Raw genomic sequence first — 1,041,465 nt, 5'->3', positions numbered from 1 at the left:
AGCCGGGGCGCAGTCCGGCTCCAGTGAATTAACTCCCTTTGCCTCTTCCCAAAGCCTGCTGCCTCCCAGCCCTCGCTCACCCTCCCTGTGCAACACATCCCGGGGATGGTTTTCTCCCCCCCCCCCCCCCCTTTTTTTTTTTCTTCTTTTGTTTATATAGGAGAAGCCTGGACCAGGCAGGGAGGGGGGGACAGTCTGGCAGCCCCCCAGCTGGAGGCGAGCCCCGCAGCATCCCACAGCGGGCAGCCTGGGAAGGCCAGGATGAGTTGCCTTTCTTTGTCAGAGCTGGTTCCCCCCCTCTTTTGCAGCACAGATCTGCGTCTATCAGATGGGACTGGTGCCTGCACCCGGGATGTTGAGGCAGTGGTGTGAGCGCTGCAGTCTCTGTGCCAGGGGCGGTCACAGGCTGCCGGGTTGTTTCTCGATTTGTTTTCGGCTGGCGAACAGCTGTGTCCTGAGGTTTGTGCTTACTCAGTTCGCCTGGCGCCCTGCCCGGTGCAGAGCCCACAGGTATTTTGAGCGTCGCCCGCTCCTCCTGCACCGGCCGGCCGAGGCTCTCCGGCACAGCCTGGGGCCATCCGCTGCCTGGTGCAAAGTGAAGCCCCTCGAACTTGCAGGACTCCTGAGCTGAGCCCCAGAGTGCAGCTGGGTCAGCCAAGCGCTGTGGGGGTGGCTGTGCCCCCCAAAACGAGTTTGTGCGACGGGAAGGCTTGGGCTTGCTTTGGCCGGTGCCCTTGGGTCCCGCCTCGGCAAGCTGTGCCTCTGCTTCGTGGGTACCCGGGGTACAGTGTGGGAACAGCTGTGAATGAAGAAGCTTCATCCTTTCCACTGTCACCGATTCCTCTCTTGCAGACCTCCTCTGCCACAGGGAGACAGAGCCGCTGGTTCCTGCCCCCCCCCCCAAGCTGCCCTCCCAGCCCTTTGGCACTGCTCCATCCCGTCCTGGTTCCCCTCGTGCAAAGACCCCGAGTGGCCCCAGAGGGAGGGCAGGGACCCAAAGCAGGCCGAGCTGATACAGCAGCAGGATTATTTCAGCAGCAAAAGCCGCGGTGTTCCCAGTGGCTGCCCACGCTCGGCCGGCCGAAACCTGGTGGCAGATGCCGAGGTTCCCCTCCGGGGTCTCCTGTGGGCATAGCTGCCTCATCCCCCCAGCTTTTGGTTCGCCGGGCTGCCCAGTACCAGGTCTGAATGAAGCCAAAGGGCTCGTCCAAGGTGGTGGATTTGCACGTCTTGGGTCTGAGGGGACCCTGACTTCTGCGGGGGGCTCAGGGGGGTGGGAGGAGGGAGGAGGCCACCGCAGGCCAGATCTGGCACTGCCCTGCCGCTGGCAGCCCAGGTGAAGCTGTCTGGTGGGGTTAGGGGTTTGGGTGCAGCTCCGTGGCCCCAGAGCGGTTGTCAGGACATGAATACCAGCCGGGTGATTCAGCAGCGTCTCTGCCCATTCCCAGAGTGGGGAGCAGCCATGCTGGCGGCTGTTTACCAGCTTGCAAGGTGCCGGGCAGCTGGTGCTGGGTACTGAACCCCCTGCGGCGGCATCTTCTTCCAGTCGGCCGGTTGGGAGGAGGCAGGCTGGGGCAGGGGACGAGATGCCTCGCGGCAGGGCTGGGCTTGGCGTGACGGAGTTTGCGGCGTGTGGCTGGTCTCCAGGCCCACGGACAGCACGTGCTGGCCCTGGCGAACAGGGAAACCCAGCTGGAGCGCGAGCTTTGTGCAAGCGTCTGTGGCTGGAAGTGTCCTCCGGTTTAGAAACACCCCCAGTCCCAAAGTCCCCATTTCTGCCTCAAGGCACTCACTGGCCTCGAGCGCTTGCTGTGAATGCGCGCACCTTGCTGCAAGCGCCTTGGCAATGGCAATGTGTGTGCAAGGTGCCAGCCCTGTGCTGACTGGCAAGGAGAAAATCCCTTCCCTTACCAGGAGCAAACGCAGTGCCTTGGCAAAGGGGCACAGGGGTGCTGGAGGTCTCGGGCCCGTGCTCCTGGAGGAATCAGGATGCTGTGGTTACTGGTGACTGCAGGAGACTGGAGAAGAGCCTCCCTGCTGGCATATGCTGCTGGGGACAGGATCTGGGGCAGGGGCAGGACCAGGCTGGCATGGAGGTGCCAGTCCCTGGGGAGGCCCAGAGCATCATGTTTAGCAAAGTTTTCCCCAAATCCGCTCTGAGCCCAGTTCCCCTTCACCCACCCAGCTTCAGGCTGTGCTGGCAGAGGTGGAGGGATTGGAAACCCAGCAGCATCCCTGGTGTGATGGAAACGGTCAGGGGAGCGGGAAGGAGTGTGGGGATCAGCCCTTACAAGCCAAGAGAGACTCCATGCAGCAGCAGCAGGGCTGGGCTGCTACCGCACTCCCCTCTGCCCCGCTTCTGGTGGGTCAGCTGCACGAATCACCCCAAGGATTGCCCCCGGGGCAGGTGTGTGCATGGCCGTTCTTCCTCCAGCTCCTCCCTACCACCCTGGGCCCCCACGAGAATAGACTGGGAGGAGGGAAGGTGCTCCCAGCACTGTGCTGGGCTGCAAAGGCATTGCCTACATTGTCCCTGTGCTGTGCCGCGGGCTGACAGGACCCATTTGGCATCAGACGCCAAGTGGTGAGGACGCTGGGTGAAAGCGAAGTGCTGGAGGTTTGAAAAAAAAGGTACACTTTCACACACAGAGTAGAAGTTTAGTGGTGGGGAGGTTTTATGTCAGTTTTCCTGCCTTCTAGCAAGAGACAGGGCAGGGGGAAATAGAGAAGGGGGAAAATGTAGGTGTGTGCAGGGCTGGGGGTGCTGGCACTGTGCCGGGACTGTGCGGGGCTTTCCCCTCCGTCCTGGCTGCTTTCCCTCCAGGTGCCCTAAGCCATAGCTGTATTGCTATTTAGTTAAATATTAAGAGGTCAAGTAATAGAGAACCAGAAACCTAATTGCATGCTGCTCTCCCTGGCATGGTGGTTTTCGGCAAAGCAAACACGGCCCCTCGCATTACAGGAGGGTTATGCTGCTCAAAGTGCCATAATCCAGCCAGTGAGCATCGGTGCTTGAGACACCGTGCAGGTGGGAGATACCACATTGCTGCACCATGAATGTCGGCAGTCCCCGGCTCCATGGTGCCCAGGTGCTGTGCCGGGGGGGGCCACAGCTGAGCTCAGTCCGTGGGGTCTGGGTGCCTCTGGGTACTCCTCCGTGTTCTTGAGCAACGGGAACCCCTGCTTTTGGCTGGAGCTGGGGCTGCCTGCACCTCCCCACAGCGCCTCACACATAGGACAGGGTCGGACAGCCCTGCGGCCTTACAAGGTGCTCACGTCCCCTCTGGAAGGGGCTGCATGTGTGCATGTGTACATGTATGCATGTGTGCATGCAAGCACGTAGGGGCATGCATATGTATGCATGTGCCGGCAGGCATAAATGCACCCCTGTGCTTTTGTGTGCATGCACACGCTTGTAAGTACATGTGTGTGCAGACACCCATGTGCATATGCCTGCACGTGCCGGCAGAAGTGTGTGCGCCTGCGTACCATGGGAGAGAAGCCTGGTGGGAGCTAAAACTGTAGGAACCTCCAAGCTGTTTCCTTCTTTTTCCCCAAAAGGAGCAGGCGGGGGTCCCACTGGCGGGGGCACACTGTCCTGGGATGGGGCAGGGGACGGCAGGGCTGGGGGAGCTCTCCCTGCCCCATGGTGGGCTCAGCTCCCAGCCCACATTGTGTTTGTTCTCCCTACTCTCAGTGGGGAAACTGAGGCACGGTCCAGCTAGGGTCACCTACCTGGGTTCACAGCCACCGGGCACAGCCTGGGCATCCCTAACCCTCAAACTGCCCACTGGTCACTTTTCTCCCCTTACCTGGCTGGGGTGGGCCCTTCTCCCCCCCACCAGCTATGCGGGTGGCTGGTCTCCATGGGTCATGGTTGTCTCTGGACAGGCTCCCAACCCCACATCCCTGGGAGTGCGAAGGGGCTGTTTGTGTTAGCACACAGCCTCCCAGCTCAGCCCAGTACTCACATGAAGTTGTGGGGCCACCATACATTTCAGGCACCCTCCCACCTCCCCCTGCCCTCCACCGCCTTCCCAAAAAATAGCTGGAGCCATGCTGCATTGGGAACAATTTTATCCAGACAATCCCGCATCCATGCAGCAGACGGGCATAGCCTCGATGGTCCCGTCCCACCCCATCCTACCGCTGCCCGGGATCTAGGGCTCATCCCCATCACGAGGCCGCTCGCCAGGCGTCCCTCAGCCTGGCCTTCACCTGAAACTTCTGCACCTGCAGCACGACACCAAACTTGCCCTCCAGCGAGGGCAGGGGCTGGTCTTGGGGGCACTCAAGCGTGAACCTCTGCAGTACCCAGGCCAGGAAGAGGAAGAGCTCCATCTTGGCCAGGACTTCGCCCAGGCAGACACGGATCCCCGCCCCGAAAGGCAGGTAGCTGGGTGAGGGCGAGTGGATGTGCTGGCCATGCTCATCCAGGAAGCGCCCTGCAAGGGGAAGGAGCACCAATGGCATTGTCAGGGATCCATCCTTTCTGTCCGAGACCTGCCCAAGTTCATCACACGTGTGTCCCTCCCATGAGCTGCAAGAGACGGTGCAAATGCCCCAGCCGGGGGGGAGCAGGATCTGACCTCCCACCACCTAGCCTGCCCTGGGCTCAGCCTCTCCTGCTGCACCCACCCTGCCGTCCTCTGCCCCTCGAGGAGGACAGGGAGCACCCAACCCACCAGGGTTGAACTCCTCAGGCTTGTCCCACTCCTTCTCATCGTGGTGCACGGACCAGAGGTTGATGACGACCCTGGCGCCCTTGGGGATGGAGTATTCCCCGATGCTGCAAGGTGAACGCAGAGTGAGACAGTCGCTCCCTCCCACTGTCTCTCTGCCCGCGTCCCAGCTGTGCCCTGTGGGGTCTCACCTGGTGTCAGCAAGGGACACGTGCGGGATGAGCAGAGGGGACACGGGCCGGATGCGCAGCACTTCGCTGATGGTGGCCTCCAGGTAGGGCAGCAGCGGGCGGTCGCTGAGGTGGGGGTGACGCGCCAGGCCGATCTTCTGGTCTATCTCCTCCTGGATCTTCCTCTGGACCTGGGAGGGGAGCAAGGGCTGGGGTGAGAGTAGGGCATACCCTGTGTGTGGGGGCTCCCCGTAGCGGTGGGGTACACCCAGCATCACCGGCATGTCCTGGCAGGTTGTGCAGGACAGAAGCAAAATGCCCACAACCTGATCCTGCTTATTTGCAAAGCCTGACATTTCTCTTGGCACCTGCCTTCCCCAAAGCCCCCACGATGTCCCTGGTGCCGGAGGGAGCCCAGGCCCCCCACTGCAGGGCACAGACCCTACCTCGGGGTAGTGGAGAAGGTAGATCACGGCCCATTTGAGCACAGTTGTGGTAGTCTCCACGCCGGCCCCAAAGATGTCCCCTACCGTCATGAGGAGGTGGTCATCAGTCAGCTCCAGCCCTGGCACTGAGGGGCTGCTGTTCTCAGCACTGAACCTTACTTGCAGGAGGGCGTCCATGAGGTCCCTCACGGCGTCCCTGCAGAAGGCTTCCTGCCAGGGAACACGCATCAGCCGGGCTGTGCTGGGCACGGTCCCCTCCACCCCAGCTCCAGCACCCTGCAGCTCCCAAGCATCTCCCTGTCCTGGCCCCCCTTGGCACCTTGTGTTCGGTGAACTTCTGCTGGAGCAGCTGGTCCCGGACCTTGAGGCATCTCTTCAGCAGGGCCAGGTCCTTGTTGGGGAAGATCTGGGGGAGAAAAGCCCCATTACAGCAAGGGGCTCCAGTTCAGCCCAGCCTCTGCAGGCCCCCAGGCAGTCGCTCCGTGCCCACCAGGTTACTGGCTCTTGTGGGATACTGGGGCAGGGACCTTCCTAACCCCGGGGTGCTCAGGTAGCCCCCTCCTGCAGGACACATCCCAGCTCCTTCCTCTCGTCCGAGATAAAGAGGAACAGGCAGCCCCCCTGTCCCTGCTCACCTGGAGCCAGGGGAAGATGTCCACCAAGCTCTCCTTGGCCACAGTATCCACGATACCCTGGCTGTACTCCAGCATGGCCTCGAACTCGGGGTCCCCGCGCCGGTATGAGGAGTTGAAGCAGAGGGAGCAAACTACATTGGTGACAGCCCGTGTGAGCTCGGGAGCCACGTCCAGGGCTGTATCCTGCGCAGCGCTGAGTGTCTCGCACAGGGACGCAGCCTCCCGGCAGACTGGGGTGGAGGGGAGAGGCAGGTGAGGAGGTGAAGCCAAGGGGGTGGAGGGGGCAGCTGGAGGCTGGAAGGAGGGGTCCCCCACTCATTCAGGGTGTGCAGGCTACAGAGAGCACCCCCCCAGCCAGGGCTGAGCCTCCAGGGGCTGGGACGGGCAGAAGGGATGATGCTGGGTGCTGGGGAGGAGCAGAGAGGATGGAGACGCACAGGGAAGTCTCCGTATGCAGCTTGATGCTCCTCCTGGGTGGAGTGGGGAGGCCAGGGGGCTGGGAGCTGGCTCCACGCCTCAGTTTCCCCAGCTGTGAGCGAGGGGAGCCAAAGCTCAGGGCAGAAAACACATGGGGAGAGGTGTCAGTAAAGGACTGGGGATGGAAGGAGAGGGACCGAGCCCCTGCTAGGCAAACTGAAGGGATGCTGGGGGGTTGGGCTGAGCCAATGAGTCTCCCCTTGGTTCCCAGGGGATCAGGGTATGAAGAAGGGAAAAGTCCCACCCAGATCAAGCACAGGAGGGAGACAGAGCGGGGAGGGAGCCTGGGGACTGGTGGGGGGCACTTACTGATCCTCTCCAGGGCGAGTGAGCCCTCCCCGAACATGGAGAGGGCAGCATGCACCAGCTTGCGCTGGAACTTCCAGAGGGGTCCGTAGCTGGCAAAGGCGATGTCCTTGCCCCCCCGGGACAGGAGATCCGTAGTCACCTGTGGGACAGGCAGCCCCGAGGTCACCCCAACGCAGGGCAGCCCTGCGGGAGCTGTGTGTCGGAGAGGGGTGATGCTGCAGGGGTGGATGATCATCTCATCTCATCTCATCTCATCCCAGGGATGGTCTGGGGCGGCTGGTGGTTAGCGCTGGTGGGCAAAGCCTGGGCCATGAGCTTTGCTTTTCCCCCACCCTGAGGACGATGGAGAGGTCTGTGCCTGGCACAGATGCCAGGGTTAGGGACTGGGGTGCCCAGGAAACTCAGGAGGTGCAGAGACCCTGGTGGTACCTGAACCCACATCCCCATGCCCCGAGACGCACCCAGCCCTGGGGAAGAACGGGCACCCTCGGGATGGAGGATGTGCAGGATTCGCCCTGGGGAACAGGGCAGAGAGGGGCCGCCCCTGCCATTGCCTTGCTGCAGGCAGGATGAGGAGAGGAGACGGACCCTGCTGGGTGCCAGCACCTTTCTTGGAAGCATCCCCCACCTTACCCCAAGCCACAGCGGGAGGGGGCCCCCCCGAAACCTGCTGCTGACTCACGGTGCGGGGCCGTCCGGCGAAAGCCTTCCCCTTCTTCAGCAGTACCTCCCTGGCGTGCTGGTAGCTGTTGACCACCACCACGTAGTGGGAGCCCATCCAGAGGGCGTAGAGGCTGCCATAGCGGCCCTGCAGGCGCCAGAGCCGCAGGTGGAGCTGGGGGTGCCCGGCCAGCTGCAGCAGGCTCCCCACCAGCGGCAGGGACGGCAGGCTTCGCGGTCGCCCCAAACCTGTCCCCATCCCCAAGGTGGCTCGCCGGCGTGCCAGCCCCCAGGCGCAGAGCAGGGCCAGGACCAGGAGCAGGGTGCCCAGCAGCGGCATGGTGGGGCCGGCTGCGGGGCTGCGGCAGCGCGGGGAGCCTTTATACCGGCTGCGGAGTCGTCGCCTTGACCCTGAGGCGGGCTCGCCTCCTTATCGGGGGGACGGGGAGAGGGGGAACCGGGCGCTGGGCCCACGGCCAGCTCTGCAGCTGGTCACCCGGCGGGGAGCAAGGGCAGCGGGGCCATGGCCGCACCGGGTGGCCGTGGGGGAGCCGTGTCCGGTGGGCTGCGGGCCAGGGGACGCCCAGGGCCGGATCCGTCCCGGGGGGGGGGTCTGTCCCCAGGGCCCTGTGGTGGGTGAGGGGTGCCGGGGTAGCTGAGCCCTCGGGGTCTCCCCTGGGTGCCACAAGCGCAGCTGCGGACCGATGGGGCATTGGGGTCTGTCCCCAGCCTGGGAGCCCCTCGACGTGCCCGGGAGGGGATGGGGGCACTGGGCAGCACTGGGCAAGCACGGGGGAGTGCTGAGAAGCCCTGGGCAAGCACTGGGCAGCCCTGGGAATGCTGAGAGGCCCTGGTCAGCACTGGGCAGCGCTGGGCAAGCACCGGGCAGCCTTGGAATGCTGAGAGGCCCTGGTCAGCCCCGATCGTCAGCCCTGGTCAGTGCTGGGCAGCCCTGGCGAGCACTGGGCAGCCCCGGGCAGCACTGGGCAGTCCTGGGCAAGCGCTGGGCAGTGCTGATCAGCCCTGGGCAGCCTCGGGCAGCACCGGTCAGCGCTGGGCAGCCTCGGGGTGTCCCTGCCCGGGGCGATGTCCGAGTCTGAGGTGTCCCGGCGGAGGCCACGGGGGGACAAGAGCCCCGAGGGCGCCGGCCCCGGGCAGAGGCGGCCCCTCCGCGGCCGTGCCCCCGCCCGCCGCGGGCCCTGCGCCTTCCCGACTCTTCTGGCCCCCGGCGCTCGCCGTAGCGGCGCCCGGCGGGGCGAGGCGGGGCGGGCAAGATGGCGGCGGGGGGCGCGGCGGACGCCCAGGCGCGCTTCGGCCACTCGGTGAAGGGGCTCCTGACCGAGAAGGTGACGAGCTGCGGCACCGACGTGATCGCCCTCACCAAGCAGGTGCTGAAGGGCTCCCGCAGCGCCGAGGTGAGCGGCGGGCGCCGTCGGACGGCCGACTACAGGGCCCGGCATGCAGCGCGGCCGGGAGGCCTGCGGGGAGGAGTCGGGGACGGCGGGCGATCTGGCCCGGCCCGGCCCGGCCCGGCCGCGTCCCTGGGCAGTGCCGAGCGGGGCCGCCGGGAGCGGCCGGCCGCCGCGGGGCTTGCTGGGAGCTGTAGTCCGGGGCGAAGCGGGAGGAGGCATCCCTGGGAGCGGGCTGCGGGCATGGCTGGGCCGGCGGGGCACCGCCGGTGGGCTCTTGGGCCGCGGGTGCCTGCACCCCCGGGCTCCGGGTGCCTCTGACAGCGCTGGGGAGGTGGTGGGAGGCGGGAGGCTGCCTTTCCCTCCTCACGTCTCTCCAGAGTGGCAGGCTGGAGCGGTGCCTGAGGCTCTCCCTGAGCCTGTGTGCTGAGGGGTGGGCACGGCACCGCCGCGCTCCCCACAAACCTCGCACCGTGTCGCCCGGAGTCCCCGAACTGTCGGCCTTGCGTGCAGGTCTGCTGAGCAGCCGTCACGAGTGTCTCGGGAAGCGCAGAGCTGCTGCCTCTCAGTCTGGTCTGTGCATTTGTCTTTTAGCTCCTGGGTCAAGCTGCTAGAAACATGGTGATGCAAGAAGATGCTATCCTGCACTCGGAAGATGTAAGCTGTGTTTATCTGCTAGGGCAACAGTGTTTCTAGTGGACAGGAGGAGAGGAGGGTTATAAGAACAGATACGCAGACGTGCTGCTGGAGCCCTGAAATGAAATGTGTGAGTTCAGGCAGCAGGGCTGGCGGCCAGAATAATTTAGGCCTTCTTCAAACCCACGTGTGGTGCTGGCCTTCCAACATCCTGCAGCCCAAGCCAGCCCTTAAGCTGTGTCATCTCTACCAGCAAGCTCGAGGGACCGTAGGTTGAAACGAAGCACTTAGTGTCAGTGCCTGTCATTGGGAAAGAAGAGGGGAGCGTGCCACTGCTGACAGATACGGGGCGGGGGGGCATGTTTTGGAGGCAGTGCAGTATTACAGTGATGGCCGTGCTGAAGGAAGAACCTGAGGCATTGGGACAGCTTGCCCTGTGTTTCTGCTGAACTGCTCCCATCAGACATTCATTCTTTGTTTTGTTCTCCACAGAGTTTAAGGAAAATGGCCATAATAACCACTCATCTACAGTACCAGTAAGTAGGGGACAGCACGTTCTTTCTGGGGAGCTGAATGGATCCCTTGATCCCTTTGTGTTCTACTTAAAGAGTTTGCATGAAGCCCGCTCAGACCGATCCCTCTTGCACGGCTCCTCAAAGCTGAGCAGACCCTGGAGCTGGGATCTTCCAGCCTTCTCCAGCTCTAATGCTATGGCTCAGGCTGTTTTGGGATGGGAGCTGAGATTTTTGCCTCCTGTTTGCCATGCACTGTGTCTCCTGTGAGAGTGTGTGATGCATCTAGGACTAAGGGGGAAAAGCCAGTGCCGCTGCTGCCCTCTCAGGACTTAATCCAGAAACACACTGGGGTTTTGGCCTCCTGAGCCCTTGATCAAGTCACTTTTCTTCAACAAAACATGAACCCTGTTGCTGAGTTTTTGTTTTTCTAATGCTCTTTTTGTCTCCTTTTCTCATCTAGGCAAGAAGCAATTCAGAAGAAGTGAGTACTTAGCTGAAGGAATGCCAGGAGGACCTGGGGGGCATGTGTGGGGGTTGATGGAAAGGGAGAAGCCATAGAGTAGGGTGGGGGAAAACGGAGCGAAAAGCTTTTTACAGCTGCCTTTGAAGCAGATGCGGGCCCAGCGGGACAGTGTTTCAGTATTGTGAAGAGATGGGAATTTGAGCGAAGGGATGATTTGTACCAAACCTTCCATTTGTTTTATTGACCTGATAGAGCTTGTGAGGTTGTTTGTGATAGGAGATGAGGGTGGTGTAGAGCAGAGCTGTCTGCTTATGGGTGCACAAAATGAGGTTTGCCTTGTGGGGACACGGAGGTGGGTTGGGGAACTGCAGGGTTTCTCTTCGCTGTAGTGTCAGCACTAGAGTGGTTCTGGTCCCTTGGGCACAGGCAGCACAGCGTAGTCTGGGGAGCAGATCTCACTGTGAACCTCTTTTTGTTTGGTCCCCAGCGTTGAGCAGTCATCAAACCTACAGGACCAGCTGAGTCACTTGCTGAAATGAAGCATAACCGAAGGCACGAGGACATGTCGACTAGCACTGAGGGCAGCAAAGCGTCCTTTCCCCTCCAGACCCCGGGGTTCAGACCTGTGTCTGGATGGTGCTGGATGTCAGCTGGGATGCGTGCAGTCTGTGTTTCTGGGCACGTGGGCCCCTCTCACATGCCTCCATCCGTGTCTCTGCTCCAGAATGCTCACCTGCTCACCAGCGCCTAACTGAAACAAACTTACCTGAACCTTCGCTCCCCCCAACGATTCCTGTGTCCGCTTACTTCCCATGTAGTGTGAGGTGCTCGGCCCACACCAGCACCCTTGGCAAGAAATGTGTAAAATTGAGCTGTGGGTTTTAAATACAGGCGCCTGCCGTTTGACACTGGTCTGTATTTAGACACAGAGATGGCACAGAGTGCAATTTATTTAGGGCGTGTTAATCAGTGGGAGCTGTAAGTGCCTGGGTGGGTGAGAGAGGTGCTTCAGTGCAGACTGAGGTGCCAGTTCCAGGCCAGAATTACTGAAAGCAGGAATCTGGGCACACACCTCTCTCACTGGTCCAGCTGGACATGGTTTGGCCAGCATCCTGCTTGGAGGTTATCTTCTTTTCCACTCTGCCAGAGTTTGGAACGTCATCTCCTTGTCAACCGGTCTGCACTGCCTTCGGCCTTCAACAGCATTCCTCTTCCTGGGCTGCTGCTCCAGCTCTTGGTGAAGCAACCTTGGCTGTGGTGTGTGTTTGTATCTGGTTGGGAAGGTATCCAAAGGCCCGGCCGGGAAGCAGGCAGGAGAACATCATGAGCCGGTGTGCTCAGTTCTGCACTGCTCTGTGTGGGAGGACTAGAGACCGGGCTCCTGTTCACATCCCGGGGAGCGACATCAGGCCCAGGCTATAAATACTGTGTCTTGTTTTTGGTAAGTCACTTATCTGGAGCACTTGGAGTGCACGGGAAGCACTTGTTTGCCCGAGTGTGCTTTTCATCAGCTGATAGGAGAAGGCAGGCTGAGAGTGGGCATCAGCCTGGCACTTTCCTGTTGGAGCACTGCTGGGCTTTGGCTCCTGTGCTGCAGAGCCTTCTGGGCTGGATTTCACCATCCCCTCCAGTGCCACTGCCTGTTTGGGTGTCACCTGGTGGCACCACAGCTCCCGCATCCCCGCGAAGCTGCCACTGTTAGCCCAGGGGCCATGGGGGGTATTTTTGCCTTGGGAGGGGTCCTGATCCCCGGCTTTGCAGATGCACTGTGGGAATGAGGGTTTTCCCTGAGCTGTTGGAGAAGCTGTGACTCACTTGCTGGAAATAAAAGCTGCCCTGAACACTACCAAACCGCAGCAGTCTGTGCTGGATGCCATCGCTGGCGGTCCCTGTCCAGGGGGGAGACTGGGACGGTGGGTCTCTGCCCCCTGGTGTCCACCATTGTGCTTCAACTCTGGGGGCTTCTTTGCAGATGCAGTGTGTCCTTGCTGCAGGTGGCTTGTCCCGTTCAAGGTCCTGTCCTCTGGAGGGCCGGAGCAGCCGTGCGGCATTAAACTGGGCTCCCTGCATTTGGGGTGAGGAGGGACAGTGCTTGGGCGGTGCAGAGCTTTTGGCGGGGGGAGACAGAAGGGTGGGGATTTGGGGCTGTGGGTGCAGGCACGGACTGTGGGTGACGGCAACGTGACCTCCATGGGAGCGGGGCCGGCTCCCTCCGCCGTGCCCGGAGACCTGCGGGGAGGCTACGGGGCCGTGTGCCCGGCGTCTGGGACAGGCGGGAGCCGATGCCGGGGCGGCGCGGGGTGCCGGGGCGGCGCGGGGTGCCGGGGCGGAGCGTGGCCCGGGCTGGGCAGAGTCCGGCCGAGTGGCTGCAGCTGGAGGCAGTAAGGAAGGCCGGGGCCCCTGCTGCGGGGTGCTGGGGCCTCCCTGGGGGTATCCTTGGGGCCGAGGTCTCTCTACCAAGCTGGGGGGTGGATTTGTCCTATGGGGAATTTTTGGGGGGCTCATCTCTCCAGGGCAGCTGGGACTGGGTGGGGTTTTTTTGGGGGGGGGATGTTGTCAGGTGCCCCCAGGAGCATCCCACTAGGCTGCAAGTTAAGGAGGGTGTCCCTGGGTACTGCTGGGGGAGGGGGGAGGGCAAAAAGTGCTCCTGTATTTGGAGGAAGAGGGGGGTTCAGGGCCTTCGGGAAGGCCTGGCGCAGTGCCCATCACCGTGGCGTCCGGCACCAGCCCCACGTTCCCGTTGCAGTGGCAACCCCCTGCGGAGAGCAGATCCACCGGGAGGTGCAGGTGAGGGGCGTGGGTGGGAGCTGGCAGGGGGGACGGGGCGGCTGGGCAGGGGGGGCCAAGGGCAGGCTGTGCCGGGATGCCTGCTGCGCTCGGAGGACAAAGCTTGTTTCGGGGCCCAGATAAAAACGTTAGGTGCGGTCGGCTGCTTTGCTCCCGTTTCCCGCAGGGAGGGGGGGCTGAGCAACCCCATGTTTCCCTGCCCTTGTTCCCCACACTCCTCCTGAGCTGGGGAAATGGTGCCTGCAGCCTGCAAAGTTACTGCAAGTGGGAATTAAATCCCTCGCTGCACAAACACATCTGTGCATGCAAGCAAGGGGAGACGGGGAGGATGAGGGCAAAGGGATGCCTGATGTTAGCCTAATTTTTAGCTGGGTGCAAATGAGAGTGCCAGAGGACACCGGGGGCACATACAAGCCATGTGCAGGCATGGCCCCCCACATTTTGGTGCATGGGGTGCTCCCAGGGCACGGTTTGCCATAGTTTGGTGTCCTCTGTCCTTCCCATCTCAGGATTACTATGGCAAAGAGCTGCAGAAGTCAGATGACCTGAAAACCAGTGCGTGTGTCACCTCGGCCAGGCCCCTTCCCAAGGCGGTGAGAGATGCTTTGGAGCGTGTCCATGAGGAGGTGGTAGCCAGGTAAACCCCAGGGTCTCCCCTCCACTGCTGCGTCCCCATGGGCTGCAGCCCCCCGGACCACCACGCCGTGGGGGCACCTCTGCCCAGCTCAGCTCAGCGTCCCCCCAGGTACTATGGCTGCGGTCTGGTGATCCCCGAGTACCTGGAGTCGTGCCGGATCCTGGATCTGGGCAGCGGCAGCGGCAGAGACTGCTACCTGCTGAGCCAGCTGGTTGGGGAGCGGGGCCACATCACCGGGATAGACATGACCGAAGGCCAGGTACGGCACGGAGCCGGGGCTTCCCCTTGTCCCGCCAGCATCCTCCCGCCATCATTCCCTTCCTCCTCCCAGGTTGAGGTGGCGAAGAAGCACATTGCCTACCACATGGACAAGTTTGGCTACCGAAAGCCGAACGTGGAGTTCCTCCAGGGCTACATGGAGAAGCTGCGTGATGCCGGGCTGGCCGATGACAACTACGATATTGTCATGTAGGTACCACGCAGGGCACTGCCACCCCCAGTCCTGCTGCTGCCCGGGGCCATGGGCTGGGGTCCGGGTCTGCATCCCACTGGGTCGCCTGCTTCAGGAGCACATGTTAGGAAAGGTAAAATCCCAAGGCAGAGTCTGGGCTAGAGCCTCCGAATATACAAACTGCCCTTTTCATGGTCAAACCGGCGTCTGCAAATCTTGCATGAAGCAATGGGACATGCAGCAGCCGGTGGGTGTGCAGCAGCCGGTGGTGCTGAGTGTGCAAGAGGGTGCAAATGAGCCTCGGTCTCCTCCTCCCCAGCTCCAACTGTGTGATCAACCTTGCCCCCGACAAGAGGGCTGTGCTGCGGGAGGCCTACCGCGTGCTGAAGGTAATGCTGGGGCCGGTGCGGGCAGCAGGAGCGGAGGGGAGTTGTTGGGTGCTGTTGGGGTGCCACTGGGATGCAGCAAACGGGATCCAGCAAGGCAGGGATGTGGGATGGGACCAGGGGAGGGCACCTCTGCAGAGGGTTCCAAGCAGGGTAGCGTTGGGGGGTGCCCAGTTCTCCCTGCCCCTTTTGTTCTTTTGCTTCTTGGGGATCTCCCTTCACTCCTTGCTGCCTTCCAGCCTGGGGGAGAGATGTACTTCAGTGATGTCTATGCCAGCCAGCGCCTGAGCGAGACCGTCAAGAAACACAGGGTGCTGTGGGGTGCGTAGGGCTCCAGGATGGGGGTGGCACGGGATGGGGGGACCAGACCTTTGCCTCGTCACCCGTGTGTGCGGTCTCGTGCCAGGGGAGTGCCTGGGGGGAGCTCTGTACTGGAGAGACCTGTACAGCATCGCTGAGGAGGTGGGGTTCAGCCCCCCGTGCCTGGTGACCGCCAGCCCCATCACCATCATTGACAAGGAGCTGGAGGGCATCATTGGTGAGCATCTGACCAGGGATCATTGGCTCCAGGCAGTTGTGGGGAGCTGTGCTGGGATCTCAGGCTCTGCCGGTTCTCAGCCTGGGTGCTGGGTGTCCAGCCCACCAACATCTACCTTGCAGGTGACTGCCGCTTTGTCTCCGCAACTTTCCGCCTGTTCAAGGTGCCGGGTAGCAGCCAGGCAGGGCCGGGACAGGTTATCTACAATGGTGGGATCATGGGGCATGAGCGAGAGCTGGTGTTTGACGCCAACTTCACCTTCAAGGTATGGGGAGACAGGCTGGGGCTCCCCAGGACACCAGGCAGTCCTGGTCTGTAGGGATGGGATAAAGCTGATGGAACAGTGCTACTCAGCAGCGTCCTCTGTGATTTTGGGGGTTAGCTTTGGTAGAGGGGGTGGTGGGCGGGAGCAAAGGGGCTGTATAAACCAGGAGAGGAGCAAACAGGGGTGGGAAAGGGAGCCGGACCCATGCATCATGTTGGGATGAAGGTAGGAGCAGGACATCCATGGTGGCTTCACAGGAGGGCTTGAAACCAGCTGCTTGGTCACTGTGGGTGTTTCTTAAGGTTTTGGGCCAGGCTGTGCCCCTGTTTCACTCTCCCCATCATCTGGCTGGGTGGCTCAGGTCCTCTGGGCCGCATATCCTAGACCCCAGCCCTGTGACTGTCCCTCTGCCCCCAGGAAGGAGAGGTGGTAGATGTGGATGCCGAGATGGCTGCGATCTTGGGGAGCTCCAGGTTTGCGGACAAGTTCCTGATCCAAGCTGGCAGGGCCAACGCTGCCGCACCGCAGGGCTGCTGTTTCAAGGGGGTGAAGGTTGGTAGCAGGCAGCTCCACGGCTGGGTTCAGGGGTGGGGACATGGGTGTCCCGTGCCATCAGAGTTGCCCTGGGGTATCAGAGGGGCTATGGCATGACACCAAGAGACCTGAGTCCTTCTCGGCCAGGCAGGAGCCCATGGGGCACCGGGAGTGGTGCCTGGTGCCTGAGTGTGGGCAACTACAGGCCAGCACAGGTTGGAGCCCTCCAAAGGGGGGGTCTGCTCTAAGCACCAGGAGTCATGCCCCTCCAACATGTCCATGGGGGCTGCTGAGCCTCACAGCTGGACTGCCTGAGGTCCCCCAAGGGGAGGCATCCTTCCAGCGGGGAGATGGCTGGAGACAGCCTGCCCTAGAGAGGTGATGGCCCATCCCTGCAGCTCCTTCCTATCCATCATTCTCCCAGCTGCTGATGTGAGCTTGGCCCTGGCTGCCAGCCCTGACCCTGCAGCACAAAGCACCTCTATCTGCTGGAAGCCTCCCTCCTCCTCTCTTTGGTGGTCCCTCCAGCCTGTAGATGGGCCAGGAGAGGCAAGGGAGATAAGGCCCTGCAGCTGTGCGTCCCTGAAACACAACCTTGTCCTTGGGAAGGGGGAGATGTTCTTGGGTCCCTGTCCAAGCAGGAGGCATTTCTCAGATAAAAGCAGAGCCAAAGTCCCAGAGGAGCTCTTGGCTTCCTCCCTGCAGCAGAGAAAAGCAGCTGGAGTGACCGGGGGCTGCCCCCACATTAGCTATGGAGGGTCTGCTTGGGCTGCCCCGCTGGCTGGGAGTGAGTCGGGGGTAAATGCTGCATTGTCGGTGTGCCTCTTGCTTCCCTCTGGCCTGATCCTGCCCCGGGTTGTTCTCTAACCTCCAGGAGAAGATCTGTGATCCCTTCCAGCTGCTGGAGCGGCTGGCGGCCCCAGGTCCTGCCTGCCGTCCCGGTGGCACCTGTGGTCCCCCAGGGTGCTGTTGAGCAGTGAGTGATGTCCCCGCACTGGTGAATGCCAGTGGGGCAGGAGGACGTGGCCCCAGCGGCATGCGGCTTCCACCAGAGAGCAAATAAATGGCCAAGCTCGAAGGCTGCGTGCTGGAGTCCGGCACCACAGGGCCCGTGGGGTGCTGTGCTTTCCTGTTGGGGCTGGTGGGGCAGGTCGTGCCTGGTTGCAGTGAGGACGGGCAGCTGTCCTGTGGCTCCCCTCACTATGGGGCTGGCAGTGGCTGCAGGGCTTGGACATGCAGGCAGGGAAAGGGGTTGTGGGTCACCGTGCGTGGGATGGCAACAGCTGTGTGCTGGTGTTGAGCCCACGGAGCAGAGCGGAGACGTTTGCAGAAGGCAGCTTGGCAGAGCGGCGTGCAAAAGGAGGCCCTGGTGCTGTGCAGGGCCTGTCCCTGTGTCATGCACCCCTCTGCGTGAGCCTGGCTCCAATCTGAGGTCTTGGGGAGCCTGCAGCCGAGACGCAAATGCTTCTGAGAAGCGAAAGCAGTAAGCAGCTCAGTTGCTTTTTTTCTTCTTTTGATCTCCCCACGCTAACCCTTCACACGCAGGGAGCTGCAGGCATCCACTAGGCATTGCCCATGCCAGCTCCCGGCAGCGGGGTGAGCGGCTCAATAACGTGGTTGCAAACGAGCATCTCGTGGTTGCAAACGAGCATCTCGCCAGGGCGGTGGGCGAGAAGCATTCGTCACCTCCTGGGGGCTCGGTTGGCCCTGCTTTTCCATGAAGAACTCAACATGGCACACAGGGTGCAGAGGGATGTCCCCCGTTATTTGCATTCAGGACGGGGGATGCCCCCAGCGCAGCTCCCCAAGCGTTGTCTCGCTTGCAGCCCCACAGCCCATTCCAGGAGACAGGAATTACTCTCCTTTTCCCTGTGCAGCACCGCTGAGGTTTCTATTTTCCCCCGCACTCCATCTAGCGGGAAAGCCCCGAGTCCCCTGCAAGCATCGCACCCGCAGAGTTTTGCAGGGAAATGCAGGTCCCGCAGTGGGCGAGGAGCGAGGGCTTGAGGCTGTGGTGGGAGGTGATGGGCTGCGTCCCTGCCGCCCTGTGCGAGTCCCGCATGCCCTGACCCGCAGAGGCTGTTTGGGAAAGACTGGGAGCTGCTGAACAGCAGCAGTGACGGAGCCCTTGGGTGAGCAGCGGAGCTTAGAAATGAGGGACTGTTTCCACCCCTCCTCAAACACTGATTTTTCCAGGAGGGACCAAATTTCCCCTCTCTGCCATTTAAAGAGCACCTTGCTGTGGCATGGGGGAAGATAAAAAGCAAACAATAAAATATTTGGGTTCAAAAAGAAACGCGGGCAAGTGCCAAGGATTCTCTGCAGTAGCAGTAGTGGCAGGTGAAGGCAGCCCAGGTGGTAAGGAGGCATTTCCAGAACATCTGGAATGAAAAGCGTGAGCAGTCAGGTAACACCTGGCTGTCACATGGTGATGGGAAATCCAGTAACAGGCATGACAGAGTGGAATGCTTAACCTGTCCTCTCCTGTCATCAAAATAGGGGAGCGATTAATTTGCAATTTAGAGATTAAACATATAAACAGTGCCCATAAATATGATTTCCTGGAAAGTTGCCTTGCAAGCCTGTCCTTTTGGCTTTGGATGAGACTCCGAGTCTGACCTACTGGGTATACAAAAATTTGTTAAGTTGTTGGGTTTAGAGCTACACCATGATTAAAAAAAAAAAATCCTTGGTGTTATCTGGAGTCAGCAGGGCATGTATGAGCTGGCTTCAGGTAGGGATCCCTGGCAGACCAGCCATGGGGGTGGCTGTGACCCGGGAGGCAAGAGGAGCTCTGAAATTGTGTGGAAGGACCATACTGGTGAGACCTTAGGAAGGACCTGCTGAAAACACAACCAAGATGCTATTTAATCCCTCTCCCACATAGCCCTTTTCTGCGATTACTTACAAAGACTTCCTGAAAGTCCCCAAACAGCCCATCCTGGGAGGTCTGTGGCAATTAGCTCCTGCTATCAAAGAAAGCCTTCCCAGCACGAACGGAAGAGCAGGTGGGGCAGGGGGTCCTACCTGCAAACCCCTTCATTAAAAAGGCATGAGTCCCCGCCGAGGCCTTTCAGCTTGCCTGGGGAGAGAGGCGCCTGCGGCAAGGTCCCCCCCTCACATGCATACGGAAAAAGGCCACAGCTAAATGCCACTGCATTTGCATAGCACTATTTTTTTTCCAAATTCTCAGCTTTTCTGGGAGGAAGCAACTAAGAGGACTTGACTTTAATTTTGAGCATTAGAGTAGGGGTCCTCACCAGGCTGTGGATGTGGGAGTGTCTTGCCTGCCTGGTTTTGTTTGTGCATGCACAGCCTTGGGGTTTTTAGCCCCCAAGCCATGAAAAGAGGAGGTCCTGCAGCCCCGTCCCATGTGAGGAACCCCAAAACAATCTGTCCAACACCCCGGTCTGGGTGTTTTGGTGGCTGTAGAGATGGGCCAAATCCCCTTCTCCCACTGCGAAGCTCTGCAGCATTGGTGTCCTTCCTCTGCAGGCAGGGAGGGTGCGGTGAGGGCAGGAGCCGTATGTAGGTTGTGGTGCTCTAATTCAGCCCAAGGTGAAGGGGAAGTGATTCCCGAGTCCTGGCTCACTGTGGTTAGCAGGGAGTCACTGTGGCTCAGGGGCATCGGTCACCTCCCCGGGGGAGCAGACCTGCAGAACTCCCCCAGGATAAGCTGAATGAGGTTTGGGACCAGGCAAGATTTGTGACTACAGCCCCCAGAGCACTGTGCTCTGCTCCCCGCCGTATTGGGCTGTCCTGCGCAATGCTCTACTCTTCCATTTCCCAAGCACTTAAGTGGAAAGGAGGCTGTTTTACCTCCCCTAAAGGGTCACCCTGAACCAAAAATGCGGTCTTGGCCACCATGAGCCATACCGGGTGCTCCCACAACTGTTCGTCTCTGGCTGTCTGGGATGCTAAACTGCGTCCCGCGCTTATATTGCTCATCACTAATGGAAAGTGGAGTGGCGATGGCTGGCCCGTGGGGCATTTTTTGCCCCAGCCGGGGCTGTGGCACAGCAGCTGAGGCCTCGGAAACAGCCCGGCTCTTGGGCGGTGGGACATAAACACACACTGAAATTACAGGTCTTTCCCTGAATCGGGGCCCGTCAGCCCTTCGTGCATCCACGTGCTAAGGACGAGTGGAGCGGAGTGGAGGGCCTGGGGAGGCTTCGACCGTCCCCAGTGGGAGCCCCAAAGCCCCGGCTGCACTCACGCTAAGTCTCGGCATGGGGTTCGCCTGACTTGAGGAGGCTGGGGGTGCCCCGGGGGGCTGAGCAAAAGGCGGCGATGAGAGAGAGGAGCGCGGCTCTGTGCTTAACGTTTAATTCTGCTCGCACGAACGACAAAGCCAAGGAACCGCCGGGGCGCGGGGCGGGGTGCCCGGCGGGGCGGAGGGTGCCCGGGGGCCGGAGTGCGACGGCTGAATCTGTAATCGTTGCACTGTACGGCACCGACGGCGGCTGGGGGCAGAGCGGGGAGCGGGCACGGCCGGACGGTGCCGGGAGAGCCGCCGCCGCCCCCGGCCGCCAGCAGACCCGGTGCCGAGCACGGGGCGGCCCCGAGGAGCCCCCCGGCCCGCTGCCGGGGGAGGCCTCGGGAGGGCGAGGGGATGCTCCCCGCCGGGCCGGGCCGGGCCGCGCCGCGCGGGGCCGCCAGGGGGCGCTGCGCGACCGCCGACCGCCGAAGCCGGCGGGGGACGCGGGGCGGCGCACCGGGACCGCTGCGGGGGGCGAGCGGCGCGGGTCCGTGGGCAGCGGCAGCTGCAGCGGGCCGGGCAGGGGCGGCGGGGGCAGCGGTCGCGTACGTTCCGTTCCGTCCCGTCCCGTCCCGTCCCGTCCCGACCGTCCCGACCGCCCCGTCCCCTGGCGCGGGGGCTCGCGAGCCGCCCCGCCGAGCGCCGCACGCGCCGTCCCCGTCCCGCCGGCCGCACCGCGCCCCCATTGGTCGCGCCCCTCCGAGGCTCCGCCCCGCCGGTCCCGAGCCCCGTCGCCATTGGCCGAGGCCGCGCGGCCGGCCCCGCCCCCGCCCGCCTGGCGTACACACCGGAGTCACGCGCCCCCCCCGGGCTGGGGAGGCGGTGGCGGGCGGCGGGGCGGGGTCGAGCCGCCCCTGGCGGAGGGGCGGGCGCTGATTGGCGGCGCGCGGCGCCGGCCCCGCCCCCGCGCGGCGGGCGGGGAGGGGCGGGGAGGGCAGCGGCTTGAGGCGGCGCTCGGCTCGGCCCGGCCCGGCAGTCGCCGCCTGTCGGGTCCCGCGGGCAGCCGTGCCCGCCGCCGCCTCGCCCGCCGCCGCCGCCGCCGCGCCGCCGCCACCGCCGCCGCCGGGGGAGCCGGGCACGCCGCAGGCGCCGCGCGGCGATGCGGGGCCGCGGCGGCGCCGAGCCCTGACTAAAGATGGCCGCGCTGCCCGGTGGGAACATGGCGGGGGGCGGCCGGGGGGCGCGGGTGGTGCTGCTGCTGCTGCTCGGCGGCTGCCTGGGCCGGCGGCCCCCGGCCGCCGCCGCCGCCGCGCCGCCCGCCGCCGTCGTCCCCCCGCCCTCGGCGGCGGCGGCGGCGGCGGAGGAGACGGTGATCATCGGCCTGCGGCTGGAGGACACGGACGACGTCTCCTTCATGGAGGGGGGCGCGCTGCGGGTGAGCGAGCGGACGCGGGTGAAGCTGCGGGTCTACGGGCAGAACATCAACAACGAGACCTGGTCGCGCATCGCCTTCACGGAGCACGAGCGGCGGCGGGGCGGGCGGGCGGCGGCGGGGGCGGCGGGGCGCGGCGGCGGCGGGGGCGGCGGCGGGGCGGCGGGCGGCGGCGGCGGCGCCCCGCAGCGCTGCGGCATCCGCACCTCGGACATCATCATCCTGCCGCACATCGTGCTCAACCGCCGCACCTCGGGCATCATCGAGATCGAGATCAAGCCCCTGCGCAAGACGGAGAAGAGCAAGTCCTACTACCTGTGCACCTCCGTCTCGGCCCCCGCCGCCGCCGCCCTGGGGCCCGGGGCCGCCGGGGGGCTGGCGGGCGCCGAGGGGCCGGCCGGGCCCCCGCCCTGGGGCGAGACCACCTGGATCTACCACGACGGCGAGGACACCAAGATGATCGTGGGCGAGGAGAAGAAGTTCCTGCTGCCCTTCTGGCTGCAGGTCATCTTCATCTCGCTCCTCCTCTGCCTCTCGGGCATGTTCAGCGGCCTCAACCTGGGCCTCATGGCCCTGGACCCCATGGAGCTGCGCATCGTGCAGAACTGCGGCACGGACAAAGAGAAGAACTACGCCAAGCGCATCGAGCCCGTGCGCCGCCAGGGCAACTACCTGCTCTGCTCCCTCCTGCTGGGCAACGTCCTGGTCAACACCACGCTTACCATCCTGCTGGACGACATCGCCGGCTCCGGGCTGGTGGCCGTGGTGGTCTCCACCATCGGTATCGTCATCTTCGGCGAGATCGTGCCGCAGGCCATTTGCTCTCGGCACGGCCTGGCCGTGGGCGCCAACACCATCTTCCTCACCAAGTTTTTCATGATGATGACCTTCCCGGCCTCCTACCCTGTCAGCAAACTGCTGGACTGTGTCCTGGGCCAGGAGATCGGCACGGTCTATAACCGTGAGAAGTTGCTGGAGATGCTGCGCGTCACCGACCCTTATAACGACCTAGTCAAGGAGGAGCTCAACATTATCCAGGGAGCCCTGGAGCTGCGCACCAAGACCGTGGAGGACGTGATGACTCCCCTCCGAGACTGCTTCATGATCGCTGCCGAGGCTGTGCTCGACTTCAACACTATGTCTGAGATCATGGAGAGCGGTTATACCCGCATCCCCGTTTTCGAGGGTGACCGCTCCAACATCGTGGACCTGCTCTTCGTTAAGGACCTGGCTTTTGTGGACCCCGATGACTGCACTCCGCTCAAGACCATCACCCGCTTCTACAACCATCCGCTGCACTTTGTCTTCAATGACACCAAGCTCGATGCCATGCTGGAGGAGTTCAAGAAAGGTGGGCTCTTGCCTGTGGTGGGGGCGCGGGCGTGGGAGGTGTTGCTTGGTTGTGGTCAGCGTCTACCTTCTTGAGGTGAGGGAGCTCTGCAGAGAGGCCCCTTGGGTTCCTGCTCGTGGAGGGGGTTTGGGAAGGTGCATTCGGGACAGAGAGGGACCAGTGTTTAGGCATCTGCCAGACCTGCCCGTTCCCTGGGCCAGAAAGCTGATACGCGGCTGGTATGTGCCCCCGGCCTCTTTTCCCCACTGCACTGGGATGTGTGTGTGGGCATGGTGCCAAGCAAGGTTGTTTTCTTTCTTGCTTTTTCCACTCATCTGTCCATTATAGTGAGAACCGCTGACGGGAATCCGCGCCCGTTACTTGGCTTCTTGTAACTTGCCCGTTACTTCTCCGTGCTTTTTCAGCTGGCCTGACAGTGAGGAGCGGGTGGGCTGCTTGGGTATCTTTCAGGCTTAGTGCGCGCACACGTGCTGAGATAAACAAGGCGTTTTAGCTCCATTCATAGGCTCAGCTGGCCGACCTCAGCTCTGTGCTCGTGTTCCAGTTATTTTGATTGACGCTTTGATCTTGTAACTCGTAAATAGTTTCAGGGTCTTAAAATGTATTCGAAAGCACCCATCGTTGCTGCACTTCGGAGTTACGGGTCTTTTTACCTAGGCTTCCCTCTGCCCCACCAGGACCACAAGCTCAGCAAAGACATGACCCCTTCTACTTCTACGGTGTAATGTGTGTATTAGTTGCATCAGAACGGGACTGAGGCTTTCCGGTCCCGTCTTAACTGTAGGAGGTGTTGACCTGACAAATGCATCTTAATTCCTCTTAAAAGCCTTTGCTTATGAGAGAAGAAAAAGCTTTTTTGGTTTTCCTTTTTAAATCTGTTCCTTTCTGCAGGTCAAATAATAATGCTATGTGGCCTGAGCAGGAGAGTGCTTTCAAAGAAAGTTAAGTGAAATTTCAAACGGATTGGAATGTGTGGACTCCCGTGCTGGAAAACTGAAGGCTGTTGGAGTGCCACAGAGCTGATCGTGCCCAGGGAGATCTGATCAAAGTACCCCTGAGCAGCTCAGTCCCTGGGAGATGACCTGGCTGAAAGAGGAGTTCTTTACAGTTGCACTGACCCCACAGTTAGGCTAATGGAGAATATTTGAGTTCACCTTTTATCAACTGCAAAAGTTACCTTGGAAAGAACTTTGTAAATTGGTGAATGGTCTTTCTAGGTGATAAATTTAAATTACCACTTAGATTTCAGGTGCTGTTTTGTCCACATGCTGAACTTTGACAGCATGGCATATGATCTCTTTCTTCCTGCTTAACTCAGTTTTGGGCTTTTGGAGGGTTACCCCATTGGTTTCCTCATCTTCATTTCATCTTCACGGATAGAAGGTGAACATACTCCTGCTTTTTACTGACCAGTGCAGCAGTGATTTTCTTTATCTCTTTCTGCCTCTGTGTAGTGATGGGGAAATCTTACTTGGGTTCGGAGCTGTTGAAGGAGAGATGAGGGAGAGCCTCCCCTGGCTGTGGTTTCTGTGCTGCGGGATCTGCAGCTCGGATCTGGAAAACGCAGTTAAGTCACTTAACTGTTGGCTGGTTAAAATGGATTTCACTGCATGTGTGGTCACACGGTGGTTCTTCCTCCCCCCCCCCCCCCCGGTTATTTGGACTCCAGATAGCATGGTGGGGTTCTTAATCTATAGTGAGACTTGTGTTTTTTCTAGTTTTGTTTCTAGTAATGTGTCTGAAGAAATGAATATTTTGTTGGTTGCTTTATTTCCCGTCTGAAAGAGATCAAATGCACTCCTGTGCGTTAACATAGGAGTCCTTTTATTTAATAGCTGGGAGAATTAGGTGCACATTTTAATCCTGCAAGTGTGGCTAAGCCAAATATGCCTCCTTACAGTTCCTGAAACTTGTGCTTAAAATAGGCTTCTTAAAAATTCTCCTGAGTAGCTTGGAAGATGCGGACCAGTCCTGATAGCCAGAGGACCTCCTTTGCCTGCACTAGGAAATGTCCCAGTAGCACAAGTTTAGGATGGCTTCCTAACATGTATGTTCCCTCTTGAGATCGCTGTGTCCGGGAATAGTCTCTGTAGCTGTGAATTAATTCAGGCTAGTTTGATCATACCTAAATGTTTACTCTAGAACAGCTATGCTGGTTGGTCTGTATGGACAAGCCCTGGTGTTAAGGACCAGCTCTGTCTTAACTGGTTTCTCTTTAAAAAGTGCAGATATGGTGGAAATAAATGGCTTCCTTTGTGTCCTTTGAAATGAATGTAAATAACTGATAGCTTGCTTGATCTGGCATAGCACGGTGTCTTTTGCAAGAGTTCTTCAAACTTTCTTCTTCAAAGCAACCTTGCCAAATTCCCGTGAGAATGTACAAATTAAGGGTGAGAATCAAATTGCATGTTACTCTCTGGTAGAGTGTCGAAAATAAATATGCTCACAGTTTTTAATCATTCCCTTCCTACTGCATTGACCTTCTGCTGCAGTAGGCTTGCTTCAAAACTCATGTGTATGCCTTTTTCCACCCAGGTCCCTGCAACCACTGTTCAGTGCAATGGGCAGCTCGTGTGACAGTCCTGTCAGTTGAATACTTTACTCAGTTTAAGGAGAGAGGCTTGTTTTTTTTGTTTGGTTGGGTTTTTTAAAGAAGTTTGGTAATTAGCTGCTTAGGTGGGGTTTTGAAGCTCACTTTTTTGGGTAGGATTAAAACATACTTAACCAAAGCGTAGAGTGAAGGCTTAGGAGGAGGAGTTTAAAAGCCAAGCACGGCAGGATATGTGTCCTTACGCTGTTGTGGAAGATGAAATGGGTAGTTCTGTACTTGTTCTGGTGCGTAGGCTGAACAGCTGGAGGATTTGGTGGTGGGCCTATTATTAATGTTCTTTGCCCACAATTGCAAAATAAGTATCTGTTTCACTTCCATGCTGCCAGGCAAGAAACTTAATTTTAAGAGAGAGCTGCAGCACATTCCAACTGCCTTGTTGCTCTAATCTCTTAAAGTGTGAATAAACATGATTCCTGAAGCAGTCTGCAAAAAAGCTTCTCTTCTAGAAAGCATTGTTTACTCACAAATAAATAAATAGCTTTAGAAAGAGGGGCAATTTTCTGTTCCCATCGACAGACCTTAAACCTGTACCAGCACTGTCAAATCTATTTGCCTACAGGTTGAGCAGACTGACTGCTTAACTTACTTGAATTCAATCATTCAAATTTAATGCAAGGAAGTGTAAGGTACCCTTTATATGGGCTTGAGAAATGACCCACCTGGCTTTGCTCAGCGCAAAGAAGTATCTCATTTGAAGTAAGTCCACGCACAGCTATTCTGATGTTGGCCATTGCTGTAAAGGGGGAGCAAGGTGTTACCTGTTCCAGGATTGATCTGTGTCCTGGCTCCTAAGCTGCAGCAGGGAGTGAATGAGCAACAAAGTCATTTTCGGAAAGAAGCTGGCAATCTGTCTCCACTGGTCTCCTTTTTCTTGTTGACAAGTGTGTGGGCTTGCCTTTTTTTTTTTTTTCTTTTTTTTTTTTTTTTTCCCTTTTTCCCCTTTTTGACAGTTTTCCTAGGTCTCTGCTGAAATGCTCCCTGGCACTTGCTCTTGGTGTTTTTCACAGGCAGATCTCTGCATGTGTGATCCTAAATCCAAAGCGTTCTATTTCTAGCTCCCTGCCTGCCAGAGCTACAAGAATTCAGCTTGAAAAGCCTCATGTTGTAATAGTAATATTTTAAGATTGGCCCACTTTCTACGAGCCATTGTATGGCTGCTTTCCTGGTGGCCTGGACAGCTTCAGAGGGCAGCAGTTTCTCAATTGGAGTCCTCCTTATCTGGGGACTTTGAGTCATATGTTTTGATCTTATTTATATCTGTCTCCACTATTATGTTATACTAAAGATCGGAGTTAATAACCTGTTACAAAGAAGTCACAGTAACTGTGTGCAGCAGTTCTGATCTCTTCTTTTCTGAATCACATGGCAGCCTTGAGAAAATTCCTAGATTCCTTATTAAAATCATTGCTAATTGGACCTTAAAAGATTTTTCTTTCCTAAAATCCTTGTCAGATTTAACTTGATGATCTTCTTTTCACGCTCTGTTGGTCTTGTATTGTCTGTTTTTAATACTGGTTATGTTTGGTGGCTCTATTTAGTGTGGACATAGGACCTGGAGGAAAACTTTGCACATTTCTTTTCTAGTTCCTCTTCCCCCTCCAAAGAAAACCAAGCCCCAGCAACCTGAAACCTAAACCCCTTACTTTTGAGGGAGCAGAGAAGGAACACCTAGACCTACTTACTCCTCTTTTGAGCACAGAGATCCTCTTTTTGGAAGCAGGTAGGACAGCAAGTGATTGGTAGCCCAGGGATCCAAAGTTCTGTATTATTGTTGTTGATCTGAGGTTCTTTTCTGTTATTAGGTCACTTACCTTTCTGGTACAGCTCTAACCCAGGCTTGTAGGTGGCTTCTTTCCTAGTCCCTTTCAGGTTTTATGGGTTCCCATCCTGATGAATCTGAGTCCAGACTTCCCATGAGTAACTTCTATTTAATGGATCTGAACGCTCACTTTATAGTTTATCTAACAGGTTGTCTGTCTCCTGAGCCATTTTTCTGTGTAAGCCTATGACTGCAACATTATGAGAAAATGGAAGAAACTACATAAATCCCTTCTGGGATTATGAAAGGCATGTAAAACTCCTTCTTGGAAAACAATATTGTTTTCAAGGCTGCTTGACTAATAAAAGGCACCTCCTCTGATCCTTCCAGGGAAATTCATATACAGGGAGAGGTGTTGAGGAGGTCCAGCGTGGAGACTTTTTTGTGTGAAGAGAGGAGGGGAGTGGTAGGTGGGAGGGAATTTGCCACCAAGATACAGAAGACTTAGCATGATATGCCTGCAGATTTGTTCCCTGAACAAAAATTGCATGTGGGGGTTGCCTCGTGACAAACTGTTTCTTGGCTGTCTGACACTGTAGCACCCGCAGGTACTGTGCTGCCAAGAGCTTTGCTGGCCTTGCAGAGCTCCTGGGGGATGCGTGCTCGTTCCACTGGAGAGAAGCAGATGTGGGTTACTGCAGGCAGCCCTCCTGCTGGTGTGCTGAGGGGGAGGCATTACGGGGAATGCATCAGAGACCAGCTCCAGTTCTTCCTGGGCTCCCTGAAGCTTTTTTAGGGACCAGGAGAAGAAGAGATGCTGTGCGAGAGCAGCAGTGCTGCTTCACCCTGGCCTCGGTGAGGAGCCCAGCTGGAGGCTCCGTTCTGCTGCTGAGAGTAGAAAGAAATGCGTGGTTCAGGTGGCTGGCAGGGAGAGGACTGATGAATTAAATGGCTTGAGCAGTAGAGCTTTTGAATCTGACACTCGTGCTGGGTATGATTCTTGGATTGCTTTTGAACTGATTGCTAGCAAGTCTTGTCATTCAACAAAGACAAGAAGTTGCCTTTTCCTCCCCTCAACTGTTTGCTAAGTTAGCAAACGCTTTCCTGCACTGAAGCTGATGGGAGTGAATTCCACCATGAGTGAACCACGTTCCTGTCTGCTTTCTCTGTGTCTGTAAAGGTTATCTGTAATGGGCACAGATGTAAACTTCAGGTCAGTCTGTGCAGCCAGCAGCATTTCATGGCTAATTCTGGAGTAGAATAGAAAGAAGAGGCAGAATGTCAACTTCTGAGCAAATTCAGTAGTGCAGGAAAATGATCAGGTAGTTTAACCACTGCAGTATTCTTCTAGGGCTGAGATTTTTTTGAGTTTCAATATTTCTCTGCCAACATGCGGTTCTGAGGAGCAGAAGACTCTCCTGGTGAACTTCAGTTGACTCTAAGGGTGTAAGAACAATGACAGTGAATCCTTTGCAGTAGTACGTGTCCGACAATGGCTATGGGTGCTTAGAGAAAGTATTAGAAAAGAGCAAATTTATTTTGTTCCCTTACTGATCTCATCAGGCTGCAATTCAAGAAGTTCTGGAACTAAAGATACTGTCTTTATTTAAATAGCCCTAGATGCTTATTTCTTCCTGTGAGTGTGTCTAATCAACACCGAACCTTTGTCGGCTCTTGGACATAGACAAACAGCAATAGTGGGGTATCTCCTGTCAGTAGCTTTGTAGTGCTAGTGGCAGAAAGCAGTAGATCTAAAGGTTGCATTTCTGATTGTGACTTCTGTATGAAGCCATCCAAAGGTAGCTTTTGTTTTGGCAGGCTGTGGTATCACTCTAGCTGGTAATTGAGGAAACGAGGAAGTTAGCCACCTCACGCTTCATACATGTGAGCCCCAGTCCCTCTGTTCCTTATTGAAGGAATCGTTAAAGTGAGTGGGCGGGGGGGGGGGGGGGGGGCATTACTTGGTCACTTAGCTTGGAGCATCAGTGCTACTAAACTGTAGAGAAAATCTGTATATCTTTCTGGTGTTGACTAGTGCCAGATTTTTGTCTTGCTCACTTGGAGGGCAGACATTCTAGTGCACAGGAATTAAGACCTGGAGAATTTGAAGCCTCACTACTTCACTTCTTCTAAACACTTTGCAATGTATGCTTAGTATTAAGAGTCATAAGTCAGTTTTACAGCTGCTTAGGCACCATGAAGTAGGCCTAGAATGAAAGGAGTGGCCGAATACTCTGTTGAATGGGTCTATATCTCATCCTGCCTTGCTTTTTCCATTGATACTTAACAAGACCTCACTTTTTCATTAGCTTATGTGCCTTTACAGAGCTGTGGTGCAGTTGCCAGTCTAGGTAGATGAATTGCACTTCTAGTATTGAGTCCCTCCCAATTTCACTAATGGAGCTTGTAAAACTAGCCCTTCACACAGAGTACTCCAGTACTCTGAACCATACCCTGGTGAGCATGACCTGGCACTCTTGTTAATTTGACAAGGTCCTGAAATACAGTGTACCAACTGCAAATAGGAGTGTAAATACTTGGTGCTAATGAGCTCTAGCCAACAGCACATGGCTAACAGTCCCAAATCAGGTGGTTCATCCAGCCTGGCTCCTGTCAAGGTCACTGAGTCATTTCAGGACTATCTAGTGATGGGCTTTTGTTTCACTTTTCAACAGTATATAATCATAGAAAAAGAGATGCATAAATCTGTCAGTAACCTTCTTCTGGTGGAATCCACCTTTTCCCTTGGCCTAGAAACCAGCATGGCCCAATAGTTGCTGGCAGAGGAAGCTATGGTGGGAATAAACTAGGGCTAAGTGTGATGGTGTACAAAGCGTCTGTGAGAATAGCATGAAAAGTAAAGCTGGTTAAGGAACTGTAAGGGGAAGAAATGACCTAGTCACCTCAGTGTAGGTCTTCTTACAGAGAGGTAGGTGTAGGGAAGAGAAAGGGATGGCCTGGAACAGGAAAGTTGAGAAGCCCCTGGGTGTTCTAAATGGCTTTTTGAACAACACAGAGTAATGAAGTTCTGATTCTTCAAAAGATATAGTTATGAGTTGAGGCAGAGAAGCTAAAGTCTGCTAAAAGATTTCCCATAGTTTCCTTAAAAAAACCAAAACAAACACCCAACAAAAAAACACCAAAACCCCCCACTAACGTTATGACTCCAGGACATGCCACCAGGACATGACTTTCACAAGGTGGACTTGGAGGAACCAGGTCCCTATTTGACACTCCAACTTGAAACAGGAAGTTGCAGTATCAGAAAGATAGGTGGCAGGGAGATCCATCATGCTTGGAGAGAAATTGGATGTTCTTTTGACTTGCCGCTGGAGCTGCATGTACCGGATCTGCTTAACACAGCGGCCGGCTCAGCTTATCTTTCCATTCCTGGTCCCCAAGAACAAAGAGGCTTTGATTCTTTCCAAACTTGTCTCCACTAACTCTTTCCTTTTTTGTCCTCCTTTACTCAAAAGTGCTCTCTTCCCTGGTTATGGGTCTGTCTGTAGTAGCTTTCCACTCTGGAGAGTCATGAGTAGGGGCCCTTGGAGACCTCTGAGCCATTGTTCTCATGTTTTGTGTTAAAATTGCGTGGGAGCCTTCCAGAATTTTGGTAGACAGCCAGTTTTCACTGAAGAGAAGAATGACTTTCAGGATTTGCTAGACTTCTGTGTTGTCTAGGGGACATCATATGGGCTGTCTGTCTTTGACAACAGTGTTGTGTTAGTACACAACCTGTAAATGCAAGAGGTGTTTCTTTGTCTGCGTTGGCTGGCATCTTGGAAATTAGGATTCTTACCTGGGTGTTTGTGGTTATTTTTCTGATTCAAAGACATGAGTCAATCTTGCTCTTTACCTACTGGTGATGGTATCTGTTTGAGAGGACTAGTGAAAGGATACTAGAAAAGCAACTTGTTTTGTAACCAACTCGTCTTAAAATACCCAAGCCCTGGATTGAACAGAAGCCCTAAAGCTAAGAAAGCTTGTGTGAATGGAACTTACTTGTTGTCTCTTTTGTATTGAAGCATTTTGCTTGTAAATTGTTTCGTATAGTAATTTCAGTGTTTAAATAAGAAGCAACAGCTGTTCTCATCAAGGAATTGTACTTTGAAGGGCAGAGTAAGTGTGATGCCTGTCAATCTGGGAACCGAAACCTGATGATTATTGAGGCCTCAAGAGTTATAAGTTAACACGATTCTGCTGCAGTTACTAATTAACTGAGCAAGAGCTTTGCTCCAGCCAAAGGAGCTGGGGCCAGGATGAGCACATACATTTAGTACAAAAGTTCTGTATAGTTTTTTTTTCTGTAATGCTTTCCGTTGGGATTGCACCATTCTTTTGCTGGCAGTCCTAAAAGGATCTGCTCTTCAAATGAGAGCGGTGTTGTAACATTGCTCTCTGTAGGGTGAACCATGCCATCAGACTGGGCTCCTACTTGCTTGAGATTATCTCCCACAGCAAGCATGAATGAAAGTTGGTGGTTTTTTTTTTTTATAGTGAGTTTTTTATGGTGGCATAATCTCTTACAGTGATATGATGGAGCCATCTGTGACTGTTGATCTTTGTGGAGGTGAACAACGCTTTATTTTCCCCACTTGTCCATGGGTAATGAGGGCAACAAAATGCTGACTCTGCCTTTGTTGGATACTCTGCTGCCAGCAAACAATTTTAAGAGGGATCTTGCCATTTCTGGTTTCCTTCCAGTACTCCACCTCCAGCTTTCAGAAGATTGTCCTGCCTGCCCTTTGCACTGGGGTGTTCAAAGTCCAGCCCTTAGCTGAAAGTGAGCCTGCAGGACCCTTTTCCATGCAACAGTTATGTGAGGATAGCAATGATCAGTTGCCCACTTTTATTGCTTGTGAATTGCTTGTCAGCAATTTCTAGACTCCTACAAAAGAGGAAGAAAATCTGCCGGTGTGAACTTGTTCTTGATAAAAATTTACAATCTGGCATCGAAAGTAGGTGTGGCTGTGGGTTTTAGGCAAGCTGCAGGTTTAGTTCTTCCTATCTAGCCTGGGACATCTTTCCACTGGAAGCAAGTACAGCTCTTACAGTTACAATTCCTGTACATAGCAAGTGCAGACAGGGGCCTTCAGTTGATATTATGGGGCATCTAGTAAGAGGCTTCAGTTAAATTTTGTACTAGTTAAGGTAGGCCTAAATTGTGAAATAGAGTAGCTCTAACTTCAACTCCAAGGGGCATCACTAAGTTTTTGCTTCAAGGTGGATAAATTAGAGTGATATGTTTTGCTATGTGAATTTGTGTGGGTTTTTTCCCCTGCTGTGTAACTGAGGTATGTGTACAGATAAAGCTTTTGGACTTTCAGCTTTTATTTTAGTGTCTTGATGTAGCATGTGGGGAGGAAGCATCTCTCAAGATATCAGTTATATGAAGACTTACTGCCTAGGTCTTGCTTTTCCTTCAGCAGAGGAGAGGAGTAAAGCCTCACAGGAGCTGGGGCTGTGGTCCTTTGAGTAGTTCGCTGTACGGACTATGTGGTTGTAGCAGGATGGGATTTATGTTGCTCTTCAAATGTGATCTGGTCTTTGTTCCATGCTGGTTCCCTGCCTTCATGGGGAATAAATTTATCTTTTCGCTGATAGTCTAGTTTGCCTGGAGCCTTTTGGAGTGGTTAGGCTTGAAAACACTGATAACTCCACAGCTCCATTCAAGAACTTTGCACTGCTCACTGGGAGTATTTTTTTTCTTCTCTTAGTGTTGAAGAATTGCTTGCGCTATGTGAATGGGATTTCTCCCAGAGAAATCAAAACCCCTATCAAAATCATTGTCTATTTGTCTCTTAATGAAAATCCTGTACAGTGTACTTTAGACTCAACATCAGCTAATAAAAATTTGAGTGCTCACTTGCAAGAGAAATGAGAGACTTTCTTGTATCACCTGTAGAGGAAAGCCTGCTTCCGTTCCTTCTATACTAGTGTGTGTGCGTTTTCCTGTGACCCTTACAGAGATCACAACGCGCTTAAAGCTTTATTCCCTTTCCATATGACGGAGCCTGCCTCTCTGTCATAATCAGGACTGACAGTTTTGTAGGTCTTGCTGTTCGGTTGACAAAGGCCCAGGGGGGATTACGATCACTAATGTGGAATTGCTTTGCCAGTAGTTTACTGGTTTAATCCAGCTTGTGTTGTATTGTCTGAAGGCTCCCAAGGAGAACCTGGAAATGGAGAAGTTGCACAGTTCACCCTGTGGGCAGTCTCGGTGGGGGGTGAAGCTTCCCAACGTGGGAATCCCCTGAGGTTAGAGCTTGAGGAAGGCAGCTGGGGCAGTGAAAAACTTAATTACCTACATAATGGATGCAGTCTCCAAGAACTACAGCAATCGATGCCAGTCACAGGGTTGAACCTGTGAGTGCACTTGTAGTGTGTGTAGCCAATGTGCAAGCAAATACAGTAGCTTTCTTTTTTCCTGCTTTCTCCAATGCTCCTGGGGTTAAGGGTGGGGGTGAAGGTTTCCCTGTACTGTGTGATGCACCACAGATGGGCATCCCAGTCTCTCCTCCTCTCTGCAGGGGCACACCTGCCATGCATAGGATGAGAGGTCTACCAGGAGAGCGCTGATGTTAATGGCTCTACTCTGTTAATGTGGTGGGTTTTTTTGCTTTCCAGAACAGCTGTTTTGAATTTTCCAGTTTTTTTCTGTAATCTTTGAACACGCTTTGTTTTTTTTGTGAGAGAGAGACTGGGGAAGGGTGTGGGGTGGAGGGAAGACACATGTGTATTTGAGTGTCAATGGCATTTTCACTTCTGATTCCTGGCCTGAAAACTGGGTTTAAGCTTGTTGCTTGCCTGCTGTTTGAACATGGTCCAGTGGTAAGAGGCTTTAATACGTTTCTTCTTTGCAAATCATCAACCTCACATCTTCCAGTAAAGGAAAGAATTTGGGAGTATAGCTTCCAAGAGTAATAGCCCTCTCAGCCCCATGCAATGCACAGGCTCCAACCAAAAAGTTCCAAGGAAAATATTCAGAAAGGGGGAAGTTGTCTAGCTGTATCCCTGATGGTTTTGCATTTAAACTATTGGGCTTTGCAGAGAGATCAGTATGCTCTTTTTTTCAGATAGACGTGCACCCATTCTGGAACTAATAACTATGCTGGAATCTCTTAATCCAAGCATAGAGTAGAGAAATTAACAAAATGTCTCATTTCCCAAATTTATATTGATGATGCTCTGTAGTTTGTAATTTTTCCTGCTATCCAATTAATCTCTAGCTGAAAACACACTTGGAAGTATTGGAGGCTGTATACAGGTGCCCTGCTTTCTGCTTGCACCTGCCTCCTGATCAGTAGAAAGAGCTGAGTGCCTTGAGAAGTGCTTGAAAGGCTTAAAGGAGGATGCTGAGGAAAAAGTCACCATGAGGAAGCTGGTAGGCTTGGGGACTTGGGTGGCATTTATGCTGAGTCTGTCTGGGTCTACATCCATTTCCTCTGAAAAGCACTAAACCAGAAGTGTCCTGCCAGTTTTTGGAGGAAGCTTCAACGCGAACATTCTCTCAGGAGGGAATGAAGTGCTTTAAACTCAAGAGATTCTTTTCAACAAATGAGGTTATCTTAAGGATCCTCTCCAGTGCTGGAGTTAATAGTTGTGACAAGGAATGAATGTGTACTGTGATTAAACATGTACTCCCACAGCTAGAGGCAGAATGCAGTTTCTGGGAGCAAGAACTCTTGCTGTGGTAATGCTCGTGAACAATTCTCCTAACAAAAGGAATTCTCATATCTCAGTGTTTTCTGTGGCTTTGAGGATGATTGGGACACAAAAAACCTGAAGATACGACTGGATGCAAAAGTTCTTGCAGATAGGAACAGATTATTTTTTTAATGTCATAAAACTGAGTTTAAAGCATACAGGAGATTTAATTTTCCTGTTCCTGTTTGTTTCCTCCAAAATGTAAAAATGACCTAAGGAAATCAAGGGCATGACTGCTTCAAGTGAGTTGAGAGTTGAGCAAGGATAAAGTTGAAGGTTTGATCTGTTGGATTTCCTAGTGCTGCCCAAAGTTGCGTATAGACTGTGATGCCTTCTCCTTGTGCTTCGGTTGCTTTGCTGTAGAACGAGGACTAATTTTTGTCCCCTTCCCTTGTATCAGATGAATGGTTTTGTGGGAGCCAGTATGTTTCAGCTTTTCTCCTGTGATTTAAGGTATATAATAGGAGTTTGGTTTAATCTTCATGTAATAGCTTCCTTGCATGATGATTGCAACTTTCTTTAGACTGACAGTCCCTCCAATGACTCAGATTTGGTTTATCTTGCCCTGAGGTCCTTGGCTGTCAATGTCTTTATTTAGTGTTTTCACCTTCCTTTCTGTATATCAATGTGTAGTTCTCCTGGCATTGTTTGTTGGTAGAAGGTGAGAAAAATCAGAGGAAAAACTAGGAGACAGTAGCAACAGATGAGATGAGGACATCCACTAGACAAGTGTGTGGACACACAGTTAAGGTGAATGCCCCAATGGTTAATGCTTTGTTCTGTATAGCTTTATGGGTACTAAAATTGCTGCTGTAAAGTTCATTGTCAGGTGCTTTCTAACCTTACTGACACAGGGGGTTTTAATCTGTTGTTTTTTTCCTTACTGTGTCAGAGGTGCCATTTATCCTATGCTGCTTGGCTTTTGTTTTTAAACAGTTTTAAAGTAATGTCCAGTTTAGGATTGATTATGAACTGAAAATTTTTCTGTTTTACTGATCTGAAAGCCTAGTAGGCAAGTCTTTAAGTGGCATGCCTCTTATTGCCTAAATTCCCAGTCTTGAGGGATATGCAAGTAGCTCTCCTTTTTTCTTGTCAGTGACAAGGTGGTATGATTAAAAACCTTGGCTCCCTCATGAGCCAGGAAGTCTTGAGCTCTCTTCGTGGTACAGCTGGAAAGTTGTTCTTGCACCATGGACAGGTTGGTTACACCAGAGGCTAACGCAACAGTGTTCCTCATTGCCGTCCCTTCCAAGGAGTCTTGAGCAAGCTGGGTAAGAGGGATGCAGTGACATAGATTCAAGTCTGTTCTCACTGCTGGTGAAATTTGGGATGAAAAGGGTGGCTTAGTTGGGTTTTTCCCCTTATTCCATGTGTGATGTTGTGATAACGGGGAAGTAGCAGCCCACCAACCTGCTATTCGTCAACAGTTAAGGGGTTGTGCAAGATCTGTCCTTTTGATAGTCCAGCCGTGCTCTAGGGTGGTGCAGGGTACCTCCTCTGTATGCCACTCACCCTGTCCTGCTTTTTCTGAGCATATTGGCAGAGACTGGATTCTGCCACTGCTTTGATGGTTGTGTTGGGCCCATGTGCACATCAGGGTCTAGGCTGGACTCGCCTCCATGACACAGAATTGAAAAAACCTGTGTCCTGTTGATACCATTATCACTATGTCTCTTCATGCTTCTGTTAATGACTAATGTCTGATTAAAGTGTCTGTTACTGCAGAAACTCGGTGTTGGACTCATAATCAAGCATACCATTGTGTTGCACTAGCATGAAGAGTTTTGCTGTGGTTGTGATCATAATTGATCTGTCTAGCTCCATCCTGGTTCTTTATTGTTTTCTTTGACATAGGAGGTAGGACCAAGATGGAGGAGCTGAGAATTTTGCTGCTTGTCCCATTCAGAAAATGGATGTGACTGGAACAGTGAAAACATCCATTTTCTCATCTCTCTCCCAGGGGGTAGGCTTGTGCAGGGAAGAGGTGGACAAGGACTAGTTCATCCTTCTTCCCTTGACTGACTAAAAGAAGAGGTGAGTAATGGTGTCCTCCAGTAAAGTGGGAATTCAGAAATCTCATTGGAAAAGTTGCTGCCAGAAGTGACAGAAATAGATTTTTCGTTTCAGAGAAAATTACTTTTCCTTAATTTTTAATCCCTTTGTGTTGGAACAGGGAGGCAAAGGGAGTGATGGTAGGACTAGGTGGGGCAGCCTTTGACAGCTATGCAAGGAAGAGATGGGAGTGTCACAACCTTTGAGTTGTTAACCTTTTGAAGTCGCATGGGGTAGATCTCTCATTAGCCTTGCCCCAACGCATGCATATTTTTACCTGTGGCATACCAAGCAAATTGCCTTCTGCCTCAGAGATGGCAAAGGGTTGTTAAACCTGTTTGGCTTCGAGGCAGTCATTCTGGGGATTCTCTTTATCTGCACGGGTGAGCGTCAGGAGGCCTGCAGAAGCCACCCTCCTCTTCCCATGTCTGATGTCCGCTCTGCAGGACCAGCACTTAAGGCAAAAACTCCTGTGTTGGACGAGGGGTTTTAGTAAGTGCTTACAAAAATAGTGATAGATCATCCCTCCAGGGTTAGGTAAGAGCTGCAATGCTTGTGGGGAAATCTGCAGCCACAATTGAACAAGCCAGTCACTTCTCACAATAGGGAGGGTGCTTGAGTACAATGTTTGAAGATCTTATTAGAGAAATTGAACGTTAAACTATGTTTGCAGTTTGATTTAAAATTTGATACTATATTCTTGAAGCCAATTGTCATGTATTTCTCATTTTCCCTATCAGAATAAGCTGTTTTTAACATAAGTGATTGACTGCATTAGTGCCTGTCAAAGTGCTGACTTCAGCATGAAGAAACAGTTTATCTGCATTGTGTACACATGGATGCATCTTGGCTGTGATTGTGTTTCTTGGTATATAGCATGTCTGTAGCAGGTGATGATAATACTGAACAAAGCCACGAGCATTTCTGTTTGCTTCTATTTTTTGTTCTCTTTTTTTTTTTTTTCTTCTAGCTATTGCAAACTCCTGTGAGATTGCTGAGACAAGCCTGGGTATGGGAGTGGTCAAGGAGAATCCAGAAGCTCTGGAAAGAGAGGGAAAGTGAGAGAACTGCAGTTGTTCAGTGCATTGGAGAAGATTAAAGCATAAAATACAGAAAACTAAAACTATCATAGAAAAATAGGAAAAAAAAAAGTAGAAAGAGTAAAACCTGCTGATGAGGATAATCACTGAAGTATCTGACCTCCCTCTGCTGCTTTTGTCACAGAGGCTCCTGACTTGCTGTTTGTGCTTGCCTGTGTTTTTGGTGTGTCTCAGTGATCCGCTTAATGTTACTAAAACAGGTGCCACATAGACATAGGCAAGTGAGCTTACTTCTTACTGTTCCGCCAAAGGATATGACTCATTGCTGAAGCGATGGTTCATTTAGCGGAACAGTTAAACTAAAAGTATGGAAGTTGTCAGGGTTTCCAGTGATAACTATTTCCTTTGGATATTTTTTGTGTTATGGACACAGCAAGGAAACTTTGGACTGTGGACATTGGTCTGTTAGGAATTGACCTGTAGTCATAAGTTTAAATTGTGAGCCTCATAACACAGGTAACTGATTGGTAGTGGAAGTTGAGCTAGATTTGAACCCATAGAAGATTATTGACTTGATCTTTTAATCTGTCAGCTCATTCTTTACTCCTGTTTTCTGTTTGGATGTTGTAGTTTTGAGATGTTTTTGGAAAGGGTACTGGGAAAACCTGCAAACATTTTTCAAACAAAAGATGGTTTGTCTTCATGGCTGGGAGGGTTCATTTGGACACTTGCTCTGAATTTTTTTTTTGTTTGGAAAACTGAAGTTCTTAGAAGTTAGATGGCCTTGGCTTTCTTTGTTCTTTCTTCTGTCTCAGACATCTGTATCAGCTCTCTCACCGAGCTCTTTATCTTACTTGGCTTTTCTGTGGATGCCTGGAGGCCTTGGCTCACATTCTCAAGAGTGTCCACTGGTTCAAGAAGCCATCACTGCTATCAAATTACCTTGACAGCTGTTGTCCCATTTCATATTTGCCATCCCCTCCCCCTGGCTCCCTTGTGATTTTTGGCAGAAGCTGTGGCTATTGAGCAATAAAACTTGGATCTGAGAATCCTGTTGCTGGTGGGAAAATGAGATGAGAGCATACTAGTTAATGCCTTGCAACTTGACTTCTTGCTGATGTATAATCAGTAGCATCTTTATTTAAAAACAAAACCTACCACTAGCTACTTTGTTTGTGGATTGAGTGGATGGTTCATTTACTGTTCATCTGGAGTTGTGTGATAGGTGCCGGTCTCTTAAAATAGCACACTCTATACCAAGATGTATATGACCAGACAAGCTCTTGATTTGGAGTCCTTGACAAATGCCTATGCATAAGGATGGCAGAACAGCTAGGATGCTCATGTTAATGAAAGTAATCCATAGGGCACGACTGACTTTGTCTTCATGTTAGTTTTACTGATGATCCTGTCCCTGTGTAACCTGGAATAGAGCTCCTGTAGTACTATTTAGTAGACATTAAAGATGACCCTATAAGAAGCAATTACTCTTGCATGGATTTGAATTAACAAAATTTAGAGAGAGCATTTGGGGGCTGCTCTTTTGTGTGTGTTTGGGGATTTCATTGCCATTCTTTTAAATGCAACCATAAAATACTTCTGACAACTGACGGAAATGGTGACGATCTTGGGAACAACCATCGTAAGAGAACTGCCATCTCTGTAAACCTCTCCTTTTAAGATGTTTTGTGTTTCCTTTGTCAGTTGTTTGAGAAGTTGGCTGATGCATGGCATGCTTTAATCTCTACTGATCATTCCTCTTGTCCCTGTTGGAACATGTCAGCAACTTAATTTTGTGTAACATACTGGAAAAAATAGGAAGGAAGGAGCAGATCTTAATTGGAAAGATGACTGACAGAAAACAATTAATGTATCCAGAACACTCAGTTCCGAGGAACACATATAGGAGAAGCATGTAAAAAAATTCTTTTGCTTGCAATGTATATGATTTACTAGCTGATAACATCAGTGTGAAATGTAAAGCTTGTAAAAGTCTGGCTCAGACCAGCCTTAATGCATGTCTTACAGCTCCGAAATTACTGTGCCAAAGTGGGAAGACTAGACTCCTACTGAAACATGTGCTGCAACTGTTTTGTACGTGTCTGCGGAGAAGGGTATTTTAAGCAGTTGCTGAATGGTTCTGGTGTGTGTGGAGTGAAATCATGACTTCAGTCAGTGGCTGTAAGTTTGAGGGCTGGTACCTTGGGGCTCCACCCTGGTAGGAACTGGTGGATTGTGGCACATTATGTGGTCTCAGCATCGCAGGTGCTGTGGAGTCCTCCTGGGTCGTGCTGAAGAAGAGCCGGGGATGTAGTGTGACCAGCCGTGAAGTCAAGGGGGGAACACTCAGAAAGCATAGGGTCAAAGAAGATGTCCTCTGACTTTGGAAAATCACAATTACATCAACATTACCTCCTGGAAAAGAAATAGAAGTAAAATAGAGAATGGATTACATCGAGGTGAAAAATGCATGAAGCGTCCCTCCCCTAGCTGTAACGTTTGAGTTGCAAGGTGGGATGCATGGGTTTTCTGTTGACATGTGGGGAAATAACTTTTTACTGACTTTTCTTTCCCCCCAAAGGAACACAAAAAACAATCATAAGGCCTCAATTTGGTGTACAACTTGATTAAAGTGTTTTTTGTTTTTGTTTGTTTTTTTTTTAAAAAGAAAAGAAGTGGCAATTTATCTTTCCTGCCCTGCATCCCTTGCTATCCCGGCATTTAACACGGGTTTAAACAAGGTGCTCCTTGGTCCGATCTCTCCATGGAGATCACAGAAAACGCTGGAAGGCTTGAGCTTCCTGCGATCCCTGGCACGTCTTCCGTTACGCAGCTACGGTTATTGTAGCAGTAGGGGACTTGTTAGTTTTCCAACTGCAGTTCCGAGCGAACGTGTCCGCTCTGCGGTGTAGACTCCTGCATGTTCAGTGTTAAAATAGTTCTATAGCTTTCAGGCATCTTGCATTTCAAATATGGGTGGAGAAACAAGTGTTGGCCTTTAAGGCAGGGGTTTCAAAGCTTTTTGATATCAAAGGCCATGTTGACAACTTGGCAGGCGCTTGTGGGCCTAAGTGCGTTAGATCTTTAGGATAGGAGCTGACTTGCTGCAGGCATTGGAAAGGATGTTTTGCATTGTTTAAATGTATTGTCAGGTGTGTTATGTCCTTTCTCTGCAGTGTGGCTGCTGAAATGTCTCCTCCTTTTGTGCTAGGCTTGGCTCACTTTCCCATCAGCCAGGGAAGGGGTTAATTTGCTGTTACAGTCTGCTCCAGATTGTGTCTTGCTGTCCAGTCTCTTCTGCTTAAACCCACTCCCGTGGGGAATCCCATCTCCTGACCCCTCTGCTGCAACAGCTTGCGCTATGGCTGCAGAGGGTGGAAGGGAGCTTTTGGGGAATGTGTTAAGCTCGGCCAGCAGCTTACAGGGTGGGAGGAAGCATCTCAGCTGGGAGTCCTTCGTAGCCCTCTCCCCTGTGTCGGAAGCGGGTAGGGTTCTGCAAACCCAGGAAAGCAGCCAGTTCTGGCAGGGCAGAGCTTGTCTATCCTGGTCAAGGTCTCAAAGGTCTTACCAGGTTACTTGCTTGTTGACTGTTTGAAATACCAGCATGTGTTGCTTCCGCTCTGTTCTTGTACTTTCCAGCCTTGCTGAACTGCCACTCTGCTTTCTTGCATTGGGTGCATTAGCTTCATTGGTTTGCTGTGGTATTTGAGCATCTTTGGATGATAGACGAACATCTTACCAGTACTTAATGAATTATGCTTACATCTATAAGAAGGTTTATTTCCATTTCCTATGTGAGGCAAGTGAAGTGCAGAGGTCAGTGCTACAACACAGTGCAGAAGGATAAATGCAATGCACAGAGATGTACCAAAACTTTTCTTAACACCAGCCCTGTTGCAACCAGTGTAGCTGTGACAGTGTGGAGTGCGACCAGGCTAATTGTTTGGATCCTTGTCTGGCTCATGGATAGAGCTTGTGACTCGCATTGAGCTCCGGCTGCACCGCTGGCTCAATTGCTGGAAGAAGCAAAGCTGGCATGGATGTTTCACCTTTTAAATGCAGTCACAGGTTTTGGTCTGAGGTGGAAGCGTACTTTGAGAGCTATGTTGTTTTGCACGAAAGACTAAAAGACAAATCTGTAGCAGTGCGGAGGAGAAGCCAGTTCTCCCCACTCCTGGTCATGTGCTTTCACCACAAAGACCCTGTTTCTTCTTTTACTTAACTGAAGAATTCCATTAGATCAAAAGCTAGTTAAGGAAAATAGAGCCCCATGTGGTCCTGTGTGGTTACTTAGGCAAGTGCTATTTTTAGGAATCCCGGTTGAGTAAGCCCTGGCTCTTGCTGCTGTTAAAATCCATGGAAGCAAAATTAAAACTTCTACCTTCATCTCAACTGCTTGTAGGCCACTTGGCTCTAGCCATCTGGGTTTTTTTTCTCACTTGTGCCTCCCCCAGCTTGTTCCCTGCCTTGCGGCGATTTTTGCCTTTCCAAGTGAGAGTTAATCAGTTCCTTGGGTGTGGGAGATTTGGATAAGGCAGGTAGGAAGTAACGAGTTGTTCCCATGTGAGGATCGTTATCAGAGTTGTTAATGAGCTCTTGCCCTCCAGTCCTAGGGTTCTGCCTAACTCTACTCAACTGCTTCTCCTCACTTTAGCTTCTGTGGCCCAGTTTCATTGATCTTAGAAGATGCTCCTTACCTGCTTCTCCCCTACCAAGAGCAGGGAGCCCAGGTTTGCAAAATCTGACTTGTTTGCAGCTCTTTTTCCTTGGTGCTGCTGAAGAAAACTTCTTGCTCACAAAGTTTTGTATACAGACCTGCTTGACCTGCCTTGTAGGAGCATGGGCGGGGGGCACGATGATGGAAGTAAGACAGTTTGGTCTTGAATTAACATATAAGAATCCACTTCCTTTTCTGGAAACAGTTGCCTGATGGTGACCAGATTCCTCCCCACAACTTCATGCCTGGGCTTGCAACATGTAGAGATTTCATTGGTTATTTTTGTGAGTATTTTTCTCTAAATCTGAGTGGAAAAGCAGCAGAAGGGTAAGGTGGAGGGCATGGCAGGAAAAGAGGCTAAGCCTGAGAAAGCTTTGTGAGTGTGGCTCCATGGAAAGCCTGCTGAACCTTTTTGAGCTGGCTGAAAATGTTGAGAACTGCAAGCAGTACTTTGTTTGATTCATACTCTTTGTACAAGTTTCTTCTCAGTAATTTTTTAATTAAAAAAAAAATATTGTGAGGAAATCACTCTGTCACAAGTCTAAGTAGAAGAATAAATTTGTACGGGCCTGGAGATTTAGCCAAAGGACTTGGTTCAGAAGTGAGGCGAACAGTGTTTTGAGTCTGAAGACCCTCTGTTGGCTCATAATTTTCTTCAGGTTCCATGATCTCTGCTTGAAGAACTCTTTGTCTAAAAACAGCAACAACCACCCCCACCCCCCGCCCCACTTCTGAAATCTTGTGTCAGGGCTAAAATTCACTGCATTACCAGGTGGTGTGGAGAAGGCATAGCAATATTCTGTGAAATATTTGAGGTCCTTTTAAATGCAGAACAAGTAACTGGTGACCTTTTAAGCTTGGTTGACATTAGCCATTTGCCTATGTTTCATATCAGTCTGAGGTGATGGGAAATTAGTCAGGGATGATATTTGTCTGTGCTGGTGTAAATGCAGTTAAATGGGCAAAGTTTTCATAATATTTCAGTTTTTTCCATTTAGAGACCTGGCTTGAGTTTGGCTGGCAAAACAGTGACCTTAGTGATACAAATTGCATGTCCCCTCAGACTTTGTGAGCCCTAGCTAGGAGTGACGTAGAGGAGCCACGGGTGACTTGAACTAAAGCAATGCCCTAAAACAGCATTAGGAAAGTATTAGTCTCGGGATAATTGTGAATCAAAACATCCTTGACTGTGCTCTAGAGTATGACACAGACGGTGCTACACTTGCTGTATCTTTGGTAGCATTGATGTGATTGTGTCAATAGACAAGGCTTGTAGATATTTAACAGATATATAAGGATCTGTTGGCTAAATGATTCCTCTTCCACATATATGTGTAGTCAGCTCTTTCCCCACCCACAGCTGCTATAGCTGTGACAGTAAATCAGTTCTGTAGAGCAAGAAGGTCTTCAGATCAGAATGTGAAATCCTCACATGTAGAGGAGTTGTTCTTGTGGCTATTGGGGATTGTACTTGTGCCCCCCTTCTGTTCTGGGAGCCTGCAGTCTGTCCCAGGACGTTGGCTTCCCACTGTTTCGCTTCGTGTCCTGTAATGCTTAACAGTTGGGATTTTGCTTGGAGCACTCGTGTCTGTAAAACTGTTCCACCTAAACTCAACTTTCTGCTGAGTATTTCTTCACAGACCCCCCAAAAGGAGGATGTGGTTATTGTTCCTCAGGGCTAGAATCGTTTTCTGTCTGGACAATTTGAAGGCTTTATGGCTTCCCATCACAGAATGGAAGCCCAAGTAAATAATCCCAAATTCTTTTAAAAATGTGGAATAGATAACACTTAGCTGCCCTTCACATGGACTCTGGGGATCAGAAACAGCATCAGTATGTGAACTGCTGCAAAGGTCAACTGTACAAACCCTATAGGACCGGGAGCCAGGAATTTTCATCATAAAGTATCGATCCCTTTCCTTGCGGAAAAGGAAATTGAGGTAATATCTTGTTACTGCAGAGTCTCCTTGCTGCAGCTTAACTAAAGAACAGGTCACAGAATGGAATTAGAGGGATGTAATGTTCTGTGGTGACAACCACTGAACTGACTGGTGACATGCGACATCAAGTAAACTGAACAAGCATAACATTTCTCACTTGTATCCTTCTAACTGGAGAAGAAAACATGTGTTGTGATGTTTTCAGTCTGTCAAACAAACTAGTTCTGTAAATGCGCTTCACCCCCCTGCCCCCAAACTCACGCTTTCTGGGTAGCACTGCAATAAGTGACTTTGCTAGCTAGCCTGCAGGTCAGCTTTTTCTGTTTTGTTTTGGTGTCCCGTCCCCCCCCCCCCCCCCCCCCCAATGTTTCCCTAATGGTATTTTCCAGTGATCTTTTTAAAATTATTCTTTGATATCCCAAAACTGTATTTTGTGTGTTAGCCTTGGGTGTGGTTTTCACCTTAAAGTCCTATTGGGATATAGGATGGTCTAGGTATCACCTGTAGGGTGTTTTTAGTTTTAAGAAAGGTCTTATTTTTAAGGTAGATATTTTGCAAGAGACAAGTGAGAACTGCATTTTCAGAGCTGTTAAATCCCAATGGTGTTTTTAATTGGTTTTTTCTGGTGGAAGTTTTTTGAAGAAACAGCTGTGGAGTATTGCAGTGTTGTGTTTCAGAGTGTTCAAAGCAGAATGCAAAAGGTAATGAATACAGATGCGCAAGAGCAGTGGGGTTCGTTCAGCATCGTATTTGACTTCAGCCGAAGTGAGTAGAGAGAGTTAGTCCCCAAAGAGTTGCCTTTAAACGGCTGATAGTACGGCTATTCTTACTTCGCTGTGGTCCCATGTTTCCCCTCTAAGGGGAGGGGGTGACTGTGATGCTTTTGAGAGTTGCAGGGAGTGGGAGAAGGCGTGCAAAAGAAGGGCACTGTAAGAAGCTGGCAATGAGCAGCAGTTCAGCAGCGGGGTTTTAACGCTTGCATAGCCACTTATTGGGTAAAGCACCTGCAGCTTTTATTCCCCAATAGAGGAAATAGTGAATATTAAGCAGAGAAGACTGTGTTGAGAATTACAACATTAAAAAAGATCGCTGTGCTTTGCTTCCTCTATCAGGCAGGCTGTGCGGAGGGAGAAGCTGACTCACGCCAACCTGTGTTACAGGCTGCTTTGGGTAGAGCAGTCAGAAAACTGTGTCACTTCAGCCCAAGAGGGCTGTAGGAACAGAAGTGTGGTAATATACTAAAATTACATCAAAGGCTCTGGGAGATTTTAATGAGATCAACCCCATATTTATTTTCATGGTTAGGAGCAGAAATAACTGAATAATGTCATGGAAATACTCTGGAATGAGGAGATGTAACAGCCAAGACTCTCTCTAAGCTGGTCAAAGGCTTTGTTAACTCCGGGTGGGCTGCTTCAATGTAGGGTATTGAGAGCTTGCAGGTAGAGGGTTTAGGCGGAGCAGAGATCTGGTGAAGGTCCCAAAGTGTGAAAATCAGCTGAGCATGGCGGAGCGCTCCTTGCCTTAGCTCTTTGCATCATCAGCAGGGCCAAGTCAGCGTTGCTTTGGGCTGTACCCTCTCTTTACCCTTATGACTCCCTTTTAGTGTGGACATTCCATTAAAATGGGCTGGAGCGGCTTCTGAGGGCGGTTGGGCCCCAGCTCCCTCTGCCAGGCTTGCCCCAGCTCACCGCAGCAGGACCCCGCTGCTCCCCAGGGCAGTTCTCGGCTCAGGTTCTTCTTCGCAGAGGGCCGGGTACTGCAGTGAGGTAGGACTGTCAGTCGTTTCAAGGCTTAAAGTTTTTAAGGGTGCCCCGTATTGCAGGGGAATTGCTGCTTTCTTTGTAGCCCCCTGAGGGTGTCGGGGACCAGCGCCAGCTCACCATCCTCTCCTGTCTTCCTTCCTTCCCCAAGCTCTTTCCAGCTGTCAGCAAAGTTCTGGTCCTCTTCATACACACATGCCTGTGGCGTGTTCAGGGTGCTGCAGAGGTCAGTCGCTGAGCTGAGGGTGTAGAGTTGTATGTGCCTGTGTCAGCAAACTATTCGTAATGGTTGGGTTTAAGAAGGTTTCTGCATATTCCCTTGCATTTCCGTACTCTCACGGGGCCACGTGTGCCATTGCTCGTGCTGCACGCACTGTGTATTTGTGCAGGCAGAAGCCTAAATATTTTCCCCAGGCTTTGCTGAAGGAAAGAGATATTTTTAAAAATGGCATGCATTTGTTTTATTCGCTTTGCCTAAAAGGAAGGGAAACATTACTCTGCTGGTCAGAGGTTTGTTGGAAGCAGGGCTGCTGCGTGTGGGTGGCTGTGCTAGGGATGAATGTATCTGACCTGGCAGTCGGTGTGCTGCAACTGTTAGGTTACTTTGCGGCTTGTGAAGATTATCTTTGTACAGTGTTTCATTGGCAGCGAAGGCCTTGGGTACTGGAGCTTGGGCCCTGCTCCTGTAGTTTTGGGGAAATGCATCAGCTCCCGTTGGAGTGGATGGTGGATACATCCCAGAAGGAGTAGGGAAGTCACAGACTGAATCAGCAATGAATGCATGTGGCGATACATTCACACCTCCCAAATTAGTATTGAGACAGTGGTGGCTTGCAAAGATGCAGGAGCTGGAGCAGTGTAGTCTGTTCCTATTTGGAAACAAGATGAGGGATATGAGAAATAGAGACCTTTCAAAGTGGGAACCAGTTTTCCATTCTAGGTGACTAAGCCAGGAAGTCTTCAGTAAGATTATTTCTTAAGAAGAATTTTTAAGGTCCTATTTGGAGGGGAAAAAAAAAAAGTTCAGTACTTTCTCTAGCATCATATTATTGTCATTCTACTGATTTTTAGACTTGAACCTCCACGGTACTTGAAAAAACTAAATCTCTTTTTCTGTACTTATCAGTAGCTAACAAAATCTCAGAAAATTTACTTGGTTTTCTTGCCTCAATCTCAAATGCTTTCCCTCTTGCCTTCAGCCACATAGCATCTGCTATACTAACATTGTTTGTGTTTTCTTCAGAGCGAATTATATTTGGAAACTTGAGAGGCACAGGGGAGTTGTGTGTAGTGAAAAGTCCTTTTATAAATTAATAGAGAATTTGCACTTAAACAGTCCTCAAGAACTTTGGTTTTTTTTAGATGCCAAGAAGATGCATATATTTTAATGTAGGAGGACAGAGTTCAGCACAGCCTTTCAAGAAGTTAAACAGTCAAAGAGAATGCAAAAACTTGTCTTTAGCCTTGCTTAAGTCAAAGGAGAAAATCTAAATCTTTTTTCTTTCTTTTTTTTTTTTTTTTCTTCTCCCTTCCTTTTGGACAAATTTCACCTTGAATAGGTGAATTCTAAAAGCCATGCAAAGAAATCCTGTCTCTCTTAAACTAGCTGTTCATGGAAGATTGCTACTTTTCTTTCAACAGCCAAATAGCTTGGAAAATTAAGTTAACCAGATACTAAAAATCAGTATTATTCCACAACTGAAATCGGCTAACAGTCAGGAATCCTTTAGGCTTGTGAAGGTGGCATCTATAAAAGTCTTCACTTTAAGAAGAATTATTTCTCCCACAATTGATTAACTTCTGGTAAAACTACCTAGACTTAGATAAAACCTGGGATCACTGCAAAAGCTTTTTGACTTGTGAACATCTTGCAGTGTGTGGGGACTGTCTTTGTGGGGACAAGACTGCTCAGTGCCTCTAGAGTCTGCATTTCAGTTCTGCGTCTCTAAACTGCTCCGTGGTCCTGGGCTCCCAGTCATCCTGCCACCAAATTTTATTGCAGGGTTTGACTTCCCTAGGAGAGATCCTGGGTTTTTGAAAGATGAGGGCACAGCCTAGGCTCTTCTCAGCATGGCCAGAGCATGTTCTGAGAGTCAGGCTCTGGGAGGGGTGGGATGGGTATGTCCTTGCCTCGCAGTGTAACCGCGATTGTCTGCATCCTCCATAAGATTATGAGAGAAAACTTGTAACTTAAGGTTCGGTCACCTTTAAGGTCTCAGTGGACTTAATCTTGTGTGTCTTTTACTGGTACTTTCCTTTCTTTGTGCGTATAGCATGTTAGGAAGGCATGAGACAATTCCCTTATCGCTTCCTCATGTCAGAAGTGATACCTGATGTTGCCCCCTGCTATGCTTTACAATGGCAAACATTATACTCTGAATTATACTCTGCTGGGTCTTACTGAGCTGCATCTCTGTATTGCCTAGTGGAGGGCCCGTGATACCTCTCTGCTGCCTATGGTAAAGCACTTAACGTTGGTGTAAAAAGAATAAACAACAGACACTCTGCCAGAGAATGAGCAAAGATGAGGAGGCAGGAAGCTCTCTGAAATGTTACTTGGCTCCAAACATGCAGAATCTTTAGGTACCTGATTCCCATGGACTTTGAAGGGAGCAGTGCATCCTGAAGTGGGTTTGCTACTAAGATGTTTTTGTGGTGTGGTGTTAGCCCAGGTCCTGGTCTTGTACATAGCCACAGAAGAGAATTCCCTCTGAGGACTGGATTGTCCTTACTTTGTCCTCTTCAAAAGCAAACACTGTTAGACATCATAGTCTGACCCTGAAATGTTACTTTAATCTGCCTTACATCAGAGGAGATGCTTTTCAATTTCCAAAATGCTTTAATTGCCTTCTATATTGTCCTTTCGTGGCTTAAATTGAACACTTAAACATATGACTACCAAAGAGTGAGTCTCCAGGCTCTTTAAAGTAGAGCATGAAGGTTTTCTTCATGCTGAAAATGCAGCATTACACTTTGATAGAGGATAATAAAATGTGACTGCCTGAGATGAGCAGTTGCTTCATCGTGCATGACAGAGCAAATCAATTTTCCTCCCATTGCTTTTCCTCTTGGGAGATAACATGCCAAAATAGTCAGTACACTGCACTATGAAGGTTCAGGGTTAGACAAATTGTGTGCTGAGGTTAGTGGGGTTTTTTCTTTCTTTTTTTTTTTTTTTTTCTTCCTCCACTAATGGCTCAAATAATTTTGCTTTTGGAAGTCCTAGCATAGGATTTCAGATGTCCTAAAAATACATTGTGAGTTTACTGCTTCACTAAAAGGTTTTTAGTGTTTTTTTTTTTTTCTCCTGTCATCCCAGACACTTCTTTAAATTTGGCCAGCAAATAAGAAATGTGGCTGTCTTAAAAGGTTTAAGGTGCTTGTGGAGAACGTTTGGCTCAGCTACGTATGTTCTGTTCATAGAGAATGTCTTCTGGAAAACACAAGTCTTTTGCTTGTTTTCTAATGTTAACAGTACAGGATTATACTGTTAGATGAATTATTAAAACTGTTGTTGTGAACTGGCAAACATACCATCCCTCAAGGAGAGGGAAACGAGATAGAAATCATTTTAATCTGTCAAATTTTGTGTTGTAGAAAGAGCAATGCAATCTAACAAGAGTCACTGTGAGTTGTAAACAGAGGTAATAGGAGTATGGAAGCAATCAGTGCACGTTTAAGAAACCAGGAAACGTACTGAGCATTGTGATTGTGTAGGACTATGGAGACCAGGGTTTTGACAAGTGATGCTTTTTTGTTGTCTCTGGTAGTCCAACACAGCAGTAAAGCTACTAGGTTTTCAGGAATTGCTTAGTACTTGGAGGACTAGCTCTCTGTGAGGGGTTGGTTTAAACAGCCAGGATAGCATCTGAAAAATATGAGCCACAGTACTAGAAGGGACTTTCTTGAAATCTGAGAAACTAACTTGGCCAGTGGTACAGCTACCTGCCTGTGTAACTCGGTTTGTTTGGTTTTTTGGGTGTTTTGTTTTTTCCTTCCCAAAATAGCCCTGCTACTGCTGTTTAAAAAGGATAAAATAAGAAATCCTCCTTACAACTTTTTGCTTTACCTGCGGTGGACAACAGTTTGACTGCAGCACAAAGTTACAGAAATGTCCTGAAGTTCTCGGGGGAAAAAAAGCATGATCAAGAATATTATTGCATAAAACTTTAGGTTATGAGAAGGTAGGAGCTAAAAGCAGGCAGTTTGAGTAACTGTCACATAGCTACTCATAAGAGCTCCTAATTACCAGTAACTTCTATAGATGGCCAGAATGCCATTGTTTACGCGTGTGGATGTCTGATTTGTAAAATGAGATTACAACAAAGTGTGTCACAGATGTTGGTACCTTGAAATAACACATTTAAGGCATTGTCTTGGATTCCTCTAGAAGATGTTTTGCACAACACAGAGGATGATTTATGAAACTGAAAATGGTGTACAGGAAGCGATGTACAAAGGCTTCCTTTTTGATGTGTCAGTCACTCTTGGCTTTGATGTACATTTGTAGCCAGGCCTTCAGCTGAAGGCAGACCCCCTAGTGGGCTGCAAGCACAAAACAGACTTGTGGTTAAGCTATGTTTAACCTGTCCTGGCTCTCTGGACCTGGTAGGCAACAGAACGCTGCTGATTCTCAGATGAAGCTCAGTTTCAAAGAAGGCTGGGAGACTCTGTGAAGGCTTCAGCCTGAATGATGCATGCTTAACAAAGAAGTTAAAACCAGCTGGACTTCAGGACCAGAATCTGGTGTGTCATAATGATTCTGTATATTGTGATATAATCACATCTATTGGAAAGGTGCGAAGTGAATCATGCAGGAGTCAGAATTTGAATTGTTTTAGAAAAAATCCATCTCTTGAAGACTGCCTTGTTGGTCTTTATATGGTAGACTTGCTAAATGTGTTAAGTGACATCATTTCAGCTGATAGTCACACAACTTTCTTCTTAGACTGAGGGAGAGGGGCAGGCATCACCTGGTTTTCTTGGTGCCTCAGGTTTCATATAGACTTTTTTGAGGTGAAAATGAAAACATGCCTAAGCATGAGATGGAAAGATGTTAAAGAATGTGATATCTATTTAGTGATCCCTTTGTGGTCAAAAGAGCAACAGCCAGCGATGCAGCAAAAGACAAGCTCTGCTACCTCCACTAAATTGAAGACTTGAGACATCAGTCAAGTGACTTGACTCAACATAAAGCCTACTTAAAAGAGCTTTCACTTTCCCCGATTATTGCCAAATGTCTGTTTTGAGGCATCTGAAGCCAGCATAACTGCTGAAATGGGCTGTGTACTCATTAGTCCATGAGCAGAAGACAACACGTGCGTGTGTGTATTGTCTATTAGGCTGATGGTGTTCTGGCCTGCTTTGGTGGTGCTTGGTCCTTCTAATCTGGAAGATCCCTGGTGGAAAGAGATCCTAGTGTGACTCCCAGTACCCTGTCTGTTCAGTTAGCTTATCTAAGTAATTTTTTTATGTTGCCTTCACCAGAGGGGGACCAACACAGCATGAAGATAAAAGCTGCTCTGCATCTGTTTTAGCTGCAGTCATTAATTAGAAACTGATGAAACAACTTCGGTTCAAGGCTGATTGATTCTTCTTCATAATTCAGGCATCCTGAATACAGAAGCACTGCTGCTGTATAGCCAAGTAGAGGACGCAGCTGCAACTAAGATAGCTGGGTTTGTTCACACAGTGATGGAGGATTTATACAAATTATTTAGATGCTGTGCGTCTGGTTGCTTGTGAACAGAAGCTCTTGCAGGGATTTTGAGAAACCATACTTTATGTGTTTGCATGCCTTAATCCTCCAAATGCCTGATGTTGTAACTGTGTGCTTAGAGCCTTGGCTCTTCTAAGTGACTTCTACAATTTGTTGCAAGTGACATTTCCTAAATCAAAATAATTTTGAATCCTGATAGTGAGGAGGAGATTAATACATCTCTGCAGTTGGTTTGGTTTGTGTCTTACTGAGGTATGTTGAGAAGACTGCTACTGAGCCTTTCTGGAGCATAAGGATGGAATTGAGTACATGTCTTTGTGTACTGGTATGCCTTTTCTAAGTAGAGTAGCCAGTCTTTGTGTTGAAGGTCTACCTTGTGTGTCTCCACAGATCAGTCATGGTAGAGATAACTTCATCACATGCTGTCTAATTACAGTGATGCATTCAATATTTTCCATCCCTTTGTAGCCACACAGAAGGGGAAGATAGACAGTCTGTCTGGAGGATAAAGGAATCTCAGGCTTGGTAGTCGGACATGGCATGATGTTCCTCTGGTGCACCTCCCTTCAGCCCTGACTTCTCTCTCACCGTCTGTCTTCTATCCTTGCACTCTGGATTTAGTTGATGAAAAGAATTTGCAGTGGAATGAGGCAGAAGTGTGGAATTACCTTCTGCGTCCCCAACGATGCCACTGATTTGTGGTCTGTATTCCCTTCCTGCAGTTTCTCTGGTCTGCAGAGGCATTTTTCTGTTTCTTCAGGTATTTACCAGAGTGGGACCTCTGGACTTCTGAGTTCAGCTAGACAGGAAGTGTGCTTTTTACTATTGGGTGTCAAAATTCTTCTGGAGAAGGCAGATTGGGAGAGATCAGGGGATATCCTATGAGGATGCAGGCACAATCGAGTTTGATAAGCCATTATCTAAAATAGACAGAACCTGTTGTCCTGGGGAACCTGTCTGTTTTTACAGGCTAGAGAATGGGTGCAGCTACTGAAAATGTGGGCTTTAAAGATAAGTAACTAGGCTTGATCCTTGCATGGGTTAGGTATTGGTTCTATTTCAGTTCCTTCACAGAGATACTCTCAACCTAGTGTTTCTTCCAGTTCTCACACCTAAGGTACTGTATAGCAATTTCTGACTTTAAATTCTTTGTGTCTATGAAAAATATAAAAGCAAAGCCAGGAATCATCTGGTTTCTTTAAGCTGGGGATAGTCCTCCAACAACAAAACCATTACTCTGAGCAATCGTGATCTTGCTGCTGCTTCTTGACCAGACTAGGAGCAAATATCCGCCTGCGTTGCTGTAGCATGCCACTTGCACAACACTCAGCAGCTCTTGATACCCCCTTGCACAATGCCTGCTTCAGCAGGGCTGTGTGATCTCCACCTGCCAGATGATGCGTGGATTGTCAAATGGGAAAAGTTGTTTTAATGTGTTCAGATCTCTTTTGAGAGAGCTGGATGTCTAGTTGTGCAAAGTTTCATGCAGCTGCCTAGGATTGCCAAAGGAGCGTTTGTGTTTGTGGCTTGCTGTGACTTATCAGACCACAAATGTTACAGTTATGAGAAGGTCAATGAAAATACATAAGGAAGGTTTATGCATGCCAGGCTGTTGTTTTCTACATAGTTTAAATGTCTGGAAATGCTGTTGTGGATTGTAATGCCAAATTGAACACAGCATTTAACCTAGGAGATCTAATCCGCTGTCTCTCACAACTCTGCCAAACCATGTCAAAAGTCGAGTGTGATCAGTCCAGTTGGGTAATTCATACTAGAAGAGTTTGAGTCAGATCAGGGTTCCTCAAGATGTCTGAAAGTGTCCCTACTTATGTTTCCTCTAATTTTTTTAAGTGACATTAAGAAGCTCTTGGAATAGGATTCTCACCTAATTCACTTCCCTGCCTCTTTCTAAGACTAGATAAGAAGGGAGCACAGAAACTGGCACGCTGTCTCCACCTTTGTTATTTAGCTGTGCTGATACTTTTAAAAGCATGCATTGGACATTTTTTTTTTACTTTTAATGGCCATTCAAGCTGTCCTAAGGGCTGCCAGTGTCCAGTGTGGTACCCGGTGCTCACAGATACCATGTCTGCTCTCTGCTGCTCTTAGTGCAGAGACATAGTCTGTGGGGACCACAGCTTGCAGGTGCACTTGCTGGTTCATGCAGAAATCCAAACTCATATGTTGTCCTTCAAGATACTTTCATAAAGGTGCTTTGCTGGGTAAGCAAAACATTTTTCTGAATAGGCACATATCCAGTAAGCACCCAAGGCCACAATACAAAGGATACTGTGCTGTGGTAAACAGTCCTGGAGGTCAAGGATGTCCTTCAGGTGGTCATGTTCACAGCTCTGAGCCTGCAGATTGAGCAACTGCAGTGAGTTCAGGTGGTTACCATAATGTGGCAGGAAAATTCAGCACAAAACCCAAACAAAACTTTTCTTGGGCTAGTATAGAAGAGCAATGTGATTTAAGTTGCAGTGAGGAAAGCTGCCTTTTCCTCTCGTTTATTTTAGTCTGTGCTGTTATTTTATCTGTGTGGTCTCAGTAGTGCAGAGGACAATTGAGGATTAGAGAAACTGTACACCAGTGGTTCCTTCTCCTGCTGAGAAGGAACTAAATCCTTCTAGGGTTGCTGGGCCAAGTAGCAACAGTGTGAGGAGATTGTCCTCTTCTTATTTCATGTTGGTTTCTAGCATAAGTTTAGTTGACCTTCCAGGGTGGATGGGAGATGTCATATCGTGTATCGTTTTGTGTCTTTGAGTTGAGAACTCCGTGGGAACTGGGGCTTGTTACACAGGAGGAAGACTAGTGGGAAGCTTCATTTGGTGCTCTTGATGTCACTCAGAGGGCAGGCTCCGTTGCTTGGCAGGAAGCATGTGTTTGACCTTTCACAAAGCTATGGTCTTCATGCTGGTGGTCATTAATTCCATTCCTTTTAAGGCAGTGGTGAGATTATCTTGATGTCTGAACCTTCCTTGGCTCCTGCCGGATAGCACTGACCTGGGTGTAGTCTGGAGCCTTTTCGTCTAAATGTAGCTATCTTCTCCTGGCAGTCCGTGGAGATCCGGTGTCCGTTCTTGTATTGTTTGTTCTTGTCAGCTGTCTGTGTAGTTGTCAGGTTGTGTTGACACACCTTTCCTCTTCGCTGTGGAGAGATCTAAGCAGCTGTGGCCTTGTGTGTCTTCATTCTTCTCTCTGGTGATCCCCACAGGCTAGTGTTGAGTAACTCTTCTGCTCTGAGACTGCCTGATGCCTTTGCCGTGGTACTGTTGTACCTGAAATAGAAAGAGGTGCGTAAACTAGACCTCTCATTGAACTGCTCCCTCTCCCCTATTTTGAGGAGGAGTGCTCTAAAATTCATTCCTCTTAAGCTCTGTTGAAAGCTTCTTCTGTGTTAGATGTATTGTATTCCTTGGTTTACTTGGCTAGCTGGCCATCTAGGGATGCTTAGCTGAAATTACCCTGTGGAGTGTGCTTCTCCTGTCCTGTATTGGAATGAGTCTTATGTGGAAACAGATCAAGCAAGTTGTGCATGTAGAGAAAATGGAAGTTGGTTTAAAGCCTGTTGTCAGGGTTAATAATTCTATCTTTTCCTCCAAGCCATTGGCATTCAACTGTCCGTTTCCCAGCAGCAGTCCCTGCACAGCTCTGACGTGGTCCTTTGTCCCCCCACATTGTGGGTCTGGTCAAAATGGTAGGAGGTCAAGCCTCAGGGTTTTGGTTGGCAGAGGTGACAAAAACTGGCACCAAGACGAGCCTGTTTTGTTTAAACTACATGCAGCAGTCCATTGAAATGGCCGTGATACTGAAGCATTTGTCACGGCGAGGGGGATCTCCTTTTGGTTTTTTCCTATTCGCAAGATTATCTCTTGGTATTTGGAATTTTTCCAGAGCTTCAGGTTATTGTGTTCTGTGTATAATTATGTGATAATGATACCAGTTAACACTGCTTCCTTAGAAACTGACCTCTGCAGGGTCTAAGTGAGGGCAAAAGTGCATTTTGCATGTTTGCATCCTGTACAGTGCAAGTAGTTTCTGATATGACTTAAACAACTGAGTGGCAAAGTGAAGGCTTAGAGTACAGCTTGCCTCTTTCATAGCAATTGATGCATGTGAGAAGTATTTAGAAATTACTTTGAACTTAAGTGAAAAGCTGCTGATGTGGAAGAAGACACCTGCCCCGCTGTAGTGGCAAATACTTGGAATCCTGTTCCTTTGGGATGATCAGTCTCTGACTGGTCATTGCTAGAAATTCTTTCGTGGCTATAAAATGGTGTAACATTGTAGGTGCCTTGGCTAAAGTTAGGAGGAAGCACCCCTATTAAATTGTTACCATGCTAGAAAGCAAGCATCTGGGCAATGTGCTTTGCAAGTACTGACCTTACTGACTCAACTGTCCTTATTTTGCAAGTTCAAAGCTGATAACATAGATGCTGACTCTGAGTTCCACAGAGATTACTCAGACATGATTTCTATAAATCATCAGATAAAATTGATATAGTGGCTGTAAATAAACATGAATATATTCCACTTAAAACAGAAGAATTCAAAGTTTGAATCCAATTGCTTATCTTGGAGCTTTGCCAATGTCCTAGGTAAGTCTAATTAGAAACGTTAATAAATATTGCAGGTTTAAATTCACCTTTAATCCTGGGTACAGGATGGAATATTGGGGGGGGGGGAAGCAAGTTGCAGGAGCTTGGGCATTACTTGGAAGACATCTGCTTATTGGGGAGGTGGAAAAATTACTATGGGAATATACAGCTTCTGTGCTGTAAACTGCATGCGTTGATTTGGTGATGAAATGCACTGAATTCAGGGCAGGGTAGGAAGGGGCCATCGTATCCTCAAGGGTTTTCATGGAATTGCATGTGCAAATAATCATCCCATCCATGGAAATGATGGGGCTTAATCCTGCCCGCAGACTTGCACAGCCAGTCAGACCTCCCATAGGTACAAAAGAAGGTGCTCTTGCTCTGCAGACTTCTTAATTGTCTTCAACTAAAGGAGTCTGAAGTATCTTTCTGCTCTAGGTTTTGCAGTCAGTCAGCTCCCTTTTCATCCTAAAAATAATGCAAAGAAGTAACTCACTTTTTCTCTTTTGTCTGGGAATAAAGTACAGCATGCAACTTACGTCTTAATTTTTGGTGGGTGTTGTTCAAAATCAGGTTTCTGCCAAGCAGTGTCCAAACTTTTTTCTTGCCAAATACACTGAACTCCATAGGCAGCCTTTGAGTAGCTCATCAGCCACTAACCTATTATAAAATATGCTGACTAGTGAAGCTAAGCTGAGGAAAAAATAAACTCTTAACTGGAATTGAATGTACTTAAGAATAATGAGGGACTTCTGTTGATTTGTTTTATCTGCGTTGTGTTATACAAGAACCGTATCATATCCATAGCAATGTCACCAAATTGTCAGACTATTGATCATCTGCTTCATGTGATTTCCTGCAAGCAGAGCAAGAAGTGACTGCAAGGTCGCTAAAAAGCAAAGCAGTCTTAAATTAAGTGATGACTTCTGCATAGTATATGATGTTAAGGAATGGGTTCATGTAATAATTACACTAGACTTCAGAATGGAAAAGGTCTGGCAGTCAACTCTGCAGGTTAAAGATGTATCTCCTTAACTTACAGCTTGACTATTGATGATAAGGGATAAGCAGGGAAAACTGACCCTCTTTAACTATTTATTCCTTCTCTTTATCCTATAAGATTTCTTTGTGGCTTCACTCTGGCCTTGTTGCACAGTGAAACACTGCCTGCAAACTTGTATTGAGTAGGAAGGTGGGAGAGGGTAAAACCTTGTGTTCTTCACTTGTTAGGATGTTCTCCAAATGATTTAAAAGCTTGTCTCCAGCAGCTCTTCCAAATTGCTCTGATGCTTCAATGGGCAGTTCAGTACTGAGGAGAGGAAAAGTGCTGAAGAAATATTGAGACTTGCATCTATTTGCAGCACTTTGGAATAAGGGAAGTTTCTCTGTGCTTCCAGTTTTCTGCTCTTTCAAACCACTTGGAAGGAGTTATGTCAGTCATGCACATGCGCTTGTTTTTAGGACTGGGCTGGAGTCATGATTGATCATGGTCATATTCTGTTGGGGCAACTTGCAAAATAACCCTGCTTTGATATCCCACATCAAATAAGAAGGCATATTTCATGCCTTTCTGGGCACAAGTACAGCAAATCTCCTCACCTTCTTTTCCAACAGGGCTGAAAATCTGCTGTGACAGAAGCCTGTCTCATAACAAAGTAGTTGTATTTCTAGCAGCTAGGAGACTGGCTCTTTTGGCCTCTCTTGCTTGGGAGCCTGGAGATGGTCTGAATTTTTGTTGGACTTGAAGGCAAAATCAATACTGATCTTATTTTAAGATTGTGCGCAAGAGAAAGGAGGTGATGAATCTCCCCCTTGATGCTTCTGGACCAGTTTCATTTCCAACATGTGGGTTCTAAATGCAGTTAGTGCGGGAACTGTGTCAAAATGCTCTGTTGCCTTCTGCTGCAGACATCCTCATTTGCTGAAAAGAGTTTGTTAATTTTACGCTTGTGAAATTCTTGTGCTCCTGAGAAATAAAAACAACACTTCTTTTTTCATTGGATAATGAGCAGTGGGCTTGTGTGAATACTTAAATGTTAAGCCTTACTCAGAAGGAAATGAATGTAACAATGCTATGTCTTAGGCAAGAGGTTCCACCTGCTCTTTTCCCTCCATTCCCACAAATTCCTCCTCTGGTCGAGAATTAAGTCTGGTCATAGTCATAGCCTGTTGTGCTAGGAGGCCTTTTAGTCATAACTGACATTGCTGTGGTGACAATTTCTGTCACGATTGTCCAAGCTTATGCCATTTTGACACCCCAACTCACAAAACACACTTACATGTGCATGTTCTGAAAAGCTTAAAGCAGCTTGTCTTCATGAAGCAATGGTTATTGGTTAAAAGAAAATGAAAAGAAGTCCTAATGTTTCAGTGGACAAGATTAACTTCTTAATTGTCAGAAATGGTTATTCTTCCGAAGGGGGGGATTTATCAAAGTCACTCAACCTATGTTGTGCTTGAGGACCTGTTTTTAAACAGAAATAGCTCCATGAACATGCACTACTTGCATCTGGTCTGTTGTCCCTGTTGTATGTCCAAACACAGCAGCTTGTTCTTCTGAATTGTTTGAATTTTGCAAAGAGTTATGGTTGATGTTATATCCTGACTCCTTTTCTTCACCCACCAAACACTCAGCAGCAGCGCTGAAGTACAAATCTGACCCCTCAGGAGCACTGTTGCTTTCCAGCTTGGCAATGATTGTACACAAGCCAGCAGGGAAATAAAGATGACCTTTGAGATTTGATGCTAATAGAGCATTGTCCTGACCTTGTAATTCCAAATTTCAGAACAAATACCTCTAGTCAGCCTCATCATTAATTGACACAATTGCTGTTGGTATGATCTAGCAGTAATAATAATCTCATGATGGGCTGGAACATCTCTGCTAACATAACTGCTAATTGATAACTCGGTTAAGCAGAGCGCTACCACGGGGATGTATGCTCAGTGAAGCATGTCCTGACACTGACAGCCATTCATGGTTGATAAGAATACTTTGCTATCCCTGTACATGAGTGTGTGCTCCCATTCACTTCTCCTGGTGCCAAAATTGCTTAAAAGGGGAGCCCAAGTGGGAGATGATCCTGAAGCTGTTGTATTTTCTCTTTGTAGATTGATTGCTCAGTAACATAAAGACAGCAGATACTAATCTCTGCAAACATTGCATTGAAACTCTTATCTGTACTGATCTTTATAAACCAAATTATGTTCTAGTTATGTATGCTGAGCTTCCAACAAGGCACACCACAGAGCTGGTTGGCTTATTAGTCCCAATCACAGCCTGAGAGAAGTAGACTTCCCTAGTGTACAGACAGCAGCTAAACTGTGCCACGTACCTGGGAAATGCAGCTGTCAAACCAGCTTGTCAGCCCTTCCTGGAAAAAGCAACATTTAGATCAAGTATATGTTCTGCACACCACATCTTGATGTGTCCTGCCTGATGTATTGTGGAGAGAGAAGCACATCTCACATGCCTTGTGCGTAGTGGGAGTGCTTGCTCAGCTCGCTGCTGCTGCGAGTCTGACCACAGGTGATGGCTGCACTGAAGTTCCCCAATGTCCCAGTGAGAAACCTGGGTGTGGGGGTTTTTTGTGTTTTGTTTCATTTTTCCTGCTTGGGCTGTCTCTTAGTCTTCCTTCTCATGTGTTGTGTTGGGGAGCAAGGTGTTCTAATTTTGTGGGGAAAGGAAAGGGGAAGAGGCAGAACTGTAGCTGGTTTGTCAAAAAGTACCCGGAGTGTTTAAGCTTTGCTCACCATTGCACTATTTGCTGTGCCTGGTTACATTCCCACAGCTTAACCGAGACTGTAGAGCTTTTATTAGTAATTAGCTCGTTGTGGCTTTAGGGCTTTCAGACACGAGTAGTTGTTTTCATTGGGGGTATTAATTATGAATCACAAACCTGTAAACAGCTATAGCCAAGAATGTGCACGTTTGCAGATACGACTGTTTTGCTGTTCAGCCCTGGGTTAGCTCTGCACTGCCCTCATTGTTGTTGCAGAGAAGTGTATGGAAAACATGTTTTTAACCTCCTAGATGCTATTGAGTTCTTGCATAGCAGTCTGTAAAACTGTGGTAAAAACAGCCCGCTCATTTGCTTTCTAAGCAATCTGGTTTAAATATGATGGTTTGAACGGGTTGAAACAAGGACTTTGAGAGCCCACTTTTCAAAAGGCCTTGCTTTTAAGATCTTATAAAATACACTTAAAAATTATTTGACTTGAATCTTTGGGGGGTGAGGGAAGTGTTTGCACAGGACAGACTTACCAGTTCAGCATCACTGGTGCTGGCTGTATTTCCAGTGTTGTTTTCCCTGATTTTGTGCAAGCAGCAGTACCTGACAAAGAAATCAAATTAAATTATCTTCCTATTGAATTTGATAGCAAATCTTCTCTTTAATTCAGTGGAGCTTAGTTTTTTCCTCTTTAATGTGGGACAAGCTTGCTCACCGCTCAAAGAAACAGGATCCTCATATACCCGGGGTTTTGGAAGGCTCCTAAGAGCCTCTTGTGGCTGTTGAGATTGAGGAAGGTAGAGTGGATAGCAGGGACTGAGGTTAGAGAGCTAGTAGAGATGACGGGATATCTGGATTTCTGCTGTGGAAACGGCATCTGACCATGTGGGATGAGTAGCTCTTGACCACTGGATTCATCAACGAAAAGGAGAGAGGAAAAAAAACCCCAAACAACCCAAAACAGGAAAACTACTTTTTATAATTCTCTGGTCATGAATTGTGAGAAAGCCAGAGCTATTTTAATGCATGAGCTGAGTTGTTGATGTCTGACAAAAAAATCTGCTGTTTGGGGAAGACTAGTACTACCCTTTGCTAGCTGTCCTTTTGTCATGAGAAAAGCTGTATCTTCCTCTCTTAAACCCTGCTTCATGTGCAGTCCATGAGAAACTCTGTTTGTGCTAGACTTGGGTTTTGAGGGAGACAAGAAGAGTAATTGGTGGTGCTGGGCTTGCTTTTTTTCCCAACAGGTTCCCTCCTCCCCTCCACTTGCTCTTCTTTTGATTTTTATAAAGAGCTCCCAGTACCTGTCTAACCACAAAAAAAACCCCAACCTTGACAAAGTAATTTTGTAGAGGTAATAAAAACTGAATCATAAGTTGGCTTTTCAGAAGTAATTTTCTTGGGCAAATTCTTGAGGCACTTTCATTATTGCTAATTTCCTTTCTTTATATGTGTTTTGTAGCGGGATATAGGAGGAAACACAGAAGGTGTATGTTAGATAATTTTCTTTTTATTGCAAGGTCTTTGTCCGCTGTAGATTTATGTAAAATGATGGGGGAAGGTGTTTTATCCAGTCTTGTCTCCTTCCCTTCCAAGTTAAGAAACAGATGGTCTGACCTGTGTAAGGCTTGAAGTGTTGGAATTGGCATCAGTGTCCTCTTAAGGATTATTATTAAAAAAACAAAACCCAGGAAGCATAGTCTCTTCGCTCAGTGTGAAAGCTGGTCTGTACAAAAATAGCAGGCTCACAATATGTGACTGAGATGATTCTCCTGACCTAAATAAGGAAAACAATTACCTGATGTTTGGAATGTAGCTTTGCTTCTAGTGTTTCCTCTTGCCATCATGCAGTACTCGTACCTACCTTCCCTTACCCCTGCCCATCAGCACGCACTTCTCAGCAGCGTTGCAGCTTCAAATATCTCGTAACCTAAGCACACCTAAGTCCTGACTATTACTTCAATGGCAGCTTGCAAGGTCGTTGTTTGAAATGAGGCTGGTTTGATAGTTATACATGCACCAGGGAGGAAACTGATGGAGTGTTGTTGATGGTGGAAGGTATCTGCCACATCTAATCTAGGTATAGATGGCTAACCATGATTTTAAATTAAGCCTAGATTTGTTTCTTTTTTAAGTTAACGTTTCCTGAAAATACAGGTAAGCTTATTGCTATTCTTGATTACAGGCAGTTAGATTAATAGTTCTTCACAATGTGATGGAGCCCAAGCCCAGCAGAGAATAGATTTTTATTGTCTTCTGTAATGAGTGTATTGATTTCGGAGAGTGAAATTGCTGACGAGGAAGAAATGATCAAAACTGAAATCTGTTTAACACCTGTTAGGTTTTACTGGTGTTTTCAGTTAATGAGATTCTGGTTTGGATTTCAGAATCAAATCAAGCCTTCTCAGTACAGCGTAGCTAAGGAGTATTTCTGTTGTAAAACTTGTGCATAACTACTGTGGTTAAGAGAAAGGAGTCCCATGAAAATATATCATAAAACAGTGTACTTTAATAAAAAATGAAGATGTCAGCCCTGCTTAGCAAATCCTCGTGGAATATCTTTGGAGTGGTCCTTGTTTGCATTTGTCATTATGCTTCTTGGTAGTCTTTATGGATGTGGTCATTGCTTTTACTGAATTAAATTATTGTAAGTCTTGCTTCTTATTTTTGCTAAACTTTTTTAACCTTGTTTAACCATTGCTGTCTACTTGGAGATGTTTGACCTGTATTGGCCAGTGGCTAGCCTACAACATACATTTTGAGCCTGCATTTGCTCTTACCACTTGCAGTACACTGCAAAAAGGAACAGGAGGAATTTTGTGGGCTGGGTTGTTCTATTAATAGTCAGACATCACCTTGGCCTATGAACTGAGCTGCTAGGGCTGGAGGAGCATCCTTGGGAAGGCTGCTGAGTGCTTGCTGTGTGCTCTTACTCCCTGGGCATCTGCTGTTGGCCCTGGAGAGAGAAGAGGTTCTGGGTTGGGGGATCTTTGATCTCACCTATTACAGCTATTTCTACAGAGAAACCACTCAGCCTTCCTTAAGCTGAAGCTGTAGGCATAACTCTGGCTTATTATTGTGGTTTAAAAGTGATGTTATGTGCTTGTTAAATAAGGCTGTGATGGCAGTGCAGGTGGAGAAGAGGAGTGGTTTGCTCATTATTGCTGCCTTTCTAGAGAACGTGGGAATTAAATAAAACTCCACAAATGGAGCAGTAATAGCTGCTTCCTGTCCTTTCTGATGCATCTTTAACCTACCGTAACCATCATGCTCTGTTATGACTGAGGTCTGTCATGCCACTTGTCATGTTTTTCTCTGTGCATGCCACCTGTGGACAATTATCTTGCCTGCAACTGCTTCATCTGTTGGCATTTCCTTAAACAAGAAAGTCTGTGGAAAAGTGTTCATTTTGTTGCTGCCTCCTTTGAAAAAGGAGTATCTGGCACATCTCTAACTGAAGCCAAACAGTTGTTGAACAGGATGAACATTGTTTGATTTTGCTTATGTTACCATATTTGCTACCCTGAGCTGTTACGCTAAGAGCAACATTGGCTTTTGATTCTACATGGCAGGCCTACGCAGGCAGCTAGAGTAGTGGATAAATAACATGCTAATTGCAACAGAGCTTGACCCTTCAGCAGAAGTGGAGCCGGCTGCCTTGTGTGTACAGCGAGGTAAGAGTTTCCATATAGGCAGTTACCGCAGAGGAGTTAATGAGCTGTGAATGCACACCTACCTAGCTTGTAGTTCAGTGCTTGTGTCACCACAACTCTTGTTGGTGTAGCATGCATCGTAACTTTCTCAACTCTCTGATCTTTTGGGTCACATCTGCGCCAGTATTCCACTTACATGACCATCTATATCATCACACTTGTTTGCAAGAAACACAAATGTTTGGTGTGACTGAAAGCCAGTCTTAATAATTTTTGGTTTATATATGAGAAGTCCCTCTTAGCCCCTCTTTGTCAAACAAGCAAACCCTTTTACCTGAACTTCAGTCGTGTTGCAGGTTTAATTTTGTTTTGTTCACCTTTACCTTAGGATAATAAGTCTTATTGAAACCGAAAATAACTTTCCTAAAGACTTTTAATGCAGATGTTTATCTGCTACTCCAGTTCAGAAATGGTGATGAAAAGTGCAATTCTCGCTCCTACCAGTTCATATGATTCTGGTTCCTAGCTGTAGAGGGACGTCCACAACCATGATGCATTAACTTTGGAAGGAGAGGTACAATTCAATGCAGTGTGTTTTCATCTAGAAGCATCTAGGACTGTTGGGGTGTATGCGGTGTTCATCCACAATGATGTCTGCTTGCATGTGTGGAGGCTTTCAGATTAGTGTCAGATCTATGCAGTATTTTGTAAGCCTACTTGTCCAGCTTTATAGATTATGTTCCTGTGTGCCGTTTTGCTGGGGGATTTGTATCTTTGGGGGTGTGGGGCTTTTGCATAGTTTTTTGGGGTTTTTTTGCAAGCAGGTTAGTAATGAGAGGATGCTTGTGGGGCTAGGGAGTAGCTTTCCCAGCAGAGCTAGTATGTTCTAATGAATCTTGTTCATGGGGTGTTCTTTAATCTCATCAGGCATAGCTAGCAGGTCTGGCTTGGCAAAATTAACTATTCTGCCAAGGTTTTGAAGTCACTAATGTGTTTTTCCCTCTCTTAACTAACCCCATTACATTTTCTGTAGTCTGATCGTGCATTTGGCCAGGCAGCAGTACAAATCTGAACAGGCAAGTAGTTCAGCCATTGAAGAAGAGCAGAACCCAGAGTCATCTAGAATCAGGAAAGACACAGAGTGTTGAAACCAAGAATGCTTAGGAAAAGTTGAAGGGTTTAGAAGCAGATCTGCTGTGGAAGGCTCACAAGGAGATAGAGCTTTTTGTGTTTGTGGCTTGAATTAAGCATATGACATTAACTTTCAAGGGACAATGAAAATGAGATGAAATTGAGAGGTCTTTCATTTTACAGTTGATGTGAGCTTTTCATTGAGTCTCTTGGAGGTGGGCCAAGGATGAACCATGAAATTCTTCAGCAGGGCAGGCTCAGCTATTTCTTCTGTTTTGAGGGAGAAATGGTTCTTATGTGCAAGGCTTCTGCTGCGGAAGTTCACAAAGCTTCCCTGTTGGAAAAGAGCTAAGAGCATCCCTGTCTAATTAGCCGAAACACTTTAATCCTTCTGCTAGACTACCTGCAGATATGCCGTCAAGCAAGGTACGTGTTAAACTTCAGCTATGAGTAGGGGTTTGGGAAAATTAAGAAAGTAAAGCAAGTATGATAGATTGTCCTAATATACAGAAACTGAGTCCCTTCCTCCCCTTCCCCTCCAGACCTTCAGTTTGACTCTTGCTTACTGTTTAAATTATGGTGTGTCCTTACAGAATTACTAATTAATTTCTGCTGCTGAATTTACACCACTGTGACTGTAAGTACTTTAATGGGAGCTACTGCTGACTCACCTCTGCAACAGAGGAAAGATCCCCCCCGCAAGTATTCGCTTTCTTTTTGGAGGGCATCACAACAACTGTTCAAATTTCAGTGGGAAGCTACAGTGCTACAATAGCTTCTACTTAATTTCCATAGTAGCTACTTTCTAATGCTAATTTCACGCTTGATAAATACAGTCCCTTGTTGCCTAGGCAACAACTTACGGCACAAATGTTCATTACTGCACTACTGGTTAATGAGTCTCTAGTGTTCTGAAAAAATTACAGCCAGAATTAAGTGGGTTTATTCACTTTAATCTTAAGTCACCCCCAACCTAAGAGACTAATCTGCAAATTGTTTCCAGTTAGAAGTGGTACCTGAGTGCACTAGCGGCAGAGTAACCAGAAGAACTTGCAGAAGCATTTGGTACAGCACTGCTATGGTAAATGCATGCATCTGTCTTGATTGTTCTTTTAAAGGTCTGCTGTTTTATGAGGATGACTTTGTTATGAACGGCAAAATATTTAAAAGTTTACAATTGAGATATTTAGAAATACACTTCTTGTCAACATTCATAATCTTTTAGTATTGTCTAGGTTGGCCAAACAAGCCTGACAGTCTCTAAGCAATTTTGGAGTCAAATTTTTGTGTGCTGACAGAGCTTTGCATCCTGTCGTCCCCAAATTTATTGTAAAACAAATGAGGGCATATTTGATTTGATGTCTTGAGGCAACAGTAATATTTTCCGATATGAACGTGTCAAGGGACCTCTTGCCAGTGCCTGGTTTTGCACCAAGCTCTCAGTTTCCTTTTTTTGTAGAAGGTCTCATTTGTAAAGATTTGTTCAACTTGATTCAGTTCACATGTAATTAAGGCAAGAATTCCTTGGTGCTCAGTTGGTTGAGAGGGGGCTCTGCTTGTTGACCTTTTCTTTGGTGACTCAGCATGGAGAACTCAACACTCCCCTGCCGGGCAGAGACCATTGTTACCTTCTATTCCATTATTATTTTTCATTTAAAAGCTAATTTACTCTTTTGCCTTCAATCCCTGTCATACGCATTATTCCAGCTGTTAAGTAATATGAAAGTTTGTCTTTGGCAGGCTGCACATGTCATCTTGCCTTGGGAAATCAAAAAGGAAGATTACATAACAGCTGACAGTAAATTTGGCTCCAGAATGTCATTAAACTAATGAATGTTGAGTTTTCTTTCCCAGTGACAATATTTTTGAGTTCAAAACTAAAAACTCTTTTTATGTGAAACCTAGAGTGCACATAGGTGAATGGCAGAACTTCAGGAGCTTTCTGATCCTACACTGTTAAACAGAATGTAGTCCTTGGTTTAAAAACTGAAAATGCTATCCAGACATACAGAATTCAGTTGTCCCTCAGTGAATATAGAATAATTTTTAAATTTTGCCTTTCTCTAAAGTTACTATTACAGTTCCCTAAATTTGATGTGGGTTGGTATTCACCCTCTGAAGGAATCCCAGACTGCCTATTTGAATACAGAAAAGCATTGTCTATCTTAATTTGTAAAAAGCTTTAAAGAAAAAAGGGAACCTTTTTCGGATTTGATTTTTTAAAAACCAATTCTATTTTGTTATTGTTGAAGGCTAAAGAATTCTAGGACATAAAATACCTAAGAAGAAATACCAAATTCCTAGTACAGCTGCTTATTTATTATATGCTTTTAAAAACTCAAAAAGGCCTTAGAATGAAATTCAGTTGCCGGTGCATGTGTCTTAACTGAAACACAAAGCTTTGGCCTAGAATTGCTAAATTTACCTTTTTATCATTGCAGCTGCTTAAAGGCTTCTGTAAGATGAGAGAAGGGGAAATGATCACTTTCATTTAGTTTAAAAGCATAGTTTTTTGTGAAGAAGCAGTTTACCACATCTCAGAACTCCCTCTTCCTTTGGTATTTATTGCAAGAATATATTTGGTTGCACATGGTGCTGGATTTGTGCTGTGGCTACAGTAACGTAGCTATGTTAAGCGTTTGCTGTGTTAGAAGCTATGTTGTAACTGCTGTAGTATCGATACAAGTCAGAATACATGTTTGTACAAAAAAAAAATTCTTTCAGTCCTGTGTTGACTCTTCACATGTTGGAAAATCTGCAGTGGACAGGGGTTTGGGCTTTTGTCCTGTGGGGTTTTTTAATTTTGTTTTGTTGTGTTTTTTTAAAAAAATCTCTTGTTTAGAGAGGCCTTTATTGGGCTACTGAGAAAACAGGTTTCCAAATCAGAGGAGAATATAGTAGGATGCATGGGTGCATGGCACTGCGGTAGGTGCATGGGACTGCTGTTCAGGATGCTGTTTGCTATAGTGCACTTGATTACTCCTTCTTAATAGGAGAAACTTGTTCAACTCATAAGTCATGTTGTAATTTTTGTTGCCATCTGTTATAAGAAACAGAATGCTAAGGCATTTAGGGACACCTTCCCTTTTTGAATATATTGGATCAAAATTGTGATTCTGGTGCTTAAAATGAGCCTGTTCTGAAGCAAGCCACATGCATGATATGAATAACGATGATGCCATGCAAGTAGTCCATTAAACTACCAGTTTGAGTAGTCTCTAATGTAGGTGATTTGGATCTTCACGTCTGTGCATTTTAACAACGCTCATATGAACAGAGTAACTTTGTTTGAAGTGGGGCCCTTTTTACTTAGCCCAGACTTAAGACTTTTCTTGCACAGCAGGGAAGTCTATTTTGCAAAACTAATCAGGATCCCAAGGCAGGTAAGATGCTTAAAACTCTTGTTACGTACTAACACATGTACTGGCTAATGTAGCCCAGATATCAAGAGCAGATGATGGAAAGCACCAAATAAAAAAGTGACATCAAGGATAGCTGGATTTGTTAAAAAATGGACATTTTAATGGATTGGTTAGTGTAATAAGCCTGATGCAAAAGTGGAGCCTATGTATGAGTCACAACCATTCTAAGAAGCAATGTATTCCTTTTTCAATTATAGGGTAATTTTCTTAAGAGCATGCCATTTTTTCTCTGAAAGCTGTGGCAAACTCTTCAGGGTTCCTGTGGCAGGGTTCCTGCTTGTTGATCTAATGGTACCTTCAGATTTGAATTGAGGCCCTTTCAGCAGAACTTGTCCCCATTCCTGTTTCTCCATCAAGAAACTGTTGTTTTGTGCAGGATCAAGGCAAGTGACTAATGTTCTCTCAAAATCTATTCAAGATCTGCTTAAAATTAAGAGCAAAATAAGCAGTACATGCTTCTTATGGATAACTTGATGCTTGCAATCTTGTGCTGGTGCTGCAAGTAGTACAGGTAGAGTGGGTCAAGCTGAGAACTGGAATTACAAGTGAGAAATATATGGTTCTATATATTTAAACCTGTAGGCAGATTTGATTTACTAGTTCTGCTTGCTTTGTATGCATAGCCTACCCTGCTCAGTATTCAGAGGCAAAAAGTGTATTAACACTCATATAAAATACTTCAGTCTGGACATAGTGTTCAAGGTGCTGGCCAAGTGTACAAAATGTTTTGTTAAATGTTCAGGCCCACTGCCTCAGGGAAAACTATTCCAAGTGTACTAAAGCAAGATGGTAAGCTCTGATGAGGGACGGGTGAAGAGTCAGCTGGCTAAGCGCTGGCACAAAGAAGGCTGGGGCAAGATCTTCAGTTACAGAATCTTCTGAAGGAGCAGAATTCCTCCATGGTCCCCACTTCACAAGGATGCCACCTTTTCCTAATAAAGTCCCTAAATGGCAGACATGTTCTGGGGTGTATCAGTAAGAGGTAAGACGTAGCAATCCCTCGGTGTTACCTCTTGACCACTGCTGCGAAGAGTGTGCTGGGCTAGGTGGACCTGTTTTGCTTTGACCTTGTCTGGCTGTTCGCCTGGGGAGCTCCTAGTGGAGTGTCGGGACTCGGGCCGGGCCACGGTTCCTCAAATGATCAAAATTGAAAGGCAAGGTGAGATGGTCCTGCCAGAGCCCCACCTTGTTCCTGCGGGATCCCACTTTGTCTGTTCTCACCCTCCACGAGTAAGTTCATGATACTAAACCCAGAGTAAGCTATTCACTTATTTCTGGGTTAGCTTTCTGCAAATCGGGTGTCCTGAGCCAGGAGAGGGGCTAGAAAATAACCAGAAGTGGCAACTTAAGGACAGTTAGTGACTTAGTGTCAACAGTGTCTGATAAGCACAGGAAAGGCCAACACTGTGCTGCTGCTTTGTGCAATAGCCCACAGACCTTCTGTCAATGTGTACATTAGCCTTTTTGATAGACTTACTAGAATGATGTAAGTAGCTTGAATCAAGTTTGAACCACTACCAGTCTCCCTGCAAGTTCCCAGCACAGTGTTATGTTAGCCTTTTATTTATTTATTTATTTATTAAATTCTGCTCCAGCCAATACACTTCTTGGTGTGCCTTACTGGTGGGCATTTCAAGATGCTGAGTTAACATGTGTGCTGTCACACCTGCTTCACAAGAGGAAGCTGCCACAACTTCTAACCCTGCAGTTATGCTGCATACTGTCTCTCAGGGAAGCTGTTATTGCTCTTTATACTGTGCTTTGGATGATGTGGGAGCACCCTGACATGACATGTTTCATGCCTGGTATAATTATTGGTGGCAGTTTCTTTACTGTATTACTTGATCATTGATATCTCCTCCTCTTTCCTTCCTTTACCATCGAAAATAAAAGCTGCCTTCAGCCATTTTCAACTTGTTAATTAAGTGCAACAGCTGGCAGAAAACCTGGTGATTGGGGCAGAGGTAGCTTTGCTGTTGTTGCTGCAATTGGAATGGCCGTACTCTGCATCGGGAGCTCTCGGTTTGCATCTGCCAGGCTCGGAGCACAGAGTTCAGTCTCGCTGATGAGTGAGATAAAACCCTCTGCTGGTGTTAAACTGTTCCTGTCGCTTCTTCGTAGTGAACTTCCGATGGCTCTAATTGTCTGACCTCTAGGAGAGCTGTGTTCTGTTGCAACCGCGACAGTTTTTCTTAAAAACAGTTGTTTTTAAGATGGAAGTCTACATTTGTCTTCTGTCAGCAGGCAAGGTTATATTATATCCTGTTCCTATTAAAGAGCAGTGACTCCTCAACTGACTGAAAGAGGTTTTCCCCTTTTTAAGTAGCACTGTTCTGTCTCCAGAGCTTTACATGCCTGTTTCTAGGAAGAATGCCTGTTGCAACACATATTTCTAATACCTGCCTTATTTAAGAACACGTGCTCATCATTTTCATGTGGGGACACAGACTGTTTCTTAAACCTGGTTAGGTATGATGGTAATTAACTCTGCATTGAGCTTGGAGTAACTGTCTGGGTTTTTTTTAATATGAGAATAGGCTGAAATCACATTTCCCGACCTTACTGGAAAGGATTTTCCAAACCAGGATGAAGGGTCTGGCAGTAATGAGGGAGGGGAGGATAGCAGTAGCTGGGGGATTGCAGTGTTTATTTGGATCTGGTTGAATGGCTGAGTGTGAACTCTCAGGTCCTGTTTCTAGTAGCACCTGAGAACAGAAGTCTTGAGAATAAAAGAGCAAGGTGTTTGTGTAGTAGTACATCCCCACTACACCTTCTCTACCTCCAGGCACCTGTGGCTGCAGGCTTTCCTGAAGCAGAAGCAGCATCCTTGTATTTAGCAGCCTTCAGCTCACTTCTTTTTCTTGAATCCATCCAGTTCATTCTTTTAACTCATTTATTTTTATCACCCACAGTATCCTGTGCCAAGACATTCTCATCCATAGCTTCAGTGCACGTGGCTACTTGCCTCCTTGATGTTTTGACCTTGCTATCAGTTCATATTCCTTATAATTTCTGCTGGAAAAGAGCATGAACAATGCTTTCTTTGCTACTTTTTCCATGTCGCTGGCTTTTCTAGACCTGCAGAAGCCAGCATGAATCTGGAAGTGCTTATTCATTCAAACTGCTTATCCTGATGGTATGGTGTGAGCATATGATCAGTGAGAAACTGAACCAGCAAAACTGTGACTCACCAGCTGACCACAGGAATTGGCTGCTTCTGTCAGGTTCTTGTTCCCTGTTCTTACCTGGTTTTTGTTTGTTTGTTTGTTTGTTCTCACTGTGTTAGGCTGTACTGTGAAGCTTGTTTGACAGTGCATAACAACACTGTGTCCAGGACAGAATAAGGAACAGAGTATAATGGAGTCCTGAAGCTGCAGAGGAAGCTTTAAATGACAGACTATACCCTGAAATAACCGTGCCAGAGGAACGGGGTGTCTATATTTTTCTTCCTGAGGCAGGCAGTAAAAGGCTTAAATGTCATCCATGAAGATTCAGGCTACATATTAGGGAAAAGTAATGATAGAGCAATGGAATAGGTTAATTAGGGAACTTTTGGACAGCTCTGGGAGTTGAGGACACTCAAGGGATGAGATCAGTGAGAAGATGGAAATGGTATCATGTTTGCCTGATTAGATCATTTCTCTCTGCCATTGTAGACCTCAGGTAGAGGCAGATATTAAAGGGGTGGGTTTTTTTCATAATAAGCTGCTCCCTTCTATTTGTCAGTGAGGCATATTTTCCCCCTGTGAGGAATGTGCCCTGAAAACTGTATCTCTCTATTTTCAGAGACAAACAAGGTTTGTTAACACCTTAATAAACTCAGAAAGTAGGAAGTGTTACATAGTTCAGAGAGTGCGAGCAGTTTACCTGATGATGCTCTGGTTAGATCGGCTTAATGCATTGCATCACAGATGTTTTCTCTGTAACCATAATTACAATATGCTTTACTTTAAAAACACCAGAGAAATAGGACTTTTAGAAAAGCATTTAGGAAGGCAGGATTTGGAGGTAATCTAAAGTGACAGAGCTGTCTTGGCTCAAGATAGGTTCAGCCTGCAGCTTGTATAGTGCCTGCTTCATTACACTTCTGTACTGGACAGCTAGATTCCCTTGTTAATCTGTGCTATTACCACTGAATGTGGGAAAAATGTTATTTCAGAAATAATTCTAAGCTGTGCTTTAAACAAATAGCCAAACACGAGTCGTTTCAGTATCTTAGGTAAACAGTACCCATTGTTGTACTTGATTCAGTCCACTTGTAGTTACATGACCACCCTGGCTTGTCTGGCTGAATTCCTCCTCACCTCCCCCACTTATTAAATTAACATTTCTTTTCTGAAAAGATAAGTACTATCTCCCTTTTTACTCATTTCCTTCCCCCTTCTTTTTCCCATGCCTTTTAATATCAGTGTTTGTTAATGGTGTGCATTAATTTAAAAATTCTTCTCCCTGCTTAGCCATGATTTCTTTTCATTGTCTTCCTGGAGGACTTCATTACTTGTCTTAAAACATATAGACCATGGACATAAGACCATAGATGAAGGGAGTATGACACAACTTATAACAAGGTTTAGCTATATATTGTTTGACAGAAGATGGGATATTTTTATACCAGCAGTTACAGAGGGAGCTGAGTTGACTTTCCTTGGGCTAATCTTAAAAAACCAAAATACAGGAGAGCCCAGTGCAGAGATTTTTCGTGACTGCCTTGGGCCTAAAGCTAGTACATCCAATCTACTTGTGTTAATCTGCTGCTGTACTTAGGCTAATAAGCTGCAGGGATTTGCAGATCTGTCCTGGGTTGAGTTGTCTCTGCTCTGTAGCCTGTTTTCTGCTTTAGACGTGCTCTTTGCATGTGCCTGATGCATACTTCCAGTCTGTATATAAGATCTGCGACTGGGAGTATGGTGTTGTAGGGCTTGTCTCTTGGCTGGAGGCAGGTGGTGATGATGATTTCCCTTCATTTCTTTCCCCCAAGACTTTGTGTCTCCATGTGGTTTTCTGATGAACTTCAAAGTGAGGGTTAAGTTCTGACAAGTTTTATAATTTATGGTTGTTTTTAGTCTCCAAAGGACCCTCTTCTACTTCCTGTCTTGAAGAGCTGGAAATAAACTCTCTGTGGGTGTTATCAGGTGTATTTGTCTCTTGCTTTGCCTGGCACCATCCTACATTTTTTGGGGTGATGTTTGATAGTTTTGAAACCAAAGCAAACTCCCACTGACTGTTTCTGCTGTGTATTTTTACCTAGGGTACATTATAGTCAGGGCAACGCAAATGATGTCTCCTCTTTCTATCTGAAGTATTGTTCTGGTGAAAGTTGACACTGACTGTTTTATCTAGGTTTTCTGAAGAAACAGTAGCCTATTCCTGTCCATTCTGGATGTCTGCATAATTTTTTTTTATTTTTTAAAAAAATCATACTATGTTCTTTGTGTTTTTATTGCTCACCTTCTCTAGCATTGTCCCTGAATGATATGGGCGATCCCTGGGTACTTTGACCTCTGTTGAGCAACCTTTGCCTTCTCCGGATTTTGAATGTGTTCTTTGTAGTAATTCTGCTGTTGGGATGTTATTTCATCCTCTGGCAGCTACTGCAACATTAAGTATGTAAACTTCTTTTAGTGTCAGAGGAACACAGGCGCTGGAAGCAGAACGGAGAGGTCTCAGATGCATGTAAGGGAAAGATGATGCTTGGCCTCTGCACAAGATAGGTTATGTTTCAGTGGTAAAACTTGCCTTGGACCAGATAAGTTCTGTTATCTCTCGAGCTGTTCCTGAGGCAGCATCAGACCACAGTACCTTTCCAGGCGTGTGGTGGTGTTCTTGGGCTATTGAGAGCTCCCCTGATTCGACGTGTGTACTTGTTCTGCTGCTGCTGGGTTCACTACCTGGCATCTGAGAGCCATACTGGAGGGACTGATCAAGTCAAGAGCCCAAGCCATCTGTGAGGGAACCTTTGCCATGTTTATTACAGCAGCATGGCTTGGTTACCCTAGAATAAGGTCTCATGCTGTAAAGGTACAGCACACAGGGTAATGACCTACCTTTGCTCCCCAGGGTACAGTCTCAGTGAGCTGGGGACAGGTCAGTAATATTTGACACCAGAGCTCTGAGGAGGCTTTTTGGAGCAATGGTTACCAAAATTAGGGATGGTGGAGGGCCACTGGAGAGTGGAGAAAGATTGATCACATGAGAAGAGAGCGCAGACAATCAAAGATGAGGACACTGTGTTCAATTAAAGTACAAGCAAAACTGTGAAGCTCTCTGAATTGCTGCTGCCTTCTGCCTCTCTCTGCTCCAGCTGCCCTCTGGCTCCACTTGGCTCCTCTCTGCAGTTGCTTGTGGCTGGGCGGAGGGAAGGTGTCAGGACAGCCTAGTGTCTTGTATGAGCCGTCAGGTGGTCTCACTTGTCCCGTTCAGAGTCCGATGATAGCTGGAGTGAGATGCATAGCAAGCTTCCTTCCCTCCTACACACCAGTGCAGGGTTGTCTGTGCATATGGCCTGTCTGGGCTAAATGTGCAGTGCAAGGGACACCTTTCAGTGCCAGCAAGCATCTCTGCTCTTACTCGTTTTGCATGCGGGGTCGTGTATATATAAACAAACTAGCCTCTGAACCTGAGGTGGCATCTAGCCTGACCTCACTGTGCCTCAAATCTTGCATGCATGATGTTTTGATGAGAATACTAGGCTTGAAAGATGTCTGGAGCAGACTGGCTTTAGTGACTAGCTTTGCAAAAAAAATATAGATTGGACTATGACCAAACTCCTCATTCTGGTCATTCCATTTCCAGGAGAAGTAGGTTAGAAGTAGGCTGGGATGAATGCATGCCTTGTCCAGTTCCTCCCCTCCTCTGCAGAGAGGAACTCTGCTTGAGGGGGAGGACATGGGATTGCTGGAGCTTGTTAACTTTATGGGGGGAGGAACTGACCTCATTGCTAGCTCATCATGGGAAAAAAAAATATCTCTAGCAAATTTAGTGGCTCTTTAGAAGGAATTTGGATTTGCTTTGTTGTCTAGAACTGTGCTGGGGGGTTGTGGCTCTGCCTCACTTCTGCCAAATAAGCCCAGGATAAGTAATGAACTCTTGAGGAGAAACCTGCCTGCAGGAGCTGCAGCAGCACTTCTTGAATTTTACTGTTAATATTAGATTGCTTTTTGCAGCCTTTCCCTTCCAGGGGCCTTGTTACCATCTCTATCCTGCCTAACTCCTCATACATCTTCCACTTTTCCTTGCATTTTTCTATTCTCTATACCCTTCCCTTTAATATACTCCTGTTTGGTGTTTTCCAGTTGGCCATCGCCTGCTTCTGTCTTCTTAACTTTTTCCTTTCTGCATCTTGCCTGTGTCTCTGTGCTTTTGTGCTATGCAGTACTGTTAACAGTGTGACAGGCAGAAAAACATGTGTTCTGAAGCTGTAACAGTGGTGGTTAAAAAGCTTGAGACCTCATATACTATCTATGGCACCCACTTCAGCCGCTCTGCCCAATGCAGCTGTGATCCAGCAGGTGAGCAAGGCTGTGTGATGCTGCAGGGGGAAGTCCTGCAGCATCTGTTGTGTGGCTAACTGCACAGAAGTATAGCTTGGTGGAGGAGAAAAAGCTGGAGATCTTAGAAGGATCACAGTCCTAAGTTAGGGACTGTAGGCATGTTCTACAGCACAAGAATTTAACAGTAATGACTAGAAATCCCTATAGTATATAATTTCTCCTATAATTGCTTGTGATACATCTAGCTCTTGATGAGTACCACCATTTGACAGCAGCTATTTTCCAAGGAGAAGGCCTGGCATTGTGTATTCAAGGAAGAAGCATCTCCTGCTGTGAGCTCTGTTCTGGATCATCTGAACCACCCAGGATTTCAATGTGCAAAATCTCCAAAAGAGTTTGTGCTGTCTGCGAGTGATCTGACTTGTGCTGGAGGAGCACAGGACACCTCGGGAGGTGGGGGAAGCATGGTGAGAGCAGCCAGGCTGTCTTGGGATGCTGCTCACTCCTCTTTCCTGCTGCCTTGGTGACACTGCAGTTAGCTATCAGGTATGTGCTGACACAGAACTAGTGGCCAAAAACTTCTTTCCCTTGCTCCTCTGTTAATCAGCTGTAGGTTGTGGCTGCAAACCACAGCCCCTGCTCTGGTTTGATTGGTGTGGAGCTTTCAGGGAGGGATTGCTGCAAGAGAAAAACAGTGTTACAGGGGGAGAGGAGTGGAAAGAAATTCCTGTGCTTCCTGTTGCCTTAAGGTTTGTGGCCGTCTGACCTGGACCCGCAAGCCACCGAATGCAAATGTTCCCAATCTGCTGAATCCCTTCTGGAGGGGAGCAAAAGAGGAAAGGGCTTCTTTCCATGGTGAATGGGCACCCATAGCTTGGGAGTGCTGCAATGTCCCAGAGGGTGCAAACCCAAGCGGTGCCCATCCAGGTTGCCTGCCTGCTGACTGTGGGAAGGGAGGGTGGTCTATGAATGGCATTGGAGTAAATTTACTGGAAAGAAGAGTTTGTTTTTTTTTTTTTTTTTTAAAGGCCACTTGTCTGTTAGTTTCCAACTAATGGCTTTCTATAGTATTGTGGTCGTTAGCTGAGAAAGGTTGGAATGGACTCCTGACTCTCTCCTCTAACTATCCTGGCCTGGAATTAGTTACATGGTTTTGGTGATGCAGTTCCTAAATTGCAAAATAGGATTTATCTTCACTGTCAAGGGTTCTGTATGTTATTGAGTGCCATTTGTTTTTGTCCTGCAAAAAAACCAAATCACTATTCAGCCTGAATGAGATACAGGAGATAAACAGTGCAGATAGAGACATAAGTCAGGTCTTGGACTAGCTGAAAAGGAAGGAAATTTTTAAATGTTACAGAGATGCAATTTGAAAAGTCTTCTTAACAAATAAATAAAAATCCCACTCGCCATTGACTTAGTGTGTCTGACCAAACACTGCTGATCAGAGAGTGAAAATGCTGGGGATCTGAAGGACATACTGATGTTGTGAGATTGAGGCTGGCTACTCTGTGATCCTCTTGTGCTCCGGTGTGTTGGGTGCCAAATCTGGACTCCTTGTTCTGTAGGGGAGAAGTTGCACTCTCTGGAGTGGCAAATCCTGGTGCTGAGATTTGCATGCAGGGAAAGATGAGCTGGAAGGATAGGCCAGGGCTTGTGTGTTTTACTGACTTTTTACCTTCACAATATGTGTTTGAGAGTTTAGAAGTGTCTTGAAAAGGCATGGAGGGCCATCAATGGCAACTGCGTGGGATGTGAAGAGGAGAGCATTGTGCTCGAGGCTTGATCTGGTGAATATCCAAATGAAACTGCCATTGTCCACCTCCCTGGAATAAATAATTTATGTGAACAGCACCTTATACTTTAAGGTTAGCAGTTTCCGTTTCTCTGTGGTGTTGAGTAGCTGTCCTGTGACAGTCTCTGTAACCATACAACGTGATAATGTGGCATCTTTTGAATTCCTACCTCATTAGGCTTGCTGTGTGCAAGAATGTATGTTTGAGTGGTCTGTGCCCTTCCCTGGATGTGGTGGGCCCTGTGGTTGTGCCCAGGGCTGGATTTGGCTGGCCTCTGGAGGAACAGCACAACCATATGCTTACTCCCTTGTTATGGGAATAGGAGTGTGTGCTGCAGGAGGAGGTGCTGATGCAGACACTTGAACTTCAGTTCTGCAGTACTCATGCTCTGTGAACCTTGTCCCTAATTATACCCTGAAAACCATAAGGTGAAAAGGTGGTGTAATCCAGCCATTTTGTCCTGGTCTGTGCCTTATAGACTGAAGTTAAGGCACTGGTACATGCGAAACATCCAGAAAACAGGGGGAATCTCTGCAGCTAGGTTCTGACCCTGTCTTCCATGGCTTTGGAGAAGATGCTTATACTCAATGTTTCTGGTTCTTTCTCTGAGCTTTCAGTAAGTTCAATATTGGAGGTGCCTTTAACACTTAAGATAAACTGTTGACTTAGGGGAAAAGCCTGCATGCTAATTGCATTTTCTGGATATGTCTCAGCAATAACTACATTAGAGGCTCTGCTCTCCCAGTCTAGAGAGCACAGAGCAGCCCCAAACTGCCTCCTTCAGCCTTGGTGACTCACGCAGAGGCAAAAGCTCTGCCAGTTCCTGAAATTTCAAACTCTGTTGATGTCCTTAGAAAGACGCTTAGGTCAGCGGTCACCCACTCAATCCACCAGCCAAATGAAAGTTGATTGCATTAAGAAAAGATTTTGTTGTTGAAAGGTCAACAGCAGACCGAGTGGGTTTTTTGGAAATGTGTTTCATACCTGTTCTGTTAGTAGCCTGTCTTTTTAGCCTTCTCAGGACCCTGCAGTTCAGGCCAAAAAAGGAGCACAGTGTTCCAAGAAAATTAAGGAAATTGGGCAATGCAGAATGCTGGTATATGCAACTGTCCCTCTGGAGATCTTTTTGATCATGTTAGCAAGGTAGGATTTTTTTTTTTAAGTCAGCTTTATTTCTCTCTAAATCTTCAGACTTAATTTTTTTTTTTCCTGCTAGTCTAGTTGCAAAAATAACAACAGCTGTTTTGAGAGATCCTGCATGATTCTTCTGCTCCAGGTAGTCTGAGGCTCTCTGATATTTTGAAAATACAATGAATATTTATAATTGGAGAATTGAAGAAATTCAGTGCATGAAATGACCATGGAAATGAGTCCATAGTGTGATAACTAGTGGCTCATTAGAGACGGCATAGAGAGCAGGCGATTGCCTACAGGAAATATGTGCTTGGATGGCATCCCAAAAAGATGCTAAACCTTTCCTGTGCAGGAAAGGCGTGGTGGCAGGGGGGTTATATATGTTGGCATAAGTAGGTTCAGTGAAATAATGAAGAGATTTTGATAAGGGCTAGAGGAACAGCCTGAAGGTGTTCTTGGTAGCTATTTTGGCTCATCACTTTTTGCTGGTTCACTGATCATGTAACCATTCACTCTTCTTCGCCATCTTACAAACAGCTTCTTATGTTTGTGAAATATTTCTACATCCCTGCATAGATGCCTTCCTACTGGTTCTTCACGTTTTGGTATTTGTCTTATCCACCTACTGCCATACCGTAACACAGAATTATTTTGAATAGCTTGCTACTCTAGATGGTGCATTTTCACCTCTTTCTTCAGTGATTGCAGCAAATTTTCCTGAATGCTCCCCTGTTTTTCTGATTTTACCCTCATTCTTTAGGGAATCTTTAAATGTGTGAGGCAAAAAAAAATTGCGCAAGAACAAATATCCATGACCTGTTCCTGACAGCTTTTATAATTTTCTTGTATGGACAGCTTCTCCTCTTAATAACAGCCTGTTCTGGTTAGTTTTGACAGGTTGGAGGCAAAAACTCGCTGTTCTTCTGGGAAGTCTCCTGGTAAGATGGGGCTGTTTGCTAGTGAACAGCACAGCTGGGCCACTGAGCTGTGACACGTGCTCTGCTGGCAGGAGTCAATGATGTTCATTTAACAGTGTTGAAGATCATTTTCCTTTACCAAATATCTCATACTGCTTCCGACTGTTGCATCTTTCAGGAGGAGGATGAAGCCCATTCTGCTCTGAAGGGCTAATGCATTTGAGCTGTGAATAGTAAATTCTGGAGATTAGTGGATGGGTTTAATCCCACTACTCAACCCAATCACCTCTAATCTTATTACAGTGCTCAGCTGATTAAAATGAGTGGTGATTCCGGTGGGGATACAGCTTTCCCTAACCCATTTGCAGGTCTTCATGGCCACAATTTTGTAAGCTGCCCTATGCTCCTGTGAGGTGCTGAGCAATTCACTCCTTTTTCTCTGTACCTTACACAGTTGAACCTTTCAAGAACTTAGTGTGTGAGCATCGCTAATAATAGTATTTAATTGACTGGAATTGACTGGCTTGGATTTAACCTTCCTACTTTCCTGTAATAAAATCCTTGTTAATCAGAATATGTTCCCATGGTCTGTCTTGTATGTTTAAAATCCTTAAAAAGGGAAAGAGGAAAGGAGTGTATTTGTCACGGGGGAGAAGCTCGCTGGCCTGACTGAAATCAATACATCTAGAAGATTAATATATTTGAATAGCAAAAGAAACACTGCCTGTGCTTACTTTCCTCTTCTATTACTAATGATCCTGAGATATAACTGATCCGACTGGTGCCACAGCTGTCAAGAGAGAGTCCCAGTGCTAAATATTGCAGTGCAGGTGACAACTTGTTAGTGTGAAGTGTGACAATGTTCATTCATTAGCCAAGTACAAATATTCCTTGGATAGGCTATAAGCTTGCAAGCACCTGTGTAAACTTAAGGCTTTTCTATTTTCTGGTACTTCTCTTGCAAACGCTGTTCAGTGAAGTTCTGTTCTAAGATAACTTGGTATTGGTGCATTGAACAGACAGAAGAACGTGGGTCTGGAGAAGAGGAGACTTACCCAGGATGATGATGAATCGGCTGTAAAGTGGGAACAGAGCTAGGATCCCCTGACTCCTGTCCTTCATTCTAATGGCTGGACCATCCCTTCTTCATTTTTTATGATTGCACATATGAACCCAGCTTTGAGTCACTTTAATCCTGTAGAGCTCATCTGTTTGGGAATTTTAACTATGACTGATATCCATCCCCCACTTCATTTCCAAAAAAGCTCATGGAATTACACATTCCAGTCTTTGTAGCCAGAGCTGTGCTTCCTGCAAGCAGCCTGGCTGCTGGGAACGTGGCTCTCTGTGCTGCCCAGCCCTCCAGGAGAGGGGAAGGGCTCTTCCCTGAGTCAGAGCTTCTCTGGGGTTGTGGAGAGGTTCAGTTCTCTGATTTGTAGTGACCATCCCTCCTGATGCAGGAAAAAAATTATATTTTTCAACAAAAAGACCCTGAAAATCTCCCAGGGGTCAGTACCATATCTCAGTATTGGGTATTGCCCCATTGCCATCATATTCATGGAATGCTCTGCCACCTTTTGGCCCCACCAACACTCTTCATTTCAGTCTTAAGAGTAGAGGCTAACAGAACAGGTATTAAACACACTTTCAAGATGGGCAAGGCTAAAGTTTAACCTTTTCTGTCCTTCCTTTTCACCCAGAGGAATCCAGCCTTCTCTGAGCAGTCAGACAAGTAAACATCTGCCCTGTTCCCTGAAACCTCTGCTAAAGAGAGACCGAGGGTGTTGAATGCCATCTTCTCATCTCTCCCTCAAAGTCAAATGCTTTCAGAGTGTTGTAAAATGCTACCACATTCTTCACGTCACCTTTGCCCATTACCTCTGTTCTCTTTTGGAAGTGGGCTGTAGATGTCTGTATGTCAGTCTGTGGGTAGCCATGCCTAATATCTCCTCTGCAGCGGAACTGAATGAGGCATGTTTGGGGTTTTTTTTTAACCTTTAATTTGTTGGATGGATTAAATTTAACCTTTAATCCAGATGGATGCTGTATCATATTGGTCATTGTGTGTGCCCAGCAGTTTTACCCATGTGTGTGTATGCACACACACAGTATGTGATCTTGCATGTACACTAAATATGTTTACGTGAAGGGTTAAAGGTTTCTTTAGTAAGTTAAAAATAAATTCAGTGCAAGAGTTATTGCTGTCTTTCACCTTGCATAGTCTAAACCACCCAGGCCTTGAGGAGCAAGTAGTTTTCTTCTGGCTGATAGAGAAGAATCAGTCTTCCAGTGAGATAGCTATCTGATGCCTTGCTCTGTGCAGTGATAGAGTTGTGGAGAAGCTTCTGGTGAAGTATGCTTTAGGGCAGTCGAAATTATGATAGGCAGGTGTAAAAGTGACCCCTCCCATACAGCTCAGATGATGTGTTTGAACTTGGATTTCCCAATTGCAAGGAGATACCTGTTGCAAGCCTTAGAGGAGCATCCTGGACAGCTCTACTATTTCCCTTGCACCTTAGAAGATTACATTAATCAAAGGATTTGGTGCCAGAACTGAGCTTTTTGCCAACTGCTAATTGCTGGGCGCTTTGGAGCCATGATTGCAGTGAGCTGTGGCCCACTGGTGTTTCACCATTGTTTCTCCAGGAGGCTGACGTAAAATTAACCAAGGGAATGAGAATGAGGGCAGCATACTTGGGAGAGAAGGGGGAATTATGCAAAAACCTGGCAGATTTTCTAGAGAAGAGGGATCAAACTAAGGAGCTTTACCAACACGCAGCAGTGTCAGGGTTGCTGACCTCCGCCAAGATATATGCCAAGTCTGTGGCTGGCTGCCTGCCTGTGGTATTGTTCTGATGGATTTTTCTATATAAAGCACTTTTTTATTAAAGAATGTTTGTATTGCATTCAGAGCAGGCTGCATAAATATCTATTATTAAAAAAAATTGAAACTCAAATCTTTCATGTTGTACTTAAGTAGGATTTTTGGTTGTGATCTAGCTTATTCAAATAGTGGTAGCTGTCTAATGAGACCTACATTCATTAAATAGTCCATGTATCCTGCTGAAGTTTTAAAGTCATCGACTGAATTTGTAGAGGTCACTGGCTGAGTGTTCAGAAACAGAATTTGTTTGAAGTGGTAAAGCAACTTTTGATGACCATAACATCATAGGTGGGTACAGAAAAGAATACAGAGAGGCTATTTCAATTTCTGAATTTTAATGACCAATTGAAATCAAGTTGGGAATTGGAAAAGCAGGGTAAAAAAGTAAAGTCAGTCCATCCATGAATAAAAGAGCAGAAGTGAGATGATGGCATCTGCTAGTTCTAAGAGCTGATTATCATATACTTCAGACAAGTTCACTTCCTTCCCTACAGATAAAACCTCCTCTTTGATGGAACAGTTTTAAAATGCAAATCATGTCCAGGTGAACTGAAACATTTAAAAACTATTTATCTGATATAGTTAAAACATGAGTTACTAAAATATCCTTAAATGCTGTCATCTTTTGCATGTAAATTCAAGTCTACTTTCTTTCTAGTTTGATACAAATTATATGTATGTTTAAAAAAAAACAAACCACCTAACACCCTTTTCTAACACAAGAAGAAATCAGGAGGAGTAAAGCGCGGTTATCTTGTTCCTTAAAGAGATGTGGTTTGTGTTATCACTGAAGCGGCATGCTCAAATGGCAGCGGCGGGACAGGAACCAGCCCAGCAGACAGGGACAGGGGGAGGGCTGCTCAGCCTGGCTGTCCCTGCTGCTAAATGGGAAGCCACAGCCAGAGGGTCTGCCAGTAGTTTTAAAGATCACGGGGTTTCTTCACGCCGCCCAGGATGGAAGCAAATACTATGCATCTATGGCAGAGTACCAAGTTTTCTACTGAAAAAATCGTATCTGTTGTTTCTTTAGCTCGAGGAAAATGGATGGGGTTCTTAATAGGAATTTTAATTCTAAGTTACATACCTTTATTTCCCTGTCTGAAGCCCAACCTGATTATAGTGGCTGATGCCTTGTGAACTGCTGAAGCCAGAAACCCCTGCTTTATAGTCTCTGAACGCAGCTCTGAAATCCCAGCTTTCAAATAGTATGAAGCATTAGTCTCAAATTGTAACAATTTACAAGGTGTCTGCTAAAATCATGGTCTGCTTGAACTGTGGAGCAGAAGGGGAACAAGATGCCATGTAACATGTCCTTATTTTAAGGTCTGATGCCTTTTTGTCATGACCTGAAGCACTTTAAATGATCTTGAAGGGCACCACTACTTTTCTAAGTGTTTGTCCTACATCTCTGAGGAGACCTCTCCAGACAACCTCTTCTGTTAACTTGTTCCTTTTTGCTGTTGGAAGAGCCCCTGTGGGAGGGTGCGCGTGGAAACCACAGTTTCAAACTGTGTTGTGCTTGCTTGCTGTGTGTTTTGGTTTTCAGTGAACTAGAGGAATGTTGGATAGTGATTGTAGAGCATGCAATTATTACGAGTGGGACTTGGAGGAATATTTTTGCTCTGTTAATGCACATTTACATCTTGTGGTGAGAGTTTCTAGCTTTTCTGGCTGTAAACATCCACATTTGACACTGAGGATTTGATACCTAGAAGACCCCAAACCAAAAAGCCATGCTAATGCTTTCAGGGATCCCTTCCATCTTTTTCATCTCCTTCGGGGTCTTGACTTACAAATTTGGGGTGTTTGGGCTTAGCATAATGTGTTGTAACTGAGGCACATGGTATCATGGTTATTCCACAGGAGCTAACATATAAGTAGAACCCTTTTTCTCCTCACTAGGCATTGAACAAATGATGCTGCTCGGTAGGAGGCCTGTAAGGACTGCAGCTTTGCTCTCATATGTGTTGTTCCTGACTTGCCTGTAAGAAACCTGTAGGTGCTTTTCTTTGCTCTTTAGCTGCTGCATCTCCATTCAAAATCATTTTGTCCACAAAAAGAAATTAATTGCCCAGAGGCAAAAGCACAAATGCTCTTGTATTCTTTTCTTTCCTGGTGGGACCCAAAGCAACTTGTCTGTGGGCTCAAGTCCTTTTCCTATGCCTTTTTCTGTGTGCTGTCAGACCCATAGTGCTCTGCTTTGTAACGGAGTAGGAATGTGTAGGGGTCAGTCACTGCATCCCAGCTGAGGAGCAGGCGACTTCCAGCTCTGGGAAAATAGCTTCCTTAGCAGCTGTAGCATGGTCCTTTGTAATCATCTCATTAAACTTAGTGAGAGCAAGTACCTGGTGGCATTTTGACACATAAGACTGATGTAACAAAATTGACAAATAAGTACCCGTTCCTGTGGTCAGTCACATATATTTAACTAGGCAAAGGATATTCTGTTAGCAGGAAAAAATTGGGTTTTGGAGTTGTAATACTGTTTCAAAGCTCTTTTGCAATGTCAGGACTTCCTCCCCGTTCTGACTTGGATGAAATTGTTTTACTGATAGCACACTGGAATTTTTTTTACTGAAATGGTTAAATCAAAAACATTGTCTGGGTTTGTGGGGAGTGCTTATGTTGTTTCAAACACATAGCTGTATGGTGAGTCATTACAGGTTTTGTGCAAAAATGGTCCCATGCTTATATCTTATTTTTAGTGAAACAAAGGCTGGTAAATGAAAGACCTGGGAACAACTTCCATGATTGAAGACGGCACAGAAAACCGTGCTGTTAAAGACTGCTTACTGCGGAAAGCCTGCGTTGTAGCACCAGATTAATTTCTCACTGATATCCCTCTATAGGTGTTTTGGAAATGCTGTAGAACTAATAACTCTGATGTAATCCAGTGATGAAAACCCTTTCTCCATTTCACAGAAAAATCTGCATCTCCAGCATCTCCAGACCCCAGCCATTCTGTTTAAATCTTCTATTTATCTGGAATAAATAGGGAGGGAAGTGGAAGGCGACTGCTTGCATAGGTTCCCCAAAAAATCTTTAATATTCCCCAGATGTATGAAAATGACAGATCCCATCAGTGGAATGAAAACGTTAGCCAATAAAATCGGATTAAAGTTAATTTACAACAGGACCCTGTAATTAGGAATTCCTGCAAAGTTGCATGAACTTGTCATTGTAACATCTTCAGGCTACAAGCATGGTTTGACAGCCCTGCTGGGACAGAATTTGAAGTTGTTAAGCTTCACTAAAACACTTGTTTTTCTGACAGCTCAACAAATTACATCTATAAAAGGCAGCATGTAAAGATAAATGTTCTGGACCATCCATGCCTGTTCTTGTTCTGCTTGGCACCATTTTGTTGACCACCTGTTATATGATCCCTGTTTGAAACTCCTTCCCCTCTAGGGATGGAAAGAGGTGGAGGGCAGTGCTTTTGTATTTCAAGGTGCCCTTTTGGATCTAAGGAGACAAACTATTAAGTGAGCAAAGTTGCTTGTCTGTTGGGAAGGACTGTTAGACTATTGTCCAGTTTCTTTCTCTGGGTGGAGTTGAAAGGATATCAAAGGAAAAGAGAAAAGTCAGGAGATGCAAACACCCTTCAGCAAATCTATTTTCATAAACCTCCTGCAGCTGAAATTAGAATGTACTCACCCGTAAATCCTTTTAGCAGACATAGTGCCATTAATTTATTCCTCCTCTCAATATTATTAGAAGAGTTCTTACAAAGAAATAAAAAGCCCAAGGTTAGTAATGATAAATTCTTCATTTAAAAAAAGAAGAGAAAAGAAACCTCAGTGATGTAAAATTATCTTTCAGAGCTGCTGTATGGCCCCCACTGTTAAAATGAAGGTCTTAATGCAGCTTTAGCGGAGCAGAAAGCATTCTCTAAGAGTGCTTTTGAGTAAGAAGATCAATGCCAAATGCATTATTGGACTTTATGAGCTGCTTGAGTCTTTTAAGGCGTTCTGGAAGGGAAAAGCATAATGCAAGGTTAGTTAAAATTATTTCAGAAAGTGCTGCCTTGCTGAAATGTGTTCATTATGTTCCTCAGCCTCCCTTTAAAACATTTGGTGCTGTACATTCTAAGGTATGCAATAGCTTGCATGGGTTTCTTTTTATGGGGTGCAGGGAAGGTGTGCTGAAAGTTACAACATGATTTGTAATAGGTTCAGACAAGTACATTTTGAATGTCCATACAAGGATATATCCTGTAATGGTGCCGTCAGCTTTTGGCACAGGAGGTCAGGGCTTGAGGCTGATGTGTGTAGTCAACATGCAAATAACTGCAGTGAGAATGGACTGGAGAGAAAGCAATTATAAACCCCACCAAGCTCCCTTTGTCTAGACTCTTTTGGGAAATAAAGATGCTGTTTTCAGTCTACTTCACCTACTGTTGGGGTAATCGACCATGACCCAAGTCTCATGCTTGGCCTCTGGAGATCCTGCCACCATCTGTTGGTGAGACACCTCTCGATGGCAAGAGTAACACAAGAAGCCTGCCCCAGTAGCCTGTATTTCTGTCTCCTTGGTTGTGCCAGTACCACTGTCTGTAGGGCTGTACCATGAACTGACTCAGGGAATGGAATTGGATTAAAAAAATCTTCCCTTCTAATGGTTATTTTTAAGTGCGATTCGTTCCCCATGTCTCCCCACAGTCCTCTGTACTGGTGCAGTGACGGGGGCTGTGCAAAGGCAGGTGCCTGTGGCAAGGGGCTGGGAGTGTGGAGGCCACCATGGAGGAACATCTCTACAACTACCATCTCAGCTCCTCTTGCCAGGAAAGCTGATGTGCAGAGCACTTACGTCTCATTAAATGACATAGCCTCTGTTGACACCTGTCGCTGCACGATCCTTCTGTTTTGAATTTTAAAGCGTAAATCCTTGCTGTCAGAGCTAAAGGATGAGGGCTGTTGGGTCAAAGATAGGAGCAAACTCTTACAGCTTCCGAAGAGATGCAGCCCTGTGGGAGACAATGAAGCTGTTGGTGTGCGTCATGCTGGCTCTTCAGTACTGGGCAGTGTCACTGTTGGACATCTTGGAAGAGCCGGGTTGGTCCGTCAGGTGGTGGTGGTTCATGCACGTGTGCTGTTCCCAGGTCCAGGCTTCTGGAAGTGATTATTTCTTCCCCCTACAGCTCCTTTTCCTTAGGTGACTTTCTCAAGGGGGAAACTGCAGTGTTAGAGTTGCCCCAGAGGCGGTTGTGAGAGTGGCTGTGACATGTTGGGGAAGGTGGAAGAGGCAGCAAGGACAGGGCACACAAGAGTAACAGCATATTTGTTACCCAGTGGTAGCTAAATGGGGTGGGGAAGATGCCATACGGGGGCGTGATTCTGAAAACTGTAAAACCTCCGGGAGATAAGAAACTAAAGACTGCACTACCTAGAACCATTGATGGATGGCGTGTGTCAGGGAGGCTTCACAGAGCTTTTGTGAAGGGAAGTCATGTCCTACAAACAACAGATTTTTAGTAGTAAGCGGCAGCAGGATGAAAGGGATTCCTTATATGGCAATGTAACTAGTTAAAGAATCAGAGGTAAAGACGAAATGATGGGTTTTCTCAACGAAGAGGAGTTATTAGTGAAGTTCCCTGTTTGCCTGAGATGAGAATATTACTTTAATGAAGAACATTGAAAACCAGGATCTGACAGAGGTGCAGAAAGACTTTGTGATAGTGAGTGATAAACTGTCAGGTTAAATTCATTGAGGAAAGATCCAGGGTAACCTGGTGATGGGCTCTGAGCTAGCTCTCACCATGCAGGAATGCAATGTGGGGATAATAGCATGCTCCAGTGTGTGCTATTCCCATTTCATCTGGCCACAGTAGAGCAGTCAGAAACCAAATAAATGTGGGATCTAAGTGCAGTGATGTATTGGAGGTAAGAGAGTTGAACTCTGAAGTTACTAGAAAGGTAGGTACAGTCTCTGGTGAGAGGGAATTAGGGTTGCAATACAGTAGGTACTTAGAGAAATCTTGAAAGCAGCCCAGTTTCTGAGGAGAGTTTAGGCTTAAATCTGGGGTGGTGCTGCTGTTCAGCAAATCCCAACACCAAGTGAACTGGGTGTAGAGGGGCACATACTTAGACTGTGGTCAGTGTATAGACACTGAAAAGCACATAGGTAAAGGGTACCCTTCCTATTGAATAAACTGATCTGCAGGTTTGGTATCTTCCTAAGAGTTTATTCAAGAAACAAGCTTTCTCCAGTTTTGCACTCAGTTGTAAATTGCATGGAGGTTGTCCTCTACTCACTCAGTGCCGAAAGAACATGCTTTCCATTAAAGAGCCACATTTTTTTTGCCATAAACTGAAATAACTTAGATTTAGGATTTGACAGTCCCTGAGAAGCAACTTTCAGGATCTGGGGGGGGAGCTCTAGAGTGCTACCCAGCTCCATCACTCCAGGGATCTGTTATTCATCTGTGACTCTCAGACAGCTGTAGCTGGTGATCCTGCCTGCCTCCGCTGGATTACCAGCATGACTCTGGGGATGGAGAGATGATCTCATCTGAAGGAATTTAAAAGCTTGACTTGTTTAGTCAAGCTAAACAAAGGATGAGAATCGATGTATTTGTTCTCTGTAATGAATAAGAAGGTTAAACCTCAGAAAAGACAAGAGCCACATAAGGTAAAGGACAATACTAGAGCAAGAATGAGCTGGTATAACGTGGCTATAGATGTATTTCTACTGGAAGTGGGGGGAAGGTTCCTTCACCATTACAGCAGTCAGGTCTAGACTGGTGTGCCAGTCAGTCATGGGAACAAGATCACACCAAGATGGTGCTTGATGGTGCTTATAAAAGGGGTTATAAAACAATTTGTCTTAGTAAATGCCACACAATAGCCTTTCCGGTCCCGCTACTCCGTGAGAAGGTAAGATAAAAGTTGTAAATAAATCCGTTTTTAGAGCAATGTTATCACTTTAGAAAATGGGGAGTAGGAAATCAATTCTTTTTACTTAAAGGGTGAGCTGCATACCCAGTTAAACCTCCCAGACAAACACAACCTCATTAGAGCTACGCTTGGCTGCTTATTCATTTATGGCATTTGTGATTAAACGCTTAGGAAGACAAGGCTCATTTAGTATTCCCTGGTGGGCATTTGGTTCAGGCATTATGATTTTGATTGAAAAGCAGCTGTTGACCAACATTGAATTTAGCTGTATTGGAAAAGGAAGAACTGATCACAAGCAATGGATAACAGTAGACTGAAGGAAGAGGGTAAGGTCCTATCGCTGCTACCAAGGAGGAGCTAGGAAATACTCTCACTTAGTCCTCCATTATTACTGGCTCATGAGTTCCTAGGTAGGAGCAAGCTCGCATTTTTAGCTGAGGCTCAGGATCCTGCCTAGGTGAATAGCCTGTTACCTGTAATTACCACTTAAAACCCTTCTGAGATGGATGCAAGAGCCTAGTAAAAGGTAGAGGTGCAATTACCTGCCCTTTAGCTATGCTGATCGCAATAATAGTTGATAAATACAACTCTGAGGTATTGGGTTCTTGAATTATTGTTTGCATTACCACTGTCTAACATTATTGGATATTCTGCTGGGGCAGATGAGCATCCATCCTGTTTTTTGACTCTTCATAGAGCTTTGTTCTTAGAGAGCCGTGCAACAGTGGCTTTCATTATATAATTGTTCATTGTCTGAAAAAATATTGCTTTTTTGTTTTCATAGGCTTTGAATTTACCTGATTTCTTTCTTCATCAGAGTGTTTAGTCTGATTTCCTGGAGAAAGGCACTCTGCTGTTCTCATCCCCTTCTCTCTCATCCTTTATCACCTTCAGTCCAATAACTTTTGAAACTCTCTGTTTTATCAAATTTGGTAGATGAAAAAAGGTCTAAAAAAATGTAAAATTCCTACAAGTTCTGGGAACCTTGAAGTGAGGAAGGTGATGGGGGGGGGGGGGGAACCGCAAGCCTCGTGTTCCCCTGCAGTGAAGGTGGCACCATCAACTTTGTCATGCATCTGTTCACTTTGTTCTGCTCATCTTACTGGCTGTTAGATCTGTGCCCACATTTCTGAGCCAGCCATGGCATGTGCTGTTCCTTGCCCAACTTTGGAGGATTTATGAAGAACCTGAAGACATTTATTGGGAATATAGATTGGAAAGTACTCGAAGGAAGCAGAGGGAGAGTGTGAAATAGAAAAGACCAGAGGCAAGCAGTGAGGGAAGGGGGAAACATGCCTGGTTTTCCATAGAATTGTGTTTCATTAGGTCTAGTAACTCTGGAATGACACATACTATGAGAGGGAAGTAGTAGTATCTATGTAGTACTCTGAAAAAGGGCTAAATTCCCTTTCAGCTAGTGAGGTGTATTCCTTTATATGAAAAGGATATATAATTAAGATCAATGCAATGTTTTGGCATTTTGTTTTGTGTTTGTTTGTTTGGGTTTGGGTTTCTTTTGGTTTTTTTATTGTTTGTTTGTTTTGTGGTTTTTTTTTTGGGGGGGGTGGTTTTTTTTCCTCCATAGAATCATAGAATGGGTTGGGTTGGAAGTGACCTCCAAAGATCATCTAGTCCAACACCCCTGCAATGAGCTGGGACATATTCAACTAGATCAGGTTGCTCAGAGCCCCATCCAACCTGACCTTGAATGTTTCCAGGGATGGAGCATCTACCACCTCTCTGAGCAGCCTGTTCCAGTGTTTTACCACCCTCATCATAAAAAATTTCTTAACTACTCTGAATCTACCCTCTTTTAGTTTAAAACCATTACCCCTTTTTGTTTGGTTGGGTTTTTTTTTGGGGGGGGGGGCATTGGGTTGTGTTTGGTTTGGGTTTGTTTTGTTTTGTTTTTTTACATTGGGGTGTGTAGGCATAAAACCACATCATATGCCAGTTCTGTGATCTGTAAGAATTGGGATGAAATTTGGGCAAACTGAAGGTGATTAGACATAACTGGGCAGGGTAGCCAGATGCTGCAAAATATTCTATTACAACGCCTTTTGGGAATTTAATTTGAATGGATTTTTGTATTTCATAACGTAAGTGCAGTATTGCTTAATTAAGTGCAGTGGCTATATGGCCACCGACCTGTGTTGCTAAAGCCTCTTGAAAGCAGTGATAGGCTGTAATGTTACTACCAGCATACCCATGGATGTAAATCTAGTTTTATACCACACTAGGTTGTGAAGTCTTTAGATTTTTAGAACTGAGCAGGGTTATTTCTGATCAAGAGTAATTTCAGAGCTTTAGAGGCAGAGTGGGCATTTTCCCCCTCATTTTACTCTGAGTACAGGATCAGAAGTTTAGCTAGTCCTGATGTTGCGGACACAATGCTGATAGAGGTCATCTTCCCTGGTGATTGAACCTGAAGTCCTGATTGTAATTTTTAGGCATTTCTGTTAATCCTAACCACATAGTAATTTCATTTTTATCCTCATTTTCTTCTGTAGTTTCAGTAGATAATATTCATATTTCCACTTCATAATAACCTGTTGCACAGCCTGGACAGGCACTGTTCAGGAAACTGCTGCTTTTTATGCAGATAGTAAGAGCAATACTAACAGCAGGAGTTATTTAAGTGGCTGTGATGCTCTGATATTCAGTGAGGTAGAGGTAACTCTAAGGGTCCCTCTAGTACTTTCTGAAATGTATCTTCCTTTAAAGGTCTTGAGCTCAACACTTAAAACCCTTGGCCGTAATTATTCTGTTTGGAAAGTTGCAGAAATTCTGTATGTGCATCTAAGGACAAAGTTTCACCCTTAACTAATGAGAATAGTGAATCAAAAGCAAAAAGATTTCAGTAGTTACGGGATGCGATGATGAAATGCTCATCACATAAATCTGTGCAGCTGAGAGGCAATGAAATTAAGAAGCAGCTGGTGAAACGCACCATAGATTGAATTTGCTGCTAATAATTATGAGCCTGTTTGAGCCAAGCACTTTTCCCCTTCACGCATGCCTTGGGAAGTGCCAAACCAATGAATTATTCTTCTTACCAAGAGCAAAGGGTAACTTCTACTACTGTATTTTCTATTCAGTGTGTTTTTATTGGATGTAAAACAGTCGCAGAGAAAGTAATAGAAATACCACACATGACTGAGGAAAAGGAATCTGCAGATTTTATTGCATTTATCCAATTACTGACATCGCAGCCCTGATAGTAAATCTTTGGACATACACTGGCTTCTTGTGAGGTTTCTCAGTTGCCTCTCATAGGAATTGCCAGACAAGGTCATAGCTGAGGTCTCTCCAACCCAACGTCCCATCTTCAACAGTGGCAGGGACCAAATGCTTCAGGGAAACATGGAGCAAGGATTTGTATGTATTAGGCCCCATCTTCCCACTAGAACCCATCCTAGTCTACAGTAGAGAAGGTTGGATGTACAAAGCCTTGTGCTTTCTCACTGTTTGATGCTGCTGTCCTTACTCAGCCTTCTGGATGAGAAAGCAGGAACCTTCCTGGTCACTTAGCTCCTCTTTGGTGGCTCAGCATGAATGTAAGTTGTTTTAAGCTTGTTTTTTCCTGAAGGGATATTTTGGATAGTGGTACAGTGCCATCTGTAGGGAAGTAGTTAAAGAAGCACAGAAGGGCGTAAACTGGAGTGACTGTGTAGGTATACGGATGGTAAAGAGTATGTCCCCCTGTTTCCCACTCAGCCATTGTATTACATCCACACTTGGATTTTAGTGGGGAAAAACCACGCTCATATCCTCGAGCAGTACTCGTTAGGCTCAGTGCTGCTCATTGGCCCCAGGATACCCTGTACGTCAAAGTCCAACAGCCAACCTGAACTAGAAGAAAAAGTGCAGGAGCTGTAGAGTTGATAAAGGAAGCTGAAAGTCCTAAGTACTTATAGTTTCACTAACAAATTTTTTGTGTAGATGATTTAAGTGAAGTGCTGATGTAGCAAAGATTTAACTTCTCTGCCTGGGTTCTAGTGTGAACTTAGCAAAAGCATGCAAGTCCTCTGGGAAGCCCCATATATGTGCTAGGCACAGACTGGCAAACAGGGTTACGTACTTAGTGTGCCCCACGTGGCCATGCAGCACTGGTGGTGCTGACTGTGGCATCGTTCTTATAGATGAGCCTGAACACAGCCCACACGTTTCTTTGATTCACCTTGCAGGTCCATGCTGAGTGGGCATCTGAGGGCTGTTTGTAGGTATTCGAGGGGTATAATACCAGGGAGTAAAGTTTCCAGTTGGTGCTCCTGGCACAAATATAGAAGATGCTAAATAGAGAGGAATGTAAGCTGAGATCATCTGCAACACAGGAAATAAAAATTGCTTTGCGACCATGGGTGACATATGGAATTTCTCTTTCAAGAATATCAACCATCTAAAGATCTTCCCTTCCCTTTTCCCCTCAAATATATAGGTATGTAGGAAGGTTAAGACCGTACTTCCCAAACAACATGCCCAATTTTTTCATTTGCCCAGATGCCAGCTTTCTGTCTTTTCCGGTTTATTGTCTTTGCATATGAGGTTCTGAAAACACATGTCAAATATTACCCATATCTCACAGATTTGTTGCTAGCAAGAAGTATACAGCTTTTCAGGCAAGCCCTCCAAACTTTTGATCAGGGCACATGAAGCGTTGATATAGAGACACACTAGCTTTAAGTTTAATGCCATTTAAAGTGTTCTGTTGGTCCCAGTGTGCTAAGCAGTGCATTAAATGCTCTCATCACTTTGAGAGGTAGGACTCTTAACGAGGCCTGGGAAATGACTGTTTCATTTTCAGTCTTTGTCTTACAGGGAATTTGTCTCTTATTTTGTGTACAGTTTGTAAGTGTAAAGAAGGCTGCAGAGTAGCCTCTGTGGTCTACAGTTAGAACCAAGGCGTTTCAGGTTGTGTGGCTGCTGATTAAATGCAATTGCTCTGAGTAGTGAAATGGCCTTTCTCATGCTGAGGATGGAGTTACGTACCTGGGCAGGTGCTGTCTGGACCCCAGGTTTCCTGGCTCTTTAATGTTTGATGTGTTGAAGAAGGCAATCCTTCCCCCTTGCCTGACTCCTGCTCTCTGTCCCCTGGACCTGTACTGAGCTGGCACATTTTGTCTTCATTAAATAAGATGTTATTGTGCCTGACATTCCTGGAGAATTGGAGGTGGCTTCAGACAAGTTCCTTTCTGAGCTCTTAAGGAATTTCCCCTGGACTCTGTGAGGTAATTGAGCATTTGTTTTTCCAGACCTCTGCAGGACCAGCTAGCTGAAGGTGATAGCTCTGGACTCCCTGCTTTTCCCTTTCAGCTCTCCTAAGGTCTGTGATAGCGGATGCTTCCAAGGGAGGAGTTTTGCACCTCGTGTAGCAGTGTCGACCCTTGTGCAGAGTCATGTTCTGAAGGACTGAGTTCTCGTGGATGTTGGAAAACTCCTGTGGAACGAAAAGCAGAAGCAGTTGGGGGAAATCCTCTACACCCTAAGTAAAGGTGACTAGACATTAGGTGGGAGCTCTTTGGGTGGGAATGGAGGGCTGTTTCTGTTGACAGAAGTCTGCTTATGCTTTGATTCAGTTTCTTCAGGAGAAAGAAAATGACTGTCAGCTTCCAGGAAAATAAAATAAAAATAATTTTCTAGCTATTCTTTTGACACTTGAGATTACCCCAAAGTACTGCTCTGGCAAGGGTACCTGTAATACTGTTTACTCAAAACTGTACCTTAGTGAAATCTTGGTATTGAGCAGTTGGTGGTAGGCAGGCATTGCCATGGTGTTTTGTTTTCCATCTTAGTTTAAAAAGGGCTTAGAAATACTGGTTTAAAACATCAGTGATTCTATGTTTTAATGACATTTCTCACAAAGTTGGGTCCAAATCCACAATTAGATATTTGAGCACACAGACTCTGTTTTTTGAAAGCCAGCTTTCAAATTAAGTTGGGATCTGCATGGGAAAGGGCTTTTTTACCAAGTCAGACCTACCAATTTCCCTGTAGATGGGATGTTTTATAAATTAGTGTTTTTTGGAAGACAGGGTCAGGAGAGGGTCAGCTTAGGTTTATGATGGAAACTCAGTGACATCTTGGCTCTAGAGTGACTGCCGTTCCTCCACAGTGAGACTCAAGGAGTATAGATTCCCTGACAGGTCAGGCTTTGTGGTCTCCTGTGCCTTGTGGCACAATGTCCCTCACCTGAGTATGGGCACAGGGCAGGCTGCAAAGGGAAGGCACACATGCGGACACCGTGCATGGGGTGGAGTCCTCTGGCTGGAAGGTCACGGACTTCTTCTAGGAGCCTGCGTGACCGCTGGGAGCAGAACGGCCCCAAGGTCTGAAGCCTCACTGCCTAAGGAGATGGGGAAAACAGGTAGCGCACCTTGACGCAAGCAGTGCAAGACTAAATGGCTGTGAATGGAACAACTTACCGGCAACATTTTCCATTTGTGGCTCCATGTTGAGGTAATTAGCCCAAATGAGCTCAAACTGCTGGAAAACTGCAAGAGCAATGGAAAATAAAAAGGTCACTGTGCATTGCAGGGGTTAAACAGCTGGACTTGAAAACCTGCAGCTCGCTCTGAATTAAAGGGAAAACTGCAGTTGTTCAATACGTCTAATAGCTCTCAAAAAGACGTCCAAGATGCTTATAACTTTTGCTTGTCTCTATTTCAGTGCTTGGATCAGAATTGTTTGCATTTAGCTTCATGGTTGATGAAAATTCATCAGGGAAGAGTTCAGTCTACCCCATAATTATGCATGTTAGGGCCTGGTTTCAACCTCCATGCCAAAAGTAACAAACAGCACGGTGCCCCCTCTTCAGCACCCCCTTCCCACCAGCCTCATGGCAAATAACTTCATTTTTAACATAGTTTAAAATATTAAAAAAAAAAAAAAAAAAAAAAAAAAAGAAAAAGCAGTATGTGTCCTCATGACAAGTTGAGATTTCCTGTCTGTTTTGTGCTTGGAGCTTGCTTGTTTAAAATACCAAAATTATGAGTTTTGGCCTTGAAAATTTGGTTTTGCTCTGTTAGAAGATCTGGTATTTAGCACTGGTAAGGTGAACAGGGGAGCTGGCGTAGATGGGTACGTCCTGAGGGTGTTTTTCTCTGCTATGAGCTCTAGAGTATTTCCCATGGAGGAGGCTAAGCTCACAGGTATCAGTTGATGCTGTTACTTTCTGAGGCTAAGAAGAGGATTAGAGTAAAGAGGCTTTCAGTAACTGAGCATAATTGCGCTAGAGCCCTTCATAGTAGAAATAGAAAACTGCTGATGAAAAGCTATGAGGGGATCGGAAGGGAAATTGGATTTGGAAAGCAAACTTACACGCACACGTACTCTTGCTTAAAATCTCTGTTACTCTCTAATTCTCCTAAAGGGAATGTGTGAGCGTCTGTGTTGGTTGATCTACTGTGCTGTTGCTCTCACGCAGACTAGAGGCTTTCTTTTGCTATCTCAATTTACCTGGGGGATGGGTTATTAATTGAGAAGAGGAGCTAGCTGAAAGAGCACCTGGTTTTGTTCATTTTTTCTTTCTCTCCTTTGTTTAATTTCTGTCTCTTCTCCTTTCCCCTTAATCCAGCGTGACTGTTTTTGTTACTTTAGACGTGTTCTTTACCATGAGCAGCTCTACAGTTCTTAGCCTGGCTATTGCCTACAGTAAAAGTGAAGAAGTGAGCTGCAAGCCCTCAAGTAGAGCCCCCTTCTCCTTTGTCTCCTCACCCCTCTTCAGTGAGTACTGCTGTTGCTGAGAGATGGAGTTTGCACCTCCTCTGTGCCTTGTTTTTTTCCCATGTGATAGGCTTGTGACAAGCAGTACTGACCATTTCCAATGAGGGATTATAAGGACAGGAAATTTATATGCAGCTCAAATTCCCCAAAACAGGGAGGAAAAAATCAGGAGCTGTATGTATTATCCTGTTAGAGACAAGTGAGCCACAGTTGATTTCTTATCAGCTCTTGAATGTTTCTAGAGCCCCAAATGGAGATTTATTCTCCCTGAAAATTTAGCAGAAAAACCAAGCCAAACCTAATGGTAGTGGATTGAATTGGATCTCCAAGGGGTTCTGTCTCAATAGCTTGGGTTTTCCCTCCAAAGGTCTTGCTCTAAATCACTGGTTCTGGCAGCTGCATGTACCCATAAGCCAGAGAGTCCTAAACATGCCCTAGTTGTTCCTTCAGCATGTTAGAGATCAAAGTCTTGCATCTTACTGCATACAACAGAGCAAAAGGTAACCACCTCTGGTACATGTCTGGTGCTCCCAGATACTAAAATAATACAGGAAGTTATTGGTAGTGGTTAACTGCAAGCTTACCACATGGCCTTCTTTGGAGGAACAGTAATGTAAAAGTAGCATCCAGTCCTGGTATGTGTAAAGAGAAGTCATTGATCTGAAATACAGCTGGTTTTAAGTATTTGTATGTGTACTTCTACCCTTGGGTCCTCCTCATATTTTTATGATTTAACTATCGAATTCGATTTTTGTTCTTTACGCCCCCCCATAGTACTTTTCCATACCTATTTTAACGGTGGGTCAAAACAGTGATCTTTTCCCCCCTATGATGCAGAATCTAAAACTTCTTTTGTTTTGGTTTTTCAGCACCTGAGAAATGTCATTTGTTGGGGTGGGGAAAAACGTGTTTCCATCTACTAACAAATGAGATGTGGAATTGAGTGAGTGAACATTCTTTTAGGGAAACAGTTGAATCTTATACTGACTTAGGTCTGATAACAGAGCTTATCTCTGCACACTTGAGAAGCAGCAGCAGGTCCAGCCACTACTCTTACCACACATTTGCATTGGTAGGGGGCTGTTCCATCACTCCACCTAAACAAAACCATCATGACTGACCAACACATCTTGTGAGATGGATCTGTGCACTTCTACCTTGGAGTTGATGCCCATGCTGTTACAAGTTGGGGTGATGAATGAATGATCATGCAGGGCACATGCCACACCAGACTGTAGTCTCTTTACCTCTGTGAATCTGTATCTGGGCAGGGAGTGAGACATCTCCGTTCAAGGACAGCAGTGTGGCTACAGTGCCGCGTATCATATCCTGGCATTCAAAAACTTCGCTGGTTAGAAAGCTGCAAAGAGAAATGTTGGAAAACTTAAAAAAACAAAAGGCATCTGTCTGCATCATTTGGGGTAAACTGTCTGATAAAAATGACTTGCCCAGGTGGGATTTTCTACCATTTTCTGTTTTGCCTGGTTTTAGTGTATGTGCCAAACTTTGGCTAGTCTAATGTGGATAAGAAAGAGGATCTGGTCCTCTTCCTCAGTAATCTGCTAGTGAAAGGTGAGTTGTTTGGTTTGCTAACCTAGTGATGTTAGACAGGACTTGCATTTCATAGAGCGAAAGCTGAACAGAGGGATTGTGCTGGGTCCTGCACTTGGGTCACAACAACCACATGCAGCGCTACAGGCTTGGGGAAGAGTGGCTGGAAAGCTGCCTGGCAGAGAAAGACCTGGGTGTGCTGGTTGACAGCTGCCTGAATATGAGCCAGCAGCATGCCCAGGTGTCCAAGAAGGCCAACAGCATCCTGGGCAGTATCAGAAATAGCGTGGCCAGCAGGAGCAGGGAGGTGGTTGTTCCCCTGTACTCGGCACTGGTGAGGCCGCACCTCGAGTACGGTGTTCAGTTTTGGGCCCCTCACTACAGGAAAGACATTGAGTTGCTGGAGCGTGTCCAGAGAAGGGCAACCGAGTTGGCGAGGGGCCTGGAGCACAAGTCTTATGAGGAGCGGCTGAGGGAGCTGGGGCTGTTCAGTCTAGAGAAGAGGAGGCTGACGGGAGACCTTATCGCTCTCTACAACTACCTGAAGGGGGGTTGTAGTGAGGTGGGTGCTGGTCTCTTCTGTCAGGTGGCTGGAGATAGGACGAAAGGAAATGGCCTCAAGTTGCGGCAAGGGAGATTTAGGTCAGATATTAGGAAAAATTTCTTTACTGAGAGGGTTGTCAGACATTGGAATAGGCTGCCCAGGGAAGTGGTTGAGTCACCACCCCTGGAGGTATTAAAAAAGCGAGTAGACGGGGTACTTCAGGACATGGTTTAGTGGGCATGGTTGATGGTTGGACTTGATGATCTTGAAGGTCTTTTCCAACCTAAATGATTCTATGATTCTATGATTGGTAGGCTGGGAGGATACCAGGGCTGGCCAGCTCGCAGTAAATAACACAGTTGTAATGCCCTCTCTCTCTCTTTGCCTGAAGACCCTAGCACGGGCTTTCGCTCCACGTATGAGCAATGTCTAGGAGCATGTTGAAGCAGGGTCCAAAGCAGAAGTCTGTCACTTGCCTTTCATTTTTGGCCACTGACTTCCCTTCTGTGTTGTCCTCAACAGGGTTAGCAGGCCAAACCCTTATGCTTGGGATGATGCTTGCCAAAACCACCAAACAGAATTCTTCCTTCCTGCAGATCCAGCTGCCTGGAGAGAATAGTCCCTTATCATAGAATTATAGAATAGTTTAGATTGGAAGAGACCTTTAAAAGTCACCTAGTCCAACCCTCCCTGCAATATATCTTCAACATAGCATCATAGAATAGCTTGGGTTGGAAGGGACCTTTAAAGGTCATCTAGTCCATGTGTCTAAAGAGCACAGCAAGCACCAAATCTCAGTGGCCAGTGTCTCACCTGCCAAGAAATGATCTCATACGTGGAGTTGGGACAGTTCACCGGAGAGCCCCACGTGCTGAGGCTTGGGCAGCTTTCAGCCTGGTACTCCATGTGCTGGGGCCTTCTCCCATCAGGAGCCACAGGTCACATTCCTCCCCAGCTCTTACTCTAAAGCAGGGGGCTTTGGTTGCCAAATAAGTCTTTTCAGGCAGGAAGGAATGTTTTGTGGAGGGGATTTACCTGTTAGTGGATTAGGCTATCCCAGAGTCAGTGGCCCTGCCAGCTCCACAAGAACCTGCCCACTGCTGCCTACTTGGAAAGCTGTTCCCTCTTGCAGCTCTTGCGACCAGGCTCTGCCTGACCCTGCTGCTATTTGGCAACTTGCTGGTTTCTCCCAAGTGTTGAGCAGGTAAGCCTAGGAAGGATGCTGGTCAGGGCCGCTGTTTTCAGGGATATTGTTACGTCTTTCAGATGGGAGATAGGAGCCTAAGTTCAACAAGACTTTACAGCATGTTGTTGATTCTTCATTTGTCCCAGGACCTCTGAATGACCAACCGTCAATTAACTCTGACCTCTTGTGGTTTCAAAATCTGGATCCAAATGCTGAGGTTTGACTCTCTCTGTCTCAAACCCCTGACCGCAGTTCCTATTTTTAAGCAGGGATGGAAGACCGTGATCTTCTGGAATTCATTAGCTTCCCCGCCCCCGCTGCTCTCCCCAGCTCCTTCGCCATCTATCAGAGACACTGTTGTTTTAGTGTTGCAGGCTCGTCCTGTTCATCACTGCAGTGGTACATCAGGGCCGCACCTTGAGATACCTACACTGCCTTGACGTTGTGCTGAAGCATCTTAGTACAGAAGTGGGCTTCGTTGACTTATGAAGCAACTTCCAAGCCCAAACTGCCTGGTCTTGGCTTTTTCTACCTTTGCCATGGCTCACCCTTCCTCTTCTGTTCATGTTTTTGTTTTTCTTGGGAACATCCAGTGGTGTGGTTGACCTCCTATGGGTCAGGGTAGAGCTACAGGCGTTCCTGCAGCTCCTCGCTCAGCTGTCCGGCTGCCCACACCACGCTTGTTTTCCCATGGCAGCCGGACCACCTGCTGATGTCCAGCTCAGCCTCTCCACCGGCCGGCCGCTCAGCAGAAACCCCAGGGGCTTTAGCTCTCCTCGCAAAGCGCTAACTCGATTATTGGACTTTGGATTAAAGTAAAGGCTCTGGGAGCAGAGCACAGATCGCAGCGTTAGTCCACCGAGACGTGTGCTTAGCAGCAGGGGTGTGTTTCCTTTGGGTTTCATATTTAGGTTAGAAATGCTTTCTTTTGGGGGCCAAGTTGTCATTCTCAGACACTGTAGTCAGTCTTACTATCAGCCCCATGAAGACTACATGTCTAAAGGAAGTGACAGAAATAGATACGTTTGTTTCCAAAACAAAACCCTTTGGTCCAGAGAAAAGATACCTGCCTCTTGGGAAAGAGGAGAAGGCTCCCATCTCTCCTACTTGTCTGAGCTCAAGGTCTCTTGTCCTTTGTCTTTGACTTGTTTCCCATCGCTTATCGTTTACTAGAAAAACATTCCAGCATATGTGTAATGCTAGACCACCAAAAAAGATGAAGAAGAGATGGATGCACTGCTGCTTCTCTATTTATAGGAAGAGAGAGACGAACCAAAAATGATATGGGAAAATTCAAATCTTTAAATACTCTGGGAGAGATGGATGGAAAAAGGGCTGCTTTCATTGTTCACAGGGTTGAGGAGACTTTCTCACGAACAGCTTAGTGTAACCCCCTGGGCAACTCACTCATACGACCGGGGGATTTCTGTGCACAAACTCCCCTCTTGTGTCTGGAGTATCTTACTTACTTCAGCAAATAACTGCTACAGCAGTCGTACCTTCTTGTCTTAACATGCTCTTGCCTTCTTCTTAGTACTGTCTTTGCCCATCCTCTGGTGTAACTCGCACACCGATATTGGCACTTTCTGATCATTTCACTTGTATTCATGCTATTCTTTCTACTTTGGGTTTGCACATTTTCATTCCAGTCACCATTTTATAATCTCTTAAACATTTGAAGATATTCCCTATCTCCTTTGAGAACAGTAGGCTGCTCTAAGATGTCTTTTTCTCCTGTCAGATCAGTGAAATCTCTTTCTCAAGCTATTTTCTTGCCATCTGTGTTTTCCCATGCCATTTTTTAACCTATTCCAGAAGCACCACCATCTTCTCTCAGACCTCCTCTGTTAATCAAGTTTCACTAGCCAATCAAGTTTCACTAGCCCTGGTGTTTGGAAAATACATCTTGCCCCATCTTTGATGAAGAAATTTCTATAATATTTGCTTGCAGATCAATGGTTGTTCTTGATTAAAGATTTGGACCTCACTTCAGAGGTTGGCTCGGACCCATTGCAAGGGGAGAAGGAACTGTTCTCAGTTTTGATTTTCGAAAGGGTGTTTCACAGCAGGGTGTTAAAGCGGGACGTGTGAGGGTAGAGTGTGATGCTGCCTCAAATGCAGTGAGGAATTTAAGGCACGTGACTGAGGGTGGGAACTGAGATCTCGCCATCGCAGGTGAGATGCAGGGCAAGAGCTTCCTATTTGTTCTTGTACCGTTTTAAATGTCTTGCCCCTGCACATCTAGAGCAGCGTCAACCTCAGCTGCGCTTTCTGCCACAAGCTTCACACTGCTCCTTTTGCCTGAAAAACGTTTCCTAACATTATCTGCAAAGCGTTCCCCTCAGATCACCTCTGTTGTGACACCTGCAGGGAACAGCCATTTCGCAATGGCCAGACCACCAGGCCAATGTGCCAATATTTATATCTAGTGAAGCGGTACATCTGATAAAACACATCAGTGCTTGAGACAGTCATCCTGTCTCTGCCATCATCTCCCCGGTCCTTCCACCTCCTCCCCCCTTGCCCCCAGTGAGGCTGAGGTACGCTGGCCTCTCTTATCCCTGCATTGCCATGGCTCCTGCTGTGGGTTACTGTACAGGAGCAGGCAAATTACTAGGTAGTCTAATGAGCTGGGGCAGAGATGGTGGTTTGAGCACTGATTCAAGTGCTACCACAGTGGAAATAACATGAATGTCATTTGCAATTCCCAGAGTTCCTCCCTTTCCTTCTCTTCCCCCTTCCCTATATTTTGTTTCTGTTGATAAGTCTCTAAATGCTGCCTTTAAAAAAACCACTGTCGCCAAACACTAATTTCAGCTTCAGCTTTCCTTAGAAATACACCCGTGTGGGATCCAGAGCTCAGGGTCCCTCCCAGGGTTGCATCTACTCTTGCTTTCTGCCCGGAGGAGCCCGGGGCACTCTCTTCGGTGATACACTACTCTGTACCCTCCCTCTGTCGTTTGACCACTTTACTATGTGGTGGTTGGTCTTCATATTTGTCATGTAAGCTCTTGCTAATGTCACTAGGAAGAATATCGTTGCTTTTCAGGGACCTGTAACAATTTGATTTCAGGCTTTTAAGTCTTGGTTATTGTATATGCTAAGGAAGATTGCTTAATATTTGGATGAAAAACTTCCAGAAAACAACGTGATCTGGTGATTTTTTTTTTTTTTTTTTTGCTTGTGCCAAGGACTATTTCTAACATCTCAATAAAAGGTATCTTAAAAACAATAAGCCTCTTGACAGTAGAGAGCTCAGCTGTACAGAGTTCTGCGTTCCCACTGAGCATTTTTAGCAGTCCACAAATTGAAAAAGGTTGAAGACTATTGTTGCAGTCAATTTGGCAAATAATTTCCTTTGAGTTGTTACACTACATAAATATTTTGCTGTCCTGCCAAGAGCTGTTGTTCTGCCAGATATGTCATCATCTCAATGAATAATAGATCTGAGCTCCTGATCACTTGTGGTTGTAAGAGAACTTGGTGTTCCTGTCAAGCTGGGTAGATTTGGAGTTCTCAGTCTCAGGATCTTGAACTAGTCTTGTTCTGTGGTCACAATGTGGTAACCACACTGTGATCCAGTCTTGTTCTAGATCAGAGGGTGGTACACTTCCCTTGTACCGTGAGGCTGAATCTATCGTATAGTTGCTAATTTTCAGCCAGCAAGAAGGTGATGATTTTGTGAAGTGGGACAGAGATGTGTAAAGTTTTTGTAAGAAAACTTTGAAATTTTATGCTTCAGTTCAGCAATTGAATTTATTCATCCTTGATCCCCTTTGCTTTTCTGGGTATTTGATGCAAGGAGTGATAGGGCAGGAGAGAAGACAGAGCTTAGCATCAACAGCTTCCAGTTGCCATGGAAGTAAGCAGGTGAGATGCCACCAGCCTTTAAAGATTGAGAGGAGGCAAATTCTGTTCCTGAGAGTAACTCATCTTCATTTCTGGAAAGCCATCTCCTGCTATACACAACTATCACATGAGGCTCTCCACTAAGCTCTACAGACAGTGCCTACTCCAACTTTTCCCCATTCAGACCCCTCTCTTGGTTGCTTTGTCTGATTGACTCCAGCACGTTACACAAAGTTGTAATCCTGAGACGCAGGGCTGGGTATGACGTTATTTCAGTAGCTTTATTGTATTCTTTCTTTATTGTAAGCTTTCAGTAGCTTTATTGTATTTTAGAAAAAACCTTGAGCTATTTACTGTCCAGGTCATCCAAGGGTTCTTTTTATTCATGGTAATTGTTGTGAAACTGCTACAAAAGTACCTGGCCTTTATTGCTGAAAACTCTCCTTTTCATGAAAACCAGGGTTCTGTACTCATCAAGGAAGACATTCAAGCAGGAGTGTTTGGCTGGATGTTAAAACAGGCTCCTGTGGCAGTTTTAAGTACTATACTATGAAGTGCTGTGAATGGAGACTCATGGTTTAGAATAGTGCTTGAACAGATGTGATCAGGTGGGATTGAGAGTTGTTTACTTAAAAAAAGGGGGGGGTATTCTTCATCCATTTTACTGATTCCCCTGAGGGCATGGAAAAAGTATTTAAATTTTATCTGTTAAAAAAAAAATGTGTCTCATATTTTCTGCTAGTTTTGTTTCCCTCAGCTTAAGCACTGAAACAGGTAAGTCAGTTTTACATTTATCTTTTGGTTAAATGCATGAAATGTGGTGTTTGGGATGCCAAACCATGGAGGAGTAATTAGAGAGTAAAATTCAAACCCCTCAGACTTGTGCAGATAAGTCTTATGAAGAACTTTTATCACCTTCATGTAATTATCAAAGTAGATTTCTTTCATATAGAAGGGACGTTATAGTGCGGAGCACTCTCACAAGGATAGCAGTTGTGGTACATATTTAAAATGTTTCCTCTAAAAGAGCTTTAAATGCCCAGGACCTTACTGAAGCTGAGGGACTTTTGTTCCCCAGGAGACGGGCTTTAGGCCCCAAGAAGACCTTTTTGCGCCTCTCTTGTGGTTGCTGACTGAGATTTTGCTGGAGTGGAGGAGAAAAAAAAAAAGATGCGGGCTAGATGTCTCTTCAGTGAGCCTCTTGGACTTGTCTCCTAGTTTGTTTATTTTGTTGTGTGTTTCTTGTGTCAGAGAAGTTCTCAAGGGAATTTACCATTCAGTGTTTCATACAGAGATTATCATAAATCCAAGAGGTTTTTTTCTGCTTTGTCTACTTTATGGCAAAGCTCACTGGAACTTTAATTCATTTTTTTGTGTGTGTGTGATTTGAGTTCCATGAACTAATATTAGTTATACAGTGAGGAGACATCTATATATAAACACAGAGTTTTGTATGTTTCCATATATACTCATGTTTCTATATATAAGCAAAATGCTTTCATAGGAGTATTTAAAAATATTTGTCACATTTTGTCGTGTATTTTATGGTGGGAAAGTGTAATCGGAAAAAATGCATTTAGATCTTGTGGGACAGTAAGGTAAAATAGCTACTTGTGTGAACTGGATCTTTTTTTAGATGCAGGCACTACAGAAATAGCCAAGTGATAGCCTCACTGTGAACTCAAAATGCATTTCCTTTTCGCCAGGGTTTGCTGGTCTGTTTGTCTAACCCTTGTAAGGACAGCAATGCAGTGTGCGTAGCCGGGCTCCCGGCTTCTGCAAGGCCTGGAAGGATGGGGACCTTCACATGTATTAACCTGATGTGCATAAAGATGCAGAGCAGTAGATGAAACATAGTCCATCTGATTTAGACTAAGTGTGTATTTGAGCTCTACTTGGAAATACATGGTGTTTCAAGTAAATAAATTGTGCGCAGTATAAAGTAGGGTTTTATATAATCACTTTTACTCATGGCTTTCTAGCAAATTTGTGGTTTTTTTCTTTACTTTGATGTGAAGAAATGACAACGCTTTTCCTACAAGGGGAAATTATGGTAATATCTTGAAGTTTGTTGTTTCCTGTCATTTGGGGGGCTGGCATAGGGTCTGCACTGTTACTGCGGTGGGGGAGGTTGCTTGGGGAGGGATTTGGTTTTTTATGTCTGGTTGTTTTCTTTGTTTGGTTGGCTTTTTTTGTTGTTGTTTTGGTTTTTGTCAGTTTGTTGTCTATTTTTTTCCTTACCTGTCCTAGTCCTCCATAGCTTTGAAAGTCATTGAGTTAGAAAAGTCAGAAATACCACGTTTAAGTTTCATAAAAACGTGGTGTGTGGGTAGGAGAGGAAATTTTTCCTATTGCTTTCTCTGAGGTAGAGAGCTCAGCCCTGACCTGTTCTGTGAAGGCAGCATCACCTGGCCAGTAGCTGCATTTGTGGAGGGACCTTTCCTGAACAGGCGGAAGGTGCAGGAAGAAGCCCAAGAGCATTGCAGGCCCCAAGAAACGGCTTGGGGGGAAAAGTAAGGCTATTGCAGTGCGGAAAGATACAAAATGTTAGACCCATCTGTTTAAAAAAAACCCAAACAACAAAAGCCCCATACGTGTGTGTGTATATATGTGTGTGCGTGTGTGTCTGTGAATCTTTAGCTTTTCCAAACTCTCTCATGCCCCAGTCCTTGGATATTCTCCTGTGAACCTCATACAGCGACCCACATCCGTTTTGCTATTGTTAATATGCTAGATAAATACTGTTGTTTATACTATAGATTTAAGGGCAAGTCCTCAGAGCCTAGTAGACTGGTTTTCTGGTTGGGGTTCATGTTGGTGTTTTCGTATGGACATACCCAGAATGTTTGGATTTACAAGCGGTCATGGAAAATAAGAGTGAAGTGTGCGTATGTATGTTGTGTGACCTAGTTGCCCATGTCTTTTCTAGCAGAAGTTAGAGGTGGTTTACTTTAGTGTTTATTGGGACGTAGAAGAATTCAGCCTAATCCTAGCTAAAACCAAACAAATGCAAGGCAGAAGTCGTGACAATAGGACGCCATTGGTTTGAGGCCACATCCATGGCCAGAGGGTTTTAGGGATGCAGGGATACTGGTATTGTGCACTGTCCGAGTGCTTTTAGTGTGGGCACAGATTTGTGGGCAAGGCTGTATGGATTGCTTGAATTTTAATTCACCCTCTGCACTCACAAGGGCAGCTAACTTGACCTGTGCCAGTGGGTTCAACCATGGTAGTTGAGGTTGTTTCCCTAGCTAGTGGAGTTGTGCTTTACTGTAACTCTCATCAGAGTGTTGCAGAAGGAGTTGGGTACATCAGGTCAGTGGATCGTAGCCATACATAGCAGATTATTCAGATAGAACCTTGTGAGCTCTTGCTGTCCTGAGATACCTTGATGCAATGCTATTACAAGGTGTTAGCAAAAAAGTATGGGAGCCTAGGCTTAGATAAAATCATAGAGCTCTCCAACACACACATTTACAAACAAGGTGAACAGTCTTAAAGAGACAATAGAGATCTGTCCCTTGCCAGAGGAGATTGAATGAAAAAAGTGTTCTGCTGAGATCAAAAGCAGTTCCTTATAAGAAGCTATGCCACAAAGCTTGTTCTGGAGTAAAATTGTCAAAATAAACAAAGTCCCAGAAGTCAGTGATATTAAAGCTAAGTACTTAGGTCATTTGAAAGTAAATACGTTCAGATTCATTTTGGATGGGGCTAAAATAATGATAGAGACTTCTGCAGAATACCAAAGAAAACAGGGCTGGCTCCACTACACCTTCCCTGAGTTAAACAGGCAGATCATGAAAGAAATACCATTCTGGCAGAATTCCTGTTACGTCACTAAAATATCACATCACTTTATGCTAAATATTTGACAAGAAGAATTTGAATAATATTGTAATGTAGGTGTGAGTCACATGTCATCCCCTGTCATCCACATCCAGCAGTTGGAAAGCTGTAGAGCTACCCTGATTTATGGGCCATCTTTGAAATCATTTTGGCCTGAATTTTAAAATAAAACAATGAGCAGCCATTCCACTAATTCTTCTTATTGTCATCTTGCTTCCTCAAATGCCATGCTTAATGTCTCTGTCATTGGGTTAGGAAAATTGTGATAAATACTGTAGCAAAATATTTTAGTAAAATCTGGGGACAGGTTCCCCTGGAATAAATGAAGGAGTCGCTTAAAAGAATAGTAAAGTAGACCTATGAAAGGCAGCTGCTGTTGGTTACTCATTATAGACTCTGGTCTCAGTTCCAGACTGATTTTCTTCATGATCTGGGTAGATCCTGTTGAACCCTAGTCTTCTGGAGTAAAGGAACTCTTCATCACAGCAAAACCAGTGGTGGCAAGTTCACAAACTCACAGGATCCTGCTTTAGACTCCTTTTCTCTTCTTCATTTTATCTCCAGTGTTTTGTTGCTCAAGGGGCAAAGCTACCTCTTCACCTTATCTCCAGTTTTCTCCAGTGGCTGTTGGTTTACTGTCTTATCTGGGGGGTTTGCTTCCTCCTTCAAGAGCTCTGGGCAAGCTCAGCCTACCAGAGGGCTATGCAGGGTGGCCCAAAGAAACACTAATTAGATGGTTGTTCACAAATGGAAACTTTAAAAAGTTGCTTTATAATGTCAGTAATTAAAAACATTCATAGTGTAATTGCCACAGAGATGGATCTTTGAAGTCTCCATTTCTAAAATCTGACCCAGTAGTACCATTTTTGGAAAATTAATCTTGCCTTGTGTGGGTGGAAAGATGATATTGTATTACTAGTTCACTTGAAAATCTTACATATATGTGTAATTGAAAACTCCTAGGAACAAAGCCAGTCATTCTACATTTTTTCTTCAATAATATTAAGAATGCATTCAAATATACCATCAGTATTGTCACTGTTTCAAACCAGGCAGTTTACTGTGATATTTCCTTTCCCTGGAGATGCTGGGTCAGCATTTTAACTAGTTCTTTTGGCCTCTTTACATGATAGGCTTTTAAAGTAACACGTCATCAAGGTAAAATCTACTTAAATCCTTAGCAAAATGCAAAATCATGGGGGTTTCCCCCCTCTATACATTATCGTATTAGTATTTTGCAAAAACCCCTGCAGTTTGCAGGCAGTTAGGTATCTGCAATGCCCAGTTCTGAAATCACAGGTGCTCTTCTGTCTGTTTGCTGTTGTGTCAGACAATTCAGCATGTTTTTGGGTGGTTTAAATGATTCCCCCCCCCCCCCCCCCCCGCCTCATATCCATAACTCTTGATCTGTATGTGTTCCTGATGAAGAGGCATGGGTCCAGGATTCCGCTCTGCTCTGTGCCGTTAGCTAAAATTGCACCGAAGCAAAGTGAAGATGCTGCTAGTGGCTTCAGAAGGTTGGAAACGGTCACTCCAGTTGAGGTTCTCTGATGTGGCTTTGGATCTGTCTTGGCACTTTGCTATGTTTAGATGTGCCATACCTTTAGTCTTTTTAAAAGAGTTGCTTTCAAGCCAGAGGATATTCCCCACTTCCCATTGAATTTGCTGACAGTGTGAAACACAGTTCTGCGGCAGCTGTTCTTGCATCATTACACCTCGTGGCACCTGACCCAAACAAAAAGCCAATGCGAGAAGAAGGTTGTGTTTCTTGTGCCTTCAAATTGCTGTGGTATCCTTTGTTTTCTGCTGAAGCGATTGGAAGTTGGTCTGTAATGGCAGCATCCCCAGCGTGGTGTGTGAATTGGTGTGCCTCACATTACATTTCGGAGAAACAAATGTGCAGCATCAGAGCAAAAGTGCTCACATAGCCCCAATCCTGTGCTCATGTGAAGTCAAGGTCACTGGTGCTAGTTGTGTTTACAGGCATGTTTATCCCGTGGCTTCCCTCGCTGTGAAAGCGCACACACATAAGTGGTTCTCAGGTTGTATAAAACCTGCTGGGTGAAGGATGTTGTCACCAATTTAGAAAGTTAACTCGTTAAGCTTCCCCTGGCTCCTGTTGCAATATAAATGAGAAAGCCTTGCGCTGAGCTTGAAAAATCTGATGGTGCCATTGACCAGCCGGGGTTTTGAGCTGCTGGAATTGCAAACTGCATGTGATACAAATGGCCTGAAGTAAAACAGGTCATTAAAATAGAATAGTAATGATCTAAGATGTTGCTAACACAAGAACCCTTTTAAATTTATGTCCTAAATAGTGAGCTAAAAGTAAACTACAGGAGCTGATGATGGTAATTAAAAAAAAAAAGAAAAAAGAGAATATATCCAGCCCCCAGTTACTTTCATGACCCCACAGTCCCAAGATGCTGCTCTTCGTTTTCAGCTCATACGCTTTGCTTTCAGCATGGTTTAGGTCCTTATGTAAGCACGCTGGCCTCAGCTAACCTCCTCCAAATGTCCAAACATGTTTCTGTTGTGCCTTCTAGTACTTTACCTTTGTCGGATTTAAAATCTCATGGTGGAGATGCCAAAATCTAGGAGCTCCCCAAATTAAACTCAGTTTGTTCTAGGAATTGAGGGAGGGAAGATTAGATCAGTAAGATTTTTGGCTGCGATGATACAGAACAAGGCTGTTGTTTCTGTTGGTGTTGTGTTTTGGTTATCTGAATATTACAGTCCTTCAAGTTCATTGTTGTTTTCGGTCAGCTTCTATTTTTGTTGCTCATAAACATCTCTTGATGTTCTTGTTTTTATTTACTGGATTAACTGTTGGTTAGCAGAAGCAACCTGTTACACAGGTGGAGTGATGGAGGAGGCTGATGAGGTGACAATTTCTCTCCTGCACCCTTATGAAGGGCTCAAGAAATTGTATCCCCCCAGGGTAGGGGAGAGGGAGGAAGGAAGGTGGGGTGGGCAGAAGTCATAGCAACAATGCAAAGCTATAGAAGGAGCCACTGAACAGGCCATGGCAGATGTTGGTCGTTGCTGTGGAGTCCCACGCTGAAGTATACATCTGTCAAAGGAGATCTGCCCGGCTTCAACAGCAGGCCAGCACCCAGACCCCACCGATGCCAGAATCCAGGACCTCTCCTCTCCATCTGCCTGCTGCTGGACTGAGGTCTGGGGAGGACCTGGAGCTTCGAGTTTAGCAAACCCAAGGTTTTGCGCTCCCTCTGCTGGCTGCATTTTTGCTGGCTGGTGCCCGCTCTTCATCCCTGAAGGAATGCTGAAATCAGTGGTGAACGATCTTGAACAAACAGGGAAGTAATAAAATTAGCATGGCTCCTTTTTAGGGTCCTTGAACACTAAGAAAAAAATCCTTGTTGACTGTGGGGTGGAGGTGCAAGTCAGTAAGGGGATGCATTTCTTCCACTTCTTTCCAAAAGGTCATTACTTGCCTTGGGAAGTGGAGGCACAGGGGAAATCACATCAGCGTAAGTCACACTTCAGTATCTTTCGAATCTAGTGTGGAAGACTTGAACCATTACCAAGAATGACTTCAGTATTCTGTTTGCTTGCCTTAAATTTTATCTGAAATTTTTGTTCTGCATTAGCCCAAATAGAGATAGGTCTCTCTCCAGACTCAATGTTTTCTCTTCTCATTGTTGCCACGTCTTCTATCAGCTTTGGTTTGCTGCCCTCCCTGAAGTGCTTCCTTGATTTGTTTTTTAAACCTCCAGCCTGTTTCTCATCTCAAGCCACAGTGTCCTGATATCACAACCTTGTACTCGGGTTAGAGCCTTCTAAGGGTGTCAGAAACGACTTTGCTTTCGGGAGAGTTCTCTCTCTCAAGCGTTGCATTTCCCATCTCTTCCTCTCCTACTTCGGATCCAGCAGATGCTTCTGTAGGGCATTAGCTTCCAGTTTTGGGAAGCAGCTTGTGTTTGACCATTTACCAGGCTGAAATCAGATGTTCTGGCCAACACTGAGAGCAGCCCAGCTAGTGGTGTGCATTTTACACCCCTGTGGACCCTGGTTATTGTCAGTCCCAGGCATATCCAGCCCAAATTCCCTACCGGATAAGGACTGCATGACTGGGAAGCATTGACACACTATCCATAGCAAGGGAATCATTACTAATGTTCAAGGAGTTTCTGAAACTTTTCCTCTCTGCTCTTTAGTTTCAGTCTTGCTGCCTTCTTACACCTGGTAATAGTTTTCCCTAACTGTTCTCACTTCTCTTGATTCTTCCCTAAGATTTCCACTTTGATAGCAGAGCTCTAAGTTGAAATGACCTTTGTCCTTACTCTCAAGTTATTTTTGGTTCTCAGCTAATTTATTTTACTCATGGACCCATGGTGACTCTCAGCTTCTGATCCGAGTTTGTTGCCAGGTTCAGTTCAGCTGCATCTAAAGCTGCAGCAGGTAGCAGCTTTCTAGAGCTACATTCTCACTCTTAGAACCAGCAGCAAAGTTAATTAAGTTTGACAACGTTCTTCTCACCAAGATCTGACTAGAATGGATTGAAGGGTAGGCAGCAACAGTTAAGTTGGAGCGCCTACACCAAGTGATAGGCTGCTGGAGATGGAAAATGCTAGCTCATTGCTTCTCTTCCATCTGCCACAGGGCAGTGGAGAATTATTGAGACCTTTCTAGCAGCTTCGTCCAGTCGAGTTTTCAAAGTTGCAAGTAACTGAGCTTCTGCCATTTCCCTTGGGAAAGTATTCCTTACAAATACAATTCACTGTCAGGAAGTCATTCTGAAACTCCCCCTAATTTTTCCTTTTTTTGGTGTCCTCCCACTAAAATGGGCTTTAACACAAAGAAGCTATTTAAAGTGCTACTTTTTTATTTTCCTGTGAAGGCTGATGTGGGTTCTAGTTAATGTTTTAATAAGACTGTAAGCTCTCTCGTTTAAAGGTGAAGAATCACTGTATTCCCTTTTGTTGCACTGATACTTTTCACTCATTTCCTTGAGGATCTGGTTGAGTTTCATGTGTCTGTATTAAATGAATGTTATTGGGTTCCCTTCCCAAATATGTATTAAAAAAAATGTGTGTTTTGCTGCTGAAAAGAGCAGTATCTAAAAAGCCTAGTCTAGTCTAAGTCTAGATTATGTTTGTGCAGAAGTTTTAGGTTTCTCTTGATTCTGTGAATGGTCTTGTGTTGTGAACCCAAAGGCAGCATACACCAGTTAGTGGTGGTGGGGGGAGAAAGTAGCAGTCTGATTTCCCCACTGAAAATAATCAAAATGCAAAAGCAAACAGCATGAATGCAAATTTCTGCTAATAGAAGAGAGATTTAATGTCCTTGAACTGTGCTGCAGAAAAGAAATTTAGGAAAACACTTGTTACTTAAGTATAATTGCTTGCAAGCCAGTGCTGTTCTAGAGGGAGTTGTTTTTAATTGTTAAATTATACAATGCATTTTAAAATTGATTGTTTTGCATAATGTATTGTTGAAGCTGTGAATCTCCCTGACAGACCAAATTGTTTACCTTTGTAGAAATCAGTCAAAACCAAAACAGTCGCATAAGAATAAACTGGGAGATTTTTCAGAAGCACAGATCGTTAGCAAATTCAAGGGCAGGTAAACACCTCCTGGGATTTTTCTCCATGTCATTGTAGGCATATTAAACAGGTTATAGCTTAATGTTCCAGGGCACTTGCCAACAGCAAATGGACTCAGATTACTGGTTTTAACAAAAATGGACTAGCCTGATTCTAGTTTAACCGCAAAATGACTTAACAGGAATCTTCTGTTTTACAAATGTCTACCATAGCTTTGATTTAGCACTGATTTTTTGTTAATAAAAGGAAACTGAGGGCCTTGAGTGAGATCTGCTTCTTGTGTGGGGGAAATAACACATACAAATCTTCCCAGTTACTAAGTTCATAAACCTCCTTCTGCAGAAGTAGAGGCATCTCTAGTTGGTTACTCATGGTATAAGCTTATACATGTCACACATAGCTTGTTGCTCACTGCTCAGAGCCCCTGAGTTACACCTCTGCTGTTGGACCACTTACTTCCTGAGATCCCTCTTTTGCTTTAAAGCTATGCCAGCAGTATTATAATTTTCAGCAGCGTAGTCTGGCTAGTAGCATCATTTTGCTATTACTTTTGGTTACATTCAAGGCCGTATTGTGGCATTCCAGATCAGTAAAACTTACGTGCTGTCTTTACATATTATCCTTACATACTGAAAATTTTGCAATTTTTTTAGGTTCCTAAGCAGAAATTCAGGAATGAAAAGTCAGAAATGAAGTTTGGGCTGGGATTTCAGTCAGGCCTCCCTTCAAAGTCTCTTAGAATCACAGGGTAATGTAGGAAGGGACTTCTGGAGGCCATCTGGTCAACCCTCTCTCTGGAGCAGGCTACCTTTGAAGTTGACTCAGGTCACTGATTTTTGAATACCTCCAAAGATGGAGATTTCACAGCCCCTCTGGGCCCCTGTTCCAGTGTTTGACCACCCTCATGAGGAACAAGTTTTTCTTACTTAAGGAGAGTTTAGATTTTTGAAACTTGTGTACGTTGCCTCTTGTCCCATCAGTATCTAGCTCCAAGAAGAATCTAGCTTTGTCTTCTCTGTAGCCTACTCTGAGGTACTTAAAGACTTTTAAGACCCCTCTTTTAGCCTTTTTGTTACAAGACTGAACCTATGCAGCTTCCTCTACTTTTTCTTGTGCATCGTGGTCTCCAGCCCCAGACTGTTTTAGCATCCATCAACTGGAACTGGTTTAGTTTGTCACTGTCTTTCCTGTACTGGAGAACGCCAAACCGGACACAAGTACTCCAGGTGTGGTCTCACAAGTGCCGAATAGAGGGGAATAATCCCTTCTCCTGACCTGCTAGCTGCACATGTACTAATGTAGTCAGTATGCAGCTAGCTTTCATTGCTGCAAGGACACACTGCTGACTTGTGTAGCTTGTTCACCAGGATCATGGAGTCCTTTTCTGCAGACCCAGCCAGTCAGTCCCCAGTACTAATGCATGGGGGTTATTTTGTACCAGGTTCATGACTTTTCATTTGCAGTCATTGAACTTCATAATGTTCCTGTCAGCCGATTTCTTCTGCCTGTGTATCTGTGGGGAAGTGGCATGTGAGAGTGGGGTGGGCACAGCTCCATTCATATGGCAAAACTCTTCATGTAGACAAGACCCCCGGTATTGACCAGAGCAGATGTTGAACTTGGTCAGATGTTTTCATCTCTAGTTTGAACTCCATGGCAATATTCTTGAGGTCCTTGCTCTAAACGTATAAATGCCCCAGTTAGGTCCAAAGGGTGAAAATTTTCTTTCCATATCTTTTTCAAGGAATGGTCAAGGTACTGTAAGAGAATCAGTATTTCAGGCATTTCCTCCAGTGCTGTTCTGCGTGGTCAGTCAATCACATGGGCTCCCAGGAGTTCATTCTGCGTTCACTGACTCATGCGGATTTCACTAAGCATCTTCATGTTTCTTAATTAGCTTAATAAATTAATCAGAAGTTGCGGTACAGAGCAAAATGCAAGCTGAGTGGCAAGACTTTCAGCAATGGGATGAGACTGGATTTGCTTTTAAGAAAACTCCTTGTCCTTTAGTTGCCCGTGAATGTAACTTGAAAGATTAGCATTTGTCACAACTTATGTCTCAAGCTGTGTACACGTATAAGCTCTGTAGGCTCTAGCTGATGTTACTGACTGTCACTGTAGATGGGGGAGGCTGAGGCAGAGAGCAAATGCTGCCTGCCTATGGCCACAGAGGAGTTGTGGGTCAGAGCAGTGCCCACAGTTCTCTCCTGGTGCTGCCTATTACACATCACTCAGGTCATTTCTGCTTTTGTTATCAGATCTGGCAGTGCTGCATAGCTGCCTGCTTGCTAAATCTCATTGTATCAACACTTAAAACAAGTGATTAGAGAAAGATTAATGTCATAGATGTAGTGTGGTTAGAGGCCGTGGTCAGAAAATCAGTGGAGTATAGAAATTATTTATATAATTGCCATGCACGCTTGCTCTCTCTGCTTAATTTGTGTTTTGCTCTCAGAGCCCTAGGAATACTATAGACAGTCCAGGTTTCCTTACCTGGACACTTACTTTATTCAGCTCCTTGTTGGATACATATTGTATGTACTTAGCGGTGGAAAATACAGTTGAAACCCTCTCTCAGTTGAATAAAACAGTATGACAAGTACCAGTGGCCTGATAAAAGTCTTTGAATAAAGCTGTAGCCAATTTCTATTTAAAACACTTGGAGGATTCATTATTTTACTCACAGGCCACTTTTAAAGTTGGGCACATGCTGTGTTGTGCTCTTCTACGACGTATAAAGAAGTCTTGGCGCTCCTCTGGCTTTTCCTTTAGCCTTTTGTGCCTTGATTACTTCCATACGTGGAGGGTATTTTGCAGTCATCTATGCAGCAGTCTGAGAGGGCAGCCAGTCCGGGAATGCATCTTCGTGACACCTCTGTCACCGGCACTGATGCTTGTTCCACTGTCTGATGATTTCTGGCAAATTATTGGATCTAGATCAAAATTAACTCGCAAAGACCCAAGAAATGTAATTTTTGGATCTAGTCTGTCTCATCAAGTGACTGCATGAGCACTGGAACAAATGCAAAGGAAGGAGAAGACTTTGGGAGCAAAAGGCAGCCTTTTAGAGGCAGCCCGATTAGATTGGCTTAAATTCATCTGACCCCAGCAAAGTGATGGGTTCATGAAAGTCAGGAATAGGAAAACTTGACAGTCAAGAGGGAAGAAAGGTTAGTGTCAGCCTGCGTTTGGATAATTTATGTATTTTCAACAGATAAACTCTCTGCAACATACAGTTTTAATAATGAAAGTAGAGCTGAACATCAATGCTACCCACCAGAAAGTCCAAAGACATTGGAAACTATGACAAATTTCAATGGTCTCGATACTTCGGGTGATAAATAAAAAAAACTAAAAATCAGAGATTATGGCAGAGCCAGAAAAAATGTTTCTGGCCTTCTTTTTCATTGTAGAAAGTGCAAAATGTCTGATACCCATCCAAAACAATTCCTTATCAGCTCACTTTGGATAGGAGGGCAGTAGCTGGTACAGATTTTGGTCACTTGTCTCACATTAGGTACATTAGGTCAGATCAGAGTGCTGTGGCTGCTGAAATGGGGAGAGTGTAACATACTTTAGTGATCCTAAATTCTTGGTGGGGACTACCCCGATGGAAAGGGCATGTAACTGGTTTTGTGCCTGAAAGTTGTGCACAACTTCCCATGGCATTACAGTCCCTCAGGTCCTTCCCCAATTCCATTTCCATAAATCTCTCCCATTGCTTGTAGATGAGTCTGGGACTCCACTGTTAGAGAAAAACTGTGCTTTTCAAAATGTAAAAATTTTATCACCTAGTTCAGCTTTATCATAGGCAGTACCGAAGTGAAGGAAAAGGCTGTAATTTGGTGATTCTGATCAAAGCTGAAACACTGAGTTGATAGCATTGTTCTTGTTTTTTTTTTTTCTTTTACCTACTTGTACAGATCCAAGCACTCTTAGTAATGTATGAGAATAGTGATCCTCAGGAATTAGCATGTGAATGAGCATGTGCAAATGAGCTGCTCTGGTCTGTGATAGAAATGGTTCTTGAAGGAGTCATGCCTTTTGACTTGAAAGCAGATATACTAATATCTGAGCAGGTGCTGGAAAATAAATTACAATATTTGGTTTGTCCATCTGACATTTTTTGTGCCACAGTTCTTGAACATTGTTACATTGAAAGGATATAATTGGAATAATATATTACAGGGCAACAGCAATGATAATAGTACTTAAGTCTTTCATGTTTTTATGAACTCACTTTTTTTTTTTTAATGCTGTTCATCGAGTGGTAAAAAGAGCTGGAAGTCTTGCAAGGAATGCAAGAAATAAAACCTGGCACAGTGAAAGACTTTCAGTACAATATGAATGTTGATCCTTTAAAATCACAAATCATCTTTCTATTAATTCACTGTAGAATAAGGTCTCCTCAAGATAAGACTCAGCAGTGCTGTGGAGTTGGTATTTAAAGTATGTCCATCTGCATCTAAACGAGTAGCTCCAAGACAATCAGATTATGCAGTAGTTACTTTGGTGAGAATATCGCCTAAGTGGAATGGAAACTTCATTTTGAGTCTAATATTAGACCCTGCTTTGGAAAATTCCTTTTAAATGATCACAAGCTGGGAATAGCAAAAGAATTTAACTTTCGACAGACAGCATTCACCAAGAATTTGTTTTTAACTGCTTATGTTGGGTCCCTGGGAAAGCAGATGTGAAAAACTTACCAAAGTGAATTGACTTGACCTGATGCAATGTTTATATCAGTAGTTGACAAGTTTTCCTCCCTTGTCTAATTTGTTTGGGATATTTTCATTCTTTAAGCATGAGTAAGTCTGGGTTGGAATTGTTTGAATGCTTGTTAGTCTAATAATCTGAATCTTAAAACATGCAGACATTATTGCCTATAAAGGGGTCTAAGCAAAGTTGAACTATTTTGGTTATCTTCCACAGATGGGGATGAGTATTATTTTTGAGATTACCAAAGAAGAATGTGAGACAATGTTGCTTACCTTCTGATAGTTCAGAAAGCATATTGATACCTGCTGTATTTATACTTCAAAATTTGAATTTGTATTTGGTGAACCCTTTGAATGCATGTTACTTTTTATGCAGCTTTACAAAGGACCGGCTTTCAATGGCAGCTAGGGAAACTGGCAACCAAGGATATCAAAGCGGATTCGAAGGGTCGTGATATTATTATTATTCCTGTGGCAGAAAGGACTTCAGGAATTATAGAATACACTGTGAATGATACACAGCTCAGGGTTCTTTAGAGCCACTAGTATATCTCATCCTAGCTTTTCTCTTTGTTGATCAGACACTGTCGCTTTGAATATTTTAATTCATTCATTCATTCCTAAATAAACACCCCCCTCTGTATGGAGCATGTCTAAATAAATTATTTTTGAGGGAGGGAGGAGAAAAAGAGAAACTCATGGATTGGGCTGACCTGTTCTCCCCAGCTCTACCCTGTCCACATGCTTCTGTGGTTTGGCTGTTGTTGCTGTTGTTTCCAAACTTGACGAAAACATCCACAGGAGCTTGCTGCAAAGGAGGGCTCCAGCCTGGCCTTCCTCTGCCAATGCATGAGACAAGAAGTGGAACAACCATCAACAAGATAATATAATGAATTCAATGCCAGGGTGACAGTTTCACTGAGAAAGACATCAGAAAGAGAACACTGATCTCTTTAGCTGTTTTCCTTTAGTGCATTAGGTGAATTTATGTGACCCAGGAATGCATTTCTCAGACAGAAATCAGATTATGATTTTAAGCATCTGTTAGACTTTGACTCTTTTTTCATGAAGCCTGACATCAACCTTTTTGTCTTTTTATTTATACCTGTGTGGCTATAATTCTGCTATAATTTCTGACCTTTCAGGAATTTCTAAAATGTCTAAATTGCTGATCTGTCTCCTTGCAGGCAAGTCTCACCTGGCTATAGTACAAAGAGTAAACAATGAAGGAGAAGGGGATCCTTTTTATGAAGTCCTGGGAATTGTCACTTTAGAAGATGTGATTGAAGAGATCATCAAGTCTGAAATTCTGGATGAAACAGATCTATACAGTGAGTAGAAATATTTGCACTTTGTTTATAGATGAGAGGGAAGACTCCATCCAGCAGCAGTTGCGTTTAATAGCCGTGTTTTGAGAGATGTTAAGTTGCTGATTTAAAATCTCAATGGTCAAATGACCTGCAGATCCCTTAGATGGTCAAAGTAATTTTTGTTTTCGCAGCATGGGCACCTCACCCCTTTGTGGTGTATTAATTCGGAAACAGGACAGGTTTCTTTACTTGACCCTTACATCAGGAAGGTTTACATCTGCAACTGTCTGGTCTCTCTTGCTAGCTGTTCTCCAACACACTGGACTTGTTAAACCTTTTTGTTACAGTGCTCATGACCTCCCACATTTTCCCCTAACCTCTCTCCACCTCAAGGGCCTGTAGTCTGTGTACTACCATACTTTAGCAAGAAGGCAGGCAAATACCATGCCTCAAGGAAGGGGAATGGAGTCTCTTTAGAGTCTCTCTCTGTCACTCATTCAGGAAACCTGAGAAAGGAAGGTCATCTTCAGTGCTGAAAACCAGCATGTCCTAAATGACTCCTCTTTTTATCACTCAGTACAGCTCCTTCCTTCCTTTCTGTTAATATATGTTGAGGGAGATGATGCTGCAGGTCAACCATTGCCTGGCACTTGAGAGATCTGGACTCTTTTCTTTACCAGTTTAGAGTTTGTCTGGTCTTTGGCCAGTTACCTAAAGTGTCTTTGCTTTTCTTCCCATCTGCACAATCTGGCCTGTGCATACAGGACTTCCCTTCTGTCATTCTTCATCTGTCTTATCTGTGCTTTGATCACTTGCTGGCAGATGCTGTTTTTTACTGTGTGTTCGTGTGTAGCACAAGGATGTCTGTAGATTCTATTGTAATAGAAATAATAGAAATAATAATTTTAAATATATTTAACACTGTTCAGCTGTCCTTTGGTTTCTTTTTCTTTCCTCATGAAAGGGATCTGAATATTTCTACAACATCTTTTTCAGGCCAGTGCAAGTGTCTTCTATCCTCCCTCCAAGCCAAATGCCATATGAGCACTTTACACTGTGGGATAGACATACCTCTACTTTTCCCAATAGATTGTTATTGCCTGAACTACTTTCTACAGCTGGTCAGTATTTTACCAGTATTTATGTGCCCAAAGGCTCATGTAAATCACAGTTGTGTTTTACGATATGCTAAACAGTCTAATTACTATGCAAATCACAGAAGTCCTGTTAGTATAGATTTCTTTTTGTACCTTCACAAATGAATTGTTGGGCTAATCAGTTACAACATAATGCTTTTACAGGGTGAATTCAGACTTTCTTTTATACTCCAAAAAGATCCTATCTTTGTCTCATCACCTTTGAGATATTTCTATGTTTCTACGAGTGAAAAGACATTGCATATGCTTTTCAATGTTTTTTTCCCCTTGTTTGTTAAGAGAAACCACATAGAACATGCTGTGTTATTCTTCAGGACAAAAAAAGCTTTGACCATTAATAGCATGTTAGAGGGCAAGGAAATGAGAATTTAATTTTACTATCTGAAGACTTCCTAGATCAACAAAATAGAGCTGGTGATCATGAGTTCATTTGAAACTCTCCTTCCTGGGAAGGTTTTACTATTGAAAATTCCTGTTGCAGAACAGGAGGGAAACTTCACTTCCCAGGCTTCCTGGAGGATGCAGGAAATTTTGGGGGGGTGACTCCTGCTATGTACCATGAAGATGAACTTCTGGTTTCTTTATGAAGCACTGGAGTTCATTCCGCTGTTTAGACTGAAGGACACTGTAACAGTAAGGGAGAGAGCAGAAATCCAGAGAAGCTGCAAGGATCACAGAACATGTGATAGGTTTTGGATTTGGGCAGATTGATGTGCTGTAACCACTTCCAATTGGTATAGTGATGGGAACATGCTTTGGGTTTACTGAAGGTACCTTATTGTCCACCATACATTAAGGCAGCTCGTTTTTGATGTTGATATCAGTGTGTCAGTGCTAGTAACCCCAACTAGTACTAGAGTCCTCTGATGCTGTTTGTTATAAGACCAAGCTGGTGTGCTCAGCTCAGCCTAAGCCAACTTGAAACCTTTGCACTGATTTGCTCTATGCTAGGTGTTTACTTAAAAGTAGACCTTATGAAAAATTTTGGCAGCCTTGTTACACCTTTGTTCTGAAGTTTTAAAAATATTTTGTTTTGCTTTGATGGAAACTTGAAATTTGATGACATGCCTGACCTTGGTGTTGAAACTGTGCCTTTCTGCTCTTTCCATGAAAATCCATTTGAACTGTGTTAGGGTAGAAGCAATTGCATATTTACAGTTTTTGCTGAAAGCTGCTCTCGCTGCTGAAGCTCTGCAGCTGAATTTCTCGAGGGTTGCATGCCCAATTTCTTCAGATTTCTCTAGTCTGCTATGTCTTATGGCTTGTAGAGATGTTGGGAGCAAGGAGAAGGAGATGGGAGCAAGAAAAATTGTTAAATATCTCTGACCTATCAACATCTAGATAGACTGAGTACTGAGCATGAGACTTTGTATTGGGGATGCTGATGGGCTGGGGAGAGGAGGTTTCTGTCGTGACACAAGTAGGATCTGACTACATTTCAGCCAGTGTCACAATGAAGAGCTGTCAGTGTGTTTAGTTCTTAGTACTGGAAAGTTGGAGCGTTTTTTTCATGGTTGACGCACTATAGGAATCTGTCCTGCACTCCCATGGCCCTAGCTATGGTGGGAGAGTATTTCTCAACCTTCTCAAAGGGCTGAAAGAGAAAGCTGTATGTTCTGTCTTGGCCTCAGACTGCAGTGCGCTTGAGAAACATGGAGTTCACTGTTCTGACCCGTGTTTGACTGGTGGCCTGTCTTATTTAGCTCTTTCTAATTGAAGACGAGTTTAATCATCGCCTTAGTGCAACTGGAATGCTACTGTTTTTCGCGCATAGAGTCAGAGAGGTTTTGCCGCACATAAAATCTGGGATTTTTCTACAAATGAAATACCTTAACGCACCTTTGTGCATGTGTTCTTCATGTTGCGGATAAGTATGCTGGTTGTAAGCATCAGCTTACATTGCAGTTTTACGTCCTCACCTGCGTGCTGTTCAGCAGTCTGTCTCAGCGAATACGACCCCTGGCAATCCCATGCTGCAGGGGCGTTCAGCGTTACGTTTGTTACAGAGCTGCCCTGCTGCACCTGCAGTAGCTTTCACCTAATGATTTTTTTTTAGCCTTGACAAGTCACTTCCCTGAGGGGAAGACCACATCTTACTTGAACATCCCTGCTTCCAAACAGCTGTCAAAACAGGTATGTTAAATATATGTCCTAGTAAACTCTGTATCACTTCTCCCATTTAAAGCACGGAGCTATCGGAATAAAAGTTGTTTGGCCTAATAAGTGTTTCCACTGTCATCCAATGAAAGTGTAGCAACATAGAAAAGGTTTTGCAACGCCAGTTTGTCGGGCAAGACCTACGGATACTGACATGGTGTACATCCGTATCCTATGCCAGGAGACCAGAGCCTTGTGTAGCTGGAATCTGATCTTTATATATAGCAAGGTGGTTGCCGTCCATTAGAAAATGATGCTTTTACCTTGTTGGCCATTAGGACTATGGACCCGCTAACCTTCTGCTGTCTAGCACCGTAGGTAGGCTGCAGGAGATGCATCCTTACAGGAAGCTATTCTAGGCTGTTCAAGAGCTTCAGGTTTAGTCCTGCTGACTTTCTGTCAGTTGCCAAAACATGCGTGATACACAGGGCAACCTGGTTTTCCTAGCTAGGGACAAAAAGAACTGGCAAAACTAACTTAGTTAATTCCTAAACCTTTCTTTTAAAATGAAACAAACCCACAGGCTTAAAAAGACCTGTGCAGTGTGTGGGACATAGGCTGTCAGCCTGGGTGTGTGCATCACTGGGGGATGAGGGAGAGGGGGACATGGGGTGTGTGCTGAGTGAGACTGGCATCCACCTCTGACTCTTGGACTGGGCATCCTGGTACTGAGTGTGGGCACAGGGTCAGTGAGTCTAGTCCTCTGGGAAATGTACTTTCTTTTCCTGGAGTATCTGATAGATGCACATCTCGAGCAGTGGCCTGTCTCTGTCCTTGTACAGTTCTTGTGTGCCAGACAGAACCACACTTCATTTGATAAAATATTTTTGTCCTTATTCTCTTGTCTGGAGCTCACTGCAGATGTCTACTCTGTCCTAAAGACAAAAGGACAAAAAGGAGCACAGGAGGAGAAGAACCACCTTTCCAGAACATTGTCTGGGTGCATTCGCAGCACCCATCAGCCTGCTGCCTGCCTGCCTGCCTGCCCAACTAAACGGGTTGTATGAGGTTTGAACTCTCTGTTCTGTAGCTGGCTCCAGTCCAAGCTGGCTCCTTCAAGGAAATTCATGTAATCATTTGTGGTGTTCTGCGTCAGGCCTGAAAGTTCAGGAATACTACAAGAGAGATAACAACCTTACTTGTGTTTGGATCCCTCCTCTTCTTGAGTTCTCTCCCTCAGCCCAGGAGCTCACAGTCAGCCTTGCTGCCTTTGATTTAAGGGAAAAGTCTAAATATTCCCAGAACCTACTGAAGATACTTGCAATATTTATTGAGATCTCACCCAAAAGTTATACTAAGAGTGTCCCTCATGCATCACGTTGTTCATGTTGCAGAACCAAACAGCATCACAGCACTCTGTAAGCAGAAATCGCTTCAGCATGCCAAGATCACTTCAGTGCCCAGGTCTCCATCTCACTTACTATGGGAGGGACAGACAGAAAATACCTGGTCCAGATTCAATTACTTCTGTCACCATCCAATCCTTGGTTCCTATGTCTTACAAGAAGCTCAGAAGTTGTTTGGATAGAGAAGAACAATTAAGACCATCCCTTACAAAAATAAGTCAAGATAATGGCGTTAAGCCATATGGCTCTGCTCTCACTGTGTAACATTTTTCTTGGGGGAAGGTTTCTGGACAAGCTGCCAAGGAAACAGTAGAAGGAGATGAAATCACCCATCATTTGTTTAAGAGCCTAGGTCTCTTACCTTGATGACTGATGCGGACAGAAAGATTTAAGGCATCCACCCATGGTGTGATGCTGGCCCTGTTTTTAGGTACCAGAAGTGCTGTGTGAAGCCTGCGGTGGTACAGCTCATTCACAGGAGGAATACAGAGATGCTTTACTGCCCCACTGAAGAGATGTTTCCCTGTCCCAGGGCCAAAACTTGTGATTTTTTTTACTCCCTGAAGAGAGCAATGACGGAGCTCCTTGTGAGAAAGCATCCTAGACACAGCATGGTGAAAAATAGCGTTTTCTGAGCTTTTTAGAAAAAGCACAGTTTCTATTCTTCTTACCTCTTAAAAGAGGTAGGACCTAGTGAGAGCTTCTGGGGGACTTTTCTCCTATTCACTTTCTATTGCTTTGGTATCCATCTTTCCTTTAACTGCAAGTGCAGATAAGGTCTGATTATATTCCTAAGGCAGAGATTGTTTTTAGTCTATAACCACTCCCTTGGGTGGTTTCTATTCCTGCTTTTGGAAGAGAAACTGCAGTCCCTGATGCAGTCCAGGTCCTGGGTAAAGTACTACTAGGGTAAGAGGCTTCTGGTTTCAAAGAAGAAAAAGGGCATGGATCATCATCATTCTTCTCCATGTACTTGGGAACAAGTATCTCAAATTTGCTGATTTGCACTGCTGACAGAATGAACTTTAGATATTTAGAGTAGATATGTTACTATCAGCACAGTATTGCTGTTGAGTCTTGTGATAGTCCTATAGTGGCGGCTTGTCTATGGTTGAGCATCTAAACGTATTCATATCTAAAAGTCTAGATGACTTGGGAAAATCTTTCTAGAAATCTCTTAATTACCAGTATTGTGGATTTCCAAGTCCCAAACTCAACCACTCTGAGCCTTACATAGTCGTAGCACGTATTTGGACGCATACAGAACTCCAGATCTCAGTGCCTTCCTTGCTATGGTACGTCAATTTAATCATCTTTGCATGTATAACCCAAAATCTGGCAACAGCTACTTGGGAGTATGCATGAGGTTTCACAGTGTTAGCTTGTCACCTACACCTCTTTGTGTGCTTGCCTGAATTCTCAGCAGTGAATTAATGTACCAGAACTGCCTGTGGTCTCTCAAAAGTCCAGTCATTTATAACCCATGACTAGGGGTCTGATAGACAAGTAGCTATAGTGTTTTCAATATCTTTCCCCACTAAGGCCCTAGAACCTGAGCCATGCCTCAAGTCTGGGGGACTCACAGTAGTTGCATCAAGACTTGGATTTCCTGCAATATACGGTGGAGGTCAGAGCTGCCTGACGGCATTCTGCTGCTTGTAACCAATGCCACCTTACGCACTGTGTCAGGAGAGAAGAGATGACCCTGCCATCTGAGCAGAGACCTCTTCTCCGTGGAGTAGATGTATACCGTACCCCAACATGCCTAGAGCTCTCTGCTTACCTGGTTTTCTAGACATTTTGGCAGATTAGCTCAGTGGGTAGATGATAATAGCTGGGTTGATTGTGCCTCTCAACTCCATCTTTCATGTTGTCTTTCACAAATGGGGATTCCCCACCACAGAACCTGTTTTAAGACACAGACAAATCAAGTGGCAAGTATTTAGCTGAATAAAGGACAGGAGTCCGGGATCACTAGCACATGAATTCCCTTATCTGAACTCCTGAAGCTGCTCTGTACTTCATTCTGGCTTCAGTGCCTGTAAAGTCACCAGAGATTCCCACCTTCAGGCTGTACACCTCTCTAGCCTTTGCTGAAGTTTGGACAGGAAGAAAGAAACTGCGTATGCTAGACTTTGGGAGTTACTTGGACCAAAGGCACACGGATTTTGCCAAAGCTCTGAAGAGTCAGTAAAGCCATGGTACATCATGATAAGTCATTGTGTATTTAGTCTACGTACTTGCTGGGAATTTTCTAAGGAATATATATGAAAAAATTAGATTTCTGCAATTAGATGTTTGAAAGTAGAGACTTTCCCCCCATTGAAGTGTCAGAGAAGTGACAGAGGCCTTGGGTGCCTGGCTCTGCAGGACAGGGGCTCATGGCCAGATGAACCCACAGCAGAGCTCGCTGGTTGTTTCTGGTTTGTGCTGCGGGCCGATGAGCAGGGCTTTGCATGTGCTGCAGAGGGCTCTGTCTGCACCCTGTGCTCTGGGTGGCCATCCTGGATGACTCCATCCAGCATGGTTCATCTTGGACCCCGTTCTAACAGAAATCGCTTCCTTCCTTTCTTTTCCCACCCTCCCTTCCCCAGCTGATAACAAGACGAAAAAGAAAGTAGCTCATCGGGACAGGAAGCAGGACTTCTCTGCCTTCAAGCAGACAGACAGCGAGATGAAGGTTAAAATATCACCGCAGCTCCTCCTGGCAATGCACCGGTTCCTGGCAACAGGCAAGTGCGGGTTATCTTTTTTTGCAATCGTGCCAGAGCCTCGGAGGCAGTTTGTCAGCAAAGGCTGGTGAGGTGGGTGGGACAGTGCAGGTGGGAAGGGAGGCTGGATTGTGGGGTGACAAATAATGCCACTGTTGTGTTTTTCTTTTTAAATTCTCTCCTCTCCTGTGTTCAGTGTCGGCATGAACCCTCTGAGACATTTACCAGGGGTGGACCAGTAACTTTAAATTGGTCTGAAAGGTAAGGATGAACGCCAAGTGCCGCACTGCATGTCTAGAGTCCATCAGATTAACGACTAGCAAGTACACCCCATTAGGAAGAGCTCAGGGAACAAACCAAAGAGGACTCAATACCACTGGCCAGCTGACTGTAATTGCACTCTGTCGCCTTCTCCAGAAAGAGATGCTGGACTTTTTGCAGGAGGGTCTAAACCTGTTCCATGAGGCTTTTTGACTCCAAGTGAAAACTCTCCCGACACATTTAATGCAGACTGCACAGGCGGTTGAACCGTACTTTTTAAAATGGATTTCTGGCTGGCTTGTGTGACCTCCGTTGATGACTTCAGGTTTCAGAGGACAGTTGTCTCCATCCCAGAACACCTTGATGTTTTAGCCCTTGGGTGGGCAGTCTGGCAGAGAGGCCAGGGCCTTGAATGGTTTCTTGCAGCTGATAATGCCTTTCATCGTAAAGTTGGTCCCTTCACCTCAGAGATGAGACCTGTTAACAGGAGAGCTTGTGGAAAACATACCTTCCTATTGCTCGTGCTGTCTCTCTTTGACATATAAAGACTTCTCAGATGCAGGCCTTTCAGATGGGCATCTTTCACTGCTATGTTCAACATATTCATGGGTTGAAAATCATAAAGTTGTTTTGTCTGAAGTTTGCCAGCTCCAGTTGGAAATTAGTACTTCCCCTCCTCTAAGATGCAGTAACTGCCTGCCTAGATGCTCCTAGTCTGCCTTCATGCTTTATTTTGCCTCTGTGACTTGAAAGAAACATGTACGTGATCGGTTATCACATCTCAGCTGAGGGGCAGTAATTCCTTAGAAGGCTTGGACTCCTACAGCTCATGTGCACGTGAGCATGTCCTTGGTGAATGGAAGCAGTTCAACAGGAAGATGCGGATTTAACAGCAAGCAAGGCGTTGTTCATGTAGTGGTACAAGACTTGATGGAGTTCCCTAAACACCTGCTCAACAGACATAGACTTACAGTGCTGCCTCTCTGCTTGTTTGGTGGATGAAAGGATTGTGTAGCTTAAATCCAGGTCTGTCTGTGAAGCCACTGCTAAATAAGATGAAAGCTACAGTTTTGGTTTCTCTGTTCTAAATTGAGAATAGTATCTTTAGCAGATGAAAGGCACTGGGTCATTAACGGTCCTGTTCTGAAATGAGGTGTTAGGAAGGCTTATCAATTTGCATGTGTAAATCTTGGCATCCCTGGCTTAACTCTCTCACATGAGGATGAGCTTTTCCGCTTCAAACAGCTCCTGTTGGGAACACTGAAGAGCAAGTGGATAGGGGATGTGTTCTGTGTGTCAGCCATTAATCCCACATGGTTTAAACTGACCTGCACTGTCTCTCACTTTGAGTAACTCTTCCCATATGAACTGTGGCAGCCCCAATTGTGTCTTTGATTTATGTTGAGCATCTATCTAGAGCAACTTTCTAGGCCCCCAACAGTGATTTTTTTTTTTTTTTGAAAGAGTGCAATAAATGCAGTAACTTTAATACCTTTCGAGGAAGGAAAAAACAAATTCAAAGGTTCTCTGTGCCCCAATTGTAAAGCTCTTCCATTTATACAACTCTCCAATGAGCCTATACAACTGTGACTCTGAACTCTCAAGAGGGCAAGACTGCCTTTTTCTTTTCCCTTTCAGATGAAGACATGGTTTTTGGTTGTTTTGAAAAATACTTCAGTAATGAAAATTGGGGTGTTCCTGTTTTTTTCCCCCCCTTACAAATCTAACAGTCTCAAAAGACAGCAAGCCTGCAATTCCATAATGGATCTCTCTGCATCTGTGTGTCTTTTATAGGCAAATGCTTATTAATGAGTTTTGCTAACTTCTTGCCAAGCTGAAGTGTAATGCCAAGTTGTATCTTGTGTTATAGAAGTAGAAGCATTTGGTCCATCCCAGATGTCAGAGAAGATCCTTCTCAGGCTGCTAAAACATCCCAACGTCATCCAGGAGCTGAAATACGACGAGAAGAACAAGAAAGCCCCAGAACACTACCTCTACCAGCGAAACAAGCCTGTCGACTACTTTGTTCTCATTTTACAGGTCAGACATGTGATTATGTAGATATGTGCAAAATCCTTAATCTCCTGACATACCCCTCTGTATACCTCTTCCAGTTGTTGGAGTTTGTCTTCTTTCAAAGATGGGAATGGAGCTATAGCTCCTGGGAACTGCTCCGGCCTCCTTAATGACCTTGCCAACCTTGAAGAGCTCACTCAGCTGCTTTCAGCCTCAGTTAAACCAGTTGCGAAGGGTAGACAGCACTTCCCACTTCCAGTCATCTGTTGGAAGTTACTTATGCTTTGCGTATCACTAGGATAGGCAATGCAAAGGAATCCCTGTGTACAGCTGGCATTGCTTGGAAAATATGGGTGCAAAAAATGGCATTTCATAGGAGTTTGGCCAGGATGCTTTCTCTAGTGTGTTTTTTCCTTTTGCAAAAGGAGGCATGGGGAGTTCGACGGTTTAGAGAAATGACGTTTTTCTGTGCAATTTGGAAGCCTGTACCTGTGGTGGTGTGGGAAGCGCAGGTTTCAGTGGGGGCATTGTGCCATCTACTGAACTGCTGCCACCTCCTGCCACAGCCCCTGCGGTTCCTGGGCACCCTGCCATCCGAGTGTTCGCCATACCCTGAGATCGCTGCATTTGGGTGGGTTTTCGATTGGAGCCCTAGGTGGTGTGGGAGGACTGTTTTCTGCTTGTTCCGTACAGGATTGCTTCCAGTGCTGGTATCTCCCATGTTTTGTTACTTAACAGGAATGCTTGAATGGCTCGATAAAGCTTTACACAGAAACTTAGCTTCCATCTAGCACTGTTTGAGCAGGAACAGTCCTTTAAGAGAGATTTTGCTGGAAAGGTGCTTATGTTTCTATCCTGCATAACTGAAATCAGTTTTGGTTATAAAAGCACAAGAATTGTAGCTAAAGTTGTAACACAGGGCTTGAAAACTTCCTTAACATGGCCTTAAAAAAAAAAAAAAAAAGAGAGAGGGAGGTTTAAACACTGTCAGTGATAAACAATTAAGAAAGCACTGGAATATGATATTGTGGATTCAATGTAATACTCTTTTTTTAAAAGGATCGGTTTTTTCAAGGGTTTGAGGAGTCACTGGTAGCTCTCTAACGGCTCTTTATGTGCTGAACTGTTGAAATCTGAAATATTCCAGAGGCAAGATAATGCTCCTGAATGAGGTAATGCTGCAAAGATGTAAATGGAGGACATGGGCAACACAAAAGAACAATCAGTTCTTTCTGAGCTATTCTGCAATCAATAGATATTTAGCAAACACGATGTGCTAGCTCTATAATGCATTTGGAAATGTGAGTCTTGCAGTAGGTACATACTGTAAAAATGGTAACAAGGTTGGTTCTACAAGGATCAAGAGGGGATAAATACTCTACTTTTGTTACTTAAAGGGACTTGGACTTACTCTCGTGTTTTGAGAGACCAAGAATACCTTCACAGTAAACACATGCCAGAACACAATTAAATGTATATTCTGTGCATTAGATTTACCAATTTAATCTGTGTAGAGTTACTGTTTTAGCTGGAATGTCACCTGTTTGCAACAGTTTTTCTCTCAGCTAATGGGAAGTTCTTCTGTAGCAGTTTGAGATTTTTGTCACTGTTTATTCAGAATTCCTGTTAGAACATTAAACAGTGGAAAACCAGGAACCACATATGCATGCATTTAAACAGGGCAAAACACATCTAATAGCATGCATGGGGAATTCTTAAGAGCTTTTCAGCTGCTGGGACTATGCCAAGCATGCCTGGTCTTCATATGGCCACCATGGGGAAGCTTGGAGGTGCTGCATGTGCTGATTCTTGGAACTGAAACTCAACTCTACTACTAATTACTAGTTTGTATTTAGCTACTAACTCCAGACTGACTGTATGTGAAGATCAAAGCCCAGCTGCGTATGTATTTTGGAGACCTGATCTTGGCTGGTGAATAACTACCAGCAGTAAGTAGGTTGAGAGCTCTGTTTATAACCAGTCTTTGCCTGGGTGATGAAATCTTACCTTTTGGAGGCTTATAATGAACAAATAAGCTACTTATTTGTGTTGTGGAGTGAAATTGGTTTTAAAAGGGATTATATGAAGTTGTTGCTTGTGATAGCAGGAAAGTGGATTTGTGAGCTAGGCACTCTCTTCCTGCTAGGTAGATTTTGTGTTTTTTCTCATCTGGGACAGTTAGACAAACTGACTTGGTATCAGGACTCATGCAGGTGGAGCTCATTTTCATGTTTTTCTGCCCCAGTACAGTACTGTATAGTTAAAGGCAGGATTATTTATTTTAAATGGTGCTTAATGAAATAAACACATAGAAATAAAATCTACATTTTGGACTAATTTTGACTCGATTGTGTCCAGTTGGTGTTCAGTCTGCTTAGTACACATGGGACAGGCAGTCTGTCTGCCCTTTCCAGCCTAGCCAGAGGGAAAGCATTACAGGTAATTATGTTGTTTGCCTGCAATCCCAACCTTTGTGTAGTTCAGCCTGAAAGCTGCATGAGATTTCTTCTGTCTGCAGTGGTATGCTGTAACTCTCAGTGCAGTACCAGTAAGGATGGATGGATGTGAAAACCAGGCCCCATTAAGAAGCCAACTATTTTTGGCTACTTGTATACCAAAGTAACTGGGATGTTTACAGCTATGTTTGTTATGGTGGGTTGTGTTCTAGAGTCCTTCGTAGGACATGACGTTAAACATTTGGTTCAGCCCACATCAGAAATGGGTGCGCTTGTGTGGTAGTGTGGTTTTGCACAGCTTGGGAAGAACTGAGTGTCCTTCTAGGCAAGACCCTGTTGAAAGAGCAGGATCTTAAGTTAAGGATGCTGGAATATGTAAACCTGCTAGAAACCAAGAAAACCAAAGTAGCCCCAAGACTGCTCCTGCAGGAATAAGGGCTTTGTTTCTGTGGGAATCTCATCGGTGAAGGCAGACAGCCTCCTTATGTGTTGTCTCCCATCTCCCTTTCCTATGTTTGTGTTAGAGGGGACTCTTTGTGTGAGTGTGAGCTGTGGCCCAAAATGACTAGGTGTCTCAAGACACCAGATGACTGTGCTACATATAAGCTTATTGTGAAACCGGGGGAGTATTTTTTCACTCTGCATTGAGGGAAAATGGCCTGGCAACACTTGGAGCAGGGCAGTAGTACCACCCAAAGCGCTGTGGTGATCCCGCTCCTCTGCAGGGACTTAGGCTGGCCATAGGTCACCAAAGACCAGGATAGCTCAGGGTACAAGAGCACGTTGCCCTCCAGGATCTGTCCCTGCTCAGGCACAGTTACAAACTGCAGGGACCATGACACTGCTTAGGTATGTCAGGCAAAACTAGCTTTCTTGTGCCTCAAGACCTACGGTCCCTTTTAATTGCAGCTCTCTCTCCTTTTCCTTAACAGGGGAAAGTGGAAGTGGAGGCTGGGAAAGAGGGGATGAAGTTTGAAGCTGGTGCTTTTTCCTACTATGGGGTGATGGCCCTCACAGCATCGCCAGGTACGTCCTCTTACGTTCCGCTTCTGGAATGCGCTCCTGCGCAAGCTTGCTCATCCTGCGAGTGCAGCGGGAGGAGGCTGCGCAGGGCATCCCCCCGTCTCGTCCGCGGGGCTGATGTAAACCATACGTCCTTGCAAGCGAAACCAGCTGTCTGGCATGGTGTCCCTGAGAGGGGGCCAGGCCGGTGGCGACGCTGGCGCTGACTCCGAAACCCGGCGGCTGGCAGCGGTTTGCCAGCTCCCAGAGAATGCGAGTGTTGGCCTTCGCGAGTGATGTGTTTGGTACTGGAGGACAGCTTTGTAGTTTTGCTCGGGGTAGGGTAACAGGGATTGAATTAACGGGAATAAATAATTAGTGGCGGAGGGACATCTAGTGGTGCAAAGTACAAGTGCCCTCTGAGTTCGGGGATGGTTCCCTTTACCAGTCTTGTTTCTAAAGCCGTCTTGAGGAAAAGGAGGGCAGCAGTGCAAGAAAAGCGATTGCTCCTGTCAGCTTGTGTGGAAATGGAACCAAGAAATCAGCAAGGGGGGAGAGCTGGTGTCAGAGGGCGAGGTGGGAGCCAATTCCTGGCACACAAGTGGTAGCTGCGCAAGCCACCACCTCATAGGCGCAGGTTGGGGGATTGTTTTATGATCCACCGAGAGTAGGCTTCAGTGCCGTATTTCAGCATTTGGTGATGTATTTTGGTGCCAGCAGTGTCACCACTAAGATCTCGACCTCAACTGGGGAATCCACAGCCCCACTGGGGAGAGCTGGGGTGCTGGTGCTGGTGTTGGCCATCTGCTGACCCAAAGCCGCTTGCTCAGCTTCAGGGAGAGACATTTCTCACGCTGAAATCGGGTCCTCCTGTCGCAGCAGGGTTTATGTTCCACTTGAAAGGCAGCTTGTTTTAATTGTACACAAATGTGCACTCCCTTTACATGTGTGTACCTATGTGTATGTACATCAGCGAATGGTGTTGGAATGAAAATGATTTTGTAAGTTATGAGTATAGCCTTATTAAACTCTACAGGCAACAGCAGTTCTCTTGGATGTGTGAGCTCACTTTTACAGGCAAGATTAATTCTTCCTTAATTATGTACACTTTGATCAGTCTAGCTTATACCGTTTGAGGCTTGACAGATTTGAAAGTGTGCAGAGCACTGAGTGGATTTTATCTGAGCAATAGCAGCAGTGTTCACGAGGAATCATGGCGCACATGTGTGTACAACTGCATCATACCTCAGCTTTGTAGCTCAGCTTTTGCAATATGGGCCAGGTACGGAGCTGGGTTAGTCATGATCACTCCTCCTACCAGACGTAAGCTTGGAAATCACTTCTGGCATTTCTGTTTTGCCAGCATTGTTCAGTTTGAATGTTTTCATGTGGGTGGTTTTTTTTTTTGGTTTTTTGTGTTTTTTTCTGTTGTTGCTAACCCTCCCCACAACCATGCCAGTTGCCCCAAGTCCTGTGAGGTCAAATGATCTCCTCTTCACATGTCCCAAAATCCATCTTGGATTTTGTCATGTCAAAGTTAAGGACATACACTATTTTAAATTAATCTTGGCCAACCTTGGATTTGTTTACCTTTGACTGGTTGGCTTTTACCAGTAGCAAACCCCTCATTTTGCTGGCTTTCCCTCCAGGTTTTAGAGAATTTGTTTTGTGATGTCTTGCAGCATCTTGAGATTTTGTTAGGTTGAGCTCATAAAAATAAATTCCTGTTGCTCTGTGTAGACGGGAAAGCTCAGTGAAAGTATAAGCCATTGCAGAACAAGAGAAAACTCCTACTCTTCTGTGTGCCCTAATTAGACTTCATGTGCCTGCTCTCGGTGCCTGGAATGTGAAGTCAGTAACAGGAGAGTAAAGCATTAAAAAACCACAAAAAAACAACCCCCCCTCCAAAAACAAACCAAAAACCCCAAACAAACAAAAAAACCCCCACAATAAGAGAGTGAAGCTTTTTTCTTTAACTACAGCTGGGGAGGGATTTGCAGTAACGATGAGCAGTACGGTACACATCCTGACAGGGATGAGCTTGGAGAATCACAACCTCGCTTGACATTTTACTGAAAACTTGAAGAACTATGAAGTGTCTTTTGGTTTTATTTCTATTTTTGTCTGACTCCCATGAGAAACAGCACCTGTGAAAGCTTTCTGGCTTGTTTTAACTCTTTGCCTTCCAGGCTGGAGTGGGCACCACTGCTCCTTTTGAACTATTTTAAAACTGAGTGTACCTTGATGAACTGTTCTGTGCTGGATAACCATTCAAATTAGCAAGTGAAAATTGTTCACTTCACTGTAATTCCATAGGCTTGTTTTTTGGTTTATTCCTAAAATTGTTTAATTGTCTTTTTTGGTTTTGCTTTTGTTTTAACTTTTTACTTTTTCACAGTTGATTTGCACTTTTGGTTTTAGTTCTTCAGTGTGTGAACTGGCTCCTTCCCCTGTCGAGTGTGGATAGCTGCCGCCTTTCTGGTCGTGATCTCATCCTTTTTCTCTCCCTCTTCTAGTTCCCTTGTCCCTGTCTCGTACCTTTGTTGTCAGCAGAACAGAGTTGTTAGCAGCAGGTTCTCCAGGTAAATCCGCATGCTTCTATTTTCACCATTCTTGTGACTGCCCTGATGCCATAAAAATTCAGCTGCAGTCTGTATTTATCTGACCCCTTTGCTCGTTAGGGAGAAGTCCAGCACAGAGTTATGCCTCACAGGTAGGTATCCTGAACTTTCATTTATGATAACTGGTAGCAACATGACAGCGTCATCAAAATGGGAAGAACTAAAAACATATTGAAGAAAATGTATTTGGTAATGTGTGCTTGTTCTTGTTTCTCATGTCTATGCTGGTGGAAAATTAGGAGGGGAGATTTTTTAAAAGAAGGTATTCTCCCCCCAAGCTGAGGCTTAAAAATTTCTGAAGAAAATGCATTTGGCAGAAGAGAATGTCTGCTGCTAAACTGCCATAAAAGGAAAACATCTTTAATGAACGAATTCTTATATTCTCATATGGGTAAATTCTATGGTTTGTATACAGTCTGGCCATTTCAATTCCTCAAAAGCTTTGAGCTTTCTTTCAGTGAGGTTAATGCTGTGGACCAGCACGTTGATGTACTGAGTGGTCAGATTTGCAATGGAATGTGCAATAAGGTTGTGGGACCTCCTGTGGGGTTTTCTGGTTCCCATTTTGCTTAAGACCTTTCCTTGATGAATAACTGGTTGACTGACACAGAAATCCCTTTGGACAGGAGAGACCAAGGAGGGAATAAATTGGGCCAAAAAGAGCTCTGAGATGTGGTTGAATGGTTGGAAATTGGGAAGGTTCAAGAACTGAGCTTTGCAGACACTGCATGCACAGAGTAGTTGATAAAAATGGAAACCCATCAAGAAAGTCTGTAGGAAGAACAGAATCCTAAAATAGTTTGGGCCACAGTGAACATATTTCTTCCTTTTGAAGTTTTCTTTTTCCGATGAAATGTCTTTCTGTGGACCTAAAAGCAAACAAGATAATGATATGCATATTTAAGTGAAACATCTCCTAAACTTTAATACATATCATGTGTTTCATAAACTTTCACCATCTGCTTTCTGTATTTTCTCCCTCTTCTTTTTTCACTTTTGAAAATGTATTTCACCATCGGTCCTTAAATTAGTCTCATGCACATTCCAAACAAACTACAGGTTGTTGCCCTGCAGGGGATTTTTTTTCCTGCCCTGTTAAAGTTTCCTGCTGCTAAACTTCAAAGAAGGTGGAGAAATTTAATCTTTCTTTAATTAAAGTACCTGATGGCTTTCTTTTAAGCTCAGTGGCTTTGATTGTCTTTTTTAGCTCGGTTCTTTTGTTTTGCCAGGTCGTCTTTTTCTTTTTTTTCTTTTTCTTCTCTTTCCTTTCTACAAATAAGTGTACACTTTGCACATGCAAGTTGTTTCCAATGTAAAAGCCAAGCATATTTTTGTAGCTTTTTTCCCCCAACTACAAAGAAAAAAAATCAATAATGGAAAATAATAATGGGAAGAATCTCCTTTGAAAGGAACTGATACGGTAAGCCTGGTCACTATGACAGTGTGGTACCAGTTTTGATGAAACTCGGACCTTCTGCTGGGTTCTTCTGAAGAGAATCCTGTTGTTTAACCCCAAATTCATAATAAACTTGTACTGATGTTTGTCTTGTGGTTTGTGCTCTTTATCCCCTGTATAGGAAGGTGAGGAGTATGGGAAAAGCTGGGTAGAAAAGATCTGTCCAGATCTGGGCTGGCCTGCTAGAGGGCTGGCAGGGCGCTGTTCTGCAAACATGGACCTGCCTGGTATTCTTCTGTCGGGTGCCCTTTCTGTATCCTTCCTTCCTCATTAACTTCTCTTCTCCCTCCCTGGCTTGTATGTGGTCCAGAAGTGATGTCCTTTCCCTCAGATTTTTAGTAATCATACTTTTTTGTTCTGTCCTTTCATTTCACCTGTCCCTTTTGTTTGTTTGTTTGTTTGGTTTTTAATATATGCTTTGTTGTGTTGCTCTCTGTCCTTCTTTGGTTTCTATTAGTAATGTACTATAAGACCCCTGGTGAAAAGAAAGGGCAGATACAATTCACACCAGTGTAAAGCTGTTCCAGATGGAAGCCTTTATCCCGAGCAGCAGTGATGCTGTTCTTGTCACACACAGGCACATTTTGTGTATGCAGGTGGGAAAGAGGACAAATTCACTCAGCCTTCACAGTTCCTTGTTCTCCAGTGGGAATTATGGCATCAAACCCTGTGCGCAGATAGCGGTTTGGCTCTTGGCAGCAGTTATTGCGGCCTGGTGTGGCTTTCAAGATGGCAAGTTGATATGGAGGAAAACCTTGCAGGGCTCCGAGTGCTTCTTCGTAAGCCTGTATTTGGTGTTGCCATAGGGACCTGCGCTAATTCCATAGTTGCAGAAATGGCAGAAAAATTGCCAAGTTGTCAGAACCTGTGTTTTTCTGTTCCCTTTTCTAAAATTGGAGGAAAGACAACATCAGAGGGATTTTAAGTGGGAAATAAAAACCAGGGCAATTCTGCTGTGTATCTAGAAGCACCTAAAGCGTTAGGTTTAGGAAAGGCTGGATGCAGAGCTGTAGAACAACAGGCTGTGTCATTTGAGCAGGGAGAGATTATATTTATAGTGATTAAGTGGCAGAGGTAGTGTTGAATTTTAGGGAGCTTTTTTTTTTTAGAAATAAGTTTATATACAGAAAAGTCTTCAAAAAAGAATTTGAAAAGCTTGCAAGGATACTGTTGCTGATTTGCTCAAAGAGGCTTTGTATCTTAAGATTATATGAAAATGATCTTTCAGCTGGGAATGGGGGTCACGTGGTGAGTAAGAAAGTTTACATCAAGTTTCAGCTTGGGCTGGCTGAATGAAATTTAACTGCACTAAGATCCAAAAATACACCAGTCCCAAAGACAGTCCTTTGATCAGTTATGTACTGTGTGTGCACCCAGGGAGAAGCCTGTCTGCAGGAGGGCTTGGGATGTCTCTTAGGATGCATTTCTGCCCTCCTGTCTTCTGGATCGCAGTGTGGGTGGAAGCTAGGGATGCAAAATGCCTGTGGCTTCCTGAAGGCACGTTTACTTGAGATAAACTGTGGACAGTCACATTCGCAGGTGACAGCTACGAGGTTTTCAAATGAAACCCTGCAGTGCTTAAATGCCAGTGATGGAAAATGATATCTCTAGTATACTCCTTTCCTGGACACAGCTTTTTGTCTGTAGCATGGACTGTTTTCCCTGTTTTGCTGGCTGGCATGTACCACATGGAGCTTGCTCTCCTTCATTGAGTTTTTGCCCCCTCAAGCACTGGGAGGTACTAAAGGAAACGTTGAAGTCATCATCACATGGACTGCACTCTGGTCCACTGAGGACTCTATCCCTCTTATGATTTTGAAGATGTCTGCTCTAACTCAGGGAACAAGGCATATGTAGGTACCAGGTGGAATAAAAGGGGGAAACGGTTAGCTGGGACTGACTGTGGATGAAAGGTCTGATATGGAGTTACGATTATAAATCATTAAGACAAAAAAAAAAGAAATCTGTTAAGCATGGTCTGACTATCAAGAGCTCCTGTAAGGGAGCCTTGGGAAGTTACCTTTCTCTGGTGGCTACCACTCATCAGCTGAAGCACTGTGACCAACTGTGCACAGGGCATGTCCATTGCAGCACAAACAAAACCAGGTTTGTTTAAGGCATACTCAGTGATGTCAGCTACCAGCTCTGGACTCAAATTGTACTCTTTTTCAGGGTAATTTGGTTGTTTAGCTGCATGTCTAGTTATGAGTGGATTAAGTATTTGCAGTTCTTTTGTGCTACATCATGATTTATTATGTCCCTTTGAAACTGGTGACTTTAAATGTTTTCTACTTGATTTAAGAAATCTCTCACTCTTGCCTGTTTCTCAGCCGAAAACAAGTCTCCACCTCGGCCCTGCGGCTTGAATCACTCAGACTCTTTAAACCGAAGTGATCGCATTGATGCAGTGACACCAACGTTAGGAAGCAGCAACAACCAGCTGAATGCATCTTTCCTCCAAGTGTATGTTCCGGACTACTCAGTGAAAGCACTCACAGACATTCAGTTTGTCAAGGTAGGAAAAAAGCTGGAAAGGCCCTGCTGGAAAGCTGGGCTTGGCTGGTAGGATGGAGAGCCTGGTGAAGGGAGGTCCCTCTAGTTTGCTCTGTGAATAAATAGGATTATGAAAGCAGCCGTTTAAAAATCACTTTAAATTACTTTTTCCCAATATCTGCTATCCATTGATTTGTCTTCACTGTTCCTCTCATTTAGGCTTGTAAGTAGATTGGTCACATAAGTTTCTGGATTTCAGGTCCCTTCAGGAAAGATTATAGAAAATAACCTTTCTCTGCTTTTAGTCATGAAAGACATATCCTTGTGAAGCCTTTGGAGCCATCTGAAATGGAGACCCTTCATTATCAGACAGTGGCCTTTTCTAAAGGATGAGATATTTTCTGTTGGTTGCCGTTTTTATTCACTTTTGATTTTGGTTTCAGTTTGGGGTTCTTGATCTTACTTTTCGACTTGTCATCCTTCTTCTGCTTGGAGAAGTCTTGGATATTTCTCTTTATCTTAACTTCACATGTTAGGCTCATGTCTCATACTACCAGTGAGTTGCTGCATGAATACAGCTCTGTCCCCCAGCATGGTGCATCCCACGCTGAAATGTGTGCGAGTCCTGTGGGATAGGAGATCTAGCTGAGCAGAGGAACAGCTAATGCTGGCAGCAATTTCAGCCCAGCTGGGAGTCCAGGGAAGCTGACGTCCCATGGCCAGAAGTTGACCCTCATGCTTTTCTTAAATTAAGTGCACGTTCACAGTTTCTTTGTATACAACTCAAACAATTTGTGAACTCAACTTCTGTCAAAGTTAATTCAATATTAAGAATGTGGAATAGAGTAGAAGTACTAGAACGTTTTAAATCAATTATTCCTTAGCCAAATTTTAAAAGGAGAGTACAGTCTTGCATTCAAAACTTGACAGATGCAAGTGTACTGCTGATGGTTCAAGTCTTCAAGGTTTAGATCAGTAAATGTTTATCACTGGGCAAGTGATTCTCACTACAGATTTGGATGGCTAATCTGCTGTAAAGAGCAGCTGCTCATCTTATGCTGGTTTATGTGGAGTCCTTCCAACTCTCACTGTGTTCATACTGAGGCTAATGAATGCTAAACTGTCTGGTGTCTCCGCAATAAGACTTGCACACCTCTTTTTGCATCACTCTGCTTTACACATAGGACAGAGTACTTAACATTAGTGTTTTCACTGTGCCATGTGGGCATTTGTTCAATTAATACCTTGTAAACCAGGGTTGTGACCTGCTCGTGCATGTTTGGATTTTGCTTTTGGAGTTGTGGCCTTGTCCATCTGACTCTCTCCATTTCCAGTCCCTCTCTTGGGTTGCTACTGAGACTTATGGTTTTCTAAAAGTCTTGTTTCACCTCTTCCACCTTCCTGCCTGCTGAGATAACCCACTGCTGTTGTAGCACACGGGGCTGCCAGTGCGCATGCATCCTGCTGCCTGTCCTGGCTGAGAAGGCTGATCCAGAGGAGTTCATGGGGCTGGTTGCTTGTGGCTCCAGGAGGAATTCTCCCCTCTACCACCATATGCAGATATATGGGGCTATAGGCTTCCTTGCCTCTGGGGCATTGTGGGCAGTGATACTCCGTGCTCTAGGCCAGCTCCCATCATGACTGTTCTGCTGAGTGCAGCCAGCTCTTGCAGAGAGCAGTGGAAGACTTCATGGGTTGCTAATTTGGACTCATCTCTATGGAGATCCCAGTCTTTTCTAGAATCGAACGTCCTTATGTATCAGAATAAGGCTGTAGCTCCTGCTGCATTTGCTGGCCTAGACAAGAGCAGTAATGCTTGTACCCTCTGGCTCTATAGGGACTCTTAGAGCCTCACCAGGAGCTCACTGAAGTTGGGAGAAAGACTTCACTGAACTCTGGTTCTGGCCTTAAAAATGTGCATGGTTAGAAGGAAATGGAGATCTGATTTTAAAATCTCTGCATAGGGATAAATCCCTGCCTTTGAACAGCATGGTGATCGCACAGCTCTGTGCTTCCACCCTGTCTGGAAATGTCACCATGCTGTGGTTTTGAGTTGGGATGCTCTAGACTTGCAAAGCGCAGGGATGTTTTACAGAAACAGGTAAACAGGGGTTGAAGTGTGATCATCTGGAAAGGGAGGGCACTTTATTTTCTCAGTGTGTCCCATGGGAGACACAAAAGCATGACTGGCTGTTTTTGTTCCTTCCTTCTGTTCTTGGAGCAGATCTCAAGACAGCAGTACCAAAATGCCCTGATGGCATCCCGGATGGACAAAACACCTCAGTCCTCGGACAGTGAAAACACTAAAATCGAACTGACTCTTACGGAGCTGCATGACGGTTTGCCGGACGAGACAGCAAACCTGCTGAACGAACAGAACTGTGTGACTCACAACAAGCCCAACCACAGTATGCACAGTGAAGGAGCCATCTAGGAGCTGACTCCCCACAACCCACCCATCCCATCTCCTCAGCAGGACCAGCCCTTGCTCCTTCCTGCCTCCTCCCCGAGTGTGAACACCGTTAATATGTGCTTGCAACACTGTGCTGCATCCAGTGTTCTGAGACCAAAGACTTTTGCGTCCGTTCTGGGAGCAGAAGAGGAAGAAACAGGAAGAAAGGAGCAAAGAGCAAGAGAGACTAAAGCCCCAAGCGTACTTTGGGAATGGTGAGCCACCCTTGAGAACGATGAAAATACTTCTTGCAAAGTAGAATCATGTTTATTTTTTATCTGTATTTTTGATCCTTGTTGGGTTTTTCCTCCTCAAACACATATGGAGAAGTTTTAAAGCTCCTCCAGTTATTTTTTCAAGAGAGATCATGTTTTTAAAAAGTATTTTGCAGAGTTTTAAATTGTTTCTGTCCCTCCCTAACCTCAAATGGGCTCTGTCGTGGTTTTGTGAATTTGGCTCCAATGTCCTTAGGCCTCTTTTCACCTCTCTCTGGTCCTTTTTGTTGCCCTGTTGAAGAAATCAGTAACTGGTACTTGTATGTTATTTGTGTCCTAAGAATGAGCAAGCTTCAAGGAACCTCTGGTTTCAGCCACCTGGAGGGCCAAGGGATGAGTATTATTACATTCTTCCAGTTAGTTTCAGGGAAGGTGTGGTTACTTTCATATTTAATGATCTCTCAAATTTCAGAAGGTTTCTTTGTAAAACAGGCAAAAGCATTGTTACACTTACAGTTTTGTAACCTCCAAAAACTTTGTGTATGTTGAAGATGATACTGGGGGGGAAGGAGTTAATTAGCACAACTGCAGTCTCGTGAGATGAAAGCCAGGTGTAATTTTCCCTGGTGAAGTAACTGGATGATTTTTCATTGATGTTCTTGACAATGGCATGGTGAAGTAATGTGCGCACCCCAAAATGACAAGCTCTTAAGCACTAATGTGCTGTAGCGGTCTGCACATCATTAGCTTGGCCAGAGCAGATGTGCAGTCTTTGCTAAATAACGGAGAACATCAGTCCCCGTCCCCCCCTTCAATCTCTAGTATTAACACAAAAGATGCTGCTACAATTACGCCCAAAGTACGTCCTCCAGGTGACAGTAAACCTCTGCCAGTGCAAGGATGGACTCCGCTGAGGAGCCGGGACCATCCTCTCCAAGAACAGACAAAACTTTCCGGACGCGAGTGTATTGCACTTCAGGGATTCGGAGAGGTTCGTTTCCATGCTGTTCCCAGCCACATTCCTTCCTTTGAGTGGATTTAGCGCGTTTACTTCTCTCTTGCCCCGTTTAACAGCCATTTTAGGGATTACCATGGTAGCTAAGCAGAGAGCCTCCCACCCAGCTGCCACTAGTGCAGGGCACCCTGTGTTGGGCAGCAGAAACCAATTCCTCCACCCCAAAAACCTGAATGCAGACTGGGTGCAAGCAAGAGGCACACAGTGGCAGTTGTGCATCACACATTTCCCCACTCCCACAGATGGAGTCTTAAGTCCTCAAATGAAAAAAAAGTCGTGTGTCCCCCCCTTCCCTGATCCTCTCTCCTTCCAGTGCTGTCTCAAACAAAATGTGAACGTTGCCCTCAGTATCTTGAGTGATTAATAAATCAGGCATTGCGGTTCTCTCTGTTTCAAGGTCCTTCCATGGCCCCTGGCTATGTAGCATTTCCCTTCCTTTCCTTACACCCAGATAATCTCATCTGACCCTCAGAGAAGCCCCCAGCCCCACATGCAGCTGCCAGAGCTCTCTGTGCCTGCATGCCTGCCCTGTCTCTCCTGCTCGCTGGCTGGGGAAGGCACTTGCCGCAAGTTCCCGCGGTCCGTCTTTGCGAATGGTGGCTGGAAAGGTGCAATATTTTGCTGCAGGATCTCCCTGCAAGAAATTGGAGTGTGTGGTGTCAGAGCCGATTGGGTCTGCGTGTATCTCCTCCTCTCTCTTTCGGCTTCAGAAAGCACCCCGAATTTTTGCTGTCCTCCCTGATGGGAAAGGTGCACTTTTTCCTTGGAGCAACCCATGAGGATGAAGTCCCCACAAGGGGGCATAGAAATTGCACAGTATCTAACTTGTGCAGCCAGGGAGGAGGAAACGGGGCCCCCAAAACCTTACTCTTACATTTAGCTTTTTATGAACTTTCTTTGAGTCCCATCTAAAAGCGTTTCCTTAGTCTCCATCCTCGCTCTGATGCGCACCAGCCCGCCACCACTGAGAGCACACGGCTCAGCATTGGCACAGGCTGACTTAAGCCCTGCTTGCTCCCGGAGAGCTGCCAATATTGCACCTTTCTCGCAAAGCAAAATGTTGAGATGTTACAGTGTTTGTCCTCGGCGAGGGACTCGCCTTGCCAGTTTTTATCTAGCGTTGCTGAATGTAAAAGTTTGTCGGAAGTGTTTGACACGGTGGTGAACTTGAGATGCAGTATCCGTTTTGTCAAACCTGCCGAAGGAGGGGAGGCTCAAGTCAAGGCAGCTCTCTCTCTGGGACGAGGTTGCTTGCTGGATCTGACTTCTGCTTCTTATGGCAGGTTATGGATTTGTTTGTGTCTGTTTCCCTTTTAAAAAAAAAAAAAAAAAAAAAAAAAGCAAAAAAAAAAAAAGCCAATTTTTCCAACCAAAGCCATGTGATCCCAAAGCAAATACCTCCTGCTTCTGCCCATGCTGCACTGTTCCAAAATTTCCAGGCGATTTTTTGCATGACTGTTTTTCATCACTTGTACAGATCCAATAATGGAAAGTGAAATAATTTCCATAAAAATAGTTGATTATAGATGTGTTTCATATGGAAAATATGTACCTGACCCAGAGGGGTTAGGAGCTGCTACTACTAATTAGCTTGAAGAACAAAGCATGGTCCTCTCCCCGGAGGGGAAGAAATCCAGTCTCCCTGTTCTCAGGGTATTTACAGTTTTACTGTTTAACAAATGCAAGGGGTTCCCAGCCTTCGTGGTGGGAACCATCACAAGCAGAGGAGCCCAGTGCCCAGCTCAGGATCACTTCTGAGCCTCTGGACAGCGTTTGCCGGCGCCGGGGCTTGGCTCTCCCAACTGCAGTGGAGATGCCATGGCGTCTGAGTCTGCCCTTGCAGCGAGTGTCCTGCCAGAGCAGGTCTGCTTTCTCTGCCTCGCTGGCTGCTCGCCTGCATTCAGGTGGGCCCAGATGCCAGGTGCCGTGCCGTCAGTGCCATAAGGACGTGTGGCGCGGGACACCAGCTGGTGGCTTTGGGAATCGTTGGACTTGACCTCAGACCTCGGCAAGGCTTTGACTCGTAGAAAGGATACTGCATCTTCCTATGTCAGCTCCTACTGCCGCCTTTGTTCCCCTCATCCATCTGCCTCTGGGTGCAGGCAGAGGGGTGGACGATGGCCTGTTGGCCAGGGGAGGCTGGGAGGGCATCTAGCCATGGTTTCTACTGTCAATACAATTTTGCACAAGAGTTCTTTGAAGTGAGGTTTTCAACACTAATATCTTAAATGCACAACTGTGAATTATAACTTTTACACTCCTGTTGGTTGAATTTCCTTTAAATGAAATGAACCTGAATCTGTTGTAACTATGATTTATTTTTTTTTTAATTCTGTGTATTGCCAAATCTTTGTAAAGAGTGAAGGTATGTTCTTGCTTTCCAATGAGAATCTTTCTCCAAACGAGACTGACTCTGGTGACGTGGAGATCATACGAAGCACGCTAGTTCTGAGTGGAGAGGGGCTCAGGGTGGGCTTAGCAACCAACCTCGGCCTCTCTGTAGACCCCAAGCTCAGACCCTCCAGAGTTTACAAAGCGCTTGTTGTTTTATTCCCAGCTTGTCCACTCCCTGAAATCCCTGTGCAGCTGATGGCGGCTGCCCCAGAGGAGCTCAGGACCGGGTATCCCGCAGAGGGATGAGGGATGCTGGCAGGGTGTCCAGGCTGGCCGGGGAGCAGGGGCCCCGAGGCTGGCGTGGCAGGACGAGGTGCTTCCCCCATCCAGTTGCACCTGCAGAGTGAGCTCCACGAGGCAGGTCCTTCCACTGCTCTCCACTTCTGCTCTGAACCTGTAGTCATGTGTCGTTCTCTCTTATGCTCTTTGTGCCCCCACGCATGCTCCTGCTCCAGACTGAGCAGGGACGGGATGATGCCGAGACCTGTGCGGGGCAGCTGGAGCTGGAGTTGACTGCTCAAGGCTTGCAGTTCTTGGGCCTCGTTGGAAGAGGGGTCAGCCACTCATTCACATTGTGCTCACTGTTCTGTTCCTCCTCTCTTCTCCTGGACTTACTCCCCTTTTCCTCACCACAGGGTTATTTTTTTTGGTTTTTGTTCTTCTTTTCTTTAAGTGCCTTTTTGTGCGGGTGGAGCTGGCAAGAGTAGGAGTCTCAGGATATGGCCCTTTGCACTCACCTCAGACCGAGAGAAAGCTCAGGGGGACCAGGGCGAGTTGCCCGTGATGGCCCACTGACATCGCCTATTGCTGCTTCTCAGTCTTTAGGGCCCAGCTCAGATGAGGATGGGATTTTGGCACCGGTGGTGTCAGGCTCTGGCTCAGATCAGCTCAAAGAAAACCAAAGAGGTTGCTTTGTGCGAGGGGCTGCTTGGGCAGCAGTGGTGCTTCCTGTGATCTCTGCAGAGCTCAGCCGAGGGCCGTGGGGGTGTGGATGGCAAAGAGCAGCACTGTCTCCTCACGAGCATCCCTGTGTAAGTATCCTGTGTGATGGAGAACACAGCCGCGTTCTCCAGGACCCCTTGGAACATACATCTTCCTTGTGCTGAAATACACTATCTATAGAAATCATTCCCACACGAAAGATGTACCATATTTTATATGCTATCTAATACACACGTCTGTGGTTTTAAAACTAGTACCTGTGTACCAGTTGTCAAGTTATCCAGTGTCTGGATTACCAGTAGTAAACTGGGGCTGGGGGGTGGGGAAGGATGCTGCAGAGAGTACCTCTTGTGATGCTAACTTGACGCTTCATCCCAAAGGTGTCTGACCAGCATTGAGGGATTCCTGCGTTCATGCTGTCATGTGCAAAGCTGGCACAAAGCAGAAAACCAGCATGTGCTGAAAGGCTCGGTGTGATACAGACCCAGGCTTGCTGCCCACCCTGCTGCCTGGCTCTACACTGGGGCTCTAAATAGACCCAAAGAAGTACTTGGTCCTTGGATACTGAGGGTTGGTTTGGCCCAACGGTGAAATGATGAGCTTAACTAACATGACTGAAAGCTGGGCATCTTTTCATGGCAGAGGAGAGAGCAGCCTTCATCCTGACTTGACCAGCAGAGAGGACAAGTTCTACACTACAAGCTGGGCTGGGAAGCCGCCCTCGTCCCTGCTCTGTTGTTATACTTGGTCCATCAGTTGCAGGTCTCTTGTCGGTGTGATCTCTGTGGCGATACTGGCCTCACTCCCATGCATCAGCAGCACAGGGGGCTTGGAGACATCCATGGCTTCCCGCAGAGCCCCCCAGACAGTCCTGCTCGGTGACTTGCTGTTGTCCTGGAGCCTGGCTTCAAGCTGGGTTGTGTTCCTCCGTGGTTAGTTTCACGGCTGCATCCTTGAGGCCGTGTCCAGGCAAGGGGATGCTGTTGCTGTGGGTCCAAGGCGGTACAGTTGAGCTTTTGGGTCTGATTGTGCGTATTTGTGTTTCTGTTTAGAAGCCGGATGCTGAGCCTGGGGAGGCCAGAGCATTCCCTAGGAGAAAGCCTGGGATGCCAGGTTATCCCAGGGCCCTTCCCTGAGCTGCAGGGATAGGAAGGGGGTGCTGGAAAGCTGCCTCCAGCCCGTGGCACGGTACAGGTGCTGGAGGGAGGCATTTCACAGATCGGTAGTGCTGAACTCCGTCAAAGTGACATCTTGTTGTTCTTGTTATCCTGAGGTCAGGCTCTGTAGTGGTTCTGCACCTTGGAAATACGGTACTGAAAGCTGCTGGTCTTCTGTCTCCAGCTGAAAAACATCTTTCTGCTCTCTCCTGAGGTTTCTCGTTTGGGCCCTGTTTTCCTCTGAGCGGGGCCGATCACTGGGATCCTGCAGAGGACGGTGCCCTGGCTGTTCTCACCCCTCCAGCGCAGATTTCTGGCTAATGAAGTGCTTGATGTTTAATCCTCCCCCGAGTAGGAGAGGTTTGGCCGTTCTTGACAGAAGCTGCCTGTCATAGAGCTGGGCTCAAGGTTTGCCAGCTGTTGTGAGCCAAACAAGTGCCTGAAACGTGCAAAGGCTGCAGGTGGCTCCGATGCTCCACAGGTGGATTTGATCTTTCTGTTGTCTTCTCCTCCTGGAAGCAGTGCGGCAGTCAGTTGATAGCAGGGTTTGTTGGGGAGGAAGGGCTTGTCCCAGTATTTAGTGCTTGGCGGAGCAGTCTAGCGTCCTATTTCAGCTGTTTGGAGACCGCAAAGCTTTATAAAAGGAGGTGTGTTTTTATCCTCTGGGCATCACTTTTGTACCAAATCCTTCCAAGTTGAAGTGAGAAACTTGTAAGTGTCAGATGAGATGAGTAGCCTGGATCATAGGCCTTTAGGTGGAAGTGCCAATACTGAATGCATGCCTTCTGGATTCGCCCAAATGTCAATGCGGGAGGGTGGAGGGGACTCCCGGTGAGCTCCTCTGTTCTCAGAAGTGACAGACTGGCCGGGCCTAGATCAGCTCTAGCATCATCCCTGCTTTAAAGTCTCAGGTCCCGGCAGGCTGGGCTGGGCTGGTTTGGCCGGCGGGTTTTTACCCAGGGTACGCGCTCTGTCCTTCTGCATCGTGCTGGCTTGAATTCAGCAATGTGGCTTTCTGCGGCTGCTGCTCTCGCGTCGGCCGTGGCTGTTCCTCTGCTCTTCTCGCTGCGGTTTGGTTGAGCGTTCAGGAAGGCGAGAGAAGGAGGTGCAGCAGTCAGGAGCCGGCGACGCTGTGGCCGTCCTGTCTTCATTCCTCACACTAAGGGTGGGAGGTGCTGCTCAAGGGACTCTGCCTTCCTCGCAGACCACGTGAAATTTGGAGAGTGGAAATCCACCAGGACCCCAGCACCAGTGCTCCGGTCCCATTTGATCCATGTTCTCACGAGCACAAGGGTGGCTTACGAGCAGTTCAGGGTCAGGCCCTGCTGAGGCACCTCAGAGCTCTTGGCGCGTGCTTTCTCCAGCACATGTAGCTGCAGAGCCAACCTCGACACCTGATCACAGGGCAGGTGCCCGGATGCCAAACTCATTGACTCTGAAAAGCCACATACTTGAGGAGGGTTCCTGGAAGCCGTGAGCGGCTGGTGCTCAGCAGCCGGAGGTCTCACACCAAACCTTTCTCCCGCAGTCGGGTCCTTCCTGGCTGCCCTGAGCCTCCTCCCGGCCGCCGCTGGCTCGGCCTGGATCCCCCCCTGCTCAGAAGCGTGGCGGCTCTCCCTCCGCAGTGCGTTTTCATGGCTATCTGAACCCGCTCAGCCACTCCGGCCGGCTCTTCCCTGTGTCTTATTTGCCATCATACATGGTCTTTGCGAATTGTATCATATTGTACATGACTTCGGGTTTCCAGAGTTGTAGTGTTCTGACTACAGTATTTCCATGTGTGTATATAAACCTGAATAAGCACAACTGAAATCCTGAATGAAGTGTATACGTTTCATATACTGATTGTCATACAAATGAATTTTATAATTATTCCAATTTTGTTGTAGATTTCCAATCTTTCCTATTTATTTTGTACCAGATTTATTTGTATATTTTGTGATTTTGTTTAAGAGCATTTTGTTTATTTCTATTCTTTTTAGATAAATGATGATTTTTTTTCTGTTGAACATTCCAGTTTATGCATTTTTCCCTCCTCCATGCTCCCCCTTCATTTCCAAGGGATGGATTTTGACATGTGGGTGGTGGGGCTGATGTTGGTGATCCTGGACCCAGATCTCTGCTATTGGCACATCAGCGGTCTTTAATCTCCACTTCAGCTGTCAAGAGCCATGGAGAGGCTGGATCCTGTTCCCCTTAGAGCCAGGTCTTGCTCTTCGCTGTGGTGGGTCTGGGCCCGTAAGTCCTCGAGCCGGGGAGGTCTGTGACCAGGAGCTGGGAAGCTGGTGGCAACGGCAAGCAGCTGACTTTCTGAAGTTCCCTCAAGGGTGAGGGCCTTTTTCTTCTGCTAATAAAAACCCCTTATTTACAACCTGTTCTCCATATATCATGTTTGTTTGTCCGGAAGCATAGATGCTGTCTGTCGGTCCATCCGTAGCGCGTTCCTGGAAGGCGATGCGTGGCCGGGGGCCGCCAGCGCGGGACGTGGCTGGTGGTGACAGCAGCTCCATCGGACGGGAGTCGCTGGTGGAGTGAGTCTGTCTGTCTGTCCCCCCGCATTAGGTGCCGCTTCCTGCCGCCCCGGTGTCGGGGCTTTGGCAGCAGAGTTGTGCGGAGCCTGCGGCAACAGAGACGTATTTCTGCGCAGGAGAGCGAGCCTGTGCTTCGTCCCCTGCCCGGTGTCGCTTCCAGCTCCGCGCTGGCGGAGGAATGGCCAACCCTTGCCTGCGTGCCAGATACAGCCGTGCCCTGCGCCCATTTCGCGCTGCTGCCATCCCTCAACCCCGTCCTCCTCGCGGCCATTTCACCCAGCTGCTCTCCCTGCACTGGGCTTTCTTCCTTGCTCAGCTCTTCAGCTGCGCCCTGGGGTAGCGAGTTGGGCGGCATCCGCTCAAGCCTTGCGGTGGGGTTTGCTGCACCGGGTGCAGCCTCTGTCCCTGTTCTGTGCTGCAGGGTGGCCCCATCCCCCCGGACCTCGCTCCCCAGCGTCCATCGGCAGGATGGGGGGGGTGGCAGGTCCCGTGAGGACTTCTGCTCCCCTGCGTGTGCCTGTCCCTGGCAGCGGGTGGAGGATGGTGGGCTGCTGCAAGCAGGATGTGAGTAGAACTAATGTGAAGGCAGACTTTGGGGCTGGCTCTGACGGTGAAGAGCAACGGCGAGGAGGAGCAGGGCGGGTGAGCCTGGGGCTCCTGGAAGGGAGGGCGCGAGAGGCCAGGTCCCTGCAGGGCGATGGGATGGGTGTTGGCTGCGCTGTGGGAGCAGGGCAGGAGCGGCGCCCGAAGCGAAGGCAGCTGCACCCGGAGCTCTGCGTCCTCGAAGCGCCGGCAGCACCCGGGCTGCGCTCTGCCCTCCCTGCGTGGCTGGGCCCCACGCCACTGCGACAGCGGGGACGGGACCCCCAGCGCCGAAGGCCAGTTCTCACATACCGCGTGAGTCGTGCTCAAGGTCACCTTTTGTACCTACAGGTTGTTAAGTCCCGGTAAACCACCCGCCCCCACCCCGCTGCTGCGTCGCTCTGCCTGTGCCCCCGCCGTCCCCGTGCCAGCCCTGCGCTCCTGCCGCACGCCCTGCAGCCCGGCGGGCCCCCGGGCTGTTCCGCTGGAGGTGAGCACCCTCGCGCAGGGCCAGGGTGGGCTGGTGGCTCTGCACCTACAAAATTGCCTCGTCAACGTGTGCCGCGGGTGGCCGGGGCTTCAGGCACCGAGGTGGCAATAGCTGCTGCTCAGGGACCGGCACAGGGCTTTGCATCCTCCACCGAGGTGAGGTGTACCCTGACACTGGGTTTGCGCTTCAGCTGCAGTGGGCCCTCTCCCTGCTGAGAGAGGAGATGGTGTAAAGGAAGAGGAGCTGGGAGCATCTCTAGTTACTTTGACCTATACAGAAGTACTTGCTGGCAGTGGCCAACACAAAATGGCTATAGCTAAGGGCAGAGTGAGCCTTGGGCTCCTGTCCTTGGTAGAGTTTGCTTAGTGCAGCCACTGTGAGCCCCCTCCGTCTCTGCAGAGCACTGAGGGTGGGTGGCTGGGTGGGTGGGTGGTGGTGGAGAAAGTGGGAGCAATCCATCAGGTCAGCGAGCGCTTTTGCCGCAGGAGAAGCCACCGGTGGGTAACAGCGTGCTCGTCCCTTGGCGGGGGGAACAGGCTGCGGGGAGAGCGGCAGCAGCCTCGCACCAGCTGCGGCTGACGCTGGCTTTTCCTGGGGGGGCTTCGCCGAGCCGGTCGGAGACACAGGTACTGCCAGGCCACTGGCTTCCTGGGAGCAGCAGCTGGCGCAGGCCAGAGGTGCGGGCAGCTGCTGCCAGAGGTGTGGGCTGGAACACCGGGCTGCTGCCATCTCCCCCGTGCCAGCCGGGGCAAGAAGCTGCACCCTGGCTCTTGCGCGGTGGGTTCTTACTGCAACGCCAGCACGCAGCCGGTGCGGGATGGGCAGAGTGGCGCAAGGCCGGGCAGCAAGCAGTGCCTCTATGTCTGTCAGGCTCTGCCCGCCGCTTTCCCACCATCAAGTGAGGGTCAAATACTTTCCATTGCTCCAGCCTTGAAGAGTCTTCTCCCCATCACAGTCAGAAATAGCCCTGGGCTGGGTGTGAGCTATTTGTGGCGACCGGTTAGGAAGGAAGAATGCACGGAGCTCCCCAGACCTCCCTTCCCGCAGCCACATGCCCTCCCCAGCTGCTGAGCTAAAGCTTAAAAAATTCAAGTGGCTATACTTGGAGAAATGAGGTTTAAACATAGCAAAGTCCAGCATGGCCTTTAGTGAAAGGGCTCGGGAACAGCTCCCTCAAACCCTTCCTGCAGCTGACCTCGCTGTGGGTACACATTAGCTGCTCTCCAGACCCCAAAATCAAGGGGTCAGGGACCCAGCACTGGGTCAGGGGCTTTTAGCAATGCCTGAAGTGTCAGCTGTTGATTGTTGGCCACCTTCTGCAGCCATTTAGTGTTGCTTTTCTGTTTGGCACTTAGGGCTCTGGGTACTGAATATCCTTCTGTGGTAGCTCTGATGGTGGGGCCTCATCTGGTCTGGTCTGGTCGATACGAGGGGGTTTGTTTATAGGCGAGGGCTGAGCTCAGCAGCGTGCTGTCCTCGGGGCTGTCCCTGTCTTGGCCGGGCACAGCATACATGCAGCCTTTAGCTAGGCCAGCCAGTGCTGTTGCTGTGGCCAGCACTGGCCTTCCCTGGTTATTTTTCTCAGTTTAACTAGGTTTGCAGCTCCTGGTGAGTGTGAGCCGTGCTGTGCCAGCCCGGGTATGGTCATGCATGGTGGGGAGCGGCCCTTGGTAATGCCTATGGGAAACAGCCCTGGAAAGACGCAATGCTGGAGGTAGCTGCAGGGTAGGGGTGTTGCCCTTCCCACCATGGGAAAGCCCCTCCTCGCTCTCTGAATCCAGGCCAAAATGTTTCTCTGCCTCCCCGTGCCTCCCGGCTGAAGCCAATGGGGATAACAAAAGCCTCATGTTCCCCCATCGCTTCCTGCCCACCTGCTCCCTGGAGAGCAGACAAGCCCTTAAAGCCAGATCCAAAGCCACTGCTTGGTAATGCTTCACACAACCACTTTCCGGAGATGCTTTCCCTCTTCCGCAGCCACCCATCCCGCTGGGACCCCCACAGACCAGTCCTGGCTCTCCCTGCCACCTCCAACACAGCCCTCATCATCTCAGCAACGTGCCACAAAGCGCCAGGCATTTCTTAGAAACATCATCAATTTATTGACTTTAACAACTGCCACTACAGCAGCAGTGTTTCCTGCTCAGATGTTGGTGGTGTGGTTTTTCTTTTTTTATTTTCTCCTAAGGTACTTTAAAATGGAAAAAGAAAAGGATTAAATGAGTTTATGGTACTGAAACAACAGTCAAATTCGTTACAAGAGGGCCCTTGTTGTAATCCCTTCACAGCGAACGGCACAGGCTGGAGTAAGAGAGGCTGCACCCATAACACAGAGGAAAACCGCAGGGCGCTGCTGCCCAGTTGCGCGCCGGCCCCGCGCCTTCCCCGGGCTGGCTTTCAGGCACAAGGACCGCTTGCCCATCACCGGGGGACACCCCCGGTCCCCGCACGGCAGCCTGCAGCCGCCACCCTCCTTGGCCAGGGACGCGGGCTTGCCCACCGCAACCTGCGATGAGGCTGGTGCTTGCTCTGTGCCAGGCCGAAGACAAGGGAAGCTGCCAGCTGGAGTGGAGTTTCCCAGCTCCCACCACAGGGCTGGCCCTGTGGCATGTGCCAGTTTCCTCCGCTAGGGCAGACACACGTGGCCCGCAGCACCCTGGAATAACAGGCCCTTTCACTCCAGATGGCAGCTGGGTTTGTCTTTGGGATGCTTCACTTTCTTAAAGCTGAGTGGACAGAAAGGTCAGTAATAGGCAGTAGGAAAACAAACCAACTAACGTAATGCTAAAGCAGTAGCTTCAAGCTCCTGGGTTAATATTTACTGCTGAAACTACAGGAGTTGAGAACACAGTGTACGGCTCAGCTGTTTGAGAAATGCGTTGGAAATCATGCATCACATGCCAATGATGAAAGACAGCTTTGAAACACTGGGAGAGGATAACAAGTATCTACAAGCCGAGATGTGTACAGCTGCAGATATGGAAGAGCTGGAATCCCACCGCCATCTGTGACAGCCGGAGTAATCGAACCACTTACTTACACAAACTCGCACCAAGCAGAGGGTAAACTGAGTGCTGGAAGCCACAGCAACACCCTGGCTAACACGGGGATGGGGGCAGTTTGTCACCCAGAAGCAGAGGGTTAAGGGCAGCAACCTCAACGGGCAGGAGGATTTGGATCATTTTGTCTCCTGCAGGGCCCAGCACATCCCTTCCTTCTCCACAGCGAATGTATCAAATGGCAAAAAACCGTTCACAGGACACTGTACAAATGAAAATCAGATGAAACACATCATGGGAAAGGAAGAAACATGCAGCATCCCTAAATGTAATGGGAGCAGCATGACAGCACAGGTGGGCACTCCAGTCTGAATGCACCACCCAGGCAGAATCCATCAGCTTTTTGAACCGTCTGCAAAACTGAAAACAAGGGTCTCCTCCTAATTAGTGTTAATTTGTTTGTTAAAAGTTTCCAGACACTTTCAAAATGTGCCTTTGCAAGAATCACACCCCCCCCAACCCATCACCCCAAGGGCCCCAACAAAGGAATCTGCTCCTGATCACTGCTAGAGTCACGGTTTGTCTTCAGAGATGCTTTGCTTTTTCCTTCTTATTCCTCTTCCTCTTCCTCTTCCTCCTCTTCTTCCTCCTCTTCCTCTTCCTCATCATCATCTTCATCGTGGCAATGTGTGATTTCCTGAGGTGCCTGGGGGAAGAGGTTGGGCGGTTTGATCTCACTGATGGAGCGGGTCAGTTGATGCCGCTTGTAGTCAGAATCTTTAAAATCCACTGAGGTGCGATTGCGCGTGGCCATCGGCGACTCCTTCTCATTGATGTCGACGTGTGTGTGCTCTACCGTGGACTCATGTGGCATCTACACATGTAAGAGAGAGAGGAGATGGCAAGGCGTGTCCCAGTCCCAGGGTATCTCCCTGAGACACATGGAGAACAAACCCCAGAACGTGACCCTTTGGCCCATGGTGCATCAAATGCCACCCAACCCTCCAAGGTGCCATTCCTGGTGCTTGCAGCTTGTGGGAGTGTTAATGAACACAAGCACCGGCACCTCTGAGACCCCTGCCCACCTCCCTGGGGTCTGCAACTCACCAGGACATGGGCGGCTCTGAAGAGGTAGCTGAAGGGGTAGTAGAGGAGGTTGATGAAGGAGGCTGCATAGAGATCAGCATAGCGCATCACCTGGCTGGCAAACAGGGTCTGCCGAGAGCCGCTGCGGAAGAGGCTCCCCATCATCCCGTAGCACATGTCCATGTCATGGGTCACTTTCTACAAGCAAAGGGCAGGTTAGATCCTGGGCCGGGCAGGCAGCAGTGCAGAGCCACGACAACACTGAAGTGGAGTGCACTGAGGGGTTACATGAGATCTGCAAGGATCTCCAGCAAGCCTTTCTGTGCTCGTATCCCACGGCATCAGAGCACAGCTGAGTCCCAGCTAACAGAGGGGAAGGCGTCAGCGGGCTCAGGGCCAGCACCTGCCCCAGGCTGGCACCCCAGGGCTGGCTGAACCAGAGGCTACAGCCCCGCCAAGCTTGTGTGTGCCAGCACCCCGTTCTGCAGCACTGAGCACCATCAGTCAGTGCTGCTGTGTGCATGAGGAAGGAGACCCTATTCCAGACCAGGCTGCCTTTCAGGAGTGCCAGTGACACCAGTGAGCTGAGAAGCTCCTCTGTTTGCGTCCACAAAGACAGAACGGCTTTGCCAAGCCTGCCGTGCCCACCCAAAGGAAGAGCAAAGCATTTCAGGGCTGATCAGTGGGGTTGTGTTGTCAAGCCCTTTGGGATCCAAAAGGATGAAAAGGGATTTTTATGATTGGTACCTTAATGCGTCTCTGGATGGAGCTGATGTCAGGGCGTTCATTGCTGCTACTGTCCAGATGCCTAGTTACAGGCGAGAAGGTAAATACATGGTGTGAAAAGCCTTTCAGAACCAGATGCTGTGGGATGGGGTCTCAGGGGAGGGAGGCTGGTCTGGAGGGGAAGGTTGGTCTCGTGGGCAGAGCCCAGGGCCGAGTTAAAGGTCCGGCAGCAGTGCTGCTAACCCAACCCCAAGGTTTTGTCAGAGCCACTCATTAACTATCGCCAGGCTGGGAGAGGCAGCCCAAAAGTTGTCACTGTTTGAACACTCACTTGTATAGCTCGGCCAAGAAAATGTCCAGACTCTGCAGCTCTTCAAAAAGGGCTGGAAAATCCAGAAAAGAAAGGGGAAAAAGGTAAGTTTAAACTGTTGAAATGAAAAGGTCTGAAAGCAAACCCACCATCCTGCCCGCTCCCCTTGCATGACGGTTGAAGGGTACTGCACCAAGCAGCATGGCATCTCATGGCCACTGTGTAGGGAGAGGGTTCAGTCATGCTCTGTGCCACTGGCAGAGCTTTGGGCTTGGTTTCTGGTTGTCCCTTTTGGTTTTGAGGCTGAACCTTCACAGCTCTCACCAAAACCTTCCAACCAGCCATGGGGCAACTTGCATAACCCCCAGACCTATTTACACACCAAAGGGCAAACCTGGGAGAAAGGCAGTAGCACTGGAGGATGGGGAACACACAGCACTTTGGCAGCGGAGCAGCAGAGGGAGCGGGAGGAAGGAGGAGGAAGCGGCTGGTGAGCAGGGACTCCCTGCAGATGGGAGAGCAGTCATGGCTCAGGCATTATAGGGAGAATAACCCAGGTGTCTTGTCAGATACTTTTTACTAGAGAAGCCACAGCTCCATATGGGCAGAGGGAGAGGAGTTTTTGGAGCAGAGTTATGGATGAGGAACAACTCAACCCCACCCAGCTGCAGCTTCTTCCCCGGCCAAGCCAGCGCTTGGCTGATTATGCACAAGCGGCCTGGGAAAGAGCACAGGGAAGGCCTGGGACCCTGAGGCCAGCCCACGGAGAGCTGCCTCAGCTCTTGCCACCAACACCCAGACCCAGGGAAAAAGGGTGGAAGGGAGAAGTGGCAAGCCAGGGTGAGCTCTCCCCTGCACCCCTATGCCCTGGCAATCGCAGGGGTGCAGCACCAGGCAAGCAAGAGCAAAGCCTGGCCTGGGGTTTGCCCGGCTGCTGACCGCTTTTGTCTGTCCAGACGTGCAGCTCCTGCGCCAGCTCCGGGATCACCAGGAAGGTCCTCCAGCCCTGGCGCTTCTTGGATTTGAGTATGTCTCCAAAGATATGGTCTCCGATGTACAAGATATCCTTCCCTTTGGCACCCAGCAGGTCACAGACTGTGTCCGAAGAGCCTGAGAGAAGAACGGCATGGCTCAGAACGGGGAGCCAAAAGGAAACGCGTGGCTCATTTCAGAGGGCCAGGGTTAGGGACAGAGCAGGTGCATTTTCCTCCCAGAAACCTCCACTACTAAACGTAGCACCCTTGCTTGGCCATGGCACAGGGCACTGCCTGCCCACCTGGGAGTCTACCCAGGGGCAGCTTTGCCCACACGCACATGAACGGCAGCAGCAGAGGGGCCGTGCTGCCTCCCACCCCATGTGAGAGTAATGGAGCCCTGGGCATCACAGACAGCCCTGTATATCCACCTGCTGCCGTTCCCTGGCTCAGGGGACCCTCCAAGGGTGGTCACACTGGTGACAGCACAGTAAGTACAGCTGGGAACGTTGCATTGGGCCAGCTGCAGCTTCCCCTCCACCACAAGCCCTGCAGTGGCATTTCCCAGACCCTCCCTGGCATGGAAGAAAAGGGCGTTTGAGGAGGAACAGGTCCATTTCTTCCCTGCGTTGGGCAGTAACTATGACGGAGAGTTTCTGGTGCAGTGTGCAGAGGGCACGGTACAATGTGCTTTGGGAAACACAACCTTGCCTAGCGCCTGGCATAAGACATCTCACAGCCGGAGTGGCTGAAGGCCACGAGGGCATGTCAGAGCCACTCCCCAGGACAAGAAGGGTTCTTGCCTCACCTCCTGAGTACACAATGCCATGCTGCAGCGGGCCAGTGTAGGTACCAATCTTCAGCTTCCCGGTCACCTGAGGAAGGAGACATTGCGTTAGTACACAACAGCTGATGGTCTGGCTCTTTTCTGTCCTACTGATACATCACTCATTGTCCCTCTCTCTCACTCCCAGGCAGCCTAGAGGTGGCTTTGCACATTCTTTTCCTGTTTCTACCCGTGGTACGTTAGGGAAGCCAGCAAAGCCTCAAGCTCTGCTGTGCCCCAGGTGATGGGGTTGCTCAGGAATCACTAAGAGTTGAAGTCAGCCCACCATCTCTAGGGCAGGTCCTGTCTAAACACTGTGTTGCCCCGTTGCCACAAGGAGACACCACACAGGAGTTGCACGAGCCCTTCCATCTGTAGAAGTACCCTCCATATGCCACTCACCGTGTCCACCTGCCGCAACACAGTGCCTTCGCCAAAGAAGAGGGGTTTTCGCGCATCCACCAGGATCAGGTCGAAGTAGGACTGCCATGGTCGATGGGCACTCCCAGGCTGCAAACGCAAAAACAAACCCCAGAATCAGGCACAACACAATCAACCACAGGGAGTTTAACTGGAGTGTCATTGTCCATAGCCATAACCTTGTGACATTGCTGGTCCACCAAAATCCCCTAGCTCATACCTCTTATGGTAGGATGCTGGGTTACCAGCACCCTCTCCTAAAAGCACTCCCCTTTTGCGGCAAGCCCATCCCAACCCAGCCTAGCAGTGAGGACTGAGGTGTGAGACAGGAGAACTGCACTGAACATCCATGTCACAGCACAGCTGATGTGTAAAGAGATGCTGTAAATGACATCGCTGCCACTGTTTCTGAAGAGGACATCCTGCGTAGATCCAGACGCATGCAACTTCATGGCTTCAGCCACGCTGGTACATTTGCCAAGAGTGGGAAAATGCCTGGACTCTATTCTACAGAGCACAGCTTTGAATCACAGCCCTGCCCAAAGGACACTGGGCATTCATGAGCCCTTTCTGCTCCATGCTTCCACTCTTTCTGAGATCAAGACCACAGCAAGGAGTTTTTTGAGCTATCAGTTGCAGTGATTTTCCATGTTCTGAATACTTCTCCCTTGGCCACCTTTTACCTTTAGAGCACAGTGTGAAAACGCATCTTTTGAGTGTGAGATAGCCTCCCACTGGGAGATTGAGAAAGCAGTATAAATTCACCTCATAAGCCTCTCTCCAAAAGTTGCAGGCCTGAGTTTTGACCTCAGAAAACCAGAAAAAGCATGACTAAAACTTTTGGAGTTACCATAGTCAAGGCACAGTCAGCCATAAATTTTTCTGCTGTTTTATAAAACTCTTTCCTTTCCATCAAGGTTTTTTTTTAACATCATCTAAAACATTGTACAAGATTTCTAAGAAACCTGGCTGCAAAATGCCACAGTTAAAATGTGTTATCACTAAAATAATGTTATCATTAACACAGATTATTGTTTGAGACCAGATGATGCCTCTTTTCTCTTTGTTATATTGTATTTGCTTTGATCCCATTCAAATAGGACATGAAACAGCAAGTGTATTTTAACCAGATTAAAGCAACTAATCCCATGCAGCCGATGAAGCAGGATTAAAATGCTTTCCAGCTACACAGATAATTAGGCACATCAGTTTCTATTGGAACTGCAGTCTAGAAATCACATACCTTTGGTCCATGTGGAAAGTCAAACAAGTAAGTCATGATTTTCTGAAAGACAGAAAGAAAGTATTCAAAGATGCGTTTTTAAACACACATTTGTGTAGTTTATAAAAGCATACTTTTCTGCTTTTATTTTTTCAGGTTACAGAACTTTATTTTCAGGATTTACATGAAAGTCAGCATAAGATTTGGAGACAAGATGAATGGATGGAATTTAAAGTGACAGGAATTAAACTAGTAATTTTTATAATCAAAGAACACATTTGCCTCAGAAATCTGCACACTGCTGTATCTTGCAATGCTTTAAAATGGCATATAAAACTTTGGATTAGCAGTGTTGCAACATCCTGACATTTACCTGGAGTTGATGTCACTGTGTTTATTCCTACAGCACAGCAGACAGCCATTTTTGGCTCTTGGACCTCTCTAGGGCCATGGCTTTGGTGATCTGTCTGTACTCAGACTATCTCACTTAAAAGGAAAGTTCTGCATTTTAAAGGATGCTGAAACCTAAAATGAGTATCACTTTCAGCCTTTTAATTGCTGAGAAACTGAATGAGGCACAGAGGGACTTAAGCCAGGCCCATACTGGGTCAGTAGCAGAACCAGGACTACAAAAGATGACTCAAGACCTAATCTGCATTCACCATTAAACCATCCTACACCTAGCTTACAAAACACCCGATTCTCCACCAGAAGATGTCTTACCAAACCCCATACAAATGAATGGCTGGCTTTTGCTTATTCCATTATATACCAACACAACAATTCAAACAGCACTTACGTCTGTGTATTTATAGTCGCTGTTTGTGACGAGAAACACCTTCCCAACTTCATTCATGCGGCTGAGCAGCAGTGGCAGCTTCCCCTGAAAGCCAAGGAACATACAAGTCACACACAAAAGTTACAGAGATTTATCATGGGCAAAACACTCTCAACTATGATCCCACCAGACAAAACAAAACAAATCAAACCATCAAGCAAGCTCATGTGTTTTGCACTGGCCAGTGCCAGGAAAGCTGCTGGTTCGTCGACATAACACCCCTCCAGAGCACAGCCCAGGGGAGGAACGCGAGGGGGAAGGGCTCAGCAGGGCTACGGTTCCTTTGCCACAGTGCCAAGCACCCTGTGCTGCTCTCACCGATCTGCTCCATGGCAGGCACACTGGAGCAGCTCCTCCAGCTCCAAGTCCATTCCTGAAATGGGCTCAGAGGCAGGTGAAATCTGAGCTCGCATGAGCCACAAGTTAGAGTGCATTATAATTCCAACCTCAAATTAGGGAGAATTTATTCCTGGGGCTATTTTTATTGAATCATAAATCTCAGTCCATTACCAGAGTTGCTGATTACCTCACAGAACCGTTTCCTAAGAATTTTGCAGGCATGTAACTAGAAACAAGGTTAACTGCCTTAAAGTGATACTCTACCACAGAGCTCATCTAAACTGAAGAATAATTATACTGTAAGTGGTCCAGAGGGGCCTTCAACACTGCAGAGGGCAAAAGTAAGGGAACCACTGGAGCTTGCTCAATTAGACGTGCTCAACACACATTTTGGGGCTATCAAGAGACTGGACATTAGTGAGTCTTTCAGGATCTTTCCCTCAGTCCCTCATGGTTAAATGCATGTAACATTTTTGTTGGATGGCTAAGAAATACTTCTGTCTAAAAAGATGCTCATCTGTTGCTTTTTAAAAAGAGGACTGCTTGGGCAGAGAAAACATGGGCAGGGAACACAGTTGCTTTCACCACCAAAAGAAACAACGAGCCTTCCCAGCATATTCACCTGTGTCCCGTGATAACATTTCCTCTGGCTTTTACATTTTACGTAAAAAACGTGCACGTGAATACGAAATCACGTGGATCACTGGCTCAGAATAAAGGCTGTGTCCGAACTTTCCACTTTGTCTTTGGTTATTACAATAGAAATCACAGCGTTATCTGTTTTGTGATTTAGTAAAGCTAATCAGCATGTTTATTTCTTGCCTGCTTACTCAGTACAGAATGTCACGTAGCACAAGTAAAGTAACTTCACACTTACATCTTTCACCACATACTTTTCCAGATTCTCAAGGGTCTTTTCCTTGAGTGATCCCTGAAATAGAAACAACAGAACCCAGTGAGGTAATGGAAACTTATGATGTAAGAGACATCAAAGTAATGCCAACTTTCACACTTTAAAATGCTGTGAAAGTACAAACCAGGGCGAATCTGAACCAGTGACTCTAGAGATGAGAGGCTTTGAGTAGCAGGGACCATCACAAACTCTGTGATCCATCGATTCCCTCACCATGGTAAATAATCCACTTCAACAGCATTTTAACCCTTTCAGAAGGGAATACAATAGAAACAAACAAAAAATAGATTTGCCATACCAAACAAGACAGTCAACGACCTGTCTCCAACACTGACCATAATGCTTTACTCAAAGGCCAACTCCAACATGTATCACACAACACTGCATAAGGAAAGAAAAATAGATTCCTGACTTCTGCATGGCTAAAAGAACCACCACAAGTACAACTGTGAGCAGAGTTTTCCTGTGATGGTTCTCCATCCCACCCCAACAGAACTCTTGAATGAGGAAGGACAAGAAAATCAGGTCTTTAACCAGATGTTAATGCTCACAAAATTATATTCTAAGTTTGTGAATAAGTGTGTGAAAAAGATGAACTGCCTCTCCTCTCTAGAGAAGAGTTTACGTATTTCTCTGTTTAATGTGGGTACTTTTCAGACAACGTAAGATAGTACCAATGTAAACCATTTACAGTAAAATGCTGTTTTATTAATTAGGACAATGTACAAGTTGTGGACTGTAAGTGCAAATACCCTCATCGCATCATGTTCTAAAACCTGTGAATTACAGTACAAAAATGGAATCTGGGCACAATAAAAAGGAATAAATAGGAAGCCAAGACAGATACATTCCAGTACTAGGAGGGCAGTCAAGATCTTGGCTTACTCACATACAACTGCAATTTATTATTTGCTCACTAGGCGGCAAAGCTCTTGCCCAAAAGGTGGAATTACACATCTTAACTCATGAGTTAAAAAACAGTCCCTCTAACTCAGTTACAACTACAGACGACCCAAGGAGTTCTTGCAATCACCTTGTAATGAACCCAGTCAACAGCATCTCTGACATCCTGGAACATACTCCTGAAGGACATGAAGAGGTCTCCATCTTTAAACCCCGTTTCACAGCTGTGAGGAGAAAGAAGAGAGACTGTAGCGGCCAATCGCAGCAGGTAAGAAACACGTCAAGGAGAGAGACAGTTCAAAATGTTGTTTGGAGCTTGTGTTTTCATCTTACCATAATGGTTTCTTATTTACTACTTTACCGTGGCTCAGACTTGAAAGAAGGCTTCAACCAGAGTTCAACAGGATCTGTGTGTTACCCAAGAACGTTTGTTTAAATTTTAGGATGCGAGTTCCTAACTACAGGCCTGTAGCTCCATAGCACTAATACAGCTTTCTGTGACTGCAACTCTTATTTCTCCCCCACAGTATTACAAGGAGGAAAAAAGACTGGACTGTGCAGTTTGCAGCATTTTGCAGATTAATGGCACTGAGAAAGTAAGCAGAGTGCTGTTCTTTCTCCCTCTTTCCAACACTAAAAAAGGGGGTGCCATGGAAATCAACTAAATGTAATACTCGCTGCTGAGAGGAGGAACTACTTCTGTGCTGAACAGTTAGAGTTAACATCACAAATTCCCTCTACAAGATACTGTGGAGGTATCTTTGAGACACCCATGAGAGTTTGCATCAGAAGAAATCAAGGAGGATTAAACAGAGCTGTGTTTATTATGACAGCAATCATCACGCCTGTCCTGAGAAAGGACACTTCACCTGATGGATTGTCGGCATAAACAGTTCCTCTGCTCCCAGGTAAAATCCCATTAAACCTTTGCCTTCCACTCATATAATATGCAGAGACGACCCATCACATGAGTCAGCAGCACAGCAACATTCACATTTGCCAGTTCAAACTGCAGCTTGCTTTTATGCTTATACCTATTTGAAAGCTAGGTAAATACTCATGCTGCACAAACAGCCTTTCACACCACACTATGCCTGAGCATTTTACCTTTAAGCGAACAAAGTCCTCAATTATGACATGAGGGACTTGTGGTAACTGTCTGAGGAAATTTAGCCTTTCAGTTACCAGTTCAAACATGGCTCCAATGGACAGGGGTTCAAAATGAGCTGTCTAGTGCCTGTAATCACCCTGTAATGACTGTTTGGTCTTAGAAGCTGGCCCAAATACCAGTATCAGTCAGTATGGTGATACTGATATACCCTGTGAAGAAAACCCTCATAACCAGTCTCTGCTGTACACACAGATCATCTCGTCACCACTAAATTCTCTTAACGTCGAAAGAATAAGAGGCCTGAACTTTTCCCCACCAAAACCACTTGAGGGGCCTCCATTGATATTAAGAACAGCTCCATCGGTGCTGTATTGCTCTTGGCAGTAACGATCTTACTGTACCATCAGCACCTCGAACCAGAGGGAAGACGTACCTAGTGTACCGGTCACAGTTAGTAAAGAAATCCACTAGGCAAGCCAATAGGTAGGTCTCTGCAAAGAAACAAAGCAAGATTTTAACACAAGGATAACATCATACAGCCAGCTAACTTTAGGCCCTGTGCCCAAAAGAAGAAAGTTCATGTAAAAAAGCAAAACCAAGTAGAGTATGACATTAGCAAAGCTTTACTGTCTTCAAAGGCACAGAAACAGGCCTGTGTTGGCTCACATTAGACTCACCTGGTAGATTGAATAACGTGTTCAGAATGTAAAACCTATCTGTGTCATCCCTCTGGATAAATTTATTTGGATATTGATCCCGTGTTTCAGGCCTGAGAATAGATAAAGTGGAGAAGAATGAAACCACAAAAAAAAAAAAAATGAAGATAAAATGTGCTGACCTGCAAAATATAGTTGTAGTGGGGTCCATTAACTAGAGTCTGTTGTGCTTTAATCAACACCCAGCTTTCCCATGTGCACTAGCGTCGCAAGGGCAAAACTGCATCCACTGGCGTTCCCTTCACCGCGCTGGCTCCAGCACAGGCAAGCACAAAGCCCTCATCGCTGAGTCAGCAAACTGAGCAGAGCCCACACAGGGAAACAGGGTGGTCAAGAGTCCACAACTCGACCTTAAGCCCCATGCTGCTGGCTATGAGGTTGCCTTAAATCATCTGCACTTTCATTGTTTGCTTATCTTAAACTTTCCCCCACTTTCCATGTGTTGCTTTACTCTCCCCCGAGCAGCTTTCAGCAGGGGAGAGCACGGCTGTGCTGCGGGAGGTTTGCCTGGGGCCCTCTGCAATTAATCAGCAGGGTGGCAATGACGAAAGTAATTTAATTATTCTGGTTTCCTTCATTTCTGGAGCTTCTGAAGATCACCTCTGCCTCAAAGAGAGACTTGAGTGCATATATAAGGGCTTTTCCTAAATTTTGGCTTCGTGATGCAAGGACTTACAGACCTGCAATGACAAGGCTTGTCACCTTGGGGGCCCTGAGCTGACCTGCGCTTGCCTTCCATCTGTCCACCCTCACAGCGGGGATACCAGGGGATTTGCTGGGACACATCAGGCACGTAACACTGCGGTCCCCTCTGCTTCCTAAAGCACCTTCTCTGGGGCAAAAGAAGCGCAAGCAGCCAGGGAAGGCTGCAGGAAACAGCACGCAATGCCTCACTTCTGACACCCTCAAAGGTCAGAAACACAAAGGGGTAGAGAAAGCTTGTTTCTTCCCCAAGCCAGCTCAGACCCTTGAACTTTCTTAGCAATGGCTGTGGAGTTAAGTGTCTCAAGGGCGCAGGCCCTCTCTGCTGCCAGCAGCCCTCACACAATGGCTTTGTCTTAACTGACAAGCTGCTGATGTTAAACTGTGCCAGGACAGGTGAACAGCCCCTGGATTATCCCATCAACCCCTCCCCACAGCACACTTTCTTCTATTCCTAGCACACTACGGATGTGCCTGTGCGGGCATGGACCTTTCCTCAATAAACACCATGGGCTGTTGCTGTGTCTGGGACGCTCAATGCATCCCCAGTCAATCCTGGAGCTGTAGGAACACCAATACAGCATCTGCTGTTAGTGGAGTCCCTGCGAATCCTTATACAATGGGTGCCCTGAGGATCAGCGACACAAAATTGCGTATTAAGTCAAAAAGAACAGCCAAGAGTCAACACTCACCCTCTGAGGAAATTAAAGCCATGTGCACACACTAGGAGGTTCCCATAGGCATCAACTTTCAACAGGTTTCCATAGTGGGTATCAAACACCAGGCCTCTGTTAAGAAAGTGATTTAAGATATGAAGAAGCAACTGTATTAAGCGGTGACTATTTTAATAGCAGTTCTTTCCAAATCAGCTCTAGAACAGCTTGCTCACTTGGCATGGGGCATCAGAACAGCGTTGCTGTTATTGTGCAGATGGGGTCCCTACTGTCCCTTCTACCTGGCTGCAGGTGAGCAACAAGAGCCCTGCATTGCCAGGTGAAAGGTACAGCTGATCTGCTCTCCATAGACTTGCAAACGGAACCGTTTAACCCGGCAGAGGCTTAGCTATGCACGTACCAGCGAAGACGTGGGCCTCTTCCACAGGGTCACAAATCTGACACCTGTGTTTGTGGTCCCCTGACAGCCCTCTGGGCTGCAAGGAAGAGCGAGGTGTGATAAAGGAATTTCTCCCCTCTTTTTCATCGCTCTGTCATAGACAGAGCCAGATGGGGCATGTAACTATTGCACAAAATGCTTTGGACATTCCCGGTTCCAACTCCAGCAAAACTGTCTCACTTATCTAGTAGCTTGCATCTGGAGAACGCAGCCTTCCCACAAAGACATGCCGTCTGTCCCCTCCCTGGGATGAAGGCAGTGGATTTAATGGAGTCTTCATCACAGGTTTGTGAAGGGCTACTGTCTTGTTAGGGGCATGGACGCACCCAGCAACAGTCTCAGTGTAAAACATGCTGAGGGGAGGGAAGGAAGGAGGCTGCCAGACTGAAAACTGGAACAACAAGCTAACAGACCCTCTGGTCCAGCCTTTTGTAAAGAAGCTCCAAAGGAGTCAAAAAAGCAAAATCCAGCAAAGGCACAAGTGGAAACAACTTAAAGGTGCAGAGTTAAATCAAAAGCCTTGTTTAAAACAAGCAATGTCCTTTTTACCTCTGCTATCAAAAGACAAAATGTAAGAATTCAGTAACTTTGCACCATTAACTTTGCTTTCAGCGTTTGATTCATCTGGACGAGTGAACTGGATTGGTCCCACTTTTATTGTTGTTTACTGTCAGCTTAATTTTCAGGATGTCTTATGCACCAGGACACTATTAATTAAAATCATTAAAGAAAAATGTTCTGAGACATTCTAGCAGCCTCATGGACAGTAACGGCTCCGTCTCTCCTTGATTTTGATTTAACTCTCCATCCAATTGTGTCTCTGCTGTCTTTGCTTTGAAAGGTTATTTTTGGACCATGTTTTTCAGCAGGCCTCTTTTCTTGCACACTCCCTCTTTGCTGGCATGGATTCATGTGTGCAAAGGCCCTCCACATACTGGAGCAGTCTGCTCCCTTCCCCATGATCTGTGGTCAACCACAGGCTTCACAGGCACAACTCTGAAAACCTGGCCTCACGTGTTGCCCATGAACTTTACAGAACAAATATTCAAGGCCTCAAGCAGGCTGGGTCAGTATCTGTTAGTCATTTACCTGGTAGGGAATGCAGGATCATACACAAAATTGAGCAGCTCATGAGGGTATCCAATGGAAACTAATCTTTCTACGGTCAGGTCAAATCCAAGAGATTCGTATTCAGGGGATTTATACACTGTACCAAGATGAGATTTCAGTTAGAAAATTTGAAAACAGCTAGGGGGTTAAACAAGAAGGCAGTTAAAAGTAATGTACCCGTTCGCCCTCCTCCCTCCTCCACATCACACGTTCCCTTCGCTCCTGCCCTTCGCTGCCTCGGGTCCCCCAGCCCGGAGCCACGGTGGAATTAGCTCATGCTCCAGGACTGCAGCTGAGCGGAGCCGCAGTTCAGGTTTCAGCAGCAGAGTGCACCAGATGAAATATCCATCAGTCTATCACAGCTCTCTGCATCAGGAAAAATGTATTTCAAACTGCAGCTCCTCTCCCTGCAGTCCTGTTAGGCAGATGCATGAACGCTCCCTGTTCCACCTGCTCGGATCAGGTTTTGGTTTGCCGTGTTTTCGCAAAGCTGATGAAGAAACCAATAAATTTTGGGAACACATGTATTCATGGTCTGAAAGCCTGAAATTCATCGCTGCTGTGCTACCGTTACTGCTCTGGATACAATCCCAAAGCTTAATATTGTCTCCAGATTTCATCTCAGGGGAATTTACGTTTGCTGCAGACTAAGGTAGCTTGGAGGTAGAGCTGTCAAGTTAACATACGATTTGTTTGTTAATAATACCACATGGTACTGTAAAAATCTGTTAGCTATTACCCTTGTGCATCAAAATGCTACCCTTTTAAGCAAGCTTACTGTTCTCACATTTCAGAGGAGCTGCTCGTTTGTGACACACACCTTAGCTCAATGCAAAAGAAATGGATTTGTTCAACCAAGTCATTCCTACCATCAGGCCTGTCTTCTACCTGCAGATGACCTTCCCATTTACTGGAAATGTTACTGCTTAATCAGATCATTAAATTAAAATTTGGAAGGAAATCACTGTGTTTCTATGACAGATAGAAATCACTGTGTTTCTCTGAAGGTTTGTTTACATTTGCTGCATGTCGCTGTCTTGAATTGGTCTTCAGATGTAACAAGGTCAAATACAACCCTTGACTACAATAAGGGTTACCATGGGTTCAGTGGGCCCAACTGTCTTAAACACCTGAATATTTCAAATTTAACTGAGTAAAATACAAAAATGTGAAAGTTAAACGGTAAGCTTGTTAGAAGACAGACTGCTTTTCCTGAGGGAGATCTCGCACATCTGTGGGCTTCACAATATATATTAATACACATTGTCTATATTGCCCAGGTAATCACCACCGAATATATACTGTGGAATACAGAAGCTTAATCTGAGAGGAGAAAATAAATATATAAAATACTAAAAAGGCAAGGACTACAGAAGAAACGAGACTGTCAAAAGACTCAGATCATAGTAACCATGACAGAGGGCTCCTGTATCTCTTAATAATCTAAAAAACACCAGAATCCTAAGAGTTAATTTTCCCCATTAAACTAACACCATTAAAAACGTAATAAGCAAACCTGTAATGTTCTGAAACAGATAACTAAAATCAATAAAAGAGTTGTCAAAATCTTCAAGCGTTATTATACCAATGGCAAACATCAACAACATGATATAACATTCAATGCACGTAGTCTTTTCTGTCCTTTAGGAAAGGAAGGGTTGATTGAGCTACAGATAGGAATAAGCAATCAAAAACCACAGCTAATGAAGAAAGCAGTGACTGACAAGGCAACTCTGGGGAGTGAGCTAGAGTTGGAGGGAGCAAAAGGCAGTTAGGTGATGAACAACATTGTGAGAGTGACACCAGAGCATCATCTGGAAAAAGGAATTCCCCTGATGCAGGACAGTAAAGGCACTTCCCAGGGAAAATGGTAATAAATACACCTGCACATACTCTCAGAAGGTGAAAGCGCTGCAAAGCTCCCCGTTATGTGAAGCAGTCTCCAGTCCTGCTCCCGCTCTGTCCATGAAGCTGCTGCATTCCTCCTCATTAGCCTCCTGGGAATTTGACCATGTTCCCAACTTATCCATAAAACATCACTCCCAAACAAAACATTTCTCCAAGGAAACCCTGCTCTTTCTGAACCCACCAACCATGGTGCCCAGACACAAAAAATCTCAAGGAGCACGTCGGCATCTCTGGACAAGCAGAAGTGGTTCATCAACAGCTTCAGCAGAACCTTTCCAGGGAAACTGTAGGGCTTTCTGTTAAACCTGTGCATCTTGTTAACACTCCACCAGAGAACAGCTGTGGTGGGACATGTGGCCAGCTGCTCACAAAATGCCCTGACTCAATTCCTTCCTTTCTGTATTTGTCTCTCTGTCTTAGATTTATCACTACAGACCTCCTTTTAACTCTCTGTGTCCAAGGAAACAAGCTGAAGCACCAGTAGGAAAAAGGCTGAAGAACAGTTATCAACCTCAGCCTTCATCATCCCAAGTCTCTGTTGAGGCAGTACTGCAACAGGATTAATCTCAGTGTTTCTTTTGGGGGGGCAGTTATTCCCCTGACCTCTCAAGCTCTAGATTTTGCTTCCTTGACGTCTCTTTGAATAAAACTAAACTACGAGCTCACTCATGCCTCAGATCCCTAACCTATTTTTCTACCACTCCACAATATCTGGAAAATGAGAGCCCTCTCCTTGATACATGAACTAAACAGAGACATGGGAAACTGGACTCCTGGAAACGGGAAAGGGGCAATAAACATTCTCCAATTACCATCATACTTATTGCTCGAGATAAACTTTCCTTTAATTAGACACACAGCTGGGAACAGACTGAGAGCTCACTGAGCCCACCTTGACAGCACCCTACACCACAGCACATGCTGCATCAACTGGTATGAGCCATAACCCACTGACATTTCTCGTAAGCTGTGCGAATGCCTGTTTCAGTAACATGAGCTTCCGGGCAAACAAATGATCCTCCTCCTTCAGATCAAGTATGAACAGGCTAACACTGCTGCCACTATGGCAGCCCATTCAGGGAAGATGCCCCAGTTATATGCATTACTAGATGAAAAATTGTATTTCAATATTGTACTCAGGGCTGGTCACTCTCTCTCTTATCTTGTTTACTTCAGGCATCCGTGGGGAAAAAGAGTAGAGAGGACAGATCAGTATTTTTTTCTGCAGCTGCATGATGAAAAATAGTTTTAAACTTTTCTGAAACAACCCCCTCCCTCACACCTGGTTGCTGAGACCACAACCGGAGATAATTTGTGTGCCATGGCGATGCCATGAATTCAGCTATTTGCCATGCAGTGTCTCCGTGCTCAGCTCTTTCACCCAGCTGAGAAGGGCCCAGTCTTCAAGCATCCCCAACTCTGTGACAGGTGAAGAGGCAGAGCCATGAACCCATTTTCAGAGCATCCTTGCCCAACGTACGTGGGACAACAGTAAAACCAAAGCACATGCTACAACTTATTCTGATTTCTTTTTCTCTTTCTTACTACTTGATGGCCATGTCTCTGCCACCATGCCAAGTCCCCGGCTCCAGAGGACCACACTATTTTAATAGTCCATGTTCCAACACAGGCAAATGCTTCAGCAGCGCAGGGCAATAAGCACCCAGCGCTCACGGATTATGCAACCGGGGTGGAAAGAAAACAACCAAAGGTTTAAAAACAGCAGAAGCCTGTTGACAGCATTTCAGCCTCCCCTTAACACCATCACTTGGCTTAACATTATACTATTGAAAGGTAAAAAGCAGCACCCCAGGAGTGAACATTGCAAGCCTTCAGGTCTGTGATGAGTGCGGGAGTCCCTTACACAGTACGTGCTAGGAGGGAAGCTGATCTGGAATGAGCAGGGGTTGTGCAACAACGTATGCAATTCTCATGCATTTGTGTGGTTGTTTTTACCTTTGCTGCCAAGACACATACAGTAACAATTTTATAGCCTTCCTGAAAAGGAAAAAAAGAAAAAAAAAAAAAAAAAAAAAATCTCTACAGAGGCTCCAGCTTATGCAAAATGCTGCTGCCAGGATTTTAACTCACATGAGGCAGATGCAGATTCAGAGTGTCACTCCAGTCTTGACGGAGTTACACTGGGCTCCCCTGTTAAAGAAAAAAATCAGACTGATTTTAAAACTGCAACAGCTCTGTGCCATGTGGGACTGTATCTGCTGGAGCTCTGTCCTCCGGTAAGCTCAGAAGCTGGCCTGGCAGCTATTCCAAATACACTTACAACTGATTTATAGAGGAGACACAGTTGGTAATCGTGCATCCTGCAGGCAAAATTCTGTCCTCATATCCACAAAGCAGTCTTAGATCATCAGCTCAGTGATAATTAGGAGGAAGAGGCTACAAGCACATTGCCCAAGTGACACAAACCCTTCAAGTTTCTCTCAGATGCAGAGCAACTGGTTCAAGAAAGGGTCTCGTGCTCTTTTTTGGGACTTTGCCATTATTGTCCATTCCTCAGTCGGTGGCAGATTACTCCTTTCAGTGCACTCACTTTCCTTCACACCACAAAACGCCTGCAAGTGTCAGCGCAGGAGACTCAGGAGACCGAGTCAGGAGCTACTCCGGGAATCTGAGAAGAGAATTTTGCCCTACATCTGAAGGCGCACCCAGCGAGAGCCTCGCACACTGGGTCAGTTTGACACAGCACGTCTAAATTCAGTTGTATACTTCAACACACTTACGCTTGGGCTTTTATGTGCAAAGCATTGTGGGATAAACTGGTACCAAACCTGCACATAGCGCTGGACCATATTGCAGTGCACTGGTTTGCAAGCACACACAGTAAGACCAGACCTATTCTGCAACTTACAGGTATGCACAGAGTAATCAGGAATAACTTTGGGATCCAATCTGCACTAAATACAAAGCTGAATGAATTGGAATGATGTTGCAACAAGGACCCACAGAAGTATGCAGACCTCCTGGAAGGCTTCTCTGAAAATAAAGTGTTAAAAGCTTGTTCTGTTTCAAAATTAATAGCTAGGGAAGGCTGTAGTGCATGTGATGGCTCTGTTTAAGCTATGGGGAGGAGAAAGCCCTTCAAGGGCTGCCCTTTTCTTTCCTTGTTCCTCCTCCACACACAGATTTCAAATTCAGGCAGGGCAGCTTCTCACTGAAGATGTAACACGGTTTCTTCCAAGGCTTGTTGACGCTTCTTAAAAACTAGTCATGGATCATAGGAGAGAAGCAGGAGCTGAAGTTACAATCACCACCCCTTTCTGCACTGCTTCAGCCACGTCACTTCTGTGAGGTGTATTTGCTGTCTCAAACTGCACACCTGCAAGCTAGTCCTGCCTAGCCATTTTATTTCCAACCACTACAGATTTAGTACTGGTAAAAGCCCTGAATTGAGAACAGTGGCAACACGCTGATTTCCCACACCACTGAGGCAGCTTTGAGGAAGCAGCTCCTCATCGCCAGCACCCTGGCTTAGGAAGGCAAAGATGAGCTTGGGAGGTTGCTGCAATAACAGAAGTCTACAGAGTGAGCAGCTCCTCTGGGGTGAGAGGCAGGGCGAGGACTACTAAATGATGACCTGATGAAATTCAACCCTGCCTGCGGTTTTTCCCCATCTGTCACTCTCTTTTGCCAGTGTGCTCTCCTATGACGTCCTAGCATCTCCTGAAGGAGTTCATCTCTTCCATCAGCCAACTCCTTACCTGCCTTCCCTCCCAGCTGGAAGCCGAGAGCAGCCCAGGGAAAGGTGCTCGCAGTGCCCCCAGAAGCACCCCCGCATTGGCAGGGGACTTCACGGGAGCAGCTGCTTTCTGCAGCCGGTGCATCGCCTGCTCTGATCCTTTTGGCACAGACCGGCTTGGGTCCTTCCCCACGCAGGTGGTGAGAGCACTGTCTGCGCCGTGGGCTTCCCCGTCCTTGGCCCTGGCCACTGAGAGTCTCTTGCGAATTGAAACGCCTTAGTCTCCCCGCACTGTTTTGGTTGGCAGATGAAACTAATTGGCTTTTGACTTTCAGGTGTTCAGATAAGATCAGTATTTCTCAAACTAGAGGTGATGACCTCCTCCAAAGGGTTGCAAAAAGCTTGAACTAACAATCATCAGAAATTTTACCCGCTATCTCGGTTCTCCAGAGGTCACACAAAGACAGATAAGCCAAAAGGTGGACAGATAATGCAAGGGGTTTAGCCTTTTCTCTGAAGCACAGGAAATGCAGCCCAATTACTTTGTGTTAAGTCTTGAAGAAATGAAAGTAAAATAACTATAAACAGGTTATTTCAGTTGTTGCTTATTCCCCAGTAAGTAAGGCATGCAAATCAGGCAGTTAGGGACATATATGGGCAGGTGGGTAGCTAGTATCCAGATTTATGTATGTCTCAGGCACAACATGCATAATTAAGCTTGCGCAAATACATTTCTGAAACTACACAAACCTGACTTAAAGAGCAGGATCAAAGTGCTGCAAATGTTGATCGTATTCTGAATTGCACCACAAATAAATAATGCAAGTACATATTAGAAATACATTATATCAATGTTGTGCTGATGAAAAGTGCTTAGTTAAAGCCTTGAGGACCAAGACCCCCTTTTACAACCCCATCCCCTGTAACAGTACAAGTATCTATGTATCTTGCCTCAACAATATCTATCAAATGAGATCCTAGACTAGTGTCCCAAAATAGGACAGATCTATCCCCATACCTCTCCATTCTGTCAACAACTCCTCTGCATGTAGCCCCAAAGCTGGGTATTTAGTGCCAGCTACCACCAGGATGTCTGTCACAGTCACCCCTCCATGACCAACCACACCGCTGACTATTTCACGCAAGCACCAAATATTTATTCCCTGGCACTTCTGATCAGCTGACTCGCAACTCTAGCTGAGAATCCCGAGGGAAACAGTGAGTGACCAGTCCTGGAGGTGTTTGGGACACTGGACTTAATTAAAAAATAAACCCCACTGAAGCAACAATACCAATTAAACATACTGGTACGTGTTGGGCAAGTATTTCACATACTGCCATAGTTTGAGGAAAGTTTGTCTCAGCTGTAGGGCCAGAGATCTGAGGATCCCCAGAAGTAACCAGGTAGCGAAGAATGCTATCTGACCTCTACACTGACCCCTCCTTTCAGGGTATCTATTATCTTCATAACCTGTGTCCTGGTTTCAGCTGGGATACAGTTAATTTTCTTTCTAGTAGCTGGTATAGTGTTATGTTTTGGATTTAGTATGAGAATAATGCTGATAACACACTGATGTTTTCAGTTGTTGCTAAGTAGTGTTTATACTAAGTCAAGGATTTTTCACCTTCTCATGCCCAGCCAGCAAGAAGGCTGGAGGAGCACAAGAAGTGGGGAGGGGACACAGCCAGGACAGCTGACCCAAGCTGGCCAAAGGGATATTCCATACCATGTGTCGTCATGCCTAGTATATAAACTGGGGGGGAGTTGGCCGGGGCGGGGGGCAGTTCACGCCTCAGGAACTAACTGGGCATCCATTAGCAAGTGGTGAGAAATTGCATTGGGCATCACTTGTTTTGTATATTCCAATTCTTTTATTATTATTATTATTATTATTATCATCATCATCATCACCATCTTCCTTTCTGTTCTATTAAACTGTCTTTATCTCAACCCATGAGTTTTACTTTTTTTCTGATTCTCTCCCCCATCCCATTGCAGTGGGGGGAGTGAGCGAGCGGCTACATGGTGCTTAGTTGCTGGCTGGCGTTAAACCACAACAACCTGTTACACAGCAATGCCAGTTTTCATATATAATTAGAAAAGAAGAGGATTTATGCTCTAGAATACTAATGACTTCAGCTTCTGTGTTACAGGGTCTTTTCTAACCAGGCGAGGTGTTGTCAGGCAGTCATTGAAACCTAACAAAAGGGAAATGGTAACGTTTCAACCTATGCTGTTCTCTATATTAAAATAATTCATTACTTACACAGGCAGGAATCTGAAATGTCATGTTTAAGTTTCACACTTGGGTGTTAGCTTCCTTTCGGTTTTGACAACGGAGTCAGACTGCTTAGCTCCGACGGGAGCCCAGACTCACTCCTGGCTGGCACACGCTGGCAGGGTGCTGCCATTTTGCACTGGAAACACGGCAGAGGATTTTCTTTTCCATGAGAACTGGAAACCCTGCAGAGGTACCTGTACATGTACCTGTACCACAGGAGCCTCCATACAAACACGCTTAGCTGGTTTGGCAATCCCAGGAGCGGGGTAAGCACCTCCAGCTCCCCTTGCCTTGCATTTCTCTTTCCAAAGACCCATCAAGTGTTACTTCAACTTCTGCCACGGCTGCTGCAGACATTTCACTTCACAGCATCGTCACCAGACACAAAGGGAAAAATGGACACTCCTGTTTAAAGCCCTGGTTGCGTACAGCACTGGTTTCAGTTCGTCTCTGCCTACGTAAACACGTGCCTGTTATGTGCCTCCCCGCATGCAGGGCAATGGAGTCCTGCACGTTTGTGCTGTGCCGACCTGGGAGCTCAGTGCCTGTAAACAAACTGACGAAGTGGTAAACGTGCCTAATTGTAACCGCAAGAAATCCCAAACGAAACCCATGGGACAACTCATATGTTTTCAATTAGGAACGTGATGAATCACTGACTTGCCACTTGTTTATGGACTCAGCTGAACTGTGACCATAAAGGATTTGTCTACAGTCAAAACAAGTTGAGAAACAGCCCGGAACAGACCCCAGTCCTCTTGACTCTTGGGTTTTGATTTTAACCACTAGACCATAAATAAAAATGCACTGTATTATGCAAAGCAGAATTGTAGTATTTCAGCCGATATTTAAATTGAGTTTTCATAGTACCAAACAAACAAAATGGGTAGCAACAGTATGTTTTGTTTCTTTGAATTCACTCAATTTTTCGGTCTGAAATGAGAAGAAACTGCTGCCATATTGATCATAATTTTCATTTACCCAAAGAAACCTTTTCAAACACAGAAGTGTTCTGTGCAGTAAGACAAAGCTGGCTTTAAGCACACTTCAGTATTTAATGTACCTTTTCTATTTCACTAGAAATTATGTATTTGTAGTGATCAGCAAACAAGCCCTTGACAAAACCTCCAGGTGTGTCCCAGGATACTTTGTATGCTTAACACAAGCTGCTCTGCTGTGTATAAACAGCTAGATCTTGCACTAAGCCTCTTGCGGCCACAGATGTTTCTGACAGTAAATCCGGTAACAGGAAGCAAGGCAAAAGTCACTAATCATCAGAGAGCTGAATCTTTTGGATCTGAGCTTCAGTGGCTCCCCAGCACCTTTTTCTGACAATGCCAAATACAGGGTTCTAGGTGGACACCAGCACACACCTATAGAGAAGCACAAAGGCTCTGCAGTCCCCAACTGCAGTAGTGCCCCTAAAGCAGCTATGCACCCACTCTGCAGCCTAAGAGCAATGGAAAATTCCTTACCTCTAATGCTCCTGCAAACATCCCCAAGTGCACAGCACAGCTTTCAGCTCTAAAACCTCTAACCTGGAACAGTATCAGCTCCTATTCTCCCACTCTGCATGCTAAAAGGATCTGTAAAGACAGGATTTGTTGTTGCTTCAAGAACTGACACAGTATTCTATGTTCAGCTCAGCTTAAATTGCTGGGTCTACACTTCAGGTTGTTTTCAGTGCTGCATTTCTACTTGTTTTAAAAACAAAAGTGTTGTCAAGTATCATCAGCTTTAACTCTTCCCAAAGCAGGCGTATTAGTGCTCCCATTGGTAAATTCCAGATATTTTTAGCTTGCTGCTGCTGCACTTTGTTTGCCTTCAATGTAACAAAGATTTGGGCTGTTTGGATATGCCTCAGAGGCTAGCAAAACAGACCTTAGTGTTGGAAAGATTTCTTCTGCTGAATAAAAATGCATGGCTTGAGGTAACAACAACAGCACTGAGGTCACATTTTGCATGCTGAGAGAAGCAATCCAGACAGACTCTGCATTTCAAGGAAACTTCAGTTTGTCTATTTTAATAGTTGGCATAACATTCCTTTGCACTGGAATAATATTTTAAAGATGACTACACAGTCACCTGTTCTTTTACGGGAATTTTTTATGGTTACCCTGACACAAGAGAATCTTTTTTTGTGCTTAACAAGTGGCCTTCACAATTTAACTCTCTCAGATACAGCCCACTGGGAGTCACAATCCCATACTGGAAATATCCCTGCATTTCCATGGAAACAAACTCCTGTGCCAAAATATGGGCTTAGTTCTTCAGTGAAGACTTCTGAACAGGGAAGAAATAGTTGCATGGGCTTCACATTCAAACATAATTTGCTAGCATCTAGAAATAAAAAGAAAATTACTTAAAGGTATAGTAGCCATTTAAACACTATATCTGAGGCATCATTCAGGTGTATCAGTGTCCAAACAGATCCAGCTTCTTATTTCTCTCCATATTCACTTAAGAGAGTGAGCCCCAAAAGCTACACATTTGTTTAATGGTGTGCACCTGGGCTTATATGTAGCACAAGTGCCCATGCTGTCAATAAGCCACATACATAAGTTTTTCTGTGGTGTGCTAAAATAAGGCATTCACAAAGCAACAGCACACATGTGATCTCAGAGTTAAAGCCTTCTGTACTCTCAGCTTTGGTTCCTCCTACAGAGTAAGCTGTTTGTGTCATCACAAGGGTATTTGCAACTTAATAGTACTTCTGTTGTGGTATTAAAATTACTAGATAAGGGGGTCTATTAGAGTGAAAAATACCTCCATATTTCCATCCATCTGGCAACAACAAGAACTGGCCATTGGTATACTAACAGCCTGCTGACCCTGCTTGGTGTTATTCTCATGTTTTTAAGAGCAAGAAAACAGAATATAGCAGCTTTTGAAACTTCCCTTACACTGTGAAGACTTGTTCTTTCAGCAGCTTCTGTCTAACACTGATTCTTCAAGAATCCACAGACAGCAGATTAGCAGTTTGTCAGTGGTGATTTATTGGGATGGAGCAAGCAACACATGCTTTCTCCACTTCTCATTCCCAATGCCAGCATGTGAGATCCCACAGCTCCAGACCTCGGTTTGCTTATTATACAGCTTTAAATGGTCAAACTCTGAAGATCAGCAACACAAAGAGAGCAGAGACAGTAGCCACTCGAGCACTGCACTGGTATTTGAAAAAACATCCAGCTCAAAGCATACTAGGAACAATTTAGCTTCTCCATCTGCCTTTAGCTTTAAAACACTAATGGCTAAACCAGCCTCTGAAATCTGCAAAATCTGCACCTGTTAAACTGGAAATGTGCAAATGTGAAAACGTAGACAGCAGGTGTGCAATAGCCAAGGCACTGCTCTTTTTTTGCTAGGACAGTCTGAAGGCTACTGTTGTCACACCTACCAATTCCTTTCTCTAGCCACCATACTATTTCTGTATGACACACAGAATTGTATTATCCAGAGAACTGGGAAAGAAGCAAAACTGCTTAGTATATCCCCAAAAGAGCCTCAAAGCCTGTAGTACTTACATCACGATGAAACTAAACACAAACCTTTAACCTAAGCAGGAGAGCCTCGTTAGAACATTTGTATTGGAGTCCAGTACCAATAAACAGATAATAACAGTATCTGAACAGAAGAACAAATATTTCTTTGTAGTTACTTACATTACAAGCTCGGCAGCTTTTTTAATTATTCAGTTCAATCTTTCACGAATAAAACTCCCACGATTATACTTTGTTTTTCATTTGTGCAATCCAGAAATTTTTTACACAAGGCACAAATTCATTAGTCCCATTTCTCAGTTGTGGAAACTGAAACACAGAAAGCTGATTCAACTCAGCTACAGTAAAAATACTAGATCGATTGAAGAACCAGTTCTCAATTCAGCTGCCATCTTTTCTCCCAGACCACACGCAGCAACATGCCAATTCTACCTTCTGGTTGAGTGCATCTTTTCCAGAGTCAACAGGTAAAGAAAAACATTTCAAAAATAAGATGTGGGTGTGAAAAATTTCCCTGTCCTCCAAACTGCAAGGATGGCTTGGACACAAAGGCCTACTTGAGAAAGGGGCAAAATCTGTTTACACATGTTGCATTTTGGAGTAAGTTTTGGACAGCATTAGTCTTTCCCATGTCTTTTCCCACATGATGAGAAGGAAAATGCTACAGCTGAAAGCATAAGCAATCAATTTTGCAATAAAATCTTTGCAGTGCACCAAATCTTGGCTTTAAGTTGGCAATGTTTCCAGGACACAAGCTATATTCCAATCAGATTACATTGTATTAATCATATTTACACACAATAAACCCAGTATTTTTCAAGGCTCATTTCCCTTTCTTTTTTATTGAAACAGTTTTCAGCAGCCAGTGATAATTTTATTATTGATTTCTGGAAAACATGGTAGCAGCAGTGATTTAAGTACAGGAAAAGCATTCGAAATTAAAGCATCCTGCCTACTACTGATACTACAACTTACCTACCTGAGATAGAAGATAAAACTTTCAACGAGGCCATAACTTTTGGAGAAGGAGGGTAGTCACAGAAGAATGTTTTCAAGCACAATTGAGTTCGTAATTCTTACTAATTCCTTCTCCATCTGCCAATGGCCCGGTGTAAAATTACAGCCAGTTTGAGAACCCCACTGCTTTAGCCCTGCTCCTGTCAAGGCACATCTATTCATCACCTCATTGTGCAACCTGTCCCATTTAAGACGTAGTAATGCCAAGGCCTCCTGCACTACTTGGATCCAGACCTACTCATTACAAGTGTAGCTCACACTGAGAAGGAAGCAGCCAAATAAAATGCTGTGTGAAACCAACCTCTCTCTGCTGCATTTCCAACAGGCCTCACCAACTCCTAGTCTCAGGTGAGTGTTGCAGTGAAGGCTCCCTACTGACATACCTTTATCTTTCTTCCTGCAGTTTGCAGTAAACACAAAACAGAGAAGGCTGTGAATCTTTTGGATTACACGCAACATTTTCCTTTGCCGAAGCATGGCCAGTTTTGACAGTACTAGTAAAACAGGAAGGCAGACGAGAATTGTTACTGACTACTGGTCTTCTAGCCAGTCAGGATGAATAAGCAGGGATGAATCACTCAGATAATAAAAGAAACTATGATTTAGCAAACAAAAATGCGCTACAAAAGGACGCTCAAATCTCTCTATCTCAAGGATTTAAACAGGAATTTTTCAAAAATTCTCAGTTCTGCCTTGACATCAAACACAGCCCTTCACGGGTATTTGCAGATCCTGGTGTAACGCTCTTGCTTTCCAAGGAGCAAGGGAACCCTGGGGAATCGGCACGGGCCTCACTCCTTGGCTGGCAGGCAGCAAGGTCAGCGGCAGAGAGCGAAGGGCCGCTGCGGTGACAGCTGCGTAACATCACAGAAACTTGTCCTAACCTCCGTTAACAGCAAGGGCTGAAATAGCTGATGACTCTTGCTTGTGTCAAGCCTTCCAAGATTTCAAGCAGCAGCTATTTAACTATGCACACAAACCACAGTCAAACCTGGCTGTTCTTCCTGCTCCTTCGACCTTCCTCCCAGTAACACCTAGCTTAAAAGAAACATTCTTTTATGTACTAAATGTGATTCACTAACACAAGCAAACCAAACAGAGTGAATAGGAAGGGGTCAGTCAGCCGCACGTACAACACAGACTTCTGAGCCTCTAGTATTAGGGTATCCAGCACATAAACCTAGGGAGACTTGAGAGTTTCCATACATGTAGGACATCTTATTCACCCCATGAGGATGCAACAGCAATCCTTGATGGGAAAACAAGGAATCTGAAACCTGTGAGAGTTATTCCAATTTGCTTTCATTTTATTTTGAGCTCCCAGCAGTCAAATTAATTCTAGCTGTAATCACAGTGGCTACAAATTCAGCAATTTAATGTCCATAATTTCTCAGAAGAGAAGGCTAAAACCTTCAGTCTCTTTTCTTCAAGACAAAAAGACTTTGTTTGCCCAACCCACCCATTAACAGTATTTCTCAACCCTATGCAAGGAAAGAGACAAACACAATGAGAGAACATGTAAGTTATGAACAAGAATTCAAAGTTTAACCTAATTTTGACTTGAAAGCAAACAAAATCACTGTGGCAATGCTGTATCAGACAGCCTTGATTTTTTTCAATTTTGAGTTAACTGGTCCTTTAATAAGGCTAAGAAATACTACCCTATAAAACAATGCATGAAATCGTATTTTATGTGCAATGTAACATGATGATACCAAAATTGCTGTCAGTTGGCAAGCTGACATTCTCAGTCATGCTAGTAGTAGAACACATGATCACTGCAGCATGCGTGCAGTAGCTGTTACAATATACTTTAAAATGGAAATGCCATGTCCCTACCAAAATTAGATTATTCTAGACAGAAAACAGTGTTATTGTAAGCAGGTTTGTGTCTTTAAACTCATAAAGTACAAGAACAAAACTGTCTCAAGCTTCTAAAGTTCAAAATAAGTCAAGTGATTCTTACTTCTCTGGTACTGAACCACCTCCTAAGCAGGACTTTTGGTGCTACCAGTAGCCACTGATTTGGGAAGAAGAAAGAAGAGTGAAAATGTGTTTTCTTTTACTGACACCACAGCCTTCTCTTCACAAGATGGGTAATTCAAGGTGTTCCAAAATAATCATTCTTCTTCTGAGATGTCAAAGTGTATGACTGTCATCTATGGGATGAATGTCATCAGTTTATTTCTGATGTGAAAGTGCATGACAGAGAGTGGGGAAAGGACGTCGCATATAGTTTTTGGCAGGGTCAATGGCTCTGACTGCCTTCAATCATTGAATAAGAACATTGTGCTTGGGATATTTTTAAACAACTTTTCTGTAAAGTGACTTAGCAATATCTGAAAGTACAAATGCAGAAAACTAGAAGAGGAGCTGATGACACTGGAGATGCTTCCGTTCTTCTTCCTTGGTCTATTTACATGTCTTGAATGGTCTCCAAAAGGCTTCTGCTCAGCATGCACCATCTGGTATGCAGATACCATTTCCAGATGTTAAATTACAGATAAACTAGCTTTTTACATTGTTTTTTCTTTTTTAATCTAGACAGTAGTACGTCCATGTGAAAGAGTGTTTAAGGGATAACGTGCTCAGACAGAAAACACGACAGGGTCTAATGAATGCACTACAACATACTAATACCATACTTCACTCACCCCACTTCTTCATTGTAATTTCCAATTAATTAATAATAATCATAATCATATTTTAACACTACACTTTTTAAAGCCCCTGCAATGAATAAGTAATTTTTCTTCTGTGTGACAGTTATATATAGCAAATAATGGTCAGATAACAAAAGCCCACACAGAGAAGAAAGGATGACTGAAACATAAGAAGACAAACAGGTAATTTTGTACGTTAATTTCCCAGTTTAGTGAAAAAAAGGGAAACAGTACTTACCAGGCATAATGCTTTTCATCTGCAAAGGCTTTCCAACCTAATTACATTCTCACAACTCCTTGTAAAATGATCTGCAACTATTATCGCTGTTGTACCATGGAAGAAGTCATAGAACAGCAGCTTACCGCAGAGCAGTCCAGATTTCCAGTTTTCTGCTCAGACCACATCCCATTTCTTTTTCTGTACCATACCCTGTCACTCAAGTCCCCTGAATGCACCGACTTTGCCTGCTTAACTGTAGCACTGTGATCTTCCAGCCTTGGAAGCCCCAGGTTTCCATGTTCCTGGGTACTGTTCTAGGATGCTTGAAACATTCACATTTTTTCCTTTCATCAAACCAAGCATCGTTTTGTGGATGACAACACATTTGCTCTGTGTTTACAGGAACAAGCAACACTTGAGTAAAATGAACAGTCGGAGAAGTGAGGATAGTGCTGAAGCTCTCCTTCTGTCATGATGAAAGTTAGCAACATGCTTCATGCTCCACGCCAGCCCCGCTGGGATCACCTGAGTCATTGGGAAATGCCGCCAGTTTGCAAAAGGCACAGAAGCTGTTTTTCTGTTACGGAAGTGAAACCCACAACTTTTTTTTTTTTAAGCATTTGTTCTTGAACAACTGTTTTGCACTCCTTAAAGGCACTGCCACAAGGCTGTCACAGCCGGGAAACATAAACACCAGAAGCACACGCCTGCAGTCAGATGCAGCACAGATTAACGACAACACGCTTCATGACTTAAAAAGTGGCAGGAACTTTAAACAGAGGTATAAATAAGGTGTTGAACAACCAAACCTTTTATATATAACTGCTGCCTCATGGATCACTGCTTAAAAGAACAAAAGCAAGTGATCTAAATATAAACTGCAATTACCTGCCACAGCCTCCAAAACTGCTCCTTGCAGCACTGTGTTGAACCATGAGCACATGGAAGCCTTCCTGCCCTTTGCTTAGCCACTGACCCCAGCTCCTGTGACCCTCACACTGTCTCTAGCCACATTACTCATCCCTCATGCCTTCTCAGCAGACACAGTAACTAGATGACCATAGCTGACATACTGCATTAGGTGACCCTGACACTCCACCTCACATTTTCTCAGTTTATATTCACAACAATTCTAAATTGAAATATCAAGGGTGATAGGAATTTTTATCCACAACCTTGGAAGTGGTAGTGAGAAAGAAGGCAGGATTGTACGTGACATCCTCAGTTACAGCCTGTGTGATATTATAGCCTAGGAAAGTGGAAGTGGGCTTTTTTTTATCTTCCTTCCTTAAAATACATAACATCATGCAAGTCTGATTATGCAGAAACCAGTAACTTTACCCTCGCTTCACCAAGTCTCAGAGAACTTGCCTGTCAAGTATTTGAAAGATGGAGAAGTCATGCAAAAAATTTTATGAAACTAAAAGGTCTTATGCAACCTCCCAAAGCCTATCTGCCATAAAGAATGGGCAGAGCTTTCTAAATCAACTTGTTCAGATGACACAAGACACTCCCCCTGCCTTGCCTCTTCTCAAAATGAGTCACTGATGTGGCCAACTGAGGAGTGGGAAAGAAGAAAACCTATTCAAAAATACCCTCGCAGGACACAGGAGAACCTGCTGGCTAAAGGTGTAACCCGCGATATGCACCAAGGATAAAAGAAATCAACTCGTTATTCAAAGCCAAGCTTGTTCCAGGGGCAGTATCAAAATATAGTGGAATCTAAGGAAGCGATTAGACTTATTAAGCTTTGGTTTCCTTGACACCCATAATCACTTGAAACTGTACTACAGCAACATGGCTTGTGACCAAATACAGCTTGCAGATAACAAATTTAAGGGAAACACCTAAAATGGAAGTGCAATGAACACTGAACAATATATTTGCTAATAGAAGAAGCACCTGCTAACTGGAGTAGCCCAACCAGTAACTGGTTTTTGCTCAACAAGAGGCAATATTCCAAACTAAGTCAATGACAAAAAAAATTAAGATACTCACCAGCAAGTGTATAATCCATATCAAAACCAAAACACTTTATCTTTTCCATGGCTAAACTTCTGTTTACAAAGACCCTGTAAAGAGACAAGAAATAAAGCCATACGTATGAGCATTTCCAAAATAATCATGTTTTAGGAAAAATACATTCTGCCAGCTGTCAGGATGTCTGGCTCTCTTAGGTCAAAATGAGAAAATATACCTGAAAACGGAGGCATGTTTCATTTTTTGCCATGAGTTCTCCTGAAGCAAAGCCATGACTTTGCAGGGTTATTCTAATTATTGGTATGCTGTCTAAAGACATACACGCATGCATGCACACACACACACGGCTTTGCATGTGACCTGCAAAAATTCCTAAGAATAGAAGTGCAAAGTCTCCTGAAGCAGAATTCAGAGCTCAAGTGAGAGGAAACTGGAAGCAGAGGATGGGAAGCAATACAATTTGCTTGATTAAAACAAATTATTACAAAGACGTAACAAGGCAAGAAGAAGAAAGCAACATTTCTGTGAATAAACTCACAGCACTTGATCCCTCTTTGGAACTATATCTGGAAATTCAAAGCAAACCTAACCAGATCCATTTCCACATTTACACCAATAGCGTTAAAAACATTTAATAAAGCTCTGAAAAACAGTGATTGAGATAAATTTTCATCCACAAGAATATGCTGTTTCTATTGTGAAAATTTGTCTTTCTATTTATTACTCCCCTGCAACTCCTTGACAAAACTGCTATTTTTTAAATTCCACTTTTACTATTAATGCTTATTGCAAAGAGAATCTAAGCTGAATACTTCCAGGTCCTTTTTGATGACAACATTTTAATACACCCTATTCAATTTAGTTCAAGTAAATAACATAGTAAAGAAATAGGTCAGAGAATACAACAAAAGCTTTTCTTGCTTCCTGTTCTAACTACTACAGTAACTAAGCTGCTTATATTCCCCCAGAACTTTGAACCATATAGCAGATCTGTAATTCAGCAGGACTTCTCTCCACTGTCTGTCTTATCTGAACTTTAAGAACAAGAGTCAGAACTCAGCTGCAGGATGGAAGCTGAGCTTCTCAACACTCATCTTGGACAGAAATCCCACGTACTGCTCAAGCTGTGATGCCGAGACAAAGTTCTCTGTTATGAGAAAAGTCCCAGAGCCTTCACCTGTACTCTGATTTCAGTATGTGAAATTCTCCAAATATTTAGTAAGTGCACTGCCCTCAGCAGAGTAATTATCCTCTTAGAAACTGAAATCGGCAGCACTGCCATGTAGGAGGAGTGGCGCAGGGACAGAGATACTGCAATGGAGACGGCAAGTGCAAAACCAAGCACTCGTATGTTCTGAAAAGCTGAAAGAAACCACTGGGAGATTCTCCTCCGCACGCATGTTCTGGGCAGGTGGCCCACATAACGTGCCCATTTAACTGCCCATGTCAATCCACCACAGCTCGAATTTTAACAGCAAACCGCTAACATCAAACTATCACACTTCTATGCAAGTCGTCTTACCTCATCTCTCACCGATGTGCTCCTTGTTTAGTTCGCAGCAGTCTGATTCATCTACTTGTCTGAATCATATTACACAATTCCTTTAAAGCTTCCCTAGTACCGATGCAATTTTGCTTGGATCTGATTTGACTTCAGAAGATCATTATGTCTGAACCAAGCCTTAAAGTACTGTATATCTTCTTGGACAGTGTTCTAGAAAACACATCTGTGGCTAATTTAACCAGTCACTGGATATCGTTGTTGTTCCACACAAATCCACTTGGAATACAGTTTCTCTGGCAATAGTATACTTTCCTCCTAACCTTGCACACTCTCTCTGGGAGTCACAGTTTCCTGGCAAAGTGCCTGCCTTTGACAATGGGGCTTGTCACTAAGGGGCCTCAGAGGTTATAGATGACGCTTTTTTCTGATAGATTTATGTATTACCTAAACAAGTCAAAGTGATGGGAAAAAAACTGGAAACTGGTAAAGAAATGCCTTTTGGAAATATGAGATGGGATCGTAAATCACTAAAATTCACTCCTGAAATAGCTGGCTTTTGAGTAGGTGGAGCAAATTACCCGAATCTGCAGTTTGAATCCATGTTTGTCTTTTAACATCGAGATAGCTCTGATTTACAAGAGGCCAATGCGAAATGCTATTTGGTACTAAACAGTCTTATACTTTGTATAATGAAGATGATTACGTTTTGTTGCTGCAGATGCCAGGAAGCATTATTTATTAGCTATTTCAAGCACATGATTTCTGATCTCATGTTTGTGCAGTTTGTTTCTGAAAGTGGAGAGCTTCAAGAAGGAATAACATACCTGTGGGAGACACTGCCAACGTTTTCTGTCCAATCTACAGAGTCCAATTTTGTTCTTGCCTTTAGGCTTAGCCCCCAGAGCATAGTTTTCCGTCCTTCTGAACAGGACAGGAATAAGAAGGGAAGTTTGAAGAAGCTCCCAAGAGCGTTTCAGAATTGCAACATTTGGGAACAGTTTCCCAAATGAGGACAAAAAACAAGCACTAAGACCGAGCTGAATGCGCTTGTAAAAAGGGTAATACAACAGTGCCTGTGAAAGGCAAAAACAAGGGAGCTGTGACCCAAGAGATCTCTCCCAGTCCAGCCTGCCTATGTTTAGATGATGACGACACCAAACTGACCAAAAACCGTGGAAAGATCTCTAAGCTTCTGATATTTTTTCATCGCTTGCTTTCGGAGTATTTACAAACTGAACCCCCGGACTGAAAAAAAAAACAACAAACATTAATACTGAAGATCTGGAAAAGTTTACTAAAGGCAATGAAACGAACAACATCTATTAGCATATTTTTGTTCCAAAGTAAGTCTTATGACTAAAACATGAAAATTACTATACCAGCCCCCTCTTGGTAACAGCTGGTGAAGATCTCTCTTTCTCCATCAACTTGTAAATATTGCCTATGACCTAGAAACCATATGTGGCAGAGTCTAGTCCTGCCCCAACAGGGCACGGGACCTAGCAGATTTCAAGGCATCCTACTGACTGATTTGACATGGTAATTACTTCACCCACCAGTGCTGGAGTGAAACAGAACAAATATTTTAAAAAGCCAAAGAAGGCTATTACACAACATGTTCAGGACAGGAAATGAGAACACTTTTAATCAATTTAAACTTGGATATGCCTTGGCAGATTAAATGGCAGACTAAACAGTGGCAAAAAAACCTGGAACCAATTTCACTTGTCTTGTGAAGGCCCAGCCAGATATTGGGGTTATTTTGTAGGCACTCAGGACCTCAAATTTAAATCCTGATAAACGAAGATGTCTCCCATGCACAGTGCCCCCAGAGACACAAGGGGCTAAGTAGAGACTTACAAATATTTACTCCCAGAAGCTGACCACCTTACTTACTACTCTGAGTAAATCCCCTGAATTATCTGCAGTATCCTAGAAACTAAAGATAAAAGTTGAGATTAAATCACCACAATAGTTTCTGGCAAGAGCCAGGTGCTTCTCAGAAGCTGCAGACTTAGCCCATTTCAAAGCTGTGCTTAGATCCTAATCAAAGGTACGCTCAGCCTGATTTCAAGAACACCACTCAAATGTGTCTGTTGGCTACAAAAATGTAATGTCCCCACAGAAGACACGGTATAGAGAAATGACAAGAGTTGTTTTTAATGACTATAAAGCAAAACCAATACTAAGACCCCAAGACCCCTAACTACCTGAGAGAAAAGATCCTCTGGTCTCTAAAGGAAAGGATGAGATTACAAGTTTTTTACAGCTTATCTAGATAAACAAAAATCAAAGAAGCTTCCAGATTACAAACAGTCGAGGTAAAGTCAGAATAAGAGGAAAACTAAAATCACCTAACATTTTCAGGCAAGGAAGTTTTAATCTAGAATAATTCTTCTACTTGCCAGAATCAGAAGAAAGCACACTTTCCCTCCTCCTGTTTTTGTTTTTTTTTCCATTCAGAAAATAACTAGCAGCACTGGAGTTAAAAATTAAGCTCATCTAAAAATTTAACAGCACTGGGCAGTAAGACAAATCAAACTGCAGGCATAGCATGAGAACACCCTCTCCATTCCTTGTGCTGAGAGGCAGAGGTGGTATTGCCTAAACCCACCTCCCCAGCTCCACACCTGTCTGCAACCAGAGCACCTCCTTAAACAGGACATTGCCTTTCTCTTGCCTTCATCTTTCCTTCCTGATGAAAACCCAAGCTTTATATTTCTGCTTTGAGGAATATCCCTGTGAATCTCCCACACTTTTGCACTCCCTGTGCAGTGTGGCTGGAGCAGCCCAAGGTGTTGGTGCTTGTGGGGAAGCTGGTTGAGGGACCATATCCAGCCCCATCGGCTCCCTGAGCCAGCACATGGCACAGTTGGGAGGGGGGAGGCAGCAGCCTGGACTTGCGATGGCTTAACCTGGCACAGATCCACACCTTTAGAAAAATTGACTTGAGGAGCTGTTTAAGGGAAACCATGAAGCACACTTCCTCCCTAATGAGTCCTTCCTCAAAGATTAAACCCTGCAGCTTGGCCACAGCAGAAGGCTCTCAATGATGACAGTATTTATTTTCTTTTTGAGCTCTACGAATTGTGCTGGATAAGAGAAAAATGTGTTGTATTGCAAGGAAGAAGGAACTGCTGAGCATGCATAAAGGGAGCCACAGAGCCCTGATGCCCTCAGCACTGCAATTCACAGTCCTTTGTATTTTTACAAGAGAACTGATCTCAGTTTTGTTACTGTTCTTGTCAATCGATTCCAAGGCAAGAACCTAAATCCCAACTGTTCTCGAGTAACACAGGAGAAGAGTGTATATAGAGGGAGAAAAGTTTTTATTTTATTTGTGCAAAATCTCAAAAGCATTCTGTGCCCTGACTGAAATCTGCATGTATAATATTCTTGTAATATGACCAACAAAATAAACAAGGAGGAACTTGGCACATGGCTCACAGCTCCTCATATCGAGAAAATGAAAATGAACAATGTGAGGCGAGTTTCTGGAACAGAGCACTTTTATACTGATTTTCCAAATGTGTCTAGAAATACCTTCCAGCAAGAAGCATTCTTTGTCAGGAGAGTATGTTTCACTGGAAATTAAATAAATACAAAGAAACTTGCAACAGTGCTGAGTGGAACAACAAATACAGTGGGAGCTGGCTAAGCATGACCTACACGTGTGTTTAAAAAAGGCTATGGTCGACAGTTGGGCTTGAGCCAGCCACGAAACAGGGACTAACAAGCTAGAAGGCTCGGATTCCTGCTTCCTCAAAGTTTAGGCACTTCGGTTAATCTTCACTTTATGGACAACTTCCATGTTTTAGTAAGCCAGAAGAGTTAAAAAGAAATAAGAGGGAACTAAATGGATTAGCTTTTAATAGCCTCCCATGTCCAAGTTCCCCACGGCCTCTTCAAAAAAGCTAATAATGAAAAAAAATCCCACTACTCTTATGACAACTGGATATTCTCAGTACTACTAGCTAGTCCCCAGATGTTGTGTGGTTGGGGGAGATGTCTCACTACATGACACAATAGTTCTGGTTACAGGTTACTTCCACCAACAGCAGTGAACTCTGATAAATCCCTCACCAACCGTACTTAGCTGGCACAAATCATGTGAGCAACTTTAAGAAGATACTAAGGTACATCAAAAAGTCTTGTCCTTGGGTGCTGGAAGCTTTGGTACCTGTCTTAGAAGGGTAAGAAATAAACTGCTTTAAACTACTAAAACCAATGTAATCATTCTTTTGCTGAGTCTTGCCTCTTCAGGCAGGTAATGACCATTCCATGTATTATTATTTATCATACCATTTTTTTTTTTTTTTTTTTTTTTTAACAATGTTTGATTTTCAGAGTTCCATTTTAGTCCTTCTTCAACCAAAAAGGAATATTCTGACAGATCAGTATGTTTGTAATTGTATTTAGAGATAGTGTTTGGGCTCCAGATAACTTTAGGCAGATGAAACAGTATCAGATAGGGGAGACAGAAGAAGGGCATCAAAATTTCCTGGCCATTTCTAGTAACATTTCCAACATAGTGCCCTGCAATTTCACAAGACTAACCGTCCTTGTGCAATTATAGTGACATAAAACTGGAAAATCAGGTTACGACTGGAACTTAAAAGTCTGATGAGGCTGTATCCAGAAACATGACTATGAGCACTTCCCTCTGAAATTCAGCAAGAATCAGATGGAAAGAGATAGCCTTGGCCACTTCTGTTTCCATTGTTTGGGTTTTCTTCCCAGGCAACAGCAAAGTGCCAAGAAGCTCACATATGGATTCCATCCCAAAATAACACCCGTCTGCTCTGTGAAACTATTAAAGCTAGGGATCATGGGACATTTTCTATGTAATTTCTTTATTATTAATTTGGCAAGTGTTCTGCTTTCTCATAAGCTTGCCCATTCTGTCACCTTAACACTCCCTCCCCCTCCTCTCTCCAGTGTCCAAAGCACTAAAGCAAAATAAATAGAGAGCCACATGCTTCCCTCTGCTACACACATGCCACCACATGAGTCCAGGGAGGCTGTACAAAGACATATGAGGACAGATCATAGCCAGCACTGCCTACAGAGCTACCTCATTTACAGTTACATGAAAATACCATACATCGCCTATCCGAATGTGTCTGATGAAAAGAGCATTTTCAGACTGGTAAAGATTTTTTTCTCATTTGCCATCTCAATGAACTGATCATTTTAAAGAGACTTTATATATAGCTATCCAAACAGATAAACAGTTTCAAGCCTCATAGCCTAGTTTATATAACATTTCCACCTGTGCGCAATCACTGATGATCCAGTACCAATAAAGTGAAGAAACAAGATTAGCAGAGAATAGCCCAGAATTTAGAAATTTGAACAAACTAAAATACATCTTTAACCCTAGAAATCAAAAAAACCAATTGGTATCCTTTTGCTTTGTCATTATTAAAGTATATACCATTTTTTTCACCCAGGATCTCAGCGTATATTAACAGCTTAAATCACTTAACTCATATTACCACCATAAGATGCTTTGAAAACAAACTGTAGCACACAACTATGAAGCAACCTATTCAATACTCTATGACCGATCAGTAGGAGAATTAGGATTAGCAATCACGATGCCACATCCCCTGCGCTAGCCAGTAAACAACAGAGCAAGAAAACAAAACTAAAACAAAACCAGAAACCCCATGTTCAGGATGAGAAGTCTCAAATTACTCTGATGCAAAATGGTAAAAGCATCCCAAAGTCTGTATGTTTAACAAAAAGGCCATCTCAGCCTTACCTCCCTGTTACGCCAAAACCACAAAATAAAAGTAAATGCAAATACCTGTTTCCTGGATCTTGGTAACTGTCAGTAACAAGAGTGGATGGAACACCAACTTTTTCCATTATTTGCTTTAACTAGATGTGGTTGCTATTTAAACCCTAAAGAGCTATGTGAGATAATCCAGAGGGTGCCTAGAAGTGCTCACTCCAAGTTAAAAAATAGACACCAGGGCAATTTGGTGGCTCAGAGTCAACCTAGTTCTTGCCTAATTACAATCACATTAAATGACAGTACTCCTCCAGAGCAAATGATCTAGTGATTATCCTCTACCCGGAAAAGTCAACAAGCAGTGCATGAGGGAGGTGGCCTCACAACCACACACACTAAGGAAAAGCCGCCTAACAGCTACACATCCATTTTATTTCCGAATTAAAATGTATGTTGCCAATAGCACAGTAATGCAGTATCCTCTTACCAGTGACCTCTGCTAGAGAATGAATAACATCTAGCTTGTATATTAATTCATCTTTAGACCTCACCTCCAACAGGCGCCAACAATGTTGTATAACGAGGTTTGTGGCTGATAGTAACACTAGCTAACTGAAAGTCTTTGTTAAAGTTGTTAGAAATAACCTGAAGATAAAACCCCACCACTTCTCCTCCCCTACAGATTTTTCTGATTCTTGATGGTGCTTTTACGGCCCTTGAACTCTACAGCATAACATACATGTTCATATATGCAAGCTTTGCTTACTCCATCAATAACCTCAATACTGTAATTTCTTAAGCAGGTATACAAACTGATGCAAACACCAAACAAAACTTTTGGGAGGAAAACTGCTACGAGAGGAAAACAGCTATAAATATTTGATTTTGAACATTCTTGCCTATGGCACTCAGACGTGATTATGATATAGTCATCATAATGAGTCAGTATGCATTACACCAGTTAAACCAGTCTCAACTGGGATTTCTGCCAACAATGTTCTATGTTGAACATCCATCCATCAAGTATGATACAATAAGAAGTGCAACACCTGAAAAAACCACATTCCTAGTATGAACGACCACAGTAAAATATGACTATCAGAGTTACATGTTCATTTTTTTACAAAGTTTTTTTAAAGTTTTGCGCCCATGAGAACATTATTTTTATTTTTTAAGGTAAATTATTTTGCTTGGATTGGAAACTTTTCCCCTTATTTTATGCTGCTTCAACATTTACAATTCAAGCATATCAAATTTGGCGTAGTTCATGAGAACCAGAAAGCTGAATCAATTGGTCCAGGTATCTCCACTGATACTTAAGTAAGCATGAAATAAACAAACAGTGAAACAAGTTTTTAAAATTTCACACTTCAGAAAACCAAGCATTACTAGCAGCATTTAGAAAATCCCAACAAATGACTTCAAGCCCAACTGGGCTTCCAACATTCATACCAAAAGCTAGCCCCAGTTAGGCCCATCTGTAAATGTGAGCCAGCTGCCAAGCTCCTCCAGCCTTCCAGATTAGGCCCATAAGATCACTGGGACCAGCTTTAAGGTAAGAAAATTAATAGTTTTAAATGCAATGTTCTTTTTTATTGTTTTTGTTTCTAAGTCACTTTAGATTCATGTTTTCAAGGTTTTTTTCTTGAGCTGCTAGAGTAAGAGAGACAAAGACTGAAAAAGAAAAAGAGAAAAAAAAATGAAGGAATAGAAAGAAAAGAATCTTGACAATGAATGCCTTGTCCTTTATATCTCTCTTTTTCATAAAATTGACAGTGCTTCAGCAATATCCAAGAGTCAGAGCATACTTGGACCTCACTGAAACAAATTTACAACCTAGAACTGATGGCTGTGACCGGCACACATATTCTACATCTGAACAATTATTAACATACTAAAAAATATAACATAAAACAAGGGGAAAAACATGATAAAGTAGGACTGAATTTAAAGTCTACACTTATCTTTTAAGTAACATCACATCTGTTAACACTAAGATCACAAAAAATACCAGAAATAGAAATCTGACAACACTACTTCTGGAATGAGGTTGTTTCAGATTCTTACAATACTGGATTATCAAAATAACTCCTATGAAACTGGTACACCAAAGCCATTAATAGCACAGATTTATACTACAGTCTTGGCATTAGGTTCTCTCATTCTCTCCTGTTCCCTCCCTCTCTCTCATTCCCTCCCCCCCTCTCTCTTTTCAAGAGAGGATAGTAATTTCAAAACAAAAATGTGCCTCCCCTTAATGTATTTCCAGTGTTGTGCTTTCCATGAAAATCTGAAGTGCTAGCAACATTTCTGTTCAGTATGTTTTGAATAAGACATTTCTAGATTCTAAAAAGGGGTACTTAAACTGTACCACAGACTAATTTTGGACTACCAGATCCCAGTTCCTAGTGGGGAACCCTCCTTTATGAGTTCACTCTCATCTTCCATAAGGAAATTCTTTCTGAAGGTAAAGATTTCTTACATGAGTAAGAGTAAACATGATGAGGACTTGAATGTGTGAGCTCTTAAGGACAAGTACTGCTTCCTTTGGATCTTGTACAACACTTAGCAGACTGTCAGCACCTAACCATAACAAATGTTGAGGAAATATTTAGAGAAAAAAAAAAATAGGCCTAACTTTGACTTCATTTCCATCCATTTAAATCAGGAGTAACACAACTAAAGTCATGTAAAATTATGACACAAAGGTAAACCCTGTCAATGACTTCAACAAGGTGAATATTTTTTGCCAGGGAATGGTATAAAACCCCTCTCTTTTTACATGCTATATATAGTTACATTCATTAGACATTTCCATATCTGACAAACCAGCTGACACAGAGAGACTCAAATAATGCCACCACTTAAGACATGTGCCCAAACATATTCACTGGAAATTGGAAAGCTTCAGAAATGCATCACAGGATCCATTACTTAGCCTTAGACATTGCAACTTGCACAACCTGGCCTATCATATGATGCTAAGGCGTTTTTCTCTAATTAGATTCCATTTGGAGAATCAAAAGATATCTAACACTTCCAAAACACACTTCCTCAGAAATACCACCATATATGAATCACAAATGCAACATGGCATTTAAGCCTGAGGTTGGGAAACTTGACTTCTTTTTCTGTTTCTATATCACACATACATCTCCCCAACTCCTGCTGAATATACTCTGATCATCATGCTGCATGACTTCTCAAATTAAACAAGCTAAACTTCAAAGATACACCTCCCACAGACAGAATACTGACAATTACTCGATGCTGTTGTTTTTAACTCTGTAACGGTCCAGACATCTGATAAGGATACAAACTGCATCCATCTTTTATGCTCTACGCCTGGAACCTTGGGAGCTGTGGGCTAAATTCTTGGCTCAACCAAACCTCCAATGTGATCTTGTGAAAACAATCTAGTGTCTGTACTTTGAATCCCAAACTATAAAGTGAGCGTAATAAAATTTCTTTTATTCTATACTCTATCTTGTTTATTTAGACTGTAATTGTTTTACAGCAAAGATGGTTTTAGGCACACCTACCACAGAAAAGGAGGCTGAGATCTTGCCTAGTGCTTCTACATGCTCCTGTGGTGCACACAATTAATCATGCTAGATATAATTCTCGAACACTTAATTTCTGATCCCATTTTATTTCCTCCTTATTTGTATTTATGCATTCCAGTGTCTAAGGCTATGCTCTCCCAGTGTGCACTGCAATAATTACTATAACACTTCTGCCACTGAGTATGTCTTGACTTGAAAGCTTCTATCCGAAAATCTAACTTTGATTAATATTTCAACTGCACTAAGAAAGCATACCCTCACTTGCTCTAGTACATGTATTTCAACTCTACTGTTTGTAAATTCCTGCAGGCCAATACTATGCTATCTTCTAAGTTCTCTTCTACTAACACTTCTGCAAGGCAGGTGAGAACGACCTTTCTGTTTCACCAAGTGAAAAACAAGAAATGTGGGGTTTATGCTTAGTTTATTTCCCTCTGTCTCAGCACTTTAGTTTTGGGGTTACATGAACGACTTACCGGTGATAGGCTTCCCGACGGTACTTTTTCAGAGCATGCCCATCCATGTTTGCAGGGAGATCTGCTGCATTCTGGAGTCGGTCGCTCCATGAGGTTGTCATCTTCAAATGCTTATTTATTTCTGAAAGAGACAGGTGAGAAAAGCTTGCTTAAGTTCATGGTTTGTTTCACCAGAAAGTTGCCTGTTTCCTGGTACGAAGAGATGCAATGCCACTCAGGAAGTCTTGCAAAGTACCCGGTGGCATGATCTGAGTTTGCAGGTCAAGTAAGATGCTTTCCTCGGAGATGTTTGATGAGATAGGGTGGTAAAACAGAGAACTAGGAAGGCTTTTCCACATGGCTGGAACTGCAAAGGCATTCCTATCTATTGTGGTGAAAATGCATTTAGAAATGGAGACCTTGCTTTCATTGCTGAAAAGAGGTATTTTTTGATCCTAGAGTTACTAATATGCACTAGCTATAAGTGATGCAAAACCTACCCTTTATACACAAGATAAATTAGGCAGGGCAAGCCCTACAAACACCAGTGGGACTGACCTTGCCACTTTTACCACACAGTAAAAATAAACAGCCTTGTCTCTGGCCATTTGATCTCTAAGCAAAGACAAAGCTTCAAACTGATGCTAAATTAGCAGAAATAATTGGAAGGAAAGTAGAAAGATGATCTTTTGTCCTCTGCAGGTCAGCCACATTCAGACAGAGCAAGAACAGACTGCAAACCTGTAACACTAGCAATGCAAATATTCACCAGCAGATCTTCACAAACATCTGCACCCCTTCACAAGTAGTGGTTGTCAAAACCAAACCACTGGACAGTCCTTCTCGTCAGGAAGGCCCTGCAGTGAGGAAACAGGGGTACCTTTCCTGGTTGTTACTAGCACACTGGGGCAATTCTGCTCACCCCCTCCTCCAGCCAGACACATGTCCTGCTGCATCCCTGGCACCAAGTGGGATGATGAAGCAGCCCCACAGTGAGTCAGTTCAGCTCACCAGTCCAAGTCCTCACCCATCAAAACTAACCAACCAAAAGCAAACAAAAATTGGGTAGTTCTCCACTGGTCGGCGGGCTGAACCCAGCTTAACCTGCCACAGCGGTGTCATTAGAGCAGGTGCAAAGAATGGGGTGGGAGACACATCCCACAGTTATACCAAATTAGGTATAACATGAAACCACAGTCTTGTGTAACCCACACAACTACTGGACCTCAAAGTTTGGCTTGTTTGCTCTTACTTAAAAGATACAAAACCACCCACAAGCTACATGGGTAATGATACAGCAACCATTTCTAGACACCTTTAAAATATGACTGCCCTCATTTTACAGAAGGGAAACTAGATTTTTTTCAGCAAAGTAGAGAGTAGAGCAAGTGTCCAAACCAGCGTTAGAAGTCACAGTGCTCTTGGCAGTCACATGCATGCTCGCTCTCCTGGAGGAAACCTGTATAATTTTTTAGTTTTAAATTTTATTAAAGAGCAACAGTTGCAATTGTCACAGCATTTGTTACATCTATTTACCTACTAGTTGCTGCTCATAAAAAAACAAACAGACGGCAAACAGCTTGCCTGTAAAAAATACGTTCCTCCCTCCTCCAGCATTCTCTGCTTGTCTCCCAGTTACTATAACCAAGGTTTACAAATGCATCTTCTGCCACATCCTAAAGGTCACCAAATTTAGGCTCTGGCAGGCAGCCCAAGGGACCGCATGCCAGAGCTGAGAGCTCTCCCCCCTCCCCGAATTCCCTGCAACACACCCAGGAGAGGAGGTCACCGCAGTGAGAGGGCGATGGGCCATTCTAGCCAGCCACAACTTCCACAACAGGGCATGCAGGGAGAAGCAGCTTCTAAAATAGCCCAGGCCCCAGCCACCAAGGGCTTATAAGTAATTACCAGCTATTTAAGCCGTGCCCAAAGGCAGATGGAAGGCAGCACAGGGCACGGAACTAAACAGCCCGCAAGCATCAACCTGTTCCACTTCAAAGGCAGGGCACTGCCCGCAGCAACACCCCTTAGAGGCAGCAAGGGCTGCAGCAGTCCTCGGGAGAGGAGCAGTGCCTGTGCAGGAGGGACAGACTCCAGGTCAGCAGCCGAGAGACAGGCAGCACAGCGAGGGATCTGGTACGACCCCACGACTGCAAACTACAGAAAGGGCTTGTGTCCCCAGAGGGTGGAAAAGCATCTACCCCATGGATATTTCAAGATGGTCCAGATCATCACCACCTTGGTCTTACCTGGAGCTATTTTAATGCTACTAACCTAGAGCTACAGATTCAGATCCAAAAGACATATACATCTAAGGCCTCTAAAAGGCATGTTAAATAGCTCTGAAAAAACTGTTGCATGGCAGGTCTTACGACTTTTAGACAGCTCTGGGTCTAGGTCTTCCAGCTGAAACAAGTCCAAATCCAAGCTTCCTGCCATTTAGAAGGGCTGCACTATTCTGCTAACCCAGCCAGACACATAGCAAGATTCAAAGATTTACACCCACAGCCAAAGCCAGAGACTCTTCCGTTCTGCCAGCCTCTTCTTCCCACTTCATCTGCTTCCCATCACCATCACACCACATCAGAGATGCTGACACGGCTACTAGGATAGGACTGCTCCCAAAGGCCATCCATGCCAGACATCTGACAGTTCACCAGTAGTATCCTACAAAATACCCTAAAATCCAGATGGCAGAAGAATTTTAGCAGGCTATCTTTAATAACATCCTTTCCAAAATGAGGAATCGGTGAAGCAGTTTGAGCTCCTATGTGATGAAACCCTCCTCTACAGGAGAAACCAGGCAGCATCATTTCGTGTGTGCTGGGATTCAAAAAGCTGAGACTTGAGGAAACCACAAAAATCTGAGTTTCCATAATTAAGCAAGAAAGGCCTGAATTATTTTAATGATCCAGCAGTATTTTTCTGTAGCTGTGATGAACAGAGTTCACAAGCAGGACAAGGTCTGTAGACAGAGGCAATATCTTTTATTAGACCAACTGGTACGGCTGGAAAAAATAGACAAGCTCTTGAGCACACAAGCTTGTCTAAGTTTTCAAACTCTATCGGTTGCTCTAATAAAAGATATTACAGCTAACTTCAGGCTTTGCCCTGATTTATTTATTAAAATCTTTCTTTTAATGTTCACTCAGCATAAAATAAAAACATCTTATGCTGAAGTTTTGTATTACATGAACTCAGAGGCACTCTTACAGCTTAGCAGACTCCATGGGCACTGTGACAATAGCTTACTGCTCTGAAATAAAACAGTAACAACAAAAGATACTGTGATGGATGTTCCCCACCCAAAAGTCTTACTCACACAAAAAGTCTCACGGACTTCAATGAAATTGTTCCGATGCTTCAAAGGTGTAAAAATCAGCCTACCTGCGTGGGTGAGAGACATGGGACCTGATCCCTGAATACAAATTCCTTCTTCCAAATAGAGAGAGAAAAATAAGAAGGACTGAATCACTCCATACACTTGTAAGCCACTGGAATAAACATCTAAGAGAGCAGGCAGCCAGCCAGGCAAAATTCTCGACTCTGAGCAACTGAAATACGATGCATCTTTCTTTAGTTACAAATCTATTTTTGAAATCAATAATCTATAAATAGGTTCACATAAAAATAGAAATCTTTACACAGATAAAGCATGTCAGAACACCTCCCCATAATTTACTGCAAACATGCTCCTTGCTAGTGCAGTCTTAATTAAGCATCTGATAGCATTTATGGTACAGGGTTCATTTTGAAAAAGTATTTAAAATCTCAGCTTCAAAGCTTTGATACAGAGCTATTATCTAGCACGTATGCTTTGATCCAAAAGAACATGAGATTTTTAGCACATATTTTGAAATAAGTCCATTTGCTTCTTTTGTCAGATTTTGGCTGATTTCAAGTATTATCCATAGTGTATTTTTTTTCAAGTACTTACACATATAAAATAACATGTCCAGAAGCATTCCCCTTCAAGTTTTACTGTTATTTTTCTTATCTTTTTTGGCCAACAGATAGTTAGAAATTTCTGCACCTGATGATACTTGATGTGTTCAGGTTAAATGCACTGCCTGTATTTTTTTCTGAGTTTGTTTTAACACTTCGATGATGCAATGCCAAATCAGAGGCACACACGCTAAAACATAGAGATGAACAAAATAGCAGTAACAATCCCACTTTTTCCAGGACATTCTCCGAGAGCTTGTATAGCAGAAAACAAAAGCATCACTAACCAATCCAAGGTTGTAGCGTACTCACACTGATTTGCCATGCACTACATCTGCCTCTTCTCACACATTCTGCTTCAAGAATCATTAATGCCTTGTCAGTGCGACCCACACACGTACATGCACAGTGGAAAGCGAATAGAGAGAAAAATCATCACACCTAACATTAGCTACTTAAAAGCTTTGCGTCTAGTCAGAGGCTGTGGGTGTACAGACAAGTCTTGTGGTGCCCTTGCCAAGGCTAGAGCAGTTCCTGGCTCCCTACTGCAATGCTGCTCCATCTCAAGGGGCTTTGTGGAGTCTCAGCAAGGGGGGAGTGAACCACGTTAAAATCCTGAGAGAGGGAAAAAGCAAAGGGAGCAGGATTGAGGTTGGCTTGTTCAAGACTCCTATCACATTCCTGGTCCAAGTCATGGCATGGCTTCACGAACAGGGCAGGGGAAAAGCAGTTTTTTCTGCAGCTGAGTGGACTGTCCATGTAAGGGTGGTTAAGAGAAGTGAGTGACTCACTTTCCAGGAGTGTCCGTCTCCCTCCACCGAGAGCAGAAGTAGCTTGCACCTAGTTTAGGCTAGACACTCGGACAGCTAGCATCAGAGGAGGTGAAATCCACTCAGGTTAGCATCATATGCTTTGATCCTCTGGAGCATCTGACATCCTGGGATGGACTGCAGAAGGTGGCCAGGACTGTGTCATCCCCCTCAATAGTATCTACTGCCACTGTGTGATCAGGAGCTGGGCACGCTCCCAGCCTCACCCAGAAGGGCAGTTCTTACACCTGTGATCCCAAAGCACTCCACCGACTCTCATTCACATAATACATTTAGGGGCAGCAAAAGGTGCTGTCCCTGTTTTGTCAGCTAAGGATAGCGGGGCACAGAGAAGGTAGTAACAGAGAGCAAGAGGGAACCAAATGCAGAAGTCCTAATTCCCCAGTCCCTGTGCTAAAAACCAGTCTGAGTTCCTACCGCTGTCAGGATGAATCACAGAGATGCAATGTATCTTCCTTGTGCGGTATACTTTAACACAAATTCAAATTTCAATACTTAGCATCAACTGGCAGACACTGAAAGGTCAGCTAAAAAGTATATTAAATATAATTTCATGCTTAACGTTGCCAGCTTCATGAACACAAGCATGCTCTGATATATGTGCCCTGCTTGAAACTGCACAGTAGGAATAATGCCTACACCGATACACCCTTAGCAAGCTCAAATCTCTACACATTTCTAAACATGCCTGACTTCTGTTCCCTGCAGGGGTCAAGCCCTGCGTTGACCCCTGGCTCTCCCATGTTGCACCCACATTCCCAGCCTATTTACTTGTTTGCCATGCAACTATTTCAGTCTTCTCTTCAAAACAACCATTTCAGTCTCCTCTTCAACACCGCCAGTCAGGCACTGTGCTTGATTGCACCCACCATGCCCACACTGAAGCTCTCTGCAAAGACAATGAATGAGTCTAGCGTATAAATACCAATCATTACTCCCCTTTCCCTTATGTGCCAGCCTTTCGATGGCTACCTCCCTGGAACAATCCTTTCTGTGCAGGCTCCCACCTCAGCCAAGGGGTGACTGAACTCAGCTGGGGACTAGCTGAGCAGCTGGAGGCCCCACCAGCAGTGTCCAGGAGGGAAGAACCCTCAAACACTCCACGAACCCAAACTGTGTGTCACAAACTCAGTGAAGGGATGTGACAGACGAGACAAAGATGAGACATCTTGGGACTGCTAGAAGGCAAGGTGACATAGAATTTCTAGAACCAAAAATGCCAACTAATGAGAAAAAGAGTCTGTTAAGTGGCATCTCTGAATCCCAGGAGAACTATTCATGTGAGCTAAATACCGAAATCTCTGCTCACGCCCTGCTTGGGAAGAACAGTGCAGAGAAAATGGGTGGGGGACTCCCCAGTCCACATTTTAATGTTCCTGATAACTCAGAACTACAGGTCCCAGATGTACAGAAGTCAGTATGACCACAGAATCCAGGAGTACCATCAAAACACACAGGAAAACAGGGCAAACTGCTCCTTGACCTCCTACCAGTACAATGTAAAAAAGAAAAAAAGTCTTGTGATACACGAACTTGCAAAATTTGGTGGAGGTCCCACTTCTGGAAAGCTAAGGACAATAAAAAGATTTTCTAAGAAATCCTTGCAAGAGAGCAGAGGCACTACTGAACAGAGATGAAGAACAATTCAGAAGGAGTAGAATTCTTCAAGAAATGTCTCTCATTTGCATTCAAAAAAAACGATGCTAGTCTGTTAAACCCTCGATGACAACAAAGCATATCCCACTCAATTTGCTACCAACGAGAATGTTAAACAATACACAGAGATGAACACCTTTAACCAGCCAGTCTGATGAAGTCTCCCCAGGAATCCTAAAATAATTAGCTGCATATATTTTAGGCTATGTCAGCTTTACCTGATGGCACAGCTAGGAAATGCACTGCAAATCACAACACTGAATTCAGTTAATGAAGAATTAGAAGACAAAAATATAGTAAGTCTTGGTGAAGGTATCAGTTATACTAGGTATCTAGATCATGTCTACAAATTCTTGAAGACTGAGAACTACCTGTACTTACGCATGACAAAAGCCCCAAAGCAGTAGGCTTCTGACTTGCTCCAAGCCACAGGGTGCCGAACGACGCTCCAGTTTTGTTCTGAATTGCAGCCTTACACACCAGCTCTGTTAGTTCACATAGTTCCCTCCCTCTCCCCCACAACCCTGGGATGACAATTCAAACCACTCTGTGTTTTACTGCCAACGCTTCTGCTTAATAGCCAATGGCAAATTGTTTCCGAAAGGTGTTTTCAATTAGTGACACTTTTGGAAAATTAGTATGTCCATGACTTGAGATCTCTGGCAACACTGGAAAGCCCACAGTTTCCAAATATAAGCAGTGAAGCTTGTAAATGATCTAAAGCAGAAAATTGACTTTTTTTTTTTTTCTTCTCCTTGTGCTAAAGTTAAGTTCTTCAGTTGAAGAACTTCTACTTCTGGGTGGCCACCTCTCTGACAGCAAGGTTTCAGGTTCATGATGGCAGGAAGGACAAAATACGCTCTTCCTATTAGAATATTAAATTACTTCCAAGAGACACTTCAAAGCTTACTCTCAGCTCATGATAATACTTGAGGTTGGCTTTAAGCAGGAAGATTCTGTATGCCCATTACAGGGTATTAAAGAGGTATAGACCTGCTGTTAAGAACCTGTTAAGATTAACCACAGACACATGTTTTGAGTTTACAGTAGATCCCACTTGCAGTACAAGGACTAATTGGATTAAATTAGATTGATAACACTCTTCTTGCTCCATGGATTGTACTAACCTCCCACCGCCAAGCTTGCAATCTCCAACACTGGCTTTGAGTCTTCCCGCAGGAAGGGGGTAGCTGTTTCTCTTGGGCACCACTGCAGTGCTGACATCAGTGAAGCTCCTTTTTCCAAAAGGGTGCTTTTAATGAAATTGGTAAAGCATTCCCAGTCATACCTTTATTTAAGTATAGTCTGACTGATAGATGATGGTAACCCATGGGTTATTTCTGAATGGGTAAGGTATAAGAAGGGAGAATGCTATTCATGTGGCTTACTACAGGATTTGATTTAATTTCAGGCTGAATCTTCTCTGTTGTAAAGCCAGATGCTAAAGTAATGGCTATATATCAAATAAGTTGTAAAATATATTTAACAAAACCCTGCTTATTTTAGATGGATTTTTTAATCAGACTATTTCTCCTGACAATCATATCCACAGAGTGGCTGCACAGTGCCTAGAGGTCCAGCAATAATCCAGCACCCAAATGCATTAGACGCACTAAAAACCACAGACACATAAATTTGGAGTTTCTTCGGGTGACCACCCATTTTCATCCAAGGAGTTCTATTCATTCAGGAACTCCAAAGAGCACTCTGTTATTTAAAACATTATTAAATGTTATTTAAAACATTTTAAGCATTATTTAATCATCATCAATTTTATGGATGGTTAGAAAGGAATTTGGAAAACTGAATTCCACAGTGCAACTCTGTGAAGAGCAAACCTCAAATCTGACCCTCTCTGAGTACCATGAGACCATCCATTCTCCTCATTTATCTGTAACTGAGTTTACTGCCTTGAAATGGGAACCACAAATTGTCCAGTGAGCTAATTAGCATATTTTCTAGTTTCCGTATAGCTCGTGCTTCTCAGTATTTCCTGCAGAATTACCATTTTAATGAAGTTGTTTCCAACATACTGTTTCTTACACAGTTTGTTAGAGGTAATGTTAGTTCTCCACTTCTCCAAGTCTAGTGTGCCCTGTATCATCCCACCGCTAGAAAAAAAGGACAACCATACTTAAGGAATGTGAGACTTGATCCAGAAGAGCAAGAGCTATGCCACAGAGAAGAATCAGTGAACATGAGCTCTCAAAGAAATGCTGTGACTGCAGGTCAAATATGATCCTGGGATGTACAAGACTACCAAGCAGGACTCCATGTGCCTATCTGTCACTGCTACAAACACTCCTGGAAAACTGTCTTCAGCCAGCTGTCCCCATTCAAGAATGATACTGATTATATTGAGGAAGGAATAAAGCTGTGAGAGGGAGTAAGGCTGGAGTGGAAGATTGCCAATTTACGGAGAGCAGCTCTGCAGGTGATTTGAAAATAGTCTAGAAGCATTTATGTACAGGAAAGCAGCATGACTGTGGAGGGCTCTTAGTCTAGCAATGACAGAACAAAAGCCCATGACTGGAAATTAAATAAATCTACACAAAAAATATTAACAGAGAGGACAGTTAATTATGAAACAACTTAACAAATTTCTACAGTAGTCTTTCCATCACCAGAGGGCTCTAAGTGAAGGGGGGTGGTGGTGGTGTGATGTTTCAATTAGCCTTTTTTTTCACAGAGTCAAGAATTAATGCAGAAAAGTCAGCCTGAGCTACACAGCAGGTCAGTCAAACATGAGTATCGTGCCTCAGGTGACTCTTCCTCACCTTATAAATCAATGTATCAGTGACTAAGAGGATGAGGCACAAGCAATATTGGAAAGAAACCTCCAGAGAGGTTTCACCCGGAGAGAAGGTGAATGGACAAACAAAGGCTCTTCGGAGCCAACACCAACATGAACTGTGCACCTTAATGGCCCTGGGAAACAAGCTTCCTTGGGAAAATGTCTTCAGCAGCCTGCAGCAACCTCTGCTGCAGAGGTTCCCAAACTGCTGTCCAACTGAACGCCTGCCAACAGCAAGCATGGACCTGGCTTAGATGATGTTCTCACTGCTTTTTGTTTCCAGCTGTTAAATTCCAGTAAGAAACATGTAAGATAATTAAAATATTTTACTCACTGTTTTTCCCGTAAGCAATTGCTCTAGTTGCACAGGGTCTTGAAAGATTAAAAACTAGAGATGAATTTGATCCCTCTACTGTAATACAGTCCACCCTAAAGAAAATATTTAAGAGTTCCCATGTATTTACTTTAGCTGAAAACTGGGAGGTAAGCTTTGATGCAAATGCCCACCACAATCGGAACTCAATGTTTGATGGATATCTGCAAATACTAGTATCATTGCTACGAAGATGAAGCATGACAGTGTGCTAGCCAAGCTGCAGGTAAACGTAAACAGCACGACAGGCAGAAATGTCAGCATGGAAGTGAACACACTGAATTCTGCAAATCAGAAAGGAAAGTCAAGATAAACTTTTCTGTTCCAACTCTGTTCCTTTACGTCAAAAATCTATAGCATCTTTAGCAACAAATAAACTTGCCGTCAAGAACAGACAAATATAACCCCTGGTACTCAGCAGCCAGAGCATTGCTCCCCATTCTCAAAGGAAACTGCCAGTTTCTTCTGTCCCCTTCAGCTTGTCACCCCTCAGTAACACCCTTGGTATTCAAACCTGTGCAAGGATCTATTATTACCAACTCAGGACAGCTGAACACCTCTGTGTGAGTTACAGTTCCCAAAGAGAGAGGACAAGATGAGACAAGCCATCCCCGGAGAGAGAACTAGAAAGCCATCCTTCCACATACCGATTTCAAACCAAGGAACAACTGCCACTCTAACCTGCTATTAAGGATTATACAACAGTAGCTCTTTTGGCAGCAGGTCACAGTGTTGCAAAACAATGATGCTTTTCATTAGATTCCACTGTGTTTCAGGAAGCAAATACAGACTTAACGGGCCTTTCCAGAAGCATGGTAGCAACTGACAAAGTATTTGAGATGCACAACTCTGATCAGTAGCATAGTCATTCTGAAAGCATGCGACTGGGTCAGCTTGGATAACGCAAACAGCCAAAAGTCCTCTTTATCTTCTAAACACTGAAGGTGAGGGAGGACATTTTATTGGCTTTCCTTACTGACTGTGCTTACTGGTAAAAAACTCTCTTGTCTCTGAAGATCACATCCCTGCTTCATTAATATTTTATAGAAAAAGCAAAGATACTGAGAGCTTATTCTGGCTTTTTTCTAATCTTTGAAGGTAAAGGGAAGAGTAAGGATGATTTTTTAGAGACACTTGAACCCTCTTCCATGCTGGATGGGCCCTCTCTACATGTTTATGGGCTACATAAACAGATGTGACAGCAGAATCAGCATCTGAACCATCTCTGCAGGCTGGAAACATGAGTTCACATCTCCCGCCAGCCTTGGCTGAAAGCGGTCCCTGCTCAGCCCAGGTGTGGATAGCCAGCTGGCTAGTCAGCATGAGTCCCAGGGCTCTGGACACAACACTTGCCAAGGGACGTGCTGCTGAGTAAAGAAGCTGGCATACTTGAACAGGGGAACACTGGCTCCTCCTTCAAAAAAAAAAGTTACTGAAAATAAACACTGAGATCAACAGCTGAAGACGATCCGGTAATTCTGAGAGCTGCTCTGTCAAAATCAGCGATGACTCTTTTTTTTCCTTGCTAAGAGTTTTCTTCTCCAGCACCACTCCCTTCTCCTCCCACCTTCTTTAAGGAGAAAGCTTACCAAATGCTTATTGGTCTCTCTTTCTTTTGAGATCTTACCCACTAATAACAGACAGATCACTGACAAATAAACCTATCTTTCCAAAAGAAGAAGGGTGAGTTGAGGACTGTGGAACTAAGGCAGACATAGGAGAGAAAGCCTTAATACCCAGCAAGGCCACAGACTTGATATGCAAAACCCAGCCAGTTTTCAACTTGCTGTTTGTCTGCAAAACACAAACAAGATAAAATAATGGTACTCCTCAGCCATATCGGGCACTGTGAAGATAAATACAGAAATAATTTAGTTAAGAGAATCTTGATTCTCAGTTATCCTAATATACAGGGCTCCAGACACATACTAGTCTACTACAGAATTCATGGCTTCCTACTTTTGTCCTTAATAATGGTTACCTATCCCTTTTCCAAGAAGCCTTCCCTGAGGCTGATCTAGCCTTTCAGGTGAGAACGGCAAGAGCCTTCTGCATCCAGGCTCAGCTCATCAAAATCGCTCCTGGGCTGGCTCTAACACTCTCCTGAAATGCTCACAAAGGCCAGAAGTACAACTATCTCCTTCTCTATGTTCCTCCTAGTTCAGTAACCACAGGTACCCCTCACCTGAGCCACACATAAATCCTTTCTCCCCAAACCAGATGTTGGACATGTGCTTACCACTCATCGCAGAGATCAGAAAGGTGCATACCCAGCCTTTCCTGCACTCTGTTCTTAGCAAGCAGCCCCACATAGCAGCTCCTTGCCAGTGAGAATAAAGATACACAGACCCACCAACCGAGCAAGCACAAAGGTGAAAAAACAGGGAACGTCAAGTCTGTAGGTGTTTTGAAGTGCTCTTACAGTGTGAAGTTCCCCTCCACATAAAGAGTACAACCCATTCCTTTTCTGACCTGTTTTTTTAATCAGAGCCAAACATAGTAATTATAGTCTGCCTGATTACAAAAGAAATTACAAATCTGTCCTTAGGGCACAATAGTGTCCCCATGTAGATGTTATCAGCCCCCAAATCTCATTTAATCTTGACAGATGTGTAGTACCGAGGAAACTCTATAAGTAAATTAATTTTATGAATACCTTCTCTGCAGTACTCCCATGCTCTTCCAAAAGACTGCTAATTCATACAGTATTTCTTAGGCAACCTATGTAACTTAATTCATCAGTAAAATAACTGAACATCTAGGATGACTTTGAACTTCTGCTAAGTCTCTGGCTTCTCTTTGATAACCTAACTGTCTCAGGTTTATCAAGTGATACCAAAGGCCTAGATTATACCATTTTCCAACTGTACCAACTCCTTTTCTTCGGAAACTTCTTACTACTTCGTCCAAGCAAAACACAAACCACTAAGTTTATTTGGGGAAAACAAAGTCATCTTTCCATGGTCCCTTCAGTTCACTGTTTTTTAATATGTTAAATCAATCCTGCTGACATAGGAGACTGTTCCCCAGCAGGAGCTGAGGAGGACACACATAGTGCTCTCTCTGTACTTGTCTCAGCATATATGGTACTCAGAAGGAACATGCATGAAGTGACAGACAGTCATCAGCTGTAACCTCGAAGAAACCTGTCAGCCTGAAGGGTGAGAGAACATTAACAAACAACTATGAAGGCATCGTCAGCAGGTCCCTGTTATCCCAAGACCAGAGCCGAGAGTTCCCAACACTGAAACTTCCCTCTGGCTGGGACCTCTCTCTTCAGGGAATCTCAAGTATCTTGGCGGTGTAGACTTGAAGACTCATTCAACAGCGCAGTCTTGTGCTCCTGCTGCAGATGAGTGAACAGCTTGAATCCCCTAGGTTCTGAGACACCTTTAAAAACGTTTGTCCCAAGCAGAGTAATACGACAGCCCTGATTCAGAGAAGGACTTCTTTCTCAGCATGTTACCTGACCTACAGTAGCCGCTAAAAAAATAGCTGACCACGTGCCCAGCCAGCACAAAGCCTCCTGTGCAGCCACAGAAATGCCTCCTTCTAATTGCTTTCAAAACAGCAACTGAAAAAAATCCCAGCCTGGCTCTGAGCGTCACAACACGGGAAGACAGTTCTCTACATGTCCTAACCTTTCCAATATTTGTTCTTGACCCCACCAGCACACATTGATTTATGAGGACTGAAAGTGCTTTTTATTATTGTCTTTGTTAATGTCTACTCACTACATGTCTGTGAGGAAAAATGAGTGGTAGATGAGTAAAACATTGTTAGTTTTTCATCATCTGTTCCCTCCTGATTGCTCAAGTTTAGCAAGCAGAGTTTTTTGGCCTTGGCTCATAAAACTGCCAGTGCAATATTGCAAGAGAAGTTAAAATACATGTAAAACAAGAGGTTAGGAATTTCCCTAACCTATTATCACATGAAAAAAAAATAGGAGAGGTTAGATTACAAATGTGTTTTTAACAAACTCTTAGAAAGACTACAGCGTTATTTCTCTGGATCAGAAGTGAAAAAGTCCCCAAATTATTGATGGATATTTCATCCCAGATCACAGCAAGTAAAGCTCTTTCCAATTTGTATAAAATTTGCTCATAAAATATCACACACATCTCTGCTGATGATTCCAGCAATGACATTTTTTAACATACTCTCTATAAAATCATCCCATTTCAACACCGCTATAAGGAGGGCACTAATAAACACCAGAACACGTGCAAGACACATTCTGCTCACGATGTCCGCAGTCACCAAGTGGTTAATGGTACGGGCAAGCTAATGCCTTCTAGAGGCTCAATTCGTATTATTAACTAAAAAGGACTTAGCAGAAGATCGTCTGGTATGCTAGTCACTGCTTAGCAGCGACACTTTTGAGTAGAGCAAGCGTTTTGAAGAACAGAGAAAAGGGGGTTTGTGTCTACTTACTTGAACCACTTACAGCTTTATGTAGCAAATGCTCATTTTTATCATTCTTCCCTAGCAGAGCTCTATCCAGCCCTGTCAGCTGCAGCCCTGCTTTTGATTACAGGTGGAAAAGGTCTGCTGAACACTTCTCCCTTCAGAGAGACCCTGTTCACATGTTTGTATTTCCCTTTAGGCAATGTTTTATTTTCCTTTTTTTAACAAAGGAAAGCGATGTGGAAATGCAGCATGCCAAAACACCAAAAGACTCAAAACAGGTGCTGCCTTGCTGACCTGTCCTTAAACATCACCGGTGCACCAACTGATGCTTGCGACATGAAGTGGAAAATGAAATCTGACTCCTGCCTCAGTTTCCAGACAGCAGAACTAACAGATGATTTACCAGTCTGGCTTGCTTCTATGTTAAATTCCTCTTTCCAGCTTCACTCGGCCACTTGTATTCAATGATGGGAAAGCTACAGGAACTGAACAGGAAGAGCAGTTTCCGGTGTCAGCCTCAAGCTAACTGGTGCTCAGAGCACCTGCAATTTTTGTTCAACTGATCAGTTTTTTCTGTAGGGAATGAGCTCATCCCAACCTAAAGGCACACAGAGAATAACATTATAAAAGTAGAACTGAACAAGCAATGAAAAAGAAACAACTATGCAGCTATTATGGGTACCTGTTCTTAAAAGGTCTCAGTGAATACTGCATAGGATGGCAGAAACTACATGATTTAACCAGGACACTCGGGACCAAATCTTGCAGCCCTTTCCTGTGACTTCAAAGGCCACATATGTCTTTGCATAGTCTTGAAATGGAATTGCTTTGTAATATCCAAAAAGGTGACTTGAAAAGATCTGAAAGAAATATTTGAAATACCTTTGCCAACATGTTTAGCTCTTCCTTTGGGGGAAAAAAAGGTATCTTGGAGAAAGCAAAGGAACTCAACAATTAAAAAGATTATTTATTTTTAATTGCAACTGGTTCTATTTATTCACTTCCAAAATTACCTAAGCAGCCTGCTGTTTACTAGCACTTACTTTGAGACGTTATTATTGGTAATTGCTGCGTTATGATTACAAAGCACTGGCATAAATCTCACCCAGCACCTCTTTGGGTTTCTGAGGGCAGAACATTCACATGCTCTTCTCTGACCCCATGTTCCTAATTATTCACCATGCATGCCTACGTGCAACTCATCACCAACTGAACCAACCCAAACACCAGCTAAATTCAGCTGGTCTAGAGATTTTAGTATGCTTTATGCTAAACCATCGGTCTTCTCTCTTTCGAATTTACCTTCCTTCCTTGGTTATTTTAGAAGCCAATTAGAAAGTTTCTCTTGTTATATGCCATGGCCAGATGCACTACATCTGATGCAAATGCCAAGAGGAGCACAGTCCAAGTGGTAAAGTATGAGTTGATTCCCACCCACAGCTACCATTCTCCGAAGGAGATAAGGAATACTGATTTCAGCAGCAAACACTGCCTGAACAGCTAAACGCTTCCTCCTGAGCCTAGCGCACACAGCTGGGATGCAGCTGTTGCTACTGCAGCAGTGCAGGCAGCAGCTACTGCCAGGGGAAAGACAGCAGCTCGCACAAGGGGCAACCCACCCAGAAGGTCCCACAATCCAGACCTGGCCACCACCAACTGTCAAAGCTGGACCACCCCCGTTGGAAAGTATTTTGGGGAAGTGTACCTTCCTGGAGGGTTCAGCAAGAATTTGCTTCCTGAAAATCTAGCAAGAATGTATCTTAAGTGTTTTATATATTATGCCAATGTTAACAGGGAGAACTACAAGGCCTGGGTCAAAGCCAGCTAATCCAAAGGCCTGTTCTTAAGTAAACAGTGGAAAACCACTCTACTTCAGAGCCTCGCACAGAAACCCGTACAGGAAATCTCTGTTTTACCCTTTCCTCTGAACCAATTGTGCCAAGCTAGGTTAAATGATCATCTTGTAGTAAGCATATATGCAAAATAGTAAGTCGTTGTTCGAAAATATGTGGAAGGCAGCTGGGAGCTGTGAAAACTCTGTAACTAAATTAAGCTAAGTTTGGAACGCATAATGACTTCAAGGAACCTTTGTTTCTAAATAAATCACTTGTGGTGAAAAGAGCCGGAATGGTAGTTTTGGAGACCGAAACTGCCTTCTTATTTACAGGATGGATACAATACAAGCAGTACTAGAGTACACTGTTCCCACACATCTGTTTCTACTAACTTATTTCACTTTGGAGCCACCTTCAAATCTCAGAAGAGTCACATCTCCTTGGGCCACCCTTTCTTCTTCCATCCACCTACAGAAGCTGTGCCCACACGTCCTTTAATTTCAAAAGGGAAACCAACAGGTTGCTCACGTCCCAGCATCATTTCTATAGGTATCTCATTACTGTGACTCCTGCTCTCCGCATTGAATGGGCTCACACCTTTGCAGAATTTAAAGCAGTTTTAGCTGGAATGACGCACAGGGTAAGAACCCACTTGTTTTCTTGCTTATGTGTTAAGAGAAGGTAGCATGCAGATAATCACAATGGGGTTTCCAACCGCCCCAGTTCAGTCAGAACTTTCTCTCTAATGAAACTACCAAAAAAGGGCTGGCTGTGCTGGTAAATCCCGCAGCAGGTATTCATGCCCAGAGGATGATAAGCTAAAGTCACCAGCAAGCAACAAGTTTAGCCTCTACCATTCTGTACCAGACCTGAAAACGTGATAGGACTGAGAGGGCTGGCACACAGCCATTCACTACTCCTACATTTGGGGACCCAACTGTCCGGGAAGTAAGAGCAAATCTGCTTTTGACCTTATAGTAAGGTGCATATACTGTTACACACTCAGGTAGTAGTAAGATTCAACATAGACTGCTGTGGGGTGTTTTGGGCTGAATTACTCAGGGACCCTTCTTGATCTCATGCTGTCATATAAAAAATGTATTTCTCCCAATATGGCTTCATACAGGCAGGTGCCCCAAGAACCTTTTTAGCCCTGCTAACACGTGCATGGGACTTAATGCCTATGCTTATGTAGGTGGGTTTAGATTATCAATTGCTTACAGTGGCTACTTTAAATACCTACGCAATTTTTTCCAGATGTTGCTTAAGGTCTATTTACCCTACATTAAGTTCTATTTATTGTACATGCTGGATTCTCTCTGTGGTTGTGTTAAGAAAGCAGACCCATGTATACATGCTCTCTATGTAGAGTACACAGTCCAAGGTTTTAGGAACCATTCCAGTTAAGGAGACATAATGATTAAAAAGCAAAATACAGCTCATTGCTATGAGCATCATAACCATGACACATAATAATAATTTCTTTAGTAGCATAAACCAGATGTTTTACAACAGGAAATATTTATATGAATGTGCACTTTGAAGATACTCAAAGAATAAGATATGCTTCAGTACAGAATAGCCAACTTTTGAAGACTCAGATTACGGCCATTTCAAATATAATTTCAAATTATATTTGTGCCGCTGACACTATAAATAAAATTTTAAAAGTAGATACAGTACAGACAATAAATGAAGAATTCCCATGCGCTGACTTGGTAAGATATCTCATCCCAAACACATCCCAAAGAGCGAGACAAGGCTTCCATTCCCGGGCACATTCTGTTCAGTTTTCTGTCCTATTATTCTCACTGCTAAAAAAGCCACAGCTGTTTTATATCAGGACACCCAGCATTCGTGAGCCACCCCGAGGCAAGGACACGGCGCAGAGCAGGCACTGCGAACTCATCCCAAGGTGCATCACTCAGGCTGTCCTCTGCTGACTTATAGTGCTGTCCTCAGTTTCCCCTGGGGTAGAGCATAAGTGCCTTGCTCTCTTCATGGGTTTACGCTGGATGGCATATGAGCACTCCTTATCCTGAGGTGATTAGTTACTGAGGTGTTCTTTTAAAGGAGTGAAGACAAGGCACAGCCCTGCCAAACAGCAAGCCAGTTCCTATGACAACTTTCCACTGCAGCCTGGCTGGAGACCATTAATCCACCTTCCCCAGGCCAAGCAGCTTCGACATGGTAACGTTACTTTGGGTCATCACAGACCTCTGTAGGATTTTCACCAGTGGCTGAGCAACAGCAGGTTGCATGATACTGAACCATCCAGATCCCAAAGCACTCCCTAATTTCAAATTCCTACAAAAGAATGGGTTCACTCAGTGCGACTGCATGACCTCGCTTCTGTCTGCTGCCCAAGATTTTCAGGGCAGAGCTGCAGCCAACCCTTATTCCTGCACCTCCTTGTGAGTCAATATCTACAATTTCTGTAGGATTCAAAGGTTGCAGATCAGCTCAGTTTGTCCTGGAGCACTGCAAACCTACTCTGCAGCCAGCCTGGGGCCATCCCCAGGTAACAGCTCATGCTACAAGCTAAGCATCCATCTATCAGTTTCTAACTGAAGCATTATTTTATTAAGCTGAACTGCAAATAACAGGTATGATGTGAGCAAATAAACCTACATGCATTTTCAATAAGCATCAGTTAAAAACTGTATTTTAGTAGCTTGCTTCCCTTTTACTTTAGATGCAAAAATAATATACTTGGATATTTTCAAAGGAAATAAAACACTCCTTTCAATGTTTCCCCAAAGAGTACCATACTGCAGTGTTTACCAGTAAACACCACACTAAGGTTTCTGTTTTCTAAAAAACAAACATTCCCCTGGAAGTTAAAAAAGTCTAGGATAAATATTTCTAGTGATTTTAGGAAGGGTCTATTAAGTTTCAATTCGAGCTGTATTAGCAATCAAATATGACAAGGAGTAGCAAATCAAGAGGGTGTGTGTGTTACTATTATTATTGTTATTAAAAATTGCCTACAAACTGGAAACTTGCCTGGGAAAATTCTGGCTTGCATCTGATTTTTGCTAGTGTATATCCTAGAAACAACATATAACACTAATGCTACCGATGCAAATATACTAACAGGCTGTTAATTTCAAACCTCAGCTGAAAACATTTCTCCCATTCTTACAATTTTTCTCCCCATTTATCTCTGCGATTGTACTTAATTCAATGGAGCATTTTAAATGTAATTCGGTGGTGCATTTTGCCATACAATTTGTTTGAATAACGCTATACAGAGTAAAGGTTGTATTGTACTATATAATGAAACTACGTCTATGCTTGAACAAACTCCAACTGCTGTTAATCAAACCAGCAAGTTCCTGAATGATCTTTTGGACTCCGGACTAATGGCAATAGATTATTTTAAATAGCAGTTCTACTCTAAAATATGTTTAGGCTGACATGGGCTGACAAGGACTGTGACAGACTTCCACAGCTAAGCTGATTGGTTCACAAGTAAAACACCAGGGTTTTTCCTCACTGCTAGAACTACAAATTCAGCACATGATCAAAATGTAGTTTTGAGTTTTGTTTCTGGTTTTCAATAAAACCACATAGCACCTGAGAGGACCTGAAAATGTTCATATTTTCGATTTACGCACTAGTGACAAACAGGTATATGGATCAATACAATATATTTCAGATAGTGACAAAATGTTATTCTAAACTGACGCAGAGGATCATTTGGACGGGTAAGAGGGGGACGCTTCTAAGTGACTACTTAGAAAGCATTTTGCAACCTTTGAGGTTCAAATGGTAAATCTTCCAGAGCTAAAAAAAAATCTTTTAAAACATGAGTGATTATGCCTTGGGAGGAATGTTCTCAAGACCACGTCAGAGAGGATCCTTGGTATCCAGCTTGGCAGCCTTTAGAAACACTAGCAAGGGAATAAACTTGAGGGTTTCATAATCTCAGTGGTTCCAGGAATTTTTAAAACTGCCTGTGCTACAAGAAACAGTACTGCCCTATTAAGTCATCTAGTCTATCAGAAACCAGTGTAGGTTTGTTTCCGCCATACATTTTGCAACATTATTTTTGGCACAAAAGGAGGGATTAAAAAAAAAAAAGCATAAGCAAAATGCAAGCAAAGCAGTTTTGCGTTGTCTTTATTTATTTATTTATTTGGTGCCTCGCTCCCGGCTTTAGGTTATCAGCTCAAGCCTGATGCGGCCGGATTGCCAAGAGCCACTCAAACGCAACAGAGCAGTGACAATGAACCCTCCTCGCCCTGATGCAAGGCTGTCCGGGAAGCGTTCTGCCCAGCGCCGGGATCAGGCTTTCTTTCCTCAGCGAAGAGGATCGCCTCTAACCACCTCCCCAGCCGGGCTGGCGGCTACCCCGGGGGGGAAGCTGCGGGCTGGGAGGTGCCGCCGGGACCCCTCCGGTCCACGTGGGACGGAAGGCGGAAAAGAACACACCGGGTGGGTGCTGGCCCCAAACCTCAGAAACGCCTTCCCGAGGGCTCCTTCTCCTCACGCCGCGCCTCGGACGGCGAAGAGGCGGGAGAGCGCTCCCCGCGCCGGAGCGGCAGGCAAACAGCCACCCTGCCCCGGGGAGAGGGGGGCAGCTCCGGGGCGCACCCCGCCGGCCACCGGGCCGGGCCAGCTCGGGGCCCGGTGGGGACGGGAAGGGCTCGGGGGTTCACCCCGCCCCGGGGACGGGAGAGGGGGCCCGTACGGCATGAGCCGAGGGAACCCGGCGGCCGCCCTGCTTGGGACGGGATGGGGAGGCAACAGGGGCTCCCGGGGCACAGCGGCCGGGCAGGGGAAGGGGGGCCGGCCGGGCCCCGGGGAAGCGGCGGAGCCGGCGGGCGCTGCCTCCGAGGGGATCCCCTCACCGGCAGAAGGGGAAATGTCGCCGGCGGGCACCCGCGCTCCGCTCACTGCCCCTCCCCTCCCCTCCTCTCCTCTCCTCAGCCCCGGCCGCGACGGCGGACAGACGCCCCCCACCCCCCTCCGCGGGGTGCGCGCCTGAGGGGAGCGGGGAGGGGGCGCTCCCCGCCGCCGCCCCCCCCACACACACACCACCGCCGCCCCCCAACGGTCCCCGCCGCGCGCCCGGCGAGCGCACGCGCACCCGCACGCGCGCACTGCCCCCGCGCGCCCGGGCCGCTCTCACCTCCTGCCGCGCTCGGAAGAACTACCCCGCACAACTGCCGCAGCGCCCAGGCGGCTGCATTGCGCAGGCGCGCCCCGCGCCCCGCCCCTCCCGGCGGCAGGGACCGGGGAGAGTGTGCGAGCCCGGCGCTCAGCCGGAGAGGAGCGGCGGCAGGGAGCGGCGGCAATGTGCCAACCCGAGAAACAGCCGCACGGCCTCCCCCCAACAGCCCCCCCCCCCCCCCCCCGCCCAGGGCCTGGCATCGCTCCGGCCAAAATCTCTGGGGCTGCACCCCCGGCCCTGCACCCCCCCGGCCTGCCTGAGCCCCCACAGTTCTCTCAGTCGGCCTCAGTGTCGCGTGCCACGAAGGCTGAAGGAGCCACAGCTTCCGTTAAAATAAAGCGATTAATTATTGATTTGGGGGGGGGGGGGTAGTGTGTCTGCAGCGCAGGCTGGGGCGAGGGGGGCCGGGGTGCGCCCCGTACGCTGTGGGAAGGGTGGCGAGGAGGAGGTCCCGGGGAGCGGCTGCGGGTGGCACGGGGGCTTGGGGGACACTGGCCACAGCGGCTGGAGGAGGGGGTCCTGCCCGCCTGCCCCAAGCAAGGGTCCGCTGCCACCAGTGAGCACGGGCCTGCGTCCGTCACACCTGCGGGCATGGTGGTCCGGGCTGGAAAGGCTCAGGGAATGGTTGTGCAGAGCAAAAACTACCCCCTGGTCCGTTCCCAGTTGTACCACCCTGGGCCGGCACGGCCACAAAATGCGCCAGACAAAAAAACCTCCCCGGCAAAACAAGCCTCTCTTTTTCTGCCTGTTTTTCCTGGCCCTGGTGGCCTGGAAAAGGGCACAGCCCCAGCGGGGTCCTGGGTACCTTTGGGTGGTCCCCGACAGCGACAAGGGTGACGACAGCCACCCACCTGCCCCAGCTCGTGCTGGGCCCATGCGGCTCTGCCAAACTGCTGGCACCCGGGTCCGGTCTCCCTTCCCGTGCCTCGGGTGGCAGCCGGAATGCCTCCCCTCCTCCAGCAGTGGCTTTTCCAGCCCCGCCACCACAGTGCTCCCTTTATCTCCCCAAGGATGCTCCCCTCGGCTTTCCCTATCGCCCTCTCTGTGCGATAAGGCACTGCCACCACCCTCCGCGGCTCAGGGACACGCTGCCGGGCAGGGTTTTGCTGCCTCGGGCACGCTTGGCCCATCGTGGCTCTCTGGGCTCTGCCAGACTCGCTCCACCGCCTCGCCAAGGGGAAGCACCCAATGGCACCAGCCTTTAACACGTGCTGTTAGTTTTGGCTAAAGCAAAGCCGGTTTTCGGCACCGAGCCCACGGCGGGGTGGCATTACCTGCCTGGGAAGCTCAGCCTGCACCTCCCAATGCCCTGGGACGTCTCATGGCACCTGCACCGGGCATCCAATGAGGGGTTTCACTTGGAGATGCGTCCACCTGTATTTGGGAGCTCATTTCCACACATCCTCATGGCAGGGCCCATCCTGGAGTGCATGTCTGTCTGTCTGTCTGTCTGCCAGTCTGTGTGTCTGCGCATCTTTCCAACACACATCCCCAGGAGATGCACTGAGGCCAACAAGGTTGAGTAAAAGCGTGAAGGGAAATTAAACAGATGAAAATCCTTCAGCCTAGGAAAGAGACTGAGGTCTGCAAAATCCTGCACAGGGAGATGGGTGGGAAGGAACTGTGTCCCAGCTCTTCCACTGTGTCCCACAAGCCAGGGGCATGGAATGAAATTAGCTGGCAGTGACTCTGAAGTGCAAACAAAGGTGACGTTTTTTCATACAGCACATTATCAAACTGTGGATTACAGAGCATGGTGGCATCCAGGACGTGAACTTGCACTGATTAGATAAGGGCCAGCAAACACAGGGATGTGGCTGCTGCCTGGGGAGCCCCAGAGCCGCAAACAGCCAGAACCGGAGAAGTTATACCAGGGAAGCATACATCTGCCACTGTCAGAAACAAACTCCTGAGTTAGAATGACCCAGTATGGCCATTTTCCTATTTTTATTAGTGGTTTTGTGTGTGTGCAATTCAGCAAATACATCCTTCTTTCTTACATATGTGTTTATCACTTACATATGTTTTCTCCCTGATTTTGTTACCCTTACCTACAGAGCTCTCCCTCCCGCAGGGGGTCAGACCTGCCTGTGTCATGGGACATCTGGCAGCAGTCTCCTGGGATACACTTGGATCTGCCTTTTTCCCACCGCCAGGAAGCATTTCCCTCTCATGCGGCTTCTGCGGTGAAGCTGGGTGGTGAAACACCTACCCAGCGCATTAGTTTAATGGACTGTGCTGGAAACTGGCGGGAAGGTGTGCATCCCATCGCTCTGTGTGCACAGCACAGAGGACGGCTTTTTCCTCTGAATCACAAGCCCAGGCAGATTGCAGCTCAGGAGATAAATTGTTTAACGAGCCCCGTCAGCAGGCAGCTGCTGTGTGGAGAGGATTGTGGCGTTTTAAGGAGTCTTCATGCTGTTTCACACGCAAGACTTGTTTTTTTTTAAGCAACTGGGAAGTATGGAGTAGCCTTGGGCAATTTAATTCCTAATACAACACACCGGGTTTCAGTAGTGTACAATTCTTAGTCATGGGACTGTTTCTCTTTGGTTTTCTGTCTGTTTTCTAGCCTTATGAAGTTCCCCCTGATGCCATGTGTGTGTGTCCCAACAGAGATCCATGTGTTACTCGGGTGTCAAGGTTTCCTGAGGCTGAACACAGCCCAGGCACTGCCCTGGTTTCAGTTTGTGCCCACTTCCAGCTTGCCATCTCATTTCAGGTCTGACACGCTGGTGTTCAGCTTGTCTCCAGCCTCCAGCCTTAGAATTGAATAGAATGGAATGGAATGGAATTTGGGGGATTTGGGTCTGGGTCTTTCAAGGACTTCCTTCTGGTCTGCTGGGACATGGCTCCTTCTCCAGGATGTGACCACACTGCAGCTCTCACTCGCACTGGGAGGCCTGTACAGCTCCCAGGTTTGTTGGCCAAGTCAGCCCCCGAGAGCTGGGTCAGGGGCTCAAGGGACTCACAAGGGAATTGCATTTGGGTGTCAACCACCTGGGATGGGTGTCCTGCTGCAGCTGCGTGGAACACAGGAGCACCCCCAGAACTGGCAGCTCATGCTGAGGTGGAATCCCAAGGTCTCGGCCACCTTTTACTCCTAGGTAAGAAGCAGCTTGTTCGGCAGGACAGCAGCGCTTACTATCGTTTATTTATCATTTATTGACTCCAACTCCTTGTGCTCATTCAGCTATGAGGTCCCAGTCGTTACGCTCCTTCCCTCTGTGTAGAAAGACTCCAGAACACCTCAACCCATTGGGAGGCAAAGGGTCTTTACCATGAATGTCAGCAGTCCCTGCAGAGACCCTTGCATTTCTTCTGCTGGAGGAGACCGTGACACTCCTAATTCCGCTGTTAGACTACATAGGTATGGCAGTGCTAAAACTGCACAAGTGAGGAGGCCAGGATAAGCTGCGTTCCACTTTTCCAAGACAGAAGAGAACCACAGAAGCCTCTATCATCAGTAATAAGCATCAGAGCAAAGTCATCAAAACAATGCCATACACATAACTAAGCAGAGCTGGAAACTTCTCAGTCATCTGATCAGTTACTCCCAGTAGCAGAAACCTGACTTAGGATATTGTAATGCAAAGCAAAAAATGTCAAGGAAGTGGTAAAACGCACTTGTGTGTGAGGACTATGTGAAAGACCTGAAAAAAAAAACAGACCAAGGAGAGGATTTCTGCATTAGCAGTGTGAGCCAGGCAGCCCGGGCCAGGCGTCGCGCTGAGGGCCAGGACGGCCGGCAGTCCCCAGCCGGCGGTGAGGCTCTCTGCCCAGCCTGCTCTGCCACCAAAACCTAAGCTACTCGGACAATCCAAGTGTTGTAGCCTCACTGTCACTGACCTAAAATGGGCTTCAGAAAAACAGTCCTGCCAGGAAAACTACCTGTGAGCAGATTTGAGTCCTAGAAAATCAAGGCACAAGCCAGGTCTCTCACCCAAGTGTCTGCATAGCTCCTGTCTCTTTCCTTTTCTCCACTTGTCTTTCCTTTGTCTCCACTGACTGACACTCCCCATTCCTCCTATGCCCTATGGGACAGATATATGGGGCTAAGGCGGGGTGTCTACATGTGTGTGTTGATCCTATCGCCAATCCCTGGCTGCAGATCTAGAACCAGCCTGCTGCCGCAGCAGGGCAGTGCTCCACCTTGGGCTGGGCTCACCTCGCTCCCAAGTGAAAGGGATGTTTTCCCTGTGGGGTTTCTGCCCCAGGCAATGCCCTTCTAAGCACGGCTGCAGGGACGTGGGCTCCTGTGGACTCCAGCCAGGGTTGCCTCCATGCTTGCAGGGCCTCCTCTGTAGCCACTGTTATCATTAACTTCTGATTCCAAGGAGATGTGAATCCCAGCACCATCTCTCCCCATTTGGCTGGTCCCTTTGAAACAGCGACAGCTCTTTTGGAAGTCACTGCTCTCTCCAGTGCCAGCCCTGGCTTGCTTGTCCTTCCCGCTCATCTGCTGAACCTCCCTCATGCTGTCCCCTGGTCACCTGTGAGGAGAAACAGGGACAAGCGGAGTAGAGGAACTGGGCATCAGTGCAGAGCTCAGTGGCACAGAGATATACAGCAGGAGACAGGATCGTGTTGCACATTTCACTGCATTCCTCACACCTGGATCACAGTTATTTTAAGCTGTTTTTCCATCTCACAGCTACATTTTGTGCTGCTGCTCCCAGAGATCAGACACTTCCCACTGGTCTCTTGGCAGGTCCTGCCCTGGGCTGCCGTGTTCCCGGGCAGGGCGCTTGGCCTGGAGGTGGGGTGTGTGCATCCCCCTTCCCATCAGCTCTGCAGCCCTGGGTACTCCCAGCAAACCCCTGCCAGCGGGAAGACCCAGCCCGCTTGCGTGGACAGGAGAGAAACTTTCAGTTCCTGGCAAACAACCCAAAGGCAAAATCCTCCCCCGACTGTCCCCTGCAGCATGGCTGGACCGGCGATGAGTCTCTGTCCTGGGCACCCCCTCCTCCAGGCACGTCCCCCCCTCTGCACCCTCCCTGCACTCCAACCGCCTGCTGCCCCATCCTGTGGAGACCCCACGCTGCCGTAGGCACCCCAGTTCCCACTGGAGGAGAGGGGCTGGGAGCAATCCCCGGGGACACCTTCACCCCAGGCACAGGCGCACAGAACAGTTTCCCCTGAGCACAGCACGGTGGGGACACCCCAGCAGGGGTGATACATGTGTGTGCGTGCGTGTGTGTCTGCCTGCCTTTTTGGCCCGTTTCTGCCTGCCTCCTTCCGTGTTTCTGCCTCTCCTTGCCTGTGCATCTGCGCGTGCATCTGTGTGTCTCTCTGCACGTCTGCTTGTCCCTTTGTCTGTCTGGCTCTCGGCGTGTGCATGCGTGCGCCTTACTGTGAATGCGCTTGTCGCTTTTCGCGTGCCCGTGCGTCCGTCTGTCTCTTTGGGGTGTGCGTGTGACCTTGTCCATCTGCCCGAGTATGTCTGTGTCCTCCTTCTGCGTCCGTGTGCCTGTGTCCGTCCATCCCTACGCACATACGTCCATCTGTCCCGCACCGTGCCCCGCCCGCCGCCACGGCCCTTCAGCACCGCGGCGCACGGACAGCTCCCGCCGCCTCTCACCGCGGCGGCCTCGGGGACGCTCCGCGCACCGCACCGCGCACCGCGCACCGCACCGCGCACCGCACCGCACCGCACCGCCCCGCGCCCCCTCCCCGCCGGAGCGCCCCGCCCCGCGCCCCGCTCCGCACCGCGCCGCGCCCCGCCCCGCCGTACATAAGCGCCGCCGCCGCCGCCGGTCCTGCTCGGCCGCCATGAGCTACAGCGCGGAGCCGGCGGCGCTGGCCGCCTCCTACCGCCACCTCTTCGCGGAGGCCCCGCGGCGGCCCGAGGGGGCGGCGGGCCGGCGGGCGCGCCCGGGCGCGGCTCCGCGCCCGGGGCGGGAGCGCAGCGCCGAGCCGCGGCGGGCGCGGGCCAGCGAGAAGGAGCAGCTGCAGGGCCTCAACGAGCGCTTCGCCGGCTACATCGAGCGGGTGCGGGCGCTGGAGGAGCGGAACCGGGCGCTGGCGGCCGAGCTGGCGGCGCTGCGGCAGCGCTCGGCCGAGCCGCGCCGGCTGGGCCAGCTGCTGGGCGGGGAGCTGCGCGCCCTGCGCGCCCGCCTGGAGGAGGCGCACGGGGAGCGGGCGCAGGCGGCGCTGGAGCGGGCGCGCCTGGCCGAGGAGACGCAGCGGCTGCGGGCGCGCTGCGAGGAGGAGGCGCGGGGCCGCGCCGAGGCGGAGCAGGCCCTGCGCTCCCGGCAGCAGGCGGCCGAGGGGGCCGCCCGCGCCCGCGCCGACCTGGAGCGGCGGGCGGCGGCGCTGCGGGAGGAGCTGGCGGCGCTGCGCAGCGCCCACGCCGAGCAGCTGGCCCAGCTGGGCGCCGCGCTCCGCGCCGCCGCGCCCGCGGCCCCGGCCCCGGCCCCCGGCCCGGCGGGGCGTCCCGACCTGGCGGCGGCGCTGCGGGAGCTGCGCGCCCAGTACGAGGCGCTGGCGGCCCGCAACCTGCAGGCGGCCGAGGACTGGTACCGCGCCCGCTGCGCCCGCCTCCACGAGCGGGCGGCCCGCAGCCAGGAGGCCGTCCGGGCCAGCCGCCGGGAGGCCGGCGAGTGCCGCCGCCAGCTGCAGGCCCGCCTCGCCGAGATGGAGAGCCTGCGCGGCGCCCACCAGTCCCTGGAGAGGCAGCTGCAGGAGCTGGAGGAGCGGCACAGCGCCGAGGCCGCCGGCCTGCAGGTGAGCCGGGCGGCGCCGGGAACCGTCCCCGGGAACCGTCCCCTCCCCGCGCTGGCGGTGCCCCTGCGGCACCCGGCATCCTCCTCCCGTGCGGTCTTGCCCCAGCGCTCGGCAGCTCCATCCCACTCGCCCAGCACCGCGTGGCACCGGGCCTCTTCATCCCACGCAATCCCCCCTGCGCTGTGCGGCACCCAGCGCCTGTCCGCCACGCAGCACCGGCGCCTCCGACCCAGCGCTCCCCCTCCCCTGGTGCTGGGCAGCCCCGAGCATCTCCACTGCGTGCAAAATCCCGCAGCGCAGCTCCATCCTCTGCAGCAGCCCCTCCCGCAGTTCTGGGTAGCGCTGGACACCTCGGCCCAATGCGGTGTGTCCCCCCCACCCCGCACCGTGCAGCACCCGGCGCCCACTCTATCCCGTGCTGTGCTGCACTGCATGCAACACCCCCCCGCTCCAGCACTATACAGCACCAACCCCCGCTTGCCTTGTGCAGCGCCCACCCACGCAGGGGCAGTGCCCCCGCAGCACTGCGCAGCACCAGGCATCCCTGCAGCCTTCCTCCCGCCCTGGCTTAGGGCCTCTCTGCCCTGCACAACAGATCCTGCTTCACCAGGGCATCGCCTGCTGGCTTCAGCCTTTATCCGTAGGCAGGACCCCAGAGGGCAGGTTTCGGGGGGACAGGCAGGGCCACGACACTCCCTCCAACACCCCCTTTCCGCAGGGGACGTCCCTGCACGCGGCAGCGCTGTGTGGGGCATCGCCCCGTCCCTGCCCTGTCCCTTAAGGGTCAGCTCCAAAATTGCCCGCACGTTCCCCGTCGTTGTGGCTAATTCCTCGAAGCCGTCTGCCCAGGCTTGGCCCCTCGCCCTGTGGCCTGGCTCTTGGCACCTGCACTGCAGAAATCGGAGCTCTGCAAACGTTAAGGCTGAATCTGCAGCCAGATCCCAGCATCTCTTATGTCTGTGTGAAGACTCACATGGGGCAGACACTGAGCGCTCCATATCTCTTATGCCATTACTGCAGTATTACCACATTTTCTTGCTACAGGGATATGTTCATGATTTATAATAAAATAAATCCTGAGATTGTTCTATTACACGGCTATTAAATGATCTGTGGTTTCTAAATCAGGCTCTTTCCTTCTAAATAGTGAAACAACTGCCTTACGTCATACCTGAAGGATGTTGTTATTTCACACCCAAGTAATGCCTTGTCATTTTCAAGGCCGAATTTTGCAAGGCTCTCTACAATTCATGACTGCAGCTCCAAGCTGCTTGTAATCTTCCTGAATAGTTGAGGTGGTCTTCAACAAATATTGTGGAAACAGACAATATACAATATTTCCTGTAGTGGGTGAAAGGATTACACACAGTAATCTTCTTAAATAGTCTTCATGCCATGTAAAAAGAGGGATTCCAGGAACAGCCTATCAAATAGGGAAAAAAAAAAATAACGCAACTGGATTAAACAGCACCATAATTGAAATTGCTTTAGTGACAGCACAGCAGCATTTTCCTACACGACCCTCAGGATCTGCTTTAACTGTGGTAATACTTAGGAGTCTTTTCAGCAATATGCATGCGTAGCGGGTAAATAATTTCCCTGGCTGCAACCAGTGGAAGAGGATGGAAGTCTGTCTTAAAAGAATATTCCTATTGTTTGAGCTTTTAAAATGTTCCTATAGACTGCTAAAGCAGGGGCATATCTTTGCCTTTGTAGGCTATCCAGTCAAATCCAAACGAATACGCGAGAGCTTTCTGTTAGGGGACAGGTTTGCAGTGATGTGGGGAGGGGGTTTCATTCAACCAGCTGGTGGAGCTGGGGTGTGGAAGAGAGGTACAGACAGGGTAATAACAAGGATAACCCATTTTTAAAGAGCATTTTGTTCATGCAGACTGCAGGCAGAGGGAAGGGGGCTGAAGGCACGGAGAGTCAGAGCAGCAAGAGCGAGGCTGTCCCGGGGTAGGGTCACCCCGAATCTCTCCTTCCTGTCATGGCTCGGTGCAGCAGCAGTCTGGCTGCATCAGAGCAGAGATTTTAATCTGTACTGCAGTGGCATCCATGCACGTCCTGGGGCTTTTCAGTTGGTGCCCCAATGGTCTCCTTGAACCCTCTCCCATTGCCCAGTTCTACCTCAGAGGCACAGCTCCATGCAGTTCTCTTGCTGTGGGAGGTGGTCAGGGCAGCACAGGACCAGGCAGAGACCCCAAGGATAGCCCATAAATGTCCCACAGCGTGGGATGTGTTCAGCTAACTTGGCTGTGAGATGCCTTGTGCTGCATTCAGGATGGGCTGGCGCTGCTTCTCCAAGGGGCTCAGAGTGGGCTCGCTGTGTCAGGCTCAGCGCAGCTCCCTGCTCCTTGGGCAGCTCCACGTCTCGTGGCTGTCTCTGCACTGTGCACAAGGAAGGTTATGCAGGACACGAAGGAAGGGACAAGATGGGAATGAGGACAGGGACAGGATGGGGATGAGGACAGAGACAGGATAGGGATGGCGTGGCAGGACAAAGCTCGTTTGCTGGAACAGAGGAACTGGAAGCAATTGCAAAGGCCCAGCTGTGGGAGGGGGGTGCGGGAGAGCAGATGTTGGCAGTGGCCATTGGTGGGCTTTGCAGGCAGGGCTGCGCTGTCACTTAAATGCAAACTGCTTACTCATTCTTGCTCCAAATCATGCTCCTCCAGTGGCATAGTGGGGCAGCTGGCAGCGGGAAACCATCTGATTGGGAAGATCCCTATAGGAGTGGGCTGCTGCTTAGATACCTGGATGCATGTGGGAGAAAACCAGGCTACTTGTTTTCTGACAAAAAAAAATAGAAAAAAGATTAGTCCTCTTTGTTAGCAGGATATCTGGCCTTGGACTCTTCCACATCGCAGGTAGAACTCGATGTAGCAGCCATGGCAGGGCAAAGCTGATGGGAAGGATGCTAGAAGGACATCGTTGTCCATCTGAGCACCCTGGCTCTTACAGGGCAGGCCCCTGACTCTGTAACTGCCCCAGATCCCTGCGTTCAGAGCCCCCCCACCCTGGGGCCCTGAGGCGTTTTCTGGGGAAGGCATCAGACTTCCCCTCCTGGCGCCAGCTCTTCCCTCCTACCCTGGCAACACCACCTCTCCTTCCACCACCCGGCCCCGTGTCCCAGTGCAGACTGCAGCCCTTCTCCAAGCACCTGCTCCAGCCGTGGGCTGCTGCAGTGCTGGGTGCTCTTGCTTGTCCCGCTAAGCCACTGCCCCTGCTTTGATGATGTTTAAGCCCAAAACTTCCTCTCCCTCCCCAGCAGCTCTTCCCTTCCCTCTGCAGCATCCTGCCTCGTCCCCGACGGGACTGGGGGCTCCACCACTGTGCGCCCCCCCCATCTCACAGACCCTGCTGCAGATGGGAAACTATATAAATCTATCAAGATTTAAAACCCACCACCATGCACACTCACAAGCCATGGCTGGTGCACTGCATGCTGCTTCATCCCTGTTAACATGAGATTTCTTGGTCCCAAGCTCCTGGTGGGATGTGCCATCATGGACCAACTGCCCATTGCCGCTTCCCTGTCTCTGCGATGGGCAGAGCAGAAAAGCTGTGGGAGAGGTCCCTGCTCTGAAACATGGCCCTGAGCACCCTTGCCTTTGCAGGACACCATTGGGCAGCTGGAGGACGACCTGCGAAACACCAAAAACGAGATGGCTCGGCACTTGAGGGAGTACCAAGACCTGCTTAATGTCAAGATGGCCCTTGATATCGAGATAGCTGCCTACAGGTAAGGCTGCTCTGACCCTGCTCTGCCTGGCCACTTCCCAAGCCCAATCTCCTGACCCCACCAGGCTGGGATATTTTAAGAGCCTGGAAAATATCAGTGCACACTCAAGAAGCAACACCATCATGTTGCTCATCTCCCCTGCCTGGACCTGCCGTGCTTCTGCCTGGGGAGCAGCCATGGCTCCCTGTCATGCCTCAATCTAGCAGCCATGAATGCCCCCAGCCATACAGAAGCAGTGTTTTCTAATGGGGACTGTTGGGGTTGGAAACTTGTCTGTCTTGCAAAGTCAAAGTAGATGCAAAAGGCAGAGTCCCTCTCTTTCAGGGTTTTATTTTCCTGGCGTTTCTGGAGGGAGCTGGTCTCATGTACCCCATATTGCAAGTGGTCCAAAAATGATTGACCGAAGTATATGATTTTGAATCAGTCTCATCGTGCAGTGGGACCTAAGCCAGCATTCACTGCAGGCTGGGGTGATGGCCTGGAGTACTCGGACTTTCTTGCAGGTCACAGCGCACCTTCAAGCTTTGCAGATGTTTCACGTGAGATGTCCTCAGACTAACTTCTTCCTTTGTGATGTGCTTGCAGGAAGCTGCTGGAGGGAGAGGAGAACCTCTTCAGCATGGGAAGCGTCGGCGTTTCAGCGCTCAATCCCCTCCCCAACCCTACTTACTCCTTCCAGCCAAGAGGCTTTAGTTCCTCTACTCTGTCCTTCAAGGAGGAGGAGAAAGGAGAGGTTATTAAAGTGACCTCTAAAATATCATGCAGCAGGGCTGAGATGATTGAGGGGACCATAACCTCTGCCAAGAAAAGAGGGAGATTAAACCTGCATGAAGGAATTGTTGCGAATGCAAAAATGTAACCGTCAGGACCCCCTCCATTTTGCATTTGGGAGGGAACAGTCTCCACTCGGCCTTTAAATTGCCCCTCCAGGCACAAAGCCACGCTGGGCTCGCGGGAAGCCCCCCTTAGAAACACGTAACTCCCCGGGAACACTGACCCGGGGCTGGCTTCCTCGCGGGTCCCGCCACGCGGAGGCCGAGCTTGGCACATTGCTCCCTTTTAAATGGGGAAGAGGCACGGGCAGGTAGCTAGATGCATGTTGGTCATTGTTGTGGTGGCACAGTGGACTCGTAGCACCCACCATCCCTCCCTCCCTCCCTCCTCCCGTGGTGGGCGAGAGGGAGCCGGCTGCGCAGCTGGCTCTCCAGGGAGGGGGGGCAAGGGAGACAACGTGTTTACTATAACTAGTTTCAAGGCTACACACCTTCATCTACTATCCAAATCCACATACAGCTAAACTCTTCCCTGCTCCTCAAGCTGTAGCCGTCCACTTTTAATCCCAGAAGCACAGAAATAGCCATACTGGACTGTAACCACACCTGACATCTGGTCTATGAGCCACTTACGTTTTAAACTATAAGGAACGATCTATTTTTTTTTTTTTTTTTTTTTTTTGTCCAGACAACTCTGTCTGGTTTTCAGCAGTGTTAGTCCAGCCAGGCATGCGGGGTTTGCTAGCAGCAGGTGCAGGGCAAGGAACCAGTGCATCGGAGGTGAAGGCACCACCACACCGGCAGGCACAGTGCCTTCTCTGGTGTCGCTGGCTCCGAAATGTCAGGGTCTGCAGGGCCCCTTGTTTGGCTGCACAGTCGTCACAAGAAAACCCCGCGCTCACATTAGCATCATGCCCCAGCCAGCGCTGGGAAGCTGCAGGACTCCCGAACACCAGCCTGCAAAGCATCCTCGTCTCCGCTCTAACTGTTCCAACGTGTGCCAAATTTGATATAGGATTTACAACCATAGGTTTCCTTCAATGCCTTAAAATTGCCAGCGATCGCTTTTGCAAGAGCCGGAGACTCCGCGTGTGCGTGTGTTGCGTGTCAGTGCCCTGGCAAGGTTATCATCACAAGACCTCACTGCCCTCGCGGTGGTGCCAGAGTAGTTCCTGGAACCAGCAAATCGTTTTGCTTGCACTCTTTCCTCTTCTATTGTAAGGCACAAGTTAATAATTAAAAAGAAAGAAGTAGTTATGTGGATCAAAACCAGCTGTTTTGTCTTCTTTGCTGCTGCTTCACCTTGGGAGCACACCTCAGTGTCTGGCCCGTACCCGGTTCGGTCCCCAGCAGTCCCTCCGGTCCCCTGCAAAGAGCTTGGTGTTGGGATGTGGCCGCCCAACTTTGCTGCTGGGGCTGCAAGGCAAGGCTGGTCCCACCGATGGCAGTGGGGCATGTCTGGGTCTCACCCCCAGGTGCCTGTCATGGTGGCCCTGTTTTGTAGAAGAGTTCGTAGCTGGCTGGCCAAGGGAACAAGGTCTCCCATGGCCGAACGCACCCTCATTTGCCCTGAAAATGGACTCTCAGGCTTTGATTTGCATCACACCCCTGACAGTTTGGTCCCAAGATACCTGCCATTTCTCCTCCACCCTGCCTGCATGCTCAGGGGTTAAAAATAGCCTCTTTGTTTGCCTTCACAAGTGAAGATAAAGCGATTTACACAATAGCAGATGGAAGAAGTGAGGGTGCACCCACCTCCCAAGTAGACCCAGCAGTCAAAGGTGCCCGCAGAGCTGGCATGACTAGTGCTGGCTTATATTCGGAAGATGTCCATGCTCTGCCTCAGATGTGCCTGTAGAGGGGCACGTGGGAGGGCAGTGGGGCACAGAAAGAGCACGGGCAGTCTTCCCTCTGCGTGGCCCTGCCAGCAGCACACTGTCGTATGGCTTTCCCATTCCTGCCTTGTCATGCCACGTCATGGCAATCTGCACCAGAGCCCTGGAGACACGGTGTGACAGTCACAGGCTTCTCCACTAGCACTGCAGGCCAGGAGCAGCGCGGCCACTTCCCTTGACCCTGCCACACCGATAACCTCGGGGATGATGCCCTGACGAGGCCACTCACCGTGGGGTGACGCAGCCCCAGGGAGGACAGCCCTGCGGGCAGGCGAAGCGAGGTGCACCTTTTGGAGGCTGGGGAGGAGGTTCAGGGCATGGCTGGGGCAGCACATCCCACCAACAGTCCCCAGCAAAATAGTGCAGAGCAACCTGGGGTGCCCAGGCAGAGCGGGGTGCGGGGGGGCAGTACCTGCAGAGTTAAGTCCAGGACCAACCAACCTCCAAATATCTCCTGGCTCATCTGTCAGTTAGGAAATGCAAACACACAGCATTTCTCCCAAATCATAGGGGGAATAAAAGGCAGATGTCACTGTGCAGCTAATGAAATATATTCTGAACCTCAAATACCCTCCAGCACCGCTTTCTTTCTGTCCCTTGAGTATAAGCAGCCTGACCTGTCTTTTATTCTCAGCAGAAGCCTCCATCAGGATTCCTGCTTGCTCAGCTGGCTGGATGCTAGCAACAAAGCTGAGAATTTTACTTTGGTGATACCAGTGTGAAGGGGCTGCAGTTGTGGAGGAGGGCAAAGGAGCCAGGGGGAGGACAAGGCGCTGTTTTGGAAAACCGCTGCTTTGCAAGGGCTGGCTCCAGAGACTTCCTGCATTTCTGGAGCTCTGCAGCATTTTGGTGCTTTCTCATGGCGTTAAGCTCCAGAGGTGGTAGAGGAGCAGCAGGCAGGGAAAGGACTTGGGAGTTTAGGATACACTAGAAAGGACCAGACCGGATTTTAGGTTACCTTATGGTTTTGACAGCCCCTCTGCTGGGCTCCGTCCCCGTGATCTTACAGGATCTGAGGTGCCAAGCTTTAATTACCCTGATGGCAGCAAGTGATCGACCAACCCTACAAACGCTCTCCCAGGACTGAGAGTGAGCGAGAGCCCTTGCAGGAGCGGGACACACCGCTTTCCTGAAGGACAGAGCCCAGCCACAGGTGCTGTGCAGCAAGGGAAGAGCTCCCAAGGGGGACCAGAGCTGCACCCAGCTCTGCAGCAGCCTCCCAGCTACCCGTGTCCAGCCTCTGGCCGCAATGCCTGTGCTGTGGGACAGCTCGCTCCGGGCGTTTCCTGGGGCTCAGCCCATTTTGGCTGCAGGATCAGAGAAGGCACTGCTTAATGCCCAACTGAGGCACACTGAGCCCCATCTGCCCAACTCCTGCAGGCCCCAGGTGGCTGCTGCCATCGGGTGAGAAGGCTGAGCTCCTCATGGAACATGTGGTGACATGTGGCCCCTTCTAACCCTAAGGGAGGCCCATGCCCACACTCTCCTCATCTTTAGGAGAACAATGACAGCAGAGAGGGACAAGCCTGGCTCAGCATGTTACCAACAACTGACCTCCAGCTATCTCCATCCAGGCCTCCTTTTCTATCACTGCTGCCCTTCTGGGTGACTCCTTTCATCTGCCTGCTTATGCGCACCAGAAAGCTTCTACAGTGGAGCACTAAGCTGGAACAGGACAGTAAATCCCCCTTTGTGGTCCCATCTTTCTTACTGGGTTAAACACCAAGGCTGCCAGAGGAAAGGAGTGAGTCACACTGCAGATGCTTAAAGATTTATACCTCTGCAGAACCTCAACCTCTCAGATAAAAGGTAGCTGTGGACACAGACTGCACCATCAGCTTGGGAAGAAGCAGAAAGTGGCCATTTCTCCATGACGCTGCATTGCCTTCATCCTTATGCTGGGGAGAACGCCAGCCTCCACACAGGGGTGCAAACTCCCACCACAGGGCTGACCGTTTTGTTTTTTTTTTTTTTTTTTTTTTTTTTTTTTTTTTTTTTTTTTTTTTTTTTTTTTTCCCCCCTGGATGGAGATGCTGGCCCATGCACCAGACAGCTGTGCTTCAGGGCTGCTCAACTCTGCTCGTTTTGTTGTCACGTAGGTGAGATGGGACAGTCTGTGCAGCCTGGCATGTCGGTTGAGGTGGGCCTAGGTCACGCTCCTGCTGCTCCAGTGATGGAGGAGCCTTGTTCCCATGGTGATCCTGGAACCATAGGTCCTTCAGCTCCACTGCAGGTTCCTGCAACAACTGTGCTGAGATGTACAACTGCTTAAAAACCAGAGAGAGTCACTGCACACAGAGCAGCTTTGCTAATGATGCTTGTCCAGATGCTGGAATTCATTAAAGAGTAAGCCAAAGAAAAAGCAGCCAAAAAAACCCCAACCCCAAACATTTTCCTTTGGGAGGAATGCAAACATCTCCTTTTCCAGAGTGGGGAAGTACCCTGTCATTCAGCAAGAAGGAATCAATAGGCGATTCAGAGCAAAGTCTCTTCCAGCACCTTTGGCTGGATCCATCCAGCTCTTTCCTTGCCAGCTCTTAGCAGGGACGTCCTCAAGGAGAAGAGCTTCTTCCCCCAGTGAGTGACCCACGCAGAGCCCTAACGCCAGCAGCCAAACAGATGCATCTGAATGATCTAATGTCCACACTGAATGATTTAATGTCTGACACTTTAAAGCAAAGTTTTTATCAAAATAGCATAAGGAATGCCAGCTCATTCATGCAAGTCTTGGCAGGCATAAGGGAGTAAGGATCACTCGGCAAATGCAGCGTAACATGCAAACAGGACATTGCTTGGGGTGGGGTAAAAGAATGCTTATTGATCCTGTCCTGTCCCAGCAGATTCCAGCTGAACCAGAAGGGCTGCAGAGTTGGGGTCTGCAATTATGGGGACGGGGGATGTGCTCCTACAGCTAGTGCAGGGGTCTTCATCCAAAATCTGACTAAACCAGAGAGGAACCTGCAACTCTGCGACAAACGGTTGTATCCTTGTTAAAGCAGGATGTACCACAAAGACACTCTGCTGCCCAAAACTGACCGCTCTGTTGGACCTCGGCCGTGTCCACTGTAACACGAAGAAGGAGCAGTGTTCATGCTAAACACAGACATACCTGCTTAGATGGAAGGGAAATACACAGAAAATTTCAGAGTGCAATTCCAGAGCCCCAGGCACACATCCACTTGCTGCTTGTAGATGGGAGCAAAGCTCTTGGGGGGCCATGAACATCAGTTCTGAAACAACAGAGGCACCGGAGCCTGTTCCTATTGCAGCAGGGCCAGCTCAGCTCCTTTGCCTTTGAGTAGAGAGGCAGCTGCTGGCTGCCTGTGTCCCAGAGAGCACAGGAGACGCGAGCTCCTGGCTCCCCTATGCCCAGAGCAGCCTTGTAAACGCTCCGATACACACGTAGTCATTCTCTGAGATGGCGTACATGCACAGACCCGAGTGTGGTCTGTAAGAACAAGCTGTTTGGAAATGTCATTCGGAAAAGCTGAGGTCAGACTGAAAAACACAGTTTGCACTGAGGCTCAGAACATCATTAAGTTTAAGCAAATTTTCAATGGGAATACAAAAAAACCCCAAGCCCCAGACACAAGGCACCTCATTAGCAAATTCCTTGTCTAGCAAAGAGAGCTGTATGAATAAGAATGCCTAGCAATACTTGAAGCAAGCCAAAATGTTTCAGCAAGCCAAAATATTCAGGCTAGATTCTTAAGAAAGCAAGGATTACAGGATCATACTGTGACTGAATGTCCCCTTTACACCCAGTAATTTTTCATGCTCATCAGCTCAACTTCAGCCACATTTGAGAGAACTGAAGATCTCAAAGGTACCGAACTCCAAGTTTCACTCTAGCAGGTGCATAGGTGAAATACGGCCATTGACTGAAAGGTTGAGTTTCCCTTATTAGACACCAGAAAACCCATTCAGAGGGCAGAGTTTATGAATGCCTCAACACCAAGGCAAGCTTCATTGTAAGCTCATTTGCAACCGAAAGGCAAAGCTGTAAAAGGAAAAGAAAAAGCCACCCCAGAATGAAACAAGCTTTTTTAAAATTTTTTTTTAAACTGTTCACCAACTACTTGTTTCTTAAAACCAGCCAAATCCTTTTGGCTGAACTTCTCCATAGATAACTAAATCAATCCACTTGCAGCTGGAACAACCTGCAACATGAATTCAGCCCAGATGTTTATCACTCCTTTAAAGAAGTAGAAGTAAAGTCTTCAAAAGAAACACGCTTGGTTGCTTTGGTAACAGTTACTGTTACCAGTCCTGTTATACCTGCATTCATGAAGGGGATCTCAATAGTATTCTGTTAATTGCCTGCCCTCACATACCAGCAAGTAGCCTGGAGTTTCCACACAGAGCACTTTATAGAAATTATTGCTCTAGATGGACAGAGCTGAGAAGGAAGAACTCAGCTCAAGGTCATACAGCAAGTCAGGGACAGAGCTGAAAAAGAGAATGCATTCAGCTTACCTGCTCACGAAGAGGAAGACCACCACACTCCTGTTCTGTATGTTGTGGCACACAAATCATCTGTTTTATTGCCACCAATAGGTGAAATGTTTTCCCGTGTCCCGTGAGGAAGAAAAAGGAGATTGGAGGTTCTTGTGAAGGGTGTTGGGCTTCTCATCTGACGAGCTCTTACCTTTCAGTTCCAGGTATATGCAAGAAAGGACACACTGGTCCATCATTTAACATAACCACTGTCACCACGAACTACAGAAAAGCATGCTGCAAGCAGTGTGCTCTGAGCACATCGTGGTATCTTGGAACGACTGGTTGCCTCCCACCACCCCATGAGAAGGGCTCCAAACCAGCTCTCCCAGGAACACACTATTTTTCTCAATCTTTGCCAAGTCCTCACCACTGACTTTTCTACTGTTAATGTCTCCCTTGGAAGAAAACAGACATTTTAAGATTTCATTTCCAAATAGACTATTTTACCACGCAATTAGAAAATACAAGCTCTCTTTTCCACTTTGGGAAATATTTCTTTTGCAGATCACTGCTGCTTTGACACAAATATATTGTTGTTACAATAAATCAAAACCCAGTAAAGATGGCGATACAGCTCCAGCAAGAATTTTGCAGCTGCAGGGCAGCCAATCAATATTGCATTTCACTTCAGATGGGATTACCATTTATCTCTCAAAACCAATAAAATTTGACCTGTTCAGTGATTAAACCTGTATCTATGGCAACTTCCTGAAACCTCAGCAAATGCAAATATCCGTTGGCTCATTCAGCAAGGGTCTCTTAAAAGATGACATGAGTAAAATTCAACTTACGATCACCTTGCTGCTTTTCTTCGTGCTGAACTAGTTAGGGTTACAGAAGAAAAGGAGGTAGAAAAAACAAATAAAAAGCAAAAGTGATGAGAATGCACCATTTGCAACATTCTCTCTATCTCTCAGCAAGTATCCATCACAGCAGAACAAGTATATCTTAAAGTACCTAAAAGTTCAGGCTGGCACCTGGTACACTCTATTGAGCATGCAGCATATTAGAAGATTGATGTGGACAACTTGACCATCTCCCTTTAAAAGAAAGGGATGTAATACATAAAAACTCCTATGTCTGTTAATATGCTCACTCTCAACTGCTGGAGTGAATCCTCCCCCCCTCCATTTGTATGGAGAACAAATTTCTTAATAATGATACTCCATGCTGAAGAAAAGTGAACATGCGTTAACATAAATCATTGCACATAAATGCCTGATGAGTCCCTGAAAAGAAATTCAACGCAGACTAGTATTAGACAAGCTTGAATGATTTTTCAGTAAAACTCATTGGTTGTTTCACATCTATGGAAATAAGCGTGAAGGGTTCTCCTGGCTCATTCTGGTGGCAATGCAGATCAAGGCTGGGTGCAATATCGGTGTCCAGAACATAAATGATAGTTATACACTGCCATCGCAGTACCCCTCCATTTAGAGGGCTCAGCTGCACATTTCACTAGTCTCTTGAACCTTATCTTCTTATTACACTAAATATGTATTAAATACAAAGAAAACAGACAGAACGTAACCGACATGACTCAATGCTCATGACTTGCTTGTAGCTTGATTCTGCATTTATAAGAACTCCTGACACTAGGGCTCACTGTCTCCTCTTGCTGGGAATTAGCAGACCTGTAAAGCAACTCAGAATTATGCTGCAGTACAAGTAGTATTTAATTAGGATCTGTGTTAGCCATGACACTGCTAAGCAGGTAACTAGAAAATAAAACCAGAATTATTTCATCAAGTGAAGAAACAATAGTGTCCATAAAATAATGAACGAGTCCAAGCACACCTTCCCTCACTTCCAGAGCATGAAGCTGGCTCATCTCCCATGAGGGCAGAGATGCCATCCCATAGACGGCCTGTTGTTACAGAAGCTCTTCTATCATCAGAACCAAAAGTGACTGGAGGAAAGCCAAGGTTAAAAGGAGACCAACAGAAATAAAACAGCAGCAAGAGAGCTGAAAGAAGATTGGCACATTTTAAAGCAAGCAGACTGATTATCTTTATGCAGGAAACCACACAGCCCACAGATCAGCCTTGGCAATAGCCAAAGGTCACCTCCGCTGCACACTGCTGTGCCCCAGGGGGTACCGCAGGCGCTGGAGAGCGGATAAAACATCAGTGCCTTCAGGGTATGCTTTAAGGTGAAAGAAAGCAGGATGTTCAGCCAGGGAAATGAAGCTAAGAATACGCTTTCTGAAGGCAGGTGAGGAAGAAATAAGGAGAGAAACAGACAAATGGAAGTAAGAGATCACTAAGCATTCATACCAAAATATCACAGGCAACAGATCTTCAATCCTCCTCATTAAGCCACTGAAAGAATGAAGTAGGAAGTCTTGGCCTTCTGCATTTTAGCTTAGCTGGTATGTGATTTACCTTACAGAAAATCTCTGTTTAAAGATATCCAGACCACCCCTTTTGTTATTAAAAAAAAAAAAAAAAAAAAAAAAAAAAAACAAAACCCAGAAACTGACAGTGACATTACAGCCAGTGGCAGTATAGTCATCTTGAGGCTATGCAAGTCAGCAGTATTTGAATTAACTATCAGCTTCTATATAGCTGTTAAACTTTGCAAATAAACCCTTCTGTAGACATGGAGTTCAAGCCTGGATTAGGGGAGAATTTGCAATGTAAAACATGATTATACTGCTAACTTTTTTTTTTAAGCATAGAGCTCTACATCAAAAACAAAACCACGAGTGATAATGAAACAGGAGGTAGCAGTATAAAGTATACGAGCCAGATGCTTTGCATAAAGCCAGGACAATCAGAGCAGCAGAGAAAGATCCAGTTCACAGGGGACGTGATAGCAGCAGCCATAAACATGAATGAAAATAATCTAGAGGTGGCTTTGACAAAAAGATGTATGTATTGACAGAAAAAGTGGTCTTGTAACTACATAGGATTATTTCTCTTGTATCTGTGTTGAAAAATCATCCTGACATCTTTACTGAGCTATTTCTCACCAAAATCCTCATTAAAAGTAAAGTCCCAGAAATTCCATTTTACTCCAACTAACAATATCGCAGTTAGCTCCAAGGGAAATTCTGGTATCAAACCACCCTTCACCATTCAACCTCCTAACTGAAATTTGTCATGCTAATAACCCCAGAGCACATCCAGCAGTTTCAGTATCAACTGCTATAATTTTGAGGCTGACTTAAGGAGCATGGCATGGAAATATGAGAGCTCAATTTTAAATTGGCTAAAATAAAGTTTATTTTACTGTTACAATATATAATCTCTTATCAACACAACTCACAAAGTGTTTACAAAATAATCTCATTTTCTGCTGCATTTTAAACACTACTTTTATCAAACTTTAAAGGTAAAATAGGAATTTGTAGCTAGAAATGTTTTTGTTACATTTTTTAAAAGCATCACAAGAATTACTTCAAACAAGACATTTTTTCTTCCCCCTATGGTGTCATCTTCACAGAAAAAACTAAACATATATTGTAAAGACCTGAGGAAGGATTCATGAAAGCTTTCTTTAGACAAAGGATGCCAGTCCTCTTAGGCTGACAGTGAGCAAGTGCATTTGAGCTAACTTAGGTGTTCTGAAACACCTTACAAAGGAATCTCCTCCCTTTCCCTGCACTGACTATGGGGAAGGGAGGGAGCCTGGTGCATAACAGTAGCTTTCATGAATCCCCAACGTGATGAACTAGTATGCAGCAAGACCGTAACACACAAAGCTCTGGTCCTTAATGCTGCACAAGAAACCGTGGAAATCTTAAACAGAACAAAATTTAAGTATTACAGTTGTCACAAAACCTATTATTTTAACACGTTAAAATTAAAGTTACCTAATGTCCTCTGTGAATCTGGTAGTAACAGGCAAGTATTACATTACTCAACCCTGGTGTCCACTACAATGCAGTAATACACATTAGAAAGAGTGGAAAAAGCTACCATTTTCACAGCTGCTAGAAAGATATGTGCTAAAGTGAAAGGATTTACGCTCCTGCCAGTCAAATCAGTTGACAGATTTTAAAGGACAGCAGAATTAGGCTGACAGTGATTATTTTACATACAGCAAGCACGTAGAAAGAGGTGCTACTTTTTTATTTCATGCATAGTTTAACCAGCTTACAGCCAGCTCATCTCCATTAAGACTAGAGATGCACAATCCACCATTTGGTATAAGCCAAACTACCAGCAAATGTATTTCCAGTGCAAACAAAATTGTCTTTCTTCAAGAAAAACAACTAAATTTAATGCTACTTCTCAAAAACCAATGCTTATGATGCGTCATTTTCTACCTATTTTGGTCTGCGTTTCTGAAGTTCCCTTCTCCCTAAATCACATCCAAAGACAGATGATCACAGAGCACTTTTTTTTTTTTTTTTAGGCAAATGACTGTCTCCTCCCCAGAATACTGCCCACTGAAGATCATCCCTGAGAGCACTGTTCTAGCTAGACATTTAGAAAGCAAGCAATATCTCATAGCTTAGAGGAAGAAAAGGCTGTTCACCCCATGAGATCTTGTGGTTTTAGAAAATAAGAAAATGCAGCTACTGTTGAGCATTTAAATTCCCTGAGTGAAGTTTGAAGACAGTAATTTGTAACACAAAGCATAGCAACATCTATAGCTGTACTTACAGAAGCTGTAATTTTTTACAGTGGTAAAGTCAGACATTAAATTACAAGCATACAGCAGTTAGTGGTGGTTCCTTTTACTTGCTTCCTGTCACAGAAAATACGACGGCCTTCTTTGGTGAAAAACAGCAGTGAAGAAGCTTGATGACTTCAGATTCTTTTGCCTTCTGATATTCTAGCAATCTTTAAGTTACAGTTAGTGGAGATACTACCAGGCCATAGTGCAGTACAAGTAAACCATCCTAGAGAGAAGAGAAAGAAACTGTACCATCATACTGCCTCAGCTTCTCCATGAGGCATTTCCATCACCATCTGGTATGACGGTCACTGCATGGCAGAACCTCAGCTTCAATCTCACTCACCATTTTATACCATGACCCTTCCATATGGCGCATGCAAGTTTTGAAATATCAAGGCAAATAATTACATTCCCTTCTCCTCTTTGGCGACAGAGAAGGGTGTTAAAAAAAGTAAAATCTGGTACTTTGCTTTTATTTTAAAGTTATAATGGAATTATATCATCTTCATACAATAGGGTCTCATTTACAACTCATGCTGCTTTCCCCGTGATACTGTGGGGCAGAAAGAAAACAAGTAATCAATTAAGTAGTTCTAGAAGGTGCTGCCAAAAGCTGTACTAGAAGAGCCCAGACTACTACTACAGATTTATTAAGTAATGAATACAAGGGATAAAAAAAAAAAATTAAAATCCACTAGTTTATTAAGTCATGTTTCTCCTCTTCTGAGACTGCTCCACATAATAAAAAAACCTTTCACCTGTGAAACAGGACACTTCCTGAATCATTAGTCTTACTTATGTCACTGAATTCACACACAGCTGGTGAAAGGCCTAGCACTTAGTCTGCTTCCACCATTAATCCACTGGGAATCTGACTTGTTGCATTAGACCTATGTATATGGACAGGCTTTAATAAAAGTTTTCTTTTGAAGAGAGAACTACATTAATCACAACTGACATGCTAGAACTTCTACCATATTTTGCTTCTGATGTTTTTGTCTATTAACATACAGGACTAAGACAACATATGTTCCAGAGAAGTTACACAGTTCTGTGTGAGGGGGTATACCAGCAAAAAAAAAAAAAAAAAAAAAAAAAAAAAATCTTTAATTAAAAAGTTATTTTAAAAAAAATAGTAACAAGACTGTCGCCACTTTACAGATGCTGTACTATAATACAGTAACAGTACAAAGTCCTATATTAGTCTAAACACAGTGTTTTGAAAGAACTTTTTTTTTTTAAACAATAATTTGTTATCTATGTAAAAATGATTTTGACTGGTTGGTGTAGCCTCAACTACTCATACAAAAAAAATCTCTTTGAGCCATTTTGCATTGGAGGAAATTTAAGATTAAAAAAATTGATCTCAAAAAGACTCAAGAGGACAGAATGTGCTTTTCCACGCCTGCATGACATGTTCTTTTGCTTCCCTTGGGAATTCTTTTCAGACAGTGCCTATCAACACCTCTATGTTCTGTCTGGAAGATGACCTCTTATTAGAAAAATAGCCTTGTTTTGCCTCTAGTGCCACAAAACTCTTTCAGCAGAAAACCACCCTAATTGCTGCTGTGTGTAACTATTTTACTCTCTCTTCTACCAGTAGCTTCTACCAGAAAGTTAAACTTTCTCTGGCAGCTAAATGGTGCCACTGGAAACAAAGCTACTGTTCTGGGGGAAAAAAGTGCAGCATGTTATTTTCAAGGGGAAAAAAAGTAGAAGAGCTATTGGAGTTTTCAAATGTGATGGTGAAAGAAAACAGATTCATAACAAAGGAGAACAGATCTGCAACAGCAATACTTTGATCAATTTAGCCGATATGCTCATTTAACAAGACCTGAAACCTGGCTCCTGGCTATAAATTTTGTCATTGTTATAAAGAGGAGATTAATATTCTAAGTCAGGAAAAAAGGCACCAAAAAAGGACCCAATTAAAAAAAAAAAAAAAACTAAATCGTAAGGTCCTAAGAATGGCCATACCAGGGCAGACCAAAAGGCTACGTAGCCCCATGGTGAAAGCCTAGATAAAAATACATGAAAAGGGCAAGTATGCTACCTCCCTATATAACTTGCCAATTTCAAAAGCCTTTCTCAGAAAGTTCCTGAGCCTTAAGTCAAAGTAGCGTTGTATCAATGTCTTCTGATGACTTTTCTTCTATGAACTTGGTCTGTCACTTTTGAATCTACAAACTTCTGGCATCCGCAAGTCAAATCTAAGGGAAATCAAATCCAAATGCTTTGCATCACTGAACATGGTGATGTCAGTCATAAGGTGAAGACTGAAGATCTGAAAAAAGGGATTAAAATGCAGGCACTGAGAAAAGTGGATCAAAGTATTCTTTTATAAGAACCATCAAAACCAACCAGAAGGGTCATATTGGAAAAGAGGGACAACACGTTAAAACACCTATAGAAGAGACTATGTTCAGGCTACAGGAAATACATGTTCCCTAGCTCTACAGCTACAGGTGATACAAACAGCTTCACAGCAACAGCAAATGTGCTCTGTGAGTCTCGTGCAGATTTACTTTTGTTTAAAAGGATGCCTATGATGACAAATGAGTGCCTAGTGTAGGGTAGATGCCAATCAACCTTAACTTCAGTGGACAGAAATGAAAAAAAACCTATTTTATTCCTGTATTACTAGTGACAGCTCACTAACTTTCCTTCATCTTCTCATCCTGCTAATAACCAGAAATCCATTGCTAAGTCCTAAAAGGATACAGGAGGAGACAGAAGCTTTAACTCACTTACTCAGTGCCTAGCATTAAGTGGGATGACTGCGTTGCAATATGAAGATAGAATCCTGATTGTCCTCATGTTGTGTTAGGTAGAACAGCTACTATGAAGTTATTTATGAACCTCTTGGCAAATAGTATGTTGTTAAACGTTCACAAAGACATACCTAGTCCTTGTGCCTGTTAGCTACCTCAACAGAGAAAATAAGACACATTCAAGCTTCCTTTTTTGGAGAAGCGTGGTCAAAACCAGTTTTTCCTCTATGACAGAGTTTCTTAAAGAAAATAAAAATTTATACAAGCACAATATGCTACAATGTATTTTTTGATGAATGAGTCTTCAAATGTTATATCTGGCAGTAGGACATTTAAAGAAATTATCTGTCTACATAGGAAATAACCCTGTTAAACCAAAGGCCAAACCCACTGCAATTTCTTCCGTACAAAGAGAAGCTGAGAATTAACCCAGTACTGGCACTGCTTACTCTGTAATTATTCACTCTTTCAGTATTACACGTTTTTATACATGTTCAGCTGCTTTCTCTAGATACTGTTCTTAAAAGGAAATCCAAACAGAGAATGAGCTCTCACTGCTTACTACAAATCTCAAATCAGGCTAACTCAGACATGCTCAAAAGAAAAGCAAAACTCTCCAGTGTTCTTTGCCACATATCTGTGAACCTGACCTAAAACAACTGAAAGGATCCCACCTGTTACACCCAACTATAAACTTTAGAGTGGAACTGACAGACCAAAACATCATAGTATATACACCTTCTGATGTTGTAAGAGCAGCAGCAACAAAAATTGCCCTGTGTTCCAAATTCAATATCCCCACAGCAAGGAGTAAAATACTTCCATAGCAGATGTATGCTAGAGGGTCACAGTAATTAAATTAGATCACAGCTCTTACTGCCTAGCTCAGGAGACCAAAAAAATACAGTAGCATTAGGTTACAAAAAGGTGAGAGTAACAAAAAGACCATTATAATCTGCAAGACTTCTGTGCCAAGGGCCAAGGACATAAAGGAAGCTACTCTTTTTAGCTTTTCCCATGTGTGAGCTCATTATATCCATCAGTGGTGCAGATCTCTGAGAAGGCCAGTTTCACACAAGTGAAAATAACTAGCAGCTTGGATCATGTTGCATTTGTGCAGCAAAGGGGAGGAAGGTAATACAGGGAAGAAATTATATTCCCATATAGTTAACAAAAAGCTTCCTGAGCTACTTGATGAAACTCTTAATTACAGGCAGATGTCAATGCTTGGTAACAAAATAGAGCCTTTTAAAAATTTCTGTCAGTGTCTTTGATCTCTCCTTGCAGTAAGTTCCACAAGTTTTACACTGTTTTAAAAATTAAGCAAAAGTTGCTTCTTTTTATGTAAATTCTTTGCAGCAAATTTTTTTGTTTTTTTTTTTTCCCCCCAAACAGAGCTAAAAATCCTATTTCCAGCTAATTAGAAAGATTCAACCAACCACCCAATTTCAGAAATGTTAAAATATCTCGAGATCTACATGATTAAACAAGATTTACTCCCAATTTTTTTTTTTAGCCTTCTATTAAACTACTCAGAAACTAACATGTTAATTGTTTACATTCAACCCCTAAAATTAGTTGCCTATTTACTCCAATTAAAACAACCCAAACAGGTTACTATGGGTCCAGTATCAGGAATATTTATTTTACCATCAGATCACACTTGATCTTCCCACACTTGTTGGAAAGGCACACAGTTATTCAGAACAGCTAAAATCCTGCTAGCTTGCACCTATAGGAGACTTCAATTTACTGAGCCTCTAACATATTACTACACATTGTTACTCAGCAGGAAAAAAAACCCTAACGCCCCAAATCTTCACAAAACAATCTTGAGCATTTAAGAACCATTCTAGAGGAGTAAAAGCCCTTAAAAAAAAAAATCACAGTGATTATGGTCCAGAAAAATCACACACAACATGTTATGCTGCACTGCATTGGAAGAAACTTCCAATGTAAATGCTGCCAAAGAATGCATGTTAAAATTAATGCCTTTGGCAGAGAAACTTATCTGCATTTTTAAAGTCACTTTTCTCAGCAAAAAGAATAACTGCTGACATGAACGAACTTGCAAGTGGAAAATGCGATTCTAAAAAGCAGTTATTTTTCTTCCCTAACAGTGACTGTACTCATCTAGATAAAAACCCCAATGTTTATTCCTTTAAATGACTTTGTATTGCATAAGTAGCTACTGAAGCTATTTTCTTAGCATGAAGCATCTACAATGAACCTCAGAAACTGGTAAATGACAACAACAGTTTTGAAGAGTGTTTCAGCATCCTAGTGAGAGCTGTTCAGGGCATTGCAAGCTCCAACACTGCTTTGGAAACACTGGAAGGTTATGATGGCACAAGACACCCTTGGAGCTTAATGCAAAATCCATCAAATGTTCCTCTGTAGTTGTAGTCTCACTGGGCCAGGACAATCATGCCCCTCATTGAATTTCAGGTCTTGGTGAAAAAGAAACAACCCTTACCATTTTTAGACTTGACCTATCCATTTTTTTTTTTCTGGATAATTATCTATCTAAAAACATTTTCCAAGGTTTTTTAATCCTAGAAATGCATCCTCTTGATTTCTGAAAAATAATGTAATGTGAGACTATAAAACATGAAAATGTCACAATTATTTCAATATTAAAAAGAAGCAACTGTGGTTTATTTGCAACATTCCTACTGTAACTATTTGGCATCCTAAGGTTTCGTAACAAAATGAAGAAAAGTAAGGATGAACCTGATCTTTCAAATTTCCTGGCAAAAGTGACTATGAAAGCACAAGACTTCAAAAAAAGCAAAGATCTTTTTCCGTTTGCCCAACAGAGCAAGCAGGCTTGCAAGAATTCATCACTAGCATACTGATTTTGTAATAATGAGACTTGAAACGTCACTGGAGAACATATCCCAAGACAACTGTTCTCTTTGTGGAGCTGCTGACTGGTACTTAGCCACTAAACATCAATCAGGAAGACCCAATTCTGACAAGAAATGAAAGACACTAAACTTCAGCTAGGCAGATCCATGTCTGACAAGAAATGAAATCGATGCAGTTTTCCTTAAAGTGCTTCCCCAAGAGTATTTTTCATACATGAAAAACTTTTGTGCTAAGATGAAGTCTAAAAGCATGTACATTTGACTGTACCCCTGGACTGAGAAATAAATCATCCCCCTGCTATTTACTGAAGCTTTTAGTAGAGGGCACTTCCATCACTATGTGTTGATTGCTATATTTACTTACAATGAACTCATTACACTAGAAGCAAGTTTGTTACCAGTGCCAGCTTCCTCCTGGTTTCTATCCCCTGCTCCCCAAAGCAGGTTAGGTTACATTTTAATTTTTGCTTCATATTATTATATAAACAGCTACAGCATCAAGTATGGCATTTATTCCCTTTGACTGCAGAAACCGAGGTACACACCACAAGCCTCAAAGATTTTTAATGCCTGCCAACACTAGCATGAGCCACATAAGTGTCCCCTGACTCTGGGATCCCTCCTAATTATGCAAATCAGGTACAGGTGATGCAATGTCCAAGGTACCTCAAAATCTGCTTTGCACTTCTTGCCCCTGACACAGAAGCCCTCTTGTAGCATGAAAGGGCTTAGCAGGAAATTTAAACGTAACAGATTGTGCCTGTGTGCACAAACAAGTCAAGGAACTGAATTTGCTACTATTTTAGCCCTTCTGCCATCTGCTTAGATCACTTTTCCAAGTAAAATTCCAATCTAAATCCTCTTTCTTCCCACTGTATTAAACATCAACTTCTCAGACTTCAAAGTTTAGATTAATACAAAGTTCACCATACATTGCAATTTTACATCTATAGCTTACTATGCACTAGGCACACTACTACATTGTTTTTGCTGCACTTCTAAAATGGTGTGACCCTTCCCATTATAAAGATGCTTGAAAAGATTCCCAAGGAATAAAAAAAATGCTTTCTTATTTGCAGAGCCAGTAGCACTTAAGACAGTAAGTTATCAACAAGAAATAGTTGGCTAAACACTCATGCTGTGACCAGGACCGGTATAATATGTATCAAGCATATTAATTGCATTCATTACTCTGTATCTTTGGTTTGTGCTTTTATGAGCAAGTTTATTCCCCTGACCCAGTCACAAGGCTAGCCTTATTTGGGATGCTTCAGTCCCTTGATTTCTTGCAGAGATGCTATCACCAGGGAGGAAAACAAGGAATGTTAATTGAAAGAAAAGCTGGTATAATTTATCACTGATAAGATAGCAACTTGTTTTGGAATAAGAAAAAAAAACACCCACAAAACCCTCATATCAAGAGCATCATCAAACCATCAAGAACGCTCTTAGCACATGGTATACTTCTCAACTCTATTTACACTATACAAAACATTTTGTATAAGCTGGAGAGATTTTCTAAGTGACTTCTTCAGAGAAGCTGGTGCTACCTAATAGCTTAAGAAACAAGTCTTCTATTCTAAAATAGAAAACCTGGAACAAAGGCCCAGCTGCCACACGTACCTGTACTGCACTCTCTCCTATGGCTTGACGAATTTCCCTCAGTGTCTGGTAGTGTTCTAGCAGGTGATCACCACATATTATGTCCACCTGTGAAAGAATACAAACATGGTCAAGTTCAACCTACCTTTGGACTAGCAAAATAGTATCTAAGTCCTTTAAATTTGATTAGAAGAATTCAATTCTAGCACGTTAGACCATCTTTGTTGTCCAAATGGATTTAGCATGCAAAGCACTATTGCACTGGCCTAATGCCTCCCACCCCACACCCCTGACCGGGGGCTGACTTCTGGAATAGAGAGGACAGTTTATTGTTTCACTGTTTGGTGCGTTCACTGAAAAAAAGCTGTTTAGTAATAGTTGTGATAAATTTAATGGAAATTTAGATAATGTATTAAAATGATCCCACAAACATCTAGACTCATTCATCAGTTGCAAAAGAGGGCAAGTTGTTGTCAGTGCCACTGATGGAAAGTGAGCCATTGCTATCCTCATTCTTACCTTGAGTGAGAAAACATGAATAAGTCTGCTTAATATGACTGGAAGAAGTGTTTTAATAGAAAAGAACAGCTCACTGTATGCCACTGTCAGCAATTATGTCACACAGTCCTCCTTCAAAATGCAATCAATACTTCTGTGATGCAAGTGAAGGGCATACTCAGCAATTCTAAGCAATGTCCTCTACTGCAGCTAAACTATGTCAATGATGTCTACAAATCCAGAGGAGGCACTTTTGTTAAGTAACTGCCCACAAAAAACAGTGATTTGGGGAAAAAAAAGAAATCATAATGAGGTATTCTGAATCGCTTGCCTTGACTATTATGAAAAATAAGCTTCTTTGTAAAGTTACTACAAATTTACTGCACATAATGTAAATCCAGTCTCTAACATTGCAAATTAGAGCAGCTAACACAGCACTGTTTCACTCTCTACTGCAGCTTGGTTACACTTTCCTTAAGAGCAATTTCTAGATATGGAAATGAGGGCTCTCATCTGTGAATTACAATGATGAAACCTCAAAATTAAAGTTAAGAGCATTGACAATGAGCTTTCTGCAAGGAAAACATCTAAGCTCTGCCACTGCAGTAGTCAGGGAGCATACTGCAGTATCATTACGTATTCTCTTATATGGCCACTTTTCACTACAAAATGCACTCTGTGCTTCAGCTATTCAATTCCCCTGGATTTATGCTTTTCTGCATGCTGACCCACTATCTCTCTTGTTCTTCATGAAAACATTTAGGAAGATTTATGCCTCATGCTGGCAGACCGCCTTGTTCTGAGAATTGGGAACACAGGAATTCTACTCCTTAGAGGCTCAAAAAGGGCTAATTTACTTCACCATCTGTAGAGTATAAGAACAATCTAGAATACTCCATTCATGTTAGGTTGAATCTTAATGTGTGGAAGATGTAAACTGCTTAGTACTACTTCTGCTTTTGGTTTCTAGAAGGAAATGAGCAAGTAAAAACTAATCTGGATGTAACATTAAATATTGATTAGATATTGACCCATATATACACACACATGTATGTCTTTAACATCAACATTTGATGTATTTAACACTGAACCTGAAAGAAATATATTTCTCTTTCTTTTTGAAAGCTGGTTACAGTTATTTCTGGTGTTTCCCATGCATTCTAGCCTCTAAAGCTATTACCGCAGGAAGATAGATATGTCTGTTTTGCTTTCCAGTGATATATGAGTTTAATTACATCTGCTTTATAGGCTTACTTTTATAATTTTTATACCATAAGGCACTGAAAACTCAATCCCATTCCCACTGAAACATATATACATACACATTTTATATATTCTACAGAAGTAGAAAATGTAATGTTTGCCCAATAAAGAATGCAAACAGATACAGTGACAACTGCTGACAATCTTTCAAAACAGAATCAGAATGCTTGCCTGAAAATATTCTACTGTTGATCCTGCTGCTCCAGTTTCAAATGGTAGTCATTAAAGATCCAGTATCTTCTAATAAATTGAGAAGAGTATGTCACATTTACTGTGTCAAGGGTGCTCTGAATACCAAATGCCTAATCTCCTTATTCCAGCACCAAAGCCTGAATTTCTGCCTGCTAATTGTTATGCTAGGATTCATTCTATAAGGACAAGATAATAAAACATACAATGAAAAAAAATCCCAGTTCAGTGTGAAAATCAGTTGCAGAATGTGTCTCTCGGGAATCCTTGTGACATACAGGAATTAATATATTCCATTACAAAAAGAGACACTAGCAACACAAATGCTATGAATTTACTGCAATTTTAACTACCTGGTAAAATTGAAGCCAGCTAGTACTGATAGCTAGTGAGACAGCAGTAAATATAGTCTGACCTTTTGCTGAAAGGAAACATGAAGGTGTAGCTGCTGAATACTCACTCAGTCACTTCTGTTAAAATTCTTATTGAAATAAGGTAGCCTTTCCATTGTGCCATTTATTTTCTTTAGGTGGCATGTTTGCTATTGGAGCTATTTCTCTAAAAGCCACAATAACAGACAATTATAAATTAATACTCACCAAGTAAGACAGAGATAAAAATGGAAAACTTTCATGTAAGGGACATTTGACGTAAGATTCAATCCAAGGCTGAATTTGGCCCAGAAAGCAGTAGACCTCAATCAATAGTTTCTATGCCAACCCATACTATCCAGGGAAGGACAAGGAAAACACAAAGTTTTAGAGATTGACATGAGTATTTGGGCTAGTTATTCAAAAAGCTTGCAAAGCTTTCCACTTCCTCTAGCTGCTATTTACTTTTCAAAGGTACCATATACTTCTATTCCAGGGCCTAAGACTGGCATAAAGAAATTACATCAACAACTATGCTGTGTGAGCACAGACTTTCTTCCGATCTTTGCCCAGGCTGCAGTTTATGTACACACACTTTCAGGAACACACATCTGATTATGGAACATTTCCATTCCATAAGCTACATTAATACATCCAGACCAGCCAAGCTGCAAGTCTTTCAGCAGTCTCTCTTGTCCTTACAGAATGAAAGGCAAGAAGGGATAATGCTGCTGCAGGATGACCTCAAAGGAAATAACATTTTAAAGAAAACTTCTCATTTTCTTTCCACTCTTCAGCAGAATACTAACTATACAGCTGTGCATCAGATGTTGAAGCCAAGTACCTAAAGGATTCCAAACACCATAGCCTGTATTTAGCTCAAATTAAATGTTACCTACTTAGCTATTACTAGCAATGCCAGTTGCTCAAAAATTATTTTCACAATCCCCCCAACAAATTCCAGCAAGAATATTCAAGAGAGACCTTGTAATTAGAAATTTAAACACATACAGAAAATTAATCATTGCCCAAAGCATAGAGATCAAAACAAAGCACCAGAAAGAGTAAACTACAGTCTGTCAGCTCAAATGGTAGATAAAAATAAACCAAGCCTTAACCTTTCAGATAAACTAGGAAATTTGAATCATAATCCATTTGCAAACTCAAATACAGAAGTCTGAAAATAATTTGAGGCCTCAGACTAGGAAAAAAAGAACAAAGGCAGTGCCTTCAAAACTGCTTTTTAGACTTGTATATATACTGTCACGAGTCGGCTTATTTCACATTTTCATTAACCTCAATCCAGTCCACTTGTGCAGGTCAATGAAGAAGGGCAAATATTAGCTAATATTCCAGGTGAACAAATTAAGTCAAAGAGGTCCAAGTACAGTCAGTAGTTCAGGAGAATGGGTAACATACTTTCTATCACTTGGTCACTGAATCAGCTCTAACAGTGAACAAGTAAAACATTCTCAAATAATACTTTTGCAGACTGTCAAACTAAGATGATATTCAGTAGGAACTGACTGCATTCATAAAATAACCACACCTAGCATCCTTACTAGAAGTTTCAACAATGAAATCAAGAATGTAATTGAAATACTGAGGAGAGAAAGGAGGAAAGACTCTGTGCCCTCCTTACAGTCAAAGCTTTTCAATCCCAGGTAAGGCACAATTAAACACTGTGGCAGTAAGTTTTCTGTAGATAAATGTGGGGAAAAAATACTGTGAATGCAATGCATTTTAGCTCAATAGGGCCTGAAACGCATGCTTCTGAAAGAAATTTCCTAGCTTCCCAAGGGAATCTAGTTCTTGGACTTTAGTCGCAAGCTGAGCGCACCAAACTCATGACATCTTATATAAAAATTGATTATTTTAGGTAATGAAGAACTGGAGAGAGTTAGAAATCGAGACTAAAGAAGTAATACTAAAAAGAGAAGCTTGTTGTCCTAAGCTAGTATCTATTTCTTCTTTAACATACTTTGGGGAAACCTACAGGAAATGAACCACTGCAGTCTTCAACTCTCTTTCAAATTTCTACAGCAAACTGAAAAAACAGCCAAGCACTCTCTACATTTATATTCTTTGCACATATGATTTGCAACCCATTTCCCTAAATTCTTCTGCCTGTGCTAATTTATATTCAGGTTCTCCCTAATTTTGTTTTACAGTTTCTGTTTTATTAGCCATCCTGGGAAGTTGGAGTAAGACATGATTCATTAGGCTTCATCATCTTCAATGACATATCTGACATCCCTTTTGCTTTCTGCATGTTTACCAACAAACCATCAGCTTCAGTTCGGCATGCTACAATGAGAAGATGAGAGCTCGGTACATATACTCCTTTAATCTTAAGTCCCATAGGACAAAGAAATGATCACAGGATAGGAAAAATAATTCCTGCTTAATTTCCCTAATCCTTTAAAAACAATCCTGAACATCTTCAAGAAATCAGTCATGATTTGTGGCATGAAAATTGATTACAGGTTCCCAGTGACCAAAAAAATACTCGCTGAAAAAAACCAATGGGTGCAGATCAGTTAAGAGGGGAAAAAAAGGCAGCCAAAAGATCTGACTGTAGAAGAAAGCAGATTTAACATTTCCTCCAGACAGGCATGGCTTGCACAGAAGAGACCAAGAGATTAAAACTAGCCAATGATTGTGCCTTACTCCAAAATGGCAAACTGGATACTAGCAGAGATAAAAGTTACTGGGTCAGCATCAAGCAACATCTTGAGAAAGGAACTCTATGAAATCATCAGCTTTTGAGACACAGTAACATTTACCAACAGTGGATCATACCCTGTCTAGTGAAGTCCAAGCAGGAAGTAACTCATCGGGGAAAAATTCTCGAGTTATGTCTATTAGATGATCTCAAGATTGCAAAATCTGACAGACATCTAACACACAGGCCTAGCTTGATTTTGAAAGATGGGTAACTGCAGTTTCCATTATGGATGCTCAATGTTCCTCAAAATTGAGATTCTGAAGTACTACTTAAGAAAACCCAAACAAACAAAACAATTCCTTCTCCTCAAATAAACAACAACTCAATTAATGCAAGAAGTTTCTCTAGCCCCATTTTGAGGATACTTTTACTTGATACAGAGTATTAAGTCACCACCATCTGAAAGCTACAAAGACTCTCACTGAGAAAACCAGCAAATGAAAATACATTACTTCCTCAGAATGATGAATAATTTATATCTGATTTGCTTTGTCACCACTGAAAAGGTAAGCAGCATGAATAAGTACTCATTACTGAGGCACACAGTCATGCTGTATTGTCTCAGACAGTTACTGCTATATGATAACACAGCCTTAACTCCAAAGCCAGCACTTCCACCATTTGCCTATTCACATCAGAATCAGCTTGATTTACCAGTAATTGACAGCTTTAAGAATCGTTCACACATTACAGAACCCCTACACCTTCTCAGCTGAATGGTTGCTGAAATACGTTGAAGAATTGGAAACTGGTTTTGACACGCAATTCCTATCAACATGGTTGAGAAAGATGAAGTTACCATATTCTGCTCCTTTGAATTCTTATTTGGAGGCACAGGCCTACATTTGCATTCATACCTTTCAACACATCCATCCACAGTATCATTCTTTCTTAGCCCTTGTTTGCTCCTTTAACATTCAGTTAAATTTTACTGTTACTCAGCTCCTACCCGTCTCTGCGTTCATATCCTCCCACACTCACACACCTTCCTGTCTATATACTCAGTTTTATCTTTGAAACAGCAGTATCTTTTGGTTTTGAATTTCATCTGCTGAAATCTTACATGGCACTTGAGAAACTCTGTACAAATAATAAAGTATTATAATGAAAATTTACACATGTTGCAAATGAGTTGGGAGAGTTGTTCCTTGTGGATCACAACATTTCAAATATTTCATTTTTTAATCCTTACTGCATTAAAAAAAACCTAACATTACTTCTAGACCCTAATGAACAATGGAAACGTTCTCTCTGCAGCGCAGGCATCACATTTATACAGTGAACTTTTAAGTGCCACTACAAGTGGCATACCTGACAAGTAGGGTCCAGATCCATTTTTCTTCTGAGGAATTTCTCCACATGTCCAATTGTTGCCTCCCCTGAAACACGCACAAACTTCTTTTCCAAAGGCTGCAAAGAATAAATGTAAGATTAAGACAATGTACATTTTCAGCCATCATCTCTCGTAAACCCCAAACCCAATAACACAAGGAGACAGCTTAAATTTTTGGACCCTTTTCTGATCTATTTCCAGATTACCTCATAGGGAAAGGACTAGACTAAACACGTATTAAGACTCCAACTTCAAACTTTCAGCTGTTTAAAACAACATTTAAAAATAACCAGCTACTGACTTCAGTCCTATTTCACTACTGAAGTACCGGAGTTCCTTAAGTTTTCCCCAAATCAGGCTTGCGTACCAAACACGATTCAGATAATTAAACCATGTCATTTTATAATGCAAGGAGCTTAAGTCCTTTAGCATTCTAGAAGTATTATGGCTTCGTCTGCAATCAACTTAATAGTCCATGAAATTCCAGAATCAATTAAAATATACTACTATGCAGAACACAAGGGCAAGACTGGTCTGAAATCTTTTTGTATCATTTCTAAATACTTTCACAGCAAGGACTGCAACGACAAGACATTTGTTACGCCAGCCTCAAAAATTTTAATGGGTTTCTCTTCAACAGATAAAATTTTAAACAGCTGACTGGTGATATGGACAGCTAAGCAAAGAGGCACAAAGGCAGAGCAGATGACTGCATTCAGTGTGATAAATGGATTACCTTTTGTGTCAATTAATTGGATTTTTATGTTGACTTCTGAACAGCTGTGATTTACTATCCAGGTTCATCATATTCCTTCAATTTGAAAGAAGGGTCAGAGGGTCATGGACTGCCCTTGAATTCAATCATGAATTTAAATATGTATCCATGATAACTGTGGTTTTGGAACAATAGTTTGATTTATTCAGGTACCAGAGCTAGAAATGACAGTCAGACCTGATCTAGGGAACCATGCTGCTGCAAGCTTGACGATGCTGAATTTATGCTTGCTGCATGTATAAATCACAGTTTATAGCCACAGACCTTGTAACCTGTTCTCCCCCCACCATCCCCACTTAAAAAAAAAAAAAAAAAAAAAAAAAAAAAGGCTGAAAACCCTTCATATATGAAGTTCAACATCCAGTTCAGAAAAAATAAGACAGAAAACCAAGTAACTGCAGACAGAGCAATGCTAAAAATGGATCAGGGTATGTTTTCTGAGACGTGGACATGAAAGAGGATTCTGAAGGTTGATGAGTAAACCTCTTGGTCATGAAGTGGAATAAAAAAAAGCATGAAGATATAAAGTGTAGTGAAGAAAATAAGTATAGAAAGGAAGAAGAGATAGAGTGAAACAGGGGGTTAACATACAGCAAGGAATTTGAAAATGCTGTAGAAAAATACCAGTTAAAAGATGTGGTGTTTCTTAAAACTCACATAGATAATATAGAAGTCTAAATATGCACATAAGCTGAGTGGCACTTTAGTCTATGGATAGTAGGATTATTTACAGCATAGAACTGTTCACTGTGAGTAATGGTGGGCAGCCTTTCATCTTCAACATCCTCAGAACACTAGAGTTAAAGTGAGCAGGAATATTTATGGTTTAAAAGGGGGAAAAAAAAACCAAACCCCCCAAAACACACACAAAAAAACCCCTTTCCTGAATCACAAACACTCCTTAACGATGTTTGAGCCAAGTATCTTTTTTAAAAGGCAAAACTATTTGCACTGGAATGGCATGTTTCAGATGAAATAAGTGTCTGATACAAATTTTAGTATTACAACACATTCGTTAATAAAATGGTTGAACTGCCCTACAGTCATTCTTATGTGGCCCAAGATGAACAGGATAAAAAACAAAGCAGAAAGAAGGGCAAATATGAGACAGGAAGGATGGGAGGTGATACAAGGGCAAGAAGATGAAAAAATAGCATGAAATGTAAGGGTAAAAAGAAGAAAAAACGCTGGGTAAGTGTGGGGATGTATCAGATGAAGAAAATTGACTGCAGACATTCTCAGGAACATTGCCCCCCTTCTACAGATTAACTTGAAACTATACTCACATTTCAACTCTGAAAATTCTTATTTCTGTATTTGAAAGTTTGAAATTGCCTCCTAAGCTCTGCCATAACAAATATAATGACTATTAAAAATAGTAGGAATAACTGCAATCAAAACTAACAGTTCAGATTTGTGCCTGAAAATATATTGATTAGAAATCAACTCAGCTGAAAACATGAAGGAAATTAAATTAGTAAAAGGGTACAACCAGGACAATTCATATTTAAGCTAATAACAAGCTTTTTTCTCAAATTCTTCAACAGTAAAATCTTCCTGCTAACTGTACCAGTTAGGTGTCTCATATTTTATTATTCTGTGCCATTCCATCTTTTGAGTCCTACAATTCCAATACAATGAAAGATTAAATGCAACATGTACAGATTAAATGCAACATGTACCAAGTAATTTTAAATTACATCTCCTTCTTGCCCTTGAATAGAGTCTTGTTTTCTAAATGTTTAGCCAAAATAGTGGAATGACACACTCTAAGCATCTCTAACTGCAGCATATGAGATTGTGAAGGCAACAAACAATATGCAGTTCCTCTATGAATTTGTACTGAAGCAGCTCACTAAGAAGATCTGTATTGGAAGGGCAGCCAAATTCTTTAGCAAGGATCGGGAACACTATTTCTTGTTTAGCAGAACAGCCACCGTTCAGACAACAAACACTGTTCGTGAAGGGATGGAGAAAAGAATAAGCTTTCTGCTGGCTAAGGAAGTGTATTGTGCTGTCTAGACAATTTGTATTTTTGTTTTGTTATATGTTTAAGCACATAGCAATTTATTATACTATTGTTATACCTCAGGCTATGCTTCCTGTGAATAACCTATGCAAGCTTTCCACTACAGTTAGAGAATCTTCTTCAAAAAACAGTATTTTAGACAATGTCTACTCCTTTGTTTAGGATTCTAGTAAAAGCCATAGTAGTGCACCCTTTGGAGAGAGATGCAAGAATAACAAGCTGGAGTCACCTAGGTGAAATTTCATCAGTATCATTCCCATACTCCCACGAAAACTTTAATTATGTAGCCTCTGAAGCATTCTTTTCCTATGCTGTGACGCTATACAATAATAGGTTTGAAAGTACACTGTGATCCAAGGTTGGTTATTACTATGCTGATGAAAGTTCAGGCTGCACTCAGTGCAAGAAAAACAAACTAAATTAAATACATTCAGGTTATACATATTTCTAAAGTAAAACATAAGAGAAAAATTCAAATCACATTTGTACCTTAAAATTCCCTGTGCCTTCGTTAGCTCTGAAAAACAAGAGAAGAGTAAACACAGTCTATATTGCTAAGGTTAACAGTTATTAACACCCTCAAGCTCTTTATTATAATAGTGATGTATTGATTTAGTAGTCTAGCATGTCAAGCTTATTTTCCAAATGAGGCTCTTCCTCCCATTAAACTCTAATACATGAAATAATATTAGACTGAATTTATGTATCTTCTTCTCCTACCCTTTATTTGGTACACCATTTTTCTTGTGAATTCAGCTATTTATGACTTTAAGGTTTATCTACATGAAATGGAAAAAAAAAACCCACAGCCTAAAGCCATTTTTAAACACAACGTAATATTCATTTTCATAGGAGTAGGCTGTAATATTAATGCTGCTTAAACATCCATACTTCATTATCCTTGATACTTAGAACTTTAACGGACAGTACCTAAGAAGTTGCTAACAGAACATGCCTAACCACCAACAGGCTTTCGGGGCTGGCTGTAGGCTTTCCAGACTATTTATATCACAGGATTAATGCTGATGCTATGTAGAAACTCAGGAAAGCAGCAGGTATTTCTCTGGAAGGTGGAATACACACAAAGGTGGCAAGTGACCAAATTCTCAGCTGGCTTCAACAGAGGTTCATTGATTTGCACAGTCTAGGCATGTGATCTACTACTGATCACCTATACTCCACATCTCCATCTTTTAGTGCAATGTATAAATTTCTCAATTAATTCAGCCCAATTCATGATATTTCACTACTCCTGCATTGCATTAGCAAGTATGCACATATGAGAGTTAAAAATGCACTATTTCATTGCACTGGAGAGAGTAAAAATCAAACCACTGTAAATCGACTATACTTCTACTGACCATTTGATATAGCAAACAAATGTATTTGTAATGTTTGTGCAGACCACACATCAGCATGGCACTTCAGGTTACCATAATTGAGTATCTCCACCTCTAAATATGTACCAGCTCTCAGACAGACTATCATCAAATTCTGCCACTGAAATGAAATTTAAATTTACTAAGAATAGAAAAACTTTTCTACTACAGCTGTCATTTTCTTTGATACAGTTCCACAGCAACAGGCAACTAGAGAACACACTCTAAAGACACAATATAGACACTCAGACTTTCAAAGTAACAATTTCTGCTGGCTGGTCCAATCTATTCTAAGTTTTCTTTATCCAAAATGCTTTCTTAATCTCTCATGACCAAGACAAACTCTTTTGATTTTGAGTGTTGAAGAGGAAAACATATTAACCTTTAAACGTATAAAGTATAAAGGAAGATGAAAGGTTAAAAAATTCACTAAAATAAAATGCAAAGATGATGCTGTTAGGGCATCATAGTTTTTTTGTTAGAAACATTTTGTGCTTCCCTCCATGTAAGTAACAAAACCACAGTGGACAGTTTCACATAGTATAGATGGTATTTGCACAATATTACCTGCTTTGCTGCCAACACTGGAATGGAAGCTTGAAATAAAACTACCAGAAAAACAAATACAACAACACAGACTCAAAAGTCATCTTGTTTCACAGACAGGCAGATACACATTTACTAGTTTTGAGGTCTAAGTTGCCTGACATCATCATCTTGCTTTGAAAAAACAAAAACATACGTGCTGAGAATCACAGGAGTGGGAAAGTAACCAGGAGACTTTCACAGTGGAGGTCTAAACCGAAGTACTTTCACTACAGTGAGTTCAAACTGTATCTAATCCGGCAGTCAAGACAATCTAAGGAAGCTTTCCTACAGAGTCACCAAGTATTCCAACCTGAAAGGAACATCCTTGGAACTAAAATCTAATTGCCTTTTTTAAAAGTCATTTTACAGTGAAATTATCATTGAGAAAGATACAGGGCTGTTGGTATAAAAGCATGCGCCTATGCCCCTTCACTCCATATGCTCCCTCTGCCACCTGCTGGGCCAGCAGAGCAGTGGCTGGTACCCGTCATGGGTCCCAGAATGGGGCATCCTTCACACTCATACCTAGATGGTAACTTAATAAGATACAGTCACAGCCAAGGCAATAAAGTAACAGCATATAAATTCCTAACCCAACAGAATGTACGGTAAATAGCTTTAGATTTACTCTTTTCTACTGGATTTTAGTCGAAGCATTTTACCTTATGTCTGTATATATCCATTTAATCACATTTTACCCAATGGGGTATAAAGCATGCCTGAGCACCCAGTCACTGGGACCCTGTACCAATTACATCATGTGTTTTATACCACATTCATTAAAGGGAAAAAGCCTTTCTAAGTACAATTAAAAACTATATTTAAATTAAGTTTCAAGTGTACAATACACAAAGGTCACACGCTGAACAGCCATATAGTCTTTGCTTCCCTCCCCTGTTCAACACACAGCTCTTGGCTTTACTTATGACAATCCTGTTCTTAATGTAAAAGCATTAATTTCCTCAGTCTCATTTCTTTAACACATGAATGTATTTCCATACCATTCTACTCAGCAGAATGGCAGTATAACACCTTGTTTAAATAGAAGAACCTGAGACAGACTCTGCTGAAAGGTATCCAAGAACTTCAAGTGCCAAATTTGAGATATCCAAGATTGGGTTTGTCTGCGGAACACTTGATACTACAGTTTTAGTCATGACTCCCCCTCCTTTCAGCTGTGCTTGCAAGCATTCAGCACTTCTGCAAGTCAGGCATAAAGAAAATGAACACTGAAATTAGGTTAGGTATGCGGATTCACGAGGACATTCTATAGCACAGTCAGGCATTGCTCCCTAGAGGTTTAGCTCTAAGACCTTCTCTTTTCTTCCTGCAGTCCCACTCCTCATCCATTTAAAGAAATAAAGCAGCCACATGATAGGTAACAAAGATAAAGCCAACAAAACAAAAAACCACACACCACCTCCCACCTGACCAAAATTTACCCATGGAGGAAATTTGTTCTGTACTCTGAATAAAGTGAGATGCAGTGAAGACACTGGACATAACATAAAAAGACTAGGACGTGATATCTACAAAGAGTGAGGTTGAATCAAGATGGTATGCTTTGCTGCTAGAATTTCCCAATTTCTGAGGGCTTGGTTTTACATCATGGTGTACTAGTTTGCTATGATTACATATCAGAGTTCTCTGAACATTTTGTTCAGACAAAGTCAGGCCAAAAGCAGGCACAATCTGGGTAGAGGGGTAAGAGCTGCACAAAGGTCAAGCTGCTTCCCATGCACAATTGATGTTCTGCACTGTGTGGTGCTAGCAGAGTAGTTACAGCTTTCAATCCTTTCTCAATTACCCTCTCTCAATCACTAACATATAAAACTCTATATGGTCAAAGCAATACAGTTTCTCCTTGTGTTTCTGAAAACAGCTCAAGTGTTTGGGCTGGATTTCTGCCCTCCCCAATTCATGGCTAAAGGTGACTCCTCATACAAAAGCTTCAGCATCATTCATTCAAGTCTGGGAAACTGTCAGGCAAACTTAATAGTAGACCACATTATTACCCCCACCTATAACCTTTAGAGGAACACTGCTCTTGTTGCCCAGGTTGCAGCTGCAGTCCCCAAGTTACATGAGCAAGTCCTAGTATTAATGGTACTGTCACCTACAGGGATTAAGGAAGTGTAAGAGACAGGTATTTCATTCAGTTTCCTGAGACTACACTACTTTGTTAAAAATAAAATAAACACATGTAAATTATAAAACTACAGTTTTTAGGAAGTTATCCTCATAGGAAGACACCTTACACATGTAATTATCTGCATCATCTAGCTACGCATAGTTGGCTGTCACTATTGCACTGTAAGTTAAAACCAGCTCCCCATTGCTATTCGAGGTGGAGGAAATGCACATTCAGTGAAAACTAAGAGCCAGTTAGCAGTGCAACACGCACAGTCAGCACCCTCACATCAGCCACTTGCTCTTATATTTGCCCACAACTCACCCAATGAACTCCAGAAGTATGGAGATGTCAAGTTCTGGTGGGATCCGGAACACAGAGCCCAGAACTTTTCGAGGTCTTCCTCTGCTCACTGGAACTGGCTGTGGGACAGCTAAAATATTCAAATAGCCAAAACGCAAACACAACTTGAAATAAAAGCAGCATACGATGCTAAGATGCGCCAAGCAAAACAGATGAGCTCATAAGGAAAAAGAACCCATGCAATTAATTCTATTTTTTTTTTTTAATTACTAAATCGTCTCTTTACATATTTCATGCTGTGTATCTGACCCAGCATTTTATTAGCTTTTAGCATGGCACTTCTCCAAAGAGCTGGTTATTTGATAGTAAGACAATAATTAGAATAACCCCTCATCTTTCAAAAGACTTGGAAGTTCTTATTTTTACTCCTTTGTAATTTCTATTTTTTATTAAGGGCCAGAAAATAAAATTAATGCACATTTTATATATATTTCCGGTTGTAGGCAAAATATAATGTTTAAAAAAAAATCCAGCCATGGTCTGCATTTAAGTGCTTCCAGTTCCATCTATTTTTGTAACCTGAAAACTGTGACAAGTTACAGTAATCAGACAACCAAGAATCCCGTATTTCCAGTACTACGTATCTTTTCAAGTTGTGAGCTAATATTTCAAGGGAAGTCCTTAAGAATAAATAGTATAGTAAATATTTCCTTAACAGTGTCCTCTAAAGTGACTACAGCTCACCTGGTTTGGGCACTTCTAATCCTCTTTCTTTATAGAAGTCATGCATTTGTTTTTTCTCTCCTGAAAAAAAACCACAATACAGAACAGACTGGAACGTTATTTCAGATGCAGAGAATACCCATATAGTTTCCAATGGTCAGAGCAGTAAAAACTTTCCAAGTTCTTACAGACCTTCGCCATCATTAGTATTCCATATGAGGCTGGGACACTTAAGATACCCAGACTAAGAGTTTGTTAGTAAAAACTGGGAGGAAATTAGAGAAACTGGCCATAAATCATACTGAAATAGCTGCAAAAACTAGTATCCTTCTGGCTGTCACAACTCTGTTTTTATACCATCTATAGTCCACATATATGCACTAGATGTGTATATTTCCCTCAGTTCACCCAGGTGGACTGTGCAGATTCATTGGCTGCCGAAGTTCAAGGTAAATGACATGAGACAGCAAACACATCTAAAATCAGAAAAATAAATGTGGCAGTGAGGAAAAAATAAAAGCATTTGAGAGAATCAGTCTTGGCAACTTTTTTTTCAACAGAGCCAGGTGAAGTCATTAGGTGGAATGATATTTTCCGTACTTACACAAAAATATGAGGCATGACTATGAAATATTATCTGGATGTTTATCTGGATACAGTGACACCTGTGTTTCAGGAGACAGGGTACATACCACATCCATAATAGCATTTAGCAGCCAGAAAGATGCCAGTTGTCACAGCTAATTCATTAAGATTCATAACCAAATATTAAAAACTATTTTAAAGTGTCCAGAGTAGAAAAGGGGCTTTGAATTACTCTGTTTTCTGTTCAGTCTTTTCAATCTCTAGACAGTAATGAAATAAAGAAAGAGACTTACTTTCCTCCAAATTGACAACTAATTTATAGACTATGTCTTGCAGTTGTCGGTCCAGTCTATTAACGAAAAAAAAAAAAGCATCTTTGGTGCAATACAGAATGGTTTTCATTAAATTGTAACAGAGATGCCAAATACACCACTGAAATGTGACATACATAAAGAGAAGAGTGACAGAGCAGCAACTCCATATCTGTCTAAATTCATGTCTTGACACCAGAGCTCCAACAGAAGAAACCAAGTAAAGTTAAAGGCACCACCCTTCAAGAATTCATGAAGAGTTTGAGAAACTAAAACTCAATTTTCAGAGTTAGTAAGTATACCATGCCAAGAAAGCTTTGTCTAAAAGGAAATCAATTAAGATCTCCACCTGTAACACTGAGCAAATGCATAAAAATACTCAGCGTGGGGGGTAACAAACCGTAGAAAGGAATACAAACTAGACAAAACAAGAAATTGAGTATTTTTATCTTCACTATCGAGATGAAACTTATATAAACAAAGAACACAATGCGTTTCTTGTTTGTGTTCCTTCATTTGAAATAGGAAAGCACTCCAAGTCTGTAAAACAAAACATTTAAAAGCAAGCAGCTAAACTCGAAAAAAATTATACCTATAAAAATGGCATGAACTTATTACCTGATATTATAAAGGGGCTGTGTCTGGTGTACAACAATATTGCATTTTGGACATCTGTTGCTATAGTAGAAGTGCCTCACTATGCAGCTTTTACAAACTGTAAAGAAAAGAAACCCCATAAAAGTCACATCAATTTTACAATACCATCTGCTTAAGCAAGAAGAGCAATTACACACAGACCTCTCAAAATTTGTCAGAGACAAAATGAAGCAACTTGTTCAACTTTCAAACTCAAGTAAACGGCAGCTCTCTGCCTGTACAGGATACAACACTCCTGAATATTCAATTAGGATTATTCCTAATCTCTTCCTACCAATAATCCTAATCCAACTGATGCAAAAGTAGGTGTTCAATGTTGCAACTGTGTTACCCAGAACAAGAGTAGAGCTAAGACAACGGAATACTGTTGACTGCTGCAGACAAAAGGTTTTCTGAAAAGCACCCTACAAACAGTTTCAGTAGAACCATCAAGGTAAGAAATTACAATTCTGCCATTTTCATTGTATTTTACAAGTACTTTAAAAATATGGAAGAAAAGCTAATGAGTGGAAATGTCTAGAATAAATAACCTACTAACTGTTGAATCAGCTCCCTATCAGCCTGAACGCATCAAACGTTTCCACAACATTTACCAGGAAACTTCTAAGAGACCACCACAGTTGCACTTGCAACATTATGCTGTCTGTACTAACAGTTGTGCATTTTCCTAAATTACAAACTGCACTGAATATTACATGGTATATATCAAACTACTAAGCAGTGCCCCATAAAAGGAAAAAAAAGAGGAAAAAAAGGGTTTTCCTTCTCTGTGGTGTTAGCAGCTGGAAGGACTAGGAAGCTGAGATTCTTGGATTCAGGTAGAAACAGGGGTGTGGCTGAAAGAGCTTCATTGAAAGGGTTTTTAATAGCTTTGAGGAAAATAGTTCCGTTAGCAACGGAAAAACTGTTAACACAACACGAGGATTGAGGGGAAAAATAACATGACAAGAGCACTGAAATCAGTTTTTTATTATCCATCTATTGCTCAGATTATAGACTAACTGTCCCATGGGTGCATACAACTGTTTCTGTATCTGAACTGGTGCTTCCACACAGCTGCTTACCGAGTTTTGGTATGAGCTTGTAAATTCACAACGACAGTTTAGGAAACTCTCTAGTCCATTTGAGCAGAGCCACTCAACTTTCTTTTCCCAGTTATATACTCAAATTCCTAGAGCCTACTTTCAGAAAGTAATTTAAAAAAAAAAAAAAAGTATGTAGTAGCTCTATTTTTGTCTTAGTTGGACTTCATCTTTCTCTACATCTTCTTCCCTCTTAACCTGGGAAACTAAGCTGACTTCATGATTGATTGATTTCATAATTTTCTGATGCTTAAAATATCGACAGATATATTTTCCCTAAGGAACAGAATAAACACAACACACATTCACTTCAAACAGAGAATTATCTTTGTGAAGCCAGAACATCTCAACAGCTGATTTTTGTTTGAATTTACAAATAAGATCTTAGAAGGACAGCACTGATACTTACAGGTGTGCAGACATTCTGTAATAGTTGTAGCATCAATAAAGTAACCTTTGCAGATGGAACACAGGATGTAAGGGGTCAACTCTGCGAGGTTTATCATACGCTACAAACAAAGACAGTTTGTAAGAGTTTGAATACACAGGCTAAGCCGTGAAATTTCTTGATTGCAGCTTCCAAAATATCACAGCCTTAAACCACAAAAAAAAAAATCTGGATCAACACGCTACAGAAATGGGTTTTCCTTAGAGGTCAATCATTCCTCATATACAGCTCTTTTCGAAAGAGTTTCATCTAGCCTTCCGAACTGACCTTTTTGTGAATGGCAATCCAATTTGTTTCATGAATCATATTTGAAAAGCAAACTATATCAATCCTTTTGGGAAAAGTTCTTTTGGATAAACTCTTTAACAGAATATCACATAATCAGCAAGCTTGAAGTGGATACTAGTAGCAAATAGTATAATTATTTGAAAACGCTCAGCAACCATGTTGGGGCCCCCAATCAAGGTATGTAACTAGTGCTGCCTCTTGTTTCTACACACAGTTAGGGATTATACAAACACTTATTGAAGCAAAGGCTGAAATTTCACTGCTTTGAATTCTGGTTATGAAGTACATTTATCAGGAACGCATATGAGTAGTTTTACAACAATCTTCCTATCAGAAGTCTACTATTCAAAAAAAAGAACAAAGTTCTTCTATAGCAGTGATCTGAGATCTGTCTGAAAAGGTAGCACACTGGATTTTTACATCCCATTTCCTCTAGTCTCAAAGCCAGACTAAGGGTCTTTCTTTCCCTCAACGACACCATTCATTTTGCCCACATGCCACCGTTTACCACCCTCTCAACTACGCCAAGAGTTTGTAAGGGCTTCATTTAAACGAGATAAAATGAACTTGGGTAATAATAAAAAGCCTATTACCATACGGCTTACGTTGCCTAAGCAGGGGTCCAGATTAGCACCTGGAAGTTTTCAGAAGCCCCCGAAAGCGTGTAAGTTCACGTCCACTGCTTACAGGACCTGCCCGAAAACCGCGGACTTCTGCAGACGCCAGGCCTCACCTCGGGGCGTCGCGTTTCTCACCCAGCAGCCTCCCCACAGCGGGGCAGGCTGCCCGCCCCGCCACCTCGTGCCCTCCTCACGCTCGCACTCCCGCCCTCACCTCACAGCTGCCCCCGCGGCGCCCTGCTCCGGTCGGGGCCGCTCCGGTCGCCATCCCGGCCCCGCCACAGGCCCCGACCGCCCCGCCATTGCGGCGGCAGGGCGCGCGCGCCCCCACCCCCTCGAGCCGCACGCCCACCCCGGCGGCGCGGGGCACGCCGGGAGCGGGGCCTGGCGCGCGGCGGAGCCGGTGCCCGCCCTCGCCTCGGAGGACGTTCCCCCCCCCCCGCCGCTCTTACCTCCCGGTCGTCGTCCGAGTCGAGCTCCCCGTCGTCCGTCCCGAACCGAGCCCCGGGGTCCCCCTCGAGCTCCTCTTCCTCCATCTCCTCCTCCTCCTCGTCTTCGTCGTCGTCCTCATCGCCGCTGGACTCCGAGCGGCTCCGCTCGAACTCGAAGGGGAGGGAGCGCGACCCCGAGCAGCTGGGAGTCCCCTCCATCTCCTGGTCCTCATCGGCCGGGCCCGCGCCTGCTCCATCCCCGCCCGACAGCCCCGAGACCACAGAGCCGGCGTCCACCTCCATGTCCATGGCTCGGGGTGGGGAGCGGGGGCCGGGGCAAACGCGGGACCGTCTGCTGGCCGCCCGCGGGGGACGGCAGGAGCGGCAGTCCGCCCGGAGAGCCCCCCAGGGCGCGTGCGCGGGGACGGCGCGGGGCACGCCGGGAACTGTAGTTTTGGCGGACACCGGCCCGCACCACCGCGCATGCGCCGAGAGTCGACCGGCTGGTACGTTTCATAGCCTACAGCTTTCCTTTCCTAGTTTTTTTTACACTTGTCGCTCCTCCAGGTAAGAGCTAAGTGACTCGCTAATGAAGCGCAGGCAAACGTCTAATTTATCAGGAAAGCGTGCCAATCACAAGATAGCAGTTTAGTTCAAAAAAAGGTTTTAATTCTGTAGTATCAACGAATCCGTACTTACCAAACACGAATACAAGAAGCAGTGTTAGAAATACCTGGAAAACCCAGTAACCCAGCCGTCATTAATTTCATTCGGAGCGAGGCCCGCAAGGGCACACAGTCCCAAGGCCGGGAGGGCACCGGTAGCGGCTTATTAACGCCACACCAATCCATTTCTGAACGAGGTTTCTCGTATACGCTCACCGCAAGCACCGCCGAGCTCCGTGAGTCACATCCGCACCGTCACTGCACAAAACTACACTCACTTAGTGCCAGGACGCCCGCGGCGCAGGAGCCGCCTCACAACCGCTCCTCCGCACTCATGCCAACCCCGCTGCCATAAAGCGCTGCTGGCGGCGTCGCAAAACGAAGCCGTGAGCGCCTGCGTAGGCAGCGGCAGCAGTACTCGTCCTTTGCCCTGACTGTCGCAAGAGCGTCCGCGCCTGGCGGCGGCCGCCCGCTGCCGGTGAATGGAGGGCGATGCAAGATGGCGGCGCTACCTGAGGAGCCGGCGGAGGTGGTGGCGGTAAAGCCGGACCCCGAGGCGGGGACGCCGCCGCAGCCCCCCGCTGCTCCTCCAGCCGCCGCCGCCGCCGCTCCCGCCGCTCCTCCGGCCGCGGCGGTGGAGGTGGAGGCGGCGGGGAACGGTGGGGAGGCGGCACCCCCTAAGCAGGCGGCACCGGGCCCGGCCGCTTCCCCGGCGGCGCTGGACCGGCAGACGCTCGTGGCCGTGCTGCAGTTTCTGCGGCGCAGCAACCTCCGCGAGTCCGAGGAGATCCTGCGCCGCGAAGCCCGCCTTCTCGGCGACGACCTCGGTGCCGCTGCCCTCAGCCCCGCCGGCGCCGGGCTTCTGGGAGCCCCGGGCGGCGATGCGGACTCCGCCGGCGGCGAGGCGCTGCTCAGCCGGGTCACCGCCGCTGCCACCATCGCGATAGGAGGCAGCGTCGCCACTGTCGCGTCTTCCAGCCCCGGGGTGGCGGCGGTCGCCGCCGTGCCGCCGGGGAAAGGTGGGGCCCGCGCGGGGACTGCGGGGTCGCTGCCCGGGGCGGGAGGCAGCCCCCTCCAGGCGGGACCCGTGGGTGCTGGGGGGCCCTTGTGCCTCTCGCAGGCGTGGGGCCTCTCCGTGATGCTGGGGCACAAGGGAGGGTATCGGGTCGTGCCTCCCTTGGGGTGGCCCTCCCTGGGGCGGGAGGTGAGAGTGTACCCTGCGCTTTTGGGGGGAGCGATGGGTGTGTCATTCCCCCGTACAACTTGAGAAGAGATCGGCATCTCCTGGGGGTGCTCCTCCCCAGAGCAAGGGAACAAAGGTAGGGTTTCTGTCACGCTTGCAGGGAGCACTGTCAAAGTGAGAGGTGCTTCCCCTTGTCTTTGTGTTCCATCTTGACCAACATTGTAACAGGAGGCTAAAGGTTTTCTCTGTAGTTAGACGTGATGGTCCGAGATGTGGCTGCAGGGATGAGAATGGAGGCCTGATGTACAGGGTGCATTTTGAGGAAAGAGCCATAGGATACTTGTAGAGGAGGCTTTATACATTTCTCGATCAAGTTGCTGGATACTTAAGATGTCCTTTGGATAATTCAAGTCTTAAGTATTTTTAATCAAGGTGTTCTGTGGGGCAGCTTTACAGAATAGTGTCGTGGAATTTCAGGAATGTCTTGAGTTCCGCTGAATGTATAGTATAAAGTCAGCTTGTTCGTGTTATCACCTGATAGAATTGTTTTTATATAGAAGACAAAGCAATGAAAATGTTTAATGACTGCTACGTAGAACAGAGCTCTCGGAGCATTAGCAGGTGACAAAAAGTCACTGCCCTATAATGGTTGTGTAGTGGTCTTGGTGAATTGTTCACTTGATAAACTTAATTTGCTTGTTTACTGGAAGCAAAATAATTATAGTCAGTATATCTTACAGGCTTGGAAAGATTCTGCTCCTCATTTGAGAGTTTCTAGCCTTAGCAGTAAAGATAACTTATTTTGGTGATGTTAGTGGCTTCTTCCTTTACACTTATAATCCTAGCTGAATTAGGCACTATGTTGAATACCTTATAGGCAACTGTTGGCTGGGAAGGCACAAAAAATGGCTGAAGGTGCTAGGAGAATTGACTGCTGGACTATAATGTGCTACCATCCTCTCACTTGTATTGCTTAGACTTAGTGCTGAAAAAGCACAAGACTTGGTATCATGTTTTGCTCAGAGTGCCTCACTTTACCAGTGGAGTTGTTAGCGACTGTATATTTGCTAGCTCTTTCAGGCTGTCTTACAAGCTCTTGTTACATGGTAATGCTTTTGCAGTTGGAGGAGGCATTGTTGTGGAAGATCAGCCAGATGTGAGTGCAGTATTGTCTGCCTACAATCAACAGGGGGACCCGACGCTGTATGAGGAATACTACAGTGGATTAAAACACTTCATTGAGTGTTCCCTGGACTGTCATCGAGCAGAATTGTCTCAGCTGTTTTATCCTCTCTTTGTGCACATGTACTTGGAATTGGTCTACAATCAACATGAGAGTGAAGCAAAGTCTTTTTTTGAAAGGTAATTTATTTTCATTTTTGCATTTACATTGTTTTGTGTCTGCTACTTTCATTAAATCTGTAAGCTATAGTAGCATAGGTTTATATGTATATAGAGGTATGTATTATTTTTCTTTGATGTTGAAGAGATTTGGAATCTGAAGTAATGGTGCCATGGATTACAGTAACTGTTCTTGAATCCTTTTCCAAACTCCTATATTAGAAGGATGTTCAAACTACATGCTTTTGAACTGTCCATGGGCAGGTTTTGACCCATCTTTTTGGTAAGCTGATGGTCTCTTTGCTGCAAAAGTATCAATGAAGAGATTATGCTTCTTTAGGGAAGGATAATGGGGTCATTTTTTAGCACTGGAAAATTGCACTGAGATGCCAGAGTAATGTATGCTATAAGTATTTGCTAATGTCATAGAATGTATACTGAAATTCAGATGAGATTAGAGGAATTAATTTATGGCTAATCCATAATTTTCTGTGCTCTTACTATGTTTCACTTCCTTATCACTTGAGAAGAAAATTAAATTTAATTTGTTTTCTGGATTCAGCCCAATTATGAAATATTTCAATCCAAAGGATAACTTTGTCTCTCTCCAATATGGTTAGCAAAAATGGTCCTGTAAATAGTTAAAATGTTGCTGTAAATAGTTAAAACGTTCCCTGCCGCAACTATTTTATAACATGGTTTGAGTAAAAATGGAAAACTCTAGACATATGTTAGCTATTAGATAATGCAAGTGGAGAGTGAGAAACATAGACACTGTGAAATGTGCCTATTCATATAATGAATCAGATATAAATATATCCAAGTAGTCTTGTGTAATAAAAAATGCCCTGTATTTTATGATACCACAAATTAGGGTTTCATTTCTGTAAATAAACATGTTAGTGTAACTATTTACTTCAGGCAAGAACCCTTTATGTGTATGAAATTCTGTGAGGTTCCATTGTGTGTTCGTTCCATCTTGTTTTTTAACTGTTGAATGCTCTTACTGTAAACAGCAAGTCACTGGCGTATCTTCCCCAGGGTATTTTTCAGCAGAAAAATAATCCCGTATGTAGTCAGTAGCTTCCAAAAGGTCTTTACATAGATGCTTCATGTTAAAGTAATGTAAATAGGTGTGCACTTATGAGATAATGTTTTTGCAATAAGTCTTTTATGGTATCTTAAATTGTTTCAATAGATTTCATGGGGATCAGGAGTGCTATTACCAGGATGACCTGCGTGTATTATCTAGCTTAACCAAAAAAGAACATATGAAAGGTAATGAGACCATGCTGGATTTCCGAACAAGCAAGTTTGTGCTGCGTATTTCCCGTGACTCTTACCAACTCTTGAAGAGGCATCTTCAGGAAAAGCAGAACAACCAGATCTGGAACATTGTTCAGGAACATCTTTACATTGATATCTTTGATGGAATGCCTCGCAGTAAACAACAGATAGATGCTATGGTTGGAAGCTTGGCTGGGGAGGCAAAACGAGAAGCTAATAAAGCAAAGGTAGGAGGCAAAGATTGTTGCACTTTTGTAATTGAACAATTCTTCCTAGTTTTTCAGGGAGATACCTTAGTATAGACTGACAGTTGTCACTTGAGATCTTAAAGGACAGCATGAACAGAGCAAAGCAAGAGAACTGTACAAATAGTTGTTGGCAGGAGTAGAGAGATCAAGGTGTGTCACTGTCTGGTAGAAGAAACTGTTGAACCCCCTTGAGAGACAGCCTTGTATTCAGCCCACTGAACTAAATTTAAACTAACTCCTGAATTACTCTGTTGTTTTAGAACGGACACCTGACTGTTTGGCTTCCTCTTTTGTACAACAGATGGAATTCTTTCTTACTGCCAGTTGTTACTGCAAGGGCTGTTTGTGTAGATCCTGACACTGTAGTACCACAGTACTATACAGATAAATTATGTAAGCTGTAGGGATTCTGCTTTAAGGAAGTGCTAAGAGATGGTGGGAGAACTTACAGTTGTCCAGGTCAGTTGCTGGGCAAAACAGCAGCATATGTACTACCTTTGTTATGGACTAACCAGTAATGTATGCAGTAATATTAAACATGGCAGTTTTAAAGGGGCAGCTGTATTGCTTGGCCTATTATGTTGAAAAGTTTCCATTAAAAAAATTAGTTTTCAGTAAGAACAGCAATTACTGTTTTGTCTCGTGTGTGTTTTATTGACTTGCAGGTTTTCTTTGGCTTATTGAAAGAACCAGAGTTTGATGTGCCTTTGGATGATGAAGATGAAGAAGGGGAAAATGAGGAAGGAAAGCCAAAGAAGAAAAAACCTAAAAAAGATAGTGTAGGGTCAAAAAGTAAAAAACAAGACCCTAATGCTCCTCCCCAAAACAGGTACCAAGGGAAAAATGTGTAGAGAAGTCTTGTTAAATCCAGTCTTGTCATGCCAAATCTGCATCGCTGTTCACGTGACATTTTTAGCATTTTGGCCATTTCAGCTGTACACAGCTTTAGCCGTAAGACTTCTAAGGGAGGTGATGGAAAGCTTAGCATATAACCCTCTGTCTTTGCCTTTCAAGTCAATCTAGATTTCCCTTGATAAAATTTTACTCAGTTACCCACTAATCTTTTCAGGTCATACTCAGTTATTTTTCTTGTTCCACTGCCTGTCTGAAATTCTTAAAGCTGGCTTTTTTTTTTCTCATCAGTTAATCCACATAGTCTTTCATTTTTTTTTCTAATTCTTGTTTTGTATTTGAAGTGTAGGGTTGTATGCAAAGGTTTCACTTTCTTTGTCTAGATTAACGACATGGAAAGTGCTTTTAGATTGTAAAAATCTGTGCTTCTTGTAGAATTCCTCTGCCTGAACTGAAAGACTCTGACAAGCTGGATAAAGTAATGAATATGAAGGAAGCTGCAAGGCGTGTGCGTCTTGGCCCAGAGTGCCTGCCCTCCATCTGTTTCTACACGTTCCTTAATGCTTACCAGGTTGGTAAAAGAAGAGTTTGGGTAATATGGAAAAGGGAATCAAAATTATAAACATCACTCTTAATAAGGAAAGAAGGCTTAACAGCATTGGCAAGGGTTATTGGAGTATTTTGAATAAGTGTTGCAACGTTTATGTTAAAAAATGTTCAAAAGTCTCTTTAAAGACTCCTTAAACTGTATAATTTCCATGTTCCTTGGTTTTGCTCTGATTTTGCCATAATTTCTTCTTTTGTTTTTCCTCTGGGGCCCTAAGTGTATTCTACAGAATGCAGTAGATTTTTTTTGCACCAAAATACTGGAAAACAGTACTGTTCTGTCACTATTGACTGCGCTTCATTCATATAGCTTTATTTTTAATGGAGCAAGAATTGATGTGTGTTTATGTCTATCCTAGAATAATTCCCTTTTATTTTTCTAAGTCAGTCAAATTAATTTGCTTACTAGTACTTAGGATTTTGTAATATTTGAAATGCATCATGAAAGATACAAACAATATAAATGGATATTTTGTGTCTAGGGTCTGACTGCAGTGGATATTACAGATGACTCTAGTATGATTGTAGGAGGCTTTGCTGACTCTACTGTCAGAGTGTGGTCCGTGACTCCAAAAAAGCTACGTAGTGTGAAAACAGCAGCAGGTAATTAAGACAATAACACTTAATATGAGCATGTTACTTGTCAGCTGTGTTTTGCATGAACAGAGAAAGATGTCTGTGGCAGGAGAGGTGTCTTCAGCAGTTAGATGCTTTCACTTTGAAGAAACAATACATGCACAGATGTATGATTGCATCTTATATACTACCATTAGAAACATTTTTAAAGGAATGAGAAATATGTTTGTGTACATCTGCTGTGAGGTGGTCAGTGCACGGAACTTGGAACTAGCCATAACTTGCGTGGAACTAGCCATCTTGCTTCTTAACTGGATGGTAACTACAGGGTGTAGTAGACAGTTGGGTTTAGGTGATCTGGGGGAGAGACTAGAGGTACCCTGGGGGAAATTATAGGATTGAACTCTAGAAGGATGGAGGAGAATGTCCTGTGGCTCAACACTCATGCAAATTCATGGAAACCAGGCTTCTTTAATTCTGCTGTTTATGTAACAATGTGTTGTGGTTGAAGCTAGATACCATGCAAACATTTCTTAGTCTTGATATTTAACTGAGACGTCATGATGTTCAGCAAACAGTAGCCTACAGACTAAAAGTTATTTTAAGTTGTGTGTAGTGTGCAGCCATCAAAATATGTGTGTAAAATGTGTTTGTGGCATATTAACTTCCTGGGAAAAGGCATGAAAATTTGGCATCTCTATCAAGGAGATGTTATTGTGTTTGGAGGCTGAACAATATATATATGAAAAATAACACACATCAGGATTAATTTATCTTAGCTCAGTGAAGACTTAAAGAGTGACTCTTTATGTAAAGCACTATTTTCACCTTTTACAATGGTAAAAAATATTTTAAATAGCATTGTATATTTCAAACTTATCAATTCCTAGGTACTTTGTCATGTTCACATCATACTTGCCTCTTTTAGAGAGAATATTATTGGTTTTCCTGTTCGTGCCATTTATCTTCGAACTTCTAACAGTTATTATGATACATGAACTTTGAAATATTGCAGACCTCAGTCTCATCGACAAAGAATCAGATGATGTATTGGAGAGGATCATGGATGAGAAAACAGCAAGTGAGTTGAAGATTTTATATGGTCACAGTGGACCTGTCTATGGCACCAGCTTCAGTCCTGATAGGTAAAATAAGTTTACAAGCTAACTAGCTTGCTTGTCTTGAGTTCTAATTGCATGCTACTGAATGCAAACGTGTTCTTAATGCAGCTTTTTCCAGAAGGTTAAAGCAATTGTTTATGCAGCTTATAAGAAACTGTGTGCGAGCATAAATGCTCCTTATGCTCAGGTTGTTGGGCACTGTCAGCTATTACTGAAATCAACTGGAGCTGAGGATGCCAGCGGCTTTTTTGAGGTTCAGGACTTAGGTAGCAAAATAGGCCATTTTTTTTTTTTTTGCAAACTGTAGTTTAAACTGGGTTTTAACTGAATTGTAGAGAGGAAACTACTGCAGCATTGATTTCACTGATAGTACTGCAAAACATAAAACCAGACTGAGTAGCATATCATTGCACTCCTTCAAGTTTCTCATATTCTACTGAGACTTTATTTTGAAAATGTGTGGAATAGTCTCTTTAAAATAAGAGATTTAAAACCATTATGTAATTATGAGAGTCTGGACAGTAGAAAGGAGGTTTAAATGACTAATGTTTTGCTTTTGTATGTGTCTAGTTAGGAAACAACCATCACAGAAACACAGCTGAGAAGTAAACTTTGTGTGGAACGTGAATATAGATTATGGATTGAGAATGTGAACATGATATGAATTCTCTTTCAGGGAATCCTGACATTTCGTTTAGACATATTAAAAGATTTTTTTTTTTTTTTGAAGTAACATAGCATAGCAATTTATTAGTAATTTTTTCCTGTAACTGGAATTCCTGAGTAAAGACCAGCTCTGTGGGATTTTTTTGTGTGTTGCGGTTTTTTTCCCCTTGGTATTGCTGTAGGTATCATCAGAATTAGTCATCAACATGCAATTGTCTCCCTTTTCCATAAGGGCCTGGGACTGGATTCTGCTTGAATTGGTTATTCTTGCTTACCCCACCAAAATGCTGATTTATATGTGACATGCTAAACAGATGCCGTTCAGTGGACAGTTTTTCTTACCATAGACATCTCACAGTATTTATGCAATGGTTATACAGTCTGTGTGTAAGTTTGATATGTAATATGCTACACTTTCTCCTGTGACAGGAACTATCTGTTGTCCTGTTCTGAGGATGGCACTGTCAGATTGTGGAGTCTCCAAACATTCACATGTTTGGTGGGATATAAAGGACACAACTATCCAGTATGGGATACACAATTCTCACCTTATGGTTATTACTTCGTGTCAGGGGGACATGACAGAGTGGCTCGGTAAGAAACTGGATGGGTTTTTTACTTGTCTGGGTCAGTTTGTAGTGGATTAACCCTGAAAGTGATTAGCTGATGGACTCTAGCCTACCCTATTACTGGAAATAAATGTTATTTCATGTCAATTAAAATACTGAACAAATGTTTTAATTAGTTTTTTTTTTTCCTTTTCAACACACATCAGATTATCTGACAACTAAAGAGATGGTGTCCTCTTATGTGATTATCTGATTGGCAGTATTCTTTTCCAGTTGTTTCACAACTTGACAGAACAGTCTTTATTTCTTCCTTCTGAAAAATATACTCTTCCAAAACAGATCCTGTTAATTCAATAAACTGGCCAGTAAGAAACCACTGCATAATTACTTCCTTTTATTCCTCATGGTGCAACAGATCATAGAATCACAGAATGGTTTGGGTTGGAAGGGACCTCCAAAGATCATCTAGTCCAACCCCGCTGCAATGAGCAGGGACATCTTCAACTAGATCAGGTTGCTCAGAGCCCCATCCAACCTGACCTTGAATGTTTCCAGGGATGGGGCATCTACCACCTCTCTGGGGAACCTGTTCCAGTGTTTCACCACCCTCATTGTAAAAAAATTTCCTCTCTATATCCAGTCTAAACCTACCCTCTTTTAAAAGTTTAAAACCTTTTCCCCTTGTCCTATCGCAACAGGCCCTGCTAAAAAGTTTGTCACTGTCTTTCTTATAAGCCCCCTTTAAGTACTGAACGGCTGCAGTAAGGACTCCCTAGAGCCTTCTCTTGTCCAGGCTGAACAACACCAACTCTCTCAGCCTTTCTTCATAGGAGGGGTGTTCCATCCCTCAGGTGATTTTTGTGCCCCTCCTCTGGACCTGCTCCAACAGGTACAGATACTGAACTTCATTTGGGTTCTTTTTATTAATAAAGCTTTTCTTTTCAGTCTGTGGGCAACAGATCACTACCAGCCTTTACGGATATTTGCTGGCCATCTTGCTGATGTGACATGTACCCGATTTCATCCAAACTCCAACTATATTGCCACGGGCTCGGCAGACAGGACTATACGGCTCTGGGATGTTTTGAATGGGAATTGTGTAAGAATATTCACTGGACATAAGGTAAAGGCATATCACTCATGGTGTGAAAGTGGTTTTATTTCTGCGATGAGATTCTGAAGAGTAGTGTTCAGAACGAATACGGCTTGACTGATTGCATGCCAGTAGACTTAATTAACTTGTTTGGTCCTCCCCAAATGTCTGTTTTAGGGACCAATTCATTCATTGGCATTTTCTCCTAATGGACGATTCCTGGCTACTGGAGCAACAGATGGAAGAGTTCTACTGTGGGATATTGGACATGGCTTGATGGTTGGAGAATTGAAAGGGCACACTGACACTATCTACGCACTCAGATTCAGTAGAGATGGGGAAATTTTAGCATCAGGTAAAATTCACTGGAAACAGTGAAATTTCTGTTGTGTTCCATAAGTCTGAAGAGGAACGATATAATTGGTTCCTTAAACTGAGGAAGACAAAGTAGAATCACTTGCTTAGCAAAAGCAGCAACTTATAACTGTGAATACTTCACTGTGAGTACTTCACTGGACTGTGAAGTGTGACCCCTCACTCTTCCAGGAACTGAAGGAAAGGTTTTATGCAGTTAGATAATAGCGAAGGCTGGGATCTGTGTTGAATCTGAAGTTAGAAATAACTCTAGGGCAGACAGGAAGTGACTGGACTAGAGAGGTGCAGGATACTGGAATGGGAGTGGGAAATGCAGGAGGACTAAAAAGAAGAGACAGGAAGGGACAGAAAGGAAGATGAGTTATCCACACCCTTACTATTTCTTCATGGTAGATTTTTGATATAGAATAACCATCTGGTCTATGAGCAGCAGAACTTGTGAAGCCTGCTTGTTTTTCCTGCCTGTCCACATGGATTCTCTGGAATACACATGGATACAGCAGAGCTCATTTGCCAGTTTTCCCTTCATGGAGGCACAAAGTTTTGTCTCTCCATGTTTAGTGAACTGTTTTCTTAAAATGTATAGGAATTTAATTAATTTGAAACTTGTTCTGTTCTGTCAAATGGTTGAAATTAGCCAATAAGTTCAAGTTACTGACAGAAGGAACGATGGACACTGTAATTGCATCAGGGTAATTTCCTCATGAAACCTGGCTAGGAATGTTCTAGATTTATTTAGTAGCATGTTCCTAAATGCAGTGCAGTGAGAATCCTCAGTAAACCACTACTGCAGGAGTGAAAGCTAACAGACAGGGTACAGGTTTGATCCATCCTGCTTGGTGGTTACTTCAATTTGTCTACCAATGCTCCAGTGAAAGCACAGGCCACTGGGCCTGCAAAATTCTCCTGTCTTCCCTGTATCAAACAAACTGTTATTATGTGACTTAGAATCATAAACATTTCCTGAAATTGGCATCTAGCCCACAGGATGGTCCTGATTTTTCAGTGCTAGGTGATATAATCCAAACCCAAGTGTTTCAAGAGAGTAGTTCGTTGTGCTTTATGTACAGGGCATTCAGGTTAGGTTACAGGAAAGCTGAAATCCCGCTAACTTTTATGAGTGCATTCAGTATGTTAGAGGCTTGTTGAAGTCAGTTTCCTTGCAGGATGAGGGCATAAGTCTACAGTTACGAGCAAACCTGCTTTTTGAGCTTTAATTTCTGTTAACTTGCTCCCCAATAACTTTTTTATATACCTTTTTTATTAACAAAAGACTTTAAAATGTTGTTCTTTTTAGGTTCAATGGATAACACAGTTCGTCTGTGGGATGCTGTGAAGGCATTTGAAGACTTAGAAACCGATGACTTTACTACAGCCACTGGGCATATAAACTTGCCTGAAAACTCACAGGACTTGTTACTAGGTACATACATGACCAAATCAACCCCGGTTGTACACCTCCATTTTACACGCAGAAACTTGCTGCTGGCTGCAGGAGCCTACAGTTCACAGTAAATCAGGAAGCTGTAAGACTGACTGCGCCAAGTCATTGCAGTAGTGACCTCATATGTGAGATGAGAAGGAGAGTCTTGTACAGGTGGATCCCACTAGTCTGTTGCAGGAAAAATGAAACTATGTAAACTAATGCAAGCAGCGTTTTTCAGTTCTGCTATTTCATGTTTATCCACAGTTTGAAAATGCTGGAGATTGACAAGACATCGTGGCTGTAAAAGAAGGAATTGTTCATGGTGCTTTTGATAAAAATATATATATGTATATGAAAATGGCTGTCTCTTCTCAGAGATGGTATTGAGCTCTGCTGAAACTTGTGGAAAGTTAACAGCCTTGGTATGTGTTCTCAAATGATTTTTTTTTTTAAAGCACTTAATTTATGGTTAGCAAATGTTTAATCAATCTCAAACACAAGCAAAAACTGGTCAGTTTCAGAAAAGAATGTAGTTTAATTCACTATAGCCTGGGCTGGGCAACAGGCATGGTGAGAGTATCACAGCAACAAACAGGGCATTGAAAGAATAGGTCCAACAGGCAGAGGCTTGTGGGGAACTGCCACAAAGTTGTGTGTGGGGGTTTTATGCATCCAAGTACTAAGTCCTGAAAAGATTTCAAACTCCTATGCTCTTCTGAGGTACTGGAAATGCAGATCTTGTTACTCTGTTTTCACAGGTAGCCAATGCTGTAAGTGTGATAAGCAACCAGAAGTGCAATGTGAACTTTATTTACTTTCATACTTTATTGTATGAAGAAAAAAAAAGGGACTGAGGCACAACTGAAATACCTGTTATTAAAAAAGTGGACTTAAAGCCTTTTATGTTGTATTAGATCTAGAAGAACTTTAAAAACCTGCATCCTTTGTGCATAAGGTTTAATGTATCAAAATGTAAAACTAGCCAAGAAATTGAAATACTATTGCAGAGTAAAAGGATTATTCAGTCCTAACTGTATTATCAGTTTGCTTTTGAAAGGCCAGCTTGTCTGCTGAAGTGACAATTTCTACCCATAAAAACATTGTACCCTAGTAAGTCCTCCTGGACAACCAGTAAAGCTCAGTGCTTTATTTCTAATGAAGAGCAAAACACGCAAAACACTGTGAAGTATAACTTCTTTCTGGGTCTTTGAACAGAAAACACCACCACCAAAGGACAGGCCCAGTTCAGTGTGGTTTTGGGTTTGTTTTTGTTTTGTTTTTTTTTTTTTGGGGGGGGGTTGTCTTTTTTTTTTTTTTTTTGGTTGTACGTGGGGTTTTTTTGGTTTGTTTTTGGTTTTTTCCCAAATCTCTTACAAGTTGTATACAGGGAAATCTGTTTTGTGTTCCTCGTTACTTTCCAGTAAGGGCTTGGACACTTGAACAATCTGCTGGCTCTCTAGTGAAAATAAAAACAAGACTTGACATTTCTAAGGTAAAGTAAATAGAGAACTACCTCCCCTCTCATCCCTTCTCTGACTCTAAGTCTTGGAGTAAAGGTATATTACAAGCATTATACATCAAAATAAAGGGTGGAAAAGTCATTAGGAAGCTTACCTGGAAATTTTCTTTAAGAAAAAAGGTTAAAACTACATTATGCATTTTTTTTGTGTAATGGTACCTCAACAAAATTTCCTAGCTCTCAGTGTGACCAGTTGGATTTAAGTACAGTTATGGTGAATCAAACAAGTTACCTAAAACAAAGCATGTACAGCTTAAAGAAAACACTGCCACATTCTGCCTTTGTATTTTGTACAGTTTTATACTTTTGATATTATAATAAATACTAAAACCACACAGCTTGTGTTCCTATGTTACAAGAAGGTATTTTCTTCCCTTGATGGCTGCAATGAAAACAAGACCAGTGCTTGTAGCTGTGACCACTCTGCTAAGAGAAACAAAGTAATTCAGAAATGGTTAAGTTGATGACCAGCCCTTTCATGTAAATGTTGTTCTAACAGTAGGGAATGGGTTCTAGCTAATTAGATCTATTACACTGTTACAACAACCATTATTCATCTGGAAAGTTGTATACAGCAGAGGCCATTTATGCAAACAAACTCATAGGAGAGGAAGACGACTAGGTTTATTCAGAAGGGCCAGCATGTACAAATGGCTTGAAGAATACATAGGCTACAGTAAGAGAGCACAAAGACCCTGTAATTTCTCTCTCCTTTTTTTACAGCAGCCATGCCTACCTCCTGCTGCCCTCTGTTTGGGAAGTATATTTGCATGCATTGGCATCAGAAGTCCCAGGTTCAACCCCTGCTGCTGGCACCCTTCTAAGCAGCACTGTGCCATATAATCACATTCACACATCAGCACTAATGCGATGTTTTTAAGGAGGGTACTGAATTTTAACTGAGATATAGAAAGAGACTGTGAAGGATGTGATAGACAAGTTTTAGCATTGGGCAGGGAGGGAGCTGCATGTATCTAATTGTGGTAGGAACACCTAATTTATTAAGAGGCTATGTCCAGGAAAAATAAGCACTGAACTACTTAAGTCACTGTTTATGAACATGCAGAGTTTTAAGAACTTAACATCAGCAAAGTAAGCCATTTTCTTTCTGGCAGTTACCTCTGCAAGAGAGGCCAGTAACAGAAAGAGCTCAAATACCATAATTTGATCAGTCTATTTTGGGAGGTTTTCCATCAAAACCAAACACGTTCTTTGCAAAATATGGACAACAGAAGCAGAAGTTATAATCTGCATTGTATTAATAATAGTGAAGAAGTCACTGTTTCCATGTAAGTTACTAGCTTGGAATGCAAAAAACAGGAGCAACTGTGTAATTACAAACCATGTAAGCTTACTGTTTCCCACTATGACATGGAAGCGTGGAGATGCTTTGATCAGCTGTAAGCTCTGTGCCAGTATTATTGTCATGCTGCTGCGGACTTTCCTAGGTTACTACCAGGTGCGCAGAACACTTTAGGATGTGTTAGAAGAGAAGAGTTTAGTTAAGATAGTAATGACAGGAATCAGCTACTCCCATCTCCACTACAAATAACTATTTCTGACAGAGAAAAAAAAAGCCAAGTCCAACATTTATGCTGTTTTGCACCATTTCATATTTCCAATAAAACAAGTAATTATTTATATTTTATTAGCCACAACAGGTCATCAGCTTGCATTACACTGACACAGACTGGAGGTTTGGACATGCCAGCAACCTGCCAAGAGAAGAGAGATCAAACATAGCAAGTCTTGCACAGTGGTACTAGTAACTGAGCATCCCCCTTCCCCAAACAGTTTTAGTTATGAGGAGGCACATTTCAGTACACCCAGGAAGAAATGACTGATGTCCCTTTAACACACAACAATGCTCAAGCTTTTTGTTTTCTACCCCTTTTTGCAGACTATGAGGACAGACCATAGTTTTTTTCAAAATGCCACTTCAGTTGAAATTTTGTATTTGAAAGTGACTTGAGAGTTTTGTAACACTTGGTTGTTGCTACACAAGAACAAGTCCAATCACTCCTATATGGACCTTGCATAATCAGGGGTACAATATATACAGTTCCACTGTATGGTGCTCCTTTACTCTGTTCAAAGGAAGGTTTTAACAGACTGCATTGATCTGTGCTTGGAATTCTCCAATACAACTAAGTACTACTTTATTATTTCAATAACCTGCAAAGCAACAGTTATCCCTATTTTACAGCAAAAGGGCAGACCAGAGGCACCTAATAGTTGTAGGCAAAGTTTGATGAACCTAGCTGCAACATCCTTCCACTCCTCCCTCCTTGCTTACTCTTCCTCCCTGCATGCTGTCCCTAGTCCCATTTACCACGTCAGAAGAACAAACAGAATACCAGTATCCCATACATTCTGCAACCTGCTTTAACAACCTACTTCATTCAGAATGCCCCCAAATAAGCTGATGCTATAGTTTAGTTGAGATTTCAAATGATAAATACAAAGTTCACATGCCTGCATTTCTCTCTCTCTAATTACATTGTATTATTAGCCACTTGCCCTTTGTCACTCTTTCTTCCTGGGCTGGCATTGAAGCATTTTGGTCCCAGAAGAACACGAGCCACTTACCATTTACTTATCTGCCACAGCAGGAGTTTTCTTTTTAGGTCTAAGCTTGAAATACAAGATGAGCATTGCAATACTGGTGTATGTTGCTATTACATACTGGAAAACATAAAAGTTAAGTTTAGTTTCAGTCTAAAACCCAGAAAACACCATTATACTAGACTACAAAAGTTAAAATACGTAATACATACATTCCTTCTGCCTGTGATGGTATAGGAATTGAAGTACTTCTGAAATCCAGTGAACTGGTGTTGAGATCCTGAGTCATGGCCAGCCATGGCTGCTTGTCCTAACGAGCAATACAGGACAGTTAACAAATTTAAAGTCAGCTGGACAGGATCAATAGAAAAATCAAACTAATGTCTACACTGAACTTAATTCCATTGTCAGCTATTAAATCTGCTTGCAGCACATTCAACAGACAGTTGGACATTCAACATAAGGAAGGAGCAGACGCATTCAGAGCACTCTATCTTAACGTACAAAACAGGTGACAACAGCAGATAAGCAAATGAGGGGTTCTGAAGGGAAAAACATTTACGATTTTCAAAGTTCATTCAACTCAGTTTAAACACAAAAAAAAAAAAAAAATCAGGATTATGATGATAATAAAAGGGAAAATTCCTCAAAGCACTTAAAAAGAACAGACCTGCCAGTCCTGCCTACACAACCTTTCAACACAGGCAAATTTATACTAATTGTTCAGGAATCTGCAATACCTAATTAAGATAAATCTTCACTAGTTCAGCTAAGAAGCAGCTTCAATTACATACTCAAAAACTTGGTGACAAGATTCAGACTAGACTACTACTCTGTTTTGTGATTCAAAATGCTGCTTTACAACTTTTATACCATATTAGAGTGCAAGTTGTTAACAAGAACTGCCCTGTTCTCAGCTGCACGTTTCTATTGCATCTTACTTGCCCACCCTAGTATTCACAGGTCTAGAAAAAAGATACTTTTCCCCCCCCCCCCACTTATTTTTCAGCTAGATCACCAAGTTACTTGAGCCAGCTACAAAGCCTCAGTGCTTTCACAAGAACAACAAAAACACTAAGTACACGAGGGCACACTTTTGTATTTTGTCTGTGTCTGGACCAAAGTTTCAGATCTACTGTAAGAAGTTCATTAACGCAAAAGCCTGGCATGGCTACAGTAGCATACTTGCAGATTCCCTGAATGGTTCAGTTTGGCACCTCTGGAGATTGCATAGTCCAACCCCAACCTGCTCAAAGCAGGGGCAGCTACAGCAGGTCACTCAGGAACATGTCCAGTCAGCTTTTTAGTATCTTCAGAGAGGGAGACTCCACAACTGCTCTGGGGAGCCTGTTCCAGTATTTGATCACCCTTACAATAAAAAGGGTTTTCTTTTTAACGTTTAGAGATATCTTTTTCTTATGTTTAAGAGGGTTTTATGTTTAGGACAAACATTTGTTGTTTATCTTGTAACTCACCCCAGAAGAGGCACACATGCCATACGGTTACCTACCAAACCAGGCAGATGCTGTAGCCACCAGCACCCCAGAAGAGGAGGGATACAGGAAACTGCTACAGCAGGTGCTATGTTCACTAACACAGCTCTTATACAAACCCAATCCAGTAACGTACCTCTCCAGTGTATAATCAAGTAGGCGTGCCTGTAATGGATTGACTATGCAATAGTTAAAAACCTTAACGAAACAAACCCCCTGAACATCTGCCGTACGCGACTTGGAAAGCCAAGGTCGCCTTTTCTCATGCCTGACCGATGCAAAAGCCTGGAGAAGAGTCACTGCGTCCTTCCGAAGACGGCTCAGAGCCCAGAGACCACAACACAAGTTTTCTTTTTCGGAACAGCCCGGTGCCCTTGCCAGGCGCGGCCCGGCCCGCCGGCTACCCTGACACCAGGCACCGCCGGCTGCCGCGCTCGCCCCAGCCCCGCGCAGAAGCCGGGTCCATCTCGCCGGCGCAGACAGCCGCGACCCCGGCGCTCCCTCGCCTCAGCTTGCGTCGGGCCGGGGGAAGGGACGCGGCGGCGCCTGGTACTCAGAGGGGAGCGACGCCGCGGCTGAAGGTCGCGGGCGCCCCAGGGGACAGACGCGGCTCGGCGCCGCAGAGAGCCGCTCTCCCGCCCGGCGGCGCAGCCCTACACGAGGAGGCACGGGCAAGGGTCCGCGGCCGGGGCAGGCACCCTCCGCCGCGGGCGCCCAGGCTTACCTCAGCCGCTACCGCCGCCGCCGCCCCGCCGTCGCGCTCTGCCCTTCGCCAGCGCCCTCCCACAAAATGGCGGCCGCCGAGCGCCGCGCGCAGCCACCGCGGGCCGCGCGGATTGGCTGCACGCCCCCCAGCGAGCGGGTTCTCTCCGCCCCCGAGCTTCTGGTTGGCTGAGAAGCAGGCCCGCCGCTTCCGCTTGCCTGTTCCCCTTTGCCCGCCGTACTGCTTCCGGCCGGCTCGACGTGCTGCACGCGTGCGGTTCCCGGTCCCGCTCCCCCGTCCCGGGCTCCCCCCGGCAGCGGCCCGGGGCCCGGCGGCAGCCAGAGAGGGGCTGCGGGGGCCAGAGCGACAGCGGCCGGGGGAGGTAAGGCCCCTGCGGGCAGAGCTCCCGCCTTGCCCGGCGCAGGCGTGGCCGGTGCAGCCGGCTCAGTTACCGGCCGTGGAAGGCGTCTCTTGCTCAGCGAGCCCTTTGACGAAGCGTGCCTTGATGAACTTTAATCTTATGACGCGCTTTCACATTTAAAGGAGTTTTGTATGTCTAACGGACTGCTTTAAATTTGACAACATAGCGTTTCAGTGCTAATTTCTGTAGAAGGACCGTTGACTAAAGTCATAAATAGCATGTGAATCGTGACCTAATAAGTAAGGTGGTGTTTACTGATTGAAACGTAGTAATGTTAAACGTATCTATTAAATATATGTAGAGAGGTACGGCTTACACAAAGATGTATCAAATTATGTTAACCTTTAAGGGTGGTGTCCAAAAAGTAAACATGCAGACCAAGCTTACTTAGCGTTTCACTCACAACTTTCTCCTTGATGACTGAAGCTGGTAATTTCAGCTTGTCCACTGAATATAATAAAGATCTATTCAGGTAACTTATGGTTAAAGCAGTTTTATGAGTATCTATGTGGTGCTTCTGAATCCCTTAAAAAAATTATTACTCTAGTAGAATTGGGCAATAGTAAAAAGTGTTAGGGATGCACATATTTAGATGTACCATTGCAACGCTTCAGTGTAGTCAAATGTTAAGTACGTTTGGACGTGAGTTTTTGTTTTGTCACTGACTGTAAAGTAGCCATCTGAACGATTTCGTAGTTTGGGGGTAGTTCACTCTTACTTCTCTTCAGTGTTTGTGAGGAACAAGTGTAACAACTGCACATTTAATCTCTGTTTCGTCATTTGTCCTATAGAAGTGCAAGTATGGCATCCCTGGAAGAAAACTTTCCTCGAGGGGGCATCCAGAAAAAACCCACAGAGGGAAAAACACCCAACACAAAGTTAGAGCGGGACAACTTGTTTGATGTATGTTGTTTGCGTATTCTTGATTAATTCTTCTCAGGGTTCTCCCACTGTCAGAATATGACCTGCAATCCTTCCTATCCCTTACTTCTACAGTAAACTGTAGAAGGGACTTCCAGAAAGAGGTAACTGCTGACATCCACCTTCATCCTGATCTCTTAAAGGTCCCTGATATCTGATGCATGTTGCATGTGATGACGGAAAAAGTTCAATCAAAATTATCGATCAGGCTTTAGCTTTTAAACTTCCCACAAGCATCTTATTCCCGAGGTGCTCGTGTAGTGAGGCTGGTGTTAGTGGATACAGACTAAGTTTGATCTTTCTTTTTCTGTTAGTAGAATGTGGTGCAAATCACTTGCGCCATTCTTTTCCATTCGCAAGATTCACAGTTTTATAAATTATCAGCCTCAGCCCAAAGGAGATATTTTCGAAGACTTGCATGTAGACATATAGCCGTTAGCAAGGTTGTTCTCTTTTTTTCTCTGATCCTAGTATTTTCTTCTAATTTTATTTCTGGCAACAGAGTTCTGCCTTAGTGCAAAGTTCATCTCTTTTTCCACTTTTATTTTTTACCTTCTCTGCTTATCATCTGCTTTAGGTTCACCATGAAGAACAATCCCAGAAAAGAAAAAGGAGCCAGAGTGTTCAAGGAAAGCAGAAAAAGTTCAAGGCAGACAACATAGCCACTGCTAAAGACAGTGTTGTGAATATTGAACCACTGACAATTGAGGTTTGTGGATAAATGTTTTGATTTTGTGTGCCCCTCTCTTCTGGGCTATGTAAAAATGGCATGTTCTTCCTCGCTAAACCTGTAAAATACATCAGTGATTTGGGACAAAAATGTGTTTACCACTGTTATCACTGACTTGCCAAGATATCCATGGTATGCTATTCTTCCTGCTTTCCCAGGCGCTCTGTGAGGGGATGCTGCTCCTTGGTTGTATAAAAGAGGTCAGTGACTACGAGCTAGTCATCAGCTTGCCCAATGGACTTTCAGGATTTGTGCCGGTCACACAGATCAGCGATGCCTACAGCAAACTGCTGAGCAAAGAGGTGGCCCAAGGAGAACTCCTGGAGGTGAGACCTTGGACTGAGGCTGTGATTTGTGCCTGGAAGCTAGGGGGTGTTCATAATACCTCAGAACCACCCCTGAGGTCTTGCTTAGGAGCCTGGTTTCTAGTGTATTGCAGCTGACTTGAATTTGATCACCTGCAATGCCTTAGCTTTGGCTGAATAGTCCTTGAACTTCGTAGACAGCCTGTTGAACATGAAGAGATTTGTGTTGCCTATTTGCTGCTGAAGCTAAATACTTATTCCTGGCTGTAGGCAACGATGGCAGGAAGTTAGGGAAATGGTTGGAAAATGTTGTGAGCGTGCAAGTGTTTTTCAGGGGCATGGGGAGTAGCACAGTCCTTGCAGTTTAATTGTGTGTTGACACATGCAACATGCTACTGCGTAGTGCTAATGTAGACTGACGTTGGTTTGGAACTGGCTTTTCGAAGCAAACTTTGCAATTTCCTGATAATGCTGATTGCTAGAAAGAAAGAGGATGGAGTAACCTGTTACCCTGTCTCTCTGGTGTCAGCACTCCAAAAGTTTTCCCAAGGTGGTGTGGAGTGTGGACCTGCCAAGTACAGTAGCCTTTTGGTGGTGGTGTTTTTCTCTGTTAATGAGGGAGGTGAGGTTAGGGTCATTGTTGGCTCTGTACATGTTTCCTCAGCTGCAACCTCCTGACTCCAGCCCACACAGTATTCCTTTTTAAGCAAAGCGTACCAGTCTTGCTAACATTGCATAGTGTCATCCTGCCTCTGTATTGAGATCGTGGTGTTTGTGGCATTTCCTGTCTCTTATTGTAGGGTTGACAGAGAAACAAGACTTTACTATGGGATTTTGATTTCAAAAGCTACTTCAGTAACAAATTCTGGCCTCCTTATATTATTTAATATTGTAAAATTTGTATGTTTCTCTCTTGATCATCTTGCTGGGCAGGACTTGAATTCGCTCTCGGACATGTATTCTCCAGGGATGCTTGTCAGGTGCATCGTGACCAGCGTTGAGAAAAGTGCTGATGGACGTCGGAGTATCAAATTATCAATTGACCCCAAGAAGGTCAATAAGGGTCTGAACGCTTCAGCACTAGCATCGGGCATGGTACGTGTTCTGGGTCTGTCACAGCCTCTGTAGGCTTTGGAGGTGCCTCTTGCACAGTGCATGGGAGAACATTTCAGTTTGTCCTTGCATGGGATCAGACCAGAATGTGGAGCTGCTCCCACCATGGAAGAGACCTGGGAGGAGAGGGCAGTATTGGGTCTTGGCTCCAGGCTGTCACTCATGAAATCAATTTGCCCGATTCTGTTTTGATATGGACAAGTTATTTAATGCTTTCTTTCTGGGTAGGTTTTTTTGTTATTTATGCAGAGAATAGTATTTAACATGCCTTGCAGAGGTGCTTAGTTGTTTAGTTTTCGTGTTTCCAGCTGTATGATTGTAGGCACGTGCCTGCAATTAGACCACCTACTATTTTTTGAGCATCCCAATTTTTTTTCCCTACCCGTTTCTGAACTCCATACATGCATAGTTGGATAAGGGTAGAGTTGAGACCTCACTGCCAGATGAGCTGTGTAATAAGAAAGAATGTAGTGTTCTTTCTGCTGCTCTGGAAAACTTGGTGCTCTGTCCTTATGAAACAAGTGAGTACTTGGGTGGGGAATCTTACCAGATGTGCATTCTTTGAAGACCCAGCAGTTTCATTGCATTACTGAATTGCAGTGCTTCCCTCCCAACAGCTGCTCTCTGGCTTTGTGTCTAGTGTGGAGGACCATGGCTACCTCATTGATATTGGAGTCAGTGGGACTCATGCTTTCCTGCCCCGTCAGAAAGCCCAAAATTACATCAAAGCAGTCAAGAGAGGTAAGAAGTAGTGCAGGAGGAGCTGCTGGGGTTAAAATGGAGGTGGAGAATGAGAGAGGTTAAAGCTTGTTGTATCTGTGGTGGTAGTGCACCTCAATGAGATTGGGTCAAAGTGGAGTCTTTGTGAGTTGCTGAAAACAGCAGTTTTGTGGCTGGTCTGCAGCAAGCCGTTGGATTTCAGCCTGCTTTCTGTAAAAGTTTTGGAAAGATCAGAAGGGAATCCCTGAGTGTTCCTGGTGGAGGTTTTATGCTGTGACTTGTCTTTGTAGGGCCTGACTTGAAAATAGGCCAGAACCTGAACTGTATCATTGTGGAAGTAAAGAATGAGGGAAGAGTGGTCCGTTTGTCTGTTGATCGATCAGAGGTTGCTGCATCCCTTGCAACAGAGCGACAGAACTGGACGCTCTCCAATTTATTGCCAGGGCTGGTGGTGAAAGCTCGAGTGCAGAAGGTAAGCTCTAGTTTGGGTTTGTTTTGTTGGTGGGTTTTTGTTTTTTTTTTTTTTTTTTGAGCCTTGCTGAAGGCAGGGAGACAGGTGAAGTAGAGGTGGAGGTTTATGCACTGGAAAATTTTGTGCTTGGGCTCAACTACTTTACAGTAGCAAACACTGTTACCTGCTAGACACTCCCTCCACTTCATTCACCTAAAGTCTGATCTCTGTCCTGGTTGTAATGCCACAAGTATAAAGGCTTCAGCCTGAAGTTGGTCTTGAAGCTCGAAGCAGAACAGGATCCATTTTGTGCTTCTCTGGCCTTTACCTAGATAAAGTATTCAACAGGTTAGCAGTAGTTTTCAGAGTATGCACAGCATTATCAAAAAACTAAAGGATTATTTTTGCAAAACAATGTAGAAAGCAGAATTGTTAGTGGTTTTGCTGTCTCTTGTGATGCGCTTGTTGATCAGCACTGACATTTTGTGAAATGTGTGAGTTGCTCTCTGAGCTGCATGAAAACTGAGTGCAAATTTTTTCTGGCATCTTTTCCTTCCGCTTCCTAGGTGGTCCCACTTGGGATGAAACTGAGCTTTCTGTCTTCCTTCACTGGCATTGTAGATTTCATGCACATGGACCCAGAGAAATCCATGAACTATTCTCCAGATCAAGTGGTAAGGAGAGTGAAGGATGGCTGGAGTTGGCATGTCGCTTACAGCATCTCTTATCTTCTCCAATGTTTCCATGGAATAATCTCTGAAATCTTACTGACGATAGCTGTCTTTCTCATCTTTTTTTTGAATTATTATCATGGCTGCTTTAGAGCTGTAAAGAGCAAAGCCGTTCCTGGGGTAATGGAAGACTTATTTGGGAAGCATGAGAGACTTGCAAGGGATAGAAAAATGACTTGCGCAGTCATGTTCTCCTCACTGTATTGGTACTAGTCTAGTCTGTAAACAACAGACAAAAGCAAAAATCCCTCATCTTTGAAGCTGTTAGAACTGAAGTGATGTCTTAGTAGTAATATTGGAAAGTGCTTGTACATGGACAAAGAGTTCAGATACCAAGCATAATGTCTAAAAACATGAGTAATGTGCCTTTCTCCTCTTTTGTTTACAAACTTGCGTTTAATGACCATACTGTCTTCTCCCAGATGAAAGCATGCATCCTCTCTATCCACCCCACCTCCAAGGTGGTGCGGCTTACTCTACGGCAGGCCTTCCTCCACCCTGGGGGATCACCAAACCAGCTCTCCAATGATCGCATGGGGGCAGTGGTGGAGGAGTCGACAGTGAAAGCTTTCTACAAGCAGTTTGGTGCTGTCTTTGAGCTTGATGATGGCACTCTTGCATTTGCACGGGTGAGTACCAGGGTGGTGAGGCAAGTCCTCCATAGCTATCTTAGCCTCCTGGGGAAGAAGGCTAGGAGGCGGTTTTATTTTCTACCTTTATGCTCTTTGTGAGACAAATACAACAAAATTAAGAGAATGTGGAAGGTGTTTGCCAAATCATACATACCCTTGTTCAGGTTGGAATGTAGGAGGGTTGTTGTGGAAGAACTGGTGAAACCTGCTGCACAGAGAGAGTATGTTAGAGGAACAATTTTGTCAGATGCTACCACTCCAACCTAGGGTCTATATCAGTGCTTCCATTTTCCAAACACTAAATTTTAATTTGTTTTTTTCTAGTTGAAACATCTTTCAAAAACCAGAAAATCCTTTAAACCTGGGGCATTTAAGACAGGATGCAAACATAAATGTCGGATCATTGACTACAGCCTGATGGATGAGATGTGTATTGTATCTCTGAAATAGTAAGTTTCATAGACTCTTCCAGAAAATTGATTGAAGGATTAGAAGGGTGTGGTTGAGAGTGGAAAACGCTACATTGCTTTGCTGGACTGGAACTTGCCATTTTGGGTTTTTGGCTTGTATCTCTGTTGTGTCACATCAGGTTGTCTGGGCATCTTGCACATCCTCCCCATCCTATAGGGAATTGGGACACGGTCTATATAGTTGGTGAGCTGAGGCACAGGGAAGCTAAATTACTTCTGCCGAGGTCATGTCAGAAGACTGTGGCTGAACAGGAAGTTGAACCTTAATATTCCAAGTCCCAGCCATTTTGCTCCTCCCTCTTAGTATTTCCATCTATGTGGCTTTAAGCAATACAGATGATGGGTTCCCCTGTCATGGAGCCATGGCTGGTGGCCATAACTGTGTGGCTGTCACCTGGAATGGAGCCTGGTGAACCTCCCTGAACTTTATGTCCAGAGAGCTGTTTTGGGAGATGGGTCTGTTGGAGTAAAACACAGAACTCTGGAGTTGTAGAGTACTGGTGGGTGTGTGGGGGATAATGGATATTTGGGAAAGGCAAAGAGGGGACTGTCTCCTCTTATCCTGGATTTCCTTCAAGTTGACTGATTGGTCATCTCTTGCTGTGTCTCTTTCCTAGTCAGATTATTGAAGCACGGTTTCTGCAATACCAAGATATCCACACAGGGGATGTGGTGCAGGTGAGCTTCTGAAGGACTTGTGCAGTCCTGTGTGGCCGTTATACTAAGAACAATGGTCTAGCTAATGTGCATTTCCTGTGCCTAATACGTATGTTCAACTTCTGATCCAGACTAGTGAGATGAAAGTGAGGAGAAAAACTTCTCCTTGCAAGACTCGATTAATGGAATGCAATACTTTTCTTTCCCCATTTTGTTCAAGTTTTTATTCATGATGCTGCCAAGGCAATAAAATTTTAGCCACGGTCAGTAATTTATTTATGACCATGAATACATTTTTAGAAAGACTCGAGTAAAAGAAATTAAAACTCACCTTGCACTCTTTACACTGAAAGTAAAAGTTCATGTATGGACCATCACAATCCGCTGATGGGATGAAAGTTACTCAGTTATGATCATTCTTATGTCTGAGTCATGACTGTATTGGATATGTCTCTGGAAACAATTCTAAGTTGCCAGAGTCAATAGGGATCTTGCAGAAGTAGCCTGTGCTTAAGGAAAAGAAGTTGTAAAATAACCTTATGGAATGTATAAAAGTTAATGGGTCAGATTGGTTGGGTGGAGTGTGGGTTGGACTAAGATTTTTTTTTTTTTGGAGGGTGATTAGATTTGGTGATAATAGGTCATGGCTGTTTCCTACTTGTGCACGGTCTGCTTTCCATGCTGAATTTACTGATCCTTTTCCCTATTTTGGCTTCTAGGGCAAAGTTTTTGCTCTGAAACCCATTGGGATGCAGGTGAAAGTGACTGATGGGATTAAAGGGCTTGTGCCATCCATGCATCTCGCTGATGTGATCCTGAAGCAGCCTGAGAAGAAGTACAACATAGGAGATGAAGTCAGGTGTCGGGTGAGAGCTGCCAGACAGGGTCTTTAGCTGCTTTGCAATCTTTTATTCTGAGAATTTAGCAGCTGGATTGGTCAGGCAATGGCAGACATGCTTTTTGAACCTTCTTGTACTTCATTCTTGTAGGTGCTAGAGTGCAATCCTGCAGGAAGGAAGCTGATCCTTACTCTGAAGAAAAGTCTTATCCAGTCAAAGCTTCCAGTCCTCTCCAATTATGAAGATGCAAAAGCAGGTCTGATCACACATGGCTTTGTGGTGTGTGCAAGGGAGTTTGGCTGCATTGTGAAGTTCTACAATGATGTTAAAGGTCTGGTACCCAAGAATGAGCTGAGCTCAGAACCCATATCTTCTCCAGATAAAGTCTTCCATGAAGGCCAGGTAATCAATGTACCTATGCCATGCCTTGTGTTTGAATGCAAAAGAGAAATCGGCAGTTGAGTTGGCTCCAATGTGGGTTTTCCCCTGGAGGAACCAGCTACACCAAGAGATTTTTATGTCCTTTCACAAGCCTGTCGTTGTTTCTAGGCTCTCTATGTTCTGGTGTGCAGGAGGTACCATGGTATGTGACATAGGGACTACAGTTGGTTGAGTTACTGAGAACTTAGTAGAAGCTTGGGGTTCTAGGCTGCAGTTTCTTCTAAGGAAGTTAAAACTCTTACCTACAGAATCAGAAGGATGAGGTTTTCTGCCTCTGCATTATTCTGGTTTTCCTGTTTGTTTCAAATCCTGCACATCTTAAACCAGGCACTCTGGGAACCATGCTGTTCACCAAGTTCTGGTCTTTGTTGTGGGCAAGCTTATAGAGATCTCAGCCCTCTTCATTATTTTTTCTGGTGCTTTTGTTTGTCTTTAATCCTGCTGTTTGTTGGCTAGCTAAGGAGGAGGTAATTTTCTAGTCAAGATTTCTGACTGCAAATCTGGAGAACTGAATTTTATTCTCAACTCTGCTACAGACCTGCTACATACTTCTAGCAAGTCATTTAATGATTATGTATTTCCATTTTCCATCTGTGTGATCAGAAGGACATTTGGCTCTGTTTGAGCCTGTTAAGTTATAGTCACTGGCCTGCTATCCTTAGGCGTGAGAGTAAAGTGTACTGTGTATGCATTTCCCTGTCTCATTTTGTAGGTGGTAGCACACTGAGGAGGATGGTCAGCTGAATTAAACTTTTGTTTTATCTTTTTTGGCTGCAGGTTGTTAAAGTAACGGTCTTAAAATGTGACCCCCAGCAGGAAAGACTCTTGTTGTCCTTCAGGTTATCAAGCAAACCTGCCCCGGAGGACAAAAAGGAATGTACTCCAGAGAAGAAACAGGAAGTGAAATATCAAATAGGAGAGGTATTGAATTCAGTGACTTCTCTCTTTTTTGCCTTTTCCTATGTGTTTTCCAAATGATTTGGTATTGCTTTGAACAACCTTGCTTCAAGAAAAGCTGTTGGTGGTCAGGAACTAGCATTAAATGTGCATTTCTTACTGTGTGGCTGGCCTCCTGGATCAAAACCAGGATCTCTCTTGTCAGAGGTCAGGATAAAGGAGTCCCAGGACAGTCTTCTGGAGGTACCAATTAGTGCTCCTACTCCTAGGTGGAGTCCTCTTTCTTCTGGATGCTGCTAATGTTCTCACTCCAAAAGCAGCTGCTTTTGCTCCCTGGAAAAAGGCAATTTAGGAGAAATGTTTTGAAATGCTTCCCTTTTCCCTTGTCTTTGGAATGAACAGTTTCCAACACCCTGCAGATACTGCCAATGCAGGAACAGGACAGTTCTAATCTTGTTTAAATTATTCCCTTTGGCCTTCAAACAAAAAGTCACAACCAAGAGAATGTTTCTAGCTCTTGATTTCTCTGGGAGCTGAGAATTACTTTTTATTTTACTACCAATGTTGGCATGCTTTTCAGGCTCAGCCTAGTTGATGTTTTTCTCATACAGAGCTGGGAGGCAATGTCAGAGCCCCTGCAGCACAGCATTTGGTACCCTATGCATCAAAAGGGATGACTTCAAAGACACTTGGGATTTTATATCACTGTATTTGTTCTCCTTTCAGATGGTTGATGTGAAAGTCTTGAAGAAGAAAGATAGTGGGCTAGAGGTTTCTATCTTAGAAGATGAAGGCAATGTGATAGCCTCAATTCCCACAGTGCACCTCTCTGACTTCGTTGCTACCTGCAAGCTCCTGTGGCATTGTCTTCAAGAGGGAGATGTCCTGCCCAGAGTTATGTGCCTAAGTGACAAGGGAGACCATATCGTATCCTTTGCCACCTCAACCACTCAAACAAAGTGGGGGGAAGGAGATATCTGTCAGGAATCCAGAGTATCTGCAACAAGCAGAAGATATACTAGTTAGCGTGTTAAAGTGGAAGTGCCTGTCAAGCTAGCGATGCTTCAAAGAATCATTATAACTTGCTTGTGTTAAAAGTGAGGCTCAGCTGCTGCTAGAATCCCATCGGAACTAGGACTTGGTTGTGAAAGGACTGAAGTTCCCAACCAGCTTCTGGACTGTTAATCATATCACAACCTTAGCAAAAATGTTGCTGTTTTTATACCAAAAATCAGAACAGAAATGTTAGGAGGTTGACATTTCTGCTAGGGTGAAGCATGCATCTTTAATGCTGAGCAGCTTAAGAGACATTGGTTCCTAAATTTTAGTGTAGAGAGATCAAGACAGAAATTGGAATTGTGGGATTTTGAGCTCCTGTACTGCCTAATCTGCAAAAAGTGCTCTAGCTGAATGGTTAGCAGCACCAATAGATTTACTTGGCATCGAGCTCCTTTCATTCATCTTTTCCCATTTTTCCTAACTGGTTGTTCAGATCTTGAGCAGGAAGTCTGCAGTGATTTCTGCTGTACAAGAGGAGCAAATTGTGAGAAGTTTCTCTGAAATCCAGCCTGGGATGCTGTTGACTGGTTATGTGAGGAATGTGATGCCCTTTGGAGTGTTTGTGGAGTTCCCTTTTGGTGTGACAGGACTGGCGCCCAAAGTGGTAAGCAATGCATTCACTTCAGTAAACAGCATGTGTGTAATCAGGCATGCTTGAAACATGGCTTTTTAGCAAAGGTACAATAACAAGGACGGAACAATAGGGCTGTGAATCCTGTATTTGCACAGTTTCCTCCAGTAGGGTGAAAGCTGCTTTTAGGTTTGTGTTTAAATTCACTTCCAAAATGAAACAAAAGATTTTATTCAAGTGAGCTTAAGCTTCAACAAGGATTTCATGTGACTTCAGTAATTCATTTTAATTGATGGCTTTTCGTTAGTCTTTGTTAATTTCTCTTATGCATTTTCATGAAGTCTTAACTCAAACCCTTCTGAACAGCACTGCAGGTGGTTGATAGTTAGCAGCTGTGCTTAGTAACCCTTGCCCCTTTGTTTCCTTTGCACAGAGCATGAGTGACAAGTTTGTGACTGACACCAAGGACCACTTTGTGGTGGGACAGACTGTGATTGCGAAGGTGATGAGCATTGATGAGGAGAAGCAGCGTGTGCTCCTCAATCTGAAGGTGTCAGAGTGCAGCTCGGGTGATTCTGCTGCAGAGAGCTTTGCCCTGCTGAACCAATATTTCAAGGAGATGAAAGAAATCAGGAACTTGTTGAGAAGAAGAGGTAAAAGTTTGCACATGTTCTGCTAAAGGGGATCATATCACAGAAAAGGGGATCCAGAGGAACAAAAAGGGAAAAACCATTTTCTTTGAAGTGAAAGAAAGGTCAGTTCAAGCAAAGACTTGGCTTCTGAAAGGAGCTTGTTAGAAGAAGGATGTGTGTGCAGTGTCTGCCATTGACAAAAAGGCTTTTTGGAGCTACAGCTGGAACAAGCCAAAGAAGCTGCTCTTTTCACTGAAATCTACTGGGCCCCTTACATTGATTTCAGGTTGAAGCTTAGAGAATTAAAAATAAGGGGATAAATAGACGAACTGTGAGGTCCATATACCAATAGAGGAAGGGAGATACAATGGTACAAAAGGATGGGTTCTTTGAAGGGCCTGTGAAAGTGAAAATAAGAAAGGCCAGGGTTAGACTGGATGTTCTGTGGACCAAAGCTTTTCTCCAGCCTTGGAGACGCTTTTTTTGGTGTGAATATTTGTAATTGCTTTATGAACCAATCTAAAAGTTAATCAACTGAGACATATGGCAGTAGTTTCACCGTTTAATTATGTGTCACGTGAAGCATTGTCTCTGTTTATTTTGAATCTGGCAATGGTTAATTTTTAGTACTCTATGCTCTTGTATTTTAAGAGCCTTAGTCTGTAGACCTGATTTCTCTGTTCAGTAAACAGATGTTAAACTCCAAAGAGCTTACAGATATAAGGGATATAGGTTTCACAGCTTGGCCCAATCTAATGTGCCAACAGAGGTGTAGGAATATGTTTTTTCTCGTTTGTTTGGGTTTTTTTTTAAGTGGAAGAATGACTCATGGAAGTCCAGAAGGAGTTTATTTCTGTGTGCCTGAGTGAATTGCCACAAAGCACCAGTGAAGCAAAACAGGCTGCCCAAAGCCCAAACCTGAATTTCCCCAAATGCCTGAAAAGGGAATGGTGATAAGCAATATGGGAGGCTCTCATTGCGTGCAAACTCATGTATTGGAAACAGGCACTTAAGACGTACCCCTGCTAGTTAGTCAGTTTAGGAAAAACAGCACCGGTGCCTGGATAGTAGGGTGATAGGCACATAAGAATCAGAATGGACATCATGTCAATTTTCTGTACTCAAAAGTGATGGAGGAGCAGAACACAACTGGAGTTGGCCTGAGTCAGTGCATCAACGTCACTTACTGTGATTTTAGAAAGGTTGGGCAAGTTAGCTGTCTGATGGTAAAGCCATGATCTTTTTTCCCCTGGTGCTTTTTGAAGAATGGTACATCTGTTTAAAGTGAATGATGCTTTTGGAGGGTTAAAATAATAGAGGAGAAGGCTTTGATTTAAGAAGAATTTCCTTATTTGCCTATTATAGTCTGCAGGCAGCAGGTGCTTTTACTGTGTTTAAGCAAATAGGACTAGCTTTGTCCATCAAAATAAAGAGGAATCGTTGACAAGAGTAATTGTGTATTATTTGTATGCATACTGTATTTGCTGGTAACTCATAACTGATGAGAAATTACCATTTCTACCTTCATCTAACAGTGCTTTTTTTCACTATGACAGTGAAGGACACTAGCATTGTTTTTTACAGGCAGTCGAGAACTGCTCCTACTATTCTTATAGTACAGAAATCTGCATCTGTGCATGCTGTGGTCATCAAGTTGTTTTTTATTGTTGATATTTGCGCATGGGATGCTTGACTTTCACAGAGGGATTTTCCAACCCCCCTGAGCCATAGCCAGGATCTGCTTAACTAGAAAGTACAAGGATATTTATGCTGGCACTCAAGTTCTTGTGATAACCCAAAACTAGTGCTCACATGAGGATGAGTTTCTACAAATAGATTTGCCTACTTGTATTACAGGTTTGCTGAATGAGTCCTCCAGCAAAGGTTTTCTCACATGCTGTTTTTCTAGTGTTAGGAATACTGGATGTATTGCAGTTGATTTTTATCAAATTCTAACTTTGCCTTTTTAGGTTCTTTTTATATCCAGTAGTGTTTAATGTTTTGTTTCCTATAATTGTGAAGTGACAGGTCTGCTTTGTGGTTTTAGTATTAATCTATTTTGCTTTCACCTTCTTCTATATGCAATGTGGTGTGCCAGTGTTTCTATAAGATTGGAAAATGTTCTCTCCAAAGTTATCAGATCCTTAATGCCACAAAAGTGTTTCTACTTTGATTAACTCTTAGAATTTACTTTGTATTTCTACAGATTCAGGAGCCTAAACTTTGTTTTCTGTTATGAAGGTGGATATAAATGCTTGTTTGTGCACTCTTGAGCAAATGTGAAGGCTGTCTTTGTTTGCAAAGAAACAACATAGGTAAAACTGACTTCCCACTTCTTCTTCTCTTTATTTAGGGGAGCCCAGCATGGCCCAAGGCCTTTGTGAGTTGGTGCCTGGGAAGGAACTGCAGCTGGTCGTGCAGGATGTGAAGGAGGATGGCTCAGCACTGTTCAGCGGCAGCTGTGTCACAGGCTTGACTGTAACAGCCACTCGCTACCATTTGGGAGGTGAGGGTCTTGTCTTTGCTTGGTTTGGTTTTCACTCTTGTACTTTGAAACCTCTGTTCTGAAATGAATTCTGCTGCTGAGGAACTAACATGGGAGGAGCCTGACCAGAGTAAGAATGGGCTTGAAGAGTAGTTTAGTTTCCTAATGTGTTGCCGACCCATTTGCATGATTGGGAACATATCATTTAAACCTATTTGTGCCTCTGTTATGCCATCTGTAAACCAGACCTAATCCTGCCTCATATCTTGGGCCTCTTGTAAGGTCTAGTTTGTGCTCCGAGATCCTTGGTTGAAGCATACTGTATATAGACAAAGTATTAATACAAGCTCCAGCTTTCTCAATTTTTTTTCTTCTTACTTTAAAAATATGTTCCTTGGAGTATGCTCTACCTGAAATTGCTGTTAATTTTTCTTTTAAATCAACATGACTTTAGAACAGGACTGCAATTTCAGTACTTTGCAATTCAAAAATTAAAGCAGAAAAGTGCCATATTATGCAGAACCAAACAAGTACATGCTGAGATATTGAATAAACCAATGAAACCAATATAAACTGCTAACTTCAGCAGGAGTAATACCCCAGCACTTCTGTGTTCAGAAGAGTTTCTTTGTTTCCTCAGCAACAGATAGACTGATGATGGTTTTGTGCAAATGTTAGCATAATCTTTTTTAAAATCTATATTACCTTGCCTTTGTGTTTAGTCAGCCTTGTCTGCATTATTTAAGAGTTGCAACTTCATAAAATCAATATAGTTCTTCCATGAAAGCATCAGACTCTTTTTCCAAATAAAAAAGCCCCCTTTTTTTTTCCTCCTTGCCATTAATGTTGGAGGAATCTGTTCTTTTCTTAAAGAGACTTATTATATGTTTGGTACTAAGTTGACTTTGTTACAGTAACTTAGTTACAATAAGTAATTAAGCAGTCTTTTTATCACTATGGTCTTCAGGAATTAAACTGAACTATGGGCAACACTTCCTCTCTGTCATGTTCCACTAGCTCAGTTGGTCAAAATTCTTCACTGACATCAGGCAATAATCTCCTTATTCTCATTTGTAGACAAAAATATTGTTCCTGGTGAGAAAACCAAGGCATTGGTTCTCCATGTGGATGCCCTCACCTCCAAGGTGTATGTTTCTCTTCGGGAAGAACTGTTAAAACAAAGAGCCAAGCAAGTATGTGTTCAGTTTTTGGATTTGTGTGTTTCTGTTTGTCTAGCAAACTCTAGGCAATTAATGAATTTTGAGGGAGGGGCTGTTTCCTCTTTTAGAATTGTGGGAGGTAGAGTGGAAGGAATCAAAATCTCAGCAGGAGAAGTCACTATCTCCATTTCTGTCTAGCGGCTCACAGAGAACTCCCAGCACTCCGCCATTGTGCAGCACATAGCAGAAGACTTTGCCATTGTGTCTTTGTTGGAGACAGGCCAGCTGGCAGCTATCCCCATAGCATCTCACTTCAATGACACCTTCCGCTTTGACTCAGAAAAACTGAAGGTGGGACAAACAATCTTTGCAACCTTAAAAGTAGTGAAGGTGAATGACCACGGAGTCTTGTTAGCAGTACAAGACCCAGCAAAGAAGAAAGTTTTTGTAAGGGTCCGGAGCGAATCTGAGACAGCATTAGAAGAGATGCTTCCTGCTGTGAAACACTCGCTTTCCCTGGGGGATACTGTTACTGGTACTGTTAAATCCGTCAAACCAACCCATGTCACAGTTGCTATTGATGACAAGCTGACAGGTTCAATCCATGCATCCCGGATTCTGGATGAAGTGCCCATAGGCTCTTTTCCAACGTATACTCTGAAAGCTGGACAGAAGGTGACTGCTCGAGTCATTGGAGGCAGAGATGTGAATACTCACAGGTGGGAAAACATGCACATAATAGTACTTCTTGGGCAATGCAAGGGGTGAAACAGTAACTCATTTCAGATGGTCTAGGCTGTTCCCTCTGTCACCAGCTGCTGTTACAGCTACCCTTGCTGGGGTAGCTGAGGCCTGAGGAGATATGCTATTATATTCTATCCCAGATCCAGGTTTCAGTGAATTAGTTCTCTACCTGTGTCACTGTATTTGTCTTGAGTGTAGATTGCAAGAAAAAAAGATGTCTAAACTCTTAAGGTCCAGTGGAAGCCATAAATACAAGCAGGATTTGGCCCCAGGGGCTAAATTTGCTGGAGTATTTTGGGTACCTAAATTGCCACTGAAATAGTAGTAGGAAGAACTGGAACTGGAAGGTTTTGGTAGTTTTAGAGGGCTTACACCTGGGGTTTTTTTTTTTTTTTTTTTGCCAGTGCAGAGGGATTACAGGTGGGTGACTGGGGCCTGGGGAGATCATGAGAAACTTTGATCCTTTTCCTGTTCTTTAGGTACCTGCCTATCACCCATCCGCACTTCACACGGTCCATTCCAGAGCTCAGCATTCGACCAAGGTAATTGTTGGCGTATGTGCTGTGTGCAGATGCTTCACAGACCTTGTATCCTTGTAGGTTCCCTCCCTTGTTCCTCTCATTTGTGAAGGAGCTGGCCATGAGCAAGGTCACACCTGTATGCGGTATGGCAAGGCCTCTTACTCTCTCTTTCACACTAACTTGGGTCTGGGAGCTGTGTTAAACCTCACAGTGCTCTCCTAGCACGTGATTTCCTTTGAACGTCCTTTTGGCTTCAGGTTCTGCCAGTCTGGACTCTGGCATGTCCATTCATGTCAGAAGGACTCCCTCTTAAGCCCAGGGAAGAATTAATTCCTTGCAGAAGGATGCAGCTGGGGAGGGGATGGGGATGAATGTCACAAAGGCATTGTCACAGTAGTACTGGCTCACCATAATCTCCTGGGTTTCTAACTCCTATCTTCACCATTAGGACCAAAGCCGTCCTACTGATGTCCTCTTTCTTTGTTTGCAAACAGTGAAATAGAAGGGAAGGTCACAGCAATGCTGAACTTTAAAGAAGACAGTGCCCTCAAGAAACTTGGACTCTACAATGTTGGACAGACAGTCACCTGTTTTGTGAAAAAGGTGAGGTCAGAGTCTTCCTAAGAAGTGTGCTGGGGGATGCAGCAAGTGGGGGTGACCTCAAGGGCCTTAATTCAGACCTAAACACTGACACTACTGTGGTCTTCATTAACTGTGAGAGTGACCCATGCAAAGTGCAGTGTCTTACGGGGAGAGTAGGAGAAGGAAGTCACATTTTCTATACTTGACAGAGTCGAGCTGACTCATCCTCTCTGACATGCCTGTTTGTTGCCAGCAGATGCTTCCCACCCTGCGCTCTAGCAAAATGGCCTTTGAGAAATTGTGTATGCCATCAGCACAAAGTACGCTCACTGCTGATCCCGTGTGCACTTGCCTGTGAACTACAGCAGTGTTATGCTTGTAAGAGTAGAAGCCAAATCACCATTTTTGCTTGGTGCAAGAGCCAAGGCTGGAGTAGTTCTTTCTAGCCTTAAAAATCAGTGAATCCACCAGGGAAGGGTTTTTTTTCCCAAGGTCTCATGCTGTCTTCTCTGGTTATTTGGTGTCTTCTCAGTATAACATCCTCAAAAATTGGCTGGAGGTAGAAGTCGCCCCTGACATTCGAGGAAGAGTTCCTCATCTGCTGCTGTCTCTGAACACCAAGGTAAGAGGCCATTACAGATAAGCTATAAAAATTTTTTTTCTGTGCACATGGCTGCAAGTAATGACTGCAGACACTTCTGACATCCATGTGAACTCATAATCCAGTCCTCTGCCCTTTAGGTGTCACTGCCTCACTGAGAAGCAAGTACTATGCCTGTAGCTAGTTTGGCTGAGGATAGCAGAACCATTGAAGCGATGCTGAGCTATCAGTCAAGTATACACATCAAAGATGTGTATAGAAAGTATAAGGCTTCGTAGGAGAATCACCAGTCAGAGTTGTGCAAAGCTCCTTTTCTGGTAATAAGTGGAAATCTGTCTTTTCTTTCAGGTCTTAAAACATCCGGAAAAGAGCTTCAAAAATGGCCAGGCAGTATCAGCTACAGTGACTGGAACAGATGTCACAGAAACAAACCTCTGCTTGTCACTCACAGGTATAGTGGAGCTTTAACAGTAGGACCCCACTGCATATGATGCTTTACTTAGAGGTAGGCCTACACTGACCCCTCAGGTGAAGATGTTACACTCCAGAGCCAAGCTGTACTTCCCTGTAGGACAGAACTAATCTTTGGGAGCCTGACCCAGATGTAGCAGCATGCAAGGCAAGAGAGGTCAGACCTATAGACTAAAGAATCACTTCCCTGCTGTCTCAGACTGAAGCCTTCCCTGACCCCTTAGGAATGTATTCCCTTCTGATCTCAGACATGAGATGGTACATTTGCCAGCATTTGTCTGTCATTATGGATCCTGGATCCTGGAACTGTGCAACTAAGGGGACCTTGTCTGGGCTACCAAGACAAACGTTGCTGTGAACGTGAGAGAGTGTATAGACTGCACCTTAACAAAAGTTGGTGGGCTTGATATGTGACTAGGCAACTAAAATCGGCTTCACTGACTCATTACCCCTGTTGCTTTGATTGCATGCTTTTGGAGTATTATGAAGCTTTCTCCCTCCTTCACTTTTACCAGGAATTCAGTCACTGGAGCAGGGCACCATCACTGTAGGCTTGGTAACAAAGGTGACTCCACACGTTGGTTTGACCATTGCGCTGCCAGGTGGGAAGACTGGCAAAGTCAGCATCTTTCACCTGAATGATACTTACACGGAGAATCCTCTGGGTGACTTCAAAGTTGGCAAGATTGTCAGGTCAGTAATTCTTTTTCTTGTTCCCTCCAGCTGCAAGGCTTAGAAATATCCCCCTTTGGTGACAGGCTTTTCACTGCCATAAGATGATGCCAGACCTGTAAGCTTCAGTCTATAGCTAACAAGTAATGCTGACTTATGACCTTATATGCCTTTGGGTGAAAGTCTTTTATTTTCCATGTGTGAAGAAGCCCCTTTTCAGCTGTTGTCTTGGACTGTTTTGAGAGTAGCTACTCTCTTAGCTAAGGTGCTGATGGGACTGAGGGAAGCCACTTATCCCAGCTCTGCTGTGGTTCTGTGGGCTGTTTGGCAAGTCAGTTGTCCTTACATTTATAATGCACAAGTAATTGCATTTCCCTACTTCACAGACTTGTTGGGAATGCTGGAGAGTGCAACAGGCCAAGTGACTGAGCTGTAACAATCTAAGTCTTTTGTACTAGCAATAGAGACTGGATAAAGGAAGTAGATATGTTTCAAAAAGCCCTTTAGCAGTTTTCATGAACTGTTGTGTAATGCTGGTTTGTGTTAGACAGCAAGTGCTCTGAGGGACAGAGTGGTTTGTTTCCTCTAGAGCTTCATTCTGCTAGTGAAAATATCTATTTTCTGCCTATGGCTTTTTTAACAGGTAAAAAAGCTTTCTGTTTTCTTCCCTTACTCTGCCATGCAGGTGTTGCATCCTCTCCAATGAGAACGGCAAAATCCAGTTATCTCTCCGGCAATCCCGGTATGTGTCATCCCTCCAGTCTGTTGATCTACTAGTGAAGAAGAGGACAGTGAAATACAGTAACTGTTGGTTTGGGCAGATCAGTGCGAAGTGTTAAAAGGACAAGGACTAAATTTTTTTTTTTTTTTTTTTTTTTGAGGGATGAGTTTTGTCCCTACTTCAGAAAGATTTTCCTGTGTATCGGCAAATGTGGAGATGTCTGACAATGTAGAGCTGATAGAGTGGGTTCAGATTTAATTTCTGTTCATCATAGTTTCTAGATCTAACTTAACTTTTTTGTTTATTTGGAAAGAAAGGGAAAGTTCCACCATTAAATTTGCAATACAAACACATTATTTTTCAATGTTCAGCTGCATTTTAATGATTTTGATTAAATAGCACACTTAGTCCTAAATGTCTCTTAAAACTGAGCCTCTTGCTTTGTCTTCTCTATGGAACAAAAATGCATAAACCATGTGGAATGAAGTATCTTAGAAATACGCGGGGAAAAAAACCCAAGCCAATGCTGTGCAGAGTTTCAGACAGCATTTTACTTCCTCGTTTTCTTAGTGTCAGAGGAAGCCAGGCTGATCTGTTTTGCTTGGCTTTGTTTACAGCAGCGTGTCTATTCCCTAATGCTACGTATAGCTTCGCAGAAATGCAGGTAGTCCATTAGTACATTTGAATAAACTGAAGGGTGTCTCTGATCTGGTATGTTTCCCAGAAGGTACTAGCTGTTGTTAACACAGATTTCTTTTTTTGATATCCAGAGCACAATGTGGATTATTCAGACGAGTGCTTTAACTTCTAACCTCTCTCTTCTTTTAGGCTAAACCCAAAGAGAAACAGCAAAGTGGAGGATGTTGAAATAACATGTATTAAGGATGTTAAAAAAGGCCAGCTAGTGAGAGGCTATGTCAAATCAATCAGTCCATCAGGTGTATTCTTTGGGTAAGTAGCATAAGAAAATTATTCTGGGAAATGAGGGGTCTTGGAGAACTTGTTTTGAATGTATGATTCTGGAATCTTGTTTGAGGGCAGTCTCTGGCATAATGCAGTGTCGCAAAATGAATTTCCTCCTGGGAATCACGATGTCATTGCTGCTTTCTTGAGCCTATGAAATTAAAGTAGCGAAAGTTTGTGTGACACAATATAGAACTGGTGGTGCTACAGATACAGTCACTGCACTTTTTTATTTTTCTTTTCCCCCACTATGGAATACTTATTTTTGTTTTCCTCCTCTTCTCAGCTTGTCCACTTCTCTTCTGGGCCGAATCCTGTTCCAGAATGTTTCCCCTTACTTTGTACAGAAACACTCCTTATATGAAAAGCACCTGCCTGAAGGAAAGCTGCTCACTGCCAAGGTGCTTGGGTAGGTCCAACGTTCTTTAAAATGGGCCATGTATTAGTGGAAAGGAGATGGTGGAGGAGGAGAGGATGGAAAGAGGGAGGATAAAAGCCAGGAAGATTTGAAAGAAGTTCATAGCCTTGCAGTCATTGCAAATGCTCTGATTTTTTTTTTCCCCCCACCTTTTCTCTCCTGCTACTCCTGGCAATGCACCACAGTGTAAATGGGAAAGAAAAACATATTGAGCTCTCTCTCCTGCCCGAGGACACTGGGATGCCAAGCGTCTTGCCTGAATCCCTAGGCCTGCCACGATATGATGCAGAGGAAGAGAAAAGAGAGGCAGATGACAGGGAAAAGAGAGAAGAGCTTAAGCTGAAGGCAAAACGCACAAGAGAAAACTCTGAAAGTGAGCAGGTATGGATGTGATTGCACAGGACATGCTAAAGGACTGGTTGGCCCAAATACTGAAGGGACTAGGAAGATCCACTAGGATCAGGCTGAGGAATTATACAGAGTAGGAAAAAAAGATTAAATTGCATTAGAGATCAGCAAAGATCAAAAACTATTCCATTTGGGCGGGAGCTAACTGAATTAGCAGCCCAACTGTGTTGCTTGTGTGGCCCGTCCTGTTGGTCTTGGCACCACATGTAGGTGAGCATGGGTTTATTCCCTGTTGTCTCTGTTATGTGAGAGGATAGTGGGGGATGCTGTGCCAGGGCACCACCCTCTCTCTGCTGTCAGGCTCTTTACTTTGTGATCAGAATTGCCTTTAAGATTCATCCCAGTTATTGCCATCCAACATCCACTCATTTCCCCTTGTTGCAGGAGGCGAAGCCAAAAAAAAGAAAGGTCTGCCCAGCAGATGAAAATGACAGTGGAATTGAGATATATTACCGGGAGGAGGATGATGATGACCAGGAGGAAGAGGCAGCTAAAAAGAAATCTAAGGTGAGAAGTTTGGAGGAGAACCTGAGCCTGAAATGACTTTCCAGTCCTGTTGAGATGTCAGTTTTGACTTGGATGACTAAATATCATTGCTGCAGATAGGAGCGACACAGACTGGTGTTTGTGTCATCTGAAAATGGCTTGAGGTGGATTGAGTTTAAATTACAGCAAAGGTGGCCAGAGTTTAATGTTTTTGCTGGTAGGCTGCTTGCAAGTGTGAGAAGTCAGTAGTACTGGCCAGAGAGAAGCCACAAGCAAACAGCAGTTGTCTGATCTCAGTATAAGAACTTCAGATTAAAACCCAGGGCATTCCCTGTCTTCCTCCAAACAGATAAAGAAACCTGATGAAGCTCCCAGGCTGCAGGTTTCCATGGGCTTCACCTGGGATGACGACATGAATGCAATGGATATACCTGTGCTGAATCAGAAGGAAGAGAGCTCAGAGAGCGAGGAGGAGGAGGATCTACAGTCAAAGGTACTGTGCACTAGTGTTGTCTGCACAGGAGACACCACATGGTGGTGGTGTTTCAGTATTTGCAGGTCTGTCTGCCCCATAGCAAAGCCTTTTAACCCAAGGGGACATCTCTGACAGCTAGTACAGAACTTCCTTAACTACTCTGAGCACTGGGCGTAGCAGCAGATATCTCTGAAGCAGAGGAGAAGAGGCCCTATTTTTACCATGGCTGCATGAGAATAGGGCTTCTTATGTTGACATGCTAAAAAAGATAATTATTTAGGGTCAAACAAACATTTTCATGAAAGCAAAATTTTTGTGTTTGATGTCAGCTCTGTTTTTTACTTTTCTGAGTTGTAAATTTACAGGAAAACCTGGAGATGAAAACCCTTTTCAAATTACAGTCCTCTTACTTAGAAAAACACCAAAAAATTATTCTTTTATGTTGTAATTTTTTAGAAGAGTTTTTCAGTGTGAGCAGTTCAGCAAAATCGGAAACAAGCTCACAAATTGCTTTCATGTTTGCTCTTCAGGATTTCCCCCATCCCCTCTGTAAAGGCCGTGCATGGCTGATGCTTTGTTGCCCAAGGTATAGCTGCATTGTGCAGAGGGCTATGGCACCATCAGTTCCCAGTTTAGACCCGAGTCACCCTAGTGATCCAGCAACATACCCCAGTCTTGCACAATTTCTCCCCATGTATCCTGGATTTTTATAGAGTGGAGGGTGGTGGTGAGCACTGGCCCAGAGGGTAAAGATGGAAGAATGAGAGGGAGGGGTGAAGCGTGAATCCTGCAGTTGGGGTGCAAGACTAGCAAAATATTTGGTCCCTCAATGTATTTCATGAAAAGTAATGAGATTTCATGTACTGCTGCTCTTCTTGGAGGTGTGAACTGTGTGTGAAGGGGTGGGGGGTGTGTACCATTTTCCTCCTCTCTTAAACAATTGGCTTTACCTCTTCCTGTGAAAACCACCAAGCCTTGGACATATTGAGGTCTGGCTGTGCTGTAGCTGGGCCTGCCTATGAAGTGCCTGCTTTTCCCCAGTCCTCCTTTTTTGCTCTTTCAGCTGAAGAAACAAACAAAGAAGGAGAAGGAGCTAGAGAAGCAGAAGAAGGAGAAGGAGCTCTGCAAATTAGAGGCAGCTTTGATGGACCCGAGTCGACAGCCCCAGTCAGCAGATGACTTTGACCGCCTGGTGCTGAGCAGTCCCAACAGCTCCATCCTCTGGCTACAGTACATGGCTTTCCACCTCCAGGCTACCGAGATTGAGAAGGCCAGAGCTGTGGCAGAGAGAGCGCTTAAAACAATCTGCTTCAGGTAATAATGGGGCTCTGCCTTTCTATGCCCCAAAGAATAAATCATTGTGGGGTAGTTGTGGTGGGAGAAGAGCATTGGTTGCATCATCAGTGTGTGTGCATGTGTGTGTGGAGTGGCAGAGTCTGTTTCAGTGATCTCAAAAGGATTAAATGGTAGCAATTGTCAGCTGGCCCTTTGAAGGTCTGGCCTGAGTCACCACAGTTGGCCTGCAGCTGACTTGCAGCTGATGAGTGCAGTAACTCCCCAAGATATCACTGAGTGCACGGACATACTTCTGAGCAGTTAGAAGGGTTTGGAAGAGCATTATTCTGTCAGTGATGTTGTCCTTAAATCAAAACATGAAACAAACTGTGAAACTCTTGGGGCTGCACCCTTGTGTATTAAACCATCTCTACAGCATGATTAAGTATATTGTGCTTTCTTGAATCATCCTTGTGGTTTTTAATTACAAACAACAGTGATCCAAAGTTGTAGTGTGAGACAACTGCTGTGCTCTATTCCAAAAGTGGTGTTTCAGTGAGCAGTATGCCCCCTTCCTTTGTCCTGGAGGCAGGCTACGAGTCAGTGAGTCTTTGTAGGGTGGTTTGCAAAAAGCTGATGAAGACTGGTAAAGGGCTAAATATTCTTGTTCACATCTGCTTTAAGGGAAGAACAGGAGAAGCTGAATGTCTGGGTAGCTCTGCTGAACTTGGAGAACATGTATGGTACTGAGGAGACACTGATGAAGGTCTTTGAGAGAGCTGTTCAATACAATGAACCTCTGAAAGTCTTCCAGCATCTGTGTGACATCTATGCCAATTCTGAGAAGTACAAGGTAAGATAGTGCAAGCAGGTCCCAGGCACCTATCCCATTCAGTCATGCCAGTAAACTACCAATGCTGGCTGTATAAGCTTCCAGCTGTCAGGTGTTAGGTCTATCCTGTTCCTAACTGGGATTAATAATTATGATTGACAGCAGACAAGGAACTAGTGATACTTGCTTTTCTGTCATAAGTGTTTGGAGATACCTGGGCCATGAGTAAGAGTTTTAAAGCTACAAGGCTTTATTATGAATCTGTGTGATCTAACGCAACTCTGCCCTTCCAGCAAGCAGAAGAATTGTACCACACAATGCTGAAGCGTTTCCGTCAGGAGAAATCTGTGTGGCTGAAATACGCCTCTTTCCTCCTGAAGCAAGGCCAGACTGAGGCTACACACAGGCTTTTGGAGCGTGCTCTCAAGGCTTTGCCCACCAAAGAACGTAAGCACACTCTTCGCCATCCTTAATGTGGACCATGTGTTAACAGGTTTCCAGTAGATGGACTGCTCTCTGGTATCTCTGCCTGTGACACTGTTTGTAATAAGTGAAAAGTGCAACCAGTTGGTGCTGAATGTGCTGCCCTTGACTCTCAGGGGAAGAGAAATTTCAACCTGGATATCAATGCTACATACTCCCGTAATAGAATTTGCTGTGATGGGCAAAAGCAAAGCACCCAAAGCAAAGACAACTTTGAGTCTTACAGCCCTGTAGAAAAGTTCAGTTGGTCTAGTCCCAGGTTTGTCGGGCTGCCCGTGGATGCTGCAAGATACATTTTGAACATAAGAATAAACTTCTGTCTCCTGCAGAGAGCTGAAATGGGAAGTGAACTGTGGGATCAGAGTGGGAGAGAGAAGGGTCACCTTGGTACAGAACCACTTTACAATAGAGCCTTTTGTCTCTGGGTAGAGATGGTGCTGTCTCTGTGCCTGCCTCTGTTCTGTGTAATTATCACTTGTGTTTGCTCATAGGGAAGGGAGCTGCTGTGGTACCCTAACATGTCATTACTTGTTCCAGATGTGGATGTCATTTCGAGGTTTGCACAGCTGGAGTTCCGTTTTGGGGACCCAGAACATGCCAAAGCCCTATTTGAGAGCACCCTCAGCAGCTATCCCAAGCGGACAGACATCTGGTCCATCTACATGGACATCATGATCAAACATGGCAGCCAGAAGGAAGTGCGGTGAGTTGTGCTACAGCAGGCTGGGAAGGGGCAGAGTACAGTGCTTGGAGCAACACCTGAAAAGATCAGAGGTACCCTGCAGCATGAGGTTGTATAGGGCTTCCCAGAGCAGAGCAGAAGAAAATTATTATCACCTAGAGAAAGAAAACTGGGGTGTGTGGAAGTGTTTATCCTTGCCAGGACTGAAGAGACTCCAAGGAGATCCATAGGGCAGAAGGGGGCTGATTTTGTAAGTAGTGGCCTGCATGACAGAAACCAGAGGACTTGCACTGAGGTTCTGCTGTCCCTCTGGAGGGATTGCCTTGTTGTATCTGAAGGTTGAGATCAAGGCCTTGTGCATCTTGTAACATAAAAATGGAGAAACTTTTTTTTTCCTTTTCTTTTTATTTTCTGAGAGTTGACAAAAGGAAGTCCAGCTTCCCACACTATGGATCCAGCCACATCCACTTAATGAATGCAGGATCAAATACAGTGGCTGGATCTTAGCTTAAGTTGACCAGCAGCCTTAGAGTTCTGCAAGCAAATAGAAGGCTTCTACTTCAGGGTTTTGGCCAGTTGTCAGGAATCTCTGTCTTTGAGCACCAGCACTTTGCAGCAGGTTGAATGTCTCCCCTGACTTTCTGCTCTTTGTTCAAAGACAGGATACAGGGCTTATATTGAGTGCTGTCACCAACACAGCGATCTGAATCACTTTGGTTTCTTGCAGGGACATCTTTGAGAGGGTCATACACCTGAGCTTGGCACCAAAGAAGATGAAGTTCTTCTTTAAACGCTACCTGGATTATGAGAAGAAATTTGGTACAGCAGAAAGTGTCCTTGCTGTCAAAAGAGCAGCACTTGAGTATGTGGAGACCAAGAGTTCCCTTGCTGATCCCTAAATACAGCACAAGTAAAAGCAGAGAGACTCAGCTGTCCATGCAGTATCAGAACTGAGAGGTGTGGAGTTCTGCCATGAGTGTCCATGGGCAGTTGAGTTTCTGGAGAGTTTTGGTCTATGACCAAACCAAACTGGAAAGAACAAGCAATCAAAGGAAAAGATTTGATAAATGTTTACAGCTTTGGCCAGATGTTACAAATAATCCTAGTCTGTTGATGACTTTGAAGACATGTTTTTAAATATAGACGGTTTTATAATCAATACAAACATCAGCCATACCTGTCCTACTTTCCTGGGGAAATCATGCAGTTATGACCACTATTTTTTAAGTACAATGATGTCTTATAAATTGATTTCTCTCTCTGTCAAGATGGCAGAGAAGATTCTTGCCTTTTGGCTGAATTAACACTTTGAAAGATTTATCTCAAGCGCCTTTGTGCTCCTAGAAATTGGCAGAGCAATACAGAATTGTGGCATAGTTGAGGTTGGAAGGGACCTCTGGAGATCATCTGGTTCAAACCCCTGCTTTGAGCAGGGGTCAGCTAGACTAGGTTGCTTAGGACCATGTCCAGTTCGGTTTTGATTTCTCCAAGGATGGAGACTCCACAACCTCTCTGGGCAACCTGTTCCAGTGTTTGACCACGTTCACAGTAAAAAAAGTGTTTTCTTATATTTAAATGGAATTTCTTGTATTTCAATTTGTGCCCATTTCCTCTTGTCCTGTCACTGAGCACCACTAAGAAGAGTCTCATTCCACTTTTTTTACATCCTCATGTCAGGTGTTTATACATGTGGATAAGATCCACCTTGAGCTTTCTCCTCAGGCTGAGCAGCTGCAGCTCTCAGCCTCTCCTTGTATGATGGATACTCCAGTCCCATAATCATTTTCCTGTCCCTCTACTGGACTTGCTCCAGTAAGCCCATATCTCTCCTGTACTGGGGAGCCCAGTATTTGACACATGACCCCGGATGTCTCACCACTGCAGAGTAGAGGGGAAGGATGTCCTCCCTTGACCTACTGGTAATACTCTTCCTAATGCAGCCCAGGATGCTCTTGTCCTCTTCGGCTGAAAGGGCATATGCCTTTAAAACCCACAGCATCCAATTACAATGGATCCCCTGATCGCAACCACCTGTTGTAACAAGTTGCCAGGCATAGATAACAGAAAAAATAGTGATTTTTGGTAGTTGTCTCTTAAGAGAAATCAGTGAAGTCAAAGAAAAAAGTGTGTTTTCTGTGCTGAAAAAAAGTCATCCCAATCTAACCTTCTGCTTGGAAAAAGCCAGTTATCTTGGGTACTTAGATAGGCTCTATGACTGGTGTTGGTGCCTTATGATCCATATTTTTGTAACTCTCCAGTAACATGTGGATGTGATCATCCACATGTTTTACAGATGAAGAAATGAAGGGAAGGGGAAGGGCAGGGTATGCAAACAGGTGTGATTATCCAATGTAGACACTAGCAAGTGGGTGCCCAGCTTTGAAATACCAAACGTGAGGAGTCTTGCTCATTGTAGGTCTCTGAACTCAAAACCAGAGCTCTGCAGGACCCAGCTCTTCTGCCTCTGTGATTGCCCAGTGTTGGCAAGGCTGAGTGATTCCGCATTTAATTCATTCCCAAGTCCGTTGGGATCCAGAAACAAGTCATTTGACTTCTTACCCCCAGGGAGTGCAGGGTACTGTACTCAGATTTTGCTTAATGCTCTGCTAGAGGAAGAGGCTGTTTGCAACATCCAGTAGCAGCTGCTGCTTTTTTTAAGAACACAGCTGCAGCAATGGTGGCTTTTTCTTCTGGATTAATTAGTTACATAATAGAATCCGTAAATAAGCGTTGCAGTAGAAACCAAGATCCCTTTGAGGTATTGTTTCTTCTTGACTACTGGGGTTATTACAGCCTCTACAGTAATCAGCAGGGAAAATGAAAGACCTATGTGTAATTCTCCATACTGGAGGAGCCTGGTGTGAACCCATCTTGCTGCTGGGAAGTGTGCCCTAACTGGCAACCTGTAGGCTGCTTTGCGGTGGGGTTGTTTTCAGCCTCCGGAGGAAAAGCAGAGAGAGTGTGAGCTCGCAGCCTGCGTGATCTGGCACGCCAGGAAGACAGGCAGCTCGATTTCCCTCTTGGCGTTTCAGCGAGAAGCCTAGCCTGGTTGCTTGTGCTGGTGTGTAGAGCCACGTGGGTTAATGTTCCTCACCTCAGCATCATAACTGGGGGACAATGAGCGACAGGGACAGCAGGGATTTTCATGAGGGTATGGGTGGGCTACAAGGGCCAGAAGCACAGGGCTGTCTCAGCAGGGGCCATGCTCAGGGCAGCAAAGGAGAGGAGGAAAAAAAAAATCCCTACAATTGCAAACAAGTATTTCTGAGTGCTGTGGCTTGCTCCACTCCTCGCTGTCAGCTGTCCACTCAAATGTGCCTCTCCAACAAGAGGGAGGGAAAATGGACAAGCTGGACAAGACCCTAGCCCATCCCAGCACAGGAAAAGTGGCTGGAATTAATGGAGAAGGGAGGTAAACACAGCAAGAGCTGGTTTGTGCTCATGGTTTATTCTTAGGATAAACAAATCTATTCCCAAGCATTATGTGTTTTGCCCCTTTCCTTCAAAGGAGGGAAGGGGAGGAGAAGGAACTGGAGTGGAGGTGGTTCAAAGGAACAACTAGGACTATCAAGGGGGAAGGCTAGGGAAGTAAAGGAAGTAAAACGAACGCTGCTTTGTTTCAGCAAGTTACCTTGCATCTGCTGACCTGTGTGTGGGGGCGGCATGCGTGTCTGCATGTTCGCGCTGGAGGGCCAATGAGAAGGAATGCAAATGAACTCTCTTTCATCTCAAGTTAATGTATTTTCATTTCACTTGCATCTGATGATTCCTGCAGATTAGTTAATGGTGAGGCTGGGAGCCAAGCCTTCCCACAAATGCAAGGCAGATCTGTAGAGAAGCTGAACAGGGATCCTGGGATGCCTCGCCCATTAAGCGGTGTTTCAGCCTCTTTATGTGAGGGAATACCCTTCAGCTCGTTATTGCAAGGGGGCATATTTGTAAAAAGGTTTCTATCCTTTCCTGCAGTTGTGTATCCTGATGTACAAGATTTGTGCTACTCACTGCAAGAATAACTAAAAACCAGTGTTACTAACTTGTAATATGTGGTAATACTTTAAAACTTCACATTCTGGTGTCGTCTGGATAGGAGAGGATCTGAACGTTTAGTAGGAAGAAAAAATAAGTTCCCAGTCCTTGAGTTCAAAGAGAATGTTAAATTATGCCTTTTGTGCCCCCCTGAAAAAAAACTCAGAAGGCAATGAAAAATAACTCTAATTTAATAATTTATTTCAAATCTCCTTGTGTGTAAGACCTTCTGAGTTCTGTGGGTTTAAGTCATTTTTTTAACAACTTAAGGCTTTTTGGTAAATGGCATAGTGTAAAAGGAAGTTGTACCTATAAAGAAACAGTACAAATAGGAAAAACAAACTTCATTGTCCTGCCAGCTCTTGAAACAGTGTTGGGTATGAAGGGCTGACCCTTGGGAGAAAAGGGACTGTGCAGTGCCTTGAAGCCATAGTCAGCACAGTGTCATGGTGAAGGCACTAATTTTACACCTTTCTGGCTTTACTTTCTCAGGGTATGGCCAAGTCCATAAAAGAGACCAGTGGAAAGAGCTTAAGAAAATTCAGTGGTAGAAGGATAGGGAGAGGGCTGCTCCCCTCATCCCGTTCCTACTGTCCCTCATCACTCCAGGGCTGCAGTCCCAGTGCAGCAGATGGGTGCATGTAATGTGGTCTTTCGGCTGGCAACTTCCTCATCTCCTTTCCCTTGAAGAAAGATGCTCCATTAATACAGCTAACTAACTACAATTACATAGTATCTACACTATATATATATATGCATGTGTGTATATATACATATATGTAAATCTAATTCTGCTTAAGGTCTTGCTGCAACTCGCAACCCAAACAAGCAGGGCTCTTATCCAGTGGTTGGTTGAGAGATGCAATGAGCTGCAGACAGAGGACTGCTTCCTCTCAGCCTCCACTGAGCCACCTTGCCCAAAAGCTATTCTGCTGCTGGTGCCATCTTCTGGGTTTATAAACTTATGGCTGCAGCCACTTGGGCTCATTAGAGGTTGCCAGGCACTGCAGTAAGAACAAAAGGAGTTTGGTGTCCTACCCAAATTCCAACTTGGTAATTACAGAGTCTCTTTCTGAATACTGGGAATATTGGTGATTCCTCCTGCCTTAGTCTCTCAGTTATTCAGCGTGTTGCTGTATTACTGACCCATTCCTTCCCAGGTGCTGTTGCATCCCCCTTGCCACAGGAATTTACCCACTGCTTCCCTCTTTTCCCTGCGCTGTAAAGTCTGTAAAGTGCTCTGAGACCTGCCTGCATAACAGGCGCTGCACAACTGCGCTAAGAAGATACCAATGCCAATAAAACAAGAAGGTGTGTGGGATGGCTGGGGCTGACCCTGCCATGGGAGAGACACGTGGGACTGCAGGAGTCACAGTTAGAAATGTCGTGCCCACCTCTTGCTCCCCAAGGCTTCTGATGGTGCATTTAGACAGCAGGGTACACTGGCAGCCTGGAGGTAAGGTGTGCACCTGCTCTTTGCTTCCCCTTGTGTCTCTGGGAGCAGCAACGAGACGCTTGTCTGCAAGGGAGGGGTTCCCCAGCTCAGTGTATTGCTTATCAGCCTCTACCTTGAGGCTGTTGATCCCTATTTACCTGCTGAGAGAAGTAATCCTGCTGGGAGGAATATTCCCAGTGAATCCCTTGGCCATGCACTGATACTGGTGGGCCTGCCAGGTGGGTCTGGGGAACCGCTGCCAGCGCCCGTCTGTCTTAGGAAGCCAAAAAGAGCATTTCGTGGCCTTCTGGGCTTGGCCCATTCCCTTCCACCCCTTTGGCCCATTTGTGGAGCCGGCTGTAGAGGGGGAAGCCCTTGTTCTCCCGGTAGATGTAGACACCCGTGATGGCATTCCACTGGGGACTCGGCTGGACGCCCTCCACCGGGAACTCCTGCACCAGCTCTTTCTCCTCCTTGTCCAGCGCCACAAAGCCAAAGAATTGCTTCACGTTCGTGGCTGCCAGGATCCTGGAGTGGACCTCGGCCGTGCGTCGGAAGAGCTTGTCCTCGTTGGAGCGATATTGGGCCCAATAAGCCTCCTGCCGGTAGCTCAGCGGCGAGCAGCAGTGCTTCAGGCACTTGGTGAGGAAAACCAGGACCGCGACAATGCCAATGAGCAGCCAGCCGAAGAGCTGAGAGAGAAGAGAGACGCTGCATTAGGACACGGCAAGGCGGTCTTACCCACTCTGTGTGGCTTTCTCCCCAGCGTGCCTACCTGGGACTCATATCTCAGCCTCCGCGTCACCTCATCCCTGAACTTGGTGAGGTTCGCCGGCACGTCTTTACAGGGGAACCTGGCCAGCACCTCAGCCCCATACTCGGCTGGGAACTTGTCCAGGGAGGACGGCCTGACAAACTCGCTGAGGGCGCAGATGTAAGCCTCTCCGCGCAGCAGCGAGATGACTGACCAGGTGACGGGCGCCACGGCCGCCCGGCCCATGATGGAGCCGAAGAGGAGGAAGGTGGCGGCGGCAGAGAAGTTCTTGGTGCCGCGCTTGTGGCACTCGGCCACCAGGTTCCAGGTGTGGTTGTTCCAGATGACGCCGATGAGGAAGAGGGCCAGGGCCGGGACGCCGATGGCGGCCAGCCCGTAGATGTAGTTGCGGGCAGGGGAGCAGGGGCAGTTGAAGGCAACAACTGAGAAGAGCTCCTCACTCCCCACCGTGCCCAGGGCCACCAACCCATTGAAGATCATCACATCTTTGCTCTTGAAGAACAAGGAGAGGAAGCGGAAGTTCTCAGCGATGAGGGCGGCCATCTCGTCCCGGGAGCAAGAGGAGGCACGTACTGCAGTGGGGGGCCGTGCTGGCCCACCTTCCAGCACCGAGGGACACGCCAATGGAGGGTGAAACGGCCTTGGGCTGGCTGACGTGCAAGACGCTGCTCCAGGAGCACGACACCTTCGCTGCTGTCCCTTCCTCCTGCCCGGTGTCCCAGCCTCCGGAGCTGGTTGCTGATACCAGGGGTACTTCAAAAGGGGCCGAAGAGGGATTCAGCCTAAGCAATGTGTGAAACCTCAGTCATTTCAGTTTCCCACTAAGCTCTCCAAAACATCTCTACAGTGAAGATTACCAACGGGACAGCTGTTTCTGCCCCTGTCATTTGCACATTCGTCGTCTTTCCTTCTCTTTGGTTTTAGTCACCTCCCGCAGAGGCGATTACTGTCAGCGTCACTGCCGGACACTCGATGATCTCCCAAGCCTACAACGAAGGAGGACGCCGTGTTACTGGGAAAACTGGATCACAGCACTGGTACTAGGATGTGTCCCCCAGCCCTGCCACTGACTCACACTAGCCCAGGCGCGTGCGGCATGTGCATGCTGGTGCCGCGCTGCCTTGAAGGTGCTGTGTGTGGCTTTTACCTCCCTCTTTAGACGTGATGAGTTAATATTTAGTAATAGGCAAAGGTATGTCAGGGAGGCAGCAAGAGGTGCTGCAAGACGGCCCAGCAGGTTTGGGTGCAGAGAGATGTGGCATGGGAGGACCAGGCAGGAGCAGCCTCCCCAGGCAGGGGTGAGGGGGTGCTCAGGAGCCGTTGCTACCCGCAAGAGAAGTTACGTTCTGGGAGAAAGCTTATCTTGATGATCCAGGATACAAACACCAAATGCCAATAGAGCTGGCTCAGCAATTATGTAGGAGTTTTTGCTAGGATTAGGTGTGGCAGGATGATCTTCTCTCCCACAGTTGGTTGACATAACCGTACTCCCTGTGCTGGCCCGTAGTCCTGGCTCAGCCTCTAACTGCTGGCCTGAAATCGAGCCCCTCGACCTGCACGCCTCAGTGCCAGAGATGCACTGCACTGCCCTTCGCCTCTGCGGCTTCCCCCAGCCCCTTTTCACAGTACAACGCTGGTTACACGGGATGCCCACCCCACCAACAGGGCTGGGCTGCGTGGACTGCAGGCACTCAGGACCAAGCAGGGGAAAGCATGTACCCTGATTTTTTTGAAGGATGGGGAAATAATGGGGAAATCCATGCCCTCTGCGGTGATGCCCATTCCCCCATGCCACTTGCAAGCTGCATTTAATTAATTTCTTAGTTGACTTTCTGTCTCCGCTGCATCCCCACAGGGTTTCATCTCAGGAAGCCCCAAGCACCTTGCTAGGTCTGGGAACCCTCACCCATGTGACGAAACCCGCTGGCCTCAGGGGAACTGCTGTCACTGGGGTTTGCTGGAGACAGGAAGGACCCTGGCACCCAATTAACTGTCTCTGGCAGCTTGCACAGTGCCAGCAGCATTGGTACATATCTGGGGCTCCTGGGGAGCCCTGACCCACAGCAGGGCTGCCCGAAATCTGCCCTGATGCCGGCATCTGCCAGTTGGCATGTACGGAGCAAGGCTTCCCTGGGCCAGCCCCAGCTGCGGGGAAAAGGCTGCAGGGACATCCGTGCAGAGGAGGCAAAGGCACCTTATTCCTTGTGGTCTCTTGTACAGGGCTTGCTCATGCACTGTGCTTTAAATCACTACTGTGCTGCGGTTCATCTGCTGCCCCAGCAAATCCTCTTTTACCCCCTTTTCCATGGGGTAGCAGAGGGGAATGGGGGCAGAAATTTAGCCTCAGCTCCCAGCTGTGTCTAACCCACGGCAATCCCTTTAAAATCACACTGTGATATTGCTGAGTTCAAACACAAGCAGCCCTTAATGTCTTCCTGTATCTTCCCAGTTTTCTGTATGCAAAAATCCCTCAGCAGAGGAGACAGACCAGCTGAAAACTGCAGCCATGTGACAGGGAGCCAGGCCTCCATCTCCAGCTGCCGCGCTTTGTGGTACACCACGTTTGCAGCCAGATGCTAAAACTGCAAACTTGTTCTAGTGCAGGGGGTTCAAAACCCTGTTGTTAGAGTTATCAGCAAATAGCCCTGATAAACAAGGCCCCGTGACCTTCCTGACGGTGTCTGGCAACCGGCAAAGCAAAACTAAAAGGAGCTGGCAAAGGGGAGTATGCCGTTTTGGGGGGGGTTACCCTTCCTCTGCTTGGTGGTTATGGTGCCTGTCTGGGAGAGAGAGGGGTGGATAGGAGGGGAGGGGAAAAGTTTGCAGCAGATAATTTTTTAGCAGCTTCTGTTAGTCTTTCCCTGAAACGTGCATGAAAGCAAGCAAAAAATGAAGTCACTTACTTGAAAAGTTGATGAAACCAGTTCTGGAGCCTTTTCAGCTCCTTGTGTGGTTTTTGCTCGGGCTCTGGCTGTGGGGGGTTCCCAGCAGTGCGTGGGGCTGTGCAGAAGTGGGGATGCAGCTGAGGCCGGCCTGATGGGTGAAGCGAAAGCTGATGAAAACAGCCTTAAGAGGGCTGTCGGCTTTTGGGAGGAGGAAGGAGGTTGTTCTCGGGCCCTGTGCTTGGGTGGGGCGGAGAGCAGGCGCTTGGCTTCTGCTGGCTGCAAGGCTGAGGTTGTGCCTTTAAAAATTTAAAAAAAAAAAAAAAGGAAAGGAAAGGCTGAGAATGAGTCACTGGAAAAAGCACATCTTCCTTTTTCAAACCCGCGATGCAGCTGTGCAAAGGCTGGCTGGCTGGGACGGGCCGGAGTTTGCCTGGAGGACGGGAGAGATGGGGCACCTTGCTGGGGTGCAAAGGGGAAATGCTGGAGCCCCCCAGCCTGGGGGGTGGATGTACCCATGGTGCCCAGAGGATGCGGTCATGCTGGTGGGACCCAGCTCAACCGAGGGTGGCACCCGAGCTGCACAACACAGGAGCCTGGAGCCACCCTAAGCAGGCAGGGGCAGCGTGGGAGAAGCCCTTGGTCCCACAGGAAGGGGCAGAAACTGCTGCTTTTGCGCACGGGAGCCGGCTGAGCCAGCAGGGAAGATGCCAGCCAGGCTGGGTTTTCGGGAGAAGCAGGAACCCGCCGTCACGAGCTCTGCAGGGTGGCCAGGTCTTGCTCCCCACCGCCCGGGAGCGAGCAGCGAGGCTGCTGCGGGGGGCGGTGGGGGCTGAGGGGGCCAGGGGAGCCACGCGTGTGGGGCTGGGCACAGCCTGCGATTTGGCGAGCACGGTGCATTCCTGCCTGGCTCAGCTTTTCCGCTTGCTGCTTCCTCTGCAGAGCGATGCCTGCGAGGCAGCCGAGGACGCCTCACTTTCTCCTTGCGTGGCTCCCTCCTCTCCGCCATCTGTCCCTCAGCTCCAGCTCCCGCCCAGCCTGTTGCAGAGGCCGGAGGCCCCCGTCCTCCTTCCCCAGCTTCCTCGTCGCTGTGTCCCCAGGGTTACACTCAGCCCTCCCCAGAGGATGTCTTCAGCACAGGCAAATCTTCAGCGACACCCACGTTCCCCTCTGCTCGGAGCAAAGCTAGGCTCAGCACAGCGTCAGCAGTTCAGCTGGGATTTTTGGACCGAGTCCTTACCCCCAGGTCTGGGGTCCCCGGGCAGGTTTTTGCAGCTCCCAGGTGCTTGGGGCAGTCCCACACCTCCATGCCCGCCCGGCGCCTGCCAGCTCAGCTGGGGGCCCTGGGGCTTGCTCCGCACTCGGGGCACTGCTGCTAACCAGGCTCAGCACCGGGACCGCAGCCGGGCTGAAATCCCAGGGGCCGTGTCAGCTTCCCTATTGAAGGGTCTCCTCCCAAAGGCGATGAACGATGTCCCCAAAATCCAGCACAGAGAGGACAACCTGCCTGCTCTTTGGGGACTCTCTGCGACTGCTGAAAGTGCTGCACGGGGGCAGAGGTCTGATCCTAAAAATCTGAATTAAAAGTCCAAAAGCTTCTCTTTGCAAATGCGTGCTATTTTTTTGGTATCTCAATGGCTCTGCCATGGAGCCCGCCAGTCCTGCAGGCTGCTCACCACTGTGGGGACTCTGAGCCTGCCTTTCTTGGTGAGCCATTAACAGTGCTGAACTGCAAATAATAGGAGTGGAAACCGCCTTTATCTTTTAATCTCCTTTCCTTTGTAAATCAGGTTTTGTGCCTATTAATTTCTGGGCAGGTGCCTTAATTAAAGTTTGGGGTGTGAAGATTAATGATAAATCTTTGTCACACTCCTTTCTCCTGGGAGTCAGCCAGGTTCAGCCTGTCCTTGACTACGGGCTTGCTAAGGCTCTCTCACAGCAGCTCGGAGAATTTCCTCGTCATTTTGGTCCTTTGTTCTCCTCTCCCCACAGCCTCTGTGGAGTTATACACCGATAATTAAGGTTTATGCAAATGACAGTCACCTCAGTTACCAGCCAGTCATAATAAGTTGCTTTGAACAAGAACACGGCAGCAGAAATTTCAAGGGGATGAGCATTTTGAAAGGGACGCAGCAGGGGTAAAACTCGTCTCTCAAAAGGGGTTTTCCTTCTGCATATTGGTAATAAAATCAGGGCCACCAGGGAACGCTCTTCCGGGCTGCGATTTCCATAGTCACCTCGAGGGCCTGCATCCCATCATCCTCAGTTTCTATGGAAATGGGCAGCCACCTGGTATTGCGTAGGGTTGGCTGTGTCTCCCCGGCTTCTCCTCCGAGGGCCAGGGCTGGCTCGCCACTGGCTGCCGCACACCGGCAAAACACCCTGACTCAAGTGGCCTCAGCATCCCGGGCTTGGCCCAAAAGCCCCCCCAGTCCTTTTCATTGCATTCAAATAAACACCAATGGCTTTTGTAAATAGCTTTTATAAATCTTTGTGCCTGAGCACAGAGCTTGAACAGTAAGCCTGAATTACCTATTTGGCTCCTTAAACAAACACCCAGGCAGGTTTTTAACATCAGTCATTGTGTCAGGGAGGAATCCAGGTAAAACTGCAAGAACAAACTGTCCTGCAACAAATTTGTGGCAGGGGGTTGGCCTGGCCCCCACACTCCATGTGCTGCTGAATGATAGCTGCTCTCCTTGTCTAGACACTCCCTTCAAGGAGCATCTCTGTGGGCTCCTTGTTGAATAGTACCTGTGACACCAACCACGCCATTCCCGTCACGCGCAATGCAATACGGGATGTCCCTTCACTAGCTCATTGCTTGGGTCAAATTTATTTTAAAGCTTTTCTTGGCCTGGAAGCCATGTGTGTCTGTGGGGATGTAGTGTGTGGAGGGGCAATGGGGAGAATCTTGGGGTTTCACAGCTTGGCATGCGAAAGGGGCAACCCTAGTTTGTTTCTCCACCAGAGGATTCCTAATACTGCCTAAACCCACATGCGCTGCCACTGCTGAGCACGTGATAAAAGAAAGGAAGTTTTGCACATCTGGTAGCGTGTGCCTTGGCAACCGTCACAACACAAATGTGGTGCTTGGTGGTGTGAGACGCATGGCATGTCTGTCCGGCTGCCACATCGTGCCCTTCAGCATCCCCGGGGCTTATCCATCACAACCTTGAGTAGCTGTCCCACTCAGCACAAAACTCCTTGCCTGAATTACCGACGCTATAGGATTGGATGTGAGAGCAGATGGGATCACACCAGCACCGCTGAACCCTTTGGGTGCCCGTCCCCCTGCAGCCCCCCGTGGCACTGGCCCTCGCCTCTGCCCGGCTCGGATGCCCACCTGTCCTCCCTCCCTGCAGCCCCTCTCCCAAAAGTGCGGTTCTGCTTCTGCATAGCCCTGCGCCCCCTCACACCCCACTGTAGTAGGCAGCCATCTCTCTTCGGGGCACAGGGGGGTGCACGGGTGGCTGCTCTTCCCCTGCCCAGCCATTGCCGCTGGGGAGGGCAGGCGGGTGGAGGTGCAGCGGGGGCTTGCATCTGTGCCAGCTCTTCAGGGCTGTGTTCATGGTGCCCTGGTCAATGATGCCCAGGAGCTTCTCCGTGGCTTCCCCCGCATCTGCAGGGGCTTTCCTGGGTGGGTGGCAACGAGCAGCTGCCAGGTCCGTGCTCATGCCCTCGAAGAACTGCTGGATGCAGACCTTGGCAAAGCTCCTGGCGTGTTCCGCACACGTCTCGTCAAACAGCTTGCGCTCGATGTCGATGTAGTGGGACCAGTACCTGCTCTTCAGGAAGGCGGCTTGGGTGAAGCAGGGCCGGAGGGATCTGACCAAGAAAGCCAGCATGGTCATCAGCAGCACAAAGCACCAGCCCAGAGCCTGCAGGGATGAGGGGGGAACCGGACCTGTCACAGGCAGGCAGAACACGCGTCCGGCACTTCCCCCCAGCTGGCAGGACCCCCCCGGGCTGTGAACGAGCCTGGCTTCACTTTGGGCTGTTTGACATTTGGCTGTTTGACATTTGGCTGCATTTACATTGCAAAGCTGGACGAGGAGACTCTATGATGTACCATGTCAGTGCATCTGCGCTGAAATTTTGTTCGATGCACCTACATAGGCAGCACCTCTCCCCTTCTCACCTTGTGTAGCATCAGCAGGCAATGACCATAAATAACACCAGACTGAATCCTGCACCCAGCCCTCCGATACAACCGTGCCTCACCTGGGTCTAGAATAGTCTGTGTCCTCTGACTCGCAGCCAACATCACTCCAAATGCTCCCTGGGTTTATGCAGCTGTCTAACCCTTTTCCTCAGCTGTTGGACTTAGTAACATCTATCGTGGGTGAGTAGTGGTGACAGGCTCCCCTGTTAATGGGGTCTGACAGGAAGAGTGAAATGAGGGCAGAGCCAGGACCAGCCTGTCTTGTTCACCATCAGTCTCAGCTCAGGCTGCCTCTGGGCTGTGCAGACAGAGCTCACGAGGGTGAACCCCACTGTAAATGCACCACCTAAAAGAGCACCTGGGGGGGGTATCTAGGTGGCACCTCTTGTTTTGCAGCTCCCAGTGCTTCCCAGCAGCTGGTAATTGGGGTCTACCCAGGAAAAACTGCTTTGAGTCTTTGGAGAAGTCCCTGTGCATCTATTTCTCTTAAAGTGGGGATAATAATTCCTGTCTGCCCTAGGGAGGCCAGGGAAGGGAGCTGCTTTTAAACAGGAATACATGAATGACCAGAGTGGGTCAGACCATCCTGTCTCCAATGTGGGCAGAAGCAGAGGGCTTGAGAGAAATTAAGCACAGGACAAGCAGTTAGTGGCACTTCTTCATTTGTGGTTCTCCGAGATGGTTAATAAACACATGCTGGCTGTTTGCATGCAAGCGGCAGATGCAAGTGGCATAGAAGGTTATCAGCCCATAATTTACACATGTTATAATAAGCAGCAAGAGCAACTGTGGGCAACTGGTGTGTTACGGGAGGGGGTGACAGCCTACCAGCCACTGAGTAACATCCATGTCTGCCCCTTCTGAGCTTGCTCTAAATAAATCTCTGCATACAGCTTGGCTGTGTATCGCTGCCCTGCAGCCCCAGACTGCCCAGGCAGAAACGGGGACCAAATCATCAGGACGACCTACAGCTTCAGTCTCTGCACCACACTGGAGGCATAACTCCCCGGAGCTGTGTCTGAACACCTTGTACCCCTGTGAAATTACCAGTCTCTCCTCCTGCCGCTTGATTCCAACAAGGAGATTCCCTCGAGGGAAGAGCTAAGGCTAGCAGTGCCTAACCCTAAACTACCAGCGAGGGCACAGCCATGATGCCTCTTACCTGTGAGATGCAGCGCAGGTACCTGATGGCCACTTCATTGGCGATGAGCTCCTGTCCATCATAGATCTCCTTGCAGGGGATGCGGGCGAGGACCCGCTTCATCTCCCCTTGGGAGAGGCCGGGGTGGCTGGCATTGCCCAGGGTCTCCACGGGCACCGAGGTGCAGAAGGCGCAGGTGATGCACTTGCCATCCAGCAGCGTCACTGAGACCCAGACCGCTGGGGCGATCATGGCCCGCTGTGCCATGGAGCAGAACATGTAGCGCAGGACAGCCGGGTCCTTCCCTCGCTGGCCCCGGGGCCGCCTCCACTCCTCTGCCAGCACGGAGACGTTGTTGTTCAGCACGAAGCCCAGCAGCAATAAGATGAAGGGGGGCACCAGGAGGATGCCCAGCCCGTAGGCCAGGTTGTAGCGTGGCAGGCAGGGGCAGTTGAAATCAAAGGCAGAGTACATCTGGGCGCTGGCGAGGGCCATGATCCCACAGATGCCGTTCATGAAGGACTCCTGGTTGGACTGGAGAAACTGGAAGATCATCCGAAACTTGTCCATCTTCCCTTGATGTGATTGCTCCCCTCACTGGGGTCCAAGATGTGGCCTTGGTTTACTGCATTCTTTCAGCTCCCCTCTTCAAAGATGGGCACCAACAAGTCTCTGTGATTCATTCACGCACTCTTACAGCCCCAATAGTTAAAGCAGAAAATTAAAACTTTTTTTTCTTCTGATTTTGCTGCTTGCAAAAGTTCAGAATTTGCTTCCTCCTGCTCTTCTTTGGGTCTGTGGGACCTGGGTTGTTTCTGGTTTCCTAAAACCTGGCTTTGCTCTTCTCCACATCCCTATTTCTGCAGTCTCCCAGCCACCAGTCCCCTTGGCTGGAGGGTGCAGGTGTTACCAGGGCTGTGCCCTCCCCAGAGCGATCTGTGCCCTGGGCAGGAAGGGGAGTTGGCTGGTTTGTTGTCCTAAAAGCGGATTTGTTACCTGGTGTGCAATAGACCAATCTCACACACTCAGGAGAGATATTGCTTTATTCTGCGCAGGGTGCTTGGTCGACTTTCCACGAATCAAGCACACCAGATTCATCAGGTGTGTCGCTTTTATACAGTAACAACTGCATCTAATTTATCAAACTACTCCTACCTAATAAATATTCAAACTATCTAATGCATATGCATAGGATTATGTAACCATGACATGTCAGATGCCTTCTCCACATGTGCGGGGGTCTTGGGTGGTCTTCGGCGGTTGCTTGAGGAGGTATCCCCTCCTCACTTTGACCGCTAAGTCACTCTGTATTGGGTCAGTGGTTCATTTTCCTGCCAAGAGGGTGCACCATCAATCAGGAAGAATAGAAAGGATCAGAATTGGTGCTCCAGCTGAGGCACCATTAAACAGGAAGAACAGAAAAGACCAGAATGATCTTGGCTAACTAACTTAATTTAAAACAGGACTTTCTAATCTACCAGAGGATTTTCTGTATCTGACATCAGGTTGGCCTCTGTGAACCTGTTTGCAAATGCAGGAGGTGGGTGCTCTTCCCAGGACTGAATGGGACACCCCACCTCAGTGCCGGCACACACGGAAAAGCGGGATGCCAGAATTCCACCCCTCCCTCCATGTTTGCATTGCCCCAGCAGCATCTAATGCAAGCACCTTGCAGGTCTGCCAGCCCCCTCCTCTGTACCTGCTTCACTGGGAAATACCTTTTCTGTTTTATTCTGCACAGGGAAGGGAAGGGAAGGGAAGGGAAGGGAAGGGAAGGGAAGGGAAGGGAAGGGAAGGGAAGGGAAGGGAAGGGAAGGGAAAGGGAAAGGCAGAGGAGGAGGAATAAAGCTCTTGGTGCTCTGGGATGTTGTATCTGTATTGCCAAGGTCTGTTAGTGGCTCCCCTCTGTCCTGCAAATGTCTACATTTCAGCCAGATAAGATGACACTTGTAGCTCCTTGGTTTTCACAGCCCTGTGCCCTCAGGACTTGCTAAAATATCCTTCAGACCCTGGCTCGCATAGTCTGGCAACATCCAGAGGCACATAGTGCTTTTCCTGGCTTTGGGGCTAGAGAAAAACAGGCATAGAAAAGAGAGAGGGCTGCAGGGACAGGGGTGCAGAGGACGCACCCTGCTCTGCAGGTGGGTCCTGCTGAAAGCATCACAGCCCTGGGTACCTCTGCTTTCTCAGGAGAGGCTCCCTGCCCAGCAGAGCTCTGAGATTCAGGTTTTTCCCCGAGATTTCTCCTTTTCACCCACTTTCAATGAGCATTTCTGAAGGGCTTGAATGCACTTTGCTCTGAATGGTAGTGATGGAGGCTGAACGATTTTCTTGCAGCCACCTTTTGTGGGTATAATCCCAACCCCTCGATGAATTTGGGATGTGCAGGAATTGGGAATACAAGGAGGATGTGTAAATCCTGCCAGTGATCTCCCTGGCCCAAGGGCAGCTGCTAACCCCTGAGGGACCGTGTTTCCCAGCGGTACCAGATCACCTGCAGGCATGGACTGTGCAGAACCCTTCGGGCCCATCAGGCCAGTGGGTACCAGCAGCTCCAGGGGCTGAAGGGTGCAGTGGAGCTGCTGCTCCTCTGAAGATCACTCGAGTCCTGCAGGGAAGGGCAGAGCAAGGACTACCTGAGCCAGCAATGTGCATCCATTTAGCAGGAGGGGCTGGGGTTGGGGCTGGGGCTGGGATTTGGCTATATGCCTTGACCTGAGGCTAAGGTATCTAAGGGCATGTTTCCCATGCAACCAGTGCATGGTGCAGGGAGGACCTTAGCTAGCTGGGTGCTGGGCTGGCTGGTCCGTACAGCACGGGATTGCTGACAGTTTAGCCATGCCACTTTACCTGGGCTTATTAATTCAGTAGCACACCAGGCGATCTTGACCCAAGTGGACCTGAATAGCTGCATTGCCCTCCTTGCTCTTTGTGCACCAGGAGCAACCTGGGCAGAGCCAGCTAAGGTCTGTGGTGGACACGTCCCACGTGTTGATACTGGGGTGCAAAGCTTCCCCATCAGTTCCATCCCTCTCCCCTTTCACAAGGGCACGGCTCAGTTCAGCTCGTTGCTGTCAGCTCTGCAGACCTGGGGGCTTTCCGATGCAGAGATCCTGTGCGCATTTGCCAGCACAGAGCTGACCAGACAGACTCCTCCCCAGCTTGTCAGAACTGAGACAAACACTAATGAGATGTGATAGCTACGGTTGGGCCAGGCTTAGCTCCTACAGCACGAATCTAAAAGAAGTGGATTGTGTTGCTGGTGTTCTCCTGCATCTCTTCTTCACAAAGCCTCATCTTCACAAAGCAGCTTTGACACACTAGCTCACTCCCTCAAGCTGGCCAAAGGATGGGGGAATATTGGGACTACAAATGGGCATAAACCAGATGGTTGCAGTGTTGACTACCAGCAAGGTCTTCAGTCTCTCCAGTCCAGGCACCACCTGTGCTATTGACATTAGTATGAAGATACATCCGACTGTCTGGGCACCAGCGTGGCTGCATTGGTGGCTGTGAGATATGTCACCAAGGCAAGCTGCACATAGGTGGGTGGCATGTGGGAGATACTTTTCCCCAAGGTTTTGCAGTGCGTCAGTACAGAGGTAGGAAGCCAAACCAGGTGTTTTGACCATTAGTCAGTCCTGCAGTTTCTGACGTTTCCCCCCACACCAGCCCTGGGGCTCAGTTGATAATGCCAAGTTCACCCTGAGATGCCACCACAGCGGTGAGCACAAAGCACGTGGGTAATACCTGGGCAGTCTTAGCTCTGCCTGCTGTGGAGAGGTTAATTGCATGATCTCATCAAACGGGAAGAGATTTGACTGCATGAATATAGATGAGGCTTATTGTATTGCTAGCTAAGAGCTCAGGCTGGCTTCCCTGTTCACCTGGTGAGTGGCTTTTTGAAGGGCAGTTCACGTCAAAGCCTGCATGAATCAACCTCATAAAAAGCAGAGAGCTTTTTGATCTCCAGGAAAACTCTACCTTTCATTAAACATGAATGAGGGGTCTGAGCCTGCTTGGTGTACAGCACCGGCAGTTATCACTGAAGCCAACAATAAGTCAGTGGGATTCAAAACAGAGCCCGTAGAAGCCAATTTCTGGGTCTTTCCTTCTGTGTTGCCTTGTCAGGGAGGACCTTGTTTTTGTGAGCTTGCTAAAGAAAGTTCACTCCAACGGATTCACAAGAGAGGGCAGAGCTGGTGCTTCCCTCCATGATCCCAGCCTGCTCGTGCTTTGGAAACCAGGTCCTGGGAGAGATACTACATGCCCAAGTCCCTCCCAGCGTGGGGTCCTGCACCTGGATGCCAAGACAGACACCAAGCCAGGGACTCAGGGAGGGCTTTACATGTCCCAGTCAATGTAGGATATAGAGAGGAGGGACATGAAAACGGTCACAATTCCCATCAGGAGAGTTTGGGAAGAGATTGGGGAAGTTGTCTTTGCAGTCAGCCCTGCTGTTTCACACGTTCTTGGCAGGTGAGGATCCCTGAGCACGTCAGACATGTCTGTAGGTCAGGCACCAGACCAGCCCTAAGAGACAGAGAGCTCCTAAAGTTTGTGAACTACCCTCTCTGCTCACACTTCCACAGGAGGGTACACACTCCTAGCAGAGCTTCTGGGAAGGGACATCTGGAGATTGTCTGGTCCATGCCCCCTGCTCAAAGCATGCTCAGGGACACATCTAATAGGGTTGTGAATATCTCCATGGATGGAGGTGCCACAATCTCTCTGGGCAGACTGTTCCATCACCCTTAAAGTAAGTAAGGGTTTTCTTCTGTTTAAAAGGAATTTCCTGCATTTGGGGTTTGTGCCTGTTGCCTCTTGTCCCATCATGGGGTGCCAGATACCATTTTCCACAATGGAAAAGAGTTCTCTGGCTTCAAAGGGGAACACAGCACGGAACTTGGAGAGGCTGGGAGGGATGAACACCCATGGCCCTGTCCAACTGGAGCTACTCATGACAAGACTGACCCTCCCAGCAGCGTGTGAGCCTTTGTAGACCTGCAAAAGTCTATGGCAGCGCCCTTAAATCCTCTGGTTTTCTTCCTCCCGATAGAGATAACAAAGCTGTTCCACTTCCCCCTTTTTGCATTTCATATTTTGTGGCCACTCTGAGATGACTTAAAACCCGAGAACATGAAAAGCAGGATGCAAAGGGGAGCTGCGGACTTCTGCTCTGAGCTGCTTAGGAAAATAGCCGATTTGACTAGTGTGGAGTGGTGAGTCCAAACTGAGTCTCAGGCTGAGATTTGTGATGTCGTGTCTGATAGAAGTAAACCAGAGATGAAATTCAAAGTGCAATGCTGATTTCAAAAGAGAGCTCAGAATCTCCCTGGACCTAAAGAGCTCCTGGTGGGAAGACTGCTGTGTTATTCCCAACCAGCATAGGCCACCGTTGGCTTTGTGCCCTCTCTGGCCATGTCCAGGGGAGCTCAGGGATTCAGCCAGAGCTGATTTTGCTATGCAAATAAGAAAAGCTCTGCAGCCCATCCCTCTGCACCCTGCAGCTCCTGGCCATGCCTCGGCTGGCAGAGGGTGCAGCTGCCCACGGGTGGGCCATGGAGTTATTTGGCCTCCCTGTGCTTTGCCAAGCATCTCCTCCCTCCCTGACCCCATGCACACAAACATCCTGGGGAGCAGGTGATGCACCTCCCAGCAGCTCGATAAGTTAATTTGGGGGATTAATATATGTTTTCAATTTGACCCCTCATTTTGGATTTAGTCACAAGGTGGTGGCAGGTTTCTTTGTCTCTTTCCCACCCTTTTCTTTCCTCCTGGAGGACCTGCTTGCCCCATGTATCCATGCACGGCCAAGGAGACATTTCTTCTTCACCCCCCCTCCTCACAGCCCCTCCACTTTGCACCCCTCACTCCCAGGGACAAAGTAGGCATCAGTGTGAGCCTCAGCCTGGAGGAATATATGTGTCTGTACTGGGTTAGTCTGCAGTAGTTTAATGCATCCAAGCAGCAATGCTGGGCAGAAATAGTCAAACTGGCACCATGGTTTGCACCATCTACAACAAGGGCTGGAAAAAGACAGATAACAAAGTAATTAGCATTAAAGGCTCAGAGATAAGGTTACGTTCAAACAGTTTTGAAACTAAGGATGGAAATGCCCAACTAGGTGATGCAAGGATGATCCTCTGGATAGATCAGTTTGTACTAAAATGTAGCAGGGGAGTGTTTAAAATCTGTGTTCAGACTTCTCAGGCAGAGTCAGTGTGTCCTTTCCATGGCCCAAAGCCAGTGCTTAGAGCAGCCACCTGAACTCCAGCACAGTCCCGTGGCTCTGGATACGTAACGCAAAGCCTCCATCTCCTTTTCCTTCTGCAAATTCAACCCAATCCAGGGACACTTATCCAGAGGTAACTTCAGTTAAATGTATGCTGCTCCATGAATTTTAGTGCGTTGCCATATTTTGTTTTGAAAATGCATGGAAGTATTGATGGGTTGTTAGAGGGAGACTGAACAGTTTGGCAGCTGGGCTGGGGGCAGCCAGAGCTCTTGGCAGATGGGAAGACGTAGGAGGTGATTTTGCCTTTTTGAGTAAACATGTTGGTGTGGTACTAAAAGAGTTGCCAATTAAATCATTTCAGTGTCAGCACTGCTAACTCTCTGAACCAGGTTTCGCTGAAATGGGCAGGAGCTCCTCACACCTCTGTGAAGCTCCTGCTCCAGTCAGTTTGCGTACGCAGCCAGATGTTGCTGCCTTGGTTAAATCCTTCCTTGAGCCAGAAGGGTTTTATCACAGCTGTAAGGAGCTGCAGACTCTTTAATATGACAAAAGTGCTACGCAGAGTCCTTGGTTGAGAAATGTCATTAACAGTGACTGAGTCTGGGACCTTTGGATCTTCAGAGGTTGTTTATTTTGGAGGTTTTGCTAGGCATGCCCTGGAGCCTTTGGGGTTGGGGTTTTGGAGGAAGATGTGAGCACCACTGTCTTCTACCTGCTGGTCCTTGCTTTGTGCAGAGGTATGGCAGTGCCTCTTCAGCGTCTGCAAAGCAAAGCCCCCTTTACACGTCAGTGTGCTGGAGGAATTTGGACGGGGTACTGGGACTGTCTGCCCAGGGCAGAGAGGATCTCTCTCGCTCCAGAGGGTGCCTCTGGGTCACCCGGCTGATATCCAGGGGAGGTTTCTCATAGTACCACATTTTCAGAAGTTTATTCACCTGGTCCTGATCTGTGATGCCCCGGAGAAGATCCTCCCCTCCTTCAGCCCCCTCTCCCTGCCTAGGCAAGCTGAAGCTGTGCAGTTTGATCTCTTGCCGCATGCTTTTGAAGAAATGGAGGATGCATTTGTGAGCAAAGAGCCGGCTGTGCTCACAGCAGGTTTCCTCAAAAATCTTTTGCTCGATGTCAATGTAGTTGCTCCAGTGACGTGCCTGCAGGAGGGTGGCCTGGTTGAAGCAAGGTCTGAGCCAGCGGGCGAGGAAAACTGCTACAATAAGGATCAACAAAATGCTCCAGCCAAGTGCCTGGGTGATAAGAAATAAGCAGCGGAACAGGAGTAAGACAAGTACAAGGACAGGCACGAGCTGCTTGCCTGTATCACAGAGACAGGGAATTTGTGTGGCTGGAGGGGAGATGTGGCATATCTGGACTCCCGTCCTTGATCTGTCCCTGAAGTCCAGCACCCCCAAACTGCACTCAGAGGATTGGTGTAATCTCCTCCCAGTGAATATAGGACATTTATCTGTGCATCAATAGTTTAGTAGGATAACTGTTTGCAAAGTTAGCCTGGAGCAGCCAGGCATTTGCTTTGAGCACGGGAGCGTCCCAGGGGAAGGGGACTTCAGTGCTCTCCTTTGGTGGTCCCTTATCTCCAGTGAGATCTTCCTCTGCCACCTACACTGGCTCCAGGGCCCAGGAGTCCTGGTAGCAGGGTGAAGACAGCCCAGACTACATGCAGCTCCCTTTGGTAAGAAGGAAGGGCTTGTTTTCAATGCCTTTCCACGGGTCCTCATTTCTGAGCTGCACTCCTGTACCAAAAGCAGGGGCCGGGCAGGGCTCCACTCCCCATCGTGTCCTTTCTCCTTTCATTTCTGAGCAAGCTGCTTTAGTCTGTCTCAGCTTGCGCTGCTCTTAAAACAGCAGGTCCTATCTGGAAGGTTAGCAGTTAGAAAGGTCTTCTGACACTGGACAGGGCCTTAGGAGACACCTATATGCCTTGCAACCTGCTTTTTATTATCTGGGATTAGAAGCTGCTGGTTCTTCTAGAAACAAAGTTCTTTTAATTAAACCATCCTTTATTTCCTTCCTTTTCCCTACCTGAGTGACTCTGGAGATTATCACTGAGGGTTGCAACATTTGGGGGCGTAAAGAACCAAAGAGCAGTCTTGCTCCCAGCCTGACCATGGTGAAGCTATGAAAAATCAAGGAAGAGCGGGAGCAGATGACACGTGCCCCAGGCACCTCACTGACAACGGGGGGCTCTGCTGGCAGTGACCTACCTGGGACCAGCAGCGCAGGTACCTGGACACTGCCTTGCGGGACGTGTTATTCCTCATGAGCTCGTCGTCCTTGCAAGGCACCTTGGCCAGCAGCTGCTGCACCTGCACCGGACCGATGTTGGCGAAGCCCACAAACTTCTCGGGATCCACAGAGCTGCTGAAAGCGCAGATCAGGCATTTGCCATCCAGGAGGGTGACTACAATCCAGACGACAGGGGCGACCATGGCTCGCTGCATGATGGAGAAACACATGTACCTGGGGCAGAAGAGAAAGAAATGAGTGGGTAAATGCTGGGAGCTTTCTCCTCATCCACAGCCTTGATGGGTGCAGGCTGCCCTATGCCCAGCAGCCCTCCCAGAGCCAGGGAGCTGACTCCCAGGACTGTCCCCAGCATTGTTCCAGCTAATGCCTCTTCTGCTCTGGGATCAATTTGTTGGTGCTGCCTCCCAGTGAAATCTGTACAGGTGCTCGGCAGTGCTCTGCGTGCTGCCTGCATTCAATGCAGTGCATGGTCCTCTCATTACATGCTTGCTGCAATTGTATACTTATGTCTCCCATGCACAAATCCTTGTCAGCTCTCCCTTGTCTTCTGCATTCACTCTTTCTTTTCTCATCAGCTCGGTTTCTACCTGGAAAATCACTTTTCTCTGCACTGTTTCTTGCCCTACTCTTTGCCAATCTGTGCACTGGGTAAAACTTTGTATGTAACAGATCGAATGTGATTCTCCCCTCCTTTCCATAGTGTCAGTAAAAACTCAACTGAAGGGAGGGAAGCCACAAGGCTATCGATAAAGAATGACCGCGATGGAAATGCCCGTCTTTCTGCACATTTAAGTGGAAATGCTTCATCTTTTTGCACATGTAAGCCCCAGGAGAAACCCTGCGCACACACAACAGGGCAGGCAGCAATGCACTTTCCCAGGGTGGCAGCATAAATCCAGCCATTGGTGTTGAGGCACTCCTGCCCTGCTTTGCTGGGATGGGATGAAGCTCTGCCTTCATTTCTGCTGTTGTAAATGCATTTACCGTGCCCCTGCCCCTCCAGGCTCATGGGGAAAGGTCTCGGGAGCTGAGCATAGAAGAAAATTATTTACCGGGACGATCAAAGCTATGGAGGTGAGACAGCTAAGCGGGAGGTGAAAGGAGGGACACCATTCCTGGTGCAAACCCCACCTGATGACAGCTAGGTCCTTCTTTCTGTGCCCCTGTGGTCGCCTCCACTCCTCCAGCATCACCAGGGACTGTCTGTTGAGGATGAGGCCGCAGATGAAAAGGGTGATGGGCGGTACGAACATGATCCCCAAGCCATATGCCATGTTGTACCAGGGCAGACAGGGGCAGCTGAAGTCAAAGCAAGTATATATCTTTACGCTAGCCAGGGCTAACAGCCCACAGATCCCATTCATTACAGACTCCGAGTTGGACTGGAAGTACTGGAAGATCATCCGGAAACGGTCCATCATGTTCTTTTGGCCAGGGGTGCTCCTCCTGGGAAATCCTTGGGCTGTTTGGCACAGCCTGTCTCCCTTTGTCTCCCCTTCTGCTGTCGTGGGGTGGAGGACGCAGGTCAGCCCCCACTTGGTCAGGGAAGGAGAGTGGGGATGGAAGAGAGCTGCTGTGGCAGTGGGAAAACCCTGTGCTGGGGCTTCCCCACTGGCACACGGCTTTCGCAGGTCTGTCTCTCACCCACTGCTTATCTTCTGGGGCAGTTGGTAGCTTTTCTAGGTGAGCAGATGGATACAGCCTCCAGCAGCTGTTTTTTCCACCCTGTTTTTCATTTTCAGGGCTGTCCCATGTGCCAACCAGCGACAGCCTCCGGTAGTGCTGGGTCCCTCCCTCCTGGAGATGCTACCTCCCAATGGAGAGCCATCAGTGGATACCTGTGAGCTGCCCTCTCCACTGATTGAAGGCTGTTGAGCGATTCATTGGCCAGGAGAAACCAGGCGAGTGAAATGAGCTCATCTGTGTTACTGCTGCCGCCCTCTTTCTTTTTGGTGAAGCAGGTCCCCAGCCCTGAGCAGGGCATGGGGGAGCACGCCTGGCTTCGAGCATGCCACATAACTGTGAGCTCAGGTTTCCCTATGAAAATGGGCTGAAAGGACCAACCCTTCAGTCAGGAGGCTGTGAGAATCGATAGCTTTCAAAGCCTGGAATGGCACTTCAGGGCAAAGGCTGCTCTTGGCTACTTGTTATACACATCCCGTGACATTTGTACCATACCTACATCCACATCCAAGGCCCTTGCACTGGGGCTCCTTCTTGCTCCCTGTCAGAGGGCATGGTGCAATCAGAGCAGCTGGCTCATTTGTCCCATGGGACTGGACTATCATCTTCTGTCCATTTTAAATATCCCAGAGGCAATTCCTCTTTTCCTCTCAAAAGTTTTTTTTACATATGAATACAGCTCATGGCCACACAAGGACGCTCAGGTTTTTTCTGATGTATTCAACATCATTTTCCTCTCCCCAGCTCTCAACTGAAAACATTTTCAGATTTCTTCTCAGCTCAGGTTTCCACACACATTCAGGAAATGGGAAAAAAAAGTGTGTTACGTTTACCTATTTTGTTAAAAAAGAGAGGAACCGTCTCCACCGACGTACATTTGCTGCCAGCACTGAGGTTTCTGCCCATGCTGGCTCCCATTGCAGGGCTGGTTGCCTTGATGGGATCACACTGAAAGGGAGCAGCGGGGAGGGGTACCTATAGTTGCTCACAGGCACATACAGCATATGCGCGACACACGCTGACTCACAGGGCCGCAATGTCATCTCCTCCGATCTAAACAGCAGCTCTCACTATTACTTTAATGAAATACAATTGCACCACCCATAATATTTATCCGTTACCTGCGAGTGGAAAAGATTGTTAATGTTCATCCTTCAGCAATAAAAACCCACGGCTAATCAGCTAATGTTTCCATTTTGCCATTATAGGACATCAGGACCCCCACCCCCACCCCATTGTGCTGTTACAGGGCATCAGGACCCCTGGCTGAACTCCACAGGTGATTTCTCTCCAGGGTGCAGCCTGTCTTGGCTCCTAACTGCTTTAATGCTCATTGTGTTTCTCACTTAACAGCTTGCATTTATGTGTTGACTCAGGTTCAGAAAGTGTTGTGCACTCTCTGTAGAACAATTACTTTAGAGAAATCATTTTGCCTTTCCATCTCTCCTGGGCAAAAACATAGTAAAAGCTAAATAGTTCCTCACAGCTCAGGAAAATAAGATGTAAAAAGAGTAGGAAGCATCCTCTGGACAGCATAAGCTACAGGGGAATTTTACTTCTCCCAAATGCAATCGTCTGGCCTGGATGTTAGAGGTCTGTAAAGGATGCCTCAGGGTAATCACTGCATTCTGTTGTGATCTGGGATATCACCAGTAAGTCAGAGCTGAGACATGGAGTTGTTGAATCATAGAAGAAAGGGAATATTCCTTAATTTGCAGCAAAAGACATTGGGAGCTTCCTGGGGAGAGAGAGAGAGGACCCTTGAGGTAAGTAAATTGCTAGATATGGGCAAATGTTCAAAATTATTCTCAAAAGTAAGCACATTTGAATACTCAGGTCTTAGGGTGAAACAAAGAGGAAACAAGGACTAAAATTATCTGTCTCATCCAGCAAGGGGACCTGCCCCATGTCCCCAGCGTAGTCACCCTTCCGAGCCTGCTGCGAGGCTGCCTGCAGCTCTCCAGGGCTGTTGGACAGGGGCACCGTCCTCAGAGGAAGGTAGCTGCTCCTTGGCAGCAAATCTCCAAAACCACGCTGGAAGCTGGTGTTCCTCAGCACATCTTTTGGACATCCATGTTGGACAACCCTTTGCTTTTGCCTCAGCACTGCGGAACACAGGGATAGGGAGGGGGACACCCCTCTCTGCTCCTTTAGGGGAGTAAAATCCTAGCTGTAGGCTTTTTGCTTGGGATGATGGAGAGGGTGGTGGGTACAGGTGCGGGAAACCCTCACCCTATAGGTGAGAGCCCTTTTGGTGCAGCACAGCCATCAGTCCCTCTTGCTATGGGGAAAAGGATGATTTCATCACCAAAATTTGAGTTGGTCATTTAAAGTAGGACGAATTCGGCAGAACCGTATGGTCACCTTTGTGCGTGAGCCTGTGGTGCTGCAGCAGCCCTGATGCTGTGCACGCAGCATGCATACCTTCGGGCTGTGTACATATCCAAAGCAAGCCCTTATACGTATATTTAGGTGGGGAGCAGAGAGCCAGCAGCACAGGTCCAGTGTGTCTGGGGCTGCGCCCTTGGTCTGTGCCACCAGCTCCACGCTCACTGTTGGCTCAGGTATGAGTTGCTTTGTCACACTTTGGTCTCCCTTTTCTATGCTGGGACTGGACCCTCTTTCCCCAGGAAAGCCGGTGTCCAGGAGCAGACGTTTCACCCATCCCGAAGCTTGCTCTGCTGGAAACAGGCCATTGCCACAAGCACTTGTCCCGGCAGCGGGGAAGGGCCCACAGGGCTCCGGCGGGAGAGCTCCTGGCCCATGGTGTGGGAGATGATGGGCTACCTCATTAGGAGCTGTTTGCAGTTGTTTATAACTTTGACAAATTATTTAATTACCCAGACTGAAATTTCTTCTGCCCTGAATGTCTGCCTCAGGCAAAATATTTTTAGAAAACTGTTACATGGGTGGTCAGCTGCTCCTGAGATGATGTAAGGGCACAAAAAAAAGGACTTCTTTTCCCCTGTTAAAAAAGGGGGGCTGTGCAATTGATCTGCAAAGGCACAGCAACTCTGACACCTGTCTCGAGGTCACAGTGGTGACTGTCCCACTCTGAGTGGGTGCTGCAGTCAGGGTCCCCCCACCAGCACCACAGGAGGCTGAGTTATTGCCCCACTCCTTTTTGTGCCTCTGTTGCCAGCCGTGAAGATACCCTGGGACAAACTGGGATGCAGAACTAGCCCAGCACGTTCTCGGACTGCAGGAGATGGCTATGAAATTAATTTAGCTCTGAATGTCTCTTCCTTCCTAATTTCTTGGCTCATTAATTGCCACACAGGGATGCCACTTCCACATAGTGTTTGGTTAAAACAAGCACTGTATGGCCACAAGGAGCAGGTACAGAGGAACATGTGTTCCTCACCTCAGTTCCCCTTTATGGGGTTAAGTGTGGATCCACATGGATTCCCACACCGGGTGCTGGGAGGATGAGTGAAACACTGCATCCGTGTGGCATGAGAGCAGCTACGTTCTCCAAGGTCACCACGGGGGGACTGTGGTCCAGTTTCTGTTTTCAGCACCTCTCAGCTGGTGAATCAGAAAACCCCTTCCACCTGGCCATGTTTATTCAGAGGACAAGGGTTCATGCTTTTTCAAGGCTTAGAGGAAATATGTCATCTTGTGTTTAAGTGAAGGCCATTAACACTATAAATCACCTTTACCAACATCAGTGCCTGCAGACCAATATCTTGTTCCTCTGTACTTCAGGTGGGCCGGTTGCTAACCCTTGGGCACACAGGTAGACACCCCTGAGAGCCTGTCTATACTTGACCAGCAGGTTGCAACTGAGCTTTATTTTCTACTACCTTTTTTAGACAGTTTGGGGACCAGTCTCCCACTGGTATCTGAGGACAGCAGAGCAGCATCATTGCCTTCTTTCTCTGCAAAGCCGGCAGAGGATTTTACCCCTCACTGCCTAGAAATCTTTCAGCATCTTCAATTTATCACAGCAGAAGTCACCTTCCATTTCAACTGCCCGTGAAGAAGGACATAAGCAGTATTTCCTCCCTCCAAACACTACACAAACTCCTGATGGCCACTAGCAGCAGAGACAAATTAAACCACTGTTGGCTCCGTGGGGCAGGGACCACCTGAATCTGAGTATTTTTGCACAGCTGAGTACAATGCCCACACTGAGAAATTAATGAGTAATGACCATTAAATGATTAATGAGATGCTAGCAAAAATAATGGCAGCATTGTGAAATGTAGTTTGTCCTCACTAATAATGTTCTCTGAAGATTAGATACTCCTGTGTTCTGCCTTGTAACTTCATTAAAGCACCAACATGCAGCTGACTGCCAGTGAGGAAATATATGGCTTAGATATGTGTTGTTCTTCTTAAGAGCTCATTATATATTGCTTTCCTGGCCATTAGTACTTAGCTTTTTGGCTTATGTGGAAGGCCTGTTTCCTGATCTCTGCATTATCCCAACCTTGACCTAATTCACACCATTTCTGACTGAGAGAGATTTTTGCAAGGCCATTTATCTGCTTGGCTTGGAGCTGATGCTGTAGTGAGATCATGTGCGATAGAGTCTCTTCTCATCTTGAGAGTGAATTAGGGAATAAGGTGGAGAATTAGGGAATCAGGCTGATCTCTTAATATCCTGGCTCAGTGATTTTCAGACTTTCTCTGATTTGCTAACGCCTGCATATCTTCCAGCAGAGGTGCAGGTCCCAGATAGCAGATTTAAAGGCTGCTGACATTTAACTAGCTTTTCTTGTTACTTTTCTCAGACTCTTAAAATCCAGCTCCAGCCCTGGGGAGTCCGCAGTTCACAGGCTGAAAATTGCTGATAACAAACTTTTCTTCTGAGATCAGTTTGTCTTAGTTTGCAGAGATGTCATAGAAACTATTTAGGTGTTTAAAAGGAAATGAGGTTGAGTGATGAAGCACATCTCAGTGGTGTCACCCTGGGCCTCTGCAGCCACTGGGGTTCGGGGCTGACACAGTCCTTGTCCGGCGTGACTATTCCAGGAAGCACACCAAGTCCTTCAATAGCTGGATTCATGGCTTTTAAGCCAAAACTTCTGTCTGTACTGTGTTGCTAATTCACCAAAGACCCTCAGGTAAGTCACAGCTAAAAGCTGATTCTGCCACCTATTTTTTGCCACTGTCCAGAGATGCTCTTGGTTAGCAGGTGCACGAGCACTTGACTTGCAGATGTTGGTTGCCAGTGCTCAAATCCCATGCACAGGTTGGTTTACTGTCACTCTTCTGGCTATCATGTTGAAATGACCATAAGATAATAAAATCTTGTTTGATATAACCATAGGAAATGCGGCTTTATAAAATAACCTCCTGATTCTGTCTCCATATCTCATTACAAGTTGTTCCATGTTGAAAGTCAACAACACATCATATATGAAGTCAATTTTCTGTTGACTTTTACTAGCAATTTAGGCAGTAACCATTTGGGGTACTAGATAAGGACTCTTGAATTTTCAAGATGTAACCCATAGCACAGATTTCTTAAAACACTACAGATACATTGTTATATAACACGAATCTACCTGTAGTGACCGTGATCGTGGTTGAATTTAGTACTTCTGGAATGCACAGACAATGATGTGTGAGTTCCATAGAGGCAAACTGATTAATGCCACAGATCTTTTGTATGGAGTGATCCTGTATTTCTCTAATTTGCATGTCAGGAAGGGAAGAAGTTTGTAAAGGTAGAAAGAGAAATTTAGTAGGAAATTTCACAATTTTTTTCCCCAGAAATTTTTTTTTTTACTTGAGGCTTTAAGCAAAAATGACTGCGTTTTTGAGTCAGGCATAGAGTTATGAAGAAGCATCACCGTGTCACACTCCGGTGCAGTAGAGCAGGGGCTTTAAAAACGGGGAGCTAGGGCTGTTTGCACCCAGAGGGACGAGAGCTGGGGGGAGGGAAGGGAGCAGCAGAGCAAAGCCCCTAAACGGTGCGGAAACGCCTTTTCTTGGGGCAACACAAGGTGATGCACAGGCTGCATTTAAAAAGAGCTAGCTTGCGTGCTTGTGCTTAACTTGCAGAGGGACCCGTCACCACGGAGCGGTGCTGCGGCTCCTGCGCTCCCGCCTGCTCCCAGCCGCTTCTCCCTGCACCGCCCGCGCTGGAAGGGCTGTCCGTCCGTCCGTCCTTCCGTCCGTCCGATCATACTCAGAAGCAAGAGGGAGATTTTTCAGGAGTGCTGAGCATCCCTGGAAGTGGTGCCGGGCAAATCAGCGCTGCCAGCCCTGCTGTGGTGTTGCTCAGTGATAGAGTTTTCAGGACTTCTGCAGCACTGATGTCGTGCTGGAGGTTGAAGCACAAGCCCGGTTGTCATTCAGGACGCTTGGGCTCATCTCGTGTATGTATCTCAACTACAAATCTTCATAATGTTTTAAGAGACATCAGGCATTTTCTGGGCTAAAAGTGTGGTAGAGCAATGTTAACTCTTTCTTATGCACTGCAAATAAACTGCAGAGGTTGTACTGGTAACTGAGAGTGAAGCAATCCACCGGCAGGGCTGGGTGGTGGTAAGGGTCCGCTCCTCTGTGCTGTAAACCATGAAGCAGAGTTTCCTGAGAAAAGTGAGGTATGCGTCAAAACATCATAACCAAAACACTACAGATGTTTTCTTATTACAAGAAAACCCAATCTCTCTCCATAGGGGTTAAAATTCATCTTGTCTCTACATTTCTTGGTGCTGCGAGGTGGGAGATTTATTCTCCCAGTGCCTTGTGTACTTATTTACTTTCGTGTAACATGATGGTTAAAAAGCCCTGCCTCTGTGAGAGGAGGATGTGCAAGCAGCAAGGCATGATGTCTTCTCTGCAAAGGTGTACACCATCACACAGAGCAGTATTTAATCCGGTCGGGGTTCGGGTTTGTCTCAGGTTTCCTTCAGGCACCACTGCTGACTCGAAACTTGTCTCAGAGTGAGTAACAGAAAACTCAGCTCATTTCTCCGTGGCATTTCTCTGCAGAGAAAAAAACCAAAAAAACCCAACAGCAGCTCTTGCTCATCAGAAGCCTTTAGTCACATCCTTTGGCAGCCCCCTTTGCCAACCACCCTGGCCCCCAGCGGCGCAGTCACAGGGATGAAGCCTCAGCCGCTCCTCATCCGAGCAGACAGGGCCCTGCGCGGGCGGCAGCTGCAGCCACCGCAGCCGCTGTCACCCGGGATGGAGCCCGCGCGGGAGGTGCTGAGTGCCTCTGACAGCTCCCTACCCCTAGCTGCTGCTGCTTTTCTAAAAGCCTTTTCTTCCAGATAAAAATCTGTCTTGTTTTACGGACTCCCCTGGTTCAGAGCAGCTCGGCTGGAGAACGGCTATCTTTTTAAGGCAGTTCGTTCAAGAGTAGCGACGACAGGATTGTTTAGGAACTGTGAAGAGGACATCTTAATCATCCAGGCAAAATTTTCTCTCCTAGCTCTTAGCTGCTGCAAAGAAGGAGCTTTTCCAAGTATCTGGGGCTCACATAACAGCTTAAATATTATGGAAGTTGTGAGAGCTTATTACCCAGTATGTGTGTATACACACACATTGCTGCCTGATCATCAGTTCCTCTGCAGATTAATAGGGAACCTCTGATCCTAAGTAAAATCCATGTTGTGATATGAAAACACTGTTTCATTCTCCTACTGGTGCTAGGGCCACCTGACCTAAAACACAATCCCTGAAGCATTTAAAACTTGGTGCTTCACAGTAGCTGCAATTCATTTTCCAGCAAAATTAGAGTCCTGTTTCACAAGGTTGTCTTGTCATCTAGCTCTTGACTTTATCTGCGTGTATGACCCACCTCCTCACATTGTTAATCTTCTCCGTGTATATTTATGATATCTATATGGTGTTGGGTGTCTCCAGAATGCTGTAAACACAAATGCAGTTATCTGATTGTGGCAATTCTGTCTTTCTCCCAGGAAAATACCGGCCTGCCTTAATCTTCTCTGGGAGGTCTCTTCCTTTCACCAGCAGCAGATATTCTCTGTGATGACGAGTGACTTGTGAATGATCCCTGTGGCAGATTTTGTCAATGCTTGACCATGATAAACAGGAAACCAACAAATCCTAGGAATCTCAGGATGTTGAGACTTGAAGGTACAGTTTTCCTTTCTCTGCCCAACTCTTATTTCTCCTCTCTCACACGTTCTGACTTTGGAGCTTGTCTCTGAGCTTAAAAGCTTCAGAACTTGAGCCCTAACACCTTATCAGAGGGAAGATGGGAGGAAGAGGTGGCTGCAGGTTGCTGTGGGTTTATTGCTGCATTGCTGGTCTCTGGCATGTTCCTGCTCGCTGTCCCCAGGTGCATAATAATGAGGAGTAATTCATGCATGTTTTAGAAGACACAATCCCAAGAAAGCAATTAACTTCATCCAAAGCAGCAGGTAGTCTTACAGAAACTATATGCTAAAACCAACTAACCATCCCAGAATCCCCCCCCCCCCCCCAAGCTCTTGTAGACAGTTAAGGACAAAAACATGCGATCATCAGAGACAGATGGTTCTTCACAAAACAGACTCTGCACTCTCAGTCCTGGTCCTCAGTGCAGAGCACAAAATACCTTTGGAAGACAATATTATGGACTGCAATTTATAACTTTACTTAATACTAACAATCATGGACTCAGCAGAAATGGTCTTTTAAGACACATTGCAATTTTCCGTATTCTCTGTCCCAAGCTAAATCCTTGTGGTCCTACAGGCAGTAATTATCTACTGTGTCCTGCAGAGGATAATCACCTTCTCACTGCCTTTGCTAACATCCCGTCTCTGTCTAACCACTCCTGCCTTTCCAAAGCAAAAAGCTAGAATCACATCGTGTGGGTTGATAGGATCCTGTGGTGTCGTAATAGCCACGCCTCTGCTCCTTTAGGTTTTGACTGCAGTAACAAGGCTCTGAATGCCCCTGAACTGTTCTGCGTTAAACCTCCTGGGGAACTTGGTTGTCTTGACTTTGGTAGCACATGCAGCATTAAATGTGCTGTTGTAAATTACTCCCTGTCCCTTCATCAAGACCTTTCACAGACAGACCCCCTTGTCCCCCTCCACCTCTTCCCCTCCCTTCTCTATAATGGGAACATGTCCCTTTGAGTCATTTCTTGTCTTTAAACCTCATTAAATTTTCCCTTTTGTGTAGCTGATGGCAGTCCATCTATGCAAAATAACGTGCTGTAGTGACTCTGAGGGGCACTGCAGAAAATATTTGAGGTCCACATCAGAAAAAATGATGGAGTGACAGCATAGGTGAGTGAGGAGGGTCAGGAGAACTGATCCCTTCATGGCTTGGTCTCAGCCAGGGTCCCCAGCAGTTAATGGCTGAGTAGGTTTCTTGCTAATTCCCCAGCCTTGAAGCAGCACCTTCAGCTCAGCTTGGTGCCTCTACACCATTTCTGGTATTCACCTCCACTTTCCCAGCCCTCTGCTTTTCATCTGGCCTCCCCTGATTCATTGCCAAGAACTACCCTTGCTCATTAGGAGTAAATAATCTCTGTGTGATTGAAGCTGATTTTGGGGGGAACCAAGCCAGCACACAGTGGCCACAAAACAACCACAAACCGGCTTTGCTGCTGCGGGTTACAAGCAGCGCCCGGAGCTGGCTTCACTCGGATGTTTGTTGGCTTCCAGCCATGGCTTTCCGACCTGAGCAGCGGATCAGAACGATTAAGCCATATAAGTGCAAGGCAGGGATTGTATTTTGGGTTATTTCAGATTATCAAATTCTCAATCTCTGCATCTGGCATAATCATTGTTTTATTGCCTGTGTCCTCTTTTAGCTAGAAGCGTGCTCTGGAAGTGGACAGAAGCATTGCAAACCCAGCTCTCGCTATTGAATTCCTTCCCAAAATGAGGCTAGATTCCACCCTAAAGGCTTTTGACTACCGCAAAGGTGAAGAGGGTTGCATTGGGCTTGTGTGGTGGGGTTTTGGTGGCAGGGGAGGGGCTGCAGGGGTGGCTCCTGTGAGAAGCTGCTAGAAGCTTCCCTGGCTCAAAGTTGGACCAGTCTCTGGCCAAGGCCGAGCCCATCGGCGATGGTGGTAGTGCCTCTGGGATAACAGATTTAAGAGGGTGAACCTGCAGTGAGTAGGGGGATTGGAATGTGAGAGGACACCAATGCAGACACCGAGGTCAGTGAGGGAGGAGGGGAGGAGGGGTTGCCCCTGCAGCCTGTGGTGAGATGGCAGGCTGTCCCCCCCAGGCCCATGGAGGCGGGTGGGGGAGCAGATTCCCACTTGCAGCCCAGGGAGGAGCCCATGCCGGAGCAGGTGGATGCCCCTGAAGGTGGCCATGACTCCATGGGAGAGCCTGTGCTGGGGCAGTCTGTTCCTGAAGGACTGTAGCCCGCAGAGAGGACCCATGCTGGAGCAGTTTGTGAAGAACTGCAGCCCGTGGGAAGGACTCGTGTTGGAGAAGTTCGTGGAGGACTGTCTCCTGTGGGAAGGACCCCACGCTGGAGCAGGGGAAGAGTAGAGGAGTTCTCCTCCTGAGGAGGAAGGAGCAGCAGAGACGATGTGTGATGAACTGACCACAACACCCATTCCCTGTCCCCCTCAACCGCTGCAGGGAAGGAGGCAGAGAAAATCGGGAGTGGAGTTGATCTGGGAAGAAGGAAGGGGTGGGGGGAAGGTGTTTCTAAGATTTGGTTTTATTTCTCATTCTCCTGCTCTGATTTGATTGGTAACAAATTAAACTGATTTTGTTTCTTCCCCAAGCTGAGTCTGTTTTTTGCCCATGACCGTAATTGGTGAGTGATGCCTCCCTGTCCTTGTCTCAACCCACGAGCTTTTCTTTATAATTTCTCCTCCCCATCCCACCGGGGGGGAGGAGTGAGCAAGTGGCCTCGTGGTGCTTTGTTGCTGGCTGGGCTTAATCCACAGCAAGGCTGAAGATAAGAACTGTAAGAATTATATAAAAGCAAAACCCCTGCCTTGGCAATTGGCCTTAACTACTAGTAAGGCTGTAACTAGGGCCTTGACCTGTTCAATTTGTGGAAAAGAAGGTTGAATGATGGAACCACAATTCATAAGTATCTACTTTGCCTGTTGGATCAAACAGAAAAACATCTAACTAGCTCCGCTGACATGGAACTTGCAAGTCAGCAAATTCAGACTGGAAGGGAGCTGCAAGTTTTTAACAGACAGTCATTTAAACACTGCAAAAATTAGCCTAATAGTGTAGTAGCTTCTTCTTTGCTTGCAATTTTAAAATTAAAGGGGAATTTGTTTTCTAAATGTCTTGGAGACACTGAAACTCTCGTCATTAATGCATAGGCAGAGAAGCAAAATTTCCTTTTGAATCCAGTAGGCATAAATCATGCAGAAGCTTTTAGAAGAGATAATAATGTCAGGAATATGTTAGACAGTAAATGAGAGCTGAAAAATCTATATCTGTTGGTGAAGTGAGTAATGATGGGTGATGCTCAGTTACTAGGCTCTAATGCCGCCTGCAGGATTTTAGTGACAGCATGAACAATACGAGTGGTGCAGTTTGAATTGGAGTATTTATTCATACGGGAAGGGAGTGTTTAGTCCTTATGTTCACATTTATCAGAGCCCAGTGACAGTATCTGATTTCATATTGTGATCTGTTGTGCAGACTGGAAATTTTGAGAAAAGAACAGATCTGTCAGCAAGATTATTCAAATAAGCCCTGTCGAGGACTTGTGCTCTCCTCTGTTCCTCCCTGGTTTAGTTGTGCATTTCAAGAGTACAGTTTTGAAATGCATGCTGGCTGATCCTGGCTGTTAAGCCAAAATTAAGTCTGGTATTTGCCTGTGGGGTTAGTCCTCACTTCTGGGACAGGACTGTACTCTTGGAAAAAGAAATAGTTGCACCTGTTTTGCTGAATTCATCAGTCCCTGATATTCTCCTGGTGAGAAGTGCTTCCCATCATGAATGCACTACAAATTGTCTTTGAAAATCAATGGGGCTTTATGATACTAAACTTGACATTTCTGAGTTTCTGGCTGGCTCCCACCATTTGAGTCAAAGAGCAAAGAGAAATGGTGACTTCAGATGCTACCAGCAGGCTGCATATCCAGTGCCACCAGCAGCGATCTGTAGACTGGGAAGAGAAGGTTATTCCTGCTGTTTCCAGGTCATCTTTTTGAGATTCAGCCAAATTCAGTGCAATCTGCTTGGGACTCCTCACAGAGACCAGGAGGGAATTAATGAGCAACCTGGTCAGCCTGTCTGGGGACCTCTGAAGGTGGTGTTCAGCTTCAGGAACTACACAGGCGTTGGCCAGCTTGGATGGGAACTTGTCAGGAGGGCAAGTACTGGACGTGTCCTGTTTCTACAACCAGTCTAAGGTTGAATCTGTCTTGGTTGACTGGCTGTTCAGTACTGCTTTTGTCATTCTGCAAGGTGTTGTTGGGGGCTGTTTGCTGTCTGGGGGCTCTGCAGGCTGTGGAAGACTGGGAACTCAAAACCCAGACTTTTCTTATTGCTTTAAGTTCATTTGGAGTTTGTAAACCTTGGAGGCTGTGAAGCTGCACTGCTGTCCTGGAACCAGATAGGGAAAGGTTGAGGGGTCTGGATAGGAATAGGATTAGGTCAGACCATTACCACGCTAGCAGTGGGGCCAGAGGCTGTCAGCAGCCCTTCCAGTGAGGAATGTGTTGAGTGGGAAAAGGAGCTGGACTAAAAAGGTGTTAAAACATCACCAGTCCTCATGTGCAATATGGTTGGGAAACAGTACCGCAAAATAATTCCACCTGCAGGTAAAACAACATGTAGGGTCAAGACGTGCTTAATGCCTTGACACTTGACTACTGACTAGTATACCAAAGCTGTTGGGTGCCTTCCCTTTGATAATCTCAACCACCATTTTAGGTACGGAGGATGTCAAACGTATTTAGAGGTACAGACTAATCACCCTTAACACACTTCCCCTTTCTCTAACTGACCACGTTTAGTAAAAGTTTGGGTTTTTTCCCAGTATTCCTTGAGGTTGCTGCTTCTCAGCATGATGTAAAGTTGGCTTGTGATGACCCAGTTAGAAATCTGGGCACCTCCACTGTTAATTTGGGCAGTAAATTTAATTAAAAGCAAATATTTGGATGCAGAAATAGGATATGAGGTTGGCACTGGCATCTGTCATCAAAGTCTTGATTTGTCCCTGCTTTAACAGAAACCCATTTAGATCTGCAAAGAATGTAGGATCTTCTTTAGAAGGCAAATATCTCTCAGGCTCTATGTTCTGCCACAATGGTCTGCCTGCCACCTCAGTAGAAATATTCACCATCTTGACAGACACGTGAAAGTGAGACTGAAGAGAAGGTCCATTGTCCAAGAAAACGTTTCAAGGGAGAAATTACCCAAAAGTAAAGTGAATGGGAGCAAAAAACCCTGCAACACTGGTCAGTCTAGTAATGTGCTAGAGAGGAATCTCTGGCTCATATTGCTGGAAGTAGGGGTTCAGGCTGGCTGACAGACAGTGAAACTCCAAAGGGAAGATCAAAGGCTTGACTACTAGCTGTGCTAAATTCCTGTTAGATTTCTCTTGTAGATCAAAGGACCCTTTAAATAGGGAGGAGCTGATTCTCCTGGAAATATCCTCTGCTCAGTTCTGGTCCTTTGTGTAAGCCCCAGCTTAGTGGTGAGATCTGGGCCTGTGGGATACAGCACAAATGTGCCCCTTGAAGCTTTCTGCTGCGGAAGGAGGCAGCCTTGGTGTTGCCTTAACATACAGCTGGGGCTCAGCAGGCCCCACCGAGTTCTCCAGTGTGGTACCACAATAGGCTTGAATTAAAAGGGACTTAAACCCTCATCACCTAAATATTGCAAGAGTATAACTGATATTTGCATGCCAGAGCTCAACAAATGTGACCAGTATGTGTGGGAGAAATTGGTATTTTCTAACCACCCTATTTATTCTCCCCTTTTAATAACTGTTTTCATATTATTGACTTTGAGCATAGTTCATAATGAATACATAAGTAGCACTTTGCAAAATGGCTGCTAAAAAATGTAAAAACTATCTAGCTTCTGCTTGTCAGTACAGAGGGTCAGACCCTTACTATAACCTCTTTTGCAGATAAACAGACTGACTTTGTTCATTAAAATGGAACTTCCCAAAGGAATCGATTAGCCAAAGGAAGCGATTCTCTTACTTTTGCTCTTTTTCTTGCTCTTTCATATAGTACAGTTATTGGATTTGTATGTATTTCACACAAGCAGCTTCAGAGAGAATGTAGCAACCAAGTGAAAGAAATGGGAAGTCAAAAGGTTATAATATAAAGGCATGTCTACAGCTGGATCTGGTTCTGGAAAACCTGTGAGAGGACAGGACTCCTTCATCTGTCAGATGAAGACGTTACATGATGCAAGACATGGAGGTTCAAGTTAGCAAACTTACAGCAGGACAGTATGCACACATTTTTAACTGTGAGGTCAATTGTTGCATTAAGTTCTCTTGAGTATGAGATCTCTGCTATTGCATGGTGCTTTCAAGTTGGGGTGAACATCTTCCCGAAAATGCTGCTGCGGGTGAGCCCCAGACTGTTACTGCTGTGGCAGGAATCATGGTGTGGAATTTTGTGCTCCCTGTTGCACCAGAACGAGATGCTGTTGGGATGTTGGATGTCGTAGTCAGTGGTGGTCTCTGCACAGGCACACTGGCTGCTGGGGAAGGCTCACAGGGCACTGCAGTAGAGGAGTTTGTTAAATTTTAAGGCAGATAAATGAAATGGCTTTGCTTACTTTTACGGAAAGTGTCTTCTAAACAGGAAGGGCAGCATGGGCAGCATGAAGCTGCTTGATGGAAAATTTAATAAGTGGTTGATACAGGGCGAGATCTCAACCTAGCAACTGTAGAGCATGAGAGGGAGGAATGTAGGAGGACTGGAGGAATAAGAAACCCTAAGAAAAGTCCATGCAGTCTTTCTGCACCTTTCTTCCTCTTCCGAAAGTTTTCCCTTTCTGGCAAATGTGAAATAAAACGTTGACTTTGAACGACCGATAGGGATGAGAGCCAAGCAGGGCTAGGACAGGCTTTGCCAGAGCTTGTGGGGCAAGAAAGAGTACGAATTGCATACCGTGGGTGCAGGGTTGGAAATAGGCCAGAGGTTCAGGGTATATGAGTGGGCTGGATGGAGTGTGTGCATGAGCATGGGCTAATTTCTACAGAAAAGGAGAAGGGGGCACAATGACAGGCTGATGGATGCTGGAAGTCAGGGTTAACTAAGGACGGGAGTCAACCCTGTTGTCCTGCAGGATGCAGCTGGGGCTCTGAAAAGCTTAGAAAAGCAAGCCTAGTAGCTTGACGCCATCAGGAAGAGGAACTTGCTGGGCTGCACAAGCATCAGTCCAGGAGAACAGGATGGATGTCTGTGTATATACAAGACGCCAAAGTGCCATGTAAGTTCTACTGTTGTTCTGCCTTGAAGGTCAGACAGCAGCTTCTGCTCTTGTGCAGATTCTGTGCTGATGAATGGGAGAACTGCTAATATAAAGGTCAGAAAATAAACAGAATTAATCTGAAGCATCAAGCTGGCTGTACAAAACATGTTTTCAGAGTCTGCACACTGTAGAGCCAGTGTGTTGTGAAAGATGGACCCTTCTTTCCTATCCCACTCGTAGAAAACAAGTATCTACATTTCTTACAAAAGAGGTGACCTAGGATTTAGCTTTCTCAGGGAAGGAACACCAAATTGGATGATCACCTGTCATGATGACTTTTTGTTGACTGCTGTCTGAGACTAAGCATTTTATAAATGTTGATGAGGCTTTACATCTACAGATCTGTTCGCCTTCTTCACTTTAAGCTAATAGTTCTAGAAGTATCTTCACAGACTGTGCTGGCTGCTGCTGTGAAATCTGTTGTCCTGTTAGAAACCCACAGGCAAGAAGTTGTTCGCCTATGACTGAGAGCAAACTCTCGTCATCCTGTCCTATTTTAATTCATAATACTGAATTTGCTTCTGTCCCACCTGAGTCTTACATCCAACTCCGCATCGGTTTCAGAGGTGACAGCAATGGGGGCAAACCTTCCTGATGTAGCAGCTGCAGGGCATTTCATTTTGGAGTGATGCATGCTACATCAAGAATGCCATTGGCCAACTGTCATTCATGCAATTAAAAATACATAAATTAGGAGATTAGCCCAACAATTAGGTATGGTGAGTATCTCCCAAGTGATCTTTTCTCCCTGCAGCGTGCATTTCATGGATAGGTGTGGCTTTTTCTTCCACATATGTTGAAGTCCTGATGCCAGCCATTTAATTACAGCAAATCAATCAAGAGCTGATTTCTTTTGCAGATCCTTCTTCAATATATAAGGCAAAGAATTAGATTAATGGGTGCATGAAATCAGCAGGGTTCAGTGTTCCAAATCTTGCTCTGGAAGGGACGTATGGCATATCCCCATCCTCAGCCCCTTTGCTGCTTTAAGTGCCACATATGCCAAATCAGCTTGTTGCCTCAGTTTCTCCATCTGGAGATGGAGGAAAACAGGAAGAATGAGGAAAGCATTCACTCCTTTGGATTATTGTTGAGATTAAAGTTTCCAATGTGTGTAAGCCACAGTATGGTCAAGCCATAGTATGTCCAATTTCTTAGCACCCCCACTCACATGTGTGCCAGTGAGTTGTCCAGGCTGCTGGACCCCATGAATTTCAAAGTCAAAAGGACCTGGGCAGTATCCACTCACTGCTCTGTGTTTTATTCTGTGACACTCATTCCCTGTGTCACGCCTCCTACTCTGAGCATCCTCTCAGGGTGTAAATTCTGACATGTTTGCCCAAGGCTCTGGCAATGGTGGCTCAGGCTTCATGTGTACTGCTGTTCTTGTGATTCTTCATAATTACACCTTGTTTGTGGTTGCCTGGTTTCTTGTGTAACCCCTTGAGGGATGATGTACCCAGAAGGCACAAACGCAGGCTTTGCAAAGGGAATTTTTAACTGTGTTTGCTTCACTGCTGCACAGCACTTCAGAGTTAGAGATCTTTGCAAAATACCCAGAGTCCTTAGACGCAAATGCACTCATCTGATCTTGCCCCCTTCACAGCATGAAAGCATCCCTGTGTACAAAATCTAGCAGTCTGTCCAGCCATCCTTCTCCAGTGAGCTCTTTTTGCATGTAGATGCTACCTTCCAGCCGTCTCACGAATCCTCCTCCACATCCTGACTCTCTCCTCTTTCACATGTGCCTGAGCTGAACAGCTGGAGCTCATCCTTGCACCCGGCTTTCGGATAGAGAATTCATGGCTGTTGTTGAGACTTAAGGCAGTAGACGTTGTTCCGTGAGCAGATGTGACTGTGCAGTGCCTTCCTCCTTGTGTTTGTTCATAATGATAGTCATGATGTGAGCACCTTTCCCGGAGCTGATGCACATTTCAGATGAAGATGGACTGACTGCACTGTCTCCATCGACTTCTAAGCACAAATTACAAATTGGTGGTCAGCTGCCCACGCACAAATACAGAAGGTGGAGAGGAATTATAATTCAGTGCAAACTCATCTTGCTCTATCACGCAGCACGCTTTCTTCACCAGACCCCCACTTCCTGACAGGATTGATACCAAGAAACTGCGTGTCCCTAATTAGCCAATTCAATTGATATCACTAATACTAAGAAACAAGGAATGTCCTGACTTATTGGCATGAAAGCCCTGCAGTTTTGGCAAGCTGTTTCAGTGCTCCCTGTTGCTACAGCACAAGAAAAAGGCAAAAACCCAGAATCAGTGTGATTCTGTTTTGTCTGTCAAGAGCCCCTGTGATCACAGAGCATATTTCTCACCCTGCTCAACATTTTCTGCGGGAAAAGCTGACATAAGTTGGCAAGGACAGCAAGCAGCCCCTCCTTCTCACTCCTTCTCCAACCAGTGTCAGGAGCAAATTCAAAGACTCTTTAATAAAGTGAACCAAGATAGGATCACAGCAAAACCCTGGTGCTGTTTTGCATTCCTCCCCATGGTGTTCACTGCAGGCCGCGGTGTCAAGCAAAGCGAAGCCCATCCCTCACAGAAGCTGAACATGTTGCTAAGGCAGATCTATACGGCTTCCTCCTTTCACTGATGTAACTATGCTTTACCTCAGTTCTCCAAGGTGAAAAGGGAGCTCGCTGAGCACATAATCTATCAGCTGTGCGGGGTATAGTTTAATATTCATACTATGGTACCAAGATTAAATTGGTGCCTGGTGTCTAAAACTCAGAGTGGATTTGGTGGAAGCAGAAAGCACTTGGTCCTTCTGGGAGCGGGTCTACCACACCGTGAGGTATCTCACAAGGCATCATTAGCAGCATGCACGATGCACGCGTGAGTGCCTGTAATTTAATGGATGACTGCACAGAAGTGTTCCCTGTGCTATTATATGTCTGTCCCCTATGCCTCCAGTCCAAAACTCTGGTACTTTTCCTTTTTCAAGATCTCTTTTATACAATGGAAAGATGCCTCTTTCCATTATCATTTGCCTTATGCTGACACCTCTTTCTGCCACATAAAACATGAAGCTTCCCAGAAAAGCGGCAGTCCTTATTCAAGACCTCTTACAATTCAAAGGCAGGCACAGAGAGAAATTAGAAAAAAGGAATTGAGAAAGAATAGGGATTTTTTTGTTTTGTTGGTTGCAGACAATTAGGTTCAGCGGGATGGAAGGTATTGTATGATGAGGAGCTGGAGTTGCCCACCTAAGGGCCATTCCAGTCCCATGTTTCTTCGTGGGCTCACTGTAATGAGCTGGCTCGAAATACAATGTTCACAAAAGATATAAATAAAGATGTGACTCAGTCTCACTCAATCTCTGTCCCACCTCTGCTCACAAGCTTCCTGCCTGTGGAGGCAGCTGGAGGACTTACCATGGGGCCAGAGCAGGACCCAATATACTGGCAGCACCAAACATAGAGAGGCTTGTGTTTGAGCAGGAGTTCAAGCCCTGCACTACCATGGCAGCACTCTGACTGGCATGGTCATCCCTTTCAGCTTCTGAGAGAATGAGAAAGGATGCAAAATCATGGTGCATATCTCACCCATATTGCCATCTAAGGCTGGGCAGGATGGTAATGGTTCCTCAGCCTGGCCTCCTGCATCACACAGCCCAAAAGAAATCCTCATCCTGATTGCAGCATCAGATTTTGGTAGAGATTTTTGATGTTTCTTATCAAGCCTTATTTAACCTCAGAAGGCTTCCCCTTCTCTGAAAGTTATCTACTTGAGTGGTTTCAGAGAACAGCGGGTCTTTTGGCTCTCTGGGTGGGGAAATCATGGCAGTAACTGTTTTCAAGGTGAAAATGTTCATGTGTGGTTGCTGACCAGAAAGGGCTTTTCTTACATTTACTAGGAGGAGGGAGAGAGGAGGGTGGAGGTGGATGGACAGAGGGACAAGACCACCTTTTGGAAGGAAGCTGAACATTAAATTTTTGTTCAACGGAAGGAAGGAAAAAGACATTTTACAGCCATGACAGAGCTGAACTGGAGCTGCCCTCAGTCTTCAGCATTCACTGAAACTGCAGATGAAGCTTTGCAAATATGTGTGTCTCCAGAACCTACCGTCCTCTTTAAAGAAAAAGGTAATGTAAACATGCAGTAGACCAGCATCAGCTGTGGATTTATTTTAATATGGTACCAACTGAACTCCTCCAGGTCCTGGGTTGTGCTCATCACAGTAGAAATCCCCATATGGCCGAGGTGCTGCCGGAGTGAGGACAAGGGGAACCTCACCACCCCGTATGGTCCTGGCTGCTTTCCTGGAGCAGCTCACTGGCGCGGGTGGCTCCAGAGTGGCCAAGGCGGAGAGGAGCCCCACGTCTGGTGGTGGACAGGCATTGTATTAACACAGGACCTTCTCCCTCACGGCAAGAGAGAGAGCCTTGTGGACATGGCTTGTGCAGGTATGGGTCAGTTTTTGTACAGCACGGATGCTCATGAATATGCAGCTGTGCAGAGGCTCATCTCTGCACAGGGGGCTCCAACCACACTGGGTAGTCCCAGTTTGTGTGGGACGTGGTTATACTGCAGCAGCTTTCAGAAGCCACACGTGCGGGCAGTGCCCCACGCCAGCACTTCACCAGTACAAGCTCCTGACCCTTCGTAGGAGACCTGCCAGCGAAGTGTTTCCCTTCACCCCATTTCTACTCTACCCCACTTCCCTGAGCTTGGCTGGAGCTCCTCACTGCTTTGAGCCGCCAGGGCAAGTAAAGCGGTGGGCATAGGCAACGACACACCTTGCTGAGTCGGTTAGGGACCAGTAAGGGACCTACTCACCCCCTGACTATCTGCCTTCTTGTCCACCTGCCCCAGGGCTGGAGAAGGAGCTGCTTACCCATCTGCTTCGCCTTCCCCTGAGTGCTGCTCTGACGTACTTGCATTCATGAGAATCCTCGCTGCTTTAGGAAGGTTGCATCCCAGCGCAGCATGTCTGCCTGGGTGGATGTTCATGCATGATGCAGCTTCTTTGAGGGGCCTGGATTCTGGGGTCAGCCGCAAATTTCCTTGCTGGGAGGGCGCTGGGCCGGCCCTGGGGAAGCGGGTTTCGGCCCGCGGGTGTGAGGGAGGTCCAGCCTAGCGTCCTCCCAGGGAGGTGGCGGTGCGCCGCTCCACGAGGTGCTTTCCTCGTGGGCTGGGGAGGGGAATAATGCCCCTGACCCTGCGGCTGCCCCTCGGCGTGTGTCGTCCCGGGCACCCGCGGGGTTTAAGGGGAAGCCCGAGCTGCACGGTGCTCGGGGCGGGGGGAGGCTGGCCGTGTTTGCTGCCGAGGCCCCGGGGAGCCGGGGCCGGCCGGTGTCGCCGCCCTCCCCGCGGGGCCCCGGTCCGTGTGCCCGGGACCGAGCTGGGGGGGGGGGGGGGGGCGGGAGAGGGTCCCGGGTGCCCCCACCTGTCGCGCCAGCGGTGGCACATCTGGGCGGCGCGAGGCGCCCCCCCCCTCCCCGGGGCGGAACAACTGTCTCCATGGCGACGGGGCGCGGCGGCGGGGGGGGGGGGGGCCGCGGTGCCGCCGCCCCGCCCCGCCGTACCGAGCCGCGGCGGAGGCGAGCGGAGCCGGCGCGGCCCCGCGGAGGGCGACGGTACCGCGGGGCATGGGGCCCGGCGGGCGGCGGGCAGGAGCGGGGCTCTCGGCGTCAGAGTGAGCGCGGGAGGCGCCGGCGGAGCGCTGCCCGTCCCCCCGTCGTCCCCCCCCCCCCCGCCGCCGCCGCCGCCACAGCCCCCGGGGAGAGACCTTGCGCGGTGCCGCCCGGCCCGGCCCGGCTCGGATGCCGCCATGGGGAGCCGCTTCTCCAGCATCCCGGCGCTGCCCCGCGGCGGCCAGGGCCGCCTGCACCGCGCCCGCCACCACCACCTCAAAGGTACGGCTCGGCCGGCACCCCCGGCGGGACGGGCACCCCCGGCGGGACGGGGCTCCCGAAGCACACGTGTAGCCCGGAGCGGGATGGGTGCTGAGGGCACCCCGAGGTGGGATGGGCACCCAGGCAGGACACGGACCTTGGGCACCCCGGGGACCCCAAATTGGGATGAGATCCCTAGGCACGCATAGCAGCCTGAGCGGCCCCCGCCGGACAGGCGTCCCGGGCACCTTGGGACAGGCTGGGCTGCCTGGGCACCCCGGCGTGGGATGGCTCCATGCCTGGCCCCCCATGCCCTCTGGCGGTGTGGGCCCCCTGCCCTGCTCCCAGCCCTGCCGCTTCTTCCCCAGCAGTGCCCCATGGGTGGCTGATCGGTGCACAGGTCTCCCCGGGCAGAGGCACCCCGGGAAAGCAAGGGACAACGTGCTGGAGGAGTTGGACCACCAAAGAGTCCCCAGGTGTTTCTCGGTGAACGAAAGCTTTGCTTTGGCGTCTTTTCTGGGTGCTTCAGGAATGCGTCTGTGTGCGTGGGACTGTCAGTCCTGTCCGGAGGAGGGCAGGGGGTATTTGGGGCTCCTTGTCCAGCTTACGTGGTTATTCTGTTCCTCATAAGGATGAAATCCCTTTTCTGAAATCCTGGGGCAGTGTTGGGACCAAATCGGATGGGGATGACTTCTGTAAGGCGAGGAGTGACTGCCCAAGGTGTCCCTCTGTCCCTGCCCTTTTTTGCCCCCTTTCGCTGTAAGCTGGGAGGGTGGTAGTGGAAAATAACCTGTCATTCTTGAAAGAGATTTTCTTGGGCAGCAGTACACACCATATTCAACGCTGCCGGGGTACATCTTCACTAAGCATTTTCACAGCCAAAGCTCTGAATGATGGGGGTAGAAGATGTCAGACATCTCTCTGTAAGCAGGGAATGAGGGAAGGTGCTGCTTCCACAGCCATTTCAGATGATCAAAACTTGTTGCAGCTTCTCCAGTGTGTTGCAGAATTTGCAGCCACCAGCATGGAAAATAGGAACATTGCTGTTCACCCTCATTTTTACTGAGCTTTCGGATACTTCTTTGGCATGGTCTAGGGGAGTGGCAATGGTTAATGATGAGCTGGGCAACTGGTTGTTATACTGAAGGATTTTCTGATACTTGCATTATTCTTCTGTTACACCTCTCTGCTCCCTTCCTCTGTACTTGGATATCCGCGTCAGAACAGCTGTGTGAACTGAGGGTGATTATATCATGGCTTTTTTAATGGCCATGCAAGGAGACATTATGAATGCTTACTGCTCTGTCATGGACAAAGTCAGTCAGAAACAGCCCAGACAGTGGCTGTGCTTAAAATTAGACTCACAAGGAGGGGGATGCTGAACCCTAAATGGTGAACCATCATCCTCTATCAGTGCAAACATGAAGGCACATGCGATGCTGTAGTAGTTGGTATGCAATTGCAAACTGCCAGGGAGGATTTGTCTCTTAAGAATCATGCTGTCAGCTGGAAATCTTTCTGGAGCAACCTTAAGCAGATAAGAATTTATAAACTGGAGCCAGAAGGGACACTGCCACTTAATCCATTATCAGTGGCTTATGTGAGATTTTGAAGATGCTCTGTATGAATCGCCTGATTTTGGGGGGGTGTGGGGTATGTGTTAATGGCACTTTGTTTCTTTCTTTCTTCCTTTAATTTCCATTTTAATTAAACTTCTACCTGTGCTGAGGCAGCAAGCAGAAATGTTCTCAAGTCTGTAATTTAGCAGAGCACTGAAATAATTTTGGAGTAAAGAGTTAACAAGGCATTGTCTTTGTTGTAAAAACCAAGCAACTGCCAGAGACAATATGTGCCTCTTCTGTCTTTTTTGAAACCAGACTGCCTCAGGTCCTACATTTAAATGCAGAATAAACAAGTCTGATTGCATCTGACAGGTTCCTGTAAAATGGTCTGGAGGCATAGCAGCAAAAGTATGAATGTCACACAGTTTTGTTACATATCTGCCATTTAACATTTTGTAAAGCGTATTTTAATTGAAGGTCCCCAGTTGTTCTTCCCTCAGTGTCTGGCTCAGTGTTAGGGATACTGAACTTTGATATATCAATTTGGCCACCATCTAGTACTTTCCTTTTGCGACGACTTCTTCCTAACCTGGTGCCAGGGTGATTTAGGCTCGTTCTTGCTAAAGAAGAAGCTATGATGGCATTAAGTTTCCCAAGGTGGTCTGGGGACTCTGAAGTCAGTCCCTGAACCTTACAAGTTCATCTCCGCTTTATAAGAAATAAGACCTGTGTACATAGTAGAGATGTTGCCCACATGTACTGAAAATTTTTATACCCTTCTGTTAGTCCTGCTAAAAATGGTCATTTTAGTTAAATAAATCTTCTGAAGACTATGTGATGCTTTTGGTGGTATTGAAGGCATAACACAGAAATATCATTAAAGACTGGCATGGCTGGCAGAATACTTGCTTTGCTTTTGATGGTTGTGCATAAAAAGGAAAGCACCCAACTTGATTCTCAGACTTCAGCTGCAGTTTTAAAACCAGGTAGCTGATATAGGCAGGTCCTTACTGAAGTTGCCTGCAACAGTAAACCTGGAATCCTGGGCTTTAGAGTTGCTTTCAGAGTAGGACAGTACCTTAAAATCTAGTATGTCCAGCCCTTTATAAAAGGACTTCACATTGCTGTTCACTAGAAACTGCTAGACACGAGCACCTTGGAATTACCTATTCCAAAGCATTATGTCATGCCTGGATTGTTAATCCAGATTTTGGTGACACAGTTGTGCCTGCAGGCTTTGACTGGTTTGGAGACAGGGAAAACTAAACTCAGTGGAAACCGAAGTCCTCCAGGACCACGGCTGATCAGATGCCACGGTCCTGATGTGGCTGTTAATCTTAAAGCCATGGCCAGTGGTTGGATGGAGGTTGTCACTTGGTGATATTATGATAGGGAGGTTGAAGTGAGATTATTTTCAGCATTCCTGTGAGTATTTCCCTTCCCATAACCCAGACGTGTCTGTTTTTTCTGGGGTGACGGAAGGTGATCCATTGTGTACTTCCCTAAAGCTGAGCAAAAGATTATGATTATCTGCTAACAATCTCCATAATGATGCAGCCAGATAAACTCCAGGAAATTTTTGCTGTCCAACCTCTCTGAAATATGGTTTGTGATAACTATCAAACAAGGTGTGTATGGGCTGTTTGGAGCGGAACCGAGTGGGAAAAGTCCAGCCATATCTAATCTCCTGGATTCTGTGATGAAAAAGATCAACCTTTGCATCGGTGGCTTTGTGTACTGTTCATTTACTAGTGCCAGGGCAGTCTGGCTTGAACTGTTCCAACCAAGGAGATTTCTATTATTTCTCAAGACACACATCCCCAGTTCAACCCATCTTTCTGCCCCAGGGTTCTTCCAAGATATTCTATTCAATCTCCTCTCTTAATTGTCCTTTTTAATCCTGGTGTAGCTCAGTAAATTACCCTCCTTGCCTAGTGTTACATCTTCCAAATGTCTGTGGCTGTTGCATTCCTTCCTTAGCTACTGCTCAGCCTTGCTGAATATGTTTAACTCTTCCTACTGTGATGTGTGGGCCGTGTACCCTGTTAGGGCTGTTGTGTAGTTCCCAGATTTGCTGGTCTGGGATGCTAGAAATGCAGTTTTTGCTAGCCCTTAGTTCAGAGGTGAGGCACAGGATCTGAATGCCATCTCCTGTGCTCTGTGGGCAAGCAGCTCTTTATTCTCACTTGCCCCAATGTCCTCAGCTTCAAGAAGGCTTAGCCATTTTTGTGGACAGCAGATCAATATTACATTGTAAAAGCTGGGAAGTATTTCTGTCTCCTCTCTTAAATCCTTTCCTCCAGCCTCCTACTCAGGTTTGCTGCTCTTTCCTGAGCCTCCTCTTGCCTCGGAAGGTAGCTTTCCATGGTAAGTGACAAGTGAGCAGGATTTCTTCCGGCTGGTTTTCTCACGGGTTAATGCACCTATGATATTTATGCAAAAGAATGCATGCGCTATGTTACAGAGACAGCCTGAGCTAGTCAGAGATCCTCTTTTCAGCAGTGGCTGATTACTCATGGGTTATTCTTTATTATTTGTATTACAGTGGCATCTGGAGGCTCCCATTGAGGTCTGAGTCATGTTGTGCTGGGTGCTTCCATGGTCCCCTGTACTTACTGCTCATTCTTACAGATAGCTCTTGCTCATGTGTCTGGGTGATCTCTGTGGGATGATTTGGCGTTTGTATCTCCAGAGTATCTCATGAAGCAGGCTGGCACCTTGGCAGGACAGTTCTTCTTAGTCCCTTCTTTTGCTAGGAAACCTGCAGTCAGTCAGCAGCGGTTTGCTGAAGGGTATGACTGCCTTTCTGGCTGCAAGCCCCCAGAAACACAGCCTGTTGCGCAGCACTTCACCAAGGAGGCAGGGGCTTTGCTGCTTTTCCTGGCCCACGGGGGATTATACAGTCTTTGCCTGCATTGTTGCAGTTGCTGTTCCAAACTTTATATCCCACTGACACATAAATACGTGGGACTTTTTTCTCCTCTCACTGGTATTTTATGAGCTTCTGAAATACATGCAGAAGATAGTAATCTGCCTGGTGTAGGCATTTCAATAATTGTATGTTGTTGATAGGAAAGACTATCCTGCTGCCAGCTCCATTTTGTGCAGTCTCTAGATAAAACTAAGTGGGGAGTAAAAGGGTGTCAGCAGCTGATGATCATGGGGATTAGAAGTTGGGGTGCAAGCAGTGCACTGGGAGGGGTGCCAATAGTGATGCTGTGAGATAACCTCAGCTCCCATTGTTGTCATAATTGGTTCTTCTTTGAAGTACTATTTAATTTTCTTCCAGCCTTAGAGAGTCAGAAGTTTCATCACTCAAGGCTTTGAAGGATGCCTCCTGCTTCCTGACCTCCTGCTTTCATTCTGTCTTCGGTTGTGCTTGTTGCCCTCTGACCTGTCAGTGTGCCTGGGTTCTAGGTATAAAGCTTTTCCCTGCCTGAGGTTCTCAGGTTTATATGACCTTCTCCCAAGCACTAGATTTTTCCCAAGCTACTGAACTTTGATTTATTGCATTTAAACTGCCTAAAATTGCTCAGTGTTCCAAACACAGCAATTTATCGATCTTATGTTCCCTTTCCCATTGTCCTTTTCATAAAGCGCTGAAGCCTGTTGGTGGAGCTGGTAATGCTGCAGCTTGTCAGAAATTTCCCAGGATATCATGTGGTGGTTTGCCCACAGGTGATGCTCTGTATTTCTCAAGGACAAGAAAGGCTACTTTTGAAAACCAGTAGGAACAAAAACATCAGTGGGGTGATTGAGCTGAAAATGTTAGTGCAAGGCTCAGTAGCAGTTAAAAAAACCAAATGAAATACTAGAAATTATAAGGGAAGCCAAACAGAAGAAAAAAGAGGCCATGACTAGATTGTTGTATAAATCTGAATATTGTGTGTAGTTCTGGTTCTTCGCCTTCCATCATCTTAAAAAAAGATACAGGAGAACTGAAAAAGGTTCAGAGGAGGGCAACAGGGACAGTCAGAAGTCTGGATTAATTTTATATAAGGAATGAGTGAATAAACTAGGACTCTTACCTCTGGAAAAAAGGACAACTAGGATGGGAGATGACTGGCATGTAGAGAAGGGGCAGAGCTGCACTCTTCACTGTCTCTTCCATTACAAGAATTAGGAGGACATCAAATGAAGCTGGTAGATTCCAGCTCCTTTGGAACAAAAGGAGGCTGTAGCCATCTGCAGTGGCTAGTAGCTCTGTAGAGCTCATTAATAGTGGATGTTATGGATGCTAAAATGGGTCCAGTTTTACGGGAGATTGGAGGAGGTCATGAAAGAGGAATCCTTTGAAGTTTGCTACATATAAAGACCACACAGTCACCCTGCTCATATGTACTTCCCAAGGGCGTCTTCCTAAGGCTACCTGTGTTTAGCTGATAAGGATAATGCTGAAATGAGAACTTAAAACTTCTCCAAACCAGTTAAAGCTGGAGCTGGGTTGTTCAGACATTGCAGTGGTAGGTCGAGGGATAAAGCCTGCTCTGGTGTTGGCTGGTCTCTAGATGGATCCATCCTCTTTTTCATGAATGTCCCTGCCTGGGTGTTTACAGAGTGGTTCATTGCCGTGGCAGCCTTGAAGTCATGCACAGACCGTCCAGGCTTTATGTGGGACACAGTAGGGATTGTGACAGGTCCGTGTGCAAGCTTTCTTGGATGAGGCCATGTCTCCTGCACTCTGATTTTGACAAATAAAGGTGCTTTTGCATTTGTGGGCTCTTTTGGAGTAAGAGAAGGCAGGTTCTCTTTGCTTACATTGACCTCCTGCATGACAGAGGCCTAAGTAGCACCCGCTTCATTTTGTTTCCTAGACTGTTGAAATAGCAGCTTTTGTGGATATCCCCATATCTGGGAAGATTTCTAATACAGAGGCTTGGAAGATTTCAGATTTGGCAGCTGTTCTTACCTACTGCTGCTAGGATAATTGCAGGAACCAGCTACTTCTGCATCGCTGAAATTGTTGCCCGTGGCAAGTACATAAGTACATGTTGTTTTACTTACGGTGCATACCTTCGTGGTGGCTACTTACTTCAAGCTGGGGATCCACACATGCTCTGACTTGGTCTGCCTTGAAATTTTAGGACATCTGAGTAATCCAGTTCTGAACTGTCCCGGGGAGTGGGTCTGCAACGCCTGTGTTTTGGGATTGTCTCCACCCAGAAATGGTTGATCTAAGATTAACCTTAATCACAGCACTGTGCAGGTGCTCAGCACTGTGCTGTGAACTGCCGAATCCCAAAGTAGTTTCTTACTTTAATCACAGCACTGTGCAGCTGCTCAGTTCTGTGCCACAAATCGACAAATCCCGAAGTAGTTTTGGGGACAAGAGCTGAATTTTGACTGAAACTTAAGGTCTGGCAATGGTTAAAGTTTCTGCTGTGACTGCGACATGTATACATGAGCCTGAACTACCTTTTAACCTAGCTAACTAGGGTATTGCTAGGTGTGTAGCTGGGGAGGAGGGCAGGCACTTGGATACTTACCCATACTAAGGTCTGGGTTGAAGCAGCTATGTGGTTAAAATTGAGGTGGAGTAGATTTTAATCTTCACTCATTCTTGGGGATCTCTAGCTGATAAAAGCATGTTGTATATAAGATTCTAGTTCATGTTTATACTACTGGTTATTTGGCCTTCCAGTTACAGTATTAAAATAGGATTGTGTTTTAAAATTATGGGGCGGAGGATGCCATGGTGGTATTATGTTTATACAATTCTCCATTAGTCCACCTCAGTTCAACTCTTTGCTGAAGCATTGGAAGGATTCTCAGCTCTCAGAAAACTGTCAGGTTAAACCTCAGGGCTATTTTATGCAAAGCTCTGGAAAGTAAACATTAATAGTTCTCAGCCAGCCTCAGAGATAAAATACCATGCAGGTTTTTTAGTTTAAAAAAAAACCACTTAATGTAAACATTTTTTTTAAAAAACAGTAATAAAATTTTAGACAAAATAAATTCTTAAGTACTGGCATTGCTTGCAAAATCTCCTTCCTCTCTTTCTTCCTTCATATTCAGTATTTGGGTTTCACACTGGTAACACCAACACTTCTGCATGTTCCTGCATGTGTGGGCTTACACACATGTGCATGGATATATGCAGGGATCCCCTATTGACTGTTGATCTGATTGTTTTTATGATATGGCCAGAACACATCCTATGTCTAGCATCAGGACTTAAGAAGATCGATTCAGCAAAGCAATGGCTAGGGAGCTCTGTAACTAGCTAGTGCCAGTGTAAATAACTAGCCAGTGCCAGTGTCAGTAACTAGCCAGTGGGGTAGCAAAGAAGGAGCCTGGCTTCTGGAGAGACAAGGGACCATGGGATGCTAAGCAAAGCTGGAAATCTGGGATCCTTTTTCCCAGTGGAATTAATCAGGGGCACTTTTGGGGCATTGGTTTCTTACTTGGGGAGCTGAATGGGACCATGAAAGTCTTTGCGAGCAGCCCCTGTCTGGACATTGCTCTGGCTTCACCCTACTTCAGAGCTGTAGCTCGCACCCTGACCCAGTCGGAAGAAACGTGATCATGTTATGCTTGATTCATTCTAATTTACATTGACTTCCCATATGTCAACATACGATTTAAAAACCCCACTGATCATCTTTTATCCTCTGTTAGGCATAAGCTCTGCTTGATTTCCCTTTAACTGCTACTTGGATGGAGACGTGACTGTGTTTTGTGCTCTGCTGCTCATCAACACCATCTAATGTAAAGCTTAGTGTTAGAGTCTTAACTTGCTACTGGAGAGGCATTTGCCAGATAAGCCAAGCACCTGTAGATCCAGAGCTTATTTACCATCCAGATTCCAACTCTTCATCAGAAGGTTAGCTCAAATCTCCTCCTTAAGGGATACCTGTTTAATACAGCATTTAATTGTATTGGTATTACTCAGGATTTCTTTGATTTGAGCAACTGGTGCCATTGCGTTTTTAAGTATGTATGTATCTATCTATCTTGCAGGATCATTTTTGTCCATGATGATGCCTGTTTTTTGTACTTAACAAGTATTTACTAGGTAAGAAGAGATGGTTTCCCATAGAAATATTCAGTCACTGTAGAAGACAGGATACAAATTACTGTAAATGTTGCAAAGAGAATCGGTGTATTATGTGAGTGAGTCGCTTGAATAGATGTGATAGAAAATGGAAAAGAGGAAATGTGCCTCACTAATTATGTTGCAGCATTTCAGCAAATACAGAAAGAGGAGTAGTTGAAATAATTTACTTTATTAAAAAATGCAGCGAACACATTATAAGGGATGTGGGTAACCTCTGACGTTAGTACTGGATTTCTACATTCCCACTCCCATCTCTGTATATAATTTAGTGTACCTGTTTTAACAGTACAACCCTTCAACAATTACATTCCTCAACAGGCATAAAATAAAATAAAGGTGCAAAAAGTTGTCCCTATTTAAATCCGTGAATACCTTTTGTTTTTAAACGTTTAGAGTTAAGATGCCAAGTGATAAGTACTGGCAGCTGAGAGCTTTGCTCCTCCGCTTGAAATCTGCCCTGCGTTAGTTGTGGCAGAAAGTTCTCACCATCTGCTGGGTGCCTCATGGCCTGTGGAGATCATCTGGTGTTCAGTGCATTTCCTTTGGACAGTTGTTCTCAGACCCTATTGGCATGCAATGGAGGACTTAGCAGAGATTAAAAAGCAGCTTGAGGTTTCAACCAGAGAAGTCCTGCAGGTGGGACCTGTAGCAGTGAGTGGAGCGAGCTCTGGTCACTCTTGCCCACGCAATCTGTGTTTGGTGGCTCAGCAGATATTGTCAGTCTCCGGTTGTCAGTCCAACACGAAGCCAAGGAGGACAAATTACCAAGCGATGGGTGGGAACAGAGACTGAGGGTAAACTCCCAATTTGGAAATGTTAGTGCTACATCCATTATTAATGACCCCACTGTGAAAGAAAAAATGCTTTGCTGCAAATGAAGCTGTGACACAGGGAAGTGGCAGGCAAAATTAAAATTTCATACTTGCCGTGGTCTTACAATAAAGGTTTTGTGATCCACACCCAGCAATGCAGCTATAAATAGTCTTGTTATCTAATCTTCCAACTCGGAATATGACAGAAGATTACAAGTAGGAAAACAGTTCAGCGTAGCTTTTAGCTATTTTCCCACTGCTTCCCTTGCTTCTGCTGGAGCATTATGGCTGTGCCCCTTGTAGTTTATATGGAGACAACATTATTCAGAAGTACACACTGTCACTAGGAGGAGGAGAGTTCAGATAAAACCCAGAAGATTTATGACATAGTTTAGATAAGGCCATGTAGGAACTGAGACGAGGGACATAATGATAATTTGCAGCCCAGCGGTGTTTCTTAGGGTGTGGTGAGAACTTCTTCATGCCAACTCCATTGGGTCAGATAGGGAGCGGGACATGTTTTAATAAGGTGCTCTACATGGTTGATTGCAGAGGGATCCCTTTTGCTAATAAATAATCCAGACGCATCATACAGTATGGGCTCTGTCGACACAGGTCTACAACCTGATCCAAACCCAACAGAAAGTCCTTAGAAAATTTCACAGAGGCATAGCTAGCACAGAGAAAACCTCTTTTTCCTTTTGATCTTATTTCCCATGGGAGAAGGAGTTGGCTGGTGGCAAGGATGATACCTCCTCTCCACCCCTCTCTTTCTGCCTTGCTGGTGATGCAAATCCTAATTTCTGACCCTTCCTTGGAGCCCTCCCCAGCCCGTTTCACATGGGGCACCTGAAGTCAGTGAGGAGGGCTGAGCCCTGGGAAGGCTCCCCTGGAGCAGGGGCAGCTAAAAACGACCTTCTGCAGCCTTTGTGTGTGGACAGGAATAACCCTTTCCCACAGAGGACTGCAGATCGCTTTCTAAGCTTTTGTACAGTTTTCTTGCGGCAGCCATGGGAGGAGGTGTGAGGGAGTATGGCTGTTGTAGATCTGGAGCCCCACGAGACTTGAACCCTCCTCTTTTGCTGTATGAGGGGAGTTAGGAAGACTTTGAGTGTTTGTTCAAACCCTCGCACTGCTCACCTGCTGCAGGGTGGCTTCCCCACCACCTGGCTTGGAGGAGGCTCTCTTATCATCAGCACCGTGTCGGCACGTGTCCAGGCAGCTCCGTGGAGCGTGGTGGTGGGCACACACATGTTCTCCAGCCATGATCAACTACAGAAATCCTCTTCTGTGCCTTTATCACACCTTCTTGTGGAGGAGATAAAGCAATGACAAAACTTGAGGAATTAAGCCTCACTGCAGCTGTTGCAGGGAGGCAGGAAAGAGCTTGTGCCATCCCCTCATCCTAAAATAGGCTGATGTCTAGGGAGGTAAAATGATTTATTTATATTTTGCACAACAATTCAGCAGGAGGAAGACACTCAATTCATCTGTTGAACACAGTAGTCCTACACCCATCAAATCCCATAGAGTTCATGTGATCCAGACTCAGGATCCAGTTTTGCCTCCTAGGGAAATGCTGGGACTTGAGGGCTTCCCCCTGTATTCCCAGTCCATCAACGCAGCTGAGCAGGCGTTCACCTCCATCTACCCACGTCACCCCCTCTCTCTTTGACAAAGCATCGGCAGCATCCTGAGAGGAGTCGATGGCGTTCAGCTACCGCTGACTCAGCTGGGCACTTCTGTCTCTTGCAGCCCTCTGAAAAGCGTCCTGAAATGTTAAAAGCACAAGAGCCAAAGGATGTACCTGCCTGGCTGAACTGGGGCCTGATACTGCTAGCAAATTCTTTACCAGCCCAGATTCTGGTAATTCAGCTTAAATTCCCGGGCATAAGCAATTACAAGTGCTGGGCTTTCTCATGCTGTAGCCCATTCAGCAGGAAGGAGAACTACCTTCTCGTGATTAGATTCTGCAGGCAGATCAAATTTGCTGTTGGAACAGAGGTTTTATATATAGTAAAATGCTCCCAGGTGTGCTTTTTAGTAGTGCTTCTGGGCTAAAGCAAGGATTTATTAATAAGAGGCACCCAAACTATATTATGCATTGAAGCAGAGCTGGAACAGGGTACTTTTGCTCTGATTCAGGGAGCTGTTTGAATTCAGTGACAGATGCCAAGTGTTTATGTCCTTGCCTGAGTTTATCTGTTAAATTTGAAAGTGTTAAAAGCAGGAGTTATTTTTGGAATAAATATATTAAATAGTGATGGAGAGTTCCAGCTAGGTAATGGTAGGATGGTATTTTATTATTATGTGGTGTTGTCCAAAGTGTCCTGCTCAGACCGTCAGAATAGAAAGCTGCGGGGGTAATACATTGCTCTAGATTCGCACCAGACTACTTGAGCTGAGTTCAGACAGCCTCGTGTCTTTGCTTGTGACATTGCTTGGTATCATGAAGAATACAGTTAAATTATATTTGTTGTATATGTACAACTGCGTATAATATATTGTTAAACAATTGTAATATTTGCTGTAAAGTTCCTGACAGTTGTCCATATTTCTACATTAACATGGGGGGGGGGGCATATTTTAAGTATGTTTTTTAGCATGTTGACAAATGTCCGAACTCTAGAGAAGCTGTTACTTGTCTTGGAAACCACGGCAAACACACCTCTTGGTTCCTTTTGCTCACTCTCCCTCCTACCAGTAGTCTTTTGTGCATCTTTGTTTAATTTATTCTGTAACTTCACCTAAAATAGCCCCTGGCCTTTATTTTTGTTTATAGCTTGTTTATAGTTCTTAATAGTCTTAAATTCTTTTGATTTTATTATCACCTCCTTAATTACTATTTTACCCTATTAGTCATTATTTAGCCTTTTAATCTTTCCATGGGCCATCCTGAAGCCCTTGAATGGCGACTCTTTACAGCTGAACAAAGACTCGGGGTGAGGATGAACAGTTGACCCATAAACTTCAGGCAAGTTGTCGCATTTCCAGTGCCTCTGAGCCATCTTGTGCCTCAAAAATTAATGCTACTTACAAATTGCCTTCTGCCATGCTCCACCAAATACTAAGATGCTGTAATTATTTATGACAGTTAAAATCTCCTGATGTATTCAAATAAAAGCCAAACGTATAGGGAAGACATGTCCTGTGGAGGAAGGTTATAGTATGAAAGAAAAGATGGCTTGCTTTGTCTGCAGGTCACATTGACAGGAAAGCTAGAAATACATGTAAGAGATGGAGACCTAGATGTGCTAGATTTAAGGGGGAACTCCATAGCTGCTGCCATTGGACTATTTTCAGGTGTTTGGATGAGTGAATGACCCAAATATAGTTTAAGCCTGTGACTATTTCATTTTAATAGCAATGCAAATACAGTAGGTGAAGGCTAAGAGCGCTGCATCTAATTTAGCAGTGTTGCTTTAGCAACATCGTGCAGGATGCAAATAGTCTCCTTGGTAACACTTCCTAAGTGTCATTAGATAAGCGATGGTTATAAACACGGAAGCAGATCAGAATGAGACATGCTCTTGTGCTGTGCCTTTTTATAGCCCCAGACATCACGATTAGCAGGATGGCAAAAGGAGAGAGGAAAGCTGTTTTGAGGATCATAGCGCTTGTTAGCGTTTTGTATATTGTGCTTTGGAAAACCACAGCAGTGGTGGCAGGGTTTTCTGACTTGGTTTAAATAAGGTTTTAAATAAAGGGAGAGTGTTGTCCCTGCCCACTGATGGCATTTGTCAGAGACATACAGTAAGTGTCCTCCTGCCTGCCCGGGGGATGCAGATTGCAGATATTAACCCTTCTGCCCTCTATCCTAATGGCATGCTCATGTCTTGTGAGTTTTGAATCTACAGATTAAGAAGGGGAGAGGAGAGGAGACCCCAGAGCTCTGTGTGAGTGTGACCCTCCCATCTTCACCCTGGAGAGGATGTGGAGGTTGGGGTGGTGGTGGAGGATCTGCTTCTGGGCTGGGATCAAGTACAGGATCTGCTCCCCTTCTGCTAGGCTTCCCCTGCCCCAGTATCACTTACCTCTCAAGAACCAGATTTGGGTTTCTCTGTTGAATTCTGATGACCCTTTCCTAGGGATCAGCAACACAGTAGGGATGAAGGTGAGAAATGGGGTTACTTAGTGCTTGGAAACAGGGCAGTTGTTTCTGCTATTGGCATTTCATATAGAAGAGTCATGAATTGAGGCAGCTTTTCTAGCTCTAATGATAACTGATTTTTTTCCTAAAGCCTCAGCTGCTGGACTGAAGGGATTACACGAGAATCCTAGCTTTTGTTTAACCCCCCCTCAATTTTATATACTTCTCTGTTACAGAGAAAAGCTGCAAGGTATAAAAGAAATATGACCTAATGGCTCAAAAACCAGAAAGTGTAGAAAAGAACCACCAATGCTTTTGTTTTCAACTGATCTTTAGTTTAATCCCACTGGTCGATGCCCGAGGGTCTCATCCAAGGAATCTGAATGCCTGATAATGTCAACTGGAGCACATGAAAGACAGTGGAAACAGCCAAGTCCCCAAGAGCATCAAAATAAGCTTATTCTGGTTTGGGATGAAAGTCTGAAAGAGCAGGTAGTTTTATTTTAGCATGGGCTTGACCCTGCTTCAGTAGAGGCAGACAATTGGTGGACTTTTGCATTTTTTTGGAAATCCTCTGAACCAAAGCTAAGGCAGACCTTTTCAGCAAAACATCTCCTGATCTGTGACCTTCAGGTCCACACACAAGTCCAGTGACTGGAGACTGACCAGTCCAAGGGTCCCTTTTTCATTTCAGCAGTGTGCAGCACCTTGCAAATTAGATACCTGGCAAAAGACAGACTGCAATTTTTCCTATTCTAATGCAAAAGGGGGTTCAAATGTCAATAATCTCTCTTTACAAGGAAAACTCAGAATAAAAAAAAAAAACAACCGTCCCCCACAGCCCTTTTTTGCTACCAGATCCTCTTGGAATTCATCCATCTTCATATCGCTCATATCTCATGACCTCCGTTGTAAATGTCAGTGCTAATTAATGAGACCTTGGCCCTCCGTGTAGTTAAGATGAGTAACAATCCAATGTTTGTTTGTGAGATGGGTGCCCTTACATCTCCCCTTCCCAGGGGAAAGCACTGGGGCTGTTAGCCTTGTGTGTGACAAGCTGCAAGAGGCAAAGTCCGAAACACTGCTCTACCTCTGTAGTGTCAAAAGCGTGCAGGTGAACCTCTCCTGTGCTGGGTGAGAGAAGCATTTCGTAAACCTTTTAGAGATTAAAACGGAATGTCTGGGGTCCCCTTACTGAATTGCCCCCCATCCCATCCCATCCCTGTAGTGGGCTCCTGGGAGCCCACTGGAAGGCACTGGTGAGTTTTCTGCTTTGTGAAGGAGACACTGGGGTCACTGGGCCATGGGGATGCAATTCCAGCCCTAAGGCAAAATGTTGCTACTTTTCCTGTGCGGCGTGACGGCCTTCATGCCGTGGGTCTTGGGTTTGATTTGAAGGTGAAGTTTGTCTCTGCATCCAAATTGTTCTGCAGTAGAGGGAACTGAGCAGCTGTTCCTCACCACCATGGCCCGTGGCTTAGTAGGACATGGGAATTTGGACAAATGACTCAGCTAAATGGGAGCTCAGCCCTCAAGCTGCCCTTCCTTCTGCTGTATGCGGAATAGAGCATTTCTCTCTAGGACAGCCAAGTTGCTGTCTTTCTGCCACATGTCATTTGGATACTGAGTTCTTAAACATTTGTAGGCATCATTTTTTAAACCAGCTTGGGATAGGAAAATGATCTTTCTCCCCAATATTCCTGGCATGTTTCTGCTGCAGAGAGATGGGGTGAAGCTCGTGCTTCCTGGAGAGAATCAAAGGGCAGGAGGGGTAAGTGAAGTTTTTCTGCATGCCCTCTCATGGCACTTTGGGGTCTCCAAGTAAAAATGTATGGGTGGCAAGAACAGACCTAAATCCTCTCCTTGTCATTGCTTAACAGACATGTCTCTGTGGCTCTTCACTGAGCTCTGATTTTGCAAAACCAAATGTGAAACTATCCGGGATGGTTTAGACCTGATTCTGACTTGGTCTAGCTGAAGAGCTGGCTGTCATTTTGTTCCCACAAACATCACGAAATGCAAAGCACTGTCATATGTGACATTAGCAGACTTTCTCATTGGTCACAGCCCAGGGTGGAGTTCAGCCTGAGACTCAGTGTCCATGACAAGTAGGACCACGCCAGCTCATCCTAATGCGTGCAATCCTCTTTTCACCTGTGGGGATTTCAGGGGGGTACCCTGCCCCCCCCCCGGGGTGGTTGATGCAGCTGCGCTGCAGCCTTGACCTGAGCCAGCTCAGGCGTTTCTGCACTTGCACCGCAGTCTCATCCTGAATAGCACCTCTGCACGACGCCGGTTCATTGCCTGTTCAGCAGAAAGAGCAATGCTTTTGTATTCCCAGCCCTGCTTCCTGCAGCACCTGGGTTTTCCTTGGAGATCTCGCATTCACACATGGAGCCAGCCCCGCTTCTCGGGGCTGACGGGAGCGCAGGGCCCCACGGTGAAGCTGTGAGCCAGAAATTCCCCCAACCTTACCTCGCGCACCTGGGACCAGAGGGCTCTTGCCGTTGTGCAGTTGCAAACTCCCTTTAAATCAGTGTTTCAATTCAAGCAAGGCAGCTCTGGCCTTTCTGAGACCTTGTGTTATTTTTTTGTCCATAATGGGAATCAGGAGTTTCACACCCCATTGCGGCTTCCTAACCCACAAGGAAATCCCTTCTTCTCTCTCTTGATCAGGTGATGCTGCGGTTTTGCAATGCACACTCAGTTAGAGGCGGGAGAGCAGTGCGCGATCGCTGGCGAGAGATGCTCTGTCCGGTCCGGGGCAGTGACAGATGTTGCTCCGCAGCTCCTAATCTGCACCGCTCCCATCCCCTGTGCACTGGCCGCTCCGTATCTGCCAGCCAGGCTCCCCCTGCCAGCCACCCAGCGCCAGCTTCTGCCCCTCACCCATCTCCCGGCAATCGGGGTGGTCTACAGATGGGGACTGAAGTGTGTCACCACTATAGGAAGGCACCCCAGTGCCCAATCCAGCACATGAGACTCCTCTCTCTAACCTCCCCATCCTGACCTCCAGTTCTCCCTTTGCTGCCTGTTTCTGTGAATACGCTCCTTTTTGCATGCCTTCACAGAAAAATAGAAGAGAGCGCAGCCAAAAATCCTTCCTAAGCAGCTGGGGCAGCCGTGGAGCAACTCTCCCTTTGACACAGAAGTCCCTCATTCAGTATTCACCTCTGACAACAGATGACTTTTGGCCAGTCTCTTCTTGCTGAGATGCGGGCGTTAGCTCTCACTCGCTGGGCGCTTCCTCTGCAGCTGGGAGCCGCTTTCACGCTCGTGCAGTCATCTGCTGTGTCTCGGACTGGCACCCCTCTCTGTTATTTTTATATTTTTAGTGGCCTTCCTTGTGCAATAACATGAATTATCTTTTTTTTGATAAGCATCTTCTTAGCAGAATATTAATATATATAATTAAGATAGTATTTGGCTCTTGAATCGCACTGTTCATCCCAAAATTGGCTTAATTACACAGCTGCTCCTCTAGAATGAGGCTGTGTTTGTTTAAAAGCTTAAATATGGAGATAGGGGCAAAATTTCTTCCTCCAAGGAGAAAACCTCCATTTCAGACTTCTAGCCATGTTGTAAACAGTGGCTTCTCTGTTTTAAGGAGGGGAAGAAGTCAAGGGAATGGTACTGCTGATTTTTCTTTTAATCCTCTACATAGGGAGTGAGCCACAAACCCCCTTGATTTATTTTAGGTTTTTTTCCTACATTATTGAAGGTAAAAAGCTTGAAGATCTTGCATTCTTTGGATTGGTTCACATGCGATTCCTTTGATTTTCCTCTCTCTCTGACATCTTGAAACTCAGGCGTCCCTTACAGCCAGACAAAATCTGTTGGATAAGGCACCTGCTTTTCACCAGCTTCCAGTTTGCAAACCAGAAGAATAGCTTTAACAGCAGCCTTAACCTCTTGGTGTTACAACACCATGGAAGAAAAATGCCTCCAGACAAGTCTGCGGGATTACTTCAGCTTTCTGCAAGGCAGCTGAGAAGTTATGTTCAATTTTGCTGTCAATTCTTCTGCTTTAAACATTGCTGCTGTAAACTATCAGCCCCTCCTGTGAGTACGTTTGTGCTTGGAACTATGCAGTAAATCAGATTATGGCTGCCCTTTATTAACTCTGATGCACAGGATTTCAGCAGTAGAGGTTTGATTCAGAGAAAATGAATGAGGATAGTTAAAGTCAAATATAAATAGAGCTCATTAAAAAACAAACAAACCAGCCTCTGTTTCATTATGTGACTCTTAACTGCACCACGAGAATAGAAGTAGCTCTCATTAAAGTCCCCTGGCAGCCTCGTTCTCTTCATCTTCTTCTGCAAACTCGCTCACGAGCTCCTAGGAGCTCTTGGGGACATGAACCCAATCTGCACCTTGGAATGGGAGAGAGAGGGAGAAAGCAAACAGAAGCCTGCGTGCACGTGCACACAATAAAATGAGCACAGCCCTGCCAGCACATCTGCATCCCACCCGAGCTCCTAACTGCGGCTGTGCAGAGTACCACCGCTCCCGTGCACCTAAGAGCCCTCTCCTATGCTCTCAGCAGCACCCTGCCCTCACTTGGCAGGGTTAAACCAGAGGAGCCCCCCGATTTCTCCTCCACTGCCCAGTGCCTCAGTTGGGTTTGTGCTGCGGGTGCTGGTGCTGCTGGGGAGCCAGCTCTGCGTTCCCCCCCCCCAGGTACCGCTGCAGCCGGCTGGTACCTGGGGACAGGCTGTGCGGTGGGGTCAGGATTGCTCACCGGCTGGGGGGGAGAGACCATCTCCTCTGTGCCCCCCTGACCACCACAGCAAAGCCCAGCATTGCCCGTCAAATGAGAATAAGCTCCTTATTCCTGAGGACAGTCTGTGGGGAGCCGCTGCCCTTTCATCACCACAGCCGCAAGAAGAGCTCGGAGTCTGATTTACACACTCACCGTCCCTGTGTAGGTGGGTTTGTTCATTTCTGGTGGGTTTTTAAGTACATATGTTTTGGGGGAAGGGAGAAAGTAAAAAAGCAGTGATGTAGTCAGAGCGTGGAAAAAATCCAGCTACGGTAACAAAATATAGTGTATAGCAGTCTGTGCTGAAGAAGGAAAGCTTGCAGAATGGTACCCAAAGCTTCCAATTCACTAATATACAACCAACAATTCACTTTAACAAGGCTTCAGCTCTTGCCTTAATGAATAGGACATGCTTACCTTCATGAGGTCCTGAGTATGCAGGTACTGCGAATGGGAGAAGGGTCCTGGAAGGGATATGGGACAGTGTTTGAAAGAAAGACCTGTAGTTCTGGAAAAAGAAGCTACTTTTAAAGCAGAGTTAAAACATATTTTCTTTTAAAAGGGGTCTACTAAAGAAAAGACCACGTGAGTCTCATTACTGCTAGTGCAATAGCACAAGTGGGAGATCAATATTCTGCTTAAGGGAATAAAACTGCAATATCTCTTGAGCAAATCTATTCCTACATGGACAAGAGAGCACAAAAGCAAATAGCAGCTTTATGCTATTTATGATTGCACTCCTGGAACACATGTGGAGCCTGCAAGGGCTGTACCAGTTGCACTTTTCTCATGGTTTCCCCCTGTTACAAGCACCAGTTCAATCCTTCTGTTACCACCAGTTCAATCCCAGCATTAGTAGCACTGGGAACACGAGGTCACGGAGTCCTTGGTATTTTAAAGCAATGCATCATCTGCTCCTGCTCCCTGCAAGCTTAACTGGCGTGATGCCTGAGTGCCCGCCACAAGGGCTCCCACCATTCCAACTTTATGTGGAAAACCATTCCAAAGTTTTAATTAATTTTAATTGATGATTGCAGAGCAATTTGATGTGTGCAGATGGAAATCAGGAGAGAAGTGTTAGTTCATTCTGCTTTAGTATTTTTTATGTATATATACGTTTTACAAAAAGAGTTGCAGCTTACTCAGAACCTGGACTGGACTGTGCCTGACTATTTAGTTACTGTTCACACAGAAGTAATTTGCAAAGTGTTAATTTCCAAAATCAATGCACTCTAGTACAATAAATATTTAATGCTTCCATCTGCCATTTTTAGGTTAGTTACCAACCCTGCTAGATGAAGTCTATGAAACAGTTGTCTGCTGTTGACATAAAGAAGGGTTTTGAGATCCAGCTTGCATGGAAACCAAGAAAAAAGCAGTTTTCCTGAACCCTTTATTATATTATATTCTCTTTTCTAGATTAAATATGGATAGAGAGAACATTGCATGTGGAGACAGGTTTATGGCAGGCAGGCCCGTGTAAAATTACATCTTCATTTCATGAGGGGAAATACATCGAGTCTTCCCTAGTGAGACTACGACTGCAGATCCTAGGTCTGTCTGAATTTTGGGAGGAATCTAGCTGGAGTGTGCAGCATCTTTTCCGGTGGGAAAAGCCTAATAAAGCAAAGGGCACAGTGGCCATTTCAGAGAGCAAAGAGGAGGTGGAGAAGCCCCCTGCCCACGCAGGCAGAAGGGAGTACGTGGGGCTGTGCAGGCAGCTGGGGCTCCTGCGGGTCGTGGCGGGATGTCGACCTCGCTTTCTGCAAAACCACGGGCAGCAAAACTTGCCTCTCTCCGGCTGCGCTGCAGACTATTTAATTACTGATATTCATGGAGGATTTGGAGCTCTCCGGATGGGAATGCCCTGTGCCAATGCAAATGTCACTGCTCGCACTACAACACGGGGGCCTCGATGATTAGTTCTGTTTTACTGTTTTTCTAGTATAATTATGTTTAATTCATGTGTTGTTTCATCAAAGTGTCTGTCACTCAGGGCTTGGCCTCATCTTAAATAGCTGGATATAAAATTACAATGTGTTCTTCCAGTGAGACCATATTTCTAGAACATCATGACAGCTTTATTATGACACAGGGCTTTCTGTTTAGCTGAACTGATACACTGAATTATCCTTTTAAAAAATCAAAATCTCTTGTGGTTGGATCATTAGACTCGTGCCATATTCCGTACAGGGTTACCCTAAATCAACATAATAGGGATCTTGTGCGGTGGCCTTTAAGCTTTCTTCCTGGGTCAGGGTGGGCCAGTAGTTATGTGGGAGGCAAACTGCAAAGCACAAAGCAAAGCAGGGCTGATTTTCCAGCAGATGTTCTCTCTTTGAGTCCATCACAAGCCTAGTGGAAGCTTCCAGGGATTATTCAGAAAGTAGTGAACTAGGGGGAATGACCCTCGTGTCCCTGCGGTGCCTAAAGCTCCTGTAGGAACCTGGAGGAGCTTTGCTGCCAGTACCACCATGCTTTAAATACCAGACTCTAAACTGACGGTGTGGGCTGCTGCGAGGTGGGTGGAAGCCTGTGCCTGTAAATATGAATCTGTAGTTTAGATAATGGTTTTAGCAATGCATTCAAATTATTACCCAAAGCTATTCCCCACTATGCCCTTGCATGTAAAAAGACCAACCTGTCTAAGCCTAACTGGACCCTAATGAAATTGTTTCCTGTAGCTTTATGCTGTGCAGCTGGATGCAATAACTCCAGCTACTGCACCAGGCACATGCAACAGCAAAGTTCTCAATGCACTTGATGAAGTTGCTGCTGTAGTGAATGGAGGGCTTTTGGGATGGGTAAATGTGTCAATCAATCCATAATGAGTCTTCTGGATTAAAAACTTTTGCTGGATTAGGGAATAAGCTTTTGAATTGCTACTGTGATGGGCTACCCTTGTGTAACCAGGTACTACAGTCTCTTTTTGGCTTTCACGTGGGTGGTGATGTGCCAGAAAGAGAGAAAAAAAGAGAAGCATTGGAAATTGTGTTGGAAGCATAATTTGCAGTATTGCTTTGCTGCAAGTCCCTAATTTTTTTTAAGAAGGCTTTTAAACTTTGTGGGGCAGGTGCTGAATGGCTGCTCTATGGCTTGATTAACCAGCATCTAACCTCAGGAAATCCCCAGTGGCTGGAAACAAATATTAAATTAAGCAGTCCTTTTGGCTAATGGATTTGCGTCCACTGCCAGTAAAATGGTGTCCTGGGCAGTTTTCTTGCTGCTTTTACCTGATTTCCTGAGGGAGCCAGGACCACTGCAGTTAGGTAAAGTGCAGAGGCACAGGAACCGTCTCACTGTTTCTTACTCTTGTTTTGGACATGTGTGTGGTGGTGGGGCAGTCCTAAAGAGCACGAGGCACCTTCTGTCCCCATCGTCTCCTTCGCAGCAATCTCTGCAGGAGAACAGAACCTGAACACTGCAGAAATCTGCTTGTTAATGTAAGACAGCATGGTCTACTAGTCACAGCAGGGCTTAGTGGAGATAAATCCCTCTACTTGATGTTCCCAGCTCTCCCATGCAGATACCAAGGCGTTTCACCTCAGAGTGCCTGTGCGTAGGGATAAAGGAAGGAGAGATGTAGAGTTGCATTATTAGTCTAATTCTAACCAGAACCGAGTGGCAGGAAAGAGCTGGCAGTTGTCGGTTCCTGCTGTCGTCATTTAGACCCAAATTAGTGACTCAGTGTGAGTTCAAAGGAGGTTGGAGCTGATCAGTGTTGGGTCTGCTGCAGGCCCCCATTTCCTCCCCCACCACTGGTGGCTACATGAGAGAATCCATTTCTTTTGGCCAAAACACAACTTTTCTTCTCCCTACCTCTTATTTTGAATGGTTAGTTTTTGGCTGGGTCAGCTCCCCATGTGGGCTTGCTGTGCCATGCGATGTGTCCTGAGGCAAGGTATGGGGCAGGGTGATCTGGCCAGGGAGAGAAGCCAAGTTATCCCTCTGGAAGGATCATCTCATGTGGCTTTGCTGAAAATTGAACTTCATTGGAGGGGTTCTACTGAAGACTGAAGGCATGTTTGAACTCAGGGTGTGGGTTGTCATTTGACCAGCTTGTTGTCTTGATTTGATGAGCTTTTGTGTAATTTAGTGTAATTTTGTGTAATTTACTCTTCCTGCTGACACCTCTTCTACTCTCTGTGACAGCCCTGTGCAAGCAGGACCTTCCTGGAGATGACTGTATGCAGACTGATTTGCGAGGCTGTCCCTTGCAACCTCCTGAAGGCAAGTTTCCCAGGGCTGTGATTTTCATGTTTTTGTGAACCAAGAGTCCAACTGTGCATCACGAATTCAGCAGATGAAGCCAATGAGGCAGCCTTGTCATACTGTTTCCATGCATGTGTCCTCCACCACAGGAACCAATCTTCTGTCTTGCACAGAGGCCAGGCAAGACCACTTGGTTTGTGCAAGAGTGGGCCTCTTGCAAGACACAGTACTTTGCCTCTTCATCATCTCACTACAGAGGCCTGATTGTGCTGCCTCTATAAGCTTCAATCGAGGAACTTGCTTCCAAAGACCGTATTAGTATTCTGCAAAGAAAACGTGAGTGCTTTCTTCATTGAGTCAGCTCAAAGGACTAGTGTGTGTCAGCTGTTGTAGGAAATAAAATGGCTGCTGGAAAAAATAAGCATTTTTTTTAAACTTATGTTCTGCATTGGCTTATTTATGTTCAAAAAATAAGTTGATTTAAAAGGATGGGGGCTGGTTCAGGAGAGCAGTGCTGTGAGAGCCAGCAGCCCCCCAAGCCTGCTGGGTGAGACCCCCGGGTACAACTTGACTTCTGTAGTCTCCTGCAGGGCAGCCAGCACAGAAAGAGTCTTGTGAAAGAGATAAGCAAAAGCAAGCTGGGGAATAACAGCGCTTCCATAATACTGCATTTCCTGGGTATTAGAGTAATTCTATGATACAGGAATTTAGTAGTACAAATCTGGCTGATAACCATTTTGGTAAATAATAACAAAAGAGCTGTGACAGTTCAGCTCTAGCCTGACTAATGTAGTGATAGTATCTATCGTGAAGAGAAAAATGAAATAGCACAGAAAGTTCCTTTCTGCCATTTGTCAGGTTTGCAGATGTCATTGGGTGACATTCAGGCCTGTGCAAGGGACCAGCACACACTTATACACCTTTGCGTCTGTTTTAAGCATTCTTAAAAAACCCTGTTTCTATGTCCTGAACCTTTGTGCTTGATGCATTTCACCCATTGTATGGAAAACAGCAGCCTCTTTCCCACATTTAATGTGGGAATCGCTTCTCTCTAACAGGCAGGAAAGAGTGAGATAGCAACCCAGGCAATCTGTTTCTCCTTTACTACATTGATAGCATTCGCTAGTGTTAAGAGAACTCTGCAGCCCTGGGCAGCAGTATGGGTTGTGTGTTTTTCTTATTCAACAACCAAGCAGAGCCAGAGATAGGTGATAAACCTGGCTAAACATCAAGTGCTGAATGAAAGGGCTTGCATCTGACCAGGTGGGAAGTGGCAGGTTCGTTGCTGTGCCTTCCTGTACTTCCCCAGGCATACCTTATGGCATTAAAAGCTTGGAATTCTTTTGCTTTGGGTGGAATTAATTGGAATTAATTGGAATGGGCTGCTGAGTCATCTCCTCCAATCTGCATATTAATGCCACCTCATGTCCTTCTTCTCTTCCTGTCCAGTCTGAAGGCAGAGGGACGAGAAGACTGTCTGGCAGTGCTGGTGTGGCAGAGGGGGCTGTTGGAGGTCTGAGACCTGGCGCCCCTCAGCTGTGCGGTAACTGCTGGGAAATGCTGCCTTCCACTAATGCGTACGCTTTGCATTTGCCTCTTCTGGTTGCAGCCAAGGTACCCTACATCTTTCTTTCCCAGATAGACACTGATGTTCTTGTGTGACTGACTAGCTCAGGAGAGGTCTGCACTGAGCAACAAGGAGATGTTGGGAACTCTGCTTTTCACTGCAAGCGTGCAGTTCCTAATCTGTAGCCCTGATGAATTGTCAGCTGTACTTTCATATAAATAATGCTTCTTAGGACAAAGAATAGAACATAGAGGCTAACCGTGTTCTCATTTACTTGGATGGGAACAGGCTCTGGCTTTCAAAGTGGTAATAACCAGTGTTGTTGGAGCTTATTTTATGGTAAGCCAGAAGCCCTGTCTAGGATTATGGTCCATGTGCTCTGGTGCAGTAAGAAATACGCAGGCTTGGCCTCAGAGAATGTGCACCCTTCTTAAAATGGTCTCCTATAGATCTGTATAACTTGCCTGTCAAGCTTTAGTTAGCTCTGTGTCAAAAGAAACAGTTTTAAGTGCTTGTTTTTAAAGCATAACTAAATTAATTAAAATGGCCACTTAAGTAAGGTAATGTTATTTCCAGCTTTCTAAGAAAGTGTTGGAAAGGGAAAGTGCAAATGTTTGCTAGGTTTGGCAGCTTCCTTGGAAACTCTAACCCTGTGCGAGAGTGCATTAAAAATAATGCTCTCTGGCAGCTCTTTTGGAGCCTGGAAGCTAAAAGGTAGTAACCAACTCTGTGTCACAGACTTCTTACATCTTCATTAAATCAGAAATCATTAATATCTCAGACTTACTACTCAAACTCATGGAGAGGAAAGCAGCTGGTCACACTTAATTTTAATGACATTTCAGTATTACATTATTCTTTCTCTTTCCTCAAGCCCTGTGATGAGGTTTGTGCTTTCATATGGTAAGGCAGGATGAACCTCACTGACTCTCTGATGGCCAATTCTTGTGTGTAGGTTTGTTTGGAGCTTCTCTGCTGATGCCTGCTGCTATATTGTCTCTTCAGCTGGGACTTCATCCAAGTTTGTAAGCAGAGACGAGGCTCAGCCTCTGAGTTTGGACCTAGCGCTGGAGTTTTCTTGGAGTGCCAACTGGCCGAGTGTTGGGTACCAACTGTACCAACTCTGCTAATAAATCACACTGTCTCAGGTGATAAAAATCAGTTTCTAAATCTAGGATACCAAAGAAAGTGGTAGCTGTTATTCAGTGGGGAAATAGATATCCTCCCCCCCCCCCCGTTGTTACTAATTGGAGATGTGTGATGCTGGAAACATCATCTTTATTTTTTTAATGTCTCTTTCCCTTATTGCATAAAGAATTATCCATTCAACACTTACCACAGTGCAAGAGTATTAGTAAACACAAGCTTGTTGATATTTGGCATTGTGATGCTCGACTGGAGGGAAGATCTACAACTTAAAAGCAGGTTGGAATAATAAAACCCCAAGTGTAACCTATGCTTGGGAAATAACAATGGTTGATGTTAGCCCTGAGGGTGTTGGGTTTTTCACTTAGCAGTGAAATGAGATCCTTGAATGAGAACTGTATAATTGTGCCGGAGCTTTGTGTCTGGGGTTGTGGCTCTCCCGTTCATCTTCAGTGTGATGTGTGACCTGAAGAATTGCTTTGCTAAGGACACTGAGAGTTGGTGATTTTACAGCTGTCTTTAGCTATGAGGTATCTCTCTGATTCCCCTAAGTATAAGAAGTGGTTTCTTTACTGCTCTGCTGCAGGCAGGGTAATTTGTCGTCTTTTTTTTTTTTTTTTAATTCTTTGTTATCTTAACTAACAATGATAAATGTTCAACAGAAGCATCCCTTGAGGGGCATGCTGTACCTCAAAAAATAGATCCTTTTCTCACTTTGCACAAATGTTTTAAATTAAGGAGAGCTGGATGTGTGACTCTGGAGACGAAGATGAAGGCACAAAGGCTGGTTTGACAAGATCATGCATGCAGTGGTTTAGTGACATGCACCCTACTTTCTCACGTTCATTATCCTACAACTGTTTCAGCTCTCTGGCACATGGCTTGGGTCCTCAGCACATCCTTTATTTCTAGCACAATGATTTGATGCTCTTTTGCAATTGACTGCATTTAGTCTCTTGCATCAATTCTGGCACCTGGTTACTGGAAAGACTAACAAGCAATTCAGAAAAAAATAAGTATATGGTTATCAATTGGACTGAAAAAGATGGATTTTAAGAGCAAAGATTAAAAGAGCTGAATGTGAATAGCTTTGCCAAGTAACAACTAAATAAGTAGATATGTTTTTACTGTACTTGATGGGTGCAAACATGAGAGAATCATTTAAAGTCTTCACTGGACACAGCAAGGATGAAATGAGAGGGGAAGACTTAATGTGATTAGCACGTAAACTTTGAGACATTACTGTGCTATAGAAGCCACAGGCCTTGTAACATCCGACTTACTGATTCAGCTCTTGGGTAATAAATTCAGTCTAGGAACAATCCTTCTCTAGTAGAGAAAATTAATAGATTTGGATCTGTAGGAGTTATTCTGATCTGGTCCCTGCTACAGTAAGTCTCCTCCACCCTGAGTGCTCAGTGATGGTGTGCAGCCAGGGGACAATGCTAGCCTAGCAGGGAGTGGCGTTTTCCTGGATAATGGGGTGAAAAGCTCTGAGATCTGTAGCAGAAAAGCACTGTATAATTGTCCAAGGAGGTTGATGTGTGCTGCTCTGCCTTTAGCATGTCCCCTGTTACAAACAGCTTTCTTGGCTGTTGTTGGTGCGGAAGGTGGTGTGGCACCTCCTCTCACTCTCTTGTGTGTTCCCAGCCTCAACAGATAGGCAGCTGGGAAGACCAGGTCTTCAGATGTTGATCCTCTTGGGATCTTCACAAGGGTTTAATGTTGCTCTCGTTTTCCCTGAGCTCTTGCCCAGCCATCTTGCTTTGCTGTCAGTGCTTTCAGCTTGAACCCCTTTCTCTGCCCTTTGTGTCAATGGAGGAATGAAAGTGCTTTGTGCAGCAGAAAACATCCTAACCTCCTGAGGGATGGCACCATCATCTTTTCGCCTTCTCCTCCAACTCAGCTGTATGCGTACAATGGTGTTAGTGCTCTCTTTTCCCACCCTCCGTCACCCAACTGCCTGGTTGGGCTACAGCCCCAGTGAATCGGTGACTCACTGCAGAGCCTCTCATAATTAAAAAAAGCCAAAACCAAACACAAAACCAACCTGCAAAATAATCTTTCTTTTCCACCATTTTTCTAATTTTTATTTCTAGGGCTCTGGCTTTGCTTGCCCCTCGGTCGGGACACCCGGGGCCAGCCTGCATGGAGCAGAGCTGTCGTGTTGCCTTTGCTTCAGCAGCCTCTAGTGGGGAGAGTAATACCGTCAAAGCCGGGGCAGGATTCCTCCTGTAGTCTAACGCTGCTGACTTCGTAGACCAGCCAGAGGAGCGAGTTAGTGTCTGGAGTCTGAGATGAACTCTCTTTTAATCTGTGTTGTAAGCAAAGGCTGATGCGTAGAAGAAAAGGCTATTTTTTTTTTTTCCAAGAGGCCAATGTGGGGGATTTTTTTTTTTTTTTTTTTTTTTAATTTCAAATGTGGGGGAAATAAAACTATCTGGAGTTGAATGAGTCACTTTCATGAGTCACCAATAGTGGGAAGAGGGGATTTAATATTTGTGAATCAGAAGCAAAAAGTACAGTCTGTTCCCTGCTTGGTGTGAGAGAAAATAATGGACAATTTGAAAAAGCTATTTTCTCCCCAGAAGAGGAATAAGAATCAGGTTTTAGACTCTTCAGCATCTCGGGGTGAACGGCTGCCACTACTCCTGGCACTGTGGTCCTGCTGTTCCCTTGGCCAGCGGGACCCAAAGGTGCTTGTTGCCTTTTGGGTTTTTCCAGACTTCGGGACTTCTGTCCCACGCTGCCTGCGGCTTTCTTGGTGTGACCTTGCGCATGCTTCCCCACCACTTGTTACTCACTTTCTCCTCTCTAACATGAGGCCATTGCCAGTAATTTAAAATTTTTTGAAGAGCCAGATTTTGTGCCTTCAGCAAATGCAGGCGAGTGCTGCAGGCAGCGGGAAGAGGGTGGCAAGCAAACTGCGAGGCGGCAAATCGTGCCCTGGCTATGCTGGTGACTCTTTCAAATGCCTGGCTGGTGCTGCGTAAGAGCGTAACCACCCAAAATCTCATCAGAGGGAGGGTGTACGGCCCTGGCGATAAAAGCACCAGGGCGAGAGGGCTGGGAGGGCTCAGTCCCGGGTGCTTGCTGCTCAAAGGGTGCAGGGCCCCGTGCGCGCAGCCGATGGTCTGTGGCCCCTGTCTGCAGGGCGTGTGGGTTTTGCTAGGCTCGGGTTCAGAGGAGGCTGTGTGGGGCTTTCCCCCCGTGTCCGCCAGCTGTCACTGTTGCTGCACACTGCCGGGGCGGCCGGTGCATTTTGTCTGGCTGGGATTTCCAGCTGAGCCTTTCAGCACCCGCACCCTCCAGGCTGGGCCGGGGCCCCTTGGGACAGACACCGCGAAATGCCTGAGGTGATGTTTGCTGCCCCGAAAGAGTGAGGGTGTTTGGCTCGTCCGCGGTGTAAGTGAGAGTATTTAGCCTCATCTTAACAACCCGTTCCTGAAGCTGCAGCTTTATTGCCTATTAAAAGGCTCTGTAAGAGCTCCGGAGATAATTTTAGTGCATACACATTTCCCCATTTTGGGCGTAACCTTTTTAGAGATTTTTTTTGTTTGTTTTTTTGAGGGGTTGTTACAGAACTAAAACCCCCTCAAACCGCTTCTCCGATTAAACAATGGTTTGTAAAACTGAGGGGGAAAAAGTAATAGTAAATTAGGAGTAGTGGTCACAGCAGGATATGGCAGGCTTTGGCAGTGTGCGTACACACACAGCTATCCACATACCTATCTCTGTGTGCATAGGCACTCAACTTCTTCCACGTTGTGTTCTGTGTGAATTTCCCTGGTTTAGTTGAATTAATGAGAACTGCTTGTGCTTGTAAAGCGAAGGGGATGGAGTTTTGCCTCCCCAGTGGGAAACGGCTCAGAAATGGAGGCATTCTTGTGTGTGCTTGCTGAGGGGTACTCCAAAGCTACTTGTAGAAGCAGTTAGCATCTCTTCAAGGTATTGTACTTTTACCATCTGAGCTGACAAACACAAAATTCAATTGCTAGTCCTCAACCTAAGACAAGAGTTGTCTGAAATTAGCCTGACACTCACCTTGTGGTTTAAGAGACCATATACCTATATTGTAATTGAGTTTTGCTTGAGTTCAGATATCCCAGAACTGAGGACTGTGTCAGCATAGTGTTAGTTGAATTAACTATTGAGGTACTCTGTGGAGATTATGCAGCAGCAAAAAACCCCACCACGCCATGTTTTACATGTAACCTTGTTTTGCATTTGAGGTCCCGATACTTACTGAACCAGATTCTGCTGTGAGAGGTATACAGATGTAATCTGGAAGTCACGCCATCCCTCAGCGGTGCTGCTCTAGACTTGCAGCAAAGAGCAGCATCTGACCTTTAAAATTTAATTCCGGTAAAAGCAAGCACCAGTCTACTTCTCCATTTAGATTAGATCCTGCCTCGTACAAACACAATTCAGAGGAGAAAGTGAGCTCCTGGCAGAGACAGATGGATAATCCCAGCCCCTGCCTTGTGTTCACGCACTTGCTATTGTGTCCTTTCAAACCTGTGTTTTCTTGTTGGTTGTCTCTCTTGAAGCTAAGTATTGAGGGCAGCAAAGTGATGTTTTTCAGTAGTTTTCTCAATTCCTGATGGGATTAGAATCACTGACTACAAAGGGGAAGAATTTGTGAGAAAAGTGGCCATGCACAGCCAGAGCTGCGTGGGGAGTCTCCTGGGAAGAGCTCGGTTGAGTTTAAAATGGTTTTCTTCTTTTGCATCTGCACTACCGATGTCAGTCAGACCCCTTCTGTGCTAGGTGGCTGTGTGGCTAGGGGGTAAAGGCATCTTTCCCATCTGCATTTCTGCTTTTAACTTGGCAGCGCAGAGGCCTGATTTGCCGCCAGGTGAGTAGCTGTGCTCGCAGCTGTGCCTGCGCTGTCCGCATCGCTGTGTGTCTGTACCATGGGCTTGGGAATGCAGCAGAGGCGAGTTATGATCAAAAAGGCCATTTGTTTCTCTAATAAGGTATTTACATGTGCAGTTCAAATAAACACAACCAGAAATGAGGCGTCCTGGTGCGTGCTTTGAAAACATTGCTGGACCTGGGGATGTGGAAGGAGGCTGATAAAGAGTTTGGTCCTTTCCGAGCTCTCTTGCTGCCTCTCCTTGCCTGCAGCTGGGTGCTGCTGCTCAGCACTCCTCCAGACTATTTTAATTGCTTTCTACTGATGTGGTGACTTCTGTCTGGATCTGCAGGGAGCCAGCAGTAACACAGGCTCGTGGTCGTGCTGCCTGCACAGCAGTAACAGCGGAGTCAGTCAGCTGGGATGCCTCCTCCTTGCTTTTCTGGCTACAACAGTCCTCTGCCTGCTGCAGCCCCTGTGTTTCCCATGTGGGGTGGGGAGCTGGCACCCCACTGCACTGGCTTTTGGGAAGAACAAGGCTTCTCAATAGCTTAATTATGGGGCAATAACATATTCATGGGATTGATGGGACTTAGTCTTGATTTATGCAAGAGGAGCTGGGGATGGGTTTCCTCTAAGTGTTGGTGAATGATGGGGTTTGTGCCCTTTTTGACTTGAAGGACCTTCCTTGTTTCTCTTCTGTCTCTCTCCCTCTTGGTGCAACCACAAGAGAAAATCTCTCCTCCCCCTTCTCTCTCTCCCTCTTTAACCACAAGCACTGTATTGAAATTCTGTTGCTGAATAAATGTCACATCCCGGGCAGTATTTGTCTTTGTTTTCCATATTTCTTTGGCACATTGAGGCTTATCTTGTTCATCAGGTTTGAGTAAACAGCCTGTGGTTGTGTAGAGATGGGGAAAAGGAAAGGAAGGGTTAACCAGGCAATACCCAGATACTGCCAGCTGGGATGTGAGCATATGCCCATGTGTCAGACAGAGGCGAATTCAGTTTGCCTAGGCTGAACCTGAGTAAATAAGCTCTGCTGAGAGGTGGTAATATTAGGTTGAGCTCAGCACTGCACAAAGTGGTCATACAGCTTCCACGTGGCTTGGGGGACAGAGTAAGGCTGCATCTGTTCAAGGAGTGCAGCCTAAAAATACCTAGTTCAAGTATTACTCTACTAAATAGCAGTCCTGATAGAAAGACAACGTAAACAGTTTAAACAACATGAGGGAAATAAAATGACCTGCTTCTATTTACATTCATGACAGCAGTTAACAGATACAGGCTATGTAGTGTAAGTTTGCTGCAAAGCAGTGAAACTTCCCCTGATCTGACGTTTAATAGACAAGCTTAAAAAAAAAAAAAAATCTGACTTCTGCACTGGCAAAAATAATGGGGAAATACAATAGAAAAACTGTCATGGGGCCACAATTTAAGCCTGGTCCACGTAGGGAGAAAACTGGAGGGAGATGGTGTGGTTGCACCAGTGTAACTTGGGGCTTGCACGTGTTTACTCCTCACTGAATCTGTCCCAAAGACTCTTAAGAAAAAAGAGATAACCTGGTGCCGGGTTCACTGTGGTGTGGTTTCCAAAAGAGGCCGCTGGCTGCAGGACTCTCCTTCATCTGTACTCTGGAAACAAACAACCAATTTTTCATTTTTAGTGGTTAATTCTGAAAATATGAAGGTCTGTTTAGTCTTGTCTCCCTAACATAAACCAGCCAGAACAAGGCAGCTTGAGGGGAGTTTGCAACAAGTTCCCTTATTTGGAATAATAGTCACTGTTGCAATGTGGCAGCCGTGGGACTCTCCCACCCCGGTGGGGCTCGGGGGGTCAGGCTGGTCTTGCGATGCGTCGCAGGGCTGTGTCGGGGAACCGCGGCGGTGATGGACATGTTTGAGGAAGCACGACGGGCTGGATTCTGTCCTGTTGGTTGCACCGCATTTGTAGGAGCAGGTTGTGATGTGAATGGGGCCTGGAAGAATGAAATACGGAAGAAAGTAAAATTTGTGTGGAGCCAAACTTTTTCATGTAACTTCCGTGGCTGTGATTTTCTGCTTTCCTTCTACAGGGCGTAACACCGTCCTACAAGCTCTCCTAGGAAGAGCTCCTGTCCCTTGCCAGTCAGGTACTTGTGGGTAGGTGCCACCTTTGCAGGATCCTTGTGTCATGGCCGTGAACAGGCTGGTGCAGTGGCTGGATGGCTGTGGACCTGCCAGCACCTCCCTATTGGTGCCCTCCTTCCTCCTCCTCTCTGTAGCTGTCCTCACCCCGCTGCTCACAGTGATTTTGATCCTGCAGAAAGGACCACAGAATGGCCCTTTTGCACGTTACATTGTCCTTATTTCGCTCTCTTTTTCTCTACAAGCATCAGATTTTCAGTAACTTGCTAATGGTGTGAACTTGCAAGCCTTTCAAATTTACAACTTTCTGTGGTCTGAAATGACATCCCTTCATCCTCAGCAAAAGGGGGACTGAGTTCTCTGAGCTCCTGCTGAAGGTGTGCTGGGAATTAGGGTTTGGTGAGCGGGACTCCACTTGAACTGTGGCATATTCTCTATGTTGAGGTCTGGTTACTATTTACCTTTGACAAAAGCAGAAGAAAAATTAAACATGCATTTCATTCCTATATGTGGCTTTTAAGTTAAATTATTGTCCCTTATGCTGAACTATTTATTTACACTTTCCTCTAATGCTGTCTTTCTTCCTGCACTGGTGGTATAAGTCTTCTGTTGCTCAGCTGCTGGTGGTGCTCATTATTTCTTCCACGTCTTCCACTGTTAAAATACCTTTATTTGTTCTCTTTGTTGGAACAGCATTGCAGGCTAATATTGTATGGCAGATGCTAAGCACACTTAGAATACGATGATGCTTGGGTATGCATTCATCACTGAAAGAGCCTGTTTTTTTTATTTGTTCAGTAAAGCACTAACAACAAGTTCACATCCCAGACAAATTCTGTGTCCTCCCAAGAGTTTTTGCAGTATCAATAAACTTGGTTTTAATGCAGCTGTCTTTATTAAATTTGTTTATAAATTTGGAAGCTAAGTATGCTTATATAGGTAGATATTTATCATTTCATAGTCTTCTAACCAAATTTCCATAAATGGAGTTTTAAGCACTGTCTAAATTATTTCCATGCCATCTCAAATGTTTCACAGACTGTTTTCACGTCCTAATGATGATTCTAAGACAATGGAAATCTGCATTGCCATGAAGAAATGCTTCCTTTTCACACAGCATTTTTTTTTTGAGTCACTATAATCACTTGTATTCCTGCTCAAGGTGCTTTATAAATTCTGGATCTAGTTCAGCAATCCATCCCTATTTAAGAAAGCATTTAAGCGCATGTTTGAATTATACCTGCTACAAGAGAATAAGTCCAAGTTCACATGTCAGGAACAGGAGAAGACCCAGAAGAACTTACTCCCTGGCCCCTGAACTAACTAGGGGATCTCAAGGGATTACTGTGAATGCTGCAGCTGCCTGTCCAGGGTTTCAGCCACATTGCCACTCCAGGATTTCTTTCTGAATGAATTAAGATGGGCTGGGGGGAGCCAGAGCTCATCTGAGACAGTCCCTCTGTTCAGCACTTGTTAAATCAGTGAGTTTTGTCAGAATTGCTGCAATTAGCTCATGTTCTGTGCTTGGAGGATGGAGCAACGTGGGAGCTGTCCTGGCTCTGGGGACGGGGGCAGCGGGCATTCCTAGGAGCTTCCCAGTCCTGTTCAGACTGCATGGTCCCACCCCATTTTGGAGCAGCCAAGCTCTTTACTGTTGCCTGCTTACTCAGATGGGTGGGATGAGCTTTTGTAACTTTGCTCATTTTTAATCTTTCCATTGCTAACACTTGCTCTTAATTGACAGTAAGAACCACAAGAGTTTATTCCCCCTTTCCACCCACCTTTCCCTTTAAAACTCCCACTTCCAGAGCAAGCAATAATTACAGATGCCTTCAGATTGCTTTGCTCTCTCTGTAAACACAGAGCCTGACATCTGGCATATTTGGAAGTTACTTTATTGAATCTTGATTGTTCCTGTAAATAGACTACGTGTGTGTCATACCTCAGTGGCAGTAAATAGATGTATCTCTTCCTGCACAGACTGAATGGGAGATACTCTTCCAGGCAACCCTATGGTGGCCACAAGCTGGAGAACTGATGCCCCCAGGGCTGAACATGTGAAATAGGGACTGTTTCCACAAGAGTGGGAGGGCGTACACACGCTCATGACTACATTGGTGTTAGAATACTGGTAGGAATGGATTGTAAGATGGATAAATAGTATAGATGGAAGAGATAAAATGCTGTTAGTTTAGGATTGAGTCAGTTTTGGGGGAAGCCTTGTTTTGATTAGACTCAGATGTGGATAGCTCAAAGTATCTTTTCCAGATTTAAAAGCTTTAATTTCTTTTTTTTTTCTTCTGTAAACAGAAGTTCCTTGCTAGGGTAGTGTGAAATTCTATAGTTTCCAGTATGAGCCAGGCGTTAAAGTAGGTTTTATTTTTACAAATTGGGAGATACTCTGCAGAGCTCCCCACATTGCTGTATAGTTGAAAAAACCAAAAGCTTCTAGCATGATGCTGCAGAAATCCTATATGTATAGCGTGAAATTCAAAGACAGCCAATGGCATAAGAACCAGGAGAATGAACATGGTTTTTAATGCAAAGGTGAAGTCAACTTCTTACTCCACATAGCAATCTGGCTAATTGGTGCTGTTGGGTTTAAGATAGTGTTTCCTGCCTCCCTATAGCTAAATGTGGCCCTAAAAATCATTAACAGAGGCTATTTTCACGGCTTTCTGCTGAGGTGAAAGTGTTCCTAACTTAAAGGTTGGGGAAGAGGCAGAAGAAGGTGAAATGATTTGTCAGGGATCATAGAGGAAGGTTAGTAGGGTCAGGAATTGATCCCAGGTACCCTAAGATCTCTTCCGACTTTTCAGCTGTGTTGGCGGAAGCAAATCTTCTGCACTTACTACAGGAACTGAAAGAGGAAAAAATGGTTTTGTAAGTTACATTTGGTATAAACACAATTTCTTTTCAATACTTCATGTTCGTGCATGTCTTGTGACAAAGACAGACTGAAATATGTTATGAAGGGCTATAGTTCTTGCACATCAGAGGGGCAGGGATGAAATATTTCACTTAATCTCTATAGCATATTCCTATTTTCCTTGCTTTGGTTACGTTTTTGTGAGGCGAACTATGAATTCCCTCGCCTATTATTAATTTATTGTTACTGGAACATAATAGCACAGAACACAGTTTGTCCAGGAAAAAGCTTCAGCAGGGAATGAGTCATTGATGGTAATAAACTTCCGTCCCTCTCAATAGACCATAGGACCATTTAGAAAAATGTTTTTGCCATGATTCCTGAATTGCTTGTGCTTCGTACAGCAGCTGGTAGAGATAAAACTGAAGGGAGCTGGGCAGACTCCCTGTCTCCCCTCTATTACTATAGCATGTTTCTGAATCATACACAAAAAATGTTTTTGGTATGTAAAAGTGACTTCAGAAAAGCAACTCTGACTAGAAAACAGCCAGCGCTGCAGTGAGGATACATTCTCAGAGCATGATATTGAGTGTGATATCTACCATATATATAGTGCTCAGGGAGTTAGCAATGCATTGACGTGCAGAGCTGAGCTCTCTAGCGTTACCCTTCCATGAGATGTGTTATCTCCTAGGAGCCCTGGGGCCTTCAGGAGGCGAATCTGAACTGAATCAGATAGTGTTTCGCAGCTGCTCGGGTTAGGATGCAGCTTTGCACGTTGCTGTCTGTAACCTCCATCTTGTTTGGTGTGCAAGATCTCAGTTGCAAAAGGCTGGTCTTGTGTTTGAGCTGTGTTGCATGTTCCCTGCTCTGCCAGATCCAGGTACCCAGGAGCAAGTGCGCCATTCGGGTCCAGGAGGGTCAAATGTATTCTTGGCCATGATCTTTTGCTCTCCCCATGAACGGGCAGTATGGTTAGTGGCCGGATGGATAATAAACACCTTTTGAGGATGTTGGATCTATTAAAAATAGCATTGCTGGGGCATGAAGAGCATAAGCATTCCCCAGAGAATGTCAAAGAACAGTTTCTGTGGCATGGGTCTTCAATATGTGGTGGGCAGTGTTAAATGCTTTTAATATCTTTTCCAGCCTTCTTCCATCAGAGTCCTTTCAAGCCTCCTGGTCCTCCAAGATGCTACTGCATCTATGGGGGGGGGGGGGGGGTGCACGGTGGCATTGCTTTCCAGAGTATTTGGGGAGCTGTGTTGCTATCAAGAACTGAGCATATAACTGTGAGGGCCAGATTCTGTACAGCTCAGTAGATGGTGTCTTATGTGTCTGTGCAGCAAGCTGCCCCCCTCACGTTAACAGGCCAAATCACATAAACATCCTGACTGAAGGTTTTGCAACCCAGCCCTAAGTGAATGGGAAGGAGTCGGTGTAGCTGTTGTGAACTGTAGAGCTATGGCTGGACAGCCACTTTTAAAGCAGCTCAGTGCAAATGGGAAGCTGTATTCCATAAACAGTAAATGAACCCAGCTTTGCCTGAATAATGCTTTTATTTCTGGTTTATCATATGATGGCTTTAGCTGACAGATTTTATGATTCTAGCAAGCGCAATTGCTGTTATCCTTCAGGGCATGTTTTCATTGTAAAGCCTGCAGTTGGGTGACTTTTCTTGAGTGCTGCGGTGTTATCTGTTACACTGCCTATTGGAGTGCTAATACAAGCTTTTTTCCTTTTTTTTTTTTTCAGTAGAGTAACAAGCCATATTTTTTTTTTCAGGAGATAATAAGGTATTGTGAACTATTTCATCATTTTTATCAGTGCTTAACAGATTTCCAAATCTTTCTTCATTAGAAGCTTTGGTATTTTCACATATTTGCAAAAATATTTCACTTCCTCCCAAGTGTAGCACTGCTTCTGGAGTGGTGCACAGCAGCAGCACCGCGGGTAGGCGCACACAGCCCCCCGCAGGTAAACGGCGCACAGAGTCAGGCTGTGCAGGTTCCTGGGTTGTCATCATCTCTCCTACAGAAAAGCTGAAGGGCTATCCTGCTCAAGTATCTTTGGGTTTATATCTCCTCTGCCAAAAGAAAGAAGATTTTTTGGAAATGCTATGACACTATCATGAGAGTGGTGAAGCCTCACGAAAAGAACCACTTCCTTCCCACCTTCAGCAAACACAGGCTTTTCAGTATTATATATAAAGCTCCTAGTCTACTGTTCGGACTTTGAACATCCTGCAGATACCCATGTACCTACCTTCCTGTTATTTACTAGAAGACACAGTCTGTATATCAGCATCTCATGCAGGTCAAGGTTGCAGGCAGACTTCTTGCCTCTCATTCCAGAAGGTACCCTCCTAAATATTTGACGCTGCCCACTTGCTAGGGTTTCAGGCTCCCTCATGCCTCCTGTGCTCTCCATCCTTGTTCTCTCCATTAGTATATGCAGGAAAGCAAATTGCACATACATAAAAAAAGAGGTATTTGCATTCACAAAATGGATGTTTGTGTGCACCATGGCCTGTCCTCTTAAGTGCTTCCTCAGTTGTGGAAACGCTTGATACATCTCCACAAAACTGTGCTCGGATGTATCACTGTCTGTTGAGGAGATCCTCAGACATGGAAATCCCACCTCCAGTGCAGAGCTGGGCATCCCGGCATTTTCTTTATGCAAACTCCAACAGGTGAAGACTTGGAGGTGACGAGTCTTGTGCTGTGCTACTGTAAGGGACCTTGTCAACCCATTGGAGCAGATGGGGCTGATGAGGAGGTTGTGGCGGTCAGAGCAGAGCTGGAGCAGATTGGCCCTGAAGCACCCAGCATCAGCCCAGTGCAGTGCTGCCTACTGGGGGAGAGTGATGTTTCTTGCTGCTGCTGCTCACTGAAATAGGTATCGCTTTGGAACTGCTCTGCACCTTGCATACGGCCCATCAGGCTGCCTGCTTTTCCTCTCTTGCTGTGACCTGGAGCGTCACTTGTGTGATGCTGTCTTGTCTAAGCCAAGCAGCGGGGCACTGGCATCCTCCTGGGCTGTCTCCGTTTCTTGAGTCTTCTTCGCTCAGTGGGTGCCTGACTGATGCCTGCCTAACATTCCATTGACTTCTGTGGAGTAATCCTGATTTGGTTTTGCATAAGCAAGATTGAAATTGGGCTGCAGCGCAGAGATTTTGAGATCGCAAGTGAAATACATTGTTCACTCTGTCTGGAAATCTTAAATGTTGTAGGTACTTAACGTTGGACAGCCAAGGGGGTGGTGGTGACTAGAGACCCGACCGTCAGGGGCTCTGAGCTCTTGGCCCTCTGCTGAAAGAAAATGGGAGCTGCACAATCACAGCACGTTTAACAGCCAGGGACATGCGTTTTAGGTGCACAGATACTGTGGTTTTGACCAGCACCCAGAAGGTGTTTATTCCCTGGCTAGGACTGGCTTCATTTGTTTTATCATTAATTGTTTTATTTCTATGCTGGGACAGGCCAGCACAGTATAAACAGAAGAATAATCCGAGTCACTGCAATTGTATTTAAACTGGTTGGAGTTCATAAAGGAGAAGAAGAATTATTATGTGTAATCCTGTTTTACGCTTACCTAATGAACTCATTGAGTGGCAGGAGAGGAGCTCGCAGTGAGATGCGGGATGGACTGTGTGCGCTCTGTGGTGGTGCTGACATACAGTTGTGTGGTTGGTAAGGTATTCTTCAAAGCTCACATTTAACCATGAGACAACCAGGCTGAAGTCAAGGGAAGGAAAGGGCAGAAGGTAAAAGAAGACAGAAGATACATTTTTTGGACACCTGGATAACTGCTGCATTGATTTGCAGAAAGCATTGTGCTGTGGTTAGAGGGCATCCAGTGTAAAAGTGTGAGTTGCAAGTGCAGGGATACCCTCTTTCCCCCGGGTACATGCTGCATCTGCAGGCAGTCTTGTTGCAGGGGTTATCACAGACTCCTGACCAGCTGCAACAGGTTTGCAGAAAGCCCAGGAAATTTGGTGCCAGTTCTGGATAGGCTAATGAATCTTAAAAGCTGTTTGGGGAATCTCTAAAGAAAATAAATGTGGCATGCTGCAGGGAAGAATGGCTGGATGCTGGCTGTCTGCCATCCCCAGGTCTTGCTGGCTGCCGTGTTCAGCTGCCCTTGTAACCCATCAATCATCCCTGTTCCTGTGGGATGTTCTCTTTCCCTGGTCCCTGCTGACCACGCTTGCAGGTTTCTCTCTTTTCCCAACCTGTGCAATCTCTCGTGACCTCTTCTTGGTCACCCAAGTTCAGCACACAGCACTGCTGCCATGTAATAGTGAAACTCAGCAGTGCCACATCTAACAGCTGTTGCATTGCTTGAGAGATACAAAAGTCCAAGGTCCGTCTAGAAATGTGTTTTGCCAATGCTGTGAATATACTGGGGAGCTTTTGCTAAAGTTGTGTTGCTCATGCTATGTTGAAGGAGCAGTCCATGCTCTCTCTGGTTGGGCTCCTCTGCTCCAGTCCCACAGCATGGGAAGATCTACTCCTGGTCTTGTACAAATCAGTGGAAGTCTTGTCACTGAATTCAGCCAGGACAGGGCTCAGCTGTGAAGTTCCTTCTCTGCAGGGAAAAAGGGGTTTGCTAGGTAGACATCACTAATTTTTGTAATCAGATCAAAATGTTTCATTTCTGCATTCCACTAAATGTAAGGAAAATGAGTGCTGTCCTAATTAAATCTAGATTTTAGGTAATATGGGTGTGTGCTGCCTGGCTTTGTTTTTTGTCTGTGTAATTATTGGACATCTGGGCCATAAGCCACACTGGACATCTTTCCCAACCTAAAATTAGCAGAAAAGAAACTTTCTCCTAAATTTTGTGTATTGCTAATTTAAGCCCAATGTGTTTGCTTCCCTACAGAAATGGGATGCCTTTCTGATACAGGAGGGGCCTTTCTGATACAGGAGTTACTTATGTTGATTCTTATCTAAACAGATATTTTGCGGCACTTTTCTCTCTTCAGTGACTAGTATGGCTTTGCTATAAGCTTTTTTTTCCTGTTTTGTTTCCTACTTCTATGATTATCTGATGGCTGCAGCATGCAGTGGTCTGACTATCTGCAGTTGGTTCCCGTTCTTGTATGTATTTTTATCCTTTTGAGCTAACACAGCAGCTTCTGTCATTTTCACTGAAAATTAAGCATACAAGTAGCCATCGTCACTTGTTCTCATTTTCTGCCTATTCTTCAGAATAATGGCAGATGCTGAGATATAGTCAGTGCTCAACACTGAACTCAATCATGACGAAGTGGAGAATGCTCATAGTCTGTGAAAGGAGTTTGTGTTCCCAACAGCTTCCTAGTGGATGTGTCTCTGGAGTTTACCTACGTGACCTCAAGTTGTGCTGTAGGTTCAGGATAGCAGGCGTTCACTTAAAAGGCAGAGAAGTGATCTGTGACATTTCATCCCAGAGCTCTGCTCCTTCAATCAAGGGTGGGTCACATAGGATGAGTGAATAGTGGGAAGTTTGTGTAGATAATTTGGAGAAGAGCTTCTTTTGGGTATCTCAGTTTGTCTGCATTCAAAGTAAAGGTGTTTTAGCAGATCTGTGAATAGTAGATGTTGCTCAGTTAACATGGCGTGTTTGGTTGGCACTGTGTTCATTACATTAAACCTTAAAGAGGAGATAAAGCAAAGTTACTGCTTACTAGCAAAAGCTGGGTTTCCTCCTGTGGCAGGCACCTCTCTCGAACACTTTAGAATCATTGCTTGGTTGTAATATTTTACTGTCTGAATACACTTTAAAAGGCTGTTAATATTTAAATCTGCACCCTGAAATGTTTTCTGCATGGCAATTAGAGTGCAGTCAGAGAACGGCGCTTCAGCTTAATGGCTTGTGAATTCAAATTGTAGCAATGCTGTATTCTAGCAAGTGTTTCTGCAATTTTCAAGAGCGAAGACCAGTGAAAAGCTAAAATATTCACCATGTTGGAAAATATCTGTCTTTAATCTGACTGTGGAATCTGAAGTATGATGCTTGACCCAACAGGACTTTATCTTCGGTGGGAGATCGTTAGCTGGATGATATAGATTTAGCCTACCTCAGTTGACTTCAGAAATAATTCTACTTATTAAATAAATGTTCTTACAGATCTTCCACTCGTAAGAATGGACTGGACTGGAAATTGCTGTATTGAGCATATAGTATTTCAGGTGTAATCATCATATATCATACATGATCATAGAGACTGTAATCATCCAAATCATCATATAATCATCCCAGTCCTCTGTAATGACTCAGTTTTTCATGCTGGTGTCTTTCACACCTGTATCAAATTTACTTTTCATTAGTGCTTGTCAATATTCTTCAAATGGGCAGGTTTCCCTTCCCCATGGAATTTATTTATTAGGGGCTATTTTCTTCAGGGTGTACCAAGTTTGTATCCTTGGAGTCTGCTCTCCCTGTGCTATCATCTGCCAGCCTTCCCAGTCCCTCTTGCTTATTTATTAATTCTTCCTAGTGATTACATTTCCTGATTAGTGTGTTCTCTCCTTTCACTTAATGCGCTATGGCTATCTTCAGGTGATGGGACTGGACGTGCATCTGTCCATCAAGTGACCCTATGCATACCTTGGCTAACTTGCTTCCGAATACAGAGGCATCTGTTCTGTAGAGTGTAATTACTGGAAAACGTCGTGAATATCCTCACGGCTGCTGGTTTCTTCCTGTCAGCTCAGCTACTTGCATCTATTAATGGACTTGACTGATGGAATGTGCATTATTCTCAATCAGCTTTTACAACAATTCCTGACTATTAAATTATTTAATAATTCCTTTCACCCACTTTTTCATATAATTTTGGATTTTAGCTGATTTCATTTATTTTATGAAACAAGTCTTTTTTTTTTCTATAATTGTCACTTTTCTGACATCTGGTAAAATATCTCCATCATCAGTCATATTTTTCCATTAGTTCTCTTTCCCAGCTAATTTTGCTTGTAATTGCTTTCATTTTCGTGAGTTGGGTCTTTTTATTATATGCATTATTCTGTAATTACTGTTTTGAACTTACTATATTTCACATGCCAAATGCAATCAAGTTGAGGAACTGGAAGCACCTGGCTGCTACTATTTTTGTTCTTTAACTCTTCTTTCTGTGTGAAGATGAGATCTGATGTGGCGTTTCTCCCCTTACTGGAGATCTCAGAAGGTGAATGTTCAAATTACAGCTTAGCTTCAATTAAACACTTGGGTTTTACGAGACGTGGACAGGACCTTGTTGCTGATGGCATTGCTGGGTCAGGCACTCGCTGCTATGGCTCTGCGTTCCCAAAGCAGCTGCCTGCTGGGCACCCATCCCCAGTGGGGCCCTCCCCGTTGTCCTTACTGGAACTTCTCCTGCAAAAGTATTTGCTCTGTCTTCTCCCCAGATGACTTCCCAGGCTGACAGCATTCGAGATCCTCACTGCGGATTTGAGGAGCCAAGCACTCGGCTTGTGCTTTCCTCGCCGCTGCACCAGGAGTGCAAAACCCACAGTGCTGCATCTGACAGCATCAGGGTAGCTCTGAAATAGCTGGTAAGAAGAAATAGCCAGTAAGCTCCTTTATGTTTTGCCTCTTCTCCTGGAGAGTCTTAAAATATTTGAGTTATTTGGTGAAGTAGCCTACTTGTCACGATCTCTCTGTATTGATTATCCTTTGTGTGATAACTCAGACGCCACTTAGGGCAGGCTCTTGATGCGGTGACACTTCTGAAATGAATATTGCTAACAAACCTTCCCTCAGGAGTAGATTCACCTCTGTGATGAGAGAAGCTATAGCATTTTACTGCATGTTTCAGCATGCTGAAAGCTTGGACATCACCAATTAGTGTGGCTCACTTGCTGTGGGGTAATTAGTTAAGTAACTGGTTATGTGCCCATGTCTTCAATCCTTTAACTGGATCAATGACTTAACCTAGCACAGCAATTCTTAATTCCTTTATGAAACTTTGCTGAGATCCTGGACTCCCTCCAGTCCGAGAGGCTGCTGCTTTTTCATTAGTGGTTATCTAGGAAAGCAGCTAAGAGCAGTCTTTAGAATTGGTGTCAAGAATGACGTTACAGGAATATTTGTTCTTATTTGAGGTGCAATAAATCATTTCAAAAGCAATGAATTGGTCCGGGAAAAATCTCTCCATCGATCAAGTGCCTGCAGCACCCCTCTGCCTATGATATTGATCTCGCCCTGAACAGCTAAGCTCTAAAACAAAGATATGAGGTATGACTGCTGGAGATTTCAATGAGGTGATTTTTTGGGAACCTGATTTTTTTAAGTGACCTTAAAAACTGATAATTAACAACTGTATCAATAGCTATATGTGGAAAGAAGATTATCTGAAAAATGCCTGCTGCGTGGTTTTTTTTAGTGGCTTAATGTCTGAGGCAGGATTAAGTTCATACAGTTGTTTGAAGGGAATAATTTCATTTGAGTGAAATCTGCAGAAAGGTAAGTGCAGTATCTGTTAATACCAGCAGACCAGACCTGGAAGCACTTTACTCGCTTGAAACTGAAAACAATCTTGATGATAAAATTTGAGAAGTAATTTGGAATTGGCAGATGCGACTCAATAAAGACAACAGCACAGTGCTGTTCTTGGACAGAAGAATTTGTGGGTGCAGATAAATATTAGTGCAGTGGGGATCTGGGAGGCAAACTCAGTGAGAAGTGGTGTAATTCTGCTGCAAAAGAATTAAATTTTATTCTCAGGGGAATTGGCAGAAGCCCCAGTGCTGGGCTGGGGCAGTTGTTCCCCTCAGTGACGGGGGCTGTGCTAGGATAACATGTCCAGTTTTGGCCAGCATGCTTCAAGAAAGATGTGGAAACACTTAGTAGAGCCCAGAGGAGACGAACAAGAACAATGAGGCAGAGGGAGCTGTTTCCAATGAGAAAACTGTAGAAAGAAGTGGATTAATTTCCTTTGAGGAGGTGAACGGAGGTGAAATCTTCCTTGGAGAAGGCCGTGAGAAAGCACAGAGCAATCCCCTGTCCTTCAGCAGCAGGGAAGGGGCAACCAACTTCAGTGGAATATTTTAGTCAAATCTTTGGGGAAAAACTTCTGGAGGTAAGGATAGATAAGCACTAGGACTGGTTACTGCAGGAGAAACCTGTTTCACAGGAGGTTTTAGTAACAAGTCAGACAACATCCACCAGGTCCAGCTCCTCACCATGCCTTGTGCCCTATGCGTGCTGCAGCTCGCTCTGTCCCCAATTCCTCGCATCCATCCCCACACGCACTGTACATCCAGGCTGGTCCTACTGATGATCACAGGCTGAGTCCTGGCAGAGGAAGTCCATCCCTAATCCATACAACAGGTATACTGCAGTGCCACCAGTGGGATGAGAAAGAGTACAGTGGTTTAATCCTGACATGGTGGGACCACCTCGGGAGTGAAAGGGTGCTCAATCCTGTGGAAGAGTATTATATTATAGGATTAGGATTGATTTGCTTAGGGGTCAAATGAACAATCCTGGATTTCTTTTACGAAGCCATAGCTGAAATCTAAATTGCAACTCTAGTTATAAAATCTAAAAAGTAAAAAAGTCCCTATTTGTAAAATCCATAAAAGCAATTTATAGACACCTTGCTGATCTTATCTCGTGCCAATGGAAAGGAGGAAAAATCAAGCGGGCTGGTCTGCATGTATCTTAGTGTTCAAGAAGCTAAGAAAAGTAGGCAGGTTTCAGGTCTTGCCTTAGTGAATTTGCTTTCCTTTCCTCTTCCTTTTAGATGTACAAGCTTGGTACCATTTTATACCTCTGTATGTCTGACACAATGAAGATTTTTCTGTCTTTGATATAGGAAGTATATTGGGAATATCACTTGAGAGTTGAGCTTTAAGGTTTAACTAATTTAAACTGCTAAATAATTGGTCAAATTTTGAACACACTGCAGTCCTCTTAAATTCTCTCTGAAGCCTCAGGAGTTTGACTGCTCAGTGATATCCAGCCTGCTGTGAATACCCAGACTCTGAAAATCAGGCCTATTTGTTTATTTGCTCTGAGTGGTGCTGCTTAAAGCATTGCGTGATGGATGAAGCTAATTGTCAACCTCTCCAAATACACCTGATCCGGTGCTCACCCTCCACCCGTATCCAACCCCCTGTTCTTTGCGAGCATCTGCATTATGTGACAGGATCCCATAATATGAGAAGAAGTCAGGACTGAGCAGAAATGAGCTTTGTGAGAGCAGATAAGAGCGACTTGCGCTGGAGCAGCAGATGTGACTGTTGTTTTCTACAAGTAGATGATTCCCTAATCCTCTTAAGGATAGCCTGGGTAAAATCCCCTTTGTGACATTAGGCGCAGCTCTGGGCCAGGTGGCCTCAGCTTCTGTCACTGCCTTCATGAGCAGCTTTGCTCCGAGGAAACTCTCCATGCTGCTGCTGAAAAGCCACCCTAAAAACAGCCGAGCTGCCAGGTGTGCAGGAAGAGCCCTGGGTAACAGCCAGCATCGTGGTACAGCGAGACCTTTTGCTGAGTACAGCTAGCAGTTCTGTATGTAAGAAGGTAGTAAAATATTGGGCAAAAATAAAAAGGGATGGCAGTGTGAGGTGAGGAATGAATGAGGTAGTATGGGAAAAGCTTAATGGTGTGAGCTGAGCTGGCACAAGGAATATCTTGCAGCTCCCTCTGCCTTTCTCCAGGGAAACCCACTCCTTTCACTGATGTGTCTGGCCTGTGCAGTTGCAGAGGAAGGCTTTCCCACGTGGTTGGATTGTGAATAGCGTGGTGAAGGAGAGTGGTCAGGAGGTGGGACGGTGGTCTGACACCTGCCATCATTTCCCTGGTATGTCCTAGACTTTCTATGTGACCTTGGACAAAATATTTTGTCCTGGAACGTGGAAGGGACCCCAACTCTGTAAACAGTCTGAAACAAGGACTTGGAAACTGGGACATCTCTCCTACTTGCCTTAGTTGATATTCCTTGTACAAGCCAGTAGTGACGCTTTAGAAAGTGTTATTGTCCAATTGTTTTATGCTTAATAAAACATACACTCATCAGAAGTCAAAACCCAAGCTCCATCCCATCGCTTTCCTTCTTCAGTGCCCTTCAGCACCCTCTTCCCTCCCCCATCTCCTTGCACCATACTCAACCACCAAAATCTGCATCTTCAACATTCCTCCCTCTTATTCAGTGCTGCAAGGAGTGAAGAAGACCCTGTATGAATGCCATATGCCACCTTCATATTTGTAGCAATAACACTGAAATTACTGTAAAGACAAATGGCTTTGAGATTGTTGTTTTCCTTTCAGTTTGGTAGACACCACTATTTTTGTCCTTGCTTTAACTAGCCAAAGAATTTTGGTAAGCCAAAATTCATCTTCGGAATGATGCAAAATGCATTGTGGGAGCACATCAAGGCTGTTAAGTTCTCTGGGTTTTGGTGAAGATAATTTTGGAGGGTGCAATCCTGAGGTTTTTACTTGGGCAAATCTCCCGCTGACTCATCCAAGACTACCATGTTAAAGTGATCAAGAGGACATTATGAAAGGGTCTGAGACTGTATGTGGTATGTTTCTGTAATACATTTTGTGTGTGTCCAAAGCGACTGGTATTAGCTTTATTTCCATGTTTTCTGGTTTATTTTTAATTCCTTCACCACTCTTGCTCATCTGTTGTAAAAAGACCCTTCCTGACATGAGAAAGGAGGCAAAAATTTCTGGCCTTTCTTCCTTTGTAAGAGATGGTGATGGCAGGGTCTAGGGTTGCTGGTAGTAACAACTTCAAGGGGGAGAAGGTAACGTTTTAGTCCAATTAAACACAGCAGCTTTTCTGCGGTTGCATGCACCACGCTCACTTAGTCCTTGTGCCTCAGGATTCAATTGATAAAGCAGCTGGGACATTGGAAGCATTTCTAGGCCGGAAAATGTTCAACATCTTGATGTTGGTCAACTACTGACTCTCTCCTACAGTTTCTATATGAATAATGTGTAACATGTAACAACTTTCAGATACAGATTGTGATTTTCTTGCTCTTTTGTGAGTTTAAAGAAACTTAGCATTTCAAAAGAGCTTCCTTCTTAACTGTGTCCTAACAGCTTGCTGGGAGTCCAATGTCTGCCACAGAAGTCCAGCTCTGTGGTTCAATCATTCAAGCAGGAGCAAACTGCCCTCTGAAGGTATTTTTCTCTGTTCAGTATCTTTCCTCAGTGAAACTACTGTTTACAAAAGGAGACTACATGAAGGAAAGGAGTCTGGGGTCAAAGCTTTCAGATGTTGAAACAAGCAGTTGTCTTGAAGTTTGGTCACCCCAGGACCTGTTCCTGGCTCAGCCCCTGCCTTTGAGGAGCTTCAATCTTCCTGGGCTTGGGTGCATTTCATGAATAGGTAAAAAGTTTATTAAGGAAACAATTAAGGCAGTGTTTGCATCAAATTAGCTTTTAACAGGCTGTAAGGCATGGTCCTGTTGCAGCATTACATACTTCTTGGCTTCAGTGGAGCTACTCTGCATTTCCACTGATGTAAAGAAGATCTGAATCTGTCCTCTTGGCTGCTCCACTTCAGCAATTGATTCTAAATCAGCCTCGCTATCCAAACATGTAGAATTAAAGATTTGTTACTAATTATGTAGCTGCAATTCCTGACTATTTTTCTTCCTAGTTTAGTCAAAATCTTTCTGACATTTAGCAGATTGACATTCTCTTAGCATCTCCACAACAATCTGTCCAGTTTGTTTAAGAAGGCAACATTTTTGGAAGAAACTGCGGCATCTCTGCTGGAAACTCAAGTACCTGGCAAGAGACGCTTGAGATACTTGTTGAGCTGGCCAAGTTCTGCTGCTATGCTTAGTGATTGCAATGGGCAGTTGTGTGACTTCATGTGTCTTTGACTGTCTAGGGTTCACCTTTTGTTTTCTGCCAGAAGGCTTGGGAAAAAGCAACGTGGAGTTACAGACCACAGCAAGAGCCCTGTTGCCCTGGACGGTTCATTCTCTGCAGTGCTGACAGCTCTCTTTGGTGAGAGGTGATTGATGCCAGCATGACACATGGTCATATTTCTAGTGTGTTTGCACATTTCCTCATTCCCGTGGTGGGGATAATGACTGCTTGCTGGTCAGATGTTGTCATCAACACTCAGTGAGTATTTGACTCACCTCAGGGAAGGTATGAAGTTCTGGATGATGGTTCCTGTTCCCAGAAGTCTGGAGAAGACTGGGGCAGTGGGAAAGTTCTCCATATTAAAGTTGTCATTTTATGACTATATTTTAAGGGCCTACCTAGTTAAGAAGTAAACCTGTCCTAGGGTAAGGACACAGGACCTGTGTCCTCTGAAACCAAATAACTACTGAAAGGCAGTCATTGCTCTGAAAATAAACATGATGGTCAAACAATTTACCCCCTACCTGGGGGCTCCCAACTCCACCTGCGGACTGCATTTTTCCAACCACTCAGGCTGCTCTCTCCACTGCTGTCTAAAAGGGCTCCAAGAGCCTCCTTGCATTCTTCCTTGTGATACCTGAATAGCTTTGCTCTGCGTTTGATTTTTATTTCCACCAGTTAGTGGTGAAGTGGTCTGTCAAAGAGCCGTAACAACTGCAAAAACACTTTGAAGGGTATAAAAATGCCTTAAAGAGTCATTCTATATTGTTTACTGTTGTGGGCAGCGCTCTTCCAGGTGTTTACACCTGATGCATTTCACATTTCAAAGTGACCATGCTGACCTCTGCTGATGCCTGTGCAGCTCAAGATAGGAATGAACACACGATGCATGCTGAGAGTGCGGCTCAGCTTTTTTTGTTCATTTGTTTGTTCTTTATTGCAGTAGTTCAGTGGCTGCAGGCTTTGTTCCATCTTGTCGGGCAAATCAGTTATCTTGCAGGATCAGCCGTGCTCATCATAGGCAGAAGTGGATTGCATGTCTGTTTTTTACATAATTTACTACACAGCAACAATGGTTTTCTGTTGTAGATGATGGCAGGTACTGAATTCCCGGTTAGCCATACTGAAGTATGCACTATTTTTGCTACAGTCCTTTTTGGCCATTAGTGAAACATAGTGATGACTTTGGGTGTTACCAACTGATTCAACAAGGGTTACTTAGAGTTCAGCCTTTTAGCAGATACTTAGCTTATCTGTACTTGTCCCTGTTGGAAGATCACTGTTTATTCTCATTTTGAGCTCCATGATTTGGATAGCTTTTTACACGTTGCTCATTATAAATTATATTTAGTGTGTTTCCATTTGGCCTGGATTCCTCTCTCTTTAAAAGCTTATTCCAGGATTTGTTCACTATCTGTGTTTCATATTCAAGTGGCCCTTTTATAACCTCGTTGAGAATTTACATGTAATTTAAAGCCTTGTGTCCAGTTTCAGTTTACAGCCCCTTTTCATTTATGGCACAAGTGCACACTTCGTTCTGCTGTAGATACAGCAGTTAAATCAGTGTTGTCGAAAAGTGGTGAAGACTTGGTTGTAGAGACAACTTACTGGCAAACTGGTCACTGTCTTAATTTGAGAATGGCAGCAGAGAAAATATGAGGGCTGTGCTAAGCCCGAGCATCAGTGATAACACAGTAGCAATCAATACCTCTCAAGAGAGTATTTACTGATGGATCCCATGTGTCAAAACTTTGGGGTAAAAAAGGCTGGAATAGATAAAGAGGTCCTTTCCCTCTTGCCCAGGGCTCTTTGACTTCATCTAAAAGATCAGTTCTCCTTTGTTCTTGGTTGAAGAGGCTGTATGACTTGCGTAGGCATTGCTTACTCTGCTTGCTGCTTTGCTAAGAGGCCATCTATTAAGTAGTACACTGGCAGAAATGTATACTCTTTTATATAGCACTTGTCATTTGAAGATCTCCAAATCTGTCCAAAGTGGAGGAAATTTATCATCATCTCTATTTTGTAAATTTAGAAACTAGAAACAGACACTCAAGGTCAGAAAACCATTGCCAGCACTGGAAATAGAACCCAGCTTTTTTGAGTCATGGTTTCTGATCTTGCTAAAATCTAGATTGCAAGTGGGGAAAGGAAAACGGTTCTTAAAACCACAATTATTAATTTACTTCTGAACCTATCTTCTGTTGCAGTTAAGTTGCTAGGCTGCCATGGTCTATTGTTTACCCATGCAAGATAACAATATAAAGCTGTTTGCACAGTGTAACCCCAAACATTGCTTTACATGCAGTGGCACTAAACTATTGCATAGCTTAGGAGTGCCCGTGTATGCTCTGGGAAGGGTTGGGTCCTGTGGGCCAGCGTTGTCCTGTAATGCAGCTTCAGCTATAGAGCTGGATCCAAAGGAATGGGAATTGTCTACCCATAACTATGTACAGAGCCTGGCAAAATGATGCCTTCATCCTGCTTTGACCCAAGATGTTGCTGAAATGTAAATAGTATAATAATATATTTTTAGATGCAAAAGCAGTGAACTTGTAAGAAGCAAATGGCAAATCCTCAAGTGTTGCAGCATCCAGTGAACCTGCTATGTTTTCTTGCTTCCTCAAGTCATTCACACATACTGTTTCACTCACTGTTAGGAAGTAGGGAAGCACTTGCAAACCTAATTTGGAACCAAGTACAAGAGAAAAATAGTTCTTTGTGCAGAAGAGCTGCAGAGACTTTGTCTTCTGTATGCAACTGACTTGGAGAACATTACTGCCACTTTTCAAAATACCAGATGCTGGCTTGCTGTGCGAGGCAGCATCTCCCTGGGAAAGACACTCTCCTAAATTCCACCAGTCCATTACTGGAGACAAGGGAGTTAATTTTTCATCCTTGTCTCTGGTGGAGTCATCTCTCTTCTGTGAATCACAACTCATCTCTGCTAGAGGTGGCTGGAGCCTCGACATAATGAAAAGATTTCAGTTGTATCTATGTTCTTAAATTGGTCCCCATCACTGCATTCAAACATCTGCTCCCTGGGGAAGACCATTTGCTTCAGTATTTTGATTTGGAAATTGTACTGACATAAATAGACAGCAACATCAGATTCAGCATCTTGAATGTACTTTCCAGTCTCTGCATATCTTCAGGCTATCTACTAGGAAAAAAAAATTGAAAGTATTTCCAGTGAATTCACTTAGATGCTAAGTCATTTAAATTCTCAGCCTTTTTAGCCATTGTTGTTACCAGACGTTTGTATAATGGCACAAAGAAGTAGTGTTCACTGCCTCCCCCTCCACGATCACCCCAGTGCATAGTCTGGTGGGCTTGGGGACAGCAACTTAATGGGATCCTTTGTTAAAATGGGCAAGTCATCTCTGAAATGGAGGGCACCTTGATCTGATTGGAGATGGTGGGTTTTGTTTTTATGGAATAATGAAACGAAATGCTCCTGTGTCACATTGATATAATAGGCAACTTTAAAGATCCTTGGCTTGAAGATCCATCAGGAGGCTGGTGCATCCAGCCACTCTAAGAGTGGCTGGGAGTCTGAAAGAGAGCCTACCTCTTGCTTTTTCTCTGTGACAATGCAGGGAATATATTTTTCTAATTCTGAAATGGGAACTAATTGAATGCTGAAGACCATTTGTGCAAGCTGCTGCTGAAATGAGGTGATAAAAATTTCTGAAAGGTCTGTTAGTCCTAAAGCAAAGTGAAGGTGTCTGCTGTGCTTTGCTGCAAGATGTCCCAGCAGACTTGTTGTGTTAAAGATAGCTTGCAGAAGGGCTGGCCATCCTATTGTGTTGTCTTTTCTGTTTTATGGCACGTAGCCTAAAAGTCTTTCTTTCAGGTTCTCTTGGTTTTTTTTTTTAAGTTTGGGGTTTTTTTTCCCCTTTTCTTTCAGTTTTGCCTGCTCAGGAAAAGTACTGATACAGGACACAGTAAAAGTGAAATCGTGATCTGATGGGATAAAGGATTTTTAAGTAGAATGCTTTGAAACTTTCTTCAATTAATACTTGCGTCCAAAATCCAATGGGCAGTTTAGATTCCTGATCTAGAGGTTAAACACTTCTTGAATTCACTTGAATTCCCATCCTCATTATGAACAGGCCTGGTGATGTTGTTCTAGCAGCACAACCAGCAATAGCCAGATTTCATACTCCTGTCTTAAAGCTGGAAACCAAAGCAAGCCATTCTGTATTGTCCAGACTGTTGAAAGCCTTTAGGATGATCAGACTGTTGAAAGCCTTTAGGATGATCAAGAACCGATGCTGTTCATGGTCCCGCCTTTAGTGAGTGTTTTACAACTTATCAGCAGAATCTCTTTGAAGAAGTTTATTGCTCATGTCCTGCTCAGGGTCTCAGCTCACCTGATAGATGTGCAGGTATCTTGAAGGCTTTGAAGGATTTTGAAGGACTGATATAACATGGGAAAAATCACATTCTGCTTGGGCTGGATCATATAGTCTCTTGTATATTTATATCTAGTTTCTCTTCTGCAGACCTGCTTCTCTCAGGGTAGATGCTGTATGCAGTAGTGAACAAATCTAGGATGAAGCTAAGCCAAAACTGTACATTTGGTGCTATAACTGTAGATTTTTGTCTTAATTACTTCCAACTGCGGAAGCATGTATATATTTGTAAGGTACTGAGTACCTTGGTCTCTTAAGCTGTAAAACATTTAGCGCCTGTGGGATTTAACAAAACACATGGCTGTTTTTCTCTCTGGCACATGTTCTTCTCAGTTGTATGAAAGTGTGAGAAATAGTGCATGGTTCAGAGGATGGCCTAGGTCTATTGTAGTTGTAGAAATAGAGCAAGTGTTTTCCATTGGTGCCGTATCTCTCTGTTCTGTCCCTCTAACTTCTCACTACTCATTTCCCAAATGAAGCTGCTGGACTAGAGGCTCTGGGGCTATCTGTGATGAGGTACCCACTGCAGAGGCGCAAGGAGTAACATCCTTGAGATCAGCCACTAAACTCACTCACCTTAAAAACAAAGTAAAAATGCTCTTTGTGGTTTTTTTGTTTGGTTTTTTTTTTCCCCCTGCAATGAGCTTTTAAACGTCTCATCTAAATGCACTGCTTGGTAGGATTCGGCACCCACAGGATTCAATGCAGAAGGAGAGGCTGGTCTCCTGGACACACCAGGGTATCACCCTACAGCCTCCCCTCCACCCCAAGTCCTCCCATGCTATTTCTGTAGTTACTTAGTTTCCCCAATAAAACCGCTGCTGGCAGCATGACCACCTCTTAAAGGCAATAGAAGGAAGCCCAGCTTATGTGTTTTCATCACCTTCGGTCAGATCCGTTTATGAATAATATCACTAAACTCCCTACCCTGTTTGCAGGGAGAAAGGACCCAAGCCCGGGGTGTACGTCTGGAAGCAGGCCTAGTGTGGTGCGCTGCTGTTTTACGGTGTCATCCAGGGGCTGTTTAAAACAAGAATTACTCATGTGGTTTTATGCTAGTGTATATTTAGGAAACTTCAACTAGACCACGTGAGAGATGTTCCAGCTAGGTAGAATATCGCTGGGCTGGGCAGTGCTGAGGGTAGGAGACATGATCGTGCTGGACTTACTGCATCCTCCACTTCAGCAACTGGATATTTCCTGCGGTCTCTGCTTGCAAATGCTCCCCTCTGCTTGGCAGGCTGCATGGTGAAAGCTTGCTGTCTCTCCGGCTCCTTCCAAAGGTCTGAGGTGTCAGATTGCAGCAATGCTAACAGTGAAAGGAAGATGTTACTCATGCTAATACCGACTCGATCTTTATGTTTACATACCAGAGTGTTGCACATTTTGTCTCTGTAGACCAAATGCATTGCGTATTATTTATGTGTCTATATTCTTCCCACCATTTCATCCTGTATTTTGGAAGCTCCCTGCATCCCTGGCTTAACACAAGGATTATGGGGACTTCGGAACAACATTTCCCTTCCTCTCCTTGCTCAGGGCTCTGCGTATCCCACGTGCCATTTCCCACAAGTCAATGGTTTGTGTGGCCCCTTTTCTCTCTCTGTGGGAGAAGTCATGTAACTTGTGATTTTCCTATAAACTTTCTAGGGATAGGGGACAGAAGTGAGATGAAGAGTTGTCTTGGCCACCACTACCTGTTCATTTCATCTGCACATAATTACAGAAGCAGCAGCTGTAACATCTGCAAGTTGGATGCAAACAGATCTATGTTGCCCCTTTTTTTTTCCTTCTGATTTTTTTCTTTTCCCTAATGATCCCCTCCAAAATTGATAGCTTTCTGCCTCGTGGTGCCTGGAAGACTTCCTTGCATTTTGCAAGGGATCCGGCGGGGTGTTGCAAAGTTGTTGTGCTCAAAGAGAGCAAATGGATTGCTTGTGATCTGAGCAGAATAACTTGCTATTCTCACCATTTTGAGCCAGGAAAGCTTACCTATGGGTTGTCCTAAGCATCTCTGACAGGCATGAGCCCTTGGGAGATGCTCTAGTGCAGTTTACAGCAATCTCCTTCTATTGACAGGCAGCTGAACAAGGGATCTGTTTTGCTATTACTTATTTATCGAGCCGTGGCAGAGTGCTGCCTATGAGCACAGAGTGGACTGTGGCATTGAGCAATGCAACTCACACCCACCCTGGACAGGACAGTTTAGAAGTGCATTTAGTTTCCCTGTCTCTTTTTTTATATGACTTAGCAAACAGCGCTCTGCTCCACAAATGGGAAGAGTCAGTTATCTCAGAAGAGGGAATGTCTAAGAAGCAGCAAGTGCTGTGGTGGCAGTTGCTGCCCCACTGCCACCCATCCTCATGTTTGGAGGAGAAAGTCCTTCTCTCCACGGCTTTTCCTTGGCTCCCATTTGGATAGAGCAGTGGTAGGGATGACCTTGTGCAACCCGGTCCCACCCTCAGAGCCACAGAGGGGGTGAGCAAAGGCTGGTTTGGGGATGGGAGGAAGGTGGGCATGCGAGAGGACTCTGCTCCACATGGAGAGAGGAGTCATGAGATCCCAGTCTCCATCCACAGCCTTGGTCTGACTGGCAACCACCAGAGCAGGTTCTGTCCTGTAAGAGACGTTTTGTTCTTAAGCCTCAAAGCAAGAAAGTGCATTAGTCATGTTTTGCCAACAGCTGATGGTGTAAACACAGTGAAATGAGTGATCTGCAGTTCAAGAGGGTGCCGTGGTCATGTTATCCTCTGTAGACTGGGCATGGAGCAAACCCTGTAACTCTTACCAAGGGTTACAGCTGTGGTTTTTTTTCAAGATTTCATTGCTGTTGACAGACAGTCATCCTCCAGAGTCCCTCTGGATGCTGAAGATAACATATGCTGACTAAAGTTGCTGTGGGGGTGACCTCTGGGAAAAGAGGGTTTGCTTTTGATCCAGTCCCATTTTCACATTAGAGGCGAGAAAAATCACCCTTGAAATTGCTGCTTTGCTGAGAGCATGAGCAGAGAAGCCCAGGATGGTGGTGGTTGCACAGAAGATTACCCATAGAAGGTGGCCTGGGAACTGCAGGAGGGGTCTCTGTGGGCTGCAGCGGCACCTCAGACTGGGTGCACTGTGTGCAGTGAACAGTTTGAGTTGTCCCATTCCCTGTTAGTTAATTGCCTTTGGTAAAACTGGGATGTTTACGTGTGTGTTTGTTATCTAAAGTTTGTCTGCTCCTGGTTGAACAATTAATTGCTTCTGACCTGTTAATAATGAGTTTTCATTCACTGCTCACCTCACTGGCATGTCACAGATCTCTTCGTGATAGTGCCTCTACTTACTAGTTGGGTGATTGTAGCTGTCTGGTTTGGGATGGGAAATATTCTTTCTCCAAACGTTCCTATTAGTACTGTTTCACTTGTTTGCGCATGTATCAGTGGTGAAAACAGCTTATTTCCATGTATGGTGGGTTTGTATTTGCCATTAGTGTTTCAGAGCATTGCCAACATCTAGGGTCCAGTTGAGGGAGAACTGTGGTATCGTGGCCGTGTTGTTCATGCTGTTTGATTTTTGCATCTTTTAACTTTGAAGTAGGTTTAAAACAATTTTTTAAAATTGAATGCTATAAATACTATTTGAATATGAAGAAATAGCAAAAGAACTTGCTCCAGCAGGGAAGCTTCCTGCACACAAACAGTAATCAGAAAAGATGCTGAACTTAAACCACATGAGATTTGCAATGATTGCCATTTTTCTGGGGCTGGTAATGAGGAACTTGCCAAGTGTCACAGCTGGTCCATCACCAGCGACAGTCCATTAAAACGTTGTTCACTGCTTGGCTTGTGTCCCTGGTTGGAAGAGGGGCAGAGGAGTGGGCAGTTCTTGAGCGCTGTGGTCCTGGTTCTGTGCATCTGGCGCTGGTTGCCTCTCCCATCTCATCTGGGGTCTGACCCACTGCTGGTCGGGGGTGGCAGTCTGAGGTCCTCTAAGGACTCGGGATCTGAGCCATCTGTGACATCCCTGGCTCTTGCTGGCCATGTTTAGATGTCAGCATTCATTCAGCATTACTCTTCCTCCTCCACACCTTGCCTGGTGTCAGAGCTCTCTGTCTCCGTGGTGCCTCTTCATATTACTCTTTGCTTATTTAAAAAGGGGGAAGAAATCCAGGTGGTGTCAGGCTCCACCGTGTGTGCTGCCAATTCACCCTCTTACAGCCCTACTCTATAGTTTTTCATATGTGACTAAAGGGGAATCATTCCACTTAGTGCTCCAAATTTTTTTTCAGAAATTTCTAACAAGGTTTTGCAGGAGTGTAGAGAATAACATAAGGACCCCTGCATTTTCTTCTTTTGAAGATGAAACCTCCACATTTTATTCTTTCAACTAAAAAACATGAACACCTGACTTATTAGGTAAAAAACAGATGGCAAAAGCTTGAGGGATAGTGCACACACACAAAACATCTGCTATGCAGAGAGTATTTAGAAATTATGATATCAGAGCCTGTTGCATTCTGAGGGCTGTAAATTGTGGAAATGGCTCTAACAAACACAGTTCCCAGAGCAGGACCTAACCCTGGATTTGACTGCCCTGAAATGCTAGACCTGGATCTAGTTGTGGTGGCTTGATAATGCTCTGCTACTTACCCAAAGGTTAGTTATTTAGAGTTAGTGGGAGATGATCCAGCTGAAGAACCTGCAGCCTTGAAGACCTTGGCCAATCTATACGTTAGGGGCACCTGCAAGGACAGTGTGTGAGTAGCAGTAGGGGTCTGTCAAACAAGAATTTTAATCGTTCAGTTGTGGACAAATTAGCAGTGTAATTAGGTTTTTGTGGTTCGTTCAATCTTGATGACTCTGTAGGGGCTCAGCTGTGATGGAGCTGTGATGGTGTAACCGCCATGTGGATAAAGGCCAGCTGGTGGCATTTTATTGGCAGCTTCTGAACAAGTGACTTTTGGGGGGAAAGGCGACACATCTTTCTGACTGTCCTGATCTGTCAATATCTGTCTTTACTATGGGAATCTTGGAAAATATTTTCTTTGTTTTGAAGGTTGTCTTCCTCCTCCTGGCTGGGGGATCCGTTGTCCTTGCTATCAGCAGAGACTGGTCAGCAGCTGCCTCCCTCTTGCAGATGCCCAGGAGAGGAGCTGTAGGGCAGACCCCATGCTCCTGGCTGAGACTGGAGCTTCATTTACCGATATTCATTACTGGTGGTGATATGCTGAGTTTGTGCTGGGCACAGGAGGATTTCTTCACATCTCAGCAGTGTGGCCTTTTTCCATGAGGTTACCACTACACGGTAATGTTTGGGTCAGCCTCCATGCTAAGTGCAAGTGTTGCCTGTCTGGCTTCTAGCTTCAGCTAAACCCCTTGGTAAATGGAATGTTACCAAAGATATAGCAGATAATTTTTAAGGATATCAGCCAATGTACAGCCTCGCAATTCTCAGTTTCGAAATGCTTCTACATCAAACTATGAATACTGAAAAAATAGGTACGTTTAATGACTAGCGCACTGCTGAGTATCTTCTTGTCTCTGTCTCTGGGGGCTGCTAAAATACCTGATGGTGAGAGAGATAAGGATTTCTACAGGTGCTTTCCTTCTGCAGTCATTAGGTGTTTCCAATGCATCTGCAACACTGCAGCCCTTGGAGTGATGCATGTGACACTTTCTGTGTCCTGGAGCTTGGTCTGTGCATGTGCCAGACGGACCGCCGTTGCTGCCACCCATGAGATGTGAAAGGCTGGAAAAACCCACATGAGGTACAGACTAGCTCACACTCAGGTTGTTTTACAATAAAAATGCACAAAGCTTTGCTCAGTAGGAATCTGTGTGCCTAAAATACATTGAGCAAAATCTCCGCTTTTTAAAGTGGTGGGAATGGCACATGGAGGGCCACGTTTCCAAGCATCTGCCATGCTGTCAAGGGTTTAATATTTGCAAGTCTGGCTGGGAAAAAGATTGATGCCCCTCTTGCTGAGCTCTTTATAAAATATGACCTCCTTGTTTGCCAACTCGATGGGAGCTGAGAGCTTTCTGAAACGTGTCATCCCTCGCACCCCCTTTATTTCTTCTTTTATTTCTTGTTTCTCTTCTTGCTTTTGGCCTGCTGTGTAGGTTGCTCTCCAGTTCCTCACGCTGTTCTTCTGCTGTCTCCCAGTGCGGGTCTGCTGCCCGCACGACTAATCCACTGAGTATCCCTGGGTTTTGATGTGATAGTCCAAGTCCTGTTTCTCTGTTCTGCCTTGTTATCTTCATTATATGTTCTTTGCCCAGAGAGATATTAATTTCTGAATACCATGCTTTCCACAGTGACTGCTCAGCGGTCATCTCATTATGATCTTAAAGATACAAGGCCAGATGCTTTCATTTGTGCTGGATAAGGAGTTGGCCTTATATGAGGCTTATATGATCAGTTCCCAAACATTAATAATTTACAGAAATACTTTGCCTTTTACGTTCCAAGAACTTAAGTTTATGAGGGCTACTTCAGCAATAAATTATTTACAACAAATTTTATCCAAATTCTTTTCTATTCTTGAGCATACATCTTAATCTTTATGTTGTATTTTTATCTTTTTTCCTCTCACGTGTTCTTTTGTTTGGTGTCTTTATAGATTTAGCATGACTATCCAAATGGAAAATCTCTTTCTAAATATGACTCAGCATAGGCAGCCTTTACAAGCTTCAAAACTCTGCAGATCATGACACCTTCATACTGTGAAAATGAAAGTTTAAAATCATCCACTGCGTATGGTATATTATTTATCCATCTCATAAATTATTAACTACAGCAATTTGTATGAGTCTAACATAGCAAATGTCAGATGTTGTTTCCATTTCTGCTTTTGTTTTGCTTCACTGGCAAAATTCTTATTGATTTCAGTGGTGGCAGATTAAGCCCTGCATATGTTTCATTTTCATGAGCCAGCAAAAATGTCTTTCCTCTTCATTGTGCCCATCTCCTTTAAATATTTCTGTTCATCTTTACACAACTCTCCCACTCAAATTTCAATGTCTTCCAAGTTTCCTTCCTCAGCTCAAGTTGTCTAAGTCCCAAAAAGCATTGGCTCAGACTGTGGTCTTATCCAGATAAGTGTCCATCCCAGCTATGTGGTAGAGACACTGCTGCTGTTTGCTAGAAGGTGAAATAAGGTATTTAATAAAGATGCTTCTCTGATGTCGCCTGAGTTTTAAAGTCAGACTGTTAGGTGTTTTACAGACTTGCAAAGCAGCGGATAGCTAAATGGCATCAGCAATATACAGTAGGTTGTGTGAAAAGAAGTACAAGCTACTGATCTTTAGGTTTGCCTGAACAGTATCCAGAAGGAATGACCAGCAAGGAAACTCTGGTCTCTGAGCTTCCAGGGACAGACAGCTCCCTGCCCACCTCAACAACAGCAGCCGATTTGTAGGGGAGTTGCTAGGGTCACTGTGGTATGGGTTGCCCACATCTCATATATATTCTTTTAAATAAACCTCTGCCTTGACAGGTGGTACTGGGGTTTGTCTTGAATCAAAAACTTATGTCTGGGAAGATCACAAACTCCTAAGACATGGATCTTGAATAGACTTCTAACTGTTAAAAAGACCATCATCTGAAATAGTATCACGTCCGTATAATGTACAGACCTGTCCTGCTAACACTGAGCATGCAGAGATATTAATCTTTTCATGCCCATGTCTAATGTTCCTATCTTAATCTAGATGGACAGAAAAAGATTTATACTTCTAAGCTACTCTATAGTAATGAAAAACATCATCTCTCCTGTCCTCCAAACACATTCTGCAGCTGCAGGGGAAATAAATAGTTTCTGAAGTGGGAGTGAGACCACGGTCAGACCTTGAATGAGGTCTTGGAAATGTCAGTGGACTGAGTACACTGTATGTGAATTAGCAGTGAGTCACAGTGTGATTTGATGAAGATCTAGTTGAAGTTGGGGAGCACTGAGTGTCAACTGTGTGTGTTTTCTCCTTGAACATGAAGGCTGGGTGAGAGTCAAGTGGGGATTCCCCTGGGAAGAGCAACAGTCTCCTATGGGCAAGGACATCCCGCTGCCCCCAAAGCCTTGGTATTGGCTGCTGAAGTTACAAGGTAGGAGGAGATGTGTGAAAATGTCCACTTCTGCCCTGACAGGTCAGAAACATTGGCAAAGAGTGTGGTGGCTGATCCACTTCCAGAGACACACATGAAAATTTGCTTTCAACAGAGCAGTCTAGCTGGATACTTAGTGTAAGCCTGGTTAAAGGCCGCATCTGCATTATGAAGTCTCTGTTGCTACAACTGTGTTGATAAAGCCATTGAAGATGGGCATTTTGTCTGTGTGGCTACAAAAAGCTAAAGTGACAAACGTCATCATAATTGACACGTAGCTGCATGGGTAAAAATGCTTTTGTGCAGATAAAACCTCTCCAGGACATAAGAATAGCTGAGTTAAGATGACCTGATAGGGAGGGAAAGACGCTCTGTTTGGGCTGATGTTGTAAATGATGTCATTGCTGATTTATACCAGCCTGGGGTGTGGCTTACAGGTCACCTTAAGAAACCAAATAGCTGCACAGAATAGCATAGAGTTTTTGAGTCATCCTGTGGAACATACACTTTGGTCCTAATGAACAACATTTATACCTCATTGAAACTCAACTTCTTTGGTTCTAATTCTGTGTAGGAATCACAAACATTAGTTTTAGACCCTCATGCTGAACAGAGTTCAGATGTATTTTATCTGCTCAGTGGCCAGTTGTGCTGGGGTCAGATTCTGCCTATTATTAGCAATATGTGAATTTAATAAAAGCTCGTGTTTATACCTAGGTTAATCATTTTTTTTGTTTCTCAAATAGGTGTGATTTAACCTATAATGTTCCTGTATTAAAGATGTTTTCATGTGTTCCACCAAAACCAAATAATAGTTTGGGAGAGTGAGAGAAAGAAGGGTGGGAAGAAGCAGACATCTAAGTAAAACATATGTTGAATGGGAAAAAAATCAGTCATCCTGGGTTCTGGGCCTGTGATTATTTCCACATGCCTGGACTGTATTGCTGTGCTGTGTGCCATTAATGTCATTAGATGCTTTATGCCAGAGTGGATTTTTTGCATATGCTGATGAGATTGCAGGATTGGGACCTTGATGGGTAAACGCTGCCAGCGCCGTGTCGGCACTGCAGGGGTGCGTGCCGCACGTGGAGGTCTGCACCCTTCCAAAGCCCTGTCTTGTGCTGCGTGTGTGGGCGCGTGCCCAGCCAGCCCAGCAGTCCCCGAAGCGCCGATAACCGCCCGGCTGGTTAACTAGCCTCCAGGCAGCAGAGTTTGTCCTCAGCCCTTTTTAAGAAAAGCAAACAACAAAACTGGCTAATCAAACCCCACCTTGTAAAAATGGATATTTTTAACCGGTGCTTGGTGCTGGAAGAAGGCATGGTTAAAAACAAGCTTCATGTTCCTGTTCAAAGGTGCCTGTGTGTCGAGAAGAAATGCCAGCCTTTCCCCCTCGTTTTTGTCGGGGCTGATTTGTGAGAATGTGAGGAGGCATCGCCATTCCCTTTGGTTCCTGGTGAAAGGAAAAGAGATTTGATTGCTCCCTCCAGATAAAAATACAGAGGAGTCTTCGAGGCCAGAAAACAACAACTTTTTTTTTTTTTCTTTCCTTTTTTTGTTGTTATTTGAGCATGCCAGATTGGTCTGCTCTCTGCTCTCCAAGTGTGTGGGCGGCACAGAAGAGGATGCTGAGACAAAGAATGGGGGAGGGAGGAAAGAGAAGTGAAAAAGACCTTTGGATTGGAGGCATGGTGTATGGGAGGAAGAGAACGCAATGGCAGAGGCAGCGTTGTTTTGGTTTGCAAAAGTTTGCAGCAGATCAGAAGAAACTGTGGTAGGTCAGAGACACTCAGTCTAGATGCTGTAGTGGTGAACATATTAGCATGGTTTAGATCCTAGGCATACAGACATTTTTCTGCGTTTGGTAATTTTATGAAGTTCACGTCCTACTGATCTCTGATCCCTCCTCCTGGAAATGGGGTTGTTGGATGGAGGGGTGGCTGGAGGGGAACATGACCATTGCTCTACTCAGTACAGTATTTGCATTTTATATTCATCTGCTTTGTGTTTTGATAAAGGAGGTCCAAAACAAGTGGTGTTTTGTGAAGGTAAAGCTCTGATTTTTGTACTGATTAAATCCTGTTTTCCTGAGCTGAAGAACCAAAACTCATTTCTCATTCCAGTAATAGCTGCCCCCAGTCCACCGCATCTGGCTTGTGATCTTTCATGATACTTTTGTGAGACTGAGTTACATGCAAAATGTCTTTTAATTTGAGTAATAGAAGAAAGGAGTTAAAAGATATAACAAGGGAGGAAGGGTAGATTTCAGATAAAACTTGAAGAGCCACAGAGAGCCTAGGATGGGGCGCTACAGGACAGCAGTATCTGGTGAGGGAGAGCAGGAGACCGGAGAAGGGTGAGCAACAGATGAACAAAGGGAGTGGAGAAGGGCAATGCATATAACAGTCATACATGATTTGTTTTGTATTTACACCTGCAAGATTCATCTCACCTGGGCTGGAAAATTCACCCTTGCTGTGCGTTTTGCCCTTGGAGTATTTGACCTCCAGCTCCTTTGGTTCCTTGAAGCCTAATGTAAAAGAGCTTGCAAAAGCAGCTGTGTAAGGGCAAGTTTTGTAAATAAATCTCATTTCCTATAGGATGACCCTGTAGCAGGAAGCAGGGAATTTTTGGGGTGAGAAGGGGTGCGTGGGGCCCCAGTCCTGGGAGAGGACTGGGGACTTTGATCTGCGACCCCAGGAGCCTTTCCAAGCCCAGGCTGAAACTTCGTGCAGGCACACGTGGTGGGGGACGTTGTCTCGCGAATGTGTGGTGTGGTCTTGCCTGCCCGTCTTGCCAGCCCAGAAGGTTTCTTTTGGACCCCACTGCCCTTCACCGCCCTCTCTGAAGGACTTTCAACAGGGTAATAAAAAGGTGTTTCTCTGCTGGGCTAATATTTACATCACAAACATACGGTGCCTTTGCTTGGTTACAAACGTCAGCGTGTGCAAGTGAGAGGCCTTTCTCAGAAAGGGTGGGATGGGAAATACAGAGGTTATTCTCTCCTGTAACTGTACTGGCTAAGAAAAATCTTCAGAAATTACACCTCTGTGCCAAGGGAACATTATTGAGATTACAAAGTCAAGCTCTCAAAAGCTTGCACATGCTGGAGTGGAAGTTGTCTGTCTAACCTTCATTTGTACCCTGGTGCCGGTGCTCTCTGATTACCTTATTTACTTCTTTGGTTTCACAGAGCTCCTGCCTGTGCTCTTTCCAGAGGGCATTCAATGAAGATTGTTAGAGCTAATTAACCTGTTGCTCGTAAGATCCTCGTTTAACTTTTTGCAAAAACTCAAAATACGCTTCTCTAGCTCAGGCAGAGAGGCGTCACCTCGTTCCTACAGGAATATTGTGAAAACAAATGTGGTGTTTGCCCAACAGTCACATGTTAAAGGCCAAATGCCATAAAAATGCTGATGATTCCAGCTGGTAATTTCATTTTTCAGTGCAGAGTTTGGATGTTGCCTATGATAAAGTGTGAATGAGCTACTTATATTATATAAAAAGTATATATATTGTACAAGTATTCTCTGTACCTCTGTGTGGAAAAAATACTATGCTTTTGTCGCTAAAGGCTGACTTAGTGCCTTATCACATGGGATGATACTGTTCGAAGTTCCCAAACATTTAATAGCCACAGAACTGGGCTTGAAATAACAGATTTCTCAGTCCTGCCGTGCTGTTGTGCTGTGCCTCCAGTCAGAGTAAAAATACTCACATGAGACTAACGAAAATCTTTGCTTGAAGATTGAAACTTTAGTTTTCTTTCTGGTTCTTATGCTTGTTCTGAAAGCAAAAGTCAGCTTCATTAGGTGAGTGTTATAAATCAGCATTTCTTTGTTTTTTTTAAATTACAATGTTTCTTCTAGAGAGATGCTTTTATCTTAATTTTCCATTACGTTTTGATAGGCCTAAGATTCTTTTGAATTGTGATGTGCTTGAAGAGTTACTCTGAAATGGCAGTGAGAGGCTATGCTATTAATGTTAATTTAGCATATAAATGAAGGTGAGGACTGGAGTCATTTGAAGGCGTAGTAGATGTTGTGCACAGCATCATACTTTCCCTTGGGAATGGGCTTTTGGCAGATTCCAGGGGATGTTGCCCCAAAGCAGGCACAGGTTTTCTGTATCATCTAAAAGCTACTTTTCAGAAACACTGGTTAGCCCAATGCAATGCTTTATTGCAAGGCACGTTACATTGAATTCTGTCATTTCCAGTCTCTGCTACCTTGTACTGTCCGACAGGGTTTCCTCAATATATTATCCCAAAAGCATTCAAGGAGGAGGGGGCACTCTTGGCATTAATTTCTTTCCTGACACCTTCATGCACTGAGTCACCGTCTTTGAAGATAAACCCAGCATCCAGTGGGGGCTTGTGAGCGTTTGCATGCTGATGGAAAAATGTGCAACTTGGCCTGAGGTCAGTTCGGTTCCTTGCCTTGGAAATCCCTCTCCTTGCTCAGCCTCCTGCCCCTCTCCAGCACTGCTGGTCCCCTCTTCCACTCCTGCAGACAGTTGCACAGGGAGGTTACGATAAAACGCCGAGCGCTGGCAGGGTCAGAGTTAAGCCTGGGATGTTCATGACAGCTTCAGCTTTTCGTGAGCAGGGGTCGCAGCCCCTGAGCAGTGACATGAGACCTCGGGCTCTCCTGTCGCTGCTGTGTCTCCTTCACTGAATCAATCCGCATCCTGGACATCTATTACAACACCTCGCCGATGTCTTCATTGACCTACCCAGAGACAGCCTTTACCACTGCGCTGCTGCGGCTCCTGTCACCAAAGCAAACGCAACTGATGTCTCATTTACGCTGAGTGCAAATGTGAGGTGGATATTCAGCCTAAAGATTTTCCCTGTCCTTAAATTCCCCTTCCTGCTGTGCCTGCAGAGAATTGTACCGGGATAATTGAGCACCTGGGCTAGCGGTCGTGGTGGTGTATTTTGTAGGTATGAGTGGTGATTTTGATTTTAAGAATTTCAGCCAGAATTTTCAATTTCCTTTGACTTACACATTGAGATTTGGCTTTCATCCAGAGCTGCAGCTTTATAATAATGCTTAATAATGACATAACTCATTATATTCTCAAATGGCTGTATAAACGTCAACTAATCAGCATACCCTTTGCTAGGGCAGTATCTGTATCTTTGCATTATAGATGAAGAATCGAAAGCAGAGACACATCTTTCATCTAAGTCCCCTCCTTTAATGGCAATAAATTAGTGTTAAAGGATACATAGAATGCAAGATTTCCTAGCTCTGGTCCCTGTTTCTTGTGCACTAGCACATGCTGGTGAGACTTTTTCTCTTGGATGCTTTCCTATTGAGAACATCGTTTTTCCTCTGGAGTTACAGTGGCAGAGGTTCCTGCAGGAAATCTGTTTTCTGTACAGGTGAAGTTTCCCCCCTTAATAGCAGTCAGACACTCATGCCGAAAAAAGACCTGAGAATGTGTTCCCCTAAATTCTCCCATCTTCCTAGATGATCTCCAGCTGTTTGCTGAGAGCTACCGTATTGAGTGAAAAAGGACAATTTCTAGTCAATCTGTTTGTTACCATAAAGTCAAATGGAAGTGGTAATAGAGAAATTGATGCCACCTTTTTAAACATAAAAGTCATTAAGAGAGGATTCCCTGTCCCTGGCAAATATCAGATGGATTTCCACAGTTCCCTCATACTGATATTTGAGGAAACTTTTTGGACCATTTCTTGGCAGGATGTCTCTACCTGCAGCACCATTAAAGTGGGTGAAATCCCCATCAAGAGAGGTTTTATTGCTTGTTTTGTCTTGCTTATGAAGAGTAAACTCCAGTTCTCCATAGAGCCAAATCCAGTCCCAAAAGAGTATTAGCTGCATGAGGCTCACATGAACTGGAATTTCATTTTCCTGTCCCGGGTTGTGCATATGTACAATCTTATCCTTGATCTCCATGAGATGGATTTTTCATCCTCTCCTTCTTCTCTGTCTCTTTGTACCTTTTTCTGTGTCTCCTCCTGCGCAAGGCAGGTCTCTTCAGAGCTGGCTTTCCCTGCTGTGGTTCCCTGCAGGTATCTCTGCTGCTTTCCATCAGTTGGGCTGGAATGGGCTGTTTGGCCCTGTTTGGATGTCTTTTCCCAGACTATGGTGGGTCTCCAGCATCCTCCTTGCTGACTGCTAGCCTTCTGACCAGGACACCAGGGAAACAATGCAGACACTCATGACCCCTCAACTTCATACCCAAACCCGCTGCCCAGTGCCCAAGGCTGGGCGTTTTATCCCAGGAGGGGTGGGAGAGGTGCCCCATTGTCTGCTCAAGGCCGCTTGGAAAGATCCAAGCTTTTAGTCTAATACACAGCCTAATGACTGTGAATCTATCTACAGAAGTCCTCTGCAGCCTCAGCATCCTACTCTTGCAGTTAAGTATATTTAGCAAGATCAGACACTGCCTCAAAATACTCCTGCAGCAGATTCCTCCTGGCTTGGACAGCAGCGCTGCCGCTTGGCCGGAGTTTGCTGGATGCTGTTCACAGATGGGAATGGATTTAGGGGCTGAGTTTCTGCTGGGTCCAGCCTAATACCTCTGTCAGTGATTTAGAAGGGAGCACAAATGGTGATGATATTGATTTTTATACTTGATGCCAAAATGGGAGGCCTTGCCCGTATTGGCACAGGCAAAGAAATATCCCAAGGGGACCTAGAGGGTATCGGCAGAGAGAATTGTAAAATAGGAACAGGGTGGTAGATAGGTTTTCTCTATATCTAGAGAAGAATCAGAAGCACGAAAGGCTGAAGAGGAATTTGGAAAAGGGCAAGGTCTGAAATGGACTTGGAGGTGATAAGAACAAATCAGGAATAAGTTCCAGCGCGACATGGCTGTGAAGCAAGGATTTGCCATATGGCAAATAATCCTTGAAGAATTATCATGGAACAGGGCAGACAGGCAGTTTGACTACCATGGATGGCTCTGTGGGGCTGTGTCCCCAGGAGCTGCTCTACAGCAGTGGGGGAAGTTCATGAGGGGGATTGCCGGACTTTTTCTGAAAAAAATGAAATTTTAAAATCAATTGAAATTGTTTATCATTTTCTGCCAAACGGGATGACTCATTCTGGCAGTCTGCCCTCTCCACACACCCCCCAGACAAACAAACAAAGCCAATAAGTTGCAAAACCCAAAATAATCTGAAAAGATAACAATTCAAAATTTTCCTTTTGGTATATTCAAAACAAAGGGCTTAATGGTTTTTTTAAGACATCATTTCAGAGCTGGATTCAATGACCATAACTTGAAAAAATGAGGTAAAAATAACTCCGAAAATAAAATGCTTCATTTTGAGCTAAAGAAACATTTTGTTCAGCGAGACGCACAAACCATTAGGTTTTGGGCCAACATGAAATGATTTTTTTTTCTAGCAATCTCTTGGTTGAGGCAGTGAACCAAGAAGTCAATTATTCACAGAGCTGTAGCAAGATTAAGGTAAGGATGGAAAGCAGAGCCGAAATGAGAAACTGAGGGAGAAAATTTGGGGTTGAATGTCCAAGTCAATCTTCATTCCTCCGAGTGAAACGTGGTAGTTGATGGCGTAAGCACGCGGACCCTTTGCTGTCAGCCCGAGCGGGTGGGCTGCCCGCCGGGAGACAAAACCGGCAATGTCCTTGTGGCGTCCACGGGTCCCCAGCGGTGTGGGAGCAGAGCGGGGTGCTGTGATGGGTTGGTGTGATCCAAGAGATGCCCTGCACCCACCGGGATGCAGGGGCCATGCTGCGGTGCTCCTGGGGACGCATCCTCACCCTGCACAGCTGATGCTGTAAATGCAGCATCGTCGGGGAGGGAAGGGGAAAAAAAAATAGAAGGGAAAAAAAAAAAAAAGCTTCTTCTGCCAAGAAGCTGCCGTAAGCTCTGCAGAGTGTGACTTTGGGCAGGGAGGAGCGGAGTGCTGCCTGTGCGCTGCTCAGCTAGGGGAGAGCTGCTGCTTGGCTCTGGGGTCCGGGTGTGAGTCTCCTCGGCTGGGCAGACAGGAGCCAGTGGGTGAGCCGGCGGTGGTGCCTGGCTGCTGCTGGGGGGCTCGGGAGAGGCTCCTCTCGCAGGTTGGAAATGCTGGGCACAGCTTTCCTCACGCACGCAGCGTTAGTGCAAACACCCTGACTGTGCTTTTTGGCTTGGGCTTTTTTTGCACCGCTTTTTTTTTTCCAGAAGTGCTGAGACCTCAGCACCCAGCCATCCTAAGCAATAATCCTTACAACACAGGCAAGAGAAAATCTTATTTCCCATTTTTCTGGTGGCAGAGTCGAGGCAGTGGGATGGCAGGATTTGCCCAGCACCATGGTAAGAGTTGGGAGGCAGAGCTGCACGCGCGGCTGCATAAGTTTGACTCCCGCTCCTTTGCAGAGTGAAGAGCAACTGCGGCGTAGCGTAAGATGCATGAGCTAGTTTTAAATGAGCCAACTGGGATATACCCATGGCCGGCTGTGGCAGCTCGGTGCCTGCTGTGTTAATCTACCCTTAGAGCAGTGGACAGGAGAGATGCAGGGAGACGTGCGTGTGGGCAGGGGCGTGCGGTGCTGGAGATGGAGAGGAGGGAACGAGCAAGCTCCTGCGCGAACCGCGGGGTGCAGAGAGCAACCGAGGGACCAACCCTGGCTGTGGTACCCTGCGTACCTCCCCGCACCATCCCTGCATCCCCCTGCTTTTAATAACGCTGGCCATTATCCATCAGCAGAGGTAATGAGCCGGAGAGCAGGAAGCACTGTAGCTGGGCTGAGCATGCGAGCCTCGCACAAAAGAGTTTACAGGGGGTAATGTTTTTATTATTACAGTCCGTGGTGAACCATTCTGCATTTCAAGCACTTCTTTGCTATTAAATAATTAATGAACCAGCAGAGGCCGTTTGAAGACTCTGGTGCAGTGATGTCTGGTAATAATTTTTAACTTTTTTTTTCCTTCCGTTCTAATTCATTCCAGGGCTTTGCGCTAGGATACCAAACCACCGGGTAGCGAAAGTTTCAAATGGCCAAAGTCGTTTGATTTTATAAACGAGTTCTTAAATTTTTTTTTTCCCGTGGAGTTGGCAGTGCCTCCCGCTTTGTTCTTAGCGTTGCCGGGGAGCCCGGGCGCCGCCGGCTTTTCGGCCGGGCCGGCAGCCCCCTCCGGCAGCTCCCCGGCCACGGTGGCATCGCGCGTGGACGCCTTTGCCCGCTGCGTTCCGCACCGCGGGACCGCGTGTGTGCGCGGAGCGGGGCGGGGTGGGACGGACCACGACCCACGGGGACACACGAGGCCGACGGCACGCTGCACGGATGAAAGGCCGGCGGCAGCTATTTCAGGAAGCCGCGAAGTCTCCTCCTTCTTATGTAAATAAACATGACAGCTCCTAGCGCCGGTGCCGCGGCGGGAGGCGCGGAGTGGGTGGAGGCTGCCGGCGCGGGGCAGCCGGCTCCCGCCTGGGCCGGGGGCTGCGGGCGCGGAGCGGGGGCCGGCCGCGGCCCCGCCGGGCTGCGCCGCCATGGGGGGCCAGGTGACGAGGAGCCTGCTCTACGGTAAGGACAGACCCGCCGCCACCCCTCCGCCGCCGGGGGGAGCGGGAGGCGGCTGGGAAAGGTGAGGCGGGTGCCGCGGCGGTGGGGGGGGGGGGGGCGGGCTCTGCCCGGCTCGTCCTCCCGGAGCATCCCGCTGCCGGAGAGGGGCCGGCCCGAGGGGACGCCCGGGCCGGGGGTGGGCTCGTCTCGCCGAATTGCCGGGGATGAGGGACAAATAGGTGCCCGAGCGGCGCTGACGGGCGCGCTGAGAGGTGTCGGGGCGACAAGAAAGTGCCGGCGCCCGCGTGTGCGCTGTGTGACGGCTCCCGCCGGCGGAGAACCGGCGGGCGGTGGTGGAGGTCACTGCGAGGCAGCCTGCCAGGCGCTCCAAAGTCCCCTTGTTTTTCCTTTCCACCGGCAGCTGCCGCTTCCCGTAAATTCTCGTTTATTTCGCTTTAAATTGATACGGTTCGGAGCGGACGCTGGCGTGAATGGGCCGATTTTAGACGAAGCTAGAGCCGTTAAGCGCAGCACGCTGCCTGGCTCTGCTGGGTAAGGTAAAGCCGGGGAGAGGGGGGAGCTGGAAAGGGACAGGAATATCCTGCACAGGCCCACGGTAAACCAGAATTTGAATCTACGGACAGCGTGCGATACTAGGCATGTCCCTGTCTGCGCAAATCTCATGCCGCGAATACTTCTGTGAGAATATCGCGCTCCTTAACGTTAAACTTGCCTATTGCTCTGAAATGTTCTAACTTCGGACGGAGTAAATGTGCTGCATGTTCAGTGCGGTATGAATGTATTTTCAGAGACACTTCCTTGTTACAGGAGTAAATATGGCTATGAAAGACGCAGGTAAAGCATCATGTGGGCTTGGAGTATCTCATATCCTTTCTTTGAATAGAGATGCACGAGGTATATATGCTTAGGCTGTGAATATTCACGTTACGAGTCTTGATTCTTCTCATGTTTTCCACCAAGTCCAAACCCTATAGTTTAAGGAACAAATGGACACAGTTAGGAAGTAGGTGACTTTCTCCCTAAAGATGTTTAGCAAGCACGTCTCAATAGAGATTTTTATTTGTTCGTCGTTTGCGTTCTGAGGTTTCCGTGGCCTGACCTTATTTCTTCTCTTATCTCGTGATATACACGCAATATGCAGAAAAACAGTACTGTCGGGTCAACATAAAAAAAGAGCTCTGGCTGTTGTCTTGTGATTGTAAGTGCCTTTTCCCCTTTGAAGCATTATTTGAATGAATTTGAAAAAAAACGGCTGGGAAAGAATAATAGCTATATACGTTTCCTGTGTGTGCCAGGGACTTGGCATTCCTGCTGGGGCTTTCTCCTGCCTGCAGCCAGCAGCGCACTGCACAGTAATCCTGCAACTTCTGCCTGTCAGCGGTTCTTCTCCAGCGAGCGTGCTTGTCTTTAATTTTATTTTGTTGGGAGAGGGAGACTAATGAGGAGATGTGGGTAATTAACTCAAATTTCCCTCTTCATACAGAGGGGCTACAGGCTGTGTTATATTCAGAGGTGATGCACTGCTGTGTTTAGCACAGCAATCCTTTAAAGAAAAAAAAAAAGGACGTGAATTATATTTTAAAAAAATAAATAATAAAAAGTCATGCAACAAGCACATTTAACAAAAATAGACTGCATCTGCACTTGTGGTTTGTCTGTGGCTACCGTTCCTCTTTCTGTTAAATATTTCTGTTTCAGATGTGTCTCAAAATAGCTGGGGAAAGAGTACTGAAACCTTATCCATTTCTCTAAAGGATAATTGAAAATGAATGTAATGATACTGAAAGGAGTTGTATTGACAGCCCTAGGGGCTGACATCCGTTGTTTTTAGAAAGCACAGGTAAAGCAGAAATTCATGTCCTCTGGACATTTCTGGTGACCTCTCCGTGTTGCAAGGATGGGCTGGGATTTTCACAAGCACTTAAGTAATTTAACTTTGCTGAAAATTAGCTCGGATGGGGAGATACTGCATGGGCTGGCTGCTTGTGTCTCTGCTGAGCTGGTTGTGGGGAGGCAGCCGGTTTCCCCGGGATGTGTGCCCAGAGTGGTGCGCTGGGTCCCTGCCTCCTCCAGAGCCCACCCTGACCTTGGCAGAGTCGGAAAAGGAAATTGAGATAAAATCTCCTGAAGAAGATCACGAGGGAGGCACCCTTTCAAAAAAGCATAAAATCAGGGTGGTGATTTTTAAAAGCTCTGGGTGCCCTGAGGTAAGGACAGAAGTTTATGGTAGTCAGGTGCAACCATACACAGACTGTCATGGTGAGGAACACTTGGCATCATTTTACCCTCTTTCACCCACAAGTCTACTTTCAAGCAGCGAAGTAAAGCCATGCAGCATTCCTGCTGGGCAGAGGAGTTTCAGCATCCTTTGGCATGAGGAAAGCCATAGGTGGGCGACACGTCATGCTCGGGTATGTGTGGGCGGTGGTGGTGACGCTGGCTGTCCCTGGACCTGTGCTGCTGCTCGGGTCTATTGTGTGAAGCCCTGCAAGCTGGTGCTGTGCCGATCCTATTTGAGCCATACGGTGAGGTACATGCATGCTCACATGGACGGGCATCTCTGAGTGAAAACACTGCTTTCCCAGTGATGTGGTGGCAGTGCAAGAGAGCCACGCTAGTGTGTCCTACTGACGGAGCTGGTGGGTGCTGAATGGGCCCTGAGTCACGTGAAAGAAAGTTTCCCACCTGATGGGACTGGGAGGAAAAATAAACTTTGAACTAGAGTCACTGAAGCATCAGTTGTCTGAGCTTCCCAGGAGAGACCCACCTCTGGCTTCATTCCTCCCTAGCAAACAAACCCCAATGGGTTTCTGCCATGAAAGGCAGCACCTTTGTTTTTGAAAGGAGACATCTGATGGCTTGACATGTTGGGACATGGGAGCTGGTCACTCTTCTTCTCTGTGAAATGAGGCGCAGTGCTGAAGTGCACTCATGCAGTCTCCATCTATGTCCCTGTGCTTGGCACCGTGATGGTCTCTGCTCCTCTTCCCCATTCCCTCTCCCTTTCCCACCGCCATCCACAGAAGTCCTTGGGGTGCTTTCCAGAGCTCTCTATGTAAAGAGAAGGAAAGTCAAAATAGGAAGTTCAACGGTAACACAACCTTGATGGACAGGATGTTTACTTGCTATTTAAAAAGTAATATCTATACATGCAGTGTTTATGTTACAATATTTTAAACAGGAAATGTTAATATCATTGCTTGTGGTTCATCTGAGGCTGGTTTCTTCAAGAATGATTGTACAATGTTATTCCTATAACATAGGTAGAGTTTACTAAATATTTATATTAAACTACTTGCTAGCTAATGATGCTTGAAACATACCTGTAATAGATGCATATGTCATAATACGTATGTTTTTGTTATGCATTTGATTCAAATGTCACCTGCTGCAGTAGTTTTTAATTCCTCCTTACGGCTATGAGTGAGGTGCTATTTGCAGAAAATCCTGTTCTTAATTTCAGGGGGCCAAATCCAGGTGTTTCTGTCTGAGAAAAAAACCACCTGAGTATTTTTTATTTCTTTCACTCAGAACCAAACTAACACAAAGTGATGGTTTAGCCAAGGACGCTGCTGCACTGTGCTGGGAGACGGATTCAGTGTATGTAGACGTGCAGAGGTTAGCGATTAACATGTGCACATCTCTTCAGAGGGCTTTTGACTAGCTAGAGTGTACACAGTGGATTAATTCATGTGGAGGGGATATGTGAGTCTGTGCGTACCTGCACATTTGCTCAATAACCTTCCCTCCTACAAGTCGTAATTACTAATAAGTCCCTCATTGCAGGGCTTTGTTTTATTTTTGCTTTAATTACTCACATGTCACAGGCAGTCATCAGTGTTTTACAGTGGAATAATTTTTACAAGGAGCAGGGAAAAAGGTATCTTGTGCCACATTTTCCAAACTGTAATTGCATGGCACCGATGTAATTGCAAAGAAGTCCCTAGTGAGAGCGCATCGGCTTTTTAGCCTGGGAAGCGGTGCTGATTGACAGATGTGATTTTCAGTTTGAACGGCTGAGTTTTTAAGCTGCTTGCAGATGATGCTCCGAAAGTTGTGGATACAGTATATGTAATGGCTCGTGTGTCTTTGTCTGGTGTATGTAGAGGCCCACATAGGTATTATGCATGGCCAGATTTTTGCCTTACCACGTGTATACAGGCCTGCTGAGCAATGCAGACACAGTTGTGTGGTTGTGCCGCAAAAAGGGAGGAGGAAGCAGGAGTTAACGGTGTAGCAGGACTCCATCCACACTGCATGGCACTAGGCTTTTGGGTGGCTGTCTGGATTCATTTCCCATTTCATCTGGATCTTATTTTCCATAGACTTTCCTGCACCTGGCTGGTCATTTATTCCTGTGCAAAAGAGGTGTGAAGCGCTGGCATTGTCCCTCCTCCTCGTTTTGTTCTCCCGGACAACAATTTCAGGGTCTCGCTCACACGTGTTGGTGGGAGGTGCGGGATGTTCGGGTGCTGTGCGGAAGCCTTCAGCCCCAGCGAGAGCTGCTGAGCTGCTGCTGTAGGGCTTTGGGGAACAGCAGAGGGCGGAGGCTATTTCCCTAGTGTAAAATAGCTACTGTATGCAACTTCGTTTACTCTTACTTTGCACAATAGAGCTCTATTTTTAGCTTTCTCTTAATTCCTTATAGCATAGTGAATGGTATATCTATATGCAAGTGCTGTAATCAGCCCCACGCTTTGTTTCTCACGCTGTATATTCATTGCCAATGAATATGTCACTGCAATAACCATTCCAAATGCCACATTTCACCCTTGCAGTTAATATCACTAAACAGCATTGCACTTCAGTGCACACTGCTGTATACACCTTCGAATTTAATAATTTCCATCTTCTTATACCTAATTAAAACTGCAAATATCCCCAAAGAAATAAGAACCAACAATAGCAAAAAAATGAAGACCTGACAACATCAATCATTAGTGAGATTTCTTTGCAAATTAGTATTACTTTGTATTCTTGTCATCTCTAAGTTACTGCCTAGACTTTGGGGTAACTTCTCATTTAATGGAGTGACTGGTGATTGGATCAGCCTCACTAGGGGGTTAACATCTCCCATATTCTGCAGAGAGTTGCTTGTTGAGAACTAACACAGGACTGGCGAGAAAAAGCCCTTTCTAAACTTACTCTGCTTTCAGCACGATTGGTATATAGCCCTGAAAGCAAATGAGTGTGTGTGTGTGTGTGTGTGTGTGTATGAGAAATTAATCCTGCTCAGGGTTGGATTAACTGGTGCAGAAGACCCTGGGCAGGGTGCCAAAGCAGTGTTGGCATTTGCTAGAAGTGGGGCTCCCAGAGGTTATTTCGGTTCATGCCGCTGACCTGTGGGTCATCTGCCAATGTCTGAAGGTGGCTGATAGTAAAGCGTATTGACTGCTGACAACACTTCTGAAAATGAAGCGTATGGTATGTCTGTATATAGCGATTTTATGGGTGACCATGTTTATACTTGAAAACTATTCTATTTACTGTGAAAAGCAAATGAATTTTTCATTTGTTATGGCAGTATTTGACTGTAGGGGTCTCGCTACAAGTGGTGAGAACAAAGGGCATCCCCGTTCTCATTTTGTCCTTTGCTTTCATGGCATTGCCCTGTTAAGTTTTCTGTATTGAGTTGATGCTCTGTTCTGGTGGGACCTAAGGACTGAATGTTGTTTGTCAGATTTTGTTGTTTTATTTGCCTCCTCTCTGACTGATCCTTTCCCTCCTTGATGTGCAAGCATTCTTACCCCTGATCCTTCTTTACCTCTTCCTTACTTAACTCCGGTTTTCTTAAGAATTATGGGTGATACGTTTAGCTATCATTCAATTAATCCAGAGGTAGCAGGTGTCTCTTCAAGGTTTGTAGGATCCCCTGACATGTCCTAGGGAATCATCTGCATGCTTAATCTAAACAAGTACTCCTGCAGCCAGAGGATCCATATTGTTAATAGTAGAAAATAAATTTGCTAAACAAATACAATTACCATTGCTGACATCTAGCAGGAATTAAGAAGAGGCAGCCTCTAGACATATAATCTCAAAATTGATAGGGCTGCTTTCTTTTTATTAAGGAATTTTACATTAATGATATCCATACATGCAGAGGGTTGCATTAAGATCAATCTGAAAAAAGGATTAATCCTAAAAGAAAGGGAGTTTCCTGGAAAGCAAAAGCAATGCAAAGAATTGATCCCGATCACTTGCCCTCGGGAATCGGCAGGGATTACTGATGGCACAGCAGGGTACGGAGCTGGAGGTCAGGAGAGATCTTGCCTCCCAGAGGCTCAATAAGAGTGTAGCTGCCAAGACACAAGCCTCGTGGTGTGAGTGCCCGTGGTCAGCGCATATGCTGCAGCCCTGCGTTTCGCTGTGCTTTGCTCTAGGGTTGGTCCCTATTAGCGTTGTTGTCTGCTCATTTTTCTCCCCATCTATCCCCCTCTAAATCAGTGTTGCGCTTTGAAAATCTATTTATCTGACTGAAGCTGGTCCAAAATGAGTCAGAGCCGCCTTCTCTGTAGCTCTTGTCAAGTTAGTCTCACTGGTATTTCTGTTCCTTAAGTCTGTCCTTGATCATCTCATGAAGGGACACTGTAATTCGTTGGCATTAAAAATAACATTCAAGATGACTGCAGTTGATGGAGCTGGGGAGAGGAGTCCTTTGGTTTACCTGAGATTTACCATGAGTCCAACAGCAGAGCAAAGGGGGTGGGCTCAGAGAGAGCCGTGATAATTTATCAGATGCATGAACGTATTTTTCCCATTAGAAATGTTGATAGCACTTTTATTTTAAAGAAAAAGGGAAAATAGTAAAAAGGGGATATAATAAAAGCCATATACATTAATGAACATGATACAGAATCTAAACAGTGTGCTCCTGGTTGCCTCCCCCCCAACAGCCGGTGTCAGCAGAAATCTGGAGTTCTCGCCCTCTCCATCAAGTTAAAATCACTTTTTTACGAGAAGCTTTTGCAATAAACTAAGGCCCCTTGCTGTGAAAATCAGCTCCTTTTTGTGGTTCAGTTTACATCCTTCTCTGCCTATACTAGTAAACACATCCTAATACAGAGGGGAAGCCTGGGGGGGTCAAGTAACACTACGTACCTGTGGTCTGAATTTGTCCTGTCACGTTGGCCCTGAGTATGGCCGTTCTGCCAGGGGCTGTACGAGGCTGGTCCGCACAAGGTGACCTACCCAGACGTGCTGGTTTAGCCCCCAAGGCTCAAGAAGTTACTCGCAGCAGGCTTTGTCGATGAAGTCTGGAGAACAGAAGAAGACCCAACACTTGTCCCAAGCCAAGCAGGGTGGATGTGCAGTGACCGCTCTATAAAATTTGCCTGGATAGCTGAGGCTGTTCCTGTCTTTGACTGCCTTTGGAGAGAAATCCTTATGGATCGGAGCACACAGAGCACTAATGAGAAAGTGCCCACAGCTGACTTGCAGATGGCTCAGTGTGGCTCTGAAAACGCTGTTTTAGTCTCTCTGCAGGTAAAGTCGTTGGGTTGCTTGCTGCGATTTCACAAACCTTTCTCTGGCTGACACCGCCGTATTTTCTCTGCGATAGACCTTGCTGTGCAGCCACGTGGCACCGCGTGGATACAGCATTGGCACTTTTTGGCCAACAGACTTGTCAGTGAAAGCAGGACCTGCTGTGAGATACCAGGGCAGGACTGAAAACGTGTTTTTACAGGAACTGTGAGGCTTGTGGCCTGGCCTAAGCAGAGCTCAGGCAGGCATTGAGGCTGCAGCCTCAAAAGCAGCGCCCGTTGAACCGGGAGGCGGTTTGAAGGAAGCATGCGCCTGTGTTTGAGCTGCACCTCGGCGGGTCTGGAGGTTGGTGTTTTTTTGAGTCGGGCTCCTGCGAGAGCCTGTTCTTCTTCTGTTCCCTGTGGTGCTTCCTAGCAACCTAGCCCTTTGCTTGCTTTACGAAGTTAAAGTGCTCCTCAGGCTACTCAAGCCCCAGACCTGTGGTATCAGGCAGAGGGAAGCTGCGTAGCCTCAAGGAGGGTGGATGGGCTTGAGCCTGGGAGAGCTCTCCCGCCTGCGCTGAGGAGGTTTCCACCTGCAAAGCAAGGATGGGCAAGGTGCTGTGCAGAGCCCCGGTGTGATGCTACCCGCTGGTTGCGAGCACAGGGGGGGAATTGAGCCATAAACTACACCGTGGCACACAAAGAAGCCATTTTAATTTCAGGCTCTGCTGGAAGCAGTACATGGAAAAGAAAATGTGATCAGTATAAAAAGAAATGTTTATGTTTCTAGGAGCAGAGACCTCCCAAATAATTAACATCACTTGACAAACTGCTGTTTAAAATGCAAGTGGTTTAAGTGCTGCAGCTCAACAGGCATTCGTCACAGCTCTGGCGTAAATGCAATACGCACTGTGGGTTGGTTGCTGCTTTAAAGTAAAGAAGATTTCCGACACACATCTTCTGCTTAAGTAAAATGTCTCCATGATTTTACTTTTTCTTGCTTGGAAAAGCTAAATGTTAAAAAACTGGACAAATGGCAGCTTGGTGGCAAGGGCGTTGGGGATATGGTTTTGGAATGAAATAAATCCTGGATTCTCGTTTCTGTTGCACAGATCAGGCTTTCCGTCAGAAGAAAGACAGACAGAAATGTTTCATTGGCTTTAACTTTTGGGAGGAGGAGAGAGAGGGGCAAGGGCTTTTGAGGAGAGAGTTTTGGAAGCTACAACTTCAGCTCTGATCTGTCTATCTCTAACATTCACTGACTCAATTAAAAGTACTTTAAATAAAACCTTACTTTCCTCTAGGGGTGTTGGGAGACTGACTGGAGACATAAGGATTGTTAAGAATTGGTATTTTTCAAAGGTTAAAAAATAGCATCTTACAAAGAGACTGAGATTAAAAAAAAAGTTAAAAGAAAAAAGTCTCTCTGGAAGATAGAAATATATGGGTGCCTGTAATGTGCTGAAGCATCCCAGATCAAAATGACTTCTGTCTTTGCGCACCAAATAGAATCAGATTATCAAATATAAAATAGAGCCTTAAGAATCTAATTCCTTTTACAAAGGCATTATTGATGCTGTGAATTTCTTGCAACTTGGAAAAGGAAAATTGCTCAATTTATTTTCTGGTTATCCTAAACTAGTTCAATGCCACCCTCTGATTATCCATCTCCAAAGGGAAAGAGATTATCACTCCTGCTGCCTTCTTGTTTTCCTATTCTGAGTGAAGTTATGTATTTATAAGGAATGCAAGTTCGGGTGTCCTGATGGGTGCTGGTCCATCTCACATGGAGCTGGAGCTGCAGCATGGTAGCATGGTAGGAGTTGCTGCTGTTCTACTCTTAATCCTTCTGTCCATCAGTGGCTTTGCAAAATTGGCTGAAGAGACCTTGATCAAGAGGCATGGCTGTGACAAGGTTCCTGGACAGCCCATCTCCTTTCTGTCCCACCCAAGGCTCTATTGCTTGAGCAAGGGTGGGTGATTCAATATCTAGATATTATGCCTCTGTATCTCATCACTTGGATTTTGGATGGTTGCTGACTGTAAAATGATCTTACTCTCCTTGGCCTATGCTATTCTGTGCGTGGCTTCTAGCAGTCAGGCTTAGGTGGGAAAGTGGGCAAGGCTGTCTTTGGGATGCAGCAGAAGATCTTGCACCATGTTAGACATTAATTCCTAAAATGGAGGTGCGGTGATTACAGCTCCCTGTATCCTTCCTAGGCAGATGTGCAATGGCATTTATCATACAAAGGATAAAACGTTCAGGCTACCTGTTCGCATGGTAGAAAGGATAAAATGCAGAGAAATATCCTTCAAATGTTCTACAAATAGATTTGCAAGAGTGCTAAAGTCATTCAGCATGTTTGCAAGAGGTGACTGCAGTTCTTACAATGCTCTTTACCAGAGATTCAGTAACCTCAGCCATTTTGCTGGATGATGTTTTTATCCCATTACCTGTAAAGTGACTACCTGAGCTCTCTTCACCCACCTGCGAGTTATCCCACACAGACCTTTCTGCTCGGAACCCTCATACAGCAAAGCTGCTCACTGGGGACTCCAGGTCATGCCTCATCCCAAGCGGACTGCAGCTTCAGACTGACCAGTGTACAGGCAATTGCTTGAAGGAGATAGATAGAGAAGTTCTTTAGCATATGATAGCTGGAGTCTTTTGAGATTCATTCACTATATATACACGACAATGCACACTTTCCATCTTCCCTTAATCCTGTGCTTTTGGAAATCTGTGCTTGAACCCTCGTGGACAGACTTTATCCATTTTGTCTTTACTGTGTGGCAGAAGCAGTAGTTTCATGACTCATACGTGCCTGGTACTGCTGGCTCAGTTGATGCAGGAGGAGGTGTGTAGTATTGAGTGGGCAGCTGTAATAAAGTGTAAATATGGGCAAGTTACCTTAAATAACTTCAGTACTGCAGAGAAGTGATTTTGCAGTGTACCCTCTGGGAAAAAATAAAGATGGTAGCAGCTTTGGATTTGTGCAACCTCAGTTTGATGACAAATATTTTGTGTTTTTCCTCTACGTCCTGTGTTTACAGCAGTAGGTTCAGATTATGCATTGAGATCTGCTTCTGAGTGCAGAAAACTAATCAGGGAAATGCTTCATGGCCCAGAGGTCTGGATTTGCAGACTCCAGTTCAACAGCTGCACCTCTCTGTGCTGGCAGGAAGGAGCATCTGTCAGGGATGCAGTGTGGTCCTTATTAAATTATAATTTAGAGCTGTGGCTTAGAGAAACAGGTGCAATTATATCCTAAAAAAAAAAAAGTCAGTGGTCTTTGTTATCAGAAGAAATGCCCCTTAGCTGGACAAAGACGAAAGGATTTTCCACAGTTTTTCAAGCTACAAAGAGCAAGGAAAATGGATGAATGAATTGGCCTCCACACTTAATTGCTCCTTGCTCTTCTGAAAGAGTGTAGGTGTCTTTCTACCAAGAGAATAAAGCCCCTTGAGCCCTTTAGGCTTGTTTCCTATTCACACATGACCTTCAAGGCAGTCACGCCATGAATGTGGCTACATCAGGAACAATGCTCTGAATCGTGTGACATCGAATTTCTTCCTCTTTCTACTCCTATCAATATCCCAATATGCAAAAATGCCCTTTTGCATGAATTTTAAAACAGCGTGTTGTTCCTATTCCAAGCTGGCTTGCCTTTCTAGCACATCTCTCTTCCTTCAGCTATTTAGAAATGCAGTCATTTTTTTTCTCTTCATGCTGTTCCTCCCGAGTCACCTGCTATATGTTACCCAACTTCAGTAAATGGTAACTGGTCATCTGAGTCAGGAAAGGTCATGTGAGTAAGTCTGCAGCAGTATAAAATTGCTGAAGACTGAATCATTGGGAAGTTTTCTTCTGCATAGCTTGTACACATTGATGTTAACACAATTTCCAAGCTAGGGGTGGTGAAGCTTCCTTGGCACCCTCTCATAAGAAACATCGGGGTAGCCTCCTCTATGAAACAACTTGAGGGGTTGACTCTGTTACCCAAGTCATAAGAAAATAATCATGAAATTTTAAGGGAGTTCTGTGAGGGCTTATAATGAAAGGTCTTTGAGCTTCTAGTTTGAAGTGTATTTTTCCTATGCAAATCAGAGAGAACTGGAGCTCTTTTGTTATGGTGTCAGAGGAAGTATGGAGTCACCTCTTGCTGTCCTCTGGTGCAAGGAATTGCATTGGCCCTGGGTTTTGAACAGCATATGTTCTGATAGATTCATTCAAATCAACTGAAATTCAGATAAAATGTACTATCGCTTACAAAGTTACCTTCCTCTTACTCCCATTTATTTGCTGTTTCTTTTCTTATATGCAGACTGTAAACAGTTCAGGGCAAGACCTGTCTCTTCTTTCTATCTTTGTGAAATTCAGCATGAGGGGGTGGCTAGCAGGTAGGATCACTTTTAAAGAAATAAAACATCTCTACATGCTCTTGTCCTCAGGCAATAAGGATTCAACACCCTTGGTCTTTTACTGGCTGACCTGTTGCAGCAGATGCTAAGAAAAACAAGTTCCTGTATGGACTACTCCAGCAGCTATTTATAGCAAAATGTTAAGTAATAACTTCATGGGTCTGGCATGGGAATTGGTAGGAAGGATGATGGAATAGTATTCATGCTGCTTCTTTAGAATAAGTGCCAGGGATGCTGTTTATCTTTGTTAAAATAAACCGTAACTTTATGCCCTGACTGGCTGTTGAAGTTTGATGTTTTAATTCAATGGTCCAGGTTCAGATGCTGGTCTGCTGAAGAAACAGGGTTAATTACTGGTAGATGGTGTTTAAACTGGTGCAAGCAATGTGCTGCAGAGCCAGATCAGAGCGGGAAAGTCAGTAATTTAGATTCCACTTGTGACTGTGGTACAGAAGGTGCAGATTAATGATGGAATGCGTGCATGGATGGCCAAATTCTTGCGTAAAGGGAGAAATGTTGCCCTTTCTCCTGGTTTTGCCTCAGCAGTACTTAAGTTATTTGCCTGGAAATAAATAATATTTTAATCCTGTAGTGGTTAACACTTCTAGTGATACTGGAGACCTCTCTGGTCTGGGCAAAAGTTCTTGGTTATAAGTTCTATTTGTGCAGCAAGAAGTTGCTGGAGAGCAGGGCTGGTGCCCTGCACTGGTTTGGCAGCTTTACTTCTGTGCCCTTGTGCCAGCTCTGCCAGGTAGGCTGGAAGTTTTACAGCTTGATGGTGGGAGAGAGGTGTGGAGCTCCCGTGCTTTAATCCCAGCAATGCACCTGAAAAAATGCCATTTTGATGACAAACTCTGTAACTCCACTTAGTACCCAGTGCAAGTTACTTTGCAGGAATACATTACAGATTAACTAGTGGGTGCTGCCAAAATAAATCCCTCTGATTATAACTTTGTGAGATGGGGGAGCCTCAGTTAATCACTAGGACCTGTTATGTTTCAGGAGAGGGATGATTGTTTTTTTTTTTTTAAATGAGAAGGTACAAAGCATGTCTGTCTTGAGGAGAACAAATCGGGAGAGTGCAAGAGATTAAAAGAAAAAAAAGGAGTAAACCTAAGTGAGAGAGAAATGTGCTGGATAAGGTGAGGCCAGGGAAGGAGGTGGAAGACTTGAAAGAGGGAAGTGGCTGAGAAACTTTAATACTTGTGACAAGGGAGGTGGAGGAGGAGGAGGAGGAGGAAGATGTTTTGGAGGGGAAGGGATGGCAAAGCAAGCAGAGGGAAGGTTGTGTGTTCTGTGAGTTTTCCTCAAGAAGGAATGGGCAGAGGGAGAGATGAGAGAGAGGAGAGGAGGATTTGAATAGAGAAATGGTAGAGGAGGAATTCAAGGAAGTACATGGCTCCTGTAATCCTGAAACATTTAAGAAGATGTTAAATGTGGCCAAACAGTAAAGGCAATAGTAAATTTTCACCTGCCTGTTAAGTTGCTAGCTCTAATAACCCCATACTTTAAGGATTTATTTGCTGCCAAACGTAGTCAGGAAAAAAGCCACTGGAATCAATATCTTTTGGGCCTAGTCAGTGCGTAGCAAGACTAGAATTTCAGGTGCATTTTTTCTTTGTAAGCAAAGAAATTTCATATTCCATTTCACAACGGCATAAACCCTGCAGCCAGGAGACCATCAGCAGGATATGTTTAAAGGACTTCCTTTTAGGATTGCTTTTGGACTTTATATTGAATGAAAATCTTTGATATTTGGGTAACTGGTGTGGATGGAAATAGTTTGGAGACTGTACCGACTAACAACAAAGTGAGCAGTGCAATTTTCTTGTGCTGAAAAAGAGAATTTTCAGTTGATCAGACAGAAATTAAAACAGGCAAAAAAAGACTTAGAGAAGACTTACTGGGTGACAGTATATTTACAGCCACCAACCTGCAGAAAGGAAAAAGCAATGACCTGAGTATAAGGACATCAACACCAGAAGGTTTTTGCAAAAGATTCAGAGGTCTGCTCACGCAGCTAAACGACATTGTCCTTAGAGAGACAGGACTAGGTGCTCGCTCAGCCGGCTCCTGGGGTAGCACGGGCTGACCCTCAGCCCTGGTTGACGAGAGCGATGCGGCTGCAGAACGGACACCATGGTGGTCTGGAAATTCTTGGTGTCTCCGTTGAGGGGTGGAAGATCTCCATCACAGGAGCATCTGTAGCTGGACACTGTCCTTCAGCCATGGCGTCACCTGGGGGTGTCCCCTGGGGGTGTCCCTGGCTGCTCCGCAGGAAGGGGAGTGCTGGCTCTTGGGTTCGGAAGCAGGCTGTTTCACACGCGCTTGCGGGCAGACATCAGCGGAGGAGGCGTGCTTAAACCACTTAAAGGAGGGAATGGGAGCCTTTGGGCAAAGCACCGTTTGGGGTCCAGAAAAATAATCACTGCATCTCAGAAGTGCTCGTTAAGTTTGAAATACGGATGGGGTAAGGAGCTGCTTCTGGCAGGCATGCTTTCAAGAGACCCTGCAAGGAACAATAGCAGGAAACTTCAGGAGGAAGAGTGTGAAACAAGTATGACTTGAGCAGTGTGTTTTTAAACAAGACTACACACAAAATGACCCAACTTTACAGTACCTCAAAGTGACTCTAAATGGATGGTTTATATTAGGAAAAAAAGGCACACTCCAAGTGTAAATGTCATGTATGATAGAAGAAAAAACTGCTTCCTGAGATTTTTTGGAGACGGCATTATGGCATAAAACTTCATGGTATGTGGTACTGAATGATAAACATAATCTACACTGTCCAGCCAGCTAAGAGGAGAAGTAGAACAGGCTCTGGGATATGTATCCTGACCCATCCAGATACTAAATTAAAGTGGGGGCATACACGTGTGACATTCACAATAAATTCAAGCAGCAAAATGCAGAAGAGGCAGTGAAGCCACTGGAGATTTCACAACTGCAGTCCAAAGTTGTCAGCAATGTTTCTGAACTGAAAGGAATGTTATGCCTTACTAACATGCTCTCCGGTAAGGCATGAGGACATCAGGGCTCTGCAGGGCTACTTGTGCTGTGCACAGAGATAGGTATTTGGGAAGGCACAAAGCGTGTTTGGATGCTGAATCCCCAGCATGGCTGAGCCCATGAGCTCTTGAGGAAGGAGCTCATTGCCGTTTGCTGTGATCTAAGCTCACCTAGCATGTTGGCCTCTAAACCTTTTGTGGCTTTGAGGAACCGATGGTATTTGACGGTTAAATTGCTATAATCTCAGGGATATTTCAGTTAGTGCAACTCCAGAGTTTGCTGTGAGATGAATGGTGCTGTCCCTGTCTTGGAGTGTTTTCCAGGCTCTTTCTAGAGGCATCCCTCCAGCAGTCTCTGTTCTCTGCCCCGGAGCTACGAATATGAGCCCAGCACCCATACCACCTTCTTGCAAATGCTGTCTCTGCAGAGATGTTCCTGCTTTCTGTTCTATGTTGGGGAGCCTGCGCTATTCCAAGGTCTTACTGTTCACCTCCCTTATTCCAGGGACACTTGGCAGAGCCAAAATTTTTGGAGAGAGCAAGGGAGGATAGTGTCTCCAGCCTCGGACTTTTGTCTTTCTTGATGAGAGGTGGTCTCTGATTAGGGAGCTGTGCTAAACAAGACACTTAGGATATGGGAGGTCAGAAACAACAGGAGATTTTTAGCCACTGTGTTCTGCATGCCTAATGTGTAGTCTCATGCACTGGGATGAACGGTAGAGCAGTGGGAGAGCATCCTCCAGTTGATGATCTAGATGAGAAGCATAATTCAGAGATGCTCTTCATTAGTCTCTTAAGACCCTATCTCTTTCCACTGGTGATAGAGGGAGTATAATGAACAGCATCCCAATTTAGCTCATTATATTGTAAATACGCAGTGTGAGTAGCGTGCTGTGGACCCAATTCAGCATCTTGAGTCTAGAGGCACATCTTTGATTTTACACAGGTGTAACTCAAAGCTAATTCAAGGGCTTCAGTTCAGAACCACAGCTTCTCTAACTTTCATTTTCTTTGCACGGCTTTGTCAGTAGGCTACACCATTTTCTACCATCTCTTGGATTTTGGTTCTATAGGTCCATTTGCTTGTCTCTACCACTCTTGCGTTTGCTTTTTTCCTGCTCTCCATTGCTCCCACCTTCCTTCTTGTCCTGACAAATATCTGAAGTTTAACCTTGACAGGTTACTTCTGTTTCTGGTGAACTCTCAGTACTCAGACTTCCAAGCTATTACACTGTACATGGAAAATGTGCCCAGGATAGACTTTCCATTAAACTGTATTTAAATTGGAAAGAAGAATGCTGGCACCTCTACAAGTATTCCAGAATTAGATCCCAAAATACTGAGGCTAGTTAATCTTTTGGAAGAACAAAACCTCTTACTGATTTATATTTAGCAGAGGGAATGTATTTAAAAAACACAGTCTATATGAGGCCCCTTGAAGAAAACATCTTTTACATTGATTTGTAGTGCATGGAAATACTACGTGGCCATAAAATACTTGCAGTCAGGCTCTGCTTTTACATAGCTACTTTTTTGCAGTGTGGACTGTCACGAGCCTGGTATTGCAGGAGGGGAAGGGAAAAAGCAGCGTGCAGTTATCACTACAGTAGAAACACGAGGCTTGTGAGGATGAGGCTTTGGTTCAAAACCAATGCAAGGTTTGTACTTGTACCGTACCCCGGCACCTGTCTAGCCCAGGTGCCTGCCTCTGGCAGGGGTGAGGGGATATGCTGTTTGGGGAGAGTACATGCAGAGCCTCAGGAGAACATGGGTGAGAGCAGAAGCTGAACTTGCCCTCTCTGTGTGCTCGCACGAGGTTAAAGAGAGGGGCGGAGGTGCTGTTGGCCCCAATCTCAGCAGCACTGCTCTTAGTTAAATGTCTACAATAACTACTTAGGCTTAGTTTACATGATTATAAATTAGGAGGAACTCTGCAATGTTAATAGAGGTGTAAAATGTTCGTGCATGGTTTTGATCTATACTAAGAAAATGGGTAACTGGAATTATGGTAGGTGGGAGGGTTCACTGACTTGTCCCAAGTAGACAGTTTCTGGAAAAGGAGCTATGGCAGGGAACCGGTTCATTAATGCAGTGGGTCAGAGAAGCAAACATAACTTATTTTATAAAGTATACATAATTTTATGGCCAACAGTGTATCTGCTTATCTTTGCGAAGATAAGGATTAGCAATAGGAGGTAGCATGGAAAGTTTTGGGGTTTTCTTCTTCCTTCTGTCCCACCATTTGCAGCACAGACAGATCAGCCATCACCCTGGGCAAGCTGTTCCTCCTCCTCCTGAAGCATCTGATATTAGCAAAGGAGAAGATTCCCAAACTGCACATTTGCAAGAGAAGGATAAACAGAATTTTTAAAACATCCCTAAATCTTAAACTGAACTGGACTTAATCTTGCTTTCTTTTGTTAGAAGACATAAATATGTTTTTACATTTCTCATTAGACTGCTGACAGACCCAACCTGATCACAGCAGAGCAAACCCACTCTAAATCAAGAAAGAGATCTTGGATGCTTCCAGAGCACCATTTTTTACTTTTATATTCTCATTTCCTACTCACAACATCTAGCTTACGATGCCTTAGTAATAATAATAAAGATGCAAAATCACCAAGATGCAGAGAATAAGGTCAGAAGTGCCTTGCTGCTCTCAAAAGTAAATAATTATATGGCAAATGCAAGTCGCTCCTGCTTGTGGGTCAGAGGAGCTGCTAGAAGATAGTGTGGGCAGAAGCGGCTGCTGCTGATAGAGGGATCTCAGTGTCCTCTCCATGGACCTGGCTGGACCCCGGGAGATGCAGCTCCCGAGGCAATTCATCCTGCCGCTGCCCAGCGTCTTTCTGGGGGGCTGCTCACCCCCTCTCTCCTTATCCAGCAGACGGGAGCATATGGCTGCTTACTTATGCTCTTGCCGTTCTTATGTGCTTAGTGGGCTTATGGTCCGCAGGGGCTCAGGGGGATTTGCACAGGGAGAGGGCGAGGAGGGAGCCTGCGAAGGGTGGGCTGCACCCGCGGCAAGCGGAGCAGTGCTGGGGGTCTCGCAGCCGTCCTCCGTGGTGGGCCACATCGGTGACTGAATCGCTGTGAATGACTGTGAGAGGTGCTGAGTAAAGAGTGTCTAATTAGGGACCAGGAGATGGTTAACGATTACACGGCATCATTACTGAAGATGTGAAGTTTAAAAATTAATTTATAAGGGGAAGGGGTTTCTTCTTGGCAGCCTTACGTGCATATAGAAATACTTACATATTCACACACCTCTCTTCTGATACCATCTTTTCTTCATGAAAAAGAGGGCATGATCAGCCACCTTTGTGGTGCTTGGTATTTTTAAGTGCTTCGAGTGCCATCAGCTGGATTGTTCCTCCCGGAGATGGTGTGTGTGAGGGTTTGCCTCCCCAGCTCAGTCCAGCCCTGCTGTCCTCTCCTTCTGCCTCTCCTGCATTTCGAGGGTCTTCCTCAGCTTCCTTCCCGTATCTGGCAGAGTCTTCTCTAGACTTTGCCCAGAACCATCTTCTTATCTCTCTCTGGGTAATTTCAACCACAAACATTAGTTCAGCCATATCCTTCATACAGTTGATTAACAGATTCACCTCTTCTCTGTAGTACTTAAATCTCCTTTGGCCTGCCTAAATTTTTGCTCTGGATTTTTTTTGCTTTTTTAATAAAGTGTTACAGACAACTCAGGCTTAATACAACTGAAGCAGAGCTCTTATTTTCCTGTCACTCCTCAGCTCTTTTACCTTCTTTTTTCAAGCTTCATAGAAATTGCCACCCTCCTGATTCTTACCAATACTCATAGCCTCAGCATTGTCTTCAAGCAAGCCTTTGTAAAGCCTCACATCAGAGTTGTAACCAGGGACTTGTAAGTTGATGGGTTCACCTGGTGTTGCTAAAAAAGCCTCATGCCCAGGTAATTGCCTGGCACTCCTGCAGAGGTTATTGTCTCCGCATGAGGAGTGACTGTTGAACAGGACACATCTCTGCTCCTCAGCTAGTGCAGTTGCATGTGATGGAGGGCAAATGCACATCCCAGCTGAGCAGACAGGCAGAGGAAATGGCAGTCTCTGTTTCAGCCCATCGTCCTAAATCCGCTTGAACACGTCAGTGTCCTGAGTCTTGCTGATTCTGCCTGCATCTGTCCCATCTTCACGACACAGCCTTCCCCCTTTCCTTTCCTTTCTGCAAGCCTCAAAGTCTTCTCTCTTCTGCCACTGATAAAGTCTTGCCACACTTGTATTTATTCCAAATTTATGTTGTTGTACCTTTCTGCCCTCTGTCCTTACTGTCACTTTTTGCATCTTTTTCACTAATTTTATTTTTCTCTATGAAATGAAAAATCAGCTTCTTCACTTTGAAGGCTCCTTACAAACTAACCACTCCCTACCACCCATCAGTCAGGTTTGAAAGATGGATCCATTGTGGATCATCCTGCAATCAACTCCAACTTCTATTGCCCACTTTTTATATTGGGGGTGAGGGACTTCTCATAGATGTCTGTAAAACAACCCTTGGTGTCTTTCAAATCTGTTACTTTAAACACAGCTTTGCTTTTTGGTCTTAAAAAAACCAAAAAAACCCCAAGCACAACTCCAAGCCCCACCCTGACTGGTATTATCTCCTTTCATGTACATGTGGTCTGTCTGCACCTGCCTCTTGTCTCGTAGTTTGCAATTTAAATGGAAAATCTTACACTATGTGCAAACCTAGTCTTGATACATCTCGTCACTGCTAAAATAGCACAGATGAAAATAAGTTATGTTTTGGCTTTGACTTGTTTTAGAGTCTTGGATAGGAGTGCTAGATCTGACCTGCTGGCTGAGATCCACCTTGTAGAGATGTCCCTAATTCACTAAAGTTTAACCCAAGATGCTCCATAATTTCAGGTGTTCTGGATTTAAAGCTCCAGAATTAACCCTTTGCATTTCTATCATTGAATGCCCCAACACCTACAAAGCTATAGTCTGTCTTTATGGAAGAGCAAAGCTTTGCTTTGGCTTCCTGGTCATCTTGTAATGCCAAGATGAGGAGTTGACCATGGTGACAGCAATCTGACAGGGTCATTATCATCGTAACAGGCGCAGGGAGAGCTGGATATAGACTGGAGATACATGATTACTTATTCCTTCAAGAACAGCAAACGTGTTTTTAAAGGCAGTGAAGAAACCCTTGTTTTAATTTGCATTAATTTATGGTTCTCTTTCTTCTGTGCACATTCCGTGGGTCAGGCTGCGTGTGAGAAAACAAGGTTTGCAACCTATTTTCAGTTTCCACTGGTGTTAAGCTAATATTTATTTTTAGTAAACTGTATCTTGAAGTGTGCTTTTAATAATCCATTTGCAAAGCCTAGCACAATGACTTCGTTATGGTTTTCTCCTTTTGAACTTTATTAACAAATGTAAAGAATCAGTGTAACTAGTTACACTGTATTTCACTGATAATTCTCAAAAGTATGGGACCACCTCAAAAAGCGGTAAGGCTTATAAGCATTCATCTCATAATTAATATTTTCTCCCTGTGCTCTAGTAACCATCCAGCTTTGGAAAAACTGTGCAGGTAATCTTTCAGAACTAGGGCTTTTCTGCTGCACCACGCATGCGTCCCTGGGGCAGGGCTTACCTTGTGTTCCCACACCTACACATGGTTTTCTTTTCTTCCTTCTCAACAATCCTTCCTTTTAAATGCTTATACAGTGAGGCTACCTGCCAGATAAAGCACTGTCTGTCAGCCTCTTTTGATAATGTAATAATTTTGAAACACTTTTCTCCCTTTGTAGTGTGGTGTTTTGTCCTGTCCACTCTTTCCACTGTCACTAGCCTGCAGGACAGGTCACCTCTGTCACCACCCCCAGACCTCTCCTCTCCTCCTCCCCAGGTGGAGAGGGATTTGTCATTCCTACTTGCTACTGCATGTCAGTCCCTGGGCTCTGTTTTGAAGTTGTCTTTTCTGATTCTTTCAATTCTGAATGTCACTTATTTCACATGCTATAAGAAGTTTATCTTAAATACCTTGCAGTTAGTTTTCCATCTGAAATGAGTTTTGACAGTGTTCTGATAGGTGCCTATCGAGATCTTTTCAACTGGAAAAAATTTATTTTAAAAAAAATTAAATCCAGTCATTTCTTGCAGCTTTTAAGAAATCCCAAGCCTTTAAGATTATGTCTAATGTTTGCAGAGCATGAACGCTTCTGGTGAAAACCCCTAACAGGCTTTGGGATGCATTTTGCTAAGCTGAGAACATCCAGTGCTGCCTTTTATATAGCGTGTGGAAGTTGCTCAGGCCTTGAGATCCAGGAGACCAGGGACATCTAACACACGTGGAGGGAACCTTTGGGGCAATATTCTGCTTTCTCAAACAGGCCTCTGAAAAGGATGCGCGTAGGAGTGGGACACTGAAGGCAGAGCGGTTCAGACTGCTTCACGTTGCTGTTCATGTTAACATCTCCTTCACCTTGGCTTACTAAAGGTTTCAGGTGATCCAGCCTACGTGCTTGTGGCTCAGGTGAGCAAGTGGTACATTATCACCTTTGCTGCTCTCTTGGCAGGGCTCATGGTATTAGGGCCAGGTTGTGTTCAGGGTTCAAACCCAGTGCTGAGTGAAATGGTTCAAACAGCGTCTATTATTGGGCACAAACTGAAAACAGAAGTCTATCCAATCTTTAAAACCATATGAGTGAGCAGATGCTGTTCTTTGTGACCCTCCGTGTGAAACCTGGAAAGCTGTACGAGGGTCCATGGTGCGTCTCTAGATTTGTAGCCCTTTGACACAGAGGCTGTTTTCAGACAGGCATGATTTTGCTCTTGTGGCTTTTGTCACAAGATACCAGTTTGTGTAGTCCTGGCATGTTGTTACAACTCCTGCTTGTCAGGGGGAAGTTGTGTTACGTTGTGGAATGGGAAACTTGCAAAGCCCCTGAACGCGCTTTCATATTTCAGCCTTCTTTCAAATACTTACTTGTTTTCAATTTTTATTTCAGGCAATTACTTCACTTCGCCCTTGTTAGGTGACTGATAAGTCGGGTTGTGGCAGAGGAGGGGTCTGGGTCAGACTCAGTTAATGGAGTCTTGCATGGTTGCTGTGAAATCAGGAGGACTTTTGCCTGTTTTGCCTGCTGAAACTCTGGGTTTGTGAGTTTCACTCAATTCTTTTACATAAAGAAAAAAAGTTTGAAACCCTACTGCAAGGGCCCCAGCTGTATTGTACCAGTATTGCTGGTAGCAAAGGCTGAAGATGTCAAAATGTGTAGTAGTTTTAACAAGGGGATGGGAGAAGGCTGGAGTTCCAGGTCCAGCCCAGTGAGAACAAAAACTTTAAGCAGATGATTTACTTTATTTTTAGCCAGCCAAGCAAGGACAGCAATGTATCTCACCAGCTTGTGTTGGTAAAGTGTCCCTTTCCTTGTCTAAGTCCATTTGTGGTGGGTTGACCGTGGCTGGATGCCAGGTGCCCACCAAAGCCGCTCTATCACTCCCCTCCTCAGCTGGACAGGGGGGGACAAAATACAATGAAAGGCTTGTGGGTCGAGATAAGGGCAGGGAGAGATCACTCACCAATTACTGGGCAAAACAGACTCAACTTGGGGAAAATTAATTTAATTTATTACCAATCAAATCAGAGTAGGATAATGAGAAAAAAAAAACCTAAATCTTAAGACACCTTCCCCCCACCCCTCCCTTCTTCTCGGGCTCAACTCCACTCCCCATTTTCTCTACCTCCTCCCCTCCAGCAGCGCAGGGGGATGGGGAATGGGGGTTGGAGTCAGTTCATCACACATTGTCTCTGCCGCTCCTTCCTCCTCAGGGGGATAACTCCTCACTCTTCCCCTGCTCCAGCATGAGGTCCCTCCCACGGGAGACAGTTCTCCATGAACTTCTCCAACGTAGGTCCTTCCCACAGGCTGCAGTTCTTCAGGAACTGCTCCAGCGTGGGTCCCTTCCATGGGCTGCAGTCCTTCAGGCACAGACTGCTCCAGCGTGGGTCCCCCGTGGGGCACAGGTCCTACCAGGAGCCTGCTCCAGCGCAGGCTTCCCATGGGGTCACAGCCTCCTTCGGGCACACACCTGCTCTGGCGTGGGGTCCTCCACAGGCTGCAGGTGAGTACCTGCTCCACCGTGGACCTCCATGGGCTGCAGGGGGACAGCCTGCCTCACCATGGTCTTCCTCACAGGCTGCAGGGGAATCTCTGCTCCGGCACCTGGAGCATCTCCTCCCCTCCTTCTTCACTGACCTGGGGATCTGCAGGGCTGTTCCTCTTACATGTTGTCACTCCTGTCTCCAGCTGCAGTTGCACAGGTTTGGGGTTTTTTTTTTTTTCCTCTTAAATATGTTATCCCAGAGGCACTACCACTGTCAGTGATTGGCTTGGCCTTGACCAGCGGTGGTCCGTTTTGGAGCTGGCTGGCATTGGCTCCATTAGACATAGGGGAGGCTTCTAGCAGTTTTTCACAGATGCCACCCCTGTAGCCCCCCCTGCTACCAAAACCTTGCCACGCAGACCCAATACACCCGTCTTAGGTGTTTGTGTTGCCATCTGAAGCTGCATGGTGTTTCTTTCTTTTGGAGTGGACATGCTGCCCTGAAGAAGTTGAGCAAAGGCCTTTGTATTTGACCCATTGCTTTGTAACTTCTCCAAGTATTTGTAAGGTGCAAACCCCCATTATTAAATAGTTTTACTTTTTAAAAATTAAGACCTTTTCTGGTCCTTACACCTGAGCATGTTCATCATGCAGGAGTCACTGCTGTGTAAGAGCATTTGGGAGAAAGAAGAGGGTCTCCTCCCCATTTGCATTATCTATCTATGGAAGCTGATACTGGGGTGGTTTCTTCTGTTCCCGTAGAGCATGGTTGCCCTGTGTTTCAGCTGTCTGCGTGGGGGGCACTTGTCCTGCAGGCATTGGTCACGACACATGGGTTTGACCCATTCTCACATAGCGGTGCCAGACTATCAAAGCAAATAAGCATTTCTCTGACATAGTTCCTGTGGGGTCAGGCAGGTCTCTCTGGCTCCAGAATGCTGCTCCAGCAGATGCTCTGGACATATGCGGTGTTGTTATCAGAGCCTGTTTTGAAAGCTGTGGGCAGTTTTGGCGACTCCATTACCGCATTTTAAAAAGGCGCGATGTTCTATGGAGAGGTGCGGCAGCTACTATCGCAGCCAAGTTATCCAGTAAAATTGGAGCACTGAGATATACAAACAGGTTAACATGGGTGTGCCTTTGCACTGCACAAGTTTGTTTTGGTGAGTGACTACTAGCAAAAAGTTTGAGCTACAAAATTCAGATCTGGATGCAAAAATGGCATGAATTGAATGTGTATTCACTGGTAGCTTCTTCTCTTTCACCCCTAGAAACTATCAAAGAGGTGTTGAAAAAAACAAGACTGGAAATGAGCAGAAAAAGAGTTTTTTCATATTTTTCTATGGATCTCTTGACTCTAAAATATCTCAAACAATTGATTATATCCCTCAATATATGTCTTGTTTCAGAAATGACTGTGACTTTGTGTCAGGAATGGAAGTTTTTACACTGGATGTTTATTTTTAGTTAGTCTACGTAGAAAAAGGGATATAGCAGAAGCAGAGAGGCAGCCAGGAGATGCGCAATGAGGAGATCCAGCGGCCTGAAAAATTTCTGCCAAAAGAGAGGCTGGGATGGTTTGCTTTGACCATCTGTCAACGGTCTTGTCCCTGCAGACCAGCGTGACCCACCTGGGGAGTTGGAGTGGAGCAAGGTTAAGTCGGCCACTTTTGCTGGCTCTGGCTCATAACCATTTGTGATGGTGAACAGCTTCATGTTTGCAGTGATAAAGGAAATACTTCTTTGCAAAATACCGTTAAGCCTGAGGAACTCAGCAGCAAGGTATCACTAAAGCTGAGGGCTTAACAGGGTTCCAGAGGGGTGATAACAGAGAACATATCTGGTTTGGAAAAAAGCTAGTGATACTGGAAGGGATTCAACCTCCTGTTCTTTGGGGCATAAGACAGCCTCTAACTAAACTGGTCTTAGGAGGTAACCTCAGAAGGTTCTCCCAGCGGGGCTGCTGCAACTTGTGTTGTCTTCTGACCATCCAGTCTGGGCTGTGGGGAGAGGCAGGGTGCACTGCCCCGGGGCAGTAGCGTGCCCAAAGGGAAAAGGTCAGGCTGATGTGAGCTGCTGCTTCCTGACCTTCCCCATGTCAAGCTCCCCCTTCCATGCAGTCTGTTCCTCCTGACGGTTTCCCTCTCCTACCTGCCTGCTCAGGTGAATCTCTACTTTTTCTTGGTACTCTGCACCTTATTTCTCCTCCTCCATGTGTGAGGAACAGGCGAAGGAAGATGACTTATATTCCACATAATTTTTAGCATCAAATAACTCCCAGTTGGTTCATCTCTCCCTTAAAGCATTAATGAAAGTGTTTAGAGGTAACAACCCTGTTTGTCTGGCCTCCCTGCTCTGTTCTGAAGGGATAGCACTGCTGCTGAAAACAGGAGAAAAAACCAGCAAAGAGATGAGGGGAGAAGGCCGGAGTGACTGATGCTGAAGTTGAATTAAAATGTTCTCATCAGAAGCCAGGATTTTAAGTTGTGTTGGTAGTTACTCAAGCTCACCCTGATGATGTGCCATTACAGCTTCAGGTAGCTACAACCTAAAGTTACCCCAAAGTCTAGGAGGAATAGGGTCCAGGCTTTTTATTACAAAGCCAAGAGTTATGTTAGAGGTGTAAGCATTATTTTATAGCAGCTATATAAAGACATAACTGTCAGCAATTAATTTGGATGAAGAATGTAAGTGATTAGTTTGTATAGTTTGCGTGTTTGAGGAATAGAGTTTTTAATCATATTGTTTAGTCATGCATCTTTACAGCACAAACTGGCACATTTTTAAGGTCATATTTGCTTTTGTTGCATCCCTGAGTCTATCACGGAATAGTCCTTTATTCTGTTGATACCCTGTTTCCAAATCTACGAGTATCTCTTCCCAAACATATGTGCATAATGTAGTGTGTATGTGCACACAAGGAAAAGGAAGCAGATGACTTGTGTTCAGTATAATGATTGTTTTGTGCTTGAACTGCTGCAGGCTCCTTGTTGAAAAGAAACTCATGCATCCGTACATTCATGAACAAAGCTGCTGTTGTGACTGTGTTGATCGTGCGTTGACTCTTTGTGTAGGGCCTTGGTTAGCGAAAGATGTCATCTCCTCCCTGCTTCATAGCCTCTCTCCCTCTTTGCTTTCCTCACTGTAATCACAACATGCTGATCAATGCCTCCGTGACAAGTGGGATCTCAGCTGAGGTTCCAATCAGTAAAGAAGAGAGGAGAATGGATGATGGTTAGTGGAGGAGCCTAGGTGGGTTATTGCTGAGTGGTGCTTGAGTATAAATTAGGAATGTGTGTGTCTGATCTGGCGCTTAGCGCAGGTGGATAGGACAGCATCCAAAGACACATGGAGGCAAGGATCAATGGAGTTGCTGTTGCAAAGGAGGAGTCAGAGAAATGGTCAACTTGTGTGGGAGTCCTCTGGAAGTGGAAAATTTTTCCCTAAGTGTGACAGCTTTGATACAGCAACTTCACACGTGCTTTGCTCCAGTTTTGGAACCAATTCTTGCCTTCTCTTCTGATGTGTGGTCTCAAGATGGCCTGTGACTTCAGTGCTGAGCTGTGGTCTCCATGTCACGCTCTGTACTATCAGACTGTCCAGATGGGAGCCTTCAGTATCCTCGTAGCCTTTTATTGTTCAAGATGCTCTAGAAACCCTTAGTGATTTACAGAGTGGGGATTTGACTAAATTTTATTTTGATCTATAGTTCCTCTCTGAAGTGCCCCTGCTTTTTTTTTCATTTAAAGTTTTTTACTTATTACTCACAGCAGATCTGAAGCCCTTTTTTCCCCATTCTGCTTTCAGATTCCATAGGTGGGTCGTTTTCGGCTTCCTCCCACCGATGCCACCACAAGCAGAAGCACTGTCTCCCCATCCCACAGTGTGGAGCTCTGTCCATCAGCCCTCTGCTTTTCCATCCTCACACGAAGGGATCCCAGATCATCATGGACACGACACAGAAGGCAGTGAAGCGCCAGGCTAGTTTCTGCAATGCCATTACCTTCAGCAACAGGCCCATTGTTATTTATGAACAAGTCAGGCTTAAGGTGAGTAAACGATACCTTCCCTCATTGCCATGGGAGCTGCTGTGAATGAATGTTGGGGTGTACCAGGCTTTGGTGCTTGTATCAGATCTTTAGCCCTTCCTTGAAAAGCACAGTAGTGAGATCTTGTCCTTAAAGATCCACGATCTTTGTTGGTACTTCTGCTTTTGTCACTGTAGTTCTTGGAACCATTGGTACAGACCAGTGTAGAAACTGGGAACAAAAGGGAAATCCACACTCCAAAAGAGCTTATATTGATGTTAGACAAGGAATAACAGATTAAGCTGAGATTGCTTGGAAAACAGCAAGAAAAAAGGGCTGTATTGATCAGTCCAAAAGGCAGCAGCCTCAGTATCTCTCTACGCAATGTGTCCTCTAGGCTTGGCATGCATCCTGCAAAGGATTTTTACTGGGCGGGCTGAGGGAGGATGAGGAGTTACATTAACACGTTCACACGTCCACAAGGAGCACTTTTCTTCCTGTAAACAAGGCAGCAATGAGGGCTGGTCTCATGGAGGTTGGAGTCAGCCTTTCCACAGCCAACAGATAAGAGGTGAAAAGAACCTGGAAGTGAAGGTGCTTGCTTGTGTTCTTGGCAGGGAAGAAATATGGGTAGGATGAAAGGAGCAGTCAGTGTGGTCACAGTTGCCATCTAAGAAAATGATCTTTCTGGCAGTCTGCTGACTGCTTTGTTGAATCAGCCGCCTGATAGCATTAAGGTCAGAGGAGAGAACATTGCAGGCATCACATTTTTCTTGCTGGCAGAGGCTGATTTCACTTCCTTTGTGTCTGTGGTAGCCCGAAGGATGGAGTTGGTACCCCTTGTGCTGCAGCTGGCGTGGGAAGTTCAGCTCCTCTAAGACAGTCGCATGCCTCCATGTGCACTGGGAGCTGGATCCTGATGAAGAAATTAATCAGTTCCCTTAGGAACTGAAGCACTTTTTAGGCTCTCAGTACCTCGAAGGAGCTTGGGGCCCTTCAAATTTCATCCACAGGTATTTTCTGATCTTTATGCCCTCTAGTTTGTGGGACTGCATTTTTCTGTTCTTAGCTGATTTTATGCCTTTCATTGGCACAAAGTAGGTCATCTTCTTTGGCAACTTTAGTTCATGACACACATGAAAGATCTGCCTGCAAATCCTTCATTTATGCACAAGGAGTTTTCCAGGAGGTTTATCTGCATATAGCTGCTGAGTCTGAATGATCCTGCTGTTGCTCATTGCTACAGGTTCCAGACTGGGACCTACAGCAATGTATCAGCCTTCCCTGCCTCTTCCTTTACAGCCAGCAAAGGAGCAAGAAATGAGGACATGCTTCCTTTTGAAAATACAGAGAGATTTCAGTGATTGCAGGCTCAGGTCCATACGTAGAAAGTCCCTTTTACAGGTTTGTTATGTTTCCTGTGGAGCTCTTACTGCTTCCATTCAGGCTAGAAACCCAGCAGGACTCACTCATGTTGCCTAATGGGATTTTTTTTCCACATTGGCCAGCAGTTTGGACAAACAACTGCGAAAAATGATTTGGGAGGAGATGAAAGCAGCATTTCATTTCTGAAAACACCATCAAAGATTTGAGTGGGTTTAGTGGTTTAGGCAAAGGTTCTGGGTTATTTCTTCCTCATTCTGAAACAATGTAGCTATCTCTGGAAATTCACACTTGTTTATCACTGTATAGTTTAGGATTTTAGCTTGCATAACATGTGTGAAGAATATGCATGCAAATCTGCACAAGGGATTTACAAGCAGAGCTCCTGCTGAGTGCAGTGGCAAGGTCTCATGGGAGTAATCAACAGGCTTCAGCAGAACTTGTACTCTAGGGATGGATGGAAATGTGAAAACATCTTTGCTTTTCTGGTAAGTCCATCCTGCAATTGCCTTGTTGTTGTGTGTGCCTGTGGAAAATGGCATCTTAAACCTTCTTACCAGCTAAAGACTAACCATGAACCCAATCATTCAGGTCCTATAAAGTCTAAACTCCCTTTGGAAAACTAGAGGAAAGAAGCCAGGAGATTTCGTTCTGTTTATTAGGTATTGTATCTTGGGTTTTATTCTGAGATTTCTTTGCAGCTTTGGGAATGCCATCAAGCAGCCAGATTTCCTCTTTATTTGCCTCCGAGATATATGTCCCAGCATGGTTTCTTCCATGTCATTCAGGACACTGCTCAGGAGTGGAGTGAGGTTGTCAAGGGTTACACAAGGCACTAGGCAGTAAAGAGCAGGAGCCTGAATCTGTGGAAGCAGCCATGGCTTAGCAGTTTGGATGTAGATCATTGTATCTTCTCCTCCCCTTCTGGTACCCAGCAGACCTCCCAAGCTTTTCTGCTCACAGTGGCTGCTGAAGAGAGAATTTGGTCCATCATGAACCATTGCCTTTTTTAGCAAAACTGTGTACCCTTTGTCCAGCTGTGTCTAATTCTTGGCAGGCTTTATACTAGATTTTAATTTGGATATTAGTTTGCCTGTGGTCGGACTGTATTGAGAACTGTTTAGAGGTGCTGATTAATACATGGAACATGTGCAGCCTGGATTACCATATGAATATTTGCTTCATGCGGCCTGTGATTGCTGTGAAGTATTGGCAAGAGACTGTGAAAGAGCAAATTGTACAAATAACAATGAGGCCATATTTATCTCAGACCGAAAAGCTTTTAGGGCTTGCAGTAAATTTGCTGCCATAAATAATCCAGGCTTCTTCTTGGAGTGTGCTTATATTCCCCGTTTTGTCATGTGCATGCCCCATCCACCCTCCTTCCACTGGGGACATGCATGATCCCATCCCATCCTGGCCAGGCATATAAAAGAGCAAATCTGCTGCAGTCCTTTTTAGTGCCACCCGAGTATCCATCCCGCAAGCAGGAGCTTCCCATAGTTCCTGGGACTGAGGTCAGTGCTCAAGTACTTCATTTAAACAGTTTAGATGGTTGGCTCGACTGAGTAGGGCTAAAGAGCAACACTCGCTTAACTGAGGAACTGTCTGTTGATAACTTTTTTCTGAAGCTCTGAATTATTTTCTCAGATACTTTAATTATAAAACAGAAATCTCTAGGCTTTGAACAATGTCTCTGTTGTGAGATTGTTGTTCCCCTGAGGACACACGTTCCAGATTTGCCTTGGAGAGGGACATGTGAAAGAAAAATGCAATATTTACAAATGTGATTAGAAGAGAATTCAGAAGTCCAAAGAAAACATCTTGGAGAATCCCTTGGTGAAAATCCTGTGCTTCCAAGCTGGGACACAAGGGGCTGCTGCCAGGCTTTTGAGGACAAAGTCCTGCAGTCCTGGACAGTTCAGTCTCTGGCATTGCCACTCATCTGAGCCATTAGCACTTTGGCAGAGCGAGAAATTACAGTAAGGTAGCAAGTTTTGTGTGACATCTGGTAGGTGGTACCTGTCCATGTTTCTGCTCCTGTCCTGCAGCCAAGAGTGAAATTGCTTGAGGCTGCCAGGGCTTTGATGGAAGAGGGCTATCTCAAGTGCTCTCATGTTTGCTGCAGGTTCAGTGCATGAACAGAAACACCCGTTATGTGTCAGCTGGCATGCAGGAACTGTCCTGGCCCCACATCAGGGTTGGATCCAGCATCCTTAGGTCTTTCATTTTTCAGTCTGGCTGCTGACAGGCTGAATCCCTTTGAGAGGAACAATTTCCAGAGGGTTCATAATCCAACAAAAAGAGGGAGAAAATTCCCCAAGGGCATCATCTCCATTTGGGGACCATACTAACCTTGGAAGACTCCCTGCTTCCATGGGAAGAAAGAGACCTTGTAACTGGGTGGTGTTTTGGATGTGCTGCACATGTTTAGGACCCACTGCCTGTTCCCCTCAGATCCTCTTCAGTCCAGGGCTCAGTTCATGTGAGAAGAAGCCGATGTCTCTGGAGGCATCTGTGATCCTTTGTCCTGCTGTCTCTCAGGTGCAGACGGGTGGATATGACACATGCACCATCCCCAAAACTATAGCAGATCTTCCTGACCCCAGGCACACTGAGTAACCACATACTGACAGCTGGGGTGTAGATGGGCACAACATATCTTGAAAATATCACCACTCACAGCTGAAATAAATAGGTTTTCCCCAATCATAACACAACATCTATCATTGCCTCCTAATTGTGTATTTAATACAGTTAAATACTCTAAATTGTGCTTTCCCCCCCACAAGTTCTCTGCTGCAAGGCTGTGATTTCATCTAATCTGACAAGCTAAACAAGGGTAAGACTGTCTTCTACTTGGCTGGGAAACCCAGAAAACCCTATGGTGATGACTGTGATTCTGGAGCCAATGCTTTTCCCCGAGGTCATGAGAGACCCCATCATCCGAGCACCACAGGGGAAGAGCTCTGCTGCTGCAGGTGCTGAGATAAAAGCTCTTATGGCCATTTTTGGCACATTTTGCGAGAGGATGATTCTTAGGCCAAAAGGAATTACCCTAGAAATAAAAGTGAGTCATCGTGCAGCTGTAATTACATTTCACCTCTCTGCATAGACTTAATTTGATTTTATTTTTTTTTAAATATGTGCATTGTATCCTAACTGTGCAGCTGAAAAGGGTACAGCAGTATTTGTTGGGTAAAATGTTTCCTAAATCTAGTGGGGTCATCTGCATGGTGGCCATTGGTGCTCGATGGCCTAGAGCCTGTAATGTGTAAGTAGATGTTCAAGTGCCAATCACTGTTATTGCTGCTGTTATCTTTGCAGATCACTAAAAAGCAGTGTTGCTGGAGTGGGGCTCTTCGACTCGGGTTTACTTCCAAGGATCCATCGAGGATTAACCCCGACACTCTGCCGAAGTACGCGTGCCCCGACTTGGTTTCCCAGAGCGGTTTTTGGGCCAAGGCTCTGCCAGAAGAGTTTGCGAATGAGGGAAACATCATAGCCTTCTGGGTGGACAAGAAGGGACGGGTTTTCTATCGGGTGAACGACTCTGCTGCGATGCTCTTCTTCAGCGGCGTGAGGACGGCAGAGCCCCTCTGGGCTTTGATCGACGTCTACGGACTCACCCGCGGAGTGCAGCTCTTAGGTGAGTACCTGGCTCCAAGCGTGCAGGGATGATGCTGTGCCATCCCCAACGAAGGGCCAGCCTGACGCTGCCTGTCCTCTCACTGTGCTGGGACAAGCACAGGGAAACAGCCGTTGTTCTTCCCCAGAGCATCTCACGACCTCAGCCTGGATCAGTCGGTGTTTGAAACTTAGCACGTAAATATAACATGAGTGGGAGGTGGGAAACAACCACTACAGTATAGCACTAGAAGCCATCTGTAAGTAAGTGGATTTCTGCTCAGAGGTGTTGCTCTACCAGAGCATAGACTGGAGTGTGGTATATACCTTGTAAAACTTTCTTTTTACCTCATCTGCTGTTTTTCCCATGCCGAAATGGGGAAATACATTTTATGTGTTACAGATAAAACCTTCCTGGATGGCACTTTTATGATTTTCTGGCTGGTTTAATGGGCAGATTTGAAACATGGATATCTTCCAAATTACCTGGGAGAAGCTGCAGCTGGTTTTGCCAGGATGTTGCTTTTGCAGAGGAGTTTGATTTGTCCTCTGGAGCCTGAAGTTTGGATATACAGTTGGGGTTGGAGGACGAGGAGTGCTGAGTGCCTGTGTCTTCTGCCATCCTCCGCTGAAAGGGAGATAGTTTGGCATTCATGAGGACTCTAATCTAGCCTCAAGTATGCAGGCTGTCGAGGTTTGGGCTATTTGAGTTTATACATCTTAGAAGAACTGAAAAGAGTCTCCAAGGACCCACCTTAAGGGCAGCTAGGTTGCTGGGGGACCAGAGGTGTCAGCATGCAGCCTTAGAGTTGGCTTTGCATTGTCACTGGGGGGCAAATCAGAGCATTTCTCCACGTAACAGCAGTTTCATGGGTCTTGTTTTCACCATGGAAAAGGTTAGATGGTACCTGGTGACCATCATCAGCTGGAGTTCCTTTGGAAGATGAGATGATCTTGCTAGGCTGAGAGAGATCCTGGCTTTTTCCTGTCATGCAGCCTGGTAACCTCTGCTAAAATGACATCTTCATGCCATATGTCAAAAACTTTAATGAAGCTTCTTTCTGACAGTTCTGCCTCCTTTCTGCACTGCTTGCTGTATTAAAAAATATGGTGGCAGGACTGCCTGTAGCAACCTACACAGCAGGGAAGAGGGATATGGGTTCAGGAGGTGAAGAAATGGGAAATACTGCAAAAACTACTGGCCCAAGATTGCACAAGGCAGATGAATTAAAGAATTTCTCGGCAGCTTTTTGCTCTGTTTTAGGAGCAGAAAGATTTATCTTTGTTGTGAATCAGCTTGAATCGGAGCCACTAGGCAACTGTTCATATGCCAAGGTGGTGATATTTGAATTTGGCTCTAGAATTTGGGCAAATGTCATGCCAAGGATTCAGTTAGGAAGAGCTTACGAGTGACTCCAAGTCCTCTGGCCGTTCTTGCGAGATTTGGCACCTCAGGACTCCTCTGCCTGATTAATGAGGGCCCATAACTCTGGATTATGTGTTTCCTTTTAAAACACCTAAGAAATCATTTCCTATCCGTAATCTGCTCCTGCGTTGTCCTAGCATCTTCCACATCCCCTTTCACAAGCAAAATGTGACTCTTGCCAGCCACTGACTTACCTCTAGTCTAACAGGCTCCGAACTCTCTGGTGGGTATAAAGTCCCTGAATGAAACAGTCAGCTTCTGAGTTTACACAGTTGGCCTGGAACTCAGATACGTATTTATAGCTCGTTCCAGCAGCCTTCAGCAGGCTTTAAGCCTAGCAACTGTGCCGAAAAGTCTTCAACTTGAGTCCTCTCTATCTCCATTCATTATTACACAGCACTAAAAGTCAGAGCAGGGAAATCATCAGCTATGTTGCCTCTGGATCCTATAGACATATCCACTGCAATGCTCTGCATGCCTGTTTTAGTGTAGCAGACCACACATATAGTACAGGACAACTTGCCAAAAACTCCTGGGACTTGACAAATGAATTTCATAGCTTAGCTACAAACATATGGTCGAATTCAGCCTGGTATGGCATGCAGGGCATCTGATGGAGGCTGGGGATGCTGGAGTGGTATGTTGAACAGAAGAGCCTAGCATTTCAGATTCCAGTTCAGTGATTTATTCCCCCTTCAAACCCCAAACATGTTCCTTGTTCTTGAGCCTCACCATTTTCCCAATGCCTGTAGGGTTGCAGGGTCATACTGCACCTCTGCACTGCCTCCATTTGCTTTTATGTGTATTTCACCCAAGAATCTGACAAAAAGCTTTATCGTTTCTGGTGGCTGTCTTTCTGTTTATCACAGAATTATTCCCTCCCCACTCCCAATAATGTAACTTCACGACCAAAATCAGACTTGCCTAAAGGAAAGACATGCAGTGGTAAGTCTTGCGTCACTGCAGGATCCCAGCTCTGCAGGGGAATGCACAGCGTGCATTTATGTCCCCCAAAGTCACAACTTCCAAAACTTCACATTCTTGTTTTGCTTATCTGCATTACGGTAGCAGTTCCAGCCAAAATAAGGAACCTGGTAAAGCAGGGCAATGACCAAGTCTGGTGACACTGTTCCTGTCTTACAGATTTAATAAAGAGAGACTTGAACAAAATGGGGCCCAAAGGCTGGGAGAGTTAAATAATTTGCCAGAGGTTATACAGCAGTGTCACCAGTTTCAGGGATGCCATCAGCCTTGTTGCCCAGCTCAGTCCTGCCTCCCTCTCTGTCAGCATCGCAGGCATTGCACAACACTCTGGCATCACTAAATTGCCCCTGTGGATGAAAGAGGAACAGCTGGTTTGTACCTTAATTTTTCATTTCCTTCTGGTTATGGCTTTACCCATAGCATCAGCCTTACTGATAATTACCCACATGTTATTACTGCTGTCAACGCACAGGTTTATGTGGCTGTCGCAGATGTTGCAGGGTCTGACTGCCCTTGCTGTATGTTCAGAAGCAGAGCCCTTCAAGCAGCTTCTTTGCCTGCTTGATTTTGTTCTGAAAAAGGTAAAAAGGGGCTTGCAGGGTCCACTGCGTCTCAGCCGAGGGGAGGTCAGGAACTGAGTTTGGACCACGTCTTGTCTGTCACTGCTGGAGTGAGTCAAAATGAGAGACTGGCTTAAATCCACCTTGCAGGTGGCTTCAGCGATGAGGTTCGCAGTGCTCACGCTCGGTCACAGGTGAGAGGCTACTCCTTGCTCTCCTTGCCTCTACCCACATTACAGAGATGAAGAGGCTTAAATTCACCCAGGAATCTGGTCTCCTCTGACCACAAGGTCTCAGCTGGTTTCCTGCCACAATGTAAAGGCCCGCATAGGGGAGGTTGTTGCAATCGAGTGGATGCACGTTCTGTGTTTTAGGGCATGAGTTTCAGCGTAGATGCAGGCTTACGTGACCTGTAAACATGCCCTTATACAGTGACTCTCTTGCCAACACGCTCAACTTGCAGGCAGGATGGCTTACAGCTCTGCTTCCCTTTTTGGGCAGCTAGTTTTGCACAAGTGCACTTTTACATTCCAGGATAATTTAAAGCAATATTTACTAGAAATGTGGCTTAGCCTTATGTTATCACTTCAACATACACACATGCTCATTCACACTTCAAAAAGAGTCCGAGAAAAATGGAATATAAGCAATCTGCTGCCTCGCTGCTATAATAAAGCATCAAAAAGAAAAGGAAAGGAACAGCTGTTTAAATCCTGGGGTCTTCAGAGCCCTGGAGGAAGGATGGCAGCTCAGGGGAACCAAACGGTGTTGTCTCACATTAGCCTGCTTCTTTCAAGCACTTCGCTCGTGAGCCTGGTATAGGACTAAGAAACGTTCATGTACACTTTCTGTGGACTCACTGCAGGACAGCAAGGGTGGCAGCTTTCCTCAGTGATGTGTACATTAAAGCATAATGTGTGTTTTCAGCATTTTCCCATACCTTTTAGTGGGGAATTCCAGGTTTACCTGCTGTGTGGTGCCTTTTCGAAAATTGCCCCATTTTTATTGGCAGTGTCATTGTAGCACAGGAGTGCAGAATGGTTAAGATTGGAAAGGATCTATGAAGATCATCTAGCCCTACCATCTAGTGTCTTTTCTTTCAAAGCACAACACGTGCTCTAAAAGTGTGGAAAAATGGGACTGCAAAGAAATTATGATTTCAGCATACCCCTCTACCCACCCTGTATTTCCAGTGGGGTAATGTGAGGCACAGTCTGTTCATTTTCCTTAGTCCCATTCATTAATAGTATGGTCAGCAGCCAAACCCATTTACCGTTTATTACTCTGTTCACGCTCTTCTCCCATCCATCTGTATTTTCATTCATGCAGTATTTCAAAGTAAGTAGTCTTGGTCTTTTACCAGCACAGTCTTGGAAAACCAAGGATAATTTTATTTAGATTGGCACACTGAGAGGCACCTGTTGAAAGCAAAGCTTCACCACCTCTTGTAAATTTAAAATATGTGAAAAACTAGTAAGACCTTGCAAAGTGGGAAAATTTTAAATGCAGATGTATTAAATGTGCATGTATTAGATTTACCTGAAGTAGAAACAGTATAAATATATACTTCAGTCATAAATACATATACAGATCCTAGTAGAATTAACTGGCAGTGCTGTATATTATATCAGATATTTGGGAAATCTTTTCTATCTCCAGATACCCTTCCTAGCTTCTTATTGCTTCATGTTTCCAAAGTATCAAAAGTCAAAATGTGAACTGATCATGGATGGAAGTGTACACATCTTGGCACTCAAGCTAGTGTATATTTGACAAGGAAGTTGCACATTTTGTAGGGAAAGAAGGAAACGTTTTTCTTTCTTCACCCCTGTCAGTTCTTAATTGAATCTCTAGCTCCAGGGCACCTTTAGAAGAAACATTAAATAAGCCTCAAATGAGGTGGATTTATGGGCAAATTTCAGGTGTGAATGGTATAAGACTGATGATAAATCTAATTTATCGTATGCATCTGCAGTTTTACCATGTGGTTATTACTATTTTATTTTCCAAGTGCAAAACTTATTTTCCATTGCCCATGGGGATCCATTTCTGTTGCTATTCTGACACATGCAAATAAGCAGACTGATCTGCCGAGAGTGCTTCGCACTAAACACAATTGGATAATCAAATATGACTGCAGTGTATTTTTATAGTGTATTGTTGAAAGTGGAAGCTATAAACTATTTACTCTCTCTGTGGAAGTCTGTGACTATCTGATGAAAAAGAGTAATATGTGTTTAAACAGAGTCCTACTTAATGAAGGCAAGATATACACGACCTGCAAACAGTCAGTTGTCATTGTTTTTCCACATCTCCTAAGGGGAGAGGGAATTTAAATTGCCCATAAAGTTTTATTGTCTGTAGTTGTTGTCTCTATGGCAGCTGCAGGAAGCCCTCTAACACGGCTAAAAATGTGAAAACAGTTTAATAAATAACTCATCTCTTGCCATTTTAATTAATCCCTGCTTTGCCTTAGCACCTCTGGAGGGACGTATTTTTCCAGATGTGATGGGTACCTGAAAGTTAGCCCACAGCCCAAAGGCAGCTCCTTGTGCTTGAAGGTCTGTCTGTCCTCCAGGTCTGTCTGTCTGTCTTGCTTGATATGCTAATGCTGCCGGGCACAGCACTTTCAAGCAAGCCAGAGCTCACCTTGGCCGCGTGAAGTCAATGCCTTTTTTTTCTCCTCTTTGCGTTCGGTTGTGAACAGCGGCGAATTTGTGCCCGTGAGCCTGGGCTGGCCGGCGGGGGAAGGCAGCATCTCCCCAGCCCTGCCCTGCCCTCCCGCTGCCTGCGCTGGCAGCACTGGGCGGTTCAGGCTGTGCAGTTGAATGGCAAATACCAAGTAAGTCAGAACAGCCAGATGCCAAGTAAAAAAAGGTCTCTGAGGGATCGGCATTTCAGGCTTCACCGGGTCTCGATGAGGTGCTGAATTACGAAATCGCACAGAAGCTGTGTGCATTACGTACATTTTATCAGCATTGCTCGCCGGTGAACCTGTTGCTTTCAGCTGAACGACCTTTGCCTTCGCAGGGCTGCTCGTGGAGCTAAGGCGTTGGTACAGGTGAACGGAAGGGACAAAATCTGGTGCATAATGTGCTCTTGGGCACATTATATCCACAAAATATCCACATCAGCGTCAGGAGAGCCTGCAAGTGAACCTGGGTAGGAATAAATTTAAGAGGGATTAGTCTGGCTATTATTGCCTAGACTGAGAAAAATGAAGACTGTATCAAGCCAGAATGACCAGTGGAAAAATAAATTCTGTGCTTTATAAAGTTCCTTTTGTTCTGGTAAGCTGAAATATCGTTCCTAACACAGGCAAGAAGGCCTATATAATAATATTTTCCATGTTACCCCTAAAAGCCCAAGGAAATACAAAACCTCTGACAATTGTAAGTGGTGTTTACATTATGGGTATGTATACACTGTAGTTCAGATGCTGACACTGCAAAGATAGGGCCCTGTGTTAAAAAAAGTGATGTCTTCACATTAATTATCTGTTGTGATGATTGATTTGGCTGTTGCTTTAAGAAGGTAAATATTGATGGTTTACACTAAGAAATTTATCTTGCCTTTGCTAAGTGTTGCTATTTTTTAGCAGAAGTGTGGAACCTTTAGTCTGGAAACAGTGATTCCAATTAAAAGGGCTTTGACCTTCTTTTACTTCTACTAAAGGTATAAACTACTGGAGTAATTGAATATATACTGAATTTATTACACAGCTATAGTTATTTACAGAAGTTTCTAGTATAGACAGGGCCTTAGAGAATAATAACACACCACTAATGGAGCAGTGTATTCGTTTGAGAAACATTTTGAAGAATTCCTTATGTTAGCGAAGATTTTGGCATTTTTATTTAAACCATTAGGATAAGCTATCTATGCTGTTTTTTTAAACAATACATTCTCTTAACTGATACTTAATGCTACATATAATTGTATTTTCCTTAGTTTGTCTAATGTGATTCCTGTTGTAATTCTGTAAGTAATAACTGTCTTTAAAAAGAAAGATGGAGAGAATATGTTGGTACAAGGAATTAATCTTTACAGCTTTCTTAATACTTTTCTCCAAAATATCCAGCAAAATAGTTTAAACTGTACAAACCTTGGGCTGTAATGCTGAAAGCTAATTCCTCTTCATTCATAAAGCTATAGCTTGACAAAAAGAGTGCATTTACTCTGGTGTAAGACAGTTGGAGCTGGAGGTAAGTTTTGGATGTGAATTGAGTAGATGATCTGGTAAAAGTATAACAATTGTGCTAATCTTGCAATTCCAGCTGTTCCAGCTGTGGAGGCCATTTCCCCTAAGCCTGTATGACAGATGATGACTAAACATTGCTTATATGATAAAACTAAACACTGGCTCTGTACAGTATGTCTTTGCTGGCGTGAGATAGCACTTTGTCATTTCAACGTCTAATTCGCATCACAGCTGCTGAATATGCAATTTACCATACAGAGGATATGATTTTGTTATCCCTGTAGGTGTCTGGGTTATTAAAAAAGTTTGACACCTTTAATAAAATTAAATTAGCTTTTCCATCCATATCAGCAACAGAGCTAAAAGTGAGATTTCTTTGTACTCCAAAGTCTCAATTTTTTTTTCCAAACTGTATAAGCGGGACTGTTGTTCTTGGGCTCAGTCTGGAAATCCTTACTGATAGCCCAACTCTGCTCCCAGTTTTACCAGCCTAAACTTGCAGCCACCTCTGGAATCATTCTGGTTTCACACTGTGAGCGGAATCTAGCCCCAGTTTTTTGCTCATTCATCACTTCTCCTTGGCCAAACACTGAGCAGCAGAAGCTCCTCTAGACCTTGCCTGGCTTGTCCTGAAGAAAAAAAACATTTTGACTCAGGGAACCTGTGCTGATTCAAGCCAGGACCTCTCCTTCCATGTACCCTTGTCCAGGCCAGGAGAAATGAGCCTCTCGGGGTCTGTGTAACTGTAACTGTTCACAGGTGGCTGAAAGATGGCAAAAATGCAGGTGGTGTCATCTGCTTGTGCAGACTCAGAAGAATTTTTGTTAGCAACTCAGGTCTGCACTTACTGAAAGCTGCTCTCCCAGCACTGATGGACTGGTGCAGCAATGCCCTGCCCAGTCAAGTGTGCAGTGCCGCCTGCCCCAGCATTAAACTCTCACCAACCCATGCTATCAATTTAACTGTTGATAAATTGTGGTGCATTTTTGCATCAAAAAGTTACTGTCCTTGTGTGATGCGTAAGAGTGTGTCTGATACCTGCTACCAGTAGCTGCCCTTAGACACCAAGTTTCACACTAAATCATGATGCTAATACATGGGCTAGAATGACTCGTTTGTTCATTTATGCCAAAGATATTAATTAGTTGGGATTTCATAGGCAGAAAGAGCCTCTCTGTTCATCAGCTGTACGTGACTCTTTTCTGATGTGTACGAAATGCAGTTCACGTGACTGCGTGTCTGTACAAACAATACAGTGCAATTTGGGGGGTGTCTAAAGGATGTATTGAGGCAAATGAAAGAATTTCTTAAAAAGTAAAATTTTCAGTGGTGCTTCCAGGGCAGGCAAATGCAAAGGCATCGCTGGTGCTCTGGGGCAGGGGTTAGGGAGAATGGGAGCGTGCATGGAGGAGGGATCCCTGTGCTGTCCCACATGTGTGTGCGCTCTTCCCTCCAAATCTGCTTCACCCCGTGCTGGAGGTAGAGCCTGAGGCTGAGTGGGTCCTTCGTCTTGCACCACTCTTCTTCTGTCCTCAGCTTGCTGCAGTCTTGTTCCAAGTCCTGGCCTTAGCTTGGGACACGCACACTGGGTCACTGAAGGTCCACTGAATCCAGTGACCTATCTCTGACAATGCCAGCATCTCTAGGTCCTCCTTGGAGAAAAATTCTGCAAATGCAGGTGTTATTTTCTCCTGCCTTTCATCTTTAGTCATGCTGAGCTACTACTTCTGTTCTCCAAGATACACTACCCGCATTGAATCGACTCCCAATTTTGATGCAGACGTTACATCAGCTCTGCTTATAATGCAGCTGATCCTGCAAGGTGCTGTGCTCAGTGAGATGCTGGGCTCCTCTCTCCTGCTCAGACATTTAGAAAAATCTGCATCTTGCATTCTTCTATCACACTCTTTTAATCACATTTTCATTATATGTTCTTCTGACAGTATTACATGTTTCCCTTATGTTGTGGCATTTGCTGAAAATATCATCCCTTGTACTGACATGTGCTAGGTAAGTGCTTCTCCCTATCGTCATGGGAATTCTAGCAGGGTACTGTTCGCAGAACTCTGCAAAATTTATAAAAAGCATTTCCATGTATATAGGCTAGAACAGTATGTCCAGTCACTTACAAGTTCTGATTCTCATGCATTAGCATCATTTTGATGTTAAAGGCCTTTACAGAAATATTTCAAAAGAAATTTCCATTCCATCTGATCCTATTAGATTTTGAAATTAAGCTTATTTGGAATTGGTAAATTTTCAGTCTGTAGCTAGGGATAAAAGATTGATAAATCAGATTGCTGGCCACTGAATCAAATATTGTGCTAATGGCTATGGCTGGTGTGTTTAAGAAGATGGAAATCTCTTGTGATGTATCTGGCCACCAGTGTGACCCTTCACAGACAATTAATTTTCTTCAGGAAAAAAAAAAAGTTTAATTGCTCTATCTTCTTTTAAGGGGATAAAGACCACTCCAGGGAAAAAGCCTTTAGAATCCAATAATCCTATTCTGGCACTGGTACCATGCCAATAAATACTGCACCACTTGCATGAAAAGATCTGAAGCCTCCAAAATCTTTAATGCAGTGTTCCCTCTTTCTCTGCATGCCCAAGTCCAGAGGACCCCAGCACTTCAGAGCCATGTAAGTGTTTACTTGAACCAGGAGACTGATGACGGTTTGTTCCATGTGTTTCCATAGACATCTGCATTTCCTCCTCATTCTGCAGTGGTGTTTTCCTGGTTGATTTTCTTTGCCGTCTTTGCTGTCTGTAGGCAGCAGCCATCACCCTCCTGAGCCTTTTACAGGCATCAGTGGATGGCTCTGTTATCTGTTGTGTGAAAGCATCTTTTTGACAAAAACACTGGCCCTGTTGGTTTCTGCTCCTGTTTCTAGGCCTGGCTGGTTCTAGCTGGACCTGAATCAATGACTCTGTACACTGGAGTATGCTCACGTCTGAGGTGAGCCTCGGTGTTGCCTGCATTTGTCAAGACGCTTTTTTATTGCTTCGTTCCTAACACGGTAGAGTCTGCAGATCTTGACTGTAACGCTGCTTGGCCAGGTGGAAGGAAATTGGCCTCATGCTGAAGGTCAGTGCTAGAAACACTTGGAAAGAAAACTGAACTGATGGAGAATTTCACTGCAGAGCTGCAGGGACTGGCAATTTCAACTCAGCCTAATTGGCTCACTCAAGACAAATACATAAATAATTTGGTCTTAGGCCATAATCACTATTATGACTATTTGTATGATGATTTCTAATGCTTCAGTTTTGGATGTGAGACCTAAAAGACCAGGTAAGCTCCAAAGAGTCAAAGCAATGATCTAATAGTGAGGCAGAGGGTGCTCAATGTTGGCAGGCTAAGGGATGCAAGCTGATGGAGGAAAAATTCAAGGGGGTAGTAAAATACCATTTTAGAAGTGTGTTGTTTCCAACTGGACAGATTACCCATTCTCAGTTGCTCAGAAAAGAAGACTGTATAGGCTGCAGGGCCTGAATTCAACAGGATGGTTAACTACTTACCCACCTCTTATGCATACGTAGTTGTATCTGGTATGCCAGAAATCAGGTATATGCTTGAGTAAGTATGTTAATTCACATTCCTAAAGATAGCCATGTGCTTAAGTGCTTTGCTGAATCTTTTTCTTTGCCATCTGCTTGTTAGTGGGTTCTGTGCAGGGCTTGCTAGGTCAAAACCAGTGGTCTGTGGTTAATCAGTAATCAGTGGTTATGCAGGGATTAGGCTCTGTGCTTAATGGTTTTTCTGAGAAGCAGAGTCTTTTAGAAGAAGGAGGAGGAGAGATATGAGCATGAGCAGGGGAGGCTGGAATGCACTGCTGAGGTTGGAGGGAGGTAGAGAAGTTGCCTCCCAGCAATGCTTGCTTTTCTTGGAAAACATGCTAGTTTCTGTGCAGGAAGGTTTAAGAAGGGGTCCAGAAGCATGAGGGGAGCAGGAAGACGAAAGCATGGAAACAGGGTGAACTGCTGTCTGAAAGCAATGGAAGAAGGACAGGTTTGGCAAAGAGAGATCAGGTTATATTGATGGGGAAGGCAAGAACAACCCAGTGACCAAGATACCACCCCTTTCTTGCCTGGTTTCTTCACTTACGTAAGGTTCAATTTACACTTGTAAATCACTGGCTTATTTTGACTTTGTGTTGATAATTCATAACCCAAAGGCTTTGGTTTCCTTTTTTTTTTTCCCTTTATCTGGACAGCACAGGGTGTTAGGTGTGTTTGAACTGTTTTGCATGGGTCACTGTGGATGCCTGGCATGTTCCTTGAAGATAAGTGAGCTCTTTTATCAGGTCAAGTACATACTACTGACACTCTCTCTATCAAAGGGATCATGAAGATACAGGAGAAAAACAACGCATGGGGAAATATCTGAGTCTGATGAGTTTCTTATGTCCCAAATTAGATTGGTGCCTTTTTGTTCTGCTCTTGATAACACCTATTCCTCTTTGTGCAGTGGCTCTTTTTATCCTGTAGTTAACTTATTATAGAAGTCTTCTGCTAATAACAAACATTGACAGATCTGTCAAAGGGGTGTTTCGGATGAAGGTGAGCAGACTCTGTGAGGAGAGAGGAGATACTCTTGTTTGTTAGTGCTTTGCAGTGGGGGTTTCACGCTCCTCAGCCTGTGTCGGTGGAATTTGCTGCCAGATAAACTCCTGTCCATTGAGTTGCACTTTAGAGTCTAATCTTCCACTTAGTAGCATCAGTAGCTTGCTTGGCTGAGAAAAAAAAAAACCAACCCTCTTTAAAATATGTACTGAGTGCAGTATTTTCCTGCAGAGGGTTTAGTTACAATGGACAACCTAGAAGATTAATGCGAATTAATTGCAAACATGGCTTTTAAAAAGGACTAGTTATGCTAACCTGAATAATTTCTATGGGCAAGCATTTAGAATTGAAATAGCCTGACTTTGGTTTAGCTAGATTCAGAGTGAGCTCAGCTGACATTTGATTTACTTTAAGAGTTTTGCTGGCACCCACAAAAGTGAGAAAAAGCATCTTAACCCCTCTCTGAGACAGGCACAAGGGTAAATGGCGGCCACTGGAGAAACCCAGGCAGCCATCTCTTCCTGGCTTTAGGAGAAGGGTGAAAACCAGCAGTGAATGACAGGAGCTTCTCAAACTGTTCTGGGTAGACCTAAAGATAACTTCACCATCACTCCTGGAGGTGTGTCACTGTTGGTTATTCTGGCATAAGCGTCGTCCAGGGCATATTCGCAGCCAGCAGTCCCAGATGCTTACAACTTCTGTCCCCTCCTCAGGATGTTCCTATTGGCAGCTATTTGACTAAGCTATTATTTTATGGTATATTTAGTTCTTTTTTATCTTTCCTCACTGTCAGTCTCTCCAGCCCAATAATCATGTTTTCTTCTTTACCACAGCCTCCATATCCTGCTGTCATTCTAAAAATGCTTCTGTGATGTTAAATCTTTTCCAGTTACATGATGAGAATTAATTCATTCTGACACAGCCATGAAAATCTGATTCAATTCCTTTTTTTGGTATCTCAGTCACAGTCCTTGATCACAAATCAGCATGAGTCAGAATTTCCCAGGTTATTATTTCCTCAGAAAGGCTGATTGCAACCCTGTCTCCATATTTAATATCCTTTTTCCGAGTGCAGTGGACCCAAGCAGTCGAGGCTGCAGTGATTTTGTTTGGAGACCTGTCTGTTTTTCTGGCATTTCATGCCACAGGTGGAAAAGGTGACACCAAAGAATGTCCCAGACCAGTTTTAGGGTTGCAGTTTCCCATCATCAGGTAGTTGAGTCCATGCTAGCTCTACTGGCATTCTTCTGGCATGAAGATGACTACAGAAACGAGCAGGATTTATTTCTCTGGAAACTAAGAAGTCCTGGGTCATAGGTGGGGACGGAACACAGTGGCTTTATCAGCTTGTGCCAGGACATGAGAATTTAGTAACAACAGGTTTTCAAACTGGCCATACTGTGCTGAGATCTTCTGCCAAAACGGACTGTTCTGAAATGTTTCAGATAGGTAGGTTTTGAGTCCTTTTGGGTTCAACGGGTTAAATGAGTAGCTTATCTGGAGTTACTAAAAGTAGACCAGAATGAAAAATAAGTGGGAAATACTCTCTTTGGGCCCTTATCATTCATTTATTCTCTCCGATACGTGTTTGTCTCTCAAGTTTTATGTCTGGAAGCCAGGACCACGTTGACTGCCCATTGAAAGAGTGGAGTGCCATCAGTCTGTTCTTCTGCGTTGGGCTGTGCTGTGGCCAGGAGGGCTTTGGAGGCACAAGAAGGCTTCACTTTCCTTACACAGAGCTCTGGCTCTGGAAACAAACACAGGAGGAAATCCTGCTTCCACATCGCCATTGTACCTCTCCTTATTCCGAAGGATGTGCTGTCGGCTGAGCAGCAGCTGAAGGGGCTGCAGGAAGGAGCAGGCGTTGCTTCGTGCGGGTCACAGGAGGCAGGCGAGATCCCTGAGCCTGCCCCAGGGGGTTTGTCACCGCACAAATTCAATGTCCAGCTTGAGGACTAAGGAACCGTTTCCATGTTTTCTATTGATTGCTGCAGCTTCCTTTTGTGGTTCTCTTGGGTTCTTCAAATAGGGCAATAGTAGCTTTAATACCCACTTGGGTTTTTTGCTTGCTTGTTTGTTTCCTACCAAGCTCTAGGAATATTTTTATTTCTTCACACGAGAAGAAAAAAAAAGGTCCAGACAGAGATTGGTCCATTATTTTTATGAGGGAAGAATATTTATCAGGGTTTAATTGTGCAGGAAAAGCAACCAAGCACTGCCTTCAGGGGAAAGCCTTTATACACTGATGTGAGTACGTCAGATCAACAACTAATGGTTAACAGGAAGGGACAAAAAGCCATCCTTAATTTTAGTGGTAAAGGATTCAGCTCCTGATTCAGGCTCAGATTTCTCATCTTCCCGAGACAAATCACACAAGTGCCTGATTTCTGCAGGACGGAGATACTGCTTTTCTTCCTGACAGGGGACTGTGGGTTTCAACTCCTCTGAGTTGTTGGACTCCTCATGTGCTAAAGTGGGCAAGCCAAGCTACCGGTCCAACAGAAGTGCCTTGTCTTTGTTTAACTTGCGTGCCTTGTGAGTGTGTTTTGGGCAGAGACACGAGTTACTGTTTCATGATTCGATTTTCTATTGTGTTGCATATGCCAAAGGCTGTGCAGTGATGCTCCTACCCTGTAGACACGATGGTTATTAAAGCTTAGGTGAGTGAACTCAATTTCTCCTAAAATTTCCAAACAATTCCAGGCATTATTGGTGAGGATAATTAGGATAAGATGCTGGTACGCTGAGCAGAGTGGGTGGCCTTTGTGAGGCTCATTCATTATTAATCAGTCATGTAATTGCCTTTAAGTGACAAGGTGCGATTGCTTTTTTTTAGGCCCAATTGCATCTTTATGCTATGAGCAGAGATGAGATCCTCTCGCCTGCATTGTTGTGAATTACCCATTTGGGAAATGAGGATGCTGTAGGTTGGAGATACTGCCTGGGAGCTCACTCGTGACACAGAGAGACAATCAGATGCTGAATAAGCAAGAAATTAATTCTTCCTTCCCTTTCTCCTTTCCACATAAGAGACGGGTTTGTTTTTGCTGGAGTTTTGCCTGTGTAAAGGCTGCAGTATGGAGCCAGTGTGTGCCGTCGCACTTAACCTTTGGCGTGTCAGAAACCAGCTAATGGTGGGGGCAAAAAGCCCTCTCTGACAGCAGTATCTGCTGAGCGTGCCTCCAGTGTGGCGGGGGCCTGGGGGGAGCCGGGTGCAGGGGTACCAGCCATACATTGAAACATTGGAAAACTAACTCCTCACAGATGAAACAAACTCTGATTTAATACAACCTAATAGCTGTGCTTCAAATGTCTTATAATGAAGACAAAATCAGTATAGTCTTCATTAAAAACAGAGTGATAACATAATAAACATAACCTTATTGAACTCAAGGAAGCATAAATCAATTGTAATTCAAAAGCATTATAAAAAATAATTATGATTCACTGCTGAACTCTGTTTTACAGTCTGTGAAAACTTTTTATGTTTTGCTTGCAAAAAGGCATTTCTCTTAATCAAAGTTGTTGCAATTAGAGGGAGTGGTAATGATCCAGAAGATAGCTGAGTGATGTTGCCTTTTGAGGATCTCTACGGCTGCCATTTTCATAGCATGAACAGTGATGCTTGGTGTTGGCAGAGAAGCTCCCGCGATCAGAGCTCCAGCAATTGGAAATGTTGTGTTTTGCAATACACCCCCATTCCCCCAAACCTACCATGATGTTGAATTCCATCCACTTAAAACAGAGCCTATGTTTAACAATAATTTAAATCATTATCCTGCCTGTCAGCTCGGAGTTAAGGGGCTATGGAACTGCGATTCTCTGTTTAGAAACTGCCTGGAATAATAACTTTCAGATGTCTCAAATATGCACCACTTATCTATAACATCTAAATACAAATGTCTCCCCGCTGAGCAAGCCCGACACTGTTTACCTATCGTGTCCAAACCATTCCAGAGGGTTTGCTTGGCGTGGAGCGGAAGGCCCTATATCCGCAGCTCCGACAGCGCTGTCAGTGTAATGTTTTTCAACTCCTCCTCACCTTTAGGTGACTGCAAAGAAAGAAACAGCCTAAGCCTGGGGGGTGACAAGTGAAGAATGTCCCTGCGTGTGCATTCCCCCGCTCCCACCCCCACGCCAAGGGTAAAAGTGCATTGCGAGCAGCCCCGCGCTCTTGCAGATGGGATGATGCTCGCGCCGCTGGGTCCCTGCCAGCCTGCTGCGAGATGATCCAAATGCTGAATCCCGCATGCCCCGCGCGCGCTGGGGCTGGGCAGAGTCGAGGCGCTGTCACCGGCTTGGGGGCCCCGGGCTCTTTCTCCGCGTGCAGACCTTAGCGGGACCTGTCAACTCTCATTGAACGTCAGGCTCCGCAGTTGGCTTGCGCCGTATGCTGCCCCCAGCTACGGCGTGCCAAAGCCGTGTGCCGCGCAGCCGGATCGCTGCCGCCCAGGGAGCTGCCGTGCTGGATGCAGGCACTCGGCATGTCCCTCAAGGGGCTGCGGGGGTGATGGGCTGTGGTGCGGGGCTGCCCCTGCAGCGCGTCCGTGAATAATCAGAGCAGGGAGAGCTGAAAAAACCCTCCTTGCTTTGCTACGGCTGACCTGTGGCTTATTGTGGGGGAGCCCCTGTGACTTTTGGGGGCTCTCCCAAAGGCATGGAGTGTCTCCTACCACGCACACCTTGAAAAAGAGGAGCTCCATCCCCGTAGCTGGCGTTGGGTACCACAGGCCTCTGCACAGTGCTCTGCAACCTAATGGGATATGCTCCATAGCCTCCAAATTTCATAGTGCATCCTGGGGAGCCCCACGCAGTGCTTGGGCTTTGCTTCCCCTGGGCACACAGAACACCTTTAGCTGGTGTGGACTGTCCTGATGCAGCCAGCAAAGGTTAAATAAGGAGAAGTGAGAAGCATTTAACGCACCTTTGCATCATCTTTGGTCCCTAGGTGAAGTCTGAGTCACAGCTCTTACGCTGTATACCAGATCTATGCAAATGTTATTGACATTCTTCCTGGGGCTCTTATCCCTTTGCTTTCAGTTAACTCCTGGATTACCTGTTGTCCAGCCCCTGCAGTGCTGCTGCTGTCCTCATATTACACAACAGCAGGTTGTCTGAAATGTATGTGTTCTGGGCATTGAAAATTGCTGTTATTTTATTCATTTTTATAGAAAGTGTGAAAGTTAAACTGTTAGCAGGGGCCAGATGTGGTACCAATTGTTTTACAAGGCTATGGTTATGGAAGCAAGCCTTCCCCCTTGTCCAGTTTGGACAGCAGTTAGCATGCATGTCCCTTCCGCAGCCACCCAGGGCTGCCACAAAGGAGCACTGCTGATCTGCTGCCTCTGCGGCCGGGTTGAGCCCATGATAGTGTTTTTCAGAATACCTGCAGTTAGTGAAGTATGCATAGCATTAGCTGAGCTCAGAACATGGCTGCTTCTTCCTTTTTCTTTATTTAATGTAGGCTTCCTTGTAGGAATGTGGCTTGGAGAAGAGTCCTTTATATAGCTTGCTCTCAGCCTGCTCAGGAACCCAGATCAGTGAGGCTCAGTATCTGATGGCTTGCTTCATGCAGCATGCCTGCCTCCATGCACATGAGTATACGGTCCAATTTACTTGCTTGAAATGCCCAAATTGTTTTTCTGTTCTTCATGAAATATTCATCTGCTTGGATGTAGTAAGCCAGGTTTTTCTGGTGGTGGTGTTTCTGGACAGAAGCATGCACAGGCATGTGGCTCCAGTGCCCGCTCAGCTTGCTGGAGCTGCCTGTCCCACCTACCGCTCCAACATGGTGGTGCTCGGGGAGAAGCTCTGCCTGGGGAGCCGCACAGCTCTCCCACGCTCAGGAAATGAGCTGCTCTGAGGCCACCTTCCCTCCATTCATCCTCCCGCTTTGTATGATCGGGGGCTCCAGCTTTATGGGCCTGTCTTCACACATGCCAGTATCAGAGTGGTTGGGGTTGGAGTGAGAGCAGCATGCAGGACCCGTGGGCTCTCCGTCCTCAAGTTGGCTCCTCCTGTATGCTCTTACACCAGTTACTTTATCAGCATCTTGTCACCTCCTCAGCAGCTCTTCACTGACTTTCCCACCATCACCCATGCCAGAGGGCCTGGAGCAAGTTAGCACAGCAGAAAGATTTCATACATTTAACCTGTTTATCCATCACTTGTGTGTGACAGTTAAAAGCTACCTATATCACTTTTACACAGAATATCGTATTTACCAGGTGTTTTCGGATAATGGTTTGCAGCTTGGCCATGCATGCAGGAAAATAATTTGCAGCTACTGGAGTTGCCTTCATGCTGTTTGTTGCTCTAAATTTGTACTGGGTGTTTGCTGCCCAGACGGAAAGAAGGCTGCAATCCTGGGTGCTGGCATCTCAGATGTCTTCAGCGAGAGATGACCAGTGACGTGTTTCTTCCCAAGTGGCATCCCGAGGTTACATGACAGAATGACAGACAGATGGTGCTATGTTGCACAAGAAGCACTGCTGGCCAAAACGGTATAAGCAGCTAGTGTGAACCCGTGTGGTCAGGTCCAGCCAGTCTCCATAAGGAGCTGGGGCTAGTTTCATTTACTGGGGGTGGGAATTGTTTCCTACAATAAACCAAAGGTTCAAAGCTGAATTGAATCTCAGCTCCTCCAAAACCCCCAGCGCTCTCCGATCTGGTGTTTTGATTACCTGAGCCCATTTTAAATGCTAGCTCAAGCATCAAGCCCTCACATTTCCATTTAGCTGTTCAAGGAAAACAATTTTAATAGCTACCCAGCTATTCATCAGGATTAGGCCCTGCTGGACTAGTTTGGATAACACTCAAGCTAAGCGCAGTGCGGTCCGAGCTTAACTTGGAACATCCAGAGGCACCAAAAACCATTTGCTTCCGCAACTCAAGCGTGTTCCTCAGCCCCCGCTCTTCATGCCGCTGGCCGTGGCCAGTACCAGGAGAGGAGGGGCTGGGGGAGAGCCCGGTCTCCTGTTATTCCTGGCCCCGATGGAAACAGGGAGAAGCAGAAATGTCAGCAGGAAGCGTGCATTTTTGGAGGTCCCACCCCCAAGCTGACGTGGATGCAGAGGAGAAAAGCATCCACATACTTGGGCGCTTACCCAGCCGCCCGCCGTGGCAGCAGCACCTCTGCCCGTTGCTCACCGTGTGCATCCCTGCGTGCCCCGGTGTTGCAGCATGGAGCACAGCAGCCCCCCGCAAGCACCTCTGGGATTCCAGTGGAGCAGGAGAAGTTAATTTGTTCTGTATTTATTGTCTACGGTTAGATAGCTAGTATACTGCTCTGCCAAGTGTTGAGGGAAGAGTTCGTTGTTCCACCTTATATCTTGGAGTGGCCCGTGCTGAACTGAAAATCCCCAGCCAGCCAGCACTGAGCTAGGTTTCACATTGGTGCTGAAGACACTGATTTGCTGATGGCTTCAAGACTTGGAGGTGTACATGGGTTTCCTCTCTTGTCCACGTATCTTCACGCAGATATCAAGAAGTTTTGCTTACTTAACCTCCAGTATTTAGTGGGAAAATGCTAGAAAATGTTCTTTTTTAAAAAAAAGAATTAGTAGAAGTTGAATAGATTACAGTTGTTTTCATGCTGTTGCTGCTGGCTGGCTTTTCCCTATCCAGACTTCACTGGAAAACATTGGAGGATTCCTGTGAGAGGCTCAGGCTCCCAAACAGATTTGGACATCTAATTGCTGCAGTGGTGGGGACTTGTCAAGGGTGATGCTGGCTGCCTTCTGTGTAATCGCTGAGATCTGGAAGTGGGAGCTGGAAATCCCATAAGAATCTGGTTTCTTTAAGTACTTTGACCCTTCGGATTGGCTGTGGAGGCTCCTGGGACAGCAGAATTTATGTAAGACATTTTGCAGTGTCATCTTTTTTTCAGTTTTAGGAAATGTTGAGGCTGGATGGAGTTCAGCAGGGTAAAAGGGACAGTTCTCTTGCTTTTAATAACTGCTGCCACTTGTTTCTGAGGCACGTTGGTTGTTTTACAAGGGGAGGCAAGATAGTATCTGCTTTCTATCTGGTAGGACAGCAACCATTTTATTCACAGAATGGTCTGAATAAAGATAAATTACTGAATCTTGTAGAAATCTTGATGGTGAGGCAAAGCCCTCTTACTAACTGAAAATAATAATGGCTTTTTGAAGGTCTCTATATAAATATTTACAGCTCTCTCTCTCTATGTATGTATAAAACCAACCAACCATCTACCCCCCCCCCCCTGCAACCAAACACTGCATAAAGACCAGAAATCTTCATCATTTTCATGAAGAGCAAGGGGATAATAATACATTAAATTGTTCACACTTTTTTCAGTTGTCTAGACAGTGCTATACTGAAATAACCCAGTGTGTCTAGCTGAAAAGGGAATTCACTGAGGACTGTGGATCCCATGCGGACAGCAAGGAGGAATTGTTGAAAAGCTTTGGAGAACGGTGAAAGCAAGCTGTCCGCTGTCCACCTGGGCGTTATATCTTGGAAGAGGTGCTGCAGCTGAAAGTGGCTGTCAGCTGTCCCTACCACTCAGTGCCATCCTTGGCACCACATCCGTGGGAGCGAGGAGGAGTTCAGCTGGGACCTTCAGCACTTCCAGAAAATAGAAATGATGCAGGAGAATGGGCCTTGTCTCTGCTTCTCTGAAAAAGAGAGACTTACCCATGTTGAAAGTAAAGTAAAACTGCAAAGGAAGGAGTTTAGCTCTTATAGGTCATGTATTCACAATACTTTAAGGGTCTGAAAAAAGGAGAAGAGTGAATTTGTTGTTGCTTCTGTTGTCATGGGACTGTTCTCCTGGCCCTGTGCTTCCCTGTGTTGCACAACAAGCACAAGATGCAACTTCTGTGGAGGGGGAAGTGTGGCAATTCCCTTCAACACTTAAATACCTCTTGATTCCTCCCATTGGACGTGGAGCAGCATGCTCTTGTTGTTCTTTCCGTCCTTCCCCCTTGCCTCCCCAGGCAGGGAGACACCTGGCGCTTCCCAGTGAGCCTGGGCAGAGCTGGAGCCATGCAGAAACATTCAGGCTCTCCCACCTGGGTGGCTCTTACAGCAGGAGCAAGTGTGAAGACAAATGTCTTCTTAGAGACTATGATGTCCTCTCTTTACCCTGCTTACTGCAGGCATGGGATGAGACCTTTTCAGTTGAACACATGCAAGGCAGGGAGTAAAAATCAGAGCAGGATGTGACGTGTTTGAATTTTAGGCATCGTAGAGTTTTGCAGATCATAGCTACTCCATTTATTTTTAATGTGGGCAGAAGATTCAGCACCATAACTCTGCCTACGAGCATGAAGCCCATCGCTTATTTCAAAACGATCTACCAGGAGAACACTCAAGTATGACCAGGCTAGACCCGCATGTTGGGAAGCACATTTGCAGTATAGGATGAGAGATGCGCTCAGTGAGGAAGCACTTAAAAGCTATGCCAAGTGTCTCCTCTCTGTCAGCATCATCTTACCTGAGCAGCAATGCATTTAAGCCAGTGCTTTGTGTTTCTCTTTGGGGAGTTAGGAGATACCTCTGTGTGTACCTGCTAAAAGCAGACACTCAGATCTGAGCATTTGAGTCATCAGACATAAAGTCTCTGATGATTTTACTTAGATACTGGATGGTGACGACAAATTTGACCACTGTGGAAACTTCAAAGTAGAGAGCTGGCTGGGGAGGGAGAGCTGATCCCAGGAGTTCCTCCAAAAGTAAGGAGTAAGAGTTGCCTGCAGCCCTGGGAAGGCTCACAGGTATGTTGAAAGCACTTCATGCTCAGCCACAAGAAGGCTGCTGAAACAGCAAGGACTGGCTGGATTGTAAGCGACTGCCTCTGGTTACTATGCAGTCTACAGTAGATTTATTTAAAGTTTTTTAGGCCATGTTTCCCACTTAAAACTGCACAGATTTCCAGGAGAAGTTCAGCTGCTGACCATCTGCTCCCCAGAGAAACACTTAAAAGGGCTCTTTGTCCCTTTTTAACACCTAAAACATTTCCACATTTAACAAGGCGAGCATAGGATCTCTCACTAAGGGCTCCAGGACCTCGCTCCCTGCAGACACCTGGGGGATGTTCAGAACATTAGGAGCTGCTTGCAGGAGGAGGACTTGAGTCACAGATCACAGAGATGAAATGACCTCCCAAAAGCTCTGTGGGGAGGACAAAGGACAGGAATAGAAACCGTGGAGCCTGACTTTCCACCTCTTATTCTCAAGCACAATTAAAGCACAGCCTGTTCACATGGTGAAGCTGGTGACTACAGATGTGGTGGGAAAGCAGTGGGAGGGAAGCTTTGGGCAGAGGTAGGATCAGGAGGAGTGAGTGACGGGAGAATGGGATGAGACAGAGGCAGATGGTTGTGCATATGGAGAGAAGGGAACCTTAATGGCAAAAGCAGAGGTAGAAACCCCACCAAAAGGGTCATTACAGAAAATACTAATTTTGCTCATTTTGGAGAATCCATAAATTATTTTAGAGCACGCTCACGGGACAACCTGTCCAGTGTTTCTAATCTGAAATCCTGTTGTCTAACACGTTTTTGGCTGTTAACATTTTCCAATCTATTGTGTAAATAGATTCTATTTTAACATTTTGGCAAACGGCTTCCTGGGAAAAGCCTGATTCCTCCACCACTCCTCCAGGGTCCTATTGTCCGGGGTCTTATTTTTCCTTCCTGTTTTGTATGAATGTGAAGACCTTTGACAATTGCACTTTGTAGTCTTGAAATGTGAATGCCTTCCAAGGCTGGAAGGAGTCTCTCGGTTTCTGAGAGTGACCTTTGATTTCCAGTGACAGCCAGGATGGATTTCTGCAATTTTTCATGTTGCCCAGGGCCTGACATTGACTAATAGGACTAGATATTCAGCAGGAATGGCAGGAAGCCCTCGGTGATGAGATTTATTCATGCTGTCCATGCATAGTTTCAAAACTGTAGGGCTAAGTTCCTGTTTGGGGTGAGTGGAGCAGTGTTACAACAGGGGTGAACTTAGACCATTGCTCCTGAAGGCACAGAGCAGCTCTTTCATTCAACCTCCCCGTTGATCTGTCCGATCAACAGCAAGCAGTCTGTGCTGCTTCAAGTATTGCAATAATGTCATGCAAAATCACATGGTTTTCTGCTGAAAACCAGCAGCGATCCCATTGCATTTGCCTTTTGTTTATCTTTCTAAAGAAAAACAGTGGATTCTGCCTAGTTTTACTGGAATAGTCCCTTGCTGGCTGGAAATTACTAGCTATACAAAAAAAATGTGACAAGACGTAGCTCACTGTGTTTGAGAAACCTTTCTGCAGAGCTTCTGCACTGACCAAACAGAGGGACGCATGGGGGAGACAGCTCACAGGAACCAGGGTGCATCTGGAGAAGCTATTTTGCATTCTGCTTATGTTTTTATGGCCAACTGGGGTTGCTACCAGCATCCTTGTGACCTGCTCCCTTCTCCCCTGGATGCCTGGGAAGACATCAGAGACCATCATGGCTGTGCTACAGGGACAGCTTCTTCAGGGCACCTGGGGGGTTGGCTGTGCCACCAAAAAGGAAGGGTGCCAAGCGCCCATGCCGTGCATGGTGGGGGACTCCACATGGTCCAGCTTCATCTTGGTGCAGCTTCATCTTTCCCAATGGAGCAGATGGGGGCTGCAGGGGAGAAGAAGGAGCTTTTTTGCTCTGCAGTAACTCTGAGATCTCTGGAGCCATTTGCAATTGTAGATAAATGGGGTAAATAGACCCTCACACGGAGCTTGTCAGCAGAGCACTGGTGTTATAGTGGGACCTGGTTACATTGGGGCTCCTCTTTCAAAATTCTTCATTCAGATCTCTAGCTGTCCATGAGTATAACCTCACATGATTAAAACAAAACTGATTTTAATAATTGATTCATTCTTCCCTCTCTTCCGTGTCTGGGACAGGGAGAGTGAATGAAACATTTTTTTTTCTCCTGTTTGCTAGTTAACCTTTTCATCTAACCAGCACTGGCTGAAATTAAGGGAGAGTTTGATTTTTATTTTTATGTAAGTGAAGCAGTATGTGAAAACAGTCCTCTTTTACCTTAGGTTTTGTAAAAGGCTATTGCTATTTTTTACAAAACAAATTTTGGACCAACTTTGATCTGACAATATTATTTTCAGTCTAGGATTGCTCTGAACCAGCCACTCATCCCCCTTTGTCCTCAAGGGCACAGTGGTGGATTTCATGGAAGTTGAAAATCACGTTTCCACCACCATGTTTAAATACTCTCAGCATCCATTAGGGGCCCTAACATGGCTCATCCCTTGCACAGCAGCCAAAGGGATGCGTGGGATACTTGTTTTCCTTTCTCCCTCCTCTGTATCACCTGGCAGGCAGTGGCTGGGCTGTGGGTGCAGAGCCAGGAGGGAGGATGTTCTGACTGGCCCTCTGCAGTACAATCCGAAGGCAGCGCTAGCACAGCACGGCATTTTGCACCTCGTTGTAATGCTGCACAACCTTCTCCTTTCTTCATGGGCTCTGGCACTGGGCATCCTCCTGGCCTGGAGAGCATCCCCACCCTGGGAACCAGCCCAGAGGCTCAGCAGTCCCTCCCAGGAAAGTCACTACTAAAGGATCAGCAGTCATTTACTTGGCTTTTTAAGCGCCCCTTTCAGCCCCTTAGATCAGAATTTGACCCCAGTTCAGGCAAAACAAGAACAAGCAGCCGCTTCTCCATCATTCAAAGCAATGCGAGAATTTTAAACCGATTTCAAAATAAAGATGTTCGGCTGACAATTCATTTGGGCATAAACATACACTCACCAAAGAAAGATCCTCAGAGAAATTCAGCTGCTGAATCCTTGACCTCCAAAGGACCCCTAAATATAGTATTGTATGCAATGTGCCTCTTTTTGTGGGTGAGATATTAAGAGCTTATTTATTTATTAGAAAGTGGTTTACAATGTAAGTAAATTAGTGAGTTCCAAGGCCCTCTCCCAGCTGCCAGATGCTGGGAGGATGTTTATGGCCACTGTAAATAATTCATAGCTTAATACAAATACATTTTTAGAAATCAAGGGCTGATGGATGCATGTTTACGGTGCAGTTGAGGATTTATCAATTCCTCTAGAATATGAGAAAGAAAACAAACAGTATTTCAGATATTTTAAAAATTCATAGGAAAGAAAAAGCCCGAAGATGTTCTTCATTCCCAGTGCTGTGGGCTCAAGTCTGCATTGCTTTGGCTGAGATCTCCCAAGTCTTATCAAGTCAGTGAGATCAGAAAATGCTCAGCATCCTTCAGTACCCAGCCCGTGTGTTTTGGAGACTGTGAAGGCTGGGGCTTTAATGCTACAGACAGGTTTCCCCTGCACAGGATATGTATTTGCAGATCACTTTGCTGCTGCTGAATGACCTTTGCCAAGGTCAGCTTTAAATGACAGAAATCAGATCCTTCATAGTCAGCAGGGCAGCAAGGTGGATCAGCACAAGGGATTTGCTTTATGTTGTGGCTAAAAGGTAATAAGGACCGAGCAGCACCTGTGGGTACCAGCAGAAGGTGGCTCTGGAGGGAAACCTGCTTTCCAGACAAAAATAGGACATAGAATGAAAATGGGGCTGGAAGGAATTTCCTTTTCGAGGCATGTGTGCAGTGAGGAATTAGAAATCAGTGAGGTGACGTCAGAGCGTATGTGGGATGCTTGATATGATTTTTGTGAAAAGTCTCAGTGCCTTGGGGATGGATGGACAGAAATGAAGTATTACGGACGCTTCATTTGAGCTTTAGGTCTGTTTTCAGCCTTTGTGTATATGGCAGTGGAGAGCCTGCAAGTATCAGCAGAAGCTGTGGTCTGCTTCTCCTGTGGTGCATTGTGGTGGCTGCACATTCCTGTGCTGCGCTCTCCATAGCAACATATTTTCAATGTAAAACCACAGCTGAATAGTTATGAGCATTTACACTCTCATGTGCACAGGGGAAAAATGATGATGCTGAGCTGCTGCGAGGCAGAAATGATCTTTGCTTTAAGCTGCAGCCTAAGCTGAGCTTTCGATCTGGAGCTGAAATGCAGTTTGATGATGGGAGGTGCTCAGACACATGCACTCACAGATGCCTTGTTCTTTTTTGGGAAAAAGCAACCCTTTTTTTATTACCCAAGAAGCCCACCAAGAAGCACCTTGTTTTGGGGGCAGGAGGCTGCCCCGGGTCTACAGCAAGCCAGAGTTAGATGGCTTGTCACAACAAGGTTTGCCCAGGCTAATGGTGCCAGTGCTAACTACAACTGATTTAGGGCAAAATAACTTTTTTTTGCAATTTTGAGATAGCAGTGAATCCCATTGCAACCCTGCCCCAGATCCAGCAGGCTGAGATTTGGGTACTCTCATTGCAGCAGGGCATTTTTTGCAGCGAGTGTTGTCTGGTGCCTTCCTGATCCTTTCCCTTGATGGTGTTGGATTGCCCGGCCTTGAATTTACCTGCAGAGGCTGCAAGCTCCAGCGAAGCGGAGGCAGCTGTGCAGCGCAGACAGGCAGGCAATGCACGGCCACGGGCATGGCACCGAGATGGCCAGGGAGGTAAAGGGAAGGAGCCCGTGGGGCTCAGTGGCTAATCCTGCCCATGCCTGGCTTGCTTCTGTCTGTCCCTTGAATCATTCCCCTCCTGCCAGTTTCTGGGAATGGCGATATGTGTGCTGGTGATAGCTTTGAGGTGGTTTGGCAGGTACTACAGCAGCAGAGCATCCTCCAAGTGAGTGCGCAGCCATTGTCAAAGGAGCCGGCTCCTGTGGCTCTGCCTCCAGCCGCCTGTGGAGCAGGCATTCTCGGCAGGATGGCAAAGGCACAGACAGTGAAAGCGTTCGACACGCCTTTGCTGAATGACTGGAAGTGCTAGGGAGCAAGGCTGCTGACCTGGAAAACAAGCCAAGATTAAGAAATGTCAAATTTCTGGGGAGAAGAGGGTTTCCCGGAGGGCTGAGAGGTGGAGAAAGTAGACTCTGGAGGTTACTTGGGATGGCTGATTTCAAACGGACCATGAACCCTGTCGTAGCACTGGTGCCTCTGGGAAGGGCCACCCTGACACCCTAAGCTAGGATTCACCTCCCAAAAGTGGGCGCTGGGGCATGGGTGGCAATCGGCAGGAGGACATAAGTGTAGAGGTGACTGTGTCCTCCTGGGGACAGAGCTGGAGGATGATGCCTTCTAATTAGCAGCCTTTGGGGAGCTTCTTGCAGGTTTGATGTAGCAGTGGACAGCACGAAGTGGGCACATGAGCCATACTGTCCCTTGTGACTTGCACCCATAGGTGCTGCAGCTAGCTGGGGCCCAGGCAAAGCCGCCCTGTGGCAATAACTGGCAGCCTCAGCTCTGCAGCAGCTTCACCTACAGTTAAAAATCCTGCTAACCCCATAGATGTTTTGATTGTAGTAGATGTAAAAGTGAACCCAGCAGCCATCCTGTTACTTGTTTCCTTATTAAATTCTGTTTGCTTCATTTTGCCCATAAATATGAGTTTTCAAAGTGCTACAAACCTCACTTGGGAAGGAATTTGCATTGCCTGAGCCTGGGAGAGCATGGGTGACCAAGGCAGCTTTAACAGACCTGAGTGAAATGCTTCTGGCAGGACGAAGCAGTGAAATGCAGTGCATAGCAAAGTTGTGATTTATCACCACTCCTGCAGATCTGTGCCACGGTGGCAATCTCTGTTCATTTCTCTGCAGACAGGGCTGTTTTTCTGCTGCGGGCAGCTCTCCCAGCTGCAAGGTAGCCGTCGTGGCAGAGCTGGCAAGGCAGAGGCGGCAGCGCGGGTTGGGTGAACCTCACTTCTCCCCAGAGGGATGCGGGGGCTCGGGATGCGCCCTGCCGGCTGTCGACAAGCCAGCAGACGGAGATAATTTCTGTTCTCGGTGCTGTCAGCCTGGGCCCCCTGCTAGTAAAGTTTGTGTGGTGCGTTGGGCATAGGGAGGAGGCTGTAGTAACTCGGAGTCTACGTAATTCGGGTTTCTCTTCGCTGTTAAGTCCTGTTGCTCTCAGGACAAGTTCCTGCCGACTCCAGCAGTCCTTAGGAGGCCCCTGATTTCGCCATGCCTGTTCGGGGACGAAATGCTGCCCCCGTTTCCCCCTGGGTGCCAGCCCTGTTGGCAGCGGTAGGTCTGCAGGCAGCCGCCCGTTCTCCGTGCCTGCCGTGGGGCAGCGCGGGGCGGGGGGACGCGGCGCGGTGCCTGCGCACCACTGCGACCTAGTGGAGGGAGCGGCGCCTGGCCGGGGCCGGGGGGGCTCCCCGGGAGGGCTCCCCGGGAGGGCCGTGTAGCTCCAGTGTTACGGGCTCAGCTTTGCCTGGAGAGGCCGTGGAGCCCGTCCCAGCCGAGGCTCTGTCATCACCGAGTGGCTGCGGCCTAACAGACCGGCAGGACGCTTGCAAAAATGCGCGGGGATGCAGAGCCCTTACGGTGTTTAACGGGAAGAATAGAAGAGCGGAGAGGGCGTATATACGCAGCATCTCACCATCTCGCCGTGACCCTCTCTTCCCTGTGTTTATCGTACCCTCTCGCTGGGTTATGTCTCATTCGGGCCATAAGCTCCGCTGGGATGGGACTCGCCATTTTTAACTGCCAGGCGCAAGGCACACCTAAGCCACCTTATAAATAATATTTCTGTGCGGAGGGAAACCTGACCCTGGGACATGACGGGGTGGCTATGGCAACAGCTGTCCGGGTGCTTCGAGCGTGTACAGCTCCGTGGGGCCCTTTCTGCACATATCCACTGGCTTCCTCCTGAGCATAAGTCATCTACGCTCCTCTTTTGGATTCCCCCCCTTGCTTACTTTGATATGAAAAAGAGTTACAGAACAGAAATACAGCCAGTAGTAACCCTTTCTTCTCTGTTTTAGATATTAGGATAATTTGAGCACATCATCTGCTTTTTATTCTCATCTGGCTTACAGAAGTGCATGTTTTTTTAGCTATGCGCCTTCCCAGTACCATCCTGTGGTGGGCAAGAATGAATGCTAATGTGAATTATCCAGGCTTTTCCTCTGATGACTAGACTACATCTGTGCTTGGAAACAAAGAATATTTTCCCAGTTGTAAATAAAAAAATAAAGCATACATTTTTAAAGTCAAAGCTGCTATAGTACCAGGAACAGTGGGACTGTACTGAGCACAGTGGAGAGAGGGACCATTTTTCTCTGATAACCAGGTCCTAGGCAGACGTGGGATTGGTCCCAGATTCCTTAGCCTGAGCAAGACATCACTGGTGCTGGTGGTAACATTTCGGTTGATGTAAGCCCAGCAATTTTTATTATTATGTAACAAGGGTTTGATAGTTCCTTACAGTAGTTCAGAGTATGTGCAGAAAGGTTCACAATAACATTCTCACCAAATATTGCTTTAAACTGATGCTGAAGGAGCCAGAAGCTGAAAAGAAATGAGTCTATTAATGGGATGAGAAATCCTTGAGTTTAGGAGAGTCACCCCTATATTGGTTACCATCTTTCTAGTACATATAGAGATCAGCAAGGGTCTTGCCTACAATGTTGCTGTATTGGCTCTTTTTGTTGCTGATTATACCCGATTCAGTCTAATCTCCAAAACTAAGCTTGTTCACAACACTCTGGAGCTAACTTAACCTTTTGCAAACCATCGAAGAGTAGAGGGTCGCTTAGCTGTTTCCCAAACCAGAGAGGTATAGCATCAAGGGCTCCGGGAAATAGAGGGTAAAAATAAAGGCATGGGAGTTTAACAGATTGAAACTGGACAAGTGGATGAATGAACACTGGTACCCATTCCTAGCCAAACTGGTGCAAACCCAAGACATTACCGGCAGGGAAGGAAGAGGTTTAGATCATGTGTCAGTCAGAGAGAGCAACCTTCGGCATAAGCTGAAGTGTTAAATCCTAGTGAAAATGCATTGACAGTACAACAGGGCATCATGTGCCAAAAGGAAGCTGCTGAGAAATGGCAGACATCTGTCATGGGAGTTTAATGAGAGGTCAAAGAAGAAAAGGAAAATCACCCTGCATAAAGTGAAGAGAGCCAAAAAACTCACTGCATTTTAGGTGCCTGTGTGTTACCCACCTCCTGACCCCTCCTTGAAAGGGCTCAGGGATCAGTAATAGCACAAACCAGTTGCAAAGTCAGGCATCTCTCCAGTGCTGTGCTTATAGCTGCCACTTCACCGGTGCAGTGTTTTTGCTGGGGAAGCTGTGAGATGGTCAGTGCCTGACTCCCATCAGACAGTCCAGCTTTGTCCACCACAGGGCTTGTGTCCCAGTTTTAGGATCCAGTTACCCTGAAAGACCATCCTCCATCTCACCCCCAGGATCCCAGCAGGACCAAGCTTGCTCATGCTTATCAGGTGAGAAAGGGAGAAAGAAGAGGAGGAAGAGGAAGAAAAGCAGTCCTGTGGGAAGATGGGATGTGGGGAGAGCAGGAACCTTTGGGAACCGAAGCTCCCCTCAGGGGGCTGAGGAAAGTTTGGCTACTGGGGCTGCAGCTGCATTTAGCATCTGGCAGCGTACGCTGGACCTTGCTCTCCATGTGAATCCTGAATCAGCAAGGTTACGCTGCCCTGACTGGCAGCCAGACTGTGGCCCTCTGGCTGATTCTTGTTTATACTTTCAATATGCAGCTTCAGAAGAGCCTCCTGTCTTTCTGTCTAAACCTTTCGAGGCCACATCCTATGATCTGTGCATTTAAATTAGCTTTACTGATAGCCAAGGTGTTGAAGCTTTCCCTTGGGGTAAGTGAGAGCGGAATTTGTCTTTTTGCTTGTTAAGGAGTTAGCTGAAGCTCTGGTAACAAGATTCAGCTCTTTAGTTCCTTTAGTTCAGGGTATCAAAATAATTTGTAAAGAAATTATGTTTAACATAAAAAAAAAATGTTTAAAGGTGTTTAACATCTTTGTCAGTGACATGGACAGTGGGACTGAGTGCACCCTCAGCAAGTTTGCTGATGACACCGAGCTGTGTGGTGCGGTCGACGTGCTGGAGGGAAGGGATGCCATCCAGAGGGACCTTGACAGGCTTGAGAGGTGGGCCTGTGTGAACCTCATGAAGTTCAAGAAGGCCAAGGGCAAGGTCCTGCATGTGGGTCAGGGCAATCCCAAGCACAAATACAGGCTGGGCGATGATGGATTGAGAGCAGCCCCGTGGAGAAGGGCTTGGGCGTATTAGTGGATGAAAAACTGAATATGAGCCAGCAATGTGCGCTCACAGCCCAGAAAGCCGATCGCATTCTGGGCTGCATCAAAAGAAGTGTGGCCAGCAGGTCGAGGGAGGTGATTCTGCCCCTCTACTCTGCTCTTGTGAGACCTCACCTATTGCACTGTGTTCAGTTCTGGGGCCCCCAACATAAGAAGGACATGGACCTGTTGGAGCGGGTCCAGAGGAACGCCACGAAGATGATCAGAGGGTTGGAGCACCTCCCTTATGAGGACAGGCTGAGAAAGTTGGGGTTGTTCAGCCTGGAGAAGAGAAGGCTCAGGGGAGACAGTATTGAGGCCTTCCAGTAATTAAAGGATGCCTACAGGAAAGATGGGGAGAGACTCTGTAACAGGGACTGTAGTGATAGGATGAGGGGTAATGGTTTTAAACTGAAAGAGGGTAGATTTACATTAGATATTAGGAAAAAAGTCTTTACTGTGAGGGTGGTGAGACACTGGAACAGGTTGCCCAGAGAAGTTGTGGCTGGCCCATCCCTGGAAGTGTTCAAGGCCAGGTTGGCTGGGGCTTTGAGCAACCTGGTATAAGTGGAAGGTGTCCCTGCCCATGGCAAGGGTCTTGGAACTAGGTGATCTTTAAGGTCCCTTCCAACCCATACCATTCTATGATTCTATGATTCTAAATCACAAGCCTAATGGGCATTTGCCATGACAGAATATATGAACAATTTATTGAAGAGATGAACTTTTCAGTTACATACCTTAGCAGAAGTGGGCATTGACTCTGTCTTTGATTCCTCCCTAATTTTGTCCAGCCATGACAGCTAGACTGACTGATTTAGGGTTACTGTTTCAGGAAATCTCCATTGCTGTTCACTCCAGTGGCATGATGCAATGGGACAGTGATGGAAAGTGGAGTTTAGCATAAGAACTTTTTTTTTTTGACGTGGAATGTAGTTTTTAAACCTTATCCTGTGTCCCTGATTTGGGACTACTGATATGCTCATGTGTGTGTCCTGTTGCCTTCAGTGCGATATAAATTCTTGTTTAGGTGAAGTGGATGTTTAAGTGCTGTCATGAAACAGAACAGACCTAAACATGTGCTGAACTCTTCTGAATTGGTGCAGACTGCAATAATTGTGCTATTTTAAAACAAATTCATCAAACAAAGCCTTGATTTACTGTTTCCATGCATAACGGGGAGAGCACATCTTGCAGTCTGCACCACCTCTGGAACGGGAGTGGGGTGGATGGAGTGTAATGGCTGCACTGTCATTTTGTACATGTGGAAAGTAAGTCAGAAATTTTTTGAGAGCTTCTTCATGCTGGATTCTGGTGTGGAAATTCTCCAAGAAAGAGATATTAAAAGGAATTAAAGAAAAAATTCTGGACAAATAGCATATGTGCATTCTTTCAGAAGTATAGTTGTTGGATCTTTAGGTGAGGAACCATCTTGGAGAAGCAGAGACAATCTGTAAACTTAATTAGTCATGGCTGAAAAATGGAAACACTTTTGGCAAATTCTAGCTGTTTTCTTTCACTATTTTCAAAATGATACGTTTCAATACTGAGTCTTGAAATAACATTTTGATCTTTAAAATGGCAACAGTGATTTCCAAACCAGCTCCAGAAATCAACTGGAGAAGCTCTTTGTCCAGTATTCATTTGCTTTTATAAAAGGAAGTAAGATAAACTGAGCACTTTGTTTCAGGTTAGCCTGAAATACTGTATCTTTCCAATTTTTTTAATTTTTTCTTCAGGCAGTTGACTGAAATATTACATATTTTCACTGTCCTTCACAGGTTGTGTTTTCACAGAAAATGTTGTGCTCTTAGCTCTGGTTAGTGAGGTAGCTGTGGGGCACCAAAATCCTTGTGGTGTCCAGGCAATTTATCATTTAGCAGTGCCTTTGGGCATCTCTGCCAAACCAAACAGGACTGCAGCGAGCCCAGGAAGGTGATTGCCAGCAGTGTTTCTTGCTTTCCTAAGGAAAAGGGGGAAGACCCAATGGCGTTAGTTCAGTTCAATAAGCTATGGTGCTGGGTAAGATGCTGGACCTTGGGGAGACCTTGGCAGGGACAAGGTGGTTGTTGGTGGGTTGAATTCTCCCTGAGCAGCTAGCTGTAGAACTGTCAGTGATGGCAGAGCGTTTCAAGGGGAAATATGGGGAGAAGTTGGAGAAGGAGTTGTCATCTCCACGCCTGCATGAAGACACAGCAGTAAATGAAAGCAAGTGAAAAAGGATAAATGCAGGATGCATAAGTACCACAGGAGGGAGGATGATCGATGGGAAGGAGGAAGAAAGTACTTCTTTTGAAGAAAATTGCTGTCAGATGATTCAGGGGATGAAAGGATGTGTCTGATGTAGCTTCGGAACTGGCTGTGAGCACTGAGATGCTATGGAAACACTTGCACAGTAACGTAAGGAGGATTGGAAATAGAGTTGTTGGAGGGCCCATAGCAATCTCCAACACAGTACATGAAGGTAAGGTTGTGGGGTTAGCACTGCATGCAATGGTGAACTACTGTCTTACCTGAATAGGTGAGATAAGAGGGTCGAAATTTCTAGGAGGAAGGGAGGGTAAAAGGGATGATAGTGCCAGGAGTAAGCAATGGAGTCACTGGGTATGAGAAGAGGGCTCTATAAAGTTATTAGGCAACCAGGAATTGCAATTATTGCCTTAATTTCCCATGAAGAAGGAAAAAAAAAGAACTTTTCTACAGAGAAATTTACATCTTAAAGATCAGAAAGCATCAGGTAAAGTGACAAGTGACAGTTTCCAGAGAATTAGGTCTTGCACAGGTAATTAAAACAAGTAATAAAAGACTTGCCAGCTGCAGAAAGAATGAGAGGAAGTGGAAAGAAAAGGTGGGGCACTCTACAGAGAGAGGCAGGACTGAGATTAAAATAATGTCAGTATGGTCCTAAAAGTGATGATTGTTTTGCTGTGATTTTCAAGAGGGATAAAAATAGCTGATAGAAGGATAGTCTAGGAGGCCTGGGGCAATGGAGGTGGAAATCATTGCAACAGGGTGGGAGTAAAGTTCAGAGACTTCATGTGCATGAGTGGGAGAGAGATTAAGGAGTGAATAACAGGGATTAGGTGATCTCCACAAAATCCAAGGTACATGATTTCTGCTCAAACCATATTTCTCCGACTTCATGGGGAGTTAGAAAACATCAAATGGAAACCCATGAACACAATAAAGGGAATCAGACAAGGAGGTGCCAACATCCAGAGGTGGCTGTGGCAGTGGTTAAGTACATCTTCAACCTGAAGGACATTTGTCAGTCTTCAGGACTGCTGGCTGGGGAGGATGAGTTTACCCTGAATGAAAAGCCTTTCTGAACAAAACCCAAAATGTGTTGTTTGTAACACAGATGTTGCCAGCACCCTGCAGACTCTCTCTGAGCATCAGCTTTTGTGGAAAACAAATCCACAACTGTAACACGCATATGGAAGTTTGTTCTTCATAATCTACTGTCAGACTCTTTCAGAACATTCATGTTTGCTAAGGAAAACAGTAATTTATTTCAATTTTATGAGGCTAGTTATGCTCTTTGTGCCGTTTCGTATGTGCAAATCAATTTGACATGCTTACAGATGTTAGGCAGAATTGTATGAATGTTTGTTATGAACCAGACTGGTTCGGAGCACTTTATTAGATAGCACATGTCCCCAGACTACAATTTATCAGTCAGTACTCAACCTTCGTACCTTCAGCTGTAGTCTTATTTGTGTATGAGATTGTATGCTTTCATTCCTTAGATTTTATTGAATAATATGCAGATGATCAATTCAATTACTAAGCTGGCCTGGAAACCGCAGTTGTTCACTCTGGCTTAAAAACAGCTGCAATTCCCTAAAGCTCAGGGGTTTGTATTTTTTCTTTCTGAATATTTCAACTTGGAGGTTGGCAGTACATGAGCTCACATTCTTCTAGAATCTGGATTTTTGTTTGTTTGTTTGTTTCTGTTTTGGTTTGCTGTGATATTTTATCTGTACTATTGATACAGCATTGACAATCCATGACAAGAAATCCCTGATAATCCCAGTAAGCCAAGACAAGAGGATATTTATGTCCTTAGAAAAGTATTCTGAACAGATCCTAAGGGTTTCCTGAGATTCACCTGGCAGGACGCCAGCTGCTCTGTGCCTAATGGTACAAAGGCACCATTGCCTCAAAGCAGGATTTGGTGCTAAATGGCCACAGGAAGCCATCAGATTTGCACAGTAAATTTATCAAACACCTAGCAGCTGATAACAACTAAAAGGCTAAGTTTATTCTTTTCCATCTCATTTTTTATTACCTCTCCAAAACTGAATCATGCAAACCAAACAGCTTTCGTGCTCAGTCCCTCCCAAAATGACTGGAAAGAAATGCTGATTTTTATCCAAGCAAATGCAAACACAAAGCAAAGACGAGTCCAGTGAGATGCTCGTTATGCACTATTGATTTCCACTAATTTCTGTTTAAGTGGCAGGTGTTTGTAGCCTTGCAATCGGTTCCACAGAGTCAATGGTCTGCCTTCTTTTGTAACCCAGCTTTAAAATCTGGTAGACAATTTTTAGTGTAAACATGAATGATTTCTCCCACAGACGAACTCCAGCTTTGGGCTCTTTGAAACCCTTGGCTTGGACTTTGACTTCTCCTTCTTGGTTATAGCAGAAATTCTCTCAAGTGCTCTCAGCAATATTGGAAAAACACCTGAGTATCTTGTCAGAAAGCTAATTTGGACTGTGTTGGTCACAGGCAAACAAATGCACTCAGTTGATTTAAATATGTGCCAGTCCTGCGATGAAAATGGCTGTTATGAAATATCAGTTAGCTTGCCTTCCAGATTGCAAGGAGCAGGAAGCCAAAATTTGCATGTAGCCATTAACTCATGCTTTAATGATGTGAATGCACATGAAATGTATGTTTGCCTTCCATTGACTGTGTGGTGATACCAAGCCGGTGTGTTGGTGAAGGAGGAATTCTTAAACAGTGGTTTCCATACTGACCATTGAGATCCCATAATGGATGAGGAGTCCCAAGTAGGTTGAGTTTTGACGTAAGAGGAGCAATCTGCACATGGAAGCAGAGGAGCAGCAGGTAGATAATAAGGCACTGAATGGAGAGTTAGGGAATGAGAGGGTGCACTGTGGAATACGGAGTGGTTTTGTTGTGCACTGGGCTAAACCCCAACGGGTTTCACTTAAGAGCTCTACCAGAGTCGTCATCTATCCCCTTGGACAGCTTACTCCATCCCACGGTCTCCAGTCTATAAAATAAGAACATTAATTCTTCCTGCCTCCCACTCACCATTTATATATCGTTTCTGTTTACATGGTGAGGAGTGTCTTCTGCTGCAGAGCCCAGCAGCTGAGTCCTGATCTCAGATGCTGTTTGCCCCAGAGTAGATTTTACTGTCTCTTAAAGAGAAGCCTGGGCATCTTATGTATATAGCTGGTACAAGTGACATTGTCTGTTGTCTGTAGTTTTGCATATATTCCTGTAAGTGTGTGCAAAAAGAGAGGAGCCAGAGCAGTGAGAGCAGAAGGAAGCAGCTTTATTTGAAATGGGCTATTTATACTGTCAATGAAATAGAAACATTCACATATGCAGGTATTGTATAAGTAGGTATTTACTTAACTGATGTCCTTGATTTGATGTGGGTGTTTTCAAGGAGAAGGAATGGTTGATCTGAGGCAATAACTCAGGCAGTTTGATTTCTCGGTTGTTCATAAAGGGAAATGTACTTTGTAGAAGTGAATTCCTAAGTATATGGCAAAGGAGGTTTTTAGTCTGAATCATTCCTTTGAGGGATTTTAAACATTTGCCTCCCACATGCTGCAATAATGTTCTGAAAGTGGCTTCGCTGTATGATCTGAGAAGCTGCATTCTGGCGCCTGATGGTTTATGAGAAATAAATGCAATGGAGTGGTCCCAGATCATATAAATTCAAGATTTAACAGTAACAAGCAGGGAGGGGAGGGGGAGACCTGTGTGCAGCATTAGAGCAGAAGCATCCGTCCGGGAGCGTGGGTCTCTGCAGCATTACGCTGAGCGTGGCAGAGCCCAGTCTCCTCTCCAGACCTCACATGGAGAGTACAAGTTTACAGAAAAACAAATAGTTTTACAAGTGTCTGCTCAGACACATCGCCAGCAGGCAAGAGCACTTTGGACATGCTCTGTGAGTGGAGCTTTGCCTCTTAATGACTGCGAGCATGGCCTCGGCTTTCTTCACTTCTCAATTTTTCTCCTGTGTTTATTTTAAGTAAGGGTGATTTTCACTCTCCTGTTTGCTTAGCTCCTCCTGGTACAATAAAACATTTATGATACATGGGGCAGAGACTGAGACAGCCTAGAGCAGAGCATCCCACGGTGGTGAGGACATCTTTAACACCATGAGTGCAGCAGGTGCATGAAGATCTGCTTCCAGTTGCCCTTTAATTTGGGAGGATTTTGAACCCAGGGCCACACAGCGGTCCTTCTCCTCCCAGTCCCAGTCCCAGCTGCTCTTCTTTCCAGTGGAGGTGATTCTGTGGACTGGGTGCCACACATACATCAGGCAAGCTGGTAACCAAAGGGTTTGGGAACAGGTATCGCTCCTTGCCCCCAGTCACAGTGATATTCATCCTTATTTTAGGAGGGATAAATGAGAATATAAATTGAATTTTCAATCCTCACTCACCTTAAAGTACATAATAAATTGAGCTATAAACAACATATAGAAATTGTTCTGGCTACTTCTGTGCTGAAGCGTGGCAGTTCCCCGGCAGTATACATCAGCTTGCTAGGACTGAGTCAGCAAGGGAGCAAAGATTGCCACAGCACGACACGGACAGGGTTCACAAGGCTGGCAGCTGAGCTGGGATTAATACCTGCACTCGCACGATGGGGTGTACGAGGCTGTGAGTGACAGAAGGTTTCCAGAAGCACAGGTTTATTTCTTGTCTTATGACTGGTTGCTTTTCCCAATTGCCTTTTGAGTGTGATGTTATTTTATGGCGTGGTACATCTGCCTCATATTTCAAACACGTCTCCCTGCAATGTCAAAGTCTTGCCAAATGGACTCTTAGCTGCATAAGTCTACTGTAGACAATGGAGGAGATAGTGCAAGATTCCAGGTGTTGGAAGGCCAGCTGTCCTCCCTGCATAACCCCTTGTGACAGGTAGCACTGATGGTGGGAAAAGAAGCCTTCGTCTGCATTCCTGAGTAGGAATGGAGCCCCTCCAGCATGGTGGAAATAAGACAGTATACATCTTTTTGCAGCTGTAATTTACATAGAATATTCTTGTAGGGGCCACTGTCTTCAGTATGTCTTTTGGTAGCTTAGCACCTCTGAGGTTCCTTAGTCGCGGGAATTATACAATGAGCAGCAGTACTCACTAAAAATACTATTACCCAGTGAAGTGAGGGATTAAGAGAAGAAAAATGCACTTGTGAAGAAGTAAAGCAAAGAACAGAAGCAAGGACAAACACGAGGCTTTGCATGGGAAGGGAGGGAGCATGCCAGCAAAGTTCTGACCTTACCAGGTTTTTACTCTTTGCTCAGTAGCTGAGGATAGAAATGTTCAACACATGCAAGGAATCACTAGGTTGTTCCTTGACTTCTCAACGTTTCTCTCTCCTGGGAAGGAAGATCATTAGAAATGGGATAGGTTCTTAGGCTATCAGTCTGATTCACCAAATTTTAAGTTATTTTTTGTGGTAGTAATTCTCAAGATGATTGGTTTATTTATACTACATCTTCCATAGCTCATTCTGGAGGGTGGTTGCAGCCTTCATACTCTGAAGAAATACAGTTCATGTGAGGCCATAGTATTGCACCAATCTCAGAAAACTCATCAAGAGAGCTGTGTCCCTGGAACTTGCAGTTAAATACTGGACTCTGCAAGTTACCAGCATGTGTGTGCATGCGTGCTGAGTTTGCTCTGCTTTCTCAGATCCTTTACAGGTGTGTGAGTACTGGCTGCTCATGACCTTGGAAAGTCAAGCCTGCAGGCACTAACAGACAGTACTGAAAAAGAAAAAGAGGAAGGAAATAATGATTTGACAGTCTTGACAGCAACACATCCCCTTCGGGTTTGTGTGGGGCTGAGATGATCTGTGTATGCTGGTGGTTAGAAATGCATTTGTGTTTGGATGTGCATGTAGCTATATTAAATGCACATGTATGTGATATCTATAATAAATACGCATTACACATATTCTACATGTGTAAGGAAATAGATGATTTAAGAAGACAACATTTGGCAGTGGTTCAAAAAAAAGGTGGTAGTGAAATATTTCTGATCTGGATGCAGTGATCACAGCTTTATCTGGCTGCTCACCAGCTCCTTGTAAATGCTGGTTTAAAGTGTTACTGCAGACGCATTGAGCCTGCATGAAGCGGGAGGCTCTTCCATGCCCTCTGAGCAGGAAAATGGAGAGCTTTGAAGCCTCTGGTCCGAGGAAGATACTTCAAGTTAATTTTCTGTGTAAGGAATCAGCTGCTGAGGATCTAATTTTTGTGGATAAACCCCACTAAAGAACAGGAGAAAACAGAAGATAGCTGAACTGTTCAAGTGCCCTTCATTTCTACTTTGCTAAATGAATTACTCCTGCTTACTTTTTTTTTAAACAAAGCCAGAAAAAAGATATAAAGGGATTTGTGAAGTTAGGTATCCTTTACAAAAATTCAGTGTCTCAGATCCTCCAGCTGAGGAGCAGAAAATTTATATTTAGTAGAAATCCTTTCCACTTTGGCTATGTCTATATTGCTACCAGAAACTTTTAAGTCTCTAAATCCAGCATTAACATCATAACTGCACTGATGCAGAGCTCAGCAAAACCTCTCTGGAAAGTTACTTGGGCAGCCAGCGTCCGTCAAGCCGCCGTGGTCATGGCCAGCTTGTTGGTGGTACCCCAACCATCTGGGTTAAAGCTTCCTCTGGTGGCTCAGTGAGAGCTGTGGTCTTCACTCACAAGTCCATCTATTCTTATCCAAGGAGGTCTCTCACCAGTTGACTTTTCCCAAAGAAACACTTCCAACTGCCTTGTACAGGACATTTTATAACCTTGAATATTTAATAAGAAGGGATGATTTCTAAATTCTTCAGGCTGAAGCTGGATGATGTTCTTGGTAACGGGCGATTGGACCCGTTTTGTATTTTACAGTCTTGTCACATGAAGTCATTCTGTCTTTTTGGTGTGTCCTCCACGTTTGCCTCTGCAAATATAAATGTGCCTGAACACTCCTACATGGAGAGTCCTTCCTTTGTAGGCATTAAAGGTCAGTTGTAAATGTTCTGCAGGAGTAAGGCTGTGTTACAGACCACTCCAGCATGAACAGCTTGGTCTGTGTTTAAAAAGTGACAACTGAAGCTTTAGTGGAAGAAAACAACTCGTTCCTGGGCATCTTCTGGTGAGAGAAACTGCTCAAAGTCATCTTATTTGTTTCACATCTCACCACAATTGTTCTTTCATAGCCCTTGGCTGTTATCAGTTATTCTGGATAAATGGCATTCCACATCTCTTCCAACCACCCCAAAAGATGAATCCCACTTTGTTTTACTTTATATTCAATGGTATTTTTTTTTTCTTCTTTGGCTGGGTATTTTGTGATTTATAAAAACATAGAGCCCTGGAGCAGGCCAGCATATCTTAGAGACTCATCCCTCTAAATTTTCACAAACCCACTTCAGATATCAGTAAACTGCAAGCCTTTCTTCCATGGGTATTTGCAAATATTAATGAAGTAAGTCTCACAGTCAATCGCATATGCTTGAGACATCTTAGCTTTTAAGTGGCTAGACATCTGAGCTACCGATGGATTTAAGTAAAACAGTTGGATGTGTAACCCTGGTTTGCTATCACTGCCATGTGTCTTGTCTGCAGAAGAACTCCATCTCTCTTAACCTCTTTTCAGATGGAAAAAGAGATTTTGTCCAGCAGCCAAAGGGAAATGCAAGCATCCTGGTGGAAAACAAGCTGTTTCAAAACCCTGGCTGCAAGCTACCCACACATCACGGTTGTCAGCCAGGCTGCACATGCATAGTTACAGGGAATAAAATAGAGAGGACCTTCTGTTCCTATTCAGAAAGGTCTCTACCCATTCACCTACACCAGAGGATCGTCGTCAGCTGCCAGTATTAATTTGTTCTCCTATGTAGTTTTCCAGCCAAAGGAGGGTAAAATAAGTCTAATGCTATCCAGCAGGAACACTTGCAATGCAAATGCTAGCCCATATATTACAAAGCATTAATGCGACCCACTTCTAGATTACTTGGGGTAATTTCTGATTTTATTTATTCCTCCTTTTCTTTAATTAACTTCTGGGAAGAGAAGCTGAAATATCAGTATGGGGAAAATCAAATATGAGAAACAAAGCCCATTTTTATTTTGAGACTGTGCTTCCCTTGCAATAGCAGTTTATTTAAAGAGGAGCCTGGAATAATCCAGTTTAAGCAAAGCAAAGAGCTCTACTGAAGCCAAACTGTGTGTGGGTGTGCTCTTGTCAGGGCTCCCAGAAGAGGAGGGCAGGAAAAGCTGTTAGTCAGACCTCAGATATTGCAGGAGATGTTGGTTATTCAGTAGCTGGCATTTTTCCCTGGCATACCAGTACAGAGCCACTACTCTGGTGTACTGGAAGAGGGTGCATCCCATTGGAAGAATCCTCAGATAACCTGAGGTCCTGCTCCTTTGTTATTGTAAAAGAAAATCCCAAGGACACGTGGCTGGAAGAGGTGTCCGCTGCAAGGGCCTAGGAGGTGGGTTAGGAATGAGTCTCTGCTCCTCTGCATTTTCTTGTTGTTCCACCTTGTGCTGTGTTTGCGGCAGGTCCCAGGCTGGGGTCTGGTGGTGCTGCTCTGTGCCACCTGTGAGGGATTGTGTGGTGTGGGGTGGTCCCACCTCATACCATTTGGACCCAGGCTTGTAGCCACAGCAGTCTTCAGGCATAGTTCCCGCAGAGCAACAGTCAGTATGGGTCATAGCTTATCACAACATTTGCAGAGAATTACCCACATACTCAGTTTTCTCACAGTGAATAGTCTCTTGATGCTGTGGGCTTCTCAGAGTTCAGAAAGTCAGGCATAAGCATAAATCTTTGCATTATCTCAGCTTACTTTTATAATCTGTTTAAATAATTTTTTTTTCTCAGTATATTGCTCTTTAAAAAGTTCTATGGCAACAGTGTAGCTAAGGATATGTTAAATAAAAGTAATTTAGGCATTAGAGGCAGGTGATTATGTTCCTTAGAAAAAGAATTAAATAAATTGATGATTAGCTCTTGAAACAGCAGGTGAGACTAACAAAGAGGATAAGGTGCAATTCTGTTGCCACTGGTGGATTTGAATGTGTAAGAATCATCTTTCTTTGTTATATATCCGTGGATTTGATTTTTAATTATTTGGCTTGGAGGTAATAAATGATTGTATGTTATTTATAGAAAACTGCATATTCCCAAGTTCTGCACTGTGAAATCCATATCTGTACTGGTTTGCAGTGGGCACCAGCACACTAATGATTAATTATATACAGAAATATTAATTAAATTTCATATAATGATAAATAAATTAGAACTGAACATAGCATTGTTTTTTAAATTTAAAAACGTGTAGTTAGATATTTATTTCCTAGATCTATGAGAATTACTGTAGTCAATAAAGAGGGCATGAAGACTTGGAGCCTGTATAGATATCGATTGGTATGTTCAGGGTGTATTTCAGATATTTACCCTCTGCTTCCCCTCTCCAAGGAGAGCCTCCCCTGTTCAATTCTTTCCATCGATTTTGAGTCTGCCTGCTCAAGAAGCTGAAAATGTTGATGCTGGTGGAGAAAGTACAAGAACAGCAATTGATGGGAAATACATTTTATGATACTCTGCTTCCATATTTTAAAGGGGAAAATTTATTAATGGCGGCAGGTCTCTGATTTTCTCTTTTAAACATATCAATCAAACTGATGGCGATTTGCAAACTCCCGGACATTTTCATTTTCTCTGAAGTGACCCCTTTTTTGTTTTCTCTCTCTCCGCAGACAGTGAAATCATTCCTCCCGACTGCCTGCGGCCCCGCTCCTTCACAGCCATCCGTCGGCCCTCGCTGCGGCGGGACACGGAGGACACGCGCCTCTCGGTCAGCCTGTGCGACCTCAACCTGCAAGAGGAGACCTTCCATGTGACGGCTACCACGTGTCCCATCCCGCAGAACTCCCTCAACTCCCAGCACTCCCACCTCCTCCCCTCCCAGCTGGAGAGCGACCTCCGCTTCCACCACCTCCGGGGACCCCACGTCAAAATCCTTGATGACCAAACCGTGGCCCGCCTGGAGCACGCCCGGGAGGAGAGGACTTTGGTTTTCACCAGCAGACCCCTTCGGATCAACGAAACCATTTTTGTCAAAATCAACAAGTCCAACGCTGTGCGCACAGGGACGCTGGCCTACGGGGTGACGTCCTGCGACCCCAGCACCTTGCGCCCCAGCGACCTCCCCTATAACCCTGAGTCCTTGGTCGACCGAAAGGAGTTCTGGGCCATCTGCCGAGTCGTGGTGCCTCTCCAGAGCGGAGACATCCTGGGATTTATGGTGAATTCGGATGGTGAGCTGCACTTGAGTCACAACGGTGCTGGCACTGGCATGCAGGTCTGCGTGGACTGTTCCCAGCCCCTCTGGATGTTCTTCGTTTTACACGGCGCGGTCATGCAAGTTCGATTGTTGGGTATGTTGGACCCCCTTTTTCCGAACCTCATGCACAAGAAAGCGAGGGGGGATATATCACAGGGGAAGGGTGGAGGGAATAATGGCTCCCTCCCTGCTGTAGGACTGGGTACAAATTTTGTTTTTGTAAAAGGGAAAAAAAAAATACAAAGGCACATACATAGCACGTGGCTATGAGTTACAAGACTTACCTCTTTGCACTTCTCTAACATCCTTCACCTGATGGTCTCAAAGCTCTTTTCAGATAGTGAATTAAGCCTCAGAGACCTCCATTAAAGTACAGATGAGTCACAACTGACCTAGGAGAAGCAAGGAAGGGAGAGGAGAGGTGCTTTGAGCTGTGCTAATGTAGGGCATAGCCAGCAGGAACAATGAGATCTGATGCCCTTTTCTGCGTGTTAGCTATCATCTGGCATGACCGATTCCCAAAAAGAGTGGTCCCCTTGCTTTCCCCAGGCTTATATGTGAGAGGCAGGCTAGCAAGCAGAGAGGGAGCCCTGTGCTTCATGATCCTGGTGGTGCACAGAGCATGACACTGACCAGCTCAATAGGAGAGGGGTTCCCTTGTCCTCCAGCCCTATTTAAGGCAGTGTAGCTCATACAGGTTGATGGACCTCTGAAGAGCTGGCCTCTTCCTCTTGGTATTTTTGCTCTGGTTTTAAGCTCTGTTAACTGAAGTACTTCATTTAGATGCTGAAATTCATGTTTTGAAGGTGTGGAGGGGAAAGCCTTGAAATAGCATTTGCTCAGGATCAAATTTACTTTTTCTGTGTGTGTGTATCGGACACAAGTGTAGGATGTGTTTGGCCATGAATTTGGACCATATCATGGTTCTGCTGGTGTCAGTGTCAGAAAGTAAATGATCAATTCTGAGAACATGATGTAATTCCTGGTACTCCTCTAACTGGAGATGATTTAAAAATGCTCCTTTCTTGTTTATACTGTTATATTCATATAACTTTAAAGATACCTAAATTCCTTTTTGCTTCAAATCCTCAGTATTAAAATGCCCCTCTTACCCAACAGGAAAAAAAAAAAACCAAACCCAAAAGCCAACCAACACCTCCTTTTTTAGGATTTATAGACAGTCTTTGAAGATAAAATGTGGTGAACACACACATCTGTCTGCAGGGTCCAGTTCACCTTAATCACAGTATGAAGTGCCCTATATAATTTGCTTAAAGCTGACCATAGGCCTATGCTGTGAGTGTTTTGTGGCTGTTAAAGGATCACAGATGACAAATGTAATACTGCAATTTATTTCCAGGAGCGCAAGACTCAATCCCTGATAATTCAGCCTGATTACATTTGTTGTGGGTACTGCACGTAATCCGCAGCTAGCTCTGCTCTCCACCAACATGTCATTGTGATAATAGTAGGTGAAGCCAAACAGATCCCAGTAAAGTAGGAGATTAAATGCTCCTGTATACGTTAGAAGGAAAACATCCTCTGGTCATTGAGCTGCTGGTAAAACTAAGTCATCAACCAGTGCTTCCTTTCATATGAGCTCACTAATTCTGGCAGTTTTGCACAGAGCAAATAGCCTACTTGCAATGGGTCCTGAAACAGGGCAGCAAGGATGTGTTTCACCAGAGGGACAGAACCATGTCCTCATACAGAATTCAACCGAGCACGAACTTAAACACAGGCCTCCTGCATTCTAGGCAAACCTCCTGCTGTGCATACCCCGTGTATGTCCCCCCTACCTGCTCACAAGTTCAGCCCAAACCAGTACGCTCCCAGTGCATGTTTTAGATAAATCTGCATTTGGATCCATGAAATGAAATTTGCTGAGTTGGAAAACGCCTCACTACCCATATTTGTGACCACATAACAGACTTTCCAGGACTCAGTCACTGGAAGAGAAGCTGAAAATGGGCTATTGTTCTTAAGTGAGATGTAAGTGGAAAGAACCAGACTTGCTGACCTTGCCTCCCTCAAGGAAAGGGTAGGACCCTGCTGAGTGTACAGTTTTATCCACATCAGCTTGGGCAGCAAGCTTCTATCTCCCAGTTAAAAGCTACAAAATTGGAGCTTGCCTATAATCTTTAACAGGTGTTAAAGTAAAAATAGAGCTTTTCAGACCTATGTTTCCGGTATAACAATGCTGGGAGCAGCACGGTCCCCATATCAGTATAATATCAGTACAGTAAACTGCCCAGAGAGGAGCACTGACGCTGTCCCAACACTGCACATCTCTGCAACTGCAGTAATTATATGGATCAGCAATATCCCAACAGAAGGCAAAGAAAATAATGAGCTCCCATCTCTAGCTTTTGCAATGTTATTAGGGAGGTGATGTGCACTGTTTGTATTGCAGTGGAACAGATTATGGTGCTTGCCATAATATCTGTCATTATAATATTAGAAAATGTAAGAAGAATATAAAGTGTTCATCTTTCTAATGACAAGCTCCATCTTCAGAATGCAAACAAGAGTAATTTTGTGTGATCTGTCTTTTGTAGTTAGAGCTTTATATCACAGAAGAAGACATGTTTATAGTCATATTTTTTCTAGTTTTAATAGAAAAAGTGAAGTTCCGTATCCTTGAAAGAAATGGGACACAAGTACTGCAAGAGGCATAATTGTACCAAAACTATCTTAAATAGCAGATGTCATTCTATTTCTGGGGGCATATAATTATTAGATTAATCAAAGCAATGTTACGCAGTGTTAAAGGAACATCAGCACTACAGCAGACTATAAAATGAAATTAAAGTTGCTGGTTTTGCTGCTTCTCCAGCTTTTCTGTTTTGTTTGGAGGATGGAGAAGGTGGAGAGCAGCAATGACACTCTTGCACCTAGAAAAGGTTTATTTTTGACTCAGTGAACAAGATGGCTCGGGGTGTTGATCACTGGATACTACATTTCACGCCTTGAGATTAGTTATTTGGTCCTGACCCAGAGCAGGACCAAGCTCAGGTCTCTCTTGGCTTATGGCTTTACCATAGAAGCTGACATTTGCTGACGGCAGTTATTCCACAGTGTTGGGGATACAACATTTATTTCCTAACCTGAATATCAGGGGAGGCCATCTCTACCCAGGCTGATGGTCTTAGAGAACTCTTTACGAGAGGAGGGCAGTGTCGGGTTGGTTTGATAGTAAAGAATTCTGACTTCTGTTTCCATCTTATCAATCTGGCATCATATACTGGCAATATATTTGATGTAGGAGAAATAAAAAAGCAGAAAATAAAGATGAGGTTGGAAACACTGTTTTTCTTTATGTCACCCCAGCAAAGGGAAAATAAATTAAACCCAAGCACCACTATATCACGGTGAGAGGCCACAGTCATCTGTAGTGGCAGGTGGAATGATGTCAGTTTGTTGCAAAGAAAAGGTTAAAAGGCAACTTGACCAGCATGGAGGGAAGATAAATGAAAGAGGAGGGCACTTTAATGTAGCTGATAATAGCATAAAAAGTATCGAGCTGCTGGAAAATGAAGGGACACAAATTTATATTAAACATAAGTGAGGGTAATTAACTACAGGAACCAGCTATAGAGGGGGGCAATAGATCTTTTTGTCAGGTTTGGAAGCCCTTCTAAATATTTTGTATGTAAAGTGCTGGTCTTAATTCAGAAATTCTGTGGGTTATGCACATAAAGACAACCAAACAGAAACCCAGATCATTAGGCATGTAGAAATGAAACAGTCTTTGCATATCCTTTAGGAATTGCATTAGTTCAGGCTTGGTTTGATTTTTTTTTTTTTCAGGCATCATTCCTGTACAGTCGACAAACCAGCCTATTAAATTTGATTTACTGCTTTCAGCTTTTGCTGGTACGCATTTCAGCTCACACACAGTTTTATCGACAGCTCTGAAAGGTTGAAGTGAGCCGGTCTGGATACATTGGTCTGGTTTTGGTCTGGTTTTGGTGGTGTAATTCATTTATGAAGTTAAATTGATTGACCCCATAAGGTTTAAAATGTATGACTCATGTCTGGAGGAGCTATCACAGCAATAAGTTTATATATTTAGTATTTGGGGATCCAAATGGTTGGGGATATGCTTTCATTTTCTTTTGTCTCAGAGTGAATCACCAATGTGTAAAACATCTTCCTTCATCTCCTTTTTTTTTTTTTTTTTTGGTGTGGTTTCCCTTGTGAATTTCATCCTTTCCAGTAATATTGAAGTTTTCTTTTGAGCAATGAAATAGCATGTTCCAACAACAGTCATACTAATGAAGCTGAGTTGCCAGTTTATCTGTGTCCTTTCTATCCATGCACTTCAATAACTCCAGCCCCACCAGAACAGCTGCACAATATTGCAGCTCTCTGGATGTATCCTAATGCTGGCCAAGAGCAGCATTAGACCTGAAAAAACCCACCCAAGAGCTAGCATTCGGTGTGGGTAAGTCTGTGTTCACATCCGTGCTGGATAAATGCAGAGTGTGTGGGCTAAACTCTCCTGCCTCCTTTACCGTGGTTATATGAGTTGGGGCTCCTACTTAGCTGCCCATTGCAAAATATGTAGAAATCAGTTGTTGCTGAGGTTTCCATTCTTCTTTCAGACTTTCTTGACATTGGTCAAAGGGCTCAAAACTGGAGAAGGGAGGAAAGAGCTGACCAGGGACTTGCAGACAGAACAACTATGAATCCTTGGTTCCCCGAGATTTCTGACAACAGCAGTTGGCAAAGGACCAAATTGGGGATTAGTTCACCAGAGTACTGTGGGACAAAAGGTGCTGGCAAAGGGCTCTTTAAGTCAACAGTGAAATTTGATCTGAAGTGGCCTCAGTGCCAGTGTGTAGAGGCAAACTGCAGTCAATCCCATTACAGGCAGGTTTACTCTAAGCTGTGCCCATTAGGACTCTCGCTGGTGGTCAAGCTTAGCAGCCCTGGTACCACTGTCCATGTTGCAACAGAGCCCTTATCCCAGGGAACCAACTGGAAAGAGTTGCAGTTTCATGGGTGAACAGAGTAGTGTCTTAGGTGCTTAGGTGACACAGAGCAATGGTTTAACCAGGGGGAATTACTTTGCCTCCTGTGATGTTAATCACACTGCCCTCTTTGGTTTTCTTTGACTTTAGCTCCATCACAGGTGAGTGACCAGCTCTCCACGGACCACTAGTGATTCAGAGGCCATATCTGAGCCTCAAAGACCACCCTCTCCTTTCTAACCAGGATTATTCCTCTGAATCCCAGGATTCCTCACTTACCTTGCTGATACAGTTCCTGCAACTCCTGTCTCCAGATTATCTCCAGGGGAGACCTTCTCCTCTTTTTCTCTGGTCTCTGCTGTGGCACTTGTCTGGCCTGATCCTCCTAAGAATCTGTAGGGCTTTTTGGGAGCTGATCCCGTCTTGCCCCCTCTCTTCCCAGGCTTTCGTCCCTTCCTATGTAAACAATTATCTTAGCCTGTGGTTGCACCTTGACTGTCCCAGGACCCCAGCATCCCATGGCAGAGTATCTGTCCCTTCCAAAAACCTATTCCTGAGTGAAGTTACATACTTTGCACATGCAATTACTGCAGCAAGCATGCAAAATATTTAAAAGGTAATTGGTATGCACAGTTATACACACTGCCCATGGTGCAGACAGTAGGTACAGTTTGTAGAAAAGTATCTCACACAGGCAAGGAGATCTTGGTTCTCCAGCTCTGAATTTGTAAGCTTCTCCTGTTTGAGAGAATATAGTTCTTTGCAGCAGTGAATCACACACCCTCATCTCTGATCTCAGAGGTGGCTGGTACTTTACCCACTTGGGAACTTGATGCTTCTCCATCTTGGTTCATTCCCATGATGTAGAAATTGCCAAGTTAAACACAGCACAAGAGAAGCCTGATAAATGCATAACATTGTTGCACAGAAATGCATGTAATCAATCTCTTCTTTTAACACGCATTCAATTAGAAGTGCCCCAGAGTTTTATCGTCCATGCTTTTTTTTATTTTGGAAACATTTCCCACTTGTATGGAGAATGGCCTCATTAAGCTGATTGGGATCTGACAGGCCTGTGTTGTGTGGCACTTAACTGCCTGGAGTTCCTATGCATTGTAGGCTATGTGGTATTTTATGGTTTTAGAGTCTAGGAGGGAAGGAAGAGAGTTAATATTCAGTGCCTCTTGGAAAGAAATCCACTTGTATTAATTGATGCCTCTTCATAAACCCTCCTATCATGCATGGTTTTATCTTTTACTGCAAGTGAAGCACACATTACTGATGTTAAGTTGCAAGAGCTGCACAAGAGCATTACAGTGTCTGTAACTTCTGGGCTTGATTCTAGCACTGCATGGGGCTCTTCATTCACATCCTGTTTTATATTCATCGTTTTAAAGGAGATTTAGTACAAAATGAAGCTGTTGCGTTAGAGAGGACAAGTTGCTTTATAACTTGTGCCTTGGAAAACTGCACAGTCATATAGAGTTGGATGCAGTCAAATGCTTGTCCCTTGTGGTCAGTGTCAGCAATGATGTCAGAACTAATACCTGCTCATGGCACCTTTGTACCATCCCTCTAAAGATCTCATCACACATGACATAATTAACCCACACTTGCCATGGGTAAGTCAGTGAGCGTTAGCCTGTGTACTGAGGTATCAACCAGCATCTGGGTAAAGGCTGGGTAAAGCAAGTGGACTTCATCTAAACAACAGCCACAGGGTTTGCAAATGTCTCGTCCTCTGCACGCTCTCCTCCACAAGAGCAGAAATTATCATCATCACTAGGATAATAAACTATCCCCGGCTGCAGTTCATAGTAAGTGATGTATAGATCTCCCTTATCTCATAACACCTTTGCCTGCCTACAGTGAATGTACAGGATATGGGATCATATACCAGCCTCTTTGAGTTGCAACTTGTCAGAACTGACAAAATCTGCCTATTCTTTGAACTAACACTGGCATGAGTTAGTTATTCTGGCTACTGTGAGAATGACATAGCAGACTAAACTCTTTCTTTTCCCTCTTTGTCAGATGCCTTTTCATCCAGCAGAGTGTCCCATAGAAATTCAGAGCAGTGCTGGCTAAGACAAGTGAAAGTGTTTGTTTCCTGTATGCATCTACCACCCTATGCATACATGTTGCTCCTAGAGAAGCACAGAGCTTGGAGGTGCTGGGTTAGGCAGCCATTTTCCTTTTGCTCACACAACTACTTTTGCTGTGATCTCCCAAATACTCTGAGCCAAATGGCCCTTTTGAGATGGATTTAGAAAAGGTGCTGTTTATGAACAGAAACATTTTTGGCCAGGGTAACTAATACCTGTGATCTTTTAGAGGGCTTTTTGTTTTGTTTTTCTTAAATGGGATGAAAGCTCCAACTCTCATTTTTCACATGGTTCAGCTACTGTTGCGGTTTAACCCCAGCCAGCAGCTAAGCACCATGCAGCTGCTTGCTCACTCCCCCCCACCCAGTGGGACAGGGGAGAGAATTGGAAAAAAGTAAAACTCATGGGTTGAGATAAGAACAGTTTAAGAGGACGGAAAGGAAGATAATAATAATAATAATAATAATAATAATAATAATAATAATAATAATAATTGGAATATACAAAACAAGTGATGTACAATGCAATTGCTCACCACTTGCTGACCGATGCCCAGTTAGTCCGCGAGCAGGGATCTGCCCCCTCGGCCAACTCCCCCCAGTTTATATACTGGGTATATGGAATACCCCTTTGGCCGGTTTGGGTCAGCTGTCCTGGCTGTGTCCCCTCCCAACTGCTTGTGCCCCTCCAGCCTTCTTGCTGGCTGGGCATGAGAAGCTGAAAAAACCTTGACTTAGTATAAACACTACTTAGCAACAACTAAAAACATCAGTGTGTTATCAGCATTATTCTCATACTAAATCCAAAACATAACACTACACCAGCTACTGGAAAGAAAATTAACTCTATCCCAGCTGAAACCAGGACAGCTACTTAATCCAGGCTTCTTTTTTTACCTCTTCTTGATCTAAGCATCTGTCTGGGTGCTTGCTTTGTCTAGTATTTCTCAGGTTGAGAGATGGAGCCCCATTAGAGGCTCTTTCACTTCAGTTCAGCTAGATGTTCATTGCGTGGTGTCCACGGCCTCAGGATTTTGCAGGATGAAGTGCTGACTAACTGCTGAACTTCACCTGTCAGGTCAGGAAAGATACCCTGTAAGTTTACTGTGTGTTCTTTGCTTTCAGACACCACATTGGGCTTGGGCTGTAAGAGTTGCTGAATCAAAAGCTTCTGTGGTGTCTGGAGCTTCCAGGTTTCTCCTACTTAGCTGGAGTGTGCATATGACTGCAGGAGAGTAATAGATGTGCTGGTGCCCTGCTGCCCGTCTGGACACAGCAGACAGCAATGCTCCCGTGAAGCCATAAATTACACTCCGTTTCTGATTCACGTGAAAGTCTGAACTGTTGTTCTCCATGTGGTTTGGATCTAGCTTTTACTTCCCTGAACAGTGGTTGTCTGACACCCATCTGCAAACACAGGCCTTACGGTTTTCCATGCAAAATCTGCCAGGCTGCTTTTTTGACCTATTTCTGGACATTTCTGTAGCACAATGCAAAATCCCTTATGTTTTCATGGGCTTGTAAAGAACAAAATGTAATATTGTTCTATTCGGAACAGCTTTTAAATCCTCCAGGAAATACTTGAATGCAAAAAACCCCCTGGATCATCAACTGATGTCGGTCACCTGAGAGGCAGAGATGAGCTGCAGCACAGAGGCTGGGCTCTGAGGGCATGGTTGGCCAAAAAACATTGAGCCCAAGGGGAAGGAAGCTCTGGTTTCTGGTCAATGTAGTATTGTTCCCATCACCGTGGGAACATAACAAATGGCTGTGTAAATACATGTATTTTATAGCATTCAGAAGTGATGTATATGCTTACATCCTTCCCTAACATTATTGTTGATCTTTAACTACCATGTGCCCAGGCAGCAACAGGTGCTTTGTTCCTTTGTTTTAGCATGATGGATTCAAAATTGTTGGGCAAGACCTGAGTGGCCCTGGGGGACAGAATAGCTCTCCTGCAGCCTTGGCTGGAGGCAAGAAAATGTGATAATGTGCGGAAAAGTATATGGCTGCTCTTCAGAGCAGAGAGCGTGCTGGGGTGGGGGCTGTCATTTTAGCATTGAGACTATCTTGCTGAAACCGTGTTTGGTATTTGCAGCTCTCTCTACATCTGGTGGAACATTTGCATTAGTGAAAACCATTTACTGAAATAAAACATGGAAGGATTTAGCTCTTGCAAAACTTGTCTTGATAAGACCCACCTTTTAGTGGATGTGCCACTCGTGGAATACCAGGGTTCCTAGTGTCAGTGTCAAGGGAGAGGTGTTAGTCTGACATCTGCCTGGGGAACATCCAAAGAGAGAAACTTTGTCTTTCTGGTATAAGACAGAGGAAAGAACCCAGGAGTTCTCAGTACAGTGTGTCTTGCCGCTAGATTACAAGGTCAAGAGAATAGAATCATAGAATCACAGAATGGTATGGGTTGGAAGGGACCTTAAAGATCACCTAGTTCCAACCCCCCACCATGGGCAGGGACACCTTCCACTAGACCAGGTTGCTCAAAGCCCCAGCCAACCTGGCCTTGAACACTTCCAGGGATGGGCCAGCTACAACTTCTCTGGGCAACCTGTTCCAGTGTCTCACCACCCTCGCAGTAAGGACTTTTTTCCTAATATCTAATGTAAATCTACCCTCTTTCAGTTTAAAACCATTACCCCTCATCCTATCACGACAGTCCCTGTTACAGAGTCTCTCCCCATCTTTCCTGTAGGCATCCTTTAATTATTGGAAGGCCTCAATACTGTCTCCCCTCCAGCCTTCTCTTCTCCAGGCTGAACAACCCCAACTTTCTCAGCCTGTCCTCATAAGGGAGGTGCTCCAGCCCCCTGATCACCTTCGTGGCGTTCCTCTGGACCCACTCGAGCATGTCCATACACATTTAGTGTACTGTTCTAGGTTCCCCACTGCATGTTCAATATTGGCTTTTGTTCTTGTAATATGCAAAAGAGCTGTGTAATTCCACCAGTCTGCATTCTCTAATAGTTAAAAGTATATCTCTACCCTTTTCTGAAATGGGTGGATGAATGGAGAAAAAAATAAAGTGGGAAAGTTGTACACAAGCTACATCCATGAGCAGAGAAAAAAAAAAGCCTTATATAAAAGATTTTTCAGTAAAAAAAAGTAAGGTCCAAAATTGAGGTCCCAGTCCTACCAGTCTTGCACATGGTTATTTATCAAGGATGTTCACATTCTAGTGGTCACTATAAAGCCAAAGATCTGTAGCACATTAGATTATGCAAAGATATGACTCTTACAGGGTTAAGTTGCTCTAGTATCCTGTCCCAGTAACATCACAGCCCACTCACACTGCAGAAGCTGATGTGTTATGGGACAGACCTCCTTATGCAGATGTTCACATGAGCTCAGTACCCACAATTGTGCCAGATTTTTGAAAGAACCTTGATCCTATTTAGATAACAAAACCAGTGGCCCCAGTACAGTGAGAGTGTTAAATGTGAGAATGGATATTGAGCAGTTTTTGAGATAGGGGAATTATTTTAGCTGACAGGCTTAAAAATCTGGCTCCTAACAAAGGGAAATCAAGTTGAGAGTTTTGAAAGGCATCTAAATGACTATGACTGTCAGATGCCCAGTGCTCACTGGACTAAAATGTTTGAGAAGTGCACAGCTCTCTTCAGCATCCTTAAATATGCCAGCTGAAGGCTGCAACTGGATTTCAGAAGCTGTTCTAATCTTTTTCACTGTGTGCTGGAAGCTCTGGGACCTGCGGATGGATGGAACAACACTGAAAATCTGTGGTTACTATTGGTAATTACCTGATCTTTATTAGCTGTCCTATATAAAAGAAGGGGCTGTCAGTGTGCTCCACATGATAGTCAGCATATGGGCAAGTCAGTATGTTGCATAAGACTTTATCTTCCTTAGAAACTATGGCAGGAGGCTCCCATGTTTTGTCTTTTAGGTACAATGTTTAGTTAAGATCCTGGTGTAGTCCTTAAGATGGGTATGAGTAAGAAAAGCCCATTTAAAAAGGCGAAGATGATCAAACTATGTGAACTGTGAGTCGGACAGTAGTGGTCATTTACTGACAGCATGCTAAAAGCCAGGAAAAACAGAGTTTTTGGATGGGTCCCAAGGGGAAAAAAAGGATAGCTCTGGAGGGCAGACGGAGTGGTTATGGATTATTTTTATAACGCTTGTGAAATGGTCATTAAGAGCCTAGACAGGTAATGCAAATAACAGAAGGTGAGTGTGATACCTGAGGTGGTGTTTGGCATTGCCAGAAAGCATTCTGGGGGCACAAATCATGATATTCATTCCTGTTTGCAGCCAGCAAACACTGGGTATTGCTCATTTGTTTCTTTTCTACCTTGAAAGCAAAGTCTCCAGACTATGCAGTACCACATTTCCACTTCAAAGCAGCAGACATTTTCAGCCTGTGGAGCCTGGTTTCTGCAAGACTTCCACAAGCACAGTCTCAGTGGTCTGACAGGAACATTGTGCTTGCAGGCCTTTTGGGTTAAGATCTGAAAAAGTGCAATGGGACTATAAAATGTTGAATTTAATTATGAGGGGGAAAAGGATAAGAGAGGGAGACAGAGATTTAGTAAAATGGGTTGAGTCTTGCTTTTGTCTCCTTTTGAACATGAACACTCCTCCCCATACTGGGACAGTATGAGGAATACCTTGATCAAATCCCAAGATGTTACTGGGTACCTTTCACTGGCTGATGGATGTTTTTCATAATCTGATGGAGTTCAGCCTGTTGTCGTTATTTAAGTCCCAGGAATGGCCCTGCCCCTCTATCACCTCTTTCAGGAATAGATACCAGATTAAGACATGAGTTATGAACACCTTACCCTGCCAGTTTCCCAACCTTCAGTGATCCAAAGTCAACAGTAATAAGGAAGCAACATGCTCTTTGGCATTACTCTACTTTTCTCTCCATCTCAGCTGTAGTTTGAATCTGGAAGTATTAATATACTGCTTGCTAGCAATGGGTTGAGAATAGCTGCAGAACAGATTCGTGGCAGCTACTCCCTGCTCTGGGCCACAGAGATGCCCTGGGGATTTACTTGCATCATAGCAAATGCCCGTAAGCATATTCAGAAGGAGAATGCAGACAGCACAGTGCTCTTCCCACCTGGTTTTGTTGTTGTGGTTGTTTTCCAGTTCTCTCTCTAGGGCTTATGCAGTAATAAGCAGGTCAACATAATCACATTGTTATGAGAAAGAAATGTAGACATAATATTTTTATAAATTAATTAAGGGGGAGAGTTAATTGAAAATTTTATTTATTTTTAGGGAGTATTGACTTTGTATCTGGCTTTCTTACCAACGTAAATCCTTCAGCGGTACAGCTTTCCCCAGACAGCTGCCATTGAGAGAGATGCTTAGAAGTTGGGACAGCCTCAGACGATATCCCCTGAGAGTGGATTGCAATGTGCTGGGAAACCACCCTGTTCACCACAATAAATACAGAGAGCCAAGAGCGTCTCTGACAGCCACAGCTGCTGTATTTTGGCCACAGTTAGGACATTCTATAAAAGGGCAATTATGGATACAGATAACCACTCTCATAAAAATCATAAATGCTGGATAGTATCCCAAGAGACTACCTACTTCAAAGAGCTCTAATCATAGAGATGCCGTAGTCTTTCTAGGAAGCCCGATTGCTTTACAGTGCTTCACTTTCTACATAAGGTCTAATCTGAATACCTTAGGAGTCTGAACCCATGATTTCATGCCTTATCCAGAAGTTTCACGAAGAACAGATTGTTTCTTCTCTCCTTTTAGCAGCCTGTGAAAAATGCTGCCATCTAAAAATCGTAGAATCATACAACATTTTAGGTCGGAAGGCACCCCTGGGAATTATCTAATCCAACCTCCTGCTCAAAGCAGGGCTAACTTCCAAGTTAGTACAAGACCATGTCCAGTCAAGTTTTGAGTATTTCCAGGGACAAAGATACCACAGTGCCTCCAGGCTCCTGCTCCAGTCCCTAACCAGCCTCATATGACCCTGGATTGGTGCAACCTTTTCATAACAGAACGGCATTGTTGATTTATGATCAGCTGGTGACCTCCAGCAATCCCCAGGCCTTTTTCTGTAGGACAGCTGTATTTCTAATTGAATGGACTAATTCCCTGTCCTGTGTTTGGGTAGCTGATTATCTCTGCTTAAGTGCTGCATTTTGCATTTGATCGTATTGAATACCATCCCATTTATTTCTGATCCTATTTCCAGTTTGGCAAGACCATTTTGAATTACAAACCTTTAGCATACTAGCAGCCTTTCCTGGCATGTTGTCTGTACATTCCATGGTAATGCTCTCTTCTACTGAAAATATAATATTCTTTTTCCTTTTGTGGGTGGATATATAGGTTCATTTGTTTGCATCTCTCCCAGAGCGATGACAGAAGTGCAGAGAAAGAGTCAGTCTGCATTGGATTTTGGTAATAATTGGACTTTGCAAAGATAAAACAGCAAACGAATTGATTCAAAATCCACTTAAAGGTGATTCCAATGTGTTCAGCATATTTGAGAACAAGCATGAGACAAGTTAGCAGCAGAAACAATTTATCTGGGGCCTTTAGAGAGAGGAAGAATGTTTAAATTTATTTATTTAGGATTATTTAATTTTTTAAAATCATGGTTTGAAAGCTAGCTCTTGGTGGGAGCTCTGTGCACACAATGAGCGTGTTTGGCCTTGAGCACATGTATCTGGTTTTAGTTAAGCCAAGCTGGCCACACTCATTCCACCCTGCACATGATCTCATTCCATGCTGTCATGGTATCTGCACACCATCCAGCAATATATTAACAGCGTGAGTAACGTGTCTTATGTTGATTATTCTGTCACCAAGGGAGAAGTGTGTCTTGTCTGGTAGGAAACTCAGTTTGTTTTAAACAAAGCTCTATACTTACGCTGGAGAAAAGTCAAGAGCTGTGCCTTGTGTTAGGAGAAAGAATTGGGAAGGTGCGTGCTGGCCCTTGGGTCTTGGGTAAGGCCATTTTGGGACTCAGACCAGCTACAACCAGAGAAGATTGCAGCTCCTGCACTGACAAGCTCTCCTTGCACTGCAGCAAGGCCATTTGCACTGCTGCCATCATGCTTCATCAGTTCATACTCTGTGACACTTGGGGCACCTCCAAATTCTATTAGTCCAGGAAGAAAAATGCTCCTAGTAGCTTTTATTTTGCATTTAATGAAATGACCAGGTTGGTGTTAGAAATGCAGTGTGCTGTGTGTCAGCCGAATGGAAGAAATGTCTCCAGGCTGCAGGGAGGAGAGGGAAGGCTTGAAAAACTTGTTCAGCTGCTCAGTGTTCATATTTGTTCTGTGTGCAGTGAACGAGCTGAAATCTGTGCCCCTGCTGGGCCTGTTTACAGTGTGTGTTACCCACAGGGCAAGTTTTCTGCTACGGTCATCTGTCAGATTGGAGGGGAAGGGCCATTGCTAGTGGCTGTCATTAGAGGCTGCATCATTCTCTTTGCATATTTACTGAGCTAAACTCCAGCCTCAGCTCCCATCTGTGTGATAAAGGAGGTGCCTCTCTACAGCATCTCAAGTGTGAGAGCCCCAAAGCCCTTTATAATATAGAGGCTAATTCAACTTCAGATTGTGCCTGGGAGCAAAGCACTCCTCATTTGAAAAGGGGTAAAACTGAGGGACTGAAGGCTGAAGTTAATTGCTTCTCCCATACGCAGTCCTCAGAACAGATTTCAACGCATACATGACGCCCCCTCCATCCCTGTGCTACACTTAAACTGGTCGGTCTTGTTCTGCTAAAAAGGGCAGGAGAAGCTGGCACTAGCTGCTGTTGTGCTTTTTCTTTTTTTGCACAAACCACTGTTGGCACTTGGAGTCCCCGCTTCCCAGGTTTGGTCCTCCTTGTCTTGGTAGCCTCCCTGCAAATAGAACTGAAGGACCTTTCTGGCGCACAGGGTTTTCCTGGCCTCCTACTGCTGCTTTTTCTCTGGAGAGTAGCCTCCGACTCATCGAGGACACTGCAGATCCAAACCCTCTGTGTCTCTTGGCTCCTTATATGGTAACATGAAGAAGTCTTAGCATTTTAGTTCTGATTTGGAGTTACCCTGGTTGTCTTCTCAGCTGGGGAACTAGAAACTTTAAAACCACAGGCAAACTAGTTCTTACCACCAAGAAACTATACCTTGGTTCATGCATGTGTATGCCACTGTCTCACCACTGTCTCACTGAAGACCAGGCTGCATTGTTAACAATGATATTCCCCCTACAAAACCTTTGCAGCAGCTAGAGTTTTAAGCATTCCCATTTTTTTCCCTTCTGGAAAGGGCTTTAAGATACTTGTTTTAACAGCAAAAGAAAGAGGCTGAGATGGAGGGAGCATGCCCAGCAGGCTGTGGGGCAGAGCTGGCTTTTCTGGCAGAGAGCACACTAACACAGAGGTGATGGTGGGCAGTGAGAGCAGGAGGTAATGGAGCTGCGGACACCTAGAAGGGACTTGAAGGGGCTCTGCACTCTTGAGCCATCACATCCAGACATGCAGGGAGTGGAGAAAACATTCCTGAATGGGGGCAGAGGTGTCCTTGTTCATCCCAGAGCCAAATGCATTTTGGTGACTTATCCCCACCTCTGACAGAAGCCATCCTACAAAAGAGGCAGAGCAGTGAGCAGAGCTAAGTTTTCCTGATTGCCAAACCCTTGTGTTTGTCTCTAGGAAGTCCTTGAGTGACTTTGATGAATTTGTGAGAGCCTGGAATGATGCAGTTTTGCACTGGGTTAGTGAAGAGTGCTTTGACAAGGTGATATGTTCTTGTGCTGGAGTCCAGCCCACCCTACTGCAGGCTGTCCCCTCTACTGGCTACAAGCCCATCGCTGGATATAGTGCTGAGGGTGCATATGAGCATGAAACCGTAAGGAAAGTAACAGCACTTAATGACTTGAGACACATTTAAGGGCAGAAACAAAGCGTTATGATGGCTGAAGGAGCTCCAGCAAATTTCAGGGGCTGTGGGAGCTCAATGTCTCTTCAGGGCCAGCTGCTAGCATTTAAAAAGGCATATGAGGTTTTTTTTCCTTTATCTCTTCCCTAGATTTTATGCTGATGAGACACAAATCCTGACAAGCACTGAGAGCTGCACCCCCTGCCACACATCCCCAATGTGTCATCAGCCCCAATTTTTAAAAGTAACTGTAGGTTTCTTTTCTCATGTTGCAGGTTCCACCATATTAGCTGAGCGGCTGGGACTGTCCACACCAAGCTCGCCCACATCGACACCCAATTCCCCCACCGTCCTCTGCAGCGGCGTCTCTGACCCCATATTGTCTACATGTGGCTCTGGCCCCCTCTGCAGCTCTATCAGTGGTAAGTGTGGTGGGATCCCCGGCTGCCTTGCCTTTGCCTCCCCCTGCCCGCTCCTGCACTGCTTCCCTTCACGGTCTCACACTTGTCTCCCAGAAGGACTCTAAAACCCCAACGATCAACGGAGTCTCCTGACAACTCCCCTGGCGGGGGAAGGGAGAGCCTCTGCAAAGGCTATTTTCAGTCTGTTTTACGTGGAAGCTGCTTAGATGCCTAGACAGCAATATTTCTCCAACCCTTTTCATCATGAACGGTCCCAAGGGAGGAAGCAGGGTTTCTGTTATGTGCATGGCCCTGTGATGCACAGCTCCTTCTGGAGAGCTTTGTGGCAGTGACATGTTGCATGCTAGCTTAGACTGGAGCTACAGATATTCCCCCTTTTCCCTCTCCACACACCTTCAGTACCCTCTGCAGAAAAAGGCAGCATTGATATTTCTAGTATGCCGATAAATTCCAGTGATATTTAGATAAATGTACATGCAGTAGTAAATGATAGGCTGTTCCACAGCATTTTTTAAAACCCCAGGCACCTGCATGATCCCAAGGCATTGATGGTGGGATATATAACTTACCAAATCCTTGTCATTGTTGTCCAAACCAAGGGTGTTTTTCACTGAAGGTACCTACCAGTCTCAAGTCTAGTAACTGGTGACAGCAAACATTCAGATTTTTAATGGGTTTTGAGGGAAAAAAATAGAAATTTTCTCATTATCTTGCTACCTCATCTGGCTTCATTGATGAGGCCTCATTACAGATGTGCTGTGAGCATTATTACTGCAGCCCATCACAGCTCTTGAAGCAATGACCTACTATGAGCTAGATGCTGTCCATGGGGGTACCACCCCCACCCCTGTCCTGAAGAATCCACACAGGGTGATCTGTAGCTAGGCATTGTGGTCTCACATCCCTGGATCAGCCCTAGAGATGAAGCACTGCTTGTCTTGGGAGCTGCTGCCACCATGTGCCACCCAGTCTCTCCCTTTTCAAAGCAGATGGCTTGATCTGCCCCTCCTGGTTTTTCCTCCCTTGTTAAAGTTTAGACAGTAGTTTGAAAACGTGAAACTGCTCTTTGTCCCTGCTGCGTGGGAACAGCTTTCTCTTGGTTTGCTCTGTGTGGGCAGCAGCTCCCAGAAGGTGCCGCTTTTCTGCTGTCCTAAGCCTTGGCATGTGAACCAGGGCTCAGCAAGTGGGACAGTAGGTCACAGGAAGGCCCTGTGATCCTGGAGCATCCATTTCTGCTAGGGCATGGTTCCTCCCTCTGTAGCTAACTTCAGGGCAGAAATTACCCTGGGATGTCAGGAAGCATTTTAAGCGGCATGGTGACCCTGTTCTTTGTGTTTCAGGGACAGCTCCCAACTCTCCAATCAGCTTGCCTGAGTCACCCATCTCCCCGTCTGTCTCAGGGCCCTGGGGAGATGAATGCACCATCTGCTACGAGAACATGGTAGACACGGTCATTTACTCCTGTGGACACATGTGTCTCTGCTATTCGTGTGGGCTGAAGCTCAAGAAGATGGCCAACGCTTGCTGCCCCATTTGCAGACGGGCCATCAAAGATATCATCAAAACATACCGCAGCACTTAGAGCAGCAGATGCTGTGGTGGGGACTGGGCAGGTGGGGAGAAGGCTGTGAAACCACATAGGTCTTGGCCTCTATTCATTATTCAGGAGATTCAGAAACCATCACCACCCACCACCCACCACCCTGATCCCCTCTTCCATGGACAACAGATGAGATAAGCTTAGATGCTGCTCTTCTACCCTCCAAGCAAGCCCTGGGGCTGAACTCCAGTGTGTCAGGGAAGTTGCGATGGACTAATCTCCCTTGTGGATTTTAAACTTTATCTCAAAAAACCCCCAGCTGGTGCGATCATCCCTTTTCTACACCATGCACAGCAGAGGGGAGTCTCCAACATTTAGCAGGGGCAGCAAGTGGTAAAAGGTTCAGTGCTACACATCTCCTTCCAGAGACACCCCATGTGCAGAGGACAGCTTAGCAGAAGAGGAGAAACAAGCGACATGTTTCCATGTACAGCCAGCCTGACTGTGGGAAGCCCCTTAGAAAGGACAGAGCGAGGCAAGCTTTGACCCAGCGAGGGAGGTGCAGTGAGCACATTCACAGCAGAAAGGCTGGGGCCAGTGCAGAAAAGGACCCAGGATTTGCAAAGCAACACCTGCCCCATGTCCGCAGGCAGAAGAGCGGCCCCGTGGCAGCCCCCTGAGGGCTGTCCTCCGCTCCTCCCTCGCTGTTCCCTGGCAGAGGCATTCATGGCGAGTTTGGCAGCCAACAGTGGCACGGGCCTTGCCCCCTCGCAGTGGCATCCAGCCGTCTCCTGTTGCCATCCCGTTGCATGACGGGCGGCTCTCAAACCCCACCACTACCGACTTGCGTGTGGTCTCCGCGCAGCACAAGGGATTCAGCAGCATGTCTGCCCCCACGGGCCTGTGGGAGAGGGAGATGTGTCTCCCTCACCTTTCCTCCCCCTACCATCCTGACAGCACTTGTGAGGAAAAAAATAAAAGAAAAAAAAGAAACAAAACCCCCAACCCCAGTGGGGAAGAATGTATAAACCCACATGTCTGCGGGTTTCATTTACTGGTAACTTTATCACTGTGCTTTAAGACAAGACCAGCCAGGTGGTACTGAGCCCTTCACAGCCAGCCCGCCGGCAGGACGTGGCTGTCCTTACATGTTAGGAAGAAAGGAAAGAAAAAAAAATTAGCTTGAGGCGTTTAGTTTGCTTTGGTTTATTTAAATAAATCCCCTTCCCTCCAGCCCCAGTTGGGAACCCTGCCGCCCCCATGGTGGGTGCCTGCAATGGCCGCCCCTGCGGTTGCCGTGACAGCCGCCACTCGCCATGGCCCCTGGCCTGTCCAGGGCTGCCGGCCCCTGGGCCCCGGCACGGTGGCTCCGCAGCAGCAGGAGCTGTCGGTCTGCCCCGCAGCCTGCTGCCTTTCAGGGCTGTGCGGGAGGTAGAGATGGTGCCTGGGCCCCGAGGGGTGATCAGGGCTGCAGTGCAGCAGCAGTGGCATTCACCCTGCCATGCTGCCCACCAGGCCAGGCCCGGGAAGGCCATGAAGTCGCACCCCTCCTGCCGAGCCTTTTCCTGCACCCCAGCATATGGCCGCTGATAGGACGCAGGGGAACAGCATGGCGTAGGGATAAAGGCATTTAATATACACAGCCGCTCGCTGCAGGGGTTACCGTACCCCCCCAGGCAGCAGGTGGGTGAAGAAGCACTTGCAGAGGCTGCTCCCAAGAGCACCTGGAAAACATGTCCTCGCCCTGTCCTCTCGAGGAAATGAAAAAAGAGGCTGCTAGTTGGAGACCGCATTGTAGAGCCTTTCTCTAAAGGCACCACCATCACTGCAGCCTACCACGGGGGTCTGCGGCTACCCCCGGCCCGCCCCGCTGGGCAGTACTAACTTGAACGCTGATATTCTGGTTACAGGGATTTACGTTGTTTCTTTGCATACCTCTCGTGTATACCCCTAACCCAGCCCTGCCCTGCCCCGCACTCCAGGCTGGCTGTTGAAAGCCCCGGAGCATCATGGCTCCCGTGCCCAGACGTCCTCACCGCGGAGTGGGAGGAGGCCGGGTTGGCACGAGTCTGGGGGAGGTCACAGCAGCCATGCCAGAAGCATGGCCGGTCCGCGGGCATGCAGCCAGCCTCCAGCTTGCCTGAGGACAGAGCCGGGACCGGCAGACGCGGGGAGCCTGTTTCAGTAGTTAGACAAACTCCAGTGCAAAGAACTCCAAGGGGTAGGAAGGTGTCAATAAAATAGTGGATGTGGGGAAACGTGCAATAAGCAGCCTCCCGAGCCTTCACCACACCAGTGGGACCGGTTCCCCTCCATGCAGGGCAAGCCAAGGGGTACATTTTATTTTTCAAGAAATTCCATCCATGGGTACCAGTGCAGTGGTGTGAATTCCCTCTTCACCTTTTAAATTCAGAGTGTTTTAATATATAACTGTGTTTGTTTTACTGTGGACCAAACTCTAAGAGTTAGCAGAAGCTGAAAGCTCCCCCAGCATCCGAGCTCAAAAATTGGGGTTAAGTCCTGCTCCTGGCATCAGCTGGCCTCCAGCTGTGAACAGGGAGGAGGAGAACAAGGGTCTCTTCAGGGAGAAAAAAAAAAAAAAAACAAAACAGCAAAAGCAGTAACAGTAACAACAATCCTAACCTTTTGTTTTGTTTGGTGTAGGTTCCCACGTACCTCTGTGTTCTTGTGTCATTTGCATTTCATTGCTTTACTTTAAGATGTTTTGTGTTCTGTTTAAAGAGAAGAATAACTCATTGTGAAAAATTGGATAACTGTGATTGTGAATAAAGTTAATTTAGCTATCCTGCAGCAGCATGGGCAACTGAGTATTTACCACTTCCACAAGCATGGCAAAACATGATGGGCGTTGCAGTGGCATGAGGCTGAGGTAAGAGCAACAGTGGCATGAGAGCCTCTTCCCTGGGGGGAGCTGGGTGGAGAGAGCTCAGGCTTTCCTTCAGTGCTTGAGGATGGGGGGGTGTTGAGAGCTGGATAACGAATAGCCCCCTGATGGACCCCATACACACGTAAGGAATAAAGGAAGCCACAAAAGTAAAAGAAAGGGCTAACCACATTCCTGCAAACTTAAGCCCCATGCTCCTGAGCCTCTTTACACCCTCCCAAGAGAGAAGCCACAGCTTCTTTACTCTCATTGCCTTGTTTGCACCGACTCTCCTGAGTGCCTGTAACAGCAAAAAAAGCCATCCGCCAGCACAAGAAAGAGAAAACGTGCTGTGAGGAAACCCAGGACCATGCTGCTCATCCTGGTAGGGGCCAGGTAAGGTGGCTGCAGAGGAGGCAGAGCAGTAACAAAATAGCCTTCTATCCCCACCCAAGCTCTGCAGAGATATGACAGTCCAACACCTGACAGGAGTATCCCAGCCCTGAACTGAGCAACATGTTGACAAGGCTCACTGACAAGCCGTGGTCTGGCCAAGGGAGATGCTGAGGCAAGATGCAGATGCTTCCTCAGCATGTAGCAAGGGACACAGGGACCCAACGGGGCTTTGGATTCTCTAGAGTGATGCCAATTCCCCCAAAACCCAATAGCTCTTCTGCTGCAGCGATCTGTTCAGGAGCACACCTACAACACAGCTGTGTGAGATTTCCTCCTCATCCTTTTGTTTAGCTATTCAGCAAATGAGAGACCGGGTGGATCACTGTCTCTTATCACAGGACATACTTGAATTGGCATCTTCTCCCTCAGTGTGGGTGCTCCATCTGCCAAGGGACAGGGACATCCCAGAAGAGGTGTCCTCAGCCTCTCCAGCTGAAGCTATTCCACTCTAACAGCTCCCCAGTGGCTTAACACTTTCCAGGCTGGGTAAAGCGAAACCACTTCTACAACCCAGCTTTCTCCAACACAACCCTGAGGAGCTCTTAGCTGTTGGGACAAGGCAAGTCTGCACACGCCTGTGCAGCACTCCAAGAGCTGTGCCCAACTCCTGCTTTCCCAGGGACAGGAGAACCTTTAGCAGGCCTGAAAGCCCTCTGTGGCCACAGGCCAGCCATGGGAAGCCTCCCTGTCCCCTCAGGAGCAAGGGACAGAGCTGCTCAACATAGACTGCTCCTAAAACTGGGGACACTGACCTGCCAGACAGCTGCTTCCAAACGTGCTAAGCCCAAGCACTGCCACATATTAGGACAAGTGAAGTGCTAATGCTCTGGGCCAAACTCAGATTATCCCCTCCCCTGGCATCAGCAAGAGGGACCAGGGCAGGTACCCCTGTGTGTCCCCTCTGACAGCCCCAGCCTGTTCATTCCCTCCTGCAGCTGCCATGTGCAATAGCCCCAGTGAGCTCTGCATCCTCATCTGCTAAGCATTGCTGGAGTCACCCTGCTCTGAGCTGCCTCCCCAGGCCATCACCATCATCAGGTCACCAAATCCAAACCAGATCTCAGCATCGCTCCCAAGCTATTCTCCACCAAGACCAACCATGGCTCAGCACAGACCTTCCCCAGCGATAAGGCATCCCACCGCCGCAGCCCTCCGGCTGCTTCAGGCAGGACCATCCCCCGAGTTTCCCCGGCCGGCGGCCGGCTGCGGCACAGCCCGCGGGGCCCGAGCCCACGGACCGCGCCGGGCCGGGGGCGAGGAGGAGCTGGAGGAAGGAGGATGCTCCGAAAGTGGTCCAGGAGCGGCAGAGCTGGTCCAGCATCGCCACCTGGTGCTCTACACCCGGCACGGCACACAGCCTCTTCCCCCCGCCCCGCTTCTCCTAAGGTTGATTTTACTCCTTTACAAACGCTGCAAATACCCATCAGGAGGACCAGAAATATTTAGTCCGAGTGCAGCGCAGCTCTCTGAGAAAAATGGGGAATGAAGGGAGCAATTAACAGTGGGTTACAATATACAAGGGGATACATTATATAGTGATTGCACCAGTCCAGAAAAACCCTTTCAGCCTTAGGCTGGCTGGCTCACTCTTACTCTGTGTGTAGAGGAGGCACAGTTCCCAGGCACACTTGTCACTAAGTTTGTGTCTTAAAATGCCCAGGACTGTGTGCTGTCTCAGATCTAATTCCTGGCATCCTTCAGGCAGCTGGGGTGCCCAAACATGACTCCTCGTGCACCGTCTACCTACGTGCCAGCATGGCGGAACATCTCATGGGCGCTGCTAGCCGACGCTGTACCTCCGATGACAGCTGGCTCACCTCAGGGCCTGGGTGAGACTCATTTCTCCACAGGATGTTTGCGAAGTGCTACAGCACATGGTGAAGGCATAGCCCCATGCTAAAATGCGGGATGCATTCATGCAAGGTCATTCTCTGCTGCAGGAACAAAAAGTTGGGGAGGGCCAACACCACTCTGCAGTCCTGCTTTCCAAGGTGGCAGCCAGGCAGTAGGCATGACCCCTTTTACCTACAGATTTGCAAACTGCTAACAGACAATGAGGAAGTGGACAACACTTTGTAGAGGGCTCCTATAGCCAAGTTGGGAACTGAAGTGCTAGAAAACAACTTGTTTGCCATTGCATCCTCTATTACAACCCACTCCCCCATTATATCCCCTAATGTACTCCCTTCTGCATCCCCAAGAGATGTCCTGAATAAGGAGGGGGGGGATACATTAGGAGAAACTCTTCAGTTTTATCTGTCTGCTGCTTCACACAGCAACTTCTACTTGTTGAGCTATCTGGGGCCTCCAACCTTCAAAGCCGGGTAAGAGAAGTCAGCAGGGCCTAGCAACCTTACAGGATCAGATCATAATATCCCGTGTTCAAGCACTGCCTGCTCTGCAGCCTGCAGGCAGGGGTGTTAAGGGCTCATCCCAACTTGCAGAACAATCCTTTTATCACAGAACCAAAGGGCCACTCATGTAAAAGGATGCTTTTCTTCTTATTTTGAATCCGATGCCACATCCCTCTCCAAAAAACATCCTGACAGAGTATTTTAAACCTTAAAACCTTGCTCAGCACAGACTTCACATTTGAGGGCAGAGGTGAGCAGTCCATAAAACTTTGTTGATTAGTAAAGAGACAAAAATACAGCATACAATAACAACTCAGGGCTAGGGGACAAGAGAAGCTCCTTTATCCATTTAAGCCTAAGCTGAAATTTGCAATTGCATGTACAAATAAGTTGTAAGTTTTTCTGGGAAGGCTAAATTCAGTGGTTTACAAACACAAGTGGAATTAAAACAGTACTGAAAAATTGAAAAAAAATCCAAAATAACCAACTGGATCACAATTAAAAAGGTCAAAAATTTATTTTTTCATTAGGGCATAAGAGGCAATGTAAACAAAATACCAACAAACAAACAAACAAAAAAAATCACAAGTCAATTCTTACAGTCTGCAAGCATTTGAAGATAGAGTACCCTTTTCCCACCTCCCCCCAGAACACTGCAAGCCTGCTCAAATGTTAACAAGCAACAATTCTGGACCTTGAAGGTCCAGTGAGTTTTGCTATGTCCCAAGCCGGGACTAAATTTCTCATATAAGAAGGACACTGCATCTGTTTTATCAAACACTTAAAAAAAAAAAAGTCCAACAAAATATAAATATTACAAAGATCAGATTTAGCACCACCTTTGGTCCAAGCAATCAATGAACTGGGAGATGACAGGTACAGTCTCTTTAGCAAGTCCTTTCTGCCTGAGTCTTTGAAAACATTAGAGGTTCACATCGCAAGAATTTGTAATAACTCTGAGAAAACAGCCCTCAAACTCTGGCAGTCCCTCACAACCTCCCCAGGTCTTGCGCACATGGAGAGCAGAGCATCATCGCTGTGCAGCAGTGCACAGTGCCAGAGAACATCACTCAAAGCACTTGGCAGAGCTGAGCTCAGCCCTGTGGGACACAGCAAACACCGTGCCAAGGGTCTGATCCAGCTTTGGCCAGGCAGAGCTCTGCCTTCGGGCAGGACTGAAGAACAGGAAGGGCAGTGACAGTGTGCTTCCTGAATTTCCCTTTCCACTATCATTTGCCACCCTCCAAAACCTGGCAGACTGCAGCGCCTGCATGCTGTCAGGGTGTGTGATGGGAGATGCCTGGAAGGACCTGAAGTTGCCTAAATGAAAGTTCTTTCAGCATATCTGGAACACGCAAAACAGGAGCTCTTTTATCAAGTGGATCTTACTCCAGGCCCTTTTTAGGCTCATCTTTTCCAATATACACGTGCCCATCACAGATGCATGGCTGTGAAGTTTTGCAGAGAAGTGTCACCACCCAGTTGCTGTGCCATAGCACTAGTGTGGGCCAGGATACAGTCACAAAGATCTGTGACAATCCTAGGAGAAAAATTAAGTTCATAAAGCATCTGGCAATATTTTACATTTATTGCAACTCCCTCCTCTACAAGTGTCCAGAACTCAGTTTGTCTTGTCTTTTCCTCCAGGAATTTTTGAGCAGTCTTAATTAACCACTATTAAATGCTGTTCAATGCCAAGATAACACCAGCTCTAATAAATGCCTAAAGAGAAATGCTGAGATCTACTTTTAGGCACAGCAATCCGAAGTTTTTGCTCTGCATCTTCACATGCACAATTGCGCAAGACCATTTGTGTTTCTCATTCCCTGTTGAGAGACCTATGCAGAATTTTCACCTTTACAGGTGCAGACATGATTAAAATCCCCCAAACAAATGTTTGGTTTTACTTCACTGCTTTAGAATGTGCTGCTCTAGGGAAAACCCCCACACTTCAGTTGCTTTACACTGTTTTGCACTTCTCCGAGCAAGCGCTTGGGCACGGCACATGGCCGTTTGGCAGTCACAGAGAAGAGGGCAGCCCCCCATGTGCCGCCCCTGTCCCACCCAGGGCAGCAAAACCCTGACCTAGCCACCCACACCTGTGGCATGAGCAGACACAGGCTGATCTGGTGACATTCAACCCCGCATTTACTGCACTTGGCCTATGACATAACCATGAGGACAGCTCTGAAACCAGTTCTGGACTGGGCACTAAAGTCTGCAAGTCTGGATTAGGGGAAGATAATGCTTTGCGCAACTGTTTCCCACCACCACTGTCACATCCAGAGCAAACGAAAACATTGTGCTATGATAATTTCATTAATTCTCACTGGGACAGAGACGCACTTCTATTGTCCCAGTCACAGAACCAGGCCCACAGTACCGTATGTATCAGCTAAATCATCACAGGTCCCCAGCTGTTCTGTGCTAAAACTTGAGGGACATTTCTACAGGGTCACTTGGTAAAAAGGAGAGCTGTGTTTTCCCCACTGATAATGCATCTTGTGTGTTGGCCCAAAGAGAAGTTACTCATCTTTGTTAACTAGTACTCTATACTGCATCAAATCTACCTTGTTTACATGCAGACTCAAGGGCCATTCACAAAAAGGTCTTCTATTTTATGCCAGTTCAGATTGAGGCATCTGACCCCTCATTAATGATAACTCTTGCCATCAATAGCAAAAGATACTGTTAAGTGCAAAAAATGCGATTTTTCTGGGTTTCAGTTTTACTGGGGTGACTGAGAAAGGCAAAATTTTCTTTCATGCACATTATTTCCTTTCCTAGGAAAGCATCTCAGAGACCCAAGCACATCTGGACCCTTGCAGGAGCTGTTCACTGTACAAACAGTTTTATCTAACTGATCATCATCTCAAGTTCATTAAACAAAAAATTGGGCAATGCACGAAGCTGCACTTATTATTTCTGTCTCTAGCTCACATTTGCTATAGGTACATTAAGGAGTGATGCCATGAATATCAAAATACCTGTCAGCTCTGAAAGAATTAATACTTGGCCAAAAGCTCCAGCATCTGCACGATGAACAATATTCACTCCACTACCTTCAGTGGAGCTGTATCAGAGGCCACAAGAAAATATGGTCCAAAGCTGTTACCATGAAAAAGGGTTTCCCCAGACTCATTTTCTTCCTCTCTTGGCTTACCTTGCAACCCAAACCAAACTGAATGGACTCCTGCCCATAAACTCTCTTAAAAAGGAAAAAAAAAAAAAAAAAAAAAAAGCTCTCGTATTCCTTCTGCAACAGAAACCACACCAACTTCTAGACCTTTTCCCAAGCAGAACAGACAGAATGGTTCCCATGTTAAAAAGAAAACAAACAAACAAAAAAAGACAAAAAAAGTGTCACCAACTTGACCACACACACTAAGACCAGCCACACATTTCTCTATCTCTGGTCACCGACATACTCTCCCAAGCTCCCATCAGGTACATTCCCACCACCTAACCACCAGAAAACGGAGCGCTACACCAACACAGAAATGACAACTGCATCTAATATTCAAGGTCACATTAAGAACATCAACCACCCAGGAAACCCACTGCAAAATCTCACTTAGACCAGGCCTAGACTGATTTTATTTTATTTTTTTTCCAAATACAAATCTAGGACAGGAAAACCCATATGAGTTTCCAGTCCAGACACGTGCAGTTGCTCTGCTACTGGAGGGGAGCACAACTGCTCAAACAGATTTCAGCCTTCATTCGACAACAGGTTTAGGCTCCCAATAATTGACTACCTATCACTTCCAGAGACAATTTTGGCTAATTAACAGCTCTGGAAACAGCTACAGATGTACACATCCAGCTGAGCTGCTTTCAACGCCCACCTTCAGTTATCTGCATCTGAACTTCAGCCTAAGCAGCAATCAATCAAATTGCTGGCAAGACTTCTCCTGACATGGAATTTGATATTGACTCTTAACTGAGGAGGCTCATCTGCTTGCTTCTCCCCAAACATTGCAAGCAGAGTAACAAGTGCTGCTGTCTGCAATTAAATCTGCAATAAAGGAATAGCACTGATGTAATGTGAAGTTAGCCAGACAGCAGAAATGCACCTACTCTGTACACTATTGACCCCACAATTCTCAGTTTGGACCCCCAGTACAAAAAAGTCATTGTAACACTACACACACTTTGCTTTTGCAATACTCTAGGTTTGAACTCATCATGAGTAATGAGCAAGACTTTTCAGCAAGCCTATTCAGCATGCTGCAGAAAAATTCCTCCTAGAGACTGGAAACAATTATAACTCCCCCCTCTCCAACCCAAGACAGGAAATAGTTAAGTCAGCTATTCACTGAAATATTTCATTTTTTTAAAACGTTTATTTTTAATTCCTTTTTTATTTGTTCCAGTTTACTAATTGTTACAGGCTAAGTTCCAGTGTCTGCACTATTCTATTCTGTCCTGCTTCTAGGGGATAGAAACAAACTGAATCTGGATGCTCAGGGAGACCCAGAGTCAGAACAGAATTTGATGCCCCCCCCCCAGTCCAAACCCCAAGGGTGATGATGGGATTTTGTTTATTACTGCTTCCCTGGTGACCCAGAAGCAGTTAAAGAACAAGCTCTCAAGCCATAAAAGAACTGTTTGCACAGAGAAAGCTGCCATGTTGCTTAAATTTCAGACATCAGATACAGTCACTAACACAGCTTTGAAGGGGAATATCTGGAGAAGCCTGAAATATTTGTTTTAATACTAAATGTTATATTTTAAAAATTCTCCCTACAGTGCCAAGTGATTCTCCCTCCCCTCTGTTTTTCTCCTCCACCAAGCAGGGACCAAGACAGACAGGTACCATTGTAATCAAATAACCCTGAGCATCAGGGAAAGATCACTAAGCCCGACACTTTCCCCGAAGTGCCACTAGCACAGGGTTGTTTCACAGAGGGCCGACACAGGCAGACCTGGAACAGCCACTCTTGCCTGCTCCCTCAGCCGAACCTTGGTGTATGCAAACTCCCAGACACACAAACTGCCTCAACTACAACAAACACATAACCCATGTTTTTCTTCCTTTGGTGGATCATTGGCTTCAGGATACAGATTGTCATAGTGTATCACAGAGTGAAAAAACTCAACTTTTGTCAATAATAAAAAAACCTAACACAGAGCAGTGATGTCTTAAAACCATCTATACAGAGAAAGCACCTGCAGTGTCAGACCCAATAATTTATGGCCTTATTAGAAACATCTTTTCCCTCATATCTTATCTATCTCTCCCCTGCCAATATAGTGCCTCTCATTTCTTTCCAAATTATCAACATAATTCCCATTATTTTGATTCAGTAACAAACAGGAGTCTCAACTCAGGACAGTAGTGGCTTATGCTGACAAGAACAGGTCTGTAAAACGCCAGTGTGAAGCTTTAAACCAAATTTATTTATTAAAAAAAAAAAAACAAACACAAAACAAAAAAAATTGCACTCTCCAACTAGAATCAATGCTACCTTGATGCAAGAACAAATGAAGAACATTGTTGATGGGACCAGCCCAGCCCTGATATTATAAAATGGGAGAAACTAATTTGTTCTGCCTACACCAGTCAGGTCCGCACGCGGTGCGGCACAGCTTTTGCTCCAGGAATCGCTGCAGAGCCCTAGCCCTGATATGAGGGCATCCAAGAAAAAAGATCCCCTCGTTCCACCCTTGGCAATGCATGCACACCCCACAAAACTGATACACCAAACTAGAGTTATGGGTGACTTTTTACAGACGTCTGTGCTTTGCTCCAAGGTGGGTCTAAGATGGAGGGAGGAAAAGCAGCAACAGCAATCTACATCCCAACCCAAAGTCAACTGACTGTGGGGGCTTCTGATCCAGCCCTACATACAGTACTTTATTTGAAAATTACAGACACACACAACAGACATGACTACTAAGCAGCACAGAGGGAGAGAAAGAGAAATACAAACACTGGGCAGAGCTAGCAGAGGCCATCAAACAGTTCAAGTGTGCAGACACATTCCCCACGCATTGCCACATTGGTGGTCCCTGCTTCCACCAAGCAACTAGAAGCAAATGAAAATAAAATAACTTACACAAACATTTGCTCTCAGACCATCATATTGGTACTGTTGGCAGCTATCAAACACTGCATTTATACACAGCACTCTGCTACGAGGCTAAGTAGCATCTGAAGTTGCCAGAGAAGGAGCCGCTGGTGATGGGAAGCCACCAGCAAATAGCAGCAAAGCTCCAGTTGTTTTTAAAAAGCTGTGAGACCTGCAGAGAAGTGGATCATGGCATGGCAGCACTGAGGCTCAGCAGTCCTGTGCACCCTTTGGAGGTGTAGGAACTGAGTGCACGGTGCTTGCTTTTGCTGAGAATGGTCCACACTGGGCGCCCACAAAGCGCTTTGCTCCACTGCGGGTCTTCTGTCAGTGTAACTCTACTGATGCTCATGGACTTGCCAGTTTAGACAAGAGCATGTGAAAGAATTAAGTTGGCTCCTCAAAACCAGATTCATTTGTAATGTATTAAAGGTTTTCCAAAATCATGTAATTGATACTATTTCAGTACAGCTGCAGAATTCAGCTTTTCTGTTTGAATGCAAAGGTCTCTGGTAATATTAAGGCTTTTTGACAAACTTAAGAACAGCAGGACAAAAATTAAGCAGAAAGCTGAGGTACACCCCCTCTCCAGGGACATGAACTAGAGCCACAGGAGATGTACTTCCCAGAGCTCAGAGAATCAAATGCTCTGGCTTTCACATTTCTCTTGCATCTTACAGAAACAGTCCAGTTTTTCAAAGGTAGTAGATTTTGCTGCTACCTGGAAGGTCACATTATTTTGGACAGATGGAAGTTCTCCTTCCATTCAAATAGAATCTGAGACAAAACCTCTTTGAAGAGCAAAGTTTCTGCCCAACTTCATTTTGGACCTGAGAGATCAACCTTTGCAAGCCAAGAAATATGAAATCAATACCCAAATCAGCTGTGAAATTCTGCAAGTGAGAACTAACCCAGATAAAATGGGGACTTTTTTTCTTAGGTTAACAATAAGGAAAGAAAAGAAATAAGGACCTGTGAAAATATTCCCATAGCTCTCACAATAAATACAAGTAACAATACAGTATCAAAACTTGGGACTGCACCAGCAGAATTATCTTCCTTTCTGAAGTTATCATTGATTCTGAAGCGTAACAGAGGACGCAACCAGCAGAGACATACCAGAAGACAGTATCATGCATAGATGACATATAGAGTGTTTCAAGCATAGCTCAGAAGTCCTATACATAATCCTGGCAACATGCTGCATAATCCTTATACTTTCAGTAACAGGTGATGCTTTTTTATGAAAAGCAGCCATTCCCACCCCAAACCACCCCAGCTATCAGTCCCTACCTACCCAAGGGTCCTATTTTCATCCAGCTGCCCCCTCCCCTGCATTCCCCCTTCCCCTAAGAGTGCATGAATAGAGAATTGCAAACATTTCACACTGCACGTTCCACTCCAAGTCCTGGATGAGGGGCCTGTTTATTCTATGAATATTGCACTTATCCACTCATTGGATTTGTTTTTTCTCAAGAATGCAGAGTATTTGGGAAAAAATAGAAAAAAATAGTAGGATACAACACAGGAAAATATGAGTTATTAACAAGCTAGCTATGAAGACCTAAAATTAAATAGTACTAGTTCTATTCTGTTAATACTAGTAATATGAAAATAATGAATGCTTTATCAAATTCCCTTGTTTTTCATATACGATAAAAGCAGTAACTTTCTTTTTAACTGAGGAAAGCAATGAATATATATTACAATAAAATACGATTCATTAAGATCTGAAAGTGATGAAAACAATTATATAATGCCTTCGTCAAACTTTATAGCATCATAATGGAAGGAGTCTTTGGGGTATGTATCCACAAGGGCCAAATCAATTTTTTGGCTATACCCGTGCAGACATGAAATTCCTTTTTCAAGAGTCTAACTGTGAGCCTATTTCAATCCTTCATTATTGTCTGTTTGCTATTTTTGTACACCTCGATTTAAAAACTTCCTGTTTAGACACATCAGTTAAGTATCCCGACACACACCCATCGTATCTTTTATCTTGAAAAGTTTGGCTTGAAAAGGACTGGTAGGTATGACTACATCCACCCATCGCAAGGCGTGAGAGCTGAAACAATTAACAGGAATTGCCTCCCACGGGGAAGGGCTGCTAACAGAAACGTATTACTCTTGCTCTTATGAGAAAGTGTTTTGAAAGGGGAGACAAGGGAAACCAGCAATTAAAATTTTCAGGCATTATATAAACCTCAATAACGAACTCAGAAGTGCTCATTATTATTAAAGTTGCAGTATACAGTAAGACACAATTTTCACATTCTTAAATTTTGTTCTCTGGCATTGGAGTTAGGATTTTCTGCTGGTCCAAATTCAAGACTTTTTGGAAAGCACGGACAGCGGGTGAGAGCAATGCGGTGACAGCAGCCGCCTCTCCCCCCGGAGGAGGGCCCCCTTCAGCTGCAAATGGCTTTGCCCAAGCCTTGCAGAGCTCTTCCTCTTAATCTGGTTCAAGAATAAACCAGAAAAAGAGAAATTTAAACAGTACTATTGATTTCTGCATTGAGTGTTCACTGAGGTGTACGTTACATTTAAGTATTGCTCTTGATCCAGTGTCAGTTCTGACAAATTTAGTAAATAAAGCTTAAGGCAACATTAACATTTTAGAAAAGAGCTAAAACACTTCTAGCACTACACTGTCCTCTGAGGCACCCTGCCAGGTTTTCCTGCCCTGCAGTCAGCTTTTCTGATTTAGCTTAAGGCCTTTCGCTCTGTTTCATGGCTAACAGTGGAAAGGGCTTGCTATTTCAGGTATCAGTGGAGCTGACCAAAACTAGCTGCTCGCCGATGGAAAAAATACTTCTTTTCCCAGTATCTCTCAGTTGAAAGAATCAAAAAAGAGATCAGTGAGAGATGCTGTGACAATGGTAAGATGGGAGGGGGGAAACCTGCATTGGGGGCTATTTGCTTTAAAACTGCCCTTTTAAACACAAGCAGTCAAAACAGCCACCAAATAAAGGGAAGCCCAAATCAAAGCTTTCCCACCAGGCGGGAAGCCCAGCATCCCAGGCAGTGGCCCACATTCATTTCTAGCATCAAGTAGGTCATTTGCACCCCACCCTTTCTGCTGGTGCAGGTAGGGGCAGAGGGAGGAGCGAGGCCATGAGCCTGGCTTTGCAGCCGAGCTATGGGCTCTGGCCTCTCCTCAGAGGGCCATGAAGCCTTCAAGATGGGATAAAGGAGCAACTGAGCCATGAGACACTGGGCTGCTGCTTGAGGAAACCCTGGAAGTGCTGCAGGCACCTTCACTCTGTGTCATCCCCTGCACCGCTTGGAGCTCGGCAAACCATCTCCCTGCAAAAACTAGAGCTGGAGAAGTGAGCCAGCAAGGTGGAAAGGGAGCTGTGGGACAGACCGACGTCTGTTACAGAGCTGGTCCGTGTTTCACAGGCAGATTCTGAAGCCCTCACGCTAGCCGGAGCCTTGCAGCGAGCCCGCATCCACCGGGGACCAGCCTCGTGCAAGGCACACGGCAGCCAGGTGCCACAATCGTCTGCCAAAAATAGCTTTGCCACCCCAAACCCTGCAAGGACTCCTGCAGTTCAGAGGTGCTCTGGGCTCGGCTTTGCTGGATGGAAGTGAGAATATTTATAGTAGTCTGGGCTCTCCCATCTGCGTGCTGCTTTCCTCTCCCTGGGTAGGGGCTCACGTCATGCCACACCATACTCTGAGAATTCAGTGGCTCAATGCAGAAGATCTGGGAGCTGTGCTTTTACATCCCCCCAAAGAGATGACCTAGTGGGAATGTCTTTAAACAAAACTTTAGAATATTTTAAATAATAAGTTAATTCTTAATAAATATGTGCTTCAAGAAAATGATAATTATATACTGCACCTTTAAATAATGCACTTAGTTCTCTGCATTGGCTTCCATTTTGGTTTCTTTTATTGTTAAAGTGCATTAATTCAAAATAATGAACCACTTCCGCATCATTATTGTTAAAATAAATCATAACAACATTAATACGAGTCACTAAGTCACTACTATTAGTACTGCAATCTAGCAGATAACTCTATGTATTGCTCTATTTAATACTGTCCAGCAGAAGAATATAATACTTCTATTATAATCTCACAACAGCTCCAGCAGTCTTTTATGGCTGCTACCATATTAGTACAACTAAAAATGGGGAGAAGTATGAGAGACAGGGCCACAATGCCTCAGAAACACATCCAGTAAGATGTAGCTAACTGGATATATACATATATATTATATGGTAACACGTTAAGGTACAAAGAGGACCCCATACACTGTGATATGAGCTGTTGTGCAGATACACCTCCTCCTGCCACCACAATTTAAAGGGATCCCAATCAAACACCCTTCCTCCCCACTTGGATGCAGAGAGCTGCTTGAACCACAGCACTGTTCATAGCCAGTTGTGGCACCTGGATGTTGTTTCAGCTACGAAAAGGACATCAGTCAGGTTAGCTGTAGGCAACTCTCTTAATGTTACCATGGAAATTAATAAAACCCCCAAACCACACCAAAAAAAAAAAAAAAAAAAAAATAAAGACAAGAACAACATATAAATTGTGTAATTTTTTTTTGGCAGAGAAACATCCCCAGTAACACATGATATTGTTGTGCTATTTTACTCAGCCCCTTGATCCCAGCTATTTTAAAGTCTTTATAACCTTCACCTTCCAAGCCAAATCGGTATGAAACTGGTGGAAAAAAGGGCATGTATCATCTTGTGTAAACCAGTAGTGAAACTGTCTGCTCCCTCTCCCTTAAAACAGATTTACAATGCTGCCTATTATTTAAAGGAAGTAGGTATTGATCTTGAGTGATTAACAAGCCCATTTAAAAAAAAAAAAAAAAAAAAAGGCATGACTTCCTCAAGTACAGTAGGGATTTAGCCAATGATGTTTACAGTACAAGAGGTGGCTACCTCACAAATAACTCCACATTCCTAGCCTTTTCCAATGGATGTCTCTTCCATTTCCCACCACACTAGCCCCACTGTGTGCCACGTTTCAAAGCACGAGTTAAGAAAGGCAAACAGAAATGGAACTAGAAGAGGCAGCTTCCTGGTTAAACGCATTGTAGACCTAATTGCTTTGATATTAAATCTCTGAGCCTGAGAAGCCCAGGTGCACTTTCCAGTACAAATGTACTTTCTGGATTCAAGTGGGAACAGAAACACATATTTGGCTCCTACTTCAGTTTTAAGTCTCTTCTGCTAAAACAAGACAAAAAAAAAAAAGTAAACCCAGAACACACAAACACAAAAACAACACACAAAAACAATTCCCCAAAAATATACAAATTAAGGATGTGCAGACTGAGTTTGATGGCTTCCCCCCCCATTGTAAACACTGATGTTGCAGAAGGTTACGGCTATTTCTAATACCTTCGTGAGCCCCGCCAGCAGTCAGCACGCTTGGATTCAGACCAGATCACAAAAACAGAAGTAACACATTTGACAGCTTTGTCTTTAGTGTCTTAGGGGACTTTTGTACATTTTGATATTGACAAGTTTTGAGAAACCCAACTCTGGGAAGAGAATCAACCAGGATCACCTGGCAGGAGTCAGGCACAGAACTAAATATGGAGCCTACAAAGTAATCAACGCGCTTAAGCATGGGGTTTGTAGGTTTGTTTTTACAAGCACCAGTAGGCATTGCTGCCCTTGAACACCTGAAATCCCAACTCAAAGAACAAGACAGAATGAAAGGAAATAAAAAGCCCCCAACCAACACCACCTGATTGCCTTTTCCGGTGAGTTAGCAGTAACAACAAAACACAGCTGAAGTCAGAGACCAAATCTCTCTGCAATGAAAAGGCTCCAACTCTGGACCAACCAACTGTTGACAATAGTTAAAAAAAAAAAAGTGAACATCTCCAAAGAATTAGAGTCCCTCTGTGTTTCAGAAACTTCCATTCGCTTCTCACTGTAAGTTGTGGAAACGCATCCAAAACTCTTGGGTATTCCACGTACGGACAAGAACGAGGAGAAAGGGAGCCAAGATTGTAAAACAGTTTGGCACAAAACTCCCCGAGTAGATGCATGTGTATTTCTCTCTCACAAAAGGCACACATTTGGTTTCCTATCAATAACGGGAAAGATGGGATGTCATACCCTGTTACACATACAAGATTATTAACAACTTCACAAAAAGGCATTTGACTATGCTGCATCTTCCTCATGGTTGCTTACAACACGTTAACCCCACAAACCTCTCCAGAACATGGCAGATTTGTCCTCAGCATAGACTCCTTTGTCCCTTTGTACAAACTGGAGCACAGGGAAACGTCTTTTTGTGTAGCAATTGTTTTTTCCACATGTACACAGCAGGAACAGTATAAATTAGGGAGGTTAAAGATATTGCAGTATTAGTTCTTTTTCTCCAAGTAATTTGAGGGCACCCAGCCTTTGAATGGCTTCACACCATTCATGATCTGGCAGTACCACCAGCCATTTGGGTTCCTTTCGAGGACCTCCATGCAGACACCTTCCTGAAACCCTGCAGTCTCCTCATCCCCTTCGTAGTCTGCAATGGAAACATAGATGTCCTTGAGGTTGTTGTGGATGAACTGGGATTTCTCAATGGGCTTTGGCCTAACTGTGGACACAGGAATCCCATTCCTCTGGGCAGGGAGGTTGGAGGTGGTCTCCGACCCCTCTGTACCTGACCGCTCAGGCTGCTTTCCCTTTGCGTCACCGGGCTGTGACCATGCGTTGCTGAAGGAAGAATTCCGACGGACGGTCCTAAGATGATCTGTAGTTGTTAAAGACTCATTTCTGCGCAAGGAGCATGACAGATTGTTATCCTTTGGTGGTGGAGACACAAACACTGACTGCGGCCGGACGGCAAGTTGCCTCACACCATTCCTCATTTTGACTGGCCCTGATGGTTTTGAAAACCCACCAGGAGGTTTGTTTGGGATGGGTGGTGTTGCGCGTTTGCTCTGATTGATAGTGTTCAAAGCCTGAACCCTCTTCTCTATCTTCTCTAAACTGTTTGACTTGTTTTCATTTTTCCTGTTCCTGGCAAATGAAGCATCAGTCTCTCCTGACGTTGTTTCTTGCTGGTTATCAGGGAGAGCCAAATAATGGGAAGGAGCCCAGCCTTCCATGTCTCCGTATTTCAGGTACCACCATCCACTGGCTTGCTTTTCCAGCACTTCCACTTCTACGCCTGCTGGGAAGCAAATTTCAGAATCCTGTACTTTTTGGTATGAGTCAATGGTCACATAGAAACATCTGGAGTCATTTTCTTGCTCAGTTTTGGCTGGTTGGCTAGAGCAGAAAATGCCACGGGAAGGAGCTGTAATGAGATCAGCCGAGCTCCTCCTAACAGGATCATCTTGGTTCTCAGAAGCTGTGTGGGGGGGGCTCTCGGACTCTTCACTTCTTGAACCTTTAAGTCCACCTCTGAGTTGCCCAGTTGGTCTCAGCTGACGCCTTAAAGTGCTGATATCCATCTTTTCTTGGCTCTGAGAGTCTGCCTTGTTCAGGAAGGGTTTGGGCCTAACGATTGGCTTTGCTCTAATGGAAGGACTCTGCCCAGGCTCTTTCTTCATGCCCGTTCTTGGCATGCTACGTAAGCCAACATCTGAAGCTGACCTTGGTTTCGTCTCCTCGCTCCTGGAATAGTGACATTTTCCAAGATCGGGCTGGACGTTTTTGTCCATCTTGAGCTTCACAAGTGATGATTTAGGAGAGCTGGAACATGGAGAATTCCTTCGGATCAAGGAGAGGGAGGAGCTTTTCTGAGAATCGGAGTCTCCACTGGATTCCTTATTGGACAAAGCATCTTCCACATAACGCCTGAATCCCTCATTCTCATAGATGGTCTCTTCTTCGTGAGCAACATCTTCTGAAGACTCTCCTACTTTGAACTTTGCTTTCTGAAGTGATGACACGGGAGAGGGCTTGAGGGGCTGAAACAGTCGTTTTTCAGGAGTGCCCTCTTCTCGATGACTTTCACTCACTTCACATTCCGAGTCAAAGCCAAAGGCAGGCACATCATACTCAGGTTCTTCATATTTCAGCTTGTGGGGAGAGTCCTGGTTATCTCCTGAAGAAACCGTTCCAGGAGTTGTTCCTTCTTCAGAGTCTTTTGGTTTACTGGGAGGTGCTGGGGGAGGAACTTTTGGGCGGGTTAAAGTACTGGTTCTTCTGTTTAAATTTGGCTTCTTCCTCTTGTCAATGTAAGATGCTGGAGCCCATCCTTCCTTCTCTCCAATCTGCACATACCACCAGCCACCAGAATTCTTTTCTATAACCTAGGAGATGACAAGGAATATGTTACTTAGACAAAAATCTCAACCAATTGCTTTCCACTCCTCCCTTTCAATCCAATCCCCTGCAATAGCCAAATATTACAGTTTTTCCAGCGGCACTGTTAAGGCTCACCTCTGCTTTCTGTCCTCCACGAAAGCTTATGCCATCAGAGATACATGACTGGAACTCTGCAATGGTGTAGTATTCCACTTCCACGGAGGGTGGCTCTGGTGGTTTGGGCAACTGAAAACCCTAAGGCAAATAGGAAGTTTTGTTCAATTAAACCAAAGAAACAGCGGGCTGAACAGCAGTACGAAAAAATATTTGCCTTTATTCACTAAAACTCTTCCTTCTTCCTGTGCTACTTCCTAACGATAACTTCCCAGTTCTCCAGAGTGGAAGCTGATGTATTGAGATGGGCCACAAGAGAGAAGCCTTTCAAAATACGCACTGTTCATGCCACCTTCACCAGCTATTAAAACTGTGATAATCTTTACCTGAACAGTAAAACATTTTACTGATGGGCCATAAAGCATGAGCTGCCATTCCCGTCACAGTAACAACAGCCCATTTACTCTGAGATTTTGTCCAGAAAGATTCAGTTCTGGATGGCTTGCCACAACTGCAGAAAATTGCATTGCAATAGGCCTGTAATAACTTCTGCCTATCATCAAATATACTACCTTAAAATGTAACCCTAAAAAATTATTGCTCTTAATCTGCTGCTGGATTTTTAAACAGTCTGAAATAGTCAGTGATATGAGCTAATGGGCATCTGTTGTAGCAAGATACAAGGATAATATCATAGACCCCTATGAAGAGCTTTGCTCAAATGAAGTTATAGGAGAAAGGAAGTACTTTACTACAGGATCAAAAGATTCCAGTTCCTCCCTGTAACAGAGACCCAGAAATTCTACTCAATCCCAACATAATCTGCATTTAAATTTCATAGAGGCTCCATGAGAAGCAGGACACTGCTATTTACAGCCATTCTGGCAGCACACCAGACTCCTCTAAAAGCGAAGTGCCTTCACGTTAAGCTGCCACAGTTTAGAGTTCGTTACAATTATTTTTAAGGTGATAAATGGGATAAGAGTCCCTTCAAGAATTTCAGCATTGAAAGCTTTTCAGATTAGCCATTGCTCATCCACAGAACAACTAGATGATGGTGAAGCTTCACAGCTTCTGCACTTCACTGCTTATGGTTCTAACACAAGAACTGCAGTATGTCAGGATCTCTTGAACACAGGTCAGACCTGCCACAGACAGATACAGGACAGCCAAAGACACAGAATGATCCTAAGCCATTAAAGGGAGAAAGGCAAATTGCATACTGTGCTTTATTCACACGCTCCTCCATTTCTAAGATATCCTCATAACTAACAATCCATGTTTCATCACGCACAGCATGTGGCATTTCACAGAGAATGCATCACTGCACCTTAGGAACCGTGTCTAACAATGTTATAATTGGATGTTTCTGCACTATAAATGCTGAAATACAGCAGAAGTGCAGCATAATAAAATGCCTTCAGATAATAGGATGGTTTGGATTAAATGAAGATAATTGGAAACAGCAGACATCTTCAGGGTTTCACATATATTATCACTGTTATTTTTAGCATGGGATTAAGTGTAATAGTCTTGCCAAAATAAAGTCTAATTGAAACTAATGCAAAGAGAAATAGGAAGAAAATGCTAATATGCTATTCATCTAGTTTGTTAAGAGGCATCTGAGCTGACACAGAAAAATTACAAGTCACATACTGCTCATAAAGAGTACAGCAAAGATTAAACACTATGTATTGCCTAGTTATAAACAAGTTATTAGGATGACTTCTGTGCAACAGACTACTGAGTAGTTCCTATCTGAAGATGACAGTCCTAATCTCAAAATTCCAGAATTCTAGCTTTGAGGATAAACAGTCATAGTAGGTCTCATTCCTGTAGCACACATCTTTCCATAAGATCCCAAGTCACTTTAAACATACATAAAAGTGAAGCTTAGCCACCTCAAATACGGTAGCGATGGAAGGAGGGGAGACGTTCCCAGTTGTTAAGAGAAGGTCAAAAGATCTAGTCTGGGCTAAAGACACCCACAGGAGCTTTAAACCTTCTGAGTCAGACAAACGGCCTTTAATGCTCAGGCACAGAACCTAGTAGCTTTAGGATGTTCCCCCTTCAGTTCAATACCTGCTTAGCTGGGGCAACATTTTGAAAAACAGAAATCCCCAATTAACATCAGGATGCCCAGAGGTCTGCTCAATACTTAAACAATAAAATGAACAGGCATGCAAATAAAGCATCTCTCAGATATACTCCACACCTTGTACAGCTGTAGAAAGTATCAGAAAGCACCCACACACCTACCCCACTGCTAACATATACCATAAACCAATACAAACCAGACTGGATTCTCTTCGTGGGGGTGGCCTTGTTCTTAGATTTGGAGAACCTGAGCAGGAAAGGGAAAAGGGAGAGTTTATTTAACTTTGTAAGTACCGCTAAACACATTTTTCAGCAGCTCTCTGCTGTTACACAGTTTGAGAATATTAGAAATCAATATTTGCAATATTTAAGGCATCTCTATGAAACAAGATAGGAAACTATGAGGGTATATTAGAAATACCAAGGTGGCTTAGCTATTCATCTCAGCTAAGCCAGCAAATTTAAGAGGAAATCACTGCCAGAAAGTAGTGGATTGTATTTTCTGCTGGAACTGACCAGCTCCATTGGAGATTGGCCAGCAAAGAATTGGCCTAATACCTAGTTTTCCCCCCAGCAGTAAAAATAATCCACTAAATTAATAACACTCACACTGTCCTCTATCATAGTATCTTGCCAGTCCTTGCACAGTCTAGCGTTAGCATCTGCATTTTGCAAATGAAGTAGTAAAAACATTATAGCAACTTGCCCCCAGGAAAACGGCAGAACAAACGCAAGAGAAGACACAGGTGGTCTGCTTGACTTTAACACACCATCACATCATCTGCATTACTGGGGGTGGGGGGCACATTTTAGAGTGTCTAAAATGAAAAAATCTTCTCTGGGAAAAAGAGAAAAAGTAAAAACATACTGGCTAAGATAAAGAACAACCAGCCAGCCCTTGTATAAAGTGAAGTTAAATTTTATCACTACTTATGAAGGACAATGTCCTGGACTCCCTGCAGATCTACAGTCAATGCAAAGATCTGCTTGTGTGGACTCAGCTATAAGGCCAAGACACATGGGACCTTAGCTGACAGGCAATGCCAGTCCTGAAAGGCAGAAAACAAGAATTCATTGCAAGCCAGTGGAAACCCAGACTACTTTACTGCCTTACTTATTTGAGCTCTTTGTGGTGCTATCCTTGCTATGGCTGGGGATCCCTGGGCCAGTTTGGAAGCCTGCTTGTCTGGGGTCATCATGGCATTGCCATTAGAGTCATTGCACAGGATGGGCAAACTGATTTCCTTCTTGGTGATATGGGTTTCTGCATTCTCATTTTCTGCTTGAGTTTCCTTGTCAGTGGATGATTTCTTGTTCAGCAGGTTACTGATCTCCATGATGTTTCCTATGATTTCCACTGGCCCAGTTAAGTTCTTTTTCCTAGATGGGAGATCATCTTTAGCCTTCTTCAGATAGGAAGCTGGGGCCCAGCCCTCTTTGCCTAGATACCTGCAGATGCAAAAGGACACATCATCACATCAAACACAGCCTTCTCACGCATTTCAGGTGTAATAGCTAAGGCAAAAGTGATGGATGATAACAAAACCCAAAATTTGCGGTTCTTGGATAAGCTTTTGTGGTCTCCATTTATTACCTATTGATTACACATCTCAAAGTCAGCTGAGCTAGCAGTGAACTGTGGAGTGCTGCTAAAAGGCACTTCTCATCCTAAGGAAGGAGTCTCTCTGGATAAGAAATAGTTACTCACAAGGCAAAGGGCACCACCAGTTTGTTTTATGCCACGCTTAGACAGTACTAGGCAAACTCAGTATTTTCCCATACAGCAAAACAGCAAATGTGTAAAATATTTTTATAGTTTTAATACTTCCTAGTGGCAACTCAAAACGAAAAAGGGCTAAAATAAGGGTGTACAGAGCCCAGTACGGAGCCCCTACATCTGCAGTTTATAAGGTCCTTATGCAAGCCTCCCCCCTCGCAATTAGAACAAACACTGCCCCTCCTCCCCTAACTCCCAGTCCTGTATGATCAGCTTCTCTTATGGAGAATATGGGACTCAAACTACTGCAGCTTCCTCTAGCACTGCAAAGTCGAGAAACAATTCGACTAAGGAAAAATGGCTTTGATGGAGACTCATTTTCCTAAACAAGCTAGGGGCTATTTGAAGAAATAAACTGGGAAATCTGAACAGACATCTGAATCCTGTACATGTTCCCGGAGCACCAGCCTGATCTGCTCATGCTACACTTCAAACTGAAGTCATTCTTTCACAACTGGGCTTTTGGGAAGATGGTTTTTCTAACTCCTGCCATTCCTAACACCTCAGCAGGGATTTCAGATTACAATCAGACTCCAGGGAGGACCACGTGGATGAACTCTGCTTTCCCTAATGAAACCCTAACTTGCTACAGAGTGAGTCACTGAAACCTTTCTCCCTTTAATCTCTCAAGATACCCAAAGCAGGCGCTTGAACTGTAAGTGGGAAAGTAGGCACCATTAAAATCCTGGTGCTCAGGAAATCTGCAGGAAATACAAAGGTTAAAACAGTAGGACTCTAAGGCTCTTTAATGAAAATGGAGACTCATTAGACAGCAGAGGAAGGAGCTGGGGCAGGGGGAATATCAGCAAATCATTCCCTGGCAGATGAGCAACTTTGTCGTGCCGACACTTGGATTCTGAGGTTTGTGCTGAGATTTCTGCACCAGGACACACCCTGGGCTCATTCACCACATCCAGACACTCAAGAGTGGCACTGGGACTTTATGGGGAGAACAGGAAAATGCACTGTAGATTTGCTTCCCTAGACTTCTTCATTACTATTCCTGTACAAAAGCAAATACAATTGCTGTACTTCTAGCAATGACCACAAGGACCTTTCTGTCCAAAATTTTGCCTTTTCCTCCCCTTCCATCTAGATCAGCCAGGATACTAGAGATGCTGCTTCTCCCTACATACCTGCCTTCTGTCACACATGAAGGCAAAGATATGGGATCTCCCCTGCTCAGAGAGTTTAGTGACAAGTTTTTCCAAAGATTCTGGGGTCAAAGGAAAGCATCCCAACAGCTCTGAACTTTGTTTGCCACATGAAGACTAACAAGAAGTAGCAAAATGGTAATGAATTGATTTGACTTTGAGCAGATACACAGCATCCAGCCATTGATACTATATCAAGATGCAATTTAGATCTATTCGATCCTGTCCCCTTTGAGGCTTTTCTGATAAGCCTCAAACCAAGCCCAAAAAAGAAAAGAAAAAAGGCCTTAATGTGTGCCACATCCCCTAGCGTGGCAAGGCATCTCTCAGTGCCATTTTCGAGCCATGAAGACTTTTGGCTTCATCCCCTTTTGCGACTGATGGCCCTTTTGCAGAGCTACTGACCAATGCTTTCTGCTGCCTGTGCATCAGGGAAGTTTTTTTAAAAGGACATTTATAACTTTACATGATCTGGAGATGTAAAGGTTTTTGTCTGTGAGAAAGCCACATTGGTCAATGCACTGAGCACTCCAGTTCCAAAAGTTACTTTCAACAGAGCTTGATTGTGCAAAATCAGCAAGAAAAAACAGTTTACATCCGTCTTAGTTTGTGGGAGACTTAACATGTTTAAGATCAGAAAGGCAGCCACAGGCAGGTTCTGTACTGGCTCGTTAGTTCTCCTGCCAACTGTACGTATTTGGATCAGCCCATATAACCCCGCTGCTTCAGACACCTCTGATCTCACATAGTTTCTCCCAATGAATAGTAGCAGCAATAGCTGGACAGTCAATAACTCTGGGCAACATATCTTCAGTAGAGAGGTTGTGCTGGTTATTTCTTCTGTGAGTCAGTAAATTCAACCTGAAGTTACTACTGAGCAGTAGCTGCCAGCAACTGCCGGTTTATTTGCGCAACTTCACAAATAAAAGGTGTGTATGCAAGTCAAATAGGCTTACATTTTTCACCTTAGTCCTTGAACTTGGCAATCTCAAAGCCCTTTGCAAACATCACCTTAGAAGACTACTTGATGTCCCCATTTTATAGGTGAAAGAACTAAGGCAACAGAGAAGTCCTGAAGCAGTAATGATCTTCATTTCACATCTAAGAGTTGAATCACAAATATTCTTCATTTATATTCACAACCTCATCCTAGATTCCTCATTTCAGTGCCACTACCACCACCCAATTGCACTTCATTCACATGGGCTGAGGCTCAGAATGAACCACAAAATGAAGATGCAGGCAAATAGCAAAAGCTTTACTTAACATATTGCTACTTACTTGGCCTGCAATCCACTTGGGCACCAGGAGATTACCTCCAGGTGACAGTAACTGATACAAAGCAAGATCTAAATAATGGATGCTAATGCCAGCTATGATCATAAGGGGAAGCACATAGATCCACTGAACTTAGTAGAACAGTAATAAGGATCCCAGGTCAGAGCCTTCCTTTCACTTCTCCAGAGTCCCAATGATTTTTTTTTTGAAAAAAAGTCATAATGCACACAGGGTGAAATAAAGGAAGACGCCAATATTACCTCTAGCTTCTACAGCATTCAGTTGGGAGGATGGCAGAATTAGGTGCAGTGATTTGGTTCCTTGGTGATTCCACCCCCCCTCCCCATTTATATTACATGAAGGAAAAAGTGGATTCAAACCATAGGAATGTTAAAAAAAAAGTCAGAAGTGCCTCTGTGAGTCTGACTGAGAGTCACATCTGCTTTCCAGCTCCAGAGCACTGGAATTACTCCAGAGGGAAGCAAACTAGGGGGAAAAAAAAAAGAAAAGAGAAAAAAAAAAAGAAAAAGAAGGACAGGAAATGAGGATCAGCACATGGCCAGGAATTTGGGGAAATTACATATTTAAGGTGGAACAAGCTAATGTCTTTAAGGTGGATTCCATTTGCAAGCTGCTGGATTTGTTTTTATTTCTACGCACTGATGTGTGTGGTGTCTGTTACCTAGCTGAGCAGACAACAAAGCAGCAGGATTCAACTGCAGTCTCTTCCTGCTCCCTCTCCCCTCACACTCACTGCAGGAGAAGGAGGTGCTCCTTTTAAGGCACTGAACACTCAGAAACTGTATTGCTACAGAAGAGGAATCCTTTTCTGAGTGGTACCTAACAGTATTCAGAGCAGTGTAAGTCTAATAAACAGCACAAGACAGTTGGAGATCAGCTACCCAGGCTGCAAAGTAGCAGCCTGCAGGGATGGATTACTGCATCAACATTTCCAAAAGTGTTGCCTATGGCAAAAAACCCTGTTTCTAAGTGCAGCTTAATCCTCCAGCAAGACTGCAGCATAGTGTTCCAGAGCAGCAGAGAGGATGATGGCTGACCCCCACTACACTTGTCACACACATATGGGGAACACCTAACCCACCTTTTAACAAGAAGAGGGGTTGCTCAGCTCAAAATGCCTCTTACAAAAAAGCCAAGGGCATTCTGCATTCTCCAACTACCATGGGGTGCCTGGGACATCCGCTATCCTTCCAGTAGATCACCATGAAGGAGCCACTTAAGACACTGCAGCAAGTGTCACTGTCACCAGAATACACTTCTGCTATACAGGAAAATACGTGTTTTGGATTGGCCCAAAGGAGTGTGTGAACAAAAGGGGGAAAAAAAGAAATTCTGCTTATTATAGAACTGTTAGTATGGCAAAGGGGAACCAGCAGTAGTAATAAGGCTGCATTTCAGAAGGAGAATACCAAAGTAAACTGAAGATGTCTTGCAATGTTTCTCCCCTCGGAAAACCTATGTGCTCTTGATTCCTCAATCTGCAATTTTGGATTCCACTTCTGTGAATGATTAAAGGAGAAAAAAAAAGTGACCTGACCAAACCCAGGCATTTTTGAGTTCCTCCTATCTAGAGTGCCTTCCTGGCTCCACTGCTATCTTTATTAGCCTACTCCCTCTATGGGAGCATTAGATAGGAAATAAAAAAATAAAATAATAATAATAAAAAAAATCAGTTTTCTAAGTAAAGGACATCAAGAAAAACAACAACATTGCTTCAGTTAGCATTTTCATAGTCCTCATTCACAGCTGATAAATCAAGCAGAATTCAAACAAAAGCAAGTTAGAGCTTGGGGAGGGAAAGGGGAAGAAATAATGACTATAATTACAGGCTGAATGGAAAAAGATGACTAGATGAGATGTTTTGCACCAGTTGAGAGATAAACCTCCTTTTTTAAGCTACCTGTTGTATCGCACCTTGTTTAAAGAGAAATGGAATGTCACAGCACTGCCAGATTCATACATAGATACAAACCAAGGGGCAGAATCATGAAAGAGCACTAAAACTTAAGTGCTGTGTGAACCGAGATGGAGAAAGGTCTCATTAAGTACTCATCCTGACACCTTATATCACTGAGACACATCTAACCTACATTATCCCAATAAGCATTTAAAAAGGGGATTCCTAAGTCACAAGTCTCCTCTATGACTGCTGTTTCAAATACGTAAAGTTTGATACATGATGATAACTCCGCCTGCCCTTGGCATCCAGTCCCTCTACGTTAGGAGTATCTAACGTAGATAAGCAGAAATCAGGCTAATTAGTTGAAGTCATCAACAAGTTGGAAAAGGGCTACAACCAGCATGATATCTTATGTCCCTGAAAATAGCACTACCTGCCCCAAACAGCTCAAGAGATCACTATCAGCCTTTCAGCATTGCTATAAATAGATTTAGAAGTGTTGCAGAATAACTCTTATACTGGAAACACATTGAAATTACACACAACAGAAAGCTTTGTTAGGTCTCACAGATCTTAACCCAGATATGGGCTTTTAACTTGAAGGAAGGAAAAAAAATAAATCTACAAGTTCAGGAATTTCCCCACTAGAATGGTCCACAGCTTTTGCAGACACTGTAATGTTACCTTAATCACCATTGTATCGTCTTAGCCTTTTCTTTACATTTCTTCAAGAGGCATTATGAATGATTTGGGTTTCTTTGCCCAGCTACAGAATTATTTAAATGCTAACATTAAGTGAATGATCAGAAAAGCTCATTGTCACAGATTCTGCAGCAATCTGGCTGCAGAGCTTCTTTACCTTATGTACCACCATCCTTCCAGGTTCTTTTGGATGACCTCCACGGTGACCCCTTTTTCGAACCCAATCTCATCCTTCCCCTGGCTGGCGTATGGCTGGATAGTGACATATTTCTCTTCTAGTGAAGGGAGAAAAGGCAACATCGGTTAGGGTCAGAATTAGTCCAGCTGTTTTTCTGTTCTGCTTGCTTTTAAACTGTTATGCAGTGATTACGTGGAGCCATTACAAAAGGCGGAGCCCTGCTCAGGGGCCCACTGATTATTTGTGCTGACGACATGATAGATAATCAGCCCCTTGCCACTATCCTGCTGCTGATAATCACAAAGTGTTTCCATGCCAATAATGACAAAAAGTCCCCAGAGAGCTTCCCCCCTTCTTCCCGCCCCCCTCCAAGTTCCTCAAGCGGGTAAGGGAGAGGATTTGAAGCTGGACTTAACTCCCATACTGTAACTTGACAGAATCAGCCCTGCTGCCAAATCAGCCAAGCGTCACTGCAGGAACTCCAGCCAGTTGGCTCTTTTGAACATGCACATGGCTGCACAAAGCATTGTGTTACTGAAACCCAAGCCCTGCATCCCGAGAGGGACTGATCCTCCCCAACTCAGAGGGGCTGGCCCATCACACTGCTCTCCTTGGACCTCTTGAACAGCATAGGTCTACAGCAATGAGCTTAAAACAGTTATAAAAAAAAGTGACAAAAGAATATAAGGGGTTTGCATTTGACAGGAGACCATACAGCATCTTGCATTCATGGGTTGTGAAGTGTTTTGCAAACATACTTTTGGTGTACCTCACTCCAGAGAAGTACACCGGTGGCAGTGGTAAAGGAGGACCAGAACCAAGACACATGCTTCAAAAGCACAGCTAGATTTCAAGTATGGCGTTTGAGCCAAAAACTTAGCATCCCTATTCATCTCCAGCACCTATCCCCTTCCCAGCTGGGCAGACTTGATGAGAACAAGCCAATGAGCAGAGCAGAACAGACACTTTCTCAGCATCTTCCTCCACCCACCAGGAGTCATTTACTGCAGCATTTCCATCACGCTCAAGGTCAACCTTTTCCTCTGTTAGCTTAAAAAATTACAGCTGGCATTGAAAATGTGTACTACCAGCCTTGCTCTACAGCGGCAGACATGGAAAGTGTTACCAAACCCCTCTCCTGAACCCAGGCTACAGTGCATGTAACAGCATGAGTTTCTGTAGCTAGATCAAAGGCAGGGAAGGCAAGCAATAAAGCGCACCCCAACCGGCTTTCCTAGCACTTTCTACTGGCAGTTGCAACAAGGCACGGCCAGGAACAAATAGAGGGTTGTCAGTGCACTGGAACGGGCAGGAAATTAAGTGAATCCAGAGCTCCTGATCACTGCAGAACAAAGGAGCTATGAAAAGGTTGCAGCAGCTTGAGGCAAACACTCTTTTGGAGAGAGCGAAGCAGACCCAACCATCTGTTTGGTTTTGTGGCTCAACTGCATTTTGTTGCTGGGCAAAGCATGGAAACTTTAAGGAAAAAAAAAAAAAACCACCCAAACCCTTACTGAGACAAAGTAAGAAATAATACCTCAGAAAGCAGAAAAAAAAATGTTGGCAGAACATCTGATGGCAGAAAATTCAGCAAAGCTACATCTCTGAAGTCAACTTCCCTCAATGGGTCGCTTTTGGATCCTTCTCATTCTGACGGGGTAAAACCTGTCAAAACCTTTGCCTCCAAGAGGAAAATACTCTCTCCTGCTCTCCCCTAGCAGGGCTGCTTTAACTATTTTATCACTGGTAAGGAATTCCAGCTAGTTTGTAATTAGCACCATCAGGATACGACACCTTCCCCACAGAAATACTCTACAAGATGGGGCCTGATGAATGAAACCCAGCTAATGAAACCCTGCTTCAAAGTCACAGGACAGCTTTCCTAGCTGGGTTTCTGCTCTGCACAGTAAAGGTGGACTCATTTTTCTTCTATTTCAAGTGACAGCTGCTGAAGGAGTTACATGCCTGGTTTCCACTGCATGCAAAGCCCCAAGCACTAAACTGAACTGCAGAAGACCCCAGGCAGCTAATTTCGTCCCTGAGAGGAGAGAGCCAAGGGAAAGTTCAGGTGCACAGAGCTGCACTGTCCAGATACACATTGCTTCCGACACTTCCAGGGATGTTTCTAGGAGAGCAATAAAGAGCTAAGCCATGTGTTTGCTGGGCGTTGGAAGAAGGCCCTGGTTTGTATCTCCCCCATACCAAAGCCGCTTTATAACCCAAGCTATCAGAGTTCACCCTTGCCACTACAGCTACAACAGAGGTTTCTCTGTTTATCTTATTTTTTCCTCCACATAAACAGCAATCCCTGCTGCAGCTAAAGCGAGCTATTCAGCTCCTCTTGCTGGGCAGAGTGGTCTCACTCTTCAGGGATGTGACCTCCCTTCTTCTACAGAGGACAGGGTAGGAGGCCACAAGTGAGGTGCTCACTCCTAGAATTCAACACAGCTTTCCAAACTCCTGCTGCAGCAGGACTTCTCCTGTGTGAGGAATTGAGACAGTGGTCACCCATCAACCCCAACAGCATTTGAGTCTGATCATTCAAGGATGCCCTGGTTTCAGCTGGGATAGGGTTACTTTTCCTTCTAGTAGCTGGTATAGTGCTATGTTTTGGATTCAGTATGAGAATAATGCTGATGACACACTGATGTTTTCAGTTGTTGCTAAGCAGTGTTTATACTAAGTTAAAGATTTTTCAGCTTCTCATGCCCAGCCAGCAAGAAGGCTGGAGGGGCACAAGCAGTTGGGAGGGGACACAGCCAGGACAGCTGACCCAAAGTGGCCAAAGGGGTATTCCATACCATATGATGTCATGCCCAGTATACCAAACTGGGGGAAGTTGGCCGGGGGGTGGGGGGCACGGATCACTGCTCAGGGACTAACTGGGCATCCATCGGTGAGTCATCAGCAACTGCAGTGTGCATCACTTGTTTTGTATATTCCAATTCCTTTTTTATTATTCTCATTTTATTATTATTATTATCATCATTATAATTATTTTCTTCATTTCTGTCCTATTAAACTGTCTTTATCTCAACCCACGAGTTTTTCTTTTTTTCAGTTCTCTCCCCCATCCCACTGGGTGCGGGGGGAGTGAGTGAGCAGCTGTGTGGTGCTTAGTTGCTGGCTGGGGTTAAACCACGACAAAAGGAAATCAAAGTTTGAGGTGAGGGTACTTTGCAAACTAGGATGCAACCACCTTCCAAACATTAGATCCCTTCCTCCCCCACACAAATCCACTCTCTCCACTCCAAATATGGATGAGTGGCTTGCCAGTGAAAAAGACAACAGATCCATGCAAGCTACTACAATAGCCAGCAACTTCTGCAAACACAACTTTTGGGTCTGCAACTCTACAGGTGGGCACACATCACTGCTCTACCTGTTAATTACTGCCTGTCTTCCTCCCACCCACTGACTCCTGGACTTCCCTTCCAGTTTGTTTCAAGGTAAGGCAGAAGAGCAGAAACATCCTCCAACTCCTCTCATTCTGGCTGAAAACAGGCCAGGAAGGACTGACCATGCTGTTGAGGTGGCACATTGAAAAAGCGGCTGCCAGTTGCATGGGGAAGCCACATACCCAGCTGGGAGAGCTGCAGCCTCTTTCCTGAGCTTTTCACCATTGCTTAGGTTTACTGGGGAGAGACTGCACTCTTGAGGAGCACTCTACCGTCAGTATTGAGATTACTGCTTTGCCTGTTGCTGCTCTCACCCTGCTGCCTTGCACACACCATACTCAATGCCGCCCATCAGTGGCTCTGCATGACCAGAAGACACTGGCCCACTCTATAAAATGAAATACTGAGTTGCTAAGGAGGATGGAACCCCATCCAAGTACCATGACACTGGGATGCACAGGTAAGGCTTTTCTGAATTGCCACTCTCTTATACTGTCCATGAACACCTCCACCACTTACATCTGCAGTCCTGTGGCTTTCAACTCAAGACTACAGCTCTTTGAGGGGAAAGCCCTTCAGGTGACTCGTCCCTATACGAAGGAAGGGGAAAAATGAGACTGCATGGAAGTAGGGAGAGAAGAGAGAGGAAGAAGTTCCCCCATGAAGCAAGACAATCAAAAGTGTTAAAAATCTGCTTAGAAAAGAGGGTCCTACAATGTTTTTGTTTAGCAGTCCTATTTTTAAGCCTACAGATCAAGAACAGGAAGCCACCATTACAATTTCCCTTTGCGAAGTGCTTTCACAGCAAAAATTACAGCCGTTTCCAAGATTACACACGTTTGGTTTCTTTCAGTGGTGCAGGGGATACCACAAACATACATGAGGTTTATAACTTAAACAGTATTCTGGAGATACAGGCCCCCTTGCAACCAAAGTGTAATCCTGTTTTGTTTCTCCAAGACTATCTCTAGCCAGTGGATGTTTTGTATAAACGAAGATTTGCTGAAGGGAGCAGTGGAGCTTTCAGTGGATGTGTCACTTAAGAGGACTGATGTAGCATTCAAAATTTCAGATTACTATTCAAAAGTCTTTAAGAGAAGATATTTGACACTTCATGACTGATACATAAGGTTACTGGAAAGACTTAACACAAATAAATGGCTTCATGAGAGAATCAGCAGAGCATCAGCCAGTAGAAAGACACTGCACCGAGTTACACTGACAAATCTGAAATATGTTGGTTTCATTCAAATACTATGACAGGCAATGGTATAAAATACAAGTCGGTGAACCAGCCCAGATCTACCATCAAGGCTGTATGCCCAGATCTACAGAGAATACTAGTGTTTAATTTTGATTCATTAAGTTTTGACTTAACAATTAACAGCAAAAAAAATGCCAACAAAAGTATAATTTGTATTCCCCAGCTGCAGCTTCCATTACATCAACTTCAGCTGAGGTCAAGTGGGCAGAATAAATCTTACTACATGCTACAAAGCACATACATCAGCTAAAAGGCTGCACTTTGGAAATAATGGGATGGGAGTCCTACTCCCCTTCAAGATGAAAATGGCATAAAGGCACCTCTGTTCTTAGTGTGTGACACCCAGAGATCTGTTAATAGTTCAATTAGCCAACTTCACTTATATTTCTTTACCTCTAATTTGCAGGTCAAAGATAACCTTCCCCAGCTGAACTGAAGGACATACCTCTATTGGAAATTCAGCTGCCCTAGTAAATCTGAACAAAACATGCATGCAGAAGCAAAGCCTGTTTGGCAAAGAGCTACGATACAAGTCTGTCACATCACGCATTACCCAACTGCAACCCACTTAGCTTGGAAGGAAAGGATTAGTATGTGTCATTCTCTCTCCTCCCCAGACACAGACACTATTTAAAACATGCACAAGAATTTCTGCGCTGTTTGGACTACCCAACTCATACCACCCACTTGTAGCTGTGCTCTGCCCAGCCCTCCCAGACACCCTGGCAGCCCAGTGCTCAGTCCACTAGTTATTCCAAAGCCTCACTTCCCTATCAATCTTTCTCCTCCTTCCTTTTCTGCTCCCCAAAGAAAGGCAGGCTTCTGTTTTACTCTGGTTCTACCTAAAGTCTCCTGAAGAAAGACAGTAGAGGCTTGGGGCCAAAATATAGAGACAGGTCCTGGTGGATCACTGGGAAAACAGTGTGGACAGCAGAGGACAGTTCCCATGGCCTTGTAACAGCCCACAATACTACAGAGAGGGCTTTTTCTAGCAACTGACATTTCCCCCCAGTAAGCGTAGCACAGACTGCTGCAGTCCAGCTGGGAAGTGTGCGTATATAGAGGACAAAGCATTTGAGCCGCACAATGCCCTGCATTACAGCTATGTATAGTATGTGTTTTGTACAGATGTGTACAACCACGTTATTTTCAACAGAGCAGGCACAAGGAAGCCAGTGGTATTTGAGAGTTACGGGTCACTCCTTCACAAGCCACAGACATCTAATGCCCTTCCGTGGCTGTTAGAAGAGAAAAAAAGAAACCAAACCAACAACACAACCATTTTGCATCCCTCCAGCAACATAAGTGTTCTGCCAAGCTGAGGCCTTTCCTATACACAAATAGGAATAGCTTTAACATTAAAAAGCTGCTTTACAAAGAGTTTTTGAATGCATGCCTAGTGCTGCAGTAGCCGAGACTGTTCCCTTTTCCCTCCTCCAACCTGCGTTGCACCTGCCACCTCTCCTTGCACAGTTTGCGACTCTGCCATGAGATGGACCTGAAGCCAATCTGGCCAAGGAAAAGTTAGTATGACCCTAAGTCTGGTTTGGTTCATTGCGGATCTGCACGAGCATAAAGGAGAAGGGAAGATGCTGGGGAAGGTGAGACTGTTACTTTTAGTGGTGGCACCACAAACTCTGTTTAAAACTGTTCTCTGTACTAAACCAGGCTAGTTTCAATGCAGCTTCATTTAATTTTGAGGAAAGAAGCCTATTTCTGAGACTGCTGGAAGCAGAGTCCAGGCAACCTATATGGAAAAATCTAAAACCAGGCTAGGATAGTTTAAGAGTGCCCACATGTCTTCTCCCACCCATTTTAAGATGGAGCTTAAAGAAGTGCAACTTTTTGCATAAATAGGATTTATAATACAGCTCTTAAACCATCATATGATTTACAGCAGAGCAAGATGACCTGTAGGCACCTTGGCTATGCTCATCAAGTAGTAAAAGGTCACCTTTGCAGCCATAGTGTAGCGGGGACTGAACGATTTCTTTTGTCTCACCCAGCCTGCTCAATGGCTATGATACAACATACTGGTTGCAGAAAAACTAGGGATGCTACATTTAACTTGTTAAGTTCCAGGAAGACTTAATGTCAACAACATTTATTTTTGTATAATGGTAGACCATGACAACAGTACTTTGTATTTTTTCCTTTTGTGTAGGATTGCAGCTTGTAATTAAACAGCCAGCAGACGCATCCATTCCATCACACTCCCTTTAAACAGCATATACCCAAATAGGTTTTCTTTTGTTTCATCTGCTGTATTTCTGTCTGCTAGTAGAAGGGGAATCTGAAAGAATTTTTAGGCATTGGGCATGGCATTTTCCACATCAGGTGACCTGTTAGGACATCTCTCCCACAGGAAAAGCCTCAGAACAGCTAGGATGAAGCTCCATCCGCTCCTGAAGAAACCATACCTAATTATCTGACGGAGCAAGACACTGAATTTGACAGCCTGTGGGGCTCCTCCAATCCCATCTATCAAACCAGAATTTCAGATTTTACACGTGCACTCACGCACACATATACTACACATTAAAGTTATGAGGTGTCTTGAGAAGGCAACTTAGTCCCTCCTCTGGCTGTCTGGATTTATACTTACTGTCAGGTCAAGGAAAGCAGACCTATGGTTTTACTGCTCAAGTTGTAATGTAGAGCTTCAGTAGCGCTTTCCAAATCTTCCTTATTCAATCTTCCCGATTTGCTTGGCACTGGTTATTTCAGATTCCTCCTAGTCTATCACCAAGGTAACAGTTCCTTTCCCCAACATCTTCAAAATCCTCTATCACTGCTGCTCCTCACTGCTAGAGCCCTGATCTGGCCCTTCAACCTCTTTTGCACAACCATTACAGCCACCTCCTGCTTCCTTTGCTCCCTTCCCAGCCTTTCAGCACACTACTCTTGCTGAAGGCTCTTGGCACAGCAGCACTCTGGTACTTCAGCCAGACTTCAGCCAGACTCCAACCAAGAGTACACCAAATTCAGTTGTCCCATCTTGAATTTTCAAGCCTGTGTGCTGTGCCTTGCTTTAATATTCTAATACACACTCTCACGTGTTCTGCTCCCTTAAGATTTCCCACTCCTTCAAATCCTTTCATCTTTTCCCACTCAGCCCCATGCCTTTCTTATGATGTCTCATCAACCTGAATAGGCTCCCTCCTCCATGGTATCAAATAACCTGAAACTCTCAAATCCTTCCTAAAATAAGCCTTACCTACCCTGACTTCCTGCCTTGCCAAATGAGCTTAGTTTTAGTCCTTCTTTAAAAGCTTTCAAAAATACCAAATAAATATCACTTTCCACTGTGAAAAACCTTTTGGTTGTAATAAGATGCATGCCAAATTGCCAGTTGCCCAGGTTCCTTTGATGCACAGATCTCCTCTTTGTTTAGGCTGTAAACTATTTGGGACAGGAACCTTGCCTTTAAGCAGCTAAAATACCACGCACGTTTCCAGCCCTGCATAATCAGTCTCATCTCTCCCAGGCAAATGGCCAGTGCTCATACGTTTCTGCTTCCAAGTTCTGAGCGCCCCGTTTTGCATACCTCTCCTTCACCTATATTTTATAAGTTTGCTCTTTTCTGCCTCCATAAATAAGTGTGGAAGTTATCTGCAGCACTTCAGGAGCCAACCAAGTAAGGTTGTAATTTCCTTTGCTCAGCTGGTGTTTGTACATGCCCCCAGCTTTCTGTGACCCCATCCTTGTTGATATGCCAGTAGGGGTGGGGACAGGGGGGAATTGGGCTAGAAATTAGCCAATTAACGATTTCTCAGCAAAATGCAACAGCCCCAACTCTACATCTTCCAAACCACAGAAGAATTTTCTTTCAAAATACTTTCCCCTCAGTCAGCAGTCTGCACTCGCCCTCCCCCACTCCTCCACTCCACCCCCCCTTTGTCAGACCTGCTTCTGGAAAAAGTCTCGCTGTTCCAGAACACGATGCATTAATTCAACATGGACTTTGTTTTACTTGTCTAAATATTCAGCAGAGAAAATAACCGTCGAGAGTTATCAAATGTGTTCATCTGCAGACAGGAGCTCTTCAGCCTTTGTCCCTCTCCCCCCGCCCCCCTTTTTTTTAAATAACAGAAAACCTCATGCCAACAGATAGAATAGAAAAATAATGACATTTCTTTTAAACAGTTCTGTACTGCACATGCTCTTTCTTCAACCAGCAAGGGGCAATAAACATTTACTACTTTCCTTGGAGCACAGAGGAGAAAAAAAAAAAGAAAAGAAAGAGCAAACAAAGTCTGAAGCTGCACTGTGCTGGTTTGATTTAGCTCAGCAAAGCAGCCTTGTGCTGTGAGTGACAAACATTTCACCAGCATCAAGGACAAGCAGGGAAAAAGAGTGAAAACAAAGGGAGAAGCCCTGCGAGTAATGAAACGGCTGCCAAAGAGGGCAAAGCGGCTCTTGTGGGATGCGGGAAAGGGTAAGAGTACATGAGCACACCAGCCAAGCTCAATTACCAGTACTGATGACGAGCTCTTTCCACAGTTAGAAAACTGGCTGCAGAACAACCCACCCAGGCTAGGAGATGGCATTCAAGTATCAAGACCACTGGGTTACACGGCTGCCTTCCCTCTACACCCCGTCCATCTCTTCCCATCAAGCTCGCTCTCTCCGTAAGTTAGGCAAGCAGTAGGAAGACCTATGGTTTCCAAGTTCTAACTTGACCTTTTTCATTGAATAGCTTATTTCTTGTGCTAGTGGCTACTCTTAAATAATAGGCTCATTTGGCAGAAATTCAGCCCATATGTCACTATATTGTTGATATGAATAACTTAAAAGTACTTTCCTGCATTGTAACGGCTCTAGTTGAAAGTGTTGGGCACAAAACCAAAGTAGCAATAACTTATGTCAGATATCTGGCATATAAAACAGGCATGTAAACCCCCACTTTTCCCAATCAAACTTTAATAGCACAAATGACTTCTCATTAAATTAGCCTGTAAACAATCCTAAGTCCTCTTCCAGGGGAAGTTCCAAATAAATGCATGTGTAGAATTAGCATTTTACCTGCTACAAGAAAACATGAACCCTGCAGCTTGCAGGTCTAACAAGTGTCAGGAGTGAGGAAAACTACAAACGTTCACGCTTTTCCTCACAATCCATATTTGTATTATTGGAGTTTCGTAATGTATAGACAAAAGTTTAGAAAATGTACCACATTTAAAAACATTTAACATTTTAAAAAAACAAGCTCTGCAGCTACGTAAGAAACATAAACCAGTGTAATCTCTTAGATCTGGGCACACCACGGACCATTTTAAAGAGAAAAGTTCAGCAACAAATGTCATCTGTTTCTCTTTGTAAAAACAGACTACAGCTGTTCTCTTTACAGATTTTTTTCAGCTTTAAAAAAGGAGCACTACCATGATATTCAATTTGTCTTTCATGTTTCTTATTCACAGACCCAGTAACATTGCTCCCAAATATCTGAAGTTCAGGGATGCTTAGCCTCTTCAAATGGCTTTGGAAAGGGTAGAAATAAGCCATATGTTACCCCTGATAATTCTCCCCCAGTAGGCAGTCTGTAACAGGGAAGCAAACACTCTTCCCTTCTGCACTCAGACCTTCCCCGTGTTTTTAATATCCAAGTCACTTACAAAATCCTGGCCTTCAGAAACAATGTTTAATTCCTTCAGTTCTGGCTTTTAAGTGATTCTATCATAGTCCTATGATTTTGGTAAAAAATGCTTATTAGTGGTACCCAAGCATAAATATAAAGGGAAGCATCCTTTACAGCTTGCTTTTAAACTCCAGTGAACTCTCAGAGCTAACCCTTCCGACAGCAGGGACTATCTCAAGCAGAGTATCGCTGGGTGGGAAGAATTTCAGCCAAAATGTTTAATTGAATTTATTTCCAAGAAAGAGGCCAAGTGGGGGAGGGGAAGCTGTTCTGCCTGCATTAAACAATTCTGGCAACCTCCTGTTTGAGCAGCTCTAGTTCTTCTGTGCTTTGGAGCAGGGACTTCAAGGTTGGCAGGGGGGTACATGTGTACACTTCATGCACTCTGTCATTTCAGTGCAAACCCACCCAAATTTGGCTTTGTTAGAAGTCTTTTGGGCTGGGATGGGAGGGAAAGAAGGGAGTAAGAATCTCTCCTGACCTCACATAAACTGTGATCTGTTAGAGAACAGCAGGCTGGACATCCAGAGACTCGTACTTTGAACAACTGCAGTTTGGAAGGCATAGATGTCTGTACAGGCTACAGCTATGCCAGATGATGAAGCCACTGTCTCCAACCTGTCCCCAAGCATTCAAATAATTTTCTTTACTTCCAATGAGCCTGCTCTTGTAAGAGCTCCCTAACCTACTATTTGAGATGACATTAAACAGCTTATTTTTAGCCAGCCTGGCTAGCTGTGGCTGAAATGCATTGGAAAGAGCTTATTGAAGCAGCTCAGCCACGGAGGGTGCCCCAAACCTTGAGATACTGCAGTCTGTGCCAAGTTCAAGTGCCGAGATTTAGTTTGAGATAAAGCACATATTCTCCAACACACTCAAAAACCCAGCGTTGTTTAGGCCTAATAGGGAATAAGCTGTTATGGAGCAAGAAAAAGGCAGGAATGGAAGAGACTAGGAGAGCCTGTGGTGGGGAAGACTGCCAGGGAAGACACTGTGACACTGGTCAGAGGGCAGGTCTGGAGAAGATGCACCCAGATGGTGGGCATAAGACTGCAAGGGGGAAGACCTGGGAATGCAGCTTAGGTCCTTGAGTCTTACCAGTCGACTACACTAAGGGACTGATCATGCAGTCTTAACATTTTGTTTGCAATATTGTATGAATATGAAAGGATGTATTTGTTTAAACTAGTAAACAAATTGTTTGAAAAACTGATTCCCAGAAATTCTCCTAGTTAAATTGCCAGGAAGTATCTGGCAGAGTTTGACAATGCAAAATAAGTAGCTCCCAAACTCTGGGGGTACAGAAATAAGCACAAGTTCTTTTTCACAAGCCAGCATGTGTGCTTAGGAGTCGGGGGGGGGGGGGGTGTGCCTTCAGGATGTATTTAGTGGCTGAGAAGCAAGACCTTGTCTTTGGAGGATAGTTCCAGTTGCTGCAGGGCCAAGCTACAGTAGGAAGAACACCCTTCTTGCTATTTTGGTTTCCTCAGTAATACTTTGAGGCAAAGGTAAAAGGCCACTGAAAAGTTGTATGCGCTTGACACCCACGTGAGTCTGCCCATAGAACAACCACCAAATCCAGGAGAAGGTAAATTTGCTACTTTAAAAGTACATTCTCTCCTTAGTAGGAAAAAGCACCTTTTCCTCAACTGACAAGCTTCTCTTGTGCTTATGTTTGGTTCCATCCCCTCAGTAAAGTTGTCTGAAAGTTACACAGAGGTGCAAATGGTGCTTCCGCCCACCTTCTTCCTTTTTAAAAGGCAAGGAATACCACATCTGGACAATCTTTCAAGAAGGGGACAAGGGGAGAGAAAGGGGTACCTTTACTCTGGGAAAGACGATTCACATCCACTAGCGAAATGCTTGGTTCGGAAGATTCCTCAGACTTTACCCAAACACGGCTTCAGAATACAAAGTGTTCCCTCCCACCCCACCATGCTCCCTGTCAGACCAAAAAAGCTTAAAAAAAAAAAAAAATATATATATATATATATACACATCTATATACCTATGCTGCTACTGGTGGTATTTTAAACACCTAAGACTGACACCAAAAGCTCCCAAGAGTTCTGAAGAAGTCTGTCTTTACCAAGCACTGCTTGCAAGGAAGAGAGGGGACTGAAACTGGAATGATTCTCATCTTTCCACATCAAGCACTTTTCCAGCGCGCACATCTCTGACCATGGCTTTTTGGCATTCTTCTCATTTTAATAGCCCTGAAAGTATCACTTGTCCTTCCTGAGGTAGGAAAGACTGAGTACAAATATGCCCGAAGTTAAAACACAACAGATGTGAGCTTCCCCAAACAGCACGAGGAGCCAGACTGCAAAGCTACCCTTGGTTATTAGCCTCCAGCTCTTGGGGTACCTAACCCTGGTTCCAAGACACCCTCAAGCTGTCATGTACAAAATGCACATCTGAACTCTGGAGCTTCGGCCTCTCTCTACCAGAGTGCTGAAGATGCAGACCCTGGCACACAACAGCCGAAGCTGCAGCATGGCTTTTGGTGCACCCTTAGGGGCTGGTGCCATAGGAAGCTATTAATTCACCTCGACTCTGCTGCCTGTTGACTATCCCACCCAGCGTCCATCGCCGGTCCAGGCGTCTCAGGTGAGCCTTGCGTCTCTTAGAAACTAGTTTGGAACATGGATGGAAACAAAAAAAAAAAGACAAAAAAAAGAAAACAAAAATCATGGGAGGGTGAGGAATAAAAACAAAACATGGCATTTACAAGCACTGGTCTTGTTAGCAGGAATGGGTTAGGTGGGATGCATTTTGTTTTAGTTTATATAGTACAGTGGAACAAGTTAGCTTCTTGAGCCTGAGCAACATGAGCCACCTAGAACTGTTACAAATTGCCACCCTTGCTACTGGCTTTCCTTAAAAGAACCAAAAACATACACAAGCTGCACAAATGAAGACAGCTTGTCCAAGGAGGCTGCAGTGGCAGGACAGATCAACATCATTACTGTTGCGTCTCCTAGTTAGGCTACAGGATCTTTGGAAAATACAGTCTATTGCATATGGCATCAAACCCAATAGGGCTCTAACCCTGTCTAAGCAAATTATCACACTGTAAACAAAACGCAGGGTGGGGGGGAAGGCAGCTTCTCTTATGCAAGTTCACTTGTAAAAGCAGCACTCAGGAACAGAACCCAAGTGAAAAGTGTCTCATGTCTCTCCTTGCTTGCAACACATGACTCACAATCATTGTCACAGCTAATTATCATGATCCAAATTTCTAACATACTGATTACAAATATAAGGAAAAACCTAACCTTGCAATTATTGAGCAGGCTCAAGAAGCTAACAAGCCATAACTGAGAATTAGTTACACACTGAAACAATAATTTATGCTTAAAATATAAACAAAGACAAGACACCTATGGAAATGGCATTGTGAAAGCAGCTGTGCACAGAGGACACCACTTGTTTTCTGGATTGCACATGTAGAACTGTACTCAGCTCCTTCTTCTGCTTGTGAAGGTATGAACGACACAGGAACCATTGGACTGGCACAGAAACACAGATAAACATTTCCCTTTTTCCATTCAAGGGCTTCCATGCTAGTTTGGCAACTACTGCAACGGTACTTGGTGCTGCCACAAAGCAATGCAAAATACTACACTTCAGCTATCGCTACAGTGCAAACACAACTGTTTTGCTAGTGATGCTGGGAAACTGTCCATAAATTAATAATCACTCAGTTCTGCTTATGTGCACTCATTTGGGGAAGATACCCTTATGAGAGCAGACACCATCATCTCCTAGAATTACGTTCTGTAGACAATCAGGCACAGCAAAATTATTTGATTGGGGAACGATTAGCTGGATAAGTAAAAAAATTAGTAACTTCCCCCAAAAGCGGCTTTTGCCTTTTTGCCCTTTCTATCTGTCAGGGGCTTAGACCAGACTTCTGCACCTAGCTCATTCTTCCTCAGTTTCTCCTTTGCTGTAAGGCCTAAACCTTCCCTAGTCACCCTAAGTGGAGGTGTGGTAAGTGGTGTTGAACAGACATAATATCTAGTTTGTGGTACTCTGTACTTCCCCTTTGATGCCACGTGGGTCAAAGAACCACCACAAATTTTCCGAGGAGCTGGATTTCAAGTTTATAGATTGCTGTGGTTTTGGCTAACAGAAATCAGTGAAGCCCATGGTGGCACAGAAGATGAGCTGCATTCACTCCTTGCTGGTGGTGTTTTTCTTACCAATTGTTTTAACCTGGTGGCTTTCTCCAAATCAACAGGACATTAGACTGCCAGTTACACGCACGCTACGCAAGAGGCAACACAGGACGCCTCACTAGACATACAGATTATAGCAGAGAGAGAAGCTAAAGCTAAATTGACAGTAAGGCTGCCTGCATTAGGAGGTTTCTATACAAGACGGGAGGAAATGAAAGGTGTTGAACTTAAAGGCTTGCAGGAAGGAAGAGTGTGGAAGGGGTAGAAATTTGCTTCAGGTGTCAACACAGAGCAGTTACCCACAGCTCCTTGCTTGCACCAGGAGTTTGGAGGATTCAGCCATCCAGGAGCAACGCTTGAACACAGTGGGTCACACAGATCCACCACACTGTGTCCTCCTCACAACATATGACTATCCCCAGTGATAGCCCTTTTATATCACAATGATGCTTTGTATAAGTCAGGTTTTTTTCTCCTCAACAATATTGAATTTTGCCATTTGATCCTAGACTTGGACTTGGTTGGTCATGCCACAGTTAATCACCAGCAAGGTTATTTATCAACAAGTGTCTAAACCTTTCCAGAGACCATTTTAGGATGTTTACTTTAACAGCTCCTGTGGCTGTGAATGTTTCTTTAGATCGCTTTCTGAATGTTTTCCAAGCCTTTTAAGATGGTGTTGGTCTAAACACAGGCCCAGGTAGCAGTCGACTGTCTACCCTCGTCCTGACAAAAGATGTTGTGCAGGCTCAGACGCAGGGAGGAAACACTTTTGTCTTTCTCAGGGAACAGACTATTTAAACAGAGACACATGGAAATATTACTGCTATGTACAAGCAGCATTATTAGCAAGTTGCATTCAGCACCTCCTTATCTTTACAAGGGCCTGCCACAGCAGAGCAGACCTCTGAGTTTGCCTGGCTTGTGGACTTGTTCCAGGTCCACTGCAAATGGAGAGGGCCAAGAGGCTGATACAGAAAGCTCTCTACATTAGTGTTTCTACCCTTTCAAAGTAGGCAGAGCACAGATTGCACAGTTGCAGGAAGTCAACATCTCCAGAAGTCAATCTGAAACTTGTATGAACTCTAAATCCAGGTGCTAGGGCACGTAATCCACTTAAAGTGCCTTCCTCCTCAGTTATATCGGACCCCTTTCTCCTGCCTCCTGAGAGAGAGTTGGCAAGTTTTCTGTGTAAATATGTTCACTTTTACACACTTGTCTTTAAGAGAGTGAATCTGAGTTGTTCTTTCCTCTCTTATGGAATAACTATTAGGAGAAGAATAGCCCAAGTAAAGAAGAACTGGAGGGGGCAAAAATGAAGAACAAAGGAAGTCTCAGCTCATGCAGTTAATAACATAAAACAAAGTTACTGAAAAGCAAGTGAAAGCTGGGGCACATCAAAGCAGCTGCAGAGGTAATGCAATTAGATTTGTCACTGAGATGGAACTGAACAGAAAGGGAAGAACAGTCTCGGGTTTCAGCGTATCTGGATATGGAGTATGGCAGGGAGCATGACTGCTGACCATAGCTGAGGAGAGCAGTGTAATGGATTAAGGGGGACCGACAGGAAAAAGATAAGGAACATTTGATGGATTTTCCATTACCCAGGAAAGACTGCTGTGTGGCAACAGCCCTGTGCAGAGTACACTCCAGAGGGCAACATGAAAGGCGGAGGAGAGCTTGAAATGAAAGCAGTTTAAGCAGTAAGGCTGTCAAGCATGCACCATATTTAAGAGTCAGGAAAAGGGAGGAAGCTACAGACCAACAGACAAGGCATTCTTCAACTCTTTCAGAAAAGAGCAGTAAGTTTTTCTTCTTTACTAACAGGGAAACTTTACTAACTGCTTTTGCATCTGCTAAGATGTTGCATCATACCAGACTGGTTCCCGTCCTACCAGTCTACAGCCAGTCTGTCTCTAAACCCTAAGTGACCCAGGATATGGGTAGCTTTGAGCAGGGAAAAATTAGTTACAGAGCCAAAGATTTCAATAAGCCACAGATGACACCCTTGGGGCCCAGCATAAAGTTATGTTTTGCCTGTGTGCTATCTTAATGGGCAGATGGTCATCCCACCACATCTCTAAGCTTCCTGCCTGTGCTAAGGAAAGGTCAGCTGAGTTTCCACATACGTTTTACATAAGTGTCACGTCAAGAGCACCTAGAAATTTAGCAAGACGTTCATTAGAATGGAGCAAATCATAATAAAAGTGTCCTTTGTACACAGTTGCTACATGAGAAGTCCATTAAGATGTGGTTAGTCTTTCATAATGGAACAGAGGAACATGTGAGGTTTTACTATTCCATTTCTGGAACCTGAATTAAGCATCTTTAGCCAAAAAACAGCGCAGCTAAATACATATACATGACAAATGGCATCTCAGTTTTAGTAGAATGAGACCACACCAAATAAAATTACCTTTCCACACAATCATAGACCACAGCAAACAGCAGTGAAACTAGTTTCAAGGATTAATTAAAAAAAATTGTAATGAGAAGCAAATTGTAATGAGAAGCAACCATTAAAGTTAAATCTCACTCCTTTTAATGGCCTGTGGCTCGAACAAGCATCTTCTTCCAATTAAAAGCTCTCACTTGTGTAATTTCTGCAAACAAGCCATGCAAGTTCTCTCCTTCCATGGACATGAGAGTCCAAGACCTCTACCAGAATATACTGCTTGGACTTGCACATAAGTTGTTTGTATGCTTTTTAAGGGTATTAAAAGGAGCATCATTTTCAGCTTTTGAACCTTTTGTCACACTGACAGCCCAAGCTGGTCGCAAAGAGATTACAGGCATGGTAATTGACTCCAGTTTCTTCTGCAACAATTTATTTACTGATACAAGATGGGAGAAGAGGTTACTGCACTGGATTAACAGCCACAAGTGGCACCAAGAGTTTTCAAAGTTTTCCTGTGGGGTGTGGGGGGGAACCATAAAGTAAGTGAATACCAGTTTCCCCTTGATAACAAAAAAGCTTTTCATACCTTCCCCAAGTTTGGATGTGTTGATGTCAGAGTCATCTCTGGTTCCATTTTGGGATTCCAAGTACGTAGCAGGGACCCAGCCTTGCTCCTCTGCTGTGCTCACAAACCACCAGCCTACAAAAAGAAGTAAAAGAAGTTGCTCAGTCAACATTAAGAGGAGCAAGAATAGCAAGATGCTACTGAGAAGGCAGCACAGCATCAGCAGCTTTGGTGCAGGTTTGAGTTATCCAGCAGCCTCCTAGAAGGAGAGGGGGTTTAGTCCTATTATACCATTTCTATCAGATACTCTCACAGTGGTAAACAAGTATGCAGGCAGGCCTCATGTAAAAAAGGTTGCAATGGAACAAGCATCAGTTTATTTTAAGAAACCTGAAGTCTATCCATGACAGCTCTGATTTGAGTTCTCCAATTCAGTTTCTCAAAACAAGTCTTGCAACATGTACATCTACAGTATCAAAACACTTTGTATGTGTATATATGCATATGTGAATGTATGGGAAATAGCACAAACATTTCCCAAATCCTACTACGAGGTATCACGGAAATCAAAAGATGGAAATAGGAAAGACTTTAGTAGAAGGGCACAGATTTCAGAACAGGACACAAAATAGTAATTGCTTCAATTGCACTTGTCACCACAGCCGGTATTTAACAAACATGACCTGAATTCAATGCCCTGGGAAGCTGGAAGGTACTGCATAGAACAGAAATAAGAGAGAAAAGCTAACTGAAATGTGACTTCAGGCCATAGGCACCAGTTATTTGCCTTCCCGCCTGAACATCCAAGTTTCTACCACTATCTACAAAAGCGTTGAGTATTCACCAACTATAGGTATATAACTTCAGGGCACATCCATGGATGGATGAATAAAATTATAGGTGAGCCATCTCATGGTTAAATACATCCCAACCGTAACTATCCTTGCCTCTTTTCTTGCTTGGCTACATTGATCCTCCACTGGTTTTGATGTAGAATCACTCACCCAAGAGCTTGCTGCTCTTGGTTATGAGCACAACTAGATTCTGCTCCATTCAGGTAAGGTCAGAGTTAAGATACAGGACAATAAAAAGCCAAGCAGGTAAAACAGTTCTGTTGCTTTCTACAATCTCCCAGTCTCCCCCCAAAATGCAAGTTGCTTTCTCAAGACAATGTGAACTATTGTTCAACCCCAGTCTTTCAGCCTCCCCCAAAGGGAGTTGAGAAAATAGCTATTTCTGTACATGCACCTCAAAACAGTTTACAGACTTTAACGGCTGTCATAAACCCAACTGATTTCACAGGAGACTCCCAAGCCTGCCTGTGATGAGCAAAGGCAGGTATGAGCCAGCTTGGTCTGTAAATAGACAGGGCACAAAGACTAGTTAATTTATGGTGGGGCAAAGCCCTAAGTTGTGTGACGGCCACACAGCCGTCCCATAGCTGGGAGGCCGCAGCCCTGGGCCTGGCAAGGGGAAGGGAGTCTTCACTGGGCTCTGCCATCATGCAACACGCAACTTTCTTTAAAGAAAAACAAAGAAACCAGCTGAAACAATGCTCAAGTGTTTATGCTAAAAGTCACCCAAGTTTGTTCCAAATCCTGTCACGGAAGATTTTACAAGAGGACAGTAGTTACAAACCCTCGTTTTCCTCCCTTGGGCCTGTGGCTGGGAGACAATGTGCCCCAGGGGACAAACCCCTCACTTGCCACTGCACAGCTGCTAGGTAGCTCTATTTATTTACTCTCAAAACTCAGACATGGCTTTCCATTTTCTGGCCCAGCAGAGGTTTGGAAACTTTGCTTCACAAGGCTCATGGTTGGAAAGTTTAAATTTAGTTATTCCCCCTCAGCAGGAGGTGAATTCTCCTGCCACGAAGCCCACAGCAGCAAACACGCAGGATCTGCCAGACCGTTTCAAAAAAACATCATAGAACCATTTAGGTTGGAAAAGACCTTTAAGATCATCAAGTCCAACCGTTAACCTAACACTGCCAAGTCCATCTTCATGGTTGTTCCTTATTTTACTAGCAACATATCGACATGGGTAGCAAACGCTGTTTAACATACACTTATAATTAGGCACAAAATGTCAGAAGCTGGCTTTCAGCTGCTATCAATTAGACTGGAATAGTTTATGCAAACTCTTCCTCAGAAAGAAATTAAACAGAATTGCACAAAAAGGACTTGCCTACACTTAAAAATGTGTGCTTGGGCCAAATTCAAACCATGGTAAAGCCTGGTCTTTGGAGGGCTGGATCACACAGCCTTGACGCCGACCCAGTGCTAGCCCATTTCACAATACAGCTCCTCCGGTTTGGCTCACTGAGCTGCATCGTGGCCTTTGAGCTCAGTTCAACGTCTTGTGTTTGGTGTCATAGGGTAGCTGAGCCTCCATCCATCTAAACAGGGCTCCCTGCTAAAAGGCAACCCCTCACCCCACGGCAGGGGTGCATACACATGCATCCCCCATACCACCGTGCCTCCTTACTGCCATTCCCAGCTCCTGAAAGGCCTCAGCAGGGAAACCTCACGACTCACTGATCTTATGAACAGGCTCCCACATACCAGTTGGAGGTCAAGTCACATTTGAGGTAGGTTACAGTCAAGTAACTCAACCAAATCCATTGCAACATGCAGACAGGGCATATAACAGCCTAAGTGAGGTTTTAAGCTGCTTTGATTCTTCAAGCCATCACTAAGGTTAAAGCTCCTAATCACCACAGAGCTCATAAAAGTTATAATTTCTTTCTAAAGATTTCCTTTATAAACTATGTGCAAGGGTAAAGCATAAACGAGAAACCTCCACAACTACTGAGAAATCAGCAGTATCTGTCCAGCTTCAGAGAAAACCAGCCCCCGCGGCGAAATTCTCTTCTCCCATTTCAAGCTTGCTTCTCAGAAGGACAAAAGAAGGGCTTTAATGCAGCTCATTGGAGTAGCATGTCCACAGAAAAAAAAGTATGTTTTACTTAAACAGCCTGAACAACTGAGAAGCCTGAGAAACTTCCAAGCAGCACCCCCCGGCAGCACAGAAGTCAAAAACGGATGCTCACAAGCAAGATGTGCAGGGTGTTAGAGTGGCTGAGCAGACATTGCAGAGGCAACTCGCTCCTTGTGAGGCGAAAATCTGAATTATGATGGCACATCTAAGCCATAACCCTACAGAAAGGAAATTACAGCATAGTGCAAGAATTGACAAACTCCTAGCAGAAAATGGCTGAAGCACAGACAAGTTCCACAACGCTGTCCATGCATGACAGCCCAGAACTGCAGAACTCTGCCCAGCTGATCGTGAAGTACTTGCTCTGCACCATCCCATCATTAGAAGCATTAGGGCAGCTGCCATTTGGTCCTACCACCCTTTTCCCCCCACCCCCAGGTTAATGGGGGTTCATGGTTTGCAGACAAATTAGCCAGACTGGCCTTTGTTTGCAGAAAGTCAGGGCTGTAATGGTGCAAACCATCTCTTGTCCCCTCCCCTGCCATCTTTCCCAACCCAGAGCATCACAGAAACGTTGTTAGAAAACTTGCTTTTGAAACACGGAACAAAACATTGCATTTATTTTGAGTTCTCCCTCTATGCTGGAGTCGAGCTCGACTTCACGATTCATTATTAAAACCATTCTGCAGCAACATCTGCAGGGAATTATGTAAAGTTATCTCTGTGCACTGCCAAGCCAGTCTGAGGTTCGCTCTTGCACTCACACCATCTGTAAAAATTAGGCAGTGCTTTACAGCTTGAGTTAACCCTTACAGATGCCCCTATCTCTCAGGCATCAAAACACAACTCTAAAGCTGATGTGGCATGGATGTCTAGACTGAGACTCATCTATCCTCATCCCTGACGAGGATTCAAAGGGAGTTTAAGCCTCACAGAAGGCTCACAGGGAGTTGTAGCCACTGCAACCAGACCAAGCTCAGCTTGAGCTTTGCTGCATTACTCCAAATCCTGCCTTAATACTAATCCAGGAATATGAATTTTTAAGGTAGGAGTGCAATTTTCTCCTCACATCTGTTGACCCTTTGGTTGGCATCTGTCAGCATCCCTAGCTGCAATAGCCAAGATGACTCTACACTCGCAGAGTCCATCTAGGCTCTGATAACTCTCAGGCATTTTCAGCATGGAGCTACAACAGTTACCAAGAGATGAAAGGTTCCACTTGCCACGCATACATACACACTGCAAGATGATGACTGCAAAATAGATTGGTCACACTGGAGAGTGAATAAATGACAAAAATACTGTGATTCTAAAGATCGTGTTCTTGCTTTTAATTGTATTCCCAGTCCTCTCCCAGAAAGGCTTTGAAAAAGCAAAAGAATTAAGCTAAGTGTTACCCACAACCCACACCATGGGAAACTACTAGAACATAGTTAAAGGACTACCTTTTATGCAAGTTTTGCTAATGTATACATGCGTCCTCACCCATCCATGCTTCAATGTCGTCCCTTTCTCCACACCACCAGGAAAAATTAGCTATTCCTGTTGAAGTCTGCCTAATCATAAGATGCTACAAATCACTTTTAAAAAAAAAATAAAAAAATTGGAGGATCATGCTGAACATTGGTTTCTAATTCTCCCTTAAGCCATTAACTTCTCTTTAGACTTGATTGTCAATTTATGAGCTTAACTAAAGTAAACAAGAAGGACAGCACCACTGTAAAAGGGAATGGGAATCTCTCCTGCATGAGTAGACTACACATTCTTCTAAACAAATACTTAAATAACACTCCACCTCTCAAGAGTTTTGGAAAAATCCCACTCAAGCAGCAGTCTGGTACATCTGACATGCGCGTTTTGGGCTTCAGAGAGCTGCTCCCTTTTAAGTCCTTTTGCCTTGGAACTCTCTCTTGAGGGTTTTTTTCTGATCCAGCAACTTAAATTGTCCTACAAAGCGGTACTAGATGCAATCAGGTCACTTCCAGACCTGACACACAGACCTTTTCGTGCCAACAGCTGATTACTTTCTTTCAAAGATGTGATCTGATCATTAAAAAACAGCTAAGGTAAGAGTATTGCTGTGCAGATGAACGTGCTTGCTTTTTTCACCCCTCTAGAGCTCTTGCCACACGGTACATGTATATTTGATACATAGGGAAGTCAGTCATAATTGCCTCAGACAGACCTCCAAAGAAGATGCAGAAGCAGAAATGTAAAGGCACCAGAAGCAGCATTTTGCAAGAGGGATTCTCTGCAGTAAGCATGTTCTTACACCCACTTCCTAAAAATTCACTACAGTGCCTGTACGCTGTTAGACGCTATCACTGTACACGCTGGCTCTCCTCTCTGTAATAGGCTCCTTCAGTCCCACACGCTTGGCAAAGGCGCTGGGTTGAAAGCACTGAATTCATATGAAGGCCAGTGACTGATTTCTGCGTGTTTTGTCCTTAACAATTCACAGAAGAGGCATCTTTCTTTTAAATACAGAGATACATGCAAGAGGTCTTCCTAGCATGGCGCTGACTATAGTTTGGGGTACAGAAGTCTGTGTGTGAGTCACTGCACAGCAGACTAAGGCTGTTTTCTCAGGATGAATTATTAAAGTTGGTGAAATATTAAAGGCAGCTTTCATCTTTAAACACATAACGTTTCCCAGCCTGTGTGCACTGCAGACTTCACTACAGCCACCACTCAACCACAAAGCAATGTTTGTCTCGTTATAAAGATGGAAGTGGGGCTCAGAGGCATGCTCAAGGAAGACAGATGTGCTTGTGGCAGACATCCTACTTGAACACAATTAAGATGCACAGCACAGGTTCACAGCCCTTCACATGCCATACCCAAAGCAGATTGGGCCACACATTAGGATTCCAGCTCAGCCACGTGTCATGATCCTTCCAGTCAGTTAATGTCCTAGAGCTACATGCTAGGAGCATGGTTCGCATGGGCAACCCCACTTTCCACAGGAGCCTCATTTTGCAAAGTGTTGCAACCCTAAACGTCTGTGCCTGACTGCTCTCACAGGCAAGAGCGAAGGTTGTTACCTTGCTTGCAGCTACAGTGGTTGCACTCTAGGTACCAAGTACTGCCAATACTTAGGACTCAGCAGCAGCACAAGGAGTTGCATTCCTTGCACTGCTTTAAGTGTTACGTTACTGAGTTCAAGGAAAATAGAAGTGAATCCCAGAGTCTGGGTGCTGTAACATATGAGGGAGAGAATAGAGTTCTTTCCTGCAATAACTGGCTATTAAGGTAACCAGTTGTTTCAACTCTATATGGTTATGGATTTGCTATCCTAATCCTTCCAGTCTGTCTTGTTCCTCCAACCTCTACTACTAATCTTGTGGCATTGGTAGATGGAGACTTCTCAGCTGTGCTGTCGGCATATCCCTTTGCTGCTGTACTCCACTTCCTATGGTTGCAAAGCTGGCTGGCACAGAGGGCCTACTACATGTGAATAAATATCCTAGTTATTGCTGCCACAGGTTTTTTCCTGGACCAAAGGCAGCTGACTAGGTGTGTACATAAGTGCTCGATACAGAGTCCCAATGTGCGTCTCAGATTCTGGCTTAAACATCTAGCTTGCTTGGATTGGTTTCACATCACATTATATGCACAAACACACACGCATATACGTGGAAATTCACACCCTGACCTCTGCATTCAAATACATATTACCCATGTCTTCTAGTGGGATTGGAACCATGTTTCCTCATACTTCTGGAAAAAGTAGAAGTGTTCAGAACATGGGAAAAGTTCATGGGAAAAGAGAAAACTGGATAATATACAACTCAGCTCTAATACTTTATGGGTTACATCACTAGCAGAGACGATGGATATTCAGAGTATTAGACAACTAGGAAATACCACAGTACTGGATTTCTTCAAATCTTATAAGCTAGTAGGTGACAAGCCTTCCAGAGGTGCACATTTGGCAAAACGCTTATGTATTTGTCTCTTACTACCATTGTGACTTTTTGTGTGTGTGTGTGCGCACACGCCATGTGCATGGAGTTAAGTAAAGCACACTTTATCTTTGGGTTCTGATAATACAAACTGGTAGTTACAAACTCTAAGTGCTCTATCTGCAGCTATTTGCTATGGCCCAATTGTTACCCAGGGGCTTCCCCTCCCTGTTTAAAAAAAGGACCTCAGATTTGTGTATTGACACAGCTGGAATGAAGGAATCTGCCAAACACGTTTTCAAGAATTGGCATGTACATCCACAAAGCCATCATATAATCCAGTACAAATTACACAAGTTGTGTCCTTAAAGCAAGGGAGTAAATGCACTACCTATTACATTAACAGCTATGGAAAAGTCTTGGACATTGCCTGTAAATCCCAGATCAAGTCCCATCACACTCCAGGTCACCAGCTTCCCCTAAACTGTCAAGTACCCTGGGATCCCCAAGACAGCAGCAGAGGAAAGCACCACTTGCTGAGCCTGCCCATGGCCAACTCCAAAACACACACAGCCAACAAGCCCAAGGTGTTGCCCAGCATCCCCAGACCACTGAAATTAGGGGATCCACAAAGCAATGAAGTCAGCCGGTTCTACAGGCCAGTCAGCACCCAAGAAGTTGCAAAAAAAGGTTTGCCAAGGCTCAAACATCCTAATGCCTTCTAAAAATAAATTTAAAATAATCTTTCCCTTCCTGCTTTACTTGATTTCAAGAATACCTAATGGTGAAACTGTCTCTGCAATGTGAGCTGCATTCCACATAGCCCAACATGTTTGCGGCTCGCAGCCTTTGTTCAGTATAGGAACAAAAGAAACTAAGAGAGGGAGTGCTTTACTCATAGGAAATATCTCATCAATCACGACAAGGAACAAAGCTATCTTTAGGTGGGCACATTATATTGTGCAAGCAGCCTGGCTGCAGCTGCTAGCCTGTGAATGCCGAGTACTGTACAATAATTGGAGTAGAACAAGGTCCACCCATAGTCCACTGGCTTTCAAGAGGTTACTGACTTGCACTGGTATACTGGCCAACGTAGTCGTGCCATCCAAGCCACAGTACCAACTCAGTTATTACAGAAAAAACCTGTTTACTGATCACACGTTTTCTTTTTTTCATCTGATCTGTTTGGAAACAGGATTTCCTATCTGACCTCAAGTTCTGATTGCACTACATAACAATTTTCATGTTTTCTTGCAATTTTTTTTTCTCTTGGAAAGTGATAGATTTATGGGCAACAAGTGGTACTGGACAGTATCTTCCTTTCTTCTTTCCCTTCCACCAAAGTTTTCTTTACTTCAGTAGGTCCCAGAAGTTGACCAGTGAGGATACTGACTGCTGCTAGTGTCTTTCAGTACAGCTTCCCTGATCATGGAAGTTCAAGGGGCACTTTCCTTCCTCCATGTTCAGTTACAGCCCAGAGTCTTTCATCGACTTCCAAAAGGCCTTCTGTCCTCTATCTCCTTTAGTGTTTCTACTGTTAGGAAGATGTAGCTCAAGTAGGAAAGTTAAGGAATAAATCTATCTCCAACCCTCCTTAAAGCCTGCCCCCCCCCCCCCTCCTCTCCAGCAGCCCATCATTTAAAGGTTGAAATCTATAGATCTGAGGTTTTAATGAACTTGTCAAAGTGATACTATAGGTACCATGTTTACATAAATCAGTATTTACAGGAGCTCCCAACCACAAGTGGGTTTGGCTGGGGCATGGACTCCAGCACACAGCGCAGAACGTACAGAAATCAGGTGGGCAAACCCAGCCCGTGGCAGCAGATGAGTAATCCACTGCCTTCAGAAAGGCTACGCCAGCGCAGCCAGTTCCTGCAGCAGATTTTCCAGAGCCATGAACAACTGACTATAGTAAAGGCATGCAAACAGATGGCTTTATGCCCCACGGGGCATGGAGAGCTCAGCCCTAGGAGCCAACTGAGACTCTCTATTAGTCATTACCAGTTGTGGGGTTGTGTTTTCTGCGGTCAGCCAACAGGGTGCAACAGTCAAGCTCACAAGTAATTTCCTTTACATTCACAGGACTTAATCTTAAAGCAAACACATTTTGTGTCCAAGCTTTCTTTAGGAAAACATGAATAAGCTTTCAAATGGGCCTCATGGTAATCTTGTCCAAAGATTACAAATTACTTCCTAGTGGTTTAAAGAAGTTACAGACCCCCAGCCCCAGCTGATAGGAAACGGCCTTCAGAGGCAGCAGAGAATAACCAATATTTACTTCCTGCACAGATTGACAAAAGTCGCTTTTGTTTTAATTTCTTATTCTGAAGTCTGTAGAGAACGTGGTGTCAGTTGCTTACTGGGAAATCCTCAAAACCACACAGAATCAGGAAAAAGAGACTCCATGGACTAGGAACAATCCTAGCAGAGTACCAAACAGCACTCCAGGTGCTAAAGTCAAAGTCATACAGGAATCCCATATTTCAGTCAAAAATACATCTGCTACCTCTGAGGCAGTCTTCAGTTACCTCAGGACAGAACACAGCAACATTGGACAAGAGCTTGAAGCAAGGAACAAAGGCTGCACTATATCCATGAGAAATCAGAGGATAAAGCAACCAAACAGTGATATTAGTTCAGTTTGAAGCACAGCTGAGTCACCAGATTAAAAATGCTGCCTTTTACAAACAGCTTTTATGGGATCCTTCTGAACCACGATACTCCTGCTAAAGGAACTGAGACACCTTGGTTTGCCAGTGCCCAGCACAGTGTGCAGACCAGCACCACTCTGCAGCGCTCAGATAACTGTCTCACAAATTTCCATTTCCATATCCTGCCTGTTCCTTGAAGCTCTGCCGTCCAAATACAACTTCTATCCAGCTCTATTTATTAGCTAGATCTGGCAAGATTGTAGCCCAGATGGTACGTTATCACAAATACTGATGTAAGCCAAACCGAACACTCTGCTCTCCCTCTGACACGGCTTCATTGCTTTTCTCCTGAGCTCCATTCAAGCCACGTTTCTGCAGTGACCCTGGGAGCTAAGCCTCAAAGAGCTGCCTGCACAAGGCTGCAGGAAATGACAGCTTCGGAAATGAGTACCAGAGTGATGAATAGCAGGCTACAAGAGCAGCCGGTGCGTTAGCAGGCTGCCAATTAATGAACTACATTGTATTGAACAAGGACATACATGGACAAGTAGTATCATCGACACTCCCCAGAAGAGATTACAAACCCAATTCAGTATTTTCTGAAGGGTTTTTCCAGGCTTCTCTAAAATTTAGAAGCTTACAGACTTGTTACTATATTTTGTTCAGCAGGAAGCTGAGCTGGCCCTATTTTGAGCAGATTATAGAAAACTAAAAGAAGAAGGGGAAAAAAAAAAAAAAAAAAGGGAAAAGATTTGCCTTTTACCTTTATCCATCATGAAGACCCAGACAGTGAGAATTGCCTGTGCAGGTGGAAACAGAAGGGGACATTCACCTTTAGGAAGGGGGAAACTGAGCTCATCCACATAGACTTCAAAAAAGCAAAACTGGGACTTAGCAGGCTATCTGGTTCCATCCAGCTCTAACAAAAAGGTGCATCAGCATCATAAGAAGAGAAGATAAATATAAGAAAGTTACTGAGGCAAAAACCTCTGTTAAGATGCTTATTTTCCCCCCTCAACAAAAAAAAGCACTCCTCTTACATTACAAAAAATACTCTGCACACGGCCAGGTAACTAAGCACTTTTTTCTACTCATTCTGGCTTAGCCTCTGGATAAGAAGGCTACACACTTTGCTCAAGCATCTTTGCAGGGTTTTTGCTACATGGTAGTAAGCATGTGATTTCCCTGCAGCTATGGGAACATCAACAGCAAAATTCCTATTAACACCTTCTTCACAGAGAAAGGCTGGGTTGCCGGCAGCCTCAGTTGCCAGTCTGCATCCAGGAAGGCACCATTAAATGTGCAGTAAGTCAAAGTCCCAATATTTAAACATTTTCATCTTCTGACTCTGTTCTGTCTCTTCAAGCTTAATCAAACAAAGCCAGAGCAAGCAGTAAAGCACAGATTTGCTGGCAATAATCAGTGAGACTGATCTTCTGATGCTAAAGGTTAGCAAGGCAAATTAATGATGTGAGATACAGAAGAGCTGTCTATCTCCACGCATTTCACAGAGCTGAGACAAGACAAATATACCATTGTGAGGCTTATTCCTTTCCATTAGGAATAAATCAACCATGAAACAAGGGCAAGAGTAATGCTGTCCTTGGGCGAAAAGCTGAGATTTGCAGACCCTCCATTACAAACACACATGCATTACACAATACAGCACCATTTAAAATAAATAAGCAGCACAGTAAGGGATTACCTAAACCTGTTAGACAGATGATATAGAGGCGTAGTGTTTATCTTTTCAACAAGTAGTCACTAAAGCTTACCCTACGAGTGCATGCAAGATTAAACCCTTCCCTCTCCCCAATACAAGGCTACCAAAAGAGGACACGCTGGACTGCCTGTAACCACCCCTGGCCAGACCCTGCTGCAAGTGCTATACTTTCCATATATCTCCTTCTTTCTTTGCACAGGCAACTGCTAATCCCCAATCACTGTGATGGGGAACATCATAGATGCTAACATCATAGAAAACCTTGAATTCAGGCATTTTGCAACCTTGCACTTTTCAGGATCTCACACTTGGCAGATTGGTGGCCTTTTTTTTTTTTTTTTTTTTTTCCCCTTCTTCCCCCAAAATGCATTGGTTTTCCCTTCTTATTTTGGGAAAGGTCAGTGATGGAGCACAGAGGCTGCATGTTCACCGCAAGATGGTCCTGCTGCTGGGGAGCTGGCCTAGCTTTGGGGAGTTCTCTGTAAGAGAACCGAGAACCAGACCCATTCTTTTTGTGGGAGGAGTTTTTCCCTCCCCAATTTCCAAGTCTTAGTTACTTCCCTCCCCCCCCCCCCCCCCCCCCAAATCCAAACAGTGTTTCCTTTGTCTGTCCCTCATGTAGACATCCATTCTCTGGAGACAAGGCCTAGATGTCTGGCACAACAGGACCCTGATCTCAGCTGGGCCTTAGGCACTGCCATAAAAAACAAACAGAGATCACAGAAGCATGGTTCTTGCAATGTAAAACAGTCTGAATAGCAAATAAGTCTTTGGATAGGTCTGTCAGCTGACATACTAATTACTATGTCCGAACGCTACAGTTTAACAAAAGCTTATATGGCCTGAAAATTTATTCCAAAACATCCCATTTAGTGACTATGTGTGCACATTTGGAAGGGTAAGTTGGGAGTTCACCGCAATACTAATGTGAAGTACGTACACCTCCAGCAAGACCAACCGGACTACTAGCACATTTTAGCATGACTAATGAATTGAAGTTTCCTCAGCATGTTTTCCTCCCAAGGGCTGCAGGCAACAATTACAGAGTGGAAAGACCCAAACCTGGGTAGAAAGAAAAGTACCTATTCCTGTATCTAAATCCCTACTTGGGAAAGAGATTTCCCATTGCATTTCGGAGAGATCTACCCCCCCCCCCCCCCGCCGTTGTTTGCATGGGCTCTTCAACACACACACAGATACGTGCCCCCCCCCCCCCCCCAAATTCTCAGACTCCAGCTCAGTGAAGCATTGTGCAATGCAAGCTGCAGAAAACAACCAAGACTACACATTTTTGGGAAGGACAAACATCACTTCCAAATCCCCTTCTAACTTACACAGAGACCCTCAACACCAGGCATGAGGGGAGCCACCTCTAAGGCACACCAGTGCCTTGATTAATTTCTTGGTCAATCTTCTGGCTAGTAACTGACACCTCCTGAAGGTTCAAAACTGCCTCCTGATGTTCCTCAATCCAATGGTAAGATATAACACAGCTCTTTTGTGCTTACAAGCCATTTTCACAGAAGATCGTGCTTTCTTCGACTGACCTATTTGTCACCAGTTGCTAATATAAGTCAGTGAGTGTGGTTGCCTGATACCAACACATATAGTATAGGCTGGGAGCACAAAACAAGCTTTTTAATGTGTTTATTTTGGGAATGGCCACACACCATACTTGCAGTAGTTCATATTAATTATTGGTGTCATGGTTTAACCCCAGCTGGCAACTAAGCACCATGCATCTCAGTGGGATGGGGGAGAGAATCAGAAGAGTAGAAGTGAGAAAACTCATGGGTTGAGATAAAGACAGTTTAATAGGTAAAGCAAAAGCCACACACACAAGCAAAGCAAGACAAGGAATTCATTCACCACCTCCCATCAGCAGGCAGGTGTTCAGCTATCTCCAGGAAAGCAGGGCTCCATCACACCTAATGGCTACTTAAGAAGACAAACGCCATCACCCCAAACATCCCCACCTTCCTCCTTCCCCCAGCTTTATATGCTGAGTATGACGTCATATGGTCTGGAATATCCCTTTGGTCAGTTGGGCTCAGCTGTCCCAGCTGTGTCCCCTCCCAACTCCTTGTGCCCCCTCAGCATACTTGCTGATGGGGTGGGGTGAGAAGCAGAAAAGGCCTTGACTCTGTGTAAGCACTGCTCAGCAGTAACAAAAACATCCCTGAATTATCAACACTGTTTTCAGCACAAATCCAAGACATAGCCCCATAGTAGCAACTATGAAGAACATTAACTCTATCCCAGCCAAAACCAGCACAGATAGTATTAATTACACAGCATTAACTTGTTAATTTTATTTCTAAAAAAAAAAAAAAAAGTCTCCCCAATCTGCCCTGCTAATGAACAAGTTCATCCAGATGCCAAACAATAAGAGGAATTGGTTTAATAAAATTTGGAAGTCAGCTTTATATGGTGCTAAAATTAAGGGCTTAATTCTCTGTTCTACAAAAGGTTAGATTTGTTGGTCATCTGCCAGCATGTACTATGTCCCTACTTGCTAGTCCACACCTGAAGTTGAAGCAAAATGAAGATTCAAAGGAGATTTAACATCTGGTCTGCACTCTTGCATCTCACCGGCCATTAATGCTACATCACCTGGCTCACCAATGCTGTGCCTAATAACCTTTACCGGACTACTCATTCTGAGGGACACAGCTTTTTTCCATAGCTGAAGTTACAGTACAGAGGCTATTCCAGAAACACAGGCACCAGCCACCAATATCTGAGGAATTATCACACAGACATCTAACCTGCTTCCCAAGTTACCTGAAGATTTAAGTGACAGGAAGGTGAAAATATTCAACCTTGCAACATTTGTCTAGTTAAATTTTGTTTTTCCGATTTTTCCCTGCCACTTCAGCTTCTGCAGTTACTTTGGCAACACCTTCCAGGAGTCCCAGAAAAACTCAAGCATGATCCAGACAAAAATCTCAGATTTTTCTGTCAGCCTATCACACAAGCAGGTGAGGTCAGATGTACCAAGCCAAAGCTTTGAGCATCACAACCACTGAAATTTCAGAGTACGGTTTGACTTCATGACCTGTTTTCTAGTTTGAGCAAAATGCAAATCTGTATTTTCATATTCTTCTAAAGCCTGTGAGAGGATGTTATTTGCTTCTACTTGGATGCAACAAATGACATGTGAGAGAGGGAGGGGATTGCAAGAGCACCTTCCCATTGCAAGAAACAGTTAGTCAATTTTGCTCACATTTGTTTAAGTCCTGGGGATTTCTCATCTGCTGCTTAAAGGCACCATTCCTTTGATGAAATGTTGATAATCCTATCCAGTTGCAAAGTTAGCAAGCAGCAATAGAAGTCAAGAATAAAGGATACCAACAGCCCTGCCTTCAAGCACTGCTAGCATACCTTAGGATATATGTTTCATAGCTGTACAGTTAAGTGTCGTACTGAGTCTTAAGACTATTTTTGGTCTTTAGCTTCTGAGAAGTATTCCTAGGGCAGGCTGCTTCAGTGATTTATATTTACTTATTTTTAAAACATAAATAAATATGTAGAAGAGTGAGCGAAGTGTGACCCCAGATCATGGTTTCTCTGCCTGTAGCTATACCATTTAAAACAAGATCAATAGAAAGCCCTACTTTGCAAGCAAGATGCCTGTCTTTAACCAGAGCCAGAAGTCTCATGAGCATGACATTTCATTCAGATATAGCAAAAGACTTCTTACGACAGAGATGAGGTATTGATTAAAAAAAAAAAAACAAAAACACACACAACAAAAAAACCAACAAAAAGAAAAGCAGCTGACGCACCCCCTACCCACTCAAGCAAACTGTAGGTTTGAAGAAAAAGAACAAAATGAACTTTGGTTTGACTCCTCTGTGCTCGGAATTACTCTGCGACAATGATTCCCTGCTGCCAACACACACTCCGGCTCCGAGAGTGGGGGTGACTACGTCCAAGCCAAACACAAGTGTGGCTGGAGAGACTCGCAGCAGATTAGACAGCTCTTCTTTGTACCGATACACGAAATACAACTGGGGCACCCCGGATATATTAAGGGCACATTCCTTGGCTAGGCTGATGCTTGCTGAGCAGCGCTGCAGGCACCAGTGATGCTCATCTCTGGAGCACTGATACAGCACTTCCAGCAGCTCCCCAAGCTGGCAGATGGAGATCCCTTGGAATGAGACTTGTGAAACACCCCTGAAGGGTTGATATTCTCACTCAGATTATCTAAATCCCAAAGTGGAAAACACACCAAAAGCATCCTTACTCTGAATCACAGTGAAATGCTCAGTAAGAGGCTGGATTTACAGAAAGCCAGCTGCAAACAAAGGCAGCCCTTGGTCATCAGTGTCACAAGCATCTTGAGGAGTCTACTCGGATGTACAGATAAAACTGTATGTCCAAGTGAAGTTCCTACCTCAAAGTCCAATACTTCAATCATGCTGTGCATCTGGAATCAAGCTGTTGCCACTCCAGACACAGTACCTCTCTAGAGAGTCTGTATCCTCCAGAGACACAGGGCTGCAAATGACCCCATTTCTCAAGGGGTTTTTTTGTGGTTTTAAATTTGTTTTTAGGAGTTTTTGTAAAAGGGAACAGAAATATTAGAAACTACCATTACAGTGATGGTATCATCTAATAAGAAAATAAAAAAATAGAATATGGAGTTCCCTTATTATCCATTTCATGAAATATCAACACTCTTGTAGCCACTTTATAACTGGCCCATCAAGAAAGTATGAAAATTTACACTGAATCAGTTTAAGGGCCAAAACCAAACCAAGTGTACCAGGCCTCTTTTGGGCTTATACGCCATGGCTTTCTCAGGGATTTAGCAGTAAAACTTTCAACTGTATAATATGAATGTCCAGTTTAACATTACTAAGTACTAGTAACATCACTGCTCATTTAAATCAGAGATTATCTGATCGGGCACCAGAAGATTTAGGAAGAGAACAGACATCTCTACCAGCCGTGAGCTCTTGCCCATGCAGCACAGCCTGGGCCAACAAGAACTCCAACACCTTCCAGTCCTCCTTGTGCTAGTCTCACCACAATGTTCACACTTTGCAGTGGTTTCAAGTTTCTAAATCAGAAGCTTTGCTGGATTTCCAATTTCTAGATATCCCCATGCCAGCGAAAAAAAGAAAGAAAGAAAGAAGATTCTGAAGAATTTTAATTTTTCCAGACTGCATACTAGGCTTAATTCCTTATTCTCTGTTACTATTGTCTACGAGTTCACTTGACAATTTTCAGCTCTTCAGATTTACAGCCATTCCTAGCAAAGTATTTCATCCACAAATAAACGCAACCATCCTTTTTCTGAAGGCAAGGGGAAAATATATAGAAAGCACACAGATGTTTGGCAAGTACATCAAAGCTAGGCTAGTCAGTACAAAAACCCTCCCCAAAACCCCTGACATTCTCAGTGCTTTAACAATACAATCAGATTTTAAATATGAACAGAGGGGGATTCCAAATGGGTACATAACATCTACAATAATAAATTAATTGTAAGTGCACAGAAACCTGGACTACAGAAAGCCGTACACTGTATTAAACATCTTCGTGTGCCACTTCATTCTGTGAGGCCAGTCACACTGAGTCTGAGCAAATCTTTGTTTTTCACATTACCTAGTCTCATCTAATTTCATATTAGTGATATCAACTCCTGGCCAGTAGGTATCAACTTACTGTCTTTGGCAAACTTGTGCTTGTGTTCTCTGCACAGTTGGAGAATATGGTATTTGGCTCTTCAAACCCTGCGATTTGCTGCGGACCCATGTACATTCACTTAGATGCTCTTGGATCTTTGGAGAGCAGAGAGCACTTTCCCCTCCGACAATATTTCATAACTTCAGCACGTAATACCTTTTCCAAAGGAGGACAGATGTGCAGGAGTAGTTTCAGTCTTCCAAGAAGTTTTCCATTAGGATCTTGATTTTTCTCTGGCTGTGTAGTCCAACAGCATAACCATGGCCCCTGCAAGGCTGGAGACGGGAGGTTGCTGCTCAAGCAATACTTGCTGCAAGCAGACCATCCAGCTGAGGTACTGCCCATTCGCTCTCCGGGTTCAGAGATGCCGCTGTGAGGAGGCCTGCCAGCACACAGCTACTCACCCTTTTCTGGGGAGCTTTGAAGAGGGCATCATAGAAGAATAGCTTAAGCCCAGCTTGTCTTACAAAGGGAATTTCAGCCAGAAGCCATTACATCAAACATTCAGGCTTTTGAGGGGTAGAGAGGTATCATATGGGATGGGTGGGGGCAAATGGCTCTATTTTGTTTTCAGAATACTGTATATCCTAGTTACAGGAAAGAAGCCAGCAATAATGCCTATCCCACTCCTAGTTCAGGGTTTGTTGTTGTTGTTGTTGTTTTGGGGTTGGTTTTTTTAGTTTTTCAGGCTTTGAAGAGGAGAGGGAGGAAGAGGAAGATCCTGAGCTCCAAGAATTTCACTCTTGGCATGCCAAAGCCATCAGCAGAAATGCCCAGATTTTCCACAATGGCTTGGATACATGCCACAGTAAAAGAAGCCACTTCATAGTAAGCTGCCGTCCATGAGGAGACACACTTCACATCACGCAGCTTCAGGGAGAAGGGTCTACTTCCCTTCGCTACAGGGAGAGCTGATCTGTATGTGAACTGCTCCTGCGCAAACAGCCATCAGGCTGTTCGGTCAGCCTGGGGGACTAAGGACACAAGCAAGTCTGTTGTCATATTCAGGAAGGCATCAAATCCATGATGATGTTCAAGGTGGATTACTATGGGCTAAAGTAGTAGAAACCCTGCAAAAAGCAGAAGGGGGAGTTGATGGGAAAGAGGACGGTTGTATCCCTAAAACTTCAAGGGGAAGTCAGGTTTTCAGCAGGGATTTGGAAGCTGGAAGCAGAAAGACAGCCACAAGTTAACTTTGATATCTGCATGCACATTAGGAAACATTATTTGTTTCTGCACATTCCTATTAGGATGCATTAGTTTTTGCTTACTCTCCTTTTTTTTTTTTTGCCAGGAAACCCTGATACTGCTGTCACATGATTAAGAAGTTGCTCACTAATTCAGCAGAAACCTGACACTCCAGTGTCTCTGGCTGTAGCCACTGTACAAAGAGCATTTGGGATCCTGTGGCATCTGACAGCTCTCCTCTCCTCCAAGACTGACATTAACCAAAAGCCTCCTATCCAAAAAAAAAAAAAAAAAAAAAAAAAAAAAAAAAGCTAGACGGAATACAACCCACATTCCTCCTATTTTGGGAAAGTCTGGATTGGAAACCTAATTTCTCATCTTGAACCCATGTGTAGCTGTTTAAGTGTAGTTCAGGAGCCATGTGACATTTACAGCTTATTCCTGTGAATGCTATAGAAAACTAATAAAAGAGTAAGAATTATCAGGAAAATGTACTACAAAATGCAACGCAGACTAAACTGGAGCAAACGCTGATCATATTCATACCACTGCTGCCCACCAAGGGCCTTCTGCTGCACAGAAGGGATGTGGTGTTGGGAAAAGGCAATTTAGTGACAAGTTGAGAGCTTGAAAACTCTGAGGCTGGACACTCAGTTCCCACTTCGCCCCAAGCCTGCTCCTCACTTCCATGAGAAATTGCATTTGGATTTTCCAGAGTCTCTGCCACCTATTCAGAAACCAGTCTTGAGCAGAAATGGCAAGTTTGCACTGCTGCCAGTTCTTCAGCCCTTACTTGGTCACACCGTAAAGTCTTCTGCCTCTTGATTCCCTTCTACCAACCTTCAAACGGTAATTTCTGAACACTTTTGGGCAAAATTCCACCTACAACATACTACTGGCTTTGAAACAGAAGAGGACAGACAAACATCCAAATACAAATTGAAAGCACTTGCTCAAAAGCCTCCACTAGTGTCTCAACAGTTCTTGACTAGTCAACACCTTACATTTTTATTTTTAAAATATAATTCTGCCATGGTTCTTGGACCCCTTAAATCAACATCAAATTCCACTATGGATTTAGACTTCACAACGTGACTTTGGTTCTCCAAGCACAGAGTAAGAGTCTTGTGAGAAGGTATCACTTCTGCCAACGTCCACTTCCAAGTTCTCCAGCCCCGGATAGCAGAGAAACAAAACAGGATAGCTGCGTAACAGCAGTCAGCCTCCTACACTCTCAGGAGCTTCCTGGCTACCACTACATTATGAATTTCATGAGCTGTCAAACGGAGCTGGGTCCACCTGTGTGCCCACTGGTTTGAACTGCATGGCTTGGGGCACCACATGCCATGCCAATGCAATATCCTGTCACTAGCATGTGACAGGAGGCACAGCTCTATCATTTCAGGGAATATTATGAAGCTGTACACATCCAGCAAAACAAAAACCTGGTATGGCCCACACTGAGAGATGGAAAAGTGCACACAAATATCAAGCCCAGCTGGGCACCCAGTTATAAGAACTAGGATGATCAGGAACTAGTTGCTGACTTGAGCAAAGCTTTCACATCCATTCACTGGCAAAACTGTACAAGTCCAGTCAATCACTACCTCAGCGTTGGCATCCCTGAATGTAAAGCAGCAAAAGGGCAGAGAAAGATAGATAGGAAACATGACGAGTTACGTGACTCATTTTCCTCCTCCATACTGGAAGTTGGCACAGACACCAGAGAGCACAGGAGGCAAAAATTAAGTAATAGGGAAAGTGGTGCATGACAGACGGATACATTTGAGTAGCAGATGTCAAGAAAGAAGCCAACTTTAACATTCCTTTGCCTTTCAGGCCACAAGGCACCTCCCGTAACTAATGCACCTGGAGCGTTTTCAAGGATGCTGGCCACATACTGCTCACAAACTTCATGGGATTAACAGTACAGCCTGTGGGATGAATCACTCCTATATCTTTCTTTTTTTATCCCACATTAAAATCTCAGAAGGAAGAAAACAGTGGCTTGCTCATAACAGATTCTCTCTCCTACTCTCCAAAAACATGCAAAGGACTTGTTACAAATTGGATGCTGCTGAGGCTACAGATAAATTCCAGAGGAGTGTGTACCTCCAAAATAAAAGCACCCGAGTTACTTCACATTGTTAGCCGTACTGTCTTCTGCCATTTTTCTGTGGTTATTTGTTATATCGCTGATGGAAGTGGTCTGTCTGAAGTGCGAGTTGGCCATAGGCAAACATTTAGTGGAACTTTGCTGTCTCTAGGAACTAGCCTTTACAAGTCCACTTTCTCCCAGAAAGAGTTACTGTTCAGCCTCAGAAGCCAAAGATAAGCGGTTCTGACCTCTGTCATGGCTCCAGTTGAACAGGGGTGACTATAGTTGTGAAATTTGCTTTCTTAAGTGAGGGCTGCTTTTACCAATCTAGGTCAGGCTCAACTACAGCAATCAAGGCTCCTTCCTGCCAACTCACTTGCAAGAAAAACACTAAGTACCAATGGACAGTCTGACTCCAGAGTTCTACCTTATAAGTGCAATTCTAGTCCATCCACCAAGACCTGATGAAGGCACAGCTCTGAGACAGCTACAGAAAAATGCCTCAGCTTCACATTGTCGAGGTTAAGGCAAAACCTCAGTCCCACAGAAACACAGGATTTTGATTTCCTTAAACTGAGGAACATGCTGTGTTACATTTCCTTAGATCAGAATGTACTCCTGACAGGCAAAATTAGCAGAGGATTTAGCTATCACAAAAGATCAAAAAGCATTAATCACATGGGATTCTCCACAGAAGGTATAGGAGATCAGTGGAAAGGAACAAGAAACACGGCAGAATAAATGATACCCAGGAAGGAGGTTGCTAATCCCCACCTGCACTCAGTTATTCTCATTTGAGGCCTCCCCTCCTGCATGCTCTTAAGTTTCTACCAAATTTACCTGGGGACAGTCAGATGGTCTACTCATGAGTCTGCTTAAAGAAGAGGCAAAGAAGAAATAGAAGGAAGATTATATTATTTGGGGATATGGAGAAGAATTACTAGTTTAGGCAAGTTTCAGCTAAAGCAGATGGCATTCCTGATGTACCAATGACCTAGCACTGTTATTTTACAGAAACCAGAGTAGCTCACCTGGCAGCCTGCAGCCTTTGCTAAAGTGCAGATGAGTTTGGCCCAGTTGCTATTTCTATTCCTGTTGCAGCATTGCCCCCAAGACATACTTGCCAAGGGCAAGTGCATGCCCAGGCACTCATCCTCTGCCATGTCTGCACATAAGCAGTGGAAAAAAGGTCCTTGTGTGACTCAAGGACACCATGCAAGGAGGCCTCAACACTGGCATCTGTTACAGCATTACAAAGGGTCGCAACATCTCATCTGTAATGGAAGTTTCCCTGAAACCACCAGCATTTTCCCTCAAATGCCACTACACAACAATTCCTGGTAGCCTGAGCCAAATTTAAACCAGTGTCAGCAAGCATCTTGCAAGCCATCCCCAAAACCATTCATTCCTTGAGTTCCCACATTCTGTGCATTCTGCAGACAGCGTCCTCATTTGGGGATATTGGTTTCTGCTTAGGATTGTTTGCAAGGAAAACTCTGGGGTGGCATAGGGAAAGTAACACCCTTTCAAGTGGCTGGCTCTGAAACCTGGATACTTCTGCAAAAGAGATACTTAACTTCCCAGTTGAGTGGAAGGGTTCACGTGCCAACCCCCAGAGGCTCACTTCTTATTTTAAAACCAACAGGCTAACAGCCCAGGAAGCATATAGTCAGCTCCAAAAATACACCAAAGACATCTGGAATGACCAAGTGTGTAATTTAACTTGTAGCTGGTAGAGGAACCAGTTCTGCTTGCTGTACTCAGGAGGAGCAAAAGAGACATTTTCTATAGGGCTCAGTTATCCCATTTGCCTGGCAATGGAAATAGCATCCTATTTCTGGTCATTCTACTTTTATTCAAGGACATTTTGGTCACAGAAGGTCTACTTGAAGCAAGGGAATAATTTGCAAGCTCACCCTCAGCATACAGCCATCCCCTAATTTTGGTTCTTCATCCTCTACAGAGAGTTTCCTTCTCAGTAACAGTAAGGAATTTTAGATAGGATTAAGAACAAAACCTCAAAGAAACTGTTTCTCAGATTCCTGATCCTGTTTTTGGGCAAACAAGCAAGCAAGCTTCACCTTCTCTCCCATGAGTCAGTGTGTGTAGTCTTCCCCCTGCCCACACCCAGAAATGCAGAATCTTCAAAGTGGTTTCCAGGGCACTGAATAAATTGGCCTTGAGTTTAATCCTAGGGTTTCAAATGGTCAGTGATGGATCTTCCCAGGTTCACATTACCCATCCCAAATCTCCAGCTATACTCAGTTACAACAAATGGGTCAAGTATCTCCAAGCAACTCAGGTTTTTCCTCATGGAGGGAGGCCTCCAATAACATCCAAATGCTATAAAAGCCCATGTGGGAGATTAAAGTGCTATTTATGAGCTTCCCAATGTTCAAGCCAATGATTCAGGTTTAATATTAGATGCTGTTCTTCCAATCCTAGGGTCACTAATGCATGGAGATTTACCCTGCACCCCTCCATCACCTCCATCATGTTTGAGTAGGGACTGTGTTCAGGGCTTCCTTAACTTCATTTCGGTTTCAGCACACTGAAATTGTTATTCGATTGCCAGGTTTTGTATGCAGTCACCTAGACTCCCTAAGAGCTATTGTCCTTTAAGAAGGATACATTTCACCTGCACATATGGTCACCATTTGAAAGTCAGCACAGTGCCTCAAGACCTGGACATCAAATCATGAAGGTGTTATCTTACACTTGTCAGACAGCGCAGACGTGTGCCTGCCAGCACTAGTCTAGCTAGTCAAGCTGCTGCTAATCATGAAAAAGCAACAACTTACTTTTTCTTTTATCCAAGTATCAAACCAGTCTGGGATTCTTAAGCAAACATATGGCAGCTGTATTAATATAGAAGCAAAGTGAAGCTAGGTCTGTGGCATGACTGCACCCAGCATTGCCCTTACCCTCCAACCACTGGGAGATATGCTTGCATTAAAGCCCATCCCACCAGCACGCTTACCAGAAAGGGTGTGCGCACGCGATGGGAGAGAGGAAAAGATCAGCAGGAGGCAGTTCTGTGAACAGAATTAAAACAACTTTTCAAGCGAGGGCTTTCCAGCACGCATTTGCATTGCGGGGGAGAAATAGGAGATACGGACTCAAGCAAGGTCTGGGAAATACTTCACATTATCACCAAGCTGAAGTTTGACTATGTTGCCAGTATAACTGCAGTCCAGTTTCTTTTGAAATAAAGTGATGTCCCATTGCATGTGAAACTTTCAGATGAAGTCACACAGTATCAAGATACAAAAAACCAAACCGGCCAATAAAAATAGTAAAAAGAAGCCAGCCAGTAAAATAGAGATCCAAGAGAGCCCATCTCATCCCTTGCATCTTCCAGAACTGCTTCAGTTAATCCAGCCATGAGCCAACATCTTTCTACCACAAAAATAATTGAAGTCTCCATCAAGAATGCTGGAAAGTCTCATGTCCCAGCCCGAGGGGTGGATGGGAAGAGCCAACCTACAGCCCTCTGTAAAGCCACCCCCTAAATCTGATTGTATTATGAAACTCCTAAGAAAGACAATTACTTCTGTAGGTTTTGCTTAATCTGAAGATGGACAAGAAATTGGTTTGTGGGGAAACTGAACTCTTTTTAACATGAAAACCAAAAGTAACAAGTTATGCTACTAGTCGTCACTGAAACGCGTCTGCTAATGATTACAGCTTCCATTTCACTGCCAAAGTATTATTAGAACTGCTTATTTGCTGTGCAGCTTGGGGAAAAAAAAAAATCTCTTCCATCCTTTATTAATCTTGTCCTCATCTGACACAACAAAAATGCACCATCAGTCTTTTGCTTACTTGGGAAAATGGGCCTGAAAGTCACCACAAGAGCCAAAGTCTTTGTGTACAATTGCTTTCTTGATTAACTAGAACAAAGGGCAGAAGATGTCAGTCACTATGCATTAAGTTTAGTATTTTCGGGGCTTATTTAAAGCCATTTCAATGACTTGCTTTCTTAAAAGAAACTTTGACATAACAAAAACCTATGAAAAAAATGCTTTTTTAATTTTTTTTTTTTTTTTTTTTTAAAAAGGCAGTCACATCCCAAGGAACATAGCCCACAAGGTACCTACAGGACTCATTGGAAGGCCTCAGTAATATCCTTGTATTTTCTTGGCCTCAGGTAGTTTCTTGCTGCAGTGCTGAGCTGGTGACCTATTTGGCTGATATAGGAAACCCAATCATTAGAAAGTTTATGTATTCTAATACGAAAAGCAGATTTTCCTTGGAAACATTTTCTTGGGGCGGGTTTCAGGGTCTTGAAACTGGCAGTGACTGCATAAACAGAGGAGGTAATGAGTAAAGGCTCCAACCAGGGATGCTGTGTAAAATTTTTTCCTTTCCAGCCTGCCATCCTGGGCTCCAAACAGGGTATGCAGTGGAAACAGAGAGAATTTAACTATCTGCCCGAGTATAAAGTCTCAGCACAGCAGGATTAGATGAGAAGGGAAAGAGGAGGAACTTGCAGTCAGCTGGAAATTTCAGAATTGAAGTTTTCAGGGGCCTCAGAGAGTCTACTTACTATTCAGGAGTTGTACAGCAAACTTAAAGGTAGTATTTCTTGCTATCTTGGCTTCTCCACACTTACTGATGCGCCCCGTTCCTCTGAGGCTAAGTTGCCTTTATAGACAACTAAGTCTTCAAGTCCGTGGTTTCAGTGGTCACCTCCCACTCTCTCCCCAGCAACCAGACTAACAGGGCAGTCTCAGAAGTCCTGAGCAGACTTCATGCCCACAGCTACCAAACATGAAGTCCAGACAGGCTTCTTCCCTCTCCTGCTCCTAGAGTGGGGCTTAAGGGTCTCAGCTCCTTAGATATGGGGAAGTCAAAACAGCTGCAGATAACAAACAATCTTTGCAAGGGCTGACACTGACTTTTTCCCGCTTTGAACTACACTTCTTGTGGTTTGGAGACAAGAAAAGTCTTCGTGCATGCTGACCTGGCAACCTTGTGGGACCTCTTTCACTCCTGCCTGTGTGAAGGCTTTCTTGCTCTGCTGGGTCTTGCAAGGCAGGGGAACTCCTCTCCCTGGGTCCCATTCCCATTTCTTGAGAGATTAGAGAACTGTAGAACTAAACAGGTAGTATTTTGTTCCACATCAAGCCAGGTGGAGGGAAGTTTAAAAGGGAACCTGTTTACTTCAGTGGGATGCTTAGAGGACAGGAGATGGGGGAAAAACCCAGCCCTGGAGATGCATATTTAATGTATCTGGAGACTTCCTATTCACAGCAATAACCCTTCCCCCAGCTTAGAGAAATTTGAGGGTGTGGGAGAGTTGTCCCACAAAGACATGACATCAGCTAAAGAAAAGGTAAATGAATGCAGAAATCAAAGTAGTTGGACTTCAGATGTCTCCATAAAAAGGGGGAAAAAAAACCCCAATTCCACATAACTGAACTATCCCTGTCAGAACAGCAGTTGGCCAAGATTAAGTCAAACAATGGGAATGGGACTGAAAAATGAATATAAACCACACACTATAGCCCAAAGCATTTGAGAAAATATGCTCTAGAGGGATGATTTCAAACTGGAAGTTCAGTCTTACGGTGTCTCTATCTGGAGTCATGTTCCTTTAAAACAATTTAAAAGCAAACACTACATAGAGGGAATCTGATAGGTACTATTAAAGAGGAGAATGCTTTAGAAGAATATGACCCCCATGACACCTCTTATGTCCCTATTACTTGTTAATCATTCTTTTCCCTCTATGAGAGAATGAAATGAGGCAGCATTGCTTGGAAAATAGTAATTAATTTCTTACTACACTGAAAGCTTCCATGATGAACCTGACAGAACAACACTACTAGTTAACTTTAGCAAGGCTTTATGAATGCACTGAAGGTCACTTTAGTAAGACATTCAGCTGTTCCCAACTCAAGTGGGACTCAAATAATACAAGCCACCAATCAACTCCTTCATCCCAACAAGCAAAACATCCCTACTAGCAGTGCTCCAGAGCAGTTTGGAGATGTCCCAGGAAAGCTTCAGCAGAATTAGGCATTGCAAAGGGCATAGTGTTACCAGACAGCCATATTTCAAGTGTTCATAATGAGCTTGTCACCAAGAAGTCAGAGCAAGCATACACTGCGATTCAAAGTTGGGCAAAGGAAAACCAAGCAAGGATGTCTATGAAATGCCAAAGGGCTTCCCAGAAGAGATGGAAATGTCACAGCACAATTAAAGGGACAATCTCTCCTTATCACAGGCCTGGAACGAGTATTCCCAGCAGAAAAGCAGGAGCCCACCTCAATCCCTTTGCCCAGTCACAAAACCACAGGTATTTTGGAGGTGGCAATGGAGAACAATGTAATTTTCCACAGTGACAGAGGACAACTACAAACACCAGAGCAGTAACAACCCTGCTTTGATTCCAGAATAGTTGCCTTCCCAGCTCTTAAACACAGAAATAAACGTCACTTGCCATGTAAGTTACTAAGTGGGGGAGAGGAAAGGCATTTAGACATCACAAGATAGCAGCACAAATATTACAACGCATTCATAATTCAAGTGTTTTGTTTTATGCAGCAACCTCCCAACCTCAGCTGAGATGATGGTGTGGTGATGCTCAAGCAGTAGGCAGGTCTAGAAATGTCAGTCTCAAATAGCTTATCGTTCAAGCGTAAGTACGGGGCAGCCTTGAACTGCAGCTCAGAGGTAACCGCTTTAGAAATGTTGCAGCATGCTTCCATTCTGGGCACAGTAAATCTAAGTTAAATTCGTGAAACTCAAATGAGGGCTTCAGCCATACCAACATCCTTTGCCTGATGAAAGTTGTACAGTCAGAAGAAGAAAGCAGCCACCACCCCCCTACCCTTGCAGAGGCACACATTTAAAAATCCAATAAGATTAGAAAAAAGGCAAGAAAAAAAAAAGGGGTCAGAAAATAGCTTACAAAACAGAATCACCAGAGAGGTCAGGGTAGGCTGTCAAGGGCTGCTTCCAGCATAGTACAGCTGCTAAAGTCATTAGACAGTGTCACCCCACCCTTGGGCTCCCAGGGGCAAAAGCAGAGGAAGGAGAGCTCCTCCTCATCTCCTGCTGACCCGGCTGTTTCTGGTGTGAGTGTAAATACTCTCCATCCATGCAACATTTTGCAAACAGGCCATTGGAAGAGGGAGTGCCTGTTTGAAGTGTTTGCAGGGTTGGTCAGGCACTGTATTCCCAGAAAGGAGCTGATCTCCAGTGAGAACTTGGCTAGAGCAAGCCATCACATCCAGTTTTACCTCTCTGCTCTAAGCTTGTCTCAGGCTTCCCCCGGAGCCAGCACAGAGCCTGGACTAGTCTAAATGTTCCTGTTCGTCCTATCAATACTCCATTGACCCCATTTCCATTGACTACTTTAAAACAAGGCACCCAGGCTCCCTCCATAGACACCAGCTTCCAGACAGTGAAACTTTAAAATAAAACCCACCCTTTGCAAACAGACACACAAACAGGATGCTTTGCTTACACTGTTGCAAAACAAAGCGAGAACAACCAACCTTAGTCACTACCTCCAAAAAGCCTGAAGACAAAGACACTGCTGCAGTGAGACAAGCAAGTGCCATTGAACACCCTTACCCTCACCACAGATGACTCTGAAACTCTGACTGCACAGAGAAGCCCTTTTCCAGCCCCTGAGATGCAAGCATTTGAAGGAGAAAAGCGTCTCTGCTTTGCCAGCATTGTCCCTGTTTGGAGGGACTTATACAAACACTGTTTTTTAGGACATTAAACAACTGTCCGGTAACTCCTAGCCAAAAATTCCTAATCACCCACCCTGCCTTCTCAGATGGCCTGTGTTTGTCCGCTTTAGTACATACACTGGGCAGAAAACTGCAGCAGGACAGGAACTGATTCATAAGTGGATCAAGTATCCTCTGCTGCAGGGCTGGTGACAGGCCCAGAAAGGCAGGATGCACAGCAAGGCAGCACTGTGTTCAGAATAGGGCACTTAAGTCTACAGAACTTTGTTTTTGAAGAAGGGGTTTAGGGTGGTCCTTCCTTGAACTCAGCTCTGCTTGTTAGAGAATTATGAACACTGGTGCACAGAGGAGTAGTTACACAAGCTATCCCAGGTATTTAGTGGTGGCCACTCACCTAAACCTGTCCTCTGGGATGAAGCCACCAGTGCTAGAGGAAAGGTGTTCGACCTACATAAGTGTTTGTTTTTCCTCCTCAAATTCCAGGCACAGCTCAAGGGCTAATGATGAGAAGGGGCTGCTGTATGAGGGAGTATTTACTTTTTATATCACGACCATGGTCTCTTACAAGGTTTAAAATTCAAATACACAGCCATGCTGTGAAGGAATGGAAATGCAGAGAACCGAAATAGCTTTCTCAGAGCAAACAGCAGGGCAGGGCTGGATGTACAACAGAAACCAAGTCCTGCATCACATCTGATGGACCACATTCTCTTGAAATGCTTTGTAAGGAAAAAGAGCTTTCCAGGGAAAGCCAGCACGCACAATTGCACCTGAAATAAAGCATGATGTTGGCAATTAGGCATACCATGTCTGGTAACACATCTGACCAGTGGATTTAAAGCTATTGTCAATTCATAAGCAAACATGGTAACTGCATTTTCAATTTGGTGTAGACCTACAACCACATTTTTGAAGCCTAGGAAACTGCTAGCTAGCTAACTTACCTGTTCGAATAAATGGATGTGTACTGGGTTTTGGCCAGCTTTTGCAAGATAATACTAATGCTGAGAGACATCTGCTAGCAGTGCATACAGTGCTATGCTCCCCCCATGTACAAAGGAGGGATCATGAAGACAACATCCTAGAGAAAGGGGTAGAGCAGCAGAAAGCAGGTGCAAGACAGGAACAGTGGTCTTTAAAGAATTTAAAGCAAAAAACCCACCATCACTAAAGAAAGGGGACCAAAAATCAGTGCTACTTGCAAAAACAGGCATGGCAGAGGGGATATAGGGATGAAAGATTGATCCATGAGTTGCAAAAACCCCATGTTTCTCTGTTTCTACCTGGAACACTTTAAGGGTGTACCTTTAGCCAAGATGCAGTAGTTAACCATGAAAGTAATCTTGGTCCAATTTGGTACCAAGTAAAACCACTTACTTAACCCTGGAAAGCAACACCTTCAAATCAAGGGTGCTGTGTTCCCCGTGAAGAGGCAGAAGCCTAACTCAAGAAGCCCTCAACCTAAGAGGAGGGATTTTGCAATAGGGAAGCCACTACACCCCTAGGAGTCACTCTCAAGAAAGCTGTGGTCTCTCTATGTCCCTCTCCTAGATCACAATTGCAGCACAAGTGAAACCAAACGGTGGAGCAGAGCACATTGCCAGACACACGCTAGTCTCCTGACACTGTGCAGACAACCGGCAAGTCCCAAGACCCCTAAGCCAGGGCACCCAGATGAGCAGAGACATTCCTTATGGTGATACTTCAGTGACATATCCCACACCCCAGCTAAGGGGAGAAGAGCAGCCTCCCTTCCCAGAGATCTCTTTGGGTCCCAATAAAGTTACACTAGCCATAATAGCTTTGTTTTACGTATTGCGTGTAATATAATATTGGAAATTGGTCTGCAGTTATATAATTGCAAAGGAAATGGCTACGATCCTTCTCAGCCCAGCTGAAAATGCCATCCCATGTCTGCCTCTGCTGCAGACACAGCTCCTGGGGGCCACAAGGGAAGAGCACCCATCCTGCCTGCGAGTAGAGCAGCAGCGGAGGCAGAGGTGCTTGGGAGGACGCTTATACTTCACTGCCTGTCAGGTTTTCCATTGCAAACACTGCTGCCACAGTTTATAGCTTGACCATTTCAAGCCACATCCACGCAAAACTTGGCAGACAGGGAGCTGCTCTGGCCCAGTCCCTCCCCCTTCTACCTTAAAGAAATCTCTGTCGGATTCCTGCTTTAAAGTCACAACATTTCTTTTCTGCAGCAGAGATACATTTTTAAGTCATTCCACAAGGCTTTTTCAGTTAAGGTTTAAAAGAAGCCTAGGTACTTGACAGACAAGACTTGAGTCAACTATTCACATTGTTATTCTGAAACAGCTCAGAATTGTTTAGATAGCGTTGGACAGTGCAGGCTGGTTACACAGTGCCTTTAAACAAATCACAGTCACTTCTAGCAAGGAACACAAGCCCTGGAACTACAGCCTGTTCCCAGACACCATCTGTAGAGACTGTAAACCTCCGTTCTTCTCCTGATGCATCTGTGACCATTGCTACATGCAGATTTTCCTCCTCAGCTAAGGAAAAAAGAAAGAGATAAATATCCATCAGATACATCAGGCACACTGTGGGTTTTCTGCTCATGCAACTAGAATTAAGGTCAAAGGACAATTTTTGTTGTTTTGTTTGTTGAGCCAAGATAGGCATTTGCTGCAAAAACCAAGCGTCGAAGTCTGAGAGCTGGTACATTACTAAATAATTTGTTCTGAAGTATAGAAATCCTACAGATTTCTTTCAGTCCAGAAAGGTTTGCTTCCATGGCAATTGCAGCAACAGTTGGGTGACAGTGACCCGTGGGCTTCATAACCGAGATGAAGGGTTTCAAGAATTATTCACCACATATGCTACACTGACCTTGCTTTTAAGTCATAATACTGAACAGAAGTCTCAACTTCAAATGATGTCCAAATCATAACTTCCATTGGCACAATAATGAAGACAACCTTATCCAACTCTTACTGAAAAAGAAAACTAAGTATGAGACAAGGCTCTACCGAATGGGCTTGTGCGTATCTGCCTGCGAGATGCCTTAAATACCATCTGTGGGAAAAGTAACACTGAATAATACTATACAGTAAATGCAACACACTTACTTAACATGAAGTTAATGTAGCTTGATGATAACCAGGTAAGACTTCAATAAATCAGACACCAGATTTTCCTTCCCTTCTACCTCTGCCCTATATACACTGGCCTTTGAAAGCAGAGCTTACTTCCTTTCAGGGGGGTACACAATTTGCAGGCAAACATCAGAGGAGACTGTGATGCTTGCTCAGGCCCTAGAAGTGTTCAGAAGAAAAAATCCAGCAGGACATGAAACAGGCACCATTGTTCAGAAACTAGTTTTGAGCTTCCTTGTGTAAAAAGCATAGGGCCACTTGACCAGTAAAGAGAAGGTGTTTCTTCCCTACAAAGCCATGCAACAGAGCCAAGTTAAGGTTCTTCCCACTCCAGGAAACAAAAGAACCATTTAAGTGTCCCTAGGCATTAGCAAGCAACCCTATTCAGGCAAGGTTTTAAAATCAAGCAGTCACCTGTGCCTTTTCATGTCTAGCTTCCCCAAAGTACAGTTAAAAAAAACCCAAACCAGACATATGATATACGGATGTATAGACACAAGGAAGTTTGAGATACTGGCCCAGCAGTGCATCCAACGCACACTGTCCAGTCTGATGGGACTTCTCAGCCACACAGCTAACAAGCTACCTAGCCATACTTCCTTCCTTTCATTGAAGAAACTGTCCCTGCTGCAGGTGACATCCGTAATACTTTACATCACCTTTGTCTGTCTGGATCAGGAGAACAAGTTTAATTTATACTATTGCAGCTATCGTTTCACAACACTTAGGAAGCCAACATAACCATACAGTCAGATGAATTACTACACATGTGCATAGTCCAATAATCTTGTTTTCTTGAAAAGTGTATCCCCATGTTCTTAGAAGTCATAACTGCATCTACTAGGCTTGCTTGCTTGCCTACACTGAAATTCAAACAATAACTCATGAGTTTTAAAAGTTGGCACTTCAGAAACTTTTGCTAGTTTCATTACACGCCATTCATAGGTTCAGCTACAGCTGAAGAGACAAGAAGTCATAGTGTTAAAGTCATTCCTGTGGTATCCCTAACCTAGGGGCGAGAAAGAGTGTATGTGTGGAGCCCCGTTCTTGGAACAACTAAAACATGATTTCACTGCCAGAACAGTTTAGACAAGCATCCAAAGCAAATGATGCTCTCTCCATCACCAATCTGTGACTTAAGGTTTTTTTAAAATATATCTCTCTTATACATACATACATACATACATATATATATATATAAATATATAGGGCAAGATCATAGCATGGAGTTCGTGGCTTCAGACCTCCTTCCTTGTTTACATGGACATTAAGAAATCTGGCTGCTAAGCATCAGAATATGGTCTTAAGAACCGTAATCCAAATTCAAGGATGTTTCCTAAGAAGAGTCACATTTCTAGACCCACTAATTAAATTCAAACCCTGACACTCTCCATTTATATCTCCACAGACTATATGGTTCAATACAATATGATGTGAACCATGCAAAGCAGAGGCCACACTAAAAGTAAACACAAAGGAACTGTAATTTGGAATTCATACACTTCTTGCATTATTTAACAGGCAAATTCCCTTGGCTCCATAAGCCATTATCCAAGACAGGGATATCATCGGATATGAATGTAAGTTGCCACAATAACCAGGCTTGTTCCGACAGCAGCAACACCTACTGTTGACAATGAGGAGCCATCAAGCTTGGAAGGGAGGATGCTTGTCCACTAGCCCAGACACAGTTTAAAAAGTGAAGACATTTTCCCCCTTCAATCATAATGATTGCTTTAAAGTGGGGCAGATGAGCATTTTGGCCTCTACTAGTTTTGCAAGTGATACAGTCAGTACCCAGGAGACAGGCATTTCTGTTCACACTAGCCAGTGCATTTCCACACACTATCCTTTTGGACACCACGCTAAATCACCGGCCAGAAACTAACTGCATCGCTTTGAGCCAAACAAGCATCAGGCTTTCATACAGCAGAGAAATTACCACTCCATTAAAAGAACCAAAAAAAAAAAAAAAAAAAATTTACAATGTATGGTCAGCATTGTGGATAACATGACTCAGAGCTCTGGAAGATGGATTTGAGTCCCAGATCAGGGTGCCCTGGTTCCCCCAAGCTCCGGCATGCCCAGCACACACTCCAGAGCCAGCCAGTTGTGACAGCCCTGCACATGGTGCTACCACGACACGAGCTTTTGCTTGAATGACTCCAAATGCCAGCAGTTCCTCTGGATGAGGACACACAAGTCACGAGTGGGCTGGAAACTAGTCCTGGACAACAGCTCTGGATTCATACAGAGGGAGTGCTGGAGGGGAGGAGGGGGAGCTGCTGAAGACAGGCAGTTACTCAAACCAGCTGCTAACCTGCTCCAACCACGCACATGCACACAGTCTCCTGCATTTGTTCAGCCTGACTGAAAGCTACCAGGCATCCAAGAGTTAACGTACAAAAAAGACATCTATACAAACACTTGCCAAAAGTCTCATTTTCCAAGTGGAAGCTGGTTGTTCCACGGATGGCAGAAGGAATTTCATCTTGCTTTTACATGACAGCCTCTGCCTCCTTGCCTCAAAATTCCCCAATTAACACTCCTGCAAGAAGTTTTGAAACTGCATGGCCACGTATTTATCTACGCATATTCTCTCCCTTCCCTACTGAGCTGTGGGCCACGGGCTCAGCTGTCAAGCCAAGTTTCATCCCAAGCAATTTTTAAACACTCATCCTATAAATCCTCCAAAAAGGGAGTTAGTAATGGAAATGCTGACAGAGACTTGAAGAGACAGCAGGGCAACTATATCAGTCTACTATACATTAGCTTCATTAGCTGCAGATCCTTCTCTGCCTTCACCTTCATTTTCCATTAGTGTACTTTGGCTAATTAACGCACAAAACCTATGAAACATTCTTACAGTAGAAGGCAACATTTGGCCCCCAGCCCAAATCAACATTGAGAAACTTCAACATCCTCAGCCAGACATAGTAACTGTACCAGATGGAGCTAACGTACAGCTACAAGTAGTGATGAGGAAACTGAAAGAAGAGGAACACATGCAAAAATTGGACCATTGGAAGAGGGAAAAGCAGCAAACGTGTCTTACCGCTTTCATTTTTCTCTATGACATCCACGACCTCTCCAGCCTGGAGGCTGATCTCAGAGTTCTCCTGCTTCTCATAGTTGGACACCACCACATATTGCTCCAGGATCATGGGTTCAGAGCTAGCATCAGCACCTGGGGAAGGGAAAAAGCAAGCCGTAAGCCAGCTTCCAGCCATGGCTCCTTGAGAGCGACCTCCGTCCATCCGATTCACGACAGGCCAACTTGTCACCAGAGCCAAGCGAATCAGCAAACAACCTTGGCTCGCAGCATATCCCCAAATGGCTGGCCATATAGAAACAGCCTCCTCTGGCCCACAACCCAGCAGCACAGAGGGACATCGGAGAGAAGAAAAAGAAAAAAGGGAGGAAAAAAATACGAAAAGAAGCTGAAAACAGTGAATTAGTTGCAAAGTTTCATGATGGATTCTGAAAATAAACCTCTTCCCAACATGGTTTCCACAATCCTTGCTCCCATTCAGAGAGAAAAATCCTGGGCAGAAGCAGCATAAATCCACAGCTGAGCCATCCCCCCAGTAAACCCAAAGGAAAAAAAAAACAGCTCTCCCCTTGGCGGCTCAGCTCCTTCTCCACTCTAAAGGCTCGAGCTGAAAGTCAAGAGGGGGCTGTAGATGCCAATCATATTCGTCCGCACTGCAGCCCTTAAATAGAAACACATGAGCAGGATTGAAAGAGAGGGAGGTGGGGTGGAGGGAGAGAAGGGAGGGCGGGGAAGAGTGTTTACTTGAAACAGAAGAAGAAAAAAAAAGTTATAGCGCCAGATCCTTGCTCAAACACGGCCACCCCCCGCCTGCCCCCCGCCAGCTCCGCAGTTCCGCATTCCCCGCGGCAGAGCAGCCCCGAGCGGGACCAGGGCACAGCGTGCGCCGGCTTCCCCCTCTCCGTCGCCCTTCGGTGCCTTTTTGGAGCCCTTGGAGCCAACCTCTCCAGTTGTTCAGTTTCTCTTTGTACCGCGGGCTTTCGGCTATCAGAGCCATTTATGAACGAGAGTAGGCTCTCACACATAGAGGGGCGGAAAAAAGGTGCAAAATAACCGTTCTCCTCCCTTCCCCCACACTCCTGGAGTTTCTTCTTGGGTTCTTTTGATTTCTGACTTCTCTACCCCCAACCCGAAATTGCGCATTTTGGGGTGGAGCCGCGAGGCAGGCACACCGCTGTGCCAGCGTGGAGGGAGACCTCCTTGCGCTGCTGCTCGCCGTATGAGATGCATCTCGGCTCTCCGGTGCAACATAAACAGTGCAGATGGGGGCCTCTGCACTTCCAAGCCCAGGCACAAACCGACTGTGCTCTGCCTGGAAACTGCCTTGAAAAGTCATGAAAACCTTTAGGACATCAGGGTCTCTTAATTTGCCCTTATTCATATACTCTTCAAAGCGTCAGAGCAGAGCAAAAAGCACCTACAACTTCTGTCTAAGAGCCAACACACCCTAATGCAAAATTATTTTACAGGTTTCCTGAATTACAGCAGCGTGTATTAGGGCAGAGTGGTTGGGCCAACAGCATTATTATACATTTTACATATTAAGAGGCAGTTCCTGTCTCTCTAGATTAAGACGCAGATGGAAAGCGGAGACAGAAGCAGATGTATGACTTGCTGAAAGTCCCATTTCACGTGACGGGGGCAGAGCCAGGAGCAGACTCCAGGTCTCCTGAATCTCTGAAGACAAATTGGCTACAAGAGATGGGAAGGAAGCAGCATGGTCTGAAACTCCACCAGACAAGTCAGGGGACTGACAGCCAAGCACAGGATGCTCAGCACTGTGTTTCTAAACGCAGCATGTTCATATGCGTTTAGGCTGAAGATGCAAAGTGATTCTACAGACAAATAATTAGCATCCCTGCCAAGAGAAAGGTAAAGAATGCATCAGCCATTAAAACAGCATCCTGTGAAATGAAAATCCTAGAACAAAAAGCAATTAATTCAACCATTTCCTGAAAGGAAACACTATCACAATACCTCCCTTTGGACCAGATTTAAGAAATCCAGAAAATTAGAAGACTTCCTTGCTCCCTAAGCGTGCCTCTGACTCTCCTCAGGTTACGTAGGTTAATTTTCTTTAAAGAGGAGTCATCTCCTCTAGAAGTTTGTGTTTAAGAGATTTAGCTTTTCTATAGATAGTTGAATCACAGCCAGTAGCAGGAATAGGGGGAGAAGACCATGAACTGACAACATTGAAATTTATAATAAAAATTTTCAGGATAGCTGTGCATTCCAAGTAAGCATCATGTTTCTGTTCACAATGAATCAACTTGACTTGTGTGTTCTGCTTTAAACCAGTGCTAATTGGGTTATCTAGACTGTGATGAGATGCCTTCCCGTTTCACACTGCTTCCCACACAGTCCCTTCTCCAGTCCAGAATAGGGCAGCATTATCATCTTCCCCCAATGTATTTATGCTAGTAACACCTACAACCCCTACTTCATTTTAGTCTTCTTAAGATAAATGCCAGTTCTCTAACCAGAAACAAAAGCCTTTTATGCATGTACATCAGCAGAGAATTAGGTGTGTGGAAAGGCAAAAGGAGGGACCTAACAGTGGCAGAGGGAGCAGGGGACATGCAGGAAGCTACCTGCTAAATAGACATCCCAACCATCTTACTTCCTCTAATCTCCTAGACAGTTTTCATGGGAGTAGAGCAAGGAAAACCCAAAACAGCACTGGCTTGGTGGCAGGAGCAGTGCTCCTGTGATACACTGTGATTCCCTGCTGGGAACAAGGAGAGGACCAGGCTGGAGCGCAGGCTGGCAAACACCCCACCATCAGCCACCGAGGCCGAACCAGGGACCATGTGCCAGTGGAGCGCCCTTGCCAGGAAACCCAGAGAAGCAGCAGTTCAAATCCACCTCCGCAGCTCTGGCTCCAAAAAAAGTGGGTTTACAACAGTCTGGCAAGTTAGGTTATATCTGCACTCACATATCTGAAACCCAGCAGGACTTTAGGATGCTGTTTACTCTGTGCTGCCTTGGAAAAGGTACTTGCTGCAGGAAGATTTGTCACTACAGTGGCTGGTGCAACATATACAATTAAGAGACTGTTTTAACAGAAGCTTGTATAAATGTTAGAGGGTTCCTATTAAGACAAAAAAAGTAGAGTGATAAATTCCTTGGTCTAGGAAGTAACCAAGGTCAAACAAACTTCTTCATTTACAGCTACAGCAGATCATGCCTAGATGATATCCCCTTTGGAGTGGTGTGGTCCCTGTGGCTCCCAGAGCAATGCTCACCCAGGGTTAAGCACTGCACAGTGGGGAAGACTTCAGTAACAGTAAAGGAGGAAAGAAAGAGGAAGGAGAGGAAGAAAGAAGACAGAGAAACAACTCCTCCCGGCAATCAAAAGCCTTAAACATTTTCTGGGTAGGCTGGTTTAGGTTGTTACTGTATTCCCTTCAGTTACAGTCAGTAGGGTAAAAAATTTTAACCCTCCTCAGCCTTCCATCCCCCACAAGCATCTTTAGATGAATTACTCCTCAATGACACTCAGGATGCCTACAACATTGCTGGTATGTTACGTCAGACTGCAGGTTTTCCCCGCAAAGGGGATTCAAAAAGAACAAGATGGGCAACACTACAGAGAGCACAGCACCGATTACACATGCTGCCGTGGGCACTTCCGCATCCCTGCCAATTAGCTCAGGTCTAATTTGTAACACAGGACGCAGCAACTCATTGAAGAGTAACAGCCTGCTCAGTGTGAAGCACGCCAGAGAAGAGGGATGCAGAGTGGCAGAAGTTCCCCAGCAAGCTCATATGCACACTGCAATGCCCCCCTGACATTACAGCCCCACTTTCTTAAAAGCCTCTTCAGCCCAGGCAGGAGAAACGGAGAGCAGAGGACAGGATAAGGCTCATGTGCCAGGTAGAGTTCCCCCCTCCTCTCCCCCAAAAAAGCAGAATTAGTGTTTTGGTTTAGCTCCAACTTGCAAGCCCTCCCCAGAGCAGAGCACACGATAGATCGCTGGCTGAAATAAGAGTTTGCTTGCCTCTCCGTTTCTTTTTGCCTCGAGTCCGTTTCCTGGTTAAAGTCTTGAGGATACCCCTCCTCCTCTCCATAGGGCTCCACTTTACAATCCTCCTGCTCCTCACCTCAACGATTCCCTTCCTGGGGCTGGGCAGAAATGTCATCGGAGCTTGTCCATGCCCCTCACAGCTGGCACTATTAAGTGACACAGTTGCGCCCTGTCCCCCTCACCAGGCAGCGAGGAGGGAGCATCATTCCTCCCACTGTACTCAGAGACCAGCAACTACTGTGAAAGCCTCCTAAATAAGAGCGCAGAGCACCCGTTCCAAGCAACGTCTTCCTCCTCCTCCTCCTATGTTGCAACAGCTAAGACCTACGATGGTTTTGCAATAGCCAAAAATTAAAACCACCAACTGGACTCCAAAAATAAAATCATCTGGATATGGAAATCTGAGACTCCTGATCTTTGCCAGAATACTCTGTTGTTATCAGGCTATAAACATGTCTGCTCTTTTAATCCATACAGCGCACAGGCTTTTATATTGCCCTTTTATGATTATCAATCAAGTGTTTACAGATTCAGACTAAATGAATTAGTACTGGGCTGGTCAGTGGAAGTTTTGCAGAAGAAGCCAAAACCACAGAAACGGTCAGTGAACGCCATAAGGATGATTCACAGTTGAACAACCAACTGGCAGGTAGTCCAGCTCTTCCGACCTGGGCACAACTCCTGAGGACACGTGCAGGGTCTGCACGCAGGGGTGTCTGGCAGAAAGCATCCCCGAGTGTCACAGCTTTCCATACGATAAAGTCAGAGCTTCACACTTTTCTGCACGTAGGGAGGAGTAACTGTGGTAGCTTGGATCTAGACCTGTGGTTTCTTGTTAAAGCCAATTCTTCAAGGGTAAGCCTTTATGTATCTCTGGAAAACTCCTTTTGGGGAAGGAGAAAAAAAAAAGAAAAAAAGAAAAAAGAATACCCAGAATAGCAGCAAGCCTACTTAAAATCCTCAAATCAGTCTATCCCTTCACAACATATACCCAGCTCTAAACACAGGGATTTTCCTCCCCTAAAAACTCTACCTCTTTTCTTTCTTATCAGAAGGACCATGTCACTCTGATAAATAAACATATTGAAACTGCATGTTTTCTTTCTGCCTTCCACCAGTGATCTATCCCCAAGTATTTTAAGATAGAGAGCTTAGGTCTGCCTAAAAATTGGGTTAAGTGTCTACTACACACAAGATGAAAAACAGACTTTACCACGTAAAGCACACGAGATTACACAAGAGCTGCACGATCTCACAGGGGTCTCAGAAAAGCAGTTCCTAAAATAACCAGTTCCTAGAGTAAGCAGTGGGATGAGACTGATGAAGCCCCCTACAAATCTCCTTGGGGACAATACAGATTCAGATCAAAACCATGTTTCTAAGCCTAGGATCTCTCTTCTATTCAGTGAGGGTTTTTTGCTTTGTTTTGGATTTTTGTTTGTTTGTTCTTTTTGGTTTTTGTTCTTAATATGCCCTAAACAATCAGGCCTTTGACTCATCTCCTGGATACTCCTGCACTCCAGCCTTTCACTCTTCAGCCTCCTTCCCACTTAACAAAATTCAGGCTATATTTGCATCAATTATTCTTGGAGGTTAAAAGCCACTCACAGCTTGTGGCAATAGGAAAGGGGATACATCTCCATCCCTTCTGCCAGACAGGAATCCCCCCAGTCCTAGCAGTGTTTAACTTCAGAGATCAACAGCTCTAGGTGTAGCAATCCTGAGCCACAGAGCTTTAGGGACGGAGATGGAAGTTCAGCACCACCCATAGTAACTGAAGGAATTCAGTACAAGTCCAGTCCAGTCTCCAGGTCTTAGCAATAAAACAGCACTGGCAAAAATCCCTTTGCCTCATTATAGATAAATATTTGCGTAAGTCTATCAAATGGGTTATTAACACACTATCATTTCTGTAGTTCTTTCCTGAGCTCGGCCAGGTAGCCCTTTTACAAAGAACAAAGCAATTCTGTTGCATTTTCAGAAACGAGTTTCAGAAGCAGGTGACACCCTGCTATTAAGCAGATACAGGATTAAAAGCAGAAAAGGAAGGGTTTGGATCTGACCGCTTAAGTAATTCAGAAGAGTCAAAGCCAGAGAAGTTTGGCCTAAAACCTTGTCCACGTACCAAAGAATGCCTGCAAATAAAATAAGGTTGAGCACCATGCAACCAGTAATGGCCAGGTCAGCATGCAAACCCTCTCACCCCAGGTTAGCAGCCACGATTAATATACAAGAAGTTTCTCCATAAGGGAGCATCCATACATATACCTTCCTCAACTCCACAGAGCTCGTGTGCTCTACAAGCCTTTCAGTACATGGGGCAATAGCTTCCTTGCAGAGTAGCTAAAACTCTAGTCTTTATCATTCTTCTGACTATACATGCAGAGACCTGGTATAGATGGTAACTCCATGAACTGCATTAACTCCCTCCTAGCCCCCTGGGTTGCTGCTACAAACAGCTACAGGGAGCCCAAGCCAACAGCATGCATTGCCACCAAGAAGGGAATATGACCAGCAATCATAGCAGCAGAAAATTAACCCGATGCCTGGATTCATTTCCCAGCATAAGGCACACGTAGTATTTTCTAGCACTTCTAAGAACCAAGATCTGGATAAACCTTCAAGAGTTTGGGACAAGTGGCAGCTTTAGGGTAGACTGCGGCTTCCAGCACTGGAGTACGTGTCTAACACACAGCTAAAAGCAGCAGCAAAACACAGCCCCCACAGGGAGCGTGTCAGGAACAAGCTTGGCCCATGGTAAATGGCAGGCGCTCTCTCAAGCGAGTGCTCCAGTTCAGTTCTTCCTTCTTTACAGTCCTCAGCAGCATTTCCAACAAAATCCTGACAAATGGAGAAATTCAGTACTGACCTTTGCCAAGTGGAGCTTGTTAGTCTCAGGATTTTTAGTTTTTATTTTTGATCTGCTAGGTTTCAAGACAGAGCCAAGAAAAATTAGAGGCAGGAGGGTGAAAGGAAAAAAAAAAAAAGTTGAGTCGTCTTTCCACTCCTTCTTGGAAAGTTGGCTCTCTGAACAGCTATTCCAACCAACTAGGTTACAGGTAGCAACAGTTAAGAATACTTAAGTATTTTGCACACAAATCTGTTAAACTGCTTGGAGATTTTCACACAGCTGCTAGACAGGGTCTTCCACTAGGCTGAAGTCACCTATATACTCTGGCATCTTCCCTAGTCCTGCTCACCGGTGCAATGCATTGACATTACTCCACATGGCACAAAGCAGACTAGCCAAGGAATTTAACAGCAGTTGGGGTGACCCAAACTAGTGCCCCACCACAGCACCTCTCAGAATATGGCTGCATGGCACCTGTCTTTTTCCAAAGTAGGAAATTAAACCACTTGCAATCCTTGGTTAGAGTCTCCACTGTGTGGAGCAGGTTCACGCCCTCAGCTGGAGCTCGGGCAGCACAAAACTGACTTCTGTTCTAATCTCCAACCCCCAGCCCAGGGCACAGGTATGTACTACATGGGTAAAGATCAAATTCAAATTCAAGTCTGCTCCGTCAGCCTGCCACATTAGGATACAGCCCATGGCAGGTCTGGACTGAAGAGTAACTGTGTTGGAAATTGGGGAGTCATTTGGATGAGCAGCAAACTGAAAGGCCACGTGAACTGGAACAGCATGGAGACTAAGAAACTGCCAGATGTACCAGAAGACTTCTGAGCAGGACTGTGTATCGACATTCACCTTCTTGAGCACCACGCCATGCAATTAATCACTTATATGTGCCCCATCATCACGCACAGATTTTTTTGAAGCCAAACTAGCAAGATGCGTTTAGCTAAAAGCAGTCAGCCGAAGGGAAGAAATTTGTATCTAGTGAAGATTTCACTTCCTTGCCCTTCAAGAAGGATGAAAGCCTTGGCATTCAATTTGTCATTTTACATATAGCAACATGAAACAGTCACAACAGATGTAGAGAGTCAGAGAAACCCAGCCTCATCCCCCAGCCAGGTAATCTGAGGGCTTCTTGTCATTCTTCCCAAGTGACACCACCCCTTCTGTCTTCCCCTCAACACGCTTCTCTCCCGCTCAGTCTCGTTCTGTTTCTCTGTCTGAACTCCCTGGTGACCTATCAATCACCAGGCTCCTGTGACTGAATACTTCAGATACTTCTGCACTTTTATATCCAACTACCACCCTGAAATTAGACCTCCTCTGCTAAGATCAGGAAGAACCCCACAGGGATATATTCAACTTCTGTCAAGGATAGTATTTCTGAAATCACAGCAGTCTTGCTTACTAAAAACCTCAGACAAGCAAGCACTCATCCATTGAGGATGGCGGGATTTTGTTCACATACTTTGAACAGGGCATGAACTTGAATATTTACCAAATCTGGTATGGAAAGCAGCAGGAGTGTTTCCATCTTTCCTTGCCTCGAGACCCATGTGTGGCCTGAACCACCTGGGTGACCAGGCCAGCATCCTGTACAGACACAGGGTCTACGGCTCATGATCATTTTTCCTAAGTTTGAATGAAGAAAAGACCTCTTCTGCGGTATTCCACATCAGGTGACAAATGTTTGCAGAAGAAATCCACTTGTTACTCAAGAGAAGTCCTGATACCTTATATTATAAAGCTTAGGTTTTGCCTTGTATTGGACTGCTTCTCCCCAGACCCTAACCCCTCACTTAAAAGTTGTTTCCCCTCTCCCTCCTCCTTCCCAACTCCTTGTGACAAGGAGTCTGATGCTCCCATGAAAATTTTGCATCTTCCTCATAGCCCCATGTTTTCCACATAAAACCCTCTCCACTTACTGTGGAAAAGAAAAACAGCAGTTCAGAAGAACAAGGAGCATATAGTCATGTTTCTCTCTACCTTGACCCACAAGATTTTTCACTTTAGCTCCTTTTCTCTCCTCCATCCCACATCGGACAGTGAGAGAGCAGCTGTGCAGGCACTTAACTGTGGCCAGGGTCAACCCACACAAGAAGGAAGCTGCTTTGGACTGTGGCTTTGAGTTGGGCAAGGAAGATATAACACAGCAAACTACTATCCACTGCTAGCAGAAACATCAAGGTGAGGCAGCAGTCAGAAAAGCAAAGCTTTTCCTTATCAGAAGTCATGCATCATGAAAAACCAGTACACAAGTAGGCAACAGATCCTGGATATCCACTGTCAGAGACTCACATTCAAGACAACTCCAAAACCACACACAGTTTGAGCTACAGACTTCTCTTTTTAATAGCATGCAGAACACCAAGATAAAAGAATTTACCTGGAGCGACACTCTTTTTTGGAGTCTCAGACAAACTGGACATCCAAACTTGAAATCCAAGAAGAGGGCAGCCATGAAAAGAGAAAGTAATTAGAGAAACAAGAGAACAGTTGTATCAGAAAGTTTGGAAGTTAGTCAAGACAGCTTTGAAAGAAACGTTAAGTTTTTCTTAAGAGTGGTGTTGGCATGATGGGGACTTAGTTAAAGGTCAAGTGATAAGAACTACTGAGTTAATTTTTATGTTTTAGGGGACTTGCAGAACTTATGAAACTGATCTGCAGTGATCCGATTTTGAGATCTCAGAGTAAGATATGCTCTGAGCTTATTCCCAATAGGATGGAGAATATATACCAAGAGACAGTTTGACTTTTTAAGCCTCAGACCTGCAAAAGTATTTAGCTTTGCAGCTGTTAATGATCCCCAAAAGACCAACAGGCAACTCACAGAGACTAAGCTTAGCAAACACATGCAAGTTTCCACAAGCATTTTGTTACCCTGGAATAGTATTAAGGAAAATAACAACAGACAAATAATACTCCATAGAAAAGAGTACAAAGCTCCAATAAAGGTACATTCAAAGTATAACTACAAATGCAATTTTTTAACCAATGAATGAGGCAGAAATGGTTAAGGAGAAAGCTAATAGAGATGCTACCAACAAGGTCAAAAGATTTCCCTCCCCCTCCATGAAATGAGGTGTAAATACTTGGCTTGGGATTCTGGGAATAATCTTCAAATATTAAGCAGTGGGGGTTTTTTGTTTGAATACACTGGAAGCATATTTTAAGAGTTAGTAGGTTTGCCCCCATTTCAAAATAAGAACCAGCAAACATTCCCCTTCTGTGGGATAAGGGAGATAAAGACAGCTGTTACTCTCACGTTGCCTGGGAGAAGAGACAAGGAGAGGTGTTTATACGATCAGCTAAGAATTTCCTAAATTCTGACAAACAATTCCAAAATGCAATTTTAAAAACTCATTTGTAATGGGGAAACCAGTTCTGGACCCATCAGTTTAAGAGCAGAGAAGATGGCTCTTCAATCACTTGGAGAGAGGGGCAAGCTCTACTGGTGGCCTTGTCTATTTGACTTGTTATTGTCTTTTGACCTGCAGAATATTATCAAGACAGTCAAAAAATCAGTCACGTATTCCTAGTATGTATGTAACTGAGAAATTGCTAGCATGATACAAAGCTTAAGAAACAGCTTTCAAACTTTCCCACTGGAAACCAGAGGTCCAAGAAACACATTGCTGCGTTTCCTTGGCACTAAGGGAATCGTGAGGTTTTGAAATCCTTTCCTTAAATCAGGCACAAAATTTTCATTGCGTTGGCGCAAAACTGCAATTCAGGTGGATTTGGTGTTTTGCTTACTTTTCAGTAAGTTCTCAATAGTGGCAGTCTGGAGAAAAACCTGAAGTCTACCAACCATCTAACTCCCAAACCCATGCACTGCACTATCACAATACAGTACAAAATACACTGTGGTAAATTACAGTAATTTACTTTGGATTACCATTTAAGAAAAAAGAAAAATGCTCTGCATTGGTAGAGTACAACAGGAAATCATCTGGCAGAGTAGCTTGTGCTCTAGCTTATGGAGGGAATATACAGCATGTTTCTATTACAGACTCGGGGCACGCACGGGAAAGGGTGTGAAGGAGTTGTTGTCAGCAACTTGTCTATTAGCTTTTGAATAGACTTCCACTGCCTTCAGGAACAGGATTATGGACATCAGTCAGCTGTCAGATCTTTTTCCAGACAGAAGAACCTGAATGTGGCAGCAATAAATAAAGCAGAAGATGGACTGCAGGAACAACTGGGAAGACTTCAAACAGTTTGCCCCAATCCAAGCTGGCAGCAAAAGGCTGAAACAGCCAACAATTAAAGATAGGGGGAATAAGCTGTGCTTAACAGCAGCTTAGGGCTACCCTGGATCTGTCTGCCCAAGAAGAGAGGGAGTTTAAACCTAGATCCACAGTAACCATATCTACAAACACCCTGTGTGAGATCTCAAGGAACCAAACTCACCATAAAACCCAATTCTGTTCGCTACTATCAATTTTCTTTTTAATTTCTTTTTAAACAAAGTATTTTTTCTCCTTGTCAAAAGCATTGGTCTAAGCCAGAATAAAAGGGCAATCTAAGCATTAACTGGTAAACAATCCCATAGGTCCCCAATGTGGGCTCCCAAGCCCAAGCAGCAGCATAAAAGCAGCAGCACTTCTCAGCTGCCCCAGCCTGACAGCAGCTAGATGTGGATGAGGTTGCTTCTGAAGCAGAAGACAGCTAGCATATTTCAGCTGCTCCTGCACATCTGCTTAGCATTAAACTTCCTTCTTGGGGATTTTTTTTTTTTTTTTATTCCAAGACGTTTAAGCTCTAATTGCTACCAGCTTCTAAGAGTTCCCCCTACAAATAATAAAAATATCAGACATTAGTGATGGATTCCACTTCAGAGAGCTCAAACGAAGAGCTGCGGAGGGAGCCAGGGTATGGGGAGGAGGTCAAAGGCCCCAGAAGCACGCTGTGCCCAAGCCAACAAAACACAAGCTTTGAACAGCCCCGGGTTTCCCCTTTAGGACAGAGTTTTACTGGAATTCTACATGGGGCTTGGAGCCGTTTTCCAATGGGATTGGTAACGGTAAATGAACAAACTCTTGCTTCCTGCCTCTCCTCTCCCCTGTCGCCGCAACAGCCGAGCGCCGGCTGGTCTCAGATGACTTGGAGGTGGGGGGGGGGGGAAATCTCAGTATTTGGAAGGGAAATTAAAGTTGCCTGCTCAAAGCAAGCCACTCCTAAAGCAACAGCATCCCAATTCTGCTCCTAACACCAACCCCCACAGCCCTTGCTGCCGGCTTTAGCTGGAGCCAGAACAAACCCCTCTGATTGGAATTATTTTTAAAAGCTCAAAGGAAACACAGGTCCATAAATTACAGCTAAGCCACGGGGCCGAGGCGGTTGTGAAGAACGCAGAGGAGGCTCCCCATTGGAGCCACGCTGCACAAAAATAGCAGTGGAGCAGGCGTGTCACTGGAAGCGGCCACTGAACCCCATCCCATCCAAGCTGCCACCACAGAGGTGGGCAACACTGAGATGCGTCAGCTGGGCTTCTCAGGTGGGGAAGGAAAGGAAGGAGGTGGGGGCGCAAAGTCTTTAAAGACTTTTGCTGTGGTGAACGAAACACACGAAACTGATGATTTCAGATTTCACCAGAAGCTTTTCTGCTGCCAGTAAGACTGGTTTGCTTGCTGCTCCTCCCACCACTGGCAAAAGAACACGCACCAGACTGCTGGGGACCAATGCTTTATGCTTGCGGTACAGCCCCACTCATCTCATTTTAGCAGCAGACTATTTGTCTTGTGTGCAGTTAGAGCAGAGCAAGCTTCAAGGAAAACCTACAAAAGCTAGCGTCAGTCTAGAGTTGAAAGCATGAGCTCAATTCTACCAAAATCCGGGAGATGCCACATTCATGGTTCACATCAGTACTGCTCATCCAGCTGGGTCCCTGGTCCAGCAGGTGCAGAGAAACTCCTCCTCTCCACGGGCATTTTAGCAGTAGCTACTGATGCAGGTTTCTTTTTGTTAGTAACATTGCTTAAAATGTTCGGTTCAATGTTGAGTCCGGCATGCATTATTTAATACTGCTGTAAAGGCCAGAAGGAGCACCCTCCTGAAGATTCACAGGTTGCATATCGCTAGGGCTGTCAGAGACCTTTATAACAAACTTTTTTTTAAACTAGTGTCTGTATAGCTCTCTAGCCTGTTAAGCTATATATTTCCCAACAATATTCCTGCAGTAATTCTGGGGAATTGGATCATACTGGTCATGAGTCTCAGCATGGTTGTAGTTCTGGCCACATAGCCCTTGCCCCAAATGATTTCTGTGCATAGCTGAGAAGTTAGCATAGGCCAAAGACAAGTCCCAACAAGTGATCTGGATGTGACTACCTTGCTTTGGAGGGTAAAGAGAGTTTAGTTATACAAGCATGACCTGTCCTATGGATGTTGCCTTCCATAGGAGATAACAGTCCTAGGTCCATTTAATCAATAAAACCCTTGTTGTCATGAAGCCCTACGTTAAATATCACCTGGGAACACTGAAATCTCCCTGCAGCTGTTTAGGTGCACCTTAAAATACTGAGAAAAGGATTATGAGTGGCCATGCCAGAATGATGCTAATATCTGAAAGACTGCCCCTTTCCAACGGTGATCAATTCTGTAGGTCATTAGTCCTCTCCATGATGAGGTACTACTGGCTCAGTTATTCAAGGACCACAGCAGTGAGTGCAGCTGAGCATTTTGCAGATTCATTTCCCAGACATACACCCTTCCTGTCTTAATTGGAAGGGTGAAAAGACACTAAGCAGTACAATCTTAGAGTAAACTGAAACTATACTGGCTTCCCGGGAAGGCAACAATCAGTGCTCCACTCCACTTCAGAGAACTTCACTGGTGGTCCAGTAACTGGCAGTGATTCCTCAGACTGGAGCTGGGGGAAGTAAATGCTTCTTCTACTCATCACTTTTCAAACAAAAGGCATTACAAGAAGAATGGGGGTGTTCTCATCCCAACAGTGGTATTTGATAAGTCAGCAAGAAGTGGGCTGACCAGGCTGTTCCTTAGAAGTGTCCATTTCACAGAAGTGGCCTAGAGCCTTGTTCACTGTGATGTTCATCACATATGGCAGAACAGAAAACAGAAATTAAGCTTTTATTTCAATCTAGATTTTGGAGGTCAAGTTTGCCTCGTGAGCCATCTCCAAACCCTTCATCCCCCAGACCCACTGACCACCCCCTTGTCAGCCTGTCTTCAGGTTTCTCTCCTCTAGCCCCTTCCCCTTCAGCCGGGGCTTGACACTTTGGTTAAATGGGAAGGCAGTAAGACGCAATAGTACTGGGGCAGGGGGAAGAAGAGAGAAATATTTGGTGTTGCTAACGTCCTCCAGAGATGGAAGTAGTTACTTTTAACAGAGAGTTACCCTGACACAGAGTCTACATGTAGCTCTAGAAGACGGCTGTAAAACAGCCTGGAAAGAGGAAAAATGCAGATAAGCATTAATCTGAATTGGAACCATTTTCACACATTCCTGGCTCACACAATTAACTCATTCAATTAGGCACAGAACAACAAATAGCCAGAGAAAGGGGAGGATGGTACAGAAAGGTTGCAAGTGTTTTGATGTATTTCAAGCACTACTGCTCAAGGCACCCTGTTGAACTGCACCACTGATGTTTCTCCCTCCAGGCGGGCCTAAACAAAAGCAACATTTGTGCCCGGTGCCTGACCCAGGGTGGGCCTGGTCAGCCATTACACTTCCTAGGTACCACAATGACAGATTTATTTGCTACTATGATTGCTGGGCAAGCAGCAGCCACCCCTGTCCCTGACCAGAGCAGCTTAAATAAGCTTTCCTTGGTCTTAAATCTGTGGGATGCTGATGCATCATGTTTAAAGCAAGTGTTTTAAGATAGTCCTTGAAGGAATACAGAGATCTAGTCCATCTTTTTTCCCCACTGGGAGACTGCATTTTAAAGTAAACCTCTCATCCCTGCAGAGATATCTCCTCTTCTATATACTTGGAGCAGATCATCACCTCGACTCCCCATGCCATCTGTTCAAGAGGTAGCATCTTAAAGAGCTACATCTTGAAAAAATATTTGACTGGTAGATTATCAAACATGCAAATCCAGCTAAAGTCATGAGTAAGAGGATTGGCAGCAGGCATTAAATAAGGCCTTTAATTTTAGTCCTATTCACTAAGTTCAGCCCCATCACGAACAGCCTGTGCAAGGCTTGTACTTGGGAAGAAGAGCTGCATTTGTGCAGGGGGTGGGGGCACAGGGGCCGAGCTGCAGTGACGAGCCCAGTGAGCACCTTCCCCCTGGCAGAAGTGGCTGCTCCAGGAGCTGCCGGGGCTTCTCACCTCCCCGGCACCACGCTGCAGACCAATCTCAGACCACTTCCACTTGCCACGTAAGCAGAGCTGCCTGGCGTACGCTAGACCCACACACACTGCTTGGAAAATGTTCACATCTGGCATTCACGTGACTTGAGCGTGCCTCAGAAATTCATCATCTGGATAACTCGCTCCTGCAGGGGAGAAATCCATAACCAGAGAGCCCTTTCCCGAGTCAGAAAGGAGCAGCAGGCCGAGAGGATCATGTGCTCAACAAACTGCACAGCGACACACTCGCCAGCTACATTTTTGCAGCCTCATACAGTCCTTCATCCTTTCTAGAAGTACAAACCTAAAGAAAACTTAGTTCCCCATTTTCTACTCTGTTTACATGTGCAAAAGCCCATCCTAAGCCCATTTACAGACCCACAAGTATCCAGGACTGTTTAGTTTTTTCTGGCAGCCATAGCTCACATTAACTCTTCCTACATAGAAAGCAAGGACTGCTTCCCATATGATCACTGTGGTATGGCCCCTGCACATAGTTTTGTAGCAGTTCCCAGTTTTGCTGGGAAGTGCCTAGAATATCTGAACGCTAATCCACATCTACAGCTGTACAAACTGAGAGCATCACCCCTCCAAGGAAAAAACTAGCCTCCAAAACTGCTGAGGAGGAGGGCAGAAAAGCCCCAGCTGTCGCACTTGGAAAGTCACAGGTACGTATACACTGTAGGATTCATGCATGCCCCCCCCCCCCCCCAAAGGGGGGGGCGCAAAAGGCAAGAGTCAAATCCTAACTGCAAAGAAATCACGCTGATAAGCACGGAAAATGTACCGCAGCATCAGCATGTCCAGGCAGCCGGTTTCAGCTGGCAGCAGACTCAGCTGGCGAACTGATGCATACGTTACAACTCCTTCTGCACACCTTTATAAGTAATACTTCCAGCCATCTCTGGTTAGATGAGCCTCTCCATCCAGAGCAGACCGGTGAGGATTTTGCCTGTCACACAGCCAGGACGCAGGCCAGCCAGAATGTGACAGGTATAAAACCATGCACAAAGCTGGAGGCACTTAGGGAGTGCTATTTCAGAGGTGAGTGCTCTCAATAGCCTAAGGACACACCCTCTGCCATCCAGGTTTCCTTCTCACAAGAGAGATTCAAGTTTCAGGTGCTCACCAGCCTGAGACTAAGTTATCTAAAACACCCAGGTAAGAGGTCTGCTCCTCTCAGCCAGCCAGACCTGTCTGCGCTGCGTACAGATTCCTGCAACGGCTGAGGATCATCACCCTCCACTCCAGCTCCCAAGTGCATTTCTCACCTGCCTTATCTAACATGCCAAAATCACAATCCGATACCACACAGTTCTCTCTGTGCAAGAGAGGAAAAACCCACGCAGGCAGTGTTAATACCATCTGCCGCTGACAGAGGAGGAAAGCAGAACAGGAGCAGATGGAGAATAGAGAACTCCTTAAAACCATACGAAATGCCACTACATCCCCTAAGGTACCAAGTGCTTTCTCGGCACTCAGCTGAAGGCTGAGGCATTTGCAAGGGTGCTTGCTGTTCTGCCAGGGCTGTGCTTGAGCCACACCTCATACTTGCAGTCCCTCCCTGCCCGCCCAGCCTCCCTGCCCTCTCTGCCTGACGCGGGGCTCCGCGCAGCATCGATGCTGAACTGGGAACAGCGAAGAGCACAAACACATTCCTTTCCCTAATCCTGTACCCTGTCCCCACACTTCAGTTTAAAAGCCAAGGAGCAAAACAAAAAAAACACACAACACACAAACAACTCTTCCTCTCTTATCCCGTCTTCCTCCCAACCCAGCACATGGGCCACCCAGAAGACGACAGCGATCCTATACATCTAACGGGCCACATGTCAGCAGAAAACCGAAGCAGCGCAGAATAAAGTCTCCTATCTGCTCTTCTCTTCAGTAGCCTCAGGCAGAAGTCCAAAGCATTTCAGTTTAAACACTGACTTTAAAAATATGGTGTATAAGGAGAAGTGTGAGATCGGTTTCCTTCTGCCAGAATACCACAGGCTGGATTTGGAGTGTGGGATTGGAGTGGACAGATTCACATCTTGACTGAAGATGCAGAATTGGGTCACACGCTCACAGATGCTGCAAGGAGATGAAGTCTGCCTAATTTAGCTGAAGCTCTTCCTCAAATCCCGCTCTGTGCCTGCAAACCTGAGCACAGAGCAATAGCCCTGCTTTGGAAGAAACACAGAGCGGATGTTTCTTCAATTATATGAAGAACTTGGTAAAAAATAAAAAATACACTTACAGGCTTGTTAAAAAAGAATCAGGAAAGAAAATGAGCTGTTTGGGGAATTACTGCATCAGGCAAAAGCCAATAAATTGAACAGGAGTTAGAGTTTAGCAAATTCACTAGTTGAGGAAGAATAATTCTCCATCATGAGAAGAGGAAGCTCTGTCATCAAGGACTGAATTGAGGATGCACATTGAGATCATTAACTACTAACTCCTTCCAGAACCAGGCCCAAGATGTACATCCCCAGTAATTATATGCTAAGGTTTGTTTGGTCCTTGGTTGCTATGCTTCTGCCTACTCTACCCTTCTTTTATTACTAAATCCTTTATCTTCCTGTTAAAAAAAAAAAAAAAAAAAAAAAAGCTATGTGTGAACCAAAATGTTCTGCCAGAATCTTCTGTTTTTAAATTCCATGCAGTAATTAGTACATACAGCCAAGAAGGTTAATCGTATGATGGGGGAACAGATCCTGATTTCTGATCAAGAGCAATCCTGTCAGTACATGCTTGTGAAGTTACAAAATAGAGGCTGGCTAACTACCTTGTCCAGCCATCCTCATCAACAGGCCAAATGGCACCAAGGAGGCAGTTTCTGCACTAATTGTGGAAAACAATGCAAGGAACAGAGCACGCACGTGTGATTCATCAGGACACAAACAAGAGCACATGGCTCAGTCTGCAGGGATCATGTCGTACCACAGATTTCTTGCAAGGATTAAGACACCAAGCCCAAACTACGTGGTTTAAGATGTTCCTGGGACCTTGCCATGGGCTTGGACATACTTAGATCCCCATTCACCACCTTAAAAAAAAAAAAAAAAATTAACCTTCCAAGCTAAAGCTTTCCTTTCAGATGGAGTACAGGGAGACAGACTTCAGAGACAAACACCATGAGAGCAGAATGACTCAAACTAACATTTGAGTTAAAAAACACATTCTAGCTTTGCCGCTGTCACCTGGGCTCAGATTCATTAAGCAATAACCAACTGCCTACTTCATTATTCACACACTCAACGCAGGTAGCCCCAAGACATCTGCTGCAGTCACCACCCTGACAGAAGATGCATTGCCTCATGCTGGGATTCACCATGTTAGTTAATTTGGTTTTTTCAACATCTTTAGTAACACACTCTTAGATTTGGGCCCTTTGAGAACCCATTTAAAAGGTTCAGGCTTTGCTCTGGCTGAGAGAGGAAAACTGAGACAGATTTAATAGTCAACTGAGTAAGTTAAGGCATGCCCACGGCACACTTGTAGTTGCATTCACAGCTCTTCTAGTATTATATTAAAAGGGCATCCACCACTCCAGATGACATCCCATCAATACTGCAACAACCTTAAGGCAAAGGAAGGGCAGCACCGTGCCTCTCTTGGAGCAGTCCTTCCTTCTCCCTCCACTGCAGCCATCTCCCACAAATATCATAAAATATCTGCCAGGGCTGGAGGCTGTATGTTCCCTCCTCTCCCTGTACCCACGTACAGCTAAATGCCTGCTGGCAGAGAGCTCCATACTCAGTTGCACCAACAAAGCTTTGCCCCTAGGGTCAGCATCTCAGTCCTGCAACAGGTAGAGACAGCTCTAGCCATGCAGCCTTGCTGGTCCAGCTAATGGCTCACACATTTGTGACCCTGTTGAATGATTAAGAACAGAAGGGCTAGCACACACCATTCATTTTCTCTGCATCACCTCAAAGGAGGCAGTTCAACTGAAGTTAAGAAAATAAAGCTCATTTATAAAAATTAAAAAAAAAAAAAAAAAAAAAAAAAAAAAAGAGACATGCCATGGAGCTGTAAGTGCAGGCTAGACGCATGCAGTGTGACAGGACCAGAAAGGTTAAGCTCTGAAGTGATGACCATAGCTCAGCCAGCTGTAAAGACAGCAAAAGCCTAAAGTTAAGCCATTTCTTTTCGTAATTACAAAGGAAGCAGAAAAAAAACCTATCCAATAACTCAAAGAGCATCAATTAAGGCATCTCCCCAAAGCTGACAGAGCACGCATCCTCAGCGTGCAAGGGCGAGGAAGAGGGTTTCCTTAGTAATGAAGAATTAGGCTAAAGAAACAACTCTTGCTGTCAGCTCCACCCATAAGCCCAAGGCAGCAATCCCACAAAGCGATCAGCCATGAGGGCCCTCGGTGTTGTTACAATGATCTGCTTGTTTCTCATTTGGAGGCCCGACTTCCATCACTGTTGCAACTCTCAACTCTACTTAATTTCCCTGTGGAGGGAAAAAGAGACCATTACAGAAGTTTCTATAAAAAGTTTGAGAAGTAGCTTCCAACGGACTGACGGTTTTATTTACTTGCCAGTGGACACATCCTTCCTAGTTTTAGGTTACAGGAGGGAAAGGAAGCAGAGATTGTTGTCTGGGTGCTGCCATATTCCACTAGTCCAAAAATTGGACGTGGGAACCAAGTTGAAGCATAGTTCTCTCTGCTGAGGAAGCCAAGCCTCATCAGCATCCTCAGTGAGGCAACACCGGCTTGGACCAAATTGTTAAGTTAATATTCTAAGTGCTCAATTACAGGGGTTATTTAAGTAGACTTCAGCTGGCAGATTCAGCTAAAGTACAGCCAGCTTCATGCAGGCAGGATCTGATCAACTAGAGAAAGGAGACACTGCAGTACTTATGCAGCCATAAACTTTTTTTTTATTCCCCCTCACTTGGAGGAGCATCCTACTGCGTAGCGACAAGGTGCCAGAGAAAGCCACTGAGCAGCAGCTTGAAGCCAGCTGTGCCCCCAGCAGCAAGCAGGGCAGTCAGAGCAGTGGGAGTGAGCAAGCAGTGGGGGTTTTTTGTTATCATTTCAGAAGGGGGTGGCCACCAGTGCTCCTGCTAGTGCACACTGAAAGCAACAAGCACAAGGGCTTGGCTGCCTACAAGGCAGGTGGCAGAGATCCATGCCTTAGCTTTGAAAGCAAATGTGAAGCAGCATCTCTTCTGCCAGGTCTGACCCCACCATTAGCAAGGAGAATCTCAGTAATTGAGGAGCACTGAGACTAAGTGTAGAAAAAGCTGTGGGGCCCACACCAACTCTCTGTGGCCACCAAACACCAGGTCCCAGATGCTTGCTTCAGCTTCACAACTGGGGATCTGACAACAACTTCAGGATGAAGCCAGCCAAGAAAGATTCTCAGCAAGGGAAGGGGACAAGATCACCTTGCTCCAGGAGACTGAAACTTGCTCTAGCCAGCAAGGAGTGGGTGTTTGGGGGACGTCTTTGCGGAGAAACATACTCCAACTGGTTTTACAAGCCACATCAGGATTAGCAGATGTCTCAAGGGTTAATTAGTTCACCATGCACAGATGGTAGCTGGTAGGGTTTGCAGAGTGGATTAACCTAATTTGTGGTTTGTAATGTACCATGCAAATATCCATTACTAGACTTGCAGCAATTCTGCCCTTATTTTGATTTGAGGAGAAAAAAACCCACACAATGGATGCTTGCATAGAAGTAATGCCTATTTTGAGTGACAAATGAGCTGCTGTTCACTTGGTTAATGCAATCAACAAACTGGAGTCTGAAAAGTAATTCCTTCCCTTTTTGCTACAGAATGTCTTTGGAGAGACGTAGACGAGACCATTTGTTGTGAGTGTACAGAATATGCCCATGGTAACCACTCCTTACAGTTGTACTGAGGTCTCTTTAGCACTGACAGATGGTCATAGAGCAACAATTCAATTGCCTGGAAATATGAAGGCAGCTTTCTGAAGCAGCTCTGCAGCGTGTCAAGTAAAGCCCCACAAATCCAAGGTAACAGCACATGTGGCAGTTCAGGCCACAGCAAATGCCCATGCCTCCGCAGAGCCTCAGTTGCTTCAGTGAAGCTCCAGGTCTCTGAGCTGACTGCAGGTTAAAGCATTTATAATTAGATCATATCCAAGTAAAGGGCTGCATGTTTATATAGCACTTTACACAAGAGGAAGCCTGGCTCAGGGCTGGCATTCACAGATGCCCCAGATCAGTGCAAGACTCCCTTCTATTTAGCTAAGGACATGTCACACTATTGCATTTGGTTCAGAAGGTCTCAAATGTTTACAACCAGTATCAGCTGTAGTGATAAATGTTTCCATAACTCCTATTAAACTCTGAACTTACCCAATTTCTCCCTGGTCTAAGGGGCAAGCACAAGACTAGCTCGACACACACTCTAGCAAGGCAGAGGTCAGGGTAGAGGTGACATTGGCTGTCAGAGGCATTCCCCAAATGTTTCTGCAATCAGCCACGCTCATGTCATGCCTGCACATGCCTGAGACATGGCAGCTGTGGGATTCCTGCCGGACAGTGTGGGACAGCCGTGCTCGCACCCAAAAGTCTCCTGCCAGCACATCTTCGGTCAGGACGGAAAACATGTTCACGGATCTGATTTGTTGGGAGGTGCTTGCATTTAGAAGTGCCTATTTGTTTCTTGTTTAAAGACAGAGTAGTATCTGCACCTATGGAGGAAGCTACATTTGAAAGCTATTTGTTATCTTAAAAGACTCTCACAGCACACCCTGGAAATCTGTGCTTATTTACCCCATCACTTGTTCAAGTGTCATAAAGCTGGTCTTTGTTAGAGGCTGTAACTACCAACTTCCTTGGCATATTCCTTTGCTCGTTGTGTGCACACTCCCACAATATCCAGCTCCAAACAGAAGAAAGCATTCCTCCGCCGCTCTAAAATCAGGCAAGAAGATGACTGAGAACAGAGCCCCTTTATGCAGCTCACTTTGGTCAGAGAGCTGCTTCACATTCCTCTTCGTACAGGGTAAGTGCAGAAAGAGCGTCCCTAAACCCCACTGTTTCCAAGCCCTAGCTGTGTGAGCAGCCAAGCACCAAGAAGCAGAGAAAAAGAAACAGTCCCAAAAGGAGACCTGGCAGCAATGTGGAGGTGGGACAGCCAAGGGAGAGAGCCAGACCTGAGCATCCATCCCTTGCAGGGATGGATGGTCACATCACTTGGGATGCTCAGGGCAGGACGCCAACAAAGAGCACATCAGGACAGCATCCACAAATGGCATCTCAGCTACACCGACTCACCTTAATCCCTCTTCCCCCAATGTCACAGCAGATCAGCTCCAACCTCCCCCCAGAACCACAGGGATGGAAGAGCAACAGTTTCCTCACACTCCCAAAGCAATTCCTCACATCTCTTGCAAGAGTATTGTAACTCCTGTGCATGTCAACTGGTACACTGAGCCCAAAGCTCTCCTGGTTTCCTAATGCTGTTCTAGGTCAGTGCTAAATCAGGTTGCCCCAGAGACTTCAGCAACGTTTTTCAAAGGTCTTTACATGGCCCGAAAGCCCCCAGTGCTCAGGAAGTGGCACTAAGCCAGCAGCTCCCACACTCAGCTCTGATTTCTACTGACTCACTTGGACCTTTATGGTCAGCCCCTCTAGAGAAAGTGCTGTTGCCAATTTAATTCATGGGCCATTGTGAACAAACACTTCAATTTATTATATTTAGGGAGCCCTAGAAGCGCAACCCAGACAGAAACTCTGTAGGAGATTAGGAAGATGAAGCGTGCTCTAGTTTATCGTCAGCACCTTGTACCATGCTTGCCTCTTCATTACCACAACCCAGCTCAGAGAAATGGTACCAAAAGTGCTGGCCTGCAAAGGCAACAGCCATTTGATGCACAGGATGTCAGGGTCAAGCAACAGCTTCGCTTTAGTGCATCACTTAGCTTATTACAGGACTGCAGCTCAAAAGCTCTCATAATTAACCAACAAATCAATCTAGGCAGCGACATTCATTGGAGTCCAGTATGTTACATTCATCTTCCCTTCCTTCCCAGAGACTAAGCCATTGCAGTGTTTCTTCATCATCTTAAAAAGCAAGAAGAAAAAAATCCTCCCCTCCCCTGCACACAGGCCAGAGTTTTCCAGGAGTTGCTATTGGTTTGAAAGGCCTCTCTTTGGATGCCCTGAATGCAATTTGGAGCACCCGAGACTCCAAACAAAGTCAATGAGAGTTGCAGGTGCTCAACGCTGCTGGGGTGGGGGGGGGGGGGAGGGGGAAGAGAAAGCCCCGACACATCCAGCTCAGAGCAGCCAAACCCAAAGGCCCATAATTACATGTCCCTATTGAAAACACATCTGTAAAAATCACTAAGAGCTACAAGGGGAGGGGAAAAATTGGATTTATATAGTTTCAAATCAGGGTTTTATAGGATCTTAAAAACAAAACACTGAACGAGAGCCTTTGAGGCAGCCCAAACCCAGACACAGGCACTGAGAACATTTTGCATCAGAAGACTCACGAGAGCCTTTTGGAAAGGCAAAAAAAAAAAAAAAAGATTCAGACCAGACCAGAAAAGCATTCCCTCCCCCTCCGAAAAAAGAACCCCAACTCTCAGGCTGCATTTTGACTGTTTGCTCAGGTAAAGATTGACTTAAGGAAAAAAAAAAAAAATGAAAGAGAGAAATTTAATACAATTATCCTCTCAGACTGAAGAAGGAGCTGTATGAATACAGTCAGAGGAGAGCAGTCATTTTAACTGCAATGCTATATAAGGTGGGTTTCTTCTCCTCTCCAATGCAAAGGAAGAAACTGATGCCTGCCTCCAGCAGGCTTCAGCAATAAAAAGTTAAACTGCTACACAATTTCATGCAACACAAGATAAAGGGAAGGTTAAAAAAGGCAGGGGGGAGAGGGAAAGGTCCTCTCCGTAATCATGCGGTACGTAAAAAGCCTGGTATCTTACCTGATTTTCTCTTTGAAGATCCATAGTCCCTGAAAAAAAGACAACAACAAATAGACATGGTTAGAGCTGGAAACGGTGATGAGCAAATGGGTGCCTCCCAAATTCCACCCATATGCTCAAGAGCTCATCCTGCGTGCTCCCTCCTTTAAAGAGGAGGTCAGGACTGCAAGGCATTGACAGGCAGGGGCCGGGACGGATCCTGAGCAGCACCGGCTCATCAGCAGCAGCAGCTGGGGCTTCTGCAGCACCAGGGGCTCCGGGAGCATGTGATCAACGAGACAGAGCAAACCATCCACCAGCAGCAAGGCAGGGGAGAAGGGTGTCATTTTTTCCCCTTTAAATTGAGCTATTAAATGCACAGCTACTGAATTAACCCCTGACGTTCCCCTGGAGAGGAAAGGGAGTATTAACTGTTTGCTGCAGGGGTGCGGCTGCTACAGGCTTATCTGGCATTGCTTGCAGTCCTCTCCTTTCAGGGGCTAATTAATTTGTGAATAACCTCCAGACCTCTCCTAGTTATCTCTGACAAGCACTTGTATTCCGCAAGGAAAAAAAAAAAAAGCAAACCCCAAACTTTGTCCTTTCTTCGAGGATGGGGAATGCACCCTTACTTTTCTATAGTGATCTAAGGGGTGCTGGCACCTTTGCTTGTGGCAGAACAGCTGAAAGCTCAGACAGCTGCTGCAGAAGTGGGAAGAAATTACAGAAGGGAGCTGCGAGAACCGATTCAGGATAAGCAGAACCGAGGACAGAAATGCTTCGCTATGGCTGTGCTTCCTCCCAGCGCTCTCCGGAGCCTCTCCGACCCAGCTCTGAAACGCTCTGCACAGGCAGGAGCCTGGGCAATGACAGATCGGGCAGAGACAGCACTGCTGTGCGGGCACAGCGCCCGCAGCACGGTCACACGCCGCACCCGGCGGCATTAATGTTGGGAAAATCACCCAATGAACCCACTGTAGAGGCAGGCTGTGTTTGCAGGAGTCCCACCAGAGGGGCAGGCAGCAGCGTCTAAATTTTTGGGGGCCAGGCTGTCAGGAGTGGGGCTTTGTCCTTGCAGCATGCTGTGTACTCCAGAGGGATCAGAGAAGGATTATCCCAAACTATTTACTTAATTTCAAGAGAGTTTGGGGGATCATCTGAAGAAACGACATGTGTCTTGAGGGCAGAAGTATGCCTACCCATAAATTCTGTTTCTCCCAGCACTTTGCATGCATCCCATGCCTTACATGTCTAGGATTTCCTTCCAACGAGTGATAACTATTTGGGAGTTTTTTGCACCCTCTTTGAATTTTCCAGTGTCATTTCTACTTCAATTAAATGGTTGTTTTCTCAGCCACGTCTGCAGTTGTATTTGATGTGAAGATGCTACTGCTCATGAATAGGCTGCTTCTTCTACAGAAGTGATATCATATGCAAATATAATGCTTGCTATATGGTGCCCGAAACAGAGATCCCTCAGAACGAGCCAGGGAAGGCACAATCCCCAAAATGTAGTCCTCTGCCCCAGCTCTGCTCCCACGCCAGCCTGGAGCTTTGTGGTTCCTGTCAGTACAGCTCTCTTGGCATGTGAAAGTCTGTGTTTGGTCCTGCCCTGAACTGCCTCTCTTCTGACAGCGCTAAAATGGCGAGAAGGTGAAACCCTGCTGAGATCCGCACGTGTAATTTGCTTTAACCTAGTATCTCCACTGTGCACATGCTTGATGATCACTTCAATCCCTTCTGCCTGTCCTGGCTTTCTGCAGCAAAGCTCCTGGACCTTCTCAGTACCACAGCTCGGAGCTGGGTTCAGCTGGCATTTCCCTCTGCAGCATGTTGTGTCCCCACCTCCCTCGGTGTTGTGCAGAAAGGCTGCACCCAGCTCTTGCAAATGTTAGCACCCAGAGGTTGAGCTATGCACAACCCCTAGAAGAGAAACACAACCACCCTTCCAGGCTTTGCCAGGAGGCCCTCAGCACACGTTTCCAGGGCAATCTCCTGCCAGCCAGCCATGCTGGGGACACCTCGCAAGCACCCTAAGAGAGGTCCTAGGTGAACAGAGCACGCACAAAAGGGTGAAGACAAGCGGCATTAGATAGAGGCGAAAGACCCTTCAGCCTGATTGAAGTTGCAAAAGAAAACCCAACTCCTTTTTGCCACTTAAAAAAAAAATCACCCAATTTACACAATTAGAAATGGGGCATTGATGGATTGGTATGGTTAATAAGCAACCAAAAATGGATAAAGATGTTGCTGAATGTCTTTGCCCACCAGATCAGGCCCAAGTTGGTACCCAAGTTTGGAAAGTACAGTAGAAGATGATTTGGCTGTGCTCTTGCTGTGCAATGGCAGCAAATGCCACAAAAGGCTCAGAATTCAATCTTCCATCCTGGCTGCTCTCCCACATCTTTCAGCCCAATCTCTAGCTGGTTTTAGGGCTTCTGTGAGTGACTGCAGTAAGGTTTTAAATGAGGCTTGTTCTTTTAAAGCATGACTCATCCATGCAATTTAAAGAAGGCAGAGATTAAAAAAAAGGCAAATTTTTGAAACTTTTTTCTTTCTACATGCAGATCATGGGATGACAAGAGATATTACTCCATAAAGAACTTTTTCACTTTTATTTTTCTGTTCAGTTCTGCATCTGGCTGGCATTTCTTCCACAGCAAATGCACATCATTTATGGAAGTGTACTTGCCTTTAAGTTTCCTCACACAAGCCCTGCAGTGGGCAGACATGTTCCACATCACACCACTAATGCAAGCACAGAGCACTGTCCTCGATATAATGTGGCAAGCCACATTTCTGGTCAACAGCAAACATGGTGCCAACAGAGGCAGGAACCATTCATGTGGGCCAGGAGCTCTGGTCCAGCGAACCCCATCATTGCTTCTCTCATGGCTTGCGCATGGTGAAAACAAACCTTTAGGTTAGTTTGAAGAGGGAAAAAGCCCCTCACTGTCACTGCAAAGTGTACAGCTGAGCAATTTAGGGTCAGCTACAAGAGAATGAAGCAGCAAGTAGCTCTCAGTGATGTCCCTTTGAGATCAGGAGGGTAAATAGCATCATCAGAGGATCCAGAGTGTATTCAAACTCTTGAAGGCAACTGAACCTACAACTTCTGATCTTAGTTTCTACTCTTAAGATCATCCTTACAGAAAAAATTAAATTATTATTACAGAATATTTATTTGAATCACCACCACTCCCAACTCATGAGGCTCGCTCAAAAAAAAAAAAAAAAAAAAAGCCAACAATCAACCTCTTGGGCAAGTTTTCATCTTTTCATTTATTCTTTCTGTAAGTTTTAAAGTAAAGTTTTATCAGGTTCTGATTCTGGAGTTCCTGAAGTCCATGTACCCCATGTCTCCCTGTCTTGTCACTCTTTTGTACACCTACATTTCACTCATAAAATCAGGACAAAGCAGTATCAAATAAAATTGAGCCTGAAATAAAATCCTCATCTCCCCAATGACACGCTGAAAGCCAAAACTTGTTTCTCCCAGCAAGGCTGGGGAAAAAAATGACTGCTGAAACAGAAAGCAAAGAAGGTATAGCAAATAATCTCTCTGGCTGTGTGAAGTGCTCTTTGTATACATACTCTTCTCCTATTTTCTGCTAATGAACAATGCCTGTGTTGCTGCTTTGCAATAGCAGCAGCAAGGAGCCCTGCCTGACTCCATGTTTATTTTTTATGTCCTATTATTCTACATGTAATTCACTGATGTCTTTTCCCTCTCCCAAGTGATGATCTATAAGGTGAATACCTTTCAGCCTCACTATTTTCAGAGGAGCGTTATTAGTGTGAGCCCGAAGTATTGGATTATGTCTCCAAAACAATAAAGGAAATTATTTAATGGTTTCTCTTAACTGTAACAACTTCCAAGGAGAAACTCTGATCTTCTGCAATACAGACTGCACCTGGCACACTGCTAACCATTAAATCAGACAAGAAACCTGGCCTTGCAGAGGAAAAACCCTTCCAAGGAAAGGTACAATGAATGTCACATCTGCAGCTACACGGGGAAGATCACTTTCTCTTCAGCTCTTGCTCTTTTTATCTTTTTATCTTTATATACACACACATTTCCATTCTTCTTCCATTTCTGTATGAGAACAGACACCACCATCCTAATTTCCCTTCCAGCCATAGCTACAAGAATAGCAGTGAAACCAGCGGGTGGAACTAAAAATAGCTCTGGCAGGTCCCTTCTTCATTAGCCAGGATCACTCAATACTGAACAAATGCCTTTCACAAAAATAGCATATTTCTAGCCTTTTTTGTATTAGAATATAGAAATTTTGTCTAAAGTCTTCCTGTGGGGCACCACCTTTAGCTGACACTGAACGTCACTACTGGCAGGGAAAGTATTTCCTGCTGCTAACAATATTAAAATATCATTGGTGCCAAGCACGTCACACAAGCTGGACACACTCTTCTTTAATGACAAAGGAGAGGGAGGCTGGATTTCCTTTCTCATCAGCATTACACCAGGATAACATTACTCATTTGAAATCTAGCAATGAATGTGAAAGGAAGATCACGAGCACTGCTATAGAGCTGATTGCCTTGTTATCACATTAAGCTATCCGCAGTCAGTCTGGAAATTTGTGAAAGATAAAAATATCTTATGTCATTGAATTTATATGTCACTTGCAATCTAATTTAATTATGAAGGTTATATTAACGATGTTATGGAAAAATTTTTATGGCACATCCTTTCTTTAGGGACTGAATTTGCTGCTGTGTTCAGTGAGAGTTAATAAACATTGATGTGTGCATTTGTGTGTTTTCAACTATCTAAATACATACAGATATACACAAACAAGCAGTGGCACAACAAATGCAAGTATCCTGACATTTGTTCAATATAGCCTAAGAAACGTTCCAAGCGGAGGAGAAGACTGGAAGTGACTAGGTGCATCTGCGATAGACTGTGCCTATCTCTTTAGCCATACTTCTAATTCAGTTTCATTTGTATCTGGCTCAGAGGGTTTCTTCTGCATCTTCCATGGAGATCCGGCAAGTCAGCAGAAGCCTCCTGCAGGAACCAGGAGAGTTTGCAGAGCAACACTGCATCAACCGAGGGGCTGCAAGGCTGCAACTTGGCTCCTGCACAGCTCCCCCTCAGAGGCGATCTATTCAGTCGGGGGACCTCATCCCTGCGGTACCTGTGATGCAAATGCTCTTTTTAAAGCTTCTCCCCTTTGCCACGGGACAGCAGACCCAGCAAGCTCACTCTGTGGGATTCCTCCCTCCTCAGATACGTCACCTTTTAGCCCAGGGCCTCTGCCTGCCAGTAAAGCAAGGCTCGGCTTCGTCTCATTTAGCAAAGATTTCAGACAACCGTGAGTTTCAACAGTGAGAGCAAACAGCGCCTGCAAAGCATGAGGAGCTGTCAGACCCATGGAGGAGCACGGCCAGGGGAGCTGCACAGCAGACATTTCATCAGACGAGACAGAAGCTAAAGGGAGAGTAAATCATCTTTCTGTCTGTTTCTCAGTGTTTGCTGTCCAAAGGAGATGAGACAGTGACAAACCCTGAGTAATGGAAGCTAATCTGTATCCTCTAGAGTATTTTAATACATAAATTAAAATTGTTCCGTATTTGTTGGCTTTTGCTAATTCATGTTTAAATACATTGTAGGCGTTTATGTTCCCACGCTCCTTAATTCCTAAAAGTCTCTAGTGGTGTGGGCAGGCTGCGGTGGAGATGTATGACATTTCAAACAAACAACTCAAGATTATCATTTAATCGCCAATGATTTGCCAGGCAGATTAAAAGCACAGAAATGTTTTAACAAGAAAGTCCACTCTCCCCTTCCCAACACTCATACGGTTTGCAGTCAGTAACAAAGACTGCTTTTTCACAAACTATTTTTCTTAGCGCTGCTATCAGATTCTGTGACAGTGTTTTTAAAGTAAACCAATACAAAAATACTTTGCTACTGCTCTTTACACATACAGAAACCTGAGCCCTGAGAATATATTTGCATCTTGAAACTCTCCTAACTGATTTTCCTCAACAGCCAGACTGACATTTTCTACTTGAGACAAGGCACAAAATCAAGCGTGACCAAGAACTGTCACTAGGTGCCTGCCTGTCACCAAGGCCTATAGCTGAAGGAGCACCCAAACACCTTAATACTATACAAACACACAGGAGCTATATGGAGAGTGCAGGGTTAAAATCCACATTCATGGTACTCAAAGTGCAAAAGTTTAACCATGTGCATGAAGGTACCTCCATTCCCACTGAGCTCTGAGACCCATATGACACGTTAAGCAAAATTAACTCTATATGTTATGCATCAGGAACACAAACATATGGATGCATACAGCTATACATTTTCCCCCTCCAGCACTCCATCCTCTGAAATCATAAAAGCACAGCTGATCTCTTCCCTGAGCCAAATAAACAGATGAAGACTTTTTTCCTTCATCTTCCTTTTTTTTTTTTTTTCTTTTTTTTTTTAGAAAATATTCTGCTCATTTCCTGATATAAATCGTTGCATTGTGGAACCCTCTCGAACATGAATCTGTCCTTTCTGAGTAGAGGTCGAGCTTTCCAGCCCTGTCAGAAAGAGCCCCATTGTGGCAGTCCCAAGACTCCAGAATTCCTTGCCGTGAGCAAAATGGACTTGAGGGGCACAAGAAAATCTGGCAACCTGACTTCAAACCCAGGCATTTCTTGCTGGCTGGAAGCGGTCTCTGCTTGCTGCTAAGAAGGGTAAGCCACTGTTGTGCAACCAGCTCCTTAAGAGAACAGAGACAACACAAAAGAGAGAATTTTGCCTTCCTGCCACCTTTCTGCTGTCTTCACAGCATGGCTGGAATGCTGGCATAGAGCAAACAGCACAGCTTTATATTCTACGTACTTCTGGTTAGGCTGCAGTGATGTTCTCTGCATCACATAACAACAGTGGCCCCGTTTGGCTCACCAGGACCTAGCTGGAGGTCCTGATTTAGTGCTGACTTCTGACAGCTCCCTTGAACCCACCAAAGTAAAAGTGAACCCAAGTTCTCCCTGAGAAACTCCAAGCACAATACCAGAAACTCATCTATAAGTGCAGAAGAGATCTTCCCCACACCAGTAACTTTAGCTTGCACAGAAAAGCTGAGGTTGGAAGGAGATGGACACTGCCTCCTCTCCAGCAGTGCTTCCTGCACCTGAATCCATGGATTTGTACCATAAAGGGGAGGTGCAGGACAAGGAAAACCAGTGTCCTCTGCTCTGCACTTGGAGAATCCTGGAGATTAGCCCTGCACAGCACAATCTGAGCTCTGCCACCAGGTCCAAGGTGCAGGGGATGCAAACAGCTCCAAGATAAACGACATCCCCGTGGACCATCTCAGCCTCATGCAGACCCAGAGTGTTTGGGGGCAGCTGTCACCATTTCTTTTTTTGCATAAAAAGGGTGTAGAAGGACAAGAGATGGGTTCGAGGCATCCCGCCCCTTCCCTAAATGATTGGGGAATATCACAGATTTCTGTCCCAAGATTCCTCAGTGGTGAAGTTGATCACTTGGCTCCAGAGTGCAACTTCAGTATTTGGCTCGGGCTGAAGCAATGCAGAATTAGCCTCTTGAATTTTTTACAATTGTATTTTTTTATGATGAAATTATCCTCCTGGATGAAGACAGGGCTTTGGAATCGCACATTCAGCGTTTCACCAGGCTGTGAGATACAGGGCAGGGCGATCTGACAGCAAAGCCCGGCCTCTCCGGCACCAGGGAGAGACAGCTCGGCACAACCTGGAAGCTGCAGGACACTGGGGCAATGAGCTAACGCCATGTGATCCTCCCCTGCAAGGTTTCAGCGGCCTTGAAAAAGACAACACAAATGTTTATAGCAAGCTTTTTCCTGGAAAGAAGTATAAAAACAAAATCTTGCCTAAGAGTCACATCCTCATCTGTTTTTGGTTTACCGTGTTTATTCCTTCAGATGGCAAATTTCTCCACAGGACAGAAAAATGTATTTACCTTAGCAAGAACACTGGGTGGAGGTGCTCTTCACCTCCTCTAAATGACCTTGCTTGTCCCTTGTGGGGAGCCCAAATTTATCTCTGTCTTACAATGACCAAGCATGTGTCACTTTATTATAGCCTTTATAGCATAAATGCTGAGTGATAAAAACAAGGTAATAAAAATTAATCATTCTCATGTGCAGCTTTTCCAGTTGTGCTCTTCACTTTGGGGTTTTATTACACACATCTACACACAGATACAATATATGTTTAAAAGATGCATCTAGTCATAGTTACAAATTAAGTACTGAATATCAGAATCGTAAATTCAAATGCACCTTATAAACTAGTCGGGCTAATGAGCTTGCCTATGTATCATACGAATCTGATTAAAAGCTTAAAAAGGCAGCACAGGCTTTGAATCGTTACTTCATTTTTTTTGAGCCCTGCCTGATTTGAGGGTGGGCCCCTCAAATTCTAGTTTCCATAGATTTGGGTCCAACCTCTGGTTGGTAACCACACGGTCCATCTGGGTTTCTAAATTGCAGCCTGAATGGTGATTATAAGAAAAGGCAAAGTCCCTTTGCTGTCCCTCTCCTTCAGGTGTTTCAGACTAACTTTGCCTGGAGCTACACGTATGGTGCACGGCCACTGTCTCCTCCATCCGCCGGTGACTGTCCCCCTACGGATAAACCCCCGAAAGGAGACATTGCCCACTGTCTGCCAACTCGTGCCTGCTCACGGGAGGCAGGATACCACCACCTTCGCCAGAGCGTGCATGGAGACCAACAGTGTCACCCCCAAAACTCTCATCCCAGAGAGTCCTTGGAAAAGGAGAGAGGGAAGGAAGAGGAAAAAACTTATAAGTTACAGATTTCCAAGCCTCAACCCCAGGTCCAGACATAGCTTGTCCAAAAAGGCTTTTGCCACTGAATTACTGCACTGGGAAGAATAGTTGGAGCACAGCAGTTTAAATCTAACTAAGAGAATGGCTTCTGCATGCAACGCAGCTGAATCATGGTACTCACTGGTGTTAGACGTTGTAATCACCAAAACTAGGCATGGGTTCAAAAGCAATGAGATAAATTCATGAAGCAAGGATAAATGGTGGCTTTTGTACTCCATGCTCTGGATGCTTTGACCCAAGAAGTCCCATAACTGCTGAATGCCAGAAGCAGAGAGGATACACAAGGGAAGCTCACTCTGTATTTGCTTTGTTTCTTCTATTGGCTGTAAGCCACTGTTGGAGACAGGAGGCCAGATGGGGCCCTGGTCTCACCTAATTGTGGCCTTATAATATATTCTCCTGTAAAAGATCAGACTGGATTAGGATAAATTACATCCAAATCACACTGCATTACTCAGCACATTAAATTGTCCCTAATCACATACTTTGATGGTCTAGATTCCTGCTTAAATTTACCTCCTGTGCATATTTCTGTGCCTATTCTGTTGAAACCACTGCTGAATTTCAACTATACACAACCAGGCTCTAATGAAAAGCCAGTAAGGCTCTTTGATCAAGCTTTAATAGGACTCATCATGGGGACATACTCTGCTGTGGCAAAACGGTTTCCTCATCCTGTCTCTTTCAGAAATGTTTTGTGAGCCTTTAAAAGCAATTTAGCCCTGATTTATGTTAGCTAAGTGATTTCTGTTGCACATGTGAGTTACAAGAAAAGGGCTCTCATCTCGATTTGCTACACTGTTCAGGAAATCAGTTATAAATGCTGCAGTGCCTTCAGTGTCTCTGACTTCAATGCAGCGGAAACTAGCAATTTGAGTAAATACTTCATCATTCCCAATTCTCCCATATGCCACATCCAGTACTTGACAAAAGACAACCTATAGGATTTTTTTGTTTTGGTAAAGGGTACTGAGCTTCCCCTGTCTAAGCTGTTTACCTAAGCTGTTTCCAGAAGATATTCAAGGAAAGACACATGCAATTCTTTAATAGAGAGCATATGAAACATGTTGATGACTATCTAATAAAATCGAGCATGCATTCAATAGGAGTGAGTCACCTCATCACAAGTTTAGAGATGAGGGATGTAGAAATGGTGACTAAGCAAGCTCATGCAGTAAGCCAGGGGTGCAAGAGTTTTGATGACCTAAAAAAGTTTTGATGACCTAACCTGACCTGCCAGTGGCATCCAACAAGCCCCGGGCATAGGTTAGAGCAGGTCTCTTCACACCAGGGGATGGATGCCAGCAGAAGGACAGGAACCATTGCAAAGTGCCTATGGCCAGGAGGTGTATTGCCAGTGGTAGTTAGTGCTACAGCCACTGCTGCTGCTTTGCTTATGGTGTTGCTGAGCAAAGAAACACCCCAAAACCGACGAATCCCTGAAGTAAAGGATCTCAAAACAGCGTATTGACTCTTCTGCCACATTTCCATATGCCAAAGAGAATAATGATGGTAACTACTAGGGAAATAAGGAACCATTTTCTGTGAAGTTTCTTCTATTATCCAGTTTGAATCTCCCACACCAGTTTTTGGCCACTGTTCCTGTTTGTATTGTTTGCCACTACCAGCAAGAGTTTGATTCCAACATCCTTGTAACTCTCCTTCAAGAAGCTGTAGGTTGCTATTAGATCACCCCTTTACCTCCGCTTTGCCAAACAAGTAACAGAAACACAACAAAAACATCTGACTATTTTTTCTCCCATGTCTTCTTGCTCCTCATCTTGGGACCCGAGAAAGGAGCAGAGACCCAAACGACAGTGGTCCGGGCTGCCTTCCTCCTGCTCTCCCCTCCTGGTTGCGGGAAAGCCCTCGGCACAAGCAATCCCCCTCAACCCACATACCCTCGTCGGCCACATCGCACCTGTGAGCACGGTTCCCCATGACGAATCTGCAGGGGCTGGTGACGCTGAGCCCTGGGGGGCCCCACAGGAACAGGACCCTGGAGGGAGCCCACTGGGAAGGCAAAGCAGGAGAGCCTCCTGTCTGCCCTTCTCCTTTTGACTGCTGCGAGGACACCCACTCACAGCCTCCCCCGAACGCTCTCCTTTGCCCCATACCAGCCTCAAAACCACCCCATGGTGGGCGCTGGGTCTCAGCGGCACTCCCCGGGATTCCCTGCAGCCCGTCCCAGTGCACGGTGCAAGCGCTGGCACCAGCCCATATCTTGAAGGCTCGCACAGGGAATTCCCAGGCTGCCACTGGCATTTTTGACATTTTAAAGGCTCTAAATTAGCAAAGTAAGGAATGAGTTACAGGCATTTCCAGTCATGGGCCAGGCCCGGCTAGACCTCCGAGTTCCCAGTGTAAAGCAGAGCGTGCCAGATGCTTGGTGTTATACTATTTTGCATTCCTTTCTGGTGCTGTTCTTATGGTGTCTAGCACCTCTGCGTACTCATGTGGCTTTTTAGCAACATGCTGCTTGGACCTCTCTGTCTTGCTGCTCCTGCTACGTGTCCAAGGGCAGTAGGACCTGAAAGATTAAGACCGCAGCGTGCATAGACAGCAGATGGCTATTGCATCTGTACTCACTCTGCACTGCTAAATACCCTATTGCCCTAGCTAGTTTTACATCCCCTTTTAGTGGCAGATCTCTCTCCTGACTTTTTAAAATCATCTGTTGTACATATGGCCCTAAGAATGGCAAATACTTTTTCCAGGAGAGGCAAAAACTTACAATGCACATGGGAAGACAAGATCAAGTCCACAGTATGAACTTCGACTTCTTCATCTGGTGACTGTAGTCTTTCCTTCCCTCATTAAACTTCCTTCAGTTAGAACAGCAAGATTAAAACACGGCTGCTTCCCAAATCTGCCTCAGCAGCATGTCCTCAGTTAACTGTCTTGCAACATCAAATGTCTTTCCACCATACTAAAAAGTAATGTAGTTCTCTATAAGACACCAATTTTATATACCTTGGAATTGTTTTCTGCCTGTTTCTACAACGTGCCACATAGAAAGATCTTTCAAGTCATCGGGTTCTTTAATTTACGAGTCAGAGATATAAATCACGGCATGTAAGATCTACTATGAGTTCATGAACTCTAAGAAATTCTTCTAATCACTGTCTTTTGAACTGAACTTTTTCAGAAACTGTAAAACTCCAAAACATATCTAGTAAATGCATCTAGTAAATTTTGCTGGATTGGCAACTACTAAAAGCAGACTTGTCTTCCCTGATTACCTACCAGCACCAGCCAGTCTTAAAACATCCTCTGTGATTCTAACACTAAAACATAAAAGAAAAAAGAAGTCTTGAACTTGTCTTGCCCAATATAACTGTTGGGATTCATTAAATGATTCCAAATTATCAGTGACAGGCACCAATTAAGCCAGAAAAATAGAGACAACTTCCTAAAGATAAAACCTTTCAAATACTAGGGTTACTTTTCAAGGTAATTGCCATAACTCCTTTCAAATACCCAACTCTGATAACAGGTCCCACTCTTCTCTGATCCCCAAAAGGTTAAAGAGCTAAATTATGTGGCATCTGCAAAGAAGCATCACAAAGTTTCCTGAGTACTCTACCCTTGGAAGTATCAGACCCTCTGAAGAAGGACTTATTGAGCACCCCATAAGCAAATGGTGATGCTGTTTCTCATATGTGGGTATGAAATAATTAAAAAAAAAAAGCCCTATACTTCAAGATGGTGTAAGAGATTGTTTCAGTCTCAGCGCTCAGTTCATTTTGGGAAGGAAACAAAGAAAATAGCACAGCTATTTCAGCCTGGACCAGTATAAGATTCCTGAGACTAGAGATGGACCAATATACCCTAAGTTTTACAGACCCATACCCCAAATTATCAAAACTTCTAGTAAATTTTGCTTGGTTGGTATTTGATCACACACTTATAGATTATAAAACTGAATTTAAAACTCAGTTTGCAGAGGCAGAAGATGTTTTTGCTAGTACATGTACAGATCCATACTAATACTTTCTTTTGAGCCTTACTCAATTAAAAGCGCAAATCAAAAAAATCACGTTGACCTCCAATATATGCCTATATACTTGCCCCAAAACACCTCAAATCATGTCAACCGACTTTCTAAGGTGACCAGCATTAAATAACTCTGAAAAGTATAAGAAGATATAATCTTTTTATATGCATTTAAACTGTAGGCAGATCGTAGGCATCAAGGCACAGAAGTGCCATCACACACCATGAAACAGTGCTACGTCTGAATAGACCAAAAATTTTGCAGTCCAGTTCAGATACAAATTTGGATGTTTTTCAGACCTGCTCATGCAGAACACAGTCAATTTCTCCTTGTTCCTTTTATGTAACTCCTGCCCAATTCTCAATCCAGACATTAACTTTTAATTCACCTCATACATCTCCAAAGGGTGTGTGTGTGTGGTATTTCCAATATCTTTTTCCATGTTCTAGGTTCATAAAAGTGAAGAGGCATAATGAATGAATTTAATTATTTCCATCCATTCAGCTGGTTATAGAAGACATTTAATTCAGCTAAAAGAGAAATTACTTGTTCCTTCAAAATGAATGCTGATTCAGGCGGTATTTCTGGCCTGCAACATGAAGGATCTCTATGTTTTCAAAGCTAAATGGCCATTGGCAGTTTATTACTGCTGTAAATGTTCACGTTATCTGATATATAGATATCACATGTGGGCAAAGGGAAAATGTCATCAATTGTCAGGAATTACACCACCACCCCCCCCCCCCCCTTTTAGGCTGTTGATCTCACTCATTCAGTAATTCACAAGCTCAGAATATCAACGAGGTTCTGCAAATGTCGCGCCCTGCAATCAGCTTTTGTGCACTTTTTCTCCCTTTGTTACCTGAAATGCCAGAAGCTGGACGTTAAGAAACCACACTCTCAGCAGGAACATTGCCTCTCCTATCAGGGGCATGCCATGCTGTGCCTGGCGGTGAGTTCCTCCCCACAGAGCTGCACCTACCACAGGATGACAAGAGCATCCCTCAAGTCCTGGGGAGGTTTGTGTATCCTGAAGTCCACACTGCGGTGTCCAGCCAAGCAGATACACTGGATATCATACTATACTGCAATCATGCTGCATAAAACCAACTGTAAATGTGAAATGCAAAGGTCTGCATTGCTCTTAGCTCCCAGTACCAAGTCTGAATTCAGTGCTATTTTGAATAATCTCTCATCACTGTAAAATACTGCAAGATTCAAAACTAGGATCTGGGTGCACCAGCCACAAGATGCAGCAGTAGGGATTATGAATCAGAGCATGAAACGGAGTATCCTGCTGCCAATAACCTACTTATTAATAATTTCTTCCCCAGTTATCCTCTGGGACCGAAGCTAACTCCCGGAACCTTCTGTTTTGCCTCCGCTCCCTCTCCAGCACCAGCTACCCACCCGTCCTTGCCTTGCCACTTCTGGCCTCGACCTGTTGTCCCCTCTGCTGCTGATTGCCTCCCTCCCCTCCTTATAACACACACCTCACCGTAATGCAAAATCGCTCTGATCACTACACGAACATCCCGGGCTGTGCACAAAACCCAACTCTGACCTACCTAGCAGTAGTGTGTGAAACACCAGAAACTCAGCTCTCTCTCTTACCCAGCTAGAATAAAAAACCTTCAAGCTCTGCTGTGCATCCCATCCATTAGTGGTGCCTGGGGAGCTGTACAGAGACCTACCTCATGATTACATAAAAGCTTTTCCTTCTAAATCACTGTCCAGAAGAAACCAAGGGTCTGGAAGAGTGAACTCCACACACATTAGAGGCTGGGCACATCCACTATGCTGGTTATTTATGTCTTTGTTTTACACTGAAGAAAGCAAGGTTTTGTGGTAGGGAATAAGTTGCTTCATTTATTTCCCCCTGATAACGATACCAAGACCCTTTTCTCAGTAAAGACACAGAAAAGGGAAAAGTGCTCTGGTTTTACCCAAGAAGAAACATTCTTTAAATGATGTTGTGAAAATCTCAGAGCCCTGTGTGTACCAAAACAAATCTGGGATGGTGATGAGAAGGAAGGTCAGAGATTTTTGGCCACCTCTCTGCCCCCACTCCCCCAGCATCTGCAGGCCACCTCATGCCCAACAGGTCCCAGAACTGCTCTAACCAGTGGAGAAACAGTCCAAAATGCAAACATTATACTCTGTCCCTGATCCCTCCTTCACCTGCCTTGAGGATCTTCGAAGGGCAGGCGAGGAAGCTGTGAGAGCAGCCGACCTCGCGGAGCACACGGCACGAGGACGTGCACAGAGATGGGTCGCACCATGTGCATGCCCTGGGACCATGGCTCAGCTCCAGCTCCAAAGAAAGTCTGTCTCCCAAAGAGGACTTGAAAAAATAACAGCAATGATGACAACAAAGCCACAAATGTGCCTCCAGGTGCAGTTTTGCTCAACGCTTAAAGAAGTCAGGAACATCTCAGGAGGAAAACCGCAGTTCAGGCTGGGAACAGACCCTACTTGAAAGACCTCAGAGCACCCAGTCGCTAATGCAATTGTGGCCATGTTATCTTCACAACTGAGCACCCAGAAACTTGGGTGGATCTCTCTCCTCAGAAGCAGGGACAAGATGCCACAGCATTTCACAGGAAGAAAGCTGAGCAAAGAGCTCCTGGCTCAAAGTTGCAAAGGAAGAGTGAAGGCTGGAGTTTAATTTCTCGGTCCCTCAAAGACTCAGACTCAGTTGGGCCAACCTTCATCTCATGCCATAGTGTGAGTTTAAAAATACACCGCTCCTTTTAAAAATGTGTCACAGATCTTAGAAGCAAGAAAATCAGGTTGTGGGTGGGAGTAACTGCACAGTATATATATATATATGTGTATATATATATATATATATATATATATATATATATACACTTCTGAGCAACAGTCTTTTAAATTCCACTTTACAAAAAGCAGACTTTTTAGCACTTCAGGAGTCGAACACACAGTCATTATCAGAGGCTGGAAGAAGAACTGTTTTAAGAGGTAGGGGTCACTTTCTATTCTTTTTTTTAGGAAATATACTTTTTTTTGCTGCTCTATTTTTTAAAAAAATAATTATTTTATGCTCAGTCACAGCTTTTCACTGGTAACGTCACGCCCAATTTAGAAGATATGAGCAGCGAATGATTTGGCACGGGGATATACTCAAACAAAGGAAAAGAAACTGCTTACAATTTATAATACGCTTTGATAGCTGTGATTTAAAAATGCCAGTGTTTCATTCCAGCAAATGTTACAATAACAAGCACAAGACTAATGACCTGATGCCTTGTCAGAGATGTTCACAGGTCAGATAAAACCACCACATTATACCTGCAGGAACCAGCATTTCAAAGACAGCCCTGTTTGAGCTTCTCCAGGGCTTTGATCCCCACAAGCTGTACGTCAGCACTATCCTCCCAATAGCTGGCCTCACGCTGAGGGTTTTTCTGCTGACACACTTTCAAACCTCTGAAATACATCTAGGCTGTCCCACCTCCCATCCGCGGCCATCTGAACCACCCGAACAGTTTCCTGCATTATGAGGAAGCAGCGCGAGAGGAGAGAAGAAAACGTTCAGCCCACATCAGGCTTTGCCAAACAGCTGGCAAAGAATAACCTTAGAAAAACTGATATTTAAGCAACTGTGGAGAATATTTGTCAATTTAAGAGGAGCAGCGTGAGATCATCCACTGCTTTCTGTTGCCTTTTGGCTGAAGGCGGCCAATGGACAGCTGGATGGCCCCCGATCCTGCACTTAAACACAGTCGCAGAAATATTTGCATTTCATCATCATGTTGCATTTTTCTCTTCTTCTCACAGGCCTTCCCTTGGCTCGCTCCAAGGTTTCCAAGTCTGTGTCACATCCCGTCACACCTGCTGCGGTCTGTTCACATTTAACGTTGAGCAGAGCATGTGAGCAGTAACAAATACTTTTCTCAGCATATTTAGTATCTCCTTTGTTCAATAAAATTTGCAATTTTTTCAGAGTTCCCCATCACTTAAAATTATTAGCTACATAATCTGGGGAAACAACACTGGATTGTCCATAGGTAGGACGCTCTGAAGATGCGATCGCAGGAGCTCAGAGGTGTGGTGTGGTAGAAAACTGTACTAACACGTTGCACCGCAGACTTGGGCTGGCAATGCTGCTCATGGATCAGGACACGCAGGCAGGATTTCAGCAGCACCTGCAATTTTCAGTCACTTAATTTGCTATGGAAAAAGGCTTAATTTCCTGGAGAATCTTGCAGCACTCGGACTCCCTCATGCTGCCAGCCTGGGCTACCCTTGAAAAGGCTGCACAAGGACTGTGCAGGCAGCCCTGTGTAATGTGAAGGGAATTGCTGCAGTTACTTAAAATAAACTGTCAGAGAAATGACTTTTTGCTGGCACTCTTTCACCTGTCTTTGCATGGGCATGGTTGAAATTCCAGAGGGGCAGCAGCACTCTTTCCAGCCCTTGGGGTGAACTGCAACCGTATCTTGGGCTTAGGCAAATTCAGTTTCACCCTTTACATCTGACACTTCTCCCTCCAAAAGAGAGAGATACATGTACATGGTGCATTCACGTGTAAATATTACACTGTGATATGTTAGGTACCAGCACACATGGTCTTTCCAAGGCCCACATGCTTGCAAGAACAACCTTCGATATACATAGAATCATAGAATCATTGAGGTTGGAAAGGACCTTTAAGATCATTGAGTCCAACTGTTAACCTAACACTGCCAAGTCCACCACTAAACCATGTCTCTAAGCACCACATCTACACATCTTTTAAATACCCCCAGGGATGGTGACTCCACCACTTCCCTGGGCAGCCTGTTCCAATACTTGACAATGCTTGACAACCCTTTCGGTGAAGAAATTTTTCCTAATATCCAATCTAAACCTCCCCTGCTGCAACTTGAAGCCATTTCCTCTTGTCCTATCACTTGTCACTTGGGAGAAAAGACTGACCCCCACCTCGTTACAACCTCCTTTCAGGTAGTTGTAGAGATCAATAAGGTCTCCCCTCAGCCTCGTTTCTCCAGGCTAAACAACCCCAGTTCCCTCAGCCGCTCCTCATAGGACTTGTGCTCTAGACCCTTCACCAACTTTGTTGCCCTTCTCTGGACACGCTCCAGCACCTCAATGTCTTTCTCATAGTGAGGGGCCCAAAACTGAACACAGCATTTGAGGTGCAGCCTCACCAGTGCCGAGTACAGGAGGATGATCACTTCTCTAGTCCTGCTGGCCACACTATTTCTGATACGGGCCAGGATGCTACTGGGCACACTGCTAGCTCATAGTCAGCCGGCTGTCAACCAATACTCCCAGGTCCTTTTCTGCCAGGCAGCTTTCCAGCCACTCTTCCCCAAGCCTGTAGCGTTGCATAGGGTTGCTGTGACCCAAGTGCAGGACCAGAGCTGAGCTCCCCTCCCTTCTGCTTTTGCAGAAGATATAATTCAAGGCCAGATGCATCTTTATTTTATAAAGCATTTTACAGATCAGTTTGCCAATCCAGATGGATTTTCTGATCAGCTTTAGCTATGAAGTGATTTAACAGAGTTTGCCTTACAATATGTGATTGGGAGAAGACTATAGACTAATGAGATTAAATGGAGGTATCAGAAGAAGTTAAGCCACTGAGTTTACTGAGCAACTTTTATTGCCACACATAGTTCATCCCTCCCTACTGGGACCCACGTCTGCACCCTCTCCCTGGAACCACTGCACAGTCATGTCAAGTCTGTCAAGAGATAAATGCCCAGAGACACAGCTATGCTCATCTTCCCTTCCTTCTGCAAGATGCTAAAAAGCAGCTGATGCCTTGACAAAAGCAGGCTGCTTAGGGCTGATTTTACACCCAACCTTCACCAAACGGGGCTGCCCCCTCCTTCGTATTACTAAGAACATTTGCAAGAAGATTTAGCGCTTCATTTCATTATGGTCCATCTGCTCCTCGTGGCTCATTTCCTGTTGTCTGGTCAATACTTCAGCACGACTTGCAAACGATTGCAAAATGAAGGACAGGGAGTCAGATGAAAGCTGTGCAACCCTCAAAATAGGACAGTAATCCTATTTTCCTACACGTGTCCCTCGGAGCAAGGGACACAAGGAGAGGCAGACAGAAAACAGACAGCTGAGGTGTAAGGTGGGCTCTGAGGTCCCCAAGGAGCTGGGGCCGAGCACGGCGCATGACGCTGCTGCCTGACGAGGTTGGGGCACGATTGCTATTTCTGCCCGAACACTACAGCTATGTCTGCTGCCACATTTTCAGCTGTTTGACAACTGGTGACACGCATCCCCACTCCCGGCAATAGATTAAATTTTCCCTGCTGTGATACATGGGCTTTTTAACTATGCATGGCCAACTCCTGCTATGACCGGCTTGCTTTGATCGATAGGTAGTAAACGCGCTTTATCCCTGTCCCCGGCCATAGCCCCTGAGTCCCTGTCGTGTGTCAAGGGCACTGACCTTCGCTCTCTGCCCACTGAGTCCTACCAGGGCTCATCTGGTGCCGGTTTCTGCTCGATTTCAGGCTCTTATTTGACACACTGCTCCACACCTCCTTGTCTCTCCATGTGTTAATTGCTTTGGATCAGCAGAGCTGCAGCAGCGTGAGGGTTGGTGTTAACTCCAGTGAGTGCTCTTAAGCTGGCTATCCTTGGTTTACAGACCAGATATCACTTTTCAGGCAGGTTATGGCTCACGATGAAGTCCTGGCAGCACCCAGCCGTCACGGGACAGGGGCTCAGACACATCATCATCTCCTGCATCCTTTTCCCTCTCCAACTGGAGTCAGCCACAATGTCGACAGGCCCAAACCAGTCCTATGGGGACACCAAGCTTGGGTTCAAGCCCAGACATTGAGGCTCTGCTTTATCTCTGCCTCAGAACGGAGCACAGCAAAAAGCAACTCTTGGGACACTGCAGTGACCCATTAAAATTAATGGGGTTAAATCATCCTGATGTAAGCCACCAACTTCAAAAGAATTACACAAGGGATGAATCTGCATCCATTCTTTTTCTTCTTTGTGCCTTTCAGAAAGATGATCTACTTTCCAGACTGCTATGCTCGGCCAGTCTTTCTAACTAAACTAACTACCCTCTTGTTGATCTCTTACTCCATGCTCTCGTCTACTGTCCAAGCAATTCCAAGAACTGCTCACCTGTTCTGGTTTTCCCCACACAAAACAGCCCTCATATACTTCCAACTGGCCTAACTGATTTCTTCTTTCAGGGGCAAATAAAAAAGAATACCAAAAAAAAGAAGAAAAACTAACTCCCAAAGCAAAATTTCATTAGAGGAACGAGGACGGTTGCGTACCCACATGGCACATTTCTTCTCTACCCTAGGTTGCAGCATCAGGTAAAGGAGCAGGTACAAGTGCAACACTTGAACCACCCCCTCTCCCCCTTAAAACTACAGTGTACAAAACCCGACCATGACTGATGTATGTCACATACACTTTTCTGTAATTGGAAGCACTTGTTTGAGCTAAGGAACTGCAGGACACCAACGCATCAGGCGGAGAAACCTCACATGTAAAAGATACAACCTCCCAGCTACTCTCTGATCTGGAAGCCAGTCTTGCTCCTGAGGTGGCTCATTCAGTAACAGCGCCAGTGGAGATGGCCTTCAACTCTTTCAGCAAAGAGCTCAGTAACCTTAAAAAGCATAAATCAAAACTGTTAAAACTGGCAGATGATTTGATAGGAAGAAATTGCCTTTGGGGGACTGCTTTTTGTCTGCCAAATTCACCCAGACGCAGATCCACATATGGATTTCTAACCTATCCAGGTTTCAGTGGTGATTACAGCAGCGATTGTGGTATGAACCATGCTAGACATATTATTTTGGGAGAGCTGATGTATGAGAGGTAGACAATGAAATGCTCAGAGTGTATTTGGTGCGTGAGTTAACCCACCTCCATAGTTCCCAGGTATTCAGCTCTGGGGGTTTTGGCACAGGAAAAGTAGACTTGAAATTCATCTCCTGAACTGGTTTCAAACTTTGCTGAAAGTCCGGAGGTGTTCGGATCTGGGATTTTGACTAGTAACTCCCAAAAGAGGCTGCTAATTTCTCAGGGTGAGGCAGCAGAGGATGGGAGGAACTAGTGTTATTTCACTTTGCTCTAAATGCAGTGCAACCGTCTGTGCAGCCGCTAAACCACGGAGCCTTGAAGGAACTACAAAATAGTCTGACTGTAAAGTCAGTCACCGAGAAACAGTCACTGCTGGGCTGACACAGCCTGCTGGTACTCCTCAAACCCCTGGAAGAAATGCTGCCTGACAGCTGCTTTCTATCTCCCATGCTTTGGCCCCACCATGTCCCCACTAGCGTCTTTTACAGCCATGGTTAGACATATACCAATGATGTATCAAGATGAGTAACGGACTAAAAACAAAAATACAGAGCGGTCAGGAGCTCCACAAAGCTGCTTGTAAATCTACTAAAAGTGGCATGTTTCCATAATAAACAATCCGTTATCGCATTGCTCTGTTCCCACTTAGCAGTCTGCCGAAAGAAGGGAAGAAAGAGGCCAGTTTGCAGGGCACTGCATTTAATAGGAGACAAATAGACAGTGTGCAATGGTCCACACTCCCTCTGCCGGCTGCATCTGCTGCACCCAGCATCCTCCGGGCGCTCTCGGAGGCGATGCTTCACGCTCTGATGGAGGCCAGGCACGATTAATTCCTACTTGCACTGTGGCAACTTCTGTGCAGGCACCGTCCCGTCAGTGAAGTGAGACCCGCTCTGTCAGGATTTACACAGATAAAGAATAAAAGCGACAGCACCTATGTGAAAGATGCTGGGCTGTGGCTGGCACAGGGCTGTGAAGAAACACTCTCCAGCTGGGACCGAGAAGTCCCTGCTGTTGCCTCTGTGAGATACGATCCATCACCATGCACAAAGCATGCACAAAGCACGTTGGGTTTAGTGGGAACCAAACGGTTTGCAATTCTGTTACAGGCAACGCTTTCATCTCCCTTGCCCTGACAACCTCTTTTGCCAATAGCCCTGGACAAGCAGGGCTCCGTAACCGCAAAACCCATCTGCCTTCCAAAAGGTCTGTTGGTGAAATGTATTTGGCTCAATATGCTTGATCATGCCACAGAAAAACTGGCAATACTAGAAAATGCAAAAGTATATAGATACATGCAGCTGGCAGGATCAGGGATGGAGCATGCACATATGTCCATGTATTTCATGTTCGTAAAATATGTATTTCCAAAGCACAGACTTGATGACATTACTCTGTCACCAGCAGGACTTTGGAAAGTCTGAATCAGAGAGCACAGAATCGCTGTGTTACCCATCAGCCACAGGTATCCTCTACCGGGAGTTGGCCTGAGATCTAAAATACAGACTAAGCCACGCAGAGGGAGACGAAGCAGCTCCTGTAAAGCAAATCTGCAGCAGAGAGAGAATCTGAATTCAGGACTTCTTAACCCTTTCCTCCCACTCATCCCATGAGTCCTGCCACAGCCCCATCCGACAAGGCTCCCACCATGCTGGCTATGCAGAGCGCCTGCCCACCCAATGGCGACGGCAGGCGCAGGGCACCTCAAACCTCCATCAAACAGCCTGCTTCCTGCTAATTACATCTTGAAGGCTAATGAGCTTTAAAAGTCTAATTCCAGACTTATTTTTCCTATGTCACTTTTGATATAATGGGGGCAAAACAGCTCACATCATAGTTTTTAAGGTATCAGGCAATTTAATTTCTTGCTTCTCTGCTGATCTCTGAGCAGACATAACCCTTTTGATGTCCTGCCCCATGTTTTAAAAGGACGTGGCAATCACGGCAGTTTAGAAATGTGCATACAATTATGAATGCTAATTAACAGTGAAAGACTCATACTTGGATCACAAACCCAGCTCTCTTCCAACTCAAGCCCTCCTCACAGGCTTCCAAGTAAATGGGTCAGACAGCAGTACAAAACTCCAGATAAAGAAAGTAATGCTTATATGGAAAAAAAGACCAATAAAATTCTTCAAAAAGCCCTGACTAGGCACTGTCAGAGAGATTAAAGACGGGAGTAGCTCCCTAGCTATTAGATGGCAGGGTTAAATTTAATGCAGGGTAACTTGAGGCAGAGTTACCCTGGGGATGCGAAGGATTTCGATCAGCAGTGAACTACAAGTGGGTTTTACCCATGGGCTGAGTGCAGCTTCAGGACTAGTGCCTGTACCCCCTGCAAGGCATGCACACACACACACATGCATACAGAGCAAATGATGAAAAATGCGTATCAAGTTTATCACAAAACTCCCACCGAGGATCAAAGCTGCCGCCCCCAGCAACACTCACTGGCCCCAGCCAGCTTCACATGCTGCCTTTTTGAATTTTCTAACATGGGAAAATACATCAAAAGCCTTGACAGAGAAAAAGCGCATCTCCAGGGAACAGCACCTTAAGCAGGTAGGCAGTATTGCGAAGGAAGGGGGGTTTGTCAGCACTCTGCAAATACCATGAGCACAAAACCAGCCAGTTTCCCAGAAGAGAAAGGAAACTCCATTTGGCCAAATCCAGAAACAATTAGCCCAGGCACATCCCATTTGAAGCTGGCACTGCAACAAGGGGAGCCCCTGCCACAGCTGGGAATGCTCGGCACTTCTGAGAACAAACCAGTGAGTACAAATTTAATGGATTCACATAACTGGACTGAGACTGGTGCCTCTTCTCAGAAGCTTCGAGGAAATTTCACTTCTGAGGCGCAGGGGACCACAGGCAGCTGGCTCAAACCAGAGCCTGGTCAGCCCTTAGCACCGCAGGCTGGGTCAGCATCTCCACTGCTGGGGGCTGTTCCCGGCTTCTCTTCCCTTCCCAGGTCACTGACCCACCTGCGCGGGGTAAGGACGCCCCTTGCCCAGGACCTGCAGCCCCAGCTCCTCTCCTGTGAGGAGGCACCCTGTGGCCAAGGCAGGGGGCTCGGCCGGGAACTGCTCTGGGTGCTGCTGACCGGTGGGAGGCCTTGAGAAGGGCAGAGACCCCAACTGTCCCAACAGCAGCTAGACGTGGCTCTAAAACCTCAAGAACTGTTGCTCAGGTTTTTCAGTTCATAATTGCAAATGTATTTTCCTCTTAAGACCATTTTACCAACAGTTCATAACTCTGTGGCTTGCAAATTGCCCAGCTCTGGGTCAGACGGTTGCTTGCAATTGTAAAACATCAGAAGTTGCTTGATTAAATCAGGTTAAAGAGGTCCCAGGCCCCTCTCCCCTTTCCCCAGGAGCAGTCATTCTTTCCTTTACTTGATCACTTAAATCTTTATTCTGCACCACTGCTGCCCTTGCACTGAGTCTTCCATTTCACCCGCAAATGAAGAGCAATTTTCCTTCAGAGCAGCATTTGGAGGGCTTTGATTGGAAATTTGTCCTTGTTCCATCATTTTTCAAAGGCTTTGTGGTTCCAACCTGCTCCCTGCTACGGGTTAAAAGGAGCAACGTGGACAGCTGTTCGTCTTACTGCAAGGCAGGAGCAGGGCCTGGCAGGGAATAACTCAGCCTAGCTAAGAGGTTATCAGCTGCTGCCTGCCAGATTCCTGTAAGAACTGTATGCAGTCTGCAGATACCACTGTGCTGGGGAGGGATGGATGGATGAATGGATGGACAGATGGATGGATGGATGGGAAGCATACAGGACAAGCAGGAGCAGTCCCTGCCAGCTAGGGAAGAGCTGTGCCTGTGAAGCTGTGGAGGGAAAGACCTTCTCTGAGCTTTGCTAAGGAGCATCAGTGTGATTAAGCAGCAGCCCAAGGGAGCCTCAGCAGATGTGGGGTGGGGTTTAATCCTTCCTGGGTCAAGCAAGCAAGCCAAAACCTGGATTAATGTACAGTGTGTCAGGCTGCACATGCAATGCACTGGCAATACTATTTGGACGACAGCAAACACCCAGATTAGGTGCTGAGAACTCCCCTAACAGGATCATGCACAAAATCTGGCCATAAGAAGAGCTGTCGCTTTGACTTTCACAGCCAAAAACACGAACAAGTCAGTGACACCTTCCACACTGAAACCCCGCCGAGTGCCCCGGCACAGCCAAAGCTGGGGATGAGAAAGGTTTCCCTTTCCAAGTCGGCTCTCTAGCTTAGTGGAGCGGGAGCAAGGAGACCCTGGTGATCAGCACAGCTTCCCAGGCCCGGGGAGATGATTCAGTCCAGTACTGAGTATTAAAGAGACAATTAGATAATCTTCAATCTCTTCCATATGCTTACAAATGTCTGATCCAGGTGTGGTTCTGGGGTTGTTAGTATTAATGTCCAAGACTGCAAGTCTGCTTCTTTCCCATTCCCTCGTCAAGTCTTAGATGCAATATTATTAAATACAAAAAAATTACTATCATAAGACCAACGGAAAAAGATAGGGCTGTAACACCTAATAAGAAGCCAGGTGGAAAAGCTATTTCATATCTGTTCATAGCAACATGTCACAGCGCTCCCACTTCTGTCTAGAGGAATTCCTACTCTCTAAGATGCAAGAGCCAAGAGAAAGTCAGCTTCGCCAGATGACCATGGCAAGGGGGTGAGGCAGGGCACATCCCTGGAGAGAGCAGAACACACGCCACCGTGTCCAATATCCACACAAACCAAAGACTTTTTTTTCCGGCTCAGCCTGTGCCTTTTGCTGCACGGTAAATGCATGTAAAGCATCATCTCCCCACGACGTGGCAGTAGCTGCCTGCAGAGCCCGTAACACAGGGCCTTCCCATGCCCAACCCCTTGTCGTCAAGTGGAGCTATTTATACAGGCTGCAACAAGCTATGCAACAAATATGGCTTTGCAAGGGTGGAAGAGTTCTGCAAAATAGACCAAGTGCAAACCTTAAAAATTTTAAGTTTGCATGTCTTGTTGGTGGGGTTTTTTGCCAGGCTGATCTGCAGGTTGCCCATGAAGTGCGAGCATTGCCATTCATTTTTAAATAGAAAGTCAGATATAAGATGGTGAGCTACGGCTGTGGTGGAAGGACTGTACGTATCTACACTTACATACACATGCACACAAGAGCAAAATATTATTCCCTGCATCAGTTAGCTTTTGACACATAAAGGACTTTCAGATAAGTTTTGTGTGAAAACCAGCCAGAAATCTCTGCCCTCCAGGGCAATGTTGAAGACGGAGCATTTTGTGGACAGAGGGCGGACGTGCCCGTTAACGTCCCTGGCTGCCTTCCAGCACAATGAAGCGTGCTGAGAAGTCCCTCTCCTGGCTTTCTGGGAAGGGAAGGACACGGGGCAGGTGAAGTCCTGCCAGCCCCACTGGGAGCTTGGTTTGCTGTGCCAGCCCGTGCTAGTGAAGAACAGGATGTCAGAGTGAAGTGGCCTCTCCCAGGGGAAGCTCTTTGAAAAACAGATGCCAGAGATGGGAGGGAGACACTAGACACCAACTCAATTTCACCACAGTCTCAAAGTGGTCTGCAAGAATGAAGGACAGGACACACTGAAAGAGCTTGTGCAAGGTTGGGAAAGGAAGCTGTTCCCTCCCTATTGGTGAGTCCTCCTGCCAGCATAAAGGGTCCAATTCGTCCCCTGGCACCCGGTCTCCAAGAACACAGCCTTCACCCTCTTGATCTTCATGCTGCTCTCCTCACGAGTCCTCCCTGCAGCAGCGCTCCTGAGATCAGCCCTGTCCTGACACTGCTCCTGGAGGACACCTTGGCCCACCCACACCTCAGGCTGATAAGCAGTGCCCATGGGTGGTCCTACATTGGATCTGATGGGAGACCAAATGAGTTGTGTCACCACTGACAAGAATAACTGTTGGAATGAGAGGACAATAAAAAAAAGGCAACAGAAGAGACAAGGTGTTCACCAAGGAGCGACGCAGCGGCAGCAGCCAAGTCACATTAGATATCATGGCATTTGCCTTCAAGTGGGATTAGTTCAGTAAATGTTACAGACCTTGGATTCAAGAGCCATCTTCAGCCAGCAAGGTTCAGAGGAGAAGACCTATGGACAACCCATTGCTTTAGAGCTAAGGCGGCTTTTGGGGGTCCATCCCTAGACTAGCAACACAGGACCAAGCAATGCAGGAACTGCTCTGTCTTCAGTGGGACCTTCCAGCCCAGCCCAGCCCAGCCCAGCCCAATTTGCTTCCCAGCTCCTGTGTAACCTGCCCCTGAGGCAGGGGGAATGAAAGGACACATGCATACTCTCCCATCCTCTTCCACCTCACAGTGGAGACATGAATGAGGACTGAAATGTGTTGAGACAAAATTTGGATAGGGTCAGCCCTATACGCCTTGGCCTCTGGTTTTCAGCGGAGAGCAGGGTCCTGCCCAAGAAGCTGCCACGAGCCGAAACCTGGCCACTGCACAGCGGATGGAGCCCATGCAGGAGGCAAAGCTCCTCACCATAGCACACGCAGCTCAACGAGCTCCCCAGTGGGCACGGCTCAGCTTTCCCAACACAATACCTGCAGCAGCGGGAGCCACTCCACAGGCAGCCACACTCCCAGGCAACCCGGTGCTAACTTGCCTCTCCCTCTCGTGGCTTGGATGGCATTTCCCTCAGCGCTGCCAAGCCGTGAGCCCTTGTCTTTCTGGGATGCGTGGGTATCTGCAGGCAAAGTTGGCAGGGCCGCATGCTGGAGTCAGCGAGGCTTCTGTGCTGCGGGTGAGCTGCAGGGCGAGCAGGGCAGGGGGCTCGGGAAAGCGGGACGGGCTCCTCTCCGGTTGCCCCCATCAGGGCTGTTGTCTTGTGATAACTACCAGCCCTCACGCTCGGTTCCGCTGCAGGAAGTTTGTTCCTGTCACCCCATTTCCCACCTCCCTCCCCTCTCCCTGCAGGTTGGAGAGGTTGCAGCCTGAGACGTGCAGACGAAGGAGGCACGCAGGAACAGGCCACCCCTGCCACCCTCTCCCCAGTTGGCCCCGGACACCTGCGGCAGGACCAGCCAGCAAAGCGCTTACAGGAAGGAAAGCCTAAGAGCAGCTCTGGTGGTTTGGTTTGCCTTGCGAGCACAAGCCTGCAGCAGGCTGTTTGCAAACAAACCAACCATCCCCACTATAAATCCTTTATTTGTTGCCTTTCCCCACCCTTCTGCCAGAGGGTTTGTCCCCTGAGCTGCATGGGGCCACACAAACAGCTGATTCAACATCCAGCGCGAGAGGGGAAGAGGTGGGAGCCCCGGAGCCACCCGCGCTTTACACAGAAGGACTCTGCTGGCAAAAACAGCTTCTCTCCACTTCAAGAGCTCCTCTCCAAGCACACCTCCTTGCAAAGTGGATCTTCTGCATCTCCTGCTGCTCCCTCCTGTCCTCTCCGCACTGCAGAGCAGAAAATTAACATTTCCATTCCTTCTCATGTGGGCAGCCGGCGGAGAAACCCCAGTGAGGAGGAGGAAGAAGCGGGCAGAAACAAGTGGCTGGGGATGAACCTCTTCAAATGATAACAAAAGGATACATGACTTTAAGCAGCCCAAGAGCAACTGGAAACAGCTTAAGGGAACACACTACATGCTCGCATTCAGACCCTCTGCCCTCGCTCCTGCCTTCACGCGGGACTGATGGGAACCCAAGGGGCTGAAACAGCAGCACGTCCCTCCCGGCTTCAGGTTTCAGCATCACACACCGAGGCTGTTTGATGAAGGGGCAGAGGAAGGGAAGCTGGTGGGTTATTCCAGCAAAAAGCCCTCTCTGTGCCCCTTCTCCACCACCTACTCCCCTACTCTCAGACACGCTCGAGACATAAGTACGGTGCCTACTCGGCAGCACTGATGATCGGCATGGACGCATATTGCAGGTGAAAGGAAGTTGCCAACAAACCGTATGACAATAATGGCCCTTTCCACACATTCGGCACTTCCCCTGCCAGAACCTCCAAGCCCTGAGGGAGCCAAATAGCTAGGTGGGCTCCCAGTAAAGCCCATTATTTTCAGGAAAGTTGGATGAATTTAGCCAATTCCCTTATTTTTACAGATAGGCAAGTCCCAGATATTTAAAATACTGAATTTGTTCAAGGTGTCCCCCAGCTCTGTGTGCTGTCACACACCCCGGGCTCTATTCAGGCCTTACATCCTGAAGCGAAGAAACCCTGGGTAGCATTTCCCATTAGCAACACACTTTTAAACACCTTCGTATAGTAGTTGATCAAGTGGCTGCAACACTCCAGGACTCTGGGATTTGCTCTCCATTTTTAAAACTACTGTCTCTCCAAACCTGGGAACAGTCAATCCAATAAATGGGTCTCCCTAAAACCTGTTTTCAAATATCAGCTCCGGTGGCAAAACCTGCTGCTGCGATCCCACATCCTGAGCCCATCTCAGATTCAGATAACGTTCACCTCAGTCTCTCTGCTCACGGTCACCATTATTTTTTCCCTTCCAGAAAAAGCAGGGTCAACCACAGGTTTTGGGGAGCAGCTGCACACGGAGATGGAAGTAGCATCATGGCTTTTAATGGGAACAGCCTCCTGAGGAGTCACGGGGCTGAGCAAGGGGAGGGAGGAGGTTTCTGAGCTGCCGAGTCAGCACTTTGCAACGCCTCTGTTTCTGTGAGCTCTGCACAGGCAGGTTCAAACCCTTCCTGCAGGTCAAAGCAGTACCACCAACAACAGAAGTGCAGCAGCGGAAAGCAGGATGTGCGACGCAGCATGGTGAAAAGCTGAGTAATAAACTGCCCCACCTCATACCTCCAAAAAAACCTAAGGACTGATGTATCCCCAGGGTAACTCAGCTGACATCAACAGCGTTACCACACGTGGTGTCTGCCCTATAATGTTATACAACCCCTAAGAGGTTGCTCGCTGTGCCAAACACCACATGGCCGCCCTTGCAGCAAGAACCAAGAGTTTGTTGCAGGATCTTCCCCGAGTGCTGGACTTTGCTGGCGCCCTGTGGGAAGGTGGTTCACAGTCTCTCCCTCACTGCAGCCTGAGAAAAGTCCTTGCAGCATGGCACAGGGAGAATTTCAGGTGCACGCTGGGTTTGGCAAGCCATTTGCATGCCAGAATTATTATTTCCTATTATTTCCTATTATTATTTCCCCAATTCAACTAGCCAGGGCAAAGTGAAGCTGTCGGTATCTTGCAAGCTGTAGCCCATCACAACCAGAGGGTTAATGCTACCCATTGTTTCCATTTATCCTTTCCCTGTGTCTGTTTGACCCAAGAGATGTTAATAGCCTCAAGGTCAAAGAGAGGAGAGTGCAGCAGAAGAGATTTCTTCCATAAATGACCTTGCAGCAAATGTATTCATGTTTTAGAGGACATAGGAAAAACCTCTATCTGGAGAAAAATGGTTCAAAAGTTTCTGTCAAGCCCAACAGATGCCCTCTTTCCTTCCTCTGCTTCTTTTAGGTGTCAAAACACTGTGATATCATTCAGTGTCCCCATGCTCCTGAGGATCAGGGTCTAAAACATTAACACTTCCACAACCAAGTGGGTTGCAGTACGCGCTGTCACTCCTTCCCCCCCCCAACACAGCATCCAACATCAGGTGCCTAGCAAAAGGAATTCTCTAAATGTAGTCGCAGTAGTTACCTGAGGTTTTGCTCCTATCTCAGCATAGCCAGCAGTAACCCACATTTTAATCCACAGCCTGATGCAACAGGGAAGGAAGAGAAAACCATCCATTTCTAGTCAGGAGCACTGTAGCTCTGGCTGCAAATGCACATTTTCTCCACTTCTTTCTTTTTTAGCTATTTTTCCACTGGTGCAACATTTGAGCTGACACAGAGAGGGTATCTGAATTTTAGTCTCAATAAAAAAAACCCTAAGAAATAAAAAGCAATCAGAACAGATTTTGCAGTGTCAAATTCAGCTCTCCAGAGGCAAAGGACCGGCTCAGATTCCCAGTGCTTCTGGCCCTCCACCCCTTCCTCTCGGTCCCATCTCCATCTGCCTCCTCCATCCCTCTCCCGTGCCTCTGTGAAGCCTCCGCTGTTTCAGCATGTCCCCCAGCAGAGAGCAATTATTGATGGTATATGTTACATTGGCCCTAATGGCCAACCCAAACGGGGCCTGTATGTCTGCTGAAGAAACACAAACCTGCTTGTTTCTACCCCAAAACTTGCAATCTGAATAGCGAGACAGGGCAGGGGCGAGGGAGCAGAAAGCCCAAGCTGAAGAAAGCCAGTGTTGGCAGCAAGCTCAGCTGCAAGCCCATATTTTTCTGGGGCCAGTGTGGTTAGTGGTGGAAGTGAAGTGACAGTGCTAGAAGGAGAGCTTGGAGCAGAAGGCCAACTGGCCAAGTGAAGGAAAGCCCATAGCTGAACTGCAGGACATTCTCTGAAGGTCCCAAGCTCTTGGCTTGGCTGCTTTTACAGCTGTTAGGGCTGGCTACAGCCTGACTGGTTTTTCTCTGCAGTTGGGACAGAAGAGAGCAAGGATGCGAAGCAGCAGCGCCGCAGCACTCTCCCAGCGGCATACACGCTCCTTGCATGCTGCTGGGGCTATGACACAAGAGGGAGAGGTTGCCTGGGCCAGGTACCACTTTCACACCGCCGTCCCTCAAACACAAGTCCTGTATACGCCTGTTTCTGCCCCTGCTCCCACCAGCTGGAGTCTGGCTGGCTCAGTCTGGCTGGCTCATGTTTGATCTCCAGGATCAAAGAGGAGCTGTAGGCTCGGAGGGGCAGGGAGTATCCTTTTTGCCATCTGTCTGAAGGAGCAATGCAGCCTTGGTTCTTAGCTGGAGTCTGTAGGTGTTTCCTCACTTAGAGCAATGCGGGTGACTTTTGCCCTGCTATGCATCCACTAATTCCTTAAAGACTTCTCCTCAGTCCCACTGGCATCAGAGCAGACCTTGCCACAGCAGCAGCACAGAGGGAAAACTACATGCAAAATCTAGTCCTTTTTATTAGAGTTTCAGCAAGGGGAGATTTGCTGCAAGAATCCTGGACTGAATCCAAGAAATTGCAACTCTTTGCTTCTTATTTCCACCCCTGTGACCTCAGATCAAGTGGCATTTAAAACCCAACAGAACAGGGCTGAAGCCACAAACCCTGGAAAGCTCAACCAAGAAACTCATCTCCAAATGCTGGCAATGGCTGCCCCCACTCTAATGATCCACTTGGAGGCTCTTCTGCATCTCAGCTAAGCACAGTAATACTGCGTTACGTTTATTCAGACCATATGTAATACGCACAAGAGCCCATAAAAGCTTAAACAGCACAATAAACATTTGGAAAAGCACAGTGACCAGATTTACGGGGTTTGGATACCTGCCAGCATAACCCACCAGAATCAGATCCTTAAGTTTTTGTGTAAGCCCAAGACATACACACAACACAAACATGAATGCGCTGTTATCCTTGGAAAAAAGATGAACAGCCCCCAAAGCCCATCCCCAGCACTGGAATATGACAGCCTTCCACTGTGTTTGATTGGACTTAGTTTAAATCAAGGCCATAAAGAAGGTCTTGGCAAGGAGAAATAAATGTAGCACGACAAAATTTCACCCCAGAGCACACAGTAAAACTGAGAAAGAGGGAAAGACGCAAAGATTTAGACACTTAATTTCCATTGAAGGGGAGATGAGCCCTGCTGCAGAGAGAGCGCTGTGCTTTGCCAAATTCCAAGATACTTCTGTGCTAATTTTCCTCCACAGGGATGATATAGTATCTCCTGTGCCACCTACCAGGCTGGAGGAGGGGGCGTGATGGCTCGACAGAAGAGAAGAGGTGTGAAATGATGACGGATCCCAGGAGGTGCAAAACATTTTGACCCAAGAATCCGCAAAAACCTTGAGCTTTCATTTGTACAAAGTACTTTGGAATAGTGGGACATCAAGGCACTGGTGGGATGTAAAAGTTCCTCTGTTTCCCAAGGTGAAGAACAGTTCAAAGAATTCCAGTTTCCTGGTTTCTTGGGCATTTTGTGACACATTTTTTGTCCTCCTCTACATTTAATAACATTTATGGCTAAACACAGTATTTCACATACCTACAGCCCCTTCCAGATCACAGAGACACTGCACAAGCAGGATTTAGTACAGCCATGAGCATCCAGTGCTCAAGACAGAAGCCAGGAGTCCTGGCTCCACGTTTTGTGCTCTAAGACGCATCCAGGGCAGAACTCCCATCTCCAGACTTAAAGCAAAAAGAAAAGAGATAAAAGAAAAGCACAAGATACTGCTTTTGAGAAACCTGCCTCATTTGTTATGATAAAGGAGAGTATTATGGATTAGCTGGCAATACATGGAAGGAGCTGCCCACCTCCCACGCATAATTTCCCAGAAAATGTTTTTACAAGTTTAAGACGAGCTGTTACATAAAGTTATACAAAAGAAAGACTAAAGCGTGACGACAGATTTACTTACATGAGGCTCAGGACTTGAAGATGCCCTTGCTGGTAAGGAACCGGCTCAGAAGCACTGCTCCGCTTTGCTTATTAAACCGCAGAAAAAGGCTGTTTGTGTTTATCTGCTGCTCCGGGAGGTGGGTTGTGCACTGAGAACAAAAGCTACATGCAAGGGCGCATTCTCTCACCCACTGGCACGGGCACGCTCAGGGACAGCTTTGCATAGGACAAGGTCTATCTTCAGCACCAGTGGCCACAGTGGAGGACAGAGCAGCGGGCCTCCAGTCAGATTGCAGCACAGTACGAATTGCTGCAAAGACCACACATTTGGTGACCGCAAAATCTAGTGAGGAGGCACAGAGTAGTAAAGGGTCCTGCGGGAGGAAAAGATGCATTGAAGCAAGGGCCAGGATGGCGTGGGTAACGGAGCACACGCCAATGGAAAGTCTTAGTAGCTCCTGAGGGGGAGGTCAGGCAGTTAAAGGTCTGTCCAAGGCAGATGTGCTCGTGTTAGCTCACAAGTCAACAGGCACAAGAGTTAGGGATGAGAAACACAGGACGGGACAGGCAGGGAGAGAACAAAGCCAGTGGGAAGGGCAATGCACTTTTGACACGTCCCTTTTCCACACGCTTGGGAAGGTAACTCGGACCAGGAAAGCTCTGCTCAAGTTCCAAACTACACAGCTGCCTGACTGCTCGAATGGCCCCAGCCAAACCTCCCTGCACAAACAGCCCCATGGGGCTGGGGGCATCTCCAACACAAGCTACCATCAGCAAGCGCCACAGTAAAGGACACGGAGGACAAACGGTGGAGGAGGCAGCCAAAGCGGCAAGCAGAGGACATCAAGAGACACCCAGGGCTGACTCTGGACAAGGACTTGCAGATGGAATAATCTGGCCAAGTGTCACAGGGATCTGAGCCTGCAGCCCCAAATGGACTGATGTGCCAGGAGCTGAAACAGAGCGTAGGCTCCTGAGCAATTCATTCTTCTACAGCAGACTGTGCTCCCAGTACTCACGGAGATTTGATCGAGGAAGAAGAGGAGACCCAGGAAACCGTCCGCCCTCCTCCCTTCCTCCATGCTCACACTGACCCTTTCCAGAACTGCCATAGGGCAGAGTCTGTGCATGAAAGCGGCTGCTTCATCCACATCATGGCTACAGCCCACCCTGCTCTCCATGCTGTCCCAGAGTATGAAGAAGCGTGGACTGGTCTTTGCATCTCTTCTGCACAGGTATCTGCTGTTCATCTCAGAAGAGTGACTTCAGATGAGGTAATTCACCACAGTTTGGGGTAGGAAGACAACAGGGTGAGGTCGATCTTGAGCTAAAGATCCCCCCTCACATGCTTACAAGCAAGGGATGAGTGTGTGTTCCTTTGGAGGACTGGGGGGCCAGTGGTTGAAGCTGAGAATTTAAGGGCATCCTGAATCCTAGACCCACTGTAACCTAGGGCAAACCAGTTCAATGTTTCTTTGCAGCATTTTCCTCAAATATAGCATTTTCCAAAAATTGATATGGAAGTTGACCCACTCCTGCAGATCTGGGGAGTTGTATATCAGCGAGACAAACTGTTGGTGTGCTAGTGGTGTTCGCAAATGCAAATAACGGAATGTATGCTGAGTCACAACATGAAGCTACAATTCAGACCTTCTGGCTCCTGTTCCAGCCTTGGTGACTTTCAAAACCACTTTTGTACTTTTGCTTCCCTGGTTCTAAAATAAAACCTGTATTTCACAGTCAAGCTGAGAGCAGGTTTATGTTTGGGCTGTACCTCGAGGTCTATGGTGAGGTAGCTCTACAGAAGGGCAATGCAGTACTATTGCCATTACTACTACTGTACGATTCACATGATGCTTTCTTTTCAGTATTATTCTTAGGAACAATCCCTGGGAAGATTTTGGTTTCACTAAAAAAAGAAAAAAGATAGATTATGGGCAGCTAGGGACAAAAATAATCTCATTCCCCTGTGGTTTGTGCTATTTAAAGGGACATAATACCCATTTTTGAAAAGACCAGTTTCAGAAGACAAACAACTGACATCTGTCAGCACAAAGAAATTTGGAAAAATAGACATAATATCATTTTCCAAAAGCTTCAGGTGTACCTGAGATGACCCAGAGTATGGGAGCAGGGGTGGAAGAGCCATCTCTCCAGCAGAACATGAGCAGGGATTAGTTTTTCTAACCAATTTTTAGAGGAGGATCTTGGTTTCGAGCCAGGAGTTTGAAGAGTGAACAGCAGCACAGGACCGGGCGCACAGGAAGAGTATTTTGTCCCACGTTCCCACATTTTTGTTCACTGTCCTGGCTACGGTCAGGTGGGGAAAAAAACGTGATGCCATGTATTCAGCATGAATTACAATTCCACACAATGGTTCGAGTTCTCATCTGCTGAAGTATCTGGTGGTTGGACAGAAGCCACTGAGCTAACAACAACTGTGTCTCGCAAGGAACAACAGTTGGAGGCACCAAGGAACTAGCAGATGGTAGGAATTTGCCCCAGACAGCACTGGATAAAGCAGGAAAGTCTTATTCCTCCTGCATTCCCACTGCATCCTCCATGCCCGTCTGCTGGGGAAAGCTGTTGGCCGGGATCCAGAGGTGCAAGGATGGGCTGAGGTGAGTGCTGGAGCTGAAGGATGTGAGCAGACAGAGCAGGGATGCAGAAGGAGCAGGTGGACACAGCTGGGAGTACTGGGATTTCACAACACGGAAACCAGCTCAGGATCACTTTTGGTACTGGACGCCCTGACCCTCATGCAACTGCTGTGAAGCATTAACCTTGTCCTGGACTACAGCCTGGAGGTAATTTATACATGTCCGCAACGTGGAACATCCCAAGCCACGGACTCTAGAGTTAGTTCGGGTGCATTTAGATCTACATCTTCTTCTCTGGGACCATCTCAAACTCCAGCAAAAACGTTGGGTAAGGAACGAGCTGAGAGAAGGACTACATTCAATTTGTGCTGGTGCTGCCCATACTGTCACTAACAACTGGTGGGAAATCAGTGAGAGATGTCTCAGACACAGCATCTTCAGAGGGAGACGGTCAGCGCATCATCCACTGCTGTCTCATTCATTCTGAAGACTTAAAACAAAAGGTTTGGGGCAACTGCAGATTGGACAAGGCTGAACACAGAAAAGTAAACTTGCTTTTGTTTGTCTATAATATTAATAGGCGCATTATGTAATTTCCTTGGCTTACTGATGCAGCAACTCTGGTTACAAGATGGGATGGGATTTCCTTGAGGTCATTCCCCCAAACTGTGTGAGTTGTTATTTTCCTGGCTCACCCACAAACAGAGCGGTTTGCTCTTCTGAAACACTAATGTCCGACTGTTGAAAGGTTTTGCCAATCAAAACATTGTGGCCATACCCCATTTTAATAATCTAAGGCATCAATCTCCCCCTTAGTATTTGTTTGAAGTGTTCTGCACCCTGCTGAAATATCCCCTCCAGACCTCCCTGATCTCAGGCTCTGATTGAAGAGAGATGCCATGCATCAGGCCTGCAGCTTTCTCTCTGAAACATTTAGCAGGGGATGGTGGTAAAATGTATTTATTTTCATGTATTGAGGAAAGACCATATATTCCAGCCTCTTTTTTTTCCATCACTCAGAGATGGGCTTGAGGCCAAAACGGTGCTGCTAAGCTTGTTTTCTATTTAAAACCTTCATTTTTATTAATAACCCTTTACAGCCTACACACCAGCACTGCGGGAGTTGCATTTCCGTGTTATGTCATCGTGAACCGTTATGTATTTAATTCCTGTACCCACAAACCCATATGGACATCATTAAACACGCACTGTACAGTATTAAAACTGTGTTCCATAAAGTGTGATTTAGAAAAAAAAAAAAAAGACCTATGAAGTGTGGATTTTTTTTTTTTCCTAAGGTCATGGGAAAATGAAGAAGTAGGGGAGAGAGAAAAGGTTCAGCAGTGCTGCGGGTTAGCTCATAGCTCTCCATGCCTGCAGACCGAAAAACCCAGCCTGCCTTATCCACCATAGAAGATTAATTACCCAGTAACTTCAGGCCAGAGATGACGAATTTCTGTTTGGCAGACCACAGAGACAACTTCTACAAAAATTACAGGTTACAAAGCAGCACAAGACCTTGATGATTTTACTTCTGCCAAATTAGGTTGCCATCACTTCTCCTGAAAGGAGTTGCCTTTAGTGGGGCAAAAGAGCAGGTTTCTCCATACTGCTGAGGGTTAGTTATCAAGGCCACTAACACAGGTGAGGGTAGACCCTTGTCCCAGGCACGACACATGTGTGGCACACGGTTTACTCCCAGTTTCTGTTATGGCGCCAGACTGGCTTGTCCTGGCTGTAGTCTACGCTAGCAGCATATCCAGCAACCAGGTAACTTCTGCAAGGCAGCGAGGGCACGCTTATCCTCGGCCTCAGGTTCTCGCCTGTGTTTGGGACACTCCTATCATCCCTCTGTTATCTCTTATGTGGGATTGGGGATGAAAAGATATGGGAAGGAGAGAAAGTGATGAAAGAAATACATCAGAGAGCAAATAAACCCAACATACAGAGTACCAGTGGGACAAATAGAAATGAGTGTAGCAATGCTGGGGGAAGCAGGACAGAATATACTGAGAAGGAAGAGAACAATATCCAAGGGATGTAAGGATAATGAAAAAACCCAGAGACAGTTAAAAAATGACACAAGAAAAAATATGTCAATATGAGGCAGAGAAGCTGATGCAGTCAGGGATGGTAAGAGAGCGAAAAGAAAGCAAGAGATAAGAACAAAGCACAATTTTAAAATGTCCAGTAAAAGATTTATGTATGTATGTAAAATAGGAGACAATAAGTCAATTGCCTACAACACACACTAGACAACTTACAATGACCTAGCCCTTTATACTGGAGTAAGACCTGCCAAACCCTGTTTGATGGGTGAATTCCCTCTGATCACGGAGCAAGCGCTAGCTGAAGTGAAACAAACCACAGTGAAAATGGTATCTGACAGGATTTTACAGCAACTACAGCTACAGAAAGGTATTCTGCATAGCCTTGTTGTTTTGCTTACTGCTTTGTCTCAGAGCAGCTGCATTCCCTTGTGGAGACTGTATTGGTGCTCCATTGATTTTACAGCTACACAATTAAAAGGTCCTCTCAAAGACACAGATGAAGATACATACCTAATTGCTTTCAAGCCCTTTTTGGTTTTCTTTATGAAACATTAGTAAAAATAAATGCATAAAAAGAGCATTCAGGGCACACACAAATTATCTGCTATATAAAACCTCTAAATGTTCAGGTCAGTTGAGCCTCTCTGCTGGTTTTGCTGTGTGATGTCTGTGTTTAGGAGTCTCCCAGAATAGGTATTACCTACCCTCATCCCTTGAAAGCTGGTGAGTTAATTCAGGTTAAATTTGTTGTGTTGGCCCCAAAGCCTGTGTGCACGTACTCCATACATGTCCATCTCCAGGCAAGACAGAAGAATTAACATGATTTGCAGAGGGGGTTACTGATGAATGAACCTCCTTTATATCCCAGCCCTCTCCAGATTTTTTCATTCCCATCAAACAAACATACACATTAATACACACACAAATAACTTTGGGTGCATGTGTGCTCCTGTTGAATTCAATACAGTATTCACTGTGTAGAAAACTACCCACGTGCATAAATGTTTGGAGGAGGAGGGCCACTCTCGGAATGAGGCTGACATCAAGTTTAATGTTATCTAGCTGCATTACTCTGGAGGTGAAATGTTTTTGACATGTGTCTCTGTAGGGCTGTGTCCTACTTAATTCAAAATCAGGAATTTGCTTTGATGTTTTGAAAATAAAGCCTTAAAAGAAGAAGCAGACACAACTGGCAAAACTTCTTCAGGAAGTTTGCAAAGGACCATTAGAGCCCCAAGCTGTTAAATGGTCTATTCTGGGTCAGTGCTCTCTTAAACTGATAGTCACATCTACTTATACAGTTCCCTGGCATGTGAGTATATCTGAACTGAACGTATCTGAAATGGAGATAAGATTGGAGATTTTCTGAGCGCGTATTAGGGTAGACAAAATCATGGCAGAAAGCAACATTTGTTTGTTAAAGTAAAAAATTCTCTGTTTGCTGATATTAATTCAATCTTCTCTCACAAACATTATTTGTCCTGCCAAAGATCAGGACTTACTGGGCAGTAAACCGGGGCTCAGTACTTTATACGCCTGTCAACAAAAAAATTAAATGTAAGACACTTGTCATAAGTCTGCACGGACAAAATTTTCTGATTTATGACGATGCTGAATGATTGAGGCAAGAATGTATTTTTAAAAAAGCCTTAAAGGAAAGCAGACAAAAAAGGAAGGAAAAAAGGCAGTAATTATATAATGCACTGGAGACCGGCCTTCCATAAGAAGAGGGGGAAAGGCACTCCTCTTACGATGCCCAATTCACCCCTTGCCTAATAATCCAAAAGCACCTAACTTTCAAAGTACTGTGTTTTTTCACAGGCTGGAAGCACCACAAAGCACCCTTCATCAGCCTGGCCTTTTGGCAGTTCTCCTTCTCCAAATGCAAATGCTACATCTGGAAAAGGCAGGAATCCTCTCTCCTGCCTGAAAGCCTCCTTTTATCTCCGTCCTCTGCAGAACTCCTACTTCTTGCAACTACTCACTCCAACATACTACTTTATTGAAGGGATTCAAGGCTTTCTCCTCATCTGCTCAACGTCTGCCCCTTCTTAAAGTCCCAGCTCACCTTCGGAGCCCGCTTGCTAGCTAGGGCCATCCCTCAGCCAAGCATCCACGAAACAACCCCCTCCCAAACAGAGAGATGAGCATGAGAACGATAACAATGAAGATTAACAGAAGCTTATTTGTCAGGCCTGGCAAGAAGAGCATCTCATTAACTGGTATGGCCTGTGCAATTCAGCCGCCGGGGGTTCCTCCTCCCCCCAGGGGATGACACCGATGCATCATGAACATTAATAACATTGTTAGTGCGTGTCCAACAGAGCCCTGCTTTGTGCATTGAGACGACCCAGCAAACAATAAGATACTTCTCCACTGACTTCTTGCTGGAAGAGTTTAAAGCTGTTTGCAGGGATGTGAACGACTCTTGCAGCTTTCTCTAGCTGCCCCTGGCCCTTAGCTTCACTGTAAAGATATGTATGGAGGTGAAGAAACTAATCCAGACCCAGCAAGACGCCTTGGCACCCAGGTTACCGGCTACAGGGACTGCAGAGGTTATGAGGAAGCTGAAGAACCTTATTATTGGGACCACAGAAAGGAAAGTGCTCAGTTTTGTTACCCACATGCCTCCCCAAATCTGGGAGCTCTATTGCTAAAATGTCCCATCCTGCAGGAAGAAATGTAGAACGTTGGCAACATGTACTGGTCCCCGCTACAGAGTAAAAGCTACCCCAGTTACTCAGTCTGCATACTTTATTTGCATTTGCCTGTATTTAAGGGGGTTGATGACAGCTTTACACCCCACCTTCTGGTCCTAAGTTCAGAATAGCTGAAATCATTCTCCTCACCTGGGGTGAAAATTCACTGTGCCCTTGCTGGTGTCATACCGCTGTGGATGGGCTTTTTCACAGTGAAACCCTCCCTGCTCCTCTTTTATTTAGCAAAATTCATAATGCCCCAAACAAGTGTTGCACCAGGGCTTGCTCTTTAATGTGTTTTTGAGCCCCTTCTTTGCTCGCCAGATGCTGGCAGGGGATCAGCCACGTGACTGACACTTTCCCAGAGCTGCCCGCTGGAAGAGTGAGGCATTAAGTAGGCAGGACCAGACACACCGCAGCATGGCGAACGGCAGATCAAGTCCCAACCATGCAGAGACCTGAACGCCACTGCAGAAGGGGTCACCTGCAAAGCCGTCTGTCAGATGTCTCTGTACATGTCTGTTCACTCTACAGCCATCCTGCTGCTCAGTAGGGATGATGAAAACTATCCAAATTCTGGCTTTTGGGACCATGTTTCAACAGGAACCAAGAGGTTCATTTTTGGTACAACGTCTTCCTGAAAAGAAAGCTCCTCTTTTAGCCAGATTTAGAGGATAATCAGTATCTCCACAAAATACTGCATTTTGATGGAAATAAGATTAATTTAATCTTAACATCCTCAAGAACTCTACAGCTCCCCTAGCAAGAGAGAACAACATTGGTGAGGTTCTAATCATTAGGAAAAGAACTGAGACCAGCAACCTATCCAACAGGGAGCAGCAAACATGGCAACATTGCCAATTCACTAGTGAACCAGGACAGCTTCAACTCTCTGATGAACGCTGTCTCTGGTATGAGTCATTCACACTTCATTCCCAGCATGCTTGGATGGGAAAGGAAAAGGTTTATCTGTTAGATATGGTGCCCCTGCCATCCTAACCCCACAGCTGTTGCAATGGGTCTCTTCTCATAAAGCAAACCAGACATTTTTTGGCCCCTATTTTCTTCTTCTTTTATAGTTTCAAGCACTAGGTATCTCAGGTTACTAGTGATTTTTTGCGGTGGTTCCCAAATGAGCCTGAACTGCTCTGATTTTTCAAACCCACAAGACTGTAATTGAAAGCAAATGTAATCAGACATATACAATGTTCTGAGGTTCACCACAGTGCACTGCAGTCAGCATTACTGGAGTGGCTATTAAAACTCCTTGGAGCTGGGAAGCAAATACAGCTTGCAAAAATCCAGCAAATAACCAGCATTTATTAGATTAGACTAAAGGATTGCAAAGCCACAGTCAATCCTCTATTCAGAATATATCTGAGGTCTGTTTAAACGAACATCTTTCCTGAGCTTAGGCCAATTGTTTTAAGAGATGCGAATGGAAACAAGGAAAGAATTCTACTTTTAACACAACAAATTCTGCAATCCTTACATCAGTGTAAATCCTGAATAGTCCATTACTGTCAGCAGGGTCGTTCCAATCAAATTCTGGCATAACTGGAAAAAGAAAGTCGCCCAAAGACAAAGGGTTTCTTTGAACCTAGACACACATCTCTAGCTAAAGATAAGCAGTAGCAAATCCCTTCCATAAACCTCCCAAACAAAATGCAAGCATTAAAAGGCAGGGGGAGGGTTTTAATTGAATTCCCACTGGCACTTGAGTCTGCACTTAAAAGCAGGTCTAGGGTTATCTGTGAAATTTCAATTAAATCAAAAGCTTTGATAACATGATAAGTCACTCCAGAGTTTGGAGTCAAAACATGTTGTTATTTGATCCTCTGCTTGTGTTTCTGGGAACAGCATGCATGAAAGACAGTCAGCTGCAGACTGGTCAAGAAGACGGAAAGGGTGGAAATGAATCTACCAATAGATCATTGTGTCACCTATAGCCAGACCCACTTGAGTTCTGGTATTTTTTATATATCCTAAGTCCTGAAGAAGGCACCCCATCCCTCAAGAGACAGAAGGACAGAGCAAAACATATCATCTTGGACGCGTGCAGCGCTCCAGGGGACAGTTCCCTACTGCCACAAATGGTTTTTCTTTCCAGGCTTGCTACAAGCAAGATTTTAAACAGCAACAGCATTGGGAGCTGAATGCAAAACTCTGTGGACACGAAACACCAAGCCCTGTGTATGTAATGAAATGAATTTCCAGCATAAATCCTTTGGTGGCATGGGGTGAACGGGTGAAGCCAGGCGCACCAAACAGTAATTGTCTAACATGGTGTTATGATACAGTCAAGCCAGAAAGGAAGCCCAGCTCTCCTCCTAATTCAAAGCAGGAGGCGGTGGCTCTCCAGAAAGACCTGACTTGCTTTACCTGTTCTTCAACACTCTGATTGCTAAAGCTTACTCCTCTCTCTTCAGTGGCAATTGCTGCATGCTAAAGGCAGTACCAGAGACTCTTGGAGTTCAAAGTCCTGTTTACCGAGGAAATATCACCCCTACTTCCCAGTGTTTAGACAGAAATGCTCCACCTTAAATAAATGTGAGATGTCAACTCCACCTGGCCTGTAGTCAACACCATTAAAACACATTTTAAGCAATGCCTTCTCTTGTAACATATAGTACAGCCTGATAAAACCCTATCAAATGTAATGGGATGTCTTACATTGCCCGCAACCAGTTCAGAATAGCATATAGGGTTGCACTAGGCACATGTACATGAGAAAAAAGCTCTTCTTATAAGCAGTGAGGCTACTGATCCTCAACAGCATTAAAAATAAAGGGACTCTCCAGATAAGCAATGTCAAAATTACACAGCGATCAACAATAGGAAGCGCAGAGCACTGAAAAGTCCCATCTGACCCCAGGCGCCACTGGGGGATAATTTATCACTCTGGCAGCAAACACCCCATTGAGCACGTCTGTCCCTAGTGCCCTCCTCTTCAGAGTGGAAAAAGATCTTCATTAAACAATAGTGCAACCATATTAAATATAGACATGGCAATGACAAGCTGGATTCTTCTCCATGATACAATTATATTTGTAACATAAGCTGCCTATTCTTGTTTTTCAGAGACGTGACACACAGAGGACAAGACAGGCTATATTCAATTCTGTCATGTTAGTGAAAAGAAAACTCCACCCCATCTCCTCCTGCCTGGCAGGTCATGAGTCAACGGTGACAGATACCTCAGTGCATTCAATTAACCTGCTAGCAGGGGCTCAGGAGAACAAGAAATCCAGATAAGAAGAGGAAGTCCCCATCCCTCTTTCTCTCCTCAGTTCCAGGCTTATCCACAAAGCACAGCAGGACCAGACGCTTCTCTTCCGCGTGGACCTAAAGATCTCTTTTGTGTTTAACAGCATGGGTGATTCAACCCTATGAGTTGCCCCTACTCTGGGGCATCAAATCAAGCATCACCAGTCTTTAAACTGAGACTTTCAGAAGATCTTGTGGCACTGAGCCAAACATTTCTAGAAGGGAAGGCTCAAGGATAAGAGGTGCCCCAAATCCTTCACATCAAGCTTGATAACCTCTGAATCCGGTTATTTTGGTCCTGCTCCAATCCTGCCTCATTAGCCCAGGTTTCCCCCCATGCCAGATGAATAAATTTGTTCTTTTGGCTCCCTAATGGGTTTTGCATATAGAAGCACCAGCAGAACAGGCTTTCCTGACAGATTTTGGAAGAAATGTTTCTTCCAACATTGACTGAAGGAAGGAATTTTATGGGTTAAGTTAAACATTAAGCTAACTATCACTTTCTAATCTACAAAATAGGCATTGGCAAATTATCAGCAGTGATTGTTCCTTTAGGATATGAACAAAAATTACTGGACAGGAAAAAGGCCCTCGAGCCAACAGGCCTGGCATTTAGCTTTTCTAAAGCCAACATCTCTTCATTTCAAAACACCTCTTCGGTCCCAACTCTTCTACAGAGAAAGAAAAGAAAAATTGTCTTGAATTTGTGCTCATAAACAGTAAACTTTTACTAGCACTGACATTACCGTTGTGTTTGGCCCCAGCAAGGCAGTGTCCAGGGCCACTGCTGAAGCAGCAGCGTGTCGGCAAGGCTCTGATCTTGGTCACATTCTGATGGAATTTGGATAAGTCTGGTTATTCTTAATCCATCCTGTGCCTGTGACAGCATGCCACTTTTAAACCCTGCAGCACGCTCATAACCAATCCAGGCAAAAGCTATTTCTGTGCACTTGGCCGCCAATGCCAAGCGTCAGTACATTAAACTATCTTTGCTCCTCTTGGCCCTGTGTCCTTTCACAGTTAGACCTATAAAGCACAAGCAAACCCAAATGTGATATTCAAGGCAAGGAATAAAAGCTTTTGCTCTACAGTAACAGCAGTAACGTGTGCTGTTCCAACTGCCATTCTTCTACATCTTTTTTTTGTGGTTGCTGAGCCTATTTCATTTAATGTGGTTTCTGTTTTCCCCCAGGTTTATTGTTTGGTATTTATCTACATATAATTTCTTTTTTCATTTTCTGGATAAGTAGCAAAAAGATTCAAATTTTCTCTCAGGATGGCTGAGTTATTTGCTGGTATCACCAATGTTGCAGCCAGTAGCAAATTTCAATATCCTCCATTTGATATTCCAGCCCAAATCATTTATATGTTGCAAACAAAAGGGAAAGTCCCATGTGTAACTAAAGAAGAGGACGAGTAACGCATCTGTTATTTCCTTTTTTTCCATTCCTAGAGACTCCTTCATCCCTCCATTGGCTTAGTTTATTTAAGATAACAATCTCCAAGCAAGACCTTCCCAAAGATCATGATAATAGGCATTGCTGAAAGGCAGCATACACTGTTGGGGTATCTAGAGCCCCATCTGAAAAACAGCCAGGTCCCAGAGACTGAGCTCCCGCTCTCCCGGTCAGAGGGAGCACAACTGGGAATCAGCCACACTTCACTCCTCTATTTCTGGGGCACAAGGCTGCCTGACCTTTCAGCCACAGATTTATGGCAGTCCCACACTATGGGCAGGATACTGTAAAGCACATCTGTGACTTAGAAGCCGAAAAACCATTTTCACCATTTCAAATTTAGGTGCTGAGGCCAAATATTTCTAGTAAATACAGCCCTAAACCAGGCACGTTTGAAAAACTAAACACAGGTGCTCTACTACACTAATTCCCACTGAAATCAGTGAGAGCTGGATGACTAATTAGGAGTAGCCAAGCAAGGCTCTTGGCAAACTCAGCCCTAACAGGTTATTGCATCCTTAGCTACTTAAATCTCAGTGAAGGTGATTAAGTCATTCTTTGAAAATATTAACTTTTTTTCCCCTTCAGAACAGTGGGTCTTAACTGCCTTATCCTGCCACCATCTTTATTCAGAGCTTTTCCTGCTCTGTGTTTTAGAATTTACTTCCCAGCTGATAAATCACATAAAAATAAAACTTCCATCTTTTTTCTGATTTTGCATTTCTTAGGGAAATAAATTTCCATTCTGCACCTCTCAAGTGGAATGAATTTCCTTAATATTGAGCAGTCACAATACCACTGCCAAGTGCAGACTGTAACACCGACTGTCATAAAATGGTGCTGACCACATTCCTAAACAATGTGAAAATTACCTATACTGTAATTCCTGTAAGAAACTGCAACCACAAAATGCCATGTCCTCATAGCACATCTGCTCAGAGAGTCAACTATCAAATGTGTTGGGAAACACAGTTCTAAAGGGATGAAATATAAGAGAAATATAAGGGAAGAAACATAAGGGATGAAATAGAAGAGAAAATATTTTTATAATATCAAACAAATCAGAATAAATATAGATATATTACAGATGAAAAATTTTCCTTCTCTACCAATAGGTAATTGAATTGTTATCGCAGGGCAGATTAGAGTACACTTGGGAAACAGAAATAGTCATATGTAAACACAGTCATGCTTATGGATAGAAAGAAGCATATTAAGGAACTCTACTTTAGCACTGGTAGGCTCATAAACTAAAGCATGCTTCCTTAACATGATCACTGCATTACCCTGGCAACTTCTTTCCAGTTTCCTTATCAGAAATTTGTAACACATGAAGAATAAAGGGAGAATCCAGCCTCCGTTTTACAGTGGCTGCCTGGCATCTGAGTATCTGAGTGTTATACCAATATTTATGTGAGAGATACAATCAGTAAAGCCCATAGCTACAGACCACAATAAAGCATTTCTATTCTTCAGTAAAGGCACCTTCACCATTAAGTCCATTTTCTGCATCAACCCTCATAATATTATGTCATAAACCTAATAAGTTCCCTAGTTTTCCCAGATCTGCATATTGTTTGAAAACCACTTTATGATTCTTACAGGAAAAATATTCTCAGATACTGAACACTGTTTTAAATTCAGCTGTTAGTATTATTAGTGGTGGTTTAAACAGAAGTCTCATTTGAGTCTGCATGCATTTCTGCAGGGGGAGTATTGGAGAACTGAATCATTGGCTCTTGATCTGCTTTTTAGACTGGATCCAGACCCAGAAAGAAAAAGCGAACTCACACATGAGTGGTCTGGCTGCGATACTTTGAACGTACCTGCAAAAAAGCCCTAAAAGCAGTGGACCATCTGCAATGTCTAACTGATTAATCCTACTCTTTGGGTATTTCTGTTATTTCTAGTAAAAAAAGAATCATTAAAAAAATGGTTTCTGAGATTTTGTTTGTTGACTATGAGCCCTGGCCTGACCTCAGCCTTGAATTTAAATCCCCAGTAGAAGTCTGAAATTAATCCACCTCTGGCTTAGTTATCAGTAATTATAATTATTAACAGAAGTATCCAGTAAATGAATGGCTTTCAGTGACATGGTATTTTAACTTAGAATAATGGATAAATAAAAATGCCCTTCCTTCTTACCTTACAGTATCTTTTCCCATAGCAATGCAGGATCTGGTCCTTACATGGGCATGGTAAAAGACACAAGCCCAGCCATTTGCCTATATACATACACATTTGCTCAAACACTAAAATTCCACATATTACAGACCTAAGCGGTTGAAAACTGGCTGCCCTGGGAACACTGGCACTGGAGCTCCAAACCCTGCCTTGCACACCAGTGCTCCCAATGTGTGCCAGCTCCCTTACAAAGGCCATGCTTCCACCACGTGAAACAGTCTGAGAGAGCTCCCAGACTATCCCGCGGAGGGACTGAGTGTCCTCCTATGGTCTCTCCCATGCAGCATGAAGGAAACCTGTTGCTGGGAGCTATCTGACCTGGAGCCAGCTCCACCAGCAGGAGCAGATTCAAAGGAGACTGTCAGCTGGTTCAAACGCTGTGATTTCTTGAGACATCTCTCCAGCTATCTGCCTGTAAGCTGCTGTACTCGGAAGAGGTTTAATGGGGCTGAAAGGAATACCTTCTGCCTATTGTCACAGGACTCGAAAGCCTGGACCGTCACCAAAACAGGAAACAGAAAACCTAAGCTGCGAATCCAACTGAACAAATCGGCCAGATTGGAACAGTGTTGGGAAAGCCCAACTTTTATTATAGCTGGATTGCAGGCTGCTCAGCACTGCGGGCAATCAGAGCACAGCAGCAGTAGGAAATGACCCTGTAGGGAGCAGCCTGCAAGCCAAACACAGCATAACCCGGACAGGACAGTACACAGAAGCAGGGAGGAGGCAAGGGTAGGGCAGATGAAGAGTTATAAGGAAGAAGCCAGGAACACATTTGTAAAAGTGCCTAAGGGACTACAGGGAGATGTTGGTTTCTTTTAGGACAATAGGAACAGAAGTGAAGGGCACAGCTTCGCAGCCAAATTACTGCAGTAATCCATAAATTACTGCACACGCTTCACCGCGAGTCATGGCTCAAAAATTAAGGGCATGGATACCTCTCCGCGCATCCCAGCTGCCAGGTAAACCAGACTTTTTTGTGCGTCCTCCCTCAAAGTTAAAGCTTCCATGTTTTTCTGGCTGGGAGCACGTGCTCAGTCACTGCTCTACAGACAGGTAATAACTCAGTGGACTCTCTGGGCTCAACAACCCAAAAGCCCGTAGGATTAAGGCTACATTCCTGAAAATTAGTTAATTAAACTCTAGGTCAGGCTTTGTCTTATGAGGCTGAGCTGCTGCAGAAAAACAGAGCAGGTGATCATGAAACTAAAGACCATTTCATTGTGCAGAGAGGAGACATGAAGGCGGCACAAGCAACTCTGTTCTGCCATCCCTTGGTGGCTGAGTCCCTCGCTGGGCAATATATGTTCTCCTTTAATCCAGCCAGTTGAATGCCATGTTTATGCTGGTATATCAATATATGAACCACCTCTGCACTGAGGGCTAAAAGAAGCAGCTGAAGAAATAGATAAAATAATTAGGGTAGTCTAGATGCTGCCCCCAGGCCACACCCCTACCACCCCCAGTGAGATGAAGGATGGACCATGAGGTCCAGGGAAGACTGAATTCATAGGGCTTGGGCACCACTGGCTCACTGCTTCTGGAGGGGCTTGGCAGAGTAGCAAAATGAGGGAATAAATTGGGGATTTCTGTGGCTGACCGTGCTCCTTCCTGCAGTGACTGCTGAGGCTGAGAATCGCCCTGGAGGTGTCCTTCCCCCGGACCCTACACAGTGGTCCAGTGAGCCCAGATCTCCTCCTTTCCCCCTCAGTTCACAGAAGAAAAACACTAAGATGTTTCCGTTGGCTTTTACATCATCTTTTTGTAGAGACTAATCTTCAGTTTCAACAATACATCTTTTGTGAAGCGCTCCCAGCAGAAACCTTAGACACCTTCCCTAAGATCTGTTTGCTTACAGAAGACGAGGTAGGATTTGTTTAAACCCAGCTAGATTAATGTCTTGCAGACATTAGTGAAGTGAGATTTAATCAGGTTATTGCTCTACATTTGCCAGGGAAATAAATCACACATATTACTAGGTTGGAACAAGATGCAAGGCTTGGGCTGAGAACATTTAGCCTTTTTTGTTTTTCCGGGGGGGGGGAGCAAATGGATAACTTGAAAATTGCTGCAAGGCTGTTCAACAGGGAGCTCAGCAAACGTCCCTCAACAACTTGTAGGAGGGAAAAGAGAACGAAAGCCATAATGGCTAGTGCCAGCCCAGGGGTGGGCCTCGGTCCCCATTCCCTGCCTTGCGGTGGTCCAGTCCTGACCCTATTTTACTCAGGCCTAATGCTCTAGGGTCCATATCAGTACAGAAAGCAGACAGAAGTGTTAAACAGCATTTAAAGCAGACTCCTGAGGTCCATTTGAGATCCTCCAGGTGAACTCTCCCATAACCCTGCGGACCTCACTCCTCTTCTGGGTGTCTGTTTCTGCCTGGGACATGGGGATGCCTCCTTGCATCAGAGGGGTGTTGTGGGATCAAGGAACATTTGCAAACCTTCTTACAATGGATGGAACCTTCTTACTAAATGGAAACTGTGATGGTCAGCAAGTCTCGAGTATAGGTATATCCTGCTGCAATGGTTTCTAAGTTTGCAATATGTGTTTAGCAATGAACATGCAACTGTATTCACCGCAGACATTTTTCTAAACCAAAGCTGGCTAGAAAAAAAAAAAAAACCCACAACAGAAAACCAGCTCTTTTTTCAGACCTTTGATTTAAAAACTGCTCTTTCTCTCATTCAAAAAAGACTTCACTCTCTGCTATGCTACCAGTGTTTTCTTTAATACAACTGCTAATACATCCCCTTGTATAAAACCATGTATGTGCAAGAGACAAAGTTGGGGAAATCAAACTGCAAAGGTCCTCTCCTCTATAGGAGCATGGGAACAGATAGCTGAAGCCAATACAAATCTTTCCACTAACTACAGGTTTGTGTGCGCTGAAGTTCCCAAAACCCAAAAGCTTTACATGCATTTCCCCTTACCTAATGGGCTGTGCAAACACTGGAGAAAGCAAATTACGGTAACACAGCCTGCAATCAAGTTTCAAATCATGCAACAAAGAAGCACAAAACACAATGGGACCAAGTCAAAATCTTATTGCGGAGCACAGCAAAATACATCCTGTTCGGTATGAAGGAGTAAAGGAAATATGAGGCGAGGCAGCACAGTTGCTTGTAAATACCCTCCTGCCAACGCTTTCCCTGGATAAATTAGTCCTCTGAACCCTGACTGCATCAGCATGAATCAGCCTGTCTGCTCCAAGGTAAAGGCTACAATTCTGTTTCGTATTCAATGGGAACTCTTTTCCCAGCCTTTTTCTTGGCTTCCTGCTTAGAAAGAATAGACTCTCCAGAGACAATTTTGGATCTGGACCACAATCTTGCTCCCTTCAGATAACTAAGTATCTCTGGGCAGGAGTACATTTAAAGAAGCAGCTGGTAATTATGAGCCAAGTGCTTACTGGCAGGATTTCCCCCTGCTGCTGAGCCAATGCTCTTGGGAACTAAATGACTCTTTGGTGATAATTATCATGTAAAACCCACAAGCCAGGGGAGGTTCTCTCATTAGAACCATTAGCAAGAAACAATGCAAAGGTGGGCGGAGGATGGCTGAAAATTGTGTCTGAGGGTTGCTTGACTCCCCTGTCCTCCACACACCCAACGTGGTTCTACGTAATTGCTGGGCATTTTCTAGGTAGTGCTTGAAAGCTACAAAATCTTTTCCCACACCTATAGCAGTAATAAAACCAAATGACCTTTTCCTTCCCGCTAATCAAAATGAACTGAGCAGCACTGGAAATCCATCACAGCACTTACTCTTTTGGAGGGTTAAGGTCTTCTGGGCGAGCCTCAAAGAACCTGAAGACTTCATCGCACTGTGAAATGTGAGGAGGAAGCCGAACCAGAGCCTGCAAAACGAAACAGGGAGGGAGAAGCACTTAGAAAAGTCAAGTTCAAAACATGGCCTCAAACATCTAAACTACCAAGCAAGAGGAGACAAAACAGTCCTGGTAGGGGGAAGGGAATACAAAAGGAAAGCATCATGCCTGGCTACTTACCTGAGAAGAATGGAAATAGCATGTCTTGACTGCAAATGTCAAGTAGGATGCACTGAACTGAGACAAGCAATGGTTCTTAGAGTCAGCCAATGTAACTTTTTTGCCATGTGTACAAGAGCAGAATTTGTTCCACCTGTGCAAAACCATAACACTGAGTAGATAAGTGTTGTGTGGCTGGGACAGTCTCCATGATATGTGCTCGCACAGCACCTCAAACAGTGCTTAGGGTTTACACGCTTTATGCCAATGCATGCAAATTCAAGCAGTGAAAATCTACAGACTCAACACCCACTAATACAACAGACGAATATGCTCCATAAAGCTTTCCATTAAGCACTGTCAACAGAAAAAGCAGTTTGCTAAAAAAAAACCCCAACAAACCAAACAACAATTTGCTCCTAAATTAACAGGAAAGGAAGTTTGATTAAGTGACTGGAAAAAAAAAAAGGCAGAGAGGCTATTTCTGCATGAAGAAGGCTTCACATCACATCGTGGCTAACAATGTCCATGCACTCTGCAAGGCGCAGGTACGCAGCACTAACGCATTCAGCAATAGTTAAGTACCATTTGGGAAGCAACCACATTATGTTGCAGTGTTCTGGAAAGCGAGACTTCAAACCAATGAGAGAAGCACACAAGGCAGAAACGTGCTATGAATTTGCTGTTCAGAATCTAGAGCTTTATGGTGCCAAAAGAGGCCAAAGAGCTGTCCTCAGCCCACAGAGATGGGACAGCAGCTCTAAGTGACGTGACTCTGAGATTGCCTCCAGAAATGACCAGCAGGAGAGGAAAAGAGGCTGGCGTTCTCCTCCTGTGCTAAGTTACATTGAAAATAGGCCACAGGTTAAATATAGACCAAGCTTCTTAGAGGTGCTGTAAACCTGTTTGACAAAATGAGATTGTCTGGCTCTTCTGCTACTTGAAAGTAGGACAAACAATCTTGAAAGATGGATGAAAAACTGCACCAGAGCTAAATGAAGGTGCACTAGGGCGAACTGGTTATACTAACCCATGAGACATCTGATTGATCTTGGTCAGACACACCAGAAGGCCCAGCCAAAGCATGAAGGCAGGATAGGGCAGTTGGTTACCCTCACAGCTGTTTCTAACCAGGCTTTCGAAGTCACCAGATTTGTTTCCAAGACCACTCCTACTTGGGGATGTGAAGCGAAAGAGCTGAAAAATGAAAAAATCCTGCTCTGAAACTGCAGGTCTCCAGTATTAGATGATGAGGTCTTGTTTTGAGGTGGCCTGAAATTCAGAGCCAAGTGCTTCCACACCTACAGCTCTCCTTTCCCTGGTGGAGGCATGTTATAAAAACACAAGGAAAATCCATTCGATATAAGCAGGCCTGTGAAGAATGAGGCCCTGGCCTTTGGTCACATGCAACTGCACTATAGAGCAGAAAGAGATACCTCGCAATAAGGAAGCAGTATCAGATGCAGAAGCCGGGCAACAGCCTGGCAGGTCCAAGTGCTGGGGCATGTGTACAGAGCACGGCTGGTTGCTGCACTACCACAGGATGAAACGTAACAGGTGGAAAACTCAAGTGCTTTAATTTGAATGAAGGATGCCCTGGTCCCCACTGCTATCCACTCAATCTTGCCTAAAAGCAAAACAAAGGTGTGAGCTCTCTGCCCTTATTCCACATGTGCATAAATGCATGCATCCAGCTGGCAAATCAGGACTAACACTGGGAAGTTAGGAACTGCCCGGGAATAGTAACAGTCACAGCATGTTGAAAGACAAAGAGTAATGCCTCACCAGCACAGGCTAACAAGGACACAGACAACATTAAAAGCATGTTTTGTTCATCTGCATCTCAAGCAGGAGACAGAATTACACAGAGAAGCAATGCTGTCTAACCAACAGTGGATGGAGCTGAGATTTAGTGATGGCTCTATTACTAACGCCCTTCTCAGTTCGGGCAGGTTACTTAACCTCCTTCCATCAAATTCAGCAGGGATACATCTTCAGTTACCCATTTACAATGCTGAGCAATAACACTTACCTAATCCGCAGAAAGGTTATGAGGCTCAGATATTTAATATCTACAGTGTGTTTTGAAATCTCAAAGGGCTTGATCTTGTGCAGTCAATGAGGCAAGAGCAAGCACTGCAAACGATATGTATCTTTACTAGGTAAACACAAATACCCAAGTTATACCTATCGCAGGGGGTCCTGGACATCAGACACCTTCTCAAAGAGTCACCACTTCCCTACAGGTCGCAGGTGTTCACCCTTCCCAAAAACCAGGCTACAGATGTCAATACTGAGCTGGAGCACAGAGTAGGTTTTCAGTGATGGAGGAGCACAAATCCTACCAAGCTGCCATGGAGATTTGTGTTTCTAAATCTTTAGAAGCCTTAGGAAATCTGACCCCCCTGAATCAGTGGTTCCCTGCCTGGAATTATCCAGGAGCACTGTGGTCCTGCCAGGCCGGGGAGGGGTAATTGAAAAGCACATCCCTGACTCCAGGCTTTCACAGGCAGTGGATAAAAATCAGCCGAAGCCATTTCCACACCCAGCCATCCACCTTCCCACCCTACGGACATGGCAGCCCAGGGGCAGGGCAGGCTCTCCTGCTTCTGAATCACCTCCCAAAGTACTGCAATTTTCAGCCCAGTGCACAGAGGTGAAATGAAATCCACTCGGTAGTAACTTGCCATTGCATGTTTTTTGGGGAACTCAGGTGTAAGTCTGCAGCTAGTCAATTTTTCCTTGTTTTGATTAAGGAACAAAGCTTTAAGAAGGGGTAAGAAATGCTAAGAAAGTGCAAACAAGGGAGTAAAACCAGGCAGAGTCGGTCTATTGATTTTGGACAGTGGCAGGGACCAGTAAAGCTTTTTTGAGAAACAAACGTCTCTTCAGTAAACACGCAACATCCACCCAGGAGCAAGCCAAGTCCAACGCAATTCCAGCAAGCGAACAGAAAGTGCATTGAGGAGATGAGGGACACCACTGTCACTCTGCAAGGGGAAAAGTTTCTGGCATTTCCAGCAAGACAGTTCCAGGGCAGAGCTGCAACAGCCTGAAGGAAAGACTGCAGGGTCAAAGAAAGAAGGGTAAAGAAAAAGAGGAAAACAGATGGTGAAAGGATGGAAAGGATAGGGAAGTGACATTATTCCTGGGAAGTGGAAACCAGAAGTAAATGCACACAGCTACAAACAGTAAGCATCCAGAAACAGCAAGGAATTTGCACAGGAAAGGTGAGAGATAAAAAGTGCCAGCAAGCAGAATTCAGCCTTGCACAACCACCAAGTATTATCAGTAATAGCATGTTGCCTTACTCGGCATGCAAAGGCGGACGTGCGCTGCTCAGACCTCACACGTTCCTTAGCAGGTATGCCTTTATGTGTTATTTCAGCCTGTGACGATGTCTGTCTCTGTATTACAGGTTTCAGACAGTCTTGCAGAGTGGATGATTCGAAAGGCTATTAGAAAAGCTGTAACACCAGCCAGGGTGTGAGCAAGCAGCCCTCGGCACTGGGGACGGCTGGCTACTCACACAGCACCAGCTCATCTGCAGGCAGGCTGCTGCACGCCGCTCACAGCATTCGAATCAGAGCACCAGGCACAGGCAGGGGTTCATCGCTTGGGCTCACGTGAACTGCAGACAGCCCCGTGGGACTACGTTACAGCTCAAAGGCTCCACAAAATACATGCACATGGGTACAAAACCATGCAGGTACGTGTAAGGATGCACTGAGTGCTCTGTGTTGCACTTATGCAGATACATTTATAAAAAACAGGCACACAGACATGTATATGTAGAGCTATACAGCGTGCGTGTAGGCATGTGATATTCACCCCACTGAACATGTCTAAAATGGGAGACGGGTCACACTGGTCTATCAACCTGTACAATCGCTAGAGAAAGACCAGCACCTTCAGGGGCTGCTCTGCCTATCCCACCACATATGTCTAGCTCTGGGTGGGGTGAATCATTGACTGTCTCTCCCCGCAGCCCATTGAGGGAGTTCAGATATAGCGCTCTTGGATCCCTAATGTTCAGTGAAGTTAATCCCAGCTCTGCACACAAATACACAGAGACAGCTGACCGTACCGCATAGTTGTGACTCCCTGACTTTTCATATTAAGTATCCTGTTCTCAATTGTTTATCATTTCAATTAACATTAATCATTAGTGCCAGACATTTGGGAATGGCAATGAGTCCAGCAAGGGGCAAGGTGCAATTAAAATAGTTTATCTCAGAAGAGAGAAATAAATTGTTTCACCTAAGTGAAAACCCTTTCCATTTCTGTTTTGTTGAGAGCCTCAAGTAACTCTAAGCTTGAACCCAAAGCACTGAAGTGTGGAGGTTGGATGGCAAACACTGAGTGTCAGACAGAGACATGGATGAAGAGTAGTACATGGTGGTGACTCAGACTGAAGAAGAAGTGGGGAGATGTAGGAATAAGTAAAGAGCTGAGGGAAGGAAAAAAAGAGGGTGCAGAGTTTTGGAAGTAACTGGGACAGTTCTGGGCCTCTGGCATGGAAGGACCATAAGGCAATGGAAAGCGAGGCTCTACTCCAGGTGCCGAGGGGCACTGCAAACAATTAATTCTCATTACTGCAGCTGGTCTAAACACATCAAGATTCTGAAATGTAGATTAAAAAATGACAGATAAAGTTTGAAAGTTTTTCATTTAAACTCTCATTCTTGACTACGACTAACTATTACTCCATCTTCAGTCAGCACCAGCTTAGTTGTACAATGGATAGAGACAGAAACGTCTGCGTATCTGTCTTGACAGGTTCAAGGATTAAACCTTGAAAGAGAGGCAGGACTGAGAGACCAAGAGGCAGGTAATTATGTTTTTGAAGTGTGGTCTCTCACACTGTGGACATTAATAAAAGAATGACCAATATTTCCTGGCACTGGTGTGACTTGCTCATCTAATTCTTATTTAGGTGGCGTGCATTTGGGTACTCAAGCCACACTACAGAAAAGCCTGTAAGCTTCTACTTAAATCCACCTCCAGTTGGGACAGCATGAAGGCATGTGACAAATTCAGGTAAGTCTTTATGACAATGGGACTTCACATCTTAACAGCTTCCCTGCACAAAGATGCTTCCCTCAATTAGGACCAACACACACAAAGATGCAAGTCTGCAAATGCTGGCCTGAGTCTTCCCAGAGGGCTGCGTAAGGAGAGAGCAGTGGTTTTGTGAACCACCGACCTCAGAGGTCCTTCTTGAACACAGGATGGTACATACTGGACAAGCACACACCAGAGGTGTGTTTGAGAGATCAAAAGCTTAATAAATAAAATGCCCCTGGCAAGGCAAGGCTATGAAGTTGCTCTTTCTTTCACATTGGCAAAAACTCCTAAACAAATTAAGAAAACCAGGCCCAATGAGCCCAGAAGACCTTAAATCACACTAAACTAATTCCAAGCCTACAGTTAAGAGGGAAATCATCCAGAGATACCAATTCCAGTGGGCGGCACACATTTACTGGTAAAACACAGTTTGTTCGGTAGTTCACTCAGGTTACCAGTAAGGACATCCAGACCCTGCACTTTCATGTTTACAGATAAGAAAAGTCCTGGATATCTTCCCCTGTGTGTCCCACTCCTCTGTTTTTCATTGCAACTTCAAAGTTTCTTGCGGCCTTAGCAAAACCACTGGCCTAATTACCTCTGTGATGGCATTTCTCTAAGCTGGTACAATGCAATGAAGAATCACCCAGGAGTGAGGGGTCGGGAGGCCCATGCTGTAGGGTCCGGAGGGCTGATGCCCCTGAAACAGAACATTCTGCAGACCTCCCCTTACTGCCAAGTATCCCCACAAACTCTCAGACAGCCTCTGCCTGTCATGCTCCTATGCCCAGTGCCGGAACAACACCACATCCAAACAGCAGAAGTCAGACCTGCTTCTCAGCCATGCAAATCACCACGCTCTGTCAGAGACAGTCTGCAAAAAGAAAACAACAAATGGTCGAACATTTGCACTGCTCATTTGCCAGGGCCCATCTGCGCTTTTTCTTTCCAGGGCAGGTGAAATGGATGGAGAACCCTCATCTGGCAAAAAAATTACCACTAACTTTGCATCCAAACCTGCCTCCCTCCTCTGCTTCCTCAGAGATTCCAGTGGACAAAGGTCTATTGACTCATTTATTCATTTTATTATCCCATGTCAGATTTTCTCCACCAACTTCACCCACATCATTCCAGCATAATTCTCTAAATTTTTCAAAATTAAGCATGTTGTCTGCCTACTCATTTTAGGGCTAGCATGGGCCGTAAGCTTTGCACTCTTCTTTTATAGCAGCAGGACTGAACTTGTCAAAATGATGCTCTTGCTCTACAGTTCTATACAACTCTCTAAAGAGTCAAAACATCCACTGGACAGGGGAAGAAATGCAGAAAACAGCTCACACCTCCAAAGAGGTGGGCATGATCCCACTCTCAAGTCACGCACATGCACCAGTAGCTGTTACAGAGTAGGAAACAGTAGTGAGTAAGATTAATTTACTAGTGGGGGGGGGAGGGGGAGGGGAAATTCCCTTCTTATACCAAGAGAGTATTCATTGCATTTCACTTCAGCTTTCTAGAAGTTAGCATCGGAGCTAAGCAAGTCACTCAGGTTCCCTCTGTAGTTACAGCTGAAAGGAGAGAGACCCTGCGTCTGGTTTAGGCTGGTGAAATGAGGCCACTCTGGTTCAGACTCACCACCTAACTTTCTGTTCCCAATTCACAGCTTTCTGTCATTCCTACTTAACTTCATATTGGGATGGAAAGATTACAGTAAGATTATGAAAGTCATGTTCCCAGAAACGTTATAAGTGGTGACCTTCAGTGAAGGTAGAAAGAAAGCATTTCCGAATTTTAAGCCTCTTCTAAGCCCCAGAGATAAAATCCTGTCCCTGCTGAAGGTCAGTAACAGAACTACCACTGACTTCACTGTACCAAGCAGCTCCCATTCTACAAGCTGTTTCCCTAAATACTTTGTACCTTTGAAGTTCAGTGCCTGATTTTCATCATTATTTTCAGTCTTGTGGACTTTCACATCCTGGGCCAGGTTTGGAAGAGCAATAACATAAGACAATCATTCTTTGAATAAATGCAAATTGGATGAACCATAAATGTTCAAAAGAAAAACTTATTCTCACAAAATGTGCAGACTTAGAAAGGTTGGGAGAGGTATGAGTTGCAACTCTCAGGTCCCTCTGTTTATTTACACAGGTTACCAACTGTGTGCTGTGGGATTTAAGAATGACTGGGTACGTCCTGTGCCAGGCAATGGTGTGCCCAACTACCATCTTCATTTACTCTCTGTAATTAGGAGGAAGCTGTAGCAGAAGGCAAAGAAATCAGCCCATTACTGGATCTGGTGAAAGGCAGGACATCATAGCTACTTCTATACTGTTTTTGAAGAGTGGGCACAAGCTTGCCTACCATCCACACTGGGGACAAATTAATGTCTGGGCATGGATTTGGAGTCAAATGCAGGGGATGGAAAAAAAGTTTGGCATTCCTTTACTTGCCAGTACTGGCCGAAGCACTCACCTACCTGCAGCCCAGACTGTTCAGGCACAACCATGGTCATACGTGCTCCAACAAGATACATCCCAGGGGGATGGATGAGTTAGCTAGGGCCTTCTTTCCTTAAAGACCTGACACCCCATGCAGAAAGACACTAAGGAGGATGAAGCCCTCCTGAAGCACACACAGACACAAGATGCAATGCCTGCTCTCAAGCTTTTCAGTGACTATAAGCCTCGCTCTCCAGTGCCATACAGATTTAAACATCTTCTACTGTGAAGGACAGAGGCAATTTAAAGACAAATTACAGTAAACTGCAAATGAAATAAAAAGACACTACACCAGGCACAGATGAGCCAGAGATGACTGGAAGCTGGGGTAATATTCTGGAGAAGTCACAATAGGTTTGTCATAGTCATTGCTGGGCACCACTGTGGCTGCTGCTGGAGACAGGAAACACTGGGCTGGGGAAAACTGGGCTAACCCAACATGGCTGGGTCTGTGCTCGTAAAAGCAGTGTCTATTAATAAATAGGTTAAGTAAACAGCTTGGCTTTGGGGAAGCATCCAGCCATGTCTCCGAGATGAGAAGCAGCAGCAGATCTGCCCTGTAGCATCTGAACCAGAGTGAACTGAGCCAGACTTCTCCAGGAGAGAAAAAAGGAAGCGAGAAGGAGGGCAGCAATCACAGCGCCGCAGTGTCAATGAACGTGCCAGCGGCCGACGCCACGACATATCCCTCGGCTGTGACCGGCAGGGCACCAGCGGGCCCAGCTGGGTCAGGTCGGGTCTGTCTGGGGCGCGGACAAAGGGGTCCCAGAGAAGCAGCTGCCCCCTGGCATAAGTCACTGCTTTCTCCTCTGCGCATCTGCTGGGCGAACCCTGACATCAGCCCTCACCACTCCTGTCGCCGGCAGTTCCTGTCTGAAGGAGGGCCGCTGGGGACGCAGTGAGACCCTACATATTTTAAAGAGACCCATTCGGCCACAGGCAGGAAGACAGTGCATTAACTGTCGCACAAGAAAGACTGATCTCATGAGATAAAACTTTAATCGCAGCTTCCTCGCCCAGGGGGGTGCAGATGGCATGGGTTTCACACACACACCACCACCCCCCCCACTCCCCAGCATGCCTCAGGCACTTCAGCGATCTGCTCCCAATTTTGGATGAGCAAATGTCTGACTGGAGAAGTTCTTTGGTATGTATTTTTTCCCCTCCACCTGCTCTTCTGGCTTTCTAAAAACGGAAAGAAAACCCCATGGGAAATAAGAGAGGAAGTCTGGGGTTTAAATTATGCGCTGACGCGCTCAATACCTCTACAAAAACTGGGTATCCACCCTGCTTAGAAATGACTTTTAATCTACTGTCAGAGGATTAGTTATCATCAAATCATAAACTCTAAGCTAGAAAGGAAAGATTAGGTGACTTAACCTTCTTCTCAACACAGCTGTGCTTTTCTGTCCTGCAATAAATTTCCAGGCTTTCACTCATCTGGAGAAGCACTCCTGGAAGCCACCGGTCCACCCCAGTGCTGCACCAGCTCGCACTGTCCCTCGTGTGGCACGGGGGGACAGATGGGCAGGTAACAGAAGAAAATGCCATCTTAGTTGTGCCTCTCTGCCTGCTCAACTCTTGCATTTATAGAGGCTGAAGTAGAAATAAAATCCACATTTCGGCCAGATGAGGCTTATGGCCTTTACTGAATAAATGAGGTACCAATCCGGTGCATAAAGTTTGCAGGCTAAAATGCCGCAAGGACCCTGGGAGCAAACAGCAGCCTGTTTTCATCTGCCCTGGTAGTCCTAGCGGTGTTTGGGAAGGACCATCCTTACGAGGGACACAACACAAATGAAGCTCTTAGTAGTATCCCGCAGGGAAAGCCCAGTGTTGGTGGTGGCTATGGGCGCCCAGGCAGCAGGGCTGCCAGGCGCTTCCCCGGAGCTCTTACCCTGCAGTACTCGTCGATGGGCTTCAGCCTCTTCACAGCTACGTCTCGGACATGGCTCCTCCGGAACAGGATCTTGCCTGAGGAGGGAACAGATGAAAGGGGAGGGTTAGGGGCATCGCCTGCCATGCCGGGCAGTGCAACAGCACCGAGCAGAAAGGTCAGCAGACGGGGTTCCATCCCCGGCTCCAACCACAGCTGTCGGCAGTGCCGGTGGCTGAGCTCTGCAACCCCATTATGTCCCCAGTGGAGGAGTTCCAGCACTGGAGGGGTTCGCACAGCAGCAGCGTTGTGTGACTGCGGTCCCCCATCGCTACAAGACAGACAGGACGGCACGCTCGGAGGAGGTGTGAGGGGCAGATCCGCTCCTGCCCTCGGAGCAAACTGCACAGAAACAAACACACTGCGGGGCAGGCAGCAGAGGGACACGGGGCAAAAGCTATTACAGGAGCGTGCATGGCACCTCGTGCAGCTGGATGCTGCTGGTCTTAAGTTTGCACAGGAGATGCAGCACACGGCCAACAACTACCACAGGCACAGCAACTCTCTGAAACCTCAGTGACTGCCACCAAAGTCCCGCTTGTGTGAGCTACCGAAAGGGGACCACAGTGACTCAGGGGGCAGAGGGAGTTTTTCTGATTTCATCCTACAGATAACGCAAGAAGTTTTGGTTCCCCTTCAGTGGTGGCATTATCCTGGAACGGACCAACGCTATGTTATGACTCTTTTCTACTTTGCAGCCGCTTTGGCATGTCCGTGCTGGCAGCGCAGGGAGCATTGCTGGGGTGGGATGCGGGCTCCATCTACGCCCCATGCCTGCCCACTCAGCTGCTTCCCACTGTGGATGCTCCTGCCCTTGCAGGCAGACAAACCACACAGCCAGCTCAAGAGCAAATACAAGGCTGTTGGTGACAGAGCCCTTATAAATCTACAGAGGGAAACCAAATAATAGAAGAAAAATAAACAAACTCTCTTTTTTTGAAAGTAAAAAAAAATAATAACCTCAGTGTCCTTACTGGATGACATATCTGCAAGCAGTTAAGATTAAATAAACAGCTCAGTTTTGTGTGAAACTGATTGTAACAAAGTTTATCAAAATAATCTAGGAGCTGAGTTTCCCCACACACAAGGATGTCATAGAGTTGGTATTTTTTTGGCTAGAAGGGATTATATCTTCATAGCCTTTTTTGGTGGTTTTCTTCCCTTTTTCTTTTGTCCTGTATTTCTTTTAATGTAATGAGACAAAAAAAAATTATACGTTCTCCTTGTGGTGGAAGAAAACAGTATCTGCCAGCGTTATTTAGTCCATGAAATGCCTACGTAAAAAAGCCACTGACATATATACCACCCCTGCTCCAAACTTCTTCTGCCAACAGGCAAATAAGATAGGGATCCATAGAACATGGGATAAGAAAATGGACTAGGAAATGAAATCAGATCCAAAATCTGAATATGTGGCTTTGATTTTGTCAAGATTACACAAGCTGAGAGGTTAATGAAATGGCAGCCTTTAACAGTCCAGTAGCAGAGGCTCTAAACCCTCCCAGATTCTGCCCCTTTTGGTTCCCTTCTCCTCCACAGCTGCTAATCTGGAAGGTGTTAAAGCCTTTTGTTTCAGACAGGAGAAAGTGGTTTATCTCCATCCCCAATTCTGGCAACAAAACAGTTTGCCCTGTGAGGTAAAGCCATTTCCTAGTGCCATAAATTTATCTCTCTGGGTTCCCTATGGTTATCTCATTACAAAGCTGGTGCTGAGCCATCCCTGTAGGATGCAATGGCATGCAGTCGCAGAGCACGGGGAAAATCTTCAATAGGTGTCCGAGATGTTCATCTGAGCTTTAGCGATTTAGCCAAAGGCTGCTGCAGAAGGAAGGTGGCACTTCCATCTCCCTGCACTGACTGACTTTGGACACACCAAAACCTTGCTGCGTTCCTGCTTCTCTGTCCGGTAAATGGGGAGAACTACCTGCATTTCAAAACATTTCTTATTATTTCTGATAGCCTCTAGGATCACACTGTACTTGTACTGCATAACTGCAGTAAGCTGCTTTTTGGGGGGAAAGAGGTGTGGGGGTAGCTGTAGAGAAAAGACTACTTCCTTTCCCAGTGCTCCAGAAATGCTAGTGCGGGAGATCTTGGTATTTATTTGCAACTTTTATAAATATACTGCAAAGAGAAAGCAACATTTTGGAAACATTCTCACTTTCTGGCTTTCCTGTTTTCAGTTCAAGCCGTGAGTCAAAAGTCGAACCGGTGTCCATATAAAAACATAAAGGAACCAAAGACTTAAACACATTAAAGATCTCCTGTAAATGCAATTCAGCTTTCCTAAAAGGACAGTTTACAGGGAGGCCCAGTCTTCAAAGTAACATAACAAATGAAAGACTCAAACATAAGAAACAAGATAAATATAATAAAGAATGTTATATTAAACACAGAGTACAAAAAAGACCCCAGGATATGATGAGTCTTAATTCAGTCCTTAAATGGAGATGGAAAATATCAGGATGACTATGGTGTTAGGACAAAGCAAAGCCCAAAAGGTGCTTCCATTTTTATCCTTTCAGAAAAAGGAAGATTTTCCCTCTGATACTGGAAGCTGGAAAAGGCTCAATGAGGGCTGTGGGGAAGATCTGTAGTTGCGCAGTCCAGTATGGCACTCAAAACTGAGATCTGGAGAAGGCTAAGTAGTTTAGAGCACCATAGAATAGCAATCAACAAAGAAAAAAGCAAGAAGAAAAACAAGGACACTCTGCAAGCACATTAAGTTCTGGTGGGAAGCAAGGAGGGATGCCCTTACAAATCCTGGGGGTCCTCAGGCAGAGAAGTCTCATTGCCCAGGGTACTGAAGCACCTCTTAGGAGGGACAACTTCCCAAATGCCCAGCTTCTCCCCTTTTCTGGGAAGACAGACTGTGCTGACAGAAGCTCGGCCAAAGCCATCATGACCAACCAGCAGGAACCACTGCAGATCCAGTACAAGTTACTATTGCTTTCTCCAGTTCCCCCATTTCCACTGGTCTTCCTCTGAAAGCAAGGGAGGTCCCATGGGACTGGAAAAGGAAGGTAACCTGAGAGACCCATGCTGCACACTCTTTACACTCTCCAAGTGGGTGCACTGGACACAGGCCCCATTAATGGAAATCTTTGCCTAACGAGGTAGTTAGGGTCACCATAAAGAAATAAAGAGCAGGCAGACAGCCGAACAGCGGGGCCATGTAAGAGCCAGTGAGGAGCCCTCAGGACGGCAGTGGAAAGGAGCATTTCATGCAGCGCTAACATGAAGCAGGGAAGTCCCGGGGTGGCCGGTAAATGCAGAACAGCCCAGGCAATTTCCTTGCGAGGGTGGAGTACTGGTTTAAGCGCTGCTTGGCTTTTCCTCTGGGTAGTTTCCACATCTCTAAGGAAGGGATCTACTTCTACGTGAGTACATACAGTGCTGCTTCCTCTCTCCTGAATTTTACTGCAGCTCTTTTAATCCTCCTCAGGCACTACACCCCCCTTTTACAGAAGGACGAGCAGCTTTTTAACCATGCTACAGCCCAGCTAGGAAGTGAACGGGAAGTCTGTCTTAGACTCAGATGTGAAGCTATAGGCTATGCAGGACGGCGCTGCCTCTTGCAAATACTTCCTTCACCAATGTGCCAGGCTTGGACCAGGCCAAGGGAGGTCTGGCACATGTTAGGAAGGACTCCGAGGACTGCAGCACTGGGAAAGAGAGATGTGGGGAAGACACAGGGCTCCAGCCCTGCTGCTAATGCAGGATAACAATATTTATTTTTATCCTTTTTTCTTTAAAGAAAATATTATTCCTAGGAAATTAATGTGGATAAGAGGCAAAGTATCAGGTTTAGCATTGTAGGGGCATCTTAAGTCATCCCTTCATCTCCCTGTGTATATATATATATAGAGATGTAGTCTTTAATTCCGCGACCACACACCTCTTCTCCCACAAGACCTCAGTTTCCTCCTGTATACACAGCGGGTGCACGAAGTGGGAATAATAAAGCTATGCAGGAGACTGTCTATCTGGCAGCTGCTGATTCTGCAAGCTTAAAGGTATCCTCTGAATATCACTTTACTGCTGCATAACCTCATACTTGGAGTAGTATAGATTTTAACAAGTGCCATGGACCCCAAGAACAAACAGCCCTAAAAGCACCCCAACACTCTGGTCCTCCCATTAGCCTACAGGTCTGGGCTGAACACACTCCAGAAGGGTCCATAGCCTAATGCTTTGTAATGGTCAAGGACATAGTTCGTGCCGGGAAGAAGCCCAGGTCCCAGTGGGCTTGGTGACACTGTGGAGCACAGTCTGGAGGCAGGACGGCACCAAGCATCACTAAGCAGAGAAGCACTATAAGTCCCCAAGGGGATGCCTAGCAGGAGAATCCAGTCTTTCCTTTTCAAGGGAGGGGGACGTGAGCTATACAGTCCCTACAATCACAGCAATTGCCAGCTGTCACAGCAGCTACTGACCTAGACCGGTGATTTGTAAGCTCTAAGACAGCCTCTGAAACAAATCTCCTTAACACACCTTTCATTGCCAAGGGGAGGTGCTGCCTATCTAGGCCTCAAGACCTTCTAGAGAATCATGTCTTCATGATCTTCCCACCACTGTGCCAGTGGCTCAGCCCTGAGCCGCCAGCTTTGCTGCTCTTAGGAGCCAGGCAGTGAGTGGGAGCTGCAGCAGGGGCAACAGGGAGGCAGGGAAATTGCTGTTTAGCTCCTTTCCAAATCTACCAGAGAACAGATCCACCTCTTGCTCTTACTCTCTGATTGCTGAGCTTGAGTTTCCTTTCAAGGGACATCTAGATGACGGATTGGTCTAAGGACACCAGTTGTTTCATGCAAGGAGTGTCTGTCAGAGGTCAGGAAGAGCCCAAACCCACTGTCAAAGGGACAATGGACAAATGCATATTCACATTTAATCTTCTACTTCAAGTACCATCACCACACTTCAGAGGGCAATACGTGAAGCTAGCCATATGACAAATATTCAACAGCAGACAGCCTGAAGACTAATGGGTGCATTAAAAATACTGTAATGTCTCATCTGATTAAAGAGACATGTGCTGCCTCTGACTACAGAAGCTCCACCTGTGGAGGCTCTGTCAGTCAGCTGTCTCCTAAGAGCAGGGAAAAGCTCCTGTTTCTGCCTCTTCATGTTGTTCTTGTTACTGTGCTATTGGTTCTCTCCTCTTTTTATCCGAGAACCTGGGAGGTACCAGATCTGTATATGTATATTGCCAAGCAATGTGTTCCACCTAAGGTCAACTTCTGAGAGACAGAGTTTGTTTATGAGATGAGGTCAGACTCTTTTTGCAGTTACACTGGGGTTGCATCGGTAAAAAAGAGTAAAGAATTTAGCCCTCATGCAGTTACAGGTTCTCCTTTTGGCCTAAGCAGCTTCCTCCAGTGTAACTAAAACCATTTTGCTGCTCAAGTATTTTTATGAAGGCTTCTACTCCTTACACATAGCTGTTATTATTTTTATACACTGAAGAAGCACAGATGTGCAATCAGATATGACACAAATTCCCCTTAACCCATTCAAGCTGTGACATCCACCTCAGGGTCCTGCCCAAAACTCTCAGGCACCTGTCACACAATGTAACTCCCAAATGGAGCATTTAAATAGGCACTGCCGTCTTGCAATATAAAATAGGTAATTCAACAGCACAACACTATGGGAGAGAAGAACAATTTTATGTTTCTCATGGAAGTACGTGTGATTGTCAACCAGATGGCAATCTAACAGTGGCCAAAACATAGGTGTGTTCCTTACAAAATAATGTCTTACTTTTACATGGGGATCCCAGTTTCCATGGATTGTTTCATCCATGATTTCCTGCAGTCAGAAAGCCAATGCCAGGGTCCTAACACTGATGGCATTTGCTCCTGACAAAGAAAGGGGAGGGAAATGATTCATAGTGTTTCCACCGGTGGGAGAGGGAAGGACTTTTTTAATAAGTAGAAACTCGTGACAGAGTCAGAACTGTTGGCTGAACTTGGCTGCCAAAGAGCCTCAGTTGATAAGGGCCTTTGCTAATCAGCAGGAATTACTATGGAAGGTGACAAGAGGTGATGGAGACAGATGGGGCAGCCAGGAAAGCCAACACAAGCAATAATAATATTGCCCTGAGATATGGGGGATGGTGGGGAGGGTGTCCTTCTGCACTTGGATCCTGTTTTTAATGTGCATAAGCTGCAATGTTAAAGAAAATCACCGAGAAGCAATAAAGCATGGGAAATAACATGGCTTGTATAAAAGAATATCACCAGGAAGAGGAATTAGAAGTGATAAGCAGAATATGCCTTATGTGAATAATTACAAGGGGAAACCAAAGACAGGCAAGAGGCGAGGCTAGATTCCCCACCACCAAAGAGCTCCTAACTCTGAACCTGGCTGCCTTCCACTGTCCGTAGGGGTGGCTAGTATCCTCCAGGGACAACAGCATCAGCTCTAGAACAGCTTTGCTAGGACAGACTTTGGGAATTCAAGCACCAGGCACAGCTGGAAGGAGGAGAAAAGCCACGAAGCACTGATGCTGAAATTCAGGAGTGACAGATGGGGGCCACAGGGTGCAAATCTCAAGCTAACAGCTCTGTTACTGTTTGTACAATGTTTTGCATAAGCCAAGAACTACTTCATGTTGCTCTATGTCCTGCTGCTCTCACCCAAACAACCCATTGCTCCTGCAATCTCCTCTTCAGCTGCCCCAGCTGCAAATCTCCCACCTCTCCAAAGCAAGGCAGGAATCATGGTGCAGGAACATCAGGCAGTGTTTGGTCTGGAAAGTGCTACAAAATTATCCTTTCAATTTTCTCACTGTGGGGCAGCTCTCTGTGCATTGGTCTGTATGCACTAGCAAACCTGAAGAGATCCATCACCTTGCTTAAACCAACTTTACCACCAGAGTACAGCAAAGTAAAGCATCTACCCCACACAAGAGGATCCCAGTGTTGAGGCAGTGAGTGAAGTCTTCAATTTCCGCAGTGAAATCGGTGCCTCCTTGAACTACACAGCTCAGCTTCCCCAAGGTGGAAAGTGAACTCATTTGTAATTACTGGTTGCAACCGGTACATTAGCCTGCAAACAGCCAACTGCTTTTAATTGCAGAAAGCAGTCAGTTTGTCCGAGGGGAGAGGGAGAATGGTATTTATACCTGCAGCCCACAACACCGGCAACTGGCACACCCTCACCCAGAGGAGCTGACCTGATGATAATTCCGAGTCTCAAAGATGAGAAGCCAAAAGAGGGTCACGTTTTCAAAACATCCGAGAAACACCGCCTTAGGAAACAGCACGGCTTCCTCACACGGAGGATGCAGGAGCGTCCCCCTCTTTGCATACAGTCTTTGCTACGCTGGGAGCAGAAGGCACAGAAAAACAGGAAAGCCTATGCAGATCCAAAGCATCACCCTTGCCTATACATACTTCTTCCCTAAGATAAGAATCTGCACACTTACAGATCCACTGCTCCCTGCATTTTGTTGAAGGTTCTCCAAAAAGATCTGTTTCCAAATTTCTAGGACCAAGTCATCTAACATGCAGAAACATCAGGGCTTAAATAACGATCAAACTATCTAGACCCTATACCAAACTGATCAGAGAAATGTCAACCACTACATCTCATCGCTGAAACACTTGGTTTGCCTCCTCTATCAGCTGACGCCAGTGTCCTGCTTTCACCTAGGCAGTTAGTGGCTCCTAACCTGTAATCTCCAAATCACTAGTGGTCCACAGACAGTCTGCAGAGCTATGGTCAAGAGTAACTTTCACTACATGGCCAGTGTAGAAATGATGTGGATCACTGTATGTTGGTCCAACGAGTTTGGGAACCAGCAGCCCCTGTTTATATTACGTATTTGCTGGTGAACATGCTTGTATCATATGAGCTACTCCAGCTCCTGACCCCAGAGTGGGAAAAGGCAAGAGCCTCTCAAATGCCTTTGTGCCACCCTAACCATGAAAAATGCTCTTCCTGCAGGGCAAGACCATGCCCCTGTAGCTACACCAACTAAACTCTTCCTGTGCTCTTTCCAAAAACACATCAAGTACCACCTTGCTTACTGGAATCTGCCGAAATCAATAGAAGTCTTTCTACTGACACTTGGTGGTATGGACCCTCAGGGAAGGACCATATGGTCCCACCTCAATCGTTTAAAGCAGAAGCCTTAACGAATTGAGCCTATTAAAACACTTGCACTGTCTTACAAGCTCTTACGAGACTTGTCATTAATGCACGCACTAGTGTGACACTAAGCCCCAGACCCTAGCTCACAGACCCTGGGCCAGTGCCAGCCTTGCCGACAGGGAGCCTTTGAGCTACACCCACTGGGGTCGAAGACCTTGCAGCAAGGTCACTGGAGAGAGATGGATTTGCACTGCACCCTTGCCAAACTACACTAGAAAAGCACAGTAACATGCTAGCCACATCCTTTGGCCTGACTGGCAATAACACTGCTTGGGAGACTCCACCCTTAAGCTGGTTGAGAACAGGAGCTGTGAATAAAATAGTATTTGCACTCACACCACATAGATCAAAGTTATTATTACTAGGAGATAGGTCACGCAATAACGCAGTGCTACGACATATACTCTTACAGAAACATTGCATGTAGAAATTGAGGGGTAGGGATGCGAAGGTGGCTTCACAAGGTCACAAAATGAGCACACACTAATGAAAGCAGTGTGTCAGTCCCTAGATCCCTCTGCTGATCTCATGCAGAATGAAAATACATCTACCTTGGCATCTGGGGCCAGAAAATCTTTCTGTTCAAACATTTATTCTAATCAAAAACAAATCCTCGATTTTTGCCACAAATGAGGCAAAATTCTCTCCTGTGGAAGACCTTGATTAAGTCAGCTGCCAGGTACACATGTCCCACATTACAGGAGGTGAAATTCAGCAGTCAGATTGGCAGGGACAGTGCTCCTCAGAGCAGCTGTGGTATTTGGAAGGCACCAATTAACACAGAAATTGAACAAACAAATAACGTGGCGGCAAACATAACTAGGTGTCTGTGCTTCTCAGAGGCTGGAACTCACCAGCTAAGGTTTCAGAGAGCAGTATTCAGAAACGAAATCCCCTGTGCTTTGCAAAACAGAGCACTGTTCTCTGTTTCCAAATGGAAGTGCTCTCCTGGAGTCCTCCAAGCGAAAACTGACTAGTTTTAAGCTGAATTTTCAGTAGACAACGACAGGCACAGAAGCAAGGCGTTGAACAACAACCAGACCAAAACCAGCCGGCCTCCAAGTCAGGAAGCTCATCTGCAGACCAGGACACCATCTCAAACCACAGGCATCATTCTCTGGTTCCAGACACATCTTTTTAGTACGTGTTACCTTTTTGTGTCGTTAAGACAATCTCTGGTAGGGATTTCCTCTCTGCCTGCTTTGATCCCTGATAAAGCTACTGTTGATTTCAAAGGCTCATGAGTGTGTGCTTTAAGGCAGGGATGGCTCATTTCTGTGTATTACAGAAGAAGAGAGATGGGCACTTTTATTTCCAGCACATGTTGGGGGTCTGACCGGTGAAGTCACGTTTGCACCTCCCTGCACTGACTCTGAAGCCAGACCTGCACCCCTTCCCCTACCTCCTCTGAGCTCGCAGTGCAATAACCCAGCTGGGACATGCAATCTGCCCACATCACCTGACAAAACGGCCTTTGGGTCAGGTCTGTGGCCAGGCCACCCAGCAGCACCTCCTCTTTAACTCTTGACCATGAAGCCACCCCTATTGCCCCTTCCTAGCCGATGGGTGCACAGCTAACCCGCTCCTTTGGTAGGCAGCGGACACGGTGATCCATGTGGGCACACGCAGCCTGCACCAACACGAGCCAGCGTCCAGTCGCTCAGCCTCCCAGGGACAGCAAAGCGCATTCAGATCACTCTACCTTGGCTGCAAGACTAAGAGCACTCACACCAGCAGTTACCACAGCTCAGCTGATGCACAGGAACAGGGAAATGATTTTATAATTACTTATCAGATAACCAGCCTCCTTCACACCCAGCTCCTCCGTCTGTGAGCTCAGGCCACTTAATCCAAACCATGCTCACATGCGACTTGGCACCAGCAGTGCCTGCTGACGCCAGAAGACAGCTGAGGACAATCTCCCTGAACAATTCCTCTCGGTTCCTCCACATGCAACTAAATGCAGCATTAAGGGTGCGAGGGCACCCCAGAGGACAGAGCTGCTGCCCTGGAGCTCAGGGTGGAGGGTGCCGAGCATCCCCAGCTTTGCAGGGCCACCTTCTCCTAGGTTCAGCAAGGTGCCTATGTCCGATCAAAGCGGGAAATGGCACTGTCAGATGTCAACAGCTTCGCCCACTGCAGAATAAAAAGCCTCTTTCAGGGATTAATGCTCTAAGCAATTACTCGCCCCATGAAAGGAAAAGTGCCTTCAGCCAAGGTGACAGCAGGACCCTAGGACTATGCATGCTTTTGTTTTCCTTTCACAGTTAATATGGCCTTTTCATTTCCCAGGGAGAAGGAAAAAAGGTGGACTGGAAACTAATGTTTTGTTATTTTTTATTTTTAATAAGGATCGCTGTGCCAGCAGCATAAAAACATGAAAATGACCCCAACTTTATTGCTAAATTAAAGAAAAAACAGTAACATGAATAGGCACAGAAATCTGAATTAGGAATGTGAGCTGATAATTACCCTTTCGGGCCCTGATTAATTGCATTTGAAGCCACGGAGACACTGAGCAGCCAAACGGGACTGACTGCTAACAAAATCCACACCACCAAACAAACTGGTCTTTCTCTCCCTGTGCCACCACACAGGAATGGCAGCTCCCCAAATGCTGTTTGCCTTTGTGTCCTGGTGTGCAGTGCTACGCAGGGCCAGCCAGAGGTACAAAGTCCCACTATTGGGTACCTCAGATAACCCCTCTGAGGTGGTCCAGCCTGCAGACCTGTGGTCTCCAAGTAGAAGGTCAAGAATGGACAGATGCCATCTCCTCCAATGCAGCTTCACTGGTAGTTGTAACACACTAAAAAGGGACAGAAGATTTAGTCCACTTTGTTGCAGTGATGTGAGAGTGTTGCATTTGGTTCAAAGATCTCTGTAGTCCAGCTCCCTGTCTACAAGACTGGCCAGTAAAAGATACGCAAGAAATTCAAGAACAGGACGCATGTAATGGGATCCTTCTCCTGATACACACTCCCCATTCCTGCACACCAGTGGTTAGCCTTTTTCGGAATTAGAAAACAATTTCTAGCAACCAGTGTTGGCTCCATCCTACAGAAACTCCTCTAGTACATTTTTGAACCCACAGATATTGTGGTCCCCATAGAGTCCTCTGGAAATGAATTTCATAATTTAATCACATGGCATGTGATTACATACTTCCTTTTGTTCACTTTAAGCTTGCTTTCCAAATTTCACAGGCTGCACATGGTTTTTGCATTCTGAGAAATAAAAATAATCACGTCCTCCACATTCTCTCAAATTCTTCGTGATCTCACAAACTTCTACTCTATCCCAACCACCACCTTTGTTCCAGACTGAAGACTTTTAGTCTATTTATTCCCCTCATACAGAAGCCAATTCACCTCTGTAATCACCTCTGTCATGCTTCTCAGCACCTTACTTTATTATATACCCTTTCTGAGAGGCAATGACCAGACCTGCACACAGTATTCACGACATGGGGAAATCGTGGATTTCCGCAGCTGAAGCTCTGGGTTTTGTTCCCCATTCTTTGCCTAATTCCTTCTAACGCCATGTTTGTCTTTCTGACTGCTGCTGACTGTTGAGCTGCAGTTTTCATGGAAACATCCTCAGAACTACTGAAATCTCCTTCCTAGATTGCAGCAGTTCTTTTTTCCCCCTCCACAGCACTGCTTTGTGCTTACCAACACTGAATTGCCTTTTTACCATCAATATCATGAGATCCTCCTCCAACTTTTTGCAGTCCGCTCCAAATTTGAGTATCCTAAGTAAATTTTGTGATCAGCTAAGTTAGTTATATGACTAACACTCTCTTTTGCAGATCCTGGGTTGAACAGCACAAGATTCTAGAACAGATCCTTCAAGAATCCTTGCTGGTAAAACTATGTTTCTTTTGGGATATGAAACTTTTAAGCCTTCATCTAGAGAGGATGCATTGCTTTAAACTGTGGGTATATTTTTCACCTATCGGCTTTCAATCCCCTATTTTAAAAACTTTCCTGGAACATTTTTAATTTCAAACATCAGAAACCAAGGATTATTGTTAATGTCCACAAATGCCAAAGCATCCATCCTTAAATGAAGGCTCCAATCTGGCAGAAAATAAGCTTACAGCCTATGTCAGTCATACATCAAATAACAAGAAAGGCTGTTAATATAATTATCTTCTTACTGCTATTTTGGGAGGCACAGTAGGTTTTGATGGAGCTTGTAGTAATAGGATCTTTTATGCCATAATTTACGAGCACGTCTGTCTTGAACAATTTTCCACATGGGAAATTAATCACATTCTGCCTAATGGGAGGAAAAATATCCCTTTGCAGTTTGAATTGGATTTGCCATGGTCAATTGGACGTGGGCTTCTTCTTTATCCCTCCCTACTCATAATCTGAGGTGTAGTGTTGCCATCCAAAATTCACTGTGTTAGACTCCAAAGATGGAGATATTTCACTGACGGGTGATACTTTTATGCAGTGCCCACAATGAAATAAGTCAAATATACCAGCATGGCACAGTCACAAAATTGGATTGTGGCATATGTCAGGTATTGTAGATAATTATTGCAGAAAGCACCTCCCAGTAAATTTCAATTGCAGCTTCTGTATAGTCCAGTAACTTTGGTGTTACTTCTGTGAAAAAGAAATACTCAGGCCAGATTTAGGAAGCAGGCAACACATATCTCCCCACCACTGGACCTACACAGATCACCTGGAGCCAGGCCAGGATGAAACGGTTGATCTGGCTTTGCTCAGGACTGCGCTTGGCAATGCAGCTCAAGCCACCATTTCGTGGACTCACATTCTGATTTGAAGGTGTGAAACAAGTTCCTGGGTTGCACAACTACCTAGAACATTCACGGTCCTCCCTCTGATGTGTACCTGTATCTCAGTGGTACAACAGGAGTGAATTTATCTAAGGCAAGGGCTTGCATACTTGAAATCACAACATCAGCAGCTCCACTTGGTACAGGAGTACAAGACCTCTCATCAGAGCCATTGCCCATCCAGAGACACACCACTGGGCATGAGGTCCTCGGAGATGTGACTGGATGCTGAAGGTCACTAAACACTGGGGCCATGCTGCAGTTCTGAATGACACAGAACAAGGTATCAATGACAGCTCAAGGACTCACAGGTCTCGTTCAGGTGTACAACACAGACATTTATTCCTGCAGGCAAACTCCTGCAAGAGACCACAAGGAATTGAACTGAAGGTTCCCCATGTGCCAGGCTAATGACTCATCTGGAGGCTGGCTGTTCTTTATATCTCCACAGGCACTCAAAAATGAACTGTCCAGAAATTGGGGCTGGCCTTCCCTAAGGTTTTTACTGAGATAAGTTGCCAAATTTCAGTTCAGGTTCAGATTTTAATCCCTTCCTCTCTCGTCACCAAATACCCAATGTGCAGAGTGAATGTCCTGGTGCCGATTCATCTCCATTGCATATCTCAGAGACACACTTCTGCTTGAAAAATCCCAATTTTGTTTTTGGTTCCAGTGGAAAAGGGGAAAGAAAGAGAGACTCAGAAAGGGTGAGGGAAAACAAACCAGAAAACTAACACTTCAGCTGGCACCTGAGATAAAGAAGGTGTTTCCAGGTAGCAGGAAAGGAAGCCAAAAAGATCCGCGTCTCTGGGATCCCTTGACTTTGCCATTAAGAAGCAGAACACAAAGTTACCCAATGTTTCTTTAAGGCTGAAAGACTAAAGGAAAACAGGATGGCTTAAAGTAAAAAGGAGTAATCGTATGACTGGAAACTATGAGTGCCCCTAGCCAAGCACCCAAAGGAACTGAGTAATGTTCATTAGTCAGTGACTTTATTGGTACTTGGGACTTTCAACTGCTGAGCAAGATTTAGACCAAAAAGATATTTTGGGGCATGCTACTCTATTTATGTTTGGACGGAATTCAGCCTCACCCCGCATAATATTTTTCCGTGCTGGTTTGAGCAGAACGAGCCCTCACTTTTTCCCTGGGCAGGCTAAGAGTGGGTCCTTTCTCGGGATCAGCACAGTGGAAATGTCACTTCGCAACCAGCAGTGTGAGGGCAGAGGGAGATGGCTGGAGAGGAGCGGTCCTTCTGCAAGGAACCTGAAGATATCTTCCAAAATATTTATTCCCAGAGCAGAAACCCACCGCCCCAGACACTGTACAAACACAAGACAGTCCCTGAGATTAATTTGCTCACAATCAAAATGCTCAGTTCCACTGTGGCTTTTGAACAAGTTAACACATAGCAGAGAGGTGCTGAGCACCTGAATTAACACTGGGCACTTGTGCAAAACAAACCCCAAGGTCATGCCTCAAAACTACCCAACTGCAAGAAATACGCAACATTAAAGGCTTCCTGTTCAGGAGCTTGGTGGTGCTGCACTTGCCACAGCAATGTTGGGTAAGATTCAACCACTGGCAAGGTCCTGTGTATGAAGGGATTGGGATGGGGAGAGATGGGAAGCGGGACCACTGGAGCGCAGCAGAGAAATTCCTCAGGCACCCAACAGCCCACACCATGCAGCAGAGCCTTCCACTGCACTCATTTGCAAGATGCATAAGAGAGTATTATTACCTGCTGTATTACATAAAACTATGTTGTTGCAAATGGATTTGAAAGATTGGGCTTTTTCCTTATAGAGAAGAGAAGAGAAGAGAAGAGAAGAGAAGAGAAGAGAAGAGAAGAGAAGAGAAAAGGCAGAAGAGAGAAAAGGGAGAAGAGAACAAGGGGGAAATAAAAAGTATTTCTTGTAACTGCTACAATGATTGCTCTGTGACATGAGACCTTCTGAATGCAATATTCATATGCATACACTTCAAAGAGCACATTCAACCGAGGGACTGGTGTTGTGGTGACAAGAATTATACTGGTACCACTTACAAATCAGAGGGGTGTTGTCCAGAAATCATGGGGTTTGGATTAAAAACCTGGAGTAGTTTAGGAGGACATCAGATCTTGAGAAGTTTCTACTGCTGGGTAGACTAAAATTCTTCCTTTTGAGGCTGAGATCTTACAACCACAAACTACTGACCTTTCATGTCCAATTGCTACACACTCTCAATTAATCTTCACAATCTTTTCACAGTATGGCTCCGAATAACCAAATCACAGAACTACGGCACTGGAAGGGAGCTCAAGAGACCAGCAAATCCATCACCCTGATTCATGGCACAATCAACTCTACCTATGGCACTACTGAAGAAGTCTGTTTAACGTGTAGTTATAGACCTCCAGAGATGGAGACTCCTCACCTCCTCAGGCAGTCCAAAACCAAAATCACCTCTCCAATGCACTACAACAAATAAGGAGGAGGCACATGCAGTATATTTCGGACATGAAGAAAAGTTTAGGTCTGATTCACCACTGTGTTTCCCCCTTTCATCTGGTCTAAGTCCGTGGTTTCAGTAAATCTACCTTAGCACACACTCAAGTAATGACCAGTTCCAGTGACTTTGCTCTCCAAGGTGAACCTGATATGGTGAGGATGGGACACAGTGAGGAGAAGACAAGACCCACAAGGGGCAAAGGACTATGTGCAGTGAGCCCAATCACTTGTTAAAGACCTTATCCAGAGCGCAGGGGAATTAAAAGGACTTCTTCCTTTCACTCACTGATACTGTGTCAAGCCTTAGCTTACACACACACATCTTGAGCATTTCTAAGCATGCACTTTCCAGTCTTCTTATTTTCCCTTCTCTGAAAGGAGAGCCATCTGAATCCCAAGCAGATCCTTAAATCACTCTGAGTCAATACACAAATCTTGTTTCAAATACCTTCTTTTTCATGTTATTTATCCAGAAAAAGTACCAGATGAGTCTTTTTCACAGGTGTTTCTTTTGGTTGTTTTTTTTTTTAATTTTTCTTTGGATGACACTGTTTTCCACATTGTTTATTTTAAATTGCATTTTATTAATTTTGTTCATGTGCCAAGGGGGCAAGACAGGTGCATTTCAGATATTGTATTGGAGTTTAATTAAATAACTATTACTTGAAAAAGCGGGCACTGAAATGACCTTTTTGAACATATTCACAAAACAAAGACCCTAACTTATTTCTGATATTTTTGAAGGCATACAGAACATTTCATTTTTAATGACAAGCAGATCAGTCCCCTGCAGTCAACTCTTCAGACAGCTCAGCTGCCTGGGAATGATTCAGGAGGGTCACTTCTGAGTCAGCTCAACAAGTCAGGTTGCTTTAGATCATCTTATAACCCCCAGGAAATGTGCATTAGTAACAAACCACAGAATAAACCCAGAGCCCCCGAGGAACTCCAGCCATCACAAATGGTGAAAAGAAAAATTCTTTCTTGGCCCTTTCTAGGCACTGCAATAGGGAAACGCTGCAGAAAGGGAAGCGCACATTTCCAAATGAAAAAGCCATTAATGAGAGCAGAGTCTGGCCCTGGGACTAGCACGATCAGAACCAAACCGAGCGACGTCGAGGCGATGTCTCATTGCTACAAGTGAGAACCCAGCCCAGCTACGCCACAAGATTAGAAACATATGCAGCATCAGTGAGCCTCTCGGGGACAGCAAACCGTTTCAGGCTATAGATGACAGAAGAAAAAGAGGAGCATGTGGGGAACAGTCCCTTCATCGTGTGCTGGCATTGATATGGACCCAAAGGACTTCAGAAAGGGACACAAACACCCGTGCTGGCTACTCTGCAGCGCTACAAGGACCTACGTGTGGCTCATGGGGCTGAGGAAGCCAAGAGAAGCCGCATCCTTGTGCCAGAAACAAGTAATGCGCAAGAAGGACAGAAGCGAGACAGCAGTTAACAAGACTGAAGAGGATTATCCCCTCTCCCCAAGGACCTATGGGTAAATACAGGTTTTCCTGCAAGCACACTGATGCTCTTGACACTCAGGGTAATAGCTTTCCTTCCATTGTATTAAAATAGCTAACCAATTTGAAACAGAAGTCAAATTTCCAAACACACACACAAACACACGCCAGGAACACACTGACACTTTAGAAAACAGGAGCTGGGGTCAGATGACACTTGGGCTCTTCTGAAAATTTCCTGCTGGAGCCTTTCACGCTGTAAAACTACCCTGAAATAATTCGAACACTCCAGGCGGAAAAGCCAGCTGCTTCCCTAGGTCAGCCTGAGACCTGCTCTTGAGATCCTTCACTTGCTCACCCAAAAACAGTCACATTCTTGGGAAGGAGGCTTTTACTGCCTTCCCCAAGATCCAGAAAAAGCCCAGTTTGTGATCCCCATATGCCAATAGGAGGTTCTGTTTGCATGAGGCTGTGTTTTATGAGCCCGAGAGCGTTGCTTTGAAGAAGGACAAAATGGGAGTGAGAGACTGTAAATCGCCTGGGAAGAGCAGTACTTCGCTCTCCCTGATGCTCTCAGCCCTACACCCACGCTCTTTCAGTGTGGTACCAACATCAAGAGAAACTGTGCCTTGGGCAGCCTAATCTGAACCAGACTCTTGTGGGAAACAGCCAGGCACTGCCAGGAGGAGACCGGGCTCCCACCACCACCTCCCTCCCGCCGTACTGCAAAAGCCACAGATCACCCCATGTCGCCCCAACCACCACCCTCCTGTCCTCTGAGGATGCAGCGGTGAACCGTCCGCCCTTAGTTACGCTATTAGCATATGGCAGCAGTCAAGAAACAGTTTTTCCTTTGCAAAGAAATCACTTCACCATAATGTAGTAATTTTACTCCGCGGTAATTAAAAAGCTTAAGCTCCAACTCACACTTCCAAACATTTGCTCAGAAGGGAGGAAAACTAACAAAAACATTCATAGCCATCACCAGAACCACCCCTGTGAAAGGCCTAATTCCCTATATTGCTTTAATTAAAAGCGGATGAATAGCAGTCTCCCAGCCTAGAAACCTTTAAGAGAAATAAAGTCAATCTATAGGCTTAGGAAAATAGGAGGAGGGAAACAAACACAAAAATCCTGCCAGTTAGGGCTTACCAGAGGATTATAACATCTGGACTCTCAAGGGGAAGTGAACCAGGGAATGGACAGTATGGAGAGGACACAACCACCTCTCAGAGAGACCATCATGCGTGGGGAGCTGGCGATGGGTGAAGAGGAGCAGAAAGCCACACAGAGAGGCAACACCCTTGCCTGCATGTTTTTGTCTTCACGGCTTCCTGGAGGAACACTCCTATCTGGTGACACCGCAGAACAAAGGATGTGGTTTAATTGCAAAGAAAAAAGAAAGGGGGGGGAGCTGGGAGAGAAAATCCTGACAGACGATGAGTATAGCTGACCTCCAGTGAAACAGAGAACAACTTGGTGAGGAATAATCTAATCCATAAGAGCAAAGTATTTATCATCACTGTTACAGCAAGAGACCACCCTGCTCCAGAGGACATCTGCAAACAGATGTGAACATGGAGGCTTTAAGCACGGCAATAAAGGCACCAGTTGGGCATGGGTAAATACAGAAGGACTTTAACGCTGCAGTATTTGACTCTACACAATGTTTTATGGGTTTATTCTTTTAACGCCACGGGGAGATATGGCAATTCTAGTTTGTTTCTCTTTCTCCCCAATAAAAGAAGTGCAGAGAGTCTGGGGGTAGATTTAGACCCTCTAAACCCCACCTGAGTGCCCAGATCCTCTGCTTCCTATTTCTAAAGCACCTCCGGCAGTGTGGAAAACTAGGGACAAGTCTTGGGAAGAATTAATGACTAAACATGGGCTTAACTAATGATTTCCAAGATCGCACCCTATGGTTGGGGGACAGAAATAAATTGAAACCGAGCCCCCTAAGTGGGCTCCAGCCCCCTGCCAGCCCCCCTCACCTGTTCCCACATGCCCAGGGTAAGCCCACACATGGTGGCGGGTGCGGGATGTCATCTCCGGGGCTTCATGAGAGCAGTATCGACACAGGCCCAGCATGCATGCACAGAATGAACCACACTCAACTGTTTTTCCACTTGGGCCAGAGAAAATTAAAACCTTGTGAAAGTCGCTTTGTCTTAGAAAGAAAGCAAATTTACTTTGCTTAGCTTTATTACATCTTAGCCTTCTTATCAGTTTGATTTCATTCTTAAGTCATTTTAAACCCTAGTGTCATATAATCTGGCAGCTACAGTGATGGGCTTTACACAGAAAAACATAGGGAAAGGGTTTTCAAAAGCACTCAGACCCACTGTGACTGCTCCTGCTCAAGTCAACAGTAAATCCAATGATACCACCAGGAGCAGAGGTCAAGGCTGAGTAGGCTTGACGCTACAGAAACTTACGGGTGGGATTTTCATTCTCTTCAAAAACGATTACTAATAAGAAAGTATATTAAAAATAAAGAGCTAAGTTGTGACCCTGAAAATATTTACATATGTGCCTAGCTCACAGCTTGTAAGTAATTATGGGGGGGCCTGATTTCTCTCACTTTCTCTAATGTAAGCCAGGAATAAGGGTCCAGATGCATGTGGAAAACGTTGGCTCACAGGGAGGGTCAACTACAGTGATTTTGGTGGAATTACTCATGCTCTGCAGAGCTTTCGAGCACAGCCATGCACACAGCAAGGCTCCTTAGAAACACCAGCATCTTCCTAAACCCACAGCCACACTGACATGTAAATACACCAAATGGGAGATGGGATTTTTCTGGCTGCGATGGTGCTGGATATCTGCAGAAACAGCATTAAAATCCACTCACTTCTAATAGGCCATAAGAAAACCTGGATCAGAAAATGAGGGCTAGTTAAGAAAAACTGGGGGCAGGGTTGGGGGGGGAAGTTTTATTATTTGTGTGGATCTGACACTGTGACATGAATTAACCTAACTTCAAAGGATGAAACATGATTATTACAAAGCATTGCATCGACTATAACTATTTCCAGGCTATTATGCAAACCCAACTGAAATAATATTATGGGTGCAGGATTATTCTAGTTCCCTATTAATCCCAAGAGGAAGAGGGATGTGACTTATTTTCTCATCCTGACAAATCATCTCAAGACGCTGCTGAATCAGAGGTGCTTGCAGCTTAAGAGGAAGTAAGTAAAAATGTTCAGCTTTTATTACTAAGTTTGAGGATTGATTAACAAGAATGTAAAACTAAACCTCATTTAAATCCCCTCATTGTTCATGATATAAATCCTTAGATTGTGTAGTTACTCTGGAATGGAGAAAGGAAAGAACTAGAGAAGGTCACCTCCCCAGCTATTCATTTCCAGGCAGCTTCAGTCCCAGGTTCCGGCACAATACAGCAGTCTTCACTGCAAACGTTTCAGGGGAAATGCTTTACTTGCATAAAGGCTGCAACTGTTCCCACTGCACTGAAGCCATAAAACTATTGCAATTGAACCAAAACTTGATAACAGCTTAATGGCATAAAGCAATATTTGGACTAAATTGAACCTGATCATATCACTCTAAAGTTCTTTTCCAAGTTAAAGGGCTTTTATTTATAGTCTGTACTTACACCCAAGAGACTTTGACATATTTTAACTAACCTGCCTTCCTTGTCTTCTTAACCTTGGTCCCTTTCCAAGAAAAAACATGTCACCTGACCACGGATGGGGTTTGATTTCCAGCAGCAGAATTAACCCACAACACAAATCCCTTGTGTTTATTCACTGAGTGATGGTGCATGTCCTGGGGAGTGAGCTTAGCCAACATTTCCTTGATGAAAGGGGTGGAGGGGAACAGGCTGGAGGTACCTCTGTTACCACCTCAACCACTTGCATGAAACAAATCTCTGAATCCCACCTATACCAACTCTTCTGGTTTCATGGACACCAGCAGGAGAGCAGAATACGCTGAGACCCACCAGTGGATCAGTGTCGCTATTACTGGGACTCACTGAATCTCCTTACATACAGCTCACCCCATGTTGACATAACTGTTGCAGACTGCCATACTGCAGAAACATGGCTTAGACAGTACAATCCTGGCTACAAACACAGACTGACTGGACCTCAGGCAAAGCACACCGCAGCCTTCCTTCCACCCGCTGCGTACACACTGGAGGGACTTTGGAGCCGCCCCGGCAGTCAGATACTGTGTCAAATGTACACAGCATCTGCATGGCACTGCACCAGCCACCCCAGCTGAGGAGGGCTAATGAAAGGACAACTGAGCAGCATTTATAGATGAGAGTGCGTCAATTCACCCTCTCTTTGACAGGGCTGGAAAAAATAACATTTTTGTCTAGGGTGAGGAAAAGAAATTGAAAACTAGGATTATATCAGGTTGAACAATGTCATGCTCAAAAGAAAATCTTTTCCCCATCTCTGAGGGTCTTTTTCAATCAAGTCTAGCAAGCGCCTCCTCTGCACACAACGTGGCTCATGTCCACTCCAGACCTGGCTGGCTGTGGGCATGTGACGTGCTGGTGGCATCACACAAGATGCCGCAGTCCCCAGATCCTGGACACCTCATCTGCCTGCAGCAGCGCTACCCTGAAAGCTTCGTGCCTTCATTTCCCCAACCCCCTTCCCAAGGCCGCTCTCTGGGAAGGAGCAGGTATATACCTCACTAGCTTGGCTTTGCTAGAGCAAGCCCAAGGACCAGGAAGAGAGGCCCAGGCAGGTGGTTCAAGCAAGCTCTCGGTGGTCCAGCAGCACATCCCTGGCTGACGGACGCAGCAGGGAGCAGGGGGGTCAAGCAGGACAGTAGCACGCTCCAGCAGAGCGGCTTTTGCTTGGTGGACAGCATGCCCCTTCCAGCTGCGGGCAACCCACTGGTGGCCCTCCCATCCCCTGTCACCACGTACCGGAGCCAGCAGCAAGCAACCCCTTCTTCTCCCAACCCCAGGGAGAAGCGGGTGGCTGGGACATTGTGCAAAAGTAAATATTTACGTAGCTGGGGCCTTCCTTCCCCTGCCCTGTATTTTCTCCCTCTTCTTAAAATGTCACAGATCAGCTGTTTTCATAATTGTGCAGGAAATTAGTTCCCTGCTGGCTGGCAGCTTAACACCCGCGTGTGCTGGGTCTGCTGTGGCTGCACTGCTCATCTCTGCTGCCGGCTCCTGCATCCATCTGGGATCTTCAGAAGATGGATTTGGCCATAGGGGAGACAGGACAGTCAGGAACGTAGGCACAGAGCTGCATGACTATGGTAGTCTCTCTCGTAGCTGCAGCTTAGGGGAACCCCTATCCTCTGGTCCACAGGTCAGACCAGGATCCCGGGAGACCCGACACTCTGTTTATGCCACTTCAGAGCAAACATCCAAACCAGACTAACACAGCTTCCTGCCTGCACGCAGCGGTGAGCGCACTCAGGAAATTCAGGCGTATTTCAAGCTTGCGACTTTTTCTTTGTTCTTTGGACAAAGCCTCGTTCACTGGAGATGTTACTAAAAGGATTATTATCTATAGGAGACTTCTCTTCCCAAGAGGAAATCTGCTAAACACACAATTCTGCATTTGCTCTGTTTTGTAGGAGCCAGGATTAAGATAGGAATATTTTCCCTTCTGCTCTCCGCATCTAATGATTTAAATAGACCAGTGCTGACGACACTGCCTAGTGGGAATAGGCACAAATGCCTTTACCCTGTACTCTGGTCTGATGGTTTTACTGCTTGCCTGAGAGGGTACCAAGTTATCCTCCATTTGGTGGAAAGAGCTGGAAGAAGAGTTGGAAGAATTTGGTGGGAATCACATCTAACGGTGCACTCAGTGAAAAAGTGAAGTCTGCCCACCAGCCCAAACACCTCCAATAAAACCCCATCAAAGACCAAACCAGACTGCAAATGTTTTCCTTATTCTGGGTCAGCCCTGTGCTGTTCAGAGCCCTGAATACGAGAAGGAACCTGCAAGTCTGAACTTGCCAATGCTTAGGATGTAAAAGCAGGAGGAATGTAATTTTTTGCTCTTTATTTAGAGGTGGCAAAACCCTGATAGAAAATTACATGGTGAAAGTGCTTAACTTCAGACCCAAGGAAATTTGAGAGCAAACATTAATTACCTCCATCCTGAGTACAAGCCTGGGGCCTGTATTAGCACCTCTCTGAATGGGAGAAGCTCAAGAGGATTGAATTTCCCACTTCTAGGACTTAGTTTCTTTTCCTCATCTACCTACCCTTGGTTTCCTCTTTCTAATTCCCATGTTATTTCCTTCTCTTCACCCCAGCTCTCCCATTAAACAGGACTACAACTCTCAAAAAAAAAAATCACAGGGGGGCAGACACTGCCATAGATTATTTCATTATAGTGGAAATAGATTCAGTTTGGCAAATCCCTGCCCACAGCCTCCCCTCACTGTGCTCCTGAGTATAAAGATCCCCTTATGAGTAAGGACAAATGTGTTCACAAGAGCCTGAAAATAGCTGCATTGTGGAGCAGGGAGGTCTGCAAACACACCACACTTAAGAACATCAGCACCCAAAAAGCTTAATAGATAGAGAAAATAAAATAGGAGAAATTACTTGCGATTAAGCAGCAAATTCCCAGGTTCATTATTTCCAATCCACAGGAAAAAAAAAATCACAACCTATTTTAAGCATGTGAGTATATAAATAAATCAGCTGGCCCAGCCAAAAGGCAAAGTGGGCTGAAAACAGATTCAAACAGAGGTCTAGACTATTACTTAGTTGTGAATCTCAGCTGAGCTCTGCTCTCCTCTATTGCCCAGGCAGCTTAAGTCTGAATACAACAGAGACAATATCAGGCAGAGAAGTAACATCCAGAGGGAATATCTAGAGCCTGTGGGGCTGCAAAGCCATCCGAGTCCCTGGCAAGCTTGACTCCCGTGTTAAAAAGCACTTTCATTATATGGGCCATTTGTTGATGGATTGTGGGAAAAAGTCAGATTTCAACCCAGAAATGAAGACAAGCAAACCCTTATATAAAGCCACCCTCTCACCAGCCTGTGGGTTGAATGCAGAATGCTCTCAGACTTGCTACATACCACCCACTTTAGATTACAGACTTGCAGAGTTATTTTTAAAAAGTAATTATAGTAGTAGAGGGCACACTCATCTGGAACGGCTGCCTGAGGAAACGACGAGCCCGATGCAGCTCAAACTGCTTTTCAAGTCTATAATCGTGTTTATTTATTGCCTTTAAAAACAAGAATCAAAATCCAACTAATTTCTGAGTAAAAATGTCGATGTATTTCCCCAAGGAGTCCAAGCAGCTGTACTGCACTGAAAACCCATGCTGGCCTTTTTGGTCTAGCATCCAGCGCTGAAAAAAAAAAAAATAATCCCCATTAGCTCTGGCTTCAAGCAAACACAAACCAAAACCCCTTTCCATTCTTTGTTTTCCCTTGAAACTGTGGCTTGATCATTACAAAACTCTCATCAAGAGACTCAAATGGTCTAATGAGAGGCAGATCATGTTCTGCATATGCTGATTTCTGCCCAGAGGTGGTTTCTGGTTGAGCAAAATATCAGCTCTTAACCTGTTTGAGAGGAGCAGGTACAAGCCCCAGAAGAATATTCTGTAGGTTTTTCCTATTCCAGCCCCTCGTTTCAGCTGCCAGCCAGCTGATTTTGGATCTGTACGCTGAGAAAGGACTCAGAAGAGACTGAAAGAGAGCGAAGAGGACCAGGTACTTGGGCAGATGCCAGCATTGTTTTTTTCTTTTCCCTTTTTCTTCCTTTTGTAATTAAATCAGGCCTTTGGCTCATGCCATATTAATGCTTGAAGACCTCCAGAAGGCCTGACGATGCCTGTGAAACAGGCTCAGCATGCAAAGCCAAAAGCCCCCCTGCGCTCCATTACGTGGGGCTCATTACAGCCCCTTCCTCGGCAGGCAGCTCTGAAAGACGGCGGTCGCTGGTGGCTGCCTTTTCCGCAGCTTCTTCAATAGGAAGCAGCCTAAGGGCATCCTATGACCTCACACTTCACGACTTTGTCTTTCAACCAGAAAAGACTTAAACCCTAAAAATATCTCCACAGAGCACATAGAAAATAATACGCCTGCCTGCCCCCCTCAAAATCATCAATCCTCCCACCGCCCGGCCGAGGAACAGCCGCTTCCTCCCGGCAGCCCCTGCTTTCCCTTCAAGCCCGGAGCCGACAGGAAATCCATTCTCCTCTTGTGAGAGACAGGAGATGAATTTTCCGCAATAGGTCTCCTAGCAAGGCAGAAAATAGAAAGAAACAATAGAAACTGCTTTCTCAAACAATAGGAGCTGCTAAAGAGCAGCTCACCAGAAGCTCGGCATCACCCAAGTCTTAAATAAGCTGGAGTGGAAGCAAGCCAAGGACCTGTTAGCTGTCTTGCTAACACACTACCCTGGCTCAAATATAAGTTCATTTTAAACCTGGAGGCACTCTCCCCTTTCAAAGAACAGGCAGGAAAACTGAAAATATGTATATTAAAAGGAAATTACATTGCATTATGGAGTGGCCCCCAAAAAGCTCTCCAGAGCTGTTCAAGCACTCATCATCCCATGCCGCAGTGTCATGGGTCACCTCCCCACACCCCAGCAGCTCCTCCGAGGTGAGGACAGGGGACTGCGACGCTGATTTACTGCAGGTGGGTGGAAGGGGATGGGGGGGGGAAGAGCCCCTCTTTCTCCAGCTGAGAAAGTTTGCTGCCTCATATTCAGGAAAGCACAGCAAAGTATCTTGGTTATTTGTGTTACACAGATAAGACTTGGCAAACGAGACATCTGAGACTCTTCTCTGTGTGTGTGTGTGTGTGTGTGTATGTGTACGCCTATCACGCCTGCAAGACTACCCCTGCATATTAAAGGAACACTATTTAGGATAACTTAATTCATATTTTAATCTAAAAAGTAAGATATGACTGGGTCTAAGATAAAGAGAATTTTATCTGATCTCTTTTTTTTTTTTTTTTAACCTTTAAGGTACTTTTTGCCTGGCTCTGAACCGCTGCAACACTGTTCATTTCTGTGTAGGTCAGGAATTCAAAATGACTCCAAAGAAAAGTTTAAATCACTTACTAACACCTCGTTGCCCTGGCTCAGAGCACTGCAGGAGAGGTTAATCAAAAATGGAAAACAAGTCTGAAATTAAACATATTTTTGCACATAAAATCCAGCTAAGAATTAGGACAGGGAATGCATTTCTTTTCAAATGCCTGGTTAGCAACCACCTCTCCAAAGGAGAAGATAGCCTACAATAAGAATATCTCTGAGATTTCTAAGGGTCCTCCTCAGCCAGTGTGCTCCTTACAGTCACCGTGCCCTCTGCCTCCCGAGGTGGGCAGAATAAACGTTGAAAATGCCTTCCACGCACTGACCACCACTGAAATGCAGCACCTTTGACAAAATTACACACGGCCACATCCTAATTTTGCTGATCCTAGTCTCAATTTACACAGGCGGAACATGAACCGCTGGATCTGAGGGTCACCACAGTGCTGGTTGTTAGGATGAGCCCGTCATCTCTGCCCCAGCACAAGAATAACCACCCAAGATCTCTGAACAAAACGCTGTTTCTCCTCCAGCCCGGAGCAAAACAAAAGGAGCAAAGCTGGAACATACACAACCGAAAGGAAAAAAAGCTGCTCTCATCACCATGGATGAAATCCTGCTGTTGCAAACCTGCTCGAGCCTTTCTCCTCAGCCTCCTCTTCCCCAAAGACAGCATTGGAAAGGGGAGGGGAAAAAAACCACCACCCCAACACACCGAACTGAAACTGAAAAGCAGACATATCCACCTGGGATGCAGTTCATCAGCAGATCTCCTTCCCCGCCGCAGCCTGCGAGCGGCAGAAACAGAGGCAAGGAAGGTCCTGGCCGGCGTTGGCGAGAGGTTATTCCCCATCCTCCTGCATTGTGCAAAATGGGGACGCTCCCGCCCGCCGCCAGCGCTCCCCGCCTGCTGGCACCCCTCGCCAGCCCCAGGTATCTGGGCGGTGCTGGGATGGCCTCCCGCGCCCTCCACGACCGCACCTCTCCCTTCCCGCAGCCCTCCTGACTCACCCGTGGGACTAGGCTTGGCTGGGGATCACACCCCCACCTCCTGCTGTGCTGGGGGAACAGCCCCCAGCAAACCTCGGGCCGGGGGAGGAGGAGAGGCTGGGGCTGCTCTTGGGGAACCGGGAGCCTTGCCCAGAGATCAAGCAGTTGGGAGAAGCCCTCCCGGCACGGACCAGCTCACCCCACTCCCCACCCACCGTCGCTGGCACGAGCCATGTGCCGCAGCTCAGGAGCAAAAAACGGAGCCAAACCTGCACTACATGCAGGGATCTTCCTGCCGCCCGTATTTGCCGCCTGTCCTTAAAACGCCTCAGCAGGCGCGCCGCGTGTTCCTGCTGCCTCGGGGCCGAGGAAGGAGAAATCCCCAGAGACCCCTTTGACATGGTGCCAGGGCATTTGTCCTCTCAGGGGGAAGGCAGGTCATCAGGGCACAGCGGGGCCAGGCTACGGCTGGTGACAATCCACCACACCGGCATCCCTCCCGGCGCCCCAGGACGCAGCCACCAAGCTCCGCTGGCAGCACGTGCCCCGAAAAGGATGGTTTCGTCTTTCCTCACCCTAATCAAGGGAGGAGGAAAATCTGAGTGGGAAAGAAAGGAAGAGAGAAGGTGCCTCTCTGGCAGAGTATCCCAAGCGCTGGAGGCAGGGACTGGAGCCGGGCCGGGGTGTCGCTTCTGCAGCTGCCTGACCAAGCTGGTAGGGCAGCCTGCACCAACCACCCGGTCCACTGGGATAGGACTGGGCTTCCCAGGGGTAAGGAAAATCAGGCAAACAAAGCAGTCTCCTCGAGCGGGATGTCTCCCTCTCCAGGCAGCACGGAAGCTGCAGAGTAGGCATCCTGCGAGGATTTTCCCCTTCCAGCACAGCCTATGCAAAAACCTCCTGTTTTATCAGCAGGGCTCAAAACTGGTTTGAAGTCCAGGTAGGAACCAAGCTGGAATCTGGGTAGAAAGTGCAAGGGGCTGCCATCATCAATGCCCAGCCCTCCATGCCATGGAAAGCCCAAGCTTCTCTCCACAGCAGGGATCTGCAGCCCAGTAGCCAGCGTGATGGGATGATTTCATGCTGTGCAGTGCATTTTCCCCAAGGCTGTGCTTTGGAAGACATGGTGGAGCAAGAAGAGCTGACATCCCTCCAACTTCAGCTTTGTCTCCAGATGGCTCTTCCACATAGTGCCAAGAGAAATGAAAAACAATGCAAGCCCTGGAATCTTGGGTCAACCACTGCAAAACTGCTAATCCCAGAGTTGCATGGCCCTGTCTTTGCCATTTGTTTTTGCCACCGTGCTCTCCAGAAGCTCAGCAGACCAGTCTTCTCCTTCCAGCTGAAGTTCCTTCATTAACTACCTCAAGACCCCTGAAACAGGGAGCCCAAATCCATAACCTCTTCTCTCTGCTGATGCAGATATAGAAGTACCTGACAGGGAGGGAGCAGAGCTTCGAGTCCACACTCCAAAGATTGCTCTTCAGATATGCAGCAAGAGAGGTGATGGAGAAATCAGTGCACTGCAAATGGGCTCAACCAACAGCCACACTGGTACAGCCAAACAGTGCTTTTCATCTTTGTCTTCTTACTGTGACAAACCGCCTTTGGTCTAGAAACGTGTTTTTGCAGCAAATTTTATTCTAATTCTTCCACAGTCTCCCTCCATCCTCCCAAACAAAAATTTCATACCACCAACTACAAAAATGCTCTCTGGCCACCCCACAAACAGGGTTTCTTATGTGGTTTTCTTCTGCCTCACCTCCCCTGATGCAGACTTTTCCAACAGTAAAAAGGGAAATCGGAAATAAGGAAGAGAACACTCATGGGAAGAAGATAAAATGGGGGAAGGGGAGGGAAAACAACAGTTTTGCCCTCTCGGAATGGTAAAGAAAAAAAAGAAACCTCACAGAAAAACTGAAGGCAGGGGAGTGACTCTCAAAAAGTAAAACAAAACTACAAAGTTACCCACAGGACATCTTTTACAGGACTACCTAACACTGCTTATTATTTCGTTGCTCCTCTTCATGGCACTGAAAGCTGTAGAGTCCTCACTTGTGTAAGAGGGAAGTGGGGGAAAAATATATATGAAGAAAGAAATTGATAAATATAAGATAAAGGCATCTAGAGGAAAGAAAAACTGCACTTCCCTGCTGTTGAACCCAGTATAGTCTCTCCTTGGAGGGCAAGGCTCTGAACTCTGTTACACCTTCCTTGGTTTTTATAGGTAACAGGGTTCCCGCACAGTCAAATACTAAAGCTTGATTGTCCCAACAGGGAGCCACCTTGCCCAGTAATTTGCAACCATACAACCACCCCAAACCAGCAGCAGTTGAGTGCAAAGGGGGCTATCATCTGTGCGTAAAGCAAAAATCACAGCCAGCATGTAAGAGGTCAGCAAAGCAGTAGCCATCTGCACCCAGGTGGGGACGAAACCTGCAGTGAAACGCTTTCTAGTACCTAGGGAATTTTCAATCCGTGCAGACAGTGGGACAGAGAGAGACGTACAGCTGGAACTGAACAGGGCCGTGGGACACCTTTTGCTTCCCTCATAAATCAGGATCATGCACTACCACCCCTGCTTTGTGTGGGGTAAGCTGAAACATAGCATGACTGTGCCCAAGCAACAGGACCTGGACTGTCCAGCCTCTTGCTCCAGAAGCACAGCCGACCAGTGCTCCGGATCCTACTGGGGTAACAGCTGAGCACACATTAGCCCTTTTGCTGTGGGAAGGAGGTGCAGGAGCTTGCTTTCACCCAGAGAGACCCTCTGCATGCCCTGTCTGCCATCCAGATGATCGTGGATAGACAAGAAGGGTGTCCCAAAGGCCATTCATCTCTTGGTTTAGACCTCTTCTCCTCCCCATTCCAGAAACAGACCCAGCGGCCTGGATCCCCCAACCTCTGCTATGACTGCTAAACAGTCAAGGTATAGAAAGGGAGAGATTGCACTCCTCCTTCAGGACACCCACCACAGGCCACCACCAGGGCTCGGTGGCCCTTTGGCCCGACCTGCTGTGCTCATCCTTCAGTTCTTCCTTTCCAGCCCTTCACTGCAGCAGGAGATTTTTGGGTACCACCACCACCCACTTCTGCCTGTGCAGCAGTGGCTGCACAGGCTACTGCTGCAGCTCCACCATGCTACAGGTGACCTGCCAGCCAGTCCCGTACGCACCCTCTGCCATGGCAAAGTGACCTGCAAAGGTGGCTTCTCAATTCCCGGGCTCAGATCACACCTTTATTTTAGGAGAGCACCACAGCATTGCTGACAGGCGGGAGTCATAGGCTGGCATATGTCAACTTCCTAAACCTGACCTGATGGGGGGAAGTTGCTCAAGCCTGCAAAGTGGCACAGGCAAACCCTGGGCACTCAGAACCCAGCAGGCAGAGGCACTTCAGCTTGGCTGAATCAGGCCCATAATAAGCAAGCAAGATCATAACATCTTCATAAAAGTAGGATTTAAGTACAAACATCTGTCCTGCTGTTTTTTAATTAAGACAGTTTATAGCTAGGTATTCGTTTCAGTAATCCACGGCTCTGGCTGCAGAAATGCCTTGCGTATTCTAATTATGGCAGCTAGTTTATTTAACAGGGTTTGACATTTAGCTGAGTCACCTTGTTCCCGGGTAAAGCAACAAGGGCTTTTCAGCAGTTCAACAAGAAAGAGACAGAGATTTGATATCAAAAGTAGAATGTATATCACAGAAATTTTAAATTAAATACAGCTGAGGTCTATATTCTATTCTGGCAGCTTCTCTCTTTGGGACACTAAGTCAACCCAAATGTTTTCCAGATATAACTCCACCCCTTGAGGACACGCAGCAGTACCATCTCCATCGTGCTCTTGGACGGTGGGAAGGGTAGGAAGTGCTGTAATGGGCATATGGGATGTATCTCACCCTCTGCAAATATCACCCACCCATACATCAGGACATCCGTCACTAAGAACTGCATACAGGCTGAGCATCAGGCACCTGCATTCAGCCAACATTTTTCTAGGACAAAGTAAAAGAAATGGGCCATTGACGGTCAATACAGGAGGAACAACTGTTACCTGCAGACAGAAATTTTCCTATGGCACCTCACCTACAGCCATTTGCGCCCCTGTACGGTGCTCTTCAAGGATCTCAAAATGCTTTCCAGCAAGAAAGGCAGGCCAGCAGTATCCATCCTCATCGTACAGAGGTTTCACAAAGTGACTTGTCTATGAGTTGGTTGGTGGCACAGCTGGAAAGAGAGCCCACACTTGGACTCCTCTCCTCATCCCAGGTTGGAAACGGAGGGCAACACCACCTCCCCCTGGCTGCAGATCATCTGGATGCAGCAGAGAGCAAACCCCAATCCTGGGGCTGCCTTCCAGAAGGTCCGTGGAGGCTGCCAGGCTGCCATGCTGCCCTACAGCTGCTCTGATGCTTGCGTCACGTATTTGTGCTGCTTGTTTCCAAGTCCCTGCTTCCCTGCTAGCCCTGGAGCAGTGCTCACTGCACATCTGGAGCAGCTGCTCTGCCTGCAAACAGCATCGGGGACTGCAGCATGCTCCTGGAGAGGACTAAGCCCTCCCATCCCAGCTTCTCTTTACAGACCTTTGGGGAAGAGCTGGGATCTCCTTTTTATAGTTAAAGACAGACGGACCTTTTAACAGGCTGAAAATACTCCATTTATTCTGGCAGGCAGTGCAGCAAGCCAAACTTTAAACCAACAGCCAGAATCGTGCAGTCAGACAATAGAGAGCTGGCCTGAGCGTGCATTTCCAAGGGCACGCTGCGGTCTGGCTCATCTCCCCTATGCCATCCCTGCAGTCGCTGCTGGAAGAAGCTGCGTGGAAGTGTGTGCCATTACTCTGAGGAGAGGATATCCATCATGTCCAGGCCCTTTCTGAAAGCTGTCAGAAGGACAGTGGCTCAGGCCAAAAAGATGTTTGCTTATCTTTTTGGCCAGCGTTGCAGAAATCCCTGTTTGAATTTAACCTTCCCTCAGTTTCCTTTATATCCCACTGGCAACTCTAATTATTCACTCCTTATTGTACAGTAACAGTGTCTGCAGAGCCACAGCATCCAGAAGCAAAGAAGACTCTGTCTCTGGTGTTCCGTGGCCTCCCAACTGGCGGCCCAAGCTCAGGCTGTCTGGTTGCACCCCGCATCCCACAGGCACAGCCCCCCAGAAGCTGTCGAATCCCTTTGTGTGGCAGCACACGAGCCAACCTGAACCTGAACAACTGATGCAAGATCCTCTGGGAGCCCTAAACACCATGCCAGTTATTTTAGGAGGAGGTAGAGGTCTGGTATCACAGGACTGGATGTACGAGTTCCCAGGGAAAAGGCATTTGTAAGAGTGGTGACAAGAAGTAATAGAGACGGTGGTTGGGGAACTGCAGTCCCCAACCGCTCTAACCCATCTTATTTAGGGCTTTTCCCACAGCATTACCTGGTAGAAAAGGGATGATTCTTTGCTTGGGGTCTTTCTGGCCTCCTTCAATAGGGAACTTGTCCAGAAGCTGCATCTGCAAAGGAAACAGAACAAACATCTTAGGGGGAAAACATGGACTGGCCACGTAGGGACCAGGGGATCTCTTGGTCTGTGTGTGGTTTAGAAGAGGATTAGAAAAGCAAAGCAATTGCAGGAATTACTCTGCCTCATTGCAGGGGAGTCTGTACATAAAAAGGTACAATACAGTTCACTCCAAGGAAGGGAGGGCAAGTTTCTGGCAGCACAGAAGAGCTGGGACAGGGCCCAGGCAGACATCTGAGCCTGGCCTTGCCACTGCTCTAAAATTAGGCTATTATTCTTTGTTACAAAACACACGCCTTGTCTCTAATCCACAGCCTGCCCACATTGGTGGAGACACTGTTTTTACCTGTCCGAATGACAGACCACCCGCCTGGCTAAAAATGCTGTTCAAGCAACCGGATTAAAGCATATTTAATAAAACACCCACTCTGCCTTCTTGCTGGCAAGGCACTGCCCACTGCCCTGGTCCAGTAAGAGCACTCCTGCTTTCCCAGGGAGAGATGGGTTTGGGGGGAGTATCTTCCACTGCAGTCCCTACATGGGAGAAAGGGAAGCAGGGAGGGAGGCATCGGAGAGCAGAGCATCCCAGAGAACACCACCACCACGAATGGCCAGAAAGCACAGCTCAAGGTGAGTGTGCTCTCAGCCTGTGACAAGCACCCTTTAGCACATGGTTATGGACCACCTGAGCCAGAGTTTCACCCACACCAGCTAAGATCTTGCCCCACCAGCTCCTAAACCCTACCCAGCATGACCACCTGTTTCTAAGACACTCCTAAGGGCCGATCAGGCTCAGGATCCTGTTGTATGCAAAGTCACAACCAGCCTTCAACCTGAGGAGCTCAAAGGGGTATTGATAACTATGGCCAGCTTGCACGGTGGAGCAGACTGCTGACCACCAGTGACTTTCTATGGAAGCAAGCCTAGGAAAGCAGTACGCTGACCTGATGTTCCTAAATGACCCTGGACGGACCAATGCCACTGAGGCTGAACGCCAGCCGAAAGCCCATGTGCAACCTCAGCCAGAAAGGAAAGAAGCACCTGCTCCAGCAGCACCTTCATGGACATGCCCAAGAGAGACCATCCCCAGCCCTGGAAACTGCCAGAGCCTCTCACCCTTCCCATTCACCCTCTGCACCCCTTCACTGTCATTCAGCCCATGGTGCTACCAAGATAAATATCCAAATCTTTGTATTCTGTTTCATCTTCTCCCACGTTTCAGATGTACAATGCAATGCTCTATGTCCCTGTTGATCATACACAGAAGCCCCAGCTCCCTTGGGCTGGGGGAACACCAAAGCTCCTGCCAGCCCAGTGACCTGTTTCCAACAGACCAGGAGAGATGTCTTTCAACCCACGGTCCACAGGCCCTGTGGCCTCTGAGGAAGGTAAGGAAGGAAAGCAAGCGGTCCTGTTATTTGACCTTGCAGGACCCCTACCTTCTCACCTGAACTGGATCTACAGCTCAATAAAAATACCTAAAGTGGCAGCAAAAGCTGCATGGCGGGGTGGGGGCGGTCATCAATCATCATTTAGTCTCATCAATGCTACGTGTCCAACAGTGAGGGTGTGTGAGTTAACAGCAGTTTTGCTACCTCAACAGATTTCCTTTAAAAAATATTTTTTTGCTAACATGGGAAAAAAAAACAGTCAGAATTTATTGGTTTTTACCGTTTTTGTTTTAAGCACACAGAATCCTTCTCCTCATCCGTGGCACACAACATCTCCAGCATTTTCACCGTATGCTACAGCAAACCAAAGATCAAGAGGAAACACAGGAGTAGAAGGAACATCTGTGCAGGAGAAAAAGTTAAAAGATCCCACATGTTTCCCCATCAGGGAGTCGGCCTGGTAAATAAATAGACCATAGCTTTGTGGATTGTTAGCTAACTCACTTTTCTGCCTACAGAGACATGGTTTTTATTGAAAATGGGAAATTTTGTTTTCTTGTAGGTAGAGCTCTGGGTGTCTGAGGTCAGGCATGGGCAGGAGTTTTGTTCAAAGGGAAAAAAAAAAAAAAAAAAATAGGGGGAGGGAATCCCCACTGATTGACTTGAAGTTTCACTGTTGCTACACTTTTAGCCAGGAAGGCAATTCTCACTTTACTACACGGTGACTGATTCAAGCTGGAACCGATACAGTCAAATTCCCATGGTTATTCTTGGAGTTAGATTAGCTTGGCTAATACAAGCCTTTTTAACCACATCAAGAGAGTCACAACGTGTATAACTTAGCGCTATTTATCTAAAGGGTGGATATCAGCAAAACAGATACAATAAACTGCAGCTGGAAGAGTTTGGCTAAACTTTCCTAGACTACACTTTCCGCCCTGGCTCTTGCCTCCGCTGGGAGGGTCTGGATGGCAGGGAGCTGGGGGGAGGCAGAGGCACTCGGGAGGCCACTGCTGCGATTCATGGGGACACAACCTGTCCCAAAGCAAAGTCCCTGGGAAGCATGGAAGATTTCTCATCTTCTTCAACATATGAGACAATATGCCAACAGGCAATATGCACATTTGTGCAAAACTGAAGACAAGGAGTTAAGTTGCTGCTCCTCTAAAAGGCCATACAAGGTTGGGCACCCATGAAGGAGTGCGACAGTCCCTCTCCAAGCCCCTGACCCCAGACGACACTTGCCGCTGGCTTGTGGATCGGCCCCTGGACCAACAAGTTGGGTCTGGCATTTGTGCTGCCCCAGCAAGAGAGACAGGCTGGTGTTCGGCAGCTGTGCAGGAGATTCAGGAGGAAACTACTGGCTGAATCTCAGGCATGACACAGGAAACCCAACAGACCTAAAAAGGATCTGAGCAAGGATATAATCACAGCCCAGCAACTACGCCCCTGCCTCTATGCCCAGCTGTTCTCATTAACACCTAAAAGAGCACTCCCAGCGTGACAATATCTGTACGGATGAGTACTAATGGCACAGAGAACCTGCAACACAGCCTGGAAGGTAATGACTGCCCTTCAGCTCTGCAGTGCAGGAAACCCTTCAGGATGTTAAAGCCAAACAGAGAGCAGCAGAAGCACAGAGCCTTTCTCAGCACTTCCCTGAACCCAGTTCTGCCATTCAAAGCCAGTGCAAGTTAGATCTAAAATCCTAGAAAAGCAGCATTCTGTATCCTCCCACCCATGGAGAAGGATGCAAAGCAGAAGACGAGGAAGAGATGGATGCAGGGGAAAAAATCCAGCAATGGGCCTGAATGAAACATTCCAAATCTCCCAGAGGTGATGGGATATCCTGAGCCAATGCCTAACAGCCCCACTCAGCCTGGCTCCGATAAAAGGAGACACCAACCATGGAGATAATTGGAGCAGCCGGGAATGGAGGGAGCTAAGGGCTAAACCACAGAAATTCCTCCTGGTAGTCAGAGCATTTTCCCCACGTGGATGATTAGCAGCCAAGGATCAATACACAGATTTCCAGTTCACTTAATTAGATGTCTGCAGAGCATCTGAAAGTCAAAAACTCTTTAGTCTGTGACAAATGTTCTTCCATTAAAGGAAATTATTGCTGTCACTATTGCAAATATACATATGATTGATGAAAAAAAATCCTTCACTTAATGCCCCAGGTTATTCTGCTCAGACACGGGCAGTCTCCACAAGTTGTTGCTCGCATTTTTGATATATGACATTTAACTTAGGGACAAGATTTGCTGAATGAGAAAGTCATCCTGTCACCTAGAGTAAAAGCATCCCAGCATGAAGGAAAAGAAGGGAAGTCTGGATGCAGAGTCTCGAAGGATGGAGTTAGGGCTGTAGCTGGCTTTGGGCAGGCAAGAAAACACAAAAGGGCAATGAATTTTGGCAAGCCTGGGGGAGCTCATACTCAGTTCATCTGCTTACAAGCATTAGTATGTGAATCCCACCACGGGGGAGCCTCCAATTGTATGACCGGTGCGATGAGCAGAAAGAAATCTGTTACCGTGTCACTGTGTCACAGGGTGGGGGATCCATTTGGAAACAGGGAGGGTATATGGAAACCAGGAAGCAAGCTTCCCACCCATTCGGGCAGCATGTCTGCAGTCAGGCTGAACAAACACATCCCACTCCTGCTTCTTACACAACAGATGCACATCCACAAATAACTCACCACCAAAATCACCTCCCCAGGCTTTGTCTCTGCAAACTGCTCTGTATTTGCCAACAGCTTTCCTACATAAGTCCCACACAGAGTCCTGCCTTCTGCTCTGAGCAGCTTCCTTCTTGCTTCTGTGCTGAACTAATTTATAAGATCTGCTATAAACCTTGTGATCCAGATTATGACTTTCTTACAGTGGTCAGCAAGTGATCATGCAATTAATCCCATTAAAAATCAAGGGAATTACTCATGTGAGTTGCTGCTCATTAAAATGAGAGCAGGCTCAGAGCACCGGCCCACTCCACTCCTTACTAAGTCCACATAACCATGAAATCACTTGACTTGCAAGAATGGAATAGGGAGATTTCAGTGGTATCAACTCTCACAATAACTGGCCTTTTTGTTGAAGTCCCAGCTCTCTGGAAGTGAGCAATTGTTTGAAAATTAGCATTCGCTGTAAAATCCAACCAAACAAAAACTACTCTGGCTTTTATGGTGCAAAGCATAAATTTGAAAACATGACCCAAATTCATCCTTCAAGGTCCAGAAACTGAAAGGCAAATAATATAGAGACTCCACACTTTTGATATAAATGTACGGAGCTCTTGAAGCTGCCTCACACATGTATATGGACAATAAGAGGTGTAGTCAGTGTCCTCACTTACAGCTAAGCTGTTACTTCATAGAATCACAGAATCATTTAGGTTGGAAAGGACCTTTAAGATCACTGAGTCCAACCATTAACCCAAGACTGCCATGTCCACCACTAAACCATGTACCTAAGCACCACATCTACATGTCTTTTAAATACCTCCAGGGATGGTGACTCAACCACTTCCCTGGGCATCTTTCTTCTCATCTCTTCTGCTTCAGGCCACCTTTACCTAAGAACGCAAATATGTCATGAAGAAGGATATGCTCCTGCACACAAGGACCGTTTGGGCTCAGCAATCACCAGCTGATGGCATCTGCGGTCATTTCACATCAGTTCTGCTGTGAACATAAGATTCAGTCCCTGCCTGCCTTGCAATGGTACCACCTGATTAGAAATCTTAAAAAAGAAAAACAAGTGCCCCTTGAGATGTAGCATCTCTGGGTACAAGAAGCCAAGCATCTTCGTGATACTCATTTACTTACTGCATTTTATTTATCCTGGTTAGATTTTCATAAAACAACATTTCTTTCTGTTTTACATATAAGGACGTACAGCACCTGAGACCAAGGAATGACTTCTCTTTTGCAAGAGAGGCTTTTACTCTGCTGTAAGCCAACCAATGCAGGGGTACGAACAGATAAACATTTTTATTCATATTCAATGGCCTGATCCTGTTGCATTTGCCAGTGGGAACTGTGCTCCTGATTTGGTCTCAAGGTTTTGGAAGTTTGTGACCAAATCTAACTCCCTGAAATTAATCCACTGAGACAGTTACCTGACCTCCACCTATGCCTTACACCACAGAATCTAGCTGGAGCTTCCTGCTGGGCTGTTAGTTCCTCCCCTTCCTTCCTCACAGCAGTTTTAACTCTCCCCCAGTCAGAACAGTGAAGTTCTCCACACCTCTTAAAATGAGCAAATTATGACACCCACATAATCTCTTATCAGCATGTATATCTTGCTGGTTCTTTTTCAAGTGGATGTAGGTTTGTCATGTGCACAGATAAAATCAAAGCCCTACAGGAGGTCAGCACTGCAATCATGGGAGATTTATTTTAACACACAAAGGCCTTGAGGATGACTTTCATCCAAACCCCTTACTTTGGCAAGCGAAACAACATCCACTGCAGCAAAGGGACCCAGGACTTCGACCTTCTGCAGAGAGAGGTGAGGCCTCGCTCCCTTTCTGCAGTGTCTAACTTACTTATGTCCCAGAGAAATAGCGGATGAAAATCAAACCACAACCAAGAGACCAAGAGCAGCAGATTTTTGCCAAGGTGCCCACAGAAACCCTAGCAAGTTTGCCACCTTACTCTCGGTCACTCAAGTGGTCCCAAGGCTACAACTCTTCCTACACTGAATGCCAAGAGGCATATTAGATTCACATTTTCCAAGTGCTCATTAGAAAATGCATTTTTCATTAAAAATGAGGCAAGCCAACAATTACTTTAATTTAGCCACTGCTGGACTTTACCTTTCAAGTACCTGAGGACAGTTAGGCATCAGGCACATGGTGATCCCAGCTCTCGGTGATCCCTTCTCACGAGGCTGATCTGAGCTCAGAATCCCAAGGGAGAAAGAGGGGCTACAGCCAACGGAGAGATGGGGCAGAGGAGAGCAGGCATCTGTACGTGTATTGGGTTGTGTGCACACTTCTAAGACAGAGCTGCCAAAGAAACTGGAAGAAAAGCAAAGGTGCTACCAAGGATCTGAAACTAGTGATGATGAACTCACACCCTCAGCAGGAGGGGTTCAGGGCATCTGCAAATCAGAAAAGGTTGAAAGTCCCCGATGTAGATAAAGCTTAGATGAGAAGGGGAGGTAAGATACCAGAATAGAAGAAGGGTTATTAATTAAAACCCTGAGGAGCAGCAGCAATTTCCTTTCATTTTGAAGTTGAAAACCAGCTGTGCTGCTCACTGATATGACTGATGGTTACAGCATCATCAGCTATATTGTGAGTTATAAACCGTGTGATCTGCAAGAAAGGGCCGGAACTGGGTTGCATTCTGTCATCTGCTGAGTTTTCCCATGGATAAACCTTTCCGGTCCTGTCTCTGCTTTTGAATCTGCAGAATGTGAGACAGATCTCAGGAAGGTGCCATGAGATTTAATCAAGAGCCATCAAACACTCTGAGCCTTACGCTGCAGAGCAGGAGTCAGAAACTGAATTCAGAGGAACTGTGCTCATCTAAAATCACCAGGACAGAAGCAAATGGAAGAAGTATTATCCGTGGTTTTCAGATATGCTTATCCTCCCATTTGTGGGCTTGTCCATCTGTAGCATATTCCAAATCCTGGTTAACCAGAGCATCCAAGGGGGTCTTTCACTTAAGGAAGATGGTTAGCCACCATTTCCAGCAAATGGATCTCATGCTATTAGGTAACATATCAGCACTTAAATGTCAGCAGGTGAAAACAAGCAAGAGAGTGGAGAACATAAGAGCCCATCTCCACAGATTCACCTTCTACATGCCGGTCTAGAGAAGATCACTTCTTCAATGGTTTGATTTCAGGACAGGTTTTCTGCTAAGGTTCATCAGTGGAGCATCCATGACGTAAGTGGACGGACTTGATTTACTCCAGCTCAGGACCACACTTGCTAAGAGCAATGACAGAAAGGCATGCATGACGGGGAACAAAACTCCTGCCCTTGGGGCAGATCCCTCCGCAGGATACAGCTGTTGGAGAATTTTCTCTAGATGTGGGTCACACTGAGCTTCTTATTATTCCTCCTCTGCTTCACCCTCTCACAGGCACAAGACAGCAGAAGGTCTGCCTAACTCCAACCCCTTCAAAATTAGCCGGAACAGAGCTGTTCCTGAGCATAATATCAATTAGCAAAAGTTTGCAAAAGACTTGGAGATCTGCGGGTGAGTGCATGAAACAGACTGAGCACAGCACAGCCCATCTGTTAGCTGCTCACACAAGTAACTGACATCTTACACGGCAGAAGGAGGTGAAACCCCATCTCTTCCTAAAGCAGTAACCAGTTCCACAATGCAGCAGGAATAATTATATCAGGCAGCCAGTGACACTGGCTCTCTCGTGGTGTTACATGATGCCACAGCATGCACGAGAAGTGCATTAATTCAATCCCTGAGAAGCAGCAGCAACTGGCTTTCTTTTTATTTTGAAAGAAAAAAAAAAAAATTAAAGCAAAAACCATCCGGATAACCGGCTGACATGCCTGCCGATTACAGCATTATAGGATATGTTCTGAATTAAATGTAGTGCAATCTGTGAGAAAGTCAAACAAAAGCAGGAAAATGCATATAAAATAAAGAGAACAGACATTTACAGCATGGTGTAATCCCCAAAGGAAAAATGCCTTTCTCAGGTCTGCAAATTTCCACCAGAAATCTTGGAAATCTTACAAACCTCTCAGTATCCAACTAAAATAGCCAGGGGAGGAGAAGGGGGGGAGCAGAGACTGGGGGTCTTTCCCCAACATGATCCATCAGAAGAGGGAATGCTGTTTCCCAGCTGAGACTTTTGGTATTTTTCATACAGAAATGCAGCTTTCTCTAAAGGCTCCACAGAATGAGCCCAGCATTTGTGGCTAACACAGACTGGCAAAACATTCGGAGGTGCTGGTTTGGGATGACAGAGGCACTTGGTGCATCTCTGAAGAGCTTCTCAGAAAGCCCACACTGTCCTTTCACAGAGCAGCTATTGATGTCTCCTGCCAGAGGATTTTCCTTCCCCGGTGCTAAATTAGACTGGCCTCATGTGACTTAACCACACTGGAAGATGCTCAGACAACGGCTACTTCATATTTTTCCATCTATCCATGGTGATTATACGTCCCTTGTTACTCTGGTATCTACAGTGGATTTGTCCTGATGGCATCCCTGGGAAGTAAGGCCATACCATAATGCCTGTTTTAGAGAGGTGCGGAGAGATGAATCCTGCCATTATGTGACACAGCAGGGTCGTGCAGAGATGTCAGAGCCATGCTGATGCCATGTGCCATCAGGTCAATTAGCTTCTGAGGAAGGCTGATAATTTTGTGATGGGGTGCAAGCATTCTGGCTTTTTTCTGGAGGTGGCACATCCAGAGCCAGCCCAGGTGCTCAGGCTGCACAACCTGGACATGTCCTAAAAGGCTCGCTGCAGGTCACAGTGAAAATCCTGGCTGGGGAGAAGAGTTGACCACAACAGAAGAACATCTTTCCTTACCTCCTGCAAGTTTTTACCCTTACAAAAATCACAGGCCTTAACGTGTTCCTTCAGACTGCACATAAGCAGCAAGAGACCAACATGCTCCAGTGACAGACACTGCAGTAATAGTGACAATTGCCCTTGGACTTTAAGGGGAGCAGGACCAAGCTCTCCCATAACACTGGCCTCCAGACAGCAACAGAACTACATCTGACAGCACTGTCAGAGCAAAGGTCCCATTTTTAAATACGACGGCAACTCTAAGAGCTTCACTGAAAGGGAGCAAAGCACCAAGGTCACTTCCATTAATCACCACTTCCTACATCCTCTGGGAATTTAAAAAAATATTTACCTTTCATCCCTTTCAAGGCAATGACTGAAATACAGCATAGCCCCACTGAGCTTTTTGGGTTTATCAGTGGATTAACCTTACTGAGCCACTCCAAAGGCCTCACAATGTAAAAACTGCAAGTGCCTAAATCCTGCCCAGGAGAGACCGTTTGTGCAGGCAGGAGCAGCTTGGCCCAGCACAAAGGCTGGACGGGTCAGCGGGAGGCTGCAGGGCTTTAAACCCTCTGCTCCTTAGGAAACCCCTGGCAGCAGTGGTGAATGTTGCATTGCAGCTGCAAGCAAGGTACTGGAGGGTGCATCCTAAAAGCAGCACAGAGCCATTAGCAGAGTGCTGCTATTAATTACATACTTGCTGTTAGCAAAAATACGCACCAAATATTAAGGTCAGCATGATTTGCAGGCTGGTTTGGTTTTGCCCGTCTGTTTTGTCCAGTGCTGTCAGATTATCCCGGGAACAAAACTACTGACCTGCTCCACAACATCACAGATTTAGGATGGCATCTTGCAGAGGGGGCTGGTTCTTCATTTAAGGGTCCCCTCCTGTGTCAGTGTGACTCCTCCTGGATTCAGCTGGTCCCCCAAAGCAACAGGGGTGTCAAGGGCTGGAGTATCACATTTGTCGTGCAATGCCCTCCTCTACCCTTCCTTACTCCTCTCTCAAAGATATAACTGCTGATTTCATCGGTGGTTTAGGCAGGGACTACCCAGCCAGCCAGACCCCATCTTCGCAAACTGATTTTGTTTGAACCGGTGCAAAGGCTGGCACAGGAACGCTCTGAAACCTGATTTATACATCAGATTGTCATTCATCTTGCACCCACAGGTTCCATCCTTAGAGAGATCTCTGCTGGTCACACAGTGGTGACCACAGTTTTAACTAAACCTGCTTAGAAACACACCCTTAGTTAAATTGGTAGAGTTTTGTGAGCATGCAAGACTACTCCCCTGCTTATACTACTATGAGAGAGATGAGGCTTTAGCTACAAATGTATGAAACTTAATCCCTCTGTTTTCATAATCTACATCATCTCTACAGCCTGTTAGCTCTGCTTGATATATTGTCCCCTGGAAACCACAAGTAACTTCAATATTGAAAACAGAAACAATAGCTCCAAACACAATGGCACATTTTACTTCAGAAACTCCATCTGAAATGGTATCTACTCATCTCCATAGGACACTGCTTGTAGCTCTGGGGAGACGGGGGAGAGCGACCGCCCAGCTCAGTACAATGAAGAAACTGTGCCAAGCACAACATAACCACAGGTTTCAACTCCACGCTGGGAGGAGACTCCTTTGTCTTCTTTTCTCCCTCTCTCCCTACCTCCAAACCCCGAGATGTTTTGCCTGCGTATCTGGTTCCAAACACATGTGTCTCCCGTCTTTGGGGGGATTTAGAAAGGAGTACAGACAACAAATCCCACCGCCCGAGTGGGCAGATGGAGCTGCACGTGTAACAGATACCTTGCTCTGGGCCTCGAGGGAGGTAAGCAAGCAGCCAGCAAGCCAGGCAGTTTCCAACAGCTCAGAGCCAGCTGCCAGCCTTTACGCTCCCAGCCCCAGCGTGGGCCCTGCACTGCCCGGCCCCGGGTGCTGGCATCTCCCCAGGATGCTCATCTGGCACGTAGGGACAGCAAAGGTGTTCAGTGCGCACGAAGGACAGACTCCAAGCCATGGTCGCCCACTTGGGCTTGCAATGGAGGGAGGGAAGGATTTACGTGCTAGAATATAAGAACAAACCTAGGCTTGCAACAACCTGTCCTTACCAGTGCCTGTTGCAATGGCATCTCATGGATTGGTTTCTCTCTGCAGATTTATTTCTGGGCAGGGGAAACAAAATCCACAGGTATCAGAAAAGCCGTTTTAAAGAGACCTCCCGTGGCTAGCACAACCACACAACACAGGCACCTTAGCTGGACTCTCAGACCCATGCCAGCTCCTTCCAATCACTGCCCTGACGTGCAGCATGGACACTGTTCTCTCCTTGAAAAAGAAAAGGGGGATTTGGGTAACATTCAAGTCCTTAAAGCCCATGCCCAGAAGAAGGATCCCAGGTGACCTGCACAGCCATCTCAAAGGACCTGGCAGATGACCAGACCATGATGCAAGACTGCACTGGAAGGACGGACAGCACATCCTGCAGGACAAACCTGACCCAGCCCCCTAAGAAGGGAGACTGTGACTGAAACCTTATTTTTCTAAGTACAAGTCTGCCGGAGGAGCTTTGTTAATTTAATTGAGAATTAAAGCAAACCCTGGGAAAGTGGATGGGTTTGGATGGCGGCCATGGCGGCTGCACGTGTGCTGCTCAGAGCAGGGTGGGCATACCGAGCGTTTATGGGGCCTCTGCGTTACGCTCTGCATGCTCGTGCATTACTCCAGGATTTTCACTCAGATAATAATCATCCAGCCCTGGACGTGCCGCTTGTGGACCAGATGGTATTCTGTGTATTGTACCAACTAATCACATGTAATATTTGGCAGGGTATTAAAAGCATCGATGGAGGTCTTTGACAACGGTGGGTGTTTTTTTGGTCTTTTCTAATCTCAGTAGTTTTCAAGTGGCGCAGGCACATTGTCAAGATATACTGTCAGGGCTGTGACTTTTCCAGACTTGCAGATGATAAAACTGCTACAAGTTGTGAGGGACAAACAGCACACGGAGGCAAACGCCTGCATCTGGGAGGAGAGGGACTCCTTCCAGCTCCATCATCCCCTCAGGAGGTTTCCAGACTGTATCCCTGCCTGGTGGCATTTGCAAGACCTGATGGTGGGACTGCGGATGGTAGGACCGTGGTCGGTGGGACCGCAGTCAGCAGGACCAGGCACAGGAGGTACCCGGTATGCTGCTACCTGCCACAGGCAGCACGGTGCTGCCTTGAAAGCCAGAGCTGTTGCACCCACGCAGGGAGATGCCTCTCCCATCCCGGTCAGGGCAGTGGCTTCCTGAGCTTTAAGCAAAGAGTGGCCGCAGAGCCACACGGGCTGCACACCAGCACCCCTTGCTTCATACGCAGCTGGCTACTTGTCCACCTTGCCAGTGAGCTCTCGTGCCTGCTCTCCTCTGGCAGATGCTCTTCCAATGACACGTGGAAAGGCGCATCATCAGGGACCGTTTGTACATAACTGGGCACGTACTCTGTTGTAAAATGAAAACATACATTTTCTCCAGCCTGTCTGGCCACATATGTAATTCACTGTGGCCAGGTGAAGGATACACACTGATTATATGATGGAGGTGTGTTTGGGTGATGCAAGGAAAGGGTCCTGGGGAGAGCAACCTGCAGGGAATAGGCAGCCACAACAACTCATCCCATCCAGCAGCTCCTTCCCAAACATTTCTGAGGGGCTCTCTGAAGGCAAGAAGGTGACCTACGAGCTGCTTTGGTGGCCAGGCTGATGTCCATCCAGGACAAGACCAGTGAGGATGCAGATTTCTATGCCTTTCCATGTCTTGTGACCAGCTTTAGAAGCTGGATGGGGCAGAGACAGGCAAGCCAAACAAGCATGACAGTTAACTTGCATTGACCCTGCTAGGCACTGTGCAGGCTATTTCTCATCCTCCCTGTGGCTTTGGACTTGTCTGTTCTGTCCTCCTCCCCATCACACAAAGCCACAATAGAGAGACATCAGAAGGATGCCCAGATTGTGGAAACATCCTCACAGATGTGTTGGAAAGTCCAAGTCTAACCAACAAGCTGCAGGTACCACACAGCCCTCTTCTGCCCTAGCCCCTGGCTCAGGCAGGGAATTAACATTTCACAGAACCCTCCCAAAATTACATGATGATGCTTTGTCACAGAAAGCATCCAGGAACGTGGTAACTTGCATCAAAGAGATTCACGCCGCATCCAGGCTCTGTAATTCCCTTACGAGCAGCAGCCAACCTGCCTGATGGCACTACAGTATCTAGACCTGGCTGCTGGTTTTGAGAGCCCACGTGATCCTCATGTGCTCCATAGGGTTATTTATTGAATTAGCTTTTAGTGCCTCAGCATTATGGCTGTAAGGGATCAGGGTACAGCTTCTCTAGGGAATTGCCACTTCAGCCATCTGCAGAACCTAGCCCTAAAACTTCAATTTAAAAAAAAAAAAGATCCCAAGAAAGAAGAGAAGTGGGGAGGAGGTGGGAGTAGGAATGACACATCAGTTGCTTTCTACCAGGACACAAAGCAACTTCAAAAATTAGGTTCCACGTATGTACCCTGCTGAGAGTAAGACAGACTATTTCAGAGCACAGAATGACCCATTTTCCATCAGAAGGCATGACACTAGCCTCATCAAAGCACAGCTACTGCTAACCTCCCTTCATTATCAAACAGGGACAGAAAAGGGCATGGGAGGGCAGCAACTACACACCTGTGGCCAGCACGCATACAGGCACAGTGAGCTGCTCTTTGCCAGCAACCCAGATGCAAAGTTATCTCACTTAATTAGGGCTTCCTTTGGGGGGAAACCTTGGCTCGAGTAACTGAACAAATAAATTACACTACCAGGCACACAAGCATACACACAAATAACCCATTTTGCTCAGCCAGGTGCAGACAATTGTTTCTAGCCCGTCATCTGAGGCTGGTGCATGTCTCTCCATGAGGTCAGATGCAGGAGAACATCGTGCTGGCCAGCAAAGGAGAAAAACCTGAGAGCAGCTTAAGAAAAACAGAAACAAAACTCAGAAGAAATTTTCCCTGCTCTAACAGGTGCAGAGATGCAATTATACGTGCTTCAACACACGGGCTTTCAACATGGCCTGAGCATCACACTGCAGATCTAACACGGTTAAGAAGGCTTTGAAATCTCACCCCTGCTTTGAACCTTGCAGATTAGTATCAACATAGAGAAGGATTTGAAGCTGGAGGAAGATGCTCATATTTCGAAAGCAAGCACCAGCAGGTGAAGGGGCATGCAAAGGGGCTGTTCTCCATTACAAGCAGCAAGAGCAGCCTGGGCAGGCAATCCCCTTGCCTGGATGTGGGACTGAACAGCATTAAACAGTGCAAAAACAACAGAGCCTTGAAAACAAAAACAAATTTCCCTTCTTAGCCATATTGAGGCATGCAACAAGGCAAACCACCAGACAGCTTCACTTGCCTTTCTGTTAAAACAGAGCAGAAGTATATGATTCAAACATCAATGCTTCCAGTGACAGATGGGCTGACACTTTAATAGTATCTCATCTACTTAAAAGCATCTCTCAAATGTCAAAGCTGGAAAAAGAACTCCAAATTTTATATCCTGAATTTTAATGTGTCCCTCGAGGTACTGCTTCCAGATTTGATCCACACAGAAAGAACCTATTTCTAACATCACATAGGAATATAGAGAAAGGAGAAAAAACTAAAGAGGATGAAGAGATACTGCTGGGGGGGTATGGGGTTGATGCTCAGCATAACGCTGACTCGCAAGAGTCTGCCAGGTCCACAAGATGTGCAGGTGCTCTGTATGCCTGCAAGCAGATGAAAAAACAATGAAACTACTCAGAAAAGCAAGAGGAAGAGCCAATTTCTGCAAAATCAATGATTTCTAGGTTGCAGAAGGACCACTTTTCCATGCTTCAGCACTTCATGCAAAGCTGATTCTTTTTTCCACGATGCCACTGGATTTTCAGGTACAATCAAATTCCCCTCCCAGGGAAACCTGTCTTACATTTGCCTTCCCAACTGGGAAGTCTCCAGGAGCTATTACAGTGCCACTGACAGCAGTGAGCACACAAGGATTGTGTAGGCAATGAATAACTACAAACTGGCTTATATTCTTTACCGACAGGGTGGTCAAACACTGGAACAGGATTCCTAGAGAGGTGATTGATGCCCCAAGCCTGTCAGTGTTTAAGAGGCATTTGGACAATGCCCTTAATAACATGCTTCAACTTTTGGTCAGCCCTGAAGTGGTCAGGCAGCTGGACTAGATGACCATTGTAGGTCCCTTCCAACTGAAACACTCTATTCTGTTCTAATACTGAAGGCCTATAGGATGGACACAGAGCAAGAATTTCTGTATTTCTGGTGTTCAAGATTATGACAATCTCACAAGATGAGAATTTTCTGTGAACTTTTACTGTCCTTGGACCAGAACTCAATACCCAGGACTGAATTTAAAACTCCACACGAGAACAAAACGATCAGTCTGACTTTTTATCATGACCCCAGTCACAGCTGCATCTGGGCACCTGATGGCCACGAATGAATTTATCCTCTCAAAACCCACAGGAGATAAAAGCTCTTGCAGAACAGGGAATTCAAAGCCCAAATCTCTAAAACCCAGCTTTTTTGCTTTAGTCGGGGCAGGGCAAAAGAAAAAAAAATACAGTGGTCTTCCTTGCAGCCCTTGTGGTGCTTTAACCACCCTAAGAAAATAAGACAGAAGGCCAATACACCTTATGTGTCTTTAGACTGTGAATTACAGTTTGCACCAGATGTAGCAGTATGAGAGATCACTGTTAAACTTGCCACCCCCATGGAGAAAAACAGCCCCCAATGCTGGTGGGCTGGAGCACATGGAAGCTGCACTGTAACCTTCCCTGCACCAAGCTGTGGTTGCTGATCTCCCAAGGGCAGGGGCAAGCCTTGCCCCAGTTGTCCCCATCTCCCTTCCCTGCACTGGTAAAATGCTGCTAGCAATGTAATGCTTTTATCTCAACAGAGAGCTCCCAAGCTTAATTAATCATGGTGAAAAAAGGGATTATTTCTTTCAACTAATATTCATCAGGGTGTGCGGCCCCTCATGCATTTTCCAGCCCCTAACACCAGAGAGACCTACTTCTGCTCAGAGCTGGTATGTGCTACTGAAATACAAATAAATTAACAGGTCACCATGAGGGAAGGAAAGAGTTAGTTTTCCATTCTGAAGACTGACTTACTTGAGAGCCTGACGTATCTGAAATCAATTTTTAAAAATATATTTAAAGGGCTCCCTTTTATAGAGGGACTTTGTTATGACGTGGAAAATTCACAGCTCCTAACATCAAGCCATGGGTGGAGGGAGTCTGGAGTATGAATTAAAAATAATGTGGCTGTTTGCAGAAATTAGCGGCACCGATTTAAATCCACACCCCCCTCTCTCCTCAAATAATCACCCTGTGAACGGAGGTGGTTTATGGAGCTCTCTGGAAAATGTTCCTCATGGCCTCCATTCCGAACCCAAAATAAAATACATCACATCGCAGCAAATACTTCACCAGGGTGCTGCTCTCTCTTCCCCCCCAACCTATGCCTCCCATTTGTTGCTAATTAAATGAAACAGCAGGTGCTTAGACCACAAGGACAGCAGGGCTGCAGCAAGCACAGTGATTAAACCCCCCTGGAATGTCTTCTTGGAGAGCCGCATCTTTCCAGGGACCAGACTCAAAGGGGAAACATGAGATTAGAGGCAAGGGCTGGGTCGGCCTTTGGCTGCGAGCTCCACGATCAGAGGGCGCTTTCGAAGGACAGGTCACTGGAAACGTCAGGTTTCTGGGGAAGGTGCTGGCTCCTCTCTGCCTTGCCAAGGCACCTTCCCAGAATCCTTGCTACAGGGTGCATGCAACATAGTGTGCTCTGCCTCTAGGTTGGAGACATCTCCTTTCTCACCCAGTTGAGACCCATCATCCCAATGCAAAGCAGCCTCCCACACGCCAAGGCATACATTGGCAACTCAAATCTTCAGTCAATGATCAGCAACGCAGTCCCTGAGGCAGAAGCCATCCCAGCCTAACCCTGGGCGAGGCCAGGGAACGGATGCATAAGGAGCCGGGGTGTCATTGCTGTCCCGGAAGGTTATCAGCCATGTCTGAGCACATGACACATCAGGCCACACTAATGAGGTGTTCCTAGTTGCCACCCAGAGCAAATGGGTGCAAGCCCAGAGAACAATTTTGTAACAGCAGCTCACTCTTTGGGACGTGTCCTCACAGCACGACTCCTGATGCACCCGTTTACCTGCTTGCCTCCATGCTGCGATCCCATCCACAGGTACTCTGGGGACACAGCGTGGACTGAACCCGCCCCATTTCCTTCATATGGAAGGAAATGACCCTTGCTTCCACCAACACCATCACCAAGCCTTACCTCCTGACACCAGAAATCAAGCAAATCAAAAGGCAAATGCTACTCTGTTATCGATAGGGGATAGGCAATGCTGTAGGAAATGGATAGGCATGGAGCAAGGGGTACTTATGGGCAGCCAGAGCTGAGCGCCCCGTCAAACCAGCTCAGCCCTGCATCCTGCTCTGGGACCTCCTTGTTTCGCCCAGCGAAGTCTTCCCCCTGCTCGCCATGCACCCCATCAACAGCCATGGCTCCCTCCCATCCCAGCATGCCAGTCTTGCTATGATGACTTCCCATTGAAACAAGCTGGGATGACTTTAATCACCCAAAGGGCACCAGTGAGTACTAACACAAGGGGACCCTAAACCAGTTACCAACTGGGATAACATGGTACAAGCCTGGAAATAAACTCCTCATCCCTTCTACAAATTCCACTCCTGGCAGCAAAAGTCCATGGGACCAGGACATAATCCCAAGACAGAAAAGCACTATTTATATTTCTGCTGAGCAGTTCACTTCTCTTTGGTCACTCTGCTGATGTTTCACTTCTTCACCAAACCCTCTTAGAAATGGCTGGGGGCTTGGGGGTAGGAAAAGGAACATGGTCATTAAGGTCTGGCTTAGCTACTGTAATATAACTAACATTTGGCTCTATTAAAAAGACTCCCAGCCGAAGACTTCAAAGCATTTTACAAACATCAATGAATAGACTTTCTCCAGGAGGGCTGATTATAGCCCCCATTTTATGGGTGGATATTTCCAGATAACCTTCCTGCCACACCAGCAGTTCCCCACTCCTTGTTCCACACCACAGACTTCCAGCTCCTAATTACACCAAAAACATCTCCACACTAAGGCGATGAAATATATTTTGACCTAAGAGTGGAACAGGATTCGACGTGAGGTTTCTTAACAGCAACAGGCAGGAACCTACAGCCCTAGTGCTCCTGCAGCCCACAGCACACCCCTGCTCAGCTTTATAATCCAGGGCTGTCCCACACCCAGAGCGAACCTGAAACTTTGCAGGGCTTCTCTCCACCTTAGAAACACTTTTTGCAAACTTCTCCCTTTGCATAAGGATAGCCAGGGACTACCTTCATGGAACACACCACCTTTTACTGCTCCATCTGCCTTATTCCCAGATCAAACAAATCTCTGCCACCTCCTGAAACATCAAATGCTAAATCCTACCCTTACATGCAAGTGAGATGTGTCGGAGACTGGCACCCTCTAACCCTCAGCACAGTAACACAACGAGCATTGCAGATGGCTACAGAGGTTTTTGCAAAGCTGCACGAACAGCCACCAATGCACCAAAAACTACAAGACAACCTGGACTTGTTACACGGACGTAGGTGTTCACAGTGTGCCATCCCACAACATATTTTCTTCACCAAGAAGACACACACACTAGTTTTGCTCAAGCAGCAGCAGCATATCACTGCAGTGACCAGGACAAGCCTGGACTTGGGATTTCAAAGCTTCCCAGACCACAGAAAGGCCAGTCCCAGCTCACTGGGCTGCCGAGAGCCAGAGATTACGCAGATAAAAAGAAAAGCCTGTGAAATATTTTTTGCTCTAGGTGGATAAGATATACTCCCTGTAAGACAAAACTTTGATCATTACACTCACCTTAGTCCTTTGAAAGAATTTTTTCCCTGTTATCATTTTACTTAGTCCTTTTCTGGTTTGCTTTCTAATTCCTTCCCAGTTGCCATTTTCCTCACTCACAGTGTTTTCATGGTTTGTCCTTCACCTCTCTCAAAACACCTGGCTGAAGGTAGCAGCTCAGCAAGTCCCACTGGTTTTCTTAGCACACCCTTAATAAAACAAATGCATCAAGACCCAGGCGCACAGCTGCGATGTTAACTCAGTTTGCAAAAACACTGCTAAATCGATTAGGATCTGCCCTTGACTGCACCTGGTGAATCAGAGACATGTCTGCATCGACACTGATACCTCATGAACGGCTGTGATAGAGAGTCTTGCTTGCACTGCAGATTTACAGAAATTATCTTAAACGCACAGGGATGCTTTTCTGAGTCTCTGCTTAGTCCTTTGCGAGCTTGTTCACAGCTTCTGCCAATCAAGAATTTGTCAGCAACATAATGTGCTCCGAAGCATGAACCTCCTCACCAGACTGCAACTCCCTGCTCTGCTCGCTTTGCACCCTCACGGAGTCCCAAGCTGCACTTGAACGAGTCCCACGTCCAAGGAGCCGCCTGCACCGTTAGGGACAGCTGCAGATCTCGCCACCCTGCTGCAGTCACAGGCCCGAACAGTGTGACCTGCTGCTACGTACTTGTGGCTCCTACCCAGAATGAAGCTCTCAGGGTTTGGACCTGGGAACGCTGTGTGTCAGAAACACGCTCGTGGCATGCTCCCACGACACCTCTCACACACACACCAAGGGACCATCAACCCTGCCATGCTTCTGCTGGGCATGGGCAAGGAGGAGCAAATGCTGACCCAACAGTTAAATGGGGTAGCTTCAGAAAACTATGGTTACAGGCACTTGTACAGGTAAATGCTCAACGAAAGGTGTGGAGTCAGTGGGTTACCAGCCAGAGCAGTGCCAAAGGATCTGACATACTGTAAGAGTTCCAGTCCTCCCTTTCCTGCACAGATCCTATCTCTCCTTTTAAATGAAAAGCAAAAGGCAGAGAGCAAAGCCCCCAGCTTGGCCAGGTGTTTTTCAAAGAGGGCACCCAGAAATGACCATGCACGAGGCTGTGCTTCCCCCAGACCACCAGTATTCTTGCTTTCTAAATGACTTCACCACTCATCTGCTCGGCAGCATGGCTCCTCTGTGGGTTTTGCTCCCCTGACCACTCTCCATGGAGACTCATCGATGCTTCCCCTGAAGGAGGGAAAGGGGAAGTTGCAAAAGACAGTTCTGCAGTGGGAATACTTGTGTTTGCACGAGACATGAAACCGCTCTGGCTGCAGAAAAGGAGAAGCACACCACGACTCTAGGCAAGCAAGAAGGGAATAAGGCAGAAAACAAACTCCCAACTTCACGCTCTGTACACTGCTTCTGCAGAAAAGGTCAGTTATTCAGGTGCTACGGGGAAGAAGCAAACAGCACCCAACACTCATAAATCAGGCTGGGGAGAGCCTCATCAGGAGCCTTTCCTATGGCAGGCAGGACTACGCGCAGTCCACAGTGGAAGAAACGCCAGTTGATGCTTTTGTTTGTCCTGTAAGCAAACCCTGGTGTAACAGGACCAAGAGCTACAGCTCCTTCCAGACACAGCCTTCCCACATCTGAGCCTGTAGGCGCAGAAAGCTGGGAGGGGCGAGGTGGCAGGGAAAAGAGCCCTGACAGAGCCCTGCATAACCTTTCCATTATGGCCGAGCAATTTTCTATTTGCACTTAAATGTAATAATGTAAATAAACTCCCCGTAACCCTTGCAGGGCTATTTAGGACGTTTGCGAAAACAACCAGCTCCTCTCATCGCGAGCCAAGGGATGCGAACACAACAGGCACTTCTCATCTTGGTCTCTGCACACTTAATGAAAGTGAAGGATTGTATTCCCCACACAAAAGCGGAATTGTGTTTCGGGGCTGGGGGTGTGAACTCCGTGCGATTTTCCGGCAGTATAAATAATTGAAAGCTGAGTACGATTAGGGGAGAGCGGTGAAGCGGTGGAGGGGGTGGAATTGTCATGCCTGAACTTTTTGGACTTGGGTGCTTCAGGGAAGAAAGGCCACGGAAAAATCCTGCCAAAGAATTTAATTTTCACACAGATATTCCAGAAAAAAATAAAAAGTCTGATCTTGATCTCTGGTAAAAGAGGAAATACGCTAATAAAGTGGCATTTGGAGAATTCACTGCCTGTGTGAGAGCAGCCTCAGAGCTGTAGCTTTGGATGGGGCCAGTCCCACAGCCGAACTCCTCTCCCGTGTTTTATTGTTCCAGCAAACAAAACCTGGAACAAGGTTAACAAACAAGTGGGCTCCTCCCAAGGCTGAGCTTTAAATCCTGCTGAGGGAACCTAATGGGCTATGACGAGACCTTCCAACACCAGAATAATGGAGATGGAGGAGGGATGACAAAGGAGGTATATGTTGAGCCTTGACACGCTCCGCTGAAGAAAGATTTTCACCCCAGTTTTACCATGAATCTGCATAATCCCTTGTATGAGATACTGTCCAGGCACAAAAACAGCAGGCCTGGGCCCAATACCAAAATTTTCCATCATGCTTCAGAATTTTTGACAATTTCAGGCATGTTTTTAGATTTCCATTAGCACCACAACCTTGCAAGGACTCATGTTCCTGTTGCATTTGATTTTTAACACGAAACGCAACCAACAGCTACGAAAATAGGTCTGAATCCTCCTCAGCTGATGTAAGTCAACTCAGTTCATTTGGGAGAACTTGTCGCTTTTCCCCTCTGTGGCTGCATCCAGAAGAGCCCTTCCCACATTGCGGGGTCCCCACCGTCCTCACAGCCTCTAGGTCAGCAATAGGCGTGGGATGTAGGTACTGATAAAAAGAACAACTTACATAAACCAAACCTCTAGAAAGCAAGGGAATAATTCACAGCAAATAACTGTTTTGACCAATTTCACTGCTTTCTGTGCTTGCTACAGGTCCGTAAGTGGAGTTGGATAATCTTCAAGGATCTTGAAGGATCTTTGCAGGTAACAAGCTTGTTTAGTTCAAATGGTGGATGCAGAGTATCTGATACTAGAATATAAGCTAACTTTCCTGTTCCCCAGCAGAGTGGCTTTAATCCTTTATAAACCAGGTTCCTACTCCAGACAATGCGAATTTGTCCACTGAGAAATCTGCTATCCATTACAGTTCTGCAGCACTCCCTTGAGATTCTTGGGTTGGACAAACCCACCCAAGTTAAACTCTTTCTAGATAATTCATAAAAAAATGCATGCACACAAAAAGCAGGTAAAGCAATTTGTTTATATCTTCCAAATAATATCCACAGAGACTTTTTCAGTCTAAAAATACTATCCCACGAATACGTGAACATCTGGTATCACTTTACAGCCATCAGATCTGAACTGGAGAGAGAAGCTGCACCAGGAACTGGCATCACAGCTGAACCTTCCCAAATCTTCCCCAAAGCTTATGCAGCTTTGGGCCAAGAGCCTTCAGTGCAGGCTTCTCTCTCATGCTCATAAAGTCCATGCACCTTCCAAAAAACACACCCCATTGGGCCCTTTATAAGCAGTGAGAGTTCATCGCTGCTGAGCTCTGCAACTCATTTCATTTCTAAGATTTCCCCAACTGTACCTGTAACTCTGTAGCCGGGGGAAGCTCCAGTCTGCTTGCTTGGGGCTCCTAACTGCGACACTTCCCACAGCTGCTATTTTGGAGATTGGGGCTCCCAGGGGAACTCTGCTTTATGAGCTCTCACTCTCCACCTGAAATCTGAGCCACTTTTCCACTCCACACCCTGGTGTACCTTCCCCTCCGAACCCCCTAAGGCCTTCCTCCATGAAGCGGAGCTGGCAGTCATCGCCATCCCAGCATGATCACACACCTTGGAGATGGACTTCACACTCTCCCCTGGCTGATGAGATTTACAGGGCACTGCATGTGCAATCCAAGACTCATGAAATCGTGCAGATCAAAACCCAAACCCTAGCATTGTGAGAGGCAGCAATTTCCAAAGCGTTGTCCACCATGGATCACACACCGTCCAAGAGCTGCACTCTGCAGCTGCACAGTGCTCCAGGGAAGCAGCAGACTGAAAACCCACAGTCCCCTTGGCCCCAGGGGCACAGGCTCCTCTTGACAAGTAAAGTTTACCTGCTGGCCAAAAGCACACAGTTGAGCAATTCTGATTTATTCCAGCAGGAATCAAGAATGTCTGTGTGCATTCACATGCACACTCTCCCTAGAGCGATCATCGAAGATGCTTTCTAAGAAGGTGGAGGAATAGCAGTAGGAGACCATATATAGTTAAAAGGACACAGTAAAGAAGTGAAGAACCTCTTTGTGATCCTCCCAATACTTCTAAATTAAAAAAAAAAAAACCAAACCAAAAAAAACCCCACAACCACAACAAATGCCTACACATTTATCTAACTACATATAGAGCCCTTAGCTTAATTACACTTTGTTTTACTTCTAGGATCAGGAGCATGCCTAAAGAAGAGCTATAAACCGAATGCTAACAAAGATCTACCAGTGTTGAACTTCTGCTCAGAGGCTGCAAAAGGCAGGAAATCAGCAGAGACAGTGAATTCCTTTCAGCAATCAGAACAGATCACTAATTGCACAGCCCCTCTGGAGCGGCTCAGATTGTCGCTGCACAGCACATGAGGAGATCACAAGGATGGAGGGAAAAACTCATCTTTGGAGCAGCCTGCCACTTGATGTCATGCTCCTGTAAGACCTTAGAAGAGAATTACTATTTAATCTGGGTCAGATAAAGCAAAAGCTTCTTGATGGTGTGATGAAATGTTTCAATACTACTGATTCCACACACAGGATACCAACACTGGGGAAATAAGGACTTGTCAACATCCAGGAGAATATCAGCATTGTATGGAACAATGCCCTTGCGGTGCAATGACCTCAAACAGCATCCATCACAGTCACTGATGCCATGGCACGGTCCAGAACCCTGGTCTTGTGCTCCAAGGGAATGGAGGAGGACATAACCCTCAGAGATGCAGCTTCCAGAGATGCCCGTCCCACAGTGGGGTCAGGGCAACCACCCAACCAGACCTCTAAAACCTCACTGCTACATTGTTCAGAACGTGTAAGACTCCTGTGGGTGTTCCTGGAATTGCAAAACCTTTTCTGCACAGTGAGAGGTTACGGTGGCACCGTTGGAAGACTCACCTCTGACCCACAGCAGCCCCCAGAGAAAATAAAAACCTTAATCCTTTGATAGCAAAATCCATTCCCTATCGTTACAGAGGAGCATCTGTATTGAATCCTCAGACCACCGAGACAGGGTAGTGTGGGTATCACCTCTGTTCTTGCCTTACTGCCATCACACCCTGAGGAGCTGGCTAAGCCACCACCTCACTTTTGAAGCTCGCCCGTGTCCTGGCCAGACCTGCACATGGGGCAAGCTGGGGAGTATATTAAATTGGCACTGAGCAGCAAATATCACCCCATAGCCACCATGCAGAAGATTCCCACGCTGCAGAGTACAGGCAATATTCAAGTGTCAGCTTTATGCCTCAACAGCACTCAAACGCAGAAGTACAAAGGGGAGGGTTCCCATAGGCTGGGTTGCTTTCTCAACTGCAGGTTATTTGCCGTGTTCATTGAAGGCGGCCTCTATCGTAGCTTGGCAGACACTTTGCTGTTTCCCCATCATGGCCCTCACCTTTGTCTGACGTGTAAAGTCTCTTTAGAAACAAATACTGGAAACTGAACAGATTGTTTTGCCAAGCAAACATTTAAATAATGATGGAAATGAGAACTATAAACAATTCCATTTATTCATTGAAGACAAAGATACTGCCCCAAGCCAGCTGGTATCCTAAGGCACTGACTGAGGGCTAGAAGGACAAATAGTATTTAAATAGCCTCTAAATCAGCTAAGACAACTATTCCCAGCTCAGTAACCGTATCAGCTATTCATTTTTTTTCCAGGGGCATCTCAATTACCCCAGCAAGCCCTGTTACTGGCAAGCTTGCCGCAGGGCTATTTTTCTGAGGGCAGGCACTGGGGGGGTCTCTGCTACCAAGAGCCAAGTCTTGCAAGCGTGGCTGCACCAGGAGCTCCAGCACAGCTGCTGAAACATGGGAGGCACAGCCCTCACAGCCGGCAGCTCAGGGCTCCTCCTGGAAATCTGGTTTTCTGCATCATCTGCAAACCTCGCCACTGCCGGCCTCTCCACACACTGTCCGGGATAGCGGCAGCAGACAACTGGCCCGTGTTTACTCAGAAGAAAGGACATGCCATTTCTCCTCAAGGAGCCGGGGCTGACCTTTGGGAACAGACACGTTGCCAGAGCCACGTTCAGATTTCCTCTGAATTTTCCCAGGCTTGTTTCACTTTCAATCCTGCTCTTAAGGAAGCTGTTTTCAAACCAAACCCTACATCCCAACTGCTGGAGTAACTCCATCCCCACAGTCCCATGACTATCAGGGATGGCCCTGAAGCCAAACCCTGGGTCTGAACCTCACAGGTCAGGTATGGAGCCAGGCCTCTGGTCTGGAGGAGGATTTCACAGCAGCTTCAATGTCTACAGCAGGGCCAGGATGCTGAGGCTCAGCATCCCACACCGAGGGAACGGGAGCAGAAGAAATTTGATCGTTGCAACCCAGACCATCCTGGCCAAGGCCAGCACAGCCCAGAACAGAGGGAGGCACATGCTTTGACTGCAGAGCCCAGATCCCCTGCTGTCAACACAGCCTAGCGGGAGCAATGCCAGTAAGTAAAGTCTTCCCTTTCTCTCCCTTGGCCTTACGTTTCACTGTGCACTCGCATCACAGCTTAATGCAACAACCCTCTGCCATGCTGTTCCTCCCCATCTCCTGCCCTGCCCTATTCGACCCCACCTTCTCCTCCAGCTCTCCTGCTTGTTTCTGTACGCACCCTCAGACGCACACACATAGCCCAACAGAAACACTCCCTGAGCTTGTCAGAGGCTGGGAATCTTTTTAACGCAAACCTCCCACGCTGCGAGAGGGGCAAGCTGCATCACGCGCGGAGCCACATCAACAGCCGTTCTTCCCTTCCCACAGTGCCAGGAGCTACGCGCAGAGTGGCACCTATGGAAGAGAGCATCACGCATTGCAGAGTGACCCTGCTGCTGTGGATGGCTGAGAAGACCAGGCAGTGACTCCACTCATCCTGCTAAAAAGGCCTGGTAGGTTGAGGGTTAGGCGTTAGCATTTGCAAATGTGGGAGCATGCTTGCCCCATCGCATTCTTACATATACTCTTCACTACTGATAAAGTTAGCGCATGCTTGAGCTTGTTGATTCACCACTCCTGCAGAGCTAAAAGCATGAATGTTACAACATGAAATATCATAGGTTCTACAAGAACAGTCATTACTGAGTTAGACTGCGCTGGACCACCAGATTTAGGACTCTAGCTCTCCACTTGGGCAATTAATCTAAATTAACTAATGGAGTGAATATACACAATTCCATCAGAATCACATCAGGCACCTACCCTGCAAGTACCCTGCTGCAATTCCCCCTTTGCTCTGTCCCAGAAAGCCTGCACCCCACTGCCACAAGGTCCTGATTCAAATCATAGTGACCTGGTGGAATACAGGGTGCTCAGGCACGTGGTACAGTTACAACCACCTAACTGGAAATGAGAGTGGACGTTACAATATTTGATACAGCTTGGGGTAACAGAGAAAGGCATGTTTGTACAGAAGAGCACGTAACGGAAGAACAATCAATAGCAGCAGCATTCAGATGAACTCCAGTCTGAGTAAGAAAAGCAGTGATACAGACTGCAATTACTGGTTTTTGTAGTACCATTTTTGTTTAATGTCCTCTTCAATGCTCAGTTACTCCATTATAGCACTATAAACAATCAGGACGACCCTAGCAATAACAAATGAAGCTCTTGATGTTTTATCGTCAGTCTGAAAACAACTTACATCTCTTTCCGCTCCCTAATAAAATTCTTGATATTCTTTATTTTTTTTAATGTTCTAATTGGCTGCTAGTGAGTTCCTCTTTCTGCACCACTTTGAAGAAAACCTGCTTAGATCAGCAGACCACATCAGGCAGATAATTTTTTGCTAACTGATACACAAAGTGAATGCTTGAACAGAGCCTTGTTTATTTGCCTTTTCAAAATTGTGACATTTCAGATGTCTCCTTGCAGCCAAAACATCTGTGTGGGTCATTGTGTGGAGAGACGGCGATCTGCCTACCTAACATTCCTGCCACAGCTCCAGCGGGGCTGTCGTTTGCCTCTCGTGCAGCCAGAAACACAACGTGGGATTATGGCACGCTGCTAAAGCCAGCTGCTGTGTTTTGCCTTGGAGAAAGCTATATTTTGCTACTGTGAGAAAGGATCTTCCCCCAGCTCCACACACAGCTCCACACACCCAGCCATCCTCATGGGAGCGACGCAGAGGCCAGTATCTGAACATAGGGTTTGGTCCCTCTGCTGAGACTCTGGTCCTGTTCATACTCTGACTCCAGGTACCAAGTAACACAGGCATGAAATCAGACCAGAATATTTGGAGTCACTGGATAAAAATGCAGAAGATGAGCTGCTGGTGATTCAAGCTAAGACACCAGGCACTGAAGCTTGGTCACATTTTGCCTGCTCGCTTTGCTGGGGAGAGGGTTTCTCAGCAGCAAGGGGCAGTACCCAACTGGGGTCATAACATCTGTGAAAAGCCCAAGGTGGTATTGAGCAACTGGAAGGGTGATATGGGGAGTGGGGAAAGAGCCACCCTTCATACTTGCCAGCTGCAAACTTTGTTGTTGCTTTCTAGCCCAGCATGGCCACTGGGAAGGTAAGCTGGCTGCATCTCCACAGTTCCCCACCTTGTGCTTTGGGTAATTATTTATGCCCATGCTCAAATGCAAATCCCCATCCTGCTAACAGCCTCCAAAAGCACTTTCCAGGAAGAAAAATGTGGGCCTGACACCTGTAGATGTCTTTTACCGCAGAGTGCAAACACCAGGAGTTATCCCTGCTGTCCCAATAAAACATTGTTCTTTCTCAGCTCCTCTGGGGACAACAGGAGCATTGCTGAACTACCAGCTCAGGACAGGATTCTGCTATCACCACCAGCAAATCCATCAGCGATGATGGGAGACCTCAGACAGCATCCAGGGAACGTACCTCAGTGAGCCACCAGCCTGTCATGAGGGTCAGCACTACCTACAGGCAGTGTTCACATCACTCTCCCAGTGATGCATACCTCACAGTCCCCTGTTCTGCACGGCAGGCAAGTGCACAAGAAAGCAGCACTTAAAATATTACATTCAGAGGTGGCTTTGACCCCATGTGGTGCTCAGGTGCAAATGCCTCCCCAGGGTGAAAGACAACAGGTAATTGGACTTGACAAGCAATTTATCATAATGCTTTCATCTATGCAGAGTTAATTCAATACTTTCAATCCTATTTACTGAAACATTGGCACCCACATGTATTTTGCTGCCATCATTTGACCCATGCTCAGCAGCAGATGTGACTTGGTTGCACAATTAAATGATGCAGCAACGCCGCGATTTAATTTAAGCCCGTATTTATAGATCTCTAGCCCTCACTGAAGCAGGACAGCGCTGACACTTGGCTTGTTGCATTGGGTTCTATTTGCTGTACTTCTTACACCTTCATGGGGCAAGCTCCAGCTTCCAAAGCCCATGGTATGTCCAGTCTCACTGCCCTATTACTCATCTTGAAAACAACCTGACTCCCAATTCAAGCATATGTGCTGCTGAAATAGCACAACCAAACACTTTTTGGAATTGAATCCTTGGGACAGAGTAGCCTCTTACTGCCTGCAGTGTCTAAGAGCATTTGCTATGAAGTGTTTCAAAAAACCCAGTATCTAGTAATGCAAGCGTTCTCAAAACCTCTGAGCCACTTCCCACAGAGAAAGCCATTTGGGGAAGGGTGGGCTCTTTTTTAAAGAAACATGAAATTGCAGTAGTGAAATTAATTATCTGTATTCCTCCCTCCTCGCCCCTGGGCAGCCCCCCAGGTTTCCCCATGGGTCCTATCCAGTGTCACTGTCAACACCAGGCATTGCAGCCTTGATTAAGTCATTACAAGTCAGCCCTTGTTCCTCCACTTCCAGTCAAGAGCAAATGAGACATGTGCAGGCTTAGGAAGCCCTGAAGTGCAGCTCTGTTGTGGACACAGTGGGGCGAGTGGAGCTGGCAGAGACCTGCAGACTCCAGCTGTTTCGGACACGAGTGGTGCCCGTGAGTTGGCTGAGCATTACTCAGTGAGCATTTGCTTGATTTTCTACTGGAAGGGCCTCATGGAGATAAGCAGTGACATTACCGAAGTAGATTGATTATGCTAAGGCCACATTACCATGCACGGTATCAGGTTGCAAAATCCAGGTCCAACCAGTGCTAGGTTAGAAGTTCAAGCTTCCACCAAAACTCTGGAAAGCACAGGTCATCCCCTTATCTGGAGCAAATCTGCTGTTGAGCAAGAATCACTGCACATCAAGCCACAGGTTTCCCAAAATGTAAGGGTTTCCCAAAGTGCCCTGACCTTTCATTTGCTTTTCCAATTCCCTTTGCAGGCTTCATTAGAGTTGTAAATACAAGTTGCAATTCAAGACCCAAAGCACATTTCCCTTGCTTCACCTAGGAGATGCTCAGGCAGCATCAAAAGCCAAGAAAAAATAATAAGGGGGGGGGGGGGGGGGGGGGGAATCACTTATTACCTCTGGGAGTCTAAAAGCACCTTACAGCACCTGAGCACACAGGGCCTTGTCCACATCTTACACCTGGGAAACTGAGGCACAGATCGCCACAGTGACATGCTTACAGAGACACTACAAGCCTGTAGAAACCCCAGGTGAAGACCTCAGTTTCAGTAACTGTGCGCCTCATGCTGCAAGAGCTAAAGAGGCTATTGCAGAGGGCTGTCACCGCTCACACAGTGGTGGCCCTGACAGAGATCCCTGGGAGGGAAAAGGGTTAAGGAAGGGAATTTTGTTACTTTCTTGTCGTATTTTCTCGTGGGGGGAGAAGCGTTGTGCAAGCGAGAGTTTTCCACTGGCGCTAGGCCCCCTTGCACTTATCAATGGGACCTTTCAGGACTCACTCCCTGATTGAGACATCATTTCCTGTCCAACACACTAACCCCATTGATAACTCCACGCTTGATGGGAACTTTTCAAACCTACCAGGAAAGGCCAGGAGACCCAGAAGAACATATACATGAAAACAGAACTGGGGTGAAAAGAAAAAGAAGAGAGAGAAAGAAACAGTTTTGGCCACAATCCGCATGCTGACAACAAATGTTTGTGATTACAAAGCTGTGCATCTTTAGTAGGTACATCAGACACAGAGAAGACATTAACTTACTCTTCACAGCAGTGGGACTGGCAGGCCTGGCACTTCAGCCCAGTAAGAAGTGGAGAGGGGCAGAGGAGGAAGCGTAAGAACATCCCTCTTTTCCAGCCACACAGCAAACACGGAAATCAGGACCAGCCATAGAAATGGTCCCATTTTCTACCAGAAAATCCAGGAGGCCATAACCGATATAGCTTGCAAAACAGGCTAGAGACTTCAGGTGTCCAAGTACCAGAAATGACACATAAAGGGGAGCAACAATGAAACTAGGACTCTTCAAGGTATCTCAGATCAGGTACCCAAGGGAGGAACCCTTTTCTTCCTAATTATCACAGCAAGAAGGCTCAATGTTATTTCCCAGGACACAGCCCAGCCAGCTGTGTACATCCTTAACACTGGCTGGGAGGACTCACTTGATATTCTAACCACAGCCCAGCTCCAAACATAAGCTCCAGCCCAAAACTGACACTTCCCCCAAAGTTATGGAGTCTGTCAAACCACAGCTTTTGTTTTCACCGCAGGCAGTTACAGTTTTGCTGCCTACAAAGGCACAACGATACGAAGGTATCAATGAATCTGGATTATTGCTAAATAGGACACCAGCCAGAAAGCTCTCCCTACCTGTGCAGGTGCCTGGGAGCAGAAATTAAGTAGCTGATGCCCACAGTGAAACTTTGTAATTCGGACTTTTCTTATTTCCTGGCTTCAGACCGGTCACCAGCTATCTAGCAAGAAAGCTTTCAATGAAATTTAAATATACAGGCACAGAATACAGCAAAGGAGCTGTACAAAACAGCAAGAGCCAGGACACCGGCTGGCTGGATAGATGGTTAGGAGGAGGGTCTGGAAGGTTTTCAGTACCATCTCCATTATTGAACTGCTGTGGGAGTGTGCAAAAGCTCCGTTGTTTTCAGCGACTTGTGTAAGTAGTTTCTGGGGGCCCAAAATGTAACGCTCTTTCTGTTCTAAGTGCATCTGAAGTATTTAAAATTAGATCCCCACTTCAACAGGAACCATTCATGAAAATGTCAGCTTTAAATGTCTTTACAGTGCAAGTTACTCACTGTGAGCATACCACCCACTTATCTTATACCCTACAAGGACAGAGTCTGAAAAGTTTCAAATCATGACATGTAACAGACCAAACAAGCACAAAGCCTTATTTAAAGGCACTATTAACCCAGCTGGAAACATGACTAGAAGTGTGAGTAGAAATAATATTTTATGTTAGACAAGACAGAGTTACCTGCAGGTCAAAGAACTTGCTGTATCTTCGGTAGATGATCTGGGAAGTCAGGTCAGACCATGTTACATTGATGATATAGACCTGTTCAGGGAAAAGAAAACACAAGTCAGTGTGGGCCATGAAGCACAGAATATGTCTAAAGGCTGAACAGTTAGCATAGGTTAATTCCACATCTCACTGGCTGCTCCTGCTCACAATGAGGAATATAGCCCTGTGTGCAGGACTAGCCTAAATTAAAGCCATTGCCCCATTGCAGCCTTTAGAAGAGGTCTCAGGAGAGCACCCAGTGTTCTCCCACCCATCCCCATCAACAGCTCCCAATGATTTTGCTCTCCCTGGGATTAAAGCTTTAATTGAGTGATGGCACATTTTCTGGTCCATAGCAGCAACACCCTGACCTCTACCTCTGCCTATCTGGAGGGTCCCAGGGCCTGTTGCAGGCATGGATTCCACCCCTGAAGCAACAGCCCGTCATGGGCTGCTGATCTCCCACCCACTGCTCCGGGTTTTCCTCGTATATGCAGATGCGACCATGGCCCTTCACAGGCAAGACATGGCTCTAGTTCAACAAGGAAATTCAAAGGGAACTCAGCTCCACAGGGGCTGTGAGATTACAGCCGTGCAACACAGCTGCTTATGCACACCCATACACGCGCGACAACAGCTCAACCCCACAGCACACAGCCCTTGCTGAGTCACATCGTACCACTCAGCACCTTTGGCACCTATCGGACTGATTCAAAGGTGATATAAAGCAGGTCAGTGAGAGTGACATTGTTTTCTCACATCGGTGGAAACAGCAACACAAGCCCAGAACAAGCCCAGGATTTCCCTTGTCCAGCCCTAGTCCATCCCCAAACAATCATCTTACAGAAACACTGTTTTGCCAGAAACTGTGATAAAAAATGATTCACACGCGCATGCACACACATACACATATATATAAAACACACAAATGTTTCATTTTGACACTAGCACCTCCAAAACATTTTTAAAAAAAAAAAAAAAGGAAAAAAATGAGCCAGATTGTGCGCTCTCACACACTTGCCTTCAGGCCAAATGCAGGTCCTGCTGCCTTGATGACAGATACACAAGGCTTCAGCAAACACAGGATGGAGCCATCAAGGGTGACCACGCAACACCAATGTAATGGAAATCACAGCTAGGCCAGATCCTGGGTCTTTAAAGCAATTTCCAGGTTTTACATATGGAGTGAGATAAGGATCTGGCAGGGGAAACAGGAAAGCATCCCTCCTCCCTCAGCCCCAGTGCTGCAGCAGGAGCTCTCCCTTTTGCCACGGATGCAGAAGTGAAGCTCTCTGTCTCCAGCAATAGGGGATGGATAAGCATCACCCTCTTCTCCATCTTCCCGAGGACACTAGCTCGTCTTCCAAGGTGGTGATGCAGGGCAATTGCTTCTGTGCTTTTAACAATAATAGATATTGCATGAAAACCCCTGGAGGGATGTTAAAGAACAGACTTAAAAATGCTTTTCCAAGGACCACTGAGGGATTTTTCCCTTCTGCTTTCCTGGTAGGAAAGAGGTGTCATCTGATGTCCTGGAAACCATGGAGGTCCTGCAGCCTCACTTTCCTCTCTGCTTGTTACGACCACATTCAGTCCCCAAGGCAGTTTGCTCCCCATCTCCCGCAGCCCAGTTTCATGGTATTTGTGAACTGGAGATGCTGAGCACAGGCTGTTAAGGAGATCTGGGGCCTTTCATAGAGCACTGAGGGTAAAGACCAAGAGCCTGAATTAGACTCAGTTATTGTGTCAAACCTATCTGCTGCTCCCACCAGAGCTGAGACCATCGAGGTTGGCAAAGGAAAGACTGCCCAGGGTGAGAGCAGGACTCTCAGCAAACCCTGGTTATTCCTCTGCTGCATCTCATATTTCTCCTGGAAAACCGAGCCACCAAACCTCCCTCCCGCAGTAGCTGTATACACAAGGGTGACATCAGCACTGCCCTGCTTCATGGAGGTGAGATAAGACTGCATAACATGAAGATTTCAGGTCCCCTTTAAAGATATTACCCACGCAGACAAGTCAGAGGAGTCAGAGCCTGGGAAGGAAGCTGCTGTTGCCAATTTTCAGGCCAGCCACACTACACTGAAGAATATTTTTCCATGTGTTTGTTGTGGGAAAAAAAAAAAAAGTTTGTAGCTTCACTCTGAGCTAATTCACAACACAAATATTTCTACTTGTTCTCTATCCGACAGCTACTTTCAGATGGAAAACCCATTCGATTAAAAACAGATCATGACAGATGGGAGCTGACTGGGATCCAAAAGCAACTTCAGATACTGTAATTCTGGCCCCAGGTTCTCACAAAAGGGACAAGACAGGGATAGGAGAAACATATTGTACATGCAAGTAAAGATCATATTTTTTCTTTAATGATGCATCTTTTCTCCAGAAGCTAGAAACAAAACACAAATGCCACAGACATCCAGGCTTTTTGAATTTCATAGCACTTCAGGCTTCCCTATGCTACTCTTCAGAACCCACAAAAACTGTGTACCCCCAAAATTTTTACCAGCCTGCAAGTCTGCTCGATTGAGATCGAGTCCGGACAGGAGTTAATCCTGCTTTAAGAGTCCAGCATTGTTCAGTGGTGCAGTAAGTGGCACAACACCCCCATCACACAAGAAGGGGCAGAGCTGGGTGCAAAGGGATATTCTGGGCAAGAGGTTGGATGTGTTTGGTGCAGGGAGGAGGTGCAGGAGCAGGACCACACTGATACAGCCCCAGCTCTGAAATTCAGGCTCTGCAGGAATGAAGCTGCCACCGACTTCAGTCAAGCCAGGATTTTTGCTGCACATTTAAAACAGCAATTAAATCTTTTTGAGCCTTACGTCCCTTCAAGCTCAGCAAGTGATTAATCAGGCTGCATGCAGATGCACCGACTTCTGTTTCATTGGAAGACCACAGCAGGAGCAAGAAAAGCCTTTAACGATAACCTGGAGCTCCGTGAAGCAAGAAACGAATGGGCTCAAAAAATCTGCTTGGTGGGACGCAGGTGCAAAATCTGAAACGGCTACTGATTTTCTTTGCTTGTTTGCATAAATCAAATTGCCTCTTGAAAGCCACCATTTAAAATAATGGGAAATAACTGTTTGCTTGAAAAAGATCTGTAAAATGCCAGATTTTAAAAGCAAGGTCTAGAGGTTTGAAAAGCCTTAGATACAACATTTCTCTCCCTCAGAGATCTGAGTCTGGTGACTATTCGCTTCTGCTGCCTTAGTCGGACCCATAACCTTTTCATGAGCAGCAAACATTACATCAGCTTACCTCGTCATTTTTTTGCTCAGATCTCAAAACGGGTCACTATGAAAGCGATCAACGATATCCCAGGGGAGAATAAGAAAACCAGTCCTGGGGGAGCCTGAGGTCATGCAAACGCAACGGGACAAGGAGGCAGCAGGAAATATCAGATAAATATGGAGAGCCGTCCCACGCTCGAGCACCCGGCAGGCCCAGGATTGCTCTCGTGAGCTTCCTGCAGAGCTGAGGGAAGGCTTTCTACAGCATCCAACAGCTCCCCAAAACTGAGCCACACGAGCCACCACTCCAGCACATGGTCCTGCCCACGGGAGAGTCCCAGGTCCTCGGCATGCTGCTTCTTGATAAAAGAAGATAAAAATCAAAGCATCTTACATGTCTTGGAGCAAGCTTATCCATGTTAAGTACAGTGTTTTCCTACAGTCCCTACATGCACACAACTAAACTTTAATCATGATTGCAAATTACAAATTACTACAATAATTAATTACTTAAGGTAAAAAGATCTGCTTTATGTGTCTGCCATGTTTATGACCTTAAAGGAGTCAAAACACAGCTACTATTCAAATGCTTCACCTTAAAAATCCTTAACAAAGTAAGTCCTTAACAATAAATAATAATTGAAGTACAAATTACAAATGACTCACTGCACAATCACTGGGTGCTCCAGCCACTAAGAATGTTCAATTTTTAATTTCACAAATCCAGTCTTTTTTTAGTCTGCTATGTATTTTAAAATAAATCCTTCTTCAGAGAAACAAGAAGTGGGCCTGTGCAAACTGGAGAGTATTAATGAGGAACTGAGCTTGATAAGCAGCTCTTAATATTCATGCTGCATGAAAGAAGGTGCAAGATGTCAGGGGGATTTTATCAGCTGCTAATTATTGTTTAATTCTAGCTCTGGGAAACTTCCATTTTACCCACCATAGAGCAGAAAATTTATTGCAAAATGAAGTTATTGCTCTCCCTTTACTGCCTACACCAAGCAATGAGGAGAGATGACTTCCTACTACAAAAAGCATTCACTCAAATGTCATTGGGCATGACTTTATCATGTCTTGTTTTCAATGGAAAATATCCAGTTCCAGCTGCCAGGTTATTCTCATGTGACCGATTTTTCGATTGGCTTTTTAGAGGCTAATGTTTTGTTTTCTACAGCCAGATGAGCTGGAGTGGAAGATAAATGCCTGAAATGAGCAGTCTGATGTGACCAAGATGAGAACATCCACAAATACACTATTGGCAAAGACAAGATTGAAGAACAGAGACTAGAAATATCCTGCACACATAAGAGAGGGTGCTGTTAACCTTTAATAAGTAATTACAGTAAATACCAGCTACTACGAAAGTTTTATGAATGCAAAAAACAACACTATGGTGCAATTTGTATGCAGATACCATCACGATAGGCCCTTTTAACGTGGAGAATGTCAGCTTCCTCAATGTCTCATATTAAAGCATTGGATATTTGTCCTCCAGTGAATCAGGACTGAGTTGGAGTAGACACTCCTTTCCCCCTGTATTCAGATGCTATCACTGCCTGTAAGCTGGAAACTTTCCACCAGCACAGCTCAGCATGTGAACGCTCCTTGGTCTGCTTCTGTGCAAAGTCAGCCCAACTCCCACAAGCCTTGCAGCAATTCCAGCTGGTTCATTTAGCTGGTGGAGTTTACATTAAAACAACTCAAACAGCAGCAGCCCTTCACAAAGTCAACATACATCTGTGCCTTAAATTACCGGAGTATGGGCACTGCACCGACTTACTGTTTGCATAACCATCTTAATGTCAAAGATGTTCTGACAAGCACAAATCAGTGCTGGCCCAGACCCAGATTTGGAGTGATAACAGCCTAGAGACAGCAATTTCGGTACCCACGAGGCCAAAGCAGCAAAGCTGCTCGCCTTCCAGAAGCGGTGTGGTTGATTCTAGGTACCTTCTCCACCCCACAAGACACTGGCACCAGTAGCCAGGGTTTCCCCAGGGTAAGGGCCCCCAGGTCCATCAAATTCCTGCCCTATACAAGAGCCAGTGTGGCAGCAGGGAGAATAAAATGCCCCAGGAATAAGCACTGAGAATGTAAGCCCTCCTCCCGCACACATCACCTGTGCCTTCACTTGGCTTGGATCGCGTTTGACTCTGGATCCAGTGAGCGTAGCGTGGGCTCCTTGCCCAGCTCATCAGCATCCAAAAGGCCCTGAAAAGCACTGTGAGACCTGGGAAATTCCCACAGAGATGAAGTCAGACCCTCAACCCCAAGCCCATGGCGAGTCCACCACCGGTGCCATGCAATGATGTCACCTTTCAGCACGATGGTCTCCAAGGGACCACAACTCAGTCGGGACAGGGCCAAGGAAGAGCTATTTTCAACCCCAGTCTGGAGCTGTTCTCGCCCCAGGAATTTGAAGACTGAGCTGAGAAACAGAGATGAGGCTCAGAAGAAATATGAAACCCAAGCAGCCCCAAACAGGAAAGCTTCTTGCGGCATGGTTGCTGCTGTGGCAGGGTGCCTTAGAGCAGTCCCAAGCACGGGGGCTGACGCAGGCTGCATGCAGGTGCGGGACGTCTGGCTTTTTCATGAAGCAGATGTGGTTTCACGGACATCCCTCTACCCGGCTCGCGTTTCCATTACCAACGGGGGAATTGTAACTGAGAAAAAGCCAAAACAACCCACGGGTTTCATGGACAAATGTTGCACGTACCTAAGTTTTGGAAGGAAAGCAGACTTACAGTATGCTGGGAGGGAACAAACTGGACAGCCCCAGTGTTTGCCAGTTCTCATCTGTGAGCAGCCACCACACAGGCAATTTAAGCAGGACACAGGAGTTCCAGGTTGCATTACAATTTGCAAGCTAATTTACAGTCTAATTAAACATACGGAGAGAGGGGGGAAAAAAAAAAAAAGAAGGGATAGGAGAGTTTTCCTTCCTTCACTGTTTTCTTTTGTGGATCTTGTTTCAGGTCTGAACAGCAATGCAAGAGGATTAATGCTGCTTCTCCTTTCAGCCATATCACATCAAATCTGTTCTGCCTACAAGAAATATAAACTCATTTCTAGCTCTGAATCCAGCCATACTCTGAGACTCAAGCTGGTTCCTTTCTAGTTTAGAAAACCTCACCACTACTGCACCCTATATGGGCACAGACCTTCCTCCTGGTGCAGAATTAACCAGGATGAAACCCCTTTCTCTTTGCCAAATCCTGGTGCTTAAACTCAAACGAGAATAGCAAACAACTGCCTCAAGCCAGCCAGCAGACATCCCTGGGAACACAGGAAGAGGAGCTCATTTGAGTATGGAGGCACCTGGCTAGATGTTTTTGCTGGTTTCCTAGCTTCAGGGGTACAGACCAGACAAGTAACAGGGTTGTGTCTGAACGACGAATCCAGCTCATCTTGTTTACATAGGCAGAGTAAGACAATACTTAGCCTCCCATATTTTTCTCATACATTGATGAGGTTTCAAAGCCCATGGTTCAAATTTCTATTTAGTCTCATCTTCACCCCTCAGGTTTTTGGCATTTGCTAACTTGGGTTTTTAAGCACTGACTTCAGGCCTTCCCAGCACCTTCCTGCTAAGATGCTAAGAAGTCCCACACAATCAGAGCAATAAGCCAAAAGGGGAAAAACCTCCCTGCTGCATTTCTTTGCATGGTCATTTGCATGGCCGTGAGAAGCACAAAAAGGTAAAAAGTGGAATTTCCACCCATGATTTGTGACAATACCTTGACCAGAGAGCAGCAGAACTGGAACGGCTGGGAGCCCTGCAGCTCGGTTACAAACTACCTCCATACCTCTTGCCAGGCTTGTTTGATTACTTCATTTAACTTCATTCTTAGGGGTGTGTCAGCAGAATATGACATGGCTAATTCTTGCAGACATGCAATATCTGTGTTGCATTAGCAGGGCTTTCTTTGTTTCTTAACTGATATCCTGTGTCACGTCAAAGACCTGTCAAGGCTCCTATCTTATCTCCAACACATCCAATAACTGGAGCTTACAGAAAGAGAATAAGAAACAGGACTAGTAAAGACTGGTCACTTCCCTGCTACCACCTCCCAGCTTCGGGAAGCAGAATAGCAGCTAGCCTGCCAAGAAAGAGCAGACAGGGGAAGCAGACAACATCCACTCATTAGATTTACATATGCGCATGAGGGAGGAAGAGCATCTGTGCAGAGTACAACATGGACCTGTATTTCTGTTTCCAATCTGTTTCTATCCACCTGCATTTACTTTCCACGTATGATGGAACTATTTGTGAAGCTGAATAACCACAGGACTGAGTTTCTGCCATTTAAGAGTTGACACACGATTAGAAAACACAACATCTAAGCCTACAGAGCATTAGAAAAGCAGAGTGACAAACATAATATGGAAACAAGAACATACAGGCTCTCTGTGAAACCTGGCTCCCTTGTGGGCTTTTCAAATACCCTACCTGGGCCTGAAAGAGGCTGTCTACGGCAAGCAAAGAAAAATAATCCAGTTGCACTTGAAGGTTAAAAGTTTTCAGCTTATTGCCTCTTAAATCTGGATGCCACATGAATTATAAACTATTTTAACTCAGTGCTCGTGTCTTTCTCCCCAGCAGGTGGTTGGTGTTTCATGAGGACCCCAAAATATAAGAAAGTCATGGTGGAAGAAGAGGAACCCTGTTTGAAAAAAGAAAGAGAAATGGGAAAAGCAACAATCAACAGACAAAATAGACTCTTGAATTTCAAGTCCTTCGAGTAAGTTTCACTGAAAGATTTTGAATACAAAATTTGCATCAACTTCACTAAATTGGTTTTAGAAACTGGTCTGTAGTTGAAGCTGTTCTGAAAAGAAACATATCACCCCTGAAGAGTATGGCTCAATGTAGAACTCCTCAGTGCCAGTGCTGGATGTGGAAGTTAGGTGGAGGCCCCTCTAGCCAGTCACTTCTCATCTCTTACAGCCATAGTAGTCAGTCACAGGGTAAAGGATAGACACAAAGGGAAAACAGCCGTTTTAAAAAATTATTTTTAAAAATGAAGATAATTTCATTCCCCAGCCCTAATTCTCTACACAGGAACGGATCTTAAAAATTGACTCAAAACTGGCTTCATCCTTCTTCCACTGAAATGAATTTTAATAGGAAAGTATTGAGGCCAGCTATGAGCTCCTTTAAAATCTCTACTTAGTTTATAAGACACCTTTGTAGCTTCAGCTGTAAGAGATCACTCTGCTGTCTGGTCAATGCTGGCACCATTCAGATGAGGGTAATGTTTGTAAATTAAATCCAGCCCTGGTCCAAATGGGTGCAACCTGCATCTGTTTTTGACTGCCATTACAGAGTCATCAGACCCTCGGAAGCCAGCAGGAACAGTTTCATTCCCTTCATGGTGCTGGATCAAACCTCACATGAAAGTGGAATTGCTAAAATATCAGAAGGATGCTGTCAAATCAGAGAGACCTCAGAGAGAAGCAGCTGAACTGATTCTGGCACAAGAGGAATTGACTTGGGGGATGTTCAAAATAGGATGAGTAGAGCTCTGCTCTTATTTAAGGCAAAGGGATTTTTGTCATCAAGTGCCCTGGGGCCAGGGGTACAGCAATAGCTTGGTCAAATGAGAACTAACAAGAACCTGCTTGCTACTGTGTTAAATGCATCAAGATTGACGAGACACAGAGAGAGAAAGTATGATCCAGAAATCACTGTTTTCCAGTTAACACCAAATCTCACACATCTTTGCACAGTTACTTATGCCTGCAGGAGATCTCTCCAAGTACCTTTCTTTCAGCAATGAGAATAAGGGCCCATCTACACTGTACCAGCAAGGTTGTACTGATACATTTTCCCAACTACAGAGCTCGTATACAGTGCTAGAGCATACACGGCTTGTGGCCACATGAAGACAGAGCACACCATGATATTGCCGACCCTGTTTCATGTACAGGCACAGAGCAGATTTTTTGCACACCGTAGGTATGTAGCCTTACTTACAGAAATGACAAAAGCTCCCTGCGCAGTCAGCCTTACAATTGCAAAGGGGCATTGCTAAAACCCAACCTCCCTTTCAGCTTCTCATGTTCAGGATTCCTGCTCTGCACCAACACTTGCATGTAGTTTATATTAGCATGCAAATCTTCCGGCTTTGATTTGTAACCTTACATATGACCCCCAGATGCAGTGTTGGAAAAGCAAAGCAAGGGCCTGGGAAAGGGAGCAAAACTCCTCCAGGCCCTTCCAGAACAATGACAAAGCTCTGGGACATTCTTAGTCCAAATAATGGAAATTCTCCTGGGATTTTGCCATAGAATAGTGGGATAGTTTTTTTTTCTTCTCATTTTGAGTAGAGGGAAACAAAAAGTTCATGTAAACCAAGAGACCCTCGCATTCACAATGCCAGACTTGAGGGGTACAGTACTTTAAGTGTGATCTACAATCCCTGACAAAAAACAACTCTGAAGAACTCTTCTAATTTCTATACAGTTTGTGCAACTATATTTTTCATGCACGACTGAAGGATAAAACTTGAGGTGAAATGAACTAGATCAACCAGCAAGGCATCACAGAACTGCCAGCATAACGCATTGACAGATGAATATTTGCATTTGAATTGCAAAATGCTAGAAGAGTGACTGAAAAACGGACCTATCCTCAAAACATAAATATCATTCAACAAACATGCAATGCATGTAGATCTTTGATTATACTGCATGACCATATATACGTAAGATTAAATGTGTTTGCTCTCTACAGGACAATCCTGACAACGTGAAACCAACTCTTGGGAAGAAGGGAACAAATTTCCACAACCTCAGAAAGATGCAATGCTGAAGTCACTGGAAAGATGTCTTTCACTGCAGTGACCTTTGATTTCAGGCTTCGGAGAAATCCACGTTTCTTGTGGGAAGAAGACTGAAAGAAGAAAATGATTTTGTGTCCTAGTCTTGCAAAGAACGCCTGAATTATTGCACTGTGATATGCCAAAGAAGAGGCAAACATGGAGCACCCACCTTACTCCCCCCAGTCCTTCTGGCCAAGGCAGGAAAACTGATGCAAGAGTCCTGCACAGAACAGAGTCCCTCCTGTCAGGGCATGGCACTGAATTAAACACAAAATTACCTTCTTCCTGTGGAACTTCAGGGTTTTCAGGAGGATACTCTGCCAAATCCTTGCACCCTCAATCACTGCCTCTTTGCTAAGTTGAACTATTGTCTCTGCCCTTTCCTTCCCTCCTACTCTTCTCACAATCATCCTCCTTTTCCCTCCTTTTCCCACGCTTGGCTTCCTGCCTTCCCACTTGCAGGAACACCCTCTCCCGCCCCAGACACACAGGACTATCATGGACAGCGTAAACCTATCCCTCTCCAACTCTGCAATTTGCAGCCTGGGCCACACACAGGCAGAGACACATGCAGCCGTCCTCACCGGGTTCCAGATCACGTTTATTTGGCACACTGGGCTGCAGGTTCTGCAGATGGGCAGGCATTGCTCTGCCTTGCTGGGATAGAGGGATACGGAAGAGATGCTTTTTCAGCCTGGAGCAATACTGTGCTTTGGGCATTTCTGCTCAAAACATCACTCCCCCTTTAAAACCTGCAAATATAAGGATCCTATGGTAGGAAAATATATTTAACTGCTGGGCACAGGGATAGCTGCTGGACAGTCACACTGTCTAACTTTGTCTCCAGCTGAGGAGCTGGGAGATGAATCTCCAGACTGTACTGCAGCCAGAGGAAAAAGTCCCCACGTTGTGCTACTGACCTGCACTGCCCACCGAACCAGCCTGCTTCTCCCCAGACTGTACATGGGGTACAAAGGAGATACACCCCTATAAGGATGTAAAATTTGGGGATGCAGCTATCATCATCAGCTGTAACCATACTGCCAACGGCCACGATCACCATATCAGCCCCCACACCTGGCTCACGTACTGGCACAAGCCATCGTCTTAGCTCCCTGCCGTAAGCCTGGACCCTTTTGGTGCGGGGGAGAAGAACATCCCCAGGGATTTTCAATCACTCTGGGCTGGGCTTTGTCACTCTCACAGCTTCCCCCCATAATAAACTCCACTTCTCTGCAGACATGCACTGCTGTTTCGTAATGCACTTTCTGTCAGAGCTGCCAGGGGTGGCAGTGATGGCAACCACACTAATTCCTTCTCATTTACCTATCACAACCCAGTCACAAGCCACACATACCCTGGGAGTTACTCATTTTTGGAAGGAGAGTGTGTGGCTGCAAGTCAGCATGTGTCACCTTAGAAATAAGCCTTTGAGGGCCATGCCTATATTATATGTTCTATCAAAACCAGTAATAAAATACGAATCAGCAAAATGGCTGCATGCATTTACATTTCTGTCAAATTCAGGGTTTAGAGTGCCTTGGAACAATAAACAAACCTCTTCCTTTCAGTCCCCAAGCCTGAATATTCTCCCACTCTTAGCCACTTAAAGGGAATTATTAATGTTCCACAGAGAGAAACTCTATTAAATCTGCTTAAGTGACCACCCAAAGCCCAGAAAAATTACTGTCTGTAACAGCAGGCTTCCAAGAACTAATACAGCTGCACTCGACACATACAGCATCTGCAGACAGCAGGAATTTGCTAGGCAGGATTTTGGGGAAAAAGTCCTAGTTTTATGCATCCCAAAGTTGGGATCTCAAACTGGTCAAAGCTACTTATCTCAGATCCTTCTCTAGGTATGTGGCTAGGGCAGACATCCATCTCTGGAGGTGCCTCTTCCTCTGCCTGCAGGAGGATCCTATGCTAGACAGACATCTAATGTCTACAAAGCTGAAGTTAAGGCAGATGTACAGTAAGGAAAGGTCTACATGGTGCAGAGATGCCCAAATTGACGTTGACCTGTGTCTCCTCCATGACGCAGCACTGTCAGTCCATGGTGGTCCACAAAGCAGCGTGGCTGGGTCAGCCCCACTCATACCAAAGATCCCTACATCTTTGCAGGGCACGTTAGCTCTGGCACAGCATCACTTGGATGCAGCTGCTCTGCTTGATGGGACTTTTGAACACCATACGTCTCTGTCACAGCCACTGGGTCCAACTGCTACTGATGTAACACTTCCAAGTGCCAGACCCTTTTAAAAAATGAGGATTTGACTCCAATCCTCATTCAGAGGATTCAAAGTTTTTAACCTGGGTCCCAAGAGCTATTTTAAATTCCAATTTATGAAGTGCTAAAACAGGAAGGAGCTGGAGGCACCACTATAATTTACCATGAAGCAGATATGCAAAGATAATGATATGAAACAGCATCCTGACAGCAGGCCGGGCCTGACTGCCAGCGCACCAAGGGCCCACGCGGGCACAGCCTGGATCAAAGTCAGTGCATTTAGTGACCTTGGACAGGCAGTAACTCGTGCTTATGGAATTTGGGAAGAGGACAGGCATTTTTTAGGAGATGCTTCTTCTTTGACTTGGCTCAGCTGCCGGCTTCAGAGCAGCACTCTCAACATGCAGCTGCTTTGCCAGCACACCCCCAGGCACAGACATACGATGGGGCTGATGGGTCGGACAGTCCGTTTGGCCGAAGGGCACAGACACGTTCTGCCACCCCGCAGGTGTCCTGAGAGACAGACAAGCAAGCAACAACTTTTGTCCCACCCAGGGGCAGCAAATGGGTTACTCCATCCCTGAAGCGAGCTGCAGGATGAATGCATCTCCTGCCAAGCCTTTCATTAATAATGATCTGATTTGAAAATCCTTTCCCTAAGCATTTGCTCTTACAGAGTGGATTTGAAGCAGAAGACTGAGATAAAGATGGATGTGGTCAACAACTTCTTGACCCATTTCAGACTTCAAACCTTGCTTGCTGCTCCCAGGCACCAACCCTTACTGCCCCAAATGTTTCCAGCAGGTAACAGGAGCAGTGCAGACACAACAGAGCGACATGCAGCTTCTATAGTACCTAACATGTCCTTTTTGCTAGGTTTTTTGCTAGGACCAGGGGTCTGCTTACAGGTAAGGATACACCAAAGTTGGCTTGGATTAGGGAGATGCAAGGCCCACCCCAAACAGCCACAGCTTTGGTTGCCAAAGGGAAAGGCGAAATAAAAAGCAGCGGACAGAGAGCCAAGTCCTGCAGTCATCTCAATGCAGCCATCTCCACTTGAGGGCTGAGCCAGCTGGGGGCAAGCTGAGCCGTAATCATTCACACTACGTGTGCAGGGCATGAAGCAGTCAGCTGAATGCCACAAAACGCATGAGGTGTGAATTACAGCATCATAACTCACGCCCTGAAGTGTCTTATTGCAAAACGGCTCAGGGCAGAGCTAGGATTTTTTTTCAGTGTTGTAATTCCCCTGCCTCTTTTCTCTCCCCCGCAACCGCCCTTTGAGTACAGATACGTCCAAAGAGGATCGAATCTCACCCTCCTCAGCCCTGTGAAATGTGAGCAAAACTAGCAGGGCTTGGCCCAGTATGCCTTTTCTTAAGGCTTCAATAACATTAATTTAATACTTTTCAAATATAAACCACTCGTTGCCTTGGAACAACATGAAGACGGACGTAAAATCACCCGATTCACAGACGAGTGCTGTCAGCGGGCTCTGATAAGAGCCACAGCATCCCATGCTCTAGCAGAGTGCCTCCTTTTCCATCCGCCTCCCTGCGCCGCTCTGCACCAGGAGCAGACAGGCTGCCATGCAAATAAAGGTGAGGTGCAAAGGAAGGTCTCCGGGTTCAAGCCCCACAATCTCCATGGGCCCGACTCTGTTTGTAGCCGGCTGACGTGAGCTGGCTCTCCACCAGGAGGTCCCCAGGTAAAAATAAACCCTTGCCCACACACCAGCAGATGCAGACTGTTAAATGAAAGGGGTTGCCCTCAGCAACGCCACCAAGCCAAGCTCCAGGATTTTCCCTGCTCTGCCTCAGGTGGAAGGAACAGACATCCTGGACATTATCTGGGTGCAGTGATGGGGTGATTGATCACTCTGGAGGCCAGTGGGATCACTTCCAAGGCACAAAAAAAAACCCCCCAAACAAACAAATGAAAAAACCCCAAAAACCCCATACCACGAAATAAAATCTGAGGCAGGGATCTGCTCCCAGGTCAACCAAATCCCACCAGAAGCAGCAAGCAGGGAGGAAGCCTCCCACAAGACACACCAAACCCTGTCTGACACAGCCACTGTGGCTGCTCTCATTTGAGGGAGGAGACAAAGTCAGACAAAATGAAGGCAGGAGCTCTTCCAGATGAGAAAGCCACAGGCTCGGGTGCCAGAGACACACCATTAGGCTCCCACAGTCTCTCCTCTCTGTTAACCATCCAAAATGCTCTTGAGGGTAACCAAAGAAGGCCAGTTGGAGAACTGACCGGTAGTTTTAGTGGAGGATAACCACCAGCCCCGAGACATAGCTTACCACAGGGCAAAACCACTGCTCCCATCAGAATTCTCCAGGAGCGTCTCAGCAAGCCCACAACCACCCTGGATGGGATAGGCAAGAGCGAAACCTGGGCCTGCACGCTGGGGACTCGCGTTGTCTCTGCTCCAGAGAAGAAGGCAATTTCTGCTTCCCCAAGCTGCCCATGAGTCTTCTCCACCAGCAACACAAAGAAAGACGCAGAGTTCCTCATGGCTTGTAAACATGGAGGCAAGTCTCACCTGATGATGAGGAGGTGGCCTGATGTTTCCACTTCTTCATGCTCACAAAAAAGACCTCGCCAGCAACCACCCCTTTTCTTAACACTGAGATGATGAGTGTTTTGCTTTGGTCCTGTGGACAAATGTCATCTCCTCAGGAGAGAAAATCTTCCTGGAAAGTGTAGGGCAGAGACTGAACAGCCTGCAGAGATCACAACAGTGATCCCCTAGAGGCTCGGCCTACCAAGGCACCGAAGGACATGCTACATTTCAAGAAAGGGCCTAAATTCCAGAGATTTCAATGGGATTTCAGCCTACGCTTAACTCTGTTGCTGACTTGCAGCCTGTGACTGTCAAGGTCTTCCTCTTTGTCACTTTGTCCAAAGAAGTGACAAATTACAGCCCCTGGACTTGCGCAGCTGTTGATTTGCGGGCTCTGTTCAAAATCCTAACTCTTGGTGAGTATCATCCTTCCACTATAATTTGGGGCTTTCCAAAAAACAGGCCCATGCAGTCGCTCTACAACCCTGACCGAGTATGACAATGGTCTTTCAGCCTTGCACAGATGAGCAGGAACCCTTCAGCCCGACATCTCCCCAACTCCAGCACACGAGTTGCTCCAATACTCTCATTTCACACATCAGCTACGCCCTGCCAACTTTCAGCTGGAGAGGACTGAATCCTCTCCAGATTGGTTCACTTCTTGCCACAGCTGCAGTAGTCTACACACATTTCCAACACTTGTTAAACCGCCCCTAGCTGTGGATGCCACATTGCCAGTCGTGCAGCCCGGGGAGGGCTCTGAAGCAGCCCCTCCACAGTGGCAAGAAAGCCAGGCCATGACTACAGTCGCTCAGCAGCCAGGACTCCTTGGAGAGGCTGCCGCGTGGCTTTGGTCTGTCAGCTGCACTCCATCTTAACTTGCAACCACAAATCGCCGCAGCCAGTGAGCACGTCACCAACTCTCCAAGTCAGCAAATGACTATCACAGCAAGAAATCATGCATGAGAAAATACAGAAAACAGAAAAATGTCACACCTCTTCTAGCTGACTAGCCCCATTTCTGTCCCATGGGTTTAAGGAGCAGGATAGGCTAAAGAGGCTGAAGGTTTTTTTCAGGAGTTCAGAGAAATCCCATCTATGGGAGGGGGTACCAATTCCCATCTGCAGACCTGGCCACTCAACAGGTCTACCGGCCCACTTGAAAACACCTGCCAGGCCAACTGGAGACCCAACTGCCTTCTCACTGACATGAGAGCCCTCCTTAGCTCAAAAACTGACTCCAAAACACCACTGAACTGCAAATCTCCTTGGCACGGTAAATTATCGAAGCATGATTTAGAAGTGAGCTCTGAAGCTAGGGAGCTCAGCCAACTGCTGCATCTGGCCACAATATTGAGAGTCAATCCCCCAGTTAATAACCTCAGACTCCATCGAGGTGTGACATTAAAAAACAATCCAAATAATACCCTGGCCATGTCACTTTATTCTTTTTCCCCTTGAAAGGACATCTGATATACAAGGCTTGGGTTTTCCCTCAAGCCAGGGAAACCAGCAGCAACATTTTCCAGAGGTCTCTGTTCCCTAACCAGGGAGTGGAAGGGATGCAGTCAGTTCATGCACGGCTCCTAAAGTTTTTCCAACCAGTTGGATTCCTATCCCCTTCTCTTCTCCCCTATCCCATGGAGAAACACAGTTGCTACAATCAGCCTGTAGCTGGGGAGGGGAAGGAAATGCCATTCCTGTCACTGCTGCTCCAAAATCAGCAGCTGACAGTGACAGACTGCAATGAACCTACAGCATCCTTTAGGAAGGTAAAAGCATCTCTCCCATCTCATGTACAAAAACTCTCCAGGAACAAGTATCTCAGTCTGGACATATCTAGCTATACAAACAGTCTGTAGCTCTGTTCCTAAACCTAACTCAAGCAGACCTTCCTCCATGTCCATGCCCTTGAATGTACCTTTGTGACCCCTTTAGAAGAGCAATTTCAAGACTGCTCTGGTAAAGCAAACACTGACTTCAGTTGCATGGTACGAGGGATGCAGCTCTGATTCTCCCAGCCTTTGTTGTGTGCTAGCAGGCAACAAACGTGGTAACAATGGAAAATATTTGTGCACCCTTCCCTGTTTTTAGGTTGACACGAGCTGAAATTCTCTTCCAACTCTGTGTTCTTGTTGTTTTTCCAGCTGCCAAAAACCCATCTTTTCCCTAGAAGGAACTGTGGACGTGGGCTTGGTTATCTATCACAGCTCCAGCAACCTTACCAAACTCCTCACCACAAAAACAGGTAGGACTCAGACCAACCCAAACAGCCTCCAGACTTCAACTCCCACCCTCAAATGAGCACAGGGCCAAGGGCCATTGATGCCAGTGGGATGGATGTGAGGATGGAGACTGTGAGAGACCCAATCTGAACAATAACTGTGAAACACTACAGTTGTTTCCCAAACATGAGAACACGGCCTTAAAAAGAACCATAGCATTTCCAGAGGAAAACTGAACTGCTACACCACTGAAATGGAGTCATGTTTGGAAGCTCCACTCCAAGAACGAATACAACCACAGCTCAAAGCCAAGGGGATGGCATTTGGAGGTGAGGGGGGTGGGAAAGTCTTTTCCAAGAAGGGAAGAAAAACACTTAAGGAAAAGCTTGCACTTAGGTCTTAAAGACCCATGAAACAAGGAGGTGAAATGCAGAGGGAATTCACACACAAACATCCCTCAGGAATGCCAGCATCTGTGCACACAGCTGGGACAGGTAAACTTGATAGTGTCAGGCACAGGACAGAACAAAAAATGTTTTGGAGGCAAGATGGTTTTTTTCAGGAAAAAAGAGCAACATGGCTATAAAATAGTGCATTTTCATATGAAGTTTATTTTGAGCCTTGGGCTGCACAAGGCAGTGCTCTCCTACTGACTGCCAAGCTGGCTACTGTGTTCCTCTTCACCATACTTATTTGATTGGCAAGATACTATTTCAGAGCTATAAAACGCTCCTGGAACACGCTCCCAATAAACTGAATTCCTTTTCTAACTAATCATTTCATTTGCCTAATTATTAGCAGCACTTGGAACAAATTAGACACCACAGGCAGAATCCAACAGGGTTCGGTCCCTGCCCAGCAGCTGTTTATACACTGCCCTATGAAGGACCAGGACTGAGGTCTCCAGCTCAGCTCCTCGTCCTGAGGTTGGGCAGCAGAACAAGCAGAACACTTCTGGGAGTGCGCTGGGGAGCTGCCTACCGTAGGGCATGATGTATTTGCAAGGTTAACAACATCTGACTCAACTTCTATGTCCTACCTTGGCCTAGAAAAGATGCTGTCTTTGGGTACTTGCCTTCAAGGCGCAGTAAGTCCTGTCTATCCACTTCAACACAGGCAAGTACGCTCTTACGGGGTGCAATGTCCCTCTGCAATGAAGAAGTTGCCCTTTGGCGGGAATGAGGCAGAGCAGTAGCTGTAATTTCCCTATACAAAGCAAACAGAAAGTATGTTCCCTGCATTTCTCTAGCAGCAACTGGAAGCATAATCTGGATGCAGTATCCGGCAGACTGAACTCTCTCCAGCCCATATGGGAAGCAGCACCGTAAGGGCGGGTCTAGTTAAACCCAGATAAAACCCATTCTAGGGGCGCAGAGCAGAGATTTAATCTCTTGAGCAGAGATTAAAAGTCAGGAGTCAGAGGACAGTTATTCACAGAAATGAAGGGTGAACAGCTTTATGAAGCAAGTATCAAGGGCACATTTATACTTAAATTAACAACCTTTCAGATAACACTGAAATAAAACTAATATGGACATGTTGCTGAAAATAAGGGCATGTTGCTGAAGTGCAGCAGCATAGCAGTGTACTCCACTCAACCAAAACTGCCCCTCCAAGCAGCAGAATAAACTCGTCAGAGCCTCTTTGTGGCATGCTCAAATCCTATGTGATATAAAAAGCCCGTTGACTCGCCTGGCATGGGAGGACAGCAGCTCAGTCACGCACAGGGATCTTCTCTTAAAACACTTTTCGTCTCCCTCCGTGTGCAGGCATACAGACACACACGGTCTCCCAGCCCAGCAGGGGTGGGATACCCCAGTATCAAATGCTTCAGAAAGTTCAAACGCTAGTCACGTCTGATGGGGAGGGCAGCACAGGCTTCAGCATCACGGGGGAAGGAGAGCCTCCTAAATCCCAGTCCACCTCCTACTCCATCTCCTCTCCCATGGAGCCTGAGGCAGTATTTCCACTGATGTCCTGTGTTTCCATACACCCAGGTTTGAGGCCCAGAGCAAAGGCAATCCTGGGATGAACCTGCTCTGCACAACATGCAGAGGGCAACAGAGATGTCCCCAGAACAGGGAACATGGGCTTTAAAATAATCTTATGGGGGGAAAAAAAAGGACAATATCCTGAAGCATAAACCCACTTTAAGCACATTCGGTTTGCAGTTGCTAGAATATAAAGCCAAGACCTGGAGCTCTGCCAGCCAGTCAGTATTTTTACGACCATATCAAAGCACATGATAAAACCAAAAAGCTTAAGGGTCAAACTCAGTGCCAGGATTAGTAACCAGGCTGAAGTGAATAGCGTGATACCGGGTCTGAACAGGATCCTCTGATCACAGGCACTTAAAACATGTTTGTTTTTTCACACAGACAGCAGTCATGCCTGAAACCCATGTTCCAGATTCCTCCTTCGGCCCATTCAGGTGGTGAGGGCTTTGTGCAAAATCTCTAAACCCTCTCCACCTACAAGTACCAACACAGTTTGCAGCTGTCTCAAGTCACGTACATCACACAGAAGAGCACACTGTCCAAGCCCTTCCCTCGTTGCTATTTCGGTCTCCTACTGCAGACACTGCCCTGCTGGGACTGCTCCCCACAGCAGCGGGGTATTTCCAAATATCTCTGCATTAGGCACTACCCAGGGTATGACACGCTCACAGGTTGGAGCCTGCAAGCACCGAGAGAAGAGAAGGGTTCCCTTCTGGGTAGACTTCAAGTTCTTACCAAGAGGGCTACAGACAGATATTTTTAAACTATTCAGTATAAGAAATCAGCTAACTTGTGCCGAGGGATTTAACAAAAGAAGCCGTATCAGGGATTGAGAGAGACCAAGGGATCCTTTCATGCTACATCAGAAACTGCTTGTTGAGAAAGGGCATCCATCGCAGAGCAGGAGATTCCAACCCCAGCATTGCCCACAGAAACTGCCTCCATGAATACCAGCAGCAAGGACACCCTGAACGAGCCACTTGGGAGCCCTGCTCAAACTGTGGCTGGTTTCCCAAAAGCCAGCATGGTCACTACAGAGTTACAAGATGGTTATACAGCTGGGATGCTACTTGCTGCCACTGCTGCAGCGCAGAGCAGGAAGAGTTTGCAGTAGCTCCAAGCTGAAACACCTGGCATTAGAAACCACAAGTGACACCTTCTCACCCCATGGGTATCAGCACTCTGTGCCTTTGTCACCTTCCTCCTGATAAGGCAGGAGGCAGCAACGAGGGGCACATGAGCCAGGGAGAGGGATGGGGGCACTGGTGGGTGGTGGTATGTCCCCTGCTGCTTGGCAGGAGCTGAACGGCTCCAGCAGGACGTGGTGCCACCTCCTCCCATTGCAGTCCCCTTCTGCATAGCCGCAAAGCCAGGGCGTCCAACGCAGACCTTACTTTCAGCTAAATTTCTCTTTTATCCAAGGAGACAGGAGGCTTCCCTATCAAATCGTCTCCAAGAGTGAATTTTAATGGGAGAGATCAGAGAGAAACTTAAAGCTTGGGTTGTTTGTTTTAAACACTGGATGTTCCCTTGGCTTGGTTATTTTGGCCGTTGGTTAAGCTCCCTTTTATGTTACACATAGAGATAATTTCTTCTTTTCTATGGCAAGGCTGATCTGGGAGTGATTTGCTTCCAGAATATTTTTTTTAACTAAATAAAATGACTTATTTGTTGCATTCAGTATTTTTCAACAGTGCTTTTAGTTTCTGCACAAGATGCAGTGTTTTATTCCAGAGGATGTAGCCTGAAATAAAAGCTGTTTTTCACCTGTCTTTCAGCAGGAAAAACGTCCTTTTTTAAGGTATTAGTGTTGACTGAACATGAACTGCAATGACAATTCTCCAGTTTGTGTGATTTCACTAAAACAAAAGTTAAAAATGCACATTTTTTAGCCATGGTGGTTTAACTGCAGACAGGAGCTCTCTCACAACAGGAATTAAGGACAATTTGGGGACTACGTTATGCACAGTGGAGGTTTTTGATAAGTACATGTCACTGTGACCAATTTGCACATAACGACAAAATTGGAAAAAAGCACTGAGGGAGGGAATGACTGTGAATAGAAGGAGAAAAGCCTGCTCCCCCTTGTTTGAGCTGTCTACCACCCATCACTCGTGTCCCTGAGCTCTAACCTTATTTCACACAAGCTGCCAAAAAGCACTCATCCTGCAAAGTACTGAGCATGATCTACTCCCATGCACCTCACCATCATCAAGGCTTGGTGGATTTGGGGCTGCTCAGCCCCAAAAACACAGCGAGATGGCACCAAACATCACATCTAGACTCTGCCCCGGGCAAGCTTTAATTTTGATTAAAGAAGCGAAATTTCTAGCTCCCCCAAGCAGCCTCAGCTCCCACTCAAATTTTTCTTTTGATCCATCTGCCCCCCTTAATCAGATTTTTAAACAGCTAATGGTGTCGTCTTCTCTCCTTCCTGACATTGTCTGACCCGCAACGCTTGGCCAGGGCTAGACTCAAAGCACATCATACAATATTATGCCACCTCTGATGCAATGTGTCTCTGTGAGAGATGATGGGGTAGTACCATGCCTTCGCACAAAAGCGAAAAGCAATTTTGGAGAAGAAAACACAAAGAGGAACTTTTCCAGGAATAAATTAACAACCTGCCACAAACAGCATATGCAATAGTTTCTCTGTTTCCAGACACAGCTTGTCTGATGGAGCTATTTTAAAAAGTAGTTTTTACATGGTGGTTTTGACCTTCTCCCTTATCTGAAACTTCAGCTGATATCAGCAGGAAGAGCACAGGTCTGACCAAAATGGAAAAAGGAGGTGTAGCCTTACCCCAGAACATACTTTATATCTAGTAAATCCCACGGCTGCTGTAATATGTGGCTCTAGAAACCTGGTGTCACTGCTGTTACCTCCCCAGTCAAGGACAGCTGGGCAGGGATCAAATCTAAACCTGCATATACTGTGTCCTTGTGACTGCACACATCACTTGTATGACCCTATGAAGGCACCCTCTGCTTGCTAAGGTGAAAGCATCTGACAAAGATGGAAAAACGCCACCATATCTCCCAAAACTGAAGTAGGGAAAAGACAAAGAAAAGGCAGTACCTTGTGTCAGGCTAACAAACACCAGCGGCCATCATGGCCTTCATTAAGGTAATTTTGCAACTCTGATTTAAAAAAGAAAGAAGAAAAAGAAAAAAAAGACAAGAAAGAAAAAAATCAGACCACGAGTGATTTGCCAACAGTCACATGGTCACATGGCAGTCTGCGGTAAGGGTGAGGACAGAAGCCATGCCTCCTGACACTCAAGTCACTATGAGATATGTTTCACCATACCTTTTTCCCCTCAGACACTGCTCTCATTGAAACCCCAGTTCAAATATCCCTCACTTCAAGGGAGTGAAATTTCAATGGAGATGAACCCTTCCATGCAATCTCAGCCTCAGGTTGTTCTTCTTTCTGCCTGGAGATGATGCTGCTTCTTATCTTAAAGGGGGACATTAACAAACCAAAGAGATTGCTTTTGAGCCAGTTTCATGTGTCCACAGCAGACCAAACTCCAGAGAAGGAAAAGCCAATGTATTTTGGGTTGCCTGCCCAACTGCAGGCTTTGAGCACAGAAGTTTGGTTCTGTGGACCAGCTTGTGAATTCCAGACACAGGAGGACCCTAACACCTTAATGACACGGCATGGGGACAGGCAGCCCCAACACAGCTCAGAGACAGGCAGGCCCAAGCTGGCCTCGAAGGGGCAGAGGAGATACTGCAGTGCAAACCACAATATCCAGGTGAGAAATTAAGTAAATACACCAAGCTCTGTGCTGTCCCAGCTACACAAACCCAGGGCTACAGTCAGCTCAGACACACCTACACAAAGTGCTGTCACAGCCAAGACCCACTTTCTCTGCCAAGAACAAAAGTGAAAGCAGTTGGTCTCTTCTCATCTTTTCTATGATGATTTTTAATGCTCAGCAGTCATGAAGTCCAAAGAGCTGCTTCAGGTCACCCCAGAGGTGTGCCAAGGCAGGGACCCCAAAATTTGAGAGATGCACTGAATTACTGCCCATGCAGGGCTGGGCTTGCATCTACTTTCCTATCTTGCCTCTTGACCACGGCTATGGAGTATGTAGCATGTGCAACTCAGAAAATGCCAATTTATAAAGAAAGTGGCTCCCAAACAGACACCTTTGCACTGTGGCTATGCTGAGTACCACCACTGAGTGGGCCAGAGCCCCTGACTGCTTTCACCACTCCTGACCAGGGAGTTTGTGAGGATGCCCGCATAAGATGTGCAGTCATATTTTTGGCACTAGGGAAACCTTCCCTCAGACCGTCCAGTGGGACAAACCTGCACACACACTTCAGTCAGGTCAGATGGACCAAGGGCATCCATCAACTTGCTGCTTCCTCCCATCGAAAACAGAGGAGAAAATAGTATTGACCCTTTAAATTGTTCTGCAGACTAATGAGCCACATTATAGCGCAGTGCTGAAGTTGACTGTTGCTTCTTGCTAAGTCTTATTCTGATTGTAAAATTAAACAGCTCATTTTAAAAGTAGTAAAATGACTCCCACTTCAGAACACGGCTCTCAGGGGAATAAAGAAAGTTTGCAATTTCAGCAGGGCAATGCATGACATTGTCTCTTAATTACCAAAGGAAAGGCAGCTGGTTCAGTTTCTGCTGTCTTAATAATTTTCCTCTCTTTGATGTCTTGATCACATCTTTTGAACAACACGCTTGAAGCGTAACACTGCAGAGAACACTTATTTTCATAAAGAAAGGGAAATATTTTGCTCCATGCATAATATTTAGTTATCCTGATAGGCTGCATTGATAGGGCTTCATATATTGTGTTTTCAAGCTAACACTGCGTTTAAAAGAGGCCTCCAGGGTAGTGCAAGACTTCTATCTAAATGATAAATATGTAATCGATGTACATGTCTAGCATCCTTTAAAGTGATATCAAATGGTTTATAATAAGAAAGATATAAGCACGCAAAACTTTCTTGTCCTAAAGGCATAAAAAGGAAGTTCACTTGTTTCCCATTTTAGTTTTAAAAGTTAAAATTTCTAGGCCATATGAAAATGACATTAAACCTTTGCACAGCATGACAACATATCTACTGTTGTACAATATACACAATCAAAAACTCTCTCCACTCCTCACAGAGATGGCCAAAAATCTGGAGCAAGGACACAGTTTCAAAGCTGCCCATAACAGGATGGGGTTTTGTGAGAGTCACAGCAATCTATAGCAAATATATTTGCATGCTCCTTTGCACTGCGCTACAGTAACATGAAAAGCTGGAGGATGACCCAGCTACACATACACGGCACCAAATTCCTCGAGAGGCAGCTGGCCATGTGTGCCGAGATGGCAGCTCTCTACAGCTGCCCGCAGTTCGGAGCTCTTTTCTTGATAAATGGGTTCCATTCAAGATGGGCTGCAATTCAATTTATCCTAACAGTGTAAATTGTAATCTGAAGTCAATGAGGATATCCCCACCGCGCTGCACACCAGAGTAAGGGGTAGTGAATTGTGGAGGAGAACTTGCTAAAAGGATGTTCAGAGACACGAAAAATGTCTCCAAAACATTTATCACCTGGGCAGAAAGTTCAGGGCTATGGCAAACATTCAGCCTTTGCTCTAATTCTCCACGTACAAGCTGAGTCTTGATATTGCAGGTTACATTCAATCTATCTAAACAAAACCTAGCTGTGGAGGCGTGACTTCAGGATGCAGACTTTATTTTAACCATAACACACATTTCCTCACTCTTTTCACTTTAAACCAGATGTTATTATATTTGCGTGTGTGACATTTACACTTAACAGTGCAGACTCTGGTCAGATTTGCTGAAACGGGAACAAAACCATGATTAAACTACTTCCTATATGCAAAGGCGCTTTGAACATCGCATGTGTCACGGAGACTGGCGAGTCAGAGGCGCAACTGCTGCCCGGCTGAGGTCAGACATGCTTCGAGCTGCAGCTGAGCAGATGTAGGAGGCAGCTGGCCAGGGCTCACCATCGCTCGTCACTGCCCCTGCCCTCCAGTGGTTACCACCACCTCACATCTGCCAGAAGGACCAGGTGTGCCGTCCCTTGAAAATCCAGATGAGAAAAATCCTACTAGGAAATGGGCTCTAGTTAATCCCTGCTGGTCTGGGAGAAGGGAGGGTGTCGGGGATCGGATCTGCAGGAAGATGTGACCTCTTGCCAGGAGCAGCTGGAAGTGATGACACTTTACCCCAGCACAGGATAGCATCCCTGAGAACAGCCCCAGGCTTCTATTGACCAACAGAAAAGCTTCTCTTCCAAAAAAGGAAATAATGTGGGACTTTTTTTGCTCCGTGAATTGGCTAACCACAGTCTCAAAGAAGTGCCAAGACAAAGAGGGTGCAGGGAAGAGGACCACGGCTGCTTTCGGTGGCAGCTGCCCCTGGCTCAGTGACACTGTCACCCTACACAGCAGGAGCCTGACTGGCCTTGGGACCCAGATCCATCTGGTCCTCTGGCAGGAGCTGCATGGGATGTTAGAGAAGGGACATATACCATGCTCCTAGATACGCAGCAACAACTTGAAGTCACTCATACCAGCAACACGTGTAAAAGGACAGGGACATACACCTTCCCAAGCACTCTTGCTCAAAAGAAATGCAAGTTTAATTGAGATTGAACTAGAACAACAAAATTAAGGTTAAAGTGCATCAGAAGCACTGTGGCTGGAGTTTGGACCCTTGAAGCAATCCTCCCCAGGTCAGAGACGTGTTTGAAACAAGTCAGGGAGGACTAGGACAAGGGAAACAGCCTACAACACCCATGAAACTGCAGAGGAGGTCCTTCACAGCCATTACATTGATACTACAATGTAAGGGGCCCTTGCTACGTGCATTAGTGCCCTACACAGGGGCAGGACTGTTGTGGCTTTGTGGCTCAGACCAAGATCCTCCCTCTGCGCTCTGTTCACCAGCCCACCTGAGCTCTACTAGCAACCAGCAAGTTTTGGACATGCCTAAAGACAGCTAAAACTGTAGCTGTCTCTAGCCCCCCTAGCAGAATTTTGGACCCATTTCTACCCACGTGCATTCAATAACTTCTTCCTTGCCCTTGTATTTGCCTCACTGCAGAGTAGCTTCCAAAACTTGCTTCTTTCATCTTCAAAAAAACCCTTTCTATCCCACTTAAGGATGCTGCAGAGACAGACCCAGACTGAGGGCAGCCCAAAAGGCAGCCCAAGTTCCTGCCCCAGTGACCCTGGCCTCCCATGGTTTACTCATCCTTTCTCCAGTGAGCTCCAAAGAGCGGACAAAGGCTGGGACGAGCATTAACACATGCCAGCCAAGCCGGTGGCAGGCACAGGAATGTAATGCCTGGGTGTGAGCAACACTCATCCTGCCCTTAGAGGAATGGTGGGAAGACAAGGCCACTACCCTCCAGAGTCTTCCTCACAGGGAGCAGGAGAGACACACACACCCCTCAGCCAGAGTTTCATCCTCTAATTTAGCACTGTACAGAGTAGAACTCTATCCAGCCAGTCTCCAGAAATAAAAATAGACTGAATTTTGTTGCTGGGACAGCCCCCTACACTCACAGATCCAGCAAGGGGCTTTTCTCTGCCTCAGCGCTGTCCCCTGACAGCTGAGCTGCTGAGGAGTCGGGATGTGCCGAAGGAGCCATCACAGCTGCAGGGTCAGCTGAGAGCCCGGGAGAAACTGAACCAGTGTGTTCTGCAAAAATCTGTGGAACAGTTGCTCCAGCGACTTTAGTTTCTTGCCCCCTACACGTATATCTCTCCCCCAGCACTGGACAGCACAGGTCATTTTTATCAGCATCAGTTTGTGCTACTTCGGGAATGCTAAGCATGCCGCTGAATTCTGATTTAAGAATTCATGTTTATTAGAAAATCACATTTCTAGTGAGCTAACAACATATTTCACTAGAGAAGGGGAGTTTTACACCATCCTTTGGAATAGTACTGTATCTCTAAATAAGACTGAAAGAAAGACATTTGGTGTGGTGGAAATTTGGCCAATTTTCAGCAACAGTAATGATAATAGTATTTATATTCTGTTCCTCCTTCTTCCAGCATGAAGGAAAGCTCTTACAGTCTAAGAGGACAGCAACAAACACAGGGCAATAAAACCACAGATTGTTGAAATACAAACACACTCAAAATGAATCAAATTAGGAGTTGCAATTTGAGAGAGAGAGGCATCTCAAGTTGTGATAACAGACTCTTCTGCTGGCAAATCCATAGCACTCCACAGCCAGAATCATCATTAGCATGTTTCTTTACAAAGATCAATTAAACTGGGGCAGAAATTAAAAGATCTTCCCAAGGAAACCCAGTGAAGCAGCGAGAATTGCAAAAGAGACCTTTGATTCACCCTCAATTCACCAGATGAATCAGTTCATGTTGAACAAACACCAAACCACACTGAAGAGATGCAACCAAAAGCTCCCAATCCCTGAAGCCATTTCAGATGGCTCACCAAATCATGCAACAGATTGATCAGATACATTACCAAAGTGCTATGATTAACCTTATTATATGCATTAGTTAATTCATGGCAACTTTGCATAAGCCTTGACCTGCACAAGACAATTTGACTCAGTTTAGCTGCAAAGAAAGCAAGTTTGCTCTACCATGTATTTGAGCAGACTGTGAGTTTGCAGGCAGAGTGAGCACTCCACTACTCATGCACTGTTACTTGTTAAGTTGCAGTAAATTGCCCATGCGATTTAAACTGAGATCAAAGGGAGACCAAATCCCACCCCTGTAATTTAGGCAGTAGCATCTCTTTGCAAGACCAGTGTTGAGCGTGTGGAGTCAAAATCACTATCACAGCTCACTACTCAAGCATGAGGAACCTCAATTCCTCTGCCCAGCAAACCCCCATGGACACAAGCAGGAATCCAGATGCAGCAGAGTTAATTGGCAAGAGTCAATTGGGTATTTTCCTCAGCTGCGCACTCCCACTGCAAGACAACTATCCAATTATTGAAAAATCACCTGGGAGAAAAGACTGCAGAGGGAACAGTTTTGCAATAAATGTTCTTAATTTCAACCCCCTTTGTATAATCTTTAAGTATTACAGTAACAACAAGCTTAGTATTTTATAGCCAGAGTTACACTGCTGAATGTTAGCCTGTCTTTTTCTAAAAAAAGTGACAGCTGTTGGCAATCCCCTCCAACCCAACTCCTCCTGCTAATCCCCATCTGCCAGTGAGGTAACATGGCCTCAGGAAACAGGCGAGTATCTCGGGCATGTTATCATTAAAGCTGTCCCGCCTTACCACTTTACACTTTGTTTCCATGTCTTCATGGGCACAACATCTCTGAGGGGCTGGAGAGGGAGCCGTGCATCAGCTGTTTGACCCAGGTGCTTGTAATTGCATCTGATACAACATGGCTCATTTTACACTGAAAGGTCCCAACTGTGCGACTGCCCAGGAGATGTCTTTTCTTGTCTCCTGAGGTCAGTTGGGAGCCCTGACCCCAGTCCCTCAGGCTAGCAGCTAAAATGATAGGTTATTGCTGAACACATGAAGGAACACAAGAGAGGACTAAGGATGATCCTTGTCCTCGCTTCAGAACATATTCAGGCGGCTGGATCCAGGGTGGAAAACCAGGGTCACGCCTGATACTGGCTGAGACTAGCTGAAGGGATGTTGGGGTGGGCAGCTCAAAAACTCCCAGGAACAGTCCAGTTTCCAACACACAGGTATTCACCACCTCCTGAGAAAACAGTCTCAGACAGGCCTCCCAAAACCCCAAACAAACCCCAAATCCAATCTCTCAGGGCCACTCTTTCCTAATTTCACCACTGATCTGCTCAGCGACAACAGGCAAGTTGTGCCAGGTCTCCCATCTTGCAGGCAAAAAAAACCCTAAGACAGATCTGTACCATTTTCCTTGCAGGGCTGCACAGAGGTTTCACCAGCTGTGTATGAGGTTTTCACAAGTCTCAGAGAAGCAGCTAGCTGGAAGCACAACGCATCACTGCACTCTCACTAGCAGTCAGCCCTGGTTCCTCCCCACCACACAATTTTTTAGCATCTCTACACATGAACCCTTTACACAGAAGCTTTACAACAGAGCTGCCACCGAACAACCATTGCTATCCCAGCACAAACATCTTGCTCCATCCAGAAAGACGGCTTGCAACCTTCTGTTTTTACCTTTAGTAAAGTACATTAAAGACTTGTAAAGATTTCCTTCATTATGCCCCACACTGCTACCTATTGCTGCCACTTTCACAGTAAGCACATGCTCCAAGGTGCTTCTGTAGTTTCACTGACACTTGTGAGATGCACAAAGATACCAAATATAATTTTAACAAGTGGTCTCTGCACATTTTTCATCCACTGAAGAGTGAATTTAAGCCTAAGAAAGGCAAACTTACTGCCAGTTGTTACTTTACTGGCGCTACTGAAACAGGCCGCAAGTCTCTGTGAAAACTACCGCCTTAAAACATAAGGCACTGTGTTCCCCTCTTGGGTCTCACAAAGAAATCAGCCTCTAGACAATCTGAAGGGCAGATGAGTCTCAGACTGCTTTGATAAAGTAAGCTGCAGCCATCCCAAAGCCTTCTGTGGTTGATGAGAGCTCAACATGACCCAGCAACGTGCGCTCACAGCCCACAAAGCCAACTGTATCCTGGGCTGCATCAAAAGAAGCATGGCCAGCAGGTCGAGGGAGGTGATTCTCCCCTTCTACTCCGCTCTCATGAGACCCCAACTGGAGCACTGCATTCAGGTCTGGGGCCCCCAGCATAAGAAGGACATGGACCTGTTGGACCAAGTCCAGAGGAGGGCCATGATAATGATCAGAAGGCTGGAGCACCTCTCCTATGAGGACAAGCTGAGAGAGATGGGGTTGTTCAGCCTGGAGAAGAGAAGGCTCCGGGGAGACCTTAGAGCAGCCTTCCAGTACCTAAAGGGGGCCTACAAGAAAGCTGGAGAGGGACTTTTTACAAGGGCATGAAGTGATAGGACAAGAGGTAATGGCTTTAAACTGAAAGAGGGTAGATTTAGATTAGATGTAAGGAAGAAGTTCATCACTGTGAGGCTGGTGGGGCACTGGAACAGGCTGTGGATGCCCCATCCCTGGAAGTATTCCAGGCCAGGTTGGCTGGGGCTTTGAGCAACCTGGTCTACTGGAAGGTGTCCCTGCCCATGGCAGGGGGGTTGGAACTAGGTGGTCTTTAAGGTCCCTTCTAACCCAAACCATTCTATGATTCTATGATTCTTAGTTTGCTGATAACAAATTAGTCCTACAAGATGTGTCAAAACTGGTACTGAGTGTGCCAGTGAAGACACTGAACAATCTTCGTGTCAGGTCCCGGGAACGTTCCCCAGCAAAGGAGGATGAAAAGACACCAGCCAGGAGGATAGCTGGCCAAACAGCCAGCGTCAAGGACAGCTTTGGACGAGGAACTCAGTACTTTGGAGCAGAGTCAGCACCCAGCTTTGTGAAGTGGACAACGTCAAGCGATGCTGATTTTAATGGCAGCAGATCTATAACTGCACAACTTGGACTCATGGGGATTGAAATCCCAGGGGTTGCTATGGCCTCTTCCTCACCCCAAAGACAAATGCCAAAAACATTAAAAAAAGAGCAGATATGGAAGCTGAAAGGAGAGAGTGTTTGTCTGAAACATCCCAGCATCAGTTTTGGATCATCAGCATCGCAAACCAACCCACAAAGATGCTTGCTGATAATCGCCCCAGCTATCTTCAGCGATACACGTGTGATGTGGCACGTCATTTCTGTGTCTGCCAACACTACAAGCTCCAAATGTGACCCTGGCTCTCTTCCCCAAGCACTGAGAAACTCTTGTTATGTTTGGCTTCCCCCTTGTCCTCCCTTCACAAAAACAGCACGCTTCCACAACGTCAATCTGGAATTATTTACTGTTGTTGAAGCTCAGACTGGAACCACAAGCCACCTCTCCTCTCATCCAAGCGGGACGTGCAGAGGTTGCCCAAACAAGAGGGCTTCACCCAAGCGCTCTAGCAACCCTGCCAAACATCTCATCAGGCAAGTTGCTGCCCGCTAAAATTATGTCCTTCATCTCTCCCGCTCCATCCCCGAGACCTGCTGAAAACTAGTTTATCTGTGCTTTCAGAACATTAAATAGACACCATCTGCTTAAAATTACCCTCATTAAAACTAACGTGGGAACACAATCAGCCACGTTTTCTCTTCTCTGCTTTTGCAAGTGGAGTGTCACTTGCAAGGCTTTGGGACTAGCTCTGAAACTCCCTGAAGGGAAGAAAATGAAATAATGAAAGAACCACAAGTTACTCTCCAACAAGCATCATCCTTCATGCTGACACAGTGCACAGCTCAGGGACAGGGCAGACCCAGGACACTGTCTCCTCCAAATCGCACCTGACTACCTCTGGCAAATCACCCCACTGAGGTCAAACTTATTCCCAGGCAGCTGCATCTGGCCCTGACAACATGGACAAGGCTATACCCAGCAGTGCAAATTAACCCACTACATGCTTGAAGTTGCCCAGACTGAATTGTTGTCAGTGCCTGAACTAAACAGCTCACTTGTACTCAGTCTGCAATGACTGTGAGAAGTGTGGGGCAGGGAAACCTGTTTGCTCTGCACCTTTGAGGGTGGCCTTTTCTACAAGAGGAGGCTAGAGCAGCTCAGTAGAATGAAGGCTAAGAAGAGACACGATCACTCTCTATAAAATAGTGGAGAGAAGCGGGACAGGAGGTCAAACCAAACAGAGTGAAGAGACCCGTTTATGCAAAAGGACAATACTGGTGTGAGAACAAACAGAATGCTTGTGAATAAGAAAAGTCTACACTGGAAGTCAGTAACCATCAGAAGTTTGAAGCTGCCAATCAAGCCAAGCCAACCACCTTGAAGGTTGGGAATTCAACATGCTTGCAGACCATTAATGACCTAGGTCTGTCCCAGGTCTATGTTCTACAGTCCCATGACCCACTCACAGTACTTCGAGCCATAAAAGAAAAATTTTTTTTCCATCAGCTCAAATTATCCACTAGTCTTGTGAAGGCTCTGAGAAGGCACTTCTGCCAGGAGATATATTGTTGCAAACACAATGCTCTCCCTGTCTGATCTGCCTACCTTGCAAAGAGGTGCTGATGCACCGAGTGTTGGGGGATCCTTGGATGGAAGGCATTAGATAAGTACAAAGTCTGAATATATATTAACAGTAGTACCAGACATGCTATCTCTACAAAAATAAATTGCTGCTTGACCCAAGGCTTGGAAGCAGAAAGTGATCTGCCAAGGCCCAGATGTGTGACACTACCCCATAAATGCATGATGGGATCAAAAAAAAAAAGTGTATGGAGCAGTGGAGAGAGCTGGAAGTGATGATGGGAGGCTCACTTCCTCACGGCACGTGCTGTGATTCCTAACATCATCTGGTCAAGACTCAACAGCTCTCACTAATATTAGCAATATGCAGCAAGCCTCAGAAGCCTGAGCTAGTGCCATACAGTTAAGGGGCATCTGGGAAAGCATCAGAAGACCCAGGCTGGGCCAAAATGAAGTTGTATCGATGCTCAGCACTCTTTTTTTAATGAAATTTGTCAATTTTTTTTTGAACCATTTGTACTTTCAGCCTTCGTATCACTTTTCAGCAAGGTGCTGCACAGCTTAATTACATAGCGGAGAAAAAATATTTAATTTTATTCCACCTTGTGCCCAAGAATGTCACAATTCCTGCACCATTGCCAAGAGACTGAACCTGTTCCTCTCCATCATCTCCCTGTGCCTGTATCAGAAGAATTCAGGATCTGCATTCAAACAAGCATCTCTCTCTCCTCTGTTTCTAGACTACTTCAGCTGATTTGGGTTATCATTTCAGACAGGTCTTAGTATGAGAAGGACTGGACTGTTGCCAGCCCAAGAAAGACTGACTAGAGCTGGGGATGGGAGGCTTGCTTTTTTTAAGCAGATAAGCTCCCAGCCAGAAGGTAACTTTATAAATCTTTACTTTCATATCCTTCACAGAGACAGCTGGAAGTTAAGTCTAGAAGCAAAACAAGGAACAATAGTTACAAGAATGTTATAAATGGCTTTATTTCATCTGTGGCAAGTGTTGTTTCTGAAAGCTAAGGAAGTTAATTTATAATGTTAGCAATTTGACAACAAGGCTTTTCAATAGGAACTCAGCTATTGTGTTTTGAAAGGAACAGGAGCTAGCATGGGCAGGGTACTGCCCCTGGCTATGACTTGGCTATTATTTTATCAATTAGCAGCAAGGCTGGGCTGCAAATCCCTTCACCTTGTTTTGCATGCAGGAACACATGAATCCAAGAGTTTGTCTTGACTAAAATCACCGGAAGACGAAGCTTTACAAACCAAGGCATCTTTGCTAAACAGGTACAGAAGCCCCATCTAAGACAAATAGGTTGGAAAGCGTTAGCCGCAACTGCTAGACCCTACACAGGTTTCCCATAAAGCATCCGTAGGCCTTTGATGGACACAGAGACCAGAACACATGCAGCAGTGGGAAGAAAGAGCCTGGGAACTCGGATAAAGCCCCGAAGTGAACGGACATTTGGTGACGACAGCACTGTAAAGTTGGCTTTGGTGCTTGGCTCCTGGTAAAACAATGACATAATGCTGTGTTTACTAGTAGAGAAATCTGAGTGTTGGAAATGGGTCTGTAAAAAAACCACTAACACCGTTTTTTGACAAGCCAACAGATTAACATCTATTGTCACTGGGGCAAGGCCAAACTCGGCTGGAAAAGGTCCAGGAGTTTGATGTCACCAAGAAGCTCACAAGGATGTCAGCTAAAGAGCGTTCCCATGTCATCTCAGCTTTTACTTCTGTGTTACTGCCTAAAGCAAGCTATTAGCCACCATCGCCTTCTGTTTAACCCTTTCTGTCACCACATGCAGTAAAGACAACATGTTGGCCTTTCGGCAATAGTGGTTTGACCCAGATCTGCTACAGCTCATGTTAACCAAATGCAGAAGATTGATAAAGGACCAGGCAGAACAGGGTGCTGGCAGGTAACACATATTTGATCAGGTTTGGATTGTCAGTCCTGTGCTAGCACTAACTAAAGTCTCTACCTCTCTACAAATAGAAACAGTGGGCATCATTTCTTCATCTGACTTCTTAGGATATTTTCAAGTCCCCTGTGATCCAAACCATGGGGCCAGGTGCACCCTCACCCTGGTCTGAGCCAAACTCTTTATCATAACCAGGCCAACATCTCTCACACACAGCAAGACAACAGCCGAGAAGTTTCAGTGCCTCACAAACAAGATCCCAACACAAGGGCACCTGGATTCCCATAAATGCCAGTGCCTGGTAGAGAATGATCTCACTCTACTTATCAGATGAGTTAGAGTCCTGATGGCTTAGTATCACTATATGACAACATGGTGGGCAAAGCCCCACAAAGCCCTCAGCACACGGGGAAAGCTTTATGTCACATCTCCTCAGGTGTAAAGGCTGCAATAAGCATATCAGTGCTGTACTCTGTCCTTCTACAGACACTCAAAACCCAGCGGAAGGCCCTGGTGATTGCCCACAAGATGCACTCCAGTCCAGCCCTGCTACATTTGGAAGGTCACCTAGAACTCCAGAATTAAGACAATGGAAAGTAACCCCATGCTGTGGGCAAGGTTAGAGCTTGTCAGAAGAAGGGGAAAAAAATGAAAGAATAAAAGAGTATTCTTAGGGTCTGGCCAGGACTGTGGCATCAGCTCCAATGGGACCTAAAGATCCTTTGCAAACCTCTGCTTTCCACCCCACTTCTGTGACCATGCCTTCTTCTTGCTCAAATGCAGAGCAACACAGAAGTTAAAACAAAAGCAAAACACATGCATGCACACAGAGATGAAGCCTCGCATCAAAACCCCAATTCCTACCAAACACCTGCACGCTCCCCCAACACAAGAAAAGAAGAATTATGTAAAACAGTAATCCCAATGTTCATCCTGGCCAACACCACGGCACACAGTGTTGCTCTCAGCTGAAAGGACCAGTAGAAAACCCAGCACTGCCATAGCCAAGCAATTTGGCCAACACCTTCAGCAGTGAGGCCAAGGGTCTGCGCAGCAATGCCTTGCTCCCATCCCCAGGCTGTACGTCCTCAGATCCCGCTCACTTGGGCCAGAGCCTCAGTTCTTGCAAAAAAAGAGACTCCCTCCAAGATGGTGGTGCCTCTCACACACCAGTACACACTGCCACTAGCAAATTGCCATTGCTACACAAAAAGCCAGTGGTCCTTATGCCAGAAGGACAGAGGGAGGATTTAAGACAGACTGATAGATTCTCCTGCCCAGATCATGACTACTGCAATCTCCAAGGGTTGTTACTCATGACAAATTAACTTAAAATATTTTTAGTTTAAACCAAACTATTTATATTTATCTTTACAAATTGGTGATGTCTGTATTAAAGGATGAAATGCAAGCTACAGCTGCCCAGCTCAGAAACAGGTGGAAAGCTGCTTCCTCAAAACAGTTCACAGTTTTGACATAGACTGTTACAATCTCAAAGACAGCAGCAAACAATTAAACAGAAAATCTCTTCTTGAGCAGTAACAGCCGGAAGACTCTTCTGTATGCCTCAAGCGAGAGTATTTCAGAGGCTGGCTACTGCACTAGATTCCCTTTGAGTAAAACATCCTGTGTTGTCTTTATAAAACACCTTTTGCTGAAGCATTAAAGGAAAACTTACCTGGATTCAGGGAAAGGAAAGAACTTGCTAAGGATGTCCAGGGCTTGTAAAATGCAGAAGATACAGGATTGCTACCCCTTGGCATGTGGAAAACCAGCATGGATGTTCCTCTAGAATCAGTCACTTTTTATTCTTCTCTACTTCAGCCAACAGCTCTAATCTCTTGTTATTAACAGAAAATAAGCAGCCCATGTGTTAATAAAAAGAGATATTAGCACCGATGCTGGTTCAGGGATTCTGACAGTTTCACCTGATATAGATACATTTATAAAACACACACACAGAGCTTCCCTCCTGTTCCTGGCTTTCCTCTGTCCCATCCCAGAAGCCAGCTCCTGAGCCTGTTTTAATCCCACTTAGGAAAATGCTGAACTCCAGAGTTTCTTCCTGTGACATGTGTGGGAGATGGGAGGAGGGAGATGCACTTAATCTGCTCTCCGTGGCTTTCTTCCAGGAAAATACTTCACATATCCTTGTTTGTTTGTTTTGTAAATTCTAAGTGATTTTAATGGCAGTGAAAGTTGCTGGAGTGACAGCCCTGGGAAACTGCAGGCCTCCCACTTATGCACTAGCAGGGGCTGTGCCAGCTGCCCTGCTTCTGTTGAAGACCAGGAGCTGAGCTGCCTCTTGTAGCATCTATCCCACAAATAACTGTCCTTCAGTTCAGGCTGCTTGAGATGAGGCAGGTGTCAGACAGTGCCAAATTTTCAGGCAAAGGAAATATACTGAGTTCAGAGACAATACAGCAAAGCACTCGCAGGGCAGGGGAATGGAAAAACGTTTAAAATTGATTTTCAGAGTATTTTGCTTGCGGTCACAGGGGTCTGCTGTGGGCTTGCACCTGCTGGAGAAGGGAAAATCAGGAATAACATTCTACCCACAAAAAATACATGCATGGGTTAATTTATAAATAATAACAGAACAGCCTGAGCCAAAGAATAGGAAAACCTCATGGCATGCTGAGGGAGCAATTAGAAATCTCATCTTCAGAGTCAGGAAAACGGTAATTCAGACGCTCACTGTTGCATCAAACCCCCGCGGGTACAAGAATGTCTGGCAAGAAGGTTTCACCTCTGCCGGTGAGCTTTCCTGACAGGGAATATAGAGACACTAGAGAAAGATCAGACAGCAGCAGTTAATAGCCTACTGCCAAGGGCCTTGCTCCCAGAAAGACCATACTCCATGCTTCACCTCAAATACCTCCACAGACCCTGGGACTCCAAGATAGGACGGAATGCCCTAGAGGAACAGGCTCACAGCCGGCAAGCATGGCTGGCATCCTAAATGCACGTTTCCTCAGAGGGGAACGTAGATTTTCTATCATTGCATTCATTACCACGTCTGCTGAACACTCTTAGGGAAGCAATGGTCTGACTCTCATTTCTGGACAACAACATGACCTTGCCATTCTGCAACCGCTTCTCCCAGGGGCGGACCTGCTGATAGAGGAATATGACCCAAACTCGGGAGTTTCAAAGCCTATACTAGCAGTCAGCCCTTAGGTAATACACACATCTTTACACTTTATAAAAGGTGAGTAAATCCTGTTGGCTTTGTAGCAGAGCACACCGAGATCCAGAGAGGTTAAACAAATGATCCAAGGCCACACCACCAGTAAAGAGGACATGCAAGCTCTTCTACCACGCTACACAATGTCTTGTGTGTATCACACTGGACATTAGTTCAAACCTTTCTGGATGATTTAGGAACTTTATACATTAAAGTTTGCATTTATAGGCATGTCCCGGACAGGGGAGAACCATGCTTCCAGTATTGCAGGGGCAGCTATGGAAGACTTCTGTAAAGGAGACAGAATGGCAGTGTGGAGCTCCTGTTTAAACACAGCAATGGTTAGTAGAGGTTCAGCATGTTTTTCCCTATGAACATAGTCAGGGATGTTTTCCTCGCAAACAAGTTTGCATCAAGCTTTTAAAAACATGCTGCTGACTGCTGAGAGCATAGGAGCCTAGTGCATCAATGTGTTTAGCTAGCATGGTTTACAGGAAAAATAAAACACACCCCATCAATCAGAGAAACAGTGCCAGCAACATACCAAAACATAATTATTACTAGTTAGGTTTCAAACACAGTATGTATGGGACCACAAACATGTTTATAGACACTTGAAGTCTACGAATATTTTATTCCATCCAACGAGTCAACCATCACAAACTAAAGAAGTTGCATTATAATAATGAATGTTAGTATACAGCATTACAGCCTTATTGTGAAGCCATGGTACACCCAGATCCTGTGCTAGAGTAGTCAGTGACTATTAAGACCAATTAAGAATACACTGCAGCAGACTAGTGCAACACATGAAATTCTGATGAAAACACAGATTTGGGGGATGTGTATTCTGCCCACAAAAGCAGAATGCTCCCAGTCTAAGGACTTGGTTAGTTACCTACACATTGAGCTCCTCTTCCAAAAACTGGAATAAGGAGAGCTTTGCCGAAATCAATAGCTCATTAATCAAGAAGAATATCTTTACGATTGTCACAAAGGTCACCCTAAGCATGACAGCACCAGTTAACACCACCACATTCAAGCACTTAAAGGTACTACAACGAATAGAATATTTCTCTGCTCTACCTTCACCCCAGGGCAATTTAAAGTATTATTACATTATCCTGCTTCTTGCCAATTCTTTGCAATGATGCCTAAATGACCACCAGACAGTAGCCTGGGTTACCATTATGTTGAGAGGATTACCTGCTCAGCTAGTTGATATTGTCTCACTGCCCCCACCTGCCTGTATCTGTGTGTCATCGCTTGTCTTAACAGCCCAGCAGAGAGACCATCTTTCAGGTCTGTCTGCACATGTTTTAGTGCAAAAGCATCCTTGCTTTCTAATAAAGGCTCTTAAGCATTCCAAAAAACCCCATATTTATAAATACGAGTATACCATATTACTGCCATTTAGTGAATGTGAGTTTGAAAGACTGACTAGATTATTATTATATATTCACCTAGAAGGTGGTGCAAAGACTAGGTGAGCAAGCTAATGTCGGAAGGTTCCAACTAGGTTGCAAGATGTTCCACTCTAAAATCCTTTCAGGTGAAGAAATCCACCTGGTTTCCTTTTGCCTCCCTCCCCCCGCCCCCCCCAAATGTGATTATGTCCCTGCCTAGAAGATGATAACAGAGATATCCTGGAGACTGTATTTTTGCTTTTATAGTAAAGACAGACAAAGGGAGATGCACTATATTAAAAAACATAGTAATTACAAACTTCGCAGTAAAACTTTCAGTAAAGACTCTCTCTAGAGGTGTGAGCCAAGGCGCAGGGAAGTTACTGGGAGTTTTTTTTCCGTTGACTTGACTGTATTTGGTTTTGACACTACCTGATTAAGCAGCAGACACCACCAATTTCAAACAGTATGCTACTGTGCAGCTCTCTGCCTTCTTCATGTAATATTTACACGGCACGCTCCAGGCGAGAAGGTGTCAGCTCTAGCTACAAGAAAGCACTCAGCTTCACAATGCCAAATGATGCACAGTGCTGTCAGCCCCCTCTAATGATCCTGCTCTTCTCCGTGGTTACTGGGGACCAGTTCCCTTTGCATGAGCAGGCACGGATTAAGAGGATACGGCATGAAAAAGGAAGATCAAAAAAAAAAAAAAAAAAAAAGAAAATCATCTCACATTAGAAGGCCCAGCTGTTTCCTCCCAAATGACTAAATTAGAGAGCTTGTACGTCACCTCCTGCCTCAGGTAGGGTCACATTGAATCCCTCTTCCTGTTTAATCCATATAAAATGGGAAATGGGTTTTGAGGAAGACAATGACAGAATACAAGAGTAGTATTTTTTCAGGCTGTGTACTTTCATCAGATAAATTGCAAGACTGCTTTGGAAGCCAAAGAAAAACTAAAAAACCCAACAGGACACGGAAACGAAAACCTCTGCTGTTAGGGAAGAATTTCACTTCAACAAGCAACATTTCCATCAAGAACTGGTTGCAGTGACAGGGAAAAGAGAAGTCCTCTGAGCACTAGTGGGTGCAGACAGCTTTGGACTAGCAAGGTTTGATCTCTCCCTCCTGCTACCCCTGCTCCTCTGGCCATGTGGGAGCAAGGGCAAAGACTTGGACCAACCTGCAGAGAACTGTCTATCCACAGCTTCCAGATATTTCAGAAATATTGCCTTCTTTTCTTCCTGACATCTTTCATCAGACATTAAAAAACAATGAAGATTTTGTAGTCTGCAAAATCTTAAAATTTGCATCTAAAACAGGCAGAGTGGTGGAAATTATCATTAAAGACATATGTCTACCCCAGCAGGGTTGTGGTCTACATACAGAGAAAGCCACTGCAAGGGAGAGGGAATGTTTTACCCCAATCTGCTTTCTCCTGAGCACTCCTCTGCCCTGCATACAGGGGATCACAGACATCTTTGACATAACCCTTGCCAATGCACGGAAGTTCAGTTCTGAGGAACGATGAAGTCACGGAGCAGCCTGCTAATTTTCTGGCTCCTTCCCAGCACCCGAGGCAAAGATAATAGTAATAATACTAATACTAATAATAATAATTCAGACCAGTGAGTCAAGCTGGATCATGGCCCCTGGAAGGAAAGCCACACAGGGTATCTTGATGAGGGGAAGGGGAGAGCAGAAAATGGATCATAAGTTCTAAAAAGGTACTCCAGCTGCTCATCTAAACACTGCCTTCAGGTCCCTCACCGAGCTGCACCCACAGGCCACCGGCCACGTGAGCTCCAGGTATGTCACATCCTGTTCACTCTGGAAGAGATGTGGCTCACGGTCTCCAGCTCTGCTAATTAAAAGGGTCAAAAAAAGCCAGACTGAGCCTTTCTTAACCCATGAGCTGCTGGTACTCCTAGGACAAGTGGCATGTGGAGATCCTCGACTCAGACCTGCAGGCAGGGCCACACTGGACAACCCATTTGATGACCCAAGCAGGGGGAATCCAGCTCCTTCTCCCACGGTAGCAATGAGGGACCAACACAGGAACAAAGATCCTTGCCACTAAACCCATGACATGTTCAGATCCTCCTCGTCAGTGCTGGCCTTTGTATAACCAGCAGCTCGCAACAAAGAGAAATAAAGCCATGAAGATGTCTTATCGCATCTGAGTCACTCTTGAACCTAAGTGGTAATCAGGAGCAGCTAAGACACAAGGAACAGAGCTTGACCCTAGCAGTACAAGTTTTTTCTTCAAAGCTGACAATTCACAACAGGGCACTTGTGACAAGCACACTTAGGTTGTCCTGGGAGCAGAGCTGAAACCCAACACAGCAGGACTCAATCCCTTACAATTCAGCAATGCCAGTGCCCCAAGATGGTTAGCAACCATATCCATGCAGCAGAGAGATTCCTACAAGAGCATCTCGACACATTCAGAGATGGCATTAGAAAACAATTACCCTGGGAAGGAATTGGGACAGTATGCAGGCATCTCAGATGACTAAAATCTGCAATGCACCTCACTCTTAACTGGAAAGAGACAGGGCAGTCACTTGTAAAGCAACAGCTTTTTACCTTCCCTCCATGCTGTACAAAGCTGAAAAACACACAAAGCCCGACTGCAACAGGAGTAGAGTAGTGCTGGAAGAGGAAATCCATACTGATGTATCCATCCCTGCCCTTGGGATAACACAGGCACACTTAGAGACCTCAAAAATGACCTCAAGCATATAAACATCTAGTGAGATAATCCCCATCAGCAACTACTCAGTCCTCTGCAGAAGCACAAGTGGTGAGGGAGGAGGGTGGGGGATCCCATTCATTTGGCTTCTAATGAATGTTTGCCATCACCCAGGTCCTGCGAAGCTGTGAACTGGTCAAGGTGCCCCCTCTCACCTCCCTGAGAGAAGGATCAAGCACATCTGGTAGGCAGAGGCTCCCTGCAGGGCTTCTAAAGGAGTCAGACATTTGGGTAAAGGGTAAGCTGACTAAAGATAACCTGGAAACAGAGAGAGGGAAGTGGAGGATGTCTTGTTTAAGCTACTCGATAGATGGTTAAAGGAGGCAAGCATCAACAGTGGGTCTTTTTAAATAGAGAATGCACTTCTGGTTTGGAATCATTTCACGTTTAATTCAGACAATCACAATTTCAGACTAAAAGCTAGAGAAGCTACCCCATAAACAGATCACACTTCAACAACTGAGAGAAGAGACTTTCGGACTGTTTAAAACTTAGCAGGGGCCGGAAAAGGGATTTGCATTTTGTTACCATCTTTTTCTCTTCAGAATGATTAACTGACACCTTCAACCATTAACTGCAACGTCCTGATGCACCCAGCTTCACCACAGCATTGCTCAGCCAATGCATGACCCCTGTTGCACCAAGGGTCTTCCCAACAAACCCAGACTTGACCTTCCTGACATTGTTCTTGTGAAAAGAAAAGGGAAGGGGGAAGCAAGGAGATTGAACATTTTTTAAGTATTATCAAGCACAAACCAATTTTTAAAAGACCGTCAGTATGGAGAAAGAATAGGAAATTAATTTGGAAAGTCAAGAGCTGTAAGAGCAGCAGTAGCTTATATTAGGGATATACCATACAAGAGGCATGTGGTTATTTATCCAACCTTCCATTTATCCTTTCACATGCTGCCATCCAGGGCCCCCAGCCAACCAGGTGTCGTTGTGCTACCCAGTTGCTGACAGGGATGCAGAGGGAGGGATTGCAGATTCCTTCCCTAGTAGTGATTTCCAAGCGGGGAGAGGGCTGGCTGGGTTCCTATCAAATAGCACTGGATCCAAGACTTTAACTTCTTCCCATGTGCAGGGCCCTAGAAATCTTCCAGTGAGGTATTAATCTCTTCAGCAGTTTCACGCACAGGGATCATAGCAGAGGATATGCAAAGCCACCTTCTTTCCTTGACTTTCTTGAGTCAAGGACACAAAAGCTATGCTCGTATCATGAAAGACATCTGCTCCAGGGGATGATTCCTGGCATCTAGGCCAAGCAGTGCAGGGGCTTACGTGCTACTCGCATTTAGCCCTCTCCACACGCCCACAATGCCTAAGACTTGCCTTCATCTCTCCAGGCTCCACATTGGCCCTGAAAGATCACAATTAAAAGGAAAGGGAGTCACGTTAAAATGCCTGCAATACCTATGCCACCATCCACCAGAGAAACACATCATTAATCTGATGCCACGGTATGTGTCGCATGACCTTAAGGCATGGCATGAAGGTGTTTACGGATGTCGGAAGCAGAAAGGCTTTTTTGATATTACAGAGCCACGTAAGGCAGAGAGCACCACGCTTTGCACTCTCCGAACTATCCACAGGCAATGGAGAGAACTAAATCCTAAGTCACGCTTATATTCATTTTAGAAGAAAACAGTTGTTTCGTGTTAAAAAAGAGCACAGAACCAAACTAACAGAGATGAACGGATCAGACCCAGGGAATTAAATTCTTTGACAGTGCAGATTCACCCTGAGTGAGTTTCTCCAGCCAAAGCCAGATGAAAGGCTGCAGCACACGCATATGCTGCAAACTGCAACCTAGGAAATGAAAAAGAGTCCAAGACTTTTGGACCTGTGGGCTAATTCACTCATCTAAAAGAAAGAGAGTCACAAGGACATGGATGACTATTATTCTAACTGAATTACTCCAATGCTTGTTTGTGAACTGAGACCCTATTGTGCTGAATACTGTACAGCCAGAGACCGAGAGTCAGTGGGACAAAAGGCAAACACAACACTGGTCACCCAACAAACCATTTAGTTTGTGATTTTTTTTGGCCAAGAGCTGGACTCACTGGAACGTGGAACTGCTGTGCAGAAGACAATATTAGAAAAGGTGTAGAGAGAAGGATGAAGGGGAAGAAATAGATTTGCCACCAGAAGCATTAAAGAGAGCTCCTTGGAACAGTTTATTAAAGTGCAATCACAATGATCGTCAAGGAAATACAGATGTGTTTCTGCAGGAAAAGATAGGAAATATTTTCTTTCAAAAATGTAAATACAGGATTTAAATCCTTGTTTTCTGGTTAATTTCCAACAAATAAATTAACAACGCCAATTTCTCTTGGCGATTAGGAAGGTATTGTTACCAGTTCTTTTGTATATCTTCATGCTTGGCAGACGTACTTCTCTGATGCTGAATAGTGGCCACCTTTCAGGTGAGATAACAGCCTGCAGTGGTGTCAGCCACAATTCACAGTGGCAGCTTGCAAAAGCTGAAGAAATCTTTCCCACCTGGAAGCAGTGAATGAGTAATAGACTGAATGCATAGGTCCAGCTGGCAACCTGAGAGGACACGAGACCTAAAACTTCCACTCCTATGAAGTGGGCACAAGATGCTTAATTCCATGGTAGATGGAATTCTTCAGCTTTACATCTACAAATCAGCATCTCTCAGCAACATAGTGCCCTCTAGCCTTAAGCTGAGTTATGGTTTAAGCCTTTGAGGAAAAAGCTCAGAGATATGAAATACTAATACAAAGCATCACATCCAATCTTTGGCCTTATCTTTCAGGCAGCCCATTCAAATGCTGACCAGCTCTGAAGAAATCTGGCAAATACGCAATGCCAGGAAACACAGTATACTCAGAATGATTTCACACCAGATGCAACACCCCCTCAGGCTTTCCCTTACCAAAGCTGGATGATTTAGCTTCTCTATACACAGAATCCAACCTTCTGTATATTAAAACACAGGTTGTGTTTTGAGGAAAGAGTTAAAGGATTTGGTGCAACTAAAACCCAGAAACAGCCAGAGAGGGAAAAAAAACATGCCTTCTCTAGTTATGTGCATGGGTGAAAGCTACTCCACTGTACGCTGCAAACTCCTGTGGGCAAAGACACTTCCATATGACACCCTGCAATACTGGAGTCTGGGAAGGTTGTTAAAAATCCTCCTCTGATGCTGCGCTATTGGCATTAAGGTGTGAAAGGAGGAAGGCGAAAGAGAGATGAAAGAGATCCCAAACGCTGAGCCTGCCTTGATAACCATGCAAACCGGTTCCCCCCTCAGAAAAAGGTCTTAATGTAACTTATGGGAGAAAACGAGTAAAGATGCATTCAGCACCTCCGGCTCGCTGACCCCACAAGCGGCAGAGGTTCGCTCCGCTCCGCCCCGGGCACTCTGTAGTGCCGTGGCCAGGATGGAGACAAACCGGGGAGCAGAGAGACCTGTCCCATCCCGCGCTGGATCTTGCTGAGCAAGAAGGGGCGATCCCCCTTCAGAAGGAAAGGACGCTTCAAAACGATAACATTAAAAAAAAAGCCAGGGATGAAAAAGGGCGGGGGAAAAGAGCTGCATTTCCACAGCACGCTACCTCTCCGCACGCCGTGCGGGTCCCCGCCGCCCCCGGCCGCCCGGAGCCCCGCGGCCGCCTCACCTGCGTCCCCGCAGGGGCACCGGGGGAGGGAGGGCGGGCGCGCCGGCCGGCAGGGCTGCCCGGGGGCGGGGGCCCTGCCCAAGGTCAGGCGGGGGACGGCTCCGCGCTCCGGGCACCGCGCTCCGGGCACCGCACCGCACCCCTCCCGTCCCGTCCCGTCCCGCCGCCCGCACACGTGCGCCGCCCCCCCCCGCAGGCAGGCAGCCCGGCAGCACGGCCGGCGGCGGACGGGGGGGGGGGCTCGGCCGGGCCCCGCCGCCACTCACGTAGTGCTTCGAGGGGTTCCTCCGCTTCTCCACGTCCACCACGTTGGCGTCCAGCACGCTGTAGGACAGCATCTTCGCGCACCCCGCGGCGGCGCTCCGCCGCTCCCTCCCGGCGCCGGCAGCACCCTCCGCCGCGCTGCCCGCCGCGGCGATGCCGGCCGGCGCGGCGGGCGGGCGGGAGGCAGGCGGGCGGGGAGGGAGTGGAGGGAGGGAGGGAGGATGCCCCGGTGCCGGCTCCGCCCCGTGCCGTGGCAGCGGCTCCCCTCTCGCGGCGGCGGCCCGGCTCCGCGCCCTCCCCGCTGCCTCAGGCTGCGCGGCCAGGGCGGCGGGAGGAGCAGGGCCCGGCCGCCGGCCCCGCCCCCGGGCGGCCCCGGGGGGCGCCGGCGGGACGGGACGGGACGGGACGGGACGGGACGGGACGGGAGGCGACGTGAGGGGTCGGCAGCCACCGGGAGCCACCGCCCCCGCGCGGCGGGGGGCGCGGCCTGCCCTGAGATGGCGGCCGCCCGCCGCTTCCCTCCGGGCGCCCCCTCACACCCCGCGGGGCGGTGGCGACGACCCGGGGGGAGCTCTCCCTCCCGCCCCCAAACCCGGGCGGGCCCCCGCTCGGCCCGGGGCTGCTGAGACACCCCGGCCCGGCCTCGAGGAGAGCCCAGGGGAAGGTACCGCCCGGGGCGGAGGAAGGGCGGGATGCCTCCAGGGCCCGCCATCCCTGCCGAAAGTGTCCGAAATACCCTCCCCGAGCGGCCGGCCAAGGTCAGGCCGGCAACCTGCGAGCGAGCGGGGCCGAGCCCGCAGCCCAGCAGGCTCCAGCTGGGAGCTCCAGGCCGGCTGCCGCCTGCGGAGGTCCACGCTGCCCTGGCCCGCGGGGCCGCAGAAGGATGAAAGCTGGAGGAAGGTCGCTCAGGCTCTCCGTCGTGTGGGCTTTTAGAGCGACAAACCTGTAGATAAACCATAGATAAATGAGCATCGCCTTCCCCAGTCACACTTGGAGAAGAGCTTGCCCTAGAAATTTAAGGATGGGGTTTTTTTCAATAATGCGTCATTACTTTGTATATGATTATTTGAAAGTCGCATCAGAAATGGGAACTTACGTGTGATCTTCCAGCCTGCAGCTTGTTGTCATGACATTCATTAGCTGTCCACCAAATTAACTGAAGTCACTAAGATCTCTCATTCCTCTGAAGGCCTTCCTCTCTCATTCCTTTGAAGCCTCTTCAACAGCAGCCCATGCAGATTTTCCAGCAAGCTTCCAGAGTGCTGCTGACAGCTCCAGACCTGCAAGCCTAGGAGCGCAGAAAGGTCCCAGCTCCTGGCAAAAAAAGCCCCATATTTACAGGGAGAAAGGTCAATCTCAATGTGATTTCATTATATGTGCTATAGGCACAGTTTCTCAATCACAACAGTTACAAGCGTTATTAGCCCTGCAACGACAATCATGGGAGAGACACTGGAGTCACAAAGCCTTAGATACTTGAGCCTGAAGGCTGACGTTTGAAAGTCGTTGGTTTCAAATCATAGCTGGTTTCCATGAGCAGCTGAAAAAAAGAAGGAAAACCAGGAGCGGCACCATCAGCACACAGCTACCGACTGCTGCCAGGTGGGAACCAGGTACCTGCTGCATAATGCCAGGGAAAGATGCGCTGAGCCAGCCCTCTCCTCTCTCCTCAGCTACTACACACAGTTTACCAAAACTAGTGAACTGACATAAAATGCTGAAATCCCAGCACCCCACCCTAGGATGTGAACAGGTGTACATGAGACCAACTTTTGGTAGCGGGGAGGGCAGCAGGGGGGAAAAGCTGATGTGCCCACCTCTGTTGTCACTTTTCAGGCTTGTCTTTTCTCCTTCAGAGCACTCTCCTCTTCCTTGAGGGACTTCCCACCTCTAATCCTCATGCGTGATACAAAGCAGCAGAGCAATTATTTATATGAGAAACCTTTACTGTTTAGACTGGCCAAGTCCCTGGTGTGCAGAGCAAAGAAAGAAGATTCCTCCTTGAAAATATAAACATTCAAAAAACCCATTGATAAAAATATGCCTGCCGTGGCCAGTCTTTTGGGTCTTGGATGCCTCTTCCCTGTGAGCCGTTACCAATATACAGCACACATTCCATCCCCTTCTCCTATCACCCTGTCCAAAAAAGAATAAAGGGTCCCCCCCATTGTTAAAAACACTCAGGGTTTGTTTTAAATCAGCTTTCAAAACATGTCATTGTGAGGGAAAGAGACAAAATACATCATTCTCCAAACACTCTGCCCCATCCTTCCTGACATTCTTACTAATTGGCATCTTTTTACTGGTATTCTTCTCACCGGCTCTTGTAAGGAAGGAGCTGCTATTTTCAGTCAAACCTTGAGACCGGTGCTTTGGGGTTTGTGCTCCCTTGGTGTCTACCCCATACTTTCACGGCATCTGGGCCACGGTTCACCTTTCCTCTATTCCAGACAACTTGATTCTCCACCGTTCTAGACAACCTTCTCCAGCTGCAAAGCATACCCAGCCCTTGTACAGCTCTGGCTCCCCTCCTCCTCCATCATCTGACGGTTTTGTGCTCACCGCCACCTTCTGCTCTCCTTGTTTCTTTGCTGCATCCGTCCATCTACATAGGAAAAATGTATGTTGCTAGGGGCATGGATTGTTCTTTTAAAATATGTACAACACCCAGTCTAGTGGGAGTCCAATCCCAGACTATTGCAAGACTGGCAGAAAAATAACTGAAACCCCTTATTAAGCTGCAGGCTTGGGAAAATCTGCTCCCCTCTTAGGCAGCAGCTGGGATAATGAAGCTCACAGTGCTTCCCAGCCTTGTGCTGGAGAGCCAGGCTCCGGCTGTTGGGACTGAACGAAAGAAAGACTTGAGTATGCAGCGAAGAGCACAGCAGGCTTGTTGGATGACTGACCCCACGTGCAGAAGAGCCTGTACCTGACTAGGACCATGAACACAGAGGCCGAGGCACTGCGAATTTGTTGGAAAATAACTAACTCTAGGGATTTTAATCCTAAATCTCCTAGTATTTATATTTTTTTTCTTAAAGTCTCCATTACTGAAGTCCTATCATTACATGGGAATATCACTGCTATTATTAACTATTTTAATATATATATTAATATCAATATTAACAGCTGATTTAATAATTCACCTTTACGGACTCGTGCTTCCAGTAAAATTCACCTGAGGAACACCTGGGGAAATTCACACGTCTGAAGACTGAGCTAAACCAGCTATTTTAAAAGCTTTTTTTCTACTCACTTGCTAGGTGAGTATTTGGGCAAAGAATTTTTTTTTTCTTTTTTTTTTGACCAAACAGGTAATCATATTAGCCTCACAGATCTAATACAGCTACAGCCCGGCAAGACTCTGCTCCAATTACAGCAAAAGCTGATGCGTGACAGAATGTGTGTGTGACGGTCTCAGAGCTGGAGCATGACTTGAGTTTTCATATTTCAAGAGGACTTTGTCATGCTGGCGTTTTTTTTTGTAAATAAGCATTTGAGTTGTAAATTGAAAACACTTGGATCATGAAATCAGTGAGAAAATAAAACAAGGGACAGACTTTTCTGTGCTCCATTAGGGCCATTTCTGATGCCTCTTATTAATTCGTGGCACATCACCGTAGACAAGTAAACCCCCCTGAATATTAACCATACTATGGCCTAACAATCCTGTCCATAGTGGCTCGAGTTGCTGTTAAAGATGACTTTTCTTTCTTTCTTGTTTTTGCTCTTCTGTTTGCCAGGGCTAGGCACCGTGTTTTCCTGTCCCACTAGCTAGGAGAGGTTCTAACGGTGCTCAGCACCCTGGGGGGAAGCAAAGTGCTCAGCCCCTTGGGGGAAGGGGAGCGTTTCAGTGCTGTGCATGACAGATTAGCCACACAGCTCATTACTGGCAACTAGGGTTGCATGCATAATGTGCTAGACATGGTACTAGAGATGTGCCCCTTAGGGTTTTTTTGGCTCTGATGTGCAACAGCACAACACAGAGCCTTTGTTACACTCCCATCTCAGCTTCTGTACTTACAAAACCCCAGCTTCTTAAAAGGGCTGCTTTCCATACAGTCCATCCACTTCAGGTTTTCAACATACACGTCTTTTGATAGGAGCAACAAGAATAGTAGAGCCTGTCTGGCATTCAAATCTTAAACTCTGAAACACAAAGCACGATGCAATCTTTTTTTCCTGTTTTTTAAAAGCCAATTGCATTTAATCTTCTTGGGAGATTACTGCTCTTCAAATGAAATTCACTCTGGAGATAAATAGGCCCAGCTAATGTGGTAGAAGGGAGCCGAAGAAACCAGCTGCAGTCCTGGCAGAGCAGCCCCCCCCCCCCCCCAGCACAGTAGCGTGCCCCTTCCCTCCCAGCCTGCCCACCGGAGAGTGCTGCTTTATAAGCCCCTGTGTGCAATCTAGTATAATAGAAAAACCAAAATAATCATTCCCCCTGCTAGCAGTGTACATGCTTTTCCAACAGCATAACAGCTTTTACTTACATTATGAAAGAGCTGCTTCACCCTCTTGACTTAAATTATAGATTATCCTTTTCTTGAAGCAGCTATCTTACAATTTAACCCTTTCACGACTAATGTTATTTTTCAGTTCTCTCTTACCAGTTGTGGATGAAGGATTTCCAACCGCAATATGAGCACTGCACACTCTGTTTAGGGTAGTAGCAGCAAATTGCGGACTGTTTTTCATCCACATACACCTTGTACTTTTCCATTGTTACAAAAGCTTTGTAGTTATCTGTTGACATGGTTAAAAAACATGAAATAAAGCAAGCCCAAACCACACTTTTCTTTATCTATTATATACATGTCAGGTTTACGTTTCAGACAGCTGAAGTTTATCAAACTGATCACAGGTTTGGATTGGGATTCCCCAGGTTTTTTCCTGGATGCTATCCCTGACTTCAGTTGCTCTCACTGTTCTCAAAATCGCACATTTTGAGACTGGCTTCTGCCTCATCCTCTGCAAAAAACTTGGCAATCCATTATTGAAAATGCAGGCTTGTTACAAATCATGTCAATCTAGGAAGAAGTAGTCTTTCTTCGCATTTTCTTCCCATGTTACGTCTAAGTACATATATGGACCAAGTCCTTCGTATTAACAAATTTAAAATTTCCACCAAGCCCTTTTAAAACTTGAATTTCCTTGTTCACTATTTTTGCTCATTCAACCCCTTCTGAAATCAAATAGTAATTTTATCTGGCTGCACGTCCCCTAGAGAAAGTAGAAGAGTTTGTCTGCCAATATCCAAACCAGAAAATACTTGACTGATGGACTGTGAATTATAAAAATGTTATCAATAAAACCTGATGAAAAGTTAGTCATGGAACTGCACTTAGACCATAGATGACCAAAGCACAAGCTTGACACTGTAAGGAGAAACGTGTAACATGCAACCTCTACCACTCAGCAGTGGAGTGCATTGATTTTTTTTTTTAAGTTACCTTCATGCAAAAGCAAAAGGGTTTCCCCAGCAGAGACACTTCTTTAGGAGGAGCACTTTTGGACCTCCACAGCAGCAACATCATCCCATGGGTAGATACAAATAGTATTTTTTCCCCAGTCATTCCCAGGTTAGACCTTGTAGGGCAGCAGTGTAGTGACTCAGTCTTTAATAGTAAGACCAGTTGTTCTCCGGGTACCCAGCCCCCTGAGCTGGAAGACAGGGACAGGGAGCAGAATGAAGCCCCCATAATCCAAGGAGAAATGGTTAGCAACCTGCTACATCACTTAGACACACACAAGTCTATGGGGCTGGATGGGATCCACCCAAGGGTACTGAGTACAAGCTGGCAGAAGTGTTCACCAAGCCACTTTCAATCATCTGTCAGCAGTCCTGGCTAACTGGGGAGGTCCCTGCTGACTGGAAGTTAGCAAATGTGACACCCATCTACAGGAAGGGCTGGAAGGAGGATCCAGGGGAACTACAGGCCTGTCGGTCTGACATTGGTGCCGGGGAAGGTTATGGAGCAGATCATCTTGAGTGCCATCACGTGGCACAAACAGGACAACCAGGTGATCAGGCTCAGTCAGCGTGGGTTTATGAAAGGCAGGTCCTGCTTGGCTAACTTGATCTCTTTTTATGACAAGGTGACCCACGTAGCAGATGAGGGAAAGGCTGTGGATGTTGTCTACCCAGACTTTAGTAAAGCCTTTGACACCATTTCTCACAGCATTCTCCTGGAGAAACTGGCTGGTCGTGGTTTGGACGGGCATACGCTTTGTTGGGTAAAAAACTGCCTGGCTGGCTGGGCCCAAAAAGTTGTGGCAAAGGGAGTTAAATCCATTGCGGTGGCTGGTCACAAGTGGCGTTCCCCAGGGCTCAGTGTTGGGGCTGGTTCTGTTTAATATCTTTATCAATGATCTGGATGAGGGGATCGAGCCCACCCTCAGTAAGTTTGCAGGTGACATGGAGCTGGGCGGGAGGGTTGATCTGTCTGAGGGTAGGAAGGCTCCACAGAGGGCCCTAGACAGGCTGGATCGATGGGCCAAGGCCAATTGTATGAGGTTCAACAAGGCCAAGTGTCAGGTCCTGCACTTGGGTCACAAGAACCCTATGCAACACTATGGGCTTGGAGAAGAGTGGCTGGAAAGCTGCCTGGTGCAAAAAGACCTGGAGGTGTTGGTCGACAGCCAGCTGAATATAAGCCAGCAGTGTGCCCAGGCGGCCAAGAAGGCCAGGAGCATCCTGGCCTGTATCAGAAATAGCATGGCCAGCAGGACTAGGGAAGTGATCGTCCCCCTGTACTTGCCACTGGTGAGGTATTACCTTGAACACTGTGTTCAGTTTTGGGCCCCTCACTACGAGAAGGACATTGAGGTGCTGGAGCGTGTCCAAAGAAGGGTAACGAAGCTGGTGAAGGGTCTAGAGCGCAAGTCCTATGAGAGGCGGCTGAGGGAAGTGGGGTTGTTTAGTCTGGAGAAAAGGAGGCTGAGGGGAGACCTTATTGATCTCTACAACTACCTGAAAGGGTTTTGTAGCGAGGTGGGTGTTGGTCTCTTCTCCCAAGCAGCAAGCAATAGGACAAGAGGAAATGGCCTCAAGTTGCAGCAGGGGAAGTTTAGATTAGATATTAGGAAAAATTTCTTCACTGAAAGGGTTATCAAGCATTTAAACAGGCTGCCCAGGGAAGTGGTGGAGTCACCATCCCTGGGGGTATTTAAAAGATGTGTAGATGTGGTGCTTAGAGACATGGTTTAGTGGTGGACTTGGCAGGGTTAGGTTAATGGGTGGACTCGATGATCTTAAAGGTCTTTTCCAACCCAAATGATTCCATGATCCTATGAAAACCACACGCCCTGTAGGATGTTTATTGCTTGGAAAAAGGAATAAGATCATCCCAAACCAGAAAATGCCTTGTGGAAAGTGGAGCTATAGTTTCTCTAGCAGGGCCTGGTGTAGGTGTGCTTTTCAGTTTGGAGCAGTGGACACAACATCCACATAATTCCAGGTATTTATTTGGATCCAGGCACGTGTTAAGCTATGGCCGTACAGCACCAGGAGTGCAACCCTAAAGACCATTTCATTAATGGGAGTCTTTCTCAGCCACTGGTCTAGCAACTAAGGCACACGGAGACCACCTGTGAGACAAGGGCAGCTTCTCCTTCAGGACCATTTCCATCAGTTAGTAACAGCATCTGGGTAAGTGACAACTACATTGTCCTGAACATTTTGATCCTCAAAGGCATTTTGGTGGCCAGCTCTTACTTTAGCATCTAACTTTGAGCATCCAAAGCACTAGTCTTTTAGAAAGGACAAAATACCCTGCAGAATAGAGAAGCTGTTAAAGGATAGTATAAGGAAGGCAGAGGAAGAGCATATAAATATTACTGTGCTCTATATAAAATTGTCCAGCTGTTTATGATAACTGTTCTCTTACTCCATTTTTTCCTGCCCTCATTTCCTCCCCTGCTTTCTAACTGAAGGAAATAAAATAGTAAAAGTCCTTGCTTTCATTACATGCAACACTTGCTGCCTGTTCTGAAACAGATGTCTAAAGCATCATTAGACAATTATTTCTTTAGCCTTTTTCAATGGGACTAATTTCAAACATCTTTGTGCTAAATCCTCCTCCCTTACCTTCCTCTGTATTTCTCATCCTTTCCTATGTTCAGAGTTCCAACAAAAACTCTTCTCTGTATCAGTTTGCTCCTGTTATGTCTCTCCTGGATCACTGTACTCACAGAAGGACAAAGAGAGAGAGTATAACTACTTTGAACCGGGAATTAAGTTCAAGAGATTTTATTGGGGAAGAAAGACAAGGTGAAGGAAGAAAACAATGAGAGAGTATTAGTTAGCAGTGTAGGCAGTAGTTTCAGAACACCAGCTGGCTTGTTACAGCTCTGGGTTTTTTGCGGACATTGCAGCAGAGTTTTACATGCACACAAGGACAACTCCTACACTCTCAATGTGAATGACTTCAATTTTGGCAATAGGAGAAAAACCTAACTGCAAGAACCCTTTTCATTTCCCTACCATCTTTGTCCCTGGCCAAGAAAAGCACATGTTAGAATCAGGTAGGCCTGCAGAGCTTGGACAACTCTATTGTTGGGGAAGACGTTTGAGGGAACCCATTCCTCCCTCCTATTTCCAAATATCACTGTAATATTGGGATGAGCTCTCCACTCCTGGGAGGAACCATGGGCTTCCCAAGTCAATAACAGACTTGGCACATACTTCATTTAATCACATTGGCTGTTATGCAGCGACATACATTTGCAATTTATCTTACCTTGCTCACAGCAGAGGTGGGATGACTTTCCTGTCTGCTTTACTTTTAACTTGGGCAAATTAAAAAGAAGAACAAAGAACTAGATGTCTCAGCCTAAATCTTCTTTGGAAGCAGTGGCTTAGCTGCAGCCACTCCTCCAGTTTTCAAGCAAGATGAGCAGATGTTTTGGCCTTTACATGCTTGTAGATTCACAGCTTGTTCATCACAGGCTAAGGTGGCAGAGAGCTCCAGTTCTAGCTGGTAGGGAAGGAGCTTTCATTCTTCCAATCAATAACAAAAAGCAAGCTAAAACAGGAGCTGTAGGACATGTTGTGCCAGGTTAATTGGCACTGCACTGTTCCGTCGTTCAACATTTGCTGAAAATCATTCCTTTAGGTTATTTCTTTTACTAGCAAATTCCTGGTTATGTTATGCTCAGGCAATCTTGTTAATCTGGGCTGGTTTCAACTCGTAAGTAACTGTGACTAGATTACTATAACCTCCATTGCACATTTAAAAGATGTTAGTGGGAATGGGCTGGTGGCACCCCTAACAATCAGTTACTCAACTTTGCACCCTGATGTAGATGCTATAACTTCACCAGATTTTAAGGCTTTGATTTGCAGTTTCCTATCACAAATGTCTGCCTTGGGGTGACCTCTGCTAGCAAACTTCAGGAAAAACAGTCCAGTCATTTCTTAAAAGGACACTGCAGAACAAGTACTTCTTGTGGCAGCTGAAGTTACTGAAGTTACAAACCCAGGTTCCTTGGGACCATCTCATGTGTGGTTTCTCTAGTGCTGTACAACTGAGTTTTTTCCTTCCCCTTAATGGAGGCAAAATTTTTGCTTCCCTCTTCTATCAGTGCACCTATTTTCTAAAAATATACAAGACCATAACAGCTCAGGGTCCTTCACCCCTCTTAACTAGCCAACAGATTACAAAGTCACTTGGGGTGGTGGGACAGAAGTTGACAAATACGCAGACACAAAATATAATCACATCAGAATATAATCACACTTTCTCAGAAAAAACAGGCTAAAAGGAGACACACAAACTAGGAGACACACAAACTAAAAGTCCACATCAGCTTCACAGATCATGTCTGCAATGAAATCTGCAAGGACGTGAAAGTGGCAGGGAGAGGCAGGTAGCTTGTCAGGGGTGTCTGTTGTGCTCACTCAGGTTTGGGCTAGACACAAGTGTTCTATTTTTTAATTATATTTATTTTGTACTTGGATACCTGCAAGAAAACCACCACTAGATTCTTTGAGGTTGCTACTGGGTTTGTGGGAGGGTGGGGTGGAAAAAGCATTGTTTTCCTGAAATTGCAGCTCTTTCCTGCTGCAAACTACATAGGGAAGAAAGCTCAAGAGTGAAGTGAATGGTATCTGCCTCTTCTGGTGCCTAGAAAAGGAGAGAAGCACAGCCTGCTGGAATTGGAATGGGCTGTGAACAGTGCCAGGTCAGTTAGGCAAGGGGATTATACTGAAACTTTCAATTGCCATATGCTGACAAGGATATTTGAGTTAGGAAAGAAAAAGGGAACAAAGTAGAGAGGAAGGAGGTTTGACCAGGATCTGTGGTGCAGAGATGAACCGTGAGATTGTGAATGGAAGGAAGGGCCTGAGAAATGACAGTTAGAGGAGAGAGTGGAGAGCAGAAATAGATGAAAGAAATGAGGGGGAAAGCCTCTGTGCCTGACGGCATATTGCTAGGAATGAAACCCAAGATCCCTGGCTCAGCATTTCCCTGCTGCCAACAAACATCCACAAAAATGTTTCTGTAATGCTGGGGCTCCTGGAGGATGGTAACCAATTATTATAACTACTCTTTTATCTTTGCAGCTGAACTTTTGTTTGCTCACTAGCCTGTAGGGTTGGGACAGGAGGGCTGGAGACTACGCTGAAAGAGAGCAATATAGAACCTAACACCACACTGACAGAAAGTTTCAAAATTCAGGTTGCCCATGGGATCTGAACTTGTTCCCTTCCCATTTAGAGGTAAGTATAAAGATACAAATCTTTGCTAGGCACATCTTTTCCCCACAGGATTGGCTTACTCCCGAAGTAAACCAAACTGCATTACTTTGACAAGCAGATTTTCAGTACTTTGTCTCATAATTCTCCATGTGGCCCCGTGTCTCACTGGCAGTTCATTGATGAATTCTCATTCTGAATAATGAATTATCAACTCCTTCTATTTATGGTGTTCATCACTGGAATACACAAGTATGGACAGATCCACAAAAGTAACAGCTTTCAGTCATGTAGCCAATCTTTAAATTTTTCATTTATTACTTTGAAGGAAAAGCTTAATTTCCCAGGTAGCTTGCGTAAAATAGATACCCTCATAGGTACACATTTACAATCCAAAGATCTGAGAACAAGAACACTCAGAACTCATGTATCTGGATTTCTAATTTTAAGAAGTCATCTAAGAAGTCATAAGAGGGAACTGGATTCCAGGAAAAATATTTGATACAAATAAAAACAGGGAGACCATCATTGCCTCATAGGACCTGGAGAGCAAAAAGACAAGACAGGCAAAGCAATATGCATGGAAAGATAGGCAGAGAAAGATAAAGCTATTAGCAAAGGTGGGGCTTGGATTAGAACTAAGTCCCGCTCCAGCATCTATCCATTCACCCTCTCCCACATACCCACAGAGGTCTTCTCTAACAGCTCCCATTGACAGATCTCAAGAGTTTTTAATGATTAATGTTAAGAAAAAATAGAGGCTTATGCCCTACACAAGGAGCTGTATTATCCCCAATTTACAAAAGAGGGAGACTGAGGCATGAAGCAACCTCATCTCTTCTCTCACTTAAACACATAGCGGGGACTGAAGGCAGAGTTGTTCCTTCGTTTCCTCACCAGAAAAGCGATCACCTTGCATTTTGCTAGTATAAAATATTAAGATTCTTTAGTAATTTTGTTCTCAGGTGCTGCATTTCTATGGAAACATACCTTTTTAAGGTAACATAAAAATGCTGACTGCTTTTAAAAACTCCATTTTACTTACCTGCCTTTTACTGCCATAACTGTTTCTATGGAAACTAGAACTGGCCATGATTCAGTCCTACAACATGAATTCTCACTTGTCAGTTTTACATTAAAGTGCCACCTTCAAAGTCCTTTAATAAACCAGTAATAATTGTGTTGCCTAACGAGTTTTCAAATTAAACAAAACAAGAAAGTGTGCTTTCACTGCATGTTCCACACAATATTTTGTGGGTGTGGTCTAAGTCTAAGAATTTTAACAGTGTGCATGATATGACTCTCTTGGTTAAGGATATGATCTTTAAACAGAGAGACAGTTTATTAGCAGTAAAAGCCCTAGTGTGTGTAGTTAGACTTACATAAAGGTGACTTATACCAATATGGGTATGTCTAGACTGCTGTCACAGAAGCATACTGTAGAGATACTGAGTAAAGGGGTAAATCAATCTACAGTGAGCTCTGTGCTCCCACAGCTAGCTGGGGTACTTCTGTGCAGGCATATGCATATGGTGTTCCCTGTAGGTACAAGAGGGGGAATGCACTCAACCAGAGTAAGTGTTAGTCTGTTTTGGGTGGCTACCGTGGAAAAAATAAAGCATGCAAGCTTAAGGCACAACTATTCCATACAGTTATTCAGAATTAGAATGTGTAACTTAAAGATAGGCACCTCCATTAATTTTACCTTAACCTTTCACTCATGTAAAAACTGTAGGCTCCCTTGTGTTCATTCATATTATTTCCCCGAGTTAACTCAAATGAGAAAAATCCCTTTTCCCTGTTCTTGGAGAGCAATCTCCAACAGAATGCACTCTCCGTCACAAGAGTCCAGCATGGCCAGCAAGGACCAACTTAAAAACTTCCAAGGACAGGTTCTTTCCGGAGTGACTTATCTGTCTTTCCTGAGATAAATTCCTCCCACCTCATCTCTGAGGCTTTGCAGTTGACCAGTGCTTTTAATTGCAACAGGGGCAGGGCAGAGAGGGCAGACGCTTTGTGTCTGCATCAACCTCCAATGCACAGAAAATAGGTGGCTAGGGGTTTTAGGCAGACTTTACACATAGAAACACATCTAAAACACAGGCAGTGCAGCATCAAAGTTGGAGAGAGTAGAACCTGTTAGAAGCTGCATGTATGCCTATACAAGCTGCAAAGGACAAAGACGTAATCCTATTTTGGTATGAATTTATTTTAAAGAGACCCTAAAGAGCAACGTGATTCTCCAGACTATCTTTTCCTCCAATATTTAGCTGAGCAGAGCTCCTCCCAAAACTCATCCAGCCCACACACTTGGCTGACACCCTCAGAAGAACCAGGTCTGTCTTTCTTCTAACCTAAGAGAGGAAATCACCTTTCCCACTGAGCTAACAGACTTCTTTTAACCCTTTCCCAGCAAAATCAGCTTCTGCTAATACAGAACATTTCAAGAGAATGAACAAGCCACTCTCTTAAATTAGATGCCATGCTCTTCCATATGGTCCAAGACACCACATACTTTCCTTTAAAATATCCTCAAACTCTTGCCAAGTAGGTGACTTGTCCATAATCAAGCAGCAACATATGGTTAACTCCTGAAGTGAGTTTGAATTTAGGAATCAATATTCCAAACTAATTCTTCCATAGATAGCCTTTGTTTTTAAGCATCACTTCAAACTGATCAGTAATCAGACCAGGAATCTGAAAAGTGAATCTCCTCTGTGGCCAACCAGACCTTTTTGTAGGCATAAACTAAAGTTGTAATTCCCCTCAGTACCACTTCAGTCAGAATCTGGACTTCTTTCCCTGATTTCCAAAGACATTCAGGGGCATTGGTGGGGGTGAGACTTCTACAACTCTTTCTTAATCCTCTTCTCTTTTATTTGCTTCTGCACAGGTACATCCTTTCCGTATCTGTTCAGGCCCATACTAAGATCTGACTAGAAGATACCCAACTCGGAACAGCAACACTAGGAGTAGGGCAGCCTGCAGGGAAACCAACTATTGAGCCCTGCAGCAAGTAGGGAATTTACAGCAAAAGAATGATTCATACATAGTTTTCCACTATGGACAAACACACCATCTCTTTAAGGCCAGAGTTTTCCACAGGCCTCTGAATGCAAATGCCAAATATTTTGTCATGCCTTTCTCTTAGCCTATATCTCACTGCAGCCAGGGCTTGGAATGAGGCATATAACAACAAACCAGAGATCTTGCACACATGGGGCTACTCACTGGCTTTCCTCATGCACATGGTTTATTTTTCCCTGCTATGTCAATCCTTATAGGGCTTTACCACTACATCTGCCTCCTGGGAGTCTGCTATTTCAACTGTTACAGGGAAGGTGCAGAGGAAACAGGAAGGATACGTTCAATCCTTTCTACTCTTTTCAAGTTAAAGGTCTCACCACCATTAATTAAACAGATTAATTAAACAGCCAAGGCCCTGCAGCAGCAAGCCCTCTCTAAGGGTAAATACTTAACAGCTCTGGGCTTTGAACTGTGGCATGTAACGGAGTTGTGATTATTCCAGATCAAACATCTTGCATAATAACTTTCTTTAGGGCAATGTTATTTCATCAATGTCTTGTGTTCCTCTGCAAGCACAGATATGGATAGTATTTTTCCCCAAAGGTGACAAGGAATAGAAGACACAAAAGGCAACAGGGAGCACAAAGATTACAGAGGGTCTTGCTGGCTTTCATATTTTCTTTTCCAAAGCATCTGATTTATGGTTTACCATTTGTGATGTAGGAAGCAATTTAAAAATAAACAGCAAAACAGTGGCTGATTTTGAGGATTCTGAACAGAATCCACAACAACATGCATCAGTAGCGCACATGGTAGCCAGGGGAATCCAGACATGCTTGACAAGCAGTGAGCAAGGTTGCTGGATGGGGAAGGGATGCAGGACCCCATTCCCGAATTTTTCTTTTCAGGGAGAGGTGAGGACTGCTTTAATAGTGGGAAAGCTGTGCACATTCAGGAATACATATTTATAGACATGGGTACACCAACACTTCCAGGAAGAACAGGCAAATCTTAAATCTTTTGGTGGTTTCTTGCATGTGCTTTCTCTAGCTATTACAAGGTATACATAAAAAGAAAGATCCACAGCTATTACCATATGGAAAGATCACAAGATCAGTCTTTAAGCCAGAAAAACGTGTCCTGACACGACCACTGCTGTAAACAGCACTCTTTAGCAGTGACTTTTCTTTCGGGCTCACTGGATATAAATGTGAGGATGGCCATGTCACATCTTACTGCAGGGAAAGAGCCCGGTTTCTTTTCCAACTCCCCTGCTTTATTAGGATGTCCAGAATCAGTTTGATACAGCTTTCACTAGGAACAGCAAGGAAGTTAGCAAGAATATTAAAACAAGTATTTGGACAACTTCTCTGAAGCTGGACAAAAACAGCATTTGGAGAATCAGAATGCTCTTTTTTTTCCCCATCTAGATCATACCAGGTAATAGCAGCTTTTCAGGGTCACTCAACCTCTCCTTCTTCCCTCCTTCATCCTGAATGGACCAGAACAAAAGTATCATCTTCTCTTTTTAAAATGCCATATAATATCCTTCCATAGTGCTGACAACATCACTGTTACTCTCCAGCAGTTCCAAGACACGGTGCATCACCACTTCAGCCAGAGAGGGGTTGTAGCTCTGCCGCACACAACTCAGGACATGAAGGAAATGGCAGCCTTTTTCAGCATCTGCAGAAAAAAAGGAAAATGTAGCCAGGCATGGAGGAAAGACTTCAGTCTAACTGCCTCTTTTTAACTATTATAATCCAGATTAGTTATAAAAAACCCACAGCTGTTGGAGAGGAAGAATGCCTTAGGTACTAAAGCAGAGATGCATGCATTCAGAGGGAAGAGAGCCAGTCTGTGCCTACAGTTCTCCAATTATCAACTATTCCCACTGACTTTTCTGGGAAGTGTCAGGGCTGTAACACTAGTAATGAGGGTGAAAGATAAGCAGTCTTGCAGACTCTAATATACAGGGCTCATTCAGTACAACCTGATGATGAGGTTAATAACTTAAGGGTACCTCCACTGTCCACCTATGCAAGCCATCCAGTTTCTGCAACTGCAGAAGAAACCAAATGAAAATCCTTTTGCTCATACACAACTTCAAAAACGTGTATAACAGAAGGCCCGTGGCCAGGACCTGTAACTGCTGGCCCAATGCTGGCATCTTGTGGAAAAACTGCTACAGTGCAACTTTCATTCACCTAGCAATGCAATCCCATCCGTGCACTTCAGACTACTCAGACAGTTAGGGGAGTAGAAAGTCACAGAACTTCAGTATCAAATTTTATCTCCCTTTAAGAGAAATGAACCCTGAAAATGTACAAGAGAACAGAAATGTAAAAATAATCCCCTTTCCTAGACGGCAAGCCAGAGACAAAGGTCCTTAATGGCTGCAGTATTGCACACAGCTACTGTGTGCCTGGTGGAGCTGTCAGTTGAAGCAGAGCTGTCCCAGTCAGCGTTTCCTCCAACAGACCCTGTAAACCTACTAATCATCAGTGCTGCAGTCTCCCAGTCTCCCCAAGTGCTGAACCCCACAACAGATTTATTTGTCCTCCGTGGCTAACAATGGAAAACTAGCATAAATGAGGCACATCAGCACAAACAACTTTCCTCCTCCTCAGCCCTCAGCGTACATGATGTAAGGTAAGTTTGATAAAGGTACTGAGAAATTGCCATGGGCCAGGGAGGTCTCTGTATTTTGTTGTTGCTGCCTTGTTTTTTATTTTTGCCAATCTCTACTCCAGAATCAGCTGAGCCCCAGAACTGCCTTAGAAGCTGCTGAGAAAAGTCACTAGTAGATAGGAGGCAACACTGAGCACTGGTAAATACACAGTTCAGCCTAATTCCTATTAGGCTGTGAATCAGGCAAAGATATTTCTTTAGAAGTCAGTGATCCAGCATGATAAAAGATGCTTGGGGCTGGTAGCCAAAAATGCGTCCACCACCTTAGGATGGGTAAGTGCAGAGAACAGAACAATGCTTCTACCTGGTCATAGTGAGTGTTGTGGCAAACAAAGTGGGTAGCTGCATTTTGCATTAGTCATAGGTTTGTCATAAGACAGTGAAAGTGCCCATCCCTGATCTACAGGAACTTAGCTTAAGTCTCAATGAATTAGATTAGTGACTCAAGTGTTACCCAACAGTACAATACATACTTTCCTCCTAGATGCTGGTAGGAAATAGCATTTTGGGGTAGCTGCAGGTGTGTACAATCATTAAGTGACCCAGAAACATGCCTAGTCTATGGCCCAGCTTTGAGGGAATACAATCCTTGCAGCAGAGTGATGCTGTCCCTCTTCCACCAACATACTGGGTTCTAGCTTTTGTCCACCAGTTGAGGTAAGCCAGGCTGTGATTAACTGTCTTGCCTGACTACCAATATCAGAGAGGACAGAGTTATAGAACTACCACCATTTGCCCACTGGGTCCATTCTGACATATTAAATTTAACTTCAAGTGGTTCTGTTTTTTCCATCTCTACTCTTAGTCTCATCTAAGCCTAAAACCAGAGCAAATTTGTCAAAAAAAAACCCAAAAAACAAAACAACCAAATCTGGACTAAGTCTACCATTTTGCAGTTCAGTCTGGAGTCAAAATGTACTGTCATCATTTTCTGGCTATCTTAAGTCTCTGAGTAGACCCACAGTGGCCTCGCATGAGGGCATTTAAGATCAGACTGTTTGGAATTAAAATTGGAGCCAAGAACTAGGATTGTCATGTAAGCATATTACAGATCAGGGTTTGTGGAGCTCTGACTAGGCATGCTGAGGATTTTTTAATATGTACAATAGTTCCAGCCAGCTGGGTTGGGCCTGAGAATGTGTCACAACTAAAGCAATGGGGTGAGGCATTGCCTTGAAAACTGGCAGAGAAGTAACTCATTGGAGAGAAGAGCTTGGTTTATCATAAATCAGTCTTCCTGTCATGGAAGATTAATATTACTCTTGAACGAAAATGGGTGGGAATTTCTTGCAACAAACAAGCAAAAGCCCTTGAGGTATTACCGTGTTACTATCTCACTACGAGCCTGCTCACTAGTGAAGGCCAAGCGGGTGGCTAAGACTGCCATCCCACCAGCAGAGGGGGTCCGACAGTCACATTGAGCTCTGCTCTCTTGCATCATTCAGTGACAATAAAAATAGCCGCAGTATCCCGTTGGTTTTGATGGAAGCTTCTTGGCTTTACTTCTCAAAATCTTCTATTACCAGTGACCAGGACATTGAAACGGTCCTTCTGAAAACTAGCAAAGAGACACTGACCTGGAAATTGTCCTCTTTACAACAGGAAACTAAGTAGGTGGAAAGCTTCAAGGAGAACAAGAGGCTCTCTAAAGCAGTTGCTATTTTTAACCTGCTGAGTGTGGAAAACATGGCTTTGAGGACTCAGGACTCTTCAAAGTCTTTTCTGTGACTGATCTACAAGTTACTCTCTGCTGTTGACACCTCCTGACTGGGAGAAAGAACTTCCCAACATCTCCTGTAGCACTGAGAGTACTTTACCAGTGTGATAAAGTAGAAGAGGGGAATTAACCACCGGACAGTCGCTCAGTGCCCTGTGTCAACTGTATACAGGTTCTGGCCTTACAGTGCCACAATTATAAAAAACACCAAACAAACAGGTTCTCAGGAGAGCTAGCTGATGTATAAAATGGGCAGAGGAATGATTTGACTCTTACAGAGAAGATGTTTTATTTGTTAATTGGATAAAAGACAATAAAACAATGTGATATGTTAACTTGTTGCACTGAAACAGCCTCAGGCAAATGACCCCATCTTCATCTGCATGCCCAGTGACATCTACTCCCTCCATCCCACAAACATACAGAACTTCTACCTCCACCTACAAACCTTGTCTACAGTTGTACCACTGCTTAAGGTAGCCAGCTGAAAACTCAAAAATAATACTACTTCACTTAGCCTTTTTTCACTGCAGGATAACCATCATATGCCAGGTCCTATGAGCAAGCTATCACCATGGCAATAAGACACAATAGGCTTGAGGGACAGGGATAACTCAGAAGCCACATGAGGTACATTATCTGAAAAGAAGTGGATTTTGTTAGACTGACATCCCTACCTGCAAAGAACAACCACCTGAGCTCTACTTGAGCTTAAAATCTATAGAGAATATCCTACTGACTTAAGTAAGTTTTACTGTTGACTTAATGGAGGCAGGGATTTCACCTTTCTGTATGGTCACTTTCATGTCAACTCCCCTGTAGAAACTGAACTAGCAAGATTTGCTACTTATCCAGAGAGCAAAGCAACAGCTGCTAGGTGCTGACCTAACTTCATTACATTTCGCTCCTCCCAAAATCTAAGTATTCTCAAAAGATATAGATCTAAGATAATGGCTGCTTATTTCAGATCTGAGAGGTTTGCTTCCTGCTGGGCACACCTGCTCTTTCTCTCTCCATGCTCACAGGAAGCTCCTCTTGCACTCACATTTTTAGCTATACTGATTAGCTATACCAGCAACTCAGCTCTGAGTTCAAGGGTAAGGACAAGAAGCATATCTAATCCAGCAGCAGGAGGAGATACTGTCATCAATACATGAGCACCAGCTCATCAGAGCCCTGGTCACACTGCTACTTACGCCTGGGTTTTCGACAGTCTTCTTTAATCACATCAAGGGTCACTTTAAGCAGCTCCTTATCATGGTCAGTCACCTGGAGGAAACACAAGAAACTGGCAATTTATAGCTGTCTATTTCACAGTAGATGGCATGGCTGTTGAAAAGCAATCCAAGGCCATGGTGTATTCTAAACTAACACTGTCATAACTACAGTCTGCATTATAGACTGCTTCCAAGACTAATAATGAATGTTAAATCTTCAGTTATTATTTTTAGCACCATTAGCAGCGTCCAAGAGTTAGGTGAAGAACATGATATACCAGAATTCAACCCAAAGGAGGGTGACCAACTCAGTAGAACACCAAGTTTCAACCCACTGCAATAAAGAGAACTGTCCCAGGTCCCAGGCTTCAGCGTGCTCAGCTGTGTCAGCACAGTTTGACAACCCAGTGAACACAGACTGCTCTTGGAACAGCAGCAGTGCCTAAGTCTGGTGCTGAGTTACGAAAAGAACCACTCACTGGGTGATAGAGAGGTAAAAGCATCAGTGAAGTAAGCTGCAGATAAGACTTTTGAGTAAACAGGCAGCACTTGGATGTCCAGCTTCTCTTTCTGAAACATTTCTACTGTTTCTACTGACTATGAAAGACATACCCCTGAACTTGTTTGCAACCACAGCTCAGTTTCTTACGTGGTATAAGTCCTTGGAGCTACTAGGTTTCTGGAAAACCAGCCCTTTTTCTTGTAGCATCCTTATTGCTTCCTTAAAAACACTGTGAATCCTTTTGGAACTGGAGTCACTTTTTGACTTCACCTGGATGGGAAGAAAGGAATGAAGCAGATGGTGAGAAATCTCAGCTCAACTAAAGTTACCAGCAAAAGCTCCATATGCTTTCAAGAGCAAGAGGACTTCAGGTGATTTTGTTACACATTTTTCTTCATTTAGTGATTCACAAATCATATCTGTTATGTATGAACTAACCAACATCCCTAAGCTTTAAAAAACAAACAAACACCAGAAGCTTGTGCTATTCTTAAGGAACCACAATCTCCAAACTGCCTTCTTTGTATTTAACAGCTATTTGATTATGTACTGAGAAGTCACTTTTGGAATAGACTTGATGCTCACAGAGCATTTGACTGTTTAGCTAATCAAGCTTTGCTCATATTCAGAGTTTTCCTGGTAATAAGGGTAGGAAGACAGGGAGATCAGTGCTTTGTAAGGTGATACTCAGGAGGAATACAAGTGCTGGGGATTAGATTCCCATCTCCTGATTTTAAACTGAGGAAGTAATACAAGCAAAAGGAGGAAACTGGCAAGAACAGTATTTGTTTCTTGTCCCCTTTGTTTCCAAATTTTTACACAGGTTCTGGTCATGGTCTTAAGAGTTTCTCCACAGCCTAATGAAATGAAAGGATAAAAAGCATACAAAAAATTAAGACAGGTATATGAGATAAGGGAACAAAGGATTCAGTTTTGAAGGCAGGTGGGAAATAAGTCTCTTGTGAAAGGAGAACAATGTGCCTGGAAGTCCATAACTGAGGAGGTTATTTAGAACAAAGGGTTCTGTGTTTGGGATGCATCTAACAGAGTAGGAAGGAATAAAAGGGAGAAGAAAAATCAGGGAAAAGCAAGGTTTGTTTGGAAGTAGAGCTGAGCTAAGACAGTGGAATAACAGCTAGGGAAGCGGAAGGAAACAATAAGTTGTGGAGAGGAGAAAGTATGGGTAGATAAGAGCAAGACCATGACTTACTCTTCTCCATCTCTATCTGTCCTGCTATGTCCTTCAGCCTCCCACTTGTCTACACAGACTGGTTCAATTCCCCAATGGTTTCCTCATCTGTTGGGAGCACACTGTGCTCCCTGTGGTTTTCTTTGAGAACAGAGCTAAACTGCTTCCCACAAACCAACACATGATAGCTAGAACCACACCAGGGCAACCAAAGCAAGATTTGCCAAGCCATTTTTTCAACTATCACCGTAAATGCTCCCACCCTGTTCTGAACAAAAGTATCAGACTTCACATATCCTACTTCACTCAGCAGAAGCACTCACAGAAGCCTTGGGAATGAAACAGGCAAACACCATGCACTAGAATGAATCCACAGGAATATGTGAAACAGACACCACATTAGCAATGGAAGAATATCTTTTCACAAAACATTTATTCAATCCGTTTGCAAGTCTCAAGTGAAACTCCAACTGCTTCTAGGCCTGGAAGCTGATGTGCCTAACTTGGAATTGTTCAGAGATGCAATAGGGATATTAGCATTAGCATGCATCACAAGTTTCTCCATCCCCTTCCTCCAGCTAATCCTCAATATTTCCACAGGTCATAATCACATCTCTCTCTTTCTCTGTCTCACAACAGCTAACTGTCTTTTTCCTTTCAAATCAACAGTCAAAAATAATTGCCTAATAGTTCAGGATAATTAACATAGAACAATGGCTCAGTTCAGTTTTCTCCTTCTGTTCCAGGCTGAAGAAATTCAGTGCCCAAATGTTTGTCTGTCCCCCGTCCACCACATGTATATCAGTTTGGATAACAACAGTCACTGCTTCTAATTACAAACTTCACCATACATCTGGCCACCATTCCAGTCAGAGTGTTAATACCACTATCATGTTTCTCCTCATAGTCCCTCTTCTGATGAACTGAAGGAATAAACATAAAATGTAGCAGGAAGGGTTAAGTGAAGAATGAATATTTTCTCATGGAAATGCACATTCTCATAGCCGTATGTAAAATGAAGAGACTTTGCCTCTCACTCAAATGCAGTAATAAATCCTCAAGAATCTAAGAAACTGCTAGCAAAGCAACCACCTCAAGACTCTGATCAATTTTTAATGTGAAAGCAAATGTTTGGGGAGGAAAAAAGATAAAAATATCTCCAAAGAAGCACGATAATTATTCAGTTTGGCTCAACACTGAGATCCTGTCAGAAAGGGAGATAATTAAAAACAGACTCTGTGTGAACTGACACACAGCTCAGCCTGGATGGATACTGAAACAGAATCACTAAGAATGCAACTCAAGGCATTGACAGAGTGAAGGCAGAGAGGCAGGCTTGGGAGCGAGAAAATAAGAAAGCAGCTGCTATATATCAGCACCCTCTCATACATGCTGCAGAGTCCAAGGGAAAGGGCTCCATGGAAGAAGGACTGCTCCTGAAGAACAAATGAGGGCTCCTGCCCTCTTCAGGGGCTTTAATATTATCCTGAAATGACAGGAAAATTTTGGGGTTTTTTCCTAGTGTGCTCTAGAATATGCTTCCTCCTCTCCATCCCTCCAAGTAAAGCAACAATTGAGGAATTTCTTTGTGAACACAATCTAAAGTTAAGTAATTTGTTCTTTTGGTCCACCCCAAATATCTCCAGCATCTCATCCTGCAAATTCATAAATCAATAGTAATTCTTCCTTATCACTTTCTTTTATGCCAAACCAGGTCCTCATTTCCCCTGGACTTGAATCCCCCCTCACAGCCAATGTACACCTAGAGCTTGTGATTTAGTCTACTGAGCAAAAATCTAGAGGAGACTGAATGTGGGGCTATACACAGAGAGAAGAAATCTAGGACTATTAAATCCTACGTGATTTCACATCCTTGCTTTTGTTTCAGGAGGAGATTGAAAAATGATTGCATTTCAACAGTTATAAAGATGTATTGTAGCTGTTCATGTAGTTCCTTCTGAGTCACAGTTTATTAGCCTTTTACTTTTATGAAGCTTTTCATCTGAGAAATGCAGATATCAAGTAGTTTAACTGCTGATCCAAAGCACCAGCAAGATTTGAATCTGGATTTTGAATTTACCTCTCACAATGCTCACATCTCATTTTGCAAAGTGCCTCCCTTCAGCATGCCTTTGTTTCAAGGTGCACAATTTCAGGTTCCCTGAAGTTCTGACAGCAGGGGATCTCCCCAAATTGGGTCCATTTCAAATAAATGAAACTGTACATCCAAACACAGGAGCATCCAAAAATCATTCATTGCTTTTGCAAAACATGTTTCCCCCCTGCCCCAGCGAGAGAAGCAGCTATTAAATAACAATTTTACTGTCACTACCCTCCCTCCCATGACCAGCCAAGGACTTTGTAGCAAAGCCAACAGAAGCATCCATGTCTCCAGCATTAAATTGGTATTTTAATCAATATAGTCCATCTGATGGGTCTCACACAGCTTAGTGGGCTGGTGCTGTGCAACCAGTTATTCTCAGATCTTTAAAACAAGACAAACTCTCTGTACAATCAATAATAGGTCAAAGAGTGAAGTGGTACAGGAATTAATTAGTCACTCTGTTCAAAACACTGAAAGTATGTAACCTTTGGCTCATTATGAATCACAACACACCCTGATGGTGTTGAAGTTTCCTGGTATAACCACACACGTGATTCTACTCATGAATTGCCTTCTGCAATTTCTCATGCCATGTTTAACCCTTGGCTCAGACAGGTGACAATTTTAGTAATAGTGATTCTGGACATGTCAGTCCTGAAGTCCTATAATAAGCTTTGCAATATACATATTTAAAGTAGCAGTGAAGCTTCCTCAAAAGGCAGGAAGACAAACACATAGCATCAAGAATGTATAATGCACTATGTTATACCTACAGTACAATGTACAGCGTATATACAGTAAGTTTGAACAACACTGTAAGACTCCCTGCTTTAATTACTTGTCATTGCTGACCTAGAGATAATATTCAAATCAAGAGAAGTACAAACAGCAAAGTCTGGAAAGCACAACCCAAGTTATGTGTCCAAGCTAGTGACATACACAAACTGGAATGGTAATACTAAAATAGCACACACTATAGCTAATGCATGGAAGAAGTGCATAAAAATGGTTAATCAAGACTGGCTGGTTGCAAGTTGTATTTAATCCAGTTGAGAAACTGGATGGATCAAGTTGACATGTAGTTTTCTTTAAAAAAGGAACCAAAGGCTTGTCCATTTGCCAAACATAATTGCCTAAGTCCAGCAAGTACACTCCTTAGGTTCTCTAAGCCCAAGATTACTTTTTCTGGTTTTGCTTGTAGTCTTCCTTGTGGTACCCACCCCTCCAGTCACAAAAGTAATTTGTTTTAAGGAATAAGGGAAAGGCTACAGCTTAGGGATAGAGGGGGCACTGGTTATGTGAAATAAAGTTCTACTGGGTTTAAAAATTGTAACAGATTTGTTAATTTTTAATTATTTTTAAAACCACCATGCCTTCCAATTCTCTTACCCATCCTCTGTAAACTATAAAATTAAATATTCCCTAGTATATGTCTGAGCAGAGGACATGATTTGAGTTCTGCCATGTGGATCTGCTAGAGGGAAATTTAATCTGCAAAGCCAGAAGACTGCACTGCTGGGGAGCCATTAGAACTGGAACTAGGTATTGTAGGACATGTATGGGATGTGGACAGGGCTCAGGTACAGTAATGCTGAAAAGGAACAGAGACATGCTGCCTACCTCAAGCTATCCCAGCTACCTCCTTCCATCTTCACCCCCTGCTCCTCTCCACTGCCAGTGACTCCATAGCAGCTCACCACCTCCCTGGAGAAAATATTCCATGAGGAGATACCCTCCCACTATGATGAACACTGTGCAAGTACTTTAAAAGTTGGGAAAGAGATGAAGGGGGTGCACCACATCTCCTAGGATCACAGGGAAAGGAAGAGAGAGGCAAGAAGAGTTTAACAGCAACTGTGCTCTAGAACACTGGAATCAGGTTAAAAAAATTGAAGTTATACATCCAAATAACTCATCCTTTCACAGTCAGGAAAGGTGCAAGAAGTGAACAAGTGTGTATATTGTGGTGTGGCCTAATTAGTTTGGTCCACTCATCTAGCTCCTGCTTTGCCAAATAGGCATGAAATAACATCATTCCACATTAGCAGCACCCTTTTTCCTTTTGGTTTGAGGAAGATGCAAACCAGAAGACTACAGAGGGAAAAAGAAAGGAAAAGGGACAGAAATCAGATCTATTACACTTATTTTTGTGGATCAAACTGGGTACTTGATCCTTTGCCAATTTGAAAACTGACACCTTCGAGAGACAGAGCAGAGGAACAACAAAATGCATTTCTGGAGCATTACTAGGTGCTCCTCTTAAGGCATTCAGGTCACTTGACAACTGCAGGTTCTTTCTTATGCAAACATATATAAGCCTGTTTGCAAGGAATTAATACCAAAGGGCAATAGGGAGAACTGCAATTTCTAAATAAGCATCTGTGTGCCCAAATTCCTGGGACATACACTCACACCTGTGCATCAGGGTCAGGAGCAACTATTAGTTATTATGATAGCTCCTCATGACTGCTAACAATGCTGATGCTACATTGTTTTTGTTGGTTTGGGTTTTTTGGATAGGTTTTTTTCGTGCTTTTCTATGTTCTGCACCAGTTCCTACTTTAAATGGCTTTGCAAGTTATTCATCTTGATCTTTCTATAAATGCTGAAACTTCAAAGATGCAAGTTTCCAGTATTAGTCACAATGACCACTATTTCCTTGAACGTAAAGTGTTTAGGAACTTTTAATACTGTTCCAGCTAGTTTAGAAAAAATACCCTGTCCCATGTTGGATATTCTAGTATCAAACTTTTCTGTCAAAAATGAGAGTAGCTCCTGTTATTGTTTATATCCATGCTTGCTTTAAAGCAAACAACAAAAATGCCTTTAATAAAAAGAAAAGAAACAGCAATCAAGAAGCAGCTATCAGAAGCAGTTCAACAAGGCCAACAAGAATAGAGCCACTTTGCATTATTATTTGACATCATCTACAAGGGACTGGTTTTTGTGGGTTTTTTTAAGAATTAAACAAACATCAGACGTTAACATAACATAGCACTTAACTTTACAGTGCATATCAGAATCAGGCAGTGAAAATGACTGCCATGGATTTATTTCTCTACAAAAAAACAAAAAGTAAACAAGTGAGTCACAACAGTCTAGTTTAAGTTTCAGTTGCCTTTGGTAACATGGTAAAAGCCGTAACTGTTACTTTTGCAGAAATGTACCACTTTGCACCATTTGAGAATCTGGTTTGTAATTTATCCAAATATCACAGAGTAATATAAAGCCATTTTATAAAATGTTTTTTGTTCTATTTCCCATTCTGCAGTTGATCAAGAGCACACTATCTCACTGGAAAGTTTCTTAACAGTTTGGCTACACGCAACTGCATGTAAACTGATTTCAATTAAATCCCACCTTCTGATCCTTTCAGTGTGGCCTTTCACAACTAGGGACTTCCAACAAGAGAAACATGTAGCAGGGAGCACTGTTCATCCACTCATTATAATCTCCTTTTGAAAGCTACATCTTTATCAATATATTGAGCTTCAAATGAGAAACAAGACAAAGACTTTGTGTTCCCTTCTCCTGATCAAATTCAGGATCTCAAACCATCTGTCCCAAACAGCTCCAGCACCTTAAAGGGATCTCCTTTTCTGATTCTGCCACTATTTACAGATCTAGATAAGTTAGTGCCTGTTGCAGACTGTAAGGTTACTCAGCCCTAATACAAGATTACCCTTAACAACAGAATTTTCTCATATGGCTTTCTTCAGTCCACTTTCATATGTCTCAACTCACAAGGTTTCTTCAGGCTCTGTAAATAATTCATGCATAAAGCTAAAGTACTTGTGGTTTTTGAATCCTCTGAAGGCAACAGTCTCTTATCTGGTTGTTTATGCTTAAAAAAAGTACATGTTATTATTTCCTTCCCACTAAAAACTTGAAACAGTTACATTCACTCACCTCCTGACAGCTGCGACTGGGTAAATGCACACCAGCCAGGGGCACCAGAGTATCAATTGTTTCCAACTCCTGTTGGTAAAAGGTCTGAATTTTGTTTTCTAATAGAAAGCCTTTCACTTTCTCATGCAGCATATTGATTGAGAAATTCTGACCCTCCAAGTCACTGCAAGGATATATAGAACATGTCAAAAGGCAAGAAAAATACTACTAACATTTTTAGAACAATTACCTAAAGTTAGCCTGCTAGACTGGTTTTCAAAGATCAAAAGGTATTTTACTGTCCTTAAAGAATCTGAATTTAAACCCTTAATTAAAACAGACCATTTTTATATGCAATATCCAACTGTTCCTCTTCAATCATTTGCTCTAACAATGTTGTGATTTTAAGATCTATAATCTCTGAAACTATGCTACATGCATCAGACCTGCCAATAAGCATCCAGCTACACTTAAACTGAATACAGGAATGGGTGTTTGACTCAGTTTATTGAGGCTATGTATTTGTGATTTGACGATGACAAGGACAGCAGAAGTTGAGAGCATTTTGATTGAGTAGCTCCTCATCCTTACACACAAAACAAAATCAGGCAAGGACACTCCTCTATCTAAGGTGTTGACCTGACCCCCAAATCTTGCTCAAAACACCAGCTTTTTTTACTAGATGCAAGAGGTCTGTACACAATATTTTACTACCTTCCTAATATTCACTTTGGTTCAGCACTGTATTTCTTTTCTCAGATTATGGACAGGTATCTCATCTGAATAGATCATCAATTATTCGGGAGAAAAGCAGGCTGCTACTGTATGCTTGTGCAGAGTCTAAATCACAGTTGGGCCCTGTTCTATCTTTCTCCACAGTCATTATGATAACAAATAAACAACAATAAAATCCCACAATTTGCCCCAAGACCAGTCTGGATACTGCATTTACCTCTGTCCCTCCTCAGGGCCTTGGAAAGGTTTATCGTAAACTTCTCTATAGAGACAGGGGAGCTCCAGCATTCTTGAAATCTGAACATCACACACAGGATCATCCACTTTATCTGGAGCAGCAAAAACAACACACATAGTTGGCCAGGGCTGCCATACCAATCTTTTAAGCAACCATACCTGAGGCAGCACAACAGAGCTTCACATGCCAGTATTAAATTGGCGAATTTTGTTCACTGTTGTTTTTATAAAAACAAAACCACAAAGGCCACTCCTGCTTTTACAGTTTACAAGGAGGTAAATGACCTGTTGTGGTGCGCTGCAGATTGTGCTTTTGTCTGACAACTTATTTAACTGGAATTTATCATCTCTATTTTACCTTCCAGCAGTCTTTATCTATTAGATGAAGTTAACACATAGTAAGGAGCTTTATTTGGGCCAAAGTGAAAGCAATTTAGAGGCTATTTGAATTGTGTCGCTCTCCTTTAATGAAACAATGGTATTATTACTAGCCCTTGAATGGGTTATATATTTATAAATCTTCTGTCTGGAAAGGAGAGTTGAATTCCCTCTCAGATTTAGCTAGAGCTGAAAAATCTAGACTTTTTATCAGAGCTACACAGGGTTTTTAAAAGACAGGCTTCCCCCCACCAAAGGAATCATTTCAGTATTGTCTCTGAAAGATTTCACTGGGGAAAACCAACTCTTACACAATAGCACAGACACTGAGGAGACAAGTTATGTAACTGGAAGCTCCTAGGGTGTAAACAGTGGACTGCAGAACCCTGCTGCCCAAAGAGCTGTCAGATACAGGGGCAGCACCTGTGTGCAGGTCTGTGCTCAAGTGACTGAAGATGAGGAGCACTTCTCAGTCATTCTGCAGAGCCAGAGAGTTTAGGAGAACCTAGGCTTCAGTGGTACAACGCGCCCATATGCTGCAGTCTGCCCACAGAAAGATTATACAGGCTATGACAAACAGCAACCGTTTCTCCAAAGCAGCTAATGCTCTTGATGAAGTGCAATATAAAAGGTCACCAACTCCCTTCCCGTGGGCTTTGGCTGTTCTATGTCAACACAAAGAAAATTGAAGAGCAAGTCACTCTCACAGATACCCAACCGTAGTATCTGCCTAGTACTCTTGTATTCATGCTAGTCATCTTTTACAGATTTTCCAGGGATGCCTCATTTACAGGCAATCTAATCCTGCACATTAAGTAGTGTCTTCTAACCTTACCCTACTAAAATTGAAATAAAGACATACAGATGAAAATCTCTTTAGAAAAATGAGATGCCAGAAAATAAAGTGGAAATTATTCAATGAATTACATACAGCTTAGATCTTCTCATAAATTCAGACAACTAAGTTACATATGTCCCAGATCCATAACACTCACAAAAACACGAAGTCTGAATTTCTCTTTGTTGCCTGTAGGTTCGGATGTGACCTCTGACCCTGACAACATCCCCGATCTCCAGCTTGGTTTTCTGGCTCACCATTTCCTGGAGTTTCTTCATCTGTTCAAGCACAGTAACACTACTGGGTGTGCTTGGATGACCTGTAAGAAGTCAGAGAAAGGAGATCAGGCATTAAGGCCAAGAGTACTTTTGCATTCACCCAAACACCTAAGCATCACAGGAATCATACTACTAAAAAAGGGGTAAGGTCCCAGGCACCATGTGTCCTGGCTAGCAAAACTTTTGGGTGACAAAGTTAGTTTACAGTATTATATTTATTTAAATAGTTCACCTAGGGAAAGTGTAAAAGGGAGGAGATACTGATTTACCACTGAAAATGTCATAGATGGATTGCAAAATTGAAACATTAACTTGAAATGGGTTTTGTAATTTTTTTATTTTGTCATGCTAAGATGGATGAGGGGAAAAGAAAGGTCAGCTGAGCTTTTTACATAAAAGAAGAATGAGTCATCTGAGGTGGGGCCAAAGCATTCATGTGATGCAATTTGACGTCTACACTGAGGTGAATGCAACTTGACAGAACTTCACATTTACCTAACACACCTTTGCAGAAGAATAAATACTTCATAACTTAAAACCTGATTAATGACCCAAGTATCCCTGATCACAATTACAAAAGGCTGGAAGAAAGTTTCCTGTGACCCCTAGGAGCTGTCTTCTTTAGCAGGTACAAATTAATTCATTTCCGTTAATAACATAGTGTCCATTCAAGCACTACTGATGTACATGTAAAATAAGAACACAAGGCTGAAACAGGTATTCTGGGTCCTCACTCTATTACAAGCAGTATTTTATGCAATTCCTTTAATGAATTTAAGTTCCTCATAAAAAACTGCTTTGACTGCGGGTCCCCATTATTTTTTTTGGAAAGCTGTGCCACAACATCACCTGTCTAAAAGTGAGAACTGTCTTCTAGATTCCAGTTGAGATTGTTTATACCTCTTGTCATATCAGTGTTAAATTTAAGTAAGTATGAATTATCTGTCTGTATAAATGGGCTTGTTCCACAGACATCAGTTTTTAACTTTTACATCAAGTCTTCCTTTCCCCATTCTGTGCATATGTAACCCTAGCACTCGCAGATGACACTAGCAGCATTTATTTCAGTAGGATTTGATCAGATCCATATCAGGGTTGTCAACCTACTACATGAGCTTTCAAGAAGGTCCAAAATAGAAAGTATTCCATACTTTGATCTATGAGAAATGGTGGGAGAAAAAGCAGAGAAAGCCAGACAATAGTGAGGAGTTCTGTTATTGAGTGCAATAATAGATTAATTTCAAATGCCCATTTAGAACTTTCCCAAATTGTAAAAGACTGCTGCCATCTTCCCACTGTGTTTTAAGCTACTTTCAAGTTCATCACTGACAATATATGCATAAGCAGGAGGAGAATATGAATGCAAACAAAGAAGAGAAGATGAATCCTGAAACCACTGTATCAGAAGGGTGGGGAATGTATACCAGGTTGCTGGTCAATGGATTGACTTTGGAAACAGAAGTTGTGGCATATGGCAGATTTCCAGCCTAGTTCCTCACTAGATGAAGTCACAAAAAGAACCATAAGAGGAGGATTCTTTAAACAATGTCACAGCATAGAATTGAAATACCATATTACTCAGATGCGGAAAAGGTGTGACAGGGCATAATGGTAGTGGTTTTATTGGCATCACCATTGGACACAACACAAAAAGTAATATGAAACTCCCCAAATGGCCCAGGCCATAGGATGCAATGGTTTAAAATTAGAGAGAGTTGAATTTACTGTTCTGCAAGTTTGATCATTTACTAAATTACGTAAGACAGACATAAGCAAAAATGTACAGTCAAAAGAGGAATTATTTATTTGATAAATTACCTGATAAAGATGTTTCTGCTATCATGGGATTTTTCCAGCAGACACAATTTATAACTCCAGTACTATCATCCACTGTAAAAAAATATTGCAAGAATTACAGAGTAAGAAAGCAGGTAGTTCCAAGAAGTGAAGATACACAGGTATGTAGGGAGACGACTGCCAAGGATATCTCATTCCCACCAGTCTGAAAGGGAAAGTGGATGCTCAACCCCTACTTATACCTCTGAAATAATCTCCACAGTTGTTTCAGTCATGGAAGGAGCTCAGCACGAGATACTATGCTTATGTGCACAGCCAGCAAAGCGTCAGGTATATTCTCAAAAAAAGATTAAGCACTAATTTAAATTATGAGGCTTCAGTACATGTATTAGATACTAAAAGGTTTTAATCTCATTAACAAGGTCAGAAAAAGAATCAGTGTTGAAAGCTGAAGCCAGACAAATTAAAACAGGGAAGTAGGCACAAAACACAGAAGCATTACCGTAACAGTGAGAAAACAGCACTTCAACATTGGGGGGTACAGTCATGTGAATAGACTAGGAGTGCTGCTACTTCCAGCTGCATTGGTTTCCACACTAATATCGTGCACAAAGTCTGCTGTCCTTTCCCATACAAGAAGATGTTCCAGAGAGCAGAAAGGCAGCTCCCTATAGCCTTAGTATAGGTACAAGAAGGACAGTATAGTATAGGAAGTATATAGTATAGTATAGGAAGGACAGCATATAGTATAGGAAGGACAGAGGACAGCACATGCTTGTGGTTCTGCTCTAGGCCAGGAATTCCCAACTTAAAGTATATGTACTGGTGGCATGCAAGCCACTTCCCTTGCCAAAAAAGCTTAACACCTCCTGATCAGGGGAGCTATCTAGCTTTTCCAGTTTTGCTAGTACCCAGTCACAATAAGTTTTGCGATTTCAGCCCCAGGCACTGCATTGTCAAGGACAGCAGAAAAAGACAAAACCCAAAGAAAACTAAAAAACTATGAGAAGAATCAATTGTTCTACAGATCAAGAGACTGTATATAGATGGCATGTCCAACAAACACTCCCTAAATAAAAAGGCACTGAACATCTGTCAGACCGCAGTAAGGATCACTTTTCACATCCAGCTAATGCTCCAAGCACCTTGTTCCTTGAATGTAACCATCTCCAAGATTGAGCTTCCACTCTTCACAAATTGGAATCTGCAATTTTCTTCTGGTCCTTAAACCATATCCATGACTACGTAAGCACCAGCAATGTTTACCAGGAAAGTGCTGATTGGTACCTGCAGTTGTTTCCTCTGGGAACCATAGCACCAAAGCAAAATGCCTTTGCATTGTCTCACGTGTTTTGAAACAATCTCCCTATTTGGGGGGTCCAATTTCAAATCATTGTCTTGCCTTCCTGTTTCCAAGTAGCTTAGCTGCACATTCCCAATAACAAACTATCCTGGTTCTGGCTTGGATAGAGTTAATTTTCTTTCTAGTAGCTGGTAGTGTTATGTTTTGGATTTAGTATGAGAATAATGCTGATAACACATGGATATTTTCAGTTGTTGCTAAGCAGTGTTTATACTAAGTTAAAGATTTTTCAGCTTCTCATGCCCAGCCAGCAAGAAGGCTGGAGGGGCACAACAAGTTGGGAGGGGACACAGCCAGGACAGCTGACCCAAACTGGCTAAAGGGATATTCCATACCACGTGACATCATGCCCAGTATATAAACTGGGGGGAGCTGGCCAGGGTGGGGGGCAGATCACGGCTTGGGAACTAACTGGGCATCGGTCAGCTAGTAGTGAGAAATTGCACTGTGCATCACTTGTTTTGTATATTCCAATTATTTTATTATTATCATTTTATTATTGTTATTATCATTATTATTATTTTCTTCCTTTCTGTCCTATTAAAGCGTTCTTATCTCAACCCATGAGATTTACTTCCCCCTCCTTCCCCCCAGTTCTCTCCCCCATCCCACTGGGGGTGAGGGGAAGTGAGAGTGGCTATGTGGTGCTTAGTTGCTGTCTGGGGCTAAACCATGACACAAACATACAGCATTTATAAGACGCAGGTAATTCCAAATTCCATCACAAAAGTATGCTCATCTCATTGCTATCTCTGTTTTGAGCTGCTACGTCTGCAACTAATTCAGTAGCTTTAATTTTGTACCAGAGCATAGATAATGACCTAGCTGGTAGGATTTCCTCTCCTTGGTATTGACAAAAAGCAACTATTTTAGGGGTCAGAGCCCCCATATACCATGCCAAGCCATTCTTGCAAGCCAGCAATGGCAATAAGAAACAGAGCAGATGACATTTCACTATTACATTACTGCAGCTTCTAGATGTTCCAGCTTGCAACTGGCGGTTGCACCAACTGTGATATTCTTCCTAAGAAGGGTTTAGAAATAAAACAAACAAGACTGAAGGATTAGGAGGCCAGACTCCTCCTCACCAATGTAGTGGCTGAAAATGGAGTCCTGGAGACATTGACCTGTTCTTAACCACACAGGGAGTCTGGTAGCAGAGCAAGGCTCTGAAACAAAGTTTTCGCAGTTCACAAATAAAAGCTTTGAGCAAAAAGGCAAATAACTCCCGAAGCACAGATGAATGAGAACTCTTGCAATTGTATTCTAATTAGACAGGAGAATGTTTTAAACTATTTTAATTGCACTCAAGGGGTCTACAAGCTTTTGAAAACTTTCTGCGTTCCGTGTGCCGCCCTTCCCATCTCCTTGGGTTTAAAATTTTGTTTGGTTTTTTTTTTGTGGGTTTGTTTTGGGGGTTTTTATTTTTTATTTTGTTTGGGTTGTTTTTTTTTTTTTACTCTTACATTAACTATTTGAGGGATAGCACTCGCAAAGCTACCTGGTAAATAACATAATTGTGTTCATTTTTATTTCTTCATAACAAAAAGGGTATGGTTCTTGTATGGCCTGTGTGAGCCTACTGAGATCCTGGTGAGATTTTTTTTTCGTTTGTTTCTAAGGCAAGTGCCTTTCAGCCTTTCAAAACAGTTCTGGAGTATATGGAAAACCACCTGTGATGTTTGGTTTTGTTAAAAAGGAAAGGAAAAAAAAAAGAGGCCAGAAAGGTGCATTTACTAAAACATGAGCTTGTTCAAAGGTCCACTTTAATTACATATCCTTCTCCTAATTAATCATAATAATAGCAATAAACAATCAAATCAAAACGTCAAAATCCAGTTTTATACAGCATGGTTTGTTGTTTGGTTTTTTTTAAGCCAGGAAAGAGCCAATTCACTCTCTTTTACAATTATGATTTTGTCACCAGTTCTGGCTGCATGTTTTTCAGCACAGAGAGGACCTAAGATTCTCTTAAAATGAGTTGTGTGTATTCTGAAGTAGACAGATAGGAAATGAGGGGAGGAGATAGTGGCAGTGACACAAAGCCATTCCAGTTCTCTATCAGAGAAAAAGTACAAAGGGGAATTGCTTTGTAAATCCCTTTTAAGCAGATAGAAAGTGAGCAAGTACTGAGCAGTGTGCAGCACTCCAACTGATGCAATGCCTGCTCTGTGACTCACCAACCAGAGTCTGTTGAAGTGAGAGATGCAAGAACTTACAAGCAGGAAACTGTCTAAGAAGTTACAAATTTACACTGGCAGAGTCAGCCTGCCTGAAAGGGAGGGCAGGCTGGGGAGGGGCACCCTGGCAGGTAGCCTGAAAGCTCAAACCAGGAACTGCTGGAACAAAGAGTGGAGTTGGATGTGAAAGGACAGCAGGAAGCCAGGCTCACCAAGAGCTGTACTTAAAGGTCGGCTGATCTAACACTAAGGCCTTAATTCCAGTACTCTGCAGTTTCTTTTTATTTCTATTCCTCCATTTTCTGCCCCAATCAAACATTTCCAACAAGTTTACATCCAAACTAATGCTGACAGCGGCATGGGAAACCCTCGCCCATAGAATTGTTTTTGCCTTGGTCATTTTGACTCTGTCTTCCTCTGTTCTCATGAAGTGATAACTGCATTTGCATACTAGTGCAATAAAATAATAATAGCTGACGTTCAATTTATGTTTCAACACTTCATCAATTACATCTCTACCTCTTAACCTAGGTGCTTGTTTAGCCTGTGCTACTTCAAGTGCCAGAGAAACTTGTGCTTCAAAATATTTACTGTTAACTCATTATTTAGCATCACGGCAGGGTAATAACAAACATCCAGAAATTAGACTTAAAAAAAAAATCTAGAAAATATCCACTCTAAGAAACTTGCAGGGACATTTCTATAGAGCACAGAATCAACTATAAGCAGCCACACCCGGTGTGGGGTATGCTATATGCACTAGCAGGTAATGCTACTCTGCAGCAGTATGATGCAACTGCAGGTGTTGTGGAAGCTGCGACCTGGTTAAGTTGTCAACTGTATCTTCACAATACACTTGTGAGTCAGGGAATTGCTGCTGACTCAATTTTATAAGTAAGGGAATTAGGTAAGAAGACATCCTTTGCGAATTACCTCCATCAGATGGAAACCCATGGCAGAGGAAGACAGTGGACAGGAGTCCTTCAAGTGCCTCGATAGGATCTATGCATTTGGCTCCCCCTTCCTACTGTGCGATGACCCACCTCCCCCCTCTTTAGAAACTTGCCACATCACCACTACTCCACTCTGCTTTTTCTCCAGATGAAAAAGACAGCTAAACAAAATGACAATCAGATGTTTCCATGTTAATAGTCTGAATACTGGGAAAAGCAAAAGGGAGGAGACAACTCCTAGCTGGTGCTGGCAAGGACTGGTTCTATGATGCTGGAGTTAGATTTGCTAAGGCTCTTACACATCCAAATATAAACAAGATCCTGACTGCTATTAAAAGCTGGCTCCAAGATACAACGAAACATACAAAAAGTCAGAAGACATTTCTAAGGTTCAAAAAAGGAAGAAGTGACTTCCCATTTGCAGGCACTGTTAAATCCATTTATATCTGACCAAAGGAATTGCATACATGTATGAAAGGAAGATGGGGGCGTCCAGTGGCAAAGCAATAACCAATATTAAGATTTACTAGATGACCCCAAGCAAATTGGTGACTCTGTTTTAACAACTCATTTCTCTACTTTTGAAGTGGAGATAAACTGTAGCTTCCCTAAGTTTGCTAAGTAATCTGAGCTACATATATACATTATATTAGGATAAGACACAGTTGTTTCAAGAACAGACAATGATCAAATAAGGCAACCTTTAAGCTCTAACGGTAACTAAGATTAGAAGGCTGATAAGTACAAGAAGAAAGAAAGAAACTTTTCTTACCTCCATAATTATAAAAGGCATCTCGCTCTTTCATTTGAACCACTATCCCGAAAACATCCACCTGTCTTACTGGATGTCCGTTATAAAAGAATATACCTAGATACAGAACATTCTTGGTAAGTGTAACTATTTATTTCAACATCCTACCCTACATAGTCACATTTACCAGTAAAAAACATACTTTCTTATGTATTTAATATATCTTAAATTATACAATGCCTAGTCATGTGAAAAATCCCCTGGATCTGTGAGGACTGGGAACACTAGCAGGAAGAAGTATCAGATGTACTTAGGATACCAAAAGCTTGCTTTTGCAGAGCGTCAGAACTTTATTAACCTCTTGTTTTCTTGCACGTTTGGATCTGAAAAACAGATTGTTTGCTGCAGGCATTAGGGGTTTTTTAGTTGGTTTTTTTGTTTGTTTTGATGTTTCATTTTGGTTTTGTTTTGTGGTTTGGGCTTTTTGGTTGTTTGTTTGTTTTTTTTGGTTTTTTTTTTTAACATCTTCATCAGGCTTCAGAATAAATAATAGAACACAATGGAAGCAGTTTGAGTTTCTCACAATGCAGCTGTTCCTGATTAAGGCAGAGCCTCCAAAAGGAAAACTAACATAATTCTGTCTTTCATTTCTAAAAGAACAGGAGCCATGGGGGGAGGGAGGAGAGAAACAACCCTCTTAGATTGCAGTGTACACTATGCAGTCATCATGGACAGCATCCTGAACTTCAGTTTCTGAAATAACACGCTCTAAAAACATCCCCTCAAATCTATTTTTGTGCATCTATAATGATCACTTGAATAACACGTAAAAACATGTCCAGAAAACAGTGAGGTATCAGAGCCCAGTGGACTTTGACAGCACTGAGGTTGCCACATGCTGTAATCTCCTTCAAGAGAGTGACAAATGTTGTTAACAAACATTGGTGTAAACATTATACACTGAAGCTTCACAGTCCACTAGCAGAAGGATAATAGGGCAATAAACTCCAGATATATCCTGGGCTGGCTAATTTTCAGTCAATGTGTTTTCTTCAGTTTTCAAATACCACTGCTTTACTGAAATATGCCATCTGGGATGTTCAATAACTGTCTTCTAAAATAAAGATAACTCAAAGGACTTAGAAGGGAACATTTGGCTCCATACGCTGTGGCAAGTCTTATTCTTACAAAGGGAAACACTGCAACAAGGGAGTCAGAAAAATGTTCTGTATTAAAAAAAATCAAAACCAAAATCCAAAAATAACTCGTCCTACATAGCTGGCAGCCTTAGATGAGCCTGGAATTAACTTTCTGCATATAAGAAAGACAAAACCCCCAAAGTTTCAGAAGAAATCACAGGTGATCAGCCAAGCAGCTCAAACAGAAGTTTTGCTCATAAAAAACCCACCCCAATGTTTTGAGGATGCATCTATTGCTGTTATCTTAGAGCTGGCTATACTAATCGTGCAGTCACTGGTCAGGTCTGGTGTAGAGAATATTTAGCAGGTCTGTCCACTTTTCTCTCATTCCACTTACCAGGACACCAATAAACACTGCTACAGAAACCCTCAATGGAGATGCTCCTGGTATATATAATTATTCACTAAACCTTACAAAATGTCTATAAAAGAAAGACTGGGTCAGTTTCAGGGTAAACCTGTGGAGCAGAGACTCCAAGCTCTTGACTGTGCAAACAAGCAACATGTTATTATGTTCATGTCCCAGTTAGTAAGCTCAGTTTTGGCAAATGACAGACACCAGATAAAACTGGTTCTCTCCATCCCCATAAACACACATAGAACTCCATCCTTACTCTCTGAGAAACTACCTAAATTCATTTGAAAGATGAAATTGTATTTACACTACTAAAAGTTGTTGAACTTGACAACTTCAAGGTGTAAATTGTTTCTCCTGCCAGTTTATTTGTTCAAATTATGTTCATATTGGTAGCAATAAAAATATACTAAACATTTGAAGCTATGCGCAAGCACATTCAGTCAAGCTCCTAGTAACCCAGTAAATAATACATACATTAATATGCTGTTACCACAACAGGAAGCGACAGCAGAAGTATTAGGGGGCTATAGATAACAGAGCTCTCTAGGGCAAGTTCTGGTCATATCTTTACCAGCATTACTGAGCACTGAGCTGTTTGCCATTGCTTTAATTATTATTACCTCCTTTTATGTTATTTGTAGCTTCCCTCGCTTGTTGATAAGCTGTCACATTGCAGTGGTGCACGATAACTCTAAGACAAGCTCATTTCCATGATGTGACTATGTGTTACAACTGAGTTTGACACCCACTCTCTTTTCAAGGCCTCTAAGACAACACAATTGCTGTTTTTATCTGGGAGGTTTTCCACCCTTCTTGTCATCATTTATAGCAGGACAGTAATTGGCCAGGTTTACTGTTTTCCTCTGTGTTGTTTTAAGGGATTAGTCATTGTGGTATCAAATCCTAATGCTTAAAAATGGAAAGAAAAAAAAACTTATTAGGTCATTCAGTCCATTTCCTCAGGGCCAATGCAAGACTGTTCTGTACAGTAAATTCCTGGCAATCTGTACAGTCAGGATATAAACAATCCCAGTGAAGGGCATCCCACCTTTTTTCCTGGGAAGGCTGCTCCACTGTTTAGCAGATGTCATTCTAAGGATGTTTTTCCTGACATTCAGTCTGTATTTCTTTCCATTCCACCTAGTTACAAGTCTTTGTTTTGCACTCATTCATTCTTAATTACCATTACTTAATGACTGATTTATAGCCAATCATATACTTAGCTTCAGCTGGTCTTTAACAAACCCATTAAAGGCAGGAAAAATTGACAGCAAACACCTACCTTCTTCCTTCCTCAAAAGATTTTTTTTTTTTAGTGTTTCTGTTGTGGTGTCATTTGTGGCCAATAAATAAAAGTACACTGAAAGATGTCTGGTTTGGTATATACACGGCACCAGGAGAATAAACAAAATTCAGGATGTTTGTTCTATGAAACTTCATTTTATTCTTTAAAGTTTGGTTTAGAAAATGATACAGGATCGCAAGCAAGCTTGGTTGTGCAAAACGCCAAATGCAGAGGAAGTGGTGAAAGCTCGCATGAACCAATTTTAAAGGCTGATATCTTGACATGACAGATACCACTTCCTTAGGGTCATCTTAGGAAAAAAAACTAATAACAAAACTGAAAGAGTCCCTGAAGCAGAAGACAACTCACTTCAGTAAAAGAACAGGAAGGGAAGTGAAGGGAAATTCAGGTAATTTAGAGGTCAAAAAAAGAGAGCAGGATTGTACTTTCTAGGACTGTTCCTGCTCTTGTGAAATGTTTGATGTTTATAAGTTTAATTCTTCTGAGTATATTTTTGCATGTGTATGTACAAATGTCCAAGTCCAAACTACAATCCTACTCTGCTGACATTGAATTGTTTTGTATTTTGTTTGAAAACAATTAAAATGTCTCTAACTGAAGCAGAAACAGTTTTTGCCAGATGCATTTGCTACACCAGCACTACTACAAGACTGCACAATATAAAAAGGCCTTTAAGTGCTACTACTCTCTCTAGTACAAACATGAACAACAGACTGTAGCCTAATTCTTGCAATGGGTTTAAGACAAAAGTCTCCCATCATGTTAAATAACAAAGAGGTATATATCCTGGGCTTTGCAGTTTGTATACAAAAATGATTGCGAGAACAGAAAAAAAACCACACTAATCCTTCATTTCTGCAACAGTAGCACTGCTGTTATCCTTGCTGTTAAAGAAAAATAAATACAACTAAAAAGCTACAAAGCAGAGCGTATTCAGAGAGCCGAACAGATGTACCTTGTCTCTGTGAAGAAAAAAAAAAAGAAAAAGAAAAAACACAAACAAAACACCAAACCCAAATCAAAAACACACTCTGCTTAGGGTTTACTGTACTGCTTTTCCTCATTAATTCTAAGTTCCTTGGGTTCCTCCCTGATAATCTTGCACCTTGTCAAGCTTCAGTTTGGAGTAATGAACCCTTCTACAGCAGAAAACATACTGCAGTCTATATTTAAAGTCTTTGTAGTGAAAACAGAAATGCAAGGTCAGACCCATGCTGCTTTAGACAATGTACATGTGGGTGATACCGGCTGAAGACCAGCAGGAAACAGTCTGCAAAGCATATGATTTCCAACAATGGTTAGGAAATAAAAGGTGTGGTATTAAGATTCAGCACAGATGCTGGAATTTACAATAAGGTTGTTCAAATATATGAAGAATGTTATATATTTATCATATCTAGAAATTAAGCAGACAAAACCTCAAAATCTGCATCTTTTATAATAGATAAATATGTATGTCTTATAATATATTAATATCCAGAGGAAAAAGCAAAACACATACACCCAGCAATCTCATCAACCATCAAAATTTTGCAACAGAGAGGCATAAAATCCTTCTCAAATGTTGTAGAGACAGTGGGAAGATATAACACATATGGCCAGAAAGGACCAGCATTTTTAGAATTAACTTTATCAGAATATAACAAGCACTACCACACAGAGGAAACACAGCGTTACCTTAATGCAAAAGAGGTTCTGTGTACCTATATACATATCTGAGAGGAAGAAAAGCCATTAGAACAAAAACATTTTATTTTTCACATATATTTCACATACAACCTGTTGTTCTTAGAACTGTTAAAGATACTAATGTCATGTAGCTTAGGGGCATGGCAAATTACTTTACTGGTGTTCATGAAGCATTCTGCAATCCCTTGATAAAGAGCACAACATAAATCAATTATAATTCTGTGTGCATCGTAATCAACACATATAAGTACTACCTGGCACTTGTTTAGATTCTCTCATTTCTTTTATATCTTTAATATAGAGTCTTGCAAATGCAGAAAATACAGGATCCATCCCCCAGTGCAGGGAAGGTGTCTCTTCTTCATACTTCTTGGACTCAGACTGCATTCAAAACCTGTGAACACAGAAGAACTTGTAATTATTTTCTACACAGGTAGAGCTGTTCACATATGTTCCAACTGAATGAAAAAATAGCTTGTGATTTTACACACAATAACACAGCAGAGCTGATGAAGAGACACAGGAACTTATCTAATATAATATTATCTTCGTGTCACCACATGAAACATTCAAAGTATCAATACTGATGATTTACTCCAAGTACTGAGATTGACTACAATGGCATTTTGCCCAGCTCCTTCAAATGAAATAGAATTTCAGGGATTTCTCCTCTATAGACCCATAAACAGAGAACTAAATACAACATGTCTTTAAAGAGCAGGATTGTGGGATACTAATTGGTTACTTTCTGTACACTTGATTATTTCCCCCCCCCATCATTCTTTTTCCCTTTCATAAGACACCCTCCTCATTGTTCATCCTGTGCTTTATTGCAGTGGTGGGGGATACTTATTTTATATAAAAGAAAAATCTGTCCCTTCTTTATTTTGGGCATACGGTCTCCAATAACTTCATAATTGTTTCCCCTTTTACCACTTCAGATTTCACTGTTTAATGCCTGATATTTTCTGCCATTACCAGAGCGAATTCTCTGCTTATCACAGCATTGATGTCAAAGAAACCCCAGCACTCAATTCAGGAAGGATCCTTGTAGAGATTTGGAAGCTCAATATACTTTTTATTAGCTTCTCCTGTATCGATAGCTAAACTGTTCCCATAAAGCTTTCCATGTCACCCTCGAATGGGTGTCAGCCACTTACAGGTGTAGGGCAAAGGTGGTACGTGGACTGATTTTGAATAGTGTGTAATAGGGCTGAGATTTGGCACCTACGGTCTCCTGAGAGGGAGCAGCTCCCTGCTATGGGTTGCCAGTGATCTCTCTAGTCTGCAGGAGACACTTCTAGTTACTCACGTAGAGGCAACACACCATGAATATCATGATAGCATCTTGTTTCTTTGAGAAACAACAGAGGTTGGATTCTGCATGATTTCTGTTTTCACACTTAAACTTTAATTTGAGGCAGGAAAACAGCGCAGCACAACATGCTAGAGCGTTGCTGACATCTACTCTACATTGTGAGAAGAACTGCAGATGACAATTATATTAATTACCAAATTTTAAAAAAAATTTTAAAAGCAGCAAAAGGTTAGTGACACTTTGACCTTCCTTAGACTGGTCATTTGTTTTGTAAGATGTTGAAAATATTTGATTTAGTCAGTTCCACCAGTCGCTTCACCTGCAAGTAACAAACTAAACAGTATTGTTTACACCTGGATTTACATCTCTTTCCCCACTACAGGCAGCTTTTCCCAACCTATCCCTTTTGCACATCCAATGTCTACTCAAAAACCATCCTTTTCACACTCAAGCCTCCCCATGAAGCACGCTTTTTCTGCTGCTGAATTGCAGATACTGCTCAGTAGAAATTTATAAACTGTAAGATCTTAATAATGCAAAGCTGCTTTATATTATGGCAGTTCTCCGGTTGCTTGTTATAGTCTATGTTAAATTTAGACCATAAACTTTCCCAAGCAAACACATGATTTTAACCTGTATTTTACTTAGCATGCTCATTTTCATAACAAAATTAAGTCTTCCCCATCCTACTCTCTTTCTGTTTGCAGTCTCTAGTACAAAGTTGCCTGCATTGTTCCTATGTTACTGTGCTTTTATAGTTTCTACAAAAAAAAAAAGAAAAAATAAATTTAGCCCAACAAAAGGTCATGGCAAATGAGAAAAGTTCACACATCGATTGATAAACATACACACTATAGTCAATCAAGGTTAACACATAATGAGTCGGAATAAAGAGAAGCACTACCAGGCAGTGTCATCCTGCCTCCCACCTGCAAACAGGAACTTTTAAGATATAATTTTGTCCTTAATGGTGCTACAGTCCCCCAACTGTTCACTTTTAGTGGCATTTCTCCCCTGACAAGAAACATGGATAAAATCACAGTCTTGTTCTCTAATATAATCTTTTATACAAAGTAATTCCTTTCTGCACCAGGCCCCACATCTTACTTTGCATGGTTACAAAGTCTGTCATAGCTCAGCACCCGTTTTTTCTCCTAGACAGATGGCAGACTGAGCTAACAAGCCAAAAAGAGAGAATTGGGTGACAAGCCTGTCTAACTTTTTGTATTTTGCATGAACAGCCACTCATTGGAGTAAAAAGCAGAAGTCACCCCTGCACATGCGTACATCTGAGGGGAAATCAATGAAGCAGCACCACTGGAGATTAAAAATCTCTGCATTTTGGTATTTCAGTAAACAGTTGTCAAGTCTGAAATGCCCAAATGTTAACAGATCACTAGCCAGAAGTCCACACAACACTTCTAGCTTAAATGAAGCATCTCCCCAAATCTTTTACTGCTGCCCTGTCCTGAAGGGAGAAGGATTTCTGCAGCAAAAGCTCTTCATCTCAGAAACTACTGGAAGTTAAATCTCAAATTCTGGAGCTTTCTTCTAGCTCCCAGGCCTTGTTACAGCTCTTCACTGGAGAAATTTACATCCGTCACATCTATCTTCATGTACAGAACCACTCTGATTGGTTCAAGTCTGCTACAGACATACCAAGTTTAATCCTACAGATGTAGCACAGATGCCTTCATAAAAAGTAAATCACACCCCCAGCACTGTGAAGGCATCACAAGATTTCTTGAAGTCCACAGAACAAATCTGGTGAAGTCATGAGTTACAGACACTCCATCCACACCAGGCTGAGACAGTGAAATCATACTCTAGCCACTCACTTGTTTTCAGCAATGTCTGACAGACACATGAAGAGCATTCTGCAGGGCCGTCTCCCCTTGCCTCTTTACGGTCCCAACAGCCCTCCCAACCCCTGCCACCACCCAAAACGAAGCCCATTTTCTCTCTTCCCTCCCAAGTGGCCACTTGGTAGCTACATTTGAACATTGACCTATTTAAAGCCAAAAGCTTGTGGCCTGCTGGGAAGAAAAGATATTTACTGCCTCCTGTACTGCTTGCCTCCACACACTCCTATTACAAGTTCATTCTTCTCGTGGTGTTAACAGCAGTTGTCTTTTTGCTCCTATAGCAAAGGAAGATGTTAAATCAAAGCAGCACCCTTTCCAAAGTATCTATTTTTCAGTTAGTTTCCAAGCTTGTTTCAGGCAGATTGATAGTATTGGAAAACATAATTCTTACACAGCAAATAAAATTCTTTCAATCAGTTTCTCTTTTGCAATATAATAGTATCTTCCCATAACTTTTTCTTAAGTTGGCTCAGGAAGCCTCTCCATCCCAGGCAGAATATCCCAGGGGTTAACTAATTAGCGAGTCATCCTGGTGAAAGTAGAACTTTCCATTATGCTGGAAGTGTTTTCAGCTCTTAACTGGTACCACTGGTGATACCCTATCAGCAAGGAAGATAACAGCTACCCTGTACAATGAAGATCCAAGGGGCAAATAGCAGGCATTGTGGAAATACACAGCACTACAATCAATGAGAACACAGATAGCTAACAATAGACAATTCTGAACAGATACTATATGTACAAATGTTTAAGGATTAAACTGGCTTTTTCTGAAAGACGATGATAACGGTTAGCAATACAAACAATAGAGAGTCCTAGCAAAAGGTCATCCTTTTCTGCATTTTGTTTTAAATGCAGTGTAATGACTTTATGGTTGCTGTAGTGCAAGGAATTCAATCCTGCTACAGGAGAAAAAAGGCAAGAGAAGCATCTGGTCCACAAGTTTATTAGATATAAGATATCTGTATTCTATTTTTACCTCTATAAAATAACTCCAAAGAAAGGCATAATCAAAAACAAAAATAGAATTAAATTCTGCTATTTGGACCACTTCTTGGGAAAACAATTCTGTTTCAAAGGCAAAAAATCTGAAGTTTATACAGTAGTATCTAAATACAAATAAACAAAAAGCCTCAGTTTGAGATAATTCTAGACACTAACCTATTAAAATAAGGCTGTCTCTTTCACCTCAATGCTATCAATGTTAGCTTTCCTGACTGTAGTGAGAATTAAACCAAGTCCATAATCCTCAGAGTTATCTTGTGAGCTCAGCAAGGTATTATCCTAAAAGGGAAAGAAGGGAAACCAAGGAAAATTGGCAGCCTTCCCAACACCACCACCACCCAAACCCAAGCCCATTCAGTCCACCTGGTAGCCATGTTAGAGTAGCTCCCCATTTAACACCTGAGTGATTTTTTCAACAGAATCAGCCCTGGCCAATAAATTTCCTGGCTCCTACTCCTGTATTCACCATGCACCTTTTTCAAAAATGGTAAATGATTAAGAATTGGTCTTCTTCCAATCCCAGTGAAATGGAAACCCTGAAGAAGAGTATGTTTTAATGTTTCTTGTTGTCTTTTCTCCAGATGTGGTTAACAACCAAAGCTCTTGCAGAAAATTGCCTTAGTTTAAGATGAATTGTTTGGAGCCATCGAAAAGGTATCTTGCCAGCAGTTGTCTGCAACTACTGGCAGACTTCTGCAAAGATTCTTTCTGAAGTTAGCTGTGAACCAGAAGCAGGGAATATTTACCCACAAACACAGGCAGCTTAAGCATCCTACCAGGCATTCACTCTTCTCCAGAGACTGCCACTACTGTAGTAGCACTGATGATTTACACAGGAAGCAGCTCCTAAGCTCTTAGAGTTACCAACCCAGTGCATTAAAACAAAGTCACCATTGGTTTACTTGAATAAATCAGGCTACAAACTGGGCCTGTTAAAGAACTGCTTCATGGGTCAGCCATCCCTGCCACAGAGAAAGCAACTTGTGGAAAGAGGAGCAGAGGCAACAGCTGGGTTTTGTAACAACCTCTGTCATCTGAATTGAACTCATCTGTGTTTGAGTCAACAGCCTATGCGACAAATGAGTATTATTCAATTCTTCACGATCAGCAGACAATTCCAGCATGATACAGTTAAAACCACCATATTTCAAGAAATGTTTTTAATTACCCAAGGCCACATACATTTTAAATTAAACAAACCCAATATCTTATTATACAAGTAGATCTTAGTGAGCTTGAAAGTAAAGCCTTTGGTTACAGATAATATGAAGTACATACTCTAAAAATGAAACTCACCAATAGGTTTTTTAAAAACACATAATGACAAGTAAGTTTTCAACACCAGTAACAAGACAAAAACCATCACCAAGACCAAAATACATCACTGAAAGACACAAAAGGCTCCTGAAAAAATTTGTATTGATATCAACTTTACAGCTGTTAGAAAACTATCAAACAGTAACATAAGGTCAGTTTGGATCCACTTCCTACCTGGTGATTCTATTAAAAAAAAAAAAATCAAAGTAGGGTAAACACTTTCAGTCTTTCCTAATAGACTACTCTCTGCTGCTGCTTATCTGAAGTCCTCTAAGTTTAAATGCTACATGCTCTAACAAATGTCAGTAAGGGCACTACATGTCCTGTAGGTCTTATATACAAGGCAAGTACAACTCCAACTTAAAAAAATGGTTTTGAAACAAAACTAAGAGAGCTAGAACTCCTCTGAACTTCCAGAAGCTTAGCAGTTCCTGAAGTGTTACATGTACAAGTGTTAACATCTGTCTAACCTCCTGAGATAACACATTTACGAAAAAGAGAAAGAATTACAGAATTTTTCTTAAAGTTATTGCTTGAAATTTTAAACTTCATATGTCTTTTAACCACATTAGATTATATTACAATACACTTCCGTGGCAAGGGAAGATGGTGCAAGACAGAAGACCCATCACCACAAACTTTAGCCAGCAGAGCATCTATCAACACCATAGAAAGGTATTGCCCACAATGCCTATAGTAATCAGGATTATAGGTAGGAGCGAAAAAGCCTTGTTTTTTTCAATAAACTGACACCACTACTGTGTAACAGTCTTCCAGTGGAGTTAATGTCTCCATGTTGTAACCTGTAATGTATTTACCTCTCTCTGTTTTTTCCTTTCCACAGCACTGCCTAGAAATCCTTCTGGACAGGCACAGGTGGCTGCAGGAGACCAGACAGACTGGCTCCTCCAACAACAGCAGCCTTGGAAGGAAGAGGGACAAAGCTTGCAGTTCTAGATTGCCTTCCTTGGCATTGTAACTTGTTTTATATGCAAGTTAAACCTTCTTACAAGGTTTTGGCACCAAATTTTCCAAAAGCATGATTCTGGAAAACTAACAAGGAAGTGTACAATAAAATAAACAGTAGAAGAAGATCCTTCTGATCCTTGTCCCATGCATTAGTCACAAGGTATTTTCCTACGTATTAAGAAATCAGCAAACCACTCAACAGACCAGTAAACTAGCTCTATATGTTTATTTGTCATGGACAGCTGGTAAGGTTATGATAAATAAGGTAGTAGTAGTCACTACTGAGAGTCAGAAAGCTTGCTATTTGTATTTTAAAGCTATTGGATAATCACGCTGAAGCACCTTCTTCAATTAATTCTCTAACCTGTCTTGAGTGAGGGCAGGAGGAAGTCTATGAAGATGATTAATTCTCTCTGAAAGCTCTTAATCACCCATAGTGCTGCCAGAATGAGCTGAGCTGCTGAGAAGACATTCTTTCACTGGGAGAGAAGGTTCTCGGTTATTAGTGTGAAATAAAAACAAACAAAACTAAAAATAAATTACTTCTTATTTATAAGTTTGCTGCTTGGAAAAACAGCAGTATGGAAGCTTTGATAGCAAGAGGATTCCAAACAGGCTCTTGGCAAAGCAAAATTTTTTTGACAGATACGTGTAATTTACTGATCCAACACAAAGGAATATTAACTCATTCAAGTTAACGTTCAGAACAAAGAGAATAAAACCTAATTCATGTCGCTTAAGGCAACACAGTTAGCTTTCCTGCTTTGGTATAGCAGTGTAAAAAAGCTTTAGATTAATTAGATAATTTAGATTTAAATAATTTAGATAAAATTAGATTCACTTCTTGAATGAACATTTTAAAATTTCAGAAATTTGGGTAGAAGCGGCAAGCATTGGTTAATAGCTTTCTGAAGCTATTGGGCCTGTGAACTCCATGACAAGGTTGACTCAATTTCTAGAGCCAAGTTTTCCTCCCTCCCCTTTAAATAAGTTTATGCATCTGGTGTAAAGTAAAACAGCCTCTGGAAGAAGATCAGAATTTATATGAACATTCATAGCACAACAGAGCACTCCATTACAACCACAGACTTCAAAATAATTAACCTACCATTTGGTGTAGGTGCACAGTTGTGATAAAGTTTTCAAAATGTTCCCAGCACATATCAAAGCATTAGATTATGACAGACCTGCTTAATGTTCTGAAATCAATTTAAGTTTTTATTTGCTATAAAAGTGAACCTTTTAACTATATCAGAACACTGTGAGGCTGTGCTTGAAACATGGTGTCCAAATAGCGCTGTTGTCGGTATACACAAAATAATTCAAGTCAGAATAATTTTGAAGTCTCAGACACAACTAGGACCATCATATATTTTGTGACCGTAACTAGAGACTGAGATTACTCATTTGGAGCTCTTCTGGAAGATTGAGACCTAACTGTTACTCTTCTTGGAAAGATTAATACAGTTAGGTTGACACTGATCTCTGTTTCTAGAACAGCTGCATTTGTTCTTTGGTTATTTTTTTATGCTATTCCACAAAATTATTCTTTTTCTCCTCCAAATAAAGACTCATAATGCTGCGTGTCTGAAGGCACTTCTTGTAGAAAAAAGTTCAGACATTCCAAAAGGCAAACCTAGGCAAAATGAAAGGCAGCAGATTAAAAAAATAAAAGCATTGAGACTATATGTGTTATTACAGTAGTCTCCCTTTTACTGGGGGAAGTTTGAACTATCATCCCACATCGGAATAAAGCTTTATAATGCTTTTCTAATGCTCCTCACACAGGTCCTCTCAGCCAACAGCTAGGAAAACTATCAAAAGTGTGGGGTTTTGTATCAAAAAAGGTACAATTCCCAGTCCACTACTCTCTGAATTTCTTTTGCAACTGTGCCTCCTTCCTGAGGACTAGAAGTTTTGTACCTGAAATCAAGCACAAGATTTCTTAAGTTACACCCAGGCTGCTCTGACCTACAAAATCAAAAAGTTTTAGAAATGCCAAAGGTGTGTAGCTATCTCCTGATTCCTTACGACAAACTGTTCTGCACAATCTCTTACACCGCATTCTATGAGCTTTGAATGATCTGAAGAGTAGTTTCTTCTCAGCTAAGGAAAGCTGGCTCATCATCCCTTATCTTCAGCTCCTAAACTCTATTAGGACCTGTTAAAAATCCAGAGACTTTGTCCTCTATTAACTTTTGGGTTAGCAATTTTTGTAATTCTCTTAGGATGTTCTGAAATAATGAATGTCTTACAGACGCTCCCTCTGAGGTCTGTGCAAATCTCATCACTGAGAGCTGATATAGGACTGATATAGAACAAACCAAAACTGTTCAGGAATACGTGTCCTGCAACATGGGTATCTTCTTAATAGCTTTCCTCCCTACAGAGCAAAGAGGGCTAGACTTCTTTGCTAGTGATGATTTTTCCCACCTTTAAAAACTTTTTCTGAATCCAATAGGAAGGCACCAAATGGACATAACACTATTAAGATTCTTGAAAGAAATTACCTCACTGACGACTGTGGCTGCAACTTCTTACATTCCCTACATGAATCACTGTCACAGCTAACATGATAAAGTCACTACTATTTCCAACTTCTTGGTATGTAAAAAAACCAAATAGCCTTTCATAAACAGATTTAAGTGTCTCCTTAATTACATTTGTTTTTGAATAGATGCCACTTCCTACCTCATGCTTCTGAAGGTAAGTCACACCTGTATACTGCATCCAGAAAAATATATTACAACTTGGCCAGAAGCCACAGGAATTATTTTTCCTATATGTAATTTTATTTTCTGCTATAGAAAACTCAGTCCACTTAATGTAATGGGCTTTTTTGGTTTAAACCATAAATATCATGTGGTGTACCATAAAACATAATTTTGTGGATTAGATATTAGATTAATGGTCCCCTCTGTCAAAAAAGTAAAGATTCCAGGGCACTCGAGACACACATCACAATACGCTGTTTTCTCATAAGCAGGTCCTAGTGCCCAAAGTTTGCATATACTATTGTTGAACACACAATAGCTGCTGTTTGCCTTAACAATTGACACATTATTACAGCTCCACACATTGCTGCTGTACCAAGAAGAGATCCTACATAAAACCAAATTCTACTTTATGACACATAGTAAACTATTTTTTTTGCCTCAAAAATGAGAATTACACAATAGCTTATAAAAATCTAGGTAAATAGAGAATAACATTACACATACAGAAACTATTTTAAACATGGTTGTAATATAAAAATAACATTTTTCAATGAAAAACTATGCTGTTTTCTCAGTAAAATCAGTTTATATTTTAAAGTCTATCTTTGCATTAATAAGCAGTTGGTATCTCACATTCTAAATGTTATTTCCCCTTTTTGCTAGTAGACATGTCTCCAATATTATCCCACTGCAATGTCTCTCTTTGGGATAGTACTAAAGAATCAGTAGTATTCAGTGCCATCTTTTTGTCAGATTGTCCTTTTTTGTGTGTGTGTGAAATGTTCCCTACTTCTCAGTATGTTGTCTTTTTAATCATAGTTGTAGAAGGCATAATAAACTTCCTGCTTATGCTTACCACATAACCAAGATTGGGTTTGCTGGCTGGCTGGCCAGCCATAATAAAAAACAGATTTAAAAATAACTCATTTTTATATTACAGAACAAGTTATTCAGTCCCAAGATTCCAGAGCTGATCAGGATCACAAGAGAACACAATGTCCATTCTGGAAAAAAAGGTTCCTGGGAAACAGAGGAAGAAATTCAGGATTTGCAGCAAGAAAAGCAGCAACACATGTGGGTTTTTTGTTCAGACATTTTTTGTGCCAGTATTGACTGAAAGCAATACTGAGATGCAAAGCTATCTTTATCCCTTAATAAATTTCTAATCCTAGCTGCTATGTGAACTAATGCAAATTTGAAAGCCACAAACAAAAAGAGCAAATCAGCTCGTGACTGCTATGCAAGAGGAAAAGGTCTAATTACCATCTGGAGGAAAGACAAACATGGTGAAGCATTTGTAATACATGCTTTCATGTGACTTAACTAAAGCTTCTAATATCCATCGGATGGAAGGGGCTCTGCAAGTTTTAAATAGTTTGCCTTGTGTTCATGTACAGTTTTGATCAAATAGATTTTTGCTTTAAATGAAATATAATCTCAAATTATTAAAATGGTTAGAAGGAATACAGCACTATAGCTAAGAGTGGTAGTATTTTAACTGTATATTATTTAAAAAGAAATCAATGCTCTAGGTAGACCTATTCATTCTGTGAAAGATTGTTATAGTCATCAAGACATGGAGGGAAAGAATTTTTATTAGACTAACTACTGTATTAAAAAAAATGCAGCTACCCACCAATGGAGCTCAGTATTTTAATATTACCTGAAAATTCCTATAAAAGGAGTTATTCAGTTAAATACAAACCAGAAAGTATCCAGACTTCTTGAAAAATTTTATCATGAAAGAGGACCTGAAGTTTTTAATTGCATTAGTCAGTTAATCAATAAAGAGAATCACCTATGCAAGTTTCAAGTTGTTGACAATTTCCATTAAATCTGAGGTTTGCTTCTCACTCAAATAAGTAAAAAAGCACAACTTACCCCTCCAATTATATACGACTATGTTTCCGAATATCAGTCTTGAAGGTGGTTTTCTTGCAGACCAACTAGAAGCAATAAGAAAAACATTTTTTTGTTTGCAATAACTTCAGTGAAGTTAACATGCTAAAGCTTGAACACCTTTGACCCAATATGTTTCCAAGAAATATTCTTGTACTGTTTGTTGAAATATCTGATCCTTATTCAGGATTTCTATATTTATATTATTGCTTTTTCTTCTGACATTTGATTTCAGATAAATGCTATTCAACAAAACATCATCTGTTTACTTGGAAACATTCAGGTAATTTGGCAACTTTTATATTTGCTCTGTCATCACTCCCAGAGGTGTTGCCTGATATCAGGAGAACTGCACTTGAAGAGTTCTGCTGGAAATGGTATCTCCATAGGTAGGAAAAAGAACCCCCATAACACGTTTCCAGGACAACTCAACTCACACAGTTAAATACTGTGTGATAGAGAGAAGTACCTAAAATGGGAAAGGGTGAATTGCCCTCTGAAGATACCTTTCCCCACTGACTACTGAAAAAGCTAGACCAATTTAGACTAAACACACAGATTTTTATGAAGCCAAAACTAGATCAATCTTATTCCTAAACATTTTAATGCTCAATTTTTTTACTGCAAACATCAAGTAATACCCTTATATGTTGAAGCTTCCAAATCCCACATGTTTCTATGGCAATTCTTAGATTAACTGGTCCTACAGTAATGCATATTAAAAAAGAAAGAAAGAAAGAAAGAAAAAAGTCATGTAATGTATATTTTCCAGGTTATTGATAGGAGCCTGAGCATTGATTCTGGCTAATGAGATCTGGGCAACCTCTTGAGCGTCTAACCTCTGGCATTTTTTTTTTTTTTCCTGTTTGTATTATATATGACTGAACTATTCCTGTTACTCGTATCAAAAAGGCTCAAAAAATACAAAACTGAGTCTCTTTTTTGCTCCTTTATGAAGACAGCTTTAAAATTCAAATGCAGAACAGAAATAAAAGTCTCTAAACTACAGATCTATCAACTGTACATTTAATAGAAGGGCTTTAAGAGTGCTACATACAATACAGTCTCCCCTCTCAAGGCTTCCAATAAATGGGTAACATGATGCTCCTTGGAGGAAAACATACAGCCTTTTAGGCCATTCTCTTACATCATAAAGAAATAAAAAGATTTTTTTTAGCCCTTTTTATATTTCCTTCTTCACCTTGTCATAAACATGGGTTATTAACTAATGATACTACTAGCTCCTCTGTACTTACCACCATTAATTAGAGCATTAGGACACAGGAGTCAGGTACAGCATTGCAAGTGTAGAGGGGTCACAGAAAAAGGACAAAAAGTTAAAAACTTGGCACGTGCACAAAGAAGATGGAAATGTCGTAGAGGGAAGAAAAGGATTATCTTTAAGGTCAATACACAAGATTGAAAGAGACTGAAAACACCATGGTATTTAGAATCCACTGAACTGAGGTGCTCCTATGAGAAGGCAACACATTCAGAAGGAAAGGAAAAATGAATGATGATGAACAGGAGAAGGGAAAAAAAGGTCAGCTATGGGAGAATCACCAAAAATTTCTCATAAAGCCTGAAAGACTGAGGAAAGCTAGTAAAACTATGGTGGTACAAGGCGAAGTATCAGAATTTAATTACATAAAATCCCAAACTCCAAGGAAAAATGAGTCATATGCAGAGGGAAGCAAGGCAGCTTTTGGAAATAACTTCAGATGCAGAGGCTGGACACACAAGGTCTTGGCAAAAACCAAGAATGCAAAAAGGAGGAGGTTAAAAAGGAAGGTATGGGTTAACTAGAAGGATCTAGAAGTTACAGTGGCACCTAGAACTGAAATGAGTCTAATACAGCAGAAAACATTAACTTCAGGAACAGAACAGAGTAGGAATGATAGAGTCTATGGAAAAACACCACCATATAACTGGAAAAATATCAATGAAAACACCACATACATCAAGAAAACAGAAGGGACAGTGTTGAGTACCAAAGGTGACAGACAGATTAAGACGGATGAAATAAGAATTATGCCTCAGATTTAACCATGAACAAGCCACCTGTGACCTTACAGCAGTTCAATGAACTCAAACATCAGAAAGAAGATTGGAGGAGATCAGTGAAAGCGTGGGTGGACAGAATGTCAAGACAATATAAAAATACACCATTAAATATTTTGAAAAAACTGAAGACAGGATGTAGGTCTGCAGTGAAAGGGCAATATATGCTGTGAAGAACACATTTCAAATTAGCTTTCTGAAGCAAGTGTTTATTTTCAATGAAGAGAAACTGAAGTAGAGCAGTTTAAATGAAACAGAAGTAGAACTTGGAGTTAGGAACAGTAGCAAGTATAAGTGATGAAGTCAATGGGAAAGGATGGTGATATTAAGCAGCAGAAAGTATAAGGGAGACTTCTAAATCTCAAAGAGATGAAAAAGACTGCAGTAGAGTTACAGCTATTTTTAAGCCAATATATTTGATGCACAACCAAGATAGTTCTTTAACATCTTTACCCTGACATTTTAAGGAAGCATTGAATTTTCAAAATGCATTGGATTACATTCCTGAAGGAGAAATTCTAATATACTTATAACTCACTTTTACCTTTTTATCCTTACCATCTGGAAACATTTATGGTTGCTAAAACCTCCTGCTACCAGGAAAAAAAAAAACAAAAACCAAAACCAAACCAAAACATACACACACAAAAAACCCCAGGCTTCATACAGCTCCCTCCATACCATGAAGTCATTGCAAATTGGGAAGGATTTGCTACTAGCACTTAACCTTCACCTTACAGAGTTTATTTTTGGGATTGAGCAGCAAGCTGTAACTCTAGAGTGAAAGAATAAGGGAAAACTTGAAACTGGGCCACAGTTTTCATTTTCAGATACAATGTTTTTATCTTGAATTACTTGTTAAAGAGTAAGCAAAAAACCCAGAAGTTAAAAGCAAAACTTTATCACTAGATTAATTGTTCCTTTCTTGTGCCAGCCTTTCATCTTATATTTTCAACATTATATGAATTAAAAGCTCTCTGGAACAGGAAGACTATCTTTATAAAAGTCTAAAGCAACACATCTGTAGTACCTACTAACATTTAGTCATTGGTAGGATGCACTACTGTCCCTCTTCTGCTCTGAGTGAACCTGTTTTATCACACACACATTCAAAGCAAACGGATACATTATACAGATGCTGTATGTGAACTACTTACAGTCAAAAGTTCATTTATCAATAGAGCTGAGAAAGAACCAGGTCCTGGTATCCCAGTCCCATAACTGCCAGCCTTATTAAGGCAGCAAGCTCAACTGCATTTGTTCACATATAGCTCAAGCAATTTTCTTTTAGTTTTGCATTTATTTCCAGTTATTATTACAAACTCTGACATACACACACACACCCACCCCCACCCTGCTGCCCTATGACATTAACCCTGAGGCTAAAGAAAAGCTAATCCTGCCTGGATACAAGGATTTCATGCTATGGCTTTGGATTCCTTTTTTTCCCCAATCCTCTATCAATTAGTCAGTTCAAATAAACAGATGGAAATTAGTCCCAAAGCACTTTTTATCCAAGAGAAAGCAAGTTAAAATCAAAATACCCAATTTTAAAAATAAACGAAAATTATTATTAAAGCCATCATTGTATTTTAACATCCAAATCAAAGCTATCATCCCACCTGAAGGGGCACCAAAAAAACCAAAAAGGTATTATAGAGAGGAAAAAGTAATTGAATTTTAAAAATTAATATTCCAGAAGCTAAATTGCTGCTGGTAACACTGGAGAAACTTTATCAATCACTTACTTTGTTATTGTATTTAATCCAAACTATCTGCATGAAACTTGCAAATTAAGTTAATAGGTGCAGCCAGCCAGCAAGGTCATAGAGGAGAAAGGAAAACAGGTCATTTGGATCGCAGTTGTTTCTTGGTATTACCCTTACACACATAAACAGTCTCGGCTTTAACACCCTCCTCAACAGTTTTACATTTTGTGGCCAAGAGGTCAGTACAAAGCCCAACATAATTTTTGAACAACAAATACTGATTATTACAACAAATCAGAACTGCTATCAGGTTTGCAAGAGTACTTGAAAGGCTCTCTATTCATAGAGTAGTACTACCTTTGAAACTGATTTTATACAGGTTAAATAAATTAACTCATGACACAACATTGTTGTTTGATTCATAAACTCTTTGTGGCAGGGGCTATCTCCTTGTTCTGTGGCAGGACAGTGCCTAGCACAGTGTGTTCCTGTACACTATAAATACTATTAGCACCACTAACTACTCCACATACAACACCAACATATGCTTAAAAGGCTTCTACCCCAGCATGCCTCAACTAAAACACTGTTAACACATGATGCAAAGTTCAGTTCCAGGCTACTTCTGTGGCCTTACTTCCTTCTGAACCATCTTTCTAAGCTTCATTACTACCAACACCTGTACTATTAGACAAGTCCTTTGCTAAAATCCCTTTCTTGACTCATCCCAGCACTTTCTATTCCCTAAAGTCATGATTCTTTCAAGGAGACTGTCGAGGTTGCCATATGATCCCCACAACCGGTGCCTCTCAATGCCTCATTATTATTACTGAATTTACACATGGGCTACCCTCCTTAGATAGCAAACTACTGTCATGCTAATAAAATGGTCTGAGGAATGATACAGACCAGAGGCTTGATCTTTACAAGCTAATAATGCAGTTTAATGGTAACTGCGGGCACTCAGGTTCATATGAGGATAAGGCGTTACATGATTTTCACTGGGCGTTTGTTGCTTCGTCGGTCTCACATCATTGCCTTAACTGCAAGATCGACTTCCTGCCTGCCATCATAGCCTAAGCTTTGTCTCCAAGACGCCTTGCTAATTGCCCCTTATCCAGGCAATGGGAACACCTCTTGCTTTCATGTGAAGAAATACCACACATTTGGTGGCATACAAACAACACAACTGTTAAAATACAATCATACTTCAGGCTGATGAAAGAATCAGTTGTGGGAAGAGAAGGTTGTGAGATAAGGAAATTCAAGCCTGTCCCAGTGATTAAATCTCACAAGATACTAAACATGTGCAGTACATTAACATCACACCCTGCTATGACTGAATACTGTGACAAACCAGTAGCAGGTCTAGGAACAGCACTGGCCCACAAACAAAATTAAGTCTTCCAACATTGCTTTTTTCTACAAACACCTTCCTCAAAGAGCCACTCTCAAGCTCAAACTCTCCAGAAGGCACCACCTGCCATCACAACGCTCCTAGTGGACAAAGAGGGCCTCATACCCCCTTCAGCTCCCAGTCAGACCTGGGGGCAATGTTGGGGGGGGAGGAAGGAGTCTACCTGCGCTGAAAAGAGGAACTCAACGTACCCAACCAGCCCTGAAAGGAAGCTGTCCCCCTACCTAGGAAATATCATCCTCCACCACAGGACTGGGGAGACTTTCCCTATACGGGACAGCTGAGAAGAAATAAGAGAGGAGCAAAGCGTCCTTCAAGATAAGCAATTCAGCAGAGGGTAAAGGATCCCTTTTCCACACAGCCACGCTCATAACGGCTACCAGCAGACGAAAGGGAAAAGTCACTTCCCTCTCCCCCCAACTGCGAGTACGCAGCCTACTCCCAAGGAAAAACAGGAGGAAAGGACGAGAACTCGCCCGCCGCAAACGCTGCTTCCCAGGCCCTGAGGAAGGGGAGGGTGAGGAAGAAGGAGATCGTCCCCCTCTACCCCTCCCCTCCATTTTGGGGCTAGACACCGACTTACCCGCCGGAAGCCTCGGCGCGCTCCTATTGGCTCGCGCCGCCGCGTCACGTGGCGGGGGAAAAAGCCCCGCCTCTTCCCCCACCTTTGCCGGCGACGAGCCGTTGGTGGGGGGGTGGGGTGGTGGTGTCGGTATGGCGCGTGCGCATGCGCTGGAGGAGGCGGCGGCGGCGCGCGTGCGCTGGCGCGGTGGCGGCGGCGGCCGGGGCGCGAGGCGGTTCCGGGAGCGCGGGAAGAGGGGCGGGGGCACGGGCACGGGGCGCGCGGACGCGCAGGCGGCGGGTGGAGGAGGGGGAGGAGCAGGGGGAGGTGGTGCCGCCCCGCCCCGCAGGAAACGGTGCCGCCCGGGCCCCGCTCTGTGGGAGGGCAGGGGAGCGAGCGGGAGAGAGACCGGCAGGGAAGCATCGTCTTCCTCCTCTCTGCCACCCCGGGGCCCTGCCGCGGGGCCGCGCTCCGTGAGGGCACCGGCCGGGAGTCAGGAGCGCGGCAGCCCCCTCCGCTCGCTACAGCCGCCCCGTCCTCCGGGGCGGGAGCGCCCTCGGCGGGCAGCGGGGCGACCGCTTCTCCCCTGCCCGGCGCGGCAGCCGCTGCCCCCTTCCAGCGGGAGCCGTGATCCCTCTTCTCCTCAGGCTCCGTCCTCCGCCCCGCCTGCCGCCGAGCCGCCCGTCCCGCGGAGGGAGCCCGGCACTTGTTGCTGACGCGATGGTCACCGGCCCGGCCGAGTAGGCAGCGACCGCCGAGCCCGTCGCGGGAGAGGACCGCCGCGGCTGGCGTCGAGGGCCCGGCCCCTTTGGGGGGAGTCCGGGGGGGATCTCGGGGTGTTGTTTTCCTCTCGGCGCCCGGCGGTGACGGCTTCCCGGACGGCGTGAGGACTTTCCTCGGCCCTCGTGGGGATCGCGGCCGGCAGGACCGCCCGCCTGCCCCGGATGGTCACGGCGGGCTGAGGGGGCACCGCCAGACGCCGCCCGCCCCCTCCCTCCGCCTGGGCGCCTGGAGGCTGGCCTCCCTCGGCAGGAGGAAAAATGTCCTTCTTCAACTTTCGTAAGATCTTCAAGCTGGGCGGTGAGAAGAAGAAGAAACAATACGAGCACGTCAAGAGGGATTTGAACCCTGAGGAGTTCTGGGAAATTATAGGAGAGCTGGGAGATGGTGCTTTCGGTAAAGTGTTCAAGGTAAGGGCAAGCGGGCAGCTCAAATCACTTGTCGTACTGCCCGTAGCTAAAAAATTACTTGTAGTATTGCTTCTGAGTTCTGTCTAAAGCTTGCCTGTCTGTAAGCTCTGTCACCTTGGGATACCTGTTGTAAGCACCGAGTTTCCGGAGAACTTCGTGAGGCAGGTAAGCGCTGCGCCCACCTGCCGCCCTGCCAGGAGGGACGCGTCCCGAGTTCCCGTGGTGTGTGGGTTGGAGAGCAGAGCTGTGATCCAGATGCCTCTTGTCCACAGAGGCTCATGAAACTAAAGATAGAAAAGACCTATTAGGTCATTGTCCCGCCTTCTGCTCCACCCTGCCCGTTGCTGAATCCCTCGCTTCTCCTGTATTTTGTTTTTTTTGAACTCGTGTACAGTATGACTTCTAACCTTACAAAGACTGTATTTTCTTAGGTGTGAAGTTCATACTTCTTTTTGAGTTTCTGTACAGAAGGAAGCCCATGAAGAGTAAAATTGACTTGCGTGCCTCATGCGTAGTTTATAGGGCCAAGACCACATTGCTTTTAGTGGGCATTCTCCTATCTTGTTCCGTGTGGAATTAAATTAAATGGTAGTGTTATCTTGGCTTTCTTTGCGTGGCAGAATTCCTGTGTTGGATCTCCTCACTTCTCTCAGATGTTTGATCTTTAAGTCTTTAAGTGTAGTGGTACAAGTAGTGTTTTTAAGGATGCTTATCTAGAATTTATCAAACACAGTAGAGTACAGTGACATAGATATAACGCTGCTAGTGTTTGACAAGACTAGCTTTCAGGCATATCTTCAGCTACTTTTCCTCTTTCTAAAAGGGCATTAATGCTCCACGTTTGGTTTAGGGATAGTGTGGAAAAAACATCATGGAGGAGAAGCATGACAGAATTGGGGAACTGACATGAATTGAGAGTCTGGAGCAGGTTCTTGAGACTAGAAAAAAATAGCGTGAGAAAGAATAGCCTTTACAGTGTTTCTGAGAGCAAATTTGGTCAAGAAACATTTATATTTAGAGTACTGCATTTCAGAGTTTATGACATCTGGGTGCTCATGAAACCTGTGCTATTTCTGGTAGAAATTATTTTAGTTTTATTGTAGTGTGGTGTTACCTATTTGTAAATGTGAGCAAAAGTGTCACACTTAGTTCAGAATGCTAGGTAGGTTGGGTTTTGGTTTTTTTTTTCACCCTAGGAATTTGTGTCAATGTTCTATTTAAGAGCATCTAGTTTATTTTAGCGTTGGTGCAATACGTAGTCTAGATAGTGGTTCTCATGTCAGTGTGGAATATAAGAGGGTTTCTGATTAAAATGACTGCGAAATATGTCTGAAGTTGCTATATCATAAAGCTTTGTGACTATAAAACCATAAAGCTGTCTCTAATGGCATTTTCAGAGTATTAAAGTTTTTCTTTAAGCTTCATATTGGAGTTTTGATTCCCTTTCCGTGAATATAATGCTCTGTCCCGTAGAGATGACTGGGGAAGCCTCAAAGATACAATACTAAATGTGTTCTTCTCCTCCGCCACGTGCATTTCCCCTCCATCCTCAAACCTCTTCTTACTTCATTTTTTATCTGTAGGCATGTCTGTATTAGCAGTAGTCTGTGGAGGAAGGTGTCTGAGCAAGACAGCTGGTAAATTTTGCATTTCAGTGTACTTTGTGTACAACAGGAGAGGTTTTTTTTTCACTTTGAGATTTATTTCTGAATGTGAAATTACAGTGTTAACTATTGAAATTGAATTTTCAAAATTAAATCCCTATTTTAAAAATTGTAGTAGTCAGAATTACACGTGCAGTTACACTGGTAAACTTGTTGAATGTAGCACATGTGAAAATTAACAGGTACTAATATTCCTGGAAAAAAATCCCCATTTAAAAAAAAAAGTGTCCTACTGCATGTGTTCAGCAGCATTCATTTTGTTTCCATCTAGTTTGAGAAGGAGGATTACACACAGATGCTAACTGTACTTGTGTTCCTGCATCTGAGCATGCTTGGCAAGATACTGTTTCGAAAGCAAGGGTGTGTTAGGTTGTTCTTTCTTGGATATACACCTCAAATGAGAAACTGCAAGAATAGCCATTCAATACCTTCTCAAATTTTGGAATATGAACTAGAACAAAACTGTCAATGTTTGAAGACTTTAAGTAATGGGGGGATGTGTGTGTTTAATTTTGTGTGGTGGGTTTTTTGTTTTGTTTTGTTTTTGTAAAAAAAACCCCAACACCCTAGTGTCAGTTAAATTTGCCAAAACTACATTTGCCTTACTTTAAGATCCTGGGAGTCAGTGTGTGACAGGGTTTTGGCAGATGTATGATAAAATGGAATTGCCAGATAAATAAGGCTTTGCATACCGTGGACTTCTAATAAAAATAGGTTAGATTGTCTACATGCTATGATTTGCCGTAGAGAAGTATTTGGTTTAGTTGTGTAACTCATCTTTCAGACAAAGCATCAAATATTTCAATAAAAACTCAAAAGCAACTCTTAAATGATTCTGACAGTACTATGAAGCCTAGCTGATTAAATTATTTACGTTAGAAATCCTATGTCTAGTGATAACTAGTTTTGTATACAGAAGTCTTAAGGGCATTGAAAACTTTGTGATTCATTCCCCTTCTTCCCAATCAAGGGTCTTGCTTGTTTTTTTAACAACTTAGCCAAATTACTAGAAGAGCTTATTTCCTTTGAAGTTGTTTATTCCAGTTTTCTAAAGCTTTCTTAGCACTGACAATTCACACATTTGTATTCACTAACTTCTAAGTAATGTTTAGAGATACTTTATTTCTAAGTGTTTCGACTGCTGTTGCAAGTCTCTCTTGTGATCAGAGGAGCTATGTGGCTGCAGATTACTGATGGCAAAGGTTTGTGGTTGTATAGGACTTTTCATTCTAGCCCTTTCCAGCCTCCTCAAAGAGGCCACTTTTAAGCTCTTTTCGTTTCTTTTTGCTCTTGGCTAATGAATAATGGTGTAGTTTTTCATCCTTTTTCAATTTATAGACCCTTGCAGTACTTAAGTATCAGGTGATGGCCCTTGTAAAGAGAATTTAGAGGTTGTTGATGATAGACTTTTTCCAATCTCTTTTAATTGCCTTTCATGGATTATTTAGAATTACTGAGTGGACTACCAGGGTTTTGACAGCCACCAGAGAAACATAACATGAGCATTGGAGGCTGATTTCAACTTTGAAATTTGGCGGCTAGATCAGCGGGGTTTTTTTGTTTGTTTGTTTTGTTTTTGTTTTTTTTGTTAAGAAAGAAAAGAAGAAACAAGAGAGAGACAGTTTGAAACTGCTCTTGATTTGATCAGGTTGAGTCCCCTGAAAAATCTTGGGCTCTTAGTATTAAAGTTAATTGTAATCAGTTTGCTTTAGAAATTAGTTACATTATTATATCGTGTTACTATACTTTGTGTTATATTGCCCTATTGTATCAAGTATCCCTTCAGTACACAAAGTGAACATTGCTTTAAGGTAAATCAGTATAAGCAAGCATTAAATACTTTCATCAGCTTGAAGCTACTTTCTAAATTCCCAGAAGTTAATGTTCAGATGGTGTGAAAACAGATCTTTAAAATGCCTTATGTGTTCTGTGGCTCTTTCTTGCTGAAGTTCCTGATTGAGAATCTTTATCATATAGATGCACATAACTAATTAAAATGCAGGTATCTTCCCGAGTTAACCTTTTGAATGAAATAAAGTGCTGGGATTATATTTCAGTAAAATTTGCCAGCCTTTTTTGGTAGTAAGAACATTGTACACTAATATAAGAACGCTTACATTGCAGAATTTCCTATGTTTAGTTGGTGTCATCTCTGAGCCCTTCACTAGAGGATGCTCCTCCAAGAAATTCATGGTCTTTTGGGTATCATTATGATAATTATGGGTACCATCTGTACAAATATATTAAATTTAAGTCTTCTATGGAAACAGATTCTATAGTGGTAGAATATATGTGGCAGTATACTCTATAACATATAGAGTATCTATATATGGTATGTGTATAGAGAGAGAATAGATAGTCTATATATATTTTAATAGAAATTGACAAGTTATTATCAGAGAATCGTTTGTACTTGCCTGGTTTTGAATTGCATTCATGCTTCTTAGTTTAAATTGGAATATTCTGCCCATTTATAGTATCTCATTTATTACCCTGAATCTAAGATGTTGGAAGCATTGTATATACAAGATTCTCATAGGAATTTGGAAAATCAAATATTTATATTTCATTTAAAGGTACTAAGACAAGTTTTCCAACTCTCAGCAATTAACTGGTGCTTGGTTAAAAAGCCTATTCTGCTTTCTCTTCAGGTTCAGAGAAGAAATGTTGTGGAAGCTGATAGCCATAATCATGGTGAACAGCATTACCCAAATGCATTATCTTCTGAAAATTACAACTACATTAAGTACTCATATATACTTGTATTTGTAATAGTGGCCAATACAAACTCATCTCTGGCTGATACTGGACTTTTGATAATAGTGTTTCTTCAAGTCCAATAAACTAATGATGTTGCTTCATTTAAGTTAAGCTTTTGTTTCTGTATTTAAAACAATCTTGCTTGTAATGTACCTATATGATATACATGAGAGCTTGGTTTTGCCTTAATGTCTTCTACAGCAGGTAGAAACAAATACATTTTTAAATAGTGATTTAATAAAACTGGACCAATTATATAATTTAATGATAGTGCAGCCTTAACTGACAATTGGTGGCTGCTTAGAAGTACTTTTTGCATACCACTAACATCATAACTTATTTTCTAATCCTAGAAAATACTTTAATTAGTCTGACCTGAAAACAAAATCAGGGCAGAGCAAGGAGAATTTATATTTCCTAGTTTCTGCAGCCTTACAGCACGTTGTTCTAAATAATTCCTACAGTTGGATATTGCAGCTTGAAGTTATCTTAATGATACTAATGTATCATGCTGCTTGCTAGGGTGAGTATCTTTTACATCTGTAACTTAGCACTCATAGGAATAGATTTTTCACCACTTACTTATATCTAAGCTGAAGCACTGATAGGCTGGTTTTTTTCTGCTCTTTTATCTTTTGACTTACCTGGTGTCATTAGCTCCACTAATTCTGTAGAAAAATTTTAGAGCTGTTGGAACTCATGAACATTCCTATAGAAAAGATACCGTTCCCTGTGGAAGGATATTGTTCAAGTTTGCCTGAAATCCTGTATGTTTGGTGCTAGTTGGAAGATAAATTCACGTTTGAAAATTTCCAGTCAAATACTGCATTTCCTGAACCTCAAGTTTCATGTGTGACTCTGCCATAAGCCTAGACCTGGAAAGAAAAAGCAGCTGAAAATGTCCTAAATTGAATTTTCATACATAAGAATGAATCAGTGCAGAACTTTTGGCAATTTTTATTAAAATTGTTTGCTATACTAAATATATTTTGTTCTAATCTATTTTCATTCATAATTGACTATTTAAGTTGACCTCTGATTAAACTGGAGCAGTAAAATAGTGCAGTTGTCCTCAGGAGATCTGAATTAATAATATTCACTTAAATGCCATATTGCTTTGTTTAGCCATAGAGGCATTAGTAGATAGAGGAGAGAAGAATGTTGATTTACTCTCAAGAGACTAATGTATAAGATGGCAATGTTCAATTTTAAATATTTAGTCGAAGTAAAATAGAACTAAAACTTTACCTAAAGCTTGCTAAGAATAGTAATTTCTGTAAGAGTAGCCTGACTATTTTAGGGCTGCTGTGTATGTTCTAGATGAAAAAAGATGCGTGACTGTTCACAGAAGACTTAACGATCTTAGTCTTGCTGATCAGCTTGGTGAGTTGCTCTATAATGTTATCTTTATTTTCACACTATTGCAGTTTTAGCGTGTTGAAGATACCAGATAAGGAAAAGGCAGTATCGCTGTTTTAAACCCTGGGAAATGTGTCAAGGGGAAAGCTATACAGAGCTCTTTACACCTATTGTCATTCCAGCTAAGTTTTCTGAGGAAAGGGGTAGTGCAAGAAAGTAATCTGCAGACTGTAAACTGAGATAATTTTCTTGTTTTAAATGGCTATTTGCAGAAGGTAATATCTCCTTTCCATTTTGTCTGTAGCAAGGAAATACTCTGAAGAAGTAAGAAGTATACCACGAGTTCTGTGTCTCACTTTTTGGACATCTTTAAGTCACTTGGCTTAAAATCAGCATCACAATACTTAACTTATGAGTAATGTATTGTCTGTCTGTTGCATTCAGAATTAAAACTGCAGACAAGTTTGTGGAGGATAAATATAGAATGCTCATGATCACTCCTTGGTAAAGCAGTCATCTTTTCCAAGGTGTGAGCACAGTTATATAAACTGTTCAAAACTCCAAGTAAATAGGAAATCATTATTTGATTTGATTTATTTATGTTTATAAAAGTTCCTATTTTTTTTAATGTCATCTGATATTTTATATTTCTTAGCTAACTATTTGTGTAAGTGCTTGGACTGTTGGTTTCTTGTCTGGAGAGTAGAACTTTGGATTTCAGGCATAAACTAAATGTGACTGTTTAATGTTGTCACATAGACTGCAGAAAGAAACTTTTTTAAGCTGTTCTAACTCGGTGAAATAATTCTTCATATTTAAGTCAGATGCAGTCTATTTAATTAAATAATTCTGATATAGGAGCTAAAAAAATGTGGTAGTGCTTGGTTTTGGTGTTTTTAACAGGTTTTGTAGACAGATTCGTTAAACCTTTTGAGTTTAATCTGTGGAAGAGAAGTAGTGCCCCAGTAATACAGTCCTCCAAGCAGTAATACATGCTATTGTTGCAGAGCGGTAGTTCACAAGTTTCTTTTGGTGGTGACTCAAATTCTAGTTTTGACCACCCCATAAACAATAGTGAAGAAATAATTTGTTGGGTTTGTTTTTTTTTTTTTTTTTAATTGAATGCAGTTATGAATGGCCTTACATATTTCATGGGCCATGACCCATGTTTTGAGAATCTCATCAGATTATAAACGTCGTTCTCCTTCAGTGACAGTTGTGTTGGTGTAAAAGAGGCAGCATATAATTAAACTCTCTGGTTTGAGATCTTAAATGCATTCCTTGAGACCCTGGTGCCTGAAGTGTCATTTATGAATACTTTTTTGGTCTTTGCTTCTTTATGCTCTCCAGTAACCTTTAATTATATTCAGATTATACACGGAACTGAGGAATTCATATTGTTTCACCTGTTTTCCCTATTGTCTTACTTTACTGTAGCTGCCAAATTACTCAAATACAATGCTTGTGCTATCTTTTCATTCGATACTGTTTGGATTGTTCCAGTTCTCAATGTTTAGTAATAGAAAAGTGATGAAATTTGCAGTTAGAAGACAAAGCAGAGTGAATTAATAGTACAGAGTAAAAAAAATTAATGATGTGTTATAATTTTTATCCAAACCCCTGCAAAATACATATTGTAACTCCCTCTAATTCATTTTTAATGGCTTTATAACATGATTACAGTATGGAATGCTCGAAAGAAATTTGAACTGTCAAATATGTCATGTGGAAACACATTTTTTTCTACTCAGAAATGGGAAAGAATCTTTTCAGAGAGAAAGAAGATGTAGTGCTTGCAGAATATGTTTGAAGGATGTCAGGCAATAAAAATTGGCTAAGTAATATTCAGTAAAAGCTAGTAGGCTATCTCAAACCGCTCTGCAGTGGTATTCATACTTCAACAAAAAATTAAGGCTTTAGTGTAAATGTTAATTTTCCATTGGCATTGCAAATTTTCTGTTGAATATGGTCTACATTCATGATACAAGTCAACTAAAGTACATGCAGCAGAAGATTTACCTAAAGGAAAAAATTCACAATAAAATAGTAATGGAAGATTCTTTGTATATTTAATGCACCTGCTTAAACTGTCATGTTTGGTTTTAGGAGGACGTACTGTTTCTTAAAGCAGTTCTAAACGTATGTAAAAACAAGTTATTAAAGTTACATATTTTTCTTGTTAATTTTTACTCTTCTGGCTTAAGACTGGTTTGCAGTATTCTGTGGGATTGTGTGTGTTTATATAGAGAGGTTAATGTAAAACAGCTAAGCATGAATGGTGACTTGGAAGCTAAGAGAAAGACACAAACTTTTTTGCCTTTATGTAGCCATGTTTATATTTTTGAGCCATTTTCTATTTAGTTAATTACCAATAGCCTAGAGCAAGAAATTGCTCAAGCATAGATTCATACTTGAATCAAGTTCCACCCAAAATCTGGCTTTAAGAAGATTCTGATTACCTGAAGCATGCTATTCTATGATACAATTTTTTAATTTTTACTGATTTTTTTTCTATGAAGAAGAATATGAAGTGAAAAAGTAGGATTGTACTACAGTAGCCAAATCAATTTATTGATCGGCATTTAAAATTTGCTAAATCTTTCCTTACTACAGAGGACTAAGTGACTGTTACCTTAAAGTGTCAGTCTTTAAAATTAATCTGTTGGTTGTTGTTTCAGAAAATCTGAAGCTGAAGGAGGCCATGACAGATAAAGGGACTTTATTATTTTCAGAAAGAATTTTTCTAAAGTTACATTAATGCAGTTGTTCAGAATGAATAGGTGAGCAGAGAGTGGAAGGGCAACTGTACAGTCTGCTGAAGTTTTGGGGGGAACCATTACCCTAGAACTTAAGTTGTGCCTACATCAAAATTGTTTTACTTAGTATGAAAGCAATGGTGAATCCCCATGCTAAGGTAGAATCGTTTTTGAATCCATCTAGCTTGATAATGAATTGGAGAAGACTGTCCCTTTACTTTCTTGTTATCTCATTGAACAGCATCTTTGATCTGTCTGAGACTTTCTTGTTTAAGGAGGACTTTAAGGAACTTGGTTTTGTCTCTAGAGATGTTTAGTCATAACCATGATTCAGAAAACTGTTCTGAGGGAAGTTACTGTAACTTTGTTAATCTTACAGTGATAACTTGGCAAGACTTTTTGCATGAGAATTTATTCTTTCTTTATCTTGTAGATAATGGTTCTCCTGATACAGATTTATGCTGTAAAACCAAAGCTTTTCTCTAGCACATGTTTAGATTTCACATTATAGAAGGTGACTTTTCACTTGTATTTCTAAGCAGTACTTTACCAGGAAAAGAGTTAATACTTTGTAATCGGTAGGTAGTAAAACCTTAAGGGAGAAATGTCAATTGAGTGCTTCAGCAAGAATTAGCATGTTGCAGTAAACCCTCATCTCCTTCACAGCCTTTGTCTCAATCAGGCTTTATTCAATTCATATACTGCCTTTTTTTTATTTTGTAAAGTTCAGTCATGTTCCTGCCCCACCTTCAGCTTTTCCTGTTTGAATTGAAGAGGCCCAACCTTTTTAGTCTGCTTTATATAAGACAACTACTTGACCCTTTAATGATTTTAATTGTCCTTCTCTCATTCTCTTACTTGCTCAATTTCTGTGGATGCCACAAATCTTTCAGTTCACTATTCAGGCAAACTGTTCTGTTTTTCAGTGCTGCATAGTCATGGGTCAGGACCATAGGTCTGTGTAACTACATTACACTGTGAAAACTGTGAACTGTGATCATCACTGGGAAATATGGTCAGAAGGGTTTGAACAGGAATTATCCCCAAAATGACCTCGAATCATTCCAGTAATGTGGAGAAACGGGTACTCTTAGAGTTAAGCCAAGCTTGTTTTTATTCTTTCACCCTTTCCAATTAGCATTTACTACTAGTGAAGATGCACTAACTGAGTTTGTAAGTAACCTGAAAGAAGGAAGCACTGTCTGCTATTTTTCATCTCTCTGGGGTGGGAAGTCTGAAAGCTTAAAGACCACCATATAAACAAGAATACTTGTCAAGTGTTTCCTATTGATTGACAGGGATAGCTGGGTTACCTGAAAATGCCTCCTTTGCTTTTGGCTGTAGCAAGAACTTTCAGCTGTCTCTTAGTAGCAAACTTAGGTGTTCTGGTCAGCTGTTGTAACTTCTTAGTCTTTAGTGGCCCAGCATGGGACCTCACCTTTGAGCCAGTGCAATACGAAGAAGATTTTTTTGAATCTCTGAAAAGCACTAAACCAGTGTGGAACTGTGATACTAAGTGAAACAGCCAATAACATGTTTTCTCAAAGTGGTCCATTTCAATAACTTCAGTAAATACAGAAGCAACTTTTGAATTATGAGTAGCTAGGTCTTTACCGTGACTGTTTTCCACAACAGTTTCTGACAATGCAAGTCAATGCAGCCAGAGTTCTTGCAGTGTATTCCCATTCCCACCTCCTTCCTTGTGACAGGTCTGGTGCTTGCCAACTCCATGATGATCTGGTTCAAGGAACTAAACCACCCAAAAGCTGATTGTATATGTAATCTTCTTGGCTCCCCAGACCAGCTCACGGGAGGGCCAGACAAGTGTAGATGTAAGGGAAAAATGACAGGACAGTGTCAGCATTGGCTTAAATAGCTATAAAAGGGAAGCATCAAGGTGGCATATTGATATTCTGAAGTTGTTAAGGTATGTCAGATGAATGCTTTTTGTCAGGACAAAAGAAAAAATAGACGTCCTTCTGTTGTAACAATCATCTGATGTTAGCAACAGTACTGATACAAAGGCAGTTTTGCTAAATGCTGCTGTTGGTATTGTTATTAGCCAGTAGTTCTGTCCGTTTGCATCACTGACATCCATGCTAGAAGAATTTTGTTATGTAGACATATCTTTAACTGGAAATTTACTAAAAAGCCTGTGTTCCTAGTTTTGTTTCAGGTGGTGATTCTTTTCTCTAATTTAGGTATGCTACATAACTGCTAGAAAAGAATGACAAATTTGTAAGACTTCTTATTTGGCACTAAATTTACCTGTATGAGGAAAGTACAGAAACTGAATTGAATTTTAGAGTGAGCAGAGTGTTTTGAAGCAAGAAATGGCTTAGATAATCTTCTAAAAGAAACGGAATTCTGCATTCCCTCTCACTGTACAAATACACAACAAAAGGTAGGCCTCTGCTTCAAAAAGCCTTCAGCCTAATAAAAGAATAAAAAAAATAAACATAAGAGAAAAGGAGGAGTAGGAGAAAGGGGGAAGTCATGTCAAAGAGAAAACTACTTCATCTCTAACAGCCATCCTTGCTGGTGCATCATCATTTCTGTCACTTCTTGGGGACATGGGCAAAGTAAAGCTTTCATAATTCCATTCAAAGTAACATTGCCACACTATTAAGAGACAAGAACAGTACTTCCTCTTGAATATCTTGTGTGTTTAACTCTTTGCAGTGTTTAAAGTTATCATGATACTCAGCAGTTTTGTCAGAGGAAGAACATTGTTCCTACATTGCATGAAAATCTTTTCCCAATAGAAGCTCACAAGTTCATTAGTTGTAAAAGTCTGAGTAAAGCAACTGTTTTTTCTTTGCATATTTTGTGCATCAAGCTCTGCAAAGTGAGTTGAAGTATTCTATCTTGATTTGTTTATCTGGATTTTTTTTTAATGATTTTATCAAGTAATGCAATTATTCCTATGGCCATTTGTATTTATCACTAGCATATTAGGTAAATTGTGAATGAATTACACTTATCAGTAAGATGGCAAATGGCAAGTGCAAAAACCTTACCAGAATTTTAAAAAGATTATCATCATCAGCATGCTTCTAAAGTAAAGTTTCTTTTGAAATTGGCTGATAAATAATAGGACTGGCATTCATATAGTTTCTCAGAGTAGTCAGTTTTCTTAATTGTTCTGTTGTTTAAATTCACCAATTAAAAAACCCAACAAACCAAACAGTTAATCAGAAAGGCGACATCAGAAGCAACACATTCCACTACTGTGCTGAATATGAATTAAGTTTACTTACAGAACCCAAGACACTATTTTTGTGGTGCTTGAATAGCCAATTTTCAAGGAATACCAAATGTTTATTCAGATGGCTCTTTCTCATCTCTTGAGATGTTATACTTGCAGCACAAAGATAGCTAGGTCATTATAAACTGTATGTGAGGCAAACTTTCTAACTTGCATGTCAGAAGATTTCACTTTGTTTTTATGAGATGGTATGTAGCTTTAGGGTCATTACTTAAGACTCACAAGAAAACTACTGGCAAGTCACAGACTGTACATCATCATAGTGAATTTTGTAATTAATAAAGTTCATTGTAGAACTGACTTGAAAATAACTTGTTTACATTAAAGAGAGCTGAAAGACACTGGCTTAACTATATTGATTTCTTCTTTTGTTGCTGTCTTAGCAGTTGGTTTCTGTTAGATTGTTTTAAAGATATGTACATGAGGAAGCAGTAACTTCCCTCTAGAGTTCTAAATTTCCTGTTCTTTTAAAAATATATTAATACCATAAAGAGAATATGAATTAGTTTCTATAACAAGTGTACTTAAAAAACAGGGATGATGATGTACAGCTTTTTAATGAAAGCTGTCAAAAGCTACTTCCTTTTTTGTTACTTCAGAAATAGGGGAAGTTTCATCTTAACAGACTAGAGTATGCATGGAGCAACAGAATATATGCTTTGATAGTTTTGCAAGAGCTGTAGCCGGTTTTAATGTGGTCTTGATGTTGTCATGTTTCATTTCCCACTGTTACAACTGTGTCTTTTTGTAAAATACTGAATTTTAAACTGCCTATATAGTATATATTTTTCGCTTAAAATATATGAAGTATACTTTATTTATTGTTCATTTTATCAGGACAAAGAATGAAATGGGGTGATAATGCTTCATCTTGTTTAATTTCATCTTTCCCCTCTGGCTATTTAGCTGTGCTCACTGCAAGTCTTGAATAAGGTTCACATTGCACTATCAAATTACACAGAACCTCTTCCCAAACTGCCCATATTTTTGAGCTAGTAAGATGTATACACTTTAAATGACAGTGAAGGTACATCTGTTATATTAAATCATCTTCTACAATAAATACATAAAATAAATTATCTTGGTACAGGTCTTTAAATGCCTTCTGCTATATGAAATGTAGAGCTTTTAATAATATTCTTTACTTTTTAACAGCAAGTTTTTTTAACTTAATGAATGTGCCACATTTAATTTCGATGACTATGTAGTTTCCCTAGTAACGTGTCAGAAGGCCTTTGTTGAAGGGTTCTTAAAATCCAAAGAAATTGTCATTTTTCTTTATTTATTATTTTCTTAACTTGTTCATTTCCAGTTTGAAAAGACAGAATTTTCTATGCTCAAGTCAGATGCACTTTTTTTGTTGTTTTGTTATACATGAATAGCTGTGCTGGGTCAGCAAACAGCTGTAGCCATCTTACATCTGCTCTGGCTAAAGGCTCTGGGCAGAAGAGATCCCAATTTTGTTTTGTAACCTAACTCCCAAGGAACAGGGTAAGGAGGAACTGTGGGTTGACTAACCACTTTATTTAAAAAAAAAAAAAAAAAAAAAAGTGTTCTAGGTTGATACATGTACATCTGTGAATGTACACTATGTAGTTTGTAAAGTGCTAGTAAACAAAATGACTTGGTGCTACGTGAAGCCAAAACACTGTGGTATATCTGTTTGCAGAAAGCTGCAGAGTTAGCTTTTGCAACTCCTGATGTCTCCCTGGGAAAGGATGTTAGCAGCAGTAACACTGACTCTTTGAGCTCAAATGAACGAAGAGCATTGTTACAGATGTTAAATGACTAGAAGCAAGATTATTAACATAGAATCCTCCCAGGTAAAGGAATCAGAGATTTCTTAAGTCCTGTGTTCAAACAAATCGTAAAATTATCAAGAGCAAATAATAAAATTCTCAACTCTCAACCTGGCAGCATGATAATTTTCTGAAAAAAAACAACAGTCTGGAGTCAGCTTCAATTCTGGCTTGTTGGTTGTCTTAAAAGTAATTCTAGTGAACAGCTAGAATTAGCAATTGTTCTTTGATTAAAAATTATTTCTTGATACTGTTTTTCAGAAGCATTATTAATTTATGTCATCTGGAATAAAGGTTTGTTTATTGCTGGAATAAAACTTAATTTTAAGCAATAGTGACTAAACTAAACTGATAAGCAGTAAGCATTATGGGGTTTTTTCCTAATGGCACAAGACTGAATAAATAACTGTGGGATATCTGTAATCCAAGATGAAGATACACTGAGCTACTATCTTTCCTGGGAAGTTGTAAGTCAGTTTGGGGCTGACACTGTCTGGTGCTAGATAAAATAGAGAAAACCTCTGCCAGCAACTGTTAGTGTCCTCTGCAGATGGAAAGATACTGGCAAAGCAGCTTAACACTGCGGGGATAAATCTTAATTTGTCACACCTCCCTCTTCTCAAGTATATGAGTTGATTGTAATGCAGAATTGTGTATTTTAATGCTGCTTTTGCAAGTAGTATGTACAGCTATTATAACTGAATTTAGGAAAAAAAAAAACCAGTCCTTTGCACTTATACCTGTAACACCACTTAAAGCTTTAGTTACAAATCTTTTCCCAGTATTGTCCGCTGTTTTTCCCTGTTGCTTTTATGTGAGCTGTCAGGCAACAAGAGATGGGAAAATAAGAATATGTTGTTATAGAACAGCATAGCGTATTTTGGAGATTTTCTTGCTAATGTTTAGCAGTTTTTATTTTTTTCTTATTTTTATTCTGGTTTTTGAATGGATTTCTTTAAATAAGAATAATGATGCTGAAATCTGATATTATCTCCTCTGTTAAGTTTCCTCTAAAGGACCGTTTCAGTTATTTTACACATACTTGCCAGTTCAGCCGTGGTACTTTTCAAATATGCATATAAATATTCCTTCTGATTTCAGTGACACAATGCATGAATCGGGATAGGAACTCTGCTTAGTTAGTGTACAAAATACCACAGAATTAATGAAAATACATAAAGGGAATCATGAGGTTAAACATGAAAATTATATTCCATACCACTCCCAGAAATAACTTGTGGAATCCTCAGAAACCAACTGTGGAGGAAGCAGAAGAACCACAATAAGTACGAAGTACAAGGATAATGTTAAAAGAGGGAAGTTGTCATGGAAACCGCTCCAAAACTGGTATAGCCACAAAGGCAGCACCAGACCACAGTATCATAAAGATGTGCTTCAGTAGTCTGGGTTGAACCCTGGGCTCCACTTTGTTAGTAATAGTATTTGCTTGTAGGAAATAGAGGTACTTTAGTTATCTACACTTCTATTTCAGTATTTTTTCCCTGCCATTAAACATTTCTTAAGTAGAAGAAACTGTAAGTAGGTAGTTATGATACACTGTGCAGGCAGGGAAAATTTTTGGCTGATCAGCTTTAGTTTAAGGGTGTATCATCATTTTTGGTAGATACTATCCTTTCATTATCTTTTGAACAGTTTTTTTGTAACAGTTATTTCAACAATTTTTAGCAGGCATAACTGAAGTTAGCTGGTTTTTAATTCCTTGGACCAACCATATCTATAATTAAACAACAAAAAAGAAATTTTCTATAGTGTTTTTTTATTACCACTACATTTTCAAACATTGTGCAGTGAAGACTGGTGCAAAACAACGTAACTTTTTTGGAATGACTGGGTCATCTGAATTGCCAGAAATCTGTGGAGGTTGCTATCTCCTTCATTGGCCTAACTTGTGGTTTATTGTAAAAACTGTGATTTAATATTGCAGAGGTAGCTATTTGCTCTTGAATTCAAACTGGTACTTTTAATTACATTTCTCAACATTTGATGTTAGAATTAATGCTTCCTTTTATCTGATTAATTAAAATACATTTTTTTCTAAAATTCACTAATAAAGAACAGCTTTCCATGTTTTGAAAAGAAGTTTGAACACTTGATACTGGTCAGTCATGCAGGTTTGTTTTTTAGTTTCAAAATGCAAAGGACAATGTTAAATATAGTACAGTAAATACATACAAAACAAAGTCCAGTATAGTTTTTCCAGTAGGCCACACTACTTCTTACAGATTTATTTGATCAGGCTGTTAAAATCTGAAATTATGGCATTTTTTTTTTTCCTGGGTTTGTATGTTTAAGAAAGCCTGAGATCCACTGCTTTCTGATAGCTCTGAGAAACATCTCTTGCCTTTGTATTGTACAAGGACAGTTTTTCAGTACTGCTTACTTGGGCATCATCAGAAATCATAAATGGAGCTAGATCTGACAGTCCCAGGCTTACACAGAAGTGTAGCTTTTTACGTGCAAAAACATCTGCTGCTGAATAGGGAGGCGCATATTTTTCACTTTTTGGCGACCTTGATGATCTATGATTATTACTACAGTTTTGCTGAGAAGAAGTAAGTCAGAAAGGAGAAGCTTCTTAATTGATTTGTTTTGCTGCCTGCAAAGCATGCAGTGTGGTTATATAACATCTCAGAAGAGATCAGGCATCAGGAAGAAAGGTGCTGAACAATTTTCTATCTTGTATCTCAGCTTTGTTTCTGGTTGGCTGAACCAAAGATGAAGGATGTACTTAACTTTTTTTGGTTGTAAATGGTGTTTAATTTTTAAATGTCTACATGCTACATTACAGGAGAGGAGCTGCACAGTTGGGAAGGAAACATTTGCTGGTGATAGGAAACTGAAACAGCTCCTCACAACCTAGGCTGAGACTTCATATTGGTCATATAAAGACGAAAGACTATGAGTTATCTCTGAGCTGTAATCCTATTACTCTGGAACCGTGGCTCTGCTCTCCCTGCTGTCCATGGCTGGGAATATGCAACTTCTTGGCTGAGTGCCCAGACAGTAAACCTGCCTTTTAATCTTCTGTTATCGGTCTCTTCACAAAGGTTCTGGCTCTGGAACTTATATGTGGTTATATGATACTGTATAAAAATCCAGGATTGATAGGGAGGAGTCACTAATTTCACATACTCACAGATCCTAGTTTTGTGTAGGATGGTTAGTCTTCTTTCTTGTAATGATACGTTTTCAAATTTTTACATTTTTTTGCATTAGATATGATTGCCATTTTAGTGTGAGGGATTTAGGTTCAGAAAGTAATTTGCAAGTTTTAATTTACAAGAGCGTATTTGTTCTATGCAAACCTGCAATCAATCTTTCTAAAAGTACTTTATCTTAGAATTAGGAGAATAACAGTATTTTTCTGTGTGTTTTCTGCTAATGAGACTGTGCCAACCATTGAGGGAGCCATGCTGTAACATACAGTTTGCTATTCCCTTGTGCATACCATCTCTCTGTGAGTTAATGTTTGCTGCAGTAACCTTAAATATATAATCCAAATAGAAGTTTTGGTGGAAGGATTGCAATATTTATGTATTGTTGCATATAATAGTTAATAATATCTATGTCATATTGCATTAGTCAGATCTTGGGGGAATGAGTTATTCCAATTAAGTTTTCAACTATTGTGTATGAATCTTTTGAAAAGATCGAATTTTGTTAATGCAAAGAGAGAAAATCTTTTGCCCCCTTACTTCCTTGTCTCCACGTAAGGCAGGATTGAACCATAACCATTGAAGATGCCAGTTTGGATTTCTTAGCATAGGACTGAAGCTTAAATCACCTGTCATGGAAGCAGGATCAAATGTATTTAAGCAGAGCGTTTGGAATAACTTGAATTGGTAGTTGAGAGCTAAAATACAGGAAGAAACTGCGGGGCTGCTGATACAGGACATATTTTGAAAAGGCAGAACCTCTGAGTAACATGAATGGTTATTTGACTTTAAATGTTCATGTACCCAAATGCAAAATGAGTATATGCAAATCAAAACTGCATGTACACAAACATTTTTGATCCTGCTCTGACCTTTGGAGAATGTTATGTGGCAGAAGAAAGACTTTGGCCAAAGTCTAGAAAAAACAAACATGCCTACGCAAAGCTGTAAATGCTTGTTGTTCCTCTTAATCCAGAGGGTTGTTTTTTTTCCCCATACAATACAGTGCTACATAAATCTTATGCATAAACAGTAAAATCCTTTCCTACACAGTTCAAAAGAGCGTATTTATTACGTACTTCTTACAGCAAGTCACATAGATGGATATTTATTATAGAGTCCATTGTGGAGTGGAGACGAATAATGTCTTATTCAAAAAGAACTTTTAAAATAATGTTTAAAATATATAAAGTTGTTTTTTGGGTTTTTTTCAGGTGTAACTTGGTGTATACATAAAATGTTTTATCAGTCCTCAGAAATACCTGGTGGAAATATGCTAATTCTAAAGCTTTTTTCTTTTAAGAATGGGGAAAAATATTCTGGATCTAGACCTACAAAATTTTACTATCTCAAGTCAGAACAAAGGCGAACATTTGTTTTGTTTATAATTGTTAAGATGCTCATAAAGATAATCATACTGTCTCTATAATCACTTCTGGTTTTTAATGAGGTGTTTTAATAGAGCTACGACAAGGAGGAAATAAAAGAAACTTATTCAAAGCAGATTTCTAGTTACTTCAAGCAAAAGGATCTGGGAAAAATCAAAATACAACGTACTCTGTCAATAGAAAAAAACAATATATGCTATAAATGCAGCAAACTCCTTAGCATGTAATCATGCATGCTAATTAACCAATGCCTGCCTCTCTTTCAAAAGTGAAACTGAATCTGAAAACAGTAACATCTGTTATTGTTACCTGATATAGAAGTTTAAAATAGTTTTATTTAAACAAAATATTATTACCGTTATATAGTTTACATGCAAATTTGTGTAAAAATGAATTTCAGAATTTTTTTCATGCTTTTTTTTTAAGTGTCCTTCTTGTAAGATACAGTGGAGAGTGTGTGGCCATGCATGTTTCAAAAAAGTAAATTTACAGTTAATATTTGAATTCTTTAGAAAAGTGCTTTAACAACCATTTTTCTGCACTTGTAAAGCTACCAAGTCTAATTCTGTTGTGGAGTCAGGCATCTGTTTCACCTTTCATGTTTAATTTACAGTGCAGCTCTAGAATTGGAAGGTTGGTCTTTCATTCTTGTTATAAAGCATGAAACCAAAACAAATGATGTTTGCGTTATTAAGCAGACCTTTTTCTTTTTATTATTAGAAACTGTGTTGGAAAACTTCTCAGTAGTTTGTTTTCAAATAATGTTATGCAGATCCCTTATCTTTGTTGTTAAAAATGGAAGAGCAAATATTGAGGTTGGGAAGATTGGTTGTTTTCTGTTTTGGAAAGAATATTGAGATAAAAATAAATGCTGCAGGATACCTTTACCCTCAACATAAGATGAAACAGCTAGGACTACGCTTTTAAGTGGGTTTTGCTGTTACTGCTGTTTTACTGTATGTTATCATAAATATTTATCTTTAAATATTTTATTCTTTTTTTGCCATATCGAGAGAATTATTTATGGCTGTGAAAGTAATATTTAGACTTTGGAAGTAATTCTTAGGAATTCTTACTTGCTGCCTGATACCAGCTTTTGTCCAATACTAGTATAATGAGATTAGGTGACACAAGTCAGGTTTTGGGATTCTTGCTGTGTCCTGTCCTGGGTCATCTCAGCTAGGTTTGGGGCCAAGATGCCCCATGCACCAGCTGAGACAGTATGAACCACCTTGTGATGCTTCACATCAGGAGTCAGAATTGCCCCTGCAGGGCAGTTCTTGTCTTTTGCTGCTTGGGAGAGAGCCTATGTCCCTACTTCTCATTTAATTTCATTTGAATGTCAAAAGCTAGGTGGAGTAAACCTAGGCCTTTTCTTCATGGTCTTTACATATAATTGGTGAAGCAGATTTTAGTCCTACAATTTAATTTATTCAGAGGGAAAAGGTAACCACTGGAAATGCCTTGACAAACTCGTGGTTTTATGATGGCTTGAGAAAATACACCTTCTTATTTAAAGTTTGCTAAATAACAAGTTACAGTATTCCTTCAAACATAACTTGCAAGAAAATTATTAGAAAGTGTGAATAATTTTGTGTATGTATGTCTATATGTACACACACATACAGGCTGTGTGTTTAATATTTGCTTTATCCCCTACATATTAAAAAAAAAAAATAAAAATCTCACCTTGCCTAGTTTTGCTGGATTAGTTTCTCAGCAATATCCTATGAATAAGTATTTGCAGCAACTGGTTTCTGAAATTTTTTGCTATTTAAATAACAGTCACTCTAATTGTTTGTAATTTCTTCTTTTTAAAAAAAGCCAAAGAATATTTAAATGCATAGCAGAAATGCCTTTTTTTTTTTTTTTTTTTTTTTCCTTGGGTATGCAAGGCCTTGTTTTCCTTTTGCTTTTCAAGTCAAAATCTTACTTGTTCTCCGGTTAACCTTATCACTACAGGAGTTGTAGCTCCCTAGTCTTGAGGTGTGGAGTAATAAAGTAGAGGCTGGCAGCATTTTCAGCGTGGCCAACTTCAATGAGTAGCCATCTGTGGAAGTCCTCCTAGACTTCTGAAGCAAAGAGAGTAAAATGCCCAGACATATGTAGATGGCTTGGCAGCTTTTTAATATGGGAGCTTGAATAACGCCCCTGGTTGAAGAAGAGCGTAACCTATTGATTACTGGTAGAGGATCTGGTTTTCTGTGTGGCTTTGCGAACAGCTGTGCTGCCACAATGTGGGGAGTGTCAGAAAGGCAAGAATGTGCAGTCAGAAATGAGAAGGTGGAGGCTACTTCATACTGCTTGTCAAGTGTTAATAGTTTTTTGAGGAGCAGCACAAAACTTCATCTTAGGAGTACTAAATAGTAACGACCCTAAGCTATTGGCTGCATGATGGTTTAAAGAACGTGACGAGAATTAAGTATTTTTATATTGCTGTCTTTCATTCATTGTTCCTTCACTTGGAGAAAAGTTATTAAACCCTTTTTCTGCTAGATTTTATCTAGTCTTTAATATGCAGGTATTCTCTTTTTGTAGAGAAACTACCTAAAGGCAGGAAAATAGTACAGAACTGTCGAGAGAGGGGTTTTGTTAGTGTTTTTCTTTTTTTGCTGATGACAGTTGTCTGGTGAAATTCACATATATATGTTTGCTGTGACTTTTATAGGCTCAAAACAAAGAAACAAAAGTACTGGCTGCTGCAAAGGTGATTGATACTAAATCGGAAGAAGAACTTGAAGATTACATGGTTGAGATTGATATTTTAGCATCCTGTGATCATCCTAATATCGTTAAGCTCCTAGATGCTTTCTACTATGAAAACAATCTGTGGGTAGGTATTTTTTAATCTCTGAATGCTTTTACTTATTTCAAAAGGTTATTGAAATTACATTTTTTTTCTTGACTTGAATAAAAGATTATTTGTCAATCACATTTCTTCTGGGTTGTCGCTGTTGGGATAACTATTCAGTTTTAAAACTAATTTGTGAATTGTGAGTATGACTTGTAGGAAATTGTCACTGTAAAATTGAGCTACACAGAGTCATTTGGTCAGGAGTTTGATTCTAAAATTTGGAAATTAGCAGTTCATTCTGGTGTATGGAGAGAGTTCTTAGTGCTTATTTGTAACAGCAGGCCTCAGATTTTAATTACATTAGCATAATTCAGAGTGAGATTCAGAATCCACAGCTGAAAAATCAATAATGCGCTGAAAAGGACAGCCTGTGAAATATATATTTTAGATATGAGTGAATTCATTGGTACTTCCGGTAAAGACAGTTTACCAGGACTTGAACCATAATTAATTTACTTAAAACCTAGATATTTGTACATAGAAGTATAGTGGATATACATATGACTGTACATCACTCTTCTACTATATCCTGTGCACTGAATAGCTTTAGCTATGAATATACAATTTTTTCTTTTAGCTGATCCAATGCAATATTTGTAAGTGCTCTTGGAATTGTACAAAGAATACATGTTTTTTTTTAAAGAGTTTATAATTTAAAAAGATACCTAAAACAAGGAAAAGAAAATTTCCTTGGAGTCTTACAAATATGCTTTATCCTTTAAGCATGAAAACAATGGAAATGTAATACCATGTTTCCTGATGTACGTTTATTTTGATAAGCTTTGTGAAAACTTTGTGTGATCTGAATGCAGAGTAAAATGATATTGTATAAAACAGTGGAACAGTGAAAAAATTTCCATGCATAAAGGTCAACATGAAAGCAAGTACGCGTAGAGACGGAATATGAAACTGAGCGGACAAGCTTCACTGGCAGAATAAAGATAGGAGTAAATAGTTTGAAAATAAAATTGTAGATACATAGTTACAGTGAAATGCAGAGGCATGAAAGCGACAAAGGGAAGGCTATAATGATGTGGTAAGTATACAGAATTTAGTGGAGGAAAAGAAAACAAGAATGATATTTGGACATAAAATATGCTTTTGCTTTCCAGTTTAGAAACACAGTTTCTCTACCAAAGAGACCTTTGTCAGATTGTCAGATCAAACAGCAAATTTTAGAGAAAGAAATTCCTTATTTACAATTCCCCATACTTAACTTACTTGGCAGTAGGTATGTAGAAGCATGCAAATGGAATAATGGTTTAAAGGATTTACAGAGTTACATTATATAATATATTTGTTATTGCTATTGTTGTGAGGATTAATTATAATAGCAATTTGAAGTAATATGTAACATAAGTGGTGTATATATGTGTTACGGTATAGGGTATAATTTGAGGTTTCCTCTTTTATGGGCAATTATACTCTGATTTTAAAAGTACTCTAAAGGAAAAAATTAAGATATTATTTCCAAGGATATTGACTGTTAGGATTCTGACAAGAAATACTCATTAGCTGTCAGACTGAAAATTATAATTTAATGTTTAAAGTTGAAAATAAAAAAGAGAAAACACATAAGGAAGAGTGGGGTGTCAATCTTGGATGACCTTTCCTCTCTCTTGCTCTCCTCATTCTCTTTGTCTACCCTCCTTCTCCTTGGTGTATGTTCTTTCTGTCCTACATGTCAGCGTAGTTTGTGCCCCCAAATAGTTGCAGTTTATTTTTGTTTCAAATGGAAACTGAGAACTGGAGATGGAGTTGTTCTAGTATTACTAGATTCTGGGATAAAAGCCTGGTGAAGGCATCAGTGAAAATGGAGGAAAATTTATGTAAACATCTGAATTCAGTTGTTTTCTGTAACTTTTAAGAGTATTTTTCCATATTTTCATCTCATCTGAAACAATATAGGAGATAACATCTGCTGCTGGAAAATAATGTAGCTCTTAGACTTTTCAGTCAGAGAGATTATAGTATAGAAGTACAGTTTAATAATCGAGAAATGAGTTTGCAGGGATTATGTAAATAATATTACAAGTCAGATTTAAGCTGACTGTTTTAATATGTTTTGTAAGTTTTATTATGAAATTTTATATTTGGATTAAAACTTTTGTCTGAGGATCTCCAAGCATTTTTCAAATAATTTGCTTGAGCAGCACAGCCCTACTTTTAGCTGGGTAACAGTACCAATATTTTGAAGAGGTTAGTGAAATAATTTGTCATGGCCAAATAGTCCAAAACTCTGGTCTCCCAATAAAGCTCCCTTAATCAATGATTCAGTTCAGCAGAACTATTTAATTTGTAATTTCTGTATTCTTTTGTTTATGTGCAGATCCTGATCGAATTTTGTGCAGGTGGAGCAGTAGATGCAGTAATGTTGGGTAAATAAGTTGTTTCAAATAATAAACTTAATAACATCTTAAAATTATAATATATATTGTAAGACTTTTTTCACATGTATTGTTTTGAAATGCAAATATTTATGTAATTGGTGTGCTATATGTGTTGAATGTCGGGGGTTTTAAATTAGCACTTACGCCTATTTCTATGGACATTATAACTTCTTAAGTTAGATTAATTTTCTCTCATTTTTAAAGTGTTTAGTTACTTTTCAAAACACATTTGTGTCTTGATCCTTTAAGTGAATGTGATGAATTGTTCTCATATGCTTATGGAGCTCTCTGTTGTTGTAACATAATCTATATGAGCCTTTTTCAGGATCTCATTCTTCCCCTTCCCCTGCCATCTTCCAAATTGCATAGTGATAGTTTTTTATATTGCATCAACCTTAAAGTTAAATTTTTCTGTGCTTATTCCTCAAATTAGGTGAGTGCTAATACCAGTAAGTAAAGGTTCTAGTCTTTAACATCTCTGTGTACCACACAAAAGAACCAATCTCTAAACCATATAGCTTTTTCACAGTTCAGATAGGTACGTATTCCTAGTTCATAATGAGGAGGGTTTTGGGTCCAAGGAATGAAATTTTTACTGAAAGGAGCAAATATTTTAAGGTAGAAGTTTTTTTGACATATGTTATTCAGACTCTGTCAGATCAATTAATTTTCACATAAACTTCTATACAGATTGCTATGAACATGTAACATAAAATGCAAAAATGTTGTGTTTATTTCTGTCTCTTTTTCTCGTAGAGCTTGAAAGGCCATTAACAGAGCCACAGATCAAAGTGGTGTGCAGGCAGACACTGGAAGCATTGAACTACTTGCATGAAAATAAGATCATCCACAGAGATCTAAAAGCTGGCAATATTCTTTTCACATTAGATGGAGACATTAAACTAGGTAAGCATGTTGCATATAAAAGTCTTTCCCAAAACTTTGCATGGTCTTATAATTGTATTTTCCTTAGACTGTAGTTTGGCAGAGTTCAGTATTTATCTATTTAAATATCAATCTAACAATGAGAGTTTAGATGCTTGAGTAAGCACATCTTTCAGACTACAAAATCAGCAGGGGTAAGAGTTGTATCAATATCTGTGCCAAGTTGCCTGAAGTCAGACACAGGTCCTACTGTTTCTTAGTATAATGTTCTTAATTATACTTATCTTTACTATGGTAACATCAGAACTTCCCTTTGAAGTTGTTAGATTGGAAAATGAACATCCTTCACTATTGCCAAAAACCAGTACCTGGTACCGTTGTCTCTTCCATTAGTGAGAGAGAGAGAGAGAGAGAAGTAATAATCTTAATTACTCAACTTAGTTTTTCCATGCCTTTTTAAATTGTTCCTTGCACTGCATTAAGATAAAACAGTCTGGAAGAAAATGAATACAAGCTTACTATTGTTGATTCCTATTTTTTTATCTGAATTTAAGCAGTCATCCACATTTTCCCTCTGATGTGGTAGGGAATCCATGAGGATTCCTCCATGACGAACTGACAAAGGACTACTGGTGGTGAATAGTGTCCCTTCCTTCAGCCAGGAAAAGATAGGAATTGTCTGGATCCGCTTTGTTCAGGCCTTCATCAGGGGCAAATGTGTATAAGCTGTCAGCCTTTACAATGGCTCTACCAGTGTCATAGTTCCATGACATAGCAGCTTTCATTCAGGTTTCAAAAACTTCTCTCTACATGATGTGTGTGATTAGTTGTATTTCTTTGGATGCAAGTTACACAGAAGGTAAAGGTAAGGAGAATCAGGAGATCACCACAGTGAACTGGGGCTCTAAATTCCCAGCTTTGCTAGATGTTCCTTTTAAATGTAAGCAAGACGTGTCCAAATTCACAAATATATCTACTACCTAACTCATATTGATCACAGTGTCTCTGTAAGGTATAGTGCATCATCTCTGTTAAGAAGTTGAGAATATTTAAGAACCTGCTTTGCTACATTGATCAGTTAAGTGTATCTGTGCTTTTTGCACAGATTCCATTGCACAAGATTATTACTTGTACATATAATACTTGCATGTGCCTTTCTCTTCATCCGCAGAGTATGGGTAACTTTACTGGTTTGGCTTTTCTTGGAAGCCTGAAGATTTAGTGGTGGCCTTGGTCTCATAGGCCTTATTTATATATGTAATAGAACCACTATCTTAGTTTCTTAGTACTACTGTAAAAGAAATCACAGATCATAGCAAAAGTCTCATGGTCAGAGAGAGAATAATTTGTTTCTGTTCATGTTATTTGCCTCATATGACCTGGATCCTCCTCATACAGACTGGAACTATTTTAAGATTTTCTCAAGCTTAGCTGATATACAGCACTGTGCAGGCTCTCAGATACTACTTTACAGTTCAGACCACAGGGAGATTTCTTCCACACATACATTTAGTGATGTATTCAGGTTTGCTGATTAAGATTTCTAAAAAAAGATATACTTTAGTTTTCAAAAGTGTACAGCATCCCTTGAAAGAGTATTTTACTCCTTTTAAACTATTTGTGTTTTGATTCTGGTACACACAGAAATGGGTAATTCCTAGTTTTACAAATATGTGAATGGCAAATAAATTTCCTTCATTGCATTTTATTTGTGTAAGGATTTGAGTTTTATTATTTCAGTATCTGTAACCCCTCAAGACTTCAGGTTTTGCATTTGAACAAATAGGTCTCTTAGTTATTTTTTTTTTTTCCCCCAGAGCAAAATTAGGCTTCTCAAGTGTTGAGCCCACAGGTAATTTTGTACAGATTGAAGATGGCAACATAATGGCTATTTTGTCCTTTTGCTCTAACCTCTAGATCTTAATGAAGAAAGTTACATCTATAATAAGCATATAACACATATTTAAACGTTGTCTTTTTTTCTAAGTGGGAAATGTAATGCTTTATAGACAAGTAATAGTAATTGCAAAGATAAAGTTGATTTTTGGTTGGATGTTACATCAAAGGTGCATATGCAAGCTTTCAGATACGTAATAAAAAGTGAAAAGTCATGTGGAAAGAAACCCTTAAGTAAAAGGGAAAAGTAGCTTTATGAGAATTTGAGTCCTGAAATTAAAAATAGAATGAGTTGTTGAATTAATGAGAGCTAATGCCATGTCTGAGGAATACAGCCTTCATAGGCTAAAGAAATTATTTTCTAATTAAGGTAATTTAACACACTTATTCCTACAGTAAATACATGCATCACTCTTGTCCCACACAGCTCAAGAGTAGCATTACTTTTTTTTTAGCAATGGAGAATGTTTATTCAATATCTTTTATTAGAAATGCTATAGAACCTTGGCACTCAGTTACCAAAACACAAATATTTTCATCTCACTTTTAAGTTTTAATACTGGAGAGTGTTTGCTCTGGAACATTTACCATTTTAAAAGACAGTTGTAAAATATAAAAATATAACATGTTTTCCACCACCCAGTTAATAGTATTTTACTGTTTGCTTTAAGCGGATTTTGGAGTATCAGCTAAAAACACAAGAACAATACAAAGAAGAGATTCTTTTATTGGTACACCATATTGGTAAGTGTACTGTTTTGCTGACTTTTTAGTATGAACTAATATCTTAAAATTACCTTTGTTGTTAATATTACAAGCTTGATACAATATCGTGTAAATATATTAAGTGAGAGTAGAATGTGCTTCTTAAAATGCTTCAGTGAATTTATTTAGAACCTTTTTCAGAGCAGGTAAGAGTGCATTTTCTAATCTGGTACTTCATTATTCTCTTTGCAGGATGGCTCCAGAAGTAGTAATGTGCGAGACCTCTAAAGACAGGCCTTATGATTACAAGGCTGATATTTGGTCTCTTGGCATTACTTTAATAGAAATGGCTCAAATAGAGCCACCTCATCATGAATTAAATCCAATGCGAGTGCTTCTGAAAATAGCAAAATCTGATCCGCCTACATTAGCACAGCCTTCAAAATGGTTAGTATTTTGTTTACAACTTCCCCCCCCCAATTTGTAGATTTTGAGTATGAGGCATGCCAATTCATATTATTTGCTAAACTTATGTTCATGGGCATAGACCTGTTGAACTTTACAGGACTAGCTTTATGCATAAAGTCAGTTACGTATTCTATATATGCTTGTTTGTACATGTATACATACATACATATGTCTCCTTATCCAATTGGGACTATGGTCTTTTTGTCATAGTTCTGTATAGAAGCTTTTATACTGAAATATTTTGCAGATTTTGCTTTAAAATATATGCAAAATAGCTTTTTACAAATGCATTAAAAGATCTGAAGACCATTTGAAAATCAGGTAAAAGGAGACTTAAGTGTTTTATACTAAGAAAATATTTTAAAAAGCCGTTATCTATTTGGTCATTTTAATATCTTTAAGTGATTCAGTTAGTGATACAGCAGATGTGGTGTATTAAAAATCAAGAGTCAAAAGTAAGCTCTTCTATTAATGGACAAACATTTTAAAGATTGTATTTGTGCCACATTGGTCTTTGCATTCCTGTACTACCTTTGTGTTTTCCTAAATCAATAGAAGGACCTGGAGTTGCAGTGTAGATGCATGTGACAGCAAAAGAATATTTTGCTATACCCTAGTTTGATGTCAAGACAAAAGAAGAACCACTACCTGTTTGCTTTTTGTGTAGGTCATCAGATTTTAAAGATTTTCTGAAGAAATGTTTGGAAAAGAATGTAGATGCAAGGTGGAGCGCAACTCAACTTCTACAGGTAGGAAGAGTTAATTGTTCAGAACTATTGTTTAAAGGCAAGCATATTTTGTATTTTTTAAAAGCAGAGCAGTATTATAGTAACTATTTAAACAACTTCAAATTAAGTGTTCATACACAATCTGTTTTTAACATTGTTGCATTGATCCTTATTTGGTAAAATCTGATTAAATGATAACCAAGTGCAGAGCAAATTCTTTGTTTACATATTTTGATGTAGTATAACATTACTTTGCATAAGTATTTATACTTTCATACTTATAATGGATGAAGGAGATATTTACATAAGTAGTCAATTGCTGACAGGTGTTTTAAAAGCTTTAGTGCTCAGCCTTCCTCTGTAATGCTGTCACTGCAGAATAGCTAAACAGGACTGGATGTGACTAGGTACATTTGATTCTGTTTAACGTCAGCACGCATTTACTTTATCCAGAATACATCCGGCATATGTTGAATAGATTTAAGCAGCAGGGCCAAGCAGAGAAAGAAGATTGAGACAGTAGAAGAACAGGTAGCTGTTTCCTCTTAAAGAAAAATGTAGAATTCTGTGTTCTTGTTAGGAAAAATTGTTCTAAAGACAAAGCAGATTTTTTTCTGAAAAGAATATTTCTACATAAAGCTTATCAGAAAATAATTTAACTGTGGAACTGAAAAGAAATGAAACTTGTTTCCAGGAAAAATAACTTTTTAAAAAAATCTTTCTACTTCTATTCTTTGGATTGTGAAACAGGTCAGTATAGATGAATTATTTGTATTTTTAGCAAGTTTGTTAGACTACTAACACAGTATATTTAAATAAAAATGTTTTGATTTTAAAACTTCTGCAGAAAAAAACCATTACAATAGTTATGATTAATGTTAACTGTAAATCTTCAAGTTTGAGAAAACCAAAGTAACATTTCTCTGAAGTTATATTTCCTTCAAGTTACAATTTTCCCACTGTGTACAATGAAGTCAGCACTTAATGTTGTGCTTATTTTTTATTTTCACAAGCATCCATTTGTTACTGTTACTTCCAATAAACCAATAAGAGAATTGATTGCAGAAGCTAAGGCTGAAGTTACAGAAGAAGTTGAAGACGGTAAAGATGAGGATGAAGAAGAAGAAACAGAAAATTCCCTGGTCAGTTTAAAATTTACTTTTTAAAATATGCAACTAGTTTCAATCACTATTTTCCTATGGAGAACTCAGTTTCTGATGTACTACCCAACTTTTTCATCAAGTCTTCTAAGAATAACAACATAAACATACTCTAACCTTATTACAAAATAAGTAGTCAGCATTGTCAAAATTATCATGTTCTTAAACTCCTTAAGAACTAATAGTAAAGAATATTATCTTCATTTATTTTTACATGTTTATGTAGTATAGAATTTTAAAAATCCAGATACTGATTTTTATATAAATGGTTTTAAGTCAAAATGACTAGAAGAACAAGTAAATGTATATTTGTATTCTGTAAGATGTTTAAAACTTTAAGGAAGGTATGTGACCATTATGCTATAAACTAAGTTTGTGATTTTACAGCATGGCTATCAAAGAAAAAAAAAACAAACCCCCCATATTTTACGACAACAGGATTGCATTTATGAATGTATTTCTAAAGATGCTTAAGAGTCTTACAACGCAAATGCAGTTCCTCAAAGGGCAAAGCTGTGGAGTTCAATGATATGGTAGTAGGTTGCAGAGTATACAGGTAGTGTGCTTTCTGACTTAACTGGCTCAAGCGCTGTAAACATGCATGGTGACCAGTACCACCAGTAGCTGCCATTACCAGCAATGGTAAAGAAGCCAAATGCACGTGCACAAGAAGCACGCCTCCATTTCCCCCTCGCCCCTCACCACGCTAGTCACATCCCCTGGCCTTCATACCACTTTCCCTGTCCACCCCAGGAGATCTCCAAGCATGCATTCCCACTGATTTCCTTCAGGACTTATTTTCTATCTCCTAAGGCATCACCTGCCACCTCCCTCTGCTGATTAGCTACTAAGCCATCAATCCCTGGGAGGATTGGAGTGAAGTCCACACTGTGACTCAATTTTAAGTCTGGACACAAGCAGCAGTTTAAGAAACTGTGAGGTAGATGCATTTACATTATTTACTTGTGGCAGTTTTATGAACTGCTTGGAGATCAACACTAAGCTTCTACAACTACCTGAAGAAATCTTTTAAATGCACTTTTGACTTTAAAGGAATTGTTTTTGGTATGCTTAGGAAAACCTTAAAGTAGGAAATGCGCGATCAAACCCATGCTTGTTACAATAGCTAACCTAGTATATTCCCAATGGCAAATTAGAAGCCTGATCTGCAAATTACAGGGTTCTAACAGTAAATATAGACAGAGAGATATCGCAAGCACTTTGAAGAGTGAAAGGGCAATTATGGTTAAAGTGATACTTTATTAGTATATTCTTCTTTGTATGGCTTTATGTAATCTGATAACATTCATTCATATTCTAGCAGCAGCAATTTCTACAGTTACATAACTGTTTCTGTTCCAGTTTCGTATTGCCACTTAATCAGATCTGCTGGAGGTTTTCACCATTTTAATGGAGTTTCACAGTGATTAAAAAAACAGACCAAAGAATTTTCAGACATTTTTAACAAAGAACACAAGGAAAGATACTCTTTTTGTTGAAGCAGAAGGAGGTCTTAATATTGCATTTTATCAGTGCTGCACTAACTAAAGCTACACAGCTTCTTCCTAGCCAAACTAGCACAGACATGTATCTTTCAACCAGGGAACTGAACTAATAAAAAAAAAAAGGCAACTTTATTGGAAAAAGGCTCTTGAAGATTCTGTTAAGCATGAGGCAGAGGGCTGACCATGATCCCTTTCCTTCAATCACAGTATATTTTGTTAAATTACGAGAGATGAAAGAGGGTTCCTGTGAAACTGTTCTGTTCAGAGCCTGTCTGCAGTTCATGCACTTGTTCTGTGGTTAATACCGAGTGAAGTACTCCGAGATTGAGCTTCATGTAACTCTGCCTGTAAATACAATATTAATCTCTGTTCAGGTATTCTTCAATAGAACTGTGCTTTAATTAAGTAGAAAATGATTAAATATTTTTCTTCTTTTAATTTTTTAGCAGTTACCTGCAGAGAAGCGTGCATCCTCTGACCTTAGTATTGCCAGCTCTGAAGAGGATAAACTTTCACAGAATGCCTCTGTTCTGGAATCTCTTTCTGAGAAAACAGAAAGTAATGCAATTGAGGACAAAGCCAGCACTATGTTTCCAGATGACAAAACAACTGGAGATGAATCTGAGGATATTAAATTTAGGAAAACAGCTGATAACATATGCAATACTACTGTTGGTGATGTGAAAGTGCAGAATGGTTCTGTGCCAACTGGTGAAGATGATCAAGGCAAAATAGCGCCAGCTGAAAAGAATACAGAAAGCCTGGAAAAAACACATGAAGATACAGAACCCCAGAAAGGAGGGAAGGAACTTGATGTGGTAACAAAACCAGAAATAAAGGATGAACCCAACCTAAAAACAGAGAAAGAAAATGACATGGGAAATGAACAGACAGAAGATAATAAACTGGAAATAGTACCTACAACTGAAAATAGTGTACAAACCAAAGAAGCCATTTCTAAGGAAACTGGTGAAAAAGAAGAGAAGAGAACAGATCTCTCAGAAAGTAAGGAAGAAAAGGTCCCTGCAGAAAATACTATAGAGCAAAAGGAAGATAAAGATGACGCTCAGAAAGATGCAATAATAGACACTACTACAGAAACTCTACCTAATGCTGCAGATAAAGTGGCTGATGAAGAAAAGGAACTAAAGTATGGAATTGACAACATTAAGGAGATAGGTGGTATTGCTGAAACACAGATCAGTGATGGGGATAAAATACCTGAGACAGAGGATAAGCCACTGGAAAGTCAGGCTAAGCAGGTCCATGAGATAATCAGCTCTGAAGAAACTCTATCGGAAAGCCAAGATAAAGCGATCAAAGAAGACAAGAAACTGGCAGAAAGTGAAAATGAGGATATTAGTGATATAAACAGCATGGAGGAAACAGAGATCAAAGACTCTGGAAAAGACGACATAGACCAGAAGGCAATACAGAGCAAGCCTGAGGATATTTCTAAGAAAGCGGTGGATAAACTGACTGATATGGACCAAAATTCAGAAGAGCACAGACCTGAGAATATCCAGGAAAACAGTACTCAGATAGATAAAGAACATTCAGACATTACTTCTGATGAAATAATGAAGAATAAGCTTCAAGATATTGTCAATGAACAAGCTGACGACTCTGAAGTCACTCCAGTCCCCAGTATTAGTATTAGCACTGAAGAAAATGAGGAGAAAGTCAAAACAGATAATCAAGACAATACTGAAACTTTACAGCAGCTAGAATCGGAGAATTTGAAAGAAAATGATACAGATTCAGGCACTGGTTCTACGGCTGATAACAGCAGCATTGATTTGAACTTGTCAATTTCCAGTTTCCTTAGTAAAAACAAAGAGACAGGATCAATATCTTTACAGGTCAGTATAAGCAATCATATATTTTTTATATAAAATCCTATGTGAGCGTGACCCTTAAATTATCTCCAAGTTTGACCTTTGCAACAAAGAAAATTGAGTGAGTAACTAGTATGACAGTGTGGAATATAAAACTTTGTAGAAACCGAAGTATTCTAGATTGCGTGCTTTAACAATATCTAGATTTTGTGCAGTTATGCAGCAAAGCTAGAAGCTACGGAGCTGCTAATTATTTTCTTATTGCATAATTGTATTTTAAAAATGTAGACTAGTATATAACAGGAAGTCTGACAACATTAAAGGTGAAGGTTTGTGAATGGTTGTAGTTCAAAACTGATATTCAAGAAGTTCAACGCCTTACTCTGCACAGAATTCCTGTTTTCACAGGACAAATCTCTTACAACATCTGATCTTATATTGAATTCCTGTCACTTCCATCTTCTGTCTCTGTTTATATTTAGAAGATCTAAGGCAGATAGTCTCTCAGGTTTGTTTGTTTCGAACACTGTACTCCTATGGTTGTACTATATCAATGCAATTATGCCAGTATGAATGAGCTTATTCAGAGGAAGCACATTCTAGATTATGAACTTTATTTATATCTTTAAACTGATATAATTATAGCCATACTAGGATAGTAACTGTATAACCATGGGTTTGAAAAAAACAAAACAACCCCAAAAAACAACAACAAAAAAAACCCCAAACAAAAATCATACCTTGGCGTAGCTGTGCTAAGCATGACTTCAAGGTGTTTGCAGTAGCCCTAACACAACGGAGATGCAGTTTCAGCTGGGGTCTCTTTTCTCTTGTAATGTAACAATAGCAGCTCTGAGAAGTGAGATTTCTCCAGTTCTGTTGGCAAGATCATCACATGATTTCTGACTAATATATATGAATTAAAAAAAAAATAACCCTTGTTTGTTTAACTTATTTCAAAAGCAGAAGTAGGTGAGTAAATTGCTATTCTGTTTCAGTACTATTTTTCAGAATTAAATATCTTTTTTGGTGACTGGGAAAATTATGGTCGAAAGCAAACAGTAATTGCAACTGTCTTCAGCTCTTGAAAATAAAACTATATCAGTTCTGTTCAGGTTTTACGTAGATTTTTTTTTTTTTTTTTTTTTTCCTGGCAACTTAGATGATCAATAATTACAGGTTTCCTTTGCTGACTAGAGAAAGTTTCAGTACATTAGAATTTTTCAAGTTCTCAATTGATCAGTGAGGTACTTGATAAGTGAGAAGAACTCCTGTTTACTATACGATAGGCCTTCAGAGAAATATTTGAAATAATTGACTATTAAGAAAAAAGAGAAAAAAAGGATATAACTTAAATAAGTACAGAATAACTTAACAATGCTTTATTCAGGAAACTAGAAGACAGAAGAAAACTTTAAAGAAAACTCGGAAGTTTGTTGTTGATGGAGTAGAAGTGAGTGTAACCACATCAAAAATAGTTACTGAAAATGACTCGAAGAGTGAAGAAATGCGATTTCTACGGTAAGTGTTTTTAAAAGTAAAATTTAGAAGAGGTTAGCAGCTAATTTTTTTCCTCTTTGAATAAAAGAAGGGGGCTAGTGATTTTTTCTGTAATACTTGGGTATTAATTTCAATTATTTTGTTAGTAGAAAGGAGTGTAAAGTGTTTAAGACAATAAATTCAAAACCAGCTTTACTGGACCTAAGTTTTAGATGCTTTTTTCATCTTTTGTAATTTTCCACTTCTTTTGTTTTCCCATCAATATTAAGTGTTCTTTTTCATTATTAGACGTCAAGAGCTAAGAGAGCTAAGACTTCTTCAGAAAGAGGAGCAGAGAGCCCAACAGCAACTCAGTAATAAGCTTTTGCAACAGCGAGAACAGATGTACAGACGTTTTGAACAGGAAATGACAGTGAGTTTCTGGACTTTGGTGCTCTTAAAATATGACATCTTGATGGAGTAGGCAGAATACTACTAGCAGCAATCAGGTGTTTCCTTATATGATGGCTATAGCTTAGTTTTCATTCTTGTTAATAAATGGCAATATTTTCCATTGTGGGGTGCCTAGCTTGTATGCTAGAAGTCGCCTGCCAGAACAGTTCATCATGGCCATCTTCTGCTGTGGTACAGCACTTCACTGAACATAATTTAATTTTCTAAAAAAAGATGCCAATTTATTTTTACAGAGTAAAAAGCGACAGTACGATCAAGAAATAGAAAATCTAGAAAAACAGCAGAAACAGACAATAGAGCGCTTGGAACAGGAACACACAAATCGTTTACGAGATGAAGCAAAACGGATCAAAGCAGAACAGGAGAAGGAGTTGTCCAAATTCCAGAACATGCTGAAGAATAAAAAAAAGGAGGTAAGAGACAATGATGATAATATAGGAAATAAGGAGTATGGGCATAACAAACAGTTGAGATTAGGCCTCCCAAAAGCCTTGTCAACCTCATGTGCTGTACCGAGTTGTGGAAAGGTTACTAGCAGTCAGTATTATTTCTTTTGTTTTGCTGCCTAAAGTGAAATACAAACAGCTAACAGGAAGATTTAGGTATTGACTTAATCTAGAAAACATCACCAAGTTAGAAGACTTTCTTTCACAGAATCTTTAATAAAATACTTTGTCTCAAATATTAAATCAAGAATAAGTATTTTCTTAATGATTGTGAAAAATATTTGAGCTTTCTACTTTAAACAAATCCAGCTATAGCTACTTAGTAAATACTTATCAAATTAGACTTTCGAAGAAAAGAGTATGGTCTTGATCACTACTGAGAACCACTTAAATTCCAGAGATTTTTTAATTGTTGTTAAGAGTAATTTGTTAGATTTTTATTGAATGTGTGCTGTTGTTGTTTAGAATTTCTTTATATGAAGTGAGCAGTTATAAGGATTTAGGTTTTTAACTCAAAAAAGAAAGTCAGGAGAGAAAAGTCTGGATAATGTAAAATCTTTTACAGTTAATTTCATACATGTCATACAGTTAAGGCAAAATGAATGACTTTTGACACTTGACACCTTATGCTATTAATTTGTTTGTATTAGAGTAAGAGAAGGTGATGTGTTTCCTTATGGATTTTGCATATTAAAAGCTGTTTTATTTCATTTTCAGATCAGTTGTGTAGTGCTCATTTGTATATAAATGGCTCTAGCGTTTGCTCTAATAGTTACTAGACTCACAGACATCCCTTTAGAAATCTGTACTGTCCATGCTTTTGCATAGAATGATCCTGTAGTACAAACGTGCATTAAAAAATATAGGTTGTATTCAGTTTGAACCATATGCTCATATGTAAATAACAATTTTTCTTCTTTTGCGGTACCTCTTGCATTTTTGAGTCTCTCTCTGTTTACTGGTGATTGGGTCCTACATGGGAAAGCGGGAAGAATTTTACATATTGCTCGGAGCTAAAAGCAGTTCTTTCATGGAAACAGGAATAGCATGTGGTGATTTGGACTCTGTTTTCTGATGATGCTTCCACTATTAAACAAACAGGCATTTGGGTTTGGGTGCATAGTTCTGTATTTAAAGCTTAAGAAGGTGACTTACAGTTTGAAGGAAAATGCAGCTAGTGCTCTAAAACTACCCATGCTATATTGGAGTGTGCAATGTTACATTGTTGTAGTTTTTAAAAATAAATAAAATGCATCAGCATATTAACAGATTAATAGTCAGTTGATTTAGCCAGGTTATATTTAGAATCTTTCTACTTATCTAGGCTAATTCACCTTGGTCTGAAACACGTTCCATTCCAGCATATGTGTTGTGAAAAGTTTCTTGAAAACATGCTTAGTTATTTGTGGGTTTTTCTTTTAAATTCTTCAGGACCAAACACAACCAATTAATATTTTATTTGCTTGTATTATTATTTTATTTGCTTAATCTGTGTAGATGTCATTTATGGTTGGAGACACTAATAATGGCATCTTACAAATTCATGTTTGAGACAGTGTCAGAAATAGCTGGTTTTCAGTGGAAGTTATTTTAAACTTCCAACCATTTGTCACAGCTTTACTGTGAGGTAGACATACTCTGTAGTCCTTTTGTCATAGTGTTTCAAGAAAATACCACTTTTGCAGGTGGTGCTTTTCTTAACTATTCTAGCTGCTGCATGAAAACGCAAGCAAGCAACTGCCATTTCTGAGAGCACTGGGCAGCATTTGCATGCAAAAAGAGGCTGGCATATACCTCCTCTCTGCACTGCGCTGGCATACATAAAGCATGTATTGTTCCTTCTCTTCTCATTAAGCTCTTTTCACTAAGCTAACATCCGTGCCGCTGAAGTAATGCATGCTTCCCAGTACTTTTCTAGTGCTTGACCTGCATGTCCTATGTTCACAGTAATGCTTGCTGTGGAGAAAAAGTGTTCTTTTCGCCACCTTCTGCATGCTTATATACACTGTAGGTTTTATGTGAAGTGGAGAAAGCACCCAAAGAGCTGAGAAAAGAGCTCATGAAACGCAAGAAAGAGGAGCTTGCACAAAGCCAGCATGCTCAGGTAACAACGGCCCCTTCAAGCTACTAAAATACAAAAGGCAGCAGTATTCACACAGCTTGATGATTTCACTTCTTGTTGTTGAGTGAATATGGAACCTAACTCAAACTAACCCTACATACTGCTCTCTTTCTTCAAGTACTCCCATATCACATCCCATAGAGTATACTGTGTAGAAATGTAGGAGCAGAGATTTCCAGATTCGTGCTGTTTAAGCGTAATATTTTCTATGCTGTATTGAAAAAGAATAATATTTTTCTACGGCAAGTTTATTTACAGTGCTTTTATGAGTGGTAAGTACCCCATAGGTCCATCCAATTATAAAGGTTACAGTTAGAAGTGAGTTCTGAGCAACATAAGCGCAGGGGAGGAAAACATATATGATATGTAAGCATGAGGCATCTTGTTCATAGAAGCAGAACAGAAAAGGTAAAATGAAGTTATTTAAATGTCAAAGTGTAGGTGTATGGAAACTTTACAAGACTTCATCTATAATTTCATGCCTTCAGACTTGCTGCTTTTATATGACCCAGCTAGAAAGTGGGCTAGTATTTTAGAAAATACTGGCTTTGTGATGGCCACAGCTTGCACAGAGTGAGTTTGCACCACAACAGAGCACATTTGGATTGAGTAACTTAAAGATTAAATGTTTATGTGAGTGACCTAGAAAATAATAGCAACTTTATTCAATTATGTGTTTAATTCAAAAGGGGATTTTCCAGGATAGATAGAATGTGATTGAGTTGCAGCGCTCTCCCCATACCAAGGATACGTGTCTCTGAACTTTTTAAGGAAACAATTAAAAACCTAAATTTTCATAGTGTTTGTAGTGAGTTTGTTTTTTTCTTTTGCTGGTTTCAATATGTTGAAGTGAGAGAGGTGAAAGAGACAATTTTAAAGGTGAAATATCCTTACTTGGAATGATAAATACTAGACAAGGTGCAGATGTTTAGTTTTAGAATATCTAGAACTTCTGTCAGGGACGACTTCTGTGTGATTAGCCTTGACATTTTAAATGTGTATTACTAACATGCAGCAGATCTCATTTCTTCTTGTTTTTTAAGAACAGAAATATATTTCATTATATTATGACATAGGAAGTACATTGTGTCCCACAGGGCGTTGCTCAGGTTATGATTCAGTCTTTTCAGTTGTCTTCATGTACACTTTTCAACGCACAAATGCAGGATGTAAGTCTTAAAATGCAAAACAACAAAAGTTTTATTTTCCTAATTTTCCAGATGTGTGTTTTCTCTTCTCCTTCTGCTCGTATGTGCTGATCAATGTCACTGCTGTCTCCAAACTAGTTAGCACAAATGTATGTAATTACGCAGTATTCATAGTAAAAAGATCAAAATTACAGTAGTTATTAACTTTGGGCAAGACACTGAAGTTTCACACAAATGCAATATAATACTGTTCTCTGGTGTTTATTATTTGTTCAGCACATGTGAGAAATAATGTGTGACTTCTATGCTGTGTGTGCAGTGAAACCATGTATTTTAAAGATATCTGAGTTTATTTTAAGATACTTATTGGGCATAACCAAGTGGTAACTTTAAAAAAGGTGGACTGTCTTGTACTGTCTGCCTTTTAACCATCCAATATGTTCTTTAGTAAAGTGCGTGACCTTTATTATATGTGATACTTGAGTAGACATGGGAACTGGAAAGGCCAGAGTGTTTTCTGAGTTTCCCTGGTTTATCTTATAGTGCTAGCAATTATAAAACTTCTTAAGATTTACCATGTAGAGAGAGCAGTAATAATATTTAAATCATTGAGTAAAGCTCAAGCGTAATTGCTTTTTGACCATGACTACACTAGAACACAGCTTTCCCCCCCACTCCCTCCAAATGAAAAAATTCCTGGCAAATAAAACACCATGTTAATTATGTGTCTGCACTCTCAGAATAATAAACTTGTAGTTTTCTTATCCTTTAAATCTAGAAAGGGAAACAGAACGATGTTTTTTATCAGTCCTTATATTTGATTAGGTATGTTTGACTTAATTTACAGACATAGCCTTCCAGTTCTTTTTGTACCCTCAGGTCTGTCACTGTCGGAACTTTGCACCAACTTACTCCACCTCTGGTTTTCTGTTACCTGTCCAAGTGTAACTCTACTGTCCACTGGGAGAGATGAAAGCCTCATCTATTAGTAACTTTCTGTGAAGATGAAAGCCAGGATTCTCCTGGTCATAATAAAAAGTACTTTTAATGAACATTTAATTCCATATGTTGCTGACAAATCTCTTAGCAAGTAGCATAGGTTCAGTAAAAAAATAAAAATACATAGCTCAGGAGACCCTTCCACTGATCATCTGTAGCCCAGTACTGTTCTCCTGCATCATCCCATCTCCCTTCCGATAGACCATCTTTAACGTTGCTTTGTTATGTATAACAGCAAATGCTTCAGCTGCCCACCTTCGCCCTGACAGGACACTGCCATCATCCTTTCTTTTGACCTTTACATCATGGTAGAAATGTCTGCTTTAATTTCTTGTTCTTTAAGAGTGTGTGTGCATGCTTGCATGCTTGTAGATGCTTTTTTTTTTTTTTTTTGATAGTTGCAAAGAAGAAAGGCAACAGTATGGTCTTGGGGCATGGGAGGGGGATTCTTACTACTGCCTGCTTTTCATGATGTTGTGCAACAGAGTGATACACCCTGGTTAATGAAAGATGCAGGTGATATGGGGACTGCATCAGGCAGATGGCAAACCGCTTTGCGAGGAGTCAGCTCAGCTCTGGGGTGACAAGCTTGCAAGTTCTGCAGAATGCAGTTCCTGTAAAAGCCATTGGGTGTCTTCATAGCAGAGTCTTGCAAAACTCCCAAACTCAATATCTGTGCTCATGACAAGATAAACCACTTGAGATTGAGAGACAAATCTGAAATCCAACTGTATAAATAAATAGGCTTTAACTCACCATCCAAAGCAAAATAACCATGCATACTTTTATTTTCTTACATCCATGAATAATTAACCCTTGATATGATGAGATCAACTTCATATTGAGTACTTGTCTTTGCCAGCTTTGAACCTGCAGCTTGTTTTGAGGAGAGACAAGACATGGAATGAGTTGCAGATTGCTGGCTGGTGTGTTGCCTTTGGTCTTATTTCTGAAGGTGTTATTTAAACATTAAATATACTCTTACCTAGTTTCTATGTAAAAAATACAAGAGATGCATAATTTTATAGCTGAGGCATGTTAGCTCAAATTTTCATAGATACTTGTTTTGTTATATAGCTAATGCTGAGAGAACTGGGAGTTTCATTAAAATGTAATGTGGTTAGAACACAATTTAATTTACTTCTATTGGTTTTTATTAGGAGCAGGAATTTGTGCAGAAGCAGCAACAAGAACTGGATGCATCTCTGAAGAAAATTATTCAGCAGCAGAAGACAGAACTAGCCACTATTGAACGAGATTGCCTCAACAACAAACAGCAGCTCATGAGAGGTATCCAGCAGCAGACTCTCTTTAAAAACAGACATTTATGTTGTATTTTAATAAAACAATAGTCTGTCTTAAATTTATGAAATCAAAGACCTTCATGACTAATCTAGAACTGTAATAAAAACATCTGCTATGGAATAACATTGTTCTTAAAATGCACTTGTAGGCCACATCTAAACATACACTAGCAGGTAGATTAGAAAGTATTGTATTGTACTTTCTGAACCAGCCTTCCTCTTTTTTCCAGCTCGCGAAGCTGCAATCTGGGAGCTAGAAGAGCGACATCTACAAGAGAAACACCAGCTCCTCAAACAGCAACTCAAAGATCAGTACTTCATGCAGAGACACCAGCTGCTTAAGAGGCATGAAAAAGTTAGTATTTGACACTTTCTTTCGTGTGTTATAATATCCAGGTTTTTTATCAAGTAGTAGTATGATCTCTACAGGTAGCTGTTTGCTTGGACAGGCAAGACCCCCACAGGTATTTTGAAGCTGTGTATGTTCTGTTGAAATAAAAAAATCTTAATAATTTAATAACTTAGTAGTATGTTGAAGTATAAGTGATCATATTTTTCCCTTTTGATTCCTAAAAAAATCCAAAAAACCCAACCACAACATCAACCTTTTTCTATTAAAATTACCAAATTCTGCTTATACACCAAAACCAGTTTGGGCTTGTATTTAAATAAATCTACTCATTAGTAAATCATCCTGGAATTAAATGAGGAGAATGAACTGGATTAGCTTTTGGGCAAGTAGCTGACAACTGTCTCTTTATAGCTAAATCCTCTAAAAGCTCAGAGAAAACACTTATTTTCCACGAGGCATTTTGTTTTTTATAGAATACACTAAACAGAATAGTTCAATTTTTGAAAATGTAAACCCAAGAGAGAGATATTATAGGATCTCCTTGGCGATTGGAGCATGAGCAGCCTCCACTGAAGGCTTGTTTCTGTATCGTTTGGTTTATCCCCATAATGGCTGTTGCTTTCACCAGCTTTTGCAACAAACTGACCCTTCGCGACTGCAGTAGTGGAAGTTCAGTTCCACAAAAGTTTCTCCCTTTGAATAACGTAGACTTTTAAAAATGCAATTCAGGAGTTGAACAACAACTGGTAAAACTTGTATTCATATTCATTAGAGAATTTCATCTGGGTTGGGCGTGATCCAGAACTCTCTGGAATAAGTGGAAGACCCCCTCCTTCCCATTGGTATCACTAGGGCTGGGACTGGTTTCTGCTGAAAGAAGCTGACTCAAACAGCATGCTTATTGATGAAATGAGATGCAAATATTCTAATGTAATAGTTACTGTGTAATATTTCCATATGGTTAATATTTTAGGAAACAGAACAAATGCAGAGATATAATCAACGCCTTATCGAGGAGTTAAAGAACAAGCAAACTCAGGAAAGAGCGAGACTACCTAAAATCCAGCGAAGTGAGGCCAAGACTCGAATGGCTATGTTTAAGAAAAGTTTGAGAATCAATTCATTAGCCTCTCCAGACCAAGATCGTGAAAAAATTAAGCAGGTAATTAATAAGAACAGTTTTAATAGTGTAAGTGCTTAATGTGATGTAAATGTGGGGATGGGATAGAGTGTACTCTCAGCAAGTTCACAGGTGGTACAAAACTGGGTTGATGCACTGGATGAGGTCAGAGGAAGTCATCCTTCCCCTCTGCACTGGTGAGACTCATCTGGAGCACTGGTTCCACTCTTGGGCTTCCAAATACAAGACAGACATGGAATTAATGGAGCGATTCCTGCGAAGGGTCTTGAAGATGACTGAGGGACTGGTGGGTCTTGTTATAGGAAGAGACACTTGGGATACCTGGGATGCTTCAGCCTGGAGGAGAGAAGGCTCAGGAGGATCTTACCCCTGTCTATAAGTACCCAACTGGAGGGGTAAACAAGGCGGAGCCAGAGTCTTCTCAGTGGTGCCCAGTGACAGGATGAGAGGCAGTGGGCACAATTGAAATACAGAAAATACAACTTAAACATAAGAAAACGCTTCTTTAGTGTGAGGATGGTCAGAGACTGGAACAGGTTGCTGGGAGAGGTTCTGGAGATACTCAGAACCCAACTGACCCTGCTTTGACAGGGGGGATTGATTTTCACAGATCCCTTCCAACGTCAACCGTTCTGTGATTCTGTGAAATGTTTTTAAGAATACTTGATTTTTGTGAGCTTTTGAACTAAAACTGTAGGTATTCACTCATTCTTTAAAAGGGAATGTTGTAAAGAGGTTTAGAGGTTTGCTTTCTACTGATGCACAAAAGTCCCAAATCATGGTTTCATATGGTGAGCACTGGAAGGATGAAAAATCTGGAAAATACAGTTTCCTGTAGCTGTATAACACCAACCTTAACTGACACTTGTAACAGCACTGCTGTGTCACTTATCAGGGGGAGATAATTTCAGAGTCTGGAAGTGAAATGTGCTGCCTTTTAAGGAAAACTTAGAGTGCAGACAGAGAAATAGAATGATAGACAAAACTGAGGGCATTCCCTTTGTAAGAATTTTAAAGAAAGAATAAAGAAAATACAGTTATCGTTTAAATCTTTTTAAACCATTCTTTTCAGTTATGCTGTATGTATTCATTGTTACATACATTTTTTTGACTTATGTAGACTGTTGTATCTAGAGGCACAATACAAACCATCTTTTTAATTTTAATTTTAGTTTGCTATTCAAGAAGAAAAGAGACAGAAGAATGAGAGACTGGCTCAGCATCAGAAACATGAAAACCAAATGCGAGACCTTCAGTTGCAGTGTGAAGCAAACATCAGAGAACTGCATCAGTTACAGGTTAAAAATAGATGATATTAAATTAATATTCAGTGGGAAGCTCAGGTTAATAACAGATGCAGGCAAAGCAGAAACATCTTTTCCTTCATTTTTACTCATTGGTGTAGGATTTTTTTCAACTTGGCTTTCAAGGGCCTGCAGCATACTGCTTAACCAGATTCATGTAGTTATATCAATTAATGAGAAATCATTTTAAATGCAAGAGGAGCATGAACCAGAAGCAGATGATCACTTCTAGAATATCTGTCAAGTTCCCAGTGCTATTTTCTGTAGGCAACATTTCCTTTTAACCTGATTTTGCTGAAATGTCTTTAATCAGAATAGAGGTAAGCAGCACCAGGCATTACCCACAAGACGTTTGTAGCAATACGTGGAATCAGGTGGTTTTTACAAAGTGCAGGCTGCCATTTGTACTTGAGCTTCTGCAAGGTACTTAGAAGGAATTCTCTTCTTGTGATAAGAAACTCTATTTTGTCTCTTTTTGTAGGCATTTTGTAAAAGTTATTGCTGTATACCAGAGGCCAGATTTCCTTTTCCGTTAAATCGGCTTTTCCCTGTTTCAGGGACACAAGGCAGTTTTAAAGCATTAAATGATCACCTGCTGATAACCTTTGTGTAGAGAAATCTTCTAATGACCAATGAAGCTAGTTCTGCTCACTTTCTTATATCCTGTGAAATAGTCCCTGACTATGCCACTAATACGCCTAGTAAATCCCCAAGTACCGTGGGAGTCTTGTGAGAGTTTCAGCTCACAAAAAGTTGAGCAGATTAGGGCTACTCTGAACTTCACCGAGAAAAATTGGCCCCTAGCTGCACTCAGGTCTAGCCAAGTGCTTGTCATTTTTGTTCCTGTGGTTTTGTACTCTGCATCAGACCCAGTTGGGGCTGGAACCCTAGAAACAAGAACATGGGGTCTAGAGATTGCCATTGCCAACTGCTCTGAAAAATCAAAGATTTGATGTAGCCAAATACTTAATTTTTTTTTTCCTTACCATGCTTCAAAAGTCGTCTGAAAGCTACGCAGATGCGTATGTACCTTACTGAGAGGAATGTGAAGCTGATGTGTGGTTTGATTATCCTTTTCCTTTTTATAGGGCGATTCTGAGCCTGCTTCTGCAAGCACATTTCTCTCCTCTCTAAGCTCTATTTGTTAGTCTCAGCTCCTTGGCACCTAGAGTTGAAATATTTCCAAAAACATCCTTTTTAATGTAATTGATTTTAATAAATTATACAAACTGTCTTCAGAAAGCAAAGCAGAAACGCTGTATGACCTTGAAAAGCATTATTAGGCAGTGAAACACAGTTTTGAGTAACACCGTCAGCTGCTGCCTTAATGATACTCAACAGTATATTTGGATTTACGAGTATTTCTTATCTCAATTGGTTCTGATGGAAGGATCAGCTTTTGATAATGCAGCCTTGTAACATACTTTTATCTCGTAATTATTCACGTCACTATTTACACGGAATAAGCTAATTAAAAAGAATTAGGACAACATATGTTGCTGTACAAATGTTGAGTTGCCTAATCTGAATTAGTTTTACATAAGGATTATCTTTATCTTGTTTTAAGAATGAAAAATGCCATCTACTGGTTGAGCATGAAACTCAGAAGCTAAAAGAGCTAGATGAAGAGCACAGCCAAGAACTGAAGGAATGGAGAGAGAAATTGAGACCAAGAAAAAAGGTAAATTGGAGCAGTTTATGAATTGGAAAATAATCAAGAGTTGGATCTATCAAATACAGACAGTACAAAAAGTATTGCAGAGGAGGAGAATCAAGCTACTGTACAAAACTGCTATAGTTCACTGAATAATTAAAGATGTTAAAAAAAAAAAGTGCAAAAGCTGAGCAAAGGGCACGTGCAACAAAAAAGGCTTGTGTCCTACCAGCCTCTTACTGTGTTCTCTCTTGCAGCGCATGTGTGCATAGCGCGTATTTGCATATAAAACTTCTTAGCTGGAGGTAAATCTGGTTTTAGGAATATATTTCAGAAACTGGTAGGTTACTACAAAAATTGAGTGCTAAATAACAGATAGAGGGTGGTGGAGGTTGTTCTTGGGTTTTATATTTTATTTTAAAATGGAAAGTACTAGATTTTCACACAGTTCAGAGAGTATCCTACAGACAGATGATGTTCTTAGTTTGCTGTGTCTTGGTTGTGTCGCAGTTTAGTAATTGCTAGGTGATTTTTTTTTTTTGTGATGGTGTGTGAAGTTACAATGTTACATCAGACAATATGTCACCAGTATAATAGGTTTCTTGTACTTTGCCTTATAATCCTATGACAATCTGATTTTGGTTTTAGACGCTGGAAGAAGAATTTGCCAGAAAACTGCAGGAACAGGAAGTTTTCTTTAAAATGACTGGAGAATCTGAATGCCTTAACCCTTCAACACAAAGCCGGATTTCCAAATTCTATCCAATCCCCAGCCTTCACTCCACTGGGTCATAACTCTGGGAACTGCTGTAGGTTTTTTCATATTTGGAATTCTCCATCCTCATTGTCTAACCTGACTTAATCTGCAGTGTACATCAAAGGACCTAGCGCTTTTTGTTTTCAGTGGAGACAATCAGTGTCATGATCAGTTTCTTCTCTGAATGGAAGAGAAGAAAAAAAAAGTGTTGCTGTATAATGGTAATGTTATGTCCTTCAGCTGTTTCAAGAATAAGTGGGTTTTTTATCTCAGTCTCAAAAAGTATGTTATCTATGGTTTTGACTTTAAGCCTAAAATATTGATTATACTCTTTCTGAACACAAAAAAATCGTTTCTCATGTGAACATTTAAACAGTGTAATATTAGTTCTGCTACTGTGTGTTTAAGTGTCTGATTTCTCCACGAGAGAATTCCACAACTGAAACTGCCGTGAGAGGTTTAAAATTTTATAATGTTGGGCAGTGTCTTCATAGCAAGGACTGGAACTAATTACTCAGAACATGCCAATAATCAGAAAAATAAACCCTTAAGTTTAAACACGATTGGCAAAAGCCTTTGCAACTTCTTTAAAAAGAAACCTCTGGCATAAATTAAACTGAGCAGATCTCCGTGATGTATTTTGTCCATTAGTTCCATAATGAAATGGGGTGCTAGTTTAATTAATACAGTGCCTGAAACACTTAGGTATGCTAGTCCTGGCAACAGGATAGTATTTTGTCATTTAAAAAAACAAAACTCCTTAGCATTGTTGTTACTGTACAAAACAGAAGATTTCTTGCTGCTACTGCCATTTTTTTTGTAAATCCTCACCCTAAAATATTTTGCACTAAAATATGTAAAGGTGAAAGAAATGCTAACTTTAAAATGCACAGTTTATTATTTTCCTTAGCTATTACATGTGGTTAGTTCTACAAATTGAAAAACTGTAGAATGTATTTTTTAGAAAGCGGTGTGCAAAATGCACGTGGTTTCTCTAACTGTACCTGGAATGGGTAGAGCCATTTTTCTGTTCTTACCAAAGCCTGTTCATTTAAACTCCATCAGAAAAGTGGAGGTGGATGGTCATATTTATAAATAACCATGGCTAAAGTCTGATTTGATTAGAAGTGTTAGATTTGATTTTTTTATTTTAGTCATTTTATTTTAGAGACAGATTTAAGTTAAATATATAGACAAACTACTTTATGAAGCTGGGTTTTTTGCTTTTGTGTTGCCACGTACTAACATAGCCTGTTTTTATTTTTCAAGTTCATAGATGTACAATAAGTTATTTACCTGACTGATCTGCAGTGGAAAAAATCTGAAATATTTCTCATATAGCCGGTAGGGAAATACAACTGTATTAGGTCACTTTTACTGCACTCTTTTTGGTGGTTAGAGTTTGAGTCATATCAAGACAGTATTATAAGCTGTACTTTGGTATGCTGGAGTTCAATTTGTAAAATAGTATTTGCTTTCTGTCATTTGAGGCCTGACTTTCTAGTCTCTTTGGGTATCAACTGTAAACATTGCATTAAATGTGTGACTGGTGACCATTACATGATGTTCATTTCATGGGAACAGTATTGATGCATGTGAATGAACTCATAAATTAACATAGGACTTTAATCAGATGTGGTTGAAATCTTGGATGCTGAAATCCTTGGACGTTGAACCGATACCTTCTCAATGAAGACACTTAATTTACAGCACAGTAAAAAAAAATTGAAAATGCATGTTTTAATTTAAATTTTGTAACTTTTTGATAGCATAATTACTTTAATAGCTAGCCTTAATTTCCGGCATTTTATTATATCAATGTGTATTGTGTACTGTTGTAAATTCACATACCATATCTCTAGAATGTTATCTGTTGCTGAATGCAAAGTTCTTTAAATTGTTTATTCAGTAGGGTGAAAAATGTCTTTGGAGGCCTTTTACTTTTTAAGCTCCACCATCATAAATTGACTGTTACTAAAATAACATTAAATAATCTTCATCTCTGTATTTAACAGAATTTGTTTGCAATTTCGTATGAAGTAGGCTCCATGCTTTACTCGGGGAGTAGACAGGGCAGGCAGTTTTCCCCTTCTGGATTTTCTCTACCTTCATCCACATTAAATCCTCAGAGGGAAATGTTAACCTTCTCCTTACATTTTTTGGCAGTTTCAGTGATAACTTGCTAATACATATTGGCATACTGTTTACTTCTGTCTAAATCTTTTAAATCTTTTATTTGACGATCCTTTTCACACAAGCCCCTGCAATCTGATGTCATTGTACTTGTACGAGTAAGTAAGTGACTTCTGTGATGAAGGGAGGGATCGAATGCAGCGATTGAAGCCTTAGTGGGTGCTTGGTCAGGTCTCCAGGTGTGGAGCACTGTTAAGCAGTTGCAGCCTTGTGAACTGTGCTGAGAATTGATATCGAGCGTGAAAATGTGTTTTTCTGGGGACTAACAGGAACTAGCATGGGTACTTACACATTTAGGCTGATAAAATTGGTTTTAAGTATTGCAGAACATGAAAGAGCTGTACAATATTATATTAATGTCAGAAAATTCAATTCAAATGAATTTACTCTCACATAGGCCTAGAAGAGATCTCCTGAGATATAAAATCCAATCTCTCTACTATCACATGTCACCTTCCTTTAATAAATGTTAGAAGCTCCATCTCCAGGGTAGTTAGGTGTATTTTCCTTAGCCAAAACGATGTACTTTCTTACTGAGTGTTTGGCAGATCTCATTTTCCCCACATGCCCTTCAAAAGATGACCACAAATCAGTATTTTCTCACCTCTGTGTTTTACTACGTCGTAAATACAGTCCACAGGAAAATGAACAAAGGCAATAAAATGCATCAATCACAGTGCAATACATTGGTTGTCCTCTTGTATTAACAACTGATTCTCACAAAAAACCTGCCTGCGGGCCCACAGCCTCCGACCGATTCAGACCTCGCAACTTGTTCTTCCTGAGCTCTGAAAGCAGATTTCAGCGCCTGCTGAGTCAGCTTTCTTGGCACAGGGGCCTTGAAATACAGGAGCCAGTGGCTCTACTGGCATCCTAACAGTTACTGGAACTCAGCTGTTTGCAGGATCTTGTAGTCCTCTGCTAATACAATGCTGCCGGTAGCCCAGGGAGATCTTTGGCTAACCAAACCTCAGGTGGTCTTGCTGCCCCTGTTCTGAAGAGGTTCTGCATCTTGAATAAATTCTGTATCTCGCCCGCACGGCGCTGTCTAAGGAGAGGTTACCAGCTGGGGAGGAAACAGGCTGTGTCCAGCCCTTGGCCTCCTGAAGTCCCAGGGGAGCTTCGCTGTTTACTTTGGTGAAGCGGAAATACTCCAGCATTTGTTCCTCTCCGATTCCCATAAAACAAATTTGTTTCTTTTTCCAAGTACTCTGCTGTCTCTGCTGAATACTTGAGAAGCATGTACAGCATGAAAAGATACAATATTGAGGTTGTTATTCTTATGATTGATTAGATAGATCCTGATTTATTAACACCTTTTATAGGAAAACCTTTGATTGAATTGACACCTGAATTCAAATTCAGAGGGGGCAGTACCGCACTGTCCTGACCAGTGGCATTCACTCAAAGTGATTTTTCACATCACTTTTAAAATACTGATATTCATTTTGAGCTGCATCCTTTTGTTCAAACAATATTTTAAGCTTATATCCTTTTAAAATTACATTCACAGGTAGTCAATATCTAATCAATCATGTGGTTAAAAAAATTCTTCTGTCCCAGAGGCTTGTCTCTATTATAACTCCATGCTACTGAAATTTTTTTCTTAATAAATACGAAACTTAGCACCTTAAATAAGACAGAGCCAAGCAAAGCAGTAACGTAATTACTTTCATCACACCACAATGTCCTTATGACGGCAGTATCATGTGGGAAGTTTAAGTCGATTCTCCACCTGAAACAGTATCTGTCTTGCAAGTATTTCAAGGATACTTTGGTATAGGAAAGATTTGAATAAGGTTTTTTAAATTCAGGCACTTAAATCCACTTTTCAGGTAGCCTGATTATCTGAGCTGCTGTGTAGCTGCAGCTCCTGTGACCTCAGAAATGCTCATCTTCGCTGAAAACCAGGGAACAGACTAAAATGTGCATATAAGCTTACTGCTAGTTGCTTCCGCTGAGCTACTGCTTTTTGGTTAATCTGCCATGGGGAAGTGGGGCAAGTTTTTGAGGACAGTGACTAATGGTCATTGGAGGGAAGGGCAGGGAGGAGTGTTTGGGATCGTCACTATGTAGATAACTTTCTGCTTTTTATGTTGGCATTTACAATCTGGTCATTTTACTTCAAAATCTGTACTTCTGGATCTCAGAAACTTCCTTGCGTTGATGTGTCCATACACATTTCCTATTCCCAGACTTCTGCCATCTTCACAGCAGATACGAAACAAGGTCAGAGAGAATTAACCTTCCTCGTTCACAGGCAAGCCAAGGCCTGGATGCCCTGTCGTTTCTCAGTCTTACAAAAGATAAGAACAGATAAAGGGAAGGAGAAAACAAAAGAAACTTCACAGTGTTTCTCTATATTGCTTGCAGAGCTTTTAGTTGTTCTCCATCCCCTTTCTCTTGTCTCAATCCTCATACTTCATTTCTGTAGCTACTTCTGTGCTTCTGGCATTAGGGCAGTCAGTGGTGCCAGAGAAAGATGACAACCTCTTAAATAAGAACATGCTCAAAACCAGCTCACGGATAAAAGCTCATGTGCTTCCACTATACTGAAAGCAGAAGGGAGTGGCTGAGCCTAAAGATGCTTTAATTTACCAAAATTTCTTCTGCAATTATCAAGCTAGGTGGTAAAGCCTCTTTCTTACTGATTATCAGTGCTAAAATAGTGGAAAGAACAGAAACTAGAAAGGGACATTGAGTGAAATCTGTAATGTTGAACTGTCACACCCCTGTTCTCTGTGAGAAAGCCAAGCAGAGTGGTCTTCTGTGGTAAAGCATACACATCTGAGGCATCTCCAACCTCGTGTTGTCCCAGCAGTTTGTTGAATGTTTTGTGTTAACTGCAAACCAAGTTATTTTTGCCTTACAGAAAGCAACCAAAAATCATGAGATGGATGAATAATTGGCTAAGGGTCTCTATATACAGCTCATGGAAGTGAACTTGCAGTAGCAGCCATACAACGCAGGGGGCGGGGGGGGGGGAGTTGTCTTGTTTTTAAAAGTAATTTGATTTCACGGCTTTCTGTAGAATATTGTAATAATTCTGCTGTAAATACAATAAAATCACAGTTTGCTGAGATGGCCTCTGTTTTGCTGATGGAAAACTTGCATGAAATACAAGTGATGTTTGAGTGAATGTGACAATTTGGAATTTCTAAAATAACTGAGTGTAAAAGGTACTTAACATTGTGCGGTGTGTGGCTCCCTGACCGGAATAGCCCAGGGCAGGAGCGCAGATTTAGCACAAACCTAAAAGGATGCTGTTTTCAGTGACTGCCCTGCCCTGTCTGTGGGAATTCAACTTGGGGTTGTAGGAGCTCCAGTTTCTGCCCCTCAGTCCATGGGCCTCCCCCTCGTCACAGCCACCCTTCCCACAGGTACAGGTGAAGGAGCGAGGTGCCGCTGTTTGGCAGCGGAGCCCCCCCGAGCAATGGCCCAAGCGCTGCAGGCTGGATTACGGAGCAAATGAGAGGTTGTAGGGCTGCGGTGCCTCAGACTGCTCTCAGCTGCCTAACCCTGCCCTGCGACACAACCTGCAAGCACAGTACAGCAGTCCTGAGTGGTTCAGGGGTGGCTTCAGACGTGGAAACACAGCTGCTGTGCTTAAACATGACACCACACGCATTTTGTTGTTGTTTTTAAGAGATAATTAGAAGGAAATGTCTCATCGCGGCAGAGCCAGGTGGGGAGTATGAATCACCCAGAAGGACGCAGGCTTTATTGGCAAACACTGGAAGGTGCTGTGCGCTGAAAGCTGACCCGGGTCACACAGCCCTTTGCTCTAAAGTCTCCTAAGCAATAATGTGGGAAGAACACCAAAACTTGACATCGCTAACACTGGAAATAAAAATGGACAATGGGTGTTTAAACCTGGACTGAAACCAAGCAATTCAAGCAAGTCGTCTTGCTACAAAAATGAGCCACTGACCTGCTTTGGCCAATACCTGGAACTAAAGTAGCGCTTCAGGGTTTGTGTGCACGTGTGCACGTGGCCCCAGGAACACCATAAAGCTGATGTGGTGTCACACACGCGGTGACCAGGCACTGTGCGAGGGGCTGCCGGCTGCCCCCCCTGCACTCCTGCACTGAAACACCGGCCTCTGCCAGGCAGTGCCTTGCAGCTCAGCCATCACCCAGCCACGAGGCTTCCCCCTACCCCCCAACACTAAAATGCTTAAACTCTGTGAGTACTGCCTCACTGCAAGGAAGAAGATGATGGCTGTGGCATCCTGGGACAATATGCAGAGGCTCTTGTTAATGTGACTGGAAACTGCTGGCATCTGAGAAGCAGCTTGGCATCTGCTCAGGTCACATACCAGTGGCGAGAAACAAAACAGCCACCAAAACCACAAGGTGTGTCTGCCCATGGTCACAGCGAAGCTGGTACTGACTGCCCAGTGTAACACTGATCAGACAAGTTTGGGGTGAAAAACACACTTTAATTGGGCTGTTTACATTAAAAATTATTTTTCCCAATGTTTAAAAAACAGAAAAAAATACAAAAATAACAAATTACGTTTAAAAGTGCTTCGGTTTGGTCCCTGTGCATGTCACGTCTCGCTGTGCTGGTATAACCAGGCATTGCAAAGCACGTGCTGACCTGCGCTCCCTGCCAAGTACTTGCACGCGCTGTACCCTGTCGCTGTCTGAGCCCCTCCGGTAACAGTTTGTCCAAGGAGCTGGGCTCGGGAGTGGGGTTAATGCACGTGGCGCACTCGAGCATCACAAAACTGCCGAGCTGGGAGGGCATCGCTTTCCAAAGCAAGTCACGGGCCGGGGTGATAATGGGTGCTGACCCCAGGGGTCTGAAAGCTCTACAGTGGGGACTATCAGGCAGACATCAGCACCGCCACGCAGCTGGGTGGGGAAGGCAAAGCCCAGCTATTTCTCCCCATATCACCTGCTATGCTGCAGCAGCTGGGCATTGGCAGGGCTGGGCTCAGCGTCCCATGCGGGTCACTGTTTGGGGTACCTCAGTGCAGCGTGCCCCCTCCCAGAGACCCTCGAGCCACAGCCCCCTACTCAGTACCACCAGCACCTGCTTCAACAGGTCCTCCTGCTTAGGACCGGCACAGCAGAGCTTGTGGAGAGGAAATCCCAGTGCAGTTAGCAAGCTTAATCCCAGGGTTTCTTACGGGGCCTTTTGTCCTGTGGGCTGAATCCGATCTCTGAAAAATCATGCATTTGGTGGGGGAGGGAGTGGTTTCTTTTTTTCTTTTTGCTAGGTAGTTGGCTAGTTGTTAAAAAAAAAAAAAGGTTTCTACATAGCTGGGAGCAATGCAAGAAGGCTGGACTGGGTGAGACAGGAAGCCCTTGTCAGCCCAAAGACATATATGCCTGGGAACTCAAGGGTGCTAAGCCAAACATCAGCAACAGGAGCAAATACCCACATTAGGACCACGCTGGACACGTAAAACAGCCATTCAAATCTCAGTGGCGACACTGAACTATCAACTCTAAGTGGTTAGCTGATTGGCAAGGACGTTTTAGCATTAAGGCAGTGAAGATTCAGGCTAATTCTCTATAGGCCGCTGGGAATGCTGCCCAGTGCAGAACTGAGCTGCCTCGTTCCTTAAACCCCAACACTTCTTCTTTTTCTTCTGCCAACATACACTTGTTCACCTGGGGACAAGCAAATCAAAAAGAAGGTTATTTGAAAAGTTCATGTGGGGTAAAAATGACAAAAAAGACCCAAACCAAACAAAAAATGGGGCCATGTGGGTTTTCCAGCAGTTCACAGAGATGGGCTGGTATCCGGGGAATCCCTCACTCCCCGCCAGGCAAACCCTGCTCTCCTGGGAATGGCAGATGTTCATACCTTTCTCTCCTTTCTCTCCTTTTGGTCCCCTGTGCCCCTGGCGTCCTGGTGGGCCCATTGGTCCAGGGTCACCTGAAGGAATGAGAAGACCAAGTTTGCTCTTGAGCATGACTGGCCCATGAACAGGGACAGGCCAGGGTAAGGAAGACCGAGTTAGGATGATGGTTGGGCTGAGATCCTGAAGGTGCCACCTCCACTGTGGGGAGGACGTGACCTTGAGCCGCCCTGTGCCAGCTATCTCTGTGGACACAGAGCTGCTTCCTGGGCGTTACAGGGCTTGAGAGGGAAAGGATGGTAAGCCTTACCTTTGGGTCCAGGATAACCCCTCTCCCCCTTTTCACCGGGTGGCCCCTGGATGGTACCATATGCTGGAGAGGGAAATGAAGGAGAGGATGAATGAGTGGGACAAACCACTTGCAAAGAGGTCTGTGCTCACTTAGAGAAGCAGAGTCACACTGGAAGGACATTTGTCTAGGTTAGATGGGATTAGATGGACTGAAAGCAAGTTTTTAAAAAATGGTTTTGATCACAACAAAGCCCCAGGGGCAGGCTGTGATGTCATTTCACCAGCACTGCTCTGCCACTCTCTCTGGGTGTCCTGGCTGTCACCAGGGCTGCAGCTGGCCCATGGTCAGGGAGGGGAATTTGAGACCAGAGCAAGCAGCTGCCTCATGTTGCGCTACATGTGCCAGCCCAGCCATGTTAAAATGGGCCACAGGGATTGCAAGCACAGTGGCCTTCAGGGTTTGGGATGAGTTTCCTACAAGTAGCGGGAAAACCAGATGTCCTTCCTAATGATGAGACTGCACCTCCCGAGCAAGGGGAGAAGGGGATGGAAAGACTATCTGCCTACAGCTTTCTATCTTGACTGTATTTTTGCAGCACACAAAGGTGAAAAGATCACTAGGTCTATAAGACGTTGGAGAGATCTCATACGTATGAGCCAGAAACACCAAGTCAATATGTCACTTACTTCTAAAGAAGTCCATGAGGTCCTCGGTGACATTGCCATAGGCTGCAAAGACCCTGCTGATGCCAGGGGGACCAGGAGGGCCTGGGGGACCCGCGGGTCCCTGTGCAGTGTACGACATCAGGTCCTGGAGAATACCTTGGCCTGAGGAATTAAAGGTGTCATTTGAAAGGAGCTCTGGGAGACCTGTGGCTGGATGCTGAGGGAGGAAGGTGTAAGGGAGAGCTGCAGGCAGCAGGAAGGGTGAGGGAAGTGAACAGCATGACACCAGGCACAGGGGGTTAGGAGTTGTGGGCTGGGAGAGGGAGGGTCAGGACAAGCAGGCATTCCACTCACTCTGTAGGCTCTCCGACACACGGAGTGCCAGCTCATTGTAATCCAGGGAACCACTGAAGGAGTTGCTGTAGGATCTGCTTGAACCTGCTGATCTCCTGTGTGATTCATCCTCTGTCAGCAGCCCAGCGAAAGACCCATCACTGCCCATGGAGGTATCATAAGAGCCATCACTGCCTATTGAGGCACTGTAAGATGACATGCTGCTAACGGAGCTACCATATGAGCTGCCTGTGCCCAGTGAACCTCCATGGGATCCCTCAGCACCAAGGGATCCTCCATGCAACCGCTCGGAAGTCCGTAACCCTTGGTAAGATGAAGACATAGACCCAGCCACCAAGCCGCTATCTCCTTTGGGTCCTGGTGGTCCCCGTGGCCCAGGGGGGCCAGGCGGCCCTGAGATGTAGCTTCGAACTTCATCACCTGCAAAATACAAGAGGGGGGACTTCACCAGGGTACCTGGGCCCCCAGGCTTGGCAGAGGTCCTGTGCTACCCCCTGAATGAAGACTGGAGTGTGAAATTCTGTCCCACCAATCACTGCAGTAACCCTCTTCCAGTGCCACTTCTCAGGCAGCAGGCACGTATGTCAACCTTGATCTCTACAGATGGCACGACACCCTCTTCCTTTCCATCTCTCCCACAGTTTTGGGTGCCCAATCTTGGAAACATGCCCAATGATTTTGCAGAAGGGTGTGCTCCTCTCAGGCCAGTTTCAGCACCTCTGCCAGAACAGCCATTCTGTGACCAGTCTCCCAAAAGTGAGGGGATCCCCATATTTCTGAAAGACTGCCCTGGATGACTTGCCAGCATGAGAGCTCAGACCAATGTTGCTTCACAGCTGGTCCAGTGCTGCCCTCCAACCTCTGCATCATCCATTGCCCTGTAGGCAGGTGTTTGTCAAAGAAAATGCTTTTCCCATGGCAAAACTCTGCAGGTGACCTTACTAGGGACTCGCTGTTCAGTACAGGCCAATTGTAACTGCCCAGCACCTGTTCCTTTTGGCTCACAACATGGACTTTTGCCTTGCAGTCGGACTGAGAGGAGACAAGCCTATGGGGTGCAGTGTAGTCCTGTGTAGACTTGGCTGTAGAGGTAAGGTGTTGCTGCAGCCCTAAGTCAGGGAAGGCTCCTACAGGACTGCCTCAGCTCTGGCAGAGCCAGCAGCCTACACAAGGCAAAGTATGGCTCGGGGTGTGTGCAGGGAGGATGGATGGCATCCCCTTACTCTTCAGGTACTGGATCAGCTCGCTCCTGAACTCGTCACTGTGGGTGATGTCAGCATAGGACAGGAGGCCGGTTCCTGAGAAGCCTGGTGGTCCTGGAGGGCCAGGAGGGCCAGGTGGGCCTTGGACTCCAGAGAGGGAGTATCCCACACCTTGAGAGAGAGGAAGAATTATTTTCCAACAGTGGGAGGACAAGGACATCACACATGTCTGAGGATGTTGAAAGTTTAAAGGCTCCAACCCCAAATTCCACCCCTTTACAGCTCATGTTGACAAGAATTTTTTTTTAAAGTGACCTTGTTCTCAGTGGGCAGTCATGCCCCTGGTAAGCTAAATCTCAGACTCAGTCCCCACACCACCTACAAACAGAATCTCCCTGCCACCTGTGAGAAACACAAATGCTTTACTTTGTAGGTAAGCAGAGACGTCCTCCAGAGAGGTGCCTGGTGATCCAGGGATCCCTGGAGGTCCTTGGGGCCCTGCAGGACCAGGGGGCCCAACAAGACCACTGAATTCAGAGTCTGTAAGACACAAGGGAAGAAAAGGAGTCATACAAACCACCACAACCCTGATGAACCTTCCCTGACAATACAGGTAATGCCAGCTACAGCCAAGTATAAGGTGCTTTTTTCTCCCCAGCACCTTCTGGTGCAGCCTTCCTGGTGTACCTCACTTCCCTGTGTGTAGATGTCACACTGGGAAGTCAGGAGATTCCCAAAGAGGGTAGAAGTCCCTATTTTTTAAATATACTTTTAAAAAGTGGCATAAGAAATTCCTTTATGCTGCAGAGTTTGGAGCAGACAAAGGGCTCCTCCATACCCTTCCCCAAGACAGCACTGTGCTGCTACTGCTCTCCACAGGAGCACAGTGATCTGTCTGCAGTCCCTCGCAGTCTGTGCAGGTCCTGGCAGAGCTCAGGAGGCCTGCAGTGCTGCTAAGGCAGAGGGACCACCAGAGTCTCACAGAGAGTTATATGTTGTGGTGGGCAAAAGGGGAAATTCTGTACTAAGCCTGTAAAAAAAGATCCTGGGGGTGCATAGGGACCTATGGCAGGGGAGTAAAGAAATTGGCTTACTTCGCAGGTATGCTGTCAGGTCACTGTAAGATATACCAGGTGTCCCTGGAGGCCCAGGTGGTCCAGGGAGCCCAATGCTCATCCCAGAACCTGCAAAATCAAACAGATCCAAGAGTAGCACATTATCAAAACAGGCTGCTACAGTGTGAGCAGACAGGCTGCAGGGCTTGTTCACAGGCAACGCAGGAGGGACTCCTGCAGGGTGGAGTGTTCGCATCAGCAGATTGTGCTGGGAACCAGGGCTCAAGCCTTGTTCCGGACTCGGAGTTAAAGCTTGCCCCATTAATCCAAACACAAGGACACCTACAGACAGGCAGGCATCAGGCCTCTATTCTTGGCAAAAGCTTTGCACACCTCATGAACCCCTGACGTGGCAGGGGGCACCCCAGGACATGCGGCTCAGCTGTGACCCGCTGGCTGATGCATGTGCTGCTCTCCCTGTGTCTGCCTATCTGCAAGCTGCTCTGGTGCAAAACTTTGCACCTTTGTGATTTGCCTTAATGAAATGTCCTTGCTAATAAAATGCAGCTGGCCTGCTTGAGCTCTTGGGGTGTTGTGCTTTTAAGGAGGCTGTGCTTTTAAGGAGATAGTTGCAGGTACCAGGACTAGGCATTTCAGCGCTGCTGTTGGAAACGCTCCAGTCCTCTCTGTCTGACAGTTCTTACATGCCGTATCACCCCTTTACAGATGGGAAAATGAAGCAGAAAGGTGGAATTTGTTTCAACTAACTTTAAACTTCTAAGAGTTTGTTGCCTGAGCTGCCTCGACACAAAGAGGGCAGAGATCAACTCTTCCACAGAGAGATATATCCTGGCCACAGAGCCAGTGAGAAAAGGGTTATAAAGGCACTTGAAGGTGTTGATGGGTCTTCTAAGATGGCTAAAATGAAATTACGTTCCTAAGCTCAGTTTTTAGCAAAGCAAGAACTCATTAATGGAGTCTGTGGATAGTATCTTAGCTACAGGGTATCTTTGTTCTCTTCCAAGTCTCTCGCGATCCCTGTGAGGAGGTCTCTGTATGTAGGGATTCACACAGTCGACGCTGGAAGAATTTTCACTGACAGTATGAGCTTTCTGCTCAGCTCCCAAAGGAACAGAGGAAAATGCACACTAATAAAGACCATTACTTGTCACGTAGCTAATAAACCGTCTGGTCAGCTCATCATAATCCAGTGACAGAGACATGCCATCTCCCCCTGGTCCAGGAGGTCCCGGTGGGCCCTGAGGTCCAATTAGATACTGACGAATTTCTTCTCCTGGAAATGAAAAATCCATCTTTTAAGGCTGTCCAGCTGCTGCAAAGACACAAGGTGTGAGGAGTTCCCTGAGCTCCCACCACTAAGGAGATCATCAAAATCTATGGATGCAAAGATCCTTTCCCCACTCTCCTCCTTTTCTGAGTGTGAACTGCCCTGTGTATGGTGTCAGAAACATTTGTGACAGGGCGGGGAACCTCCTATAATCCAGGGTTTGAGGAGGTTGAGAATTTGGATTGCTAAAGGGACCTCCTTGTGCTCTGTTTCTTCAGGACACCCCGGACAACATCTTGGGTAAAGGGAATAAAAAGTGGCTCAGCTGGGAAAGGCCATGCTGAGTTCTGTGGCATTTCAGCAGCCATTTGTCTGTTTGGACCATGGAATCTGATTGACTCCCCATTGGATCACATAGGAGGAGCGCAATGTTGGCCAGCATCATCAATACCTTCAGGCACAGCAAAATGACATCCTGGTGATTTATATATCAGCCCACAGTAACAGCATGTGTAGAAAACAATACAGAGCAGGCTATCCTCCCCACCTTAAGAACAAAGACATAGCAAGGTGGGCAAGAAGGAATGGGGAGAACCCTAAGAGAGGGGGGGAGCCAGAAAATAGAAGCCCAAGGTTTAGTGGGAGATTGGGGGAAATTGTGGGGAATTCCTGAAAAGGAGGGACATAGGCAGATGCCACCTAGAGACCCAAGGAGGGGAATGGAGGAGAGAGTGGGAAACTGCAGAGTTACAACAGTGGGTATGAAAAGCAAACAGGTAAGAAAGTATAGCTTCCGGAAAGCTTGCAAACTCTCCAGTACACGACACATAAATCTGTCCCCAAAGGACTTGGAAGGAGTCATCGCAGGTTGCTCAGCAGCACCTATGGCAGCACTTTGCCCTCCGAAGCAGCTGCTGGTAACTCCGGTTGGAGACAGGAGAGTGGAAGGGAAGGCAGATCTCCAGGCTGCTGGGATGCTTTATCCCCCAACCCCCATGTTTCCCTTGAGGGTCACTTACTCTGCAGCATGTCCAGAAGTTCTTGGTACAAAATGGATGTAGTTGATACCGAACTGGCAAGTGACTGATAGCCATCTGAAGAGCCTGTGGGAAGGAAAAGGTTTTACATCAGGCAGGATGAGACAGAAGGTGAAGAGGGGTCAGGCAGGGTCAAAGGAAAGCTGAATGAATCCAGTTTAACTGGTTGAATGGTCTTCCTGTGCCCCCAGCCATGAATCAGTTGCTGTCTCACACATCCTGGTGTCTCCACAGCTGTGTGGCCTGTGCTCTTCTGACTGAGATTCCAGGCTACTTTCAAAAGCTCGGGGAATTTCATCTACTTTAGGAGGGCCCCAAGCATATAAGCCAGCCCCAGAATACTTGAGACCACATATACCAAATAAAGCCACCTCTGCTTGGATCTTGGGGGCATTACAGGGTCTAACAGCTAATGTTTAGTGTGAGACTTGTTTAAACAGCAGCAATTGTTAGTTAATCTAACCATTAAAATGGGACAAGGCTCAGAGACCACCTCAGGTCTTTGGAGTTCTGGGCCAAGACTGCAGAAGATGAATAACTGGGTTGGGGTGCTGCTATTTAAAGACTGTTGTTTCTCCTCTGGTTCTCACCTCCTAGCTGTTGCACAAGCTCAGCCGAGAGCGTGACTCAGTACAGAGCTTACCAACATGGTGCTTACTTGTCATATAGCTCATAACACGGGTAGCCAGCTCCGCATAATCCAAGTTCATCCCATCTGCAGTGGTGATGATTCCAGGTGGGCCTGGAGGGCCTGGTGGGCCTTGGGCACCAGTCAAATAATGCCTTACGTTGTCACCTAGGTAGGAAGCCCAAGATATGCCCACATCACTAGCAGGAAGACAATGGCCGTATGCACAATTACTGGACCCTCTTCCCCTGGCAAAAAGCAGGCCAACAGAAGGACAGTTCTGCAGAGGCCACAGTGGGCAAGGGCACTTCACAGTATTCAACAGAAATAAGGCCAGAGCAGTAGGGCTGCTTTTTCTAAAGGGAGAGTGACAAGGGGCTCAGGGAGCAAAAGAGAGATTGGCATGCATCTGATGACCCGTGGCAAAATCATTATACTCACTCTTCAGGTAGTCAGTGACATACTGCTGAATCTCTTGAGATGAACTTCCACCTGGGCCAGGAGGACCCGGTGGCCCAGGAGGTCCTGGGGGTCCCTGAATCTGTCTGGATCCACCTACAGAAAGCATTGTAAGGAGAAGGAGTGGCATGGTTGCATTAGACCAAGCGATGCTGAAGTGTGCTTGCATTGAGTCTTTCCCACAGGTCTGGAAAAAGCTTTGGGAATGGACTATGGAGGGGCTCCCCCTTCATCTCTAAACACAGTCTAAGCATGGGCTATTAGGCAGTATAATGTCTGCAATTAATTCGGCATCTTATAATTCAGCCTATGCAGCTCTGCAGGGCTGAGTCCAGAGATCTCCCTGGCTTCGTACTGGTCAGTTTGTGCACCAAAGTGCAATGCTGTGCAGAAATATAGGTGGAGATCCATAAAGCACTCAGGCTCATTAGGCTAACCTTACTGCCCTGCTGCTCCCAAGCCCAGCCAGCCTGGGCTGTACCAGCTCAAGAACCTCCTCACTCATCTCCATTGCAAGATACAGGTGGGCCCTGTGTGACTCCTGTCACCATGGTGTCGCGTGACACCTTATGCTCTTTAAGGTGTCTGTCTTCCCAGCACCCTGAGGTAGTATTCCTAGGACACAGTGTGGAGAAGCAGAGGGCTTGTTCACATGGAGGGGCACTTAAGTTAATCCATATGCAGTTTTTGTGAAACTGCATTAATATCCTGCATACAGGGATGCTCTTACTCAGAATGAAAGCAGCTTAATTCACATGAATCCACCTGAGGCTAGGTAAGTACTAAGTACAAAGAACAAAGGGCACTTTTGTTCTGATCAGTAGTTTTTCCACTAGAGGGTTCAATGCAGCTTCCCTAATCCCTTGTGGAACATGGTTAGCCAACTTAGAATCCCTTTCTTTCATGGCCTATGAGGACAAACTCTGGCTCAAAGGATTCCCAGTAAGCTGGAAGCAGAAAACTTGCAATTCTTAAATTGTCTGATTTAATGCAGGCTGTGCAAAAAGAGGTTTTGAACACAAATCCCATCAGCATTAGGTTGGCACCCACGTTTGTAAAACCCAAAGGAGGTTTTTCAAAGTCTCCACCAGGATGTGAGCATTTCTTGATACTATCAGAGCAATGATGGTCTGGCCTCTTACCTCGAGATGCTCCTGGGATGCCAGGAGCGCCTGGGACACCTGCATCACCTGGAAACCAGAGTGAGAGAGACAGACAATTGTAATGGGTGTCACTGCATGTTGCATACTTTGTCATGTGAAACAGTTGAGCTACATGTTGTCAGAGAAGCAACTACCCAGCCCTTGTAATGACTATCTTGAATTAGCAGCTTGTTGGGGAAGAGCAGAAAGAAGAGGCCACGGCGGCTTTCCTGAGTCTTCTGTGACCTGCCCAGGTGCCTTGTACTCAGAGCAATTCTATTGCCATGGTCCTGCTCTGCCTGAAAAGGTAGGGTGGGCACAGCTGTAGTTCCCAAAGGACCTTTAGTCTCAACCACTCTTGGCTGTGTGAGGCCACCAGCAAAGAAAGAAAGAAGATTTTTAACTTCACCTTTGGGCCCAGGTGGGCCTGGCAGGCCTGGAACTCCTGGAGGTCCCTGCATGGTGACTCTGTCACCTGCCAATTGCAGAAGAAGAGTCAGAGATTCACAGGAATAAAGTGTGTGGACAAAATCCTGGCTCCACTAAGCTAGAATCAATAGAGCAGGATTTTGCCCTCTGGCTTCAGCCTAGAGACAATGAATTCAAAGGAGGAAAGGGGGCACAGACTGACCGTGGGAGGGGAATGCTGAAAGGCCAGGCTCACCGGGTTCTCCTGCATGGGACACAGAAATGGAGGAGCAGTCATATACACAGGCAAGCTACCCTGTACCCTACTGATATCTCCTGGAAGCTTCCTTACCCGTGAATCCTCGTGGACCTCGCTCGCCTGTGAACAGGGAAGCACAGAAACAGTGTTAGCATTTGCTTTGTTGTGATCTGCAACATCCCAGCCCACACTGCAGAATATTATCGTGGCCTTCAACATACAGGGTAGAAATCGGTAAAGGGAGTAGGTCCCATGTTCTACTGCCAGCTCAGAGCTGAGCTACACTTCACAGGGCCACCTGCTTGCACTGACTTAGCCAAGACTGCATTCTGCAAAAAGACTGTTCCACTTTAATGGCAAATCTGAAGCTCTGAATGCTGCTGAGTCTAATAGGCTTGCAAAGTTGGGATCTGAATACAGCGATTGCCTTGACACCAGTACTGGAGGCTAATAAATTTCTCTGACAAAGATTGACTTGTTTTATGGCAGCAGACAGGAGTCCTATTTAGTGACCACTGTGCTAGCTTTCTTATAGCCACAGAAAGGCAGGACACTTTCTGCTTCCAAGCCCTTCCTTCCTTCTTTTCAGTCTGACGTGTTGAGATCCATCTAGTATCTTGGTGAGGCAGCAAAATATACCCACCTTGGTCTCCCTTCGGGCCTGGTGGGCCTGGTGGACCTGGTGGGCCTGTGAGGAATGTTTCTGTAATTAAAACAAAAAGGTTTCTTAATGACATCCAACAGAATATGACACAAGTTTCCTCCGGCTCCACCTGCTCCTAGCCAAGGATGTGCTCTCTGGAACCCCAACAGTCAGAACGTTCACAGGGCACAGGAGGGAATGAGTGGGGAGAACCTACCTGAGGTGGACATGGAAGATCCTGGTCTCCCTGGTGGGCCTGGAGGTCCTGGCAATCCTTCTCCTAGGCAAACAGGACACAAAAAGGCTTCAGGAAGGATGCGCCTCAGCAATGTAAGTAAGTGCATGTCAGAGCTGCTACACCTCCAGCCATGGCCATAGCTCAAATATTTCCAAGTGTAGGCTAGTATCATTGTTTCCTCCACACACATCTATCCCTGTTAGTTATTTTTCATTATCATTTGCCACCACAGCAGACATAGGACAGAACTCCTTTCTTTGTGGAACAGAGTGCTTATCCCACCTGGCCTTCACTGCACTGAAAGGGAAGGTTCATTTCATCACACACCTGACCTGCTCCCCTTTTCTACTGAGCAGAGAGTAAGGAATGGGGCTATGCTCCTGTCTCGTGTCCCCCTGCACCTCCCCTCTTCTAGCTGTGAAAGGGAAATCTGTGCTACAGGAAGTGGAGTGGGGATATGTTCCTCATGATAAGAACTGCTCCATCTGTCTCCAGCTGGAAGTTAAGGCTGGACAAGTAAGAAGTAAAGACAGAACTGATTGCAGTTACTTCCTTTAGGGACTTGAGAACGTTGAGTGTCTTCCCAAAAAGTATGGCTTTTATGAATTACTCTGGCTAGCAAACCTCTGCCAAGGCAAATCTCCTCTCTTGGGCAGCATCTTGCTGCTGTGAAACTATATTGCAGTGAAATTGTGTTAGTAGGAACCCACTATGTGAAATTCTGCTTCCAGTAAAGTCAGCCCTACTAACTCCACAAGGTCCAAGACTGCATCTGGGATACTGCAAGGCACGGGACAGAGGCACTGAAAAACCTCCCACTTTCCAGGTTTGTTTCAGAGAAGCAAGCTCTTACCTGGGGGGCCACGAGGTCCAGGAGGACCCTGCACAGATTCACCTGATGACAAAAGAAACAGGGGTATTATAGAATATTTACTCAGCAAACTGCACGGCCCAGAAACATGACGTGTGTTAGCGTCCCCCTGCTTACATACTGAGATCTGCTATATTACATACCTGGTGGTCCAGGGGGACCTGGCGGTCCTGCTCGCCCTTGTAAATCTGCCAGCACTGTGCAAATGAAACACACACAAAAAAGGGAAAATTGTTGCTATGGAGCTACTGCTGCTATGGAAACACTGTCATTACGTTTCTGTTAGAAGCTCTTACAATCAAAGGTGGACTAAGGCAGGACCTGGGTGACCTAAGTCAAAGTTGAGGCAGAGAGGGAAGAGAAGAGATGTGTTTGGTTGCCAGCATGCAGGTTAGAACATGAAGCAAAATACAGCGCTGAGCAGGATGGCAGCATTTTGGAAACAGGGAGAAGATCTCTCTGGAGAGTAATGGTTGCTGAGGGAAAGAGCAAGGGACTCAAAGGCTAGAGAAGGAGGGAAAGAACTTTCAAGGAGAGGAAAGATTCTTTCAGAGGGGCAAGTTTTGGGAGGAGAACATTATGCAGCCATTATTTAACAACTAGCTGCACTGTGTTATCTTGATTGGAGATGTATCCTCACCTCCAAGCTGAGGCACAAACTCAAAGTTCAGTGATGCTGAGATCCAAGACTCCTGAATGGGGGATGAGACAGTACTGAAGCATGGTCTGGATCTACATAACCCCATTCAGATGGTGATCAGGCAAGAACCATTTACGATTTTATGCTCTCCTCTACCTTGCCTTTCCTGCACACTTGCAGAGGTCCCAGAGCATAGGAATACTGATTGTAAGTGCACCATACATCTAGTATTGCACAGAACAAGCAGACACTCTTCTTGGGATGCTGCTAATCCATTCTGTTCTGCTCCACTTACTTTCATCTTAAAATAGCATTTGCTCCCCTGTGAATTCGTCCCCTAATTCACAGAGATATTCTGATTTCTGTTGCTCAGATTAATGTGCCCTCTCAAAGTGGCTCTCCTCTTACGGATAGCTCTGTGTTCATATTACATAGGGAACTGCCCTGTGTGAACACAAGGGCTAAAAGGCCAGGCTGAAACCTCACAGCTCTGTGACCATCTCTAATGTTAGGGACTGTTCACCAGTCACCATTCCTTAGCTTTCCTCTCTGTGACATGGGCCTGATGCCATCTGTCTCCTTTTGAAAGCACTTTTGGATGCACAGATGAGAAGGAGGGCAGAAGAGGTAGCTGGTATTGCTGTCCCACCACCAAAGATACACACACACACTTGGCCTATATCACATTGAGGGGAAAGAGGTAGAGGCATCTCCTGTTAGCTGTGAGCAGGCCTCGAGGCCTCTGGCACCTCCAAGCAAAGGAGTGGAAAGGCAGGCCCACTTACTTTGAGATGTTAATGATGAGACTTCTGTTTTGATAGTTTCTATCACAGCTTCACCTGGGGATCCCTTCTCACCCCGTGGACCTTTTTCAGGAAAAAAAAAGAGAAAGTGAATTATGTAACTGAGAGAGGATGACATTTTGTACCCACTCCTCACCTCCCTGACAACAGGTTCAGACTTTGCTTATGTGAACTGGGAGCATGAACTCAGTCCCTGGCTCTGACGGACACTGTGTTAAAATGTAGAAATTACTGCACAATTTGCTCTAACAGGATCATAGAAAGCCAGCTAAGAAAGGTTCATAGGAGTCAGCGCTGTTCAGGCCCTTCCAAACAGCTGTCTGTCCAATTGGTAGTGGTTTCACAGTGACATTATTCCCAATTTGGTTCTAGTTTATTCTCCCACCTTTCAAAATGGCAGGAAGCATCCAGCTGGGCTATACCCCCTACCACAGAAAGGCAACTGCACTTGAGAAATGCCTTAGAAATACCAGCCTCCAGAAAAACATAAGAAAAAAAGACATTTGCATCCACATCATGCTGGCTCTTACCACCCTCCCTTCTTCCCCTGGGAAAGAAAAAAGAATAGAAATTCTGTACAAGATTAATTAAGCCAAATAGTGCAGCAAAATTAACTGAAAGGAAGAAATCTGCAAACAAAAGGGAGAGGGATTGTGCCAAGGGCTGAGAGAATTAGAAACAAGGGAAAATTAATGAATTCAGTTCTCTTAAGAAGCAGAATCAGAGCTGATGGAGAATGGTACCTTGTTGTCCAGGGAGACCAGCTGGTCCAACAGGACCTAGTTTCAAAGGAAAAAAAACAGATTGCATTAGATTTTTCTGGTTGTATTTTACAGTAGCAGGAAAGAATCAATAGGTCTTTTATAAGAACTGAGTTTCAAATAATGTATTTGTCTGCACAAGTAAATGGAATTGCTATGGGGTATGAATTCATCAATGTCCCACGTATTACTTGAAGCTCCGGAGAAGAGGCTTATTTTCCATCATGTGGCAATTAAAGTGCTTAGTGCCTCTTAGACTGAAGAAATAACCAGAAAGTCACTGACCACAGTAGAAATGCAATAGGCCTAATCCTCCTCTCTCATTCCCTGCTGCAAATTGAGGTTAGCTCTACCAAACCAGCTCCAGGATTAGCTCCAGCTATACAGCTGGGAGAGGCACAGAAGTGCCATGAGAACCAGGGCTCAGGAACTCTGCTGCCTGACACCAGCGTGCTGGTGGGCGGTGTCTGACCTGGGACAGAGGAGGCTGAGGACAAGCTCATGCATAGCCAGACTCTGTGTGTGTGAAAGATTTGCAGATGCTCATGTGGGATTTCTGCTGTCTTGAGTTCAAAGCTAAGACTGGAAAACAAGCACTTCCTGATTTCATTAACAGTGCCAGGAAAGGGATTAGACACAAGCCTGCTTTCCTGAGAGGCAAAAGAGCTTGATTCTACTCACTGGATTTGAACTTATCACTACTTTGTACTCATCAGGTCAAAGGACAACAACAGTGTTCCCAGTTTCTTCATCTTCTCAGCCCTCCCTTCTGTCCTTCCCCTCTGTGATCATATCCCATTTCTTCCTTGAGGCTGCTGCTTTCCTAACTCAACCTGAGATATTGGTCTTTCTGCAGGGAAGAGTGAGGACCATGAGTCCTGCCTGAGCAATCTTGCCTCCCAGACAGGGCAGCCTGGCAGAGACAATAAACATCACACATTAAATTACAAACTGGATGCACAGCAATGTAAGCTGCCTGCAAAAACCACAGCAGAGGAGCAGCTTCCTCACCTGGAACACCTGGGGGTCCAGTGGGGCCGGCTGGGCCTGGGGGACCTGGTGGGCCTGGCAGAGCAATAGTTGACGAGCCCTCTGGAATACAAAAACATACACTTGCACACATACACATATATACACACATCCAGCGAATGTGTAACAAATCTATCCTTAAGGAATCACACATCTATAGCATATGTATTCTCCCAGCACAGGGAGCCCCAGTACAGGTCTGACAGTCGAGATGAATTTAGGAGGCATAACAAAAAACAGAGAAAATCCTTCAAAAGCAGAAGTGTTTGAACTCTCACAGCACTACATACCAGCACTAATGACTTTTCCTGGAGCTCCAGGTTCTCCTAAGAAAACAAAGAGACAAAAGATGCATTTCTTTTGGGGGGAAGATTTGTCACTAGCTCAGTGACATTGTCTTCTTAAACATGATTTCTGTTCTCTTTGCCCTTGATCTCCTGAGAAGTCACAGCACTAGAAGGTCACGGGGGAAGCAACAGAGCTCAGCTAATCCAGTGATATCCTCCGATCAGCTTTCCAAGCACTACCTCTGCCAGCATAGGCAATAGGCCTTGGTTTATCCGAGGCAGTCATGCAGCTCCCATTGCAGTCACCAGGCATCATACTCATATGCTCAGGACAGAACCAGGTTTGCTAAGGTTGTCTCAGCGGAGAACTGTCATGCTGCGTGCCTCAGCAGATGCCCTGCCTTTTGTGTATGCTCACGGAGGCCTTGGCTACCGTCTATTTCTCAAACCTTCCCTTCCTAAAGCCACTAGATGCCACTGTTGATTCAGGGACTGGTCAGCAGAGCAGCTATCCTCCCTAAAATGAAGTGCTTAGAAAGAAAATTAGTATTAGAAAAGAAACAAAACTCACCTTTAGCCCCTGGCCGGCCTGGATTGCCTGGAAGTCCTGATATGAGGTAGATGAACAATTTAAAATGGTTAGTACAAATATTATTTGCTCTATTTTTTCCAGGTACGCTAATTGAGTTTCACTTGTGGGTTTATAGAAGGAGCTCCCTACTCATGACCCTGGCTTCCAGCATTTATAAGCAAGTCCCTGACAGCAAGTGGAGGAATTCACAGTGGACTGTAGACTGAGCTGGTAGTGTCCCTGGGCATAGTTAAGGCCTTCCTTTCTCCCACTGCTCCCTGGATGACAGCACTGCTTCCTAGATTTACCTATAGCTTCTTCCAGATACTGCTCCCGGTCCTGAGGCTCCTGGATAAATTCCCTGGTGACTTGCCCCCCAAACCACCTTTGCTTGCAGACATCACATCCTCTGTTTTTACCTCTATTGCTACATCCTCTCCCCTCTGTTTCTGCTGCTGATTAGAAGGACTTTTCAGTGATGCACAGGGAACTGAAACATGTTATTTGTTGCAAACTATGTTTTGGGGAGAGGCAAATTTTCAACACTCCAAGGCCCTGCATTTCTCAAAAACTACACACCAACCACAAAACCTATCTCAAAAGCCAAGGAAGATGCAGAAAACTTGGAATATCACTTTGGAAGCCCTGAGCAGCACTGAGGGAAAATTACAAGGGTTTTCTGAGCCCATATCAAGTGTGTCATTAATGAACTGGAACATGGTGGAAAAGCCTACCTGGTGGTCCTTGGGGTCCTGTGAGACCTGGTAGAAAAAGGCAAAAATTTTAAGTCATCTAAACAAATTTCAGGTGGGGAAAGGATAGCAGGTAGAAAAAGATTGCATTTACTGGAAATTATAGCACATGGTCCACAAGTGATGTAAATTGGCCTAGCACCTGGTATGTAAACTGAACATTGGCTCATAGCAGCTATGTTCTTGTTTGCAGTGTATGCAATCCTGAGATCTCAAAGGGCCTAGATTCCCTGTGTGTTTTCCTTTCATCACCATCTTACAGTACAGAGATCCTCTGCCAGCCTTAACTTCAAATCAAGACTGGAAATCGTTGACAGACATCTGTGTTCCTGACTGAGCAAAAAGTATTTTTGTTCTCTGTATGCTTTTACCTGGCTGTCCTGCATCTCCAGAGGGTCCTGGGGGGCCTCGGGCTCCTGGCATTCCCATAAGACCTGGTTCACCTAGGGATATAATCACCATCAACAAGCCAGAAGTCACTGACTTAAAATCTACCAATCCATTCAAGCTTGGCCACCCGCCATCCTGCAGTACTTTCTACCTATTGTATCCTCATAGGCAACTGGCCATTTTCAGCAGCAGTGTCTGGCAGGTGATCATCAATGAGAAAAGAGTTCTGCAGTGAGAAGATCTCTGTCACAAGTTTACAGCCAGCTCCATTGTATGTCTCAGTTCCATGCTTACATGGTTGACTCTACAGCTCTTCTGAGGCAGCAAGATCCCAGAACATGAACCTGTTGCCATCTTCTCCCACCCCTTTTACAAATCAACCTCCTGCCAAATCAGAAAGTACCTGCAGTTCCATCATCTCAAAGGAATCTCTTACCTTTTTCACCTGGCTGTCCATCACGGCCAGCTTGTCCTGTCCAAAGAAAAGAGATTGTTAGGGACTGTTGAAATAGTACAACAGTTGCCCTGTCCTCCTGCTAAGTGAGGTACAGCCCTAAACACAAGAGGGTGGCTTTTCATCATATTGCATCTGAAAGAAACCTTGGCTGCAGTTACTGAAGATCCAGAAAACATTCACTTGAAACTTAACTGTAGGACATCTTATCTGAGTATACAGACAAATCTTATCTATCTAGAGAAAAGACCTAGGATCACAACCAGTATGATTCCACTCCCATGTTGTTTCCTTGTCTGTGCTCATAGAAATACACTCTGGGTAGAAATGACATTGTCCCACATATAAACACAGCTGTTTTCTGTTACCTACCTACAGGTCCTTTAGCCCCTGGCTCTCCTGGAGGACCAGGCATTCCTCTTGAGCCTTGTTCACCTGTAGCAAAATGGTATGAAAACGAATCAAACAAATCTTGGCGAAGATACAATTTATCACTGTCAGCAATATTTGGTGCTTTGCAATTGAAAAACAACATTGACAGGATATTCAGGCCTCGTGATTTGTGACTGTCTCTGGGCATTAGAAAAGCTCAAGTGACAGGAACACAGGGCACGTGAGGGAGAATTTCCCTAAAGCTAAATACAAAGATTGCTACCAAGATTACTGGAATCAAGAATGGGATCTAGTTGTTTAAAAATTGGGTGCAAAAATAAAACTCCTATAACCAATAACATCATTATACGTTTTTGAGAAGGCTAACTGGGATTGGCTGGGCTATACTGTTATTTGAAAACTCAAATAATGCACATGTATATTAGATAGGCTGTTACTCCAGGAAAACAATCCACTGACCTGTCATTCCACGAGAACCCTTCTCACCCTGATCACCTGTGGTACAAAAAAGGGAATGATTCTGTGAGATTGCTTCATTGTATTGTAAAATGTTTCCATCAGAGAAAATAAAGTCTGCTTTCTGACAAGAGCACAGAAGAAAAAGCCAAAGAAGGATAGGGTTAATACCCATGGACAGTATCCATATCTAAAGGAATCTAAAGAAAATATCCACAAAAGATATCTAACTGATCAACATACCTTTGGGTCCAGGGGCTCCAGCGGCTCCTTTCTCACCTGAAAGATATGTGGATGATTGAAGAATACTAATAACAAGTCAGAATGGAAAGGAATTTCATGCATCAAGAAAAATCATAGTGGAAATACAGATACTCTGATATCAGACAAACTCAAACTGGCAATTCCTTTCCTTCAATACAGCTCCATCCATCCAACCATGTTTCCTCACCTAGCCTGCTCTGTTACCTCTGTGTCTCTTGTATTTCTCAATATTTGCTTGCAATCACTGACTAAGTAAGTTTAGTTCCTCCTTCCCTTTCCTCAGTCTTATGCTTTTCTTTGTCCCTAGCATCAAAATGCTACATGCTTAGACCAAGTCTGCTACTCAGACCAGTGCTAGAAAAGCACATCAGCTAGTGGTGCTGTAATTGCTGAGGGGAAGAGAAGCTCACCTTTAGCACCTGGGAGACCTGCTTCTCCTCTAAATCCTTGTAGGCCGGGAGGACCTGCAGAAAAATGAGATGGGGGGTTTAATTCATCTCACTCACCATTATGCATCACTGAAGAGGAAAAACTATGAGAAGCTGTCACTCTGTTTTTGTTTTCTCTATTCTCTAGATGCCGTAGCAAAGGAATGCAGCACTCACCTGGAGGACCTTGTGGGCCTGGAGAACCCATCAGACCTGTGAATAAGGAACATGGATTTTTGTTCAGTAACACCACAATTAGAAAATGAACAAATCTCTTTTGGTTTGCCCAATAGCATTCACAACCCAACAGGCGTTTAGCAGATTGGAATTCCCCCAGCTACTGGACGAATTTGCATCAGTGGCATCATGAAAACCGGGACAACAAATCTACACAACTTTGTCTTGTGACATAGAGAAGTTGTTTTCCCTAAAGTAAGGTAACAAGACTCAAGCCTTCCATCTTGGCTGAGACGCTGGGATCTGTGCTTCAAGTGGGACTCATTTTTTTATAGTGCAATTTTTATCGCAGCTACATGGATTGTACAGCTGTAATTCTGTTAGAAGCCTGTTAGGGATATGCAGTTTACCTTATTATTTCTGAAAGTAGAGAAAAAAACAGCTGGAAACATCACATATCTTGAAGATTGATGTTTTGAGAAACCTCCCTGCCAATCCCCATTCTCAGTAAAAATCTCCAAGAATTTATTGCTCTACAGTTATGTGTACCTACCAAAGTAAATTTTATCTAAAATAAGGACCATTAGTTCACTTTTCTGATTACTGCAGTGCAACACAAGTGAAGCAGGAAGGCTGGAGTGCTCATTTACTCCTAACCAGTCTGCTAGGTGCTCTCTGTCCATCTTCATATTTACCTTTAAGGCCAGCAGGACCTGGAGGACCAGGTGGCCCTGGAGGACCTGGCTCACCAACACCACCTAGAATGCAGAATAAGAGCATGAATAGATACTGTAGAATACAATTGCAATTGCATTTTTCCATTATCCCATCCCCTGTTATTCTTTCTTTGGCAAGTGTCATGAAAAATCTGCTGGTCAGTTCAAACCACCCAAATAAGCATGCATTGTCCAAGAAAAAAATTGCATCTCACTGGGCTTTGGGGTGAGCAAGACAAATCCCCCAGCTTTGGTGACTTGGATAAGAGGGAAGAAGATGACCTTGATACTAAGTGCTTTTGGTTCTGCCACATTGAAACCTGACTGTGAGACCTGGCAAACCAAAACAACCCTTGTTTACCCATTGTAAGTTTGGCAAAAAAAATCCCTTAGGCCAGATTTGTCTGTGCTGGGAAACATCTGAAATGAAATCTGGATTTGAATAATCAAATCAAATTCTATCGCTGAGGTGTTTTATAAATTGGGACCAAACTCTAGCTTTTGTCCATCTCTGCTTTATGCAAGAATGGGACACTTAGTTCCTACCTCTGTCCCCTTTTTCTCCAAATCCAGGTGGTCCAGGCTCCCCTCGAGGCCCTGGTAGCCCTTCTCGACCTCTTTGTCCCATGGGACCTTCCATGCCAGGATCACCTACAGGAAACAAATGCCTTGTAAAAAAAAGGTGTCTTTATGGGAGGCCTTGGGCAAGAGGATCCATGGCCACCTCCATGGGGAAGGCAATGATCACACCAACCTGGTGTCTGTATTCCCATGCCATGTGTCAATCAGTTGTGAGAGACTAACAGCATTGATAGAGATGCTTACCCATGCTGCCTTTCTGTCCTTTTGGTCCTTCTGGTCCTTGGTGCCCATTTGGACCAGGAATGCCTGGAAAGAAAAACACAGCAAATGTTCAAAGCCCTTGTCTGTGTACCATGAAAGAATAACATGCAAATTAGGGGAACCTGAAGCCTGGAGGGATTCATTAGCTCAGGTAAAGAATATATTACTTGGAAGGTGGGTACTTGAACAGGGATCTCTTTAGAAGAACACAATACATGAAAGAGCACAAGAAAGTTGGGCTAAGTACTCTTGCAGCTGTGGGACTCTTTCAAAGGTAGGCTGGGATCTTCATAACCCCAAATTAGCCATGTTCAACTAAGTGGAAGTCAGGCTGAGGCCTTGCTTGTAACCAAGTCTCTGAGCTGTGTCTGTAGCTCCGCACTAAGGTATTGATCAAGTGACTTAGTCTATGCTAAATATTGACTCTTTAGATAACCACCTTGAGCTAGGTTTGCAGTGCAAAATCTGTTCTTGCCTACAGTAATGTCACTAAATGTCCTCCCTCAAAGGGGAATTGTACTACTGCCCACCTGGGACACCAGGAAGTCCTCGCTCTCCTGTAGAGAGAAAGAAATAGACAGTCAGTAGGGAATAGGTCTTCCCTGTTTGTCACTTTGGCCGATCCTCACCCCCATAAAAAGAAATTTATGTTCCTGGCATGTTTACAAGTTCTACCATCTCCAGCAATGCCACATTGGCCCCCTTGTATTTACGCAATGGATTGAATCATTCATACCACACAAAATCCTCTGACGCACTCTGTGTTTAAAACAGGTAGAGCTTGGCTTCAGGAATGACTTTCATCCAGGTGAAAAGTTTCTAGATTCAAAGTGAGATCTGTTACCTCTTCTACTGTGAACTCTAAAATTGTCTTTGCCCAGAAGAAGAGTAAAAATCCCAACCATCACAACAACATCTGAACTACAGAATGCATCAGCTTCTGTATCTAACTTCTGGAGTAACAATAATCCATTTGCTATGCAGGCCCTACGGCAGGCTGCCAATCTACCTGAGAAAGCAGGTAACTCCAGACTCACCTCTGGGACCTTGCATTCCCATGTCACCTGAGAAAAGAGAAAAAAAAAAAAAGATCAAGAGAGACCCTGGGGGTATTTCCAATGATTACTCATTCATTTTGTTTTTCTAGTTACTCTCCCACCTTCAATGAAACATGAAGGAGTTTTGGGTGAATAGGGACATTTCACACTTGAATAGTGCAGGATCAGGCTCATCCCACTAGTGGCAAACAGGATCTGGCCTTTCACACTGGCTCAATGCAAGATTGGGCCTCCTGTATTAGTTCTGCATGGGATTCAGGCCTGCTACAATTTAAGCAGCAAACTAGCTTTACACTCTAGCAGAACTAGAGAAGTGATTGTTCCCCCATACTCAGCACTGGTGAGGCCACACCTCGAGCACTGTGTTAGTTTTGGGCCCCTCACTATGAGAAAGACATTGAGGTGCTGGAGCGTGTCCAAAGAAGGGTAATGAAGTTGGTCATGGGTCTAAAGCACAAGTCTTATGAGGAGTGGCTGAGGGAGGTAGGGTTGTTTAGCCTGGAGAAAAGGAGGCTGAGGGGAGACCTTATCACTCTCCAACTACCTGAAAGGAGGTTGTAGCGAGGTGGGTGTTGGTCTCTTCTCCCAAGCAGCAAGCAATAAGACAAGAGGAAATGGCCTCAAGTTGCAGCAGGGGAGGTTTAGATTGGATATTAGGAAAAATTTCTTCACCAAAAGGATTGTCAAGCATTGGAACAGGCTGCCCAGGGAAGGGGTTGAGTCACCATCCCTGGAGGTATTTAAAAGACGTGTAGATGTGGCACTTAAGGACATGGTTTGGTGGTGGACATGGCAGTACTAGGTTAATGGTTGGACTCAATGATCTTAAAGGTCCCTTCCAACCTAAATGATTCTATGATTCTTTTTGTTCAAGTATACACCAGCTTTATCTTTCTCACTGCCAATTGCCCCTTGTGGCAACATCCACCCCAAACTTGTGCATTGCCAGAGCCAAGAAATAGGACAGGGGAAGAGAAGGACTATATGGCTGTACCTTTCGCACCAGGTTCCCCTCTCTCCCCTCGGAAGTAGCCTGTAACAGGAAGTGAAGGGGCCGTTAGACTGCATTTCACAACAGAATAGCTACTCGCTTCACGTACAAGGATCCTTCTATTTGGATTTTGAGGCTGCAGGCAGCACAGGCTATCAAGCACAGCATGGCTTTTTTAGTAGGGTTTCCTCAAATTTGCTTTCTCAAATCCATGAAAATTCTGAGGCTGGGAGAATGTAGGCTCCTCTGTTCTTAACCTATTTCCATCATCTGCTAAACAGAAGTAAGTCATCTTTCCTTTGCTAACAAAAGTAATATGAGAAATAAGTTGTGGGTTCATTTTTCTGTGTAGTTCTTCCAAAACTGAAAACTCACTTGCTACAGCAAACTTGATACATCCTGGCACAGGATGGCATATCCACAACTTCCTTTCTTCTCCCTTTTCTGCTGGCTTTAAGGGATGTACCATCAGTGTGAGTGGCAGCACTCTGAGCTCCAGCACAGCCTGTCTTTGAGGACAGGTGAGGGCACTATTTTTGACAGACTTCATTGCACTCTAAAAGTTCTGGTCTTTAGGCCCTTGGGCAAGCAAATCCTCCCACTCCCCTTTAAATAATCTGGTCTCATGCAGCATCACAGACATTGACTCTGCTTACCTCGTTCTATTTCCTTGTTCAGTCTGCTCTTCACCATCAACCAGACTGACTCTTCATTTTCATAAGGGAAGGTTGAGGAGGGCGAAATACCATGAAGGAAGTCTACTCTTGAAACATCCTTTTCTATTTTTGAATTCCCTTGGTTAATTGTCAGGAGGCCACCATTGATTTTTTCGAGGTTTTCCACACGAGATTTCAGCTTTCTCACTTCTTCCGCTGGAAGGTTAAAGTGAAATGCTAGGGAACACGCTGCCACAGATGCATGCCTGAAATATGTACTTCTAATAGCAGGGACAAGGCAACACTGTGTCAGATGATAGCTATGGCCACTGAGTTTCGCAGGACTGTTCTTTGTATCTTTTTTTCTAGCAGGGATATCTGGAGTTTAAATCTGTTAGTCTCTGAGAAGTAAGACCTCAGATCTCAATAGTTTTCTTATCCTACTCACCCCAAGACTATATAAACCCTCATCAAAAGTTTATATCCCTTGTCCATTCTTTCTGTCCATTTGTAATATCTTGGTGGCAGTCACCATCAAGCTGAATATGGTTGTCCTCAGTTCTCTGGATTGATATCTCTGGTACTTGGCCTCTTTGCCAGCTTACACCCTCTGTTTGTCTTTTTATCCCATTCAACGTTTTGTTCCTCAGTTATTTCTTACCCAGAGCAATGAGTCCAAAAAGCAGTCCGAGGAGAAGCAACCAGGCCAGAAGCAGACCCAGGAGCCATTTCCACCAGCTACAGCAGGAACCACAGGGACACCAGGATGGTGCTGATCCAATTGCACCCCCCACATCACCATTTCGTATTTCTGGAAAAGGGAAGGGTCAGTGTCCTGGTTAATGAAGAGTGCCTTGACTTCAGAGTCAAGAATCTCTTAGAATAAGCATACCAAGGTCTGATCCATTACACAAAGCGCTATGGAGAAAAATCTTTACACCCCACTCTGCATGTGGTGGGTGTAATTCTAGTCCCTGTGGAAGCTGGGAACAGCATTCCCAATGGGAATTCCAACAGGGGCAAACACTCAGTGCGCTTTAAAATAACAGCTGAAAAACGTGATCCCCTTGGGTTCAACTTTTTGTACAGTTTTGAGCCATAAATGACAGCAATAGCCAGCATGATCTGTCTGAGCCCTCTCCTCCCCATAAATCTGTCCTGGTAGCAGGATGCAGCTGTACTATCATCTATCTGATTTTCTCCAGCAATAAAAAAATACCCCAAGTGCCCACCCATCCACAATCAAATCACTGGTACCAATTTCTCTGGCATGTGGTCTGCTCATTACAGACAGAATAGACTCCTAAACATTCCCTCCCTCTGATGTCATTGCAGAGAGATCACTCATGTCACTCAAGAATGATTGCTTTTTTGTATATTGTGCTTTGGCGCTTCTTCCAATGAAAGTCTGAATTGCATCACTTACCTGCATAAGTTGCTTTGTCCCTTGTTGGCACAGATTTCAGTCCTCCTGTTTTAACAGCAGTAAAAGAGGCTTTAGCAGTCTTTTTATGCATGATTAAACTTAGAGCGTGAGCTTGAAAGGGGAAGGTAGTAATGGAGGTGGAAGGAAAAAGTTCTATTGCATTTCCACAGGGAAAAGCTCCTACCATTTGCATCTGATTTTAGGCCAGTATCTGTAGCATAAGAGGAAGAAAACCCCTGCTTCTCTTTCTTCAAGGTGTCTTCTACAAAGGATCCTGAACAGGAACCAAATATAATTAAAAACGTTACACCAGAAGTTCAACCAGGCCTATCTTCTTTCATTGGCAAAAGGCATATTTTTTATTGGGAAGACACGATAGCTCTGCCTGTTTAAACTAGATCTAGTTTTTTGCTTTCAAAGCTCCTGAGATTTGTGAAATATTCCAAGGCACACTCTGGAGCTTCAAAGGCAAAAGCTAGACCTAGATTGCAGCTGGCATGGTTAAAGGCTAACTGCCTGCCAGAGCTTCTTGTTTGGCTTACAGAGCTTTGAGTCAGGTGTGGTGTCCTGAACTCCGTACTCCCCCTATGATCAGTCTCCATTTCTCTGCCCTCAGCATATCCACATGTCCTGAAGAGAAGAAGTTACCTCCATTAAGCCCAGTGGTAGAGGCACTAAAGACTTTGCCACTGTCCTTTGTCATGATCAAGAGCTCCATCTCCTTCTTTGCTGGGGCATTCTCCTTCTCCAGCAGCAGGAACTTGCAGTCTTTGCGTAGAATGTCATCTCCCTGGGAGCTCAAAACCGTTCCCCCTGGAATATTGGTAAAGGATGGGAAAGAGGAGGAGATGAGTGTGGGCCACTGAGTCATAACTATAAGCCACAACACTTCTATTCATTAAAATAGGTAGTTCCATTGTGATTGGTGTTGCCACTACTATAAACACCCAGTAAGGGACACACTGGCTACTGAAGCTAAGAGGAGAGCTGTGCATGTCATTAGTTTTCTTTAGAAATGTGTATTTCACTAGCAGGGGAGCAACTGCTACCAGAAATAGCATCTGGAATTCAGTCACATACAGAAATTACTTGCTCAATGACTTCTTCGCTTCTCAAACACACTTAGTATAGAATCATAGAAACTCAGTCTGAGAGAGACAGTCAAGGGTCATCAGAGCCAGCACAGCTCAAGCTGAGGAGCACGTTTAGCAGATCTACTCTGTAAAGCACAAAGCACACCATATCCTTGGGAGCCAGGCATGGTTATGATGCATTGAACTGTAACTTACTGAGGTTTGGCACAGGTCAAACAAGGCTCAAAAACATTGGTATGGTCACCTTTCTGCCATTAGGTAGTATCAAGTATGCCTGGAATGGTGTACAAACTTGAATTTGCACACAAATTGACAAAACATTGAAAATCAAGATAACCAGAACGGTATTAATCCATTACTCTAACACAAATCTGGAGCAAACCTGTATTAGAAATGTTATCATAACTTCTGTGGTTTTTACATCTATTTTTAAGCCTCATCTTTGGGAGTCCTTGGATTACAAAAGAAACTTGGCTTCCCTTACACAAAAAATAAAAGACTAATTTATAGCGCTCAGAGCTGCAGAAAAAAGCTGGAAAAGATGAATCCCAACCATTCAAGGAAAAAAGGCTACTAGAAAGACCTCAACTTTTCTCATTAAAAAAAAAAAATCTGATCACGTATAAGTCAATTCCTTGAGTTTTGAGTGGTTGAGGCTGGTACTACTACAAAACAATGTTTAAGAGCAACCTTGCAAATATTTTGGTTTCAAGTGAAGCAAAATTTCACACATGTGATCTTCTATCCAGTTATCTGCCTGTTGAGCAGAAATAGCTGCAATTAAATCATTCTAGTTACCACAGAGTGGGGGAGATCTGAATCAGACCAGCTCATTTGTTCATTCTTAGCTTCTGGCTCATTTGCTTTCTTTTCAGAAAGATACTGGTAGAAGACTTGGCTAGTGATAAGTCATGCTCCTGAGGAGCCAGGTGTTAGTGTCACTCAGCTGGCTGAGTATCTAACTTGTTTTTATCATGATATGCTTGTACAAGACCATGCCTGAACATCTGTGAATGACACACTCACCTGCTGAGGCAGACACACCAGTACTTGCCATGGTGTTACTCTGAGAAGTGTTCTTCATCCCATATGCTGCAATGAAGAAATTTGAGAATGAAAGAGATGAAGCATAACAAGGTATCTACACACACCAACCTTGGGCTGCACACCATTTCAAAAATCTTTTCTCATTCAGGACAACTCAAACAAGCAAGGGCTTCCCCAGCAAGCAACTCTCTAGTGCTTCCATAGGCAATGGGAGCTGTTCCTGCACATGCAAAGCAGAGGAAATGTTCCTCAGCATCCCCTCATACCACACTGCTTCACAGAAGATGGTAATGAAGGAGCCTCTGTCAATATGAACTTTCTAGTCACTATAGAAAAGGTGGGAGAAGGCAGCACACATTGGTGGCCCTCACACTTTCTCTAGGCTTAAATTGCTGCTGACCTGCGGAGGCTGCAGTAGCATTCTGGGTCAGGGTTGAAGAGCTTGGAGACAGGTTGTTTTGAACTCCAAACACTGCAAAGAAAAACATTGCAATGGGCATTATAAAAGTCCTGCAGTGCAGGTGGTATTCTGGCTAAAAACAAAACAAAACCAATGACAATAATGATGACTTTTCCCAAGAAATTTTGCCAGCTAGCTGGAGGCATCACAGGCCTAAGCATTTCTTTTCAAAGATCTTCCTTACAAACTGTCTTTTCCTTAGATCATTTTGCTATATAAGTTATTGTTGGCCCAGGACAGTAATGGTGACCATTTTAAAACATTATCTCAAGCTAAATTGCAAGGCCACTCTCATGGCTGCATGGACATTTCTGCAGGTGGGGCACTTGGGGAAAAAAGCTAAATTCAGAAAACTGGTTTGGACTGACTACAGGAAATTTAAAGAGATAACTGCACACAGTGTGTGTCAAAGTACTGTCCAAAGAGAAGCAAACGGCTTGGAAGCTGGCACCTTTGGCACCAGAATCAGTGTGGCAATATTAGTGCAGTGTACAGACTGCTCTCATACACCCTGCTCTCTTTGTAGGCACAGTCAGAGACCCTGCATGATGGCACTGTGCTGTGTAGGCATAGTGTGTGTGACTGTGAAAGGAAGAGAAGTGGTTTAGTGACATTGAAGAGAGTCTGACAGAAGCCATGAGCCAGGTGAAGCAAAGGGAAATTACAGGGAAAACTGACAGAGGAGCAGTGGGCCTTTATGGATTAGGACTCATAAGTTTATTTTTTTAAGGCATTAACCTGAGTTGTTCTAGGCAAGAAGCAGGCTGGCCTAATAGGTGTCTTTCAAAAGACAAATTATTCTCCTTGGAAAATCTCTTGTTTTACCTGCCTCCCAGACAAAAATAGTCAGGACCTGACACCAGCTATACAGGGCCGGCTCAGAATAAATCCACTGTAACCAAAAAATAACTGGGGTGTGCAGAGAAGCTGCTGACACTGAGATGAGGAACAGAAGCGAAACTGTGTGATATAGTATTCTTTCATTGTACATGTCTGCCAGGACTGTGGTGCTGTGAAAGTGTGAAGGGAAGAAGAGAAAAATCTGACCTGTAGAGGAAGTGCTCAGGCCTGCGTTCAGAGTATGATTGCTGGGAGCCAGGTTATTTGGAACACCAAAAACTGCAAAAAGAGGAAGTGAACTATTATTACTTCTCTGGAATCAGAAATCCAGCACCCAAAGGTCAGTGGCACAGTCACAGAAATTAAGATTCAGTGTCACTTGGAAATGCAGTTAGTGATAATGCACAATAATGGCACAGAGGAAAAATCTTGAAAATTGTGACACCAAACCACTCTTTTACTGAACTGACAAAGGGGAGAAAATTCTGCACCAGACAATTTGCAATCATGAGGCAGTTTGAGAAAGCAAAGCTTTTAATAGTATGCTACCATAAAGCTTTTTCTCTGCAAGTGGGAAATGCAGCATCCCTGGTATTTAGAAGTGGGCCTTAAAAGGTATAAGCACACTCAGCACTTACTGATTACACCTTCAGTGTATGAGGACTGAAGGGTGAGGCCCACTCATTCTTATAATGGGCCAGGATAATCCAATGTTTAGTTAGAGTCTAAAACTAGTTTTGATAGGGAATGTGAGCCTGACCTCATTGATAAAGCTATCATCAAAGTGTAGTGACAGATCAGGCAGTCAGGACAATAGATCCTCACAAATAAGGATTTTCAAATACAGTCAGTGTAGAAGCAGAGAGCACCAAGTTACAGAAAACCAGAGAAAATTCAAGCATATCCCCTGCCATCCTGATTCTTCCATCATTTTAGTTCTTCTTGCTGTACAAAAAAAAGCACTGCTGTTGACCCAGTTTCAGTATGGAGTTACATCCTTCAAGCCTGGGTGGTCCAGGAGGCATACCTGATCCTGTAGAGTGAGACATAGCATTGATCAAGGAAGAGCTGTTATGGTATCCACCAAGGGAAGACCCAGCAGGCAAAGTGGAGGACCACATGTATGAAGGGAGGGCGGTATTCAGTATGGTTGTATCATACGTCCCCGACACTGTAAAAAAACCAAACAGAAGTGGTTTTCAATGAGACCAGGCTTGTGGCTCAGCATGTGTTGCAGGTTTACATGGCAAACAACTTCATCTGCCCTAAATTTCAGTTACCCTTGTGGAGTCAACACAATGACTCCAGGTTAACATGGTATAACTGATCTCAAATGCCAGTTGATTACAGCCCACCTGAATTTTAACGAATGGAATAAAGATTGACTTGATAGTGTGGCCATTCACAAAACACCTTGAAGAGATTTTGTTGCTTGTAGATGCTATGATACCAGGATAAAACTCCTTGGTCTGCCATTCTGTAATAAATCATCCTGGGCCATGGGATGTATGACTTCTGCTTCCCACATGTAGCTCTGATTGGTTCACTAGTGTATTGGACTAAAATTCCCAGTTTTAGACAGGATTTGAGCCACGCACAAGAAAAAAGGTATTGCTTGTTCCTAGATACTGCTGGAGAACAGTAGAGTGAATGTGAATACCACTATCTCAAGCACTCTGGTGAGTCTTATACATAATAAAAGCTGGTTATAGTATTTTAAGTACCACTTCCATTATTATCAAGTCCTAGTGATCTCTGAATCATGTGGTGTGGCCAATAAATCACTGACCCAAATGTTGTCTTCAGTGCTATCTCCATCTTGCTTGGAGATAAGATCAAATCACCCTAAGAAGTATTTGCTTAGAGCTCTTGTCTCTGCCAGAAACACCTCTGAATTAAAGCTGGTGGCAGCAGGAACTGGCTTGTTTTTATGGAAATTAGACAAGTCACTAGAAAGCTACCCAAGATAGCTCTTGTTACCGCAACATCTGGACAGCCCTCCAGCATTCTGACTCTTTTTCTGTATTGCCACCACTGTCTGGGACAGATACCATGTATTCTTACTTGGAGGTTCTTAGCAACTGGGTATTTTTATGGCAAATAATGTTTGGAGTGGCTCCAGCACTGCTAACCATCCTCTGCCAAATACCTGACTGAGAGCTCTCAGTAACCATCTTTGTCTCCACCACAGCCTTTTTCGGTATCGGGAGCGTACTTGATGGTGATCGAGTAGGGCTGCAGCTGGCTGATCGACTTCCTTTCAGCAAACGTTTCACATCATCCAACTCTGTCCCTGGAAGGAAAAGCAAGTGTCCAAACTCACCCAAAAGCCATTGTTTCATTGATCTGTAATCTTGCCCTGGCTAAACCATTCAGTGGAATTTACCTGTAAGTGTCTATGAAGTTGTACTTTCTGGGGGTGCCTTCTGGGGCTGCCACTTACTTAATAACAAAGCTTCAGGGCCTCATTTCTGGGACTAAGTACAACTACATCCTTGAAAGACCACCATCTAACCCACAGCATGCTTCCTTGTTCAGAAGGGGAAGACAAATGAACGTTCTTAACAGGAAAAAAAGAATGACATGCTGCTATCTGTCATCATGAAGACTGGGTCCCAGAGACACTGCAGACATACCCTGAGCAGCAACACCCTCTATCTTATAACTGATCCCCCTGGAATAAAAGCCATGGCACTTACATCTGCCAGAGGGAGATGCACTCTGCAGTCGTACTCGTATTTCACTCTCTAGGAAGAGAAAAAGCAGATTGTGAATATGGAGTGAGATGCATTTGTGTCCTGAGCCGGGAATGAATCTTTAGGCTGAAGTGAATTCCTTCCTTCTTGCTATGTTCCATCTTGCTGTCTTGCTGCTTGATCTGAGCAGCACTCATGGCCCATGTGAATTGGTTGTAAATTGGTTTGGGTGACTTTTTGTTCTGGGGTCACATTTTACTACTTTTAATTCCAGAGAGCTATATTTTACTCATTGAGGGCCTCTGTTGAAGTCAATAGCATTGTTACTGCCAGACATACAGAAGGCCTAATTATGCAGTCCTCAATCACATTGATATTCCCCCTCATCACAACTATTATTATTATTATTATTATTATTATTATTATTATTATAGTCCTTCTGGGCAAAAACATAGAGACCCAAAAGAAGCTTACTAAATACACAAATTCCCTATCACTTCTTGGGTAAAAGTCACACTGTCATCTCTACAATGGGCTGTACGATTTAGTCTCTTACAACCTGCTGACTTCTCTTTTGGTTCACTGAATGTAACCAGGCCAGTTTTAAGCAAACATTCTCACCAGGTACTCGATTTTATTACTGACTTTTACTGCCCAGCACAAGAGACTATAGAGTTAATGTGATTTGGGTGGGGCAAGCCTTTAACCTTGCTACCCACAAGCAAACTGGCCAGCCAGGACATGTGATACATGCTTCTCAAGATGAAATCTGACAGTGCCTGCACTATAAAAGAAACACTAGCTTTGGCATTCATGTGGAGAAGCTGATGGATTGGAATTATTTTCTGAAGTAATACGAGAAGCTGGAGCTGATTCTCTGGTGTCTGTTTTATTATGTATGGCCTAGTTCTGCTGGGGGCTCAGGTGTGTAGTGTGCTAGAGGAGACTGTGAAGATCTGAGGTAGAATAATTGGTAACTGTGACATTCTCCAGGAGGAGTGTGCAAGAGCGCACTTTGATTTATATCCACTGCTAAAATTAACTCGGATAAAGTGACATTATAGTTTCCTCTTCAAGCAGCTGGGAACAGATATTACACTCTTACAAGCAATATAATCCTTCTTTCCCCAACGCTGTTAATAAATTATTAGAAGAGCTGAATGATTTAAACAATGCAGAGCTTTACAGTGATCTGGCTAAACAGACCACAGCAAGTCCATAATTTCCTCACCATCTCCTCACTACCAGCATGAGATCGTTTCAGGGTATGGCCTTATGGTTTGTAAGATAGATCGCAGTAAGAGGAACACGAATACAATTACTGTAAATATGTCAGAGGCAGATCACAGAGCATGGATGGACTGAGTTCACTACCATAAACAGACAAAATGGAAGACTGTCTGCTATGCTCCCAGATGTCCAGGTCCTCAAGTAGATCCTCCTTTCTAACACAGTCCAAACCACCACGACCTTCTCTAGGATCAATTTTTACACCGAGCTCGTTTAAGCAATTGCTTACAGATAAATGGTTCACATCTACAGTGGTGTAAATCCACGTACCTCATCTGACTGATCTACACTTAAACTGGTTGATTCCAGCTAAGAAATAGGTCCATTTAACACACCCTGAATCATACTGAATAAAACAAAAGAGGCTTCTAAAAGAACAGTATCACTTACCTCGACTTTGGCTTCTCCCTCTCGTGGAGGCAGATGCTGTGAACAGCAATGAGAGAAAAGCAGTATTAGGCTTTACTGTCTGTGACATCTCTGAAAATGAACACATGGATCTTGCTCAGAGTGCTCAGATTCAGACAATAACCTTTAGTTGGGGCACAACTGGGGAAATTGAACGCTTGGAGTTTTTACCAGGACCCCTTTAGACTGTAAGGTATCTTAAAGAATCAGTAGCACCTTTAGCATTTCTGGACCAACTGCCGTTTCTTTTTGTACACATAAATGTTGTTCATAGATGGTGATCTCCCATTTCAACAGGCCAAAAGGCAGCTAATAGGCCTGTTTACCCCACCAACCAAAGTTAGGCACTGTGAAACCCTGCCTCTTCTCTGAGCCAGAAAGATGGCCTCATCATACTGTTTCACTATCTGCACTGAGTAAAATCGGCAGCTCAGAGTTTGGACAGGCAAGCTCATATCTGCCGACAATGTTCAGTGTAAATATATCACTTGATAGCCAGTTCAGCTTTCCATATAAACATGTTGAAGCCTAGAAAAGAGGTACTGGAAAAGTATATCCAGCAATGGCTCAAAATCCTAAGAGCTTTGGCTTTCTTGCTTGGAGCTGTTCTCCCAGCTATGGGTATGGGGGGCAGGGAGAAATGTTATGAAGCATCCGATGTCTATGTTCTCCTGTCCATGTCCCATGCCATATGGGGAGCATCACAAAAGCAGTTGAGGGTAGCAGATATACAGTATGCACCCTCTGTTTGAATATGTATCAACTAGAGACCCTGCTGTCAGCTGTTAATGTAAATCCCAAATAACTCTTCCGAAGTCATGGAGTGGAGCTGCACTGGCTGCCCAATACATAGTCAGCATAGGTAGAGCAAGACACAGCAATGTGCAAAAAGCCACCGTAGCCACCAACTCGCATGACCTTGCCATAATGTTCAGAGGAAGAGCTCTAAAAATTACATACCAAACTCTTTTCTGGGAAACTCGGGAGAAGAGTTGGCACTGGAGCTCCCTGCAAAGAACAGAAAGGTGTTCATTAATACTTTGTACAAGATCATTAAAAGCTTTCAGAACATGTCTTCCTGGTAACTGTGTAATCCCAGTGGGCAACAAATATTTCCATTTAAAAAACAGAGCTATTCAGAATTACATGAAAGAGCTTCTAATGTCTTTCAACAAAAATATGCCATAACTCCTTTTAGGAATGAGCATTATTATAAATAGGAGTTAAACATTAAAATGTGTCCCTGATGGCTTATTTCCTAGGAAAACCACAATGGGATTCCTGTGCTGTTTGGGACAATTCTGCATTAATGTGACCTCAGAGTGCACTACATATTGCCTCCTTTCTATGTCATATTCTGTGATACCTTCATATGTTGCATGGCGGTTGACATAGGTTTTTCTTTCAAATGTTGAGCCAGGTGATTTGGTGAGAGTAGAGCTGGGAGACTGGGTTTGTCTGTAGCCAGAGGATGATGATGAATTCAACCTACCACTTCCACCTATAGGTAAAACAAAACGCCCTCAGCAAATTGAAGATACGCCCTGGATGTACACCCTGGATGCCCTGGGTGCTTTATATTACTGTCTGCTGAGCTGGACAAATTTGCATTGGTACCTCACAACTAGAGATGGGCAAGAACCACATTTGGGTCTAACTCTGACTGTCCTCAGCATTCAGTGCAGAGAGAAGTATTGGTTATCTTTGTGGTTTCAAAACAAATCTTGTCAATGATATATATGACAGCAGGTTTTGGCCTAGGGGGATGAATGAGCCATCTCCCTTGAGCAGGAATAAATCTGGCTCTGGATGGTGCTGGGTTTTGGTTTGGATACAGATCCACCTCTAAACTCAAGTGTTATATGGCATAGGCCACAAAAAACAGGAGATGATTGTTAAGCCAAACTCAAAGTGCTAAAGGATGCAGTTCATGAGATACAGGAAGCAGAGATGAGTCTGCTTCCCTTCCAGAGCAGCTATCCACACTCTCACTTAGTCATGCCTTTGTCAGTCCATTTTCTAGAGAAGTGATTGAGGTGTGCATCAGGACCAAGACAGCCTGGAGGTTATTAGTGACTGTTATATTTAGACAGAGGAAAGAATTTTCCTTCCTAATTCGCATCAGTGCTGTGGAGAATGTGTTCATACTCTTATATGAAATCTAATGCTGGAGCATGATCAGAATGCAGCAAAAAGGGAACCCTGTGGCAAAGTGCAACGTTGATCACGCTGATCAGCAGGATCAGACTGGCTATTGTTTACCCATCACTGCAAAAAGAGCATGCCCTTGTGATCTCAACAGAGTGTTTTCTTGCCAACTTTCCCCTCTACAAGGACCTGTTTTGTTCGGTAACTTTTCCATTTAATTCAGCAGAAAGAACTACTGTGACAAGTAGACCTCCGTTGGAAGCATTTTGCAAGAGGAGTGGGAAAGCAGAGATTAGAAAATGCTCTGTGAAACTTCAAGAACTCATTATCTCTGAAGTTCAGATACTTTTCTCTTCCTCCACACACTGAAAAGAAATAATGAGGAAGATGACAATCCTGCAGAGTTGTCTGAGTTTGCAGGGCTGGTTTCAGTTCTCAGACTGGTGCCAGTCCAGACAATTAGACTGACATCTTCACTGGAGTTACTTCACATCTGCCCTGAGGCAAAGTGATTCCAAACTCTGGCTTTAATTGGTATGGAGGTGTCTGTCAGATCTATTGGGTATGGCTAATTCTCCTGTTGAGCTTCCAAACTGTGCTTCACTCTATTTGGTTTGTCAGCTCTTTTGGAGCATGGAGAATGTTTTCTGCAAGCATAGTTATGCAGTCTGTCCCACTGGGGACAGAGAGACAGGTGTGCCAGAAACCTGCTTAGGAAGCTTATTCTTCGGGAACCTTTGCTATGACAATCTAACAGCTGGACAAAGAATGCTGTTAGAGAAGAACCCTGTTTTTATGGAGTAGACAGCACATACTGATTTAGCACATCCAGAAAATCTGGCAGACTCTTCAAAGTGCTAAAGCCACGGATGGACACACACAAGAAAATATTTTCTAGGAAATTCTTTAATAGTAATCTATCTTCAGCAAGATCAACAAAAAGATTAATCAAAACTGTCTTTTGAACAAAAATGGTCAGAAAGTCTGTGATTTGGAAATCCTGAAAGAAGGGAAATTTGGTTTCCGAATGACTTCTTAACAACAGTGGGAATGGCATTTTTTGTTGTTTTTCTCCTGAAATCAAGTTTTCCCTGTGGAAAATGAGAATTTTGCCATTTACTCACCCATCCTCACACTCAACTTTAGGGAAGTAATAGCTTTGCTTTGAGTATTTGCCACTTCTACTTTCATAAACTCTGTTTTCCTTGCCTCTGGCTTATCCTACTTCCCTGCCCTGAATCTCTCCTCAGACCATTTATGCTGCCTTGCTGTCTGTTTGCTCACTGTGCAATGTCTTCATTCCTTACTTGAAGTTACATAGCTGCTGCCATGGGTGTAAGACCTCTTTTCCACTCCGCTCCCTCCAGTGTGGGATGATGTTTTGAGCCCACTGCTGCTCCCTCCTTCTGGAAGAGATGAGCACAAAATGAGACATTCTCTCAGGGTAAAAGATGAGAAGAGCAAGGACACTGCAAGACTGTCCTCACACTCAATTACAAGTATAGCTTCACATCTGGTGAGATATCAGAACTGCAGGGAAGTGTCTTGGCAGAGCAGATAGCATTCACACTGCAGACCCTGAAGGTTTGTATTCAAGTTTTGCTCCATACATGGACTGAAGGATACTCCTGTTAACCCTCATCATAAATGAGATGATAATGCAATTCCTTTCCAACACAAGCTGCAGCAAGGTAATCAAGAGTATGGTGGTACAAAGAGCATGAAGGATTCTTCCCTACTTGGTACTTGTACTTCCCTACAGAGGTAGAAATCACCTGTGACGTCTAATATTACCCAAAAAGATTCACTTGCTGTTGTCAACTGGGTAAGATGAGAGGGGAATACACTGCAGCCCCAGCAGTGGAGGCTGCAGACCCATCGCTTTTGACCCTTGTCCCCAAGAGACAGTCACCACTGGAGGCCCTATATCTGGGCTTAAGCCCTTGGAAAGTCTGGTCTACCAGTCTTAGTGGACTGTGAGGCTTTGTTTCTGACAATACCCAGACAACTCCCCACATATTGCTCCTTGTCTCCAGTAACAAGTATTTTGGGAGAGGCATTTCTGAAAATAGCTTCTCTTTGGGTGCAAGTCTTTCTGCACCAAGACCTGCTGCACCCAGTGATTTATGGAAATAATACAGTTCAATAGCATGGAGGGGCACAGAACACTGAGCAGAAGTAATGTAATGACTGACAATTACTTACTGGGCGGCAAGGACGTCAGTCTTGTGGTTACAGTCTCTGTAATAACTGAGGAAAGAAAAGGGTGCAGAAGTAATGGCATGTTAATATAGCCAAACAAGATCAATATTCTACTTAATTTCCATGAAAGAGCATGACTTATTTAAAGAAGGTTGACTTATTTAAAGAAAAGTCCCTTAAGACCACACTGCCTAGGGGCTGCAGTCTCATTAGCACACTATGCTGTCTGTTTGCAGGCCTTTCTAACTCTACAGTAACTAAGAACATCACTGCCACGAAAGACTTTTTTTCCTTACAAGATCCCTGTAAAACATGGAAGTATTATTATTTCTGGGTACTTCTAAACCACAGCCATTGCTGTAACAGCAAAGCCCATGGTCAGACCCCTTACTAGCTTCCTACTAGCTAATTCCCATAATGCCAGCAGGAAACTTATCCTCTGTTTTACATGCAGCAAAAAAAGATATCTAAAGAACATTTTCTAGGCCACACAGGGCATTGATATCAGAGGTAGTAGGAGAATCCAAATGTCTGCACTACTGGCTAGACGTGTTACCACAGGGCAGTCATCTGTGGTTAAACAATCAGGTCATGCTACATGTCTCTAAATGTCTGATCTTGGCCCATTCTATTCCTTATTCTGACTTCAACAGAGAGACCAGGGACAGGTGCAGAATTTAGTTCTGGACCTCTGGTCAGCCTTCAATGCCTTACAAAACTGCACATCTGCTTCTGGGATTTTTGATGTGTAACAAATTAAAAATGTTCTCCTTACGTCTTTCAGAAACTTCTGATCCATCTTGCCTCGTTTTCTTTGTTACAGAATCCATACCATTGCCACCTGCAGGGAAAACAGAGAGACTGCCCTCAGAGCTCTGTGAACAGTAGGAGATGACAACAGCTCCCCACAAGTCCAACCACTTTTTTTCCCTTCAGCTGGGGACTAGACTGCCTGGAAGACATCTATGCCAGGAAGTTTACAGTGCCTTTCCAGAGCCATGTGAGTATTACTAATAGACCAGCACCACTTGCCTACAAAATTGGATGCTGCACAACGCAGCAGAGCTGAAACAGCAGTACAGGTTCTAAAGCCAACAGGTGAGATAGGGGCAATTGAAACAAACCCACTCAGTGCTGGAGAAGTTCAGACCTGAATTTATATCCAGACTTTGTGGCACTACATTATGGTCTCCAGTTGTGCCCCTATAAAGGCTTGATCAAAACCACAGGATCCAAACACCACTCCCACACATCTGCTCTGGGCAGGACTCAACAGTACAGGATTAGAAATGCAGGCACTTGCAGGAGTTAAGCTACCTACACCATGTCAGTACTGCCAGAAAAACCTGAGCAGACATACTGTTGCACTGTTGACAGTAATACTGTGCATTCTCAGGGTACATTGATGCTAAAGCCACAGCACTGACTTTAGTGAAGCAGAAAAACACTGGAGGTACCTTTAAAATAGCTATTTTCAGCAGCAAGGAACTTAAGGTAGGAAGTGCTTTATCTTGCTCTACAGGCAGAGCAGAGATGGTTTGGAGGCCCTGTCTGTGGCTCTGGAATCTGATCTAATTTAACATCAGCTCAGGTCAGTCTACACAGTATTGGAATCACTGCTGTGAATGCTGTGCATACGCTTCTTCCCTCTCTAGTCAAAATTACAGTCTCTAGCAGAGGTATGACTGTCTGCCAAGGCAGGAGTACCACAAAAAAACATTGTAATTCTGGAAACGAAACATCAGCCAGAAGAGAAAACACTTCTGTCAGAAGGAAATACACAGTTGCTCACTCCTAGTCTCTCTAAGATAACATTTCAACTTGTGCAGCTGCAAACAATGAGAAGGAAAAGATTTTAATTTGTGCACAAGGTGATAATAGGCCAAAACTCTCCACTGCATTTGAAGACCCTTCCCTAAAACTGAAGGCCCAGCTGTACCAAAACTACACACTTAACAGGCTGAGTCTAAGAAAAAGCTTTGGGCAAAATTCCTTCCAACTTTTAGAGCCCAGCTTGAGGCAGAACCCAAGACTGTGCTCTCCAATTCAGCTACCATTTGAGTTTTATCCTCATGATTCCACTTATCCTTCCACAAAGTGCCTACCAAGTAGCCCCCTTGACGTTATGCTTGTACTGTGCATGCATAAATAATGACACAAGGCAGGATGCAGCAGAGAATCTGAAGGAATATCTGAAGTTCAGATTCAGTTCTGTCTTTGAGCAGCTCCTGCTATTCCCAGAGCTGGACAGGAACAATTTGAGTGTAGAAGGCACACCATCAGTCAAGCCACATTAGCCTCCTAACACAGACTCAGCTGAACTTTGCAGAGAACACCCACAGTGCCCATAGCCCTCACTCTTTGCACCTCAGACCCTGAGCTTGGCTAAGAAGCCCTGTAAACGGGGCTCCTGAGGCCACATCCAAGTCCTTACACAACCTTGGCAGCAGGATGCTACCCAACCCTTACAGTGCTTGCTAACACTGGGGATTTCCAAGGGATTATCCAGGGTGTTGATTCCAAGGCCTATGCAAGACTGGAGCTATATGGGTTAGGAGAGTTCCTCCTCCAGCAGGATGACAGTCCCCTGCAATGGCAGGGCTCCTGGTCATTCACTCTTCCTTACTGCATCAAAAGTGGAAGCATCTTTAAAGCTCCTTCCCTAAAAACAGATGCTGCAAGCTGTTGTCTATATGTCAGCACCGTTGGGTTTGCCAGTGTTTTTGGCAGCAAACACAGCTTTGTATTTGGAAACTGCTTTCCTACTGCTTTGTAGCCCCAGAACTCCAATATTGGGAAGCGGTGCTGGTTATGGATGGGGAAGAGGCCAGCACCACCATGGAGTGAATGTACCCTCTGCATCTTTGCCTTCCCTTGAGAAAGGCAAATATCTTGCTCTGATACCAATAACAAGAGGTTAAACCACATCTTTGGAGCCACACATGCCACAGGCTAGCCCCAGCACATGATGCATTTTGATCTATGTTGCATGTGTGTTTGCCACATGAATGCAAAAGCTAGCCCAGGCTCCAGCAGGCTGATTGAGCTGTATTTCCATTATCTGCCAGGACTGACTCATTTCACCAGCTCCTATCTGGATTCACAAAGACATAGCTGTGGGCTATGTCTGTGGCAAAGCAATAGTGCTGTTGAATCAGAGAAGCCACCTGCAATCATCTCTGATGAGATCTCTGATGCACTGCCACCTGCAATTGATCTCTGATGAAACAAGCAGAAACTTGTGAAGTGGGATCACTCTCAAACAGTGCAGACAGCATAAGACAGGGCAACCCTATGGCTGCCTTAACATAAGCTCAGGGGTTGTAGTGCGCTTGTGGCACCCACAAAAACAGGCAACTTGCAGACCTCAATGGCACTAGGAACCAGGAGAAGTCTAGCACTGCCATGCTTGTGCACACTGCTTCCTGTCTGTACAGCACTGAAAAGCAGGATAGTAATAGCTGCCCAGCTTTGCAAGGCAAGCTTAGATCTGCGCTTTCCACATAAACCCGACACTGCAGGGTGCCTCCTGCACCCCCTGTTCCACCTGACTGCAGTGCAGCACGTTGGCAAGGACGCTAAGCCAGTCTGAGATGGGACATTCAAACCCCTCTTATTATTTTAGAATTTAGGTATTGTGTGCAATGGTAATAAAGTTTGTTACAGACATTTTTCAGAGGGGAGGGGAATAGCCACAAAGACATATTTTAATGGTAAAATTTTCAGATTCTTTTATTCCTCCACAATGTCCTTCCAGTTTTCATGTCAGATTGCTGTTACACTCTCACAGCACATCCTTTCAGGTCTTTCTTCCCTCCATTAATAAGGCTCCTGCTGTGAGACACTCCATTAGGAGAAAGAGGCACCAGCAGGTGCTGAGATTACTAATATTTAATGTCAGTGGAACCGTCTGATCACAAATACTCTGAGACTCAGTAGATGCCTCCAAACCATGTCACTGACTGTTAAAAGCAAATGCCATGTCTCCCATCATACCAAATGTCTCTTAGGGTGCCCCTTCCTCATAATCAAGCCTTTCAGGTGCCACTGTCCTGGACTAATAGAACTGGTTAAAAAATGCCCCCTTATCTCTCTTTCACCCCACAGTCTATGAATCTGACCTTCTCATTCTGCTTTAAATGCTGTTCCTTTCTGGTTATTCTACCAAAACCAACACAGTCAGAATCGAATCAACCAAATCATGCTTCCAAACCTGCTTATTTTGTAGACTCACTGAAATGATGCTAATGCCAGGGAAGCAGGTTAGATGCCCAGCCAAAGCTTGGACATGCTGTAGAAGCCAAATGCTGCTCTGCCCAGAACCTGACCTGCCTTCTTTGACACCAATATGTGCTCATTTCCCAGAGCACAAGCAGGAGCACTGCCCAGACTTCACTCTGCACTGCCAGGTGCCTTCCTTTCAAAAATGTGTCCTCACTGTCTCTACTTAATTGTGCTCCCCAAAGAGAAACAGGCCAAAGCAAGGCCATTCTGACCTGCACAAACTTCTTGCCTCTGGCACAGAAAGGGAGAAAAACAATCTGGTATTGTAAAAAAAAAAAATGTTTGCAGAACAGGAATGTGCTGCTGTCACCATTTCACAGATGAAGAAACTAGTCACAGAAGGAGAAGTAACTTCCCCAAAGTCACTCTACAAGTCAGTCCAAAGACAGGAAAAGAAGACAGGTCTTTTACCTCATGCCACTATGTTCAAATTGCCAGACCTGCTGCAGAAAGGATTCAAAACTGATTCTCAGATCAGACTTTTCTGAGTTATTGTGACAAAGCTTCAGAAACACCTTACAGTGCCTCCTAATCTTCCATGACAAAAATGTGGCCCAAAGTCATAATCAATGAGTCACTGCTGATAAATAAACCTACTCGTCAGAGGCAAGGTCCATGGCAACACAAACTTTCAGTCAGAAGCAGTTCCAGGCATTCTCAGGATAGAGATCAATTCCTCAATATCGTACCCTGCACCCACCATCTGAAGCTCCAATTTACCATATTCCTCCAAGCACATTTCAGATCTGCTCAGTTTTAAAAACAGCCAACAGATGATCTGCATTTCACCATGCTGGTACCCTTACGGAACAGAGAACATTCAGCTAAACTTTATCTATTTGCACGGTAGTTTCACAAAACGCATTAAAAATATACCCAGAGCTAGGCTTCACATTTCTTATCTCCCCGCAGGTATACTCTTTTCACTTGATACTCACTTTAAAAGAGCTGTATTCACTGACAAACACAAACCCAAAATGACCCAGCTTTTACACCATCTTATTTTTACATTGTATTCCCCACAGAAAAATGTAACACCTCCTCTATTTTGCCTGACAATACAACCTTGTTCTTCAAGGAATCTGGAAGACGGAAAATAAAGGATACTTGTTTCTTCTCCTTTTTTTTAGTAATGTAACTTACCTGGATTGCTTTGGTTACTGAACTGAAAATCTGTTTTTCTCCTCAACTGTTTCCTTTCTACCAAAATGTGCCACCTACACTTTATATCATGTCCTTCCAAAGGTGTGTGGAATCTGAGTGATCATCCAAAAATGTTCACCTCTTCTTTATTTAACCTGTTTTATTCTCGCCCTTCTTCTCCTTTTCTATTCCTGTGCTCTTAAACAAGTCCCAACAAGGGCGTGTCGTGGTTTCCTGCCTCACCCTACCCTTCCAATTACCTGACACTCACTGGAAAAAAAGATCTGCCTCCAGGAATCAAACTTTATTGAAAGAAAAAATGATCCTACCTATTTGCTCAGGTAGATTAACTATTTAGATCCCAGACAGACAAAGCTGTGAAGGCTTATGTCAGAGAAAATGAACTGTTATGGCAGTACTTTCTGATACATGATCTGAGATCTGTTTTGGCATTTTCTTACAGGAAGTTACACAGCACCTGCTGATGTCTCTGCAAAGCTGGCTAAAAGCTAAGCATATTTTGCTGCTTGCAATACAAGGGGCTAAACTCCCAGCTAATACAAACTAGCTCAAAACTGCTCAAGTCAACAGTCTGAACTGCCTTGCCAGCCCCATAGATACTTATGGTCTATTCAGAAGGCAGCACTATTAATAAATAAAAATACACCAACCTGAGTAAGGAACAAAATTTCTTCCACGTATACCACCTACAGACTTCTCACTGAATAGGAACTGGAGTGGAAGAGCAGCCATGGTGGGTCAAAGCAAAACTCCATCTAGCTCACGACCCTGTCTTCCACCATGGCCCATTTTAACAGCCCTGGGAAGATGATGTGAACAGGACAAGCATATGCAGATATTTTCCTGGTGTACACTGGAGACTTCCTAAGTAAAAAGCAGCAGCATTGCAATCATTCCTTGATGGATATTTTCCATTAATTTGTCCAATTAGTTTTTTAATCTGTACAACACCTTAGTAGGTACAGTGTCCTACAACAAAGATTTTTACATCTTAACTATATCTTGTGTAAAGATTTTTCCTCCCACTGAACATGACAGTGTCATTCGGTGCCCTGTGCTTCTTTATAAGAATCAGAATTCACCTTAGCTTCTCTCACCCTATAGACATTTTTGCACAGACCTTTCGAGGGATTGTAGCTGCATACTGTCAAGGTCGTCCTCTGTTCTTTTAAGTTCCATACTGGAAATTTCTAAAGGTGTGTAGGGACATGGCTGCTATACAGCACTACACTGCTGCTCCAAAGGCTACGTCCTGTGTTTGTTAATGGGGATCAAGACTTCTTCAGAATTCATCAATGCATCTCCTAAATCCCAGAGCTTGTATTTATATTTAGTCAGACAGGTATTTATGAAGCATAATTTCCTCCCTGCACAGAGGAAGCATCCATAACTCTGCCTTCTGAACACTAATCAAAGGACATTTAGTTGTCTAAACAAGCTGCATGTGGTAATTAAGTCATTAAGAGGTGTGGAACTCAGCTTGGGACCTGGCCAAACTGCACTTGGCTTAAGCCTTGACCAAAAGTATAAAAGTGGCTTCAGCTTTTTGAACTTCACGGTCTTTGAATGTGACACATTACTGACCCTTTTATTACCAATGGCACTTTAAATCTGCACTTTGGTCATCTCATTTCACGTCTGCTTCCAGCACAATCCACAGCTGTGTGCTTCAGACATAGCCTGGCTGCTCACAGACAGAATTTGTTCAAGAAAAGACAGCACTGAATGCACTGGGCTATTCTAGCTCTGTAAGACCCACCAGTATGAGGGAGACTCACTGGAATGGCACACAGACTTCACTGGAGCAAGAGAATGGACCTCACATTTTAAGATAATGTCCTCAGGACTGGAGGAATTTTCTCCCTCTTTTACCTTTGTCTACCAGTTTTCTTTACATATGCATAAACAAAAGGTAGCCATCACAATTTTGATAAAATAAGAGAATTACTGTATTTTAATCCCTGCAATGTCATCAGTGACAAAGATACTGATTTAATGTTTCTTGAGAACAGAGGGTTCATGGAGCATCTCTTCATGAGTCATTTTGCCAATTTCTTACTGGAAAGAAAAAGAAGCGGGGGGCGGGGGAGTATGACATAGAGGTCCCTTAAAAGGAAACTAAAAATAAATCACATCTTGAGAACCACTGACTTTGCATTTAAAAGGGGAAATTTAGGAGAAGATGAAGTTGAGGATGCTGCCTGATGAAACACACTGATTAGTTCACTCAGGTTCCTAATGGGCAAGTGTCAACATCAAGGACATAATTTAGAGAGATCCTGTGCTGCTTCACCTTTTACTGAAGTCAGTGATTGCCTCAGGTATTCAGAGCCACTGAAAGTCAGGTGTCTAGCTGGCACAGTGCAATGAACTGCAGCAGACCCAGCTTCAGGTCATCAGCTGCCACTTCAGCAATAACAGTGGTGGTGTGCGGACTGGTGGTTAGAGCAGGGGAGGCAGCCTGAGCTCCTGTTGGAGGTAACAATCACCATCCTCCCACTCCCTATCTGTCCTGCTCAATTTTGCTTGTAGAAGGTGAAGTCTGTAGAGTCGGAGTCACACTGCTGCTGCGTGTACCTGGGAATGTTCTACCAGATGCAGAGTTTGCTGCTTTCCCTGTTCCCAGCACAAGAGGCTGCACAGACTTTGAGCTTTCAAGTGATGCCTCAGTCTGGCAGCTATAGAGATCAAATCATAGTTGAAGACAGCACCATTTTCTCTGGTGAAAGATGCTCCAAAGGTTTACAGCTGCTGATGCTGGCACTGAAAAAGTTGAGAAGATGAGGCAGAACTCTACACTGCACATTCACTGCACCTGGAAGGAGGCTGTGCTACAGCACATCTGAATCACTTCTCACTCTGCAAGCAAAGTCCAAAGATAAACAGTCTCAAAGCCGAACCAGCTGGTTTTGTCATGGCCATCTTCTAGCAGCTTATGGTGTGTTCATGGTTTAGAAACAGCCAAGTGATGATAACTTGTTATCATCAACTTCAAAGGGAGCTGTGGAGCACAGGATAAGGTGTACATTGGTCTGATAATTCTGTCTCGATTGACACAAAAATTACACAGGTAGTGAATCAGCCAAGAAACTGATTGGAATAGTGCAGGCCCACACAAGGATGGTTCGCACAGGGAAGAAGAAACCACACCTATTCTGGGGTAGCAACTGCAGTTCCCTCTGTGCCTTGGTTTTACACAATGGAGCTGGGCAACTACTGAACGAACCAGAGCCTCCTGAGTCACTCCCTTGACTCAATGCCCTGAGTCCACAGTTTGCACATCACTTGAGAAACACCGTGAGTAACCTTAGGCATGAATAAAAGCCTTGTGAGAACAGATCATTGCTTTTGGGGTGCCGGGAGGTGAGTAATGTCAGGATGCAAAAAACCATTGCTAGCTCAGTCTCCCAGGTCCCAAGAGACTTCAGTGATCAACAGAAGATGTCTTGGCTGTTTGTACTCATTAATATAAAAGCTGTGACTGCTTTTCCTCTCTCCTTCTTGCTTTGCATAGCATTCCACACAACGGGAGGCTCGCTACAGCTTCTAAGGTTTACCACAGTGCAAATAATAAATAGCAACAAATATAATAAAACTATATATGCATATGGAGCATTATAAAACACTGACCCTTAACAGTGCAGGGCAAACTTAATCGTACTGGTCAAGAGAGGAGGGCCTGGGCTGTTCTGGTGGGGGACAGAGACTGGGAGGAGGCAGCTGAAGACTTGGGCTTGCTGCTCTTACTATTAGCGTGTAGACAGGAGGAGTGGGACTCTTCAGCAGCTGTAGACAGCTATCTACCTCTGCTCTGAGACAAGCCTGTACAGACACTACAGCCCTGATGCTGTCTTGATGCTCTGCAATGCAACTGCCTAATAGTTACTAGCAAGCAGCCCAGCCCAAGGGCTGGGGATGGACATGTGCATTGTCCTGTGTGTCTGGGACTGCTCCTGATAATGTAAGCTTTGGTGACAGACAGATCCAAACAAAAAACATCTGTGACCTCTTAAAGTCCTGCTGTCCTCCATGCAGCTTTTTATGTGCACTGGTGCTTGGGCATATTTTACATCTTGGTACAGGTCAGGCTGTACAGCAGGAGTTGGCTGGCAGAGCCAGGAGTTATTACCCATGTCAGACTCACCTCTAATGGCATCAAGGCTAGGATGTTAACAGACCTGTTTGCAAAGATGACCTGCTGTTATCTCTTCCTCTCTCTCCCTCTCCTTCTCCCTCTCTCTCCCCCCACCCATGGCAATTAGGGAGCTATGCCAGCTGTCCAGCAAACTGCAGCATCTGCCAGGGAGCACAGCTGTGAAGCAGATGGTCCTGATCACTGCCACTCTGAGGGGTATGCTGTGAGTTTAAAGTCAGTCAATTTCATCCATAAGACTCCTCCCTTCCCAGTGCTGGCATGATGAATAATCCCTTTCATTTTGTCCTATAGGTTAAGAGTTGCCTGCAACATGTGCGGCATACAGCAGCAGAGCTATGAGCTGCACTGTCTCTTGTTTGATGCTGCTAGTTCCTCGCAATAAGGCCACTGCCCAATCTGCTTGGTCAAAGACAAAGGAAAACAGTCCTTGAGTATTTTATTTAAGAGAATGCAAAGTTTGATTCACAGGATCACATAATTTCCCATCCCCTACCTTTCAGAAAACTACTGACTGTTTGCAAGCTCACCTGTGAACCCTTAAAACAGTTTTAGCACCAGTGTCTTTCAGACAAAAAATATGCACCAGAAAATGCATTATTTGCTAACTTCGCACATCAAATGTTTCAGTCAGCCAGGCAGCAAAGGGACAACCAATGCCAGATGACCTGGCTGTGGTGCTGCCAATATAAGTAATGGAGAAAAGTCAAAGCAAACTGTTTATAAAGAACTGGCAGCATGCGGAAAAAAAAAAAAAAAAACAAAAACCAAAAAACAAACCCAAACCCAAACCACCACCTTTCTGGCAGCCCCAAAGAAAACAAGATCTGATTTGTGAATTGCTCACCAGCCATACCCATGGTCAAAATTCCAAGCAATTAGTTTTTCCAACAAACAATTCAACCAGTTCTACCTGCTGCCAGTCCAAAGCCTGCGAGTTTAAGCACCTTTACAAAAAGCAACAGGGAGAACTGCAGTGCAATGGCGCACACAGGACAAAAGCTGGAGACAACACTTGTCTTGGAGATGTACCTGAGAAAATTGTGAGTGTTGGCAAATAAGCCTGATTTCTGTCTGCCATCTTGACAGAAAATTCAAAACACACGTTGGCAGAAAAATCCTGATGGAAAATCTCTGCCTGGCTCAAGTACAGCTTGCAGCAACTCACCTCCTATACAGAGAGAGGGATTCTCATTAGCAGGATAGGAAACACATGGGAGGGTGACTGAAGGGTCTCCAAGAGCAGTTTTCTTTTGCTCTCCCATTCTCCAGCTCTATACATTCCTGCCCTGGAAGTCCTTTTCCCTGCTAAGTTTCAAAGGGTTCATTTTTGGATCAAGGATTATTTCACAGCCCAGAGAGGATTTTCAGGAGACTTTAGGAACAGAAGTGCCACTGATGCTCTGTCACTCAGGTGAGTTTGTACATAGTGCAAGAACATCTCCTGAAAATACCTGGGCACAGAGAATGAAATTAAACACAAGATTGTGCATAAAGCCTATAGCTCATACCCAGTCCCAGGAACCTGGCCAAGCACTGGGGATCACTGCAGGGGCAATAAGCTGAACTGCAACTGAGTCTATACTGTTTGTGGTACATCTTCTGTATCCCATCCCCAGGCTTTCTAGCCATATCTATATTGTCAAGATCTAACTTTGCTTTCATAATAGATTTCCTCATTATCCACATTGTTTACACACAAGCTTGTGCTAAGAGAGAGCATTAGCCTGAGCTCCAGAGCAGCTTGGGGGCAGGCCCAAAGCATAAGCAGTGGCCAACCCTCCTTTGCTCACGCAGTCCAGATTGATCTAAAATGCACAGTTAAATATAAGCAGGCGTCACTAGTTTTCACATATCCCCAAAGGCCTAGTAGCAATCCCTAGAAGTTTTTTTAACCAATATGCAGGGGATTTTGCAGTGTATCTTCTCCAGAACTTGGCCTGTCCTAAATGCTGTATTGATACAATGAATTCTAACTACTGGTTTCCTAGACCAAGACAAAACCAAGTATGTGGAGTGAAAGTCAATGACTTAATGGAGGTGGCAGGTTTATACTCACTCTTGAGGTGGTGCTTGCAGTGTACGTAGACCCTCTATGGCCTTGCCAGGTGCAAGAGAAAAAGGGTGCTTCCTTTTTCCTTGCTTCCTTCACTGACTCATGTCAGTGAAATGTGAAGTGCCATGCAGGCAGTAGCGCTCCTGATTCTGGGTGGGGGAACCCCAGCACCAGAAGAAAGCACAATGAGCCCATCTCCTAACAAATTTATCAGAGATATAGCTTTGCGGGTCACCAAGAGAATGTGCTTCAATTTTCAGGGATTCTGATTTAGCATAGAAGCAAATGATCACCCATGGGAAAAAAGAATTCAGATATAAGGGTATTTAAAATGTGTATTCAGTATGTTGATTTTTCTGTTTTGTAACCTGACAATTTGGGCCCCATTGTGGATGAAGTACATTTCACCCACCGTTTTCAACCACAGATTTTCTGAGGTACCTGTGATAAGTAAAATAACCATATTGCCAAATGATTTTAGTCTACAATGGAGGGATTTCCCCCTCCCTTTAAAAAACTTTAGAAGTCTGCAAGTTGAAAAAGGCTGGAAACTATTGTATCAGATCAGAGAAAACATGTTAAAAGCACAAAACACGCAGCACAACAAGTAGACTATGTATGGTTTGATCCCTTCTGCAGGGATCTTTGCTAGCACGTGTAAAGTACCTAGCGATTTTGGATTCAGGGTAGAAAGTAAATGATGATTCAAACTCAGTCTATTTTATTAACACAGATCTTTACTGTGCCCCATCTACATGGCATGCCGGTCTGCCACTTTAGGAAATATAGAAGCATAAAAAAAATTAGCCAAATCAAGTTTTTGAGCTTTTCAGTTTTTATGTTTGCACACAGTAGGCTTTTTGCAGTCCCCGGATGGCATGTCCACATTTGTTGGTGTGCCTGTGCGCATGTGCATGTTGATCATGAAACTGCCTTTGTTGTAAGTTTCAGTTAGAAAACAAAAAGGACATTGAATACAATGGGCCAAACCTGGTTTTGTACTCCAGCAACATTATTGCAGATTTTGTGTGGCTTAAAGAGAGTTCCCTCAAGAGTATATGGCTGTTAGGAGAAGGGGAAAAGACAGATCCAGAACCAGGATAACCTCTCCATTTTTTACAATAGAGGAAACAAATGATGGAGCAAAATCATTAGCTGGCTGAAAATTCTCTATCAATTTCGTTTTTCACACCACTTTTATAGAAAAGGTTATAAGAAAAAATTATTTTTGTTTCCAACAGAGTTTGAAAACAACAAAAAGTGGAAAATTTCTTTTTGTTCCTTTCCTCTTTTTTTTTTTTCCAGGGCAGTAAGAGGAATCATTGGGAATACAAGTTTTCCCAAAGTAAACGGTTTAAAAAAAATACAAAGCTCTTTAGAACATTTTTCAACATTTCTTTTTCATTTTTATAATTTAAAATGAAAATCCCTCCCACTTAGAATTAAACAAAGAAAACCATGAATTTCTTCCAGAAATATTGCTTAAATAGATCCCATTTGTGAACCCTCTTTGCTAACTTTTTCAAGTTGTAGTCTGGTTCTAGGCAGAACTTGAAGAAAGTCACTGCTAAATGAGGCTGGAACAATCTAAGCCCAGAAATTATAAGGTAAGCATAAGACAGCTGATTTTCCAGATCTGAACGGTGGCAACACTTGGACATTGTTCCCACATAACATTTTTCTGGGATCACTCTTTATAGTAAAGGGGGGGGTGAAAGCACAAAACCATATTTCCACTCCTTTAACAGGCAAATAAAAACATTTTAAAAACACACATTTCATGTATAATCATGAGGTTTGACTTTTCACTCGGTTCTGCCAGGTTTACATAGCTAAGATTCAAGAGTAGTAACTTGTCTCTCTGAGTTTCTGTCTTCATATTTGAACTCTCCTAAGACCAAATTATGTAGCAGATACTGTCTGGCACTACATTAATACTGATGGGGTAAGAGTCCCCTCTTAGTTTGAAATCCATGTCAAACTGAAATCAAGGCATTCCAATTTTTTTGTGGAGAAGCAAGAGAAGGCCAAGCCAAGTGGTGAGTATATTCATTTGGAATATGCAAACACCTGTACAGTGATTTGAACCTGTAATTTTCACATTGTTCTCTCTAACCCTGTGATCAGACAGTCTATCCTAGGCTGAAGAGGCTTTGAGAAAATGTTTCCTTTAAAATAGTAAGATTTCTGGGGCAATTGTCAAGCTTAGGTAGCAATGTTTCTGAGGGGGAAAAAAGTGGGTTTGTACAAACATGTTACAACAACTGTGCTCTGTATATCCTGGGAAGTTCTGGCTATCCCCCGGGCCCATGCACGATGAAGACTAAGGCCATTCAGCAAATTTCCCGAGCCACACTTTGAATGGAATACTACAGAGTTCTACAAGATTTCTGTTCCAGAGATGGTCCTTGTCAACAGGATCCTTCTCCTTCTTCATGAGGAAGGTACCTCCTGTGATTAGGCTCTCAAGCATTTCAGGGTGGTGCTCACTTTTCACTGCCAAAGTAAACAACCAAATGAAAAGTCCCTGCTGGGCTACTAAGGCGTTCCCTCTAAGGGAACATGCTCTGTTGTGAGCCCTGCTTATTGCCACTGATCATTAGGGATTTATCATGGACTGGCATTTATCACAGTAAAGACTGGTGTTATTATCAGGGATGGGCATTTCAGCTTACATCAGCTTTTTGCTCTCTGGGTGCTTCACAACCATAAATCAATTTCCAAACATATGCTTATCTGAGTATTGCAAATCAGTTTTATTTAAATCAAGAGACTGGTTTCCATTCGTGTAAAGCTGGATTGTGCTTGTTTTTGTTGCATTTGTTTAGATCTGGATTAACACCACGCACTCTAAAGGAGCAATCTGGACCTTATTTTTGTTCTGAAGGTGACATCATACCACTTGCTATAACTGCTTGTGGCAAGGAGGCGTGTGAAACTGTTTTTATTCCTGTTTCTACTTCTATTTATTTGCTGAACTGGTCCTCCAAAAGGCTTGAATCCTTCTTCCTGGCTGCTGTCATGCTGCACCTGCTTTTCCTGGGGCACACAGCCTCACCTGCCATGTGCAGGCTTGCAAAGCCCCAATTTAAATGGCACTCCTTTAGTAGAGGATACATTCCAGAGGCATAAAATACCATTATCCAATATACAGGGCTAGAAGACTGCTGATCTCCTGCAGGACTGCAAGCACAAGATGGGACATGAGACTCTTGGTGAAATTGCTCTCCAGAACGGACCTCATGTGGCAGCTGGAAGCTTCGTACATGTTCTCAGTACTGAGGTTGGAGACTGCCTTGGAGACCCTTCTATCTCACACTGTAAAAATAACTGAAATAAAGAATGAGTTAATCTCATTGAGAGCTAGTGACACTTCTTTAGAATTGTGTCTTCTTTGGAAACGTTCTCCTACTTTACTGAAATTATGCCTCCACTACTTTTTTCTCTCTTCCCTTCTTCAACATCTGCTAAGTATTCTCTTCAAGACAGAGATATTAACTGTCCTCTTTCTATTCCTTTCACAACTTTTCCTCGTCTTCTCTTTTTAGCAAGGAGCTATGGAATTTTATTAATTCCTAAGTTTTGTGGTCATAGGAGGGAAGGTATTATTTCAATTCACGTGACTGGCAGCAGAGTTGTATGAGCTGTTGTACTGAAGTTCAGATTTAGTACCTTTCCCTGGTCTATTCACTTTAACTGTGTCTTGAGCTACTCTTTATTTCCAAAATGGAACTGCTCATTTAACTTACAGTGCATTGTTTCTACTCCTTGATTTAATACCTGAAGCTTTAATTTACAAGTGCTAAGATTTTTAGCTTTCCTGACTATTTTTTCCAAAAAAAGATCACCATCCTTACTGATGTCTGCTGGAAGGACATTCACTCCCTTGAGGCAAGCAAATGCACCATCAGATCTATAGTGAGTGGGTAAGTTGTGCATAACACCTGTTTTGATAAGCATTTATTCATGATAGAAGTAATATTGATTTATCCAGAAATGTGAGCTATTACATTGGTTACAGCATCAGTTTAACTATGTGTTTTGAAGGCTACTATGTATACCTTTGCTAATGCCCCCCCTCCCCCAAAATCTCCTCAGCTCAGTAAATAGTGATAAAATGAAGAATTGGATTATTGCAAATAAGAAGTATGTAGTTTATAGCACCAATAAAAAGCTGAGTCCAAAATAAAAGACCGATACAACATTTCTAAAGTCTTTTTTTAAATGCTGTTTTCAGTAAGCAAAGAGGCCATAAAGTCCAAAGCTGCTATGTTCTATACTGCACACAGGGCCTATGGCAAGGATGCAGGAAGAATATGTGAGAGGGTAAGAAATATACTTCATTTCTATTGCACCTTCAATAAAAAGAGAACTCTGACCAAAGTTCTTTAAAGCAATACAACCCAGAAGCTCATATCCCAATTTCAATACTGCATCCATAGAAGCTTTGATCTACAGATCTGAAAGCAAGGCAAATGCTTTTGTCCTCAACAGAGGGATGGGAAGCTCACAGTGGAAGACATCAAATTAGACTGTGATGGATTTGGTCACAGGTTCTAAATCACTTGCCTACCAGTACAGTATCTTTCTCCTCCTAATTATGTATCTTTAATCCACATGATGAATATCTTAAGCCATTTTAAGTTTATCAACCAGTTTCTTGGGAAATGGAATAAGGTGGATGGACTGAATGATTACATGTCAGACTTTCAATCCTTCAACAAAGATAATGATAGATGCACTGTATAGAACAATCAAAGTCAACAAGTTTTAAACTATCTGTCATGAGTAGTAAGAGCTACAAATGCCGTAGAAGGGTATGATAAGCAACTCTTGACTCCACAAGAACACATCAAAAACAGGCATTAAAAGAGTCATACTGTTCAGCAGATCTGAAGCAGAGTCAGAGTCTGCTAGGATCTCTTTCAATAGGGAAGTTATAGGTGTCTTTGTCTAGAACATACTTTTATCTTGACTTTCAAGGTGAAATGTTTTTTTACAAAAAGACATCTTTTTATCAGGTTTGCAGAAAGCATAGCGGTCTGTCTTTGCTCAACCTGGTCATTGAAAAGGTTTGCAGACAGGAAAGTGTCTACAGTGTGCTGCCTGCTCCATGGTGGTTATCCTGGAGGTAATACAGATCTTCACTCTGTTCATGAGGAAGCTGGCATATACTGAAATTGGGATGCAACTTTGTTCTACATTTGGCTTTTTTTTTAAGATCTTGGCCAAAAGGTACAAGGCCTATCTTTCTCAAATTCTGTTGTTATATATGGATTTTTATAAATACTCATTATTTATCTTTTTCACGGTGCCTTTCATCTGTATCTTGTTGTGTTGAAATTAGTTATAGCATTTGTGGCCTTCCTTCTACTTTGATATGCCAGCACTTCAGTAATCTTGATCAAGTTTCATATTGACATCTGACACCCTGGCACAGACTTCCTGACCATACAAATGTTCCCACAGAGATAGAACAACAGACCAGACCCATAGGCACTTCTTGTCAGAAACCATTAGAAAAGGGTTAAAATAAGCCAGTCCCCACGCATTCTTTTTTGCCTTGACTCTGAGTTAATTATGAACAGATATATTAAAAGCTGGAAACTGTGGTTGGAGTTACAGAGTAGTTAGAGACACACCATTTATCAACAGTTAGAATGAAAGTAAATATTTGAGCAATATCAGAGAAGTCAAAATTCATAGCTGGCAGCTCGTTAACAAGTGTTTTTCAATCTGTTTTATGATCCCTCACTGTTCTTTAATCTAGACCATCTTTTAGTTTGCAGCTTTCTTCTTATGTGGGTTAAAAGCAGTATTCAGTACCATTCATGGTTATTTTCTTTATGCTCCCATTCCCTCACACCTCTCCAAGTTTCTCGCTTTTCATTAGAGATTATGCTTCTGCAAGCAAACCTCTAGCCAGACACACCTTTGCCATACAAAACCACAAGTGATATGCTAATTCCAACCAAAACCTGTTTGTTGAAGGATAAACAAAGAGAAGATTGGTGACCCAGAAGAGAACAGAACAGATCAGTGAGGGTCCGTGGCCCTTTGATATTATTTATTTCTGCTTCATAAAAACACAGAGGTACAATGCAGTTGGTGGAATATCTAACCATGTTTATTGGTGTAGTAGTAGCAAAAATAGTAATAATAATAATAATAATTTCTGTAGAAATCATGCAGGTCTTTCATGCATGATGGTCTTACAGTTAGTTCATGCACAGCTAGAACCCAGATGTCCCAAGTTGCTGCATCTATCACAATTCATCTAATTGATCTTAACTCATTGTTACAATCAAAATTACAATGTTAAAGTGACAACTGTAGGGCCAGCTCTCCGATATGCCAGAGCTGACTGGGAGGGTTTTATTTTCAGCAGGACTCATATTTCTATGGACCTAGGCAGGAATGCTTCTTCATTTTAACTGTTGACTTCTTTCACACATTTCTCCTGATGGTTACAAGGAAAAGATGATCCTTAGTTGGCAGGGGTCACATTGCCTTGCACAATGGGGTCTCTCCTGGAATAGCTCACCATTTTTTCAAAAGGTGAGTATTACAATTTCAGTTGCAATGAGTAAAACAACAAAGATATAAACAAGGAATATTCAGAGAAAGACAATGAGCAGTAGCTGGCTTTACTGGGAAAGCCTCTGTATAACTCTGGCTCCTAGGCTCAGAGTTACTCTTTCACTCCTTGCTCTCCCCAGTAACAGCCATCAGTGATTCTATCACTCCTTCACATAATGTAGCCTGCAAGAGGATCTCATTTTACAAACCAGCTTTTCTCCAGTGCCAAGAAGGTATTTAAAATCAAAAGCAAAAGGAGAAATGGTGGCATGACGGCAAGTACACTTTGCTCCAGCTGCTCAGCTGGTAGGCTAGAACCCTGGGGAAAAAGGAAGCTTTTATTTTCGGTGCCTTGCTTATACCAGGGCTTGAACACTGACTTCAGATTAGTAGATTTTTTAAAAATAGTTCCGAGTAAGATATTTGCAAGTGAACACTCAAAACTTGGATCCAAGCTATTTAAGTTGCCTCTGCTTCCAGTTTCTGGCATTTTTTCTGACTTGGCTCTGAACCTTCTGACTGTGCCCATCTCTATTTTCATGTCTCTGCTTGAAAAACCCTGTTTCTTATCCAAAGCACAAAAGTATTGCCTCTCCCAAAAGCCAGGTCTGTTGTGTGTCACTTCTTCTCAGCAAGATGACTGGCTAGAAACTTAGTTTTTACTCAAACTTTTCATTTCACAGTGATTCAGATTCTCATTAATTTGCTTCCATCAGAAGTTCCGCTTGTGAGACCTGTGATAACACACAGCCTTCTCTTATTAAAATCAAGGCACCCTGGGCTCATCCTCACTCCATATGTTACACATTTCAGATGTTTCTGCTGGCATGGACCTTTCTGGGTATATTTCTGGTATATTTATTGTTATCACAGGGTTGCCAGATGCGTATTATGGTGGCTGCCTTCCTTACCCTGTGCCTGCAAAGGAACTGCTCTTTGGATTCTACTTTAATAACATCCATGATTAAAGTTGGCAGCTGAAGGCTTTGTAATCACAGCACCTAAAGATGTTTTTAGTTTCCAGCATAAATTAAAGAGTTCAGAACAAAATATTTACACACACCCCCCCGCCCCCGCAAATATTAAAAATCTGTACTAAGAAAATAGTTCTGTTAGGTATGATGGCAAGATAAAAATAATGGATAAAACACAGTATAGGTGGTGATCTGAAGTGAAGAACCCTCACTAGCAAGTGTATTGATTTTTTGGAGTTCAGTACATTGAGTTCACTGAATCCAGTTTTTTGGAAAGATGAGGTATCGACAGGGAGCCCTGTAAGAACACTGATCCACTGATCTCCCTTCTGACAGAATAACATTTGCCTAAGCCTGTAAAGAACTCTGTGAGAGTCTTCACACATTTATTTTGATGTACATGTGTAAATTTAAGCACATAAAATTATACAACTGTAGAAAATAACGCTAAAAAGGCCTTCAATTAAGTATCTTATCCATCTCTCTGTCCCAAGACCCAGCTCCTTGATAGATTTTCCTTTAAAAGACTTTTAAAAATTTCCATGAGGTTTCAGAGCCTCCCAAGGTTATCTGGTCTGTATCTCACCATACTTGCTGTTAGAAAATGTCTTGAAGTTCCAAAACAAGTATCTCCTGCTTCAGCTGAAGATCACTTCCTCTCTCCCATTCTCAGTGTAACTTATCTCCTTTCTTGCCACCACCTTTTATGTATTTGAATTCTGTTGTCATATATGCCGTTAGGGTTTTCAACAGCAGACTAAGCTTTTCCCATTCCTGCAGCTTTCCTCAGACACTGAGTTTCCTAGACCTCTGATCACTGAGAACTATCGCTAGCCTTCATGGGGACTCCCCATACGCTTAAAGATACATGAATATTTAAGTACTGTGCTGAACCGGGGACTTCATTGCTAGCGTTGCCCAAGGCTGCCAAACACACGCTGGTCTAGTTTAATTGCATGACACTTCAGTTAATTACTGTTTTGATAATAACAATCTGGCAGTTTTGCAAATGTCTTTAAACTTGTAACTGCAGGTAAAAACTACCATATTTTGCTGGTGAAGGACAACCAGTGCCGAATTGTTGTGAACCTCATCTACCTGACCAACAGGCAGTGTTTAACTTAGAGTTTCATAAGGTATTTCCTTAACAGTGCAGGCATGAACAGTGTATATTGGAAACTGATGTGCTTAATATGTCCAGAAGCAAATTATTTTGCTAATGAACAGCCATGTCCAATACCTAATGCTTACTCAGACATTGATACACACATATATCCCCATCTTCATCGATAAAGAGGTTCGATCCCCTCCATTTGAGTACACAAAATGTGGCAGACAGATCAGCATCTGTGGTAGCTAATGCATGCCAAGCATATGCAATCAAGCAAAACATAAAGAAATCAACAAGCCAATACATGCACATAAAATATTATAATGAAAACTCAGGAAGACAGAGACCAAATGGGAAGAAGACGGAATGGAAACAGAAACTAAGCAATTGCCAGAGTCAAGAGCAATCAGCTCACAGGAGGGAGGGCAGTGAACTATGGTTGGGTTGGTGTTAAAGGGGCTAATAGAATTACATACCCCTACTTCTGTTCTGTTTACTTTGCTGTAGCTATTTGCAGTGTCAGTGGAATCCTTCAGCTTTTCCTAAAATAAATGCACAGTGTCTGCACAACTGAACAATAACAAACTAGTGAAAAAAGACCAGCATCTAGAAGCAATACAAGCAAGCGTACAATAAAAAATCAGGGTGTACAGCTCCCAGCATATAAACAACTTAGCAGTAAACAAGCATATGGTCAAATACAAGAGAATTGTTTGTTATGTACTTGTGTGCATGTGAAATATTCACAGAATATTCCTGTGTCAAGTATTCAGGAACTGTTAGGGACAACTGCGAACAGTATTTTAAAGGATTAGAAAGAATATGCTAAGAGTGTCCCTTCAATGCATTTTTTTAATACTTTACTTAGGTTCTGCATTTTTAAAACATCAGTGGGAAAACACAGTCATCATCCATTTCTGTAATATATTCTAATGATGCTCTGATTTGAACACATACCCATCTCTTCATGTAAGAGCTTCCTGATTTGGCGACCACCTCTTGGGATTCCTCCACCTGAGATGATGAACATTAAGTCACAGTTTAATCACTTACAGCATCAGTTCGAACATGGCTGCACCTGTGGGGCATAAATGTAAAGGGAATCTTAGATTGCAGTTGCATTCATTCTAGTAACAGCTTTAACAGGCCAAAACACTGAAGAAGGCTTAGCTGCTTCCCTCAAAGAAAGCACTTGAGGAGCATTTAATCTTATCCCACTTTTCCTACCTTTCTTCTACCCAAATTATGCAGATGAAAAAAATTCTTACAAATTAATTAAATTAAATTAGTTGTTGACATAAAATCATCAATTCCCATGAAATCAGCTAAGCTAAAGATTAAATTGGCCCACGTGGCTTTGCTGTTTCAAAAATAAGGGCAGCAATAATTAATAGCAGCAATAGAGCTTATCACGGTGACTTCAGGGTGTGGGGTTTGATCCTCCACATTTTGGATGATAAGTCATTGCAACTTCTCCATCGTATCTGTGAGGATGGTTCTTGCACATAGGTTTACTTACAAAAGGAAAAGTAAATATTTCTGTGTAAGATATATAGATATATAGATATATATATATATGAGCCACATCCTTGCTATTTTGTTCTTCCTCAATGGTATTTCTCCTATGTTTCTGGTGACACACCCAAGTCTTAAGAGTGCATCACAGAATGACTTCACTCTGGCCTGCTTCTGAAATTTGGCAATATGCATGGCAATGTATCTTTGGTGGACTCAGGTTCATGATAAAAGGAAAACGTATGAATTCTTTAGCTTCTTGAGGTCTTCTCAACTTCTCCACTGCCTGGCAGACTCTCCAGAGAGCTGTACCTCAGGTTGGATGTCTGGGGTCAAAATTAGACTGCAGGCTTGACCGTTAAAAATCCATACTACAGCTGGAATAATGAGACTGGCAGAACTGAGGGACATTGCCTGTAGCACTGAGCAGAAAGGGCAGCATCTCCATTTGCAGTTTTCCTAGCAGTGTTATGCCATGACTCTGATGTTGGAGGCCCGCATCAACTTTCAGCATCTCACCACTGTTGGCTTTTGAGACGTATTTGTACTTCTCACCTGCAAGAGGTACCCATGGCGTACCCAAGAAGCTGGAGATCAGTGAGGAGAGCTATTTATTTGTTCTAAGTGGAACCTGAAACTCTTCGAGAAGGCAACAGCAAAACACCAAGACTTTCCAGTGACAGGTACTGGCACAAACATTCTGTCTGGAGGAGAGATCCTCCTCTTTGCCATTTCCAATCTCTGTCTACTGTCCTTCTTTCTGTTTTTTAACACATCTTCAGAAAATCAGCAGTTACAGCTAGGCACACTAACTGGTAATGATAAGTAGTAGTACCTCCTGCATTATAGCGATATTTGTGAGAAAGCATGTCTCTCTAGGTTTGAGAGAAAAGCTTCAGACAAGGAAGTGTTAGACCAGAGATAGTTTAACAGCTTCTAGGCTTGATTTTAGAAAGGAAAAAAAATTCTGACCCAGAATTCCTCACTGAAATGGAAAAGAAACATGTCACCAAACAAAATAAACTGCATGGAGTAGATGATGATATTCTTGATTACTCTTTGCACCCATTTATCACACATTATTAAGTAGAATGCACCCATACGTGCACTGTTGATCCTAGAAAAATGAATCCCACATAGGACTTCCTATCCAGACATCAGTGTGGACAGTTTTAAGGTTAGTCATGCCCCGTTTCACAGACTTAAGAAGAGGCAGGGTATATGCTAGCTAAAATTCCAGGGTGATCTATCTGCTGATCTAACTCCTGCGGAGTCTTTCAAGAGAAAACTTGTCAGTGCATACCCATGTGTTGAGTTACCACCAAGCATTTAACAATGATGAAATAGCTTATTCTGGCATATGTTACACATAAAACGCTTGTAATTAACTCAAGGAAAAAATGGACTAAACTTTAAAACATCAAAACCAGAATAACTCTTTCAGCTGTGAATATACTGGGAGATTTCCAGTTACAGGAGTGTTACTTGAAATGGCATGGCATGGCTGTCATCAAAGAGGTTGATGATGAAGAGAGCTTGTTCAGTGACTATCGATATGTGTGATGGAGGTCACTGATGCCAGCACACAACCTCAAAGATACGTGGGTTACCGATAGGAAGACATCCCCAGTTAAAGTGGGTAGCACTTGCTAACCTGGTTCGCCAAAGAATTTTCTTTCTTCACTTAGCATCAATTCAGCATTCCTGGACTCCTTTTAAGACAAATCTTCTTCACCCAAAATACAGTTTCCTTAATGTGTTGAAAGGGAGACTGGTTGCCTTCTCACACATTAAACACAGTGTGAAACACTTACGCTAATGCAGTCAGCTGCAATTCCAGTATCTTAGCACCACATGAAATCATACCATTAGCTCACTCCATATGCCACACTTCTACTGACTGCCATCAGGATAGCATAGTTCTGCTTCCCTTCAGTTCAGCAGGAACTTTCTCAATGACTCAAAATGTCACAAGGGCTAAGCTGCCCTTCTGCAGTAAGGCAACACAACAACAGTAAAAATAATGTACGAATAATCACTTCAACCCACTGAGGTTGTATGAAAATATCACACACTCAGTAAAGCTCTTTCTGTATGCCTATGTAGAGAAAGGGACTCAAAATACAGTTATTTCAGTTATGAATGTGAATAGAAAATTTGCACTGAAATTACCTTGGAAATAACTGGAACAAAAGCAATACAGCTTACAAACACTGAAATACCCATTTTGAAATGAGCCATAACTGGTTTAAACAGCATTTTTTACACAAGAAATGAGGAGAAGTCAAAAAGCTTCACTGCACATTTTATCTGCTACAGGAAATGGCACAGAAGACATTCTTGTTGCCTTCCCTGTAGCTGAGTATTTGAGAGGAGGGGTGATAAGCAAGTATTTATTGAGTTCCCATCACGTGAGTACCTTAAGTCTTTTGACTTTTAAAGAATTTGCTTCAACCTTTACCTTAAAAAGTGAGAGTTTCATACCTGTTCACAATTCTTGGTGAATTGCCTGCCTCACAATCCTGAAGCAGTTGTCCATAGATATTTGATTATGTGTGCATGAATAATACACAGACATATCTCCCATATCACAACAATTATGCACACTTAAAACGTTATGTAAGTTACTAACTGTATGATCAGGAAAACAGGAGAGAGCTTTAAGTCAGCTCTCACATGACTGTATTAACCTGTGAGCCTGGTTTGCAACATAAGCATGGTCAGTGCCTGACAACATTGCCATGTTGAAATCTCAGCCCTCTAGACATGACTTTATTGTCAGCAGTATCCAGAGATGGAAAACTCCCGTGAACACCACATTTGTATTTCATGCTTAGGAAAAGACCTCTAAATTTTTACTTTATAAGGCCTTCTCTAGCCTCAGGTAAGTGACCTAATTTGTTTCTTAATAACAGGGAGGAAGTGTATTTTTTAAATCCTGCCTGCTGATGCTGCAGTTTGGTAGGGAAGGAGGTGTGCTCAGTAGAATGGTTATTTGTTCTAAAACAAAACAATAACCAGTGATGCTGCTGAAGTGATGATGGACACTACTTACTTATGCCTACACTCAAAGCAACAGTAAAACCCCCAGGAGTCCAGGAAGAAGGTAAGGTGTGCATCTCCATCCCTGCTTACCTGCTCACTGGATGGCCTGTTTGGTACCCCAGTTTCATCCACTGGATCTACCCAAGGCCTCCAGACTATGGGTAACTGCCCTTTAACCAGCTCATCTGCACTTGCAAATAAACAACACCTACTTTTCCAGCTTCACCAATTTCAGTAGCATGGATAAATGCAAGCAGCCTAAGAGTTACATGTGCACAGCATGAAATGAACTTTTGTATTAAGTATGTGAGAAAATGAAACGACTCTTCAAGCTCCACTACAATCCAAATACCTTTAACACAAAAATATGCTCAGACCATCACAGACAACAAAAGCGGTACCAAGGACTAGTTTGGGCAAGGGCTTAGATTTAAAAGGCTTAAATTTTCTTAATATAATGATCAATCAGTTCTCCAGCAAAGACAAGAACACCGAAGGTCTGTTTATTGTTTCCTTTGTCTGTTACGGTCTCGTAAAGACTTCAAACTGTAATTTTTGGCATGACTATGTCAGAGAAAATCCCACAAGCAGACACAAAAATAAGAGACAGTGTTATGCCGTTCCCTTTTATTAGCACTGTGCCTCACCCACTTGGTTATTCACACATGCAGCAGCGAGCACTAGGAAGCCCATCTCAGCTGGCTCTTACATTATCTTTTGTAATGGCAAATTGCAGTGCCCCTCAGCTACAATAAATTATGTCAGTTTTCAAGACAGGTACCTTGAAAATTGAAGTAAAAAATAAGGGATAGTCTAAGCAAGCCCCAGGTGTAAAGTAGAAAAGGCAACAAAATTTTATTTTTGCTTTAGCTTCATGCTGATGTCATTCTAGTGACTTCACTGTTAATTACTGGACATTTGCACCATTATGAGAGCAGAATCTATCTCCTAAGGACAGGTTTTGTTATAATAAACTGGTTTTACTCCAGGAATCTGGTCTATAAAGCCCTTCCCTTGATATATTTACATGGCTATAAGCAAGTCAGAACATTTTTCTGAGGAGTGAATTGCAGCCAGCAAAAACACAGCCCTAGGCCCATGCTGAAGTGGGTAGGATTTTAAAAATTTCTGCAGCAGTTAGCGGTTAGGCACATAAAAACACTCCACCCTCCTGCCTCAGGCAAGACAGAATATGCAGACAGTGCAGAGTGTACTTCATGCGTCAGGATACATCATTTGGCTTTAAACAAGATCAACAGATTTCAGAAAAATGATAGAAGGGGGTAATGTGTATGTGCCTTAAGACTTAGTACGTTGACTAACATCTCAGTTACTCATTGGCAATGTTTAGGGAGAAAAGGCCTGGCTGTTGTGCCCAGCAAGCTGTTAAATGGAAGTTTTGTGATGCTCCTGGCACTTTGGAAGAGAAGAACCCATAAAGGTCAAACTGGAGTCTCTAAATCCAAAGTCAGTATCCTTTATATTACTCTCCACTTTGGCTTTGCTACTACAGATGATGCCCATAGGGGAATATAACATGTTCTTGTCCTGTCAGTGCTGATGTGTGAGCCCTAGTGCTCTTCTGGTAATATAAGATTAATGACAGAGACGATACATAGAGAATATCTTTCAATTGTACAGACAAACTGCCATAAACTGAAAAAAAAAAAAAATCCAATCACTAAAATGTCATCACAGAAACACTGAAGGAAATAAAACCAGGAAGCACATTTTCCTCTGGTTCCTTGGGGAAACAAGTTTCTCTGAAGGGAAGCAGTATGTTCAGCAAATAGAGCTCAATAATTTTATTACCCAGTGCACAATTTCCTATGCATTTTTTTCTGGTTTTTTGCTTACCCCAAACTATTCTGATCACAAAAGGAATAAAAAAAAAAAATCAAGCAATAGCATTATAGTGCTTAATAAAGACTGTATTGCAATGAACTTGCTAGCTGTGTGCACATACCAGTGAGCTTAACTGAACAGTATGAGAAACACTCTACAGTGTGCCATCAGCATGCCAGTATCAATAACACATGGATAATCTTCTTTCCTCAAGGGAAACAGATGTGCAGTTTTTGAGAAGAAGGTTTTAGTCTGACTCCTGTTTGCCATCATTAAGTTGTGGATAACATAATATCCATCACTATAGGGTTTCTGCAATAAAAGTACTGGATAGTCACTGGATAGTGACTGATGACACTCTAGTTCCCAGCACCATCAGGGGCCTTCTGCCAGATCTTGGACAAGTCATGTTTTCGCAGTACTACATGTAAACACCAAGTAAACCCATAGGTAAATATGGTAAACACAGCTAAACACTTAATACCAACCTGAAACAGGATCTCTTCCTAGACTGATTACCCATTAGTGAATACTGATGATAATATTTCCTTTTCTCTACTCTATGTGTAGCACATTAAATTCATAAACCCAACGTGTGGAACTGTCTTTCCATATTCACAGTCTCAAACAGACTGTAATCCTCACTTGGGGTGGGGCACGTGGGCGTTGCTCTAATAAAATAGCAATGATAATGCACAGGATGACTTTTCCATGTGTTATGTTCCTGTAAAATCTTACTGGAATCTCAGCTGGCAAATGATCTAAAATCTCAAACTTTCTGTTGTTCTTGTGCAACTCAACTGTTAACATGTCTGTACAACAGAGCATGAGTAATTTAAAGCAGGGACCATCCTTGAGACAGAAGGGAATATGTTGTGAACTTGGAGACATGCCATCTCTAAGCTCCAGTGTATTTGAGATTCAACCCACTTGATAAATTTGCAGCAGAAGTTCTATTAGCACTTTTACTGGTGCACTCAGGAGTCCATTTTTAACATATTAAAAAAATAAAATATTTATGACATTAAATTAGCTGCAGGTATTAAAAAAAAAGGGGGTGTGTGGCCAGGTTTAAAAAATGCCTCCAAACTGCCTCAACAGTTGAGGTATCATGTGAGTTTTTTCGCTAGATGGTTGTAAAAGATCATACAACTTAGTCACATAATCTAACTTCCTACATTTGCTGCTGAGAATATTATTTCTAAATCAGTTTCACCCACATAGTCAACTCCTATACAAGGAGTAATCTAAAGGCCCCAAGTTCTCAGATTTGTCAAAGTGACTTGTTCTAGATGAGCTTTGAATGCTTAGGTACTTTTTACTGAAGAAGAGAAGAAGGTTGCTATCATCCCTGTGAAATTCTATTTGAAGTGAGTAAATCTCTGTATACTTATGGTCAAAAGCACAGCACCTTCTAACATATTACCACACCTACACTCAGTGCTTACTCACCTCTCAGTGCAAGAGTGTATCTTGTCTCAATACAGATGGGAGTTACACAAGGCAAAGAGAAAACTGAGCATGCTCACCTGTGGTTGTGAGGAGGAACCAGGCAGGAAATTAATGCATTTCTGCTACACAAATTAAGGGCATGATCTAGTGAGAGCATGTGCGTGCTTGTATTCCGTGTGCAACACTCAGCACAGCTGCGTGAGGCCTTGATGCGCAGCATGGAACAGTTTGGCTGCGGGCAGTGCCAGAGGAACCACTGATACATCATCCCTGTGGGCTGGGAGCTTTCGCTGTTGGGGCTTCCGCAGCTCATTTTCTCAGTCCTGACAGTTATATTGGAAAAACATTTTGTACAAATAAGTTTTAAGAAACATAAATCCACATGGGGAAACCAGGTCTGCAGCATGGAAGGGAAGTTTGCTGATAAAGATACAAAAATCACACTTGCTTCAGCAGCACCTTTGAGCATCAGGGTACTCCCTAATCCTGCTCTGAACTGCATGACAGCAACTACAGCTGGGGCTGCTCCTTGTCACAATCACAACCTGTTTTTCCAGTCAAGTTTCTTCATTTTCATTTCTTTCTCCTTCCCTCACAACCAGGACAGCGCTGTTCAGATCGCATGTCTCCGGGTGTGTTCCTTGGGTACAGTTTTTCCCCTTCTGTGAGGAGATAGTGCCTGAGGTAGAGGTGATGGGTGGCTTGAAGTAGAGTTGTGGTTCCCTTCGCTGTGCCGAAAGGCTGGGCCTGGGCCTGCCCTGCCACTCATGGTGGGGAGCGCTCTACGTTGAGGCTGGAGCCCTCCTCCCTGGCACAGGGACACTCGCAGGGAGATGGATGGCACCTGGCCTTGGGCAAGACCCCAGCCATAGGGTGGCAGGCCCATGCCGGCCTAAGGGACACAGCATGGCCCTGCATGCCCAGCTGCAACAGAAGCGTGTACGAGGTTCCCAGGGATGCCCCGCACTGGGAGCTCCAGAAGCCCTGCTCTGCCCGGCACCTTCGCGGCAGCGGCGTCCAACCCCGCATTTACCGCCCGCCCGCCCGCAGAACAAGCTTTGCGCGCCCGCCCGCCCCACAACCCCACACCTCCTTCCACAGCGCGCAGGCGCAAAGCAACCCGCGCCCGCTAGGTACGGCGCCGCGCCCGCGCGCAGGCGCACTGCCGGCGCCCCACCGGCCCCGCCCCTTTTCCCCGGAAGCGGGAGATTGAAGCGCTGAGGCCGGTGAGGTGCTGGCGGACTCGGCGGCTCTTTCTGCTCGGCTCCTCTCCCTCATATCTGAGGGGAGCGGGTTCTTTTCTCTACGGCTTAGTGATGCTGGGATAGAGGAGGGAGGGGACAGGGTCTTTCCGGGTTGTCTCCTTCCTTGACCCTCGCCCGGGTCCCGGCCCAGCTGGCTCCTGGGGGCGGGCTAGGCCTCGTCAGGGCTGGGGGCTTTGTGCTCCGTGAGGGGCCTCCCCTCGCTCTGCGGCCTGTGAGCAGCCTCTGCTTGGACTGCGATTGCGCTGCGGGTCCCTGCCGTGCTCCATTTCTGGGGTGCCTCTTGGTCCTCCAGGGTGCATCACCTCAGAAAGAGCTCCCCGGATCCGTGGCTCTGCTTATGGGCTGCCCGGCCTTCTTTCTGCTTCTCTGTAGGGTGCAAAAGCAGCTAGGGAAGTCGTTAATACAGCCCTCGGTTGGTGAGAGGAGAATATAAAAGGAGTGAGTCCTGTTACGCAGTGTAGCAATAAGCAGGAAAACTGAGGCATGTAGTATCAGAGGCTTGGCTAAAGTGCAAGATCAAGTAAGTACCGAAGCACAGAATTTTCTTTTCCCCTCCTGGCCCAAGTTTTCCTTACTTGCTGGACAGAATTATTCTTCTGTGTGATAAATAGCATCACTGCTTGAAAATGTAAAGGATTCTTAGGCTGAGATTTTGGGGAAGGATTTTAAGAGTGCGGGAGATCTATGTGAATGTGCTGCCAAGCAGAGTTAAAGTAACAGCATTAGTGAACCACTGGAAAAAGTATTCATTGTAGTCATGGTCATTTGAAGACAAATAATCTGCATTAGAATGTAAAGGCAGAGAGTTGCATGATTTTCTTTGAAAAAGTTGAACAAGTCTGTTGAAGCTGTTAGGCTTGAAATTATTTTGCTGCTTAGTAAGATATATTACATATTTGTGACATACTGTATACATAGCCATGACAGTAGCTTTTTCTAGGCTTTTGTTTACATTAAGAAAGAATAGTGATAACTTGCATCATATTTAATGGGTGCTGTGGGCTTTCTGTTTAAATGATAGATAGCTAAAATATCCAATTAACCAGACTTTCTTTACTAAAGTCTGGCGTTTTTTATTAGAATACTGTATGTCAAATTTTGAACAACTGAGGGGAACATTGACTTCTAAGATAAATGAGGACCTGCATCCTTTGGTATAGAGCCAGGAAGACCAGGGTTGCTGGTTTCTTAAAGCTTTGGTATGCTGAAGTTTTGGTATGTTTCATCTCTGAAGAGGAAGCCCCTTGTGCCAGTCTTGGGTTGCCTAGTGACTGGCTTGCAGGATTTTATTTTTAAGAGGCTTCTGGTTTGAAACTCCTAATTGCGATTTGCAGGTAAAGGGAGGTGTAGCTGATGATTTTCCAGGTGCACTTTGGTCATTAGCAGGTGGTTCACAAGTGCTAAACTAAGTTAAACATTGCCAAATCAATTTGAAGTTGGTACATGCTGGGAGCTATGACTTATCGTTTTAATTAAGGCACTTTGCTGAGCGAACTGGGAATGCTTTTAATCTAAAATTCTACTTGTGTGAGTAATTACTTTTTTAAGCAGCATCCCCAGAAGTATCAAATGAGACAGTGGATTATTTTCACGGACCTGGGTACACAATTATTTTGTTTTATAGAAAAGATTAATTGTTTATACATGTGGACAATAAAAATTGTGTGGCTCACAACAATCCTTTTATCACTACTTGGGATGCAGTTAAATGAAAGGACTGGTTCTTCACAACCTGGCTTAGTAAAGATTATTCCTTTGAGTTAGACAAGCAGTAAGGGTCATTCAGGTTAAGAAGATACAGTTTGTTTAGAGCGAGCTTTTTTTGATGAGTTTGTTGCAGGATCTGACCTTGGATTTATCGGCATACTGTAATGGGTTCAATTGCTTCATAAGTTGTCTTGTTCCTTTTAACACTTGAAAAGGATATCAGATAGAAAAAAAAAATATAATGGAGAATACCTGTAAGACTTTTTACAATATTTTTCATCTTTACAGAAAAAAATCCATAGAGCTTTATGAGTGAAGGAAAAATAATATACAAAATTCATAGTAAGATACTTTATACCAGTTAGTAGTGTCGTTCATCCTCCTGAAGAAAAGCCATTCACAAAGCAAGATATTACTTAGCATATGAAACAGTTGTGTAACTTACGCAGATGTCTTTTTTGAACTTACCAATTAGAAAATAAGCCTTAGTGTTTCTTATTAGAGCTTTTTACTCATTTCTGCAGCCACATAGCTCATTATAATCGGGTGAAAATGGCACCATACATAATTCATTCTGTCTTTTAACAGAAACTGCTATCCATCTCAAGATGGAAGAACCAGTGCTTGAGAAACTGCCATCTTTGTGCCATACTCCAAAGGATTCTGGGACAGCAGCTCCACCGGGGACTAGTTCAGGGAAACAGGTATGAGAACTTATTTGTTTTTCCAATAATGTGACTATCCATAGTAACAAAAATGCTTGTGAAAGCATCAAGCAGTCAGGAGTCACTGAGATACTGTTTGCTGGAAGGCTAAAGATAGGTAGCTTATACCCATAACTACAAGGTTGTCCAGGTAATTCCTTACTTGGTGCTTGGTATAGTTTGCTCTGAATATGCAGATGTTTGCTGTGAATACAAAGTGATGGAGCAGCGGTATAACCCAAATGCCATACTAATAATTTAAATACTATTTAGGGTTTGTGGTGGGTTCTGTTGTTGGTTTTGTTTTAATCTGTTGCCTTCAGTTTTCTCAAATCCTAGTTTTCTGGGTTCCTGTGTACACAGAATGACTTTCTGTGACTTCTGCTTGCACTTAAACAAAGTACATTGCTTTCAGTTTGTATAGTCTCCATAATGGTGAGCTCTACTTTGGTGTTCATCCTAGCATGCGTTATGGTGATGCTGTCATGCTCAGCATCCGGACCTATATAGGATATGGCTAGTTTGCAAGTGTTCCTTAACCAGTTCCTCTCTCCCATATTTTAGTATATTTTCACAGGTAAAAATGTTAGACACAGATTATAAAAAATAATTGTTAACTTACTTTGAAGAAAAAAAAATCACTTTTAAGATGCTTTTCAGTGAAGGATCTCAAAGCATGAACAAGTCAAAATTATACAAATCATTTCTAATACTCTCAAGTAAAATACAGATGTTTTATATTAGTGCTAATACAGAAAGTGTATGTGTGGTGGGATGGAACAGTAAAAAACCCAACCATTATCTCCATTAAACTAGAGGGGGAAATTGGAACTTGATGGAATAAAATTAGCCAAGTTGAAATATGCTGTATATCTTCTGCACAAAGACTAGATGAGTAGGTTTGCCTCAATAGAATACAGGATTTGCTCCTAGAAAATGTGGAGGTACGTCTTTCCATGTCTTGCAGCTGTGTGTGCAAATACATGCAAAAGGAAGAAGTTAACTTTGTTCAAGTTTGTGAAAGCTATAGAGAGAATTAGGAAGTCTGGCTTTACAATGATCTTTACATATACAACAAATTTTATGTAAATAATAACCAGTGTTAACAATTCTTTGAAATTTGATCAAAAATTAGATTATTCTGATCCTTCTGGGATTTTTTTTGTTTATTTTATTTTTTTTTTTTTTTTAGCCAATGAGTGCAGCTCTGAGGGAGCGATTAAGGAAAACAAGACGCTCATTTAATGCTAATTTTACAGTGGCAAAGCGGCTCAAAATAGATGCTGAAGAAAAAGACTGTGCTGATGCTGACAAAGGGTGCTTGCCAAAGACAAGTACAGATTGTTCCAGATTACAAGGTGGTTCTGAAAATCTAGAAAGAAATGGCACTGGACATACATGTTTCAAAAGTCGCTTACAGGAGAGTGGTCTCTGTGGATCAGCAGAGAATTCTGATGTGCTACAGGTTGATCTTAGTCAGCAACAGTCCCTGGAAGAAAAAGTAAGGCTGGTGAAACAAGTGCAAGAGAAGGAAGAGCTACTTCGAAGGCTCAAACTGGTTAAGATGTATCGATCTAAGGTGAGGTGAACCTCTGAAAAAGCAATTTTAAGTCTTTCTTTGAAGTGGAATTCATAGTGTAATCCTCATTATTAATTTAAGCAACAGTACCGACTCACTCTTGTGTGTGTGGTGTTTGTGTATTGTCTCAGTTTAAGGCATTTAATAAAAATAGATCTGCAGCATATCAACCCCCCCTGCATTTCAGCAAATTACAAAATTTTTTTTGTTTTGTCCCAATTTCAGAACAACCTGTCTGAACTGCAGGCTTTAATAGTGAAATGGAGAAATAGTACCCAGCTGATGCTGTATGAACTACAGTCAGCCTTTTCTGCAGATGGCAAGAAAGTGAGTCTCACTCAGCTGATAGATACTTTTGGATTAGAAGACCAGTTACTGCACTACAGCAGAACAGAAGAAGATTTTGTTGATGCATAATCTACAGGTGCAAAGCTTTCAATTACACATATGCAAAAGCAGAAAATACTGAATGAATTCTGATCACATAAGAAGTGTTGATCAGACAGTGGACTTTATACTTTGAGGTTAGGTTTTCTCAGGAGATACTTGTAAAGCTATGTACCTAGATACAGTAGGCACTGTAAAAGGCATTACTTAATGGAAAAGATTGAACTCATGCTGTTTTGGAAAACCTGGCTTAATAACTTGATCAGTGAATTGTTATTTAATAAAAATATGATGAAATCAAGTCATACTTGAGCAGGTGGAAGGCAGTCCATTCTTTGATTAGTCTTTGCATGGTTACTTGTCTTGAAATAACGAACTCTAATTGTTTCTGTTGATGTTCAGATGGGGAAGGGTTCAGTTCTTTGTTCATATACATCCCCATTTTACAAATGTCTTACTGCTGCTAGTCAGTTAATGATGGCATTTTGTGAGTTAAGTAAAGATAACTAATTTTTATGTTGTTAATATTCTGAAGCTGCAATGAGATGTTCTCAATAACTTTAATTATTACTGAAGGAAATGTGCCATAGTGCAGTCATTTTCAGATACTGGTCCAGACAGTTGTCTTCAGGGAAGCTGTCTCTTAAGCATTCTGCCACAGCCTGAGATAATAGAAGAGAAGGCAAGAAAATTGCAACCAACATCTGTCTACTCTACTACTTCATGTGAGAGCCAAGGTGTTTTCTCTCTTTAAATAAATAAGAAAAACATGGCCTTGTCTAATGGGAGTGCTTCAACTACAGCATCCTAAAGCTGAATCAAACTTAAGCATTTCATTTATCCTCCAATAAATGTTGCCTTTTTAAAATTTTTTTTTTTTTTTTTATCTTAACTTGAAATTACTTATTTACTCATCATGGTCTGTGCATATAGCGTGGTGACTTCTGTCTGCCTTTATTCTCATAAGGGAAAGAAAATCAGAGATCATACGGACCCTTTTAACATTGATAGGGCTCATTAGACTTAAATTTGTACCCACAACTTGCTCTTAAGAATACTGACTTGCTGTCCACAGCAAATTAATGAAGAACAACCTAATCGTAGTTTCAGTATTAAGACACTATTTCTTCTGCCTCTTAGCTTAGTAAAAAAAGATGATGGTGCCTGGTGAAGGGGGTGGTTCTCTCCCCTAGGGATCCTTGGCAAATTTGGAACTCTGCTGCTTCTAGGGAAGTTTCAGCAGGAAGAAAAAAGTCTTGTAAGAAGAATGAAGATATAATTAGAATCCTTACAGACCCCAGTTAGAGATGATAAAGCAAAAAAGGAGGTGGTGTACAGCTGTAAGGAGGTTGTGTACAAGATCACAACAGAAGTAGTTTTACTTACAAGTGTAGAATTTTGTTAAAAAAGCTATTAATGGTCTCGCACTGGAATGAGTTTAGATTTTATGTGAATTTATGAAAGGAGGAGAAGAATCAACACACCATGGAAGAGGGAAATAAAAATCGGTGAGAATACCTGAGTAGGTAGATCAGTCTCCAGCAGTAGTTAATTTTATGAAGGGTTCTTTATCTTTCTTAGTTGTCTTGGAGAGATCTGGCAGGAGAATATACTGCATATCAATGCAAAGGGGTGGGAGATAGCAGCAACTATTTCAGGAGGCCAGATGCTTCCAAACCTCATTTTCCTATGATTCTGCCAGTGGAAGCAGCCACAGCTACTGGTGGCTGTGGGTAATAATGCTATCATAAGGTGCAGCAGCTTTCAGGACTGGGCCAGGTAGCACACATGGTCGTGTTGAAGCATACCTTCATCTTCTCAGCAACCTACACCTGTGCCATCACAGGTGTAAATATATTTTAAAAAGCAAAACGAAGTCAAAGCCACAGACATGAATTTTAGCAGATGCAAATTCATAGATTTCTTGCAGTACTTTACCTTCAAAATGTTCTATAATTGCATATTGCAGACTAAGGGTACACAAATACACTGGTTCTTCTATCAGTCTACATTTTCTTGTACCCTTTGTTTTATGTAATGAGCTATATGGTTTATATAATCAAACATGAACTGAAATGTGATGGGGATAAGACTAGGTATAAAATGTACAAAACAGACAAACATGCATCCTTCAAACTGAAGTTGTTTTTAAAGCAGTTACAGAAGAAATTGTTTGTGGAAAGAAAAGTTCAGGGACAAAAGGTAGACGTCCAAGCTTTTTTTCTTAGAAAAACCATGGTATTATACATCTACCTGGACTCTGATTTTTAAAGAATAGGAAATGTTCTTGATTTCAGCCTTTCAACTTCTGCCTGAAGAATTTCAAACTGTTCTTCCTGTTCCTTTACAAGACCCCGTAGGTGTTTCTGCTTCAAAATCTCTCGGTAACGCTGCTTTGCAATCTTTTCAGAAACATGCCGTGTGTCTGCATAAAACAAAATACAAGGGTTAGTCTGTACTTGTAGGGGATGTATAGTCTATATATTTATATTGGATCTGTCACAGGGTTATTCCAAGTTCTGTAAAAAATTGGCAAGCATTTTAAAAAAGGCTTGCAGTTGGTCTTAAGAGTCTTTATAGTACTGAATAAAGCAAAAAATTTCAAAAAGGCATTGGGAATGCTTCCTTTAGTTTCTAGCAAGTACCCACTGTTCTGAAAATCTGTAACTGTTTTACTAGTGGAAAGATGTCTACAGTTTTCCTAATAGTGAATACCCTTCTCAGCTTCACATTACTTCCTCTGTTCCCTTGAATGGGTGGAAAGAAGTGGGTTGAACAGTTCTGAGAAAGAATGAAAGCATGTTGCCTAATGAAGGTATTAATGACTATAATATTTTGACTTAAATAGTTTCAGCAATTTAGTCAATTAACTTTGGTTACAAGAGCAACAATCTGTAGGTATGCTCTTAAGTAAACAATGTTAAATTGTTGTGGTAGAAAGGGCACTGCTAATTGTGCACATACAGTAAGAAATAGGTGCTCCTTGCCCCTTAGCTGATGCTGATGGAGAACAGGACCATCTAGCCTTGGAGATATTTTTTGAATGTTCTTTGCTTGTGATGTAAAGTGCATTACTGTGACTCACCAGCTGCCTCAAAGATATGCCTCCTTTCTGAAACAGAGACAAGCATTTCTTTCAGCTCCAGGCTGAGCTCGTAGTTTGCTTCCTCTTTTAAACTGATGCACTTCTCCAACTCTTTAATTCTTTTCTGACGGTTCTTCACATTCTTCTTGTGCAGCTGTCCATTTCCAAATGAATAAAGCAAATATATGAGATGATACAAAAGCTGTTCAGGAAAACCTATGATGGAAACCTAGAATCTTAAACAATGCACTGTAGCTCAATAAACTTTCATGTATTTTGATTTGACTAGTAGCATATCCTAGCTTTATGTCATATAGTGTCTTTCACACACACTGTATTCCAGTATGCTTTATGGAGTTCTAATATAAGTAGCAGACAAGGAACAAAGAGGTGTGGGTCAGGGAGAGAGATATATTAAAGATAAAACCTGAAAGGCAAAGGGAGGAAAGGAAGTCAGTGGAATCAGTGAGTTGAGAACACTCTCTTGACTGCTAGGAGCTGCTGAAGAAAGGGTTATGCTGAAGCTGTCGGATGGGCTGTAAAGGGACAAGATAAATACTAAAGCTTGAGGAGGGAGAGGAGGCTGATGCCAGCTAGAGCAACCTGGAGAAAATCCAGTGGAATCACTTAAAAACAAGGATAATCACAATTTGAATGTTGAAATAGATGAGGGAGCCAGCAAATCAGATTGTTGTGTCTCTTATTTTGAATATAGGGGGGTAGTGATATTATGAACAGGCTGGTGCTCCTGGAGAGAAACATTAAGCAGTGAAGACTGGAAGAATGCTTCATTAGAAATGGAAGAGTGACTTTTATAGGCAGCGCTGTGTAAGAAGTGATAAGCAGATCTGCATTCAGATGTTCAGGAAGGAAAGCATTTAATTCCAGTAACAGAGCAAGTAGATTTCTCTCCGTAGGGTTGATCTATGCACCAATCCATGTATGATGACTGCTTCCAAAGACTTTAGAGAACTGCTGCTGTAGACAGCACAAGTTGAAGAAACTATTGAAAGCCAGATGCATAAATAGATGGATATATATATTCATCTGTGTGCACTGTTACGGCTATGCTCCAGTCCTTGAGTTAGTATGCCTACATCAGTTGCACTTACTCCTTACAAACACCTCTTGCTAATGAAGGAGAGGAGTTGCATTTAAACTAAGGATGTGTCTCTCAAATGTGGTGGTTCACTTGGGATTTACCTTATCCATGATGCCAAGAGTCTCCTCCATCACTGAAATGTGGTGGGCGATGCGGCTGTCGTAGTTCAGCACAGTGAGGAACTGAAGAATTAAAACCAGAAAGAAACAGTCTTATTAAGCCTGTTCTCAAAAATTCCACTTTTCTGTAAAGACAATCATACTATGTGAAACTCAAAAAACTAGAATTCTGCACAGTGGAAATGCTTACTAGTGATCATAAATGAACATTGTAAAGATATTCTTGGATGCTCTGTGAATACTAGACTGTACAGCAGTTAAAAAGAATGTTATCTATTATATGTTAATGGAAACAAAGACCAAGCAAATTTGTTGTGATGTTGTCAAAAAAACCCAAGCTATACTTTTGCTTATAAGGTAGTCTAATGTAACAGAGCTGGAGGCCAAAGTGCTGTACAGTCTCTCTTTAGGCCAGAGAAGAAAATGATTATTTTCTGTCAAGTGGCTTCCTAGTAATTCTTACTTCTTTTATTGTTCTTATATCTGCATAGTAATTAAGGTTTCAGAGAATTTATTAAAGAATTTTTCTTGGGCACACTGCTACTAAAGTACCTCTTTATCAAATGACAAATGGAAAACAGGCTGTAGGACCCATAATGGGCTGTAGACAGGTTTCTGTAAATGTAGATTCATCCTTCCAGAGTCCTGTCCCACCAGAGTGACAGGTAAAATTTTGTGGACTGCTCTAGTTAGAAGAGGAGAAACAGGAAAGTCCAGCAGGATCCTTGCCTACAGCACCAAACTGCTTTCACTCACTGCTTCATTAATAGCCCTCATTCCAGGTGTTCTCAGGTCCTTGCCCACATGCATTTAGCTAAGCCATCTTTCTTTCAGTTCCTATTGCTGGGGTCTCTGTTGCCTTGTCTTTCCTACTAACCCCACATTAAGTCCCTCAGAGCATTCAAATTCTGATTAAACTGGTATATGCCTTTGCTATGGGCAAGTCTAACTCTCTAAGGGCAACAGTTCTGCTCATCAGTTTAAATGAAGTTTGAGCTAATGGCAACACTGGTGATATATTTGCTACAAGAACTTTTCAGTGTGTTGTCACATCACTTTGGAAAGCTGTTTTGTTGGTGTTAGTTATAGAAGTCCCTTGGCTCTGATTCAGAAGTGAACAAACAGTTTGGAGAGCAGCAAAAAAAAATGAAGCCTGTGCAAAACGTGTTTTGGATTGTCTTTTAATCTTTTGATTGAATTGCAATATCCTTACCTGCTGTCCCACATTCTTCATTTTCTCTGTGCTTTATAGCTTTCCCCACTGCAATATCTCCAGCCTACCCATCCTCCAACATCCCTTATTCCAAACCTTTATGCCCCCCCACCTCATTGCCACAAAACCATCAGCTTTCTCTGCAGTCCTCTACATCCCATACTGCAATACCCTTGGGCTTCCCCTACAACTTTTCTTCCTCCTCTCTTCTCCCACTGGTATCCTTGGCTCTCTCCCACAACCTTTACCTATGTTTTCTGGCCTGCCAGCTGGGCTTGTTCAAAGCTATGTGGGTGCTGACTTGCTGGCCAGCTACTGCCTCTTGCCTGTCAGGCATGGCAAACAATTCCCTGTCTTCTGCTGCTAGGCCAACAAATGGCAGTGAGTGGGGCTCAGTGAGGCTCCTGTAGGAAGGCTGAATCTTTGTATACTGAGCAAAAGTTACGGTATTTCTGTGAGATACCAGATGGGGGCACCTCAGACCTTTCACTTAAAAGGAAGTTGTGGTGCTTGATTTAAAAGATCTGTTCCTTGTGGCTGCAAAATCCTGATTCCTTACTCTCAGTGCCAATTTTGAAACACTAAGAGTTAGGGCTAATTTTGCCTTCATTTACACCTGAGCATCCCAAAGAACTTCATCACTGATCAATCTCAAGAGTAAAACTTCCCTTTGAAAGCTGAATTGTTGACCTATTAGGCATCAGGTTTCTTCGTAGTAGTAAGAGACTTACAAGGTATAAACGATCTTACAGATACAGGCAGCAAAATTTTCTGCAGTCAAAATATAAATTAGGGAAAGTAACTCACTAGCTGGCGATCTTTTGAAATAGGTAGTGTTACAATATCCCGAGCCTTCTGTTTCAGATCGTCTATCTGCATTCTCATTTTCTTGTGTTCCCATTCCAGCTGAAATATCCCTTTAGAGAATTCTTTACATTCCACCATGCTAGCAATTTTTTTTTGTCCTTGAGCCTGAAAAAATAGATTAATCTTAATTAACACACTTTACAGATTATAGAATAATTATTCACAACAAGATGGGCGAGCCTCCAAAGTTATAATTTTAGTAAGGAAAACATGCTATGCTGCAGTGTCTTTCCAGACTTTGCTCCAGATGGTTATCTTTTGTGGAATTTTGTTCCTTTTTATGCTCTATGCCACAGCCTTGCATCATAGAAGGAGATGAAGAAAATTACAGCTAACCTCTCTCTCCATCTTTCTATCTTTTATAAGAGTGTCAAGGCATTTTAGCTCTACAAAATACAAGCTTGCTCTGTATAAGGTATTTTGCAGTTGTTACTGAAGGCTTCGTGCAGTAGCAGTAAGAAGCAATTTTTGTACAGCTAGAATGCCTAAAAAAAGGACATTTAATGAGAGTATGGAAAACTGTTTTAAGTATGATCACCAATTTCACCTTCAATAAAAAAGTGTATTAAGTTTTTAAATCTTAATGTAAGCTACTGTTCAGATGCTTCTTAACATGACTATAAGTTTGCCTTCAGGGAATTTTCAAACTGCTGCCCAGGACATTAGCATTTTCTATTTACAGTGTGTGTATAAGTGATGATGTGTCTAAATACTGTTGCCATTTCATTGATCTGAATTGTATTGATCAAACATCAAGCAACCAGTCTGTATTGCAATCTTTACATCATGATAAGAGACATTACAGAATTCTTAATAGCTTCTAGATTACAGTTGGACCTACTGGTGTATAGTAACAAATTGAAATTAGATGTCAAACTGGAGAAAAAGCAGAGCCCCTGAAGGACAATACATTTGTTTAAAAAGCTTAAATTTCCTTCAGATAGTGTAAATTACCATGATAGAGCAATTCAGTTCTTCAATAACACTCTTATTAATAAGAATGGCATCACTGTAGTCTGGGATCTCAGTACTTTCCAATTCTACCTGTCCTTGTTTTAACAAAAACTGGACAGTCAAATTCAATTGAAGTTTCATCTTCTCCTCCTGCAGCCTAAAATGGTAGAAAACAAAAACAATATTTAGTGATTTCAACAGGATTATATAAATCCTTCCATGATTCTCAAAATGTTTATATTTATTACCGGTAAATGGTATGTCCATGTAGGGGTTACTTTTTGACAGCCTGTCTTCTATTTGCTGCCAAAGTGACTACAGAATTTGCAACTTACTTCCATACATGAAGTCTGCAATCACTGGATTCAGTTTAACATACTCTAGCAGATGTTCTGAGAAAAAGTGTTGTTACCAAACAGAAATCTTAACAACAATTGAAAAGGAAATGGAGAAGACTCCCAGCCAGCAGCCATTTTCTTGTGTAATTAATCCTGCAGTTTGTTCCTGAATGACAATGAATGTGAAAATTATGTCATGTACCTGAAAAAATGAAATATTGCAGGTCCAAGCAGCTCAGTGAAATGAGGTGTCAAGTGGCATATTGCAGCTAGGAGTGATCACTGTATCTTAGGCCTACATGAGCAAAATTTAACTGAGCTAGCTAGCACATATATGGCCTTGAAGGCTTTGGGGGATTCATTGCATGATGTAGGTTTTGGGGCAGTCAGTCTGCATTGAAGACCATGCTGCCATCCTTACTGATGTTGTTACTTAAGATGGTAGATTAAGGCTGGTTTGGCCTGCTCACATGTGCTGCAATCACACCTCATTTCAGAAATATCGTAGGTCTCTCAGATGAATCCTAGATAAAAGAGTGTTGGAGAACACAGCTGTGTAATTCTGTATGTAACTTTTGGTTCTGTGTTGGTGGAGTATTAAAATGTAGCTGAACACAGGAAAAGAAACAAAATTACCAAGTGAGTTCTTGGAAAATGTCTTCTATTTCTGACTTAATCTTCTCATTGTCATCCATTCTTCTCTGGAGAAAGGCCTGCATCTCTGCCAGTGTTAGGGCCATCCATTTCACCTAAGCAAGCAACATCGTGACATTCTGAACTTTTTCAACTTTGTCAGTATGTCAGGGCAAGCCTCTTCAAGAACAGAGAAGACAAGTTCTTAAGAAGACATATGTATGTATAAATATGCAGCCTGGTATTTTGAGAATCCCAGTAGAGAGCATGAGACATAGAGGTCACAATCCTTACATTCTGCTCAGAAAATTATTTATTAATTTATGCATAGTTTATTCACATGAAGGGAAATCGTATTTCCTTCTCTCTTGGTCAAATTTCATGTATCTCTGTCTCTGCATAATTCAGATTTACACCTTCATGCTTTTAAACTGAACAAATAGCTTGCTAGAAATTTCCAGCAACACCCTTTGTTAAGAATTGCTCTTGATGTTCTAGAAAAATATGGGAATGCATTGGTGCAAATGTAGAATGCTAATGGAAGAGAATGACTCCAACAGATGATGGAAATCAAATACCTTAACAGTGTTTTGGTATGGATAGAGAAAAGGAAATTTTTTTTTTTCTTTTTAATGAAACCATATCAAGGTCACGATCATTCTGATCAAATCCATACACATTAATATGCTAATATTTCCTCTGAAGGAGAACTAAAGCTGGTTTCCCTTGATAACATTTCTATTATTCTGAATTGAATGTGGCCAGAAGCAACTTTCAAACTCAAATGCAGCTTGTGTATGTTGCAGTGTCATTTCACCACTAGCTTGAGCCTACACTTGAACTCCACAGAAGTTTAAGACCTGAAAATATCAAGAAGTATACTGACAAAATAAAGAATTTTACATACCAGCTCCTCACTCTCCATTTTATTTCGTCTAGCTAGACAAAAATGTTCCCACATAGGCAGGTCTAAGCCATTAGGCATGTGCTCAGGACTATCCAGTTTGTCCATGGCTTTCATTAAAAGGGTAAGTGCATCTTTGTAATCTTCAGCTGAGCCTGAACCATCCCCATACGGGTTAGCTGTGTCATGGAGTATTTCTGTCATTGGGGTCCTAGTGCACATACACAGCACATACAGTATTTACTTTTTATTTTCTCTTGCATAAAAGAAGCTCACAAACAACTAAGAACATTTCATACTCACAATCTCTTCCAAAGAACAAATAGGTAAGGCTGGATCTTACACAAAATAAGAATATATGTTTTTGAGACCTGACGATTATTTAGATTGCATTTAAAATTGTGTGGTGAATAAGAAAATGTAAGTACTCAAAATAGTAATCATTAGTATGATAGGAAATCAACCATTGTTAACAATCCAATAAAAAGTAGGCAGTCTGCTGATTATCAAAATCATTTAGACTATTGAAATAAATAGAATTCTCATTCTTGACTCAGAAGAAATATTAGTATTTAAACAGATGGAATTGGGGGGATCTTACTTTGGTCGATGTTTGTAAAGTTGGAAAAGTTCATCAAAGAGATTCGCCGGTACATCAGCAAACTCCTTTGTAAAACCACATTCCAGATTCTAGGAGGGAAACAGCTTTCTTGTTACCACAATGTTATTTTAAAAAAAGCATCAACCTGCCCATATCTTAGAAATACAGAATATGGTATCCTTCCAAGAGCTCCCAAGCATCAAGGAAATCTGGACTATTTCATAAATTCTTCTATGCACATACTCTCCTTTACTGCTTAATTTCAGTGATCAGCAAGTTGACCAGAACTCATTCCATGCTTACAGTGAAATATGTTGTTCTCATTGTCAAGACACAGCATTAACATTTTAATTTCTGAACCTGCTTGTTGTGTTTGTCAAGAGTCTCACCTTCTCTTCAACAATTGCATTTTCATAGGTGTCTATGTAAGCTTCAATTTTATTTTTTGTAGTCTGAATTGTTCTTGCAGTCTTGACCTATAGCAAACCCAAAAGATTTCAGGAATTAAACTCAGCCAGCAGAAGCACTGAATGGCCATTCATATACACTGATGAAGCTGACACTTTCTTATTTCTAGAGAAAACCTTGTGAGCTATTTTTACTAACAATATAATGCCTTCTTCAGGGGATTACTTGTATATACTGCTAAAAGGTGAGCAGGTGCAAAGTTAAACTAGTCCACTGCTTAAGAAAGTAAGAAATTTGTGTAAGAAATATCTTATACAAATGCTTACAAGTCTTCTTTTTAAACTTGAATGTAAGGACCTATGTTGATACTTGTTTTCACTTGCATAGAGATTTCATTTTCCTTTCATGTCATCACAGGTAAGATGAATCAAAAATTCTCAAATGCTGTTCAGTGGAGGGTTCTTCATTTTAGAATGCAGTTTCCCTGTTGTCATGACATAGTTCTGCTATGTGTCAGGATACTAAGCTCATCTGTTTCATCAAGGCAGTTAAATGCTTATACTCTGCTGGGGACACCGTTTTGTTGTACTTGACAGTTTGTATGGACCAAAAGATATACCAATGGGAACATTTAGAATTTTTTTTTTTAAATATATGTTTTCTGAAAAATGTAAGCTGGTATACACTTGGCCTCAGATAATTTTAAAACTAGTTCAACCTATTCAGTGCTAGGGGCTAGATGCCTACTTTGGAACCCCTGCCTGTAGCTCTGTATTGGGTCTGCATGGCAAGGTTTTAGTAGCAGGGGGCTACAGGTGTGGCATCTGTGAGAAGCTGCTAGAAGCTTCCCCTATGTCCAATGGAGCCAATGCCAGCCGGCTCAAAGATGGCCCCGCCGCTGGCCAGGGCTGAGCCCATCAGCAACAGTGGTAGTGCCTCTGTGATAATGTATTTCAGAAAGGGAAAAAGTTACTGCGTAACGGCAATTGCAGCCAGAGAGAAGAGTGAGAATACGTGAGAGAAACAGCCCTGCAGACACCAAGGTCAATGAAGAAGGAGGGGGAGGAGGTGGTCCAGGTGCCGGAGCAGAGATGCCCCTGTAGCCCATGGTGAAGACCATGGTGAGGCAGGCTGTCCCCCTGCAGCCCATGGAGGTCCACGGTGGAGCAGATATCCACCTGTAGCCCTGGGAGGACCCCACACTTGAGCAGGTGGATGCCCAAAGGAGGCTGTGACCCCATGGGAAGCGCGCACTGGAGCAGGCTCCTGGCAGGACCTGTGGCCCTGTGGAGAGAGGAGCCCACGCTGGAGCAGGTTTTCTGGCAGGACTTGTGACCCAGCAGGGGATCCACGCTGGAGCAGTCTGTGCCTGAAGGACTGCGTCCCATGCTGGAGCAGTTCGTGAAGAACTGCAGCCTGTGGGAAGGACTCATGTTGGAGAAGTTTGTGAAGGACTGTCTCCCATGGGAGAGACCCCCCACTGGAGCAGGGGAAGAGTGAGGAGTCCTCCCTCTGAGGAGGAAGGAGTGGCAGATACAACATGGGATGAACTGACCGCAACCCCCATTCCCCGTCCCCCTATGCCGCTGTGGGGGGAGGAGGTAGAGAATTTGTGAATGAAGCTGTGCCCAGGAAGAAGGGAGGGGTGGGGGGAAGGTGTTTTAAGATTTGGTTTTATTTCTCATTACTCTACTCTGGTCGACTGGTAATAAATTAAGTTAATTTTCCTCAAGTGGAGTCTGTTTTACCCGTGATGGTAACTGGTGAGTTATCTCTCCCTGTCCTTATCTCGATCCATGAGCCTTTCGTTATATTTTCTCTCCCCTGTCCAGCTGAGGGGAGGAGTGATAGAGCAGCTTTGGTGGGTACCTGGTGTCCAGCCAGGGTCAACCCACCACAAGCTCACATACAAATAGCTGCTTGCAGCTCCAAACACAGAGGTCAGTACAGGTTGAGTAGGAGATCTGACATGGGGAGGCATTAGCATATTATCTCTGGACTCAGGAACAGCTCCACAGAGACAAAATGAGCAAATGGGATAACATTGTCCCAAGAGCCAGAACCAACCTGCAGACTACCACCACTTACATCACCTGAGTCACACAAGTATTGGCAGGACACAGGAATCGGAACTGTCACTCAAAATTATTACTGTGGGCAGTAAGCACTTGTATTGAAATCCAGATCTACTACTTGTGCTCTCCAGTCTTTGGTTGACTTGTATATGTTTGATAGGGATGGGAAACTCTTCAGGAGATTAAATTGGTCAATAAGACTATAAACACTTTGTAGTCCGTGGTATGTTCTGCTTCCATGGTCAGATAGTCACATGCCACCTCTGTCTATGCTTTGAACTGGCAAACACAAGTCAGCGTGGCCCTGGCCTACATTAGACACCTCAGTGAAAAAATGTGATGGCATTACACATTCTTTTGTGCATCTTCCTGTCCTAAAAGCATCATAATTGGTGCTTCTAGCTTGATACTGGATACTAAAAAATATTATATATAGCAAACAAATAGCATCATGCCCTTCTGAATTTATGGAGTTTTACCAAAGAACTCCAGATGAACCAAGATGAGTATCTATTCAAAACCATATGTATTTATAATGTATGTCACCTATGCAAGTTGAAAAAAAAATCAGTGACCCTGTAAATTGTCAGAAAATCATTTATGGTAAATTTTTGATTTGGAAAGAGCAGTCTTCACAAGAAACTGTATTGTAAATATTACACTTTTCCTAAGAACAGCATTCCAAACGATAACTTACTTTGTCTTTCTCCTTTTTCATAAGGAAATTATGAAGTCCAACTTCTCTAGTGTCCAACTCTTCATCCAACAGTAAAGCATAAATGAGATTGACTATTTTGAGTTCTTCCTGTGAAATGATTGTAATAAAAAATGTTAACATTCCTGCTGCGCAGAGGCAGAGTTAAAAAATTAATGTTCTCTGTGATACCTGATAGATGACCATCTCTATTTTCACTTTCCTTTCAGAGAGTTTGCACACAGTCTCATCAAAATTTTGTGTTGTTTCCTGGATGGAAGCTTCAAGTTTCTTCAATTCATTTTCCAGTGCCTGGGGAAGGGAAGGACAAGAGCAGCAATATTACATCTGGAGGAACAAAGAAGCTCTGATATAGTGTATCAGTTGCTGGAGAATGCACAGTATGGAACTGTATCCTTCAGCCAAAAGGTCCCAGAAATTACATGTTTGGAAGGAGAGTGCTGCCAGGCTACCAACATATGTTGTCCAAATACCACCATGAAGGATAAATATAATTGTATTATTTTTGTATGGCATCGGCAACTCTGGGAATGGAACCTGAAAAAACATTTCAGGAATACTGGTACATTTGTGAAGGGAAGTTACCTTTTGTCACATATCACAAGTTTTGGCACATATTAATTGGTGTAAGTAGAGATTGCCTCGTTTTACTGTCTAAGCTAGGGCTTATTTAATATGCCACATGATCTTTGTTCTTCATTTGTTCTTTGTTTATTCTATTTATTAGTATTCATTTTTAGAAGCAGCTCCTGAGAAAGATCAGAAGCCTTGGTCATGAGCACTGTGAACAAAACCACTCCTTTTCTCATTTTAATTTACCCTTCTATAATTTTCTTTTTCTTCATTCAGCTGCTTGACTTTTTTCTCATGTTCTCTAAATATTTTCTTTTCTTCATCACTCCAAACATGCTCAGGCTTGGATATAAAAGGAGGTGGAGGAATATCCTGGAAGTATTAAAGACAAATATGCTTCAAAAGCAGTATTAAATCTCCATCAGCACACTAACAAACTATAGCACGCACCAAATTTAATGAAAGGTATTTCTTAGTGGTAACTAAGGTACAAGCCTTAAGTCTAAATAACATACATATTCTGTTTCTCTGGTCTATTACTTGCACCAGTAGTTTTGGTATATATATATTGTGCTATTCTCTCTCACTTGGTCACAGAAATTCACTACTGGATTTTGTAAAATACAAGTATTTTGTACTCAAACACACTACTGTTGGTACAAGATATACCACATTTTCTGTTTTAGAGCCCCAAATCTAACTCCATGATAATGTATACTTCTATGTGGAGTCCTAGTTTTCCAAAACAGATCAATTCCAGGGACATCGCTTGTATCTGCCCTCTCCTGTGACACTCCTTCACATTCTTTCCTTTGTCTACTACTGTACTATCTATATTTGCTGAGTTAAATGGAACACAGTATTCTTCTGTAAGATCACAGCTATGGATAATAGACCCTTCCGCCAGCAATACAGTTGTTGTAATGGTAATACAGTTGTTGTAATGGTAATACAGTTGTTGTAATGGTAATACTAGATTATGTTCCTACAGTATTCCACTGTGATAGAAACATGTTAATGGGTGAATCAAATGCAGGCACTAGAATCTTGTGGTCTTTTTTGAGTTCAGTGTATGGTCTCTTATGGAGTCTATCTAGGCATAATGCAATTCTACAATTCTCCAACTTTCTTCTATCACTTAGGTTGGAAATATTTGCTAGTTGAATTTCACATTTTCTTAAAAGCCCACAAGCTACCTATGTGATATGGCAGAAACACAGCTCACCATTTTCAAGATGTCTTCCTTTTTTATTTCTAGCACTCCACCCATCATGTCATTAAGAGCACGCAGTCTTTCATTGTCCTGGAATGATGACAAAAAATATTTTAGGGTACAAAAGGAAGTGTAGTAATTGGAAGTTTGGGGAATGATAATAGGGTAGTTCACCTCTAGATCACCCATATGATTATACTGTATGTCACTAGTAGATTAATGCTCTTTGGTGATGTGTGTGAAATATGCTAAAAGTCTCAGAGTTTTTTCTGGTGGACAGATGTTCATATACCAAATAACTTACTAAAACTGCCATCCTGTCAGTTTTAGGAAGAATACATAGGCATAGACTACTCCTGGCCAGTTGGCAGGCTAGGACAAAGGAAGTTGTAGTGTCACTGTTTCATTGTGCATCTCTTTTGGGGCCGTGCATCTCTTTTGGGGCCAGAACCATCTTAGGCTTCTCACAGATGCATTTTAAAGCCAGAGGAAAGCATGATCTTCTAGTCTGATCCCTGAAGAACAGAGGTCTCTCAGTCAACACACACATATCAAACACAAAGCTCCTGATTGAGCAGTAGCATGCATTTAGAAATGTATCCAGTCCCCAGTCACCAGATATGGTATTTTTAATTGCCACTAGGCACAGTTTTCAAAATTGTGAGCCTAACACTACATCTTTTCTTCCCCCAGCTGGTCTATGTAGTTCTGATTGTAAACAATAATAAGAGGGAAGAGGCACACATCATCATTACCTACCACTTTAAATTTATTCTCCCATACTACATTACTGGAATATTCCAGGGCAGCATTAACTAAATAAGCCTAACCAGAGACAAAGGCCTATTCAGTAAAAAGGATACTACTTTAAGTACCATAGCAGCAAGGTGTCTTTCCATTTCAAGCTTAGCCAGCATTTCTGCTTTCTCTCTCTCTTGTTGAGTCAAGTATTTTTCAACTTTAATCTGAAGGAAGAAAATGAGGTTCATAACAGGGTTCTTTTCTCCAGACATGATCACATGTGGACTAAGAACATTTGGAAAGATGGTGTAATACTAATTCTTAATGCGTTTTGTATCACTGCTCTATGATAATATTCCTCAAAAAGAAAACTGTTCTTTTGAACAGCTTCAAAAGCTATACTTAAAAATGCTAAAATACAAACTACCATCATTTTTGTTGATATTGTGTTTTGTGCATACCTTTTCTGAGAGTGGAATAACATGGACTGGTTGGAGAGCAGAGAAAAGTAGGGAAAGACTGACCAAAAGAGCAGATGAGATCAGTGGAATATATTGTATAAGAAATATGGTGTTTCTTTATAAATTATCAATTGAATGTATAAGTACAGTACTAAGTACGCTTTAGTACCTAGATACTTAGTTTCAAAATGGTGTTCAGAGAAAACGGGGAAACCCTTATCTATAGAAATAATCCCTGCAAGCCTGGTTTGAATCTCATAGTCAGGAACAGGGGGGATTTCTACCTAATTTATGGGCAATTAAAAACTTAACAGCAATAAATTAAGATTGTATACATTTTATTCATTTCAGATTGACTTATTAAGAGCTTTCTCCCTAAAAGGGGAAGGGAAGCAAAAGAGTCAAAAAGGTGATTTTAAGTACACAGACACATCTGTTTTAAGAGTTTTCAGTACTAACACAGTGTCTGAAAATGAGAAGAATTAGAGAACTGTATTTGAGTGGGTGAAAGAGAAAGATTTATTTTTCAGACACCTCTGAATCCTGAACAGTGAGTGCTTGCTCTGGTATCTCATCATCTGTAAGAGCTGGCTCCCACACTTCCACTTGGAGGTCAAGTTGTGCCAAGATTTCTCGGATCCTCAGGTTTCTTTCTTTCACTCGTGCTATCTCCTGCTCCTTTTGTTGTGCAACTATGTCAAATTCCTTATTAAAAGCAGTTTTCACTTTGTAAATGATGTCCTGAAATACCAAAAAAGAAAACTGCAATACTGCATAGGTCGCATCCATCTATGATTATATAACACTCCTCAAGCCATCGGAATCATAAATGTGTGTATTTCTATGTGTGACAGGGAAATAAACTGGTAAACTTTTGTGAAAATCATAAGGGCAGAGTTCAAGATTTGTTAAATGGAGGTGGGCAAATTATCAGTTTTTTCTTTGTTTTTTCCTCGAAATTTTTATTTTTTTTCTTCTACATATTTGCCATTTGACAAAGATTCTGGAAGAAACATACTGCTGCCAAAACTAGATAAAAAATTAGGCTGCCTTCTATTTGGTGGGTTTTGCACTCTTCGGCTGAAAGAAGAAGATGCTCCAAAGAAAAAAAACACATGACCTGTAAATCTAAAGATTGTAAATCACAGGTGCAGGGAGGCAGTTAAGGACATACTTTCCTGATTTTTAAGTGATGCAACCTGCAGTTTCAATATGCTTTCATGTGATTTTCTGTCTGACATATGTAAGTAAAACGTGCCCATTAAATAAATAAACATCGGAAACTAATTTGTTAAAAACACCTGAGATCTTATAATGATTTTTAAAACTGTATATTCTTAGTGGATAAATTTTTTCTTTAGCCTAAATAATTGATCTCCACAAAGAAAAGTAGAATATTGAGAAAACCATGTGTCTCTCCTACTATGTCAATTTACTAAAATGAAACATGAAAAGGATTTCAGTTCTATCATTAAACTTCACATTTTGAGATGCGTAGCTGTTTGCAATTTGTATTAAAATAAATATTTGTGTCCATGATTATTTCATTGATTTCTAATATAATAATAAGTTAGGATGTAATAAGGCAGGATGGCAGATGAGGTACAATGTTGCTGGGAGAAAAAAGGCTGTGTTCAATGTCTAGTCAGCCATTTAGTTCTCAGCAAGCTTGCTGTGTTGGCCAAGAACACTGAAGATATATCTACACTTAGATATATAATAAGCATCTTTAAAGCCATACAGTAGAAAGATCTTGTTACATCCAAGCTTACATCTAAAAGTGCTCCTTGTGTTTCTTCCCTATCTACTTTAAACACTAGTGTATCTACTAGATTTTATGTATTACAATGCATAATTATTGAGCTTTGCTACCATTTACAGTCTTAAAGAGCTCTGAGGAGGCAATGTTTTATAGTAGTTTAACCACTTCTACCCTTGTAGATCATCTTCATAAGAAGCCTATTCTGTAGCATGTTTACTACTTAATAAACTGGCCAGGGTAAGAGAAGTAAGAGTCTGATGGTAATGAATAATAATAGAAGACTCCAAATGAAGGGATGGCAAGACTGGAGAGAAAGGAAATGGTGTGAGGATCCAGCTGATCTTTCATTCAGCAGCAAATAATAGGGAAAGAGGTCATGTTTTCACAGGGCATGCTGAGATGTGCAAGCTAGCTTTGGCTATACAAACTCTTAAACTGAAACACCAGTGGGCAAATACAGATACCCTCAAATTGGGTAACCAATTTCATAAAAATGTTTTTCTTCCAGACCTGAGCTGGCAAGTCCACGTGGTGCTCTACTGCACTGTATGCATTTATCAGCTTTCATCTCAGTAACTCAGAGACTTGTGCAAATCTCCATTGTATAGTGTCAGTACACCCAAAATCTAACAGTGGCTGTGACTGCTGTGAGAACCAACAGATATGACAGCGTCACTGCAGTAATACAAATTTAAGAAGTCATCACCTTCAGTAATACTATCTGATTGACTTTCTGCTCCCTGGTGTGCAAGTCCCATTGGTGGTATAGGATAGATGTGTCTCCACCATACTGAGAGCTCAGACTTCCAATCAGGCAGTCAGATGCACTATCATCAGCCATTGCTTCTTCTGCCTTCTCTCCTTCTTCCTTAGGTAATACAGTCTCAGACTCAGTCTCAAGATTTTTCTTCTGAACCTGTATATTACAAACATGATAACTGTGTTAATTGTGTACACAATCCAGTGGCACATGTATGAAAAAATTCTAGAGGTTATATTCTGCAATTAAGCTCAGTGATCAAAATAATACAAGTTGAAATGATCATATCTGGAATATTGGGTCCATATGTAGGTTCCCCAGTACAAGAAAGACATGGGCATACTGGAGCAAGACCAGTGATAGGCCACTAATACAATTAAGGCTTTGAAGCATCTAACATGTGAGGACAGTCTGAGAGAGCTAGAATTGTTTAGCCTCAAGAAGGAGAAGGCTTGGAGGGATCTTAGTAATGCATATAAAAACCTGATGGTGGGAAGTAAGGACAACAGAGCCAGACTCTTCTCAGTGGTGCTCAGTGACAGATTGAGAGGAAATGGGTATACATAGAAATACAGGACATCCAACTTAAACATAATAAAACTTTTCCTGTGAGGGTTGTCAAACATGGGAAGAGGTAGCCCATAGAGTTTATAGAATCTTCCATCATTGGAGATATTCCAAACCTGACTGGACATGGCCCCGAGTAAATCGCTTTAGGAGGGCTGGACTAGATGACTTCCAAAGAGCTCTTCTAACCTCAGCTATTCTGTGATTCTTTAATACTAACACATTTATTCTGAGTAAAACCACAACATGTCATCTTTATTTATCTTTTTAAATTTTTTGGGGACAATTTCTACAGCAAGAAAATGGACTTTAGAAATGTAACTCTGTAAAGAAGGGTTAAGATGCCAACTCAGAACATCCTGATCTGAAATGCCTTTATGCAGTACTTCAAAGAGATTGTACCTTAAGATCAGCTGTCTCAATCTTCTTTAACCGAAGAACTTTCTCCAAAGTTTCCAGCTCTTCTTCACTGTGTCCCTTCAGTGGATAATTCTTCACTTCACAAGCCATACGGAAGCACTGTTCAAATTTTAAAAAAACAACAAAACCAAAACAAACAAAACCCCAAAGTTCTTCTGAACGCATCTATCAATTCATTTTTTCATTACCTGAACGCTAAACAGTTGTAAAGACTTCTTAAAATCAGGAATAAAATTGAAGATCAATTAACATAGATAATATAGTAAAAATACTTTTTTTTTGTAAAAGACAAAAACCACTTGCCTTTTTGGTAGTGAAAAAGGTTGGTTTAAATTTGCTTTTTTCATTCTTTTTTTTAATAATCTATGGATATGGCATCTTTATCCACAGAATTCAACCAGAACTAGATCTTTTGTAAAATGACTTGGTCTTTCACCACCCTTGAGATAATCCAGTATCATCAGTTTGACTAAACGCCCTCTGTTTAAAATAGGCAAAATCAGGGTTAAATTTTGCCTTTATGTTCTGTGTAGCAGAAGTTGTACTGACTGCACACAGAAAAATAATATTTACCTCTCCTTTTAGCAACAGTGCATATTCTCTGAGATCAAGGAATTGAAGAGTTGTTTATTTGCTTATCAGCACTCTTATCCACCTTAGAAAGTAAAATCAGCCAGGGTCAGACAAAATGAACAGAATGAAAGATTTGCATGAGCCCTGGGAAGAAGTAAGTTTTTTCCCATACCATAAGCAAATCATAAATCTGTTATACTTCTATTTATTTTGTCTCTGTACCTTAAGGAGTCAATAAACTACTGCACAAAATGAATTGGAAAGCAGAGGTTACCTTAACTGCACGTCCTTTTACACACATAGCATCCCAGCACTCATGTTTGATGACATCCTGCAAATAGCGGTTGGCTAAATTCTCCATTTCAATTTCCTTCCTTGCCTTTCAAAATACAGAAAAGAAAATAACAAGATGTGGTGAAAAATAACAAGATATGGGCAATTCGTATTGAGTTATTGAAAGAAACCTAACAGATGAAATGAATTACCAATATTTCCTCATCTTAGACTATCACAGCTATCTTCTCCAAAAACTATATTGCATACCACCGAAAGGCATCATTTTATATGTGAAGAAAAGCATTCTAGAACTTAAGCAATGTGCCCAAGGCCACAGTGTCAGATTTATAGTTTCTGGCATAGATCATATTCCAATTGGCAATGTCTGCATCAGCAGCTTCCCCTGCTTCAAGAAGTGACTTTAAATACTTTTAAGTTTTCCTGCTTCTCAACAGTGAGCAGCAACTTTGAGATCATCCTCTGTTCTTCAATCATTCTTTCTCCTTTTCACTGCTAGTTTTAAAACGTTCTCCCCCCATTCTATCATACCCTGGCCACTTCTCGTTCAGCCTCTGCTTGTGCTCTCTCCTGTTCCTCAATATCCAGGTTGAACTCGTGCTGCTCCAGTTTCTCAATGTCGGGCACCTGTTCATTTTCAAGCATCATCTTCTGAATCTGTTTTTTTTTAAATAAGTATAAGGAATAAAAAGTAATTTGAATGTGAATAGGGGAAATGCTACAGAACTTGATATCAGACAAAATTATTTTAATTGCCTCCACTTTTAACCGCTTCATGGTAATTGGTAGAATGTGCTGCCTGTTGCTAGTGACAGAGAGTACTATGTGAATATATTTCATCTTTCTCTGAGTTTATTTGGATGTTATATGTGAAGTTGTGTATACTTTCTAAGAACTTGTAGTAGTAGTACACAATTCTTTATTCTCTGGTTCTGAGAACTTTATTAAGTTGTTATCACTTCATTAAGTTGTTATCTGTCTCATACAGTTCAACAAAGGGAAGTGCAAAATCCTGCACCTGGATAGGAACAGCCCCATGCACCAGGACATGCTGGGTGCTGAGCAATTGTTAAATAACTTTGCAGAAAAGTAGCTGGGGGTCCTAGTGGACACCAAGTTGAACACGAGCTAGCAATGTGCCTTTGTGGCAAAAAAGGCTAACGGTATCCTGGGCCGTATTGAGAGTGTTGCTAACAGGTTGAAGGAGGTGAGAGACACACTACAGAGAGTCCAGTGAAGGTGATTATGGGAGTGGAGCATCTCTCCTATGAGGAAAGGCTGAGAGAACTGAGACTGTTCAGCCTTACAAAAGAAATAGCTTGGGGGGAATTTCATCAATGCATATAAATACCTGAAGGGAGGGTGCTAAAAGGGCAGAGCCAGGCTCTTTTAAGTGGTGCCCAGTGACAGGACCAGAGGCAATGGGCACAAACTGATACACAAGAGGTTCTGCCTAAACATCAGGAAACACTTTTTTACTGTGAGGGTGACTGAGTACTGGAACAGGTTGCCCAGAGAGGTCATGGAGTCTCCATCCTTGGAAATAATCAAAATCTGTCTGGACATGGTCCTGGGCAGACTACTCTAGTTGACCCTCTGCCTTATCCTCTTGCAGTTAGCAGTTTTTATGAAAGGAAACAGAAGGAAGAAGAGAGGACAGTAGTTTCTATAATGGAAGGTTGTTAGACAGCCAGAAACTAGCCTGCTGAGCAGATAAGATTTCTGAAGGTATAAGAGCGGTACAAAATATTTACTTGGAGGAAAGGAAACTGAGAACCAGACAGTAGCTCCTGGCAGGTTCAGCGTATAGTCCCTGAAGAAGCATGTCTCTTTCTTACCTGTCTGCTCAGATTTTATGACAAAAAATGTAACTGAGCACTAGAGCTGATAGCCATAAAGGAAGCGTACTTGTAAACAAAACTGGTAAGCTGAGCTATTTTCCTTGTAACAAACTCACAGTTTTACGCAGCTTTTTAATTCCCATTTGCAGCTCTTTCTTCTGGTTAGCAAACCTCTGAGTCTCTTCTCTAATGACCTGATATACAACAAATATATTGTTGAAAGATAAAAATAGACAAGAAGAGAAAAAAAGATTGAAATAATCTAAAGGAACATTATCTGTAGAGAAAACAAAACTCCAAAGGGATTAATAACTGAAACAGACATAATCCTAATTCAATAGGATGAATCTTAGAATTGCTCAAGAGAAAAAAGATTGTACAACCAGGTCACGTTGTAAACTGGTTGTACAGCAATAGAGCTTAAAAGAAAGAAAATAATAAAGAAAGAAGTAATTACAAGTGCAATGATTATAGACACACTGAACGGCCCACTGCCAAAATTTGTTAAGTGTTTTATATTCCTTAGATTTTTCATTGTCACTAAGCATTTCCAGTGGGATATTTAAAGACACAAATAAACTAACATCTGTTAATCATTCTGGAAGCTGTGAAATTTTCTTTGCCCCTACAGCCTTGCCAATTCATGTCTTGGGGAAAATTTTGGAATGCACCTCTGGAATTTGCTTCCTAAAATAATTTTCAACTTTAAGTAGGATGATGGCTATTGATTGAAAGGAAGGGGTGTATCATTCTGACATTGGATGGACTCTATCCTCTAAAAGTCAGATGCAAGTCTCAGGACATAAATGAGCAGCTTAAAACAACCTAGGACCACACTGCTGTCCTTCAACCTTTGCTTCTGATCACCTGTCCCTAGCTGATACTAACAGTCACATGGTTTTCATGCGTATGCAGAGTCACATGGATTTGCCAAAAAATCCCAGTAGAGACACCAAAGCATGAGTGCCAGCAGCAAAGCAGAAACAGGAATACATGTCTGGGAGAGTGATGGAGAAGATGCCACTTTCAGTGGCAGTATGTCTTAGATTGACTTGAGCCACTTGTGAAACTGCATCATCATTTGGAAAGTCACTCCTGAGATGACCAAGAAAGCATCGATATTTTGCTTTGTCCTATCATTAAACCTCAAAAGCTGGACAAAATACACAGCTCTGGGTCATATCAGAAAGAACTTCCTAGCTTCCATAAATTCGTATTTCTGAGGGGGGGGGGGAATCTATACTAACATTAACATAGCAGTTTCCAGGCTTACAAAGCCCTAAATCCCCTCTCTGTAGACAGTTAGATCTTTGATGTACTTTTACTTAAAAAAACCTTTGGTTACATAACATACTCACCTCAACCTTAACCTGAAATAAACCTCAGGGGTTTTGTAATTAATGTCATAATGTTGAGTATTGATTTATCAGTGCTGTAGAATTTGTTACTCTGGCCCTTGGGAAGAAGAGAGCACCTACTTCGTTTCTGATAATAATCTTCTGTGCAACTCTTTGACATTTAGAAGAAAAAAGTATTTATAAGGTTCTAAAGGAAGCCAATTTCTTTGGCAATTTTTTTTAGTTTACTCCTTGTGTAGAAGTGGTCTTTTGGTCTTTAGAGCTCCTATTGTGCTAGGTACCTTCTCTAACGTGTTTGTAACCTTGACCTAGGATTTCCAAAAGTCTAGACTGCAATGCCTTAAAGAGAGGTCCAAATTTCAGAAAAGCTTTAGAAACTAGATTCCTTTAAAGCATATAATTTGACACCCCAAATCACTACTGACCCTTGAAAACTCTGGCTTTGATTAATACTTGTTCTATGAAAGTACCTTCTTTATTTTCTGACCTATCCATGTCATGTCATTGGTACTGGCTGAATACAAACTGGTGATGTTTCCATCTTCTTCTGTCACCTCTACATTGGAAGATTTAACTGGTGCCTCCTGAAATTAAGGACATAAACATCCATCTCAGGAACTTAGAGAGAATGAAAGGGAGACAGAAATGAAATAAAAAATGGACTCACATTAGAAGCAACACCATCACCACCAATTTCCAGAAAGTGTTACATTTTTATTCCCTAACTAGTCCCCAGATTTGATTCTGCAAATCCTTGCTATTATGCAATGCCTTTTGACTCAAATGGGCTGACAGTACTAATCTCTGTAATCACTGCTTTGCTTGATTTCAACAGAAAAAATATACAGCTAGTAACACACAATGTATAGCAGTAACATCACACTGGGAATGACACATAATTTCACATGAGGAGAAACTGACTTTCACAGAGCTTTCTGTGGCTGAAGAAACCAAGAGAAATTGAAGATGTGAATGTCATCTTCCAATAACTATTCCATTTCCTTGATAATACTATTCCACAAATTAATAATTAAGCATATTCAGCCTATCACCAGGGGTATTCTACTTTTACAAAAGGATCAGAGTTTGTTTTGAGGACAGTTTTTATCATGTGTAATTTTAGGATAATGATCAAACTTTTTTCCCCCATAAAAATACAGAAAGCACCTTAAATTTCTCTTCTGGAAGTGATTCCGATGTGGATTCTGGGTCAAACTGCCATTCTGCCATAGATTTTAAAACAATATTTTCATTCAAAGTAGGCTTGTTCAGTATAGCAAGAAGAGACTGCCAGTGAAAAGCAGCTTCCTTAACTTCAGTTTTCTTTATCTTCCTAATAAACAAAAAGGGAACTGATGTCTTTTTTGTGTATTATGGAAAAGGATGAAGTATTAAATATTCTTTATAACACAATTATTAAGTTGTTTAAAAAAGCCTATTTAATATTTTTACATATGATTCAACAGTTTGAGTTCTAGAATTGCATAATTAAGTGAAGTTTCCAGACAATTAAAAATTCTGAAAGATTGATTACCCAGATTAGAAATACTGCTCTGGCAGAGTCTATGCATCTGCCTGAACATTTGTTACACCACAAAAAAGCTGTAGTTTCAAGCGTCTCTTACTCCTAATGTCTGCTAAGAGCTCTCCATAGCCACAGTGGAATTCCCATTAAAGCTGTGATGTCTCCTAATTGCTAAATTAAAATAGTATCTCATGAGATTACATCTCCACAGAGCCCCTTCCAGATGGTATATTTGAGAGTGATAAGAAGCTCACTATGGGTAATACTTATCAGAAGATACTCCTACATCTTGTGTTGCAACTGTACCCGAAGTACAAGACTTTTCATGAGCTAGGGAGACCGCCTCTGAAGATGAGAGGAGTGATTTTATTTCTATCCAATTCTTCTCCTTACTTTGAGATTAAAAAAAAGGAAGTCTAGAATCACAAGTAGATGCAAAAATTAGTCTGTCAGGATACAAGAATTTACACCATCAATACTGGTCTGCCACTTTATACATACTTCCATTTCAGACACACCAGGGCACCATCATTTTCGCCATTAACGAGGATAAATTTGCCGTCCAGCGAAAATACCACGGATCTGATTCCCCCTCCTTGATATGAGTGAGAATGCTTTTGAGCAAGTATATCCTAGAAAAGTCATAGAAGCAGTATCAGCAAATACTTTTTTCTAATGGAATATGTCTGTAAATTATGCTGCTTTATTTTTAGATAAAAGTAAATCCAAAATGTCAATACAAAGTACATAAAAGACTAGGATTTATGAGTTTAAAACTTTTGACTACAGATGGGGCCCTGTATAGTATCAATAGTATATTGATTTTGCGGGAGATAAAGACAACTAGTAAAATTATCTATCCTAAATTTACTGGAGAAGAAAGTTAGTTTGTATGATCATATACAGATTCATTATAAAAAGAATTGTACTGTATAATGCTATGTCAGTTCATGTTCGACATAAAATTTTTCTGGAACACCTTATATTCAAGTGAAGAAAAGCTTACAGTGAAAGAAAGTAGCTTTCACACCTCTTTCTCATGTAAACCAAACAAAGCCTGTGCCTGGATGCCTACTTACCATAGTAAAAGTATGATAGATGAACAAAACACCATCCTTTGCTGCTGACGCCAGCCACCGGCTGTTGGGTGATAAACAGAGGAAACCTGGTCCAAACTGATTGCTAGGAGTCCTCTTTTCTGATAAAAATACTGATGGATCTTCCAACATATTCTGCCAAACAAACGAAATGTTAGCAACAGTTCAGATGATGGAAATATCTATGCCATTTTGAGAAGACTAATGAGAGCTTTGTGGGCTATCACACGTGTTACAATTTAAAATGGTGTTGGATTACTGAGCTCAGGAAGCAGTACCATTGCTATGCTGCTGATTTGCTTCTCATCTCCTCAAAAGGGGCTGTATTCAGTATGTTTGGGCCTGTAGTTTCTTTGGTCAGAAAGTACGGGAGGAGGAATGCTTGCCTTTGGAATTCACCTTCTTGCTTGACCTGACTCTTAAACTGAGGGAGATCTATGAGCTGCAGAGAGCTCCAGTTCATCAGCAGGCAATGACAGTGCCTTCCTGAAGCCCCCACTACTTCATTGCAAGGCAGGGCTGGGCTGGGTTTGCAGTTGTATCTTAGAGTCATGGGCTCAGATTGGCTCAGTTCCTTCAATAGCTTGATATTCAGGTTACTCAGCAGATTGCACAAAAGCACAGCTGCAATACAGAAGCTACACGTGAAGTCCCTGCAAGCTGTATGAGTTTTAAGAACCAATATTTCGCTTTCTCTGTAGTAGAACAAGGAGTGCCTCTGCCAGGTTTCTGAGCAGGTGGTAGGATACTGAAAGTTGATGTTTATGGATGGAGTAGGTATTTTTAGTGCAGAGAGGATTTCTTTTAAGATAATATCCTGCTATATTCACTTCATCTACAGCCTTTGTTTGCTGGTATTTAACCACCACACAAAATAAAGCAGCTTCAGAGAATTACCTCTTCAGAGAGATGGTATTTACAGATGAAAGGTGCACAGGTACAGTAGCCATACACAATGTTATCCTTCAATCTGACTGCTGAGCTCAAAGGGTAATCCAGATCATACTGCTCCTTTTTAATGGCACTAGCATTAAGCATTCCTTGTGCATTAACATACTTATCATTATCTAAAAGATTGAAAAAAGAAACAGGGAGGAAGAGGCATCACTACCACTAATGCAGGTGCTTCACCTATCAAGTAATTATGAAAACCAATCTCAGCAAGGAATGAGCATGATGTGAGTTTTCAAGGAGGAGACTGGGTATTAAGATACCTAGCTTTAACACTAACTCTGTGGGTTGTGCTGATGTAGCACACTGCAGTGAAGCAGAGAGATAGCTCTACTAGCTCTGAAGAAGTACTAGAAACAGTTTAATCATAATGATGTGACCATTTGTATACACTAATTAACCCTGCTTCTTGGGTATTACATAAGCAGTGCTAATTAGTTTGCATGGTGGTTCATGTCATCATTGCCTTTATCTAGAACTTGTTTAGGCATCTCTGCCACAAAGTACCCACAGCCAGGGCGCTATTGGTTAAAACACCTAAGTTCACATCTTCAAAAGGGCATTTTATTCTTTTTGGTTCCTTAATTTGAGCTTTAAAGAGACACCTGAAACTAAGACTGATGCAATAACTATAGATCTTCAGCAACTTTGAAAATCAAGTCCCATTTTATATGTCTAAAAATAGGCACAAGAAGTCATCCAAGATTAGTGAATATTTAAAGAAAATACTAACTTCATTGAAAACTAATTTTTTAAAAGTTTGTACATTTTAAGACCTTTTAAAAATTAAATGTAAATAACCAGAAAATCTGACACTAGGTTTACTAACAGTTTTACAGAAGTTTTCTCCATGAAAAGGCTTTGTTAGTAATTCAACTGCGTATAATATGAGCAAAATGATATAAAAATAGAATGATGTTAATAATAAACACATGCTGCCTTTTGCTGTAATGTGATAGAAGACATCACTGAAACCTCAAACTATATTGATTTAGCAATTCTTAGGTGGAAGAGACATAAAGCTGGAAGTGCATGGTGCCACTGCCAACCAAGCCTGTTCTGCGCTGGCTGCATGGTGAGCACACAAAGCACAACATTAGCCTGCACTGTGCCTTAGTTAAGTGAATGCATTTAAGCCCTTTCATGACAACTGAATTAGTTTCCCAGCTGATTCCAGACAGTGCCCCAAATCAATGCAATCCTAGAATATCAGTTTTAGATACTCCTAGAATATCACAGTTAAAAGTTCTGTGATCACTCATGACACTCAGATCCATTTTTTCTTGCTTATAGTACTTCTAAAATGCTATAATATTATAGCTGTGTCCTGAATGACACAAACAAATTACTGAGTTGTTTCACAGATGAGGATAGCATATATAAAACAAATCATGAACAGTGTTTGAGAATTTAGGTGGGCTATCCAATTTGGTGAAAGACTAACAGGTTCCCTTCATTTTACTTCCAGATTATGAATAGAGATTCTAACTAACTGTGATGTCCCAATATGTACATTGCACACTGCAGATACAGAGAGACAGATTTCCAGAAGATGAATGGAGGTACGCCATTTTTAAGTCTCCTTAACTGTCCCCTTTTCCTCACCGTGCCATTTTTTTCATAGAATGTTTCTCTGTAACATTCCTTATTGGAATACAAATTAACATTTTTAAATACAGTGCACTTCTTCCTCAGTGCATTTATATAGAAAAGTTATAACAAAGACAGGGAATCATAATTTTTTGAGATATATCAACTTTTAACCTTTTCCCAATGAGCTGTTATATACCTATACTAATTCTCTGAAGAGGCCGGTGGGATTGATTCCACTTTGAACACCTGATATGCTAGTCTGCATATAGGTGATGCCAATCCCAAGGCCTCTTTGTGGCTGGTTTTGGGCATTTCCCACACAGTAGTAATAAAAATAACAATAACAACAACAACAACCAGTAGTAGTAGTTAAGTGGTGGCTTTGTGATTCTGCAAGTGAATTACTTCTCTCCTTCTTTCCTTGGCTTTCCCTTAGAATATCACAGTCTTTCCGCTGAAATGATTCAACTGACTATAAGTCTACAGACTGCTGTATGAGAAATGGTGTCCTCAGAGAACGTACAGATGAGATGAAGAAAGAGATTAAGATTGTTAATATTTTGTGTTAAGGGATGACAATAATACGTTCTTGCCTTAGAAAGAGGCATTGTGTATTTCAATGAGAAATTGTGTATTTCAATTCTTACCTGTTGTGAGTGCTGAAGATAGACAAAAAATTTCCAGTGTTGCTCGCTGGACCTCTGCTACTTTAAGAAGTACCACCACTTCAACTAAGTCATTCTTGAAGTCAGAAGCTACAGAAAGATCCAGCACTTCATCTGCCAACACTGAAGCAGTTAGGGAACACCAGTGCAAATTGTTACTGAAGCATGGTAACATTGTTTTTACTAAGATATCATGTGAAACAAAAGGAGATCCCTGTTGAGAACACATCTCAGCTCAACCACACAGTTTTGAACTTGCATTAAAATGTCAGACAAGCCACAACCTTGTTTCAGAAAATGCTGCATGCACACAACTTCAGCTTGAGGCATCGGGTGCTGAGAATGCTAAGCACCAGAGTGTTATTATTAAACATTCAAATCTGAGTTTACATGCAGCTTGAATTGCAGCTATTTTGAGGCTGTCTGCTGATAACTGCCAAATAAAGCACAGAAAAGCCCCCCTCTAAGAAGCCAGACAGACAATGAGAACATGATCAGGCAAATTCTGAAAATTATCTACAGAGATGTAATTCTATATTTGTGAAACCAATTAAAATGATAAAATAATGTCCTTTATAAAAATTATGATGAAGATCTATATGCACAGATGTGACCTGCAAGTATAATGTTATTGGAAGTCAGAGACTGCATAAACAAATTTACAAATTTCAGAAGAATTTTTTTGTGAATTAAAAGTCCATCGTTTTTTATTCTTCAGTATCAACCAGCAACGCTGACAATTCCAGAAGTCCCCATGTTAAACTTATCTGGGGCGGACATTTGTAACAGGAGACTGCACGCAGCTGTCATGACCTACAGTTTTTTTAGTCTAAACTCTCATATGGCAAGCCACAAAGGTCTTAAATTCTTTGCGAGCACAATTACTTTTGAGCTGGAGTTGTGATCAGCTGGTCAGCTAATCCATTCTCTTCCCTGTGACTTATGTGTGCCCTGGAAGAAAAGTAATATTGGTGCATTTGCTAACTAAAATTACAGAGCAAAAAAAAAAATTGGCCAGGACAAAATATGGTTGGGAAATAGGTGGGAAGAATATGTTTAGTCCTCCAAAAAAATAAGTAGAATGAAGGAAAGTGGCTTAATCTGTCCAGCAAGTATACTTAAAATACAGCTAATAGTGAAAACGCAATGTAATTAATGCTATTACATATATTACCTACATATCCAAGAACTTGGAATAATTTTGAAGGCCGGGCATCTAGAATAAAGATATGTCCTTCTGTAGCTCTAGCGATGAGGAACTGGCCACTCTGGTCATAACTAGGTAAAATATAAATCCAAGTAGAGAACAGTTCAATACAGTCAATAAGGGTAAAATACTTCCACTCCCATAACTCTGCTGACTTCACTGAAAGCATAAACGCAACTGAAATGTCAGCTTCTAGGTTTACAGGGTTAGAGCCTGATATAAAGCCCAGTGCTGTGAGTGCAATTTCTAATTGAGTGGGTGGTCAATCTAAAGCTAATGACACGCCACAGCAGTCCATGTTAACAACTTTATTAAATCTTTCTTTGAAGTTGACTTTTTAAAAAATAAAACTACTATACAGATTTTGATACTATTTTGAATAGACATGTCTTTGCATTGATTTGACTTTGAATAAGCTGCTTTCTGTACCTATTTTTAATGTTTTACCTTAGGTAACTGTGAAAAGAGATCACATCTGAGTCTCCAAATAACAGGTAGATTTATTTTAAAGTTTAACAGTTCAAAATATATTCTATTTTAAAAAATTAGAAGTAAAATACTCTCAAATTTTTCAATAATTGAAAAAAACCCGCAAACCTCCAAACAAACAAAAAAAAGCCTTTTAGATCACTAGAGTTAATTACAAGAGGACTGGTAAGTCCCAGAACTGTAAGCAAATGAATAATTAACAATAGTAATAAAAATCCACCATATAAGAAGGGATAACCAAAAGGCTTAAACTTAACTTCACAAAACCTCAAATTTATATTCAGTGAGAAATAACCCTCTAAATTCAGATACATGGAATTGTGCGTAACTACTGCATATGGTGATCTGTCAGAAAGGATCTTATATACCAGTATCTTCAGTGCCCAGTTAAACCCTCTTAAAATACAGGTTTATTATATGTCTCTCATATAAAACCTGCAACTACTCCTCTTGCAAGCAATTCAGAATATGTTGGAAAAATTGAAGCTGTTAAAATATTTTACTTCATTATTTTTAGAATAAAAACTTCATTTTTTTTGTTCAACTAACAGCATTACTCAAGCAAAAAATTGACAATATTCCTGCCCTTGTTACTACATACTTACTGCAAAGACAGCACTGGAAATTTGGAAAGAAAAATTCTGTGAACAACTCGTGGAGCTTCAACTTTGGTAACATCAAGGAAATAGATTTGACCTCTTTTGGTCCCTACAGCAACACTGTTGGAGGAGGGGCAGCAAGCCATAGCAGTTGCCTGGTTGAGAAGTAAAAGATACTTAACAGTTCCATATCTTTTTATATATTACAGTATATGTTAGTATGCAATTTCTTTTACTATTTAAAAGTCCCTAAAATTTGGAGAAGAAACCCCAAGTGGTTTATCTAAAAAACTTTTTTTTTTTAACAAAGAAAGGAATTTAGAGCCATCACAGGAATTTGACCTATGCTCTGTATCTACATATCAAAAGCTAATTCTGCACTCCTCAGAAAAAAACCCACATCCACTATCTACATTTTAAGTGAAAGAAGTTCCACCTAAATAAAATAGTGAGTGCACTGTTATGTGTGCAGCTGTTATAGAATGGGATTTTTTTTTTCTTACTGTGTCAGACTTCAGGGTTTGAATGCATCTTAAATCAGGACAAAGCATTAACAGTTTGAAATACTTCTATCAATCAACTCACTCCTTAGAACCTGTTTTTCAGATCAGTCAAGGCATTTAGTTTTTATATACTTGAAAATTTTCTTTCAGTTCTGACACTCATAAAAAATTTAATAAAGTAATATTATAAAAATTTAGTTATTTACAAATATGTGCTTAAAGACACATCACTAGGACATTAAGCTGAAATGTCTCTTCTGCTTTATGGCTGAGTTAAATACATTATTAGTTCAATGAAACATTCTGAAAGATAAGCTTTTTTAAATCTCTTTCATGGGTTGTTCAAAGACACTACTGAGCTCTCCTCAGCAATGGTTGATCCAAATCTGTGGGATATTATGCTATGAATTGAAAAATATTAATGAAAATTTTAAGTATCAGGCACTATATAAGCTCCTGGTTACGTGTACCTCAATATCAATGTTTAGCTTGCTGAGGCAAGTTCCATCTTCCAGGAGCCAAACTTGTACTTCACCTGAAATTGTTACAGACTGTTGAACAGAGAAAAACATAGTCAAAAGAGGGTGGAATAACCAAACAGTCTGGAATTGACTAGTGATCTGCTATAGAATATAAATTCAACTAACATCTGAGCATAGCAGATGAAGGGTTACTAGTTTTGCTTGCAATTACGTTGCTTTTCCTTTAAGTCCAGTTGCTGCAAGGTACACCTGCCTAAGGGAAACGTTTAATAATTTTTGTGAATTGCTGCAACTACAGGAATGGTCTTTAAGCAGAATGAGACAATCTAGGGCAAAACATGTAAGCTTGATCAATATTAGCACTCCCACCATTCAGCCAGCAATAGAAATACCTGCTTATAATTTTCCTTGCATGGAAAAGGGCTTAAGGAGAGGTCTTGTTTTCTCACATGAAAGAAAAATGATGCATATCATAATGGTGCTTGAGTTCTTCTTATACCCAGGCAATTTTGTAATTCCACAGTAAAGTATGACTAGAGATCAATCAACCCTCACATTACTCATTCAGAGTCAGGTAAAATTTATCATTCCCATGCTAACAACAAACAAACAGATTCAGCAAGCCTAATTGATTAAGACCCCAGGGTTCCTAGGCTGGCTACTTGAAGAATTCATGGCCTGGAGATGAATCAGACTTGCTGGCTAAAATACATGTCTTGCAAGAGTCAAAGACATAGGAGGAAAGCAAGGAATTTCTCAGAATGGACAGATCCACGAGTAAGGTCTTCTTTGTCCCTGCACCCAGGACAGAGGCATCTCTCAGGCTGCTCCAATTTGTGCTGAAGGCTGAAAAGATCAGTAGGAATTTCTTGTTCCAACATCTATTCTATTAATTGAATCCACCTGCTCAGCTATGTCCCTGAACAATAGTGAGTCACACAAACCAACAGCAGAAATAGTATGACATTTTAGCAGTCTGTGAATTATCCACCCTGCATTCTAGGGCAAATTCTGACCCTTTTATAGGCCATACCTGAATTAATGCCATTTACTTCCTTAATGAGAAGTTACACAGCTGTAACAAATATCAGAACAGACCCAATCTCTGCAAGGCTTTTGATTTTGTGCCTTGGCAACGTATTGGTTACCTGAAAAGTGCCACTATTCTATATAAGAAAGAATACCATTTCTTACCACACAGTACTTGTTCCCTGGAGTAAGAAAATCAGCTGCCAGAAAACAACTGCTGCATGCATCCAAGAGTTTGACAACTTCTCCACTCTGGGCAGGTTTGTAAGTATAGACTGTCCCCTGACAAATAAAGAGAAATAATCCATCACTGGGCTATGAAACCTTTCATTAAAAGCTTTCAAAGACTTCAAAAAGAAAAAAAATACATATCTTTCTGAGCTTCACCCTTTAAAGTTTTATATTTGACTCTAAACTGAGGGAAAAAGTGCCCAGTAGAATTCAGCTGAATTTAGTGGATTATAGCAATTTACACAAGCTGAAGATTAGGTTAGTTCATCTTAGAGTGATCCAGCTAGTCACATTTACAAGAAGTTTTGTTTCTCAAAATTGTTTTAATAAAATAATTTAAAACCACCCTATTTCATGTTACTCCAGGAATCAAAAAATATTCTAAACCAACATAAAACACAAATCATAAATTTTAAGCTTTAAGAGATGTTTTTATCTAAAGATCTCAAAGCCTCTTAGAAACAATTCATAACTAATATTGATAAAGATTTTAGAACTTCTCTACTCATTTTACAAAATGAAAATAAAATCAGAGAGACAGTGTGACCAAAGTTACCATTGCACTGCTGTCATGAACACAGAACCTCCTGACTCTCTCCCACCCCCCCCCCCAAAAAAAAAAAACCATTTTAAGACCTTTAAAAATGCCAATTTAAATTATTAATGGTCTGGAAGAACAGGTGGAATTCAAGGATTTGCAACCCTTGTGTAAGATTTCTGGAAATCAGGCTGGTCAAAGAAGGATCTTGGACTTGCCAGACAAATTCAGGTACATGTACAGAACAACCCTACTGCATAGCCACAGTAGGTCTGATGTACCCAAGCTACACTTTTCTTACTGTGCAGGCACACATCAAGCCTAGAGCTCATGCTCAGTAACTCCCATGTGATCTGGATACACTGGAGACGCTGAACATGTACTCCACTGTACACACACAAATATTTCTGTTGGGAAATCTCAGCATTAGGTACTTTATTTATAATCCACCATCTATAGGAGGCAATTGTTCTGTGCTTCATTAAAAGTCTTTAAAATCTTTCATTAAAAACACAAGATGGACTAAATTCACCTCTGATACAATTTGTTGACTTGTATGATTACATTACAGACATTTCATACTAATAGTATCAGCATACACATATAGAATCACAGGAACATCCTATTACGTAATACTATTATCTCAAATGCTATACCTGGTCAGTCACAAGCAGAAGTATGGTGTAATCAGGAGAGAATATGAGGCTGGATATGGGTTGTAAGATATCAGCACAGATTTTCATCTCATACTGCAGACCTTTGACGTGATAAAAGAATAAAATGCCCTCCTGTGCAGAAAAGTACAAATCCACATGAGGTCTAGTTCATTTATCTTAGTCCACTCTGGCAAACTGAACTGCAAGAACCACTGAAAATCTCTAAAGTAACAGTGTTTAACTGTATCCCATCACTAATGGTCTCATTTGCCTTTAGTGTGTTTAAATCCAGAGGACTCTTACCCTGGATAATAAGTCTATTGAAAAATGAAGGTGTTCTTTAATATAAGTCTTTGTAATAGAGCATGTCTGATAACAACAGACTCTCTCATCAGTTAATACTTAAGATTTCATATTGGGTTTTTTGATACATAGTAAGAATTTGTCCTGCTCTTAAGCAGTAATGTACAATGACACTGTCAATTTGGGTTAAATATTGAGTTAGATTTTGCACAAAACAATTTGGCAGTCCTCTTGGCCATTTTCTCTCCTTTCCTATTGTTTGTCCATCCTTCTTTCCTGTTCCTCTAGAATACTCTTTGTCTTTTGTTAAAAATAGGAATGTCCTCTTTTATTGCTTCTTTGACTACAAAAATGGAATCTCTTCCCACCCTGCTCCCTCCTGATTTTTTGTCCCAACAAAGAAAATATATACAACACCAGAGAGGACCTTTACAGTTCTGCAGCCCTCCACTTTTTTCTAACTCCTGTATTTGCAGTGAACTCCGCAAATATACTCCATTTGAATGTTCTTTGATTTTCACACAATAAGAGTAAGTTAAAACCATAAAGGATGCCTTACACTTCCAGCTGCATACAGTCCCTCGTTACAAAATGCCATGGCAAATAAAACTGGTTTTTGCAGATCCTTTGGTTTGCCACCTGAGAGCACAAACCCAACATAAAATATCAAATTTAATTTATTGCAACAACATGTCTCAACTTCAAATCTGGGATGATATATGATTTGTGAGTAAAAAGGCTCCATGGGCTGTATGTTCTTTGGACATTTTGCTGTGATAATGAAGGAGAAGGTTGGTATACATAATTTGAAGTGACAGTACTACTGTGGTCTGATGAACGAGAAATCAATTTGAGAAATCATTCGATTTTGTAAAGGCTGCTAAATAGCCACATTAAAGTTTGTCAATAACAGAATCATAGTCATTTAGTTGGAAGGGACCCTAGAATTCCTCTGATCCAACCTCAGTTGGCTCAGCACAGAGCCAACTTCAAACTCAGAATGAACTTCAAAGTTAGATCATGTTGTCCAGAGTCATATCCAGCTGAGGTCTGAATATACCCAAGAATGGAAATTCCATAGCTTCTCTGGGCAACTTGTCCCAATGTCTGACTAACTTCACCATGAAAGTATTTTTTTTTTTCCTAGTATCTACCCAGAATTTCTGTTGATGCAAACTGTGTGCTTTGCCTGTCTGGTTCCATCTTCTCTGTAACCTTTCATTAGGTAGCTGAAGCAACAGTAAAATCCCCCACTTCCTCTTCTCCAGGCTGAACAAAGATAGTTCTCTTAGCCCATCTTTGTATGTCATGTACTTAGACTCTGCAATAATATTTGTGGCCATGTGCTGAACTTCGTCCATTATGTGAATGTTTTTTTGTACCGTGGAGCCCAAAACAAAGTGTGTGAAACAAACCCATAAATCCTAACTCACCTAAAAGTGATTGCAGTTCTAAAAAAAGTTGCTAAAACTAAGCACTAGGGAACCTATCCTAGCAACACTTATTCCAATTTAAATTAGAATGAACAGAAATTATTTCACTGCCACTGTTTCTCCTAAGGCTATTAATTTGGCTGTCTATTAGCACAAAAGCTATTAATCATTTGTCATGTAAACATATAAAAGATTGCCATCAATGTGTCTTACAGAGGCCAGTGTGAGCTGAGTTTTTCTAACCAGTGGCTCCCTGCTGTACTCACATATTATTACTCCCAGACATCACTGGTGCTGCCTAAAAATCTTTTAGCTTGATTTGAACATGGAAATACCTTTCTTTTTCTGTACTTCTCTACGAACATATGACACCACGTCCGATATTTTACGCATGTATTCTGCACAAAAGAAAACAATTTATGACGTCAACATTGTTTATATGTTAATATTGCAATAAAAGTCAGTTGTATTCCAGTCTACTGAACAAAAGGCCAGGTTCAGTATACTGAATAAAAAATGTGCACTCCTCCCCAATATCCACCATTTCTGTCATTTATGCAACTGAGCAGGCACAATCTTTCTGTGATTCAGCTTACAGCTGTAAAAGGGAGATAGCAATGCTTTGCATGGAGAGTGGTACAGATGCAGATTTATCTATCTTCTAGTGCTAAGTTCTGGTATTGTTATTTCTAACCATGATGGTTTTTTATTTGATGTACTTCTGAAGGAAATTTCAGACACTCTGAAAAAAAATGCCCAAGTGAAATGTTGTGGCTGCTTATGATTCTCTTTGCAACACCATAACAGGAATTTAGCATGTGCTTGAAGCTGGACATGCACTTATGCATTCTGCTAAATAGATACAGATTGCAGTATGTTTTAAGTTAAGCAGAAGCTTCAGTACAATATGAATACAGACAATTTTGTTACATAGTTTTAGTACAGGGCTCAGAGAAGAATATACAGGACAAGGAAAAGCCCAAATGGTAAATATTCTGTTGCCTTCTACCGAACTGGCAAAAATATTTCTTGTCACACCTCATCTTTTAATTTGTTGATGACTTCCAACACTCAATTTGGTAAACTTAACACTCTGATAATTTCAAAAGCAGAGAAATAATGCTGGTTTGTTGGGTTTTTTTTTAAGAGCAGCTTTCCATTTCTGTGTTAACTATCAAAACTGAACACAGATAACAGTACTTTGGGAAAGTCAGGGATACTTGCTGCAGCTTAAAAAATAATGTATTACATGGCAAAAGAAGAAAACCAGATTATCACCAGCCTGTCTCTTAACACTGATGCAGTGTTTATTAGAAAAACAGTTCTATGCTGGTCTACAACATGATATTGCCCAGTTCTAGTGCTAGGGAGAAGCATATTCCAGTACTCCTCTTAGACCTCACTGAACCAGCGAACTTCATGTGCACAGTAGGACTGACGCCTTCCAGCCGTGCAAAGACAATAGGGTACAGGTTGCCATTGCCAGAACACTTTATGCCAGCTGTGTCTCACTGTCCTCCCTCTTGGGAGCCCTCTGAATGGGCACAGAAGGGTAGCATGTGGCAGGTAGCAGAGGATAGACCTTGGGACTCCCAGAAAAAAGAAGGCATGGAATGGGCTGCTGTTGCCAGGAAACTTTAGTCAGTCACTAGCCTGCCAAAGGTCCCCATGAAAAAAGACAGGTGGGAATATATATAGGGCAGACAAATTGCCTCGGCAAGTTGCAATCAATCTGAGGTCCTCCCATTCTAGAATAAACTAAAAGCAGATTTCTTTGTTCGAAGCCAAAGACATCTTCTGTTCACTCTCTGTGCTTCATACTTTCTGCAGTAAAGCCTGATAGTCTTTACAGCCTTGTTTTCATTAGAAAATAGTTTATGTAAGAGCTGATTTTAAGGAATTCTATTAAGCAACATTACATTAAATTCAGTTTTGTTGTTTGAAGACTCATCATGAGTCTTCAAAGATCTGTTCTAAAATTATCTAACATACCAAATGAGGACAATCCAATATTTCATGCAAAATAAAATACATTAGTGGTACTTAACTAATAGTATAAAGACTGTGTATAGCTGGTATATTAATAGTTTAATGTTAATCTAGTAGGGCTGGTTAATAAGATCTGGGCTTCTGGCACTATTATTAATTTTATCAGTTTTGATGTATTTAGAGCTTTTTCTCTTTTTTGCCAAAGAAAAATGAAAGCCAGTTATTGGGTGCTAAAGAAACCCACACAGAATTTCAAAAAATATTCTCAAATGTTTATCATACCAATAAAAGAAATACGGTTCTACAATATAGCTTTACAATTTCTGTAAGATACACAATAAGAGAACAGATGAAAGCAAAAAAACCTTTCACCTATCCACTTTCCTCCCTACTTCAATAAAACACACAACATTGCTGTTTCTTACCGGGCAGAGGTTTTTGTTGAAGAACAGAAACACTGCATGTCTCAGCATCAATTGCCAAAACATATCCTTCTTTACAGCCCACGTAAATTTCTGAGGTTGCAGTCCAGCAGTGGGCAGTAGGATGCACTGAAGGCTTAATATAATTTCTAGGCTTCAGCACAAAAATAAACAAGTTCAATCAACAATTGACAAATATCTGTACAAGCAGTAACAAAAATTTTAAGGCAAAAAAAAAGATCATTACCTCATAGAGTCTGACCACTTGTATCACACCTGCCTTATTTTATTCAGTCATTCCTTCACTGAGGCTAGTAACTTGAGAAAAAAGAACATTTTCCAGAAAAGTTTATGTCTGGAGATAGCGGTGGAGAACTCACCTCTCTCCCTAGAAGCTTGTTTAAATGATGAATTATATTTTCATTGAAAAAACATGTATTTTTAAATTTGAATTTGTCTGGATTTATTCTCCAGCACTTGCATCTGTTACAGTTTTGTCCTCTAGCTTGGAAATCCCTCCAGTATCTTGCCTAGCCTTACAAAGATAGTGACCCACCATAACCAGGTCATCTCCCAATTTTTTAATGATAAAATTATGATAAAATTAAACACATTGAGCCCCTAGAATTTTTTTTTTTTTTTTTATGTCAGAATAGCACTGGAAGCCCAAACTGAAACAGTTACCCACTATGACCTTACCCTGACAAATGCTTTTCAAACTGCTTTTCAGAATAGTCTCCCACTTTGTAGACATAACCTGCACATGGTCTTGCATACTTGGCAGTACTAAAACACATTTTGTTTGAATAGTTTAACTTATCATATAATCGAAATTGCTCTGTAAAACAGCTCTGTCAACCTTTGTGTCATCTGCAAATTAGTTCTAGAAATATCCCTGCCACAGACTTCCCATGTGCCTTGAATTTAATTTCACTAAAATAAATCTCATAAATCCATCATCCATAAAAGAGGAAGAACAGAACTTCTCCACCAAATACTATTAAAGACAGTGACCTGTTCAGATACAACAGTAACTGGGGTCATATAAATACCATGACAGAAAGCACCACATTGAAGAGAATCTGGGGAGGGGGAGAGGGGAACAAAACACAAGAAAACCTTGGGAGGACATTTTAAAGAAAAGATTCAAAGAACCATGCATGTCAACAGAAGTGATGAGGAACACTAAACAATATGATGAATGAAAAAAAAGAAGAGTCTATAATTCTATAAAACACCTGCTGTCTCACTAAAGGCTCTATAAAAAGAGGAAATACGGATGGACTTGTGATGAAAACATAGGACAGAGATTCGTAAGTACCTAGATTTCATTAGTAAAATATGCCAAGGACTTGCTATATGATTCTGGGTAAGTAACTTACTCTCTATTTATGCTTACAAAGCATTTTTAATTTCTCAGGGGGGAAATGTTACAGAAATAAAGTATATTAATATTTACTTTATAAATCAAATAGGACTAACAGTAATAAATCTATAACAAATGGGGCTTTACATCACCCAGAGAAACATTTAATATAGGCATTTTCATTGATTTTATGAGGCTTGAACATCACAAATCTTTGGGAAGGTTGTAACTGAACTACTGTGAATCAGAAGCTTCCTGTGTAAAGACAACTTTTATAATGTTCCTTTGTACCTGCTGTCACGACTGTCTTTACACATAAACTAGATAAAATATGCTAATCCTAGGATGAGATTATGTAAATCCCAAACCAGCTTGCTTCTTGAACTGTGCATTGGTACGGTGGTGCATACTAATAATAATGCTGTCTTTTTTTGAACGTCTTTCCCATTTGACTGGCACCTCTTCAGGGAAAAAAAAAATCCATGATGGATCCTTGTCATGAAAAGCTTTATAAAAAGACAATGGAATAAAATTGGTACTGGGGATGAAGTGGAGTCAAGTGGGCTTGTCATGGTAAAACATATTCAGAAAACTCAGGTCCCAACAGTAAGAAATAGTGAAAAGAAACTAAATGAATTTAACGCAAGAAAGAAAAGGATTGAAAGCTGTAAAACATTTCAATTTCTTTCACTCTGCTGCCCCGTTGTGGTCACTTTGGTACATACCCAGCCTCAGTAGCTTGTTCTAGAGTATGGAACCCTAACACACTTCAAAGCAGCAAACAAGTGCACCCACAATGGCGCTGCTTTTCTTACTTGCCACTCACACATTCCTTAGAAGTGGGCTACAGCCTCCAAGGACCACGGACGACAGGCTGAGGACAACTCCTTTAAATAATAGTCTAAATAAATGGTTCTCCACTTCGGGTGCTTGCATCAATGTGAAAAACACTGATCTCAGATTTAGTGATAAAGAACAAAAATCCTTCTGTTGAATTCTGCGGAGAAAGGGAGAGCTTCAGCAGGCCATGATACTATTCCCACTGCATTCAACTGAACACACGTCATTAACCACCACAGGTGAAGCAGGTTGTCTCTTACTAATTGAAAAAGCATTGATGATAGTAGAGAGGAAAATAACTCCAAGATATTTACAAATGTCGAGGCATGGATTTTAGGCCAGAGTCAGATAACTGCTCATGGACATTTGTAATGGTATACAAATCACCAGTGAAAGTAACCATGGATACATCTGCCGCAGCAGCCTGTCAATTTATAAAGACAGTGAAGAATGGTAGTTATAGCACCTCTATTTTGGACAGCCTGGTCCACTACAGCAACTGTAGTCTGAAGAGATCCGGGTATCTGAGGAACTCAGCAAGTTCAGTCATTTCAATCTCTCCCAAAGTTGATGCCTAAGACACTTTTCAACATAAGGGTCTTGATAAAACAATATTTCAAAGAAGTATCTTCTCTATCAAGTATATTCTGATCACCTTGTGCAGGAATTGCTTTGCCAAAATGGTACATTCCATGTTGGGGTGCTAGAAGGGGGTGCTTAACCTGACAAGACATATGCATGCAATTTTAAGATCTATTAGTGGCTCAGTTTTTCTGCTAGGTTAGAGAAGGGGCATATGTGCAATCCCCATGCGTGGAGGGGAGAATTAGCACTGTAAGGCACAATAAATGCAAGTCCTGCAAAAAATTACTCAGCTACCATAGTCTGGAGCAAGGTGAAAATATGCCAGAAATTGATTCAGTGCCTCCCAGTGCTAAACTGTGAGCGTAGCACCTCACATTTTAGTACACAGGAAACAACATACCACCACAACAACAAAAGGAACAACAACAGCTTGTATTTCTGCAAAAAACTTTCATTTCTAAATAATCTGATGTTCACTACCTTGTCAGTATTCACAACCAAAATACACCCATCTAGGGAATTTGGAGAGTAAATAACTGTCAAAATATTTACCATGTAGTTCGAAAGAAAAGGAAATCTTTGTCAAAGACTAGTAGAACAATCTATTCTTACTCCAGGAATATTTCTATGTATAAGGAGAACACAATCACCTTGAAGGTGCTAAAGAGAAATCTAGGTTTTTCTGAAGGCAGTTGGGAATGCAAAGACCCTATAGTGGTATCTAGTATGGTTGAAAGCACAAACTTTTCCGTGTGGGAAAGTTCATGACGTAGTTCTGCAAGTTCAAGCATAAGAACCTACCATTCCTGAATGGAATAGCATCCATTCAAAGACAGACAAATTCTATTAAGCCTCACAGACCTAATATGGCAGTTATTTTTTCCCCCAATACCTCTCGTAATTCACTTCACAGACTAAAGAACAAAGTGGGTCTTGCAGTTCATCATCTGCACATAATGTAAGAGGCAGTAAGGCAGAAGAAAAAGGCAATGCCCCTGATGAGCATATATTATCTTCATTTTCCATGTTCTAAATGATCTGAAATATAAGCAGTTCACGTATAATCAGAATCAGTAGAGGATGTTTGTTTGTTGTTATTGATTGTCCTGGAAACCAAGGGCATCAGCAGTTACACAGTTAAAAAACCTCTGCGAATCTGAATGCATGAAGCCATGAAAAGAGGATGAGGTCAGGAAAACATCATTCCCTATTTTTATTTTTTATTCTGCTTTATAAGAAAAGTTTATGGCAGAAACCTGTGGTATACTAACCTGATATTACAGAATTCACAATTGTCCATTGAAAAGACATAGTATAATGCCAGTATCATCTTATGCATGGTAGTTTTTTTGTCTCATATATATCACAAGCCACCAAATTGAAATCAATGGTCTTAATCTTAGAAGAGAATCCCAGATTTGCAAGTTAAATGTTTTCACACTGGCAGATACTTCTAGTTGGTAGTCAGGTCAAAGTAAATTTCAAACAACATGAGAACACTTTTGAAGCCTCTCAAAAGAGGCATCTCAAGGGAGGCTAACAAGTAAATGATCAAACACAAGTGGGACAAATGGGCAGGTCCAACACTGACAGTGGTATGGGAATGTATTTCAGAAGCAGGAGTTGCTGTCTGGAATAAAGCCTTCAATGTTTCTATAGCTTGAGACATTTTCAGAGTCAAAAAGAAAACAAATCCCAAAGTGAAGTAAGGATACCTGAAGGTTACCATCAGTTTAGCATGGGAATAGTTTTTCAAGGTTTCAGCAGGTCATATTAGCTTGGGCATAGTTAAATGCTGACATGCTTATTCTACTTCTGGGATACAGATTAGTACATCCACTGCACAGATATATTACTATGCTGGGACCTGTATTAGAAATCTCTACATTGTACTGCACTGTGCAGTAGCAGCACGCCTTCTAAGTCTACTGTCAAAATGGATTTCAAATATATTGTTGAGACAACAGATCTGTTTACTGGGTTGTACCTGTTTAACAGACATTAAAATTATTTATTTATTAACACCTATTTGCATAAAAAGTATAATGACTTGGAATAGTAAAAAGGAAAAAAAATCAGTAACTACCATGAATGTTTCTGCTTCATCTCCTACCAGTCCAGCAATTGCTGAAACTGGCAAATCAGGGCCATAATATGGATCTTCACTATGAGAAACTGGGAAAAACAAATCCTTACGAGGACTCACAGACCCTTGTCCATCAGGGAGTTTCACAGGGCTGTGAAAAAGGAAAAGACACTGTCTGAGGAGAAGAAATACTATGAATAATAAATGCTGATACAAAACTGAGAAGCATTTTTTCAAAACTTTGAGACACCAACTCAGTTAATCGGCTTTACTTCCGCAAGAGTAATGGAGGATTTTTGTAGACAATCATTCTACATGGCACATACCATTTCACTGAAAAGTAACAGTAATTCTACTACAAAAGAGGAATGTTCCTAACTGGCAGAAACAGATTGCCATGTTCTAGCTCTGAGTCTTCCCTTGTTGCCTTGTATAAACAACTCTGCTATGTTACTGTTTCCTTATTAACCAGGATTAATGAAGACACACACCTAACTTTCATATGCTGTGAGGATTCATATTTAATGTTTATTTGGAGAAGGTTTAACGATGATGAAAAATTAGTAGTAGTATTTGCTTGTTGCACTCTGGTAATCAGTGTGTGAGTGGCTGTTAATGCAGGAGTTGAGGATTCTATAGTTTACAAACTATGTTGATTTATGACTTGGAAAAAATTTATGTAAAATAAACATTTCTCAGTGGATGTTTAACTTCTACTGAATGGAATGAAAAGTGAGGAAAAAGGAGTATATATGTATTTTCACATGTGTACTTTATAATGACAAAAGGCAAAAAACCCTTCAGTATTCTTTTCAGATGGCAAATTAAGGCCTTGTCTACACTTTCACTAGTATAACTGTTAGTGGCATTATGTTGGTTATATTTGTAGTTAACAAGATTAAACACACTTGGGAATTGTAGAGTAGCTGCTGCTGAAACAGCATAGGTGTTATACTTCAAGGACTCCAACTTGAATGATACATACTACTTTTATACTAGCCTCAAAAAACATTTTAGCATAAATAAATTCTAGGTTTGCTGTGCTCAGTGAATTGCATTGACAGAGCCACCCCCTCTGGATCTGTAAATTGGCCACACAAGCTGGAAATCACAAAGAAAACTGATACTGCTTTTGGTACAATTTGTGATTACAACAACATATTGTTTAACTATGCTTACTAGGAAGCAACTTGATCCAAATTTGGTGGTTTCATAGCTACAAAAGCAATGCTCAACATAGCAACTTGCAGGAAAGCAGTCGAGGCACCACCTTAATTCAGTCATGCAGGTTTTGATAGAGGCTGCCAAAGCAGCTGATTAGTATTAGCTTCATGATGTGCATAATCTGGACATGTGAATACTAAGAAATGAAATAATAAATTCAATTAACTTGATTGACTAGATAGGTTCACACTGCTTGTGATTTAGCAATTACTGATTGCAATTGCTAGGTGAACTAAATGGGATTAAATTCTTTGCAAACAGATGTAGGCTGTTAGTCTTAGTTATTAAACTATACCTCTAGATTTTTCTGTTAACCTGAAGCGTGTTCCACTTACTTTTGCTTAAGGTGATGCTCATCATTATTCCTTTCAATATGCCAGATAGTAAGGGAGCTCTCATTAACAAAACACAGCTGTTGCCAATTCATAGGATTAAACGTTAAAGAGGTTGCTGTTACCCCTGGCTGAGTCTCACTGCACAGGAGGATATTTTCTTGCCAGTTCCTTCATTAAGGAGAGTAAAAGAAAATCAAATGCATTCAATAAGTCAAAAACATTCAAGCAAAATATATCTGGATGTGATTATGACTGACATTCAAGATCAAGTTTGGAAAACAAATACTTTGTCACTGACAAAAAATTTCTGCTGTCAAACATGTTAGGTCCTCTTGAGAATGAAAAGGAGGTGGTTAATTAGCCACACATCGAATTATTACTGCTACAAAAAGATTGAACAGTAAAATAATTTTGAAAACTGACATTTTAGAAGCATTATCATGCACTTCCTTTTGTGAAAAGGCAGGAGTCATGGAAAAGAGTCAAGAGACATGGACTTTTTCTCATCAGTTCCATCAGTGATCACTTGAATGGGCCCAAACAATTAACTCTTCAGCATCCCAGAGCTCACCCTTGCTTTTCCGATCCATAAAATAATTATTATAATGCTTGCAGGCTTGCAGTTGGAAGGTATTATAATTAGGAAATAAAACACAGTCAGCCTGTGATTATCTGTGGATGAATTACTTAGGTAATACAGTAATTGTGTTGTGAATGCAGACATACAAGCTATGGCTGCATTAACTAACTTGAGCATGAAACAGGGCAGAATTTGTGTGGGGCTGTAATGTATAGCTGACACAAGCCTGAGAATCTGCTTTCCACTGACTTTTCTTTTGTCTAGTGTAACTTATTTTATGTTCTCACCATCTAATTTCCATATTTCTCCACTACCCAGATTAATTCTTGACTGTATTTGCATTTGTAGGTGCTGTCTAAGAACTGATTAACATCATTTGAAGAAAATGGTTAAAACTGATCCTTAATTTCTTGGACAATATATCTGACAATCTAAATTAGTATTTGTCATTACTGCTGAGAGGAAAAAAAACTAAAATGCATACACTGCTGTAAATGGATTTAGTATAATCTCATTGTTGTGGCCTGTAATAATTCACTCACAAAACAGATCAGGATGCAAGACACTGGTTAATATTGACAGCATATGCAAAAATGAGAAGTATTCACACATACACTGTAACACTCATTAAAATTACAGAAAGCTATAAGCTGCAATTCTGACTTTAAAAGATATCAGTGTAGCGCTCTCTCTAAAGACCTGTCAGCATGTTCTCATCTCGTACCTAACAGATAGTGCCAACATTCTTTTATAGTAGATAATTTATTAAGATCTGAAACTATATGGTACATGTATCTGAGCATTAAGCCTCTCCTTTGAACAGAAAAGAATAAAGATCTAGGGAAAAAATATCTCAGATGAAACGCAGCTTTTAGTTATCCATAAGCTTTCTATATTTTGAGACTGACGTAACTTTCAAAACATCTCTTATACCTCTGATTCCAAACTATTTGCTTAAAATACAGGAACTGTGCAATCATCATATTGTAATGACACATTAAGAATCCTAAATGTTGAGATTTCTTTCATCTGTACACACACATTTCTACAATGAATGCACAATATAATCCAATTGCAAAAAATGAAGGTCCTGATCTCAGTAAATTCACACACCTCTGTTCAAGTTATTATAAATTCTAAGTTTAATATTGTAAGGTAATTTTATTTTGTTACTAAATTCTGATGGGAACCTAGGATGGTTCTTTTATGACAATTAGCAGCTGATAGCTGTACTCATGCTGACTCAAATAGGTTTAAATTGTTTGGCCTTGGAAATTGCCACTACTTTAAAGCATTTAAACATTTCTAGATTATTTCCATTTTTAAGAATAATCTAGAGAAGTCTTTCAAGATGGTGTTTAAGTGCACACAATGAACATATTAGACCATGTGTGTTATTTGTGCTGTAAGTGACAAGCATGTAAGCTCTTCAGGCCAGTGAGGCTGTCTTGTCAGTTTCTACTGTGCTATACACACAGACATCCTTCCTGAACTACTGTGTATGATCAGAGTTCACAGCAAACATTATTCTTCTTCATAAGGGATAAAGAAGAGGCATCTGTAATAGTATCTACTACCATTACTAAAATTCTGAAGTTACAGGAATTTCTGCCTCTTCACTAAATATTGTACAAGAAAAGGTCATCATTAAATTGGCAGTATACAGAATATTCCTTACATGTCCTTGCTTGCCTTCCGCCTACTCCACCCTCCCCATTTGTTTTGAAGAAGTGCTCAGACTCCACAGTCGATGGAAGCTTGCTGGCAATGGAGCAAGACCAGGATTATATTTTTAGAGAACAATTAGAAAAATTAAATATTCTAACTTCTGTATCTGCATCATATTATATAATACTTCTTTTCATGACAATGAGCAGAAAATTATGATCTAACCCAGTGACCCATGGTAGTGTAATCATTGAGCAAAACTATAAGACAGAACTAAGATCAAACATAAGTAATTAAGAGGACCACTGAACGATCCATAGTTTTGTCCATAGGGACAAAAAAGTAGAAATCGGCTTTAGAACGCTTTTCTTCTTTCCAGCAGGCAACTTACTTTCACAAACAGCATGGTACTCAACTTCCAAGTGTGAACGGATAATTAACTGATGCTGAAGAATTTAGAAGTACTACGAAACACAAAATTTTGAATAAGGTAGAAGATAGCTGTAGCAAAGTAACAGTCATTCTGACTAGTGGCTACTAATGCTAGAAAATAAACATATGAATTAAATGTAAATGGTATTAGAGAATCTTTTTTTACTCTTACCATACTGAAAGAACAAATTCTGGGATTGAAGAGTAACTGGCTACATATGGGCCTGTGAAACTAAATGCAAGTAAGGTGTAGTCCAGCTGAGCATTACCTGAAATGTAAAAATAAAGAAGATGGTCCTTAATTGCCCCAGACTTTACTGTATACTATCACAGATAGAGTACTCTTCTCAGCTCCTTTATATCCACTTTAACTCTTCAAAGACATTCTTCAGGCCCCCAATTCCTTTGCCTCACTCCAGATTGTTTTGATTTGATCATAAAAATGTTCCCTATGTATCAGTGCTTGGAATTTTTTCAATTTTTTTCAATAACACCTTGAGTTTGTAAAGTATTTTTTCCTCAAGTACCCTGAAATCCTTTGCAGTCATAATTTCATTCATATACATGAAATAAGCAAGTAGGATATGCAGGCAAAAATATACATTAGATCCCAGACTCCAAAACTTAACTGCAAGAACCCTCATTCCTCTCACATCTCAGATTTCTCAATGTGGCTTTCAGCATTCTGCTTGGGAGCCTACTGCAGTATGAATTTTTTTTGTTATTCTGACTATATTTTCCTAAAATGAATTCCATTTCATTCCATTTGTTTTCCCTTTAAAACAGCTCCATTTTGTATTGTCATATTCCTCCCTAGCTTGAGCCTAACTAAAAGTAGGGCAGTGGAAAATTCCTTCCACTGCTTTCCATGCATCTTGTCATGAGACAGTTTCCTGTCACACTGTTTTTCAAGTCTTATCAAAAAAACCCTTCAGAAACTGGATGATTTAAGTATTGGTTTAATGACTGGTGACAGGGAGGGTTACCGGATCACTACCTTTTAATTCTGCCAGTTTATTCAGTTCTGGAAAAGTGTAGATATATATGACGGGATTCAGCTTCCGGTCTGAAAAGGCGAGCACTTGACTGTTCCTATTCGCTGCAAAGGCTCCCACCTGGCCAGTCTGACACTGCAGCACTGTCGTCTTCTTTGTTTCAATGTTCAGGAAGAGGATGTAATTGCCACAGGGGTAGCAGACAGTTTGATTGTTGATAAAGCCAAAGTTCTTCTTTGAAAATCCCTGAACCCAACTTAAGAAAGAGCAACTGAATGTTAAAACATTAATCAAAGAGAGACATTTCTCAAAATACTGTGATAAAGGGAATGTTGTAGCCTAAGTTACACTGAACTAATGCTTGGGATTTGTTAGACTCATCCTCATACCAATGTTGCAAAACGAGAATAACTTCAAGATCTAGTATTATAGGAATTGCTAGTTCAGTGTTTCCAGAAACACAGGGTCAATCTTACACTGATGGAGCACAAATGACTGTCATAAGAACATGGAGAGATGACTATATTTCTTTCGGTTTTCACTAAAAATAAAGTTAGCCAGTTCACAGGCTCTGTTTTTGTACTCATATATCATAGTAGTAGAGGATACCTTTATTCTGAAAGAATTACACAGGTACAATCCGTACTTAGGACCCAGTTGTGTTTGCTTAACCTTTTTACACTTTTATAGTTCATCTCATCCCCGTAAAATAAAGAATACAAAGGCATGGCTTCTGTTTATATGAACCCACCCAGGAGGACTGTTCTGCTTTACAGAAACCAGTACCTTAACATGGTAAAACTTTGGAACGTAAATATCATGTGTTACACAAGGACTGAAATAAAACTACTGAAGAGGAGTCAGCTTATGAACTTACAATATATAAAAAAATTCATAACTGCCTGCAGATATTTTTACCTTTCAGAAAGTGTGTGGATAAACATCAGGGTCCTCTTATCAAAGGGATTTGCATTTACTATTAAGTGAAGATGTCTGACTGAGCCACAGCTTAGCCTGCTAGTATCATGGCAGAAAAGTTTCAGCAGTGTAACAGATATCCTCTGTGTACAACACTGCCATTAGCACCTTCTCTTCTAATTTCTATTCAGAAAAGTTCTATCTCTTCTCTTCTTCCAAATAAGAGGATTTGACTGGAAGAGATCTTTGTCCTCTGCAATTGCAAGCAGTGTTTTTATGCTCCTTTCATGTACATAAACAAGTCATAAGATCAGCTGCCGATCCTCTGCACTCTTACTAGAAGATTGTACTACAGCCTCAGCACTCTCACAGTTAGGAACATTTTAAAATGACTAGTCTTTAAGATATTTATGTCCAGCAATAACTTCTCATTACCTTTTCTGAGTAGTTTCTGCTCTTGGCCTCTTTCGCTACACACCAGAGGAGTAAGTGTAGCCAGAGGGGAGCGGGAGCACACTGACCATGTGCTTGTGCAGATGAACTGAATACCATGGCAACAAAGAGGAGACATTTCAGCTGATGAATGTTTTGCTGGACCTTTTACACAAGAACTAGATGTATATGACATGCCATGGCACATAAGACCACCTTTATGAACATGCTTACAGGACCAGCTCTGTGCTTTTCTCCAACACTAGATCTGAATCAGTGGAAATGAAGTATTTTTAACTTCTGTTCACAGGCATAAAATGAAATCTAGAAAATGTGTATGCAGGGATAAATTAATGGGATGACAGTGCAATTTGTCATCCTTATACAACCAGTAAAGGCTTAAGGGGACAAGTATTCAGGCTGTTATCTGATGTCAGCTATGACTGGTGCAGTACACACTGAGTCAGGTAATTAGCCATGGCTCACTCACATTTTCCATGCTGTGTCTGCCTCCAGTTCTGTATAAACATTGTGTCAGAAGTATTTCAGTCAAACTTTGCCAGCTGGTGAAATGTAGATGGGGCAAAGTAATTAGAGTTGCTTGGAAATTTCCTTAGAGAGCATTTTGTCACTGAAAAATGCCACTTCATACAAAACAGATTATATGAAACCATGAGTTGTGTCAAAGTTCTGTGTTTTCTGAAGACACAAAACACGTGATTCCATTGCCCACTGCAAAATAATTTTTGTCATTTTCTTCTAAAACTGATGTATATATGACTGCTGCTAACATTAATTTATAAGAAAGGCAAACTTTAAACTTTTCTATTTTAAGGAAATAGGCTTTGCTTCACATTCAAAAGGGCTTAAATTCTTTTTTTTATTTTGCCCAACATTTTCATTCCATAATGGTGTTTTCACAAAGCAGAAAATCTGGGTCACAGCTCTTCCAAGTAACACCAGTTTGCACAAGGGACCTCCTCTGAATAGCAATTACATGCTTCAGATGGTATATTTTTTACCCTGCAAGTATCAGACTGGTTAAGGCTCAAGCCTGTTTCTCCTATTACTAGAAAAACTTACTAGAACAAATAATTTTCTTTCCACTAAAAAGTGCTGCACCTATAATTATGGATCTATGTCCCATACTAGCCATAAACATTGATGAAACAACTGAAATACTCACAATGGGCAAGGAAGCTTAAACATCTGTCCCATTACACAGAAAAAATGTCTAAACATCCTAGATTGCTGTGAAAGTCTCAACCAAGGTGGGGCAGGAAAAGCTTAATTCATCTACAGCTCCTATTTGTTCAGAACCAAAAAGCAAGTTGTTGGATTACCAAGAGCTCTGGAAGAGAAGTGTTTTACTATACCTAGTGTGGGTTATGTTTGTGGGAAATGGAAATCTGAAAGTCTCTGACATGCAGGTGAAGATGCTAAGAGAGAAAGGCAGGAGTGAGGACTTAGAATACCAGGAAATGTAAGAGCCATGGCAGAAGATTATGACAGTGGTGTTTATGAGGTACAGGACAGCCAGGTAAATTTCAGAGGCTGAAGTAATCTGGGTAGAACAGAAGAGAGCTGTGGCCATGAACAGAAATTAACTGTATGGGTTCACAAGGCCAGGTATCAAGATGAAAAGGATGCCCTGAGAGTTCATCAGGATTGTGTGCTGTCAGAACCACTACACAAGAAAAGACAACATCAAGCTCCAGCTTAAAACTAGTCAGGGCTGCTTACTCCCCGTTTCAGAGCCTCCCTGTGCTAAGGGCAGAAAACCTAAGTTTTATCCAAATCCACCAAGGGCTCGGTCCCTGCTATATACTGCCGTGCAAGTGCTTCCTTCCCTTTTCCCACGCCCCAACTACCTGCCACCCTAACACAAACCCACAGCACAGCAGCCTCCCTTCCTTTCGCTGTTAGACCTGCCCTGTCCTCTGACGGCTGCATAGAGCTGTGCCGGGGTGAGAGGAGCTGGGCCCCGGGAGCACAGGACAGGACACCGGGCACCCCGCCGTGGCCGAGGGGCTCAGGAGCGCGTGGCATGTGTGGAGGCCCGAAGGGCGCAGGCTGTCCCGGCCGGCCCCCACCTCACTTCCAGCGCAGCCTCCTCGGCCGAGGAGGAGCAGCGGCGGTCCCCCGGGGCCTTGGCGCGAGGCTCCTCATCGGCCGGGGCCGGGGCCGCGCTCCGGGCCTCACCGGCCGCCTCCATCCGCCTTACCCCACCACCGGCCTGTTTACGCCCGTCTCTTAGGAACAAGTACGGCTTCTGCTATTAGCTGACACAACGCCTCCCGCCAGGCTTAAAACAGACAGCTGATTGGCCTGCGCCCGTGAGCCAACCAACCAATGAGCCCGGGTAGGTATTTAAAGGGCCAGCAGCCGTAGAGGAGCGGTAGGGGCTCGTGTCCTGGGCGAGGGAGGTCTGGGCGCTGGGCAGAGCTCCCTGAGCGTGTCCAGCCGTTCTCACGCAGGCACCGGCCTGTGCCTAACGGGGTAGTTCTGCCCGTGAGTCACTGATATCCGTGGCCTAATCGTTGCTGCTGTGTCTAGAAAGCAGGTAGCTTTATCGGGTGTAGAAGCGAGTCAGCCCTTGGGAGAGCGACTGTGGGCATCTTCCCTTGGCCACCCCACGGGTCCTTGCTGCGGCTGCATGCTCGCTGCTCCCGTTCCGGCGGCATTTGGCCTTTCACTTAGCGAGAAGGCTGTACCTGTTCTCCCGTTGCTCCTCATGTTTCTCCTTTCACGAGGTACTGCAGTTCTTGGGATGTGTAAGGCAGTGCTCCTTAAGCTTCAAAGAGAGCTGACTGCTGGAAAGAAGAGAAAGCACAGCTATGATCTTTATATACTTAAGGCTTTTAGTGTAGTAACACAGTAAGAACCTCCAAGTATTTTAAAAGCAAAATTAGCAATAGTATCTCTTCCTAAAGGGAGGAATGTCATTTATAGTGTCTTGCTCGCTTGCGTTAGTTCGTTATCACTTATCTGTACAGTGGCAGTGTGTGGTTTTGCGATACTGCTATGCTCTTGCAGTGCCGTGGAGCAACGATGGGGAGTGGCAGTCCTGTCCAGAGGCAGCAGGATGAGCCTCTACCTTGCTGCTTGTCTCCATGGGTGCTCTGTATGCCATGCAAAACCACGGTAGGATGAGGAAATGGGTTTATTTTTCCAAGGTGCCTTTGAGGGGCTCTTGTAGCACTCAGATCTTGTGAATGCTGCTTTGGGTTCCTACGTGCCTGTCTCTGGGTTGTGAGTTAGCAGACTGCCTATGTTCTTCTTAATTGCTAAAAGAAACTTCAAATGAATTTTCTCTATTTTTATGGCCTAAAATTTTGCCAAATCTTTCCTAATGTTGTCCCTCAAATGGGGTTCGTTTACCCGATGTGCAAGCCAATAACACAGAGTTGAGGTATTTTCAAATTAATTTCATTCATGTGCATGAATGGGTGCCTGTCTCAAGACAGCATACCTTTGTCTCAATAATCCCCACATTTATATACTTAAGTAAACATATTCATTATTATTTCCCTAAATGATTGGTTCCTTCTTCTTCGCCTCTCATGTAAATTTGTGCACAGACTCTGTCTTCTTCCTTCATTGTCTTTTGAGTAGGTGGTGTCATTTGAGTAGGTGGTCAATGAGTCGGTGGTCGCGATCTCCCCCTGCAGGAATTACCTTTTAGCTACTTCTTACTCTGTCTTGGCAGTTCCAAGTGGTTCTTCAAGGTTTGTTGACCAGACCACAATTCATTACCTTTTCTGACATAAAGCCCCATTGTGTAATAGTTAGTTCCTAAACCCTAAATCATGTCTAGTTATTGTTTCCCTATTTTAAATATTAACTGATGGGGGCTGTACACAGGACTTTAGCAGCTCCCTGGTTATTTCAATCATATTCTACATATTGATTGATAACACTAAGGGCAGGCACTCAGAGGAATGAGAAATATGTCTTCTAACAGTTTTTTTAATGGCAGGAGAAATTATTTTGTTGGCAAAGGACATCTTATGTACAGCTTCTGTGTGCCTAGGGTATGGCAGGCTTGTGCAATGAATTACCGCTCCCTTTCACTGCTGAGCTGCTTATTTATTACATAATCAAACAGCAATGACTTAACAAAAATCATGTTGTTCTTCCATTCAAATGGATAATGGTGTCAGGTTCATGGTCACTTTACTAGTGGCCGTCTGTGTTTGCCTGCAGGAGAGATCACCATGGAGAATATTGGTCTCTGTGACATGATGCCTGAGGCCCAACTCCAGTGACAAAACCAAACCAAGAGTCGCCAACAGGCAAAACTTCCCCACTGTGCAAGCATGGATACACTGATAAGACTGGGGAAGCTCCAGTTCCTCTATTAGTCTTGGGGTTTTGACAGAGACGTGTCCATCGCCAGGAGGGCCAGGACCATCCCTCCCTTCAGTTACGGCTGCCCCATCCCTCTGGTGCCTACAAACGTGCCGTTTCCTAATAATGTACAGCTCTGACCTGAAGTTTTTGTGGAACTGCGTGGAGCTCCAAGAAGGGAAGTGCGGAGACTCAATTAAGCGCTCAAACTCTCTGTGCAAGATTCCCTTTTTTTCCACAAAAGAATCCAACTTATATATGTTTCAACAAAGATCCAGAAAGTACTAATGGCTCACAGCCAATACTACTAGCACAGGAGGGCATATCTGGCCCAGCTGGGATGTTTGCCAGTCCTCAGAACAGTTAAAGATAAAAACATTCCATAGACATACTCGTGACTGTCTTCAGCCACATCTTCCCAGGCCTACACAAGGCCATCCTCCAACCTGACCTTGTAAAACTAGTTCTTCAAGGCTTGGCAAACATGCAGCACAACAAATTCTAACGGTCAGTCTTGAAAACAAATGCCAGGTGTTCCGAGCTGCTCCCACAGGAAGCATTTTACTTCTGGGACCATAAACTTGGACACTGTGTTAAAAGCATTAAGAGGAAAGCTCCTCCATTTCCACTGTTATACCCCAGGAAAAGCTGGTATAAGGCAGGCCCTGGTGCCCTCACCTCAACTGAAGAGGGAGCAAAAGGGATGGAGAGGACTTCAGTCTGTGCTTCGGTTCTCTCTTTTGCTTTATGCATGTACTGATGCTCCCACAGGTCATGTTTGCAGAAACAAGTGTGAATCCCTCTGTGATTGCAAGGTAGTAATTAAATTACATCTAACTTTTGCTACACCCCCTTATCTGTTAGGTTATCTCTTGTCTCCTCTTGGGTTTTCATCATAAAGCAGAATAGCTGCAGGAGAGAGAAACCCTCGTTATCCTCAAGGTGGGATTGGATCGGATGTTGAAGGGCAATAAGTGATGCAGCGCTGCGGTAGCGGGAGAAGGCCCTGTCCAGGGAGGAGGCAGCGAGGGAAGGAGAGGGAGGCCTGGTGCCTCACGGGCTGCTGGAGGCACCACTTGAAGAAAAACAGGCGTATGGGGTGGAGTTCTGCCACAGGTTTCCCACTGAAATGGGAGTGCCAGCTGGGGTGGGTTACGCTGAGGTTCCGAAGAAGAGCGCATTGAGAGCAGCTTAATAGCGCCTGTCCCAGCCAGCATCCCCTGTGTGGGGGACGGTCGGCTCGAGGAGGGACCACCGGGGTGCACGACGCTGCTCCCCCCGAAACCCAAGCTTTCCCCCCCGTCCGTGGGGGGGGCCAGCCACCTGAGGCAGGGCGCCGCCAAACCCCGCGGGAGGGAGGCAGGCCCGGCCGGCCGGCCGGCCGGCACACAGGCCCTGACACCCGGCGGCCGCCCGCGCCCCGCTGAGGGGCGGTGGTTCCCGCCCTCCCGGCGGGCGGGGCCGGCGGCGGCGTGGTGGGGCACGGCACGGCACGGCACGGCCTGGCGCAGCGGAGAACGGCGCAGCGCAGCACAGCACAGCACAGCACAGCGCGTCGCGATGGCGGGTGATCACTCTCGCAGCCTGGGGAAGGGTAAGCGCCGGCCCCGGCGGGCGGGCTGCCGCGTCGCCTCAGCCCGGGCTGGGCGGCCTGCGGAGGGCGAGCGGGGCTGTGCGTGAGGCGAGCAACGGCTGCAGCGGTTCTCTTCTCTCTCCTCAGGCAGCGCGGCCCCGGGGCCTGTGCCCGAGGGGGTGATCCGGCTGTACAGCATGCGGTTCTGCCCCTTCGCCCAGAGGACGCGCCTCGTCCTCCGCGCCAAGGGCATCAGGTGAGGCCGTGCCGGCGGGCCGGTGTGGCGCGGTGCGCGGCTGTCCGCCCCGCTCCGCCGTCCCCCTGCTCCCGCGACGGCCTGTCGGGGCTCGCACGGAGCAGGGGGCGGTTCAAGCTTCCCTTCTTCCCTCGGCATCCTAAGTGGCTCTTAATTAAACATCCCTGAAAGAACTGCATGAAAAGAGGTTTCTGTGGGTGATTTTGTTGTGAAGTTTGAACTTCTTGAGGCTTTTCAGGGGGAGGGGTGTTTGCTGAAGTGGGAAGTAAGTAGGCTGTGTATGAAATCAATTATGTCAAGGTCCAAAGTAAATCCGTAGGGAAAAAGCCCAGGCTGATTGATTTTTTTTTTTCTCACCTGTCATCCGGAATGTTTGCAATAATAGCATTTGAGTTTGTCCTGGGTAAATGTAAGTAGAGCCTTAATGTATGTTGTTGTTTGGTTTTGATGTAAGCTGCAGTGAAAATTTTGGGAGATAACAATATTCAGTGTTTCTGTTATATTACTGCTTAGCAAAACACAATAGTGAGTGAGTGACCTTTTTAAAAGAGGAAAGGTACTGTGTTCCTATAACATTTTCTCATTCCTGTGCGGTAGTAAGTTATGGAATTCAGTACTTGTGTTTGTTTCTTTTTCAAGATAGCTGTGTCATTTCAGTGTTTTTAAATGGGGACTAATGCTTCCCTCAGTTTACAGCTTCAAAGTAACAGGTTTTTCCACCTTTTTCTGATTCCCACCAAGTCCCAGGCCTGCCAGCAGTTTGTTAACCAGCACAGGGCTGGGAGTTCATGTTAGCATAGAGAATGCCTACCACTTAGTTCTGATAGCAAGATGAGAGTTAGGTTGGTTTGGTTTGTTTTTTTCTTGGGTCTTTTTTCAAAAGAGTAAGTGCATTAAAACTTCCAGGTCAGTTTAATTCTGTCTTTATTTAGTGTCTTCGGACTGATTTTGGAGCTGGGAGGTTTGTTTTAGTATAGTGGTTTTAGAGGGGTTTTATGGCTACCTAAATGTGGTAGTTGCCTTCTGGTAACCTTTCAGTTCTTTTGAAGGTTCAGCTGTGTTTAGCAGATCTTTGGGCTTACTAGGAATTTTCTGGGGTCACACATACAACACAGCATATAACATGGTTTGTTAACATAACATAGACATATTTCCATGTGTCTTTTTTTTTTATCAATATCTATTTGCTTTTACCCTAAACATCTGTTCTACGTGAGGCCGTAAGTGTTGAAGATAAGTAGGTAGGATGCTCTCTTGATTTGCTCTTTGATGTAAGGTCAGATTAAAGTTCAGCTGCATTTCTTAATTGGAGTATAGCTCATTTGCAATCAAGTGCTTCTTTCTTAGAATGCCCCTGAACCTGCATGTTCACGTCACCTCCTAGCGTGCTGCATTCTGAGCTCGACCTTTGGTTTTGGCATGACTGTAAGGGCTGCCTCTGTGGTGTGCTTGCAGACTTTTCATGTGTCTTTTATTAGTTTAACAAACAACTCACTGTAAGTCAGTGCTGATTTTCTCCAGCAAAGGGAAGTGCCCCCTGGCAGTATTTCTATGTGTCAAATGGTTAGTCCGGCAAAGTACTTCAGGGAGGACAGGGGAGAGCAGGGGAACGAGGATTCAGCCTCTCAAGTACTGTAGCTGTTAAGGTGTAATAACTGCATTTCACCATGGTATGGAGTGAACTGTAGCAGAATTGAGCCTGTTTGGGTCTTGTTTCTTTTGCTCTTTTAGCCATGAAGTAATCAACATCAATCTGAAGAACAAACCTGACTGGTTCTTTGAGAAGAACCCCTTTGGGCTGGTTCCTGTTCTGGAGAACAGCAAGGGCCAGCTGATCTATGAGTCCCCAATCACTTGCGAATATTTGGATGAAGCATTTCCAGGGAAGAAGTTGATGCCTTCAGACCCATATGAGCGAGCCTTTCAGAAGATGCTCTTGGAACACTTCTCAAAGGTACTGCATCATCAGGGTGGGATTGTGTTTCTAATTTTACCATAGGACCAAAACCTGCAGCTCTGTTGCCAATGTTGCTTTCATCCTTTAAGGCAGGTGTTGTGTCTGGGAAAAGCATTTAAATAACCAAAGGGGTTATTTGGGGTCTCTTGCTGTGAGCACATACAAACCACTGTGTATCTGAATTGCTCCCAGCCTTTATGTGCAGGGATGGATGCAGGAAGGCAGCCAAGCTAGTGAAAGTATATATGACTGAGGCAGGATTTTGAGTATCCTACAATAGAGCAAACGTTAGTAGACCAGACCCGCTGAATGCTTGAGACCTAAGCAGTGACAATTGCTGTATTTTAAACAGTCTTTCTATAGGAAGTATTGTATGGATGTGGAATGTGAAGAGTGCCTGACTCTGAGCCCCTACAACCATGGACAAGAGATGGCAGGTGGCCGTAGACATGGGACATGTATAAGGAGACTGTTTTTGGCCCTCAGTAGGGGTTGGATGTGGGCACTGTGGCTGACTGGAAGTAACTTCTCTGTACAAGCATGTGATTTGAAGGGTCTAGGAAGTGAAAGAAGTCAGCTTGGATATGAGGCAGCAGAGGAGAGGAAGCAACAGAAGATGCAAAGAGATGTGGACAAAGAAGGGGAATAGAAGGGAGGATATACTTACAACAGGCCTTTCTGAAAAGGCATGATAGGAAGAGGGTTACAGGGAAGCACGTTGCAAGAAACTAAATGTGCGCTGAATGTTGGTTGTATGAATGACAAAATCTTAGAAAAATGTTTGTCTATAAGCTTTTAAGGATCTAATTTAGTTAAGGTTGGCCACTGGGCAACTTCCTGGTACTGTATGCTGATTTCTCTGGCAATTACCAAATTAGAAAATGCACAGGTTTGTAGAAGCCTGCATATCCTGGGCTGCATATCTCTTCCTTAAAAGTACCTTAAATGTTGATAATTAAAGTGCATTTGGATTTAAGAACTATGTAACTGGGAAAAGAGTATTACGCTGCACCTTGCCACTTTTATTGCTACTTTTTTGGTAGTGTGTGCAAATGGGAAACATGCTCCTCTTCTCATTGTTCTCCTCTTATTACTAGACTAAAATTCATTAGTATTTGCATTTGTTCTTCATTTAAGCCTTTGCTTACATTTTCTGAAGTATAAAAGGTTTTTGTTAATGGACTTCATTTAACTCTTTAAAGTTAAATCTTTAAGATCTAACTTGCATCTAGTATCTTAACATCTTAAGCTCTGAGTGACTTGTATTATTGTAATAGGAACATTAAAAACTTTATCCTTTCCTTTGTATAGATAACACCCATAGTTTTCAAGTATTTCGTGGCAGTCAAAGATGGACAGGACGCCTCAGCACTGAAAGCAGAGATTGCTGAAAAGTTTGGCAGACTTGAAGAGGTAGGAGTATTTCATGATAATGAGCAGGTTGCCAGTCATTCTATGATCCCTTTTTTCTTTCATGCTTTGGCCTTTGGAGCTAGATCTCTTCTCATTCAGTTGGTAGTTATAGCAATGAACAATCTTTCAATTTACTTCCCCCAGTCTAGGATGCACAACAGCACCATTAGAGTAAATTTCAAGTAGCTAACCTAGGCTTCATGTGTGTGATGAAGGCTGTGTGGACTTCTGGAGTTTTTTCTTAATTCTAGCTGACTGCTGTTGTCTTGGATACCTTTGTTGTGCTTTAAATGCAAGGAGCCCTTGCAGCATGTTCTAAGAGCAACGGCTGAGAAGTCTGAGCTGCTGAAAAGCATCTGTGCTGTAGCTCTGCTGAAATCAGTACAGATACACTGGTGATGAAATAAGGTCTTGAACAGAAAAGATTCTATCTTTGGAGGGGGGGAGGAAGCAGAATGTAATCTGTCCCTTGCAAAAATCCAGCCCTGGGCTGTGTTCTGCTACAGTGATGTAAGGCAACCTCAGCAGAGCTACGAGAAGCGTCAGGTGGCTTTGATGCTATATTAGCAAATTCACAACCCTGATTTAGTGTCAGCAGTGGTTCTTAACCCATTCCTTTTAGTTGTGGTTGCTAAAACCACAATGCTTGTCTGGCTGGATCAAGAAGCATTCCTCCAGAGTGTTTCTCTTCAGGTGCAAAGCTACCAATAGCTTTCTAGTACTTTCCTAATTCTCCTAACAGTTCTGTGCATTCTGCTTCCCTGCCCCCTAGAGCTGCCAAAGTAAAATTGTTTTCAGAGTAGTCTTGTCTGTCTGATCAGGCTGCTGCTGGAGTAGTGCAGATGACAAATGAATTCTTGGGGAAAGCCATGTATGTTTCACTTCCCTAATATACAGGTCTATTAAACATTAAGGAAGAATTAACCTTCTTCCTGCTTTATTAATGCTGTGAAATACTTGCTGCTCCTTCAGTGTCTCTATTTTACTACACCCTGAAGGATTTTGCAGCAGCAGCTGAAGGTCAGCTGAGGATGGGAGGAAGGAACCACCATGCAAACTTCACTCGGCCTATTGCAACAGATATTCAAGAAGGGAAGTGTTTTGAAACACTTCTGTATTTAGCTTGCTGCTACTCGACAGAGGGAGCTGTGTTCCCGTCTCTGCAACTGTGCAGCTGCTGGGTTATATTCTGCCAGACACCTGGTAATTCAAACAGCTTGATGCTTTCTGAAGGACTGCTTTAAAATTTCTGCTAGGTCATGGGGATTAGGGGACAGGGAGTAAATGCCATAAGCGTATGGTGTTGCGTGTCCAAAAAGACAACAATTTGTAAGGTCTCTCAAGTTCCACCTGTAAAATGCCAAAGTGCCTGAAAACAGTGTGACTAATCTTATGAAAGAGACCAAGCTCTGGAGGTTCCTTAAAGCATGTTAAACTTGGATGACCATGGCGCTCGAAATGTATCAGAAACATAAATGTAACAGGAGAACTTGCTGCGTTCTTTGTGGCCTTGCTTTCTGTGCTGAGCTGGAGGGTTCTCTTTCTGGTAGGTGTGGATGTTATGCTTGCTTCCTGTTCCCTTTGCACCTGGAATCAAATCCTGTTCTAGATGTAATGTTATAAATGCTTTCCTGACACCACTTGGCCTCAGGGGCCATGGGAAAAGAGTCCCTGAAAAAATGGTGTTCTAGTTTACCTGGATGTTAAATTTAGGTGGATTTATTGCTCAAGAAATGCGTGTGCATTGTTATGTTTGATTAGTCTGTGCCATTAATACTTTTTGACAAGTAAGAAATCATGAACTGACAGATTCTGAGAGCTAAATTCCTTTTTGTTTGTGCACAAGCTGTAGCTCGCTAGTGATTAATATCTTGTGACAGTTTTTGAACCTCTGGAGAAGAGCTGGACTGACAGTGTATGAAATAGTTAAGCTTGATACTACAGCTGCTTCACTGACTAGCTCTGACTCCGCAGGTATTGCATGCACAGGAGAAATGTGCTGTATCTCTGTTATTTGCTCACTGATCCCTTCAGTATGCCTGTATTCTACTATGAAGTGGGCGCTTTGTTACTGTAGTGTTCTGTTGTAATTTTCCTTCTGAGGGCAGTTGTCATCTCTTGCCCCTCACAGATTCTGTCCAAACGCAACACTGTGTTTTATGGGGGGGACTCGATCTCCATGCTTGACTACATGATCTGGCCGTGGTTTGAACGTCTGGAACCATTCCAGCTGAAGGAGTGAGTACCTTGCCTAGCTTCTAAGGTGTACTGAACTGCCTCAGTGTAAATATTCTTTGCATACACCCTGCAGCAATGGGCCACTCTTGGGGGCTGCTGAAGAAAGTCTGTATTGTGTTACAGTTTGTGGGAAGCATCTTCTCAAAAGAGAGATGAGTTGTTCAGGGATCTTCTGTAAACAAGCTTTTTTTTACCAGGTCTGTTTTCCTACCAAATAATTTTGACAGAACTGGAAGAAGTGGTTAAAATACAGGACTTTTTCTCCATCACTAACATCATAGATGAAAATGGTCTTTATTCGAAGGGGACGAAGATGTGGAGGCCTAGGTTCAAATTTCTTGGTCCAAAACCTCAGACTTGAAATGCAGTCTTCTGTTCCTCTTTGGAAATCCTAGGTTGACAAAGGGGAGTGATTTTGTTTTGAGATCGGAAAAGTGTATCCTGTCTTGCTGTAGCTAATAGATCTGTTGCTGTTGTAATAGCATTTTTTAATATGTAAATAAATGTCTTGGTCTGTTATATCCTTAAACAGCTCCAGTTACCATGGTATTGCATTAATATGTAGGGAAATGGTTTCAAAGGAAAACTATTTTATAGCTGGCTTAAAGCAGGACTAAAGAGTCAATTTGTATGAGGAAGTGGGTGATAAAAGTGGAAGATGAGTATAGAACAGTTAGTCTCACCCTGGTGCCTGAACCATTCTTGAACAAGAAAGATGCAGGGAATCTGTAGCACTGAAGCTTCGTGCACTGTAAAATGAGGGCTTTACTGATGGGTTGTTGATCTACTTTGTCTCCTGTGTGGTCCTTGATTGGAAGGGGAAATATTACAAGCAATATAGGAGCATAGGTCTAGAGTTATTAAGGTATTTGAATGACTGAGGATCTGAGCCATTGTATGTTAAAAAAAGATGCTTTCTGGGTAAGGGTTAGGAGTTACGTGGAGAAGTTACGCATTTACTAAACTTGGGAGTTGGAAATATTAATGCAAAGTGTTTGGGTCAATCTGCCAGAAGAGAATGAAAATAACAGTCTACACTGTTAAGCTTTCAATTTGCCACATGGTGGGTTTTTGTTTGTTTTTTTTTCCAAATGTGTCTGAGTGGGTTTGTAGATTTAGTCGGTTAGTCGAATCCTCAGTTTCGTCAATAGACTACATCTGTGTTTTGAGCTGCTGAGTTGCAGGGTAGTACAAACTGCACAGCTTGTCTTGGTATGCATGAGAGAGGAGAGAAGAGGTTTGTGGGTTGTGGAGGACGACTCAACCCTTGCACACAGTATTTTCTTCAAGAATCACCATTAACAAAGCATTCCAGAGGGAGGCAGTGGTGCACAAGCCTCTGCCCTCAACTCAGAACAGATGATAAGTAAGAGCCGTGTCTTTTGCAGCAGGTATAACATAAACAAAAACATGCTGATATCTTGCACAATAAGTGCTTATTTGTGGTTTTGCTCAGCTTTGCAGAGTGCCTAAGCTCTGTAAGAACTCTTACTTTTCAAATGCCAGTGTCTTCTATGATCTGATACATATTTCCATCACCCTCTCTGGGCTGAACATTATACTGGGATGGAGAAAGCAAAACAAGCAGTAAAATAGAACTGCTCAAGCTGTTTTGCTTCCTTCGTGCCCTCCAAGTTTCCCATTTGCGTTACTCAGTCTCTTTCCTTTTCCTGTAGCTCTTTGAGTCACACCCCAAAGCTCCAACGCTGGATGGAGGCCATGAAGGAGGACCCTGCTGTCAAGGCTACAATGACTGACCCTCAGACATTCAAAGATTACCTCCAGCTCTATTTGAAGAACAGCCCTGAGGCATGTGATTATGGGCTCTGAGGTGCCAGGAGGCACGTGCTTGCTGAAGTGTCAGTGCTTCTTTTCAGCGTGAGCTGTGGGGATCTAGTGTAATTTGGTGTGGGCTCTTCTGTGGTTACATTTCATAATGGGGAATAATTCTGTGCTGAAAAGGCTGAGAAATCTTCTGTGAACTCCACTCCTTCCTGTCAGGAGGAGGATGTGCTGGCTTCAGGCAGGAGATGGAAAGTCGTTGCTGGCCATGTATATCACGTGAAGGAAAATGTTGGCTTTACTCAGAGGTGATGTTCTGTTATCTCTGGCCTCTTTGCAGGCATTGCTGGTGGGCAGTCCCTGAACTGACCCTGTTACTTGGTTTAAAAATTGTAATACTGGTGTCTTGAAAATAAATAAAAAGTAAACAATGTTGTCTTTAAACACAGGTTTTCCTTCTTCTTTCCAGGCAGCTATTAGTCACTGGACTGATTGTGCAGAGAGGAGCGAGGCACTGTAAAGGCTCAAACAGATATTGTGGTCTCTGAAGTTAAGATGCGGTTACCTAGTACAAACTGTCCTCCTCTTTAGAGAGCACTACTGCCAAACCACTGAACTTGCAACCCTACCCACTTATCCCTGTTGAAGTCATGTTTGCAGGGACCATCTAGTAATGGCTTCCAGTTTGGGCTAGATGAGCTAGGGGAGTGTGTGGTTATAATCTTTCTCTTCCTTCTGAAGTAGGATCATGGTTATTCTAGGTCCTAACCTCAATTATCCTAAAGGCTGGAGTAAGGAGTAAAGCTAACAGAAACCATA

General features: G+C 44.3%; 21 protein-coding genes and 1 long non-coding RNA gene across 74 annotated transcripts; 10 read left to right on the top strand and 12 right to left on the bottom strand.

Annotated features, from left to right (window-relative positions):
- Positions 1-4,060: 4,060 nt before the first annotated feature.
- On the bottom strand, positions 4,061-8,497 carry LOC115348606 (steroid 17-alpha-hydroxylase/17,20 lyase). Of its 3 annotated transcripts, XM_030031545.2 has the most exons (8): positions 7,402-8,497; positions 6,720-6,858; positions 5,934-6,163; positions 5,618-5,704; positions 5,299-5,508; positions 4,874-5,043; positions 4,686-4,789; positions 4,061-4,445 (listed from the first exon to the last, which is right to left on the bottom strand). In XM_030031545.2, the coding sequence occupies exons 1-8, from the start codon at positions 7,717-7,719 to the stop codon at positions 4,177-4,179; spliced, it is 1,527 nt and encodes a 508-aa protein (XP_029887405.1). In that variant the 5' UTR covers positions 7,720-8,497; the 3' UTR covers positions 4,061-4,176. The 3 variants fall into 3 exon arrangements, with proteins under 3 accessions (XP_029887405.1, XP_029887404.1, XP_040983365.1); XM_030031544.2 differs by having other exon boundaries at positions 4,874-5,508; XM_041127431.1 differs by lacking the exon at positions 7,402-8,497 and having other exon boundaries at positions 4,874-5,508; positions 6,720-7,087.
- A 115-nt stretch (positions 8,498-8,612) lies between these two features.
- Positions 8,613-12,248, top strand: BORCS7 (BLOC-1 related complex subunit 7). Its single transcript, XM_030031090.2, has 5 exons — positions 8,613-8,794; positions 9,383-9,445; positions 9,917-9,960; positions 10,400-10,420; positions 10,890-12,248. Exons 1-5 carry the CDS (start codon positions 8,654-8,656, stop codon positions 10,939-10,941), a joined length of 321 nt encoding a protein of 106 aa, XP_029886950.1. The 5' UTR covers positions 8,613-8,653; the 3' UTR covers positions 10,942-12,248.
- A 24-nt stretch (positions 12,249-12,272) lies between these two features.
- AS3MT (arsenite methyltransferase) lies at positions 12,273-17,100 on the top strand. 3 transcript variants are annotated; one of them, XM_030031086.2, is made up of 11 exons: positions 12,273-12,477; positions 13,149-13,189; positions 13,699-13,826; positions 13,935-14,085; positions 14,158-14,294; positions 14,597-14,666; positions 14,903-14,984; positions 15,070-15,201; positions 15,324-15,466; positions 15,884-16,018; positions 16,875-17,100. In XM_030031086.2, the coding sequence occupies exons 1-11, from the start codon at positions 12,273-12,275 to the stop codon at positions 16,971-16,973; spliced, it is 1,323 nt and encodes a 440-aa protein (XP_029886946.1). In that variant the 3' UTR covers positions 16,974-17,100. The 3 variants fall into 3 exon arrangements, with proteins under 3 accessions (XP_029886946.1, XP_029886949.1, XP_029886947.1); XM_030031087.1 differs by lacking the exon at positions 12,273-12,477 and adding an exon at positions 12,750-12,783; XM_030031089.2 differs by lacking the exons at positions 13,699-13,826; positions 13,935-14,085.
- Positions 17,101-21,309: 4,209 nt separating this feature from the next.
- CNNM2 (cyclin and CBS domain divalent metal cation transport mediator 2) lies at positions 21,310-150,459 on the top strand. 4 transcript variants are annotated; one of them, XM_030030226.2, is made up of 8 exons: positions 21,314-22,981; positions 120,115-120,258; positions 127,492-127,629; positions 129,740-129,909; positions 133,274-133,367; positions 135,860-135,925; positions 139,751-139,935; positions 142,138-150,459. In XM_030030226.2, the coding sequence occupies exons 1-8, from the start codon at positions 21,394-21,396 to the stop codon at positions 142,345-142,347; spliced, it is 2,595 nt and encodes an 864-aa protein (XP_029886086.1). In that variant the 5' UTR covers positions 21,314-21,393; the 3' UTR covers positions 142,348-150,459. The 4 variants fall into 4 exon arrangements, 3 of the variants coding, with proteins under 3 accessions (XP_040983213.1, XP_029886086.1, XP_029886087.1); XM_041127279.1 differs by lacking the exons at positions 139,751-139,935; positions 142,138-150,459 and adding an exon at positions 136,025-137,614 and having other exon boundaries at positions 21,311-22,981; XM_030030227.2 differs by lacking the exon at positions 135,860-135,925 and having other exon boundaries at positions 21,315-22,981.
- A 3,307-nt stretch (positions 150,460-153,766) lies between these two features.
- On the bottom strand, positions 153,767-217,616 carry NT5C2 (5'-nucleotidase, cytosolic II). Of its 7 annotated transcripts, XM_030029642.1 has the most exons (20): positions 196,550-196,571; positions 185,282-185,355; positions 171,996-172,055; positions 171,861-171,902; positions 169,890-169,993; positions 167,976-168,093; positions 166,466-166,561; positions 165,033-165,124; positions 164,789-164,846; positions 163,375-163,468; positions 162,306-162,359; positions 161,051-161,134; positions 160,273-160,314; positions 159,012-159,119; positions 158,592-158,658; positions 157,749-157,919; positions 156,831-156,882; positions 156,521-156,581; positions 155,795-155,971; positions 153,767-155,561 (listed from the first exon to the last, which is right to left on the bottom strand). In XM_030029642.1, coding segments are annotated over exons 3-20 (1,686 nt in total). In that variant the 5' UTR covers positions 171,998-172,055; positions 185,282-185,355; positions 196,550-196,571; the 3' UTR covers positions 153,767-155,297. The 7 variants fall into 7 exon arrangements, with proteins under 7 accessions (XP_029885502.1, XP_029885501.1, XP_029885506.1 ...); XM_030029641.1 differs by lacking the exons at positions 169,890-169,993; positions 171,861-171,902; positions 171,996-172,055 and adding exons at positions 214,861-214,865; positions 216,867-216,873 and having other exon boundaries at positions 196,550-196,670; XM_030029646.1 differs by lacking the exons at positions 169,890-169,993; positions 171,861-171,902; positions 171,996-172,055 and adding an exon at positions 217,509-217,616 and having other exon boundaries at positions 196,550-196,670.
- Positions 217,617-220,686: 3,070 nt separating this feature from the next.
- LOC115347926 lies at positions 220,687-223,233 on the bottom strand. Its single transcript, XR_003925693.2, has 2 exons — positions 222,904-223,233; positions 220,687-222,043 (listed from the first exon to the last, which is right to left on the bottom strand). It is a non-coding gene; the product is annotated as an uncharacterized LOC115347926 (long non-coding RNA).
- Positions 223,234-223,284: 51 nt separating this feature from the next.
- INA (internexin neuronal intermediate filament protein alpha) lies at positions 223,285-230,063 on the top strand. 2 transcript variants are annotated; one of them, XM_030029650.1, is made up of 4 exons: positions 223,285-223,401; positions 223,444-224,276; positions 227,897-228,021; positions 228,607-230,063. In XM_030029650.1, exons 1-4 carry the CDS (start codon positions 223,323-223,325, stop codon positions 228,878-228,880), a joined length of 1,311 nt encoding a protein of 436 aa, XP_029885510.1. In that variant the 5' UTR covers positions 223,285-223,322; the 3' UTR covers positions 228,881-230,063. The 2 variants fall into 2 exon arrangements, with proteins under 2 accessions (XP_029885510.1, XP_029885509.1); XM_030029649.2 differs by having other exon boundaries at positions 223,297-224,276.
- An 8,335-nt stretch (positions 230,064-238,398) lies between these two features.
- PCGF6 (polycomb group ring finger 6) lies at positions 238,399-266,812 on the bottom strand. Its single transcript, XM_030029691.2, has 10 exons — positions 265,815-266,812; positions 264,416-264,515; positions 262,886-262,982; positions 262,250-262,305; positions 261,393-261,452; positions 260,670-260,778; positions 256,737-256,764; positions 253,422-253,520; positions 247,083-247,169; positions 238,399-240,041 (listed from the first exon to the last, which is right to left on the bottom strand). Exons 1-10 carry the CDS (start codon positions 266,100-266,102, stop codon positions 239,985-239,987), a joined length of 981 nt encoding a protein of 326 aa, XP_029885551.1. The 5' UTR covers positions 266,103-266,812; the 3' UTR covers positions 238,399-239,984.
- A 127-nt stretch (positions 266,813-266,939) lies between these two features.
- Positions 266,940-279,655, top strand: TAF5 (TATA-box binding protein associated factor 5). 2 transcript variants are annotated; one of them, XM_041127115.1, is made up of 12 exons: positions 266,940-267,477; positions 268,763-269,003; positions 270,181-270,496; positions 271,183-271,346; positions 271,805-271,940; positions 272,458-272,578; positions 273,567-273,696; positions 274,768-274,932; positions 275,853-276,030; positions 276,178-276,355; positions 277,673-277,798; positions 278,066-279,655. In XM_041127115.1, exons 1-12 carry the CDS (start codon positions 266,958-266,960, stop codon positions 278,068-278,070), a joined length of 2,280 nt encoding a protein of 759 aa, XP_040983049.1. In that variant the 5' UTR covers positions 266,940-266,957; the 3' UTR covers positions 278,071-279,655. The 2 variants fall into 2 exon arrangements, with proteins under 2 accessions (XP_040983049.1, XP_029885550.1); XM_030029690.1 differs by having other exon boundaries at positions 277,673-279,655.
- Positions 279,656-279,922: 267 nt separating this feature from the next.
- Positions 279,923-284,239, bottom strand: ATP5MK (ATP synthase membrane subunit k). The gene is made up of 4 exons (XM_030029693.2): positions 284,103-284,239; positions 282,098-282,195; positions 281,910-282,005; positions 279,923-281,035 (listed from the first exon to the last, which is right to left on the bottom strand). The coding sequence occupies exons 2-3, from the start codon at positions 282,182-282,184 to the stop codon at positions 281,913-281,915; spliced, it is 180 nt and encodes a 59-aa protein (XP_029885553.1). The 5' UTR covers positions 282,185-282,195; positions 284,103-284,239; the 3' UTR covers positions 279,923-281,035; positions 281,910-281,912.
- Positions 284,240-284,324: 85 nt separating this feature from the next.
- PDCD11 (programmed cell death 11) lies at positions 284,325-310,809 on the top strand. Of its 2 annotated transcripts, none has more exons than XM_030030622.2 (36): positions 284,325-284,463; positions 285,294-285,405; positions 286,001-286,132; positions 286,312-286,479; positions 287,392-287,553; positions 288,189-288,312; positions 288,582-288,763; positions 289,309-289,416; positions 289,896-290,102; positions 290,430-290,554; positions 291,193-291,253; positions 291,952-292,098; positions 292,222-292,473; positions 293,290-293,433; positions 294,136-294,336; positions 294,902-295,072; positions 295,473-295,692; positions 298,025-298,177; positions 299,234-299,349; positions 299,518-300,035; positions 300,540-300,602; positions 301,076-301,184; positions 301,696-301,785; positions 302,113-302,215; positions 302,751-302,928; positions 303,593-303,649; positions 304,457-304,579; positions 304,878-305,000; positions 305,195-305,390; positions 305,802-305,924; positions 306,253-306,396; positions 307,442-307,692; positions 308,338-308,506; positions 308,779-308,932; positions 309,506-309,671; positions 310,378-310,809. In XM_030030622.2, the coding sequence occupies exons 2-36, from the start codon at positions 285,304-285,306 to the stop codon at positions 310,547-310,549; spliced, it is 5,514 nt and encodes a 1,837-aa protein (XP_029886482.1). In that variant the 5' UTR covers positions 284,325-284,463; positions 285,294-285,303; the 3' UTR covers positions 310,550-310,809. The 2 variants fall into 2 exon arrangements, with proteins under 2 accessions (XP_029886482.1, XP_029886483.1); XM_030030623.2 differs by having other exon boundaries at positions 299,515-300,035.
- A 3,047-nt stretch (positions 310,810-313,856) lies between these two features.
- On the bottom strand, positions 313,857-319,514 carry CALHM2 (calcium homeostasis modulator family member 2). 2 transcript variants are annotated; one of them, XM_041127357.1, is made up of 4 exons: positions 319,284-319,514; positions 318,790-319,067; positions 315,887-316,872; positions 313,857-315,803 (listed from the first exon to the last, which is right to left on the bottom strand). In XM_041127357.1, exons 3-4 carry the CDS (start codon positions 316,427-316,429, stop codon positions 315,387-315,389), a joined length of 960 nt encoding a protein of 319 aa, XP_040983291.1. In that variant the 5' UTR covers positions 316,430-316,872; positions 318,790-319,067; positions 319,284-319,514; the 3' UTR covers positions 313,857-315,386. The 2 variants fall into 2 exon arrangements, with proteins under 2 accessions (XP_040983291.1, XP_029886484.1); XM_030030624.1 differs by having other exon boundaries at positions 318,790-319,514.
- Positions 319,515-321,466: 1,952 nt separating this feature from the next.
- Positions 321,467-324,705, bottom strand: CALHM1 (calcium homeostasis modulator 1). The gene is made up of 2 exons (XM_030030879.1): positions 324,096-324,705; positions 321,467-322,649 (listed from the first exon to the last, which is right to left on the bottom strand). The coding sequence occupies exons 1-2, from the start codon at positions 324,642-324,644 to the stop codon at positions 322,182-322,184; spliced, it is 1,017 nt and encodes a 338-aa protein (XP_029886739.1). The 5' UTR covers positions 324,645-324,705; the 3' UTR covers positions 321,467-322,181.
- Positions 324,706-330,635: 5,930 nt separating this feature from the next.
- Positions 330,636-354,766, bottom strand: CALHM3 (calcium homeostasis modulator 3). 2 transcript variants are annotated; one of them, XM_030030804.1, is made up of 3 exons: positions 354,479-354,766; positions 332,529-332,784; positions 330,636-331,553 (listed from the first exon to the last, which is right to left on the bottom strand). In XM_030030804.1, the coding sequence occupies exons 1-3, from the start codon at positions 354,592-354,594 to the stop codon at positions 331,092-331,094; spliced, it is 834 nt and encodes a 277-aa protein (XP_029886664.1). In that variant the 5' UTR covers positions 354,595-354,766; the 3' UTR covers positions 330,636-331,091. The 2 variants fall into 2 exon arrangements, with proteins under 2 accessions (XP_029886664.1, XP_029886663.1); XM_030030803.1 differs by lacking the exon at positions 354,479-354,766 and adding an exon at positions 333,703-333,992.
- Positions 354,767-355,168: 402 nt separating this feature from the next.
- On the top strand, positions 355,169-521,563 carry NEURL1 (neuralized E3 ubiquitin protein ligase 1). Of its 3 annotated transcripts, none has more exons than XM_030031000.2 (6): positions 355,169-355,499; positions 452,168-452,409; positions 457,099-457,420; positions 500,234-500,914; positions 517,066-517,212; positions 518,553-521,563. In XM_030031000.2, the coding sequence occupies exons 1-6, from the start codon at positions 355,415-355,417 to the stop codon at positions 518,792-518,794; spliced, it is 1,719 nt and encodes a 572-aa protein (XP_029886860.1). In that variant the 5' UTR covers positions 355,169-355,414; the 3' UTR covers positions 518,795-521,563. The 3 variants fall into 3 exon arrangements, with proteins under 3 accessions (XP_029886860.1, XP_029886861.1, XP_029886862.1); XM_030031001.2 differs by lacking the exon at positions 355,169-355,499 and adding an exon at positions 424,731-424,752; XM_030031002.2 differs by lacking the exon at positions 355,169-355,499 and adding an exon at positions 425,236-425,374.
- A 3,375-nt stretch (positions 521,564-524,938) lies between these two features.
- Positions 524,939-793,952, bottom strand: SH3PXD2A (SH3 and PX domains 2A). 6 transcript variants are annotated; one of them, XM_030030152.1, is made up of 15 exons: positions 793,776-793,952; positions 748,397-748,477; positions 716,826-716,901; positions 684,420-684,496; positions 674,740-674,831; positions 623,659-623,687; positions 608,797-608,844; positions 599,532-599,663; positions 565,456-565,569; positions 560,837-560,920; positions 547,967-548,084; positions 542,092-542,426; positions 541,175-541,224; positions 538,902-539,021; positions 524,939-538,771 (listed from the first exon to the last, which is right to left on the bottom strand). In XM_030030152.1, the coding sequence occupies exons 1-15, from the start codon at positions 793,845-793,847 to the stop codon at positions 536,876-536,878; spliced, it is 3,324 nt and encodes a 1,107-aa protein (XP_029886012.1). In that variant the 5' UTR covers positions 793,848-793,952; the 3' UTR covers positions 524,939-536,875. The 6 variants fall into 6 exon arrangements, with proteins under 6 accessions (XP_029886012.1, XP_029886015.1, XP_029886014.1 ...); XM_030030155.1 differs by lacking the exon at positions 560,837-560,920; XM_030030154.1 differs by lacking the exon at positions 608,797-608,844.
- A 2,340-nt stretch (positions 793,953-796,292) lies between these two features.
- On the bottom strand, positions 796,293-853,682 carry STN1 (STN1 subunit of CST complex). 8 transcript variants are annotated; one of them, XR_005933501.1, is made up of 15 exons: positions 851,730-851,845; positions 845,942-846,006; positions 835,124-835,263; positions 830,339-830,434; positions 825,092-825,163; positions 823,153-823,314; positions 821,760-821,871; positions 820,829-820,991; positions 813,774-813,896; positions 813,104-813,176; positions 808,937-809,185; positions 798,602-798,754; positions 798,384-798,519; positions 797,798-797,922; positions 796,293-796,378 (listed from the first exon to the last, which is right to left on the bottom strand). XR_005933501.1 is itself a non-coding variant. In XM_030029756.2 (11 exons), exons 3-11 carry the CDS (start codon positions 835,254-835,256, stop codon positions 809,028-809,030), a joined length of 1,092 nt encoding a protein of 363 aa, XP_029885616.1. In that variant the 5' UTR covers positions 835,257-835,263; positions 845,942-846,006; positions 853,023-853,682; the 3' UTR covers positions 804,768-809,027. The 8 variants fall into 8 exon arrangements, 6 of the variants coding, with proteins under 6 accessions (XP_029885616.1, XP_029885615.1, XP_040983052.1 ...); XR_005933502.1 differs by having other exon boundaries at positions 798,602-798,744; XM_030029756.2 differs by lacking the exons at positions 796,293-796,378; positions 797,798-797,922; positions 798,384-798,519; positions 798,602-798,754; positions 851,730-851,845 and adding an exon at positions 853,023-853,682 and having other exon boundaries at positions 804,768-809,185.
- Positions 852,004-903,950, top strand: SLK (STE20 like kinase). Of its 4 annotated transcripts, none has more exons than XM_030029753.2 (19): positions 852,004-852,898; positions 873,737-873,901; positions 876,252-876,300; positions 877,069-877,218; positions 879,765-879,837; positions 880,051-880,245; positions 880,934-881,015; positions 882,008-882,136; positions 884,109-885,521; positions 886,888-887,018; positions 887,286-887,409; positions 887,684-887,863; positions 889,908-890,000; positions 893,326-893,455; positions 893,700-893,824; positions 894,795-894,983; positions 896,135-896,260; positions 897,834-897,947; positions 898,569-903,950. In XM_030029753.2, the coding sequence occupies exons 1-19, from the start codon at positions 852,749-852,751 to the stop codon at positions 898,713-898,715; spliced, it is 3,765 nt and encodes a 1,254-aa protein (XP_029885613.1). In that variant the 5' UTR covers positions 852,004-852,748; the 3' UTR covers positions 898,716-903,950. The 4 variants fall into 4 exon arrangements, with proteins under 4 accessions (XP_029885613.1, XP_029885611.1, XP_029885614.1 ...); XM_030029751.2 differs by having other exon boundaries at positions 884,106-885,521; XM_041127116.1 differs by lacking the exon at positions 852,004-852,898 and adding an exon at positions 866,253-866,264 and having other exon boundaries at positions 884,106-885,521.
- A 1,300-nt stretch (positions 903,951-905,250) lies between these two features.
- COL17A1 (collagen type XVII alpha 1 chain) lies at positions 905,251-948,165 on the bottom strand. Its single transcript, XM_030031424.2, has 57 exons — positions 947,935-948,165; positions 943,283-943,348; positions 942,511-942,555; positions 941,613-941,711; positions 939,524-939,658; positions 939,118-939,165; positions 938,140-938,175; positions 936,463-936,510; positions 935,913-936,056; positions 934,791-934,934; positions 933,971-934,042; positions 932,864-932,935; positions 932,443-932,508; positions 930,971-931,135; positions 930,507-930,596; positions 930,323-930,367; positions 929,558-929,707; positions 928,897-929,112; positions 928,244-928,282; positions 927,229-927,255; positions 926,722-926,748; positions 926,174-926,236; positions 925,895-925,999; positions 925,328-925,390; positions 924,633-924,668; positions 924,438-924,491; positions 924,007-924,042; positions 923,767-923,802; positions 923,287-923,349; positions 922,897-922,932; positions 922,442-922,513; positions 922,053-922,079; positions 921,319-921,354; positions 920,751-920,786; positions 920,443-920,523; positions 919,414-919,449; positions 918,653-918,733; positions 917,371-917,424; positions 917,210-917,251; positions 916,336-916,398; positions 916,119-916,178; positions 915,569-915,595; positions 915,440-915,481; positions 915,218-915,283; positions 914,809-914,856; positions 913,649-913,762; positions 913,238-913,375; positions 912,562-912,645; positions 911,420-911,548; positions 910,294-910,383; positions 909,626-909,739; positions 909,221-909,370; positions 907,998-908,417; positions 907,665-907,805; positions 906,997-907,059; positions 906,692-906,763; positions 905,251-906,495 (listed from the first exon to the last, which is right to left on the bottom strand). Exons 2-57 carry the CDS (start codon positions 943,335-943,337, stop codon positions 906,446-906,448), a joined length of 4,551 nt encoding a protein of 1,516 aa, XP_029887284.1. The 5' UTR covers positions 943,338-943,348; positions 947,935-948,165; the 3' UTR covers positions 905,251-906,445.
- Positions 948,166-971,863: 23,698 nt separating this feature from the next.
- SFR1 (SWI5 dependent homologous recombination repair protein 1) lies at positions 971,864-976,749 on the top strand. 3 transcript variants are annotated; one of them, XM_030030664.2, is made up of 5 exons: positions 971,864-971,911; positions 972,323-972,470; positions 974,246-974,361; positions 975,554-975,940; positions 976,166-976,749. In XM_030030664.2, the coding sequence occupies exons 3-5, from the start codon at positions 974,266-974,268 to the stop codon at positions 976,355-976,357; spliced, it is 675 nt and encodes a 224-aa protein (XP_029886524.1). In that variant the 5' UTR covers positions 971,864-971,911; positions 972,323-972,470; positions 974,246-974,265; the 3' UTR covers positions 976,358-976,749. The 3 variants fall into 3 exon arrangements, with proteins under 3 accessions (XP_029886524.1, XP_029886525.1, XP_040983336.1); XM_030030665.2 differs by lacking the exon at positions 972,323-972,470 and having other exon boundaries at positions 971,869-971,911; XM_041127402.1 differs by lacking the exon at positions 971,864-971,911 and having other exon boundaries at positions 971,918-972,470.
- On the bottom strand, positions 975,744-1,029,313 carry CFAP43 (cilia and flagella associated protein 43). Of its 16 annotated transcripts, XR_003925771.1 has the most exons (41): positions 1,029,171-1,029,313; positions 1,025,730-1,025,983; positions 1,024,905-1,025,001; positions 1,022,053-1,022,220; positions 1,020,494-1,020,644; positions 1,015,620-1,015,770; positions 1,013,541-1,013,603; positions 1,012,332-1,012,411; positions 1,011,470-1,011,601; positions 1,010,210-1,010,326; positions 1,009,004-1,009,084; positions 1,008,037-1,008,185; positions 1,006,910-1,007,013; positions 1,005,718-1,005,858; positions 1,003,424-1,003,593; positions 1,002,509-1,002,661; positions 1,001,931-1,002,061; positions 1,001,072-1,001,237; positions 1,000,375-1,000,488; positions 998,663-998,740; positions 997,237-997,362; positions 996,686-996,790; positions 995,821-995,937; positions 994,798-995,007; positions 992,864-993,070; positions 992,003-992,092; positions 991,140-991,217; positions 990,161-990,286; positions 989,513-989,632; positions 989,324-989,431; positions 986,533-986,619; positions 986,144-986,232; positions 985,546-985,753; positions 984,642-984,754; positions 983,668-983,824; positions 982,654-982,818; positions 980,616-980,696; positions 979,413-979,566; positions 978,581-978,752; positions 977,846-977,923; positions 975,771-975,850 (listed from the first exon to the last, which is right to left on the bottom strand). XR_003925771.1 is itself a non-coding variant. In XM_030030651.1 (40 exons), exons 1-39 carry the CDS (start codon positions 1,029,290-1,029,292, stop codon positions 978,595-978,597), a joined length of 5,121 nt encoding a protein of 1,706 aa, XP_029886511.1. In that variant the 5' UTR covers positions 1,029,293-1,029,313; the 3' UTR covers positions 975,744-975,850; positions 978,581-978,594. The 16 variants fall into 16 exon arrangements, 13 of the variants coding, with proteins under 13 accessions (XP_029886511.1, XP_029886512.1, XP_029886513.1 ...); XM_030030651.1 differs by lacking the exon at positions 977,846-977,923 and having other exon boundaries at positions 975,744-975,850; XR_003925770.1 differs by having other exon boundaries at positions 977,846-978,752.
- A 3,573-nt stretch (positions 1,029,314-1,032,886) lies between these two features.
- Positions 1,032,887-1,041,090, top strand: GSTO1 (glutathione S-transferase omega 1). Its single transcript, XM_030030841.2, has 6 exons — positions 1,032,887-1,033,021; positions 1,033,148-1,033,256; positions 1,034,988-1,035,210; positions 1,036,525-1,036,626; positions 1,038,758-1,038,864; positions 1,040,541-1,041,090. The coding sequence occupies exons 1-6, from the start codon at positions 1,032,988-1,032,990 to the stop codon at positions 1,040,692-1,040,694; spliced, it is 729 nt and encodes a 242-aa protein (XP_029886701.1). The 5' UTR covers positions 1,032,887-1,032,987; the 3' UTR covers positions 1,040,695-1,041,090.
- The last annotated feature ends 375 nt before the right edge of the window (positions 1,041,091-1,041,465 follow it).

The sequence above is a fragment of the Aquila chrysaetos genome, chromosome 11 (assembly GCF_900496995.4).
Source record: "Aquila chrysaetos chrysaetos chromosome 11, bAquChr1.4, whole genome shotgun sequence".
Classification (NCBI taxonomy): Eukaryota; Metazoa; Chordata; class Aves; order Accipitriformes; family Accipitridae; genus Aquila; species Aquila chrysaetos.
This window is presented reverse-complemented; position numbering and strand designations above follow the sequence as displayed.

Coding starts and splice junctions, on each gene's coding strand:
- LOC115348606 (XM_030031544.2), bottom strand. CDS start 7,719: ATGCCGCTGCTGGGCACCCTGCTCCTGGTCCTGGCCCTGCTCTGCGCC. Junction 6,859..7,401: donor TCGCCGGACGGCCCCGCACC/GTGAGTCAGCAG, acceptor CCTGTCCCACAG/GTGACTACGGATCTCCTGTC. Junction 5,705..5,933: donor ACATCTTCCCCTGGCTCCAG/GTGAGCAGGGAC, acceptor TTTCTCCCCCAG/ATCTTCCCCAACAAGGACCT.
- BORCS7 (XM_030031090.2), top strand. CDS start 8,654: ATGGCGGCGGGGGGCGCGGCGGACGCCCAGGCGCGCTTCGGCCACTCG. Junction 9,446..9,916: donor CTATCCTGCACTCGGAAGAT/GTAAGCTGTGTT, acceptor TGTTCTCCACAG/AGTTTAAGGAAAATGGCCAT. Junction 10,421..10,889: donor CAAGAAGCAATTCAGAAGAA/GTGAGTACTTAG, acceptor TTTGGTCCCCAG/CGTTGAGCAGTCATCAAACC.
- AS3MT (XM_030031086.2), top strand. CDS start 12,273: ATGCCATCGCTGGCGGTCCCTGTCCAGGGGGGAGACTGGGACGGTGGG. Junction 14,295..14,596: donor GACAACTACGATATTGTCAT/GTAGGTACCACG, acceptor CCTCCTCCCCAG/CTCCAACTGTGTGATCAACC. Junction 15,467..15,883: donor ACGCCAACTTCACCTTCAAG/GTATGGGGAGAC, acceptor CTCTGCCCCCAG/GAAGGAGAGGTGGTAGATGT.
- CNNM2 (XM_030030226.2), top strand. CDS start 21,394: ATGGCCGCGCTGCCCGGTGGGAACATGGCGGGGGGCGGCCGGGGGGCG. Junction 120,259..127,491: donor GGATGAAACAGATCTATACA/GTGAGTAGAAAT, acceptor TCCCTTCCCCAG/CTGATAACAAGACGAAAAAG. Junction 139,936..142,137: donor CAGACATTCAGTTTGTCAAG/GTAGGAAAAAAG, acceptor TTCTTGGAGCAG/ATCTCAAGACAGCAGTACCA.
- NT5C2 (XM_030029646.1), bottom strand. CDS start 196,650: ATGACAACCTCATGGAGCGACCGACTCCAGAATGCAGCAGATCTCCCT. Junction 164,847..165,032: donor CACGTTATTCAATCTACCAG/GTGAGTCTAATG, acceptor GTTTCTTTGCAG/AGACCTACCTATTGGCTTGC. Junction 155,972..156,520: donor CCATCCAGAGACGCATTAAG/GTACCAATCATA, acceptor CTTTGCTTGTAG/AAAGTGACCCATGACATGGA.
- INA (XM_030029649.2), top strand. CDS start 223,323: ATGAGCTACAGCGCGGAGCCGGCGGCGCTGGCCGCCTCCTACCGCCAC. Junction 224,277..227,896: donor CCGAGGCCGCCGGCCTGCAG/GTGAGCCGGGCG, acceptor TTGCCTTTGCAG/GACACCATTGGGCAGCTGGA. Junction 228,022..228,606: donor ATCGAGATAGCTGCCTACAG/GTAAGGCTGCTC, acceptor ATGTGCTTGCAG/GAAGCTGCTGGAGGGAGAGG.
- PCGF6 (XM_030029691.2), bottom strand. CDS start 266,102: ATGGACATGGAGGTGGACGCCGGCTCTGTGGTCTCGGGGCTGTCGGGC. Junction 262,983..264,415: donor TACAGAATGTCTGCACACCT/GTAAGTATCAGT, acceptor TTTTCTTTACAG/TTTGTAAAAGCTGCATAGTG. Junction 260,779..261,392: donor ATTAGAAGTGCCCAAACCAG/GTGAGCTGTAGT, acceptor TGAATATTTTAG/CTGTCCCACAGCCAGTTCCA.
- TAF5 (XM_030029690.1), top strand. CDS start 266,958: ATGGCGGCGCTACCTGAGGAGCCGGCGGAGGTGGTGGCGGTAAAGCCG. Junction 274,933..275,852: donor GGACATGACAGAGTGGCTCG/GTAAGAAACTGG, acceptor TTTTCTTTTCAG/TCTGTGGGCAACAGATCACT. Junction 276,356..277,672: donor TGGGGAAATTTTAGCATCAG/GTAAAATTCACT, acceptor TGTTCTTTTTAG/GTTCAATGGATAACACAGTT.
- ATP5MK (XM_030029693.2), bottom strand. CDS start 282,184: ATGGCTGGCCATGACTCAGGATCTCAACACCAGTTCACTGGATTTCAG. Junction 282,006..282,097: donor CCATCACAGGCAGAAGGAAT/GTATGTATTACG, acceptor TATGTTTTCCAG/TATGTAATAGCAACATACAC.
- PDCD11 (XM_030030623.2), top strand. CDS start 285,304: ATGGCATCCCTGGAAGAAAACTTTCCTCGAGGGGGCATCCAGAAAAAA. Junction 294,337..294,901: donor GTGACAAGGGAGACCATATC/GTATCCTTTGCC, acceptor CTGGTTGTTCAG/ATCTTGAGCAGGAAGTCTGC. Junction 298,178..299,233: donor CACTCGCTACCATTTGGGAG/GTGAGGGTCTTG, acceptor TCTCATTTGTAG/ACAAAAATATTGTTCCTGGT.
- CALHM2 (XM_030030624.1), bottom strand. CDS start 316,429: ATGGCCGCCCTCATCGCTGAGAACTTCCGCTTCCTCTCCTTGTTCTTC. Junction 315,804..315,886: donor GGCTGAGATATGAGTCCCAG/GTAGGCACGCTG, acceptor CTTCTCTCTCAG/CTCTTCGGCTGGCTGCTCAT.
- CALHM1 (XM_030030879.1), bottom strand. CDS start 324,644: ATGGACAAGTTTCGGATGATCTTCCAGTTTCTCCAGTCCAACCAGGAG. Junction 322,650..324,095: donor ACCTGCGCTGCATCTCACAG/GTAAGAGGCATC, acceptor TCATCCCTGCAG/GCTCTGGGCTGGTGCTTTGT.
- CALHM3 (XM_030030803.1), bottom strand. CDS start 333,992: ATGATGGACCGTTTCCGGATGATCTTCCAGTACTTCCAGTCCAACTCG. Junction 332,785..333,702: donor AAGGACCTAGCTGTCATCAG/GTGGGGTTTGCA, acceptor CTTCTGCCCCAG/GTACATGTGTTTCTCCATCA. Junction 331,554..332,528: donor ACCTGCGCTGCTGGTCCCAG/GTAGGTCACTGC, acceptor CTTATCACCCAG/GCACTTGGCTGGAGCATTTT.
- NEURL1 (XM_030031000.2), top strand. CDS start 355,415: ATGGGGAGCCGCTTCTCCAGCATCCCGGCGCTGCCCCGCGGCGGCCAG. Junction 452,410..457,098: donor ATGAACAAGTCAGGCTTAAG/GTGAGTAAACGA, acceptor TTATCTTTGCAG/ATCACTAAAAAGCAGTGTTG. Junction 517,213..518,552: donor CCTCTGCAGCTCTATCAGTG/GTAAGTGTGGTG, acceptor TTTGTGTTTCAG/GGACAGCTCCCAACTCTCCA.
- SH3PXD2A (XM_030030152.1), bottom strand. CDS start 793,847: ATGCTGTCCTACAGCGTGCTGGACGCCAACGTGGTGGACGTGGAGAAG. Junction 608,845..623,658: donor ATCTTCAAAGAGAAAATCAG/GTAAGATACCAG, acceptor TTGGATTTCAAG/TTTGGATGTCCAGTTTGTCT. Junction 565,570..599,531: donor CATAGAGAAAAATGAAAGCG/GTAAGACACGTT, acceptor TTCTTTTTGTAG/GCTGGTGGTTTGTGAGCACA.
- STN1 (XM_030029756.2), bottom strand. CDS start 835,256: ATGCAGTCTGAGTCCAAGAAGTATGAAGAAGAGACACCTTCCCTGCAC. Junction 813,177..813,773: donor GCTCCAAGGACTTATACCAC/GTAAGAAACTGA, acceptor TGTTTCCTCCAG/GTGACTGACCATGATAAGGA. Junction 809,186..813,103: donor AGACTGTCGAAAACCCAGGC/GTAAGTAGCAGT, acceptor TTTTTTCTGCAG/ATGCTGAAAAAGGCTGCCAT.
- SLK (XM_030029751.2), top strand. CDS start 852,749: ATGTCCTTCTTCAACTTTCGTAAGATCTTCAAGCTGGGCGGTGAGAAG. Junction 881,016..882,007: donor GCGCAACTCAACTTCTACAG/GTAGGAAGAGTT, acceptor TATTTTCACAAG/CATCCATTTGTTACTGTTAC. Junction 882,137..884,105: donor AAGAAACAGAAAATTCCCTG/GTCAGTTTAAAA, acceptor TTAATTTTTTAG/CAGTTACCTGCAGAGAAGCG.
- COL17A1 (XM_030031424.2), bottom strand. CDS start 943,337: ATGGATTCTGTAACAAAGAAAACGAGGCAAGATGGATCAGAAGTTTCT. Junction 915,482..915,568: donor AGGTCCACGAGGATTCACGG/GTAAGGAAGCTT, acceptor TGTCCCATGCAG/GAGAACCCGGTGAGCCTGGC. Junction 906,764..906,996: donor GGGTTATCCTGGACCCAAAG/GTAAGGCTTACC, acceptor TCATTCCTTCAG/GTGACCCTGGACCAATGGGC.
- SFR1 (XM_030030664.2), top strand. CDS start 974,266: ATGGAAGAACCAGTGCTTGAGAAACTGCCATCTTTGTGCCATACTCCA. Junction 974,362..975,553: donor GGACTAGTTCAGGGAAACAG/GTATGAGAACTT, acceptor TTTTTTTTTTAG/CCAATGAGTGCAGCTCTGAG. Junction 975,941..976,165: donor TTAAGATGTATCGATCTAAG/GTGAGGTGAACC, acceptor TCCCAATTTCAG/AACAACCTGTCTGAACTGCA.
- CFAP43 (XM_030030651.1), bottom strand. CDS start 1,029,292: ATGGAGGCGGCCGGTGAGGCCCGGAGCGCGGCCCCGGCCCCGGCCGAT. Junction 1,025,002..1,025,729: donor TAAACTGGCAGAATTAAAAG/GTAGTGATCCGG, acceptor TTTACATTTCAG/GTAATGCTCAGCTGGACTAC. Junction 1,007,014..1,008,036: donor TTTCCAGTGCTGTCTTTGCA/GTAAGTATGTAG, acceptor TATTTTACCTAG/TTATGACCAGAGTGGCCAGT.
- GSTO1 (XM_030030841.2), top strand. CDS start 1,032,988: ATGGCGGGTGATCACTCTCGCAGCCTGGGGAAGG. Junction 1,035,211..1,036,524: donor TCTTGGAACACTTCTCAAAG/GTACTGCATCAT, acceptor TCCTTTGTATAG/ATAACACCCATAGTTTTCAA. Junction 1,036,627..1,038,757: donor AGTTTGGCAGACTTGAAGAG/GTAGGAGTATTT, acceptor TGCCCCTCACAG/ATTCTGTCCAAACGCAACAC.